Raw genomic sequence first — 926194 nt, 5'->3', positions numbered from 1 at the left:
GTGTATAGAGCACATGAGGTGACAGCCAGAAAACTTTAGAATAGTACCTATCTTTCGTGCCGTAAGTGTGAAGAGAACCGCAGAAGGTTGCATCAGGGCAGGAACGAGGAAGGTGAAAAGAAAGGATTTCCAAGGTTTCTATGGGAACTGTATGAATTGGGCAAGTGACGTGTGAAATTGAGAAGGTGCAACGCAGGTGCTCACTTTAGGAAGGTACGTGTTGGTATAAAAGGACTCCTCTCATCTTTCCTCCTCTTCTCTCCTTCTTCCTTCTTCCTCTCTCCAGCCCTCTCGATCACGGTCTCTCTGTAGCCCCCATGAGATCGTATAGGCGAGCCAGGGCCGTGCATCACCTATACATAAAGACGTCAACATTACCAAGGTTGTTGAGGTCCACATAGGTCTACACCCAAAACAAACCGGGCTTTCTCGTGGAAGTGCTTTGACAAAGTCGTGGCTGAGCCTTTGGACTCCATAGCCACTTGACAGGTCCCACGGAATACATGGGGGGTGTTTAATCACATCCTCTTTCATTATGTAGCTAGTCACCTAGGAGGTCAGTGAATACATTTACAGTCGAAGACATGCAGCTTCAATTAAAGTCCTGTTTCAATTCACATACATTTCATTCAATTAATTATGGGAAACTGTCTGTAAGATAGCCCAAAGATTGTAACCATCAAGGACGTAGGTGCAGATTGAGATGCAGGAATCCCAAACACGAGACATGGAATTGAGAGGAGCGGAAGAGATAAATCATAACATCATGGTAATCGTTCATGTCATAGATAGCTTGCAAATGTTTTCAAATAAGTGTCATCGAAGCCTGTGAACCCCATCACACTCAATGATGCCGTTCATGCATCTCAACAACAGTAGCCCAACCCTCACAGCAAGTTCGGCTCATATTATGTCCACACCAGCAGCAGGTCACCTTGCGAGGTAGAAGAGGTGCAGGCCGTAGATCGGACATGCCCTGGGCAGCATGAGGGGCCGGGAATTGACCGAATGGCAGAGATCGTGAACCTGTCAGCTTGCGCATACCGGTGTCGGGTTGCTTCTTGGAACGGGACTTGCCCAACTTGGAATCTGAGTCTTGACTCTCGGGGCAGGCCAGACGCGCGTAAACTTCCGACGGTGGGTCGTGCCAGTACTTGCAGCGGCAGCAGATCACGAAGACCTTGGCGATGGTTTGTGGGCTGCGGGCTTCTTTCGCTTTTTGAGATCTTCTTTTGAGTATGCTCATGGGACCCGGTCGGGTTTGGGGGCTGCCGGTTTGGCTACTTGCTTGCGTGCTGGCCTGCATACCGGGATGAAGGTCGGGCTGAGTGCCAGGTTGAGGGCTGTACTGTATGCCACCAGAGGCATCGGGATGAGAGCGAGCCTGCTGAATAGGCTGCGTGCCAGATTGGATGCCGGGCTGAGCGCTGGGTTGGGTACTGGGTTGAATGAGTGGACTGACGGGGGACTCCTGTGCAGTCGGCGCTTCAACAGCAGGGATCGAGGGACTGGTATCCACGCGAGTCAGCGAATCGCGTTTGAATCCAGGGGATTCAGGTGTATCTTCGTCAGCAGTGTCATAATTTGAATGACCGTCGTGGGAGGAGCTGTGTGAAGGAGTGCGGCTATGTCCTGGTATGAATCCACCGGGTCCTCCAACAGCAAGGATATTCCCTGGGAGTTCGGCGGAAGTACGAGAAGCTCGACGGGGAGATCTCGCAGGGACAGTGTAAGTGTCATCGGTCAGATCTTTAAATGTTCGGCTGTTTCTCTCGATGGGCGAAACACTTCCTGCATGGAATGGAGACCTGACTGCTACTTGGAAAGGAGACGCCGGGATTTCTCTGAGCGTATCAGTTGACGTGGTTGGCATTCTTCGAATCTCGAGACTCCGTCTTTCGCTCTTGACTGGAATCTGTGGCAGTTCGATCGATTGCTGGGTCTCTTGGAAGTTTTCCTTGAAACGACTCGAGGTTCGTTTGGGGGTATGCGAAGAAGCGATAGGCAACCGGCTTCTTCCCCGATCCTCGGGATGAGGTTGAGTGGGGGAGTGTGATGCCTGGGATGAGGTATCGTGGTTAAGGTTTTGTGTTGTCAGTGGTCTCGGAATCTTGGAATCATCCCGGGGTGATTCATCCGTATTTGCAGGATTCAGGGCGAGGGGAGACGACTTGTATGCTCGTGGGAAGGGATCAACTCGATTCTTCCTGGCAAGGTTCCCCGTGGAATTTGCTTGTGCTGGGTTAAGTGGTTGGTAAGACCTAACACTGGATGGACTTGACGAATTGTCTGGAGATTCTGGAGGTGTCATCATCTCCTGCAACTGACGAGCCGTGGTAATGGTAGGCGAATCAGGATGATTAGATGAAAGGAAGTTAGGCTGGCTCAAGCTTTGCGGCATTGGCATGCTAGTAGCCCTGACGGAACGGTCATGGCGAGTCAGACAATCGTGGGGATAGTCTGCTGTAGGCATACTCTTCCTGTCATGTTTCAGAGCTGCGGAAAACAACTCCCTATCCAGATCGCCGGAGGATGCTAGTGTCACGCCGTGTCGAGTCCCGTTTCCAATCACGGTCCGACTACCGATGGGAATCTGCTCTGACACGGACCGATTGGACTCACGGCCGTCCTTTGTCTTCCAGGCTTCAGCCATCCTCCAGTTCTCACGAAGATCATCAGACTTTGCTGAGGTGTGCAAACGGTTGTGCTGGGCTGGTTTCGGTATTTTGTTAGAAGCGGATAGATTCAGCGCGGTGCCATGCTTGGACTGTAGCTCCCGAGTGATAGCCGTTCCAAACCTTTCCGGTAGGGTCAAAGGCAGAGAGGGTGGGTTCGTATCTGTCCTGAGCTGGCTAAACTCGGCAGACGGAAAGTCTTGCTCACTCGAATTTGAATTCCGGCGCGATCGCCGGAATATTGAGGACAGGCCACTTGACGATCTCGGACGTTCTGCATTTGCACTGGAGCTTCTGCTTGAGCTGCCCACAGGTTGTTTCTTGGTCAGACGGCGAGAGGATCTCTCGTAGGTTCCAAGGTCGGCCTTGGATTGAGAATCCTCAAGTGCTAGCAAGCGCTTCTCTAGTTCCTTTCTCTCGGCTTCCAGGCGCTTTGTGACACGCTTTTCTTTCTTGTTGGGTTTACCCCAGGCTGGCGATTTGCAGATATTGTCATCATCTTCATTGGGACGGGTAGGCAAGGGCGTCATTTGGGTCGGAGTACCATCCTGCCCAGCCCCGTTTGTGACTGATACACTTGAGCCAGGTGTACCAGTGGAGGGCAAACGAGAGTTGGAGGAGTAAGAGAACGAGCTGGGCCCTGTCTCATCGTACGAGGCGTGCTTCGCATAGGGATTATTATCGGTTGTCTCATGCGCGAGAGCTTCGCGAGCGAGAAAGGGAACTGGGGGAACGAATTCGCCATTTTGACTGTGTCGTCTCTTCAAGGGGTCAAATCAAGTTCCAATTCTTTTTTTCTTTTTTCACTGTGACTTACATCGATAGATTTGCTAAAGACGCGGTGGATGTGGTCCGAGATGGAGGATCGACGGGCCCTGCGGGGCGGATCGGTGGAGAAGGTCTCCATTGTTTGGCAGATTGGTTTAGCGAACGTGAAAAGAGACTGACATTGAACGGGAAACAGTAGATCGAGGGAGCGTAGAATCGTCGAATCGTAGAATCGTGAGGCGTGAGACGTGAGACGTGGGATGTGAGTAAGTCAGAGAAACAAAAACGAGAGACAAAGGCCCAAGGCCAAAGGAAAATACAAAGGAAAAAGAGAATTTGCGTTCAGTCGGGAATCGAAGAAATTCCAAATCTGCTGCAGCTGAAACCTTCCACAGAGCTATTCTTAGCTTCTTAGCTTTTTTTTTATATTTATTATCCTGATCTGTAGATTTATACACTACATATGTACATTTATGAAGAAAGTGATAAAATGATCCTTAGTCTAATTCTAAACTCTTGAAATTGTGAAACTGTCAGAATGAGAGAATCCAACAGTCGCAACTCCTCGCACTCCTCGCACCCCTCCGCTTGGCATCGAGAGTCTCACCTTTACATCTCCCCAGAAATAAAAAACAAAACCCTTTGAGCCTTAAAAACAAAACTATTACTCGATACAAACCCTACAGAGAGCTACACAATGTCCAACCATCACGACCTCCCGCCAAGTTATGATGCATCACAACAATCCTGGGGGAACTCCAGTACCCCACAGACAGACCCTTCCTCCAACCCACCTCCATATCACAACTGGCAAGAAGCAGTCCCAGACACAGCGACATTCCCACCACCCCCAATCACCGGCTATCTAATCTCAGGCACGGGGAACGCCTCCGAGGACGACGCCCAGCGCGCCCACGACTTCTGCGACTCCGTACCCCTCTGGCTCCCAACCCAGCCCTCAACCGCCGTCTACCACGACGTGCAGGCCCACGATCTTCGACCCGTACACCCAGCCGAGCTGCGTGGCCATGTTTCGGCTGTTGCGCGCGGCCGCTGGCGTGGACACAGTGGCGACGGGAACGGGGATTGTGTCATTCTTACCCAGCTGCCCATGTACTTCCCCGCTGCGGACTCGCCGTTTGTGCGTGAGCAGAAGAAGACCATCTACTTTGAGGTTAAGTTGTTGGCGTTGAGGGCGGGGCCGACACCGCAGGATTGTAGTGGGATTTCGATTGGATTTGTTGCGCAGCCTTATCCGTCGTGGAGATCGCCTGGTTGGGAGAGAGGTGGGTTGGGGGTGTTCTCGGATGATGGGTGTCGGTTTGTGAACGATTCGTTTGGGGGTCGGGATTTTACGACGGCCTTCAAGGTGGGTGAGACGGTTGGGTTGGGGATGGAGTTTGAGCTGCCGGAGAATATCTGCAGTGGGGATAAGAAGACTAAGAGATGCAAGGTGCATATCTTCTTCACGCGGAATGGATGCCGATCTGGGGGCTGGGATCTGCATGAAGAGGTCGATGCGGATTCTGGGGGTGTTGAGGGCTTGGAAGGGGACTATGACCTCTATGGGGCGATTGGCCTGTTCGGTGGCGTCGATTTCGAGTCTTGTTTTGACCCTGCAGGCTGGCTATGGAAGGAATGAAGTGATGTCTGCCAAGTATCTTTCGGAAGTAAGGAGGGCACGAGGGTCAGGTCATAGGGCTGAACGGGGGGGTTTTTTTTTGCTTTTTGCTTTATGCTTTATGGCGTAGGTATGGCTTATGACTTATGTTGTATGGCTTTTGGTATGCTTAGATAGTACAGCTTGATAACAAAACTATTAAATTCAACACGAATTAAATCAGAAAGGCTAAGACAAAGAACATCTCAAAGCCAAGCCAAAAAGCAGCTAACATCTCGATGCCTAACTAATTTACACGGCCTATTTCAACGGCCCACGCCGAGGCTACATACCCTGCATAGCGTAAACGAGACCCTGCACGTGTGTTCTAGAAAGGTATTTTTATTTTTCATTTAATACCCTCGGCCTTCCTAGTAACTGCAGCGCATTAGTGGCCGGGGGGATGCACGAGGTGCAGTTCCGCTACAACGACCGTCTGATGAGCAGGTGCATCTCTGCCGCTTTTCCGTATGGTCCCCGGTCTATCCCAGCTGCATGAACGGCAGTAATCGTTTTATTTGACGTCAGGATGCGCCGAGTGCATTGCGATCTTTGTCCTTTTGCATATGTAGATATTGGCGGTTGGGCAGTTTCAGGGAGTTCGTACCCTATTTTATACGCACTTGTATACATGTATGATAACACTAGCTAGTGGAAGTAGTAACTAACTAACTATATAGAAGATAGACGGGTTAGCAATGAAATGAGCAGAGTGCAAGTGAGGCTGAGACTTGGGATAAATATACATGTAGCTAGATGACCCCGGTACTAACAAAGAGTAGTGCGCACTGACAGCAATACGGAGATAAGGCCACGCTCGGTGCTCTTCTAAACATGTTCGTTAAACGACTATTCATTTAATTCGTATCTGCATATCAATTGACATCCCCAGGGGTTCATAAGACGTGATTAGTACGAAGGAGCCGCAATCTCCGAGAGTTGATTGCTATCCCTATAACGCTTGACTTTGAGGGGCAAAGTCAAGCGTTATAGGGATAGCCAAGATAAACTGAGATATTGTACAAATATCCATCAATGTATCTCTAAATGGAGAAGCCGACCTTGTGTTCTCCATTAAAATACTCCGTACGGTAATTGCAATACAGGTGGAGAAGCGAAGTGATAATCCCGAGACTGCCAGCCACCAAAAGCCCATTTCTGCAACTAACCCAAACCCACCAGAGAGCGGCTAGAATGGCACGGATGTTTCCACCTTGAGTTATACCCTTAATATCATCCCATTTACATTGGGGGCATTAGGGGAACACGGGCTCATATTAGCGCCAGGGCTCCTATCTTGTACATCACCTTGACATATTTATTCTATGGATGTTACATGTTATATGAATTGCTTTTTCCCTCTCTACTGAGGGGTAAATAGAACACAATGGGGTTGTGTTCTACATATGTACTAAGTATCTTTGTTCGATCCACTCAAAAAGTTACGAATCCCCCCCCCCCCCCACAGCCGATCTAAATTTCTGAATAATATTCTGCTATGTTGTAAGGTAGGAAAGAGTTGAACTAAACCTCGAAAGGGTAAGAGAAATATTATCTTGAAATGGGTTTGGCCGAAGGGGAAATTTGGTCTGATCGACTGCATGTCATCGCCCCTTTTTCCCGTGACAGTTCCCGTTTGGCCCCCACCTATTGATTTTGATATCCCGGACTGACCTCGGGTCTATGCGCCCAAACCCACAATACCTTCCCCCTCTCTTTTTCACAAATCATAATATTGAAAGTGAAATAGAAATCCGGCCATTCCCGGCTGCTCGGTGGGGTTGGAGCGGGTGCAATACACTACTGGGAGTCCGTGCAGCCGAGATACGCGTTTGTTTCACTCAAGACGTGATCTGGCCACGGCCGGAGACCGTGGCCATTTTGTGCTTTTCAAGTCCTTTTCGGCTCGGCCGGAGACAGAAAGAAATAAACGGGGCTAAAGATACAAGGTACGGAATATGCATATGCAGAGAACCCAGATGGAACTGTTGCAGATAAGGAAAAAAAATGAAAATGAACGGGAAAGAAATGCCAATGAATTGCCAGTTATAGAACCCTGTAAAGAGAGGTCTTAGCCATTTTTACAAAAGTACTAGATTGCGAGTCTGGACGATCACAACCGAAAAGATATCCAAAATAGGCCTTCTGCAGATGCATTAATTCCAATCCTCACCGGCCGTGCCCCCATTCCGCTAAGGCTGGAACACCTTTTAGACGCCAAAGCGACACTGGCGCGAAGTCAGCGGTTGTCTCCTATGAAAGGAGGAGATGGCCGGGTTGATGATACCAATCATGATCCTGGTTTCGGGGATGTGTCTGAATTTAGCAGAGACTACATGATTGAGTAGTAACTATAGACCAAGATGTATATAGTATAGATTAGTATTGGTTAGTGTTATAGTGTGGGATATTGAATATTTTTATGCGCTATACTAATGTGAGCACGGTCCATTTCACTTTCACATTCCAGTGTATACCGGGGAGATTTACCTTCGAGGCAGCTGGTTGCCCTTCTCAAAGCAATCAGGCGACATTGCCTTTTTCAGGTTTTCCCATATTTTCCCTTTTTCATATCTTTGCCAACCTGTTAGTAATGTACGTATGGAGATGACCTTGGAAAATCCCATTGCCCCACTGAGCAGTTACACGGGCACTTTAGCGATCGCCACCAGGATTACGGATTACCCGTATTTTTGTCTTTGTCTTTTTGTCAGTTCGACTCTTTTTAAACTCCGTACATATTCATGTATTAAGCATTTATCTCCAAGTTACAGGCACTTTGTTCCGACCAATATGCATGTTACTAGTAGTCGCTAATCGGTCTTGCTCCGTAAAGAAAAAAACTAGCCCGAGTACGGAGTACCTTTGCTCCATTCTGCTGCGGACCACGCTAATTAGTACAAGTAGTGTCTAAATTTCGCAATTGTTCCACAAATCACCTCTTTATCAATAGAAGTATCGCACAGCATAACGGGAATACATATATGTATATAAATAGAGTTATCTCTAACGTCTTATGAGCTCCGGTCCTGGAGGAGTTGGAGTTCCGTGAAGAGCTGCATCGGATATGTTCTCCATTAGAACTGTGCCTTTTTACCGACATAAAAAAAGAATAGATTGGTACCTGAGAACAAAGTACCTTCGGGTTGCATTGGAAGAATAACAGGTGGTATGCATCCAACCCAAACGGTTGCCTATCCACGATCTTATGTTTTAGATCTTTTATATATTTTTATAAAATCACTAAATGAGTTTAGCATAATAAAAAAGTATAAATCCAAAAAAAAAAGAACGAAAGGTACATGCATATGTTCCCCACAGGGCATGCTCATGCTCAAGCTGCCCAGGTGGACTTCCATTTTGAATCTTTATCATGCTGATATATTCGTCCACATGATTCAAACCCATAAAGTATGTATATATTTTTGTATATATATACGGAGTCCGTATATATACAAAAATATATAATGTAAAATACGTAAATCAATACTCTGCATGGGCCCCTCCACAGGACTAGATCCAGGGTCTCTGACGCACGAGGCAAAAGACCACCTGCAGCACACTCAAAACGACAATCAAGACTGGGGCATAGCTTTTTAGTTCGGGGGTGGTTTTTTTTTTTTTTTTAGTTAGTTTATATATATATAATTTTTTTTAAAAAAAATACATTTATTATATTTTAGATTAATATTATTCTATATTATCCTATTTATTTTGTTAGTTCATCGCATGTGCTGCCTTTCCTTCCTACTTTAATCTCTCCCTCCCTTCAATCGAAGCGCTCATCTCTTTTTTCTCTTTTTCTCCCCTTCTCTTTTCCTTTTAATTCGAAGGAAGCATTGTCTCCTTGACATTCGTTAAGACTTGGATTGACTAAGCCTACAGAGGCAATTGACCACCGCACTTGGTCAATAGGTATAGCGCATTGGATGCTTATACCTCTCTGCATCTCTAAAAAGAGGTTCCCCAAGAAAATCAGTTAGGGTTACGTGGGGTCAAGCTTCACACCATGGCATTTCCGTTTCTGCGAGCATTCGTCACACTCTTGTGAGTACACTTTTGGGAGCTCAATCCGACCAGTAGCTAACAAAGTAACCAGTCTCTATCGCTACACCCGACTCGTGTTCAACTTGTTCTCCTTTTGGACATTCAAGCCAATCCCACCACCGGAGAACCCCAAACTGACATCACAAGATGTGACAGTGATTATTCCATCATTGGAGGGGTGCGGAGATGAGCTGGTGGAGACAATCCGAACAATTCTCGACAATCAACCTTTCGAATTGCTCCTGGTGACAATCGAGGCCAATCGCACCAAGGCCGAGCAGATGCTGAGCGCCATGCCAGCATCGAAATCTCGAATCCGTCTGTTCACAGTCAAACACCCCAACAAGCGCCGCCAAATGACCAGAGCCATTCCCGAGGTCCGGACTGCCATTACCCTTCTTGCCGATGACGACGTGAGCTGGCCACGGACTCTCCTCCCCTGGATCCTGGCCCCCTTCGAAAAGGACGAGAAATACGGCGGGGTGGTCACCTGCCAGCGATTGCGCCGGGCCATTGCGCCGACCCTCTCACAGCGCGTCTGGGGCTTCTTGGGTGCTTTGTACCTGGAACGACGCAACTTCGACTGCGGCGCGACTACCCATGTGGATGGCGGACTTCCCTGCATGTCGGGACGGACGGTTGCGTATCGGACACAAATTCTGCAGAATGAGGCCTTCACCTATGCTTTCACCAATGAGGAGTGGTGGTGGGGCAAGTACCAACTCAACGCCGACGATGACAACTTTATCACCCGTTGGATGGTCTCGCACGGATGGGAAACTTATATGCAGTACCACCCAGAGGCAGAGGTGCTGACTACTCTCGAGGACAACCCTCGTTTCTTGAAGCAATGCGCCCGCTGGTCAAGAAGTAATTGGCGGAGCAATTTGACTTCGATGTTTCACGAGAAGCACATTTGGTAGTAAGTGCAACTTTTCTCTTCCCTTGAGTTGTCTTACCTTCACTTCTTTTTTCCCCCTTCCTTTCCCCCCTCCATCTCGTTGGTTTTCTCTTTGATCGGGTCAAAAAGAGTCTAGGCGTAAGGCCCTCGGTGTGACCTTGGAGAAACAATGAAACAAGATTGAAGCAGAATGCAGAGCAGAGCTAACAATTTCTATAGTCGTCAACCCTGGAGCGCTTATGCCGTTCACCTGACCACTTTGTCGCCGCCTGCCTTTTTAGGCGACATTTTACTTGTTTGGCTGTGCCACAAGGCGACTGGATCGTGGGGAGAGTCATTGCACGATCAATCCATGACTATGCTCTACCTTTGGATCTTCACTAGCAAGTGGATTAAGCTGTTGGGTCATTATCTTCGCTATCCGGTCGATGTGCTGTTGCTGCCAGTATCGATCATCTTCGGTTATTTCCACGGCGCAATCAAGATGTATGCCGTAATGACATTGAATGTGGTATGTTCAATTTTTTTTTCCTTTTTCCTTTTATCCTTTATTTTGCATTTCTTGTTTTTATTTCTTTTTTATTTCCTTCTATTTTTCTTATCTGCATATACGCCGAGTGTATCCAAGCGTAGCCCCTCTCCTATGACAACTCAGCATCACAGCGCTTTGATCATCGTCTCCTCCCGCTTGCAGCTCTGTTTACCCACTATTTTTCTATTCTCCCGATTATTTCAGATCGCCCAGCTATCTGCGTTTCTGATTTGATCTTTTGCATGCTTTTTCCATATATCCAAGAGCTGAGCTGACTTTGAGTTTTTTTTTGTTACAGACAACATGGGGTAGCCGTGATGGCGCCGATGATTACGATGCTGAGCGTATGAAGAAGCGGACGGATGCCGATCGAATGAAGCAACCGTACTACCCGCAATATCTCATCAAATGAGGTTTTCGAATTTCGAAGGTCCATTTCCTGTTCGCCTTTTCCCTCGGGGATTGGTTTATGTCCCTTGGATGTACTGGGAACAGGGGACAACATCTGGCCCATTGACTTGGCCCTTTATATCATTCATGACGAAACGCCGTGACGACACCCACATGCTCTTTGATTCTAGATCTGCCGTGGCTTTATCCTTTTTTTTTTCCCAAACCTTCTACCCTGTTCAGGCTGTGTCGCCAAGTTGTCGAGAGTGATACGAGCTAAGAAGTGGCAATGCTCCTCTCCAACGTCAATCCCTAATGAGGCGTCTTTTTGCCCGTTTTTCTTTTCTCTGCACATGATTGCCTATCAAAAACAAAAAGGTCTTTCGAGACCTTTTTTCCCCTTCTCTTCTTGTAAATTACAAAAGCATGGGCGGATGTCGTCTTTTTGCAATTGTTGACTCTTTGCGTTTCAGTTTGCTTTTCAGCTTTGATTCCCCTGGGTTTTTCGTGAGAGCTTTTTGTCCCTTTTTCTTAGATGCAAAGGTGGTATTCTGGACTTTTAGTTTTTTTTCTCTTTTGCTTTCCAAACTGCAGATAATTTCTAATTGATTCGAATATATACTATTTGTCCAGGAAGATAAAGAACAAAGCCCTAACTACCTCGGGGAGCAATGCGTCTTGTCATAGTTCCCAATTTTGATTATTTGGTCTAGAACCAGCCCAAATAGGCTTGGACGTGGTAAGAAAATAGCGTCAAAGCTGATCATCAATATGTACGAAGTACATATAATATATGTGAGACAAGGTATATAGAATGCAGATTCAATTCGTTGGGCTCTACTACTATCCGCGCGCGGGCGTCCGACGTTTCTTGTCCGCTTTGCTATGATTGCTTCTATGGCTTGGGGCCCTATGTCGGGTGTCTGCGCTGGTTCGGGGGGTCAAGTTAACAATCCCCTATATAAACTTTTAAGTTCAGAAATGGCTACATATATGTACGCGAGGTATAAAATTCGGATGTGACGTAGTGAATAGAACGTAATAGGATGTATAGTAAGCTGTTCCATTTATGTCCACGGAGATAAATATTTATCTTTTCATATATTATATTGATTGTTGGATGTGTCCTGTTCCTCTTTCATAACCTGCAACACCTTCACACAAATAATTTCCCTAGCCCTTCTGATTTCTCCTCATCTTTCTTCCTTACCACTGCTCTCAGACAAGCAACTGATTTCTTCTCATTTTCCTTCGTACTATCAGTCTTATATTGCGTCCAGCCACCTGGTCTCTGTTCATCTCGTCTCTCAGTGGTGAACCTCATCTCAGTGGACATCATCTCTCAGTTCACTTTCAGTTCACTCTTACCGTCAGTTCTCATCTGTTCAACCACCAATCTTCGAAAAGCAACAGACCTCTTCCCAGTTCTCTCCTGCTATCGAGCTCATATTTCTTCAACTTTCTTCTATTCCTTCTTTCATAACCTGCAACACCTTCACACAAATAATTTCCCTAGCCCTTCTGATTTCTCCTCATCTTTCTTCCTTACCACTGCTCTCAGACAAGCAACTGATTTCTTCTCATTTTCCTTCGTACTATCAGTCTTATATTGCGTCCAGCCACCTGGTCTCTGTTCATCTCGTCTCTCAGTGGTGAACCTCATCTCAGTGGACATCATCTCTCAGTTCACTTTCAGTTCACTCTTACCGTCAGTTCTCATCTGTTCAACCACCAATCTTCGAAAAGCAACAGACCTCTTCCCAGTTCTCTCCTGCTATCGAGCTCATATTTCTTCAACTTTCTTCTATTCCTTCTTTCATAACCTGCAACACCTTCACACAAATAATTTCCCTAGCCCTTCTGATTTCTCCTCATCTTTCTTCCTTACCACTGCTCTCAGACAAGCAACTGATTTCTTCTCATTTTCCTTCGTACTATCAGTCTTATATTGCGTCCAGCCACCTGGTCTCTGTTCATCTCGTCTCTCAGTGGTGAACCTCATCTCAGTGGACATCATCTCTCAGTTCACTTTCAGTTCACTCTTACCGTCAGTTCTCATCTGTTCAACCACCAATCTTCGAAAAGCAACAGACCTCTTCCCATTTCTCTCCTACCATCGAGCTCATATTTCTTCAACTTTCTTCTGTTCCTTCTTTTATAACCTACAACACCTTCACACAAATAATTTCCCTAGCCCTTCTGATTCCTCCTCAACTTTCTTCCGTACCACTGCTCTCAGACAAGCAACAGACCTCTTCCCATTTCTCTCCTGCCATCGAGCTCATATTTCTTCAACGTATTGTTTCTGCGCGACTTGGTCAAATTCGAGCATCATGGCATCTCCTGCGCCTAGGACACCCGCCACTTCAGCCCTGCCGACTTCACCAACCGCATCATCGCCTCGGTCTCGTGAAACATTTCGTTCAAAGATTCCGGTCCGAGTTAATTCCAAAAGAGTGGCCGTGCCAGAGCTTAAAGCTGCCCTAGAAAGGGCAGTAAGAGCAAGAGGAACTCGTTATTCAAACATTCTGGCGTTTTCTGTGTACTGGGACGACGACAACACCCTCGCAAAGGAAGACAGTCAAACGTTTATTGCCATGATGCGTGATATGTTCGACGTTTCCTGCCAAACTTTTGTGCTTCAAAGCAAAAGCCCGATTCCTGCATGGGACCTGAATCTGCAGCTCATCGAAGCAATCAAAGCGAAGCTCAAGAACCAGAAACCATCTCTCCTCGTTTTTTCATACGCCGGCCATGGGGTGATTAATAATTTGGACGAGCTGTCTTTCGCTAGCCGGAATAACAAGAAGCTAGTTCCATGGAGCACAGTGCAAAGTGAATTGACCCCTCCTGAGTTGGCTATGGATCTTTTCGCTATCCTCGATTGCTGTCATTCCGGAAGTGCAGTCACTGGCTCTCCAAATTCTATACATGTGTTAGCTGCTTGTGGCGCGCCCGTATGGGCAAGATCGCGCACCAACAGTATATCCTTCACTCAACGTGTCGCACGAGCAATCCGACCAATTTTCAATTCAGGCAAAGTGTCTATTTCGACCGAAGAGATATTTCACGCAGTACAGAAGGAGACTCCAGCTGGTGCCTATATGTCTCGATTCTCGAGTCACAGTGGAGCAAACCCGATCATTTTGCCGTTCAAAGTCGCAGCTACTTCTGGTTCTGGAATTTCTTCTTCGGGAGCGTCATCATCTGACCTTAGATCAAGTCCAAGGCCTTCTTTGCCTTCAAGCCTGCCACTACGACCCCACAACCGAGAAACACATGTGCTCGTCATGCTCACGCTCGAAGGCAAGGCTGCCGAAGTGACAAGGGATTTCCAAAAAGTTATTGAAACAATGCCTGCCAAATTCCAAATGAAGATGACTGATGCGTTTGAGACTAACGCATCAGCCGGCGTGTTTGTCCGAATGACATGGGAAGCATTTGCCCGTTTGCTGTCAACTGTCAATATGGAGCCACTGCTTCCTATTATTGGGCCCTCGCTTGTTGGCGCCCAACTTCGTGAGGTTCCTACTATTCCCGTAGGAGAGAACCTGCCATTTAGAGAGAGACCTCAGCGCAAAGGATAATCCCGCTGCAATTTCTTCTTCCCCCGTCTCACCCAACTTCCCCCACCCCCCGGCTTTTCTTGCTTTACTTTTGCTTGATACCCTAATTCTAGTTTGCTTTGTTCTTGTGCTTTGATATTCACTGCTCGCTCTTTGATTTACACTTTACGTTTCTGAGTGGACCATCGAGAATCGCGATTCTATCTTTTAGCTTAGGTTTAATTGCTATGTTGCACTATAGGTGCTGTTTTATAATTTCTTTTCCGTAGATCGTATCTAAGCTGGTTAAGGTTCTTATATTGACAGGTCTGGTATTTGTAAATGATCTCTTGGTAAGAGAGCCTATCTATCTATGTAGGTACATAAAGGTATATGTGATATGTGGCGCGTGTGGCGAGCCAAGACTTCCCGGAAATGTTCGAGTTCCCGACTTTGGATCCAGGAACCAATTGTACAATATACCAACCTCTTCTTTCTCCATTTGCCAAGGGATTCTCTAAGTAATGGCTTTTGCTCGCGCTGCGCTTCCGTCGCAGCTATCCGCCGCCGCCCGTCACCCGGTCTCGTTATGCCGGCGCATCCACTCGTCTCCCTTCAGATCAGCCGTTGCACACCCTGTCACGGCTCACGGTCCTCCTCCTAAAGCTCCGGCTACCCCATCAGCAGAGTTCCAGGAGACTTCAAAATCGAAAGATGCGGAGCTCCCAGCCTCCGAGAGTGAAGCATCGCGATATAAACTCACTGCTGCGCTGAAGAAGCGGTTTTGGAAGGATGTCCATGTGCATGGAAAGCTAGGTATGAGTGAAATGGGCATTGGCTATCTCTTTTTATTGATTCTCATTCTATAATGCTCGTCAGCTAACACATCCATTTCACTATCCAGACGGATATCAAGTCCTGCTGGACAAGCGACCCGTCCGAACCCCGATGAAAGAAGTCCTATCTATTCCATCCACGAAGCCTCATCTCGCCCACGCTGTTGCGCTGGAGTGGGATGTGATGACCTCCGCCCAGCAGGCCCTTAAAAGCCACTCTATCCCCATGACCTCCCTCGCAGCCCGTGCCACCGATATCGCCCGCGAAGATGCCGAGGGTGACAGCACCACCAGAAAACAGATTATCACAACTGCCATGCGTTACCTGGATACAGATACTCTACTGTGCTGGGAGCCTGAGCGACAAATGCACGTGCTGGAACGGACGACGGCCGACGGAAAGCCCATCGAAACTCTTCGCCAGATTCAAACGAGAATTGCGGGCAATGTCATGAGCTTTTTGTCTACCAAGGTCTGGCCTGGCCTTGAAATCGTTCCTATCCTCGACACCAATAGCATCCTCCCTCTCTCCCAGCCCAAGGGCACCAAAGACAGTATCTGCACCTGGGTTTCGGAACTGTCTGCGTTTGACCTGGCCGGTCTTGAGCGGGCAATCCTTGCTTCCAAGAGTCTCCTCATCGCGGTCCGCCTGGTCGTGGAATGGAGTGAGAACTTCCGCCACATTCAGCGACCCGAGGCAAAGAAGTTCGGTATCGAGGAGGCGGCTGAGGCCTCGAGTCTGGAGGTAACCTGGCAGACTGATATGTGGGGTGAGGTAGAGGATACTCATGATGTTGGAAAGGAAGACTTGAAGCGACAATTGGGCAGTGTTGTGGTCCTGGTTAGTGGGGAGACTCGATGAGCTACGAGCGTTTGTATATTGGGTATTATACTGTATGATAGATATAGATGGCCTGGATGGTCTGTATGGCCTTGCATTGCATAAATGCGTGTATTACATGTATTACATTGGATACTACCACATGTGCATGAGTTTCATATTTTGTATAGTAAGGATGGGACTCGCAACCCTTACCCTCATGCCAAGGCGGAGATCAGCATCATTTGCCCCCCAAACAAGGACCCCTACCCCCGAATTTCATTCCAAGTCTTTTTAACCTTGAGCAGACAAACAGTTGATGTATTGGACACAGTCCAGTGTGCTACAAGAATGTCTGATCGACCTGAAGGGTAAGTCTTTATTCGTTTCTGGGACTAGGAACTCTCGTTCCATGGTTCACCATGCATCATGACAGATGTGAGACCCCGAGGGGAAATACCTTGGCTTGACTTGATCTACCTGTCCTGAACCTGTACCCTTTTTGAAGCAGTCACATGTGGACGGTATACATGGTGCGGTATATGGAATTTGTACGGACTTTGTACTGACATGCCACTGTCTCTCAGACAGAAACACAAACGCTCTCGAAGCGCAATAGCACTTGCCCTCCTCCACCGCGACAAGTCCAAGGGTGAAGACAAAGACCCCGATGACAACGGAGATACCACCTCGGTCACCTCCGCCTCCTCAAGCCCCGGTTCGTTGAAACACACCCGCAGCAGCAGCCGCCACAGTCGTCGCAAACAAGGCCAAGACCCGAGTCCGCCACCGCCCATTCAAGAATCCGCCGAGGATATGGACACAGTCGAAGACCTGCCTTCCTTGAATCAAATGGAGACTGGCAGCATGTCGCTCGAGCAGTCCGTTCGCACCTTTCGTCTCTTCGAGATCTTGCGCAGCGGAGATACCACCGCCATCTCCAAGGCCATCAAGGATACTATCGACCCGCAGGGCGTGAGTTACCTCAACGGCACGACCGTCCTCCATTTGGCTCTGCAGTGCGCCGAACCCCAGGTCGTGGAATATGTATTGTCCGACGCGCAGGACATCGATATCAACTCGCGGGATCGGGATGGAAACACGCCACTTCACATTGCCGCCCAACTAGGCCGGGGCCCGCTTGTTCGCGAATTGCTAAACCGTCCATCTATCAACGATTCCATTGTCAACTATCGGGGTCAGACGGCTCTCGATTTGGCCCGTACCCCTGAAATCTTCCAGCAGCTTCAGCTCGCGCGGTCTCTCTTCATCGATAGCAAGAACCAGGAAATTCAGGGTTTGATTGGAAGCTCTGATTATAAGGGGTTGGAAGCCTTGCTTGAGGAACCTCGTGTGGAGGGTATTATGGATGTGAACAGTTACGACCTCGTTACCGATCCGACGACAGCTCATTCCGGTGGCACGCTTCTGCATGAGGGTGCTAGAAATAAAGATGCGCAGCTCATTGAAATCCTTCTGACACATGGTGCGGATCCTTTCCGTCGCGACAAGAAGGGGAAGCTACCACAGGATGTTACCAAAGATGATAAAACCCGCGCTCTCTTGAAGAGATCACCCGCGGCTGCTATTGCCCAGCGCGGTATTCAGGAAAGGGCTATTCTCGGAAATAGTAATGCCCAAGGTCTTACCGGACGCGTCTCGATTGGCGATGCCCCGCTTGCAGGCAAGGATGCCCGTGAGATGAGAGGTTATCTCAAGAAATGGACGAATTACACAACGGGGTACAAGTTGCGCTGGTTCGTTCTGGAGGATGGAGTTTTGAGTTATTATAAACATCAGGGTAAGTGGGAGAGTCTTGTCATCGCTCGTGACCCATCGACCCCTGCTAACATGCTCTATAGATGATGCAGGCTCTGCCTGTCGCGGTGCGATCAACATGAAGATTGCTAGGCTTAACATGGATGCGCAGGACAAGACGCGCTTTGAAATCCACGGCAAGTCATCGGTCAAATACCACCTCAAAGCCAACCACGTTGTGGAGGCAAAACGCTGGTTCTGGTCCCTCAACAATGCCATCCAGTGGGCCAAGGATGAAGCGAAGGAAGAGGAGCGTCAGCGATCGAAGAATGCAGAGGTGCTTCGCCAGGCTAAAATCGATCAGACAGAAGGACGCCCTGCGGATACACCATCGGAGTCTGGCCTTTCTCACAAGCCCAGCACAAAGGGTCTTGCTCCTCCGTCTCTGGGCGGTGGCAGCAGCGGCACAAGGCTCAGCACATATGCATCCCGCACAACCCTGGATATTCCAGCTGGAGAAGAAGATAGCTCCGCTTATGGCGGATCTTATGACCAGGTCACTGCTCCAAACGACATGAACAGAGTAATCAGCCATGTCACATCTGCGCCGGACGGAGAGGGTGAGGATGAAGAATTTATCGACTATGGTTCAAGCCACGAGAATGAGATGCCAGCAGCTGATAAGGACGCTCTCAACATTACCGCACAATCTGCGAAGCTTCAGTTGGATCTTCTTGCCAATGTGGCTGCCTCGCTACAGGCCGAGAAATCCAAGAATCCGGAAATGACCATCGCGGATCCAGCCCTCGAACAGGCCCTCGGTGCCTATGAAGCTGCAGTCAGCAGCCTCAAGGACCTAGTGCAAAATCTGCTCAAGATCTCACGCGACCGAGACTCTTATTGGCAGTCCCGTCTCAGTAGAGAGGAGTCTATTCGTCAGATGTGGGAAGAAAGCATGGCCCGCGTGGCCCGCGAGCATGAGGAGCTGCAATCCAAGATGGGCGAGTCTGAGGAGAAGCGGAAGCGAACCAAGCGGGCTCTAAAGGAAGCCCTGGAGAGCGCAACAGGCAGTAGCCGTTCTATCGCCGGTGGGACATCCCGTTTGCCGACAGAGAACCAGAGTCTTGAGACCAGCCAAACTGAAGCTGGTATTCCCAAGACGGTCGATGAACAAGATCAGCCTACCAAGCAACCATCCACGATACCCGCACTCTCTCGCAATCCGTCGACCTACTCCAAACTCAGCAGTCTGTGCGATTCAGAATCGGACGGAGAAGAATTCTTCGATGCTCTGGATGCCGGCGAAATCGAGGTAGAGGACTTGAACAGCTCAGAGAAGAACAATATGGAACCACCTAAAGATGAAAGTGCTGAGCTTCGGGCTGTGAAGAGTACCATCATTGCACCCTCCTTTAAGGGTTATGAAGATCCCATCAGAGAGCGACTTAAGATGGATGCTGATGATCGACCAAAAATCTCTTTATGGGTAAGTTTGTGGTGCTTGCTTTCTTCCTCTCTCTACCAGTGCTAACAATAGTCTAGAGTATTCTGAAATCTATGATCGGAAAGGACATGACGAAGATGACGCTCCCGGTGTCCTTCAACGAACCAACTTCACTACTTCAACGAGTTGCTGAGGATCTTGAATATACCGACCTCCTTGACATCGCTGCTGGTCGGACCGATTCAATGGAACGCCTGGTATATGTAGCCTCGTATGCTGCAAGTGAGTATGCCTCGACTATCGGCCGTGTCGCAAAGCCCTTCAACCCCCTTCTGGGTGAGACTTTCGAGTACGTGCGTCCGGACAAGGGCTATCGATTCTTTGTGGAGCAAGTCAGCCACCACCCACCGATCGGAGCTGCGTGGGCCGAATCGCCCAAATGGGACTACTGGGTAAGTGCATCCGATTTCGTAACTGGATGTTCTGCGGGCAGGACTAGGCTAACCAGAATTATGTATTCAGGGTGAATCCTCGCTCAAGTCCAAGTTCTACGGCAAATCCTTCGACATCAACCTGCTGGGCACATGGTTCCTGAAGCTGCGACCTTCTACCGGTGGAGAGGAACTCTACACCTGGAAGAAGGTGACCTCGTCGGTAATCGGCATCATCACTGGTAACCCTACAGTGGACAACTACGGTCTGATGGAAATCAAAAACTGGACCACTGGCGAAGTCTGCTACCTCGACTTCAAGCCCCGTGGCTGGAAGGCTTCATCGGCCTACCAGGTGACAGGAAAGGTCGTCGACAGCGAAGGCTCCCCCAAGTGGAGCATCGGTGGCCGCTGGAACGATAAGATCTACGCGCGCCACACCCCCGGCTTTGAGGCACCTGTCTCCGGTCAGGATCCCGAGTCTGCTAAGACCTTCTTGGTCTGGCAGGCTCATGCTCGTCCTACTGGTATACCTTTCAATCTGACCCCATTCGTCATCACACTCAATGCTTTCCCCGAGGCCTTGAAGGAGTGGCTACCTCCTACCGATACCAGACGACGACCCGATCAGCGTGCTATGGAAGATGGTGAATATGATTTAGCTGCTGATGAGAAGCACCGTGTTGAAGAGAAGCAGCGTGCCAAGCGCAGAGAACGCGAAACCAGCGGCGAGATCTACAAGCCGCAATGGTTCGTCCGTGACAAGTGTCCTGTTACTGGAGAGGAGTTCTGGGCTCATAATGGAAAATACTGGGAGTCCAGAGATGTGCATGATTGGACCCGATCTGAGGATATTTTCTGAAAGGCTACTCGGCTTGTTTTGGCTGGTGGCTTTGTACAAGACTCGATTGTCGTAAATAAACGAATGAACTTCTGGATAGCTTTTTCGTGTGCATGAGCTCATTTGGATAAAACTGCATACATAGCAAATGGTATATCTCTATGTTAAATTCACCTAATTAACAGAATACACCTGACGACATTGGACTTAAAGCCCAAGTTGAAGATCTTCGTGCATACATAAAAGGGTCGTTATCAGTCACGTGTCGCCGCAAAAACATCCCCAGAGCTATCCGTGGTGTGATCAGTTTCCCCTCCACAACCAATTGACATCGCAATGGCAGGATACACTTGTGTCCAGTGCCTACAGGTCCTCCGTCAAGGAGTCAGGGCCTCCGCCCCTCAGGCTCGCCTGCAGAGCCTCGCCACCGCGCGGAGAAGAAGCCCCATCTCCCCGTCTTTCATCCGCAGCTTTGGCTCACAACGCAACGGTCGATCGCTGGGCAACGCCCCAGAGCAGCCCAAGCACACACACAATCAGACCTGCTGTGCTCCCAAGTCCTCGCCTTCGCCCCTCACCCAGCGGGCAGCTCACACGGCAACCGGGTACTCCGTCAACCCTCGGGCTGTCCTGAAACCTGACAACCTGTTCCACTCTTTCTCGAACTCGCCCTCGCCGGCAATTCGCAAGCGCGCCGAGTTCATCAAGCAGAACGCCTTCTGCCCTCACCCAAGCCACCAGCAAACCCGCGCGGCCGTCTCGCCGCACGACCCCGAAGCCAGAAAAACCACCGATGATACAAACCTGCCCCCGGCCCATTCGCACTTCGAGTGCCCCGATTGCGGTGTGCCAGTCTACTGCTCCGAGGGTCATTGGATGGATGACTTCGAGGCCCACCTCGAGATCTGTGACACTCTGCGCCAGATAAATGAGGACGACCACGACCTACACTCCGGCCGCTTCTTCCGCGAATTCCATTACCCCGGTCCTCAGGATGACAACTTCGTTATCAACATGACTAACTGGGACACTTACCTCTACACCCGTGAATTCGCGGCGATCAACGATGACCGCTCCATGCGTCAGGTTACCCGCATGCTCACCTACCCCCAGACAATCGGCAGTGTCCTACACGAGCTTAGCCCGTACAGTGTTCGCTCCGGTGGACGACTCACACCGGAGGGATTGAAGAGTCTCAGTGGTAAGTCCCGACCCCCTATACAAGCAGCAGAGCACTGCTAGCAGTGACCCCACACAGCAAACTAATCCATCCCCAGCCCTCCGCTACACCCTCCACCCACCCAAAGCCGGTGAAAGCATCGACGTCAAGGGCCTCCGCCTGAAAGCGCCCCCGGTACGAATCTTCATCCTCGGCGCCCGCGCAGAGTCCTCCCTCCCCCGCGACGTCTGGCTGCAGCTGCAGTACATGTACCCGCGCGCCCTGCTGCATCTGATCTTCATCGGGCCGGAGAGTATGGCGAACCGAGACGGGGAGTATCCGCTTCCCGAGCGCACGCCCGAGAACCCCTTCGGCGGCATCGTTGAGGACAGACTCGGTGGTCAGATGAAGATCACTACTTACGTGGACTACTTCCACACTATGAACAAAGCGCAGTATTTCGGTCCCTTTGATCCTTACTTGGATTGCTTCATGCTCTTCCATCCCGGTTTGGGTCACCCGGCTAGCTCGCATGAGTGGGAGGAGACGCTGCCTCAGTTGCTTGAGACGAAGGTCCCTATCATCTGTACTGGGTATACGCAGTGGGATCTGGAGCGCGATATCAACTGGGTGGGTGAGAAGTGTCGTGGGGAGTTCGATGTGCTTCTTGAGCCCGGGGAGAATATCTTCCGCAGTCTGCGCTGGGACCTGAATGATCAGGATCCTCATGATGTTTCTTGTGGAAACTGGGGATTGTGGGCCTTCCGAGGCAAGAGGTATGTGGTTTCTTTTGCTGAGTGGAGGAACGTTGGCTAACCTGTTCTGCGGTAGATACGAAGCTGCTTTCTCTAAAGAAGAGTAGGCTAGTTATAGGTCTCCTTTCTGTACGATATTTTTTTGGGGTGCCCGTTCTTGGGGTCATTGTAGTAGATAAGATCAGTTTCAGTCCTCTCCGAAGTTATTCACGATTATCGATGCGCTTGATTCAGTTTGTTTTGGCAAGAATACGCCGTGGATAAAGCCATAGCTAAGCTCTCATTGAGAAGCTAGGAATCCATACTAGATTGTAAGGAGTAAATACTCCCATCATACTTGAAGATTGCAGATGAAGCAACGGCCAGATGTGGCCACAATGGAATGTATCAATTGCGAAAGTTAAAAAGAAAAAAAAAGTAAAGCTCGTAAGTCTTACACTCGTTAACAGTAGTATGACATCCAAGAGCAAAGACGCAAGCATCAATGCAGAGAAAAAATCCAAAGTCAACCAAGACAGAAAGGTAGTAGCATTAAGATCAAAAATGCTTGGTTGAGATCAAAATGGGAGTATCGAAGGTAGAAGAAAAGGGTATAAACATCGGAAGATCGGAAAACACATGTCAAAACCACCATAACCAGAAAGTGATGATTTAAAAAAAAGGGTATGTCAAGAAGAAAGAATATGTAAAGATAATCCCAAAGCGAAAAATATGGGAAGGACCAAGTGCGGGCCATTCTAGATGACCGAAGCAGTTCAGTACCAAGGCTGACACTGGATGCAATGCGACAGAGTCGACACCAAGATCGAGGTAACTCAAACATTTACTCGTTCAATGAGTCAGGAAATGGAGCTTAGATCATGAGAAGACCAGCAATTGCGGCTGCACCAGCAGCCATGGCACCAGGGAAGTGAATTGAGGCAGCACCGGCAGTGGCAGGGGCGGAAGGAGTAGCCGAGACCTCACCGGCAGGGACACTGCTAGCTTTGATCAGAGGGGTGGAGGAGCTGGCAACGTGGCTCATGGAAGGGGTAGCACTGGAGGAGGGAGTGCTAGTGATGACAGGCGTCCAGGTCGACGAGGTAGTTTCAGTTGAGGTTGAAGTCGGGGCGGGAGTTGGGGTGGACGACGGGGGAGGAGTGTAGCCGGAGGGCACCAGAGTGAGAGTCTTGGTGACACAGTCGGCTGTGGCAGCTTCAGCGGCGAACGCGACGGGCGCGAGGGCCGAGAGGAAGAGGAGAGCCTTGGTGAATTGCATTGCTGATGTTTTGGTTCAAAGTTGTTATGATATTGACAATTGGTAATTGCGAATTTCGAAGTGCGAATTGCGACGAAAGAGTGACTCGAGTCAAAAGAGTGAATGCTGATAAAAGAATGTAATGAGAACAAAAGAGTGACACTGTTTCGAACAGGAGAAGTTTGCTAGAGAGACAGGAGATGAGGGAAAAGGGAGTTCCAAGGACCCGGGATGAGACAGGTACCAAGGCATCAAGGCACTAAGGCTGCAAGGCTGCAAGGCTCTTTCCATTGGAATGTCATTCTTATAATTCATCGCTATAGACCGGAGATGACCTTTGCGGTCTTCCCTTACCATCTGATGATTTCTTTATATTCAGACTTCCTCATAGTTACTTAAACAGAAATAGCACTTGTCTCTGACAGTACAGCTAGTCCAATTTGCGCCATTTCTATACTTCCAAAGTCTTCCCTTTCTTCGGATCGTCTATGACCTCTTCGATGATGAAGAAGCGGATACATTGATACCACTATTGGATAGACAAGGCCCTATATAAGACCAAGATAAACACGAATAATGGAGATAATATAATCCACCGGAGACTACGGAGTACCCGTGGACATTTTATACTTGTTCTTAACTTGACTATTACAACTACAGTTTACGGTTTCAGGTCAGTCCAATAGCGTCCTCACATTATCAGAAGCAAGCGCTTATGGGTATAATCAACACTGTTGTACAGGCCAAGGGCAAGTTCCCAAACCGGGGTATCAAAAGTCACAAGCAAACATCCATCCCAGTCATCCTTTATATCATAGCATCGACGCTCATAATCAACAGCCAGGTGGAGCTATATCGATAGCCCACCATTCAGAAAGCAAAAGAATTAGAAAGCAAAAAAACACCGTTGTCAGCATTTAGAATCCCCAGACGGCAGCCACTACCACAGCAACAGTCACCCAGTATCCGCTGGCATGCAAGACCATCGCGACAGGACCAGATGCCGAGGAAGTACTAGTGCTTTCGTCAGGGGCAGTGGTACCATTAGCCAAGGTGCCATTGATGTAGATGGTCTGAGTGCCGTTCACATCGACCACACGCACAAGACTGGAGTTCTTGGGCACGGTGCCGTTGAAGAGGGACTCGTAGTAGGTGCGGTTATCGTTGTTATCGCAGCCGCACGGCGAGTACTCCTGGCACACACAAACAATGGGGAGCGACTCGTTCTTCTGAGCATCGTCATTGTAGTAGTTGTAGTGGTGACTATAGGGGTAGGCGTAGGCGCCGTACAGCCAAAGACCCGGGAAGAAGCCCAGTGCAGCTCCACCGATCAGGTAGGGGGCGATTCCTCCAGCGGACCGGGAGCCAGCTCTGTAGGGAGTGCGTGCACCACCCGCATAGTAGCTGCCTCCGCCGTAGCTTGGTCGAGTGCCAGAGCCGCCACGGGTTGTACCACCAACATTGCTTGTTGAACCACCGCGACTGCCACTTGAGCCAGAAGAGCCAGAAGAGCCAGAAGAACCGGTGCGGCCTCCACTTGAGCCTGAACTGGAAGAACCGGTGCGGCCTCCGCTGCTTCCTCCGCTGCTGCCGCCGCCGCCGCCTCGGCCTCCACCGCCACGCCGCTTCTCGAGGGTTGTAATATCTGAAGGGTCCTGGATATGGTCTTGGATAGAGCCCTGGATAGAGTCCAGGGAGTCCAGGGAGTCCAGGGAGTCCAGGTCTCGTTCAATGAGATCGGTAGACTCGGTTTGAGGGATGGTCAGGGATGCGACCCTGGTGGCGAGTAGAAGGAGCGTTGTCGCCCAAGTGAACTTCATGATGTATCTAAGCGCTGGGTATTGAGTAGGAGAATAGAAGAAAGAATAAGAAGGTCTCAAAGGTGAGAATGCAAGGTGAACTAGGTAGTAAAGTATGTAGCGGAAGTAGTGAAGAAGGGAAGTAACGGTATGACGAAATTCTGATAAAATGCAAGTCCGAGTCCTCAAGAGATTTCGGGGGTCTTTTAAATCTAAAAAATTTTTGAGAGTCTTAAGAATATTTTTGTTTATCTTTTCTTTAATACGCAGAGTATAAGCAATTGCAATAAAATACAAAATCATCAAAGCCACCTCATAGACGCCCCCTTTAGCGGCCTAAGAGCGAATACGAAGTGTTGGCTTGTGTTGGCTTGTGTTGGCTGTGTTGGCTTTACTCTGTGACTATATAACTACCTAGGTATGACTATATGACTATATACTGGTATACTCCTACATATGTACTGCCGAAGAAGAAAGGTATGATATAATTATGCATACTCCGTACATACCTACCTACATATTCAAGTCTACGTAGATCTCTCCCACATGGGTATGATCTATGACCTGATAGGATCTCCGTTTTCATCATTCTACTTAGCCTATACTATAATATTTAGTATTCGAGTATTATATTACTCTATCATACTACAGTTCTAAACACCAACGGCGCTCTTGCCCCTTTCTTACGTGCTACGCCCCGGAGTAGAAATGAGCCTCGTTCCAAGCCCCTTTATAGAGAGACTGTCTGATCCTATCAAAGGCAAATACGCCTTGTTCTCAATATCTACGAATCAGCCTCAAAGAATTGGGCACTTAAGTGGCTGTGAGGCTATTTCTTATTCTATGAAAAGATGATTCTTTAAACCTTTGAAATTAATTGAATAATTTCATAACTAAACCAGTTAAGTTATCGTAACTAGTTAATAGTTAACACTAATAGTAGTAGTGGGAGCCCTGGAGATCACCGGTCGGGCACCCAACAGCTTTCCCCCTAAAGCTACCTTTTGATTTCCCCCAACACATTTCTCATGGCACGTCAAAGAGGTCTTTCAAATGCCTCTTCCACTTCCTCGCTCCCCGACCAGGTACATGAATCTCCCATCCCTAACCGGCGACCGCTAATGCAATCATAGGAGCTGGGGAGCATGTATGATTACCTCGCCAAAGTCATCCTCCTGGGACCAAGTGGTGCTGGAAAGTGAGTACCAATTATATCCATACATATCCATACATTATCATACATACAACCTTAGATCATCTGCTGACATCGGATCCTTGAACAGGTCTTGTGTACTACACCGCTTCGTGAAAGATGAATGTACAACCACCCAATCCTCTAGCTAGCTCTCTCTCTCTCTCTCCCGCTCACTAATATATCTTCTCTCTCCAGGGCGAGTACTTTCCTCCCAGACCATTGGTGTGGAATTCGCCTCACGCATCGTGAAACTCGGCACGGGCTCGCGCCGGAGACGCATCAAACTCCAACTCTGGGACACAGCAGGCACAGAGCGCTTCCGATCCGTTTCAAGATCATACTATCGTGGCGCAGCAGGCGCAATCCTCATCTACGACGTGGCTTCCTATGCTTCCTTCGCCTCCCTACCGACCTTCCTCATGGACGCCCGCGCCCTCGCTTCCCCGAACTTATCTGTCATCCTAGCCGGGAATAAAGCCGACTTGACCTCCGAGGCCCAGTCGGATTTCGAAGACTCCCGCCCACCTCCGACCCCGTCCAGTACTTCCAGCAAACAGTCATCTATCCCGTGGGATGTGAATGGGTCGATCCGCTCGACCAGCCTGATGGGGACGGGGACTAGGTTGACTGCTACGCGTGCGTCGGAAGGCAGAGAGGTTAGCTCCGAGGAGACATCCCACTGGGCTGCTAAGTCGAATATACCCGTCGCTGTGGAGATCTCGGCTCTGACGGGGGATGGCGTGGAAGAAGTCTTTAATCGCCTGGCGCGTATTATCTTGACCAAGATCGAGCTCGGGGAGATCGACCCCGATGACCCGCAGAGTGGGATCCAGTACGGGGATGGAGGTCTATATGGTGGTAGCGACGCTTCGAGTATCAGAAGTCGGGCGACCTTGGACGATAATTCAATGCCCCTTCAACGCAGGAATCCTCGTCGAAAAGGCAAAGCTCATGGCACATCTTGGAAAAGCGGAATGAGGGAATGGGAGGATGTTTTCCGCTTGGGCTCTGGAAGTCACCCAAATCAAGGGTGCTGTTAGTATTATTTGTATTCATCCTTGGGTACATCTTTGTTTTTCTGTTTTGATTTGGTCTTTCGTTTACTACACTGCACGATACCCCCCCTCTCGTTGACCTTTGATCATTTCTGTTACTTTATTTACCCAACAGTTCAGGCCTCCAGGAAGAGGAGTCATTGCATATCAACTTTTGATTCATCTCTTTTAAAAAAAGTCTCCTAAAAAGAAACGCCCCGCCCCCAATGTTTTGTTTTCTATAACGGGAAATTTACACATCAATACCACCAATCAAGGTCTTAATGCCCTTGCCAGCCTTCACCTCGATAAAGGCCTGCTCAGCTTGTTCGAACTTCACTGTGCCGGTAATCAACCTCTTAACATCGACCTTGCCGGATGAAACCAGGCCAACAGCAAGCTTGTAGTCTCCGCTACCATACCGGAAGCTACCCTTGATGGTCAGCTCCTTGGAACAAGCCGCCATGATGGGGAACAGGATCTCGCTGCGGCCCATGCCACCCTGGACGTATGTGCCTCCGTTACGTAGGACATGGATACCTGTGTGCACGGAAGGCTCCGCGCCCGAAGCGTCAATCGCCACATCAGCACCAGCGCCGAGCCCGTTCTCTTCCTTCATGCGCTCAGCATTCTCAACGGCCGCAACATTGCTGGGCATGAACGTCGACGTTGTGGCGTAGCTCTTGGCAAAGTCAAGACGCTGCTGCTGGATATCCACGGCGATGACCTTGGAGGCGCCAAACGCAGTCGCCACGGCGCAGCACAGCAAGCCCACGGGGCCGGCACCGAATACAACCACCGTCTGGCCGGGGCTGACACCGGCTTGGCGCACGATGTGCACTGCAACACTGAGGGGTTCCATGAGCGCTCCCTCCTGCAGGGAGATGTGTTCGGGAAGCTTGTAGCAGAAGTCCTCGGGAAGAGCATAGTATTTGGCGAGGGTGCCGTCGTAGGGCGGGGTCGCGGCGAAGCGCATGTCCTCGCACAGGTTGTACTTTCCGGCCTTGCAGGGGTCGCATCGGCGGCATGAGATGCCGGGCTCCATGGCGACCCGGTCGCCCACCTTTAGAGTCTTGACGGCTGATCCGACTTGGCTGACGATGCCTGCTGACTCGTGTCCGAGGACCATGGGGTCTTTCACAACGAATGAACCGATTGAGCCATGTTCCCAGTAGTGCACCTGTTGGGGGTTAGTCGGTCTCTGGTGGCTCATACTTGTTTTCGAGCATGGTACATACATCACTGCCGCAAATACCGGTGTACTTGACATTGATGATCACATCGTGGGGGTTCTTCAGCTCAGGAACTGGGCGGTCTTCAAACTTGACCTTGTGAATTCCCTCAAGGACGAATGAAAGGTTCTGCATGACTGTCAGACTTGTTCTGTGTCATTTTCGGGTGAGTCGAGTTCTACCTGAGCTGTGGCCATTGTGTATGTGGGTTTAGAGGGGCAATGGAGGGAATTCCGGGGCAATCGACAACAATGTGGGGTGATGAAGAGGAGAGAGTATGAGAGAAATAGAGATTCCACACGTAGAATCAACGGGGAAAAAGAATTATATATATATATATATAAGGATTCTGAAAAAGAGAAAAAGCAAAAGCAACCGGGAGAATCCAGATTCGAATTGAACCGAAGAGCTCCCCCGCAGGTCCAACTGTGGATTTTCTTTTTTAGCCGCGATGGATATTAACCGGGAGTTCTGGCGGGATTCTCTTTCCTCTGTGAAGTCACAAGGGGCGATAAAATCATATGGCCATGTGACCCGCCACTTGTCAAGTGACGTATACTGACTATTTCCTATATAGGATATTATACGGAGTACATCGGTAACTCTTATATATCATACATTTGTATACTTCCAAGGTTGTATATAAGAAATAGAATAGTATCTAGAAATAAACCCATTTCAAGTATAAAACGCTATCCGACACTATATATATCTGTACTTATATACGCTAAATATATTCTCCATACCAATTCATGTGTAGGTACTACATTAATACATTAAGTACGGACTATATCCCTATCCAATCCCCGTTGCCGTAAGAAAAAGGTATCGGGACGCCAAGACCCCGGAACTCGGTCCGTCCTCCACCTCTCACCTCTACTCTCTCTCTGGTAGCTCTGATAGCTCTGACAGCTCCGACAGCTTTAAGAGCTTCACTTCTTCACAATGGTCTTCAATGCTCTCGCCTTAGGGGCGCGTAGTCTCCGGACTCGACCATCCCCCCGCCTCGTGCGCCATTTCGCAGCTTCGGCCAACCAAGCCAAGGAAAACCAATCATTCAAGAGTCAACTATACGAAAGCACCCAACAGCGTCTGAAGCGTGAGCGTGCGGAACAGGAGAAATTTGCCCAATATCAGACTCAATCTCCCGCGGGTCGCTCTGCCGCCCTGGTCTTCGGTATGCGATACCGAGATAACCTTGCATTTTCCTCTGGATAGGTCATTGGCTAACTAAATCTGCAATCGCGCTGTAGCTTTGGTTTTCTTCTCAACCGGTGCTTATTACCTCGGATCCCTCAAGCCCGCAGCTCTGCCCTCCTCATCTACGACTCCCCTCTCTGAGATCCAGCCCCCAAAGCACAACGTCTCTCCTTCCAATCTCCAGGCCGCATGGGCCGATTTCGTCGAAATTTTGGGCAAGGAAAATGTTTCGACCGCAAGTGGCGACTTGGAATCACATGCCGGATCCGATTGGTCCTCCTACTCGCAGAAAGAGGGCGAGAAGCCCTTCTTGATCCTCTACCCGTCAAGTACCGAGGAGGTCTCGCGCATCATGAAGGTCTGCCACCAACGCGTTATCCCCGTCACCCCGTACTCCGGCGGCACGAGCTTGGAGGGACATTTTGCGCCTACGAGGGGTGGTGTGTGCGTGGATTTCCGTCGTATGGATCGCATCTTAGAGCTCCACAAGCATGACTTGGATGTTGTTGTCCAGCCCGCTGTTGGATGGGAGGAGTTGAACGAGGAGATCGCCAAGGATGGACTTTTCTTCCCGCCGGACCCTGGTCCCGGTGCGATGATTGGTGGTATGGTCGGGACAGGATGTTCGGGGACTAATGCCTACCGGTACGGGACAATGCGTGAGTGGGTGATATCGCTCACTGTTGTCCTGGCCGATGGTACCGTTATCAAGACCCGGCAGCGACCGAGGAAGTCCAGCGCTGGTTACGACTTAACCAAGCTCTTTATTGGCAGCGAAGGCACCCTTGGTCTGGTAACGGAGGCGACCTTGAAGCTGACGGTCAAGCCTCAAAGCGAGAATGTTGCTGTCGCAAGCTTTAGCAGTATCCAGAGTGCTGCCGAATGTGTGACTCATGTGGTGGAGGCTGGTATCCCGGTCGCTGGTGTTGAGATTCTCGATGACATCCAGATGAAGTGCATCAATGCCAGCAAGACCACCAGCCGTCAGTGGAAGGAGTCACCTACCCTGTTCTTTAAGTTCACTGGCAACCCAAGTGCGGTTAAGGAGCAGATTGGTATGGTGCAGAAGATTGTGTCTAGAACGGGCAATACCTTCGAGTTTGCTCGTGGCAAGGCTGAAATGGCAGAACTCTGGAGTGCTCGCAAACAGGCGCTGTGGAGTGTTATGGCGATGAAGAAAAGCCCGGATGACCATGTCTGGACGACCGATGTCGCGGTTCCGATGAGCAAGTTGCCCGATATCATGGAGGCAACCAAGGAAGATATGACCAAGAATGGCTTGTTGGCCGGAATCTGTGGCCATGTCGGAGATGGCAACTTCCACGGTAAGCTATTGCCTTAGTTTCGACATACCCCAAAAGTCATTCGACACGTATTAACATCCGACAGCGATCATCCTCTTCAGCGACCGTGAGAGGAGTATAGCCAAGGGCGTCGTGCACCGCATGGTGAAACGCGCTGTGGAGATGGAGGGCACTGTCACCGGAGAGCACGGTGTTGGTCTCGTCAAGCGAGACTACCTCGAGCACGAGTTGGGTGAAACTACAGTTGATACAATGCGCCGGGTAAGTCTTGACATACGTTCTCATTCGACCTCCAAATCCAAATATACACCCTTCATCTATGCCCATAGAACACACCACTAATACTCCTATCTGCATTCCTAGCTGAAATTGGCTCTTGATCCACTCCGCCTGCTCAACTGCGACAAGGTCGTACGCACCGAACAACCAGCTCCTGGAGAGGTTAAGGAATGGTAGATATCTGCGCCGTCATTCATTGTGACAGGATCTATAACGAGCCCGACACTGTATCCGGGGCACTGCCCTAATCCGAATCCGAACCAGCCGATCCATGGTGATGATGGCGGTGGTGGCGGTGGTGTCGGTGGTGCCGGTGAGAACGTTCCTCATCATCGCTGCCTCCACTGCGGGAGCCCGAATCGTGCCTGGGGCGCTCCTCATCCTCATATCCATATCGTCGTTCGGCGCGGTATCCATCACCGCCCTCTCGCTGGCCATATCCTTCCTGGGACCTATAGCCGGAATTTTCAAATTCGTTATAGCCAGGCTGCGGTCTACCATATCCAGAGGACTCCCTGTATATCGTGGTCAATATAAGAAACTAGTAAATAACAAATAATCAAGTCCACTTACTGTCCGTATTCCCCACGAGGAGCAGGACCTCCGTATCCATAGTGTGTCTCTGTACGCTGATATTCAGATTGGCCACTTTGGTAGGTCTCCCGTGTCTGCTCCTGATAGTAACCCTGGCTTTCCGACTGATATTGGTGGTGCTCCTCGCGGCGGAAGCTCTCCGTTGGAGGTGCGTAGCCAGAGTACTCATCGCGGCGCGGGGGTGGCTGTTGATAGACGGTTTCACTTTGATATTCGTATCCGTCGGGGCGTGGACGGTATTCTTCGTGATGAACCGGGGGCTGACCGTAGCCACCGTAGCCTCCGTGGCTTGGTTCGCTTGGCTGTCCATATCCACTCTGGCGAGGGGGCTGCATTTGACTGAACGAGTCCCCGCCATATTGCTGGTGGCTCTCATATTGGGGTCGACTCTGGTAAGAATTACCACTGTCGTAGTTCTGAGGCTCTGGTCTCTCCCGATCAGGCTTCGAGCCGCCGTTGTTGAGAAGCATAGAGCCCATGCCTCCCACAAGTCCACCGATTATACCGCCAAATGCACCTCCACCCGCAGCTTCGGAGGCGAGGTTCTCAATACCAGAGCTACCGGACCCTTGGCCTTCACCAGAGCTGCCGCCGTGAGGCTTGGGAAGAGCGATCGGCTTGCCACATCCGTGTCCGCAGTCTTGCACACCATCTTTATGGTTCCTGCCTTCAAGGACACCATCGCGGCTCAGCTGCTCGCGGAGGATGTCACGCTCTTCATCATCCTTTTCGTTCCACCACTTCTCGACCGTGGAGAACATGATCTGATGCATATCGGAAGCTCCATCGCGTCCATACTCACGGCGAGCGGGGTGGTGGAAAACACCAGAAATTATTCTGTCAAGAGTGCGGTCGATATCGACATCCTCATCGTCCCAGCATGACATGAGCTGAGGAACCGACCATTTGACAACAGCTGATGCAATACGACCGGCAGGCTCATTCAGAATGTTGGAGAAGTGGTCTTTTGAGAGCATTGAGTGAGTCGGGTTGGAGCAATCATCATCGTTGAACACAATGTGCTGCTGCTCCCGGCTGCTCTGGATCACTTCGGACGAACCGGTTTCGAGCTCGGACTTGACCTGCCTGATAATGGGAAGAACATAAGGAGCCAAAACAGAGAACACGAAAATGGTGATTTGATCCTGAATTTGCTCGATCAGTTCGGGCAAGACGGGGATCTTCTCGATGGCCTCATTGATTCGCTTCAACAGGTTGTCGTGCCACTCGAGGACTGGGTAGACCTGCTTCTGGACATTATCCAGATAGAGGGCCCACTCTTCAGGTTCACGGGGACTGATGTTCTCGCTGTCATGTTTGGCATCATCTGCCTTTGACTTGAAGTCATCCATCTGGCCAGTCTGGTCGTTGCTGTCACCAAGCAGACCCTCGGGGATCTTGCTCAGCAGAGTCTGCAGGAAACTCTCCGAGGAATCCGGGTTTTCCGATTCGGCGACAACATTCTCCAAGGTCTCAAGTTCCGACTGCATCGTCTTATCGGACAGTTCTCCCAGTACGGAATGGAAGAAATCAACTCCGCCAAAGGTACCAGTCACGATTGGATAGACTTCTTCATCAACACCGTCAACCTGCAGTTTGGTGTCGCGTCCGACGTGAGGGAAGACCTCTCTCTCTCCCATTTCAATCAGACTGAGCTCAGTGTAGTTAGAGTGAGCAGCGTAGTCTTCCAGGCAGTGCAAGCCAGTGCCCAACAGTCGTAGAGCTTCATATAGGTCGTCCTTGTTTCCGGATCGCCCATAACGACGACCCAGCTGGATTGAGCGGCCGAGCACACGGCGAATCAATGTAGCCGAGGTGTCGATACCCACATCCTCAGTTGCGATGTAGTGTTTCAAGCCTGTGGGTATGGTTTGGTTAGTCCAATACCGACCACCGCATCATCAGAGTTCATACCGGTGCGGGGGTCCACTGCAAGCTCTCGCTCTTCGTCGACGGGGCCACGCAGCCGACGGTCATAGTCACGCGCATCCTCGCCCGTGGCGTATCCCAGGGGGTTATCGATATGCTCCGTTGGTTGATAACATCCCAGGCGTTCCGTCGTAACCTCAAACTCTCCGGTTCCGTATCTATTCGTAGGTCTCAGCGGAATGTCAACAGTCTCGATATTCGTTTTTCACGACTCACCCAAAGCTCATAAAGCCAAGCACCCAGAGTAGAATACGGATGGCTTCGGCGCTAACATATTTGACGGTTCCCACATCGACTGCTTGGCTGTAATCACGCAACCAGTTACCGAAGTAGACGCGCTTCACATCCAGCTTGCCGAATTTCTTGCCACCGGCAACTCTCGCCATATAGAGAGTCAGAAGGGCATCCTCGATATCTCCATGACGCCAGTTTTGACCCTCGAGGCGGGAAAGAGAGGCGATGTTACCAGCGCCAAATGCATATGCCTGACCGGAGAAAGCGACCAGAATCAATAGGGACAACCCCAGGTTCTGTAAAGACAGACCCATGGTTGAGAATGATACAATGTGGTCCCGGGGATATATGTTTTATTAAAAGAAGCAGAAGAGAAGGAAAAAGAAGGAAACAAAGTGAAAGGGAAAACAAGAGAAAAACAAAAGAGAAAAGACCCAAATTAGGCCACCCCACCAAATGTACTCCGTACACAGAAATGATCAAACACCTTTGGTGGGGGGAAGATGCTTTGCAGCTCTTGGCATTAGTGTTGTACATAGATTACAGAGGTGCCTAGGTACCAGGTACATATACATATATGTAGGTACATAATACTCTGTAAGGTACCTAGGTACCTTATGAAGTATGGAATATTATTTTATAGAATATGTATATCGTGTAGATGGGTGTACAGAGTATAAGGGGAATAGAAGGAATAGAATAGATTAAAATAAGATGAAAATACGGAGCAAAGACGAACTACTAATTAAACTAGTCTACCTAGGTAGATTACGAAGTAGAATAAATAGAACAAATAGAACGATCGAAGAATATTACATCCAATAATAGGAGAAAGGGGGGCATAGTATGAGATAATAGGAATCATATAGGGGATAGTATGGAGTAGATATAAGGGGATCAGGAGAAATAGGAGAAAGTCAAGGCCGCATGCGGTCTCGATCCCGTCTGTCTCCGGCTTCACCGCCGTCTCCTTTTCCTTTGGACCTTTGGAATATAATCTACTCGACTTCCTACTTCCTACTTTCCACTTGCTTACTTCTATTTCGCTTTCGCTTTCTCTTCTAATCTGAAACAAATGTCAGATCCTTTATCTCTCCCGCTATAAGCGCTTATCTCAACTCTTCACTTTCAACCTTGCAAGGTTTCCCCGCTGAGCTGATGCGCTGATGCGCCCCTCTTGATTACTATTACCTTGGGATCTCTTACGGTCTCCTCTTTCCTCAGTCTTCTCCTCCCCACTCATCATATCGAATTCTGAAGTCTCATACTCTCCGGTTCTCATTCAGCTGGTGTTGACAATCATGCATCACACAGTTCATTACTAAAAAAGAAGGGACTTAAGAGGTTCCGACCATGGCGCGCGTTGACGATTCATACTCCCGTGAGTCGGCCTTCCCCGTCATGAAAAACCGACTGGTGGGGGAGTCCGGATCGCTCCAGCGTCCTACAAAGCCGAGACCGGGCCTTGAAACTGGACGGGCTGCGTCCTATCATATCTTTCCGTCTCGAGATTTCAACAACTCCCAAGATCAATTCTCCTTTTCCGGTGTTGCCGACAACTCGCACTCTCCTGTCCACCTCAGAAAGCGCAGCTCTATGGCTTCAAGCATGGCCATGCATGATACCACGGGCGAACAGCCGTGGAACTCGGAACAACAGTTGATGAATGCTTCTGAACACAATATATCATCCGAAGCTCTCGACTCTCGCCCTCACAAAAGTAAATCAATGAAACCCAAGGTCCACATCAAGCCCATTTTACGGAAACTCTCCCGGGATGATGCGCCATCAACCTCAATCGATCTCTCCCGATCATCCACTGACCAAGAGGGGTTGGGGATTTACATGAACTTCGAGCGGGAGCGACCACGCAGCGAATCTCTCGCAGGTGTGACTTTCAAGAGAACACCTTCCGGTCTTCATAATCGATCTACCAGTGGAACCTCTCAGTTCTCAAATGGATCAGGCTCGACTGCGAGCAAACACGGATCACAGTACGTGCATCCCATGCGACAGACGCCCCGAGCGTACACTCCACCATTGGGCCAGTCCTACGAGGAGTCGAGCCATGATAGCGAAGAGCTGAATGAGAGCCCGGAGTCTGAACCTGTGTCTATCCAAGAGACCCGTACGTCTTCAGGCCCGGCCCTGCCCCGGCTGTCATTGCAGATCCAAGATGATTCTTTTACCCGTCTCCCCGGGGTTTCACAAACCAATGTGACCAGTCGACCATCCTTTGGGTACTCACGGGAGACTGATGGTACTGCATCTCCGATGTCCAGAACATCTCTCGATTTCGTTTTCCGATCACGGACCCGAACTAGCACCGATCCTATTTCCCGCGCAGCCACAGTTCAGGCTGCCCGCCAGGCATTTGAGGAAAAAGAGGCCGCTAAAAACCGTCGGCTTGAAAAGCAACAGATCAAATCCGAAGAGAGGGGCTCCCGGCGTCGCCTGAAGCGGCACATGTCAGAAGATCACGCGTCTCCTGTACAGTCTAGAGAGGAGCTCTCTGAGAAACCCCAAAGATCCACCGTGCATGGCAGCGAGAAACCGCCGGTCTCATGGAAATCCCAATCCAAAAGCACATGGGTTCTCTTTATGACCTGGCTTCGAACTCGAGTGTTCAAACTGCGACGAAAGATCAAGAAACTTCACTGATTCTGGTATCTTTCGTCCTTTTTTTTTCCTTTGTTTTTTTTCCCTTTGTTTCACCCTGTTTTCTTTTTGACCCGAGTTCATACTTGCAATGAGCGAGCGATTTGATTGTTCCCCTAGCGTTTGATCTAGGCTTTTTTTTTGCACCTTTATGGGATATCGCTCAATATGAGTGGGATACACGGCGTCTGGATTGCTGTCTTTGCAACGTGTGCGTTTGCCATCTCTAGGCAATCGCAGGTCGAGTGTGCTAGAGATAGGGACATGGCATTTCCGAGGGCATTTTGTTATGCATGGGAAACGAGAAATGTGGGATATGATCCCCCAAATGGTACCAGACCAAGTTATGAAATGAAATTCATACTATTATTCAATTATGCTCGGTACCTAGGTAAATGTAAATGTGAAGTGTTGTCAAGGGATACAACTGTAGTCACGTGACCAAACTGCGCTTGTCTCCGCGTCTTCCCTAAATTCCCCAGAGACTACGGTGCACAGTAGCGACAACAACCGCCTGATAAGCTCCACATCTTCCAGCTCTATCTATTTCTTCCAACAGACGCGCCTCCACGGAGGGGAGCGTCTCCCTCATCATGGTGTACGATTGGTCTGGCAAGCGGGAAATCTGCTTCCAGATGTACATTCAGGAAAAGAAGGCGTTGGAGGAGATCATGGACTACATGCGAACTGCCTGTCAGTTTGCGCCAAGGTAAGTGTACATCCTTCCTTTTGTCTGTTGGATACTTATTGATTTTCGTCACTTCTCTAGCAAACGTGCCTTTCAGACTCAGTTCAAGCGATGGGGCTTCCCGTCGAAACAAAATCCAGCGCACAAGAATATCGAGCTGGTCGCCCGAGTCAAACAGCTTTGGGAACGAAACACAAGCCAGCGGGATATGCTTCGCATCTTGAATGATGAAGGCTTCGAGATTAAAGAGAGGGAATTAATGCGGGTGCGCGCAAAGAACCGCTGGCTGCTACGAGTTCCCAACGGAATGAAGTCACAGTCAAATGTCGAGGAACAAGCTGTCCCGCCGGAGGATGAGGGCCTACTCGCCTTGCAGCAGGAGGTATACAAGGTCGAAAGTGCACTTGATGATCCACATTCTCTCCCTGCACAACCAGATGCTGAACGCCCAAACACCGACTCACCCGCTCTCTCACCAGAGGTCATCGCAAAACGCCAAGAGCGACTAGACCGCCTAAAGACTGAAAGTGCAGAGCGTTGGGCGTCGCGGAAACGTCGTCGTCGAACTCGAGGATGGGCTGGGCTACCGGCTGACCCTCCGGGTCCTCCACGCTTTCCGTCAGAGACAACCATCGATGAGAGCAAGCAGTACCTCAACCTCGACAACGCCATGTACCGCCAGACCAGAGACCATTTCCAACGGATCTGCGAAGAAGCGGGTTTCATCAAGAAAACCGCAGCTGGTCCTGAGAGATGGCAAGCTGCGAAAGAGAAATTGATCCAAGAATCCCCACATCTCCAACAGGTGTTTAATACAGATCCCACTCAACGCGATGCAAAAGCCCTTGCCCTGGACGTTGTCTGTACCGATGTCACCAAACGAATGCGGACTCTAGAGAGACGCATGACAATAGCGGAGGCGAAGAATGCCCTAGGTATCAACCCGGAGGAAAGTCGACAGATTCGAAATGCGTTCTATGACACTTTGAAGGCGGATCATTTCACAAGCAAGTTAGAGGCCGGCGATGAACACTGGAGAGAACTTAAAGAGCAATGGATTGCAAACTCCGAGCTGCTTCAGCAAATCCTCGCACCTGGGCCACCTGACCCAGATCACAGCAACAAACTAAAGGCTCTAGAAGTACTCTGTCGCGATGTTATGAAGAGACTTCGAGATGATCAGACAAAGCGGGATCCGGCACGTAAGAGATCATCGGCACGTGCCGAGTCTCGAAACCCAACCCCGACAACCTCTATGGGCAGCATGCTAGGCAATGAGATCAGCAATGGGATTAGTACTTTGGCCTCTCAGGCACTGGCCAGTGCACCCATCACGGCTACTGAGATTGGCGATATGCAAATTGACCCTTCATTACTCCAGGCTGCGAACGACCCATCCTTCTCAGCCAACCCACACCACGACGCAGGCAATGGCTTTGAGTACGTGGATCCTATGCTCAGTTCCGCACTGCTACATACCCCCGTCTGGTTCCAAATTGGTTCCAAGGACCAGTCACAAGAAACAACTCAAAAACCCTGGCTCGAAAAGCTAGCCACACGAACAGTGGAAGAGCTCCGGCAATTGATCGGCGCTAGATATCCCTATTCAATCATCACCCGAATCGAGGGCATTGACAGGGATGAGGAAGGGAATGAAATTCCATTCTCAATCGACGATGATCACGACTTGGATGCATACTTGACACACGTCCATGGAAGGAAGGCGTTGCTTGGTTTTACCTTGGGACAGATATGAAGACTGTCTGCCCTTGACTGTCTGCCCTGGTGGCGAGTCGTAGATTCGGTTTATGTACACAGCGTTATTACCCCCCAAATGTCAGGATAACAAATGGAATTTTACAGATTCTTTCACGAATAGCTAGGAGGAATAAATCGATCTCTGGATCCTTCGACTCAAGGACACATTACGATGGTGGATTGCACCAGGACTTGTGTAGTAAAGATAAATCGTGAAGTTTTGGGGAGGTACCTAAAGTGACCATATACATATACATTGTTCGCTGTTCACAATTCCAATGTTCAAAAACAGAAAATCCCTGTCAACCGCTACACCCGTGCACCGAATAAGAAACCGCCGTGGACCAAACCATCAGCTTAGTTGGCGCCGAGTGTTTGGACCACGTTCCTGAAAAGGACCCCAATAGCAGGCAAGGAGAATGAGGGAGTCTCACCGAAGACACTAGCCAGGCCCTTGGTTTGAGCAGAAAAGTCCTCCACGTCGTCGGATTGAGCGAGGAGCTTCTCAGGTCCCCGGTTGAAGAGAGTTGCCAATCCATTGTCGATTTGACCGGTCAAATCACGGGACTGGTTGTTCTGGCTCTTCTGGGAAGCCTTGTCCAGACAGCCAAGTCGCTGCACAGTTGCCGCGGAATCAACGACGATGTAATCACCGGAATAAGCATCCGAGAGAAGTGCAACTGGGGAGGTCTGCAACGTTTCCTGGAAGATCACATCGAAGGATGGGACGTCGTAGATCTTGATTTGGAATCGAACCTTGCGTCGTTTCTTGTGGGACGAACTCGTAACAATTGCCAATGACTTCGTTCTGGCATTCACGGCAATGAGCTGTGAGTTCCCGGCAGGTGAATCCACCGACTCTGACGACTGGATAGTTTTGACGACATCATCGACTGTGTCCCAGACAGCCACTGAGTGAGTAGAAGCAACAATCAAATGGCTTCCCAGGAAACTCGTTGAGCAGGGGTCTCCGAGGAAAACACCGGTGCGTCGGTAGTGCACAGAGCAGCTTCGTGCATCGATAAGGAGGACAAGTCCGTCATTTGCAGCCGATGTCGACGGCAAGCAGACAGCCAGTACTGAGCCATCCTCGGAGAAACTCATGCAAGCCGCATCCAGAGGAGACTCGTCGGTGGAATTGAGACATCCCCCCAGGTCAACAGTACCGCGACACTTCCACGTGTTCAAGGGCTGCTCTGGTTGATCTTTGGCCTTCAGCCCGCTTCGGTATTTCGCAGTTGGACACCAGAAGCGGAGAACGGAGTCGGCCCCTAGGGTTGCAAACTCGTGGGCGCCGGGCCGAGATACCAGACCAAGTACAGCTGAGTGGTGATTTTTGGAGAAATGAGGACCGTCAATACGTGTGACCAGTTCCCATGTATCAGAGGAAGCGTCCCACTTCCAGAACTTCAAAAAGACCTCCGGGCGGAGGGTGGTGATAGATTTAGCATTAGAAGAGCGATCTAAGGCTTCCACGTCCTGAGCATGAGGGGCCCAGGTATCAACCGTAGCCAACCACTTCGCATCATGCACTATATCCAAGTGCTTAACGTCGGGTGCAACAATTTGAGACCCTTCAGGGCTGACGCTCAAAGTGGTTGCATTGGTTCGTGCAAGAGCTTGGCGAGAGATATTGGAATTGGCACGGATATCATATGTTTGAAGCATGGCCGCATTTGCAGGCTGAGAGCCATGTTGGTTTTGAGTAAGCTGGTGGGAAGCTGGGACCGCCACAATCAATCGCTCTGGTTGCTGCGGGTGCAATTTCGCTACAACAGATCCCTTTGATGATTCCACGGAGCCTGACATGTCTGGGCACAGTTGCAATCCCGTGATGGTGGTGAGAGGTTGCAATTCTCTCGTTGACAAGACCATGACTGAGTTGTCGGCCAATTTAACCACATATGAGCTGCCACTGGCGGAGACGACGATGTTGCAGATAGGGGATGAAAGATGGGGAAGGAATTGTTTCCGGCCCGTGTCCAACTGCCAGAGGACCATGACGGACTCCTGGCCACCCGAGATAACGTAGTTTCCTGATGAAATGTGAGCAACCTCTCTCTCTCGGAAACATGTGTATACAAGTGGACATACCGTCTTTAGACCAACGTACGGTGTTTACAGAGCCGCGGTGCCAATGCAACTTCCTAGGCGAAGACTTCTTATCACTGAGGTCCTTGCCGAAGAGGGTATTCAAGACATTCTGGTAAATCAGGATTGAGCCGACGCTCGCTCCTACCGCCAAATCGATAGATTCCGAGCCTTGGGTCTGGATGTCAAAGCAAGTAGCATTGGCAGGAAGCGTGGCCTCGCGCCAGACGTACTGGACAGTCTCAAGGTTTTCAAGCCCTGCGCCGGTTGTAGTACCCATAAAGAGATGCTTACCATCACTAGCGATGATAACTCGGCCGTCATGTGTGACCTTGATGCTATTGATCTTCTGGCTGGTCTCGAGGGCGGTGGTGCCTTGGATCTTCTTGTCCCCCAGTGCGTTGATCGAAATTTGTCTTTTTCCGTCCTTTTGCGAGACGATAGAGAAGGAAATAGCAGCTGCGCTTCCTTCGTCTCCCACCAAGGCTAGGCTCATTGAAATGGTTGTGCAGGTGGTCTCCCAGCGTGCAATGCGCTTTCCAGAACTCCAATTCCATTTGCTGATAGAGCCCGAAGACGTGAAGATATAAAGGTATTCCTGGTTCTCGGGGCAGAGGCCAAACCCAATGATCTGTTGGCCAGCCTCCATTTGCAATGTACGTGACAGGCGAGAGGTTGAGGTTGCAAACACTTGAACGGCCGCATCGAGTCCGACAAGGAGATATCTGTGATAGTAAAAGGTCAGAATGCATTCCGTTTTCTGGCAACAGAAAGAGTCCTCACGCTTCGTCGTCAGTCAGAATTGGATCTAGATTGTTGTAACGACCGCCGACGGGGCGTGAGAAAGACCACGGCGCGGGGTTTTTTTGCTTAGTCTCAGCATCTTGTGTCTGGACATCGCCATTGGAATCCTCCTTCACAAGGTCGGTTGGTTTGACTGTGTGCAAGGTTTGGTTTTCGTTCGCTCCAGAAACCCTGCGCCTTTTAGATCGCTCTTCATTTGACCGGGCAGGTTTTTCGGAGGCCGCGTCGCTGAGCCGGGATCGTTTTTGCTGTCGTGCTGACTGATTGGCCGCCATTTTTGCGGGTGAAGCAGGATCGAGAAAGAAAGGGGGGAACTGTTCAAATTTAAGTTGATGCGACTCAGACAATCATAGCTTTTATGAATTGAGCCACAGGTGTAAAGACTTGAGAGTCTGGGGATATTCACGGCAGATGCATCTACTTTTTTTTCCCAGGAAAAATAAGGCGGGGTTCTTTGGCAGAAAACCGCAGTTCACCTGATTGGGTTAGATCGACCTCCGACCTTCGACCTTCGCGGGAAAAAAAAAGTCTGGCTCAAAACGACATCATTCACCTCCAATCGACCTTGGTTTATTCATTTCTTATTCTCCGAATCGTTTCCTAAATTGAACCGCTGAAATGATCATCCCCGTTCGTTGCTTCTCCTGTGGCAAGGTAAGCAGCTGTTTTTTGTCCGTGATATGTATGATCCTTTACTAAACTGCCGATTGTAGGTTGTCGGTGACCTTTGGGAACGCTACCTTCAACTTTTGGACGATGGTGTTCCAGATGGGTATGGCAGCCTCCAATCTATCACATCTGTCTCTGGCTAATAAACTCTTTTGAAGCGACGCTATGGACCAGCTTGGCTGCAGACGGTACTGCTGCCGGCGAATGATCATGACCCACGTTGATCTGATCGAGAAACTTCTCCGGTATGTCTCTTGTCATATTAGGATTTCATTGATTGTTGCTCATTTGTTACAGTTACAATTCCGCCGAGAAAGATCGCTCCAAGGCTCAAGTATAAGCCAACCAATTTCTCACGCGGGTCAACCTGTCATCGACTCAAGCCGAAGCTTTCCTGTCCAAAAGAGAAAACATCACACAAATACCCCGTTCTCCCCTACTACCGGGTCATACTAGGCCGACTGTCTTCTAGCGGCCAGAAGGTATTGGCAGCATATTGAAGTTCGCAAAAGAAGAAATGCCAGCATCTCAAGCTTAATGACGTGGTCATTGGCCTTGCGTGGTATCCACATTCAAATGCTGCCAGTTTTGGGTTTCTCTGGGGGCAGTGAAGTGGTTTGAGATGGGACGGGTGACCCAGGTTCGACCGGAGATGGGACGAAGTTCCGCACAGGTGTTTCTTCCGGTATTTAGCATTTAGGGCGGCGTTGCACTCTACACATATGGCGTCAAGGGAGGATTTGCGTTTTGGTTATTATTATCTTCAATGAATCTTTACAGCTCAGCGGCTTCCTGTCTGACCCACCAAGTGGGAAAGCCCCATTTGTAGCCCACCCAGCACTACCTGTTTTTACCCAAACGCCACTGCTTAGTTCTTTGTTCCTCTTCGAGAAACCTTGGGCTGTTGTGGCCGACTTCTCCCATGCGTCCTGGCCATCTGTTGGCTAGGAGTATAGTTGCTATCAGACTTACAGGGTGACGAATTGGTTCTCTGGCATACTCAGACATTAGGGGCATTGCCATGTTGCTGGCAATAAGCTTGATTTGCTTTTAGAAAACAATGTATGTACAGCATATGTACAAATACTCCGCAGAGTATGACTTGTTCCCGACAGTATAGTCCAATATAAACGGGCGAATTTCCCCGCTTGAACGCCTCCGACGATCCCAACAATTCAAGACCCCTGGTGGACCTGCGGATCTAGTATACCTATTGAATTTATCGCCAGCTTCACAATTCGCTGTTGGGTTCTACTATCTGAACAAAAGAATGGAAACCTTCCAAGTTTCCAGATTCTTAACTTTCCTTCCCAAATTACTGAATTCGTAACCCGAGTCAAATAGGCGCCGTGATGAGCATGCATCTCGAACTCCATCGGCCACTCATATCGAGGGGCGGCTGCATCGGACTATACCGAATCCAGGACAAAAGCGCTTCCATCGATTTCAGCCAATCAGAGAGCGAAGATCTATTACAACAATAGCTATACAATTGCTTCACTGTACACAACTGTATGCTTTTCTCAGGACCTTTCTTTATGCAATTAACCCTCAATTTGTATATTGGGACATTGCCAATGTAAAATTGGCACTCCACATTCAACGCCATATCCAATACAGCCTCCTCTCATCCTAACCACCCAGTATGAAGATGTATTGAAGAAATATCACGTGTAGTATGCGCTAGGTAAGCGATAAGGGACCGGGCTCAGCTCCCTCAGGTGTTGCTAGCCCCCCATCCAATCTTTTATTTTTATTTTTTCCCTTTCACTTGGGCTTTGTCTTCTTATATCCCATATACCATTCGGCCATGGCCGTCAAGTCGCCGCTATCTGTCCTACCTTACCGCGTCAACTCCGCAAGTCCGGCTTACTATTCTCCACGATCGGTTTCAATGTAAGACAGTTACTGGACTCTCTTAAAGAATATCGCTGATGCAGAAACAAGGTCTCTTGATGGCGCCCTCGATGGGAATGAGAGTTCCCACTTCTCCGCTACCGAGCCGATAAACAGCTTATCAGGGGCCTCGGTCAATGAGGAGGATTGCGATGACTCTGACCATTGCGACGAATCAAATGGAGACGATAGCTCTCCCAGACCTATACGAGGAGCTGGGGTTCCTTCTCAGCCGGAGCTTACAGTATATATGACTTGCAGGATATACATTTCAGCGGGGCTCACACTATATAGATTCAAACCGAGTACCCAAATCATGTGGGGAACAGCGCAAGATCGGACGACGACGAAGCTCCGCAGTCGGTGATACATGCTCCGCCCGGATTTGGTGATTTTGTATGAATCCCATTAGGACCTTTGCCACGTTGGCTAATGGTGAATATACCTAGGCGCCAATGCAATCCACTTTCAAGGGCACAGGGGAGTCACAGTCGCCATCAGTCAGTTCAGATGAGCAAGCTGATACAATAAGCGTACCTACAAGGCCGAGAAAGGTATCTCATGATAGCCCTCGCCCATTTACAAATAAATGTGCTGATGAATTCTATTCGTCCAGTTTGGCAATAGTCCAATATCGCCGCCTCCGTTGACAACATCCCTCAGTCTCGACAACGACTGTACCGAGCGAGCGACGCCACGTGCACAAACAAGGCATGGGTTTGAAGAATTCGAGAGACGCACTCGTTCGAGTAGCCTACAAGGTACTATACCCGATTCCTCTTTTCAGGCCGTGCTCTGATTCACGATAGCCCTTGCTGACCCTTCTTCAAGATATCCCGGAAGGTATAACCATGAACGAAGATACATTCAAGCTCTAGCATACGAGACTAATTTAATCCAGGACTAACCAGTAAAGAGGCTGAGATCAATGCCCTAAGAGCTGCTCTCGACGAATGCTGGACACTATGCAATACGCTGGCCAATCTTAGTTATATCCATCGAGAACGTCTCCTCAAATCCCACAATGATGATATGCAAGAGGATGCATGGCGGTCATGTTGGAGACTCTGCCAGAAGCTTTATGACACACGCGACGACGATTACGCATCGCAGATCCATCCGACCCTTGATCTCTGTCGAGATTTCTGCCAGGCGCTATTTGAGGCCCGTATTCGCGACACTGACCTATCCGACTCAGTCTTACGAGTGAGTTTTGAATTGAATAATCACCTTTACAACACTCACGATCGGAACCTTCCCGATGCCTTCCGGGAAAGAACCTTGGATTTTTATATTACCTTGTGCCACCGTCTTATGAAGCAGCGCACCCGTATCACGGAGACAGACTCATTGCTGAGTGCATGTTGGACATTAGCCGAGATGCTGTTCAGCATTCGCCAGAGCAAGAGGGAGGAGAAACCGCTGGATGAAGAGTTGTTAGGGTCTGCGGTTCAAGCCTGCTGGGAGCTTTGCGATCTTTTCCGCGAGGGCTGGACCCTCCATAATTTGCGCAACTCGGATCGGGGAACACCTCGGCCGAGCCAAACCACATTCTCGCAGGCATTCCATCAAACATCGCAGCAGTCGGAGCTGGGTTTCGGTGACGACCCAATGAGCCAACTCGGCAACCCCGAGACTCCGACCACTATATTCGAGGATACTGCAACAGCATCACCCGACGACGCTCCGATTCCCAATATACTTGTGTTGGGCTATGGGAACGGGCATAATAACCCTCATACTAAGTGGTCATCCAATGCATCCAGTATTTCAGAGCAGTCCCGATCATCCGGTCACACAGCATCCTCGGCCAACACCGTGACCACTATCTCGGAAGACCCGAACCTCACACGACTAAAGATCCTGATCACCAAAGCTGCCATCATTAGCGGCTATCAACGGGGAGGCAAGCAGAATCTCTCATCCTTTGTGAAATCACTTCCCTCAGACGCATTTGGCTCTGCGGCGTGGCAGACGTCGTTATTGAAGAATTATAGAAAGGTCGTGGCGTTTGACCCAACGTTCAGAAGCGTTGGTCTACAAGCCCGGGTAGGTGCCATTGATGTCGCGCATGCATGCCAGGCAATGCTGCAAAGCGGCCAGTACTCCTGGCTGCGTGACCTCTACCGGCTCGTCTTTGGGTTCCATATTGAAGAAGCGATGGGCCGCAAAGGCGTCATTATTCAAACATAACGTCTAGGCCCACCACGAGTCGTCTCCTACTGTTTCCTATGGAAAGTCCTCCCCGTTGAAAATTGGCAAATTCAACGTCGACATTTGAAGTGGGGAGTGGGGGCAAGGTATCTCGTCAACTCTTATTGTGTACAGACCTGGTGATCTTATATGCATGGATTATTTCGGGATATTCTCCCCTAGGGAGTTTGGAGTTCTTGTGTTACTGTCCATAGCTCTGGGTGGAATCTCAATCTCTTTTTCAGCCTCTTTTACCCATAAAAGGAACATGGGATGGTGGCCGTAATGCTGTTATCTACTATTTCCCTATCCTCTTGAGAGATTCAATCAAGCTGCAGGGAAGGCTTCTGCCCATTATCAGTAGTATCAAGATGATTATCATGTCTACTCTATTTTTGCCACTGCTTCTTGGGTTTTGATTGAACAAGTTAGCATAATTTTCCTCTTCGGTACCATTTGGGAAGATAGTTCCAATGCTTATCACCTTCGCTTAAAGTCCGGCCCAGCTAAGGGTCTTTTTTATCTACATTACTAGCTTTGCTGCTACTTGGCTACCGTTGTTATGGTACCTAGGTACATTTTGGGTATTCCCAGGTTGTACCCGGGACCAGCCCTACCAAGAACCGCGCCAAAGCCAACGCGCTTTCAGCATACTCCAATTGTCTTTTTGACTTTTCGAGGTAAATGCTATTAGCATAGTGGCTTAACCTAATTAAGGAGAAGGGTCGCTCTTGGCAGTTAGTTTTTAATATGATTGCTAAAACAGCCGGATACGACTCTCATTTGAAGTATGCAGAGTAGAGACGAACAACGTATAGATATCTATTTTATCCTCTTCCATCATGAATATCTTGAGAACAACATAAGTGCAGCAGTGGGTGTACACACCTACCGAGCCTAGAACACCACTAGACCCGTGTGAAGAAGTAAAGATATGCGCTTTTCTTCATCGCTTCGATATCTTCGAACTTGACAACTTTTTCATCATTGAACATCACCCATGACAAGCCACTTTGACCTGACAAGGGTTTGCGGACCACGGCAACATAATGACTATCATATGTTAGTCTAACCCAACGAAGTGAGAACGGAGATATCTTCAGCCACTTACCCTGCATGGACAGATGTGCCTTTGTGGCATACGATCGACCTTAGTTCATAACGGGCAGGCAAGCTGGTGAGCCCAACCGGCCCACCGGGAGATTGTGCGTTGTGGTCGTCGACACTCGGGTCTTCCCTTTCCACCACATCATCCGGGTGAGTGAAAACCCAATCCAGTGCCCTGTTAACATCTCCGTCGGTCGCGGCCAACGCCCGCTGGGCACGAGACGCCTCAATACCCATATCTCCTAGTTGCGCAATTTTTGTTGCATCTTGCTCGCTAGAACTAGAGGTGCCACCTCGCTCGAGGACCAGCGGTTCATCGATATCTGGATCTTCCATGTGGGCAAACAGCCAATTCATAGCAGCTTCCGCGTCCAAGTTACCAGTGGCATGCAAAGCTTTCTCACACCTCACAGCAGGGAACCCCATGCCTATGAGTTGGTCGAGAGCTTCCGGATTCGGGACAAATGTGGTGGATTCTTCAATATCCGGAAGTTGCTCCTCACTAGGGTCATGCTCACGAGCAAGGTAAGAGCTGAAATCAAGTGGCTTATCGTCGACCAGCACAGGGATATCCAACTTTGTAGGAACCCAGTTGACGAGCTCAAACCGACGAGCATTGACCACTAATTCCCGAGGCAATGTTTTGAAAGATGACTGCTTGGAAAAGCCATCTTGGCTGCCACAAGCAGGACATGTAAGCTCAACGACCTCCGCCGAAGTAAAGATGTCTAGACACTCTGACAAATCCACAGGTTCATATTCCTTTCCAGTCCCGTCAGAAGTGGTAGCAGGACGTGCGGGAACCGCAACCGAAATGTTATCTTGCTCATCCACTTTATAGCGGACTTTCTTGCAATGCAGACACTGAAGACGCTGCTCAACTTGGAAGCGAAAGTCCTGTACCGGGTTAACCTGCGGACTGGTGTGTTTCGATAGGCTAACCGATTTGAATAGATGAAGAAGGAACTCAAAGGCATCCTGCTGTCTCATGGTTGCGAACTCTTCATGACCTTGGCCAATAAGATATTTGAACATTGCTGGTGATAAACCTTTCTGATGAGTGACTTCTGGGTTGTCTGCGGACAGAAGGCGAGAATCAGGTTGAGAGTACCGTCCTGAGAGCAGACCGTCGGCAAGCTTTTGCAATTGTGTCTCAAGATCCTGTGCTGGTGCTTGACATAGTGGTGGTTCTTCTGACAGCTTATAGTATCGCTCACGAAATCCAGCCACAGAAAATATGCATTGCATGATACTGGAGAGATAGCAGCTGTTTCCAAGATTTGCTAGGCCTGTGAATGCAGGCCCAAAGACCGGGGTCAGTTCTCGGCCATCTTCGGTCGTCATGGAAAATTCCCATTTGAGATTATGCTCGACCTGCATCTCCATTAGACTCTTCTCTGTTTTCTCACGTCCAGCTAAGTAGATTCCCCAGTGCGCAAGGTGAGTCGCTAGTTCTGGGTCTACTCTTTCTTCGTTGCACTTGTAGCAATAGACATCGGCGGAGCCTTCTGCTGTGATGGAGCCGAGCTTGACAGCCACGGCATGTGATGTTGAGTTTGCGTGAGTAAGCCCATGTGAGTTTCCCTTGCTTCCACCGAATTGACTTCGCCCACAACCTTTGTTTCCACATTCTAGGCACAGCCAGAGGTTCTCCCCCAAGTCACACTCTGAGCAATGGTTTGAATCTGCAGCTTAGTTAGCACGGGCTGCAGTTGAGTATTGCAGGGAATCAATACCTGTCGACCCGGCTTGCGTGTTGTCCTGTTGAACCAGACAGAATGTATGCTCGCAAGGAACAAACTCTTGCTCCCAAGCTTTGACTTCTTCCTTTGCTGAGAAAGTCATTGCGGTCATAACACCTTCGATGACAGCAGGAAGTTTGCCACTGGATTTGTCCACATCGTCACGAGAACACGTATAGCACACCACTGACGTAGCAACGTCATACCTATCCTCTTCTGTTTCGGCTGCGATGGAAAGCTTGGAAATCTTTGGCGGGGGCTCGTCTCGCTATAAATCAGAGGTGTGAGAATCTTTGGTAACAAGATCAGGAAATGTTTAAAGGCTAGGCTGTACCTGTACTTTCTTGGGGGTCCTTCGAATATTCAAAGCCAATGAATGGCCAAATCTCTTGTAATGAAGCCGGGCATGGTCCCTGTTTCCAGCACATCCACCGTTGAAGCAATGGAGACAAACATTTAGACCGGCATCATTGTCCTTGCAAGGTCAGAGTAAGATCATATGTGGAGTAGTATAGGGATCAAGGTGGCTGGCATACAATAGAATCAAAGCACTGAGTGCAATCCTCTCGATAAACAGCCTGGGCAGGTCCCGGTGGATTCAGATCTATAAATGTGTGTTGTCCATTAGCTCGATTTGTCCTTCGGTTACCAAGGTGATGTCACAAACCCGCAGCATCGGTATGGACACAAGACGCCATATCCAGAGAGAAATCTCGAAGATTCAACGAAGTGTCGATAAAGGCTTTTTGCTTTTAAAGGAGACTTCAGAAGGTATGACAGTATTCCATTGGAAGAAGAATATCAGATACCGCAGATCAAAGCCAAAGCTACGATTGCGTGGGGTTGCTCTTTCCTCACCGCCTGCACGTGCTGTTATCAATATTGTCCTGAGGCAGTAAGTCATGTGGTGGGGGCACGGGTGCCACTTAACGCGTTATTTTTCTCAACACGCGTTCCTCCTTGTCCTACCACTTTGCAACTTGATTTGGCTCTGTTAAGTCCTCTTTGCTTTGCTTTGCTTCTTCTTCTTCTTCTTCTCCTCCTCCTTCTTCTTCTGCCTCTATTTATTTTCCCAAGACTTCTTTCCCGACTGTGTCAACTATTGATATCTGAAGTCATCATATCATGGCTTCCGAGGCAGCATCCCAAGTCACTATTGGGGCTCTAAGGTTTATATCCATTCGATACATAAACTTGGCAGTACATATGTTAATCTATGTTCAACAGTGCTATCTTTGATGAAACCAAACCCCAAGTACGAGAGCCGATTGTTCAATGCGTTCAGATCAAGGCATTGCCAGCTCAGCCGAACCAACCAGAACGTTACCGAGCTGTTTTCAGTGATATTGAAAACTATGTTCAAACCATGCTTGCTACTCGTATGTGTTGTCCTTTCGGGACTCTTTGTAACACCTCAGGGCTTACTGACCGTTGGAAGAAGCCAATTCAGTGGTGACAGATGGGTCTCTGCGGAAGGGCTCTTTTGTGCGACTCAAGTCATTTCAATCAAACTCCGTCAAGGGCAAGAAGTATGTGAGGAAATTCTTCGCAATTTGACTGTGCTAATCATCATAGAATCCTCATCATCTTGGACCTTGAAGTTCTAAAGGAACTAGGCGAGGCTGACAAAATCGGTGAACCCAAACCACTTGAAGCCAAACCCGAGGAAGGGGAAGTGGGTCAACCAACGACAATATCCGGCAATGGGTTTTATGGCTCCAAGATGGAAGGTGCACATGCTCAGCAAAACAGGCGAGCCCAGCCAATGTCTGCCCCTATGTCTTCTTCTTCTGCCCATGCCACAATCTATCCGATTGAAGCCATCTCTCCCTATTCCAACAAATGGACGATGAAAGCGCGATGCACGAGCAAGTCCAACATCAAAACATGGCACAACAAGAACGGTGAAGGTAAGCTGTTCAGTGTGAATTTACTGGACGACAGTGGTGAAATTCGTGCAACCGGTTTCAACGAACAGTGTGATATGCTCTACGAACTCTTCCAGGAGGGCAGTGTTTACTACATTTCGAGTCCCTGTCGGGTCCAAATTGCCAAGAAACAGTTCACGAATCTCAACAACGATTATGAACTTACATTTGAGAGAGATACCATTGTTGAGAAGGTAACGATTCTTTCTTCATAAACCAGATGCGTCGCTCACATTTTATGACAGGCCGAGGAGCAAAATGATGTCCCTCAGATTCGATTCAATTTCACCACTGTTGCTGATTTGCAGACTGTTGAAAAAGACACAACCATTGATGTCATTGGCGTGCTGAAGGATGTCGGGGAGACCTCGCAGATTACATCAAAGAGCACCGGCAAACCTTATGACAAACGTGAGCTTACGCTGGTCGATAACACAGGATTTTCTGTCCGCTTGACAATTTGGGGTGCATCTGCAAACAATTTTAGTGTGGCACCCGAGTCAGTTGTGGCATTCAAGGGAGTCAAGGTTTCTGACTTTGGCGGAAGAAGTCTGAGTCTTCTGAGTTCGGGCTCAATGACTGTTGACCCGGATATTGGGGAGGCTCACCGACTTAGAGGTTGGTATGATGCTCAAGGCAGGTCGGAGAACTTTACATCCCACGCTTCATTGTCAAATGCGACCAACTCCACGGCCAAAATGGATCGTTTCAAAACCGTTGCGCAAGTTCGAGAGGAGCAGCTTGGCATGTCTGAGACTCCCGATTACTTCTCTCTGAAGGCAACTGTGACCTACATCAAGCAGGATTCCACCTGGTGCTATCCTGCCTGCCTTTCTGAGAACTGCAACAAGAAGGTAACGGAACTTGATCCAGGACAGTGGCGGTGCGAAAAGTGCGACAAGACCCACCCCAAGCCGGAGTACCGCTACGTCATGCCTATTAGTGTCAGTGACCATACTGGCCAGCTTTGGCTCAGCTGTTTTGATGAGACTGGGAGAAACATCATGGGCAAACCTGCCGATGAACTAATGCAACTCCGCGAAGACGACCCTAGTGCTTTTGGTGAAGTCTTCCAGGGCGCCAACTGCCAGACCTGGAGCTTCAGGTGCAAAGCCAATGTGGACAACTTCGGTGACCAGCAGCGGTAAGAATGATGGAATAACGATAATCTTAATGATGTGAATCTCATGCTAATTGTGCCATCCAGTGTGCGATATCAGGTCTCATCCTCCCAGGCAATCAATTACTCGGATGAAGCCTCTCGCCTTGCCAATATCATTGACTCCTACAGCATTGAGTAAATACAGGCAAAGTGAGGAATATTTTCGCCCAGCTTTGTACTAGCTTTGAATATTTCCACGTGCGCTCAGAGCTCTTCTTACTCATATTCATGTGTACTTTTACTAGTATGCTACTCAAGTTACGCCATGATCAATCTCAGTTACGGTCTTCTTACCTTGGACACATGTTCGTTCTTTCCTATTTAGTACTCTTACAGAGCATATAAGCAGTAATTTTTCGCTACGATCCTCTCACTTATGCACTTATGAGCAGTCTGCAATTTGCGCTATCACTTCACCTGGACAAGGCAATGAATGTATGTATTTATATGTACTCCGTAGATACTATGTTGTAGGCGTTACGAGGCGGTAAGCCAGCAAAGGCGGAAATAAATGGCAATACACTATTGCTTTCTCATTTTTCTTTTTTTTTTTTTCCCTTCCTGCTTTTCTGCTGGAACTATTCAGAGGATTCAGTCTCGTGCCCTTCATCTTTTGATTACGATAAAATTTTGTTATATCTTCTTTCTAGACAACTCATCATGGGTAAGCGAAGCCATCTTGAGCCAACTGAGCAGCGACCGAAGAAAAAGTCCAAGTCCGAGAAGCCCGCAAAAGCTTCTAAAGATAAGCAGGAAAATGGAGATGAGAAGACTGTGTCTTATTCTGATGCGTCTGCTCTATCTGAAATCCCTCAGTCAGAAATCGACAGTTTTTTGACCAAGAATGTCATTAAAATCTCTGATCCCTCCTCGCCCGACGCCTCTCAATTCCGCCCAATCCTCTCGTTTGATCACCTGCCTGAATGTGATGTTGGTCTGTACACCCAATTGAAGTCTTTCCCTGCGCCAACACCGATTCAATCCACTACCTGGCCGCTTCTTTTTGCTGGCCGTGATGTGATTGGTATCGCAGAGACTGGAAGTGGCAAGACCCTCGGTTTTGGCTTGCCGTGTCTCAAGAAATTGATTGACTCCAAGTCAAGTAAGCCTTGTCAGCCCAAGGCAGTGATTATTTCACCCACACGAGAACTTGCAATGCAGATCTATGACCAGCTTGTTAAATTCGGCCACCACGAGAAGACCCAGGTGACATGCATTTACGGAGGTGTGGGTAAAGATGAGCAGCGTCGTGCTCTTCAAAAGGCCGCCATTGTGGTTGCCACCCCTGGCCGCCTCAAGGATCTCCAGAATGATGGTTCGATTGATCTTGGAAAGGTCAACTACCTCGTCCTGGATGAGGCAGATCGCATGCTTGACAAAGGATTTGAGCAGGATATCAAGGACATCCTCAAGCCAATGCCCGTCTCCAGGAGACAGACTGTTATGTTTACGGCAACATGGCCGCGGTCAGTCCGAGATCTCGCAGCAACCTTCATGAAGACCCCGGTAACTGTTACCATTGGCGGAGACCCATCTGCGGATCCCCGAGCCAACACAAGGATCAAGCAAGTCGTCGAGGTTGTTGATGGCCGAGAAAAGGAGGGCCGACTCGTGCAACTGCTCACTAAATCCCAGCGAGGTCAAAAATCCCCCGAGAAAGTCCTGGTTTTCTGCCTCTACAAGAAGGAGGCGATGCGTATTGAGAATCTCATCAGAAACAAGGGATTCGCAGTCGCCGGTATTCACGGTGATTTGAACCAATCAGACAGATTCCGAAATCTTGATGCTTTCAAGAAAGGCAATGCTACCGTTCTTATCGCAACCGATGTCGCGGCGCGTGGGCTTGATATCCCGAACGTGAAACTGGTGATTAATGTCACCTTCCCTCTTACTGTTGAGGACTATGTGCACCGGATTGGAAGAACCGGACGTGCTGGGGCTGACGGCCTTGCTATCACTATGTTTACTGAAAATGACAAGGGACTGTCTGGCGGGTATGTTATTCCTATTCTAATACGCTTGATAGAAATCGTCGGGGCAATGCTGATTATGAATAGATTGATCAATGTTCTCAAGGCAGCTAATCAAGATGTGCCAGAGGATCTGTTGAAGTTTGGCACAACTGTCAAGAAGAAGCAGCACGACGTGTACGGTGCCTTTTATAAGGACGTTGATATGGACAAGACAGCGACAAAGATCACATTTGACGATTAATTGGGTTCATTCCGACTTGATATCTTTGCTGGAGGATCTGGAGGATAACATTTGCCGAAGCCTTGTCAGTTGACCCATCAAGTATACCCTTTCTACATAGACTCTATTATTTTTTTCGGTTAGGCGTTGAGACCAAATCAAAATCAGATCAGATCAGCACTCACATAAGGAGAGCATAGCTGCCACTGAAGGCGCATGCTTTGAAGAATCCCAATTTTAGGCCAAATCCGCGGCCCAAGAAGAAGCTCGCCAAAGCACACAAAATGAAGCTAGCAGGTCGAATGGCCACTTCACTCGTGTACAGGCTACATCCGTTCCGATGGAGGTACGATTTGATAAAACTGTAACTCCAAAAGGTTCGAACCGCCATATTCACAATGTTGGCCAGGACCAATCCATACGCACCCAAGTTTCCTATTTCTAGGAACATATAGGCCGCCAAGGCATAACAGGCAGAGAAGACACCCATCCACGCCGTTTGCTTCCGTATCTGTTGCGAACTTGCTGCAGATGACACAAACGCTTCGGTGATCCCATTTAGTGCCAAAAATGGAATGTAGTAGCAGTAGACGGAGAGCAGGTCTCCGATTTTAGGGGAAGCCCACTGACGGCCTCCCAATATATGCAACAATTGAGGGACCATCATTGGACCCAATGGAAATATCAGGATTGACAACAACTGGTACGCGCGTAGAATATCTACGAGGTGATCTCTGGCAGTGCGGACCTTGATATTCTTCAGCTTCTCATCCTCGTCGGGGCTCAGCAAGGCTGAGAATAGGTTCCGACTGCTCTCCTCCAGCGGTTGGAAGATAATCCGTGCGACGAGCCCGCCATAGTTTGACGCGAGAGAATATATGCCCTGGTCTTCTAGCCCTGACAGGGCTGCGAGCATCATAGTGTCGCCCTGCGTGAGCAAATGCTTCACTAGAGATTGGAGAAAGACATTCGCAGCAAGCGACGTTAACTGCCGTGAGAACCGTCCCAGAAAGTAGTTGGAGGGGTCCCTATAAATTGTTACCGTGTTGTTCTTCGTGCTGTAGCCTGAACGAGATAGGGTAGGTCTTACCTGGTTTGTATACGCGTCAGTAAGAAAGAGAACCGGGTCGTATTGGCCCCTCTGGGTAGGGCCAGCGAGTAGCCACAAACGAGGGCCAGAGAGTAACTGAGGTGACCAAGAGCAAATGGTAGCACACCAAGGTCGTAGTTGACTTGAGAAGCATATATAAAGGCGAATGATGTCACCGCACTCCTCAGAAATGCCGCTGGCATCTCAACGGCAGCGCGTTTTTCATAAAGCATATGTTGCTGCACTACCGAGAAAAAGGGCTCGGTGCTGAGTTCCATGAGAGATGCAGCCCCGATCAAGAGCACACTGTGATAAAAGAAGGCGGTGTTTGCTGCTTCCTCTGGGACAAAGCGCTGGTAGAGCATAGTGAACATAAGACTGGAAGGAATTCCAAGGGCGAGGCTCAAGTAGGACACGTTCACCACTGCTTGAGACGCCACGGACTGCGAATCTGCCGCTGCTGTATCTGATTGCAAGGAAGGCTGTTTATTGTCAGGCGTAGACGGAATAGGCTGCCGTTGGATAGCCATCCGAATACTCTCCCTCGAGAAATACAGTATCGAAACCTGGAAGAGCTCCAGTTGTGCTGCTATTCCCAGTACGACCGGTGAAAGGGTACGTAAGATCAATTGGTTTGAGGCAAAGGTAAAGATCCTGGACGCTAATTGAATCAAGATCAAAAAGCTTGTGCCCGTGGCTGACGACGCCAGAATTCTGCCCATACGGGCATCGTCAGGTTTTGCCATGCCCGCGATTGGACCCAGCTATGACAGTGCAACAAAGTATGCTCAACAGACAAGACTTCAGGCTGACCTCCGGAGCTGTATGTATGGTGTAGGGTTCATATGGGAGGGTGTTGTTAAAGGGTAAATGGTGTGGACACCCTTGGTGGGGCCTAATCTAGGGAAGTTGTCTTTTTTAACTTGGGCTTTTTGAAGAACAGGAGATATCTACCATGTGAAATCAAAAACTACTTTGAATTCATAGAATATCTATATAAAAGCAATACAGTATATCTAAATATATCTAAATCTACTTTAATCTACTTTGAATTCCACTTAGAGCCTCCTCCTTCCAGTTGCTTGGCTAGGTATGGTTAAGTAACTATGGCTACAGGCTAATTGTGAAATCCCTTCTAAAAGAACTAAAAGAACCTTCTGTGATCTTTGGTATGCAAAATTTTCATGGCAAAGGGAAAGAGGCACTATGGGTCAAAATCCGCAAAGCACCGTGTTTCCTCCAAGTGGCCCTGATCCACCCATGGATGTCAACTTCTGTTGGTCATCATGTACAGGAAGCCCTAGGGATATCTAGCCACTGGGATGTCAATGATCGCTTGTAAAATCACTATGTTTCCAGGTGCTGTTTTCAGGCTGTTGGTCAAGTAGGCTCTTGAACGCTCTAGAACGGAGGCAGATAGAATGGATAGCCACCATTCTTGGTTTTGAAGACACTGAGAAGGAAGCTGTATGTTGCGAAAAGAACAGTTGCCCAGATCAAGACAGCCAGCTGTTGACCCTTGACGTCTTCCATCCGGGGAACCTTCAGTGCGAGTGCGATCGTTGCAAAGGAGAGAACAGCGTCTGTGTGAGCAAAATGTTAACCTAGGAAGTCGGCATGGAAACGACGCCCAGAATCAATGAGCCTCGCAATTATCACTTACAGATGGCAGCCACAATCTGAGTCTCCATCCCGAACTGGTTCTGGAACCCACCGGCAAAATAGCTAATGCCACCTTTGCCATCACCAGCAACATATGGGACCTTTCGGATATGGTTGAACATTTGACCACTTGTGAACAGAAGAATTGCGATGAGGCTGACTGCAGCCCAAAGGTTTCGGTTCTGGACAATTGGCAGCAAGTAGGGAGAAAGGACTGTAGTCGCAGTCACAACCGCCATCAGAATTGTGGTCACTGATACTATCCGCATGTAGTTGATGGGTCGAACTAGTTCAGGCTTGGGGCCTTCGGGCAAATGACGTCCAATCCAAGAGTAGACCTGGTCGGCTGAGATCGGGCTATTTGGGATTCAGATGTTAGTTGAGATAGGGGCCGGGCGCAAGAGCGTTGATAGAAAAACATACCCAGTGAAATCAAACCGAAGGGGGTTCCCTTCAACCTTGGCAAAAGGACCAATGGTAGGAGGGAAGACAAGGATTACGGGTGCAGTTTGAAGCATGAGCTGCTTAGGTTAGTTGTATGTCAAATAGCTCAGTCTCGAGTAAAAACCCCCTACCTTTTGGAAAACTGCCTTGCCATTATCAAAGTCGAGTGTTCCAAAAACAACCTTGAGCTCATCAGGCTTGGGGCCCTTGGTCCAGCTTCGGGCGATCAGGTCCCATTCAGATTCGAAGTCGCGGCATAGGAGGCAGCCAAAGCGAGGATCCGTGGCAGTCAGAATAACCGCAGCATAGTAATCTCGAGGTGTAGAGGTGAGGTCTTCATATGATGCACTGTCTAGATCAACAGGCCCCGAACGAGACAGGGATTGGTATGTTGCAAACTTGTCCTGTGTTGAGCTCGCAGACAAGACACCAGACACGAACGAGAGAAGGAGAAAAAGGCCCGCCCAAAGCTTCATTTTAGCATGACAAGGAGCTGGACAGCTTCAAGGAGGTTAGTTATAAGCTTCAATTGATTGAAGAACTATCAATCGGTTGTAATTGAAGACGTTTGAACACGTTGAGTGATAAAGTCCAGGTGTCCACTATCAACGTAATCGGGCGGGCACATTGGCTTACTTAATATCTTCGGGGTTCCAAGCCCGCCAAAACACCGGCGCGTCTCCGCGACGATTTATATCATACTTGGAACAAGCATTGGATATAAACACCACATATCTTACCTAGGTATTCCTTTCCTTCTGGACAGACATTATTTAATCTATAGCCTTTCTTTCTATTTTTTCAATATCGAAAAGCTCCTGTCCTTCTCTGAATATTGTCGTCATGGCAATGGCCGAAGAAGCATCCGCTTCAGATGTATGTGACTTCCCTAGCTTGATGGGATATGCTCAAGATGCTAAATGAACCATGCAGTTTGAGATGTCCATGAGGACTATGCGTCTGGAGAAGGAGTATGAGAAGACTCTTTCAGATTCTGGTCGTCTTCTCGATGGCGAGAAGGATCGCGTACGACGCATGGAGCTCTTGCTCTTGAAATTCGAGAACGAAGCTCTCCGGTCGCAGTTGGACGAAGCAAATGCGCATCTTTCAGGATTCACACGTGCTGATTCAGAGGCATGTGCTCAACTTCGGGAGGCTTGCCAGGAAATTGATCATTTGGAGCTTCAAGCACAGGCATCGTCGAGTGAGATTAACCGACTTAAAGTAAGTCTTAACTCAACCTGGTGACTATATGCATAGTCCGTTATGTTGACAGTAGCAGGAAGAACTGTCGGCCCAGAAGAATAATTCGACCAGTTACAATACTGTCCTTGCTGAGAAACTCCATCTCTCCAGAGATCTGTCAACTCTGCAGTCAGAGCTGGAGCGGTTCAGAGCGCAAAATGCATCATATCAAACCATCATTGCCGAGAAACATGAGATGGAACGGCAGATAAACTCTCTGGAGCTTCAACTCGGCGATGAAAAACATGCCCATGAACGTACTCAGGCCAAGGCATCACAGCAAATGACAGAGATCACCCAGCTTTCTGCTCGAGTTGAAGGGTTACGGAGTGAGCTAGCGGGAGAGTTACGAGCCAAACAGCAGCAGGAACGGGACAACCACAATCAGAACTCAGCATGGGCTAATCAGCGGGCGACGTTTGAAGCAAAGATTGATTCGCTCAAACAGCAATTACTGTCAACCAAGGACAAGCTCCAGGAAGCCCAGATTGAAATCCAGCACGGACGCAGCCTCAAATCACAGGCAGTAAATAACTCCGAAGCCAGTTCCCGAACAGTCCCACTTCAGCGCCCTGGCCCGAGTGGCCATGCCGGTGTGACGATTGCGACCCCTGGGGCTGTGCGTGTTCAAGAGAAATTGAAGAAGGATTCGGCCATGCCTGGTGACAAGTCGGCGTTTTCCATCACTCCATTCTTAAACCGCACAGGGGCACCTTCCGATTCGCCAATGAGCTCAGTTGCAGACGAGGACGATATTCTTGGAGATGTCGACACTCCTCATGGTCTACTCGGCAAGCCGAGCACCTTTGGTGAACCAAAACGTATCGGTTCTGCTCTCCGGCGCCAACTATCTCCAACAGAAGACCGCATTCCAATCACGAAATTCACCAAACCAAAAGCACGTGATAACACAATGCCAGTATCACCGCCGGAAAATGAGGTCAAAAAACCAGCGCATCGATTAGATCGCAGAGTGCCACCCACTGAAACCGATGAATTACATGAGCAGTTTCAGCATGAACAGGCCAAGCCCAAAAAACGCAAACTTGGCGGTCAGCGGGATCGAAGTTTGTTCGAGGATGAGGAGGAAGAAGAGCTTCTGCCCAGCAAGAAATTTGGGAGAAATCTTGCAATAGGAAATGGACGGACTTCAACGCTGGGGAGTAAAACACAACCTAGTACCACTAGTCTACCACGGGCGCTCGGGCTTGGGGCAGCACCCATGGGATTTTCTCCCTTGAAAAAAGACCGCAGACGATTCTAATAGGATTTATCAAAAGATCCGGCAATTCATTTTTAGTGGCACAGACTCTACACGGTGGACCAAATATATAAATGTACATGTATAGGCATGTAGTCACCTAGTGAATATGATAAGAGCTGTCCGACTTTGAGGGTTCAGCGGTGCTTTCTGTTTTGCCGGCAGAAAATAAAAAGCTTCTCCTCTCAAGGGACTGCAAGTATCTCCCCTGATATTATTCAATTCGTATTATGTTCGCTTTACATCCAATTCGATTTTGGCGGAATGCCTGCTATAAGCAAGTAACTGTCCAGGCAAGACATGCATCATCCAAACGCTGGCAAGCCCGGCAGCAAAAGGATCAGTTCACTAGAGAGGCAGCTGTCCAAGGGCTGAAAAGTCGCGCTGCTTTCAAATTGCTGCAGGTAATCCAGCCCCGGCATTACTCTATTTCCCTGGATTGATCTGACAGACTGGTGCCTGCGGTTAGATTGATGAGAAATATCGAATCTTCAAGGGCGGGCAGACAGTTGTTGACTTGGTATGCTAGTCGTTCAACCTAAACTTGGGTCATTGTTTAATTCCAAACATTTAGGGCTATGCTCCAGGGTCATGGTCACAGGTGTGTCGACCATTCTTCTTTTGCCTTTTACTTATCCCTCTCCCCTTTGCTGTCAGATGGACCGCAATTAACTGCCAGAAAAGGTTGCTGCAAGCCGTACTCAGCCGCATGGTCGTGTCCTCGGTGTCGATATCATCCCAGCCCAACCACCGAAAGGGGTGTCTACAATCCAAGGGAATTTCCTCGCACCCGAGATTCAAACATACATTCGAGACTTTCTCCGCAATCCAGACAGAGGCAGGCCGCGCCAATCCGGCTTCCTGGACGATTCCAGTATCAGTCCATTGGAGCCGAATTCGGATACTGAACGCACCACGGAGGCCGAGAAGGGGGATATGAGGGGCGATAAAATACTTGAAAGAACGGTAGATGTGGTTCTTAGCGATATGTCTGCTCCCTGGTACCAGACCTCCGGTTTCTGGAAACGAAGTCTAAGTGCTCCTTATAACAGGATGATGAACACCAGCGGTGTCAGTTTCAGAGATCATGCTGGAAGCATGGTATGAAAATCATTGCTCCGTTGATAAATGTGAACCCCCTGCTAACTTTCCACGCAGGATCTCTGCCACGCGGCTCTACGATTCAGTTCGGATGTTTTGAAGGCAGGCGGTCATTTCGTCTGCAAATTCTACCAAGGCGCCGAAGACAAAGAACTGGAGCAGCAGCTGAAAGAATTATTCAAAAGGGTTCATCGCCTAAAACCCGAATCATCTCGCAGTGTATGATTTCCCTCATCCAATTGATACACACTCCCCGACTAAGGCAATTGGCAGGAATCCAAGGAGGCCTTTTTCGTTGGCTTGGAGAGAAAATCGTGAGATCAAAGCTATTTCGGACTTACATGCCGGCAGGTTACAGAGTAGCCGAAGGGCCGAACCATGTCGTCTGTCTAAAGGATCTCAATCTCCTCATTGTCAGATGCCTCATCCCAGTCAATATCGGCTAGCGCTTCTTCCGCCTTCTCATGAACCTTCCTATGTGTCAGTTTGGGATTGGGTTATTTTATAGGCTCTGACTGACCTCTTTTAGCCCACTCAATTCTTCAACATAGCCATGTTCATTCAGGGCTCTTCGCACGAAGTCCCATCCTTGCTCGCGGTATGCACTGACAACCTTGTCCGAGCATGCACTGCAGCTCGGATAACTTTTGCCGGTGACGGACAGGTTCTCGAAATTGGAGAGAAATCCTCGTATTTGATGGGGCACAGCGCCTAAGGGATGATCATCACGCTCGGTATTGCGGGCTATTGGGGCCGGTGCGCCAGCGCCTTTGGGGTGCTGAAGGAGTGAAACGAAAAGCTCCACCAAAAGTGCAGAGGCTATAGGAGCCACTCCAGGGCGGGTCACCGTACACTGCTGGTCGAGAGTTTGATCTTTGGTAGACTATCACGCAGTCAGTTCTGTATAAAGCAGGTCCCTCCTTGGGATAATCTTACATTAGCTGGTGCTACTACATCGTTGCAGAAATAGCACCCAAGCTCAGCTGGCTTTTCATCCTCCGTGATACCATGGCGCATCACCACGAAGGAATCGAACCCTAGGGCTGCATTCATCACGATTTTTCCTGCCGCCTTCCCCATCACAGTGGGTAGCCACCGTGATTCTCGGGTATCCATGAGGAGGAAGATGGCATCATGTCCATCAATCAGTGTTTGGAGACGATCAAAATCGGCCCTTGTCACCCGTTCGTCCACAATAGGATGGCCTGCCATGGGTACCGAAAGCGCATGACCTGTAGTCTCTACTCCTGGGTAAATTTCTGTTAGAGCTTCGGATGCTCGATGTGCTTTTCGGGCGCCACCGTTCAAGCAATCTTGGAAATTGAATAGTGGCTGTCGAACAGGGTTAGAAAATGAAACGGTCCCATTGTCGACGAAAGTGATCTTCTTCACGCCCCAGCCCTATATAGTCGGTGATTAGAACAAGTTGTTTTCGAGCGCGGAAGTCGACGTCCACATACCAGCAGATTCCGGGAGACGTAGCTACCCAATGTACCAGCTCCTAGCAAGAGGCATTTCGTGTGCTTTATTTTCTCAAGATCGAGCGTTGGGCTGATCCGCCATTTGATAAGTTTGAGGTTGAGATCGACGGACTGATCTGCTAATCTTTAGGGGGGAAATAAGCTTCCTTGATCAAGTCTTCACTTTGGATATTTCCGAATTAACGCCATACCTCTTAGGATCCATGTACTCTGTAAGATTGACAATTCTCCCGGCCAATTTCCCTGTCGAGTTACGTTCCCAGCCGGTTACCTTTGGCAGTGGCAACGACTCTCGGGTTTGCAGTGATTTCGGGGTCTGAGGCTCTTGTTTTGGACTTGACTCCAGCCGAATTACTGTACTGCGTCCCTGATCACGCTTCGCGTGCACGTCGCGATAGCGTATCAATTGCACCCGTTCGATGCCCCATCGCTGCTTGATCAGAACGAGCAGGTTTCGTAACATCCACCCTGGGGCCTGTTCATAATTTGATGGGTCTGAGAAACAGAAATAACAGTCTTCATCAGCGACATTCTTGAAAAACCCATTTTCATATTCGGAAAGCGACGCTATCTGCCAGTTGCTATTTGATGTGTCTTGTTGCGCGCTCTTTGTCTGGGGATCGCCCGAGGATGCGTCGGGACGCAGTCTGGATTTTCGAGCCAAAAAAAAACCTCGTTGTCGATGATCCACAATATATGACCATGTTTGCACCGCTTCCACTAAAGCAGTGCTCTCATGTGGAGATAAATGAGACCCCTTCAAATTGTCAATATCATGATCCTGGTGGGACTGGGATACTTGATCTGTTGGTTGCACGGGGACCCATTGAGGATCTGAGTGGATTGCCGGAAATGCAAACCAGTAGTGGAACTTGTATTTTTTGAGGTCCGCAAAAGATACAATCACAAAGCTGCAGAGTAGGGAGGGGCATGAGAGTATTGTTCCGTCGTGGATAGCATCCCATATCTTGGAGTTTTTCATTAGTATATGTATACCACTCTCCGAGGCAACCAGTGATGGTTATCCCTACCATTTGTCCAGCTTGATGAAGCAGATGGGGTCTATCCATGTTTCGATATTCTTCAACGGTATTGACATTTTTGATCATGCCCTCTGCTCTGTAATAGCCAGCGGGGGCTCTAAGTCGCTGTTAGAAGGGCTTTTAAAAACGTCTCGTTTTATCTTACTCGCTACTGGTGAGGGCGTTCCCATGAATTTGGATTCGACATGATGCGGCCTCAGGATCAGAAGGACGGATTTCGTATAGTCCCAGGACGGGGCGGGCAGAGTCATCTAGTTTGTCGTGATTGATCTTATGGGAAGCCAGTGAAGTATAGAAAGGTAATTCGATGTCGGAAGCAAACGGTGCGTACTGCATCCTGGAGGAAAAGGAAGAAAGAGAAGAAGACTCTTGATTATGAACCCGAATAATGCAGACTTGGGAATCCGGACGTGACAGCTAAGAGGGGAGGAACAAGGTGTAAAAGTGTCAAAAGATGTTAGAAGGAGGTCAAACGGTCTGATGTCACGAGAGGGGCGGGGGTGACCTTGGGAAGGCTTATCTATCCGCCTGACCTCTCTACCTCTGACCTCGGGACCTCTCTGCACTTATTATCTCCAATTGCAAGAGCTTTGGGTCCCAGAAATCTCTGAGACCGGCGTTACCATAGCTCGTGCTTAAGCTTTGGAGAGGTGGAATCAACTGAGACTCTTGACACTTGAACCGCGACATTTGATACCTCTTACCCTTTTCCGTTCCCCATTCTGAACGACAGAAGCCACGCACTAATGAGAGGATACGCCTCATACCATCCTTATCTATTGTAGCCTATGGGGACCGATGCCTCTATATAACCCTATTATGCCGCCACAACAACGGTATCGCCAACTGGATCTGTCAACGCTGAGGGTCCGTGACGATCCCGAGGGTCCCCTACCACGGCGGAATAACAGAACGCGGAGCTTGCGAATCAGCTCCAGTTAGAATGCGGGACATCATGGAGATACGCGAAAAAAATTCATTGTTGAGTCAACAAAAGCTCGAAGCTTCTCGCGCAACTCCCACTCGCTCCCCACATGACAAGACATGATGAGTGGCGCAAGGTTCGTCCCACAGTCTAGCGCTGTAGGCGCCGAATGCACGTCCTTAAGCTTATCTGATAGTTATATTTTGTTGCCATGTACTTGTGTGTAGTCTACCTATCTATGTATGTACTTATACCTCCAGGAGCTACCCAATATCCAACTGGGCAACATGTCAGGCCGATAACATCAACCCGATAAGGTCGCGTCGCGACTTTCCGTTTACTCTGCCCCACTTCTTCTCTTCTTTCTTCTTTTCTTCTCCTCTTTCCAACGATACAATTATTAAACACCTAAAAATGCTCATCGGCTTATGTGGAGGTCAGCAGATAATTGTCGCAAACCAATCTCTCATCCCACACCGGATCAACTAACGAGGATATACGTCAAAAGGCATTTGCGCTGGCAAACATGCGATTGCTGAGTACCTGATTGAGCAAGGTTTCCAACTTCTTGAACTTGCCGGCAAATCCCAATCCTACATCACCGAGTCGGGGGATGACCTGCGGCTGCAAGCGTCGGAGATCAGAAAGAAAGAAGACCCCAAGTCGTCAGAGCTTACATTCCAAGATGCCGACTCCCTACTCGACTTTGCGACCAAAAGATGGCAAGAACGTTGGGTTACCACAGACATCGCAGATGCCACTACCCTAGATCGATTTCTCTTGCGTCCCTTCTTCCTCCTCGTGAGCGTCGACGCACCTGTTAGCCTCCGATGGAAACGATTTGCCGACAGGTTCGTGGTGATACATGTGGTGCAAAACTGAAACCTAACAGTTTTTCTTTACCTCTCAAAACAGATGTTGGAGAAGACAACTCGATCCGCCTGAGCTTGAAAAGTTCGTTATGTGGAACGACCATAATCTTTACGACAAGGATATTGGACGAGTATACTTGACCGACAAAGCCCAACTGCGCCTATTCAACTCCTCGTCGTCCCTTGAAGAGCTACATTCGGCTTTGAAAACCCTCGACCTGGCGGACGAACAACGGTTGAGGCCAAACTGGGACCAGTACTTCATGCAGCTGGCCTCTCTTGCCGCCCAAAGAAGCAACTGCATGAAAAGAAGAGTGGGATGTGTGCTCGTTCGAGAGAGTCGTGTCATCAGCACAGGATATAATGGGACACCACGGCATCTCCAGAACTGCAACCAAGGTGGATGTACGATTCAGGCCAGAACTGAATGACCCAATGGCCGTATTGTTCATTTGGCTCACTAGAAACCATTATAGGTCCACGGTGCAATCGCGGGGATGGGGGAGGAGCCGGTCTCTCGACCTGTCTCTGCCTTCACGCCGAAGAAAACGCATTACTGGAAGCAGGCCGGGAGCGGATTCGAGAGGGGGCGATCCTTTATTGCGATACGTAAGTCCACTTCATTCTTCAATAAACTATGCCAACGAGAAAATCTTACTGTGGATTGCAGATGTCCTTGCTTGACATGCACTGTCAAAATAGCCCAAGTTGGTATTTCGGAGGTCGTTTACTCTCAAGGATACAACATGGATAATGATGTAAGTCAATGCCTGTCTGTTATGAGGCTCCTAGTTAATCTGATTTGAATATACAGAGTGCAGCTATCTTACAAAAGGCAGGCGTACGGCTACGGCAATTCCACCCGGTAACTGATCTTATACATCCTCACCTCGTTTATGCATAACTGACCATAAGATTGCAGCCTACGAATGGACTCATCTATCTCCAGTCACCTGCGAGACCAGCCACAACCGAAAACAAATAACCTACCATACGATAGTGAAGGCGCGGGGCAACCCCTGAGCAAAGAGGAATATCCACCTGCATGGGCAAACATTTGCACCACCCCAGGGCTATGCCAAAGTTATTGTACAAAGCGACTCATCCAGATAACATTGCAATAGTAGGGGAGGGATTTCTAGGGCTATTACAGTAGGAAAATTCATCATGAGTGAATCCGAGACGTTTCAGTAGGAGGAAAGGTCACTTAGTACCTACTTAGGTAGGTCCACGGGTGTATTCTGCATGACTCACAGGTACTTATTCAGTACAAAAAGAACTTAGATTACATAGTAATTATACGCTTTAGAGAAGTACCCCATTGTACCTATTTCTCCGCATTTTGTCTGGCAGAAAAAAAGAGATATGACTCAGCGTGCGAATTTCGGCGGGGTCCTCAAGGAACCCCTCGACAGGCTTTATCGGCGCAGGTTGGATTCTTTACCGTGTTGGTAGCTCAACCTCGATAGTCCAATACCTTGGTCACTTTCAGCTGGAATTACCACTGTGCTTTTGGCCTAGATTTCTGCAGCCATGCCTACCGTCCACCTGCTGGACTATGTTGCGGGAAACATCCGTTCCTTGGTCAATGCGATTAACCAAGTCGGATATGATGTCGAATGGGTGAAAACCCCGGAGGATGTGAAAAAAGCTGATGTTAGTCAAATACTCCAGACCAATTTTTACCTTGGCTAGCTCACGATCATGCCATTGCTAACAGTCGAATTTTAGAAACTGATACTCCCCGGCGTTGGCCATTTTGGCCATTGTCTCTCCCAACTGGACAAAGGAGGATTTTTGGAGCCCATCCGGCAGCATATCGAAGCGGGGAAGCCCTTTATGGGGATCTGTGTTGGTCTTCAAGCCCTTTTCCAGGGCTCAGAGGAGGACAACAACGTTGCAGGGCTTGGCGTGATTCCTATGCGCATTCAAAAATTCAACGACACCTCGAAGAGCGTACCACACATTGGATGGAATTCTGCAATCAACACTGGGTCCGATGGCAACAAAAATGAAAGCTTTTATGGTCTGAGGCCGACCAGCAAGTATTATTACGTCCACTCCTATGCGGCCCCCTACAACCCGGGTGTATTGGAAAGTGACGGCTGGTCTGTGGCTACAGCCACATATGGCGAGGAAGAGTTTATCGGTGCTATTAGTCGGGGTAACATCTTTGGCGCCCAGTTTCACCCGGAAAAGAGTGGCGTGGCTGGGCTACGGGCCATACACGCATTCTTGAACGGCGATCAATTCCAGTCGCTCCCACAGGACCAGGTCACTGGCAAAGAAGATGGGCTCACTCGTCGCGTTATTGCTTGCCTTGATGTTCGGACAAACGACTCTGGTGACTTGGTCGTTACCAAGGGTGACCAATATGATGTCCGAGAGAAGAGTGGAGCAGATGCCGGGGGCAGCGTTCGTAACCTCGGTAAGCCTGTGGACATGGCTAAGAAATATTACGAACAAGGAGCAGATGAAGTGACATTTTTGAACATCACCTCTTTCCGAAACTGCCCCATTGCTGATACACCCATGCTTGAAATTTTGCGACGAACATCGGAGACAGTCTTTGTACCATTGACCATTGGCGGAGGAATCAAAGACACCGTCGACACTGATGGCACGAAGGTTCCTGCTCTGGATGTGGCAACAATGTATTTCAAGTCTGGAGCCGATAAAGTCAGTGTTGGCTCTGATTCTGTCTTTGCCGCTGAGGACTATTACCGCGCCGGTGAGAAGTTGAGCGGCCAAACCGCAATCGAGACGATATCAAAAGCCTATGGAAAGCAGGCCGTTGTGGTGAGCGTCGACCCCAAGCGGGTATATGTGGATAAGCCTGAAGATACCCCCCACCACACAATTAAGACCCAATTCCCCAACTCCAATGGGCAAAGCTTCTGCTGGTACCAATGCACCGTCAAAGGTGGCAGAGAAACGCGCGATATCGATGTGCGGCAACTTGTGCAGGCTGTTGAGGCCATGGGAGCTGGTGAAATTCTCCTGAATTGCATTGATAAGGATGGAAGCAATGCTGGATTTGATCTGGAATTGATCAGAGACGTCAAAGCTTCGATTAAGATTCCGGTCATCGCTTCAAGTGGGGCTGGTGTACCTGCGCACTTTGCAGAGGTCTTCAACAAAACCACCACTGATGCAGCATTGGGAGCAGGAATGGTAAGTTTGTATCCTTCCTAAGTATTTCTTTCTCATAGCAGAACCTCTGACCATGTCCTAGTTCCACCGCGGTGAATATACCGTGTCTCAAGTGAAAGATCACCTTCAAACAGAGGGATTCCTGGTCCGCCAATTTGAGGCTGAGATCTAAAGGCTCAGCTGCGTCAATGGTGTGATATTTTCACATAGACATCTTTTGCAATTTTATGGTTTTATGCAAGAATAGAGAAATAGAGATCATGAGGGCCGAGCCCATCAACCAACATACTGTACAGTTCAAATGACCAAAGACGTTTGAGATAACGGATTCCATGCCCTGGATAGTTGAGGGAAGATAACGACGACTAAAACACATAAGATATAACTTCCTCAAGTCGCTTTCACACATTAAACCTTTTTTTTTTCTGCCCTTTTCTGCTGTCTACCTAACAAGCCGAGAAGGGAGATAAACATCTCTTTAACCAGACGTGTAACCTTGGAAGATTACGGCTGCATAAGTGACCATTCCAATTTGTGAAGGTAGAGGGGAGCCTTCTCAGCTTGGGGCCCAGATGGTCACGTGGTAATAGTTATCATTACCCATTAAAAGCGGTCTAGAAGGCGGTAAAGGCACATCCAGATCATCTGACTTTTCCTCACTTGCCACTTCACCTTCTCCTCTCCTCCATACCGGCGCACGAAAATCCCATCCTCGCCATTCTCACACACCCATTATCCCTCCCAAGTTCTTTTTTGCCGAATCTGGGTCTTTTATTTCACCTTTGAAGATACTCCGCGCCGTGTGATCACCAAACTACATTACCTAACAACTGCGACACCTCGGCCTCGGTCGTTTGACTGTGAATTTGCTCATTCCTAACAGGTCTCTCTATAACTTGGATTTGGTGTCTCGCAGGGATCTCCAGACAGGTCCGACACAGGTCAGGGTGCTAGGGTGGCTCTGCGAATCTGAAGGACGGGGCAGACCATCAGATCTCTCTTGAATACACCTTTTTTAATTCAGCGCCAGTGTTCGATCATCGTATTCATCAATTCTTTTTGATCTCCATTTGTATGCAGTGACCTGAACACTCACCATTCAGCATTCAAAAAGATTCATTCACACATTCCATTGTCTCAGTGGTCTATTGATCCCTGCTTTCTTCTAAAAAAAATATCTCGTGCTTTCTCTGTGATTTGAACAGATAAAATCTGTTGCCCAACCTTTCTTTCTTGTGACTGGTGATACACCAGTTTCACTCCTTCTCACGAGTTTTTTTTTCTTTCTTCTTCCCTCTTTATTATCCCCTATTGCTCACTGTACGCGGCGGCGGTGCCCCTAAACCTGGGTCTTAATACAACCCACAGACATCTTTGTTGCATCACCCCCTCACAAATTGAATACAATGTCATCCTCCGTTCATTTCAAATTCAAGTCCCAAAAAGAACCCTCAAGGGTCACCTTCGATGGCACTGGTATTTCGGTCTTTGAGCTCAAAAGAGAGATTATCAGCCAGAGTAGATTGGGCGACGGGAGTGACTTTGAGCTGTCAATCTACAATGAGGACACCAGAGAGGGTATGTTATTCTTATTCCAATGCCCCATTTGCTCCTGATCAACAGGAAACTTTTCTGACATCCAATAGAATACGACGATGACACCACTATAATCCCTCGATCGACTTCCGTGATCGCCCGCAGATTGCCTGCAGCGCGCCCTGGTAAGGGCGGTGCTGCTCGCTACGTCTCTGGCAAGATGCCAGTCAATGCTCGCAGTGCCCCTCGCAACGATCCGTCGATGAGCCGAGTAACACCCGGAACGGGACAATCCGTGAACAACAACGTCCTCGAACTCAATAATGCCCAAACAGAAGAGGAGAAGATCAACGCTCTGTTCAACCTACAAGCTAGCCAATGGCAGGAACAACAACAAGAAATGGCAAAGTAAGAGCACCCTAAGCGGATTCTTTTGGATTATGGAGATATTAATCTAATTTAGCGCAACACCCGTACCGTTCGGTCGTGGCAGAGGGAAACCCGTCAATGTACCTGACCACCCTCCACCTCCAGGGTATCTTTGCTATCGTTGTCGGGAAAAAGGTATACACCTCTAGTTAAATCACCACACCCACAGATCGCTAACCTTTGCACGCAGGCCACTGGATCCAAGCATGCCCTACGAATAACGACCCCAAGTACGACGGCAAATATCGAGTCAAACGATCAACTGGCATACCACGTTCACTTCAAACCAAAGTCGAGAAACCAGAATCCCTGGCCCCCGATGGCTCCACTGAAGATTCGAGGAATACAGGGGTCATGGTGAATGCTGACGGCGACTTTGTCATTGCAAAGCCGGACAAGGCATCCTGGGAATTGTACCAAGAAAAGGCGAAGGCATCGGCGGCGGCGGCAGCTGAAGCAGCAGCTGTCGAGGAGAGCAAAGCATTGCAAGCTCGAGGTCTGGAATGCCCGATTGACAAGAGGATGTTTTTAGAGCCAACAAAGACACCGTGTTGCCAGAGGACATATTGCAATGATTGTATTTCAAATGCCTTGATTGAAAGTGACTTTGTTTGTCCGGGGTGTGCTACAGAGGGCGTCTTACTTGATAACCTCACTCCCGATGATGAATCCGCCTCAAAAATTAAGGTATATGAAGCCGACAAGGCTGAAGCCAAGAAAGAGAAGGAAAAGATCCCCGCAGCCCCGGATGGCACTTCTGTCCCTGAAGTCGCCGAAACCGAGCCCAAAGAGTCTTCCGCCAACAAAGAGCAGAGCCCGCTCAATCAAGTTCAAGAGACCGCCCCCACACAATCTAGGAAAAGATCCGCTGAGGACGAGCCTACCAGTCGGAGTGAAACCGTAAACTCCGAGCTGGGTAACGTGCCAAAGAAACAGAAGGCAGATGATGGTCATTCCGACGTTCCGATCCAGGCCAATAGCGTCCAAGACGGTGCGCCTGTCGCCACTCCAAACTTTAATAACCAGGATATGCCCTTCAACGGCTTTGGACCAATGCAAGGCATGCCTATGATGCCTTTCTCGGCCCCTGGCTTCGGCAATGAAGCCATGGGGTTCATGAACCCCATGGCGATGGCGTCTGCCAATGGCTTTCCCAGTGGCATGGGTCCTGGGTGGAATCCCATGAACATGCCTTTCAATCCTCTTCAAGCTGGTATGTTCGATCAAAGCAATGGTGCCATGCCCAACGGATTTCCCAATATGTTCAACGGGGACCCTTCAATGATGTTCCCTATGCCCCAGAATGGGTTCCAAGGACCAAGCGCTGGGATGAACAATTTCTCGAATCAGCAGCGGACAGCTTTCAGCACACCATACTCCCGGGAAGAAGATTCACCATATTTCCGTCAACCCGTGAATCCGCAACGTCATCAGGCTAGAAACCGACGAGTTCGGCCTAGCGATTACAGGGAGCTTTGAATAGACAAGTTTATGGCCTCTATGGATTTGCATTCCTTTTTTTTTTCTTTTTCTTTTTTTCTTTTTCTTTTCCCCTGGTACACTGTGTATATGCATATGATTTAGAGCGGCTTTTATTTTCGTACTTATTCTTTTATTTTTTATTCCTTATGTCTCTTTCCCGTGTCATCCTGAGAGGTTTCTTTACCTTCAGAATGTGTACTACTACCATAGCTGCAATAAGAATACTTCAACCCTTAATCATTCCGACTTCCCCCAAGTACTTTGGCAGGGCTTAGGCATTGATACTCAGTATCGTCTGGCTAAATACCCTTCGTCTGTGCAGTTAATATAAATTTTACTGTTGCGCATTAATACAATCACTCTTGGCTTTGGTAGCACCCTCTTTATAGACTGAGGTCGACCAACCAGTAGAAATCATGTTAAGGCATGAAGAGAAAGTAAACTCATGACATCCAGTAATAATAACGATAAAACTAAATTAACGAAAGAGAGAAAGGTGAAGAATATCACAATAATTAATTCCTTGTGTAAAGAGAGTGAGAGATGGTCAGGTGACTGGGGAAAATGCTCACCCCCCGATTCACACCGTCTCTACTTCCACATCGTCCATCCCCGTCCAACCCCTGTCCACTTCCGCTATCCAACATCAGACCACTTGATTTTTCCTCACCAAAACGTCAAACGTCTTCATCGTGTCTTCTCTACTAAATCTAAAATCCAAACTTCGATCTAGTTCGGTATCTTGACCTACACCGTTCATCCAATCCCTCCCAGAACAATCATCTGAAAGATCAACCATCATGGCGAAATATATGAGTAACCACAGTAGTAATTGCAATCAAATGCAGCGGTTTCTCGACCAAGACTCCCAGAGCACCGTTCTGGCTACTTGCTACAGTGTTGAGCCGTCGACCTCCAAGGTCCACGGCTTCCACTACTGCACTACCCTGGGCGCCGGTAAGTATCTCGTAACCCGAAATCGCAACCATATTGCTCGGCATCTAATCTCCAATCTAGGGGTACAGTGGTATGCCTGAGGTCCCTTCGGGGACTAAATCGTCTCGTTCAAGTCCTCCCCACGACATCCTCGATTCCCGCGCGGAACGAACCTGGCCTGGAAACAACTGGCCAGAGTACAAGGGGGAGGCAACGCATAACATCCCGGAAGAGTGTGAGAGACTCTTCTGTGACAAACTGTCTGCGACATTCCTGGGTGAGAGGAGTTTCGTGGGGCAGGAGTCACTGGGGATGGATGCGTTCCAAAATATGCAGTCAAACCAAATCGAGCACCAGCATGATCGAATCCAGAGATGGATAGAAGTGTGGGATTACTCCAGTGATGCGATCTATCGCGGATTCGTGGCTGAACACAATAAAGAGCGGACCTTGTTCGTCTTCTTCGAGGACCGTGCACTTGAACACGGCCTTAAGTCAGGGTATGTACGCCCCTTGTGTTTCCTTGGATAAGTCAAGACTTTCCTCTTCTGTTTAGTGACTGTCCTTCATATGTGTTTGATTCACCTGCTGACTTCTGCCTCAGCTTGATCGCTCTGTTCGAACTTGCCGATCTCGCCACCTTCGGGTGTTCACAAATAGTCGCCTGTGTCAGTCGCTCCCAGCGCACGGATGAAATGGAGCTCGTGCGAAGTCTAGGATGGTGTGGTTTCAACCTCACCACCTTGGCACCCTGGGTATCAGACAGTGAACCAGGGCCCTGCCTCAGTAATAAATGGCTTTTCTTGGTTGCCGAAGTCTAGCGATAGCATCATAGTAGTATGATGCGGTTTAATTCGTTTTGGATTGGAGTTATGGATATTGTTTTATGTCTTGGTGCTCTGTTACGCAAGGCGACTGTCCTTTTATTCCGAATACCGAGTATTGCTTCATTATTTTTTCATTTATGCGTTCGTATGTACCTAGGTAGTGTTCTAATGAGAATGTCACCCCCCGCTTTGACGGAAACAAGCCCCGTGCGGATAAGATAAGAGATAAGTCATATATGACCTCACCTCCAGACCTGCCCAGGTGCAATTCACCTTTCACTCGGGCATACCCGTGGACATTCCCTTCCAATCTTGGGAAGCCTTTCAAGGTCCTCTCAGAGTGAAGCTTCCTATTTAAACATCAGAATGTCTAAGGAGCGCGTCAAAACTATCCAGTTCCCTAAATTCCTCCTTCCCACCGGGTTCTCCACGAAACATAGTGCGGGGCTTTCTCCAACGGACCAGCCCCAAAATACAAAGACCGAGAAGTATCTCGACGGCCATGTTTCCTACTTGCGTTGCGCAGGATGTGCCTCACATCTTTGCTGGACTTCCCAAATTATTAGCAAGGGGTTTACAGGTCGCCATGGCCGTGCCTATCTTGTGTCGGCAGAGCCAGTAGCCACTGCTGTGTCGGTCAGCTCGTCGTCTTCACCTACAGCCTCACTTCCCAATACGATATTGCAGCGTCCAGTCCCTCGGCAACTTGTTACAGGGGCACATACAGTCAGTGATATTAGCTGCACGTTCTGTGGCAGTGTCTTGGGCTGGAAGTATGTTGCAGCCGAAGAAGAATCACAGCGATACAAGGTTGGCAAGTTCATTCTCGAAACCAAGAAAATCGCCGCCTCTTCATGCTGGGAATCTCCACCTGGTGTGGATCAGATTATGCAAGCCAATCAACATGAAATCGAGTCTGGCCCAGCAAATACAGAGTTTGACAGCCAGGATGAAGATGAGTGTGAGGACCTGTTCGCCGGAATCTGGAGCCCTGGACTTGCCGCACGTCGAAGAAATCGTGAGATTAAACGTCGACCTGCGATGTGGGGAATCTCTTAGCCGCAGGAAATCCTAGGGATGGATCTCGTGGGATGAGGTCATTGCATAATGTGACATGATACCCTTTCGAACAACCTCGTTGTCTTGCCTTTTTTCCATTGCCTTTTGTTTTCCTCTCTGTTTTCTCTGTTGCATACTAATGCACTATTAATACCAGCCAACAAGAGCTTGCGATCTATGATTTTTTCCCTTTTGGAAGTCCGGCATTTCACACGAGATCTGATTCATTGAATTCATTAATACCCTGGTAATTTAAATAATTTCTAGGTAGGACGTATAAAAGAGAAGAAAAAGAAGTTCCGATTCAGCCAAAGGACACGAGACACCTTGTTCATGAGGAAGCATCATCAACGCGAGACCGCTTGGAGCCATTCTCCGCGGGTTCCTCGGCAGCTCTTTTTGAGGCGGTTTCAGGTTGCTGCGATGGCTGCTTTGCAGGCTTACGTTTGACAAAGGCAGACAGATCTGTTGCTCCCTTGCTAGCTGCATCAAGCTGAGCTTTCTGATCTGTTGCGGACTGACCGATGATCTGACCCAGAACTCCCTTTAGCATAGCCTCGTTGGCTTGGTCGTTCTGCTCAATTGAGACGGGTGGTCGGCGAAGATCGACAAGCTAATTTAGTTCATTATTAACTAGTTCAAGCAATATATAGGAAGTAGAGGCAAGAGAGAGGGGGAAAAACCACACTTACCCTTTGTTCCATCTCGGTGACGATCTCCTTGACATTAGCGATCTTTCGCTTTGTCGCAGTTGCCTTGTCCTCATCCTCATCTTTCTCGGCCTCTAGTTTCTTCTCCTCCTGGGCCATTCGGACCTTACAGCTCGCGATGGCATGTTCCATCTGTATGGCAGCTTCTTTCCTCATTTCTTCATCAATTTTGGGTTTATCGTCGCCATCCTCCTCACCACCTTGTTGGGCTGATGCGAATTCTAAGGCGAGGGAGAGCTTGTAATGGCACTCAGCAACAGAGGGATCTTCTTGAGGATAAAGCGAGTTTCTCAATTCGAGGACAGTTCTCAAGTCGGTAACCGCTTCACTGAATCTCTCACCTTCCAGTGAAATTTCGGCTTGAAGATCGTGTGTGTCTGCGATTCTTTCCTTGACGTGCTTTATGTCCGAGGACATCACAGTCGATTTTCCTTTGCCCCCGTCATTTTCCTCTACAGCACTTAGCTTCTTGAGGTACAGAACACGGGCAAGGTCCAAAACTTCATAGGCATTGGCGAAATCGTCGTCTTCTTCTTCGTCCTCGCCTTGCTCACCAGCTTCCTCATCCTCGTCCTCGGAGTCAACAAAGTTCTCATCTCCTGTAAACTGGAAGAATGGCTTGGATTCTGTGGGCTCCGATTCCCTGTCTGCACGCTTGGTGGAAGACGACTTTTCCGCCATCGAGTTGGCGATCGCGTCTTGGACAAGGGAATCACTGGTGGATTTCGACCCAGCGGAAGATTTATTGGTTGAAGAAGCGTCGCCAGATTGCGGTTGCTGCTCGCCGGCTACCTTAGAGCCAAGGACATCACTTTTACTCACAGCCACGTTGTACAATGATTTTCCGTAGGCATAGAGCAAATCGGCATTCTCGGGGGACAGTTCGCCGTTAAGTTCGGCCTGAAGCTCGGTAGCTTGGGAGTACAACTCGGAAGCAGAGTCATGGTCTTTGGTCGCATCTTTTGCAGCAGCGCGTGCGATCAAGTCATCGAGTTGCGTTCGTTTCTCTTGCGCCGAGACGGAAGATTGATCAGTCATTGCGACTTTGATGAAGAGTAGTGGAGGAAGAAATTAGGAAGCCAAATAGGCTTTTTAAGAAGTAAGAGTAAGATTAAAGTAGGAGAATCGAGTGAAGTGGGTAAGACAGAGAGAGAGAGAGAGAGAGAGAGAAAATGAGATTGGAAGAAGCTTTAGCTCCGGCGCGCGTGTCACGCGTCTTCGATTTAATTGAATTCTGGTTCTCTCTCTTTTCTCCTCCCCTTCTCCCCTCTTATTATGCTCTTATTACTCTGAATTATCTAGGTATACTACACTATTTCCTATTATTGGTTTTCACTTCGAGCTTCTGACCCCAACCTCACAAGGCTCCGCGTTCTTTTTTGAGACAATATGGACTCAACACCGCGACATCCTGATCGCTTCAGAACAGCGACAGCGGATCCTATTCCTTCGTCCTCGCCTGCATTCGGGACACCAGCACGTCCATTTCGAATACCCAAGGGAAATGCGCCTCCCACCAAAACTTCAATTTTACCGATCTTACTCCCTCCATCGACCCTGCGCCCAGTAGCCTTTCGGACCTTCACCCGCAAACATAATCTCACAATATCATCGTCTGCCCTTCAAACACTAGCAGTGTTTGTGGGCAAGAACTGTGGCTCAGGGTGGCGTGAGGAAGGCCTAGCAGAACGAGTCCTGGATGAGGTTGCCAAGATATGGAAAAGAGCTGGTGGAGGCGTGATTGTTGAGGAAGGGAAAGGAGCGTCCCTAAAGACAATATTGCAAGCTCTCGAGGGCAGTATGAGTGGTGGAAGGGTTGTTGTTGGGAAAACGGCTTCCCAAGATGGTTCCTTGAAGGCATCCATGGGTGTAGAAGATGGACGGGTTGAAACAGCCGGTGATACCTCAAAACAAGGGACTGCCGAGGAAGATGATACACAACTGTCACTTCACCCAAGACGTTGGCTCAAGGTTGTTGACGCATTTGATCTTCCGCGCTTGACGTATAACGTCGACAAGAAATACTTTGAAGCCGTGAAGTCAAAGCCATCCTTGTTTCCATCACCAGCTTACAAAACTGCACTATTCCGAGATCGATACAACCTTGTGTATCAACGATTGCTCCGTAATGAATCTTTCCAGAGCTCATTGGGTGTCGCCGGTGTTCCTTCACTGCAACGTTCATCGTCCAATCTTGCCCACCGACAATCCTATAAATTGACGCCAATCGCAAATTTGCTGGGCAGGAGTGGAACCTCGCATCTACTATTAGGATTGCTTGCAATTTCTCCTACTGGCGACTTATCCCTGGTCGACTTGACTGGAAGTGTAGCATTGGACTTGAGCCATGCCCGAATGATACCCGAAGATGGCGCGTGGTTTGCCCCTGGCATGATTGTGCTTGTCGATGGCATTTACGAAGAGGAAGAGATGGTAAAAGGTGCTGCATTGGGAGGGAACACAGGAGTCGGGGGTGCAATCGGAGGTCAGTTTGTCGGCATATCAATCTGCGGACCTCCCTGTGAGCGACGTGATATCTCGCTAGGAACAAGTAACCGCCACGGTAGCGGACAGCTGAGTTCTAGTGGTGGTTTTGGGTGGGTTGACTTTCTCGGACTGGGAAGTGAACGTGCCCAGGGTGCACGAATGAGAAGAATCCAGGAAAAATGCCTACGAGGAGACCAGGACGCACCAGAAACGACTAGGCTCAAAGTCGCGATCATGAGCGAAGTCAATCTAGACAACATGAAGACACTAGACGCCCTGAAGAAGGTCTTCGGAACCTACAATGATCTATCTCTTCGTGAACGCCCACAAGCCTTTATCTTGATCGGCAATTTTGCACAGAAAGCTATCATCAGTGGAGGTGGTCGAGCCGGGAGTATCGAATACAAGGAATATTTCGACTCATTGGCGCTGGTTTTATCCGATTTTCCAGCGCTGCTACAACACTCGACCTTTGTCTTTGTGCCGGGTGATAATGATCCTTGGGCGTCGGCATTCTCTGCTGGTGCAGCCTCAACAGTACCGCGACAACCTATCCCGGAATTGTTCACCTCTCGAGTCAGACGTGCATTTGCAACAGCGAACGCCGAGTTGAATAGGTCACAAACCGCCGAACCTGCGGGAGATGCAATTTGGACTTCAAATCCGGCACGTCTTTCGTGGTTTGGGCCAGTCCATGACATCGCCATCTTCCGAGATGATATCTCGGGAAGGCTGCGACGCAGTGCTGTCAACACCACCCTTGACAACGAGTCAGATGTTACAATGGATGAGCCCTCAAACAGTGCTGCTGGTGATGCGGTCTCTGCAGCTGGTGAGGGTCAAGTCGAAGACATGGACCAACAACAGGGCACCAAGGCTGCAACTGCCTCGTCTGGGGCGTCAATGGCCCGCAGGCTCGTCAAGACCATCCTGGACCAAGGAACAATCTCCCCATTTCCGCTTCCATTGCGGCCCGTCTTATGGGACCATGCCTCAGCTCTACAGTTGTACCCGCTGCCAACCGCACTGGTACTTGCAGACCCCGAGGCTGCACCGTTTTGCATGACCTATGAGGGCTGTCATGTCATGAATCCCGGGCGCTTGCTACCGGAAGGTGGTACTCACATGGCCAGATGGGTTGAGTACGATGTTTTACGCAACCGAGGGAAGGTCAGGGAAGAGCGCTGTTAGCCTTGTTGTAGGAACGATTTAATTAAATCTCACGCATCATGAACAGAAATACATTTAGATGCTATGTCATATCGAAGCCTATGAATACATTGTGTGAAGAGAACCTTGTAGCTGCTCTTGTATTAAAACGCAAAAGGCTCGGGGGAAAAAAAGGCGGTTGAGCTACGTTAGATCCCTCGAGAGGACGGCATAAATGGATCACCACAATGCCTAGTCAATGGTGATGACATCGGTATTTCTCTTGGCGAGTGGAGCGGCAGATGTCGGACCTTTAATGGGCAATTGTTTCGGGATTTGCTCGGTTTTGACTTCCACTTTGTCGAGTTGAAGATGGGGAGCATTGAGACACTCGTGCAGCTCGAGTATGAGGTTCCCAACCTTGTTGATACTCGCTACAACTCCATCTCCCAGGCCGTTCCACCCGTCGCCTTTCGACTGGTACAGTTTCTCTTGTACAAAAGCTGCGACCTGGCCTCGACCAGACTGGTCCATTCCGTTGGCATCCCTTAACATCCAGACCAAACGGTCCTGGTGCATCACCGCACTCAAGTGGAAACGAGACCTCAGTCGTGGATAGTGGATCATGTATACCGTCGGCTTGCGCACGATGATTTGCACAATTGACAGATCCGTCTGATTCAACTGAGTGATCTGATCTAATGACCGCAGCAGAGGAAGCGTGGTAGCTAAGAGGTGGAGGGTTGATTCAACACCGGCTTCAGTGAACCGCTGGTTCAAAGCCACGGTGAGGGGCTCTTGAATCCGACGATGAGGGCTGGAGCTTTCGAATTTGATGCCCAGTTTCAATTGGAAAAGAGGCTTAGCTTTCGAAATCGCATTTTCAACGTCAACGTAGTCTGATAAAGAAGGCCCCTTGGAACTGATATCAAAGAGAGCCGAAAATTTGTTCTCGGGCCCGTAGGCAAAATCAATTCGCGACAAGGACAAGGACCGGGGCTCCATTCCCTTCAGTATGAGGGACTGGAGGATAGACAGAACACATTCGAGTCGCTGCAAGAGTTCGAACAGACAAGCGATAACAGAATGACCGGCTGGCACAAGCAACCGAAGCGCGAAGCCAGCACCCTTGTCTTCAACGATCAATGAAGAATCGATGCTTGAGACGAGCGGCACCAAGGATTTGATGCGGGTTTTCAAAGTGCCGTGGGCCATCATTACGACAGAGCGGCTCTGATTGTCAATTCCATGGAAAACCAGTCGAATCATTTCTTTGAATTGCGACTGCTTCTTTACCCCGAAGGGCAAGGTGATCCGGAAAGCAGGTGGAAGTGTGGACGAGCTATAGTTGAATAAGAGATCTGGCACTGTGAGATTCGTTTCTAGCTGCAATTCTTTCAACGAGGGCCAGAAATGCATGGCTGGCAAGTCTGCCAGATAACGCGCATTGGCATGGATCGCCAGGATTCCGGTGAGCCCATGGACCAGTTCAGCGCACGTTGTGTAGTTGAGTCGCTTCTGCGCAGGAATGAGGGTTTCACTGACCACGTGGGCCTGCGGAAGACTCATACTAGGATCGCCAATGCTATAAGATGGTCCCATTTTCGCTGTCCCGGTTGGCCGAAGTTGAACAAGCCACCAGCGATCACCATCCATGCTACTGGTCGCTGCAGCGACCCAGTGCCGGTTCCAAAGCCGATGGGTGAAGAAAGCGGCCCGCATTACACCAGGAGGGAACAGCTTGCGAGGATCCAGCCCAAGTACTCTCTGGTTCACAGGTTCGAGACCGAGTGCCTTTATGCCAGAGTCAATCTCATCCACCGCAGTGATACATCGCAGTCGGGCAATACGAGATAATATCTCTTCTATCGATGATTTATAGAGCCCTCGATCACTATCGAGACGTTCCAACACATGCGGTGTCCCACATAGGGTAATGGAGCCAGACATAGGTTCGATAGAAACCCGAAGAGAACGTGAGGCTGTGAGTTGCACGTCAAGCCGGCAATCTCCAGGTTCTGTCAGTGATAGTTGAGCCTGTAGTGATAGCGTGTGATTCGAGAAAAGAATATGCTTTTTGAGGGTGGCAAATGCGGTAGAGAGAAGATGTGACGTGTGCAATGCGATGACGCTTCGCAGAATAAGCTCCATAGATAGATCACTTGGGTTGAACCTGATGGCATCGCTGCTGACCTGCTGGCCGTCACGCATCCATCGGAAGCCGACATGAGACATTCCAGGCTTCGGGTCGCTGGAACTGCCACTGCGGTGACCACTCTTGACTCCGATTTCGAGCCAGCTCTTTGGCCCTGATCTCTGAGGCCAATACTGAACAACAAGTGTTCGATGTAATAGCTCGATACGCAACGCATCTGCCCAGAGGCCCCGAGAAAGGTCCACAGCTTGCTTGAAGAGAATGTTGATTTTGTTTGTAAGAACGAGACCGTGGAGAAATTGGAAACATCCCATCAAACCATCATCACGGAGTAGATCGTTGATCTTACCATCAAGTTCGTTGAAGATTCGACCTTTTGGGATAGGCGATGACGGCGAGAAAAGGAAGCGAATATCCACGAAGAAAAACTGTGATGCCTTTGACTCTTCCGCCACTGAGAGATCAAGTTCAAATTCACCAGAAATTGTGAATGTAACCCGGCCATCATGGACCCGGTAATTGCGCAGTGGCGGTGGTACTGAATCGTGTATCGCTAACCGCACGCTGATGATTCTGTTGAGTTTAAGTAGCTTTTTGAGCGTTGCTCGTGCCGTTAATGGTGTGGGAGGTTTGTAACCGAGCTGTAAAGATGTTAGATGATTACAGGCTGCGAATCAATTGGAGAAACTCACATCTGGCAAAGAGGCTACACGTCCCTTTGATAATACCTCCACCGCTGTTTTTAGATCCGGGTTGGCAACTTGTGCTCGGACAAGATCTCGCTTCACTTCGCCGACATACTGAAGAGCTGCGTCGTATGATTGGTGTCGCGTGCGAATGAACCCTTGAATATCAATGAGTCTGCTGACATCTGCAGCTTGGCGACTCCATTGCGAGAGGACTAGAAGTTTGATGAACTCGGCCCTCTTGGCATGAGCGAAATCCAAGAGACGCAACTTCTTATGCACATTCTCCGATGACTGGTTGCCAGCTGGTTTACCATTAGTTGGCATCGAACTACCCGAGGCTGGCACTTGTATCGTAGCCAATTCTGCAATCAACTCCGAAAGCTCATTCCAACATTCCTGTACTGAGCGATTGACTAATGTCCCGAACGGAAAGAATCCTTGTGTGATATGTGGAAGTTTGAATGGCAATGTGGGTACGATTTCCGCTGTCTCATCTGTGAGCGTGCTTGGGTACTGATTCGAAACAGCAATCCCGCTCGATGCGCCGTTGACGTAAACCGATCCATTGATGTCGGAGAGATGACCGGGCTTATCGGCATTAGGCGTACCATTTCTGGCCTCATTGACGCCCGGCCGTCGGACAGATCCCTCGATGTTGACATTGTCCATGACGAAACCGGGCATTTCTGGAAGCACAGCCTAGCTGATTTATAATTGTCGTTAAAGCTTTCCCCTCCTCAGCCCTCTGCACGGCGCAGAACAAGCGACGCGGCACAGGCACTGCTCCGGGCTCGATCCAGTCGGCGCTGGGGTAGGAAGGGAAGCCGAAATCAAAGATAAGGCCACAGGTAGGTCCTCAATATGATGCCATGCGTTTCACGGGCCATGCAAACAGAAGGCCACGTTCATAATCGGAGGAGCTTCGCGCACGGCGTAGGATTCAAATGGACCTCGAATGGTCGGTCGAGGCTCGGGCGACGATGGCAACGGATGGGGATCGGAATCAGTGCAAAATTCTCCGGATGGCACAGGTTTCAACTTCGATCTGCCTAGCAAGCAGCTGTGACGAGATGTGCGATCGGGGAATTAGATATCTCAAGGGTAATAGCAGGGTTGTCGCAATGCGAGGAACGCAGCAAAACAAGCTGGTGGGATGGCAGGAAACGAAGGGTAGAGTAACTGTCAAAGTAACTGTCAAAGTAACTGAAATAGATTTCAAGACTCAGATATTCTGGAGACGTAGCACCTGAGAAGAAAATGAGTGTCCAGAGGAGGACTAGGCCAACAATATCTCAAGCCCAAGACGATTTGATGAAAGCGCGATGCGCTGCATGCATTTACCCTACCGCCTTCCGTTGCATGCCTTGATGCCTTGTATTGTGATGAATCAATTTGCACTGTATGGTAATAAATCATGTATTAATTAGAAGTACTGTTACAACCACTCCGGTACAATTTAACCCCAACCCTGAAGTTCTCAGTAACTTCTTGTACCATACATTCATGTACATGCTTTGTAAAGAGATCCCAACCCCCCCAGGAAAGTCAACATTGGCCCTTCATATGACCTCACCTCTTCGATACCATCTCCCAACATTGAACACTTCCAGGCATCATTAACCCAAGTGACTTCTGACTGACTTTCCTTACCTCCAAATACTGTATGCCTTCTTATTTGATTCATTTCTGGCCATGAATTTGGCTTTCACTTGCCAGCCATGAGTATACAGGAGAATGTCGAGTCTCCTCAATATCCCGGTGATGACACCCGGCCAACCAGCAAGAGGGAGCTTGCTGGCTGGTATTGCTATGGCTGGGCTGCAGAGGTTTTTGTTGTATGTGCTATGGGTATGTGTGGTCCTACTTCCATGGGTATCCTTTGGGATCTTCATCCTAGACTCATCTGATCTGTCAAAGGTTCATTTCTTCCGATAACGCTGGAGCAGATGGCTCGGGATCGGGGCGTTCTCTTGTCTGACAAGACCACACCATGCAGCGCAACTTGGAGGCCCCCGCTGCCACCACCAGGCTCAGATGCACCGGTGTATCTTCCCCAGGTGTCAGATGGCGGCCAGTGCATCATTTACTTCCTCGGCGCTGAAATCAACACGGCAAGCTTTGCCCTATATACTTTTTCATTAAGCGTCTTGGTCCAAGCCGTCATTATAATCTCGATGTCAGGAGCGGCTGACCATGGAACCTATCGCAAGAAACTGTTGATTGTTTTTGCTTTCATTGGCTCAATTGCGACCATGTTGTTCTTGGTTGTGGTCCCCAAGGTTTACCTCCTAGGTGGACTGCTTGCAATCATTTCAAATACTTGCTTTGGTGCGTCCTTTGTCCTTTTGAATTCCTTCTTACCTGTTCTGGTCCGCCATCATCCATCGCTCAAGGAAAGTGAAGAGGTTGCATCGCCAGATGATAATGTGACGGGCCCCAGGGGTGACCCTTTGTTTTCTTCGACCGGGGATATTGATCGAACAAACGTGGATGACTCCACGCCGCTACTTGGGCCTAACAGAGAAGCCGGCAAGACGTCCGCTGCCACTATCACCTCCCTGGAGCTTCGGCTCTCCACCAGAATCTCGTCGTATGGCATCGGTATAGGCTATATCGGTGCAGTGATTCTGCAGGTGATTTCTATCTTAGTTGTTGTGGTCGTGCGTCCGCCAACATTCTCATTACGTCTTGTGCTCTTCTTGATTGGGTTATGGTGGTTTGTTTTTACCATCCCGGCATCCTTGTGGTTGCGTACACGGCCAGGCCCGCCTTTGTTGGACAGTGGCGGAAAACCGCTCCATTCGTGGACCGGATACATGGTGTATGCCTGGAAATCTCTTGGAAAAACCGTGACACGGGCGCGGCAACTGAAAGATATCGTGATATTCCTTGCTGCCTGGTTCCTTCTCAGTGATGGAATTGCCACTGTCAGTGGCACTGCCGTACTGTTTGCAAAAACCCAACTGAACATGAAGCCTGCCGCCCTGGGACTGATCAATGTGATCGTCATGCTTGCCGGAGTATTCGGTGCGTTCTCTTGGAGCTACATATCGAATTTCTTCAATCTACGAGCCTCGCAAACGATCATTGCGTGCATTATCCTGTTTGAGCTCATTCCGCTATATGGTCTTCTTGGGTTCATACCGGCTGTGCAACGCGTGGGGCTTGGTCTCCATCAGCCTTGGGAAATGTATCCTTTGGGGGCCCTTTACGGCCTTGTCATGGGTGGACTATCATCATACTGTCGAAGTTTCTTTGGGCAACTCATTCCCCCAGGTTACGAAGCGGCTTTCTACGCGCTTTATGCAATCACCGACAAAGGGTCTAGCATTTTTGGGCCAGCTATTGTTGGCGCGATTACGGATCGCTACGGTGAGATTCGACCAGCATTTGTGTTTTTGGCGGTTTTAATTTTTGTGCCACTACCACTTATGCTTTTGGTGGATGTCGATCGTGGGAAACGGGATGCCGTAGCATTGGGGGCTGAATTGGATGGCATACCTCAAGGATCGGAATATGGGGCCATATCTGACGATCAGACCACAGAGGATCCGATTGAAGAGTGAAGATCAACATATGCGCGACTGTGATGTGACAAGTAGGATGTATTTGCTTTTTGCTGTTTGCTTTTCTTTTCTAGTTTCTTTTCTGTTTTTGGTCTATATACGGAGTATTGGTAGACTAGTCCTTTTCGTCTGGGACTATCCAGAAGCAAATATGATATAAGGGAAATAATAAGCCATAGACTCTATGATGTCGAGGGGATATAGACCTAGATAATAGAGGCCACTTGTCCACATGCACATGCAAGATCAAGGGCATGCCTCCGTTACCATTCTAGACTCCTACCTATATGTACCGTCGTATTACTTTTTATGTACAAACAACATATTAATAATTATACAAGTGCCATGTACCTGGATCTCCCCATAAATTAGCCTGGCGGTGGAGGTACCAGGTACCTGAAAGGAAGGTCCGCCCTTGCAGCCCTGCATAGCCCAGTCACAGAGCTCCACCTTTAATGAACAAACTGTCCTTTCCCCCCATTAAATAAAACCTTCCCTCTCTGCTTTTACGTTGTAAGCTCTCTACTCCATCCTTCTTTTTGATTTTGAGCATTTTGGGCTTTTGTTTAATCTAAGAGATCAATTATGCGGTCTTTCGCCCCTCTGGTCCTTAGCCTCCTTGGAGCTACTGCGGCCGTTCACGCTGCTGAACCTGAAGTTGCCGACGCTGACGCCAATGTCGTCACTTTGACAACTGATACCTTCAACGACTTCATCAAGGAACACCCTTTGGTCCTTGCTGAGTTCTACGCGCCTTGGTGTGGTCACTGCAAAGCCCTTGCCCCCAAGTATGAAGAGGCTGCCACAGAGCTGAAGGCCAAAGATATCCCTGTGGTCAAGGTGGATTGCACTGAGGAGGAGGAGCTGTGCCGAACCTACGAGGTTGATGGCTACCCTACTCTGAAGGTCTTCCGTGGACCCGATTCACACAAGCCCTACGCTGGTGCCCGAAAGGCCGACGCGTAAGTCATTATGGGTTCCTGGTTCTTGTCCTTTCGAAATTAACGCATCTCTTCGACAGGATTGTCTCATACATGACCAAGCAGTCAATGCCCGCCGTCTCGAACGTGAACGAAGAGAACTTGGAGGAGTTCAAGGCCTTGGACAAGATCGTGATTATCGGATACGTGGCTTCGGATGACAAGGCCGCCAACAAGAGCTTCACTTCGTTCGCTGAATCCCAGCGTGACAACTTCCTCTTCGCTGCCTCCAACGATGCTGCTCTCGCCAAGGCTGAGGGTGCCAAGCAGCCCTCGATTGTTCTCTACAAGGACTTCGATGAGAAGAAGGCCGTGTACGACGGTAAGCTGGACGAGGAGGCCATCCTCGAATGGGTCAAGACCGCTAGCACCCCTCTTGTTGGCGAGCTTGGTCCCGAGACTTACTCCAAGTATATGGCGGTATGTCCAGCTTTATTTCATCCCTTATTTGAGCAAGAAAAGAAACTGACTTTTTACCACGATTAGGCTGGTATTCCCCTGGCTTACATCTTTGCCGAGACTGCCGAGGAGCGTGAGCAGTTCGCTGCTGACTTCCGTCCCATCGCTGAGAGCCACCGTGGAGCCATCAACATTGTTACCCTTGACGCTAAGCTCTTCGGCGCTCACGCTGGCAACCTCAACCTTGAGCCCGAGAAGTTCCCTGCTTTCGCCATCCAGGACACCACCAAGAACGCCAAGTACCCTTACGACCAGACCAAGAAGGTTGATGCCAAGGACATCGGCAAGTTCATCAAGGACGTCCTTGACGGCAAGGTTGAGCCTAGCTTGAAGTCCGAGCCCATCCCCGAGACTCAGGAGGGACCTGTTACCGTTGTTGTTGGTCGCAACTACCAGGAGGTTGTCATTGATAACGAGAAGGATGTCCTGGTCGAGTTCTACGCTCCCTGGTGCGGACACTGCAAGTCGTAAGTTTTCTACAGCTCATCCGCCATTTGTCGCATCTCTAACTCGCTATCACCAGTCTTGCTCCCAAGTACGAGGAGCTTGCTGCTCTGTTCGCCGATGTCCCGGAGCTGAATGAGAAGGTCACTGTCGCCAAGGTTGATGCCACTGCCAACGATGTGCCCGATTCCATCACTGGCTTCCCCACTATCAAGCTTTACCCCGCTGGTGCTAAGGACTCCCCTATTGAGTACGCCGGTTCCCGTACCGTTGAGGACCTGGTCACCTTCATCAAGGAGAACGGCAAGTACCAGGTCGATGGCTTGGCCGATGGTGCCAAGACCCCCGAGGAGCGTGCCGAGGTCACTGCGGCCCCCAAGGCCACTGAGTCTCCTGCATCCGAGGAGAAGGATAGTCACGATGAGCTTTAAGCGCTTACTCGCTTTTTGAATGTGTAACTTCATATGTTGTATTCTTTGACTGAACTCGGACTATATTCAATGTTCTTTACTCCCCGTAAATTGTGTCAAAAGTCTACATAGACTTGTAGTGGATGGTTTAGAGTAAAACAATACATATGTAAATAAATGAATTATTCTATAATTCTATAATTTATACAAATTGTAAATTTGGTAGATTTCTATGATTTCTAAACCGATTAATTTCACCAGAGCTCAGCCTTGCAGATCAATCGCGTCGCGTGAAACGCGTCGATCTCTTATCACCCCGGTCCTCCGTACCAAGGTAGCCCCCGACAACTTCCAACGTTCTGGAATTTCTTTCTTCAGTCTTCATTTTCCCATCCATCATGGTCAGCCCTGCCATAAAACGAAAATCAGAGCATATCTCGGCCCCTGACTCGAAAAAACCTAAAGGTGGAAGCATCACTGCATTCTTTGGAGCTCCAAAGCCGAAACCCCCGATCAATCAAGCAACTTCAACACCAACCCCACGGTCAAGCAGCTTTAATAAGGCAAAATGGGTTGCTACCTTGACGCCAGAACAGAAGGAACTGTTGCAGTTGGAAATTGATACCTTGGATGAGAGCTGGCTCGCTCACTTGAAGGAGGAAGTGGTCAGCACTGAGTTCTTGAACTTGAAGCGATTCCTGAAGAAGGAGAAGGATTCCAATGTGAAGGTCTTTCCACCGGAGGAGGATGTCTATTCATGGTAAATTGGATCTACTCTATTTGGGCCAAATCTGTGTGCTGATCAGACTGTAGGTCCAGACACACACCCCTGCACAACGTCAAAGTGGTCATCATTGGCCAGGATCCGTATCACAATCACAACCAAGCTCATGGGCTATGTTTCTCCGTCCGTGCCCCTGTACGAGCTCCGCCATCATTGCTCAATATCTACAAGGGTATCAAGATCGACTATCCCGACTTCGAGTCACCGCCCGATAAGGGAGGGCTACTCATACCTTGGGCTGAGCGTGGCGTCTTGATGCTCAACACTTGCCTGACTGTTCGTGCCCACCAGGCCAACAGTCATTCCAACAAAGGTTGGGAGAAATTCACACAGAAGGTTATCGATATCGTTGCTCGGTTACGAACCAACGGCGTCGTCTTCCTTGCTTGGGGTCGGCCTGCCGGAAACAGAGTGGCAAAAATCAACAAAGAGAAGCACTGCATCTTACAATCTGTACATCCCAGTCCTCTGAGTGCGCATAATGGCTTCGTGAGTATACCATCCTCTACGGACTTGTCCTTAAAACTCTTCGCTGACGGGATGATATGTAGTTCAAAAATGGACACTTCAAGAAGTGTAATGATTGGCTTGCTTCGCGGTACGGAGAAGACGAAATAATTGACTGGAGCTTAGTGCCATCCAGAAAGCCTTTGGCTCCTTGCGCCCCTGACAAGGAAAATTCGGCCGCTTCGGCCAACGTGCCAGTTAAGCCTCAATTTGCCATGACTGAGGATGTGAAAGTTCAGCCAAGCAAGGTTGATGAGTTTGATGAGTTTGATGATGATGATGATGCCGTTGAAGCCTTAGTGGCGGCTGAAGCAGCTGAAAGATCTTCGAATTCAGTTTAGACTTCTTCAACTGCATTCATACCTGTCGACTTACTAGCTTAGAAAAGTCCTGGGTTGGCTATATTTTGTTTCCATGTTGTTTCAGCCGGGGGATATTTATGGCGTTGAGAAGTCGGGCGCATTGATGGAATTTCCGAAGGATCTTTGTAACAATGTGGACATGTGTACACACTAGATGTCGTTTTAATCCGATGATGTATTTGTAGGGAAAATGCATCCACGATGAAGCATTAATTAGGCTCAATGCCATACGATATAGTTCGACCTGGTTAGAATATCCTTATCGATAAGCCTATCTTGGTCTCCGCTTCTTCCACCATCACCCTTATAAAACCACCGGTGTCGTGAATGGTTTTCCTAGATGGAGCTCACTTGGCTTCCAGATATCCCTCAGTCGCGGAGTCGCACTCGGGCCTTGCGAGCTTGTCCCACATGTCAACGGTCAAAGGTGCGCGATAGGATCATTGACCCCAGCAAATCCTCCACCTAACCTCGCAATAGAAACGGTGCCGACATTTGATCCCCAAATGGGAGCCCTCCAATGATCTCAGTAAACGATCACCGCCCCAATTCAACGATGACCCTGCGAGGCCCATCCACAGAGATGGTTCGAATCCCGAACAGCTTCCTGTATCCGCGCACGTAGACCAACCCTGGGCAACATCCGATAGTCCAGCTTCATTATCAGTCCCTGCCACCGAGCGGTTTGTGGGCGATCTCAATCCAGAATCTCTGATTCGTGAAAGATTAAATGAACCGACCGGAAGCCCTCTCCGGGATCGTATTGGGCTCTGGATCAACTCCCCAGCTGCGCAGAAATCGAAGCCTCAGAGCGTACAGAGCGCACAAGCCGCAGGCGAAGAATATGCAGACAATACCCTGGCGCAAAGGGCAATCGATGGCCAAGCCATTGCATCGTTGCTTCACCAACGGTTTGCCGCAGGAATACAAGCATGCGAACGACTACCCCTCGGGACGCGCCAGTCTTTGTCCGCTATCTACTTCTCCAAAGTCAATCACATTATGCCAATAGTCGACCAAGAACTTTTCCAAGCTCAAGGAGAAGGTTCGGCTTCGGTGTTTCTCGAAAAGGCCATATGCCTCACCGCAGCAAAGACCCGCGCGGCCAATCCTCACTTACGCCTTGTGCCAGTGGGCCCAATCCTATCGTCACGCCAATTCTGTTCTGAGATTTACAAGGGGCTGGTTGTTGCTATGGACGCAGAGCTAGAACCGGATCGGTTGACACGGATCCGCGTTCTTGCGCTAATGTCCTTGCACTGCGAGGGCCTTGAAGGGGCGGAAGCAGCATCTCTACACCTCTGTCAAGCCATCCACCAGGCCCAGACGGTAGGATTGCATCTCGGCCGGCCGAATCAAACCTCCACAGATTCCCTGACTAAACTCTTCTGGTGTCTATGGACATTGGACAAGATGCATGCAAGTATCGGTGGCCGACCGGTTCTCCTAGCTGATCGCGATATCGGGGTCGTGAAACCCAATGTCAGCGCCCAGACGTCGCGAGGGGCTTTTGAGGTGTGGCTTGCTGTGTCAGATCTGCTCGCGACTGTGATATCGTTCTACCGACCCTCTGCGGAAACCACAAGCGGGTGGGAAGAGGGGTTCCCTGCATTTGAGGATATTGTGGGGGAGGATACCCAGGATGACCTGGATTTTGGTACCCTAGGTACGTCCATCATGGAGATATCCGTTGTGCCATCGGACTGTTTGAACTAACCGCGAGCAGGCTTTTTGGAGCTTTATTATCATTCTGTTGCCATTTTGTCCTGTCGACATAGACCCACCGAGAACATCGATCACGCCAGACTCTCGTCTGTTAGACAAGGACTAGCAGCCGTTCGCATTCACTCCATTGTCGCATCGGAATGTGCCGATGACCTACCGCCTCTTCCAATCGTACCATACTCTGTCACCTTGTCTATGGGTGTCTCATACCGACAGCTCCGCTCGAGCAAACTTATCACGCACCTCGACCGAGCGAAAGCTAGTCTTGAGGCGTGCCGCTCTGTTCTAGAAAACCTTAGTCCGTACTGGTATTCGGCCGAGGCGATGGCCCGGCTGGGCCAAAAAGCCCTGCACCAGATTCAAGGCAAGCCACAATCCTCTCGGACGGACCCTACGGGTCCACAACATGTGGCAGAGCCCTGTAAAAATGTTAACACCCACAGCTCCGTATCAGAGGGGTCAGGGGTGATTAATTCCGCAGTCCAAGGCAATGACTCCCCTCGAGCCAAGAGGCGGCGCGATAACAGCCATAGAATCGCAGCTGTATCTCCGGCGCCGGAAATCGCACTGGATGTCCTCCAACCTCCGATGAGTGAACCGGATACGTCTATGCAAGACGGGTTTGCAGACATCGACACATTGTTTGGAGAATTCCTAGATATCTCTCTACCCACCCATTTCTGGGATCCTATTTTTATGGAGACTCAAGAGCAAACGGGTGATCCGCAGTCATAATCATCATCATTATAAAATATATACTGTGTATAAAAGAAAATGAAAAGGAACTATACATCATGCAGCATAAATTTTAGTGCCGGGCCATTTTGCCCGTGCGACCTTCCAATAGGTAGAATATACCTGGGGTATACGAGAAGCCGTTCATCGTATTTGCAGGCCAGAGACTGTGTCCAAACCCGGAGGTGCCTCTTGAATTTTCGTATTCAGCCTGAAAGCTTCATAGGCTCATGCTCGGACATGCTGTTGTCCGCCAGGTTGGCGAAATCACTAGCCTTATCCGTATCAAAGCCCATCATGTTCACGTTATCAACCTCAAAATCAAACCCCTTCTCCTGGACCGGGGCACCGTTTTGTTGGGCATTGTCATCAGCAAAGAAATCGGTATTGCCCGGATCGTCAAAGTTAATGAGGGCATCGAAGTCATTCTGGGTAACCTCGGCATCATTCGCCAGATCCATGAGCTCGGTCAGACTCATTTCAGAGGGCATAGCAAAGGCGTCACGGTCCTTGTTGTGGTTGGCATTCGGATTGAGGTTATTGGTGCTGCCATTCTCGCTTCCGTCGGAGTGCGGGGGCGTCGAAGCAAAAAGGTCTCCGGTGGTCCGTCCGCCCGCGGAAGGACCGGAGAGTTTAGGGTATGTAAGGTCCGGGATCTTCTGAGCGAGGGAATCCGGCGGAGGTGTCAGGGTGTGCAGGCGGGAGGGGACGGTGGCGGTGGAGTGGAAGGGGTCTGAGGATGCGGCAGGTTGATCGCGAGTATGCGATGAGGCAGAAGAGGACTGGACGTCTTGGGGAGAGACGGTGAGCTGGATGCCTGCTTTGCGGATTGCGGCTTCGAGGAAGGAGGTGGCGAAGTCCGCGGAGGCGTAGATCTCACGCAGGCGCTGAAGGATGCGCATGCATTGATAGAAGCGTTGGAGGCTTGTCATGCGGATGCTTGGGTCAGTGGACTTGATGTCGAGAAGATGGATGATAACTGCTGGTAGGAGGACGGTGACGCCGGTGGTGGGGTAGTACCGGGTCAGGTCGAGGCAATGCAGGTCCTGGGCGATGGCAGTGATTTCGACTGCGGCGAATCGCACCTTGTTTCGGGACATGTCTTGGAGTTCGGCGTCTGTGGATGGGTAGGGGATGGCGGGGAGGACTTGTGGGCGGTGCAGCGCGCTAGATGTGGTGAGATAGACCATTTTCAACAAGGCACGGTGAGAGTGAAGCACTTCTTCTGCTTCGGATAGCTTCGATCCACCAGAGGCTGTATATTGCGTCTCGACAGGGAGGTTGGCCAGCCAGTCCTCCAATTCCTGGTCACAACTTCGTACCTCGAAGGTCTCCGCGGTGGATTTCTTCGGGACGAGCATCATTGTGGTCTCCATGGTGCCACCAAACTTATGGCTGAGAACTGAGTACTGGGCAGATAATACATGGCTGACGCAGAGGCAGAGCTTCGCCTTCTCGATGAACATCAACGCGAGCTCGCGCTGGTGGCTGACATTCTGGAGAATCTCCGAGTTGCCAACGATAGCCACGATCTCGGGAGAGAAAGGGTGGAATTCGAAGTCATCGAGACTCAACATGGGCACATCACAATCGTCATCCTTGACACGCATGGGCCGTCGCATGCCTAGGGCGATCAGTCGGTCACGGGTGTAGGTGCTCCACCAGATCCGCTTCCACATGCGTTGGCGACACACATCCATCCGCGAGTTTCCGGGATCCCGATGAAGGCCGATTGTGTGGGCCAAAGATAGGCTGACACCCATCCAATGCCAGGTGTCCTTTTGATCATCGGGAGTCTCGTACCAGTAGGTCATGAGCAGAAGCGACTGCACGAGCGAGATGCGGTCCACCTCGTAGTCGAAATCGTACAGGAGACGGGCACGCTGGAAGAAGACCTTCCGGGCGGCCTTGCGGGTCTGGTAGCCGGCGGCCTGCAGGTGCTTCATATCAATGAAGGCCACTCCGGCGAACATGACAGCCTGGAAGAGCAGCAGACTGATGCGGTGGATTCCATCGTTCTGGACGATATTCTGCAAGAACTCCTCCAAGTCGAGCAAAGGCATGTAGGTGTGAACATAGTGGATATAGCTCTTCAATAGTTCGTTCCGGAGTGTCACATCCGGGATGGTCAAGGCACCCTTGACGGCCAAGTAGTCAATATCCTCTTTCTGGAGTCGTGCGGGGAGTCCTCGGATGTAATCCGGGAGGAACCCGCTAGCAGATCGTGTGTTGCCAAAATTGGGGTCTAATAGTTGTTGGATTTGCGAGGTCACATTAGCTAATGGCATAGAGGCGGGAACTGCTGGGTTCGGGGCCATGCGGCGTCGATAGTGGTCATCGGAGCCAATGCGTTGAGCCTGATTTTGGTCTTTTGTTGTTTTTGCTTGTCAGCTAAATAGATTTCCTGTGATTCCCAAGGGAATTGACTAACATAGCAGATGAGGCATATGTTGGCCCTGGTCAAGATCGACCGAGGCCTGCGAAGGGGACGTCGGTGCGAAATCGGCCAAGCCTGAAAGGTCACTGAATCGGTGGGAAGGATTCTCCTCTAAGGCCTCCGGAGATTCGGAGTGGTTCTCTATCTCAACGCGAGATTTCCTAAATCACAGGTCAACCAAGTTTACAGATAAAAATTGATTTCAATTCCACAAACTTTCTGCGTTTACTCTCCGTGACCACGCACTCAACCTGATCTAAGCGGCAATTTGTGCACGGAGAGCCATTCTCGACCACATCACAGCGCACTTTACGAGCACGGCAGCAACAGCAGGCTTTTGAGGCGCGTCTCTTCACGGGACGGTTATGACCGGAGAGACCGGCCGTAGAGGCCTTTCGTTTCCCGGATTCGGTATCAGTCATGTTGTGTTATTGCGTTCGGGGGCGAATGGGGGACATTCGAGTTATATAGAGACACTGAGCATGTGATAAAGAACTGAAAAGGGAATGTCACGATGAGTTGACATGTGACATGTGATATGAGAGAAACAGAAAAATCGGAAAAGGAAAAGGAAGACAAAAGCAGAAGTCGAGAGAAGGAGGGATTCCTTTTTTATTTAATCGAAATATCCCTCCGGGGCTTAAATATGCCCCAGGTTCCCAGAGTTTCTCTTACCATGGTTGAACCCGCAAACAGCCAAGGTTTGAGGGGAATTGGAATAAATTACTGTTTCCCCCAGGGTATTACGTAAATTACAGGTATTATAGGTATTATGGAAGTTACTTAATGAGGTAATATGCCCCTAACTCAGAGCTAAGACCCGTCAAAACTGGGGTACCTTCGACGCCATTTGGATTTTATTTTTGATTTTATTTTATTTTTCGTTTGGTCTGTACCATCCCTCGGCCCGGTCACGTTACGTCCACAGGTCTCCCTGCCCTCCATGTGCAAGTCTGATGATATCATTCTCTTCAGACACCTTTTACAACACAACTCCGTACAATATACACAAGTCGGCTATATCTTCATTATATACCCAAGTCGGCTATGTGCTCATGCCAATAGATTATAAAACCATTCGCATATTAAATCTTCTCGTTCCCTTTCATTCTTATTCTTTTTGATTCCTTTGCGAAGTGGGCCTCCATCCTCCGAGAAACACCGAACAAAAAATGAAATTAAATAAAAAGATAAAATTCCGTGAAGATCCTATATTGCGGGTCAACGTGGAAAAAAAAGGGGAATTTGCTTTTCCCACATTCCCCCGACTGTCCCAGACTTTTCAGCCAATCCTGGAGAGTTTTCTCCAGTCTCCGACAAGCGGAGCCTATGTGGAGGGATTTTGGTTGAGGCGCATGTCTGAACGTCTGGACCGATGAGTAATACGATCAGCACCGGTGGACTGTACAATATATTGTGAATTGAATGTCGACATATTATACACATCCACATTCTGGCCTGTACACAGTGCTATACTCCGTACTCCGCGCAAGATAGATCAATGCAGGGTTGGTCTCTTTGATGTGTGAAACTTCAATGTATATAAAATTTCAATGGATTCCTGGCTCCGTCCACGTAATATCGTAACCCGGCTCTAACCTACGTAATAAGCACGGCCCTAACGGCTCCATCTTGACGCAGCTCTGTTATATTATTATTAATCTTTGAGTCCAGGCCTTCCACAGTGGAAATGGTATCCTTGTGAGACAATTATTGTACTTTGTGCAAGTTGTAGAAATATATGTTATTACTTTTTTTTTTTACACTGTGCCACAGGTTCCATTGGATGTGCAAGGGAGAGTATACATACAACATATTGGATTGTAGAATATATGTACTACCCACAAAATCCAGCCCCGGAATAAAACCGGAATCGTGGAGTACCCCTGAACGGGCCAAAGTAGATTTAGAAATTTATATCCCGCATTGTTTCGACCGGCCTGCCGAATCCTCACGTGGACCAAAAAAGTGCCGATTTCCGGAATATATACCTAGGTAACATTCTCAATGCGTACTCTAGTTACGTACTATGCTTTTTATGTCGGATATACGATCTATGTTGTATGGAGAACCCCGTTCTTCACTTTTTGCCATTTCAAAATATGGATGACGCCATCTAAAAGCCTCAAATCCAATGGAGAAATGGAGAAATGGAGGATCCTACCTAAGTATCAGTGGAGACACCAATCACGAACATGGCAAAGGTCAATCGATTTGATTCTATCTTTATTACCGGACCCTTGATATTCTATCTGCTTCCCGGCATCTTCCGTCAGACAAAAATGATGAGGTTCTGTACTCCGTACAAAATATGTTGTATATAAAATAATCAAATTGAAGAGAAGAGACTTCTCCGATACATTGCCGACTCTGCCACCCGAACCGGAACCGTTCGATTCCAACCTTGGAACATCGGTGGCTTATCTAATTATTCGATCTTCCCTTTAACAGGTCTACCTAGTACTCTCTGTAATTATCTGACTTAAAGCAGGACTTACATTTAGACTCGGCCCAAGATGTTTGGAATTTTTAAGGAAAAGCTAAAAGCCCTTATATTACCAGAGATTGCGGAGCATATACATCTCGGACATGTCACCGTCAATGACTTTAATAATAACCCAAGATGGTTAACAAGATCGTATCCAACTTGCCAAGCATTCGATAAACCAATAGCCAATAGAGAAAAGACCAAGACGGCAGTCCGGCATGGTTTCACCCCACGTTTTGCTAGTCCGGGGGGAAAGCCGAGTTCCTCTTTCATTCCACTGGCGTACTTTGCCCCTCCAAATGCGGGGGGGATAGCAAACTCCAGTGAATGATATTGGCTATGGGCAAGTCCGAGCGATAACACTTTATAGCTCTACATATATTTCTTGCGCGTGACTACAACATAGAGGGGCAGGGTGGGGGACTTTGAGAAATCGCCATTTCCGGGGAAAAATATTAAAAAAGAGGAAAATAATATTTTCTTTTTTCTTTCTCTTGGCTACGGCCAGAAAGGATTCCGCTATGAGGTGTAAATTCCGGTATTCCAAGACCATGACTTTCATATTGAAGACTAACCTCGCGATATCAAAGGTCTTCCTACAATGCCACTTTCCACACTACTGCACCCACGGCGACGCCCACCGCAAGAGCAGAAGCAACAAGCACTTCTAGAGGCATGAGTGTACCTAGCATCGCCATACTGGTTAAAGTGGCGAATATTCCACCCGCCGGTGTAAATGCGCCATACATGAATGACTGGAACGCAGCCGCCAAAGATCCTACAGACAGGTGGTTAACGCAACTTGAAATGCAATACTAGCCTCATAAAGAAAGTGGGGCAGCACACCTGCAACAATACCCGCCGGCCCAAATCCAAGGAACATGAAGAGTGCCATGAAGATGAAAGTGACCCACGTAGTGGCGGAGATATCTGCGACTGGTCAGTGAGGTCATACCATAAATGGACAGGCTAGCTGTTACCAGGACAAGGTGAGCCACTGCAGTGAGCCCTCTACGCTGGCGATAATCAAGGATCTGTCGACAATGAAGCGCTGAAGGTTGCTGCTTGAGTGGAATTCGAGCTAGCAGGGAGGAGGAGGGAGTGGGATCTTATCATATAGGACGTTATTGGACATGCGTGTTTGCTCCCTGCAGGTGCTCGTTTGTTCGCCCTCATTGATGGATATATAACCGGGCTGCCCTCATTATATTTCATCTCTCGGGGTCTGCTGTTTATGCATGAGCCAGCTATCCTTTGATGCTGGTGGCTTATGTGTATATATACTTGAGAACAGGAGACGGGGTTTGGAAATATAACTAAGGTAGTCTCGTCAAAATGAGTATAGAGGGCTTGTATAGGGACTGATGACTTGGCATCCAAGACCCCTCGAATGCCCCCAATGACATGGCAAAACTACAACCGCTTCCTCACTGTCTATGACCCCGAGGGTCTGAAAAACATACAATGGCAATGAATCGGTGGAATCGTTACATCATTTCATAGCAATGTTCAGTGACCCAATTCGAAACCCCCCTGCTGCTTGGACCAATCTTCACAGACGCCGAAAAGTAGAAGTAGACATAAACATCATAAACCAAATTTAGGTAAAACCGAAAATCACATCTGCTGCCGGGGAATCAAAGATGAGAACGACTCATGAAGACAAAGGAACAAAACTAAAATAGGAAAGAGCGACGCAAGTGAAATCAATAGGACAATCTAAACTCCACCTCGGCCCATCCTCTCAATTGAACTCATGATCCCACCTCGGCCGGGAGTAGGCATTGCAATGCCAGATCTGCCACCGCTATTACCACGAGAATGACCGCCGGGAGCACCGAATCTAGGGATCCTCTTTTCCGTAGTGGCAGGAGGGCGGACGCTTCCAGACACAGAACGACTGACACTGCGACGGAAGTCATCGGGCGTGACTTCGCGGGATGGCTGAGCTGGCTCGTCAATGTGGTCATTGTGCACAGAAGATGCCACAGATGGCTCGCGGTCTCGAGGCTGAGATGGGGCGGGCGCCTGCTGCATGGCTAGCCACTCATCAACAGCAGCAACAAGCTCGCCCTTCTCGGCGCGTTCAGACTCCAGATTTGCACGGATTCGCTCAGTGTCATCCTTAAGAGCAGCCATTTCTCGTTGGAGACCCTTGATCTGGGCCTCCATGACACGCTTTTCGGCCTCGTGCTCGTCATTCTCACGAGCGACGAGACTGGTGTTAGCCGCGGCCGTCGAATCAGATTGCGCAGCATCACGTTCGGCACGGAGAGTTTCGTTTTCCTCGCGTGCAGAAGTGAGCTTCTTTTCCGCCTCACGCAAACGCTTCTCCCAGCGAGACTCGTAGCTCTTTTTCAAGGCCGCAACCTTGGTTTCATGTTTTCCCTTGTAGAGCACATGAAGCTCGCGAGCGACCTTTTCAACTGCGTCCTGAACTTCTCTCGCAGTGTCTTCAGCCGAGTGTGAGTGGGCAGACTGCTGAGACGAGCTAGCTGTACTAGTGCTAGAAGCAGTCGCAGCGCGTGCAGCAGCAAGCTGGCTTTCGAGCTCGACAACTTTGCCTTCTAAATTCTCCCTGATCTTTTCGGCCTCTTCGGCCTTTCGGGACAGGCGATCACGCTCACGCTCCCCCTCCACTAATTCGGAGCGGGCGGACCGCAGAACAGTTTCCATTTCATTGACTCGACGCTCCCACTCGACCTGTTCCATTTCCAGCACCTCTTTGCCGGCGGCTTCGTTGCGTACTTCTTCCAGAGCCTCACCAACACGTCTCTCCGCATCTGCTACTGCTTGCTTTAGGCTTGCAACCTCAGCTTCTTTGCCACTGAGAGTGGCTTTGAGCGAAGATATCTCAGACAAAAATCCGGACTTCAGTGACTCCAATTCACGGGGAGTGACCGTGGGAATGGATCGAGGGGTAGGTGCAGCTGGAATATCAAAGTCCAACAGTGATGACATCTTCCCGGGAGAACGAATGGATTGCCGGCCCGATCGCAGAGGAGAACGCCGCGAGGGGGAGAAACGAGCACTTTGCATGGACTGACGGGGGAAGAAGTTCATTTGATCGGTGAAATCAAGCAGATTGGCGGAGTCAGCTGGATTAGCCATGTCCCGCGGGCCCCTGGGTCTCGGCGTAGGCGATCCCATAGGTGAATTTCCATCTAGATAGGCACTCGCTCTGTATGCCCTGCGCCCTGTGCCCGGGGTGGTCGGGTCGACACTGTGTCGATGCCCATCCGTAGTGGGAGCTGGGCTGGGGGCAACACTGCCTCGCATTGACTTCATCGGTGACTGGGCGCGGAGCTTTGCAAATGTAGTCATATCAGGCATGGCGGAAAACGTGCTCAAGCAAGTGTCATCCATTGAATCGTCAGCCATCGAATTCTCGTGCGAAATATTTTCCTTGTTGCCGTCTTCAGGAAGTACCGTGCTCATCCCTTCGTTGTGCTTGTCCTCAATCATGCTGTTGCCAATTGCTGATCGGTCGTGGGCAGCACTCGTAGCGGAAAGGACGCTCTGGTCGTGGACTACACTAGGCTCCTCTTCGACATCGATGTGAATCGCTGGTGCATCTGGTCGGCTCACCATACCCTTCTTATGGCGCTCACTCATTTGTAAATCGTCCTCCAAGTCCTGAGGTGTCTGGTCGTACGATCTTTTGCGGGGAGTTGCAGCAACCGGCCGCTGGTTAAGCCCAAGTGATGCACGAGAAATCCGGCGCGACTTGCGAGGATCAAGAGTATTTTCCTTTGAAGTGGGTACTGGAATAGGGGAAGAGGAGTTGGTTGCTACGGGTGGCTCCGCATGGGCATGTACCTTGGGAGAATCAACTGCCTCTGGCGCTGCGTCGCGGACGGGCAAGCTCGATTCTGCAGCAAAGGATGAACGCTTAGACGCCACCGGTGAATCTTGCTTCAACTCGTGTGGCTTCGGGGAATCGGCCGTCTCTGGTGCTTCAGGGCGGACGGGCGAATTCAGTGCCACAGCAGGCGAAGAATACTTAGACACCATTGGTGAAGCTTGTTTTATCTCATGCAGATCAGATGGATCGGCTCTCACGTCTTTTGCCTCATGACGGAAAGGCGAACTAGCGGGATCGGGCAATGGCCGCACTTTAGGAATCGGCGAGTCATTCTGCATTTCGCGCAAGCGATCAAAGTCGACTGTCTCTTCCCGCGCCTCAGGGCGGAACGGGGAGCTCTCCGGATCCTCTAAAGCTAGCCGCCTTCCGAATCCAGGAGACATAGGCTGGACCTCGTGCAGCTTTTGGAAACCCGCTGTCTCTTCTCTGACATGAGGTCGGAATGGGGAACTTCCGGGGCTCTCCTCCTCTAATGGCTTAAGCTGTGGGAATGGCAGAGGAGACGACTGTTGACCTTCGTGCATATTTTGGAAATCCACTGTATCTTCAATGGCATTAGGACGGAAGGGGGAGCTCATTGGCTCCTCTAGGGCCAACCGCTTATCCAGGCCAGGTGACATGGGCTGCACCTCGCGCAACCCTCGGAAATCAACTGTATCCTCTGCCACATGTGGACGGAATGGAGAGCTTGCAGGGCTCTTCTCGTCTAGCGGTTCAAGCTGTGGGTGTGATTGGGATGAGGTCTGTCGCATTTCGCGCAGCTTCTGGAAATCCGCAGTATCTTCGCATCCGTCAAACTGGAACGGTGAGCTGGCACCTTGTTGGTATGATTCGGCATCGTTGAAATCGTCATTCTCGTGTTCATTCTCGTTCTCGGGTTCGTTAGGGTAGGTTTCGTTTTCATCATAGAGATCTTGACTCGACAGGGCGTGGCTTGTCCATTCTCTCTTCAATGGACTTGAGGGAATAACTTGTTCCGAGGGCTGGTCAAGGGTCTTGTGAAGGAAGGGCGAAGAATTCGCCATTTGAGATTGTGCGCGCGCGTTCTGGTAGGAGGATGAGAGGGGTGAGAGTGGATTTGACATTATGGAAGCAAGACAATCCCTGGAGAAAGGGAGGGGAAAAGGTTAGTCGTAAGAAGCCGCGTCTCTTTTCAGAACCAACTTTTGAATGAGAAAGCAGAGCAAGGCAGAGTTTGTGTATACAAAAGAGTTGCCGTGTTGACGTTGCTGGGTAAACAAAACTAGGCCTAATTGGGAAAGGTGCATCCAGACTATCTAATCGGACCTCGGGAGTCTACATATGTACTATACAACGTATACCTACATGTACGTAGTGTCTTTAACGATGTAGTCCAGTTATCTGATACATTTAGCTTATGATTTTATGGGTGTTATAGCCGGAACGGATTCCAATTTTAACAGACTATGGAATCTGTACAAAAAGCATGATTCCTACTTGGATGACGTGTAACATAAGAGAGGACAATTCCCTACATAGACAATGTCATTGTTGATCTGAAATATATGATTCTATGATTCTATGAGTTCTATAGTTTTAGGTCTCTAGTAAAAAAAAAGAGCCCCCCCCAATTTCACCTGTCTCCTAATCCGACACTATTACCGCTCTGTGCGCGCATCATCTCCATTGACTATGATATGGACAATGTCGTCGTGTGGCTGCTCTGGAAGAGCAACATAATGACAAACAGCTGCAGGCTCCACAGTTGCTGATGAACGTTTGTCGCGCTGGATGAACCACAGCTGTAAAGCGCCGACCAATGCAACAAGACTACTCCCCCACCAGGCAATAGCAGTGCAGCCAATCTCAGCGCCAGAGCTGTAAAGCAAGCCAGCAATCGGAGGAGCGAGAGTTCGAGACGCAGCCCCAGCGGAAGCAGCGAGGCCATTGATTTTGCCCATGACGGAGTCTGCGGGGCTAGCTTGCTTGATGAGAATCAAGAGGAGAGGATAGTCAATAATGGACAGGATATTGCGGACGATTAAACAAGCATAAATACCGACATAGATGAGTTGGCGTGGCAAAAAGACCAGGAAGGGAACCATGAAGTATGCGATTGGATGGAGCACCGTAACGATGACAAAGAGTCGCCAAATTCCCAAGTAATGTGCCAGCACGGGGAAAATGATGCTTTGGATCACAAGGGCAATGATGCCATCGGTGGACATGATCACACCCACAGTTCGGGTTGAAAGACCAACCCCGCCCGGGATGTCAAAGGGCGAATGGTGCGAATGTGACGACCCTCGGGGGTCCTTATCCTGTAAGAAGATTGGCAATAGATGGTCATATGTCATCGAGTGATAAGTAAAGATAGCCAACGCAACTACAAGCATGGTGACTCGCCAGGTGAAAGTTTTGGGCTTTGGTAATTTCTTCCACGTGGGCGAGGATCCATCGGCTTGCACATTCCAACTCTCATCATTATGCAGGTGAACCCGATTAAAGGTCCCATAAGACTCCGCCCGTAGGTCCACACCGGCATTGGCAGTTGCGCCAGATGTGACCAGGAGCGGCTGCTCAGCCGCCTGGTCGAGATGTTCATGGGTCTTGCCATGTTGCATGTCTGGGTGAGTCTCCTGCAGGAACAGCCAGCTACCGATAATGCTAAGGAGAAGTAAGACGCAGCAAACAAGGTTGGGCAAAAGGTAAGGGAATTTCCCGAAGAGGCCATCGGCTGGGAACAGGGAGGGAAACCCTTCAGTAGGCTTTGCTAGCAAGCCTCCAATAGCTGAAGGTAATTAGCATTTGCAGTAGAATTCCAGTATGGGAGGAACTATACATACCTGGACCGATAATCGTTCCAATTGACCAAACAAAAGGCATGACCGCATACGCTCGAGCTGCATACAACATTAACCTCAACTCTGCTATATATGCCAGAATAGTGATAGACTTACGTTCGTGTTCAGGTCGCTTAACAAGCTCACCCACCATGGTCTGAATTACTCCAATGTTCCCATTCAGGGCTCCTCCAAGAGCTCGACCGGCTAGCGCGACCCAGAAGTTCGGAGCAATCCCTACCAGGATCAAAGAGACCATAGTGCCGATGCAGCCAGATATAAGGATAGGCTTCCGGCCCACGCGGTCCGAAAGAGCACCCCAGAACATACCGGTCAGAGCCTCTGCGAGCGAGAATGCGGAGATCAGAATTCCAGCATAGAAGGAGGCATTATTGCCATCATCCATGTGGAAGTCCTTTACCATCACCCACGAGTATGGGAAGATAGAAGTTAAGGCAATAGGCTCTGCAACCCGACATATTGCTGTTTTGTTGTGTTAGTCACTGCCAAATACAGACCCAGGACATGACATACCTAGTAGGAAAAGCTGTGCTGTGGGAAAGCTGTCGGACGACGAATGTGATCTTGTCTGTGGTGTCAATGCCATAGTTCTTCAGAAGCAGCTAAGATCTTACGGCGATCCACCCCGGCAATGTCGAGCTGATTTTGTTATCCACTGCACTGCCCGTATCTAAGGAGCGGAGCAGCAGAATTTGCTTTCTTGTTGTTTTCTCTTTTTTTTTATATCTCGAGACTGTCGATTACTATTAAGAAGATAAACTGATCAAGGTGGAACAAGGGGTGGGTTGAAAGGTCAGAAGGAAGAACCTGAAAAAAGATTTTCAGCCGAGAACGGACAAAGTCTGACCCTGACCCAGTTCCTATAACCATAAATTTTAGGACTATTGATACATACATATGTACTTCAATCCGTGTAAATACATGTAAATATGTCCTCCATATGTATGCAACTTAAACTTGAGCGTCTTCCACATTACATGTACTTTCGTACCTCTTCCCTGTTATAAAAAATGTGCTTTGGGTGGCGAACTTGTGGCGACACGTATGTATTTTGTTCGGGTATCTGGGTGATAGTCTAGAATATTCCAAGGACCTTTCAACAATGATTAGCTGTGAAATTAATATTGCACCATATGGCATAGAGCATACAATAATCCATATGATATATATAAGCCGATAACCTGAAATACCTAGGGTAAACAATAAAGCCTCCCAAGATTCCCCACTCTGCTTTCTTAAAACATCATTGACCAATCACAGGCCAGATAATCATTTGAGTTGGACCCGCAGATCAGCCGCATATGCACTTCATAGATACAAAATACATTGTAGAAGAATTGAATATAATCAGATTACTAGAGTACGACTATGCAAGGTTACACTATATAAGTTGTTCTCGTAGTTGTCCTTATATTGATATGTTGAAGCAGAAATTTCACTATTCACCGATCTGAATGCTAAACACAAAAGAATTTCTATCCTTGACCAGAAAGTAAGAAATGATGATATGGAAGTCCCAGTGTAAGGAAAGGGGAAAACAATGAGCATAGAAAAAGATAAGCAGAGATACCTTCACCGGTGACCCATCCCTGCGCCGGCTAATCCACATGCCATGCGATCCGGTTTGTATCTAGCTAAAAACAGAGAGAGCCAAGCAGGGAGTGAAAAGAACGAAACAAGAAGAAACAAAGCCCAAGGGTTTCATGAAGTAGCTTCTGGGTGAGTCGGGGAGCTGGTAATCTCGACAGAGCGAGTTTCAAGTTCCTTGGGAAGGGTCCCGGAGTGATCACGAGACTCAACGATGGGCGTCGATGCAGGGTTCGCCTCCGTGAAGGGCTGGTGGACCGACGGAGTGGCACTTGAAGAGCCCTCTGTCTGTGGCTTGTTGGAGGTATCCTCAACGTGTTCTGCAGAGTCATCCACTTTCTCCTCATCTCCAATCACGGCAGCTAGACTGCGGAAATTGAACATTGGCTCAAGAGAGTTGGTGTTGCCCTGTCCAGCAGCAGGGCCATCTGCACCATCCTCCGGGTTAGTTTCCATGACAGAGGAGACCGATGAAGAGGCGGAGACCTGTCGCAGGTGAGGTTGTCGTGACGGCTCGGACTGATCCGCCGGCTGGCTTGCTGGTGCTGCTGGATCAAGAAGCGTAGGGGGGTTTGTTTCTTCTGCGGTCGATGGCAATGCACGATCAACCCCCTTGCCTTTGCTACCAGCAGCGATTTCTTCACCAATGACACCTTCGCCTATGACAGAGGATGAGCTACTATTTCCCCTACCTAAACTGGACTCGCCAAGGACATCCAAAGCGGAGGCACTAGCATTATTGCTGTACAAGCCAGTTTTGCGAGCGACTTTATCCGCCTTCTTGGCCTCTTTCTCCTTCTCCTTCTCCCTTTTTTTGGCCTCCTTTCTTGCCTCTTTCTCTTCCCGCCTGAGGCGCTCATCTTCGCTGGCCAAGCTTAGCCGGATAGCTTCCATCATCATCATTTCCTCAAGATCATCAATTCGATTGCGCCTCGAACTCGATCGAGCAGCAGCTGGGTTACCAGCTCCTTCTTCGGCAGAAGCAGAATCGGTGTCTTGTCCAGTTGCTCGAGCTGCGCGATCAGTACCTGATCGCTCCGTCAAGAAAGCCAATGCATTGAGGGCGGGTGAAGCGGTCCGGCCGCTATACCCTTCTCCGCCCGTAGCTCTTCGCATTCCGCGCCGTCCGATGCCAAACCCACGCGAGTCACTCCCAGATGCACCGGGGTTGATCAAATACGCCGCGGTGTGAAGGGCAGTGGCTGCCGCAGATCGACGTGCCGCGTGGGCTCGTGCATTCGATAATTTGGTGGCCCAGTCCGGTCGAATCCTGTCCGTCGTCACCACTGCGGGGTCAGTGGCGGATAGTGAGGTTGCACGGCGACGGCCTGGCACGGCTGCAGTGGCAGATGATAAAGAGGAGGTGGAGGATACAGGGGAAGTGAAGTTAGGTGAGAGTCGGGCGCTGGGGTCTGTAGCATAAGTCAAGCCGCGGCGGAACGAGGGCGATGAATAGGTGACTCCGAACTCTGGCTGAACACAGAAGGGGCATGCCGAGGGCTCCGAGACCAATTGTGATTCGGTCGACTCAGCCTGCTCTCCCTCCGTTGAGGGAGCATTCGCGTCAGGCTCTCCATGCTCTGGGGGATGAGGGTCCGGGCGCTTTATCTGTACGAAGCATTCAGAGCAAATGGGTTGATCGCAGCATCGGGTACGGTTTAAGTAAGGCGGATAATAGAGGAAACAGATAGGACATTCGCTTGCGTCTTTATACAAATTGACTTCGATCGGCTGTCCGTTGACAAACGGGTCCTTGGGAAGCTGCAATTCCCGGGGCGTTAGATCTGTTTGTGAGCTATGCTTGGAGGTGGTCAAAGCAGCCAAGGTTTTCGCTCTTGTTCGGAAAAGAGGGGAGGTGGATGTCCCAGATGCGATCGGAGATGCGGAGGGTAATGATTGAGGGGGTTGGAGGATTGCGAAGCATCTGAATTATAAGATTGCGACCTGGATGTGATCGGCACTGTCAGATGCTGGATATTTGTCGGATCGGCCGAGGTTGTGTCTGGGATCTTGGATAATTTGTACTCTAACTCGGGCGGGATCTCATCGGGCGGGGGAATGGGCATGCCTCGTGCAGCCGCCATAATCTGATGTTCAGCCCACGACTCTGAGAAATCATTAAGACCTCTCCAGAAGGGAGCCAGTCGGCGTTCAATCTAGCCCGCTGTCAGTCTTGGCTAATTCGTATCGAGGGCGATTCTAGGCAAACCTACCATCAGTTGGCGCACCACTGCCTTATTGTAGTCTTCTGTCCCCACATACACACCCTGTGTTACAAGATAGCCTCCATCGACGTGCTCCTCCTTCATACTGCGCTCCCTCTCTTTGAGCCGAGCCACCCGTTCCTTCTCCAAGCGACGGGCCTCGCGCTCTTGTTTTGTCTCCCGCCGATGTTCTAATGTTGCCACGTCTCGATCATGACTGCTGCCGATTCCAAGGATCGAAAGGTCAGGCCTACTGCCTCTTGCTGACCGAGAACCTTGATATGGCCGACTTGAGGCGTCGGAAGCGCCCGGGGATAATTGATGACTTCGACGGCTTGACGGGGCTGTGGAGCGTGACTCCTTGGTCTGGGAGTTCCCCATATTAGAGCTTGGAGATGGATGCAGTGAAAGGAAATGGATGATATGATGTTAATGCACGTTCCGACAAGTCACGGTGACAACTCCCGGATATGGCGGAAAGGGCCCCCAAGGGGGGTTGTATTTGGGGGGGATGGACAGTAGAAAGGGTAAATGAAATGGGGGGAGTAAGAAAGTTGGGAAGACTAAAATGGAGAGAAGAGTGGAGGTAAGAGGAGTAACTTCCAGAGCGGGGGGGGGTTTGTGATCTGTCCGGAGTAACTGGGGAAGTGAGATCGGTGAGGAATTTCTACAGACCCCCAGCCCAAAAGATATCAAAGAATGTTTACAGATTCAAATAGAAAAGAAATATCGGATGTGACGGATGTTATTTTTGATATTTTGATATATAAATTTTTTTTTTTTTTTTTTTTTTCCCTTTTTAACAATAAACAAGACCGCTTTTACCTAGGTATCTCATAGGTTAAAAGGCCTAGACTAATTGAATTACTATATAACTATTCTTAGTTCTTAACAAAACAACATACAACATAGCATGTATATATACCACATCTACAGTCTGAGTATCGGATATAAACAGGTTTACGTATGTAAATAACAAGCTTTGTCCCCATCATCAGTTGATCCATCGTCATTGTCAAGTCATGGGCAGATTACACTCTCTACTTTGATCAATGTATACATCATTGGATATTACTTTTTCCTGCAGATCACCAAAATATTAACTTAATGAACTGTAGGGAGATGAAGTCATTAGGTACGTGTACAATATACCTACTGAACTTTGGGTAGACACAGGCAACTCAGGCCAATTCAGGCCAATTAAGGCCAACATTCAGGCCAACATTCAGGCCAACATTTTGATCAACCTCGGAACCTTCTCAGCCAATAGACATCCATATATGAAAAGGCGGTGGCTGTAATCAAATGTACATTATTTTTGCCAAAGAAAAAAAGATCGAGTGTTGAAGCTTGGGAATCCTCTCCAATTCTACTTTGGAAACCTTGACATCCTCCACAGGTCATGCATTAGTGATAGCCCTACTCATTCTCACTCTTACCAAGAATCCTCTGGCAATGACTGAAACGACCAGACTGCATATCACGCCTTTCACCCAGGATATCCTTCCGTCTGTGCTACCAGCATCTATTCGCAACTTGGCCACAGACGTATCTTTCCACGAAATTTCCACCTTCCCAGAGAATAACTACGGATACGTGACTCTGCCAAACATGGAGGCGGAGAAGATCAAGAAGAAGTTGAACGGCTCAATCCTCAAGGGCAAGAAGTTCAAAGTCGAAGCGGCCCGCCCTCAAAAGAGACACCTGGAGGAAGAGGATGTGGTGCCTGAAGCACCCTCTAGTGCCAAGAAGAAGTCCAAAAAGTCCAAGAAGCAATCGCCCGAGGACGGTGTAGTGGAAGGCTTCGAGCTTCCTGCAGACCGCAAAGTGAAACGAGGCTGGACCGAGTCCGGTGACGCCAAGCAGGAAAGACGAAAGTCAGAGAAGAAAGAGAAGAAGAGCAAGGAGGAGAAATTGCAACCCAAGTCCAAGTACACCGACAAATCCGAATGCCTGTTCCGAGCAACGATCCCACCCAACCGAGCATCCGACACAGCTTCCGATGATAAGAAAGCAAAGAAGAAGAAGAAGTCTAAGGATAATGTCATCCATGAATTTGAGAAAACGGTGGCCCATCCAAGCTTCCTGCGCACCGCGGAGGAAAGCGCAGCGCCTACGGCTACATTTGAGGATGGAAAAGGTTGGGTAGATGCTGCCGGGAATGTGAGAGAACCCGCCAGTGAGAAGATCTCGAAGGATAATTACCGGCCTGGTCAGATTCCAGGGGCCAAGGAGAAGCGCCGGGCTGCCAAATCGGCCGCCAAAGACACGAAGAAGCGTTCACGCAAAGAAAAGACTCCAGAGGAATCTTCCGAGTCTGAAGATTATACCTCATCGAGTGGCTCGTCTTCAGACGAGAGCAGTGACTCGGAGAGTGACGTGGAGGAGAAGGCGGGCGAGAACCCTGAAGATTCGTCGTCTTCTGACGAGGAGGATGTCAAGCCGCAGTCCCAAGAAGAGACCACCAAGTCTACAGAGGCTAACGGCGCCGATACTGATGCATCGAGCCGGTCAGAATCGGTTGAGATACCTACCGAGGCTACGCAAGAGGTGGAACAAGATTCATCTGCCAAGGAAGTCCACCCTCTTGAAGCTCTTTTCAAACGGGCCCCGACAGCATCCGATAACCAGCCAGCACCCGAAGCCGAGACTGGATTCAGCTTCTTTGGCAATGACATTGAATCCGAGGACGAGCCTCAAATGGCTGAGCCGCAGACACCCTTCACACCCTTCACGAAGAATGACCTGCAACATCGAGGTCAGCGCAGTGCAGCCCCCACCCCCGACACTAGTGCGGCCACCCGCCACATGACGTGGAACGAGAGTGAGGACTCGGATGAGGACGTTTCGATCGACAGCCCTGTGAAGAAAGCTCGCGGTGAAGCCGGGGCCAGCATGGAGGAAACCGAATTCGCAAAGTGGTTCTGGGAGAATCGCGGTGACAACAATCGAGCCTGGAAGAAGAGGCGACGTGATGCTGCCAAGGAACAGAGACAGAGAGACAGCCGGAAGAAGGGAATCAAGGGGAAGTCATAAAATTCGAGACCCAGTCTTCGGGGAAGTTGAATGATGTGTGTTTAGACTCCGGAGGTCTGATGTGGTGCTTATACATAAAACGAGGCTGCAGTAGCCTTCCGACGACACAAATACCATGTAATTTAAACCCACTGCCTTCGACAAAACGCAAATTTAGAAAGCATATATATTCAAACCCTCCAGACATCTTTCGCTCCTTGGGCTTTGTTGGATTGCGTACGTAGTCATGTGACCCGCATCCATCGTCATTAAACCTAGCCAAACCACGACTTGTCGCATCGTCCACTGCGCGTCCAGGATGTTTTCTACCTGGTCCTCACAGCGTAGCATACAGCTGCTGCTGCTTCTCTTCACATTCTTGTCTCTCACATCATTGGTAGCAGCATCTAGTAAGTGCTAGCCTCTTTCCCCCGATGCCTCTGAAAGCGCCAAGGGGAGATGGAAATGCTACCCCCCTAGATCGATATTTGTGTGATACTGATACTCAATTCCTATAGCGCCAACCTCCTTCTGCAAATGCACCTGTTTCTCCAATAGTACGATCATCCCCCTCAATCCCTCCAAGTCCGAAACCTCCTCCGGCATCGACCACGTCCGCTTTGATGAGCGCCGCTTTTTCAGCTCCGAGTTTGAGCATACCGATGAATACAGCAAACGAGCTGAGAAATACCGATCCCTGAATTGCAATGATTGCAATCGCAAGTTCTGCCTCGACTACGAGTTACCGACATGCAAAGGCGCCAAGGAGGAAGATGTGTACACGACTTGCTTCCGTAAGTGGAGCCAATAGGAACCTGGATTGGATGTTATAACATACGTGCTGACGAGTCTGGGATAGAGCGAGATTCACGGAAAGATGAGACGGTGGTGTTTATTTTTATTTTTGCTACATGTGGACTGCTGGCTTGGGCAGCCTGTAAGCCATGGATTGAGCGATATGTCGAGGTAAGCCAATGCCAATGCCAGTGCCAATGCCTGTGTGGCAAGACTAACTGATTTAGGCTGCACGAGAACGCAGGTCGTATATACCCGTTGCTGAAACCGATCGCTAAATGTAAAATGATTTGAAATGATTTTGAAAATAATGAGAGATCTGAAATATCGGAGATTCGACATGTTAACTCTAATTAGCGTGCATATGTAGGGATGACATGGGGAATTTGAGACTGATGGATGCGGGAATAGGCCGATCAATATGATATCAGTAAGAATGTAGCAGTCTGTACGGAGTACATCTATATGCACATATATAGTATTCTGTACTCTGCACTCCGTATTCGGTTCTAAAAGATGATATTACCCCTGAACATAAGCTGTAGTCGATAGATCTATTTACCGAACCCATCCCCACTATCTGAAACCGAGTAGATTGATCGTCAACCAATAGATCCGATCAGTTTGAGGAATGCGGTTTAATAGGATATAATAGGATATAATAGGATAGTCCTAGTCCTTTTAATATATGGATTGCCTTCTTATCTGCAAATGACTGGATCGGCTAACAAGTTATTGAGTGGATTCAGCGCCAAATTTTATTTGATCTCTTAATTCTTTTTCATTTCTTCTCATTCTTTTCTCCTTAAATTACTTGTCTCCCTTCTTTTTTTCTTTCTTTTTTTTATATTCCTTTTTGGATACCCAGATATATAGGAATATGGCCATCTTCGACTCAGAGAAGCGCCCTCGCGGCCTTCGTGTGCCATCTCTTACAGCACTGAAGTCTTCAGCAACGAAATCGCAATTCTCCCTAAAGAAATCGTCCGACTTAGTGCCACCCGACGAGTCAACCTCGCCTAAACCGGCTGCCTTCCCTGCCCCTCCACCACCAAAGCCGGCCCCTCCACCGGACAAGGAACTCCCACTTCCCCCCAAAGTGGACATTCCAGCCTCATCGGACAACCCATACTTCCCTCCAATCCCCCGAAATGAAGTCCCAGAACGACGCCCAATTCAACGGGTCCCCGTCCCAACGCAGTCTCCCCCTCGGACGACAGGCATGCGAACCAAGAAATCACAGCCCGATTTCCACGCGCCGCAACAGCCAACTCCAGTGACACCCTCTTCCCCGCCCCAAGTCCCGACCATAGTCCAGGATCCAGCTCCAGCCGACGAGGCCAACTCCCCCCAATTGGAAGAGTTCATCCCGACCCCAGAAAGCGCTGAACCGCCAGCAGTGCCAGAACAGCCACGCGAGGAGCTGGCCCCCTCACCCTTTGTCCCTCCGGATGTTGAACCCGTGGCGCCGAAGTTGAACGAGATCCACCTCACATGCTACCAGCAGCACCGCGCCATGCCTGTGGCGCAGAATACGTGGTGTCCAATGCCGTGCATGACCTGTCAGAAATTTGACATTGAGATTCGGCACCGCTGTGTGTTCTGCTGTCTGCGCATCTGCGAGCCGTGCTACCAGACCTTGCAGAAATGCAAGAATCGTTCGGTCGAGGAGCTGGTTGATCGGATCGTCGCTTGATTTGTTGATATCCTTTTCGTTTTAAGGTGTTGATATGTTTGTGATGGGCATGAATGATCTCGACATATATTGCATGATCTCTTGCACAGGGAGTAAAGTTCCTGTTAAGGCTGTTAGTTATATTTTCCTCTGTTTTTTGCCCTTCTTATCTGTATTTTGTATACCTGTTTTTTTATGATACCAAGGGACCTGTATATTATGGGCTTAACCAGGAGGACCGAAGCTGCATGTTAATGAACACCTCATTTTTCCTTTTTCGCATCCGTTCTTTTGTAGAGATACAAATTCGTAAGAAATCGTCAGCTGATTGCTGGGTCAAGACTATTCCCATATGGTACAAACGGTTCAATCATGATCCTCCTCGGTCAGGCCAGGGCACCCTTCCAACTCAAGATCGGTTTCGTAGGCATATTTACACCAGAAACAATACCGGTATGTCTCCCGCAGAAAGAGAACCAGCTTGTGTAACCGCTCAGCGGGCTCAAGCGCATTGAAGGCATCGAGCTCCTCGTCATCTTCTTCCAGCTCTATCTCCAGTGTGGAGGTATGCGGATCCAGTTCACTACCAAGCGCCTTTTTATCTTCCTGGTCCATAGTCGGGTCATCGTACCCTGGGAGCCGTGCTTTAGGGAAAAATGATGAAGGGAGAGAGGATTGGAGAGCATGGCGTGCCTGGCGGTCACTGTCGTTCCGTTCGCGCTCACGGATAAGACCGCGATAGAGGACGTTGATTTGGGACGTGGGCTTGATCGGCTTCTTCTTTGTCGCTGCGTCGGGTCCGTCGCGTGGTTGACCAGGATCTGTAGAGTCATCTTCTTTGTCGGACTTGGCCGAGGGCCCTGTTTCTTGTTCTTTCTCTTCGGTGGTTGCCCCACTCTCCAATTCCGCATCCAGCCTCTCTGCAACTTTCTGCGCAGCGCGCACCTGCGCTTCGAGGCGTCTCAACTCGCGCTCTTCACGAACGCGATCCCGGTAAGTCCCCTCGTCATGTTTTATTCTCTTTGCTGCTGCTTCTGCTTCTTCACGGAGCTTGCGCTTGTTTTCCGTGTCCAACCCGATTCCGCCACGGTTTCTCTTCAAAGTTAGGTTCAGCGGTTCAGCGCGCGCGTTTAGGGAAGAGTCGGTGTTGGTAGTGTCAGAGTCACTGGGCGTAGCAGGTTTGCCAAGTACATCGCCGGGTTTGAACCCAAGCTTTGCCATCATTTGGAATCCTTTGTTCTCGGGGTTGAGGGTGCTTCTGGCCAAGGCTTCCTCTCGGCGGGCGGCTTCCCGAGCGGCGCGTTCGGCTTTGGATGGGACTCGGCCTCGGGCTTCGGCCTGCATATGGAAAAAGAATGTTAGTTGAAGTTCCATTCAGCCGGAGACAGATATGAATGTGGAGGATACGGTACCTCTCGTAGTTCCCGGCGCTTTTTTTGTGCGAAGGTCTCCTTTTGGGTGGGCTCCTCAATGACCATATTCATGTAGTCGTCTTCATCTTCTGAAGCCATTGTTTCGGTTGCCAAGCAGCAGGGTATGGTCTAGTACAGAGGGGGAGAGAGAGAGTAGAGAGAAAAGAGATCCGCAGGCGGACAAAGACACCGCTTTGGGATTTTGCGGGGGAACAGTGGGGCTCACCGATTTAATTTAATATGAGGCTCTATTTCATACTACTTAGGGTACACTATTAATCTATTAATCTATGTATTATTTGATATTATTTGGTATAGAGTATAGAATAGATCTTTGGCATGTTCTATAACAGTAAAATATTGGATTAGACCCTATAATAGAAACAAAGAAACTAGGTATCTACCCTGTTGTATATGCAGAGCACAACCCCTCTGTCTTTGTTTAAGACGTTCAGACTGGATGGTTTCAGATGTCTTTCAATGTCTTATCTTACAAAAATTGTGCACAAAGTGTAGATGACTACGTAGGGGCTTTTTATAACAAGATAGTTTCTAGGAGCACTTGGGCCACCTAATGGATTTCCCTTCCTAGTCTCCGTACCTACTTCTGAGGCCGAATAGTCTGCTGACCGCTAGATACATCCACGATATTTTCCATGGACGCTGTTCTTCCCCGTACAGATTCCTTGCTGCACGTGTGATAGGTCCCCGCAAGCGTCTATATGCATATCTCAATGAAGCAACAGTGGCGCAAGGGCTTTGTCCTCGTATTACCCTCCAGTAGCTGAGTTCTGTGCGTTGTCACCGTGACTTCGATGGAAAAGGGTCGGCTTTTCTTTTATGTCCGCGGGGCCCTTTATAAGCCATGGCATCGACCGGTTCACAATCAGACCGTCAGTCACTATGGCTATTTTCTTGTATATCTGCTTTTTGCTATCCCTAGCATCCGCTTCTACAGTGGTAGACCTGGGCTATGCTCGCTATGAAGGTCAAACCCTATCCACCGGAGTCACACAGTGGCTTGGCATGCGGTTTGCTGCTCCTCCTGTAGGCGATCTGCGATTTGCTGCCCCGCAGGATCCTTTGTCTGTCGAGGGAATACAGCAAGCAGCTGAGGTATGCATCTATTGTCTCGACTTATTCATAGCTGGCTACTGACCATTCATTACTAGCATGGAAGTATATGCATCCCCACAGCAGGAAGTGAAGGCCGGGCAGTCCCAGCAGGAACTTCAGAGGACTGTCTATTCCTCGATATATATGCCCCCGCAGCTGCGGCAAAGAATTCAAAGAAACTGCCTGTCTTCTTTTGGATCCAAGGAGGAGGCTTTGCTGCCAATTCAAATGCCAACTATGACGGCACTGGGTTGATCAAGGCATCCGGAAACAATATGGTGGTGGTCACTTTCAACTATCGGGTTGGACCTTACGGATTCCTTGCCGGAGAAGAGATTGAAAAAGGAGCCAGTCTGAACAATGGTCTGAAAGACCAACGCAAGGCCCTGAAGTGGGTTCAGAAGCATATCAGCAAAGTACGTCAAGTCGTCATTATTCCTCGTTATTCTCCTGGCTTCGTTAGACATCTCGTTTTGACACTGTTTTTAGTTTGGTGGAGATCCCAGACATGTTGTTATTGGTGGTAGTAGTGCAGGTGCTGCCTCGGTGACCCTCATGCTCTCTGCATACGGTGGTAAAGACGAAGGTCTGTTTGTTGCAGCAGCTGCAGAGTCACAGAGCTTTGCGCAGATGCTCAACGTCACCGAAAGTCAATTCGCATACGACGCACTGGTAACTGCGACTGCATGTGACAGTAGTCAAAATACCCTGGCATGTTTGCGCAACCTCGATGTCAATGCTTTGCAACAGAAGAACGTCAACAGACCCCACCCAGGAGCAAAAGGGAAGCCATTATACTTGTATGGTCCCACAGTTGACGAGGACCTGGTGCCAGACTACACCTACCGCCTCTTCCAAGAAGGCAAATTCATCAAGGTACCAGTGATATTTGGCGATGATACCAACGAAGGCACGAAATTCGTCCCCAAGAGCACCTCTAGTGTCGACGAGGCAGACACGTTCATCCAGAACCAATTTCCAGCAATAACACGGGACCATCTTGACAGGATCAACAGTATATATCTTACTCCAGACCAGACGAAGGAATTCCCTGGTGCTGGGTCCTACTGGCGGCCGGCAAGCACGGCGTACGGCGAAATGCGCTACATCTGTCCCGGAATTGACCTGTCTTCTATTTACGCAGCGGCAGGTGTCCCAAGCTGGAACTACCACTACGCAGTTCAGGACCCCGCCGACGAGAGCTCGGGAGTGGGCACACCGCACACCGTCGAAGTGAATGGGATCTGGGGTCCGACCAATACTAACAAAAAGGCTCCAGCTTCGTACTACACCACCAACGCAGGCATTGTGCCCGTGATGCAGGGTTACTGGACAAGCTTCATTACGTCTCTGGACCCGAACACCAAACGTCTTCCTTCCAGTCTGAAATGGCAGACTTGGGGTCAAGGTGGCGATGGATACCAGCGGATCTTCATTCGGACCAACCAGACCAAGATGGAGACGGTGCCACAGGGACAGAAAAGCCGGTGCGAATACTTGACTAGCGTCGGTATTGATTTGAAGCAGTAGTATATAGTATACGTACATACCTCTTGAAGCAAATGAAACTGTGAATCTCCTTGATCTACTTTGGATTAATCCACTCCCTCGGATATCTCGATGAACTTGACTTTTTATTACCAGCCTTACGCCAGATAACCAATGATGTATATACCAGTCCAACAGGACGCACAACCAAGTGCGATATATGAAAATAAGACGTGGAACATAAGTTGGAATGCAAATTACCGCCTGCCACGCGCCCGCTCGTACTCGTTGGCAGCACGGCCTTCCTGGCTCTGAATCTCCGCAACAAGGCGCTTGTACTTCTTCTCGTACTCGGCGTCGCGTTCCTTCTTCTCGCGCAGCTGCTCGCGGGCAACGAAGCTGGCATCCTTGCGCAGCTCGCGCATGGCGCCCTTGCGCTCGCGCTTGAACTCCTTCTTGAGGCGGTTGGACTCGGCACGCTCGCGGTCTGGATCGTAGTGCTTGTCTGGGTTGAAGTTCTCCTCGAACTTCGGAATGGCTGTCTTGATGGCTAGAGGTTTGTGGTCGTGCAGGAACAGCGGGCGACGAACGAGACGGGCCTGTGCGAGGTGGGAATCGATCTTATCCAGGTTGCTCTGGATGGGCTCCTGGGCTGCTGCATATACCTTGGCCTTGAGGGATTGGCGAAGGTACTGCAGAACGGCACGGACCGGGGTGAAAATCTCGGTGAAAGCAGATTTCTCGGCCCATATATCGGAAGCGGAACCAAGGAGAGACACGAGAGTGGCGAGGAGGGAGATCTTCAGCTCCTCCTGTGCCTGAGGATCAGAAGATGAGGTGGTTACATCGCGGAATCGCAGCTTGCGAGGTGTGACTTTCCTGGAGGGCACGAGCTGAACAGATTCCTGGGACTTTCTGTAGGGGAAGGCTCCAAACTTTGCGCTCGGCTCAGTAGGCGCAAGATTGCAAAGAGCATTTAGAGTGTAGTTGACAAACTCGGGCATATATCTCTTCGACACCTGTTGATATTGAAGGCAAAGACTCGCGGCGAATGTACCACTTGCAAGGTCCGCTAGCGAGGTGGTGGTGCACTGGCCCAGGTACCGCGCCAGGCAGAGATGAGCGGGTGTGGCTGTAGTATGGAAGTGATCTGATGTGGGGAAGAAGGTGGAGAGACCGGTGAGCAAGATGAGATCACCCGGCAGCAGATTGAGTGGGCGTTCCTTGCCAATCTCACGAAGTTGAGCTCGACACGCGATTGTCACATTCAAAGGATGAGTCTTAGCCAAAGAATGGATGTGACGAATGATATTCTCCAGAATGGCAAATGGAGGCTGCTCTGTCTTGTTACCCATGTAAGAAACATGTTCAATGAGAACTTCAGCAAATCGACCAAGCTTGTCCTTGTTGCCAGGCTTAAGCCGGGGATGATGCAATGCTCGAACGCGTTGGATGACTGTCGGGATCTCTTCGACAGCCACGTTCTTTGTGATAGCCAGGAAGCTTTCGTGGTCCTTTGGACAAGGATACGTGAATGCGAGCTTTCCATTCGTTTCTTTGCTAACCTCAGCAACGGTCGAAGCGGCGGCGGAATCCTCTGCCGGTAGCGTCATTCCGTTGATGAGCTCGTCCTCCCCATCTGGTCCGTCAGACTCATCGCTCGACGAATCTTCCTCCTCTTCCATGTCACTGTCGCCCATGTCGAGGCTGGCATTTGAATTTGTCTCGACAAGATCTTCATCAATGATGAAATCATCTTCATCTTCAACGCCGAGCTCAGGGCGTGTTTCAGTAGGGTAAGCTGGAAGGCCGAAATGAGTAGCATCATCAATTTCCGACTCGTCATCATCGAGAATCTCGTCCTCATCCATATTGTCCTCCTCATCGTCAGTGAGTTGCTCCCCACGCATTCGTCGAAGGCGATCGTTCTCGAGTTTCTTGAGCCGCTCAGCCTCTTCCTCCGCCTTCTCCTCTTCGGTCTTCGTGCGATCTGTGGGTTTTGATCGCTGGTCGAATGTCATCTGCCTGAGGCGTTGATCGTATTCCTTTTCTGGATCCTTGCTGTTTTGCGACTCTTCCAGCATGGCAGCACGCTCTGGGTTCATTTCTGAGAAATCCTGCTTCGGTGCCTCTGGTTTGGCTGGCTTGGCCGAAGGCTTAATGCCTCGCAGAGCCTCGAAAAGATCAGGAAGTTCCTTGTCCAATTCTTCCCGTAGGTCTTCATCATCATCTTTGGCCTGTTGCCGTTCCGCTTTGTAGAACTTAGACTTGGCAATGACTTCTTTCATGACCTCGGCCTTGGTCTTTTTGCGCCCTGGCTGTTCTTCGTCTCCATAGTCGATGAAGTCCTCCTGGTCCTGATCCTGATTTTCATCGTCATCGGGAATTCGCTTCCGTTTCCGTGACATTTCCTCGTCGGATTCCGCGTCCTCCAAGTCTCCGGCCTCAAAGTCGTCTTGGTTTGGTCCATCGAATGACAAAGATTGACCCATGTGAGTAAGCTGCATCCCATCCTCATCCTCGTCCTCGAGGTTGAACATGGACTCCTTCCGCATCTTTCGCTGGCTCTCCCTTGCAAATCTTTCGGCGGCCCGTTCCTCGGGGGTCATGGTGGGATCATTCTCACCGAACCGGCGATCGACAAGTCCACCCACCTTGTTCCGGCTGTTCATTTCTTTCAGAAGAGTGGCGCGTCGCTAATTAAAGTCAGCTCCATAACCGTAATACTTGAGAAAAGCAGATAAACCTACTCTTTCTTCACCCAGCGATTTAGTAACACCTGGGCGAGCGCCACCTCCAGCGGTCGTGTTACCATCTCTAGTTGTAACATCGAACTTGCTTGATTTGTTTATCGTCTTGATCTCGAAAGGGTTGAACCGATCTCGAATGGCTTGCAAAGCGATCTCGCGCTGGTTGCGATTCTTTGCACCGACTCCGGTCTTTGCATTTTGTCGTTTTTCTTTCTTGGACTTCTGAGGACCAAGGACCCCATTTTCACGAAGGGAAGCCTTCAGCTGTTTTAGCTGAGAAGGCGGCATTTTGTGTGGCTGGCTTTGAATTCGAGAGTGGGAGTATTTTTTCTGCGTCGTGATTCTCATCAAAAAAATCAGGTACACCGCCTCCGCGGCCGCGCCGATCAAGATTCTGCCGATTGTGTTCTCCGCATCTCTCCAACTCCCACAACCACTATGGCTCCCTTTTCCGGGGATGGTGTGCTATGGCTGTGCCTAGGTATGGTTACTTTTTTGTGAGGAAGATGGACCGGTCAGATAATTAACTTATTTAGGCGTCTCACTATTCTTTGCCATACGCGGTATCGCCACGGACCTCCGTCAAGTCGTCGATCTGACAGAAATCAAACATGTCGAGGAAGAAGACAAGATCATCACCGAGGGAACAGAAGAAGGCGCGCAGATATCTGTGTCCAATATGCTACTGTACTAACTAATCCTATAGCACTCAAGTTAGATACCCTCTTGAACCTTTCTCAAAGCACAAGCCATGACCTCCGAGCTGCGTACGCTAAAACGATGTTATCTTGAACCAGTCTGTGCGTCAGCTAATTCTCCCCAGGTCCCTGCGCATCATTTCGGAACGTTCGACCAAGGGAGATACTCGTGACTTGCTCTTAGAGGAAGTGGCATCCAGGAACAAAGTTCAACAACGACGAGCTCTGAATGCATTGAACTTCTTGGTTTCCAACCGAGCCCGTATGCTACAAACACGCTTTATTTTCACAGTACATGGATGTTGATACTATTATACAGTCACTCGAACCTCGATTTGCTCTCGACTCGCCGACGTACCCACCTTTACCGCCATCATAAACTGCCTTTGCAACCTACTAGAAGAACACGTGGAGAAGACATCTACGACCAATTCGCCCATTTTGCCTAAGACGCGGCCAATTGGAGAGAAGAAGGCTCTGAATATTCTGAATGTTTTGTTGCCAGAGAACATACCAGGCGCATTGGAAGCGGGGATCATCAGCCGATGGCTCTGCAGGTATCCATTCCCATGTGCAATAGCCAAGCCTTCTCGCCGGCGGGACGTGGTGATCCTCATGAAAACGTGGTGGTCGGATGACGTAGTCATGAGCTCGATTTTCAGCTCGCTTTCCTCGCACCCGGATGGGATCAAGCAGCTGCGGAAACATGGGCTGATGGGCAGCATGATCGAAGAAAATGACCATGACGATGAGGACGACGGGGACAGTGATGTCTGGATGGTAGATGCGGATGACGCGGGTGGATCTTTTGGACGAACTCCTTCGCGTAGACTTCAGGAGGGGAGTCCCGAAGAGCAGGCGCTTCGCCGACGTAGGAGAGAAGCTATGGTTTTGAGCGACAGTGGACGGCCAATTGGAAATGACGATATAATCCAACGACCTATTGATTGATCGCGGTGAGTTCATGCTCTTTACGATCTTCAACTTGTCTGCAACGCTAGCTACTGTATTTTTATGTCAAATGATACCCCACGCCAGAAATATGATATGTCATGAATTTATTTGAACTTCAATATAAAACTAAAGCCCCATCCATGCTGATTTGGCCAAGTGGTCAGTCTTCTTCCGGCTGTTCTTGATCACGCCAAACGCCTTCAATTCCGAGAGAGCGCTATAGAACAGAGACATTACGACTCGGTCATCGCAGCCACCAGGCTCTTCGGTCTCAAATACGCCATAAAAAGCCTGCCAGAGATCATGAACATTCACCAGAGCACCCGAGTCAAGGTACAGCTGGTACAGAATCGAGGTGGCAGGTTGCTTGGCCGAGACCTTCGCCATGGTGACATCCGACGAGGAAAGCAGGTAATCAAAGGGAGTAGCCAGGGCGCGCTCGATTGCAAAGCGCGGCCGAGGGGCGAATGTTTCCTTCAACGGGTTTCGGAGATCAAACAAGAAGGCTTCATGTAGAAACAGATCTTGTGGGTTGATAAGGCTTTCTGTGAGATGCACTTGCAAAAGAGCAACCAGTCGGTCAACGATGTTTGTATATTCCACAGCTTGTTCCGATAGATCAGCTTGGTCTTTGCTTAGCCGGATACGCTGCTGGACGACAGTGGTCTTGGTGACGGTGCTATTGATATTATATCCACTGCGTAGTGGTCCGGACCCCGAGCACGTTTCCAATAGTGTCCTGAGATCTTCTTGAATCGTATCGGCTTCTGGGTTGGTTATTATTGCCCCGAGGCGCACGAGGAGTTCACCAAGCTTGTCAGAATCTAGAGTCTTCGCCGTGGCGACCATTTCTTCCACAATAGGAGACTCAGACAGTTCGCCAGAGAGTGCGCGAACAGAAAGGTCTGACACATTAGCCTTTTTCGCGCTCTGCGTGTATTGAAGACAGACATGTACGACACGGACTGCCTGGAAAATGTTTCGCATTCTTTGCTGGTTTGCCTCCAGGTACTTGGGCATCTCTTGAATAAGATATTCGTCATCCTCTAGCATATCTCTGACTTGCTTGGTGGAGCCTTCTTCGACTAGATCCTCGCAGAACCTTGAGCCATATTAGTTGAGTTATACCTTCAGAACCGGAGACCCTTACATTCGGAATGATGGCAGGTTTCTGACGGCCGCACAGAGCTTGTTTTGGGCGATAACCGTAGAATCTGGCTTGGCTAATAGTACTGCCAGAGGATTTGCGAAGAAATGAGACATGTATGCATACTACATGTAAATTAGAATACTGGTTTCAAAGGTATTTGGGACAGTTCTCACCTTGACCATGCGACTGAATGCCTCCGGGCTTTGAAAATAGTCACTTGTGTTCTCAAACAAAGTGCTGGTAACGTTGCGACCCAGCCAAAGATTAGTGTCTGGGTCGGTCTGGAGAGTCTCATAGATGCGGTCGACGCAGTTGCCGGCTTCTTGGACCTCGAAATGCTTGCCTTGAAGGAGAGCAACACAGGAGCGAGGCAGTCTGCCTTCGAACAGCTCTACAGAGGTAGAGATGCCCAGCAAGACTGTAAATGGTATACGATCAAGCCATGATCTAGTCGGAGGTCAGTTAGGGGATCGACCAAAGTCTGGAATGTCAATCGCACTTAAATAGAGACAAAAGATCGGTCAAAAGACCAGGGTCAAAAGCCTCGCTATCTCGAAGAGCCAGGACTAATTTCTTGGTCCCCTTTCTCTGCACATAGTCGTGAAGAAGGTCCAAATCGTAACCGAGGAGTCGAGGTCCCTGGTGAACAGTTAGTACAATAATCGGATGGTTTTGATTCGATCACATACCGCACGATCTGTGAGGAACTTTTGATATCCATCATTGCCATCAGTATTTGTAACGGCAGCTCGGATAATGTTCTTCAGCGTCGTTTTCAAATTGGGAGCATCGCCTGATTCCAAAACCACAACACTGCCTTCTTCAGTCGATATCAATTGACCATTAAGCCGCGATAGTAATCTGCTGAGCGATGATACATTTGAACCAACAGTCACTAGAGCCGTAGGAATACACCCATCACATCTAAGGTCCTAGTTAACGCATGCTCGTGGATCGGATCGGAATAGGGACGTACGTCTGAGGTGAGGTGTCTCTGACAAAGGACAACACATCCGTCAAAACCCCAGCATCCACATCCTCGAGGATATCCTTCAGGCCTGGTAAGTAATGTATCGCTATGACCACCCATTAATTTTCCCTGACTGACCTGGATCTTGTTTTCTTGCTTCGACCAGAGCTCCCGATATGTGTCATGTCGCAATTGAACGGACTCGGCGTTCTCGTCTCCGTTCAAAAGGGGCACAAAGCGCTGTCGGTCAAACTGCTCGTCTCTTTCGGCGGTAGACGAGACTTTGCGTCGCTTCGAAGGTCGCTCCCCTGCTGATTTTCCATGTTTGGACGGTTGGTAGATGTACGCACCCTGGGATGATTTGTTAGCGCGTAAGCCCGAAAATATCATGTTAGATCTCGAGACAAACCAAGTTCTGGGACTTGTCATTTGACAAGCCCAAGGCATCGTTCAATCCATCAGCATCCATGCTGCTGCTCGAAAGGACTTGCTTGTCGCAAATGGGGATGACTTCAAGGGCGGAAGCGCGACAAGCGCTAAACCCAATCAGGCGATAATTGGTTCTCTTCCGGACTTCAACTTCTTCACTTCTCCAACTTTTCAGGTTTTCGATGACCGACTGACTTCAGACTTCATGCTGCGCCAGGCTATTCTAGGAGCCCGATGGTGTCAGCATGTGGCCCGCAGCCCATCGACACGCGCTCCACGCCGGGCCTTCTCCGCCGTAGTTCCGCGGCGTCTTAATTTTGGCGGACCGAACGATAAAGTCACATTCTACGAACAAGAAAATCCCGAAAGCAAAACACGTCGCAAAATCGACCCCGAAGCCGAAGATAAGGAGGAGCGAGATGAGGTCGAAAAGGAACTCGCGAAGCTTCAGGATGAGCTAAAGGTTTTGGAGGAGGGACCTTTCGCCCCCAACAGCCCTTTCATCAAGAGTTTGCCAGAAGAGGACCGGAAGATTGCTCTAGAAGCTCTGAGAAAGTTTGACGAGGAACATCCTAAGCCTGCAGACGAGCCTGGGCTGGATCAAGTTTTCGACAAAGAGCTTGATGATATGCTCCGAGAGGAGTTTGAAGGCCTCGCGATGGAAGAAGAGAATTGGGAGGATGGTGTCAAGAATCGGCGAAGAATAGCTGCCAGACGATCTGCCGCAGCAAAACGTGCAGGGGCAGAGACTCATCCCTACGCTATAAGGTTCAATAATTCCCTACAACGACTCCAAGAAAATATGTCAGACGAGCGGGCTCGGCAAGACTTATGGAAGTGGTACCGACGATGCAAGCAGACCATTCCAGGATTTTTGACAATAATGCCGGAGAGGGCACTCGAAACAATATGGGATTCACAGGCAATAGGAGAGTCCGACGAGGCTACACGCTCAACACATTTGCAAATCCTGGTCCAGGACGCTACATCTATCGGCCAAGAACTGGCTACGCCTCAAATCCTGTTTTATATCACATCTCTGCATGAAAGTGGCTCCACCAACCGTGCACTGGAAGCATGGGAGGCATATCAAGCTGAGCTGTCCCAGAAGAAGGAGGATTTGGAAGAATACTGGAAGCTCGGAGTGCGTTTATTTGCTGCAGACAACAACCCACAACGAGCTCAAGATATTGCTTTGGCTTTTCTGGCAAACGACCGAACTCGCCAGCCGCGCGTACTCATCCCTGTCATCACAGCATGGGGGAGGCTGCCTGGGAAGGAAGCTGAAGTAAAGGCTTGGGCACTTTATCTGCAGCTGAAGACATTCTTGGGCTCAGATATGACCATGGAAGACTATGATCAAATCAGCATTGCTCTTCTCACGGCTGGTCGATTGGATACTGCAGTTGCAATCTTCAAGGATATGATGGTGACGGGAAAAGACCCGGCCAATGACTCGACTGCTTTGTACAAAGCCGCGTTGGGTCTGGCGGGTAATCTTCATGCATCGAGCATCAACGAAAATGAAGTGAACAAGGTCTCTTTGTCAGCGCTCAAGGTTTTGCCTCGTCAGTTCCAGAATCGCTTCTTCTATGCAAGTTGGATGAAGAAGCTGATTGGTATGGGCGAGGTCGACTCTGCTGCTCTGGTCATTGAACTTATGTATGAGCGGTGTGTCAAGCCTGATAGCAAGCACTTGAATGGAATCATTGCGGGCTGGCTCCGTGACGGGAACACGAGTGCACGCGACAAGGCAGAGCGACTTGGGTGGGCCATGGTCCAGAAGCGTATCGATGTTGTATGGAGGCGATATCTACCAGCCGAGAGTTCCCCTCAACTTCAGGTCAAGTACGGGGAGACAGAATCTGTACGCATGCCTCAGTTTATGCAGAGAGAGGTCCCGCCTGCGAGCATCGAGACCTTTTCTATCCTTCTTCTTCATTACACACGCCGAGGTGACGACGACATGGTCAAATACTTGGTCAAGTGTCTTGGGGATGCACATATCAAGCCGAACTCTTACTTTATGAACCACCTTCTATACGCAGAGCTCCGAAAGCAAGACGTGAAAGCGCTCTGGACCAAGTTCCAGACAATGTCTACCGCCATCCGGCCCGACCTGGAGACATATGCCTGCCTCTGGGACTGTGCCAAGCTCCAATACGACCGTGGACGTACTGCTTTCGATGCGGGCTTTCCATCGGCACGTCAGCTCTATGCCAACATGATGTCCTGGTACTCCCATTTATCTCCTCGCGCCCAGAAAGCCACCCAAGCGCAGATGCCTAGGGCTCTATTTGATCAGATTGTGCGATGTTTCTGTCTCTCCAAAGACGTCTCCGGCACATTGGTCGTCATACACTCCATGCATTCTGCCTTCGGCTTCGCGCCTGATGAGACTACCGCCCGCATGATAGTACTTCAAATCGCGCGACTGGTTGGCGTACCAGCCGACACTCCCAAGCGACGCCTGCGCCGCTTGTCTTCGACACCACGAAGCAAAGAGAATATTGCCCAAGTTAGCCGTTTGCTGGAACTGTTGGGTGAGCGCAAAGCTGAAAACCTGCGATTGCAAGGATTGAGTCTTGAACAGCTGGATCCACGTGAGATGGAACAGTACCAACTGGAGATCATGGCTAGTCTGCTACGGATCGTGATGAGCCGAGCAGATGCCTTGGATCCAGTTCAAGTTGAAAATAAACTCCAGGTAGCGGCGAAGGAGATGTTGGCCGAACACATCGACTTGGGGCCGCCCTTGGGGGTAGACGATAGCAAGCTTTTGTAATTGACCATGTCAGTCATCAAGCATAGCTCTCAGTTATGTTTGGCTTCTCCATTGCATTGGGGGAACTTTCACGGCGTTTGTCGGTTTTGCGGTTTGTTTCACCCCCAATCACTAGGGCTATGTATATTATCTTTGTATTTAGACTTAATGTACTTATATCGATGTAGGTCTACCATATTTCTGGTATTTCCTCTATTGATATCATCCCCATTCTCTACCAGCCATGCTCTCAGTCTACACTTCCTAGGTGGCGTGTCTACTAGAGTAATATCTGTAATATCACCCCCTTTAATATGGCACAATTTCGCCTGGACCACCTTATAGGCGTTCTTTTTCAACCTGCTACGCCCTGCAATTCACAGTACCCGATATATTTTACGAGATGGTTACGCCTCTTAGACCACTAAGAGGGATGCCATAGAACAGAACAGTTGCTATATTAGTAGATTAACAGACTCCTTTAATATGACGTACGTGCATATTAGAACAGCTCGAGGAAAACTTACAAAGTGAATAGCAGCAACTCTTTCTTAAATAGATGCACAAAATGCTTCGGTGGCGACCGGAGCAAAGAAGTTCAGGTATTTATCGACCAGTGACTAAAGCCGTGTAAATTAAATTTGGCCTTGAATTGGCCGGCTCGCGGGATATTTGACCAAAATAGGTATTTTGATAGGTTCAATGTTCATTTTGAGTACATATTCAACCTATAACTGGTATAATAATGTAAATTCCTCATGCAGAAACTGTAGCCCCAAAACCACTACCAAGGAGTGTATTTTGAACCTCAGATAAAAGTACAAGTAACAGGAGAAAACAAAAGCAAATTCATATCTATTTCTTGCCCTTGCCCTTCTTCTTCTTTGCGTTTGGCGAAGAAGCAGGGGTATTCGAGGTTTCCGCCTCCACTAGGACAGCATCATCATCACTGCCCTGGACAGAAGTACCGGCGGCAGGGGTTGTGGATGCCTCAAACGACTTGGTGGTGGTGGTAGTCTTAGCCTCGTCGGTAGAAGCGGTCGAGCCCTCATTCAACTCCTTCATGAATCCTTCTTGGATACTCGTCTTCTTCTTACTCCACCACTGGCGCTCCTCTTCCAATTTCTTTTGTTGATCGACCATGCGCTTGCGGTAGATATCGTTATTCATCATCTCGTTGGCGGACTGGAAGATAGTCTGACCCCAGCCGGGGACATAGGCGTTTGCCTGTTTGACTTTGGTTAGCAAAGCACGAAACACATACAATCATTTGTTCACTGAAAACAATAGCTTATTGGCGCCAGGCAACGGAGTCTTATCATACCTCTGTAACCACGTCCTTGACCTCATCTTCCATCTCCTTCTCCGCGCGCTGGAATCGCTGCCAGAGATCATCACCGACACTACCACGTTGGACGAGTGTTGTGAGAGCTTGCTTCTGGCTGCGCAGGGCCATGATACGACGGATGTCTTCAGCTGCGCGGCGGAGAAGAGAAGCCTTGAAGATAGAGTCGGGGACGGCAGGGGCCTTCTTCTCTTTTGTGGAAGTCGTCGAGGGCTCAAGGTGGAGGAGAGAAAAGTAGATATCGCGCTGCAGGTGGGCAGGGAACCATGGCTCTAGAGATGCTGCCTTGTCTAGAATAACGCAAGAATCAGATATTAGCTTCTCAGGACAACTGGACACATCGCGCGAAAGGGTCGGATGTTGGAGATTTTGGGGCTTCCTAGGGATTTTCACATACGGGCTTTGCGCTTGCGGTAGAGGGAGGAGAATGTGGCAAGTGATCCCAAGAGAATGCCTAGGTACGCGACTGGGACGGCAAGACTGAGCCAGTCCACGTCGAACATTGCGGCGATGTGGTTTTTAGGGCAGTATATGGAGGGAGGAGGGATTGAAGGTCCGGGAAAGAAGAGATAGAGATGGTCAAGCTGTCATTACTAGTGTGAACGTCGAAATCAAGAAAGGGCCTTGAGGTGCGAAATGTGTCTCGAAAGGCCAGGGTGTTTAGTGGGTCACGTCACATGTTCACTCCCAAGTATATAAAAGTGTAGATCGACAGGTTAACTATGTTGTCTTGTTGTCTTATAAAGAGTTACAATTATGAAAAGAACATATTTTAAGACCATCATTTCCATAGTCTACATACATTTCCCATGTCAAAATAACCCGCTGAAACTAATTTTTGCATGAACGATTAAGAAAGTTGAGTAATTGACACATTTGCTCCTCCTATCCATCCCGCCACAAAGAAAAACCATCGCCAGATCAAAGGGGAATATGAACTGAGTCAACATATTGACAAAGTAAGAAAAGGGAAAGAAAAAAAAAAAGGGTGGAAGTATGGAATACACATCACACAGCTCTCACTGGAAACTCAGGTTGGCCAAGATATCCTTGGTCTGTTGGCTGATGGGCCCGATCTCCTGCATCTCCTGCATGTCTTCCAGGACTGCATTGTATGTTTTACCGAGACCATCGGCGACACGAGTACGGTTCCATTCTCCACGCATGTGCCACACATAGTCCATCAAATTGGTGTTGATTTGCTCCAGCTGCTCCACTGAAAATCCACTGGTTGACAGGGCTAGCTGCGTGTGCAGACGCTCAACAACCTCAAAGTCGAGGACAAACGGCTCATGGGGTTCTTCGTTCAGAATCGATTGCAAGTTAGCCGAAGCATTCGTTGCTGGAATGTTGGGTGCATCGAACAGCGGGGGCTGTGGCTTCGACTGCGACTGGCTTGCATTCAAACCACTGTTCTCCTGGGTGTCCGCATTGCTAAGCAGTGAGTCCCGGGGATGGGGAGAAGGCTGGCTGCTGTCGTTTTGCTGGGTGTCCGGCAGGTGGTCTTCCTGCGACACGCGATCGGGGTATGGAGTAAGGTCGGGATATTCGGTTCTTGAGACATGAGGGCTTTGAGTGTGGTAGTTTTGATTCGACAAATGTTCGGAGGACTTCTTATCAGAAGTCGTCTGAGTAGTGGATGCCTCATTGGTGTAATCAGCTGGCTGAGATCCCGGGGCCATTGGAGTCATGGGGCCTCGCTGAGAAAAGCTGGAAAGACCGGATTCTCGACGAATCTGCTGAGAAGGTGCAGTGTGGGAATAAGGAGGCTTGGGCTGTGCAGATGGCCCGAATGAGCTTCCCTGTGTGTCCTTGCTACCCGAGTGATCCTCAGAATTGGACATGAAAATGTCTCCATCTCCATCTCCATGGGTGCCATTGCTCGCGCCAACAGCATGGGAACCAAACTCATTTAGATCCGAACCAACCCCGTGATGATCTCCATTGCGGAAACTCTTGAACTGGGATGTAGGAGTCACGGGGCGCGAAGCGGCTTTTCTATCATCCCCATTGTCGGGGAACACTTCGCCGTGTTGAACCGGGCCAGTCGATAAGCTCGATTCAGTGTTGTCGTGCGACACATTGGTAGGCTCAGAAACGGGAGCTGCGTCCTCCACCTGCGCGCGTTTCTCACGCTCCGCGGCCTCCTTTTCGCGTGCCATCTCACGCAGATAGACCTGTTCGCATTCTGCCATAAGAGCTGGTTCGGCTACCATAACACCGGCAATATCAACTTCGACATTAGTCAAAAGCTCACTTGATCGCAAGATGCGTTCTGGGTCACCAGTCTGACGAGCATCTTTGACCATTCGCTTGATATCCGCCACAAAGTCGACGGCGCGTTTGTAGTATCCGTTTGCAAGGCGTTTTTCAATCGTCACAATCTCCAGGTTGTAGTAGAACTTCCCAGTGGCAGTTTCACGGAGACCCAACACACCATGTTTGTCGTATGCTTTCTCATAAGGCCGGTAGGTATTTTGTTGATCCGGGGGAAGATCACTGGTAACAATGTCGGGGTTTTCTTCCTCCCACAAGTATCGGATTTGAGATTCATCGATCACGCCCGTTCTGAAACGCTTATACCTCTTGACCTGATCCATGATAGGTTGAATTCGGGTTTTCAAAAGGTTCAAGGATATGTAATCCTTCTTCCTCTGAGCCTTGATCTCCTCCTTGGTGAGTTCTGCCTCAGGCTTGGGAGGCGGAGGTGGCGCGACTTCCAATTGTTCCAGCCGACGAAGCTTGCGATTTTCTGGGTTCGGGAATCCTTTCGGAGGAGTCTTCACGAATTCAATGATCTTGCCAAAGAATTCGTGACGCGCGTCATAATTCGGAGCAGATAGATCATACAGGTTCTTCTTGGAAAAGCCGAACATATTCTTCAGTAGACCCTCATCCACTTCCTCTTCTTGTGATTCAAGAATACCAAGCAAAAGAACTGGATCAGAAGGTGGCACCGACCGCAAAAGACCCATGAAGGTAGAAATGACAGTAGGTCCCACGGTCTGGAACCACAGCTGAATGTTTGGGATGTAAATCACACTCGGCTTGTGTCGCTTGACCTCCGTGAATAGTTGGATGACAGCTGCCTCTGGGGAGCGGGTCGAGTCACTTAGCAGAGTGGGGAGATCGAAGGCCTGTACATGCAGACCCTCAAACACATGCAGTAGCGCGGCCGCGAGGTATTGCTGGCCCATACCATGGGGACCTCGAAGGAGCAGTCGGGGCCGGAAGACACGCGAGCGATCAAACTCCTGCAAAAGGAGCTCTCGGCTGAAGCCTGCACCATCATCAGGCTCTTCATATTGAGCCTCCTCGAGAGCAGTAAGTTTCTTCCGCTGTGGAAGGATCTCGGACAGTAAAGATTTGATTTCAGACAATGGATGACGAAGCAGAGGTTCAATGTTCGGAGGGAGGGCAGTCGCACCAGATGAGGTAGACCGCTCTGAAGAGGGCACCATCTTCTTGATTGCCAGCATGAAATCTTTCGGGGCGACATCGATTGTCTTCGGATCAATCACGAGCTTTTGGTCTGATTTGTAGATTTGGGGGTATCTTCTTTGTACAGCATTAATTGCAGCCTCAGTGCAAAGCGCTCGTAAGTCAGCACCGCCGTAGCCCTTCGTCATGTCCGCCAGTTCGTCTTTGATATTGTTTGGGAGAGGAGGATCCCATTCCTTTGTGTGAATGTCGAGAATAGCACGACGTGCCTCGATATTAGGCAGTGAAAAATAAAATTCACGGTCAAAACGACCAGGCCGGCGAAGAGCAGGATCAACAGAGTCGGGTCGATTGGTAGCACCGATGACAACCACTTGGCCACGACCATCCATGCCGTCCATCAACGCAAGTAGTGTCGAGACAATCGAGGCATGGATTTGTTCTTGTTTGCTCGATCGCACGGGGGCCAAACCTGATAGAGAAGATTAGCAATTGTCAACCATGTGCTTAGAAGGCCTCTCTTACCGTCAATTTCATCAAAGAAGATGATACTGGGCTGGTTCTTGCGAGCTTCTTCGAAAAGAAGCCGAAGTTGTCGCTCAGCCTCACCGACCCATTTGCTCAATGCATCCGCGCCCTTTCTCATGTAGAATGTGACCTTGCGTCCTTCTGAGCTGACGCTGTTGGCTAAAGCCCGAGCCATGAGCGTCTTTCCGGTGCCAGGAGGACCATGGAATAAAACACCGCGAGGAGGAGTAATTTTGAAACGCTGGAAGATTTCCGGGTACAGCAGCGGCAAAGAAACCATTTCTTTCAGCTGGTCAATGTGCCCTTGCAGACCACCAACATGGTCAAAATTGACATTCATGTCAACCCCCAGGGGATCCGCGTCAGCCAAAGCCTGCTTGTTGTTGTATTTGCCAAGGTTTGCAGGCGTGCCGGCCGAGTTCTGAGCAGGATCAGCCGACTGGTTGTGTGTGACCGCAACTCCAACACCAGGAGCACGGTTTGGCTGTTGGGCACATTCATCGTCACTGCTGTCGCTGTCCGCCCCTCCGACTGCAGTAGGGCCACCAGGAACACCGAGAATTGCTGAATTACCACCGCCACCGAATGGGCCTAAAGTGGAGAACAAAGTGCGTTGCCAGCCTCCTCCTCCACGGCCACGTCGAGATGGAGACCCGATCATTTCATTGTCGGTATCTTCATTAGGTTGAAGCATTTCAGGTCGAATGATACGATAATCAACGTTCTTTCGGTTGCGACGCGGTTTCTCGTACACGACCGCTTGCTTCGCACGGCGACGGGTACGGCCAGTAAGGTCTTCCAATTCTTCGGCGAGTTCTTCTGCCTCTTCTGTCGGTGCACGGGTCCGCGAAGGCCGTTGACGCAGGCCAGGGCGCCGACTGGCAGAGCTATCCTCGGCTTCCTCACGAGCTTGACTTTCTTTACGAGGAGAGGCACGCGATTCAGGCTCCGAGTCTTCCTCCTCATCATTCGATGGCTCTTCCTCTGGCTCGAAATCACTTTCTTCATCTTTGGCTTTGCGCTGTGAGCTTCGAGACGGCTGCTTACGGCTGGATCGACGTAGCTGCGATTCTTCATTTGTTTCGGCGTCTTGCGCGGCGTCCTCCTCCAGAGGTTGCTCGTGGGAGAGCCTGCCTCGTCGCCGAGTTGTTGGGGGTTCATCTGTGTTTTCGGAATGATCGTTCTTCGCATCGCCATTTTCTGATTCAGGGACAACGTCTTCATCCGGCATTTCTTCATCAATTGGGTCGTGGTCTCCATCATTCACTGGCAACGTATCACCTCCAGCGCCGCCCTGAAGCACGTCACTTTCCAATACCTCCATTTGCGAGCCCTGGATAGTCGTTTCGTTGATGACATCCTCGACATCCTCATGTCCCTCGGCGTCTTCATCCTCTTCATCAATGACCGTGCGCTTGGCCATGCGGTCGGCTCTGGCAACGCGTCGAGACGGGGATGGAACCTCGGCTTCCGGAGTATGTGTGCCTCGCTCAACGGTGTGTACGTGACGACCAGAGTTGGTAAGGGCGTAGATATCCTCGGAAGCGTCACGGGTACGGCGGGTCACACGTTTGGAGAAGGCCAGGTAATGGGGCGGGAGTTTCAACTTGAGGACGGTACTCTTCCGTGGAGGAGAAGCTCGAGCCTCATCCTCACCATCATCGTTGAGCAGCTCGTCTTCCGAATCGGGTTCCTCGTAGTGCGGGCGGCGGCTCTGGGTGGTTCGTCGACGCGCCGTTCCTCTAACATTGCGTTCAACTTCCTCCTCCGATTCTTCTTCCACCTCGTCGAAGTCGAAATCCTCGGACAGGTCTTCCTCGTCCGAGGTGATGGCGTCGTCCGAGCTGCGCCGTCTCTTCTTTGGGGCCGGCCGCGGCTTTTTCTTGGGGCTGGCCTTCGACTTCCGGCCGGTCGAACGCGAATAGTGAGCGTGGTCGCTATAGTCCTCGTCGTCGGAGTCGGACTTGTTGGCGACCTCGTCCAGGGTACGCTTTGCGCCACGAGCCATGGTGTAGTTTTGGTGATTAGGGGATCACTTTGAAACCGCAAAGTCAGCACAAACCGCCCCAATTCAGAAAGTACAATGGGGACACAGTCAAGGGGGGCGAAGGCCCACATAACAAGGAAGATACAAAGATGTAAAAAGGCGGATCGTTGACGTTGCGCGATGTGGGCAGGAGGGACAACACTTACGAATGGTTCAGTTGTCGCCAGCAACAGCTGGACCACTCGATCAATGGGAAAGAATATGCCTGTTACAGCAGCAACCTTGACACTTTCTTCCCGACAATTGCTGATCAATATGTTAGCGGAGACGGCACGGTGGTGGAGCGCAATTGGGGCAGAGGTGGAAGGGTCTCACGGACTCGGGAACGCGTGGGAAAACAAAAGTGTTGGAAAGCTGTCAGCCACCAGGACACATGCGCAGTAAACGGGAAGAATTGTTGAAAGTAAAAGAAAGTAGAAGACGATGGGAACTCGAGTGACAAAGACTTCAGGGAAGAAGGGCGGAAAGGACTCGCGCTCATTGGGGCTGACTGCCTGAATGTATCAGCCACCTATCGTGGCGCATGAATTAGTCAACAAAGCGCACGTGCCACCCTCTCCCAATGGGAATTGCTTCAATAGCCATTGTCACCCTTTAGCCCATAAATCAAGCCCCATGAATCGAGCTATTGTAGTACTCCATTCTCCTCCTGAATTAGCTGAATGGATTATTTCAACCATTTTGATGCCCCAATACGGCACATTCAGGATCGATGGAGGTGTGGAGGAATGACATGATACAATGATGACAGGAGGTGTCAGAGGGCAATTTGGGACATGTAGAAGACGAGAATAGGGCCCTTTGGTTTTTCCTTTGCGTTGTCTTTTTTTCTGCGACGCTTTCGACCGGACCTGATATCATGTGCCGCTGACTCAGCAGTGGCTCGTGCCCAGGTAGGTACTACCTAGGTACCTACCTACTTAGATAGGTAGATCGATCGACACCTGGGTGGACATACCTAGGTACTCATCTAACACACCCATTTATTAAGCCAATTAAGAATATAATGCCGTCTTTCTGGTGCAATTTGGCTTATTATTGATCCCCTACTTTGATATAATGACATTCATATCTATCATTTATCATTTCACCATGTCTCACTACAGCACCGATGAAAGTCATAGAGACTCTCCAATATCTACCTTGACAAAGCCTCTTGCGTTTGGTTGCCACCGTGACATCAAATACTACTTCCTTTTTCCCTAGAAGGATAATAATTTATATAATTGCAATGGATTCGGTTGACTATATGTACTATACAGCTCAACCGTTGAATCTCCAAATCTAAGCAATAGTGTCAATAGCAACTTTTCACGAGTATCTACTTCCTTCCCACAATTTTCATCCATTTGGACGACTTCAGCGCCGAGTCAACAGGATTGACCTTCTCCTCCCTTGACAAGTAAGCGCGTGACAATGTGAGAAGATAAGCCCTATCCGAGAGTACTTGAGAGTCGCTCTCAGCGCACCTCTAATATCGCCCATCTCTTTTTTAGTGAGCTCATATCCTCAAAAGTTCGAGCAGCACCCGCACCCAGTGGTGCAGTGCCCGACTCCCATATTTCCTCCAGGAGTAGACTCGCGTTTTTCGCAACATCCACAGCCGCGCCCACAGCAACCACCTCGCCCAGCACAATCCCTAGTCGGTTCTTTTTGCATATATCATTTTGGATTCTCTTTTAATACTCCCAAACGTTGATTGACAAAAACCCTAGAACAGATCGGAATTTGATGGAGGGAAAAAAAGGGTTCTTGATATAAGTACCAGACCGCTAGACCAGAACCTCCCTTGAGAGAGTCGAGGTTAACCACACAAGATAACAAGATTCTTTAGCCACATTCCTAGCAAATCTGCGCCATATAAAAGCTACTGGCTTTTATCTCTGATTCTGGATACAGCCTATATAATCATGAGGGAAAGAGAAAGCGAGAGATCGTGTAATAAATTGACACCTGAGGAATAAGCGCCAAGACCACTAAACCCGAAATGGAACGCGAACTTCAACATCACCCTGGCTCGTCTCCTCGGATATCAACGAGAAAGAAAGCAACTCTTGAAATCGCAATATGCTTTCGCAGCCAGCTCGTCGGTTTATGCCGGCTGTGGTGTTTTTTCAGTCTGCTCGAGCTCCCTTGAGCCGACGCACCTTCACCTCCACACAAGCCATATTCAACTCAACACAGAAGCCAAGTGCATACAAGGAAGGGGTACGTGTATGTTTTCTTTTTCTTTGATAGCACCGCAATATTAAATTGTACTTTTCTGATTTTCTGTCTAGATGAACCAATATCGAACCTTCACTGGCCCCTTCGCCAAGGTCTTCTTGGGGGGCGTGTTCGTCTATCAAGTCCTTTATTGGACCTGGTTGAAATTGGAGATGGATGAGATCAAGGTGGCTAAGAATAGTAAGACCAAAGAAAATCCATGCATTACCCCCATCATACATGTCGCTCACCCTTCCTGCAGAGCAAGTGGCCGTGCTAGAGAAAGAGGCCCGGGAGATTACTAGCAACCAGAAATGAATCCGATCTTGAGAAATATCTTGAGAAAACCTGTACCATACTGTGTTTTATTGATGCTCAGCACCATATTATATTGTGGCTTTGAATAATGCTATGGCACTTTCAGACTTGGGGATACATTGTCTTGATGATCCCATAAACCAAACATTGCAGAATATTCTTATTATATTACGGCACCAGGATTTCAAGAACCCTGACATGTCATGCCGCAGTGTACTTGCGCTTCCGCTCGCTAGTAGTTGCAGCCTTCCGACTGTGTTCAAACGCCTGTACTGCAACATCCTCGGTCTGATTCATCTCGTCGCCCACGAGCGATGAAGACGGGAACCGCCAATCTTGGCCCCTCTCGCCTTTCTTGAAATGCTCAATGTCAATATGATTGAACCTCTCATCCAATGCCTCAGGGCCATGGCTCTTTAGTGGGACCCTCTGGTTACAGAACCCGCACCAGAAATGTGTCTGGCCGGCCAGATCGAGCCGGTTATTGCCAGCCGCAGTGGCGATGTGACATTCATGAATCCCATGCTGGCGCAGGTGATGGGTATACGTATCGGGTCGATAGAATAGCCGCTCGCATGAGGCGCCTGTTTGCGCATCGTGTTCTGTGCAGAACCAACTTGGCACACCGAGATGCTGGGAGCCCTCGTGGCGCTTCCAGTCGGCTTTACTGCCAAACGACTTGGCGCAATGGGGGAATGTACAGCCGTAAGGTCGTTCGTGACGCTTCTGGTGCTTCCTGATGACGTCTGTGGTTAATACCCGGATAATAATATGGAATAGTCAGGGGTGACTTACTTCATTTCGCAGCGTAGCCGGGTCCGCTTTGGGCACGCGTCACATTGGAACCAGCCACTTTTTTCGCTATCAAGATTTTGCGCGGTGGCTTCATTGTCGTCGGATAATCGTTCCAAGGCCACCGAAAAGACCTTCTGTAGCATTTGCCGCTGGGGCTGGGAGAGCTGAGCAGCGTCGGTTTCAATGTCGATCCCCTCGTCAATATTCTGACTTGATCTCCGCCCGCGGTTGTTCATCATTTTCGTCATAGCGTTGATCAAGTTATCAGCAGCGTCTGCAACCGATCCATCCGGCCTTGTGATGCCGCGTTCAGCGGATGGATCTTGGCTCTTTGCCAGACCCAAGGAGCCCAAAGCGGGGAATTGCGATGTCGAGTCTGCAAGAAACGGCATACCATGCTGAGGAGGTCTCGGCGTGGCAGCACCAAATGTGAAAATATCAGTCCTCTGCTGAGACATGGGGCTGTATTCCTGCTCGAGATCAGCGGTTGACTGGACTGACGCCCCGTCTTCCGCTTCAAATACCGACTCATCTCTTGAGCTACGCCCGTTGAAGCTCTGTTCGGGTTGTCGGAGGATGACTTTTTCATACCAGTCCATAGACCTGTTCATGAATTAGTGATTGGAACATTGCATGTCTCGTTTTGAACTCACTTTTTCAAGAGTACATCCCCATCCTCTTCATGATGCATGCGGTTCAGGTGTTGCTTGAAGTTATCCAGGCGCGGCCACCTCTTGTTCGGGCGTGGGCAGTTTGTCCCGAAACACATGTACATCATCTTGGGCCCACGCTCGGGCTCTTTATTGTGAACGCATTTTTTATGACGGGCAAGATCGTTAATGGTGCCGAATCCGTCCTTCCGTGGGCAGTTGGGCACGTCGCATTTGAAGAGTTTCTTGTGGCGAGCCTCGTGTTTCCTGTGGAAGTCAATTCCCTGCTATCACAATACCCAAATGACAACTACAAAGACATACCTTTTGTCTGAAGGGCATTTCCCAACCCACTTGCACGATGGGTGCTGGCATCGCATCGAGGCATCAACCAACTGCTGCGGCGAGCCCGCAAATTCCGACGTGTACGATGGCCCAGACACTGACCCATACTTGGAATGATCAAACGAAGGCCCCGACTCGGTGGACATATTATCTGTCATATCGATCTGCGGGCTCGAGGAATCCACGCTGTACGAAGCAACAACGGATTGCGTTGTACAGCTGGTCCCACCATACCCGGAATCAGTAGAGTGATAGCTATCTATATACTGACTCCCGTCCTCAGAGGGCTCACTGTAGTGATGTGAGAAGCAGCAGTCCTGGTCGGGCATCTGGGCAGGCATGTTCATATGCGAGACGGACGTGGCCGGGACACCGGTGGCCAGCAGCGGATTCCAGGCATCTTGGTCGCCTGTCAGGCGGGAGTGAGTGTATTGGGAGTAGTATAGGTCTCGGGGGTGTGAAGACCATTGGCTTAGGAGTGGGTGGTTAAGTGTTGGATCGAGCGATCCGAGTTGGAGGTCTAGTAGTGGGTTTGTGGCATCGAAAGGGAGATTTGAGGATTTAGGATCGGACAGATCATGCCCTTCGTGTCCAACCATGATGCCTTGAAGGACATCTGTGGAGTCATTCCAGTCCAGCTTTGTTTCCTGGTGGAGTTAGATCATGATCGATTCGTGTGGAGAGCGGGGGTGTGTAGAGTAAGCAGGGCACGAACCTCCATGACTATATACTAAAGTCTTTTAATATAAAGAGAGTGGTAAATTTCGTTAAGTCCAAAGAGAATAATAAGCCAGTCAAATTGGGAGGGGTACAGTATTAAAAGGCTCACGATGCAGCTGCAAATGCCAAACCCTACACGCGAGAGACACGCAAGCTCCACACCCTCGCCCCGAGCCGGTTGACTTCACCACGCGATAGGCGATTCAAGGGTTGGAATGTGTTAAACATAATTAGGAATATGCTCAAAAGAATATAAAGCCAAAAAAGAAAGGGAAGAAATAAAAATAAAAGCAAAACGCAAATTTGAGAGGTAAAAGCTAAGACAAAGTTCACCCTCGCGTGTTGCCAGCGTAGAATGCAACATGTCATCCCTTGATTGCACAGCCCCTTCGCCCGGGTAAATATTAATTTGGACGGGCTATTTCCAAAAGTATGATGATATCTTCCATACCAAAATCATGAGGCTGATAGTTAACATCCAATAACGACCCAAAGATCACCCTAACCCTGGGCCTCCCGAGGTCGTCCGGTTCACGATCGGCCGACACATTCATCTCCCGGGGTTGGCTTAGCCCGCTTCTAACATACAACATAATTCCACATAGGTCCATAGTTTACACGTCCCACGCACTCATACTCACACGCATATAGAAATGTCGTTAGTCCCCCTGCACGAGGCATGCAAGACAATTCCAGCCCCCGATGAAGATCTTACGATAAGTCTCTAAAGGGGAAGAGGGAGCTGCAAGGAAGCAAGGACCAGATTGGGCTGTGACAGGACAGACGATCAGCAAGGCTGATCGACGCCGATGCTCGCTTGCCATGTTCGTTCGGCAAGGGATAAATAAGATAAATGCGCACGTTTATACGCGGTACTCCGTACATATTGTGTAGTTTCAGATTTAGCAGTCAAGGGGTTGTTTAACTTTGAAACGAGACTTGGAGTATCCGGGTTTTATAATCTTAACCTGACGGATAGTATGTCTCGGCCATCGTTGGTCTTCCAGATGTCTTTATGTTCTTACGAACCGTGGAACCAGTGTGCAAGTGGGAACAGCCTAGTACAAAAGAGGAAAAGCCAAAACATAAATCTGATCTCTCATATGCCATGCACATCGCCGTTTAGCAAATACGCCAATCGGTCTGAAACAGAATTCCTGAGCGCCCGAAATATGTACAAGATATTGAGACACATTTTTTTTTTAAAGAAAAAAAAAAAAAGAAGGAGCATGTTAAATCAAATCATCATCATAGTCATCATTCCAGAAATGCACAAGATTGGGAACTGCTTGCATAACTCTCCTGATGCTGGAAAAATGGTACAGGAATTCCTCTACTGATCACGCGCCATCTATTATGATGCAGCTGAGGTGGGGAAATTGACAATAGAACGGGGGAGGGGAATAAACAGTAAAGAAAGAAGAAAGAAGGGGGGGGGAAGGCGATCTCAGGGGAGCATCGTATCTATAATCACATTCGGGATGAACACCCAGAAGAGTAGGTCGCAGAGCTGTAGGGGATGTTGGACTCCATGGGTTGGTAAGCCGGGTAGTTCCCATCGGGGTACAGAGAGGGATGAGGGAGAAACTGGCTGAGAGGGTACGGGTGTTGCAGCATGAGATCAGCCTCTGGGGATCTCGATCTCGGAACGGCGTTATAAGGCGGTGGGTATGTCACCGAGTTCTGATGCAGGGGATACGCCTGGGCTTGAGCGGGGTGGAGCGTAGTTTGGCCGAATTGGCCCGTCGCGTGCGTGTACCCTGGGAACTGATCAGGGGTAAGTGAGTCCGTCATGGACTCAGGCTCCATGGAAAGTTCGCCGTCGGAGATAGTGGGATAATTTGTCAGCGGAACGTTGTTGATTGAGAACGCAGGGTTAGCGGGCGTGCTAGTGTTTCGGATCGCATACTGCGGCTGCAGATGGGTCGAGGCAGTCTCGGCTACTTCGTGTCCAGGGTGATATGGCGTGACAGAGGGATAGGTTGCGGCCGATGATCCGCGAATCGGCTCCACTTGGCTGGGGTTGGCGACATTGGTTGGAGCGTTACTCGGCTTCGCTAATCGCAAAACAGGCAGCGCTAGCTGCTCCAGGTGTTTGCCAAGGTGGACGGACAACTTTCTCCACTCGCTACAGACATTCCCGCAGAACCGGCATGGCTCCTCCTGGGGGGCTTGTGCAGTGTCATGCCGACATTCTTCGACCATTTGCCATAATCGATCGAGCTCCTGCTCCCTTCGGCTATTCGGCACAGTTTCAGCATCCACAGTGCCAGGGGCCTTACCCGTCTTTTTGATCTTGGGCTCTGGCATTTTGTGTTCCCGGACCAAATGCTGAACAAAATTGTCCTTGCGGTAGCATTTGTGGTTGCAGTCGGGGAATGTACAGGTCCACCACTCCAGGTGCCGGTGCTTCTCGTTCTCATGGCGAACCCAGTCCGCTTTACGCTTGAATGACTTTGGCTCGGTGCAATGGGGGAAGGTGCAGGTAAATGGCTGCACATCTTCGTGGACGTGTTTTGACCAGTCGGACGGTTTTTGAAACGTTTTTACCTCAAAGCAAATGGGGCACTCAAACCGCGCGGGAAGACGAGTGACCGGAGGAAGGGGCACACCAGGAGGGAATGGTGCCGCGGCCCCAGTACTGTCGTCTGGAGAATATTGTTGCTCGTGTCCATAACTGAGACTTGTCACTTGGAACCGGATCTGTCCTGCCTCGGGGTCGTTCGGGGCCTTGGGGTCCTGCAACAGAGTAGGTTGCCCTCCCTGAACCGTACAAAAGTCGCCAGATTTACACTTGTGGTTGGCGGCTGCAATAGAATGCTTCTGCTGCAGATCAACCAAGATCTTGTATCGACGGTTCTGCTCATGTGCCAGGCGGTGAATCAAAGCCGGCTCAAGCCTTGGATTCAACTGCATGATCTGCGATTTGAACCCTTCGATGGTTGGCACTGGGAGACTTTGAACGGCAGGGAAATCCATGACGACGCCTTTGTTATTGTTGGTTTCAACATCATTCTCATCTTCAGCGCCTCCGGTTTCGGTGCCCAGAGATGTACTTCTGGGTGTTTCGTCGGCGTCCGAACTGACTCGAGGCGATGTGATGCTTGCGACTGGTGGTCCACCATGAGCGGTCATAAGGTTTACTAGCCCGGGGCTACTTGGTCGGGGGATCTCGCTTCTGCTTCGACCTCGGCCTTTGAATTGGATGTTCAAGGAACTTCTCTCCGGATTCGGCGAGGGTGCAGGCGACACTGCTCGCACAGGCTGGCTACCCCCGACAGCGGCCATTTGGCTGGTCACTGAAAGAAGTGCGTTGCTCAAGCTTGGCGACCGCGAATGACGACGCAAGAACGCGTTTCGTGGTGAGTAACTCGGTTTTGCCGGTGAATCCTCTGTATCACGCTGCGGAAGCCCGGGATAGCTATTAGATTGACCGATGGAAAGGTCAGATGCTTGGCGCTTCAGTTTCGAGGATGCCTGCAGAAATTGACGCTTGAACAGACTGGTGCGTTTCTTGGGTTGTTCGGTTAAAGAAAAGTTCTTGAGAGATGTACCAACATTGATAATGCTATTGTTATCAATTGTTGCTGCGAGCGATGCCGTTTCGAGATCCCGTACACGTTTGTTAAAAGCTATCATAGCGTCGGTAGAGCTGTCCGGCTGCATCGCTTGTGATCTGGGTGTCGTATCGCGAGGGGGATCGTGCCAGGGGTAAAGACGGATACTTTCGTCGTCGTTGGTCGGTGAGAAAGATGCATAGACCTCGGGGGTGCTGCGATCATATCTGCCAGGCTCATCCACATCGGCCGAGGGCTCGTCGGAGTAAGTGCCAATGCTTGCTTCATCTTCGCTGAGGTCGTCGCTACTTTCATGAACTAATATCCCGGGCCCAGGGAATGATGCGTCTCCGGTGCGAAATTTTAGGCTAAAATAATCTTCTTGTTTCAAAGGGTTATCCCCGGTACTCCTCGCTCGAAGTCTCCTGGAAACATGGCGCGGGCGTGGGCGCGGTGGACTAGGCGAGTCTCCACCGGCGTCACTGTTGGCTGCGCTCACAGAGACAGACCACTGGGAAATGTCCTCGTTTTTCTCGTCCCTTTCTCGCTGAACATAAACGTCGTTAGGACTTGGTATGAATTCAGCCCCGCGGGACATTGGATCAATGCCAGCTAGATGGGTTGACGGATTTCGAATCCATCCGCCGTTCTGGGATCGCTTCACAGGAACGGACGAGACCGAGTGACGATCGCCATCATCTTCGTCTTCCAGTTCGCTTGGATTAGCAGATAGGTGCGCAAATGACCGGTTGAGGTATCTTTGGGGTGATGTGCTGCGTTCCTCGGGCGAATCGCCTCGAGTGAAGGTGGTAATCTTGACGACGGGGCTTCTTCCCCTGGTTGCGCTCGACGCCAGCTCGGCAGTGAGCTCCTCGTTGGTGACACTGAGTCTCGATGACTCGGCGCCTGCGTTAAAGACACCGAGGCCAGACTGATACGAAGTGGGAATTGATGGCTGTGTGCTAGAACTCCCATGAGGCTCTAGACCTGCCAGAGATGAAGGACTCGGGTTTCGTTTGTGGTCCGAGCTCGTCCACTGAAAGGCAGCCGGTGTCATAGACGAACCGCATGCCGGATCGACACGCACATTGTTCTCCCCAATCCTGTACGATGGCATATTCCCATTTTGCCAGGTAGGACCACTAGGCAGTTCGATATCTTTTGGTTCCACAAAGACACTTGTATCAGAAATAGGTGAGGTGCAAGTGCTTAGGTCCGTATAACCGTTTGCTCTCGGGTCCAAATAGCCCTGGATTGTGGAGTCGGTCCGGGCATCCTCATGAGGGGATGAGCCAGGTCCCGCACTCTGCCCAGGACTGCCCCGCGATGGCGTTGGCGTTAGTCGAATCGCACTGGCCTGGAAGGAGATCTCCTCCGGGTCGGATGCGGCTGACAGGTAAGGGTCTGGAGCATATCGATCTTGGATGGCATCTGCTGGTGATTGCCCCTGAGTGCTGGGTGGGGAGGCGCGCGACATATTCAAATAGCGGTCAATTAGCCCAAGACTGACCGCGAAAAGAGGGGATATCAATTAAGCTGATTAAAAGAGCATCGAATCCACGGGTGGGGTTGTTTGTATGATCTATCCAAGCTATAATGGAGTGTGTTGTGCAGGTGTGTCTGCTCTGCTGTGTCCTGAACGACCTAGTGTCCTAGTGTGTGTCCTTTGATACCCCCAACACATAAGGTAGTGGAGACTGGGACTGGACAGACGAGACCCCAAATAGTAGAAGTAGAAGTCGAAAATGAGAGATCAAAAAGTAAATGAAGGAGGAAGATCTTTTTTTTTTAGAAAAAAAGAAGAAGCAGAAGCGATGGGGGCGGAAGATCAATCGGAGATGAGGGGGACAGCTGAACAAGCGCCGGGCGCATCCCTCCACTTGTGATTCTATGCAAGACTAACAAGAATACCAAGACCGATAAGGCCAATAAGACCAACTTATGAAATCTTAGTCCTGTCTTGCCGGCCTGTCAGCCTTGTTCAAAGAAGAAACAGGAATCAAAAATGCTCCGCTTTTTCACGGAGCCTCACTGGGGAACGGCAGCAAGAGGGTGTGGCTGTGCTGCATTAACTCTTTTGCATCGAGAAAGGATTACCTGTGGAATAGTATGGAATATGGGTAATGAAGTATTCCATACAAGGTATATGTGTACATATGTACATATGTACTAGGTTTATGTCGTATTGTTATAGGCGCCCTAGCCACAGCATTCCCATTTCTATTCTTATCCTCTAGACTCAGCCTCCCAGTTCATCACAGCATTATAGGGCTAAAATTACTGGATGGTATGGCTAAATCAAGTGAACATATGGATGAAAGGAAAGAATTCGCTCATGAAATCGGTTTATGCGGCATTCACATTCCCGGCTCTCTATCCACATATATCTGACCGATGTCAATATAGTTAGGCGTATTAACAGACCCCTCTCTACGCGCCCATATAATTATGAATCACGCGGTTTATGAGATTACCCCTTAATAAACCTGTCAAGGTATTTGCAAATTAAAAATCCCACCTAGTTACAACAAAACTGCAGTAATCTTCGATTAGGCTTCAAAAATTTCGCTGAAGACCTTGTACCAAATGAGTGAACATCGAAACTCACTCAGCCAAAGATGCAATTTTGATCGCACTTCTAAACTTCTATGCAACAAATGACTGAAGTAATTCAATTCTGAATTTGGGCTACTCGCTCCCTGTGCCTTCGATCCCCTCTGCCCCGCAGCTACACAGCCTCAAGTAATAAGAAAGCCCCACAGCTTTTATTCTAACCACAAGATTCATATTATATGTAATAATCTAGAGATATGCAAGGAATCATAATCTGGGTTATAAGTTATGGCTGAGTGGAGTAGTCCACAGTTTAGTATTAATTGGGAACTATTAGGGATGTGAGGAGGATGGGGCTGTGGAGGCATTTATACCTGAACATTTCGGTCCTCGTTTGATACTCTATTCACTTTTGATCTAATACTTCATTTAGTATAATATAGACCTTTCCGTATTATTTTCGGTACTGTTCAATGTTCAATGTAAACGCCAAGACCATCCCCTAAACTCGCGAAGATAGGGGATAACAAGAGCCTAAGCCCTAGAAGGTTGTAAGATCCGGGGTCGACACGAAAATAAGGCGTAATTGGATGGTTGAAACTCTATGGAACACACCTTCTCGGATCCTTATCTTACATCAGATTGAATCAAGTCCTCTTATCATGAATGTTGGACTTGACAGTCATAGAAATCCAGAAGAGTCGGGAATTCCATATGAACTGTGGGCGACTACCATATATTCAAAGTTCCCCATTGATAAAATGGAGACTTGGCTGCTGTGATAGTATAGATAAGAGGCTTGGTAATCTACGGAGTATGTTTCTTGCTATTGTGAGCTATGTGAAGGTCCACTCTGCTGGGGGGTATATATGTACTGTGCACCCTGAACTGGGGATTTAGGATTGTGATCCGTTCTAGTTATCTCTCATCATGACCGACGCTGTAAGTCTAGCACAATTGAAATGACACTTATGCACAGCTGACTCGTGTAATATAGCCGGTATACAATGTGTCTACCCCAACAGGCGGAGATCCACTCAAGGTCGATGTAAATGCTCAATATGTAGGGGTTGAGTGGAACTATACTTACATCATCCTGTGCTCGTTCATCGTTTGGTTGATCATCCCCGGGATTGGTCTTCTCTACAGTGGCCTCGCACGGAGGAAATCAGCGCTGGCATTACTCTTCCAGGCGTTCATGGTTGTGGCTGTGTATGTTGAGGTCTTCTTCCAAACCCACTCGTTCGTAGTACTAACACAAAATACCCCAGAACAACGTTCCAATGGATATTCTGGGGTTACTCGTTGACCTATGCGCGGGATGCAAGTCCATTCATTGGAACTCTTAAGAACTTCGGATTGAGAGGTGTGATGGTAGCACCATCACCTGGCTCGGCCGATCTCCCAGAGATTGTATTCTGCTTTTATCAGCTTCTATTCTGCGCGTGCACGGTAAGAAACATCTGACAACTCTAAGTCGCGAAATCAAAGTTAATGGAATGTTGTGGCAGGTCATGATCGTAGTCGGCGGCGCATTCGAGCGAGGCAACATGATCCCCTCCTTGATCTTCAGCTTCTGCTGGGCGACCGTCGTCTACTGCCCCCTAGCCTGTTGGACCTGGAACAGCAACGGATGGTTGTATAATCTTCCGTCACTTGATTTCGCCGGCGGTGGCCCGGTTCATATCGCATCGGGCTGGTCGGCATTGGCTTATGCCTTTGTTCTGGGGAAGCGCAGGAATATCGACCGCACTTCACATGCGAAACCACACAACACGACCTTGGTCTTCTTGGGGACGGCCTTGATCTGGTTTGGATGGCTCGGGTTCAACGTATGTCACACCTGTGCCTTTCTGTCTTCCTTCCCTCCCCACATGTGCACCCTTCCCCCTCTAAAAATCAAACCTGACCTCAATTATTTCTTAGGGTGGCTCGACTCTCAATGCTAGCGTGCGGGCAATGCTAGCGGCATTTAACACCAACACTGCGGCTTGCACGGGGGTACTGGGATGGGTGCTGGTTGACTATATCAAGCACCGCGGGAAGTTCTCTGTAGTGGGAGCGTGCGAAGGCGCAATCGCAGGGCTAGTTGGCATCACGCCAGCGGCTGGATTTGTATCCGTCTGGCTTGCTGCCGTTATCGGGTTCCTCACGAGCGTCATCTGCGCCCTCCTCCAAGACATCAATGAGTGGTTACACATAGACGAGGGGATGGATGTATTCAAGCTACACGGTATCGGCGGGATGATGGGGGCATTCCTTACCGGGATCTTTGCGTCGCAGTCTATTGCCGCGTTGGATGGCGTGACCGAGGCTACTGGGGGCATTGACGGTAATGGAGTGCAAATTGGGAAACAATTGGCTGAGGTGTGTGCTATCTCGGCATATTCTTTCGTTGTCTCGTGTATCCTGCTTTACATTCTCAAATTCATACCCGGGATGCAGTTGCGGGTACATGAAGAGGTGGAAATGGTTGGTTTGGACCGCGCGCAGTTTATCGATGAGCAGATTGGTGAGCGGGCGCTGTTCGACGATCTGGGTGGGTCTTCATCGAGCATGCTTGATGGGCGGGCTCCCGTAGTGGTTGGCTCTCAGGAAAAGAAGTGACAGGGTTACAGCCTCGTCTCGTGACTTGGAACCCCATTGTATGTCGAACATGTACTCCGTAACCCGTCTCGGATTCATTAACTTTCAATGTTTCTAATTTTATTTTTTACCTTTTTGCCATCTCTCTTGCATAATGTTACAGCGGAAGATGTCTAAAAAGAAAGCTTGTGACTTGCAATTTGTGCCTAAATCGAGTGAAGTAAGGTGATATTTCAAACTAACCTTGGAAGTGATGGTCGTATTTAATAAACGGGAAAGGCGTTTTATAAGGAGGTTCTCTTTATTTTTTATTTTTTTTTACAATAGCAGGGATTATACTCCGTATCATACTGGCCAAAAAGGAAATTATGAAAAGCATTTGCCAAGACATACCCTTGTTCGCCAGAGTGACGCAACGAATCTCCCATCGGCTTCCAAGGCCGGGGAAGGGAGAAGCTGACGTATACTCTCCCCTCTCGGCATTTTAGTGTAAGCCCTGTGCGGACGTACGAGGGTAAGGGTCCTTCTCTCACAACTGCATTCCATGATGACGAGGCTGGAATACATATCCGCTTATAATGTACTACCTACTCTAATAAATAGTGAAGTTGAGATAGTCAAGATTCAAGTGGAACTGTCCCTGTCAAGATCAAAACAACGTGATTAGTCTGCATGCCGCAGTGAGACGTATACACATCTGCAGGAGAAAAATAGGTATAGGTGGTACGTTAAAGATCGTACAATGTTGTAGACATTCGATGTTACTATTGTAGATGTTACTATGTAGCTATTGCACCCGTGGACATAGAATTGAAAATAACATTTAAGTTAGGGAAAAAAAAAAAAAAAAGAAAAAAAAAAAGAAAGGAAAAACGGATTATCTGGTCACAGGAAGTTTAATTATTCATAAATTGCCCCACTTTCCTGAATTCAGACCAATCTGGGCCCATGTTGCCACTTAAAATTCCTAGTCCGTCCCGTCATGTTTCGTACCGCCCCGGAGTCGTCGCGTCCAGGCCGCTTTTGGCAGTCTCCTTATCTCTCTTGGCTTGGGTCGTCTCTCTCTCCTCTTTCTCTTCTCTCTCAAGTCTTCTTTACTTGTCATTCGTTTACCCCATATTCCTGCACTTTAATTTGAATAATCTTGTCTTCTGCTTTTGACAAGTCTGTCATGATCTGCGAATAATCAAAAGTCCAAATGGGCAAATGTATGCAGTCCCACCTCGACTTTTATGATCCGTCAAATTGACCTTTCTATTAGGGCGTTATGGTGTCGTCCTGGACGCGGGCTCGTCTGTATGTCGACTTTGTTCCGGAGACTCGGAATCATGTCACTAATCAACCATGTAGGGGACCCGCGTACACGTTTACCGATGGCTACGGAATTCTGCTGCACGAAAGCACGCCGATGTGGAGGAGTTGAAATCGCTACCGGAAATCAAGACTAAGGAGGAATGGACGAAGAAGATTCACCCTGGTGAGCCCACCTAGAGCCAATACAAACCCACCAACCCGACACTAACCTACCTGCGCCAAAGGTGTTTCTTCATTCGCCAACAGACCCGAATTGGTTGGATCAGACCATCTCGCCCAACTGTTAGACCACGCCAAAGGAATCATTCCTTCCGAGGATGCCAAGGATACTCCTATATTTCTCCTCGCCACTGCTGGCATGCGACTGCTAGGAAATCTTGAGCGACAATTGCTTCTGGATCGGATCTGTTCCTATGCTCGTGAAAACTCGGAGTTTCTGCTTCCGGACTGTGGCGTTCACATCCAGGTGATTCCAGGCGTGACTGAGGGACTATACGGATGGATTGCGACAAACTACCTAATGGGATCCTTTGATGCCCCGGAAAAACATGACCATGGAAAGGGACACAACACGTACGGATTTCTTGATATGGGTGGCGCATCCGCCCAAATTGCATTCGCTCCGAATGTTACGGAGACGGAGAAGCATGCCGAGGACCTCAAATTGTTGCGATTGCGGAACATTGATGGATCCGTTCAAGAGCACAGGGTGTTTGTCACTTCGTGGTTGGAGTTCGGCGTACACGAAGCCCGGCGACGCTATTTGGAGGCTTTACAGACGGCAATTGGGCCAGGAATCAAAGAGATGCCTGATCCATGTCTTCCCAGTGGATTACGGACTACGCTTGATGGAAAAGTCGCGTTGGCGAGCCAAACGGAACCATATTTGCTAGGCACAGGCAAATTCGACGAATGTCTCCGCCAGACATTCCCATTACTGGACAAGGATGCTCCGTGTGCGGATGAACCGTGTCTGCTAAACGGTATCCATGTTCCAGCTATCGATTTCGACGTCAACCATTTTATCGGGATCAGCGAGTACTGGCACACCACTCACGAGATTTTCGAAATGGGATATAAGGACAAAGCATACGACTTCAACACCTATCAAGAACGGGTTCAAACGTTTTGTTCTCAAGACTGGGACTCCATTGAGCAAGGCCTTGGACAGCACAAATGGGGAAAGAAGGTTGATCGCCAAAAGGCCTACGAAGTATGCTTCAAGGCGTCATGGATCATCAACATGTTACATGATGGCATTGGAGTGCCTCGCGTTGGTTTGGAGAGTACAACTGGCTCTTCGCACAACGGCACTAAAGAAGTCTTGGCTCATGGAAAAGAAAAGGGCTATCTTGATGCTTTCCAGGCGGTCAACAAGATTGACTCAACCGAAGTGAGTTGGACTTTGGGCAAGATCGTCTTGTACGCATCTTCTCAGGTGCCTCTAGAGATCGAAGAAGGTCTCCCAGTAGGCTTTGGCAGCAATGTCCCCGGCATTCCGGCCGACTTCCAGTATCCTAGTGTTCAGCTACTACCGGATTCAGACAGCTTCCACAGTGAACACTGGCATGACGCGCTGTTCGACGGTGATTCCCCGCGCCGGATCCCAGGCTTCGTCCTCTTCATGTTCATTGTTGCCATGGTCGGTTTCTTCTTGTGCGGACGCAGCCGTCGATCGCGGATCTTCAACCGCGTGAGTAACGTATTACGCCGTGGTGGGCCATCGCACCCCAATCACCCGAAGAAACGAAAGGGACTCAAGTCGATGCTACCGTTCATCAGTCGAAGCGCCCCCTCTTACGAGCGAGTTCTCGAGGACGGTGCGCAAGATTACGAGCTTGGTGCCATTGAGTCCGATGAGAGTGAGGATGGTGGACGTCTTTCCGAGACAGACTCGGCTAGACTGGGACCACCGAAGCGAGCGTCGAGCTGGGGCAGCAATAGCAACACCCCTAGTTTCAAATATGCGTTGGATAACAGTTCAACCGGGACGATTGGTCTTGGAATCAGCGGTGGCTCCGGCATCGCTATGGATCGAGCAGGCTTGGTGGTCAGGACGGAGAGCAGGGACCACCTGGCTCCCATTGCTCTGGGCCCCACAACTAACGGGCGTCGATCAAGAGCTGGCAGTCCAACAAGATCCCACCAAAAATCGCCCAGCATGACGCCCCTGACCGACGAGTAACGTGACATACCTGACTGAATTATGCATAATTTCTTATCCTGCATTGCATTTTCACATGGAGTTCGATTGTTTGACATGCGTCGACTCAATTTCGGCGCTGTCGATTTCTTTCTTTTTCTTTTTCTCCCCCTTCTCATATGCAAAGGGACTTCATTTCTTATTGTGTCGCGTGCGTCGTGGCAGTCTGCTTTCCATTCTTCATATCATATTTCAACACTGTGCTCTGGAGTACCTTTTTTGTGGTTGGTTGCGGTGCTTTTCAATCTCAGGCCGGTGATTTACACGTAATGAGGTGTGTACTATTAGTGGTTGAGAATGTCTTCCTGGATATAGATTAATACATTGCCAATGTCTAGTTCTGCATTTTATATTGTAACTAGGTAGGTAGTTATGGTTGGTTCCAAGGTTAGTTATGGAGGCAGCTAATTTAATGCCACCTTTTCCAGGCAACATAAGGTCACGTGAGAGGACTGCCACCGCCTGGCAAAAATGATGTAGAGAGAAACTGGCGCAAGTAGCTTCCGATTCACTCGTGCCATTGATTCACCAAGCTTGCTCAATATTCTTCCATAGCACTCCACCTATGCTATTGCCATAAATCTCACCATCTCATACACCCCTTACTTTCGGCAACAGCCACCGCCGCCACCATGCGCTTGACCGCTGAGCTCATTCAAAGTTCTCTGACATATATCAATCCGCTCACAGATCGTGAGCTGGATCTCCGAGGTGCGTTCACCCACTACACACCTGCCTGAAAAGAACAGGTACTACACTTTTGATTAAGAGCTGGATTGATATCGTCTTTTGTGTGGTCGTGTAGGTCACAAGATCCCCACAATTGAGAACTTGGGTATCGCCAAAGTAAGTGCTGTGTTTCTTTCAAGCAATCCTTGAGGCTTATTTGCCTCTGCCATGTCTTTTCGAGTTGCCGCTAGACCAATTTTTGAGTCCGCAGGCAGCTCAGTCATACCCTTGTCAATCCGATGTTAACAGCTCCTAGGATCAAGATGCGATCGACTTCACCGATAATGACATCTCCTCTCTTGGAAACTTCCCCCACTTCCCTCGCCTCCGCACTCTCCTCCTCGCTCGCAACCGTATCAATCACATTCAACCAGCATTCGCAGCTTCAGTGCCTAACCTGACGAACCTGGTCTTGACCGCAAACAATGTGTCTGAACTTGCCGACCTAGATCCGCTGCGGACCTTGGGACGGCTGACACACTTGTCGCTCCTGCAAAACCCGGTGACACGCAAAGAGGTTTGTCCAGACCTGCAGCCATATACTAGTTAGATCTGGCTATATATGACATGTTTAGACTGCATTGGAAGCCAAGCTAACTGATCCTCGCAGAACTACCGCTACTGGATTATCTGGTGCATCCCCTCAGTCCGATTCCTTGACTTCCAGAAAGTAACCGACGCCGAGCGCGCTACAGCTAAGGAGCTCTTCGGCACCTACGAGGAACCCTCATCCCTCGCATCCAAGATTATGGGTGTCAAGTCCCGCACGTTCGATGTTTCTACCCCGGCTGGACGCACCCCCGCCGAAAAGGGCGTGCGAGTACAACTCACCGACAAGGAGCGCAAGCGCGTCGAGAAATTGATTCGCGAGGCGAAGAGCTTGCAAGAGATTACAAAGTTGGAGAAAGAGCTTAATGAGGGGCGGATACCCGGTGGAGCGGATGTCGATGGTGACGAGGCCATGCAGATGTGAGAGATAGGATTTGAGTCTCTCGCATGGGTCGCGGATTATGAACATGCAATCACGTTTTGTCTTTTCTTCTCTGGAGCTTAGCTTTCTGGGTTTCTTTTCTGACTGGGTGGGGTTCAGTGTGTATCGTATCTGGGTATTCATTTATTCATATGCCCCTAGATTGGGATCAGAGAAAGATTCCAGCTATGAATTCTGAGCATATCGAATCCAAAAGATCATTTGGTATATAGCCTAAATGTCCGCCTGCTATCCTTTGCTTGACGACCGCATCTATCAGTGATTCTTTAGAGGCACGGTCTGTCTCTGTTTCACCAGTACGGTCTTCTATAGCTTCAATCCCTGTATAGTATTCAGTTCGAACTAATTCGATGGAGCAAAATCTCGTATACAATCACGCATCTATTAATAGCACGAAGTATAATGGGAGCACTTAACCATGATCGAAGGTGGAGTCAGCAACTACAGTCCACAGGCCAATGTTTGAACTTTCCGATAGCCAAGTACAAAGTATAGAGTAAGTTGTGCAAAGAAGTGGTATAATTCTACTCTTAAATCCTCAGATCGGAGATAATATATGTTGTATACAACATTGTACGTATAGGGTGGGATTGGTTATGCAGGGGCTGTGTAATACGAGTTCTTCATTCTTTGCAACCTCGGGCCAAGTGGCAGGGATAAAACGGGATAGTTATAGCTCGTATACTGCAGATCTGATGGGAAATCTATTAAAAAGGAAATGGACAGAACAAGAATATCGTAAATTCATTACTGCAGAGTACGTGGTTGATGATTGAGTTATATGCAGAGATTTGTTTTCTTGGATTATAGCCCATATGTATGCCGAACCCTCGGCTTTCGAACATTTCTAGTCTAATCAATATGTGTAATAGTGTAATAGTATGGACGCCCCGATAGAAGCTCTTGTAGTAACTAAAGTCCAAGATACTAAGACCAGGAAGGTCTCTTGTAAGCCTTGTAATAGTGAAGGCGGGTCAAGCCGACATCGATTCGTGTCGGACCAGTGGAAAATACCATCCAACCAGTGTTCCACATGATACGAGCCTCCACAAATTCCTTAGTTTGGCATCATTCTGCGTGTTGATCCGCCGTTCTCGCAGGGCTATTTTCAACAGCAGAAGGGGCTTGACTACTCCAACCGGGCCTAACAAGTCTCGTGTTCCATGACGATCACATCCCTAACAAGAGCTATCCCAGAGGAAAGACTCCTTTACAAATGCATGAACGGAGTAGTGGCACTTTGGTTACACTTCATATGCAGCTAATATTAGCTCTCGCCCCCTAGATGCAGCAGACTGCACTATAAATTAAATATTCCCGGAGTCTGTCCTCAACGGTCAAAAGACAAGCCCTCTCGATACCAAAAGTCCCATCATGCGGTATACATTAGTCTTGACTACCCTTCTTTCTCTTTGCTTGCCCTTCACCATTGCGGCAGACCCTCGTTACTGCCAGGGAAAGACGACTCTTGCCAGCAAAGACTTCACCCTCAAAGAATCTGCAGACAATGCTCACCTGCCTGTGCTTGCAAAGTACTTCAAGTCAAAGGGTAAAATTGCGAGCGTCACTGCGGTTCTTCAATCTGCGAATCGTGCCTTAAGCAAAGGTTCGCCCTCTGTTGGCAATGGGTCTCCTGCCGAAGCATGGGCTTGGAACTCGGGCGATGACAACACGAAGAAGTGGGTTCCGCAAGGAATCACCAGCTCTGCTGATGCTTTCGGAAAGGGGACCTGGAATGACCATGAGGCGTGGATCGTCAGTTGGTATGAAAAAGGAGAAAGCGTACGGCTCAGCTTTGTTGATCGCAAAACACACAAGTATCGCCATGTGATGCTCGTGTACCCTACTGCCGACGACGACTTCAAACCCATCAGTATCCATGCCGGCGGCATCATGTGGTATGGAAATGTGCTGTATGTTGTCGATACCAATAATGGTATTCGTGCATTTGACCTGGACAATATCTGGGAGGTCGAGATTGCAGACGGCGTCGGAAAAACCAAAGACGGCAAAGGGTATTCTGCGGATGGGTACCGATATGTGCTTCCTCAAATCCGGTGAGACTTTATATATCATCTTCTTTTGGACCAAAGTCTGATACCATCGAAAAGCTACTACAAATGGACCCCTGGCGACTCTTCTCCCTTCCGCTTCTCTTGGATTTCCCTTGACCGCAGCGACTCTCCCGACACCCTTATGGTGGGTGAGTTCGTGCGAGATGGAGAGACTTTCGATGACGCCAACAAAACGCCAGTCCCTATCCGCTATGTGAAATACAATCTGGATGCTACGACCCGGCGGCTGCGCACCGACGATAACGGCGTCGCTACCGCAAGCTGGGCGTACTGTGTCAATATACCCAACGTGCAGGGTGCTGTTTCGTACGACAACAAGTTTTACATCTCGCGCAGTACGGGCAGAGCTCCCAAGGAAGGCGATCTTTTTACTTGGGAACAGGGGAAGACGGCGACAAAGCACCAGGGGTGGTTCATGGCTGGAAATGAAGATCTCAGCTTTAATCCTGTTCGCAAGGAGTATTACACTGTCACTGAGTATGATGGAGATCGGTATATTCTGGCCTATAAGGTCTAGCTTTGCCCCATCTGTCATTGTACTCCACCATGGGTGGCCGTGCTGATGGAGTTCTTGTACAATATCATAGCTGCCATGATGGTTGATGCAATAATTAGAATCAGTTCAAAGCAAAGAGTCTTTGGAATTACTTATATACGCATTCACCTGCCGCCGCAAGGCAGAAGTGAATCGGACTCGCGGAGATACTAGTCTCATCAGTTATTGCTTTACAGAAATAGTGGGTACATTACATTATATTGATAGGACCCTACATCATTTACTCAGGATCTGCACTGGGATGGGAGACTGGAACAAAAGAAATTATATCTCACTTGGCATGTGAGCTACTAGAATTCTCCACATCGAACTCGACCGTTCGGATGATGCCTTCCACCCTTTCCCCATTCTCCTCGGTTGGTAGGATGTGTTCCTCACTGTCATTATCCGGCGCTTTGCTGTGTGAAGTAAGTGTTGCCGAGTATTGATTATTGCGCCCTGTGAAGTCCGGTCGACTGCTGTGAGGGAAAGAACCGAGTTGGTGGCCGTATTTGCGAGATTTCGAGGTATCGCCGGATGCTGAGAGACCTAATAGTCGAGGGAAGTATCGTCGGACAAATGGTCTAATGGCAGTCACACAGCCCCCGAAGATTCCGAGGTTCAACTCGATGGTGCACCACATCAGGGCATCAGTAGTCGTCCCTTTTTTTTCGTATTAGCGATTTCCTTCTGTTTGTAGGAATGTCCGATCATTACATGTTAAATCAGGGCTTGTCTGAAGAATATACAGAGATGATAGCCGAATACAGCTCACAACCCCAACGCTGAGTCCTGACGTTAGTATTGGGTCTACTCTTTGGGGTGGAAATATATCACTTACAAACAACCCATTGCTAAGATGACAGTCACAGCGATCTTCTGGCCCAAGGGCATTTGTAGCCGGCGCAGCCATGGTCTGAAATCAAAATTAGCACCTCTGCCGGGTTAATTTCAAACAGCAACATACATCGGAACCACGACGGTTGCAAAGTCAGTAAAAATTCCCAGCCCAGCATTGGCAAAATAGAAGGCTGGCCGGTCCATGCAATGCCCCGTTGTAATCGTATCATCCCAAGATTTGGCAACCGGGGTGCAACTGAATATATTGGCGAGCACACTGGCCAAACTGTATCCCACGGCAATAAAGACAAGCACCCAGACGGCGATGTGGAAGTTCCGGCTGGGAAAGATGCGAAGGTAGAATACAAGAACGGAACATTTTGTGAAGCCCGTTGCGGCGCAGTAGAGTATAGCGGATGTTAAGTTCAACTGTGGCAGAGGTTAGTTATCATTATCGTCTGATAAATACCTTGATAGGCTGGAATTGCTAACCTTTTCAAACATTGGCGATAGGTAAGCTTCTGGGACATCCCACATATGTTTCCCGAGACCCCAATTGAGCACTGTTGTGAGTTTGTGTCAGCGAGGCTCCAGTATGAGGCAATCGAGTTCCTTACTCTCTAACGTGACGCCGGAGAGGACACATGATAAGATCTGTAGCCAAGGCTATCAGTAACCGACTCAGAAATTAGTTCATCCAGTAGCACACACCAGGGCCATAATCATTAGATCTATATAGCTGTCAGTCGTGCCATCTCTCCATGCGCGACGCGCCCCACTCACAGTCATCAGAACGAAAGCTCCGGACAATAAACACCCGAGTCCATGTTCTCACAGCCAGACCAATGATAGCCAGCGGTAGAAAGATAGAATTGACAACCACAAATTTAGTACCCGTATAGGGTGGGTTAACGAAGTTGGAGGCCCGACCCGGCGGCGGCGGCATGGCCGGCGAGATGGAAGAAGCCATGACGGTCATTGGATAATGTGATCCATCCGTTCCAATCGAGGCCCAAGTACGGTAGTAAGTGGAAACGTGGAAACCGGGTATATGTAGATTTATATTTGAATCTCGAGGGAAGACACGTGGGAAAACAAAGTGACAACCCCGTGTTGAATGATAATCGTTTGACCATAAATCGAGTGAATATCAAAAGTTTGGTACAACAAATAATCTCGCGGACAACGTGGAGACTTTGATCCACTCGATATATGCAACCCATTTCGCATGAGGATCTACCTAAAATGGTAAAGGGTAAATAAAGTCTGTACTCGGCCAAATTCCAGTCAGTACCCGTCAAATTGAAACATGGAAATGTTTAGCCCGACTGTTGTATCTATGTTGAACTTCGACAGGCAAGCTGACATCGAGATCGAGGTATATAAAAGTGAGAAGAGGGTAGTTAGTTCTCCGGCATATCTCCGGAGTAGCTAAGTTGGGAAACTCGATCTACGGAGTAGAGCCCTAACAAAGTAAGGATCGACGAACTGGAAAAATATGTTTTGTTTTTTTATGAACTTCATTGAAGATAATTAATTAATTATGCCTTGTCTCGGCACTATAAGTGTAGGTGGGTCGGAAGTTTCTCAGCCCTGGGCAACTTTAAGAGACGCCACAACATATAGAAGTGAATCCCATTCTACACTCTATTGCACTTATATGGTTTGCATGGACTATAATAATAGAACTGCATTAAGGACAAGTCTGTGAACATTCTCCCTCAGCTACAACGTCCATCACAATTTCTGCGAAATGGTTCCACTAGTTATATGACAAATACGCCAAGTGGATGAGACCCATGAAGTCTCCACCTGAAATAACCCAACCGATCTAACTCGGCAAGCTAGAGGACGGGCTAGAGCAAGAGCAGCTTCCGAACCGTTTAGAACTAGATCCAAATGCAGTAACGCCTCTCGGCGTTAAGCTACGATTATCCGCCGTTCCATTTCTCGTTGACCCGAACCCCCTTGATCACAGTTCGAACTTTGTATACACTACCCAGGTATACTTATTCACCATGCGCACATCATTAGCCGTGCTCTCGCTAGTCGGCGTAGTCGCAGCATCGACACCAGGTAACGCGTGCCCCAATGTCTCGGCAGGCTGCAAGGCGCTGCAGGCGCCGCTTGGGGATTCGCTCTTCTTCGCCGACAGTAGCGTCTACAAGTACGAGGCGGCGAACTTTTGGTCGAACACGGAGCTGATGGCTCCTGGCTGTGTGTTCCGACCGCAGTCCAGTGCGCAGCTCGCGGATGGCATCGCGGCGTTGGCCAATGCCAATGCTCAGTTCGCTGTTCGGGGCGGTGGCCACATGGGTATCCGGGTGGGTTCTTGATCTGAAACTGTCTAAATACTATACTGGGTTCACCCTGATCTGACGGTCGCAGGGCTCCAACAATATCGATAATGGTGTCTTGATTGTTATGTCGAACTTGACTACTTTGGAGTTGTCGAAGGATCAGTCCATTGTGTCCATTGGTCCTTCATACCGGTTAGTCGATTTTCTTCCCCCTTTCTGTCGGCACTGGTGATGGCTCTTGCTTACCTCTGTTTAGATGGAGCGATGTCTACGAATACCTGCAGAAGTTCGACCTGACCGCTGCTGGTGGCCGTCTTGGCCCTGTCGGCGTGCCGGGATTGCTCCTCGCTGGCGGTATCAACTTCTACGGAAACCAGGTTGGCTTCGGCTGTGATACCGTTGTCAACTACGAGATCGTTCTTGCTAATGGCTCGATTGTGGAAGCTAACGAGAAGAGCCATCCGGATCTGTTCTGGGCCTTGAAGGGCGGGAGCAGTAACTTCGGCATCGTCACCCGGTTCGACCTGGAGACTATCAAGTCGAGCAAGGTCTGGGCTGGTGCCCACACCGTGTCTGCCGAGTACATCGATCAATTCCTGGCGGTACGTTATGCTGAAGTCTTTGGCTGTATGATTGGTCACTAACTAGTTTCATTAGGCTGCGGCTACCTACGCATCTGACATTTACGACCCGAAGACGCACATTGTACCAGCTCTCGTGCCCGGCGAGACTACTCTCGCCTCTGTGATTCTGTTCTACGATAGCGACAGCATCAGCTACCCCGATATCTTCAAGCCCTTCACCGATATCCCGGCTATCAGCAGCACCCTTGACTTCAAGACGATCGCTGAATTTGCCACTGAGACAGGCGCAATGGTGATTGATGGCATCAAGTATGATCACCCGCCCAGAAGGCCATGACTTAGTAGCTAACGAGACTTAGTGACGTATTCGTCGCCGGAACCGTTAAGGGCACAAGCTACAAGGAGCTTCTCAACGGCATCAGCATTATCAACCAAACCTTCTTCGACGAGCTCCCCAAGCTGTACGCGCAAATTCCTACCGCCAACATTTCCACTATCCAGCTGGACTGGCAACCTATCGGTGCCGACTGGTTGAAGGCATCTGAGGCTCGTGGCGGAAATGCTCTCGGCCTGGACTCCTCGCAGGTCTATCTCTGCTACGCAGAAGTGGTTGAGTGGATTGGCTCGGCTTACGATGACATTGTCGCTTCTTGGGTTGAAGAGACCACTTACAAGATCAATACTGCTACGCAGAAGGCCGGTCTGTACGACGCATTCAACTACATGGGTGATGCTGCTGGCTTCCAGTCTATCTTCCCTGGCTATGGCGCGCAGAACCACCAAAGGCTCGATGGTATTGCGAAGAAGTATGATCCTCATGGTGTTTTCCAGACTCTTATGCCTGGTGGATTTAAGGTTTAGCAGATGTATAGATGACCTTGGGATGTGTATGATGCTTGGGGTATGGGAACAAAGCTTTTATATAAAGAATCTACCAACAACTAGTAATATTAGAGCAACATGTCTACTAAAGAAAGGGAAAGGAAACAATCCTCTAGTTTGGACGATTCCTTGCCAACGAATCTGGCGAGGTATTGAAGAGTCCGACATCAAGGATTTAGGCCTGTTTCACAGCGCTCCAAGGGGTTACAGAGGGTTAAAACCCCAAGTCCGTGTGATGGTGCAACTAGCATTTGGATACGATAGCGAAGAAACGGACCAGTACCTTAGATATATATAGCGCAGTTCGATATGAGTAATGTAAGGGGTGGGTGCACGATGAATGACAAGAGATACAATTAGACGATGAAATCCAGGAGCTTTTGCTTGTTGAGAATTTCTCCTTCCACCAATCTCCCTGTCTCGGTGACTTGCCCGTTGACTTTTTCATAGCGTACCAACGCGGGGATGTTTTTAGTGGCCCACGTTGTTCGGTAAACATTCTGGGGGTTATTCCATCTGATAGATATCAGCTGAATGTACCACAGGACTCATTTTCAATGTTATTTCGAAAACAAAATGTTGCAGATTCAGACACGATCATGGTAAAACTTACTCGGGCTTTTGCCCAACCTCAACGATAGCTAATTCAGGCGCATCATCTCCGGCAAACGCCTTATTGATATGTGGCAAAGCATCCCGTACATCTGGGCACCAAGGTTGCTTCGTAATTGGATCTGGTGAAGAGATGAAGGCGATGAATAATTTCGAGGCCGAGGTTAGTGCCAGCTCCTTCGCCGAGCTTGGCAGTGCGAGATTCTTGGTGATTGGCATTCTTGTAGCTTTGTATATAGTTCGAACTTGAGTGCAGAGTGTAGGCGAGAAGTATGGGCGAGACAATAATGTCTTGTTGGAGATACAAATTAGAGGCGTTTTGCAAGTCGGGCATGAAACAACTGTGGCTTTTCCAAGGTTCCAAGGTTCCGTTGATTCATGACTAAGCGGGCAATAAGGTTCCAAGGTTCCAACCTTGGAATGTTCCACGGTTCGGGCCATGTGCTTTCCAAGGTTGTTTCTACCTACATACCTACATATGGTATATAACTATGGAGGTAACAGGGACTATCATCAGGTCCCTTTTTCCTAATGTCGTCCGTGCTGATATCCTTTTTCTACTTCTATTGGATTATGCAGGTGGTCAGGGCTGAATTGTGGATATCTTCGTATTCTCAGATAACGTTGACGCTCGTGCCGTTGGCGCGTGATGTAAGCGAAAAGTTCAGCCCCAGCCTCAAGTGTTTCTCCTCTTATTTAATACTCTGACTGTGGAGTCGTAGGATTTACTTTTTCTAGTATGGATGAAACAGCATCCAATTTTCGTGCGCAGTGGGTCAACCCATCAGATTTATTTTCAATCCTCTTAATTATTGGCGGGGATGTCATTGCCATCGCTCAGGCAGCCCTCTCCGGCGGCCCTATCACCCCCGTTACCTTCTCTTTCGGATGGGTATCGTACGCTATCTCGGCGTTACTCACTGTCCAAAGCGAAGGCCGCCTGATGCCTCCGAGCCCTGACTCTACCCTCCAGGTAATCAACCTAGCCACGGGGTATAAGCGATTCAACCGGTCCTGGACTTTAGGGCGTATATTTCAGAATTATGAATACTGGATGCCAGCAGAAGTACGACAGCGACTGCAAGCCCACCCGGCCTTGTATGAAGATGAGGAAGCCAGGATTGCAGACACAGAGATGTCGGCGAAGGTCACGGCAACGACAGAAACAACCCCCAACTCTCGCAAATTCGTGAGCCCCCGCCAGGCCGGCCTCTGCATCAGTGTTTATGAGTGGGCGCTGGATGGTCGCCATCCAGTGGGGAAACCTGGTCATGACTGGGTGCATTGGCTAGGAATCGCTGTGACAGTGGTTCAACTAGGCGTCAGTGTGATACCATTTGCCCTTTTCGGAGACTGGAGTATCTTCCTGGTGACGGTGGCCGGGACAATACTGGCCTACGCGTCTGGTGCATTGCCGCAGTGGGGGAAGGAGAAATGGGCGTGTCGGATCTTAGACAAGCGCAAGGATATTGCGTTGACGGTTGGTGTTGGCACGCAGCATGTGATTTTGGTGCGTGGGGCGAAGGGCGGGTTGGATCTGGAAGACATGGCTGGGGGCCAGTTGCCGGAAGACGAGGGGGAGCAGACACGTAGGAGTCCACTGATGCGACTGATGAGCCCAGGCAATACGACGCGCATGGTGATGTTTCTGTTGGTGGTGCTGTGGCTCATGCTTCTCCTCAGCAGCACGGGGATCCAGGAACATGCATGGTTTCTACTCGCGGTGGGCGGCACTGGCATGGTGCAAAACCTCATCACGGCCGGGGCCCCGCGTCGGCCGGCGATGTTGGGAATTCCGCTTCGACTGGCTATGCGTCCGGACTCGAAGAACGAAGCAATTCCAATCCCGATGGTGTTTGCCGAATTCAAGATTATGCATACGCTAATGGAGCTCGAGTTGGACTTCAAGGGGGCTGGTCGAATTCTGCTCTCAGAGTTCTTCCCTGGTGGCGGCGGCCTACTGCCTTGGGAGGAAAAATGGTGGTCCAGCGATGACCCGGACGTTCGGCGCCAGCTACTACGGGCCGCACGAGAAAAAGAATTCAACAAACAGATGCGCAGGCAGGCTGGCTGAAAAAGGGGGTGGCTGCGATACCCCAGTAGCAATTTTCCACCAGGTCCTGTCCCGTGAGTGGTGGTTGTGTTGAGGGTTGCGTACATGCAATTTGGCATATATCTCTTTGCCCCTCGGAGATCATTTCTGACTTCCAGGTCTTTGTCCTTTGTCCTTATAAAGCCATATTGGAGAACTATTGCATTATATCGATCATGGTCATCATTGTATTTCCGTTGGTCACTTTCCTGGCCCCAATATAGTACGTAGCGGTACGTCGTACGACGGTCTGCTACTTATCTGATTTGATCGAAACAAAGGTCAAATAACTGTGATTCCATGCATGCAGTGCCCTAAGTGCGTTGCTTTCCATATTCAAGTGACTGGCTTCTTCTACCCTAGATAACTATCCGCGACTGCCCTAGTTCCAATACCGACCCTGTCATCATGATTCCTGCCGTTGGGTTCAGGTCTTAGAATGCCACAACGTAAGAATCATGACATACCGAATCACAAAAATAGATGTACCACTTGCAACAGAGCTGAATACGAAGATGGGAAAAATGACATTTCTTGGCACGGGACCTAACCAACCAGTAAGAGACTAGCGCTTTAGGGCATGCCTATTCTCCAAGCTGACGCGGGGCTTCGTCTGACTGAAAAGGTGTGACTCTCAAATTTTCTGGGGCAAACAATTACAATGGCGGAGCATTTGTTCTTTCCTGACGAACCCCCAAAGCCTCTTCGGATTGAGTACAACGGTTCGCTATATGATGGAGGTGATTGGGATCAGTTCCCGACTCGCTGTGGCTGGAAACTGGAAACAGGAGCGGAAAAATTCCCTCCGCGTCAAATTCCCCAGAGCTTCCACTCTGAGATAGAATGCTGGCTCTACTTCGGCATGCTCCACTATGTGTTCGGGGACCAGCTGGATCAGTCTGAGTTTCTCATGCGCAGGAAAGAAGAAGACACTCGGCAGTATATAACGACAAAGCATCTGCATAAATATGTCAGCAATGCTAAGGAATGGAAGAAGAGGAAGCTCAGCGAGCGAGCTATTGACATTGTCAAGAAAGTCTGCGAGCAACTTTTCGGGTACGGCCCTTTGTATGTGCGAAATGATATGGCATTGGCCATTCGGCTGGTCTGCCATGCTCTCTGGGACATTGCAGGCAAACGAGATGGTCCTCAGACCCTGGCCCCCCCCTCGTGTTCAGTCATGGTTGTTCACCGGAGAATCTGACTGTAGGCGAATGGTCGCGGAGGGATGGTGCCCCTTAGAGGCAGCCAAGTGTCGTGTCGCCGGTGGTGGAGTGCAAACCCCGGTGTACCTGCTTCAGTTAATGCGTGTTAAGGCTGAGTGGGATACAATAACGCATGAGCGCTGCAAGAAGACAGAATGTGTGGCGAACAACGTCGATGAGAGTGACTATGTCACTCGACACTTACAAGAAGAGTGCACTTGTTCGCACCTCCAGTCCAATATCGAGCAGCTGCATGCAATTCTCCTAGATGGAGGTGTTCCTCTTTTGATGCTCACGGCTGATGGCGAGGATGAGCTCGGCAACCAGAATATCAAGGCTGAGATTGTGAGAAAGCGCGTGGGCAGGCAATACTTGGCCATCTCGCACGTGTGGTCTGATGGCCTAGGAAACACAAAGGGTAACAGTCTCCCAATCTGCCAACTAAAGCTCCTTTATGAGGAGGCAAGACATGTCCTCAATGGCAGCGAATATGTCCCTCGCTATGAGGGCGGCCCATTCGGACCATTACACACTGGCGTGGCTCGACTTGCCCATTTCGCAGGCAGCCAAACTCTGCGCAGAGATGATTCAGTACTATTGTGGATTGATACCTTATGCATACCACATCAGCCTGATGTCCGGAGCTTGGCAATTCAGCGCATTCGTGAAGTATACGCAGATGGTTAGTGCAAACTGTTAGCAAACTACTGGAACTTCTTGGATGGTAACCTAACCGATTACAGCTTACCGGACGATGATCCTTGATTCAGAGATGAGGCAAGTGAATAGCAGCTCTACGAGTCACCTAGAACTTCTCCTGAGGGTGCTGCACTGTTCGGGCTGGATGCGCCGGTTATGGACGCTTCAAGAAGGACTGGCCGCCAAGAGCCGGCTGTATATGTTGTTCTCTGACAAGGCAGTCAACATTGCCACTATCGCTGACGAGCTCCTGACCAAGCTTGACCGAGGAAAACTGCCCATCATGCAGGAGAGCATTGCCTTCTTCGCCATGGGTGTCTGGTTCGGCTTCTTTAAACATACCATCGACTTCACATCCAAATTCGAACGCTTTGTCAACTTGTTTGCTATTTTTACTCCTTTCGACAGAAACGACATTACCAGAGATCAGCTCATTATATGGAATTGGTTTAATGTAGCCACGCGAGCCACCAGTAAGGCACGCGATCGCCCAATCATCCTAGCGGGAATTCTCAATCTCGACTTGAAGGAAATCCTCGACGTCAAGGGATCTGATGAACGGATGCGGAAGTTCTACAGCTTGATTGACAGTTTCCCCCAAGACGTGCTGTTCCAGCCTGGGCCACGGTTTGAAGATTATGGAATGCGCTGGGCGATGAAGGTGTGTCAATATACCGAAGAGATCCAATACCTCTCCGGCGATCCAGGGAAGATTACACCTCGAGGACTTCAGATCACGACTTACACATCGTGGGTATTCCCATCCCGCATAGTGTTCGACATCAGACTGCTTGAACTTGAACCTGAGCAGGGGCTGGCTTTCGAGCAGGGGCTACTGGCTTTCGAGCAGTGGGTCGAAGAGCACAATCTCGAAGGAGTCTCCAATGTCTGCGTGCTGAAGACCAACACCCCCGTTGTTTTCGAGCCTGATAGGACTTACGGAATTATTTGGAGTGGGTCAGAACGCTCTCGACCTGGATCAATGCAATCGTGTGTAGTGGTGTCACTGTGCACGACTGAGGATGCAGTCCTTTATGGACAATATGAAGGCCTGGGAACATTCGAGTCTATCAGCAGCTTTGCAAAACGGCCAGGGGAAGGGTATTTTGTACCAGTCATTTGGGATGAGGGGCAAAAACGTGAATGGATTGTTGGTTAACTGAATGGACTGTTGGTTTGAGTGAGTAGTTGGTTAACCAAGATCGCATTAAACGGAATTCGGCCATGCATACCAGGTTCCTCAAGACCCCGACATTCGTGCCATAATCTCATGGTGTATTTGAATATACAAATCGAATAAATCCCGCAAATCTAACTCCCCCTGTAAGGAAGTGAGACGGGCGATATTTCCCCAGCGAGGCTGTACTCCGCAGACCCTCAAACTGTATGTGTAAAAGGAATTAAATAGAATCTTGAAAAGAATAGAGCAAGTTCATGATCTTGTGCATCCACAAGTCAAGGTCATCAATGTGAGCGACATGGGGTACGGAATAGCACATAAATGAGCTTAATGGCCCCCTAAAAAGAAACCCCCTGCATTAATTGACCTGGTCCCTTCCGTATTCAGCATCAACGCTATTTCCTAATCACCCCGTTCCCACAAGGCATCGGTAGGCTCGTCAGGCCACAAGGTGGCACACAGGTCACGCGCATCGGCCCAGTCTTCATAGTCACCATCAGAGCTATACATCATTAGAACGAATTCTGCGGATGTAACATGTAACATACCCAAGATCAAGGTTCTTCGGTGCCAGCATCCAAGTCCTGAGAAGGATGGATGCAACGACCACATCGTATGGCTTTCGAGCAGTCTTGCAGAAAGTCCAGTGGCCTGGCTTGCGCAGTATGAATGGTTCGTGGGAATTTCCTCTAATCCCATTCAGGTATATGCCTTCCTCAGAGTCTACAACCACCGGTGTGATCTCGTCTTCATCATCGGTTGGACCGCTGAGAGGAACCCGGGCTTTTTTGATGATTTCGGGGACATCTTGGATGAGCTGGTCCCAGGCTTTTTCCCATTCAGGCGTACCCCAGCCAAGGATGGCATAGTAGTGCGTGTAACTGTGTCCTATTAGCAGGTTGTCTTTAGATAATTCTTTGATGGTGACTAGACTGACCCCATGATTTAAGTGAAGATGGAGTGTTGTTAGAGGTAATTAAAGTGTTAGAGTGTTAGGTGAACTTGGGCAACCGCAGCCTTATGAAGTCACATGGGCAGTGGACCTACAGAGGAATTACCTCAGCTCACAACCTTGGAAGGTTCCAAGGTTCCCCGGGCAATTTCTCTATACTTTCAGAAATAGGGGCTGGGAGGTACAATTTGGGACCAGGCTTTACACTGACTGCAACCTTCGAGATGAATCAAATACGATTTTGGCAAGAGGTTGTCTCAAAGCCTCCAGGACTCTGAGCATCTTATCTTCATCATTATTCCCTGTCTCGCTTGGACTATCTTTCAAACATTCGCAGAGATGGCCAAAGTGAGTATCTTTGCCTGGATAACCACCTAGGTAACCTTGAGACAATTACACTAACATCTCTTCTCTGCCATATAGCCAAGAAGTGAGAAGTGCTTGGATCCAGAACTTTGCCAGGCTCTTGATGACTTGAAGACCGCTGTCCACTCGGCGAACTGCTGTTTAACTACTTCTCGCTTTCTGGACTCGTTTCCAGACCTCAGTACCCAACATCCGGAGATCCAGAGAGCGGTTGAGAAGGTGTCTCGATTCTTGCGGGACCAGGAGGAGAACGCTGCGCAAGGCGTAAAGAAAGCGCGAACGACATTCGAAGCTCTGTCTCCTGAACACCAATACGGCTTGATGCAGTACTACGGGGAAGACCTCAATTTCTACCTCGAGATCGCCATCCCCCCGGATCTGTTGCCCACTCCCTCAGTTTCTTTGAAGGAATTCCAGGTTTTGTTATTTGACATTGAAAATCTCCACCGTGCACTCGCCCGAGTACGTGGGGTGGAGGCGAACATCACCAATGTCTTTTGCAGGCTACCGTCCATCCAACGACTGCGGCGGGAAAATCGCGATGAGGAACTGCGACTGTTAGAACTACGCAGCTCGTCTGAGATTCAACTGCGTGTGAAATTTCTTGCCTTGGATCGGGAGCAACAGGATATGCTCTGGCTATGGTATCAAGATTTTATGGGGGTCAGTGGGATCCAGAGGGATGACAATGCGGAATACCCCTACTCAGCAAGATTTTGAGATGAAGTTAACGATGGGGACGAAAGGATTGTCAATTCAAACGGTACCCCAATGTGCAAACCTTGAAGCATGCGAAAGCAATGAGCAAATAGAGGAAATATCAGATGCATCCAGGGCTATGACAGTGTCCGATTGGTAATATCCTTCGTAGAATCGTCAAAACATAGTTCATTTATTAGCCAGATACATATGGGTTGTGACTGAAAAGCCTCCCGATATAATATTTTTATCTCGTATTCCTTTCTCTCCAGATATTGCCATGCTTGGGAGTGTGGGGTAGATAACGAGGGTTCCCGGCCAGATTGCCGAGTTTCGGGAAATTGTCCTTTTCCTCATCCTTTACAGGTCCAGTTCTCTATGACCCTTCGGATAACTGTCCGAATTTATTGCAATGGATTTTGCCTCGAAACGACGACGAAGAAGGCGGGTTGCCGACGAGAATCGCAAAAGGGCACCTCGAGCGTATGCATGGTCCATCTGAGTTGAGGTGTATCCACTAACTGGGCTAAGATGCGATCGTTGCAAGGCGAGAAAAAGCAAGTGTGTGGAGGCGATCCCGGGAAGATGTCAGCGGTGCTTTTCGAGCAACTTTGCCTGCAGGTTTGAAAGGTATCGAGTCTATCGTCCTTTGAAAGAAAAGCGTCTGTCTAACCCGAGACAGGGCGAGATCGCCTTCTGTTCAAGATACCACGTCTAGTGGCCTCACCGAACCTGGTGAAGGCACCGTATCAAGCAACAGCCAAGCCCGGCTACTGCAAGATGACGACAATCGTAATGATCCGCTTTCTCCAGCATCAGTTTTGTCCCAAAGGCTCGCCGAACATGTTGTTGCAGGTCAATCCAAAAGGATCCCGTGGCCAAACATCCTCTCCCGTCTGAGGGAGGCGTTCTCGCTAGATCCGGATGCTGCTCCCGAAGAAAGGGATATGGTCAGCATGCAAGCAGTGAGTCATATCGTACTAATTCTGAACCCATGCCAACTCACGAATTCAAGCATATGACGCGCTCAAAGGCACTTCATCCATCTGAGCTGGCACGTTTACATGCAGCAATTGACGCATTTCCCCCACGCCCTGTCGCCGATTTTTTGCTATCGGTATTTATCAAGCATGCAATAGATACATTCTTCTACTTTGACCAAGATCAAGTATTGTCTGAGATTGACCAATTTTACAACGACACCACCTCCCCGTTGAGATCTGACTTGAGCTTTGTCTGTCTTGTAATGGCAACATTCGCTCTAGGTAGTCAGTGGACGCCACTAGAAAGACCAGATGTATCTGCAGTAAGCCTACATCGGGATAATGATGATTTAGGCCAAGTATTCTATACTCATGCCAAAACGCTTATCCCTGACCTGATTGACCGACCTTGCCTTCGATCCATTCAAGCGCCTTTCTTGTTGGGTGTCTACCTAATGCCAGCAAGTGCCATTGGATCATCCTATGTCTATATGGGCTTGGCGTTGCGCAAAGCACTGGCATTTGATCTCCATCTTAACCCAGAAGATCAAGCAGTTGATGACCGGGAGAGAGAGGTCCGGTGTCGGTTATGGTGGTCAATCTATTCCCTCGAGAGGTAGGTGACAGGGCCATCGTCAAGGTCAACCTCGCTAACAATCCCAGGTGTACCACTGTCAAACTAAATAGACCCCGCTCTATTGATGCCAACGTAGTCAAAGTGCCACATCCATCGCCTCTCCCAGCACTGGATTGCCTGCAAAGATACACCAATATTCAATTTCAGGTGGCATACACTCGTCTGATCAAGATTCTCGATCGAATTGCAGAGCCATGGTACGTTTCGTCCACTCCGATAGGACATACAAACTAATTACTACTCAAGTAGCGTTGGCACCGCAGCAGAAGGGCAGTCAGAACCCGAAGCTCTGGCCTCTGATCTTCGGCAGTGGAAAAAGTCCTTACCACTAGACTTCCAGCTTGACAACGTGGATCCTAAAGACTCAAGATACCGCACGATCTTCCACCTCTATTTGAACTATTACTATGCGTGGATAACCATGGGCAAAGTCGCCCTAGTAACTGTTGCCAGAACGAATCTTCGCCGTCATATGGTTCCTACATCGCGCCCTCCTGATCCACGCGAGGCTACTTTGAGGCAATCTCGATATTGTGCAAAGGCAGGTAGAAAACTTCTCCTGCTGTTTGAGAATCTGACGCGGACCCGCAACATCACTCGTTTCTCCTTCACAGACTTCCAGGGATGCAGTATTGCGACTATCGTGACACTAGTGGCTGGGATCACGGAACGCGATTCAGGATACAATTCTCGAGTTCAATTTGGTCTAGATTGCCTTCGGAAAATGGCAGCAGGGAACATGACAGCCAAACTGGGGGTAAAATTCGTCGAGGCCGTGCAGTCGATAACAAATGAGGCCGCGGAGAAGCTCCATCAAGCGTCCTCTGTGCTCAGCGAAAGGCAGGATATGCAGGCTTCGGCTTCCGCATCTGACTACAACCAATGGGCCGAATGGCTTACCAGATTGGAACGCTCTCATACAATGGAGCAAAGAGCAATCCATGAGGTAGAGCCTGAGGTGCCGTTTCTACATACTGTAAAATACCCACCACAGTCAAACGAGAATATGTCCGATTGGAGGACTGCTGGTGAACAGCCTATCTCGGAAAGCTCGATCCTGCAAAACCCAGCACATAGCTGTGGTATGCTGCGGGAGCTACAGCCTACAGAATACGACCTGTTGTCCGGACACCAGAGTGATGATCCTGCCTTTCTCATGGGTTTAACTGGGCTTGATGTCCTAGACTTCTCTGGGTTTACATAAAATATCAGGGACATTAGGAGAGAAAATAAGTGCAACTTTGGCTTGGATATATGTATTCCTGTCGTAACACTGAGGACACCAACCACCATGCAATGAATGCAGTGCAGTACACGTCAATATAATCATTGTACTCTCACCGGAATCTGCCCATCCTCTAGCAACGCATCCCACCTACTTTTATAGACACGACCATCCTTCATCACACCAAGCACATGTGTATCAGGCTTGTCAAAGACGGTCACGTCCTCGAGTGGATTCTTGTTTAGAATCACAACGTCAGCATGGAAGCCCATCTTGATCTGACCCAGCGCATCCGCGCATCCCATCATCTTAGCTGGATTGACAGTAGCACTACGCAAAATTTCAAGTGACGATAAGACCTGCGAGCGTAGTGCAAATTCATGGGTCTGCGCAGAGCCCAACGGACCCAGCAAATCAGAGCCATAGCACATAGTCACACCAGCCTCCGAGGCAACCCTCAAAGCCTCAAGACCAGACTTTAACACAATTGAATTTTTGGTTTGCGACTCAATGGGCAGGTAATTCTTCCACCGTTCGGAAGCCATCTGGGCATACGCGATGAGTGTAGGCGTCAAGTAGACCCCCTTCTCAGCCATCAGCTTGGCAGTGGGTAGATCCACGAAATTCCCGTGCTCAATACCACGGACACCATTGTCGATACAATGCCGGATAGCCTTGACGGTGTATGCATGGGCCGTGACAAAAGTCCCTGCATTATCAGCACATTCAACCATCGCCTGAATCTCCGCCGCTGTAAACTGCAGATGCTCCAGCTTATCCGTTGGCGAAGCCACACCACCCGAACCCATGATCTTGATGAAGTCCGCTCCGCAGCGAATCTCTTCACGGACAGCCGCCATGCACTCAGGGACGCCGTTGCATATACGGCCCAGATGATTATTGCTATGGGTGCCGCCGCAGCATTCCGTAGCTTCATGTGGACCGCGCAGGTCGCCATGCCCACCAAATTGAGAGAGGGCATGGCCGGCGATAAATACCCGCGGGCCGGGGAAGACACCGTCCTCGATTGCCTCTTTCAGAGCCAGCTGGGCACCGCCACAGTCGCGGATGCTGGTGAAGCCGCGATGCAGCATCTGCGAGGCTGTGTAGGGTTGCCGCAATAGGTGGACATCATTTGGGTTTCCGAAGGCTTTGGATAGGTCACTAAAGCCTGGGACTGCGCATAGATGTACGTGGGCATCGAACAGACCGGGGCAGAGGTATTTGCCTTGGCAGTCTACTGTTTCGAGGTTGGTCGGTGAGACTGGGATGGATGCTTCTGGGCCGACGTAGGTGATTTTGCCTTCGGTGGTTATGAGGGTTGTGCTTTCTTTGATTGTGCCTGATTCGACATCAACGATGTTTGCGTTGGTGAACTTATATCCCTGGGGTGCGGGACGGGTCCATGGCTTGATGTCCGAGCCGGGTAGGGTAGTTTGTGACATGGTGGGTTTGGAGATGAAAGGATGCTGGGTAAGCCAAGATTATCAGTTTAAATATTAAATCTGAGAACAGAAAGAAGTCAAGTTGCGGGGAGAGTCTCTCACATTCGGCAAATTGGTTGCCAAATTCCCGATGGCCATCGGACCGATGCCCGCTTCTCCGCATGTCACGGCAGTTGAAGATAAGCCTCCTTTTAAAAATAGGGAGGAATCCGGGGAATATCAGCCGTTCCCTGAAAACTTGGTCACCCTTGACTGTTGAAGAGTCTGAACTTGTGCAGATTCAAAAAAACAAAAGGAAAGGAAAGAAAAGAAAAGATCAACATCGCGTCCCTCAATACCACCTGCATTGATGGACAACTTGGAGAAGCATGCTGCAAGCAGCAACAATGCCGATCAAATGAATGGTGAAATGGTTGAGCTTCGTGGGAGTTACACCCCAGAGGAAGAGAAAGCTGTCCTCCGCAAGATTGACTTGGTCATTTTGCCCTTTGTAAGTGGTTCAAGCTGTCTCCCCAGCTTTTTCCTCAAGCTAACGACGCATACTTCCAGATGTGCTTCGTCTTTTTCTTGCAATACCTTGACAAGCAGAGTCTCAGCTATGCTGCCGTCTTTGGTCTAATTGAAGACCTCAACATGACAAGCTCGCAGTATTCATGGTCAAGCTCGATCTTCTATGTTGGCCAACTGGTCGCCGAGTATCCATTTATCTACCTCATGAGCCGGCTCCCATTGACCAAATTCGTCGGTGCAACTGTGTATGTGAACTCGTTCATGTTACTATGCTTCTGTCCGTTATATGCTAACTGTCAATTCAGAATTGTCTGGGGAATCGTATGCATGTGCCTCGCAGCGCCGAACAACTTTGCCGGATTCGCCACCGTGCGCTTCCTTCTTGGCTTCAGCGAAGGCGCCGTCTCGCCTGCCTTTGTGACAATCACCAGTATCTGGTACCGAAAGAAAGAGCACAATGTCCGCACGGCACTATGGATCTCCATGAACGGCCTGGCACAGGTTCTAGGCTGCTTCCTGATGTATGGTATTGGCAAAAACACCTCACTTCCCATCGCCCCCTGGCGCGTGCTATTTATCATCTGTGGCGCGATAACTTCTGCCGCAGGTGTGGCGTTCTTTTTCCTTATGCCCAACGGGCCTAAAGACGCATGGTTCTTGGATTCCCGAGAAAGGGAGGTCCTGTCGCTACGCATGTCACAGGACCGGGATGGTGGTGACAAGGCCTCCTTTTCTGTTGCCCAGCTCAAAGAGACAATGCTGGACCCCAAGGCGTGGGTTGTCTTTTGGTTTGGTGTTTTGGTATGCATGCAGTCGCCGGTTTTGACCTTTGCATCTCTTGTGATCAAATCGATTGGTTATGATAACCTGGAGACTATGCTATATACGGCTCCATCGGGAGCTGTGCAAGTCGTTTTCCTGTGGATCGGTGCTGGTCTAGTGTTCATCTTCCCGAATCAGCGGACGCTAGTCGTTCTTGTTCTTATCATCCCGCCTTTAATTGGGACTGTCTTCTTGATGAAGTTGGATGTGACGGCTCAGTGGGGTCTTATTGTTGCCTCGTGGCTGGTATGTATTCCTATTGACCGAGCAACTTTTCTATTATTCACTCATTTCTTTGCAGTCTTCATGCATTACCGCCTCCATGACACCACTTCTCTCACTTGCAGCATCAAATTTCAAGGGAAATACAAAGCGCGCTATTGTGAACGGTATGTTTTTCATCGGCTACTGCGCTGCCTGCATTGCTTCACCTCAACTATGGACTCACAGCCCTCGTTACACGGAGGGTGTGATAACATCCATTGTGACATGGTGTCTGCTTTTTCTGGTGGTGATATTATTCCGCTTCTTGTGTGTATGGGACAATAAGCAACGTGATGAACAAGCTGCCAATTTGGGTGTTATTGTGGATCAAGATGTCAAACTGGACGAAAATGGGTTGCCACAGACAGACCTCACGGATAAGCAAGACCGGCAATTTCGATATGTGTGGTAACGTATTGAGATTTGTCTTGGAACGTATTCCTTGGGTCAATATAATGTCAAGAATTCTGTTGATTTTCATTATCGTCACATTTCCAGGTCAACGCTAACTCTGATCCCGCGGTCCTTAGGCGAAGCAGAGGCTGATATGTCTTAATTTTACAAAAGCGTGCGTCAGAATGGTGATCGCTTCTCACCGGTCAACCACTAGCTACGCTACGTAGGGTTGGGGTAGATAAGATCCATACAAGGCTTGGTACTTCTGCCTAATTAGGTAGGATTGGCGCTCTTAACTACCAGATATACAACATAGAGACATAATCTGGGCGCCAAGATTGTCCTGAACTATAGAGGTTCTCAAAATAGGTCAATGTTTAATGAAGTTTGACTGCATATGTACTTATTTTCGCCCCCCCTTCATATTCCTTTTCTGGAACTTCAATATCGGATTACTAAGGGCTTTGATCGTCAAAGACAGAGGCTGCAAAAATGACCAATTATTCTTTTTCACAATAGGAATACCTGTTATAACAATATGCGTACAACATCTCCATTTAAAAGCACGATACCACATTACAACTGCCCCTTGATGATGTCGGCCGCACGCTCAGCCACCGCATACACGGTGCTCTGGAGGTGACCACAGACCTGGAAAGGCATAATGGATGCATCCACAACACGAACGTTTGATGTTCCGTAAACCTTCAGCGATGTGTCGACAACACCACCAATCTCCTTGGGCAGCATGGCAGCTGTGGTAATCGGGTGAAAGTTTGACCGGTCTAATTAAGTGGAACGTTAACAATGAAATTCCCTCCAGACGTCTCTAAGCAAAGCGAGGAATACACTTACATTTGCCCTTGATGAAATCAGCCCAGGCCTCGTCATCGGCATCAGCAGGAACTGCAGAAAGACCGGGGGTGGTTTCAGAACCAGCCGTATCACCAAGTGGCTCAGTGTTGAAAACTTCACGGATAAACCGTGCCGCCTGCACCTGGGCCTCGAAATCAAAGTCCAGCATGAAGTACTTGGGGTCAATGATAGCCGCCGCCGTAGGATCCGCAGAAGAGAGGTGAATGCTACCGCGAGAGAAGGGAACAGACCCCCAGTATTCGCTGCTGTATACGTTTCCAGAGGGCGATAGCAGGATCTCTGCGACGGGGATACCATCCTTAAAGATCAGATCCCACTGGATCTTAAAGAAGCGGTAGATGTCGCTGGCCTTGGTGACATTGCCGTTGGCGGATGCAACCTGAGCTGCATAGGCCGGGAGCTTGCGGAGAAGATCAGCTCCAAGTGCTGTGGAGTTGGGGAAGAGCTGTGGTGCTGAGGGGTATGAGACATAGTCAGTACTCTTGCCATCGGCGTGGGATTTCTTTGACTCGAACTGGAGGCCGTTGTTCATCTGATCCTGCAGGTTTTCGCCAACAGTTGGCAGGTTAACCTTGGTGGTGATTCCGTACATCGAAAGAATGCTAAAGAGAGGGTTTTGGTTAGCTCTGGTCAAATGTTTAATTGAGCGGTGTTAGCCTTACTCTGGGTTTCCAACACCAGAAAGCTCCAGCAGAACAGGAGATTTCAATGCGCCAGCAGCGAGAATCACTTCACGGCTAGCCTTCACCACGGTGGTTTTGCCATTGGAAAGAGTGACTTCGACACCATCAGCAGTGGCCTCGTGGCCATCCTTCCAGGTAATTTTGTTGGCGTGTGTATTGAGCCAGACATGGAGATTGGTTCTGTTCTGATAAGGATAATAATAGGCACGAGCAGCATCCTCACGGATGTTGAGTTGGTAATCAAGCGTCTTGGGATACAGACTGTATCCAACCATATCTCCGCTGTTGGGGTCGCGATTGAACTGAACAGGAACATCGAGATTCTGATAGGTAGCGTTCAATTTCTGAGCAAGTCCATCGTTCAACTGATTTGAAGGCCAGCCAACCTTCAAGGGCCCAGTAAAGCCGTGGTAGGCCGGATCAAAGGTAATACCCGATCCATCCAAGACTGGGTACTTTGCGGGATCTTGCAATTGCTCGCCCTTTTTGAAGTAGGGGAGGAGAGTCTTCCAGTTCCAGCCCTTATTTCCGATGGCTTCCCACGCGTCGATCTGAGCTGCCTGAGCACGGAGGTACACCAAGCCGTTGATGGTCGATGTTCCTCCGAGTGCCTTTCCAGCACGCAATATCTGTGAGGATCCACCGGCATATTCTTGGTCTGTTGTTTCGTAGGCCCAATCAATGTCCGTTCCAAACGCCTTGCCGTATCCAAGAGTGTCTGTCACATTTGGGTTGTTATATACGGAGCCACCGGCTTCAACCACGAGGACGGTGGTGTTCTTTTGCTCGGACAATCGGTTTGCAACGACGAGGCCACTGGTGCCACCTCCCACGACAACGTAGTCGTAAGTCGACTGTGATTTGTGTGACGCATGGGGGACTGCAGCTGCTAGAGGAAGCAGTGCAAGGCCAATGAGGCTGCGCATGATTGGTATAATATTGGCGCTGAGAGGGGGCGCTTAACGGAAGTGGCCCGGAGGATATAACGAAGCTTGTTGGTTTTCTTAACAATTTACCTCGAGGGAACACATATGATTTCTACTTCGGGGTCACAAGATGATTTGCAAGCATCACGATCCACTTTGGATTCAGGGACATGACGAAACCCTTTGTCAGATCAACTAATCTCGATATGCCCGGGCTATGTACGCTCGTTATGGAGTAGTGAGAGGAAGAAAGCACTGCCTACCACTAGATATCCGCTTCATCCTAGTCTAGTCCGCACGGGGTGGGGCCGAAACGAGAAGTAGATCCTTCGAAGGTTGCAATTGTGGATAGACTGGGCAATCTTGACACCTGAAATCTCCGTTGTTTTTCCGTTAAAGCGCCGATAAGCATGCCAAACTTCCTGTCGTTTCACTACTTGTTTCTAGCTGACAAAATCTTCTCTGTAGATCCACTTACCCTGCGGAAGATGGCCCGCCTCGACGTTGGAAATCTTTACTCATCTTTAGTCAGGAACAATTATGACCCACTTTGGAAGAGTCGGGATTAGTAGGCATGCCGATTTCACTCGGAGTTTCGGAATGCGCCCGTGCCGAATCTACAACATAGTTAGGTAGAGTCTACTTTGTAGCATGTCTAGAATATAAGACATAAAGATAGAGTGTTTCACTCACTTCTACAGGCTGTTTTGGGTGAAACAGTGAAGGATACTATGGCTATGCAAACCTAAAAGCAACCCTTTTACGAGGATTGGAGCGAGTACTCTTGTTTTTCTTTTATTATTCTTTTTAAGTACTTTAGGTTGTACGTTTTTGATCTGATAAAGGACTTCACGGCGTATTGAGTTATTCTACTTTGTAAGCCATTGAAACATTAGAAAGTGTGAAGACACTCAACACGGCGAGGCCTCATTCTCGATGGAAGCGTTGTGAGTAGTTCCTTTTCACCAAGTTCAGGTTCAAAAGTCTTGAGTTCAAATTTTCAACTGGGCCGATCCCCGTAGTGGTTCTTCACCGGAATGTTCGTCATGGTATCGAGATCTAGGTTCCTGTGGCAAGGGCTGGCTCCTACCATGCTGAGTGTCTGAATCGTCCAGCTCGATAGAATTGATTAATATCGAATGCAGACTGTCGCGGTAAGACCAGGCTGATCTTGCATCAGGGCAATTTGGCCGATCCCAGCGTTTGACAATCAGCTGGAGTTCCCGGCTATACCATCCCTGGGTCGTTGTCATGGAACAAGTGCTCAATGGCCGTTGAATACTGGTCGTAATGGAATTTCCCAGTGCGGAGAGAGTCAGTGGATAGAGGGCCGTTATTGTCTTCAGCTGGATGAGACTCATGTCGACTTTGATCTTGATATTAGTGTGAAAGCAAGAGCGTTGATAGACTGATCAGTCGGTGTTCTCCACGGCTAGTGAGGGCTAAGTCCCTAACGCAATCACCGATGCGGTTATCCAGCTCCTCCGCTGCGCCAGCACCGAGGAATAAATTGCGGCCATTGATGAAATCTCCAGAACGACCCAGCTTTCGTACGCGCCTATGTTTGCTGCTGGAGCTAGTTTCTTGCTCTGCAGCTTGTTGATGAGCACGATAATATCCTCGTAACCGCCAGCTTTACTGTTTAATCCCATGCAGGAGCAGCGGGTCAGGAGACACGAACAAGAGATTGCCCATACCAAGGTATCCGCCCAAGCCAAAGAGAGGTTTGAATAAGGGATGAGTTCTAGAATTGAACTGGATGCGAATGTCCTTATCCAGTTGAGAAATTGACTAAATACAAGGTCATGAATCGTGATTCGATACTGGTTCATCTAAAGATATAAAGCATTACCCCAACCGCAGTTTTTAATCCGACCTCTGCGCAAACCGCAACTCATTTCTACCGAAATCGTAAACGGACACCACATTCTTCAAAAACGGCACACCCAGAATGTTTAACATGATGCCCTCAAACGCCACACGCTCCGAGGCCACTAAACTTGAGACACAGTACCCATCACCGGTCTGATAAATGAGATCCTGTCCATCGTGATAGAATGTCTGGTCTCCAATTTGTACTCCAAACATCGGTGGCTGTGCATTACAGTTGACGACAGAAACTCCCAGCGTCTCATTGTAGATAGCTGGCGGATCGAACAAGGCATTGATGGGATCCGCAACCACAGCAGGCAGATAGCTGTAGTCGTTCCCGGTATCTGTAAATACCTGGAACTCCATGCTGTTGGTAGTTATGGAGGTCGTGCTCGTGGTGAGATCCACTTTTGTTGTAGATCCAAATGTCACAGCAGACACGGTAAAAGCCCAATATGATCGAGTGCGCTTGCCAGAGGTGAAACCGGGCGGAATGTTTTCCAAAATTTCTACGGGAACACTGGCAAATTTCGGATCATACGCCACCGGCGGTAGATCACCCAAGGTGAGGTACCCGCCGAAGGTTGGCGTAGAAAGGTTTCGCGGCGTGTGTGCGAGCGCAATGCTGAAGTAGGGTTCTGAAACAAGGCCCTGTTCGTACATGGTGTTGAACAAGGGACTGTAGCATTCACGATTGAACCAAAATGTTGTATTGTCGGTATGGTCTCCTGGATGTGCGGAGGTGAGGGAGGGATAGGCGAGGCCTAGCACGCCGCTGTTTATGCCGTCGCCCATGGGATTGCTGTGGTCGACGATTCCGACGGCTTGTCCGGGGACAGTAATACCGGCTAATGTGATGTCTTCATAGGCCATGACTCCGCTCGCTATGCCATTGCCGTATTGTATGCCGAATGTTTTATTGCGGATCAAACGATAGGTGTCTGATTCGTTGTACCCTGCGGAGACGTGCTGGCAGTCCGCTTGAGGGATCTCAAGGTTGGTTGTTTGGTTGATGCAAATGAAGCCATTTCTGACGACGTAGGTGTCGCTGCTGCCTGTGTCGACGAGAAGCTTGAATGTCTGATTGGCGAACGTCACGTCGACGTTTAGTGTCGTGCCATACTGTGCTGAAAGCAGCGAGGCTGTACTGCTGGTTGTGTGGGACGCGGTTTGAAATGTTAGGGGAAAAGTCAATTGACTCGCTGTGACGAGAGAGGGGAGCTTCATTTCGGAATTACTCGGTGGCGCGGTAATATTGTTTAATCAATATAACCTTACAAGTCGAACTAACCGCGCTTTTAGATAAATGAAGAGCTTCAGGCTACCTCATTATGGCTTTCATTGACTTGGAAAGGTTCTAAGCAGAAGCAGCAGGCAGATCAGTATCGATTGGCGCCAAGGCCGCTCGTCTATTTTTGTTGTATTCGTTAAGCCCCTGTTTGGTCCATTTTTGCTGCCTGATGTGCAAGGTCGCTCTGGAATGGCTAGTTATAATCCACCATAGGCTCCGACATAATGCATGGACAATCGATTCCTCACGTTTATTGAGAGTGGACACCCACAACTCCGTACCGATCGAAGAGACCCTGTCTGCGGACAAACACTCCATTCACAATCTCTACTACTTATAACACTGAGAGCTACGAATAACACAAAACAGCACCTTTTCATCTATAGGCACGTTTCTAATTGATCAATTCCACATTTCAACTGGGTTCAAAGTGTAGTTGACAGTCTGTCTTCTTCTCTACTAGCAGCAGAGCTTGCGTGAAGTTACAATATTTCGATGACTTGACTGACTTCTGTTTGAGAAAAATGAGCATCGCTTGTCTCACGATACTTGGATTGACACTTTGATTATAGTCCTCTTTGGTTTTCAATAAACCCCGAACGGCGGGATGTGGGAAGGCATCAATCGATCTTATCACACACGCCATGTTCGTCAAAGATTATGTCTTTCTTAAACATAATCACTTTTACCCAAAATGGAATATGCAGTAACTTGTTGCATGTCTAAACCCTCGGCGCCACTGCCTCTTGTAGTCTAATACCCTAGTATTATAAAATACTCAGCACTAACCTGCAGCCAGGTCCCTTAAGGGCATGCAGCTGCAGCTGCAGAAGTGCTGGCACTCCATTTAGTTGCTGTACTTCGGACGCCTGACCTCAGATCCAAAGTCGCATTGCCGGTAGTATCACGATTATCTTCAATCGGTGTAAAGAACTGTATACTTCTATGTAAATTGATGTGGATCGGCATTAAACCGAAATTGAATTAAAGTGTTCAATAACCTTGGAACTAAATTGTCTACCCGCAAGACGGTAAAGCCAAAGCCAAAAGCCGAGCTCGGCCTCCTCCAGGGCTGTTTTCAGAGCGGGTTTTGAGTTCGACTCCAGCACCCACACTGGGTCCCTGGTCGGGTCTGGGTTCCCGAGGGTTCCACTGGGGAGTGCCCATGTGGCTTGGTCAAAAGGTACGAGGACGGAGTAATCCCTGTTTAGACCAAGTTCAACGCCCTACAACTTCCGTATGACAATCACGCGACCGAGTTCATCTATATGATTGGATCATCATATTAGACTCGCATCCAACCTTGGAAGTACTTGGTTCTGGGGTACCAATGTGACGGATTTGAAAGGCGGTCTGGAAAGGCGGTATAGTGGGGTCCTCGTCAAGAGCACCCACTTCATTCCTAGATTATCTCCTACCAAGCATCAATACCCAATGAACAGTCTTTAGGCCTGCGGGCCCGTTTTATTATTTGTCCGTAACACCAAGCTTCCAGGCTGACCCTCTTTTTGTGATCTTTCCTAATGGGGTATAGTAGGCTAGGCCGGGGGTTTACGAACAAACCTTGGAAGGATGCTCACTGTGCAGCAGGCCTAACGTAATCGGTAAGCGAGCTGCGCACGCAAGCCAGCTGCGCACCCCAACCAAAACGCGTCCATGAATTAGCACTTAGTTAATTCAACCACCCACCATGCCACCAATTCGCTCCCAATCCTCTAAAAATTCAACAGAGAGAGAGGGTAGGATCTTATTAGCTACCCAGGCTATTAAGAAGCAAGAAATCAGCTCTACCCGCGAAGCAGCGCGCCGTTTTCAAATACCTGAATCAACCCTCCGAACACGTCTCTGTGGGACTACTCCCCGCGCGTTTTCTCGCGCTAATTCACACAAACTGTCAGAAATCGAAGAGGAAACTCTTGAAAAATGGATTCTCTCTATGGATTCCCGAGGATCTGCTCCCCGGCCTTCTATGGTGCGAGAAATGGCGAATGTTCTCCTCGAGAAGCGCGGAATCACCCCGGTATCTTCGGTCGGCGAAAAATGGGTATATAACTTTGTGAAACGGCGCCCTCTCCTCTCCTCTCGGTTTTCGAAACGGTATAACTACGAGCGTGCGAAATGTGAGGATCCGGAGGTTATAAAGGGGTGGTTTGATCTTGTTCAAAAAACCATCTTACAATTTGGGATTCACCCGGACGACGTTTATAACTTTAATGAGACCGGTTTCGCGATGGGATTAACGGCGACGGCGAGGGTGGTTACGAGAAGCGAATACTACGGTCGGCGAGCACTTTTACAACCTGGAAATCGTGAATGGGTGACTACTATCGAGTGTACGAATGCGGCTGGTTGGGCCCTTCCACCATGTGTGATTTTTAAAGGCAAAGTCTTTATTGAATCCTGGTTCGATGGTCTTCCTTCTGACTGGCGTTTCGAAGTTAGTCCTAATGGCTGGACTACTAATGAAATTGGACTTCGCTGGCTTGAAAAGCTCTTTATTCCGACCACTTTTGTACGGATGAAGGGGGTATATCGGCTTTTGATACTAGATGGCCATGGAAGCCATTTAACACCGAGGTTTGATGAAATTTGTGAAAAAAACCGGGTTATACCAATCTGTATGCCCCCGCATTCATCCCATCTTTTACAACCTTTGGATATAGGCTGTTTTGCGGTGTTAAAACGGGCTTATGGGAGACTGGTTGAATTCCGGATGCGGTGCGGATCCAATCATGTGGATAAATTGGATTTCCTCGAAGCATACCCTGCTGCACGGATGGAAGCTTTTAAATCAGAGACTGTTAAAAACAGCTTCCAATCTGCTGGTTTAATTCCTTTTTCACCGGAGAGAGTGCTTTTAAAGCTTGATATTCGTCTTCGAACCCCAACCCCCCCCCCCAGCCGGGGTAGTGATTGGGATCCAAAAACACCTTCAAACTGTGTTCAATTGGAAAAGCAAGCTTCATCTATCAAAGCATTGCTTCGTACAAGATCAAGAAGTCCCCCAAGCCCGCTGAATTCCGCTATAAATCAGGTTTTAAAAGCCTGTCAAATGACAATGCAATCCGCTGCACTTCTAGAGAGAGAAGTGAGAGATTTACGCGGTGAAAACGAGAAGAAGAAGCAAAAGCGTGCTAGATCTGGGAAGCATCTATACGCAGAGAGCGGTCTCTCCGTGCAGGAAGCATCTGCGCTGATTATGCAGCCGGTGGAAGCAGATGAACCCGGTCCCGGTCAGCATGGTGAATCAGGTTTACAACCGCGTACAAAACCCCCCCGGGGGTGCGGAGTATGCAGGAAGCCAGGACATAGGAGAGAGACATGTCCAGATAGATGATGTTTTTTAAAAATTTTAATTTAATGGCGTTTTGGTTGAGATAAATGGATTTAAAATTAGCATGTTGGTTAGGGTGCGCAGCTGGCTTACATGCGCAGCTCGCTTACCGATTACGTTAGAATATTATCTAATTAGTCCCCGACTTCTCCACTCTCTACGTTCAGAAGCTGACTGACCTGAGTTTGATTTAGATGAAGCCCTGGGAGCTAGCTAGCTAGCATTGGCACCTGGGCAGGAAACCCCGCTCGCACACCAATGAGATACTTTGCTATATATCCTTTTGGGTGCCATTTTCCTTTTCTATCAAGGTCTCACGGTCATTTCCCAATGTTAGAGAATGTGCGGCCCAGACTGGATATAACAACCGATGAATATTTCAGCTCCCCGTTTATTTACCAATCCCCAGGCTGACGTGATTGTGAAGATATTCCAAGGTTCTGATGGCTTGTCTGTCACATCCAATTTTTACGTTACGTTTAAGCCAACGCTCGTAATGTGGATGTTGTGTTGCATTTTGCCATTTCGTCAGATCACGAATTACGCCTTTGGTTTACCTAATAGATGGCTGACCTCACCATTGTCCATACTTCAAGGCTAAGGCTCTACAGGATTCGGGGAATTAGCCCCCAAGCAACGTGCCGCCGCCCAATTTGCAATGGCTCAAGGCGCCGCTAGCCCGATCGCTGAGGCATCTCTGCTATTGGTCGAACGAAAACACTCTCAGACCATTAGTCTGCATTAGCGTGTGCAACCAGGAACAAAGGATTTACAAAGGATTTTCCCACGGGTTTTGCTGAATATTTTACAATGGAGTATACCCAGACCGTACGATCAAGGAACCTTGGAAGCTCCGTATCCAAATGCGTAAGCAATAAGTGCGCATTATCAGTGGGTACGGTCGATGGTGACTGCCGCCGTTCGTGGATGCGCTCGAACAGCACCTAAGTTGGTTGGTCCTTGGCTGCCACCTCGTCAGCAAGATTTAAAAGGAGATGAAGACCAGAGCCATGCGGATAATAAATGCGTATCATGACTGAGACTGTTTTGTGACACCGTGGATCTGAATGAGTGGTCCCCGCCTATGGTTGTTTTACTTGTTGCCTGCATGACCATGCTAGGTGAGCCTCTATGCATCATGATCACGTTCGTCTCCCCCCCTGACTCCAAATTGGATTGGAGTTGCCTAAGCTAAATCGATGATCTTCGTGATTAGAACCCCAGTGCTGGGCGAGAACTGGGCGAATATCAGTGACCCAGTGGAGCGTCGTCGGGCGCAAAACCGAATTGCCCAACGTGGATATCGAAAAAGTGAGTAGGAGAATTGTCTTTGGTTGCGAAATGGAGACTGAGACTCGGTGGAGAGAGCGGGACGATCTTGGTAGATCACAGAGCTGATGATGAGTTTTAGGGTTACGCAAGGGGGACGAGGATCCCACATCCCAGAACAGCACACAGACTAAAGCCACTGCCAAACCGCCCGCCGGTGGGCTGTCTTCTCCTCTAGACTCAAAATCTTCTCAACCAGGGGCACCACAGCAGCAACCTGCTGTGGGACCACAATCGTCAGGGCAATGGCCATCGCAACCATATGCGCATCCTTACCATCATTTACAACAGCAGGACCCCCCACAACTGCCGTCCGATCTACATTCATACACCTCGCAACTGGATCAAGCTGACCTCACCGGAAGCCCCTGGGCACAATCGCTGGATGAGGATACACATCAAATCTTCAATCTGAAGACCATGGGCCCTGGCTCCGATTCGCTCTCGACCTCGCCCAAGAACCAAGCCCATCCCTTCCAGACCTCAATCGACACGGACCTTCTTTGCTCAACACCCGCACCGCCACTTCTACACACCCCGCGCGGAACCCCAGAGAGCACCGGCAGCTCCACTACAAGAGGACCTGATGGAGCACATGGACACACAGCATTACATCGCGCAGCACTATACGGCCACGAGTCCGTATTAGCAGTACTACTACAGGCCGGTGCCGATCCCGCCCTACCCGACAGCACGGGCTTCACACCCCTACATTTAGCCGCGCAACAAGGCCACGCAGGTGTAGTGCGACTGTTACTATCTAGCTCCCCACCTCGAGATCTAATCAGCTGGGTTACCCGAAAGGGTGAGACAGCACTCCATATCGCCGTACAGGCTCAGCAGCCGGGGGTTGTGCGCGTCCTAATCGAGCATTCAGCCCGTGCTGTGAATGATCAGGATTGGTGGGGTCGTACCGCGCTGCATATGGCTTGTGAGTCGAACCAGCAAGAACTAGTTGAGATGTTGGTTTATGCCGGGGCGCAGTTGGATATTCCAGATTTTGAGGGGCAGACGAGGGTTTATGATGCTTGCATAGGTGCTGTTCTATAAATAAGAATGGGCTTGGGATAGATTATCATCTTCAATTTTCTGGTTTCTCTGCATTTTCGGTTCATTTGCCTCTGGGACGGGGCTAGCGTACCCAGGTGTCTCTTCTTTGTTCTTGCATTCTTTCCTGGGTCTAGTGGTAGGTTAAGCCTACCCAGGTGAGCGGGATACTCTCTGTTTCTATTTACACACAAGAGTTCCAACAAAACCCCGGTCACATCATATTAGATTTTCCATTCGCCTGATCAAGCTTATGATTCGTGCGGCCCACGGAGGATAGGTTTTGCTACTGATCTTCCAGGACTACCCTATAGAATGTCCCTCTCTCTTGCCAGTGTGAATGTCCGCTCTCGACAGACTCAGAAGTAAATCTGAATGCTTGGAATTACAATAGGCACTTTGCTGGTCATGTCTGAAAGACTCTCTCTGTATGCACTCCCTACTTGATATATACCTGATTACCTATGTCCTCGCAATGGATAACCCTGCGACTCCAGAGCCCCTTCATCGAACGAATTCGCCGGCTGATCCTCAGAAACACGTGCACCCTTACGACTAGACGAGCGACGACGACCCCGGCGCTTGCTATCTTTGGCTTCTTGCTTTATCATCTTCTTTTCCTTGCGGGACAGCTTTACTTTCTTGGGAAAGTCACAGTCATCTCCTTGGAGATAACGGCCAGGGTGCCAGATGTTCCAGATTACCATGGCGGAGAGCATGGGCAGTAATTCCAGGCAGTAGAAGGGTGCCTCGTGAAGGGTCAAGGGGCTTGTCCCGGCCTTGTCGGTATCGGCAAATTCAATCAGACGGTAGATGATTCGAATCTAATATGCATTAGTCGTCTGTAACTAATGGTCCTGGAAAGGTGACCTACTGTGATGAATGTCAAAGTGGCCCACATGGCCATCACCAACGGGCGCCAGCCACCGCCACGAGAAATGCTACCATGCTCTTGCATCCGACGGTGAAAGGCGAATAGTAGTCCGCAGAAGCACAGGATGAAGAACTGTTGCGCTGCAATGCCGGCTGTGTAGATGTGCAGTCCGATTTTGGTCATCTCGGCGCTAAAGTCCGAGTCCATGACACCACCAGTCGCTTGAACAATGAAAGAGCTGTCAGATCAGAGTCAGCTAGTTTCATTCCACAAGAAGAGTGTCCTGGACAGTTGACCCAGGGCGGCCTTTCGGGGCGAAACTCACCTCACATCCAGCCAGATGAAGATTTGGGCCAGTCTTTCGGCCCGAATGCCTGCCACCTTCTTCTCTGGTAAGAAGTAGTAGACCATGCGGCCGAAGATCATGTACACAAAGGCGTTCACCCATAAGGGCGTCAGAAGAATCAACAGCTGTCCGGCGGCCGTGGTAGTCGACTTGGTCTGATCGATGGTCGAGTAGGTGCGCATAATCATTCCGATGCATTGCCACACTGTGGCCACTACAATCACCCAGCAGAACCTCTTCCGGTACATGATCGCTTGAGCGAAATGGGCGATCCAGGTGAGTCCGAATAGAACAGTGAAGAAGACAGCGGCGGGCCCATTGGCGCAGTAGGCATATTGAGCGTCCTCGCTGGACAAATCTATCAAGATCAGTCTAGGGCCAGAAGATTAATAGAAGAAGGACATACCACAATGAGTTCGCCAACCCATAATAACGGTCAACAAGAGTGTAACAGCACTCAGAGATCAAAGACAGTGATAGAAGAACAACAGAACAGACGAGCGGAGAAAAGTCACAAGGTGCTGACGGGCGACATTCTTAAATTAAATTAAATCTCACGGTCGATCAGCCGTCGGGTTTTGGCCTTTAGAACGGCTGCCTGATCGGCATTGGTCCGACGCATTTCTGGCCCCCAAGGCGTCTCTAGTCTGGTATATAGGCTGGGCTATTTTGGTGTGTCAGATTGGCGGCAACCTTGGGAATGCTGCCCGGTGAGCTAGCGTCGCTGCACGGTGAGACGCTTAGGGCTCAACATCTCACAAGACCCACCCGTCGCGATTGCGCCCCACCGTCAACGACGATGCTGAGACGAAGAGAAAAAGAGACAAAGAAATGAAGAAATGAAGAATATATGGCAGGCTCTGGCGTTCGCGATGGGGAAAAAATATGTTGACGCCTAGCCTAGGCCGCTCAATTGTTTCTTTGTCATGTTGATCTCGACCGAATTGCCAGGGCCGTCGGCTGTCTTGTCGGCTTCGACTTCCTCGAACTGGTCAACGCCTGATGAACTATCCACCTCGTCGTCGCCCAGCAACATTTGGGGCAGCCAAATCCTCACCATCACAGATGGCCGTTTCACACACACCCTCTCCATTTCTACTGCCTCATTCCCCGCTGCGCTTCAGCTGCGCGATGACTTTCTCCATGATCTTCAAACCGCTGGTGGGGCCGAGCCGATATCCTCTCTGGTGGAGCTTTGGGCCCGCTTTATTGGTTTTACCGTGCGTCGTTTGGAGCAATCTCCTCGTGGATTGGCCGACGATCTCCGACATCTTTTGACCATCGCCCTCGATACCTTCGATCGTGATATTCTACTGCAGCGCGAGATCCATGGTGTAGTCTATGCCTTGGACATCTCCGCAGACGCCGAGTCGGCCATTTTAGCCGCTTACGTACGTGCGCGCCATGTTCTGCGCAAAGTCAGTCGACCAGCGGCACCTTCTGCGCTCCTGGCTGCCGCGCAGCAACGCAAAGCACGACTATATGCTGTGTTCGGCGGGCAGGGCAATGATGAAGATTACTTTGAAGAGCTGCGGATGCTCTGGCAGACCTATCGCCCGCTGGTGGAAGACCTCATTCTGTCAGTCTCGAGTATGCTGCAGCGCGAGACCCGTGAGGAGAGCATTAGTCGATTCTATCACAACGGTATGGACATAGTCACCTGGCTCGAGAACCCGGATCGTACGCCACCATCCGACTACCTGATCGGTGCGTCTATCAGTATGCCGCTCATCGGTTTGTTGCAGCTGGCCTGGTATCGAGTCGTCGGACGCATAGTGGGTACCACACCTGCCCAGCTTCAGACCGCGCTTGCTGGAGCCACGGGACATTCTCAAGGCATCATCCCAGCCACTGTGATTGCAGTGGCACAATCATGGACGCAATTCGACGCGCTCGCGCTCGATGCGCTTCGGTTGCTGCTCGCCATCGGAACTGCCAGCCAGGACCAATTTGCCGTGGGCCAGCTGCCGCCGGCTGTTGTCGCAGACGCCGAAGCCAACGGCGAGGGCTTTCCAGGACCCATGCTGAGTGTGGCAGACTGTCCAATCTCCCAGCTCCACACCTATGTAGCTTCCGTCAATGGGTATTTGCCCGTTGATGCCCGCATTGAGATAGCTCTAATCAACGGGCCTACCAATGCCGTTTTGGCTGGACCGCCACTGTCACTTCATGGGTTCAATGTTTGGCTACGAGAGGTGAAAGCTCCGGCAAAGGGCTTGCAACATCGGATTCCTTTCAGCCAGCGAAAACCTGAGATCCATACCAGATTCCTTCCAATAACCACGGCCTTCCACAGCAGCTATCTAACAGATGTCGCTCCGGGCGTGCTGGAGCGTGTCGCCAATTTCACCATAACCGGTGACCAACTCCGAATCCCTGTCTTTTGCACCCACACAGGGACAGATCTACGCAAGTGTGGAGCCGTCAACTTGATTCCCAAGCTCATTGCGATGATAACGACCCAGCAAGTCGTCTGGCCACGGGCCGTGCATTTTCCCGGATCCACGCATATTCTCGTTTTTGGGCCTGATGGTGCATCTGGCATTGGAACTCTTACTAATCGACTCAAGGAGGGTACTGGCGTTCGTACTATCCTGGCCACGGGCATCTCCAGCTCCCGCACCGAGCTGGGAGATCGCAGTGAGTTGTTTAACTGGAATCCTGCGCCCAAGGGTCTCGTCTACGGACCTATATGGCGGAATCGCTACCGACCGCAGTTGGTACAGATTGCCGGCGGCGGCGTGCTTGTCGATACTAAGCTCAGTCGCCTCTTGGGCTTGCCACCGGTCATGGTGGCCGGAATGACGCCCACAACTGCAGCCTGGGATTTCTGTGCGGCAGTTATGCGCGCCGGCTATCATGTCGAATTGGCACTGGGCGGATTCCGTCAAGCCGCCCAGTTGGAGACAGACATTTACAAGCTGCTGGACGCGGTACCTGCTGGCCGGGGCATCACCTGCAACATGATCTACGCCGCTCCTCACGCGGTGAAGTGGCAGATTCCGCTGCTGGCCAAATTACGCGCGGCCGGCGTTCCGCTGGAGGGACTCACTATCGGCGCAGGCGTGCCTTCACTCGAGGTGGCCACTCGGTATATCAACGAGCTCGGTCTACGCCACATGGGATTCAAGCCTGGCACTTTACCCGCAATATACCAAGTCCTCGACATCGCATCGGCTCATCCCACCTTCCCTATTCTACTCCAATGGACAGGTGGGCGAGGTGGTGGCCACCACTCATTCGAGGACTTCCACCAACCGATCTTGCAAGCCTACGACGCTATCCGCCGCTGCGAGAACGTTATTCTTGTAGGGGGCAGTGGCTTTGGCGGTGTACAGGACACATTCCCCTACCTAACAGGTGATTGGGCCTATCGGTATAACCGCCCGCCCATGCCCTTCGATGGTATCCTTCTCGGCAGTCGTTTAATGACCGCTAAAGAAGCGCATACCAGCCCAGCTGTAAAACAGGCAATTGTGATTGCCCCAGGAGTCGAGGATGAAGGTGATTGGGAGCAGACATACACACAACCAGCTGGCGGCATTATGACTGTAACCTCAGAGATGGGGGAACCTATTCATAAGCTGGCTACGCGGGGTGTGCAACTATGGGCTGAGTTAGATCGCAATGTCTTCAGCCTTGATCGTAGTAAGCGCGTCGCGTATCTGCAGAGACACCGTGACTACCTGATTCAGCGACTGAATACCGATTCGGTGAAGGTCTGGTTTGGGTGCGATGCCCAGGGATCTGTTGTCGACTTGGAGGAGATGACTTACGCCGAGGTTCTGCGCCGTTTTGTTGCGCTTACCTATGTGTCGGCTGAGGGCCGCTGGATCGATGATTCCTACCGCTTGTTCCTGCAAGATTTCCTAAAGCGCGTGGAGGCCCGCATTGGCGACGTAGCCCCCGGCCCCGGACCCAGCGAAGTCAACGGCGACGAGGCTCTTGCTGATCCGACAACAGCGCTGAACGCCATATTGAAGCGGTTGCCGACCGCTGAGGCCCAGCTTATTGGCACGCAAGATGCGGAATACTTTTTGCTTCTATGCCAGAGACGCGGCACAAAGCCAGTACCGTTTGTCCCTATCCTCGACGAAAACTTCGAGACTTACTTCAAAAAAGACTCGCTGTGGCAGTCAGAGGACCTTGCAGCTGTTGCTGACGCTGATGTCGCCCGGGTTTGTATTCTGCACGGCCCAGTGGCGGCGCGATATTCAACTAAGGTGGACGAGCCGGCAGGCGACATTTTAGGCAACATCTACCATGGACACATTGAGTGCCTGCAGCAGCAAGATCCCGAATACCAGCAGGATGGTATCCCTATTGTCGACTGCTTCAGCCCACACTCTGTCCCACAGGACTGGCGACTTGCGGAGCTGGGCATTCATTGCTCGCCCGTCGGAAACACAGGCGCGATGTTGTATGAAGCGAAACCACTGGACGGTGCGCCCGGTGCGCCATCGACGCCCTCGTTAGCAGAATGGCTTGTGGCCTTGGGCGGTTCCAATGGAGGCTGGCGCCAAGCATTCTTCCACGCAGCGACGATCGTGCAGGGCCGAGCCATCTGCGAGAATCCGCTGCGGCGGCTTTTCCAGCCCACGCGTGAATCGTACGTGATGGTGCAGCAGGGCCACGGAGGCCTTTCGGCAGATCCGATAATCGCGCTGTTCGAACATCGGCCACACTCTGAGCCGGTCAAGGTCGTGGAGGTGCGAGTGGATGAGCCTGGCGTTATCACGCTTGAGATCATCAACTACCGTAATGCTGGAGGTGCCGCTATTGGTCTGCAGTTGAAGTTCCAGTTTAGGCGTGAGGCTGTTTACGCTCCCATCCATGAAATTATGGAAGGCCGCAACCAGCGTGTCAAAGACTTCTACTATAGAGTCTGGTTCGCGGGTGAACCACCAGAGACATGGCCCTCGGTCCACGACACCTTCCGCGAATCCCAGTTTGAGGTGACGGCCGACTCAATCGCCGAGTTCGCCCATTGTGTACAGAATGCCAGCGATGCCGCTAGCAAGCGGCGTGGCAAACGGATGGCGGCACCGTTGGACTTTGGTGTCGTCGTTGGCTGGGAAGCTTTGATGAAGCCGCTTTTCTCGCGGGAGCTTGACGTCGATCTGTTGACGCTGGTGCATCTCACCAATGGCTTCCGCATTCCCGCAGATGCGGACCCCATTCAGGCAGGTTATGCACTTGAGACCAAGTCTCGTATACAAGCCATTACGATCGAGGAGACAGGTAAATTGGTCGAGGTACGTGCGGATGTGTACCATGAGAACAAGGTCGTGCTCGAGTTAAGCAGTCAATTCCTCTACCGAGGCAACCACACAGACTGGGAGAATATGTTCCGCAAAGTGGACGAGGAAGAGATGGAGCTCTGCCCCCGTAGCCCGATGGAGGTTGCGATCTTGAACTCGAAGTCCTGGTTCCAGCCCCTGGATCGGTCGCTCGACCTGGAAAACCAGACTTTGGTCTTCGTACTTCGTTCGACCTACCAATACGCCAGCAAAGACACCTTCAAAACCGTTACTACTGTTGGTGAAGTTCGCGTGAATTCATCGCTCCCAGGTGGTTCGCGGCCGATTGCGACCGTGGACTATCACGCAGTCACCTGCCGAGGTAGCCCTGTCATGGATTACCTCAAGCGTCATGGTAGTCCAGTGCAGAAGCGTGCTATGTTTGATCAGCCTAGTCCCTTGACTAACGGTGGCGCATCTTTGATTCTCACTATGCCACACTCTAACGAGGCTTATGCTCACGTCTCCTGGGACTTCAATCCCATCCACGTGTCCGCGTCGCTGTCGCGATATGCAGATCTACCAGGTCTGATCACGCACGGCATGTACACCTCGGCACGGGTACGTGGACTTGTCGAACACTACACCTGTGCCTCAGCTATCGGCGCCTTCCGTAGCTTCCACTGCTCATTCACGAGTATGGTGCTACCGGGAGATAAGATTGAAGTCGTCTTCCAGCACATCGGCATGTTGGCGGGACGCAAGATCGTCTCAGTGGAAGCAAAGCACGTCGGGCGCGGCGAGACCGTTCTGCGTGGAGAAGCCGAGATCGAACCTGAGGAGACGGCATTCCTTTTCACTGGTCAGGGTAGTCAACAAAAGGGCATGGGTATGCAGCTCTATGCTCAAAGCAAAGCGGCACAGCAGGTCTGGGATTATGCTGATGCCTACTTCTCCGATAACTATGGCTTCCGCATTACCGACATCGTGAGGAATGATCCCAAGGAGTTGACCGTCTACTTCGGAGGGCCTCAAGGCCGACACATCCGTGACCAATATCGTAGTATGACGCGAGAGTCCATTGGGCCCGATGGGAATGTCCAGCTGCTGCCATTGTTCCCCCAAATTGACGAGGAGACTGAGTTCCACACCTATTATTCGCCTCAGGGCTTACTCTCGGCCACGCAGTTCACACAGCCGGCTCTGACGCTCATGGAACTGGCGATTTTTGCCGATTTGCAATCGCGCGGACTGATTTCGGAACGCAGCTCGTATGCCGGCCATTCATTGGGTGAGTATGCTGCTCTGGGAGCAGTGGGCAAGATCTTCAATGTCGAGTCCCTCGTTCAGGTGGTCTTCTATCGCGGTCTGTTGATGCAGTACACTGTCCCCCGAGACGGAAAGGGGAACTCAGACTATCGCATGTGTGCAGTTGACCCCAGTCGCGTTGCACCTGGTACGTATATACCTAGCATCATTTTGATGAACTAAAGGCTGATTTGTCGTCTCCACTCTTAAGGTTTCGGACAGGAGGCTCTACAGCTACTTGTGAAGACTATTGCCACGCAGACTGGTCAGTTACTGGAGATCGTTAATTTCAATGTCTTGAGCTTGCAGTATGTCTGCGCCGGACAGGTAAGTGAATCTCCAGCTCTTCTGGGTAGATTACCACCTACTGACTGGACCTGAACATCATAGATTCATGCGCTCCACTGCCTCACTACAGTGCTCAACTATCTCCATGCCCATGTCCCCTTGCCAGAATTGCCAGAGCAGATCGTCAGCCTGGCGCAAGCACAAATCGACGGCCATTCGTTGGATCCTAAATGCCTTTTAGGTCGGTATATCCCGAATTTGACAGCCCAGCCGTTCGAGCTGAGCAAAGAGTATTTCGAGCTCGTCCACCGGGCAACGGGCTCCGTGGCGCTTGAAGGCGTTTTGCGCGAGGTAATATTCGTTCTTCTGTGTATTGCTGAAGGAATGGTTGCTAATCATGACTTAGTGGGATACATATCTTGACCCAACGAGTGCAGATGGCCTGCAAAAGATTGAGGGCGCTATTCAGGCGATGAAGGTATTCTGATGAGGTCTTCGTAGTTTATCTTCATTTTTCAAACTTTTCGTTCCCTAATAATCCTGGAATTGTATGTACAGACCGTATCATATCATTTCCTCCCCGATCCCCATTCGTAGCCCTGGAAAGCTTAGATTCCGTCGATGTGGCCGGGCGCTCTAGGATCACATACATACATGACCCACCATTTAAATAAGACAGAATTACTATTTAAACCCATTACGCCCTCTCTTCTCACTTTCCTCATCACTGCTTCTTGATTTTTCTTCCTGCGCTATTCCTGCGCTATCTAGACTAGCCCCTGGTCCTCCCGTGCACCCACCATGATTTCTCTCCCTGCGCTGACGGCGCTTTTCGGCGCAGTAGTTGGATTCTTTCTCTTGGACCCGAAGGCCTTGCCGGGTCTGTGGCATGTTTGTCTCACTGTCATCTTTTACTAACTGGTTCAAACGCTTGTTAACCTCGTTACCTTATGTAGGCCCGAGTTCTCAACATTCTCGTTAAACATCTGGTCTGGCACCGCAATAGCGCTCTCGTCGCGAGCTCATCAACAGTCTCCTCAGCTCCCTCGACCATCTTCCGCCCTCGATACACACGCTCCTACTGCTCCATTGCGGAGCTCGACTTCAACTTGCACAAATCCAACAGCACCTTCTATGCCGATCTCGACGTGAGCCGCATCGAGCTCCTGGTCATCTTGTTCAAAGACGCCATCACCCCGCTCTCTCCGCGCACTACTCTGGCACCCGAGAGTGTGTACAGCCGGCGCAACCGGCGGAGACAGCTCATCGCCGCTCTAGGAGGCGTGGTGTGTCTTTTCCGTCGTGAGATCAAGCCATATCAGCGATATGACCTCGTGACACGCGTACTGGCCTGGGATGATAAATGGATGTATATCGTTAGTTATTTCTTAAAGCCTCGTGGTCGGCATGAGACAGAGAAGATGCAAGATCGGATTCTTGCCTCAGCAGTTTCTCGCTATGTCTTCAAGCAGGGACGACAGACAATGCAGCCAGCGGAGGTATTTCGTAATCTTCGGCTTTTGGCAGACGAGGACACTACAGCCGAGAATGTGGCTGCTACGGTTGCACCAAATCGCCTGCCTTTGCCGTGTCAGGATCTAGTCGATGGCGCAGCTCCTTTTGGGGGCGAGCAGGACCCGTGGACCTGGGCCCATGTCGAGATGGAGCGACAACGTGGCCTGGCTATAGCAAGACACATGGGCGGCTTCGATGGGCTGCAGGAGTCGGGGGCGAGCTTACGATGAGAAAGAACTGTGGATACTAGAGGCTGATGCGATCGCGGATGATGTGGCAATGGATGGGCAATCCAGGAAGCAAGTAGATGTCAGACAGCTATAGTGATAAAATCAGATGAGCGTGCACGAACGAGAAGATGTTTCTCACGCATTTCACCGGGTCTTGGCAGGTCGTAAGCGCTAATTCTCACCGTGCAGCTAGTAGCCGCATGCTAAGGCTGATTCCCTGAACGCCATCGGGCCCATTTTCCCCATCTCGCCCATCCCCATCGTATTGGGGGCTGCCCGAGAGTGTAAGCGCCCCATGGCTGTCTATTCTGGCCTTGATGTTGCACTCCGCTGCTGCAGCTGCTTGACTTGAACCGCTGTTTCCCCCACCTGGTGAAAAAAACAAAAACAAACGGTGATCGGGAAGATCGAGCCTTTTGCAGTCCAAGCCGTTTGTGCCAGATTCGCAATGGTGTCACAATGGCTTCGTCCCAGGACGACTATTTGTGCTCTCGATGTCGAGGATCAATTCGGACCTATAGTCAGTGAACTTTGTGCCTCTGGCTTCGACTTCACCTGGTATTTCGAATCTGTCATCTTGGCCTTGCCAGTGACAGTATTCTTTCTCGTCTGGGCATTGCCAAGGATTAATTACCTCCGAAAGGAAAATGTCAAAATCACAGGGGGTTATTGGGGCATCGTCAAGCTGGTACGTCGCCTCCCGCTCGGTGGAAACACCCTACTGATCGCGCTCGCAGATTGCATATGCCCTCTTGGTGATCATTCAGGCAACTCTCCTCGGTCTATGGGCATCGTCCTTCGGAAAAACAACACGTGCCACGATCGGCACTGCTACTGTTACGCTGGTGGCCTACCTAGTACTCGGAATTCTTTCTCAATATGAACACGCCCGCACCATCAAACCGTCCACGATAAACACCGGCTATCTTTTTCTCTCTTCATTGCTTTCGATTCCGGAATCTCGCACTCTATACTTTGTGGAGTCGAATCGCGTCATTCCCATTCTTTACACAGTCAATCTATGCCTCCGAGCGGTCCTGCTAGTCGTCGAGTCGATTCCTAAAGACTCTGTTCTGAAACGTGCTTATCAAAATCCACCCCCAGAGACCGCCACGGGGGTGCTGGGCTTGAGCCTCTTTACGTGGATCAATCCCCTATTGCTGCTTGGGAGTCGAACAGACTTGACAGTGGCACAGCTGCCTGCACTGGAAGATGCTTTGTGTGCGACGGGTGTTGGACCCAATGGATTGGAGACGCTCTGGAGAAAAGGTAAATAAATATACCTCTGTAAAGCACTAATAGGTGTAAACTAACCACCACATGCGAATAGGTGCCAACTGGGACCAGCCGCATAGTTTACTGTGGGCGTCCATGCGGTACTACGCCGGGCCGTTCCTGCTTGGAATTCTTCCTCGTGCGTTGCAAATCGGCTTTACATTTGCTCAACCATTCCTGGTAGAGACTACTACTACCTGGGTGGACTCTGAGGATGGACCTAACACTATGAGACAAGGATATGGCTTGATCGGCGCCTTCGCGGTCACATATATCGGCCTTGCGGTAAGTCCTGACTTGTTTCCGACCAGAATTTGGGACTGATTCAGGCAGATCACCACGGCGCTCGCTCAGCATCAAGCCTACAAAATGGTGTCTATGATGCGGGCCAGTATGATTGACATGATGTTCCGACACGTCACCGTCATGCGCGACAACGATATAGAATCCAGCGCCCCGGTCACCCTAATGAACGCGGATATTGAGCGGATTTCCAGTGGATTCCGCTATGTACATGACGTCTGGGCGTGTATTGTCGAAATCCCCATTGCTCTTTATCTGCTTTGGCGGCAGCTGGGCATCGCTAGTGTCGCTCCCATTGTCGTCGTCGTTGGTAAGTATCTTGCTCTTCTTTTACCATTGTGGCCAATAATGACTTTTCTTAGTTTGTATGTTGATGTGTGTGCTCATATCTTCTCTGGCTGGTCCGCGTCAAAAGGTATGGCTGGAGGCTATCGAGAAGCGCGTTGATATGACCGCTCAGGTGTTAGGATCGATGAAAGGGGTCCGCATGGCCGGTTTGACCGATAAAATCTACAACACCGTCCAATCTATGCGCACTCACGAGGTGCGCATGTCGATTCGGTTCCGCCGATTGCTGATTCTCGTTGTTGCCGTGGGTGAGTCTAATTTGCACAAGATCCCATCCCCACATATGAGGACTAACAATGGCGCAGCATATAGCAACTACACCGTTACTCCATTGGCCTCCTTCCTGATATACTCCCTGAATGCCCGGGGCCATGACAATAAAACACTGACCCCTGCCCGTGCATTCACCTCGTTGACGCTATTTACACTGTTGGCCACCCCCATCTCCAACCTGGTCGAAGCCGTGACTGGAATTGCAACGGCTGTCGGGTCTATCAAACGCATCAACCTGTTCTTGCAGTCTTCTCCACGGAGCTACGAAGGCCAAGTAGATGAGTTCGAGATTGTGAGCTCTGCAAGCCAGTCCACAATCATAGTGGATGAAAAGAAGGGGGTGGAGTACCCTAGCGTCTCCAGCCGTGAAGGTTTGCCTCGCTATGACGCTCTTCCAGGGCTGGCTGTAGTTGCTCATAACAGCAGCACTGGCTGGGAGGAGGCCAAACTCAATGTCATAGATCAGGCCTCATTTGAGATCCGCCGTGGAACACTCAACACAATCGTTGGCCCGGTCGGTTGTGGCAAGTCAACGTTTGTTCGCATGCTGCTGCACGAAACTCCAATTGTTACCGGAACGCTTCATGTTGAGGCTGGAGCCATCGCCTATTGTACCCAAGTGCCTTGGTTGACTAACCGCAGTATGCAGGAGAATATTTTGGGTGAGTCCATATTTGATCTAGGTTGGTACAATACTGTGGTGGAGGCATGTGCACTAGAAGAGGACATCCGGGACCAGCCAAACCAAGATCAAGGCTTGCTGGGATCAGGAGCCGCTACTCTCAGTGGAGGCCAAAAGCAACGAGTGGTAAGTGTTTTGTTGGAAGGGGAATTGGATCAGCCGCGAATCACGGATGATAACTGACATTGCTTGGATAGGCTCTGGCGCGTGCCGTATACTCGCGTCCAGATACAGTGATCCTAGACGATCCGTTCAGTGGCCTCGATCGTACGACTGAAGATGCCATCTTCAATGCCCTGCTGGCCCCCGGTGGCCTCTTGCGTCGCATGGGCGCCACCATCATCATGACTAGCAACAGCGGTACGTTGGAGATCTACGTCTAATCTTCTAGATATTGCGGACTAATGCTGAACCAACTCTTGCAGTCTCTCGCCTCTCGTTTGCTGATCACGTCATTGCTCTCTCCAAAACCGGCACAATCGTTGAACAAGGCTCGTACAAACAACTGAACGAGCGCTCAGATAGTTATATTCACAGCCTGTTGGCGCCAGAAGGCAGCCGGCAGGCAGCTGTGGGCGACGATATGGAGATCACGGAAGTTGCGGGCCCTAAACTACACCAACCACTGAGCCTAGCCGCCCTGGACCTCGAGTCACCACCGCCTCAGGACGGACGGCGGACAGGTGACATATCTATATATTGGTACTACATGAAGGTTCTTGGAATATGGCGGTCTCTCATCTTCATCTTCCTTATTTGCTGCTACGTGGTGGGAATTACTTTCCCTTGTATGTGTTTCTCAAATATGCGGTACCACAAGCTCCACGCTAACCGATGTAGCAATTTGGGTTGAGTGGTGGACGGCCGCGAATATGAGGCATCCGAATGGGATGCTTGGTTACTGGCTAGGTGTTTATGGCTGGATTGCTGTCATGGCAGTGTCCACACTTGTCCTGGCTTGCTGGTCCGTCTGGACTCGCCCCTAATAATGGGTACTGGGTTTTGAGGCTGACAATTTTTTAGGCATCTGATGTCCAACCTTGTCGCCCGCGCAGCCAAGTCCATGCATGCTCAACTGTTGAAAAGCGTTCTAGAGTATGTGATTGTCTCCCTCCTGTCTGTCTATTATGGTGTCACTGACTTTGCCGAACAGCTCCCCGTTATCCTTCTTTCACAGTACTGATGTCGGTCAAACAACCAATCGGTAAGCTAACCTTTTATATCTGTGCAACAAAGAGCACTGAGCCCCGAGTCGATGTAGTCTCCTGCTCACACTTCATAGGTTCAGTCAGGATCTTCAACTCATCGATATGGAACTTCCTCTCGCCATTCTAAACACTATTCTCACCTTCTTCACCTGTGTCGCTCAGATGGTGGTCATATGTGTTTCAACCAGCTATATCGCAGCTACGGTGCCCGCCTGTATATTGGCTTTCTATTTCATTCAACGGTTCTATCTCCGCACCTCGCGTCAGATCCGTTATCTCGATATTGAGGCCAAAGCACCTCTGATCTCGCACTTCCTTGATACCCTTAACGGCTTGGTCACCATTCGCAGTTTCAAGTGGGAAGCACAGTATCGTAAGCAGAACGCCAAGTTGATCAATGACAGCCAAAAGCCCTTCTACCTGCTTTTCTCCATTCAGCGTTGGCTGGAACTGGTGATTGCGCTATGTGTTGCCGGATTCGCTGTTACTTTGGTAGGCATTGCCGTCGCCACGCGGGGCAGCCTCAGCGCTGGTTATGTTGGTGTGGCCCTACTGAACATCGTCGTCTTCACGGAGAATCTGCAGGGGTTGGTCATGCAATGGACCGTTCTGGAGACCTCGATCGGTGCTGTGTCACGTATTCGCCACTTCCACCGTACGAGCACATCCGAGCACCAGGAGGAAGAAACGATAGACCCCCCGGCCGAATGGCCTGATCGAGGTGTTATTGAATTCAACAACGTGATTGCTTCGTATCAGTGAGATTTCTCTTCCTCCCCTTCTACTGATCCCAAGTTGCTAATTTGTGCGTGTAGAAGCTCCTCAAGCCGAGCTCTTGATGATATTTCACTCTCAATCAGGCCCGGCACCAAAGTGGGCATCTGCGGTCGCTCTGGGAGGTATGCTTGCCCGCATTGGAGCTCTTGCTGGTATTCTCCAGATCCAATCTAATCAATTATTTTCTCTCTAGTGGCAAGTCATCACTCATCTCCTCACTGTTCCGTCTCATTGAACTCACGAGCGGCAACATTGTCATTGATGGGCTGGACATCTCTACTATTCGTCGCAACTCTCTCCGCGCCCAGCTAAACTGCATTTCTCAGGAGCCGTTCTTATTGCCCACCTGCTCTGTCCGACTCAATATTGACCCAGGAAGTGGCCTCGATGACGAGGTCCTGATTAATGCGCTCCAAAAGGTCAAGCTCTGGGATGTGATTGAGGGGCTCGGTGGCCTGGACGCCATTATCACAGCACAAACCTTCTCGCCCGGTCAGAAACAACTCCTGTGTTTCGCATCCGCCATGGTTCGCCCGGAGGGCAAGATTCTGATTCTCGACGAAGCGACTAGCAGGTATGTCATTTAAATTTCTCTTTGACAGTGCCTTCTCCAGAGGCTGACCACACTAAATACAGTATCGATTCTAAAACCGATGAGATTATGCAATCACTCATCCGATCAGAATTCGCTTCGCACACCATCATTGCCATCGCGCATCGCTTGGAGACGATCGTTGACTTTGATGAAGTCATTGTCATGGAGACCGGACGTATCAAGGAGCATGGCCCGCCGGGAGTGCTGTTGGAGGAGAAAGGTGCTTTCGCCGAGCTTTACTGGGACACGGGGCGGAGTTCCAATCGGACGCCCATGGCCTTTTGAACTTCTTGTACCTATCTTGTTCTTTTTACATACCTTACGTTTTTTTTTTTTTTTTTTTTTTTTTTCTCTCTGTTCTTTACAAGGGGTATACTTGAGGTCTATTTCATAAACCAAATCATTGGCAGTATCCTCAGGGAAAGGGGATCTCCCAGCCGGTGTTATCGTCTGATGCACTCAGTACCAATATATATCCCTACAACCTTACTCCGTACACGGATATATATCATCGCACAAATATTCCTTTCTCGTACGCTCAGGGGTGAAAACCAGCAGGGGAAGGCACCCGCCCGGAGACGCTAGCAGCGCGCGACTTGAGCGAGTTGAAATCCGCATTTTTGATCCCACTATTCAGACACAAGTTTACGACTGAGAGCATCAACGCCACAACAGACAGGGTGAGCTAGCTATGCATTCATTTCAAGTTCTAACCATGGAAAGACCTTCAAACATATTCATCAACGATGGTCAAATTGAATTGCTATATTGACTACAAGAAGTATTTGCAAATACCGTCACAGTGTCAGGCAAGGTGAAGTTTGGGAAACGCGTCAAAATTCAAAAGGAATACTGGAGAGTCGCCCCGGAACTTGCAATCGCTCTGGCTGTGGGATCCAACAGCACCGAGTTTTGCTGTTCTGGCGTATATGGCGCTTCGGTCTTAGGCACAAACATGGTATTCGCCACCATTCCACGGTGGAAGAAACGGAATGCCTTGCGGTGACGTGTCTGGCGTTTATCACGATACTGTTTGAACTCGGCCTGCTCCAGCATAGCATACAAATAGCGTGGATGGACCACGATGGCCTGCGCCCCTTTCTGTCCGAAGCCAAAGGAGGTGAGGGAGAAAGCCTTCAGGCCGGACGTTGTGATGCTACGATTGGGGTAGACGATATAGTCGTTCTTCTCGAGGTGGCCGTCCACGCTGTCGAGATTGCGGTTACCTGGGATAATGCCGCTGTTGAGCGCTTGCAGGCCACCGTTCAGCATCCATGCTCCGGCGGCACCCTTGGGGTGACCTGTGAGATATTTCTGTGAGATGGCGAAGAGTGGATTGCCTGGTGTGCGACCGAGATGTTTCATCTGGGCTTCGAGAACAGCAGGCTCATTTTTATCGTTCATCACTGTACTGGTACCGTGCAGAGTGACAAAGTCCAGGTCATCTAATTCAGCATGTTAGTCAGATTGAATGAAGCGAAAGGGGGGGGAGGGAAAAGGCGCACCAATGCCGAGACCAAAGACTGCCAGAGCCCCACGAATGGGCGAGATCGAAGTCTGACTTTTCCAAAAGTCATTGCCAAATGTGTCCAAGGCTTCCTTGCGCTGGCGATCGGCCTCTTGCTCGACAAAGCGGAGGTGGTGCTCACGCGCTTCGCTGTCTTCAAGATCTCCCATGGTCCCAACCTCTAAGTCGACTGACTCCTGAATCTGGACGAAACGCGCCGCCAGACGACGCTTGCGGTATCGCACATCTAACAGGGGCGAGGGGAAGCGGTTTGTTGGCTGCTCGCGTGCATTGGTCAGAATACCCTGCCCGGGCGCGGGCACTGAGCGCCCAGTCTTGTCACTGGCGGTGCCCACCCAAGCAATAATACCTTGAATGGGCAGGCCAAGGTCTAACGCCAACCGTGCAGAAGTGATGACCTCAATTCCACTTCCCTGTGATTCGACAAACCCGCTGCGGCTCTCCGCCGAGGGTCGCGACATCTCTTGGGGAAGTCGGCCCTTTGTTGCTTCAGCAGCCGCATCCGTGGTCGCTTTCATATTGGCAAATTCTTCTGCCACAGCCTGGTTCATATCGTCATATCCTCCGACCAGGCAGATCTTGGCCCGTCCGGTCGCGATCGTCTCATACCCGGTTTCCAACGATTCGACCGATGTGGCACAAGCACCGACCGCCGTCCGGATGGGCCCAGAGGAGGATATGAGTAGCATGTTCACCCACGCGGCTGTAGTGTTAATAAAGGTCTCCTGGAGGATATCCTTCTGTACGTCTTTGTCCATGTATCGATCCTTGAACAACTTCTTTAGGGAATGAACACCCCCCAAACCTGAACCAATACAGTTACCGAATTCCGAAACATGAATATACTGGTACAGCTCATAGGGGTCGGTGATTCCGGACGCGATCAACGCTTCTATCGTGCTCACCAAGGTGAAGAGGGTTCCACGGTCCACCTGGGCAACAATGTCGTCAGGAATGCCGTAGGTGCGTGGATCCCAACCGGTAGGGACCTGTCCTGCCACAGCATGGTCATAATTCAAGGCTTTGGGGATCATCAGGACGGCCCCCTTCTTCAAGTTGACCACACAACGCTCTCCGAGCGACAGGATATCAACATATTTCTCGCCATGCTCGTTGACAAGTTGCTGCGCCACTTCAGGGGAAACCTCGAATTCCGGTAGGTCTTCCTCGAGAAGGATTTCTTGAAGCAATTGCCTTTTTCCAGCTGTCTCCTGTGCATCTAGTGTGGCCTCCACCAGACGGATCCCCGTATGGGCAAGAATATACTCTTCATAGCGAACCTTGATGTCGAGGTCTTGGACAGCCTTCTTGGTCTTCGCGTCCACCCATCCGGTATACTGTTGGCCGTCTAGGAGTCCATTGTAATGCGTGATCAAGCCCATCATCCAAGCCATCTCAATGCACCCTTCGAGTGACAGGCGCCCAGTAGCCTCCATCTGCCACCGAGTACGGGAGTTACCGAATGGTCCTATCTCGGAGAATCCAGTCACCACCACGACGCGATCCAGATTCGCCATTCCAAGTAGTCTTTCCCGCAAGGGTTGGACTTCAACATCCTCATCAGGTAATGGCGGGAATGTGAACGGGATATTTGCCAGGCGAGGCCGAGCAACCCCTTTGTCTTTTGCCTGAAGACCCAAAATGGTGAGCTTCTCTTCAGCTTCCTTTTCCCGAGCCAGGTTGGCACGAAGAGTACTTTGATCGAAGATATCGCGGCGGACCTTATCCAGCGTGGCTCGAAGATTTGGGATGGCGTTCAGCCCTCCCGTGAGATCGGCATACAATGGCTGGACGTTGCATTCGCTGGCCAACTTGCGAGTCAGCAGCACCAGAATATATGCTGCCATCTCCGCTGTCGAGAAGGTTTGCACGCCATGAAGTTCGATGCCAGCGGCAACGATATTATTATCCGCCATGAGCCCCGTACCACGAGTCCATCCAATAACCGCACCGCAGATGGATAAATACGCAGACCAGCTCTCCGAGTGCCACTTTTCAAATAGTGATTCAAGCGCAAGCTTGGACTCGCCGTACAAGCCATCGTTACCAAAGGCACCGTGGTTCGGAGAAAGTGGCAGAATGACTTGGGTGGGTCGCGTGCGATACCCGCGGGCCTGCTTTTGTTTCTTGATGGCGCCCAGCAAACGTAATGTGTTGGTAAGCATGATGCGGTGGGCAAGCTCCGAGCGCGAATCAATTTGGTCAATTTCTCGTCCAGACTCTGTAATTGCCGCGAAGGGGATTACATGGTCCAGGTCCCAGCCTAGCCCGGTATCTGCGAAAATGTGCTCTACAAGGCCGTCAAGATCTTGTTGACTGCCTTGGTTGAAGGGAGCGACGATGAGCTCGGATCCCCGGGCGCCATGCTCGACGTAGAGGTTCTGGTAGTAGCGGGTGGTAGACGATGAATAGCTGCTGGTAGTGATGATCACTTTGGCACCACCACTCAAAAGACCTTTCAGGACCTCGGCATTTATCGACCCTGCGCTGACTCCTGTCATCAGTACATTTTTGTTGACAAAAGTCAGTCCTTCACTCCAAGAGGTTTGCACCTCCTCGCGGTACAATGTAGTCATCGGCTGGTTGATATGCCAGGATGACTGACCACGAGTCTTGATTGTGATCGGTGCAACAACCGGAGATTCGCCACGAGCGACTTCGGAATACTTGATATTGCCCTTCTCGTCAATATCGGTGCTGGGGCCTTTGATGAGAGCATCGTAGCTGGCAGCCAGAGGCTCAAACCGAGGGGTGCGAGTTTTCTCACAACGATCCAACAGGCGGTGCACGGCCGCTTTGGCTTCAGGAAACCGAGGTCCCCAGGCCAAAGATTCGTTGCCGGCGAGATAATTCAGCATGCGCACTAAGCGGGGACTAGATCGATTCGCAATGGCGTTGCTATATTTGGCATAATCCGCATCTGAGAAGTCACCACGCAGGATTCGATGAAAGAGGTCGAGGGCGTCTTGTAAGACCCAGTTCCAGCTCGAATGGAAGCGTCGAAGCTTGGAGGCTGCCCAGAGAGGACGGATACCGGAAAGGAAGAAATCCCCCACCTCCGCCGTGATGCCGTCCAATTGGTGCTGCAGCTCGGCCGTTGCTAGTTGTGCTTTCAACGCCTCGTGGGCATCTTGCCTCAGGTCCTTTCCTAGGAGCCGTGCATACAGTTCCATTAAGGACTTCTTGAGCTTGGTCTGGTCCTTCACCACGGAGTCGAGGGCTGCACTGTCCACTGGTGTTGTGACTGTTACCGCAGTCGCCGCAGTTTGGGTGAACCCCAAGAGGTTGAGCCCGTGATCAGTGCCATATTGCTGCACAATTGTATCGAAGAACAAGTGTGCCTCTTTTTGGTCCGTCAACCTCGATGAGATTTGCGCTGTGCTTGCTCGCAGAAAGATTGCATCTTGACGACCTGGGCCCAGACCCCAACGAGACTTCAAATAATCACGAACATCCCCACTGGAAAAGCCCGCGGGAAGCTTCTGCGCGAAGACCTTGGACAATAGACCAGTTGAAACTTTGCGCAACTGCCCCGAGAAAGCGGGCGCGGATTGTAGCAGGCTTGCCAACTCATCGAGGGCCATATCCTCTGGCTTTTCGGGGAGCGAGCCGAACTCGGCATCGAGGTCCCCAACAATCTCATTCTCCATTGTTGATCGACCTGCATTACGATTAGTATCATCAATTGGGTCTTTCTAACCGAGTAAGTCACATACCATTGGCTAGAGCCTTGATTGTTTTCATTGTTGCCAGTTCACCGTGACTCTTTCGTAGCTTTCCGGCAACGATAGCAACCAGGATCTCCTTTGCATCAATTTGAGCGTCCGGGATCGGGGCACCATTGGCGATCTGCGTTGAGGCGGTGACGTTCGGTTGAGCTTCAGAAGACTCCGCCGTTTGGAGACCTTTCACAGTAACTTGGGCAGTTGTGGCCGCTTCGGTCACAGTTGACTTGGTGGGTGTTTCGATCTTCTTCGTTTTTTCTGGGGTTGCCACTGTACCTGCCTCTAACAAATACTGTATCTCTTGTGCATTCTGCGCATAAGAAAGAAACCGTCGAGTGATGTTGCGAGCAGCATCTTGGGATTTGAGGTGTCGAGCGACAGTGTTCTTGAGCATGCTGGTGAGGACATCGGCGGGTCCGATTTCGACGAAGCGCTCAACATTATGCTCTTTGAGGAGGACATCTTGCGTGGTGATCCTATTCAATGTTAACAAACCCCAGGGTCATTCTTCGTTGCTTCGTTGCTTTCTCGATGACTGCGGCTTACCATTGGACCGGGGACGCAAATTGATGTCTATCGTATGCAGTCCTGCTGTCAGCGACATTATACTATTATGAGATACCTCGAGGACTATCACTCACGCCAGCAACTCAACCAAGAGCAGATATGCTAGTTGTTGCCCAACCTGGGGCTGCATTGTTATCTGCGACATTGCTCAGGAATGGCACTGTCGTCTACGTTCATTTGTTGGTGAACCAGATGCGCAGAGAATCCACTATTTAGGTCTATCTACATATTTCCCGGCTACAAGCTCTTGCTATGAGTTTTGGGCCCTTCTTTGCAATGCCCCGTCGGGTTTAGCTATTACCGGCAACAGCTCAGGGCCTACCATGTGGTCAGCCACCGGACCCTCAAGCCATGTGCTCAGAACACGATCCAACATCATCATGCAAAGCCGTTCGCATCTTTTGGCCTCATACTAGTAACGGATATGACACTAGCTGCTCACAGTGCATGATGATGCTACATCACTTAGCGCCAAATAATTAGGGCTTACATGGGTGGAGACAGGGCTGAATCAGTGCTTATCCTGGTTCTCGATCAGGTACCGTCAGCAAACACAACGGACTAGTTCAAATGGCATCGGAGAATTATGGGCTAACTCGAGGCTGAAAAGGTCCTAAAAGTTTCTGGCATAGTATCCAAAGTCGTATGGTGTGGCTTAATCACTCCAGAGCATTCAGCCACTCTCTGTCGTAGTAATTTTGTTATAGTCAGCGCCCTGGTCCAGCGGGATCTCAGACGTTTTCTATACTCGCAGATTGTAGACATATTTCCAGAGCCTGGTAATCATTCATCGTTTGAGATGATCGCAGTCGAACGACTGAGGGAAGCGCCTCTCGTGGTTTTGGTCAAGGCTGTTCCTCTTGCCCTTGTAGCTTATGTGAGCTCCTTCCATGATCGTCTTTAGCAGACATGTGTGTTCTGACTATCCTTATTTTCTGAAGGGACTTGCCATCATCGTCTACCGCATATGGTTCCATCCTCTTGCCAAATTCCCCGGGCCTGTCTTGGCCAAAGTCACAAACCTCTATGGCGGATACTATGCATGGAAAGGAGATCTGCATCTTGATATGATGCGTTGTCACGAGAAATACGGTTCGAAGCAATCCTCTCATGCTGTGGTGCTTTCATGCTGACCTGCTGCCTGATAGGCGATATTGTTCGATACGCACCCAATCGCGTCCTGTTCAATAGCAACACCGGCTTGAAAGGTAAATGATCCATCGATACATCTCTTCATGTACCTTTTGCTGAGCGTCCGCTATGTTGCAGAGATCTATGCATTCACCAAGCAAGTTCAGAAGTCGGCCGCCTACGGGGCCATGGTTCATCGGGCTCCCAATACTCTTACCCTGATTGACAAGAAACAACACGGTCGCAAACGCCGTACCATCGCCCAGGGATTTGGAGACAATGCTCTCCGTGGGTTTGAGGATACTATCATGGGCCTAGTGCGCACATTTTCTGACTCGCTGGTCCAAGACACTTCGGCAGGCGAATGGTCTTCTCCGCAGAACATGGCCAAGTGGTGTATGTCTTCCTTGTTTGTCAATTCCATGGTCGGATACAGCGGACTAATTACCATTAGCAAACTACCTGACTTTCGATATCATGTCTAGCGTGATTTTTGGCGAGAGCTTCGATCTCATCGGCAGTCCTGAAAATCGACATATTGTCCAATCCATTGAAGACTCCAATGTGCGGACAGGAGTTCTCCTTCAAGCAGGCGAGTTGTCCACTCGCCGCCTTGACCGCAAACTCTTCCCCGAGGCCATCGCTGGCCGTAACATTTTCATTCGCTTCGTTAACCAGCTGCTAAAGAAGCGAATGTCAGTCAAACCCCTGAAGCGTAATGACGTTTTCTCGTTCTTGCTCGATGCAGTGGATCCGGAGACAAAACAGGGCTTTACCCCAGCTGAGATTGGAGCGGAGAGCACTACTATGATTGTGGCTGGTATGTAGCTCCCCTGAACGTTCCTATGCTACTCTGGTCACACACTAATCTTGCGCACACACAGGATCCGATACCACTTCCACGGCTATTGCATCAATCTTCTTCTACCTCTGCCGCTACCCTGATATCTACGAGAGAGTCAAGACCGAGGTTCGCGCTGTGTTCCCCGATCCCAATGACATCAGCCTCGGAGCTGGCCTCACCGAATGTGTATTTCTTCGTGCATGTATTGATGAGACTCTACGTATGTCTCCTCCGGCCAGCAGCTCATTGTGGCGCGAGGTGATCCAGGACGGTGTCATGATTGACGGGCATGTAATTCCTCGCGGCTATGATGTTGGTACTTGCATTTATGCTGTCCATCATAATGCCGAGTACTATCCGCAGCCGTTCGAGTATCGTCCTGATCGTTGGCTCGACGAGCCCGATAAGGTCCAACTTGCTCGTTCCGCATTTACACCCTTCTCAATTGGGCCCCGAAGTTGCTTGGGCAAAGGATTGGCCCTGACTGAGTTGTCTTTGACCATGGCCTATCTGTTGTCCAAGTATGATTTCCGTCCTGCACCGGGCACCGAACATGTGGGCGGCGGTTCGGCTTCTCAGGGGCCCGGACGAAGCCGTGAGGGGGAGTATCAACTTCATGATCATGTCACGGCGGCAAAGAATGGGCCAATTGTGCAGCTCCGCGTACGCCAGTAAGCAAGATGGGTGGTCAGACAGAAGAATGAGGATTTTAAAGATAATATGGCGCGATCGAATGAATTGAATGATATCGTGTTTGCACAGAGCCTTTGTACGTTTACTTCGCCATTCTCCCAGTCTTACAGGTGAAACTTGTTATGCGGTCTGATGTCTTTGTATTAGACAACTGTTATTGAATTTATGCGTAGTCATCTAGGCCCTTACCTCGTTCCAAGGTTGTCACCTAACCTGATTTTTAAGTCCAAAATACCGGGTTACACCTTCTGAGAATAAAGCACTAAGAAATATCCCAAATGTTGTTTCTATCGTGAAGACTTTCTTTACTAGGACATTTGGAAAGAACATTCCGGAAAATTCCCACATCTTGACACTTGAGCTCTTTCGCTTGAGGAAGCGGACAGTTTCAACCCAGTGGTCCTGAGTTTCTCATGATATGTAATTGACGTTCTCTTATTCACTCTTGCACAACTCCATCGAGCACTTGCTTCACCTCATGACACCATTCCAGGCTATCCTCTCTATCACCGCGCTGAAGACTCGTCAACTCTGCATATAGCTTTTGACAAACTGGGCCAGCAGCGCTCTCAGTTGTGTAAACAAAGTAGTCCCCGCGCGACTGGTGCGTGATCGAGCGAATAGGAACCAAGCAAGCGGCAGTTCCCACGGCCATCACTTCACTGAAGGTCGACAATTCCGCGTATTTGACCTGGTCATCATTAGCCAGCCATCCGGTAAGATGGGAAACCAAAACTCACCGTGCGATGCTCGACTTGATAATCCAACCCTTTTCCAATCGCCATCAAACTATCCGAGGTCACGCTGTTGATGATATTATCACTCTTCGGCACGACCAAGACCACTTGCTCCGCTCCCCCTTCCTGTTGCGTGATCTTGACGCCCATGAACCCCGAGGTTGAGAACTCATCAATGTCCTCCCCGGTTTTGCTATCCAGATGCAACGTCATCGGGAATCCCGCTTTCATCGCGTGTTTCGACCACTTCATCACCGGCGCGTAATTACCTCCGATCTTAGCATGCCCGGTCCCCTTGGGAGCTGCCCGATCAAACTCTTCCAAAGTCACCGCCGGCAGCGGTGCCGTTCCATGGTAACTGCTGAATGGCTGGACATAAACACACAACGTGTACTCAGCCGGTGGCGTGAGGGCCAAGTGCCCGCTGGACCCGAACAGCACGGGCCTGATATACAGGGCTGCACCACTCTCATAGGGGGGAACCCACTCGGCATTGTACACGACGGCTGCATTGACGGCAGCAATGAAATGGTCAATAGGCACAGGTGGAATGGATACCACATCTGCCGAGTGCTGCATACGCGCGGCATGGAAGGCTGGGCGGAAGATTTGGATCTTGCCGCTCTGGGTGCGGTAGGCTAATTGGGGTTGTTAGGATGTTTGGACTGATTGTTGTGACCCTGATGTCCCATAAGTACCTTTTAGACCCTCGTACACCTGTTGGCCATAGTTCAGGGCGGTTGAGAGTCCGTGCACTCGTAGATAGGGATCCTCGATGAATTTGGGCGCTGTCCACTTGCCCTCTTCGACCGAATAGGTTGATTCGATGTGGCCATTGACTAGGAAGGTAATAATCAATTTAGCTTCATTTTGAAGAAATTATAGCAAGGTGAATAATCTTTGGAGAGGCACTCACCCATATCGGTCACAGCCAGACCTAATTTGGTCCAGTCTACATTGTGTTAATGCCTTTACTGAAATTACTCGATGTGTATATTTAAGCACTGTTACTGACCAACATCGGGCGCGGGGGCTGTCGGGAAAGTCATCTTAGCAATTAGAAGCCAATATCGTCCAATATGAAAGATTGGTGAAGAGACGGGTACAGATGGAGTGAATTATTTCAACCAGGGTCCCAGCCGTTAGATATCAGACTCTTCAGCCAATTTTAGGAGGTATTATGCCAATAGTTTCATTATTAAGTTCGTGGGGCTTACTTCCACTCGTTCTTGTCAGCAACGCAGCCACACGGTCCTTGCCTGACATTGCATATAACAGCCGCCGCTACTGCAAGGTCACTCTTCTGATGTTCAGTAGATGCAGCACTATGCAGCATCAGCACAATAGGCTCGGGTAACATTCTCCGAGCCTGAGATGAGGATTAGACGTCGCTACATCTTCCCACTGCGCCTTCAATCTCGCCCTCGCCCCCAACCTTTGGGGGCGGTAACTTCCCACTGCTCAGCTGGACTCGCTTTGGGTGACTCAAATGGCGAAAGTTATACATGGTAGCTGCGTAGAAATACATTTTTTGCTGTTCAATTCAATACTCTACACACAGGTTAAATAGTAAGTCCAGTGTCCCTGGCGGCAATAGTAGTCGTGCGTGGACGAGAGCGGCATCATCGGAATCAGACATTCTCCCCCTATGCTTCACTTTCCCATTCCCTCTTCACAATACACAAGATATCAGCTCCAGTCATGCACGCAGACCACGGCTCGTCCAATGCACACAGTCTGATTCTGCCTGTGATCAGATTCGACCCCCTGCTTATTTACTCATGACTGAAACAGATAGAACTTGATGGCCGAAACCTTCTTCTAAAACTGACGCTATGCACGAGTTTCGCGGCAGCCTGATGCAAGCCGAAATCGAGTCTATCTGGCCCTATCCTCATACAAAGTGGCACCATGACAACCTGGCCGGCTCAGCAGGCTGGGCAGCTATCACTGATGATCCTATGTCCGAGTCGGAGTTATACATGGCCCTGCCCGGTGCTCCGCAAGACGATATTCCCTTCTACTCCGAAACTTTCTCCATTGTATGTCACCTGCTTTTTGGCTTTTTCTTTGGCCCTTGCTCTTGCTCTTCTGCTCTTCAAGAAGTGGCCTACCTTTCCCTCTTTTGACTTGTACTTTGCTCTGTGACGCCGATGAAGTGACTTGATCGATTAACTCTTTACAGGACGAATGCCCCATGCGCACTCAATCTGACCCGGCACTCCTTTCATCTCTTCCTCCCACCCCACCATCCAGTCAAGTCAATCCTCCCACAGCAGGTTCACAGCCACAACCACACCATCTCAGTCCCATGTCCAAGAAGCCAGATCGTAGTCCACCCTGCTGTTCTGCTCATGAGCGCATGCTTCATCAACAGCTCTCACGCGGCGCCAGTATCAATATTCAGAACGCCCGCGGCCAGACCCCGCTGCATATCGCTGCTCAACAAGGCAACCTTGGCAATGTACGGCTCTTACTCACCTCGAATATGATCGACGTGAACGTTCAGGACCGATGCGGAGCCACTGCATTGCATCTGGCGAGTGAGAACGGGCATGTTGCGGTAGTGAGCTTGTTAGTGGCACATAATGCCCGATTGGATGTAAGGGCAACAAGCGTGCGATGAGTGGATATTCTTATCAGGACCTTTGGTTGGGCAACGCCCTGGACCATCTTGTTGATCGTCGGGATTGCCTGTTTGGTTTGAAATGATGGCTGCTAGGGAACCAAAAATGTACTTAGTAGGTATAGCTAAGAAATATAGATACAGCCTTCATGTTTAGCTATTAGTGCCCAGATGAAAATGAAACCCCAGACTTGAAGTCCACGGGTTGAGAGGAGTCCGGGCGGCGGTCGCAGAGAGGTAAAACAAAGATTCAAAGTTTCTCCCCAACCTGAACTTCCACCACCTTTCCATCCAGTCAATTTCGATGTCATAAATGTGCTGTTGTTTGAAAAACATCAATAAAAAATTAGATAATGCTAGAGCTTACGACCTCATGTAGGTAGTCAGAACAGTCTTATCCTAACTTTGGAACTTGAAGTAGACAACGGGGCTCGGGACCTCGGGGTCGGCCCGAACGGGAAGCTTGGAACCTTGAAAACGGGCCATTTCAACGCATGCAGGTGTATCTTACTCGACTTGCCATTGACCTTGAAAATTGATATAATTAGATATGTAGGTAGTTTCTCAGATTTGCATCTTATCCATAAGGTACTCGCTTAGATATCCTACTATCTCGTGGCTATTGCGTTGTTGCAAGTGGCTACAACAGCGATTGGGGGGTCTCTGGATATATATTATCGGCGCCGCGACTATCTACAAGTACTAAAAGCACTTGATAATTCAGATTTACGCACTGATTGATAAATGACGCTTGTTCTGCACCTTCTCATAAGCAAAAGTATCTCGTGTGTAGTTTAAAAAAAAAAAAAAAAAAAAAAAAAAAGACAAAGAAATCAAACATGTAGGGAATACGGGTGAGGTGTTGAGCTGAGCATGCCTAAAAGGCGGTGCACTATAGCAGAAAAGTATGGCAACGCGACGGTTTGTTTCCCAACACCACCTGGGCAGTTTATCACACACGCGTTCTTGCTTAGATGCGACTACTTATCTACGTGTCTCGTCCACCAAAACCATTATCAAGTACTATCATTAAGCTGAGCTTGCACATATCTCTATATCAACCTCGATCCTCTAAGCCATCATGAAATAAAAAAAGTCCAGGTTGAACAGCCCAGCCGCCTTCTACACGGTCAAGTGACGGGCCCATACCACATGTAAATCTTTTCCTCCAGCTGTCGCTTAATACGCCCGGAGGATCGAGTGAGCCACCACGATAGACTGGGATCGGTCTCCGCCATGGAGCCCCAGAGCGAAACGTGGTCCTCCCGAATGCGGTCCCAGAATCGCTCAGCCACGCCATTATGCCAATCCAAGTGGGAGATGGAAAACAAGGCGAGCTCTGATATGTTTCCGATGATACTGTGCTGTTCGACGGATGTGGCCATGGAGCGTGGGGCATATGCCTCCGCATCACCCGATGGCAGCGATGGAGCAAATTGCCATGGGAACGATGCTTGCGTGAAAACGAGCGCGAGGTTATTGACTGTCTGTTCTGGTGCTGGCGAGATCGGGTCGTGGTCAAAGTAAGCGATGAAGTCTCGGGTCTCAAGCTGCGTTAGGAGTGCATTGATGTCAATGGCCCCATTGGAGATGACGTGACGCTGAAGGGCGGTGCGAAGGGCCTCTCGTGAAGGGAAATCCTGGAGAGAGGTGGCAGACTGGACGATCCGTGGATTACGCAGTACCGTCCAGAGCGCGGGATCAGGAAAGATGGTGCTGCGCAAGGCCGTGGCCTCCCCCAGCATGATACTGGCATGAGGCCTGAGTTCGCGCGCTAGATCGTGCATCGCGGGAGAAGTAGCGATGAGTGCCGACAAGGAGGAGGGAGAGGCGTCGCGAACGAGGAAAATACTACGCAACGGTTGCAGTACTCGCGCCAATTGCGCAACGGCATCATGGGTGTCCAGCGCATACGTGCGAGACTCTGCAGATGAAGTGCCCAATGCTGCCACGACCGGTATATAGCCATTATGGATAGCGGACTTGATTCCCTGGGTGGCAACATCTGTCACATGACCCTGATGGTAGGACATTGTGCCGTCAGATTCAGAGACGGACGTAAATATACCAGAGGAGATGGGCCGTGTCTCGACATCCTGCTGCTCCAGGAGCGCGCTGAGCTGGTAGTTCGTCGTGCGGATGCGACATAGTCGATTCGGCTGATCGCTGGGCCCCTCCACTCTCGATATGGACGGAAGATCCAGGTCTAACTCACCATGTACGACAACAGGAAACAGACCGACTCTGCGTAGGAATGCTAGTGAGTCGGCAAGCTGTTCGAGCTGCTCGCGCACGGCGGTTCGCGGCGGAGAGAGTGAGTTCGGCCCGAGCGCGATTACGGCCAGAGATTTGCCCTGTGAAGGGTGAAACTGGCCGAGATACTGCTGTATGTGCTGTGTGGAGTCAATGAGACGTAACATTTGGGTTATTATCCCACGATTGGTATGCATGCAGAACCGCTGCCCTCTCGAAGGCTGGACAGAGAGATAGCCCCAGCTAGCGCGAGTGGGGAGCCCGCAACGACCCAGCAATGGGGCCAGCATAGTGGAACAATTACCTCGACACCAATGGCCAAGGTAAGCTGGCCGATTGCAGATAAGCTAGGGGCTGAGTAGCCAGAGGATTCGTCGAGCTGGGCTTATACTAGTCGGGTGCTGGTAATGGCAGTCGTGCTCGCCTCGGGTTTTGCGCACTCTGCACGATTGTCATCACGAAATATGGCGCATCTTGCTTTCCCTTGACCCCCGGCCTGACCGTGACAGCAAACCCACAAAGAGGGTAAGCAGGGAATGGCAGATCTACCCGTGCCCGTGCATGCTGTACGGTGAGCTAAGCACGATCGTGCTCCACCCAACTACTGCACGATCAGCCGCTAGGTGAGACGTCAGAATTTAGTCGAAAATTAGCGTCGACCTAACCGTATCTGTGACCTTGTACCTCACCATACAGCTTTTCCGCCCCTTGCAGCGCCCAGAGTCAGAAACGTGGTGCCCATGTGGCCCCTTGGTCTAGCCCTAAGCGGCTACAGATTGTATGACTAGTGTATTACTGATGCCAAGCGAGACTCCGGATGAGCGAAAGGCATTGTCCGATCCAGGCAAGCCTCCTCTAGTGACTGCCAGGTTGCGCGATAGCCCCCACACAACCTTATTGGTGGATTGTGGTCGGTTCCTGCACGGAAGTATGCGATCGCGAATGCCAAAAAGTCGTGGGCATATCGCGAAGTAGTAATCTGTTCAAGAGATAGCGTCTCCCAGACTTTCTGACTGCGCAAGTCCCGTCCGTCATTCTGCCCTACACTCTCGCGCTCTCAGTGAAGCTTCGTTGTTGGACTACCTATCCCATCCAACACCTTTAGCATTCATTCGCCGCACATTCCACGGCTCCTATACGAGTCGTATCAATCACTATCACATACACAAAAGCACTTCTAATTCACCATGGGCGACTACGGCGAACAACCTTCCATGGAACTTGACCATGTTGAGCTGCCATTCGAGCTCAAAGCAGGTACATCCCTGTTTCCCCTTTTGACTGACGGAATTATTCTAGATGATGAACAACTGGCCGTGCCACCAGTGGGTGGCAGAGTTGGCCAGACACGAATTGCCCTGGAGTTGCGGTCGGACATCTCGTCCGCAGCCCTGGCAGGCTTCTGCACGCCCCGCGGATTGACGCTCATGAGTGTGTTGAACGTTGCTTGGTCTTTGGTGCTCGCGGCGTACGCCGACACCGAGGCGGTCAATGTCCTGTTTGTTCGATACGTGGCCGGGGTGCCCTACGTCGGCTTGTCTGAGACCGTGATTGACGGCGGACGAACAGTACAGCAGACCTTGGCGGAGGCTGAACAGCAGGTGCACACGAGCATGGCAGTGCCGTCGACGACAAGCTTGTCCGAATTGCAGAAGCGGACGGCTGTGGAAGGCCATCCAGCATTCAACAGCGTAGTGCTGTTATCGGACAGCAATGCCCCAGAGTGGGAAGAGGTGCGTGCAATCTGAAGTCGGAATTTGGTAATCCAGTCGGCGTTAGCGGATAGAATTGCAGTGAAAGAAGATATTAAATTATTCAAACAGACTGGAGATTACATTGCCGTCCAGGCGACAGCAACCCCCGATCACTTGGGGATTTTTTTACAATTTCCCACCCACATGCTTCCCGCGGCACAGGCCCATCACTGCGCGACGACCCTGAGCCATGTGCTCGGACAAATTATTCGGCAACCTGATCTCTCAATCGCCGAGGTCAGTATGATGAGTCCACAAGGGCTGCAGCAGATCTCCCAGTGGAATCAAACGGCGCCCGCAGTGGTCTCACGCTGTCTTCACAACCTCGTGGATGAGACAGCCCAGGCGCGACCTGACGCCATGGCTATCGAAGGAGCCGATGGTCGTATGACCTACGGCGACTTGCAAACGTATTCAAATCGCCTGGCGCAGCACTTGGTTCAACTTGGAGTCGGCCCAGAAATATCAGTGCCATTATTCTTCGAGAAGTCGAAGTGGGCGATTGTTACCATGATTGCCGTCGTCAAGGCCGGTGGCGTCATCGTCAACCTGGATGCCAAACAGCCACAAACGCGCTTACGAGGACTGCTCGCTCAGCTGCAAGCCCCGTTAGTGCTGAGCTCAGTCCAGCATGCTGGTCTCTGGGACAGCGAATTTCCTGTTGTGACCGTCTCCGAAGATGCCCTCGAACAGCTACCGACGGCGACGGAGGCCCCCATTGTCACCGTTACGCCGCATAATGCCCTTTATATCATCTTTACCTCAGGCAGTACCGGTACTCCCAAGGGATGTGTAGTCGAGCACGAGTCCTTCCTAACAGCCGCCGCACAACACGTACAGGCCGGCCAAATCCTCCCCCTCCAGCCGGGTGCTGCAAATGACGCCCTACACATTCGACGTCAGCATGCTGGAAATCTTTACCACGCTGACTACCGGTGCCTGTATTTGTTTCTGCGACGATGAACAGGCGGCACTTGGGATCGCCCACATTGTCAATTACCTCCAGATCTCCTGGACATTCATGACGCCCTCTTTGGTGCGTCTGGTTGACCCGGCCTCGGTGCCTACCCTGAAGACGCTCGCCCTTGGTGGAGAAGGTCTGGGGCGCATAGATGTGACAACATGGGCCGACAAGTTGCATCTGATCAACGGTGATTTTTCTTCCTTTGGGCTCAATTGAACTCTCCACTAACAACTTCCTTAGGTTATGGTCCCAGTGAATGCTCCGTCGCAGCGACCATCAACGAGCCATTGTCACTCACGTCTGATCCAGCTAACATTGGCGTTGGATACGGCGCTTTGTGCTGGGTGGTGCATCCCGACGATCATGACCGACTTGTTCCCATCGGTGCCGTTGGTGAACTCGTAATCCAGGGCCCCATTGTCGCGCGGGGCTATCTTCATGAGCCTGTCAAAACAGCTGCAGTCTTTTTAGACGAGGTTCCTGCCTTTTCTGCCCTCCTGCCCCGGTCGCCGCCGGCTTTCCGGCTGTATAAGACAGGAGACCTTGTTCGTCAGAACAGTGATGGTACTATCAACTTCATCGGCCGCAAAGATCGCCAGGTAAAGCTCAACGGACAACGCCTGGAGCTCGGCGAGATCGAACAGCGACTGTCGGAAAATTCGCACGTCCGACATTCCCTGGTTTTGCTGCCTAAAGAGGGTCCCTGTCAAGGTCGACTGGTTGGCGTCCTATCGCTGCATGATTTCCCCTATGATGGTCCGCGTGACACCAGTGTCCATAGTTTACCTGTGGAGGAGTCGCAGCTTGCGCGTCTCTTATTGCCAGAAATAACCGCGCAACTGGCCGCACATCTCCCAGCATACATGGTACCAACCTTCTGGGTGGTGCTGGCCGCACTGCCCTTCACAACATCAGGCAAAGTCCACGTCGTTTCAATGACCCAATGGCTGCATGAGATGTCCGACGAGATCTACCGCGAGATTGCCGGTGTGAGTGATGATGCGCCTGAGACTTGTCTTTTGACCGATGTGGAATTGCAAATGCAGCAGATATGGGCGGAAGAAATGGGCATCCCTGCCGCAGAGCTCAAGACTACCCGATCTTTCATCGCCCTTGGCGGTGACTCCCTGACTGCCTTGAAGATCGTGGCCCGTTGCCGTAAGCAGCAGCTGGTCGTTTCGGTCCCGGATGTCTTGCGCGCTGCTAACATCATTGAAATGGCCGCACGGGCAACTCAGGCGCCTGCAGACTCATCTCAAGAGGGAAAAGAGAATTCTGAGAACAAGACCAATTCTGACCCGGCCCAGCGGGCCGCGACCGTGGACAATACTCTTCTAGAAGCGGCAGGCTTGGCCAGTCGCAACCAGGTAGAGGATATTTACGGTTGCTCGCCCATGCAGGACGGCATTCTACTTAGTCAAGTCAAGTTTCCAGGCACCTACGAAGTCCGTCGGGTGCTGCGAGTAGAGTCTACCCGAGATGCATTCACCACTGTCGATCGTCTGCAAAAGGCCTGGCAGGCAGTGGTAGATCGGCACCAGATGCTTCGAACGATCTTCGTCGACACAGCTGGTCGTTTCCAACAGATTGTGCTTAAGCAAGCTCCGGCCTGCATCCGGATTCACGAACTTTTGGACGAGCACGATGAGCACGTCGTTATCAAGTTTCTTCAAGCCCTGCCTTTACCAACATACCAGGCTGCGCAGCCTCAGCATCGTTTGACCATTTGCCGTGCGGCTGGTGATAATGTCTTTGTTAAAGTCGAGATCAACCACGCCTTGGTTGACGGAGGCTCTACTGAGGTTATCCTCCACGAACTTGCGCAGGCCTTCGATGACCACTCCTTCTCGGCGCCGCCCGCACTATTCAGCGACTATATCAATTTTATTCATGCGCCGGAGACTGCCAGCAAATCACTCCAATACTGGACAAAATATCTGGACGGTGTGCAGCCGACCATTGTACCCTTGTATCCAGCAGAGGGCAGCCCCAAGCAGATCCGTTCCGTGCCGGTGCCATTCACAGATGCTTCTGCACTGTCTCGATTCTCAGAGAACCATGGACTCACTTTAGCAAACGTGCTGCAGACAGCCTGGGCATTGGTTTTGCATACCTACACGGGAGCCGAAGATGTCTGCTTTGGTTACATTGCCGCAGGCAGAGATGTTCCAGTTGTGGGCATTGAGCGCGCGGTGGGAGCTTTTATCAACATGCTGGTGTGTCGCGTACGGCTAGCTCAGCAAGACACTGTCCTCGACACTGTTGCTTCGATGCAGAATGAGTATTTCGATGCTCTGCCTCATCAACACACGTCACTGGCCCAGATCCAGCACAATTTGGACCTTGCGGGCATGCCTCTATTCAACAGCATTGTATCAGTACAAAGAGATGTATCTGACCAGCCGTATGGAGAGTCACTCTCGTTCCGGCCCCTTGAAGAAGGTGATCCAACAGATGTCAGTGTTCATTCGCGTTGGTTGTATGGTGGTTCACGACTTCTCTGCTAACAAATACTAGTTTGATCTCGCCGTCGCCATTCATGTTGGCAAAGAAACCGTCAAGATTGATATTGGTTACTGGTCTTCGCTGCTATCGGATGGCGATGCGACCAATCTGGCCAACACTTTCGCGGGTGCCATTTCGAGCATCCTCATGCACGCTCAGTCTTCTCCCACCGCAATCGACCTTTTTACCGAGCAAGACCGCTACCAGATTTTCGGTTGGAACCACAAGGAACCTGTCGCTGCACTCGGCGTTGTGCATGAGTACTTCTACGCCCAGGTATTGCAGCGGCCAGACGCACAGGCGGTCTGTGCTTGGGACGGAGAATACACCTACGCCGAGCTAAACCATCTGTCGGAGAAGCTGGCGTACCACCTGGCTCACCTCGGGGCGGGTCCTGAGGTACTCATTCCTCACTGCTTCGCGAAGTCTAAATTGGCTACAGTCACCATGTTGGCCATCATGAAGTCCGGCAGTGCTGGCGTGGGATTGAGTGCAGCCCATCCCCGAACCCGAATCCAGGATATCGTTGAGAATTGCGCATCACACATCGCGGTCGTGGCAGCGCAACACGTACCTGTCGTAGAGGGCCTCATTGAACACATCGTGATCATCGATGAAGCCTTCTTAGCGCAGCTGCCGGATCCGCAACCGAATGCGCAGTTGCCCCAGGCACAGCCCTGCCACCCGGCATTCGTGTCTTTCACATCCGGCAGTACTGGCAAGCCTAAGGGCATTGTACTCGAGCACCGCTCTCTGATCACTAGTATTCTCGCCCACGGGACTGAATGGGGATGCGACCCGTCTGCCCGCGTTCTTCAATTTTCGGCCTACGCTTTCGATGCCAGTGTATCAGACACATTCACCACGCTCGTAGGTGGTGGAACGGTCTGCATTCCCCACGAGAAGGACAGAGTCGATGATCTCGCTGGTGCCATCAATCGACTACGCGTCAACTGGGCATTCCTGACTCCCCGCGTGCTGAGTCTGCTGTCTCCCGAGACGGTGCCTACCCTGCGAAAGGTCATCCTGGGAGGGGAGGCCATCTCACGAGAGGACATTTCCCGCTGGACAGAGGCTATCGACATTCGCATTGTCTATGGTCCAACGGAGTGCACCATCTACAGCATGGGAACCGACCCGCTCACCGCGGCCAGTGATCCCGCAAATCTGGGCCACGCCGTCGGTACGCGGCTGTGGGTGACGCACCCAGAAAACACCAATAAACTCATGCCTGTGGGTTGCACTGGAGAGCTCATTATAGAAGGGCCCCTAGTGACACGGGGCTATCTCAACGAGCCCGCCAAGACGGAAGCGGCCTACTTGGAAGACCCTATGTGGCTGCCCAAGAAAGCAACAGGGGAGCCACGGCGTTTCTACAAAACCAGTGATCTGGTACGATACTACCCTGACGGACAGCTACGATTTATCGGTCGCAAGGACACTCAAATCAAAATCCGCGGGCAGCGGGTTGAGCTAGGCGAGATTGAACACGCCATCCTCGGGAGCATGCCGGGAGCACTACACATCACTGTTGACTCCGTCGTGCTGCCACCACAGACGCTTGTGGCATTTCTCTATCTCGATGCCCCGTCCGTGGACAAAGGACCGCTCTTCGTGCCTTTGGCTTCCGACGTCACCGAACAGCTGCGCACCTTAGAAAAGAACCTGGCTGAGACACTTCCAAGCTACATGGTGCCCAGCCTGTTCATTCCCATCTCCCACATCCCCATGACCATCTCAGGAAAGGTCGACCGCATTGCCTTGCGCCGCGCTGTCCAATGTCTCTCCGCCGAGCAGTTGGAGATGTATGCGCTAGCGCAAGGTGCTAAAGCTGCACCGCAGAGTCCGCAAGAGCAGTGCTTGCGAGACCTTTGGGCCAAGGTTTTGCGCAAAGACCCCGAGTCCGTGGGTCGCCACGATAGTTTCTTCCGCTTGGGCGGAGACTCCATTGGCGCTATGAAGCTGGTGGCAGCCGCAAGGCACGCCGGCTTCGTGCTCAGCGTGGCCGACATTTTCGGGCATCCCGAACTATTAGACATGGCAGAATGTGTCGGACTTCCTAAAGCTGCTGAGCCAGCCATTTACGCTCCCTTCTCTTTGCTGCCGATTGATCCTATCCAGCGGGAAGGCTTGCTGGCCGATGCAGCCAGACAGTGCTCGGTTTCGAGCGACGCAATCGAAGACGTCTATCCTGCTACTCCTCTTCAGGAAGGTGTGTTTCTCATGTCGACAACCCACAATGGTGCATATGTTGCCCCCACAGCCTTCCGCTTGCCCGCCGGTTTCGATGTGGCACGCTTTCAGAAGGCCTGGCAGGTGCTCGTCAATACCCATCCCATTCTGCGCACACGGTTGGTCACCATCGATGCGACCTCGCATCAGGTGGTCTTGACCCCGTCCGCCTCCTGCCTACAGTGGGAGCAAGCGCCATCCAGCAGCGATTACCTGACGCGTATTCAGGCGCTGTCGGTGGTTGCAGGTGCGCCACTGAGTCATTACGCTCTAATTTCGGAGGGGGAGTCGACTGTTTTTATCTGGACTTCACATCATGCCTTGTTTGACGGCTGGACCGTTGAACTGCTGTTAGATCAGCTGGCACAGCTTTACACACAAGATTTGTCACCCACCATAACTCCATCTTATGCCCAATTCGTCCAATTCATCCAGAACTCCGACCAGAATGCTTCCCGCAATTTCTGGGCATCACTTGTGCCCCAAGAGCCTCCGGCTACTTTCCCTCGCTTGCCCTCAGCAGCTTATCAGCCGGCTGCCAAGGTAACCTGCTACCGCACAATCTCGGCTGCTGTTCCGCAAGGATCAAATTTAACCCTCGCCATCCTGCTGCGGGCGGCGTGGTCTATTGTGCTCGCGCGTTATTTGGACGCGGAAGATGTATTGTATGGTCTGACTCTGTCTGGTAGAGATGTGCCAGTTCCAGGCATTGAGCACGTGGTGGGTCCAACTATTACGACATTGCCCATCAATGTCCATCTGGATGGCGAGATGCCGGTCCAGACATTCTTGCAGCAGCAGCAGGATCAGAATGTCGAGATGATGCGTCACCAGCATGCAGGACTGCAAATGATACGTCGAATCAGTCCGGCCGCGGCCGCGGCCACCGAATTTACCAATTTGTTTGTCGTGCAGCCTCATACGGACGAGGCGAAGGGGCTCACCGAGTTGGTCAAAGTTCCCACTGACATGACCCGCTTTGATCCGTATGCATTGGTGGTTGAGTGCAACCTGGCAGACAAACAGGTGCATCTCGAAGCTCGCTTCGACGATGCTGTCCTATGTACAGATCAGACACAGCGCCTGCTTGGTCATTTCGAACACGTCCTCGGCCAACTCACACAGCTGGAACCCAGTCGTCTTCTCCGGGATATTGACGTATTCAGTCGCGAAGATGAACAACAAATATGGGAATGGAATGCGATCCCCGCCAAATCTGAAAACAAGTGTGTGCATGATGAGATCGCGAAGCAGGCCCAGCTTCGGCCGGATCATACTGCCATCGAAGCATGGGATGGATCGCTCACCTACGGCGAGCTCGAACAAAAATCATCGCAACTGGCCCACTGGCTTTCGGCCAACTACTCAATTCAGCCAGAGTCACTTGTACCACTGTGCTTCGAAAAGTCCCGGTGGACAATTGTCACCATGCTGGCGGTGGTGAAATGCGGCGGAGGCTGCGTGATGTTGAATCCGGATCATCCCATCTCACGATTGGAGGGAGTGATTGCGGACACAGCCTCATCGGTGGTGTTGGCCTCGCCGGAGCTCGTTGGACTTTTTGCTTCAGTGGACACCACAGTGGTTGGTATCAGTGAAGCCCTGATCACTGGCCTGTCAGAGCTCACAGAAACGTTTCTGCCACTACCGTCCATTCAGCCTACAAATCCGATTTTCGTCATTTTCACCTCTGGTAGTAGTGGAAAGCCCAAGGGCATCATAGTGCAACACAATAGTGTATGTACTGTGGCTATCCAGCATGGTGAGGGCCTTGGTTTCACTGGCTCCGATCAACGTGTGCTGCAGTTTGCCTCGTTCAGTTTCGATGTCAGCATGGGAGAGGTCTTTATCACGCTCATGAAAGGCAGCACACTCTGCATTCCAACAGAGCACGACCGCATTAACGATCTGGCGGCCACCATCAACCGCATGCGAATCACCTGGACATTCATGGCGCCCACGGTGGCGGCTTTGCTCGATCCCCACGACGTGCCCGACCTGCAGACGCTCGTTCTAGGAGGGGAAGCAGTCTCGCAGAGCTTGGTAGATCAATGGGTGAGCCAGGTTAATTTGATCGACTCGTATGGGCCAGCAGAATGCACTATCTGGGCCTCGCATGCCAACCCGAGCGCCACCGTGTCGCCAGCAAACATCGGCCGTGGAGTTGGTTGTCGGTACTGGGTGGTGGATACCCAGGACCATAACCGATTGGCTCCCATTGGTTGTGTGGGAGAGCTGCTCATTGAAGGTCCCAATGTCTCGCGTGGCTATCTCAATGAGCCAGATAAGACAACGGCCGCGTTCATTGAGAATCCGCCCTGGCTCCACGGTAAGGAAGAACCACAATACAAGTTCTACTGCACCGGCGACTTGGTGCGATACAACGCGGATGGCACACTCAACATCGCTGGACGGAAAGACAGTCAGGTCAAACACCATGGCCAGCGGATTGAACTGGGCGAGATTGAGTTCCACCTGCGCTCCCGTTCTCAGGTTGAAGCCGGCATGGTCATGTTGCCCAAAACTGGTCCCTGTCAGGGCAAGCTAGTGGCTGTGATTGCGCTGACAGATTTGCAACCCGTTGCGGTCGAGGGAGATCGCGTTGCGCTTATTCCTGACGCTCTACAGTCCCAAGCACAGCCGCAGATCGAGCAGGTGCAGGAAGAGCTAGGCGCAGCGCTGCCACCCTACATGGTCCCAACTACCTGGCTTGTCCTGGACTCTATTCCATTGACAGCATCTCGCAAGGTCAACCGGATGCCAATCTCGCGCTGGGTGGCCAACATGTCCGATGGGACCTACCACACTGTAGTGAACATTACAGCGCCAACTGTGCATCTACCAACTACGGAGCTGGAGAAGCAGATGGCGAAGGTTTGGAGCCATGTTCTCAACTTGCCCATCGAATCCATAGGTATGAATCGTTCCTTCCTTAGTCTGGGCGGAGACTCGATCACGGCCATGCAGGTTGTCTCACGCTGCCGCGCAAACGATATCGAGCTTAGCGTTCAGGATATTTTACAAGCGAAGTCTCTCGCCGCCGTTGCCACCCGCGCTATCACCGCCACGCACTGTGCTGTGCTTCGCGAGGAGCAGTATGATGTGCCCTTTGAACTGTCCCCAATCCAACAGCTATACTTCGAAGAGGTGGCGCGAGGTGAGGGAGAGCAGAATCACCACTACAACCAAAGTGTGTTGATGCGTGCGACACGTTCTATTTCGCACTCAGATCTCTCTCGGGCTATTACGCAGCTGGTGGCCAGCCATGCGATGCTGCGAGCCCGATTCAGTCAGCAGGCTGATGGTCAATGGGTTCAGCTGGTGCAGAGCCCAGCCCACGATTCAGCTCCGGTGGTCAGCCACCAAGTGGCCAACCGTGCGGCGATGATGGAGATTATTATGACTTCTCAGCGCCGTATCGATATCGAGCATGGTCCCATCTTCGTGGTCGACAATTTCATGCTGCCAGACCAGCATGGACAATTAATATCCTTCATCGCACACCATCTGATCGTCGATGTAGTATCATGGCACATCATTCTAGGCCAATTGGAGTTGCTGCTACTCTCCCCTGGCTCTCAGAGCCCATCCAGAATGCCGTATCAAAACTGGGTCCGGGAACAGCGTCAGTATTCTGAACGCCTGACGACCTCATCCGACCTGCCAATTGCCCTCCCTTCAGCGAATTTGGAATACTGGGGCTTGAAGCGGCTGCCGACGTGGGAGGGTGGTGAGGAGCTGCAGTTCACACTCGATGCAGCAACTACTGCTCTCCTGCTGACCACTGCCAACACGGCGCTCCGCACTGAGCCGATCGACTTGCTTATTGCTGCCCTGCAGCAATCTTTCGTTGAGTCGTTCCCCGACCGCACAATGCCCGCTATATTCAGCGAAAGCCACGGTCGAGAACCGTGGGAGCCTTCAATTGATCTCTCCGAAACAGTCGGGTGGTTCACTACTTTCTACCCCATCTATCGTCGTGTGCGCCAGCATGAGAGCATCAAGCATACAGTCAAGCGCACTAAGGATGCGCGTCGCGCTTTCAAGGACAATGGCTTTGCATACAACACTCGTCGCCATTTCAATGCTGACAGCCGCGAGAAATTCGCACATCACCGCATTATGGAGATATGCTTTAATTACCTGGGTCAGTCACAGCATACCGAGCGCGAGGAGGCTCTATTACAAGAAGAGCCGCTCCTAGCAGGTGATTCCATAAAGAATATCGGGGACACGATGGGCCGGCTGGCTGTCTTCGATATCGGTGCTGCCGTCTCCCGCGGACGTCTCACTGTCTCGTTCTTCTTCAACAGCATCATCCACCATCAGGATCGAATCCGACAATGGGTGCAGAGCTACAAGACGATTCTTTCCTCTGCGTTGACCGAGCTCGCGGCTAGTGACGTCGAATACTCCATCAGCGATTTCCCACTCCTACAAATCAATTACCAAGACCTGACGACGCTGACCACGACGACTCTTCCCACTATTGGCCTCCCACAGTCTGCGATCGAAGACATATATCCTTGTTCGCCAATTCAGCAAGGTATCCTCATAAGTCAGGCTCGCGAACCTGGAACTTACGAGGTGCGCCAGCTCTTTGAGATTGTTCCGCGTGCTGATATTAGCCCCGTGGATGTGCCACGCCTGCTGCAGGCCTGGCAACGCACTGTGGATCGTCATTCCCTGCTTCGCACCGTCTTCGTCGAGTCGCTGAACGGTGCTGGGGGCTATGACCAACTGGTACTTTGTTCCCACGCACCGCAGGTTCAGCGACTTGTCTATCAAGGCACTGATGGCGATGTGGTCTCATTCATTGGGCGACAGGCCGCCCCAGACTACCACCAGCCAGTCCCCGCACATCGACTGACCATCTGTGAAGCCTCTGGGGTAGTTTACTGCCAACTGGAGGTAAGCCACGCGCTTATCGATGGTACCTCCATGGCACTGCTCGTCCGTGATTTCATTTCGGCTTACGAGAACACCCTTCCTACCACTCCCGGTCCGCTCTATAGCGACTACATGGCCTACATTGCCTCGCGGTCACCAGAAGATGCCCTGGCGTACTGGACCGCACGGCTGGCTGATTTGGAGCCCTGCCACTTCCCCGACTTGCAGCCCACTGAGTTGCCCGCGGCGGCTTTCCAGTCGCAGACTATTCACATCGACGCAGATGGCCAACTCCAAAGATTCTGTGAGTCCCAGGACCTCACACTCAGCAATTTGTTCCAGGCGGCTTGGGGCCTCGTTCTGCGTGCATACACAGGCAGGTCAGATGTCTGCTTCGGATACATGGCCTCTGGTCGCGACATTCCAATGGAGGGCATCTATGACGCCATCGGGCCATTTATCAACCTCCTGGTATGCAGACTGCATGTCGGTGATGCAGTGTCAGTGCGCGACCTGCTTCAGGCAGTCCGGTCCGATTACATAGACAGTCTGCCCCATCAGCAGACCTCTCTGGCCTCGATCCAGCACGCCTTGGGTAAAAGTGAGGCAGCTTTGTTCAACACCATTCTCTCACTCCAGCGCGAGCCGGTTGATGGTCCAACTCCACAAGTAGAGTTCCAGATTGTCGATCAAGTTGATCCAACAGAGGTAAGTTGATCCAGTCTTGAGGTCACCCTCTCCTTCCACATTGTGCTAACCGCTGTTCTGCAGTATGATGTCGATCTCAACATTACCACTGGCTTAGCCTTGGGCGTGGAGATTCATCTCAGCTACCGCACATCCATGCTTAATGGAACTCAGGCCGACAGCCTGCTGCAGAACTTCACTAACGTGCTGCTCGCCATCACCACTAGCTCGGACCAGCTTCTATCGAACTTGAATATGGCCTACCCAGGAATAAGCACTTTGCCAGAGATGTCTCCCGAGCGTACACCAACGGCAGTAGAAGCTACAGTGTTGGAGCTCATCGCCAAACACGCAGAGCAGCATCCCATGTCTGTCGCGATGCAATCCACAGATGGCCAGGTCAAACTCACGTATCACGAACTCGATCGTATGACAAGTGCTCTGGCCTGTGACTTGCAGGGTCTGGCCGTGCAACCGGGAGACACAGTTCTTCTCAGCTTCTCGCGCTCGCCCTGGGCTCTAGTGGCTATGCTGGCCGTCCTCAAGGCGGGCGCGACCTCGCTCTTCCTGGACCCGCTGGCCAGCTCCGACAGTCGACAGGAGACATTTTCGGCTGTGCAAGCCAGTGTAGTCTTATGTGGCAGGGAACATGCTACCGATTTCGATGAGCCATCTCTCACTCCGGTAATTGTCGATGCGGGTGCGATGGCCGTTTGGGACGATGCGTCCCCGGTCTTCGCGCCGCCGAACTGCTTATCTCCTGATACAGTAGCGGTAGCCATTCAGGACGGCGCAGACTGGGCACTTCTGACGCATCGCACGGTCAGTACTGTCGCCTCACTGCTGGGACTAGTGGCTGGGCTCGGCGCCGATGCCCGGGTGTTGCAGTTTAGCGCCGCAACCTCGCCTTTATACATAGTGGAGACGCTGTATTCCTTGATCAACGGCAGTACAATCATCGTTCCCGCTGAGGGTGCCAGCTTTTCTGAGGCCATGTGCAGCTCCCAGGCCAATTGGGCCATTACAACTCCCACTGAGGCCGCCCTAACCTATCCGGCTCAAGTGCCATCTCTGCAGACTCTTCTGGTGGCGGAGGGAGAGATTTCTCCTGCTTTGCTCGCAAAATGGTGCGACATCAGGTTAATTCATCCACACGAATTGATTCAATCGCCGATTTGGCTATCGCTCTCTGGTTCTCCAGCTGGCAGTGTTGCTCTGCAGCTCCTTCCTGCGTCGAATATCGGGCGGATGTGGATCCGCTGCCCATTCAATCCTGCAGCGCTGGCGCCGGCGGATTGTGTTGGAGAGGTTCTGGTGGACGGTCCAGTGGTGCCCCGGGGCTATCTCCGGGGCCGCAAAGATCGACTTCTGGATGCCCCGTGGCTGCCTGGCACTCCCTTATGCCGTACAGGTGACCTCGGCCGATGGACATCAGAACACCAGCTGTCCTTGGTGCAGCATCTCGGGGTCACCAGCGAAATTTCGTCGAGTCTAGCCCTCCTCGAACAGCAGGTGCAATCAACTCTCCCAATTACACAGCACGCAGTACTTTCCATCCTCCGCCGTGGATCCATTGAAGAAGTAGCTATGTTCCATGTCGAGTGTAACCAAAAAATTCAGGCGACCCCTGCCCTACTGGTGATGTCAGACGTGCAGCGGCAACAGTTCATGTCGTTGATATCATCGCTCAAGGAACATGCGCCTGAGGCTGTGTCGCCCGCTTTTGTCTTCCCACTTAACGGCCTTGCTCTGACGGCGGATCACAAGGTCCACCGCGCAGCCTTGGATCGGTTGGTAGCTGGCCTCTCGCAGCCGGAGCTGGAGTCCTACCGTCTTGTTTCCGCAAAGACGATCGCCCACTTCACGGCAAACGAGCTGCTCCTCCGCGATCTCTGGGCAGATGTCTTGGGTCTGCCAGATCGTGGTGCTCTTCGTCCTACTGACACTTTCTTCCGGTTGGGAGGAGATTCTATTGGAGCCATGCGTATCATCGCCGCTGCCAGAAGTCAAGGCCTGGCACTGACGATGAATGGAATCTTCCAGCAGCCCACTCTGGCCGGTATGGCTCAAGAATTGCGCCTTCTGGCTCCGCATGAGGATCGACCGTTGAAGCCGTTCTCTCTGCTCCCTACTGCACTAGATTCTGCGCTTCTCATCTCCGAGGCCGCGCAGAAGTGCCAGGTCGAGCCCACGGCAATCGAGGATATATACCCCTGTACGCCGCTCCAGGAGGGACTTATGGTTTTGACCAGCCAAGATCCCACGGCCTACGTGGTCCAGGAGGTTTTCCAATTGCCAAAGAATGTCGACATGTCGCGTTTCCAGGCATCCTGGGCGGCAGTCGTCGCCCGCAGCACCATTCTGCGCACCCGGATCATTGCCACTGCTGACGGTGCCTTCCAGATATTGCTGCAGAATCCCATTGTGTGGGGAACGGGAACTGATCTGACAACATTCCTGGCCCAAGACGCAGCCGAGTCCATGACCTACGGCCGGCCCCTGGCGCGCTTCACGGTCTTGGAGGGTTCAGGCCTCCGATACTTTGTCTGGACTGCGCACCACGCAGTCTACGACGGTCTGACCATGTCCATCTTGGCTAAGCAGGTCTCTGCGGAATATAACAAAGAGATTGCGTTGCCTGAGGTCCCCTACAATCGGTTCATTGACTATATACAAAGCATCAGTCCGGCCTCGGCCACTGAATTCTGGACAGCGCAGTGTGCAACCCCCGCTGCAACCTTCCCACTCCTGCCCACGCGCAGTTACCAGGTGTCTCCAAATCAGGTCCAGACGCACTCGGTTCCTGTGACCCGCAACCCGTCTGACATCACGCTCCCGACTGTGCTGCGTGCAGCCTGGGCGGTTGTGCTGTCGCATCTGACAGACTCGGAGCATGTGAGCTTCGGAGCGACACTGTCTGGTCGAAATGCCGCTTTGGCCGGAATCAACCAGGTGCTGGGTCCGACAATTGCCACAGTCCCCATCCACGTCCATGTTCGCGAGGGCCAGTCGCCGGCTCATTTCCTCCGGGCCGTGCATATGCAGTCCATCGACATGATTCCCTTTGAGCATACTGGGCTGCAGAACATCCGACGCATGGGTGAGCAGGCTCGTGAGGCTGTCGAATTCCAGAATTTGCTCCTCATCCAGCCTGGAAGCGCGCCGATGGATGAGTCCGACTTCTTGGGTCTGACACCTGTCACATTGGAGAGCCAACAGGCCGACCCGTACCCCCTGACAGTGGAATGTAACCTGATGGAAAGCTGCGTGGAGATCAAGGCACAGTTCGATAGTTGCCTCATCTCAGTCAGCGAGATGGACATGGTACTCAAGCAATATGCGCGCACCATTCAGCGATTCCAAGCTGTGCAGGACACCACCACCGAGGACACCGTGGATGATTCTATGGACCCGGTAGGCCCTATCAGCAACGAGGATTTAGACCAGATTCTTTCCTGGAACGCTGATCACCCCCCTTTCATTGATTCGTCCGTTCACGAGCAGTTTGAGGAGCAGGTACGTCTGCAACCTGATGCGCCAGCCGTCTCCTCGTTCGATGTCAAGCTCACCTATCGCGAACTGAATGTTCTGGTGGATCGGCTGGCAAATGAGTTGCTCGCACGCGGCGTTGAGCCGGAGATGAACATCCCTCTTTGCTTCAACAAATGCTCATGGACCATTGTCGCCATGTTTGCCGTCATGAAGGTCGGAGGAGTGGGCTGCATGCTCAACCCGGAGCATCCCAGCAGTCGTATCCAGCTGCTACTAAACGACCTGAATGCCAGTTTGGTCCTTTGCGATCCAGAATCGTCAACCATGCTTTCGACACTGCTTCCTCCCAAGGGCGTGCTCCCAGTTGACGGTGCATACCTACAGATGCTACCCCCATTGGCGCCTCCAGGACTCCGCGTCCGGCCGGACAACGCTGTTTTCGTGGTCTATACCTCAGGTAGTACTGGTAAGCCAAAGGGTAGCATCCTGGAACACCGCTCCCTTGTCACCGGCTTACGGGCTCACTGTGCTGCCATGGGCATCGGCCCGGGCACACGCACCTTCCAGTTTGCCGCCTACACCTTCGATGTCTGCTTCGAGGAAATTATCGGCTCCCTGATGCTGGGAGCCTGTGTCTGTGTGCCCAGTGAGACAGAGCGTATGAATGCTCTGGCCGATGCGATGGCCCGATACCAGGTAACCTGGACAGAACTTACTCCCACCGTTGCCAACCTGCTGCTCCCTAGCAGCATTCCATCGCTAAAGACGCTGGCTCTGAGCGGCGAATCTCTCACGAAAGAGGTCATCCAGCGCTGGGCTGGTGCGGTACAAATCATCAACACTTACGGGCCGAGTGAATGCTGTGTCTCATCCACTTGCAACGTGAACACTGCCACGCTCCGTGACCCCAGTAACATTGGGCGCGGCCTGGGCTGCACCACCTGGATCGTCGATCCGGAAAACGTGGATCGCCTAGTATCCATCGGCGCCGCCGGTGAACTTCTGATTGAGGGCCCCATCGTTGCCCGAGGCTATCTGAACGAGCCGGCCAAAACGACAGCCGCTTTCATCTCCGCACCAACCTGGTGGCCCGAATCCTACCAGTGTGGACGCATCTACCGCACTGGCGATCTGGTCAAATACAATTCCGATGGTACCATCAAGTTTATCGGCCGCAAAGATACGCAGGTCAAATTACATGGTCAGCGTATCGAGCTAGGCGAAATCGAGCATCGCATCCGCGGCGCATTCACGAACGATTCCCAACAGGTGGCCGTTGAGGTTCTAAGTCCCACTACGCGGAGCGGGCTTAAGATCCTGACCGCATTCATTTGTGAAAGCGATGCCGTCTCAGAGGATGTTGAGAATCTCTTGCTACCGCTGGAGGATGGACGACCGGAACGCTTCCTTGCGTTGCAAGCCCGGCTGTTGGTGGACCTGCCTCGCCATATGGTGCCACAACTTTTCATCCCCGTCTCACACATGCCACTGTCACCGTCGCGCAAGTTAGAACGCAAGAGCTTGCGCATGGTCGGTAACGGGCTCACGCCCGAGCAGCTGGGCGCATATGCCCTCACGCAGGTGGCAAAGACGGCGCCCACCACAACTATGGAGAAGGCGTTGGCGGGCATTTGGGCCCATGTGTTGGGCGTCAGTGCTACGGGTGTGGAGGACCACTTCTTCCACCTAGGTGGAGACTCCATTGCTGCCATGAAGGCCGTGGCCGTGGCCACCAAGGCAGGCATGCCGCTCAGTGTTGCCGATATCATGGACTTCCCGACGCTAGGCGCTATGGCCGCAGCGATGGATTGCGCTTCTGATATGCAGGCGCTAGAAAGCACGGCGCCAGTGCCCTTCAGCCTCGTGTCCCCCGATTACGTCTCCGACGTGATGGCTCAGGCGATGGCTCAATGTGCGGTCCTGGACGATGCAATTGAGGACATCTATCCATGCACTCCATCTCAGGAGGCGTTGATGGCACTTACGGCGCGTGACGAAACCGCATACGTCTCGCGTGCTGTCTACCGGTTACCTCTCAATCTGGATGTCGACAAATACCAACAGGCATGGGAGCTTCTCGCCCGCCGTCAGACTATCATGCGCACGCGCATCATCTACTCCAGTATTGCCACCCAATCCTTCCAGGTAGTAATGCACGAAGGCATAGCGTGGCAGTCGGGCGACTCGGTGGAGGCGTATCTCGCCGCCGATAAAATGACTCCCATGCACCACGGCCAGGCACTAATGCGCTTTGCCCTCCTTCCCGGCACCACCCAGGATCCACGACCCTCTCTTGTGCACACAGCTCATCATGCCGTCTATGACGGCTGGAGTGAAGCCGCCATGTTTGACGAAGCCGAGGCCATTTATCGCCATGGCCTAGCAGCCTTGCCGCCCGTTGTTCCTTACAACAAGTTTATTCACTACCTCAGCAGCGTTGATGCTACCGCGCGCGATAGCTTCTGGCGTACGCAGCTGGATGGTGATCTGCCCGCTCCATTCCCCCCTCCTCCCCTTGCTACAACGGCGTCATCCCTGATTCCTCGTCCCAATCGCTCGCAGTCTTACGCAATTTCCCTTCCACTTCGCTCTTCTACCTCTTCCTTCCCCTTCAGCGCCCCTACCATTCTCAAAGCCGCATGGGCCCTCCTGCTGGAGCGCTACACGCTCTCTGAAGATGTCATTTTCGGCCATGTGCTGTCGGGCCGCACGGTGCCTCTCCGGGGCGTGGCCGACATGATGGGCCCGACCATCGCAACTGTTCCAGTGCGCGTTCGGCTTATTAAAGAGGATAACATCGACTCCTTCCTGCGTCGCATTCACGATCAGGCCCAGGCCATGACACCCTTCGAGCAAGTCGGGCTTCAGCATATCCGTCGGCTGCTGCCTGCCTCAGAGTCGATCGACGTCGGTCATCTCTTCTTTGTTCAGCCTCCCCTCGACGCTCCCGCTGCGGATCTCGGCCTTGAGGCTATCACAGATGCTGACTTAAACTTTGACACTTATCCATTGATCGTGGAATGCCAGCTGGGCACGAACGCCGATCTGAATGTCGAAGTGAAATATGACGACGCCCGCATTGCCCAAGCCCAGATGAACTGGCTTCTGAAGCACTTCGAGCATCTGCTTCAACAGCTATGTCAACTGCCATGCAAAACTCCTCTTTCTGATCTGACGCTGACAGGGCCGTCTGATTTGGCCCAGCTGCGCCGGTGGATGGGACCCCCGTGGAACCGGTTGCCTCCACTCTGCATGATAAGATATGTGCCCAAACCCGCGCCTATCCGAATCGGTCTGCCGTTGAGGCTTGGGATGGTCATCTCACTTACGGTAAGCTCGACCACCTCTCATCGCAGTTCGCTCAAGTCCTCGTCGATCTCAATCTGCCCCTTGGCGATCCAGTTGGCTTGGTTTTCGACAAGTCCTGCTGGGCTGTTGTGGCACTCCTCGCCGTGCTCAAGGCTGGCGGAATTTGCGTTCATCTAGATCACCAGCATCCGCCTGCGCGACTCACAGAGATTTCCATCGACACAGGATTGCAGTACATTCTTACCGCACCCCGTCATGCGCACATAGGGGCGATGCTGCCAGTGGACCATGTGCTAGTCGTGGATTCCACCATGGCGTCTAAGCTGCCTAGCAGTCCCAGAAGTGACCGACCGCTGCCGGTCGTTGACGCCACATCGCCAGCCTACCTGACTTTCACCTCAGGCAGTACTGGTAAACCCAAATCGGTGGTGATTGACCACTGCGCTATCCATACCAGCATCGTCGCCTTCAGCTCAGCGCTAAACCTCACCCCCAACTCGCGGGTGCTGCAGTATGCCGCGTACACCTTCGACATCAGTTATGCCGAGATTTTCGCGCCGTTGGTTCTTGGTGCGACGGTTTGTATAATCTCAGAGCAGGACCGACTCAACGACATAGCAGGTGCCGTTAGTCGCCTCGGTGCCAATTGGGCCTGTCTCACACCTACTGTCGCCAATCTTGTCCAGCCTTCAATGGTACCATCGCTGAAGACGCTCGTTCTCAGCGGTGAGAGTCCCACAGAGGACAATCTTCGCACCTGGGTTAGCCACGTGCCCACCCTGATGAATGCCTATGGCCCCAGCGAAGCCTCAGTCTGGTGTGCCGCCGGTCCCTTCAAGCGGCCGGATGATCGCTGTACCAACATCGGTCTGCCTGTCGGTTGTCGCCTGTGGATCGCTGAGCCTGATAATCTGCATCGCTTAGCGCCGCTGGGCTGCGTGGGCGAGCTGCTTATCGAGGGTCCCATTCTGTCCCGAGGATACTTAAGAAACGAGCAGGCCAGTAACGCCGCTTTCCGTCGCGATCTTGCATGGATGACTGAGACGCAGCTTGGGTCTGAATGCTCGCTTGTCTACCGTACTGGCGATCTCGCCCGCTACTTCCCTGACGGTAGCATTGAATATCTCGGCCGCGCAGATACCCAGGTCAAGGTCTACGGTCGTCGCATCGAGCCGCGCGAGATCGAGCACCACATGCGTACTCTGCTGCCTGCCTACTCCACCATGGTGGACAGCGCGACCCTCGCCAGTCGCAATGGCCAGAAGGTACTGGTGGCTTATATTTACCAGGAGTCTGGCCCCGTGCCTGACATGGAGCTCGTAGCGATTGCGCGGGCCCTTACGCCAGAGCTTCGACAAACACTGGTTAACCTTCAAGCGGCGCTGCGTGCGATGCTTCCGCCCTACATGCAGCCGGCACTTTTCATCCCTCTGCAACTTCTTCCGACAAATGCATCTGGCAAAACAGACCGCAAGCTGCTGGGCCGCGCCGTAAACACTTTGTCGGACGCCCAGCTGCAAGCCTACTCCCTCCAGGACCGTGTAATCAAGCGCCCGCTCGAGACTCTAATGGAGCGCAGGTTGGCCGGTCTCTGGGCCGAAGCTCTCGCTGTCGACGCCTCCATTATTGGCGCCGATGACACCTTCTTTGGCCTCGGTGGAGATTCCATTGTTGCCATGAAATTGGCCAGTCTCGCTCGCAATTCGCAACTCAGTTTGAATGTCGCCGATCTCTTCACTCACCCAATTCTGGCGGATCTAGCCGCCTATCTAAGTACCCAAATGCCACCCACCCCGGGGACCGAGACGCCACCACTGGTGCCTAAGTTGACGACTGCGACAGCTCCCGTGCTGGATCTCGCTCTGGTTGAGGTTTTGGCACCGCGGCTAGGTGTTGTTCCTAGCGAGATCGCTGCTATTCAGCATACAACGGACTTCCAAGATGTCGCACTGGTCGGCCATCTGAGCGAGTCGCGCTGGATGCTGAACTGGTTTTACTTCGATGGTCCCGGTACTCCTGACATCGAACGCCTCCGTCAGGCCTGTTACTTCTTGGTTCAGCACTTTGACATTCTCCGTACGGTCTTCGCACCTCACGCAGGCCACTTCTGGCAGGTGGTTCTGCACAAGTTGCAGCCCTGCTTCGACGTTGAGACTACCGCCGACCTCGCCGCCTTCACTCAAGACTTGTACGATAAGGGCATCGCCAACGATTTCCAGCTGTCCGAGCCCTATGTACGGTTTGTACTGGCCGTACATCCAAACGGTCAGTCACACCGTCTGCTGATGCGCCTGTCACACGCGCAATATGACGGTGTGTCTTTGCCAACCCTCTGGGAGTCCCTTCAGCGTGCCTACCAAGGCCAGAGTCAGCTTTCTACTCCCTCCTTTGCGCGATTCCTCCAAGACACTACTCCAGCAGATCTTACTGCTGCACGCTCACACTGGCGCAAACTTTTAGCCGGTTCACCAGAGACCCGCTTTGTCGTGCACAACAAGCCCAGCCTGCGCGACGACGCCACGGAGCGCGTGTTGCATGTTACCCGCCACCACGTTCCAGTGGTTTCGCTACCCCAGTATGGCATCACGACAGCCACGGTCCTCAAATCTGCTTGGGCGGTGCTGCTAGCACGCCTGACTGACTCTACCGATGTCGTCTTCGGACACACAACCGCCAATCGCTCTGCCGCGACCTTGGCGAGCATTGACACTGTCGTGGGTCCTTGTTTGAATGTAGTGCCAGTTCGCGCACGCTTGGATGCACGTCAAACAGTGCTCGAACTTCTTTTGGCACAGCAGCAGCAACAGGTAGCAAACTTACCCCATGAGTTCCTTGGCTTCCGTCAAATCATACGTGACTGCACGGACTGGCAGCGCTGGTCTCACTTCAGCAGTGTGGTGCAGCATCAAAATATCGAGCCCGACCGTGCGTTGCAGCTAGACCAGGACAATGCCACCGCCCTCTATGAGCCTGGTTTCATGGGCGCTGATCTCGACCTCACGGATGTTTCAGTGTTGTCGACTCCCACGGGCGATGGCTACGTTGCCCTAGATCTGCTCACCTCATCGGCATTCATGACGCCGTTCGCGGCGGAGTTGCTGATTGAGCAGTTAGGCAGTCTGCTGCGCTTGTGGGCAGCCCTGCCGGTGGAAAAGACGCCCGTTTACGAAAAGGGGGAGTCGCCGGCTCTGCTCCCTCTACACAGTAGAGTAGAGCGCCCAGTTGGCGAATTGCTTGAGAAGAGCCCTCTGCCGACTACGAACTCCAACGTCCGGGCGGCGGTGCAGCAGGCGTGGCGTACCATCCTTCCCATTGATTCTCGGATTGATGATGGCAAGGTAGACTTCTTTGAGGCGGGAGGAGATCTGGTACACATGGCTCTGCTGCTCTGTGAGTTGCAAGCTCACGGTGTTGGTGGTGCTGTGCGCCTAGAGACACTAGTGCAGCATTCTTCCCTGGATTCCATGGTGCGGGTGCTCCAGTAAATGCGGCTCTGCATTCATTTGCTCATTTTGTCTTTGTTATTTGGCGAATTGGTGTCTTTTCTTTCATCCCTTGTTTTTGGATTTTCTCCTTACTGCAGGTGAAACTTGTTGTGTTCAGTTTAAATTCTTGACTTTTTGCATTGTATATGAATTTATAGCATAGCACACTCATGAACTTCTTTTTTATCTATCTTTTTGGTATTTGTTCGGCGTACCAGCCACGTTAGCCAATACGAGCCTTCATCAATCAGTACATCTCACCCCACTGTTCCTTCGACTCCTTCCACTTTCATTAAGTAAACTTACTCTTGAAGACTATGTCTTGATGCAGTAGCTACTCAGTGAAGTCCGTAGATGGTTTTGATATGTACGAGTGCTATCAAGGTAAGAAGGTAGTAGCCCGAAGTGCGTCGAAGAGTTATGGGGGGTTGGCCACCAGCCCTAAGGCGTTAGTAGGAAAACCGGGGCTTCTACGGGAGGTGAAGATCCGACATTGGCTTGTCCTGTTAAGATTTAATTTACAACCAACGTCATTTTGTGGGCCAGAATCTAATATCTGACAACTCGGGTATCTGGATGTTCTTTTACGGGACCTACGCATTTGATGGCGTGAGCAGAAATTCCAAGTCCCAGACTTGGTTGTAGAACCAGTTGGATCAAAGAGTATTCGGCATCTCCAACGAACTTTCGTGGCCTAGATAGCCAGCCATTTGCGTTTAGGTCAAATGCTGCTCGTTGTTTATACTTCCATTGATGTGTACAGGTCTCTCGACCGGCCTGGCAAGGACTTCTCGGTAAAGCTACTAGATATCATCTACCAGTATTATACTCAAAGAGAGTTGAACTGTTATGGAGCTCCTGGTTCTGTACGTTCTAAAGAATATGCTCGAAATCCTGGCTGAAGAGCTGGGACATGACTATGAGGACCTTGTTGAGGGGAGCTGCAGCAAAATCTGGTGCTTGTGCCCTCCTGGTTGATATAGCGTCCATGCAGGTGACTACTCGTCGCCGATTCTTGTTGATACAAGACACGTTCGAAAGCCGGAATGAATGGCGAGTACGAGACAGAAGCTGATTATTATGGTTGTATGTATTAGGGTACTGATCGCTTTTTCCTAGCCAGTAAGATGCCCTAGCCAGTAAGATGCCATCTTTGACATCCTTGACAAAGAGTTTCTCCTTGGGAGTTTCTCCTTGGCTACATGACCCTCTTCTCGCCCCTTGGCGTGTGTCTCCGGGCTCAGCCCTTTGCCGCCGCTCCCTTCAGAACCTCAAGTGTTCTCGCAGTAAGGTCCCGCTGTATCTTCAAGTTATTGAGTATCTTCGCGAGGGAGTCGATATTGGCATCGTAACTGCCAACCTGAAGCTCATAATGCGCGATCATGAGCGATAACAATTCTTCTGGCAATTCTTGCGCAGTCTGGATAGGAGAGTCTGCTGTTGCCTGCGGGGGCTGTGTATCAAGTGCATCCTTGTGTGTCTCAACAGTTGTAGAAAGATTCGACTCATTAAGCATGCTGGACTTGCCGGACTCCTCTTCATCCGTAACAATGTTTTCCGGTTGCTGAAGCTTGTTCAAATCGCAGCGTTCTCCATTTCCTCCAAAGTGGCAATTCGCGCAAACTTGTGGCTTGTCTGAAGCGTTGGGGACCTTGACGCAGGTCAAGAATGGGCCGTGTCCTAGGCTGCAACTACTGCAGCATTCTCCGTCGTCAAGCTCGGTGCCCACTGCCTGCGCATGAATTGCTTCAATGTTGACTTTCTTGCTGCGGATCATCCCATCAAACAGATCACCGTCCCAGGTCTTGGAAGTCCGAAGGACAGGCTCCCTGGTAAGTTGCATTTGTTTCATCTGGTTGAGCAGGGTTCCTTGTGTCGCATAATCATGGACTCCTTTCGACCAAGGGCGTGTATCGATTCGCCGTGCCCAGTATCCTGGCGCGTGTCCCGAGTCCAGCCCAATGCTCGGGTCATTGATTCGTCTTTTCTTGGTTCGACTTGTCGGGTCTTCGTCTGATGTCTCGGTGTCCCCAAGAGTCCAGACAGGTGGTCTGCTGTCGGCGGATTCGACTGGAACTCGTCAGCTCTTCTTTCAGTTTATTAGGGTCTCACAATCTTGGTTTGTTGTTTTGGAGCCCGTACCTGATGTATCAATACTCTCCTTGGTTGTATTTAGCGCCATGATGACCATATGATATGCACCAGCTGGTCGGAATTGGGCTTGTGGTTCGGGTGTCGGTTTGAAGAGGAGTGGTGGGAAGAGAGGTGGGAAGAGAGGTGATGGAGATCTGAAATCTTCGGAGGTCCCCCTCGTGGCTTCAGGCTCTTTGTCCTACTCGATGGCAAAAGATGACTTGTGGGCTTCCTAGCCCCATCTTGAATCCAGGAACGAACTACATTTTCCAGAGAAATCGGTGCGAATTGTTTTAATAATTTGGATGTTTTCAGTTTCTTCCTCTGGCATACCTTCCAGTTTCCTTCCTACCTATAGGTCCCGGCGTCTCGAGGGAATCGTGGAACGGCATCTCCGTTCAATCACCTGCGGTTAAGTCATTCCTATATTTGTTAAGACTAGGCCTATATCTTATTCACTTCTATTGTAAAACTCATTTAATCAAAGAGGATTGCCTATATCCTTCCTAATGACTGGAGACGATATACCGCTTGGCCAATCTCCTATCCGAACAATTATACAGATAAACGCGAAGGGTCTGGTGATTAATTGAACGCATGTCAAGATAGACCGATCCGGAAATTATGAGGCCTCATTGCCGATATCGTGGAGTCCACTGACTCCATAACTCAATGCCGCACATAAAGTATTCCAGACCTTTTATGTACATCTCCAGTTCATGTGTCAAGCTTGCCAAGCTGTTGTGTCGAATTTCATCGCTGGATTGCTTGAAAGCGAGCTCCAATTCCCGACAATAGCTATACATCAATCGCTTGCAGGCTGTGTACGGTAGTCCTGTCTCGTTGGCAAAAATATAAATGGCGGAGAATGGCCGGGCACCATCGGTTGGGTTCGCCTGGTATACTTTCCACTCTCTCTCCCAGCTATAGATATCATTCATAACACTGACATGCCGAAATGCAATGCTTGCCAAAGGTGCGGTCTTGTCGAGTTCAGCAGTAGTGAGATGCAGCCTGGCACTGAATCTAATGAGAGCTGAGTAGAATCTAATGGACCGTCAGTATTCATATTCGTAAACGAGAAGCAACGGCAATACATACGGTCTACCCACATCTGACTCCCTAGATTCGAGATACGATCCGAGAGTTGTTATTGAGGTCCTCTCCCGGGCTGTCTGGGCCTGCAGTAGTTGGCAAAATCCCTGTGCAACATCATTTGCCAGAACCTCGTCCATACTTCGCATAGCCATGATAGTATCGTGAAGCATCCACTCATGACAGATACGTCTGTCGGGGCTCGCTTCTCCAAGGGCAACTTTCATGACCCGCTCCCGATACGACAACATTTGTGGAAAACTCATTTTTTCAAGTTGATCTATCTCAGAGAGTCAGTAAATGTCCAAACCCAACCTGCAGCCATGGGCACTCACCATCAATGAGGAAAGACAAGTAAAGTATTTTGCATGTCACATTAATCCGATCATCTAGCGTCAAAGGAAGAAAGTGACTAAAAGCACGGGATAACCCAAGACCAAGGAACCCCTTTTTCTCCTTCTCGCAGGCAAAATTCCAATTGTTTCCAAAGTAAGGGTCAACCTGAGCTTGTATTTGTTTCCATCCTAGTGGGTGGGTTTTCGATTCTAGCTGGCGTGGTGCAAACTCACAAGGGACATTTTGTGCTGCTGAATACTGCCTGACCGATTTGTTTATTGGATAGATATGGGGTGGAAAGATGGGCCGATTAACAGCCAGTGCCACCTCGAATCGGCGTTCATTTGCCAATCGATTCCAGATACATGTCCTTTGAACGTGATGCATTGCAGGTGCTGTCAATTGCACTCATTGTACCCTGGCTTTCTGGTTGGCATGCGGATCTCCACAACGGACGCTGTACGCAATTATGCACGGACCACCGAAACGTGATGTCAGATAGCGACCAACCGTGGTCCATGCAATTCTTCTTTTTATGCTTATCTGTAATTCAACTCCAGGTTTGCTTCGTACAACCTTGGCATATGCATGTGCAACACCAAATTAACATTTCCCCCTATTACTGTCTCACCGTGCAGGCTGAGTGCGGCTGCACATCAGCTCTACCCCCACCAATCCAATCGTTCGCATTTGCGAGAGGCTAAGACCTTCAGTACTATCATATGGTTCCCGCTTCCGCTTCTGCCAGCCACCAAAGCTCTCTGCGGGCGGCCCTACGGCGCCTTAGTGCAATCCAAGTACACAGCAGAAACTCTCCCGGCCGCTCTTTGAGTCTCTCGACAAAGGCTGTCACAATGGGCATACCGTCAGAGAACCCACAGCGTGCCCCGTGGCGCGATCTCCTTCATTCTCATCTGGAACAAACACCTGGATATGAATTCACGATTGCAACAATTGGCTACAATGCCCAACAACGTCCTGTACCTCGCCTGCGGACTTGTGGCTGTCGTGGTTTCTTCCCAGAGCTCGAGCTTCATCCTCAGGGCCAGGAAGCTATGGATCAACAGGTGGAAGACGGTGGTAATCCGCCCGTATTCGAAAGTGACATGCTGACATTTACCACTGATGCTCGAATGGACAAGCTTCCTCAACTGGAGTCCTCCCATCATGCGATTGAGGCTGTGTTCTGGCTGAAAGATCTCATGACTCAATGGCGTATCAAGGGGACAGCATATGCAATTGGCAACCCAAGTGGAGAAGATGCAGAGGAAGAGAAGACATCCCGAAACGAGATAAGAAAAGCATTGAGGGTTAAGGAGGATAATGACGTTGACATTGCGAAGTGGACATGGGAGAAGGCTGTCACAAAGTACTTTGCAAACCACTCCCCTATCGCAAGAGGTACGTTGTCTCTATCTCGTCTCTCGCGTGCAGGTGCTTTATCCCTACATGTATCTTATGCTCATTGAATATCCCTGTCTGCTTGTCATCACCAGCTCAGGCTCATACTGACTTGGGATCTAGGTTCATTCCGAAACCCTCCCCCTGGACAACCTAGGTCCTCAACTCCTAGCCAACTGGATTTCAAATTGGGTCAAAACGTCACGGACCTCCATGACCCTGTTGCACGGGCAAATTTCCGAGTAGTCGTCATTCGGCCCCAGGAGGTTGAGCGTTTAGACCTTACTGATCAAGAGAACGGCAAAAGATGGAATTGGACGTTGATTGATGGAAGCAATGGATCTTGGAATGAAATGGAGTTGTGGCCGTGATCATAGGTATACTGCAAAGGCGTCTTCTTTTCTACATTCTAATAACTTGTAGCCAGATAAGATGTAATCGCTAGTTATATTGTTTTGATATTTGCATGATATCTAACTACCTAACAAGGTTCCATCTTGGAATTATGAGAGCCTATATCTATATGCTTCAATAGAATATCTCCAAAAGGAAATAGGATCTTTGTCTTGGGGAGTGCGGAGTGGCAGAAACTGTTTGGTCTGATACTTCGTCGGTATTCTGCTTTCTCGCTGTCGCCCACGTAAAAGAACTTTCCTTTTTGCACACCTGTCGCAACTCGACTACAGCGCTCAAAGAGGTCACACGCACGACATCATTTCTCATCTCACCCCATATCATTAGCAAAAAGTAACTTCCTTCAGACCTTGATCTCTTCACCCGCTTTATCCCAACATCCTGCTGACCACAGACCCGTTCGAACAGTGTCTGACTCAAGATGCCTAACGATAACCCTGCCTGTGCTGACTGTAAAGCTAAGAAGAAGCGGTGCATCCACCGTATCCAACCCGTGAAGGTCGCCGAGGCTTCAGCCATTCGCGCCAGCATGTCTTCCCCACCCGCTCCCGCCGCGGTCCCCACCCCAGCTGCCACTCCTGCCCCTGTCGAGGCTCCTGGTGCTGCCACCCGAGGTCGCCGCAAGGCCGCTGAGGCGAAGTCCAAGGTATGTAACATAGACCTGCCTGTGACTGCTTATTAGCTTTGTCACAAAGCTAACAGATGGATGTAGGAGATGAGTCCCGCCCCCGCCGACTCCAGCGACGCTCTTTCTTCTGTGCCCTCTGAGCCCGAGCAGAAGCCGGTGGTCAAGAAACCCACCAAGCGTACTCCCCGTGCCAAGTCCACCGCCGCCGTGTCTCAGGAAGTGTCTCAGGAAGCAGCCCCGAACTTTCCCGATGACGGTCTCCATGCTGCTTCTACCATGTCCGTGAACCAAGTTTTCGCCAACAAGCTTCATGACAAGCTCCGGGAGCTCCAGGAGCGCATGCGGACTTTCGACGAAGCTCTCCGCGATGTCATGGCCGGCAACCTCCAGGTCCCCCAGGAGAGCGTGGAGAGCCTCGACGAAGCTCACCGCGACGTCCAGGCCTCTAGCCAGACTATCCAGAACACTGTTGAGGGCTGGATCCAGTGTTGGGCCCGCTCTGGTCGTTAAGCATTCTCAACGTCTATCATCGCACCTTTCCAACGTCCTGGTCCGGGTTTCTTTGGCTCTCATGCGTTCGGAGAGGATATTCGCGGTCGGTCGAGATGTTATTTGGTGGAGTTCTACGGAGTACAGGTTTTCATATGAGAAGGAAATGTTTCGGTCCCTGATATGGGACGTGCTTGAGGGGTTTCTCACGTGCTTGAAGCCACGTGAGCCTGGTCGGCACCCATGGATTGGTTTGGTCTGTTTTCGAGCAACGGTGTTCCTGGCGTTCCTGGCCACGCACTTAATCCATGGATTTTCGAAGTCGAGTTGTTCCCCTGTAAGCGTCAAGCCCTATAAATTTGACATGTAGACTCCGTATTTGTAGCCTATAATGATTTTAGCCCAATGTTGGACACTAGAGTTCCCAGCAAGATTGGTGTAGGTCACATGTTAAGCCTAGACCTAGAAACTTCAGTCTTTATGTGTTGTAAAATATTACTTGAGAGGAGTCGGGGACTGATATGAGAGCAGGGAAGTACCCAGTACTATACTCCGTACTCTGTACATTTACATTTTTAGCGAATGTGCAGAGCAAGTTTACAATACTGGATTTACACCGATCAGCCAACCACCTATCAGTGGGTCCCCCGGCCTCCAACCACGGACTCTCCCGGGTCTTCCGCGGGAGGGATCGTCCGGTTCCCAATAGTCCCAGAGTCTCAAATGTTTCCAAGGGTGGTATTCGATTTTCGCAGTACACCGTATTTTCGTATTCCCCGTATTCCCCGTGATCCCCGTGATCCCCGTGATCCCCGTGATCCCCGAGTCCCCGGTTTTTGGTCCCCGAAAGGAACAAGCGGCCGTTACGTGTCAAACCCCTCCTTTAGGAAAGGTACCCGTGTGTTGATGTCTTTAAAACATAGTGTTCTTTTTGTCAAATTAAGTAGACTCTTTTTGCTGCTCGGCCTGGTCTGATTTAACAGTCTCCAAGGAATATCCCGACTTTCCTGTCTTTCCGTTGCCGGGAGACTCGACTTTCCGAAGAATGGGTGGCTTGGATGCAGTGGTTCTCTGATCAGGATCTTCTGTCACACTGATCATCATAAAAGCTTTTGGACTCCATGCAAGACTTGTTACGTCCAATGGTCAACAACGACATTCAATATACATACTCCGTAGAGCAAGCTAAAGTAGTGGTGTTGTACGAAGTACTCCATCCACTCAGTCCCCTAGGGCAACACTACGTACTCTTAGTCTGCATAAACCGACACTGACACATGCAGCAAATCCTCACTCACCGCTTCTCAAGTATTTTCTGATCCAATCACCTATAATTCAGTAAGAACAGAAGTTGCTGCAGTTGGCCCTAGGAGGGTGCAGGATTCCGGCTATCAAATCCAAAGTACATCACACAGGGGGTGTCTTTTCCATACCGAAACCGCCTAGCCCCATATAAATTTTCTTACAAATTTGTAGGCCCACAAAACAAAGTAATTACCATACTGGTATCATACCAATCCTATTCTTCGATTTCTCGATTCCCATTCTTTCCTTTCCCTTCACTTCCCCTCTCCAGACTCTCTGCTTCACCGTTACTTGCATTTTTAACTGCAGATCATATTCAACGCACAACTCATCATTGAGGGGCTACTAAAGAAACCCTTCTCTTCCACTCCCGCACCGCGATCGACCTTCTCCGTGGCGCAACTTTGTCTCTCCGCAAACACTTACGATTCCGGCGGAACTCACGATTTATGACGAAACGAACACCAGAAGCACCTACTCCAATATAATATTTTGACCGTCGATTCCTTTGATCTCCAGCTGTGAAAACGTGACGAGCCCAGGGGATCCAACAATCGAATATTTGTTATCACGGCCATGGCATCAATGGATGCTCTAGGGGCCTTCACCCACATGAAAGACAACCTCCCTACATGGATCAATCGCGTCTCAGAGCTTGCTACACATACCCACAAGAAACACGGTGAATACTCGGAAGCTTACCGACGTCACGCAAACTTCAAGCCCCGCCGACGGAAAAACAGCTCTGTTTGCTCCATTCATACCGATGACCTCGTTCCAATCGCACAAAGAAAGGGTCCCAGCCCAGAGCCTGTGGCGATTGAGACACCACAGGATGCGCCCGAGCAAGGTCAACGTTCAGGCCGCAAGCGCACCACAGATGAGGCCCCGTCAGTCGAGTCCAATGAAGAATACAACACGTTGGTAAGCACACGGCACAATGTCATCATTGAGTATGATGGCCATACGCAGCAGACGCTTGAGACGATCGTACGTGATATAGGAGTGGCCAGGAACAACATCAGGCGAGGGCAGATGGCATTGATGCCACGTACAGGGCTTCGCGCGGGCCTGTTGAGCAAAGGCATGAATATGCCAAGTGGACTGGGACAGACAGGGCCACTCTCTTGTGTTCGCAGCACCAGGACCACCGCTGGACTTGTCGGTGTCTCTGGGACTACCGCACTTCGGAAAGACTCGCCTTTTGACTTTGCAGACAAGCAACTGGAACTTGCTCACTCGCTTTGCGAGACGGCAGCTTATCAGGTCCTTCGATCTGGCGACTGCGGAACGGAACTGGACGGGGTGGAGGAGAAGTTCAAGATGCTACTCGAGGCGGCTATCAACGAAGTCGACCGTATCATGGCCGAAAAGAAGCAGCAAGAAGAGCACGAGCAAAAACAGCAAGAAGGGACGGCGGAAGAAGGACCTCCCAAACCGCCCCCTACTCCCTCCGCGGCGCGACTCGCAAAGGTTGCTGCTATTGCTGCGAGCAAGCCCTCAATGGCGGCAGGCACCATTGAAGTCGATGATAACTCGTCTCTCTCGGCTGAGTCGCTTGACCTATCCGCATTCCGATCCTCCCGGATGCGAGCGTAAACACTGGCACCAGCCACCACTTAACCGTCATATTAGCGATTTAGCGTGTGTTGAAACCCTTCCAGCAAAATGATTACAGCCAGTTGATACCTTTGATCTGTTGAGACCATTTCTTTCTCTCTGATCGGCCTTTTTATTTTTATTTTTGGCATTTCTGCATCTTTGATTGCGACCTGACTTGCAGTTATGGGGGGGGCGCGCATACCAATTACACCATTCATTCCCTTGTTTGCGATCGATATTTTGCTCCTTCTTACTGTCTTTGAGCACTTTGTTTTCAATATTGCCGTTGTTTGGGGTACACATCTCCTGTCTGTCTCTTGCATCAGCTCATGACTCATTCCCAAGGGAGCACGGCGTTGAAACCGGCGTTTTTATTATTATTTTACTTGCTTCTATCCCTGGCCCATTTGGGTTTTCTGAGTCTCCCAGCGTTCATTACCTTGATCCATTCTCAGTACACATTTATGGGCAGGAATTTGACTTTTGTGGATTTTTCAGCTCCATTGTCAAGCTTGCATGCATATAGGATCCTCTACAACATCCAACATATAATCAAATAACTGTACTATGTACTCCGTACATTGAAGACACAACAGCGACATTCCATGACCCATTGAGTCGCGTGTCCGCCAATTAATGTGAAGAATACAAATGAATTTAAATTGCCTCGACTTCCCTGTAATAATCCTAGACATACGTAGTCCTCTGAATGCAGCTATGACCCAATGCATGACCGTTGCCATCCCCCTGTCTCTACGGGAAGAGAACCTGGATGATTTGCCAAGTCAAGTCGCCACTCTCCATATTGTGGGGTCCGGGAGCCATTGATACCCAACCTTGGAACTCTGTCCCAATTAAGTAAACAGTCTGGTAATAAGAGTACGGAGATTACAAGTGGACCTTGGAAAACTTCAACTCTTCCAAGGTTTGTCCAATATTATGTTATGCTCTCACAGATGGAGTACCACCCGTGTCCAAGGGTGGGCTCATTGCTTAGATCGGTGTTTTCCCACCTCGGCACCTGGGCACGTTCGGTCTCCACGAGGGTTGAGGCGGCAACTTACTAACTATGTTTCACATACAAGTTGCCTTCGAGGATGTGCACAGTTTGCATGCATGGCATATGCTGCGGAGCATGAAATACAATGGACATTATGCGACACATTGAAGGTTCATGCATAGCGCGGTAAAGTCTTATTTTTCTCTATAACTAGTACGAAGTACGGAGTACGAATGGCAATGTACGAATCTTTCTAGATGCATGTTTTAGAAGGCAATTCAACTAAGACATGCTATGTTGTACTAAAAAGGAAAGACTTCAATCTAGTTTTCGGTGTCTGCGTGGACATGATATACCATGCGTATGGTCTAGACACATCCATGGATTTATGCAGCTGAAATAATAATATTATAAGGTGTACGGAGGACAAAGTGTGTGGCTCCCACCTGTCAGGATGCAAGTGCAGGGATGTTGCTTCTCGAATATACGAAAGTACGGACACCGTAACTCAATCATATCTTTGAATACATATGTACAGTCTGTATCCTATTCTTTCCTTCTCATTCCATAGACATCGAGAGTCTCTATCACTAAGCCTCCCTTAGGAGACAGTGTCTCACTTTAAGCATGAGTTCTAGGTATATTGGATACAATTCAAGTCTAGGTGAAGTTTAACATATATTAAGATACTTAACGTGAAAGCGCTCTGCTTCCTTATGATATTAATACATACAGTATAGTAAATCAATACTCCGTATTAAGCCCCCGCCCGTCTCCTTGCCGATCAATTCGCTGTCAACTTCGTTTTTGGGCGTGGATAATTATTCCACCTTTTTTTTTTTTTTTTTTTTTTTTTTTCTCGCGGGACAGAAGTACAACATACAATGTAGGAGAGAGTGGTTAAAGGAGAATGACACGGTAGAAGTGATTTCAGATGAGGTTATGCTGTGCGAAATACGACACACTATACACATATACATACAGAAATGTGCCCTACCACTTTAGTAGGAGATTCTATGATACATTTTCAATCTTCATCTTAGAAGTAAACAAAAGTAAGCACAAGTACTAGTGAAATTTTTGATTTGCAATTTGTATTATCCCCACCCCACCTAGCCCCGAATTGACAGGTGCCAAAGGACATAGTAAGCCAAGCAAGCCATCGCGGGATTTTACCGGATGGCGCCAATTAGCCCCGGAAGACAAGGATCTCTTCGATGAATTTGACGGCAGCCTTCCTCTAATTACTACTTAGTGGTGAGCTCACAAGGATGGATGTGAACAAAGGCGCATACCCTATATTAAACTCCTGCCCTCCTTGGTAAGGTCGCAGGATTCTCCTAGCTTACTAGCAGGGAAGATTCTTCTCATTTCCATTATTACAATGGTTTCAGGGGGTTACTGGTACTTCTGGATGTGATATATAAAATGTGGCGTAATGAAATCTTTGTCCCTGTACATGCTGTGATGATACACAGCATAACCCTTTGTGCGGATATTTGATTGTTAAAAGGTCAAACCCACTCCAAACAAGCTTGGAGGGGAAGAGGGTGATTTGGGTCTTTGAATTAAATACGGGGTAAATGACAGAATAGAACAGGTTGTATCAGTAACCTCGGTCCCGACAAAAGTACCTACGTGTCACATGCACACGTAGTACTCGGTACTATTGTACAGTGCAAAAGAACATGAATTGTACTTATGTATAATTGGGGTGTTCGTGATGTACGGCGTACGATATAGCACAATAAACTCGAAGGTGTCTCATTAATAAAGAGTGAGGTATAGGAGAATATTTGTTATGCAGTTGAAAGACAAGCAACCTCACTAAGCTACATACATATACAGGCTTTCCTATAAAGTTGGTAGATTGAAGCTTAATAGTTAGACTCCTAGGATTAACTAGCTATTCTAGGAAATTCTAGGTGGTATAGTAAAGATTTTTAGTTCAACTATAATATTGAATCATGAGCCAACCATGTCCAGGTGATCATAGGAGTAGTTAGTACCTTCCCAGGATTGCTATGCATCGATCGGAATTTGGTATATTATACATTCCGATGGCATATATGTACATATGTAGTTCTCAGGCAATAACTGTGCAAACCCTATATTTTTTCTAGCAGAAAAAAAACATCAGTTATTCAAAGTATAGTTGAAGTCATTAAAAAAAGAATTGTTTTCAAAAATTTTGAAGAAACTTGATGCATTGACGGGGAATCGAACCCCGGCCACTACTTATCAACTCAAAGAATTGAGACTGGAAGAGTAGTATTCTACCACTGAACTACCAAAGCTTTTTTGTTGTTATTGTTGGCTTATAACGAACTGTGACTTCTGTGAATTTGAATCACATACCTAGGACGTTGTTGGAGGATATGAATAACCGCCTCCCTTCCCATACCGGTAATGACCACCAACATGGCTGGAGTATGGAGTATAGCCGTTCTAGGGTATCTAGTTAGGAGGCCTCACATAGTTCGCACTGTAGAGACAATTGACAACGCCGATTCCTCTTCAACAATGACCGAAATCTCTAATTACTATGAGCTTGTACAAAGGAGGCAATAGTATATTAGTGGTGTGGAAGGTCAAGATTTGATATCGACGTGGCGCACTAGCGGCTATACACTGCTGTACAACGTGGTACAGTCCATCTTGGCATGTGACATCCTAAGAAGCGGGAGGAGACAAGGCAGATGCTGAAGGTTGGATGTATAAAAGAAGGGGATTTGTAATTCATGAAAACGCTTGATTCTCACAATGTTCTGTTAAATGAAACCCAATATTTGCCTAGTGTATATAAATATAAAGGTTTTAGGAAGCACTGTCATGTCGATTAAATGCTATAGTTCTGTATAAAAACTGGAGTGTCATGATAAACACCAAGGAATGAAAGATGCATAGATTTTGAAGAGGGGGACGCTGAAGGGTGTATGCCCTTTGGCATAGGGGTCGATTCAGCACGCGTAATTTTGCTTTGCACCTACCAACATGAAGACATGTATGTATAGGAGACCCGGACTTGCGTCCAAGAAGTGAATTCAGAGAGGTGGATGAATGTAATTTCTCAATCTGTATCTGTTTGCTACTCGTAAACCTTTGTACATAAATGATTAACAAGACTTGCGACAAAAAGAATGGATAGGTGGGGCCAATGGGTAGTGAGGACATAGTCCCCCACTACAATATATAGTGAGAACAATGGGGTCGGGTTGCCCTTAGAAGTTTAATGAACGCGCTGGAAGAGCCGTTCACAGAGTAGATATTAGGGCACACTTACGACGTGCTTGCGTAGTACAGCATCAACTTTGAATTATCTTGAGGCTACGTGCTACAAGGGAGATGGAGGAGGAAGAAACTCTTGCTATGCAAATAGCAAAGCAGGGCCTTTATAAAGGCCTGCACTAACAAAGGACAAGCAAACTGAAAGAGCTCAGTCTGCATGACATGAATCATCATTCCATCTAGGGGAGATTCTCTAACAAGTTATAAATACCTTTAGATGCCCCGGAAAGAGAGTCAACACTTGTCGATTTCCTAATGTCCCCCGCTATCATGTGGCTCACTACACCTAGATATATATATATTTAGATCAAGGTCTATTGTCATCAGCTTCTCCTTGCCTTCTTGATATATGGCAGGCTTGTCCACACAGGGTGCAGCCAACATGAACTTAGAAAATCGTACAGCACGCCGGTCGTTACTTCTTGCTCCGCTGGCATTGAAGCTTCGCTAACATACCCGATAGTCCCTATCATACCCTTCCGCTGTAATAGTCCTCACAAAGCTCAAGTATTGGAGCATGAGGTAGCGACGCGACAAGCGTATCATCAGAGAACGTGCGCTGATCTCGCGGACAATATGACTTCGTTTCCGCTCATGACAAGTGTGGCTTGTCTTGATCCTTTTGGCCAAGATGCTATCTCCAAGATTTCTTTTTATGTCTTTCTTTTGGATGTCGTTTCCTCCTCATAGATTCCGAGAGACTGACTTTCTCACCCTGAGGACTGCGTGTACTATGGAATTGAACACCAGTCATGATCCCCAGAATTGAACAGAAATGAACAGCATTGGAAGAATGTATGTTAACATATTTGAATTCAGTATCATTCATGTCCTATCAAACATAAGACGCAACTAAACGGATATCGTCACTCATAACCCCTGACTCCTTCTATTCAACCCATTGAAAATGCTCGACATAGCCCAGCCCTGAAATACAGACAGTATGAAATAAAGAAAAAGACCGTAATCAAGCGATAAAAAGTACAATCTCATCTCACATCTCCTCGAACGCACAATCCGGATGCATGACGAAAAGGATCTTTCCGTCATTTTGATGGGCATTCTCAGTTCCATCCGTGAGACCAGACCCGGAAATACGTAGCAGGATTTTGTCCTATAGAATAACTTTGTTAGTGACATGTACTTGGTGGGATATATGGATATTGCCATAGCAAAGGAGGGGCGACTAACCTTGACCATGCGTTTCAAAACCTTGCCTGCCAACTCGCGCTCACGCTCATAATCCTCTTCAGTGTTGAGTTCACCCTCAATTTGCTCCAAATACCAAAGTACAAGATCTTCTTGTTCGACACCTTCACCCGAGTTCACCTCGTCCTCGTGTACCCGCCTGACGATCTGGTTCAGGATTTTGGCGTACTTGTCATAAGTGATCTTGGTCTTCTGGCGTTCCGGCTGAGCAGGGGCTTGAGCAGGCTCTGCGACGTCGCGCATAGGGCTGTCACCCTCGTTGTCACCATCGGCCATCTCCTGGTCCTCATCGGCGTCGTTGGTGCGACTAGGCACATCATCTTCAATTTCAACATCATCTTTCTCAACAGTCACGATACTCTGACGAAGAAGATCGTATGCCTCGATGACGAACTTAGGAATGACCTCCTCGACACAGTTGGCCTTGGCGACAGCCTCGGACAAACGGATCAACGATTCGAGCTGACGAACGGTGATACGGTATGAAGAGCGGCCCACACCTCCCTGGGCGTCGTTGGAGCGCAGCTCCTTGTATTTCTCGACCAGCAGTGCCTTCGCCTCGTCAGTGAAGACGGGGCGGAATGTGCGTGCGAACCGGATGTAGCGCTGCAGTTGTTCTGTGCTCAGCTCAGGCTCAACAGCCTCATCGCGGTTCATGTGCACGTTGACAATGTGCTCGGCTAAACTGCGGTCAACAGACTCCTTTGGATCATCACGGATAACAAAGAACACATCGAAACGACTCATAATGGGAGCGCTGAAATTCAAGTTGTTCCGAAGTGTTTGTTTCGGGTCGTAGCGACCATTCACGGGGTTGGCGGCAGCCAGGATGGATGCACGAGCATTGAGAGTAGTATGGATACCGGCCTTGGCAATAGAGATTGTCTGCTGTTCCATGGCTTCGTGAATAGCGACCTGATCGGCGATATCCATTTTGTCGAACTCGTCGATGGCACAAATACCACCACCGTTCTATAAGGGAAACGTCAGAAATGGAGTCACACTCAATTGGAGCCAGATTTGGAACATACCGCAAGCATCAGTGCACCAGCTTCGATGGTGAATTCGCCTGTCTCGGGGTCCTTCACAACTGAAGCGGTCAAACCCGCCGCTGAAGAGGCTTTACCGCTGGTGTATACAGCACGGGGGTGCAGTGAGCAGACATATCTGAGGAGCCATGTCAGTAACTAATATCTATGTGGGAGAAGTTGGCAAAACTTACTTCAAGAACTGACTCTTACTGGTGGACGGATCACCAACAATACAGATGTTGATATCACCACGAAGTTTCATGCTCTCAATCGATGTCGACTTGCTGACACCACCAATCAACTGCAAAAGCAGACCTTTCTTGATTTGGCGATGACCCCAGATCATGGGGGCAATCGAGTCCACAAGCCGGGAGTAAATATAATCGGAGTGTACTAATCGCTTGAGATCCTGGACTTCAGCCGGGGTAAGACTTTGCAGGAAAGCTTCTTGGGCTGATTCATCCCCAATATCAGCCTCCTGGTTCTGGTTCAAGGAAGCCAGGATATTATTGGACTGGCCACTCAGCTGCTGCTCCGGCCTCTGACCAGGAGTCGTTGTGTCTGGGGTAACCATGCAAGAAAGGAAGGCCAATCGGTAAGTCAGATCGCGCACGCCCAGCGACTTCAATCCAGAGACTCCGCTACCACCGACCTCGTTACCCCGGAAGGAATTGTTATCGCGGACGGCCTCGGGGCGCACACCGGGCAGACCCAATTGACTGACATCAGGGACGACAATCAAGGTTCCTGTAAAGATACAACGTTCGCCGGCCTTGGCGCGATCAACCATCTCACCACGCAAGATGACATCCATTGTGCGAGGCATACTACCAGTCGGGATTTCGTGCGACGATTCCTGGAGCTTGACCTTTTGCCAATCGACAAATGTACTCTTTCCGATATCGAGGCGCCATCCCACGCGGTTGCCGCATGTATTATTGGGGCACTCTGTTGGCTCCGTATACTTGAAAGTCTGCTCAACATTCGGGACGACAGTCTTACAACCTTCACAGATAAAAGTTCCCAGAGACAATTCTGGTCTTACTTCTGAAGTTCTCGTCACAGTTCCAGAGACGGAAAGCAATTTTCCGATCTGATTCGTCCGAAGTTGTCGCAGTCTGGAAACCAATGGCAGGTTGTAAAATGCGAGGGCAAACAATTTGTCGGTTTGCTGGTGGCGAGTCTTCTCGCGGATCTGACGCTCGAGGTCGGGGTTATCTGAAACGCCCGCATACGCTGAGGCAACCGATGTGCTGGCTCGCGAAGAGGCGCTGGCAGTCATTCGATGGGAGACGAAGTATTCTGGTTCGTACTTGGCGATGAGATTGTGCAGTCCCTTAGTAAGGAAGGGTTGGAATCGGTAATATTGGCCGGCAATGGCATCTGCCAAGACGGGATTAAGGATGTGTGTGAAATCAACGTAGAGAGTTGAAAGCTCGAATTTCTTCATCCCCTTGATCTGAGCAATATAATACTTGTCACTAAGGAACTCTCCCGATGAAGGCGGTGCAGAAGAGGAGGGTTCATCGATGTATGACTCGAGCAGCTCTTCAAATGCCTGCTGGACTTTCTCAGCCGCCTCATCGACCACCGGTGGGGGCCCAGGGGCATATGGATTCCGCATACGGCTGACTGCCGAGCTTCCCGCTCCGACGACTTGGTCATCTGGGAAGGCATTCATATCACTCATAGGGCCATTGCTTTCGGAACGTCGGGAACTGGGCAAATTGTCGGATCGGAGGTTTTGATCACGAGAAGGCGCAGAGCCCAGCTCGGACTGGATCACGGCGTCGAAAAGGGAAGACATGATAGAGGACTAATGGCCTGAAAATGGCCAGGGCAGAGAAAAGCGTATTAAGCTCTCACGTCTCAAGGAGGGGGAAAGAAGGGAATGTGGAGAGATGATATCGTAGACTCAATTTGCTATCTTAGTTTTTCGTGGGTCTCCTTCGCGGGTCTCTTGGGCAACTAAGGCGCGACGCGAACGCGTATCCGGAATAATAGTTGATCCCGTACCGACGCGTTAAGTGGTTTCCTTATATAATAAAATAAGCTAACCCATATAGGCAATAGGTCCTCTTCATCTTCACAGCATTTTGCAGCAAAATAACTTTTGAGTGTTCTGCCTAGCGCCCCCACTTCCGCTCATATGGGGGCACACAAACGTCAGCTCTTATGTTGTAGGTGCTGAATTTTAAACCACAAGCTTGGAAACCTTGGAAAGCACGTTCATCTTATATAATCGTACCTATGATCCAAGAGCAAATAGTGTAGCATATCCTTAAAAACTGCAGGGTTGATCAGTTTGGTTAGTTTGGGCCAACCTATTTGTCAATTCTAATAATCTAAGAGTCATAATTTTAAGTGGGCTCCTGCTTGAGGGTCACGGTCTTATATCCTTATTTGTCAATCGTTGAGTAAAGGGGGTCTTGCCCAGGTGATTTGATATATCTCAAATCCTGGGTACTACTTCGCATTCCGGAGTACGACGTAATATATATTTGAAAAAGAAATACCCATGTACTCCGTAAATCTGAGGTTATTCCACAAGTACGGAGTACGTTTATGAACAAAATATTAAGCCTTCAAGAGAATACAGGTAATTACCTTTATAAAAGGTATTGGGGATACTTAAGTTGGATCCTTGGCAGAGAGTGAACTGGTCATTAAACTTCCAAGGTTGAGTTTAACGCTGCCGTGCCGGTTTCTCCATTTGGGTAAATGGTTGATGCTTGGCGCTTATATAACAGCTTATTCTCCCCCCGGGGTGCCCGCACTCGAAGCATTTGAACCCTTATTCCCTCCCGGGAAATATAATTCCCCCTCTGGTATTGCCTCGTAAGTTAGACTGTTTCTGTGCTAGCGCGACCCTCCTTTCTTCCGCACATTCTCCGGGACCCTCTGACACTATCATCACATAGGACTTGTGTGTCTTGCGATGGTTTCTCCCAAATCCCGAGTCCTTGGCTGGAGGAATCTTGGTGACCATCGGCTGATTATGCAGTTTTGACTACCTTATCGTGTTGACAAAGGATATCTACGTGTTCGCAGCTCGACATGTCCGAGAACGAACAACGGTTAGTGACGACACTGACCAGGCCCAGTGGTGTCGGCCCGTCTGACACGGATGCATCGGGTACCCGCCCCCCGCCTTGAGGAGCTAACCTCTCAACTTGCATGCACAAATCAGCTAAATGTTTACATACAGCACCATCTGCCTCTGGCCAAGGCCATCAAACTGCCAAACCCGGAAGGCGACGGCGCGCCGCCGAATCGACAAACAAACCTCCCAAGAACCAACACTTCTACTTTGTTGATCAGAACTCGTCATCCAAAGAAAAGCGCGCTCATGTTATGCGCCACCATGTACAGGAAAAAAGGAAACAGCGCAAAATGTCACATGCGACACCTCCCAGAGACCACATCCCAGATTATACCTCATGTCCGGCAAAGAAAGAGGCAGGAGCTGCCGAACAGAGTCGATTGGAAACGCCCTCGACAGCTGCACAAAACTTTTCCAACAAGGAAACTTCGGTATGGGAATCCCTTTCCTCTAGTCAAGTGTCTAGGCCACAGCCAAGGCTGGACTATCTAGGTGTAGGCTTAGCTGCAAATGATCATGGATCTAGATGCTAATGCTATGGTGCGTCGAAGCTTCAAATCAGATTCTCAAATATGAAACCGCAACCTTACACCCCCGTGCTACCAAACATTGGCTCGCCAATCACTATACTCGATGCTTCGCGAAGGGATCCGTTCGCCAGTCTCCCAATCGAATACGACAGCATGGATGTTGAATTGGCTGACTATTGGAGGAACAAGTTGTCATACTGGTCCGGACAGAACCTTCACGTGAAAAACCAGATTTTCCGTACTGCTATGGGAAACCCTCTTTCGTTCAAGGCAGTAGTCCTGTCATACTGTGCGCGGTGGAAGGCACAACTGTACGGCATGTCTGACAGCACCGAAATTCAACGCCATGTTGGTGAAGCTACGAAACTCATCGATGACGCTACCTCAGGCTCGGCGCTAGTCAAGGTGGATGATCTTGCAATGGCCTTGGGTGGAATGGCCTTGCATGAAGGGCGTTTCGGGAGCAAGCAACTGGCCCAGGTATATATTGACCGTGCTGTCCAGGTCATGCGGCCGCGAACCGGAACCAATAGGCCCGTGGAAGTATTTATCCACTACATCCGATACCTGATGATGCCAGAAGGCCCCGAGATCAGTTTGACTGAGCAGCAATGGCTGCTCACTTTTCTGCGCGGAGCTGAAGACCTCATGCGGCAACACAGCTCCCCCGAATACCTCCTCCAAGCACCACATAGGTTCAAGGTTTTCCAGATGGAAAGTCCTCTATTTTCCTTGCTGTCTAGTGGACCGCGGCCCTCCCAAGTCCCGCATGAGTCACGTGTATATGTGGTTCGCGGTGCGCATACCCAAGAAGTCACCCGAACAGCGGCGCTCATTTATATTACGGCTGCACTTTGGGATTTCCAGGAGTCCCCAAGTAAGACTGACCGGTTCCTTTACTTTTTATCTACCACGGCGAAACAGCACCATCTCGATCGGGATCCAGCTTGCGAAACCCTTCTGTGGTTACTGCTGGAGGAAGGATACGATTTTGATTTACAAGACCCCGAACGTGGATGGTCCACTGGCGAGCTGGTCAAGGCGCACAAACGGCTACGGCCTGACCTCCAATTCCAGTTCAATGAGATTCTAATGAGTTTCTTATCTTTTCAGACACCTATTCGTGGGGTCGCTGCATTTGAAGAAGAGCTTCGAAGTAGTTCACAAAGTCCTCAATGAAATTCTTTTTTTTAACGTCACCTCAACCCAGCTACTACGGAGTACCTACAACTATGATATCAACACACAACTCAGGTACGGTTGGATTATCTTGGCAGTCCTGGAGGACCCGGGAACCAGGATAAGTCTAAGCGTCATTGAGTTCACCGCAGTGGAGACTAAGGGGAACCTTGGAAGCTCCAGGGCTCTTGCCCCTCAGTTCCAGATTTCCAGACAATTTGATATTCTCTGCATGGTAGGCAGGATATCGATGTAGATGAAAAATAAAAAATGAAAAATAAAATTCTTCAGATGTTGCCACACTTGGCAAAGGAAAATCGGGTCTCCATGCGTCCCAAGCGCATGCGTAACGCCGAGGTATCTCCACAGCAAAACCGACCCGACGCTAAACCAAATACAGTGTGTACCAACCGTCGACTTATCGCGTCACCATATCTATCTACTCCGTGTCCACCGCGACTTGTGAGATCGATCGTTATGTAATTCGCTGGGCTGTGACTCTAACGTTGCAACGTACGTTGTAGGTACAACTATATCATTGCAGTACTTGATCGCTATCATTTATTTTGTAACTAATTTTAGTATTAAAATGCGATGCAGTGTTCTTACGGCGTAGTAAATGCAGCTCGTTGTTGTCCAGGGGCGTAGCTGAGGTTTCAAGTTGTGAGAGTGCCAACCGGCTCGCTAACTTTGCCTAACTACCGTACTACTAAATTCGACTCGCGAAGGGGGTTTCATGCCAATCTTGGCTCCACTAAACACAAAGATCTGGGTCAATCAATAGTGCAACCCACTTGGTCTTAGCGCTCTCTGTGGCGACAAATCCCGATCTACCAAGAGTTACGTATTGGGTCCAGCTCAGATATGAGATTATAATTTGACGATCGCTTCGTGACCGAGCGGGAATTGGCACCTGGGCATGCAATAACACGACAGACCGTAATGATGTTAATAGCCGATACGAGTAAACAAAGCAAAAAGTGAAAAAGTAAAAAAAGCAAAAAAAACCTCCCCTAAACACCAACGCAAAAGATAACCCATGTGCTTCGTGACTCTGATCGGGTGGAGACTCAAATAACATACCCCTGGATTCTCTAAGGGCGGACAGATAAATTCTTTGGGACTTGCTCCAATTCTGAATATGTGCGACTGAGGATTCTATACAGTGTACGAAGTATTTCCGAGAAGTTTGTTTGTCTCACAGCATCCCTTGCGCAGTAGCATAATTGATAACCACCCCTGTTAACTGAGCGTCATGATCGTCATCGAAGTACCTACGGTAGCTCATTTAGGTTGTACAACAGAGAGATGTGGCTGAGGTTTTGTGGCGGACTTCTCCGTGAAGGGAAAATTTAATTAAATCCATGGTTTAAAAAGAACCCATCCCATATGATTCAGCCACAGAATGGGGCCACGGGGTCATTCGATTACGACGAACGAGAGGATGGATCTTTGGTCGCATCTCAACCATTGTGGGAAAAAGTTTGGATGGACCACTTACCACCCATGGATGGACTGGCGCTAGATGTGATATTTAGGTTCAATTGCAGGAGAAAAATGAGGAAAAGAATTATTAAAATAATAAAATAGCGAAATCACCAAAATAACTCGAAAACATAATCTAAGATGATCCAATTACATTGGTAGATCGCAGATCTTAGCCCCTCTTCTCCCTGCTGTCCATGGGTCCTTACCCAAACTTTAAGCTTCTCTCGTCCACGGGTTTTTCTTCCATTATTTTTCTCACGCATTTGGGGAGACTTAAATCCTTCCCCTCCCCGACTCTTTACACGCGTGATTTTAATTGCATTTTGGACCTTTTGATACCATTGCGAATACCTTCACAATGGGCAACGATGCCGTTCACTGGCGGGTCGCCAGGGAGGCGGTAAGCTCTGTTGCACTTCTAGGTAGATGGTTCTTTACTAACTATACTAGAGCGAGAAACCGCAGGACAGCTCGCCGACACTGTCCGGTCTGCTCGCCGTCCTAATCCCCGCCCTCATCTCCTTCGTTGTGATGGTGTTGCTCTTCATCATCCTGCGTAAGAGCAACCGCAGAGTGTACATGCCCCGAACCTACATTGGATACCTCCGTCCCTGGCAACGCACCCCCGACTCTCCGACCGGATTCTGGAACTGGATCCAGGCCATGTACCAGCTACCCGATACCTACGTCCTGCAGCATCACTCGATGGACGCCTACCTTATGCTTCGTTTCCTCAAACTGTGCTCCGTCATGCTATTCGTGGGCTGCTGTATCACTTTCCCCATTTTGTGGCCCGTCAATGCCACAGCTGGTGGTGGAAAGAAGCAACTGAACATGCTGAGCATTTCGAATATCACCGACACTCAATACGGTCGTTACTACGCGCATTGCTTCGTCGCCTGGATCTTCGTCGGCTTCATCTTCTTCATGATTACTCGCGAGCACCTGTTCTATATTAACCTGCGCCAGGCGTATCTTTTCTCACCCGCCTACGCTAGCCGCATCTCATCTCGCACCGTCTTGTTTACGGCCGTTACTGATGACCTCCTGAACAAGGATAAGCTTCACACAATGTTCGGCCGCGACAAGGTCAAGAATGTCTGGATCGCAACTGACACCAAGGAACTTGAAGAGAAGGTCAAGGAGCGCGATGCTGCTGCGATGAAGCTCGAGGGTGCCGAGACCAAGCTGATTATGCTTGCTAACAAGGCGCGCAGCAAGGCTCTTAAGAAGCAGGGCTCGGCTGAGAACCCCGAGACTGACATTGGCGATGGCCAGTTTGATGATGAGTCTGGCTCCGTCGCTGCTCGTTGGGTGGAGGCTAAGAACCGTCCCACCCACCGTCTCAAGATGCTTATTGGCAAGAAGGTTGACACTATCAATTGGGCGCGTGCGGAAATCGAGCGTCTGTCTCCCGAGATCGAGGAGTTGCAGGCCAAGCACCGTGCTGGGGAAACCAAGCTAGTCTCCTCTGTCTTTGTCGAGTTCTACAACCAGTCTGATGCCCAGGCTTCCTTCCAGTCTGTGGCCCACAACCTCCCCCTGCACATGAGCCCTCGCTACATTGGTTTAGACCCTACTCAGGTTATCTGGTCCAACCTCCGCATTAAGTGGTGGGAACGCCTCGGTCGTTACGCTGCTACCATGGCCTTTGTGTGCGCCATGATCATCTTCTGGGCCATCCCTACTGCAGTTGTTGGTGCCATCTCCAACATTGACTCTTTGACTGATATCGTTCCTTTCCTGAAGTTCATCGACAGCGTTCCGTCGTGGATCAAGGGTGTTATTACCGGTCTTCTGCCCACTGTCTTGATGGCTGTCCTCATGGCGCTGGTGCCTATCATCCTCCGCCTGATGGCCAAGTTGGGTGGTGCTCCTAGTACCCCCGTCGTTGAATTGACTGTCCAGAACTGGTTCTTCGCTTTCCAGGTTGTTCAGGTCTTCTTAGTGGTTACCGTTGCCTCATCGGCCACCAGTGTCGTCAGTGATATCATTGAAAAACCCTCCTCGGCCGCCTCTCTGTTGGCCGAGAAGATCCCTACCGCGTCCAACTTCTACGTCTCCTACATCATCCTACAGGGACTGTCTTTCAGCGCCGGTGCTCTTCTCCAGATTGTTGGCCTGATCCTCGGCAAAGTCCTCGGCAAGTTGCTGGACAGCACCCCTCGCAAGATGTACACTCGTTGGTCGAGCTTGGCTGGTCTCGGATGGGGAACTGTCTACCCTACATTCACGTTGTTGGTCGTTGTTGGTACGTCAAACCCATAGCCTATTTGTTTGATTATGATACTAACTTTTTTAATAGCAATCGTCTACTCTTGCATTGCGCCGCTTGTGATGGGCTTCGGCACCATCGGTCTTTACTTGTTCTACTTCGCCTACCGGTACAACCTGTTGTACGTGTCCAACGCAACCATCGACACCCAGGGTAGATGCTACACTCGTGGTCTGCAACAGCTCACTGTTGGCTGTTACCTGTCCATCGTTTGTCTGATTGGTCTGTTCGCCATTGGCTCCGGTGCCAACAGAATGGCGCTCGGTCCCCTGATCCTCATGATCATCTTCTTGGTCTTTGTCATTCTGTTCCACCTCGCGATGAACGCCGCCATGGAGCCCCTTCTCAACTTCTTGCCCAAGAACCTCGAGGCCGAGGAGGAGGCTCTGCTCGCTGCCGAGAAGGCCAACGTCGATACTATGAACGAGAAGTCCAAGACCGACGACCTGACCGGCGCCAGCGGATCCATCCCGGCACCCCGCGACAGCGGCGTCGCCAACGTGGACAACGGCCTCGGCAACGTCGACTCTGCCGAGAAGGGTCTCACCGGTACTTCATCGCCAGCACCTAAGCCGAACATGTTCACCAAGTTCCTCCGCCCGGACCTGTACCACAACTATCACGAGATGCGCAAGCTAGTTCCCAGCTCCTCTGAGATCCCCACTTACTCCGCCGAGGTCGAGCGTGACGCCTACTGCCACCCGGCCATCACCTCGCAGGCCCCTCTTCTCTGGGTTCCCCGCGACCCTATCGGAGTCAGCTCCCAGGAAGTCGCGCACACCTCGCGTGTCATCCCTATCACGGACGAGGACGCCTATCTCGACGAGAAGTGCAAGATCCAGTGGAACGTGGAGAAGGGCCAGCCCCCCATCTACGAGGAGAAGGTTGCTTACTAAACACTTTCTTTACATGTTCGACCTCGACCTAGTTTCCGTTCGCGTTCTAGTCGATGATCTGTCTCACCGGCTGGTGAATGCACCCTGTTGATATGCCTTGCATATAGACATGCCATCACTGACCCGGTCTATTCTGTGATACCCAGCCTGTTAGTCCATGTGACTGGCTGGCTCTACCCCGGGCATTTTCTTATGTTTGTCCATCTAAGATTGGTCTGGAGCTTCTACAACTCCTGGGCCTTTCGCTTTCCTTTTCTATAATCTTTAAAGTAATTACTCGGTGCTTTTCCACGCTTCATTCGATGATGTATGTTGCGAGGTTCTTTTCCACCAAATTGGAAATTTTGACCATGCTTTATACGATGCTTGTTTTGGAGTATTTATTGCATGATGTATTATATTCACCCGGCCACTTTTCGTTAGGGCTGTGAATGATATGGATTATTTTTCCTCTGTTATCTCTTCTTACTCTTAGCCCTCGTCCAACTAAACGTAGAAAAGGGCGTCTCTTTAGCTTATCTCGGCATCCCTCAACACATACCCGGGTAATCTGGTCATGTTTCCATGAATGGGCTGCTGCATTTTGGTGAGAATGGATTGAGAGTCCCGCTGAAGATGGAATATATTTGTGGCTGTAGGTGGAGGGGTGGCTGGTCTTTGTGCAGTAGAGGACGTCAGCCATCGCGTACTCTCATGGCATTCAATGCTTCAAGACTAAGGTATGGCGCAAATGCCAATTACAGATTTGTAGACTATCGAGTAGTAAATTCGCAGACGAGTTTGAATTGCTATAAGTACATGAGGGGAGGGTATCATAAGAGAGGAGATCAGCATCATACTACTACTAGGTAAACCACCAATCACCAGCGATCATCTACAGGTTCAAACAGATCGTTCTCAGCTTCAGGCTCGGCAGGCATCTCCACAATGCTGACTCCACGCCTCCTGACAGTGCCATAGATATCCTCGCAGGCGACGCGAGCCTGGTAGAGGACATTTGCAGGCGCAGGAACCACGCGCTTCCGAGACCAACCTTCCTTTTCTTCATGATGCAAGTCAAGGACAAAAGCGAGACGCTGTAATTGCGGCAGAAATTCCTTCGATTCAAATGCACGTAGCCAGCCGGACCAGTGCTCGGATTGACACAAAGAAGCCGGACCACGGAAGAATAGGGTTGTCAGATTGGGTGGGAGGATCTCGTGTAGGGTGGGAAGATATGATGGATTGTTGAATACATCACCAACCGTCAAGTTCAGCGTCTTCAAATTAACCAACTGCGGCAGTATGAACCGGAATAGTCCCTCATCGAGATATATAAAATCCAATCCGCTCGTAGAGCGGATACGGAGTGTCTGGAGGTTATTCAGTAAATGGGGCTGATCCATCGTCAGACGACAAAAGGTATCAATCGCATCGTTTTCGAAGATCTCCAGTGTGTGCAGGTTGATCTGATCCGGAGTGGATACCTCCTCGGGGTCTGACTTTCCGTCAAGACCTGGGTGGAGCTTGTTCATATGCCTGCAGACTAGACTCGGCATATAAATCACTTGGAGCCGTTTCTCCTCCGGCGTTCCCTGATTGTGCGTAATATATTCCGCTTCTATTTCTCCACGTTCCACTTGTTCCTTGTGTTCGCGCAACAGCTCCGAATTCGTTGAGCCGGCGAAGCGAAGCCCACCAGTGAGAAGCAGACTCAGATGAGAGACTCGCCCCTGGAGGATGAAGGGACTCTGCACGAGCTGGCCACATGCTGACCGTAGCTCGAGGCGCCGAAGGGGCCAGTGTTGTGGAATATGTTTATCGTTGAGGTCTTCGTTGAACCCACTGTCAAGCTCGAGATTCTCCACGTGGGAGAAATGAGCACTTAGGAGTGTCCACTCCTTGTCGGAGGGAGTGTCTTCATCAAGACGGAGATACTTTGTGTCGCTCTGTATGGATTGCAGCTGGTCTTGAAGATGGGATTCATGGTCGGGCCCGGCTTCCTCGTTGGGCCCTTGGATCTTCACGGTCATCGGTGAGTGGGGCATGGGTGGGACGGGCCGGCGGATCGAGGTGTAAACGGAGGCGTGGATTGGACTGAGGACGGCTTTATCGGCACCCGGAATATCGAACGGTGATGTTGCAAAGGATGCAGTGAAGCTTGCGGGTTTCATGATTCTTGGTCGCGACCGCGCGACTAGTCTAAACATCAGGAAGCGAGCCCTTGGCTGCTGTGGAACCGCAATCGATGCGATGCTTCCTAGGGGCACAGACAGTCGGATATATGAATTCTTCGAACTGTTTACACGTTGAATATTTCAGTTCTCTGGAATTTGCAGAAGAGTCAGGTGTTTTTGTTTACTCGGATAAACCGCCGCCCGAGATGCGGAACCCTGGCGTTTCATCTACAGGCCACGCAAGTGATATACTGAATACTACAGAACTGAATAGCCCAGAGTGAGGTAGAATCCATTGCTCAGATAGTGGCGTAGCCGGGCATAAGCTTAGATAAGGGAAGACAATCTATATAAGGGATATCTTAGAAGACATCTGACATTAAGACTACCAAAAAGGCTGCTAAAATGACCAAATAGACTACTCTAAAGGCCCTGGCCTTATACTTCAACTTATTATATGACATACATCCATAGATCCATGGATGTATATCTCCTATAGCTGAGTATCCAGATGCCTTCACCATCTTCACCATTCCTGTGCTCACCTCTTATTCGTTCACTCTCTGTTCATTCACTATATTCGTCAAACATTCTCAATATATGCTCCTTGATCCTTCGATTCTGTGATCTCATCTCTAACCCGTTATTAAAAGCCCTCATGATGACTATGTAAGTATGTGAGACCTGTACGATCACAATGTTGAGCATAGCACACATCGAAGGGATTTGGTAGACTGAGATTATGCTGGATTGACTGTAATGACAAACCTGAGTACCGCATGTCAAATGAGTGTATATGCCTGCCAGCCAACCCATCTGGGTAGCGCCAACCATCATAAGAATAAACCTCCTTCGCAGCTGAGGCAAATCACTGCTTGAATCCATCGTTCTGCGCCCTTTCCGTCTTCTTCCCTCTTCTTCCCTTTTTTTTTTCCCTGTCTTTTTTGCTTTTCTTCTTCACCCACCAGGTAGCCCCCTAAGGTAGCCCCCTAATCCTCCTCGGAAGGATCGACCTCGTCAAGAATCCCTGATTCCACGACCTGTGTCCAGGTCTGGGCATGCTTGTTTCCCCTTCCAGTGAGTATTAGAAAACCCCCATTGGGCTCTTCGCGGACGTCCTCAGAGACACCGAGTATCTCCTTTAGTGCCTCCTTGCTGAACAGGCGATCGATGTTGCGGGTTTTTTCCTTCTGCAGCCTCATCATCCACGAGTCAATGGATACTTTTGCCACAACTTGGACGTATTCCACTGGACGTGGTTGTCCAATGCGATACAGCCGACAGTAGGCCTAGCAACTTATTGTTAGCTTGCCAATGGTCTTTCAATCCCTCTGAAATCCGGAATCTGACTCCCTTACCTGGTTCTGGATAGCTTCATTCCACCAAGGATCCATGAGGATGCACTTGTTAGCCATAGTCAAATTGAGACCAACGCCGCCAGTCCTGAGGGAGGAAATCATGACCTTGATGTCCTTTTCCTTGCTGAATTGTTCAATCTGTTTGTCACGCGAGATGGGGGATACCTTCCCTGTGATCTGTATTGACATCGTTAGTTTCGTGACTCGGTGCTCTCCTAATTCTAACGTACGACTGCGTATTTCCAGCCCTCCTTCTCGCACATCAACTGAAGAAGTTGGACAGTCTTCAGGAACTGAACGAAGATGACAATCTTGACTTCCTCGTCCTCTTTCACCCAATCTGAGACGAGACCCCGAACGGCTGTGATCTTTGCCGATGGCATACGATCCCCGACACGCGAAATCCAATCACCTTCTTCCTCACTGGGCTCATCCCACTCATCATCTGATGGATCTCTCAGTAGAACTTGCTTTTTGAATGACTTTTGTGGGCGCTTTTTGCAGACGTCCTTGCCTTTTTCCTTCGGCTTGGACTGCTTTCTCTTCTTTGGTGAGCTTTTCTTTGGAGAATCTTTTGGAGAATCGCCGGAGTATCCGGCCTCCTGGATGGGTGCTTTGCATGAGGTGCAGACGCGGGTGACGGTGTCGGTTTTTTCATCTTGGTCGGTGAGTTCGTCAAAGCAGCCTTTGCAGTAAACGTGTAGACAAGAGGTAACAACGAATGCCTCCTCTTCCGTTACGTGTTTCTCGCAACGAGGGCAATTCATACGCAGAAACCTTTCAAACGGTCCATCTTGTTGATGGATGTGCATGAGATGATTGTGAAATAATTTAAGGAGCTTGGGAAAGTCCCCTGGAGGCCTTGGCCGGGAAGCACCCTTGCCTCCGACAGCGAGGATCAAGTCGATGATGATTCCTGATGGAGTTTCGGCCACACCTTCTGCTTGTGCCATCGCTTTAAGTTCTTCGATCACACGTCGATTGAGCACGGCTTCGAGAGTCTTTTCGGCGAGGAGTGGATGGCTCACGAACATTCTCAGAATAGTTATCACGGCGAAGACGCATTTGCTTTGCTTTTCTTTCGTATCAGCCAGCCCTAGTGGGCTGTGTTAGCGCATAGCTCATCGCTGGTATTGTCAGACCTACCATTGATCATTGCAATGCCAAGATCCTGGATCTCCCTGTAAAGAAGCTTTTCAGCTTCGCAAAGTTCGACCTTCTCCACTCGACTGTTGATTCCTGGGAGCGTGACGATCGGCTTGCCAAGTATCCGAGTGCTGTATGTACTGTGGTGCAGGACGGTTTCAAGGACTTTATTAAACCCCTAAGTAGAAGGTTAGTCCGTATTTCAAGGAGAATAAACGACCCGTGAGACTGACGTTGGAGTATTTTTTCGAGAAAGTCTCGTATTCCATCCTTTCCAATGTAAAGATGAAATGCAGATATGGGTAAAGTTCTTCCACGCCACTAGAACATATAGTCAGCACGAAGGATTTCGGGATGATTCTGAAGCTTGCTATATGTTTAGGAGCTGGTGCTTACTTGTGCAAGGGTGTCCCGCTGACAACCCATTTGAATTTGCCGCGCAAGGCTCGAACGGCGATAGAGGTCGCGCAATCTTTGTTTTTAATCACATGAGCTTCTGCGAGCCGAGTTAGTATCAATAGGAATGAATGCGTTCGTAGCAATGCCATGTGCACACCATCAAGGATGATCCGGTGCCAGTCAACCTTATGGAAAGGTCCAGCTTTTCGTTTGTATTCCTTTTCTTTCCAGGCCTCAATCTCTTCAGGAGACTTGAGCGTCACTGGAGGCTTCAACTTCGGATGCGAACCGCAGACCTCCTCATATGTGGTAATCCTATAAGGTCAGCAAGCATCCATGCCCAGGTGGATGTTACATATGGTTAGTAACCAGCTCAATTGGAATTTGCCTTACACGATAAGCTTTTTTCGCATCACATTCACAATATCACGCTGGCCCGTTCGTGCACCGGCGTAATGCTCGAGAACCTCTTTGCTTATCTTTTCCCCACAATGCAGACTGATTTGTTCAAGCCTAAAACAGTCGACTTAATGAACAGATCCATTATTCTTGAGTCGACAACTGAGACATACCACTGTGTAACCAAGCTCCTGGGAACAATGACCAGCGTCGGGGCTTTTTGACGAGATAAGGTCCTTTCATGTGCGACAATTGCTTATAAAAAGGTAAGCTTCTGACTTTGTGGGATAGCCGTATGTTTTTCATTTTTACCGAGGACTGTAAGTGTTTTCCCCAGGCCCATCTCGTCGCAGAGCAAGCCTCCATTAGGCTCCACCTCTGAGCGTTCGCGATTGAACTATGCAGGTCAGAAATATGGCACCATAATATCTTGAGTCCCAAGCTTACCATCCAAGCAGCGGCCTTGAGCTTTTTCAGCTATTAGTTAAGTATCACAAAATGAGTTTGATAGATCTCGTACCTGATGGTGTTTCAGCAACGTCTTCAGACCCTGAACTTTCCAGTTCATGTCGACGATTTTGGCTGAAGGATGGAACTTCTTCGAGGCCTCAATTAGTGCAGCAGCGTCCTTCTTAGCCTGCGGTTGGTCATCAATCGAGAGCTTTGCGACGTCCTCCGCGAGTGCTTTCGTTTTGTCCGCAAGCGTGGACACAGGGGCAAATTGCTGCATATCATTTGCATTCGCGCTCAGTATGTCGCATTTCATCAGAGACTTGACTGTCTCATTCAAGCTTGATGAGGTTGAGGGTTTCTCCTTCTGTCTTCGCTTGGTGGGCTTGCTTGAGGACCCCATCTTTGTTTCCTGTAGCGACCAGTCGCTGTCGTTGTCGGAATTTTCTGTGGCCTCAAACTCCTCGCCAGAAGAGCCTTCAGTGTTGGCAGAAAAGCTCTCGTCATCACCAGAGTGTGCGTCATCATCAGACCTCTCTTCCAAGTCTGGTCCATCCAGCGAGTGCTCCTCAGATTTCTCGGGCAAATCCGCTGACTCGGATTCTACCTGCACGTCATTGACAGCACCTGGGGTCTCGTGTGGTACCTCCTCGAGGAGGTCCATAAAATTTTGAGTTGGTCGATCCATTTTGACTCGACTTTGCATGTTGAAGCTGCAGGATGTATCAGGGGTGAGGCAAGTGAAAGGTTGAGTGAACAAAGTTGAGTGAACAAGGTTGAGTAGAGAACTGTGTATGTGTGTGGAATTAGAAATCGAGGACGAAGGGAACCAGTTGGGTGAAGAGGCTCTGAAGAAGCAAGAACTCAATGCAGCAATGCAGAGCAAAGGAGGGACCCCGAGGGTTGCTATGAGGGAGGTATGTGGAACGGTGGTGAAAAGAGTGGTTAAAACAAAGAATGGATGGGAGATCACAGAGTCGAAGAATCACGGGGCATATATGGAGAAGGTATGATGAATAGAGTGAATGAACAGAGGGTGAACGAATAAGAGGAGGTGAGCATAAAGTAGAGAGGTACTGGGTAAGGAGTGGTGAAGATGATAAAGATGTTAGTGGAACAAATAGAATAGAGGCAAGCAAGTGCTTATGTTAAAACTGTAGGATGGATCAGGAGTGAGGCAAGTAGAAGGTTGAGTAGGGAACTTGGTATGTGTGCAGAATTAGAAATCGGGGACGAAGGGAAGTAATCGGATAAAGAGGCTCTGAAGAAGTAAGAACTCAATATAGCAATAGAGAGTAAGGGACCCCGGAGGTTTGGTATGAGGGAGATATTTAGAACGGTGGTGAAAAGAGTGATTAAAACAAAGAATGGGTTGGAGATCACAGAGTCGAAGAATCAAGGGGCACATATGGAGAAGGTATGATAAATAGAGTGAATGAACAGAGGGTGAATGAATAAGAGAAGGTGAGCATAAAGTAGAGAGGTACTAGGTAAGGAATGGTGAAGGTAATGAAGATGTTAGTGGAACAAACAGAATAGAGGCAAGCAAGTGCTTACGTTAAAACTGTAGGATGGATCAGGAGTGAGGCAAGTAGAAGGTTGAGTAGGGAACTTGGTATGTGTGTAGAATTAGAAATCGGGGACGAAGGGAGGTAGGATGAAGAGGCTCCAAGAAGTAAGAACTTAATGCAGCAATGGAGAGCAAGGGACCCCGGAGGTTTGGTACAAGGGAGTAAGGGAGATATTTAGAACGGTGGTGAAAAGAGTAAAACGAAGGCTTTTTGCCCGGCGGAAAATAGCAATGTACCAGGACATGAGTATATCATTTTCATAAGCATTGCTACAATTGCTTGGTTTTAATATAAAACTACCATCTAGATCTCGAGCACCTACAGCTATAACAAGGTTGGATATGAAAACTACGTGATGTATGGAGGTTGTGACAGCTAATTATTCTTATCCTTCTAACTATAGCGAAATATATAACGAAAACATATCTGAGGAAATACATTAACAGTACAGTTTGAAAGACTACTAGAAAGACCTCAAAAAAGATCATTGGAAATACCATTGAAAAGACTACCAAAAAGACCACCTTCGATCTCAAACCCTAAGTGTGGTTATAAAAGGCTGCCATTGCCGCACCGTTCGTCTCTCCTCCTTCACATTCCTACAGTGCCGTCCATATTTACCAAAGCTGCACCACTTTCTGTACTCCTTTCGTTTCCTTCGCAGCATACAACCTTCCCTTCTATTCTTCTTCTTCACACCCATGTTGCTACGCTGTCGTCTACACTACCAAACTAGGGCCGGTGATCATCTGATTGGCTCGTTTTCCAACGTTTTATTTCAAACCCTAGGTGTGGCGGTCATAAGGGCTTTTGCTTCCTTCACACTATATGTCCATTATCTCTCCTCCTTCATATCTCCGTTGCTACACTGTTGTCTGCAATAACCAAACTCGGTCCAGTCACCATCTGATTGCTTCCGTTACCTGTGTTGCACCTTGGACCCGAGTGGAGCTGGTTATGAAAGCCTTGCACTTCCTTTTATACCATTTATCCACCATCTCTCCTCCATTCCGTCATTACTACACTACCAAACTTGAGCCAGTCACCACCTGATTCATTAGTCACTCTATGTTCTATCTCAAGTCCTAGGGGTTGAGGGTATAAAAGGCTTTCCTCTTCTTCATCACCTTTCATCCTTCATCACTCCGTCACATTCCTGCTGCGACAAGTGTTCTCTACAGCAACAGAGCTTACACGAGCTTATACTCTTTTTTTGTTCATTCTTCAATTACCACTCCCATACTCTCGTTATTACTTCCAGCCATGCCTGACGCTACCAAAATGCAATCCCCCCAGCAAAGGGAAGCACCCAGCAAGAACAGGGCTCCTGAAATGCATCGATCCCAATTCAAACTGAGCGATGGCCGCCTCACTTTCAGACCCACTGATGGGATCAGCTACGTGTCTCAAGACCCAGTCTACCCAGCAGTCCAGGAATTGGGTAATAGCCAACCCTTTTCGGCTGGATTGGATAGTCCGCCAATCAAGAAAGAATTTCCCGACGAGAACGCCCAGGCAATCAAAACCTGGGACAAATTCAAGCCACCGTTGGCCATCAAACAAGAACCCGGAATCAAACAGGAACCAGACATCAAAATGGAACCGCAGGAGTTCAAACATGCTCACCGAGTCCGTCTCGTCATTGACCTTACAGAAGAAGACGATGATTTACCAACTCCAAAACGTCCAACTCCGGGCCCGGCATTATTGATGGCAATTTACCAGCACCGGAAGGCCGCAAAAAAGCCAATTGAGTCTGTTGAACAACCCGTTGAAAGTTTGTTCGTGCAGGACGACGACACCTCTGGCGCTAGCTCGCCAAGAGTCAGCGATCCGTTCCTTGAGCCAGACGAGGATAATGTTTCTGGGTAAGTGTCAAGGACAGATTCTCATGACAATGGTGACCTAACGGGCCTAGTTTCAATGAATACCAGAAACAGTTCCAAAGCCTGCAAAACCCCTCCATCGAACAACAAATTGAGTTTGAAAAACGGAAGGAGGAAGAACTACAGCGAAGAAGAAAGGTCAAGAATGACAAGCTCTGTGCCCCCAATGAATTGGAAGAGAGGTCCGATGGCGAGAATATTTCTTCCGGCTTGGAAGGACAGCCTCAACCCAGAGAGTCTCAGCCCCAAACACAAACTGAGCCATGCTTCAAACAGCCTGCTTCCGCAAAGCGACCAGCTACAAGAGTGTCAAAATTCAAGATCCAAAAGGCCAAACGACTTGGCCTTCTTCAGTTGCTTTCGAAGGAAGGTGCTCGAAAACGTGAACAGGCCGACGATTCTGAGGCTCAAACGGAGCAAGGACCCTCCGCAAAAGGAGCGCAGAAGAAGCTCCGTCCACCCACAGCATTGTCCAACAAAGAGATACAGAGCATTTTCAGTAACGACAACGGCCACCAAACAGTAAAGGGTCCCTTACCCCCTGGGTTTGTCTCGACGGAAAAGAACAAGCAAAAGGCTTTCAGAGAGATGCTTGCAAGTATCCCAGTTGCAGAAAAGGCCGGAGCACGTGCAGACATATCTATTTTGAATGAAGCGACGCGGACTTTCAATCCATCAGCAAGGTCGGACGGGCAGGGAAAATGGAGGGTGAGAGGGCTGAAAACATCCCTTATGGTAAACCAGGTTTGTGTTACACGTTCACTTTTATTAAATGCAATTCTGACATTCAGAATAGGTACTGGCTGCCGCATGGATGGTGAGTTCGAATTTCTTCTTTTGAACCTCGAACTTACTGATCAATCTAGTGCAAACGCGAGACCACTTCCAGCAAACCAAACGGTGGCTTACTATGTGATGTGATGGGCTTTGGCAAGACTCTGTCTGCCCTAGGTAAGAGAAAGAAAAAGGATACCGTAGAGAGGCACAGCTGAATATTTCTAGCATGCATCGTGAACCGAAAAGTGCCATCTGAGCCAGAAGGTCCGACTCTTATTGTCGCCCCGAGAAATTTGATATCCACCTGGTATGCTTTTCTTTCGGTCATACCAGTATTATCGTTTAACACTGAATTCCACAGGATGAAGCAGATTTGCGAGCATTGTGAGCCTAGGGCAGCCGGTAGCGTCGTTGCGTATTGCTCCGGTTCACGCTCGGACACCGATGATCTCGCCTACTATCTCGCACAACAGGGCATTGTGTAAGTGCTTCAACCAGACACCCCACAGATTTACTAATAATTGCTAGGTTGACAACGTACACGGAAATAGCATCCTCCTATCCCATCCTAAAGCCGCCTCCTGGACTCAAGTCTGATGCCGCTATCGAAGAATGGTGGGAGCAAGAATATGACGAGAAAGCAGGAGTCTTCCATCAAATCAACTGGCACAGGATCATTCTTGATGGTAAGTGAACCATGATTTGAAATATATACCTAATGAAACTGTGACTAAATACAGTCTATAGAAGGACACATGATCAGGAGCAGGAATACCAGAACGTCGATTGCGGTTCGTGCTCTAAGCGGGAACTACAAATGGGCTTTAACCGGAACACCTTTGCACAAGTGAGTACAAGTCTGTTTAGATAAATCCTAAAAGGAATTCAAGCTGACGTTGGAACATAGCCGCGTTGACGAACTTTACGCTCTATTTGCATTTATCGAGGTGCCCAACAGTGAACCCTACGAGGTTTTCATGCACAACTATTACGACGTAAGTTCTATGATTTCTCAACCAAATGCACATGTAGTAATCTTTTGCCAATCTAGGGGACGCCTGTTGCTAGAGAGCGTTTGATCAACATGCTTCGTGCCATCATCCACCGCAAAACCCACGAGAGCCGTCACATGGGAAGACCCCTCGTCGAGCTCAAAAGGTTTGATCTAAAGGAGGTCAAAATTGAATTCTACCCAGTTGAAAGACAGATCTACCACGCAATCGCGGAGAAGTTCGTCGCAAAAGTCAATGGTGAGCCTGCAAGCCGTCTAAAGCTGTAATACATTGAATTCACTGCTAAAAAGAATGGTGCAGTTACTCGAAAGGAAGGGCAGAAGAAGTGCATTTTGACGATGATCCTGAAATTACAGATGTTCTCCAGTCATCCACTTACCGCAGAAGACTACCTCAAGCGAGTGTGCAATTCCGACCGCGCACTAGATGCAAAGCTGAAGAGTTGGGTAAAGGATGAAACGAGTCCGGGAAAACCATCCCCATCAAGCATAATTGCAAAATGCTGTATTGCAGGGAAATACCAGACCAGTATGCCTGTGGTTCCGTTAAGATCTCGAGAAGCAAGCGAAAGTCTTCGACCACGGCCAGGCGGGAACTTCGAAGAGCTCGTTTCAAAATTCACGGAGATGACCAAAGAATTATTTGTTAATGGAGCATTCTACGAGCTTGATAATCGGACATGGTTCTGTCCTGGCTGTGACGGGTTCCCAACGAGGGCTATTATTACGGACTGCCAACACCTTTATTGTGAAGAATGTTTCGATGCGCTCGCTGACGACAAAGGGAACACCGATGGCGTCGCTCGATGGTGCCGCGGTTGCGAAATTCCTATCAGGACCGCTGCGTTCTACGGAATATATGATGACGATGACTTCGATACACCTCAACTGGATGATACTGAGTCTTCTTCTCTTGGACAGGCGAGCCAGCGAAAGCGACCAGCACCACCAGATACAAGAACAGCCAAGGGAACTCAAACCAAGAAACCCCGGAAGGCTAAGAAAAACGGTCTAACTTTCACAGAATGGTTGTTGGCCGACAGAAACCCAACCTCTAGTGAAGAGAGCAACGAGGAGGAGAGCCCAGACGAGGCGGAAGATGAAAGTCCTAATGAGGGCGACGTTCCATACGAGGAAGAAATTGACAAGGGACAAGATTGGATAGCGGCATTCGGGAGATGCATGCCAGGCTCCAAATTCGATGCAATCACATCTCAAGTCAAAAAGTGGTTCGAAGAAGACAGCACGGCCAAAATCGTAATTTTCACGCAGTATGTCAACAGCGCCAGACTTCTACGATATCTGTGTGAAGAGAATCACTGGAGTTACTCCGAGGTAATTCTTTTCCCACGACTATTGACCAAAAGGGAACATATCTAACTCCACTTGACCAGATTACGGGTCGAATGGCCAACAGGTCACGAGAAATTCACCTTGACAGGTTCCGGACGAACGATGAATACAAGATCATGATTGCTTCGATCAAAACGGGTGGTCTAGGTCTTGATTTCTCCGTGGCCAACAAGTGTATCCTGGTTGACCTATGGTGGAACGAGGCTGTCCAAGACCAGGTAGGTGGACGCGCGTGAATCAAGGGGTTGGGATCCCAGTCTCCTAACCGCAATGATAGGCATTCTTTCGTCTTTGGCGTCTTGGCCAACAACGCGATGTCGAATGTATCATGCTCATGATCAAACGATCCATTGACGACTGGATGGATAGTACACAGAAAAGGAAAGCCAAAGATATCAGCGAGGTCATGAGCCAGAGTGTGCTCACGGACCGAAACACACTCCGGGAACTGCTGGAGATGTTCGGTGAAGTCGATGATGACCCCCAAAAAGGATTCCAGGTCTATTTACCGTCGAAAAGTACGCCGAAGGTCCCCAAAGCTACGTCCAAGGCAAAAGCTGCTAGGAAATGGAGTTAGCTTGCTGCCATCTTCATGGAAGAAGCAAACGAAGCAAAGACGAAGTGAAGACGAAATGAAGACGAAGCGAAAACAGACGACCAGTCCCGAGGGATATAGCAGGACACCAAAAAAAGAATGAAAGTCCCAAAAAGACCACCCAAAAAAAGGAAACATATGGATCATAGCATTGTACATGGCAGGATGGGTTTGAGATCAGCTGCTTGAGCGCTGAAATGCTCGTTTACTTTACTGGTAGGGATGTTTTCCAGGACACTCAGTGTACCTAGGTAATAACAGAAGCAACGCCCGCTTTTTGCTGATCAACATGGATAATTCCTAATATCGCATTAGGCTTACTCAATTTATGCAAATAGGATAAGGTTACTACCATATTCTTTTGGAAAATAACAGCAAAGATTCATCGGCTATCGATAGACTATTCATACACGCCGTGAATCGTGAGCAAATTTGAAGAAAGAACACAACCTCAAGATTGCAAGTTGTGCAAAACAAAGTCAAGATGTTCGCAAGATAGCGCGGAGATCACGAGGCCATAACATTGTCAAATGGTAACATCGGGTCAAGAAGCTGTATGTTCCCAGATTAATGCTCCTGCTCCTGCTCCTGATCGTTCTCCTGGTCGTTCTCCTGGTCGTTCTCCTGGTCGTTCTCCTGTTGCACCTGCTGTCCTTGCTGGTGCTCCTCCTCGTTTTCCTCGAAAGTGGCAGAGCGAGTACCTTCGTTTTGCTCGGGAGTCACAGAGCGACGGGCCTCGGTCTGCTCGACAGTGGTAGGAAGATCTTCACGTTGCTGGAAAAGGACACGGCGAACATCATTGAAGCCGGTACGAGGGTGAAATGGGGTGTCCACACGCACTTGGTAACGGTTAGACCGGATTCTGGCTCGTCCTCGTCGGTACATCGCCTCAGTCTCCTCGAGGTCCAGCAGCTGGTCGTCGATCAGACCATTATCCTCCTGGCGGACTTGGGTCTGATCAACCCAAAGGGTTCGCAGGACCTGTCGACCACGACGCATGGGAGGCTCAGGGAGCGGGGTGTTCTGAGGTGGGACGAAATCGGAGATTTGACGGTGAAGCGGAAGACCGAATGCGTCGCGAGGGCCGGTGGAAGCTTCATTCCAAGCGAGGTTAGGCATGGTGCTCTCTTCTTCGTCACCGGAGCTTTCCAAGTCGGACTGAGTGGAGAAAATGTTCTCTTTATCCTCTTCCAGAGGGTTGAGTGATTGCTCCATAGGGCTGGGATTGGGTGTTTCTTCACCCGGTGGGTCTTCGTAAATGATGAAGTTGAGGTTTGATGGGCGGTAAGATTCCCAAACGCGCGAGCTGAAGTTGTTCGTTTCACGTGGTGGATCAGGTAGCTCCTCAGTGTCCAGAGGAGGCATCGAATTGAGAAGCTGACGTTTGGCGCGTGGAGAAAGGCGAGACACTTCGGACCCTAGATTCGGACCAATAAGTTTCTCATCCAATCATTTGGGAGTAAACAGAAGATGGGATGAATAGGAGCAAACAGAAAATGGGATGAAAAGGAGACTTACCAAGGCGGGCCAGGCGAGGGTCGTCGGGTGGAGATTCGCGTGTAAAGGTCACAGAGTTCCAGTGAGCAGCAGTCAAGTACCAAGCGGAAGGTCCTATGTCCTCAGCAGACTGATCCTCCTGCGCGTGTGGGGATGCAGTGTGACGCTTGCGCTTCACTCCGGTAGAGCTGGACTCAATCAGAGGGTCCTCATCAAAATCGTCTTCCACAGAGGGTAGCACGCATGGAACGGCAGGGTTGGTGCAGATGCGAGCAAGCTATGTGAACGCCGAGAGCAAACGTTAGGTTGACGTGCGTAATGCGCCGGCGAGGAAAGCGCCGAGACGTTGACTTACCCCATCGTCGTCTATTTCAATACCCAACTGCACGTCTGCGGAATCCATCTTGAGAGCCTATTCGGCCATTCAATTAGCAAATGCCCTTCGCCATGTGAGACTTACCATCATGGATGTCTCCATATAGCCCAATTTGTGTAAACTGTTAATCTTTGAAGAGATACCATACCCTGAAGGTATGTAGCAATAACTTCGATTCGAACGATCAAGTATTCGCCCTCGCCGGTTGGCTCGAGCGCCTCGACCTGTGTTTCGAGTATGTTAGCATGGGATCGAACATTTAAAGACCGGGTTTAACGCGAGGGGCATACTTGGCTGTTTGAATCACAGTACAATGAAACTTGGAGCTGGAGTATCCGTAGCTGTCCTCGATACTCGGCGGCCTAACCCTGCACACTTTGGCGTACAAGGAGGTATCCTCGCTGTGTCGGATAACGAGGAAAACATACGGAGTAGAGAGACATTTGTGATTTATCGGAGGCAAGGCTTCCAAGGTTGAATCGTTTGCCGCTTAGTCGTAACCGCTTAGTCGTAACCGCTTAGTCGTTATAAATCCTTATAGGTACGCTTGATATAGATTCATAGTATGTGTGTGCAGTTGATCCAGTCTGACCGAATCAATTGGCCAATTGAGGATTTATTAGTTTATTTATTTAGAATTGAAATATCTTACTATATCATAATCATACCTAGGTATAACTATCCATGGATGCGATACTGAATGATATCTTTTATACTTCGCTACTTCGCAATGGGGCAAGGTTTGTCACGTGCAGTGCATGGATGTGTAGCTGCACGCACCCAGCTAAGGTTGGTTTGGCAAGACCATCCAAGTATATACGGAGTATGTTGTATGGCGGGACACACCCCTGAGTGGGCCTGGTGATCGGCATGGCCATTTCTTTAGCTTAAGTGTACTCCAATGAAATCTTTGGTGCAATCGGAGAAGCTCTGAAGAATAACGAGCGATGTTCGGGCTACATCTACCCTTCAGGTCTTTAAGTCTCCTTGTATTCTAGATCTTTAGCACAGGTGCATTTATTGAACAAAATAACATGCGTTACGACTACCTGTGATTTGCTTGTATAACGCTAACTGAGTTTATACAGTCAAAAACTATACGTACTAAGGGTAAAGGGTAACTATATAGGATTCCCAAACAAAAGAGATATTTGTACAGGACTTGCGCTATTATAGATCGGCAATTTGATATCACCCCTTTCGTCCTTGAGTATAATTAGGTATCATAGGTATAATAGAAAACGGCCACTCTGTATTTAAGCAACTGGCAAGTAGAGAATCGGTTCCCGAGACTCTGGTCACCGCCATCGCCACAAGGTGGCTTGTGTGCTTCTCCTCATCCAACCTCTTTCCCATAACCCACCCAACGCTCCCTGCTTTTTATTCACCATATTTCGCTTGAAATATTCCATTCCCATTATCCTCTTTTGATTCCTCTGTCCAGCTTTGTTACCCCTTCAACCAATGAACCGGTCATCACCGTGAAGAAGACCACACACACACACACAACCTCACAGACCGAGCCGCCATGGCGCGACGGTACGAGATCGACGAGCTGATATGGCTTCGCGGCTCGCCCCTTGTCGCAAAGCCTCCTGGTCTGCCTCCGATTGAAGAGTGGATGTACGGTACCTCCAATCCTTACAATTCTTCGGCTGTCCCGCACCGCCAACTTCCAAGACTGACCGCAACCTCTAGGCCTCAACCTGACCCGACAACCACACAACGCAAACCCCATGGCACCCGTGATGCCAGCAATCCGACTGAGACTGGCACAAACAGAAGGCCCAGCTTTTTTGAAGCCAAACATATCTCGCGGGGATCAAATTCTGGTATTATAATCTCCCTTTCTGTGGATCATCAAGTATCCCAATCGATCTGTGATGGAAGTACTTGCTAATTTGAATTTCTTCTGTTTCAAGAGGACATTGTACTCGGACCCCCGAAAACTGCCTTCGCCTCATCTCGCATCGGCGGCAAAGGCTCGTTGGATCTGACTGATCGACCAGCAGCACGGCCTAATGATTCGGATGAAACGAAGAACGACCGATTCAATTTCAGAGACAGGTTGTTTAAGGACCGTGACGCCCCGGATAAAGAGTTAGATAGACGGGATGCCAAGTCAGGGTCATTGGCTGCCCGGCGTGGTGAGCGAGAAGACTGGAATGCCGGGCGCCCTCGTCGTACATTTGGCCCGGATGAGCAGGAGCGTAAGCCCAGACGGAACGGCGAATTTGACAGATGGGAAAACAAAGAAGGACCCCGCGATTCCAATTCTGAACGGGTTCCCCGCGACAAAGATGGCCGATTCCCCACCCGGAAAGAAGGACAGCCCCCACGGTCCAAATATGAAGGAAGCTGGTTCCGCGATGAACATGCTCCAGAGGGCGCTGATGCTGATGACGATAAGCCGCCGTTGCGCAACCGAGAATGGCGCCAAAACCAGACCCGACACGGCACCGAGCGCGAGTGGAACCGCGGCGCCAAATTTGAACAAGAACCTGAATGGCTGGATGCCAATGACCGAGACGAACCACGACGAGTACACACCCAGGAGGACTTTGAGCGCTGGAAAGAGCGTATGAAGGCTGGATCGGGACCATCCGCACAAACCCCGGCACATGCCGAGGAGAAGAGAGAAACACACGTTGAAGAGCAAAAGCCGGAGACCCGTCGTACTGATGGTGAGATCTTCAGCAATTCCGGTGCTCAGTTCATGTCCGACGAATCGATGGAGCGATTCTTTGGGCTCCTGGGTGATTCCAAGGCTCAGCCCCAAACCCCAGAAGTCAGTACTCCTATGGCTGCCGATCCAGTCGCTAAAAAGGAACCCTCCCCCTTTCCCGGAAAGACTGGAAAGTCATCTCGTTTTGCAGGTCTCTTTAGCCCCATGCCAGAGAGCCCTGCCAAAGAGCCCGAGCCGATGCCTTATTTCAGTGCCCCACCCCAGTCCCAGCAATATCAACAGCCCCAGTCAGCGTCTGAGAGTATGCCTTTCCCATCCCACAATGCGGACCAAGAAGGATTCCAGCGCATTCTGCAGATGCTTGGTGGACAGCGCTCGGAGAATTCTACGCCTCACGAGATGGGTTTGGCCCAGCAGCAACGGGGTATGCCCATGATGCACGCTGAACAGCAGCATGCCGCACAATCTCTGTCGTCCCCTTCCAGGGAACCCCCTCACCGATCTGATTATATGGTCGCTGGCCCCGAGAATCCCATGGCCCAAGTTGGCCCCAAGGACCCCCAGGCGCTGGAGAGGGCGCACTTGCTTCGTTTGATGCAGCAAGTCCGAGTCGGTCCACCACCTGCGGGCCATCTATCCCAGCAGTCTCCCAACCCGGGTATTGCCCCTCCTCCAGGTCTGATGCCAGAAGGCATGCCACGCCCTCCGCCAGGACTTTCTGCCCAAAAGACGCCAACTTTCCTCGATGACCCAGCAATTGCGAACATGCAGCGACCAGACAGCGAGCACCTACGCCGGCGACCTGCTAATGGTCCACCTATGGGATTCTTTGACGATATGACATTCCCCCAGGGTAATCAAGGCCCTATGACTCCGGGTGGCTCGCGGCCTCCTCAAGGCGCAAACCAAGCTCCCATGCCGCTTCAACGACCTCCAGGCCTCGAGCATCTTCCACCTCCTGGATGGACCGGCCAGCCTGTCCCGCAGCAGGGAAATGTACCAAGCCCTATGGGCCCTCCTGGAATAACCACCCCCGGCCGCGGCATGAACCCCAACTTCCCTCCTGGCATGCTTCCTATGCCTGGAAACCCGCCTGCGATGAACGAGCGCCAAGGCTTCCCTCGCGGCCTGCCTCCAGGCATGATGCCACCTCCAGGTTATATGAATGGTCCTCCGCCAGGTTTCCCTCCTATGCCACCAAATCCTGAGGCTATGATGGGACTAGGTCCCGGTGGCCAGGGCCCCTTTGGACCTGGCAATCCTGGCCCACAGGGCCCTCCCCCCTCATCTAGACACCTCCTGGAGATGTTCGGCCAGTCCAACGGCGGCGATTCCCGCGGCGGCATTGTCGGTCCCGGCCAGTTCAGATAAACGGAAAATATTGGAAAAGGATTTCTATCGCCTCGATTACATTTACGCACCATTTACCACTGCCCAATGACCATTTATGATTATCTACGCAAGCTTGGTGAAGCCAATGTACAGGGGCTCGTGGTTCCCGTCTTCCATTTTCGTTCCACCCAGAAGATCCTATGGCGGTGTCGCACATCCTGATGAAGAGAACAAAATACCCATTTTCTTGTTTGTTTTTCCTTCCCTCGATGTATTTGCTCATGCCCATTTTCGGCAAATGATGCCCGTGTTCAATAATTGCCCCTAGGCCTCCACGTTTGAGCCATTGCTGCGCTGGCTTTCTGGTGCGATTTTGCTGCATCTATTACCGGGTTTTTCTTTGCCTCCCCCCTCGTATTTTCCTGGTGTTCTTGAAATCTTTCAAGGGGTGATGCGTCCATGCTGTGTCTTCTGATGCTGGATTGATGAGTGTAGTCTTGACGACTATGACCGGGGGTTGACAATATGTGTCGATAAGGTGGTGGATGGATGGTCTTTAACTATGACTTAATTGGGTCGCTGATCTTCGCTGGTTACCGGTAGATCCATTGTTTCCATAGATAGCTGACCAGCCTTAATCTATCCATCACTTTGTTCGAGACTGTGGTCCTCGTAGGAATTTTACAGATTCAATATATGAACGGCCGATATATAATATGTCTCATCGTAGATGGTGTTTCAACCCAGTGAATACTGGTGTCCACGACGTTTCAACTCCCTTGCATGCAAACATGCATCTACACTAGCATACTAGAAGAACACAAAAGATCTGAGGAGGGAGTATATTAGCCATTAGGTCCAAAAACCGCCGTATCCCTACAAGCGTCCAGCAGCCTGATCGTACTACTGCACTGCCGATTCCAGAGTTTCTTTTGCAAGACTTATTCCTATGAGTCATGGTTCTCTGTAGGAGACTTACACTAGATTGCCAAATTCCTATCATTACATAGCATTGTGCGCAATACAACCCTTACACCTTCGGCACACTTCATTGCGTTAGGCGGATGGTTGCTCTTCCGCGTCCTCATAGTGGCCATTGGAAAAATGTTAGGTCTGTCTTAATATATGTCCTTGCTTAATAGAGAAATAGTAATAAATTAGCTTTATGAAAGAAAAAAGTGATGAATCTCATTTAAAGACATGGAGGATTGTTTGTTGAAAACAACGAGCCAGATACGATGGATGTTTCCATACGTTGAGTCACAAAGCTGCACTGGCATATTGGAAAAGATACAATAGCCAGTCAAAATAGCGTCATCTTCTGTTACGAGAGGAGAATCCCAAGATAACACAATGATAGTTTCACCCACAGGCTAGATCTTTGACCATCGCAAGAGCACAGCAGCGGCGATCACGGGCAATACGCTGATTAGCTCCCCCAGCCCGGCAAACTGGGGCGGAATTCTGGCATTCACAAAGGCCCCAGCCGCAAGAAGTACGGCAAATGTGTTGTAGACAAAGCTCCAAACGAAGTTGAATTTGATGCGTCTCACAGAGACCTTGCTAGCATTCATCACGGTAAGAAGGCCAGACAGCTCTGGACGCATAAGCACGACATCGGCGGCAGATTGGGCGACATCGCTGCCTTCGTTCATGTGAACGCCAATTGTTGCTTGCGCAAGCGCCACGGCGTCATTGGTGCCATCACCGCAAAATATGACAATCGGTGCCTTACCATGCGAAGAATTACCCAGGAGTCTTTTGATATAGGCCTGCTTGTCCGCTGGAGAGCTGCGGGCATGAACGTTGCCTTCGGGGATTCCTAACTTTGTGGCCACGTTTTGCACGGCGCCTTCGTCATCACCCGATACCACATGAACCGATACGCCGCGTCTCTGCAAAGACTCGACCACATGAGTTGCATCAGATCGGAGAGAGTCCTCGAGACCGAAGACTGCAAGTAGCACACCGTCGATGGTGAAGCAGAATGCGGTATAGCCTTGTGTAAGCACCGGCTGCACCAGGGGGTGGGTGGAAACCCCTAGCCAGCGAGAATTCCCAGCTTGGAGCCTTTGACCAGCTAGGTTAGCTTCCACGCCTCGGCTAGTCAAGCTTTTGACATCTGGCACAGCTGTTGCAACAATCCCCTTTTGCTTAAGGTGATTACCAACAGCCACCGAAACCGGGTGCTTGCTGTCGCCGACCAGGCCTGAAAGAATCGACAGACATGATTCTCCGTTCCCAAAGTAGTGCTCAACGGCTACGCTGAGCTTTCCTTGGGTCAGCGTTCCTGTCTTGTCAAGGACCACGTGAGAGGCTTTATGGGCAACTTCGATAGAATGTGCGGACTTGAATATCACGCCTCGCTCCGCCGCAATGCCGCTGCAGATTACAACCACCATCGGGACGGCGAGACCAATGGCGCAAGGACAGGAGACAATAAGCACCGTGATAGCATAGGTGACAGCCTGGACAGTTGCCTCGGATCCAGTCTTACCTTGCATTGCTATGCCAACAGCCACCCAAATGACAAATGTAATGATAGTCAAGCCCACAATGACGGGAACAAAATAGGAAGCCACATTGTCGGCAAGTTCTTGGATCTTTGGCTTAGAAAGTTTGGCTTCATCGACCATAGCGGCGATAGTGTTAATGGCGTTGTCACCCGGAAGCCGAGTTAACCTGACAAATAGACTTCCTGAGCCGTTGATTGTTCCTGCAATGACACGCGACTTGGGATTCTTTTCGACAGGTCGGGACTCTCCAGTGAGCATCGACTCATTCACTTCGGATGACCCAGATGAAACAGTTCCATCAGTTGGGATTCTCATATCCGGGAGGACCTTGAACGTGTCTCCGTATTGCAGCAACCTGACGTCGATTTCCCGCGCCCCGGAAGAGTTTGATTCGCCCACAAGAAGGGCGGTTTGGGCCTGAAGTGACCGAATTGATATTGACTCAACCGCCTTTTGTCTGGCAAGCGTGGCGATATATCGTCCGAACATGATCAGTGTAACCAGAAGTGTGCTTGTCTCGAAGAACTGGCCAGTAGAAAGAGGGTTACCAGCAACGAGAAAGCCAAAAGAGACCACAGAGAAAACATATGCTGCACTGGTACTCAGCACGATAAGAAGATCCATCTCGATGACTCGCGAGAAGACAAGAGCCTTCAAAGCTTTGGGGTAGAAAGGTCCTGCTATCACAACCTGAATAACAGTAGCCAATGCCAGTGAGGCAGAGCTATAGGCGATCTCTCTCTCGGGGATGGGAGCCCATGCCATCACTAAGACTGGGATTGTGAGGACTGCAGATAAGAGAGTCATGAGCCCGGAATGGCGGACATGCTTGCTTCCAGCGGCGAGTGCCGGGTCACCACAGATGGGCGCAAGATTTGCTATCTCACTCCAGTGCTTTTCAATTAGATCACGTGCACCAACCACTTCTGGATCAAAGGAAACGCGAAGAGTACAATTCTCCACGAGGGAGATGTCAGTCACGCCTTCTGGCCAAGCCTGGTTGACAATCGAAGATGGATCCCCAGAAACAATGATATCCATAGTTGATCCGTTACTGGTGATGGTCTCGCATTTGAACTCTGTCGTACGCTCCAAGTGCTTGATAACAAAGTCCACAGTTGAGAGATTGAGGTCCAAGTCAAATTCAGCTCGAGAGAGAACTAGACTGGTCTTCAAGTTCTTAACACCTGTTACTGTCGCGAGCGTTCTGTTGAGTTTCGTCTCGCAGCCAGTGCAAGTCATACCAGATATCGAGAGAACCACATGCTCGACGCCTATCGCTTGACCCTCCAGATCACGGGAAATGCTAACAAGCCCACTATTGTTGTCCTTGGGCAAGGATGGCACTTTGGAGGTGCAGCAAATATCAGCACAGGAATCATCCGTTGACTTGATCTTCCCTTCGTCTGTTTCAGAGACACATAGGTCGTTGAAGTTGTCACTGGGTGTGGTGAGATTGGGTTTGCAGCAACCTTGGCTGGCACACTTTTGAACGCCACGTGCATTTCTATTCTTTCGGCCCTGGTTGGTACGTCGAAGCGGGGATTGACTGGTAGACGTGCCACTTGTGCAGCGAGATCCAATCGAACCGAGTGAGGAAGTCTGCTTCAAGACTCCTTGAGAGCACCGCCCCTTCTCCAGCGGAGAGGCCTTTCGAGGCTCACAGCATGAGTCTTTGCCAAGGGCAACAAGAGCACGGCAGATACATCCGAGTGCTGTAAGCTTAGCAGAATATTGCTCTCTAACCGAGCGATGATGACCGTCGCAAGCTCTGCGCTTGAGCGTTGCCGCTTCCTGTCTGGACGTCGAAGGAAAAGCTGCATCGTATCAAAATTAGTAGAGCAATATGACAGTAAGATTTTTCCATTTAACATACAGTGTCCAGCTGCTTCCATGCAAGGGATGTTGGATCCCGTGTCACACTCACGTAAAGCGAGACGGTCGAGGCAGGTCTCATTACAGCAGGGCGAAGACTTGCCCTCGCAGCACTCTGCCACAGTAGGTTTAGCGGAAGTAGCAGTTTCGCTCGGCCGTGGGGTACCGGAGCTGGCATGAGTAGGTGTGTAGCTTGAAGAAACACTACAATTTAATATCCCAGCTTTGGTGTTAGGATTTTCTGCACAACAAGCTTCCTTGGAAGCAGAAGAACCAAGCGAAGGGACATTCTTTATACCAACAGCCTCAGCAGACTGGTCGCCGCAGCAGCCTCCCTCGCAAGCCCCGGGTGGAGCCTTGCCCTTGCTGGTCTCAGTAGGCTCCTCGCACCAGGGGTCTGCGATTTTAGCGGACGATGTTGTATTGCTATTGTCATTGTTTTGAACAGCACTGTTCTCACGAGAGTTCTCTTGACCGGATATCTCCGACGATGTACCGCCATTGCAATCGACAGAGCAGGTATCTGGTCTTTTTACCTCTGCTTTGTCAATTGCATCTGCTTGAGGGGGCGTGCTTCCGCAGCAAGAGCGGCCCATAGTGCTGGTTCGATAGTTCGATGTGGAGTCGTGGAGTCGTGGAGGATTGTGGGGATTTCTAGGTCCAGTTGTGGGGGATCACCTGATGGGTAGTTTAGCTTGTTTGCACATCACTCAACTGTCAATCCACAAGGAGCAAGGAGATCGCAATTTCTCATCCTCCTTCAATCCGCTATTGTGTCATTTCCCTTCTTTCTAGCATTAGATCGCCTCTTATATCGGATACTTGAAGCTGAACATTCACATCTTCTGCCTTCTCTTCCATTTTACTGGCGGTCGTGTAATCGGCAGTGTCGTGGTCATACAATCCATGATAGATAAAGGCCAACACGGAAGATTTCCACAGCGCTATGTTGTCCTTCTTGTTTGCAAGAATGGCCAGGACGAAAAACAAGATTCCCGAAATCACTACTCCGTAGCAGGGCTGACAAGATTAACCAGGCCCACTGTACCTCCACAAACACTTCGGTAGCATACGCAGTGCCATTCACATCTTCCCGCTGATATGCAATGCCATCTTATTCAACGAGTCGGCAACGTTAGACATGATCACCTCAAGACCGGCAATGCCAATGCGCTCGGTATCAGGGTCAGGATTTTTGTACGATGCGGGATAGCTGTCAGCGTCATCGGCTAGTCTGGGCTGCATAACACTAACATTAATTAGTATGTTGATTAGCATAAAGATTATGTAGATCGTCAACTTTTGCGCATAACTACTGCACTGTCTATCCTAGTACTAAGTGTTTCAGGTAGAAAGCAGACATCCAATAATGTCCCATTATACTGTAGCTCAGCTAAGTGGTCCAGTGCGGCTGACGGCAGCCCAAGCAACTCAGCCGTACCTATGTCCATTACTGTACGCGGCCAATTCTCAAAAAAACAAGGTTAGATTTCGTTTTCGAGTGAGTGTGAGTGACATGGGCTAGCCCACCAGATGCAGAATCAAAAACAGGCATTTCATTGCTAAGGATACCGCGCGGTCATCCTATTCAATCTGTATCTCTTCTCGTGTCAAATTTGTCCATTGTAAAACTAAACCTTCCAATGTATCCTCCATTGCCCTGTCAATAACCGAGGGCAGTGATATGTCTTCCTTTGCAGTCTTGGGCGTCGGGGTGGCGCCTAGGTTGACCTTGTCATATTCTGTGCTTTTTTCAAATTCACGGTAAGGAGACTTCATTCGACGACACTTATGACTCGAACCTTCTTCTTCCGATTTTCCATCTCCTCTTGCAGTATTCCCTACATCAGATACTGCAGGGCTGATCAAATCTTGATTATAAGGAGTGCGAGTGCGACCACGGGGCGCATCATCATTATCAGAGCAAGATCGGGACCGCTTACGGCTCACTTCTTCTTTTTTCTCTTTTTTCCAGAGCAGCTCGCGCTCCTCAGACCTTCTGCGAACTTTCTGTTGGGAGTACTTGTGTGCGGCATAGCCTAGGCCTGTGGCGCCGAGAGCTGCGGAGGATATTTCTCGTGAGCGACTGCGGTCTCCACGATCTGAACCCGATGAGCTGCTGTAGCGGCTGCGGGTTGGGCGTCTGCCGTAGGTGTCGGATGCATCATCAGACACGCCGGGGCTGACGGGCGGCCGGTAGTGCTTAGCGGGGATGCTGTCTGTGACGGGGTGGACCCCGTATTCGATCAGGCCGGCTGAGCTGCGGGATGGGTCGGGGTAAAACTGTGATGCAGCAGGGCTGCGAGACCTTGAGCGGTGTCCGCGGCTTATACCGTCCTTCTCATCTTCCTGGCTTTCGCTATCCTCCGAGAGGCCCGTGGCAGCAGCAGCAGTAGGAAATCCGGAACTAACAGTTGGAAGATCCTGTTTGAGTCGACTTTCGGAGCTAGTCCGTTCACCCACCCGAGAACGTGAGCGGCTGTGGGACCGGCTCTTGCGGTCTCCAGTATTTGCCTTGCTGCGCAATGCAGCCGTACCAGCAGCCATGGCCTGGGCGCCGAGACCCAGCTCGCGGAGAGTCTTCGCACGCGCGTGAGAGTGAGAGCGGCTACGGCTGCGACTCGGGCCACGGCCATGCCGGCTGTGGCGGTGTGAAGAGCGATCATATTCAAAGGAATAAGAACGGCGACGGCGTTGATTGCGGCGGTAATAGTCGCGGGCGTCCGACGTAGGATTGACAGCCACTGCACGGAGAGCACATGGCTCAATAATCTTACCAATGCGGCTGTCGCCCTGGCTGACTTCGCCATCTTTCTTGCTACGGCTGCGGAGAAATTCGGTCGCATCTGCATCTACCAATGCACGCTCTGCCATATGACGGCGGTGATGAGGATAGTCTTCATAGTGGCGGGTTTCCTTCGGGATGTAGGCCATACTGTCATCGCTGCTATAATCCTGGTCCAGCTTACGCCGGGAAGGACGGTCGTATTCACGGACTCGACGGTAGCGACGGTAGTAGCCCGGGTCCTCTTCGACATCAGAACGGCGAACGATATCGTAATCAGATTCACGGGGCCTGGAATAAGCATTTTGGGCTTCAGGAGTACGTAACGATTGTTCTCGAGTGGTGACAGTGACAGGTGCAGGGAAACAAGCATCCCTGAATTTGAAGAACGGGTCATCAAAAATTTGGGTCGCTGCACGACCATGAGTACGTTGGAATAGAACAGCCTCTGTTGTATGTACATTCACAACACCATTCCGGATTCTGAGATGTCGGCTCTCTTCCAGGCTATCTTGGCATGCGTCGATCTCATAGAGTAGCTTTTGGACGAGTGTGTGATACCTCCTTAGTTCCATTGAAAGAGGGGGCAACTGATTTTCAGTGTCAAAACTTCTTGATGACTCCTGACGAGAGCCATCATCGTCACAGATACTAAATGCTTGGATAGATCTGCTCAGTTGGTCGAATTTGGAAGTGTTCGCCTTCTTCTCTTCGAGGAGTGTGTGAATTAGATTTCTTTGGTCGATAAGAGTGGATTTTACTTTCCTCCTATTCAGAGTTAGAGTAAGGATTTGAAGATTCGAGTTAGACGTACCTGCGAAGCTCCCCCGCATACATGATAACATGTAACATCAGCAACGTGGTCGACTTGAGCCTCTCCAAATTGCTTTTGAGGACATCCAAGTTCGGACCGAGGAGTGCAACGGTTACTTTTCGGGCCCCACGAGTAAAGCAATTTTTTTGACCATCCTGATTATGTTTTTCGATTGCATTCTCAATTTGTTCGAAGACTGCTTTGCATTCCTGTAAGACTTCTTGTGCAATGCAAAAGGCCTGCTCTGAGCAAAGCTTCGCCTGGTCGTCCTGTTCGAGGGCTTTAGCAAGCTCGTTGAGAATGCTGCAGGTGAGTGACACGTCGCAGGGAAGATCTTGCATAGACTGGTTTGCGACCTTCACAGTCTGGTAAAATGTACAGAGCTTGACTGATAATTTAGCACCAACGTCCGCGATCTGGAGTATGCTGGCGACAACCCCAACAACCTCAAGCCCAGACATTGCGCAGTCAGACGCCACTGATAACTGTGTACAGAGTAGCTCTGCGTTTGAATGGAGATGGGGTTTTGTTGCAGTGTATGTTGCATTGTTTATGCTAGTAATATTAGATGGTGGCTGTGTGCAGATGCCAAGACGGCAAATGTTTTATGTGGATCGACTGGACACTCAGCTGAAAGGGTCAATGCCACGCGCGGCTTGAGGCTTCTCACCCTGTCTATAGCTCATTACACAGCTATCCATCGCCTATGACCTGCATTCCATATAAGTCTCTTCGACACATAGGTTAGTACATACGACCATAGGGTGTGGAAAACAGGGCTTCCCGTCCGCTCAGCCGTACTTAAGCCACACGCCGGTGAGTTAGTAGTTGGGTGGGTGACCACCAGCGAATCCTCACTGTTGTATGTTTTTTTGTCTTTTGTTTTCTTTTTCGACTAGAAAAGTCAAGATATGAACGTGTTAGAATGGAAATCAACTAGTTAGCGATCAAAGTAGTGCTACAGGTGTCCAGGCCTCTGTTTGCTTCCTAGCTAGCTATATTAGCTAGCTCCCATCTGTCACAGAATAGCATCTCTTCCTTTCTTCCCTTTCTCTCTCTCTGGCTATGCCAGATCAGTTGGGAAAGATATGTGGAAGTATCAAGACTGACAGCCTTAAGTGGTAAGGGAAAAGTGAAAGTAAGAGAAAAGCGAAAGTAAGAGAAAAGTGAAGGAAAGGCAAGCAAGATTTGAAAGCCAGCAATAAGTCTGGCAAACTAGGCAGGTTTCCATCGTTTAGGCTGCCAGCACTTTCTAGTTAGTTAGCAGTTTCTGGCCTTCTTTATCAGGCATTTCTCTTAGATTTCTTTTATAAGCCTTTCATAAAAAGGCTCATATTTTCTGCTTAGAAAAATCATAGCATTTTCCCTGATCGTTCTTGCCTTATCATAGATAGTACACTAAAGTCGGATCCAAATTGTCATTCAAATACTCCACCCAGTCGAAAGACGTTCCGTCTGTCGAAGCTGCTACCATTCCCTTGCGGGCAACTATGGACTGGCATGTCGCAGAATACTGCTTCAAAAATATACTATCGCGTAAATCCTCGTATATTTACAAACTTCGAGTATATTACTGAGCCCCTGTAAAATAGACTGTCCCAAATGTATAGAGCCCGTAGATTGGACAATACTGTGTAGAAGAATCTACTCTGGAAATTGAGAAGTTTTTGATTTACGGTACATGGAATATACCGAAAATTACTATAGTTTTTCCGTATCCCCATATGGTATGTATAGATCGGGCTGAAGCCATGGAAGCATATATCTTCCAAGGTTATTTTGGGCTCACTTAGTCTTGACGCTTCTCTGACTCTGCTCTCCATCTGCTCTCTTCCCTTTCACTCTTCAATAAAAAGATTCAGAGTTGATATTCCTTTCTGCCTCAAGTGCTCTTCACAACTCGACATCATGTCATCACCAATGCCGTCACCAATCCGCCTTTCCCCACAAATCAGCAACCTACAACAAAACTCTCCTTACCTCGACATTTACACAAACGCTCCTATTTCTCCGCTTCGAACCCAAGAAAACACCCAACATTTACGGCAAACTCTCCCTCTCTCTCACCCCGAGCCGAAACGCTGGGAAAGTCCCGGTGCCTGGGGAGCAAGACACATAAACGACTCGGCGCCTTTTACGCTCTGGGACGAAGTCAACCGCAAGTTCCACCATCCTACACGTGAGCAGTCCGCCTGGATCCGGAGAAAGTTCGGGGATGGAACATTGAGCCACAACGGATGGCTGATGCGCATCGAGACCGCCTCTCCACCACAGCCAATCCCATTCACACTTGGAGCGATGCCAGTTCTGTTCGTACCTCCTGGAGGCCCGTTCGAAGAACCTATCCCTTCCGCTCCGTATCCTAACCCTCGTCTTCCCGATCCGTGTCCGGGGGTTCACTGGCCGCGAATGGTCAACCCGACCAAAAGTCAGAGAACGCTGTTCTTGAGGCTATTTCGCAACTTGCTAACGTACGGGCTGCCATTTTTCTTCCGTTCTGGACAATCTTCGAGCTTGAGACAGGAGATGGCCGCAGCTACCCAGAACTCTCACTACCCGGTACCGTGGGAGGCAGAACAGCACTCTATCACCACCAGAATATCCCCTTCTTCAAAAGCATGCGGAGTCTTCCCCGCCCTCGGATCATTCAGCCATCCAAGGCATCCTCCCTTAGTCCTGCAGTACATGATACCGCAAACTACCTCAGACGATCGGCTCTGACGCCAGGATGCAGGGTCGAAAGTGGATTTGAGGTACCAAGCCCAGGATCGCAACCAACCCCCGCCGCAACCACATGTGGGGTCAAAATTCGCAATAACGGAGGAGAAGAAAGGCTGACCGTGGCTAACCATGAGTTTCTGTCCTCGAAAGATATCTACCACCCCCAGGTTAACGGGGGGGACCTGATCGGCCAGGTGGTCGATACCAGACCTGAGCTCGACGTAGCTCTCGTCAAACTTACACCCGCGGCCTCTTTTAGCTTCACCAACACCTGCTACTTCCAGGCTGAACCACGCACTCGCCTTTTAGAAAGCGCCCACATCGGCCAAGGATCATGGAGCGAAATTGATGGTATGAGTTCCGGGCTTTTCAGCATGATGAACACTGGGATTATGGAATTACGACCAATCCGTCCAGTCGGCCATCCCATGATTCCATTTTCACAATGGGATACCAGATTGGTCAATTTGGTTTTCGGAAATATTGAAGGCTTTGTCTCAGATGGTGTGTGCGGTGCCCCGATCGTTGAGGTTGAGTCAGGCGGTGTTGCTGGCTTTTTCCATTTGAGTGATGGCTCTTTTGCTACTAGTGCTGTTCTTGATGATCTGGTTGCTGAGGGCTGGGGCCTCGTGTGAACAAGGAACCTTAGCTATTTTCGCAAATGGTCGCGCATCTTCGGGTGGAGCTTCTCGCGGTTTCCTTCTGTTTTTCTTTTCTTTTCTTCTGTTTTCCGCTTTTCTCTTTTCCTGTGAGTCATGGGTCTTTTGCCTAAGGTGCATTTTTCGATGTGCTGGTTGCTGGGGGTTAGGGGTCTTCTGCTAAGGTGGTGATCAGTTAAACAGTATGATTTCCTCAAAGAAGTAAAATATTTACACTGCCGTCAAGTTCGTCATATACAATAGTCAACACACTCCAGGATCAACTAACCCACCCAATTTCCAGAATGACATTTCTTGAAGGGTATCCATTTTCCTCCGAAGACATAAAGAGTAAATAAATAGAGCTAGGAACAGAGCTGTCGTTCCTGGGAACGACAAAATCTGCTTCCCGTGCCATAGGAGCCACGCCGACCTCTAGTTCCTAGGAGTAAGCAGACTGTGCATGGGACCCGCATGAGATCTCTCTCCTGCGGGACTCAGTACTTCCCTACTCTTCGCCAAACCGGAAACGGCAAAACTAACTCGAAAAGGCAATTAACAGTCCTCAGTTTATTTACTTTGTGGTTTGTGGTGCAAGACTAAACGAAGGGATGGTGGGATGGTCTTAAGTATCGTCGATGGAGCAGCTTTGGCACAGAGTAAGGAGCCGATGAGGAAAATGACACTCGTGAGCAAGAAGATGATCTTAATTGAGAAATACTTCTACAGCTTCGCAAACCCCAATTGGAATGCGCAGGTGCAGAGTCGAAATGCAGATGAGTACCATCCCACATCAGCAATAATTCGGAAGTGGTTGGTGATGCTCGGCACAGCTGTCGCGACAATGTTGGCATCCTCCTAGAATCATTACCACACATAGTGTGCACCAAAACTTGGAGCCTGTTGGATACTTGGGTCCTGTTGAAGGGGCAGGTTGAATATGAAGAGGCTCAGTTCTTCGTTATTCGTTCCGCGGTTGCCCCGTGCGATGGCTGGAGTTGCTGGTTCTGTAAACTGGACAAGAGGATGGACGTTTTATGGTCGACTGGAAGCTCCTCTGTTGTAGTTGCCATCATATGAGACTAAGAATAATATGGGAAGGAAAGACAAGGGAGAGGGTCAACATTTGGCCGAGCTTAAAGTACCACATGCGATCAGCTGAAATATTCTCTGTTGTACAGTAGTAACGGGAGTACGGGTCGGCTCTGACGTTAACCTTGGAAGGTAAGGAGCGCTAGTCCATTTATGGCAAGTTTGCTTTTGCTCCCAAGGTTGCATTTTTATTTATCACCCAAACAAAGCCTTCGGTATTTACACCTGGACATATCCCGAGATCTTTTCTCCAACATACCTATAGCAGGCAGAGAGGGGGCTCCACCAAGATACTCTTTCTTTTGACTGGTTCTTGGTTCGTGTTACATTGGTTTCACGCCGTGGGGGGTCTTTCGGCCGAACCGGCAGTGTCTCGGAACCGACAATCGGCCCCGGCAGTTCTACTATCAACATACATAGGCACGATCGGCAGTCTCATCACTCCTTTTTAAACACTTCTTGATTCCCCGCAATACGCCCTCTCCCTGCAAGAGTCCTGGGTGATTCCATAACAGTGGACTACTTACTCACCTTTTTAGACAGCAACAGCATGAGCGAAACACGACTCAGAAGGCTGGATACAGACCCTCTCGAGTCAAACTATATACCTAGCCTTCAACAGACCACACCGGAGGTTCTGTGGGTTGGATGCTCCGATAGCAATTTCAAAGAATGCACCATGCTCAATATTCTTGATGACGAACTGCTGGTGCTCAGAAATATCGGCAATATGATAATTGATGGCGACCTGTCCTGCGATACTACTATAAAACATGCCGTCGTTGACCTTCAGGTTGTCCTCGATTCCAAAGCCATTGCTAGTTCGTCTGTCTTACCTCGTCCAGGTGAAACACATCGTCGTTTGCGGCCACTATGGGTGTCGCATTGTGAAAGCAACTGCGAGAGACGGTTTGAAAGACCCATGGTTAAGGTAAGTCTTCTGCCTACCTAGGTAGGAATTCCATGGCGTTAGTAATAATGGTGCTATAGCAAGCTCAATGCTCTCTATTCTGCACATGAAGATATAAATCAACTTCCAGTGTCGGAGCGGGATCGCGCTTTTATCGAGTTGAATGTCCTTGATCAAATTCGTTCTCTACGCAAACGTCCCGAAGTTGCCAATGGAATTGCGCTAGGGCGCTTACATATCCACGGGATAGTGTATGATTCGGAGGCCGAGACGGCCTATCGATTATCGGAAGGGCAGCGGAACGCCTAGAACAGGTGTCGAGGTAGCCTTGTCTTCCTCTATCTTCACCTCAGTGAACAGCTCAATTCATTTCATGGGCTTCATTCCAACTCTCTACAGCAGGACGGAGATTCTTCAATTCCGGATGATTTGGCTACTATGTGCATGTGGTGTCCACTGCGCGCAAAGAGGAAGAAACAAGAAGCTGAACTGATCGACAAAAGAAAAACTGACTATGACAGAGATCACTCACTGCCATGGAGACAGGGTCGAAATGGCCAAAAGATGCCTGGAAGATACAGCCTGAGCAACACACCGAATGCTTGAGTCGAGACTGGCAGTTGGCAACCGCGATTGTGAGCATTCAGTGTTCCGAGTTGGAACCCGGCGAGAGACAGTATATTTTCTGCACATTCGCCAGCTCCGCTTCAAAATCGACCTTGAGGTCTTTCAGCAGGCCGTCGCCTAGGTCGAAAACCCAACCATGAACGATGGGGTACTGGTTCTCCTGGTAGCTTTGCTGGACAGCCGCGGTTTTGATGATATTCCTACAGGATTCCATCACATTGAGTTCAATCAATCGATTGTATCTCGCGTGCTCTTCGGGTATCGCGTCGAGTTCCTTCTCATGCAAGCGATAAACGTCACGGATGTTCCGGAGCCATGGGTTAAGCAAACCCAGGTCAGCAGGGGTGAGGGCCGCCTTGACCCCTCCACAGTTGTAGTGGCCGCACACGATGATATGCTTGACCTTTAGGTGCCGCACAGCATAGTTGATCACCGACATGACATTGAGGTCGACATTGGGCACCAAATTGGCGATATTACGGTGGACGAACACTTCGCCGGCCTCCAGACCCATAATTTCGTTGGCGGGGACACGGCTGTCACTGCAGCCAATGTACCTGATTTGCTGTTAGACGAACTCCGATATGAAAAGTTTTGACGAGAACCAGGCCTTGGCTATGGTGCTTACAGATAGTCTGGCGATTGCCCAGCAGAGAGCTTGTCAAAAAAGGAGGCATCCGTCTGTTTCTTCGACGAGACCCATTTCTTGTTGTTTTGGAAGATATGGTCGAGCGACTGCCGGAGATACCGATTGATATTGGGTTTGGCCATCTTGTCACTTTGTAGAAAGTCTTGGCAAGTGTGAATAGCGATTTGAGGGTCTCTTCGTCTCACACAGAACAAGAGGCTGGATATTCCGAATCCGTTGGGACTTGTCGAGGGGTCGTGCTTAGATAAGCCCGTGCCAAGACCGGGATATTCCGCCTGAAAGTATGTACATGTAGCTCTGATGGTGACTGCATACAGCAAATGTCATTATTCCAAGAATTAGGCAATTACTTCCATTAACAATTGGTTCTTTTACTCGCAACAAGACTAGTCCCCGAATTATGTAGCGTTGTCACGTGTTTTTAGTAGTTTTTCGAGATATCTGGTTTTTAGATGTCTTATCTCTCCCCCACTCAGTTTAATATAGGGGAGATGGCAGAAAAAGGCGGGGGAAAGTGTCAACCTACGTAAGGGAATGTATGACCAGAGATAACCAGAGACTATTTCTCTAATTCTCTCTTCAAAGTGTACAATCCTACAAAGGCAGAAGCCTAACAGCCTCTCACAACCCAGTTTCAATTATCTCAGTTCGCATTGATCTCGTCTATCCTGACACCTCGAACGGTCTTATTTATTGCTGGAATTTTCGCTGACGGCTCGTGGGTATCCAGTTCCACGGGTCCTCCCTTCATCAAGCAAGTTATGCACCGTGACTCCGCCATTGAACCTGCCCACAGCCAGCATCATACCGCTCTACTCGCTGAAAGCCGCCGCGGTCACTAACCTGGTACCGCTGTCTTTCCACGTCGCACCGCCCCAGTGCTAGCCTATCAGCAGGTTTCGCACACCTCAGCACCCGGGTCGGAGCGGCACGCAAGAAGGTGGCAGTCGGCTGAAATGGCTAGGGGAAGAGATCGGCCCCGGGGCGCGCAGATTTGAGCTCATAACTCCGGAGCAGACCTGACTTTTTTTTTTTCCCTGGTGCCAGAGCACGACGAGCTGGCCCCAGGCTCACGCCACACGTCCGCCGTCCTACGATATCTGCAAAATGTTGGACGGGTAGCGGCTGGACGACGTCACGCGGAAGCTCTTAAGCAGCTCACCTGGGCTCGCGAGGGATGTGCTGACCATGCGGCGCACGCCATCGTTCGCGAGACTGAGGATGCGCATGAAGGCTAGCTGCGTGATATCCCCCAGACGGGCCCGGCAGACATGCCATCCGAGGGATACCGTCCATCTGCGCGTGGAAAATGGACACACTGGTCAGGTCACCCAAGTGCAGGCCAGCCAAAAGCGTCCCGTCGGGAGACCATGCCAGCGGTGTCTGGATCTAGATGGTGGACGGGTAGCGCTTGCGCTTCGTTTCGTGTAGGTCCACGACGTCGACACTGAGCGTGGAATCGAGGGCCTTACTCCCGTGGGCGAGGGTATTGTGATATCGTTGCCTGAATGCAGAAGACCAACATGATACATACTATGCATGCTATGCTAATTGTGTGACATGGGACATTGTTGGAATTTCGTCTTCATTTCTTCTTCATTTTCATGTGAGCGGTATGGGCAGGTTGTCTCTAACGAAACAAGACCCGGTTGTTCAAACCAGCACAGGAAGTTAACAGGATTAGCACAAGGCTGCTACCAATCCCAAAATACCACCGGCCAATGGGAAAAGCGAGCGAACCGTATTAAGACACGCCCATCTGTTCAGCAACGGGGCCAGTTGATTTTCCTCACTGGCCGGCTTTTCCGACGAGTCTTTCACATTCGCAAACTCGAATATGCTCGAGTTTGTTTGTACCATGAAAGCTAAGGTGTACGGAACGATACCAATATCGAGAATTGCAGCCCCCCAGTACAACCAACAACCCGACTTCAAAGCCAACCAAACAAAGCCCCCTGCTCCAAGGATGGCGAAAGGCGGCCCTAGTGAATGCCCCTTGTGATAAAATGTGGCCCATTGTTTTGCAGCTAAATGCTGGGAGGTTGAACAGGCCTCCAAGACTGCGGGCACTGCGCCCCAAGAGTAGGTGAATATTTCGCCTGTGTTATTAACGTGCTTAGTATCCTGCATTTTCTTTCTTCAAGATAGACACATACCTGACAGCCAAATGGACGACGAGACTGCAGCAATTTGTGCTAAATTATGAGAGTTCATGTTGGCGGTATAAAATCTTCCTTTGGTTCTCACAAAGGATACAACCGAATCGGACTTTATAGGGGGAAATAAGGCTTAAATGGTTGAATGTCGTTGCATCATCGGAAGCTGGTGGCTTTACATTTTCCGGGTGTCGGGTTTAGGACCGCGCCAAAGCCCGACGGATACGGAAGACGATCCCGCACGGTATCCTATTCGTAAAGAATGCTCAGACAATATTATTCGTATGTTGTAGATATGGGCAGGGGGTCGCCCATATCCCAGGTCTACTAGTGGTCATCCATACAGCTATTATACCAGGTGATATTCAAACACATAGTCTAGAATCACAAGGAACCGCGCTTCATCCATCGCGAGTGAAGGGAGCTGTTGCTGCGGGCTTGATGAGTAGTAGCCTGACTACCATTACTATAACTGAGATCAAACGCCCAGATAGCCTGGAAGCAATGCGTATCCACCTGGGATTTCTGGTTGTTGGCCTGGGCGTTGTACGAGCTGTTGGCCGGGAAAAGACCGATGATGTTGTAAAAGTAGGCCTTGCGAGGTGTCAGCATCTTATCGGCAACCAATTCAGGGCGTAGCAAAGAATTAATCATGAAACTCACGTCGACGGCAGTTTGCAAGATGCGAATTTCAGAGGGAACTCTGTTCTTGGTTGTTTGGTTGATGGATTTCAGCTGGGCTGCGCTGCTCGACAAGGCGTCCATGAGCTCGAGGAGGGATTGTACGAACTAGCGTTATTAAGTATAAATGACTGACTTATTTTTCGTCCTCAACCTACATTTGAGTATCCCTCATAGACGTCCTGCTCCTCCGCCTGGTCGGTAATGATTGGCGTGTTGGTCATAAATTTTACATTTGTTAGAACCACAGTGACCATCGTGTCTATCTCAGTGTAAATATCCTGGATTTTATCATCAGTCGTTTTATTCAAGCACCTTAAAAGACCCCACTTACCGGAATTGGACCAGCGTCGGCAGTGGAATTCACTACCAATACCAGCTCCTTAGCAGCGAATCCTTGGTGTGCTAGTTCATTGAGAGAGTTGGCGATTTCAGTGGTTGAAGCAGCGACTGCCCAGCGCGTGCTAAGGCAGAGAGCCACGACGAACGAGAGAAAAAAGCGATACATTGGATGAGAATGAGAGACTCGTAAATGCACGGCAAAAATGGAGTAAGAGAGTGGAATAAGAATGGACTAAAAGAATGTATGAGTATATTATCTTGAAAAGAGTGAAAATAACAACTCGAGTAGACGCATACGAAGAAAATAAGGACCATCACGATAACATATACGTTACTTATAAGAGGGCTTACTTCCCCTGACTAGGCCTAAAATGGATTGACACAATTATACGAGTTAGGCTAGACATGTTGATTCTCGGCTATTTAGACACGAACCAGCACACTATGGATTACGGACCTTGTACAGTAGTTTTTCTATACACTATATACAAATCGTAAACTTTGCCCCAGTAAATGCAGCCCGTAGTATAATTAATCCTTCAATCACAATACCTATGCCACGCAATATTCAGTTCACGTAAAATAGGAAAAAGAAAAGAAGAAAAGTAAAGAAGAAAAGTAAAGAAGAAAAGAAAACGCTAGTCAAGGTTGGAACGGCGATCAGGGTTTCGTGAGTTGTTCCTTGCGATAGAAGAAGATGCAGAGCACGTTGATGGATAACATGAAGAGCAGGCAGATCCAGAAGTCTGCCTTTTCCAAGCCGACTGCGATGCCAGCGGAGAAATCAGGGAAAACATCGCCAGGGCCTAACTTATTCGGTGCTGTCGCACGGGCGAGAATAGTCGCAATAGAACCGACCACCTGCGCGGCTAGAAGTGTGAAGGTGACATGGAATCGGGTCATTGTGTTGAGGAGGATCATTCCAAACCCTGTATTGTGAATCAGTTTGTGCTGCGTTTTGTGCTCTGCGAGAGGAAACCTACCGACACCCTGAAGGGAATCCAGAACTCCGAGCCAGAGCCATAGTGCTCTACCAAGGATAGCTCCGGCTACGGGACCACCGGCCCAGGGAATATATGTCGCTATATTCGAGGTTGCCCACAGGATCTGGGCCCATCGAGGAGCACCAAGACCGACGGCAAAGATCGGGATGAACCAGGCGTGCCTCTTGGAAAAGACGTGAAAGACCCGGAGAGCTGCCGCCCAGACGACAATGAAAAAGAGGAGGACAAGGAGTATGATTTGCCACACCTGTGCATGCTTGCTGGACCAGAGATAGAGCCAGTTTCGTCCGTAAGGTGCCGACAGCCAGTAGTTTGATATGAACACCATGTAGAAAAACCACTGCAGAATACAACATCAGAATCAAAATTAGCTTGAGGGGGAACTGGAAGAGACATACAAGAATTATGCGACGGCGGAAGAGGGATAGGTAGAATGTCGGCACTTGACCTGGTGCTTGTCTATAATATGCAGGAAGTCCAAAAAAGACCAGGGCCCCTATCAGCCACAGAAGAGAGGCAAGTCCGAGTCCGATCCCGAGCAAAGCGCGTGGATCGGTCATGGCAAGGCTGTATTGCGTGCTACCTTTTTGATTGATAGCAGCCATCCAGCTACCCCAGTACCAAAGGAAACTGATGAGCAACTGCTGGCTGCCCTGGATGACGGTGGCTCTATAAATCCAATACCTCAGAGGCGCTCCACCTGGACAAGAAAGTCAGATAACTTCCATACTTCCTAAAAGGGAAATGTTGCATACCTTCATCTCCAAAGTTGAGGGCGAAGAAAATCGAACCACTCGAAGATGCAAACGAATATAAGCCTGTTCCCACGTTCTGTAACCATGTTCGACTTGCGCTGTTGTGGATGGGACCGGCAAGACCGACAAACAAAAAGGCAAACCCGTATATCTGCGGCTAGTTAGTTACAACCTCGTAAGCCAGACAGAGGAACGTGAACGTACAAAGAAAGGAATCGTCAACACATAGACTGAGGGGACTAGACGGAAGACCATCCACCATACGATCGAAGAGGCAAGGTAGATGGATGCTAGAATGTATAGCTTTTCGGCTGTCTGCCCAATCTCACCGTTCAGGAGTGTGATCTGGTACGAATTCAAGGCGAGGATTTGGCCCTAAAGAATATACTGTCAACCTCTGCAACGAAAGCCTTTGGTAGGGTTCCAACTCACAATAGCGAGGAACATAGAATACACAGGCCAATCACCCAACTTCATCAACATAAAACGCTTCAAACCCGTGGGCGCAACGTAGTCATTTGGGAGAATGAACTGCCCGGCACTTGGGTCTTCACCTAGACCAGTAATTGGCGGGCTCTCTGGTCGACCGGTTTCACGAACCTTGATGCGAAGGACAGAGGGTGCAGGAGACGCCAAGGGGGACTTGCCCAGTTTAACGTTGCGGTATCGATTGAACCAGTCTTTTTGGCTCTTCTCGAGAAACTCTTCGATGCAGAGCTGATCGTCGGAGTTCTTGCCATTCAGACCCGCAAGCTTCTTCTCAAACTTATCCGCATACTCGTTATTCGCATCCGTGAAAAATGGATCAACTTTCTGGAGGTTGTAGTCTTGTTTCTCCTTTACTATCCCATCAACGCTGACCAGGCTCATCAGGGATACCCTTGCGTCTCTTCGGCCTAGCAGCCCGTCTTCTGATGGTGCACCGGGAACTGGTGTGCTGGCACCAGATCGAGCAAAATAAAAAGTAGGTGTCCCAAGTGGTGATGGACGAACACTGCCGTCCTCTTGGGTGGCCCCAGAAATGCGCTCGGAATCTTCTCCGTCGCTTACCGAAGAGTAAACTATTCGTGAATCTGCGAGAGGGTCGGAAGGCAAGGGTCTGCGTCTTGGGTCGATGTCAGAATCGGGCTCGTTGTCGGACATGTTTAGATTGGAAGACGGATTTGTGGGCGGGAGAACGTGGTCAAAACCTGGTCGAGGTACAAACACTCTATCAGACGTAATCGGCCTGCTCGACGGGACAGACGCGGTGGAGCTGCGTGATCGGCTCTGTTCGCGGCTGTCTTTTGGGCTCGACGAGATTTTGCGAATGCTTTCTGGGACAAGGGTGCTGTTATAGGAAATCCTCCATGAACTGCGATCGTGACGTTTAGAGTACTTGACGTGCTTTTCGATTGAGGTGGCTTGTAGGATTTCCAGATTCTCAACCCACTGTGCTACGGGGAAGCGCTGCTTGCTGGATCGTGCACGCATGAGCGCTCGTGTCTCCTGGGGCGATTTCAGAGCGTCGTTAATGGCCATCTTGAACTGTTGGATAAGATGTTTGGTTGTCATAGACTCGCTAGAATGGGTTAGTCTGAACATTTCGCGAGAGAAGTAAACTCACATTGTAAACCACCATCCTGGCATCTGACCAAGGCCACCAACACTAAAGAAACATAGGTTAGCACTGGTGGTAGACTAAAGCCAGGTCAGTCATACCGTGATCCCACGCCCAACGCTCCTTTCCGTCCGAATTCAACAGCCACCAGACCAAACGGTTCATCACGCGAAGGAATCAAGGCAAATTCAGCGCCACTGAAAATGAAGGGCGGTAGAGGAGTAAACTCTGGTTTGGAATAGACTCGCCCAGGATAGAGCTCTGCGAGTCGATTCAGTTTCAACGCGGCAAATCTGCCAAAGAGATCAATGACTGGACCAATGCACATCAACTGGACCTTTGGGTGAGCGTTCAGAATGGAGGGGAAGATGTCCGCAATCAGATCAACGCCCTTCTGCATAGACCAACGACCGACAAACACAAACAACTCGGCCTCTGGGTCAACTTTGAGCCCTGCCCATTCTTGCGCTTGTCTCTTGAATGCGGCACGACTAGCTTCAAACTCTGCGTCGATGATAACTTCTTCGAGATTGTTATTTGCGTTATGATCCCACTCGGCGATGTCAGATGGATCGGGGTTTGGCAGCGCTTCAATGTTCTTCAGACCCCAGAAAATAGGATATCTGGCGTACGATCTCTTGCCATATTTCTTGGAGACACCGACGGCTCCGAATCCGTTTTGGTGAATTTTCAGATAGTTGGCAGCTCCATGAAGAAGGTTAAACACTTCACCGAACTGTACATACTTCTTCACCAGTGCATGGTCAAGGTTATAGACACTGCAAACCTCTCGATTTTGCTGTGGGGTTTTCATTGGCCAGAGTCCTTGGAATTCAGCATTATGCAGCGACAGGCAGCATGGAATCGTGTGAGGTAGAAGATAGAGAGGGGCAGCGGCGCCATGGTAATCATTGATGTGATAGAGGTCGATAGTCGGGAATCTCCTGATAGCTTCGGCGATACATTGGTTCCAACTAGAGTAGAATATAGCCGAATCCAGGTCATCCATGCGAGCAGGGTACGGCTCTGATTTGGACTGAGCTCGGAACACAGGCGCATCTAGCAAGACGTACGTGATGTTTTGCAGCCGATGATATTGGACATCCACTTGGTAGTTATTCCCAAGAACGGTGATCACCATCGGCTCACCAGGATCGTCCTTAGGGTAGTCAACGCCTCCAACACAAGGGACCACCCATATAAGATCCTGGTGGGTCAGATGTTTTCCCATCAGCTGGGCCATCACACCTAGTCCGCCGATTTTGATCTTAATGCCCCAATCTTCAATATCGTATTCCATCGTTGCGATGAGCACGGTTCGTCGGCGGGTGTTTGCCGTGGCACCCACGACGCCTCCACTCTCAGATGGTAACGGGTCCACATTGGTTAGAGCAAGTCCGGGATTGGATTCCTTGTCATTAGTTCGATGGGCCACCTTCTGAAAGACGTTCACTAGTGGAGCGAAGCTTGATCTTTTCTCGGTGACACCAATTTGGTTGAATTTGACCTGGTAAAATGCCTTCAGGTAAACATAAACCGCACCGACAGCGGTGATGACAGGCACAATTGCTAGCACGATAAAGATGGCCAGCTGAACCCGCCTGGATCCTGTGGGCGTAGCGTAGACCTTAAGATCGCCGTCACCCACTGACAGCTTGAAGGAAAGATAGGGCGAAGGGGGTGGGATGGTGACGTTGAATACATTGCTCAGCAGCGTGATTGGAGGGACTTGATCCAGAACGTTGTCTCCATTGATGTCCCCAAATACCTGTGTTTGATCGGGCAGGCCGTCTTCGTTTAAACCCCATGCACTGAATGCGACCTGCACGGGCCATTCGCCCATGAAGTGGATTTCCCATAGGCCAGTGACGTTGCTAAGAGCCATTTTGTTGGAATAGCCAGCGTCATATCCGAACTGGTTGAATTCGCCTTCGATGAAGAGGTTTGGGAAACGACGTGGGGGCTTGTATTCCCATTGCGTGTCTCCATGCTGCCAGTGAGCACTACTTCCGGTCAACTTGCTCCAGTATTGGGTAAGGATGTGTTCTCCTTCCCAGGCCTGACTTTCTATGCCGCTCCAGCTTTTGCCAGGGATAGACGTGTTGAAGCCGGTGTATGTCATCCAGGCACTGAATGTAGCTCCGAAATCCAACGAGTATCGCCACATGTCTGCACCAGGAGCCTGTGGCATTACTGACAAGGGCTCAGTCTCAGATGACGGGTTGTCGAATAGGAGCGTTCTGCTGTAGTTGGCCAACTGTGGCCAGACCATCGGGTTGTTCATCTGTCCGATACGGAAAAGAAAGTGGTCGACGGACTACGCGGCTCAATTAGTGTTGTGACTTTTTCGACCTTTATAGCGAGAAATGTACTCACACCTGTGGATTGATTTCCATCTGCTGTTGTCACGTTGCTAAGTGTGACTCTGTGAACCCCTGGAAAGACGTTGCCCAAATCTACCTCGTAGCTGAAAACGCTAGTGAGTGCCCCCGGCCATGTCGCAACATCAGTCTCTTCAACGGATTTACAAGAAACTGAAGTCGTGTCAAGCTGTGGGCTCTCATCGTCAAGCGCTTTGGACGTGATCGTCAGCGAGTTGGTGATATCCCTGCAATCCATGTTCTGAGAGAATTCGAAGCCAATTCGTATCGTCTCCCCACTTGTTCCTTGGGACACAAGTCGAGCATCATGCCCTGGGGAAAAGCGTGTTATATATGGGGAGGGCTGCACGAATTTATCCTTCGGAACAAAGGCTTTGAACCCCCAGGCCGGCATAGTAAGGTTGGGATAGCACCCGTTGGGAATGTCAGACCCTTCGAATCTACTCATTGTCAGTAACAGGAAGCAATTTCAGGACAGTAACCATACCCAAGCGCAATCGAGCTGTTGGCCAGGGTCGATTCCTCGAACGGTGGGAAAAGGTTTTTGACCGTTGTTCCCATGGGAAATGGCGAGATCAAAGCGTCCTTGCTGCTGCAGTTGAACTGGTGTTCGACAGCTTTGTCGTCATTAGAATACAACAGCCAGACGCTCTGATTCCCCTGGCCTTGGCCATCGAAATTCTGCGCATCCGCGAAACGTGATCTCATAACACTCCACATCCCAGTCTCAGTCGGTGTCCCCTTACTGCCTGGAAGGTAAATGTCCCGCGTGTGATTTGACAATTGCTGCAGATACCAGCCATCATTCAGAGCGGGATAGTTTTGACGCATCTCAAACATCATCTTGATGAGGCCCCGCACTGGGTGAGAAGGATCACGGTGATCGAGACTGACGGAATCATCTTCACATCCGGTTAGGGAGCGGTCGAACGGGAAATCAACGTATTTCGATGACCCCAGCTTATAGCATCCGTGCAGCTGCCATGCCTGAGCAGATGACATGGGTGCACGACCAAAGATATAGTTGTCAGCCTGGTTGTCCAGTACGTAAAAAGCCTGTTCTTCGCCCCAGGAGAGGACGGGGATTCCCGGCATGAGCAACGAAGCGATGTACAGAGCCAAATTCTGCTTTTGGGTCCCGTTTTTGATCCCTGGCCACCTGAAGACATCATGATTCGTGGCACCAAAGAGGTGACGAGGATCGAACTTACCGGTGTTCGTGTTCACCATATCGTTGGTCGCCACAAGACCATTCCAGGTCTCCACAAAGTTGACTGGCGGGTCGCCTTCGGCAGTGTAGGTACCGTCTAGTCTGAACGATGCGATGTTAGTTTAAGTAAACTGTAAATGCTGAGGGGGAGAAACCAACCCTAGAAATCGGCTCAGACCACGATATAACGTGTAGTGGAACGCCACCCCGTCCAACGCGGACCTCTCCGCAGGTCTCAAGAACAGATCCTCATTTGACTCGTCTGTCTCGTTTGTCATCATAAACGCTTCCGTCATATTGGATTTGGTTTGATTTGTCTGTTGGCCGCGACCGATATAAAGCGAGCCAAAAGAGTTTCCAGACACAATCTCTCCGGGGATGTAGAAGTTTTCCTTTCCCACCTGCTTGGCGCAATCCCGCATATACTCGGACCATTCTCCAAGAGAGTCAAGGGTGACTTGTAGAGCCTTGTCAACGCGGTATCCGTCAATATCAAGCATGGTGATGGTTAGACACGAAAAGTGTTTGATCTTGGCCAGCACGTCCGGCCGCCATTCGCGTAGACGGTCCTGCACAAATGCGAATTTGGATATCTGCCGTTCCCATTCGGTGTAGTTTCCAAAGGAGGCAACTTCTCCATACTGTAGATGTCAGCCATGCTCAATATTGAAAGAAATGAATGTTACCTGATCGAATTCACTATTCCGACATGAAGGACCAAGGGGTGTGGTAGCCAAACCGATAGCGTCGTCATCCCAGAAGCGAGGATACTCCCAAGGACATTCACTCTCAACTTCATTTCCAGGCTGAAAGTCCCAGTATCGACGGTCGTACTTCCACACATAGTCGTACTCATTGGGATTGATCGGCGCAGACTCGTTCAAGAAACCCTGAAAACCGATAAGATCGCCCATTCTATCCACCATCAGCAGACGACATAGGAGGTTGCGCAGGTGGATCTCACATACGTTGAAAAGGTATTATCAAAAAGAACATAGATCCCGCGTCGATGCGCCTCAGATATCATTGTACGCCAGTCCTCGATCGTACCAAGGTGATGGTCCAGCAGAGTCAGGTCAAGCGGAGAGTATCCATCCGCCCCCCAGGGGAAGTTGATGTACGGTGTCCCAGCGAGATAAACGCCCTGGATATGGTCAATATATTCTTCACATCCAGTCTTCCTGAAGCAACAGACGTACCTTGATCCCCATGCCCTGAAGATAATCAAACGTATCAACCAACCCAAGGACGTCGCCGCCATGGCGGAACTCGTTGGAGGTCAAGATATGTTCCCACTGTGTGCCATTTGCATTATCGTTACTCGGATCACCATTTACAAACCTGTCGAGGAATATTGTGTAAAAGGGAATCGCCAGTTCTCTGGCGAGGGGTTGTATATGTGGCCACCCCACTGACCTGAGTAGTCGAGGGGGTGTGTCGCTGTCTGGTTTTGATTGAGATTCCAGTTTACTTCCTCTGGAAGATATGGCAGGGATTGTGCAATGCGTATAGATATTGCAACAATGGCAAGGTAGTACTTGATGGAAGTGAGCCACTTCATTCCGCACAGTAGATGCCACTATGGTGACATTCACAGAAACCGCTGTTCGAGCCTCAACTGCAAGAAGACAACCTCAGAGTGCATACCCGTAAGAAAGGGATAACTCATAGAAACAGAGGCACTGAACGATTCATAGAGCACAGATGCGCAAAAGAAACAAGCATATAAAAGATAATGAATACTCCGGAGCTGTCCAATGCAATCATTGCTTATTAGTGCGATAATACCAATCACTGTTTTGCAAACCAGTATAGACGCAGGGGTCAGGCGAACCGTTGGGAACCCGAGCCAGCCTTGCTGTACAGCCTCAATCCACCGCAAAGCATCTCCATACTCACGCTAAGCGGTTGAGCGGGTCTAAATTTGGATGATGGATCTCAAGCAGCCATACACCATATTTGGTGTGCGCATTGTTCGGGCATCTAGACCAAGCCAGATGATGTCTCATACAAGTGGAGGCAATCTGACATGCATCGGTATAGGACCTTCGGATATACTCCGGACGACTGTTCCAAAAAGAGTCATACCGGGGAGGAAATCATCGATCATAAAGCGTAAATTATGCAAGATCGGGTATCCCGTCTGATAGAAGATAGAACACGTCGTACCTGATACAGGACGGACCTATGAGAAAGGGTTAGAGGTGAGGGGTGCTCGTTTGCGTGCCGTTCCTGTCTCGTATTGCCTTACGCTTTTGTTCGCGGCCACTCCGTCCCTGCTCCTTATCTGACCACATGGAGCAGAGCCCTGTCATCTGTGGATCCCCATGTGGACCTGATCAAGGAAGCTGACGGAAAAACCAATCACCACCCAATGGTTACTGTAATTGTCCAAGAAATCATGCCAGATTGCAGTCAACCATGCGGCTCTTCCACGAGGCCAGCTCACCAAAATAACATGGATAAGGGCTGTCAACTAAACTAGCGGATCCCCAAGAAGAGTCACTCACGGACCAATCAGAGCCCTGCCATCTGCCATCGGGCTCCAACAGTGCTCTCCATTGGAATGGAATGGTTCGAGGGCTGCGGATCGGGCCGAAGAATATATATATGGTCATCCATGGATTGATATATGTATTACACATACGGTACAATACACAAGTTGTACTGGAAACCATTTTCACCCAGCATATATGACATTGTTGACATTGTTGACATTGTCAATTAATTTAAGTTGTCTTTTCACTGTCTCAGACTCCATCATTCCTCCTACCTATCATACAAACGCCACAATGTGGTGGTGGAAGGTTTTGCTTGCTGCCGGGACTGTACGTGCGGCTTCCCGAGACCAATGGCTCGGTCGGTCGGTCTACCAAGTGGTCATCGATCGTTTCGCTCGATCCGATAACTCAACCACCGCTTCCTGTGATGCAGGTCTGGGAGAGTATTGTGGTGGGAGTTTACAGGGCATAATAAATAAGCTGGATTACATTCAGGAACTTGGGTTTGATGCAGTTTGGATCTCTCCAGTGCAGAGCCAGGAGTCGACTCGCACGGCAAATCTCTTAGGTATGGTCATCTTGACTGTCAACGGATTAGAGAACTAACGATTGATCGATGACAGCATACCATGGGTATTGGCCAAACGACCTGTATTCCATCAACTCCCATTTTGGCACTTCCGATGACCTCCAAGCGTTATCCGCCGCGCTGCACGCGCGTGACATGGTGAGTCGCCGGCTACCATGTGTACTCACGAAACTGACGTGGAAAAAAAAAACTACAGTACTTCATGCTGGACATTGTCGTTGGTGACATGGCCTGGGCTGGAAATGCCTCCACTATCGACTACAGCACGTTCAATCCATTCAATGATCAAAAGTATTTTCACGACTACAAGCTACTTTCGGAGGACCTCACAAATAACACCTGTGTTCTGGAGGCAAGTCTGTCATAGCGTGTTATGGGAGCATTGCTAAGCCTTCACCAGTGCTGGTTGGGAGACAACACAATATCGCTTCCAGACCTGCGAAACGAGGATCAGGAAGTCCAGCAGATGCTGGGCACCTGGGTGTCGCAGTTAGTCTCGAACTACTCAAGTATGTCTATACGTTTCCTATCTCTCCAACTGATTTAATGACAATGATCTTTCGTAGTTGATGGCTTGCGAATCGACAGTGTCTTGAACATCCCCCCCGTCTTCTTCTCTGATTTCAGCAAGTCAGCAGGCGTTTTCACTATGGGTGAAGGAGCCACAAGAGTCGCATCCGGTTACTGTTCTCTGCAGCCCAGTCTAAGCGGACTTCTAAATTATCCGTTGTGAGTAGCTCATTAAAATGAACAGAGGCCATGTTGACACTTTTCAGGTATTATATCCTCTCAGAGGCCTTTAACACGACCAATGGAGACCTGAACAGGATCGTACAGTCTATCGACCACATCAGGACATATTGCGAGGATGTACTCCCCTTGGGAATTTTCACATCGAATCACGATGTCCCTCGCTTTGGCTCGTATACTTCAGACATATCGGTAAGTTGAGTGCGTCAAGGCTTTTGTCAGCATGAGTTGACTTGGCCACTCCTGATTAGCTGGCTCGCAACATTCTCACAATCAGCATGCTCGCTGACGGTATCCCTATCCGTATGTTGCGCCCTCACAAATGGAACCGAAAGCCAAAGACACTAATAAAAACAAACAGTCTACTACGGGGAAGAACAGCACCTGTCAGGTGGGTTCAACCCTGTCAACCGGGAGGCCCTGTGGCTGACCGAATACTCGATGAACTCGACCTCCCTACCTCTGCTTGTCCAATTGTTGAATCGCATTCGATCATATGCGAGCGGCGACGGAGAAAAGTTCACAGTCGCCCCGGAGTCAGGGAGCGACTATCTATCGTACCTCTCATTGCCAATCTACAACTCAACAAGCATTTTGGCCATGCGCAAGGGATTTACCGGTAACCAGGTTGTGAGCGTGGTGTCCAACCTGGGAGCTAAACCAGCCAGCAAAGCCACCACTCAAATCACGCTTGGTTCCGACGGCACAGGATTTTCATCCGGACAAAATGTGACCGAGCTCTCTTCTTGCAAAACATTTGTGACTGATTCAAGCGGAAATATCAATGTGGACCTCAGCTCGGATGGAGGGCCTCGGGTGTACTATCCTACTGAAAGCCTGAACGGGAGCAGCAATATCTGCGTAGATCGTACCCAAACATCGACAGCCTCGTCAGCAAGGCCGAACACTTCTACCGGCGCTGGGATTTCTTTATTTGGTTTGTGGGAGATGAGGACATTGATAGTCACGGCTGCATTTACCACGTCCTACATTTCCATATAATTCTCTAGACAGCCATTCCATCTGTTTTGAGAATTCTTCCTGTTACTCCGCATTCGTTTTCGACTTTGTTGACGTTCTTTTTGATTGTTTCTGCGGTGGTTTTGCTATAGACGAATACATCCATTCTTATTGCTTTCTATTACATCTGAATTATGTCGGAAAATAGGGAATATGTTGAGTTACTGGAAGCTCCATACTTGCAGAACTCCGACAGTCAATTTTGACTACTACACTGTTGGGGCGCAACACACAGTAAGACGGCATCCAGAGCTGATACCGGTCATGATCGGTATTGATTCTCGGCTGTAAGTAACGATGTAATATATAACAATAGATTTCTGCCAAGTAATTATGTATGATAGCCTCGATTTCCCAGCCCTGTCGGTGTACTTCGTATTCACTGCACTTATCAACGCTAAATTAGCGCTGACATGATTGTAGCCATCGGAAGTTTAATTTGCTCCCAAGGTTATTAGCGAGGACCACAGGTCATAATATTGGAATTGATTGGAGAGATAAGGTGCAATGCTCACTTTTGACCCAACGCAACAGGTTCGTTGATGCAGAGGTGCTCCTAGCAGTGTTCGTTGTTACCCTACGTGGACACCACATTGACCACTAGATTTTTTCCTGTCTCTCCAGAGGCTCAGCTCATGTTAGAGATCAAGGCCTGGGCTATCTCGTATTCTCAATGCATTCAGCTTCACCTGAAAGTTACTGATTTCCGTATAGTTATAGATCTTTCAACAATTTAGTGCCCAGTTTAACGACCGAATATATGTATATATATATATATATATATTCTTTTCTTAGTACTGGGACATTCCCCCCATCGCACTCTATTAATTCCATAATTCAACTCAATCAAAATGCGTCACTCGTTCACCATCACCGCTTTAAGCCTCCTCTCATCGGCTTTTGCAATTACCGTCACCACTCCGTCGTCAGACACGGAGTGGGACTTTTCCACTGCCAAAACTATCAAATTCACTAGCGATTCTAGTGATCCTCCAGTGATCAGCATCATCCTTCGAAGTCAGGATGGCTCTTTCCAGACCAAATTGGCGGATAACGTCAAGACCTCTGACGGCGAATACAAGACCCAGCCTAACCCTAGCATTTCCAACGGGTATGTAGAAAACAGTTGGGTGAGCAGAAAAGAACAAAACTAATACCATTCTGTTATGGCTTAGAGATGACTACCAGATCCAGATAATTGATTCTGCTGGCCAGCTCGCCGTCAGTGACGTTTTTACTGTCCAGAAGGGCGCTTCGGATGATGGTACCACATCCTCCTCTTCTTCCATCTCGTCTTTTTCAACCTCCTCCTCTTCCTCTTCCTCTTCGTCTTCGTCTTCCTCTTCGTCCTCCTCCTCCACTTCTTCTTCCACGACATCCACTACGACCACTTCTACATCGGTCACCTCCACCCTTACATCCCCGGAATCTTCAACGCTCACGTCGTCGACTAGCCCTTTGTCTTCCTCAGGCATGATGCAACTCCGCACAATGTTACAATGCGACTATACTAATACACCTTTCTTCATCGCAGGCTCCACCACCACCACCACCACCTCTTCTACCTCTTCCGACAATTCACCCACCAGTGCCTCTGCCTCCCCTCTATCCTCGACCGGTGCTGCGTCGTCTCAGTTGAGCACTCCCAAGGGAGCCATGGCTCTATTCGGTGCTGCTTTCGCGCTCTTCTACGTCTAGGTCATGTACCAGACAGTATTATGCCTGAAGCGTGTATACAATCCCCTTCCAGAGTAAGTTGAATCAAGGAAATTATTTGGTTGTCATTCCTCTGTTGAATTCTTATTCTTGAAAGCTTGTGTCGGGATGGAGCGAAAACGTATAGACTAGTACGACATTCTAAGTATGAGAGAGTTGTATTTATTTGTACGTTAGGGAATAGCTTCAAATTCGGGGATTGTGCGGTTAGAAGGTAGTCAACAGCTAGGACTAAGTAAATCTGAGGATTTATACGGTGGGAATAGCTGACAGAAGTCAGATGTATGGTGAATGTATGGTCAATTTCACGATGATAAAGATCTCTAACTAAGTACAAAAATGGTCTGTTTTTGACAATCTGTTCAGACCGAATCTAGTAAGCAAAGTGCGTAATGTAAATCATATGATTTGGACTCGGTAATCCATCTGTTTTCCGACCCCCCCCCCCCAAGCTTTTGAAGCTATTCACAAATCAATGCTTCAAGAGCTGCTATCCGGTGAAATCAGATGACCGATCTCTTTCATTCCAAGAAGCTCACGAAATCTCTGTTGTTTCTGTCTCGGCAACACTTTTGTAAGTCCATCTGCCGGCATTTGAGCGGTTGGCATCCAATCAACATGGATACGTCCCGCATTCACTTCTTGTTTCATTCAAAGTCTGTTTATATCAACATGGCAAAGCTTAGTATGTATGGTAGCACCTTCTTTCGTAAGCAAATCGACAGCTCGCTGATTATCGTAGGCAATAGAGAGTGTATGGGATGGTTTAAACCCTAAGGATTCGAGGACTCGGCGCCACTATTAGACGGTTTTGCCAGCTTCAGAGAGAGCTAAAAGCTCTGCTTCGGTGGTTGACGTGGTGACAGTCTTCTGTTTAGAAGCTTTCTAGTCAATAGGACCGCTATAAAGCTTACAAATGTAGCCTTCTAAGCTTTTGCGGTCTCTATTGTCACCAAAAGATACATCGCTTGCAAATTCGACGGATTTGGCTGCAAGCTGTAAGATAGATTTATTATCTACACCTTCTCCTTTTATCTGGTCTCCGTTATTATCTCCTATCTAGACTCCTTACTCAATTGTATAGTAGCGGGTTTGGTAGAGATATTGGATGACCCTGTCATAGTATCTAGATGTGTTGAGGCTACGGAGGAGGTGAAAGATGGAGAAGAAGAATGATCTGATATGAATCTATGGAAAGGAGGCTGTATAAATAGGCTCCGAGAATGACAAACATGACAAACCGGGCAAATGATCAGTCTGCACAGAGACAAACGCATACCCTGCATGCATTGCATGTCAACAAGATGCTTTGGACCGGGGTTTAAAAGAAATTCGGCTAGTTTGCTAGTCGCTTTGGTAGTATCCGATCTAGAAACAGTAGTGGGATACTTTTTGACTTCATTCCAGCTCTAGGGTTCCGGAGGAAGCTGATCCCTATGCGATTTCATCTACTTCTTCTTCGGGTTGAATCTCTCGTTAATGCGTACACCAAATGTATGCACAACGGTCGGTGGTTCTTCTTCATCCAATGTGAGATGCGCAGCATAGTCTGGATCTAACCTTGGTCTCCGGGATCTGGATCCTGAGATGATATTTTGCAGTGTTAATACCATCTGATCTATCTCTTTGTGCACGTACAGGCTCTGTATACAAAACTGGATCATGTGATAGCTCTTGCTGTAGCTGCATCTCGCTCTCGGAGATCATCCCATCTTCGTCGTCATCCACCCCCGCAGTCTCTGCAGACGGTATATCGGATGGTGAGACTGGCAATGGTGAGCTGTCTTCACTTTGCTCTCACTTCCAATTTCGCTTGCTTCGTTGTTCGCTAGCAATTGGGATCTCAGCTGCGGTCCCAACCTGGTTGTCCCCTCCGTCACCTACGGTCCCATCGTCGTCGTCGTCTCTGCATGATCCGTATCTGTATGCTCTATATGCTCTGGATGCTGTGAATCCGGGGCTTGTGATGCTGTAGATGATGAAAATGGGGTCTGTTCCGGGGTAAAAGGTTGGTTTTGGATGGTATTGGATGGTGAGTTTGGTGATGAAGGTGAGTTTGCTGGGAAAGACCCTGGCATATAGTCTCTGTTTGCTAATTGCCGCCTTTGAGATCAGATGGTTTTTCGATGACAAATGGTGTTTGCTGTCTGTCACCTTCCTCACTTCTCTCTATTCTCTCTCTTCATCTGTATGCGGATCCTGACCTTGCTGTGTATGCTGCACATCGTCGTGCAGTGCGATACGGGCTATGGATGACGTCATCTGCATCTGGGTGCTGAGATCAGACTGAGCTTCATCCCATATGAGTACTGCTGGCCAGTGAGATCCCATTTCTTCCAGCTGATTTGTCATCGTTTTAACTGCTTCTTCTTCGTGCAGCTTCTCCGCCGCTTTGTACCGCCGTGTTTCGTCAAAAATAGCATCCCTGACGACATCTATCCTTCCATGTTGACCCCCTTTGTGTGGGAACCAGATCCTATGCAGATTTTTGGAGACATACCCCACCAGCCATCCGATCTCTGCTCTAGGAGCCATCTTATCGGACGGGGTGCGTTTTGAATCCAGGATCCGGGAGTATGCTAAGCAGCTATACACCCTAGCCTACCCTACAAAATAGCATCCGACCCTGGCCGCTCGGTAGAAGATTCTTATCAGATAAGATTTATATCCGGGGTTTGCATATTACCCAGAGTTGACGAGCTCTCTCTTCTTTTTTTCTGTTTTCTCTCTCACCTGGGCAACTTTCTCAACTTCTCGCTTTCGCATCCATTCTCCTCTCAAGTCCTCTCTTTCTATCAGTTCACCCCGATCGCATCATTGGCAACATCACTATTCCCTAACCTATCATGTCTAACCCTTCTAACTCTGGTCAAGTCCTCTCTGGCCTCGAAGGCACCCAAATTACGATGCACTCTTCTCCCCAACCCCCGATTAACTTCATACCTGAGACATGGGAGATAATCGAAAAGATTGGAGAGGATACCGTGACCCAGTCCGAGCAAAATTTCATTGATGGTCGGGGTCCTGCATACGTTGCTGGAAAGTTTTTGTGTCGCCCCTTCGATGCGCAAGGGCCCCTCGCGTTCTTGCGTATCTACCAGCAGATACCCTGGCTTGGAACAGAATTGCGAAAGGCTTCAGTCCGAGCCGCCCAGGCTATCGGGCCTTTCGAGCCCCCAGAGCTCCAAGCCCTGAAACACTTCAAGCAACAAGGCTGTAACGGAGCTTCTTGGATATCAGTTTGAGAAGCAGGATATGGAAGATATCATACCAGGCGGATTCGTCACGTATGTGATATGGAAGAAGGTGCCTGGCGAGCCCTTGGATTTCACCCGGTTCTGGAATTGCACTTTCTCGGAGCGGCAAATCATTCGGGACAAGTTCCGACAGATTTACGGGTACGTTGCCTACGCTATTAGGTAGCTAGAGCTGACATGAACTAGAGTGTTTTTGCGGTTTGACTACCAAGTCTGGGTACCCAGTTCCACTAAAATCATATACGACTGGTCTACCGGAGAGATGTATGTGTGATTCTTGCTCTCTGGTTATCCTCGATGATGATGAGATAGCTGAATGGTTCATTTCAGGTACATATCCGGCTTCAAAGATGCGACCAACCGCTTTCTTGAAAAGGTTTGGAGCGACGATCAGTATGCCGAGCACGGTCTTGTTTTAGATGCTCCGTCTATCCGGTCGTATTTCCCCATTGAGAGCACCGACTTGTACCGAGACGATAATGGCTGGGAATGGTAGATAGACCAATCCTCTTGCTCTTAAGTCACCTTCCCGGATTTTCATTCGAGTTGGTGGTGGGTTACATGGTATTCCATCACTAGTTCAGAAATAGCTTATCACGATAAATGCAAGTTCAAACTAGCTTTTTAAGAATTCGGGATTAATTATCACCTAATTAATGGGGCCTGAAGTATACCTAGGTATGGATTCAACATTAATGTCATTTTGTGTTGGTGCTCTCTCGGGATCTTTTATGGTTTAGACCATCTCGGACTCCTCTCCGATACCCGTCGGGTTGCCGACCTAAAACTCTGAACATTGCCGTGGCGCCATTCGGCTTCGGTCTTGCTTCTAGTACTACTTAGACATGATCCCGGAAGTTTAATCGAATAGGAAAATAAGAATAGGTACAGTAGATCTTCAATGATTCTCGATGCTTTACACAGAGATTTCAAAATGGATGTCTCCACCAATTTCGGGTCAAATGCCGATCCACCTTCATGAGTCAAATTTTTAAGACGTAATTCCTTAAATTTCCATTCGGTCTCAAACTCCGCAGGCGCTGAAATTGTTCGTTCAGACTGATTTTCGGAAGGGCTCAAGGAAAATGACGGCAAAATTAGAACGCAAAAGGACGTCCTGTGAGGCCCGGGAGATTGGTCCTGATCGGGATTTCTCACATCCATTTAATTTTTCGCTGGTATGATATGCTGCACCTCTTAACTCGGGCAGTCGTTAATATGAACCAAATAGCGCCGAAAGCTTCATATTGTTTTCGCAGGGGTATATTTTGTATTCAACAGTTCATTGGGATCTTCTATTGCATCCGGGGCCCATGATGAGCTTTCCGAATATTTTCACATCCCAGGCGATAGCATAGAAATGGTGCTTCCGACCTCGCTTTATATGGCCGGTTTTGCCATAGGTATATCACCCAACTTCAAGTCTAATACCCAAAGAGTCCAGCTAACTTTTGTTAGGTCCTATTCTTTTTGGGCCCTTGAGCGAGTATTTCGGGCGAAAGCCGGTCCTTACTATTACCTACTCCATCTATTTCATATTCACCATGGGATGTGCATTAGCGCCGACCTTTCCAGCGCTTCTTATTTTCCGATTCTTTTGTGGGTTGGGAGGCTCAGCACCAAATGCCATATTGGGTGGTCTATTCTCTGACATCTATGAAGATCCCCACCAGCGTGGATTAGCAATGTCTTGGTTTATGTTTGCAACAACATTCCCACCTCTGCTAGGACCCATTATCTCGGGCTTCATTTCAACCATTACTTGGAGATGGACTTTCTGGGCAGGCCTTCTCATCGCGGCACCTGGTTTTCCGCTTCTGGTTACCATGCCTGAGACATATGTTCCAGTTTTGCGATTGAAGAATGGGAATTCTGACAACAAAAGAAATATTTCGGACCAGAGGAATCTGGCTCACCTTCCCGGTGAAGATTCATTCTTTTCTAAAATGAGTGTTGTTCTCAGTCGCCCATTTTCGATGTTTTTCCACGAATCAATTGTCTTTTGTTGTTCGATGTACCTTGCCCTTGTTTATGCGACTTTATATTTATATTTCCAAGCGTATCCTATCGTCTTCCAAGGTATGTTCTGCTGCCATGCACTCCATCGAACTCACTCTGACATCTACAGATTTATACGGTCTATCCGCTGGCATTTCTGGACTGGCTTTCCTTCCAAGTGAGAACCCTCCCCCGTCTCCAAATTTCGATACTAATACTAATTACTTCTCAGTTCTACCGGGATCAATCATGGCATTCCTCGTCTTTTTCTTGTACAGCTCGCACCACAGCAAAGCATTGAAATCCGGAAGGTCCTGGGCCAAATTAGAGGAATATCGCCGTCTACCTCTTGCTTGCATTGGTGCACCGGCAATCCCAATAGCTCTCTTCTGGCTGGGGTGGTCCTCGAGGCTCTCCATCCACCCAGTGATGCCGATGATGTCCGGAGTTTTCTTCGGGTTCGGTTATTTGTTGATTTTCATCGCACTTATCAACTATCTCACTGACGCATACAAACAATTCTCAGCTTCGGCCGCCGCGGCGGCGAGTACATCGCGGTCTATTTTTGCGGTCTTTCTGCCTATGGCTACAAACGCCATGTATGCCAAACTGGGGATTGACTGGGCAAGCTCGCTGCTGGGTTTCTTTTCATTGGCCATGGCTATCATCCCGTTCGTGTTTATTAAAAAGGGAGCTTGGATCCGTGCAAACAGTCGATTCACACAAATGGTGCAATAGAAAACCCATATCATGCAGGTTAGTTCGCTCTTATATTCAATATATCCCATACCATCGACTTCCATCAAGCTATGTTAGTAAATATATAACTATGCATCAAGGTGTACATATTCTGCATTGTATGGGAAAACAAAGAAATGTGAAGACTACTCAGACTACTCTCAGTTGAACATAGGCCTGTTGCTATAAAGTGCCCACAGCAATGTGTAAATGTGAAGTTGAGAACACTTCTTCCAAAGCGATGGATGTTTCTAGGAAGTAATTGATATTGTTAGATTCCTTGGTGACATCTAGCTACATAATCCATTCGCTCATATCAAACTGTGCTTGTTAAGCAATTACATCATTGTACAAACAGTCTTGGAAGAATTCGGCCCAGGTAATGACAAAATACGCTAGAGTAGACAAACCCCAGAGCAAGTCGTATGTCACAATTATTCGCCGAGATCAGATCTAATGATATGTCTGGCCAGACACAACCAACAATACTTAGGCCTCGCCGCAGCCCTCTTACACCAAAGAGGAGAGATCCTAAAGGCCGCGAAAGAATATCCTACGCCAATATACTTTCTTGACCAAAGCACAGCTCTTAACATTGTCTGGCATTCTCTCACATTTTATATATCTTTCACATCAGGGATGCTTCAATGGTCTATTTTGATTTACATGCAGTTTAGGGAATGCTCGTTCATATATTGTATTAATTTTCTACCCCTTCTCTAATAGTATGAATTCTATTCACTGAATATGTCCTTTGTTGTAACTTTATATTCAGTCACCTGATCCTGCTGCAATGTAGCACTACTTCGATCGCTAACTAGTTGGTTTCCATTCTAACACGTTGACATCTTGACTTTTCTAGTCGAAAAAAGAAAACAAAAGACGAAAAAGAAAAACATACAACAGTGAGGATTCGCTGGTGGTCACCCACCCAACTACTAACTCACCGGCGTGTGGCTTAAGTACGGCTGAGCGGACGGGAAGCCCTGTTTTCCACACCCTATGGTCGTATGTATCAGTTCAAGTGCGGGATAGGTTTATAGCCGGAAACATAGTAGACCTAGAAAAAAGACATGGGCCTAGCCAGAGGACTGCTGGTAAACATAATATACGAGCAGCCTTAGGCCAATGTAGGGTAGCCAACAATGAGCATATTTAACCAGCAAATTCCCGACCATGGAAGTGGAGGCTGTAATATGTAATATCGGCTCTAATTAGGTCCAAAGGATCTTTAAGATGTCTCTGAAGTATCCATTTTTGAATATAGCATCATATATCATTTACTTTTCGAACTACTCACATGTCGTCACCCGAACTATACCAGGACGTGATCTTTCCTGCTTAAAGATTGATGTGTGAAATTTTCACTCTACTAACAGCGCAGGGTTTGCTTCAACGTCCACGCATATCTACAGTCTACAATATATATAACTTTATCCGTGACCCCATTTGTTAACCTGAAACCACATAGTTATGTTTATTATAGTACATTCCATTCAAATGTTAAACGGTCTGTATATTAGACATGACACCAATACTTGATTCTGTAAAGCGTAAAGGTAACAAGTTCATTGGTGGCATGATTTTCAGTATGGTTGATACCGAGGACGAGGTCATTATAGACGACACTAACGCTATTGCCTTCATTCACATATACTAAATTCGGTGGTATCCCCGGCACTAGTACAGGGATAGGCACGCATACCCTGAGGCGGGTTCCGCCTGATGTCCTTAGTTCGAAACTCCATTTTACGGCCCCATCCTCATGGATATTCAAACCGTGGGGGCCGTACACACAGGTGATGATCTACTGCCAAGGGTCTGTTCTAGGGCCCGAGACGCCCCAGGGGTAGATAGAAGTCATATAGTACACGGCGAAGGGTCGGGAGGGGAGGGGAATCCATCCTACGAACCGGCCTACCATGATAGATGTGTGTAGGTCAACTGGGAGCACTGCTTCAAAGTAGTTAGCGAAGTTCATAATTTTCACCAATTAAGGTCCTCCCGTGTCCACCCCGCTGATCCGCTGATCTTTCCCCTAATGTCGCTTAGCGGAGTATCAAAGGGCCAGACCCCCGTGCGCAGATGCAAAGTAAGTCTTCACACTTCTAACGCGAGGTAGTTGCTTGTTACAAGCTAGTTAAGTCTCTAAGATATAAGAATACTAGCCTGGCAGACGATGGGAAGGACGGAACCAGGTGACGATGAGACGTGCGCTTTCATACCTCGAAGGTTACAGTTCGTAGCCTCAAGTATCAATTTTCTAAATAAAGAAATCCGACCACTGACTTGTTGCAATAAAGTAGAGCCTAGGGAGTAATTCCAGTAGGTAAGCCGAGATCCTATGTCAGTGCTGACAACAGGGGAGTACTTATGCGGGTAATCACAGTCGATTTCAGTTTTTTTTGTCGAGTCTCCACTCTAATCTCAAGTGGCAGCGCATTGTGACAGCCTTGCAACACTACATGGCCCCCAAATATTTGGTGAGCCCGCGGAGTCGTGTCCATTAAAAACACATTAACAGTGAAGAGGTTACTAGCTTGTGAGATTCGTAAAGACATGCCGTAACTCTTATATCCTTCTGGCTACCGGAAGATGTCAAGGGCAATAAGAAATGGTATAGAATGTGCACCCTCCGAACGAATTATCGGGTGCCAATTTACTACATCGGGGCAATAGTCATTGCCTATATAAGCTTTCTGCCTATTAGGACTAAGATTTTCCGGCCCGCACCTGAAATGGGCCCATTCTCGTAAGACATGGCCAATTGGATCTCTTCGCCTAGAAAAGGGTCTCGGGAATAAGCCCATTAGAGCCCACTTTGCTGACGTTGGCAAAGCTTTTCCCGAAGTCGGAAAAGGAACCCCTACTGAGATCATATTGGTCCTTTCACTCGTTCGGGATTAGTTCCCCTAGATGGACGGTGTCAATATCATAGCAAATACGGAGTACACGATGCATTTTTATGAAATCTGCAATGTGACCTTGCGAAGAAAATCGCGCATACAATTGCCAGCCTCGGGTTGGCTAAGGGCTCTATAGGGCGGAGGGGAAAGGGTATAAGAAGGGGTCTTTGTCACTGTTGAAGCAATCATTCTACATCTCAATCACCTCCCCAAGACATCCTTCTCAAACTCTACCTTTAGTGTCTCCGATTGACTTGTACGTATGAACAATTGTCTCTTGTGATAACTCGACCAAGATATTGACTGCACTCATAGATCTTCGCAATGCAACTGAACAAGTGCCTCATCCTTCTGGCCACTTGCGCCACTACAGCCTTCTCTGTTGCTGTTCCCGATGCCACTGCCGCTGACGAGTGCAGCAACCTCGGCGGCGTCATGTCGATGGAGGCTCACAAGCTTCCTGAGGGTGTTAGTCTCTCCGATCTTCGCAAGTGCGTTGAGCACCCTCACGGCCGCGAGCGTTTCCTCGACGAAGCCTCTCTTGCTCCATTCGAGGAAGGTGATGCTCCCTCCGATGAAAAAAAAACTCCAACTGATATCGAGGCTGGTGGCCTGGAGGAGCGAGCTGCTGACGCGTGCTACACTGCTGCGCCTTACGGCTGCTCCAAGGGCTACTGCTGGAAGACTTGCGGTGACAACGGTCAATGGTGCTGGACTGCGTACAAGGCCGGGCTGGGCAGCTGGATTAAATGCAGTACATACAATGACTGCGGGACTACCACCTACGCCTGTGGTAGGGGTGGGGCGTCTGGGGGTTGCGGCTGCTAGATGCCTCTTAAACAATTTTGCCATGTCACTCTCTTATCTTATGGCTTCTATAGCATGGTCGAAAACGGTTTCACCACTTTATTCTCCACAGGTGCATTAGTAAATAACAAAAAGATAGCTTCCGTATTTGTCTTGTGTGGTCTTTGTGATAGAACAACTCTTATTCAAGTCAGACAAAAGAGACCCTTGCCGGTTAATTCGGTTATCTGGCCAGAGTAGAGACGAAGTATGATTGGAAACAAATCCACATATGGAAATTATTTGAACGCCACAGTGGGAGCAGTATATAGACAGAGAAAAGTGAAGGAGAAGAAAGCTTGCTATTTGATGGTCCTGACCTTAGTTCCAGCAACATTACTGATGCAACCTTTTTTGGTACAGATTCAGTACTGCCGAGCTACCAAAGCGCTTGCACATCCTTGTGCACAAGATGATAATACCCTCGCAGGACTGGAGGAATGGAGTCAGGTGAAGGTAAGGGTGCTGATTTTTTGGACGGGTGCCAACAAAGCTATATGAAGTTGAATAGCTTCGAGAGAAGGCAGATTCTATGTTATACCTGTCGTTTGAACGGGTAAACATGTAGCGGGGCACTGGGGCGCCTTGGCGCGTTTCTCCGCACGAGGCAGACAAGCCACCTCGAAATATAGCCGATTCCTCTCACATATTTTCGTATTCTTCTTTTAACGTGCAAATGTCGTTTTGAAAATGCCAATCTACACCCTCCACACAGATGAGAATGGGTTGGACGCGTTCGACTTTATTAACTCCATAACACTCCTACACAGCCAAACCTTCCGGACTGAACGTGCTGAAGTGCGAGTGGAAGTCGTTATAGCTCCAAGAGTCAACGGAAATCAAAGCCGTCATGCAGTCAGCGTGGAACGACATGTAGGTGTCTCTCTTATAGTTATCCGCAACAAGCTGACTATATTACAGGGAGGAATAGGTTTTCAGCCCTCCGCTGGTCGAAGTGGAATGAAAAAGACAACAGAGTACCTCACTGTACAAATCGATTTCCGGGACTCAGCAGCGCTGTGGGAAGCGTATTGTACAAGAATTGTCCGCTTACGGCCATCAATCAGGTCAATTTACCTTCAGAAATTGGAGTTTGAGTTTGAAAGAAGAGATCCAAATTACACGGGAAAGATTATAACCCCGTCAAGAGAAGATCCTCAGGCCTCTGCTGCTTTTTCTTCACCACCGCCTCCAGTGACTGATGAGCCGCTTCCGCCATATCAGTTGTGAGAGAGACATAATGAGACTGCAACTTCAATCCTTGAAAATCACCTGTGCATTCTGTTATGACCATGCACCACTTGCGCAATATACCTGGATAAGACTTCAATGAAGTTATTAACCAAGTAGAGAAGGCATATTAGTACCTAGGTAGATCCATGGCGGTGTGGTTGACGTAAGCGAGTGTCCTTGCCCAGGTGCCCAGGTGCCCAGGTAAGCTGGGCACATCCTTAGGTGTGTATCTTTTTGGCCAAGGCAACAGTCACCATATGCGACACTCTCCTTGTTCACCTCCACCACTAGCTATGTATTGTACTTGTTACTTTACGATACTTTATGATCCCCTCACACAGGTAGCCTGATACATACGACCATAGGGTGTGGAAAACAGGGCTTCCCGTCCGCTCAGCCGTACTTAAGCCACACGCCGGTGAGTTAGTAGTTGGGTGGGTGACCACCAGCGAATCCTCACTGTTGTATGTTTTTTGCATGCTTTGGTTCTTGTTTGATTTGTTAGAACGTCCCTAGCCTTTCATGCAGTTTGTGATAGATCTTTGCTTTTTGCTAGATCTTCCCAGGCTTTGTTTCCTATGAGTCTATTTCGATAGGCTCTATGGCAGCAGATAAAGATTATTATCATCGTCTGTTATCATTCACTCTGATTGTCGTTTGCTAACTATATGTCTCCAGGCTGCATTGTAGGTCAAAGCTATCACGGTCATATCTTTATTATCTTTTAGCTCATTTGATTTGTTGAGATCGCTCTGCTAAGAACGAAGTTTATAAGATATAGTTACGCGGAAGTCTCCTATTGTATACCGGTTGTCGTGGATATATATTAAGACCACGTTCAGGTGCTCGCGTGATACTTTCTGTTCTACTCCTCCTGGCATTAGACAATATCTCCGCTGTATTATATTGATCTTATCTGTCTTTATAGACTTAGTGTATTTTGCAATCTGTGAGGCTAACTATCTGTATATCGTCTATATTACAATCGAAAAATGTCTATATTGTCTATATATATACACACACACACACGCTATGCAAAACAATAATGCCTAGACACTGCATGAAAAGGGTCCTCCGACGGTACCATCGTCATATGACCTGATCTATTCGTGGGTAAGTATTCGCACAAGCAGAACAATATGGGAGGAACTTTATCAAACTTACAATATCAACAACGCTCGAGTATGTTCCAGCACCTAGAACAATTAGGCCAACGAACAGGATGCAGACGTTGAGTACGCCGAAAACTATTTTTTTGCCCATTGAGGTCTCGTCGCCCCGGATGAACATAAACCACATTATAGCCGGGAAATAGAATGTGAAACCGGAGATGAATAGCGACGAGATAAGGGACAGTAGGTCATTGAAGAATGGAATGACCTGTGCAACGATAAATTCAAGGATCGTTAGGACTGTGACGACAACCAGCCAGGTTATCCATCCCATCTTTGTGTTGATGAACCGGATGTTGGAGCTTTTAAACATGCGACCGTGCACTAGTCGACCCAGTACGACTGTGTTGATAGAACCACTGATGAAAATGACCGGTAGGGCGATACCGAACGCAACCCGACTGAGAAGGCTACCAGCAGACAATAGGGCGGGGCTCTTAACGTCCTGGCCGACAAAGGCATACACTAGTCCGCCAGTCACAGTGTAGATGAAGATCTCAGTCAGACCAAGGGCCCAAACGGACTTAGGGAAATCAGTCGGTGTATGCATCTCATCCATGAAGGAGAATTGACATAGAGCGAAACTGTACGCGAAAATGATATTGGAGAGGGCGATGAATGCTTCGGAGAAGGTAAGGTTATCCTTTGGCCAAGCCGACCAATTCACAGCTTGGAGGCCAGTCGAATTACTAGCCTCCACTCCAGTTCCGATAATAGTGATTCCGATGGCGATAATTATTGAGGCGAAATCGATGTAACCGAGAATAGCCATATCAGAGAAAGACGGGGGCACGGCGAATAGCAACAGAATGATAGCCGAGATGAAACCGAAAATCACAGAACAAATGTTGCTCCCAGTGATATTTGCGAATGTGATCGCCCCAGTTAGACAGTGGGATCCAGCAGACAACAACAATTCCAAGCACAGCATCACGAAGAGAACTTCATATCCCCATCGCCCGAACATCTGCCTGCCTGCCTCGGGGTAGTCCGAAATATGCGGGAACTTCACTTTGACCTGACCGATAACATAGCTAGTGTAGACAGCGATGAGGCCGAGGCCAACGCAGCAGATCACACCCGCCACCATCCCGAGAGTCGCAAACGTAGACGGGATCGAAAGAGATCCCAGTGCCACCGCCTCCACGATCAACACGATCGTGAGGCGCTTCCATCCCAGACGATTGAACTTCTGGATACCTGCTTTATATATCTCCTGGTCCCGGTCACACATTTCGGTCAATTCCCCGTCGCCGGGGAACATCTTTTCGACATCTTTCTTGACTGACATTTAATGGCGGTGGATGTCGAACAGTGAGGCTGTTAGGAAGGACCACGATAGAGGTAAAAGGAGAACGTCTCTCGATATTTCGGACACGTCTAGGGGTAAGACACGGCAAAAAAAAAGATCCCGAATCTCGGACTTTACCTACCTTATCGGACATAACTTTGGAAAGACGCCCACAAACTCCCAACAACTTCCTATAACATTCACCCGATTTGGCCCCACCGGGTCCTCTGCGATCACGCCATCTGCATGGGAATACGCAAGGCCTTTCCTCTTCGGTACGTCTTTTATACCAAGTTCACCAGTCTAATGCAAAGAGCAGCTGTGGATAAGGCTGTCATGTGCTTCTGATTTGTTCGCTCGTCGCAAGATATTTTTTTGGACAAGCTTAATAACCTAATTTCCGCTAAGTCAAAAGAACTACAGTAAACCCCGTACTATGTAGGATAGTAATTCTCGAACGGTTGAAGGCCGCTGGGTCACTCCCATACACTATGAGAATCTATACAACTATATATTTTGAAAGCAATTTTTGTCAGATTACGTTCGATCACACGTATGTCTTGATTGAGGAGGCCGATTATTGAAAGGATGGTGTGTGTTTCAGCAGCACGCGTTGGGAAAATTCGTGAAGAACCTTGGAAAAATATCAAGCTTTGTGGGTCCTAAGGTTTGCCACGTGCATGCTGCTGACTATTTTAGCAAACAATGCAAACATACATTCTTAGGTCCTTCGATGTGATTGCCTAAATAGGAAGCTAGTGTGTATTCCAATTGGTATAAATATTAATAATAATAAAATACTTTAGAACTATCTTTAAAACTTGGTTAGACGACGCCATGGGTGTGCAATTCTCGCTCTACGCTTTTATGTTATATAAGGGGAGGGACTTTACTTGGCAAACGTTCGGGAATACAGATATTTATAGCCGCACCCCGTAAAATATAGCAAACATAATGAGGAGATCAAGAAGAACCATTCATACTAAGCCCAGACATGGTTACTACCACCTTCAGGGCGCCATGCTTCGAAGATGCCTCGAATGCTTCATAGGCGTTGTGAATATCGTCAAATGCGAAACCTGCCATTATGATTAGCATCAACAAGTGTAAAGGATACTGTCATACGAACTGTGCGAGACCAAAAAGTTAGGATCGATGCCACCAGCCTCCACCATTTTAAGCAGATCTGGAGTGCTAATAGCGTCAATAAGCCGAGTCCTCAAACCTAGCGAAAAGATAATCAGTAATGACCAGCGCAGGGAGGACTCTTGGGAAGTGTACAGATATTGCGGTTCCATAGCTTTTCCAAGTGCAACTCGCACGACTCGCCAAAGACACCCAGAGAGGCAATAGTGCCCCCAGCGCCTACGAGAGCCTGCGCTGTCTCGAAAGACTCTGGCGTCCCCACTGCTTCAATAACCACATCGAACCCTCGCTCCTTGGTTACTGCTAGAGCCGAAGACACCACGGCATCCTGTCCATCAAGCATACTGAACGTATGATCAGCACCCATTGACTTGGCCGTCTCAAGTCTGGGAGCACCCCTCCCCACCACCGCCGTCATTGACGGACCGAACAGATTCCTCGCCATCTGGAGGATCATCAAACCAATCGGGCCAGTGCCTATTATCGCCACAGTTGACCCGGGCTGAATCCCACCGTTCAGAATCCCACATTCATAAGAAGTCGGGACAGTATCAGACAGGGTGACCGCGACTTTTTGATCGATGCTCTCCGGCAGCGCATGTAGCGACAACGGAGCATGAGGAATGCGAACATACTCGGCCTGGGTGCCGTCGATCTTATTTCCGAGAATCCAACCGCCGGATTCGCATTGAGAGGGCATCTTCTTGCGGCAGTAATGGCAGGTCCCGCAGCTGGTGATGCAGGAGATGATTACCATTTGGCCGACGGTCAAGTTCGTAACAGCGGCGCCGAGAGTCTCGATGATGCCGACTCCTTCATGGCCGATGATGCGGCCTGGTGTACATGATGGAACGTGGCCCTGTAGAATGTGCAGGTCTGTTCCGCATATTGTGGTATGCAGCACCCTAACAATAGCATCGGTGGGCTCCAAAATGACTGGTTTTGCACGATCTTCTACTACGATCTTGTTATCGCCAGTATAGATAACGGCTTTCATATTTGCGGGCCCTTTAAACCCAAGTTGACTAGGAAATGTTTAAGGGCTGTGGGGAGATCAAGGATGTCGAAGAGTAAGTTAAGGGAAAAAAGAAAACAGGAAATGAATAAATTGAACGATCTTGCTGGCTTCCATTTATAGGCGCTTTGCCGTCGGCTAGGAGCAAACAGACGATGCAAGCACACCTAAGCGGCATACATGAATATGTGAGCAAAGGCGACTAGTGACTACCTAGTTGGGTTCACGGGTTTTGTAACCGATAGGCAGACGAGCGATGCTGACGGGGGGCCACTATATTAAGTCGAGAACTATGCACGAGACCACAGATCCATATGCAGCTTACTGGCTTATAATGGGGGTCGATAGCCGATGGGCTTTGTGGAGTGAATCATTGGATGATTCTGTGGGATAGAAGGCTATACTCAGCGCTCAAAGTCAGAATTATTATAGTGAGGGTTCAGCTTGCTAACCCAATATAGGATCAGAGAAAATGGTCGTGAGAGATTAAAGAAGAGCTATTCAAGTCAATGTTCTGAGACTGAGGGGAATGTATACTTCGCCAAGCGCCAAGGCCCTACTAATTTTGCTCAGTTCGGGCACGCCTTTACCATCCCCCATTTTCCTTTTGATATATTCAAGTGAAGAGAAGAAACATACTACAGGACCTAGTGCCTAATTGCAGGCACAGATGCTACCTAACTCCGGCGATCTTAAAAATTCAGTCACCCCAAGTGTCCCGAATATTATTTTACAGGGGTCAATCCACAAGAGGAAAATATGGGTAAGGCCGCTTCCCGTTATCAATGTCCCGAGAACGAACTAATAAAGCATACAGGATGGTCAGAGGTACCGCGTTCTTATCATTTACTACTACCCAAAGCACGCAGCCTGACAGCTATAATCTAGGCCCGCTGCCAGTTCTGCGGCGTGAGCTTCAACATTGCGCGCAAACGCAAGGTGGGAGAACCTGATGTCGCTTCATGGCGATTTGGAGGCGACTCCCTGTGGGGGTACGAGCAGCCTGTTGAGGATCTTGATCAAAGCGAGTGCCTGAAGCGGGGCTGTGCTTTGGCTGTTATAGACCCCGAGGAGGAGGAGCATGATCCGGTTACTGACCCAGATTTCGTGCCCAAGAGCGAAGATTATGATCGACTGTATGAATATGACCCCGAACACGAGTCGAACTCGGGTGACATTGATGATGATTCTTTACATATTTCGGATAATGGAGATACGATTGGGAATGAAGAAGACGGAGAAGAAGAGGAGGAGGAGGAAGAGGCACTTTACCGCGACTTCCTCACACAAACAATCTACAACCAAAGCCACTTCACTGGCGAACCCGTCGCCCCCTTTGTCTACGCATCCACGTCCGTCTCCTTCCAAAAGGACATCTTAGTCCCATTGCCATGTGACTCACCACCAGACGGGTACTCCTTCGAGGACCTCGAGCATCTTCCGGGCCCCAAATGCGCCATGGCAGACGCCTACCCGGGCTCCGGGATCTCTCTCGCGGAAATGCGCGGCTGCCGGGCCGTCCAGTTTCTGGTCCATAAAAGCCTGGCACAGGATGGGCCGTGGCAGGCTGATGGACTGCATGAGCCCTGGGAGGATTTTGAAGAGTGGTTCCTCTCAGGACTCTCCGATGGTATGGAGTCGCGCGATGGAGGCCTCCAGCTTGTCTGTCCGGCAAGGGGTGGCGTGAAGGGGATCTGGGATGCGGATACCATTAATTTCCACGTAAGTTACCTTCTGGCACACCACGTGCAAGGAGCTGGAGGTCCAGTATGTCCTAACGCTGATCCTAAAATAAAATCAACAGCCTGAACGACTTGGCTCAACCGGCCTTGCCATGCCCTTTCATCCATGGTGCTTTGACATCTTCTCGCGGCAGTCAAAGATCCATTTCGGGAACAAGGTCAATATCACTGGGCTGATTAATTGGCGAAACGCCGAGTGCAGCTTTGACGCCGATGATGACTTTCCAAGGCACCCGGATGTCGCTAATGCACAGCAGCAAGTCTGGATGCATGATCCGGATGCAGCGTACCTTGTTGCGAACCCTCTGCACATAGTCGGGCTAACCGATTTCCTTTTGGATGCGGCACAGGAGGGTGATTTTGATATGCACCTTGCGGATGCTGTGTTGCTTGGGAATAACCACACAGATCGCTTGAGCGCTCTACCACCAGAATTGCGGCTGCACGTTGTCAGTTTCTTGGATTCTGGGGATATCATGAGTCTTCGCCAAGCCTCAAAGGCATTTATGAATCTAACAAATAATGTCTGGTATCGGATTGTGCGAGGACAAATGCCTTGGCTATGGGAAGCCTGGGAGGAAGGCGAAATCAAACATAGCCCTTCTCCCTGGACGTCCATGACCGCGAACGAAGTGAAGGCCGTTGAAGAGCTTAAATGCCGGTACACCGCAGTGTTGAGCGATGAATATGAGTATGCCACGTCCCCCGATAAGGTGGTAGACTATCTACTGCCTCGGCCCAATGCGATGCTCGACCAAGGGCTCCTACCCAAGAGCGACACAAACTGGTATCGCGTTTTTAGGCAGATCAGGACCCATTGGCCCCGGATAAAGGGACTTCGGAACCGAGCAAGGATCTGGACCGACGTTGAGGAGGTCATTCGGCGGATTCGGATGCATGACAGTGTTGAACTTTCTTGAGACCTTCGCGGCTGAAACATTACCTATAAGCGGTGACTCAACTATCTGGCAGTTGACTGTTGGAGCTCTCCCCTGAATGTGGTTCCATATAGGACGTCTTCTATGACCTAACATATACCTCACTTGTCCGGTCGCTCGCTGTCCCATATCAAACATACTTACGAAGATTGGGAAATACATGCAGCCTGGGTGGCTACTATATATATGGTAACAATATCTACAATTTGAAATAGTTACATTGTGTAGATAATGACAGGCAGCAGGAATTAGTGCCTTTTGCTGAATCTGTATGGCGTGTTCAAGGGTTTTAGTTAGTCTCAATTTCTATACCTTGATACTAATTCATTTAGGATAACCGTTTTGGCTCCAGCATAAGCTAGTATTTTCCCTCTCTTACTAGTTATCACGTGTGATAGTTATATTAAGATGTTTGCACCCTAATCTACCGTGACCTATGTTTGTATTCGTATTCGTATATACGTCTATGTCCATTTTCGGATACTGTATGTCGAATTCATTATCCATAGAAGCTCGTGCAGATGATTATTACATTGCGGGATTCTATGAGTGACAGATGCTTTGTGGATAAGGAGGGTTCGACGTGAGAGTGAGTTCGGAGAATGAAGAATACAGGACAATCAGTGACCATTCAGAGGAACCAGTTAGCTCTTTTCTTTTCTTTTACTCTTTTCATATCGCAATTCTCTTAGACAAAAAGCCATAAACAAAGATCCTAGCCGGGAGACCATTTCCGATAATACTAAACTCTTTAAGGCTAGACGTGTGGTCGCACAGGATTCTCGCCCTGTCTATAGCACACTTACCCAGCTATCCATCGCCTATGACCTCATTCCATATAAGTCTCTTCCACACATAATCTATCACATACGACCATAGGGTGTGGAAAACAGGGCTTCCCGTCCGCTCAGCCGTACTTAAGCCACACGCCGGTGAGTTAGTAGTTGGGTGGGTGACCACCAGCGAATCCTCACTGTTGTATGTTTTTGCTTTTTTGTTTTATTCTCCAAGTTTATGAGTTAAGCTCTTCGACAACCTTGGAATGATTGATTCCGTTACGCTTGCCATAACAAACCTTTTCTTCATGATTGTCTTCAGGTCGAGCCACTGTATACACTGGGAAGAAGCCATTAGGAAGATATCTAAGGATCGTCGAGATCAGAACACGCTCATAAACTACGCCCTTTAGGTTTAAAAAGAGGCCGTGTGGGATATTTGAATATAACTGGGGAACTGAGAGCCGATATATACCATATCGACGAGCTACCCTCTTATTGCCCCGGCTGCAAGTTAAATCCTTGGAGAAATTATGCTTTTTAACCCACAATCGCCATCCGTTCAGTCAAAGTTGACGATAAAATTTATCATCATTTGCTGTGCGGTAGACCCCGGGTCACACTTCTCTCTCTGCCTCTCGGCTCCATGATTGAGACAGGGGCATATCCGCAGTCCTCGATCGCCAAGACGAAGACAAAAACGCAAAACCAACAAGGGAACTTGAACCTAAGGTCGCCAACGGAAGCCAGGATGACGCCAGTCGAGGTCCTGAATCTGCATCTGCGAAAGTCCCGCCAATGCAGCAGCAACATCCACTCGATCACGCCGCTTGTTGTCCCAGGTCATGTAGACCCACAGGCCAGCGCCCAGAAGGAGGGTGGTACTGGAAGTTGCTAAGTTGAGACCGTTCCCGATATGATAGTTAGGGCCATCGAAGGGGAGGTACGACCAGGTGCTGATAAGCCCGCCTATATTGCCAAACATGACCATTGCGCCGATCGCCGACGACCGCGCGGTATCCGAAACGACGTTGGCGGAGACATGCGCCGCGCAAAAAGCCCCAAACGCGAACGACCCACTACTGATCAGGAAAGTCGCTCCATATCGTACCATGGGGTCTTCGGAAGCAAGGAACATGATATAGCCTACCCACCATAGTCAGTATTTGATTGGAGACTATAATAGGGTGGAAGTTTACCGATTATCATGAGGGGTGCACATAAAACGAAGAAGATCAGTCGGTGGTCGAAGCGCCAGCTAAGGAACGGGAATAATAAAGTAAAGAATGCACCGACAATATACGGAGGGACCGTATGTAGCTGCTGGGATATCACCCCGGCACTAGGATAGATGGTTTTGATGATAGTGGGTGCGAACATTCCGAGGCCCTGAACGGTGATATTATTCAACATATAGATGAATGCCGTGATGATCGTAGTTGGACTAAAGATGCCACGCATCATCTTAGCCGTATCGAATTTATCGAGAAGCTCGGTTGTCGCCACGCGCTCAGACTTAATACGCGCAACGGCTAGATCCTTTTCTTCTTGTGAGAGCCATAGCGCCGTCTCCGGCCTATCGGTTAGGGTGAAGAATGAAACAATACCGATACAGATAGTAACAATGCCTTCAATGGCGAAGATCATTTGCCAGCTCGAGAGAGAGCCGAAGCTATCTAGCTTCAGAATGCCAGAAGCTAGAAGGCCACCAAATGCACCGGCTAGCGGAGCCATAACGATATATAGCGACAGACGGAAGGCAAGTTCACTCCGTCGATACCATCGCGAAAGATAATATGCGATTCCAGGCATCAATCCTGCCTCGAAGAGACTGGTAAAGGGTCAGCGGTATTCGCACGGTATTCATATGAGAACATTGGATTTTTGCGGGGGGTTTATCTACTTACCCTAAAAGAAAGCGAACACCACACGCCTCATGAATATTATTGACAAATGCTGTCGCGACGGAGCAAATGCCAAACCCGATTTCAATGCCTGGAAGCCACCACCCAGGCCCGATCCATTTACACATGAGGTTGCTCGGAATCTCAAAGACGATATATGAGACAAAGAAGACCGACAACACGATGTTGTAATCAAGTCCTTCGAGTCCCAGGTCCTTCTCAAAGCCAGCTAGCTTAGCATTTCCTATTTCAACAGTGATTAGCTGGGCCAGATAATGATGATAGGCAATATACGCACCTATGTTTGCGCGATCGATAAAACAAAACAGATACATCAATGACACCGTGGGAATGATGAAGAGGTCGATCTTCAGACGCAACCTCGACTCAGCTGCCTTGTCGAATTCCACAAGGGCGTGACCATATTCATCCGTGGCTAGATGGCCTCTTCCGGCAGCGATGTCCATCACATTTTCTTCGTATTCCGCGACGCCCTTTTCATCAGCTAAGGACTGGGTCCGGGAGGCATTGGCCATAGTGAAGGTGCCAGACAAACGCTTATGGTGTGGGGGTAGTGATATAGAGAATCCAGGTAGGATACTAGCGAAATAAAAATACCTCCCATTCAGTTTTTTATACTAAAATGAGGGAAAGTTAAAGTTCCCAGATGTAAATGGGGTAAATTCGGTTAATCAGCTCAACGGATTCTAGTTGGAGCCCACTTGGCCAGATCGGAGTTCCATTGCTCCAGACTCTTCCCCTGGATCTACCCCAGATTCTGGTAAACTAGGGAAAATATCGGGATTGTTTTTAATCTATCCTTCCTCCAATCATTTCCAACGAGAATAGTAGCAAGCCACAAGTTATACCACTATATACAGCTGCTGTCTCTTTCGCCAAGTGCGTATATGCCAAGGGAGGGGACATGGTCTACGAGTACGTTGGCCCTCGGTTATTGATCTCATTCGGGTCCCATTCCGGGTCTCGTTCCCCCTCGGATCCCGCTCCGGTCGGCTGCGGGGGTGGGGATATCTGGGGATATTGGTGACGAATCCCTTAACCTTATTGCACTTGCCGACGTTCTGACCCGGTCTTTGGATGTTTAAGGGCTTGGAATAGTGGTTTGGTAGAAGCGTTAGGTAAGAACTGACTAAGACAGATGGCTCGTAGGGTCCGCAGTGCGTTCGTCTTTTCATTTTTTGTTATTGTTAACTGGTTTCAAGATTCCTATATACATGGCTTGAGCCCCAGAGTATTAGTGCCTAGCGACGCTGACGCTGATCTGTGAACTAGGCCCTAAATAATCGAGAGATTTCCTTCTCGTAGCACTAATCTTTATATCCGATGTGCTATGTAGTATTAGCCTAATCTATTTAAAAAGACGATAATATAGACCTCACTATTGTAGTCCTAGTGGCGAGTGGGAATTCAAAATCTTCTTTCTCTCTTTAAACTAGTTTTTACCAAAAGTACAGACAAAATTACAATGTGGAAAGTTACCCGAAGATGGGGCTCTGTTTGCTATAGATGGTTCAAGGTTTTCGGTGCAAACAAAGAGAAACTGCGACAAAGGGGAGTAGTATACTGTAGAAAGATAGAATGGCATGTTGATGAGAAGTCAATTTTAGCCCACATATGACCAGAAAGGCAAGAACGCCAATGACCTAATCTACTATTGTACAAATTCCGCTACCTCAGACTTGCGCCTGAATCTCATCAACGACCCGCCCAAGAGTCCCGTTACTCCAGCCATCAACCCGCTCCCGGTCACAAGTATCATACAAAGCACGTGCAAGTGCCGCAAGCTGAGGAGCCTCCTTCGCATTAGCCTCTGCAGCTTGGATCTGGATCCAGCTAATGACACCAGAACGGGTGATCAAGGTAGTACTACCACCGACCTGGGCGGCACGGTACACAATGTGCAGGATCTTGCGACGAGCTGCTGGGCCGAGGGTTGGGGACTGGTATAGGGAAAGGATGCGCTCGAAGACATTGGCTCTTCGGTAAACCTCCATATCCTATAGTCGATGTGTTAGTAATGGTGGTCTTGGAGCGTAGAACTAGAAGGTAGCAACTTACAGCCTCGGTGCGGAGTGCCTTGATAAACAGGTTCAGGAGCCAGTCGATCTCCTCAAAATACCCATCATCCAATTCAGGCTCGTGCAGGAGAATTTTGTCGACCCAGTATGTTGGGATCTTTTCGACTTCCCAGGCCGGTGCCTTCTGCAGGAACTTGTTGACCTTGCCGTAGACCTTGTGGAGGGGGTCTGTAAGAACCGCCAGACAGTTTGAAGCGCACTCGCCCACAATCCAGGGGACGGGCTTCTCCATGCCAATGTTGTTGACTGTTTCGAGGAGCTCGCCGGATAGAGTAAACACCGTGCGCCATTCGGCGTAGGTGGATTCCTTGAGTTTAGCCATGAAGCGAATAATGCTGGCGAATGCCTGTCGCCGGACTTCCTCATGCTGAGAACAAAGGCAGAGCATCAATTCGGCGATGTGGCCCTGGTCCACTGCTTCGGCAATGTCCTCTCTTTCCCATTTGTTCAGGGCATTGTGGGTCGTGCCTTCGGTGGGCAGGAAACCAAAGATATCATCTAGATCAACGGTAGAGGCTGTTTTGGATGAACTAGGCATATTAGAGCCAGAGTCAATGTCCATCTTGTCCTCGTCGTCGACATCATCTGCCTCTTTCAGTGACTTTTTTAGAAGGGACTTGGTTTTCTTGGTCTCAGTTGCTTCAACCAACGCATCCCGAGCAGCCTTGAGTACCTTGGTGCTCTCACCAGCCTGCTTCAGATTACCTAGAAGACTTGCGATCCAGGCTCCAACGGCAGATTCCGTGGGTGCATCAGCGCTCTTGACGACGAATGGCCATTGCTCAACAATGGCAGCAACAAGCGCGCTAGTACTTTTAGACATGTCTTCAGATAATGACTGTAGCAAATCCTGGTAATGAACCGGCTTCTTGGCGACACGGGAGACACAGTTATCAAAGAAGACCAGCTGTGAATGCAAAGCGTCAGCCTCGGAATTCTCAAGGCTTGACAGGACAGACGCAAATGCGTGTGGCGAGCTTTGCAGAACAGAGTTTTCAACCAGAACGGTCCTCAGGAGGGTAGAGATACGCCGCGAAGACTCCTTATCTGAAGTATCCATGAGAACCTTAAGAATCGAGGTGAAGGGTGAGTATTGCATGGATGCTGGCTTTTGCCACCAACGCAATGAAGCGGACTGCTGCGCGATCTGGAGTATGCTCTGAAGCTGGCTCAGGAGCGATTCAGAATCATCCGCGCTAACGCCTGGGGTTTCCAGTCGCTTGAGAACATCCACCAAGACCAGTGAGACATCAAAACTTTCCTCCAGAGCAATGTCCGGCATCACTTCATAGTAACACGTCAAGAGCTCTGCAACAGCCTCCTGCTGGGTCAGGTCCTCCTTGTCTGTTCGTCGGAAGAGGACAACGACATCCTTGACAGCAGGGCACCGGCGGGAAAACTCCGCAAGCAACTTGGCAGAAGCCTGATTCCAGAATAGCTGGCCTTGGCCGTGATCAGCCTGGAAGATTTTGAGGACAGCTCGCAGCTTAGTGAACGCAAGGGTCAAAATCCGCACAGCGAACAAAGTGATAATCTCTGCATTCTGGTTGAGGCAGCGGGTCATGATCTTCTGGCCAAGGGGACGAGGGAGAATATTTTCAATAACGATGGAAACCGGCGGCGGCAGGATAGGCTGTTTATCCTTCCAACCACAGTTTGCAGGGACAGGCAATTGCACAGTTGAGAAAAGGAAAGCAGATTCGGCCATCCATGAAGGGGTGGCTTTGGGGTCCGAAATAAACATAGTCTTCCTCGAGAAGTAATCGGCGACGAGCTCTGGTGCCACCCTAAAAATTGACACCAGCAGTTCAATCTGAAGACTATCCACATCAGGCCGGAGGCACTGAATGAGGAATGAAAGGGAGCCATTCCGCACGGGGACTGACTCTCTGTATTTGTCGACATAGACGGGGGAATCAAGACCCAACTCAATGCAGGTATCATCATCAACAGGCAAGGTCTCTGGATCGGTTCCGACGGGATACCAACCGGTCTCGGGTAAGAGAACGCCGAGCCCGGCAGTTTTGCACACATTCATCATGACTCGATGGATCTCATTGGCGATGACTATTCCTCCCGCATTAGGCTCATCTGACTCTCGGTCATAACCATAAAGTGTCACCAGTCGTTCGAGGTTGTGTCTGTTGAAAAACTTGCTCTTCGATTTGCGGGACAGAGCGGAATCTTGTACCACGTCCCTCTCGATAGCCTTGATAATTTCTAATACAGCATCCCGCGGATCCTTCCGGATATATTCAAGGAAAGATCTAGTGATCTTGTGCTGTTCGATGATATCACCCTTTTCGGAGGCATGCTGAACCCTCAGGTTCGCTAGCAGGTATCGCTGAGCGTTGCGTCTGAGAGTGGACTTGTGGAACTCATCCTCCGAAATCTCCTGTGCTTTATTGGGGGTCAAGAATACCTCTAGTCTCTTAAAGGTAATGTACCGCCGGAGGTATAGCTGTCGTGCAACTGCTCCTCCGTCAAAGGTCACGATCTCCGTAAGCAAACGGAGACATGGTGAGATCAAGTGTTCTTTGGACTTAGTTGCTGTCAGGCCGCGGTTGAACAATCTCAGCTGGTCTTTCTGCAGCAAATGCTTGCACAGGGCGATTCCGAATTCCCGGAACTCGAGTTCCGACGAAATCGTCTTGAGGAAGATCGCAAGAACAGAAGGGACACTGGTCAACAAAGGCTCATTGTTATTGCCGTCGCCAAATGACCAAGACTGGATGATATCCGCAAAGCACACTGAGGTTTCATTCTCTTTTCCGGAGTTGGTGATTTGCTTATCGCAATACTCCTTGAGGATGCGCAATTTCTCTGCTTTGTCGCTATCCTTTTCCGTGTGTGCAATTGACACCAAGAACTCTTTGAACTTGATTATACCTATATGCTAGTCAGTCTTGATGTAGGTTTAGATGGCTTGCGATCTGTCTCACCTTGCTTTGCCAACGGGGCATTTTGCTGGACAGCCAACAGGTCGCGCAGGGAAGCCGCAGACTTAATATTGGACGTCACAGTTGGTTTATCTGCTTTAGGATCATCAATCTTTCTTCTCTTAGCCCGAGAGGGATGTTCTGTGATGTGCGACATGATTTTATGGGTTGGTGTTGTAACTTATTTTTTTTTTATCTTCAGATGTTCCGATACCATCGACGTTCCCAGCTCTTTGATTGGTCAAGACCTCCCCGCCCGGGACACAAGTGTGGATACACCGCCTTCTTCTGCCAGGTTAATCTGTAGGCGGTGTGTCAGCAGCCTCCACCTGGGCAGTGGAGACGTTTACTACTGTGGTTGTCGTTTCCTCTATCATTTAGTCCCCAGTACTCACTGTGCATTTCAATACCTGAAACAGATAAAGAAGAAGGCTTGTTGTATTTACGATGAAGGCTTTCCCTAGCAGGATGCCCAGTGAGTTTCGAAATTGACAGGATAACTTAGCGTCGTGAATGGAACAATTTAATTATTCCCATCTAGATATCGTACAAGAACTAGATCCAAAAGAAGTAACTCCGATATTTTAAGCTGAGTGGTTCACGCAAAAGCACAATGATAGGGAGATATAAGACGCAAGGGAAAAACAAAACAAAACACACCATTGCAACCATGGCTGGTATATTTGAAACAGAAGAAAAATCAACCCCAAGTTCCACCACCACCACCTCTGCCCTGCCGCCGCTGGGCAGAGATACGCCAATCGTCTTCACCAGCAAAGCGGTTGTGCAAAGGCTGGATGCGCTCCGCCTTCTTACGCTTCGACAGTCGATCCGTAGGTGCAACCTTGAAGAAAGTAGGCGCCGCTTCCACGAGCCATTTCGGCTCAATGGCAGTGGTACAGTGCATGTACTCCTTACTTGTGAGTACCAATGTGTGGTAGATGACATGCTCGGCCGGTTTGCCAAACATTGCGGAGCTGGGGTGCATATACACAGGTGTTCCTTCCACCAGGGTCTTGTATCCTTCCTGGGGGTCCTTGCGCGCTGCGTTGCGGAAGAAGCCGGTGCACAGGGACTGTCGCACTTTGATGGTATCCCGGCCGCAAGAGACAATCCGGTGCTTGTAGCGATTCATGATGCCCAGCAGCTGCTGACGCACATCTTTGGCGCGCTTGATCTGTCGTGCTTGGATGAAGTTCTCGAAACACCAGGAGTTGTTGAAACCTGCGTGCTTCCATGCGTTGTAGACATTAAGCAAGGTCAAATGATCGCCGTGCGGATCGTGGAATTTGGCCTTCTTCTGGTCTGCTTGTTGCTGCTTTTCTTTGGGGCGGTAGAAGACAGACTGGATTGACAGCATGGCGACAATGCTAAGCATTTCATCGGAGCAGCCCGAATCCACAGATGCAATGAGCACCTTGGCAAGCGCAGGCTCCATGGGGAAATCGGCCATCTTTCGTCCGAGTCGAGTCAAAAGACCCTCATCATCGAGTGCTGACAAGGCATATAGTTCTTCGAGTGCTGTCAACATGGTATTGGTAGGGGGTGGGTCCATGAAATCGAAGTGGAGAAGGTCGTTAATACCCATTGCCTTGAGCATAAGAATGGTATGTGAGAGGTTCTGACGTTGAATTTCGGGAATCGTTGTTGGAAGCATTTCAGACTGATAGGCAGCCTCCGTGTACAATCGGAAACACTTTCCAGGTCCTGTTCTTCCGGCACGGCCAGCTCTTTGCTTTGCTTGCGCTTGGGAAATCGGGGTCACCACAAGAGAATCCATGCCCAGCTTTGGATCGTAGGCGTTCTGCTTCACGAAACCGGGATCAATGACGTAGTAAATCTGATCAATTGTAATCGAGGTCTCCGCAATGTTGGTTGCAATAACGACTTTACGTCCGCCTGGAGGTGCGGGATCGAAAATTCTACTCTGCATCTCACTAGGTAGTGCAGAATAGACAGGCAAGATGACCAGCTCAGGGACAGTAGGCCCTAAAGCTTTCATGCGCTCGAATAAGATCTCACATGCCGTATCAATCTCCTCTTGACCTGTTAAGAAGAGCAGAATATCACCTTGGGGTTCTGTCAAGTGAATTTGCATGACAGTGATAAGTGCGGCATCGAGATAATCAGATTCGGGCTCCTTGGAGTACATGACTTCGACAGGGAAAGTTCGGCCGGGAATGGAGAAAATGGGACAACCGTGGAAGTATTCGGAGAACTTTTCAGCGTCCAGTGTGGCGGACGTGATAATCAATCTGAGATCAGGTCTTCTTTTGACTGTCTTCTTTAACAATCCGAACAGAATATCAGTCGCAATTGTCCGCTCGTGCGCTTCGTCGAGCATGATGACAGAATATCTCTTGAGGTCTGGATCCAGAAGAATTTCTCTCTGAAGCATTCCATCCGTCATGTACTTGATCTTGGTGTCTGGGCTAGTACAATCCTCGAAACGGATGGTATATCCAACCTCTGCTCCGAGCTTGCAACCAACTTCCTCGGCCACACGTTTAGCCACCGACATGGCAGCAACACGGCGAGGCTGAGTGCAACCAATTATTCCGTTGTTTCCATATCCGCCCTCGGCCAGGTACTGCGTCAACTGAGTGGTCTTTCCAGAACCTGTATCTCCGACGACAATCATCATTTGATTGTCCTTCACTGCATCCAACAATTGCTTCCGGAACTTGTAGACTGGCAGGCTCTCGCGTTGTTGTTTTATGGACATGTTCGTCCGCTTCCCAAAAGATGTGTTCTTGCCCATCGTCGCTCTCTTCCACTCCGGTATAGCCTCGTCCTGCTTAGGCTGCTGAGCACTTCGAAGATCAGCGGCAAACTTGCGCTCTTCGGGTGCAACCATGGGGTCCTGCCACTGAGCATTGAGATCGACATCCGCCGCCTTTTCGGCTGCCTTGTCTTGTGCTTCCTGCTGCTTCAATTCGCGTCTCTCCTTGGCAAGGTTAGTGCCTGCCATTGCAGAACGGTTCATTGAACCATCGGGAGCCTTGACAACACGAATGGGAGAAAGCTCGAGGGATTGCTTCGTCTGGCCAGCCAGGAAAGGAGGCTCCTCGTCTTTGACCTCGATATCGATATCTTCCTCCTCCTCGAAAGTGCCTTCGCCGGTGAGCGTTGCATTATATTCATCGTCGATGTCGGGATAATCTGCTGCAGAGGCAACACCGGAGGCAATCAACTGTCGTATCTCCCATCGCTCCGGCGAAGTCATGCGCTTTCGGTTCCTCATTGGTCGACCTCCGGACCCTTCAATGACGGGCACCTCGGAGCCGAGACTGCCGTACCTGTCATCTGTGAGTCCGCCATCGAGACGTTCCATATTTGCACCAGAAGCAAGGCGTTTCTGGGGAACAAGATCCATGCCTGTCACTTGATCCACCTCCTTCATGGACAGTCCGATGCGAGTGCCATCGATACTAGCCACTTTGACTTTGACTGGTTGTCCACGCGAGACCAAATCCGAGGGATGATTCACTCGTGCTCCCTCTTGCATTGCTGAAACGTGAACAAGTCCATCCACCTTGCCCCTGACGCCCTTTAGATTCACGAAGGCACCAAAGTCTTTCACACCGGTCACGGTTCCATCATAGATCTTGAAGAGAACAGGATGGTCATCCAGCTCAACAGGCGGGGGACGACGGAAATCATCATCCTCGTCGCGATCACGACGTCTCCGGCGGTCACTATGTCCATTGCGACGGCTGTCTTCCCGGTTGCCGTATTTTCCAATCGATCTCCCGAACTCGTCCACAAGATCATCATTTTTGCTATACCGCGGGGCGCTTCGAGACCTTGATCGCGAGCGGTATTTGTCTCTGCGCCGTCCACGGTCGTAATCGTTGGAATCAGGGCTGCGGCTCCGCTTCCTCGTCCCGCGATCGTTTCTCGGTGCATGTGGTTTGTCCTCCTTTGCTTTTCCCGCCAGGCCCTCGAGCATGGCGAAAGTGTCGTCCATCGCGCCTGCTTGTGCATCGGCCTCGTCTGCCGCTTGGCGATCTATATAGTCTTCTTCCTCCCAGCGTTTCTCCGTATCGGGTACTGCAAGGCCCTTGAACACGCGAGACTTTTGCTCCAGAGCGTCAAGCAAATCCATGTCGTCGTTGGCATCAGAAGCGCCGTTCGCGTTCTCCGCTTTCTTTCCCTTGTACTTTGGGTGCATCGTGAGCACCATGCGATCGACACTCTCCAGGAGACTCTGCGGGAATTCGCCGCCCATGTCGTCGAAAAATTTCTTGAAATCGGAAAACTTGCCGTTGCATTTGAGGTGCTGGTCGATCACGAACTCTGCGAGGGTCTTGTCGGCGATTCCCAGGTGGTTCTCGAACTCGTTCGTCACGCGCGAGACGAGCGAGAACAGCTCCAAAGACTCGAGGTCATCCATGATGGGTGGTGGAGCAAAAGAGATCCAACCAAATAAGAGATAGAGCCAGCAGAACTAGACAAGGGACGTGTAAATTGGCGAGCGCGCAAAACACTGCTACCCTGTAGCTCTTCGGAGGCCTGTCGGGATCTTGAAGGCGGAAAATTAGTGTGGCCGAAAGTTGCCACTGATAAGATAAGGCGGTATGCTCAATTTATTGACAGTTGGAAAGTCTTAGCACCTCTATGGCCCCATCTATATACCGCCTTCCTGTATAGTCTACACGCCATATAATATGCGCTAATAGTTGAATTCAGCCGGTTTGAATGTATGGGGATTTTACACTGGCAGAATTCTATGTGATCAATGTGTGGGGCTGGTGTTAACATTTTTTGACGGTAGCACCTGGGCACGATCAGATCAGTGAGAGTTCATAGTCGATTTATGGTGACGAACAATAGTAAATGCCGGAATATAGAGAGGTGAATGCAAGCCGAGAAAGACGCAAGTGATCAAAAAAGAACAGTAATGAGATCTATAGGTATTAGGTACTGAGTATCGGAGATCGGTTTTATACATCTAATATACATATTTCCTGTTGTACATATTCATCACTCTCTGGGAACTTCCGTGTCATAGTAGGACTCAGTTGAATCAGGCTCCGAGTCATCCAAGTCGGGGGATGGGCCCTCCTTCTCGCCCCCTGCCTCTGATGACGGCTCATATAATGAGAGTTCATCAGACGATGCACCCTCTGCACCCTCTGCACCCTCTGAAACAGCCTCTTCGGGCAGCTTAATTTCCATCTGCTCTCCTTCACCGGAGGGGTTCATCCAGTCTCCAGCAACTCCCATACGTTCCTGCTCCAACAACTGTTTCTGCAAAGCAATCTGGCGCTTCAGAGAAGCACCCTTCCGCAGCCTCTTGTTAGCAGAGAATTCAGTCAATGCTCTAACCATCCGCTCTTCAACAAGTTCCTTGACATGGCTTGCCAGGGTTCGGTCAGTGAAGACACCACCGAAACGGAAACTGAGCCACAGGTACAAGATAACTGCCCTATGAAGGCTCTCCAGATCATGCAAATAGTCGTTGCTGCCAGAAACGGGCTGCTCGATGACTTCCAGGTTAAGATATGCGATGTCCAACAGTCGTCCTTCATGGTGTTCGGCTACGCAGTCGGCCATAGCACCAGTAACATCACGCGAGCCTGAACTTTTACGGTCCATTGGAGAAACCATGAACTTTAACTGGTCCTCGAACGGTAGTCCTTTCACAGTGTCGATGATTTCGGCGTTTTCCAACTGACTGGTAGGGTCACACAAGAAGAACAAAGGGCTGACCTTGGCAATTTCCAAGACCCGCTTGATCAGATATTCGAAAGGTACACCTGGTGGGAAGTAGGCTGCAAATTTCCGGAAAACAGATTCTGGAGGGAAGATACCCGCCGCACTGAGGGGTGGGGGCTCCAACTTCATAGCCTGCTGGATATATGGAAGGTCAACCTCTTCGAGACAGGAGATCAGGCCCACGTTAGGCTCATCATTTATGCTTTCTTTGGCATTGGCTGGACGATATCGACCAGCGCGCCCACCAATTTGTTTGATCTCAGGGACAGTGAGTCGTTGAAGTCCAGTCGGAACACGTTTGACGAGGGTGTCAAATATAACACGCTTGCAGCTCCTATCGTGGGTTAGTATGGAAGCGCAAAACATTATCAGGGAGGGCAGAACTCACAGATTAAGACCCATACCGATCGCGTCACTTGCCACAAGGAAGTCATAGTCATTGTCTGGGTCATTGAACAGATTCGCCTGTTGTGTCCGAATCTCTGCTGGCAGACCACCGTAAACGATGGCAGCGCGTCTTCCGGTAGTCTTCTCGATATCTGCCTTCATAGCATGTATACCTTTCCGGGAGAATACGACTACACAGTCACCCTTTTCCAGGCTATTGAGATTACCTTTTAAACTGTGCGGCATCACTTCCAGGGCGTTCAGACGTTCGTAGCGGTGGACCTCCAATTTGTCTCCCGTGAGTGCACATAGCTCCCGAATCAGCGGTATGGCACGGGTCTCACCGCACAGGTGCAGTTCGGTGACCTGAGCACCAAGGAAAGCTCGAGTCCATGCCCATCCTCTTGACGAGTTAGCAATCATTTGGATCTCATCGATCACGCCAACATCATATTCTTGCCCTAGGCTGACCATTTCCACGGTGTTGCTAGTAATACGCGGTACTTGATCATCGTCGGGAAATTTGACATCATCACCAGTGACGAGACTGCATGGAACCCCATCTGCCTTAAATCGATGATATACTTCTTGCGCGAGCAATCTCAGCGGACCTGCGTAGAATCCATTCTTGCTTTTCGCCAGCCGTTGCAGCGCATGGTAGGTCTTTCCGGAATTCGTCGGTCCAACATGGAGATGGATTGTTCGCTGCATCGAGCGTGCGCGCGGATACCACTCGGCTGGCCATCGAAGGTCGGCCACTTCTTGCTGTGCTTCCAGAATGGGTGCTGAAAACCTAGCAGTAATGTTTTCCGAATACTGCATGTATTCCACCTCTTCCCGCAGGCCCTGAAGTCCGGAGGCGAGGTAGGCCTTTTGCAGCGCTACCTTAATTTGCCGAAGGGGTCCCCATTGTGCGGATGCCTTCTTATCATCTGATTTGCAGGCATTTTTTATTTGGCGCTCAAATTGAGTCCATCCTTCTAGCGATTCGCCCGATTTGTTCAACTTGCTGTATACATCGCGTAGGGTCGCTTCCACCAGTTCGTTGAAATCTCGTGCGGCCGCAATATCCTGTCGTACGGACCTTCCGGGGGAGCCTCCCACAAGTGTTTTGCCCTTTTTTGTGTCCGATTTCCTGTCCGAGGAGATAGGGGGTTTGGCCTTTTTCGATCGTTGCAGAATCGACGTTGTGGTGAAGGGTCGTACAGCGAAACGAGTCAAGGGTCGCAAAGCGCAGAGGGAACGACTACCGCCAGTCCATGGCTGCATTCCTGGACGACGGGGGTTCCAATCCCGTAGAAAGGAACAATTTGGGGGCAAAGAGAGTCGAACAGTTGCTTAACAAAGAGAAGTAGAGAGTATCAAGGGACATAGGAGACAAAACCAAAAAGTTCCCTTATCGACCCGCTCCACTTTAAAGCTCCAATGGTGGGGAAAACCATCTTCCCTTCATATACCTCAGACGGCCACCTCTCCTCTCCCTAGGACTTCCCTTGAGAACATCTCGTCAATCTTCCTCACTATCTGTTGTTTTATTTCTTCCTTTTTGTCCAAATCCTCTCCCTGAAGCCCCAAGTTGTGGGCTGCCCGCCAGCATGGGCTCCTCGATAATTAACATTCAACGCGACTGTGGGTGACTACTTCTACTACCTCTTGCAAAAAGCCCCTGCTGACCTTGAACTGTCTGGAATAGTTATACTGAACACAATCCGCAATGCCGGTGGCAACGAGGTGAGCCCGACCCCTCCGACAAACCCCTCTGCCGCGGATACTGACGGCGCCCTCCCCCCTAATAGTGGAAAGTCTTGGTGGTGGATGAGACCAGCAAGAAATTGGTCGAAGGCGCTGTGAAGGAGGAAGAAATTCTCAATCTCAATGTTTCCAGTGAGCTCGTCTTGTGGTTTGCGACTCAAGCGGATTCACTAATGCCACTCCGCAGATGTTGAGCAGCTCGAACATCGGCGACCGTCCAATCCCGATATGGATGCGTTGTACATATTGACCCCGGAGTCGTATGTGGTCGACTGTCTGATGGCAGATTTCGAGGTGGGCCGATACAGAAAGGCATTCTTGGTGTGGACTTCATGTTAGTGGGCTGGTGAACCCAAGGCCTTTGCGACGTCATTCCACTCACACAGCTTATAGCCCTCGATCCGCAGCAGCGATCTCGGATTGACCGGTCCCAAATGGCGCGCGAGCGAATTGCGGACTTTTACACTATGAACATCAATTTCTACCCCAGAGAATCGCGCTTGATCACATTCCGGGATCCGTGGAGCTTCCCGGTGCTCTTCCACCCGGGTTGCAACAATTTGATTCGGCATCATTTGGAAGAATTAGCCCAGAAGGTAAGATCTACTCTCCAAGTACACCAATTGAACTCGCTGACGTTGAATCAAGGTCGTCTCTCTTTGCGCTTCCCTGGGCGAGTACCCTGTAATTCGGTACTATCGGCCCCGATCTCCGACTCACGAGGCCGGAGTTATGTGCTCGCACTTGGCGCGCTTCATTCAAAATGAACTGGATCAGTTCGCGCAGTACCAGCGAGACTTTCCGCCTCAAACAAACCGCCCCCGAGGCGTACTGCTCGTAGTAGACCGTTCCATGGACTTGCTCGCACCACTTCTTCACGAGTTTACATACCAGGCCATGGTTCATGATCTTCTTCCTGTCACAGATGGAGACAAGGTCACCTACAAGACAGTTTTAAACCAGGGCAGCACAAATGAGGAGGTCAAGGAGATGGATATCGGCGAGCATGATCGAGTCTGGGTGGACTACCGCCATATGCACATGAAGGACGTGCTTGGGAAACTGGGCGAGGACTTTGCCAAATTCCGAGCAGCACACCCTCAATTCGCCGAAGAGTGAGTTTCAACAAGTCATCCCTATGCTAGAGTCGGACTATTAACCTGGGATTTTAGTAATGACAAGCACAACGTGAACACCATCAAGGATATGTTGGGCGGACTGACAGAATTTCAAGAGGGCAAGAGCGCCTACACGCTGCACCTCAACATGGCACAAGAGTGTATGAACTACTTCCAGTCCCGCAAACTCTTGGAAGTGAGCTCCACCGAGCAGTCATTCGCCACGGGTCTGGATGAGAACTACAAAAAGGCAAAGAACTTAGCAGCGCAGCTCGTACAGCTCCTTGATGACGACTCCGTCATACAACCAGATCGACTTCGATTAATACTCCTGTACATCATCTATCGTGGTGGATTGCTAGGTGGTGACATTCGCAAACTCATGGCGCACGCTGGACTCCCATCAAAGGACGGCGCAGTGATTGCCAACCTCGACCTCCTTGGAGTTCGTGTCGAGAAGCCTCTCAAAAACGAAAAGCCACCAGTGCAACCTCTGTTCACCCGACGAAACCCACCACCTGAATCAGAGGAGCTCAGCCTGAGTCGGTATGAGCTGGCTCTCAAGCAGATGCTCGAAGACCAGATTCAGGGCAATCTGGACGCGACTTCCTTCCCCTTCACCCGCCCACACACCGAGACGGACAGCGCCATAGCTGCCCAAGAAATGCAGTCACAGCAGGCGTCTTTGCGCAGTGCAAAACCGACCTGGGCACGCACAAGATCCGTCGATCAGCCCCGGCAGCGCATAATCGTCTTCATGGCCGGTGGTGCCACCTACGGCGAGTCACGAGCCTGTTACGAAGTCTCAGCGGCATACAACCGGGACGTCTACCTTGCCACGACGCACATGCTGACCCCAGGTCTCTTCCTTCGCCAGGTAGGCGACCTTAGTGTTGACCGGCGTCGTCTCGACCTTCCAGCGGACCGGCCCAAACCTACCGCTCCGGCCCATCTCTTCGAGCGCGAGGCCCCTCCGGCCCCCAACCCGCCGCCACAGAAGAAGCCCGTCTCAACAGCACACCTCAATCCACCAGCTCCTCCAGAGGCGATGGTGGCTGGTATGTCAATAAGCTCAAACGGAAGCGGAAACAGCCCTGCCTCATCTGGCAACGGGAAGCACGACAAGAAGGACAAGGATAAAAAGGAGAAGAAGGAGAAAAAATACCGTTTCTTCAAGTAGGCTTCTTCATTTCCGTTTCTCTTGATCCCACCCAGTTTCCTGTATCCTGCTGTCCCTGTCCAGCGCTTTTGTGATACCATTCTTTTCCTTGTCTTTCTGTTGGTCTGGTCTGGTCCCGAGCATTCAAGGCGCTATTCTCAGCGGTTTTTCATTTCTTTCCTAAGATGAGTCTCATAAAGACCCAAGTCATGGGAGTATTTTCACTGCACTACAATTTATGCTAGGTAGAATCTGGACACCAGTTTCAAGTTACTGTACCTAGCACACGGTAAATATTCAAGCCAAGCAGTCATCAGAGACAAATGCTGTATCTCGAATTGAAAGTGATAAACACATATGACAACATTATGTACAGAATAACCGAATAACAATAGGGGTATCATCAAACATAAGTATTAAAAAACATAGTCAAACTCCGCCATCCACAAATTCTACCACCTAAACCCCCTCCCCAAGATACTTCGAAACCTCATCATTCTGATAAAAAGCCTTCCTGATCCTCTCCGCCCTCTTCTTATCCTCCGCCGCTTTATTTCGCGCCTGTTTAGAATTAAGTTTCTGCACCTTCACTGGCGGCGCCGGTCTAGGCGGCAGCGGATCTCCATCCCGATCAAGACCTGTCCCCAACCCAGCTGTATCACGCTTGACGCGAGGTTTGATAGGTTCACGAATACCCTCACGGCCCAATGCACCGAGCCCCAGCCTACTATCAGGATCCCAGCCGTAGGTAGAGAGATATCGGAGACCTGTGCGCGTGCGGTCAAGGTGCGACGGCGGGTGGGAATGAGTGAGGCAGATTTGGTGCGCGAGAGAGGCTTCGTGTCGGGCCCTTTGGTCTGTTGTGTCTCCTGGTAATTGTGATGGGATAGGTAGCTTGCACACGTCGCAGTATTCTGGTGCGGGCGCTGTGGGTGGAGGCGGGATGACATCTGAGGCTGGCGGCGCGGAGTGTGTCCGGATTGGTGGTGACGACGGTGCGTGTTGGGTTGGTGTGTTTGGTGATGAGTTTGGGGCTGGTTGGCTCATCACAATAGAGAGATATTTGTCTGCGATGCTGGTGCCGGAGGAAGAGGAGGTAGTTGGGGCTGTTGTGGTGTCTAGATCGGAGGAACGCACAAACTGCACGCGTTTGCGCCGGATGCCGGAGCTGAACGGGCGCTGCTGTTCTGGTGGGAGGAAGTAGTCTTCGTCTTCAGAGGCCATGGTTGGGATTGGTAGAGCTGTGAAGGCAAGGCAAAAAGACGTAAAGATGTGAAGAAAGTTGGGGGGGCGGAGCGGAATTAGAGAGTGGCGATAAGAGATAAGCGGAGATACGTGTACGTTGGAGAAATCCCTTTGGACACACACCTGTCCTCTCTCCCCCATCTCTTCCCATCTCAATTAAATATGCCCATCCCCATCATTGCCCAGGGGCTCCGGGATGGCATCTCGTCAATCCCACATGCCTGGACAGTCCTCCGCATAGCACCATGGGTGCTAGCCCTCGCCGCACTGAAATACTATTTCGAGGGAGCCCGCAACGGCTCCGAGCGAATGATGCGATCAAAAGTTATAATGGTAACGGTAAGGCATTCCTCCAACACCACATCACTGCCCAATTAGCCAAGCTAACAAAACAAACCATCAGGGCGGAACCTCCGGGATAGGCGCAGAAGTAGCCCGCGAGCTCGCAACCCGCGGCGCCCAAGTAATCCTACTAACCCGGCAACCACCCTCCGACCTCTTCCTCTCCGAATACATCGACGACCTCCGCACCAGCACAAAAAACCCTCTAATCTACGCCGAACAAGTGGATCTCTCCTCCCTGCACTCAATCCGCACCTTCGCAACAAAATGGATCGACAACATCCCACCCCGCCGACTAGACTGCATAATCCTCGCAGGCGGGACAGCCGAGCCTTCCAGACCCCGCGCCCTAACAATAGACGGCATCGACCCAGAATGGCAAACGAATTACCTCGCCAACTTCCACCTCCTCAGCATCCTCAGCCCAGCCCTACGCGCGCAGCCCGCACACCGCGACGTGCGCGTGATCTTCGCAACCTGCTCGAGCTACATCGGCGCTGACTTCAGCAAGCTGGACACTGTGACACGGGGGAAGCAGAAGGTGGTATCGAAGCGCACGAAGAGTTCTCCCCCGCTGTACGCACAGCCCAAGGGCGTGTATGCGCTCAGCAAGCTTGCGCTGACTATCTTTGCGCACTCGTTCCAGCGGCATTTGAATGCGTACGAGAGGCCGGATAGTCTGCCGCCTTGTACGCGGGTTATCGTTGTTGATCCTGGGTTGACGCGGACTCCGGGCATGCGGCGCTGGTTGACTGGTGGGTCGTTGTGGGGTCTTGCGTTGTACTTGCTTACCTGGCCTATTTGGTGGCTGCTGTTGAAGTCGCCTGTGCAGGGTGCGCAGAGTATTCTATATGCGGCGATGGAGCAGCAGTATGGTCGGGGTGAGGGTGGATGGTTGATTAAGGAGTGTCGCGAGATGGATTATGCGCGGACGGATGTGCGGAGTGATGAGGTTGGGAAGAAGCTTTGGGAGTTTAGTGGGAAGATGGTTGAGGAGGCGGAGAAGGAGAGTGCTGTTATGAGGGCGTTGGAGAAGAAGGAGGCTGAGGCTGAGGCTGAGAAGGCGAAGAAGGAGACGGCTGAGAAGAAGGGGAAGAAGACTGATGGGTCGAGGAGTCGGAAGGCTCAGAAATAAGTGAGAAATGTATACCCGTTTTGTAGGTATGGCATGATATGATATATAGACGGAATTGAGGGCTGTACTCTACTGTGATAAGGGAACAAGCTCGAACTTATAGACCAGCATCACAAAAAAGGAAATTCGTTTCATGTATTCTACCAACTAGATCCAAGACTTCTATATCAATAAAGACAAGATCATCACAAACCACAAAACACACGTGCTACATCAGGACCCGAAGTAAATTTACTTCTTAAGCTGAGCGAGAAGCTCAGCAGGGGGCTCCTGGCGGTACCCCTGGGGGTTGTTCTTAGTCCAGAGCCAGAGATCCTCGCAAGCCTGCTCGAGGGTACGCTCAGCCTTCCAGCCGAGCTCGGTGTTAGCGCGGGTGGGGTTGGCAGTGAGGTTGAGGACATCGCCAGCGCGACGGGGAGCAACCTCGTAGGGCTGGTCCTTTCCGACAGCGGCGGAGAAGGCGCGGATCATCTCGTACACAGTGCTGCCCTTGCCGGTACCCAAGTTCCAGGCGCGCACACCGGGGTTGTTGGCGCGCAGGTAGTTCAGGGCCTTGAGATGGCCGTCTGCGAGATCCAGGATGTGGATGTAATCGCGGATGGCAGTACCGTCGTGCGAGGCGTAGTCTAGGGTGGTGTTAGCTTAGGGGCTTTAGTGATGTGGAGGGGGGAGGGGGTTTGCATACCATCACCGAAAACCATCAACTTCTCGCGCTTGCCAGTGGCGACCTGGGCAAGCAGAGGGAGCAGGTTGTAGGGGACACCTTGGGGGTCCTCACCCATGATACCGCTGGGGTGGGCACCGGCGGGGTTGAAGTAGCGGAGCAGAGCGCCATTCCACTTCTTGGCCTCGGCCTCGTTACCAGCCTTGATGGCGTTGTTACGCTGGGCGTTGATAACGTCGGTGATGGCGGTCTCAACAGCGAACTTGGTGTTGCCGTAGGGGTTGGTAGGACCCAGAGGGCAGTCCTCGGGGATGGGGATCATGTTGGGGAAGCGGGTGGCATCGCCGTAGACGGTGGCGGAGCTGGAGAAGACAATGTTGGTGACATTGTGCTTGACCATGGAGCGCAGGAGGTTGATGGTGCCGTAAACATTAACCAGGTAGTAGTCCAGGGGTTTCTCGCCGGACTCGCCAACGGCCTGAATTGGGACAATTGTGTTAGCTATTGGATCAAGCTATATGGTTTTTGTTATTTTGGTTTGTGAAGATACTCACCTTCAGGGCAGCGAAGTGGATAACGCTGTCAATGTCGGGGTGAGCCTCGAACACCTTGTCGAAGCCGTTCTCCTCGGTGACATCGAGCTGGATGAACTCGGCCTTCTTGCCGCAGATAAGCTCAATGCGCTTGAGAGCCTCGGGCGAAGAGTTGTACAGGTTGTCGGCAACGACGACCTTGTAGCCAGCCTCGAGGAGAGCAAGGGTGGTGAATGAGCCAATGTAGCCCGTGCCACTATGCGGGGAATTAGTTGTAGTTCAAGTATAAAATTCCCAAATAATGAATTTAACCACTTACCCAGCAACAAGAACTGAACCAGAAGGCATGATTAAATTCCGTGTGATAATTGAGGTAACAAGATAGTACGGGGAGATTCCGGAGTAGAAGGGGGACGAGGGGCAGCTTTTAAGGGGAAAGTGGGTGGGGGGAAGGGCCCGGTGTATCTTTCACACGTGGAGATGCGATGATGCGGCCTGTTGGTTTTTATATTCGACTTGTTTTATGTTTATTTATGAGTGTTGTATATTGATCTGCACGTTTTCACCTCTAATTTCCCATTCTCTCCCTAATGAGGCTATTAGACCATTGTCGATGCGGACATTATGTACAAAGTATGTGGTGTGACCGAGATGGTGGCAGTGAAAACAGCCCTGAGTCTCGAAACGGGCAAAGATTTGCAAAGATTTGCATGCAAAGAGAAATTGAATTCCTGTATTCCCCTGAAACTCCTGAATTTCCTGCAAACATCGTTTCAGTCCCGAATAGAGACATCTGCAAGGGGTTCGGTCCGTTCCCGGTGAACTCTCGGCATATTATTTACTGGCGTTGAATATAGAACATTGAACTGAAATTGGTATTGGGGGAAAAAAAATAATATAAACCGGGTTCAGGTAAAATAACACAACCTGACTTGGGGCCCCGTATTCCTTGTAGATGTAGATAGCGTGTTGCATTTCAGCAACATTGCCCATGAGACTGAGTACTCAAAGCCTCGGAGCTCTTCGCATTCATCCAAGTCCAGATGAGCTTGGAAGTGGTGGTTAACATGCCAAGGGCAAATACCCAAGGCTCAGAATCGAAACAGCTCAGAAAATAACTGGCTATTTTTTTTTAACCAAGGAGCTCAACGTCCAGACCAATGGCCCGCATGAAAAGGTTGACGTTGTTCAGGCGCTGACTGCCCATGTCGGCAGGAAGGGTCTTGCTATATCCCACGGTTTCCATGACACGGTCCCTATAAGGAATTGATTAGCACTGTTTCTGCGTATCAGTAGATCAAACCGGAAACACTCACTTCACGGCAATAACCAGACGCTGCTGTTGCTCAGGACTGGCGCCAATGCCCACGGCGGCAAGGAACTGCCACACATACATATCGTCACCGGAGCTGATCGATCCGGGGAAAATGTCATTTAACCCGAGTTCCAAGGTATCAAATAACACATTGAACTTCTCAACCCACTGCTGCCAATCGTGCTCCGAAGCCTGACCGGCCTCCTTGACGATCTCGGCACGACTGAGCAACATGGTCAAAATGCCCAATCCGACCTTGGTGCGAGCGACGCTCTGCACATGGGTTTGGTTAATAACCAATCCCAAAAGACCAATAATAATGTTGAATGGTGCCTCGTTCACATATCCCAAAAGGCAGGGCATGACGGCCAATGAGAACAAGTCAATAGCTTCGCGCACACCGAGCGATGGCTGAGCCTCACCCGGTACGGGTTGAGCAAGACGGACCACATCTAGGCTATCCAGGTGGACAACAATCATGGTGAGGATAGTGACGCGCTGTTCCTGGTCAATGTGACGGAAGATGCGAGGAATGGCCTTCTTGCCCTTGGGGTATGACAAGAATGCGATAAAGGGGTGGGGTGTCGTCGAGTTGGGCACAATTGGTTCCATCACCTTCAATGATCGCCACAACTTCTGGTTCAGCGAGTGAAGCTTCTGTCTCCATTCCATGTGCTCTTGGATTGCCTCGGCGTCGCCTTCCTCGGGGGGTGGCGGCATCGTGCGCTCCATATCTTCCATTGCCATCAATGCACTGTAAACACCTTCGAGATTCGTAAGGATCGACTTGCGGTCACTAAGACTCAGATCTGACTGCTTCTTGGGCTTAGGGCCCTCTGAGCTATCAGGGCGCTTAATGTTCAGCATCGGCTTGGGCGCCTTGGCATTGCTAAATGAGATCTTGCCCAAGCTGCCCTCGATGATGAGCTGCTTGTTCTTGGGCTTGGCCTTAGCCGCCTCTACGGCACGCTGGACCTGCTGCTGCATTCGCTGCATGTGGTTATCGGCGCTCTGGAAATTGCCCCGACGGTGCCCACCGAGACGGTTACCCGTTTGAAGCAGATAAGTCTGGGCGAAATGACCAAGGGGCTGGTGGGGGTGTTGGCGCGGTGCGCCACGGATCTGGCTGTACACCTGGTAGTAGAAGTCCTCCGCCAGCACGGCCTCGGGATCTGAATCTGCGACATTTCCAGCAGCCGCAACCAGCTGTTGCAACTGGATACGCGTGATGAAATTCTTGTCCTGCGGTGTCATCAAACCATTGCCTCGGGACAGGAGGAAGATCTTGTGGTTGCGCTTTGCCCGCTTAGCATCTTCCACCAAATAAGCCTGACGTTGCTCTTCCGTGAGATGCATGAGTTGCTGCGGGTTAGTGATCACCGGCATTCCATTGTTGGAGACCCGGCCAAGCGGCCCTTGCTGATGTGGAAGAGGTTGCGGAGGCTGGGGTTGCTGAGGGCGCTGGGCCTGGGGTGGACCAGCATGGCGCGGGCCAGGAGGCGGCATGTTTTGCGGGGGGAGATTGGCGTTCTGCATCATATGCAACGGCCCACCAGGTGGCATGTGCTTAGGCCCACCATAGAGCTCTGGCATACCAGGCGGTGGGTGTGGTATTTGCGGGGGTAGGTGGCCCTGTTTCATCTGTGCTTGGATGAACTCTGGCGGCACCGGAGGGAATCCATCAGGAAGCGTCTGGAGGTGCTGGAGCTGAGGTTGGTACTGAGGCTGCTCCACCATGGATCGCATAAAGGCTTCTGCGGCTGGGGTCGCAGTATTATGACCATGAAAACGCATCTGTGCCTCGACCTCTTCCAAGCTCATCATCTTCCGGCTCGGAGCAGGGGCAGCGGCAGCTGGTTCAGGCTTCTTCTGCGAGACACCCCAGACACTAGATTTGGCTTGCAAGTCTGGAATATAATCGGGGTCGGAGTACTTCTCATATCCAGAGCGCTTAGTGGTCTGGGTGGCGGCCGGCTGAACAGGAACTTGGGCGGGCTGCGGAGCGACTCGAGTTGCATTGGGATTTTGCAGGCTAAAGCGAACTTGCTCCTCGCCAATGGCGTCAGAAACCTGGGCAGTTTTTCCAAAGAAATCAAAGTCTCTGCCGACGGATGTATCGGCGCCTGTTCCGCCAAACGTGTCATCGTTAAACTCGTCCTGGTCGTCGGAAAGCTGATCTCCAAGACCATCGTAGGTATCCTCAAAATCAATCCTATATGATAATAAGTACAATGGCCCATTCGAAGAGAAGCCATTAGGAAAAAAAGGATAAGCTCACACGTCGTCATCTCCCAGCGCATTAGCTCGAGCAATGTCGGCAAAGGGATCTGGGTTTTCGAAGAACCCCTTGGCCCCGGTACCATCACGGTCCCTGGGTAGGGTGGTATCAAATCCAAAGAAAGCCATCCTCTGGATGAAGAACGAGAAAGAGGTGGGGGAGGGTGAATAGCTTAGTGGGGGGAAGTTGAGGAAAGGTGCGATCGATGGACGGGAAGTTCTGGAGTGCGGATGCCTCAGGCAGAAGTGATTTTTTGCCAAGCCACGGTGTCGATCTTCTGTGATGTGCAGCTTTCAACTTCTTTGGGATATGGAAAGAGATGTCTAAGATTAAGAGCAGATAAGATATTATAGGGCTATTCGAGGATTTAAAAGGCACGTGGTAACACTTTGGATAACTACCTACAACATACATAACGTATATACTCGGAATGGTAACAATAACAAGTCAACAACATAGAGATACTACTCAGTACTTATACGGAGTATAACGAGAATCATTTCCCGTTTATCTCTCTTTTATAAGTGGATTCGATGTCGACATCATCTCCAAGATCGAAACACGGATCTTAACCCACCTACCCTAATAATATCCCCTGAGCCCGAGAATGTCTCAAATTGGGTGACACCCTCCAAGTGGCTGAAAGCGGTTGTCATTGTCTTGCGCGGCCTTTGATCTTTTCCACCTTTAATCTCTTCTTGCCCCCCAAAAAAACACATTCGCAATTTCCACTACTGACTTCTCCATTTTGCTTCTGTCTCGTCCTCCATTGATGTCGCTCGCTTTTTGATCCGGATTGGTTTCCACTGCGCCGATCTGACCTGTCTTGTTGCCTTGCCACTTAACGGGGAATCATCCTTATTCCTCCTCCCCCCACATCACCATGTCTATCACTATTCGATATGCGCGCTACTTAGTCTTTGCCGTCGTAGTGAGTTTTTCTTTCATGCCAATGAATGCTCGTCGCTAACTTTGAGTAGGGATTGGCGCTCTTCTTCTTCGTCTCAAAATCCTCCATCCCGATTCCTACCACCGCGTTGACCACACCTACACCAAAGACCCCCACATACGACTCAGTCAAGTCACAAAAACCGCAAGTTATCGGTCCGCACCATGGTGAACGCATAAATGCCACCTTTGTCACCCTCGCGCGCAACTCCGACCTTTGGGAGATGGTCAAGTCCATTCGAACAGTCGAAGACCGTTTCAACCATAACTACAACTATGATTGGGTGTTCCTGAACGACGACGAGTTCGATGATGAGTTCAAGAAATTGACCACCGCACTGGTCTCAGGCAAAACTCATTATGGTGTCATCCCCAAGGAGCACTGGTCGTACCCAGAGTGGATCGACCAGGACAAGGCCCAAGAAGCGCGACAGGAGATGGACCGCAAGAAGATCATTTACGGCGGTTCGGAGAGTTACCGCCATATGTGCCGTTATGAGTCTGGGTTCTTCTTCCGCCACCCGCTCATGATGAACTATGAATACTACTGGCGCGTTGAGCCTAGCATTGAGCTCTACTGTGATATCGACTCCGATCCGTTCCGCTTCATGAAGGAGAACAACAAGAAGTACAGCTTTGTCATCAGTCTGTACGAGTATGGGGCGACCATTCCTTCGCTGTGGGATAGCGTGAAGAAGTTCACAGGCAACCACCCCGAGCATGTCTCTGAAGGAAATGCCATGGAATTCATCAGCAATGACGGTGGAGAAACATACAACAACTGCCACTTTGTAAGTACTTCAAATTGGTTTTAGCTTCAACCTCGCTAACCTTTCTACCAGTGGTCGAACTTTGAAATTGGCAGCTTGGAGTGGCTGCGATCCGACGCATACATTGATTACTTCACGTCTTTGGACAAGGATGGTGGCTTCTTCTATGAGCGATGGGGCGACGCACCGGTTCACTCTATTGCCGCTTCTCTGATGTTGAAGAAAGAGGAAATCCACTTCTGGGATGAGATTGCCTACTACCATGTCCCATTCACACATTGTCCCACGGATGAAAAGAAACGCCTGGACTTGAGGTGTTCCTGCCAACCGAAGGATAACTTTGACTGGAAGGATTATTCTTGTATGCTCATAACCCTCTGATCTATTCCAGTGCAGAACTAATTATGACACAGGCACCAAGCATTGGTTCGATATCACCAAGATGGAGAAGCCGAACGGATGGGAGAAGAAATACGACTGATTTACTCCTCTTGTTCACGTTCCCTCGAGTCCCTCTGGGTCTATCCACGGATGGTCCAGTCGTTGACTTACTAGCGACAATGCGCGGGTCGGTTGTCTCGTCCTGATATGAAGCGCTGCACATTTAGAGGCTGACAGTGTCACCCATTTGCGCGGCAACTACAAAACCTCGGTAAAATCTCCGTCCGCCCGCTCTGCTCGGGATGGATAACATACCTGGATGAAGCAATGTGCTATTCGATTTTACCACGCTTGGGCAAAAGCCTGCAGGTATAACCTTGAAACTGTTTCGTTTTGATTCCCATTATCGCGTTACCCCAGGTTGTTTTACTTCTACGTCTGACATGTGTTACTATGGCGTTCATCCTTTTTGGGGCTTGTTTCGTTGCATGGGTATGGAGTAAAGTGATATTCCCCGAACGATTTTCCATACCTCTAAAATTTCGAAGGTATCAATAGCTGACTTTAGAGAAGTTAAACATTGAAAGGGATGATATGATAATAAACAGTCGCAATCCGTAGTGTTACATGCAAATATGAACAGAAAGAGGTTGCTCTCCGAAGAGCAAAAAGCCAAATCCCAGTAGCCTAACCAGGCTATTCTCTTATACAGCAGCTGATCAAACAAGGTCAAAATTGTATAATCTCACAGCAGGTCACAATCAACCTGTATCCCCGAACCCATCTTAGTTGGTCTTCGGCTTCTTCGTACCATACTTCGAGCGACTCGTCATACGGCTTCCAACACCACCCTAGTAGCATACAATCAGTAAAAGATCTAGAAAGACATACACCCGGACGCGGGTATATAGAAACAGAATCCAAAAGAGGGCTTACCAAATCCATTCCACCACGAACAAGGGTATACTTCACACCAGGACAATCCTGAGCACGTCCACCACGGACCTGGACAACACTATGCTGCTGGATATTGTGGCCTGTACAAGAAAATTAGCCAAAATCCCCCTAATCAAAAAGCCAGTGCCGCAACAGAATCCAAAGAATCCTGTTCCCAGCACCTTCCCAATCCAATCCAGTTCAATCGCAAGGAAATCTTACCTTCACCAGGAATATAAGCAGTAATAACCTTCCCAGAACTCAACCGCACTCTCGCAACCTTCCTCTCACCAGAGTTAGGCTTCTTAGGCTTGGTAACACCAGTCTTAAGACAAACGCCCTTCAGCCCAGGCGTACCCTTCAACGCAGGCGATCCACCCCGACGAGCCCGCTGTCCAGTACGAATACCGCGCCGGACCTGGTTGTACGTAGCGCGGATAATAGGCGAGCTAGAGAATTGCCGCTTTGGCACTGCGGAGAAGCCGACGGCGGCTGTGCGGAAGACGGGGTGGAAGTTGAGACGGGAGGTAATGGGGGATTGTTTCGAGGCAACTGGTGATGTGGTGATAGTGCGGCAGAGGGGTGAGGAGATCGCAGGACGGTGTATCAGAGTCCGTAGGGCCCGGAGGGCTATTGGGGAAAGTAATTGGGACATTTTGGGTGGTGTGAGTTGTGCGATTTGTTTCTCCTTCCGCTGTCGAGAATATCGCGATAGAATTGAGTTGGCCGGCGGAAGTCGAAGGCACGTGATTGGATGGGTTGGTGTTGCGTTGTTGGTTTCTCCCGTCCGCCGGAGGAGCTGGCCGCGCTGCTTCTCTCTGCCTGAGCATCATCGGTGGCTGTCATCTTGCATCCTCCCTTTGCTCTTGTTTCTACTTTTCTATCTCCTTTCTGAGCTTTGAATAATCACCTAGACTTTTTCCAATCTGTGATCTCGAGACTTGAAGCCGACATCCTACCATTATCCATCCGTCATCATGGTACGTTATCAAGCTACGGACCCGGGACATCACCTGGAGTCCAGCCCATAAGCAAAGCATCTAGAACCCCCATTCCCAACGCAAACGCTACCAAACTCCATCCTGAATCCCCTCAATCGAACCCATGCCAGTTTTAAACACATAAAACTAACAAATCCCCAGTCCCTCCGCATCGCCCCCCCAAGCGGCAACGCAACACAAACGAGCAACCTCACAACCCGGCAACAAGCAAGCCTCCAGACACCCCGCCCATCCAAAGGCGCCCCCTCGGCCCCGGGACTCCCCGACACGCTCCGCAACAAGCTCACGCAGCCCGCCACCGCGCACGCGTCGTCGACGAACTCCAGCGGCGAGGTCCCGTCATCTACGCACCCACTCGAGGCACGACTTCTCGCGTGGCGGGCTACACAGGACGCCATGAAGATGGAGGGACTGCGTCGGGCGTACGGGATTGCGGAGCCAGTTCGTCGCGGGATGGAGTTGAAGATCGTTCGGGATGGGACTTTCCGGCCTGCTGTGCTTGGCGGTGTGCGGGGCGGGAATGTTCATGAGGATATTCTTGTTATTGGGGGTCGGGATAGTGAGGTTCAGTGGGAGGATATTTACCACGGTATGTTGCGTTTGTGGGGTGGTTTGGGGTTTGGGATTGGATGGTTTTGGCTGACATCGTTTCTGATTTAGGTGATGACCTCCGTGAGCCGCCTGCTTTCCATGATGAGATGGAGAAGAGGCTCAAGATGGATTTCTAATGGCTTTGATGATATGGTGTTCTTTTGTTTCTCTGCTTTTCTATGTCGATGTGTTCTACTATTCTCCTCTTACGTCCCTCGTCATACTCCTACCTTACGTCGTCCGATAGAATGATAGATCACTGGACTTGATGCTTTCCGGAGTGTCTGTCTGTTATCAAGGCAGTGCGGTACACTCGATATATTGAATCAATCCATGGTCTATTTCTACCAAGCAAGCAGTCTTGTAGAACCACCAGTCGTGGTATTAGAGGTTTCTATAGTATGAGTAAGAGCGTGCGACTCCCGAGGTCGAATTGGTCGTCACTCGAACGCCTGACTAGCAATTCAACCAAGACTGCGGGAATATATAGGCTCCATAGAAGTTATTTAATATATGACAAAGAAACCTGTCAAACTTCTCCAAAACACCCTATACACTACGACTAACCACCATAAGCAGTTAGAAAACCGAGCAAAAGGAATGAAACGCGAAAGAAATGAGAGAAAGAGAAAGGAGGGGTCAAAGACGTAAGTACACGAAAGTCCATGGAACGAACCATACGGGGCACATGATAGAGCACAAAGAAAAAGGTAGTCGGATTGGAGGGGGTATATATCGAGAAATCGGGGTAAGAATAATGGTGACAGCAATGCGAAAGCAAAGAATGAATCTCAGATCGAGCCCTCGGGAGACAGGTCGGAAAGGAAACACGAAGCACTCCGATAGAAAAGATCCATGGATAGATGAATGAGGCCCGCATGCAGACGATATGGCGATGATAGAACAAGCGGATGGCCCGAAGCACAGAAATAAGAAAGTAAGTCGAAACCCATGGTCCAGGATGGAGGTCCAGTCAGAAAAAAAGAAATGTCCAAACGCCGCTTCCAGAGCGCCCATGTTGGCTCGGCAAAACAGGGATGTTGGTCCTGCATCCAGGCAGAATTAATCGAATCGCTGCAATGACAGGTAGAGAGGGTGGGGAGGTTGACGGAATATGGGCAAGGATGAAAAGGTCGGGTATCGGGACGGAAGGATGTAAGCAGCAAACAGCATTGTCGTTATCAGGCCGTCCAACGCTTCAGACCCGTAACTGTCCAGGCGGGGCAGCGAGGTTATAGAATCACGCATCGACATCCAGGGCTGCGCTCATTGGCTTCGCCCTCCCGGCTGTACTGTGCCTTGGCTCCCTTTGCGTCTTCCTCGTCGACGACTTCTTGTGGCTTAACGGTCATGTGGACGACATTTGGATGTTCCTTGCTGAACTTGGAGTCTGGTCGGTTATTAGCATCAGACTTTATAACCATAGAAACGATGCGATCATGAGAAAGAAACATACCAGAAATAGGTGACTTATCATCCAACAACTTCCCGAACGAAATAAGACGGATAGAGCTCGGTGACGAGGGACGGGTCTCCCAATCTGCGATGACATCGTTAGCTCACATGTTCTCATCCCATGTCTCGTTCTGGCCATCCGATGCCCATATAGAGGACTAGATCAGGGGTGAAACTCTTACCAGATCTCCATTCGCGCCAAATTAACTCCTTAAGCGTGTAGACGCTCATCAAGAACGGATCGAAATTCTCAACATTAACCGATCGCTTCCTTAGATATTTTCCATCGATCGTAAACGGGTGCCGCGACCCCGTTGTCAATAGCAGCGTGATCGCCAGCGACGGACCAGCATCCTCCTCGACTTCCTTCCCGGAACCGTCATCGGAGTGCTCCGTTGAGGTCTCGGGCGCAGTCTTTGGCTCTTCTGTCTCCATTGAAGGCGGTGTAGTGGGTTGTGCCAGCGCAACAGCGGGTGTGTTGTCGACAGTTTGGGGAGGGTTGGTGGTAGGTGACGTTGTCACGGGGGCGGACTCGCTTTTGCCACTACTGGGTCCAGTTGCGGGGTGGACCTGGGTCTGGTTCGCGGGTGTTTGATCATGGGCGGATGCGATGGACGTATCAGCGGAGAGGCCTGGTTGGGGTTGGAGCTCTGTGGTTGGTGCTGTGGTCTGTTGATCCTGCGGAGATGTTGTGACTGGGGGTTGGATGGTATCTCTGCTGATTTCCCCCGACTCCGGCTGATCGGTTGTAGACATTTTAGGATGCCCCGATGGCAGATAATGATTGACTTTAACCCCGTCGGGAAAAGGGGCACTGTCAACGGGGGGTTTGGAAAGGAAGGGTATTGCGTGAGAGCTGGAATGGGAGATGGAGAGAGAGATGCAGATGTGAGGAGTCAAGACTACCTAGGTAAGCGGGAGGCGCAAGATAAACAAACTAGTGTGGGAATGGCTGTACATATAACCCCCCCAAATGATCTTCGATATTTTAGTATTTGAATAGGTTGAAGAGGGAGAAAGAAGGCAAAAGGGGATCTGCAAGCCTAACAGACTTCGTGACCCTGTGGTTGAACTGGCTTGGGACTAAAATCTTTCCCCTATTCTTGGGTCAAAGGGGGAAAAATGGACACCTGTTAAATAATTTAGTATAGCTGAGTGTCATATAAATCATATAAAATAAAGAATATCAATTGAAGATCCGGGGAAATAATTAGAATCTTGTATGCTACTCCTAATACATTAATGCTATGTAGATCTGGACATGTCTGGATAGTTGCATGAAAAAGACAGGTCACTTTCTCCACATGTGTAGCTCTGTACTCTCTGTGCTCTCTGTACGACGATTGCGACGATTGCGATCTCATGATCATACGGAGCATGCAGTTGTCGCTGTTTCAATTGTCTCAATGTCATAGAAAATGCAAGTGTATTCTATATTCAATATCTCATAGACTAGGTATCGTGAAGCTGAAGAATATTATCTGCACATCTCATTCCCTTGAGAGCTGTCCCGTCTCGATTGAAATACCTGGCAAACAAACCACTGTCGCACACAGGGGGGGAACATCGGGAAAAAAAGAACGGGCAGCCCTCGGCCAAGCATGGGACTCGTGGTGCATATGCAGGGGGCAATAAGTTTCAAGATAGAGATGCAGATAGGTGGATACTGGTGGAGCGGGTAGGGGAAGTAAAAGATAGGGAGATCCGAGTTAAAGTCGATCTTTCAGCCGTGATTCGTGCAATTAATTATCCTACAGGCCTCTGTATGTTTCTGGAGGGTCCGGCCCAGGATGCAATAGGGGAGAGAGGCTAAGCTGGTAGCCGAAACACGTTGTTGATAAGTCATGAGGGATACTGGTTGCCTTGTTTCGAAAACCGCAGAGCAACCTAGACCCAACCGGCATACTGCTCCAACATTTCGTTTTTCGCACCTTCGGACCCGTGCTGCACGCCTAGCAGTCGTACGTTGCCGATCTTGCCTCCAAAGTCATCCTCGATCGTGCTCGTCCAGTTCGCAAGATGATCTCTCAGACGCGCAATTACAGTGGGATCATCCCGGATCAGGAGCGCGATGGCATCGTATCCTCCAGCCCCCGGGACAACACCGCCAATGACACCTTCGATCTCTGAAACACTGTCTAGCAGCTCGCTCTGTACACTGGGTTCAATGGGGACGCCCGTCCGGCGGGTCAATGTGCGGATATGCTGGCGTGTTCGCTGAATAAGGGTGCGAATATCAGAAAAGTCGCCTTCGGGATTGGCATCGGGGTGTTGGGCCAGGCGCTTAAGCTCTTGACGCAGTCGCTCATTGTTGTTCTGGAGGCTAGCCCAGAGAATATCCGCCTCCTTGCGGTTATTATTCCGCCATTCGAGAACCTTCTTGACCATAGAGGGCGTCTGGGAACCACAGTCCACGTCGCACAGAACCAGCTGCATCCCACGGGGGAGCTGCATGCCAAAGTCCACACACTCGGTGTCCCATGGATGCTCGGGATCAGAGTCCTCCACGATAGGGAACAGGCGCTCCTCGAAACCAGCCGAGCCTACGTCGCCCAGAGACTCCAGGATTGACGGCGAGAAACGTCGGTAGAGGCACGAACCGTAGACGGCGCTGGCAACGTCAAATCCAGATCCGACCTTACCCTGGGCTGCGCAGTGGGCCGCTTGAGCGAGGTTGTGAAGCTTATCCCGACCAGCACCGAGGTCCTCCGGCTGCATGGTGCGGTGAATGACCAAGGCGGAGACAAGCGCAGTAACGAGAGCAGCTGAAGAGCCCAATCCTGTCTTGTGGGCTTCGAAAAGAGGAACGCCGAAATTGACAAAGCGCCCACCACGTCCCTGCGACGATGGACGCCTGGAGGCAGCGGTTTCCGAGTAGTAGTCGCTATCAGCCATGATGGTGACAGACAGGGACCCGAAGTCCTTGGAGTCAGCAACGTAGCTGATATAAGTCAATGCATAGTTGAGAGAGGTCTCGACAAACGGGTTTCGCGGTCTAAAGAGAAGCAAGGTGAAGTTAGTCAATTAATTTCGCAAAGAGAGGGTGACAGCTAAGCATACCCATCTCCCTTCTGGATGACCTTCACACCCCCACCGTTCCCGCATCGCTGCACACCATATTCCCACACCGCATCGAGAAACTGCGGAGAACGCACAACAACGGTGTCCTCCCCATCCTGGTCCCCAGCGCCCGGATTGGATGGCGCTTCGGCGCCAGGAGCAGGTCCAGATCCTGACGCCCCGCGGCGGTGACCCCTCCTCAGTTGCTGGACAATAACATGGATACGGGCATCGAGCGCAAACACGGTGCCCGTGTAGCCGCGGTCTAGCACGAGATAGCCACCGGTTAAGAGGACCTTGCCCGGCGCAGACAGCGCCGTGACCGAAGATGGTAAAGGAGACATGGAGTACTGGTAGATTGGAGATACGGTTGTTGTGGGGGAGGGAAAAAAAAAGCCGGGATCTACGGGGCGCTTGGAGATTATGGAGGGACTGCCCCGCGGTCACGCGGGTTGTTTGGAAAGAGTAGATTGGAATAGTGCAGATAAGATGTGCTGGGCTTACGCTGCCATGCAGATGCAGCTCAAAGGAGACTTGAGCATTTCTTAGATTCTAGAGGGGTACAAGGGTGTATGGAATTCTCCTAATGGGGACTAGTGGGGATGTTGCAAGCCCAGACTTGCCCAGGTGTGTTAGAAATATATTGTAGGCTATGTGTGTGTACAGAACTCTTGTAAGTAGAAATGGCAGTTCCTCACATCAAATGGGTTCTATAGTGTAATGGTCATCACTCTGGTTTCTGATACCAGCAATCCCGGTTCGATCCCGGGTAGGACCTTTTCTTTTTCCTCTTTTTTTCGTTTCTACTCTATGATTTCATAGAAGACTTTGACTTGGTCGATGCTTTTCATTTAACTAGCTAAGTAATACTTCTCTTTATTCCTATAGTTTCACAAGATATATCTAAATGTAGTGTATTGTGAACTATCAGACCGATGTAGATGCAATTCCCTTCGTAAAACTCCCTTTTTGCTCAAAACACCCCTGAAAAAGAAAATTCAAAAAAAAAAAATGGAAGAAATAACGGAAACTCCCCCAAGCGCCAAATCCTAGTCTTCCCATCCGTTGATTATAAATGTACAGGGTATCCATGGATGTATTGTGCGTTGAGATGTCCAGTCGGTTCGTAAGGGGCGACAATGGCGTTGGCGAGGGGGATATGCTGTGCCCAGGTGGATGTTGACCCGACTTTATCACCGCGGAATCTCACATCAGGAGATTATTCAATTCCATCCAACTTCTTCACAGATCGAGTGTGGCCGAAGACCTTGCTCCAAGCCTAAGCCTTTGGCTTCTGCGCAATGATACTATAACTCGTCGTAGCCAGACGCATGCGATCCATTTTGACAAAAGCCTGACCATCCAAACAAAGACGGTTAATCAAAGTCTTGAAGTGTCGCGGCAGCACATGCACCTTGACGAGCGCAAGGATCGCCTGACGCAGCGTGCGGAAATATATATCGACGGTATCGATAAGCGGGGCCTGAAGACCATCGATGCTAGCGTTCTCCGACCGCACAACCTCAAACCCAGCCACCTTCAACGCCGCCTCGAGACTTTCCTGCGTAGGTGTACCGACAGCACCGATGAGCGGCTTGACGCGACGCATGAGCTCCGCATGCTCCGGATTACTCGCGTCGTAATCCGGCAGGCTGACCCAGTCCAGCAGGGAGATCTTCGAGCCCGGCTTGACGACACGGAAGATCTCGCGGAACAAAGCAGGCAGGTCCTTGCACAGGCTCAGTGCTTGAATCTGGTAGAATGCGTCGAAGCTCTCGTCGGCGAAGGGCAGGGGGAGGTCGTTGAAATCCTGCGTGACGAAGGTATTCTGGAGTCCGCGCTCCTGGTTGAATGTCTTCGCCTGCTCGACCTGGTTCGGGTCGATGTTGAGACCCGTTACCTGGGCGCCGGTGTGTTGCGCCATGTGGGCGGCAACACGTCCGCGCCCGCAGCCTAGATCCAGCACCTTCTTTCCCGTCCCCAGGCCGATGTTTTGTGCGATTGAGCGCTCGTACAGGATCTGGTTCTGTAGCACGTTGCACTTTGGGCTCATCCAGGGTGGGATATACATTTTTTCGACATCGCCCAGTGCGCACAGGTGGTTCAGGACCCCATAATAGGATTTCAAGCAATCACCGACTTTTTCTTGGTAGTTCGGGCCCAAGGACTCGGTCATTTGTTTTTCGTCGGACCAGTCGAGGTTATAGATGACGTATGATGCCATGAAATCGTCAACTTGTTTCGGGGTCAAGTGGGCCAGGTGTCGGAATGCCGTCCAGAAACTCTTCCACCGCTTTGGGGATGCCGAATTGTCGAGGTCCTTTCCATGATGGCCGAGTGTTGTCACCAGCGCATTCTGCTTCTCCTGCGCGATCTCGTCAAGCGAGCTATCACTCTCCGAACCTCGTTCGCTGCGCCCGGGATGGCGTGGTGTATCCAACAGGGTTTGTGTCATGGTGGTGGAGCTCTATACAAGCTAGTATTAATATAAAGGAGGTATATACTAGGTACTGTTGGAGGAAGAGGGTATGTGTAGTGACCAGCGGCCACTGGGGGGATCTGGCGCGATTTATAAGCACTACGCTCAGAGCCACAGACAATCCCTTTATCCATTATCAAGACGAAAAGTCATTCGTCGAGACAGCTGTACGGTCAGTAGCCACATAGTGGATTTCATCACCAGACGTGGAAGCTCCTACCGGTTATCCCGGCATTAATAATGGTTTGATCCGTTTAAGACGGCAGAGACCCAAAGAATGAAATTTTCATTCGGATAACCAAGAATCGTACTTCCCAATTGCTTCATTTTTTGCCATTCCTGCCTGGGGATTTCCGTTCCTTCCCCGAATTCCGAGATCCAGGTGGCAGAGGGGTAAGGAGGCCGTTGTACGGAGTACGCGACTACAACATGTCAAAGCACGCATGACGCGGGACCCTTAAAGGAAATGAGCATCGTCATGGGAACGACGATCTAGGCCCACTTCTATAGTTTGAATACTGTATTCCATATGGGTCTGGATACAAACATGATAATCGGCAAGCCAACATCATCATACATGTTGATCACCCAATTGTGGGATGTAGGATGTGGGATATGCAATGTACAACACGAAATAACCAATATAAAGGTATATCACACAGCGCCTAGCTACCTAGGTAGACCCTAGCCTCCAAATACTACTCCGTAGTAAGCTTCCGGTTCACCCGCTTTGAAACACATACCTAGGTAGTCCCGGAACTTTCCCCCGTGTCACTCAACATTTAAGTGTTCCAGATTGAACATTATTCTACTTTCTATGTTGTAGAAGTCCTTTTCTCTCCACTTGGTTTGATTCCACTGGGAATACGGATATGAAGAATAAAGTAAAAACTGCCCAAAGCAGCCTGAATATGATTGAACAAGAGGTATGAGGGACTTTATATTGGGGACCCACAATGGATCGTCCCGACGAAAACTCAACTCCGAGTGCCCGTATTTCCGGGATCACGTGGACTCCAAATGGAGTATTATGCTCCTATATAGAACCCGTGGTAGAACCTGTGGACTTCTTCCAGCATTTCTTCTATCCGGCTCAGCCGAAATATACTGGGTTATCCTTATGTAGGGCTGAGGTAGCATAAGGTACAAAGTGTTAGGATATGCGCCTTGGCAGGTCCATAGCGTGAGTAATGAATATCACTTACAACTCTCATGTCATAGTTCAAGCCATGCATGGCTAGCGGATGATAAAGTACAGAGTCAACCGATACGAGTACCAAGTGGGGGTACACTGAACTGAATCAAACTCTTTAGAAAGACCGAGCAGGTCAAAGCTATATGTAGATCAAATAAGCATTTCACGTTTCTGAAGGAGATTTGGAGAAATCATAACTATTTTTACTACATGTGAGCTTTCTCTTGGCAGATGACGTCGAAAATGGCACCATTATCGATTCCCGCCACGGCCTACGAGCGGGTTGTGCGCACACTTTGTTCCTGGCATATGATAGATGTACCCTGCGCTTCCTGGCCGTACTCCACTAATGGGATCCTACACTACCACCGAGTAGATCCCCTGATACGTCAAACCAAGGGACCGTTGGCATCCCATCAGTCATGATTGGGTGATAAAGAAAATAGGAAGCCAACGAAAGTGTAATATATATGTTGTAGCGCTGCATTTGCTCCTTCTGCGGTAGGTAGGGGTTTCATTGGTCCGTGGTTTAGGATTCGTATTCAGAATCATTAAAGTTGTCAATCTCTGAGTCATTTCGCGGGGATATTGACTGGGGTAGAACTATGTATCAGGAAAGTGTACTCCAATTCCATAAGCACCTGATCTAATAGCATTATGTAACTATAGTTACGACCCCCGGGTTCGAGTTGTCTAGTTGATTTTCACCAAAAAAACTTCAACGTCCAAGTCGAGACTGGGTTCGAATCGACACTGGTGCTCTCTGAGTGTGTTGTAGTGATGTGCAATACGGTCCTATATTCGACATAGATATAACGAGAGATTTTCTGCTATGTATGAATGAGAAAGATGGAAAATGGAAGAATGGCTAATTGTATCGTAGGGCGTGTGCCGCGCCTCCTCTCACTCTCTCCACCTGACGATCACGTTGGGGCACGGAAATCGATCGACACCGCGGGTCGTGTTCGACCATGTGGAGTTTCAGTATATGACCCACTGACGTCAGATTGGCACCTTTGGTACCATATGGTAGGTTATAGAATTTCTGTTATGTTAACTGAGCAGTCTACGGTGTATAACATGAAACGATTGATGATGTGGGGTAGAGTGGCATTATATATTGGCACCGGGTGTCCTTATGGGTTGCCTTGGGATATATCCATGTAGGTACAGCATACAGCAGCTCTGCTAAGCGGCTATGTTCTGCGGTTCTATCCGCCATATATATACATAGAGTAGGTGGCTCAGTTTGGGGGCTATACTCGCAGGTAAGACGAAAAAGTAAGAGGAATTTACTGTCAGGAGAGGTACTGGATGGGAGATGCCGTAGTGCATACACAGTGCAATATGGATTGATATTGGCTAGGAAGTAAGAAGCTAGACGTGGAAAACAATGTGTAATCAAGAGGGCGAAAGAAATGTCAGTGAGAAATGCCGGTGGATAACACACATGTGAGATGGTGGCTAAGGCTAAAAAGTGGAGAGGGGAAAACGTGGAGAGAGATAAAAATTGTCATCACCTGGATTGACCGACGATCAAAACGGCACGCCAGATGATACGGAGGCAGGCAGGCACCAAGGCTAGCGGTTTGATGGACAACAAATACAATCCAAAAGACCAACCCGCCACACCAAGGTGTCCGCCATACCAGGCCAGGGCGAGCAACGATCTATAACACGCAGAGCCTCAGTCAAGGTATGCACTTACTTTCAATATCCCTGACACCCTAGTAGGCTCGCTTAACTTCCACATCGCTGCTTTACTTTGACCTTGTATATCCCCTGCGATGCACATCCCATCAGTATCAGGTGCGCTAGGTGAACGACGCACCCGTGTATATCTGAACTGGGATACGTGCACAGAACATAAATGCTAAACCTCCGTCTACCGATGCGGAAGCTCTCCCATAACACGGGCTTGAGTCAAGCTTGCTGAGACTGGGAGGTAATACCCGCAGATGCGAACTACCATTGGAGGGGAGATAATGCACGATGCAGTCCAACCGCACCCAAATTCAACTCGTTGAAGATATAAGTGTGTGTGGAACATGTATAGATCCACGCAGGAGCACTTGTCATTGTTGTTTGTCTGCACTGTTGCGTGATACGAGTCTACACCAAGCATGGTATCTGTAATTCGTTGAGAGGCTGGAATGGTGTCTATGATAATTTCGTCCTAGTGAGAATGGCTCATCAATGGGAGTCGTCAACTCTCGTCGGCAAGCACGTCTTACCTGTTAGCATGCTCTTCGACAAAACAAGCAAGGCCTCGTGCATCTCTTCGATGATGAGGCCGGATGTTCAAACACATCGGGCGATCGACATGGATTGTCATACCGTCCTTAGTACCTGGGGAGACAAGGATGTTCTTGGACAGACCCATGCAAACTCACGGTGTTCTTCATCGATTATTATTAGTGAACTGACTTTGGGACCTGCTTTCAAATACTTCGATTCTCTGTCATAGAGAATAAGCGTCATGTCAAAGATACGAATCGTTTAGAACCAGGTAGATTAGCTCGTCGTTTGAGCCTGAAAATCACCCAAAATCGGTCTACCAGGACTGGACTGGTGTTACCCTAGGGAATACCCCATTGGGAACTGGACATCTTCTAAGCCACACTCAAGACCAAAGTCTCAATTTCAGTGGTTAGAGTAGGTGCTCGGTCACGGGTGTGAGATCCGTATAAGATGCCAACAGCCGAAGAAGTCCGATTTTGGGTGTTTTCAGACCCAAACAAGGAGTCAATGCACCTTGATCTGCCGTCGACCATGTCGAATTAAAACCGCAAAGCCGATATGTCATGTGGGAAAGTGCGCAGAAACCCTGTTCAGGAGCCGGAGAATCCAAAACCCCGGGGGTCCACGGGTCCACGGGTTGCCCAGGTGGTCTCCAGGTTACAAATCAAATCAAGGGCACATATTCGCTTCTTGACCGCCTGCAAACTTTTATTCTGCCATTCCGTTAAGTCCGAGTCGGCCAGTCGGGATTCCGAAGGGTCAACGGGGAAGTGACAGAAGTTCCGAGAAAAGGAAAAACAAGAAAAAGAACCGGAAGAAAAACGTGACTCACTTCCAGGGACCCCCCTTTTTTCCAAGGTTTCAACGGAATAGCTGGATGCTGATTGGTGTTTTCATATAGAACTTCGATTGAGCCACCTGACCTGTTTGACGTTTTAACTCTCTCCGTATTCAGCCTACTACGGCTGTACGGAGTACGGCTGTACGGAGTACGGCAGTACTCGATACTTGGGCTTGGTGTATTGTCGAGATGACCCGATGGGATACCCCCCACGCTACAGGGGAGATCTGATACGCCAGATACAATGCAGTAATGTACCAGTACAAAATCCCTAAAAGACTTGGATACATACATACATAGTAAAGAGGAATGAGGCGGAGCAAAAGCTACGTATGTTGTATGTTGTAGATTTTCAAGCGGAGTCCGAAGAGGATTCTCCGGAGAAGATCGGCCCTAACAGCCTGGCCCACTGTGAAACTCCATCTCCTTCCAGAAACCATATGTAATATTATTATTAGCCCCCTCGTTCTTTTTTTTCAGGCTTCCATATTCTCTCTCTCGCTCATTTCTGGCCCTGTCAACAAACAGGTCCTTCTAATACTATTCTCTTAATTTTGCCATCTGCGCGTTCATTGGCGACAGGCTGTCGTCAAATGAACCTGCACTTTCGCTATTATCTTGAGTGCAAGGTAAGCCCTGGCAGAGCACGTGAGAATGATTCATTGACACTGACTTTTTTTTGCCCAGCATTGCCTCTTTGTTCTAAAGAGGTTCCCCGTCAGATAAATGGTTTTCAAGCCATTCACCCACCTCGCGCGCCAGAGTTTCACCAAAGCCTTTACTCATGGCTACGCTCAGTCCGTAGTCGCCGCGTCGCAGTCGTACGCGTCGACCACCCCCTTTAACCAGCTCGCCGCCCAACCCGCCAAATTCTCCCGCACAACCCAATTGCAGAATGCTTTCTCCAATGCGTCCAGTTCATCCGGTGCTGGTGCCAAGACAAGCCAGGGAGGATCTGGAAATGGAGATCTCGGCCTTGCTGCCTATTATGCCGCATGGCAGAACGCCCAGCAGACCGGTGATGACAGCGACTGGACCCAGTTCGAGTTCAAGCGCCGTATTGGCTGGAAGCCATCAGCGGAGGAGGCCGACAACGTCAACGAAGACCGGGCTGCGTCCGATCTAACTCCCCCTCACCCTACCAAGGCTGCCGTGAACGAGGATGTTAGTGCCCAAGTGGAGGCCGCTGTGGCACGTGAGATTCAGATCCAGGAGGAGCAGGCACAGGCCGAGGAGGCTGCGCTGGGGACAGAAGCGAGTGTTGAGCCCACTGTCGAGGAGGTTGCTGTTTCGGAAGGGGTCTCTGAGGCCACCCAGATTGCATCGGATCGCGTTGTGCAACTGGTCAGCTCGAAGAACTTTGCTGAAATCCCCGCTGCATTCGAGACTCTGCTCCGAGACGGATTTACTCCGACTGTCGGGGCGTATAATGCTCTACTGCTCGCTGCCATCCGTCTTCACCCTGATGCAGCTCAGGCCATCCCTAAGGCCCTCGATGTCTACTCTGACATGCTTCGTCGAAGGGTAATTCCCGATGAAGATACCTATGAGACTCTCGTTCAGCTTCTGGTCACTCGGGCTCACGACATTATCAAGGCCAAGGAGGCATTGGAGCAGGAGCGCGTTCGCTTCGGTGGTATGGAAGAGCCTGGCAAGTTCATGCTTCAGTCAAGTGAACTAGAGCGGGATCTTCTCGCCGAGGATACTTCCCTGTCCATCGCTGTCAAGCTCTTTGATACCGCCACGGCCCGACACGACCGACTTGTGTTCCCGCTTGAGATGTACCGTCACCTTATCATTGCCTGTGCCAAGGAAGGTAAGGTGGAGGATATGATCCGGATTTACGCCCATATGGAATCACAGAAGATGACTCCGCATGCCACCATCTTCCCATCTATGATCACCGCATTTGCTTCCACGGGTGATCTCAAGAGCGCCGTTGAATGTTATAACGAATATCGAGGGCTCGCTGTCTCCGATGACAGTGGCATCTTCAGTATCGTTCAGCGCCAGGATGGTCAGGTCTACGCGGCTTTGATCCGCGCTTACCTCTCCTGTGGTAAAGAAGAGGGTGCTATCCAGTTCCTTGATCGCATTCGTTCTTCGTTCGACGAGGTAATCGAAGGTCGCCAGGACCGATGGTCTGCAGTGGAAGCTGTAATTATCGAGGATGCACTTGTGCAACACTCGCTCAACGCGGGAGATTATAGCAAGGCATTGGAGCAAGCCAAGAATCAGTTGCATGATGAAACTCGGAATCAGGCCATTTCTCGCATCTGTATTGCTGCGGCCGATGCGGGTGATCTCCCCACCGCTTCTGAGGCTTACGATAGTCTGCCCACCGCACCTGACGTACGACAGAACCCAGCGATCTCACTGATGGCCCTTCAAGTCCGCCGGGGCGATGTTTCGGCTGCCCGTTCCTTGTGGATCATGCTGAACACGGTGGGTCAGGCAACCCCGGATCTGGTCCAGCCGACGGCTATGTACACGGTCGCTCTCCTCAAGAGCGGAAATGTCGAGGAAGGTCTTCACCAGGCCCGCCACATGTTTAAGCGTATCCGCAGCGCCGCCCAAGATCAACCCGCTGCCGTCGCCAACCCCATCAGAGAACAGATTACCGAGTCACTCCATCTCTTTGGTCGCATCCTCATGCAGTCGACCGCGGTTCTCTCTCCTCAGTCGTCTATGACACTGTTGTGGTCCATGCTCGAGAACGGTGGCCTAGTGTCTCCTCTGGCTGAGCACGCTGTCGCTAACCTTGGCCCCATCGGTATCTCCCAGCTCAAGGCTGCCGACCTCACCCTGGCACTCCAAGTCCAGGCTGGCATGCTGGTCAGCAGTGGTTCCATGCTGTTTGATGTCGCTCATCCCGTTCGCTTTGCACATATGCTTGATGTCGCTCTGTCTTCTGCCCTCCCTCTGGACCTCCACACCACTGGCCTCGTCGACCAGGCTGTTGCCAAGCTCTTTGTGAGTCGCCCTGATGTCGTGAAGAAGTGGCAGGATTATCTGGAGGCTGGCTCCCAGACGTCCGTTTCGCCTTCTCAGATGTTCCTTTCATCTGAACGTCAAAGCCCCGTCTCTATGGCGGAGACCTCGATCACCACTCCATCTGCGGCTCCCGAATTGTTTGATCCTTATGCTCACGCAACCGACTTCCGCGGATCCGCCATCATCGCTGAGGAGCTTGAGAAGACTAGCGGACGTGCCGAGACCCACCTCAATGACGCTCTGGCTCGTCTGAACAGCATGCGCCGCATTGGTCGCCACCCGCGCTACATCACTTACGCTAAGCTGATTACCGCCGCGGCCAAGGCTGGTCGCATGACCCTGGCTCACGACATTCATAACATGGCACGGACTGATGTTCCCCTGGATATGAACTTCAGCGTTGTCAAATACGGCTGGGTCTCCATTCTCGATGCCATGGTTGCTGCTTGCCTCACCCTCGGCGACCGCAAGCTGGCTGCTCAATACCACCAGGAGCTTCTTACTCTCGGTTCCGCACCCTCGGCCAACACTTTCGGCTTGTACATCACCACCCTTAAGGAGTCTACCAAGACCTTCGACGAGGCTACTGAGGCCCTTAAGGTGTTCCACCGTGCCGTCGCTGAAGGCGTGGAGCCCACTTCATTCCTGTACAACGCGCTAATTGGCAAGCTGGGTAAGGCCCGCCGTATTGATGACTGCCTTGCGTACTTCGCCGAGATGCGTGCCAACAACGTACGCCCGACAAGCGTTACCTACGGAACCATTGTGAATGCTCTCTGCCGTGTGAGCGACGAACGCTTCGCCGAGGAGATGTTCGAGGAGATGGAGTCCATGCCCAACTACAAGCCGCGCCCCGCGCCTTACAACTCCATGATCCAGTACTTCCTCAACACCAAGCGCGACATCAGCAAAGTCCTGGCCTACTACGAGCGAATGCAGACACGCAACATCCAGCCCACCCTCCACACCTACAAGCTTCTCATTGATGCACACGCCTCCTTGGAACCAGTGAACATGGCCGCCGCCGAAGCCGTGCTAGAATCCATGAAGGCCGCAGGCCACCAACCGGATGCCGTGCACTACGCCTCGCTAGTGCACGCCAAGGGCTGCGTCCTGCACGACCTCGCTGGTGCGCGCGAAGTCTTCGACACCGTAATCTCCGACCACCGTGTGCGCCTCCAGCCATGCCTCTACCAAGCACTTTTCGAGTCAATGGTCGCCAACCGCCGCGTCACCGACACCGAGGAGGTCGTCCAGAACATGCTAGCACGCAGGGTCGAGATGACCGCCTACATCGCCAACACGCTGATCCACGGCTGGGCCGCCGAGGGTAACGTGACCAAGGCCAAGGCCATCTACGACAGCATCGGCATTCAGAAGCGAGAGCCCAGCACCTACGAAGCGATGACCCGTGCATTCCTGAGTGCCGATGATCGTGCCAGTGCCGCCACCATTGTCCAGGAGATGATGTCGCGCGGATACCCTTCTGCGGTGGCTGGCAAGATCGTCGATCTCATCGGTGGAGCTTCCTCGTCTCTCTAATTTCTCTTGACTATAATTGTGACCAGGTGATACCCATTTAATGTTTGCCTACAATCTCTCTGCCAGGGCTGGATCCCTGTGTTGGGATATTCCCGGTTCGGCGTCTGCAGGGCGGCAGTTGGATATACCTGGTGGGATATCTATTCTTCGTTTTTGATTCATATTTTGGCATCCAGCGAAGGTTCGGAGTTTATTTTGGCGATCAAAAAGGGCGTGCATTGAAGCACTGTATACCATTGTGATATCTTTTGTCCATAGACACATCTCAACTCTCACACAGCGTTTTAGACGCAAAATTCAAAATGAAAAAAAGTGAATGAGCATAATATGTTCTCTAGTTTTTCCTAGTCTTCTTAATCTTGTATATCATTTTCCGAGGAAATGGCATGACGTCTCGGAACTTCCCGCTGAAACCAAAACATCCATTTTATATTCCTATAGCTTCCAGGTTGGACTTTTACCTCTTCAAATCTCCAGCAATTGGGATTTTGCTCATTCCATTCACTCATTGTTTTAATGCAGACTCGTTTGCCTTTCACCATCCGTTCAGCAGTTGACTCATTCCTCCGATTTCCCCGCCAACCCCGCCAACTTCGATATTCCTCAACCAACCAACCTAGCAATAGCAAACCAGAAATGGACCAAAACGAACACCAGGCAGATGCCCACCGGCGTCCGAAGAAACTAATCTGTAAGTCTAGCCTACATGTCAAGCCATCCCTCTACACACAGATCCGACCAAACCGTCCCCATACCAAACCCTAAGCTAAAAACACCACCCCCAAAGTCGCACCAGGCGACATTGCACCAACCTCCACCGAGCCCACCCCGGAACCCAAGGCCCAAGCAGCCATAGACCAGACCGCGGAAGCCCTCCGCACCTCAACCTCAACGCCAAACTCGATAACGGAAACCGAAGTCCTCTCGAACGCCGCGCGCGCACACCAATTCGGCGCAAACCCACCCCTAACAGTCTCCCAAATCCACGGCACAAACCCACTTCACCAATTCAACACCTGGTTTCACGACCCGCGACTCCCAGCCTCATCCGCCCCAGAAACATGCACTCTATCAACAGCCTCCCTACCCTCAGGCCGCGTCAGTGCGCGTGTAGTCTACCTAAAAGAACTCGACGAGCGCGGCTGGGTCGTCTACAGCAACTGGGGTAGTCGGGAAGGCAAAGGCGGACAAGTATTCGGGCTCTGCGAGAGCGATACCCTCGGCGCCATGCCAGAACCAGACTCGGAGCCAGCGGTGACGTCTGAGATCGGGTCCGGGAATAAATGGGGCGCGCTGACGTTCAGCTGGGCGACTGTTGAGCGGCAGGTTCGTATTGAGGGCTTGCTCGAGCCGCTTAGTCGTGAGGAGAGCGAGATGTATTGGCGGACGCGCGAGCGCGGGAGTCGGATTGGGGGATGGGCAAGTTGGCAGAGTAAGGTCTTGTGGTCTGCAGAGCCGGCGCAGCTGGAGGCGAATCAGCGGAGGAAGAGTGTGGCTAAGTTGCAGGGGGCGTTTGATGGGGACTCGCTTGTTCCGGCGGATATCGATCTGACGGATGTTGAGGATGGGCGGGCGTTGCTAGAGTCGAAGGTTAAGGAGATGGAGGAGAAGTTTGCCGGTGTTGAGGATATTCCCCTGCCGCCATTTTGGGGTGGTGTGAGGCTTGTGCCGGAGTCTGTCGAGTTCTGGCAGGGACGGCGGAGTCGTTTGCATGATCGGTTCCGGTATGTGCGTGTTGAGGGCGAGGGGGAGGGTGCTAAATGGCGGCTTCAGAGGCTGTCGCCATAGAGGTTGATAGAGATTAGTTGCATATATACTGGTATCGTACTTGGACCTCCAATTAAACAAGTGCCTCGACCTTGATGTTTCGCGATTATCCATATCAGCCTATCTTATCACGATCACTATCAGTCTTGGCACGCCAACTCCTTCAACGTCACTCCAAGATACCTAGCCCTTGAATTATACACTACTTGGATATAGCTTGCAATCCCATATAAGAAGAGTCCGATATACTACGGGATATACAGTTATTTTTGAACAGCCATGACCACCACAACGCCCCAGTCAAACCCCCAATCCTCCACATCCCCCTGGATTATCCTCGCCATCACGAGCGGCGCCTTCGCTGCATTGAACGGTGTTTTCGCGAAATTGTACGTGAACCAGTCTATAACGCAAGGAGCAATCCCCCCTATACCTACCTACATATATAAGCTATGTATAAGCTTTAAACTATACGCCACAAGCTATACGCGTGTAACGTTAACGTTAGCGTTCCACAGAACCACAGACAACCACACAACGGCCTTTGCGCAATCCCTCGCCCACCTCTTCGGTCTGGATTCATCGCCTGTGATTGAGATGCTCACTCGAGGGGTATGTTTGCACATTTTCCTCTTTATACCTGGACTATCCATATTCCCCAAGCCCAAGCCCAAAATTATCCGTCTACTACAACGTACATACACAACTATGTGTATCAATCCTGTTTTTGCTATAACTAACAATATCTATTACAGGCCTGTCTTGGTCTAAACGTCCTCTGCAACGTAATAATGTGGGCGCTTTTCACGCGCGCGCTAACAGCGGGCCCTTCGACAGTCAAAGTCTCCATCACAAATACGGCGTCGAATTTCTTGGCGACGGCGCTGTTTGGGATGATTGTTTTTCAGGAGGCTGTTGGCGGGCTTTGGTGGTTGGGGGCTGCTATGATGGGGGCTGGGTGTATTTTGGTTGGGATGCGCGAGGGGGCTTAGCTTTTGAGTTGGGTTTGAGCCTATATATAGGTTGATTGGACCTAGAATTATTTTGGAGACTTTTCATAGCCTGAGATCTTCGAAGACAGTTATACGGAAGGAGTAAGAGGGGTTGTAGATTCCTGGATTTTGATGTTTCTTTGTGTCTGGGTCGATACTGACAGAGTAGGAATAGTTCGCTAATCTTAAATCTTGCTAGAAGAAACGGTTGAAGCTACGACGATAGGTACGCAGTATCATCCGTATAGCTAGTATCTATCACCACATGATGTGCACTTAAAGTGTCAATCTCCACTCCTCAAAGACCCTTTCGCAGTCTTCCAGCACATTTAAACCAAGGGTTTGCCCCTGTCTGAAGGAAGACAGCCATGTCCAATCGCTCTTCCAGGTAACTCCTGCATATCCCAACAGGAAATCTCGAATCCTTTGCAAAAAGCCATCCGGGATGTGAAAAAGCTTCCGATTCATGACAGCTCCTTGAACATTTCGAGTTGTGCGTGCTTTCCGGCATTTTTCGTAGAGAGCTAAAACAGCAGCTGTGAGGTCTCGAGCCGAAGATCGCGTCGAGATTGACGGATCACTTCCAGTGTTTCTAGGATCTAGATAATGAACATGCAATAGGCCAATAAGCTTGCCAATGACTGCTCCGTCTTCGACGGCCATCGCAGCCCCTTGTGCCTGATATGGCAGAGTCGGGTGGCAGGCATCACCAAGTAAAGCAACAGATCCCTAGTGAGTCCTAGTTAGCAAGTTCGCGATTGGAAGCACATAGTGATATACCGACCTTGGTCCACGATTCTAGCTCGGAGAGATGTGTCAATTTCCATTTGTATACCGATGGCACGCAAGAAACCAGCTTTTGCAATCTAGAATGGCGAGAAACGTATCAGTGGGCAGTTGGAGTTGACTATTCCAGGGCTGCTTACGTTTCATCCCAGTTGGCATAGCTCTCTCGCATCTCCTCAATATCCCCCTGCTCTCTACGAGAGTCCAGAGATAAGTTATCGGGTCGCATGAGAACAAGATTGAACTCCTTTCCATCACGGAGGGGGTAGAAAATAGTATGCTTCTCCGGTCCTAGCCAGCTTGTGACCGCAGTTTTCTGACATAGTCCATTTACTTTTTCATCTCCCAATGCCTCAAGCTGCTCTCGTGAAAAGGTTGCTCGGTAGGCCATGTCGCCCGTTGGCACTGGAGAATTAGGAGATCCAAGAACAGCCTTTCGGACCGTAGACATTTGGCCTTCCCTTGTCAGAGATACTCGAATATATAGCCGACAAAAAATATATAACGTACCGTCCGCGCCAATTACAACATCTGCCGATATGCATTTCCCATCGGCGAGAAGAACGGCTGGCTGCTCTGTGTAAACATCCTCTACTTCTGCCCCCAGTTGAAGGACCACCCCAAGTCGGATTGCTTCATCAAGAAGGATGCGATGATAATCCACCCGATGAATAATTCTGCACAAGGTGAGAGTCTGTAAGCACAAGGGCCAGGCTAAGTCACGTACATCCACGGCACCCCGAACTCCTCCGCGATATCGTCCCCAAAAGGCATTGATCGCAGAAGACGACCATCCTTGTACCTCCGAAAATCTACTTGTTGCACCTGGCTTCCTTGCTCCAGTAGCTGGGGAAGTAGGCCAAAGTCGCGCATTATCCTACCGCCATTTGGTGGGATCTGGATGCCTGCTCCAACTTCGTGGACTTGGTCGGACCGCTCGAGAATTTCCACGTCAATACCTTCGCGACGACAAGCAATTGCACAGGCTAGGCCGCCTAGACCGCCGCCGACAACGATAACCTTCATGCTCCCTGTTGATGTCAAAGTGATGTTCCTTCGACTGCGTTGGGTTCCAAATTAGGACTAGTGGGGGTTCTGATTGTGACCACCGTGCAGCCTCGTATGCAGACAATATGTCTGATCCATGGATGTGTAGAACTTCAGGTGTAGTCCAAGGGTGACACACTCAATATGCTGTGTCATAAGACTTGCTTGAGCTTGTCAACTCGGAGATGGAAGTCATAAATTTTGATCGAATTGTTGACTTGGGGGGAAATAAACCGGGTCACCCTGGATACCGCCACATGCAATATCAAGGACACGACCTTCCAGAGACATCAAGCAATCAACGCAAGCTAATCTGTTGCGTGTTTTTGATTGGAAAGTGGCCTGGACACAGAGTGTGACAGCACGTGACTGGGCGATTTCCCTACGAGCAGCCCATCTCGGGCTCTTTCACTAGACAGCTCTTCTCGCCAATATCTGGAAACACACATAATGCAGTTATTCACTTGGCCTAGGTCACATCTTCTCGAGATTGGCGACCAAACTTGGTGCCCATCGTGGCTTCACCGGCACGAGCAACTGGTTCTCACCCAGCTGTGGAATCTCCGAATTCCCGGGTGGAGCCATGGAAACCTTGCGAAGCAGGCATGTGCAGTGTTCAAAGGGCACCTGGAAGATCTTTCCTCGTACACAGTTCTGGACATATGCGCCGGTGCCGGTGGGCCTACCCCAGTCCTCGAATCAGAGCTCAATAAAGAACTCGAGTCCGAAGGCAAGGGCCCTGTTCAGTTTGTCTTGAGCGATCTTTATCCTCATATTGGAGACTGGGAGCGAATATCGAAGAAACAGCAGAATGTCACATATATCGAAAGCCCGGTGGATGCTCGGGCTGTTCCTCGAGTTGCAGCAAGTTCGAGAAAGGAGTGTCGGATCTTCAATATCTGTTTCCACCACTTCGGAGATGAAGATGCAGCGGGAATTCTGAAAAGTGCAATCGAGACTGCTGACTCGTTTATGCAAGTTATTGTTCCGTTAATACCATCTCTTCCATGAGCTAATTCGATTTCCTGCAGCATATTCGAAGTCACATCACGCGATCTCTGGACTTGTCTTTGCTCGCCATTGGTCTTCTTTTGGACTTTCGTTGTAACTCTTGTTTGGTATTGGGATTCGCCAATCCATCTCTTTTTTACATTCGTTCTACCCGTGGCACCCCTGACCATCTTCGTTGATGGGCTGATATCCTGTCTCCGAACCCGCACCGCAAAGGAAACCTGGCAGCTACTGGATCAGCCAGATCTTGACCTCACCAACTGGACCTTTCACAGTGGGAAAAAGGCTGTTCAATTTCCATTCATCACTTTATATTACCACATCGGCATTAAATCATAACAGGGAAATTGTTGTGTTCATCTAGCTTTCTTTATACTATTTTCCCCTGAACATCTGCCTGACAACCCCAGCCTTTGTCCAAATCACCCTATATATACCTTAATATACCCTCCTCTTTTTTTTTTCCCTTTTATTCCGCCTTGTTTTATGACCAGCTGCTATGTGTTATTGTTACCCTATGTCATAGTTTGGTAATGCGGCTATATATATATAGTTAGGCCCATGTGATTATGATGCCGTATATACCGAAAGAGGCAGCGGCCTTAGTCCATGTTTCGCTTTTATACTGCCTTTCCTCAAGAAACCGTCGAGTTCCCAAAATAAGACCGGAGCTCAGATCGTTATATACCTCCCATTATCCTCCAACTATCATTCTCTTCCATATAACCATCTTTCACCCAACTATATCTCATTCACTTCCTACGAACTTCTTCCTTATCAAATCCACTACTTGTCAGTTCAGTATGGGCATCCGCATATCCCACATGTCAGGTATTCACAGCCTCCCAGTTGAGCTACTGGCAGACATCGCCAAATTTACCGAGTCTCCTGCTCTATGCGCTTTTCGGCTCACCTGCCGAGCGATGTACCAGAGTAGCCTTCATCATTTCGCACAGACTTTTGTACACACATTAAAGACCGACCTTTCACCAAAGTCACTTTCGCGGGTCAAGGAAGCAGCCAACGATGAAATATTTTGCCCCTGCGTCCGCAAATTAGAAATCGTCAGAAATTCGAAAGGTTGCCTGGGACCGCTATCCCCTGACATCACCTCAAAAGGAACATATATCCAAGCATGGCGCGATGTAATGAAACGCTTAGTGAACTGCCAATCTTTCGGGCTGCGCAACTCAACCTATACAACACCGAAAACCGGTGGCGATGGCATCACCCTTGACGAAGCCACTGGCCTTATTCTCGAAGCCATAGCTACCGAGCACATTTCGATGGAATCTTTCTCAATCAACATTATGAAATACAGAAGCAGAGCCCACCAGGATAACCTGACGCAATTTGGTATCACCGCTTTTGGGATCCCGGCCTTTTCCCATCTCAAGGAACTGAGCCTTGCAATCCCGGATGCCGAGTCTGGGACTATTGATTGGATGGCGAAAACGATCCAATGTGCCAAATCTCTCAAAAAGCTGACGATACTTTTCAGCTACAAGTGCGAATCAACGTCACTTCTCTCCCAGCTTTCATCGGTTGGGTGCTTGCCGGAACTTGAAGAATTGACTTTCTCACGCATGTCATTGGAATCTTCGGCTGCTTTGGCCATCTTCCTTTACAGTATTCAGAATTCTCTTCGTCGTGTGACTTTTTCCTTTTTGCAACTCGAGTTTGGAGGCTGGCGGTCTATTCTCCGCGAGTTGGGTGGAGGTGTGTACCAGCTTGACAGTGTGAATCTGCATAGTGTACTTGAAATGGATAAGCCCCTGAGCTTTCGGAGGATCCCAGAATACCAACTTGCAAAGACGTCTCTAGACAAGAGACTATATCGTCCATTTCAATTGAGTTTCATTGACCAGGAGGACTTGGACTTCGCCTACTCGGGTCCGGCTTTGCAACAGGTTTTACAGAAAGTGGCTACATTTGCAGAGTTAGCCTAGGATGAGTCGATTGGATCTTTTGTTGGTCTTATCAATGTAAATAATCACAGTCAGCCCAACTATATCAATACCCTTGATTAAAAGAGCTCTTTTATGTTCTATCTTACTAGTAATCTACCTACTACATACGAGCCATGTCTAATATACACCTCAGTTGAGCTTCAAACCAAGAAAAAAAGCTATTTCCAAAGCTGTTTCCTAGCACCACTGGCGGATCGCGCTCAGCCAGCCATCGAGCGTATCCTTCGGGTAGTCGAATTGAGAGTACTTCGCGTCGCTACCACAGGGGTATTATTCCGCTTTCATTTTTCATGAGGAGAGAAGGGAGTGATACGGACGATGAGTCTACAAAAGCAATAGCGCATGCAAGGTGACTATGGTGTCTTTGGAAGCGAGCAGGAGAGAGATCAAATAGACTGTATTTGTATGTATGAACAGGACTCGGGGAAAAAGAAGAGAAGAAGGACTACTACAAACGAGGCCATCAGACATCAACAAGAACCACGACATCAGCAACGAACCTTATGTACACAAAAACTTATGCCGAATTAGAACAAGCAAATCAGCCAACATTCAAGCTTTCAAACTGAACTTGCACGCCTTCCATTTCCCCGAGAGCATAGATGCCTATCACTGGACCAGTAAAATCAGGGTTGGTCATATCCAATGTGTCAACAGTTCCCAGGCACGTCCAATCTTGTCTAGTACTGGACTCGACAGAGTACAACAGTCGATATTCTTTCTCCGTGTAGTCCATTCGGAACGTCACTGAGGGGGAACTTCCCGTAGGACGTGTTTCTCGGTTCTAGCAATCTTCTTCGCGGCGTTGACTAATTCGAAGATCACCTCAAGTTTCGCAGCATCATAGTAAATCCGTACGTAGCGGTGCTCTTCCTTGTAACAGGCTAGTCCAGCCATGATCTTCGCAGAGCCCCAAGATTCCTCGATCCCTTGAAGGACCACGCTGCTCGTGCCGTGCAAGTTTCGTTGCCGCTTGCCAATAAACGTCGGGCTAAGTTCCGGGTGTGACAGATCGACCAATGACGCCGTCAGTGTCACGGAGGCTTCGGTGAGCTGGTAGTTGCCCGTGACAGCATCTCGAATGTAGAGGTGGTCAACTCCAGGTTTTGCCGTAAGGTTTGAACTCGACCGGGTTTCCGGGAGGCTGGGATTCAGCTTCACTTGCTCGAAGGTAAACCATTCATTGTCCCAGGCTACCTTGGTCAAAAAGGTCTCCCGACCCATGGTGCATCGGCCCTGGTCATCAACGCGTGCCCCAATACAGGTCCCCCACCATTGTTTCTTCTCATCCTGGAAGATGTCGCAATGACCTGTGTACTGAATATACTCTGCTGTGCCACGCGCTGTCAGGACCGGGTTGTTAGGACATGACTCGTATGGACCCGAGACGTGCCTAGAGCGCGCCATCGTCACCATATGTCCTTCATGGGTGCCACCCTCCGCAATGAGTAGGTAGTACCAGTTATTGTACTTATACAGATGCGGTCCTTCCGGATAGATGTCGCCGGTACCGCGCCAGATGATTGTCTCCTCGGACAGCTTGGCGCCGGTATTGAGGTCGACTTCGAAGAGATTGATCGTCGTGTATGGACCTGGCGCAGCAGACCCTTGTATGTAGGTCTTTCCGTCGTCGTCAAAAAATATACTGGGGTCAATGCCATCGAATTCGAAATAGATCGGGTTGGTCCATATGTCCGACCAGATATTATCGGTCGAGACGATGAAATTCTCCGTTAGGTCTTTTTCTTCACCGGGCAAGTGGATGACATTGGTGCAGACGACATAGAATGTACCCTGGTGATAACGGATCGTCGGTGCGTATAACCCTCCACTAGCGATCATAACTTTACCGTTGTCCACCGGAACGAGGTTTGCGTCCGATCTCGCTAGGCTGAGCTGGGCTTGACGGTTGATTGCATTTCCTGTGGTTACAAGTCAGAATCTGTAATAGAATCCCTCGTTCACTATCCGATCAGTGGACTTACCTATCTGCTGCCATGATATGAGGTCTTTAGAGGCATAAATGGGAAGGCCGGGGAAAAAGTGAAAACTGGAGTTGATGAGATAGAACCAGTCGCCAACTTTTACCACGGATGGATCTGGCGCGTAACCTGGTATGATAGGGTTGACTGTGTCTGGCATAGTTGTAGTGCTGAAGTACTAAATGAAGATGGAACTGAGCTTTGTTAGCCCATGACATTCACCCCCTTCCCAGCCAAACATTAAATATTATTCTTCGGCGCGTGAGGTCAAGTTGCATACGACATTAACCAAGTTTCAGAAAATGGAATAGGCTGTACAACGGTCACCAAGCATGGCCAAGCACGCTATATAGGCTAAATTGGGGAATACAACAAAGGATCTAGTCACAAGACCTCCCCTGTAAGCGTCTCAAACAGCCACGATACATAGATGGCCGTCCTTGGCAGTACTTGGCCTCAGACATATAGGCCGCTCGGGCCCTCGGCCCTTTAGGCCTGGCGTTTACTATGAAGATCATATTTATCCATGTCTTAGTAGTCTCCTAAGAGCAACTTCCCGGTGGTAGTTTAGCCACAAGACCTAAGGCTACAGTATCACCCGGATATACATAGTCCAGCATCATTAGTTAGCTCAAGATGATTTACCTCGCAGCTGTGAGGTTCCATTGGACGACCTCGGGAGTAAGCGAACCCCACCTGCCAACATCCCCATGGGGTAATGTGTGGGGTTAGAGGTATTGAGCTTCAGAATCACAATTCAACGACGCCACCTTCCGGTAAAATAGAGATATCGCCCTTCATTTTCTAATGAGTCGGCGGCAGCATGTCGCGACAAGCCAAGCTAAATTCTAGAGAATAGCCGGGAAATAATCGAGCGACATCCATGTCGCTAAGCCCGTGGTTGCACCGTATAAAGAAGTAGTTTCCCGCTATTGTTCTAGATTCTCAATTGGCAGCTATCGTTTTGCTTTATTATCTGTATTCTGAATTAAATCTTTTCCTTATTCCCTTCAAGGTCAAGCTTCGTAGTCATGGCGTTGCGATTCCGGCCCCCGAAGCAGTCTCAACGGGTTATGCCCGTTAAGCCCACCAAGGGCCACTTCTTCTTCGCCCACAAGGAGTTCGAGCGCGTCCCCTGGTGGAAGAGGAAGAACATGCGCACCCTGTACATCTACATCGTCATCCTCATTCTGACCAACACCGCAAACGGGTTCGATGGCTCCATGATGAACGGTCTTCAAACTCTCTCCTATTGGCAGGAATACTTCGACCATCCGCATGGTGCCCTTCTCGGTCTCTTTAATGCGTCCATGAGTCTCGGCTCACTGATCGGTCTGTTCATAGTGCCTTACATGATCGATGCTTTCGGCCGCAGGCTCGGCTGTTTTGTTGGATGCCTCATTATGTTGCTTGCCGTGGGTCTGCAATCCGGTGCCACTGGTTTTGGCATGTTCATTGCTGCCCGTTTGCTCATTGGATTTGGGGACTGCATAGTTCTTGGGAGCGCCCCTCTCTTGATTGCCGAGATAGCACATCCCCAAGATCGCGCCGTTCTCGTCACGCTCAGTGGTGCTTCTTACCACTCCGGTGCGTTCATTGCTAGCTGGGTGACCTTGGGCACTTTGAAGATTGAGGTATGTACTATACCCCACGGTTGCTGTGGCTCCGATAGTCAATATGGAAACATTTCTTTCGGCTCACATTCTTTGCCTCTTAGAGCGATTGGTCCTGGAGACTCCCAAGCTTACTGCAGGCCATTTGCACAATCGTCATTGTGTCTGGTATTTGGCTGATGCCAGAGAGCCCTCGTTGGCTGATGAGCAAGGGGAGACACGATGAGGCCATGCAGGTTCTGGTCAAATACCACGGCGAGGGGGACCCGAACGACGAATTTGTGCATCTGGAGTATGCCGAAATCAAGGCCGCCATAAGTCTGGACAAGGAGATTAACCAGACTGGTTGGGTTGACTTCTTGAGAACTAAGGGCAACCGGAAGCGAATCGGCCTGATCACCGCCCTGGGCCTCTTCAGTCAGTGGAGTGGCAATGGTCTGATCTCCTACTATCTCAAGTATGTCATGGACAGCGTCGGTATCACCAAGGCCTCCACCCAGCTCGGAATCAACGCTGGCATCAAGAGCGAAGCCTTAGTTATGAACTTCCTCCTCGCCTTCTTCATTGATAGATTGGGAAGACGTCCCATCTACATGGTCTCAACGGTTGGTACGTTCCTGGTCTTCAACGCCTGGACCATCGTATCGGCTCGGTATGATATCGCGCCGAATAATGCGTTGGGATACATCTTCGTGGTCCTGACCGTCTTGTATGGTTTCTTTTACGATATCAAGTAAGTACCGATACCTGCCTTTACAGGCTTTTGATTTCTCTTTCTGTTGGTTTTGCTGACAATTGGATGCTTATAAGATCTGGTCTGATGGCAACCTACACGACTGAGATTCTTCCCTATGGCCTTCGTGCCAAGGGCTTCACCTGGCTGAACTTCTGCGTCACCGCGGCGCTCTTCTTTAACCAGTACATCAACGCGATTGCTCTCGAGGCAATTGCCTGGAAATATTACATTGCGTACTGTGTATTCCTAGCAATGGAGGTGTGGGTCATTTACAGCTTCCTCATTGAGACACGTTACACCCCTATGGAGGAAATTGCCAAGTACTTCGATGGCGATGATGCGGTTGATCTTGGTGAGGTGGCCATCGCGGATATGAAGGAGCAGGCAAGGGATGCAGTGGGCAAGCCAGCTGTTGTTCATGTCGAAGTGAGGGAGTAAAGTCCTATAATCTTTCAATTGATCACAGTTTCCATCACCACATATAATCGGACTGGAACACAGTAGGCCAAGTGTGGGATCTCCTCCGAGTAGGGTGGATTTGCTGAAGTGGCTTTAGTATTTGGGTGTTTCCCTTGTAGATTAGGCTGATAGTGAATATTCCGGCTCTCGATGAGTTGAGATAAATGTCGTTGGACTATGTATCCGAGCTCCTGTGTGCATTTATCACTCCTTATCCGGAGGACTTTTCTCTCTTTTCTCAGCTATATATATGGTTTTGGCGACAAGAGCGTGTTAGCTCGTAGGGTGTCCGAGTGAGTTTCGCAGTGCTATCTCATCCCACTCATCCTGTTATAATAGCACAGACACAGGGCCTGGTCTGAGGCATGACGGGTTAGTGAGATGATGAATTATATGTGAATATGTGAATATGTTGGAGAATGTGTGCCTGTAGACCTTGCACCTGCCCGATTTGGTGACTTTGGTCCAACTGCTCTTGCCTCTTCTCCTTCTCCCTCACTTCTTACTTCTTCCCTCTTACTCCTTCCAACTTACTTCTTACTTCTTTCTTCTTTCTTTTCTCTTACTTAAGAGATCTCTTTCTCAAAGGGCCATAATAAGGCTCTCATATGTGCTGCGCACAATTCGTGCACAATTCGGGAGCCACGGATAAGAGGCATCCTGTGAGTGAAGCCATGATCGTTGAATCATTTTCTTACTTCTGTACTTACAGTCACCTGCTGCCGCCCCCCGGCCATGTTCCTGGCGTATTTACGCGGATCTTATGGTATACAAACTTGTGGTCTGAAATAGAGACCTTGCCCAATGACGAGTTACCCTACCATCCGCTTTCCCCCTATAGGTCTCGTTCGACTCTGTCCCTAGGGGCGTCTCACCACGCGGCTGTGTCTATCGCGCTGCCAATCATTCTTTGGCTGACGACACTATCGCGGGATCCCTACGATCATTCGAGTCAAGCATGGGAACGCTTTCGGCAGAAGCCATCAGAGATGGTCTCCTGGATATTGAGGTGAGATGCGCAAATCACGGAGTACCGCAATCACTAACCGTCGTCACCACCATGAACAGTCCGGCCAGGGAGACGAACTTAGGGCAGACAAAGTCAGAACTGGAGGTGGGCAAAATTCCGCAGCTCCCACCGACTCGCTATCCATATATCGATTCCTTCTGCCCACAAGCGCGAGCCAGGAGGGAGGGTTGGCCCTCATTGTATATAAATCAACCCGGCCACTTGTAAAACAGCGGCCCAGCAACACATCCAAATGGAACATGAGCGATAATGGTCGAGAGGCATAGCTGCAATGGTGTGGGGCTTCCATAGCCTCGCCCACAGGCTCAACGTCGCCAAGTGGGAGACGGAGAAGGAGGAGAAGAAAGGCTGATAAAGTGGAAGAACTGCGGAGGTAAGTTGTATCCCACGCAGACCAAGTGCATCAATAAGGTCCCATACTAACCTTGTTGCAATGTCCCCAGTATTGAAATTCCCAAGCATAGTCTCATTTGAGTCAATCACAATCCGTCCCAACACTCCTTCCTACGTGCCACAGTAAGCAATATCCCCATATGTCACAGTAAGAAGCTCATACTGACTCATAGTCTGGTATAGAGCATTGGAAAACATGGCCACAACACGCATGCGTGCCTAACAGGGAGAACTCCAATTTCAAATTCTCCATCACAATGGACTCATTCAATCAAGATGATACAACAATCGACATCTTCGAAGACACGCATGCATTTAACTCGCCATCCTCCCAACAATCCGTCCTTCAACTCTCCTTCTTTTGATCCCAGCTACAGCGGAAGTCGATTCCAAAGTAGTAGACTTAGTCACACAGATTGACGAGTTAACTGTCTCAACTCAGTCGTTAGCCAGTCCACCAGGAAGTGTTCCCACCGAAAGCTATCAGTTCGATAACCAACCCTTCGAGATGAGAGATCCCCAGCCGTTTTCGGGCCTCCCTGGGGAGAACGTGAACCATTACATCAAACAGTGCAAGTATGCCTGGGTGGGGGTAAACATGAGTTCAGAGGACAGGTCCGAAGCACAGGCAATGTCCCTTCTACAGGGCCTGAGGGGAGTGGCTCTGGAATTTGCCAATACTCTGCCCACGGAGATCCAGGACAACTTTCAGCAGTGAGACCGATATAAGAATAGGAATGCATAAGTGGTTTCTAGTTCACCTTGGTCTTTAGGTTGCTCCGGTAGACGTTGGACGTCATACTATCCGTAGAGATCACGTAGACTGTTGTATCGGTCTTCCCCCGCTCTCTACGGTGGGCGTGAACAAGGCCTAGAAAACCTACTAGCAATTCGTCGGGTCGGCCGCGCAGCTTCTTCTCACGAGGCTTTATCTAGATCATCTTCCAGAAACGGGTTCGTACCCCCACGACACCGCATTTCCTCTGATGATTTAACCGTCTTCCTTGGTGGATCCTAGCACCAAACCGAGTATCATGTCGGGGTGTGCGCGGACTAACGCATTGGAGCTTGCAATGGATGGGAAAATGGACGGGCGAGCAACACTTGGTATTTGGCAAATATCTATCTATCAACATAACGTATAAACATGGCAACATAGCGATCCCGCTTTTCATGGGATCATCGGCCGATCCTCTCTGTCCTCCAATTCTACCGCCGCATCATCGTCCCTTCCTTCTAGGATATCCGACGGCTCCGATTGTCTAGGTACAGTGCGGTCTCGCGGCCGGACCGGCCGGCCAGAGACCTTACCAGATACAAACCCAGCCACGGTCTGAATGAGCCGCCACAAGCGGTCTTCCAGTGTTTCAGAGGCAGGGGTATTGACATGCCCACCAAGCGCACCAAGTTCAGAAGAACTCGTTGCTGCCAGTGTGTGTTCCTCAGCTTCGACCTTGAACTGATACTTCAAGCAGTCCTTGACGGTAACTAAGCCGGTGAGTTTGCCGCGGTGCTCAACGAGAATGACACGCGGGCCCATCTTCTTGAAGATCTCCATGACCGTTTCGAGAGGATGACGCGGGTGGACCGTCAGCGGTGTGTGGTCGACATATCGCGAGAAATCGACGAAAGGAGCCCCTACGGTACTCTCGATTGCATCGAATGTATCTGATGACCGGGAGGTTTGCGAGACAGATGCCCTGCGCGCAACGGCTGCCTCGGCTGCATCTTTGGTGAACACGCACCGGGCGTTTGGCGCAACCAGTCCCTGGTTGCGGGCGCGGTCGATGGCATACCGGAGCTCCGTTCGGCCGATGTATCCGACCAGGGTCTTGGAAGTGCGGTCCTCCACGACAGGGAAGCCTTGGAATTTGTTGTCGGTAAGGAGATGCTCTGCTTCGCGCACGGGGAAATCCGATGCTGGTACTGAGAGTGGGCCTGTGGTCATTGCGTGGGATATAGGCACGTTGAAGACGTGTTCCTCCTTGTTGTCTAGGAATGGGAACCCGTTGAACCAGATCATTCGATCGGCGATACCGCCACTGCCGAATCGATCGCCAACGGCTTTGGTGACGCCTACCACGATCTGTACAGGAATAGTCAGTATGGTTTGAATGAAATGATGGCATTTAGAAATAAGACTTACCATGGTCGGTAGAATATAGGTCAGTGCGCCAGTCAACTCGAACATGATGACCGTTACAGAAATAGTCAGATGCATGATTCCACTAAGGGCTGCCCCAGCTCCCAGGAACGCATATGTCCCCGGTGTAATGCAAGGAACATCTGGTTCACACGAAGCGAAGAATGCCGATTGGGGAAATGATTCATGTAATGCCTGTACCATGATTCCAATCATGCGGCCGAATGAAGCCCCGACCGCCATGGATGGCACGAAGATACCCGCTGGCACCTTGCATCCGTAGGAAATAATCACCAAACCAGTGCGAAGAACGGTTGCAATAGCTAATGAGAAGACCATCGGCCATCGGTTCTTGGATCTACAATGAATTAGTAGTGTCCTCTCGTGTATATGGAGGGGTATATTCGTACTCGCATAGTCCATTATAGTCATGGCCACCCTCGCATTCGCGGAATAGAATCTCCATCATTGCCGTCATGTTGATCTTCAGAAACATGTTGGGGTAGCACAGTATCGCAGTGAGAGCTGCGAGGACAACCGACTCGGTGATCGGCCACTGTGAGAGGTATTTCTTGCGGAATGCGGCCACTCGAAGGTTCCATTTCATTACGAATGCGCCGTAAAGTCCGCCAAAGACACCAAGGCCAATAAAGAAGATGAACTCGAAAAAGTGCCATGTACGATCATACTCCACTTGGAACATGACCAATTGGCCGGTTCGGAATGGATTGACAGCCTGGAATGGATCAGATATGGGCCAAAATCAATCGACAATATGGGAAACGTACCGCTAGCACACTAGTTGCCACCAACGCACAGAAATAGCTGCGCCAAAGAGTCTTCAGGGGGAAATAGCTTGCCATTTCCTATCGACTGTCAGCTTTAATCATACGAACTTGCGCGACATTGAACTCACCTCCAGGGAGAACAGCACGCCTCCGATTGGACTGCCAAAAGCGACAGCCACACCAGCTGCCGCTGAGGCAGTCAAGATTTCTCTCGTCTTTGATGCATTTTGCTTGTATTTACCAAAAAAACGTGATATCACGTTTCCGGTACACACAGCAAAATGCACGCTAGGCCCCTCTTTTCCAACAGACAAGCCCGACGCAATAGCTAGTGGAAGGGCAATTGACTTGATCAGCAGAGTCCAGGCACCTAAGAAGCCCTTCATGACAAAGCCAGCAATAATGCATTTGATCTCTGAGATACCAGAGCCTGCGGCGTACGGCGCAAATGATTTGACGAGGACTGCGGCGATGGATGAAAGTAGCAACTACCTCCCAGATTAGCTTATGAGCTCATGGTTTCTCGAGTAGTAGCCACACGACTTACCGCGCCAAAGAAATAGCAAACATAATTTAACAGCCACCATGAAGTCCAATGTTTCCACTCTGGGCAGCCTATCAAGAAAAAGGGTTAGTTTACAAGAAGCGCTGTACAACCTACAGAACATACCATTCTCGGCGCCCCAGCAGCAGAACGACTCATTAAGGTAGAATGCGGTCGTACAGTGGCCTAGCTTAATATCAGAGAGCCATTCCGTGATGATATTGAGCACCGCCGAGTTCAATCCGATTGCCATGCCCACAAGCGTAACCACAAGCCACGCTTGGCCTGCGTCGTATGACTCGTACATTTTCCGTCTCCAGCCAAAGATGCCTTCCTGATCCCAAAATCCAGTGCCACTGCGCCGTTTCGCGCGCCGCCGTGACTGCTCATAGACTGCATCTTGAACCCAGTCTATTGTGGTAAAATCTTCATATCGCTTGATCCCACTGATCTCTTCTGGAATGGCGGGTGCTTCTTGGTTGTCGGAATCGGCTCGTCGGTCGATGGGGGAGGGAATAGAACGACCAGATGGCAATCGCGAGCTGCGCCGCTCTCTTGAAGTCGAAAGGGACCTGTCAAAGGTCGGGGAGGGGCGTGTAGAGGTCATAACATTGATCGAGGGGGTAGGGTCAGCATAGTCGATTTAAGGTTGAGTCGGTGATCTGTGTCCTCGATGGACGCCGCACTCTTCGGTGTGAGAAAACGATCTCTCGAATTCGAAGTCGGATCCCCCTGGATTGCTTCTTCTAACACCTATAACCAACAATTCAGAAGAAGGGGGTAAATGGAGCTCTCAGAGGTAGATGATGTGACAAAGCGAAGTCGCCAAGTATCCATCCCATGGATCGATAACGGAGAGCCTCCTGAGATAACGCGGCCACGCGTTTTACTCTTTCTCGACTCCACGCTGTCTACCACTTGCTTCTACAACGGGAATATCTGACTGGCGCATGCTGGAAATTGTATATTTTTGTCCTGCCAAGAATTTGTCTCGCCAGAATTAAACACCATGGCTCCAAAGACTGTGGGAGAGCCGGATGAGATCACCGGACAGAGCGCACTTCCGAGTAAGTCCCAGGCACTACTATGACTTTGGATTGGCATACTAACAGATATCTGTAGTTGCTCGAATTAAGAAGATTATTCAGTTGGACGAGGATATCGTACAATGCTCAAACAACGCGACCTTCGTCATCGCAATGGCTACCGTACGCTACTCCTACCGAAATACCTCGAACCCCGGACTAATATTAGATACAGGAGATGTTTATCCAATACCTTGCTGAGCAAGGGCATAACGTGGTCAAATCCGAGCGAAAACCACGCAAGACTGTCCAGTACAAAGATCTCGGTTGGTTACGCCTATCAGGTCTACGGTTGGCAAGAGGTCAGGCAGCATGCTAACGTGCAATAGCTTCGGCGGTATCACACACGGACAATCTCGAGTTCCTTTCCGACGTGATCCCTAAAACTACGACCTACAAACAATTCAAGGAGAAGAAGGCGAAGGATGCGGCGAATCAAGGCGCCATGGAGAAGGGCCAACGTACTCTTAACGGTACCGGTGCACCTCCGGCACCAGCAAATGGCACAGATACAGGAGATGCCACCCCACAAAGAGAAGATTCGAAGACAACATCTCCGTCGGTTCCTCGGCCTATGGTCCCTGTAAGCGCGTTGATTGCAGATGGGACAGTCGAGCCCATGGCAACCCATGACCATGATGTGGAAATGCAAGATTGATCGCGCTATATGCCCTTTTTGTTAAATCTGTTTGCATAGGAGTTTTTTCTGATAATGGGTTTCTCTGCGCATTGGTTGGGATTTGTATGGTCGCATTGGGTCGGGTTAGATATTAACAAAACAGAAAATGAGATAGTATACAATTGACAGGTCAAATTTAAGCAGAAATATCAATAATTAATCGATATCAATCACAGAAATCATATTCCAATTGTATAAAAGTTGTAGAATGTTTTCTTGTTAGGGAGTGAACGGGAATTGATCAGCCAATGACAGGCCCCGTGATTCCGATCGCTAGCGAAAGCTCTGGCTCCAACTTCAACTTCCGACTTCATCCACCCTCTATCCTCACCTCGCTCTCCACAACTCGCGGCTCAATTCCCTCCGTGGTCAATTGCCCTCACAATGTCGCTCTCCTCCGCTTCCAGCACTCTGCTGCGCACCGTCGCTCGGCAGCAGCTGCCCACCTCCCGCGCCGCCGTCACCTCCTGCCAGCGGAGGGGAGTTGCCGATGCGAAGTCGTCCTTCGAATCCCCCTTCGCCAGCGCTAACGAGAGTGGCTCGACCCTGAAGATCCCCAACTTCAGCAAGTACAAGTCCAACAGCTCGCCTCGCTCCAACCAGGTCTTCTCCTACTTCATGGCCGGCTCCCTCGGTCTGGCGTCCGCTGTCGGTGCCAAGGCTACTGTCCAGGGTAGGTTTTTGTGAAATCTTCGAATCCGAAACGGAAACAACACTGCCATGGAAATAAAGCGATTAAACAAGATTCTTTGAATAATCGGGGAAATTCGGGCGACTTTGAACAGACAACTGATGTTATTCTTTCTCTTCCAGATTTCCTGGTCAACATGTCCGCCTCCGCCGATGTCCTGGCCCAGGCCAAGGTTGAGATCGCTCTCGGTGCCATCCCTGAGGGCAAGAACGTACGTGTTTCTATTCGCCACCTCACCCGACCGATTCCAGTACCCAGTATCCCTATCTAACACCCTTTCCAACAGGTCATCATCAAGTGGCGTGGTAAGCCCGTCTTCATCCGTCACCGCACCCAGTCCGAGATCGATGAGGCCCGTGGATACAAGTGGGAGGGTCTCCGTGACCCCCAGCCCGATGAGGACCGTGTTCAGCGTCCCGAGTGGCTCGTCATGCTCGGTAAGTGAACATGCTTCGCAAACAACACCCCGCAACTTTCTAACTCTCCTTCCCTCTACAGGTGTCTGCACCCACTTGGGTTGTGTCCCCATCGGTGAGGCCGGTGACTACGGCGGCTGGTTCTGCCCCTGCCACGGTTCTCACTACGATATCTCCGGCCGTATTCGCAAGGGCCCCGCCCCTCTGAACTTGGAGGTTCCCACCTACAGCTTCCCCGAGGATGAGACCCTGGTTATCGGTTAAACGAATTTGACACCCTTTTCTTGAATGCCGCCAATTGGCGGATTGTCTCATTAGAAGTGTGGATTGGATAAGATGGATTGTGTGTCCTATCTATCTGTGTATGTGCTTGTGTGTTTTTCCCCTTTTTTTTTAGACAGAGCGGCCGTGTGTCTTGTCAAGATTAAGAGACCTGTGTTTTAATATGGACAAAAAAATGAGCCTCTTTCTTCCTTTGTCCCTATCTTCCTGGATCTTGATCTTCTCCATGGCAAACACACGAGCTGTGGAGTTCAGAGAATGTCCTATGGTCTCCTTGAGTACATATGTTCTTTATTTAGTGTATCACCTAGTCATGTTATTTCCTTTGTTCTACACCAACGCTTCTTCTGTTCCCCTGTAAGAGCAATGATCGACGCCAGTGCTTCGCTATTCGAAAATATACTCGCTTCCAGACCTGGAATACTCCAGTAGTCATACACTAAATTCGATTCCAAGGCTATATCCAACTTCTTATCTATTCTTCTCCATTGTATGTACAAGTATAACCACCCCAACCAAATGGGCAGGTGATCAAAATGAGGAGGCCAGGCATGAAAGAGAACATGCTGAGTTCCCGCTGGCAATGCAATATAACATGTTCAAATGAAACGATTCTTTACCGAGAGCCGATCAGGGCGAATAGTAGGCCCGTCACAGCTGCACCAGCTGCAGCACTCTGGAGAGCCACAGTGGTGAGATCGCACTGGGAGACAGCAATGCTGCGATCACTGAAGAACTCGCTAGCCACCTGTCTCCAGTACTCGAGCGACAAAACCGGCGAAGTCATATTCGAGAGACGGGTCTGAAGAGACTGGGCATTAGCGTCAGCCACCATAACACTAGACCCCGTAGCGGACGCATCCACCTCCGTCGCAGCAAGCTCCGGCTCAACCAAACGAGGAGCGGTCTCAATTATGTTCTCATCGGTAGAATCGATAACCTCAGGGAGGATAGTGGTATTCGGCAGCGCCGAGGCCGAAGCAGCGTTCTCAGCAAAGATAGCCCGGTTCAAGACCTTCTCTTTCTCCAATGCTTCAACGACCTTATCCTCGAAGCCCTTGACGAGTCGCTTCCGACGCCACGGCTCCACGAGGATCTGGAAGACAAGGAATAACAGGACGTTCACGCCCATCAAGCCCCATGTTCCCCATGTCGACATGCGGCGGATCTTATCAGACCAGACTTGCTCCTCGTGGTACCGCGAGAGGATGCTCTTGCTCAGTTGCGCAGCTGCTTCTTCGGCTTCGCGCTCTGCGGCTGATAGAGCCTGGGAGGTCTCGGTCTCGGCGACCTCGTTTGTGTGGTCGTTGCGATAGAGGAGGGTGAATCGCTCCAGGTCTGTTGAGGACCAGGCGTGCTTGCGTTGGAGAAGCTCGTTTACTTCGCGCTGGGAGGTTGAGCGGCGGTTAATCGCTGCGGAGTACTCTTCTTTCGCTTCCTTGACCTTTGTTCGGGCGGTGCGGAGTCGGTTCTCTGGATAATTTGGGATTAGTGTCTCGGATTTCGTGGATCAGTTTCGACGGTGCGATGCTACATACCGTGGAACTGGATATCGTTCTTCAGAGCTTCGATACTGGAGTATCCAGTCAGGTCATTTAAACGCTGACCCGCTACGAAAACATTGGACTGCAGATTGTCCATCACTGTGCTGAACTGCTTGGACCATTTGGACCGACGGCTTTCCAAGTACGAGGGCAAGCCTCCGCTCGTCGTGCTAGCGGTACTAGCATCTCCATCCTGCGAAACTGACTGCTCTTTTTCATTCACCTTTGTTTGTGGTTGTGGTTGTGCGGTGGTCTGATCGGTCTCTGTGGCAGTAGGCACCGAATCGAGAGAACTGCCCGCCTCCACACCCGGGATCGGGACCGGGTCGCGCGAGGCAAGCTCCAGGTCGGCCAGTTCTTTCTCCTTTTCCCTGATTAACCTCTCGGTATCAGCGGAGAACTTCTCTCGGTCATTGAAGGCCGAAAATATGCCTGGTTGCCGGCGGAATTGACATTGCACGCAGGCGGAGAAGCTCCGCGGAGTCTGTCTGACGGAGAATGCAGGGCGGATTTGGGCTCGCACGGGGGAGGAGGTGTTTGTGAGTTGGAGACTTGACCGGAGGGATTGTCTAAGCAGCTGTGGCATAGACTGCATGGCCAAAACAAGGGCCACGGGCTTGTGGCAGGAAGTGGTGGTGGTGCAAAGAATATCCGGGTGAGGATCATCTCGGGACGGGACTTGGCCTCGGATAGCCTTATCAGATTGCTTTAGATGGGTCAATGTAGAAGCTCCTATGGATATGACCTTGAAAATGTTCTGTTTCTACTTATTCTACTACATATCTGGTCAATTATATTAAGGTAATGTTCTGGCTTATTAGCGAAACAGCTTTTCCTGGGTTTTCCCTCAATCACCGAGAGACATCCATAGTTTTGACTACAAAATACATGCCATGAGGACAACAAGAGCCAAAATATTGAGGCTCCGGTCACATACCCTCCGAACAACATACATACATACATATATGTACTTAGATACCGAGATAACTTCATGTTTCCCAACCATCCATAGCCCTGCTGAGTAGGCTCGCAAGATTAGGTCTCCGGAACAGTGTTGTCGCTAAAAGACGGGCCCAATTGAAGCCTGGGGATCAACACTCGACTTTATTAGGTCTATAGAAACATACTATAGCCATATATATGTGACAGATACTGGCTTCGGGGGGGAAATGATTTAGCTAAGGGTAGACTACATCTAACGATTTATAGATATGAATAATGAATGCCAGAGATAGATATTGTTCAAGTGAGCGAATATGTGCAACGATATTATACTACCCTAGGCCCGTTTACAATCCCAGACACAAGAGAAACGGACCCAGTCCAATACGAAATACAAATTTACTCCCAAAGCTGATAATCCGGGAAATACTTGTCATGGATCCTCCGAGCATACTCTACCAAAGCTGGGTAACTGTTCACAATTTCTTTGGTTTCAGGGGCCCTTTCGAAAAGTCAGCACGATCTACCATCAGGTGTACTCATGTACTTACGCTCCACAGACCAGGGCCGACACAACAAAGCCAAACAGCACAGCATCGGCCTCAGTGGGGGCATCACCACCCCACACCCAGAACGGTCCCTCCCGATCCCGATGCTGAGTGTGCACGGCCGATATAAGCGAGTTGACAGATTCCCAGATTTCTTGCCGGAACGTGGCGATTTCCTGGGCGGAGAAGCCGCCCGTTCCCTGACCCTGCAGGTTGCGGGCGTTCTTGTTGTAGATTATGTTGCCGACAATCACCTGCACAGGCCAAGGGATACTGGCCAGGATCCTTGAACGCATGGCGTAGTAGTTTACGACCCACCGCTCGTGGCCCTACTTAAGTTGTAGGAATTAGTATTGACCCCGAGTCTGTAGCGCGTTGGAATGTGAATGGGGCTCGTATTACCTGGTAGAAATAGAGCTTATCCTCGAGCAGGGCCTTGAGGGAAAGGTCCTGGGCTTTCTCTACAAGGGAGAGTCTGCAATTGAGATCCTCCAGATATCCAGACTCAATGAATGTCTTTGCAATCAGGGTGGAGTCGGAGATAGATTGAGACTGGCCATCGCGCTCGAGTGTGATGTAGGGCAGCTTGCCCCTAGGAGATTTTAGGGGCGAGCCTACGTCGACGTTGTAGCTAATATCGCCGAAGCGCAAGCGGGCCTCGAGCTTAGTGACAAACGGTGACCAGGTGTAGCAGCCTTTTTCAGGGAAGCCCCGGAAAACAGTAATGGTGGGGGCTGACTTGAGGGACGCAGCCATTATGGGTGATCGATATGTGATGAGGGCTGAGGGATAACTGTGGTGGGAGATTGTACTCCTGGACATGGATAAAGAAGCGTGAGAGGCAGAGAAAGACTTAGGAAATACAAAGTGACCACGTGCACTTCATTGGAGCCTAGACAAAGAACGTAAAATGCGGCCTAGAACAAGCAGAGAATCATAACCGCTGGAGAGGAGCACCTGCCCTTGCATTCGTCTACCTCGACGAATACGGATATTCTAAAGCCAAGATGGCCCCGGGGTAGTTGGTGGCCGACGGAAGTTTAGTCACCATCCATCGGTTTTTGGCGAGTGGCCAGGCCACAGCCCAACGGGCCACAGCATCTGCGGCTTTTGGCCCTCCAAAAGAGCCTCATTACTGATGTTGTCAGATTGACTTGACCACTGAGATTACTCTAAGGATTTATATCCTATCTCCGACTAGTAATACCGTCTATGTTTTACATATTTCATTCTTCTATATCTTTTCACATCTTCTTCTCTTCACCTATATACTATATCACCTCTCTTCTTAGCCTTACAACATTCATCTATATATCACTGGGCAGCAAGCTCATTTTAGGCCTAGTGCTCTTCAGTACTAGTTGCCATTATCGCACTGCCAACCACCCTCTGGCTGACGACACTATCGCGGGATCTCTACGATCATTGGAGTTAAGCATGGAAACACTTTCGGCAGAAGCCATCAGAGATGGTCTCCTGGATATTGAGGTGAGATGCGCAAATCACGGGGTACCGTAACCACTAACCGTCGTCACCACCATGAACAGTCCGGCACTAGTAAAGCGACTACTACCGAGGACTCTGAAGAAGAACCTGGTCGATCTAAGAGCATCCCGATTTAGACAGTCAATAACAATTGGCTAAGCGACACGAACTGGTTTAGTACCCGCTAGGAGGAACTAGACAATTGGGTGTAAGTTTAGGCCTACTTATTCTAATCAAGTCGCATTCGGTATTAACTAGATCTTACTAGTGCGAGCTACAAAAAAGTCTGCGACTGCGAGGGCTGTGAGCCACGGGAATACCTATTCGACCATGCTGTTATTGTATATTATCGGATATACTAGTTATACTTGATACTAAACCTGAGAAGCACGATCAATTCACTGAATCAGTCTATTAAAGTATGAAGGCGCTTCTTTCTATACCTCAAAAGCCGAGGTCGACAAAGGAGAAGGATGGCTGCCAGATTCTGCCATGGGAGAGACTATGAGGCTGCGCTGAAGTGAATACAAATGAAAAGGGACGGGATGCATACGCAAAATTCTCAGCAATGAAGCATACTACCTCAGACACTCGTCGGCGATCGAGGTTACATCGCTTCAAGCCTAAGGTTTTGGCACACATGAGCCATCAAATACCAGTGCTTCTCTTGCGATGATATTGGGAAGTCCAAGACTTCCCTATAAAGCACTGGGCACGGTGCTGACAACCCTGTATGCCATTACACGGAAGCTCGCGACAACTTGGTATGCAGCGTGACCAGAAGCATCGGTGCGAGTTATATCAGCGGGGCTGGCTCCTACCGGAGCCGCAGCTTCTGACCCGCGAAATGGGAGAACGGTATCCATACGCGACGACTGGAGCTCCAAGGCCCAAACGGCCATCCATAAAGCCAAGACGAACGCCAACCACAGCAGAATGGCCGAGCATGACTTTTCCCGTACGCCCCGAAACCGGAATCACCTAGTTCGGTCAAGTCGGTTCAATCAGGCAATGAGTGATATACGAGTAACCGCACTATGTCAGCCGATTGCTCATAAAAATGCCTTCAGGCCCCCATGAACGGGCAATGGAGTCCTTACAAGGCTCGTACCTTCTCCATCCAGGATGGTTTTTGCTATTGGTGAGCATATCGGAGATGGAACTGTGTTCGATATGGCCCCAGAGGCAGTAGAGTAAGAAGAAGCTGTACCTTTCCTAACAACTTCCCTTTTCACCTTCTCTGAATTTTCTGACTATTCGTTTACTTTTCTTTCTCTAGCTCGAATTTCCGTTCCCTGGATTCAAACACCCTTTTCCTAGGTCCACATCCCCTTCTCACTCAAGTTTTACTCAGAGACACCTCATCAACACTTCCATCTTAAGTCAGTTCCGCAATCTCTTAAGCCGCAGTCAGTTGACCACGACTCTTCATCCTACATAGGTCGAGACGGAGAGGAAGCTGCAGACCCTTGCGAGAATTGAAAATTACCGCCGCTGAAAGGCATCCTGAATGCTACGCGACTCCAGCCACCGAAATGGAGGACCTTGATATTGACAGCTTCGTTCTAACACGCCGGTTCACTCCTCGGAAATGGACTGCACTGTTGATCAGGAACAAGTTGGAACTCTCGACAGCCAAGAGAAACATATCGACCAAGGTCCTGGCAGACGTTGTGGAATCTCTCATTGGCGCAGCGTATGTAGACGGTGGAATCCGCGAAGCGCAGGCTTGTCTCCATCGCATTTTGCCGGAGATTAATCTTTTCACGAACAACATTTCACCTCTCATCTTGCCACAAGGTAAAGGCGTGAGCAATTTAATCAATCACCATCGATTGGCTGGTCTGCTTGGATACACTTTCAACGACCCTGCCCCGTGTGGTGTTGTTGAATCGGAAGATAAACCACATTCTCGAACCATTAATTTGCAAAGACTAAGATAGTAGAACCGTGGCAAAGGAAGAACTCGACTCTTCACACAAGACAGCTGGTCTTTCTGAAATTACACGCTTCGATATTGTTGATGCGGTAGTCCGACCCGATGAAGTGTTCGAGTTGAACCACCATCATTGGAGTCCACGCCAACGGTTCTGAACCCACATGAGACTTGGCGGCGACGGTGCTGATAGGGAAGATGTGGGTAGGGGGGCTATGGAGCTGGGGGAGGAGGTTGATGAGTGGGGATTGAACGTGAGGGGGACGACGAGCGAGTGGACACAAGCAAGGTACAGAGTCAGACCTGGACTAAAATGACACGGTGGTTTTTTTACTTCTAAGGTTGTCTTCACCTGTCTATTATTACATTATTCATACTTATCCTTACTTTTTCTTATTGGATAGCAGCGAAATGTAGCCAAAAAAGGATTGAGAGATGTCCAATAGACGCATTCGCACGCGGCGAACAATCTACAGGAAACACTCGATACTGGGGGATCTCAAGAATAGGCCAATGACTGGGAGGAGGCAGAACAGATTGCTAAAGGTTGGGAGGTTAAGGAGGGAGGTATCTGCCCATCTTTCATTCCTTGGCCTGTACTTATCATAAGACTACTTTTATGGTACAAACGCACTAGTATAGATTCACCTGAGTATTCCTTTCCAAGACCCTTCAGTCATATACACCAGACAAATTCCCAGAAGTTGATAGATAGATGCCGGCATAAGCGCTCAGCGATTTAAAGGAAAGCCCGCAAATTGCACACGAATTGGAAGTCAATAAGAGCGCTATAGTTACTAAACAGCAGGAATAAAGTCTTGTCTAACGGGTATGTCCATAGTCGCCTTATAAAACCAAGATCATACGTGTATCAAATCGAGAGACATCTCCGGTAAAAAGTAAGAACAGGGCATCCTACCTCATCCGTATGGGGGATTAGTGCTATTCTTGGACTCCAAATTTAGCCATAATATGTCCAGGTATGGGGGCTTGACACTGCAGATGTATGTAGCTAAAGCCTGCCAATATGGTTGGCTATAGTTGAGACGGAGCATCTGCCTTGATACCTACTTTTTCCAAGTCCGGCGCAACCGAGGCATCCTAATGCACTAGAGATACTCGGTGATAATGAGAGGCAGATTCTACTTCACCTTCCGATCTTTTGGTCTGGATGTAAATCATCCGAAAGGGTAAGGGGCCGGGAGTTTCGCTGACGTGTGGAACTGAAGCTGGTCCAGGTCTTCCAGGGTGGTGTACGCTACTGAAAATATTAGTAAATAAGCCAGATACCCCTGGACATCTCATGCAAGGTCAAAGGAGTGACGCGCAAAAAAAAAAAGGCTCCGACGCGGATCGAACGCGTGATCCCCCCGTTGCTGTGGTCGAAGACCTACAAGCGGGATGCCCTAACCACTAGGCCACGAAGCCGGTTTTGGACAATTCTTGTCTTTTTTTGTCATATATTATCTCCGCGCTACAAGATACTTTATCCCCTGCACTAGTCCCTATCGTATATAGTATGAGACGTTGCCGTGTACTCACACTACTTTTCGGCTCTAGAACAACCCCTGGAGAGATGGGGTATATCCATCGTCGAGGTCATGGTCATCTTTAGTCTCTCTCTCTTCCCTAACCTCTGTTCTGATTGACAGTCTACACCAAGTCCCAAAACATAAAGCAACTTATCAGCATGGAAATTATTCAAGCGGGTTGTGTAGAATTTTATATCTAGGACATGTCAGCCAAAGGCCAAGCCCTTAACGCTGAATGCCTCCAAGACTAGGATAAGAATTACTGGTATAGCATCACGAACCTAGGGCCTTACAGAGAACATACAATCGAAGAAGATACACATAAGTGAGCAAAATCAAGGAAACTCAGAATTACATAGAACATTCCTTCGTCAAATCATAACATAACAATGCAGTTCTCAAGAAGTGCGTGTACAAGAACAGCAAAGTGGAGGGTATGGATAGTACAACCGGGCCGGGAATAGGATGACTGATGAGACAATGGCAAGCCGAGGCCGCCGCCCACAAGCAAAGCCAACGAGTCCAGCCCCATTCTCATTCGTGATTCTGCACCTTATTGTCGCCCTTCACAGCCTCGGCATAAGTGGGTGGCGGTGGTGCACTGCTGCTCCCAGCATGTCCACTATCTTCGGTCTGGTTGTGCGGCTTGTGCGCCGGAGGAGGCGCCTGCTGGCCTTGGTTGTCGACTGTGCCATATCCGCGCTGTGGTTGGCGTGAAACGTAGTAGTAGGTAACGGTGCCATTCTCCAGATCGCGACGCCGACTCCCGCCACCGGGGATGGGCTCGTAGGCTACGTCGTCATCGTATGGTTCCGGATACTTGAGGATGATGTACCATGCATGGATGAGGCCCGGGAAGAAGCAGAGTAGGGTGAGGGTTATGTTGATGATTGAGTCAGCAGTGCAGAACCCAGCCTTGACCCAGACTGTTGATGCGGGGTTTTGGTTAGCATTGCATATAGTGTAGGAATGGTCTGCCTGTGGGTTTGGACTTACCTGCGACAGGTGGGAAGAAGACAGCGAGAACCGCTAGGAAAATGTCGGAGCTGCACATGGCTCACGGTGTCAGTGGTATCTTATAGGAAATGTGAGTTGTATCAAAGTACACTGGAAATGTGTGGCAATGGGTTAGAGGTTTTCCACAGGTTGGATGAGTCGCAGATTGTCTGACGGCAGCCTGGTCCAGATCAGATGATGTCAATGGTCACATGACCATAATTTGCCAGAGCCCTACATTGGACATAGGTACGGAGTACATAATATTGTATGACTTTCTATACTATATTCTACTTCAAAGTAAGGTGTCCATATTTACTGATTTGATGATCTATAGGAATCAGACTTATCAGATGTCTGCCCAAGCAAGCGGGTTTGATTTGACACGTCTTATGTAAGTACCTGGTACTTGCGTCTGCCGGGTACCTGCTGCTTGTTGATCGGTACCCTGTACTCCGTATTCCCCCGTACCGAGTCCAAATTGGTCCCTCGCATTCCCAACCGATACCTCGCATACGTTGAAGTGTGCTACATCTATTGGCAAATTCTGTGCAGGACGCAAGGGAATTCGGGAAATAAAATTGAAGCTTGTGATAATAGTATTTCCGAGTTTTCGATTGTCTCCAGACGGCTGGTGATAGCGATCGTCCTGTCTGAGCCGCGAACGGGTCATTAGCGAGGTGAACAGAGGGACTGGTCAGAATTTGACAAACGGCCATTGCCAATCAGAATTGACTTTGATAGTCATTGTATTTTATGCATAAGAGACAAAGTACACTATGTAGAGATTTCAGTCCCAATTGAACGTTGATACCTAAATGAGTCCAAACAAAGAGGAGGAAAAAAAGGTAAACAACGGAACAATTTCCCCCTTTTTATATTAATTGTCTTTCTACAAGTCCCTCTATCTGGAGTAAGATCGAGTTTAGCGTGAACCTGTACAGTTTACTCCATATGCCTCTCCGTGTTTCATAATTGCCCTTTTTTCCCAGCAGTTCATCTCCCTAGCCCCCCCCTGTTACCCACAAGCCCAGACCGTCGGTCTAATCTTGTCTTTCCAATCTTAGAACTTCATCTTGTCATCTCTTTCTCCCTTTTCGAATTCAGGCCTACGGGGCTCGGTTTACCTTTCCTTCCGGGCAGAACCCCGAGTCACTCGTTTACCTGCTTTTCACGCGTTTTTCTTCTGACTTTCGGCCTGGGGTCGACCATTTATCTTCTCTTCGAATATCGGAATCCTGGAACATTCTCGATCGCAATTGACACATTCCGCGGATATACCCAAAGGGGTTCATCTATAAGGACCGACAAATTTGTTCGGCATGTCGAACTGCATTTCCCTCTCGGGGTCAAGTGTTTGTCCTGCCTGGAGTAGCGCGTCAATTTCAACGAGTTCCAGCCTATATGCGAGCTTGTGAGTGGGAACACGCCCAATTAGGCATGGAGAAAATGATTGCTGACAGTGCGCTGTTAGCCCATTCCTTGAAAACATATCGAATGTGACGGATTTCGATAATTCATTAAATGACTATGTCCGTGGGTCATATATCTCGACCAAGTATGTGCTGACACCAATGGACTGGCAAAAGAGTCACTAACAGGCGCTCCCAGGTATGATGACTTACTAGGATGCCAAGGCGTCAATTCAAGCGCGCCCAACAATTACTATGCCCAGTATACAACCAGTGTTTTGTGCAGCAGTGTCGTGCAAAGCTCCATATCCGACTGCAAACTTTCCGCAGACGACTCGTTACCAATTTGCGTCGACACATGTGCACTTTGGGCCCGGAGTGAACAGGAGACCATGGCAAATACAGACTTATGCGGCGAGAGCGACAAGAACTACACGGACCTGATCTACGCCGAATTGACTATTTGCGAAAAACCATCCGACGCCCTCTCTGGAGATTGCGTCCAAGGAGCTGCGAATGAGCCGGACAACTGTGGCTTTGGGACAAATACCATTGGTCTCTGCACTTTTTGTGCGGACGGAACCGATAGCTGCTGCACGAAATCCAATGCCACAAGCCGCTGTGACGGTGTCCCAATACCGACTGCTACTCTACCACCTCTCACGCCCATGCCTTCCGCCACTGGAGATTCTAGCGATGGCTTGTCGGGCGGCGCAATTGCTGGGATCGTAATTGGCTCCCTTGTAGGGGCTGCCATACTAGGTGCTCTCGCCTTCTTTTGCATTTTCATGCGCCGCCGTCGTAGGACCCAGAACGACGCGCTCAACCAACCAAACCCACAAAGAAAGGGTGGATCACCATCGATGCAGCAGCCCCCAAGCCCAACGTCGTACAATATGGTCCCAGGAGGCCGAGTCACACGGATGTCTGCGCTGCGCGAAATGCCCAGTACATCATCGCCCGCCTATTCGCGTACCTCTGCAGCGATGTACGGCGGGGCCAAGTACAGCGACACGTCAGACTCAGAAGGCATGGGCGCCAGTCCAGGAGCTATGTCGAAGAGAATCCCACCAGTAACAGGGAAACGCCATGGCTCACTCTCGAGTAGCTCGGTTCTGGCTGGACTAGAAAGCGACAGCTCGCCTCGTTCCGGCCCGACAAACCAATACTCTTCCCCCGAAGCAGTAACCAGTGGTCGATCTGAGCAGCTGTCTTATTTCCGCGACTACTACTCTCAGGATGAGATTCATGCTGGCGACAAGGTTGCCGTCCTTTGGGCGTACTCGCCACGCGCAGGCGACGAATTCGAACTCGACCGAGGCGAGATGTTGAGGGTGATTGGCATCTGGGACGATGGCTGGGCGACGGGTGTGCGCCTTCCCGAGCGCGCCGAGGACCAAGACTTGAATTACCGCGAACAGCGCGACAGTGGTGTCTCGAACGGCTCGCGTATGCATGGTGCTTCGTCGCCCATGCCGTCAGGCGAGATCAAGGCTTTCCCGTTGGTCTGTGTCTGTCTACCGCAGCACTGGCACAAGATCATCGACGGCGGCCAGGAAGACGAGGAAGTTTGAGCACGGTTCTCAATTCTCAGTTTTCATGCAAAATTACGTCTTGACGACAGCGCGTTGATCCTTCTGTTCCGTCTTCCAGTGCGTTTCACGCCCTGGCTGGCGATCCTCCCGATCTCAACGATTGGCTCCATGCTCATTTTATACTCGTATTCGATATACCCCCCATTTTATGACGGTCATCTCGTCCTTTCCTTATTTTGACATTTTTTTCATTATCTTCTTCCACTTGATCCGTGTGGAACCGGTCGCTGGCGCATCGGGCTCGGTCAATGTGCTCTTTTCTCCTAGAGCACATCTCCGGTCTTTTTACGTACTACACCTGGGTTTGCCACTTGAGACCATTTCTATACCCCGATGGATGAACGCCGCTGAAGGTTTGGTCAGAAGATATCGGACACATATAGTGCACGCTTTAATGTATGTACATAATTAGACCAATTTTATCAAAGCTGGACCTTAATTAAGGTACAATAATTTCTCTATTAGATATGTAACCCAAACATTGAAGATATATCAGTTTCCCCAGGTTCTGCTCAATTCTTATCCGGGCACGGAGTTAGCGGAATCAATCCCTCCATTTCGCGATTGCTTAACAATTGCTTTTTACTAATCCAACCCCTCTTTGGATTTCGCAATGTCATTTATAATGGCGTGTCTTCCAAGGTTGCTCTATATAACTTCCTTCCCTGATCTCGACTCCTACACAATCACACAACACATCAATCCATAATGTCCTCCCCAAAGATCATCCTCTACACTAACCGCCTCTGCCCCTGGGCCCATCGCGCGCACATTGCTCTCAAGGAAATCGGCCTCGACTACGAAGAAGTGACAATTGACCTGAGCACACCGCGCGAGCCGTGGTATCTGGAGATCAACCCGGTAAGTGACAGTGCTCTTCCCACCCTCACTCTTTCATCAATCCACCTACACTACATACTACGAATCATACACTGTGAATTGTATACTAACATCCTCAACAGCGTGGCCTCGTCCCCACCATTTCCTACAATGGAAACATAATAACCGAATCCGGCATCGTCGCGCAATTCCTCGCAGACGCCCACCAAAGCCACCTCCTCCCCGCATCCTCACCCACCGAAAACGCCCTCTACCGCGCCCGTCTCTCCTTCTTCGTCGACGCCTTCTTCAGCAAAGTCCTACCTTCTTTCTTCGCCAGTATCCGCGCCGCCGATGACGCCGAGCGCGATGCCGCCGCCGAGCAGCTGGTCGCTGCTGTCGTGAAGGAGGTTGAGCCGCTCCTGGCCGACACGGAGGGCAAGGGTCCGTTCTTTGGCGGTAGCGAGAAATTGACCCTAGCGGAGGTTCAGGCCGGCTCGTTCTTGTTGAGGATTCTGAGCTTCGCTAAGCCTGAGCATGGTCTTGTTTCTGCTAAATTGCCCACTTTGCTGGAGCAGGTTCCTAGGTTTAAGCGCTGGGCTGAGGCGACGGCTGCGCATGAGAGTGTTAATTTTATTTATGATGAGAAGCTTGTCGCGGATAAGATGAGGGCTAAGTTTGCGCCGGCGCCGAAGGTTTAGGTCTCGTGTTTCTACCAGGCTTTAGGGTTGGGCTGATACATATCCACTACTTGGGCTGTTTTTTAATGTTGTTTATGGATTAGGAATGAGCAATGAATTTGTCAGATTTGTTATGTGATTTCTATATATTTTATAATTTTTGGTTCTAATATATACGTATATATTGGTATGAAGCTATACACTCTTGCTGGGTTATATGGTAGTATATATATTTTCCAAAGTTGGGTATGTTGCTAGATTCTCGGCATTACCAAGTTATATATACATCCATGGATGTATTCAGATATTGAGTATCTATGACTAGGCAGTACAATAATAATAGGCAGACGCAGTACATCTTTCAATATACAACATAGTAGAGTACTATAGTCTGCAGGTGGGCCGGGACAAAAATAGCCACTGACGTGTCCCATGGTTGAAGGTCGGCCAATTTTAGCTCGCAGACACCCACATTGGAGAGAAGCTCACATCTATGTACTCCATACATGTTATGCAGCTGTAGTCTAGGATGGTGTGATTTCGAAATCCGACCTACATCATGTACGGAGTACCTGATACTTCGAGGATGTAAACGGAAAAGACTCGTGAGCACACAAACATTGCTCATTATCCACGCATACGCCAGACAATATATTATTACTCAAGTCAAAAGCCCCAACGGCCTTGGAAATATTAAAAACTTTCTAAAAACCATATTAGATCAATTCTCTACACGTAATTACACTTGTAAACAGGTACCGAGCACTTTGATCACCAAAAGTCTGATATCACGTGCAGCAACCCCCACTATGGTCATGGCAACACCTGGGAAACAATTCACCCCTCAAACTCCATCTTTCCCCGTCTCATCCGTCTCCGTTGCCTCGATCCCCGCCTCCTTCAATTCCTGTAAGTCATTGGAATGCATACTACTTTGGCTTCTCATACCAAACCGAGAAGCTCGAGGGATTCCCCTGAGTTTGGCCACCCCAGCCACTGACATAGTGCTAGGCAGCCCCGTCCGTTTTTTGTCTCCTTCATCTACATAAGCCATCATGTCGGTTAGTATTGACTCTCCCAAACCCATTGTATACAACATTTAATACTGACCATGATATCGCGCAGCTCGCATCCGGGTAAGTCGTCGGCGGTTCCCGCGCTCGCAACCGGTTTCCCCTCACTTTCCACCATTTATTGACACCTGCCCCCTACAGTGTCCAGATTCAGGATGACTGCATCACTGCCTTCCAAGACTTCAGCCGGAGCCACGGCAAGACCAAGTACATCATCTACAAGATCGCCGACGACAAGAAGTCGGTTGTCGTAGACTCAGTCGGCAAGGACCAGGACTACGAGGTCTTCCGCAACGAGCTCGCCGATGCCAAGGACAGCCAGGGCCGTGTCGCCCCCCGTTACGCCGTCTACGATGTCGAGTACGAGCTTCCCGGTGAGGGCAAGAGGTGCGCATTCCCATGATCACAATTGTTCACCGGTCCCCGCTGACCTGATTATTCCCACAGAAGCAAGATTATCTTCATCTCCTGGGTGCCCAGCGAGACCCCCACTCTCGTAAGTTTCCCACCAGACCCAGGTTCAAACCCAATCTCAGACCCAATAACTAATTCTATTTCAGTGGTCCATGATCTACGCCAGCACCCGCGAGGTTCTCAAGAACGCCCTCAACGTCGTCACTTCCATCCACGCCGATGACAAGTCCGATATCGAGTGGAAGACAGTCCTGAAGGAGGCCAGCGGTGGCAAGGCATAGATGATAGCGCCGGCTGGATCCGGGCTGCGCGACTGATAAGGGTGCGCCCTTGACGGCGCCGCGGAACGATCAATTCATTACCTTCTCTGCACACCGTTCTCCCATTTTCTTCTTAGTTGCAATGCAAGACCGTTACGACTTGGCCCGTGTTTGTTTTCATTTCGCGAGAGGCCTGAAAAGTCTTGTTCCACTTGTTCCAATCGTTCTGAATGATTTCCACCTCAGATTGAGGGTATCTGGCTACCGGGCACAGAATCTTGCTGCCTGTTGGTTGTACTGCACATGGTGGGTGAGAGGATCTCGGGATGTGTGGCGTTGAATGTAGAATAGTTAAGCAACTGGACGACTCCTGGCTTTTCCGGCGAAGTTATTGCTTGACTGGGTCTAGTTCATAGGCGGGTAAAGATTCCGACAACCGTCAAAAGGAGTTGAGCGACTGGCTAAAACTGGGCAAATTAGCAAATAGAGGCGTGATGACAGTTCAAATAATTTTTAAAAAAAAAGAGGTCACAAGCCACTTAAAGAATATCAACATCATGCCATATATGTTGTAGCTGAAAATGATGATGATGCTGACTGGGAGAGCCGGTTTGGGCGACGAGCCAATGAGGAGCCGGCCAAACCAAAACCGCACTAGTCCCGACCGGATCCTCGCCTTTCCACCTCAAACCACAAGAAACGTCTTCAAGTCATTCCCCATCCACGATCCCCCTCCACTCTCTCCTAAGCCGTGCCCTGGCGTGCTTTCTGGCTTTCAACCTCCCGACCTCCCTCTAATTACCTCAATTGAACTCGATTTAGACGTGGTGCTGCCACCTCCCGCCTGCCGCACAATGTTTCTTCGCACCGTTTCTCGCGCTGTCCCTCGCAGCACCGCGGCCATCCGTGCTGCACCGACTGCCTCTGTGAACGCCCTGCAGACCCGCGCTGCCTCGGACCATGCTATCCCCAACCCTACCCTCGCCAACATTGAGAAGCGCTGGGAGGTCATGCCCCCTCAGGAGCAGGCCGAGCTCTGGATGCAGCTCCGTGACCGCATGAAGGTTGACTGGCACCAGATGACCCTGCAGGAGAAGAAGGCCGGTACGTGATATTCCAGAACGGGTGGGCTTGAAAGACAGCCTCTCGCCTGGACTACCCTGGGGCTTCCGAGGTTACCTGTTTTCGGGATGGTCCCGCCCCCTCGAACTTCCACAATTGTCTTTGCAAGTAGTCATTTTTCGCTGACATCAATTTCTCCTCTATTGCAGCTTACTACATTGCCTTCGGCGCCCACGGCCCCCGCGCCCAGCCCCCCAAGGGTGAGGGCATGCGCGTGTTCGCCAAGGTGCTCCAGCTCACTGCCGCCTCCGTTGCTGTCTTCTACGCCATCCACGCCTTCGCCGGCAAGCAGCCCGCCACCATGTCCAAGGAGTGGCAGGAGGCCTCCAACGAATATGCCCTGGTACATATCACTCCCGTTTCCCCCTTCCGACCGCAGTTGGGAGAAGTCTCTGCTCCAGCCGAGTTGGATGATGCTAACCTATCCGACTACAGAAAGAGAAGATCAACCCCATCCACGGCATCAGCAAAGAGGGTTACGAAGGCAAGGGCTTCGTCCAGAGCCCCCCTGCCGAGAAGTCATAGGTGTACCAGTTGCCCGACCGGGAATGAGTTGATATCTACGCCGGACGGACGGCGGCACCCATCGCACGATCTATATGTCGATCTTATTACAAGCTACTCTTTCCATAGCCATGTTCGACATGTCTTTGTGTCGGAGGATGGGCCTCCGCCCGTGCGCGCGGCCGTCGATTGTTCCATTCTATCTTTTTTGGCAAGCATTGGAAAATGCGTGTATCCCGTACTGTGCTATAATCAATGTATCTCTTTTGTAGCCATAGAGCAAGAGCTTTGGTGTGATATAGGATATAAAATACGTGTATGTGTCTCTGTATATGTCTCCCTTCCGATATGGCGTGGCCTACGGAGTGATTCGGAACCAACGTAAGTGCGGAGAATCCCTGCGGGAACACGGTTTCGAGGGTAACAGAATAGTAATTAGTTTTTTTTTTATGGAGATGTAAAATAGAAATAGAAATATGAATTGAAATTATAATGAATATAACACATAATATTAGCTTCGAATATAATTTAGTGTATAAGGTCTATAGATTCTATATAAGTTCGTTTCTACCCGGAATTGGTTGACCCCCCAACACGTCAGAGTTTTTCCGATGTTCGGACCAAAGGGTCATCTCCCATGATATATTCCATTTTAAACACTTTCACCAGCTTACTCCGTACAGGCTACATGTTTTAATTGAAATATCATGAGAGGTTTCTCCGGGGCAGCCATGTCATTCAGTAAAAAACCGCGGTGGCTCCCCTGCACCCGGCCGCCAAGCCCCGATGTGTGTGCGCGAATTCCAGGGCAACGGGCTGAGCTTCCTCGGTCACCACCTCACCACACGAGATTAGTGACAATGGGTATTTTAAAAAAATAGAGATGAAGATTTATACATGGAAAATCCTTCTAAATAAGAAAATCAAGCTCTTTCCCCTGTAGAAAGCTCAAGTTGGTGCTCGGTTCATCACGGGATCGTCGGCAAAACCGCCCCGGAAAGGCTAAGGGCCAGCAGTCCCCATCCACCAACCTCTTCCCTTCCTCTTCTTCCCTCTTTTCCCGTTCCAACCTCACCTCTTCCTTTCCATCACAACTCGCTCTTCAACACCGTCATCATGTTCAAGAGGTATGACTTGTTGATCCATTTAAGCTTCTTCTCTTTTTCATTTTGAAACTAATTTTTTAATCTCTCTAGCGGTCTCGCCCGGTCCTTTGGCAGGGCTGCTTTTGCCCGGACGACCCCCGTCGCCCGCGCCTTCCAGCCCGTCCGCTCCAATGCTCTCCCGGCTCTTGCCCGCTTCGCTAGCTCCGACGCTACTCTGACCGGAAAGGTTCACCAGGTCATTGGTGCCGTCGTTGACGGTACGTGTTGTCGACTCCTGACGGAATGGGCACCTCGCGAAAATCTTTTCCCTGGACCCAATCCATCGCCGAAATCATCGCAATCAACCCCAAAATCATCAACAAAACCGTATCTGACTTTCTATTCGCCATATTATAGTGAAGTTCAGCGGCGAGAAGCTCCCTGCCATTTACAACGCCATTACCACCACCAACAACGGCCAGAAGCTCGTTCTGGAGGTTGCTGTACGTGATCTGATTGGCTGAACCTTGATTCAAACAGACCAAAGCTAACGAGCCCTACAGCAACACTTGGGTGAGAATGTCGTCCGTACTATTGCCATGGACGGTAAGCTTCGCACCCCCCTTCTCACCCCTTTCTTGGGCCACCGTGTCGTTCCCTACCCGATCGGGGGACCCACTGAGTCTCTGCCTCTACTGTACACGAGCTTCAACTAACGTCATCTAAAGGTACTGAGGGTCTCTCCCGTGGTGTCGCCGCCGAGGACACTGGTGCTCCCATCACCATCCCCGTCGGTCCCTCCACTCTCGGCCGTATCATCAACGTCACTGGTGACCCCATTGACGAGCGTGGTCCCATCAAGGCCACCAAGTTCGCTCCCATCCACGCCGAGCCCCCTGCTTTCGTCGACCAGTCCACCTCTGCCGAGATTCTCGTCACTGGTATTAAGGTTGTCGACCTGCTCGCCCCCTACGCCCGTGGTGGTAAGATTGGTCTGTTCGGTGGTGCCGGTGTCGGTAAGACCGTGTTCATTCAGGAGCTGATTGTAAGGATTTTCCCCTCTATTTCACCCTTGAAAATGGCCATAAAATGCTTATACTTTCGACCTTTTAGAACAACATTGCCAAGGCCCACGGTGGTTACTCCGTGTTCTGTGGTGTCGGTGAGCGTACCCGTGAGGGTAACGATCTGTACCACGAGATGCAGGAGACTGGTGTCATCCAGCTTGAGGGTGACTCCAAGGTCGCTCTTGTGTTCGGTCAGATGAACGAGCCCCCCGGTGCCCGTGCCCGTGTCGCCCTGACCGGTCTGACCATTGCCGAGTACTTCCGTGACCAGGAGGGTCAAGATGTGCTGCTCTTCATTGACAACATTTTCCGTTTCACCCAGGCCGGTTCCGAGGTGTCTGCCCTTCTGGGTCGTATCCCCTCTGCCGTCGGTTACCAGCCTACCCTGGCTGTCGACATGGGTGTCATGCAGGAGCGTATCACCACCACCCAGAAGGGTTCTATCACCTCCGTCCAGGCCGTCTACGTGCCCGCTGACGATCTGACTGATCCCGCCCCCGCCACCACCTTCGCTCACTTGGATGCCACCACTGTCTTGTCCCGTGGTATCTCCGAGTTGGGTATCTACCCCGCTGTCGACCCTCTCGACTCCAAGTCCCGTATGCTCGACCCCCGTATCATCGGTGAGGAGCACTACGCCACCGCCAGCCGTGTCCAGCAGATGCTCCAGGAGTACAAGTCCCTCCAGGATATCATTGCCATTCTCGGTATGGACGAGTTGTCCGAGGCTGACAAGCTCACCGTCGAGCGTGCCCGTAAGCTCCAGCGTTTCCTGTCCCAGCCCTTCGCCGTCGCCCAGGTCTTCACTGGTATCGAGGGTACCCTTGTTGACCTGAAGGACACCATCGCCTCCTTCAAGGCCATCATTGCTGGTGAGGGTGACGACCTCCCCGAGGCCGCCTTCTACATGGTTGGCGACATCAACGCTGCCCGCGCCAAGGGTGAGAAGATTCTGGCTGAGCTTGAGAACAAGGCCTAAATGTAATTTTGTCATTTGCTAGCTAGCGCCGTCTTAACTTCCCCCTTCCATCTTCAAGCTCTTCCTCTCCTTGTCCTCTGTTCCCTCACCTATTCTCTATTGGTTCTTCCAGTCTCATTTAATTCCCTTTGTCAGAACACTCAATGTTCCAACGTTGTACGCGACAACACCATTTCCCTTATTCGAGGCGTGTATATTACTGTGTACATTACCCGATCTAAGAGAAAAACGAATGCAACAAGAAAGGGGATTGATTTCACTTCCGTTTTTTTGGCTGCATGGTTGTCGCATCAACGTTGGAACTCCCTTGTTTCGTTCTTTCTAGACTCGATCCGAAAGGAACCCGAGCAAGGGAATATGAAATGTTCTGGGATGTGCTGAGGGCAGAATCGTGGTGTTTGGGATTGACGATGAATGACTGGGAGATTTTGTTTTATGGTTTGGGGGGAGGTGATGCGTTCTATCTTAGCGAGTTGATGGGATTTTAAAGCCGGTCTGGATTGGAGATACCTTACACAACCCCCCTCGACCGGCGTGTTTCATTATTTTGTGTATTTAGAGTTCAAAACCTGATTCTCGACATCTTTTCCTTTGTGATTGCGTCCTGGGTTTTTTGTCTATGTAGATGTGTAGGTGTAGGTGTAGGTGTAGTTGATGGATGCTGTTGTACATTCCCTGTACAGCTACTCGACTCGATTATCCAGGCTGGTCTGTAGCTTGTAGTCCATGCTGGTAATTCTCTGACTGGGACTGATCTAGGTTATATGGTGCCTCTATACCGAATCTTATTTCCTCGAGATGGTCTTTCTATACTATCTACAGCTGACCCGTGCAACACACTATCTTCCTTAAAAAGCTCTCTCTGTCCAGTCTACAATGCAAATGCATTTAAAAAACAATGTATATAATATGAGACGTTGCTAGACATAGATAGCCGTGATTAGAAACAAATGCAGGAGATTAGACAACGAGGAAGTAGGTCAAATCACGTCAACCGCACGAGCGAAGAACAACACCTAGTAAAATAACCAGCAGCAGAAGTTCTGTCTCCCAGTCGGCTGCATGCGAGACGCAGACACAGACATGGATTGGCGTTCACATTACAGAGTACTTTCCAGAGCCAGAACCTGCAAGGAACGTGGCAAAGTCAGCAAACCAGAACAAACACAGACGGGGAGCAAAGGAAAAGGCTAAGCACATACCAAAGCAGTCCTGGTAGGGATATAAACCTGCACGAAATTCTTCCTCCCATTCCACTCCAGATCAGTAGTAAAGAAGCGCGTCTCTTTAACATTCCGCCCAAGCCCACCAAACACCGTCTCATCCGTATCAAGAACAATCCGATACGTACCAGGGGCATCAACGCCCACACGGTAATCAGTGAAGCTCTTCGTAGAATTGAAATTGAAGATCCAAAGCAACCCGGCCCGCTCAAAGACAAGGACCTTGTCACTCTCATTCTTCAAACTGATATACGCCTGCGGCGCAGAAAGCCACCCATACTTCTGCTCGGTCAGCTGCATCCCGCGGTCGAACTCGTTCAGGAAACGGTACCGCAGCAGCGAGTCTTCGGTTAGGTTTAGCTGCCGGCGCGCGTACCAGAAGGAATTGTTGTTACCGGCGCGGGGGAAGTCCAGCCATTCTGGGTGTCCGAATTCGTTGCCTTCGAAGTTTAGGTAGCCTTCGCCGCCGAGGGCGTGCGTTACTAGTCGGATCATCTTGTGCAGTGCCATGCCGCGCTCGATTACCGGGGTGAACTCCGTTAGCGTGGACATGTGTGTGTACATCTCTTTGTCGCAGAGCCACATCATTAGTGTCTTGTCGCCGACGAGGCTGGGGTTATGTGTTAGTTGGTTGATTGAATGTGGATGTGTGGGGTTGGGGTTGGTGTGGGGTTGGACTTACGCTTGGTCGTGGCTTTCGGCGTAGGCAATGGTTTTCTCGCCGTGGCGACGGTTGGTGAGCGTGAAGGAGATGCTGCCCATGTCCCACTCGTCGTCGGTGCTTTCCTTCAGGAGCTTGATCCACATGTCTGGGATGGCCATTGCGAGGCGGTAGTCGAAGCCGGCACCGCCTAGCGCGTGGGGTAGACACAGTGCGGGCATGCCGGAGACATCCTCTGCGACTGTGATGCAGTCTGGGTAGAGTTCGTGCAGCATCTGGTTGGCGAGGGTGAGGTATGTGACGCCCTCCTCGTCGACGGCTGGCCCGAAGTACTCGTGGTACCCGCCGGAGAAGCCACTGTTCCTTTTAGTTAGAAGGTTCTTCTAAAACATAGTAGGATAATGCACGTACGTTCCGATACCATGGTGGGTATAGAGCATGCTGGTCACACCATCGAAGCGGTATCCATCGAATTTATACTCTTCCATCCAGAAGCGCAGATTACTCAAAAGGAAACGCAGCACCTCGTGATTTCCATAATTGAACAGACGGCTGTCCCACAGCTCATGACGGCCCTTCGCACCACCATGGAAGTAGAGGTGGTCCGTTCCATCGAACTCGTTAATTCCATCGATGACGTTCTTAGAGGCATGGCTGTGGACCACATCAAGCAGAACGATCAGCCCCATGCCGTGGGCTGTGTCAACAAGCTCCTTCAGATCCTCTGGGGATCCGTAGCGACTGCTCGCCGCGAAGAAGTTGTTGACCTGGTACCCGAAGCTAGCATAGTATGCATGCTCCATGATGGCCATTAGCTGGATTGCATTGTATCCCAGATACTTAATACGGGGCAGCATGTTCTTCGTAAACTCCTTGTATGTAGCGACCTTTGTCTCCGGCGACGAGATGCCGACGTGTGCCTCGTAGATGCGCAGGCTCTCGGGCTTCTTGGGCCGCGCGTGCTGGAACTTGTGTACCTCGTCTACGGGCGGGTTCCAGAAAACGGCATCATATGCAGGAGACACGGTCAGGTCTTGGACCACGCGCTTGATCCAAGCGGGGATTCGGTAGATGCGCTCGCCGCTGGGGAGTACCATTGTGATCTGTGAGGGGTTGTTAGGGGAGTGATCTGATGACATGCAGGATTGATGTGTTTACCTTGATCTTGCTGTCATGGGGAATAGCGGCAACGCCGTTCTTCGCCGGTACCGTTACATTCCAGACGCCGAAGCTGTTCTTCGTCATGGGGTTGGCATTGACGTCCCAGTTGTCTGCCAGTCTCAGTCAAGCTCTGCAAACATAGGCAGTACACAACGTACTGAATTCGCCGACTAAAGAAGCCTCCTTTGCGTTGGGGGCCCATTCTTGGTATTTGATCTCTCCGTTGGGTTGCGCATGAAGTCCGAAGGTTTCATAGCCCTGATAAGTGCATTAGTTTAGAGAATACGCATAAATGGAGCTCAATTCACCTTGCTGAACTTGTCCAGTCCACCTTCTGTTTCATTGATGGTCTTGGCCCATTCCTCGACTACTTGGTATCTATGTTTCAAGACAGCGCGATGGGGTTCCAGCCAAGGGTCTAGCTGGATAACACCTAATTTTTTTTTTGGTTAAAATTGGAAGCACATTTGAAAATAGTAGTAATTGTAAGCTTACCAGTGCCATCAGTGGGAATATTTGAGGTTTCAATGGTAGAAGACATATCTGGGGAGAGCTGAGGTGGAGAGAAGATGGGGGGGGGGGGGGGGAGGTCCAGATCAAGGAAATCCCAGAAATTCCAGCGGGGGGACTCTCAACATGTGACATCAACCCCTCAACGCTTTGTCCTTCTTAACTTTCCTGGATATTTTCATATTTTCATGGAGATTTTGATATATTTATTTTTGTCCTTCCGTCTTTTACAAAATTGCTGCATTGGACTTTGATCCTCTTCGAGCTCTCGGGATGTGGAGCATCGACGGGAACGGATCCGCAGGTACAGAGCTGTTTTCAGACATCCTACCCTACAGGTACGTTCAGCTCTACAGCTTCATGATTATCTTGGCAAATTTAACCTTAGAGACTAGCTACTTAGACGGTCTTTTTCGTTGGTCGTCTTCTCTCACCGGGAGAGTATCTCAGAAGTTACACAATATCGTGCAGGTACCCCTTCAGGTGCAAGGGTCTAGTCGATAGCAGCCAGTTCCGGCTTGAAAAAGGGCTGGTAGACTGAAGGACACATTCTAAGAGCTTGTTGGCCAGGTGGAGATACCATAATTACCTGCTGCTTAACCCCTCCGGTCCTTGGAGAGTTTCTACATTTCTCCCAACGTGAGCAGAAGAGCTTGCAACCTAGCATAACCGGCCCATTGACATAGCCGATTTTGCAGACATGCCAGTCAAATCAAAAACCGCCCCCTTAAATGATACCTCGGAATAATGCAACTGCTTCGTCCCAAGATATGTCTATGTCCATCCAAAAGAGAAGCGGCGAACTAAATCAGAACCTTCGGCAAAGCGACGTAGATGCTTGCTCTTGGTATGTGTAGCCTCAGCCAGGATCGTGCCACCCCGGGATCGGCCAGGCTTGCCCTCGTATACATCATTCATTTCTGCTGTCAACAGTGAGGAAACAAATGCCTCATACTTGGCACCGCCCTAGCTAACGTCCAGTCGATAAGACCGGAACAAGATTTCGATAATATGGCAGTGGGTTATGTAATACCATATCCATTGCAAACTTGGATATGGTTCTGTAGGCAGATTTTGTTATGGTCAAGTGGCGATATACGCTGCTAGGCTATCGACTTAACCCGGGGAACAGAGAGCAAATGCAAGGGATCTAACTGCGCCGTCCTAGGACAAATAGGGTCCCGTGATTGTGCACCCCAACGTAAATCCTTATATCCACGCCTAGCCCCGTCTTCCCGTGTACTTAGTGATGGCTGGTTACCGTCCTGAAGAAGACAATGACCTTTACCGGCTCGGTGGATACCACCCTGTTCATCTTGGCGATGTCTTTCATTGTCGCTATGAGGTCCTCAGAAAACTTGGTTACGGTCGGTACTCGACAGTATGGCTAGTGAAGGATCAAAGGCGAGACGACTGTGTCACTGTTATCTTGATGGGACATTCTCTGATTATCTGGACCTTTTAGGACTGGCAGCTACAAGGCTTTGAAGGTGCTCAGCGCAGAATGTTACGATGGGTCTCAAGATATATTCGAACTGGAAGTTCTCGAGCGGTTACGGGATTCCGATCCGAAACATGATGGATATCGACATATCCCCAAGCTTGTCGATTCATTTAATCATCTTGGCCCGAACGGTCATCATCTATGTCTTGTGTTGGAGCCTATGGGAGAGAACCTAAGCACTTTTGGCACGTTGTTTGCCAAGAATCAGGTCCCAAATTCGATCATGCAACGCTTTGGCCAGCAACTTCTTCTTTGCCCTAGATTACGCACACCGATCGGGAGTCATACATACAGGTACGCTAATCTAAAACTGCAAGCGATATCGAAAGCTGAGAAAAACAACTCATAGATATTCAACCCCGGAATATTATGGTGCAAATTCCGGACCTTTCTATCATTGAGGATTACCTGAAGGACACAACTCCAGACCCTATGGCTTACGACCCTAGTTCTGATCCTTCGACCATTGTGTCTCAACCTTTAAAGGACTTCTATATCCGCAAATCCACGGATCTGATGACCCTTGATGTTGCTCTTTGCGATTGGGGCTCTGCTAGCTGGATTGACAACCACCTCACAGAAGTTATACAGCCTGTGCTGCTTCGAGCACCGGAAGTCGTCATTGGAGCCCCATGGGGACAACCAGTCGATATCTGGAATCTAGGTGCTGTCTTACTCGAGGTTTTGGATGCGGTGCGAATGTTCGATGGTCGAGCAAAGCAAACTGGAGGCGTCTTCCAGACCAAGCATTATCTCGAAGAAATAGTGGCTCTCTTTGGACCATTTCCTCCTCATTTACTAGCGCTAGGGGACCCAAAGATCGTAGCTGAATACTTCGATGACCAAGGAAGCATCCGCGATCCTGTCCCTCGACCACAAGCCTTTCTGGAGAACTGGATTGAGAGTCTCACGGGAAATGACAAGGACGAGTTTGTAATGTTTTTAAGGAGCATGATGAAAGTCGACCCTGGTGATCGCCCGACGGCAAAAGAATTACTTAGTGAAGCATGGTTTCGACGTACCACTAGGTAGCCTGACAATTAGGAGTAGGATTGCTTTATGGTCTGTTGAATCAGAGAGGCAGTCATGAAAACTTATAGAGCATACTACTAGTTATTGTTTATAGAGGCTTCTCTCTGCTCTCTCCCCTATATTACTGTCTCTTGTAGTGTTTCTCCCTTCGCTTCATTATCCCTATTTGCTGCTCTACGGAGTGGCTTCAAGATACTGATTTAGCAGTCGGGCTGTGGGTTCATTCTTTGTCAACCACCACGGTCCTACCTATTGTATCCGTGCATGAAGACAAAGCGCTCGCCTTTGTCTCCTTGTTGGACCCTTTGTCTCCTTGTTGGACCCTTTGTCTCCTTGTTGGACCCTTTGTCTCCTTGTTGGACCCTTTGTCTCCTTGTCCATGGACTCGACAAAGGATTCATGAAAGACATGGTTTTTTCCTTTTGTTGATTACGATGGACTAGGTCTTTGTCTAATAAACTAGCCAACAACAACTGAAAAAGCATAAATAGATGGAATTTCCCGTCCCTTCAAACCATCTATTCCATCATCTACAGCCATCGAGAACTCAAAGTAAGCAGACCTACACCCATTCACTCTGCTAATCAAATCCCAGCCTATTTCTCACCACAGCCAGCCAATATGGTCTCGAGCAGATACCCGAACGACGAAGCAGTCGACAGGATGAACTATGAGAAGCGATTCCTCACTGCATGCGACAGCTTCAAGGCCAGCCTGTACGAGGAGCTTCGAATGCTGAGTCTCGGAGACGGTCGCCGCGCCGAGATCATTCCGAACCTCCGCAGACTGGTGAGGCTGCTGGAGGCTATCTTTATCCTAGCCGAGAAGATGGCACAGACATGTCCGAATTCTCTCACTGTCTGTAATAGACCCGAGGCCCACTTTTTCGGCCAGTTCGAGCATCTTTGCCGCAACCGCATTATGGCACCTTTAACCCGGGCCATTGATGAGCTTCAAGCGGATGAGCTGTCGGCAGAACCCACTGCGAGAGTTGACTTTTGTGTAGCTTCGGATTTGGATGATATTCGTCGGAGTAATATCTTGCTCTCTAGTCGGCCGCTGCCCTTGGATATGGAATACGGTCACCTTTGTCGTCCATGAGCTTTTAGTTGCTTTTTGCTTTTGTCGCTTTTGTTGCTTTTGTTATTGAAATAAACCAAGTATATTTGTTTGACTCATCTTCCATTGTAGACCTCCAGACATCATCAAGTAGGTAATACCCGTGTTTCGAATCCTCAAACTCGAATGGCAACCGAGTAGTATACGGAGTAGATAGACTAACTGAAGGCGTGTTGAGAATGTATACGGAGGCTGTAGTCCGATGTCCGTTTCAGGCTACGCACATAGAACTGATTTCAAATCGGATTCGAGCCATTCCCACTGTTTTCCCTATGTAACAATTCACTTAAACCGAGTCTAGTTTACTCCCTTTACTTTTTATTTCCTTTAATACATCCATCTCACATCTCCCATGACATAATCACCAAAAATCGCCCAGAGGGGCCAAAACCGCCCGATGCTGCACGGGCCCCTCCAGATGAGTCCCCAATCACCTGGATGTCGCACTCGTTCTGCGAGGCCTAGTCCCATTGCATATCCCTAAGTCCAACACCATGTCTCTACAAGCAGGGGCTAGTCAGCCATGCCACCAGACCACTACAGTCCGACTGTTAGCCGACTCCCTGTATGAGTCGACGCGGGGGTCAATGGCACTAACGAACCAGGCCCAAAACGAGCTTGGCCTGCTTCTGGCCGTGCTAAGCGCGACCGAGACATACAGTTTCTCTCTAGGCGTAGAATGCGTCCATAGTGCAGTTTTGAAAAAAAGATTGCACAGCTGCCATGTCGTCCTACTTGAACTGCAGAAGCTGCTGCTGCATCCAGATGCGCTCGGGGTTCAGAGTCTGGTTTCTGACATTCGGGCGCGTCTCTCCTCAGTTATTTTTGGACTTACCGAGGTAAATTTGAATATGATGATGTGTGTTCGCGATGTTCTTTGTATGGGTTTGTGTGGGTTTTAACATTGATACAGGTCATCTCGGAAGATTATTGAGCGCGCGCTGAGGTGTTTTATCGATGAAATACATGCCAAAAAGAGGGAGGCTTTGGTTGTTTCTGACGCTCTGAAGGATTATTCGAGGCTTGAGGAAGACGGAGTCTGGGCTCGGCTGCAGGGCGAGTTGGTTACCGCCGGTATTGCTTCTGATTTATTGACCCTGAACCGTGACTTCGTTACATCGACCCTTCAAAATATAGCAGAGACAGATGGCCCACTATCTGGTAACAAAGAAAGCACGGCTCCAGTGGAGGAAATTGCTGATTCTACGACACCAGCACCGGGCCTGGAATTGAAACGCCAAAGAAGCCTGGACGATAAGGACTGGCTAGCAGACGAACCAACTGGGCTTCCATTTCTCCCACTCCCGCCGAAAGGCTTCTCATTTTCAGATAAGCACAGCTCATATTCGAGCCAAGAGCAGCCCTATCCAGAAAAAGAAACAGTACGAGAAGAGAACCTCCCAATACCAGTGATATTGGACATGCAAGATTGCACAGATACACAGAAGCAAGCGCTACCAGTCGAAGACTTCCCCATTCCCGTTCACACAGAGGGAAAACCACAAGACAACGACACGAACCTCCCAATACCAGTGACAGTACCTACCGAGCACAAGCCACCAAAACCCTCACTAGACCTCCACGCCTTCAAAGTCTCAACAAACTCAAAAAGGCCCCACCGAATAAGCCGCCTTGTATGGGAAATAACCAGCTCAAAAACCCCCTTCATAGTCGCCATAAAAGCCAACCAACATCAAACCGTCCAAACCCTCCTCTCCAAAGGCGCCGACGCCAACACCCAAAAACCCGACGGCACAACAGCCCTAATGGCCGCCGTTTCCTTCGGCCACGAAGCCACAACCCGCCTCCTACTAGAATACGGCGCGGACATGGAAGCACGAACAGTGGAAAGCGAGACAGCTCTCGGCATCGCTGCAGCGTATGGCTTCGACCGCATCGTGCGGATGCTAATTGCCTCAGGCGCGAATATCAACGCGGGCAAGGGGACAGGCAAGACGGCGCTCTCGCAGGCTGCCGCGTACGGACAGGACCGGATTGTGGAGATGTTGTTGGACTGCGGGGCGGATGCTGATGCTGTTAATCGTACGGGGGATACGGCGTTGGCGTTGGCGGCGTTGAATGGGAATATGAAGGTTGCGAGGCTGTTGCTTGATCGTGGTGCGGCTGTTGATCTTATGCGGTATCCTTGGCAGACGCCGTTGTATAAGGCTGTTCAGTCGGATTTTTTGGAGATGGTTAGGCTTCTGATGGAGCGTGGGGCGGATCCGTTTGTTAAGGGGGGGATTGGTCGGATAGAGACGGTTTTGGCTTATGCGGCGAAGATGCAGAGGAGGGAGATTTTGGGGGTTTTTGCGCAGCATGGATATCATCCTGGGGTAGGGCCGGTTCGATATCAGTATTTCTGATAGCCTGGGATTTAGAGAGTATGTGTATAGTATCTGCCATCTAGCGAGGAGCGATCTGTTTCTTTTTTTTTTTCGATTGAGGGTTTGATCTTTAGCAGGCAATCTTTTGGAGTTGAGAGTTGGGATAGTAATTGTACTTCTTGGTCTATCCGATATATGCATATATATTTTTATTCATCATGCAGCTATGCCTAGATGTGACTTCAAAGCGAGAGATATACTATTTCGGTTTCCACCAGAAGCTAACAATTATCATTAGATACAATACATATGTAGTCAATGCTATCTCACTTTATATTACAAGATGGCAAGCTGCTATTATATCTAGGATATCATATATACGCAATGACGCAATTAATATGATAATGTACAACGTGTTCTGAATAGTGCTTGGGGGCCAAATATCCCGAAGCCCCACGAGTATCGGGCGTGGTTAAGGAATATTTACGCCTCAGCCTCCAAAGGCTCACAGACGAGCGCCCGGGTGGGAACTGATCTGCTGCGGAGTCGCAAGTCGCCGTGTGATTGGGTTGGCGTTCGAGATCATCTCTCGTGTCGGAGGTAATAATCTTAGAAACGCTAGGGGTCCAAATGGGGCGGATTTTGATCTTGATTTCTTCTTATATAGAAGAATAAATAATAATACGTATAATAGAAACAAGTAGAATCAACTATAGTATGTCAATCCTAACAGACTCATATTGTAATATACAGATTTACTGTTTAACATAAGAATTCCATGCCTCGAGTCTGTTATACGAAGTACAAGATAGTATCCACCTTCCCGTGGACCTGATACAAGTGGAGATTGGTCGCAAATAAGCCGCATTCCTGTCAATAGCCTTTTACATAACTCCATATACCTCTAGACAATTCCCGTGTTTTGTCCAAATCTCGTATGGGATACGGGTAAAGAGCTGGATCAATCAATCTGGCGGCTTTCGCTTGGTCCCCTGGCTACATAGTGAGTTGAAACCCTCATTGATAAGTACCTAGCCGTGGCTCAGACTTGTCTTCACCAACCCGTTGAAGGCAGTGCACCCGTGAAATCCCCAGGTATCCACTATATACGAACGACAACTGACACTTTAGCCCTTGACGATCTTATTGACCGCTCTATTAATATCATTTAACTTATTACCATCTGAAAACTCTGTCAGATTCGACTTAAAATCCTTCCTGCCCCCATTAAACCAAGTGAAATCCCCTCTCCCTAATTCCCAGACTCAAAAGAATGCCAGAACACCTCGAACACCCCGAGCAAACACCAAGTACGTCATTACTCCCTGGCATCCCCATATAGTACCTAATAACTAACAACTCCAGCAATAACCCCCACATACAGCGAAGCCCCAGAAGTCGTCACCCCAGACCATCAAACCCAAGGCCCCGTGAGCCCAAACCCAACTGGCCAGTCCATCCCAGACACCATGCAGTCAACACCAACAAACAACCCCTCTGAAAAACAATACCCCCACCAACCCGACTCCATCGGCCAAGCACCAGCATACGACGCATCGACATCAATGACTGCCCCGCCCGAGAAGGCATACGCAGGTCAGCCCCTGCCGGAGTACGCGCACGCCCAAGCACAGGCACAAGCACAGCTCCAGGGGCCGGGTCAGCCGCAGCAGTTCTACACGCCTTCCGGCCATCCCAGTGGGTATGCCGCGGCCATTCCACTGCACTGTGTCCAGTCTGCGCCGTGTCCGGTTGACTGTCCTGTTTGTGGACAGCGGGAGATGACTAGCGTTCAGTCTGTAAGCGGTGGAACCACGCAGTAAGTTGGATCCCGTTGAATTATTAGAATGGTGGTTGACTTTTTTCATAGTGGCTGGGCTGCTGTTCTTTGCTTCTGTTGCTGCCTAGGCTGTATCCCTTACTTGATGTCCTCGCTTAAGGATGTTGAGCATTCTTGTGGAAAGTGTGGTGCTAAGCTTGCGAAATGGCATAATAGTGGCCGTGTAAATGTCTTGCAGAATGGGGCGAGGAAGTGAGGGTTTTCGAGTTTTCAGAATTGATACCACTTTGTTTGACGTCATGGGGTTGGTGTTGCGCTTTTCAAATGTTGACATTTTCATTTGTGATGGTCCATTTGATCGACTTACGATTTAATATACTGAATTTATACGAGAATTACTTGAACTGGCAAATACGATAAAGACGTAGAACAGATGACGTGCCAAGCCGACCTCGTATCCGATGATGCGATCACTTGACCTCGATGTTTCTCAACACGAAACCACCAAATATCACCATTGAAGACATCTCATTGCAACCAACAAGATGATACGCTTCATCTTTACAGCAACAGCAATAATAACCAGCTCCTCGGCAATCTACTTCTACATCTTCCACGAACGCCTATCAAAGCGCGTAGCACACAACTCCCACCTTGGGACCCTCTCCAAAGCCGCAAAACCAACAAATTTAGAATCAATTCCGGAATCTGTTTTTAGCGATGAGTATTTCACGCTCTACGATCATGCGTCAAAGTCCGTGTCGCGGGCCTGTCTCCCCAGCAGTGAGACGACAGAACTGCTCTTTACAAAACTCGTGCGCCGCAATATGACCGCTTTCTCGCGGCTCCCGCAGGCGCTTGTGCTTGCCATGGCTAGCAAGACGCCGGAGCAGAAGGAGAGCTTCAAAGCGGGGTATCTTGCTGCCCTGGATTTTGAGGTCGGGGATTTAGTTTGTGGGGTTTATCGGGTTGTGGTGCGGAGGAGGGATCGGGTTGAATTTGAGATCAAGATGGAGACGGTGGATTTTGTGCAGGGGAGGTTGGCGATTAGTTTTGAGGAATGTAGTGAAGAAGGGAAGGTTGTGTTTTGTAGTGAGACTGCTATGTGGAAAAGAGCGGATGAGGGTAGGAAGATGCCGTTGGAGAGGCCTGTTTTGAGGTGGATGCATGAGACTGCTGCTTGGTGGTTGATCGACTCTGGAGTTCGGTATTTAGTCGATTTGGAGGGTTGACCTGTTTCATTAGTTTTGTTTTGTTTTACATGTCTTTGATGTATGTTATGTTGAGGTTGCAGTGTCTGAGTCGGATACAATGGTCATTGTCCAGATACAGGATGATACTGTCTTTTTACCAGTAAACATGTGACTTTGTCATGGATTATGCATTTGCTTACTAATTGTGTTCTGCCAGATTAATTTCAGACCGCTTTTCTTTTTTCAGTTAGAGAATTTCACCATCGTGAATTTAAGTACGCTCGCCATACACCTAAATTCCCTCAGTTATGAGCCCGGAATCGCTTCAATTTTGATCTCTTTTCCATCTGTTTATTAGTCTCACATACTGAGCCATTCGCTGTATGGTGACAACAACCCCTGAATCGAATCATACCCCTGAGAAGCATCAATATCGGAAATCCAATTTGTGAACGCGATGTCGGATTACGCTTTCTTCCCGGATTTGTCCTGTCCTGTCACCTTAAATGACTCATCGAACTGGAAGTTCTGGCTCTCGATAATCAGGTCCATTGCGCAGCGTTTCAAGGTTTGGGATCTATGTGATCCAGAATCAGATACGGAACCCGCTCTTCCGAAGGAGCCGATCGAGCCGAGTTCGGAGGATCTAAAGAGGGATCATCCAACGGATTGGTATCTTATATGGGAAATAATGAATTCGGAGTATGAGAGTAAGCTCAGTGAATACAAGATGAAGCTCCAAGGCAGGATGGTAGTCGCAAATGTTATCCGTCAAAGCATTCATGAGAAATACCAGGTCTTTATGGACGAAGAGACACCATGGGGGCTGCTTAGGAATCTGCGCCAGTGGATTTCACCTGATTGTGACCCGACGTATAAAGCAAGCCTTCGTGCGGCATGGAGAAAGTCTAGATAAAAGCAAGTGGCTGCTAAATTGGCAGACCTTGCCAAAACGCCGTGCAAAAGCGGCGATCACCGAGGCCAGCGAGGCATCGGTCCAGCCATAGAAGTTATCTCTGTCATGTCACCGGAGTTTTACGCTTCCTGGGCAGTGTCAGTTGAAAACAGCTCTACAAAAAGCCAGGAAGAAAAGCAGGTTGAGTTTGGAAGTCTACTCACCCGGTATAGAGCCCATTGGCTATTACCCGCGGTAAACCCACGCAGCAAAGAGGCATGTCAAAAGCTGTATCTTCAACCTGGCAAGGACACCAAGAAGCTCAACTTGGATCGTCAGCTAGCAAATCAGCTAGTAAATCATCTGAGAAGTGCAGCACCAAAGATGAAAATCGCAGCATGCAGCTAGCAACAAATCTGTTGAATTTGCTAGCGATGCGTCCTTTGGAGACTACAGAGATCGCAAAAGCTCTGAAGGTTATTATGGAGGGCCATCGACTGGAGAGCTTCAAAACAAACGACTGTCACAACGTTAACCACCGAGGCTGAGCTTTTAGCTCTCCGAGGCAGGAAAAACGGTTATATGGTGGCGCCGACTCCTCGAGTCCTTAGGGTTTAAACCCTCTCATGCACCACCCATTGCCTACGACAACCAGCAAACTGTCGATCTGCTTATAAAAGAAGGTGCTACCATGCATACTAAGCTTCGACATGTCGACATCAATAGGTGTTGGGATGAAACAATCAATGCGAGACGTATTCATATACACTAGATTCCTATAGGTGAGATGCCAGCAGATGGCCTTACAGAAGTGCTGCCGAAGCAGAAGTAGTATAGATTCCAAGATCTGCTTGGGATGAGAGAAATCCGACATCTGATTATACACCCTGAAGGTGAAGGCATAGCGGCTCTTGAAGCCATAGAGAATCTGTGAATAGCTTCAAAAGCTGGGGGTGTGTCAAGATACAGGATGATACTGGCTTTTTTACTACGTAAACATGTAACTTTGTCACTATGCATTTGCTTACTGTTTGTGTCTGACCAGACTAAATTCAAACCATTGTTGGTTTTAGTTATAGAGAATTTTACAATCGTGAATTTACAGTACGCTCGCCATACACCTAATTTCCTCAGTCATTGTTAGATGGGTGGGATAGCACAATGTCTTTGAGGATAGCTGAGACAACACGTCTAACAGGTAAAGGATCCTTGGGGATTTGCTTTACAAACAATTGTTCAACAAAGAGTTTGATCCGAAAACAATGCCATTACATTAACCCCGTCTTTGTTATATCTATCACCTTTGTTCGTCGACTCGGCTTTGTACTCGCCCGGAGTCTCCCTCAGCCCCTAGACCAAGTGATATATAAATCACGACCCTCGCACAGATTAAATAGGCAGGGCACTCCTCTCATATCATCCCCTCTTATATCCTCTACTCCAGACTCACCTAGTCCATTCTTCTAGTTCCTTAAAGATGTGTAAGCACACCTACCACCACTATCCCAGCTGCGGACACATCTCCAACTGGAGCATGACCAGCTGCCAAGAATACACCAACAAGCTCCGCCTGGCTGGTCCAGAGCGCAGCGTATCCTGCACCCAGATCAAACCCTCCCACGACCTCCTCCTCTCCACCCAGCCCAGCATGTGCGTGCAGTGCGAGAGGGAGTGGGCTGGGAACCTCTCTCACAGAGACAGCCAGGCCCAGACCTCAAACTCTTACCGGAAGATTGAGGGTTTGGATGCCGCAGGCGGTATTATTGAAGTTAACGCGCGCATGGTGGGTGATTCCACTCCCGACGACAGGGACACAAGCAGTACTGACCACAGCGACAATGGCCAGATCTTCTTGGATGCTGCCGTTGGTGATTCGGGCAATAGGGACGAGGACAGTGCTGGCCACAGCGACAATGGTCAGAACTGCCCGCGTGCTGTTGTCCAATCGGAGTCGGATCGCGGATGCCTGGCGCGTTCCGAGAACTTGCCTCGGACGGTCGTTAACTCTGCTCATGCTAATCCCAGTGAGGAGGTAGCTGGTGATCTTGACTCTTTTGCTTCTACAATCAAGACCACCCCGGCTCATCTCGCACACGGCTGTGAGAGCGACGATCCAAAGGGCGGTGTTGAGGCTGAATCGTCGGGTGTCGAGGCTGCTGCATGTGCATCTCTCAGCGATGCAAGCAGCGACACAGGTATTTCTGACTCGCTCTGCGGATCGTCTTTGATAAGGTATAATGTACTTAAGATGAGAATCGACGAATATCTTGAGAACCGACAGCGACAACGGGAGATGGACACTGACCATGAACAGCACGACGCTGACGCCAACGTAGATGACCACCACACTCTGGAGGGGACAGTTGCTGACCATAACTCGTCTAATGAGCCCTCTTTTGACATTGACCTTGTGCAGCAGCGTATTGAAGCGACAGTCCTGAAGCGCATTGAAGAAAACAACGAAAAAGAAGCCCGACAGGAGGCCATCTCTAAGCTCCTAGACACCGCACTTCTACAGAAGGACCGAGACGACCGGCGCGAGCAGAACGCCGAGCTAGGCATCGAAGAGGACCCCCATCTCTGGGACACAGAGTCCATCGACCGAATGTGGCAAGCAAAGAATTCCACCCCTGCAACCCCCGCTAACGCCAGCAACCCCGTTTCACCACGCACCTGTCCATCCCCCAAGAGCCCACAGGCCCCACCAACCCCTGACCCGGAGTCCAAGAAACACATGTACATGGGCAGCATGTTCACTGACGAAGAAGGCGCCTACCTCCGTGGGCTGCGCGAGGTCCGGCCGTATGGCAATTACTCAGGTGAGTGGGAAGGGTTCATGATGGCTGAGTCAGAAGACGACGCGAATCGCCAGGGCCTACTGGACCCGGTGCACGTGCGAGGATGCTGCGCGGAGCGCACAGCGGACTTCCACCTCTTCTATGGACTGATGCATGCGCCGTCGGAGTTTGCTGCAGAGAAGCGTTGGCTGGAGGATATCCGTCGGATACCCGGCGAGGAGGGGAAATTCTACGGGTTGTTGCGGGCGGATGATCTGCATCATGCGCGTGCGATGGGGCTTACTGATATCAGACATCCATGGGGGTGTTGCAAGGATGGGCTGTTTACGATGCCGGAGCGGGTGCGTCATCGGTACACCGGGTACATGAGTGCGATTTCCCTGGAGGAGGTTGGATATATGGGCCTCTGTGATGCGGAACCTGTTCCGGGTGAATGTGGTGATTACTATGGTGGGAGGTATTATGGGTATGTTGAGGCATACTGTGAGTTGGATGCTTTTCAGATGGGATTGAAGGAGCCTGAACATGATGGGGATTGTTGTGAGAAGGCCGAGGTTAGCGGCGTGTCGATCCCTGCCGCGGGGCAGTACACGTATTACGGTTATATGTACGCGAGTTCGGAGGAGGAGGTTGTGAACAGGGGCCTGAAGGATGTCCTACTGGTTCCTGGGTTCGATATTAAGTATTCTGGGAATTTGCAGGCGGGTTCTGAGGAGGAGGCCAAGGCCATGGGACTTTTTGAGCCTTCACGTATTAAGTGAAATGATTTGTGTTTTACTTTCTTTTTTATTATTTCTTTTGTATGGGAATAGACTGATTTTTTGTTTTCTTTTCTAATATTGAGGATAGAATATATGGAATACTCAAATTCTCAAAATTTGATCATACTTGAATTTTGTAAAACGATAGTCTCTTCGGGGTCTGATATACTAGGCTATATTTGGCTATATTTGGATCCCGCTACATCGGATCCTGCTACAGGCTCTTTTTGGACTTAATGAACTTGGGCTGGAAATTCAAGGGCTATCTTATAATCCCATGTGATGTTGAGAGTCCAACAGTAGGAGAATGTCCCTGCATACATATATGTATGCATGTAATTCGACATGGGTACGGAGTACGGAGTGCTCCGTACAAACGCGTCTGAAACATAAGATGCGCGACTTTGCGATAATAGGAAGTCCAGAACGAACACCTACAACATATAACACCTATTATTATACTATCTGCATAACATTCTAACGTCATTGCAAAAAAGTGAAAAAGGCCTGCCTCTTAGGGGTAGCCTACGATCGACTCCACGGAACACAGTTTTGGGAAAATCAATAGCGTCAAGGGCGGATTCAATAGAAAAAGGGGAGACTTCGACTTGGACCCGCCAAGAGATCTTAAATCTCAAAACTAATCTTATTCAACCAATCATATCCTCGTATCTCTTGACAAATTACACCTGTGGATATTTCCCTATCCGCGAACGGGACAGAGACGGACCAACACGGCGATGGAGCAACGGAACTCCAGCGAAACCAGAACTGAGCAGTTATATACCTCCATCGCCTGAAAGTCTCCACAATGTGATATTAGCCAGAAGAACAATGGAGTGAAGAGGCCACTTTAACCCTGCGATCGACATCACCGAACACCGAAAAACCTGGTTAGGGGGCCCACTTCCTCGTGCAAGTGCTGACCCCCCGTGGCCCCAGTGCATCGATGCACGTTGTACATAAGGGAGATGACCCGGCACTTTGGACAGATCAAGCGCTATCCAACTTCACTCACATTCCTTAAGCACTTGCACCATTTTTGATATGGGGTCCGAATACGGTGCCACGGCCGAGTCCAAGCCGCAAATTGATCTCGGCCCCGTCACCATCTGGTGGGTTGTCTGGGCATGTGTCTGGACTTCTGCCCTGGTGGCCGGTATGGCCTATCTGATCGCCAACCGTGATATGCCGACACTACGCATTCGAGGCCTCGCTCTATCGTTAACTTCTATCGTTATCCTTCATTTATACTGGATCCCGACCCAGTTCGCAACTATGATCGGCACTTTGCTGCCCGGTGACTGTGGCTACTGGCTTATGGGGACCCTTCTGCCTTGTGGCATGGCGCTCTTCCATGGCTCCAACACTCGTTTCCAACATGTCGCAAAGCTCCAGAGAAAATATGCTCTGGACGGACACAAATTTACTGAATCGCCTGCCTTGGAACACCAGGGTGGGTTGATCAATCGTTTCCGTGCTCTCAGATATACTACCAAGATCCTTATTTACGTCGCTATCGCCATGTTTGCTCAGGTATGTTAACTTTGTCTTTCCATGTCTGTGACAAGTCTTATCTAACCCATCTCATGCAGGTGTTCCTCACTATCCTTATGTGGTTGATCTCTCGCAAGTACCACAGCTCATGGGGTATTCCTGGCACCGGAGTCCATGGTACCCCCGCCGAGGTGCTGGCAGCACAAGGCGCAGGATGGGAGTGGTGGCCCGGTGTGGTCTCGCAGTTCTTCTGGTCTTGGATCGTTGCCCCCATCGTCCTCTGGAAGTCTCGCAACATCCACGATACCCACGGCTGGCGAGTCCAGACCATTGGCTGCGCTGTTTCCAACCTTCACGCTACCCCGATGTGGCTCATCGGCCTCTACGTCCCCGCTATGGCCCCAGTCAACAAAGTATGGGTGCCTCCTCAGTGGTAAGTTCTAAACCAACATAACCAGAAAGACCTACTTCCTCTAACACAGCTGCCCTAGGATCTGCCTATCCATCATGTTCATCGAAATCTTCACAGTCTTCCTCCCCTGCTGGGAAGTAATGCGCCACCAATCCCTGCGACAGGAAACCCTCGAGTCGATCGCCCGCTGGGAGCTGAAAGTCAAATCCACCGGCTCCGAAGAAAAATCCCTCCATTCCGACATGACAATGGTAGCATCCATGATGTCAGGCTGGAAATCAAACAGCTCGTCGAGCACTCTGAGCTCCCGCGACAGCATCCTAACAATGGGCGCACTCGAGCACGTCCTCGAGCGCAACCCCGCCCCCCTCCAAGAATTCTCCGCTCTGCGCGAATTTTCCGGCGAGAACATCGTCTTCTTGACCAGCGTCGCAGAATGGCGCAGCCGACTCCCGCAATCCATCAAGGACGGCAGCGCCCTCCAAGAAAAGAGCAAGCGCGACATCGTCCGCGAACACTTCAACCTCGCGCTGCACATCTACGCGGAGTTTATCAGCGTCCGCCATGCCGAGTTCCCCGTCAACATCTCGCACCAGGAGCTGCGGAAGCTGGAAGACGTTTTCGAGAAGCCGACGCGTCTTGTGTACGGCGAGGAGCGCGAGTCCTGTGATCCCACCAGTCCGTTTGATAAATACACTTTCGATCTGCCGTCGCCTTCTTCTTCGGACTCCGGGAAGACTTTGCAGGAGAAGGCGGGGTCGATTAGGGACCGCGTTCAGTACTGGGGTGATATTCCTGTGGACTTTGACGCTTCGATCTTTGATGCTGCCGAGGCTAGTATCAAGTATCTTGTGCTTACGAATACCTGGCCTAAGTTCATTAGGGATCACAGGACTTCGGTTGGTTCGGTCGAGAATCTCAAGGGAATTGAGGTTTAGATGTCTTACTGTGTGTGGCATGCGAAATGAGTTTAAGTTTAAGATTTGGGTCGGGACTTTTGATATTCTTGTCTTTTCTTTCTTTTTTTGGCTTTGGGATTCCCCCTGGGGTCTCCTGGGCTGTACATACTAATTGGTCTTTTGGTTGGATATAATATTCTGGATACCCACACACACCGTATTTCTTATTGATATTATCAATACATTCTTTTATCAGCGGAAAGACGGTTAATTTAAGCTTGAACGTAGAATTTAGACTATAAACCTTCATGTCTGATTACCCCAATTACTCCGTACACTAAGGTTCAAAAACCTTCACCACGCTAGTACTCCCCTCAGCCCCTAACCCAGACCTCTTAGCCATGAACAAGACGTTCAAAGCAGCATTGCCCAGATTCAAAGGACAGTGTAGATCCCGCGCCTTCTGCACAGCTTTCTCTAAACGAGAACTAGCTGCGTCAACAGTCTCAGAGTCCCCATTAGCACCCTGTCCAAGCCCCTCCATAATCTCCAATCCCTTCTTCATAAATTGCCGACTAGCACCAGCAGCATCACTGACAAGAGTATAAAACTGCTTCAGATCGACATTGAGATAGCGCGCAAATGAGATTGCCTCCGCAGCTGCAACGAGGTTCGTCACCTCCATCAGATCCAGCACCAGCTGCAGCGCCTCCGCCGTCTCCTCATCAGACTTAGTAGAGGAGACCTTGGTAATCGGCTCAGCGAAATACTGCCGCACCATAGACGAGTCATCAACAGCTCCATATCCCTGCAACAAAGCAGACAAATAGACCTGCTCAGCAGTCGAGCAAAGCGGAGTCGGAAATTGACTTTGACGCGCCGATGTCGTGATAATCCCCTGATGGAAACGCAATTAGCCACAGCTCTTCCAAACCCAGACCCAACCCCAACGAAAAATAAAAAAGCAAAAGACATCACTCCTTACCACATCCTTAAGAATAATAGTCAAAGCACTAGCACCAGGATGCCAATCCTCCTCCAACATCCGCTGCAACCGATTCTCATGCATCCACGTCCAAGCCGGACTGGACTTAATCGCCTCGGCCGTCTTCACGGCATCTAACCCCAGTCTCGCCGCAAATCCCTGAGCCTCACTAGCACCCAGAATATGGATACCCGCCAACACCTGATGCACCATCTTCATATTACTACCAGCGCCGATGCCACCGGGAACAAGATACAGCTTATTAGCATCCGACATCTCCTGCAACAGGAAGCGGCCTTTCTGCAGCGCCTCATCAGACGCACCAGCCATAATCGACAGCGTTCCTGCAGCGGCGCGCAGCGCACCACCAGACACGGGTGCGTCGATGAAGGCTATGTCGCTCCTGCCGATGGAGATGAGCTCTGCGGCGACGGATTGGGCGTATGATGCTGGGACGGTGGAGCAGAGGAGGAGGGTTGCGTTTTTGGGGAGGGCTGCAATTGGTTAGGTTTTTATCTTTTCCGTATGTTTTCAATATGTTTCTGGTTGAGTGTGGTGGTTTACCTGCGGCTATGCCATCATCGCCGAAAAGGACGCTCTGCACTTGCGGTGCTGAGGCTACCATGCAAACATAGAAGTCTTTTTCCTTGGCTGAGTCCTGTAGTGATGATGCTGGGATTCCGCCTGCGGCCTTGAACCGCTCTACGGAGGCGGGGAATACGTCGAAGCCGTGGACTGCGTAGCCCTCTTTCACGAGGTGTGTGGCCATGCCGAAGCCCATGGCGCCTAGGCCGACGAAGCCGATTGAGGGTTTGGACATTGTTGTTCAGATAAAGGAATGATGGATACAACTGGTAGGATAGTCCGTGGAGAAATGTTAATGTATAAAATAAAATAAAGTGGCTCGACTTGCGTGGGGGTTTTATGAGGGGAAGATGTCTGGGGAAACGCGGGATGGTTCGGCGCAAGTCCGAGGGGGTTACCTTGGCTTCTTTTTGCCGATATTCGATGGCTTCGCCAGAGTCCGGTTTTGGAATTGGAGGGGTTCTTGGTTTCCGGTTAAACGTGGGGGTTGGTGGTCCTTGTGCTTGTTGCATGTGGCACTTGGTAGATGTTCGGAGGTTGGCCGACTATCGCAGGCTAAACACCACTTTTATACTTCCTGAGTGGCTAAATAAGAGGGTCCTCGAATTTGATTTGATTGAAACATTCTATCTATGCTTAATGCTAAAAGAGACCTAATAAGAGACCCTGATCTCTATAGCCGAATTCTGTCGAGGTTGTTAGTCTTGCCAAAAGCAGTGAGGATACTATGTAGTTGCCGAGGATATGGGCCGGATATACTGAAGGTCTGTTCTCCTCCGGTATAATCTCCCGCGTCTTCCATTGTCAACAGGCACAGAAGAGCCTGATAGCTCAAAGTGACGTAGCCCCGGAGCAACTCCGACACTCGGACGCGAACTCGCACAAGACAAGACTATATAACACAACAGACCCTAGTCTACAATAACCCTCAAATCTACAAAACCCCCCAATTCCCTGCCCCTCACCCTCCTACCCCAAACCAAAAATGACACTCCAAGGAAACCGCGCCCTGCGCATCCTCGACCATGCCTCCGCAAACCACTACGCCATCCCCGCAATGTGCTGCTACAACCTGGAAGGCATCTTGGCGACTGTGCGCGCCGCCGAAGCCAAGCGATCCGCAGCAATGATCCAGCTCTTCCCATGGGCGATTCACTACGCCGACGGGCTACTCGTGCACGCAGCAGCCTCAGCCGCGCGCAAAGCCACCGTGCCGATAACTGTGCACATGGACCACGCGCAAACGCCCGAGATAATCCGGTACGCGGCGGATCTGGGCGGGTTCGACAGCATCATGGTTGACATGTCACACTACGAGAAGGCGGAGAATCTTTCTCTGACGCGCGAGTTGGTGGAGTACTGCCATGCGCGGGGGATCGCGACGGAGGCGGAGCCCGGTCGGATTGAGGGTGGTGAGGATGGTGTTGCTGATACGGCTGATCTGGAGGGGATGCTTACGACGCCGGGGGAGAGTCGGGAGTTTGTGGATACGGGGATTGATTGGCTTGCGCCTGCGTTTGGGAATGTCCATGGCGAGTATGGGCCCCGTGGGATTCAGTTGGAGTATGGGCGGTTGCAGTCGATTAATGAGGCTGTTGGGAGGGAGGTTAAGCTTGTGCTTCATGGGGCGGATCCGTTTACCGAGGAGATCTTTAGGAAGTGTATTGATTGTGGGGTGAGCAAGATCAATATCAATAAGGTGTTGAATAATGAGTATGTGAGGGTGCAGGCGGAGATGGCGGGGAAGGTGCCTTTGACGACGCTGTTGGAGGAGGCGACAAATGCTATGCAGAAGGCTGTTGAGGGATGCATTGATCGGTTGGGGTCTGGGGGGAGATACCCGTCGGGTTAGGGGTTTTGGGGTGCCTTTATGTTTCATGTGCTGCGATTCTGTGTGATAATGTCATAGATTCAAGAATGTATGAAGAAGATTCTATAAATTAAAGTCATTGGATATATGAACGATTGCCAGAGAAATAAAAAGAGAAAAAAATAAAGGCGCCACCAATCCATTGCCAGAGGTAAGGAAGTACAAAAAAGGAGTGAGGGTGACCAAATTCAACATTTAATACTCCTCTCCACACCAAGATCACATCAGACTACTTTTAACGACGGAGACCGAGGCCAGCCAGGGGGCCGCCAACCATACCTCCAACAAGGGGAAGGCCTCCGACGAGGCCACTAAGAGGGCCAGCGGGGGCGCTAGGCGAGGGAGTTGCGCTAGAGGAAGGAGAAGCAGAGCTGCTCTTCGCGGGAGTGGGAATGACCGCGTGAGATGTAGCGGGGAGGGCGTGGGTAGGCTCAGCCTTGGAAATCACAGGAGCCTGCGAGATGGCAGGGGCGGCCTGGGAGAGAGTTGGGGCCTGGGAGACGATGGGAGCCGGGAAGTTCGCGGTTGGGTGGGCTTTGGTGGGCTTGGCCATCAGGGGGTGGGAGGTCGATGCGAACTGAACAGACTGAGCGGACTGCTGCTTCTCGGCCAAGGCCTGGTGCATTGCGTCGAGGGCGGAGGGGAAGGAGTCGTCGAATCCTTCATCGCTGTCCTCGATGCTGGAGGAGCCGACTGTGTTGAAAGGGAAGCCGCTAGTGATGTCGCCGAACTCGTCGGGCTTAGGAGCGGCGGGCGCAGCGATGGCACCGACGGCGAAGAACGCCAGAGAGATGTACGAGACGTGCATTTTGTTGGTCAAGTGGCCTGGATTTTGTGAAATAAATGAGAGTATAGATGGTCAGAGAAGCAAATGAAGGACTGGCTAGGGTTCGGAGAGAGGGTTATAATGGCGTTTATGTAGGCAACATAGGGCTCTGGATGAACTGTTGTGATTCTGTTTTGCGTCTTCCATGCCTCGCGCTCTTATTGATGAAGATCAACATCGCTGGGATGACGACCACATAGCAGGGAGCTATGCCTATCGGAGGGTTGCAAAGGGTCCCAAGTGCCGCGTATGCTGGGTTCTTGCGGAATGATCGTCTAGAGACCTGCCCAGGAAAGAGGAAAGCTTGTCAGATGGTGGACATTGAATCCAACGATCAACATTTCATGTAGAGAAAGCGTGTAAACTTAACGGTTGGATGATATCGGAGGTGATGTGACAAGGTGGCGCACATAAAGCTCCTTTCAGATCCCTCGTGGGTGCGAGTCAAAAAAACGTAGATTGTGCGATCTAGAGCAACAATTGTGATCGCGTTTTGTTTTGTTTTTCTTTTTCCTAGCTAGGTCGTTGCTCAATGTTCTTCTATCTTAGGCTGATGGTCCCAGAAAAGAACAGACTACGTTGTATACTAGTACTATACGGGGTATAGGATAAAGTCCAGATGTCTTCGGGGAGATATCTGCCCCAACACACAAACAGTGATCAGACCCCATTAAAACTTCCTCCAAAGGGTGATGAATGTGTAGGGGGTATTCTGGCACGCAGGAGGTACCCCTAGCAAGCTTCACCCCTTGCAGAACCAGCCAATCAGTCCATGATATGTACGAGCTTACTTTACATTGAGACTGATTATATGTACGTTTCTTATTTCTGCGTTGTTGTCACATATTCGCAGGATCGCGTCAGGTCTGGTTTGTGTCTTTGGATTTGATCGCGTATACATTACTGTGTGTGTTGGGTTGCATCGACCATGACCCTGCTACTAGTCCTCGCTCGATGGTTCGCTTAATATCGGCAGAGGTTGGTTGGAACCTAGTGTCTACTATTCAGTCCATTTATACTCGGTCCAACCAGTCTTTTCTTGGGGGGGATGGGGGCCAATGATAGGTTATCTAGAGTCAGTTTTGAAAAAGACCAGAATAACTAGCAGCTTTCCCACGTTAGATGAAGTAAACCATGTATATGGCTCTGTACGCATTACGAATGGATAGACTAATATTCTTCAATCCATTGGATGGGAATTTAGAATTCAAATATTGGGGGTCAATATATATATTCTTCGTAAACATTGGACATTGACTCGCATTGATCCCCAGATATATATAAGGGATCTCCAAGGGAAAAAGAGGTTGACATATCAAATGAATGGATTCGCAAGTGCATCCAGTACATTGAATTAAACATATCAAAATCCTAGCAGAATGGAATATCCTCCATCATCAAGCTATAGACTATCCCGAGTACAGATGAAGTGAAACATACCCCACAAGACGGTTACCTGCATAACCAACACGCACGTTAAAAAGCACCACAAAAGACCCTTAATAATGACAAAAGTACAAGCTTAACTCTCATACATCATCATAATCATAATCGTCATCATCACAGAGGAATCCTACAACCTACAGTAACACAACCTTACTACTCCACAAGACCCTCCACCGTAGCCCTCACACCAAACAAACCAACCTCCGGACATCCAATTCCCATATCACGATAAACGCAGATATTATCAGTGGTAGTCTCGTACAACGCAAAGTCGATGCGACGAGCGATATGTGCCAAAGATAAGTATATCTCCGCATAGGCAAGGCTAGATAAAGTCTTAGTAAATAAATCGTGCAAGGTGATGTATAAGCACAACTCACTTCATCCCCAGACATTGTCTGCTCCCCTTGGTAAACGAGACAATATACCGACCCAGGTACTCCCCCTTCTCTGTCGCGCGGATCCAACGCTCCGGGTCGAATTTCTCCGGCTCGGGGAAGAGCGTGGGATCCATGTGGACGAAGTAGTTCGACTGACTAACCGGAGTCTGCAATGCACAATCATTAGTAACGCGTTTTGCACAGCCCAGCCGGCTTTAGGTTCGTCATATATCACGCCCAAGTCGAACCGGAAGGTTACAGCCAGTAGGCAGTAGCCAGTATCATTACTTACCCCTGCAGGAATAACCCAATCCTTGTAGAGCATGGGTTCGGTCGGTGAAACACGCGCCAACCGGGCTGTCATGCCGTGGCTGAGACGCAGGCCTTCACTGACGACACCCGTCTATTTAGGGAATGACAGAATCAGCAATGCACAAGGGAAGGAACCAAGGCCCTTGGCCCAGAGACAATAACCCACCAAGTATGGCAATTTCTCCAAATCCACCCAAGAAGCCTTGGACAGCGGTGTCGGCAGTACAGTCTTCAGCTCCGCCCGCAACTTCGCCATAATCTCCTTATCACGAATGAGATAAAACATCGCGACAGTAATAGACCGAGCCGTAGTCTCCGTACCAGCGCCAAGCAACAGCGCGGACTCATCCTCCAGCCGATCAAGCGTCCTCTCGTCCTCAGGCAATTCCAAGTTCGTCAAAGCATCAAATATAGTCGATCTCGCCTCAGAATCAACCTTCTTCAGACCTTGCTTCTGCAGAGTATCATCCGCCTGCTGTCTCAGCCTAGCCTTCACATCAAACAAATCTGCCATGTTCGGCTGCAGCCAACGCAACAGGGTAGGCGGCGCATTCCTGAAAATGGAAATGAGGAACGGGAAGAACCGGTTCATGTGCATCATGACCATCAGCCCGTTAACAGCGTCGACGAGGTCGTTGCTCACCGATCCCTTCTCGCCATCCAGGTAGCCGTAGCTCCAGCCATAACAGTAGTCGGTAATGACATCTGCGGTCAGCGCGGCGAAGTCCAGTTGTAGATGCAGCACGTCGCCGGCTTGGTGGGCTTGCTCGAAGCGCGCGATTAGCTTGTCGACTTTGTCGTGGATGGACGGACCAAGGTCTACCACCGAGCGCTTGGAGAAGTAGTTGCTCAGCAGGCTGCGACGGAAGCGGTGGTGGTCGTGGGTTATTGTTCCTACGAGGGAGTTGGGCGCGCCGAAGGCTATAGCGTATTTGGGGTCTTTGGAGCGTTTGCGCGATGCGCCGGCGTGAATTTCGTCGTAGTAGGATGAGTCTCTGATGTGTATTTCTCGTGGATTGATGCGCACGATTGGGCCTGGATGAATGATATATTAGTGGTTTGTGCATTTCGGCATCATTTGGTGCGGGTATTGCTAGCTTGGACAGATGTTGACATCGGATCTATATACTCACCATATTTCTCGTGCATACGCTCAATCTCCCAGATGTACATGCCACTTTTGACAACATCATAATAAAACTCGTAGAGAAAGGTTGCAGCAGCGAGTTTTGGGCCGGGAAACTTGGACAGCGGATGGAAGTACAGATGGTACACCGTGCGCAAGACCAGCAGTCCCAACGGCAACGCCAGCACGGACACGAATAGTGTCAAGGAATCCATTATAGACGAACCGGTTCACTGATCCCAAAGAAAATGGGCGAAAGCCATACATTATATAGGAGGGGCGAGGACATAGGTTCGTCGAAAAAGAGAGGATGACCCACGAGGTCGGTAGTTAGTGCATAGATAGCGCATAATGCACAGCGTATACCTAGGTATGTTGTAGTTAGCGCGAAATCATCTCTTTCCTGATTCAACACGCTTAATTAGACAATGCAACCATATTTGGATCCTATGACGCCCAGAGGGGCCGCTAAGGCGCAATGTAGAGCTGCTATTCGCCGAGCACTATCTGATTTCGTCCACCGCGCAGCTAGCTGCAGGCGCAAGAACGCTAGGGTCGGCTCGGGCACAATCCTCCTTGTACATAAACCGGGAACAATGGATGACCCCCTGATTGAAAGGGATGTGATGTGATCTACGGATGACGAGGTACAGCTGCATGGCCGATAACTGGGCTGATATACCCCCCCTCCGCGTGAGTCCGTCATTCGAGCGGCCAATGGCAATCCTCGTAGCGAGTTGGATTTCATAGCCTGCTTCTAGTTGCAGCCAGCGAGAGGACAAAGCAAATAAAGCCACGAAAAGAGTAGGAGACTGAGCCAAAAAAACGTAAGACAAAAATGGACTATCTGGTAATCGAAACCAGGACCTCCCGCACGCTCGCAGTAATGCGAAGCGGGCGCACTACCAACTGTGCTAACAGCCCAGTTGAGTAATCGCTTATTTCCCTATTACGATTTGTGGAGGCAATGTCCAGGTGGCCTTTTTAGCGTGCTAGTGTTAGTGTGGGCAGAACATATAGCCGAATAAGCCTAGCCAATACCGGATAAGTGTATTCGCATTCGCTTAACATCTGCTACGAGGGAAGTATTGTGGTGTTGAACACTATAAATTGCAGGTATACATGGATTTATAAGGAAGCAGACATCTAGATTGGTAGATTAATACAATACAAAGGTATAGGTTGCGCTATCATCATGCAGCCGAATGGACTACCAGTGCATTCCTGAAAGAAACAAATGTCCACAATTTACACCTATAGAAACATCCGTGACATAGTCGGGCAAAAAAAAAAAAAAAAAAAGGTAAAAGAAAATAGGAAATACAGAAACAGAGGAAAGGCGACTGGAAAGGCATTGGACAGAAAAGAAAATTCCGCGGTACTCCGTTTTATATCCACAAATCTAGACAGCCAACATCTTCTTGATCTCGGCAATTGCGCGACCTGGGTTCAGGCCCTTGGGGCAAGTCCGTGTGCAGTTGAGAATGGTGTGGCAACGGTAAACGCTCATGCTGTTGTCGAGAGCGGCCTTGCGCTCGGCGGTCTTCTCGTCACGGGAATCGGCCAACCAACGGAAGGACTGGAGCAGGACGGCGGGTCCAAGGTACTCCTCGCTGTTCCACCAGTAAGATGGGCAGGAGGTTGAGCAGCAGGCGCACAGAATGCACTCGTAGAGACCGTCGAGCTTCTTGCGATCCTCGGGGGATTGACGGAATTCGAGACCCTGACAATTGTTAGTTTTTCTTGTGGGGTGATGCTGGCATATAAGATACTCACGTCTTCGGTAGGGGTGTCGCGCTGGAGATATGGCTTGATGGACTTGTATTGCTTGTAGAAGTGGGTCATATCAGGGACAAGGTCCTTGACGACATAGGTGTGAGGCAAAGGGTAGATGCGCGACTCGGTCTTGGTATCGGTGGGGATGCGGCCTATACAGACAAAGGATTAGCTTTCAGTACAAGCTGGCGGATGCTTCGACATTGCGTATATGCGGGTCCGGGTACATACACAAGCAGGCGAGAGTGTTAACACCGTCAATGTTCATGGCGCAAGAACCGCAGATACCTTCACGGCAAGATCTCCGGAAAGTCAGGGTAGGGTCGAGTTCGTTCTTTATCCGGATGAGCGCATCGAGCATCATGGGTCCGGTCTTGTTCAGGTCGAGGTCGTAGGACTGCATCTGGGGCTTCTCGCTGGGCTGGTCCGGGTTCCAACGGTAGACCTTGAAGGTCTTCATCTTGGGCTGCTCGGAGGGAGTAGGCTCAACAGTCGCGTAGGTGCGAGCGAAGACAGGGCGGAACATCGGCCGCGATGCCGCGAACAATCGCGAAGTGGTACGGAGGGAGGCCATGACGGGTGACCGGAAATGTGAAAAACACCGAGGTGAAAAGGAAAGAGAGGGTGGAGAGGGTGGAGGGAATGAGGATTGATAGCAGAGAGACGGGAAATAAGAGAGGAGAGTTTTCAAAAGTGTGAAGATAGCGACAACGAAGTCGAGTTTCACAAACCAACAAAGATCCTCGACGAAATGAAGTCCAAGGAGTCTCTTCGCTAGTAACCTCGGGTTTGACGGGTCGGGTGTGTAGATGCTGACATCAGCGGACCGTAGCCAATCAGAGCGAAGGTGTTTACAAGCCTCGGGCGGACACGGCGTCAACTTGGAGGATTGGGGAATTGTCTACTGCCGATGATACACTCCGACAGGGTCATATATGTGTTAAATACTGGTCAATTGGAAGTAAGAGTGTGATGTGATTGATAAATTATATCAACCTTCCCATCTTATCTACTCCAACCCTCCATGATCAATGATTTCGTCAAAACCCACAAAACTCAGTGCCTCAGGCTCCAAGGCCACTCCCGATCTGCTTGCCGAGACTGGATAACGGCTACTCCGGCCGACTTCACATGCCAACCATTGGGAACCGCCACATTGTCACATTTCGATTTTAATATATGCGATCATTACAGTCAACCACTAACAACTCTGCAGCTAACTGCGATTAACATAGTTTTGATGCCACTCATAGTCCCGATTTTCCGTCAAAAACGCCCGAATAGCCTCACGTGGCGGCACGGGTTGACGGTCCAGCACCTCCGCCATGAGCGGATCGATCGTGCATGTCTCGCCCTTTGAAATACTCTCGTACCACGACAACAGCGCCTGGAAGAACCCTTCCGGCTTCCCACCCTCATCGTCGGCCGCTTTCAACCGCACAAACTCCTCCGGCGAGACAAGCTTTAACTGAACATTTCGGCCAGTCGTCTCGTTGATCAAATCCACAATCTCAGAGAATGTGATAGTCTCCTGCGCGGTGAGCAGCACGATCTCTCGGTCATGTCCACCCTGAATCATCAGTCGCGCATTGGCCTCGCCTAGCTCCGAGCGCAGCGTAAAGGCAATCGGCCCGTCCGAGGGGAGGTAGACGGTCGATGTGCTTGGATACCAGCCCACGAAGACGGGGAAGGCATCGGTGTACAGGCCCTCACGGATGGATGTGAAGTTGATACCGGCTCTGGTTGGTGTTAGTAAAGCTGGATGGATTGTTACGGTTGGGCTTGGCTTACTGTTTCATCATTTCCTCTGTCATCAGATGGCTTTGTTGGACCGCTGCCTTAGAGTCGGAACTGTATCCGCCGAATGCGAGAGACGTATACCATACCTGCGGGTTTGATGTTAGCGAGAATGGTTGTGCGGGGAGTTTGATGACTTGCATGTTTCACGTTCATCTTCTTCGCTGCCTCTACAAAGTTTTCATGTTGCTTGCGCCGCTTCTCGTTGTCGAAGGTGTTTGTGCTGACGAAGAAGAGGTTCTCCACGTCTTCGAATGCGGTCTCCAATGTCTGGGGGTCGTCGTAGCTCACGACACGGAATGCGATCCCTCGGTCTTCGAATTGCTTGCGATTTTCCTCTTTGGAGGATGCTGCAGCATACTCTGATGCTGGGACATTCTCAATGAGATAGGATAGGACTCCGGCACCGAGGCCTCCAGTCGCTCCTGTAATGAGGTATTTGAGGGTCATTTTGGAGAATGGTAGAAATTATGATCGACTTTGGCAAAGGATCACTGGGCCAAGTTAATATGGTGTATAGAGTAAATATTTCTATTTCGTTCACTGGAGCAGCGGATGTTCTTATCCTTTTTAATTATCAAATGCTCATCATATGACAATTCGTTGATCAACAGCTTCTTAGAAGCATCTCGTGGACAATCGATGAGGTTAGTAAGCACTAGAATTGATAATCAACCTTGGAATTTCGGAGTTCGTTGAACATCGCCCGAAAGGGTTTGGCTTCATGCATCTTGGATGACAACGTTGCACTCGGGGGTAATCCTTGCTAGGAATCATAGCAACAACCGAGGCCTCGCTTTTTGCTTAGTCCGAAGCCGAAGCTGGTCTTATATCGAAGTGTGAAGCTAACCTGACAACATGAAAGGCCGTCTTACATTCCGGGACTATGTTGTATAGGATCATTGAGGAATTATCTTTTTAAAATAGGGTTTATTGCAGGGGACGCGAAGACCGAGCAAGGGGACTTCAGCCCGCATTCTTCCTTCTAGAACATCTGTTGTACGGAGTAATGCAATTATATATCCACATATGGAGTATATTGGCCTCCGCAATAACTCGATACAAGCCGGAATATGTAATGATTCAATTCAAGGAAAGTGAAACCGTTCGATGGCTCACCAAAACCAACTAAGCGCCGCACTATCAAGCGCCTCCGACGCGCCCCACCCCCGGCTTATTTACGAGGCCTAAGCCACTTGAACAGGCCCTTTCGTTTCCCATGTCTTTTCTTTGGTCTTTGCACAGCCTCTGCACTGGAGGGAGCCTCGTCGGAGGCAGAGGTGGGGTTGGGGGTTTCCGGGTTCGTCGCCGGGTTGTGATGCACCTGCCGGTAACGTAGCGGATGAATGCTGTGATCCACGAGCTCATTGGTTAACCCAATGAACGTGCCAAACAGGCAGCGCTTCGTTTCAACATCGACTAGATGCAACCGCTGCCTGTTGCTCCTGAGCCATGGACTGATCGTCAAGGGATAGCGTTCGCTGGTGCTTTCTGTGGTTTCGGGATAGGTTTGATGGAAAAACACGAGCAGATCGTTGAGTGTCCTCTCATCGAGCATGTAATACTCTGCGAGGGATTTTGGGAAGTTGTGATGTCTTTTCCCATGGTGGGACAGGAGTTCAGCTACAGGTATTTTGAGGTTATTGAGCTGCTGGCGTGTGGGGTTGAGTGGAAGTCTGATCTGAGAGCTAGTAGCTTGATGACTGTTGGTAACGGCTCTTGAAGCCATTGTATCGGCAATAAGGTAGATATTCAAGTTGTAGGGTTTGATAACTCCAAGTGAGCTCAGATGCGAATAGATGAGATCAAAGATGGTATGGGTAATTGTCGAGACGGAACACTCTATTTATGCGTAGTCCCCGATCCTGTTGTTCTGTTGTCTATATCAGATATATGATATTGAAACACCCCCAAAAATAGCGCTTAGCTGTTGGACAGCGGCGAGCGAGTCATCGCGAGTTTCATTATCAAACATCAAAATACCGATGTCTATTTTTCAACCAAGGAAATCCTGAGCCTTTGCTATAATAACTCAGCTATTAGTTTCTTTTCAACCAAGGAAATCCAGAGCTTTTGCTATAATACCTCAGCTATTAGTTTCATGACTAACACTCTGAAAGCCACAGCGGCAAAGGTTTGGACGATGAGGTCTGATACAGCCATTCTGTACTATTCGTTGATATAGAAGCGAGTTCTCACGAAACAGTCGACGCTATAAATAGAGGGCGCGTAGGACATATTTAGATAGATATTGAGCATGATATAAGTAGTCTAGTCTAGTCTATGTCTATTAGAACAGATAAGAAAAACACCTCTAACTCTCCCTAGACCCGGACTTCTCAACCCCAACATCCCTCTCCTGTCCCCGACTAATATTAACCTCATTCGTAACCCGAATCCCAGGACTCTGAGAACCACGCCTCTTGTTCTCTTCGCCACTATGATCACTCCCCCTCGACCCACCTCGAACATCCCTCGAAACCGAGACCTCAGAAGGCATCATCTCATAATCATCCTTCCCAATCTTAGACCAATTAAGGAGACGCTTGCTATCACGATTGCTGGAGACCGCAGCACTGCCAATAGTCTTGGAATGACCGAGGCTGGGCAATTTAGCCGAGCGAGAGCGCGTATGGCTGGAGGTGTACTCGGTCAGGTGTGCGAAGAGGTTTCCGAAGACGGGTTTCAGCGCTGGCACTGAGAGCGCGACTAAAGTTGCAGCGATCTCGGCACTCTCGACGCACATCATGGGATTGTAGGCCCAGCTGCCGTCGGAGTTCCATTGGCCCTGTGCTACGAGCCAGACGCGGATTGCGGAGATCACGATCACGCTGTGTGGCGTTAGTTCTGTGGAACTTGTGAGACTTTGGGAGTGGGGAGTTACTCACAGGACACCGGGGAACATCACAAAAGACAACTTGATCTTCTTTTCTAAAGAAACATGCAGTCCCTTGATGAGTGCCGCCGGAATGACGAACATCAGTATGTCGCATGCAAGAGATAGACCTGAGTTCACCGAGTACACGAGTCCCCATGTGTAACATTTGTATGTCTTTGGCTCAACCTGCCACTCGTAGGGCCAGAGCCCTGTTACCGGTTTACAGTGGAAGATCAGGAGGAAGAGTTGGGGTAAGTAGGCGGCGAGAAGGAGCGGGGCGGCGATAATGATGCTCATGTGGAGTTTTGTTGAGCGCGCTGAGAGCCGGAAGTAGAAGGCTAGACCAGAGAGACGGCATAAGAATAGAGCCGTTGTGTAGACAATGTGGGCGACAAAGTCTAGGACTTCGGTGTCGCGGACTGTGGGAAGTGGTAGCACATATTGGATGTATTCGATATGCCGACCGCTTCCCAGGTTAATCAGGATGATGGAGAGGACCACAAAAGCAATGTAGAGCATCTGCGATGGGAGCCATTGTTAGTTGCCGAATATATCTTTGTAACTATAGCTAATTCTGCCGTGGATAGTCGATTGCAGTGCACGTTGAGTGCAGATCTAAAGTGGATGAAGGATGATCTTACCAATGTCAAGACGGCCAATGCATCGTCTAGACCAATCTTCTTCACAATGAATGCCCGGGCATATAGACGTAAAATCATCAATAGACCCGTGAAACATATCATGAAAATGATTCCCACAATGGCGGACTTATCGCGGGACTCTGCTAGGTATTCGAGCGAGACCCCGCTAGGGATTCTCCCTGCTGCGTCTGCAGCAAGGATATCATCGGGAATAGTCATTGATTTCAAAGGAGTGACATGTTAAGAAAAGAAAAGATATAAAAGAAATAAATTAAGGAGGCATTGCACATCAGATCCAGGAAGGCAAATGATATCAGTGGGATGAGGCCTAGTATATTATCCCAAGGGACCACTCGATGGCAAAAATGGTATAATGGTATAATTCGTATACTGATCCATACAATCCTCTTTAGGAAAGTGGAACCGGGACTTTCAATCTATTCCAATGGGTCACGGTGCCAGTGACCAACGGGAGCTCTGTACCAAGTATATAAACCTCCCGAGTCACGGACTCGGGGCGCAATTGAAGCTTATGGAGTAAGTCCCAAGGATTCACTTTGTCTCCAAGGTTACATTAAAGCTTCTGGTGATTAATAGAATTTCAAGGTTTATATTGGTTCCCAAAGCTGAAGCTTAAGACGGAATACTCCGACATGCATATATCAGTCGATAGCCGTCACCTGTCAGAATATAGTGCAAATTAAAGAAAAATAAATTAAGAGCCCCATGTCTGTAGCCAATCCGATCTACTTATTTCGCCAAAGACCGCTTAACACGCGACTTGACACACATCTTTCTGGATATCTTGAGATTTAAGCCCCGTTATCATGCCATCCATCTATCAAAATCTACCAATGGCCAAGCTAGCCCGAGCTAGCCCGAGCTTGGTACTCTGTAGTCGCAGAATCTTTGGCACAAAGGAGCCTTTATGTAAGGCAGCCAATCAAAGGACGTTTACCGTGGGTAGACATCGATCGAACGGAGCGCAAGTTAGTTCCGATGGCATCCGATGGGGTCGGTAGATTCTTCGGATCCACCTGGGCAGTTAAATGTGGCAGTTTTAGGCAGGTCGTCTCGGTTCTGTGGCTAACTACCGAAGTATTTAGTGCTAGAATATAGATTAATCAATGCCGAAGATAGATTAACAGGCCATTCAGGTTGATTCGAACATTTCTCACAAAGTCTTTAAGCTGGGAAACGCCACCAATTCCGATAGTTTGAGATAGTGGAATAGTTGAATGAGATTTGATCGAATCGATAAGCTGTCCAAAGCTCCAAAGCAGATAGAACTGAAAAAAACGGAGCCTAAATTGTAAAATACAGAAAATGCCCTGAGAACCAAAGGTTGGAATGCTCGGGCGGGTTTATTATTAGTCACGCGCTAGCCCCCAGAAGGGTCCACCCGTGGCTATCTTGTCGGGAGTATAACAACGCGAACTCCCCCAAAATATCAGCGTTTCTGCCACATGGTTTTTGGGGGTTTAATCTAATTTCCATCATGGCACCTTTAATTCAGACATTGGTGTGCGGTCTCGCCTTGGTGAGCTCCGTTGTTGCTCAGTCCGATTGCTTGGTCGACTCCCAGATCCTCACCGATCCCTACAAATATGACTTCCCTCGCCTGGGCGGTGACGGCGCTGCGCAGTTCGCTATGCGCCCCTGTCACGGCTTCAAGTTGGAGGAGGCTACTATCGATCAGATTCAGGCCGAGCTGGAAATTGGCACTTTTACCGGTGTCCAGTTGTTGGAGTGCTACATGGACCGTGTCCACCAGACCCAACCTTACTTGAAGTATGTTATGTTGAACACCTGTCATAGAACCGTTGACTAACATCCCTGCTAGTGCTATTCTACAAGTGAACCCGGATGCTTTCGCCATTGCCAAGATGCTCGATGATGAGCGTGCCCAAGGCACTGTCCGTGGTCCTCTCCACGGTATCCCCTTCATTGTCAAGGACAACATCGCCAGCAAGGACCGTATGGAGACTACTGCAGGCAGCTGGGCTCTGCTAGGCAACGTTGTGCCCCGTGATTCTTATGTTGTCCACGGAATGCGCAAGGCTGGTGCTCTGCTTCTTGGCAAGGCTGCTCTGAGCGAGTGGGCCGACATGCGCTCCAACAACTACTCCGAAGGCTTCAGCGCCCGTGGGGGCCAGTGCCGCAGTGCTTACAACTTCACCGTTAACCCCGGTGGTAGCAGCACTGGCTCTGGTGTTGCTGTCGGCGCCAACCTTGTGCCGATTGCTCTCGGAACCGAGACCGACGGCAGTGTCATTAACCCCGCTCAACGCAACTCCGTCGTTGGCATCAAGCCCACTGTTGGTCTGACCTCCCGTGCCGGTGTCATCCCGGAGTCGGCCCACCAGGATACCGTCGGCACCTTCGGTAAGACCGTCCGTGATGCCGTCTATGCCCTCGATGCCATCTACGGCATTGACTCCCGCGATAACTACACCTCCGCCCAGGAGGGTCTCACCCCGGTCGGTGGTTACGCCCAGTTCCTGACCAACCAGACCGCTCTTAAGGGCGCCGTATTCGGTATCCCCTGGGAGTCCTTCTGGGCCCTCGGTGATGCCGACCAAATCGCCCAGCTCCTTGACCTGGTTGAGCTGATTGAGTCCGCCGGCGCCACCATCGTCAACGGCACCGAGTTGCCCCACTACAAGAAGATTGTCTCGCCTGATGGCTGGAACTGGGACTACGGCACCACCCGCGGCTACTCTAACGAGTCTTCGTACTCCTACATCAAGGTTGACTTCTACAACAACCTGCGCGACTACCTGTCCGAGGTCGAGAACACTAACGTCCGCTCCGTTGAGGACCTTGTCCAGTACAACATCGATAACTACGGCTCCGAGGGTGGTCTGCCCGGTATCCACCCTGCCTTCGGCTCTGGCCAGGACGGCCTTCTCGCTTCCCTCGAGACCAAGGGTGTCATGGACGAGACCTACTTCCAGGCTTTGGAGTTCTGCCAGCGCACTACCCGCGAGGAGGGTATCGATGCTGCTCTGAAGCAGGGCAACGTGACTCTCGACGGTCTCCTTGTGCCCCCCGATGTCGCTCAGAGCATTGAAATCGCTGCTCAGGCTGGATACCCTGTCATTACTCTGCCTGCTGGTGTCAATGACGCCTCGGGCATGCCCTTTGGCCTGGCTATCATGAATACTGCTTTCTCCGAGGCCACCTTGGTCAAGTACGCCAGTGCCATCGAGGATCTGAAGAAGAACCAAGGCGCCAAGGGCGACCGTGCACTTCCTAAGTGGCGTGGTTATCTGGAGCGCCCCCTGCCCGTCGCTTTTTAGGAGAGATGTGAGTTGGACCATCTTTCGAAATGGTTATATACGTGTGACCATTTTTTTTGCTTCCTGTCTTGTTGTATACCACACATCATTGTATAGTCCACATATAATTGTATAGACGACACATTATTAATGGATAGAATTTATTTGGAGATCCCCATCCCTTTCTTTTCGTTTCCACGACCTTTTAGATGAAACACGCCAATTAGCTAGTATTATTATTAACTTCAAATGCTGGGAACCCCTGAAATTATTTCGAAAGAACTCAGTGGATCTCCTCTGGCAGCTCTGGTGGGTAACACTATAATGGGCATGAGCTGATCTTCACATCTTAATGAATTTAGAGTATGAATATCATTGCTGCAATAATAACCAGCTCGAAGATCGACAGAGGTAAATCACCACGTTCGCCAAGGCGGAGAAATTCTCGTCCACAAACTTCACCCTTTGACCCCCTTGGTTATTACGGAGCAGGAGAAATCAGAATAGCCAACACAGCCCTTATTTCCGGACCTGTGAAAAGGAGACTTATCAGACTGGGCCTCGGAGACCATACTCATCCGAGTAAAACTCCGACGACAAAGCTGACATGCCGACTCCATTCAGTTAAAGATGTGGGGAACACCCTAAAGATGAAACATCTTCACGCACCGGTTCCCATCCTCTAGGGCTGGCCTGATTTGCGAAATTGTGGCGAAATTGTGGCACCAGATCACTCTTTCTTTAATTCCTGAAATTGTTTTCTGCATACAATTCGGTCACGGAGGGCGTTCTACGAATTATCCCACAGCAGCCTATTGGTGTATCTATCATCCCTTATAGCTCGCGTCTGCAATTCTTCCGGATTCTTCACCAAATCTACTCCCTGCATAACAGTGGGTGTTTTCTCCGCAAAATTGTGGATTATGGACAGCCCTATTATGCGACCAGACCTGGGTCCCACATGTGTTGAAAGGCGTAGGGCTTCAGTGGTTATTTGCCGGTTGGACGTCGGCTTCTCCATTACGGAGATTACCCGGGTGCGGAGACTCCATTCTCAAACATCATTGTCTTAGCTCGGAGAGCTATCTACATTGGACCGAGTGCTTATACTTCTTCCTATATAAGACGTCCACCACGCCCGGCATGTCTTCTTCAGCTCCTCATCCAAACCACTCCGATCTTCAAAACCCTAGGTACAACTACCAGCCCCAACCATGAAGATTACAGCCATCTTTGCAGCACTCGCTATGCGAGCCGCTGCCGTCGGTGTCTCCGGCGCAGCAGAGGGTTTCGCCAAGGGCGTCACTGGCGGTGGCTCTGCCGCCCCTGTCTACCCCAGCACCACAGACGAGCTGGTCTCGTACCTGGGTGACTCTTCGCCGCGCGTGATTGTCCTGACCAAGACCTTCGACTTCCGGGGCACAGAGGGAACTGGAAGCGGCACCGGCTGCGCCCCTTGGGGCACTGGCTCTGGTTGCCAGGTTGCCATCAACCAGAACAACTGGTGCACCGAATACCAGCCGAACGCTCCCAAGGTCTCTGTCAACTAGTACGAACAAACCCAACTCCCATGGTTGCAATGATTCCACATTTTTGAACGTATACTAATTGACCGCTCCAGTGACAAGGCCGGCTCCCTCGGCATAACCGTCAAGTCCAACAAGTCCATCGTCGGTAGCGGCAACGCCGGTGTCATTAAGGGCAAGGGTCTCCGAATCGTCAGCGGTGCGAACAACGTTATCATCCAGTAAGAGACAGACCTCCAAATACCATACAAAACATCCCAAATTCCAAAACTAACCACCAATCTAGAAACGTCGCCATCACCGACATCAACCCCAAGTACGTCTGGGGCGGCGACGCCATCACCGTGAACGACGCCGACATGGTCTGGATCGACCACGTCACAACCGCTCGCATCGGCCGCCAACACATCGTCCTCGGCACCAAGGCCTCCAAGCGCGTCACCATCTCAAACAGCTTCATCGATGGTACCAGCGACTACTCCGCCACCTGCGACGGCTACCACTACTGGGGCATCTACCTCTTCGGCTCCAGCGATCTCGTCACCATGAAGGGCAACTACATCTACCACACCAGCGGACGCGCCCCCAAGGTTCAGGGTAACACCCTTCTGCACGCTGTAAGTTGATCGCTGGGATCAAGTCTCTTTGGGAATATGATATAGATACAGTCACTAACACGCACCAGGTCAACAACTACTGGTACCAGAACTCCGGCCACGCTTTCGAGATCGGTCAGGGTGGTTACGTTCTCGCTGAGGGTAACGTGTTCCAGAACATTGTTGCTGCTGCCGAGTCTCCCATTTCTGGACAGTTGTTCTCCTCGCCGGATACCAACACCAATGCTGTTTGCTCGAACTACATTGGCCGTGCTTGCCAGCTCAATGGATACGGATCTTCTGGGGCATTGTCTCAGGCTGATACTGCTTTCCTGACTAACTTCGGTGGAAAGAACATTGCCTCTGCTTCGGCTTACACTTCTGTTGTCGCTAGCGTTAATGCTAATGCTGGTCAGGGTAAGCTGTGAGGTGGACCTGGGTGTGGTATATCTCTGGGGATGGGGATGGGAGATAGTTGACAATTGTCTGTTTGTTGTTGACAGTAAGTTTCCTGCGCGATTTACTAGCAGTTATGCTTAGGAAATCAGTAAATTTATTGACTAGAGTAATAATATTATATAACTTGTTCAAGTTGATGGTATATTGTTGACATACATGCATACATGCAATGCATGCAGGTATGCGTTTGTCTGTGTGTGCAGACTGAGCATTTGCCTAGTTTGTCTCGTTTGTCATTTCGCAGGCTTATATACCGCCTCCTTTCCATAGATGCATCGTCACCTCTCTTCTTCAGATTCTCTCTCCATCTCTCTTGCTTCGTAGCCTCAACAGATATACAAGTTGTGCCAAGGCTGCTGATAATTGTGATGTGCATGTGTCGCTAGTAATCTGCGAGAGGCAGTCGCGGATACATGTATAGTGCAATTGATGATTAAAAGACCAGGCCCGGTGACAGTTGCTTCAGAAATGGCTTCTCGGTTGTGGTCACCACAGCGATAGTCAGCCTGTTCACCTGATGTGCGTTATAGGGGGGAAAAGAAGCCTCCACGACATTCGGTATCGCTCGGAGAGATTCTACGATTGGCTGATTTGCTGACTGAGACAGGTGCTACAATAATCATACTTCCAAGGTTATCAAGAAAATCCACTAGAGCGTGGCCATTAGGAGTTGACTATACTCCTTACGAATCTAAGCTTGGAAGATTATCGTGATCTAGGTTAGGTTGAGCTTTTTGGGTGGGACTTTCACTAAAAATGTTATTCCGGGTTTTATTTATTTAGTCCACGTACTATAAAGAACACAGCCAACTGCCATCCTCGAAGGCGACTTCTGTCTGCCACTGAAAGCGACTAGTCAAGGCTCATTAGGCCATCGATTCCGGGGCTAACCATCTCCCGAGGATATTGGTTGAATCCCATAAATGGAACCGCAAGCGATTCGACCCTCATCAGGTCATTGACTCCGACATCCATCCCCCGAAAAGAGAGATTGGACCTCGGAGATAGCACCGCGGCCACCTCGTCGACCGCCATCAGGTCATTCGCTCGGGGGCGACATCCATTTCTCCAGAATAGTGGTTGGAGCTCATAACGGAACTCTTGGCAGAACTCTTGGCACTTCTCGGGATTTAGGAAGATTAGTTGGTTGGATCAGGCGGCGAGGGCTTTTGTGCAAGCCTGTTCCTGCTATAATGGTGATCGGCTCGTTTCAGTCTATCCCGGTATGGGTTGGCACGATCCGCAGCACTCCTGAGCTGTGCTCCTCGGCTGGGATCACACGCAGGGTATGACCCATTCGTGCTGGCTGAAGCATCATGGGGATATGAGCCACGGCGTGTTTCTTCGATGTCCAGCTGATCGTTGAAGGAAAGCTTGATGGCTTTCGTTTCGGTGGTTGGGGACATGGTGACGTCGAGAGGTGCAAAGGGTTTAAATAGAATGGAGTCGAAGTTGGGAAGTGCCGGGCGTGATGAGGCTTTGGAAATATAAAATAGTGGAAGATGAAGGTGAAGGTGAAGTGAAGGTGAAGTGAAGGTGAAAGTGAAAGTGAAAGTGAGAGAGGAAGTTGAGTTGAATATAAACGGGACAGGTCCTCTCCCTTTGCCGAGTATTGTCCCATTTGATCTTTTCCCGTCTTTCATTCTTTTTTGCTTCATCTTACCTTCGTCTCACAACACACCCAATCGTCCAAAAATGAAGAATGCCCATATCATCTTAGTTCTCTTCAAGGCATTCATGGTAAGTGAAAGCTCATTGAAAGATACGAGGGCTAAAGTTAATTAGAGATCATAGCTCGAGATTACCCAGGTCGTCAAAGCAGAATCCAGCAGCAGCAGAAGAACCGCTTCGGATATATTGCAAATGTGACAATTGTATTCAATGCATCTTGGGTAACCCCGACCCGAGATCATTGACCCTGACACTCCCTGAAAAATAAAACAAGCAACATAACCCACACAGTCCACACAACCCCAGCAGAATGGATTAAATCGGCCTCGGACACCTCCCATATCCAATATCCCATGCTCAGGTTATATTTGCCCCGAATATCCAGTATCGAGGGTGCTTGTAACACGTGACACCGGTTTGGATTTACCATCCAAGTTTGAAAACAGCCGGTGAACTAACTCCTCACTACTTAAATAGAATAGTCGCGATACCTACAACCCCTCGACGCTGGCGATTCTATTGACGATATCCTAGGCACCAGTGAAAGGTGGTAGGGGTTTTCTCCGCTGTGAAACGGATCTAAGAGCAAAGCATAACCGTTCGTGGAGTTCGTGACAGTAGCTCTACGGCTGCTGCTAGCCCCTGCTTGCGCAAGTGAGATCCTGAGATCGTCTGTGTAGGGGATGAACATGGCCTCCAAGGCCGTTTCCAACAGGCCATTGGGTCGTTCCGTCCCCGCAAAGAGAGGGACAGTGGATGACACTGGCTCCAGTGCGCAAGAGAGCTACGAGGTCTCTTGATTAGCAATGGCCTTGCTTCTTGCTCGGTGGAGATTGTTGATCCCATGGCTTTTACGCCGGTGAATACTTATCCTGTTCTCCAAAAAGTCAAAGTGTTCTGGGAATGGGAGCCTCTCCTGTAAGAACTCTTAGTTTGATTGGACCTAACTTCAATTCGATTCATTGGATGCTTCCGACGTGGTAGAGCCCCCACGCTCCTGGATTGTTCACCAACCCTGTTAATACTGGTCGATCGCAACCAGGACTGGACCGAAACCCGGGAGAAAGTCGTTTATATTCTGAAGAAGTGGCGTCTCCAAATGCTAGCTTTTGAAATTGTTATGGATAGGCCGGTGTATCAGGCGGACCACAAAGGGATCAGTACTGGCCTTGTCGAAGGACTTCTGAGGAATGATACTCACCATTCCCTCAGCCGCGTGTATGGCCACCCTCAACGGCTGAGGCGTCTCCTGGGTCACCCCATCCTGTATATGGGCGACCTTCAGTGTGGATTTGGTTTCGTCAGCACATACGATGAAACGATCTTTCTCCGACAAGTTCAGCTGGCTAGTGGCCAATGGATTGTGAAATACTCACCAGTGATCTATTCCACTGATGCGTACGAACCATCTGGTTCACAGGGTCATGGGCCTGGTCCCTCCGTCTCTATGAGACAGTGTATGTTTTACGTAACCATGCTTCCGAGCGCAGGACATTATAGAGGTTGCAACAGAGGAAGCTCGGCGGGAGCACGGTACCATGCGAAGACCCAGGCCCAACCATATCGCTCAAGTTCCAGAAGCTGAAGCTGAAGCCATTCGGAACGCCGCCATCATAGTACTGAAAATTAGACTAGGCTGGTTGCGGGGTAGATACTGGGGGTTCGTGGATCATGATGAACCAACCCCTTGCAGCTTTGCGGAAGAGGGTGGATGGCATGACGGACATGAAAAATACTCCATGCTCTACAGATGTCAATCTATTCATCCAGTGCCTGAAGAGTATGGCGTACACAAGGTCGGAAGACACCATCCGGAAGAACATTCCAGAACTCTGCATGGTGCCACATTTACATGGTATTTGGCAGGGCTAAGCAAGATGAAACGTTCCGCTTGGATGTCTAACCGCCTTGATCACAAGTTTGGCTGGTACAATGTATTGGAACGAAAATTCAAGCCGCTACATGCCGAAGTCGACAAGGTCAATAACACCCGGTCTAGTTGGAGAGACACAAACCAGGGCGTTGAAGTTAGACAACATGCCGTAGACATGTTACGACTGTGTGATATGCTGGGCACCATGTAGTTCATGAAAGGGTCGAAGTAGTGCACATGGAGCAGGAGAGATTCAAGGAACTAGCAGGCCGGGTTCGTGGCGACGCAGGGCAAGAAAGTAATGGTTGCAGGAGGAGCACCGTACAGAGTACAACCTTCTTATCTGCCGGATGAAATCAAGGAGCAATCCATTAAACCATTCTCAATTAAATTCGTCAGTAACAGTAAATTATAGTATTGTCTGACTATAATCGGCACCAAAGTATGCCCCACGGATATCTTTTCGCAACCACGCACAATCAAGCACGTTCCCTATGCTCAGGCGATGCCTTTTCGGTAATTTCAATCTCCTTCTCGACCTGCTGGAGATCAACATGCGCCACTTGCGCATCATCACCATCGAAGATCTTAGCCAGCTCCTCGAGAGTGGGCCCCTTGGTCTCAACGTAGAAGAAGTAGACGAAGCAGAGCTCGATAAAGATCCAGATCGTGTAGATCATTGATAAGTTCCAGTGGTGAGGAAGGTTCTCCCACGCAATCGGGTTGGTGTAGCTAGGATGGTCAGTTTCGTCCAAAGGGCAGATACTTATATGCAGAGCAACTTACTTTCCGAGGACCAGAGATGCCTGCACCGTCAAGTTCATAATCATAACACCCTTGGCACGCAGACGGTAGGGCAAGATCTCGAGCGAGTAGGCAACGAGCAGACCTGACCAGGCAATGGCATAGAACACAGAGAAGAGCCAGACGAAGACGACTTGTGGGTAGCCGGTAGTCTTGACATCGCCGGTTTTTTCGAAGACGGAGGAGACCACAGTCCATGCAAGGAACATGAGAACCATGCCTGAGACGAGAAAGTTAGTAACTCGGCAAATTCATCTCGGGCAATCCCGACACATACCAACTGTAGAAAACAGGAATAGAGGTCGTCGTCCGACTCGATCAACGAAGAATGCACTTGAAACACTGACAATCAAACTGAGTAAGGTTTGTCCGCCGTTGAGCTATGGAATGTCAGTGTGGGTTCATTCGGCGGAGGGGAAGGGGCCACGAACGGGAATCTTCTTAGTTTGTTCGGTGATACCCATGCTGTTGTAGATCAAATTGGTGTAGTTGCTGAACAAGGCATTTCCACTGTATTGGGAAATGACACCCAGAGAAATCAGAAGTGCCAAGCGGTAACGGTTACCCTTGGTCCTCATGAAATCCAAATAGCTGCTGTTCTTCTGGTACCGCATCTCCAAGCTGATAGTCTCCTTAATCTCACGGTATTCAAATTGAACAGTGGCGTTGTTCTGATCTCCATTGCCGTGGTAGTAGGCAAGTGTGTCCAATGCTTCTTCGTATCGCTCCTTAGAGACGAGCCAACGGGGAGATTCCGGGACCCCTAATGATTGTTAACCGCCTGGATCCAATCCAGTACAAGGAAATGGAACTTACAAAAGATGAAGACGATCTGAATGACAGCGGGGAGGATTTGAAGGATGGTCAAACTGCGCCAGGACCAATCGTTCTTGATATACATCGTTCCCCAGGCGAGCCATGCAACAACTAGACTCAGTCAGCACACCAGTGCCCGGAGATCGATCTGAAGGATAAATACCTAGTGCGCCCAAATTCCACAAGCAGTTGTAAATAGTGGTAACCTTTCCGCGGTGCTGGGGGTGACAGATCTCGGCGAGTAGGACAGGGGATGCCATCTGGGCCAGACTGTTGCCGAATCCCAGGAGCAATCGACCGGCGACATACACTAAATAGGATTAGTAAATGCGACGACCTGACCTCGGGATGACCCAAAATGACCAAGCTTACTTCCATAGTTTGTGCAGAAAGCACCGAGCAAGCCACCGAAAATCATCAAGACACATCCGATCGCGATGGGAAGCTTGCGACCCCATCGATCAGCGAAGAAAGGCCTAATTCAAGTCAGCGAGCTTCACTTGTATTCAGCACGGGATAGCTTACACGAAAGGGAAACTGGCAAGACTACCGATCTGGTAAATTGCATTCATCAATCCCAGCTTGTCGCCACTGGGATGGTCGAAGTACACTTGCCACGCATCCAAATTCTGGGACGTGTTAAGCATCATTCTGCGCAAGGCCATCAGCTCCATACATATTCAATCACGAATCCATAATGCTTACCCGTCGTATCCAGTAGTAGCAGAAGCAACACAAAGCACAGCAGCCCAGAAATAGAGCTTGCGGAGACCAGGCTCTTGCCACCAGTTAACTTTCTCCAACTGGGGCTGTGCAGCCTGAGTCGCGTCCAAATCGGACTGTAGAGTCGACGCTCCGACAGCAATACCCATGTTGTTTGCGTATTTTGTTTAGTTGAGCTGGAGTATCCAAGTAGAGAGGTGAGATGTCCACCGAGCTTGTGACACAACAAAGCAAAGGAATGTGGAGTTGGGGGGCTCCGCCGGAGGTTTTAAGCAATTCAGATTTGCCATCGTGGGATAAAATAAGCTGTGATATTAGCCGGTTAATGAGAATTGATGTCTTGGCTGAGTCGCTTGGGTAGACAGCTCTCCCCGGTTTTTGCGGTTGAAACACATATTGGGAAAGGTAGAATTAAAGAAATTTGATATTCTCAAGGCGCTAGGACGGATTCTGCGCAGGGCCGGGGCTAGAAATGCCTCATGCACAGGCTAGCCAGATTGGTGGTATGTCAGACCAGCCTTTCCCCTATGGGGGTGCAGTAGAGCCAAAACGTTCCATCCCCGGGTTTTAGGGCCACGAAGTATCACAGGCTAATCAATCCCAGGAGGATAGAAGTGATGATTGGTGCAGCCAATGGGCTATAACAGCCGAGTTGCGTGGTCACAATTACCCTCGCTTGGGGACTGTTCTTTTGGGATTCATTGGATACGAGACGAATCTCATTGTTCCCCACAATAGTGCGGTTTGACGGGCCGAGGCCCACAATTTGATAAACATGGAGAAGTACAGCACATATAATTGATAATCCTCCGTGTTCATTTGAGATACGAGCTGGATCAACTCTGTTAGCACAGGGTCTGTTCCAGTTCAAGGTTCTAGTGATTCGTGTTAGGGATTTCTCTGTGCGCCAAAAAGGTTCAGGCTCCGAATGACCGTGCCAAATTGAGTAACCATATTAGCCTGGACGCCACCCGAAGGCAAATGAAATGGAGTGGTATGAGTGGTGATGCCAAGCGACTCGGGGGAAGTTGGGGAGCATTCTTCATTTGCGGGGGACATGCCCCAGGCCGGGCTTGACTGTTTAGCCGGAATTCGTATCTTGGCAACGCCATTTATTGCTCGGTCAATGGCACAAGAACTCTTGTTCAGCTCCAAGCAAACGCCGTATTTTGAAGAAGAGGAATACGAGTATAAAATAATAGGAGACCGTTTATAAGGCGAGTTTCACCGCTTCCTTCTTTCGGTGATGTGTTGGTGCCCCATATTAAAAACAGAAGGAACGGTCTCTGATTGGTGCGATCTTAATTACCGGCAGAATAAGGGACCCAGTCACGTCACAGCCCTGAAGCAAGCCACCTTCCCCAACTAAGTAACTGCCAATATTGCACCGGTAGACGAATCCCTATCTCTCATTCTTGAAAAGTTATGGGCTCACGCTGCAGCTCCACTTTGGAGGAGCCAGACACAATGACAGCCAATCCCAAGTATAAGCTCTCACAAGAGCAAATCGATCATTTCATGAAATATGGGTACGTGCGTCTACCGAACTGTTTCTCGCGGGAGAAAGCATCCGAATGGGCAGGCGACGTGTGGGCTAGGCTCGGTATGTCACCAACGGACAAATCGACTTGGACAACTGAAATTACCCACATGGGAGACACCAAGGAAGAACCGGTCAAGACCTTTGCCCCCAAGGCATGGGCGGCCATCTGCGAGCTTCTCGGAGGCGAAGACCGTGTAGCCCCGGAATCGGCCACTTGGGATGATGCTCTGATCGTCAATCTCGGCTCGCCCGAGACTGAGGGCACATGGCCCCATCCTGCTGATCTGCCGGGTTGGCACGTGGATGGCGACTTCTTTATCCATTTCCTTGATTCGCCTGAACAGGCCCTGCTCGTTATACCACTATTTACCGATATCCACGATCGTGCAGGTGGCACTATGATCTGCCCCCAGGCGATGGAATCGGTTGCCCAGCACCTGGTATGTGTCCAAGCTACTGGTCCCACTTTCATGTCGTTCTGACTCTTGTTTCTAGTACAATCATCCTGAGGGTGTGACACCGTATATGTATCCCCGCGGCCAGGAACCTGCTGAAAACCCCGAGGATACCCCCTTTTACTCGGAGATCGTTAAAAATTGCAGCGAATTCCACCAGATGACTGGCAAGGTGGGCGATGTGATTTTTCTCCATCCTTTGATGTGTCACTCGATTTCAGTCAACAGCTTGAGACATCCCCGCGTTATCACCAACCCACCAGTGGCTTTGAAAAAGCCGTTCAAGTTTGACCGCAATGATCCCTCAAAATACAGCCTCGTCGAGAAGAAGACGTTAGCGATGCTTGGCAAAGAGAGGCTGTCTGGCTGGAAAATAAAGGGGAAGCGTGAGTTCGTTCTCCCGGAGAGGCTGAATGATAAAAGCGGATCGAGCGAAAGCTAGCTAGAAAGGCACGCGACTTATCAGGGGACAACCCATGTCGACTCGATTGCCACGACCATTACCTTAGCCGAGCCAACGTCTTTCATTCTTATGTCAAATTAGCCTTTAGCCTGAAATCCAATTTATCCTTACCAAACTTCAATAGCCTCGTTGGCTCATTGCCCTTGCGTTGCCTGCCATGTCCTTATACTCTATCAGGTTAGCTGACCGTGCTACTTTGAGACGTCCGTGTCAGGACAAATGTACTAATCGCCAATGTCATTCCTTTTCGAAATTGTTACTATTCACATTCCCCCTTTTCGCCACAGGAATCCAGACGAAATCCCCCCGATGATAGCCACAGCCGTGATGAAATCCCATACCACTTGAAACGCCGCAACTGAAACAACTGTAATCGCTTCTCTTTGTTCAATTGTCATGCTCACATCCTTCATTAGAATGAGATATCCGTTGGCGGTGTTTATTATGTCTCGATCCAGGTCGGCAGTTGCAAGTCCATTGCGGAAGCAGTTCAAGAACACAACTCCCCCGACAGGGACCGCGACTGCCATACCCCAAGCTCGCATGTAGAATGATATGGTTGTTGGCAGAGTTGGCGGGGAGCATTCCTCATCTTTGGGCAAATTCTGGATGCGGACATTGTAGCTCGAAAGCAGGAGACCATGTCCAAGGCCTGCTGTGAACAACAGAAATACCCACGCTACAGTCGGCGTGGAGCTATCCAAGAGGATAGAGCATCCACTCGCTAGAGCAGTCAAGACCCAGCCACCGGAGATGATCCACTGGGTACATCTCAACTCCCTTGCTAGAAGGACACCAACCACCGTAGCTGGCGCAATCGCAAACCCAGCCATGGCCATCAAGCTCACGCCTGACAAGGTGGCGGACATGTAATGAGTGGACATGAAGTACAGTGGGAAGAATTGCAAGTGAGCAAAGACCTAAATTCGTATGTCAGACACCACAAATCAAATGCAAAGAAAGCATCTACTAACCACAAAGCCATGCAAGAAACACCCTAGATGTGTCATAGCCATCTTCTTCGACCGGAATACCCTCCTCCCAAACTGCGGATACAGAGCCCACTTGGACTCATAAAAGAGAAAGATAACAAGAATCACAGCGCCCACCACAAGAGGAACAATCGTCTGCCAGTCCCTCCAGCGATACAAGCTCCCACCGCAAGAAAGACCGACTAGAATAACCACAACACCCGAAATGGCCAAAGTAGTACCCGTCCAATCCAAGATACGCAATTTGCGCAGCGGGATATATTTCAATGCGCGAAGATCCACAGCAAACGGAATGACCAGCAAACCAAGCGAGCAGAAGATAAAGCTGAAATAAAACACCCATCTCCAGTTGGCACTATCGACAAACAAGCCTCCGAGAATGGGACCCAGGATACCGCCACACATTCGTGTGACCAGAATGTAGCATGAATATCGTGAGTTCATGGATTCAGGCGCCGTCTCAGTCATTACCAAAGAGCACAGACTCATTGCGCCACCGCTGCCGATACCCTGAATCATGCGGCCGGTTATCAGTTCCGCGAGACTCATGGAGCCGCAGCAGATCCCTGTCCCGATTGTTGCAAGAACCACGGCAATGGTCCATACCGGTCCGTGGTTGAAGACTTCGCACACCATCGTGAAGTAGAGTTGGCTGCTTGCGCTGAAAATGAGGTATGTGGTGTTGGCCCAAAATGTGCTTGCTAGAGGCTTTCCGAATGTGTTTGCCAGGTGCTGTATTAAGGGTCTGGTCAGCTCCCTTATAGATGTAAAATAACACTTGGGGTGTTGATTGTAGCTTACAGGTAATGCTGGGATCAAGACAGTCGCATTGAACGAATCCATCATTGCCAGGACGACGATACAGATGAAGACCAGCCAATCTCGCACTTCGAGTCGTCGTTTTTGTTCTTCGGCTGAGGGTTCGCTCTCGAATAGTTGGATTGAGCTTCCCAACGCCGGGTTTTGTGTCACATCATCGTCACTTCGGACGCTATCCGGTACGCCGAAGTTGATTTTGGGCTGATTATCGTAGATGTCTTCATCAAATGAACGGAGTCCCATTTGAGTTGCTTGTGGCCGTAGCAAGCCTTGTACAAGTATTTTAAACTTGTCGCTAGACTGGCGCTCGTCGCGGGGTTCGGGATACTGAGATCGACTGTAGCATTGAGCGAAACTGTACAGAAATTAACGGAGGAAACTTCATAGCTAGCAATACCAAGTTACCCTCACTAACGTGGGATAGAAGAGATGTGTACTAGGAGCTCCTATTTCGCCCCTTCGTTGTCGTAAACCTTGTAAAGGAGACGTTTGGGCGGATTCCATAAAAGAAGGGATGCGTTTTACATGCATTACCATTGGTCCGAAATTTGGTCTAAATCTATTCAACCCTTCTATTGCGGGGAAGTCGTTAGAGTCAAACCCCTAGGAATGATGGGTTAAAGGGGCCTTAGCACCGTTGGCATTCCAGCCTCCTCGCCCTTGTTTGCTGCGGTGATGGTGATGTAGGTGCAACGAACATTCCGTGCATGATGCAAGGAATTTTGCTGCATGAACTCCGCCGAATTCATCTCAAGATAGTGTCTTCAAGTCATGGCAAAAACAGATACGGAGTATGTATATAAACGTGTTGAAGGGAGATCATATAGAATATTTACGTGTAATAGAGTGGATAAGCTATATTCCCAGGAAAAGTATTAGACAAGAGCTTATTATAAGCATTTATTCTTTTACCAAGTGTAGATATAGCCATCAAAAAAGTACGAACTGGTTTAATGGTGACTTTCCTAGTATTAGGAAGAGAAGTGAGGTCTGGATGTTTCATTGTAGTAAGGTATAAACACGTGATGTACTAGATGTACACCAAGACAGGCTCTTCCTTCTCTCTCCCTCTCTTCTCCCTCTCTCTCCCATCTGCTCCTTTCGGTCGTACACAGAAATCTTTTCTTGTTGATCGCTCATGTACTGGGCATTCCCAAAATAGCTCAACTTACGTGCTGTGATGTGGTTACCGCTTAGTTGATTCAGACCCCTATCCACAGCCCTTTCTATAGACTCGCACCTCTCATCATTTGAGCTCCTCATTTGTGTCGTTAACCTTCAGAGATTCTGCATACTTGAAGCAGCACTGGGAGGCGAGCCCTGCCATCTTCATAGTTTGACGTCATTCAAGAAGGTCTCATGGATCTCAACCATGACTTATTGCGTCCTGGCTCCTACCTTTCATCCAAGACTCTGAATCAGTCTCGGACAAAATGGCATGTCTTACTATCATCCACTCAGTCCACAACCAACCTTCCTTGTTTCTGCAGCAATGTAAAAGTTCTCCTCAACAAAACACCTTCAATCCCCCAGTGAACAGAGGTCGCAGAGTGCGCCAGAAAGAATTCTTTGTCCCTAGAAGGCTACTTAAAATGGTCAGTGGCAGTCTCGCCAGCTGATAAAATTTCCAAGGGGTACTTGTGAGCTACCTCCGTTCAAAAAGAATATAGCCCGAAATGTTTGTATTTGCAAATTCTCATCCGAAGACATGCGACCTGTCAGCAGAATATATCCCGGAATGGACTGGGTTTCAACAGAAGAGTTTGACGAAAGTCTTTTCCGAAATTGCCACACGAAGCTTGTTCTCTTGGACCATTTTCGCCGACGGTATTAGGGCAGAAGAAAATACACTTTGGGGACACGAATTGCTGGAATCTACGACTGACAGGGATGATAATGCCGGGTTAAGTGAATCCAGCTCATCAGATCGAGAAGACGAAGGGAATGATCGGAATTTCGACTGCGTCCAAAAATGGCAGGATGAAGTCCCTGTTCAATTTGAATGAATTGACTTGAATTAAAAGAATCCCGAGACTGTCAAGGTCCAGTGATCGTAATGCTCCGAGCAATTACGCTGAGTGGATTTCCTTGCGATACTGCTACCAACTTTAACAAGACGCACATATTCACGACGAGTGAATTTCATTATCAGAACATGACTTCGACGGAGGCGCTCAACTATCCCAACCCGGAATTTACTGTCTTGCCCAACTTGCACCCCTCAGACCAGAAATGACAAGACATATGGCGGGTTAGCTGGGCCGCTAGTTGCTCCAGCCTGCCAAGCAGTCATATGTTATCCAGAATGTGGTATGTATATAAAATATCGCGGGGAATATAAAGAACGCCGAGATGGCGAAGATACCCATATTGTTACTAATATCGACTCAAAGAGCTGGATGGATATCACGCCCTGTTTCCGACAGGAACTTCTCATACCGTCCCTTGCACTTACGACGCCATGACTTGCCCCAAACCATCATGGGAATACCCATTAACATAGAAAGCACAACCAGAATACCGAAGCAGGTAAATGTCCAGCCAAAGTTAGTCGCGTCGATGAAAGGCTGAACAGAAAATGAGATAGCGAAATTAATCAGGGATGAGCAGATGGCGAGTACTACGACCAGTTCACCGGAGATCTGTAGGTAGAGGAACCCTGTTAGCAAAACGCACAGTAGGAGAAGGAAGCCGAGGAGGTACCACAGCCGATCTACACCTACCCCGTCAAAGCACTCCATCGCATAAGTCGTTGCCAAACTGGTCATAGACACCTGCTGAGCAATCAAGCAGCACAAAGCGACAGCGATCGCCATCCAATGTTCACCAGACGTGGCAGCCCATCCGTAGGTAAAATAACCCACAGCACCGAAAATAAAGGGGAAAATATAAGCCCAGATACGCATCTCCGGCTCCTTATAACCCCTGTTCCGACGGGACAAAACCAACACAACCCGGTCGGAAAGAAAGCCAACTCCCATTCTGGAGTAAATAAATCAGCCGACGTCCCTAAATTCCAGAATGTAATCTTACCCAAGGAAGTTTCCAACGAGAGCAGCTAGAAATATCAACCCCGTAGACCCGGCACTCCAGTTATAGGGAGCTACAGTCATGATTTCCGAGATTGTATTGAAAGACACGATGCCTGCAGTGCAGCCAAATGCGAACTGGATACCGGCCAGCACAATATTAGGGAATGCAAAGAGGTAGAAAGGACGCCGGAAATATTGAAGCCATGTTGTTTGGTCATCTGAGAAGTAATGGACTAAAGCGATCTTTTGCCTGTAGGTTCGCGCAGGGATTTCTTCTTCCGAAGTGCTACCCTCAGTAGTCGATACGGGCGTGCCAGCCCTTGGGTGCTTTTCGGCCTTGTCTTGGTCGTCAGTAGGTGCACTCGACATAGAAAGCCCGAGTAAGGCGTTGTTGAAGCGATATCGTGGGAACATAGTGTCGTCGAATGTGAATATGAAGAGCAAGATTAGGACTCCCTGCAATAGTCAGTTCGGTTAATATGTCACCCCGTATAGGGGTTTCTTACGCATGCGATAGCCACAATAGGCCCGCTCCAGCGCCAACCGATTCCGTCGGCGATGTAACCGCCCAGAATTAGCCCGAGGATGGATCCGAGTTGCTGGAAGAAGATATAAATCGAGACCATGCGACCGCGTTCGTGGGCGAAGAACATGTCGAATATCTAATACGTCTCAGTAATTCTGCACTGAAGGACAAGCGGTATATACTCACAGTAAGCTGGATGAGTGCCTGGTATGCCGCGGTACCAATGCCCTGGATGACAAGCATGATATAGTACTGAGCAGTGCCAGTGTAGAAAGCCCCCCAAATACTCCCACCGCAGAGGATTACCAAGCTCAGGATGTATATAATCTTCCGGCCGAACTTCATCGCCGAAGGGATCCAGATGATATTAAAGAAACCAAGAAGGAGGTAGTTCAGGGCGGATGCGCCGTTCATGTTGGTTAGAGTGACGCCGGTGTCGGCTGATATCATTGTCCAGCTTGCACCGTTATTGTTCTCGCCGAAGGAGAATACACAGGCGTAGAAGGAGATGAGGAGGAGGGACCACCATTTCTTCAGTTTTCTCCAGTTCTGGGATGTTTAGAATATCAATCTTCCGCCATGGGTGCCATAACTTACTAAGGGGTCTGCGGGGGACTTGGATGGCTGAGGGACGAGGAGAACATCCTGTTGGCCGGCATGGCTACTGTCTCGTAGGGTGCGGGATACTGGGGTTTGGTAGTTAATACAAAATGCTGAAGTAAAGATTAGACGCAGATCGGAACATACCGTCAACCAAGTAAACGGTGCCAGGAACGTCGGTTTGTATGTCGTCTGAGTGAGCCATATTTGCACGCACAATGGAAGTCGTGAAGGGAAGCCAGGACAGCCAATGCTTATATATTCCAGCGAAGGTACTTGATTGTACAGCAGATGATCCTAATCCAAGCCATGATCAACGTATATCGGGACTGCCCGATCTTGTTTACTATAGATTCAGATATCGAGGTAAGCCACTTGGTGAGGGGAAAAGCCCACGGAAGCTCCAAGCGACAGCATTAGCGATCATAGAAAAGAGGAGAAGACTCGTTCGTGCAAGAGACAGTATTGATACCGATAAGAAAAGAGAGAAATTCCCATTGGCGTAATTAGTTGAAGATGTTCGATGTTCGATAAGCCCGAGGTCGAGGATCAAGTGTGGAGAAGCTTTTCCCCAGGTTGGAGTCGAGGAAGGTCCACGCGGGACATTTCCCCTCCAACACCCACGCTAAGCTGATGTGACCTGATACGCATTGGCCTGTGTTTTCTAATTCTTCAAAGGTTACATTGAATGATCAGATTGGGCATTTATCATATGACGTTATAATCCCAAGTCGCCCTTGGCAATTTCCAGTTGTCCCCTCCATCTTCTACCACGAAGCAGAACACCAAGATGGCAACACTCGAATTAAACCACACCACCTCAATCCTGATAGTGGGCGCAGGCACTTGGGGATGCTCGACTGCTCTCCATCTGGCCCGTCGTGGATACAGAAATGTGAAAGTGCTGGACCCTCACCCAGTCCCGTCGCCCATTGCTGCGGGGAACGATATCAACAAGATTATGGAGCACAAGGAATTGAAATGTAACCAACCTATACATCCTGGCACGAAGATATGGAAACCGGCTAATATTTATCAGCGCCGAAGCCCGATGCTCGAAGCATCGCGTTTGCAACTTGCACCAGGGCGGCATTAAAAGGCTGGAAGACCGATCCAGTCTTCCAGCCGTACTTCCACGAAACCGGCTTCATTGTGTCTGGGCACACACCCGCCCTGATAGAGCACATCAAAACAGAAGAAATTGACCCGTCTGAAGGCGATTGGGTGGCTCTGGAATCAGCCGAAGATTTCCGTCAAACGATGCCGCCTGGTGTCTTGACTGGTGATTTCCCCGGTTGGAAGGGTTGGATCAGCCGAGTCGGAGCCGGATGGATTCATGCCCGAAAAGCGATGGTATCAGCATACAATGAAGCGCAGCGTCTCGGTGTGGACTTCGTGACTGGATCACCACAGGGAAATGTCGAAAGCCTGATCTACAAGGATGCAGATGTGGTCGGGGCTCGAACCGCGGATGGCTTAAGTCACTACGCGGATCGGACAATTCTTGCAGCCGGTGCTGGTAGTGACCGCCTGCTAGATTTTAAAAAGCAGCTGCGTCCAACTGCTTGGACCTTGAGCCATATACGCATGACGCCCGAGGAAGCCGATAAATATCGAAATCTCCCTGTGTTGTTCAATGTTGCCAAGGGCTTCTTTATGGAGCCTGATGAGGAAAAGCACGAACTGAAGATCTGTGATGAGCATCCCGGGTACTGCAATTTCGTGGTAGATCCTGATCACCAGGGTGAAAAGAGAAGCATTCCGTTCGCTAAGGAGCAGATCCCCCTTGAAGCTGAAGCGCGGGCTCGGGATTTCCTGCGCGACACCATGCCTCATCTTGCTGATCGACCCTTTTCCTTTGCTCGTATCTGCTGGGATGCCGATACGGTTGATCGGGCATTTTTGATTGATCGACACCCTGAATATGCTTCTCTCGTGGTTGCGGTCGGCGGCTCGGGTAATGGGGCCATGCAAATGCCTACTATTGGAGGGTTTATCTCAGACACACTCGAGGGAAAGCTACAAAAGGAGTTGAAGGATGTTGTACGGTGGCGACCGGAAACTGCGATCCACCGAGACTGGAAGTCTACGCAGAACAGGTTTGGGGGACCTGATAGGTTGATGGATTTTCAAGATGTGAAAGATGATGAGTGGACAAGAATTGGGGAGGACATGGCAAGTCGACTATGAACTGTGTCGACGTAGAGGCGCCTCCGGCCTTCTATACGGGAATTTACTTAAGAAGCGCGGACCTCTGGCCTATCTGTCTTCCCGGGCATTGATTGGTTGGAGACGGGTACTCCCGGGGTAGCATAACAGTGAAGAAACACCAATATAGTATAAGATCTTCATTGCAGATGACCCTTGTACAACATAGGTATATGTTGCCATCTTTACGAAACTCCTAGGCCCCTCATCCCCTCGTTTCATTTTCCCACTTTCTCCTCCCACTTTCTCCTCCCACTTTCTCTTCTCACTTTCTTCAGAGCCCATCAAGTTACCACAGGGTCAACGTGCTCACAAAATGCTAGGATTTAGTACTGCAGATCACGTCACAGGGCTCACATACGTGTTCCTCGCGACTATTCCCGCTTGGTATTTGATATCGTATCTGATCTCCCCTTTACGCCGGTTTCCAGGACCATTTGTCGCCGGTAAGCGAATCGTATTCCTGAATATGTAGTCTAAATAAACTTTAAGTTTATCGCTAACATACGTATAGGATGGACGAACTTGTGGCGAATGCTTCAGGTGCGACAGGGAAAATATCACCTAGTGATCCAAGACCTGCACAAGAAGTACGGTCCAGTGGTGCGAATCGCGCCGAACGTTTTAGACCTGGACTTTCCGGAGTTGATCAAGACCATTTATAACGCCAAAGAAGATTACCTCAAGGCTGGTCCAATTAAGCCTCAACTCCGGGTAGTGTTCTACTAACACTTTATTATAGACGGAATTCTATCATGGTAGTAGTGCCAAGAGCAATGGAAAAATCATCTATAATCTATTCAGCGAATGTACTCCGGAGATCCATGCTCAACAGAAGCGACCTATCTCCATGCACTATTCCCTTAAGGGAATGCTATCGCTTGAGCCCCATATAGATGTGATGATTCAGTATTTCTGCCAACGATTGGAGGAAAACTTTATCGATGCACCAAACGGCACCCAAGTATGTGACATTGGAGAGTGGATTGCATTCTGTAAGTCGAGTCACCTTTCCTTTCTTATTCGAAAAAGAAAAGCATTCAGACTAATTTGGAGCAGACACCTGGGATGTTGTTGGCCAGGTTTTATTTAGTCAGCCTATAGGATACTTGGAGAAGGGCTGCGACTTTAATCACACCATACGAACTGCAGATATTGCGATGGACTACTTTTCATTAGTAGGACAAATGCCAATACTCGACCACCTACTTGACAAAAATCCCATTTACCCGCTTGGGCCGCCCTCTTTTGGCCCCATCACGAACATCTCGATCCAGCATCTAGTAGATCGGCTTCAGAACAACGACACCAACTATCATGACCCTAGCAAGCCTGACTTCCTTGACAAGTTCATCGAAGCGAAAGAGAAATATCCAGACGTGGTCGATGATACGCAAATTGTTTCTTACCTCATGTTCAATATGATTGCGGGAGCCGACACAACGGGCATCACGCTCAACGCAGCGCTCTACTTCTCGCTAAAGCACCCACATGTCTGGGAACGCCTAAGATCTGAGATCCTACCAGAAAGTTCTTGCTCGGGACCAGCGGTGGTGTCTTACAAAGATACAAGAGAATACCCGTATTTAAATGCCATTGTTCGGGAGGCAATGAGGTGTCATCCCGCTGTTGCAATGCTTCTGGAGCGATATGTACCTAAGGGAGGACTTGACCTTCCCAACGGACTCAATATCCCGGCTGGTTGTGTGGTGGGAATGAACCCGTATGTCGTTGCGCGCAATAAGTCTGTCTGGGGTGAAGATGCCGACGCATTTCGGCCGGAGCGTTGGCTGCGCAATGAGAAACTCGAAACCGAGGAAGAATTCGAGAAACGTCTCCGTCTGATGAACAATACCGACCTATCATTTGGAGGTGGAAGTCGTATCTGTATCGGTAAACACCTGGGTCTCCTTGAGGTGTACAAAGTGCTTGCAACTCTTGTGTCCCGCTATAATATTGATTTGGTTGATCCGAAGAAAGATTGGAAGACCCACAACAGCTTTTCTGTTCGACAGAGTGGTATTAAGGTGAGACTATCCCGTCGTGAATGATGAAGGGTGCTCATTGATGTTGGTGGGGGAGTTCCATCACGATGAACTTTGAAATCATCTACAAGCTGATATATCCCACTCTTTTCAGCGGTTTTGACGTTACTTGTTATTTTTTTCTCTTTTCTTTTTCCCTCTCTGTTCCAATTGTACCTGGTATACAACCTTGACCGGCTGGGACAGCTGAATTTGAGCATCTCCAATATGAACCCAGTCTCCTCGAGGGCCTTCGGCGACCCTCTTAGCTAGCTCATCAGAAATTTGTCATGACTTCATCGTTCTTCAATCCCATGGCCACAGCTGAGACTAAAGCAATTGGCAGTATAAACTACTTGGGAGGAAGAACAAATAGTTAAACTTTGTATGGTTCATTTAGCATAGAAAGCCAGCTCTAATATCCACTGTTGGAAAGGCCGGGACTACACCAAAAGTGGAAGCCAATTACCGCGAATAGCGACAGTGAATCTATACAGTCAATTGAATGGTATCATTGGAAGTGCTTGATGCCATGCCATCCGTGATCTCCATCGGGATCCGTCCGTGGTGCGCGCAAATTTCTGGGTAATCCCTTGAGTCTATGGTCGTATGTAGGAAGACGTGGTTGCATCTATGATCTTGGAAGCCGATGGGTGCACGCCGGGCGAGCACGCGCCCGAGCTTCCTTGTTCAATCACTACTTCTGCGCAGCCCAAAACAACACTTCATTTCTAACCTCTGCATCCTCACTGGATTTCCGATTATATATTCTACAGTGATGGACACTGGCTTTGATCCATTACGAGTGCGGAACTCTTCAACCGAAAAAGAAGCCGATCCGGCCAAACATGGTAATTGTTGATGCCGCTCTCACGGCTCTGCGACTAATGTAATGACTATGCTAGCGTTCCATGATATCATATTTCCCCAATGGCCTATCTGTATTCAAACGACTTTGCAGAGTCCATCAAGAAGTTCGCGTGCTTGTTCCCCTCACCATTTGTTGAAGGCATTGGTATCGAAGCCCTCCCACAACAGCTTTCCATACTCAAGTTCGCGGGCAATTTTTCCCTCACTGTTCCACCAGATTGTAGATAGCATGATCATACCGGAGGAATCGCCCTTCTTTATTCCAGGAGGAAGGTTGGGCTTGGCTGCCTCGGGAGGATCAACATTCAACGTGAACCGTACCACGTTCTCCATGACCGCAAACGAGCCGGGCTCGGAACTGCCGTGGAGCGAAATAGCCTCAACCGAGATGTTCGTCATAAGACTGCTAAATCCCTTGTTCTGTTGGTACCAAGCCTCTTTAGAGGCCCTAACAATATTGAGGGCTATATGAAAGTAAAGTGTTAGAATGGTAATTTGAGAAGGAAGAAGGGAAATTAGCTCTTACGGATGTCGGACATGCGATAATCATCAGCCACCATACTGTTCATCTTGTCGGCATCGGCATTGGCGAAAGCTCCGAAGTACTCATTAATGCGAGCCAGCAGTACCTTGTCCTCATGGTTTCGGATGCGGTCATTGTTGAATGCGGACATGGTGTATGATATGTGATTTCGGCGGCTTATTTGTCGAAGTAGGGGTTGCAAAGTGATTCTGATTGCTGAAGGGTTGGGAAAGGAATCGAAGCCGTATTTATAGTTCTATTTCTCAATTCGAGTAGATGCTAAGTCAAAGGGTCCTCAAGTTCTCCAGTCCCCGGTGCTATGCGCGATCAATCAGAAAGTGGTGGCGTTACCTACATTGTGCCCCGACGCGCATTGTGTCACACTTCAGCTTCAAGCTGGAACCGGTTATTGGCACTTGAGCTTGCTGCCTTAGGGTGGAATTGAGTCGTTTGCCAGTTAACGAATGATGTACCTATTCCATGCACCTGCGATTGCTGTGCAGGAAGGCTGCCGTGCTGAGACATTGCCCTTGGCATGCATATGCAACCATGCTAAGGCAAGATATTCTGACTTACAAAGCATCAAGAGAACATTACTCGAGGAGCATACGCGTCGTGTCACACTTCAGCTGCGGACTACCACCGATTGTTTCCAGTTGAAGGCGGTTGCTTTGAGCATAGCCCTCTCATTACCTGTCATATAATCATATGCATCATGACACAGTCTCATGATAGTGGTCTCGGAATCTCCTAGTCTACGCAGCGCCACATATTTTCTATACGTGATGATTCAGGAATACGTTGGATCGGCGAATGATGCAGGGTACTGTCGAGTTACAATTCTATAAAGAAATAAAAAGGCAAAAGATATACAACAGTGGACATTCGCTGGTGGTCACCCACTCAACTACTAATCCACCGATCTCAAGGTTATGTACGGAGTATAGCAGAGCGGAAGGGATGCCCAGTTCTCTGTGAGCTATAGTCGCCCCAGCGCCTAGACTACCACCAAGACCGTCCCCTGTTGTCAGCCTTTCTGTTCCATGCTCCCCGCTCAAAGACCATTGCTTCTTCTACCTGCAGTACCTCATAGCCCACACTCCACTTGTGGCGGCCATTGAAGCGGCCAAAGAGCGCTTAAAACCGCGAGACTGTTGGTCGATTCTGAAGCTTGCTTCGGGCATGCCAAAAGGCCATATCCTACAGTTTATCGCCTACCAGCCAACGGGCAGGAAGAATCTTGCAAGAGCAGATATAATACTATAGTAGAGGAATTTTATAGTCGTCCTCATCTAAGTGTGGTCCGCTCAATGAGTGATCTGCGCTAAGGCCTTGGCAGTGGGGCCAGAAAAGAGAGTCTCGGTGTGTGTTGGTCAAGGCGAGTTCGAGAATGCCTGTATCTTCTTACAAATACAATAACCGATCATGTGCATGAAAACTGGGGATATCTATGCACAAGCATGTCCCTGGGGCCAGTTACGGTGTTTCCGTGACCCGATGGCTTCGGATCTTGAACTATAGATCAGACGCTGGTTGTGGGTATTAAGCGTTAGTTCGGATCAATAAGTGATTTCCTACATCTGACCAAGATAGTACGGAGTAGCTATGACGGTCCTGCGAAGCAATCACACGCTAGTGCCCACAGATCCGCTTCCGCTGCAGCAATTATGAGACGAAAACGCACGTTCTAGTCTACGCTAACCCGAAGGGCGAATACTCCGCGACGATCCTCTGCAGGCAAGAGAAAAAAAATAGACAGGGCGAGCACCACTCCTCACTCAGCCAGCCACCCCCAGTTTATGCGTCCAAATCACCTCCCTCGCTCCACTCCTGCACGATCTAGTGTGGTGGATGTGCACGAGGATAGGTCGAGCAGTCTTCGCCGGGCTGTCATGAAACACCAGTTGCCTTCAATCAATCCATTTGATGTGCCAGTATCGCACCGCTGATCTTGCCTCGCACCTCGGATCAGGTCCTAGCGTGGCAAATTGACGACCAATAATGGAAATACCCCTTTCAGCCGCAGTATTATTAGCCTAACGCCGGTCTGTTATTGATTTCATCTGCAGAAATCCCCGGATTACATCATGGGAAAAAATGCCCAACACCGGTGAAAACGAGACCAACATATCTTTTCCTTGTCGCCGGTCTAAGAGAATATAGTAGGCGGAATACCATGAGGCCAAATCAATTTCGGATAACTCATGTTTTATGAATCCAGACGGACGTGCAGTAATAAGGTCAAGCCGATCGAGACAGAGCAGAAAGCGCAATGAGACTTGTCTAGCTTGTGTGAAGAAGTATGGAGATCTCGCATAGGAGAGTTTCATTGCGTTGATCCGCGGTCATTTGTATGACTCTGCGGCGGCGAAGCCAATGATAGAATGATATCCGTTATGTCGTTATGTACAAGCCACAGGTGCATGTCTGAATATGTAGGGGAAAGCTGCCTGCAAATCGTGAACAGACCAAGAGAAAAGACCACGTTAATCGTTCTTGTGCCTATCACCAGGTTGCGAGGATGCATACTCGCTCAAATCCACTCTTGAACCCACCCGCGAGGGCATTCGCGATTCGGCCATTGACTCTCCTGTGCTCACAGCGTGGAACGAGAAGTCTAATTCGCCGACTAAGCCTTTGACGAGCCTATAGTGAATAGCACCGTTAGCAAACCCAGCTGGATCTAACAAGGGACGTTGCAAGCGTACCGGAGCAATCGGTCCATATCACCGACGATGCAGCGGGTCGAGATCTGCAAAACTGCGAACGCCGCGAATCCTGGCTCGGCCATGTGCCGGAGGCTCAGAAGTTCACTGTCAAGTTCATTCAAGCGCCTCGCGAAACCGTACGGACGGGGAGCTTTCAGATACGGTGGCAGAGGCTGTCGGTTGGTAATACTAGCAGAGAGAAGGCAAAGCAAAGATGTGACCTCGTGGGTCGTCACTTTGGCAGTATTGACCAGGCGTCGGAAATCGTGCATCCAGGCGGTATCTGCGGGATCTTCGCCATCGGTGAGATGGACGATGGTATCAGATGCGTAACCTAGCAAGCTGAGGTAGTTCACAATGCTAGAAAGATAAGCACTGTTAGTGCCTAGAACGGTAATGGGAGGACATGACATACTTCTCTACGCAGACAATAATCGAATCATACTGCTTCTTAGGGAACCGACCACCAACCGGGACCTCCCATCGAAGGAATCCAGAGTATTCCCGTAGACCGGCCAGCATAAGCATCTGCTTTGAGAACACCTTGTGTCGCGCTTTCTCAAGTTTGCGACCCTGGGAGGTCTTGAGCAGGTATTCGCCTTCGTCACCACGCATGCGACCGGAGATTGTCTCGTGGATGATCGAGTAGTAGTTTGCCAGAAGATATAACGAGGCTCCTAGGCTTTGGCGGAGGACCGAGTGCTCAGAGATTGGATATGGGAAGAATGTCCAAATGAATGCCACAGCGATACCGCCCGCCACAACGGCCAGCCGATAAGGCGCCAAGAGGTAAATTGGATAGAAGGCTTGTCCATTGGATGTCGCGACAGCCTCGCCAACGCGGCGAACTTGGAGCTCATAACCGATGATCATGCTTGTGGTGATAATGCTGATAATCCCGACAGCTCGGAAACGGAACATCTTGATGGGGATGTAGAAGGCAATAGAGACAAAGATGAACAGGAAAACAATAATCCCCGGTGTCTTTGCACCGGGGATATACCAGATCAGAAAACTTGCTACCATTGCAAGGAATGTACCCAAAATTCGCAACACGAAACTGAAAATGCTCTGGCCTGAGGTAGGAGACATGCTGAGATTAACCATGATCATGCCCCATACTAACCTTTGTGTGGTAAAGAAGGTCTGGGTATCACGTAGGAACGCGACGATTGCAATGGTCATGGTGGCACAGGCAACACGGAAGCCATAGCTCGACTCAAGGGAGCGCAGAAACCCCGGGATGACCCGGATTCTGTCCCCAATCTTCTCAAAACGAGTAGTCGGTGGCAGGTGCTCGGGGTCTTTGCGGAGTTTATACGCCTCGCCAAGTTGAAGGATGTTGTTTTGCGTATGAATGTCACCCATATTATCATCTTCGTGATCCTGCGCAGTCATAAAGGACTTGGCCCACTTCCACACTCGCTTACCACCGGGAATAACAAGTCGGGTCTTCGATAGCTTTCCTTTCGCCTCAACGTAATTGGCATAACGAACGAAGTTGAGCACGGTTTGGCCTGTCGAGTACAGTAATTGTTCCATCTGAGTTTGTTAGCTTCCAGCAGTATCACTGATCGGTAGACGAAGGCTTACGTAGAGAAATAGATACAGCTGCCGCCGGCTTCGCTCTTTTTGCGTGGCCGAGGTATCCAAAAAATCAGTGTTCAACATTTCAGGAGAAGCAGGGTGATCAAAAAAGTCGGGCGGGAGGGTGACACCCTTCTCCTCGGCCCATGTCCGCAAAGCAAGGCGTTTTGCGATTCGAAATGCGCCAAGTTTCTTTTCAAAGTGTTCGATAAACGCCTTTTCCCCAGGTGCAGTGTTCTCGGCTCTGGCCTCGATATCTTTGTCTTCCTCCATTGAATTGTCATCTGAAGTTTTCGCTGTACCTGTGTACTTAGGTGGCTTTGTTAGACCGAAAACGTAGGATGTATGTTGCAATCCCTCGTCAATGGTTTGGATCATCACGGCGAAGGGATCGTGCACCGCCCTCATAATATCATTCCACTCGTGCACAACGCGCTGCCGGATATCATCTGGGACCACAGGCTCATTTAGATCGATGGGTTGATTCCACCTGTTATAGTCTGACAGTCGTTGAAAGATATCCACCACGAAGCTCAACCCTACCACCGGGATCATGATCTGGCGAAGATGACGGAAGATCGTCTGAAGGTCATCAGGTCCCAATTTTCCCAATGCAATCTCACGCTTCGCAAATGTGAGATCACCATGGAGCTTGGCATGAATATCTGTGATCTGCCGGACCGCACCGCGGATGGCTTCTGCCTCGGGACTGTATATCTTCCCCTTCTTTCCAAACTTCTCGCGGGCATCATCATATGTCTCCGTGCGACCGAACATGTCGTCTCTTTCCAACGATTGGAAATATATAGCATGGGCATTCAAGGCTGACCGCAGCCCGCCAATGTAGCTCGCCATTTGTTTGAAGACAACCTGCCGTGACGTCATCGGAAGGATCAATAGCGACGTGGCTGTTGAAATGGCAAGACCAGTGAGGCATGATTTGAGCAATCTAGTCACCATAGCAATCGCAGCTGGCATATCCTTCATTTGCGGAGCGTACACCGAAGAGATATTCGCGAAGATTGCGTAAATGATCACGGGGAATTGCAGCTGCGGGTATTTGGCACGGAAGGTGTGAACCATCCAGATTTGGAAGAAGAGCCACAAGCCGCTCACAGAAGACGCTGATGCATTGTATGAATCATTAGGGTTGGTAGAGGTGTGTTGGCGCGCCCTGACACTGGAGAACATAGTCAACAGGGCGAAACATGCTGCTATGCAGACAGCCAAAACGTCAAAGATCATCATCTGGATAAACTTCGCGCGGGGCATGATCGCAAATCCAAGGATGGAGACAATGGCCACAAGATATCCCAAGGTCGTGTATTCATTGGCAACAGGCATTGATTGGTAGCTGGACTAGGGTCAGGCTGATTCCTAGAGACCGGGAACTTCCAGGGTTGGCAACTCACATGGAAACGGCTATGGTGGGTGGGACACCGCCCCTATGCTAGCTGTTAAAGATGTTCTACTGTGGCACATTCGGAAGCTCGGTCTTGAACTCACTTCATCATCAAAAGGAGTGTGGGTCTGTCCAAGCCCGTTTTCTGCCATATTTTTTTGACAAAGCCGAAGAGTGATGTTTTCTCCTTGCCAGGCTCATCCTGCGCATCCTGCTGCGACGGTATCGACCCAAAGGACGATCCCGATCGGTGAGATCGAACGTGCGGCATCTTTACCGGGGGTCACAGTGATGAATCTCGGCTCAGCCACGAAAGACCCGAATCTTCAGGAACCTTGTTTTAGCGACATCGCCCACGTGACTTTCAAACGAGGATCTGCAAGACGGGCAAGAATGTGACAGGATCAGGGAAACCTTCAGGAACAAGTCGAATATATGAAAGAAAGAGCAAAGAAGTCGGGGTGAAGTCCCGATGGATGCTTCCAAGGTTGCAGTACCCCGCCCACGAGTGATTGGCTACCGTACGTGGGGGAGCATGCACTCCGCATATAAAGTTGAGAGATTGCTGCCTTGTTTGTCAGGCCACACACCCGTCGTCCGTTGCAACATTTAACTAATTACAACTCCTTTGTTTGATATTTAGACTTAATGAGGTCTGTTTATCTTGGAGAACGATAACTACCCTGGCTATCCGATAGCGTCAGCTGGAATTCCGCCTATCTGGTCGATCATCCTGCCATCCGATTCGACCGATTACCAATGTCTATGGGATTCAAGGTTCATGAGAGAAAGTACTTGCGATTTGCCATTGAGGCAATACATTATGAAGGATGGACCAAAAAATGAAGAATATTATATATTCAAATGCGCCTTATTACTTAAAGGGAAAAACATGCTAGCACTTGGGTGCAATCCGAACAGACACAAGCTGATCACTCTATTAGGAACGAGGCCATCTTTTCGTAGAGGTCATCTTTCGCTCTTCCCTGGACAGAGCCGTTCTCGTATGTTTTATCGAATGCATGTTCACAACCATCATACCGGTGCATCTGAACATGTTTGGTCGTTGCAGCTTTGATCTTATTTCCAAGCGCCTCTCCTTCGAGACAGAGGCGATCGCAAGCTGCAGTAGCGAGAAAAATTCTATCCGAGAACATTTCAGCCGGTATAAGGGCTGGTGAAGAAATAAAGCTCTTCGCTTCTTCCGGGTTTGAATAATAGCATTTCATGAACGTATCCAGCAGCTCGACAGGTGCACCATCCCTTGAGGTATCAGGGGCGATCTTGTCTGCGGACGTTTGGACCATATCTGTTGGAGGATATACGGCGAAGACATTCTTGAATGTTCCACGTGGAAAGATCACAGAGCTGAGAACTAGAGACAGAATTCCTCCGGCGCTAAAGCCAGAAATCGATAGCTGGGAAGCATCGAACTTACCAGGCTGCGAAAGAACCCATCGCATGGCATCTTCGGCGTCGTGGACTGGAGCAGGGAATTTATTCTCCGGCGCGAGTCGGTAGGAGCAGTCCAGGACCGCAAATCCAGTTTTCTCGACAATGAATTTGCAAAACTCGTCGTCGCTCCCATGCAAAGGGTTCACGAAGCCACTGCCATGGAAATTGACGAGAACTGGGGCCGGGGTACTCCTATGGAGCGTGTTGTAGGCATGAATTCGAATGAAGCGCCCTTCTTCTCGTGAGGAGATTTGGAGAACCTCATCAGGATGAGCAGTAACGCTGAAACTTTTCAAGGCAAACGCGCGAACTGGGTTTGCGATTTTAAGAAGGTCGTTCAAGGAAGACATTGCGTTGTAGAAGACAGTCCTTTGAAGGAGACAGCAAGGAAGTGGGAGACAGATAAGAAGAATGGAACTGAATTAATGGATACTACAACTGGATTGAGGACCCTATTTAAATACTTATTGTCAGACATATTTCTCCCGTATTTCGATAATCTCACACCCTCGTTCATCCGATTTATAGAGTAGCCTAATGCTAAGTGGGTCGTTTGGCCAATCGGAACGATCTTACCCGGGAAGCAACATTCCAACGTTGTCAGGTACAATCGACGGAGACTAATTGGTCATCGATCTCTCCCCCCGGGGCCGGCCCCGGGGGGCCAGTCGGGGAGATGAGTCATTTCGACTCACCTTTATTGCGTTTCACATCACTATCTACACACAATATAGGTCGGTTTCACGAGAGTTTCATAGCACTGATTTACTGACTAGGTTTCACACACACTAAGGGACACAGAGTGGACTGCCCTCCTGGAGGTAAGTAAGGTTATAAGGCTACGAAGGCACTTATAGGACTTAGGTAACCAATTATGGATAAGTTAAATATTCGCAGCTCTAAACAGTATGCATGAATACACCCAAGATATCATGCAACTCTCTTCTCGTGTACGAGCGCGTACCATGTCTTGTTAGAGTCGATATGACCAAATAACTGAGACAATCCAGATTTCGTATTGGGGCTAGCCAGGTGCGGACTTCTCACATTTCGCATACCTTAGCCAGTGAAGCAGGGCAGTTCAAAGGTGAACCGGGCAGAGGCTCTTGACAATTCCCAGATTCCTGGCATGGATTGACGTCATACTGACGAGCTCGACGATGTTTATCAACAATATATAGATCTGATAATCTACCAATTTCTCATTTTTGACTTGGTCAATCACCTTTCACTACCATTTAATCACCTCTGTCACTGTCACTGCAATAGTCTGAACAAAATCATCAACATGCAACAGGAAGTGGAAAAGCCCTCTCGGGGACCCCAATCTCAGTTTCAGCAGGGTAAGTGGATATATCATTTAATTTAATTTGACTCCCTTTCACACATAACGCAGGCCACGAAATCCCTGTCGAGCATCACGAAAAGCCTGGCTCACAGCGTGAGATGGAAGACCCAAAGCCCACTTCGAGCAAACTCCCAACTGAGGATAACGGGTATCAAACCTACAAAGCGGCGGGAAAGCTCACAGGAAAGAAGGCTATCATCACTGGTGGTGACTCGGGTATCGGTCGCGCAGTTGCAATTTTATTTGCCATGGAAGGGGCGTCTTGCCTCATCACGTACCTGCCCGAAGAGCAAAAGGATGCACAGGAGACGAAGCGACGAGTGGAAGAAATCGGGCAAAGCTGCCACTGCTTTCCGACCGATATTCGGTATAAAGAAAACTGCCAGAACGTGGTTAATGCAGCCCTCAAGAGTTTGGGTGGCATTGACATCCTGGTCAACAATGCTGGGACTCAAACGATGATTGACGATATCAAAGATTTGGAAGAGTATGTGCCTTCCATTCTATCCACTAATAAGCGTATCTTACATTGACAAATTACAGGTCCCAATGGGAAAGCACATTCGACACTAATATCCATCCCATCTTCTATCTGTCAAAGTACACGCTTCCCCACCTGAAGAATGGCTCGACCATAATCAACTGCGCTTCCGTTAACCACTACATCGGTCGCCCTGATCTGCTCGACTATACTTCAACCAAGGGTGCAATCGTTGCATTCACTAGGGGCTTATCCAACCAGCAAGTCAAGAATGGGATCCGGGTAAACTGCGTGTGTCCCGGACCAAGTAAGTCGAAAGTTTCACCGAAACAATTCCATCGGCACTAATTATCATATAGTCTGGACCCCTCTAATTCCGGCAACCATGACTACCTCAGCTCAGGAACAGTTCAGTGGCACGCCGATGGGTCGCCCGGGGCAGCCCAGTGAGGTTGCGACATGTTTCGTTTTCCTTGCAAGCCAGGATAGTAGCTTTATCTCTGGCCAAAGTTTGCATCCTAACGGGGGAGTTGTTGTAAATGGATAAGGGACAGATGAAAACATATGTAAATCTATTTCCGAGAAACGAATCGATAGCCTCGACAAGGCCTGCTGTGGTTTAATTGTGCACTAGCTGGATCAATGACTGTGTTGATACTTCATATGGATAGGTTTTCAGCATACCGCGAGCGCACTTACACCTATGTAACAGAATACGACTGGAATGTCATTCTGTGTATAGCGTTGCTGTTATATGTTCCGTTCTTGTCGTCACCGTATGTTGGCGTATCACCTAGGTAGTGGCCTTCTTAGGTAGTCTTCTCAGATAGACTTTTATATACGGACGTCTCGTTATAGATACTTTGTTCCACTTCTTAGTCTATTATGTAGACAGCAGAAAGGGCTAAAGAGGGCTTAATTCGTGAAAGCGAATTTTGCATATATATAGTCTTGGAATTAGTGTAGCATCGCGTTTGAGATATGTCGTAGATATAAGGAAGAGGGAACAATAGCGTGCAATAGTAACCTTGGAAACGAATAGTGCCTTCCAAGGTTATACTGGAGATTAGACTAGTTCGGGAACAGAGCTGCTAAGCCGGTGCCTAGGGAGATTAAACTTTGGAATTTTCCAGCAGACTTTATGCAATGTGCCTGTCACCTCTAAGCTATGTATGATGCAAACAAATCCCCTATCACTTACATTCACCTGCCCTTATTATTATCATTCTTCTTCTCATAATAATAAAAAATGACATCCTCGAGAACCTGGTTCGACCAGGGACCTTCACGAGAGTGCTACGAGCGCGGTAGCATTATTACCACTGATGATGGAACCCAATGGGAAATCCGCGAACGCCTCAAGCAAGACGATATCCAGAGAGCGGCACATTCACCCATCTCACCCAGCCATGCTACTCTGAAACTGCGCTGTGCAAAGGCTAACGCGAACCCGAGCCGAGCATTTATGCGGGTGTATCTGCAGATCCCCCATATCGGGTCGGAGTTCGAAGATTCTGAGACTCGCGCCGCGCAAGCCGATCATACCTTTCAGCCTGAGGAGCTCGAGGCATATACCACTCTTAGCAATCACCCGACGGTTTCTAAATTCACACCGAAGCTGCTAGGATATAAGGTGTCGAGGCAGGGGCCTTCAGGCTTCGTTCCTGGTGGGTTTCTCATCATTGTTGTATGGGAATATGTTGAGGGATTTCCCCTTGGCGATCTAACTGGAGATGCGACTGGATATTGGTCTTTGTCGGGGCGCGAGCGTGCGAAAGTACGTGAACACTTTGAGAGGACCTTTAAGTAAGTCAGGCAATCTTAGTGGATCGTGGATATTTATTGACTTGTCGACGAATTTAGGGAAATCTCCTCTACCGTTGGTATCTGGCCCTTGCCTACTTCTCCTCACCGTCTAGTATGGAATTCCACTACCGAGACTTTGTAAGTTTATCTGGGTGAAAAGTCCCCTATTATTGGTAATCATAGATCTTCTAACCTATCACCTACAGATTCTGGGTAGGGTTCCGTCGCATCGTTCGGCAAAAGAACAGGGTCTGGCAAAAGCGTTGTCTGCCTATATTTGACCTGGTTAAGACCCCGAACAATCGGTGGACACGTCGTGACTGGGATGGGATACTTCAGGCTGGGAATACTAGCTATCATGCTCGTATCGCGATGACTAGCCTGGCTTTCACTGAAATATGGCAGCGCTGATGCATCATTATCAAATTCAGCTAATTTTGATCTATCCGGGTTTCTACACCTGTCTTCGGGGACTGAAAGTATCAATGTGCGCCAGTATATAAATAACAGCTTATGAACGGCGCCGGTTAATGTGGCTTGGTTGAGATCGGCCATTGGACATACCCGAAGTAGTCTAGCGGAAGGGTGTAAGTCAAAACAGTGCCCGTAATCGGCATACTTCTGCCTGCTGTCATATATTTGGTTATTTACTCTCTCCTCGTTTTCCAAGAACATCAACATGGGCTCGACGGTATCGTTGCCAATATCTTCGCTTTGGCAGAAGAAGGAATATCGAATACTTATTGCTGGACCGGTATGCTACATGTTCTCTAGCGTCTAAGTCTAGGAGATTTGTAGGTTTGCTAACCTCCACGCTCTATTCGGGTAGGCTTATTCAGGAAAGACTACAATGTTATATACACAGCTGAAAGTAAATGGAAGACGGTCAGTTTTCGTGGGTGAATGCTAACTACGAGTGTCTTTAGGACTACGGTCCTATTGAAACGGTGCCCACAGTAGGATTCAATGTCGAGTCATTCACTCATGGAGGCATAAATCTCTTTTGTTGTGTATGACTTTCTCACAGGCTCCTAAATCGACTGTGTATATGTAAAGGATCGTCACTGATCTGTCTGCTGTATAGGATTTAGGAGGAAGGCAGAGGTTGCGTCCGGAGTGGACCGCTTATCTCACGCCCAATGCGATCATATTTGTTGTCGACTCCGCAGATATTACACTAGGCGACGGCGCCAACAATCTCGCGCACTTGCTTAATGAGGAATGCGTGCGTGAGGCTAGCGATGCCCCTCTTCTTGTATTCGCCAACAAACAGGATTTAAAGGGTGCAAAGAGCCCGGTGGAGATAGCAGAGGCGTTACATTTGAGAGAACTAAGTGATCGAAGATGGAACATTGCTCCGTGCTCCGCTACTGACGGCGTAGGTATTTCTGGGGGTATGGATTGGCTAGTGGTGAGTACTTATATCCCCAGAATCTTTCTCAATCCTATGTTTTCTCGGATACTAAACCTGTATATAACTATAGCAAGCTCTGAAATCTCAAGGGAAATCACAAAGGGAATAATGGCTACAAGCCCTGGGTGTACTGTCTGCCCTCACTACTCTACATGGTAGCTGGAGGCTACTCTTGAATTTCTCCAAACAGGACTATGAAGGTAACGGAGGAGGCATATGAAATAATAATGAATAATTTGTCATCTATACGAAGAAGCTTTAATTATTGCACTCGCTAAGGATTGAAGAAACCACGGCTTAAATCCGTTTGACGAGATCATAAGATGGATAGCGATATTGTCCCATACGATAGACTTGGGTTCAAACAGAATTAGGAGCTGGCCATCTGTTACACGCCTCAAGATGTCTGTGACCTCCCGCTGGATTTTGTCCTGCAGAATCGAAGTAGTACGAAGTAGATGTTATTCAGCGAAAGCCTATATCAATGCAGGTCCAAGGTGATAGATTTGCATAAGTACGCAGAGTTGAAGGCCCAACAAGTTATTGAGAATAGAAAGGTAGAAGGGCTCTGATTAGTTGAAGATAGGTCCTAAAGTTGTCCTATTTGCCGAGGTGGAGTGTATTCTATGCCGAATGAATCGCCGAGTGTATCCTTCCTTTTAGGGATATATTGCTACCTCCGGTCTTCCGACTCTTCGTACATTGTAAAACAGTGCTCTACGGTCTGCACCATAGCCTCCTAATTGATTCCAAAGTAATATTGTCCCAGAATATGGACATAACTGAATAGATCCGCAGTGCCAAGATGAGGGCTACTCTGTTTCTATCTTTTCGAATATATAGACAGCTACCGATCCAAATTATCTCAAAAGCACTCCATCCACTCCGGCCATTTTAGATACTCCGATGTATTTCTTTGCAGTTCCTTATGATACTCCGCGGCATTTTGAAGAGCGTAAATACATACTACTCAAGCGCAGGAAACCTTCCTGGAGAAGTGATATAAAGACCGAACGAATCCGTGGCCATGTGAACTTATTCCCCAGCTCCAGCCTGAAATTGACCACCCAAACCGCCTCTTTGTTGGAAAGCAAGAAGAAGTAGACGACCCACGATGATTTCCAGCGCAATCTTTGAGCGCAAGGCCATCACCATGATGGGATTCCTCTTGATAGGATTGGCTATGGGGGCGCCCATGGATCCTCAAGAGACAATGACTTCTCTTAACCTTGGCAAGTAAGTAATCAGACACGAACTTGCCATTCTTCCATTCTTCATCCTGTTTCCACATCCACTACCTATCAAGGCCCATGCTAACTCTGCTCCCAGTTCCAGCCAGTGGAACAATACACACAGTCCCACCGCAACCCAGGCATTTGGTGGTGACCTAACCTGGTATGAGACCGGGCTTGGAGCGTGTGGCTGGTTTAATCGCGGAGGAGACCACGTTTGTGCCGTGTCTCATATTGTCTATGACCGAGCAAATGTAGATGGCAACCCCAACCACAATCCACTGTGTGGTCGGCCAATTCACATCCAGCGGGGCGACAGGGGTATAGATGTCACTCTCGTGGATCGTTGTGAGGGATGTGGAGAGTTTGACATTGATGTCACCCGTGGTGTTTTCGAGGCACTCGGCAACCTCGATGAGGGCCGTGTTCGCACTGATTGGTGGTGGATATAGACCTTAGAGCCATGGTTTGATAATCCTCATGAGCCCATTAAGTGTGAGGTGGGCCCTGAAGGCTCGCAGGTGGGTAAAAACAGGAGAAGGAAGGGATATATTTTGGATAGTCGTTTCATGTGAGAATCTAGCGGTCTGATTCGTTTAGTATTCAGGAAACGAGGAATCCACTTGTTCTTTCCATGATCGTAGTCCTCCGCGGATGTCACCAATGAATCTCTTCCCATGCTGATCTAGTCCTAGCTCTTTCATTTTCTTGACGAAAATCTGCGAGTCGTTTCCTAGACGGCAGACGACGTAGATTGGGTTCGTAGACTCCGACGAGGCAACCTCAGATGGCAACCAAGAAGGTATTTGTGCCGCTTGTTGCTCATTATCAGCCCCCTGTGATCCCGCAGAATGACCCGAGGAAAGGATTTTCGAGATAGGAATGTTGATGCTATTCTCCAGACTGCAGATTCCAAATTGAGCTTCATCTCTGACATCAATTATCGAGTGAAGGCGCGACGAATCAGAGGTGACAGCTAAGCGTCTTTCGTTGTATTCTCGGGCAGAGATACGTTCCTCGGGACCAAGTAGCGAAGGCAAGCTTGCGGATCCACAAAAGAACACATAGTCCGTCGACCCTGATTTGATTGTATCCAGTGTGACAGTTGCCTCAGCAGAGCAAACAGCACAATTGGCCCGGCGCGAGCGAAGACGGATTGTGCGGACTAGGGGGGATGAGTAGGCGGAGAAGATATGCAGAGACGGGGGATCCCGTGGACGAGCTGTGGTCACATCTGAAGCTGCATTAATCTCAGGTGCAGTAATGACCTTGATGGCCTCGAGGGCTTGTAAGACGCCCATGGTCCCAACAACCGGACCTAAAATACCCCCGTCCGCACAACTGACCACACTATCAGCCGGCGGTGGCTTCGGGAACACACACCGATAGCACGGTCCTCCAGTTTTGTCGCCCGGAGCGCCGGGCGGGTTGTTCAACACCATCAGCTGGCCCTCAGTCCGCAGGGCGGACGCAGAGACCAGTGGTTTCCCAAGAAGAACTGCAGTGTCTGAGATCAGATAGCGAGTCGCCGGGTTATCGGTGCAATCGAGAATAAGATCATAGTCCTGGAAGACTGCGGGTGCTGCCTCGGGCGTGAGGTGTGTTCGATGGGCAATATACGTGGGATGCGGATTTAGTCTGGTGAATGTCACGAGAAATCGTCAGCGCCTAGCTCAATGGTCCTATCCTGATCCACTCACTCTCTCAAGGACTCAATGGCACTGTCCACTTTGTACTTCCCCACATTCTTCGTTCGGTGTAGCACTTGGCGATGGAGATTCGACACCTCAACAGTATCCCCATCGATGAGACCAATAGTACCAACGCCCGCACCGGCGAGATACTGCGCAGCTGGACACCCAAGTCCTCCAGCTCCAACGAGCAAAACCTTGGCCGATCGTAGTTTCAGTTGACCTGTTGAATCATTGAAGTCGCGATCAGTCCCACTGTTCAAGAGAGATAATTTCCAAAATCCCGCCAAAATGAACCCATAGCTTACCTTTCAGACCAACTTGGGAAACAATCATCTGTCGTCCATATCGTTTATATTCTTCCTGAAGCAACGGCCATCGTCTTCCATCACCATTCCGGTCCTCAGGTTGGATTTCCGCGGTTGTTGCGGTCTCCGCTTGCGCCGCTTGTTCAGCGTTTGCGAGGTCGCGTTTCAGACCGGCGAGTTGTGCTTCTGTCGCAGTAATCTGGGCGCGCAAAGAAGCGCATGTTTCATCGAGAGATCCCATTGAGATCGTTGAGATCGTTGTCGTCAACGCGTAAGGGAAAGAGAAATTGACGCGTGAGGGGCAAATCTCGAAGTTCCCCGCGGAATTTATTGTGGGGCTCTCTGCGCTGAGGTATACGAGCTGATATTGTATTCCAACCTTAGAATGTCCAATGTCTAAATCCCTGTCGAATGTTCATATAGAATGTTCATATTCATCTATGTATATATAATGTAACATCCCTAGATTCATGTATATATTTCGACACAGGAGATGTATGACTCTATCATCCAGTTCACTCCTTGTGCTCTCTAGTCTCCGAAGTCTCTGTAGTATTCGCAGTGTCCGTGGTCTCAGCATGCTCTTCATGCATGACTTGAGTTTTATGCAATGTGTGTTCCACATCAGCTCGTCTCTGTTGTTCATCAACAGCACCAAAAATGAGATCCATCTCCTCCAGGGTCCGGCCCTTAGTTTCTTTGAAGAATACAATGACGAAGGTTCCCATGGCAAAGCAGAAGATTCCAAACATGAGGAAGGTCTTCCAGCCAATCTTGTTGATAGCGCGAGGGGTAACCTCAGTGATGACGAAGTTAAATAGCCATTGCGTGGCAGCACCAAAACCGACACCGTAGGCGCGAAGACGAGTTGGGAAGATCTATCGGAACAAATAATGTTAGCATACTGCACTGGGTAGGGATACACCTTAGAATAACTCACCTCGCCAAGATACACCCATGGGACTGGCCCCCAGGATGCTGAGTATCCAATGACATATAGATAGATCATCGCAACCATGGCGGTAGACGCCGATGAGACGGATGTGGCTTCCGGATTAGGGGGATTGGTGGCCAAGACTGCTCCAATGATGAACATCATGCTAGCCATCCAGGCAGCACCACCGATCAAACTCTTCTTTCGGCCCCAGCGATCGATACCAACGACCAGGAAGATGGCTGTCGCAACCACCTTGACTGTTCCGTAGATACCAGTGGCGAACAACGAGGAGTCTGTTTTGCTCAATCCGACCTGCAATGATGAAAAAGGTTAGCTTCGCTAGTTCAGAAAGGGGCCAAGATGCTATGGCATAGAGAAACTGTGGTGTGCTCACGCTTGCAAAGATCTGAGGAGCATAGTATCCAATGCTGTTTGTTCCTGAAAACTGCTGCCAGAACATGAGGACGAAGGCCAGGAAGAAGCGATATCGGTTGCTCGGCTTCAGACATTCCTTCCACGTCAGACCCTCGGTAGCCTGCATTTCTTCGTGGATAGCAGCCGAGATTTCAGCAAACTCGACTTGAATAGCCTCACTGGTTTCAGGCTCGTTGCGAATGTAAACCAGGGACTGGAGTGCCTCGTCCCGACGGCCTTTCGTCATCAACCAACGGGGGGATTCTTTGAGGAAGAACAGTCCGATGAGCATCAGACCACCAGGGACAAGCTGGATACCAACTGGAATACGCCATTGGCTCGTACCCTCGGGAACATGGAGCGCAACGCCGTAGTTTAACCAGTAGGCGAACGTGCTACCGATAACCAGGAACTCCTGGAAGAGACCGGCAACACGGCCTCGGGTTGCCGGGGGGCAGTTCTCACTGACAAACACTGGGGTGATACTGGACATACCACCGATACCAAAACCGGCGATGACACGTCCGCCATAGATCACGCCAATCTCATGGTGAGCTGCAACTTGGACTGCTGCTCCGACCAGGAAAATCAGGGCAAAAATCATCAGCGAGTATCGGCGGCCCAGTCTGTCGTTCATGTAAGCAGCAAAGATAGATCCGAAGAAACATCCTGCTGTGAGTAGCGAGACCACATTGGAGGAGATGTGGGCGTTCTTCTCGTCGCTGAATCCAGATGACTCTACGGGTAGGCCGAAGTCCTTTTTGAAACTCGACAGAGCCAGGACTGAGCCCATAACACCCGTGTCATAACCTAAAAAGAGCAAGTGTTAGCAAGATTCTGTAGCCGGAGTAACCAAATCCACTAACCGAAGAGTAGGGAGCCTAGATAGGCCACCGAAGTCAGGATGTAAACCCGGTAGTTCTTGAAATTGACGAATCCCATCTTGAAGAAGACTGGGTGATCTCCCCAGTTAATGTATCGACAGAACGAAGATTAACCCCAGGAGACTTCGTAATACAAAGAAATAGGAAAAAAGAAACCAAAGAGCGCCATTGGGCTCGGGTGGCATCGGGCTTTATACTTGATCTAGCGATCAATCGGTCTAACGGGAACCGGCAATATAAGCATCACAAGCAATTAAGTGGCTGCCATGGCATCTCGCCTTGGTAGCCCTTCAAGGCTGCCGAGCTAGACAGTCCGGGGGCCCCGGTGTGGAGACTGGGGAACGAATTGGGGGAATTGATGGCGGGGGAGACGGGGTACCGTTGGGTGAGAAATATTGCCGGGACAAGATTCTCCGTCCATTCAGAGATAGTCTCGATATCTTGCTCACGGGAAAGGACCATTGGTGTTGACATGGGATGGCTTTTAGTGGGGCCGCGAGGGCAAGGGAAGTGTCCGGGGATCGATAATTGGTGGAAGAATTACACCCCTGTCTTTCCGTTGATTCTCCACAAAATCTTATAGTGAGTATAAGATCTGGGGTACGAACTGATATAGTCATGTTCCATATGTTATATGCTTGCCAATGTCCCAATCAACCGTAATAATTTGGAAAACTGTATCAAGCTTTCTTTAGGAATGCTACGAGACGCCGCCGGTCATTGTCTTTAGTTACCGACAACGACACGATAACATCTAATGAGGGCTTAGAATCCGAGGACTGCCATCAGGACATTACAGATAGAACAATCGCTCGAAGGTCTTGTCCCGCGTGCTATAACCTTTCTATCATCGGAGAATAGGCTAAAAAAGTACATGTCCGATTGATAGCAACGACAAGATGAGTAGCCATGTGCCCCCTGGTTATGTATATATGAGAAGTCCACATGTGGCTGTATGATGTGAAACGACTTGTCGAGCCGGGAAAGACAAAAGACAAAGAAAACGATAAAAATAATAAAAATGTAGCAGTCAGAAGTAAAGCCAAAACCAACACGAGCACTTCTGTTGAAGGTCTCTCGATAAAAGCTACCGCGAACACGTTGAGGTGTGGTTGGCATCAAGATGAGTTCCTCAGTACACCGGTGGTAGTTCAGTCGTCTCATAGATCTCCCCATTCCCGAAATCATGGACATCTAGAAGCACCCGAATCACAAAATTCGAGTTAGCTGGGTCTGAGAATACCCCCTGCAGCACCTTCCACTGGGATCGGAAAGCGTCGATCTGATAATAGAAATTATCTGTCTCAGCATGATACGACAACATCATATCACACAAGTTCAATCCATACCCACCACAAGACATCATATGTCGAATGATATCACGGAATGATGCGCCGGTCCGGCATGCTCTAGGGTCTTGTGTCATCATCTGGTCCGTCGGAGGGAGCACTTTCCCTTCATGAGCGATACCTGCAAGGACGCGGCATAGGTCCATGTTCCCGTTCGTGTTTTGGTTTCTGTCCCAGATGACCTTTACTTGAATTGGGGCAGGGCCTTTGGGACCTTCCGCGAGGCGCGAGGAAAAGGATTGCTGAGCCAGCCTAAGGTCGTTGGGTCTTGGTCTAGTCCCTGCCGGCATCCCGCTGTCGTATATGATAGCCTTGTTCTTTGAGGAGACAAAGAATCCTAGAGCCTTTTCCCAGGATTTCATGTAGGGAATCCATGAAACATATCCCAAGATTGTCCAGCAGCGGTCGAATCTGTCGCTTAGCTCGTTCCTACAAGATATAAGCTGGGGACGAGGATGGAAAATATTGTCCAGTGGAATGTCGAGCTCCAATACCGCGCTCAGTTCACCGCGATATCTTCTTGTGCGGTGGAAATTATGCAGATCACTGGACATGGTGTACTCCTCTATGTCCTTGGACATCTGGACTAGATGCCATGCCATAATGTGTGTAATTCTCACAGAAGCGTTCTCCTCGGACTCCCAGGGGCGTTCCGGCCACACTTGGTAGGGGTCTTCGATACAGGATAATTCTTTGCCATCCTGGATGAGATGATTTATTTCAACTTTCAGTGAGGTAGTCTGCTTATGTGGTGCCTTGTGCCAGGTCTTGATGATAGGCCAGGACAAAGCGAAATGCCTAAGGTCGTGTTTGTGCCGAAGTCCAAGATACACGGCAAGCTCTGCCTCGTCACGGGAATCACGTAGGAACTTCCTGAAGTTACCGAGGTCATCGAATGTGTGCTCAGGATGATTCGGCGCACTTGCCTCAATGGGTTCCGGTGCCTTTCCTCTCCGAAATTAGCCGCTGTCAGATACGGGGAATTTCTCAATACCCACAGGTCCCAATGGACCTTCATGATGGGATGGGAAAACAGAGAACAGCAGCAATTCATCTTACCTTGAGTGAATCGATCCTGTCTGGCTCCCTCTGGGGGACTTTCATGTCCCTGGACTATGGGGTTGTGAGTAACTGGCATGCATGGTATCAAGAACAAGGCACTTGGGAAAATAGACCTTCTTAGACCTCAAGTTGTGAGACGGTGACTCGGCCCGTTTTCTCTTGTCCTTCTTATCGGTTGGATGGACAGCAGACAAGCCTGCTTCCGAACTCATACTTTCGCTTTTGGAATTTGAAATGATGGGTAAAATATAGGATGGTGGCCTCTAAAGGATCCCCAGGAAAGGAAAGTGCTCTGAGAGATATGAGGAATGGCCTTGAGAAGGTGAGAGAAAGAATTGACCGACAATATGAGAGGCGAAGTGTGGTTCTGTACAAGGGGCAGGTGCACACAGGAACCGGACAAATGCTTGGGAGAAATTGGCATCGTTCTCATATAATCTCGCGTAAAGATGTTCCAAGGTCGGTTATGTGAATTATTGGATTTCACCTTTTCCTCTCAGTTCTTACACCTGTTGCAATTAATCCAGATATAAAATATATCACGGTCGAGTCAAAAGGATGTGTCTGCAGGCTAACTCTAGCCCTATGTTGCTGCTCTTTTTCGTTGCACAGGCCAAGTCTGGATCTGTAGAACGTGGATTATCGGTGGGAAGTGAGATTCCACTCGTTCCAGCCCTTTAGCCCGCTTTGATAGACCACGATGTAGAATGGAGGCCGCAGATCAGACCAGGGCACGTCCACCCATGAATAGATGTTGCACTGAAGCGCTTACTGCTTGCTTAGGCTTTCTCAGACCCGTGGGCTCTTTTGCCTCCTTTGCTGAGGGCCTCGTTTCGCTATTTTGGCAGTCTTCTCTTCACGGCCAGTGTGGTGTTTCCTCCCATCTCCATGACCTGCCCTCCTGACTTCAAGTAAGTAGAGAAACCGACATCACTCTGCTGGTGAAAGCAGGTGGTTTGTTCTCTGACTTCGAGACACAGTTTCAGCGGCACTTAGGCCACGAGGTTTGACCTCCCAATATCCCAATCTGAACAATCAATAAAATGTGGCCAATTCGAAGCATCAAACTGAGAGAAGCTTGATGGCTTGCAATTGACCTCTGAGTTGGAAGTTCCTTCAACTTGATTTGGAAGGCACGACAGGGGAGCGATGCCGGGTCTCTTCATCAACGCTGTTATGAGACCCATCGGCAAAAGAAAGGCATCAGATATCGTTGCAGACAGCACCAAGGTTCATATTATGGATTACTATTGATGTCTAACATTAAGGTAGGCCACGTCTTCGCATCTCGACATCAGACATGCCATAGTCTCAGAATTGAACTGACAATGCGAATCCATCACCGAAGGCCGAACTCACGTCGCCGAAGCTAAACACGCAGAGACAGCCACAAAGCACAAGCCCAAATCCAAGACACTGGCCCAGATCACAGCAATGTCATTCCTCCGAGTCCCAATGAGCTTTGGTGGCAAGAGTAGAGCGCAAGATGAACTAATCATGTGTCGTCTCGTAGGACTCCTTGTCGGCTTTCCGTTTCAACCATCGTCGGTATGCCAAGAGTGCTATGATTCCAACCACGACGATGAAAACGATTACGAAGACAAGCACCACCCCGCGGTTCCTGTTCGCCCAGTTGCCCTTATGGCCTGATCTTTCTACAATTGAATGGAGAGACACGGATGCGGACTTGGTGTGGTGGACTATTCTGATCGCTGCCATGCTGCCGGGACGGTGGTGGGTCGAAAGTGAATTTCTGTCTCACGGGTCAGTCGCCGGTCAGGTAATGGACTCATCGCGCGTCGTTCAACATCTAGCAACCGCTCATACCTCGTTGCACCAGAACCACTTCAACGTAATGACCAAGCAGAGCCTCAGCCAAAGCAACGATAGAAAGGAATATGTCGATGGCGCTAGGAAAGACACCTACTGTCACACCAATAAAGAGAACGAACTGAGACGACAATGTGGTTCAAACTGGCAAATTGCGATGGAAAGCTCAACAAGTACTTCAGTCGACGGCGGTGATGTTGCCGAGGGAATATTGAGACAGGTAATCAGGGTCGTCAGGGTCGTCAGGGTGGCTTATTTTTCATCATGGGAACCTCCGGCACGCGACGGACAAGGAGCATTGCCAATCAATGATGCCACTTGCCCTGGTACCTTGCATCGTGCCTAATTGACCTCCAAGTTGAGACAGGGTCCCGATTTGATTGGATTCCCGGCGCTTCTCTACCATGGCTATAGTTGCAAACAACAGATGCCAGAAGAGAAGATCCGCAGAGCTCCGATATATACGAGCCCTTCCCACATGTACGGGCATATGCTGAGCTGCAAGGTCGATCTACTTTGACCACTTTGACCAATCGCTATTTACACAAATTGTGCATGCAAGAAATAGGCTCAGGTGTTCAAAAGCGTTGAAATAACTGGATGCGGCAGAACAAGCCATTGCTCACAAACGAGAAAGTTTGGACAACCCTAGGGCCGTACCGATACCGCTGCGTCACTTATCAATCATGGTCTACACTCGGCTCGTCGGGTGCATGGAGTCGACTCGATTCAGAGTCGCAGGGGCGTTTTTCTTTAGATAGTGCCCAAATTTTCTATCATAAACAGGGGTAGGTCTTTGGCCTTGTAGTAGACTTGGGTAATGCTAGTCCTTGTTAATCCAAATAACCAACCACAGCATATTGTTTCTAGCAATGACTTTGTGCGCATCATACCTCTGAAACTGTGTTTTGACGTCATATCTAGTAGCAACAACAGTCAAGTCTGCGATCGATCTATTGAGAAGTCCGAAAGGGCACTATTCTCTTTGACTTCAGTTGGAGTAATTACGGGAAGACCACACAGTTACCAGTTGATTTGGATGTTCACACCCGAGGACACGACGATCTATATTTATAAAACTCATGCCTGAGGCATCAACGTGTTTGCCTTCCTAAAGAGGAAACAGAACGATCTCGCCAGCGCAGATCGTGATGGGAAAGATTTCTATTTGATTACCTGCTGTTATGAACCCGGCAACGTCGTACCCTTGGATTCGTCGAGATTTATGTTCTAAAATGGTACTCCGTACCCCGATAGACTCTAATAATGGGGCCCTATATGGAGTATTGATCGTCTCTCGCTGCAACTAAAACAGATGTGAGTTGTTATTATGATAATTACCGTTGTACTTAGGTAAGGGGAACCTGGGAAATTACCCCCCTGTCAGCAATTCGACTCGATGCCACCAAGCATTCTTGGCCCGCAACTCTTGGCGCTCGGTGTTCTTTTCCTTCTAATGAAGACTGCCTGGGTCAATGAAAGACATGAAAGACCAAAGAGAACAACAAACTCATTATGTGCGGCCTTGCAGATATTACCATTCATCTTTGACTCTCTCGACAATCCTGGCAATACAATGACGGTTTTGAATTTTTCGCATGCTCATCACCTCGTATTCGGCCCATAGGGCACCAATCACCATTCTCCATAGACAAGATGGGTGCCAGCCCAGATTCCAATTTCCATTTTTCGCAACATGTGGACAGAAATAGCCTAAGTCTCTGGATTTAGACTATGATCTGACAGGGATGTTACGAAGTATGAGCTCACGGCTGCAACACCCCGTATTCTCAGAAATGGTCAGCCATCGGGTGGCAGATGCATGTGGAGTTGCATGGTGTCTTCACGACGTACACCCGCTGCATGGAGATCGTAAATATCTCTCGATCCTATTCAGAATCGGTTTTAAATGGTGACTGTTCTGTGGGATGACCGCGTGAAGAAGTTCGATTCTCCGACCCACGCGACTAATCCATACCGGAGCGATCAGCGCAGTACGACCCAGGAGATGCGCTCGAGACCGTGTTCATCTACATTCTAAGTTAGCTCCTTGGTCTTCACCCGTATGTTCCCCCACTGAGTATTGATCGACCGTTGCAGTCATTTTAGGGTCCAAAACTGGGAGATTTAACTGGCTCCAGACATTGGCTAGAATAAACCCCACGAAGGACGAGGCTCATTTCAATACGAGGTTTATTCTTTTAAATTCAATCATCAATCAGAGTCCCTGCGCCCTGTATAATACTGACATCTTCCCCCTTCCGCACATTTAGCAGCTTGAAAACTCCAATCTCATCGCATCTCATTTTTCTCACTCTTTTTTTGCTTGGATTTATCCTTCAAAAGAACATCGCCATGATGTTACCACTATACGCACTCTGGGTACTTCCCCTGGCGCACGCATGGACCTTCAGCTACACCAACGCAACCGACGATACTGAAATCGCCCGCGGCCAAAAGGCGCAGAACTGCACAAATTCCCCCTAGGTAAAGACAAGCCGTTTTCCTGGGATCCTGAGGGAAGTAGTCTCTGTGTCTCAATATACCGCGACACCAAGTGTGATTCAAGGGCGGGATACTCATGCGGAGCATGGAGGAAGAGCGCCAGCGATGACTTTTCGGCCTTTGACGTGAAGCTTGAGCGGGAAATTATCAGCGAAGACCAATCCACGACGGTCGTTTCAACATCGTCTACATCGGCGACATCCACATCCACATCTTCATCTGCGTCCCCGACATCCGCATCCGCAACCGCAACCCCCACCGAGTCCGCCGCAGCCTCTGCAGACAGCGCCGACAGCGGCTCCTCTAACACGGCACTATCCGGCGGTGCTATCGCCGGTGTCGTGGTTGGTGTCATAGCTGGCGTCGCCATTATTGTCGCATTGGTTGTCATCTTCATGCGAAAGAGGAACAAGAAGATTCTCGCTGCTGCTAACCAGCATGGTGGATACGGGCCCCATGAGGCGGATGCTACTGGATCGTCAGTCAGTGGTACTACGGCGGTTACGGAGAAACTATCAGACACATCTCCGCGCCCATTCAGACCTCCCCCCGGGTCTCACGTTGTTGAGTTGGTTGGTGATGAAGGGAGTGCTGAGCTGGGCAGCAGCCCAATCAGTGAGATGGATGGGAGCAGCGTCAAGCGGGGTTTTAATCGGTTCTAAAGTCTCTTGTGTTGGTATTTTTCTTTCTGTTAGCTGAAGTTGCTTGTCTGTATCGAGGTGTGCTTGGTCTAGTTCTTTTAGTAGCGAGCGAGTTCTGGGGGTCTTTTTCTTGCGACTTGATGTCGATATACCAGCCCTGTGTTTGGAATGACTAATATTTGTCGATGTATGTATTATCTATCTATAAATACACAAATAGCGATATGAGAATGTTCGGTATGGTCAATATGGTCATTCCATGAAGGTATTGTATACTGGAGCGGCGTGATGTATCCCGGGCAAGATGGAATCTAACACTCTATCCTTCGAACTTAGCAATGGAACTTACTTTAAGCGACGAAACATCGAGGTGAAGAAGTACCTGATTGCCGCATTCCCGACTGAAGGCAAGTCCCTCGGCCTCCCATTTTCATCTCGCGAATGAGTTACGATCGGGGGTTTCAAGGTGTATTACCATCATGCAAGTAGTCTAGGTATGCTGGGTAAGCCGAGCAATTCCATGAGGTATCGGACATTGACGTCCGGTTGATGGCGGTCCGCAAATCCTCTCTATAACTCCGCGGCGCTACAAAACGCCCGAAAGACCGACCTGCGACGACGACCCCGATCACACACGGGATCTGTCCTGTGGTTTCCGGGAGGCCCTGAGCAGGCCATTACCGTCGAAGTCTAGTGGGAATTGTTGTAGGAGTTGTTTGTTTGAGAGGTTTTTGGCTGCTACATAGACAAGTTGATCTGGCAGAGGCCAGAGAGAGAGAGAGAGAGAGAGAAGAAGGCTGAATTCTCTATCTGGGTGAGGCTAGCTAACATACTAGCTAGAAAGCGTTTGAAGCCTGACACCTGACAATCCAGGTAGCAACCCAGGCATCTGCCTGCCTGTCATAACACAAGTTCGTCGGATAGGCGCACGCCTTGTCTTGGGAAGGTTCGATGCGCGTACCAGACGTAGGTTCATACGACCCGGGGACGCAGATGACAGAGTGGTGGCGAGGTGGATTGTCGCGATGTCATCAGTGTATGCAACTGGCGTCAAGTTGTCTGGCGCCTCAATCATGTGACGGATCTTACGAACGACCCATACTATACAAGAGACTTCGAGCTCCATCGCCTAGTAACCTTTCTCGGCTGGCGTTAAGAGGCGACTTAGGAACATGATCGGTTCCATACTATAGACGGGGAGGTCATGCCCGTCGTTGTAGCCCATTAACCCCGCATGTGCGTTCCTGTTCATCACTGCCAGACGCCTGGTAGGTTCCGGGATATTGTCATCGCCGCACAAGCCGTATTGTGGTCTCGATGGCCTTGACGACGTGGCGTTTTTGGTCCCGGCATGTTGTCGATGTCCACTGGGCTCTCGAATCCAAAAGTGTGTTGAAAAGATTGTGCGGGACTTAGGATGTCAGGTTGCGAAGTTGCCAACAACGCTCGACGGCTTTCCCAACTCGCCGGAGCGGCCATCAACAGCACCGGCGATTCCGGAACACACAACAACAGCACCAGAGACGGAAGAAAAAAGACAATATAAAGATTATAAGGGAGGTCCAGAGACGGGTCGATTGAAGACACTGAGCACAATGACGTGATTACCGGTGTAGGGTGTCCGCCCTGTGATGATAGTCCGCTGTATCGTTGTAGGAGGGGTTGCCGATGTCGTACATTCGAAAAGGTCCGACAAAGATAGATTTCCAGGTTCATGGATAGAGTAGGCTTCAATTTGGCCAAGGAACTGATGCCAGTCAAGGATTGACTGGATTTAGCAAATTTTCTGAACCTCTTCGGGTCCCGGAGGATTCTCGCTGTCAAATGATGGCCGTATCGATTTCCGATCTCTGCAGTGAGATCCCACCCAGAAAGATAAGTAGAATGAGTGAACTTTCCCTGTATCTGCCTTTCTGGATGTATTGGATGGAGAATCTGAACATGCTCTTGGTATGGGACATGGAACCCGACATCGAGCCATTTATTTGTCGATGTTCACACTGGCCTTGGGGGTGGTTGTTGGAAAACCCCGCGTGTGCTGGTGAGAGATTGTTGGGGAGAAGGAGAAGGGGAATGCTCAACGACTGGAGATACCAGCCGGGTGATTTTGTTGTTAGGTTGGAGACACGCACATCAGTTGGCCTCTTATGCGGCCTTATGATGCCCACGCCTCTCTTTATAGCTTACTCTTTCAACTATCTTTTCAAATATCTCAACTGCTCCTAGATGTCTTTGGTTTAGATACTTTATCCCTTATTAGTATTATGGCTAGGAGATCTAAATAAGGTACCTAAAACATAACTCATTGTTGGTCTATGCGGAGGGAAAAAGCTCATTAAGTCATTCCAACAATATCTCATATCAAGCCAAGGTCGGCGCACCCCAATGGTCCTTCCAAGGTTGAGAGTGCCCATTCTTAGACATCTACAGCATTGCACCACATATATCTATTATTCAATAATATAGTCTTCCCTTCACCGAACCAGGAGGAACATCTTGTGCCACGGTGGTCAAAGCAATACACCCAACGTCAGCTTCAGGTTGAACATCTCCAAGCCATAATTTCGTGTCTCGCATATTCTTCGACCATTGGTCTGAAGACCATGTGGAAGACCCGACAATCCCTTCAGTCTTATTTCGCAACAGGGCAACGGAGATCGATCCTAGAAGGTCGGGAGCGATCGTTATAATATGAAGATATGCGCCCACTAGTGCAAAGCAGAAGATCACCACCGAGGAAATAATGAGGACGGCGAGCCATGGACGGTTACATCTGACAATATTTTGGAAATGCGTATTGTGGGCAGTGAATTTGACGGGTGTATCCTTGATTGGACTTGTTTTCCGTGTAATTGCCGTCATGTTGACAGAGCCCGTGAATGCCGAGGGACTGATACCGAGGTAGAGCACGGAATTGAAGAGCTGCGATAGACGAGTGCCAAAGACTTTCGGTGTCGTGGTCTCAGGCGACATGAGGTTCTCGCCGAAGAAGTTTCCAACAGCATGAAAAGGGTCGATAAAATATCCAATTAGGGGCTGTAGACCACCGTTCTGCTCGATGTGGGGAAATAGGGTAGTGAGGATATACAAGAACCCTGCATTATATCGTATGGGTAGCTTGGGATCTGCACCCAAATTGACATCGAATATAGTCCAGTTTTTGTGGAAATGTGACTTATCCACCGACCGCCGAGCGGAGGACAAGTTGCAAGTGTTTGTAGACTGATTCCCGTCTAAGCTCTCGCATGTCACGTTGGATTCGACATAGGTCGTGCTGATGTCGCATATGGCCCGTGTGATGGGGGATCGATGCTCGTCAGGGCCTGCATAACCACGATCGAACGATTCCCATATCAGCTTGCGGGCATTCCGAGTCCTCGTCAGTGATGCATTGAGTGAGTTCGAACACGGCTCCGAGATGGCGAGCTGGAACTGGGATCCACCCCAAGCGCTCGTCCAGCTGCAATCGTCGCCATTACCCGGGGATGGAGCGTCTGGGCCGGTGAAATTGGTGAGGTTCATATTGTGTAATGTGTCGAAGACGGGACAGGAGATGGATAGATACGAGCCGGGGAGGGTAAATGATGTGTTACCGGAGCTGGGCAAGTCAATCACCGGCACACCGACAAGAGACGCGTACGTCAAGTCATCGTTTTGGGGTAGATCCATCCACCCTGTACTGTTTTTCTCAAGATTCTCGATCACAGGAAACCGGATGTTGCCCCAAAGATCTTGGTTACGGGTTGCAAGTAGCGAGGCTGCGGACAGAGAAGCTGTCATAGGATTGGCGACTGATGTTACGGCTTCCGATACTCCTTGCCCGTAGCCATACTGGTACTGGGTGAAGGTATCCAAAGTCGTCAACTCGACCTCGTTATCTGGGTAACTCGGGACGATGGAAATTACTCGGAGAGACGCCTGGCTACCCAACGGAGACAGGCACCACAGCAAGACGGTAAATATCGCGGCGAAGTTCACAGCACGGAGTCTAATGTGAGTCAGAAAAGCTCCTGTGATAGTCTGGCTGCCGAGACATTGCTCTACTAGCCCGATCGTTGCTCCTCGAGTAGTCTGGATGCGCCATGATGCAATACTTTTTATGCTGCTACCAGCAATGGCAGCGAAAAGGACTGGGAATACAGTGGGCGCCTTTGAGAGGAAATGTGGAGTCAGCTAGGTTTGACAACATTGAGGATGAAAGTAGGATCGACCGGGGCAGCTAACATATTGAGAGACCTCGAATAGTTTAGCCCCCATGGAGTCTGGGCCTGCTGGTTGTCCATCGATACAACGAACCCATATCCCGAACACGGCGAAGAGTGAGGCTACAATGGCAAGAATCAAGTCCCATATCAGACGAGAAATTCTATCCACCTGAGAGAGCTTGAGGGGCTGCGGTTGGAGCTTCTGCTCGTCGACCCCGGGAAGCTCGATTGTTGTATAATATTGGAATTCTGATGATGGCCTTGGATTCGAGTAGCTTTCCTCCACTGGTACAGCGCCGTAGGGGGTGTGCTTTGATTGTCTCATCTCGTGGGTTTTTTGATCCTCAGTTTCAGCAACAGCGACAGGCCGGGGCCCTTCTTAGTTTAAGCTGCAGCTACTGCGCACTGAGTACACAGCCCGTCTTTATGCAGGATAAATAAGCGTTAATTTATAAGGCGAGCGCTAAGGATCTGGACCTTCGTGGGTGGAATCGAGGCAAAGCATTGGATGGTTCGCAATTGGGCCCCGGGCAATCCTCTCCTGGTCGGGCGAGGCTAAATATGCATTTGCCCATCATTGCCATTTACTGGTGCTGCTCCTGTTCCTATTTGCAGCTGATTGGGTATGAGCCTTATAACCAGCCCCCTTAAACCGGGGGCTCCCCTTGCCCCAAAAGGTTAATTCATTCAGCCTTTGTCACACACTGCAGTTGCCCGGACCTTGGGGAGGGGAAAATCATCCGTTTCAGGTATCATGCAGGGGGCTAAATATGGAAGAAATTGATGAGTAAATCAAAAGGCTGATCTCACACCATTACTCTACTCGGTACGGAGACGAAATGTTTATCTGCAACGAGATTTTTATGCTGGCTGATATTGGCACTCAATTTGACGAATAACATTCCAAGTGCACTTCAGTAGAAGGGCTTCGCCCGGGTGAAACTGATTAGTAAATCGAAACGGAGGCCTGGACTACCTACGTATCTATTCTAGCCCTCTTGAGAATTATCATTTCCGTCGGACAATGGTCCAGTCCGATGTTGCAGAAAATGCCTGTGCAATTTAGGAATTCCCATCACCACCGTTCTACCTGCCTTGAACACCGATAGTCTACATACTTTCTCAAGATGCTACTCTTCTATTCTAACAGCCAATCCCAATAGTTATGTAGTTTTAGCATGCGTATTTTTTGGACATAGAATCTAGGTAGTTCATAACTGTCAAATAGACTTAATGTGTCTCCACAGACCAGACCATGGTTTGCGACCGGGACGTATTACCTTGTTGGGACGTCACTGGTTCTATGACCGGGGAAAGCAATCGATGACGCAGTGGGTTACCTAGATACCATCAAAGTGATGAAAATAGTCGTCTGATCCATCGAAACAAGATGAAGCCTTAGCTTTATCAATTGCTATGTCTATTATCCATATTCCTAGATACCCAGTACATTGAACAGCTCAGCATGTCGCACAGTCCACACGATACTAGCACTAGTGAAAGCGATGATCTCAGTCACATCACGACGGGGGTCGATCGTCGTCTATCGGAAATTGGGCCCATGCGCCCAGAGAGCATCAATCGCCGCCAAAGCAACCTGAACGACGTCGAGCTAGAACGAATCAACACCTATCGACTCCAACATCGCTCAACTGTCGGCTCCGGCATAGGAATCACACCGCGCGAGCAATGGCTCCCCTTGGGAGCTGGCAAGCCTCATCCCCCACCTCTCCCAGATCCGGAAGAATATATAGTCGAGTTCAACGATGCGAACGATCCTCTGCACCCCCAGAACTGGTCCCTCGGACGCAAAATCTGTATATCTGCGACCTTAGCATACACAACTTTCGTTTCGTCTTTCGCCAGTGCCATATACTCCTCCGCCGTAGGAGAAATTAGTGTTAATTTTGACATCAGCACGGAAGTCGCTGTCCTCGGCGTAACCCTGTATGTTCTGGGATTCGCTTCGGGGCCGACAGTATGGGCGCCAGCAAGTGAGCTCATTGGGAGAAGATGGCCGATCTGCATTGGCATGTTCGGGTACTCCATCTTCGCCGTTGCATCAGCGACCAGCAAGGACGTTCAGACCTTGATGTTGACGCGGTTCTTTTCCGGCTTTTTCTCTGCTAGTCCGATCGCTATCGTTCCCGCCGTATTTGCAGATATTTGGAATAACCAGACGCGGGGCGTGGCGGTCGCTATGTTCGCCATGGCTGTATTCGTGGGGCCTTTCGCGTCTCCGTTCACTGGAGGCTTCATCACAATGTCTTATCTGGGATGGAGGTGGACCATGTACATCTCGTCCATAATGGGATGGCTGGCCACTGGCCTTTGTCTTATTTTCCTGAAAGAGACATATGCGCCCTCTGTCCTGGTGGAAAAGGCAGGCATCCTGCGACGACAGACACGCAATTGGGGAATCCGCGCGCGACAAGAAGAGATCGAGGTTGATTGGGGCGAGCTGATCACGAATAATTTCAGTAGGCCATTCCGTATGCTTTTCACCGAGCCAATTGTTTTCCTGGTAAGCCGTGCGTGAATATTTCGTACTGAGTCGTGCTAACGTTCCTTCAGATCTCCCTCTGGATGAGTTTTGTGTATGGCCTGATGTATGCACTTCTCGGTGCCTACCCCGTTGTCTTCCAAGGGATCCATGGAATGAACCTTGGTGTTGGAGGACTCCCTTTCATCGGATTGATTATTGGCGAGTTCCTAGCTGGCGCCTATGTCCTTTTCGACCAAAGGTCATATATCAAAAAGCTAACAGCCAACAATAACATCCCGGTCGCGGAATGGAGGCTTCCTCCCGCCATCTTTGGGGGTATTTGCTTCTGTGTCGGGCTCTTCTGGTATGGATGGACTGGATGGACAAAGTCAATCCATTGGATGGCCCCAACCGCCAGCGGAGTCGTGACTGGATTCGGCATCTATGTTATCTTCCTGCAATGCTTCAACTATTTGATTGACTCGTACTTGACATTGTAAGCCGTTTGATTTGCACTTTTCCATGGAACGTCATATTGACTTTGAAACCAGTGCCGCATCTGTGTTTGCTGCGAATACCATTATTCGTTCAGCGGTGGGAGCTGCATTCCCCCTGTTCTCAAAGCAGATGTTCGTCAATTTGGGTGTACAGTGGGCTGGCACACTTCTCGGGTGTCTCGCACTCATCATGATCCCGATTCCCTTGGCATTTATCAAATGGGGACCTGCGTTGCGTAGGAAGTCTAAGTTTGCGCCAATCTTAGACCCTTCTCCTGCGGGAAAGTCGGAGAAAGGGGACGGGTCTGTTTAGGCGTGACGTTTGTGTTTTGTATACTATACATATAATTCGCCTGGTACTGATAATGAATCGATGGACATCTGAACATTGTAGGTTTCGATCACTGGACTTATTCTGTTCCTCATTCACCCAAGAATGGATGAAATAGAAGGTCAGCATAGATCTGCGATCATATGGAGTCTGCTGTAGCATCGTGGTTGAAGCAGTATATAGAGCTCTGTGCTAGTATTTGAGGGGTCTGCCTTGGTGATTTTCAAGGTGACGTCCTTTTGTAGCTCAGAAAGCACTATGTAAGACCGGAATGCCATGATTGACTTCCCAAAGAAAGGCTGTGAACCAACCTTAGGTCTCTTGCGAGCCATACTGTCCAAGATGTGCCGTAGTCCCATTTCCCAATGACCTGATACCGCTCATGGAAGATGTCGCCCAGATGTACTGGATGATAACCTCCCGTGCGGTAGTCCTCGACGGGCTCAACGTCGTGGATTCTCTCGAAGTGGCGCGTAGTCAATAGATGGGAGAAATGCTGCGATATGTCGAGACAAGAGGGAACTGGGTAAATTGATCCTAGTTATCATGTTCACACTTCCGACATGCACATTATACTACGTCAAAGAGCGGTGAATCAACACATGAATACAACGCACCTCTATGACGTGTTTTCTCTACGTACGTACCTCTATGTAGGGTATTTCCTCTGCCGGGTGGGGCTCTCCCATCTGAGCGCCGCTGGTATGAGGACGCTCAGAGTCAGGGTCATTTAATAGTTTCTGCCGGACTTAGGGTCACTGATCACTCGGTGAGACCCCAATATTAGGTATGACTTGGGTCTGAACCCAGCACTGGTTCTTGCTTGTATGCGATGCAGTATATACTGGGTACCCACCACGCATAAAGACTATGGACCGCGGGAGGTCTCTGGCTCTTCCAGCTGATAAGTCTCCCCAGCTGTATAGTCGTCACGTGGGACCAACGGTCGTGACAAAGCCCGTTCTTCATCATCTGACCTGGAGAAGCCTTCTAAGGCTGCAGCTTCTGCCTTGTCGTACGGCGTGTCACAGCCGACCGACAGCAGCGGTGGGTAGTAGCGACGGTAGGAGAACCAGGTCAGGAGTCATAGCACCTCGTCTGTGCGGATGGATCTGGCTGTGATAAGCGAATACGCTGCACGGACTAGCTGGCCCCCTTCTGGTACGGCACCAGTCCAAGTATCTCTTGGATCAAGACAACTAAAGAAGCTGGCCCGGTGACCGTCCACTGACTACCTACACGCAAGCACCCCAACCTCAATGTTGCACCGCTTGTTCACCATGGCTACAGCTCAGGCTTGCCGGTATTGATTTGATGTAGGCCTTTTGCTTGAATGCAACAGTGAGATCTCATTTGATGTTCAGGCATTCCATCTACGGGACGCTACTTCTAGCCCCAAGAAGAGCGCGCCGGGCCCGTTGAACCTCGAGCCCATTTCAAGGCTGCACTACCTCAAGCTGTTCATCCTTGTGCCATGACTACCCCAACTAACCTGAATGGGCAAGACGTTTCAAGCCGACCAACCTGGTACATTGACATATGAGATTGTTTCAGGCACTTGCTGAGTATAAGTAGGGGATTGGAATTCGAGCTGCGACTACTGCGAGCTGGTAGTTGTGCTGGTCCTCATCTCATAGCCTTCATACTCGATTTCCTCATTGGATTTGTGAATCTCATGACAAAGCTCCAGCGCCAGCTCCATCGTTATTGTACTCTGCTTTCGCAATCCAAAAAGCGGTAAGGTCTGAGCACTAAAACGGAAGGAGGCTAAGAAGTGGTAGAGAAGATCCCCTACCTACGTATGCATGTATACTCCAAAATACATCGAAGAAATCAATACATGACGATTAGACGAATGGACTTTCTGGTGCCTCGTAGTTGTTCCTGATGTCTTCATAATTCTCGTCTCTCATCCACTGCCTCGATGGTTTAGGCCGGCTGTTTGTTTTTCGGGGAAGACCATGCCCGTGCTATTCAGTGGTGTAAGCACCTGGACGAACCTTGGAAGTAAAGCTGTCAGACCGAACAAATCCGATAGTTATCTGCGGGCGAGATTTGTCGATGGTCCACGATCGGATATGGCCGCCCCAGATATACCAGAGTAATGAGACTGGAGATAATTGAATATGGCCCGGTGCAAGCGATTTGTCCTTATATGATCATCGGGTTACTCCGTTATCACATTCCCACAGTCCCACATTCCCAAGGGTCCACATGCAACACACACGACACAAAACTGATAAGATCGAGCTCACGAGGACTGAGCGCACCGTGATCTTGGCATTGCAGGGATTTGTGCAATTCTGAAGGAGTAAGGGTCTCGTTCTTGAACATGCCATTTTGAATTTTTCATTTGAAGTGACTCTAGAGTCGGCATAATATCTGTCTCTTTGTTTTCCGTCGGTTTCCCGAGTCTTGACCCATGAACGACCCTTCATAAAAATTCCTGTCGGCAAACTGACAGCCAATGAGCCAATGAGATTTTCTACGCGGCATCTCACGGGTGAAATGCGACCCGCCCAAGCCGCCAAGGGCCAACCTGGCCGAAGATAGCTGTCATTGGAGGCGAACTTTTTTTTTTTTTTTTCCTTATCAGCAAGATGTGGTTGGCCGAGAGACCTTGAGATTTGCCTATTTCTTCCTTCAAAACCTATATTCTACAACTCCCACTGCAGGAACAGCTTTTAAATACTGCGTCTCAAGGACGACAGCGTCTTCGGATTTCGCTGTATCCACCGCACACGACCGTGCTCCTCTCTCGCAATGGGTTTAGGTAATTGGGTCCACGACACCAACCTGCGGGTTGCCCGCAGTCCCGTGGGGAAATGGTTTCGTCTGGAGGGCTCCGGCCATGTAAGTCATACTACACTGTATACGTGTGATCGCACGGCCAATACCGAATATGAGACTAAACCATAGTCTCAGCCTAAAGAGAGGAAGGGCAGCTACTTCTTCACTGAAATCCGCGCCGGCCTCGCCACCTTTTTCGCCATGGCATACATCATCTCCGTCAACAGCAACATCACCTCCCTGACTGGTGGAACTTGCGTCTGCCCCGCAGAAGACATGCAAGATCACTGTGCAAACAACGTCGAGTATGCTATGTGCACGCAAGAAATCAACCGGGATATCGTCACCGCCACCGCCGCCATCGCCGCCCTCTCAACGTTCTGCATGGGTTTATTCGCCAACCTGCCTATCGCGCTCGCACCTGGAATGGGCCTGAACGCATACTTTGCCTACACCGTTGTTGGAGTCCGTGGGAGCGGCATGGTTCCATACTCGACTGCTCTCACGGCCGTCTTCGTGGAAGGATGGGTCTTCTTAGGCTTGACGTTTATCGGTATGCGGCAGTGGCTGGCGCGTGCGCTTCCAAAGTCTATCAAACTCGCAACTGGTGTCGGCATCGGTCTTTACCTCGCATTGATCGGTTTGACCTACAGCGCTGGTATTGGATTGGTCCAGGGTGCCACTGACACTCCCATTGAGTTGGCTGGATGTCTGGAGCAAGATTTCGACAAGGAGACGGGTCTGTGCATGAGCAGCGCGAAGATGCGCAGTCCGACTATGTGGATTGGTATCTTCTGCGGCGGTGTTATGACGGCCTTGCTGATGATGTACCGTATCAAGGGTGCTGTCATTCTCGGCATTTTGTTGGTTTCTATCATCTCCTGGCCTCGCACTACGCCCGTCACTTACTTCCCCTACACCGAACTCGGAACCAGCAAGTTTGATTTTTTCAAGCAAGTTGTCACTTTCCATCCTATCAAGCATACTCTACTCGCTCAGGACTGGAACTTGGCTGGCAAGGGCGGTGAATTTGGACTGGCTTTCATTACATTTTTGGTATGTCGCCAACATTCAATACAGGCAGAAGGTTACAACTAACATTTACGCAGTATGTCGATATCCTAGATACCACAGGTACAATGTACTCCATGGCCCGATTTGCCGGCGCAATCAACGAGGAGACCCAGGATTTCGAGGGCAGCGCCATGGCCTACATGGTTGACGCGATTTCTATCTCGATCGGATCCCTCCTGGGCAGTCCCCCGGTCACAGCATTCGTCGAGTCCGGCGCCGGCATTTCCGAAGGCGGTAAAACCGGTCTGACATCCTGCGTCACCGGCATTGCCTTCTTCATCGCGGTATTCTTCGCCCCGATCTTCGCTTCCATTCCACCCTGGGCCACGGGTTGCACGCTCGTGATTGTCGGTGCGATGATGGCCAAGGCTGCCGCCGACATCAACTGGCGGTACTACGGTGATGCGATCCCTGCGTTCCTCACCATCGCTATCATGCCGTTTACATACAGTATTGCCTACGGTCTGATCGCTGGTATCACCAGCTATATCACGCTCAATGGCTTTGCGTGGTGTCTTGAGAAGATCACCGGTGGTCGCATTGTCCCACCTAACAAGGATGAGTCTGATCCTTGGTCTTGGAAGCTTAAGGGCGGGTTCCTTCCTCCCTGGGTTAACCGTGCTGCTCATGGAAAGAAGGATTTCTGGAAAGATGACGAAGAGTATGCGGAGCAGCGGGTTGCTTCTGGTGAGGCTGTTTCTTTCTCTTCTGCGTCGGATGAGCGAGTGCCTCTTGAGAAAGGTCATGAACCTACCGCTGCGCCGATAAAGTCGGCGTAGATACGGAGGATGGGAAAGGGTAGTTGCGGTTGTGGTTTGTTTCTGCATGGCATTATACCGGATGTGTTCATTTTGCATACTCTTTTTTATTGTATTTATTGACTTACTATTCACACCTGTCTTTCGGAGGTGTTGTACATGCCACGGAATGAAAATATAGTTCTAATACCACATATCTTTGCGTGTATATAGTGCCACAGTACAGCCTCTGCTAACATGCTATTATCTGCATTAGTCTTGATAGCAGTGGAACTACAATTTTGAGGTGAGGATGGAATAGAAGCATGAAGGTTTATGAGATAGCGGAGATCAATGACGACAACCTATCAACTTCAAGCATGGTCATGCATAATGTCCACTAGGGACGTATAAAAGTGTGGCTCTGCAGAAATCAAATGGCTCCGCCATCATTCCTCCATGATTCGTTTAGATGCTAGCGCCAGCATCAAGTGGTCGACGAGACTAGATAAAACCGTCAGGGACCGGCTGCTTCGTGTCCATTTCATTATCACGATGTAGGGCAAAGGAAAGGCTATGATCTTAGGTATTGATCTGTTCTTCTTAATTAGCTTATTTTGTCCACTGATACTGGTTATATTTATAGCTAACCCTTTGGTGGGGCAAATATATGTGGCCGAAAGTTGTGATGTATATTTGACGGGGTGTGCACAAGTCCTTGTCGCGGAGTTTAACTTTGCAGGGTATACCTCGGCACGGAGATTGTGAGGATGCATGACTCCGTTCGTGGACACGGGAGTAGATCCATTGGATGCATTCCAAGGTCAACCTGAGTCAATCCAAGTCAATCCGGGGACGTCCCCACAGTAAGCACTAACATCCTCTAGGGCTAGAAAATCACTAAAATCCGCTTATAAAAACGCAAGGGTCCCACCTAAGTTCCGTGGAACGCTCACTGCTGAATCAACTGTACAGTCAAAATCTACCGAAAGCTTCAAATATCACCATCCACTTAAAACCAGGAACCAAACAGTTTTCGCCATGGCCACCGTACAAGGTCCCTGTGACCCCGCATTCAACCGCGTGCGGGATCTTCTCCAAGAAAGACTAACCTCAGGCGAAGAAGTCGGCGCCTCACTCTGCGTCAACATCAACGGAAAGAACGTCCTCGATATCTGGGGCGGCCACGCAAACGCCGCCAAGACACGCTCGTGGGAAAAAGACACCCTAACCGTCGTCTTCTCATCTACCAAGGTCGTCACAGCCCTAGCCGCACTAATCCTCGTCGATCGCGGCCTCCTAGACGTCGAAGAGAAAGTGTCAAAGTACTGGCAGGAGTTCGCAGCCAACGGAAAAGAAGACACGAAAGTGTGGCACATCCTCAGCCACGCCTCTGGTCTGCCCCACTGGGACGAGCGCATCCCCATGGAAACCATTTACGACACCAAAGCCTCGACGGACCTGCTCGCTGCGCAGGCTCCGTGGTTCAAGGCTGGCGAAGCGTCCGTTTACCAGCTGATAGATCATGGGCATTTGATCGGTGAGATCGTGCGACGCATTAGCGGGAAGCCGTTGAAGCAGTTCATTGCCGATGAGATTGCCGGTCCGTTGGGCGCGGACTTTAGTCTCGGTGTGGCGGAAGAGGACTGGCCGCGTACGGCGGATATCATTTCTGCTCCGCCTGCGTCTATGCCGGAGATGGACCCGAAAAGCATTGTGGGTAGAGCATTTGGCAATATTACGCTGAAGGCGGAGGATGCGCAGACTCCTGAATACAGAGGCACTGAGATTGGTGCTATCAATGGGTTTGCGAATGCGCGTTCTCTGGCTCGGATTGGGTCAATGGTGTCCCTGAAAGGCACAGTTGATGGGAAGCAGTATCTTGGGCTCAAAACTATCGACCAGATGATCCAGGAACGGATTAGTGGTGTCGATCTGGTGTTATTCATGAACTTCAGATTCGCGCTTGGCGTTGCCCTGCCGGTGCCGGAGACTATCACCTTCATCCCCGATGGAAATATCTGCTTCTGGGGAGGTTGGGGTGGATCTATGCTGATCATGGATCTGGATCGCCGAATGACTATTGGTTATGCCATGAACAAGATGGAAGCAGGTGTCTTGGGAAATGAGAACGTGAAGGCTTACGTCAATGCGATCTATGAAATTATGGCAGACAAGAAGCCGTCCGTGTCCCTATGATGTATGAATGTATGATTTTGCTTGCATAGATTGATCTTCAATGGACGTGATTTCCGACGTGTATTAAACGAAGACCGAAACCGTCTAGATATACCCTTCAGTTTATAAATTGACAAAGATATTTCTCCATGATAGTCCGAAATTGTATTTTCATCATTGCCCAACCAATTCCCGTCAAGTGGACTTCTTGACCTTCGAAACCTCCTGCCTATTACCGCCGGTCTCAGTAAAGACGAGCTCATCTCTCTCCCAAATTAACTCTACCGCAGTACCTGCGGGGCCGACCAGAACCGTCAATAGAGCAGTCTTAACCAAGAGACTGAGCCAAGAGACGTTATTGAGCAGCTGCTTGTGAGCAACGGTGTACAGTGAGATCGCCCAAATCAAGACACCCGCAGAACCAATCATATAGTCCCATCGGAGGAAGACATGGACCCCGTCACCGACATTATCAACCGTCAGCCCAGACCAAGGCAGAGGAACTGAGAAAACATTGGCCGGGTGAAGGGAGTCCAGAAAACGGTCTTCAAACAAAACCGGGACTACAACAGTTGCCAAAGAGACGACCAATGTGACAATTTGCGACAGAGACGCATTAGCAAACGCAAATGCGTAGACCCAGCGCAAGCTAGACATGGATGCGCGGTGGTTGTTGGAGAAGAAAGGAGACAGAGTAAAGTAGGCGACCGTGGTCAAGATTGACACATACGCGGGCCAGGGGTGCCAGATGGCAATGGCGATCTGCTTTAGGTCCACAGGAATCACAGAGGGAGCGGGCAAGGCCATCGCCACGGTCGGCACCATGTATCCAACGACGAAGACTAACGGCAGAACTGCGAGGACTGCTCGTGGGATGCGGATGTTATCTGCATGAGGACGGCGCGCAGTGATCGAGCAGCCCAGCTGAAGAGCGCATGTCAATGGGATCCCAAAGGCGAAAGTTAATACTTGAGCGGCGAGGCCAAATATGGTCGGGCTGTATGAGTAGTTAGCTTTTGTTTATTATCCAATATGCTTGTTAATGGGCATAGCGTACTAAGCGGCTATTGTCCCCGCATTGCCCTTTCTCCAAGATTCCAAGACAATCAGAGTCCAGGTTGCGCCGAAGGTGCCACTAAATCCAACTCCGTGAAGCAGCAGACCAGGGTTGTTGCCATCCAGTGCCGGATAGAAAAATGTGGTCAAAAGAGTCAGTACGTGATCGACTTCCTTGATTCCCGTGTAGACTGTCCGCAAAGGGGCGTCAAAGCTCGGGAGCTTGCCGGACTCAATGGATCTGCGGGCCAGGGCATCGAGGCCGTTGATGTAGGAAAAGTAGAATATGGCGTAGAACACCAATGCGCTCAAAGAAAATAGTATATATCTCATTATGTGAAAATGGTGTACTGGTGTAAAAGCTAGGAACCCATTCAAATCTGGGGAAACCGGGAGGAGTAGCCGGACTTATAAAAAACAGGGCCGATCTGTGCTAAGTCCCATGGGTGTGTGAGACCGAGGTGTCACGAATTCAAGGTTGTGCAACCACTTCCTTGACGATCTTTGATCCTTCCGTTCACATGCATACGAAATGGAGTTCAGTCCCTACCTAGGTAGGTACCTAGGACCTAGGCCAGCATATTGCATACCAAAATGGGTTTAGCGTTCACCACATCTTCCTCAATCGCCTAACGTATCGGGCATCGACTCCAATCAACTTTCACTTCATCCGCCATGGCTGGATCATTACCGCTCGAAATTCTCCAGGAGATATTTTCCTACCAGCCAGGCCACCTAGCCTCATGCGCTTGTGTCTGCCGGCAATGGCAGGTGGCTGCTGAGAGATTTACCTTCGCCGATCTGCATATCAGTTTGGCAGATCTCGAAGACTTCCAACAGATTTTTCCTATATCCAACTCCGCCGGTCGATGTTTCCACCTCCGAAGTCTACATTTCAAGATCATTATCCCGAAATATAGTATTGCCGCCCGCGCCAAGTATGAAGACCAAGATGATCGCGACAGCAATAACAACGCTTTCACGCAAGCGATTACATCGCTCTTTGAAATTCTGAGCTCATGGCCCGAATACGACCGTTACATGTCACTGCAGATCTACGCCAGGTCTCCAAGCGATTGGCAAGCAGAGCCGGACTGGAATAGACGGCGTGCCCGACTGCGACGAGGCTGTCTTTTCCCAGAGAAGGACCTGCTACAGCGCCGGTATCAGGATTCCTATCTCCAGCTGATGCGGAAGATTGTTCTTCCTGACGTCAAATGCATTACTTCATTAGACGTGATGGGGTGTGAGAAATTCCGCAACATCGCACCGGGAGCTGTATATGCGATGGTTGTCCGTCTTCCACGGCTGCAGACCGTCACCGCCACACTTCGTGACAAAGCTAGGGATGGTACCGGAATGGGTGATAGTCTTGATGGTAAGTCATATGAACGTCTTCCGTGCACTTTCATTCGTGAAAAATATCAGAAGGTTCTGACGGTTCGAATAGATTTCCCTAGAGTTGCTGCTCGTTGGCCGTCTTCCCTGCGACATTTGCGACTGAGATATGAGCCAACACAACGCTATGGCGAAAACTACTCACCGCACTCAATCCCAGGCCCAAACTCTCGGTCCCTTGCTTTACACCAAATGACTCAGCGCCTAGAAAGTGTTGACTTAACGGAAACCACGATCGGCCCTGATTTGTTCTGGCCGGTAGATGCCAACAATATCACCCCATTCTGGCCAAATCTTGTCAAACTTACCATAACGTACTCGAATAATTTCCACCCACGGCCTGAGTCTCTCGATCCAACGGATGAACTACTACGAACTGCACTCAAGAGCAAAGAACTTGATGAGTTGAGTATCGCTGCTGGATGTGCTGCTCAAAATATGCCTCGGCTACAGTCCATGGAGATGGATATCATGTTACCCGGCATACCGATCGCTCAGTATTATTTCATATACATTGCAACTCCAGGAAAAGTAAGATGGGAGACCACCTCACAGTTCTACGTATCGAAGAAAGCACAACAGACATGGAATGTTGCGGCTAGGCGTCATGGAAGTTCTCTGCCATCTGTGGAAGTCTGTGCTAGGTTTACTTGTTCCTCCGATTCAAGTTTGTCTTCATGAAAATGGAAGATGTCAAATGGAACCCAGAGGAAAGCAAGAGATTGAAAGTCAAGAAAATTGATTAGGAACCATATGCAGTATAGAAGTCTCCCGTCTCACGATCGAAACTATATGATGATAGTCTGGTGAGCAAAAATCTCGACGAGCTGGGTCTCGCAGCTGGACGTGCTACTCAGTATATGCATCGGCTAAATTCCATGGACATTGTTATCGGCGTACTCAGCGTGCCGACATCTCATGATTACTTCAGCTACGATGCAAATTTGGGCACAGTGTCATGAGCGACCACCTCGGAGTCCTACGTATCGAAGGAAACAGAAGAAGCGTGGTATGGTGCGGGTAAGCACTATGGATATGAGCCTGCCGCTTGCCCATCAATATCTGGCTGGACATACATTTAAGGCCAGCGATATTTGAGCCAGAACCTGCTGCTCGACCTGCAATCCCTGGATTGACCTACATGCAGGGTTCTGCGCCCGGTACTACAACGCTTGCTTCAACCCAGCCGCCATATGGTGCGGGTTCAAATTTGTTTTATGTCATATAAGAAGGCGAGACGATGTATCTCGGCCTAAAAGGGGCCTGTTAAATCAGACAGCATATTATCCACATGCAGCTCGTCCCGGTACCCCTCGAACACCTGATCGACCACGTCAGCCAGCCACCGAATCAAGTAGCGAACCGTGTAATGCATCTTGGTGTACTCCCAGTACTCCGGGAAGAAGCCCGCATTCTCCCAGTCGACAATGCCGGTGATCTTGCCGTTTTCGGCGAGAATATTCCTAGGATTTAGATCCCCATGTGTAAAGACGATTGCGTGTGAGAGGGCATGCGACTTGGCTGCGCTTCCTCGAGTATCATCCGTCATCCCTCTAGTCAGGAAGTTGTGGAAGTCGGCCTCCGTTTGGAAGCGCAAGTTCCCCGACTGGCTGTCCGGGATGCGCCAGTCCAGGATCCCGCCACCTGCAGAGTTGCAGATTTGAAACTTGCTGACTTGGTTGGGGATCGCTCGCATTTGGGCGATATAGCGTTTAAGGTCAAATACAACGTTTTCCATTTGCTCGTCCGTCATTGCGTGAAGTATGTGGCCGATTGGACGGCCTGGAACCCGGGTCATGAGCAAATAGGAAGCGTCAGGGGTTTGCAGGACATCAATTGGCCTCGGCGCGGGTATTTGTGTGAATTTCTCCACCATGTCAAGAGCATGAGCCTCCGCCCGACATTGAGTAGCCCAGTGAGCCGGTGCCTTCCGTAGGTACAGCCCCCAAGGTAACCGTTGGACTGTTGGGGAAAAGGATGGTCCGTAGAAATAGGTACCAATCGACAGGAGCTTTTCATAGGTTGCGGCTCGAACAAAACATGGCAAAGCGGTCCATAGTCGCCTGAAGGTAGAAAATAACAGCTTGGGCAATAATGGGAATCGAAAATTTTGTGTGACTGAGAGCTGTCAGAAATTATCCCAGGCGAAAACGGGGTATAGACTCACTAGGACGGTCCCGCTGTTGTGTAATGTGCGTCCGTACCTGCATCCATGCCAGTGCGTTGGAAAACAGGGCATGAATCTCAAAAATATCCTTGTGGGGGATTGGGATTTGTTTAGTAGTCTTATCCTCAAGAAGCATCATCTCTCCTGATAGAGCAATGGCCATTTCACCCCGAGCGCTGTGACTGGACGGGTTGGTACTGATCATATACTTCGTTTTCAGTCAGTGTGCACTTGTATAGATGGTTCGATGGTGACCTACACTCTGTCTGCGGGGTGAATTTTGCTGGTCCCAGCTCATAGGTTGAAACCTTACCTCGCCTGCCTCCACGAGCTCGAATGCAGAGACTGATGACAGCCAGAGATTATCAAGTCTCTCCATTGGCTCTGAGTGTAACGTGAGAATTAAGCGGAGAGATTCCATGGTATCCGTGGACAGAAAAGCGTGGAGCATCTCGGATAGTCGACCCTTATATGTCAACGTCAATAAAGACCATATGATAGGAACTGAATATACTTACCCCCTCGACTAGATCAGGATTCGTCAACACCCGTGGCGGAACGATGTGCACAATGCGCAGGTCAGAATCGTCTGGCCACTTGAACTCTTGTTGTGTGAGAGAACAGCGCCCGCCGTCTCTTTCATATACCAGCCGCTTGCTCTCAGCGGACAGCCCTGTTGCTACAATAGGTCGAACTACGCGCTAGCAAGTTAGGAACAGATGCGAGGGGGACTGTCTGGGTATATTTATGTTGTGCTTACAGATATTGACTAAATCCTTCCAATCTGAGAGGAATTCCCAAATTGTCTTTTTTGGGGCGGATTGCGAGGTGCCATCAATTGCGGTCTCCCGCAAAAAGTAGCAGGCTGCTTCCTGTGGATCCCGCGCATCTATGAGAAATGCGCCTAGAATAGAACGGTCGGGATGTGGCAGCTCGGTAATAGTCAAGAGGGCTTGGTATTGAGGAGATCGATGGTCCTGGTAGAATAGCTGGGATGCTGAGTCCTGGATATGGCATGGAACCGCCATGATCAGAGAACTAGCGGGTCACCTAGGACCTAAATGATCAAGTTCTGATAGATATTTAGGGGAAAAGGGAAAGGAAAAGAGAAGGGAATGAGAATGAAAAGAACAAAGGAGGCGGAGCAAGGTAATGAGACGTAAGGCTAAGATGTCTCCAGGGCCCCGGCGTTTGTCTAGTCTGGTCTCCAAGAGACCAACAGGGGTCACATAACAGGTGCATTTGTTAAGTGTTTGACATACAGGAGCTACCCCATGTACAGCGACACATATAACACAAATGGAAATCTTGGCAGCATTCTGCTTCTGAAAATTTGTCTGCCACAAGGGAACCTGGCGTTACTCCTGTTTCGGCACACTACCCTACGAAACACACGTTGGGACACTGTTGGCCATAGCCATACTCGCCAGCACTATATTAAACGATTGATCAACCGCTAGTTAAGGACTCTTAACGTTAGAAGTCCAGGGTCCCTTAAGACAGACGACGAATCACCGTGGTATGATGGGGAATAGTCTTCACACCTAGTCCACAGTAACTAAGTGGAGTCGCTCCTCAGCTTTTATTCATTGTATTTATTATGAAAACATCTACGTTCTTGGTCGCAGGACAGTGTCTTGGTCCATATTTGAAACTCTACAAGTCTACTAAGGTCTCAACGCTTGAACCCCTTAAAATAGGGATTGGCAATGGTGAGTCCTGTAGAGGTGCGCGATGAAAGTGAAACCAGGGTATGGGTCGCGTTAACGCTAGTCCTCTTTTGTAGTTTTTATGGGGCCCAACACGTGATGCAACAGCGCGTCGTCGCATGCGCTAGTTATGGATCACCTGATGCCTAACGGCCATTGACCGCCCAAGCCAAAACAGACAAACAAAATTTCCCCACCATAGCTCTCCATCACATCCTCACAGATTGGAAATTTGATTTTCTTCTTCCAAATCTCAATCGAATGCTGGCAGCTTGCGTTGAATCAACTTGGCTTATGGGACTGGCACATGCCGTCCCGGTACCTCCGACAAGATGCTGCGGGATTCTGATATAGATTCCTTGAATGGGCATCTAATGTCCTTATCGCGGGAGCAACAGAAGCAACATGACAATCTTCAGGACTTGCTCACCCAGTTCAAGAGTCTGTTGGACGACTACAGCTCGCTCAAAAGTGACTATGAAGAGGTTAAAGAAGGCAGAGAGAAATACAAAAGACAGGCTAGAGGCCAGGTACGAATCGACAGGCTTACAGAAACTACGAGAGCGAGAAAACTGACAATCCACCAGGATCGTAATCCTTTTGTCCTTGTCCTTGTGGATGGAGACGGATATCTGGTGAGACTGTCTTGCTTTCCTTGACATCCAATCGATCGCCTAACATACCTCTCTAGTTCAAAGAGCATTTCCTGAAGCATGGCAGTGAAGGTGGCATTAATGCAGCCCGCGAGCTGAGCGACTCTATCAAAGAGCTTATGCATTCGACAATGGGAATGCAGGCAGAACAGTGTCGGATCATGGTTCGTGTCTATGCAAATGTTCTCGGGTTGTCCAAGGCGCTAGCACGAGCTGGACTTATGGGCCATGAAGCTCGATCTATGTCGCCATTTACTTCGTCATTTACTCGTGCCCAAGAGCTATTTGATTATGTCGACGCTGCAGAGAAGAAGGAAGGCAGTGATTTCAAGATCAGAGGTAATGAACAATTTGGCATGAATAGACTTGTTATTGTACTGATATGTGCTGCGAAATCAAGAAATGTTCCGTCTCTTCGTGGATCTCAACCAATGCCGACATATCTATTTTGCCGGCTGCCACGACACTGGATACGGCTCTCTCCTGACGCCCTATAGAGGCAGAAGTGACCGTATCACCCTCATCAAAGCTGCTAGTTTCCATCGTGAATTCGAGGCACTGGATCTCCCTATCAGAGAATTGCCTTCGGTGTTCATGTCTACTCCTTTACTTAACAGCAAGCCGCCCATGGGCCCGGCCGCGTCTCCGACTGTGGCCAAATTCAACGGTGGAAATGGTGCACACCACGTTTCTAATGGCCCAAACGGTGCGAATGGTGCCAATGGTGGAAATACCACCAAACCAGTCTGCAAGCACTTCCAAAAGGTATTGATTCCCGATCACACAATGCCATGATGGGTAACCTGTTGACTGACATCGACCTAGGGTATCTGCAAGTTCGGCAATGGTTGCAATAAACAACATGTTATGCCGAGCCAGTCATTGAATCATCACCCGTCATCTAAACACTCAAGCGCAAGTGATTCACCTAAACAATTGTGGTCTTCCCCTACGGTTGTTGGTCGCTCAGAGGATTTCCTTAGATCAATGCTCCCGTTGCCAAGCATCAAAACGGAAGAATTCATCCCAGTCAATAAAGATGGGGACCGTATCGACCCGTACTATCCTCACCCGTCACCAGAAGCCTTCGACGAATACCACGCTCGAGCCAAAGAACACAAAGTCTGCAATAGCTACCATCTGTCCGGAGAATGCGGTGACATGAGCTGCACCTACGATCACAGCGATGTCTCTAACGTGATAATCGACGTTCTGCGATACATGCTCCTCCAACACCCGTGCAGTCGGGCTGGGGCATGCCGATCTATCAAATGCTACATGGGCCACCTATGCCAGAAGCCCGGATGCAAGGCTGTGAAGAGCTGGCAGTGCCGATTCAACCAAGCTGCTCACACCCTTGATCTTCAGACTGCTCGCTGGGACGTGCCAAGTGACCAGAGCCAAATTGATCAATGGTCTGTCAGCGACGCTTCTATCGGGGAGCACTCGCCGATTGAGCTCGCGTTCTAATCGATCACAATCCCCGGGGCCCGCAAAGAAACAATTTGCAACCATACCTACGGACAATCTCTCTTATTTGGGATGTCTTTGTATGTGTGAAAAGTCCGCGACTGCAAGGTCGGTTGCTCGACAAAACAATGGGTTGATGGCTAGCAATAAACCGACAGACTTACGAAAGACATTTGATTTCAATGTGCTAGAAAGAAAGTTGAGGACAGTCATCTTCCACATGAAGATTCGATTCCTTGGTGGCCACGATCATTCATGTTCGCTGGTCTACTTTTACAAGGTAATTCCAGGTGGTAGTTAGCCTAGAACAACGAATTCATATTTGACTGCCCTTACCGCTAATCTGTGCATTTAAACTGGTCATCGCGTAAGTCATTCCTAGAGGGCTTCATATAAAGGGTAAGTCATCTCGAAAGTTTGTGCTCAGGTGATGTCCAGTCTGTTGCTGTTGCCCCGGGAAGGTGCAAGGCAGGTCGTCAATTTAGGAAGGTACGTGGACTTGAGGGTATAAAAGGGCTCCCCTCGTCTTTCTTCCTCTCCTCTTCTTCCTCTCTCCAGCCCTCTCGTCCGCGATCTCACCGTAGCCCCCATGAGATCGCATAGGCGAGGCACAGGGCCGTGCATCACCTATACATAAAGACGTCAACATTACCAAGGTTGTTGAGGTCCATATAGGTCTACACCCAAAACAAACCGTTCTTTCTCGTGGAAGTTCTTTGACAAAGTCGTGGCTGGGCCTTTGGGCTCTGTATAGCCACTTGACGGGTCCCACGGAATACATGGGGGGTGTTGAATCACATCATCTTCCATTGTGTAGTTAGACATAGACACCCAGGTAGTCACTGAATAATCTACAGTCGAAGACTATATTCAAACTAGAGTAGCTGTATGCGAGCTACATTGGGTGGCACTGATGATTGTATAAATACGTAATTCCAACCAGCCAAGATCAGCACACCCTACGAAATACAACTTAATTTCCTTCAGACTTGACAGCGATTCCTTCAAGTGATCCTTAGCTTGATCAACGGAATGGAACCGAAAGTCCACCCATTCTTCGAGCCCAAGACTTGTTCTTGGCAGTATGTTGTCGCCTGTCCTGAGAGAAAAGAGGCGGCCATCATCGACTCAGTCTTGAATTATGATGCCGCGAATTTCCTCGTCACCACAGAATCTGCGGACGAACTCATGGACTGTGTTCTAAAGAATGGATATACAGTCACCTTGCTGCTGGAGACACATGCACACGGGGACCACCTCTCGGCCGCCTACTATATCCAACAAGCCCTCTGGTCCCGCGGGCAGCCTCATGCATCGATCTGCATTAGCGAGAACGTCAGGGTCGTCCAAAGTCACTTCGCCAACAAATATTCAATTCCGAGACAGGAAATCGACCACGCCTTCGACCATCTTTTCCAGCCTGATGAGGTATTCAACATTGGTGACGTGGCCAGCATCGCCCTCCATCTCCCAGGACATACACCGGACCATGGAGGCTACAAAATAGGGAACAACGTCTTCACGGGAGACAGTATGTTCAATCCAGATGTTGGCAGTGGTCGATGTGACTTCCCAGGCGGCGACGCGCGGGCCCTTTTCCGCTCGATGAAACGTCTCCTTACTTTCCCACCTGAGACAAGATTATACACAGGACATGATTATCCTCCTTCCAATGAGTACACGGCGCGATGCCCATTGCCGTATGTTACGGTTGAAGAGCAGGTTAAGAAAAACAAGCACATCAAGAACGACTCGACAGAGGAGGACTTTGTGAAGTGGAGGACGCAGCGGGACAAGGAGATGCCTGAGCCGAAGCTTGTGCACCAGGCTATGCAGGTCAATGTGCGTGGAGGCAGGATGCCAGGCAAATCGCACGATGGGAAGGCATATCTGCTGTATCTCATCAATGTCCCGAAGGCTTTGGTGACTGGGAAGTAAAGATAGACAGATACTGGTAAATCAAACCTTGATATTTTGGATCTGTGACATGATATTTACTTTATATATCCTGTTACATTTGCCTCTGATCGTTATATATTCCCACCAAACGGCTAACTTCTCCCAGTCACGATCTAAGCTATAGCATAGTCTCAATTCACACAGTTCAACTTTGACCTTGAACCTTGATGTACGCCTCCTGGATTTCCTCCCGTGTCGACATGAGCCCAAGCCACTTCTTGATCAAAGGATATTTCTCAAGTGAAAGGCCAGCGAAGGAGTGCAAACGAACCCAAGGCTCGAAATGATAATCCACGGCACACACACGACCGGGCAGGATACTCTCACCACTAGTCTTCTTCAACTGTCCCTCGAGAACATCATAGCAGCGATAAGTCTGCTCCGTGAATCTCTGGAGCGCATTCTCATTCTTCTGCGGGACAAAATGTCTGAAGGAATGAAGAGTAAGCTTCATCTATGAATTTTTTCCAGATTTACACAACCAACCTAAACCAATTTGTCTGTCCAGTCATGGGACCAAGTGACGATAACAAGAAATACTCCCACTTTTCAAAATCGACCAGATCTTGCGCCGATTCACCCGTTGGACCGATCATGTTAGCTGTGTCATACACACGGCGAACATAATTCATGCATGCCCCAGATTCCCACGCAACGACACCGGTGTTGGGATCTTCGATGGCGGGGACACGGCCGTTCTCGTTGATCTTGGAGAACTCTACCCCCTTCACTCCCTTCTGGGGATCTTTGCCAAACTCCCACTGCCTCACTTTGAATGGGACGTGGAGCGCCTCGAGTGCCATGGCGATCTTCACTGGGTTCGGGCCCGTGGCGTGGGCGGCGTGCAGGACGATTGGTTTGATATGCGTGCCCATTGTTTGATTTTGGATTCAAGAATTGGTATTTGCCGGAGGGTGTCGAAGAGAAACTCCATCCCGAGTGGCTCGAAATAAGGCATAGGATGGCGATGACGACGGCGGAATGAGGTCGCCATGATGTAATTTGCAGCAAAATCTGGGGTAAACGGCCGAGGCAATTTACCCTGATTTTCGAGTGGTGTCAGTAATATAAAGCGGAAGACGTCTTGTACTTCATTTTGTCTAATTTATTACTGCTGAAATGATCGACAGGTCGTAGTTTCCCGGTGCGCCGGTTAATTCACGAGATCTTCCTTCAATGGGATCAAAGGTAGCGATCGGCTTGTTGCTGGGGGTGGCGGAGTCGGTTTTGTCGATGCGGGGAAATGAATTCAGGTAGAGAAAATGCTAAAATGCTTCATTTCTGAATTTGCATTTGCTTTGTTGTTACCCTCGCTTGCCTCGCGCGGTGACCATCAGTAATAATTCCGCCCACAGTTTATATTGTGGCTCCAACCATCACCTATGAAAGATGTTGTTCAATACCTCCAGATTATTTACCCTGCTCTCCGCAGTTGCAGCTTTGGTGTTAGCCTCTTCCAAAACCCATACTAAACCTGAAAACAACGGCCTACAGGTCAGTGAGTGCATCACCCTCGCAGTATCATTTTGCTAACGCGCTACGGGTACCTAGGTGACATGAGACCAGCATTCCATCATAGTACGCGGAGAGCGGTTGATGGTCTTTTCCGCAGAATTCCACCCATTCCGCCTCCCAGTCCCAGGTCTTTGGATCGACGTGTTCCAAGAGATAAAGAGCATGGGATTCAACGTGGTCTCATTATACGTGGACTGGAGCCTTGTTGAATGGAACCCCGGGCATGTTATCACGGATGGGGTATGGAGGTTGGACGAATTCTTCGACGCAGCGAGTCAAGATGGACTATACCTAATTGCACGAACCGGGCCGCATATCAATGCAGAAACCACCGCTGGCGGGATACCTGGGTGGGTTCTACGAAACAAAGCCGCTATTCGATCTGACGACCCCGAGTACATGAATGTGACAGCGAAGTACGTGTCGAAATTAGGTCGGATCATTGAAAGAGCTCAGATCACACATGGTGGCCCGGTCATCATGGCCCAGCCAGAGAATGAGTACTCTATTTGACCTGGAGTGACTGATTTCCCGACTGACATGAATCAGAATTATATGGACCGTGTCAAACAACAGCTGCTTGACGCAGGTATTGCAGTTCCTTTACTCGTGAACCGTAACTTGGTTATGGGGTACTTCGCGCCAGGTTCAAGGCAAGGTGCAGTTGATATCCACGCTATCGATGCACACCCAATGCGCCATGGCTGTGAGCTTGCTTTCAACGTCCCTTAGTGGTAGAGCTGCAGGATTAACCCATTCGCCCCCTTAGGGACAAATCCTAGTGTTTGGCCTACTTATAGATTCCTATATGCTTGGCAAGTGACGCACGAACGGCAAAGTCCAACGACGCCCTTCGCTATTGCTGAGTTCTAAGGGGGTTCTGACGAGGGATGATGGGACCATTTTCTATTAGTAAAGAATGAAGGAACAAAAATTATTCTAGGGGTGATGTAGTTCAGGACATGTGCGGGCAGTTAGTAAAGGAAAAAGCTGGCAGAGTCGTGTACAAGAACTACAGCTTTGGCGTCAAGATCTTCAGCATTGACATGGTCCATGTGAGTCCATAAAGTTTCTTCCTGTCATGTTGCAATACTGATTATCAAATTCTGCCCAGACTTTCGGAGGCACAAACTGGGGTAACCTTGGGTATATGGGCGGACACACGTCATACGACTATTGTGCAGCAATAACAGAAGAAAGGATGATATGGCGGGGGAAATATAGTGGACAAAAACTTCAGGCTAATTTCCTCAAGTCTGACAGCAACTCCTCATCTCGGAGCGAACGGTACCTACGGCGCACCCCCCTCTATAGCCGTGACTGCTATCCTTGGGAATGGGACATAGGCAAATTTCTATGTCATCGGACATTCGGACCCCATATCCATCGGCAACACTCGGTGCATGCTCATATTGCCAACAAGCAGGGGAGGGGCATTAAGATCCCTCAGCTGGGAGGCGCTCTGACGTTGGATGGAAGTGATCACAAATTTCACGTCACAGATTACGATGTCGGCGGCATCAATTTGACTTACTCCTCTGCAGAGATATTCACATGGGCGCGCGGATCAGGGTCCACCCGTGTATTAATTCTCTACGGAGGCGCCGGGGAAACACACGAGTTTGGTCTGCCTAGTTATCTTGGAAAGCCAACCTCCATCGAAGGAGACCACATCGAAATAAAACAACGCAGATCTGCCTGGGTTGTGAAGTGGCATGTTACACCAGCACGACGAATTGTTCGGGTAGCAGATCTCCAGGTCTACCTGCTCTGGCGGAATGTCTCATACAACTACTGGGTGACGGAGTTGCCGGTATTAGGACCGATTGGAAACTACTCGTCACCATCGAAGGACGTGATAGTTGAGGCCGGATATCTTATCCGCACAGCCGATTTAATAAACAACCAGCTACGACTGACAGGTGATGTGGATGGCACGACGGAAATCGAGGTCATCTCCACTCCAGCTACAAGGCTGAAAGTTATCGCCCTTGATAGAGAAGTGGTACAGATTTCAACAACGTCCAATGTGAACCTGCGGGGGACTGTCAGATACAACGCTCCCAAGTTGGACGTTCCCGATTTGTCCAACCTGGAATGGAAGTTCATTGATCCTCTCCCTGAGATCCAGGCCTCGTACGACGATTCCAGCCCGGAAACCCTGCATACTGAACTCAACAAACAATCCTAGGCAGCTGGATACTCCCAGTAGTCTATACTCCATGGACTACGGATACCACACAGGATCTCGGCTATCCCATGGTCATTTTAACGCGAATGGCCGAGAATCCAATGTCCGGTTGGATTTATCTGGTGGCACGGGATTCGGACACTCTGTCTGGTTGAACGACACATTCCTTGGGTCATGGAATGGGTCGAGTACCAACTCTACAGTTGTGCACAACATGTCGGTATCATTCTTCCTGTCGCAGGGAAGCCCCTTTCTTATCTCAGTCCTGATTGATCACATGGACCAAGATGAGGAGGCTCCTGGCACTGATGCAATCAAATTCCCTCGAGGCATTCCAATTACGATATTTTGGGCCACACGCAATGCGATATCTCGTGGAAGTTGACTAATAACCCTGGAGGAGAGCAGTATCAGGGTTTCGCCCGGGGTGCTCTTATTGACGGTGGCATGTATGCCGAGAGACAAAGGTACCATTACCCCAGCTCGCCGACCTCGACATGGGAATTGTCGAACCCAGTCACAGGTGGCTTATAACACGCAGGTGTTGGGTTTTATGCTGCATCCTTCCGGCTGAACATTCCTCGGTGGATGGGATGTTCCAATGAGCATTGTTTTAAACAACTTACTGCCCAATTGTACCAAGGAAAATAGTCGAGGCACCAATTATCGATGCCAGCTGTTCATCAATGGGTAGCCTATCTTTTGTCTTGTCTGCATTATAGTTAGTTAACGACAGGTTTGTGGGCTTACAATTCAGTTGGGGGACTTCGAGGGATCGAGTCCTGTATACAGGGTGGTTGTATACTGGGGATGCACCACCGTTTTGTCGTCGAAGAGCAGGCTCTGGAACGCTATCTGCATAGCAGCATGTATGTAAAAGCGAGCTACATCGGGTTAATGAGATCATCATCATCATCATGGGTATCAATTCGGAAAATACAGTATGTGTCCGTTTGGTCCACTAAAGGCGGTTCCATGGCTCCAACCCAGAATCCACCCACTCTAATTTTTCTAATTCCGTCAACAACCTTGGCCCCCAAGCTTTCCCCGCTCCAGAGGGTATTCTGAACCATGAAGGGGACAATCATATAGCGTTGAGATTGTGGGCGTAGGACAAGAATGGCGCAACGCCGGGGAGCTTGGAATTAATTCCCACATCCATTATTCGGTCTGACTACAACAGGCTTCAGGCCGCCCGACAGCCTGTCTGAACGAAGCGAGCAGAGTCATACTGAATAAGAGACGAAGGTCACTGAACCGTGAATGCTGGGCTGACATTTGATATATATCCAGAACAAGTAATATATATACATGAAATCCGTTGAAACCCAGTGGACAATAAAGGCCTAAAGAAAATATGAAATGGCTCTGGGCCAGAGTTAGCTACCCGATACAGCAACAGCTGCGACCAGCGCATCGAAGGCCGAGCTATGCGTCGATGCATCAACTACTGCCATGATAGGACCAGCCCAGTTGACACCGAACTGTCCCTTTTCATTGCGATCATTATTCCAGATGCTGTTCGCACAGCTGTTTATCACATTCCGGTAAAGATCATGCGGAGATGCTTTGTGCAGCATTCGTAGATTGCGAATGAAAATGCCTTTGAATTGCGTGCCATCTGGCAGGCATTGCGGCTCGCAGAATTCATGGATAACTTTGTTCGAGTCAGCCAATGTCGCAATGGCTGCTTTTGCAATCTTGTTGGCCGCGGGCAGGTATGCGTCATTGGGTGCTGCTTTGTTCAATTCGACTAGTCCACCCAGGACAACTCCTTGATTGTACGACCACCTGCTCAAGGTTAGTTAAGAAGAGGTACTCGGACCAAAAAGAAATTGCTCACACAGTAGCCCCGTTGTTCTGGCAATTGTCTAAAAGGCCATCGTTGATGGTACCGTTTTCACCTATGAAGGCTTGGGCCGCGAACCAGTCCCACTCCTTCTGAGCCCAGCTGACATAGTATTTCTTTCTCCCGGGGACTCGGTTTGCGAGGTGTGCTGCGACTGAAAGAAACAGCTCGTTCGTAATCGAATTCACGTATCTGCTCGTCGGATTCCAGGGAAGGCCACCTCCACCACAGTTTGTGCCCCACGCGTTTACCTAGAAAGAATTAGGAAACGTCCAAATCCACATAGACACGACCTATACTTACCAGGCTCTCAAAAATTCCCTCAGCTAATTCTAGGTACGTCCCATCCTTGGTGACGTCGTATGCGCCAATCCATGCAAGGGCCCACCAGGCATCATCGTCATAAGCTTGATCAAGCCACAAGCTGGCATTGACAGGAGTCGATGGCTGGTTGTCACGAGTATAAACGGTCTTATGCTCAGGCCCGGGATGCGGATTGGACACCGGTCCCACATTGAATGTGTTATTGAAGACATATCTCGCTGTATCCATCACTGATGGATCAAGGGCAGCTAAATCTGCTATTGTATTCATGCAGCTCGCACCATCCCACCAGCCACAGGTATCCCAAATGCCACTTTGGGGGTTATACCACCCCTGGAGGGTATTGAGCGCATCGCGCGCTCTTGTTCTTGCGTCATCAGCCAGTGCGCTCCCCGTCAGAAGCAGCGAGATGACGGAAGGGAGCAGAAGACTGTGGTGAGAGAACAACATGGTAGAGAGATGCCAACGGAAAGGCGACACTACTCATGCGGAGGTACGAGTTGGGAGGACATCTCCGCTTTAAATAAGACAGCTCCCATATTCAGGCCCAGCTCCTGGACGCATCATAGCATATCCTAGACAAATATTTGTTGTACATTCTTGCGGCTGTAGTGCTTTGATTGGCGATCAAATTCAACAGGGCCCACTACCGGGGATCGCTAGACCCCTGATCTGCAATGATCGCCTCGTTGTGAGACTGAAACTCGTTCCAAAGCGCGAATATGTACTCCATATGCAGGTGGACGGTGATCTAAGGAACCAGCCTTGCAGCAAGATAGGTCCGATCTCAGTCAATTTGTCAATCTTCCCATGTCATTCACTCAAGGGGGGTGTTTATTCATCAGACTGGCGCTGTATACGCGGTGCTATTAGCGCCCATCCCTTGCAATGTGATCCCCGCTCTTTTTTTGTCGTCCAATTTGTTAACCAACAAAAAACGGATAGTTAAATATCCATTGTGTCATTCTGAACACTTAATCGCTCTTTCGGGCCCACCATGAGTTCATTTCTCTATCGCGATCAGGCGCTCTATGGTACAAAGGAGCCCACTCAAAGGCCGTTCCAAGAGAGTAGGTTGGTCTGGATTGAGCGAGGGTTGTTGTTGGATTTTCATTGGACAATTGAAGCGATAATCAATCGTCATCGAATCAATTGGGGTTTATTCAGTCGACCCGACCGAGCATGCTTGGGTGTGTCTGCAATTGTGCATCTGGGACTGCATCAGGTTCGACAGGTTTGTTCTTTTGCGACTGCCCACAATCCACCTCGAGGGCAGCTATATGCGACACGAATTGTCAGAGCTGCATAACATTTAAATCGGACTATTGCTGTACTGACGTCAGCCGCAGCTCCATTCCAAGGCTGTCATCCCCGTGGGAGATAGGTATCTTGGCATATTTTCCATGTGCCTGCAGCCAACTGTCCGCGAAAGGGAGAATTGAATCTTCCCACGATCAGTTCCATTCTTTTAACGTAGAATACATTATGTGGAAGTCCTCTTTTTCCCTTGATGCTGATATCCTGGTTGAGTTGGCACTGTTCGCCAAGGTGTTGAGACACGTACCACGAGCGAACAACAACCTACATTATGATGTATAGTTTCCAAATGGTCAGCTCAACTGTAGTAACATCATCCAGCATTCGATAACCGCATGTCCCATGCATAATGAGAACATAGAGACACGCGTTGTAAAACAGAGTGGGTAGCCAAGTAAACCAAGTAACTCGGCATCCCTTCTTTTGCTCCTTTGCAAAACTCAATAGAAAGATGTATGTCTCACTAGATAATGCGCCAATTATTAACCGCCAATTGAATACACATGAGCACCAGGGAGCGAAATCAAACCCCGACCTGCTTTATGCCAGTGATGAAATCTCTCAAGATCGAGCAGCTGAGGACATGGAACCATCGTCCGAAATAGTCAGACGAAAAGTTACCCACGAGGCGACAACGCACCTAGCGGATGCGTGGAAGTTGGGTTTATCCGGATGGAAACGTTGAGGTAGGAATCTGTGGTTCGGTGGCGACGATAAGAGAGAGAGAGGGAGAGAGAGTTGCACAGGCCGATATGAGCCAGTCAGCCCAAAGGTGGAGGAACGGTGCAATATGTATGAAGGTTGAATTCCAAGTGAGAGATAAAGACACAGCTCCTACTACTGTCTGCATAGTACGGTATCCGTGAACCGAGGCTGAGGAAAATATGATGAGGTTTCAGGGTCTGGGGAGGACCGGGGAAGGAGAGTTTATTGTGTAGAAAAGGAAGGCCACTGAACCTAAGGTTCTAAGACTAACGAACACCAAATCATCGTCAACTACCTGGGTAAGTCGCCCGGGGAATCCCAGACAGCCATAACACCCATCTCAACACGATTATTTCTTCCTCGCCGTTCCTCTCCTACTCCGGGTCCATTACAAGATATATCTTCTGTGGGACAAGTGGCTCGCTAAGCTTACAAGGCTTAAACAGCTACTCTAGGCCCATTCTCTCTGTAGATCCTATATGGCCTTGTGAGCTATTCAGGCACGTCGATGAAGGTAGAGCATCTTACCATCCGGGAATGGTTTCCATTCTGTTACCATGTCCCTGGGATCCACCATGGCCTGCGCCTACGCGGCAATTCAAAAGACAGGACAGAGAGAGCCGTTGTTCTGCTGCACAAACGACTCACTTCCCACACAGTGGTGGCACCACAAGAGGTTATCCGGGTCATACTTTTGCTTGATCGAAAGAATCCGGGGATAGTTTGGTCCCCAAAATGCCCACTGCCAGTCGGGTTCCCAAGGGTTGGCCTTCAGTTAACTGTTAGTATTGTATTTCGCCTATAAGTTGCAACCATATGGAGGGAAGGGTTGATCGTACCTCATTGTAGTAAACCCCAGAGTCTGGGGCGAGCTGTCGCATGGCGTATCCTGTAGTATTCGTCACCTGCGCAATAGCCTTTTCAGCAGCAGAAATCGGCAGGCGGTCATTCCATTTTACACCGCTAATCAAATGAACTGCGGCATCCCGCCAAGCCGGGTTCAAGGAGCTGTCGACTGGCCTGTGACTAATGGTCATAGTGCCAGAAAGGGAGGGATTGGAGACTCCATCCTATTAAGTCGAAAGCCGTTTGAGCATCTGCTTCACGGGTAGTAACAAGGTGGAACTTACCGCAAAGGCTTCATTTCTATCTCCAATAATTTCGAGGGTCTCCGCGAGTGAGTCTGTATCTTCAATGGCCTTGCGAGGGATCAGCCGGGTTGCACGAGCCCCATAATTGAGACCAGCATGTCCACCTGGCGGCATACTCTTCTCGATGGCATACCAAACTGGCAACCACGAAGAGAATGATGAAGAATCAACGCTGTCATTGTGTTTTTGGACGTGAATTATGAGCGGGCTGATTAGGTGGTCAATTGAGGTAGTGTTACTCGTATTGGGCTGGAACATCGTGTACTGGAAGCCGTAAGGCGATACACCAGCTGTGTAATAGCCCATCACGCCTGCATCCTGAAGCTTGACCATTTCCTTGTGGATACCTGCAATAACCCTCCACCATGCCTTGGCGGACGTTCCATTACGAGCAGTCATGGACACCGTAGCGGTCGAAAGTGATGGCATCGGATAGGCGTTGACTGTAAGACTCAGAATAACACCAAAAGTTCCGCCACCACCACCCCGGATCGCCCAGAAGAGATCCTTGTTTTGGCATTTGTTGGCTGTCACGAGATCACCATTGGGTGTGACGACGGTGGCCTCCATGACATTATCGGCGCCCATGCCGTAGGCTCCAGTCAGGACTCCGTGGCCACCTCCGGTTGCCCATCCAGCAACGCCAACATCCTGGTGAACTGTCAGTGCACGTGGGACTTTGAAAGCGAAGTGCGCATGCCCTTACCATGCTTGTTCCTGCAACAGCCGTCAAATTTCGCTTGGCTAGCTGGTCAAGGAGCTCACCATCTTGAATCCCTGCACCGACAGTCGCTGCCATGTGACTGTTGGCGGAGCTGCAGTTTGAAGGTTTGAAGGACTGATGGATTTTGAACTGTTTCATGTGGTGTGTCCAAATCCTAATTTTGTGAGCTATGCATTCTCTCATCTGTGCAGGATAGTAACTACCACATACGACAAGCTGCCAGCGGCAGAACTGGGAGGTTATTAGCCAGATAATCCTTTTCCCTTATAACAAATGTTGGGTAAGCTCACCTCTTCTCCGGATTATGTCCAGTGTTCTTGATATTGAGTCTCACGTTGTGGTCCTTCGCAAACTCCAAAGTAGCCTGCACGTGCCGTGCCGTGGTTGCGTTCACAACATAGAGAGACAAGTATCCCAGAGAACATCCTTTAGCGCGCGCATGTGGATCCCCCGAGACACTGGTACCATTGGGGTAGATTGGAGTGCAGGTGTTATTTGACCATAAGGGATCTGATACTGTCACCGGATTGGATGAGTGATACTCAGGGTTAGACCAATTTTTGAGCAGGTATTGACAGGCAGATGGATTATAATTCGGCTCTGATTTATAGCAGACGGAGCCGGGAGGAATTGTCTTAATCAGACGACCGGAGACGGTCTCATTCAAGGCTGACCAGTCAGCGTCTGAGGGCCAACAGGGATCTGAAGGAGCCTAAGGTTGCATCAGTGGTGTTCAATTTCGGTTAAAAGGCGAGGACATTACACATTTGCATTGCGAGCCGGCCGCTGCCACACTATATGCCAGTAGCGACACAGGCAGCAAAGCGGATAAAAATCGCATTCTGAAGAAGTGCATAAGTAGATTGGAATTTCCAGTCCTTGTCGAAGTAGACGAAATCATACACTGGCATCGGAGGACTCTTTAAATGCCCATAAGATTCCCTGGTCGTATTCGTGTTTCCAATTTCCCTTGTTCGGCGACTACATCTGCTCCACATTACATTAATCTTGTCTTGTACAAGATCGGCGAGATTAACAAGGAACCACTACTCCGTACATCAATGCGATATTCGAAGGCTTAGAACCGAATTTTAATTAGGTAGCCTCGTTCCAGTGTCTAAAATTAACTTCTTCCAGATGCACAACATACTCCATACGGATGACGTAGTCTTCGAATCTCTATAATAGAGGCATGTGTCTTCGACTTCCAATTGAAATGTAAGGTTGGCGTTTGAGGTATTCTCATACGTCCGCCGGTAGCCACGAAGACTCCGTGTATTTCAAAAGAACACCCCAAGACGCGGCAATGATAAGTGCGTGCGGCTCCCGTTGCTCCATAATGCTTACAAACTCCTCAGGTTGCCGATATAGCCACCCGAGATCAACAAGTGCATCAAATGAAGTCCTGTCTTCCCGGCGCAAACCTTTCGGTAGACCTCACATATAATCTCAAGGAGGTCCTTGATGGCTGATATACACATGACGCGGTTAGACTCGTCCTCCTCCTGTTCGACAAAACGTTGAATGGCTTCCGTATACATCGTACGTTTAGATAGTCCGGAGCACGTCTTAGGTGCCATCGCAAAATCCAGCCCCACGGACCCGCCTCTGGTTCTAGTTTGCCAGTAAATCTTTGTCGCGGTAGTTTGCCATAATAAATTGGACGCCGCGCATGAGAATAAGCCATTCGGACGTACCGCTTGTGTTGAAAATGGGATATTCCCCGGCACATCCCCACGGCCAAAATATATGAAGCAAATTGGTCAGGGTGACATATATATTTTCTGCCAGTTTTCGTCATACAGCTGGGACAGAATCCCTGCCACAGATCGGATGCCGAAGGTAAAGTGATCATTTGCTTGCTGGGAAAAGTACAATCGATCTTGTGGTGGGTGCAGTTGGAACATAAATCAAGTGGGGTGCAAATCCACTATATCGGGACAAGTAGGGGGATATTGTGAGAAGGATCGCTGGATATTGTGTCACAGAGAAAATACGAATATGCTACGGTGCTCGGACGTGGAATTGATTGAGTGAACTTTTATATGGTTACCTGCTGAGCATAGATCGTCGGTAACATACGGAGTACCTACATATGTATTTACATCCTAGGTAGGTATCCGCCCGCTCCGTCCACACTCCCTAAACGGGTTAAACCGGACACGAATACGACCACCCAATAGACGCCCAGGAAAGTCGCGAGAGAAACACAAACATCGAGTTGAGACCCCCTGCAGGACACATTAGCGGTAAGTAGGCCTTGCAGAAATTTAACCTTCACCAGTTTTTTATAGTAAATCGGGGCACAATGGGACAGAAGAGGTCTAGAATTACAATACGATGTTAGCACCTGATCAGAACGACCCTTCCATTGCTTCAGAAGATTATGGCGCCCTTATTTTTAGGCTTCTGGAAGGTAAGGTACCGATGACATTGGTAATACCTATGAGCTTCCCAACAAGCACCGCATTATACATCATCCCAAGGAGCTCGTTATATGTACTTGTGGTACCCAACTACAATGTGGGGGTATATTTGGGGTGCCTTCCAAGATTCTATGCCGGGTAAATTATTAGATTATCGTCAGTCTATGTGACTATTTAGAGATGATTATTGCCAAATGGAACTTGAACGATAACATCCATACGTCGTCACGCTGTAGGTAAGCATCCATGGATACCTAGGAACAAGATAGCAAATATTTAAGTCACTGGCGTTGAATAGGTTCGAGGATAGGATTGTGGAGGTTTTATTTTTTTGGGAGCCCGGTTGGATCGTGCCAATCGGTCCAGCGGCTATCTACGTAGGGATCAATGGCACTGCCCCGGTGTTGTCGACGAGTCTCGTTGTCGCCAAATTATCACCGGCCATTGTTGATGGCTGCTGCTACCAATTAAGAAGAGATAGAGAAGAAGAAGAAATTAGGATTATTCAAGGTATACTACAGTATGTACGATTTAGCTCATTTTCCATTTCAAAGCCTACAGCTTGGACTTGGACGTTCCCTGAGTAAAAGCATCCCAGTCCACCTTCCGTCCCGCCTGAAATTCCTTCACACCATGCGCACCATCAGCATCAACATGCATCATTTCTTCAAACAACCCCTTTATCCCAGTCACCTGTTCATCCCTCCCAGCATGGGCCCATCCAAGTCTGACAAGCTCCTTGGACATCCGAGAAGCACCAGGAGACGCAACCTTCAATCGTGACAGAAGTATATCCAACCTCGCACTGAGCTCCTCTGCGCCGTCAGCCACATCAAAGACAAGACCACGCGCTCGAAGTTCCTCAACCGAAACCGGACGTGCAGACAACATGGCTTCACGAGCAAACGGGATGCCCCATTCCCTGACAACATATTTCGATATAGTGGCAGGACAGAGCCCAAGCTTCACTTCGCTTAGCGTTACGGATGCATCCAGTGTAGCGAGTCTTATATCGCAGGAAAATGCTAGGCCGACACCGCCTCCGAATGCTGGCCCGTTCAAACAGGCAATAGTCACTTTGGGAGATTGATCAATGGACTCAAATAAGCCAGTCAAGCGGTGAAACTGGGCAACACTGGCTGAACCGCTTTGCGCAACTGGTGTGCTCCCTTTTCCGAGGTCCATGCCTGTGCAGAAGAACCTACCATTCCCGGTGATAATAATGCGCGAGATCTGCGGATCTTTGCTGGCTCTTGTCACCACGGATGTCAGAGCTGAGATAATCGGTGCTGTCAATGCATTGCCGTTTTTTGCTCGGTTTAAGACGACCTTGAGATTGACTCCTGACTGATAAAGCTGCAGTCCCTTTGCCTCCTTTGTGAGGTTCCATTGAAGGGAAGGATATTTCGATGACTTTCCCTTCACACTTGAAATGGACTTGCTCTTTATCGCAAGTGCTGCGCCGGCTCGACTGCCATTTGGTCTTTTGAGCTGATCTGAGATCCAAACCCCGATTTCAACGAGCTTCGGTAGATCAACACCGGTGCTGATACCCGCATTGTGGAACATATACACCAGGTCCTCTGTGGCTACATTGCCTTTGGCTCCAGGCGCAAAAGGACAGCCACCCAGTCCCGCTACACTGGAGTCGAAGACTCGCAGCCCGCACTTGTATGCTTCCCAGACATTTGCCACGGCTTGACCGTATGTGTCATGGAAGTGACCTGCGAGTTTCTCGCCGGGAATGTCGTTGTCGAGAAGGAAGGTTATGAGGCTGCGCACATTGGATGGGGAGCCGACGCCTAGCGTGTCACCTAGACTGACTTCATAGCAGCCTGCATCGAGGAGTTCTTTCACGCAGCGGAGAACTGACGCCGGTTGCGTTGGTCCGTCGTACGGGTCCGCGAATATGCACGATACATAACTGTGGCAGTCAGCACAAGAATCCCGACGAATGTGAAGCAAGGTCACTCACCCTCGAACAACAGTATTTGATTTCAGCGCTAGAGAGACCACATCCCTCGCCCTCTCTATGCCCTGCTCAACAGAGCAGTTGATATTGGCCTTACTGAACCCCTCAGTAGCACTGATAAAGACAGCGACCTCTTTAACCCCATATTCAATTGCAACGTCCAACCCTTTAGCAGTCGGCACCAAGACAGGAAGTCTCAAGTCCTTCCCACCCATCCTCCTAATTCCCTCGTCCCCAAGGACATCCCGGCAATCCGCCAACTGTGGAATTCTTCTAGGTGACACAACAGATGTCAACTCAATAGTACCCAGCCCCGTCTCTTCCAATCTCTTGATTAATTCCAGTTTCATCGATGTCGGGATCGAATCTCGAATATTCTGCAACCCATCTCGGGGACCTACTTCCACGATTCGGACGGCTGGGAGGCTTTTCACGGTCATGGTGCCACACGGTGTGGTGAATATGCACAGTGATAGTATCTGGGAAACTTGACCTTTAGTCTGACATCGGAATTACCTCTCGAATGATGTTATCATACTCTCGGTATATCCACCTGGATGTAACCTGGTCCCACCCGGACCGAGTCCGCAAAAGGCTCCACTTGGAATGTCAAACCTTATCTCCGGTCGGTCCGCGCTGGCATCGGATCTTGGACGTTCTTTGGGTGGGAATTGTCTGTAGAAAATAATCTACGACGAGTGCCTAGAGTTTTGGATGCTTATGCATCAAAGTAAATAGCCAGGTTTGAGTCTTGAAAAGCTGCTACCTACTTATTGCAATAGATCAGACATTTTTAGGTTTCCACACTGAACAATGAATGAAGGAATCGATTGGAGTTGCAATTCATATCACTATAGCTTGGCTCTCGCCGTATCCCTCTGCACTAGCAAATTTCCAAGGTCCCGCATGATGTGCTTCTGATGTTTCCCGCTCCCAGTCTTGGGGAAATCGGTTCCCACTTTTTCATCTCCAATCCAGAATGTATACTGTGGCGTCTTGTGTCGACCAAGCTTCTCGCCTACCCACTGTTTCACCTCTGTATCAGGGACTTTGGGATATCCTTCAGCCATTTTCAAAAAGCATCCAACAACCTCGCCGTATCTTTCATCTTTGATTCCAACCACACTGGCTTCGCTGATAGACGGATGCAACGTAAGTCGCTCTTCAATCTCTCTCGGAAATATATTTTCCCCGCCTAGCACCATTAGTGGTTAGCAAACCAGATCAAAATCAGGTTATACCAGAACTTACCCCGTATAATGAGATCCTTGATCCTCCCCGTAATATGAGCATATCCATCTTCATCAATAAAAGCCTCATCCCCTGTATGCATCCACAAAACTCCATCCCCATCCACCCTCATGACCTCCCGGGTCTTCTCCTCATTCCCCCAATACCCCTTCTGCAGGGCAAACCCACTAGTACACAACTCTCCCCTCTCCCCTCTCCGAACAATCTCGCCCCCTTTCCCAACAACCTTGGCACCCGTATGCGGCAGGACTCTACCCACGGTCGATGTCCCCTTCTCATCCCCATCCTCAATAGAGGTAATGAATGTGACTGGACTGGTTTCGGTCATGCCATACGCGATCAACATCTTCTGTACGCCCATTTCCTCTCTGAGCTGATTCATAAGACCTTGTGAAACAGCCGAGCCCGACGCAAGACCTGTCCTCAGATGGTGGGGACGCTGTCGACTTTTTGAAAGGACCTCCAGCTCCGAAATGTACATTGTCGGAACGCCGAGGAGGACGGTTGCGTTTTCGGAGAGGATTGTTGAAACGAATTTCCGGACGTCGAAGAAGTCTGATGGAAATACTATTGAGCTGCCGTGTACGAAAGACGCGAGGAAGCCTAAGACTAAACCAAAGCAGTGGAATAGAGGTGGGGGGCAGCAGATTATGTCTGTTGGGGTGAGGTGCATTGCGTCGCCGACAAAGCGGGCGTTGTTGAGGAGGTTACTGCGCTTCTTAGTGAGATTATCTTTGGATATTGGGGAAATTTACTCACATGTGGCTTAGCATGGCAGCTTTTGGGGAGCCAGTGGTTCCTACTTGGATATTAGATGGCGGAACATTTTGAAGGTGATTAAAGGATAATACCGGAGGTGAATTGTAGGTTGAGGACATCTTCGGGCTCCACGGACTTCTCTGCACGGAGCAGCATTGAGTCTTTCATGAAGACAGATTGGGCGCCAGAGGTAAAGGCGCTGTAAGACTGCATTTCGACTCCGGTGCTACTTGGATCCTTATTCCCAAAGTTGACAACCCGGCGGAGTTCTGGCAGAGCAGGGTTTCTCGATTGATCACCACAAAGCGCGTTGATATGAGCCGAGAGACTCCGCGAACCAATATCGGAGGCAACGAAAACCAATTTGCAAGCTAAATATATGAGATGAGTGATCAGAACTTGTGGTATTTGACCAATTGAACTATCCAGAACTTACAGCTCTTTTGCACAGCACTCATTAGTTCCCTTGGAATGTAGGTATTGTTCAGAACAACAACAGGGCATCCAATGCGCCCGCCACCGAGGAAAACCTCAATATACTGATAACAGTTCCCTGCCATGACTCCAACACAGTCTCCCTTGCGTAGTCCCATCTCTAGCATTGCCTTTGCAAGAATCTTGCTCCGCTCTGCCAATTGACGGTATGAGAGTCGGACGGATTGCCAAGGGAAAATAGCAGCTACTCGGTCTTCATACTGGGAAGCTTGCTTGTCGATGAAGTTTCCCAGTGTTTCAAACCACAAGGCAGGCTCTTTGGAGCCTTGAAGGAGCGCGAGTCTGGCTTCCATTATGTTTGAATAGTGGCCCAAGGGCGATTGGGGTCGGTTTCCAAAATGAGTGAGATTGGAAGTAGGTAGAGCGTTGGAATAAATGATGCCGATATTAGCTGAAATATGTAGTATAAAAGTATTCAATTGTTAAATACACATATGTTCTGTCCGCATTAGATCTGTAGTATCTGGGTCTGCTTCCCCCCCTTGGTCGGGTGAGCCCCGGGCTTCGGACCGAGCGTGCCTTGCCCTGTCCGCGGGGTTTCTTAACTTACACGTCGAGCGATCACTCCTCACAGTGTAATTTTTATCCTAAAACCATTGATCGTTTTTGTTACTTGTTAGATTCAGTATGGCGACCGAGTCATCATTCCCAGTTCACTCTGCGAACCTGGACCTTCGGGCAGAGTCGTTCCAAGCAAACAAGAAGAGCTGGGAGCCTGTCCTGGAAAGATTTGAAGATTGCTTGAGGAAGGTGTCTGCCGAGGGAAATGAGGTTTCCATGAGAAGGCACCAGAGCCGCGGCCAGCTCCTCCGTAAGTGAGCTTTTGCCCAGTTTATGCCGTATCTAACACTGGATGGGAACAGCCAGAGATCGGATCGCATTGTTACTAGATCAAGACTCGCCTTTTCTGGAACTTTGTGCTTTTGCTGGGTTTGAAAACAAAGACTCTACGCCATGTGCGAACTTGATTGCTGGAATTGGCAATGTTTGGTAGGCGAAGTAAATTGCCTGAGGTTCGGTCCGCTCTAACAACCATAGTGGAACGCCATGTCTTCTCATGTCACATATCCCAACACAGAGTGGAGGGGCTTGGAATGAGATGACAGGTGAGCTCATAATTTTTGATTAGCTGATTATTTATCTAACACATGCTATAGTGCTCAAAGTGAATCGGATGATGGAAATCGCGTTTGAGAACGATCTACCGCTGATATCTTTGGTTCAATCGGTTAGTACAGCGAGGCACTATGGGACAGCCTTATACTGACAAACCAGGCCGGTGTTTTTCTACCTCAACAATTTCGAGTCTTCCACAAGGGAGGCCAGCTCTTCCGCGATCTTGCTGTCCGTACGCAGCACGGAAAGCCATCGTGTGCAATCGTATTCGGGGCTTCCACCGCAGGTGGAGCGTATCATCCCGCTTTGTCGGATTACACAATCTTTGTTGAAAACCAAGCCCAAGCTTACCTTGGTGGTCCGCCTCTGGTGAAGATGGCTACTGGCGAGGTCATTGGGGCTGAAGAGCTTGGCGGTGCCAAAGTCCATGCTGTCACGACTGGACTTGCTGACCAGATTTCTTCTGATGAGTATGACACCCACTTCCTCTTTCACTCATTATATATAATGCTGACGATGAATATCAGGTTCGATGCCATCTCAAAGGCCCGAGAGTGGGTGGCCTCGTTGCACGTACGAACAACCAAGCCGAGAGTGATCGAGCCACTTCCCCCTCGGTATCCAATTGATGACTTGTTATCAATTGTCAACCCTGATATCCGGAAGCCTTTTGATATGAGTGAGGTTTTGCTGCGAATTGTTGATGATTCTCGTCTATCCGTTTTCAAGCCGAAGTATGGACCGAATATCATAACCGCCAGGGCTCATATAATGGGTAAGAAAAGAAACCCCGGTGTGCTATTGGGTCGCTCTAAGCTAATATTAATTTTTTTACAGGCTTGCCTGTTGGTATCGTAGCCAACCAACTGTCGGTCATCAACCCGAACGAGGCAGGAAAGGCTGCGCAATTCATTCGAATGTGCAACCAGCAGTATGGTCTTCGATTCTGGTTCTGCTGAGAGGAGGCTAACTCATACAGAAACACTCCGATTATCTTCCTGCACAACGTTACCGGATTCATGGTTGGCGCTAAGGCAGAACACGCCGGAATCATCAAAATGGGCGCTCAACTCGTCTCGGCCGTCAGCTGTTCGACAGTACCCCACATCTCTATCATTCTCGGTGCTTCATACGGAGCTGGGAACTACGCTATGTGTGGACGATCGTATAAGCCACGTTTTCTCTTTACATGGCCGACGGGTCGCTGCAGTGTTATGGGACCCGATCAGCTGTCGGGTGTTATGGAGAATGTCCAACAAGCGAGTGCTATGTCGAAGGGGGTTACTCTATCACCCGAAAAGCTGAAGAAGCAGGTGCAGGAATTTAGGGACAGGGTTCAGCGGGATGCAGAGTGCTACTCGACTAGCGCTATGTTGATTGATGATGGAATCATTGAGCCTCGGGATACGCGCGATGTATTGGGTATGTGTTTGGAGGTTGCTACGTTGCAGGGAGTTAAGGGGGCAGAGTCGCATAGTCTGTTGGCAAGAATTTAGATATGCTGTATCTATAACGTCGTCTTGGGACATTTTGGCACAGCATCTATACGGAATCTAAATATAAGGTCACACATGTCTAGGCAATATTGCTATGGAAATACATTCAACCTTTCAAGTATCTAGCACACTATGGAATAGTCGCAAGAATCATATCAAAGCTTTCCACTAGATCCACAGCACCACTCCTCTTCGTCTCCGGGTTACTCCCGAGATCATCCCCGTAGTTTCCAAGACTGCGTGGGTTGGCTGCGCACCGGACCGACCCCACAGTCGTGAGGCGGACGCCGGACCGAGCGGGTCTGGCTCGGGGAGGGAGCCTTCCGAGATGTGTAGAAGACAAATTGTGAGTATAATGAATACCTGCTCTGATTATGTGGATTGGTCTTTAATCACACAGATCTCCGGCCTAATCCGATTCTTGTCTGAAACCTGAAGCAAGATGACCATGGCAAATACCAATAAGTATGAAGACACAAGCAATGCTTCACCTCTTCGCAAACCATTATTCGTCGCGCAGCCCCCACTAGGCAGTGATGGTCGACAGATAATCCGGAAGGTGCTTATTGCCAATCGCGGTGAAATTGCGTGTCGCATTATCAAGACCTGTCGGGTATTGAACATTCTGTCCGTCGCAGTTTATGTTGATGAGTAGGTGCCCAACGTATCAACTCACGGTGGTCATTGGTCATATACTAACTATACAAGGGACGCTTCTTCACGTCATGTTCGAGATGCCGATGAAGCCATCAATATTGGCAGCATTGACAGGAGTGAAAGAAACCCTTTTCTTGACATCGACCTACTCATTCGCACTGCAGTCTCTGCAGGAGCTCAAGCAATCCACCCTGGTTATGGATATCTGAGCGAGAATGCAGATTTTGCAAACACCGTCCGGAAAGCAGGGCTCATCTTCGTCGGGCCAAGTGCCAGTGCCATGTCAACTTTAGGTGACAAGCGGTCATCGAAAGAATATTTGCGACAGCAGGCACCCGATGTCCCTCTGATTCCCGGCTTCTCCGGATCCAGCCAAGACGAAGATGCGTTGAAGCAAGCTGCACAGGAGATTGGTTTTCCAGTGATGCTCAAAGCATCTGCAGGAGGTGGTGGGAAGGGCATGCGAATTGTGCGAGAAGCAGGAGAATTGAAACAGGAGCTTGCGCGGGCACAATCAGAGGCCCAGCGATCATTCGGCTCAAGTGATTGTATATTGGAAAAGTACATCGAAAGCAGCAAACACGTTGAGATTCAGATTTTGGGTGACTCGCACGGGGAAGTGATCTCATTTTTCGATCGTGACTGCTCTGTTCAGCGAAGACATCAAAAGGTCATCGAGGAAACTCCTTGCACTTTTCTCACGGATGAAACGCGGCAAAATATGAGCAACACTGCCGTTCGTATTGCCAAGTTGATTGGATATGAGAACGCCGGTACGGTCGAGTTCATCGTCGATATTAAAACCAATCACTTCTATTTCCTTGAAGTCAACGCTAGATTGCAAGTCGAGCATCCGATCACTGAGGAGGTCACACAAGTGGATTTGGTTGCACTCCAATTATTTGTCGCTGCCAGTGGAAAATTGCAGAGCCTGCCTGTCGTTCAGAATGTCACTCAAAAGGGACACGCAATCGAATGCCGCTTGTGCGCTGAAGATCCGCAAAAGAGTTTCTTCCCAGAGCACGGCAAGGTCCACCTATGGCTTCCGGCGTCAGGTGCCCTCGGGCCAGGTCGAGACATCCGCTACGAAACAGCGATTGAGACTGGATCCACTGTCTCAATTTATTTTGATTCCATGATCGCCAAGATTGTCGTTTGGGCGCCGACTAGGCCTCTTGCCGTGGAGAAGATGGCCAAGGTGCTCGCTCATACTGCTTGTGTTGGTGTTAAAACCAATCAACTCTTCCTGCAGGCTTGTTTATTGAACAAAGCATTCTATGACCCTGCATACGAAACGTCATTCATCCCTACACACATCGATGAATTGCTGCAACCATACTGGAGTGGGGACCTACAGGAGGTGGAGAAGGTGCTTTCTGTTCTACCGGGCTTGGTTGTTCGGAAAATTCCGAGCTTCATACCGGTCGGCATTCAGAAGAAGCCATTCTGGGGTGTTCGGGCACAGTTCCGCAATCAACGGATGGACCCGGTCAGTGTTCACTGCGACATTGTGACGACTGTGGACTGGCCTGGTAAGAAGCAAGAGGATATTGATTTCGCAACTACGATGTGTATATGGAAGCCTCAAATCAAGCAGAGTTCAAGCAGCGAGGCAGAGGCATATCTCATCCCTGTTGAAAAGGTTGGGCAGTCTCAAGAAGAGTCAGCCGCGGCTGCCACACAGGTATCCGCCCAGTATAACAGCATCAGCCAGGCACTACGCAGTGGAAAGGCCATGTCTTCTAGTCCCTATCGAGTCAGCATCGATTCATGGCATCCGTCACAAGGAAATCCCGCTATGGTTGAATCATGGCTGGCCTCTACCATTCAGCTCTCCATCGACGGAACCAAGTTTCTAGCACATGTGGCTCTCCCTTCAGCCAAACCGCACGCGCTGGTCGGAGAGATTGATCGAGGCCAGCGAGTCTTCTGCCATTTACCTGCCCTTGGGACGTATGTTGAGTTCAAACGCGATACACTGTTATCATTTGCAGAAAGTATCCGGTCTGTGGCGAAGGCTAAGGGCGGGCCTGAGCAAAGGACTATTGAGGCGCCAATGCCCTGCAAGGTTCTATCAATTTTGAAAAGCAATGGAGAAGAGGTTCAATCTGGTGAGTCAGTAATGGTTATTGAAAGCATGAAGATGGAAGTTAGTATTGCGGTTTCTGTGTCCGGGAAGTTCGAGACGAGATGGAAGCAAGGAGATGCAGTGGAGGAAGGGAAGATTCTTTGCTCTGTGGTATGAAATAAGACCCTATATCGCAATAGTATGATTAGATCAAACCCAACGCCCAATATACATAGTATCAAGAATTGAAAAAAGTGGTACATTACCAATTTAACCTCTCGGATTGTATCAAAGGTAAGTCCTGATCAGGAAGTAGTCTGTCTATATTTGCATCAAAGAGACCTCGGACATATGAGTCATATGACTCAAAGATACACGATTTCGCATGTCCATTGCTGATATTGATTTACAGCTAGGTTCTAGAGTTTGCTCTGCTTCTTCATCGCCTTAATCTCCTGATTGACGGCCAACTCTGACAGAATCTCTTCACTCCCGCCTCCAACAACCATTACCCTAACGTCACGACTGACCTGCTCAATCCTGGAGCCACGACCATTCTTGGAGTACCCAAGTCCACCCATAACCTGCTGAGACTCTCGGTTGACCTTCTCCAGAGTTTGACCTGCCAGCACTTTCAAATTCGCAAACAGCCCTCCCGTTCCAGCGTCCGTGCCCTCCTTCTTGGCTATCTCTGCGATATACACAAGCTGCTCCATCCATGCGTAATTCGAGTCAAGACTGCGCGCCATTGCACTGAACTTCGAGCGAATAATTTGGTTCTCGATAAGCCTTTTCCCAAACGTTTCACGGGTTATGGCGTGCTGGTAGGCATCCTCGGCGCAGACACGGGCCATGCGGAGGGATGTACAGGCCAACCACAGGCGCTCATGGTTGAAATCTGGCTTCTGTTAGATCTCCTCTGATTTTTGCAGACTTGTTTTAGAGAATGGAAGGACGATCGCGAGACTCACTGTTCATGATGACGGGGAACCCTTTGTTTTCCTCTCCCAGCAGGTTGTCGACGGGGACTTCAACCTGATCGAACTCAATGTAGGTTGATCCTATCAATGGGTTAGCCAGCTCGACTACGATGGCTTCATATGATAGACCGCCAGAATAAATTGACGTACCACTAGCATGAACGCCTGAGTTCTCGATCTTCCTGCAGATTACTCCGGGAGCTTTCATCGGAATTACCAGAGCTGATATACCATGAGTGCCTGATCCTCCAGTCCTCACAGCAGCAGTGCAAAAGTCAGCGAAGATGCCGTTCGTGATCCATTTCTTCGCCCCATTCACAATGTAAGCATCGCCTTTCCGTTCAGCAACAGTCGTTATTCCAGCAACATCAGATCCAGCTACAGCCCATGAATCGTCAGCCAACGAGTTGTATAAATATCACAATGGAAAGATAACTCTCACCATCAGGCTCAGTCACACCAAGGCAAAATCGAATTTTCCCTTTCAGCATATCCGGAAGAAAGCGGCGCTTCTGCTCTTCATTTCCAAAGTTGATAATAGGCGGTCCGCCAATCGAGTTTCCGCACCCGAGCGCCCACACAATACCAAGGTATCCGCAGCGAGCCAGCTCGTCAATGACGACGATATCGTGGAACCCATCCCACTCGTAGGGATTGATATCGCCGGGAAGTCGTTGGCCGTCTAGGTAGTCTGCCGCCAGTGGAAAAGAAGCGACGGCGGTATATCCTAACTCTGCGTGGCGCTTTTGAGCCTGAAAAGTGATTACTTCAATATTGACCGTGGATAACTGCTCATAGAGTACATCGCTGCTTACCTCGGGCGGAACGAATCCTTGCTTTTCCCATTCCTCACAAAATGGTGAGATATGTTCATCCACATACTGGCGAACTTCTTTTTGCAGTTTGCGATGTGAATCTTTGTAATACGGGCTATGCTTCCGGTTAAGCCATAAAGGGTCGGCGAACGGCACGTTGGAAACAGACATGATCGCTGTTGGGATCCTTCTTTTTGAGATTTGAAAGTCCAACTTCAGTCGGTCTAATACTTTCCAATTATTCTGTCTCTTTGGATCAGTACGTTGTTTCCGAATTCCAGGCTCTATGTCCTAGTTGGGACCGATATCCGCAGTCGGACCGGTGCTGACGCCGGGGAAAGCGGTTCGGACCGCCAGGACCGAAGAATATGGACTCCACGCAGTCTTCCCTTGTATTGATTTCTGCTGGGCATCTCTGAACTGATGATTGAAGCTTTCTTAATAGACTGGTCTGTAATTGAAAATTCAATATATGTCTTGATCGTGGGTTGGGCCGACATCTCATAGTGCTCAGGGTCAGAGACCCTAGAGCGCTCTGTTCTCTAACGGACCTTAAACCAGGCAAGTTTCTCGTAAGGTTTTGATATTTATCTATTCCCTAACCCAATAATAACTAGAACCATACACACGGGATAGTACCAATTATATCAAAAACTTGATGGCCTCTTTCATGATAGACGCTGCATCCGTCTTCTGTGCAAGGAGATTGCCATAACAAGTAGAACCTCAGTCCTATCCGTCAAGTTAGTTTTTCACGAGGAAAGCAGGAACGTGTCTGAACTGTACCTCTCCTTCAACATCATCATCAGCCCCTGAACCAAAAACCCCTTGATGATCTGTGGGGCTAGCCCTTTGTACAGTCGAAAGAATCCTTCATTGCTTATGACATAGGCAAGAGCCTCGGTGAATCCCTTAAAAGGCTTGCCATTTCGACAGTCGGGAGGTTTGGATTGCAACATGGTCTTCGCGACGATGAGTGGATGCGTGGCGATGGTCGCTAGTACTTTCGAAAGGGCGCCGAGTACTACAGATCAAACCAGGCGAGTCAGTAACTGTCCAGACCTTCAACAAGAATGCGCACTCACGAAAGGCATCCAGAGAGCTGGGCCCTTTCTTGTGTGACACCAACTGGCCTCGTAGGGATTGGTAGACACCATACGTGATCATCGGATTCACAACAAGAATGAGGTTAACTTTCAAGCCTCTCCAAAGACCAGTCCATCCATCCTCACTTTGCACAATCTCCATCATAGTCGTCCACATTGAGATTCCTTTCTCACCAGCTTTCCGGGTTTGCTGCCGTATAGATATGACTGCGATTGGGTTGGTGCACAATTGGGCCATGGCCCCACCAACAGCCCCAAGTGCGAGTTCCTTCACGATTTTACTTTCCTGTGAAAGATCATGCAAACGAGGGACTGATTGAAGTAAGCTCCGTGCGACTGCGGACCAGTAGAAGTACGCAAAGTTCATGGAGGCTGTTCCAAAGATGGAGCTGTTGAGTCCACTGTAAAGGCCGCAAATTCCATCTTCCCGAAGGATATGTAGAGTTGCATCTAATGCATTATGGTAATCGGCATGTTCGATAGTGTCTCTGCCGTCGGCTTTCAATTCTCGTTTCTGGATTTGCACTTGTAACCGTGTCTTCACGCTGTAGTAGTTGTTAGACAAAGCCAGTGACACAATGATCAGGTAGTTTTAATACATATCAAGAGGGTATACAAGAGTGTTGGCCAGAATAGCGGCAGTTGTCCCCGAAACGACACCATTCCAAGGTGGAAGCTGTTTTCCATCCATAGCGTGCAATAGGTTGCCAAATTAACGGGGTTAGTTACCGAATAATAGCTCATCACGGGTTATTCATACCCTCAGTTCCTGTTCGGGGAAATGGATGGGATCAGAATCGGACCGAGCGGACCGAAGATATCGACAGGCGGACAAGAGCCACGCATACTTCCTTCTAGGCTCAGATCATCCCATTGGCTCCGGGACTGCAGTCTAAAAGATGTTCGACTTCATTCAGTCGCATGGCGGGAGTCAGTCCACCAAATATATCCACGTTGTCGCCCTCAAACCGCGAAGGTGCATTCCCCAGGATGTCTGAGCCGATAGCCCACGATGTTGGGGAAGGAAGATTGGATATTTCAGTCCTTGGTGTCAGTGGTTTTGTTTGTGGATCTGCACCTAGAGTACCATAGTCTATCATTGACCAAAGAACCTCTTGAGACACGGGATCAACTTCTTCCATCAAGCGCGTCGGATCTAGAAGACTGGCAAATCGATGGGACATGTTATGGAACTCTTGGAGACGGACAGCCTTGGTACACAAGTGTCAGAAGCAGACCATTCTTTTACGTGGACAAACGCACCATGTTTCCTGCATGAACCCAGACCTTTGCTAGTCGGTTAAGGGCACCCAGGCACTCATTGAAGTAGTACGAAATCTCGGACTGTGAGCACTCTGCCTGTTGATGCTCAAAATGTGATGCGAGAGAGTTCACACCTCCGGCGATAGCAATACAATAAGCATAAAATGATGACTCAACCTGACATCCATTCTCCGAAGCGTCTCGCAGAACATCCATGAGTTGTCTTGCATGATTACACCCTACATGCAGAGAGCGTGCAGAGAAGCTAGCCGGTGCTTTAGACCCAAATACCTTCAGCCTTAGTCGCACCAGAAACGGGTGATTCAGAAGGCAGTGGCAAAGATGGAACATTGTATGGGCAAATATGAGATGTCCAACTTCTTGCCTGTCAAAAGTCACGTTTGCTTGGATCTCGCTTTGTAGGATTTCAGCCAGCGATCGATTTCCAATCTTTGAATAGGACTCAAGCAGAAGTAAGGAGGAGTTGATGGCAGAGAATTCGGACTTCGGGTCCCAGGGTGGAATTTCATCGGCTCTGCGGTTCTGATGCACGTATCTGGTACATCTGCCGAAGATTGAGGCCATTAACATGACTAGCGCGAACGGGCTCGGACTTTCAGTAACCTCAAAATTCCAGTTAAGAAGTTGGCCAATCGTGTTCGTCTTCTTCCAGTCTCCATTTCTGAATGTTTGTTTATCGCAGGGTAATTGAACGTTGCAGTCCTCGTCCAAAATGACAAGTGGTCGTGATCTGCCACAGGAAATCAGCTTGTCAATAAGATATGCTGACCAAAATGCTCGTCTTTTCTCTTCCTGTTCCACAGGTGGCAGCCATTCGTCGGGCTCGACCATCAAATGAAGGTCCTGGGATATTCGGGCGGCAAGTCCAACTTTGAGCCATCCTGAACTCACACGACCGGCTATATCACGGTATATCAGTATCCTTCATCTCCGTTAAAAGCGGGTAAAGTTCACCTGTGTAATCGACCACTGCAAGCAAATTGACAGTTTGTACTACATACACATTGATGTTATCTTCAACTGTCAGATGCTCGGTGAGCACCGATAACCATGATTCTCTTGCAAATTTCTCTGACGCATCTTGTGTCTTTCCAATGAAGTAATCGTTCTTCGAGAACCTAACCGCGGAAGACAGTACGGCTAGGATCAAACATCGTGGCAGCGCATTGCTTTGGAGTTTCTGCCGGAAAGAGGCCTCTTGAAAGTGTGAGTATGGTTGGTTGTGAACATGTTCGAAGTATGTGTCGACGATGGATGTTAACACGTGTGCTGGAGGAAAGGGCCTATGGTGCGGAGGATTATGTTAGAAGTGGATGAAGAGACCCCATGGTGAACCGAAACCATGACATGACATACGAATGGTCGCTTGGTGGAGGTGACAACGACGGAAACAGGGGAACCTCGTTATCTCCTGGCAGGGGTCGAATCTGATTTGCGGGCAAGGCAAAATTTTGGAGGTTATTGCTATGTTCCAGGGTCAGCCAATTTGGGCAAAATCCATCGCATGCATGCAAGAACGAACCTGCTCTGTGGCGGCCCGCGTCCACTGAGTTCGGCTAGGCGAGACTCTATTGAGCTGATCCGCTGCAAAAGATCTGTCTGTTCCCAGGTCAGTCCTTAAATCCACATTTCGCTAAGCTCAGATGCGACCGACGTCATTCACATTCGGATTGTTTCCAGTTGGTACAACAGGTGGCATATGATTCGGATCGCCTATAGTGGTGGCATACGGCTCGTAGATACAAGCCAGACGATTACGACGGCAGTGCAAGCAGATAGGCCGTTCGCCAGTGCATTTGGTCTTTTTACGCCTATAATTCAGAGTGTTACAGCATTAGTGAAAAGCACAAAGCGCAGATTCCAGATATCATTAGCCGTACCTGCAGTTGGCACATGCTTGTCGAATGCGTTTGATACTCCCTGCATGAAGGGAGTCGAGGGTCATATCCATGACGGAATAAATTCCATAGGGTCAAGACTAATGTGGACAGAAAAAGGTCGAAGATGAGTTGAAACCCGGAGCTGGAGCTGTGGCAGCGGGGAAGCCGTAAACCCGAGGCAGTTTCCCCGCAGCTTCTCCCCGGATCTTCCTTGTCACCGGCCTTTGAACGTACACACGACACATCCGGGATTAAACTGTAAGATGGACATACATAGGTAGTTTGTTCGTAATTTCTATATAAAAAGTAATATCAGAAAGGAAATGTGTAAAGTCCCTTTCAGGCTAAGTGAATTGGTATTCGGCCGGGTTCGCTTGGTTTCTCCCTTTACTGTCCTAATCGGGAAATTTTGTATATCGCATAAGAGCGGTTTTGGTTGATCCACAAGTTGGCTTGCAACTATCATCGGAACCAGCTTGGAATACTTGTCTCCGATAGACTCTTATGCAGGATAAAAATCTCCTTTTTTTGGCTCTTTCCGGTAACTTTTCTATTCCGTTCTTATGATCTTCGACTCATTCCGAGATCCCGAGGATTACGATAGATGTTGTAACCATCAACAGATCGGATCTTTCATGAAACTTCATGACTTTTTAAAGAGGACGATTTCTCACCTGTTTCTGATTCATGGTTTGTACATTTATCCCCCAAGTCATTAACCGGCTCTCATCACAATGACGTCCCGGGACGGTTTCCGATGGACGCCTGAAACTGGCCTTTCCCAAGGTGTCCCGTCAATCGGTGTCATTTCTCCCCCTACAAACATCTCGTCATCTTCGGCAAAGTACGATGTTATCGTTGTCGGGGCCGGATATTCTGGTCTTACGGCCGCTCGTGACTTGACCCTTGCCGGTGTGTTATACGAGCATCTCGATTTGGTTTGTATACGGTTTTGCTAAATATGACAGGTCTGCGCGTCCTCCTAATCGAGGCTCGTGATCGTATTGGTGGACGTTCTTGGTCCTCCAACATTGGCGACTATCCGTTCGAGATGGGTGGAACTTGGGTGCACTGGAGTCAGCCTCATGTTTGGCGCGAGATCTCGCGATACAACATGCGAACCGAGCTGGAAGAATCTCTTAATTTCTCCCGCGGTGTGAACCACTTCCACTTGCGCACAGCTCAGGGTTCCTCAATAATGAGCCACGAAGAAGAGGTTCGTATTTTAAATACCAGCTGCACGGGAAGCCATGGCTGACTTTCTATGCTAGGACGCTCTCCTTTCCGCTGCCATCCACAAATTTGTCAATGTCGATGGTGATCTGGGCAGAAAGGTTCTTCCTTTCCCCCACGACGCATTCCACGTCCCTGAGGCTCGCCGGTACGATGGAATCTCCGCCCAGGACCGGATTGAAGCCATTGCTTTGTCTCTTAGCCCGAACGAACGTGCGTCTCTTGAGAGCTTTGTCCTTCTTTCCAGCTGCGCAACATTGGAAGAAACCAGCTTCTTTGAATTCCTTCATTGGTGGGCTCTATGCGGCTACTCCTATCGTGGCTGGATGGACGCCTTGATCTCGTACAAGTTCAGGGGAGGTCAGTCGACTTTCGCGATCAAGTTCTTCAAAGAGGCACTCGCCACTGGAAGGCTCTTGTATGCATTCAACAGTCCCGTGAGCTCGATCAGTGATCGGGGTGATAAAGTCACCCTTACCACTCGTGATGGTCGCCAGTACACTGGTGCCCGTCTAGTTTCAACTATTCCCCTCAACGTTCTCAACACCATATCATTTGACCCTCCTCTGGATACACAGCGTGCAGCAGCCACAAATATTGGACATGTCAACCAATGTGTCAAGGTGCACGCCGAGATTTCCAGCAAGGATATGCGTTCGTGGACTGGGATATCCTATCCCTTCAACAAGCTCCTATATGCCATTGGTGACGGAACTACACCTGCTGGGAATACTCATATCGTTTGTTTCGGTGGTTCCAACAACGAGATTCATCCCGAGGAAGACATCAACGAAACCAAGAATGCCGTCGAGAGCATGGCTCCTGGGAACATGGATATTCAGCGATTGGTCTTTCACAACTGGAGCAAAGACGAGTTTGCCAAGGGCGCCTGGTTCTTCTCGTCCCCTGGGCTGTTATCCACGTCTTTGGGTGCCATGCGGGCTCAGCATGGAAATGTTGTCTTTGCAAACTCGGATTGGGCTGTTGGTTGGCGTGGCTTCATTGATGGTGCCATCGAAGAGGGTACACGGGCGGCTATGACAGTGAAGGAGGACATTCAGCCTGCTCCTATCGAGCGTTCTTATCTATAGCAGCCATCCCTGAATATATTCCATAGGTATATCCTATACTTTATATGACTCCCTCCGTACTGCGTTTTAAATAAAAATGTATAACAGTGAAGTCGGCCGCCTGTGCGGCGTTAGTAGGCTGGTCTTTCCAGGTAATCTTCTCAGGAAGCCTTTTTAAATGTCTTTTTGGTAGTCTCCTCGGGTAATCTCATAAGTTGTCTGGTTGCATAGATATTACCCCTTCTATGTTTGTTAGATAGACAGCAGAAAAAGACCAAAAAAGACCTAATTTGTGAAATGAACCTTTCTACAACCAATAGGAACCTAATTCAAGTTCTAACACACTCTCCCCTTCAGCTCAAACTCGTATTAAATATAATCAACGACTTGCGAACTTTCTATTGGTATATAGATATCGTATCTGGAAAACCTCGTCGGGACACATAGGAACCATCCTCGTACTTCAATTGGGTTTGTTATTTCCCAGGGTTATCCTCGTGGGGCTTTGCCACCAACATCAAGCATTTTCTCTCATTTCTTTCCCCTTTCGGCGATATGCCACCTTCCCCGCACAACGCCTCTTATCGCTATGTGCCAACATTTGAGACTGTCAGGAACCTTATGTGTCTTTCTTGGGTTTGGTCACCATCAACATGTGAAGAGTCAATCATTCTTAAGAACTAAAAGTTGCCATAGAGGCTGTCTCTACAGTATTCATTCATCAATTCTCTACTTGGTTTTATTAGGCAGGGACACGAATCATCAATATGGGTATCGAAGAGCTCAAAAGCAAAAATAGTATGTGTTGTAATCTCTCAATCCATATGTGCTCTATCTATCCCTTTTTCTGACAATTCGCTATCGCTTACAGCCTCCCAGGATGTCGAACGGCGTGAGTTACATTCATCTAACCTGCACCCCCATAACGAATTTCGCTCATGGCATAGTAGAATTCACTCATGGAGAGGGCATTGTGGAGCAAATACAGCTCAAAGGCCTGAGTCTCCAAGGGGATGTGGGAAGACAAATGACAAAGCTGGAGACTATATCAGCAAGTTGGGTTATATGCGACAGCTGGGCCGGAATAGCGGGCACAATATCTCTCGCAATTGCCCAGGGTGGCCCAGTCACTTTGGTCTATGGACCCATTCTTATCCTCATTTTGGTTGGTTGTTGTGCTCTTACCCTGGCTGAGCTTGCTAGCGTTTATCCTACTGCGGGCGGACAATATCACTGGACTTCTATCTTGGCTCCTAAGTCCATGAATCGGTCCTTGGTGAGTCATTGTGGAGGGAAACTAATCTCCCCTTCCTTTTCGCTGACCAGATAGAGTTACTTCTGTGGCATGACAAATGCCTTCTCGTGGATAGCAATTTGCACCGGAATTGCCATTATCCCCGCTCAGCTCGTTGTTGGGATCGCCTTGTTCTACAACCCGACTTACACCCCGCAGGCATGGCATTATTTCCTTATCTATCAAGCCATAAACGGGCTTGTGCTATTATACAACATAACGCTGCTGAAACGGTCACTTTGGATCCATGATGTTGCATGTGAGTACTCACCTCCATATCTAACGAGTAGATTTTGATGATTCCAGTCTTTGCGACCATCGCCAGCTTCTTTGTCATTACTATTACATGCGTTGCTCGGTCATCTTCCAATTACCAGCCCTCCGTCAGTGTTTGGGGGTCCTTCGTCAACGATAGTGGTTGGAGTTCTGGGGGCGTTGCCTTCTTGACCAGTCTTGTCACCCCTAACTATATGTACGCCGGCATCGACGGCGCATTGCACTTGGCTGAGGAATGCAAAAATGCGAGCACGGTGGTACCTCGAGCCTTGATGAGTACATTGCTTATTGGATTCGTCTCATCATTCACATTCATGGTTGCCATGCTATATTGCACCAGTGATTTGGATGGTGTGGTGTCATCTGCTACTGGGTACATCTCGATCCCCGTTCTTTTGGCTATATTGCACTTCCCAGATGCTAACAATCATCCAGGGTACCTATATTCGAGATGTGGTACCAGGCTACGCGGTCTGATGTGGCCGCTACAGTATTCATCGTTTTACTTTGCTGCGCCGCCGTATTCGCCCTCATTGGTGCTCAACAAACTGCTTCTCGCTTAACATGGTCGCTGGCTAGAGACCGTGCCATTATCGGTAGCAAATGGCTTAGCAAAATAGATACAATGTTTGAAGTACCCGTATGGAGCCTCGCCTTCAACTTCGTGATCATGTTCATCATTGGGTGTATTTACTTGGGTTCCTCATCTGCCTTCAATGCGTTTATTGGCAGTGGTCTGGTACTCCAGCACATCTCCTATGCGATCCCAGCTGCGCTTCTCATGTATCGCAAGCGCTCCGAGATGTGGTTGCCCCGAGATCGGAGCTTTCGACTACCGTCTGTGGCGGGGTGGAGTGTAAATGCCATCACGATTGCATTCGCAATTCTTGTCCTGATTTTCTACGACTTTCCGACTGTTCTCCCGGTGACTGGAAGCAACATGAGTAAGTCACATACTTCCTAGCCCCTACTTAGGGTATATAGCTGACACAGATGAACGCAGACTACACATCGGCTGTACTAGGGGTGATGGCCATATTTGCAGGAATAAATTGGGGTATTTATGCTCGACGAAAGTACAATGGGCCCCGGCTGCAGTTAAACGATGAAGAGATATAGCTATTACTCGCTTAATTCAAACATAATTGAAGAGCTGTATCCTTTTTTTGGTTAAGGGACCAATTAAGCTTTTGCCTAGATAATAGTAATAATAGTAGCGAAAGTACCGATCTTTATATACCGACCAGTATTCTATACTTTATTCTAGGAACTTAATATTATCTCCTAAATATAGTATAGAAATCGCGCGTATTAATTTAGAAGGTAGCTAGATAGAAAATATAGTAGAGTTAGTATCAAAAATAGGACTTAGATTCGTTAGAAATAAAGATACAATTAATAAAAATAAGTAGGGTCTTTTCAATATAGAACTAGCTAACTATATTATTAACTATAAGTCCTTTAGAATCTACCTAGGTAGAATTTAAAGTTAAGACAGTATAGTTTCCTCGGTAACCCTTCCCCGCATCTACGACTCAGCAAGCTTCCCACCTCAATTCTCACTTATCTTCTCCAACAATCTGCGACAATATGCATCACCCCGTATGTGATCTTTCCGTGGTATCTCAGATGTCTTCCCCTGGCGGCAAAATCAGGGGTGAGTCTCTATCTCCCAGCCCCCGGAAAAGCATTCTAACCACATTCCACGTCACCTATAGGCTGTTTTCAATGCTCCAAGCGCCGTATAATATGCGACAATGCAGAGCCCACGTGCAAGAAGTGTCAAAAGAAGGGAATTGAATGCTCTGGCCCTGGTCGGATTCGCTTTTCCACCGGTGTGGCGCAACGTGGTCGATTAAGAGGATCCACCCTTCCAGTGGTGGATCCATCGCCCGAGCCAACCCTTGAAAGCAATATACAGGCTACACCGGTGCCACGTAGAATCAGGTGGAAAAGTGATCAGCCGGCGCGTGCCACGAGGAAGAATGTGAAGGGTGTAGGGTCTGGTTCAAGCACGCGTCAAGCAACAAGTATCTCTATCCCGCGGAATGGGAACGCGATACCTGTATGCACAGAAACATTCGATCTGCAACGGAATGACCCCGATGACAATAATGAACATATTGATCGCCCTTCTCATAAGGCACTTATTCCTGTGACCGGGTCAATCCACCAATGGCTTGCCCCTTTGAATTCTCAAACCCGCATGTTGATGTCACACTGTAAGCTCTTTCTTAGCCAGTGAGGATATCTACTAACAAACAGTAGTCTCGGAGCAGGTCGCTCCTGTGATGGTCCTTTTGGATCATATTTCCAATGGGTATCGCAATATTCTACTACCCCTAGCCTGCGAAGATGAGCTCGTGCAACGCGCTGTGGCTGTGGTTGCAGCACAACACTTGGCCTTGCATAGCCCATCCTATCAATCCTTTGCCGATCAAAGCCGGGCTACATTGATATCTCGCTTGTGCCGAGACTCAACGTCTCCGGATCGCGTGTTCACCACGTCTACATGGGCGACACTGATTGTTTTACTAGTTGGAGAGACCATCACTGGTAGCTCGGAATATGCCCACCTTCTGCGGACCCTGACGTCTCTGGTACAAAATGCTGATCAAATTGCACCCTCGTCTGCGCGGCAGTTTCTTAGCCAACAAACGCACATGTGGGTATCCCATGGTACTCTTCTTCGACCGGCTGTTGAACATGTCTGACTTGTCATCATAGGTTTGAATTTCTCGGCCAACCCTTACTTGGCGAACACCAAGGTGTGGATGTGTTAAGCCTCCCTCTTGAGCGCTACCTTGACTGGACGTGTTATGATCTCCCTGCGGAATCTGAACACAATCATATGATCCATCTCTCGAGGATGGCTTTTATCAAGGCTTCTCAGATCTACCTCGGCCGAGTGGCGTCTAATGACCACCAGTGGCAGCTCTTGGAGAGTATGAAGGAGCTGGTTTCTCAGATCGAACCCAATCAGATGGGCTCCCATGCCCTTGTGTGGGTCTGCTTCATTGCGGCGGCAGATAGTACAGACCCGGAGCATCGATCGTTTTTTGTTGATCGGATGAACCTTATCTTCGCAAAGACCAAGTTCCACAACATCCCTGCTGGCGTGCAGGCGCTTCCTGCTATCTGGTCCGAACAAGCCTCGTCGCGTTGGACGAAAAGTCTTTCACGACTAGCCCCTATGTTAATTATGTGATTTCATCAACGGTGGTAGCTGAGTGGCTACTTAAAAGTTTCCCAGAGCCATCCTATCACCAATACTTAGCCATTTCATCTCGGACATGTTTTGTGCGAGGGTGATTCTTGAGCCAACGCGGGCTCATGCGAATGGATGCAACAGAGAGATTAGAGCAGTCATAACATACGCTCCATCCAAACGTCAAACGAAGGGTATGTGTCCTATAATGAAAGTTTAAGGTCATATACTAATATCCACCCTTAGAAGTGGGAGGTGGTATAGCCACCAATGCATCAGCACAAATCTCGATGGGCAAGGAATCGCTGACTGCCGTATATTCCCATATCGCTATGCCGGTCGAACTATGGGACCTCTAGGCAGCTTCTGAGGTGAAAAGATGATGAAATAAGCGAAAAACCACATTATAACCAATCATGATCGAGGGCGAGGAGAACTCTGTCACATACCAAGCGTTGCATCTCAGCAATGGCTTTTATCCTTTTTTTTTAATGAAGGTAATGTCCGTTGAACTTGGGAACTGTGAATGAGATCATTTCTGACGATTACATGTTCTTCAGGACCGACCGCTTTCTATGACAGAGATGATACTTCTACCCACGCAACGACAGCTTCGGGTTTGGTACAACTCAGCTGCAATTTACTGCAAGGGGAATCAATCGACCAGGGGATTTCATTTTTCCCTTATCTTTGTTATTGTTAACTATGCATAATGAACAAATGAATGGTCTGTTGGCCAACATTACCAATTCTATTCCGGGCTGGTAATAGACGTGGCTGATCGCACAAACGCATACGGGGCGTTTGAAGCCAGTAGAGGGGTCGGTTTCCCGGTCACTTTGGGATCTGGGCCGATAAAGTTGGCTGGGAAGCCAAGGTCAAACTCCTTTTGGCTCTCAAGGTATTCAATTTGCTCCGTTGTCAACCGTATATTGAGAGCCTGGATGTTCTCCTCGAGATGCTTGATTTTGCGGCCGCCAATAAGGGGGAATACGTTTGGTGCTTTTGCTATCACGTATGCCAGGGCAATCGCAGTGATGGGTTTACCTCCCTGTTCTTTCGCCACCTTTCCAAGTGCTTCACTCATTGCGGATTCTTCTTCGGTTTGTTCTCCGCTAAATAGACTACGGAGAGGCTGTCCCTGAGCCTTCCGATGTTCAATCTCCTCCTTCGTTTTGAATTTGCCACCGCCCATTGCATCCCAGGGGGCAAGTGCCATTCCAAAATGGCGGGCCATAGGGATGATATCCCGTTCAAAATCGCGGAGCAGGACATTCCATCTGCCCTGGTAGATGCTGAAGGGTGTCCTTCCATGGGCTCGGGCATATGAATTTGCCGCTGCCGCAACCCATGCCGGCGTATCCGAAATACCCAAATATAGCACCTTGCCCTGTTCCACAAGGACTTGAAGACTGTCCATGACCTCTTCAATCGACGTGGTTTGATCCCACCAGTGAACGTACAGGAGGTCAATCCAGTCGGTCTGCAGCTTCTTCAGGGAATCCCGGATACTCATATGGAGGCTTCGCTTATGGTTGCCGCAATGGTTTGGGGCCTTTCCCTTTCCTAGCTTGTGCGACCCAAAGTCTGTACTGAATTTGGTGGCAATCACCAATTGATCGCGGTTCTTGCGTTCGGCCATCCATTCCCCGATCCAAGTCTCCGACTGCTCGTTCTGGTAATCGTTTGCCGTATCGATAAAATTCCCGCCGGCTCCATGGAATGCGTCGAGAAGTTTGAATGACTCCTCCTTGCTCATCGAACCCATTGACTCTGACCACGCATCGCCAATAGACATGGCTCCGAGCTGGAGAGGTGACACGCGAATCCCAGCCGTAGAAGAGAGAACGCGGTAACGTCCCAACTCGGTAGCTGGTTCAGGGGCAGGAGTCCGAAGATTCGCCATGATAAGTGTTGGTATTGGAAAACCCTGTCAGAAATAGCAGACAAACAGGAATGAGAGTCCGGGTTCAAGTCAACTAGCAGCTCAAAATTGTGCTTGCGAAAGTCAAGTCTATATATTTCTCTGACCGTTTGGTGACATCAGTACCAACGTGGCGTTTCCTTTCCAGAAGTGAGCGCCGTTGAAGACCAATTCCGCACAAATTGAGAGACCCTTCCCTCATAGCCTTAGAAAGCTTATAGTGGAGCCACTGTCGTCAACCTTGGAAGCTGCGTGTCCATTTCCATTAATAACGCGACCAATTTGAGTATGGCCACGATAACATGGGAATTTTAAGAACTACAATCCTGCCTAAAAGCTGAGCGGCTCTTAATGACCTATCCTTCTATAAATAGCCCTCAAGTAGTTGGATATTGCAAGCGCAGTGGCACCTAAACCTCGCTTAGACCTCATTTTCTCAAAAACTGCACTCACCTCAATTAAGTGTGTCATTCCAAATATGTGGATTCTATGCCACCCGCCCCATCAACCTATGGTCCAGCCAATAAGAACTATTCTGCTATCACTATTCCATGGGATGGTAGATAAGCTCACACGGAAAGCTATCCGATCGCGATTACCTTGGTACCTAGGTAGGTAGTGCCACCCTTAAGTCCACTTCCATTCTCCGATCCATGTGACCAGCCACTTACCGCACGGCACTTTGTTCGACAGCGAACAGGATACCATTGTTGATCGCATTTCGGACAACTGTTGTTGAGAAACTGCCTATGTGTCCTAGGTTTCCCAGTTAACATCAGACGGCCCTACAAAAAGCAACGAACCCTGCAGCAAATTGACCACCTGGGAACCTAGGGCATGGACATCGGATGTTCCTGTCTCTTATAGGAAGCAAAGCCTAAGGCAGGCACACCTCAACATATACATTATCTATTCATGGTCCTTCGCTGTCACAAACGGGGGTGAAGAGACCTCGTCGGATGGAGACCGCCGTGGCATGACCGTCCACACCTTCTCTCCCAGGGACCCTCCAAACGAACCACGTGCTCCAAATTCCACCTTTGACGATGCATTCCTTCAAAATCCTGTCAATACTCACATCCAAACGATGCGGATATTCTTTCACTTCTTGGAGAATCGAATTCCGAGGGTGAATACTACACGGAAACCCGCGAGGAAATGGGAGAGGATGGGGAGCAATCCCGCACGGGCGTCCTCGTGTTCTCTTGGATCTGGCAGCTATCACATGGCAGGATACTCCCCCGGATGCTTCTGGGTACCAAGGAGACGCTGAAGTCAACGAGATCGTGGACGAGTATGTCGACGCATGGATGAGCAGAAGCAGTCATGCATCCTTCCATTCTAAGAGGCTACTTGACTTCACCTATCAGTCGCCCATTCTCTCACAATGCAGCGCTGTTTCGCTCGCGGAAATAAAGAATTCAAGGAATGTGACTATGAAGTGAGAGACATGTCAAAGGAGAAGACCATTGAGATTAAATAAGGAGCTAATAATTTTTACATTTTGATGAGGTCCATCTGGATTGTAAATTATGTGCGTAGGTATAAAATGTTTCTTATACATCATCACTGCGGTTTAACTCAAGGGTGTTCTGTTACTCCCTTTCTTCGTGCCACCTCTATCCCCCCATGACATGTTACCCAGATCGTCTTTCTTTTTTGCAAAAGGTTGCCTTCTCCGCGTCCTCCGAATTATCTACGGACAAAATTATCCCCTAGGTACACTCTACCTCTGACAACATTCCTTCGTTGTACAACTATATCTGACGCGCAAGGGACGAGCCACCAGCACCATGGCAACCCTTCTCGCCCTCCCCTTGGAGATTCGAGCTTGCCCCGTCTTAAGTAAACATGATGAGAACCCCGGTGGACAGCACTCGGGATGGATGAGGCGATCGGCAATAATGTCTCGAACGTGGAGTCTGCGATGATTCAGGTCGTGGCCCGCGTGCAAGAGTCTAAGGCAGGTCCTGTCTGCAGGGTCATGGTCCATTATACCACCACAATGCCGCGGTCGCGATAAAGAAATCCTCTCGTCGTCCCCACTCCGTACCTCCCAGCTAACAACATGGACAGCGTTGCCCTTGATAAATTTCCGGTGTGGCCTAAGGTAGAATGAGAGGCTATACCCGACAAGCCTCTGTTTCCTCGACCCGAAATTCCGACATGTGCGTTCACTGCAAGCTCCTGGTTCAGGACATTTCCAAGGTGCGAAGGCGCTTCGGGCGGTACAAGCAGCCTCCCGCGAAGTGATACGGGGGCATGTTGTTTCATGGGGAGTAAAGGCCAGCTCGCTCTACACTCCTTTATTTCCTCATTCTGTAATCCATGGTCGTGCCTCGTGCTACCATGCCGCGACGATGGAATCCGCCTGTTCCAGCGACGTACAAACAGTGGATATCAAGATCCAAGTGCAGAATTCTCTCCTTGGGGTTTCTCTTCTGTCGACTGTGCATTGAGCGCAGAGTACTACCAACGCCATTGTGTCAGCGTCGGGGCTTGGGCCGATCCATTGAGGCCCGTCGCCGCCAAAGTTCCATATTGGGCGAAATCTGCCAACATGCCTCGAACGGTCGTACGCCAATACAGAATTCTACCGGGGACGAGTAGTACTACATGGAAGAGCACCTCAAGTCAGCTGATAACGCTGTCGTAAGTGACCGTCACAACCTCACAATCGTGCTAGGTGCACTTTGATCCCACTTCAGCTAAGATAGCCGATAAGATCAAAGCCCTGTACTAACACACAACTGGAAAAAGAATAAGTTCGTGTCTCCTCTTGCCGCGATTTCAACCGACGTAACTGAATATGCATTGAGAAATCGATGGGACGCTCACTAAGGCATCAATCAAGCCTTGCAATGGCAACGAGAAACAAAAGGGATCCGGCCGGATCGCAGACGTCAAGCCTTCTTGTTTGAACGAGTGTTTTTCTTCGAGGGTGATATGATACTGGGCCCAGAAGTCGTCCTGGCGAAGGCCGGTCTGATGAACGCGTCAGTGGGAGTAATGACTTGGTCCGATCAAAACCGCAGGAAAACCAATTACACGCCTATCGCTCACTAGAATAATTGCACTGCGTACTTCCTAAATTTGCCTTCCCGTTGACATTGATCTGGACGGAGCAATCCTTACTTGAGGATTGGATACAGAGCGTAGTACAACGGCCTATCACATCGCAGCCTATGCATACTTTCAACGTTTTCCCGGAGCCTCAAAGGCCTAGGCCACTTGTCCCCCATCGGGCATGTCGGTAAGTCGCCGTAAAAATATTTGTTTGTCACTTTGCGTGTTCCCTTGTGCGTTGACGATCCGCGAGCTTCCTCGGTCCTTGTTTGCATGATGTACCACCATGCCTGGCTACCCGTGTGTAAAGCATCGCCTATTCCTACAATCACAGCTCTTCCAATGCTCCAGAACTTATGACCAGTCCAGACTGGATACGTGACCCCGTGACGTGCAATATAGAAGGCTCCTTGCCGTTATAAACCCGTTCAGATCCTTCGACTTCAATCCAAAATAATCTTTATCGACGCAACCAACACCAATTAACTTATCGAAGTCCTTCTACCATCATGCCCAGCAACGGAGCTCACGATATAGTCTTTCGTATGCGAAATGCCCCATGACTACTCTTCTCACCCATCAAGACTGATACTAGATTTTTTTCAGGGACTTCCATCGCAGCCTGCAATGCAAGCAGCCACCTCCGGGTTTACATGCAAGATGTCATGGGAAAGATCCGCGAGTCGAGATACGAGGACAAATGGAGCAATGGAACAGAGAAAAATGCCATTGCTTCAGCCAAGCTGTACTCTCCTGTAGCATGCACCTCGAGTGACCTCGAGAACGTAAGCTCTCCCAAGAAAAAGCTACCAAAAGGATGATTAACAGGAACCCGCTAGATCCGAGTCTACTACCTCTCCACCGACAATACTATGAAGGATATGGCCTATGACAAATCCAAAGGTTGGTACGAGGGTACCCTTGGTAAGAAGCGCTTTATGACGGCGCCGTATTCCAAGCTGGCCGCTTGCCAACTCAAGGGACCCGACATGACACTCAGGGTCTATTGTCAGATGGCAGACAACACGATTCAGGAGTATGGAGTTAAAGGTAAGTCACCAGCTGACAAGTGTTTATTAGTACTCACAGGAGATAGATAATGGAAACTGGGAGAAAATGTCAACTCTGGGTTCCGCAATGCCCGGCACGGACATAGCATGCACTGTGTTCAAGACATCTGAACCGAAGATCCGGTAACTAATGCCATCGGGCATCGTTTCACAGAATACAGAACTAAATCTATTGATAGTGTCTACTACCAACACATGGAACATGGCATAATAGAGAAGTGCTACGACAGCAAACGCGGCTGGTACGACGGAGCCGTCAAGTTCCCAAAGGTCCAACCCCGGACCTCCATAGCCTGTACTAGTTACATGACTAGCTCGGAAGTCGTCGGAATTCGTGTCTTCTACAATACATCAAACATGATGCGCGAGATGGTCTACGATGGCAAGTCCTGGACCGAAAGTCAATTCCACGCGGACTGTATTCCCGGAACGCAGATTGCTTGCGTTAGCTGGATGAATGGTGCGCGTCCGGATGTCCGCGTTTACTTCCAGGCCGGTCATGAAATCTCCGCTATTACGGAGTATGTGTGGACTCAGGGGCGTTGGTCGTCTGGAAAGCTTGCACTTCCTCCTGCGTGATTACTGTGGTACTTTGGTATTTCGGTTCTTGAAGTGCACGTGTCAAATTGAAGTTAGTCTGAGCTTATGTCGAATTGGATTTATTTTGAAATTTGGATTGTCCCAAGGGAAGGATTGAATATATACTCGCTTGAAGGTCGGCGTAGGTCTGACTGACGTAGGCGAGTGTCCTTGAATAACTCCAATGTCTCACATTGCCCAATGACCTGCTTGAAATACAGTGTACTTTTCTATGAGAGCCTTTGGTAATGAAACTGCTGGAGGACAGTAGCCAAGCGTGGTAGGAGGGGGATCTTTATCCGATGCGTCAAGTACGTGGAAATTCATTCAATCGAAAGCAAGTCATGGGTCTTCTGATTTGAAAACATTAAGTATCACATGCGAACCTCCATGGTTCACATGAGGAACGTGTCCGTCCTTTTTGTAAGTATATACATATAAGGCTCCGTCATGGAAGAGGATTGAGGGTGAAAGTATAGAGAGACATAGAAAAGGGAAGAAAAGGGGGAAGAAGAAGGGAATAGGAGACATGAAGTGACAAGATCGTGAGGAAGGGAATACATATATTATAGTGACAGAAAAGGGGTATCGAGGGCATCATACCACAGAAAGATATAAGTGGTAATAGTTCAGATGACTCAGGAATATATGAATAGAAGTGTAAGAAAAGGTTCATGAGGAAAGTTCATCTCCGCCATCCCGCAGGTGGCCGATCAGGGAACTCCTCTTTGCTCGAGCGCTCACTGGCTGCATCTGGATACGCAGGCTCATGCGTGATCTCAATGGTTGTTTCTTGATACACCTTTCCGATCGGGGCCATTTCATGATCAGTGGAGTGGTGGCCGTGTGCGGGAGAAACGATGTTATCGGTTGAGCCGTCGCGGTCGAGGTCATCGTTGAAAGTGCCGCCCATTTTACGCTTGGGGTCGGCCGTGATGGTGGTGAGGTTGGTCTCGCCTCGCTTACCCTTGCTGCTGAATTTGTTGTAGGATCGGTCCTCGCTGGGTTCCGAGTCGATGATCAGGTTGCGGCGGGTGAGGGTGTACAGAACGACATCGACCAGTCCGGAGCTAGTGATGATGGCGCCGGAAATGCAGAAGAATACAACGCTGGGTGAATCGCCGGCTGCTGTGTCCATGCGGCCTGCGGCGAGTGGTAGGGATAGGACGATGTAGACAATTGGGTAGATGGTCATGTAGCCTACGACGCGGCGCAGGCGTCTGAGGCTCTCCAGCTGGCTGTTGCCGAGGATGGCGGAGGCGGCGATCTGCCGGCGCAGCTGGAAGTACATCACGGCGTAGAGAAGGACTGTCCCGAACTCGGAGATGAAAATCCACATGTAGTGAGTCCATAAACGGGTGGTCTCGTATTCACTGTCGATCCAACACCAGGCCCCGGAAGGCACGAAGACGTTGGCACCGTGCATTGCGAGTGGGATGATTACTATCAAAGCCACGAAGCCCCAGACGCCGACGACAAAACAGACAAAGACTCTGTAGGACATTTTACGTCCCCAGACGACCAAAAGGAATGTGTGGAAGGCGATGGCAAGCACGAAAAGACCACTGCCGGGATCTCCAATTTGGAGCCACAGCCCTTGGAGGAAGCATGCGGCCGAGCCAGACTTGATTTTGTCTAGCAAGATCCATCGTAAACAAATAATAAACGCGAGTGACTGTTGGAAATCGGCTAGAACAAGGTTGTAAATGAGAATGATGTACTGGTTGTAACCGATGTATCGTGTGTAGCTGCCGCGCCAGAAAATAAGTCGATAGGTGATGAATCCGAGGAGTATTGATGTTGCAATGAGCGACAGGAAGGCCATGATTGTGATTGCTATAAGGCCTCGTCGATGCGCTTCCGGGAGAGGGTCGATATCAAGTTCAGCGGAGCTGATCAATCGAGGCGCCAACGAGTGCTCGTTGTTTCTGGGCATCAAGCCCATGAGAACAAGTGCTGACATGGTGGAATGTCTTGCTGGTTTTCACTTTGAAGGGTCTGCTATCATTGCCTGGTCGGAAGGGTAGTATTCAAGGCAAGACGTCGTTCTTGGGGGTCACTGTCCAGAAACCCGATCGAGGCCAATAAAAGTCGGTATATAAGGTGGGCACGAGTGCCAATGAATAAGAAGCAGGAGATAATAAACACAATACCTACCCCATGAGCCCGCAATGGAAGATAAAGAATACGGGGAGGGGAAGAGGCCACAGGAGAGGCATGAAAACTGGCAGCCACATGCAAGAAAATAAACACCAGCCAAACTACTGGGGCTGATTGAACTCAAAATGTGATAGACAACAGAAGAATGGAAATGGAAGTTAAAACAGATACAGCGTTTCCGCCAATTAACTGGGTTATTCGCGAGTTCGAGTGAAGTGTGGATTTATCAGGGAGAAATATGGACTGGGAGAAGAAGTGCGGTCTCCATAATAATTCAAGGCCCAAGGTCCAGAGCTGCGAATCCCTGTATACAACGCACATTGTAACTCCACTTACCCTATTTAGCTCACCTTTAGGCCATATGTGCCCCTCAGGTGGGTAAGAGGAGACGGGTTTGTGGCGAGATGTCGAATAAAATGGCCGTAAAGGTTAGCTTAGTTGGTCTACTCGGTACTAGCCCAGGCGATGGACAAGCCGAACTATCTAGTTGCATAAAAAAGAGTACATCGAGCATACGCATACCAAGTTAAGGCCATTCACCGTTTAGAAACGGGCATAGGCCCCAAATTTCAGAACCACTAAGAAGTCGCAAAATCCATCCAGATCCCACGAGTTCCGTGTCCGTTTCAAGGTCAAGGCGTACTCCGTAACATATTAGCCCATTTGCCCATTAGCCTATTAACAGGGGGCTCAGATCGCTAGTACCGTATGTTCGCTGCAGGGGCGAGGCTTCTGGAACACTAGCGGGATTGAAGTTGAACCGGGGCAAGTGTATTCTTCGTATGTTGTACGTACTCCATATCGTATTCTATAAAAGCCAGTTCCTCAACACAGAGGCGTTTACAATATAAGGTCAGCGGGATATCATATCAATACTATCGAGTTAAAAGAAAAAGAATCTATATATAAAGCACAATGTGAGTTAAGGGGACCATGGGGCCCTAGGTAGAATTTCAAGTGGAATCCCCGCACCAAACCGTCTCCGTATAGCAGAAAGTGTTAAAAGTCAAACAAAAGGATTATTTAACAATAGTGGACATTTGGACATTCGCGGACATTTGTGGACTCTCGACATCTTGGCCATGCCATTGGGCCAGGTTAAGCTTCGATCCGCTGCTAACCATCCAACCATAAGTGGTATTCCTCCGATTTTAATGGAGAAGACGGGACGAACAGATTTTCTCTGGCATATGGAGTACATATGGAGGCATACGGAGGACTCCCGAAAAGAATTGTGGATGTCGCGTGGGTTGTTTTGCCCCTTATTACTCCGTACAATGTTGTACTTCGTAGTTCAATTCACTCAATTCATTCGATTCAATCAATTCAATCATTTTAACCATTTTATACACTGCAACATCTGCTGGAAATCTGGGTAGACAGGATAAAAGGCAGCTGCCTATTTCCGGTATGATTCCGACACGGGGCTAGTGGGGATTTACCCCCTAGTGGATAAGATCGACGTAAAACCTTGAAATCAACAGAAGGATGTTGTACACCGTCTGGTTTAGAGCCGCAGCGATCGTGGAGTTGGCTTGGCCCGTTGCAAAGGAATCTTGGCCCCGAGTTGGCACAACGTAATACGCAGCAGAACCTTGGAAGTGTCTTAGACATATGCGTCAGGGGTAACCCGGAAGCATCCGAATTTATATTGCATGGGGTTAAATCCCGGCTGACAGTTAAGGCTGTCAGGTACCCGAATATCAGACAATACCTATGTTGTATGTTGACACCCTTGACCGCGTGTGCTGAGCATATACGGAGTATACGGAGTATATTTCCACAGATATCTTGGAAGCCGGTGTTAAAATCACCCTTAACGCCATGTCTCATTCCAACCAGTTCTTGCCACATCTTCTTCCTCTCCGCCCCGCTCACTGCCGATCCAAATTCTAACAAGCACCTGCCAAATTGTGCGCCTGTTGTAGGCCAAGGTCTTGAGGACGGGGAAGAATGAGATGGAAGCTTGACCCCAAAACCCTCTTCTGTCGGAATCTTGGGGTAAAGTCCGACATCAAAACTTACCCTCAACCTTCTTTTTATTTATCATTTAACCTTCTCCTCGGAATCCAACTTGCCGGACTTCAGTACGTATCTTGTAGCCCAGTTCCACTCTCCCAATTCCTTAAGGCGGGCAGCCCCGCTCATATGGTGATGCAGCTTGTGAGCATGTCTAGATTGATCTCAATTGATCTCAACTCGAAGCCCATCGGATTGAATATATCCTGTTGGAATGAAGCTTTGGTTGCCTATGTTGTATGTGCAGTTTGTCGGGTCTTTCTTTGCCCCTTTCTGGCCTTTGTTATGAAGCTCTTTACTAGTCGCGCCAGGCCCACCAACACCTAGCCGGTGGTGGGACCGGAAAGCAAATTTAAGGATCAAGTATCTTTTGTATAGTAATCACATACAAAAGATACTTGGTCCTTAAATTTCTTATCCGCTGAAGATTTACTCTCCGGTGCAGCCCACAGGGCCGGGTAGGAGTTCTAGCACGGTTATAGCCTCATTGCAGTATGTAATCCGTAGGTAGATCATCATCATTGTATTCTGTTGATCACTTTCCGATGTTCTACGGAGTAACTCCGTACTTCCTATTCACTCACGTAGTGGCACGTGCAACCCATCATATCAAATATCAACTAAACATGTCCACATCGCCACAAGTCATAAAATGCCAATAGTCCCATTTCATTCATTGAAGAGTCTATACTCGCCTCTAGCGCTTTCTCCAAGCCGCGTCCAAACAAACACACAGCCCGTCCAATTTGCAGATGCGCCTAACGGGGTGAAATTTCCTATTTTGGCCAAGAAACCGAGAAAATAACCTTAGAGCCTGACCCTATCGATCTTTAGCGCGCAGAATACGGGGGAATTTCTTTTGCCTAGAAAGTAAAATCACTCGAATGACACCCTGATACTTCGGTAATCAATAGCGTCTGATCACGTCTAGGATCTCCAACCTCCGCGACCCGCGACGCTGATGATCTGCATGAACATGCTCTGTACCCCGTATACACGGAGGTTTTCCATCGTGGCGGTAGGTGCTCAAGACGAACTATTGCGTAGATCCTCGAGCGATACGAGGCGGGCGTACCATGTGATTACCATAAAGTCATAAGTTCCAATGTTATAAGATATTATTACTAACGTTTATAGTGTATGCTCGTTAAGCTGAAATAACATTAACAGATCGACTGTATGGATGCCCCCAGATCATGCAGAAGGGAAATCCCCTGAATACCTCCCGACGACCGCGATCCAGTCTCCTTCCCTTAATAGCAAGGCCGTGTGGAGACCACCAACCCCAGTAGCAATATATGAATGCTCCTAGGCAGGTTAACTCCGGCGCCTCACTTTCATCAGTACTCCGGTGTGAAGTATATACCGCGGTGGATCATAGTGGAACTCCGTTATGCAAATTGCCCCGTCGGCAAGGGATAGACCGAGATATGAAAACATGCCGAGGTGCCGTGGGCCTCAGGGGTGAAGAAGGATTTCTAATCTACATTGTCCACTGTGGGCCAAACCCAAAAAAGGCTTCACAGAGTCTTCACAACATACGGAATACGGAGTACATACTGTGCATAAACATGACCCTGTCAATTGCCTGTTATGGTTAGTTTTACTGCTTCACGTTATGAAGACTGCTCTTCGCCATTCTGCTACGTTTCGGTCGCAAATAGCGGCTGATCACTCGTTGTTACCTCCACTTCCAACTATTAAAATTGGAAATAGGTGTGATTGCATACGGAGTATGCAATTGCAAGTTCTGGAAAATTGCCGCATATAGTATCAAAATTCAACAACGGTGCGCCGATGCCTTACTATCATTCTTCGACATATGACAGTCATCACACGAGGTCAATCACGTTTCTCCCTTATACCCATCCACCACAAGAACAATGGCAAGCTATCGCACAGCATCCGTCATATGGCGTGAGCTCGATTCTCCTCAATACCAGTTAGAAGGAACTGCTGTCCACAAGCACAAAGCTCTTAGTGGCTCGGCTCGGTCTCCCTGGAGTTCATGATCATCCTATCATGCGCTCGTCGATCAATCCTAGTGCTCTTGCCAAAGCTGGATGTTCCCGTGTGACTATCAATACTGGCCGAGTGACCGCCATAGCAGTGATCTTCTCATTGGCGTTATCACAATTGACGCCGGACCACGTGGCCCACCACTATTTGAGGGACATGCTGGGATCGCAGTGAATATTGGGTATATTTACGTCCCGCAGTATGCGTTTGTGGGTATACCAGCCGTTGCCGGCGGAGGGCCGGCTCGGGCTCATCGTCATGAACGGTGGGCCGAGCTGTCGAGTCTGGCGAATGAATTCCACCCAGCTAGGATGGTGTCGTAACATATAGCTGGTGACGAGCTTGCGATTACTACGAAATGCTGTTTCCGCGACACGGTGTGCCTCGACTGCTGTTGCTGTCAGACTCAACGAAAATGTGCTCCTGTTTCCAGTGCGGCCACACGTAGTTGTCGTGACTAGGAGATAATCAAAATGAAGATATCAAATTGAATTTATCGAATGGAATAGTTATCTCAATGAATCTTTAGGTGATACTTTGGCGGACTCCGCGTAACCAGACTGATGGTATGAAAGCCTTCAGGGCTGGGTTTGCTGTGGTAGGCAAGCGCATGGCTGTGGCCCAGTTGGCCAATTCCGACCAGGGCAACTGTCATTGAGCCTTTCTCATGTTTAATATTGAGTTGAGTAGAACAGATTATATAAAAATCACCACAGCGGGGCACACTTCTGAGGAATATATATCACCTTGATACATATGTTATTGCATTCACTTTTACGCTCACCAGCTCTGTAGATTGGGGATACGTGCGCACCATAGTACTGCCATCATGTATTATATAGTAGAAGGGCGTCATAGTACATCTACAAGTAGTACCTCCCCCGTCCTAAAGGGTTAGCCATGGTCGCGTGACCGAGTTCCATCAGAGCCACTCAACCATCGTGTCTATCAATGGATCTGGAAGTCAAGGTAGACCCAGAGCTACGGACAAGCTGAATGTACACCCACAGCCTGAGGAACCTGGACCCAAGCGCCTGCTCTATGTGCTTGTTTGATTTTATCATTGTCTGGAATTGTCTTCAGTCTCCCAGTGTTCACTGCAATAACTAGGCCCAGATCTCTTATATTGCACAGTACTAACAATTCAGTCGCTGAGACATGCTAAATCAAACTTGTATCATATCCTAAGCGGACGAACAGGCGTTAGGGGGAAGGGAAGCTCATGGCATTCATAAATCATCAAAAGAGCAAAATATAAAAAAGGGGAGGCATTAGGCCAAGCGCAACGATGCAAAAGACAAGTGGGAAACAAAGAAAAGCTAGGACAAGAAAGCAGGAGGGGGTATCATGAGTTCGTCAAGCCCATTGCAACAGCAATAGCAATATCCATATCCCATGCTATCCAGCAAACCGCCCCGAATAATTTCAAAGCTGCAAGTAGGTCGAAAAGAATTAGTTCCATTCCAATCCCTGTGTCAGATCTATCTCCGCCTAGAGTTGCGCGTATCCCGACGAGCAAGACCGTCATCTTCCTCGTCTTCCTCCTCGACAGGCGCGGGCGTGCGTCGCTCAGTGCGTCTCTTCGGCCGACGGCGCCGGTTTGAGCTGATGTTACTCGCCGAGTCATCGGGCGCAAGAGAGCGATCGTCGTCGAGGAAGTCGTCTTCACCGCCGCTTTCCCATCCACCAACGCCCGAGAATGGTGTGCCCATCCGCGCTTCAACGAATGAGCCCCGGCGGCTTTGGTTTGCTACGGAAAGGCCGGCGCCGCGTTCGCGTAGTGCGCGCCGCACGGTTTCAGCTTTGCAGTGGAGGGCTTCGAAGGCGTCTTCGAGGGCTTCCATTCCAAGGAAAATGTCGCGTTCGACTTCCGCTAACGCGGCGATTTCGGTTTCCTCGTCTAGAGCGATCGGACCGCCGAATGAGGCGGGGGAGGAGGGTCCGCCGTTGACTTGGCTTGAGGGTCGGAAGCTGCTGTCCATGTAGTTGGGTGTCGGTCCCCGGGAGATACCGCCGCCTAAGGGTGTATTAGAGCGACTGCCGCCCCAGCGAGACCCGGCGACATTCGTGGTCTGGCCTGTATCTTCTGCGCCGCTGCGGAGGAACCCGTCGAAGCGGCCAGAGATGAGGATCTCCCACTCGTCATCGCTGATGGCGGAAAGCGTGGCGAGGACATGGTGGATAGTAGGATTATTCAACATGTACATAGCAGTTTCTGGGTCGCGAGGGAGGGAGGAGAGTCGGTAAAGACGCTGGATGGCCGAGGCCGATGAGACAAGCGCTGAAGGTTTCGGTCGGGGCTTTTCGTCGGATCGTGGGACAGGAGTAGAAGAGTTGATGCCGAGCAAAGAGCAGAACAACGAGCGCTGGTAGGGTTCGAGATGCGTAAGCATGGCGAAGGTCAACGTCTCGTCGTCGACCTCGTTAGGAGCGCTGGTGCCTGGATCATTCTGCTCATAAAGCCATTTGTCGACAGCGACCTTCGTCTTTCGAGATTGCCGAATGAAGTGTTCCCGGTACTCATCAGGAACGTCAACGTCAAGCTTCTGCATTGGAATGTGTTCGTCGCCGGGCGCACCGGTATCCACGGCGCTCGGTGCCATTGTGAAGGGCGGCCACATAGGAAGTTCCCTGCGGCCAGACACGAGCTCCAAAACCTCACCCCAGCTCACCCCATCCGGCCGATCGTCTGGCTCCGCTTGGTCGCATATCTGGCAGCTGCATGGCTCGGACGAGATGTCGCGCGCGAACACAGCTTCGAGGCGATCCAATAAACGCCGGGCCACAGACCGATAGCCTGTTGCCACAGCAAGAGATCCATTCTTATTCATGACCTTTTGGTAGTCATCTAGTAAACGGTTATAGGGATCGAAGATTTTGCCAGCGATAGCCCGAGACTGTGGTTGTCCTTGCGATAATGGATCCTTCTGCCCAAGGCTAGCCAACAGTGCCCTCGACACCTTGTTTTCCAGACCACCATTCTTCAGCAAGTAATCGACTCGAGGGATAGTGGCAGGCATTTCGGGCGGAGGTGGGGGCGGCGGGGGTGCACCAAATGAGTTCGGATTCACTGGTTTCACAAAATCGATCGATTCGTCGCTAGCAGTGTGACGATGGGACATGGCTGATCGGTTCTGGGTGCGCGAGGGAGGCTTCGTAGGCGGGGTCATTGGTTTTCGTGGCACTGAATGCTGCTGGTTAGGCGCAATAGACGTCGCATCAGAGCCGTTGACTGACTCCACGCCGATATCACGAAGCGTAACGTTCGACTGTGAGGCAGACATCGTTGAGCGACTTGACCGTTTGGGCAGGTTCCTGTCATCGGAAATCTTCGTCTTGGACTTGTGGCTCGATGACCGAGGCGAAGCTTCACTCTCATCCTTGGGTGTTCTCGATTTTATAGGGGTCTCTGCTCGTGACGTCTTGCTGGACTTGGACTTGGTGCTATCGTCCCGTTTCGACCGGAGACTCGAGGAGGATCTGTTGACTTCGGAGGCTCTGATTTTAATATTTGTTTTCTTTTTAGGTTTGTCTGCCTCCTTCTCATCCTCGTTGACGATACTGCCTTTCCTCGACTCTTGGTCGAGGCCGGTCAGGGGCGGGCTAGGAGGCGCATGGTGGTTCTCGCGGTGACCGTTCTTGCCATCGTCATGTGTCAAATCGGTCGGGTCGGGTGTAGGGATATTCGCTCGGACGCCTTCCTTGCTATGGGCTTTCGAGAAACTAGGATACGGCAGACTAGTCCTCGATTCAAGGAACGAGGCTGCCTCCGATCTCTCAAGTCCAGGCATGGAGGACCTGCGTTTAGAAGTTGATGAGCGAGCCGTGGAAGGATCCTCTGGATCCTTGGTTGAGGTCTTTCTGTTTGTTTTGTTTGCTTTGGTCTTCGTAGCCTTGACGGTCTTCGACTTCCTATCGTCGCGGTTTAGTCTAACAGGAAACATGGCGAAATCCGTATAATCGAGTTGTGGACCGCGCGAAAAGGGTCAGTCGTCCGTTACCTGTCTAGACTCGCACCGCCACTGAGGGGAATGTGGTCCTATTTTTGTCTCCAAATGTCCTGGCGCTTAGTTCGGGCTGCCGTTGTGACTGGTTAACGTCGCAGTGTGCGGGAACCAATCCGGCATTCCGTGTGTGTCTGGGGTCTGGAATGAAAGATCACGAGTTTGGGGGGAAAAAGAAAAGAATAACCTCATTCAGGTACGACGCATGAAATCGTTGGAAGTGGAAAGAACGCACTATGTGATTATGCGGTGAACGATCTCGGCCCCGCTCTTTTAACTGACGTGGTTTTGCTGCATGGAAGCCTGAAATCCGATTCGGAGATATACAACATATAAAGACCTCAGCTGAATATCTGGGGGAACACAGGTTCTACTGCCTGAGGCAACTACAAATACAATATGTGGGTTTGAAACACTTGATATTCTGTGTATCATGTACACCAAGAGATGGATGCTCTTAAAATCAGTCGATGTCATGCAATCCATTCACAGCCTTTACAGGCGATGTCTCAAGTACCCAATTCCCTTCTTCTTCACGAGCAACCCCTCCGCTCTGCGCAGCTCTCATCATCTTGTCACTGGCAAGGGTCAAATCGCCCGTGTTGTAATCCCAAATCCACCCTTCCTTCAACCACATCCATGTAAGATAGGCACGTAGCTCCTTGTCGTGTGGTAGGACGCACTTCCATTCAGGCACGAACCCGGTCTCTGTCGCATCCGTCCCTTTCCAGTCAGAGGCTTTCCCCCGCAACTCATCGCGACAGAAGATCCTCCAGCTATCAAGGGAATATGCTCCAACTCCAGGTAGGTGCGCAATCTCCCATGCGACTCGTAGGTCTTCTTCATCAATGCATTCTTCACGGCCAACATTTCGACCGTCCAGTTTTCGTGGGTAGTGGAGCTTCCGATATCTCTTGCTTTTGTGCGGAGGGTCTGATAACCATGTTTGTGCCAATGTGATGCATTTCCTTGCACGTTGGTTTTGAAAGCCCAAGCAGTTTATCATCGATACGAATTCCGGTAGGTCTGCTTCTGCCATCGCTTCAATCGTAGGGTATCGTTCAAAGACCTTGAACAAGACCGGCAGGGCAACGCCACCGCGGGTCCGGTTGAGAAAAATGGTTGCAATGAGTAAACGAAAGGGGTCATGTGCAAGCTGCTCCTGGATGAGTCCAAAAGAAGACGCATCGATAGGGGGAAATGGGAGACAAGATTCAGGATCAGCAAGCACACGTGGGAAATAAGGAGAATGCTTCAGGGCTTTGGCTTGAGGGGTTCTGAGGGGTTCTGGGTTGACGAAAGAGGTGTATTTCACCGAAATTTCAGGGTCGGAATTTGTACACTGGGGGACAAGGCAGGGGCTTTCTGGAGCTGATAACTTGACATGGATATGCGACGGAGGATCATCCAGATCATTCCAATCGGAATCAAAGTCACTCGGCGCATCACTCAAGGAAGAGTCAGATGACAAGAAATCTGGGGGCAGATTCAAATCTTTCAACAGCTGTCGGGTTTTGGGGGGAATAGACAAATCGTACAGCGAGGAAGCCTTTTCCCGCCTGCTTTTTGAGCCAACTCTAGGGTTTCCGGCTCCTAAGAAATACTTAGACTGGACCTCATCACTTGGAGTCACACCTGGCAAATCACTGGTACTCAAAAATCCGAGTCCCACAGAGAAGGGTCGGCGGGTAGCGGGAGCTGACCGGAGCTCTGTCTGCTTCCATTGGGGCTCTCGGAGGAGGGTCGTCGCGGAGTGGAAGGCGGAATTTGGTCTTGGTCTGTTTCATCGGCAGGATGGGCTTGAGGCTGCTTCTCTGCTGCATCAATGGAGTCGTCTTTAGGCTGTTTCTGCTCACCCAACATCCGATGTTTTTTGCTCGCCTTCTTCCGTTCACGCTTGCGCTTGTTCCGGTCTGTTTTTGATGCTTGGCTTGGCTCACGACGTTTCGATGACTTTCCTTCGACCGCTTTTTCAGGCGATGGGCTCTCGGGAATAGCATACCTCCGGTCGTTGGGTGAATGTAAAAGAACGTCATTGATCCCCTCGTTAACATTCTTCAACCCCACGATGGAACCAACGCTTTCATTTGGTGGAACCGCATCAGCCTCAGGGACGAATTCTTCGTACGGGGGAGAGTCGGTCAGGTCGATGGGTCTACCAGAGCTACCCCGAGAGATGTTCGTGGGCATCGTGGGTAGATCCGGCGTGTTGTCCTCACGTTTCGGTTCATGTGGCTCAATGTAGTCATTGTCCTGGTTTCCAGTAGGGACACTTGCCGGGTCATGAGCTTCCATAACATTTGCTGGCTCATCAAGCTGCATAGCATCGTGGCTGTGACGCCTTGCCTTATCCGAGTGACGTCTCTTGCTTTTCTTGTGCTCGCTTTTCTTGTGCTCTTTGTCCTCGGAGTGAGCCGAGCTGCTCTTACGCCGCTTTCGATGCGAGCTCTTGCGTGTTTCTTCATCGCAATCCACTTCATCCCCGAACGCAGAGCCGGCATCTTCTGTTACCGCAATTCCCCGGTCCTCAAGGTAGGTCTTTCGAATGTGGTCAACCAAAGCATCAATAGCTGTGTCGCTCAGTCCAGCCTCTGCGGCGACTCCGCGCACTTGGCCAGTGAATTCTCGTCTGGCCGAACGTCGAACAGGCTGGACCTGTTCCATCATGAAAGAGTGTGACACAACGAACTTCAGCACCTCCATTTGCTTTTCAGAGTCGACGGAAACAAAAATCCTCTCTTCCGCTGTCATTTCATTGTCGCCAGTCGACATGTTGGTGGACTCGGTGGCTTCTGGAAGGGCCGAAGGGTGATCGCCGGCCTTGTGGATGGGATAAGGTTCAACTTCCATGACTTCGTCCCCATGCTGAGGTTGCATGGTGTTTTGGATGCCCATAGGAGCCTCGTCATTACCCTTGACGTCCTCCATTGCTACAGCCTTTTGTATTCTGGAAGATGTTCTTGGCTTCTGTTTCTTTCCCGTGGTGGTTGTAGGTGACGAGATCGAGGGCGTGGAAAAGTGCGGCGACTTAGCTTCGGCCCTTCCGCTACGACGAACGTCCAGCTTCGAGGAGTCAGACGTGCCGTCATACCCAAAGGGACTCGAGATGCCAACATCGTTGTCCATCATCTCGTCCCGGGATCCTTCAATGCTCGCTTCCTCGGACAGGATGTTGTCAACAGCACGATCAAAGAACTTTTCGTCGAATGCCTTGAGGGGGTCGATGTCAACGGAGGGAAGAGGAACAACAACAGCGATGTTGCTGAGTCGAGCCATTTTATTCCTGGTGCCACAGTTGATGGCAGATTGTCTAGGGTAGGAAGTCGGGGAAGCTCGAAGGGTTTGTAGACATATCGTGGTAGCTGTTCTGTTGGATGTGAACTGCATAGATGGAGAGATACCTGGTTAACACAAGCCAAAAGACAACTAAAAAGCAAGAGAAAAAAAAAACTACCTGCAAGTTCTGCTACGTGAGTCAAATGCGTGTTCTCGGGGAAATCGCGAGGGAAGCTTTCTATTAACGCGGGGAGGTAGCTTCACGTGTAAATTCGACAAGGTGACGCGATGTCATGTCAATGAAGCCAGCAAATGAGATTTAAGAAGTAGAGAAGTTCAGATCAACTTTTCACATCAGAGTGGGCCTTAAATAGGAGAACAAAAGGCCAAGTGAGTTGGAGCTCTTTACATCAAAGAAAGGGACTATCGCAGAGCACAGGCCATCCGATAAAGAAACGCTATCAGCTGCCAAGAATCTGCAACAAAGGGATGCATTTGCTAGATTTATCTCATGCTTTTGTAACTTGACGCGCACTTGATAATGTATGTACATTGGCATCCTGCCATATCCAATTCTATACAGAAAACCCACCCGAGTTGAGCTGTCTCGGCTCACCAGCAGCATCGAATGTTCCATTGGGCAAGACCCGAATCAGCTGGGCAGTACTCTGTCCCGGAGCAACCCAAGTTACATTATGGCCGCGCGCTTTCATGGAGGCAACCGTTGCATTGTCATAGGTGTATTCGAAGCTAACCTGGTTTGGCATCAACTGATCATGCAGACGGGGTTTGGCCAACGCTTTGGCGGCGGAGAGTCCCCGATCAATGGAATTGATAATGTTCTGGACGGTGGCAGTGATAATACGGCTGCCTCCTGCGGATCCTGCAATCAAAAATAGCTTGCCGTTGGGTCGCTCAACTATAGCGGGCGTGATGGATGAAAGAGGGCGTTTTCCAGGGCGAACGTAGTTGGATACAGAGGGAATGTATCCAAATGAGTTGGACGATCCAGGAATGGAGAAATCTGTGAGCATCTCAGTTAGCCGTAGGGCCTACCGCTGGCTTTCTTGACATACCGTTCATCTCGTTGTTCATGATGATACCGGTTTCTGGGACCATGACATGGCTACCGAAGAGCAGGTTGATTGTGGTGATTACCGAGATTGCAAGGCCAGTATGATCGGCTGCTGCAATGTGGGAAGTTCCAGGGCTAATCCGGTGTCAGCTTAGTGTCAGAGATAATGCACCAAGCAGGACCTACGTTTCCAGGCTTTCCAGTCCGGCTGGGTCATAAACAGATACGTTCTGAGTTCGAGCATCCGAGATCTTAGCTCGAATATCATCGATCGTAGACTGCTTCAGAATGTCCTTCTCATACTTGGCCATCCCGTCAACAAACAGAGGGTCACCAAATTTGGATCTCTGTATTTCATGTAAGCGATCATTGACTAGGTAGAGTCCACGGTTGAAACAAAGTTGGTCATTCATACCTCGCCATATCCGAATCGGATCGCCTCGTCCATGCGATGGGTACTCAGATTCACGGACTGTTCACTCGAGAAGAAATCCTTGTATGTCCCGAGAATTTTCAAAATACTCATGGCGATACTGCCACTCGAGGGGGCCGTCGTACTCGTGATCTTGTAGCCACGGTAGTCAATCTGAGAGATATCACGAAAAGCCACAGTGTAGTTTTTAAGATCCTCTAGCGTCATTGTGCCGTTTTTGCTCTGCACCGCGTTGATCATGGCCTCCGCGATGGGGCCCGAGTAGAATGCATCCGCGCCACGCTGTGCAATAGCCTCGAGGGTATCCGCCAACCGACGTCGGGTAATGGTATCACCCAGCCCAAGCCTGGTTCCGTTCGGAGCGAAGTCAATTGCCCACGTGGGGTTCTTGGACAGGAAATCCTCTCCAGTTCCAACAGAAGATTTCATGTATTTGACAAGATCTTCTGTAACAGGGAACCCATCACGGGCTGTGCGGATAGCGGGCTGCATAACAGTCGACCATGGAAGGGAGCCATATTTCTTGTGGAGGTACTCGAGACCTCGTACTTCGCCCGGCACTCCACTGGTATAGCTGTTAGCTTAGCTCCTATCCGCTCCTCGTGTTTCTCTTACCTTGCCAGTCCACCGTAGATGGAAGCATCCTCGTTGTTTTTGTACATATCCTCGAATGCCGCCGCTGGAGCCGTCTCTCGGAAATCAACGAACTCATAATCACCCTTTGCCGATCTCACGAGCATGAAGCCACCTCCGCCGATTCCACTGTGGTACATCCCTGTGTCCGTTAGATATGCTCAGATACAGCCGCTGAACGAATGAATTTAGTCTCACCCACGACACCAATGCAAAATTCCGTTGCAATCAACTATGTCATTTTTAGTACAGATTCACTCCGAGCCCACCTGGATAGGTACACTCACAGCGTCAGCAGCGTTTCCGCCCTTCTTCAGAATATCAGATCCATGGCGGGAGCAGATTGAGCTTTCGCTAGCAACAGCGCCCAGCTTCCCGGGGCCAATTTCATCCGTGTCTCGCTCGGAGAACTCCAAGGGGGTGGTGTTTGCACTGGGCAGATGGATTGCGATCAAGAGCAGCGACAAAACCACCAAGACCCTGAGCCTGATCGGTTGCAACATGTTGACAAGAATCTGCCTCCGATTTCCCTGCGATATGGAATGCTGCGCCAGAGTCGGCCCGGAAGAAGAGGATCCTGGGGCGGCCAACTCAAGCTATGGCACCTTCCCATATTAATACTCCCAATCGGCGCAGGAAATATTCCCCGAGAGGGGAAATTTTGGAGAGATAGGCTTTATCTATTTCCCCACATCTCGACTCAGTTGACAGGGATTTTGCGTGCCACGATTGGAGCCCGTCTCAGGTTCGCCCCGGACGCTTCTGTATAGGATCGGCGGTGGTTGGAACATTCAACCGACATCGGGAGATTGTAATTGATGGATGGAAATCAAGACTCGGATATTTCGAAGGTCTGCATCTTCCAAGACCTTCAAATCGACCCTGTGAATGTGTGTTAAGTGTAAAACCCCAGTTTTGACCCCGCCGATAAGCGGCCAGATGGCTTTTTGGGGGGGGGGGGGGGGGGGATTGTCAAATTACGAGGGATTTTTGGAGTCAGTAGATCAAATTCTATACCCCAAAGGTCCAAACATAACCTCTTATCTCCATTGGATATGATTCCGTCATTACTTGGCGTTTTCCTTGTCATGAATATTTATCATACATCGATCTATAAGAACCCTGTACTCCATACCCCGAATGCTCCACATGGTTATCATTTCTGTGACTAATCCTCCCTCTCAACGGCTCGTCTTATCCAAGAGATAGTCTCGTCCCACTCCGGAGGGATCTCGTGCAGTTGTTCCAGTGTGGCCGATACTAGCCGACGCCCCCAGTCTCGCACGTACCATCGATGGCATAGGAGACGCATAGCTATGCCATAATGTAGGAAAAGAACTCGGGCAATCCAGTCGCCATGTTGGAGGAGTGAGGAAAATTCGTCGGAGAGAAATAAGGGCCATGCAAGGGGACCGCCATGTGGTCCGATTTTTGGCCACGGCTCGATGGCCTGCTGCAACTGCTGCCATGTGGCAGAGTAGATCGGTTGATCCGATCCTTTCCTTGTGTCAATTATCGAATGAAGCCGAGCCAGCGACGTCATTATGTCTCTGCTTAGATTATCAGTTTTCGAAAGCCCTACACCGTAACTCCGTTCGTCACTGGAACATACTTGTGTAGGCTGAATAATACGCGTGTGTTGTCGACCGGGTTGCTGCCTCTGTTTTGTGTTATTATCCAGCCTCCACTAATGAGTCAGAGAGAAAGAGTTTCGTACTCATTATGTTTCCCTCTTTCGAGGCTTTCTTGTGTGTCAGCAGCACACAGCCATCCGTCCAGCTGTGCGTCAACACCGCCCTCATTTATTCGGGAAAAAAGCATGGCGGGGCCAGATATCAACGTGCGAGCCTCGAGAACAACCAAAAGCGGGTCCAGTGGTTGATTTTCAAGTGACAATACTCGAGATCCAATGGCGAAAAGCATTATGATGATGGATGAAACAAATGCTGGTTCATAATCTTGTGGCGACATTTCCGGAAGAACCTTGCTCAGTCCAGCGCATGCCTGGCTTTGATATCGCGCGGCATGATCCAGCCATGAAGCCCGATTATCAGTTTCCACCGCAGCCAAGTGTAAAGCTGAAAAGGCGTGGATGCTGTCAAGCAGATAAGGACAAGATGCGGCCATGCGAGGAATGGTCATCGAGAGATGGTGTGCTGATAGTCCGTCCTGCGACAAAGTATGGTATGTTGAAGTCATGTACTGGTGGAATAACCGTGTCTCAAGCAAGCGTGTCGCCTGTGAAAAGTCTCTTGATGGGGTCACAGCGCCACTTTCTGTTTCATCCTGGGTGCTGGATGACGCCAAAGGGCTGTCCTCGTCTTCGCTTGGCGGGGGATATCTGCACTCTAATTTTCGCTTCTTGCACAGAGTACATCTAGGAGTGCCCTCGTCACACTGAGCATTGCGTCAGAATATGGGTCTCAACTGTTTTACTGCCGTGTGTAAAGGCCACCTGAGCCATGACCCAGATACAGTCCCGAGCCACATACAACACCCCTGATTGGGTTCAAGGGAGTCAACTCGTTGGTACTGACCTTGACATGTCTCCTTTTACACTCCAAGCATCCCCTCCTGGACTTTGTGTGACTACGACGCAATGGCATTGATGAGTGCCATTCAGGAACCGAGTCAGGGCGATCCGGTAGTAGCAGAGAAAATCCCCAACAAAAAAAGCAACAAACTTCAGTCCAAATTCATATCTCGGATTAATTTGATCCGCGCATCCGACCTCGGTACTTTCTGGGGGATCTGCACATGACGTGTGTGATTGGCTGAGCTGCACCGGTGAGGTTCCAACCAAGGTTCCAGGGTTGGTTCTCCAGGGCTCGCGATAGCTTATATAATCATTACGCAGACCTGTGGACCCCCGTGGACCCGTGCCCGGTCTACTCAGACATTGAGAGGTCCCGAGGTCTGAAAGGTACTATATTAAAACTATCTAGTTATTTCAATCTGAGCTCACTTTACATTTGGGCCAGTTTGCCAGTTTGGAGAAATTGATATTCGGACACTCGGTTAATCATGTGATAGTGTGATCTAGCAAGGTAGGTAGCCATGGATGGCTTATCATGTCAGCATGGACTGTATTTTGAGAGGCCGACTTGGCGTACTAATGATCTGCATCACAACCTTATAGGATAAGAAATCCGCGCCTTCTCTATGTCACATGTACGGAGTACGGAGTATTAAAATTCCCAAGGATACTATGGGTGGGTAATTCAAACTGAAATTTCGGCTCTGCTGCACGGTTGTGTCGTTCTAATGCATGTCTGCCTGATGTCCAGGGGATATTCACTGATGTGTCTAATCTCATTGTGGAGGTGGATGGATCGACAAGCACTTTAAAGATGGAACCCCCATCTTGAGGCGGGTTCTAGTTGGTGCAGTGACAAGCACCAGGGGTAACAGACAAGCGTAACTTGCATATAACTTGGATATCCAGCTGCTATTGATCTCTCTCACCCTCACCAATTAATCGCTATTCGCAACCGGTTCAAGTTCAGATTCAGAGCTGTATCCTACCTACCTTGAAGATATTCCGTGCATCAAACCCCTAAGCCAGTGACCTTGTCTACCCTGGAACATGAAGACCCCCCCCCCCCCCCCCCCCCCCCAACCAACCAACCTTTCCGCCATAGGGATGGACAATGGATCCAAAAGAACTCAACTACGAGGATGACTGAAAGGCCACTTGATGATGATACTCCGCAATACTACTCGCCTCTCTACGAATTGTCCATTTACCAGCGAGCTATGTTTTGACTTTATCTCCCGCCAATATATAATCACCCAGATTACAGAACACCTTCATAATCATAAGTGTGCGCCACCGTCAGCCTGGACATCTCATTGTCAGCGGGAGATACGGTAGAGATCACCAGCCAGATTGATCAGCATATACCCGATCGAGTTATTCTTTTAAATCATCAACCGAGGGTGAATTTAGATCATCAACCGCATAGCGGATAATCTAATTTCCGTCTCGACGAAGCCGGTCAAGAAGAGCTTGTAAAGGGGGTCAAACCATCTAATTTCTCCTGATGGTATCTGGATTTGAAATTCTCAATGTCCTTGGTGGAGATACAGCTAGTACCTACACTAGCTATATAGCGAGTGTTGAAGAATAACTTGATTAGGTATATGCTGATCGATCTGGCTGCTGATCTCTACCGTACGTCTTCTTATCCCCCGCTGACCGTAATATGTCCAGGCTGACAGTGGCGCACCTTATGATTATGAAGGTGTTCTGTAATCTAGGTGAGTACATACCGGCGGGAGACAAAGTTAAAACATAGTTCGCCGGCAGATGGACAATTCGCCGAGAGGCGGGTAGTATTGCGGGATGGAGTATCATCGTCAACTGGCCTTTTCCGGCGTCGATCTCGATACTTCTGGCCTCGTTGGCATCGAAAGCGTACCTTAGGGGTGATACACTGGGTATTACTCCATGAATGTCCGTTCGAGAAGCCATACCCCTGTGTTGCAGCCCACTCGCCAATCCAATATATAGCCTCCTCGATTGTTTCGAAAGATCGATCGTTGACAGAGAGGAGCGCGGGGGGAGCATTCCACAGGTAGGATGGATCTTTCGAAACAATTGAGGAGGCTATAGATTGGATTGGCAGTCTCGGTGGAAGGCATAGCGGTTGGAATGCTATTTGAATTGATGAAAACAGGTAGTATAGTGCAGACAAAAATGAAGCTTTTGCTAACTATGGGAAACTTAGTGTGGGAACTCGGCTAACCCTAGTAAACTAGCCCTATACAGATCATGTGATTTACGCATAGCTTCATAAGATCTGATTTAAAAAGGGGGGGGGGGGGGGATAAACATGGGGACCGGTCACAGAAGTACTGTGGCTGGGGATGTTGGGGGCTGCGCTTTTCACTAAGGTAATACCATAGAAAGTGGCACTCGTATTTGAAAGCTGACTGCAAAGAGTGACTGACCACTAGCGTGGTGCCAACAGTGGGATGGCTACGGTTATCAACTCGTCATCGGATTTGAGCTTGGGAAATGCATCCCTATACTGCCCCGCACGGATCCTGAAGCCGGCGAAATCATGTTCGAGTCTGGTGGCAAGTTCTATCTATACGACCTGATCAGTTGGGAGCTTCGTCGGACTACTTCACCAACAATCTTGGATGGCATTATTACCCTTGTAAAGGGTCACTATAAAGCGAAAAATGCAGTAAAATGGAAAGTGGTTTCTGAGTACGGAGTAGCCAATATGAAAATACAGAAGGACGAATGCAAAATCTGCGACGTTGGCTTTATTTGAAATATTGCTTCGAGAGTTCGTCGTATTACCCAACACTTTTCACCCCCTATCGTCAGCGCTGAGGCACATGATTAAGGTTTGACCTAGGAATCTACACTCGTGCATACGGCAATTCGCATGTTCTTTTTGATGCTTGTCAACATATTAACCAGCACTTCTTCTCCATAATAGCCAAAATACTAAGAATGGAAGGAATAATATATACAAAAGGTACCAGAAAAGGACATCTGAGTGTTGTCTCAAATAAAACGTCCTTAATACCAGCGCTAAGCCAAATGATAGCTCAGACCATTAGTCTTACATCGCCAAGGACAGAGGTCGCATCAACGGCCGAGAACCGTTGTCTTAATACTGAATCTCGGTAAGTCTAGACTACTGGTTAGCACACCATGAATTCTAATGTTTGAAAGATATTTATGGGTGTGTTTGGGGGACAAAAGAGGGCCAACAGCTATATCAGAGTTATTACTTAACCGGCTTATGTCTTGGACATGATGTTAAGGGTAAGTTGCCCTTTTGGGAAAGGGATTGATTTAATTTCAAGTAAATTGAACTATTATGCCAAGAGAAAGGTAGTGTATTTAGCTCAAAGGAACGGAATCTACTTCTCTTCCTGAATTCGACAAGAGACAAGGCCAATCAAGGCCAATCAATAATCCAACTTGACGCTAGACCCACTGAGACATTAATATTCTGCAGCGGGGGAGTGGCGGAGTAACTATGAATATTATACCTAGGTACGGACTATACTATGTAAGGCCCGTAAAATCAATGCCTCTGGGCAAGAGTCACCAATATCGTCCAACGCCCTCGATTTCTCTTCCCTTATTTTTCTAAATCCATATCAAGATGGGCGCCCAAGACGAAAGAAGCACTCAAAAAGCGCCCGAATACCAGGAAACTGAAGCCCCGCCCAACTATGAAGAGGCATTGCAGAGCTGCCCCACAACATCATCTCGCTATGGTTCGCTTCCGTCAACAGTGAGCCTTCATGGCCAGTGGACGAAATTGAAATCAATGAATCTCTGTGGGGGTGAGGATTCCAAGAACCGTCTATGTTTGATTGAGATGCAAACTGGCTATAGCGGCAAACCTCCGCTGGGGATGAGAACTGGAATTCTCCTGCGCAATGGCATGAGCAGCAATGATCCACTTCTTGCTGCCGCCGGCGATGAAGAGCGCGGCCTCCATGCATTCAATCCCGACGGCATCGTCTTCTTGCCGCCACTTGATCCGGACCCAAAGAGTCACCGCATGGATACAGAACTCCTGCGCGCCGAACCTGGTCCAAACAACGGTATTGCCTTCCACTTCTCCATCGAGGTAGGCGAGAAGAACCTGCGGCAGGAGTTTGCATGGAGGAAAGTCAAGAAGGGTGAAGAACAAGCCAAGAGAAATGGGTTCAAGTTGGTTCGGCTCTCGTCTAGCCAGCAACCATCTCAGCCGAGCGGCAGCAGCAGCGTCCAAAATGCGTCTTCATCCTCGCCCCTATCAGCAGGCAAAGACGGTGAGACTGTTGCCTTTCTTGGATGGGCCTGGCCCAGTCTGACTCATGCGTTCACGCTTGAGGTGGTGGACGGTCAGTCGAGCGCATTGGGAGCGCGCTGGACTCTTATGGTTGTCGTTACTGCAGTCAGGCTCTATACACTGCATGTAAAGGGGAAAACGAGCAAGTTTGTTGTTGATATGGGAAAGAAGACTTGAAGAGAATCATCCCAAATCTTAGATGCATTGTTTGCCACTGCGCCCTTGTCATTTCCATCGCCTCAGCTAGCTGTCAGACCAGTCCCGTTACTTCATACCAAATTACAACGTCAATCCATGTTATATATCGAAGAACAGAGGGAGAAGGCATCCAGAAACAATATATAGATTTTCTCATTCGTGTGCCTAGTTAGCATTCCATAGCGAATCAATTTTATACCCTGTTACCCTAATATATATACACACCTTGCATCAATAGTTCGATTCCAAGACAGCCTATCTGGATATAGCTATTCTAGTCATCATATCTATCCACAATTATCTTTCTTTCTGCTCACACAATAGTAGTTGCACATACGGCCTCTGTCTGCCCCCTTGAAGATCTGATGCATCTGGCTCAAGATGATGCTAAAGACGTCATATAAGATATCATCCCGACGTCCTTTTTGCATATTCTTTTTAGAAATTCTTTCTTCTTAACATTACAACCAGAATGACGATGAATGATACTACGCGCATACATCCATGGGAAGCTACCACGATCTACGAAGGTGTTAAAACATGATAGCCAGCAGAATGCTTTTTCAGCCAGGAAAGCTAGGCCAGCTATTTACCATTCATTTTATTAAGACAATTCCGGAACCAACACAAGAGCCACTGAAGTGCAGCGTTCTTCTATCACAGAGCAACAGAATGTATGCTTTTACTAGGATCGAATCAGAGATACAAACTCCATCTAGGCCTGTCTGGAAAAGGCAGTAGTCAAGAGCAAAGTAATGTATGAACGTAGGAAATAATGAAAATATAACGGCTGTATTGAGCGAGTGTGCCGAGTGGATGAATGATTTAGTGAAGTGTCTATGTACGGCCAGAAGTAATATTTACTCGGCTTCCAAGGCCTCAACATCGTCCAGCAGAATTACCAACAACTCAACATTAAGAAAAATACCCCAACCTCCTAGCTGGACGAGAATACCACGACAGAAAGTACCTCAGATCTCTACAGGCTCTTCATACGCTCGAAGATGGCCTGCATCTGACCGTACTGATCCTGGTTCAGGTTGTTGTAGAGAAGGCAAGCAGAGCCACAAGGGGTGGGAACGGGGCCACCGACAGCATTGCCGTCGAAAACGTTGGAGAGGACCATACAGTTGGAAGGCAGGCCATCAATTTGGATGCCTGGAAGGGGTTAGCGCAATATTCAAAGTTGAGGGTTATTGTTCTCTGCTTACCATTGTTCTGGACGGGACCGGTAACGGTAACAGTGACGGCGGGGTCAGACAGGCTCTCGGCGCACATGTCGAAGTTGTACTGAGGGACACCAGCGGGAGCGGTGACAAAGGTGTCACGACCCTGGAGGTCTCTCTTGCCGGCGAAGTGGCCGGCGGCAATGGCACCACCGAAGCTAGCAGCAGCAGAGCCAACCTGGGCGACAGTCATGGCAATGGCATCACCAATGAGAGGAATGGCAATGAAGGGGCACTGAACTTGCTGGCCCAACAAGTAAACAGCAGCGGCACCACCGACAGCCTTGAGAGAGATGGGAGAGATCATCTTGATTGGAAGAGTTTGAGATTTCCGTTTGGGGATTCTTTAAGAATCTTTGTTGTGATGAGGAGAAGAAGAATGAGGCAGAGAAGAAGGAAGATGGGTGTTTTATACCCATTCGAAGATATAGAACGAAATTGATATGCGGACCACCTTCCATGATCAGTGAATGCTCACAACCTGACTAGACTGCAAAGTAGATAGCGTCAAAGTTAGTACTCATGGATAAATGGCAGCTGGCGCATGACCTGAAAAAACTCATCGCCGTAGTTCGAAGTAGTGCTTACTCGAAGCCAACAATGGCTTGAGGGATATTACATGGGCAATTACCGGAAGATCTAGACAGCAAAATGGGGCGGTTTCTCGCTCGCACGTTGTTAGCGTGGGTCTGTAGTCTGCCCGATGTAACCAAATTCGACTTGTCAAGGCAGACTGGCAGCATGCTTCAAGCACACCTCCTCTTCAAGATGCTCTAACGGGTATATCATCATCGTGTAGGGGCCGAAACACATATTGATTACCGACCCACATCCTCGCGAACAAAAGCGGGTCAGAAGATGCAGGAAAAAGGATCCTGGAAACTGCATGGCCAAGGATTGATCCATAGCAATACTGGGATGCATGTAGAGAGACTGGTTTCAATATGACTGTGGGTTTGGCCCCCAACAGTAGCGCAGACCCTGGGGGTTTTGACAAATTATTGTCTCATAACCTTGATGAGGAAGATAGGGACCATTAAAAGATTGATGAATTGATAGAATGACGGATATCTTCGTCATTGCTATCCTAATATGCAAAAGGGCAATAAAGAACGGGCGGTCCGAGTACTCTGAGAGGCGGATTAGGGCATACCTCGTTTGACATTGTCGTCGTTGAAGAAGACGGGCAGATAATCTTCTCCTAGTTCAGGGTGAGCGATGTGGGTTCCTCCAACAATAGTGGAGAACGTAGAATCCACAGCGTCTTGGGCAGGGTTTTCGAGGTTCCCCAAGGATCAAGTGAGTACTCTGTAAGAAACGTTGTATCTATCATAATCATTTCGATTTTGATATCTGCCATTTCCACATTTGTTCTTAACGGTCGAACTTCAAAAATTTTGCAAGCCATGGATCTCTTGTCAATTTCACCATTGTTCTGTTACTTCATAGCGAGTGTGCTCAATATTACCGGTCTGAAAAGACGACGACAGACCCGTCTCCTGTTGCTGGGACCAGTTTGGCTATTTTCTCTGTTGTCATTGGCCTCGTCCCATAGGCTGTCCTGGATGATTGGGGCTGATAGCACCTTTGCAAGCGTACTTGTCTTCTATCTACTCTACTCGACAAAACTGCTCGCTTTTGATCAGCATGCTGTCAATCCAGAGATTAGCACACACAGCTGGAGCTTTGTCGACTGTTACAGGATATGGAACAATCCTCGAAAGCTACCATTGCGGCTCTCCCCCCACGAAAAAGAGGGACGAAGCGATTCTATGTCTCGAGCACGCTTCTCATTCAATCAGTCAATGAAGGCAGCGGCTTTGTGGGCGTTTGAGCACTTTGCTTTTCAGAAAGTCTTCATCCGTGCGCTTGGGCAAGTAGTTGTTGCCGACTTCTCGCCCGAAATGGAAGTGGCATTCCCTCTATCAACCCATCAATTCCAAGTTCGCGCTATTATGTCAGTCCAATGGATTTGGCGAGCCTACTTCTTCCTGGAATTTTATCATTCTCTTTTGGCCATTGTGTTCGTGGCCATCCTTCGATTTGATTATCCTGGAGATTGGCCAGCTCTCTTCGGGAACCCAATGGACGCGTCCAGTGTGCGAGGCTTTTGGGCTCAATTCTGGCATCAATTGACGATCCCTACATATGTGTATTACTCTCGGGTTGTTTCCCGGCAATTGATGGGTGTACAATCTGGCTCAAGCTTGGATAAGACAATTACTGCATTGGTCATTTTCACAATATCTGGTCTCTCGCACGCATTGGTTGGATGGGCATTGGGAGATGCGGCACTATCCCGAGACGTCCTATTCTTCCAGATGTGTTTCCTTGCTGCCGCGGCGGAGACCGCGATATCCAAGATGAAAGTCCCGAGGAGGATCCTTTCACGGCTGCCGGCGGCACTGCGAATGGTTTCCGGCATGGTATGGGTTTTTGTGTTCTTTTTCTGCATATCTCCAATGTGGATCTACCCTAAGGTCTACCATGTTCTATTGAATCCAGTTCGATGAGTCCAGGAATGAGGATGCAACTTTGTATATATTCAATCGCGCACTTTCTTTCGGTCAATGGGTCAAGCCAATACCTCGACATGACATAGCAACAAGTTCCCGAAGCCATCTGAAATCTTGTAGGCCAATCACAAACCATCCAATAAAGGGTATGTAACCCCTGACAAACCCGAGAATCTGGCTGCGGGGCAAGTAATCCTGGCCCTCGGGATACATTAACGTGTCATCAATGAGGTTATTGTCACCCTTCGTCAGAATGAGCTGACTATAGTATCTTCAGAGTTAGCGCACTGCAAGAAGACAAGGACTCGTACAGTGCTTACGTCAAATCCGGATTGCTTTTCTCCTCGTACAATACCCGAAGCACCCTATGAATCATAGGGAATGCGCTATGAGGGAGCCAGCAGACTGGCAGATCGCCTACTTCGACGTTTCGATGGTGGTTGGAGATGAATAGTATGTCTCCCGGAAAGAATGCGGGAACCATAGACTCAGTAGTGACTATCATCACCGGGTACGGTGTACCAGTCCAAAGCGAAAGGGCCTTCCAACCCATGAAACAGGTGGCAATGACCTGGGCTACGGTGAGTATCCCATTCAAAGCGGACCGCATGACTGTATTTTCACGCGCGGAGCAAGGAAAGTGCTGAAGCTGGTTGCCACAGCTCCGGGGTTCTTCCAAGTATACAATGATCTGTCATCCTTAAAGGATTTTAATTCCTGCGATTTAGCAATCCAAGTTCTCCGTTGAAGGCTCTGTCGAAGGATAGCCCGGGGGCCAACCTTGATCTGGCCAGGGCCCCGGCCCCACGACCCCCACGGCCACACCCGTTGAACACCTCGGCAGCTCCACTCAAAGCCGACATAATTAGTTTATAGACTGACCATACCTAAAATGTCAATATATACGAACTTGGCGCTTATGCAGATCCTGGGGCTCATCACTTTATATTAGCTTTTAAGGACGATCCTTGCCAAAAATAGGCATTGGTGGCTTATTGTGGCTTTTCATGGCTTTTTCCGCGGCTTGCACCAAACTTGGAACTTGGCTCTTGGTGTCTTACACGACTCTGCACGCGCTGGCCCCCAACCTTGGCGCATCCATTCCTTACGATAGTCGCAGGGGATTCATGAAAATGCCTCATGTAACTGCGCACCTACGATATCCGTGGACTGTTAAGGCAGGTGAGCCTGGCACCACGTGAGGGATAGGTACCTGTGGGGCGCAGCGGGCCCGGGCGCCCGAAAGCCCCTGCTTATGTAACTAACGTTATTGCCCCACGTGGACAACCCAGGTGAGGTCTCCGGGAAAGTTTACTTGTGCCCCGGTACACTCTACTACAGCCTACAACTGAAACGAAAATCTTACTTACTACCCTCTATATCTACTATTCCAGATACTTTGCGCATTCACCATCGAGAGTTACATCCTTGATTCCAGCAATATTCAGAGACCCGGAACAAAACTCGATGCCCAAAACAATGGATTCAGACTCCGATTCGTTCGAGAAAATAGGCGGAAAACCCTCGAAAGACATCCTTGAGCCTACAGTTCTCTTTTTGTCAGGCCAGTCTGTCCTCGCTGAGTCTGCAAATTCAACCCCACTTTACCATTTAAACAGTGACATCAGGTCAATCTCGAACAAAGACTCGTCCGTGACATTCGAAAGAGTCGAGCACAACGTACCTGGGCTCGCGATCGAGACAGACCAGGGTACTGCTGACACTCCGCGAAAGCAACATCTTTTCTACCTCGCACACCCTATGAATGCACAATACCGGACCGACATACCTGCTAAGTACTACATCACTTCTGCAGTGCCCGAGACGGTGGGAAATATTCGCCTCGAGACCTCTGAGGCACGATTCCAAAAGACATCCTTCAAGGCTTTGTTGAGCGCGAAGAAGACCGCCTCGGATAAACCCTTATTCGACGAGGGCACACAACAAGTCCTATTATTTGATATCCAGCCAAATTGGAAAGTCGGTCGCAACTGCTATAGATGGAATGACTCCAATGGCGGACAGGTGGCCCTTGAAGAAAAAGAGGATGACAGATATAAGTTATCCGTTACGAGTAGTATGGCGAAGGATTTGAGGGATGCACTGGTCGCTACGTGGCTGTTGAGGCTGTGGCACGATACGGCCGAGAGTAGTCAAGCTAAAAGGGAATGTGAGTTTAACAGATATCCTTACTGTTGGAACCTTGTCACGTTACTACAATGGAGTTCTTTGGCTAACTTCTCCTTCCAGTCTTCGAAAGCATGGCATCAACAAACGAAAGCACAGATCCATACATGAAGAGACAGTGCATAGTCATGTGAGATTAGTTGGGTATATAGTAACCATGTCTGTCAACTGCATGTTTAGGTACTCATAGGACCTCTCGTATACCTGCGACTGCCAGACCCAGTTCAACAACGTCTAGAATGTTGTGTAGTCTGGGTTTCGATTCCCCTTGAGGGTTCGGTTGCCTTCCCACTTTATTTTCCAAGGTGTCCTGATGGAACAGACCCAGATCGACGCTCATATTTGAAAATGGTGGTGGTGCCTGCAAAATATGTCCCCGGACTCTAATTGGTCCACGCCCAGGCTGGTTGCTTTTTGGTAGTTTTTCTTTTCCCTCTTGAATCCCTTCATTCTATTGGCCTGAGGAAGCAGATGAGTGGAGGTGTCAGGAACTTCTTTGGGTTCTGTTGTTGGTGACCGCCACAGGGGAAAATGTAGTAGAAGAGGTACGCGTTCCACTACACCCCTATGACGAATGACAACTGTTAACCATCATTTCCGAGAGTATACTTCAAAGATTCGTTACTTGAGACTACATATCCTTGCTAAACAGTTGTCAGGTGCCGCTACGCCTGGTTAGAAAGAGCACTATGGCTTCAGTCTACCGATTCGAGGTTCGAAGTTATAGGATGCACGGTTTTTCTATTTTTTTAACCTCCATGGCACCAGTCCACCTCAAATGATATTCGTCTTCAATGTTTCCCGCGTCTATTAAATCCATCGCACCCACTCGCACTATGAAATCCTATCTATGTTAGACTTCTCCTGCGTCTATCTGTACGTCCGGACTATAATGCGCAAAAGCAAAAATAGACGCAACAACCAAACAACGTCCGAAGCAAGTACGACCCCCATATCAGAAAGTCACCTGGAACTTTGGACTGGTCCGAATGCGCTCGCCATAGATCCAAAAGATGACTGGCAATGCGCAAAAGGCCAGAGCAATGAACCCAAGCAGCGAGTTCCCCCAGCCAAGCCCTAGAACAGCATACATCTTCGGGCCGGCAAGTGGAAGCAGTGCACCGGCCAGTGAGCGGAACACTGTATTAGCCGCCATGACAGAAGCCGCGTAATTCGTGAATGCATCTACCAAGTACGTGCTCACACACATCTAAGTAGAAAGTCCAAGTGTCAGTCAGTAAACACACAGCAAAACAGAGTCACGGGCTTGAAGGAAGATAACTTACAAATGTGATCATCATTCCAGTACCAAGGAACGAGGTGCCGATAATAGGCACAATCCAGTGCGTTTGGTAATATGCAGTCCATCCATACATGAACAGCGAGATCGGAACGAAAATGGCTCCGGGGACCATAGGTGGAAGACGGTACTCGGGCTTTTTCTCGCCATTCTTGGCAGCCAGGTAGTTGAGCAGTCTGTCGGATGTTGCTCCTATAAGGAACAGACCGATCAAAGAGCCAACGCCCAGACCGAGATAGGTGAGTCCCACTGCTCCTTGGGAGAAATTGTACTGCTGCTGGAATACTGAGGTGATGGTTGTAAACAACAAGTATAGGTATCCGTAGATCACGCCGACGTAGAGTGAAAGGAGGAATACGATCGGGGAGCGGAAGAGCATCTTCGTCGGTCGCACGATGGAGTATAGGAACAGTTCCTTCGGTGTACGGCCCGTGTCGAGTGCAGAGCGCAGGTTCATGTTCCCAGTTTCTTTCTGGAGCTTCTTGGTCTTTCGAGCCAGGAGAGTCGGGGCGTAGGATTCACGGATGCTAAAAAGTGAGCTGATGGTAATTGCACCGGCCTGAAGAGTCTATTAGTATGAGTTCCGCACTGGGTGTCACAGTCTCTACATACAGCCATAGCCAGCACATAGAAACTCCATCGCCAGCCCTTTGCCTGTGCCAGATACGCACCAGCTATATGAAGTTAGCCGTCGAACTATCAACTACAGAAAGGATGAGGTCATTGAACATACCGACCGGACCAACGACAGGTCCAATCAAAGGACCAAGAGCCCAAGCTGCCATCGCACCGCCTCTCTGCTCTTGTACAAACATATCCGCAATCGACCCGGCGCCAATAGTGAGCGGACAGCTACCGGCAAGGCCAGCGAAGAATCGGAAGACGACAAGACTGCCAATCTCGGGTGCAAAGGCACAGGCAATGGTCCAGATCACGTAGAGGATATTGCATACATGGTAAACGTACTGTCGACCGTACAACTCCGATAGAGGTGCGATGATCAGGGGACCGAAACAGTATCCCAGCAGGTACACTGATACCACGAATGATGACAGTTCAGTGCTGGTGACGTTGAAATCTTTGACTAGTTGACCTACACCGGGGGCAAACATAGATGATCCCAGAGGGCTGTTGGTTTTCAGACGTTAGCTTGGTCATCTGAATGATATAGGGGAGGATCAGTTCATACGTCAGAAAAGTGATCAGTGCAATAGAGCATGTCGCTGTAATTTTCCTTTTTGATGTCCAATTGAGAGGATTTTCGGGATCATCTGGTCCATCCCAATCGACGAGGTTCGGGTCCTTTACTTTTTCCTCTTTTCCTCCGTCACTGAGATCGACAGGACCGATCTCGAGATCTGTTCCCAGTTTTTCCCGGTTACTCGCGCTTGTCGATCCATCGACGGAAGGTGTTTCTGCATGAATTCTTCAGATATTGCTCTATTCGCTGATGCTGGGTGGTAATTGTTTCAAATAAGAAAATCAAAGAGATAGAGAAATCCTTACCCTCGCCGTCCTTCATTTTGAAGATGTATCGCTGCCACCAATATAAATATTATACCAAGTGTCAGCCCCGTGTCGTGTTTTTGGTGGTTCTGTTTGGTCTCGTTCGTCAATCCGGGCTGGAGTCGACCTCGAGAGATTACATGAGGGGTAGGAATGGCTTTGCGGGCAATAAGCAGAATCAAGGAGAGAGGAGACGAAAGCGCAGTAATACGAACACCCAGAAGCCAGCGGGAAGCTTCTTGTTATAAACAAACACCAGCGGAAATTCCGTCGAACCCCCGCGGGCATAAATTCCACATATTGCATTAGTGCATCTTGCAGGCCGCTAATGCCCGGGTAAACCCATTAATATAGCCGAAGATAACTGGTCCCTAGTTATCGGACAATTAATTGGGCCGAGTAAAACCACATTGTGCGTTGTTTATGAATCTCACAAAACACAGGTGCTTACACTGAACAATGTCATAGGGCCGATGGTTGGATCATCACTCCCATTTCGAATGCCAATTTAGCGCGGAGAGATAGAGAATTCCAAGGTTCTTCCAAGCTTTAACCCCGCAAAAAGGAAAGTTCCACTGGAGTCCACTTCTAAGGCTGCACATGTGGAATGGTCGAGGGCATAAAAGTTGTGCACCGGAACGGAAAGCTTCATGGCTTTCTTGGCCCTGCAATGTAATGCGCCTAAAATCTTACGTTAGTCCGGTCAGCTGCCCACCCAGCTGGACATGATCGGATTTATTCCTCGGTTTCGGCACGGAGATAATCGGCTTTTGCCTTATTATTCTGGTACTCGAAGGGCTAGGCTACTCTAGTTTAGCCACTGAGGCATAGTAAATGAATAAATATAGGCCATTCGGTCGTAATAATTGCAATAATAGCAGCCGCCTCGGTGATAGCACAATGCAATATAATATTTTATACCGTCCACGCTCAACGAGGTAATTAATAAATGTACATTGGAAGTCTTGCCCTTTCTCTGCACGGCAGAGAATAAAACATATCCAAAACAACGCAAAATATGAACAAACCTTTGGAACCCGTGCGTCATAACCGAGTATACTGTGCAACAGAAAGCCTTTAGAAGATCATTTTACCCTTGTTCTGCTTCAGGTTAACATCGTAGTTCTTCCAGACCAGAATGCAAGGGATAGCCAAAGCCAAGATGGCAGTAGAAGCAATGCAGTTCAAGCGCTGGGCGTAGCCCCACGTGTAGGCGACAGCTTCGCGAAGAGGCGTTCCCCATGGATAAGTGGACTGCACAGGGATACCACCAAAGTAGATCTGGGTGGCATTGGCCTTCAAGTCGTCCGGCAATTGTGTCGTGAGGGTGTCGACAAAGACATTATTGTAGATAGCAGCACCAACAGCCAGGCCAATCGCACCGCCGATGTTCGAGAACAACCCGATGAGGGCCAGCATCATCGGAGTGCCCTCACGGCCACCTGCTGCCATAACGGCCATGTCCTCGCCAATAACGAGGGTACCGCCGGCGAAGGCAATGAAGATCTGACACATGACAACGTAGCCAATGCCGTGGTCTGCGCCACGGAAGTAGATCATCAGTCCGGAGCCCAGGATCATGAGCGGAGCTCCGAAGAATAGACAGATGTATTTGAACCGCGAAGTGGCCCAGATGACGGCTCCGATAACGGGAGAGAAGAAGCAAGAGCCGACGTTGTAGATCTGGAGCATATAGTTTGCATGGACTGGGGAAATATCGTAGGAGATCAGGATGTAGTTGTAGAAGTACTGGTCCCAGAGTTCGAAGCTGAAAAATAGCACGGCTGCCAGTGTGCATGCGCCTAGAATTGTCGGCCGCTTGATTAACTCCCAGCGGATAAAGTGGGTTCGTGCACCCCATTTCTCCCATGCTGCAAAGAGACCCAACGTGAAGACTCCGACGATTATGAGAGCAATAAATTTGGCGCTTGAATACGTAGAGCGGCCATATTGCGCCAAGCTGAACGGAAGGAGGAACATAACCCAACCAGCCATGAGGAAGAAAGCACCAACAACTAGTAATAGAACGTTAGTGTCAATACCACAGCGTTGTTTCGGGTACTCCTACCATCGAATTCATGGATATAGTGGATAATGGACTGTCCAATGGTGCGACCACTGGGTTGACGTCGGAAGATTCCGTTTTTCTCTGCCTTCTTCTCGAAGTACTTGAAAACCATGGCGAGGGGCAAGAACACAAACGGCATCACGATACAGAAGATACCATAGCCCCAGCGCCACCCGTATTTAGCGTATATCGAGTTTGCTGCAAGACTGCCCGTGAACGCAGTACAGATGAACGGGGTCTGCATAAAGCCGAAGGCGAACGCTCGGTTCCTTAGACCCGAGGTATCGGCGACGAAAACATTCAAGATCAGGTATAAGCAGTAGTAACCGATCCAGTACAGCACATAGCCCGCCGCGTATCCATCTGGACCATTACATGAGGCGAGGATGATCATACCAATAAGGTAAATGCCGGTCGAGAACACCAGGCCCTCAGCACGACCCCACAAGTTCAAGGTCTTACCAAGCGGCAGCTTGAGAACACCGCCCACAACATTCGCGAGGATATAGGACGTCGAGACCTGCGGTGCTGTCTTGAACCCTCCCTGAATGTAGTTGATCAGGAAGCCGCTTATATTCGAGTGAAACGCCAACATAAATGTGCAGATCCAGATCCTGCATGTTGAATTACCGTCAGGAATGGGTTTCATCACAAGTGCGCAGGAAGGAGTGAGCCGTAGTCCACTTACCAAGCATATATTCCAACCAAGGCTGGCCAGCTCCATACGAGTGCTGCTGCTTCCGCCTTCTGCAGACCCAATTCCGCACCCTCCGTTACACTGTCGGGGTGCTGTGCCAATTCTTTCTCGTCGTCGAACATGTCCCCATGAGCGCCGTCCGGACTGAGGATTGATTCGGCATCATATGGTGACCTGTCGCCGTTGGCGTCGCGTGCCTCTGATTTCTCATTTTGCGTGCTGTGTGATTCCTCTCCGACTATGGTCCGGTCGATTATTTTGCCGTCGTCGCGACCTTGAGCGGTCGCGGGGAGACCCATTACTGTATGTCCCCCTTTCCAATCACAGGAAGTTCAGACAGGATGCCAGATCCTCAGTTGCTTCCTGCAAGGCTGTGTGAGGATAGAACAAAAATTGAGTATTGGGCGCAATGCGAGGATGAAAAGGAAAGAAGAGACCTGCAACGCTGGAGGGGCTCTTTTTTCCTATAATCTGGAAGGACAAAGGCCCGGGAGCTTCCAGACCAGAAAATCCGACTCGGTCCGGTCTCCAATTTTTTTTTCCTTTCCCGCACTCTCGAACGGAGTCTCCGATGCTACGAAGATCAGATAATCTCGGAGTTAGTGGGTCTGGTCAATCTGATAATTAGCCCAATCAGGGGTTACAGTGGCGGACGATCATCGCCCATTCGCCCTGGATAGTGTGGGGCCGCATCTATGATTGGGCGGAACTTCAGTTCCGTCCTATTTTGGACTAGCGTGTCTCTGCCCGCCAAAGTCACTTACTTACCTTCTCGATGCGGCCACCCGTTTGCGTCAACCTCTCATACCACTTAAAGGGCTGGGCGGACATAACCAAGACCGTATTCAAGTCATGCTATCATCTGTCTCACTGTTCCCCTACTACCCCTCAGCGGAAAAAGCTATCCGTTCGCCCCTTGCGTGTGCACGCGATGTACAGTGTAAGGTTCGCATGTGAGAAGCTTAAAAGATACAGACATTTCCCAACCCCCAAATAGTACTCAAAAAAAAGCATTATTGACCTCATACAGATTGTATGAACCATCCTGTCTCAGATCCTCCGAAGTCACAGTCTCAATTAAATTGAGCATAGTTGAGCAAGTTCACCTTCGGCTTCCTTGGTCCATGGTGCAATTTGACTTTTGCGCCTCTTATCTGATTTCTGATTTATCTGATTTCGATCAGATATGTGCAACCAGTATCTGTGACGCTACTAACCCAAGCTTCCCATGTGTCTCCTTAATATTCCCAGAAGTCAATCCTTTCTAGGCAGTGTCCGTGCGGAACGCCCGGACTAGGTAGCAACTGAGTGGTCCAACCCCCAGTGGGGGCTGGATTGTATTTTCTCCAAGCGCTCGAGCCGCTTCGCAGGATATACTAAAGTTTCTACTCTGTGACAGTCCACTCACTCAGTCGTTGACACCCTCCAACGACAGCATACAACCCCGTGCGACCGCACTCGCGGAATCAGACCAACAACTTTATATAGGCTGTAACCGAGAAAAGTCTGAGATGAACCAACAAGTCTTTCGGTCCGTTGGAATTCAGGTTAATCAAATCAATGACCGGATTTCATCTAATCTGATCTTCTTACCCACTATTTTCTTGAAATATACCAATCGATGATGCCCTCCATTGCGGATGATGTTGACATCCCTTGCCACTATGTGGATTCAACTGCTCCCACGATCCTGTAGGAAATTCTGTTTGATCCTCTTTCTACGATAATGCGCAATCTCTAAGAACTAGTCCGCTAATTTTTGCAATAATCTACACTTCGTCCTTGGATGCGGCGAAGGTCATGTGCAACAAATTCAATTGTAGGCTACCCTCTACGTCCACGGAAATACCCGAGTTGATCGGTAGCTATACCGAAGTAGATGATGCGAGCCGGCATGACTTGTTTCCAATTAAATCTCCTCTGCTCAATGTCCAACCAAAGCCTGATGCGCGGGACTATATCTGTTGCCGTGCGGCTTAGCAGCATCGATAATTTTTCGCATTGCTTGCTTTTCCTCCTCAGTCAATTCAATATCCCGAGATGCCCAGTTTTCCTCCAGACGCGCTGCCTTGGTTGTTCCGGGGATGGGGATCAGTCCTTGGGAGGCGACCCAGGCAAGCGCGATTTGGCTAATCTTGCACCCCTTACGGGCAGCGAGCTTCTTTATTTCCTCGACAATGGCCCGGTTCTTGTAAAAGTTCTCGCCTTGGAATTTGGGAACTACCGAGAGAGGTTGTGTTAGCGAGTCTGCCAGCCAGGGATCAGGAGGCTTATGAGTGGGTAGGTACCTGTTCGGCGGAAATCGTTAGGGGAAAAGTCATCCGGGGAGTTGTAATCGAAGTTATCGACGAGCCATCCATGTCCCAGTGGACTGTATGCGACATAGGCGACACCCAGCTCCTTCGCAGTGTCGATCAGGCCGTCTGTCTCGTGGAGTGTCTCAAAGGCTGAATATTCGGCTTGGACAGCGTCAATCTTGGCAACTATTGAAAGTCAGTAAAATATTCGCAAGCTGGCTGCAAAGGAACTTACTTGAGTTTGCCTTGCGCAGTGTGGCGGCTGAACATTCGGAAAGTCCAATGTACTCGGTCTTCCCTGCCTTCCGGATTTCATCAAGAGCCGGAATGGACTCGGTGAGAGGCGTATCTATTTCAATCAGTGATTGTAAATTAGACGATAACGATTCCACTCACTGGGGTCAATCCGGTGCAGATAGTACAGATCAGGAGTAAAGCCAAGTCTCTCAATGGTTCCCTCGATGTACTCCTTGATATGCGAGGCGGAGTTGGTGATTGAGCCATCCCCTCCAATGACGTTGAAACCACACTTCGAGGCAACTGCAAGCAACAACGGTCAGTTTCAGATAAATATCTCGTGAGGGCGTAAAAAGTCTTACTGAAAACCTTATCGCGGACGTTGTGCTTCCTGATGAAGTCTCCCAAAAGCTTTTCATTCACACCGGCTTGGTACACAACAGCAGTGTCCCAGAATGTGCATCCCAGTTCAATCGCCTTCAGCAAAACTGGTTCGGCTTCCTCGAGGCTCAGATTGCTACCCAAGCCAAAGCTCAACCCCATGGCACCGAAGCCCGGTGTTGGGATCTGGATGTCGCCGAAGGGAAGTGTCTTGACCATGTTGACTGAGCTGAATACTTTAGTCGGGGGTTCTTAGCTTTCTGTTGCTTTGCAAATGACAAGGTGTGGCAGTGAGTTTGGATATATATCACAAATCTAGTGTTCGGGGTTAAGCCTTCTCGATCACCAAGTGGGTCGTGCTAGTCCTTCTAAGTCTTAACTCCGCTGGCTCGGATTAAGTTCCAAGGGCTATTTTTCTATTTTTTACTCTGTCATATGTAAAATGTAACTGAAGTCGGTATGTCAATGGAGAAAAACAACACAGGCACGATCTTCACCCAGCAATGGTCAGCAGTAACGGGTGAATGCTTAACTCCGACCTCGGAAACATTCTATCGGTGGGGGTGTCAGCAACTCCACTAAACAAGCACAATGACATCACGCCATGTCCTGGATAGAAGTACTTTTGGAGTGTACGTTGTAGTGCTTGATGCACATGGACCGCTCTACTTCCCTCTACGTTATCTAGTATAAAATTGGCTTCAATTGAGTCAGCGCCAGGTAAGTCACAAATGGATGCCCACATCGGCCCGGCGGCAGAGATGGATGCTTTATTTTCATTATGGTACTATTGCACCCTTATCCCGTGTTGCCTTTTTTCCTTAGTGTCTTCATTTGTACTATTTTTCGTCTGTCCTTACTGTAATTCAGGTGACAGTGCTCCCTGGCATTCAAAGACTTGAATGTGTGGCTTAACTCCGATTTCAGACTTGTACATTATCTACGGAACGTTCTTCTTCAGGTAGAGTAATTCATTTCATTATTCTTAGCTCCTGTGGCTACATGTAGAGTACAGTATGTGTCTGTGGAACCCCTCCGGGGCGGATACGGGGCCATCTGGGGCTAGCGACGGCTCCCGGCAAAATCTCAGGAGCTACTGTAGTTTATGCAACAACATTCTGATGTTCTTCACTTCTTCCTCTCAATTAGGGATTGCAAGATCCTCTTCTGTCAATTGATAGAGCTCCTTCCCCAACTCCCTGCTGACTCGATATTTGCCCCCCACATCAGTGCTTTCGAGTAATTCGATGTCCATCTGCATCTTGAATTCAGAGCGTGCATTGTTATAATAATTATAGTATCTTAGCCACGGCTTCGCGTTACCCATCTATCCTCAACCTCAGGAGAAAGCGGGCCAGCGACTTCAGGAAGAATATTGTATACACGCCGCCAGTCAGACCTGAAGTCAAAGTGATCCGCATTATCGGAAATAGCCCACCAGGACTCTGCTTCAAATTAGTAAGTGTCGGCCCATATATTGATCAATTCGTCGTGTTTAGCTCGCTCGCTTTCTTCGATGCTATAGTATGTTCTTAGAAAAACAGGGGACGTGTGGTCGTGAAACATATTATCAGCGTGCCATCGAAGGGCGTCGACACGGTAAGGTCGGAGGATTGTGTCGATTTCCTCCGCTGTGGGTGCACGAGGAGGATTCGGAAGACTCTCCCAAGCTTCTACCCATTCAGTCGGAAGAAGGCTCAGATGAAGAAACCCAGCGATAAGTCTCCTTCGCTGCTGATCGGGGCTTCCAGTTGACGAGTAATTCTAGTTTGTCTATGCGGGGTTAGCGAAGAGGTTGTCAATGGGTTTGGGGCCAAGAGACATCAGGGCTTACAATGAAGTATTGTTCAACCGCCGGTGCGCCCCAGGGGGGTCCAGCCATAGCCACCATGATGAAGAAGGCCTGATGAGCCCATAGAAGAAGAAAACAAGGGGAAGTGCGAGAGATGCGAGGGGTGAGTGGTAATCTTAGCGGGTAAATCCTCGATGGACCTAAATGGAGCGGACGGCAAACACCGTCCACACTAAACATAGGCGACTTGTACAAAGTAGTTGCAGTTTGGTGGCTTTTATGAGGGTAGGTATTTACGGGCTGAGCTTCCGGAAGTGATGAGGAAACTATATCTCCCGAATATCTCAATGGCTAGATGCTTTTTTAGTGGAATAGCAGGCTCCCATTGGGAGGCCCCCTGCGAAATTGAATAAGCAGACATAAAGTCTCACTCCAAAATTATTCGGCATGGGCCAAGTTGAGTTATTGAGCCTGATTGGAGCTGGACTGCTCCTACGACAGCACCAGTGGATCATCCCAGCTATATCCCAGTCATACTCAATAACTCAACTTGGCCCAATCGAATGATTTGGACTGTGCTTTTGCTTGTCCAATTTCACTGGAAGTCTCAACAATCAAACTGATGACTGTGGAGAAGAAAAAAAAAAAAAGAACACAGAAATGAGGAAGAGTAGAGCTACTCCTATGAGGGGAACAATATGCCTGCAGCGTGGAGCATGTGGTCATCCTGAGCATTACATGGAAAGGGGTCTCAGAGACAAGATGGGATATCATCATATGACTATATACGTCCCCTAATCACTTTCTTCCCTGGAATTTTCCAACTCGCCTGACCAGCACGACTAGCCTGACAATTAGTACACTTTTACAGTTCTAATTCTTTGCCAACTCGCCGATCATGAGAGAAAGTGCTCGTTACTTGGTGCTATCTCTCCAGTAGAAACAACCAGGGGTGTGGCAGCTCGTGGCAACCAAAGAAGCTATGGTGAAAAGCATTTCTATCCTTCATCTACCAACATATTTTTGGTCACCATGCCAGACGAGACATACCATCCGATGCTTCTCTCAGCTAGCTAGGTCTGGATACCCTGTGGGAGAGTCTACCCACTCGCTCTCCCTCGCATGTGTCTCGAGAAAGGGGACCCTCAGAAGAGGGTGCTTACGTCGCTTCAAAAAGCAAAATCTGATTCTCTGGCAGGAGCCCGACGATCTCCTGTTTAGGCTTGACGCCTTCCTCCAATTTGGACATGGTCTCCCATTATCCTGATTTCGATCTCAAGCTGCTGACGCTGCTGGCGGATTTCCATCACAGCGCCTTCTATCGGGGAGATACCCATCTCCACATCGGAGGACCGGAAAGTGTTTTCCGTCTGACCTGGACATGCTGTTGAGGGAAGGATAGGAACAGTTTCTCCCATCGCTTCCCTGGTTGCCGCGAGCTGCGCGAGCTGCTGGTGGGCCTCCACTGGAGAGATACCGCATTGAATCAAATTCATTGTGAGGATTTCATTTTGGGACGACTCTGTAGTCTCTATATAGTAAGCATAAGTATCACGGAAGAGGGCGGGGCATGTATTACAAACCAGGAAACTACTGAACTGATATCCATGTGTATGCGGCATCAAGATAATTGTGAGAACTCATTCCAACATAATTACTGGATTCAGGAACTTCGGCCGATCAATCGCCATGCCTCCATGCTCCGCTGTGCATGTATGGTACCATCAAAGGAGATTGGTGAACCGGGCTTTTTGCGAGCCGATGGCTATTACCTACTCAAGCGATAGTGATCAGTGAGTGCTTCGCATATCAATAGACAAGGATGTACTGACCAAGTCCCATGGTGCTGTCCGACCAACCATACCCATAAATAAACCATTTTTGTATGTAGACTCGCAGGATGCAAGATCAATGGAGTTGAATGAGTTCCGGTCTCGAGGGAGGGCGTATGTTGGGATGAATACACAGTTAAATGCAGGTGCCTTCGCAGCTTCTTCTTTGCGCCTCGCGAGTTGATCTGTCCGCGCATATCCTTGTAAGAATTAGCATATCTCTTGTTGTACGGTGGATACATCACCACGTAGTGAACCAGCAAGAATCGACGATTCCATGGAATGTCAATTCGGGGCTTGTCCTAGCTTCCCCCATGAAGCATAAAACTTCAAGTGGTACTGGTCGCCAGCACTGCGTAGAAGTGCAAACCCATCGCTGGCGCGCTGAACATAACCCCGCCGAGGCAGGATTATGAACAACGCCCAGAGAAGACCGAGGCCTTCTCTGGGATGTTCCACGGATCACCCGCATGAGTATATGTCAAAGATCTCAGACAAAACTCATACAAGTAACGTGGTGTCAATAGACTCAACCGCTTTAGGTCGGAAGACCCTCTGCAGAAGAGCCTAAGGACTCAATCTTCCTTCCCTGTGTCTTTGGGGATGGGGAACCCTCCGAAGAGGACCCCTGTGCCGCCCTAAGAAGAGTCACATCCTCTGACAGGAGCCGGACGGTCTTCTGTAGAGTATTGAGACGTTCTTCGTAGCAACGGACACGTTCTTCCATTGTTCGGGTGATGGCCTCGAGCTGCTGACGCAGCCGTAAGGTTTCCTCCGACAGAAGACCCATCTCCAAATCAGAAGGATCGTAATGTGGTTTTTGGCGTCTGACACGACGACCGAGAATATACTGGTAGATGAAAGATAACACGGGGGGTGTCCACTCTGCTATCGCAGGAGCGGCCCATGTTCCAATCGTTGCCAGTAACTCGACTTGGCCCATGCCAAATTGATGTTGACTGTATTTATGCTTGTCAAGTTGCACGGGTAGTCTCAACCAACGAAGCGGTGACAGTGGAGAAGAAAGAAAGAAAGGGAAGAAAATGCAGAAGAGGGGAGCTATTCCTATGATGAAGAGGGGGGACTTTCCCAATGAGGCAGTCAAGTCACAAACGGCAGGCACGACCGACTTTGCATTCATTGTGATTCATTCCGTTATCTCAACTAACAGCACAGCGAGACTGATCTAGCTCCTTTTCTCCGTGTAAGTACCAGCTGCATGCACCAAACCGAGTCATCAGCGTTCGATATGCCTGGCCTTGGATAAATCTCATGTTTCGATGATACATTTCCTCCTCTGAGAGCGCATCCGAGCAATTGGCCTGCATGGAATCGTTCTCAAACCGCTGTCGGGAATTAGTCTTTTCATCATCTGTCAATTTGATTTCGAATTCGTAGTTATTATGACATCTCCATCGGTTATCGTCCGGGCTTAGTCCTGGTCCTAAGTCAAGCCACCTGGTGAATACAAGACACACATCTTTTTGTCCCATTTTCCGTATCTCAATTTGCCATGAGGTATTGCATTTATCACAGCGCCCATGATCTCGGGGTCTTGTTGTCGTATCAGAGCGATATTTGTCAATAAGCTCGTGAACGACAGCCTTCAACTTGGAGATCCGGCCGAGATGCATACAGCTGTGCATAGACTCATTTTTAGGATGCGGGAATAAAAGTGACAGGTTGTGTTGCCTCACTACCGCAAGCTCTTGGGTTCGTAAGTAAAAACCTGGGGGTTCCGAACAGATCCGTGCGTCAACGGATAGGAGAGTTGTCATATGACTACATTGAAATTCCTCCTCGTCGTGCGGCTTGGTAGGTCTCAGCGCTTCATATGTGATACGATTGACCCCAACCTCTGTATAGAGCAATGACTGAACTGGTATACCAAATGGAGCTCCGTGGTAAAATCTTCGCATAGCAAGTTGAAGATGAACGAAATAGAACTTGTAATAGGCGTGGCTTGGGTAATGGATAATGTAGAGAGGCTTTTTGAGCCGATGTACACTTCCATCTAGAGACTCCACACAAGCTGCAAGTTTGAATTTGGGACCTGGTAGAGCAACTTTTCGCCAAAGATGCAGTCGTAGGCAGGCATGACAGACATGGTACTGTGGTAAATCACGAGAAAAACGTGTCAAGAAATCGATCCGCGGCCCATCCTCAGGGCCCCCAGTGCGGCTCTTGGGTAGATCGCGGCATGCAGATCCCAAGGAAGACAACAATCGGCGGTTGCATAGGGCGAGACAAGCAAAGTCAACGGGCGACAAGTCCTCAGCTACCATGAGCAATAGCTCGAGGGGAAGATCCGGCAGGGTTATTGGCTTTTGCTTATTCATGGCGAAGAGTGACCCTCGAAAAAAAGAGCAATCTTGGTGGTGCCTCATTCCTCTAAATTCAAATGGGATATGTATGTTGTGGACTACTGAACACTGAGATGCAGCCGATTCCCGGGTAGATAGCAGAAGTGAGACAAGTTGGATGAAAAGAGGAAGACGAAGTGCAGGTTCTGCCTTCAGGTTTGACAACCTCCCTATTCCTTCAGGGTTAAGTCGACAAAATAGTCATGAAAAGTAGTCTTAAGCCAAATATTGCGACGAAGTGATGACAATGCCAAGTGGACGCTAACTGCATTTAAGGTTTGATAGGGAGTGGATCACATGATCCACCTCAAACTACATGTAGTATTATCCGAGGACTTTTGCTTTACTCTCGTCCCTTGACCACTAATTTAGTTTAATGAACCCTCAATAAGAGGTTTTATATACAGGGAGGGTATGGACAAGTACAATGCAAGTCCAGTAAATGCCTTAGAATGGTCTGTAAAGGCATTGTTGCCTTTTCACATGGCGAGCGGAACTTCAAGACGCACTTCAACAGGGTGCACTGACTTGAGGATACACTAACCCCGCACTTAAAGGTCTCTCTAACATTTAACACTAACACTATTTAGGCCGTCGATCCCACGAGCAATGCGACGTTACAACATGGCGATATGAAAAACACCACCTTGCAGAAGGCACTCGCTCCTTCTCCCCCCGCCCCTTGCGCCTATCGCGCTCCTCACACCCCAGATCTACAAACTCAACGCGTCATTTCGCGTGATTTGACCCTCAAATTCCGGAACGCCATGGCAATCATACAGAAAAACACGCTGTACAGCCTCCTACTTCTCCAATGCGCGCTGAGCGCAGTCGCAACCCAGAATGACCTCCGCTACGTCAATCCCCTGATCGGGTCAACCAATGGCGGCAATGTCTTCGCAGGTGCGAGCCTCCCCTATGGCATGGCAAAACCTGTCGCCGACGTCGACGGCCAGAATACTGGAGGTTTCTCGACTGATGGGAGCAATGTCACCGGCTTCTCGCACATGCATGACAGTGGCACAGGCGGGAACCCGTCTATGGGAAATTTTCCTCTGTTCCCACAGTACTGCAAAGACAATATCGTGGATAATTGCAAGTTCCCCAAGGCTGCTCGCGCGGTCCACTACAAGAATGACTCTGTGATTGCCCAGCCTGGCTACTTTGCCTTGACCCTTGAGAATGGCATTAAAGCTGAGATGACTGCGGCGCGGCGGACAGCATTGTACCGGTTCACTTTCCCAAAGGGATATACGGCGGAGGGATATGATCTCAACCCGTTGATCTCGGTGGATCTGACTGATCTGTGGGATAGTCGACAGAATGCTTCCATTAGCCTCGACGCAGACAGAGGTAGGATGAAAGGCAATGGTACCTTTTTGCCTAGCTTTGGGGCTGGCTCGTACAAGTCATATTTCTGTGCTGATTTCGGCGATGCTGATGTCGATGACAGCGGAATCTGGGTCAATGACCGAGCTGGATCAGTGCAGGAGTTGTTTGTCACCCGCGGCTTCAACAACTTCTACATTCAAGCCGGTGGCTATATGATTTTCGATCGACCATACAATGGAATTGTGACCGTGAGGGTGGGCGTCAGCTTTGTCAGCTCAGATCAAGCTTGCAAAAATGCCGAGGCAGAAGTACCTGAGCCAGAAGATGCATTTGCTGATCTGCGCAAAAGTGCAGAGGCTGCATGGAAGGAGAAACTCAGTCCCATCAAGGTCACGCCGGGTGGTGCCAGTAAAGACATGATCAGCGGTTTCTGGAGTGGTATCTACCGAACCATGTTATCACCTCAAGATCTGACTGGGGAAAATCCACTGTGGAGAAGTGACGAGCCCTACTTTGACTCTTTCTACTGCCTATGGGATGCTTTCCGGGCACAGCATCCGTTCCTCACAATCATCGACCCGAAGGCACAGTCAAAGATGGTCCGTAGCTTGCTGGACACATTCAAGCACGAAGGATGGCTGCCCGATTGCCGCATGAGTCTCTGCAAAGGCTGGACGCAGGGAGGTTCCAATGCCGATATTGTTCTCGCAGATGCCTACGTAAAGAACCTCACTGGTATCGACTGGGAACTTGCCTATAAAGCTATGGTCAACGATGCAGAGAACGAGCCTCTCGAATGGTCATATGAAGGGCGAGGAGGTCTGCAGAGCTGGAAGCACCTCAACTATATTCCATATCTGGACTTCGACTATATTGGCTTCGGAACCAATTCACGGAGTATCTCGCGGACACTGGAATACGCATACAATGACTACGCCCTGTCAGTTGTAGCAAAGGGCCTTGGCAAAAAGGATTACGCCACTTATTTGTCTCGGTCTGGAAACTGGCAGAACTTGTACAAAGAAGACCAGAAGTCGCTGCTGGGGAACGGGACAGACACTGGCTTTACTGGGTTCTTTCAGCCAAAGTACATCAACGGAACCTGGAGCTATCAGGATCCTATTGCCTGCAGCGCTTTGACATCGTGGTGCTCTCTCACCTCGAACCCTTCAGAGACATTCGATTCTAGCATCTGGGAGTACCTATTGTGCGTATATCATTTCTGAACCCAACAACTCTCAAATACTAATACTATATAGCTTCGTTCCTCATGACATGGCAAAGTTGATCAAGATGGTTGGCGGTTCGGACTCCTTCGTGTCTCGGTTGGACTATTTCCACACCTCTGGCTTAGCAGATATGGGCAATGAGCCGGTATTCTTGACTGTCTACGATTATCACTATGCCGGACGCCCTGGTCTGTCCGCCAGCCGAGCCCACGCTTACATCCCGTCTTCTTTCAACGCCACGCATAGTGGTCTACCTGGCAACGATGACTCGGGAGCCATGGGATCATTCCTGGCGTGGAGCTTAATGGGCCTGTTTCCAAATCCGGGGCAGAATGTGTACTTGATTATTCCTCCGTTCTTTAAGGCCGTCGCAATCACTCACCCTGAAACCAAGAAAACTGCTACCATTCGGAATGTCAACTTCGACAAAACATATAAGAAGATCTATATCCAGAGTGCCAAGCTCAATGGAAAGCCTTATACCAAGAGCTGGATTGGACATGAGTTCTTTACTCGAGGTATGACGCTGGAGCTGACACTTGGGGACAAAGAGAGCGACTGGGGTACACGCAAGGAGGACCTACCTCCGAGTTTGAGCGACTCGGTTGCTGCATCTGGACATCACGACGGGATGTAGATAAGCTTGATCTTGAACACAATATTTACTAGTCGGGACCTCAATCCCAATAACTAAGAAAGCTTTGTGGCGGTCTGTCAAATCTTCCATGTATCCAATGTGGGTCTAAATGGGCTGGATCTATGATTCGGAGAGCCATTGGATGATGAGCAAAAATCAATGCTAATGTGGCAGGGATAGATTCTCCAAATCACGTTGTCTCAAGCTGGTCAATCGTATGATAGGCTCTTCTAGGGCAACTACCTACTGTTGTACCTACCTAGGTAGTATATCCAGGGCCCCGCACTGCCCGGGCGCGGCAAATCATGACTAAGCTGTACGGAGCCTGGCCCTTGGAAGTACCAGACTCCCCTTCGTAAAAAGCTCCCTTCAGCAATCATTTCTCAAATCCTCAGCTGAATTATTCTGTCTCGTATTCCAGCGGGAATATTCCCTGCTCACAAGTCCCAGGTGCTCCCGCGAACGGACGCTTGGCGACATCGCTTTTCCCCAACCATCACCACCCCCGAACATGGCGAACCGACAAATCACACGGCGCATTATCACCAGCGCAGCGATCGCACTATGCCTCATATTCTTCCTCTTCATTCGACCACAGGGGCCACCGAGCCCCGCTGTCCGCGCCCCAGGCCACATCGACCACTCGGCAGCGGCATCCGCGCCGGGGATAACCATCGAAGATAGCACACTAAAAGGCGACGTGGTGATGCCGAAGCTAGGCAACGAGACGGTCAAGTAAGGCACCTCCAGAGTGATCCATTGGAAATACACAAGTGGTGGGACAAATTGCTGATTACGGAATTGGTGGCTTTTCCAGAGCGGAATTAGGTCGTGCAACTTGGAAGTACTTCCACACTGTTATGGCGCGGTTCCCCGAGAAACCCACGGAAGACCAAAAGGAGGCGCTGCGTTCTTATATCTACCTGTTTGCTCGATTATATCCTTGGTATTGGGATTCCTTCCTTACGTGCTCTATGCCAGATCGGGGACTAACGGTTGATGACATCAGTGGAGAATGCGCTGAGCACTTCATGCAGCATTTGAGCAAATATCCCCCTCAAGTTTCGTCGCGCAATGCTGCCTCCGGATGGGCTTGCTTCGTTCACAATGAGGTCAATGCCATGCTTGGTAAGCCTGAGTTTGACTGCGCCAATCTTGGGGAATCCTATGACTGCGGCTGTGGTGGGGACGAGGAGGGGAGTGAGGGCAAGGAGGGGTTGGCTGCTTCTCGGTCTGATGCTGGGAAGGGGAGCCCGGAGCACCATGATGGCCCTGCTGTGGAGATCTCGAAGGAAGAGTTAGTGACTTCCCCGGCATCTATTTTGACTGCTTAGTTGCTAACACACGCTTTAGGACAACCCGTGGTTGATAGGGCGAACCTTCGACTATCCTTTTCGACCCCATGGGGCTCATCCTGTTTGGTTTATACTCAGCGCATTGATGCTTGCTATACACCTTTTTGCTCACACGTATGGAGCTGGTCTCCCTTGTACAATAATAAATCGTCAGTCGACTATGTCAATATCAATCAATATACCCTTGTTGTGTTCTGCATGTGGCTTTGGGGATAAGAGAGGTCCCCGCCTGAAAGTATTATACCAATGTAGCGATACAGTAGATACTGTTTTAACACATCTTGATTTCCAGCTCTCTTCCCCAGGCATATCTTTGGGGGTTTGCTCAGTCCGTAACATCTCCACATGTCGGAGGACAGAGATACTTCGGGGGTGTGCTCTAGTCCTATAGAAATGTGAATGGTAACGAGGTGCAAGTTTGCCAATACTATGTAACCAGTATACAATTCCCGCATCGTCTCGATTGCCGATCTGTACAAAGTACATGACCTAACTCCTATGTGCAAAGATCATCCTGCCTGGTGATCAAATGTGGAAGATGGCGCGCATGACCAAAGAAACCTAGCCACCTGGGCAGTATATCCCTGCACAGCTAAGCAGACTAAAGGCGCATTCCGTCGTACCAAGCTTATATTAGCAGAAAGCACTGATTAAACTTTCTCTTGTTCTTCAATATGACCAACAGCGATGATGTCGCCAGTTGCACCCTCGTGATACCAACCTTCCAGATCAACTAGTTTCATGTAGCATGACGGAACCCTCAAAGAGCGGTATATCACTGATCGCAGTATAGATGAAGGGATAGTTGGGGAATAGTGTTTGAGTTTGGGCCAAAAATAGCAGTAGAGGCGTCAATATGGTATGTTTCGAGGGGACTGTCAGCCAGTCTGAATGCTCAGATCCTTCCCGCGCCTCCCCCTTCAACTGGGAAGCGACAAATGAGAGCATGTGGTCTCCTGACAGACCTACCATCCATGTCCGCGTGGGATCTGCACTTTTTCACTTTACCCTGAAACATGTACCGAGTTGGGTAGATAATAAATCAGGGGTTTCTCGCTTTCTTTTCTTTTTATACGACAAATGTTCCCAAAGTACTCCGTACTAAGATTGGAAGCCTTGGAAGAGTACGTGGAGTACACTTTGGTCCCTCCCGACGCGCCCAGCCCATCCATATTACCCAGAATAGCCTAGTGCGGCTCCACATCGAGACTAGTGTGAACCTGCGCGCCAAACTTCGACGCGAAAAAAGAAAAGAAAAAAGAAAAAAAAAAAGCAAAGGGAGGAAAAAGCCGAGATATTGAAATTCGTATCAAGCTGAGTTCCCCGCTTAGGCGCTTTCTACACTCTCCCAAGGGATACACCCCTCCCGAAAACCCTCTTCTTTGCGCACCTGATAAGGTGATCTTGAGTGTCAACAATGGTCTCCTTCTCTTGCGAGGTAAGTCCTATCTGGTGTCTGTATGCCTTGCGCTTGAGCCGCTGCTAACAATCCCTATGGTAGGCATGTGGTGATGTTCTCACCAAGAAAAAGCTCGATCCTCATCGTGGCCAATGTCGCGGCGCCTCCTTCACCTGTATCGATTGTATGGTGCACTTCTACGGAACAGAATATCGAGCTCATACGGTATGTCGGATTCGCGTCGCATTTTCGCGTAATGGTCATCAATGGTCATGCGGCGACTTTACTAGAATCCTAATTAAATCAACAAGGGAGACATCCGCTAACGACACCGGCCACTACAGTCATGCATGAGCGAGGCGCAAAAGTATCAGGGTGCTCTGTATAAAGAGAAGCCTCAGAAAGGAAAGAAAGGACAAAACAACAAGCAGAATGCGAATCAAACTCCCAATGGTCGCCACCAGCAACCCCGTGTCGAGGACGGTTCGGACGGCGAGGCCCTGAAGAACGCTCCTCCTCCCCCTGCTCCCACGCCCCCACCTGCCGGTGAGGTGAGGGCCCCTCCTGCCCCAGCCAACAATGACAAGCCTGTCAATGTATTCGACTACCTCGTCGCCGAGGAGACCCCGAACACATCCAAGGTCTCTGTTGCCGAGCCCAAGCCAGAGATGACGATGGACCCCAATGCCAGATCAATCTTCGAGCCCAGCAAGACCCTCACTCGTATCGACACCAACCCCAACACGGATGATGAGGGTAAAAATTACGATATCGCATATGAGGAGAATGGCTATTCGTACGGCGCCGGCGACATCCCGCACTCCTCCTCGCCTCGGAATGCGTCCACAACAGAGTTCGTCACGCCCGCACCTAAGAAGAAGAAGGACCGCCGTCGCGAGGAGAAGGCCCCAGGCACCGTCAGCGAGAAGAAGCGCAAGCGCGGCCAAGCAGAGGTGCTTAGAACCCCGGGCGAAGCAGTCGACACCCCAATGATGGATGCCCCCTCCAGCATCATCAACAACGCCGGCACACCCATGCTGAACCACTCCGGCCTGACCGGCGGCCTGAACCGGATGATGCGCTCCGCGTCCCCCGACGGCGACGACAGCCCTGAGACCAGCCGCCGCGCCTACCAAGACACCTCGTCCCCGATCAAGCGCAGCCGCCGCAACGGCAAAGAAGCCAACGGCAACGGCGACCAAGGCCTCGGCATCTCAATGAAGAACCGCGCCGGCCGCCTCGTCTCCTCTATGTTCGGCGGCTCAGCCGTCTCCAGCACGGAGCCCGGTTCCAAGGCCCTGGTCCACGCCCGCCGCGGCAGCTCCTCCAGCGGCGACGGCCAGCTCGAAGTCCGCAAGAACAAGAAGTCGCACCGTTCGCGCGCAGACGACTACGACGACTCCCGCAAGTCCAAGCGCAAGAGCTCAAACCCCACCGACGGTGACCGACCCTCCCGTCGTCTTAAGCAAATTGATGAGCGCCGCGGCTCCGTCGAGTCCTCGCACGGCCACCAGGTTACTGTCTACAAGCAGTCGCGGCCGCCGGCGCGCACGGGCGAGGATCTGCAGCGCGAGCTGGCTTATCACTTCCTCTCGCTGGTCTCTAAGGATAGCGAGCGTGGCTGCTCCATTAACAAGGCGCTTAAGCGCTTCCACCGTGATCTCTCTGATGAGTATGATGCTGACCGCGGCCGTGATAATGGGCGTAGCCGGGCAGACCGGGAGCGCAGGGTTGATGATGAGAAGGATCTTTTCCGCGCGTTGAGGCTGAGACGGAATGATCGTGGTGAGATTGTTGTGTTCATTTAGAGCCTGGACTCGGTGTGTATGATCTCAACCAGAGGATGGATGGTTCTTTGTTACGAGGTGAACGGGCTGGTTTTCTTGCATAGCGCCATGTTTCTTTTGATGCGCCGGCTTTGATATTGCATTTCTTTTTTTTTTTGTCTATGTTTAATTTGGGATCGGGACTAAATTGCAGTTATGATGAGCTTCGACTGTCTTCCCTGATGTCCCTTTGTAGCAGGCATAAGGAATTACCTCGTTTCATCGAAGATCGAGCATATTCCCTAAGTCCGATTATGTGTTAACATGCTGCAGATGGTGTTCTGCATATAAGCCTCCTGCACTGAGTCTTTCTTCAATGTCTTGGCACATAGTGGAGTCAGACACTATGAACCTATCGCATGATAACCAAATCCAATGAATTGGATCGCTTCATTCTATTTCTTCCTGATACGAAGCATGACTCGAATTCATTGATTGCCGACCCCCATTACCCCTGCCCAGGCACAATGAGTCATGTTATGTAATTCCTCCATAGCTGACTCACAGCTGCCCAGTGGAGCTGCTTGCCACTAAGTCACCGCCTTATTCGCCGCCCGATTCTGCCATAAAGATCGCCTTCTAGATAATTCGTTGCGCCACTATTTTCTCTTTTCATTCTATAAGCGGGCTTTTGCCTTTGATTTTATTCCTCGAGCTTTACTTACTGTCTAGCTTCCGCTCATTTTGCTTCATCCTGCCTTTTCAGCCTACATTAGAGCAACACGCTCAATCGACCAACAATTACTCTATTCAAGACAAGCGCAAGTGAGAATATTCACCGGAAGCACATGAGTACACCCGGAGTCTCCAGTCAGATCTCCACAGCATCTTCAGCCATGGCAACACCACAGCCAGAGGCTTCATTACCAGCCGGGCCACGACCCCCACGTTCTTCCAGGCCACATAGACGCAGAGGGCGGGGTTCTGCGAAGCGTGAAGGTCAGCAACAAGCACCTGCGAATGAGCCCCAAAACCAAGCTGCGCCGCAAGCACAGCCTACACAATCTCAACCACAGCCGAATACAACGTCACAGCCCAGTCAACAGGATGCAACGTCCAGCTCGCGGAGAGGGGGAAACAGAGAAGGAAGAGGCCGGAGACAAAGGAACAATGGACCTCGTCATAATGGAGGGCCTGAAACCCAGGATACTCGACCAGAGCCGCGAACCCGTGGTATGCGAGCGCGTGGTTTCGAAGCTCAGTTAACAAGGCCAGACCAGGCCGAAAGTGGCGCTCCATTGGATGGTGCGGGGCATCTACATGACCACGCACTAAGAGCCGATGTGCCGGAGTTTGTACCGGGCAAGCCGCCTTCCCAAAAAGGGCAACCGTCCGAGTCAATTCCATCTTCGAAAGGGAAAGGGAAAGCCAGACAGCCTAACGCACGGCCGCCGCAACCTAAAGTCACGACGAAATCCACAGCCGACGACTTGGCTACCCGCATCCACGAAGACATCTCGCATAACCTATACGAATGCCCTATTTGCTGCAGCGAGCTGGGTCGCAGGTCTCGGGTCTGGTCTTGTGAGCTATGCTGGACTGTTTTCCATCTGAGCTGTGTCAAGAAATGGTCCACGAATGAGGGTGCAGCTGCACAGAGAGCTTCCGCTCAAGAGAACGGACAAGAAGACCCAACTCCTCGCGCTTGGCGTTGTCCGGGCTGTAACCTTTCTCAACAAAATTTCCCCACGAGCTACTCTTGTTGGTGCGAGAAAGAGGTCGATCCTAGACCTCTTCCCGGTTTGCCTCCGCATTCGTGTGGTCAGACTTGTTCGCGGCCTCGCAAGGGTTGCCCCCATCCTTGTGATGCAACTTGTCATGCTGGTCCGTGTGCGCCTTGTACTGCTATGGGTCCGACGCAAGATTGTTTCTGTGGCCTTAACTCGTCCCAGAAGCGTTGCCAGGATACCGATTATGAGAATGGATGGAGCTGTGGCGAAATTTGTGGTGAATTGCTGCCATGCGGGGAACATACCTGTCCGCTTCCCTGTCATGAGGGATTGTGTGGTGGCTGTGAGGTTAGCATTGACGCCCGTTGCTATTGTGGAAAACTGCAGACGGAGATGCTGTGTAAGTCAAAGGATGAGGAGGAGGACAGTCGAGTCGTCCGCGATGACGGCTCGGAAGATGAGTGGACCGGCTGCTTTAACTGTGGAGAGACTTGTAACCGTCCATTTGACTGTGGCAAGCATTCATGCCAGAAGAACTGCCACCCGCAAGATCCTCAGCCTGCACACTGTCCTCGGTCACCAGATGTCATTGTCAACTGCGCTTGTGGCAAAACGCCGTTATCTGAGATCCCAGGGTACACACCTCGTACCTCCTGCGAAGACCCTATTTTGAACTGCCAAAAGCCTTGTGGGAAGACACTTCCATGTGGTCATCCTTGCGAAAAGCTGTGTCATGTTGGATCATGTGGCGCTTGCTTGCGCAATGTGCACATCAAGTGCAACTGTGGTCGTACTGATAATCTGACAATCTGTCATCAAGGCCAGAATGAGCCTCCCCAGTGCCCTCGCATGTGCAAGGCGACTCTACACTGTGGTCGACACACATGCACTGAAAGGTGTTGTCCAGGAGAGCAAAGGGCCAATGAGCGACAGGCTGCACGTCGTAAACTCAGGCCTCATCTCCGCCCTGCTGATGAGGACATCGAGGCAGAGCATATCTGCACTCGCGTATGTGGCCGGATGCTGAAATGCGGAAGGCACACATGCCCGGAGCTTTGCCACAAGGGTGCTTGCAATACTTGCAGGGAGGCAGTGTTTGAAGAGATTTCGTGTAATTGCGGAAGATCTGTTCTATACCCTCCGCAGCCGTGTGGTGCAAAGCCACCAGCTTGTAACTTCCCTTGTGAGCGTCCAAAGCGATGTGGCCACCCTCAAGCCTCGCATACTTGCCACACAGACGAGGAGAACTGTCCCAAATGTCCATTCTTGACCGAAAAGGCGTGTCTGTGCGGAAAGCGGGTGCTGAAAAACGTGCCCTGCTGGCTGACCGATGCGCGCTGCGGTCAAGTATGTGGGCAGCTGCTCAAGTGTGGCTCCCATTTCTGCCGGAAGGACTGCCATCGCCCGGAGGATTGCGAAGACGCAACCAACCCTTGCAGCCAGCCCTGTGGAAAGAACAAGACGATGTGTGGCCATCCTTGTACAGAACAATGCCACGCGCCGTACGCTTGTCCCGAGAAAACACCATGTTCGTCCAAGGTCGCAGTGACATGTGGCTGTGGACGACTTCGACAAGAAAGACGGTGCAACGCCGCCAAGGCTGTGACCTCCAAGGGCCAGGTGCAGTCGCCCCAACGCCAGCCAGAGCTGACCCCATTGACATGCGACGACGAATGCACACGTCTGGAGCGGAACCGCTCTCTGGCGGGTGCTCTTGGCATCGACATCAACCAGACAACAACGCTTCAAACCATCACAGCCGAGAACCTCCCCTACTCGGAAGAGACTCTGAACCAATACGTCCAGCTCGCAAGCTCGGTACCTCTATCAACCCTCCAAACCTACGAAGCCAACCTCCACTCCCTGGCGGCGGCAGAGAAACCAACCCGCTCATTCCGCTTCCAGCCGGCGAAATCCACCCTCCGTGCATTTGCGCACTCCCTTGCCGCAGACTGGGGCTTCGTGACAGAAAGCCACGACCCAGAACCCCACCGCCACGTCTTCGTCTTAAAGCCGGTTGCTTGGACGCCACCCGTCTTCGGCATGGGGGGCGGCTCGACCATCGGCATTGGCGGCATGAGCGTACGCGAGTGCGTCAAGCTCCGCGAGCGCGAGCGCAGCAAAGAACAAGAAGCGCGTCGTGTCGCCGCTCTCGAGGCTAAGGCAACCCGTGAAGCCGCTAAGGCACAGGCTAGTGCTGGAGACGGTGGATGGGCCCAGGTTGCTTCGAAGAGTAGGGGTGGTAGTGCGGCTGGTTCAAGGACTGGAACTCCCGTTCAGAACCCGTGGGTGAGCAAGTCTATCTATGCTGCTCTTGATGGTGATGGCGCGAAGAAGGAGCGCTTGGTTCTGAGATCTGGTGTTGGGGTGGGAAAGTCTTTGCGTGCGAAGACCCCTGCGCCTGAGGTTGTTGATGATTGGGAAGAGGCTGAGGAGAAAGAGGAGAAAGAGGAAGCGAAGGGGGAGGGGGAGAAAGAGGATGCCGGGGAACAGGACAAGGACCAGGAAATGGTTGTCCGTGAGGACCCTGAGGGAAAGTCTGCACCTGCTCCTGAGATCGAATCTCCTGCGGAAGATCGCCCCACTCAGGCTGAGGCAACTCAGGCTGAAGCATCTGTTACAGATGATGTGCCTATCTAAAGTTTTGGACAGGATTTGATGATTGATGACATGAGAAACAAAATTAAAAATGTTTCAAAAGCGTTGGACATGTCTCATTCTTTGCGAAGTCACTTGCATTAATCTTGGAGTTTGGAGATTGCTCATACACGATACGATATCGCATGTCGAAACCATCGCACGCATCATGCATCATGTTTTGGCATACCCTGTAAGCAAAACTGAAGGGAAAATGAACTAGCTAGAAAAAAACCAACCAACTCCCAAAAAAACCAAATTATCAATACGTAGGTCCCAAACAACCAAAGATGTAGTAGCCATTAATCTCCCAGATCCCAACTACACACTCGAAACTCAAATCCCAATCCCTACTTCTTCACCGGCACGACCTTAACAAACTGCAGGCATCCATCCTTCGTCGCCCGATACGGTCCATGCTCCATCCCAGGTTCCCGGTAGGCGTAGGCACCCATACCCCACGACTTTCCGAGCGAAATATCTTCCAGTCCACCGCGCAGGGTGCAGACCTCCTCGATGTAGGTATGTGTTATTGGCTTTGTCTGCGCAGAGGTAGTATTTGGCTCCCACCACTGCAGCACAGCTTTGTGCTCTCCGTCGCCGTTTAGCAGGAATTCCCATACCCCCGGCGCGATGGAATACCACGGCAGTGCGGATGGGGAGTTCTGGGGTGTACCCACTGGTGGATGGGGCGGTGGGGTGGAGAACTCTTTTTCATGGATTGGCATTTTTGTTACGCTTTTCTGTTCCCTTTCCCTGGGATGGGGGAGATGGGGATGTGGGGAGATAGGGAATATTGGGAGATGAGGGGGTTGTTCTTGAGGAGCTGGATTTATGAGGACGGTGCCTTTAAGGTTATAGTTCAGGGCGCCATCCCACATGGGTAACCATGGTTGGGCATTGAAATGATGACTAATGGACATATGTGGGTCAATCGCGATATACGGATGTACAAAGATGCAACATATCCATAAGACAAGACTATTTGCAACCCGATGAGCTGATATTTGGGTTGTCAACTAAATTGAATTAACTCGCTTCTGCAAGAGTCATACATGGATGTACCCTCATATGCTGTTGACGGTTTTTTTGTTCTTTGGGCTCAATTCTGAGTCAAGCCAGGTGTGCTTAAAAACAAAGATTGAAAAGACAGCAAGTAGCCTTGTTACTAATATTCCCAGACCAAAGGATCAATGTTCAGCTTTAACGTCAACGGATGTAACAGATTGATCATATATGTAGTAGAAAGGTAGGACTGTCTTATTCCAAATTTTCTTATTATATAGCACTTTTGCCTTTGGTCTTAATGTGGCAGGCACCTACTCTGAAGTCCACATGTTAATTAAGACAAATAAAAAAAGAATCCCCACGACGCTGCATTGAACATACAGCGTACGGTCATTCCGATACGGCCCAATATGGCAATTCTGCTCACCCCGCCCAAAGCTCGCAGAAAGCATAGCGACTAACGGCTGGTCTACCCAGTGAAGGATTCACGTGAGGCCTATCCTTTAGTGAAATATAAGGACCCACATAACCTAATTAGGGAATATTTGTGCCTGAATATTTTCAATTTCTGCCTTGATTTTATGGCATCAATTAAAATTGCTTATGTCAGTAATTATGTCATCCGATAGCCGGCCGGCATTTCTCTTATCTGGAGATCGGGCGATTCATTCTATTTACTCCTCAGACCCAAAATGCCATCATTCCGACTGCAGGGATTCCAATCGCTGATCCGTGGCAATTCCAACCTGCTGCGTCATCAGCAACGCCGGTGGGCGCAGGTCCACGATGTCCGCTTCCTCGCCTCGCACCACGATCCCAACTATGTCTTAGACAAGTATCGGGCCAAACTGGACAAGAAGGCCAAGGAGTGAGCGAACCTTCCTGAACACTTGCTACTTCAGTACTGACGTGTTTATTTAGAGAGGGACACGAGTCAGTTGAGTCTTTGAAGGAAGCCTACTCCGAAAAGATCCAAGACCTCCGCCGCAAAGCAGCCACCGCAGCCACCCCAGAGCCTGGAACACCCGCATCCACCACCGCCGTCCCAGGCACACCCCCAGCATTCAAAGCACCTCCTCCCCCACAGGAATCGCGCACCGCTAAAGCCGCACGCGCCGTCTCCAGCGAGTCCAGCCCCGTCAAGCCCCTCAGCTCCTACCTGGATGTCGAGAAGATCCGCGAGCTCCCACACAAGGAGATCGAAGCGCTCTGGCGCCTCCGCTTTGCGGAGAACCCGCACGCCATTACCGCGGCGATCCCGTTGGATACATACAAGCGTATTATGCAGGCCGCACGCGAGAACCCGCAGTTCATCCTGCCTCTCCCGCGCCCGCAGACCGCCGAAGAGGCACAGCAAGCGCCCGAGGGAGCTGGCACTGTTGCCGACATTCACTTCCTCCAATGGGCTTTCCACCCGCCTGCTGAGGGGTCGACTCTGTCGCCTTCCAATAACCACACCTCTACTGTGATCTTCACCAATCTGGGTGTGTATAAAATGCACGGCGCGTATGCCCAGCCTCACACTACTATTACTCACCACCTCGATTTGGCGGATGACAAGGGTCTGGTCCTTATGCATGGCCAGATTATTCCCGATGGCGGTGTTTCGGCCATGGAGGCGACTTGGCTTGTTAGCTGTGTGCAGCGCTTCTATGACTTTGAGGGCCAGGCTGCTGGTAGGAAGAGTGAGCTTGTTCGCATGTTCACTCGAGGTGATGTTGAGAACTTCAAGGTTGAGGAGCTGGTGGACGAGGCTGAGAGACTTCAGTAGTTTGCTTCTGTTGGACTATACCTTGTGACTTGTATTATATGTATCTCCCTATTCCCTTTTATATTGCGGTTTTATATAGATCTTTGGGACTTGGACTCTCGTGGTTTCAATAATAGACATGGGTGCATCCAAAGAATTGGGGGTTGATCATAACGGATGTAAAACAATGAAAAGAACAAATTGATTCCTAATTTGTGTCTACCAATATATACACGAGTGAGGCGAACGCGCTTGCGGGCTTTATTTACGAATTAGTCAGTACTTATGGATCCGTTCAAACAAAGTGAATCAGTAGATATAGCCAGTGATATATATCATGCTGCAGCACGTCGAAACTTATTCTACTCCAACTTGCCTCAGATCCTAAAAATGTACTCACTGGCAACTATCTCTCTTCTAATACATTCAACCATCAGCCCTAAAACCCAGAATGACATCTGCTTAGTATCATGGCTTTCCCAATCCCCAGATAATCGAAAGTCACCGCAAGTTTCATATCCTGACAATCGACTATGCACCTCCAACAACCCAACATCCGCAGTTCTCCAAAGATCCTTGATTGTCTGATACCTTTGCCGGTACAAATTTCATCCAAGACTCTTCATAAAGAAAGCGCCTCCCTTCTCCGCACTATTATTGCGCCCGAAAACCATAGAACTAGCCCTAGGAGCAAGAAGCTTCCCAATCCGAGCAACAACACCGCTACTTCTCCAAGCCAAACAGATGCAAAAATTTCCCCAAGTAAACCATATCGACGGCTCCACGTCTATCAGCCAGGAAGTCTCCATCGAAAATTCTCCTAGTGACAAGTCGCGCCCCAACTGAATGCTCGTCTCGGAACAATTCAGACCTCAGTTGAATGAAATCACCCTCGGTATCCGCGCAGATCAGGTTCGTGGCTGAAGATATTCCCGCATCGAATGCTACCTTTGTAGGTATGGTCCGAAACAGCAGCCTAGATCTAGTAGCGTCCATCCCTCGCGTATGCAGTCTAGTACCTGCGTGTAGATTTTGGATAGGCGTATGCTGCAGTCCAAGAAGCGCGGGATAGTCAGATACAGGGGTATGCATGGCTGTGAGAACTTGAACATAGCCTTGTCTTTGAAAGCATGGCGATTCATTCAGGGATTTTCCGAGTCTTACTTACATCTTGCACGCTTTATCGCGGATCTTGTATATGTGGTCTTTGACTTGGTCTTCGGATTTCAGGCCTGTATATGGTATGAATAGTTCCACGGTTGGTGCAGGGACCTGTTCTGAGGTTGGTCGATACCATTCAACTGTATTGCATGCCGTGGTCATGATGCTCGGTTGGTCATTTGAATTATTTCTAGTGTCCATCTTGTACTAGGGCATAGTAAGCATTACCCTGCAACCCTCTTATAGCTGATCTCAACAAAAAAGTATCCCGGCTCAACTCCCCTGGTTGGCAAAGTTCTTCTGCTACTCATAACACCATCCCCTCTTCTGACAATTCACCCACTGAAGCAACGCGGACGAGCAATTGGTAGTCCTGCACGGCGAGAGACTTCCACATCAAGAATTTTATCAAGAAGAAGCCTGCTCAGAGGCGTCAGAAGGTGAGTGTCTACTTTTATATGTACGCACCGAAGCCGAGAACAAGTTTCTTCCCACCGTGTAATGCAAAGGAAAGCACAGGGCCATGAGAATGCGTTGGAATGGCCGGTGCCGTTGTGCTGACTCGCTGTGCCTGCAGTTACCCCGGGGGGATGATGGACTTCTTGTTTGGTTGGCTCGTTCTTTAGGTCAGGTTTTCCCAGTGCCCTCTCGCCCAGGAGCCCAGTACGAACACGTCGTTGATAGGTCGGTATCCTAGGATTGCACAGCGGAAGTGTCATGAATCAAATTATAACATTCGTACCGAGTATTTGCACAGAAAAGAAATTGCCGGAGCCAATAAGCGAGGCGAAAGAAAGGTCCGCAGAAGAATAAGCAGAGAAAAGAAACACGCCCAGCGCCCGATGTTGAGCCAATATTACAAACACCGCAAGTATGATAATAGTCAGGAAGGAGTAAACAAGAATGGAAAGCAAATGGGACAAGAATAGATAGAAAGAAGAAAAGAGCCATTCTCAATCAAATGGGAGGTATGACCCTTCACCCCGAGGGCTTGGGGGTCAATGAAGTCATCAGGGCCATGTATGGGCCAAAGAGGCAGGCCGTGATCATTCCAACGGATGCAAAGTGAAATTCGTGTCTTGGTTGCGTGGCAGGGGTATCATGGTCATAATCAACAGTTCTTGTCAATTGTTTCTTGTGTTGTAGGGACCGAAACCAGACGTCTAGATTGGCTGTCGAAAAGGGGTTTGACAGCCAAGCATTGAAGCAAAGCTTGAAGTGTTTGCACTTCTTGGCGGGAGAGAAAACATGAGATGCCTTGGGTAAAGGGTTCGCTAGGGCGAATTCGAAAAACCCAAGCAAAATCCACGTCAGTTTAAGCACTATTTATTAGGTAGCACTTCTTCCGTAACGAAGGAAAGAATGTGCTCGAAGTAGCCTGGCTCAGCAACAGAGTCATTGTGACCGCCGTTCGGGAGTGTGCGCCAGATCTTGCATTCGGACTGGCAAACAGCAAATAATTGGGTCATATTCGACGGGCTAAGGGATGTTAGCCATAAAACTCCATGTTGGGGGGTAGAAAAACTTACGGAACAAGCTCGTCTTTTAATCCACTCAAGAAAAGAACTGGAGTTTTGGTGATCTTAGGCAGCATATCTTCACTAGTCCAATATTGGTGGCAGAAACGTGCCAAGTATCGCGCTGGGGGGAAGACACTGTTTAGGTTAGTATTGCTCGCCCGGAAACCTTGCCGTTAATTCGAAAACATACTTTGGGATCAACTTGCGTATGCTCAGGAAAGTGTTCTCCAAGATCAGTCCTCCTATATCACCTTGCTCCTCGTTGCTGGCAACTAGATTGATAGCCACGGCACCTCCTAAACTTTGTCCGTAGACAATAATGTCGGTATCCCTCGTCTCTGGGCGCTGTCGTAGGTAATCAAGGCCGGTTTGAGCATCGATCTTAAGGCCGGCTTCATCCGGTGTACCTGTAGACATCCCGTATCCGCGGTATTCCAGCAGGAGGACATTGCACTGAAGTGTATCCTGTAGAGCTTTCGCAATCGGGACGCGGTGGCCGATGTTGCCTGCATTTCCGTGGAACATTAGGACTGTCAGATTGCGAGAGAAGCGGGTTGGTCGTTGCCGGAGAAAAAGGGCATGCAAGGACTCTCCGTCGGGTGTTGGGATCTGGAGGTCTTCAAAGTCGCTGATGCCAAATTGGCGAGGACTAGGGACATTTGTGCGCGCATCAACGGGGACATTGCGCGGATAGATTAATTCACTGGGGAAAGTGGTTAGCTTCGTAAACAAATGGCCTAGATGCCAATAGCGTACTTTTGCTTGAAGTAAAGGAGCCCACTTGCAACAACAGCCAGACCAGATGACGCAAGAACCGGCAGTCGCATGAACTGCGCAGCACTGTTGGCCATGTTGCTGATGCTCCAGGACGGAGGCGGAGGGGATTCGGACATGGCGCTGAGTTGGCTTAAGAGTGGGGACCTGATAGAGCACGGGACAAAACGAAGCCTGGGAGATTCTGGTATTGCAAATTTATCGACTAGCAGATACGGCCAATGCGACCAGAGACGAATACAGTAAGTTAATATGAACCGCCACAGAAGAAAAGGGCAATTGAGCTTCAGGGAATCTCGCGGGGGAGAAGATGATAAGTCGCAGGGGCTGGGGCCTCACCGCCCGAGCTGCCGCGTTGTGAGCTTCTGCCTGTGTTCATGATAGCATCACCTCTACTTCTTCCCTTACCTCCCTCTTCTCCTTGCCGTTTTATTTGATCTATTGAAGTCATCTTTCCACTTTTCCTAATTTCTCTCGAACACAGCACAAAATGGTCGCCCCCCATGGAACATCAGGAATGCTTGGTGAAGGTGAGCAGAGCTATCGTCATCCGCCGACAGCAACCAGCTAACATCTCCAGATGGCATTCACGTCGACATGAACCACCTGAAGTCTGGCGAGGTCAAGTAAGCTAAGCTTATGATATTATTTGCCATGGGCGTTAATCAACATATACTAACGTATCATTCTTCATTCAGCTTGGGAACCTCGATGTAAGTTGAGCTGGAGCTCTCGAACCTTACCATCTGCAACCATCCCCACTAACGTTCCAACAGCATGGCTATCAACTTCAAAGACGGAGTCATCCTGGGTGCGGACAGTCGAACAACCACCGGTGCCTACATTGCCAACCGAGTCACCGACAAATTGACACAGGTGCACGACACCATCTGGTGCTGCCGATCGGGTTCCGCCGCGGACACCCAGGCTGTGGCCGACATCGTCTCCTACCATCTCAACATGTACGGTGTAACGAACGCCGAGGCCCCTACCACACAGGTTGCTGCGTCACTCTTCCAGGAATTGTGTTATGAGAACAAGGACGCGCTGAGGTCTGTACCCGGATCTTTGGATCATTGCTCAATTCGTGCTGACTGAACAACAGTGCGGGTATCATTCTTGCCGGATGGGATGCACGACACGGAGGTCAAGTGTTCTCGATACCGTTAGGAGGATCCCTTCACAAGCAGCCGTTCGCTATCGGCGGTTCGGGCTCGACCTACATCTACGGTTATACTGATGCCCACTGGCGGGAACAGATGACGGAGGAAGAAGGCATCGATTTCGTGCGGAGTGCTTTGCAGGAGGCTATTAAGTGGGACGGTAGCTCCGGTGGTGTCATTCGTCTCGTGGTCTTGACCAAGGCCGGTGCCGTGAGACATCTCTACCTGCCTGACAACGGCTACACTGGGCCCGGAGTGACGAATTAATAAGCGTTCTAATATTGCGTCAATCACCAAATGGAATGGTTTCATGATCCCAGTTCTCCGGACTTCACATTCTACTATGCGCCCCCACCGGGGATATACGATGTCCGAGTGCCAATATGACAAGTCTGACACTAGTCCACGAGTGCTGCCATACCCCCACCTTTATCATCGGGCTATGTAGGGAGAAAAGGACCGAGCAAGTCAAGAACTAGATCGGAAGTGCTCGGCCAGCTGGCTATTGGGTGATAACTGCCGAGTGAGTGATATACTTGAATAGACCGGGAGGAACACCGGATTTATATACCCTGGGTCTATTCTGTTCATGGATTGAGTTGATTCAGTACTGTAATACTCTGTAGAACATACAACACTCTTACATATGTATGTAGATCTGTAGTTTTTTTTCCATTAGTACTGCCTAGACTTAGGAGATACGTAGGGTAAACATGTCACATCCCACATGCACACATTGGAGTTCCAATGTTCATCCCCGGACTAAATATAATAGCGCTAAGCCTAAGATGTATGAGCATCATCACTCCCACGAGGATGCATATCGTTCTATCATTCGTCAATATAGTCCAGCCTATAGACCCTCTACAACATACACCGTTCCTTTTATATCAGCCCTCAATGACAGATCTCTTAGAACATACTCCCAGTACTAGAGAGTATGTTAGAGTATGTTTCTTTTTTTTTCTTTCTTTTATCTCTTAATTAGTCCAAACAAGAATTGTTATATGAGAAGTTGACATGTTGCCTAATTAAATCCTGTTTCATATTTCCCCGGCACTGACCTCACTGACCTCACACCTCACTTTGACCCAAACTCCCCAACTTCAAGAGTCCCCTAACTTACGCGCTTCCCCTGTTACTCCTGTTACTCCTGTTCTTCTGTCTCTTTTCTCCTCTCTGTGTTATCCTTTTCTTTTCAATGGATTCGATCAGTCGTTGATCCTCAAACTCTCTCTCTTTTAGCTCGGGGATTTTTCCCTGATTTCCGTCGTCTAGCCCTTGGGGTAATCCAAAGTGTATGCAAGCCCCTCTATTATCCCTCTCTTTTCCCTCCCTTTCCCCTTGTATCGTGCATATCATCCCTATTCTATTCGATCTCCCATGTCCGGTTCACAGTGGCGAGTCTCCAAGCTGCGACCGCCTTGCTGACCCGTGTTCCCGCAGAAAAACAGATCATAGCCTTGATATGGGCTCCATCGTCGTCAACCACGTGCCGTCGGATCATATCGACATGCTGGGAGGCGCAATCGACTCGGATTCAGTTTATTCTTTCGCCCAGCCAATGGACACTCACTCGACTGCCTCCTCCACCCCCACCTCCATTGCCCCACCGTCCGTAGGCTCTGCTCGGCTTCCTGTGCATGCGAATGATGTACCGGCTTACATCAACTCGCGCACACCTTCTCAAGCTTCCCGCTCTTCTTCCGAGACTCCCACCTTCACCTCACGCCCGCCCTCGATGACGTCTCATCCTAGCCATGCCTTTCCTCCGGACTCTTACTCCTCAACACGTACCCCACCAACCCAGAGCGGGAGCAACCCGTACTCTTCTAATCAGTCGGCGCCGGATTCACCGCGCCTTCAACCTACACACCAGTCCATGCAGTCTGTACCAGGCTCCGAAGCCAATTCACCGAGTCGCATCCGGGTCCAAAGCTTATCCCACATTCAGAGTCTCGCCAACGAGGACCTGGTGGGATCGCGGAGCTCACACACTTCGGGAACTGGGTCGCACCAACGACAGTATGAGATTAGCTCCATGCCGGTCACGGAGATCATCGAGATGGTCGCTGGGCTTCTGACTAAGATCACGACTACAAACGATATACATCACGAACATGTACATCGCCATATCCCGCCACCCGAGGGCACCTCGAACCTTAGCCCACAGGCTACCAGCGTGCTCGCATTCCACGGCAAGAATGTCCCGACCATCACAATCTTGAGTTATTTAACTCGCATTCACAAATACTGTCCTACAACCTATGAGGTCTTTCTAAGCTTGCTGGTCTACTTCGACCGCATGACCGAGCTGGTCAACCGTGATCAGCTCGACACCCTGCACCAACGTTGGGACTCTACCGAGGGATCTGGATCCTCATCTGCATCCGCATCTACTGTGTCTGGAGGGGACTCCGAGATGCGGGATTCTCTGATGGCGACACCACCCCATTCAACAGGCTTTACTGCGCAGGACTCGCATGGGCCGAATACTTCAATTTCGCCGAGCCTTTCACCTCAGTCGGATGCCGAGGCACTTTCACATTTCTTCGTCGTTGATAGTTTTAATATCCATCGACTGGTCATCGCTGCCGTGACCTGTGCGAGCAAGTTCTTCTCTGATGTTTTCTACACCAATTCACGTTATGCAAAGGTATGTCATTCTTATATCTGACTGCCAGACCACAGCTAATCGTTATCGGTTACGCAGGTTGGCGGACTTCCACTGGTGGAGCTCAACCATTTGGAACTACAATTCCTCCTTCTGAATGACTTCCGACTCGCCATCACTGTCGAAGAACTAGAGTCATATGGGACAATGCTCGTAGAATTCTACGCACGGGAGGTTGTGTCCCAACAACAGCAACAACATGGAAGTCTTCCCCGCCCGATTGATCCCTCGCACTCCGATGCCATGTACATGCGATCCCGCGATAAGCCTCGCGACCACGCAGAGCTGGGACAGACTCCGACACCACCGTAGTCCATTCATCGGATTGAGTTTGTTATTCTACACGGCTCTTTCATTATTTTCTCCAGTCCATGATCCACCCTGTCTTTTCATCTTCTTTGCTATCCTTCGATCCGTTGAGCGTTTGCCTATCTCATATCTCGCACTTCGACTTCGTATCCATTCTGGTGACGTCTCATACCATTCCCCCGTCACCTCATGCACAACCTTTACACCTCTCTGGATCTGTTTCAGCGCATTTACACGTCACGACTTGTATAGAGTTTTGGTTCTCAACTGGCCGGGCTTCGCGGGTTGTCTCTTTACGACTATTCCCCCTTCTTGCAACATACATAAACATCTACTTGATCTCGTTACTGGTCTTGCGAGTTTGTGCTGTCTTCTCTTATCTTTTTCATGGGTCGGTGTTATGCTGGCGCTTCCTTGCATCACGAAGTTGGCAGATTAACTTGTCTGTTTTAGGAGTAGTCTCGAATATCATTCTAATATGCTTTTTATTCATCGCATTGTTTTCTTTCTTGTAGATGTAGTGTCGTGGAGCAGTCCGAGTGCATGAATCATCGAGTTTCGAGTTTCGATGTTAATGAAACAATAATTGATATTGATATCAGTTTCATCTCGAATAGCCAACAGTATCTAAAACTGCACGGTAGTAGACCCTTCTCGATCGTAAAAGATAAAATCCAACACTACATGGCCAATTTCGGGTCTCGGACTTGGGCTTTGTGACAATTAGCCCTAACTGACGATCATATATTCTGGACACATCTAATGCATAATGCCTTTACCATATAAATCTACATCCAGTCGGCCTCGGTACGCCTTTGCTCAACACTTATATCATTTATAGACTATTGGAAAATGCTATCATGCCATACACAAAGAAAGCAAATTCCCTCGTCTCATTGACAATAACACCCGATAGTAAACGATCTGGGTACAGTTACCTATTACATTTTCACACAGGCATTACTGCTGAACCAGTCCTTTTTCTACATTTTTGTCTGGGTTTATGCCCAAAAGCTCCAGGCTGTGCTTGGACATGTCCTGGAAGGAAACGGGAACGTCGACAACCAGCACCCACTGCCCTGTGCATGGTTGAGGCAGCCCTGGCAACACAACGTCAATCATGGGAAGTGCTAAGGATGATTCTCTAAGAAGAGCAGGCCAAGCACCCACGAGAGTCATCGAGTCCTGCTCATCTCACTTCAACCATGCGTGATAATTGCCATCGCCGGGACAGCCAGGGCGTGTATCGTTGTGAAGACGGAACACCATAACTGCAACCAGAGATGCTTTAATTACACCCTTGACGAAAGAATTTCTGCTCCATTTGTGGTTTGTGACTGGTACCGAATTCCTTGGGATAATGTACGGTACCTCAGTGATTGTCTAGCACCGACAGTGACCACGGGGCTTACTGAGACCAGATCATATATGCCTCATGCATAGATAGACATCCTTAATTTTCTGGACCGGCTCTCGTGCACGGAGAATGGCAAGGCTGCTTTTGCATTCGGGTGGTCGCCAATTATTGACAGTGTCACTAGTGTCATCGGTAACTTGCACGGCCCTCTTGGTCTGCCACAGGGTATGGTTGATCACTCTTATACAGTGCATAGGCTTATTGGCACAGTATTCGAGGAAGAGATTGCGGACAGTTGAATGAGCTTAGGCCTTACAATTTGTGTATTTTCCTCGGAAAGCACGTGGTTGGTTGGATTGAGCTTTTCTGGGCCTTGCCTTATAGTAAACCTTAGATTCTTCTTTCTGGAACACGACGGTCAAATTCCCGAGACCATAAATACTCCTCTCAAGATCCGTCACTCTGTTTGTGTTGGAAAAGACCATTGTGATTCAGAGTGTACTTGATACACTTGGTGTACGCACAGACCACTTGTATGTACTCATCTTCATCCTTTCTTCTCCATACCCCTCGCACTGCGAGAATATATGATGAAAAAAAGAGGAAAAGAAGAAGAAGAAAAGATGTAGGATACTCGGTACTGAGTCATTAGCACAATCACAGAAATCCATGGGCAAGGACATAGACGTACTCCCTTCGCCAAAAAGGCGAGCCACCACACGTCCTGCTGCCTTCCACGCGTTCACAGACAGTGACGTTCGCCAACATCCTCCCCTGGAACATGCGGGATCAGCACGAGATAAAAGGAAGGAAAAGGGACTGGGGTCATATTTACTCTGGAAAACGAAATATGAAGCCACCACACGCTCTGCTGCCTTCCACGCGGTCACAGACAGAGACGCCCCCCCTCCCCCGGAAGACATGCGGTTAGCATGCGATCAAAAAAGAAAGAGGTGGAATCATATTTACCTTGAAGAAAGAAAGGATGAAGCCACCATACGTCCCGCTGCCTTCCGCATGTTCACAGACAGAAACGTTTGACCGAGCTACGCGATGTCAGCACACAAAGCAGGAAGGCCTTCCGGCTCATCCATGCTGTCTCCAAGTGTTGGGGCAATAAATCCAAAATATGAAGCAATTACCTCACGATATGCTGCCTTCTGCGTCACAGACAGAGGCGTTCCGTTCGATCAGTTTGATTCGTGGTGACGATACCCACCATCCACCTGTGGGTGTTAGCCCATGCCATCAGAGGCCTGGAGTATACTTACCCCGTCACCACTCCAATTGAGCCACCACACGCTCCGCTGCCTTCCGCTCGTTCACAGACAGAGACGTCCCCAGCTCCCTCCCCTGAAAGATATGCGGTTAGTATGTGGCCAAAAATAATGGATTGGAATCATATTTACCTTGAAGGAGAAAAGGATAAATCCACCACACTCATGTCCTGCTGCCTTCCACATGTTCACAGACAGAGACATTGATCGATCTATAAGATGTCAGCACACGAAGCAGGAAGACCTTGCGGTTCAACCATGCTGCTTGCAAAAGGATTTGGATGGGGGGAAGCAAGTCACCACATGCTCTGCTGCCCTCCGCGTGCTCACAGACAGAGACATTTAATTGGTACGGTTTGCGGCGGCGACACCCACCAGCCACCTGAAATTGGTCGTCATGTTAGCCTCGGAGCCATCATATGCTTACCAAGGACTTACCCCCGTCGCCATCCAATTGAGCCACCACACGCTCTGCTGCCTTCCGCGCGGTCACAGACAGAGACGTTCCCCTCCCCTCCCCTGGAAGACATGCGGTTAGTATAAGATCAAAAGGAAAGGAGTGTAATCATATTTACCTTGACGGAAAAAGAAATGAAGCCACCACACGTCCTGCTGCCTTCCGCACATTCACAGACAGTGACGTTCGATTCGGTCGGTTCGATTCGTCGGGAATACCCACCAGCCTCCTGGTATTGATCGCGATGTTAACTTTAGAAATCATCACATGGTTGGTAATGACTTACCCTCGTTGCCATCCTGAGTCTCCACACGTCCCTGCTGCCTTCCTCGCGACCACAGACAGAGACGTTGCCCCCATGTCTCCAAAATACTCACCAGATACTCACCACGTACTCACCAGATCTCCCAAGGAAAAAACAAAGGAAACGCCAGAAACGCCAGAAACGCCAACAACAACGCAGGAAGCAATTTTTTTGGGGGGTTTTTTGTTTTCACAAAAGCAAACGGCAAAAGCCTCAGAAGAACAAAACAAAACATGGAAAAAAGCAGACCCAGAAATACAAAAGAAAGAACAACAGAGGAAGGAAGAGGAAGCCAATCAGCCGAGGAGGACTCCGAGGACACCGAATGCAGACCGTCAGCTTCAAAAGAAGAACATCCCATGGATGAGGAGCAGCACAAGCACAGCATAGACTGCTGGTGCAAGGCATGGGAAGCAAGACCCCACCACAAGGAAGACCGCACAAAGGTTGAAGAACAAGTCTGGCGAGAACGGGCCAACCTGGACGTGGATCTGGACCACACGTTGAGGAACCCTTGGCGGTGAATTGCGAGGCTCGCAAGGGGGGAAGCAACCACGGCCTGGTGCACAGGCGGAGGGGATGGTACTTCGGGGGCAGCATCGAGGTCGGGAAGAGAACGCATAAGCGAGCTCATATCGAAGGTGTCAGTCGGGTCCGGGAGTGCATCGGCCAGAGAGGACATGTTGAAGGCCTTGTCAGGGTCAGGCAGATCACGAGCCATCGCAGACATGTCGAAGTCAGACCCATGCTGTGAACCGCTGGAGGCAGGTTCAGGCAGGGCATCCTTCAGGGAGGACATGTCAAAGGAGGAAGACTCTTCGGGCGAACCATAGGTGGCAGGTTCGGGCGCTGACCCTTCGGAGGAAGGTGCGGACCGCGGAGGAGAACGGGGCTCACAGGAATAGGCAGCGGCGAGTTGACGGGCACGTACAACGCTCATCCATTGTGAATGGGTTTCGTACCGAGGTCCAGAGCTTCCGGGAAGCTTGGAGAGGAACCGCTGGTTGGAGCCCGAGGGATTCGAAGTGTACATGATGAACGACTTCGTCTCCGCGACCTGGCCTTTCTTGAAGGAGGCCTGTAGGTTCCGCTCTGGCCGAGCCGGGATGATCCTGACCCGCTCGAGGGAGGGCTTGTCGTCGGGGAAGTGTACAGTTTTCCGGACGCAAGGCTCTCCAGGTGGGGTGGGATCCCGGCCAGAGATTGAAGCGGCGAGGCATGACTTCGAAGGAGGAGGGCGGTATTTAGATAGGAGGCGGCGAGGACGAGTCCTTTTGCCGAAAGCAGAAGAAGAAGCAGTAGAAGTAGCAGAGAGCATTGTGATAGCTTGGTAGTAATCAAAAGCAGTGCAAGTGATAATGACCAGTGGCATGGGGAGAGGAGAAAGAAGAAAAGGAAAAGAGGACTGGGGGGGAAATAAATAACACTGGGATACTCCATGGCAACGGGCAATGGCAACAGGAAGGTACGATGGTTTGATAAACAGAATATGAAGCTATACAGGAAGGAACGAAGGTGGTTGGTGGCCATGGAAACCAGTTAGGGCAAGGAAATACGGAAGGAGCGTGTCACTACTACATACATGTACATACATGCACTATACACTACATGTATACCTACATAGGTATGTCTAGTGATCCAAGTGGACATGCTTCATACATGTACAGCTAACTCGGGTCTATCAAATTGGGAGTTAGGGCTAGGTTATATGCATGGGACCGAATAGGAAAAATACACTCCTCTTTCCAAAGCGCTTTTGTGTTATTTTTGCTGTGATAGATAGAATATGAAAAGAGACATCAAAAAAGACATCAAAAAAGACGTTTAGCTAGGTATCAAAAAAGACGTCAAAAAAGACATCAAAAAAGACGTTTAGCTAGGTATCAAAAAGGACGCCAAAGAAAGACACCAGAAAAGACACCAGAAAAGACACATGGCGAATGCTATACCTTAAGTATGGTCATGGCGTGTTTGCAACGACTAGATCTAGGCGAAAACTGCATTTCCAAAGGACTGCCCTACATGACCTTGGAGGATGCGCTCAAAACTTCATGGCGAGGTCCTGGGTGCATTTTCCAGGCATGCCTCGAAGGTCAGCAATCTATCAGGGAAACATAGCCTCTCGACCCAGGAATGCGACTTTTCACTTTTTTTACTTTGAACTAGACGGCTCCGAGGCCGAAAATTTTTCAGTCAGGGTCAAAGAGCTTCTAAAGAGAACAGACCTATCGACTGATGTCCGGAACTTTATCACCAAGGTTAACTCCTTTTTGAACGAGTCTCATCGTCTTGCAGTCCCCTTCGGCCATTACTTATAGGGCCTAGGGGGCTATAGTATGGTGATCGGTGAACTCCCCCTAGGGATAGCCATAACAAGACCCGAAAGCTTGAAGTGGGCAGATTTCTTACACATAACGAATTAGATGTGATGCAAATGAATTTCAAAATAAAATCGCTCAACCTGGGAACCGCCTGCACTCCACCGGGTCATAATGATACATGCATTTCATCTCAGTTTTCCAGTGAGCATCAGTAGGCGAAGGCTCATGAGAACAATGCTGGTCGGGCGATATGTTGAACTTCCTGCTCCTCGAACTACACACCGTTAGTCACATGATAATCAATTCGTCCCAATAAACTGCAAAAAGAAAACGTACCTCCATGAAATCCGTGGCAGTAACAAGAGCCATGAATGTCTTGACCAGTTCACAAAGAGTCTCGTGGTGGGCGCTTGATGTGTTCCCAATCTTGGCAGATCGTTTGAAGATACCCACCATACATGGCCGGTTTTCAGCCAAGAATACGCGGGTCTGCTCCTTAAGCTGTTCGTTGTGGATACCTCGAGAGAAAACCGCATACACGATGACCTGAAGGACTGAAAGGATAAGGTCGTAATATCTCTGAAGCGCATCGGGATTTTCAATGTCTGAGAGTGTTAGCAAGATACAATCGAGCCGGGATACAATTGACTGACCAATGCCGATGTCTGGATCAGCAGCGAAAAGTCGTGATTCGTGCACGGCTTGGAAGAGACCAGAGTTGAGCACACAATTTGCTCCGCCCTTGGTTTGAGAGAGCCGCTGAAGTAACGACAAAAGCGACTCGTAGTATGCCAGTAGTGCCGGGGTGTCTGAAGTTTTGATTAGTTATAATAACACGGTCGTTTCAAAGGGGAAATGACTGACCGCTCCCCTGAGCATTGTGAAGTTCAAGGGGAAGAGACCGCAAGGCATCCAGGAATAGGCTCAAATAATTGGACCTCGAGATTAACTCAGCCAACACACAATCAGTTTGGCGATCTAAAACAGCTAAACTGTTCAATAGCACAAGGGCAGATGCACGGCACGACTCTTGGCCAGTATAGGCGTCGTCGCACATGGTCTCAATCAGGCTAGAACCGGCCGCTTTGATGACATGTTGGCTAAGGCGCCGTAGGTTTTCATGGCCTTTGCTCGACGATGTGATGCGTGTTATGTAGTGGGAACAAATGCTGTAAAGTGTTTCTCTCAACAACACATTCCCTGTTGCTAGGTTGGTGCCTCGGATGCAGAGTTGGAAGAGCTGGTGGAGCTTTTCGTCGATTACATCTCCGCTTCGAGACACATCTGTCGCCGATGGCTCCGATGCAAGTCGACCGATCAACAATTCGGCCAATCGTGCCAGTTCAAGCGCTTCGGGGAGATCCGCCTCGATCGCCGTCGTGAGCTTAGGGAGAATCAATTGGATTGAATGTAGAATGAAAGCTGGCTTGCTTCCTTCATCCATAGCAGAACAAGTGATCATGGTGGCAACGAGCTCTACCCAGGAACGGAGGGCGTGATAGCGATTTGTTTGTATCAGATTGTTCTGCTTCATTGCGAGAATGAACAACTTGAGATCGTTCGCCTCAATTAGCAGCTGCTCCTCATCGTGCGGGCGGAGCGGTCCATTGGCCGTGAGTTCTGCTTTCCGCATTTGTATCATCTCTTCTACCCCTTCCATGCTGTACACGCCCTCCTCCCGCTTGCTTTCTAATTGAAGAGCAACATCACCAAGCAAGTGGAGCTGGGGCATGTTGAACTGGCGTCCAACATCAAGATCTGCGAAATCGAAAAGGTCAAACACGGACGGACTGGATATCGGTTCACCGTCATCCGAAACCGTGTTTCCGAGCAATACGGAAAGAATTTGGGTATGTAGAGCCGGTGATCTAGCTTTTGCTGTCGAGCGAACCTCGGTTGCAGCATATGTGAAGAGGTGACTTCGGTAAAGCAGGAATTCAGCCAGTGCAGTAGCAGCGTCTGTGAGCCAAAATTCATCTGAATCAATAGGGAATCCATTCCAGGTAGTGCTTGGGCCAATAATCGGTTGGTAGGCAAACATCTCGCGCAGGAATGCCTGAGCACGCATTTCACCAAGGGTGTAGTAGCTTGCCAGCTTCGATGACCACAAATGCTTCAGCACTTCAAAGGCCATACGTTTGAGGTGCACTACCCAAGATATAATGCCACCATCGAGGATCTCCGGATAAGCCTTCAGGAAATTCACGATGGCATGCAGCAAGGAACTTTGATTCGCGAATAGCCCTTCCGCTGACACATCGAGAATATTGCCCACGCAGTCGAATCCCAGCAGCAGATGGGCAACCGTTGGGCGGTCTGTGATCGCTCCCAGGCAACTGTTCAAAAGAGCAAGAAGGCTTTCCCGAATGACGTAGCCGGCAGCATTCGGGCCGTAATCAAGTTCTCTCACATCAGGTTCCATTTGTAACACAAGAGGCCGGGATATGCTGTCCACGTCGACCTCAGATGCAAGCACCTCCACAATCTTGTTCGAGGATTGCCACTTGACGAGCTCCGGTGAGGTCATCTTGTTGAGCTTTCTGGAACTAGTAAGCTTTTCCAGTAGAGCCATGGAAATGACAGTGAGTTGCTCATGCGCCGTGCCACAATAGAGACAGAGTGAGGGGATGAGTGTCAGATTGTTCAGCACAGTGTCCTCGAACGAAGCGAGCGAGGAGTTTGCCACGATGGTCCGGGATGGTCCGGGCTGGGTTTGTACCAAAGGCTTGACGATGTTAAAGTATGTTGACTGCAGGTCCACGAGCAAGTTCATAACCTCCAGACTCCGGTGCAAGGTTAGAACCAGAACAGAGTCAGGCGACGCGGCAGCCACGTCAGAAACGTTTTGTTTCGAGGTTGCAAACAGAGATTTGAGTACGTCTTCGTTGAAAAGCCAGTCCACCACGCGGGCAAAAGGATGGGAGCGAACGTAAGTGAGCAGCGATGAAGTCTGTGTCGGGGAATCGGACACGGACGGCTGGCTCAGAAGTAACACCAGGTCTTCATTGAAGGATTTCAAGCTTGCCACAACGAAGTCCAGGCAGCTGAAGGTCAACAGGCGGGACTGGTACTCGTTAAGATCTTGTATCTTCCGTGAAAAGGCATGTCCCAGGATGAAATCGATGTAAGGTTCGATCCCGGACATGCGATAAGTTCCACCTAGGGTCTCCGGGAAAGGCAGCGACATCGGGTCGTCAATTGAGTCGGGTGAGGGAGCAATAAGTGCATTGATAAGAACAATGAATGCATTTGTCTGGTCAAAGCTCTCTCCAATCTTTTGCAAGGCTTGTTGCTGGTGCCAGACGGCAGGGTTGGAAACCAAAGGGACTTTGCCAATTCCGGACGCACCAGTTCCTCCCGATAACCACCCATCGAGACGGGCCCACGTTTCCTTTCCAACGGCGGAGAATTTATCAGTCATTAATGCTGAGAGAGTTGAAAAGGTAGTTGCCCGAAGATGCGATGGAATCGGGCCACTGCACAGGTCTAACAGTGTGCTAACAACATTGAACGACTCGTTTTGCAGCATCCACTCTCGGATAGGTTGACTCTGCTTGCACAGGTGGCCTATCAGCCGAAGGTAGCATGTCAGCATCACTGGGCTCTCAGGCTCGTTCATTTCCACGGGCTCTGGTTTCCGTGGACGAAAGATCCCTGGCGCTCCTTGGGGGCTTGTAGTTGTGGAAGGCTTCTCAGTGACACGAGATGCGTAAAGCTTTAGTTCAGCGAACATTTGCGACCAATTCATTGTTGTAGATCGCTTGAACTTGGTAGACATAAACTTGTCTTCCTCCGACAGGAATCGATGCGCCGCACCTGCATTTTCTTCGCCCTCGGATATCGAACACAGCATTTCGCAAAAAGCGCTGACCCGAGGAACAGTCTGTCGCTTGGATGCCCACTGAAGGAAGCCATAAAGATTCCCATCAGGGTCAGCCCAGAATTCTTGGGCGGCTTCCTGTCGGTGCTCAAATGCGAATGAGATGATCATAAGGAGGGACTCAAGGTGAGTCCGCACCTCTACCAAGCCACGGTGGAGGTTAGAAGTAAGGCCGTCTCGGAGTGCGGTGATCTGGTCCAGTCGCTGTGAGTCCTCCTCCGACTTCAACCGTCGGACAGCGTCAGGCATATTTGCAACGCACGATTCCACAAAAACCTCGAAGTTTTCCATCAAAAGCTCCTTCATAAAGCCAGAGCATGGCTCGGGATCAGGCAATGATACGACACTTTCCCTGAGCAGTAATGAGACTAATTCGCTCCGCGCGGGGTCTGCCCATTCCTCGGTGTTGACGCTGGAGCAGATCGCAAGCATGAAATCAAGGGCACCATCGTCGAGAGAAGACATGAACATCTTCGTACGCTCTTCAGATTCCTTCTCTGCGTCGACTGATGGGGATGAAAGACCATCAAAGTACCATCCACTGTAGACTGAGAGCCACAGAGCAACAAGGGCGGCGTGGAAATTTGACAGCTTCCATCCTTGGCCATCCTTGGTTGCGGTAATTAATTTGTGCAGGTCTCGTGCCTCCTTCTCGGATCCAGAGCCCTCGGGAGAACCATGCTGTACAAAAGACGCAATTGTGACTGGAATGTAGTGAAACAAAAGTCCGTCGAAGCAATCAATGTTCTTCAACTGACCCACAAGTATGCGGAAGTCTTCGCTGCTGGTGTATGTCCCTTTGAACATATAGAATAGGATCGCTCCAAGTGACTCATGCTGCTGTTGCAGACTCGTACGTTGGAATTCAATGGCTTCCATGATATCGCGGTCATTTTCCTGGCCGACAACTGAAGCTTTTTGAACTTGATCTCCAAGAAGGGACAGCCATTTTTGGATGTCGGCCATGGAACTCAAGGCTTTTCGCGCGAAGAGGGAGGCATTCCGCAGAGGGCTGTTTTTAATTTCCAGGACGTGGGCTAGCGTTTCGTGCATGATAGGGTGGGTCGTTTCATGTTCAATTTCACGCGATTCTCGGAAGATGAGACGTAGGCACTCGAGGGTAAAAAGGCGGCGCTCGTGGAAGCTTATTATCGCAGCGATCAGTGGAGGCCTGTCCAGCGCTTGCGAATTTTCCTGGGCGGCCAAAAACATAACTGCTGCTTCCAATTCATCGATGTCGAGCGCATCCGCAAGTTGCAGTGCGCCTTGCTGGAAATCCTGGTTCACCGAGTATTCAACGTCGGCAACGGTGATCTTCCCTGTATCGCATTTGACATTAGTAGCTTATCGAAGCGGACGAACAGCTAGTGTTCGGGATAACCAAGATACGAAGTGGCTACTTACCTGAGAGAACAGCTTGACGGCTGGCATTGTTCTTCGCTGGCTTGTCTAGGAGTTTGCGGAAGTCTTGAATATGGGTCTCCAATTCGAAACACAAGCGATCGACGTTGGGGAGTTGACTGTTCGAAAGGGCAGAGAGATCCTGATACAGGCCACGGAGGCCATTCCGGGTATCTTGGAGCTCTGCCATGACGGCGGGGTGAAGTTGGGAAGTGAAGCTCGAGAGCTCTGTTTGTTCCAGAGTCCAGAAAGGCGGAACGCGACAAAAATCGGGCGGTAGACAGCTTTCGCAAGTACTGCCACTCCACTTTCCACTAAACACAAATCACCTCGCGCTTATCGACTCAATTATTGAATCGCAGGCTACTTGATCTGCGATGCCTTTTTCTGCCAGGTGCAAGAAGACTTGTTGAGACTCAAGGTTTCCGGGTATTGTTTACGTGGGGAAGATCTCCCAACAATAACACGCAATGGGGGAGGTCTTTCTCGACAAGACGATTAGCCTACTCTCGTCAGACAAACAGAAGGCCCGCTCGGACGGTTTGGCAGGTTGCTTTTCTATCTTATCTCACTGCAGGAAGAATGATGCTAACTCAATTTCTAGACTTGAAGCACATATTCCAGCAGAACAAGAAGAGCTCCAAGCTGTAAGCAGTCAACTACCCCCAAATCGACCTGCAGGTTATCAAAACTAACCAGTCTTCCACCTACCTAGACAGACACTCAATGACAAGGCTTGCCACAAGATCTTTGAATCACTATTTCGTTTCGTCGCGGCAGAAAGGTCAATATATAATCGAGCCCAAAAGTCCTCGAAAACCCCTTCTGCATCGCGACTCTCGACATGTGCTTCCGTACTCCGAATGGCTGTTGACCTCTTCCTGAGAAACTTAAGAATCAAAACGGTCCGCGCCATTGTTGACCACATTACTGAGACCATACCGGTCCCTGGGGAAGGTCTATGGGAACCTTTGAGCCTGGACTATACCAAATGTTTGGCGTCGCTTCTACGCTACCGTCCTCATACTGAGCATCTTGACGAAGAAGACTGGGAAAACCTCATAAGCTTTTGCCTTGCCAGTATTAGTCCCCAGGAGAATGAAGGAAGTCAATTGAGTATTCGAAGCGGTTATCGATCCGTTCCCGAAGATCAAGATGCCAGCGACAGCCGTTCTACCCCCTCAAGGATCGCCATCGCCCCCACCTCAGTGAGCAGGGAGAGGCACGGTGGCAATAGAAATGTCATTGAAGAAGTTGTAACCTGTATTCAACTGTTGACAACGATTCCCAACCCTCCTCTTCAAACCACGGCCCAAAGCATACTTCATGGACTTTCGGAGTTTGTCGAGTCATCTGTGGCTGGAAATGCACATCAGCTCGCGTTTAATAGCATCAATGCAGTCGTTACAAAAGTCATGTTTGATCAATCGGAGCTTGTCCGTTCGGTTCTCTTGGGACTGGTTCCAGTAATTCGACGCCTATGGGCCACTAAGTTACAGACTCTCAAGGAAGAGCTAATTGCCACCTTGATGCTGTCGATGATCATCCTCGTGGACACTGCTCGAAAAGATCCATCTGAATCTCTGGCACATGACATTGAAGCATTAGCCAGTACACTTCATTCGGAATATGTGAAACGGCCAGAAAAGGAGATTCTGCAAATTGACGAAACAACACTCTATCACAATGAAGCATGCCGGAGCAGGCCGGTACATGGACCTTGCCTCGGAACTGCTAGGTCAGAACATAACTGGACAGTCCTCTGGTTGATTGCAGAACTCCTCAAGCTCTCGGATGGTATCCATACCCGAATCAAGTCTGAATCAGTACGCGAAGGCTCGAACAAAAGGCAGCGCTTCAGTTCCGAGATTCAGGACGTATTTCGAGACTCGGTCTCAGCCACAGGTACAAGGAGGATATATGCATTACAACTGATCCCATTCCTTGAATCCGAGGTTGACATTGAGACGAAGGAGTCCTTCTTCAAGCAGCTTATTCTGAACATCTCTGATGGTAATGATGTTGTGTCATCCTGGACAATGGTTGCTCTGACAAGGTAAGTAAATCAATCATTACTAGAAAGAACCTCATAAAAACCACAAGAATAAATGCCCTAACTTGAGCATAACAAACAGTATTGCGAACGGGCCTAGTGCCAAATTGCCTGGAATTAGGGCCCACTGGCCACGAGTAGTCGGACTTGCTACGCGTGCATTCTCATCACCGGTAATATCGAGAGCTGCGTGCAACCTAGTGAGTATGATTTTGCAGTCAGACTTGTTGGATTATTCAGTAGCTATGGAGACAACGCGGTCACTCTTGACTTCTGCCAATGGGCCATCCGCTATCTCGGACTCGTCTTTAAGGCTATGGGCCTCAATTGCACGAATGAGGACACAGCTCGATCCCGGGTCGGCCCAAAAAACCTCGATACAGATATGTCGCTGGCTAAGAGAAGCTTGGGCTGGTATGAGAGCCTAAAATCTCCCATTCGTGGCTCCTGGTTCTGACAGTTATTTTGCAGGTTCGGTGACCGATCGAATCCAGACAGCTCGAGTAGCTGCTTATGCCCGTCCATTGGACTTATTGGACCTTTTTTTGTCATGCACTAATCGATCCTTTTCCATTCCTCGTTATCAAGTAACAGGTCCAACGGGGCACATAGGCCGCATTTGGTTCTTTCTCCACGAGAACCGGGAATTGTTGGAGTATGGTTTTGATGCGAATTCTGCTGCAGCAAATCCCTGGGGTCTGCACGAGACATGGTCCTTGGAGCAATTTTCTAGGCAAGACCCTGATGATATAGTGATCTTGGATCTGCTTCGAGTGAGATCTGAGTCGTTTTTACACACATGGCACGCTATGAGTGAAGAAAGATCACATATCACTCCGGATAACCTGCAGATTCTGGCGTCCTTTTGTGTTGTGGTTTTCCTCTTCATGGCATGTCTTCCTCGATCATTGCAATCTCAATCACGATCACAAGATCTGCATCAAAACTGTCGGAGTCTGTGGGATGCTATATGCGGTTTCCTGGCAGCTCATACTCACGAATCTGCTTTCATGCATTCTTGCTTGAACTTGCTGTCCCCTCTCCTCGGTCCCTTGACGACTTCTGCCAACCCGCCTGCCATTCAGTCTAGTCTCAAAGAGCTTGTTACTCCACTCTCTGAAACGCTCGAGCATTTTCGCCAGAGCTCAAACGGTTCATCTGCAGCCGAAGATCCTATGGATCTGGACGACAGATTCATGGCCGAAACCCCAATAGCGACTGATGAGACTATTCTGACCTTGAATCGAAATTCTCTGTCTGTCTTCCTTGACCCTGTCACATATCAACGTTGTATAACCATCCAACTCTCGGTATTTCTCAGAACCCAAGCAGATTCTGACTCGTCATCCGTCGTTGATTACTTGACAACCTTAGATGAAGCCGATATCCTGGCAGCCCAAGCTATTTTACCTGAAATCTTCCAGGTCTGCTCGACATTGGAGCCCTCGAAACTGCTCTCCATCTTGGAAGATCTGGGCGAAAAGTGTCTACAGTCTTATGAAATGGAACGGTGTGAGGCTTCACATTGCGTTTGCATCCGCATGATGACCAGCTTTGTTGAGTCCTGGACAGAAGGGCCTGACGATACCTTGAAAGAGTCGGCTATGGACTTGTATAATTGGTTTATGGAAGTTCTCTTGGTCCGCAAAAAAGCTTCCCCGAAGGTCTACATTGCCTTAGCCGAGCTCATCCAAGTGGTGATTGGCACATGCCCCTCATACGGCAATGAGCAGTCTCTTCCGTCTCCCCGAACAGGTTTGTTCACAATCCTCCGAGAAGGTGATGTGCAGGTCAAATTCAGCGTTGCAAAATTTATCCCTGCTTTATTTGAGCGGTTCCTTCTCAAAGACCACGATGCCATCTTCGATGATGTGTTGGAAAGCTTGCCTCGAGACCCGGAATGGATCGAGGGAATTGCAGTCCGCCTTTTTGTGCTTTCGCAGTTGGCTTCCAGATGGCACACTTTGCTGCGAAGAAGCATCTACCATCTATTTGAAACCCCAGCTCAAGTGCCACTGTCACTTTGGTACGCCGAGAGATGTATGGTCACTGTTTCTCAGACCCTTGGTCTGCAAGACGCCAAAGAACTTTTTCGACTTTTCTCGTCTCAAATACTTTACACGTGGACCGAGACACAGAGTATCATGTCTATGCCATTTAGTATGTTCGGGTATGCCAGCCTTGAAAACATGCTGGTGGACGTCAAAGATGAAATCGTTGGGCAAATGATGATGCGTGCCAAAGAACAGGAGACAATTGAGCTTGCGAGACATCTCCAGATTCCACATCTCGAGCTTTTGGCAGCCTCTTTTCACAAGGCCGAGGCATACAGCATTGCACGAGGTATCAGTACTCCTCCAGGGCAAGGTAGTCAGCCCAAGGGTGTTGAGATCCGTCTACGCAAACTTCTCGGGGCCGACCAGTTCATCACACAAATCGAGAGCCAGTTTCCCCTAATTATTGTTACGTTTTTCGAATCACTCGACTACTATGAGCAGATCGAACGAGCATTCTCAAAGCGTGAAAACTTCGGTTATGCGCTCGACATTCAGACGCAAATAATAAACAAAAGCGCGTCCCGAAATGCACTGCCAGCAAATCAACAGCCCTCCTTTCGAGCACGCTATCTCCTGGATGAGATCGAGTTTCTTTGCGGACGCACTGGGTTTGAATTTGAGTCGATATGGACGCCATCACTGGTGTCATTTGTCTGCCGTTCGCTGCTTGAATCCATACATCCCGCCCTTGGTTCACTTCATGCTTGTTCTGTGATCCGCAAAATAAGAATCCTAGCATGTGTGGCTGGTCCCATAATGCTTCAAGACTATCCTCTGGAGATGGCACTTAGCTCTTTGCGGCCTTTCCTTGCCGACATCCACTGTTCCGAGGATGCTCTGGGGGTTTTCTGGTATCTACTCGAGGCAGGGAAAGCATACCTCAAGGTGGCACCAGGATTCACTGCAGGTATTGCTGTCTCAACACTGGTCACTCTCCGCAGAATATTTTCATCGCTACCTGAAAACGCGGCTCAGGAAAGTCAGCTCAAATCAGTGCAGTCAAATGCAAAGGAATTCTATCAATGGCTGGTCGAGCTCCTTGGAGAGCTCCGTTCGTCTGATTGGGATACGGAGACGAAAATATCATTCGATCGGCTTGTCTCACTAGCTGAGAAATTCTCAGCCTCTGGGGACTCTTCGGACGGACAGATTGGGAAGGATTTGGTCTTTGAAGTTCTCAAAGACCGCGATTCTGTGACTTCGCTGTTGAGCAAGCCTGTGGCGGATCTTGTTCTGTCGCTCTTATGTCCGGAATTCGAGCAAACATCCGACACTGGGAATTGGGTCTCAAACGAAGAGGTGGATCCCGTTTCCCATGTTGTATCTCTATGGCACACACTTCAAAACTCCAACGGAGGACCTCAGTATCGACTTTGGGCCGCTCGGGTCATCGGAAGATCCTTCGCTGCCACTGGGAAAATTGATCAATTGCTCCTGCGAGAACAGGATCTCTTACTATTCCAATCCCCGGACTCTTCTCTGTCGTCTGATATTTTCTGCCACTCCAAGGCCAGAATTCTTCGGGTGCTTTGCGATATGCTACACGTTCAAAAACATTTCGAAGCTGGCCTGGTTGAACGTACTTTGCAGCTGATCGTCAGCAACATCGCCCATTATCCAGATTTCCAAGCTTGCAGCGAGGTCATTCCCGAATCTCTGATGAAAGCCCTTATCTGGCATCCATACACATGCCCCGTCGTTTTACTTTCAAATTCGGAGCAGGAGAGATGCGAAAATGCAAAAACCAGCCCCTCAGGGCTATCAGTTTCTGACTGGGCTCGCAGTATTTCTCTGTTCTTATCAAGTGCTGCTTTAGAAGACCCTGTCATTGGCTCTCTTCGCAAAGTTCTCAACGTGACTCCTGGCTTAGCGGTGCAACTATTGCCATACGTGGTTCATGATGTTTTACTGTCAGAAAGGGACGATAAAGGCGAAAAGGGGGAGGTCCGAGAAGATATCTCTGCTGCTTTCCAACAGGTGTTATGTGACGTTGGCGAGGAAACTTTACCTCACGCTCAGCTTGTGATCAACTGCATTCTCTACCTTCGAAACCAACCCGTGCCAGATGAGTCAACTATAGTCCAGCGCGATAAATGGCTTGATATTGACTTCGGAGAGGCATCTTTGGCTGCACATCGCTGCGGTTTGCATAAAACTTCGCTGCTTTTCTTGGAAATACAAGCATCCCGAGTGGTTACGACGTCACGTCGATCATCTGTCGTTAGATACGAGCCACCGCCTGCTTTACTACATGATGTTTTCAAAAACATTGATGACCCGGACTTGTTCTACGGCATTCAGCAGAGCTCATCTTTGACCAGCGTCATGGAACGGCTAGAGTACGAAAGCTCCGGGTTCAAAAATCTCCTGTTCCAGAGCGCACAGTACGACAGTGAAATCCAGTTGTCTGACAATGCAGAATCGTACGGTGTGTTGAAGGCTTTGAATGCTACCAATCTTCAAGGTGTTGCCAATACGATGCTCTCTGCCTCCGACAGTGCAAACGATGCCCCTGTCGCCTTTGACAGCATGTTGCAAGCTGCAACTAGTCTTCAAAAATGGGATATTCCAGTATCACCTTTGGATTCCTCCCCATCGGCCACTGTATTCCGTACATTCCAAAGCCTTAACACCTCAGGTTCTATGCTCGAGGTCACTGGCTCAATCGAAAGCGGCCTGTTGACAACACTCGGTTCTCTTCTCAAGACCAGTGGGTCCGCTATTCAGTTGCGAAGCTCAATGCGCGCGTTGGGGATTATGACTGAGATCAGCGACACTTTGCACTCCGCATGTTCTGAAGATATGGAGGAAGGATGGCTGAATATTATGGCGAGAAGCAACTGGTTGAAGACCGAAAGGTGCGTGTTTGCCTTTCCAAACCTGTCTACAGGATACTAAGCAAAGCAGCTATCATGAAGTTGGAGAAATTTTGTCTTGGCATGAGGCGTTGTTTTCATCAGTCAGGAAAAATGACATCCTCAAATCACGAGCTAAACTAAGTCTCGCAGATTCGCGACTTCTAGAAGCGAAAGTCATTCGACGATCGTTGGAAATCACAAGAACACACGGCATCTCCCAGGCATCGCTCAAATCTGCAATGAGCCTTTCGAAGCTTGCCGAACCGTGTGCAGCGTTGGGAATGAACATTGACGGAGCTGCGAAATTCGATCTTGCGAATGTCCTGTGGGATCAAGGAGAGATGACCGCGTCCATTCGCATGCTCCAGCAACTGAAGAGCCAGAATGAGCTTCATAAGCAGGCCATCCCTCTCAGTCGGGCTGAACTTCTTGTGACTTTGGTAAGTTGGACGTCCTTAAAAGGCTCCTGAAAATTCTTCCCAAAAAAATCACTTTTCCGTCTAAAGCGCTAATGCCATATTTAGGGTCACCACGTTGCTGAAGCACGCTTGGAAAAGCCCGACTCGATTCTTCAAGAATACCTATACCCCGCGGTCAAGGAATTGAAAGGAAGCTCAGACGGAGAAGAGGCAGGACGGGTCTATCATGGTTTTGCAACCTTTTGCGATCAACAGCTTCTGAATCCTGATGGACTCGAGGATTTCAAGCGAGTGGAACAACTGCGTGACCGCAAGGAGAAAGAGGTCCTTGGCTTGGAAGACATGATGAAGAATGCCACAGGCAAGGAGAGAGAATACTTGAAGAACTACAGGGCCAAATCAAAGCAATGGTTCGACCTTGACGACCGCGAATATCAACGTTTGCTGCGAAGTAGGGAGGCTTTCCTGCAGCAGTGCCTTGAAAATTACCTTCTGAGTTTGAGGGAAAGTGACACTTACAACAATGATTCTCTACGGTTCTGTGCACTCTGGCTTGACAAATCAGACAGCAAGACTGCAAATTCAGCCGTCGCTCGGTATATGAACGAGGTTCCCAGCCGGAAACTTGCACCATTAATGAACCAGTTATCCTCCCGCCTACTCGATGTCTCCGATGACTTCCAGAAATTACTCACTCAATTGGTATTCAGAATATGCGTTGAACATCCTTTCCATGGCATGTACCAAATTTTCGCCAGCAGCAAGTCCAAGGGAGGGAAAGATCAGTCATCTCACTCTCGTTTCCGTGCTGCAAATCAGCTTGTGGATCGTCTGAAAAACGATAATCACATCGGTCAGACTTGGATTGCTGTACACAATGTGAACATCAGCTACGTTCGATTTGCAGTCGAAAAACCAGACAAATACAAAAGTGGTGCCAAAGTTCCACTCAAGAATCTGGCTACTGGTCAGCGCCTTGGACAAGATGCCATCACTTACAAGCTACCACCACCGACAATGAAAATCAGCCTCCGCGCAGATTGCGACTACAGTCAGGTTCCTACAATCGCAAAGTTCCAGCCTGACTTCACTATTGCTTCCGGCGTTAGCGCGCCAAAGATTGTGACCGCCGTTGCATCCAATGGCGAGCGGTACAAGCAATTGGTAAGTTTGTTCTTGATTTGAAGCCCTGTCAACGTCTTTAGCTAATCAAACAAACAACAGTACAAGGGAGGAAATGATGACCTGCGGCAAGACGCCATCATGGAGCAAGTATTTGAGCAAGTCAGCAGTCTTCTGAAAGACCACCAACCCACACGCCAGCGAAGCTTAGGCATCCGGACGTACAAGGTTCTGCCATTGACACCAAGTGCTGGAATTATTGAGTTCGTGCCAAACACGATTCCTCTGCACGACTACCTGATGCCCGCACATCAAAAATACTTCCCGAAGGACATGAAACCCAACTCATGCCGGAAACACATTGCCGATGTGCAAACCAAGTCATTTGAGCAGCGCGTCAGAACCTACCGACAGGTGACCGAGCATTTCCACCCAGTCATGAAGTATTTCTTCATGGAGAAATTCAACAACCCAGACGACTGGTTTAGTAAGCGGCTAGCCTACACACGAAGTACCGCTGCAATCTCTATCCTCGGTCATGTGCTCGGCCTCGGTGATCGGCATGGACACAATATCCTGCTAGATGAGAAGACTGGGGAAGTTGTGCACATTGATCTCGGTGTAGCATTCGAACAAGGTCGTGTGCTACCTGTTCCTGAGGTAGTGCCGTTCCGGTTGACCCGCGATCTAGTCGATGGATTCGGCATCACCAAGACCGAAGGTGTTTTCCGGCGTTGTTGTGAATTCACCCTTGAAGCACTCCGCCAAGAATCTTACAGCATTATGACCATCCTTGATGTATTACGTTACGACCCACTGTATAGCTGGACGGTCTCCCCGCTTCGGGTTAAGAAGATGCAGATGCAGGACAATCAAGCCAGCGATGGGCCTCCAGCTCTTCCTGGAGCCGCTGACGCTCTCGTCTCGAAGAGTGAGAACGAGAATGAACCTAGTGAAGCTGACCGGGCGTTAACTGTGGTGGCGAAGAAACTGAGCAAAACACTCAGCGTCACGGCTACTGTCAATGAATTGGTTCAGCAGGCGAGTGATGAGAAGAACCTTGCTATGTTGTATTGCGGTATGTATTCTCTCTTTCCCTTCCTCCGGTTGATCATCGACCGCTTTGCTAATTTTTCAATAGGCTGGGCATCGTATGCGTGAGTTTTGTGGCACTTGTGAGCTCTGTTGCGATAACAAAGTATTAAGCTGTGAACGAGACAATGTAAATAAGCATTTCACTCAGGGATTGTTACATATTGCAAAGCACCCCGCTTGATACCCACCTAGGTACCAACCTAGGTAAGAGATCTGACAGATTATGCAAAAGTAATGCAGAAATTACCCCTTTGAGCTATTTTGTGTACATAACTAAGTCTTGGTAGGACCCATTTTGCCAAGAGATATCTTGGCGTTGTTGCTGTCTAGTCCTTAGTCTTAGTTCTACGTATAGAGAACTTAACATCTCTATTTCTGAAGCTTCGACCGCAAAGTTAGGACTTAGTAGCTGACATAAATCAAAAAGAAAACCCTGGAGGTACAAGGATGGCTTGGGTTGGATGTTCGGGGAATCTGGTGTAAAAGTGGACATGCTATAGGCCTAGGGAGTTTCTTTCTATATGGCAGGATGAAATACTTCTCGTAACCGGCGTTGGAGATGTCTGGGTATCAGACATCTGCATGATTTAGGGTCGAAAGTGTTCCCTATCTAATCATACTCAGTGGACATACTGGGTCTTCTTAGACCACTTAGTCCAGTCAGACCATCTATAGTTCTGTCCATACAGATTGCGCAGTTGATCCCACTCTTTCGGTATGCTAGTTAGTCAATAAGTGTAGCTTGGCTATGTAGGAAGGAGGGGTAAGTATTTCTACTACGATTTTTCTCGCACAAGCTATCCCTATAGCGAGGCAAGTAAAGATCGCGGGGACTTCCAGAGATCGTCGGGAGCCTATTTCGATTATTCTTCACTATTACGCCATCTTGACTCAATCCTATGGACCTTCTAATCTTACTGATCCAAAGTTCATGCAAGGTTATCAGCTGCGTAAGGTGGTATATGTGATATGACGTATATTGAATATCAATATCAGAAACCAGGATGAGGTAATAAAACACATTTTATGGTGGGATTTGGATCTGATTATCCTCTATGCTTTAGGATTTCCGTAGTCTAGATGGTGAAACTACCATTTCCGTATCTCCTCGTTCCCCGAAGCTATCATTTACTCCCATGGGCTGTAGCTTCTCTAGGAACTACGAGTCTGAACTCCTAAGAGCGGCAATATGGATTGTCAGAAGAAGTTGCCTGTAGCCAATGAAGATGTCTAATGCTGTGAGGAATGGGGTTATATCTCCACCATGTACGCTGGTTATCAAATTAGCGAAAATTCGCTCCACATGAGTCAACTAATAAGCTGGATTTCAACTCAAGAACATGCTTCTAGCTGTCGGCCCATCCTAAAGCAGTCTAGTCGTTATATTAACCAAAGACCCTGGGCTCCTCGCACCGTAGTTTCGGACCCTCACGTCTCCTACATACCGTAAACGTCTCCATTTGGGAGGTTGTTCAGACCGATTGCAATTGCATGAATGCATGTTTCCTGGAGTTGCTTGCGCAACTCCACACAGGTCCTGCCCCATGACAACCCAATCCTTACATCGGCAGCTTAGACCGGCGGTTTGTGAAGCTGATTCACTTCTGGTAGTTTCCGCCAAGGTACCTAGACCTACCTCGTGTATGATGCAAGAAAATGCACGTATCGGCCCCTACATTAGTGCGAGCCCTGCTCTGCGACTGCAGATGCTGTTCGGCCGTTGATCCCGCCGCATGACAACCTAACCCTTGCATCGGCAGCTTAGATCGGTGGTTTGTGGAGTTGAATCACTTCTGATAGTTTGAAACTGATTTAGAATATTGCCCCGCTAATGAATAAGTGGCGATTAAGAATGTGTCTGGAGACCATGGTATAGATTCTAGGGCTGGGTATGATCCCCGGAAAGGAAACTCGGCTCTGTAATGGGTTGAATATTGGGAATATAAATTCAAATACGGTCAATAAGTGCGTCCCAGTATCTGGGTAACTAGAAACTCCATAACTATCTATATACCAGAGAGAAAACATTTATTATGCTTCTCCGGTTATTTGGAGAGTTGAGATGAAGCCACCGAATCCCGAGGTCCCCGATGCATGATCCCTATGGCTTCGGCTTATACAAACCAAGACTCGAATGCTGACATACTTTCCCTAAATGAAATCCCTCGGCTATACTAAAACGAACTGCATGTATACACCAAGGGATAACGTGAAGATAACGAAGGTCGTTCTAAATAAGCCGATCAATTACGTATGATCTTCACCAGGGCTATGGAATGTCTGCTGTGTAGCCCTGCACCAAGTAGATCCTGTGTCAATTTTATGTACGCCTCTAGAACTATGCAAGCAATAGAAAAGGATCCACAGACTGTTTAACTAATGATTTGAAGTCCCAATCTAAATACATAAAGGCAAAGTGGCTACCGGGTTTACTTTGTATACATTCACATTCAATCTCAGAATCATCGAACTCGAACAATTGAAGAACTGAAGCAACAATGAAGTCGTTTAGCCTAGCTCTTGTGGCGTACATCCTTCAGCATTCCTTTGGCAACGCCCAGTACACTGTCAATGTTCCCGTTAAAGAAATCAAGGGAGAATGGACTATAAACGGCAACCGTATTACATGGACCGAGAACGGTTTCAAAACCTCTATTGATTGTGACAATGAGCAAGGCCACAAGGAACTTAGTCTGAGTGCGAACAAGAAGTTTGCAGGTTGTTGTCTGCCGGATCAAAGCCTTGTTGGGGACCCTGATTCAGCGTTTGACTGTTGCGCCGGGGGCCATGACCTTGCTGGAAGCAAGGAAACTGGCTATCGGTGCTGTCCGACGGGCTGGACATATGACGGCGAGATTTGCGAGGAACAGAATGATGTCACATGTTCCAATGGAAAGGCTCTTGTTGACGGCAAATGCGTCTGTCCTACAGGCTCTTCTGAAAGTAGTGACGGGGTCTGCGAGCCACAGAAGTGCGTCTCGGGTCTTGAGACTGGTAAGCAATGAGTTGATATGCCAAGCCGCAGAGAGGTTGCTAACTTCATTGTTCTTAACTACCAGGCAAATGTTACAATTTCATCGGAGAGAATGGTTTCCCTCTGGGATACAACGGCGCCAACTACGTAACAGCCGAAAAAAGCGGGTATCAAATGCCTGGAAAATTCCAGTTCTGCAAAGATGAAGAATGTACACCTGGCCAACAAGTCGACCCTGGTCAGCTTGTCTACATCAAAGACGTCCACGGAGGTCCCGCATCCCAGGGCGGACTAAACCCAAACCAATGGCTCAACAATTTCAAAAATGGAGGCCATATTCGCAAGACGGCTAAAATTGGCGAAGCCGGTGAATTCACTGTCACAAGGTGGCCATGTGGAAAATATTGTGTGGGGGGATTTGAGTATGGTCTTGGACCGGCTTGTCCAGCACCGGTGCCTGCGATTACTTTCCTCACTTTAAATAAACAAGCCTGTGTTCCTTTCGACTTCGTCGAAGTGCCCTGCGATGTCACTTCAACTTCGAACAACTGCATTTGGAAGAATGGTGCCGACCAGTGCTGCGACAAGGTGGATTGTTCCGGGCTCTAATCTTTGGGATTGGAGTTGCCTCGAGTGTGTTCCAGGAATGTGTTGAGCAACCGTATCTTCATTGCCTATCCTGAGTGGTTATTGAAGAACCGGCTTTGCTAGTAGGTCGATTGGGTCTTTATTTCGGACTGATTCTTTTTCTACTTATGTTGCTTCGGCGGCTAAAAACTTTCATTAAAGCGAACGTATCAAATGGAAAAAAATTGCTAAGCTGTGAACGAGACAAAACGTAAATATAATTCAGATCACGCCAGGCTAATAAAGCGGCAAGGCTTGAGTCTTAAATCGGAAGTATCCCATGGATAGAGTACCTTGGGGGTTCTCCGATGTATATAAACCCTCCCCAATCTTCCATCTCCCGCCTTTTCTCTAGATATACTACTCTGACACTGATATTCATTCCAGCAATGAAGATAAAAATAGATGCATGCAGCCTGGTGGGACCGAGGTCCTTCCATGACTCCGCATTTGACCCCTCAATTCATCCAGACACAAAGGAACACGTTACTATAACGACTATAGCTGCAGCTGAATAGCCAGCTTCCGAGGCATACACAGTGTGCATCCGGGTGCAAAAGCCGCATTGGCCAATATGCCAACGACCTGTCGATCCGAAAGTCCCAAACCCCTCAATTCGACCAGACCCTCTCCACAGTTGATCAAGTTCTCCTCTTTTATCACTTGGCGCAAATACGGGTTAATATATTTAAGACCCATTACAGCATTCGACTAAGCATTTGCTCCCCATACATTTCTCCAACGCTGAAAATCCAATTGGAATCGATTTTACAGTTCAATATTTTACCTCCTTTCAATATATCACCAGCAATCAGTTATCATGGCCGCTCTTGAAATCCCCGCCAAGCAGAAGGCCGTCATTTACGACCAGCCTGGGACGGTTTCGACAAAGGTTGTGGAATTAGATGTCCCAGAGCCTGGTACAGGCGAGGTCCTGATTAATTTGTACGTCTCGTGGAGATTTCGACACTACATAGGGTAGTACTCACAATGATAGGACGCATTCGGGCGTGTGCCACTCGGACTTCAGTATCATGTCCAACAGTGTACGCCATATCCTATTCTCTCTATATCTCAGGCACTAACAAATACCCTCAGATCAAGGGGTTCCCACACCCAACTCAGCCCGGCCAAGTTGGCGGCCACGAAGGTGTTGGTAAGGTAGTCAAGCTCGGTGCAGGCACCGAATCCTCGAACCTGAAGATCGGCGATCGAGTGGGCGTCAAATGGATTTCCAGCGCATGCGGACACTGCCGTACGTATACCATGTCCTCGCCTCAACAACCCATACACCTCGAACTAACACATCCTGTCCAGAACCCTGCCAAGCCAGCGCCGACGGATTATGCTTCAACCAGAAAGTCTCCGGCTACTACACCCCAGGAACATTCCAGCAATACACACTCGGACCCGCAAACTATGTAACCCCCATTCCAGACGGTCTCGACTCCGCCGAAGCAGCACCACTGCTCTGCGCCGGCGTAACCGTATACTCCGCACTGAAGCGCAGCAACGCGCGGCCCGGACAATGGGTGGTAATCTCCGGTGCCGGCGGCGGGCTGGGCCACCTCGCAGTGCAGCTTGCAAGCCGGGGAATGGGCCTGCGGGTAATCGGCATCGACCACGGCAGTAAAGAGGAGTTAGTCAAGGAATCGGGGGCAGAGCATTTCGTGGACATCACGCAGTTCCCGAGGGACGATAAGGGCGACGCACTGACGAAGCATGTTCATTCGCTGGCGGATGGACTGGGCGCGCACGCGGCCATTGTCTGTGCGGCTGCGAATGTGGCGTATGCGCAGGCGCTGCCGTTGCTGCGTTTCAACGGTACGCTGGTCTGCGTGGGGCTTCCGGAAAATGACCCGCAGGCTATTGCGACGGCGTTCCCAACTGCGATGATTGGGAAGCAGTGGACTATTACGGGGTCGGCGGTTGGGAGTCGGAGGGAGGCTATTGAGACTATGGAATTTGCTGCCAGGGGTATTATTAAGGTTCATTATCGGATGGAGAAGATGGATGCTTTGACTGATGTGTTCAAGGAGATTGAGGAGGGGAAAGCTGCAGGGTCGGGTTGTGTTGGATCTTTCTGAATGAATGCTGGAGATGTGTGCAAATTTGAATCTGATTTGATCTTGTTTATATCGACTTTTGGTCCATCTTCTAGTACAAAGTAAGTGGTTGCCAGAGATTTTATGGGCAGGGAGGGTACGATGGATATATATCTCATGCGAGTAACTGCCACATTCGATATCTTTGTAAGAAACAATCAAAAGGTTGAAGTTAAGCCCATCGTAGTCACTAGGACATACTCACATGTTTGAGATCAAGATAGCAAGCACTGTGGCTCTGGTGTATACACAAATCATCGGAAAGTGCAGGTGAAAAGGAAGACAAACCCCAGTAGTAGTGACCCAGCAGCAGGTGGCCTAGTGGTAACATGCTTCGTCATGTGTACCACGAGGGAAGTGCCTAAGATCTTCCACTACCTGACTGCTCCGGTTCGACTCCGGTCGTTCTCGAATTGTCGTCTCTCTTTTTTTTTTTTCCCTCCCTTCATCCTCTTTTTCTATCCTAGGGGTGTTTAGAGCCTCCTAAAGGCTACAACCACAACACACCAGCCCGAATCCTCCAAATTAGCGGCCTATCTAAAGAACGAAGATATAGACTATAAGCTACGATAAATTAGTTTTTATCCGATCGAGGACGACCTAATATTCTCGTTGAAATGCACTCTTTTCATTGAAAAGCCTGGCTGGTAACATTTAATTGAATGAACAGTTATAAGAATAGGATCATAGACAGGCCTCGAAAGCAATAAGCAACTATTTGGAAGCTTCGACTAGCTTTCCAATAGAATGAATCCATGTTTTCCCTTTGCAGCACCGTGCAAAGACTTCGATGGCATGGTCACTGTAAAATACCCACTGGATAGCATTCCGCCATTCACCATCAATCTGAACGACCAGAGCATCTGAGGGCTGGATTTGAGTGTAGCTCTCCATCGTAGCAAAATTGGAATCCTCGGATTTCGCAATATGCCCTATCCAGAGATCTTTATTTCGCATATCGCATAGATCCTTTGGTAGCCGGTCACCACGTCTGCAATTCCAAATCACCTTCTTCCACAACGCACTCTCATCCCCATCAGCCCATAGATAGTTGATTGACAAGCTTTGTACGAGACTGTCTGGCACCGCAACTTGTAATATTGCAAGCTCGGCCATTGAGAATCTATGCTTCTTGTACATTGCATGCCGATCGGCAGTTTCTCGTTGAGGTGCGAAGTACGCAACCGCAGCATGTCCACTGAAGTCCCCAGGGCTTGAACTGATCGGTGTCAGGTAAAGATTTCCTGACAGAGGCCTCTGGTTCAGCCATGGGACCTGCTGGCTTCGAAAAGTGCTTAGGAATTATGCGAGCCGAAGGGAGATGAATTTGGAGTGAGGCAGGTGGGGCGATCTTGCTTGGGTTTGCGGGTAGATTTGGTGATGGGCGATTGGCGGTAATGTGGATGAGCGACCGGGTGGGGAGTGATTCAAGATAGATGGAAGAAGCTCGCGGGGACGAGGCGTAAACGGTGGAAGAGATTCCTGCTTGAAATGGTCGCGGAGTGGGGGAAGTTCAATAGCTCCGCGCAGGCGAGGATGACTCAAGTCCGTATCCGAATGGGGTAGGCAATGATCAGAATAAACAATCAGGGCAAACAGGAAGGAACGTACAACATAAAGGACTCAAGTAGAGTTGGTACTACCTAGGTACTTCCAAATATGGTTTAGTAATTCGACCTGTGGACGCATGGACCGCACCGGATTGGGTCTGGTTTCGGGTCTATCCGTCGGACTAAATATGCCACACATACCTAGGTAACTCTCTCATTGGTTACTACCTCACCGCCTAGTCCATTACCTAAGAATGTCGTGGTTGTCGACGATCGAATGACAGATAACGCCCGCAATCTCGCAACTATCTACAGAATCAATCCACTCTTCATCGTGCAGCTTAGTTCCCAAACTAAGCCTAAGAACAACGAAGAGATCATATCGCTGTTGGACTCGGCAAATATCAACGCGGTTACAAGAATTCAACAAAAAAATGACCGACGCAGGGATCGAACCTGCAATCTCTTGATTCGTAGTCAAGCGCCTTGCCATTGGGCCAGCCGGCCAGCTGTTGTGTGATGTAGGAAAAAACTGTGCTTCATAAGAAAAAGAAAGCAACATCCGCCAATGTTGTTTGGATGTCCATTTTAGGTGTCTCTTTTTAATACATCTTGAGGCAGACCCCTGGTCCAGGCTATCCAGCCAGCGTGGATATGTTTGTACAGAACACAATATTCTCTCTTCTCTTGTCACGGAATCATGTCCCGAGTAGAGGATGTTTTCGCACTTCACTTTTATAGTCATGAAGACATATCTCCAGGAGACACAATTACATGGACTACTGCCTCAACACTGTCATACCCTGCTGGAAACGAGTGTTACCCACAGAGTCGGGCGACTCAGTCATGGTGAGCCATGGGCAATACCCCGTTGAGAATGATGCGGCCTATCTCGGACTAAGTAGTGAAGAATGTGGTTGAAGACACACGGGGCAGAGAAGATGATTCCAGGAAAAGAAGAGTTGGTCAATTAGAAACTTGTTATCGATTTGTTTTCTACTTCAAAACATAGACCATTAATGATCTAATGGCATCGTCAAGCAATGGTAACAAAAGCTACCTGCAAAGAGCTATATCAACCCCCGAGAGCTGACTTCTTGTCAAAACGCAAAGACACAATCGTTCTCTCTCAACACAAAAACCATACACACGACATACATCGTAGCTGGTGTTGTCTACCTCTCACCCAAATTCCCGCAGTTAGTTTTCGCCTTCTTTTGCCCGGGACAGTCTCGATCGTTGTGGAAGACCCGCCATCTCCAAATCGTCCCCAGAGATCTCTTCAATGTGATCACTCTGACTAGCCACAAAACCGGGCTGAGGGCCCAGAGACGTATGCCCAGTTGACACCACAGGATCGTAATAGCAATTACGGTATCGAGAAGCGATAGAACCCCGTCTAGTCCGTGAACGAAGCTGAGCGCAGTCATCCTTATAGTTTCGTGACTCGAGATCGTCAGGGTTTTCAATCCAGTCTAGCGAAGTGACAGACTCCCGTTCAGTCGGTGAACGAGGTTGAGCGCAGTCATCCCCATAGCTCCTCGACTCAACATAGTCGGGGTTCTCGATCCAGTGCTGGGAAGTGAGAGGTAGCCGGTTCTCCCAGGAATCTCCCACTGCCTCGACACAATCCCAAAAGGCATCCTGCCTTCGAGCGCAACCAGAAAGATATCCGTTACAATCTGTGAAAAAGGCATTCCATGATTTGAATAGCTCTTGCACATCCGCCTTATTAGCCAGTTCCTGTATACCTTCCCATCTTGGCTGCAGATCCTCCAGGCGTGATTTCTTGAATTTAGCAGATAGAACCGCCATCTGCTCGAGCGGTGTTTCTGCATGCTTGATGAGACAGAAGTGTTCGTAATCGACATTGTTTTCTATAAGTTCAAAGATGACTTGTAGTTTTGTTTGAATGTTTTCGTATGCGCGCATCTGCTTCCAGTATTGGTCCACGATCGAAGATAGTTCGATGAAGTCATCCTCTCCAAGGTCAACGATGGATTTTGCTTCGGGTCGGACAGTGGAAACGTGCGGTTTCTCGGGTTCGTGGAGCTCCGGATAGTACTCGCTTGGGGCGTCGGGGTTGCAGTAGTTCCAGACTCCTTCTTTTCGGGCGTGTTTCTCGACCTCATTCTTCCATGATTTCCAGTTCGTCCGAGTGAGGACCTCGGGGCGTTCTTGTAGATCTCGTCGCATGTTCATATTCCGCTTGAATATCGTTTTTTCGATGATTTGGCTTCTTTTTGGATGGGTTTGTAGATGTTAGAAGAGCCAACACCCTCTACTGGGGTGGTGATTTAATTGTGAGCCAATCGACAAAATAGGTGTCGGGGGTCATCCGTAAATCCAACCTTGGAAGTTTAATAACTCTACCGCTTCGGGAAACAATCAAGTCGACCACATTGACCATACTGACCTCAGAATTTGTCAGAGGTTGAAAAGGTTATGATTAGATGCATCAGTTGAAGGGCATAAAAGAGATGGCAACACGGTTCGATCCGGTTTCCGCTACAATACCATGGGCAACAGTGCGATTCTTAGTACCACAGCGACTAGTAGTCACTGTTTTGAGTCCATGATCCAGGGACTGGACCCTGATTGCAGAATGCCACTCGATCTGTCGCCTTTAAGACCTTGTACTCGCAGTGGGTATGCGTCGTCTGAATAGAGTTATAAATCAAGTTTTGCAGTATTTACTCATGTATCCTGAGATTTATAACAAACGGGTGATTATCTCAACCAGTCTGCAGCGGGTAAACATTGAATCAATAACGCTGTCTGCAATCTCGAACTAACTTTGGCCGCGCATCGAAGACAGCCTTCCAGAGCGCACAGGATGAGGAGCCAAAAGAGACAACCAAGCTAGATATCGAAGTTGCGACGCTAGCTCGTCTTTCGACGATGGAACCAAGGATGTTCTACAATCAGGTATGAAAGAGATCCGATCAATATCGAAAACTTCTTGGACCCCAATCGGTCGTCTGATAGTCATCTCAATGATATATGCAAATAGACCGGAAGAGCAAAACTTCCGCGAATTTCCGAGCTTCTACTTGAACTGGGCCCATTCCAGACCTCCAGTAAGATCCCTTGGATATTATGAGGAAAGATGGGAGCCCGTTTCATACGGCCCATCTCTTGAAGAGGGACTGCCCAATCCTCATTTCGCAAGTTGTCGATGCTATTAGACCAGAGTCTCATTTATTGGATCCTTAGGGGTTTACCTTTTCTTCATCGCGTAAAGACTGCTTCGACTTTGATATAGCCATGGAGATCATCATCCCTTCGGTGATTTTACTGATTTTACTACGAATTTAATATAATACGTTTCCAAGCCCGGTTTCTGCCGTCGCTTTTCTTATCATAGGTGTAGTCAAGGCCAAGAAAATGATATAGTTCCTTCTCATGACCCACACATACCTATTGCCTTCAACACTACGGAGTAGTTAATAATACGAATGTAGATCCTTGCATACAATACCATTTTCAATATATACGACACGCCTGTACTCCGTAGCAGGTGTCCACCTATACTAAGACAAACCCACCCCATAAGCTAAAGACAGCACTAAGCACGCTAGCCCCCCAAGGATCCAGGAATGCAACCGCGTGCACGGCCTAAACTCGGCTTGAAAGAATAATCCTAGTCGCACACATGGTCATCAATCCCTGCCGAAAACGTGGAAAACGTGGCATGGAAATACCCACTTTGGGTGTCCAAGTAGAATCTTATGGCCTAATAAACTCGCAAAGTCTAATATGTATATAGCATGCATGTTTAATCGTACAGCATACAACCAACATATTTAGGATGAGGATGCCCGACACCGCATTTTCGACGCGCGTTATTGGCGAGCGTTATTGAACCTAACTTGTGCTTGGGGTGGATTGAGGGGCAGGTTTGAAACGGAGATGCGGTGTGGCCCCAGGATTTATGGATATGAAATGGTAGATACGGAGTACATGATCATCGGATGTGCGATCGTACAGATTTGGATCTAAAGATCTACATTTGAAATTATGTATCCATGGATGACTCCCAATCTTGATCTGGCAAATCGTATTTTGATCTTGCTGATTCGTGTGCTTGTTGGGCGCCCAAAAAATGAGAAAATCATCAAAACCCACGAGGCATTTTCAAAAGTGTGGGCGGCCCACACTGTGCCGAGAATTTGTTCCATGGTTCACTCTCATAAATCGGGCTAGCTCATCTCTGTCCAGGTGCGTGGAAGCGGTGACACCCGGGGTTCACGAGGGCGGACCGTGGATGTGGGAACCCAGGGCCAGAGTGCTGGGTTTGAATGACGACATGTTCATCATGGGACTTGTATTTGCTTTATATGTGGTCATGGACATGGACCGTTCCAGTGGATTTGAAACTTTGCACATTTTGTGATATAGTGATTGTGTGTAAAATGGCTATGGCAATGCTAACAGCTCTTATGATCGTATGTAGTAGACATCAAAAGATGGAAAAGAATGACATGACCCAGAAGCAAAATAGAACTGGAGCGACTCGTCAATGATAAAACGTAAAGACACGATGCAGCGGGGTATTGCAATGAATGAACACGATGGCCTCCCAGAACAAGATAACAAACGTATGTGTAAAAAAAGATCGAGAATTCAACGGGTTCGTTTCGAATATCCCCCGGAATTTCCATTCCCAGCCGCCGGTCGCTTCTGTCCAGATCCCATAGCAGCGGCAGATTCAGCAGCACGGATCAACGATCCTAGATGGAGAAGATATGGCTTCGGGGCACGGTTGACTTCGATCTTGCGGAGGATGTCGCGCAGGCGGTTGGCGGACTGGTGGAGGTCGGCCGGCGGCAGGGCATCAAGCGCGTGAAGGACAAAGTGCCGCGCGTCTGTTTCGGAGTCAGTTTCAACCGACCCGATGAGCAAGTGATATAGATTGCGCTGGTCCTCGTCTTCACCGTGGAAGGACTGGCGACCCAGGGGATTGCCTTCGAGGGGATCATTATTGCGAGCCACGACTGACTCCAGGAGAGACACGAGGGCTTCGACGGCGCGTTCCGAGCCGTGCGGGGCGCGCGCTGCGATGTTGACCGCAATCCGGGATACAGAACGCTGCAGCTGTGCTACGACATCGTTGACCTCTATGCCCAGGCCTGGGCTCACGGGGTTCGCGGGCAACTCGCCGGTTGCGCAGTATCGGTCGAAGTCGCTTAGTAGTCGGCGTGACTGCTCTTGTACTTTGTCGAAGTAGATGGCCGCACACGCGCCTGAGGGCATCGCCTTGCAGAGGCTGTTGAAAACTCCATCGTCGTGAATTGCAAGCCGGAACATTGTCGCTTCGAAATCTCCCTGAACCACGCACTCCTCCGGCGTTCGTGCTTGCTCAGTTGTCTCTGTCAAATCCCGGCGGGTGTCTTCTGGGAGAGTTCGGTTGAATGCAGAGAAGATGTCCCGGACCTTTTCTGTCCGCGTCATTCCGTCCTCTTCGCCCTGTAGGTACTGCCACTTTAGCTGAGTCGCAACCGACAGCAGATTACCCTTCAGTAAGTCCTCAATGCGTGGGAGGCGGTCCGGACGTCCGTCTGGAGTCAGGGTCACCTCCGTCGACCGAGGCGCGGGGAGGAAGCAGCCGTGCAGTTGGTCGACGAGCCACTGTTCAGGTGACGGGGGTTAGTATTGGCAGTTCAAGCCCTTCAACATTTAAGCTTCATTCCCCAAAAAGGCAACTCACAAAGATATGCTGACAAGCCCCGTCCGGTTGATCCTGAAAGGCCGCACAAGTGCAAGTAGACGAGTCCGGGCCAATGTGCACCTGTGGCCGATCCGACAGCTGGAAGTCATATCCGGCGGGAGTAGAGCGACAGTTGACAACATCAAATCGGCCGGTCAAGCCAACGAAGGCCCGGGCTTCAGACTCGGAATCTAGTTGGCTGAGGTCATAGGTAATGCCGGACGTTGCGAGGACGGAGGCGCTATTCGATTCGGACTGTTCATCATGGCTGCTTTCTTCCTCCTCCTCCTCCTCCTCCTCTTCGCCACTGGAGCTCTCCACTGAAGAGCTATCGTCCTCTCCACGATCACTGTCTTCACCGGAAGGGTCAGACCGCCCCGCGCGGGCCGCTCTAGCAGGCAGGGTTGTTTCTGGCATGTTTTGACCAATGGACAACCTGTGAAATTGCCCAGTTGGAGCGGACATGGCGAAAAGAAAAGGAAGAAGACAGGCTTCCCCTAAGGAAATCAAAGAGGGGCTACAGAATGCGAAGAACAGACGTATTTTCCCACACGGTGGACTTTCGTAGACTCACAGAGTTCTCGCGACCCATGGACGGAAGCGGGTACACTGAACCATGGAACGGGCTTCTCTGGCGCCCGCTTTAAATAATTCGGGGCCATTGAAGAGACACTATGCTTCCCATGCTTTTGTCGTCATTTCAAACTGCGCAAAATAATTGTATCTCCAACCTTTCATGGGTGTGGGAATCGGTTTGTGGATTTCGCAAGGTTTTTTTTTTCCCTCCCAACAGCGCTTAGTGAAATGTGAATGCTCAGGTGGTAAAGAGGCGGAAATTTGGAGGCTCAATGGGATATGCCGCAGGAGAGGAAGGGGTGATGTCTCAACAAGGCTGCGCCGTTTAATCCTACCTGTAACATCTCATGGGATCAGCATCATCGAGCAGCGCACAGACATCCACTAATGCGGGATCTTGTGGAAAGATCTGGGGGTTAGTGGCTGGCACCCGAGAACACATTGTGGCCTCGGGCATGGCTACAGCGGTCACCGGGGACACAAGGCCGTGTCTCGTAAAGATACTGCACTGTTTCTGTCTGAGAGTAATGTATGCAACTGGAAAGAATGTAACTTGAATCGATGGAAAGTTAAAATCTTGGTATGCTGTATGTTGATCCCCAAGAGTTGAAAAGTGGCTGATTCTACGGTGGGCCAATGCAAAGCTTGCATCTCGTGTTTGCACATGTAGACGCTGTTGGCGATATTCGGTATTGACCCTGACGCAGGGAAAAAGGACAGGGACAACGCTGCGGTGGCTAGGGAGATAACGGGGAGACATTGCACTTCCCGTACAGTACAAGATTAAAACCTAGCCTGTACCTTGTAACGTAGAGGCACCAGCTGTGATCGCCGGCCAAGCACCCGAAAGCGAATTGGAAATTGTTTCCAAGCACCAGAACATGACTCGCGCCATTCTGGGAAATTCTTTTTCCTTGGCCATGATTGCACCCTGGTATTTTCCGTGGTGGAGAATTGCCAGGATGGTATATGTATGGCGCTCGGATAGGTCGGGGACCCCGAGGCTCTTTTTTTCGTCCAGGCGCCACACAACCGGTCCACGCGACAACCCTGCCTGAAAGAACTAACAAAGAAAGCGCAGTAAAACCCCTGTTCAACAACGTGGTTGAATGTGACGGACTATTCCAAACAGGGATGGTGACTGGCTCCTTGGCAAACATGGAGAGAACCCGGATGAATGCTCCAATCCCCAAGGACGGCGATCGCAGCCGAGATAAGCAAGCTGTGTACGCCGCAATGTCTTTATTCCTCCGGCGTCATACCGCATCTCCAGGATCATCAAAGATGGGTTGGTGATAGCAAGGGTCTGCCTTGCATATCGCACAGAGAAATCATTGGAAAACAGAGCACCGAAGTATAACCGAACAAGACATGTCAAGTGGACCAAAAGTCCCGCACGGGAGACTAATGTTGTATGCGGCGTTCTTTCGGCCGCAGGTTGTCCGGGGGTTGATCGATATCCATCGTATAGTGCAAGGGCGCAGCGAATCCGAGCGCGCCGCACAGCTCCCTGTGCGGCACAGCAAGACCCGCCATATTAGGTATTGGCTCTAGAGGTAATCCTCTATCCCTGCAAGTTGATGTGGCCCAAGCACCGGGGCAGCTCGAGACAAGGCCTGTTAACCTGCGGCAGGCATTTTGACTGCGCAACACCGTTGATCGGCAGCAATTGGCGTTTAGTTCACTGGCTTGGCTATCGCCTGCCAATCGCTATCCCTCGGCGCCTAAAAATTGTGCTTTAGTCTGCACTGCAATCAGTTTCACACAAGGCGTAGGTAATGGCTAACTTTCTTGGGCTTGATTCTCGAGGGTCCGAAGATATCGTCTGTGCGCTGTTTTTTTTTCCCCCTTCCTGCAGGTTGAATCACTTGACTGAATTTGGCCCCTGCCTATGACGCAGCCACAGTGGCGCGAAGGGAGGAGAAAGCAAAATCAGCATGCCCTCAAAATGCATCCGAGTCTTATGGGACTTCTGGGAGGGGAAAAAGTGAGGTATGATTTCCAACCATTCGGTCTATTATCAAAGTCGTTCTGGGAGGTCTGGAGGTAAGAGAGAATGCTATGGTGTTGATGTCTATAGCCATCACAAGGTCAGAATGAGACAAAAGAATCTTTCATGTAACATCGGGAAAAATACTCCGTCACAATTTTGCTGTTGACTCGAACTAGCCCTGGAGGAACATACATATGTACTCCGATGTCTATATAATCCAGTTTAAAACATTTCATAAACTTGACTACAGAGTACGAGAACAAATCAGACAGGAATAGTAAGGATTGGCTGTAATGCGAGTGTGCGAGACAAAATGATCAAAATAGGCAATTCACCCTAGTCTTCATTGAACTAGCTGATTGCATAAAGTGGGTATCAACTTTAACGTATTTGTAGGATAAGAGAACAGAAAAAAGGGTATATTATTAAAACGCAAGAAAATTCGTCGCAGTTCGTCGCGTTATGGATGTTCGATTCGGCTGCTTCCAACCCGGTCAATGCTGGCCCCTGGCAGCGTTGCGCTGCTTGGCTGCCTCTAGCGCTCTGCGAAGCCTCTGTTTATGTTCCAGGTCGTCGTCTGTGCCTTGGCTCACGGGCGCTGGGCTGGGAGATGAACCCGGAGTAGTAGTCGAGGGGCGAAGACTTGGAGGTAGAGCCACTTCACCAGATGGATTAGTCGGGGAAGAGCCTTGAATTGGAGACATGGGGGCAGCGGCTTGTGGATCACTGTGCAAGGCAAGGAGAAGGCGTTGAATTGTGGCTTCAATCTGCGCAGGCCCCTCCTGAATGCTCTGCAACTTTGAATTCAGTTCATCTTGAATTTTCTCATCCTCCTTTTTCTTCTCATCCCCCAGCCGATCGAAAATATCCGGGTCTGAGCTGGCATATCGTGCTTCAGCGACGGAGACGCCATAGTCGGCGTCGTTTAAGGCCATATCTGCAACCCCAGCGCTGCGGATGATGGCCTCCGAATCGGCTCTGAGGGATGCCGCAAAGGTTGCCGCGGATTTGAGAATCTGCTCAATTTCAGAATCCGGTAAACCGGAGGCTCGGAGGGTGGCGGTATCTAGCCGGGCTGCTTTCGAGGCGACCTCGTCCAGGAGTCTCTGATTTAAGCCTAGCCCATGCAAGATTGCGTCGTCGAAGGAATCCATGAGTCGGTTGGCTCGGTCATCACGATCCTTGCACGCTTCCAGGATGTTTCGCCGTTCCATCTGGTCAAATTCTCCGTCTAGCTTTTGTAGACCAGCTATATCACCCATAACCACAAGTGGTCGCCGCTCAGCCCTCTTCCGTCGTCGCTCACAGTCAAGGGCCATCTCAAGACGTTTCTGGAATCGGATCTCAAGCTTGTTGTGAACGTCGTTGACCATTTTCATCGTCACGGAAGGGCTGCCTCGCTCGCTTGGTGAGCCTTTGGCCTGTTTATCACGGTCGAGTTGATTGAGAGCAGAGTCGTAAGACTTGCGAAGCGCCGAGATTTCATTTTTCAGGCCTTCATCTAAGGGGTTGAAGACATGTGTCATGAACTCGTCTACTTCGTGTCGTTCCTCCTCTAATTGGACCCGAGCTTCGGTTTGCCGAAAGTCTTCTTCCAAGGTATTGATGTCTGCATACCCAATCTCTTTCCCATTGAAAAGATCATCAATGTGCTGCTCTGATCCTTCCTGACGAGCCGTGCGCTCTTGTTCCAGCTTTTGCCGTCTGACTCGCGCTGTTTCTTCCCATTGATCAACGGTCCGTCGGATGTATGAGAAATCATCAGGGAAATCCTCGAGTTCTTCCCGAGTCGTGATGTGCCACGAGCTTTCGGACTGTTTGTCTAAGGGTGTCCATACTATGGTGCGTAATTCTTCCACAAGGCCCCTCGGCCGGGCTTGGCGAAGGGTTTCCGGCAACAATGGAAGTGGCGGAGAGTTTCGCTCAGCCGGTTTAGAATAAGCGACGCTCTTGTGTCGGATAAGACCTAGAAAGGTCTCATCATCGGTCTGAGCTGGAGAAGCAAGTGCAGTGCTTGACCTCGATCGAGATGTAGGGGCCTGTGCGTTTGACATGACTCGCCCATTGACAGCAGCTTGCCGCAGGTCAGAATAGGCTTGATAGGCCGGGCGAGCGAAGGTGAGGTTGTCAGAGCCTCGCTGAGGACCCTCCGTATACTGGAATGGCGTGTATATGGGTCGCGGGGGGTTCGTAGTCAGGGGCTCCAAGACTTGCTTCTGCGTATCTGCCGAGATGACCGATAAGGGTCTCGAAAGACCCGACTCTGCGCCCGAGGACACAGTAGATAAACTAGGAACAAACAGCGAGCCCCGTTGCGCTTGCTTACCGAACAGAGGCCGACCACCTGAACTGTACTCACTGCGAACATCATCGAGATCTTCATCCTCTGTTGGTGTTGCGACCGAGGGAGGCGATATTTCTTCTGACACAACGGGTATCAACCCTGACTCAACAGGCGGTTCGTGTTTGTTGGAAATAGGTAGTGGCTGGGGAGGAGTAGGGTCAGGAGCTCGCGGAGTTAGCGGTTTACTTTCAGGCTCATGCTCAATGTTATAGAGGATCTCCCGGAGCTTGGTCTCTTTGGCCATAAAAGCCGTGAAGATCTTAAATCGTTCTTCATCCAAGTCAGCCACTGCCTCCTTACGTAGCATGGCGACATATCTTTCCAACGACGACTTGGACCAGGGGTCCAGATCTTCGAAGGGGTCTTGGTTCTTCGGCGTAGCCGCCCTTCTGGGGCCTTCGACGATTCGTGCAGAACTATTCGAGCTCGATCGCAGATGTTCCGGAGCCGATGCTCTGGTTTGCGCTGACTGTGAGCCCTCTACTGGGCTATTCTGATAGAATGCACCGGTGCGGCCTTGGTGTTCCGATTGAATTGGTTCATGCGCAGGCGATAATGGGCGGACCCATGCATCTATTACATTATCGATGCTTTCTGAGCGTCCACTCATAGACAATCCAGAGCCAGTGGTATCCACGCGAGCCGGTGGGGGCGGTGTTGACATTCCATGGGTTGTGCATGGACTGACGGGCGAATTTGAGCTACCCCGTCCCGACTGCGTCGCTCCAGAGATAGTACTCGAAATTGTTTCACTTGTATCTGTTCTCGGGCGAGCGACGATGTCAGACTCGCTTCCTACAGACAAGTTGGGAGTACCGCCCGGAAGCTTTGCTTGTGGTTGAAACTCTTCATGACGCGGAGGGGGTGTCTTGCGAGGTGGGAACCACGCTGCATCATCGAAGTGCCCAGGGGTTGGACCAAGATGCTCCCAATCCGATGGTGTTCCAACGCCTAGGGCCGATGCGCCGATAGACGTAGTATTTGTATTGAGAATAGGCGCAGGGCGGAATTCGTAAGATCCAGTCCTCGCAGCCGGTCCTGCGCCCTGAGTGAGTGGAGCTCGCCCTGTCTGATCGCTTTGTAGGGTTTGTACATGTTGGGTGCCTTGTGGGATCTTTGGCGGGGGTTGTGGAACGCCGGTTGGTGGTGGTGGAGCTGGAGGTGTTGGTGTATATGGAGGTGGGGGCGGAGAGGGTTGGATTCTGTTAAATGGAGCTGTGACAGATAGATTCGACGGAGATTGCCCATAGGCATATCGTTGCTCATTGGTACTTGAAGGTCGAGGCTACGCGACTGTTAGTTATTTACATTCGACATTCCAACGTCGGAACTTACCGGTAATGGGGGACCGGAGCTTTGGTTGAACCGCACTCCCCACGTGGTTGTATCCGCACCCGCACTCGGCGACGGCAGTCTCTGTGGATTTGAAATCGGTCCATATGTCGCCGGTGAGTACGCAACCGGGGGACGTGGAGGAGGGGGAGGAGGAGGAGGAGGAGGCCCCGGCTGCGACGGTTGCGAGGGGATACGCGTAGGAAGTCGCCATTCTGGCTGCGAGGGAGGATCGGGACGGTTCGACTGTCCGTGCATGGTGAGGTGAATTCAGAGCTTTAGAAAGACATGGGAATCTTTTAAAAGTCCAGTTCTCTTCAGAAGTGTCGAAGGATTCCTCCAAGGCTGCTCAGGTGTTGGGGGCTACGAGTCAGCACGGTTCACCCCACGAGACTCCAGTGCAACCCAACAACGCACTACTCGTTGGACCTCTACATCTACGGGATATACATCCAAGGGCTTGATCCAAGGCTTAGATTTATAAGCCTTCGACAAAATCCATAGGCCATGACGTTTCATTTTTTGTTTTGCTGTTCCTCTATATGGAGTACTGCAAGGCGGTTTCCCACTAAAAAGTGGAGTGGATTTCAAGAACCTCCGAGCATCCCGATCTCACTGCTCATTGCACATTGCACATTGGTGTTGAAGTTACCCAAGGGACCTGCGCGGCTGTTGGGCTTTCTTTGTTGCGGAGCAAGTTCATGTAACCGGAGGGACAATTTTTGGGTTCTTTGTTGAACTATTAACCAAGTCGACTACGCTCGTCTCCAAAAATAAACCAGCATGATATTATCTTTTCTTTGTCCTCCAGGACTCTTTGATATGGAGATCCCTTTCAGCCGTGACCTGCGGCAGGTATCAGACTGATCTGACATTTATACTCTCATGTCAACTCCGTGGGTCCGTATTGGACTGGCAGTTTGATACGATCTAAAGAAATCGAAGCATTATTTGATACACCAAGATATCAAGATGGATCCGAGGCAACGATTATACGAAGTTTACCCAGGGGGAGACATTGTCCATCCACCCCCGTTTCCAAAGCGGCCAGATATCTTCAACCGAGCGCCACTAGCCCCGGCCTTGACTGAGGACGACGCATTTCTTGCCCGTCGATTTTGGCAGCAGCCAGATGAATCTCTCGGACGTGCATGGAGAGCACATGCAAATCGACCTTATACACGGGCAACCGAGGAAGAAGAATCGGTAATGCATGCGTTGGCTCACAATGTCTACGAGCACTTGATGAGCAATCCACTTCTGCCAATCTCACAAGAGGATGCACAAGCCAGATTCGCAGCAGAGGGTCTGGACGAGACTTACAACGGCGTGCAGGGGCTAGATGCAATGGAAGGAAAAGTGTTCATACATGGCCTCAACGTCAGAGACCCTGATCTTTGGACGAAGGATGCACTGACAGAAGAACTGAGATCGAGGGGTCTAAGTACAGACGGGAGAAAGACAGACCTGCAACGTCGTCTATGGGAATACGAATGTGATGAGCGCTTTGGGGTCTCGAGACAAAGCAACCTGAGTCATTGGGGTATCCATCGTGAGCCAAAGCCAGTAATGAGCCCTGCTACGAGAACAGATATGTCTGCACTCGAAATGTACACCGCGGCAATTAAACTGAGCCCGTACAATCCAACTTGCTGGAACAGCCGAGCGTATTGCCATTATCTGTTGGGCCATTTTGACCTCGCCATCGGAGACGCCTATCGCGGAGAACTTCTCTGCGAAGTGTTGACGACAGCAACGCAAAGGAACAAGCGTCCCGGGATGTATACCCGGGTTTGGGACGCCATTCAGCAGCACCTGATGATGGAATTGAAGACCAAAGGCATCCCAATGACAAGGGAGGTTCTGCAAATGAGGAAGGCAAATGGTGTCAACTATTTCATTCCAACTCTGAGGAACGCCCTCCACAGCATCACCAGTCTCAGCCTCGCAGCACTGAACTGTTGGGATGATTTCGAAGATCACATGCAGAGTCAACTCCAACGACCCCTGCCATACCGCGATGTGTCGGTTCCCAAAAAAAGGATGACAGCGAGCGCTCCTGTGAAAGCGGAGATCGAGCGCAGGAGAAGAACTCCCTCAGCGCTTCATCCATCCCTTTATGGACATGAATGGAGCCGAGGATGGATTTCAGGCGCCAATAAATATCCATACGACCAGGCGGATGTCAGACGCGAATCACCGTATTTCATCAATGCACTGAATGCAAATATTTTCACGGCTAATGCCAGTGCCGGGAAGTCTCCCCAACGGACTTGCCGGGTGCAGCCAACATTCACAAAGGACAATTCCTTCAACGGTTTGGGGGTCTTTGCCATGAGAAATATAACAGCAGGGACCCTAATTCACTACGAGGAGCCTGTTATTCGCGGAAACCTCATCCCCAACAGGTTGCTCGATGATGAAAGTGAAGGCCCACTCCATGCGCCACGATGCGACAACTGCCAAACCGTGATTGATCCAGAAGAGGTTCAGCATATCGAAGACAACTGGGACGCCATTCGTAGTCCAACGCCTCTTCCCGGATGGGGACACCCGTCTAATTGCGCATGTCTTGACATGATGTGTAAGTGCGCGGATGTAGGATATTTTAGAGCCACGAGGGGCGGTCTGCTGTTCTGTTCTTCCAACGATGCACTATCAGACGGCGTGGCTCCCCATTGCTTGGCGATTGCGCGCGAAACATATCATTTCGAAGAATTCTGTGGCCTCGATTGGGGCTGGTTGCACGATGCCATGCGACCTAATAAAGTGACTTGGGGCGGATCGCAGTATTTAACCCACACCAATGAACGCCACGGGACTGTGTTGAGCCTACTCTTGAAGAGCGTGCTCGAACTCACGCTCCATCGCCGTCAAGAGGACCCTAATCTTCTTGCACATGAAATTAACGAACTTCTCGCCCTCGAGGCAGGGACCGACACGAACGAGCCGTGGAAAGACAGTTGGTTCCCGTTCACTCTGGCCGGTAATATCCAGATACCTTTTGATATCCTTTTCAACCTTGGAGTGGACATCTTTAGTGACCTTTCATTCGACACCTGGGTTATTCAGACTGTGCTACGGAAGTTGCTGGTCAATGCTATACCCTGGGAACATGAACGACGAGGTGCGAACCCGACCTTCAATTTCCGGGATGGTCCCAAGCCGGTGCTACACCCAACCCTACAAAGTAGAATGCGCCACAGAAACGAAGAGCTCTCGGCAATGGAGCCATCATTTGGGAACTTCTACCTCTTCCCTGGGTTAAGCATGTTCAATCACTCATGTCGTCCGTTTGAAAACGCACTGTGGGGATACGATGACAAGGTCCCCAACCGCGTAGTGGTCTGGGCGAACAAGGATATCAAAGCGGGGGAAGAGATCAGAATTCCTTATCAACGTTATAGGATCGCTGATCCCGTCGGCAAAGACATCGATCTCAATATGCACGCTGTGCAGCTGTTTGGGAAGAACTGCGAGTGTCCTCGATGCCAAGGCAGAGGTCTTGTTCCTCCTGTTGATAGTAGGGAAGGCAAGTCCGTGTCCGGTAACGATGCTGCTCAGGATGATGGAACTGTTGACTGGACACCGGGCCCTGTGACGGTTCCCCCAAAGCAAGAAATATGGGGTGGTGTTCTCGGAGAGGAAGATTCTGAGCTTGGTGAATATTTGAGAGAGTATCGGGATATTGTGGATGATATATATGACGAATTCTACGATCTCGATGACCCAGAGACCTACGAGGATGAAGAGGAGCATAATGATGAGGCTGCGGATGGGAACAGGGACGGGATAACCTCGGATACACAGGTGGCCAGTGGAAGTCTCGCGAATCCTGAGATTTGAATAGAAAGAGAATCAAGAATCAACGTTTGCATTTACTTGAATATCCACCTACATTGGTATGAAGTAGACAGGATCATATCCGTAGGAGGCAGTCATTCCTTACACACATGTGTCGTGTGTCGTCAAAGGCGTTCCAATTGGCGATGTTATAGCCCTCCTATTTGTACCAATCTATGTACGCTTGCTCCGTACTCGTACTCGCCTCGCCCTCCATCGGTTCGGGCAGCGGGATGCCGTGATCGACGAGGGAGTCGTCAGTCTCGGTCTGTAAAGGGGTGAAACACCCGGGATAAATCATTTGGATCGATACTGGTGGGTCGGACGGTGTTCAATATAGGGTCCCCATCTGTTCCATCTGGTTTTGAACTGATTTAGAGTAAAAAAGCGGCTGGCATGTTCACATTCACATTCTATGGGCGTGCTGAAACATGTGTTTCTCCGGGCCCATTCCGTTAGGACCCTGTCGATCCCGTTACTTTCTAATCGAACCCAACATCCAATGTAGTGGGAGATTTAGTCTATAGACGGATTGTCTAAATATAGGGAGGGAAGTCTTATTTATATACTCTCAATAAACACCTCGAGTAGTAAAAACTTCCAAGGATATCTGGGTTTGATACCACATGGCAAGAACCCCCGGGGAGAGGCAATTGTCCATTATCCCCGATGTACGGAGTATATTATGGTGATATTAGTATTATGATCCACAGTCTTCCCTCACTTATAGAATTATACAAGACAGTGTCTCAGAAGGGGCTCTCTATCTACGTCACGAGCGGGATCTTTAAGCTTTCTATATTGTAGCTCCTCAGGCCAAGAGCTGCGCCTGTCGATTGGCGTGTTCGATTCACTCTGACTAGTATCATGAATATTTCACCCTGTAGATCCTCAATGGCGACACAATGCCACTAGGGCCAAACAAAAAAAAAACCCCCAGCCAATCATCCTCTAGGCGGCCATCAAAGAATCACTTACGGAGCATGGAGTACTCAGGATCGCGTGTTAGACCAAGTGCGTGCGTTATACACTGAATACGCCCCCGGCCATTTCGATTCATTATAATGGATTCTGTTTCGCCCGGATGGGCCCCGCTGTCTGGGTCATATATGTTCTGAGCCTGTCAAGTTGACCAGAGGCTTAGCACCTTTTCTACCCCAATAACTATCAACAAGGACACTGGACATATTCTGGTCCTCTCATATATATCTACAGATGCTGGAAAACATAATGAGTGGCAGAGGCAGGCGCTTTTTCTATGTTGTGCTGGCTGTCTTCGTCTTCTTATATTGCGCGGTTACCGGCGCCCATCTCAAGGTAAGTGTGCTAGAGAAAAGGTCATTGGATGATGGGAGCCCTGATGGGAACCATCAACAACAGGTAAACGCTGAGTTGCCATATTACAACGAGAAGTTGTTAATCGGTTGTAGTTCTTTCTCTCCCCTCAAGAGCGGTACCTGCACGAGATTCAATCTACCACACGGTCAGTTGCAAAAGCAATGCCCATTTTAGGGCTCAATCGGGAAATTTGGAAAGTCTGTCTAATATTAATGCAGACAATTTGATGGGTTAGAATCAACGCTGAAGAGGATCCTACCGCAACGATCTCAGAACCCTCATCTCATCGATGATCCTCGTCTGAGCTCCTGGGCGAATGAACTTATGCCAAAGATATACCGCCCATACCCAGATTATAAGTCTAATGAGTGGGAGAAGAATCACCGTGGCTCTTTCAAACCGTGCATTGGGCCCCGAGGCAAAGAAGTGGCAGACAATTTGGACGATCAAGTAAGCGCCTACGTCGGCGTTCCGAAAGGTATTCTGTTCTTCCCATTTCATGCATCGAAGAGATATGTAGCCAAGTCTTGCCCATGGACGTTTGCTGATCTCTCGCACACGGATATGATACAATGCAGTAAATCATGGTCGGCCAGAGTCTCCAGCTAATATGTGAATGTGGTCATAGACTTCCCAACTACGATTTTTGGTTCCCACAAGGCAGTCGGTCTGGATGGGTCACTGTCATTCGACCGCTATACTCGCTACGGTGCTTACGGCTTCGCAGAAGGCGAAACAAATGTCGAAAACTGGGTTCGACCAGCCAAAGTCAATTGGAACGAAGTTGATTGGGGAAAGCTACAGAAGCAATGCGCCACGCACAATGCCAACCGATTCGACGCGCATTTGCAGGGACTGAACAATAACGCCCCGGAGGCACGTACGGCCGTTCTCATTCGTTCTTACACTGGAAAGGAATTTTTGGAGAACGATATCATTAACATTCGAGCGATGATCTCTGAGCTTTCTCTTCAATCAGGAGGGGAGTATGAGGTTGTATTATTGACGCACGTCAAGGATGACAGCATACCGCTCGATGATCCCCTCATGCGGAAGAGGCTTTTACAGCAGAGCATCCCTCGGGAGTTCTGGGGTATAACTCAGTTCTGGAATATGCATGAAGAGATACTAAATTATCCTGAACTCGACCCGGAGCTTATGGAGTTAGTATATCCTATCGCTCTTCATGCTATTTCCTTTTCATTAACTTAGCGCGTAGTGTCCATCATTCACAATGGCTCTCCGTACAACAGTTCGCCCTCCGGAACCCCCAATTCGAGTATATCTGGAACTGGGAAATCGACACCCGCTTCACAGGTCACTACTATGAATTTGCCGACACAGTTGCGAACTTCGGGTTGCGACAGCCACGTCGAGGAATCTGGGAACGCAGTGAACGATTCTACATCCCAGGCTACCATGGCAACTACGACGAGCGATATCGATCATTCGTCGATGCCCAGAGCGGACCGGGCGTCTGGGGCCCGATGCCTATGAGGACAGATACCGGCAAGGAGTTTGAGCGCGAAGGGCCTACACCACCTGTCCCAGTAGCCAGCCGAGACCCCTATGAATGGGGTGTGGGCGAGGAAGCAGACCTAATGGTCTTCTTGCCTATTTTCAATCCCATCAACACGGAATGGGTCATCCGGAACGAGGTGTTCGGGTACCGCGCAGCTAACACCCCCCGAAGAGCATCGTTGATTACCCATAGCCGTCTTTCGAGACGGCTTTTGTTGGCAATGGACCGCGAGAACCATGAAGGTCGCCACATGAGCGCTGAAATGTTTCATGTATCAACTGCCTTTCTCCACGGATACAAGGGCGTCTCGGTTCCGCATCCCGTCTATTCAGATCGGTTGATGCCGAGCGACCGGGTTAGTCGCTGGTTCAACTCTGGTGTCAACGGCCGGAGCGGGAGTACTATGGACAGTCCATTTTCCTGGGGTCGAGAGTCTCGGTTCAAGGACGTATCTTGGTACTACCGCGCCAACCTGCCTGGACGACTGTACTGGAATTTCCTGGGTTGGGAAAAGGAAGGCAAGGGTGGACCACGGGTATGGAACCGCTTCTGGCGACATCAAAGATGGCTAGCTAACGTTTTGCAGTACGAGGAAGACCACGGACGATATTGTCTACCCTCCATTCTTTTCCATCCCGTTAAAGATGTTCGACCTGAATCGGATAGCACTCATTATGATTTCGATGCCGACAACGGGTTAATAGCTATACCGGACCAACTTGCACATATCAACTCGGAAGGGCAATAATAGCCCTTTTTTTTTGCATTTTTCCTTTATTCATTACCTTTTCTTATGGACCATGTTCTCTATGTCTATAACTATTCTATGCACCTACTATATGCTCATATACCTAGCATCTTTGATATCAATGGCTGTACAATCCTACCCTTTGTGTATTTCGATAAGCCTGGCATTTCGCTTCCTGGTAACAAGTATGGTAAAAGAATCCAAGACTAGCACCCCGAAGCCTGCGGGTGCGCTTGGTAGATTTGACTATTTTGAATAAACCTAACTACACTGATGGACATACAGATATAACAATTCTAATATATACATTGTAAGCCACACGCAGTTCTTTGTCTTCAGGTCCCGCAAGGAACAAGTACAGTGCCCCGACATTCAGCCCCAGAGATACTTCATTCGAGGGTAATTAACCACTCTCACTCGGCTGCCGTAGCCAGGCCATGAGTCTCTCCCAACCGCCCCTCTTCTTCAGATGGTACATGATGATATGATCGAGCTTTTCGAGGGCAAAACATGGAATAGGCGGCAACCAGTCCACCGATGACCGTACAACCTCCCAGAACGAAAATAAAAAGACCTACCGTGTCGGTCAAAGTACCATGATGGTCAACCTCATCGTTTTCGCTGCTCTTCGACGCATTCTGGGAAGCTGCCAGAACAACGCTTGGATCATACGGAGACGGGATTTTCGAGCCCACAAACCCGACAGCTTGCCAATGGCGCGGGATCTCGCTTCGATGAACACCAGATTTGGCCATGGGGTAGCCATTGTGGTCTAAAGCCTCAGCAGTGATATAATCCATGTATCCATCGACGATGTACATAGTTTCAAACTCCAGTTTTTCGGCGTGTCCGATGAGAATCGATTCACTCTGCTCCTGGGCTTGGGCATAGAAGTTCCATCCGGCAATATCGGTAGCACCATTCCAGCTAACGTATATGACTGTGTGGATTGACGTGTTACTAGTACCGTACACGGAGGCCACAACGTCAGGCGGGGTGAGCGGACGACCAACGAATTCTGACTTATACGCACGATACGTCGAGTAGCGGTCCGAGACAAATCGAGCAGTCATTAAAACGTCGCCATTGGGCGCGTGTTCACTTTGGTAGCCGAATTTACTCCAGCCAGCGAAGGTGTTGCCGTTGGGGAGTGTTTGGGCGTTTCCGCGAAGACGCGTTAATTGGCCGTCCGGTCGGTTAATACGCTTGATAACCCGCGCAGTCATAGCCAGTGCGTCTAGCTTGATGTAGAGAATGGAGGATACCCTCTCATCATTAGATGCTTCGTCTGATGCGTTGTTGAGCAAGGTGATGATGTGGTCGGTGCCGTTCGATGAGACAAATTTCACATCGTGCTGTTTGGAGAAGGTGAAGTCCTGGTCGAAACTACTCTCTGCTCCACCTAGTCGCCATAGGATACGCCCACCACTACCGCTGACGCAATAGATCGTGTTGGTGAAGCGCATGGATATGATGTAGTCACCTGCGGCATTCTTATCAACCGCATTGGCGTGGACATAGTCCCAGCCTGGAGCACGCTGGGGCTGATCCCACGCATGAAAACGATTTGACTCGTGAACTGGGATGTGGTCGGCGCCGTCCCATTTGAAGAGGACACTGTTGGTCGCAATGTCGTATTCCGCGATCCCGCCAGACACAACCCAGCTCTCATCCGGACGGCCAAAGTCCCCCAATTTGACCAATGTAGGGCGATAGATACAAACGACAGCCGTCTTCCCATCATCCAGGATATTGAATTCATGCATATTGAAGTCGTGGGAATCAGCAGGGGAAATCACATTTTTCTCAACCTGATAGTGCTTGTTCAAGATCACACCACGACCCCGGTCCTGGAACTCATTCTCTGGATCCCATGCCACGATAAATGACAGATGTGTCTCGCCATCCGTATTAGTATTTGCGCGAAAGTCAAAGACATTGCGGTCATCGAACTGTTTTGACCCAGCCCAAATGAGCATCTACAGAAGAATTTATATTAACTTTCGTATCACTCAACTCGGCGCCACGCAAAAGATCACATACGCCATTGCCATCATAGATATAAGGGCCGACTTGGTACTGATGATACTTCTGGGTGGATGGTTCCCCCGTGATCTGTCCGTACGGTGCGACAAACCAGTATCCAGGTGCCTGGCGCTCACGGTCATGGTGTTTTACTTCCCATTTCAATGCTCGTACATCGGGAAGCTGGATATTGACCATTAGTTTCTTAATCGGCAATTGTGTTCACGGGGCATCCACAAACCGACTTGAAAGATAACAAATCGTTATCAGGGAGTAGCGCTACAGCACCATGGCACAGCAATGCCAGTAATGAGATGAATAACAACATGGAGTGACCATTTCGGTGACCGAAGAGATGAATCAAAGGCATAACATCGATAGAACTTAAGTGTTCTATCAGTTGAAGGGACTTGAAACGAAGATGCTAGGATAGATGTTATGATAATATACTATAACTCTGTATTTCATATTCCGTAGTGGTCTCCTAATGGATATGGTCGACTCGGGCTGTCGTTCTTGGCAATCTGCTTGTCGCAGGGCCCAACCGCTGTGGAACAGGGGCTAATTTACTTATAACAACAGTATAATTAGGTAGTTAACTTCGAAGGTTAGTTTCTCCACAACTTCCAGTCCTGGTACATTACGTGTGTCAACCTTGGAATCCACCGGGGATCTGCACCAGCGGACTACAACATAGCCACGTGCTTCAGTACTTGCAGCTGGACATCTGCCCTCGGCCAAGAGGTTATGTAAGATTTCCAAGGTTCGGGCAAGGTTAGGCTTGGTCAAAAATGCTAAAATGGGAAGGGACATTATCCGGTCTATAAATTGTAGCATATTGTACGGAGTAAGTCGAGGTGACGGCGAAAAGTTCACGGTTGTGCGTGGCTTTTGTAAAACCGCCGGGGTTCACGGAATGGGGGAAATACCTAGGTAGTCCTTAGGTAGGTATCCCCTGTATGTGCATCCATGCATGTCTATTAGGCTGTACAACATAGAAAGTACCATGGTAGATCCTTCCAAGGTTGGATGTGACCGTTGGCCGGGACGATAAATTACCCGTAATTTGTAATTTTGGGCATAATTTTAGACACTCTGTAATAGTACCAAGCCCACCAACACACACTCCCGGTGTTGGTGGGCTTGGCATGATTATGGAGTATAAAACCGGATTTAACCTTAAGTCAATACCCGGACTTAGGAATTAAAGTCATACTACATGTATCTAATACTACAACACATGTGTGCACCTGGGCATCCTCAATGGATTATTAACACAACCCCGCATATCCCCCCGGCTATAAAGCAAAGCCTACGATTCCCCAATTCCCCCAATCCTCATTTCTATACATCATCCACTTGAATTCTCTCAATTCCGAAAATGCTAGCCCGAGCTGCCGCACCAAAGTCCTACCTCGGCCGCTACCGCCTGTTGGCCCCCACTGCGGGCGTTAAGGTGAGCCCATTATGCCTGGGGGCGATGAACTTCGGTGATGGCTGGTAAGTCCCACTGGGATACCTACTTATACATACATACTACATGTGTACATCCCAAATATAAACAGCAACTAACAGAACGTAGGAAAGAACGTCTCGGCGAATGCAACAAAGAAACAACTTTTCAGATCCTGGATACATACTACGAGAACGGAGGCAACTTCATCGACACGTATGCATAGCACCAATCAGTCTCATGTTCCACAAGAATCCAACCACTAACAAACTAAAAAAAAGAGCCAATAACTACCAAGCCGAAGAATCCGAAAAATGGCTCGGCGAGTGGATGGAGGTCCGCGGCGTGCGCGACCAAATCGTCCTCGCAACAAAGTATACCTCGCCCTACCGCACACACAACCAATCCGAGATCCAAGCGAACTTCGTCGGTAATAACGCCAAGAGCTTGAAGTTGTCTGTCGAAGCGAGTCTGAAGAAATTGCGGACGGATTATATCGATCTGGTACGTGCCGTCTGCTCCTTTAGACTTAATTCTCGGGATATTCCTGCTAACCTATTGCTTCACAATATAGCTCTACGTCCACTGGTGGGATTTCAGCACTTCCATCGAGGAAGTCATGACCTCGCTCAACCAGCTAGTCGTGTCTGGGAAGGTTCTGTACTTGGGTATCAGCGATACACCCGCGTGGATCGTGAGCAAGGCCAACCAATGTAAGTGTTACTTTAGCTAGCTATTACCTGTACCACCCAATCCCGGCTCGTCCTCTGATTTATCCAACTATATCCAATTAACCAAATACTACAGACGCACGCGATCACGGCCTCCGTCCTTTCTCCGTCTACCAAGGAAAATGGAACGCCGCCGCGCGCGATTTCGAGCGCGACATAATCCCCATGGCCGCGTCCGAAGGCATGGGTCTTGCGCCGTGGGCTTCTCTCGGCGGCGGCGCGTTCAAAACAACCGCGCAGCGGGAAGAGCTCGCGCGGAGCGGAAACCCTGGACGACAGACTCCAGCGACTGAGCGGGATATCGCTGTGTCGAAGGTGCTGGAGGCTGCTGCGGAGCGACATGGGACTGCGCTTACCAGCGTTGCGTTGGCGTATGTGATGCGCAAGGCGCCGTATGTGGTGCCGATTGTGGGTGGGCGTACGGTTGAGCATTTGCTGGGTAATATTGAGGGGCTTGGGGTTGATTTGTCGGATGAGGATTTGAAGGAGATTGAGGGGGCTTATGAGTTTGATATTGGGTTCCCGATGAACTTCTTGTTCCGGGGGGATGATGTCCAGGAGGCGCATCCGGGTAATTCTTCTTTCTTGAATATGGCGGCTAGGTTTGATTATCCTGATTTGGTGCGTGCGCCTAGGCCGAAGAAGTTGGATGCTTGAGGGGTCTGGTTGGGCCGAGGGTCGATTCAACGTCCAGCCTCAAGTGGTTCCGTTCAAGTTAGTATTTTATTAGTCGTGCAACGAAAAGACCGACCCAATGGCAAGATCGTGGAATGATACCAAATCAGAGAGATAAGAATTTTCCAAAAACAAATCCATTATATGCATACAGACACAAGCGGACCAAGTGAGATTTGTAAAATACATGGGCAGAGAACACACAAGGAAAACCCCAGGATCCGATATACAGTTGTAAACGTGAAACACAAATTTGAAAGCCGGAGATAAGACAAGAGAAAGAAATGCAAGATAGAACCCTTATTTCGAGGCGGATGCAGTGGCGCGAAGACGACGGCCGAACTTCTCCAGCTCGCCGATAATACCGCCGCCAGACAAGCTCCACTTCTCGCTCACCCACTGGTCATTGATGATCTCGCGCAGCAAGCCGCTGCGAGCGAAGTACTCCATGAAACCACGAGCCTCCTCGCGAGTGAGGCCGCCCAGCGTCTGCAACTCAACTGGGCTGACAGCCTTCTCCGCGGGCTGGAGCAGGTCCAGGACGCGAGGATCAGCATCGCTGTAAGCTGGTGGTTGCGGATATTCCGGCGAGGAGGCGCTGATGCCGGCCTGGCGGGCGGCCAGGCGGTCCAGGGCAATATTCAGAGCCTTGGGGTTGGGGTTGTTTGAGGCTGAGGTGGCGTAAAGGAGGAGACCGCCGTTCTTCAGGGAATCGCTCTCCTTCAGCAAAGAGAGGAAGTGGTGGACAAAGGCGAGGTCGTGGGCGTGAATCGGCTTGAATTCAGCGGAGCGGTAGGCACTCTCGGTCATCCAGTGGGCCAGACCATCCACGGCAACAAGCATAGGAGGACGGGGCTGGAAGTCCTTCTCCAATCCTGCGGCGGGGGCAGTGGCAGTAAGCTCAGTCCAGAGAGCCTGGAAGACCCGCCAGGAAACAGCAGGATCACTGAAGCCAAGCTTGGCGAGGTCTTCGAGGGTCGAGGAAGGCTTCAACATCTTCAGAGCTGGGTGCTTCTGGGAGACCTTCAGGCTAGCCAGGAGCTCCCGGTTGGCATCGACAGTGCGAGTCAACAGAGCCGAGGTCGCAGTAGGCTGCACATACTGCAGTGGGTCGCTACCTTCGATGGCGGCGTAGGCGGTTTCACCAGACACAAGCTCTCGGGCTACGTGATTGACAGGTCAGCAGCTGTAAAGTTGCAATATACATCAGCAGATAGTGACACTTACCATCGGGAATAGTGATCACAGCCCACTTCTTCATGAATCCCATGGCCATAGCCTGCAGCAGGTGCACGGTCTTGCCAGATCCCTTCATACCAGTAACAATTTTTTTGACGACCTTGCCCTTCTTGGCAGCATCGCCCTCCCCAGAGATCTGCTCAAACAAACGACCCATTTCAATGGTGTCACGTCGGAGGACCGTTCCAGGCCGGCGGAATATCGACCAGCCCTGCTTGGGCTTGAAGGCTTGCACTGCTCTCAATTGATCGATCATCGGCACAGGCAGTCCAAGAACGGTACCACGGAGACGGGAGTCCACCATAGTCTCCGGGGACAGGTCCAGCATGCCCTCAACCTCAAGGGCGTTGGGGTTGCTCAAGACAATGCGTTTCCGCAAGGCCTTGCGCTCACCCACGGCTGGGGGACGACCGCCGCGATCAGCAACCTTCTTCTTTTTCCTTCTCAAGCTGGTTGACTGTCTGTGCTTCATGACAGTCAAGCTGTTTCCCTTCTTCTTGGCCGGCTGGGCATAGTGCACGGCGGTGGAGTGGAAGGGGGCGCTCGAAATCCGGGGCGTTGCGGACGGCGGGAGGAGTGCTCGCGGTGTCGGGCGAAGCCTCGAGAGGCAATTCCAGCACCACGAGGAAGCCATTGTTGTCAGAAACACCGGCGCAGCCAGTGAGGGGACAACCGGTGCTGAGATGGAGAGGTGGGTGGGAATTGAGTTGAACAACAACAGTTAAACACTTCAGTCAATAATTTGATGCGAAATCCGCCCGCCCTGAGAAGGAAAGGCGGTCGGGTTGTCTTAGTCATGGCAGAAAAGTAGAAGCGGCTGTATCTGATAACCAACATTTTTTTTTTCTTCGGGCTGATACCAACCTTTGAACATCAACAGTTTACCAAAATCTACTAGTCTCGTCATGTCTGATACCGAGATGGCGAACTCCGTGCCTACGGCTGCGGCAGGTTCCAAGACCGAGAGACTGTAAGGACCCCTCTTCCCCAACCGGATGACCAAAAATCAAAAGAAGAAAACGAAGAAAAATACAGTAGCTAACGTCCATGTCCAGGCCCATCACCGTCTCAAAGCCCACCCCTTACACATTCGACCTGGGCCACCTGCTCGTCAATGACCCTAACCCACTCGAGCTCCCCGCGGACCAAACCCTGAACGACTCGCTGAAAGCGACAGCCCGCGACGGCGTCCAGGTCCTGCTCAACCAGCTCCTGACAACCTGCGAGATCAAGACCTCCGTCTCTGATGGCGTGCTTCTCAACCTGCCAGCACCTAACATCCACCTCCCGCGCCACAAGCCGCTTCCCGTCCCGAAGGCGCCCACGAAATGGGAGCTGTTCGCCCGCAAGAAGGGCATCGGCAAGTTCAGCCAGAAGCCCGGTGCTGCCGGCATGGACAAGGAGCGCCGCAAGAAGCTCGTCTACGACGAGGCTACTGGCGAGTGGGTGCCGCGCTGGGGTTACAAGGGCAAGAACAAGGAAGACGAGAACCAATGGCTTGTTGAGGTTGATGAGAAGAAGTGGAAGAAGGAGGCTGAGGCTAATGCTGAAGGAAGCAACGTTCGGGGTATGTCGCGAAGTGAACGCAAGGAGCGCATCAAGCGTAATGAGCGTAAGCAACGCTCGAATGAGAAGAGGTCGAACCCTGCTCGTGCGAAATGAGGTGCGGTTGTTGATTGAGCTGGATTTTATCGGGTTCTTTCGTGCTCTTTTCTTTTCTTTTCATCACGTTTATCTTATAGCCTCTGGCTTTTCCTGTCTTGATTCTTTTTACATCTCTGGCGTTGGGGTTGGGAGTCGAATGGGATTCTTCATGTATGTGGACATACCGTGATTCACCAAAAGCACTCTTATTGCATCTATCGATATTTGCGATGGCCTTTACTCGATAGCTCGATAGCCTTGATATATCTATGTGAGGCTATGGGGATTATTGTACCAGGATGATCTTGTTTGAACCGAAAAGTGCCTTTCCCACCTTCTTTATTGTACAGTTCTCGAAAGGAAACGCCAGATACATGATTCAAACAAAAAGCTAAGTAAAATAAAAATGTAAACCCCCATTGCAAAACGGAGCAACCAGGCATGAAGAAAATAGCGATGATGGAAATCAATTTCAACCGCAGAGGGGAATCCGGAGATGTTGCAATATCAAGCAAAGCATGGAATAAGATTTGCGCTTCCAAATAGTCAAGAGATAGCGAAAAGAGAGAGAAACAATGCGAGTCAAGCAAAATGACTGTAAACGAAACGGCCGGCCATTCGCCAATTTCAGAGAAGATGCCAAGAGAGCAAAAAGATGTACACATCGAAGAGTATTGATGAGCCATCTGATCCCAATATCGCACCAAATGACAATGGAGCCAATATGAGACCAAATGACAATGGAGATATCGATCATACGGCGAGCGGGCGATGGAGATCTCGTATCAGAGGTACGGGAGAGGAGAAAATGGAGGTGATGGAGGAAGTAAATGCCATTCTGAAACAACTTGTCCAGTCCTATCTGGTCCAGCAGATAGAAGGAAATCGGGCCAGCCAAATTGGAAGCGGGTCATAAAAGGTAGATAACGACGTGAAGCTATTTTCATCCAAGGCAATTTGAATTTTATGCCAGGAGACGTCTTTCAGATTTAGATTTTGATAGGAGAGAGCGGCGGGCCAAGCTCGGGAAGCTGAGAGATGCTCCGGCTGTGTGCCGTTTCGATATTCTTCGGCGGAGCCTTTCGGGTTCGAGCGGTTGCTGGGCGGGCGGTTTCCGCGCGTGTGGTTTCTAGGTGTGAGGTCGCTGGGCGAACTGGCTCACGAGGAGGCTTACGAGGTTCTTCCCCAGCGCTGCTGCTGGAAGACGAGACAGCGCGTTCATGGCTGGCAGAGGCTCGTTCCTTTGCCATGGCAGCCTCCTGCTCCTGTGAGACCCTCAGATCGCGCTCATCCATCTTTTTCTCAATCTCAAGGTATTCTTTCTCGGTCCAACACCCCTGCCAGCAGTTCTTCCAGTCACATACCAAGAATTGGAAGCAGAATGCGTCGATCTTCATACAGGGCTGGAAGCAGATGCACAAGTTGCGGTAGTCCATTTTGTTCTGGTCCACGTATGAGTGAAGGAGGTTGAGGTGGCAGGTGATGGCAAATAGGAGGTAGTAATGGTATGGCGGTAACTTGGAGAGCTCATCTTTGAGTAGCTGCGGTGCGGTCGTGGCGCCTTCGCACTTCATAGCAATCATCGTTTGCGTCGACTTGGGGAAAAGCTCATCCGGAAGCTCACGAAGCCAAGCCTTGAAGAGAGATCCAATCGTGTTAATGTCGTAAAGGTCAGGGACCTCGAAGAGATCGATGTCGAGTTCTGTGTCAAATCTTCGTTGCCAGTGCTTGACCTCCCTGCCACTACCAGGAACACGGTAAAGGCCCTCTTCCTCGCAGCCCTTAAAGTTTAGATAATCAATTGAGCGATATGGTAAGGCAGGCATCCAGAACTCAGTCTTGTCTCGGCAGTCTTCAAGCTTCTTCGCAATGCGGGTCTTTCTCGCCTGCTCAATGAGCGGGAGGTTGATCACTGAGCACGTGTACGAATCATCAGTGATCATCTCTCTCTCGTTGGTGCTACCGCTGCGAGTGATCTTGCTAAAGAATCCTTTTCCGGCCTTGCCAATACGATCTGCGGTGCCACTTGATGAAGACTTCAGGTTGCTGAAAATGGTAGCCGAGGCGCCGGAAACTTGACTCAGCGAACCTGATGCAACTATGTTACCGTGGCTGCGCTCTTTTCGCAAAGACGTGGAGTCGGCTGGGCGCTCAGGAGGCTGCAAGCCTTTCTGGGCGGCGCGTTCGGGTTGCGCAGTCGCACTACGGGGTGGAATTGCGGTCGTCGTCGCGCCTTGATTGAACTCTTCAAGTTTCGCCAGGCCAGTAGAGGGGCGTCGGCGTGGTGCTTTCGTTCCGGAGGAGTCCTCAACTCGAATGGAGCGAGATCGGGTCAAAAGGTTCGCAAATCGTTGTTTGTTTTTCTTCGGCGCGGCGCCCTCTAGATCTGTACCGACTTTCTTTGTGCCTGTTTGCTGCGGATTATTGTCGCCCGTGGGTTCATCTGGAGAGCATTGTGTTAGATATGATCCACATAGGTGGCGAGGGAAAGCTCACTAGTCTTTTCGGATCCATTCGCACGGGCAAGTGCCCCTGGAAGATCAGGCGTTGACTCGTATTGTTTCGAAGTCATTGCTGTCTTCCGGTCTCTGGAGCTCCCTCTGCTCTTGGAATGTTCGGTGGAGTTTTCCGAACTATCTGAATGTTGTGGCTTGTGTGATGATTTCGGTGCTTTGAGGTTGCCGAAAAATGATTTCGAGGCATCGCGCGTATGCCTTGAGTCTTTGGGAGAAGGGAAATGTTGAGGAATGGCTGTGATACCGGGTGTCGTAGGCTCTGCGGGGCCTGTGCCAGGAGAGAGTGGGAGAATAGGACTGGTTGCCTTGCTGTCGGAGTCTTGCGTGACAGGGCGAATTGTTGCACCTTTGAAGAGTGGAGAGCTTGATGCAGATTTGGGCGAACGTGGTGTTAAGGGGCTCGGCCCGTCTGAACTGTGGTCACCTGGCGTCACAGGCGATGAGACCTTGTCTTTCTTCGACTCGGTCTTACACGAGCTCAAATCGAGGTTGGGCACTGTTGAAGTTCGGTTTGACATGTCGGGCGGCAATTGGACCCAGTCCAGGATGTATGGGAGGTTCGGTCAAGGATTTGTGGGTTGTAGCCCCCGTCACAGCTTCAGATGGATTGATCCTTGGGCTGCCAGATGTGTCTTTGGCCAACGCTGGAACCCAAATCACGTATGCGGCTGAGAGGCTCGTACGGGTATCAACTCTCGAGGTCTGACCGTGTGGTGGGGGGACGAAGCGACTTTCGAAGCTGGGTAGTACAAGGAGAGACGCAATGTTGTCTACCTGTGCGTCAAATGCAATGGCGAAGGTAGTATGGATCAAGTGAAGTATCGAGGATGGATCTGAAGCGCCAGTTATAGGGTCAGCGCAAAATCAGAGACATGTGAAAGGAAGAAGAAGTGTCAAAAAAGAACCAGAGGTGAGACCGCAGATGACATATGCAGGCAAACCCCGAGTTAAAAGAAGCCACCGACTCTTTGTTGACAGAGGCCAGGAACTAGCAGAAACAATGGACGTTGCCTGATTTCAGCTGACTCACCAATATCCTCCCGAGGTCATACCTAGGTATTATGGATTCAATTGTTCCCACCGATCCTTTATGAGACCAGGACTTGTTCAGTGCAAGTTCGCTTGCCCCCTCTTTTTGGGCGCTTCGAAGTTCGGGGATCGGCAGAGCGGAAGGGGGGCGAGATAGGAGTTGTGTGGATCAAGGTCAAAAGAACATTGAAACAACTCAATCTGAAAGCGGTATGATATCTTGTGTAGTCCAAGTTGTCAAAGTTGTAAAAGGTGAAGAATTTGTTGAAGAACACTATGAACCCAAAAAAAAGTCAAGTCCAAGTCTCTCGTGATAGACTTAGCGGTACACTAGTCCGAGCAGAGACTATCAAATAACGCTAGTATATTATAGAAGTCATAATTATTCGATATTCACAATTATAGATTGTTTTTTTTTGGGTCTTTGGAGAAACTTGAAACCGTTCCACATTCTCATTATCTTTTTCCTACTTGGGCAAATAATACTTGCACAAAATATACAAGAAAAGGGGATCTTTTTTTGAATTTCCTATATCCCCCCTGAAGGGCGAAACGTCACTTTGACCCAAGGAACACCTTCGCTTGGATGATCCGAGTCTGACGGTGGATAGGCATCATCAATGTCTATATCCGTCTTTGTCAGTTTGAATAACATTTTTACTCAATTGACATTCGCGTCACCTCCCGATAAAAAAGAAAAAGAAAAAGAAAAACACACTCTCTCAGATGGAGGTTGACGGGATTAGATTCTATTTGTCGAGTCCAAAGGTACTTGATATGGGCTGTACACGAATGATCAGAGCTCTCCACTTTTGTAGGTCAGAGCCACGGAATGTGTTGCCTTACGTTGCAGTGGATGTGGACTGTCATTGGTTGATCGGAGAACCAGTTACAGTACAATAAATCAGTGCCTGATTCCCTGATTTCCTTTGCCGGAAGATCCATGGTTGTGCTTTTTGGTGCTTTTGAATTGTGTATGGTCGCATATGCATACTATAACTACGCATAATATGTTGTACCTAGTCCATCTATAAAACGTAAGCATAGTAAGATAATAAGGAATTAATTTATTCTCTGTATTTAACAGAAACCCCTCTATAGTTATATCAGGGGTAAGAGCTAAATAAATGCACAAACGTGTCCGTGTCCAAAGTGTCGTCCACTTTTTATAAATTAATTTAACCTGGTCTCGGGTCCAACCTTGGAACTCATACGGAGTAGTCCCGCTTACCGATAAAGACCTCACACGGTCCATGGATGACTGCCTCCACTGGGATCTCCCGTTTTAGAGACAATCTTTGAAAGAGGTTTCCATTGCCTATAATTGTGATACGGTGTGCACTTTGTATAACATGGGAAGGCTCGGAGCCCACACTGACCATACTCCGCACTAGCACCAGCACAGAGGATAAATATGGAAATATTGTATAACACTTTAGATTGTGTTTTATATTAATTCTACTCTCCATAGAACATACGGACAATCTCTACTACCTAGGTATACACCTGGGCGATCCCTATGTCTGTCATACTTTTCTTATATCTAGATACAAAGGTTGACTCCCACACCGCCCTCCCATTTGGATGCCTTCCACTTGAGGTTCCATCCAATCTGAAACATGGCTGAAGATGTCAAACTAGCGCCTGGAGTGCTTTTGGCGCACGTGCACCTTTGTTGAGTGGATTTTCACTATGCATTTCCACCAATAGACCTCGGGCGCAATAGTTTAGCTACGAATGTCACAGAACCTTCGCCTATTTACTCTGTATGTTGTAGTTATATTGTACCCAGTACAGTGACTGGACTTAAGTTTCTACTGGCCACACCCCCTGATTACTGATATAATAGTACGCCCTCAAAAACCATAGAACCTCCATCAATTCATGGTGTAGGATAGTCAGTCCAAGCCTCTCTCTACTATTTAGTAAGTTCTCTACTATTTAGTAAGTATGTGAAAATACGCCCTGGTCATAGCTTTCAAGGTTCGATCGGCTCGGTAGACTGATGTTATTGCTGGAGAATCCCCTTCGATAGGATGATGCTTCATGTCATGCAGACTGAGCCTTTGCCTTGTCAATTTGCTTGTCCTTTGTTAATGAAGGCCCTTATAAGGGCCCTGCTTCACTAGTTTGCATAGTAAGAGTTTCTTCCTCCTCCATCTTCCTAGTAGCATGTGGCCTCAAGAGTTATCTTCTCGGCGTGGCATTTCTCTACGGTAGTAGCCCCATCATATCCTGCAAAGATCTTTAATCGTGCTCCAGTGCTGATGCTCGTGCATTGCTGTCCACGCTTAGACTTCGGCCTTCAACATACTCTTTCCAGTTGACTGGTCCTGGAGAGAACACCCCCGGACTGAGGGTTGTTGTGCCAGTACGTCGAATTGACCCCTCGGAGATAGGGAAATCAAGTCGGCTACGGCTTGTCTCTATGCTCCGGGTTTCTACCTGTCTGCCCTATAGAGATCCCTATATAGATTCTGCGACCCGGCGTCAAACCAGGTACAGTGACTAGACTTAAATTTTTAACACATCCAGCCACCGGACCCCCAGCCTCTGTTGCTGAGCGTTAGCTTAATCCATCTTTTTTAAGCGCTAGTCTTAGTACATAGGTAGAGATGATTAAGTATACGAGATCCGCGGATGTCAATAGGCTTAGCGTGGCGCTGACGCCGAGAAAAGGATTCGAAGCTTGTTCTAAGATAGAGGCTTCGGAAATAGAAGCTTATTAGGTTGATACTCTAGAAAATGTGATAGAAACACAGGCCAGCATATTAGCCAGCACCGCAAACTAGACCAGCACCCACACCAGCACCGAGGCCAGCACCGAGGCCAGCACCGAGTTTGGCGGTGAGAAACTTGGCCGGACAAATGTAAATCCTTCCGAGCCGAGACTCCTGCACCGGAGCAATGTAAATCCGATCCGTTCCCACGTGATGAACTGGATAAATTTTCGACCCTCCACAGTGTATTAGTATTTGTTCTTTCCCACCTGGGCAATGTTTCATGCGTGTGCATTAATACATGTAATATTGGCCATGCATAAAGCTATGTATCTATAGCTTGATCTTCACCGCCTTCAGTTCTCCTACCTGATTAATTAATGCACAGAGCTGTCATCTTCTTCACCTACTAACCTTCCCCATCCTGTGAACTTCATTCATTACCAGACATGGCACTAGTATCTGGCCCTGGGAGGGGTGAGGGTATCCCAGACTCCGAACTCCACTCCTCAAAGCATGTGACTTACATCAAGAATCTGGACACTGTGCGTGCTCGAAAGAAGATGTTGAATGTTAACTAACCAACATAGAGGAAAGATGAACTGGAATATTGGCTGACTGAGCACCTACGACTAAATGGTGTTTATTGGGGGCTCACCGCCCTGCATATTCTAGGTTGTCCGGATACGTTACCTCGAGATCAAACCATCGACTTCGTTCTCTCGTGCCAAAGTGACAATGGAGGCTTCGGTGCTGCCCCGGGTCATGATGCCCATATGTTGTACACCGTTTCAGCAGTTCAGATCCTCATAACCATTGATGCTGTTGATGAACTCGAGAAGCGGGGCCGAGGCGGCAAGGAGAAAGTTGGGTCTTGTATGACATTCCCTCATACCGATATGAATGATTGTTCACTAATTCATTACAGTTATTGCAAACCTACAAAATGCAGATGGTTCCTTCATGGGAGACCAGTGGGGCGAAACGGATACCCGTTTCTTATATGGTGCCCTCAATGCATTGTCGCTATTGCGCCTAATGGACCTGGTCGATGTCCCCAAAGCCGTTGCTCACATTCAAAGTTGTGAAAACTTGGATGGAGCTTATGGTATTCGCCCCGGTGCCGAGTCCCATGCAGGTCAGGTGTTCACTTGCATTGGTGCATTGGCCATCGCTGGTCGCTTGGACCTGGTGAATAAGGATCGCCTCGGAGCTTGGCTCAGCGAGCGCCAGATCGAAAGCGGTGGTTTCAATGGTCGACCAGAGAAGCTTGCAGATGCGTGCTACAGCTGGTGGGTGGGATCAAGCCTTGCCATGATCGACCGTTTACATTGGATCGATGGCGAGAAGCTCGCCGCATTTGTTCTACAATGCCAGGTCAATTGATTGTCAATTGTGTGGTGGAATATATTGCTAACCCTTATGTAGGACCCTGATGCTGGTGGCTTTGCTGATCGACCAGGAAATATGGTTGATGTATATCACACACACTTCAGCCTTGCAGGACTGAGCTTGTTGAAGTTCAATGGCCTTGAAGAAATAGATGCTGTTTAGTGAGATACTGGCATACATCTGGTCTTCTATTGTGGAGTTGCTAACTCAGATCAATAGTTGTATGCCGAAGGCAATCACTGCCAAATGCCTTGCGGGGTAATTCGTCAGTTGACTGAACGATCAATTGAATCCAATTGAAACCTCCCGCAATCTAATAACCCAGAGTTCTATTCTATGGACTATGGGATACAATGCGGGAGGAGAATAACAACCACGTTGACTTATTCCGCTTCATACCCCCCTACAATGGCCAAAGAGCTGTTAAGACATCGTGGCACATACCATTGTGTACCTAAGGATAATAATGTTGAACAGATGAATTGAAGTTCCAAGGGTCATTGAACTCAATCAAATCCCGTGACTCTTCCCGTGACTGGCAGGACGTACCTTCCTCAGAGCTCAAAGAGTGATTCACACAAGGGAAGCGATAACCCGTCCGCCTCGTCGATTTGTTTATAACGCCTGGTCTTCTTCTTCCATCGCTCCTTCACCAGCTTCTCTCATACCCACTTTCTTGGCCTTGACACTTTGGTTGTTTTGCCTTGTTTTGCCCTTTCCATTTGCATCTCATTCTATCTGTTACTTGTTGCTTCCTTCGGGGCTTGCACCATGGGCACTACCCTCGAGTGCATCATCTGTCCTGGACAGCCGCAGTTCAGCGATGTCTCCCACCTGTTGACCCATGCTGCCTCCAAGGCTCATTTGGCCAACCACTTCAAGCTCAAGCTTCGCACCGACGATCCTAACTCGGTCAAGCTTCTCGAGCGATACGACCAGTGGTTTGATAACAATGGCTTCGCGAAGCTGCTGTCTGCTCGCATGGCAAGCAAAGAAAGTCGGAAGAAAAGAAAGGACGAAGCATCGACTTCCAACACCACCAAACGCACAAGGAGCCAAGCATCCATCGTGGAGACCGAGGGCTCCAGCACTCCTGCAATGCCAGCCACCCCCAACCCTGATTACCTTGATCCTCGCCTGGCCGATTCTCACAATGACAACCAGCAACATGCGGGTACAACCCTCGCAGCAAGCATCCCAAACCAGTTGCCTACGGCGAACAGCAGTGCGAAAACTCGAACTGGTCCGACCCTCCGCTTGTTGCGATCGTCTAATGGCACAAAGTCGAATGTTTTGCCGCCTGTTAATGCTTCTGACCTCTACGATGAAAGCCAATCATTGGCTTTGCCTAAGACACCGATACAGCGCCTACACGAACCGGGACCTTTGGAGACAACATTGATTACCAACGAAGACACTCCTGATCCTTTTGTCGACTCTGGTGATCAAACCCAGGCATCGGCTGAGGCTGAGATGGACAAGACTCGGGCTGAAGAAATCTCAAGACTCAAGGGCGTTCTATACCCAGGCATGGATATTTTTGATTCCGCCACTGTGCAGATGCGTCGTCGGCGCAACCAGAAGAAGGACAGTGGTGTACTGAAGACCATGGAAGAAACTTCCTTGCTCGTGGAGCCTTCAGAGCAGGTCTATTCCCCTGGCGGAACTCTGTTGACGGAGCGTATGATCACGGGCAATGTGGAGGACTACAGCCCACTGAAAGGAGAGACTCCGATTCCCAAGGGAGGCCTCACTCGTACCAGGAGCACACGTCTGACCAAGGCTGATCCCAACGTGTCCCGTGCCGCGGACAGAAAGCGACAGAAAACGGACAAAGACCGCAAGAACATGGCAGATGAAGGGGCCAACGAAGAGCACACGTCTTCCCGCCGCTCGCGCCGCGCAGCAGCTCACTCTTATGTTGGTGACGATGAAGAGATTGGTCTTACTGTGAACACCTTTGGCAAACGGCCCAGGGGTGGCTTCGACGTTTTTGTTGATGAGAGAAAGGAAGAAGAGGACAGCAAAACAACTTATCAGCAACCGGGATTCAGAGCGCAGTTTGACACATTGACCCCCACTCGCCTTGTTTTGAACGGAAAGACCAACGCTGGCATTCATGCCCCGAGAATTGGACACGCATCCCTTGCCAAAGAGAACATTGAGCCTATTCTGAACCCCCAAGGTCGAATTGCCCCCCACGGTTGGAACTCCCCATTCGTTAAATACCCTGACTCCGATGACTTTGGATTCGGCCCCTCATACCTTCCTGATCTTGGTGATACATATGACACCCTTGACAAGGCTGGGTATCGATCCAACCCTCTGCAAGCTCCCTCGAAGCACCCCTTCTATGAGAGCCAGTATGAAGAGGAGCATACTGCAGCCCAGAATGGCTGGCTTCCAGTGGACCAGATAGTTCCATCCGACGTAACCATCCCCGAAGACGACCAGATCTTTCCAACATACTACTTTTCTACCGATGTGAACTAAATCCCACGACCATGCTGACCGACCCCAGGTTAACCCGCTAACATGCTGGTCAACCCTGTGACAGTGATGCTATGCGATGTTTCCCGAAATGGCCCAAGATGTTATGGATATCCAGAACCAAAAAGACAAACCCAAAAAAAAAAAAAAAAAAACCAAAACCAAAACCGAAAAACAAAACCAAAAACAAAATCCAAAAAAAAAAGAACAACAACAACCAAAACCAGAACAGTGACAGTGGTAGCTTTACCATTGGTTTGCACTCACCCGACGACCCAGACTTCCAAGGTTGTCGACACCCAGCCTAACTGCTATCTTCCAAGGTTCTAACAGTTGTGATTATTCATGGGGGTCCATTTTTTTCCCAACCTTGTTGGGCTGTTTAATATGATGTACAATACTATGATTAGCCAGTATCAATATGAAAATGTTCATTATGAATGCTTTCCGTGCCATATATCATGTACTAAATATTTTCTGCGCCAAGTACAAATTGCTTACTGCTTTCATTCTAGTCAAAAAGAAAACGAAACATCACATCTCCTTCAAGCAACAACCGCATACACTCATTCTATGATGAACACTCGCCAAGTCCCTGTTCTTTCGGCGTGTGAAACCAGAACCATCGTAAAGCGCCGGACCTGAGAGGGTAAGTACCTGAATTGCCCCAAGCACTTTCTGTCACGATATATTCAGTCAAGCATTGCCCCGGTGGTTCTACAACCAATCTGCTCGGAGAGCACTGAGTCTCTGTTCTGACTTCACCTCGACGCTCCCGCAAGATTTGGCCCCATCGATGAACGTCATCTGTGACCGTCTTTTGACATTGTTTGGAACGATGGCGCAGCTTGTACTTGAGGCCAATATAATCGAGTCTTGATCTAACATGAGGTACATCTCCTATTCCAAGAAGTGATCGAAATGGCCATATATCCTCTAGGAATACGGAGGTCCTTCTTTGATTTCACTTTTCGACGCCTGTATATATATTTCGACTACTTCCATTAGGCATAGTTGCTTGGCCATTCATTATTTCCTCCTATTACCAATAGATTCTGCTCTAGATACACGCTTATGCTTACCGGCTTCTAAGCCTAGTGAGTATCCACGGGTCTTCAGCTCAGGTCGCAACACATCTCGATATGGTCGCTTTCGTTCGGGGGAAGAACTCTGTCGAGCCCTATGGCCAGGAATCAGATACACGGCGTATTCCCCGGCTCAGCCTTTCACTGCTAGTTTCCCAATTCCTCGTGCTAACACGCTGTATTTTTTCAACTCGAGTCTGTAGCAGCATAGTCTCCAGTATTCATATGTAGCTAGTACCGTCCGGCCCACAGCAAGCTTTGATGTTGGGTGTTAAGCCTCACTTCATCTCACTCCATGACTCGGTTTTATCTAGTCTTTTACTTTAAGCCTAGGTGGATGAAGCTCTATAAGTGTGACAGTACAGTCCATCATTAATGATATTAATGATAGATAAACATGGACAGCTTCCTCGAAGAAATACACCAGTCACAGCTAGTAATTACGTCTTACGCTTTGTGATGAGCTTCTTTGTTGTTTCTCAGAGGCTACGAGGAGGCCGAAGCACCTGGCAAGTTAACTGAATGATTGATAGTAGTGTGCTAGCTCGGAGGATCGCGGGCAAGGAGATCACTGAGAGATCTGGATAGACTGGGGTGGTATTTTCTACGATCACACAGATACTGGACTGAATATCAATGTGTAGATGCACTGAACGATGAATGGGAAAGCGATGAATAGAAAGAATAGATAACATTATCTGCATACATAGGTACATGTATACACAATATGAGATCTATGTAGTCAGGTGCCTTCCCTTTTAGTCAGATCAAAACTCGTCCAGTTCCTGCCTCCACTGGGAAAATATAAATATCCCTCCCCCTCCTCCCACCCTCTCTTTCTGTTTCTTTCTTCCTTCCGCACCACTCCGGGTCCACATTGCACATCGTGGTTCCCGAGTTCAGCTCGGATCTTTGCTGCGGTCCAGGTTAGTCTGAAACAGATTAGGACACCACGGTCCGGTCTAATGGCACGAAGCATGTCGAGGCTTGGACCACATTCCTCCCTCGGCCTCTGTGGATACAGACTGTACTTTCCTGGGCTCTCCATTGACCTATGATGAGCTGGGCATAATTTTTGGCCCTTTCCCACAGAGATAGCTCTCTGTTGCCCAGTGAACAATGTTCTCAGGGCTTTTTTCTCTTTTCTTGAAGGTTCCTTCCTTCATGATCCCCTCCGTGACTGTGCACTGTGTCTCTTGTCTCTTGTCTCTCTGGATACATCCATGGATGTGTACTTACCTAGGTAATGACTATTGCACTCGCAGATTATTGGTTTGTTTGCTGGGCTGTTTTGTGGTCTGTTTCTTTGTTAACATCATGGGTAGACAGATAGTTTCATGCTAGTTCGTTTTTCCCAATTTTCATCACTCTCTTTCGCCCTCTTAGAGTCGTAGATGTCTATGCATGCTCATCAAACATGTAACTATACACGTTCACTCATGCAAACCTTCCACCATATCGACACCCACTCCTTGTAGACAAACTATGGACGTAGAATCCCTTCGCTATAAAAAAAGGCTTCAAATCATGGGATATAGTCTCGTTCCTACCACATTTGTGTCCGATATACAACCTGGAAGAGCTCGCCCCTGGGAAAATGCTGAGTCAGCAACCAATTAACGTCCAGCGCGTTCTGTACGCGTCGAGCTCCGGGTAAAATGCGGAGAACTCACATGGGACTCGACTTGAAGCATTCCTAGTCTGAGATCAAGCTGAGATGAAATACTCTTGTATTGAATTCCATTGAACCCAGTTTCTATCACGACCCATAACCCCTACATTTAACCCCACTGTTGTTCCACATACTTGCGGTGGGAGCTGTCTGTTGAAACCGTCGTCAAGATGGCACCTCATTCTTCGCAATCCTCTGCACCCTCTCCGTCATTAAAGAGAAAGCAAGCAAGCATCTCCAGCTTCTTCACGCAGAAACCCGCTTCCTCGGCCACGCCCAAAGTCTCCACACCCACCCCAGCCAAGCCATCTCAGAAAAGACAACCGTCGCCACTCGACAAGATCGAGCCGAAGCAAGACGATACCACCCCGGCAGACGACGACGAAGATGATGAAGATGACGAGGATATTGTGGCGCCAGCACCAAAGCGAGCCAAGACCGGCACAGAGGCGGAGGAGCCAATCCGAGTTGCGACAAGCGTGCCCTTTGATCACACCTCTCAGGCAAGCAGCAGCCAACGCACCGATATCTTCAAGTTCCAGAGCTCCCCCGCCGTTGCGCCAGTCCCCACAGAGGAGGAAGACCCAGAACAGGAACGGCGGAAGAAGGAGAAGGAGAAACTGCACCAGCAATTTGTCCGGAAGCTCGGTGGCTCAGACTGTCAGGTTGGGATTGGGAGACTCGCAGTGAACGATGCAGCCCTTGCGGAGGCGGAAGCTGCAGAAGCCGAGGAAGATGACGAGCCTGCACCACCACCGACTAAAGGAAAGGGCGCGAAGAAGGGCGCGAGCAAGCTCACGCCCATGGAGAAGCAGGTCATTGAAATCAAGCGGCAGAATATGGACACTGTGTTGGTTATTGAAGTGGGATATAAGTTCCGGTTCTTCGGAGAGGACGCGCGCACTGCGGCCAAGGAGCTGGGAATCGTGTGTATCCCGGGGAAGTTTAGATTTGATGAACGTAAGTATCTTCTACATTCCGGAATAGGGAAAACATACTAATGCCAGGACCTACCGCAGATCCATCCGAGGCACATATTGGCCGGTTTGCTTCGGCTAGTATCCCGGTGCACCGATTACACGTACATGTGAAGCGACTCGTTACAGCCGGCCACAAGGTCGGTGTGGTGCGACAGATTGAAACAGCTGCGCTTAAGGCTGCGGGTGATAACCGGAACGCGCCATTTGTCCGCAAATTAACCAATCTCTACACCAAAGGAACCTATATCGATGACGCTGAAGGTCTGCAGGGTCCTGCGCCGGCAGCGGGAGGCGCCTCTCCTGCCACTGGGTACATGCTTTGTATGACGGAGACCAATGCCAAGGGCCCCGGGAATGATGAGCGAGTTCATGTCGGGATTGTTGCTGTCCAGCCGGCTACAGGTGACGTTATCTACGATGACTTTGAGGATGGCTTCATGCGGAGCGAGATCGAGACACGACTATTGCATATCGCTCCCTGCGAAATCTTGATCGTTGGAGAGATGTCTCGAGCTAGCGAGAAGCTCGTGCAACATTTATCTGGAAGCAAGATGAATGTTTTCGGGGATGCCGTGCGTCTCGAACGGGCTCAGAGGAAGAAAACCTCCGCCGCCGAGGCACACAGCCATGTGTCGGGATTTTATGCAGGAAAGATGAAGGCTACCAGTACCGAGGAGGATACTCAAGCTGTGAAGTTGCTTCAAAATGTCCTTGGCCTCCCAGAGCAGGTGACTATCTGTCTGTCTGCCATGATTGAACATATGACCGAGTATGGGCTGCAACATGTGTTTGATCTCACGAAATATTTCCAGCCCTTCTCGGCTCGTTCGCATATGCTTCTGAACGGAAACACGCTGGTCAATTTAGAAATCTACCAAAACCAGACGGATCTCTCGACAAGAGGTAGTTTATTTTGGACCTTAGATCGGACGCACACGCGATTCGGACAACGCATGTTACGGCAATGGGTTGGAAGACCTTTGCTGGACAAAGTGTGCCTCCAGGAGCGGACGAATGCCGTGGAAGAGCTTATTGATCCTGCACGAGCGATTCCGGTGGAGAGAGTGCGAGGGTTTGCTACGCAAAGTCAAGAGTGATCTTGAGAGGAGTCTGATCCGCATTTACTACGGAAAGGTAGGTAATAATTCTGCAATGATAGCCACATCTGTACTAATATTGATCCAAGTGCGAGCGACCCGAACTTCTCACTGTTCTGCAAGCTATGCAGATGATTGCAATGGAATTTGCCGATATCAAATCACCTACCCAGACGGGCTTTCAATCATCGCTAGTGAGCGAGGCCATTGCCTCTCTGCCCACGATCCGAGCGTCAGTCGTCAAGTTTTTGGATAAGATCAACATGCACGCTGCACGAACCAATGACAAATATACCTTCTTTCGCGAAGCGGAGGAGACAGAGGAGATCGGTGAACTTAAGCTTCAAATTGGAAGCACCGAACACGGGTTCTCAGAACACCGTAAGGAGGCGGCGTCAACGATCGGGAGAGGCAAAGTCGAATACTCGACAGTATCCGGAATTGAGTACTTGATCGAAATCGAAAACAACTCCCCGGCGCTCAAGCGCGTGCCCGCATCGTGGGTGAAAGTCAGCGGCACAAAAAGAGTCTCTCGCTTCCACACGCCAGAAGTCATCCAGCTTATCCGCGAGCGTGATCAGTACAAGGAAGCTCTAGCAGCAGCCTGTGACCAAGCATACAAAACCCTCCTAGCTGATATTGCAGCGCAGTACCAGTCCTTCCGGGATTGCATCCAATCCCTCGCAACACTCGACTGCCTATTATCTCTCGCAGAGATAGCCCAACAGCCTGGCTATGTCAAACCAGAATACACAGAAGAAGCAGGTCTCCACATCGAGCAAGGCCGACACCCAATGGTTGAGCAACTCCTCACAGACACATACGTACCCAACGACACAAACCTCCAGCACGACGGTACTCGCGCGCTTCTCGTCACCGGCCCGAACATGGGCGGTAAATCCAGCTACGTGCGACAGGTAGCGTTAATCGCAATCATGGCCCAGATCGGATCCTACGTCCCAGCGTCTTCTGCCCGACTTGGCCTCTTAGATGCGGTCTTCACGCGCATGGGCGCCTTCGACAACATGCTCGCCGGCGAATCAACCTTCATGGTCGAGCTCTCCGAAACAGCAGATATCCTGAAGCAAGCAACGCCTCGGTCCTTGGTTATCCTCGACGAGCTGGGTCGCGGTACATCCACGCATGATGGTGTCGCTATCGCGCAGGCGGTGCTCGACCATATGGTTCGGTCGATCCAATCCCTCACCCTATTCATCACGCATTACCAGCATCTCTCGCGCATGGTACATTCCTTCCCGGATAAAGCTCTCCGCAATGTCCATATGCGGTTCACGGAGACAGGTAACAAGGACAAGGATGGGGATGAGGAGATCACGTTCCTCTATGAGGTTGCTGAGGGTGTTGCACATCGCAGTTACGGGTTGAACGTTGCGCGCCTGGCGAACTTGCCCCCCGCTGTTATTGACATCGCCCGTCAGAAGAGTGCTGAGTTGGAGGAGTCTATCCGGCGGAAACGGTTGGCTGGGCTTGTTGCGGCAGTTGGTCGCGTCCTTGATGATAAGGGTAGTCTCGATGGCGAGTCTGCTGGTGCTAGTGGCCTTCTTGATAGGCTCATGGCCAGTGCGGAGCAGCTGTAGTTTACATTTCATGTGGGCATTGGGCATTTTCGGTTGTACAGTTACATCTATGCATGAGTTTAGCATGATCTTTGATAGATCCATTTGAATATCAACATTGAATCAATTTTGAGGAAAGTCGGCCGCTATGCAGCCTGTCTTTGTCATATATCTAAGATAAAACGATACCATGTCTTTTGGACGTCCTTTGCCCTTCCCACTTTATAGCAAGAAACACTTAAGACATACAGACGACCTCCCCATCTATAGAGGGACATTACATAGCTACTGTCGCCTGCCCAGGTGGACTTGCTAGACATGTAGTTGGGAACCCCAGACAGCGGTTAAGCCCCGGAATATCCTGACCTAGATTGAACTCACAGACTACACTGGCCAGATGTTCTACGAACGCTTTCAAAACCTCGACCTCGACAAGGCTGAACTGGAAGTTTTCAAACTTTTTTTTGGATTCCATTGTTCTTTTTGTCGATCGGGCTCCGGTTCGAATCGGCGTTTGTCTTTTCTAGGTACCAGTAATGGGGAGAAGCTGGTACGTGGAAAAGAAGGGAGGAAACAACATCACAACCTCGTTTGTCGCATTGAGCCCATGCAAGCACGCCCAAATGGACGTGTGTATGTAGTAAAACACCAAGATCGAAACCAGACCAGACCGTGCCACAAGTCCACAAACCAGCCCTCGCGCAAGAACCTGAATTCGTTTTCTCGTATCAATAAAAAAAAGGCTTCTATTATCTTTTTTGCGCTCTCTGCTCCCCTCTCTCACGATCGTTTCTCCATAATCGACCTTCCGGGACTTTCGGCGTTATAAAAACCAAAAAGTCAATCCACCCAAACCATCACCTCCAGTCGAAACGTCGGAAATCGTAGAAACGGCCCTCGAGAGTCGGCAGACGGGGAAGATTGGGCAGCGCGGCGGTTTAGGGCTGAGGAAGATAGGAGGTTGAATGTACGGCAAGAAAGAAAAGCGGGGGACTCGATTTTGGCCGAAGAGTAATCATGAAAAACCGGTCGTAAGGGATATGCGAGAGAAGAAGAGAGACAAAATAGACGACGCGAGCGAAATTTCGTTTTGGTGGATTTTAACGGAGACGGCGGGCCTCGCGCTCGGACTCGAGCAAGCAGAGGATGTCGTCAACGCGGACTGGTGCGGAGGGAATATATGTTAGCGATGTGGTTCGGGCAAAGTTTTCGTCTTTTGGGTCGATCGTCGAAATTTATATTTCCAACATGGGCCCTCTTTTCATTCCATAATGAATAGGTAGAACCCATGTGGTCTTTCTTGCCTCCTCTTGTGATCCCCAAAGACGCCGGATTCAAAGAAATCATATCGCATACCTGGGCCCTTGACGTTGCGGATGATGGAGCGCGAGGTGTCGTCCATGAACTCGACGCGGACCTGGGTGACACCACCACGGGATCCTAAATAAATTGACCACAAATTAGCCATTGCTATTCCTCCAAGTGTCTGGTTTTCATCGGTTTGTGTCGGGCGATCCGGGGCGCAATGGGTGCACCCCGCGAATATCGAATATCGAATTGTGGGTTTTGGAGCTTCAAAAAGTTGGGATAGCACATACCGGTGCGGCCGAGGACACGGGTCACCTTGACGAGCTTAACGGGCTGCTTGCTGGAATCCATCTTGGAGGGAAGGAGAGGGCGTTGAGCTCGAGGGTTGGAGTTGGTTGGACTGAAGGTAAGAGAGTGTTGAAGTGGAATTTGGCCTGTGTGGGTTCGTGCAAATTACGCGAGGGCTCAGGGCTGGACACCTGAGCCGTCAGGCAGAAGATGAGTCAGCGGGATAAACTTTGACACCTGAGAGGGCAGGCATATTCAGGCATATTCAGGCAGATTCAGGCAGAGAATATTTTCTCAGCCCTCCGATATCGTTCAGCAACATCATTAGACAACTACGGCTCCCACGGGCAATTATTCTATGAAATCAATTCAAAGACTCATTGAAGACCAAACCAAGTGTCCTGTAGATATTTTAGATAGCCATACACCACAGAATTCTATCACGTGGGCTCATACTGTCCAGCGAACACGGTACATGCTCCCCGGTCCCGTCATTCGTCCACCGGAGTAATCTGCCCCTCCAATTTCTGCCGCAAGAAGCTCGAGTCATTCTCTCCCTCTGACTCCTCCGGACTATATCAATTGTTCTATCTTGTCTTCAAGATACGTCCACGGTCTCTGAATTGCAATTGACTTAACCTCTTTGTCGATTGATCTCCGATCAGCTTATTCCCCCACCAAAACCCCTTGCAAGCCCCGCGGCGCACCGCTCTATCGCCATGGATCTCGTCAACCAGTGAGTCAACCTCAATTAGAAACCCGCATTGGGATTCCTGCTAACATCACGATTCCAAACAGCCTCGAAGGCCGTCTTCTCTTCGCCGTGCCCAAAAGCAAGTGCCCTCCTACATCGTGACTCATAGACCGTTGCGAGCAGCGATACCCACCTGAACGAGAAACAAACATAAAGAACTCAAGACTGACGACGCAAAACCCACTATACAGAAGGACGTCTGCAACAAGCAACCCTCGACCTCCTCGCCGGCTGTGACGTCCAGTTCCGCCGTGAAACCCGCCTCGACATCGCGCTGGTCAAGAACCTGCCTATCGCGCTGATCTTCCTGCCGGCCGCCGACATCCCGACCTTCGTCGGTGAAGGCCGCGTCGATCTGGGCATCACTGGCCGCGACCAAGTTGCCGAGCACGATGCCACCCTCCCCGCCGGCGAGATTTCCAACGTCGAGGAGGTCCTCGACCTGGGCTTCGGCGCCTGCAAGCTGCAAGTGCAGGTCCCCGAGAAGGGCGATCTCAAGGAGGCCAAGGACCTCGTTGGTCGCAACGTCGTGACCAGCTTCACTGCGCTCACTGATGCTTTCTTCCGTAAGCTGGAGGGCGTCGAGGCTGGCCAGAAGCTCTCCACCAAGATCAAGTATGTTGGCGGTAGTGTTGAGGCTGCTTGCGCTCTCGGCGTCGCGGATGGTATCGTTGATCTTGTCGGTATGTTGCATAGATGCCAGTCAATGAATTCTTGCCTTGTGGAACATGCCTGAACCCGTTGCTAATACTCAATCTTCTGTTTAGAGTCCGGCGAGACTATGAAGGCCGCTGGCCTGAAGGCAATTGACACCGTTGTCTCCAGCACTGCCGTGCTGGTCAAGTCCCGCAAGTCCAACAGCGACATGCTCACCCTCCTCAGCTCCCGTCTGCGCGGTGTCATCACCGCACAGAAGTTCGTCCTGTGCCAATACAACATCCCGCGTGACCAACTGTCTGTTGCGTCTAAGGTTACCCCCGGCAAGCGCGCGCCTACTATCACCGCGCTCGAGGAGGAGGGCTGGGTTGCTGTCAGCTCGATGGTGGAGAAGAAGAGCATTGCTAACGTAATGGATGAGCTGATTAAGGTCGGCGCGAGCGACATCTTGGTTATGAACATTGCCAACTCGCGTACGGATTAAAGACTTGATGATACTTTGTTTTCCTTTTGTTGGGTTTTTATAGCATCCTTCTTCATGATTTCTTTTTTTATACTTCATATACTGTGATGAAATTTTCGGGATACTGTTTCCTTTTCTTCTGTTTGGTCTTAATAGAGACTGTGTCTATTCCAATGGGCATTGGACTGAGGACAAAAAGCACATACATAGAATGACATGGGGTTACATAGCGTGTGTGCAAGGGAATCTATTCATGTTCGTATATTGAGCTCTGCTCTACCTTCTCTATCTTTATATTTCTATATAAATAGTCACTCCCTGGTATAGAAATGAGAATATACCTCAATGCTAGTATGATACAGTCACATCTAAATGTGCCATATCCAAAAGCCGCCAAAAAACCAACAGAACCCATCAAAATCATCAAAACGAATGACAATGGTATCATCAAAAGACATCAAAAGATCAAGAAAAACCAACACCAGAAGCCAAAAGAAAAAGCCCACACCAAATCCTCATATTTCCTTCTCCCCCAATCCAACCCCCTCCTTCCGCCCCCGTTGAATAGCCTTAAGACACTGCCCAACACCCTCAAGATCCCCAAGCAACCCAACATGCCCCCGATCACTCTTCACCAACCCATCCTTAATAATCCTATACCCAGGCGGCAACATAGCAGCCGAAGCAAGACAAACCCCATCTCCAGCCGCGAACGCAAGATCATCATACGCATCAACCTGCTTAATGCTCTCACGCGACACAACTCTTGCCCCATACACAGTCGGCAACGTCTTCCCGTACAACACCGCCGCAGGCGGGTATCTGTTCTCGGAATGGTGCGACGGCCGGAACGCCAGGTTCTCCTTGAACCGCTTCGTCTCCGCCAACGTGCGCTGCAGGTATTCCCTTGCCGCGGCGCGCGGGATGGTGGTCGTCGTGGCGATTTTGGAGGTCGTGGCGCTGCTGCGCGGTTGTGCGCCTGGTCCGACTAAGCCGTCGGCCGGGTTTCCGGCCTTTTCCGCTGCGTATGCGGCGTACGAGCCTGGGTTATGTGGTGTGTTGCTGGCGCGGACGTCTTTGTCTGTTGCGATGTGCTGTCCGTCTTGTGGGAGGTTGTGTAGGTCTTGGGTGAGGAGTTCGTCGGAGTCGTCGCGTAGACCCATGGAGAAGCGCTTGCCGATTATAGGGATGTCTTTGAAGCCCAGGGTGGTTGGGGCTGGCGGTGCGGGGAGAGCTGGACCGAGACATGGAGAGAGACGGTGTTCTTCCCAGGTCTTGGGGTCGAAGAAGTCGATGCGGAATTCCTTTTTGCTTTGCTTGTCGATGAAGCAGTGTCCGTCTTCTGGGAGGAGGGCGAAGCTCGTGCGGAAGGTGAAGTTTACTTGGGCTGTTAGCACGCGCGAGCTGAGGAGGACGTCGTCGCCGCTGCGGAGTGGTCCGAGGATGTTCACGCAGTGCTGTGGTACGCCTGCGTACACGACCCCGGCGAAGAGATCAGGTCGCTCGTTCACGGCGTGTCGGGTTATGAGACCGCCCAGGCTGTGTGCGATGACCGTAGCGCCGCGGCGGGGTTCGCCAGGTGAAGGCTCCTGGTTGCATCGCAGGCTCTCTAGAAAGGCGATGAGCCTGCGCGAGAGCAGCTCGGGGCTTAGACGCCAGTCGTAGCCATAATCGTGGACGCGCAGGTCGCCACGTAGGGCATTTTCGCTCTTGCGCAACCGTTTCATCAATCGTCGACAGACGTCAACTGGGCCGACGTGGGAGAGAACCCCAGATGGAATGATTGTCTCCTCCATGCGCTCCTCATCCTCTGGGTTCAGGCCGACCTCCAAGTCCACTTTCCGCAGATTCAGGCCAACCTTCATCGGCACCCAAAGTTGACGATGGGGTGGCTTAGCGGACCGGAGGATTGATCCTCGGTAGCCTCCTAGAATCACGACATCACCCGTAAGATCTGCCATCGCTTCTTCCAAGATTGGATGAGTTATGCTTTGATTGTTCCGTGGTGTTATCGGCGGGGTCGCAAGCTGCGGTGCTTGTTCCGCTTTGGTAGTACCGCACACACCGTTGCTGTTATTTGATGAACCATTTCCAAGCTCTAGCAAGAATGGACGAGATCCCCAATCAGTGCGGATATCTTGCAGATGGAGATTAGGCATGCTGAGCAGCCTGCTACTCGAGTCTTGGAGACTATCCTTGATTGCCTTGAACCGACTGTTTACCTGAGAATGTACATTCTCGTATAATGGTCGCTGCTCTAGCGATGATGCCGTAGACGACGCACGCAGATACAGTGAGTGATCCGACGAGGATCTCCGCAAGCTTGGCGGTCGACCGGGCATTGCTGAACTAGGCCTCCTTATGAAGGAATGTTTTGCGGCCGAGGTTCCATCTGGTGAGCGCAGCTCAGGTATCGGCTGAGCGGCTTCTGCATCATCCTCAATGCTAGAGCCGCTTTGGTCAAGGGGTGACGGCGGCGAATGCAGGACCAACGATGAAGTTCTTTTCGGCAATCCCGAGTTGTTTTTAGCTGGCGGGGCTACCGTCTGGCTGCGGATTCGGTTTTGGCCATTGGGGACACGGAACGCGAGAGAGGGCCGTTTCCTCAAAGAGGTCAGATCAGGCAGGAATCTCTTCAACTCGCCAGACCAGGCGCGCGGTCGGCGAGGCAATGAGTTTTTCAGTAAAGTCCCGACAAAGCCAGACCGCTGACTCACGGCTGTATCCTTCGACCCGGCTTTTTCAGGAATTGAGGCAAACAGATCACTGCGAGGTCCATGCGCAAGGTGGCCCAGCTCCGGTTGATTATACTGTGCGGAGGGGTATGATGCCCTAGGCTTATGTCCGGACCTTCGTTCGCGCGGTGACGGTGCTGGTGATGGTGCTTTTTCGACCTCGGGTTCCACTGACTCAGGCTCGGCCGTGATTTCCGACGTAAATAGACCATCCTCGCCTATATTATCCGGTATCGTCGTAAAATATGATCCCTGATGTTCCAGCACGCGGTTCTTCTCTTCCAATGGGGTCGCTCGGGCCTTCATGCGGCTCTGCTCGCGCCCGATGCTAACCCCCACCACGTCGCCGGCGACATCTTCATCGGTAACCTCGGTCGAGTGCGGGAGTGGTTCGTCGCTATCGGAGCTGGAGAATGATGAATAGTGGGAGGGGGAGTCTGAGACGGCCAGATTCGAAGACGTCTCGGAGTACAATGTCTGTTTCTGCGGTGGTGCGGCCGTCGGCGCAGCGCTTTCCGGGGCCAGGCGTGAGGAATGGGGTTGGTCGGCGGGAATTGAGGTCATGGCGATTTAGGCCGAGAAAAGAGGCAGCTCTATAACTGGTTCAGAGCATGAGGTCGTACGAGTGTGCAACTGTCACAAAACTTGGCATTGACCGGATGATGCAACAATTGCGGGGGGCAAAACGTGGAGTAATTGTAGAAAGCTCCTGATATCTGTATGTCTGTATATCTGTATATCTGTATATCTGTATACTGGTACAATGTATATTTTGGAAGAAGAGTTGTTTTCTTTTCGAATGTTCTCATAAAACAGTGGGTTCCACCAGCACAGCCCTCCGGGTCGGTCGGATGTTCTATAAAAAAAGTTAAACGTCTCGTGGACGTTTGCAATGAACTTTTTTAAGAAATTTTAAGCAAAGATTAGATGCTTGGCTGGATGTACAGGTTAGATTGTACATATCTATCTTTTCCTGTCTACACATGTACATTTTAGTACATTTAGTAGATATAGTACATATAGTAAGTACATAGGTATAATCGCCCGTTCATTTGCATGTGAGAATGACCAAGCTTCATAGTAGATTCTGGAAATATCTTCCTACTATTTCTAAGCTATCACATTACATTATCTATCTGGATATTACCTGTTCTCCGTAAACCGACCAGACCGAATCTCCTCCGCTCCCTTATTCGCAATCTCTCGATTCCGCTCAGCACCCTCATTAGACCCAAATGTCCGATCTACAGCTGTATTCAACGCCCCACGCAATGACTCTCCAGCACCCTATAACACAATCAGACCCCAATTCCCCCCGAAAAGGATTCCAACTTACATGAACCGACGCCGCAGCGCCTTTCACTTTGTCTCCAAACCCCCCACCAGCCCGTGCAGCCCAAGACCCAGAAGCCGAACGATCCTCCATTTCCGCACGCTGCGCCGTACTGGCCGTGTGCGGGAGTCGTGCCTCCTTTACCATCCGGTCATCACTGCGAGACGGCGACGGTGAGAGCGGTCGCTGGCGGGTCTGGGTTGGTCCGCCTGCTGACGATTTTGAGTAACTGGCACCCGTGGCAGGATTGTAGCCCTTGGATGAATCGTACTGAGATTGTGTATCGCGGAGGCCTGTTGGGAGGCCTGGAGCGCCAGTTGAAGAGCCGCCACCGACTGCGCCGCGGGAAGTCTGGGTTGGATCGGCGTGTTCGTAGCTTTGGTAGGTTCGCGACATGATTGTATATATATTTGATTAGTTGCCCTTGGTGTTAGGAGAAATATGACAGTTCTCATAGACCTCGTAGTTCTCGTTCGGTCCATACTTCCTAGATAATGACGTCACGATGAAAGCCGATTGGATCCATCGATCATGGACTCCGTGTAGAATCGGACTGTTCTATGTATATCACTGAGATCTTCCAGGGTTCATGCATATATTATTTTATGTTCAATGAGAAACAAATAATGCATCCCCAGGAAATTGATTATTCAACACTTCTACTTGGCCCGGGGGGAAGCCGAGGTCCAAGGAGCAGTTTTCCTAATATGGAGCATCTCCGATACTACCTAGAGATTCTTATATCTCTACCTCCTCTTCTTCCCTCTGTACAACACAGCTTCTCCCTTTACTCATAATCCCACTCAAACATCCTCCAAAATGACCAACAAACAAATCATCTACACCACCCCTCCGGCCCCGGCCATCGACCCCTCTCTCAGCACTGGTACATTCCGCCTAAACACCCTCCCCATCCCCAAAGATGTCCCTACAGACAAACTCCTCGTACGCGTGCACTACCTCTCCCTCGACCCAGCCATGCGCCAATGGCTCACCGCCAAACGCTCCTACATCGCCCCCGTCGAGCAAGGCGCCATCATGCGCGGCCAGAGCATCGCCCAAGTCCTCGCCGTAGGCAGCAGTCTGAGCTCCAAATACAGCAAAGGCGACTGGGTCGTCGCCAGCTCCGGCTGGCAGGAGTACGCCGTGGTCAGCGCGAAAGAAGCAGAGAAGATAACCGTGCCAGCTGGCGGACGGCCCACAGACGCAATGTCCGTGCTCGGCATGACCGGGCTGACGGCGTACTTCGGCATGGTTGAGATCGCGCAGGTGAAGAAGGGAGACACGGTTGTTGTTTCTGGCGCTGCGGGCGCGACGGGCATGGTGGCTGGCCAGATTGCGCGCATTAAGGGCGCTAAGCGTGTTGTGGGGTTGGCGGGTACCAAGGAGAAGTGTGATTTCTTGGTTAGGGAGCTTGGATTCGATTCTGCGGTCAATTATAAGGATGCGGATTGGAGGAAGCAGCTTAAGCTCGCTACGCCTGAGTATATTGATGTCTTCTTTGATAATACCGGGGGTGATATCCTTGATGCTTGTTTGGCGAGGGCGGCTACTAACTCGCGCTTTGCTATCTGTGGCGCTATCAGTCAGTATAATGCTGCTAAGCCGCAGGGTCCGGCCAGTTTTATGAGTGTGATTGTGAGTTCTCTTGGTTTTGGAGATTTTGGACTTCCAGGCTAATTATGATGACAGTCTCAACGGATCACCATGAAGGGTTTCATTGTCTTCGATCATGCGAAGCAATTCCCAGCTGCCCTCAAGGAGCTCGGCTCTTGGTTGGCCGAGGGTAAGCTCAAGCGCAAGGAGCATATCGTGCCTGGTGGATTGGAGGCGGCGCCTCAGGGTCTCGTTGACCTCTACGCTGGTGCTAACACCGGTAAGATGATGGTTGAGGTAGCGCCGGTCAGCGAGGCATTGGCTGCAAAGGCCAAGCTCTGAACGTACTTCTGGATAGCGCGCATTTCGGGCTACGGGACTTTTAGCATCAGACTCACACCGCAAATGAGGATGGTTTAGATGCAGTCTATGCTTGTCCTTCGTCTCGGGTACTATGTATGTAAATATATCTCCAGCATTAGGAAATCTCGAAATATGTGCGATGAAGACACTTCAAACCCTTGTAATTCTTATAATTCTTATATTAAACAATAAGATACATCTCGTTATATTCTACTCCTGTATTGTCTGTACAAGTGAAGTGACGTCATTCTGATATATATGAGCCCTGAGCACGTCGGTCTCTGATATTCAAGATTAGGAATTGTAGATTGGAGCATATGACCTACAAATGATTCATGCCAAATTATCATTAGAACGACCTTGGAAGTTTAAGCTTTTGTCCTAATTTCGAAAAGCCATAACCTGTCCCCATTCTATTCGCCTATGTGTACACCTGAACAGCCATGCCGCGATTCTACCTACCGATCCTCACCAAGAGCCCAACGGTTCTAACACCAATTCCACCAATCCGAGTACCAAAGCTCTCTCCTCTTTTACCTTCTCGCCAATTCAGAGTCAATCCTACTAGAAGATCCCCCATTTCAGAAGAAACCAAAATTGCAGCCAATGAAAGCAACCAAAGCTTCAAGCTACAAAACCTATTCAATGTGAAGGACAAAGGTAAGCTATAATAATAACTCTAATCAACAACCCCATCCTAACAACAGCAGTGGCCCTCGTCACAGGAGGCGGCTCAGGGATAGGCCTAATGGCCGCGCAAGCATTAGCCGTGAACGGCGCCAAAGTCTACATAACCGGACGCACAGGACAGAAACTCGACCGCGTAGTCAATCTTTACGACAACGTCGAAAACGAAATAAGCGGCAAGATAATCGCGCTTCCAGGCGACGTAACCAAAAAAGACGAGATCCGCAAGCTAGTCTCCGAGATCTCCACGCGGGAAGGTCACCTCTCAATCCTAATGAACAACGCCGGAATATCCAGCCATACACAAGGAACCGAGAGCGAAGATACCTCCGAGCTCCGTGAATCCCTCTTCGAAGACCCGGCCGCGACATTTGAGGAATGGGACTCGGTGTTCCGCACGAACGTCTCGCAGCTCTTCTTCATGACAACGGCTTTCCTGCCGCTGCTGCAGCGCGGCTCGGAGGTCGAGCATGGTTGGTCTAGCACTGTGCTCAACACGACTTCTATCTCGGGGATTGTGAAGGTTGCGCAGCATCATTTTGCGTATAATGCTTCCAAGGCGGCGTCGATTCATTTGACCAAGATGCTTGCGCAGGAGGTTAGCTCGTCTAAACTGACTGTTAGGGTTAATAATATTTCGCCTGGGGTTTTTCCTAGTGAGATGACTGCTGGGGAGAGTGATGAGATGCAGAAGAGTTACATTCCGGCGGAGAAGTATCAGAAGAAGGTTCCTGCTGGTAGGCCTGGGAAGGATGAGGATATGGCTAGTGCTGTGCTTTTTGCGGTTTGCAACCAGTACTTGAATGGGCAGACGGTTGTGGTTGATGGCGGGTATGTTCTTGCTGCTGGGACTGTTTGATTAGGTGGACTTGAGAGTTGTGTATAACTAGGTAATTTATTATCTGTTTGAGGGTATCTGAGTAGTCGCCAAGAACATATCAAAAGAAGCATGTCGTAATTTGCGCCTGAGTAATGATTATGAAGATGTAATATAGCATCTTCAGGCCACCAAGCACGCATTATATGGGGGTATCAAGGTCCAGCCTTGTTCAATATCCCTTTGCGCCTGCTTCGCAAACCACCACACTATTTATCCATTCCGATTGCAACAACTTCGCAGTTGTGATACGCTTCCACGAACACGGGTGCAACATTGCATAGATAGCGTTGCGTCGTCTCTACAGACCAGATATTAGCGATTTGTCTTCGGCGCCGGAGGCCCTGAAAATTATACTATAACATACCTGCCCCAGAGCCTCGATAGGCGGGTATCCATCCTGCCCGCTACGAGAATGGAGGTACTCCAGATACCGCGCATCCTCCTGATTAGGACGCGCACTACGCCACAAAATCCGATCAGTGACCAGCGCCATGTAAACCACAGCAGTGGCCCATACATCAGCAGGACGAGAATCACAATCATCACGGTTATCGTGTTCATCATGACAATGAGATAGAAAATGAAGGTCGAATTCTTCGGGGGCAATATACGGGAGTCTCATACCCACAAACGAAGCAGTGGGTGAGTTCGCAATGATAGCCTGACCACCATTGCCAGAAGACCCAGAACTCTGACGACATAATGAATTCAGCGACCACGGTAGCGTGAACGACCATGCACCATGTGTAGATGGCTGTGGTCGCGGGGGAAGTGTTCCTCCTCGCCCAGCCTTAGCGGACTCCTCCCACATCCGCCGGATATGTCCATCGCCAAACCCGGCTAGCTTTACAGCTCCGTTGGCAGTGAGCAGAACTGTCTCGAGACGGACATCGCGGTGTGCCGTGTCGTGGTCGTGTAGGGAGGCAAGCGCGCGCAGAATCTGGGTTATGATACAGTCCGCTTCTTGGGTTGGGAGGGCCCCTTTGCGGGATAGGAGGGTGTGGAGGTCGCCGCCGGCGCAGTATGGCATTACCAGGCAGAGCTCGGCGCGTTCGTTATGCAGGATGTCTAGGATTGGGAGGATGTTGGGGTGGCTTGGATGGAGGGATGTTGAGTGGGAAGAGCTTGGAGGACCTCTGAGGATGGAGCGTCGATAGACTTTGATTGCGACTAGTTGACTATCGCTTGCTTGCTTTGTTTTGCTTTCATGGAGACGGGTTGTGCTGTTCGAGCCGTAGTGTACCATCTGGCGATAACGGCCATATTTGTCTATGAAGGAGAGATTGGGCGATAGGGATGGAGATTGTGATTGTGATTGAGTAGATATTGGTGGCGCTGAGTCTTGTCTTAACAAGGGCTGCTGGTCTGTTGGGACCGATCTCAACAGGGGTAGAATGTTGTTCTTGATAGCGGTACCCTTGGATAGGTGGTGTTCAGCTGAGAGCTTCCCTCGTATCAAGGTGTGGTTATGATCGACGGCCTGGGCTGGAGGACGCATGACAGTTCAAATGGTGTACAAGGTGTGGCGTCGCCCCTTTCTGTATGTATATAACGGGGGAGAACTCCAGAATGTTGAATAGAGAGAAACATCATATTTTCAACGAGGCATCAAGCCAACACCTTTTATAGACTGGGATTTGAATGAGCGAATTCCCCCTTACTGATCCCGGGGCCTGGGTGGAAGATGAATAAGGGTTGCACGGGAGGAGAATGTCCAACTCCAATGCCTGCTACCCTACATCATAGCTTTCCCATGGATAGATTGGACTCGATTGGAGTCAACCGAGATAATTTACGATTGGATGGGACAAACTGCTCATCTGGAGAGCGATTAAATTTTTTCGAATCCTTCGAAGCCGCTCTTAGCGAAAGTGACGGAGTTGGGTGAGGTCTGAATTGAGTCTGCATCGGTCTGTGGAGAGGAAAAATCCCTCACGGGAACTAACACCACACTTTCGTGGCTGTGTCCTTTCTGTTTTTCCTTTCACTCTGCCTGCTTTAGGAAATCTGCGGCATTTGTTCTTCTATTTTACTACCACAAGCAAGAAATCTCTTCTGTTTTAATATCTAGCTAACTTGGTGCAGCTGAACTAGAGGAGAAAGTTAGGGCTGTGTTCTGTATTGTCACATGTCAACTGTCTACCATTAATGATTGGTTAAAAAGCTTAGCCCCTGTGATAATACGGTATATGTATGTAATATAGCAACGTTTCAAGACAGACATATAAGGTACTATCTGCCTGTCATATAAACCTCTACACTTATGTATCTGTGGACCCTTATGGATGTATTCCGTATGGATGTGAATTTCTCTTTATTCCCTCATTTGGTTTCCCACAATCAGCAGGTCCCTCGTGGACTCGCGTGCGTGATACATTTCATCTGGGAGAACCTTCCCAATTCATACATGAGCTTAGCCAGCTTCGGTCTAGACATGCTGGAGCCTCCCACACCCTAGTTCCGATATAAAGGCCGAGGGTTGCACCTCTACTATTTTCCCCTTAAACTTTCAGCTACTCTTCGCTGTTCTCATTTAGTCTCTGCTTTCCCGCCAGGGCTGTCATCGTTCTTATACTGTTCGACTTAGTGTCTGCTTTTACTATATTCTTCTTTGTCTTCACTCCTTTTCCCATACTATTCCCTCCGTCCTCTCCACACCTCTGTTTCAACTCACGGCACCCATGAGCCCAGATAACACCAAGAACGACATCGATGTCGAGTCAGAAGGTGATAAGTTCAAAGATGATGAACGCACTGGACGTCCCAAGCAGATCACCTTCGAGGGATCCACCTCCGCAGAGGGAGTTCGGTCTATCTATCAGCCGACTCAGCTGAATCGGACCCGCTCGATAAGCCGTGATACCATTCATAGCACCAGAAGCAGTGTTCGGGGAATGCCCGAACTGCCAATTGAGTTCCGAACCATCTCCATCCAGATCTCGGAATCCCAGAATACCCCCAAAGAGGCCATTATCGATTCCACAAAGGAGAAGCCACCCCATCAAGACTACTTCGAGAACTTGGACTTCCACATCATATCCACCGACGGCCTGTGTCGAGAATTCAATGTTGATCAGCGTACTGGACTAAGCTCTTCCTCTGCAGCCACACGTTTGCAGCGAGATGGCAAGAATATAATTGCCCACCATCAAGAGAACTATCTCAAGAAGATCTTCTTCTACGTCTTTGGTGGATTTTGCTCGGTTCTTTGGGTGGGAGTCGTCATCTTCTTCATTTGCTGGAAGCCTCTCAGCAACCCACCCTCAGCTCAAAACCTCGCCATGGCCGTCCTCATTCTGGTCGTCATTGCTCTGCAGGCAAGCTTCTCGGCTTTTCAAGATTGGTCCACAAAGCGTGTCATGAACTCGATCCTAGATCTCCTCCCCGCAGAAGCCATGGTGATGCGCGACGAGAAACTCATTCGTCTTCCTGCCACAGAACTGGTCGCTGGTGACATTGTTCACATTGGAATGGGGAATAAGGTCCCAGCCGACATGCGTCTTTTGTCCAGCTCGGGCGATGTTCGCTTTGATCGTGCTATTCTGACAGGCGAGTCGGACGAGGTTGAAGGCGCCATTGACTGCACCGAGACCAACTTCTTGGAAACTCGCAATATTGCTCTCATGGGAACCGGCGTCACTAATGGCAATGCTGTTGGTATTGTCGTTTTGACCGGCTCGCGCTCCGTGATGGGACGAATTGCGTCAATGACAGCCGGTGTCAAGCAAAAGTCAACCTTGATCCAACGCGAGATCAATCGCTTCGTCACAATCATTGTCATCCTTACAGTCTTCTTGGCTTCGCTGATCCTTTTCACCTGGCTAGGATGGCTGCACCGGGACCACCCTTCCTACATGAGTGTTGTAGCCATGCTGAACAATGTCATGGGGTGCATTGTTGCCTTCATCCCTGAAGGTGTGCCTGTCGCCGTCGCATTGACCCTTATGATGGTTGCCCGACGAATGAAACAGACAAACATCTTGCCCAAGGGACTGTCGACTGTCGAGACACTGGGCTGTGTGAATGTACTCTGCTCCGACAAGACTGGCACTCTCACTCAAAACCGCATGTTTGTCAAGTCACTCGGAATGGTTGATTGGGAATACAGCCTCGAGGATTTACTTCCTGGCGAATTTGGAACTGCTGATCTTCCCGAAGGCCTGCAAAATATGCTACAAGCATCAGTTCTGTGCAATGATGCCACGTTCGATCCGACTACGATGAATTTGCCCATTCATGAACGTGCCGTTAATGGCAATGCTACAGATGCGGCAGTTTTGAGATTTGGTGACAGTGTCGGACTAACCTCCCCAACTAGCCTGGCTCCGTATGAACGTGTGCATCAGATTCCGTTCAACTCAAAGAACAAGTGGATGCTCACCCTGCACCGCGACCCAAAATCTACCAAGGAATTCATTCTCTACGTCAAGGGAGCACCAGATGTGCTGCTGGACCGCTGCGCCACTTACTGGTCCGCTGTTCACAATGCAGTCCGTCCACTAGATGGCGAGGCGCGGGAAAAATTCTCGAACTTCCAGGCTAAACTATCACGCCGCGCAGAGCGGGTGATTGTCATCTGTCAACGTCGCTACATCCCACGCTCCGCCCCCGGCTCTAACAATTTCAGTAACGAGATGATAGACCATGGTGTGCAGGATCTCACAGTTCTCGGTATCTTTGGCATTGTTGATCCCCCACGCCCAGAGACCGCCTCAACTGTCGCAGCTTGCCGCAAGGCGGGTATCCGTTTCTTCATGGTTACCGGCGACTTCGGCTTGACGGCGGCTGCCATCGCTCGCGAGATTGGCATTTATGACGGACAAGCTGAGCCAGATACCATCGAAGAGCTGAGGGATGGCCTCGACCCATCAATGGAAGTCAAAGTACCCAAGTCACGACACAGCCTGCTTCTCGAAGGACCCAACCTCTCTTCGTTGAATTCAGAGGACTGGGAAACCATCTGCGGTTACGACGAGATTGTTTTCGCTCGCACAACCCCAGAGCAAAAGCTCCGAATCGTAACAGAGCTCCAAGCTCGTGGCTGCGTAGTTGCCGTGACAGGCGATGGCGTCAACGATGCCCCAGCCCTGCGCGCAGCAGACGTGGGCATTGCAGTCGGATCCGGCAGCGACGTAGCAATCGAGGCAGCCGATCTGGTCCTCTTGGACAAATTCGACTCTATCATCGAGGCCATCCGTCTTGGTCGGTTAGTCTTCCAGAACCTGCAGAAGGTAATCGCCTACCTACTCCCAGCAGGTAGTTGGTCCGAGATCTGGCCCGTTCTCATGAACGTGTTCTTCGGCTGTCCTGCGCCGCTCAGCACCTTCCTCATGATCATCATCTGCGTCTTCACCGATCTGTTCGTGTCTCTTTCGCTCATCATGGAGAAGGAAGAATTCGACCTCCTCGGTCTCCCCCCACGCCGTCCAACAAAAGACCATCTCATCAACCTCCGCATCTACGGCCAGTCGTACCTGTTCGTCGGTGTGATGGAGACATTCAGCGCCCACGCTATGTTCTTCCTGTACATGTGGCGTCACGCCGGTATCCCCTTCTCCGACCTTATATTCGCGTTTGAGGGCTATGCCGATGGCTTCCATGGATATAGCGCGGACGAATTGACCAAGTTCGTTAGCGTGGGCCAGTCTGTCTACTTCGTTACCTTGGTCATCATGCAATGGGGTAACGTCTTGTCTGTCCGCAGCAAGCGTATGTCCCTGCTGCAAGCTGATCCGATTCGGCCAGCCCGTCGCAATCCGTGGTTGCCTCTGGCGATTCTTATTTCACTGGTCATCGCTATTTTCGTCACTGAGGTGCCCGGCATCCAGAACCTCTTCAGCACGGCCTCGGTTCCAATCGAGTTTTGGTGTATCCCGCTTGGTCTTGCAATGGGCGTCCTCTGTATGGATGAACTGCGTAAGGTCTTGGTCCGGATGTTCCCCAAGGGACCTGTGGCCTGGGCTGCGTGGTAATGACACTTTGGAAATGGTTGCTCATGAAGAAACCCTCACCGAAAAAGGAAACCTCGAAGGTATCTGCAATTTTACTAAACCAGGAGGTTAGCCGCATCGTACACTTATCATGAAGCACATTGGCTTGCTTCGTTACTTGGTTTCTCCCTATATCGGGTTGCTTTGTTCGATCATTTGTCATTACATGCAATATTTCAATGTTGATAGCTCCTCTGTCACGATGATTCCATGGATTTGGCGAGAGCGAAGGGGAAAGATAGATGCCAATAGAGGCTGTTACCCCTGGATATAATGAATATACATACCTTTGAATCAAAAAAGCGATATTTGAAACATATTCCTTCCCTATGTGTCTTTTGATATAGCTTTACCCTCTTTGGGGCTTTGTCCCTTGAGGGATCTAGATGTAGTCAGTCGCCTTCATCCAATACCCGTGGACCAGCACTGCCTCTCCAAGTATGCAGAAGTAGCTTATTCCTCTAGCAAAAACAATCGAAAGATTGAAAAGACCTGAATTGTTTGTAATACCACTAAACAAGTACGTACCAACGATGAAGAACAGCGATTGCATCAGGGCATGAAAGTCAGGATGGCTAAAAATACAAGATGGAGAAATAGTGGGAAAAGCAGGAAGTGAAAAAAGACCAGACAATGAGCTAAGAATACTGGGATTCATGGGTGGGAAAAAGAGAAGAAATATAACGAGAAGGGAGAAACGAGTGGTTCTCATGCAGTCCAAGATACAGAGAATAGACAGAAGGCTGTGCAGCGAGTGACATGTGCGTATACGGGATAGACAATTCATTGTAGGGCCAACAGAGACGTTGGCCAGGCTGTGATGTCATGCTATGCGTTCTCTGGGATAGCGAGTGGATATCAAGATTGACGAGGCATCGTGAGCTTGTGGGTATGGCGAGGAAAAAGAGGAAAAATAAAGAAAAGGCTGGGGTAAAAGTGCGCGCTTGACAGGCCAGAGCATACAGATTCTGAGGCCCAATAAAACACAGCCCGTATCATATCCAACAAGACTATTGAGTTTGCAGGCGCACCTTCCCAGCCTCTCGGACGGCATTCATAAACCCATCTTCGTCGCCTGCGGCAGTAAGAACCCAATAATCAGCAACGCCGGGGTTCTGGATTTGTCCACCACCAAAGCCAGCTGCAGCAGGGGCGCTGTGCCGCTCTTTAGGTTTCTGGTTGTTTGCTCCATGACTGCGGGGACCCCAGCCCAGCACGTCACGCACAGCAAGCCGGGACTGGTCATCAGTCTGGTGGAAAGAGAACAACTGCGCCTGGAGACAGCCCAGAATAGCGACGGCGGAGCGGATCATGATGCGGTCGCCCTCAAAGACCCAGCAGTCCCAGACACGGGAGATGCGTTCGAGGTCCAGCCCGTTTGTCAGCAATGAGCGGAAGATCGGCTCCCAAATCTCTGGCTCGGAGAGGTGGAGAGTTTCGGTCAGGTGGGTGTGTAGACGGGGGAACTTGTAGCGCAGGGTGTCCGAGGCTAGTGTGTAGGAGCGGGCCATGGCGCCGCGGTCCCAAGTGAGGAACGCGACGGGCAAAGGACGGTTGAGGGCGTTGGCCATGGCGAGGAAGGCGGAAGCGGGGGTTGGGAATTGCAAAACGAGGAGGGCGGCGATACTGTGCAGGCCGTGGATGTAGCCTACGTCGCTGCGGTACATGCAGTATGCTTGCAGGACGTCAATCAGGGTTTCCCGCAGTGGACCGCCTTCCTGGAAGAGGTTCAGATCTGGGAAGGCTTTGGGTACGTCTGTTTCGATCGCCTCAAAGCAGTCCAGTAATCGTTTGTTGCTCTCGCTTTCTCCATCTTTCTTGCTTTGGAGATCCTTTGCTCGGAGCAGCGCTTTGGTGTAGGTTTCCTCGGTTAATTCTAGTTCGTTGCCAATGGCTCGTTTCCATATGTTGCCCCGGTTGCGAGGCGGGATTCCACGCCACCATAATTCGCGAATCCGGGGCTCGCGGAGAGCGCGGTCCCAGTTCGGATATACGTATTCGTCCCAGATGTTCTGCAGTGTTACTCGGGTGTTGTCCTTTTCACACTGCGCGTTTGCCTCCTTGGCAGCTTTACGTTTCTCTGAAGTACCAGTTAGAGCCGATAATACTTCAGGAATCTTGTCTTAGGACATACCGCTTTCTCGAGACTGGGCCATCATTTGCTGATACTGCTTCAGGTGTTTTCTCTCCTCCTTCTGGTCCTTAGGCGGAAGCCAACTTGGGCGTGTCCGCGTCAAAACCTTTTCTTTCTCCTTGCTAATTGGCAGCGGATCGATCATGATATTTGATTTCTGCAGAGGCGGTAAAGCGACAGCATCACGGGATGCGCGATGCGAATCCTCGCTAGACTTCCGCGCAGCACCGGTTTGAATATGCTCCTCCCGCTTACGAACTCTATCATCAGCATGCAGCTCCAGAGCTTCAGTGATGATCTTTGCTTCCTCGGATAAGTCAGATAGATAACTGTTATACGAGTAGGTCCGAGGGTTGCGTGGCGAGATTTGTCCACGCTCCGGCCCTGCGGAGCTCGATCGCTGTACACGCTTCATGCGGGATGCCTTGGCTGTGTTTTCGAGTGACTTATCGCTTCCTGCTATGGTGTGCTGGATAGGCAGTGGTCGCCGCCCGGGGCTGCGGCCATTTGGACTGGCAGGCCGTGACGGAGTCCGATCTTGCACTGGGCGCGGAGAAATAGGAATATTCCATAGACTTGCATCATCCGGTAGTTCATCGTCCGAATCATGGTATTCCTCTTCCAGGTCTTTAAGCGACTTGCGACTCGGTTGCCAGGTTTGTTTTTGGGTGGGTACTCGTGCGGATAACGGAGACAGAGCAAGGCTGGTAGCCGAGGCAGAGCGACTAGAGGTCGGCCGTAGTGGTGAGACAGATCGTGAACGGTGAGCTTGCGATGGTGCCAAACCGGGCGACTGCAGTGTGTTGCTTGAACCTCTCCGGTTTCCAGTTCTCGGCGCGAGGGAGCCCGGCGGGGCATTGGCCGACCCACTGTGAAGCGGGGGCAGGGGGCTTCGCTTGCGAGGCTTCGGGGTCGCGGTCAACTCGCGAGTTGAGGCAGCAGGGACTTTGCTTGACATTCTGGCTGCGGGCGACCGTGCCATTGCCCCAGAGCGGCCGTATGAGACTGGTGGATCGGTGTATGGCAAATCGGCATCATCTTCCAAGCCAATATCTTCGAAATTCGAGATGTCCGTAAAGATACTGTCCGGACCGTCCGGGTGGGAGGAGGAATGAAACGAGGAGGATTTGGAGGATTTGGACCCGGAGAGCTCGGGGGGAGAATTGGGTGTTGGGCACACGGTGGTCATGATCTCATGTAATTATGCAGACGTATTGATCCCCGCAATTCTGATCTGCCTGGGAAAAAGAAAACACAGGGTGGGAGTAAATCGACGGGATGCCCGGAAGGGGTCGACAACAGACGCGAGTTTCGGGGGTTTTGGATGACAATAGTCGAGGGGGTCTTCAGACAGGAAACGATAACACCGCGATAGAAGGCGATTAATGTAGAAACGAATTGCAGGCACAGCCGCAGCCTGATGAAATCCAGATCAGGTGTAGTCGTGTAAAGAGGGATCAGGGGAGATTACGGAGTGACCATCAGGAGGTTTAAAGTAAACAAGAAAAGGGGAGAAATGAGCGTGGGGGTGAAACTAGGCAGAGAAGAAGAAAAAAATTCCAAACGAAAGACGAAGACCAAGTCCAAAAGAGAGTGAAAAGAAGAAGCTGTGATGTTGAAGACTGAAGACTGCAAGCGGAGAGCCTCAGGCAGTGCCGCACTCGGTCTGGCCGAGAACAGGGGGGTACCTCGGCGATACTTCGCGACACTAGTTCAAAAAGGGTTATCGGGAAGTACCAATAAAGTATTCAATACATTCTGAATGAGAACCGATCTCTGCCCAGATGGGAAGGGATAACCTACACAGCCTTGCAAATATCTGATCGCACATATCTTGATCTGAACCCCTGAACCATGGTCTTTTCTAGTCGGATTTAGTTGGATTGGTGCACAATGCCTACTTACTGTCTGACAAGATGTGGCACAGTATGAATTAATTAGTGCAATTGTACAGCCCTGGAGGTTAAGAGCAATTGGTCACACAATTTACACCAACTCGGGTTTGCCGGCATTCCACGCCCCAGCACTGTATAACTATTCTAGAATCGCCATTCCTCAAACATAGCATTGCCCTTCTTCACCACCTGCGCCATCCTCAAAGCCTCGGAATCTGATGTGGGTCGAGAATCTTTGGTTAGCGAGTCTAGCCAGCGCAGCACCACCACATACCGCGTTTGCTTGCGCTTCAACACAAACCGAAATGCCGCAGAAGCCAAATACTGCAAATGGCACCGCTGGACGAAACACGAAAATGAAGTCTCCGAATCACTAGCACGCCGGGCCTGGATCATGCCGGCCGTCTGCAAAATCAGATCGCGGATCGTCTGTGTTATGATGGCAGGGCCGGGGTGCGCACGGCCCCGGAGTGACTTCATATAGCGGTACATCTTCATGGCAGAAGTGACGAAGCTGCAGTAGAGGTTGGCTAGTACAACTGTGCGCGAGTTATGTCCGTCATCGATGTACATAGGATGTAGCTGCAGGCGGAATGAGGAGAGCACTTTGCGGTGAAAGGTGCGGCCTGGAAAACGGGCGGCCTCGACGGTCAAGGTGTTGGAGAGAGTAGCAGCCGCTGACTCTCCGCCTTCTAGGATGCGGTCTCGATCACGGTGGATATCAAGGGTATGGGTGTCGATGAGATTACCACAATACGGGAATAACTGGGTCCCTTCTAGTCTGGGGAGCAATGTCCCGTCGACCGTTGCGCTGAAATTGGCCATACTTTTGGCTGGATTGACTTGTACACCATAAGATGGTTGGCCTCGGATCATTACTTCCAGGAACTGCATTGCCACGGCTGCATCTGGTGTGATCAGGAGGAAGTCATCCACAAGTCGCAGGAGTAGAGAATCCTTGTTGATAAAACCCAGTACCTCTCGCTCTAGTTCGGCGTAGAAGAAATTGCAAAGGACGCTGGACAGCACGGAGCCTTGAGGGATGCCGTTGCGTTGGCGGAAATATGTCTTGCCTATCTTCACGAGGTTGTGCCGGACATGCTCGTCGAGGAGGTCCAGGAGACTATCCGCATCATGGTCTTTTTGACGCATAGTGTCAACGAAAACGGTGTTGGCCTTTCTCGCCGCGCCTCCACTATTGACGAAATCTAGTAGGTAACGCGGTCTCATCGCAGGCGCAGCGCGGCTCATAAATCTTCGGGTGGGCTTTCCTTGTTTCGCAGTAAGAGGGGGTTGGAATTCGACGTAGTTGGAGATTTGATAGCTCTCTTCAGAGACCAGCTCTGCGATAAAATCAAGCAACTTTTTCTGGGGTATAGTATCAAAACAACCTTTGATGTCAAGCTTGACAAAGTACATCTGTGGGAGCTTGGACTGCCAAGGATTGGAACCCAAGGGCAGTCCTTTGGACAATTGTTCTTTGTACGCCTTCAACCGGCGGTGCATGTCCCCAATGGAGAGCATCGCAGAGCCCAATTTGGCTGGAACTTGCTGGCACTCGTAGGTCAACATGTTATAGACAGGCGTAATAGTTGAATTGATGCTGGCAGCAAGGTACGTTTTCGAATTCCCCCATGACGATTCCTTCCAGGCTCGTTTGCGAAGATTTAGGATGGGCCGGAGGCCTGTAGATTTGGGAAGCAAACGGAGAGCACCGAAACCAAGTGACCGCCGTGCCAGCACACGTTGGGCTTGATCTGGCTCGAGCTCCTCGAACATCGTTGCCTTCAAGTCCCCGAAGGGTTGCTTGGTCAACTGCTGCCACAGATCATGACGAAAATAGAAAAGACGGTTTCGGTGCGTTTGAGACTCGGTGACATAGAAGTGCGAACGAATGAGAGGAATCAGAATTGAATCGAAAAACCAAAAGATGAATTCATGGAATAGTTCGGTGCGTTTGTGCAAGTCAGACAGGGCTATCTTCGATCTTGTCTTAGACGTTGGAGTCGTCTGGACTTGTGGCTCCAGCCAAGGAATGCTTGTTATCTAGCTTTCGGATCAGTACGGCCATGTCTCAGACGATCAGTCTTGTGCAAAAAAATGACGAACCTTGACACCTTTGCAGACTTCATGCAGACTTAGACTTTCGAAGCGGCGCAATTTGATAAACCGGTCAACATGTCTGAGAACAAGCTTAAAGTTCGAAATACCATCCGGACCAGCTCCCCAAAACTGTCGGGGAATCAATTTCTGGATCACCGCTCGACAAAATGCTGAGACAGAAGACGCCGGAGTCGCATAATCGGTTAGGTTGACTGGAGCTTTTCGACTCGCCGGTCCCTTAGAATCGACTCCACAAGATGCATCGACAGCCGTATGCGGCTCTAATCTCGAGACTTCACATGAGGTCTGCGCCGAACTGCCACTTGACAATGGCTGGTTAATTCGCACCTGTGTTACTAAAGCCGACTGGAGAGAGGAGATAGGCTCGCTTCTTTTGGCATCAGGAGTGGACGCAAGTGCGCCAAGTCTGCTGGGTGCGGTTTGCTGCGAAAGGTCAGCTACACAACCCTAGCCGCTGTAAACGAAAGTGTCTCACTTCGGTTGGACAATAGTGCCGCAGCAACTCTCCGTAGGAGCATTGTGCGTTGCGGTTCCGGAGCTTCCGGACAAGCTCTATAGTAATTCCACGAAGCCTCTTAGGTACCTTGCAACTTCTCACGCCATGGTCTGCATCTGCGAATTCAATCTCGGGCTGGGGCCGCTGTAGTCTTTTCTCTTCTTCCAGATGAGATATCTCACTCTCACGAAACATGAATCTCTTCGAGTCATCCATGATGTTGCGTCCATTCGAGTTCAACGTAAACACACTCAGCAGGCCAAATTGCCGGGGAAATATGTACTTCATTACATGGACCGTTTGCGCCATTGAATCAAGCGATGAGAAGCGGTTAAGAACATCTGGAGCGGGAATTAGCATAAACCTAGACTTCCATATTTGAACGGCGAAGCACATACGTGTCTGTCCTAATCCACACGGTACTTTCTTTTTGGACTCGGCACGTCCATAGAGGATACGCCGCCGTAGAAACACAATACTGTTTGGACTTCGGAGTGTCTTATCGATGTTCTGTTTACGCTCAGCTTTCTCTTTAGTATGTCTCGGGTCAGTTGTAGGCCTCGGGTCCTGTGCTGTGGCAGCAGACCTATTGGCTCTTGAGGACGCATCGCTCAAAGGCTCAAGGTCCGAGAGCGGTATACCTAAAAGAAAGAAAAAAAAGATTATCAGTGTCAATTCTCCCTCCACAGCTTGGCGAAGCCATACCACTGAGTTGGTAGTAGATGCCCTTTCGAGCGTTGATAGCGGCGAAAACTCCACAATCGAAAAGGAGCTGCATCATAATCTCCTCCCCATTGCTACCAAGCAAGTCAAGGACCTCTGCCCATGCACCGTCCTTGAGAACCTGGACATTCTGATTCGGAAACTGAGACACAATGCCTGGAATACTGGTTTGTTGAACATTCCGCACCATAGACGGGCGTTGGAAGCCATGCGTCAGCAGATGCTGGGGCTTTGAGCCATTGTTATTATTGAAAAGTTTCCAGATCACAAAATCAACCACCTGCAACAAGGGTTAGCAAACCGATGTCTAGAAATGATTCGGCCCTCGTAGACGCACCTCAGACTGCGGACAGGTTGGCCCCGTATCGGTGCTGATGAGAATTGACCGCGATTGAGACTCATTAAAAGAGGAGTATTGCTTTTGTCGCTCCGAATTGAGAGTCGGAGAAGATTCCTTGAGTACACCCACCAGGGTGGAGTCTAGCAGTTCCGCCAATGTTTGGGATTGTGCATTGGTCTCTTGGTCCTCACGCGAGTCCAGTGTCAGGATACGGCGCCGACGCGACTTGGAGGTCACGGGAAGTTGCTGGAGCAGGTACTCCCGCAAGGGTACCACCTGTAAGTAGTACAGGGAGATAACGGGATGGCTTGTTTCTGTTCCCAGGGAAATTGGCGCATGGGAGGTTCTGAAACGGCGGGGAGATGTGGTGATACCCATGTGAGACGAGGACGTGGGCCCGTGGTCCTTGATAGGTCTTTTCCGCTTTTTACCCATGCTAGGCAATTAGATGCGTGACTTTTTTTTTTTTTTTTTTTTTTTTTTCTGTTTTTTTTTTTTTTTTCCCGGATTCCCTGTAGTTTCCAGGGTTGGTTTACTCCATTGCGTGTCAATAGGTCTAGGCGATGGATTTCCAATGACGCGACGCGTCAAGCCGGCAGGCAAGAAGTGGAACACTCGCGTTCTCAAACTCGGGGATGTTGTAGTTTTTACACATGAATGTCTCTGAAGTATAGTACACCGTACCTAGGTATGTTGTAGATGTGTACAAAACAATATAAGAGATTTCCCTACGGAGTATATTCCCTATAATTGGAAGTATCTGAAACTGGCAGGAACCAATCAAAGCTACCAATTAAACATCGAAGCGAACCATGGAACGGGGCGGTCTAGATAGGCCATTTACATCTCCACTGCGTCATCTACTGGGTCAGGGGATATCTCGTTCCTGGTCAGGTACTTGGAATATACGTTGTATGTTGTATATATTGTGTTGATATATTATGTATGTGGTGGAAGTATTTCATCTATCTATATAGAAGTACAAGTATACCATTATATAACTATAAGTATACATATAAGTATCTGTATATTCCGCAAAGCCTTAGAACACATAACAATGAACACAAAGACAAAGAAATCCACAAAATCCACTTCCAAAAATTCGGTTTCACCTTAAACATATCAACTACTCCGTAAGTCCCGGTTTATTTCTTCTCTTTTTCTTCTCTTTTTCTTCTTTCATTCCGAATCTCTTCCTCGAATCCGTCTCTTCCCATCCATCGCAAAATATTCCAAAATTGATCCGACACTATAACTGTACTCATTGTCACTAGTGTAGGTCAGCCCGTCAAAACGGATTGGCCCGGAGAGCTAACAAACCGGCCCACCGCCAGGATTCGCTTTCAAACCCCTCAACTACCAGGTCATCACCTATCAGCATCCACTGCTGGTAGACAGAACGTCAGTCCTGAGCTCGACCCTCCTATTTGTCTTCTCAGTAATTTCGGCAGCCGATCTTCGATCTCACCACTTCATCCTTCTCCGATCCCGCAGATCCGAAATTCCATTACTCCATTTAACAATCTCGATTTAGGTTGGGGGACATATCCCCTCGACATCGGTTTATTTTTATCTCCTCTTTTTTGTTTTGCGAGTTGTCTCAAATATGAATGCTGGATGGGTGTGCGCCACCCGAGAGGATTGCTTTGTAGCCTGAGTCGACTCACCTGCGATATTCCCGTTGGGCGACCATCCCGGAACAACGCACCAGCTCAGTCCGCCCAGAATCGAAAGGCCGCGACCAGTCCACGTCGACCTGTCGGCCTGAAGCATGCAAGATGTCTAGCGGTGACGAGCAGGGTTTTGATGTCCGGTATCGCGACCCTCCGTTTGGGCGACAATCGTCGGCCCCGGCATTTGGCCAATCTGCCAATGGTCACACTACCACTTCTTTAGATGACTCGCCGACCGTCTCTTTCTCCCCTCAGGCACAATCATCGACCACGTATTCTCCGCTACCGTCGGGCTTCATTCGACCCCATAATCCCTCCACTTCCACGAATCACCTGTCGTCGGGCGATCAATTGGAAGATCGTAGCGGGCGGGAGTCTCCAGACCCTGCTGATTATTATCGCCAGCGTGGATCCCTGCCAGGGACATCCAATGTAAGAGAGGGGTACGGCGATGTAAGAGCGGGCATGGCTGCGGCCGACTATCCCATAGTCGGTGACAAAGTGTCACCCCTGCCAACAAACGTGTTGGAGTCATCGCGCGCTAGACGTCAACCATATCGTTCAACCTCCGATTCTCCAACATTAGGAGCTCCCTCGGCCAACGTACCCCCGTTATATGCAAATCCAAGGTCACGACAGCCATCGTTCAAAGATCTTGTCAACAAGTTCAACAAAACCTCCGATCAAATCCTCCCTTTGCCATCTGCTTCTCGTCCAACCTCAAGGGCACCGAGCCCGTGCGGAAGTGCCGACGGAGAGCGAAATCGGGTGTTGCCACGGCGTCGTCAGTATCGTGATTCTCTACCAGAGTCAATCACCAGCAATCCTCGAGCGCCCGTTGATTCGACTCCATCGTCGCCAGAGGCAGATAAATTCGGTCCACCCCTAGACACAAAGAGTGCCATTCCGCCGCCCCTGTTTCAACGGATCACAGAGTCGCATCCTCGTCGGCCATTGTTTGGTGAATTGTTGCCAATCAATACACAGGTTAACAACGGAGTCCTATCGCGTCTACAGCAACGCCGCGGGTCGGATGGAAGTATTCCAAGCCCAAACCCAGCCTACCTTGAGCATCGCGATCAATATCCTGCAAGATCCCCACTGACACCTACTGCATGGTATCTTGGACACACAACTTCTTTGGAAGCAGTCAATCCCGGGATAAATAGCACCGGCAAACATCGCCGAGCTCAGAGTGACTTGGATAAAATAAGGAAGCCCCTTGCAGAACCGTGGAGTCCCGAAATGGCAGTACCTGCGCCCTTGCGGCAGGCCAAGCCCGGACATGGATCGCCCCCGGGCAGTCCAAACTCCGGAATTAAATCTCGCATTCCTGTCTCCTCGCACCGTCTTGTCGCTGCTTCCGGTCCCGAAAGCTTATCACCGTCATCCAATCCAACCTTCAGTACCCGATCCGCTGCCATTACCTCTCCGCCCAAGGGCAGCAGCCGCCTCCCTATTCCGTCTCCTAAACAAAGCCCTCCCCGCATGCCAGCAGAAGATCCCGCTTCGTTCGCGACGAGCTCGCATGGTAGACGGGATCTAACAATCGGCCGAACCCGCAATCAATTGTCTGAATCCAGTCGCAGACTTCAGGCCTACATAGCTGAGCCACCGCCTAAAAAGTCGCCTCCGTTGCGCAGTTCACGACCCCGACAACCCGTGTCACATGGTGCCGCGGTCTCCCCACGCTCCAAAATTGGAGATAGAGTTTTGAATTTGCAAAAGCAAGCCACCCACAGCGACTCGAGGTCTCGTCCTGACCGCAAATTACCTGAATTGGGCAAGGTCGATTTTGACGCTCGCCGCCGGCACATTCAACAGGCAATCAACCGACACTCAATCAACTCGGGCGTTCAAGCGAATCAGAATGACAGAGGACCGGACGGATCAACTGCCGCAAAGCTTCGACGACGCGCTTTGGTGCGAGAGCAGGAGACGCATGAAGATTTCAAGAAATCAGTGGATGAACCTACAATTACCCCTACCCTACCTGTGACCAACTCACCCTCACCTGATGAGATGGCCACGATAGTCAAAGAGTCGACCGGCTCGGTTGACTGTAAGGAAAATTGCGTCCAGGCCGTTCCTAAGCTACACCTCAACACTGCCCTACCGGCATCGGATATGGCAGCGCCCCATACAACAATGGACTCTCCCACTCTTGGCCTCCCACAGGGTGTGAATCCAACGACTTCAGGTGAAGGACAGCCCATCAATGGGGACCCGACAGAATCGGGTGCCACGTCAGACTCCGACGATACCCATATCACTACTTTTGATCCGGAGCCGCAGTCCGGGCTGCTGCAGCGCAATCCTAGCGTCTCGCATCGGACCATTCTGGATCAAATAATGCAAATCCGAGAATGCAGCCCGAGCGACGACTCATGCGACGAACCTGATTGCAGTCTTTCAGAGAACGACGACAGAGAGTCCATCCAGATTATGCTTGGAGATACGACCTACTACAATTCGTCTAGTAGCACCAATACTCAAGAGATTGAGCGTGCATCAACGCACCCGGCTCAAAATGGGACTCATCTTCACAATCGATGGAGCATGAGTTCATGGTCCACTGGACAAAACCAACATTCCACCTGTGACGAGCATTGCTCCGAGAGTGGAGATGATTCTCTGCTACGAGGCTGTGAAACGGAACCACCAACTGAAACTTGTTCAGCTGTCTCAACAAGGCCGGCCTCAATAGCGGACGATGAATCACCACCTCCAATTCAGGATCACGGCGTAATGGGACCGCACACACTTCAGGCATCTGAGCAGTTCCGACCGAATGCCTTCTCTACTCCACCAAGCTTGGCTAGATTAGGCAGATGGGATTCGAAGCGTGTCACCCAGCTTTATCTGGAGGAGTTGACACGAGGCAAGGGCCACCACCTTGGCTCAGCAATTTACCCCTCGTCCGAGCCTCGATCTCATCCCTCAGATACACGTACAGATGGACGACCCGATAGTCTGACTGACGATCCGGTTGTCGTGCCAGGATACAAGGCTTCCAATGTCTCAAATAGACACTCACATACAGCTAGTTTGGTTGGGCGTGATGATTGGGAACATGCATCTCCCTCCATCATGGACTGGATGCAGATCGCGGCTGAGGATGATGCTATGACCCCTGACACCGAAACTGACGGCAGGCGCACCGAAGGGGTGCTCACACCCCGCCTAGTGCCTTCGACAACCCACGACGCTGGCGCATCAAACACGAACAATGGCCTAGGGGTCTCCGTTGATATCCAAGCCTGCAACGAGCAGACTGAGTCTCGTGCTTTTCCTTCATCAGCATTCCTTCCGCCCTCATCGACGCATCAAACTGATAATGAAATTCCTGGAGTTCAAAATCCGCTTAAGCCCTCAGACCACATTGGATTCGACCGCAGTATCCAGGTTGCTCCTAGACCTGCGGGGCACAGCCCCGGCAGCAGTCAGGACTCTTCTTTCCAAAATTTGGAGTCTATTCAATCCCCCGCGGCCCCTGACTCCTCCGCTACTTCACTTGTTCCGTCCACTGAACAAACTATTCGGGTTGAGCGGAAGGATTCACCTTCTCCAGAACAACGACGTCTCAAGAAGCGGCGTCACATAATCAAAGAACTTGTCGATACGGAACACACCTTTGGGCATGATATGATAATCATTGAGGACATCTACAAGAGCACCTCGCTCACGGTATTGGATCCCGATGATGTCAAGGTTCTGTTCGCCAATTCCGATCAAGTCGCGGCCTTCTCCGACAAGTTCTTGCGTGATCTCAAGCAAGCAGCTCAAAGCATCTACGTCATGCCAAAGACTCTACGATGGACCAGCAAGCGAAAGCGCAAAAATCAGCCTCCTGAGTCCACTACTCCATCAGGTGACGAAGTGGCTGAGCTTGCAGGAATGTCGGAGCTCGAAAAGGATCGCGCGACCTCTGTCGGTCAGGTTTTTGTCGGGCACATGGCGGATATGGAAAAGGTGTACACTGAATACCTGAAGAACCATGATGCCGCAAACAAGAAACTCCAGGTCTTGCAGCGTAATTCAAAAGTTGGCTTTTGGCTGAGCGAATGCCAGAAGGGCGCTATGGATCTCACTACCGCTTGGGATTTGGATTCTTTGCTCGTAAAACCTGTGCAAAGAATCTTGAAGTATCCCCTTATCCTCCGCGACCTATTGGACTCTACGCCCAACGACCATCCAGACCGAGCGGCAATTGCCAATGCCCTTGAAGAGGTCACAAATGTCTCTCATCGTATCAACGAGCTGAAGAAGCGAGTAGACCTTGTTGGTCAAGCTGTCGGCCGAAAGCGCAACCAGTCCGATGTGCGTGCCGGTCTATCTAAGGCCTTTGGTCGCCGCACGGAGAAGTTCAGACAGCAAGTTGGCCTTTCCGACCTGTTTGAAGACAAAACCTATGATTCGCTAGCACAGAAGCTTAGCGACGGCTATTTCCAATTGCAGGTTGTCATGCGTGACGCTGAGAGTTACTCGCGGGATGTGCAACTCTACGTGAACCAGTTCAATGAGTATGCCGATTCGATCGAAGAGGTTGTTGGCATGTCCCCTTCTCCATATCCACAATTGGAGAGCAAGTGGCATCAGTTCAAGATGACGGTTCAGGAACTTGTGACGACTGCTCTCCCAGAACATGTAAGTTGTGTCATATTTTATATTTTGAACAATCCTAATGATCATCGCAGGTTGCTGTCGTCCGCAAAACGGTCATCGATCCAATGGTTGAATTACTGGGGCTTTACAATGCACCCCAGCGAGTCATGCGGAAGCGCGACAAGCGACTCCCGGAATATGCACGCTACAAAGCCATCAAGGACCGCGGCGACAAACCTGACAAGAAAACCACCGAGCAGGGCGAGCAGTTCCTGGCTTTGAATGATACTTTGAAGGATGAATTGCCTAAACTATATGCATTGACTACGAAACTGATGACGGCATGTCTGAAAAATTTCGTCCAAATTCAAACTGTCTGGTACAGTATTCTACAGAAAAAGATTGGTGTTCACGTGGAATTGTTCCCCAATGACCTCGACAGGCTCATCAGCGACTTCAACAGTGATCACCATTTGATGGAGGCGCGAATGGGGGAGCTAGGCTCTTGCAACGGGGCGCTGATGGCCCATTCGCTCAATTTGGTCCCCCTTTCACCCAGCGAGCAGCAAAACCCTATGTCGCCTCGCCGTCCCTCTACGGTGAACAGCTCAAATGCGCGGCCCGGGTCCATGACGGGTGATTCTCCAAACGTTTCTCGGGATTTCAGCGTCGGCAGCCAATCATTCCAGTCTCCCCAGATGGAAAGCCACTCTAGCCGCAGCAGCCGTTACCGGGCTGATTCCATTATGTCTGGCCGAGTCGTCCCAGACACCCCCAATCAATTGCTGCAACAAGCCATCAGCTCTCCGGCCCCTGCGAGGACGAGTGACGTCGAGCCTTTCCCAAGTCTGCCGAGACTCAGCCTTGACACGCCTTTCCTTGAGGATGTGATCAACAGCTCCTCGCACTCGAGCAATGCGCCAACCTCCCCGACTGATCGATACTCGGGATTCTTCTCGTCCGCCATGCCCATGTCGGATGTGCCAAGTGATACTGTCGTGGATGGGCACTTTGAACGCAGCCCCCCTCCCGTAGGCCCTGCTCCGTTGTTCTGCGCAGCGAGTGTTTACGACTTTAACATCGACTCTCGCACCGAGGGCGGATATCCCTATCTGACCTATGCCTCCGGGGATATCTTCGACGTCATCGGCGAGAAGGGCGAGCTCTGGCTTGCCCGCAATCAGGACGATGCCGCTGGGACAGTTGGGTGGATCTGGAACAAGCATTTTGCCCGACTCGGCAGCTGAATCAACAATTCACGCCATGGTTTTAGGTGTATTCGCCTGGTGCTTTTGTCAAAGATCTGCAAGCAAACGATGAAAAACAGAAAACAAGACACAAAGGTTTCATACTAACGGGATATTACAGGATCATATTCCATGTTTTCTTTTTTTTTTTTTGATTTCTTTCCGATTTGTCTTCATATTTCAAAATAATACCTCCTGAAGACCAGGGCAAAACAAATGCAACTACAGTTGCAATGTTGCTGCGTTGTTTGATCTGCTTTGGCTTCATTCATCTCATCCTGATGATTTATGGTTCTCTCTTTTCTGTTCATCTCAGTTGCTTTGCTCTTGTTCCCGTTGCTTTTACCTGATCTTTGTTCAATTTGCCTTCCCCTTCCCATCTCAGCGCATGGGTCTGACCCTCTTCTTCTACTGGAGCTCTGGGATGCACGTTTAGATACCCCTCTTTCTTACGAAATTAAAATTCTTTAATAAAACCTGAAACTTATCTAAATCATATTGAACTCTGTATACCTATATCAGTTGCAATTCTTTATTGAGCATAACTCAACTTTCAAACTAGCTAAAGAGGCTATGTTAGTAGAATTAAGATTAATTCTGCATATATAATATAGAGGCGCCCCCGCAATTTCAGCAAGTATAATCGCCGGACGACCATTGAAAAAGCCTTCTTCGTTTAGCTGAGCCCTGGAGTGGTACCTACCTACCTAGGTAGGTACCTAGGTAGGTAAAATGTAACTTATACAATCACTTATGTAGTGGACTGGTCTATTCGTAAGTCTCGGCCTTACTCGTTCACTGGCGAATAAAGCAGTGCTACTGTGGAGAAGACCCTGTCTGTATCATAAGGGGGATGGGCATACTTATTACTTCAATAGCTAGCTGTTCGGACGAGCCTTAAACATTTGCCTCGTCCTTTTCTCAAGCTCGCACTCATCAGCCCCAAGTAGAAAACTTCCTATCACAATTACCGGAAGATCTGAGGTATCCAAAGGATCTAATTTCTCCTATCGAGCAACTGGACATATATTAGCTAGGCTCAACAGCAAACCGAACCTCGATTTTCCTACTAGATTTTGTTGATTCAAATCGACACTATCGCTAATCGACTTGGGTAAATAAACAAGACCCCTCGGTGCCAACTTGAACCCATGCTTTTCCTTCATCTCCTTCAACGTGATCGGTTGCCGGAGCTCACAGACCGTAACCATTTTGTAAGCAAAATCGTAGCCATCCCAGTCTTTGTGCCTATTGTTGAATTCGGCATTACCCAGCCCGTTTTCTTCGAGTGGAGGATCACCAGGATGCCGCGTCTGGGCGGGCAACGTTTCGCAGACATGCGTGATGCTGGAGTGTGGAGCAGTCCGATAGAACCAGATTCTTTTCACGCTGGGTCTGAGACGGTATTTCCGAAATTCGTAGTTCTTTCTTCCATCAACGATCTGGGTCATGTAGGGGTCCTGCATTGGAAGGATGACGTCGCTGTAGGAAGGGCATCTGGCCCCAAGCTTCGCGCGGGACATGAGGGGAACTGTGCTGGCGAACAGATGAAGCAAGTTCGGCAAGAGGAAGGAGGAGAGAGATGGTGAACCCCCGGGGCCATTGTTATAGTCGTTTCCCTAATTGCATAGTTGTCTAACCTAATTGGGAAGAATCAGTCTTGGCAGCCCTGGAGTCAAAACACGCTTATCTTTTGGGTTAGCTGAAATGGCTTGTAAGAGGGAGTTACACGATAGCCATGTCTGTAACTTACCAATTTGGGCTTTAACGGTATTGATGTTGTTTTTTAAGTAAGTCTGATATTTTATTTCACGGTGTTTGATGCTGATATTAGATGGTACCCTGTAATAATAACAAAGCGGATTAGTTTGTTAATTCCCTATGCCGTCGTCTTCGTGAGATATTTTTTATATTCATCTTTGAGGATTACCCCAACCTCACAGACACAGCCTCGGACATCGCCGAGAAACTATTTCGAGAGCTATATGTCCCCTATGTGCTATTACACTGTTAATCTACCATCTAACATGTGGTTCATCGTTATAGATCACTTCACCTTATTCATCACTATTAAACGTCTGATACTCATTGAGGTCATTGACCGTATATCCAGGCGTCGCTCGGTGTTTATCACACAGCCCTAAAGATTGTCCGCACGCCAGATCATTGCGCGACTGTAGGTTAAAGGTGCTGTGGGGCCAACCACGCAGCCTACTGATAGTCTACCTTGTCTGGCCATTGGGAGTTTCCGAAAGACACCATCTGCGAACAATGTTGAGTGATATTTCCCATGATCTCATGTTTAGCAGGCGTTGGTCATGCAATGCTGCCCAACAATGGGATGTACTTGAGAGAATCAATTTCCGGCTTTGGTTATAATGCGGCGTGAATTCAAGATCGTCCCATTTGGTACATAAGAATTAAGCCAAAGAGAGAGAAAGGAGAAAGGAGAGAAAGTGTATCTATCTCCTCAAACTCTGTAACATACTGAGAGAGAAAACGAATGAAACGTCCACTTGCTGGACAACGCAAATAACTTCAGGCATTCAGGCCTCTAGGAACCAGAGAATCCATGCAGCCAATCCTCACAAGCCAGTCACTCTGTGGCTGGCCTTATCGCAGCTAAAGGTAGTGTTCAGCAAAACCATGTCAGACCGAACACATAGTGTTCCGCATCCTACTTCATGTGAAAACGAAGTAACGGTAGTCGTTTCCATACAAAACACCAAGAATGTGGACACTTTGCCACGGTCTCTAGCTAGCTGATTTAGCAGAAGTGATCGCCCTTCTGCGAGCCAGGGTAAGCCTATGTTAGCTTCAAAGAATTCACATACGAACGAGGGCAGGTTCATCGAGCGGCTCAACGTACGGTGGTGCGACCAATGTTGAGATCATTGCTGCTTTCATACCCAGCATTGTCGTTCTTGCATTGTTCGTCAAGGAAGCCACCCGCACCCAGCGCTCCACGCACTAGGCTACCGGTAATAACACTCCCTGCACCATGCGACTTGTAATCACAGGCAAAGAGAGTGACGCTCTCACCATCATACTGATATCAGATTAGTTCCTGCTGGTCTGAATATAGCTACAAGGACAGGGTTAAGATGACTATATTCAACGCTTGCTAGCACGTACCGAGAGTTTATCGTGGAATTTGCCATCAGCTGCCACTAGACCGCCTGCCCCTGCCTCAACCCATCTAGCAAATTTCTCCACTGTTGATTCTAGGTCGCCGTGATGTAGGAAGATGTCACGGCCGCCAATGCCGCAGGTAGGGTTATCGAATATATCATCACGGCGAACAATAGTAGCGCCTGAGACACAAGCCAGCTGACCAGCTGCAACTAACAGTGCTGCAATTCTCATGGTTATGTGCAATGGAATTCAGGGTGTAAGAGGGATCGTAATGCGCCTGTGGTAAAGAAGTCCTGGGACTGAAAGTGCTGGCTAGTTATGGTCGGTTAAGGACGGTGGAAGATGGCACCTTTATATACCCGCATGAGCCTGACAAATTACATAACTATAACAGCAAAAGAAATGCCACTTCCAGGCTTCTCTGGCCGCGCTATTGAGATCTGCGCTCACATCTCAGAGATGTCAACCGAGAATGGCATTGATGCTCGATAAAAGGACCTGAGGCGCAGTAAAGTCATGGCAGCTGAATATCTGTCATTGTGATCAGCACGACGGCTTCGACTTTTGGCCAAACTTGGCAAGGTTCCCCTGAGGACTGCAGCGTTGTCAGCGGGTGGATAATGCTGGAGCAGACGAGCGGATCCAAGTCTACCACGGAAGCCCTGCGATTGCATCAAAAGTCCTGAAGATCTTTCATCTCCTTGTTTTGAGTTCTAGCTGGGGCTGACGATCCTGCTGAAAAGCATCTAGCCTTTGTCGGGAAAGGTGCGGCGTTATGCATCTTTGAGTTGTGAGCGTGATCAAGCTAAAGTGCTATGATGGGCTTGGAATCGGAGGTACCTAGGTAGGGTCCACTTAAACGATCAGGCCAATCAACCCTGGAGTCCTATTGAGCCTTCCAAAGATCTTCAATGTCAGCTTGAACGAGTGGACCAATCAACTCAATTGTGCCTTGCATAAAATAGGGCGGTCTCAACCTTTGGGACTCCCCTGTGCCATCGACTCCGCAGAACTAGGAAGCATTCAATCTTATATAGGATCTGCATTAACTTGGGCAATTAAAACTTGGGCTCAGCTGTTTAGATAGAGAGTTCCCGGGCATCTGGGTACGTTTCCATTCTTTGACTATTTGGGCTAGAATTCCAAGGAAGGCCCAGGCTGCGGTTAGCATCCTCACTAGCATCCTGAATTTTTGTAGTTTACACCCCCATTGCCCCATTCATTTAGGGGGCGCAATGAGTCCCGGGGCTAATGGCAAATCATGGAACACCAATGGAAATCAACCAATACTACAAGTTCTTCGGATGACCAAAGTTGGCTTATTTATGATCCGATCAATCATCGAGAAATCACTTCGATGCCAAGTGATTACTCAACCGCCGTGTGGAACGCTTGCGCGGCCTCGATAATCTCTTGGGTGAAACCTGAGACGGGCACTGTCCTGCTAGAGGAAGCCTTGTCCATGCGTCGGTTAAGGAACATGCATGCCGAGGAATATAGTGTTCCTAGGGATCGCATGATCCCAAGTTGCTCATTCATCGAGTTCAATATCTTGTTTGCCGCACTTCTCTGCCAATCCAAAGACAGAGGGCACGTTGCAGTCAATCGTAGCGGCCATTGAACCACCGGCCACAGTACACGGATTGCGTCCGGCCAGTCGACAATGCGAGACAAATTTGTGACATGTCCTGGTCCTTTGAGTTGATCGAATATGGTAAGAGAGTCTATATCAAGCACTATAATCATGACGGACAAGACCTTGTTCACAACAGCCCGAAATTCTTCAACGCAGCGATCTTGATATTGGGTGAAGATAATCCGCTGCTGAGGAGTACAAGGAGCTGCCCTGGATGCGTGCAGCAGGAATTCCCTGGCATTACACGAAAGTTGCATCCTGCAGTTGCTTTGGTAGGTATAGACACCGACATAACGTAAGTCTATGCGATCCGGGGCCGTGTAAGGTGTCAATGGCGGGTCTATAACACAATCCGTGATAGGTCTCTCATGGGATAATGGATACGTTGCTTTCTCCACCCCGTCAATATCTCGCAGGATTGACATTGAACTGGATAGCAACTTATCAAGATCGCCTGTGCTGACCAGTCGACGAATACGGCTGCAAATATGGCTGCAGTGGTAGGCGAAGATGCTGGCTCGAACTACTGTATGTTCTGATAGGTCACAATGTCCGTAGATGTCACGAATCCATGTGCAGCTCTCCTTGGGACACTTCTGGCCAGTCAAAAGTGCTTGGGTTTGCTAACACAACTGTCATTAGAATAATAAAGGGAAATTTGTAATGGCTAGGCTCACCACAGTATTGAAGACAATCCAGAACACATTCCGCCCATCGCGCCTAGCAAAACGCCCCGTGCCCCCCAGGCGAATCAACTCGGTCAGGGCGCGGCTATGGATATCCCACCCTGAATATTCGGCCACGGGGTTGGCACTTTCTCGTGCACCCAATAGGAGCTTCATGGCATGCGTGTCAGTGAAACGCAATCCGGACAATCTCTGACTTCCGTGTCTTACCTCATACAGGCTCAATAGCCAGACTCCTAATAGGGTATCGTCGCTCTTGCATTGTTGAGGGCCCCGGACGGCCGAACGTACGGCCGCTAGGGCGGTTCCATACGCCCTCGATCGGTTGATGGCAGTGTCGAGAGACCGGTTTGCATTGGCCATATAAGCAAACCCAACGGCATTGCAGACTAGGTAAAGTGCAGACCTTTCGTGCGCCTTTGAGATGACACAGGGGATGGCATTATAGACGCTCTTAGCCATGTCAAATAAGAACTTATTCATGACGAGAGGCAGGCAGTGGTCATTCCACGATTCTGCCAAAGGATACTGCAGTGGAAATACTTCGGCCCGCTCGCCAATGTGTGTACATCGACCTGCGACCGCCCTGGCAGGCAGGCTTTCAATCAAAGGTTGCCGACATGCGCGCCAGTCACGGCTCGGCAGACCGGTAGGAGGAACATTGTCGCATGTCAATCCGAAGAAATCAACATGTCGATGCTCTTCACACTGAGGTGGCGAATATCGAATATGTTCTACAAATCCATCACATTTTCGACCCGTTGAGACGCATCGTCGACAATGTGGCTTCTCTTCATCACACTTGACTCTTCTAATTCTGCGGCGATGTTAGCCTTCCTGATTATCGGCACATGGAGCACATATTTCACCTGCAAGTTGCACACCCGTTCTTGCTCTTAGGAGCCCACTGTCTCCTCCGTGGAGCAGGCCTTTGGGATGTCTGCTCTTGGCTCAAGTGCCGCGGAGTGCGTGTTGCCATCTTTCCAAACTGTTAATTAGGAGCTTGTAAGACTCCTGTGTCTAATTCAAAACATTAACTTGTTGTTGTTGCTGCTGAGGCGGGTTGCTCGTGACGACAGTAATTCACAGGTTCAACCCAAAAGGGGCGTGTTAATACTGTCATTGAGCTGAGCTGAACTGCTGTTGTGACCAATCCGCAGCAGCCCCACTCCGCCTTGTTATGAACTAATCATCAGCAGATCAGGGTACAAGGGAAATACGAGGGAAGTGCGGCATTTTGTGGATTCACAGCCCCCGAGTGCCCATACACAAAGGCTCTCGAGCGAACGATGATAACTAAGGCTTCACCACTGACTGCCGTATATCTCCATGTTCAGATGCTGTGGGGCGAAAAGCGCCTTTTAGTCCTGTGAATTACTGCATCCGGTTAGTTTTGCCTCTTTAGGTTTTAGCGCCCCAATACTCCATACGCCATCACATAACCTCCCTTCGGTAGTTTTTACCGGTAAACTATAACCCGTGGTTGTGAAACTAGTGTGGTCCCGCGTCTTGGATGTATTGGCCTGGATTCTAGGAGCTACTCGGCATCTTCTACGCTGGGTAGAAGGCAGATTCCGCAAGCATTATCGTGGCTGTCCAACATCATACGACACGACGACCATAACTTTCAATCGATACCTCAAAGCAAGACAAACCGACATCGACTGTCCCTATCATAAGGATACCCCGCTTGGTCACAACATACCCCGAGCAATGTCTAAACCATCGAGATGAGGGATATAGTCGGCGTTGAGCTCGCTGCAAATTATATCTCGCATGAAAACCTGCACATGTTCGGCTGAATCGACTTGGGACAACCAACACTGCTTGATGATCTGTCTGTATGGAATAGTAGAAACATTAGGGAACTCCTTTCTCTTGAAACATTCTTCCACTTGATCGCTAGGGATCTCCTCGTAGGGACTGGTTCCCTGAAAAACCTCGTAAAGAGTCGACCCGAGCGCAAACAGATCTGTAGCCACAGTAGGTGGGTCTCTCCAATGTCGTGGGAGATAGAATCGAGTTCCCTCACCAGAGGCCGGTTTAGACCCGTCTAGCGAAGAGCCAGAGAAGTTAATGGTTTTGATATTAAGAGTCGCGTCTAAGAGGAAATTCCGCGGTTTAATGTCGTAGTGGATTATGCCGTTATGATGTAGGAGAGAGACGGCTTGCGCAATTTGGTATACCCACTTCAGTTTTAGGCTTATCGGAATCGAGCTTTGGGCTTATAGGTAGGTTTTGAGATCACCGTTTTTCATATACTCAAGAATAAGGCCATCCCTAGAGTGATCCAATATCCGTACCAGCCTCTCATGTGGGCCAACGCGATCATAGATACTGGCTTCTTTGGCAATGTCTAGGATGTGGTTTTCCATTTCAGCGTCAGGAAATGGCGATTTAATGACGGTACCATCACTAAGGAGTTCCACAATCCCAGTTAGCCCACCAGAGATAAATTGTCCTTGAGCATCTCTGCTAATGGTTTCGACCTTTCCGTGTCTAGTTTCATTTGCTTCGTAATCGTATTGAGGTCCCTATGTAATTGGTCAGGAAGCTCTTGCGATAGAAAGGGACGGGCTCGACTTATACCGCTTCAATATCGTGACAAGTGGGCCAGTAGATCAGGCGTGACAAAGGAGAAATCAACGCAATCTCAATCCAGTTCTTGAGACTATAACATACTGATAGGAATCGCCGTAGTGTCTGCGACAAGAGTATAAAAGCCATTTGAAACGTGGCGGTTGTCGGTGATGCTGCATTGGCAAAGACCGCGTCGCAATTCTCACGCAAGAGAGTGATTTATCACGTGATTTCCTGCCAGGTTCTGCGATATTGAGCTCTTTTGGATGGGTTGGTATGGTCTCAACAAAAGATACATTCTACCGGTGAAAAAAAAGACATGAAATGTTCTGTATAAAGAGTTCTTCGCAAATACAGATTGGCGAGGCCCATTATCGATCGTAAGGTAACTAATGAAAGAAGTAAGGCACACATGAGTTCTTGGCGGATGCCTGATTTAGGGAACCCTACTGAGCGCTATCCCCCTGATCTGTGGTCTGCCAAGGGGGGGGTACGTACAACAATCGGGAAATTATTTGAGGGTCAGCTGTACTGTTGAGTGAACCGCTTCCAACAGCACTTGAACTAAATAGCGGCCTTTTATGTACCTCAAGCCATGTAAATATATATGTAGAGATATCGGACAACATCACACATGTAGACTATACGATGATAGGAAGAACTGGGACCGTTGACTTTTAGATACGGCAATGACTCATAATGTACGTACGCATCGTTCCTTTCCAACTGGTGATACAAGTAGAGAAAGGCATTGAGTTGATCAGACAGAATGAAATCTGTAAGAACTCCAAGGAGAATGCAGCATCATGTGACCTCTACATGTGACGCAGCCTGATCGACCCTTGAGTGCCTGAGTCCAGTACCTTTGAGGATCTGTCACTCCTGTGCTTTCGCAGCTACGTCCTGTTCCTGCATCTGAAATTGCATCATTCCAAGGGAAAATCGTAGCCTCGGCCTAACCCTCCCCTCCACTGCCTAATCTACTTACTCCTAACCTTGGCATACTCCTTGACATTCTCCTCGACCAGCGACTGTCCATAAAGCGCAATTGAACTAGCATTAGCATTCAAGCATTCAACCATCCTCCCTCTTCTCCGCCACCCATAAGCATAAGGCTGACGGGCTCCCTCTCCGAAGCGCCGCCCAATCCCGAGGCTCCGACCGGTCCCACTTCCACTCCAGTGCAGAAACGGGGTACACACAGTCTGTTACGCGGGACATTGCCGACGTCTCTTTCGCCTCTAGCTTTGTTCGCCACTACATAAACGAGGTTGCAGGTTGTCTCTCCTCCCTATTGTGCGCGGAAAACCTGCACACTCAACTCGTGCACAAAGATTTGCCCCGTTTATCGCGATTGTGGGGTCTAGCTTGGCTATCTGAGGAGCCTGGCACATATTGCGCGATCTCGACTGTGGCGCAGTGTACAGCTTTGTTTGCCACGGCTCTCACGATATTCATATTCTAGTGGTCTGACCTCCGGTTTGTGATCATCGTCAACGCGTATATCTTATTGCCATCATGTTGCGCAGGGTGCGCGGGCGGTTTGGTGATAAGGTGAGTTTGGCCCCATGGGGCATTAGCGGCGCGAGTGCTGATTTGCGCAGTTGAACCCCGATGACGCCTTTTTGAGTTGTAAGTATCTACGATAGACGAGCTGCCTTAGTTATCCGGAGACAGTATACTTACAGCTCGCCTTTGGGTGCTCATAGATTATGATGTGCGATGTAGGAAACCAACTCCGAAGCGAGAAAAGGTTCTGAGTGGCTAACGAGCATGCAGTGACAAGAGAGGACATGCAAACTCTTAAGAATGACTGGCTCACAGATAATGTGGGTTTGAATGGCGAGATAATCCTTTTTGGCTTGGGACATATGAGCTAATTTGTCATAGATCATCTCATTTTGGGAGGAGTAAGTCCCTAGAGTCGGTCCGACATATTTCGCAGTACCGAACATGCCACTGATCTCCGACTTTCTTGCTCTAGATATCTTGAACATGAATTCCTTTCACGATACCAGACCTCCAATATCATCCTTCTCCGCCCCAGCATGTCATTCATGATCCTCCAAACCCCAGATCCTCGGACCCTCCGCGAAGCCCTCCCGGACTTCAGTCGAGCCACCCATGTCTTCCTCCCCATCAACGACTGCCGCAATGTCTCCCAAGCAGAAGGAGGCACGCACTGGTCCCTCCTGTTGATCTCAGTCGTCGACCGCATCGCATTCCACTACGACTCGCTATACCAAGGAAACGTCTGGGAGGCAGACACGGTGACTCGCAAATTCGGGTACCTCCTAAACATGCCCATTAGGTTCCTGCATCTAAACGACTCGCCCCAGCAAGACGGCGGCAGCGACTGCGGCGTATACGTGTGTATGAACATGCGGCATCTTCTCATGAAGCGGTTGCTGATGGCGAGCGCACATGAGAAGGTGAGTATGAGTCTCAGTGGACGGAAGGTGGATGCCAATGCGTCTCGCAAAGAGATGGCTAAGATCATCGAAGGGTTCCGGAAAGAAGGCGAACGCCGACGATCGTATGTCACCCTTGATCAACTTAGCTGCATAGTGCAGTAGGCGAAACAGAAGCAAGAAGCTAATATTGAAAATTCTCAGAACAAGCGCCAGTCCTATGGGGAAGAAATCGAGGAGTCCTCCGCGTGTTGATTGATCGGTCTTTCCTTGGTTATTCTTATGAGTTTACGTCTTCTTTATGGTCCCTTTATGCACTTTCAGACTCTTCTTCAAAAGACAAAGCTTCATCAAAAACATGTGGACATTAACATTGACGATCGTGTACTTACAAGCGTTGCATTACTTGACTTCGTACCATGACCTACATAATAACCTTCAATGTACGTTGCATTGTATTATCTACCTCTGAAGAACCGGGCACCAGTAATCAGGACATATCTTGATTCAACGTGACATATGAAAATACTGCCTTCCACCTGTACGAAGGCTTTTCCCCCTTGGGCTGTAGTAGTTCTGGCCTTCGGACCAGAATCTATTTTGGGGGCCAATCATGGCAAACTGTTGTAGAACCGGGTTACTGGTATGATGTTGCTTCGGGTAAGTGAAAGACTAAAAGACTAATGTCACAAAGGTGATTGAGTGCGAGGGATGCAGCTTTCATATAGAGTAACGGGTTAGCGGTGTATGGTGTACTGTTTGCAACGCTGCGGGTGTACTCCGTAGCTGTGAGGCAGATGTGCAAGGTTGGTATACATTGGATATATCTAACTAGACATAGAAAGTCATCGAATGAAAACAAGTAGAAGCTCAGTGTTATAAGCGTTATAAAAGCCCAGTTCATCTCTCCAAGGTCCGTATCTTATCGCCGTGCGGAGCCAAAGCCCAACGTCAATTCCCCTCTTCCGAATCCACTTTTCTTCTTCATCTCCAACTTATTTGAGGGTGATTCAAAAAACCCAGTCGGGCTGAACCGGGTAGATGCCACAGAACTCGAGAGGCGATACCGAGCAGAGCGGTAAGCAATCGAGCGGCAAGAGGAAGCTTGAGGAGGAGCCGTCGCGATCGCAACAAACCATCTCCGAGCTCCTCTCCCAGAGGTATTCACCCGACACCCTTGATCCGCAAACCAATAAGCGTTCTCGTCTGTCGTCTCCCTCACGATTTCCCTCAACCAAAATTCCGCATAAGATGCATCCGATTTCCGGTTCCCCGCCTAGGAATGGCGCACCTGGTCGGGGATTCTCTGGGCCTAATGGTCCCATCAGATCCCAAGGATTGAACGCCAACGCCCGCCAAAACAACTTTTCTCCTCATACCGGCGCGAAAAGGCTAGTTGTCAAGAACCTCCGGACCGGACCGCGGCTGAACCAGGAATCATATTTCGATAAGGTGTGGTCGCAGTTGGATGCGGCTCTAACGGCTATTTTTGAGGGCAGGAAACCCGACAGCTCGCTGGAAGAGCTATACAAGGGTGGAGAGAATGTGTGCCGCCAGGAGCGGGCAGCTTTGTTGGCTAAGAAGCTTCAGGATCGCTGCAGAGAATTTGTCAGTGGGAATATGTGCACCAGTCTTGCTACCAGAGCAGGAGGTAGCACTGATGTCCGTACATTGCGGGCAGTGATTGATGAATGGTCGGCCTGGCACTCGAGGCTAGTATGTGGCAAGGGAATATCATGAATGGAGTCCACCGCTAACTTTTCCTCTCCCCCAGGTTACTATTCGCTGGATCTTCTATTATCTCGACCAGTCATTCCTATTGCATTCCAAGGAACAGCCGGTGATCCGTGAAATGGGATTGATTCAATTCCGGTCATACATCTTTTCCGACGCTAGTCTGAAGCCAAAAATTTTGAAAGGAGCATATGATTTGATCGAGGCGGATCGAGGCGGATCTACAAAGGCGTTGACAGATTCAAAATTGCTAAGTGATGCCATGGACCTCTTCCACGACCTTGATGTCTATGGCAGCGACTTCGAGCCTTTATTCATGGCCAAGACCGAGGAGTTTGTGAAGGAGTGGGCACAACAACAAGCAGCAGGATCACTGGCTGCATACGTTGAGCATGCTCATCAGTTGATCGAACGTGAAGTAGAACGGTGCGGGCTTTTCTCTTTCAACCGAAGCACGAAGCTGAAGCTGTCGGAGCTCCTGGATGAGACTCTAGTTACACAGCGAACAGACATGTTGACCAGCGAAAACGAAGTGCTTGGTTTGATGCGAGCCGGCAACAAGACCGCCTTGAAGCAACTATATGGCTTGCTTGACCGGCGAGACCTTACTCTCGAATTGAAGCCTGCATTTAAAAAGTATGTCATCGAGGAGGGTGAGGCCATCGTGTTTGACCAAGAAAGGGAGACCGATATGGTCGTTCACTTGCTCCAATTTAAGCAAAAGGTCGATGATATTTGGACGAGTGCTTTTGAGTCGAACGAGGAGTTGGGCGATGCGGTCCGCGAAGCCTTCGGTGCCTTTATGAACCGTGGGAAGAAGATGGATTCTACGGGTGGCACCGACAACCCCAAGTCGGGTGAAATGATCGCCAAATACGTGGATAGGCTGCTTAAGGGCGGTTACAAGCTGCCACCGGGCCGTAATCCAGAGGAAGTAAGCCTGATGTCTGATGATGCAGAGCTTGACCGACAGCTTGATCAAGTTCTCGACCTTTTCCGGTTTGTACATGGAAAGGCTGTCTTTGAAGCCTTTTACAAGAACGACCTTGCTCGGCGTCTCTTGATGAAACGAAGCGCGAGTAACGATGCGGAAAAGAGCATGTTAGCTCGTTTGAAGAACGGTTTGTCGTATCGGAGACCCTACTTTTGTGCGCTTTGTCTAACGTTCGATCAGAATGCGGGTCGAGTTTCACTCATAACCTCGAGTCTATGTTTAACGACATGGACATTGCTAATGATGAAATGGCGGCCTTCAAACGGTCACAGCAGGAGGAGCGGAAGGGCCGGTTCGAATTCGAAGTCAACGTGCTCTCTGCCGCCTCCTGGCCGACATATCCCGATGTCCCCGTACGGATTCCACCGAAGATTGCGCGCTCGATCAACCGATTCGAGACGTTCTACCACAACAAGCACACAGGGCGCAAGCTCACCTGGAAACATCAACTGGCGCATTGTCAGCTGACTGCAAACTTCCCTCAAGGCAAGAAGAATTTGGTGGTCAGCTCGTTCCAGGCGATTGTATTGCTACTGTTTAACGATGTACCCGATGGCGAGAGCATGCAGTACCCCCAGATCCAAGAAGCGACCGGATTGTGTAAGTGGATCTACAGCGCCCAAAGAGCCGAACAATCCCTAATATGACACAGCGGACCCGGAATTGAAGCGAACGCTGCAGTCTCTTGCCTGCGCGAAGTACCGAGTCTTATCCAAGAACCCCAAGGGTAAGGAGGTGAACTCCAGCGACCAATTCTCGTACAACGCGAATTTCAGCGACAAGCAACTGCGCATCAAGATCAACCAGATCCAGCTGAAGGAGACTAAAGAGGAGACGAAGACGACGCACGAACGGGTTGCGGCCGATCGCCACTTCGAGACGCAAGCTGCCATCGTACGCATTATGAAGAGCCGCAAAACTCTCAGCCACGTCGACCTGATTCAAGAGGTTATCAGTGCTACTAAGAACCGGGGTGTTCTTCAACCTCCGGAGATTAAGGGAGAGATTGAGAAGTACGTATCCTCATTACTACCGTCCTTGGTTATTGTCTAACATTGTTTTCCCCCTCTAGATTGATCGAGAAGGAATACATTGAGCGCAAAGAAGGCACCAATCATTACAGTTACGTGTCATAAGGCATAAATTTTACATGTTGAGAGTAGGGTACTTTATTCCCTGGATGCACAGTTGTATTTGGTTAGTGTTTTCCATCAGATAGTATAATGGGATATTTCAACAGGATACGCCATTGCCCAGATCCTTGGATCTTTTATTAACCACTTAGGTACCTACATGTACATAGGTAGGTACGTAGTCCTGTACGGAAATTGATTACTCCGTCTACCTTGGAGAAATCAAATTGCTCCGGTCAGCCACTTAACTTCCAAGGTTGACCTCGGCACCGGTCCAAGCCAAAGTCAGACTAAAATACGAGCACGTAGTCCGTGCCACCACGTATATATACAGTTTGTATATACTCATCGAGGCTCTATAATAATGGTATTAGATATGGAATAAGATAATAAGATAATAAGAATCACGTCATTTCCAATTAACATCCGAATGCATCAGATACCCATAATTAGAACCCCAATATAAGATGCATATTCAAAGGAACACCCCATGACCTAGACCTTTACATATATTGACCCCACACCCCTGGATCTGACAGCAGATCCGAGTCCGGATGCCCCTTTCGTGTTGTAGATCTTTTTTTTTTTTCGAGTCTCATGATGTCTCCACTTGGGAATTGCGGTATCCCAGTATTCCGAGTGACAATTGGCATTGGCATTGGCAGTGACATTGAGATGCTATATCGTACATATGAACAGGGTATTATGAAGGACATCTCTGCAAAGCCGATACCAACCCTATAAGCTGTAATAGCTCTGTAATAGCTCCTGGAATAGGTCTACGACTCATACAAGCTTAACAAGTAAGAGGTGGTAGGTGCACCAGGAATGCCGGCATACCTACCAAGTTGAGGGTTCAACAAAAGTCCACTCGGACGAGAGTGGACCAGAGTACATTCATCATCCGGCTCTGGATGCATCGAATGCATTCCAAGAATGTTCTTTGGCGGTGAAAACGCCCATTCGGGCGATAGAAAGCGCCATTCTGGTATGTGGTGCCTGGCGGGATATCCCTAGAGGGTAAGCCGAAGCGCAGATCCAGTTGGTTTTGTTCATGTGAGCTTGAAAAAAAAGGAAAAAGGGTAAAAGAAAAGAAAGGAAAAGAAAAGGAATACGTACTCCATTGTATGTACACGATGTACTTCCTTAAAGAAGAGAGTATCCTCGATGAACACGTACCCTGTACTCCCACACACTTCTATATCCGTACCCGTGAGTCCCCCAACAATATAACAGGCTATAACAGGCTATTATATAGACAAAACCTGTCATCCCAAGAAGCCAACCCACTTTTTCCCCGCGCTCAAAGACCCTCAAATCCAGTCCGAGAGTTTCTCACTGGCGTCGACTAGGTTAGAGTCTTGGAATCTCGGGAGCCTCGATATTCCCCATTGGCGAGTTCCCCTCTACTTGGAATTACTTGGAAGTAACTTGGATTTGGAGAAACATTTATACCCTCCCCCCAAGTCCCCGGATCAAAAATCTGTGATCTTCTCTTCTTTTTTTTCCTGGATTCCAAAGTCCAAAAATCTCATATACAACATAATCCGCTAGTCGAAACTGTCCACTTTTTTGATCAACAATGCAGAGTACGCTCCACCCTCTCCAGATCTTCCCCACAAATCTGACCGTTTGCCAGCCAAACATTTCTTCTCCGACCCCAACCACTTGGTTCTCACTGCGCTTAACTCGCTTACCCTCACAAACCCATCTCTGGCTCTGGACCGACAGAACAAGATCATCTTCCGCCGTCCCGATGCACCCCGCAAAGCAAACAAAGTCTCCATCGTGACCGGCGGCGGTTCCGGCCATGAACCCGCATTTGCCGGCTTCGTCGGCCAAGGGCTCTGCGATGCTTCGGTCGCTGGTACGATCTTTGCCTCACCATCTGCCGAGCAGATCCGCAGAGCGGTGATCGATCGTGTCCCCACCGATAACGGCGTGCTGATCCTTCCCATGAACTATACCGGCGATGTGCTGAACTTTGGTATGGCGACGGAGAAGTCCCGTGTTGCTGGTATCAAGACGGAATTCTTCGCTATCAATGATGATGTCGGCGTCGGTCGTTCGAAGGGTGGGAAGGTCGGTCGTCGCGGTATTGGCGGTGGTGTATTGATTCTGAAGATGGTTGGTGCTTTGGCTGAGGCTGGGTGAGTCGATACTATCGCAATGTTTTTACATGCTATACTTCTTTTACCGGCAAATAAATACTAACATCATCCGCAGCGGCTCCCTGGAAGACGTCTACGCTCTAGCTCAGCTAGCCAACGCAAACTTAGTCTCACTAGGATCATCGCTGGAACACGTCCACGTGCCAGGCCGCGGTGTTCCCGAAGACACGATCCCGCACGGCGAGGTCGAAGTCGGCATGGGAATCCACAACGAGCCGGGCTCGCACCGCGTGAAATTCGACCTCGTCGAGTTGGTGCAGGGCATGTTGCTCCAGCTACTCGACCACAACGACCCAGACCGCTGCTACGTCACCCGCAAGCCGGAAGACGAGTTCGTGCTGCTAATCAACAATCTCGGCGGCGTCAGCCCGCTCGAGTTGGCCGGTATCACGGACGAAGTCTATCGCCAGCTCAAGCGCGATTACCAGGTCAACATGGTCCGCGTGATCCAGGGTACTTTCCTGACCAGTTTGAACGGCCTCGGATTCAGTATCTCGTTGATGAAGCTGGTTGACCCGGGTCTCGGCGTGAAAACCACTATGCTTGAGCTGCTCGATGCACCCGCTGAGGCGGTCGGCTGGTCTGCGCCCATCAATACCTCTACCTGGGAAAAGAACCTTAATGCGGACCCGGTCGATCTGAAGAACTCCAATCTAGCTGAAGACATCCACAGCAACCTACAGCGTAAGTTTCTTTTACCCCATCACACCAACCCCCTCGGTCTGTTCCAACATCCAAAATCTAACCAACAACAGTCGACCCGACAATCCTCAAGAAAGTACTGGGCGCCGGCCTCCAGCGCGTAATCAACGCCGAACCCGAAGTAACCCGCTACGACACAATCGTCGGCGACGGCGACTGCGGCATCGGCCTAAAACGCGGCGCCGAAGCCATCCAAAATCTCCTCAACGCAAACCCACCCCTAACAAACGACATCGTCGGCACGGTAGCACAAATCGTAACCGTCGTCGAGAACGTCATGGACGGGACATCGGGCGCGATTTATGCGATTTTCCTAAACGCACTAGCCCACGGCCTACAGGCGCAGAACCCGTCCTCGCCAACGCCCATCACGACAGAGGTGTGGGCGAAGGCGTTGAAGTCTTCTTTCGCGGCTCTGGGGAAATACACGCCTGCCAAGCCCGGTGATCGGACGCTTATTGATGCGCTTGCGCCGTTTGTGGATTCGTTGCTTGAGACGGGGGATGTTAGGGTTGCTGCGGCGGCGGCGCAGCAGGGGACTGAGTCGACGAAGGCTATGAAGGCGAGTCTTGGGAGGAGTGTTTATGTTGGTGGGGAGGGGCAGTGGATTGGGAAGGTTCCTGATCCTGGGGCTTTTGGGTTGTCGGAGTTCTTGACCGGCCTTGCGGAGGGTGTTTAGGTGTGGGATTGGGGTGTGATGGATGTGTGGTTTTTGTATTCATAGCGACATATCTCGCCACCCTGTTTCGTTTTTTTTTCTTGTTCATGGTTGTGTCTTGATATAGCTTGATATGGTCATTTATGATAATGATATTTTTATTTGGTTGATACAATGGCTGTTTTTAGTGCTCAGTAGATGGCGAAGAATATGCTATAATAATCTATCTTTCTGGGGCTGGGGTCACATGAGCCCTAACATGCAAGAGTGAGACATTCCAGGATGAAGAGCGCGGAGGGAATATGGACAAGATCTATGAAGGTACCTAGGTAGTCTACTAGGTTACGATCTACCGAGGTCTGATGAAATCTTTCTATAACATTTATTCCTAACCATCTCTGCTCCAGGTTGACGCCGCCCGAGGATTCCCTCTACAAAAAACAACGGGTCTAGCAGCCCGCGCAAAGAACTGAACGCCAACAGGTTTTTTTTTAAGTCCATATCCCCGAAGATCAAAACATGACAAGATCAATTCAGAATAATCTGGTGCATGCAACGGTTACCTTGGGATAAGGAACCATACCAATCAAGACAGTGGTAGCATCGGTCAATTGTGTTCTGGCGGGGGCCAGAAGCAAGGGAGGAAAAGCGGGATGTGAGGGGAAAAAGAGAAAAAGGGTATCGAGATCGATTACATGATGACTCGCCCATGGAAATTGTTCACGGGTCTGAGATGCTGTGCAAATAGCAGGATATCGACCATCCCGCAGATCAAAGATATCAAGATCATGTCAACGTGGGGATCGAAGTGTGCGCGAGAAAAATGTGATGAAACGCTCAGCTGAGCAGGATGAGGATGACAGAGTCGCCGCGAAGGAACCTAGAGATGAGGCAATAAGGTTAGACTGCTTCAAAGATAGAACAGGGTGACGAAGATTCCTTCACGGTGTGGTGTACGTACATCTTGCTGATGAAACGGTCCTTGTTCACACCCTTGCCCTTGGCACCCTTGGGCTTCTCGGTCCACATCTCCTTGACATTCTCAAGAACCATGTTGCAGTGTCGGTCAAAAGCCTTGACACGGGCCAACAGCTTGCGGTTGTTTCGGCAGGAGATCAGAACCTGGGTGTGAGTGCGGGTGGCGGTCTGCAGGAGAGACAGAGGACCGGCGGTGAGCTCGTGCTCCTCGACGAGAGCGACCTCATATTCCCTGTTAGATGCAAGATGCAAGATTAGTTTTTTTCTTCTTCTAATGTACATTGCGCAGTTTGCGTAAGAATGTGAAGATGTCGGTCGCAAGTTTCCGAGATGCGGGCGTCGTAGAAAACCCCGCAAGCCCGAGAATCAGGCAGAAACTCCGAGGTCAAGGGACCATGGATGACTCAGAACGAGAAAGAGCGCATGGGAAGGGAGGGAAGCAAATTCAATGTAACGGGTGGACGTACGTGAGCTCGCTCTTCGGCTTGTTCAGAAGGTCTCTGTTTGGCTTGTTAGCTGATTGGTCATATACAGAGCTATGAGTCATTGATAGAGTAACATACTGGATCTGGGGTTCGGGAACGGCTGACATGGTGGGCATAAAAAGGTCGTTGAGGTCAAGAGATGCCGTCGATGCAGCTGACAGTTGAAGTTGGCGGAGAGCTCAAGTCACGTGCAAAATTCTCTCGAACACCTGAGGGAAAAGAGTTAACACCTTACTATTCAGGCACCTATTAGAAATCAGGAATCAATTCCCAGCCATTTCCCGAGGTCGCGATTGGCTGCAGTCACGTCGCGTCACGCTTGTTTGGAGATCTTTCGAGATAGCTTTGACCCGCGCATGCAAGGCTTCTTAACTTCATCCCTTCCTCACTTTTCCCTCTTCCACTTCTGTCTGCTCGCGCAGAGCTAGTGGAGAGACTATTGCTGGTTATTCCTGTTTAATTGGTAAGAATTGGCTTTTCATTTTCTGGTGCCTACGCTTTCCCTCTAGGACATGCAAATCAATAGTTAGCTAACATTCCAGCCCTGCAGAAAAAAAGACCCCTCCACTACCTCCTGCATAACCCGTCTATTCTCCCGGCCGACGACATCCCAGATATGCACTGCTGATCGGCTGGCTCGCTAATACCTCCTGGTTCATTCCCGATCTCGAGTGAAAGGGCTTTCTTTAATCCTCTCTCTCTCTGCGCCCCCCCTCTTTCTACCTGTCAACATTCTCGGACCTCGTTTCTCATACCTTCGATTATACTGGAAGACCTTGGCCTTCTATTCTTAATTTCAACCCCAGAATTTGATCCACCATCTTGCATGGTGGGCAAACAAAGTCTGATGAGATGGAATCTCAGGACGGTATCGATGTCCGCCCTATGAGGCGTATGTTTCCCACTACCGTTCTAACGAGGGCAGTTGAGTGGCAACTAATCATGGTTATCCTGCAGTGAAAGTTCTTTACACATTCGACAACGAAAATAAGACCAATTGCCTGGCTCGGTGGCCACACGTGCTTGACATCCAAACAGCCTTTCTGGACGAGAACACACCGGTTGGGGTGATCGAGTTGAAAACATGCATCCAGGCAATTGTCTCTGCTAGGTTTGACTTCCTTATCCCCGGATGACCATAATAGCATACTCACGCATTTCCTTGTTCAGCCCGGAGCTTGTCGGTCAATTAGGAAAGGATTATACCGTCTATGCCTACGACTATTCCGAATTCGAGACCCCTCTTGTTGGCCAAGGCATGCTTTCTGCGGTGCTGGCCACCTTCTCATCGACAACCGAGACACCCAACCACCAGTCGAAGACCATGATTACTGGTCGAGTTTGCAAGAGCCCTCTCAGCGGTCTTTTCTCCAAAGGTGCTCAAGAGACGTTGGAGGTCAAACTTCGGCTGGTGCCTGTCCCAACGGTTACTCAGAGTGAGTACTTTGTGAGGATGCAGAAGCATCGGACATCGGCTAATGGCAATTCAGGCGAATTTGACACACAATCATGGGCAAGTTTTGTTCGTCAAACCCCTGTCCTCATGGAACCCTCAAGGAGCCAAAGCCACAACGACAATGTCGGATCTCCGATACATCAATCTGGAATTGAGAGATTCCACCAGCTCTTGAGCGAAGGCTCCACGCCACGAGAGTTCGCTACATTCCACCACAATGGATCGGTCCGTTCGGTATCGCCTTCACACTCATACGCCGGCAGTCGAGTGTCAACACCTGGTGGATGTCGAACACCAGCTCATCATCAATCTTACCCCAAGCAGAGCATTCCCCATAGCGATATGATTCGCCCGTCCTCAAGCGCCTCTATGCGGGACTGCGACAACCAGACCCAGCTTTCACACGTCTCACAAAGCAACATTCGAAGAGGGTCTATCCAGTCAGGATACGGCAGCGGTGATGAAGAATCAACGGAGGCCCCGGCCCGGAAGAGGGCCAAAGTGTATCAAGCAAACTGGCCCGGAAAGTCAGGCATGAACATCGAAAGACAACCAAGTTCACTTCGGGTTGCAGCCAGCACGGCGGCCTCTGTACGAATCCACCGCCCAACCCCGGTGAACCCTGCGCTCACGGCCGAGCATTCCCACGAAGAGCCCGTCCGTCCACCTACCCCCATATCTCGACCGTCTGATTTCCCCCGTCGAAACCGACCCACGGGCAGCTTGTTGCGGGAGTCGTCGAGTATGAGCATTGCCTCGTGTCCTGTTGAGTATACTTCTCCGTACTGTATGAGCGATGATATCCCTACCACAGACGCTGGCGGTCCCTCTCCTGAGGATACTCGCTACCAGGGTCTCTTTGAGCCATCCTTCAACATGCCATCATCACCTCCAGTTTTCGATAGCCGGTTGCCCAATAGGTCAAGCCCTGTCTTGCCTACGATGTCTCTGGACAATGACTCCGGCTTCATGAGTGCAGGACCGGATGAAATCATGGATGATGACGCCGTTATTCCACTAGATGATCCCAGAATGGAAGTGTCTCGTGGGATAACCCGGGACAAGTGCTCTGTTCGCGCTACCGTGCAGGCAAGCTCTCCGGTGAGCATGGTCAGTGCTGCCCAGGGAACCAACAATGATCCTCTCCCCGTCGATGATAATCCAACGGAGCAGGTTGCAAAGCAAGCGCCGCAACCGATATCTCGTGCTGCCCCTTCTCGGCCAGCACAATCCCGTCCCGCATCCCGTCCTGCCACAGCTACCGCATCAAGACCTTCTTCGAGCTCTGGCACGCAAAGATTGGCACCAAAACCGCTCGCCCCGGCGCCACAGATATTCCACAATGAAGTCCCCCAACTGTTTCGTGCAATCCCTGCCAGTGACCCCATTATTCCTCCTCGCTCTGCTGGGCCCTTGGATGTCACTTTCATGCCGTGTGAGACAGCTACTTCCAGCACCAAGCAGTCAAAGCAACCGTCGAAGCCAAAGTCAATGCAGAAGCAGGGAGCCAAGCCAGTTCCCAAAAACATCAAAGCACGTCTGGACAATGCTATTCTCAACGGCTTAATCCCCCCGTATTGCGAGAATTGTGGCTCCATCGAAACCGCCAGCTGGCGGAGGGCCTGGGTCAAAACGGTAAAGGGCGGCGAGAGCCTTGCAGAAGATATGATGAAGTCTTCCCCCATGCTCTACTGGGAGGCGGTGGACCGAAACGCCAAGGGTGAAGTGCAATGTTTCAAGATCTACAAAAAGGCTCTTGAGCAGGACGATAGTGATTGGGATCAGATGACCTTCTGCAATCCTTGTGGTTTGTGGCTCCACAAATTCAAACAAATGCGCCCGGAAGACAAATGGACCAAGCCAGGAGCCCCAAAGCCGGCCAAAAAGAACAACAAAAAGCGTCCTTCGAGGAACCGCGGGGAGGGCCAGGCCAAGTCCTGTCCTGCTGCCAGAACTCGCAGTAAGGCCGCACCGAAGAAATCTTCGGCTTCTTCTCCAGCACCTACTGAGGCGTCTTCTGTTCATCCTGACGGGGAGACTCCGCAGATGGATGATGACGATGACGGCGAACCGGATTATTCGCCTAACGAGTCTGCTCGAGGTACCAGTGCCGAGTCGGAAGGGACGTTTGATACCCCAGGACGCCGTTGGTCTAAGGAGGACGCCAGAGAGGTTATCGCACGCGCCACTAAGTCTAGCCCAATGAGCCGTGCAAAATCCCGCTCTGCTCCGATGGCGGATGGCAACAGTCACACCCCCAAGCCTTTGAGAAGGTCACTTTTCCAAATTTCCCAGAATGATGGGCCTCTGAAGGAGCTTGATTCTTCTATGGTGAACAACTGCTCCCCACGTCGCAGCCCTCGCATTGCCTCCACGAAGGATGACAAGCCGGGTCAGCTGAAGGAGAACATTGCACCCACCCCGGGTGATGACCTTGATGATCTGTTCGAAAGCCCTTCCATTGGATTTGATTCAGCAAGCCCTACTCCTCGTCGACGGAACCCGCGGATCAACGCTATTGACAAGCGTTTGTCTTTCCCTGCGAACTCTCCAAGCCTCAACAAACGCAAGGATCTAGGCTCGGTTATGTCTCCAGCTCGACTCTCCGCAGAGCGCCTGCAGCGTATCCAATCAATCCACGGAAGTCCTCAGTCGTCACCGCGGCAACAGAAGTCCCCGGCTAAACAACAGTCTTTGGCATTACAGCCTGCCGACAACAGTCTTCCGGAAACCTTCCAGTCTCTCGATGGCATGATGCTCGATATCTTCGATGACGCCGACAAGACTGATGCTTTCTTCGACATGGAGAACGACAAATTCGGCGGTGACAACTGGGCGGAGTGGCTTCCAGCGGACTACGTCTCCCCTGCTGGGTCTTGCGAAACTCCTGCCAACGAGCTGCTCACCGCTCTCTTCTCGGACAACCCCAATGAGAAAGACAGCTTCAACCCCGACCTCCTCCCTTTCAATTTCAACGATGTTGTCATTCCCGACTCCGGCTTCTTCAGTTCGGATGCTCTCACCACCGATGTATCCAAGAGCCAGCCCGCTGGTGAAGAACCCGAAGGCCAATAGGCCACCTCCCTTGTCCAAGACCGGGAGCATACTACATGTCAACTCAAACATGCTTTCTTCTTTTATTCTTTTATTTTTTATTTTTGCTGTTCTTTAGCGACGGCGTTCGGTTTACGGGTTGATCTCGTTGCATACAGGTAACGGATCCTGACTTCGACCTTGAGATTTTTGGCCTTTCCTTGTTTCTTCAAACTGATGACCTGGAGTATCCTTGAATGGACTCTGATACTTCGTTCGCTGTGTCTTTTGGTGGGTGTATTCCGCTGAAATGGAAGTGGCGATACTAGTTAGTTAGGATAATATGATAATATCCTTCCTATGTAGCTTTTATGATAGTACGAATACTAAACCAAATCAAAAAACCCCATAATAAACACATCCTGGCTTGCCGTAGACTCCATTGACGAGTACTCAACAAATTTATAGTTGTGTCTAGGCACCTGCTACCAGTGACCCTGAGAGGTAAAAAGGGAAAGAGCAAAGGGCCGTCCACTTTTAGGAAGGAACGCATTTGTTAGCATATAAAAGACCTCCCGCGAGACAGTGTAGGGAGAGGGTACCGTAGCGACTCGGTACTTGACCTGCTCACAGATATCAACATTGTTGAGGTCTATGTAGGTTGGCAACCAAATCAAACCGGGCTTTCTCTCTTGAAGCTGGTTGACCATTGGGTCTCCATAGTCACTTGATAAACGACCCATTCATCACATTCTCTTTCATCGTAGAGGTAGTAGTCACTTAGATACATCCCAACCACCCACGTACTTAAGTTTAGCTCAATGTAAAATCTTGAATTTTCGAGAAGCTTAGATCATAACCTCATATGTAAAACGCAAAAGCCGGGGAATCACAGTAACAGCATCGACATCCCAGGCCCGGTTAAACAGATACCTGCTCCATAATCTCTAATGGAGGGTACTGATAATGTCACAACGACTAAACAAGGCTGTCCTCTTGGCCTTCCATTTCGACGTCCGAATCTCGGACAGAGTTCAAGCATCCTTGAGCTTGTATATCGCAGAGTCATACCAGACTCAAGACAAGCCCCTCAGAAAGACGACCATATATTCAAATCCCTCAACTCACAACCCATTACTCGTAGAAGATAGTCTTGAACTTATGCGTGGCATTGACAACATTCTCGTAGATCTTATAATCTACAATCACAATACGCACACGTCAGTTTCAAGGTCAATTAACCTCGCAGAGGAAAGGCATTCAACATACCGCAATCAGCTGGGTCACCCCACTCCGTTGAGCCAAGTACACGGAGTCCGTATCCCTATACACAAAGCATTAGCCTCCACTTCACATAACCAACAAAGCTAAAATTCCCAATATCAAGGCTAAATCCCTCCGGAACCGATGTTGAACATACCTGTCCACCCTCTAGATCAGCCACCTTCCCCACAACCTCAACCAGTTTCCCGACTTGCAAGCGCGCATCGGACTTCAGAATCAGCGTGACATCGCCATTGTTGCCGCAGGTGAGTGTGCCGGTGCTCCCGTGGAGCGCGGTGACGGTCCCGAGTATACGAACGGTGTTCGAGCTAGAGCCGGAGGGGTGGAAGGCGTGGAGGTGGGAGGGGAGGATGCGGGGGGTTTGGAGTGACATTTTTGGGTATCGGGAGTTTCCTAACTGGGGCTGAGGAGTCGTGATTTGAATGTGTTGAAGGTGGTGTTCGTCTGTGATTGATGCTGGAGAATCGAATCGGCGGGGAAGAAGTAAGGTTGACCGACGCGAGGCGCGGAAACGCGTGGTCACGTGGCGATTAAATAGTATGGACTGGCTAAATGCAGTTTTTGAGCTGGATATCTGGCAGTACTATGTGGACGTGACTTTAATTTTGAATTTGGCTCTGGGATACGCCGACGGAGGAGAGTTTACCCAGGTGTAATAGCACCTCCTCTGAGTTGACGCAGTCAATTCCCACTTCTGCCTTTCTGTAGCTTCTCGATATCATCACGTGATCACATATCAATCTCCAGCAAAAGCTTCAGCCGGATACGTCAATCCAACCAGTCCACACCACACCATACTACGGAACAGCCCTGGCGCAATTTCCTGGCGTTGAACTGCAAATAAGGCAACGGAGCTCTACATCCCTCTACATAACCGACACCCACCCACCTTCCACTCTCATCACATCCGACCACAATGCCTCCTCCGCTCCCCTCCTCACACCGGGGGATGACCAAAAACCCCGTTAGGCCTGCTCGCTACCGTCCTGGAAAAGCTGTCGCAGAGGAGCCCTCATCCGAGGAAGAGGAGGAAGAAGAGGAGGAGGGTGACGAAGCTGAACGCGAGGCGCGACGAGAACAAGAGCGGCGCAGACGAGCCGAGGCACTGCGCCGAGCAAAAGCGCCCAAAGCGAGCTCATTCCCAGCATCCGCAGTAGCAGCCCCAAAAGTCGAAGAAGACGATGACGAGGAAGGGTTCGTCACCGAAGAAGAAGATGACAAGCCTACACCGGCACCCGCACCGAAAGCAGTACCGCATCCTACGACCGACGAACTAAAACCTACCGTGGCTACATCCGCCCCGGAGAAGGACGAAGAAGAAGACGAAGAAGAGGAGGAAGAGGAAGAAAGCTCTGAAGAGGAGAGTAGTTCCGAAGACGAAGCACCGCGGCGCATGCTCATCCGACCAACCTTCATCAAAAAAGACAAGCGCGACACAGCCACACCAGCCGGACAGACAAAAGCCCAAGCGGACGCCGAACGCGCGGCCGAAGCCGAAGCGCAGCGCGCCGCCCAGCGCCAAGAAAAAGCCGACCAACTAATCCGCGACCAACTGGAGAAAGAAGCGATAGCACGCTCGAACGCCAACCGCGCCTGGGACGACGACGAGCTCGTCGAAGCCGAAGACGAAGAAGCCATAGACGACACAGACGGTCTAGACCCCGAAGCCGAGAAAGCGGCCTGGACACTGCGGGAGCTGAAGCGCGTGCAACGCGCACGCGAAGCGATCGAAGCGAGCGAGAAAGAGCGCGAAGAGGTCGAGCGTCGGCGGAACCTTACCGCTGAGGAGCGCGAGCGTGAGGATAGCGAGTTCATCGCGAAGCAGAAGGAGGAGCGCGAGGCTACGCGCGGCCAGACGGGCTTTATGCAGCGATATTTCCATAAGGGGGCTTTCTTCCGTGGGGATCTTGAGGCGGAGGGGTTGGACCGTCGTGAGCTTATGGGGGCTCGCTTTGAGGATGATGTCAACCGTGATACGTTGCCGCAGTACATGCAGGTGCGTGATATGACGAAGCTTGGGAAGAAGGGCCGCACGCGCTATAGGGATCTTAAGTCTGAGGATACGGGGCGGTTTGGGGATGGGTTGGAGAATAGGAGGAGGGGGGATGGGCCTCCTGTGGGTGTTACGGATGAGAGGTTTATGCCTGATCGTCGTGGAGGTGGTGATGATGGGGATCGCGGACCGACGGGTGCCAATGCCAGTGTTGTTAGACCACGGCATAGGTCGAGGTCGAGGTCGCCTCGGCGAGACCGGCGTGATAATAGAGACTCGGGTCGGTTCGAGCGCAGTCGGTCTAGGGAGAGGCGGAAGCGGAGTCCGTCACCCTATGATGATCGGGAGAAACGTCGGCGGGTGGAGAGTTCGTGATCACCCAGTGCTGAAGGGACAGTGTTGATATCCTGCTTGAATGTCGGAGTTACGGCGCCAGTCTATCACCAGGTGCATGGTGAGATCTACTTCTGATATCTGAATCTCGAGCAACCAATGTGCCAGTACTCTTCTGTGTATGTACATATACGTAATATAACAATCCTCTCCTGGAGGAATTTGTATTGTATGATATCTGCTGGTCGACAATCGAGGACTTTTGTACAAGATCCAGCAGATTGCAAGAACAGTTAAGAAATCCACCATCCAGGCTTGTACTTGCATGACTTCGTGAAGGGAATGCTGGTGCCACCAAACAGTCGCAGACTAAGAGTTGCATAATCACCCCATAGCATCTCAAACGCCACAGATCTACCACGCTAACAAGCACACATCAATCAGCCTGCAACGTGCCAACCACCCAGTAACCCAAAATGCAAGCTCACTCATTATTTAACACCCGCCCTCTCGAGCACCTTCTCTCTCTCCATAACCGGATCCCCAAAACGAACCAAAAACACTGTCCGACTAGGCCAGAGTTCTGTGGGCTGGTTATGCGCCGAGACTTTCGTCTCAAAGCCACAGCCATCACATACACCCTCAATAATACCGGCAACATAAGCAGCGCAGTTGAGCATGCTCATATCGCGGGGCGCGCTGATATATGTGTTGACCATCGGGTCATTGTCAGTGATCATGTATTCGTTGGGAGTGTCCGGGGACACAGAGTGCTCGAGGGCATCTGCGGCGCGGCCGAAGAGGAGGCGCCAGAGGGGTCCGTGGATGAGGTGCAGCAGGGTTATGATGCGGAGGGGTCGGTTTGGGGGTGAAGAGGAGGTGGAGGAGCTTGAGAGGGCGGAGGAGGAGGTTGAGGTTGAGCGGTAGAAGAGGAGGTCGAGGAGGCGGAGGCCGAGGGGGTAGCCTTGTTCGTTTAACCTGGATGGAGGGGTCGTTAGCTATGCTGTTGGGTAGATATATGGCGGTAATTGACTTGGGAGGGCTGGGAGAGCATTCCAGGTCTGAATCGGTGGATTGTGCCTTACCGTTTCTCGAGATCTTGGATACCTGTTACTCTTCGTTGGGCGTATGTGACCATCTCCCCAAATAGAAAGGCGAAGCTCGCCCGGCTGAGTTCTGCATTACGACTCCGGTTTAGGTGGCGGTCGTAGATGGTCTTGCGATTGGAAGGTACACGTAGCCCAGGGGACTGTTGTGATAGCTGGGCTTGTGTTTGCTGTGTCTGTGGTCTGTCGGTCCCTGGGGCTATGCCGCCATTGCTGATGGACTGCATCGTGGCATGTCGAGGTGGTGCCGCCATGGGAATGGCGTTACAATTTCGATCCGAGTCGATAAATTTTAATTTGAGAGCTTGCGGATCTGGTCAAGTTGAGGTATCTATGGGAGGTTTGGAGGTATGGGGTCAACAAGTGGATGCGGTACGGCGGAGCACAACCCCCTCTGGTGCAGTCCTGCGAGATTTTACTTTTTATGCTGAGAAACTATGAACTTGGCTATAAAATACTGTTTAAAGACCTGATCTGGAAGAGATTTGCGCAGACAAAACTATCATTCATTTGATACGGAGATACTATATGTTCTAACTGTTGGACCTTCGCACTCCAAACACAATGCATCACTCGGAATGTCCTGTAAGCCGAGTAGTGCAAAGCAGCAACGAGCACTTCCAGCAACAGTGAAACTAGTTATAAAGCCAGATACTGGATACTGCAGAGCGATAATGTATAATATCGAATATCGAACGTTTTCAAAAAGAAAAAAAAATCGGTTCCTGTTTCTTGAGACAATTAGCAACCGTCTCGACTGCAAAAAGTTGAAATGCAAAGAATTCATAGAACAGCCAAATATTTCTCAGACATCCAAGGAAGATATTCCGCTCAATGCCGCCTTGATTGGGTTCAAGCGACGGCTAGCGTGGAAACTGCGAATGTAGGAAGAGTTTCATCATCGAACGGCGCAAGGCCGTTGGCTGGAGGAAAAGCAATGCAAGAAAAAAAAAGCCATGAACTTACCAAGTCAGTAAAGAAGAGTATATGTAAATCTGTTCACATATACTCCTGAGGTTGTCGGGCTATTGGAGATCAAAGGCAACATTAAGACTTTGAACCCAAGTTGGTTGAGAAAAGGAAGAAGAATTTTCGGGCCGGGCGATGGGCTTTTATAGGGCCAAGTGGAGCTGCAGCTCCTAGCGGGAAAAAAAAAAGAGTGTCCACTTGGAAAAAAAGAGAAAGCAAAAGAAAACATAAGAAAAACAAATGGGAGTTGGAGGCAGTTATTAGCTAAAAGAATACAATCATCTTTTATTTTCTTAATAGCTCGTCCCAGGTCATATTGTTTTCGTAGATTCTGATAAAACCATGTACGCCCATAAATGAAACCACCCAGTAGCTGTAACCCAAAGCAATCGAGCCAAATAGACACCAAATATGCTCATGAAAGAGAAAAGGGAAGAGGAAGAAAGAGTCAAAGGTCATACCGAAGGATTCTCTCCAGCTACTTGAAGCTCTTCTGCTTTTGTCGCGAATTCCAATTCAAAGTTTTGGAAATGCTGTGCACCCAGCCCTCACCCTGCCCACCAGGAGGCAAGACATTGGCAAAGGGATATCTTGACGCTGACACGGTAACATAGTCACCGGGATGTAACTCAACCCTAAAGTTTGTCAGTCAGATAACAGACCCAAGCGTCATGCCAATGCCGAGGGGGTAACAATGGCTTATATGTCGAATGTAACAAACTCACCTCTCTCGACCATCGAAGCTAGCCCAGGAGCTGGTGCGCGCATCGTACGGCACACCCATGCGCAAGACAATGGTGTCTGGCAGAATAATGGGTCGGAAGGACAGTGTGTGGGCGCAGATGGCTGTAACAAGGATGACGGGGTTTTCTGGATGCGAAAGAGAGCCGCCAGCGGCGAGGTTGTAAGCAGTCGATCCGGTTGGGGTAGCAATGCAGATTCCGTCTGCGAGCAGGGTGGTGAAATGCTCGTCGTCTCCGAAGAGTTCGATTTGAGACATGGCTAGCGAAGATTGGTTAGCTGTGTGTCTGTTTCTGTCGTGAGACCTAACATGTAACACCGAGGTGAAGAATCGCAAGCAGAATAGAAATCAGAAGACATACTTGGGTTCGGCCCCCGGTCCAGAACTACGTCGTTGAGGATCTCATACACTCGGTCTGGGGCATGCGTCAATGTGTCCTCCCCTTCCTCCCCGATCAATTCCTCAACCAAGTCGCGATCTGATAGAGAGCGCGCGTGCGGGTCTCTTGTTCTCGCTTTGCTGCGCATGATGGTGCATTCGAACCGTAACCGTAGGCTGACGAAAACGCCATCGCGGAAAGCACTATCGAGACTCTTCTGATAATCCGCAAAGTCGAAATTCGTCAAGAAGCCCAATGAGCCCAGCGAAAAGGAAAGTACGGGCGGCACGATGCGCTGGAACAGCCAGCTCGTGTATAGAACGGTTCCGTCCCCGCCGAGCGTAACCACAAAATCAAATAAATGCGGTTTTTCTTGCGCAAGCTTGGGATCCCAGTACTTGAGCCGTCCCTCGGCGGAGGGCTCGTCTTGTACCAGTTGCAACGCACCGAAGTCCGGGTGCATCTCGAGCCGTCGCTCGACATAAACCACGTACAATGAGTCTCTGTCCTTGGAGAGCAGCCACCTCGTCACTTTTCGAGTCAGGCTGACGAGTGACTCGTCCTGCGCCTTGCTGACCACGAAGACAGTCTTCACGGTGAGCTTGAGCTTGATGCTGCCCAGCTTCTTGGATAGTTTGCGCACATTCCAGGCCATATCTGATAGCTGTCTCTTCGTAAGATGACGGGATTCGATGATTGTGGGTATCGGTTTGTTCTCGCGGTCGACCACCAAGGCCAGTTCCTCTGCCTCGAGACCTTCCGTATTTGTCATGGGTTGAGCCTCGTCCTCGTTCGATGTCTGTATCTCACCCTCTGTGTCTTCTGTGCCTTTCAGGTGTTGTGGGGGTGTGGTCCACTCGCTCGCAATAAGGTTGTGGACGTAGCAGGCGGTCGTCGTATCATCCTGAGTTAGGTGAGGTTGGACCCTCGGCTTGTCCATCGTGACAAGGGAGGATTTGCGTCGGTGGTTGGAATCGGGTAGAAGTACGACCTGGGTAAGGACATTTGCTTAGTACAAGACTATCATGGGAGTCAAACCGCTTTACCTCTAGATGGTGCTGAGCCTCTGTGTCGCTTGCCCCTCCATTTTCCTGTGATGGTATTGGTCAGTCACTGCAATATCCCAATCCCGGCATCTATTAACACTTACTCCATCCGTAGCTGCCTTATTCATCACGCAAAAAGTACTGGAATTCCCTTTTGGTCACTCTGTCATGGTTGAGGTTGTCCGGACCCGAGATGTCGGCGGCACCAAAGCGAGTGGGGAGCTATCTGGTATGCCCCACCGGCGCCTGCTGCACCGCAAACAAAAAAATAGGGAATTGAGGTATCTTTTGTATGGATCTCCCATATAAAAGGTACATGTACTTAACCTCAATTTTTCTCCACCCTTGAACTACAGTGACACCTCTTAAATTTCAGCACCCTGTCAGCTACCGCCTTCCTAAAAGAACGCACCGCCTACTTAAATAGTTATACCGCCCATTATTTAATATTTTTGACTGGTGGATTACGATTGGCAGAATAAGGGGTGTTGAAACTAAGGAGGTGTCACTGTAGCTAAAGAGTAAGAGAATGAAATAGACACCTTGTACACTATACGTATCTTCCTACATCTCCCTTAGCTATTCCACAGGACAGGATAATCTACCTATGCTATGTCTATACTGTGCTGAAGTATTCTTTGTATGGATTTCCCATACAAATGATACTTAACTCCTATGGGGAGCACTGCGGTGGGCTTGGCATTATGACGTACAACATCGGTCCACGGTGGAAAACAGCTATGTATGAGGAAATCTCGTAGATTTTCACGCTTGACTCACATACTTTACATCGAATTCTTCATCTCTCTCAATGCCGCCATAACATCCACAGGGTCGGTCTTGCCAGTTACCTTCTGGATCTCTGGGTCCTGTGTGTTCTAAATGAGCAACGGCAGATACAAGGGCAAAGGATAAGGGACTTACATTGACGCGCATGAACACATTGTGGAGCTAAATGTTTGTCAGTCTCGACCAGAAATATTTTTTGACCCAGCTCTTACCTTTTCATCGCCGATAGTAAATTTCCCTTGTGTCTGCTTGTTCTGGTCCGCAAACGCCTGGAGCTTCTTAATAGGCTCTGTTTGTGAGACAGCAATGCAGAACTTGACATTGGCCTTGGTATACTCGTGGCCAGGCTAGAAAGAGTCAGCATGGGGCTTGTATCAACACGAAAAGACAACCCTACATAAACCTTGGTGTCATCTGGCAAAGCCGCGAGAGTCTCGTTCAGGGCCTTGTGCATCTCCTTCGCATTTCCTTCAAAGAATCGGCCGCATCCTGTGATCAAAATTAGTTCGTGACTCTCTCTCAACGGATGTAAGGGCTTGAAGGCGATACACATACCACCAATGAAGAGAGTGTCGCCTGTGAAAACAGCACGCTGGTCTCCATCTTGCATATAGTAGCAGATGCTGTCTTGCGTATGACAAGGAGTATGCAATGCCTTCACTGAGATACGGTCTCCGATCTTGAATTCTTCACCATGCGCAGGAGTCTTAGTGACAGACGCGCAGTCCTTGCCACCAATGACCTGAAGGCCCTTGAATTGTTTCAACTGGAGCAAATGTTAGCGCGAGTTAACATCCCTAGCTCAAAAGCATATGCATACAATGTCACCATTACCACCAGCATGATCCCAGTGGCTTCAGCAAATGTTAGCAAGCTTGGATTATTTGTTCTCTTATTACCGGCCCATCGAAGTTCCACATACTGGTGAGTGTTAACAATGGCCGTCAGGTCAATCTTGCCAGAAGCAATCTGAGACTTGAGCTCCGGTGCAACCCTGCAATTCCACGTAATCAGCTCAGCCCATGCAGTAGTTTGATATTATCTAAAGATGCAACTCACTCCGGAGGATTGGCCGGGTCAATAATAACGGACTGCTTGGTCGGCTCGTCCGTCACAAGGTAGGCATAGTTGTTTCCCTTCCCCGTCCCTATAGAATTGACCTAGGATAAGCAAATATTCCTGCAATATCCCAAGATTGCCACTGTTGATTGGTAACATATATGACGGGACCGGAGCAGCAACCTACACATAGGAATTGATTGGATATGCATGGCTCTGATTTGTGGCCTGAATAGAGGTGAGCTACTTCCGAATAATTGTGTCCTGAGGAAGTTCATCACCAACGATGAATAAAAACAGTGCGGGGAGCTCGAAAGATGTACACACGCCAAACGGGTGGATCTGCCGGATTACCAACGTCATCCGGAATAACTATTTTCCACTTAGCTCGACAGCTTTTAGTAATGCCACCGCTTTTGATTGGTTGCTCGTGACTATGAAGCTGTCTATATTGTGTAGGAGATATTGGCTTTCGGTTCTCTATCGCTGCCAGCAGCGTATGTATTTTGTGAGTTGGAGATATCCCCGTCTAATTACTCGATACCACGCCTAAAGGTCGACTGTCCCATTTCTCCAGGAATCCCCATCCATGTTCCAGCAGCTTTTCCGAGAGCTGTGATGGAGCGTATTGCGAGTCATTTCTAACATGTTTTGGTTTCGTGATTCGGTTCTTGGCAGCGGGACGAGCACCAAGAGCTGGTTTGGGCTTGCTGGCGTGCTTCCTTAACTGATCTCCCAATAACTTTGTCCAATGGTGTGGACTTTCATCGCAAGCTCGGAGAACATAGCTCTGCGGGCATGATTGCCTGTGGAACTCCCAGGCAGGAGATGTCAAGATATGCGCGATCCACAGATACAGTGCCTCGGAAGGCGCATCTGCCGATATATCGGTTGTGTTCTTAAAGGCTAGATCATTCACCAGATCTTCGGTCAAATGCCTCAAAAACGCAGGATGACTCTCTGCAACCCTTTGCAAAACCGGGTTCCATTCCTTGAATGCATCATTCATCGAATCTCCAAGTCTAGAATGTCACAGTCAGCATGTACTCCCCGACAACGACTGCACCCCTGAAGACACAGCCGAGACAAAAGCAAAACGTAAAAAAGGGGGGAAGCAAACTCACACCCGCCCACTAGGCACCAGGAACCCCCGCTCGAGCAAAACAGAAGACAAAAGCCTAGCCGCAGTCCCCGAAACATTACAAACCGAGACAAGCCGCATAGCGACCGAAACAGCCTGATCCCGCTTCCGCTTCTTGGGCACAGAATCCGCCGATCCGCCGGATAGAGGCTGCAGAGCGTCGCACAAGGCGGCCCTGACAGATGCACCGTCGTCATGGGTCAATGCAGGCGCACCGGAGTCGTCACCAACACCGGCCCAGTAATTGTCCCACAACCACTCGAGCGAGCGCTGCGCAGCTTTGCGCAGTACGACGAGCGACGGCGGCTCGCGGTGGGTTGCTTCGTGGCGGAGTTCCACGAAAGAGGCTGGCAGGCCTAGGTCTGTGGCGCGCTGGAACATTGTTCGGCGAACGCCGTGGATCTTGGTGTCCACGAGACCGGTTACGAAGCTAACGGGCGTTAGCTTTTGAAAACGGAATATGTTATGTGAATGAGAGGGGGGTATGAATCCGAGACACCATCCCCACGGGCTTTTCTCTCCCATAAATGTAAAAGCAGGATCAGGTACGGTTCAATACTCACCGACAGAAAGCTGCAGAATATGTAGCACGGATTGAGAAGATGGAATTCCTCTGCGCATCATCATGGAGAATAGCATCTGTCAACAAGGCTGTAGCTTCAACATGGTGCGGTACATTGCCGCGTAGCTTCCAAGCTTCGACCTTTCCGATATCGTTAGCAATCCACATCCACAGCTGGACACCACACTCATTCTGTCGCTCATGCACATGTAACATACCACTGCACAGCCGTGGGAACGCAAATCCGGTCCAGCGTACGTAGGCGGAGGATAAAACTCGTTCCGCACTTCCAGCAACTGAGACTTGGTTTTCCAAGCCGTGAAAATAACCTTTGCCATTCTCGGTGCCGAGTTTGAAATGATAATTAGAAAATTAAATTCGACGCTGGATGGGTAGCCTTTTACTTGCTTGACTTTTCGTTGATAGCCTGCGAAATATTTTCGGGGGATTGTTGTTCCTTTAAGTAAGTTTTACCGAGGCTTGTTTTCTCCGCAGCCAATCAGAGGGCGAGTTTGTATACTTCGAGTCTTTGACATAATGCGACAATGATTTCCAAGGTTAACCGTAAAGTTAGGCTCAACTGAAGATGAGAATAATGAGAGGTAGCAAATATTGAGATAGATTTGTGTATCTGATTGTGCTCGAGTACACCTAAAGTAAATGTAGCTAGATGCGAGTCGCGAACCGCTCGTCCCAGGGTATCCTTGTGTATCCGACTCCGAAAAAAAAGAAAAACAAAAAAAGACGATGAAAGACAAACTCCACGCTATGCCGCTGTTGCCGTAAGAAATGCGAAAGAAAAACAAGTAGAAAAATGAAATCCTCCGCGAGGCGATCCTCTCAGATCCACCCATACCCATAGTTCATGCAGGGCTGATTGAAACCAGCAAAAGGCTGGGCAGCAGTCATGGGCTGCTGATCCGTATCATCGTCGTCGAAGAAGAAAGACCGCTGGAGCAAATTCAGAGCTTGTCTGGGCTGCTGCTTGGAAGTGAAGTTCGACTGGCGAATGGTAGGCGCGGATTCATGGTACGTGGTTGGTTGCTGGGGCAATTCCTGCTGCCCAATGATCTCGACCTCTGCGTCCTCCTCGCTGTCCTTGTCTTCATCGGATGGGGTAAATGTCTCTTCGAGCTTCAGGCCCTCGCCTGATTTGCTCTGCGGGGCTCGTGCCAGTGTTCCGTTGGGCTGGCTGTAGAGACCCATGCCGACTAGTTCTTCTTCGCCCTTTCCGCTTTTCTTGGTCTCTGCGCTGGGCTGGAAGGGATTCTCGAATTGTTGAATGGGGAGAAAGTCCGGTGTTGATGGGCCACTCAGTTCACCTGGGGAGGGGACGCTGACGTAGCTTGGACATGTTGTCTCTGGTGGGGGGATGTTGGTGCCCATTGAAAGCATGTCCAGGCTCCAGTTGTCGGAGGCCGGGTGCGACATCGTTGACATATCGGTGGACATAGCTACATCCCATCCCATCGGGCCGACCTGTGAGCCAGTCATGAAACCCGGCGTGTGCTGTGGTAGTGGCAAGTCCTCCTGCATGGTTGGGTAGATAGGGAAGTAGTCGGGGGAGAACGAAGGGTCGGCAGTCACAGGATATGACATGATGTCTTCACCGCCGTAGACGGCTGGGGTGAGGTATTGATCAGGCACGGCTCTCATACCGGCATAGCTATCCGAAGGGAAATCTGAGGTGTACGGGTTGGAAAGACCCCGCGCTCTTGCGGATGAAGGATGCCAGCTCATCGGACGTGGGTTCCGGGCGGCTGAGGCGAGAAGGACTTCTTCCAGTGATGACTGATATTGAGTGGGCATTCCATGCATCACATTTTGATTCACAGTTGGTCGTCTCCTGGTTGCTGATGAAGGACTGTTGCCTGCACTACGAGGCTTCATGACGCGAGTGTGCCTCGGTCGAGGGAAAGCATGGGTTAGATCTTGCATGGTGGGCTGGCTATAGGAAGCATTGTCTTGAAGCCATTGAGAGCCTGTTGAAGGGGGCTGAGGTTGCCAAGAATAATTGGCCATGTAAGAAACAGGAAAGAAGATGAAGAGAGGAAGTTGACTAAAGGGGAATTAAGTCAGTATATAGTCAATGGTAGACAGCAAAAATTAGCTTACGTAGTGGAGTGTAGTTGAATAAAGAGTGGATGTGATAATAATAAAAAGAGCCGATGCTCCCGTTCAGGAACGGGTGAGAGTATTATAATTCCAGTGAAGATCCCGTTACTAGGCAAGGCAGGCTTATAAGGGAATCCAGGGAGCCCGGATCTACGATGCCACACATGAGATGACACGACGTTGACACTAACGAAACGAGAAAAAAAAGAAAAAATTAAAATAAGAACCACCTGGAACCGAATCCACGAAAATCAGGGCAGTTCCACCGTTTCGACCAGGGCCCGTAGGGAATACTCCGGAGTGCAGCAAATAGCAGAGTGGGGGTGGGATCGGACCTGTGGGAACATGGAACATGCTTTTTGAGGCGAACATGGGGAAGAATAGAATAGATTAAAAGACTAAATAGATTAAATAGGTATAATATATATGTATAATATAGGTGTATAGTATGTATAGTGGGTATAGTCTACGGTATCTTATGCTAAAAGTCCAAATAGGCCAATGGATGGTCTCACACAGCCTAGACTGGGGCTCCCGTCTTCTTTTCTTTTTTCTTTTCCTTTTTTGCTTTTCCTTTTTCCTTTTTTTATACCCAGAAATTCCATTGACCCTTTAGCCGCTGGGAATGCTATGTACCTATTTGACCGATTCGGTCCGATCTGCGGTCAATACTTCCAAGGCTGAGTCTGTTTCTCTCTTTCTTCTGATCCAATGTAAGAATCCAGATATAGTGGAAATTAATATATATTTATACAGGACAACTTGTCTTTCCATTGTCCTTTCCCCCAATTATAGCGTCACCGAGCTCGTTACGCAAGGGTTACAATGTGATGGGCTAGAGATCGACCACATCTGCCTTTTTTGGATTTCGACAGGGGTGCGAGTGGAGTTAAAGATAATTATCGTCATCGCCCTTCCCGAAATCTGGATTTCTGGATTGAAGAACAGTCTCTCCCTTTGTACCGTGCATACCCGGATGTGAGGTTGCTATTCTCTTTGCATGACTTCTTTACCACCCGAATTACGGAGTACATGATGCAGGAGATGCATCATTGCCACCATGATCTTTGTTGATGTATTCATTTGCTTCTGACTCTCATTTGACTTTCATTTAAATGTTCCGAGCCCAGAAATAGACTACTCGACTCGGCTTTCACAGGTTCACGGCCAACCACTTAGGTCGGCTTGGCTGAGTCGAAAGGAAACTTGGACCATGCGAGGTTTACGGAGTAGGCTACCTGCATTTTTCCAGGATCAACATTTGGAGGGTCATTCTCTAGTATCACCTGAGAAGGAAAAAGAGGGGTGGCCGCCAACTAAAATATAGCTAATACGTAGCGTATCGATTCGACGTTTGTGGGCCTGTTTCTGTTTCATCGGCAGCGTGGCACAGGAATCCATCGCAGACGCCACCAAAATGGGAATACAACATGGTACGCAATCTAGAAAGCTAGAAAGCCTAGTTAAAAAAAAAAACTGGGCACTGAGCGGGAAGCTCGGCTATCCCAAGCGGTTGAACCTCCGGTTGAGCTTGACTTCTGAGTTCGGATTCGACGGAGTTTTTAATGACGTTTGAAGATGTATAGAAATGTGATCAGTCTTCATATCATCATATCACCATATCACCTGCAGCTTTCAATGTACCCCGTACAAATATAGGCAGGTTGCAGGTAGAACAGTCCCAAGTCTAAGATTGGCGCCAATATCTAGAACTTGGCGTCTTGAACTGATGTGGAACTAAAATGGATGGAGCCACATAAAAAAGAAGAAATAAATTCAAGACCCGTAAGAAAAAGGAGTCGAGCCATTCACAACGTGGCCAGGTGGATCTGATCGTGCTTAGGGCTCTGCCAAAGCCAAAAACAGGCCAATACCCGACACCTGGGTCACTTTGCTCAGGGGCGGTTACTTCTAATTTCCTCTCTAGATTGCAGGATTCCAGGATTTTGGAGATTACAATTTAAATTGCAATGTATCCCTTAGAAGATCAAGGAACACATATTATTAGCATTATTGAAGTGCAACATATGAGATCACCAGCCTACAAAGAACCGATCTCGATGCAAGACACATCAAGCCCATCACGCGGCATCCAAGCCCGTAGCGCAACGCATTTGAAGACCCACTTCCTGTACCATAAAAAGAGTAGCAAAATGAAAAAGTAATTGGAGACAACTTTCCAGAAGGCCAGATGTGTCTGATTTGTCTTGATCAGAGTTCTCCGTAGGACTCCGTAGTGGAACCGCTGACACAACCTGAACAAAATGCCGATCTTCCACGGTATGCACTGAGCACACCCTAACAGCCGGCACAACATTGGGGATTTCACTAAGCTCTGGTCTAACTAACCCCTTGAACATAGGCATATCCGCAGGATTCAGCTCATGTTGTACAATGTACGGAGTACTCCGCCCAGAGGAGTATTAAATACGAGAGATTCCCAACACCCTGCATGCCGGGCAAGATCCGAGGGGCCCAGTACCATGTTTAGTTTTCAATATAATCTACTTAGAGTGAAACTAGTATGGAGTACTCCGTACGGAGTACTCATCAATAAATAGACACGGAGAGATACGCTGTAAAGCAATCAGCGGTCACGTCCGAGAGCACAATAGATCTCCAACAAATCAGCCTCGTTTTCGCTCAGTAACTTCCGAAAGGGCGCGTATTAGATATCCACTCAGGGAGCACTGATGAACCTTTCCATTTTCACGAATCCACATCCACCGCTCCACTATTGGGGCACAGGAGGGGGCCGATCTCAGCTTCCTTCATCCTTCCAGACGTTCCAGGTCTCGTTTATGATTGCCCGGTTCCCCTACTTAGCCCCAAAGAATGCAGCGGGAGCTGCGGGCCAGGTCAATTTGGCTTGCTTTAGCGCCATGTCATCAGCTCCTTACGGTGTAGCATCGGATGCAGGTGTCCTGGTCACCCTGGTCCCCGTGCGTTTCTCCTTTGTTCTTGTTTTGGGGCTGAGATGTGAAATGTGATGGGATTCAACAGGGATAAGTACATAGTGGATGGACTAGGACGAGGACTAACAAACAAAAAATATAAAAATAAAAGTCTTGTTTGTCGCCTCGGTCGCTCGGTCGCAACCTCCTCCGTAGGCATCCCCTAAACCGGATGTTGGTCAGCATTATTGGCGGGACCCATCTTAGGACTCGACGATCGTTGGGATTATCTTCCGACACGAAATGTCTTCAAAAGGTTGAAACTCACTGCCGCCTCCCGATAGGCTGCAATATTAGAATCAGCTGCTTCAGAGAACTGGGCGATTTGCAAAAGCTGTTTTAATCCCAGTCTAGACCTTGTCCTGTGACACAGCACCTCCAAGGCTGGGGATATACAGACACGTAAGGTCTAATGCACGATGGACGATGAAGGCTGCAGCCTCACGGCTATTTTTCGTCACCCTTTGACTCTTCAGATTCGAAAGTCAATGTGTATACCGTATCATAAATGCGGTCATCCTCGGATATGTTCCCCACGCAAGGTCCAAGTGCAGTGACATTCTGAAGTCAAAAAGCAGAAAAAGGTGTGAGTCAAAAGACAATGACGGCGCCTAGCGGTCAAGCCAACGTGGTTCTCCTCAAAAGAGGTTGGACCAATCACGTTCCTCGATGGAAATTACTCCAAAACCTTGGACGTTTTTCCGTTTCTCCTCGGTAACCCGTTCCACATTCTTGGCCCTTTTTCATAACTCAGGTGCTGACCTCCTTAGTACGTTGATCTCGTTCCCAACAAGGGAAGGTCAAAGAGATCATTTGGGGATCCATACTGCACTCTGTACTCCATATACATGCAGGGGCTGATGAGGGGCTGCCCCTCGTATACTACGTAGCCCCATTAACTACTGACTACTCCGTACTCTGTATGTTGTATTTACTATTCGATAGGCTGTGTATTACTATATTTATAATCGTCCAACAGTCAACATGTCTAGCTTATACCTTGGAAGACACCAAGCTGTCTCGAAGAAGCCCGGTGCAGCTGATAGCAGGGGTATATGCGACAGCTGCAGTGAGATGGCACACCATTTCTTGTTATATCGGGGGGTCACAGTCCCATCACTCTGATCCTCTTGACTCGGCAGTTATCATGTGTCTGTGATAAAGATTTGCCTAGACCACACCAATTACCAATTTCCTGTACGGAGTAAGCACGGCATACCCACTTGTAATTCGACAATTCTACGGAGTGCCTTTTTCCACTCTACCAGATAAGAGGGGCTCAAGCCCTGGAGTCATCTCTCCATAGTTTTAATAAACTAGTCCAGATGAGGAAATGTAATTGCCCGGGCTCGCGTCAAGACTTTTGAGACATCAGAATCTTGCCTATCACACATGCACTCCTCCGACTCCGCGCCTGGGGAGATATACATCCGCTTGTCTTCACCGCGTTCTCCAACGAGCAAAAACCTGCAATTTTATCGTTTCACAACTTTGCATGCCGAGGCAAAGATGTGATATAGAGTGCTTCCGTGTGTACGGAGTACCTCTCTCCACCCTCTCTGCATCTTCATCGAGTCCACATTACTTCAGCTTTCCATTCCACCTCCCCTACATATGCACCTATGTTGTACACACCAACACACCAACACTTAATAAGTGGTAGTATATTATACTCCATACAAACTCCATAGTTAATCCCGTATTCCCAAAACCACCCAAAAAAAGGTCCAACCTAAAGAGAAAAAAAAAATCTCTACGATATTATAGTGGAAACAGACCCCCGAAAGCCCCAGTTTACCAAGTCGACCCCCACTAAAACGAGTATCATTGCCATATCGGCCATATGGTCCAACATAGTCCCTCTCCCGCTTCTTTCCCGCTCCAACAGCGACAAAGTGGTGGATACAAGAGGAGACTAAGAGGTGACCAAGAGTGATGAGCACATTATTGATTTCGGGCACCGGCCATTGCAGTAGACTGGAACTTTACATTTTGCTCGTAGATCACGGGTGGAGTGGAGTACAGAGTCTTGGTGTGGATGAATGCTGCGCACTAATTGTTGGTCTTGCGGGCTTGCGGGCTTGCGGTGTTGCGGTGTTGCGCTGTGGTTTTTTTGACCCTCAGATTTGAGTCCTACAATGTACGTAGGTTTGGGCAACTGTGATATATTTGATTTACACAACTAGTCCAATTCTGTTAATATCAATATAAGTCTGTCTTCACCTGGGCAGATGCTAACTACGTCAGACAATTTCCCATTTAGGGGATCGTGCGACTGAGTTTAATTTCCTGAATCTTATTGTTAGTCGCCTTGGCGTAATTCCCAAATTATCAATGTGCGACAGAAGAAGTAGGATCAACGGAAATATATATTTGAGACAACATTGGCGAACTAATCAAAATTCAGTCCCGAGGTTCTTTGGACTATCTCGCATGGGATCAGTTTTCTCCTCTTGTTCGATTCTGTGGTATACTGATCCTCGGTCATGCCGACAACGCTTTCGTTAACATGAGCATGACCGTCGTTATCCGACCGCGGCTCGACTAGGTCGATGGAAGAGCTCCGTGCGAAGCTATTTGTGCTATCGACTTGAGCAGGGGAATCGCCGGTCACGCCGTCGACGACAGAGCTCTCGTCAATTGCAACGACGTTGGCCATCAGATCGGCAGCCCCATTGTCCGAATGAACTTCGAAGTCGACATCATTGGTAAAAATGCACTCGGGAGGGTGGCATCGGCCTTCGGGGTCAATCCGGGCACCACCAGTCTTGGGACTCCTAAGGTCTAGCAAAGCATCAATAGCCGTCATGCGTGAACCCGGGGATTCCTCTAGCATCTTTCGGGAACATCTGGCTAACGGCCAGTCTTGTAGATCCTCAAGAACCTTTTGGTAATACGGGAGGCCAAGGCCGGGCACGATCCTCGACTCAATCGGTCTCTTTAGAATCAGCTCCAACCCGATTATACCACAGCCCCAATAATCAACGGCTCGACCATGGGTTTTTCCCTCGACCTGCTCGGGTGCACGATACTGTTCGGTGCCCGCGCCATCGTAGGGAATGTCCATGGCGTCAGATGCGCACCCGAAACCAGTCAGCATTACATCCGGGGGATCGTAGCTCCTCACTAAGACGCTGTCTGGGTTCACGTCCCTGTGCCAGATGCCATGTCGGTGAAGAAAATTGATCGCCTCTAGAAGCTGAGCGAAACAAGCGACTCTGTCTTCGGCTGATACGTTTGACACATACAATGAGCGAAAAGTTGTGTTCACCAGAGGTGATATGAGGATGTATTCATGCAGAATAACGTCCAATGTAGGCTTCAAGCATTGATTGAAACAAGATCCGATCCGGGCCTAGTTGCGTGAGATAAGGCATGGGTGGAGGAGAGGTGTATTTGACTTACCGTTTGAGCCTTGGTCTGGCCTAGTCGGTGATACCACTGGAGAGTGGTTGAGAGTCGTCGCTAGCTTTCATGGTTAGACGCACAGGAATGACCTGTAGGAAATTGAGAACTAACGTGACTTAACCCGGAGATACGCCGAGTCATTTCCAACACTTGTTCCACAGCAGCTGCGTTTCTCCTCGACTTGGAAATCTGTCTCGCCGCCGCTGGTTGTCCTGTCTGGATATTGATAACCATGTAGACGACGCCGAAGGCGCTTTTCGAAATCGGATGCTGTATGATCCAATCCCCGAAGTGCATATCAAATTCCTTTGGAATAGGCAATACCAGGGGACTGTGAGTCTTGTAATGTTCACGGAAATGTTTGGTTAATTCAACCTGGAATTGTTCGTCTTCTTCGGCAGACAGGGCTTCATATCGCAAAAAGAAAACGCACTCCCCAATCATGATGGTATTCCTATGCTGAATTAGGCGTTGGTCAGTCCTGAATATCTCACCATTCATCATGACCTTCTTTCTCCTCTTGTTGTCAGCGATGAGAAAGAACCCACCGGCTCCCTTGAGCCAGCTGAAACGAGCATGAATACCGGCAACCCGATCCTCATCTGAGCCGGGGTAGCCCCTTCCCTTATCATCTTCTATGCACAAGAGAAGGTCCACGCCGCCGTTCTCGAGGTCTTGACGACCACTGCCAATCCTCCATCCAAGATCAACACGTTCAGGCAACGTAGTCAGGGACAGTTCGAAGTATCTTGTTGGCCTATTGTCGAATACTGTTTCCTTTATAAACTTCTTGTGGTGCTCAGAGCCCGAGTCGACTGCTGCATCAATAGCCGACCTTGCCATTTGATTCATGGGCATCAACATTGCGAATCGGCCAACGCCAGGCTGGACGGGCTCTGGGGTGTTTGGTTCCGTAGTTGCACCGCTAGAAGTTGGGGAAGGTGGAAGGGATTCCATCGTTGACACCAGTGCCGTTTATCGAGTCGTAGTTTCTCCTGCACAATGGCCATACGGGAACCCGACCGGCAATATATAGACTGGACATACCATAGCCGCCGAAGCGAGCGTTTCAAACATCTTTCCGGCTGTTGGAAGGGCGCTATTCGTAACATCTCGTTAAGGGACCAAGGCGAATGGTCGTCGTCTATTTAGCACGCCAGAGCCCTTTCTATCATATGACAGAGTTAGCGCTTCATCACACCCGTGGACGGACTCTTAATACCTACCATATATCGACTCCTCTCCAGGGCTTGTGCCGGTTTAAAGATAGACAACCAACCAGGTCGACCGGCCAGGTCCCCTACTGCTATCAGCTCACGGCTCGTGCAAAAAACCAACAATAAGGAGCCAGCCAGGTTGCGTCTTAAGGCTCAACCCATGTTTCAGGAGCCGTATCAAGAGCCATCTGACTATCCGGAAACTCTCTTTCTCCTTCGCGCTCCCCTCTAGATGTTGCTTGCAGGATTTTGCGGAGATGTTGAGGTGGGATATTGTTTAGACAAGGTGTTTGTGTTTTGGTCACTTTTCTGCTGGGACACCTGTTTGCCTCAGTTCTAACAACAGACCTGTTTCGTGCATGAACGACAGATGTTTTTTCCTCCTCCTTCTCCTTTAGCTGCCCAAGACTTTATGTTTTGTTACATCCTCCTTCCCTATCCCTGGGTCTTAACCCTCCCAGGCTTTCTCGCATAGTAGTCCCTTCGCCGTCATACTTCTGAGAAGGTAGAAAGGTAATGTCCACTAACACTCCGTTTGGCATGAGAGACGTACGTGAGAAGGCTTCGCTTTCTTTCCTTTGTCCATCTTCTTCTTCTTCTTCTTCTTCTTCTTCTTCATCCTCCATCTACCTGGTAGCATGTGGCCTCAAGAAGATCTCCCGGGAGATACCATATATAAGATAGGAGGCATTCTATTTTCCACGCGCTAATATTCTCAATAGTTCCGTTATGAGATAACCGCAAATAACGTTTCCCTAGTTAAAGCCACTTCTTGAAGAGGTTAGAGACATTGAACAAGATGCACTTGTTGAATGTAGGAGTCTGGAATATGCTGCTAAAGCCGAGGCTCACGGCAGACATGAGACTGACGCGGATGATCCCCTCGACCATCGTCACATACCTACGTGAACCCATTAATCTCTTATCTCATGAGACGGTCACTTCATCATTTCACTTCACGATCTTACCTCACCTTACTTGCCTTACTTACTTTATCATCCCATATTTTATTGAGAGCTCACGGATATCAATGGAGTCTGCGTCGTGTTCCAGCCTCTAGGTTATTAGTTATGATGCTCGGTGGTTACAAACGTCATACGGTATGAAGATCGGGGATTGTCTGCTTTGAGACTGATACTTGATCTAACTGATAATCGTTTTGCAAGTCCCGAGCTCGATATCCTCTTGTCTCACTCTCTTTTCTTTACCATATAGGCCACACAGGGCCACCTCATATTCCAAAATGACATCGACCGAGACGCCACGGACTTCCGGTATCGACGCAAAGCTCGAGGGAAGACACAATTACCATTCAGGTTTCAACAGCTGAGACTTGAACTTTGTGCAACCGATCCCTTGTACTGGCCCACTATTATGGGAGTGAACGAGGGTCCGGTCGAGCCCAAACCAGTGCTATACCCACAACAAGCCATCTCTGCTATCCCCAAATCAAAAGGAATTGCGCCTTCACAGGTCACCGACCAGGAAGTAGAGGGATTTTTCGACGAAGTTATCGAGCGAAACAAGCTCCTTCCCCCCAAGTAGGACGCCGAACTTGAAGAATGGGAGCCGATGAACTATCGTCTCCGCTTAAAGTCCCAGCTTCCCATACCGAGCATTCCTGGTTGCCGGAGGCCTTTATAGTGGGCTTCACTATCCAATTAATGCACTTGGAGTGGCAGAATTAGATGATCATTCCGTATAAGGGAGGCGTCCATACGGAAATGTTTCTCTTCTGCCTTAAAGAGGATATGGAGAAAATATCAAAAGACCAATTCATAGTCGATCCTTGCGCCGAGTTATTCCAACTGTCAAGGACTATCCAGACGTCATGTCCATCATAGTGAGCCTGAATTTCAGCATAAACAACGAGAACTGGATAGGGCGAAATCTCGACACATTTTCGCCGTGGAGCTTCGATCACGCGGAGCAAAGGAAAACAAACCAAATATTCAAAATTCCAATTCGATAGCTGGGTAGATGTCTGGGTAAAAAGGCATGCGGACCTGGGGGGAGTGCGAGGTGCTGTTGCTCAAGCATATCAACCGCCGCAGGGTCAAACGAATGTTCCGTTGATATTTTCGGCCTAGCAGTCCACGGGTTATTTATTCTTATGTAAGCACTTAAGTGCGCGAGAATTACCGGGAGAGATTAGAATATGATCTTTCTCATTTCTGACGAGTATCATCGTGATACTTCATCCTCAATGCATGAGACCAAAAGGGCGGAGATAAGAATAGAGCCAACAAACAAAGTTAAGGCCCGACTAGCGTCCCAAGGTCTCTCCATGGCCGTGACACCTGCCAAACGCTGATTTTGTATCTCGTTGGTGGCTGAGGCTGAGCAACTTAGTCTCCTGCACTTCGTAAAAGTGGATCAACGGGAGATGAAAGCGTTAATATGTTCAGCTGTTCAGCCCAAAGTCATCACTGATAGGTGGATTCGGCGTTGCGGAGACGCACCGAAGAAATACCACGCTTTAGCCTGGAACAGAAGTGGATAAGCCCGAACCCCAGAAGAGTAATGAGATGCCATTTTCCAGCCTTGTGTTCAGCATGCACAATGATAAGTACTGGCAGAAGGTTCCCAGCAGCCGGAATCGCTCACGCCAGTTAAATACTCTATCAGCATGCCAACATCAAATGGTGATAACGTCGAACATGGCGCTGGCCTTCCTCAGAGTCCCGACCATCATACTCCCGAGCAGAAAGCACCCAACGAAACAACGTACGCCTCTCCTCAAAGACATGGGAATAGTCCGGCCGCCTGGGGCTTCGGATGGCAGTGTCCCACCCTGATGGTTGTGTCTGTCGTTTGTGGTGCGATGATCTCGGTGGGCCATCACTTCTACTACAGCAGTCTCGACAACACCCTCGTCAACTCGGTCGACCAGCAAACGTGGGCAATTCGAATTGGAACTGGCTTTGCCTTTCTAAACAAGACCTTTCTGTCATCCGCTGTTGGAATCGCAGCGTCACAACAGATATGGGCCACTCTCCGCCGGAAGTTTGTGAAGCTGAGCGCGATTGATGGCATGTTTAACATCCTTACCAACCCAAATTCTTTTCTCATCCCCGACCTCTGGATGTACGCAAAAACCCTCATACTACTCGCAATCATCTCATGGTGCGTATAAGGTCTTCTTCTGGGTGGACGATTATTCACCGTCAAACCAGGCTTATCCCATTAGCGGCTGTTGTTACACCTTCTACCTTATCCATCCGTCTCCTGACAACCACCAATGTCACCCAGCTGCATGTTCCGACTGTTAACTTCACTGAATCCTTTTGGCGTCCTTGGGTAACATGGGGAGGGTCTGGGTTTATTGCATCACCCTCGCCCGACATCACCCGCCTGTTTACAGCTACTTCTTCATCTGCCGAAGTGCTCTCGGTCCCTGCACCTTTCCCTAACTCATCCTACACTCTGGAGTTTTGGGGCCCTTCATACAAGTGCCAGAAATTGAGTGAAGCTGTCGTGGAGATGCAAGGCATGAATTTTAGTGATGGTGTGGGTCTGGCTCAGTACAGTTCGTTGCAGAAACTATGGGAACACGAGATTGGAAACTCAACCAACCTCACTAGAGTGGTGTACTCAGGGACTGCTCCTAGGGCCATGAACAACACCCTTTTCGTGTACGCCGCAGGTGGGAACCCTCTGTGGAACGACAACGCCACACAACCGACCGAGCTTGTCTGTCAGCTCTGGAATACCTCCTACGTGTTAGGCCAGAACTTTACCAACGGTATCCGGACCCTGATACCTGTATCAACGGAGCTCGTAGCTCCTGCCAATTGGAGCTCAGATGCTGGCTCTCAGGTTACGCTTCAACGCCAAGAGCCAACAGTTAATGGAGGCTACTATGTGATGCACATACTATTCTCTAGCCTGATACAGCGCACGCTCGTTGTCAGCGCTTCCTCACAACTGAGCAGCTTCTTACCCTCCAGCATGCAATTCACGACAATGTCGATAACGCAAACCGGGCTTTTCTCATGCCCAGAGCTGTGGAATAGTACCGATTACCAAACTCTGGGCATTGCAGGTGAAGAATCAACTGCTCTTTGTCGGAATAAAACATTGGCCCAAGCAATAGAAGACCTCTCGCACAACTTCACCTACAGCCTTCTCAGTCTCAATGCCGCGAACGCCAGTGTATCCGTGACGAGCTCCTCACCTAAGAACTTCTACACCTACGACAGTCGAAACTTGCTGGCGGTCTATATGGCTGCGCTGGGTGTCACCGCTGCATGTGTTGTCATCGGATTCCTTGCCTTACACGAGAATGGCGTTTCCCAGAGCGTCTCCTTTTCCAACATGCTGCTGACGACAAGAAATCCCGAGTTGGACAATTTGGCCGACGGACACTGTCTGGGTTCTTTCGGGTTGGACAAGGAGGTTGGTCAGACCAAGTTACGATTCGGGGAGATTGAGGGCTCTGAGCAGTATAAGCGTGCGGCTTTTGGAACCAAAGACTCGGTGACTGCTCTATCCAAAGGAAAAGACTATTACTAGACAGGGACAGCTCTCTGTTATGAATGGAAACAGCATTATTGTCTGCCCAGGTTGGGTTCCCAAAGACCTTCGATCACGGCTGACACTGTCGATGAGTCAACGTGTCCTCTGTACTGTTGTTGGTATCATCCTGTCACGCTGATCACGCACCTATATCTACATCTAGACTGAAAGACAGCGCGTTGTGAGCATCAGCCCTGGAACAAACAGTCTGAAAGATCATATGGAAAGCGATAGGAGCCATTATATCGTGTGGATTGGTCTCGAGTTGCATAAATAAGATTGGCTAAAGTAAGAGGAAATAACTTAGTTATAACTTAGATAATAATGGAATTCGATACCTCCAGGGCCATAAATTCATCTGGCTGGCAGTCATCGTTGATCACTGACAGGGGTCCCGGGGGCCCGGCGTTGCATGGATGATGGCGCTTCAGGTGCAATATCACATTCGTCACCCTTCGAATGGAGTATCCGCCCGAGGCAACATATGGCATTCATAATCTGAGCTTTGTCTGGTGGCTGAATCGGCTCTTTTTGACTGGGTGTCGAAAGATCATTGGGAGTTCGGACCTTTTCAATCTTGAGCCTTGTCTTCGGGTGCAGAAAGTCATGAGAGATGCTTTCCATGATTGTACTGTTTTCAGCGTCGCGCATAGAATATGTTCCCAGTTCCGCCTGTTTAAGAGCGAGCTAACTGTTGGACAGCTTGACACGATCATAGATCTTGATCGAATTGCAGTATTGGATGCTGGATATCTAATTGAGTTTGATAGTTTGAGACTCGACGGAATCTTCTTGCTAGAGAAGGTCTATTCAAACAGATGTACTCTGGCACGGATAAATAAGAATCTTAGTGCCATTGGTCGATAATTTCGTGTGTTCAGTTATTTGTGAACATGCAAGCGCCCCTTCCAAAGTGATCTACTACCTCCAGACTTCCAGGTGGTTTATCAAAACCCACCATTTGGATGAATGATCACTTTTGTGTACCCATCCTCCCTTTTGTCGAATTTCTCATAAGCGGTCTCAGCATCTGCGAGGGCAATCTCATGCGAAATCACAAAGCTGGGCTTTGCTTTGCCGGCAATAATCATGTCTCGAAGGTATCGGTTATAGGCCTTGACATTACACTGTCCAGTACCAAGGGAAAGACCCTACAAAAGGTTAGGTCTAGTAAAACAGTAGAGAGGACATTTAGATACCTTTTCAAACAACTTTCCAAAGCTCAGACTGATCATTCCATTCGCAGTGGCAGCGTCAGCTGCACCAGGGTCACTATTGAATCGTTAGGTAAGTTGTCGAGAATAGAAGATCTTCGTTCACAAACCTAGGAACGTATAATCCAGGAATTCCCATCCCACCACAAGCCCGAGTCACTCGAATCATGTTCTCAAGAACAATATTCGCCTTTTCCGCAGAACCATTGGAGTCAACAGCCTGATATCCAACGGCATCTACCGAGCGATCAACCATATCCCCGTTGTGACTGATTATCTGATCGACGGCGTCTCCCTTGGTGAAGTCTATGGGAATAGCGCCGATGTTCTTAGCGGCTTCCAGACGCTCGGGAACGCGATCAACAACGTAAATGTTAGACGCTCCTCGTAGAGCAGCGGAGTATGCGGCCATCAGCCCGACAGGACCAGCACCGAATACTGCAATACTCTCGCCTGCTTGGAATCCGGAAATTTCCACACCGTGCCAGCCTATAGATATTGTCAGAATCGGGATACTGTTCGCTCTTCGGGGTAATAGGGTTGGTAGTACCGGTTGGGAAGATATCTAACAAGTCTGCGTTAGTATGAGGGATCGTAAAGAGACGAACAAGCATCAAACTCACCGGCTAGAAGAACGAAGTCTGCTTCATGCTCCTTACCAGGGGGCAACTTAAGAGCGTTGAAGTCGGCATATGGGACGCGAATGTACTGTGCCTGGCCTATATTAAGTGTTAGAGGTCTCGTATCGACAATAAACCTTTATTGGAAACCTTACCTCCGCGGTAGGGACCCATTGCAACGTATCCTAGGACTCGTTAACCCAAAATAATTAGAACCCAGGCATTAGCTCTTACCGTAGGCACCGCCGGCAAAGCCAGGGTTGACACCGGTGCAGAACGCAGTTCTCCCTTCCTCGCAGTTTCGACACCGACCATCGGCGACATTGAAGGGCATGACGACACGATCTCCTTTTTTTCAACAAAGTAACTCCCTCACCCAGTTCTTCCACGATTCCCATGTTCTCGTGACCTGTGCCTGGGTTAGCGCTTTTGACAGTTTTGGGGTCTTCCAGTCGAGAAGTAATACCAAAAGTAATCCCGGGCTCAGCGGCTGTCCTCCCTTCGTACATACTGTATCCCAGTCAGCCTCCTAGAAAGAAGCGGTGGGCATGTTTGAGGAAAACTTACTGCAAGTCCGAACCGCAAATGGCAGCCTTGATACCCAATTAGTTTGGGGTTTCATTGTTAAGTTAACAGAGTGTTCACATCACTCACCGTAGTCACCTTTACAATAATGTCATCAGGATGCTCCATCTTCGGCTTCTCGACATCTTCAACCCGAACCTGGTAAGGCCCGAGATAGTTCAGCGCTTTCATAGTTGTCGTTGCCATTGTGATTCTGATTTCGCGAAAGTGATTGAATTGCGAGGAGTTTGATCGGGGGGCAGCGGGGTATTTCAGTATTTGTAGGAAATTTGCAGCTCACGGTTCAGCCAATGCATATCAAATAATTCAACGTGGAGCTCTATTCATCCTTTTACAATAAACAGTGATATGAGGGGGAGCTCCCTATCCCCGCACTGGGTTGACACGGGGAATGCTGCCCTTTCTGGAGTCGCCCACCTTGCTATAAGCAGGTCTATGGGGTCGGAATTCAATGCTGTGGCAGAATTGGCTGGTACTAACAATCGATCAGAATTTGTACGCGTGCAGCGTCGTGGATGTGTGGGCCAAAAATCCCTCTCTGGAAGAGGTCATATCAAAAGGCGAGAAAATTAACCTCAGGCATAGAATTTACTCAGAAAGGACTGGGTCTTGCAGTTACCGTTGTGTTGGTGTACTCGATCACCAAGGTCTTATATAGTCCAATGAAGAGATGCGCATAGTACACGGTCATACTCCTAAAATGAAACGCGTTGATCAAATGAAGATCAACACAATGAGTACAATCCCCCGCATTATGTGACATCACCCTACCATGGGAGGGAATCTCATGCTTAAAATGGTATTTTTCCCCGCAATGTGACCATTTTGGGCCAATCAAGCCTTGGCAGTGGGGACACTTTAAAGGAAAGAGCCAATGACAGCACTATCCCAGATGCCCCACCTTGGGACTATGACGGGGAACCTCACCTATTAGGTGTAGTGGGGACCTTCAAATGAGGAGTATACATTGAGCTTGCATGAAAACATAAATGAACTGGTTTCCCCAGTTCAGTTGAATCCAATTGAAACGTCTCCAATACACCCAATTCGCCATCTACTCTACACTATGAAAATCGACCGTTTTCGATCTGTCTGGGGGATTGCCCCTGGTCCGAACATGGACCATTGGGCCCAATGGTTCCCAGAACTAAAAGCTCAAGGTTACAGTAGGCTCACGGTTCTCCCACGTTATAAATACATACTTGGGATGTGTTGGACTAATGTTACGCTTGGTAGGTGGTGTCGAAGTGGACATTCATCCGCTTGAGCCAAGTAGAGACTTTCCCCGGCTCAGGGAGCTATGCAACCAGACTGGCTTAGAGATTGGTTTAATGTCAGTGATACATAGCAAAGGAAAAGAGTAACCTGCTGATTTGATTCAAAGGATACACTCGTCTTGGTTTATGTATGTCGGACCTCGCCCGGCTGGCACCAAAGCAGAACACCACTTGCAAAATTATCGACGCCTGCTCGAATCGGTTCAGCAATTGAATCCATCGACTATAAACTTCCAATCAGGCGAGTAAGTGACAACTGTATGGCCTGTTGGCTGAGTATTCTATCTGACACTTAGTTAAAGAGACCTTTGGGACGTCGAGGAGTCAATTAAATTCTATAAAGGGACTCTCCAGATTGACAGCGAGCTTGGAATATCTGGCCGTGTCTACCACGAGACGCACAGAAACCGATCACTCTTCACACCGTATGCCACACGGCGCATTTTGGAGGCTGTCCCCGAGTATGAAAACCTTACCCTACATCATTCGAACGACTGGACAAAGTGCTGACATTACCCTAGACTTCGGATTACGGCCGACTTCTCTCACTGGATGGTTGGATGTGAAAGAGTGCTGGATGTCAGCGAGGGTGATAAAGCCATGATGGACGCAATTATACCACATGTAAGGAACACACACCCACTTCCAGGTCGTATGATTTTAATACTGGGCTAGGTTTACCATATCCACGCAAGAATCGGAACGACCCAGGCTTCACAATGCCCCGAACCTACAAACCCGGTCTTCAAAGAAGAGAAAGAGTGCTTCGAGAGGACTTGGAAAAGTGTTATCCGTTCGCGGGCCAAAGATGGAGCAACCACAAGAATTGTCTTTGTGCCAGAATATGGGTTTGTCCTCTCTAGTTTCCCTAATACGGGCTCAATGCTGACTCTCGCCTTAGGCCATTCCCCTATCACCCAATTGGAAGTGCCAAAACCCATAGTCAAATTGCAGATGAAGAGGGTCAACGACTACAGGTCCTTTTCAATGACTTTGCTGCGACCTTGAAGGATGCTTGATTAGAATCTGTCATAATATGGCTAAAAATTCAGACAAAGAACCAATTTGATACGACTTGGAACTGCTTGACAACGAAAAACGATGTTTTCTGTCCCTTTCCAGATAGCTAGAATTGGGCTTGACTTCTCGACGTCTACGTCTTTCCATTCTATCGAGACCAAATAATCTCAACAGCCAACCCCCGTTTTCCTTACAACCGGTATCTCAAGAGCTAGAAGGCTTCACGGAACGCAAGGGCATCCATGGACTGGAATAACAGTTATATCATCAAACGCATTCCACATCAAGGAAACAGCAGACCATACGCATGTAGGTGCCCGTACACAAGATACATTGAGTAGAGCCTTGCAAACCCCATCCCCCTGTGGTTCTCTCTAGCGCAGAAGCTGGAAGAGATGTCGCCAGAATCCAATTCCACCATCATCCATTGCCCATAGAAGATAAATCCCGCAGTAGTCTTGTCCGACATACTCATCGACGTGAAGCCCATTCCATGATCCGAGGATGACGATCTGGGAATGTAAAGCATCTGACCTGAGATCAATACCTACCCTCTCTGTGTAATGGCAAGCCCGTCCCGAAAATGCTTCAAAAACCTCCCCCAAACGACTCTTCCCTCGACCTTCCCAACAGCAACAGGCCACAGTACCCTTGCAGCACCATCCGCAAATCCAATTGGACACCCTTCCACAGTCCGGCACTCCGGTGCAGCACTCATATACCCCGGATCAACAGAATTCATAGCAACACGCCGTCCCTTCCACGCAGCTTGTGCTTCTGTCTCTGTTATCATGTTGATCGCTGCTTTGGACATATTTGTGTGTACGTGATGTCCGGCTTTGCTCCGTGATTGCGGTGTATCTTCCAGTATTCCTTCGCGGGATGAGACGTTTATAATGTATCCTGCTGGTGTGGAGAGGGAGGAGGAGGAGGGGGGGAGGAGCGTGAAGCTCCCATCACTGGGAGGAGTTCGCGGCAGAGGATTAGAGGTACGAAGGCGTTGACGGAGTGGGCGCTTATTAGATCTGAGTAAGGGATTTCGTGGAGGGATTGGACCCAGGATGATTTTGAAGGCTCTTCATCTCCATTGTCGGCTGGTGTTCGGAGGCCTTTTGTAGCTATTTGGTTTGTGGATTGGGTATTGCTTGCATCTTCAATTTGAGGCTGGGCTTCGTCCGTAATGCGTGGGATCCAGGTTGCTTGTTGTCCTCCTCTTACGCGAGCAGTGTATCTGTTGTTCTCGGATTCTGCGAGTAGAGCCACAGCCTGCGGATGATCTTTTAGATGGTCCTCTCTGGAAATGGCTTTCACCTCACCTTTGATTGGATCTGTGAGGGTTTGCGCGGCGTTGTTGATAAGTATATCCAGTGACTGTGGTGTATCAGATGGAGTTTCGCCATCCCAAGCACAGAGTAATTGCTTGACAATATGTACTAGCCTGAAAGCATCATTTGCTGTTCTGAAGTCTGCACCGACTACTTTCAGTCGCTTCTCCCATTGAGCGAAGTCTGGCTCGGTGGAATATCGAACTGCGGCATCGGCTGGATACCGTGAGGATACGATGACTTTGGCCCCACAGCGGAGGAGTCTCAACGCAGTGAAGTAACCCAGGTTTATTCTCCCTCCAGTGACAAGTGCAATTTTACCAGTGAGGTCTAGTTGTTCTGGTAGGGAGAGATTCGAGCAGCCGATATTAAACATGCCGCATTGGCGACATAGTGCCGGGTATAGTTCGTGGGAATCATTGGGCGAGAAGCGGTACCGGCAGATGTAGCATCTCTTCTTCAGATTTGATGGGCTTGGTGCGCCACTTCGCTGGAATTGTTCGTGTTGTGTATATCGAGTTCTGTCGTCCATGGAGAGTTGGCCCCGCAAGGCTAGAATAGCCTCAGATAAAGGGTCTGTTGGAGGAACCACTTTGTGCGTTTGAAGATAGTCCAGCACTTTGAGGGTCGTTTCCAGCTCATGTGATGTAGGGACATGCATACTATCCATGGACGTATGTTCCTCAGATGTAGTCATCGCTTCCAATTGGCCAAGGTAGGACTTGATTCCTTTGATAATGCTGTTGCACCTAGTCGACCGCAATGCTTTCGAGACCTCACTGTTTGGAGTGAGTTGCCAGGCTATTTCATCAAACATATCGTCTGTAACAGAAGATAGTTGAATTGCTAGGTTGCTAGGCACTTTTCTCTCTCTGCAGGCTTGTTGGTCTTGTCGCAGGCGCTGTGCGATTGTCTCTGCGTCTGGCAGGTGCAGTCCTGGGGCCTCTTCCTTCATCTTCACGATTTCTTTCTTTCTTTCTTTTTTATTTTCGAGAACAAGATGCAGAACAGAGTAGAAGGACATAGATAAATATATCAATAGAAGCTTACGATGAGTCAACGGAAATGACTCAGTGCCTTCGTGCGGGCAGGTGCTTTTGGCCCCCACGAAGTACCTAGGTAGCTTTATCGTGTGCGGCTCCGCAACATCCTTTCCTACCTATAAGTAATCTTTTTCAACTTTCCTTTGAAATTCACAGAAACGACAGACGTGACAGAATGAGCAATCCAAAGACATCAACCAGTTCCATAGTCCGCAATATAGCGGCTATACCCACTGAACTCGCTCACCACATCATCGATGACCTACGAGTATGCGACATCCTCAAGCTGCTATGCTACGATAATGATCGAGTAGATGCTTGTCTCCTATCCCATCCAGTCTGCCGCGGCATGTTCGGTCCCGACCCAGAAACCTTCGCCAAGTCCAAATTCGCTGCCCACTTCTACAAAGATATATTCGCGGCAGTGGGAAAGGCATTCGTACCAAAAGACTGGTTTGGGGCAAGCTATCTTGGCGTGAATATCCTCTGTTTCAATTCTTATCAATACGGATATATCCTGTCCAATATGAAGGAACGCATTCGTGACGAGCTCAATATCCATTGGTGCAAAACAGACCTGACTCGGTTCGGTGCTCCTAATTACTCCGACCGATCTGGATATCTCAAGAGAGACTATTCCTTCGAGCAGCTGAAGGAATGCTGGCATAACATACAGAAAGCACAGGCCAATCTATTTCAGTTGAAGGCTTCGGAGCTTCGCTGGACTGCTGATATGCTGGAAGCAAATCCGGATATCCTAAAACGCACACTGGACCCGGCACAGGAGGTCCGGCCAAATACAGTACACATCGTGTCGAGATTTCGGCATACCGCTGATGCAATCATGCGGACCCCGGCTGTGTTCGTCGGTTCAGAACACTTCCGTTATGACTTTCTGAATATTGTCCCGTTCGACTCGGCCTTGCACCAACTGTTGCAGATGATGCAAAAGCATGGTATCACAGAAGGTGATCAGCTTGTGGCGAGCAAAACAGTTGCTTCAACTGGTGCCGGTTCGCACCCATCTTCTATCATCAACTCGGTCCGGATTGTTATTGATGGAATGCCGAAATTCTATATCTCACCTCCGGAGACGGCAGCGCAAAAAGCTGAATTTGCGTGGAGGAATGCAGCCAACAAAGATGGCGATCTTCTTCGAACAGCGAATACTCCGTGGTCCGAACCATGTGGGGCAAGTGAACGAGTTTCTTTAGAGGGACCTTATTTTACCATGTTCAAATATGGTAGCAACACAAGTTACCTGAGGCCAGAAGCCCTTCACTGGGACCCTCACCATGAGATGGAGAAAGAATGGCTCGCCAGTTTTGTCGAGGTTTATCGATACTTGAAGAACTTGGATGAGTAGACTTCAGTTCTTGATGGGGGCCAGTTTTAGTGCCTGTGGACCCTTGACCAGGATCAGTGAAGGGCATATATTGGCGCCTATAGCCATGAACTTGGCTTAGAATATTCGCAGAAACAATAGTAGTAAATTTCCACCAGTTGACCTCTCACTGTCTGATTAGCTGCCACTCCTCCTTGAGAATCCCCAAATGCACTTCGTCCCACCATGTATCGTCCTTGAACAAGCACTCCCTTCTCTTTCCCTCCTCAAAAAAGCCAGCACTCTTGTAAATCTCCACGATGCCAGTGTTCCAACCGAAAACATTGCACTCCACCCGGTGCATATTAGCACTTCTGAATGCCCAGTCAAGCATCCACTTGATTGCCAAACCACCATATTGGCTTTGGTATTGCTTCTTCATATCGATACCGCATTCTGAACAACGGTGGTGAGCCATATCTGGACTTGCAGACTTCAAGAACATTATGCCGATGCGCTCGGGCTCGGCTTGCACCCATACTCGGGGTTGCATTCGGGATGCAACTGGATAATCGGGTACATAATCGGATATTCTGTAGATAACCACGAACAAGAGCGAGTTCTCGGTGAGGTGCTTTCTAATATTCTTGGTGAATCGGCGGCCCACAGGTCGTGTGAGTGATACACAGGAGTTTGTGAAGGTAAGGGGATCACTCTGCATAGAATGGAAGAAGTCATCATCCTCAGGAGAGTTGAAACTACGGTATTGCAGACCTTTGGAGTGGAATACATTCATGATGCTGGATGCGGTGATGGAATGGCAAGACGTTGCCGTTGGGTAAGTGAGGATAGAGAGGTAAGATACAAATTATGAGAAACATTCCAGAACTGCAGATATATATATGATGAGGCTGTTTGTTTGATCAGGTGATAAGAACCCAGGGACTATACTTCCCTGTGTCCATGATCTGTACTAACTAGGGCGGGATTGTATAGTCATACCTATGAGGTGTCCAAGGCATCCGGCATAACAAGGTATGGTATGGATGCAGACGGGCCTGAGGGAACAACCTACCCACATTTTCTTCTGATATTCCACAGTTGTCTGTGGTCTGCTCAGATATAGGAGAAACCAAAGCTACTCTATTTCGGCGAAGTGAGCAGCCAAATTAATGCCTAGTTTTTTGGCCAAGTCCGCAGAAACAGATAGATCGATTATTTCTTCGAGATTGCCAGTTGGAGTCCGAAGCTTGACCAGGTCCATATGTACCTATACGTACCGGATTTTCCCTGGCGTGTGGGGCTTTCCTATTTGATCTGCCGCCGCTTTTATGAGGGTGCTCAGGCTCAGGCTCACTGAGTAGACGTCAGCACGGGCTCAGATCAGTGATCATGCTCAGACCAGTCACGTGCAGAATGACTGATGCTCAGTGAGTGCTCAGTGAGTGCTCATTGGGTGCTCCCTGATTACTCAGTGATGCTCAGTGTCCAATCAGTGAGCAACACTGATGCCCTCAGCCCACCGCAGACTATACCCAGAAGGGATTAGCCCCCACAGGGTCGTCTATACTGTGATAGTTAGTTCGTTGATAGCATTGTTGCTGCCCTCAATTTTTGGAGTACTACATCTTATCAAGGAGATACGTCATGACCAAAGGGCGCAGGACGGAGTGGAGAACCCATCCGTTTCATGATGTTGCTCATATCTTTCTTCTTCAGAGCGGCTCGAGCTCAAGATCTCAGATATAAAAGCAAACCGCATGGCGGCATTAGCATGTAATAATCAACAAATCTTCTGTCCAAGCGTCTTTTGCATTGATTATGGGCCGAAAGGATTTTTTTGCCAAGCGCGATGAACTCGCGAAAGAGAGGCGCCGTCTACAGCGGGAAAAGAATGGTTATGCCCCTGGAACCCATAAAGAGGAGGACTCAATTCGGGAGAAAGACAAAAGGCTCCCCAAAACCAACGAATTACACCGAGAAACTATGAACCTTTGGCTCGAGTGAGTTACGCAGCATCTGAGTGGCAATCCTTTCCTATTCACGCATTCTGACCTTCCTTTAGGTTCACTGCAGACCCGGAGAATGGGTACGAATATTATAAAACTTTTCTCGGTTCTCCTGCTCCAACACATGAGATGATCAAAGCGTACATTCGCTGGTACGCAAATTCTATTCAAGGGCGACTGAATGACGATGGTCTACCCACGGTGAGAACCGTGAGTGCGCATGCCGAGAAATTCTTTGGTGGATTTGAACAATTCACAAGAACCAAAATCGTCCCAGACGATCGAAAGGAAATAAAAATGGTTGGTTCATTCATAACTTCCCCTCTGAGATCATCTTAAACTCACCTGGATGTAGTGGATCAAAAAAACTTTGACCGCAGATGGCGTCGTTGTAGATCAAAAGAAAGAGAAACTCAACTTCACAAAGCAAGATTTTTTGAGAACAGTCTCATCTTTGTGGCAGACTGACCACCAAACATTCATTCCGGGACTGCTCAAAGTTGTCATCTTATTTGCTCTCCAGCTGTATCTCTTTACTGGAGCAAGAGTCGGAGCTTTCATACCCTCTAGTGAGGACAAACATGAAAGAGGTCTTCGATACGAAGTAAGGCGTCTTTACTCCAGCGATATTATACAACATTAATCTTTATTCTAGCATATCAAGTTGATTCTATTTCCTTCATCCACAGGTCGTTGGGCGGTGGGTTGGAAGGTAGATCAGAAGTGGCTCAAAAATCGTCGATGTGAAAAATACACAGTGTGAGTTAGAAGGACATAGTGGTATGTTTATCGAATATACGGGACTTCACTAATTGGTGCTTCTAGATTCGGAATTGGCATTCGGGACAGCAACAGGCCGCAATTTGCGTCGGGCTACCTTCTTCTCTCCCTCGCATTAGCACACGGTGCTATTTATGGGGTGGATACTGTGGATGATCTGGCGCAGTTTGATCTTTCAAATGGCGAGATTCGGTTGCGATGGAAGGAAGAGTACTTGGATAAACCAGTTCTCAGACATGCCACGGCGGACGGGCCTCAGGAGACACCTCTGACGAAACAAAAATTTTGTTCTTGCCTGCGTCAAATTTTTACTGCTGCAGGGTACTTTGGTGAATTGGCAACGATCCATTGTATACGACGAAACCTTGGGAAAAAAGTCGAAAGTAAGCCCCCTACACCACACAAACACAATAGACACAAGAGAGAGATCTTAATACTAAGTTTTATCACAGAGAGAAACGGATCTGCACCTGTCAGTCAGATACTAGCACATCGGGGGCTAAACACTTTCCCGGAGCATTATCAAGCCCACTGTTCTTCCATAGATACAGTGGGAGCTGTTCTAGATGAGGAAGACCAGTCTGACCATATCGAGTACTTCCAAGGTTATGTTCAATATTACGAACGTGGCTTGCCAGGTGAGTTGCCAGCAGAGATCAAAGAGAGTATTTTGGAAAAACCAGATATGGTGGAAATGAGAGCCCAGATCGATTCATTCGCACAGAACCACGACGAGAATAGCCTCAAGAACAAGAAGTTGGAATACAGAAAGGCGCTCGTTCGACATCGCCTTTTCGAACTCAGGCAATATCAAATTCGGTGGGCACAGGAGAAGAGAGACCGGAAGGTTATCAATCGAGGAAAAGAAGAGCCAACCCATTCGGAGAATGACATTCGCGCACGCGCTCAAATGCTGATTATGCCCGAGGTTGCGCGAATCGCAACAGCCATGTCCTCCACCAAAGAGCTTTCCTTTGACGAAAAACTTCTCTTTGTCGAAGATCTACAGACGCAGTGTCTCCGTGATTTTGACGTGGTATATCTCCCAAACGAAAGCCCAGTACAAGGCCTCTGTCCTGTAAAAGGTTGCCAAATCAATATTGCAAGGTGAGCTCCCCGACCTAGTGATAACCTGGCGGATACTAACTCTGCTAGCCTGAGAAAATGTGACAGAAGTGCTCATATTCACGGATGTATTCGGCGTGAGAAAGCATTTGGCCTTCAAATATCAGAGTCAGAGATGCGGTTTTGCTATGAATGCATGGACTGGTGTTTGTCGAGTCAATGGCGGGATCATTGTGATACCCATCTCCAGTCCTGGAAAGCCCAGCACTGCGAAGTAATTATCTATCGTCATACCGTCATCCGTCCCGGCTACTGCCCCTTCTGTTTGTGGGACCCCGATCTCTCTGCAGAAAAGCGTTTGCGATACTGGCTGCGAAGTGACAATCTGAGGGAACACATTGAAGGGCAGCACTTGGCTAAAATCGGGCATTGTCAGACAAAGCCAATATGCGGATGCTCCCAAAGCTTCCACAATGAGCGTGACCTCCGACTTCACTTGCACGATGCGCATGGGCTCAAGGAAACCATATGGCAAAATCCAAAGCTACCCAGTAAGAGAAAGCGCACTTGCAAGTTGGAAGCCCAAATATCTTCAACAGGTCCACAAGAGGGACATTCTAAGAAAGCTCGATTTTACCATTACTCACATCCAAGTCATGAGCGTGAGGACTGTGTGCCAGAAGGGTCTTCTTTCCCCGTCCCGGCCTTGCTCCCGTCTGTTGAAGGGAATCTGGAACAATACTCAGGGCAAAGTATTTGTGACAAATATAGCGTCAGCAACAGGAGCAACTCAGTGGAACCATGCTTCTCGGAGTTAGTTTCCTCACCCAGCTCAGGGCCAACAACTCCTGGCCTTGAGGCCATTGATCCTCGAATCCTCGAGCCGCCTAAATTCAACAGTGATAATGCACGCCAATCTTGTGATCAAGCTGCCATCCAGCCGGAATCACTCAATTTCCCACATGAAGAGTGTGAGGCAACTTCCGTCAGTGGCATAAAACAGCCGCAACCTCCCGCTCTAAGCTTTGCCAGTCAGCCTTCTGGATACTGTGCTGTCACTGAAGCCAATGAGGAGAGGAAAAATTTGCAAGAACATCTCACCTCTTTGCCTACTCGTGACCAAGCTGTTACCGCAGAATTTGGCTGTGACAGTAATCTACCTACACGGGAAGATGGCAAGCAAAATCTGCCTTGTGATGACCAAGTCCCTCCCAGCAGCCCTCGCAGACCCCTCACTAGAGCCAAGGCACAAACCCAGTCGCCTCAACATTATCCAGGTGGTCTGGATGGCTACAACCCCCCCAAGAGGCTTAACGCAAAGAACAAACGGAAGTTGCGTGACCTACAGAGGAAGAATTTGACCCTGAGACAGATTGGGCCTCATTTCGCGGATGTTGATATGGCGTTACTGCGACAGGCATGGATGGAATTGAAGCCTTCTCAGAGATGCACTAGGTCTCGGGCTAATTGGAACGGTAACTAAATTATTTCTTCAGTCAATAATATTTACATGTGCTGGAATTTTACTTTGTCTGTACAAATTTGCTATCAGCCGGTGTCCGACCCTCTGCCGACCTTCAAACCCTAGACTCCTTGTCGCACCATTGGAACTTTTTGGTTGTGCGAGAATAAGGGATCATTTAATAAATGGATCGCTCAGATGCCTGCTAAACTACACTTGTCTACAAGGAGTAAAGGAGTAAATTTGGTACGTTAAACTCAAGGGGCAAAACCCTACACTTTAAGCGCAGCAAATCTGAAGCATGATAAGCGTCTTTTTAGGCGGGCTCGCGGATGCACCTTTATATTATAATCGATTCATTTCCAGTGGCATTTTATTAAATCTATCCGGAACATAGCTTTACTGGGCAAAGGAGACCGTTTGGGGCTAACAACTCTTGGCTGTTCTTGCGAAAACTTAGTACAGCCAGCTTGTTACAATGAAACAAATAGTTACATTACAATTACATGGTCCGCACCGCCACAGATGAGGAAGAGAACTTAGTAAGTAATTATGAAGAGGTAATGTAACGTACCATGTATGTTTTGATATGTATTTCTTCTGAGAGATCTGCTATTTCAATCATCCTTGTAACTTCTCAATGGTGTTATACATATGAGCATAAAATAGCCTTATAAAGAAAACGTTGCCCAGATCAAACCTCATAGCACTCATGTCGAAAGCAACCTTCAACTTCAGTCACTTGTTTAAAACGGAATTGCAAATTCTATGGTTGGTCTGCGGACAAAATCCTTGAAAAAAGGGTGGGTCGACCGACCTACCAATTTGACGTGGTTACGTAGAAACTTGCTCGTCCTAGGATGACAACATGCACTGCCAGGAGGCTACTGTGCGGCCCCAGGAACTTATTGGCACCCAGGAACCTCACTGGGTGCTCCCGGAGACGGCCTTCTTGTCCAACCTGAAGGTGGTGGGGTTAATACTCCAGAATTCGGAACAGATGAATTCAGCGCAGGGATTATTGCTGGTCGGGTTACTCTCTGTGAAACATGACCCTGTGAAGCAAGTTAATGGTGCACTCAGTCGAGCACTCTATCCAGGCGAATTGAAACTTCTTGTCTAAATTAAAAGCCTTACTACTGAATGAACTTCTACTCTTATCGTTCCAATAATAATTTTCCATACATTCCCTCGGCTAGTTATGACGAGCAAATTCGAGTAGGCAATCGATTGAAGCGTTGTATTTAAGGAAACTCAGGGATTTGAAGGTCGCACAGGCCACGCCTGTTCGTACAGTATCACGGGAAAGGTGTCCAAAGATATTCTCATTGGCAATTTGTTTGGTAGCCTAGCATTATATCCTCGGATATCTTTTACGTCAAGTGATTTCATAGCTTCTTGCCCAGGACGTGTTAAACTCTCCATTCAGTTTCCGAGTTGTGTCCGAAATCGCTCGGCCACAGAGCCTGAACCTCATCGAGGACGTCCTCGGTGACATCTTCCCATTGTCTGTTCATATGTTCCACCATGTCGGCATCTACAATGTCGAATTTGTGGCCAGCCCAGACTCCCTTGGCCAGATATGCTCCGCCCGTAATGCCTGTTGAACTATCCGACGACCAACAGATACTCATCAGAACTATGTGGCCAATGGTGATTCCAAATGGCAACGCGTCCTCAAAGAAGTATTCACCGGTAGTTAAATTCCTCAGGACTCGACTTTTGGGATTGTAAGGTTTTTCCATGACCGTGAGAGTCGCTGCTTTCTCTTCTTCGTAAGACCAAAATCCAAACGTTTTCTCAACGACATCGTAGCGGAGGGGCTCGGATGTTGCACCGCTCACAGCGGAACTCAGGTGGAACTTGTCTTGTTGAATCGTGGCAGGGAGGTCGTCTGGATTTAAGTAATCCCCAATACAGATGAGCTGAGTGCCAGCCCACTCGTTTTCAATCAGGTCACGCAGTATGTTGGACCACGAGGAAAAGAGCAACTCTGATAACTTCCCACCAAATGACTGTGTTGTGTACTCGCGTTTGGACGGGCAAACCACCAGCCAGTATTGGCCCATTGTTTGTTTCTTGAACGAAAATGATAGGATAGAATCCGTGGAAGTGGGAGCCGTTAACAGATTAGAGCAAAGTTGAATGCTCGAGAAATGCTAATATTGGATGTAACTGGAAGATGGTACACTTGTGGGTTGGAGGAACTTGTAATATGGCTGGCGAGGCGCTTGACCTTTGTATGTTGGTCACGATGGCGCCACTTGGCCCTGAGACAAGAAACAGAGATCGTAGGAGTTAGGTGACTCGGTTCTCGTATGTCCGTCATATTAGAGTCTCAGGTACGATGCATAACTCCCAGGAATCGGTGAGTGTTCCCTGGGAACACTATAGCCGCCTTCCGGGATTCTTAGGGCTCCTAGAAACCAGTCACAGGGTCCCAGGAGCAAGTAGCACGATCCTAGGAGCTGGTGACTCAACACTTTTAGGTAACTCCGTGTCGGTGATATCGTTATTTAGTGCACTCGCTGCGATAATATGCCCTCAAAAATAGTTAAATAGAAGCCAGCACCACAAAGAAATGCGCCTCCCAAGCTCCTCCGCCAACCACTCGCGGTGGCAAACTTGATCTCTAAATTATTACTCTGAGCCCTCCTTTTATTATCATCTGCATAGGTAGTCGTTACCTATACGTTCACGCAATCTGCCGAAATGCCGCTTTTGGGACTTCCACTAGAACTACTTCTGTGGATTGGCAAGTCCATCGACAAGAAAGACCTTCGAAGTCTGTGTCTCACATCCCGGAAATCCTACGTCGTCTTCAGTAAGAGCCTCATGGATTGCATAGACTTTCAAGACACCCCGCCAATTCATTGGGCAATCGAACATAGAAGCTTAGGCATCGTCAAACACTTTCTGGGTTGGGAAAAGGCAGATGTCAACCGAAAGTTTTCTGGCCTTACACCACTCATGTTGGCTACAAAGTTGCGGTACTCAGAAGCTGTTGATTTGCTCTTAAGCCATTATTCAGTGAATGTCATACAGCGTAATACTTTGGGAGAAAGTGCCTTCTCGATCGCTGTTCTGCATGGAAGCGTCAGTATTATCGAACGGCTCCTCAATGTACCGAACATTGATCTCAATAACCAATCACTGGACGGGATTGCGCCCATTTCAATTGCGCTGACCTGTCGCCAAACTTATGTCTTCCAACTTCTTTTGTCTGATGAGCGAACAAATGTCAACATCTGCGACCATCATGGCCAAACACCACTGCACCTAGCGACAGAAATTGGCGACTATGGAGCAATCCAAATGCTTGTACGAAATCCTCGAGTTGACGTCAACTGTTTCAACCGTCGACAGAAAACTCCGTTGCTTCTGGCTGTCAAAGGACACGGCCGTTTCCTCCCCATCAAAAAAAGGCTGCTTGTCATTGAAGCCTTGCTTTTGAGTCCATGCATCAACCTTAATTACCAAGATAAGAATGGACGCACTGCAATATGGTATGCGGTGAGCAATTCCGACGTAAAATTGGTTGAGCTCCTCTTGCAGCAAACAAATCTGGACCTCAATTGCGCCGACAAGCTGGGCCAGACACCTTTGGCAAAGGCTGCTGCGAAAGGCTCCTTAGACTTGATCAAAGTCCTCTTCCGACAGCCGGGGCTTCATAAGAGCCCTCAATTTACCGATGCATTTCCGCCGCTCTGGTCAGCATGTCGCGCAGGACAATTTGCAGCGGTTGAATTTCTCTTGCAGAATTCAGCCGATATCAACCAAATAAGCCCATCGGGGACGTCGCCACTTGAGGTGGCAATAATTATGGAGCATGTCGACATTGTCCATCTCCTAGTCAGCTACGAAGGATCTTTGTTGATCAATGACCGAAATCATTGCTCCTCCTTTACTGCGCTAATGTTTGCGACGGCTCTAGGCAGGTCGGAAATTGTCAAAATATTATTGGAGCATCCCAACATAAATGTGAATGCGGTGGACGACCAGGGAAGAACATCTTTCTGGTGGGCAGCGGCTGGTGGGCATTATGAGGTTGTGCAGTTATTGGCCAATCGACGTGGTGTGAAAAAGCGACTGAAAGATTCTAATGGCCAAACGGCGTATGCCATCGCCAAGCAGCGCAAACATGGGCATGTCAGGGTTTATTTGCGAAGCTTCTAGGGCTCAGCTACTTTATAGAAAGATATTTCAATTGGTGCTATATCAGGCTTTGAGCGTGTGCACAGCGATCGGGTTCTCTGAATGCATACAGTACTGTAACAGCAGACTTTTCACGGCGGCCTGTTGTCTACTGCTCGTCATTCTCCAGTGACAGCTGCCAAGAACAAAGTTGTAGAACCCATCCCTAGTCCAGGGAATCAGCAGTGCTACGGGCTTGTGCTAATGCTACCTTAACTGGAAAGGATGCACTGCTGGATGGTTTTTACCAAATTACTCACCCGTGGCGCAAGCCTGCGGTGCTTCAAGCACCAAAACACTTTGGCCTTTTGTGCTGGCTTTCGGGTGACAGGTAATTATCGAAGTACGCGACTACTCAATGGTTTCACGTGGTCCCAGACCGGCCTCGTCGGTACGGGCGCAGTCTTTTTAGATAGCATGCGGTGGGCAAGGCCATAGTATAGAGGGTGGTTCACTGTCTCAATGATATGCATCACCCTCAAGGTCCCGCTTTCCACTTCTAAATCAAAACGCCCGCTGCATAGGCGCGTTCCCACTTGAATAGAGCACGTACGATGCTGGTAGTCAGCAAAATTCCTTTTAGTTCAGAGAGAATAGCAATTATCCATTTTTCGGTCCATCCATATATCAAGTCTGTATAGGCCCACGGCTTTGGCGATTAGAGGTCACGCAGTCCTTCTGGTGACCTCAAAGGATAAAACATATACACCTGCATGGTTGGTCCCTCGGCAAGGATAGGCTCTGTGGGTTATAAATTTAGAACTACCAGCATTGATAAAAATGGCAACGACCATTTACTTAGGCATTCGAGGAACTAGACATCGCGAGTTAGCAATTCTCTTCATTTTGGCTACAGTAAACAGCGGGATTAAGAATAGGGGTTAAAGAGTGGTTAAGAAGAGTGGTTAAGAATAGGGGTTAAAGAGTGGTTGAGAAGAGTGGTTAAGAATAGTGGTTAAGAAGAGTGGTTAAGAATAGTGGTTAAGAATAGTGGTTGAGAAGAGTGGTTAAGAAGAGTGGTTAAGAAGAGTGGTTAAGAAGAGTGGTTAAGAAGAGTGGTTAAGAAGAGTGGTTAAGAAGAGTGGTTAAGAAGAGTGGTTAAAGAGTGGTTAAGAATAGTGGTTAAGAAGAGTGGTTAAGAATAGTGGTTGAGAAAGAGTGGTTAAGAAGAGTGGTTAAGAATAGTGGTTAAGAAGAGTGGTTAAGAATAGTGGTTGAGAAAGAGTGGTTAAGCAGAGCGGTTAATTATTAATCGGATCATGTTGGTCATCTGGCTTGGTGATCCCCACCATTTGTTCAACGCAAGCACTCTTTCCCTAAACACATTGACAACCCTAAATCAGGAACATTCTGCGCATTAGACGAACCACCTGCCAGCAAAGAAAAAGACGGGCCTTTGCCTGGTACGTGTAGGATTACTGTCAATTGTGAACAGCTTTCATTAACCCTTGAAATCTGCGGTACGTAACTATTCTTTGCACTACAAAATTCGTAACAAAAATATACGGGGTGATCAAACGGCAACATTTGCTATCATTTTCAGCCAACCGAATCTCAAATATGGCTATTAGCAGAATAATGATTCTCTTGTGTTGAACGCAACAAATCAGCCAAAGGCACATGTGAGTACGAGCTATGAGGTTTTATACAATATGGCTGTTATATCATGGGTATATTCGGGTTATTATTGACCTTCTGTCTCAGGCGGGCTTGGTTTACGATTTCAAAGCGGAGTCAACACAGAGATTGCAGGATTATCCGGCTCTGGTGATCAACCGCACGGCCTTAGCCTCACGTGCATGAAGGGTGGGAGTAATGACATGCTTTGATCTACAACGTCTGTACCCAACGCGCCCCATCATAGCCGCATCCGTGTAAAAACCCAGATTTCCCAATCGCTCTTGGCGGCGGTGTAGCCTCATTGGCTAGGCTTTGTATTTATCCCGTTCTAGTCTGAACAGAAAGCACAACGGGAGGTGGGGCCGGACCTATTCTCGAATCCCCGCCCAATCAGTAATTCCCATCCCCTCCTTTCTCTGAATTGGAAGCGAGATAATGGAAGAAAACACCCGCACTAAAATTATACTTTGATAACAATTTGGACGCAGGTACGAGTAGTGGACTCCGCTTCAAACGGGTCAGATTCGGGATTCGAGCTTCCCACTAAAAGTGTACTTTACTCCGGCCAAGGCATCATGTTAGACACGCAGGAATATGACCTACCAGCCGTTATTGTTGTTTGAACACGATCCACGGAGTGGAGAAAGAAGGGAAAAAAAAAAAAAGCCCCCCCAATTAATATAGTGGTAATGTATACTGTAGCGGACAAATGATAAATTATCTAGGTGTCCACACACGTCTCAATCAAGCTTTTCTACATGTTGTCATTGGAATCCCACTCATCCCACCTATTCGCCCCATCACTTTCTGGCACCTCAAACCAAGACGCCTTATCTCGAAGAAAGATATGATGGCTTGGCAGTGTGATTTGGCTTTCGGCTGCATCGAGTGTCCCGGCAGCTACGCTCACATCCTGTGGGCTGCGATCAAGGCTCATGCTGAGGGTCGAACCGCAGCCTGGACAGAAGCTTCGTGCACCAGAATCGCTTGACCGTCGAGTCGCTCTCTGTGGGTTTGACATGCCATTGAACACTGTCAGCCGAGAACATTGCCCAAGTCTGGTAGGGTGCGCCGGCCTGTTTGCGACAGGTGGTACAGTGGCAGTTGACCAAGCAGCTTGGTGTAGCAGAGGCAGTGTAACGAATATAGTTACAAGCTCAACTACCGGAAGCCATTCTGATGGACAGGGTACTCGCTTCTTGCAGGGTAACCTGTCTGACGTCTCGTGGTTTGAGGTTGTTACGCTTGGCAAAGGGAGAAGTTCGTCCATGCTCTACGTAAAGTGATTCGATGGCCTATTACTTCACCGAGAGCCGGGATAAGCTGACGTTTGCCGATTGGGCAAGAAAACAAGAAGCAGGCGCCGGTCGCAGATATGCCGTGGACCGTCCCGGTAAGAGAGGGGCTTCGAGCAGGAAGCGAAGCAATCACATAAAGGGAAACGTGCAGATGCATTGCATACATGCACAGCGAACCTTAAGCCCTGGTAAACGAGATTCGACTACGAAAATCAGGAGGCGAATAAGAACGTGGCAGTACAGCCTATGGGTACTGCAGCCAATCCTTTTTGCCCTCTCGCGCACGCACATCCACGCTAGTTAAAACCCTTTCTCTCACGTCGTTCATTTCATGGCACGGCATTAAAATAGCTATCGTATCATGGTTGTATGGGCTACGGCCTGTCTAGAACTAGAGAGATTGGCTCATCTCTCGGAATAATCACGGTCCTTGGAAAAGTGTTGGTTCAGTGTACTATTACGGTACTATAACAGTGACTCAAGTATCATTACTAGAACGGCTTTGCAGAAACTCCGTGGGCCGGGTTTTCGTGGGCGGGTTTGGGCGGTGGGCGGGTTTTGGCGAGGCCTAGCGTTAACTGCCACGCTCGACAGTAACTCAAAAGCGGTCAAATGTTGAAGTCGAGGGAGGAGACACTGCAAGAATTATGTAAGGCGACACCATAAAGGCGTTTAGTGTGGCTCTTATACGGATCATGAACCAACACTCAATGCGTTATGTTCCAGAACCAAGGGATGAACAACGGTAATCCGATTCATGATGTCGATAGCTCCGCAGAACCAATTATATGAACGCCATACTCTCGTTATTATGGACCGTAAGCAGGGTCTATAGATACCGCAGACCATAATCCAACAGAGTCGAGGTTCGTCAATTCCGAGACCACCTACAGAAAGATGGCAATTAAGGCGCAAAGTATAAGCCATGCATTAGAACCGGATAAAGGATTTGCGCCTCGTTCTGAACGAGGCTCGTGACGTTTGCACATAATATCTCAAAATCTGCGGCAATTTCCCCGCACATATTTCCTTGCTGAATTTGCAGAAGACATAACAACATCAAGATCCTTATGTACTCCGTAATTATTTTTATCTTCCCTCCCTAGCTTTTACTCGCAGGTCTTCGAAAAAAATGCTCTTCAGTGGACTTGAATTCGTCGAGAGTGTAAATTTGCATCGGAAAAAAGTCAAAGAGTACAACATAAAGTTGGTTTGATTCTGCTGAAGCTAGTAATGATGCGCGCTTCTTTTGATCATCCTACGTGGTCAAACAAGCACTCGTATTCTTTGAGTAAATCATGGGGTTCTTTTGTGGGGTTTGAAGCGGCTGCCTGGGATTTCAAGCCATCTAAAATTGACATCTTGGAAGGTGTGGGTGAATTCTCGCCATTGAATTCGTTCCCGGTAGATGACGATGCGGATAGCGGTTGTTGTATAGTGAAGAACCGGCATACGCCAAATTGAGAACAACTGCAGGCCGTTCCACGACAAAGTAAGCATTCATTGTGATCCCAGTCGTATCACGCACTCGCTCTTCTCCTGGATCCTAGACATTATCATACATTGTGCAAGCTGAAGTTCACTGTCGTTGATTCTGCCCCTTAGCTTTTGTATGGATCTTTGGACCATTTCAAGGCTAACTATGTTCAATTAGTTATAACCACAATTATACCATCTCAGGACACCGCCCCAACAAATTTAAATTAAAAATTCACTTGTCACCGGTGCTATCAACATTTGATGCCCATTTGTTACGTAACCCGCATGGAGTAAACCGGGAAAAGTGACCAATTCAAAGTCCGCTCTCTAACCGGATATACCAAGATTAAAAGCCAAGTGCAAATGATCTTCAGCACTTACTTCGCTTACCATGGAAATGTATTTGTATTTGTTTACCAATATGGTTTTGATCCTAGGGCCGGATAGTAGTATTTCCGCACTCTGTTCATTTACCTTAACACAGCACAACGTAGCCAGTTCGAGAGATCGTGGTCCTGAGCACTAGCTTGCTGGGAAAATGATGACATAAGGCGCTTAGACCCCCCATTATGCGTACTTTGGTTGCAACGGGTGAACCATTTAGAAGTTATCCATGGTGGCGTGAACCACTTGAGATAAGCGCCGGCTGGTGGGGGATAACGGAGCGCCACTAGTCATAGTAGGTTACTAAGGAGATATCCGCCAATGCCTTGAGGTTCGCCAGTGAGAGAACGTTTCTGTGAGCCAACAATCATATAATTTCATCGACCACAGTATTTGGTGCTATGTTTAGGCTCAATACAGAAGCAAAGCAGCTGCTCATGCAGGCAATAAGAACACTTAGGGATAAGCTTATCGCATTGTGCATTGCCCTCTCGGCAACACTTGCACGACGTAGTGCTCAGTCGGGGAGTGATCTGATCAGGCCTGCCATCTGAAGACTGAAAGCCCGGCGACATGTCCGCGTTGATCGCTCGCCCATTCTCGTGGTCAAATGGAACGTGTGTTGTATTGCCAAACCATTCCTTCACAGAAACAAAGACCGTTGTGAAGAGCCTGCCGGCGAAATCAGCGCTGGAACCGGGCTTGTAACGCAGGCTATCATGACGTGGACTTGCATTTTTCCCGAACCAATACACGTAAGTTGCTCTTTTCCGCACGATTGAGTGTGATGTGATACTCGAAATCAAGTAAACGTAGTTCATGTACTTTGCAATACACGGTTGAGCTATATACCCAACTGTCTTGTGTATGCTTTCGTATGGAAACCCGGTGGGACGACGTGGACTATTTAATCCAATACAGCATATCCAGATCATCGTAAAAGTCTTGTGGAGTAGTGATTGGCATAATACAAAACCCGCTTCGAGGCAACAAAATCCGGCTTCATTTTACCGCAAGCGGCATTGTGCGGTGATGGGCTGCCGGCTACCTCTTCCCACCAATGATAGCGGTTGCTTTGGTACGGGTCCCACACTGAACGGAAACGTTGGGTAGAAGGGGAAGGTAGACATTTTACCAAGCGCAACCTGCCCATAAGTCCCGTTCACTTCCCACACTCTTCCAATGTCACTGTGTGCGAAACCCCACTGAGACACACTATTATTACGTCATGACTAAAGCAAAATCATTTTCTACAGAGAGTATCTTTAGGGCGATTGAAAGCACATAGCTTACATGTAAACCTGTAGACACTGGGAAGATTTCCTCTATCGACCGAACGGGACAACCCATTTGAAGTTTGAAGTTATTGATAGAAATCAGGTGTAAAGTGAGCGTACTGTATAAATCACAATGTGTAAGTTCTCTAACTAAACTAAACAGCTGTCCCATTTACAATTTAGATGGACGGATTTGTAAGCAAAACAATACGAACTCGGCCCAAGGTTATTCCTCGGAAAAATTTGACACACCCCCCGGCTTTTGTGAAGCTATTCCCAGATGCTTCAAGAACTGCCAGGTATTATCAGATGCCTGATTTCTCTCGTTCCAAGCAGGTCTCTAAAGGCCTGCTGCTTCTGTCTCGGCAGTATTTTCGTGAGACCATCTGCCGGTATCTCCGCTGTATGCACATTAATGCGGCCGGCATGCACTTCTTGTTTCATCCAAAGCCGGTTTATGTCAACATGCCGAAGCTTTGTATGCATAGAAGCACCTTATTTTGTTAGCAGATCGACAGTCTGCTGGTTATCGCATGCAATAGACAGTGGATGAGAAGATTTAAGTCCCAAGGACTCAAGGACTCGGCGCCACCATTGAACTGTCTTTCCGGCTTCGGAGAGAGCTAGAAGCTCAGCCTCGGTGGTTGACGTTGTGACTGTCTTATGCACTCATAAGCGTTGCTACTAGTTTGGTCATATTGGATCCCCTTACCCCTTACACTGCGCTTGAACTCGTTCAATATTAGAAAGCCAAGGATGGCGCTTATTTTAGGCTCTGCAGGTCTCGCTGTCGGCTTCAGCTTTTGTGGTCTGGTCCCTAACGAAAGTGCCTTCTCGGTACGGCGACGGTTCTCGTGAGTTCTATTTGGGTAAGACTCAAGGCTCCATGTATAAGGAAATTTGCTACTCTCGCCTGTCACGGCTCCTCTTGGCGGGACTCTTGGATCGTAGGAGCGGGTCAGTGTCATCCAGATCCTAGCAGATTGTCACAAAGAACGTCATTGTCATACATACTTCCGAAATGAAGTTGTTTCACGGGTGATGTAAATAATGTAGAAACGCTAGCCAGCCACATTTTCCGACGCCACTTCAGGACACGTAAGTGTTGAGGACATTTCATGATATAGTATCAGTTTCTTCGCGGTCTACGCCATTCCATATCATTTACTAAGCCTATGGCCGGCCAAGGGAGCGGTTGGTATTTTGTTCTTCGCTGAAACCGACCCGTCTCCATGCCAGACTGCCATCGTGCATTCTCATTTCGAATGTTTAGTAACCAAATTGCATGGGCGAAGGAGATGGGAGAGGGGGCTTGATCCGACGCGGTAGTTGACCTAGTAGTGTCCTGGTCAATTAATATCTAGGCATATATCTATTTCACTCTCGTTCAACCAGTCTCGCCTGACAATTCTGATTTATCTGGCCATATCAGAGACCTACAGCACTCAGTGTGCAAAACGGGGTAAATGCAAACTACGGTTTAACCAAAACCCCAGTAGAGCAAATTGTTCATTTCGTTCAAGCTACACTCCACTCTTCCTGCCAATATTTAATTGACTGCTTATTATTATAGTGCCTTCAAGTAGTTGCTGTCATCCCATATGCTAATACGTACAACTGATATTAAACATCGTTTTTAGATAAAGGAAGGGCTTTGGATTATCCGTCGGTTACCATGCAATGAAATGTTTCAATATGATGCAGTCCCATGAAAATTAGATAGCCATTTAGCCTAAATACAAGCGATCCGGAATTCCGGCGTTGCGAAGACCCCTAGGGATCTTGAGTTGCATGAACGTTGCGCGCTATATGGCTGCGAATGGATGCTGTGTTTCGATAAGACGATGGCAAGTGTCGGCTTGTACCGCTTAGGTCTTTACACCAAACACACTAACTAATCCAGCATCATGTGCACATATATTAGCTTTGGTATTTCAAATTACCCACACGTACCTGCCAACGACCACGCGTGGGTCCTGCTACTCAAAACCCGCGCGGGTTACCCCGTGGGCGATTACATCGAGGCGAAAGTCTGACCCGACCTGGGTTTTGCGAGGCCTAGCGCCGCGAAGAGTCGGTCTGCAATCATGCAGCAGAGTCCTCCCGGAAGCGACAGCGACACCAGACTCTTTGAGTGGGCGCCTTAACGTTCCCGTACGCCGCGCTCCTGCTATTGAGGTGCATTCTGACACATCATGCCAACTGCATGACACGTAATTTCACAACCCACCGCTCCCATTTATGGGACCATACTGTTGAAATCTTCCTACAAGGAGACACGCTAATAGCCAGACCATGGTAGCCATCAAAATTTAACTTTAGTCTAGCGACTCGCGGTTACTTCCGTTTTCGGATGCACATTCCAGCGATCATGGATGTTATATACCGGGCGCAACGTAAAGTTTGATTTCATGTTCTTTTCTGTCTAATCCCGCTTGTGTGGCCGGCTGTCCGCTTGCGGCAAACTAACTAATGAGTGGTTTCACTTCTGATTAGTTGACGACCCTGTTTCAGATGGTTGAAATAAAAGATACCATTTAACTTGGAGATATCCACCCGTGATAGGCATTTGGCGCACCATTTCCACAATTATGACAGCATCCACAGAAGAGAAGAGAACTAGTTTTATTTTCCAGAATTTGGCAAGGTATTAACGTCTATTACTCTTGTTTGCTTCAAAATTAACCGCCCAGCAGGTACGAAGTCATATGTGTCGTGGGATCTGGATCATTTGGACTTGTGTGGTTGGTATTTTCCGCTCGAGGATACATTAATCGCAAATAAATCATTAACAAGACACCGGCAAGTTCTGCAATAGACGTCCTCGACGAGCAATATGTCGCGATCAAGAGAATACGCAATACTTTCAGTACGAAAGAAGCTGCGAGACGCGCTTATAGAGAGATAAGGTTGCTAAAGGATCTCCGGCACGACAACGTATGGGAGATACAACATGTGAAGCATGGCTCCTGCATACCCGCTAACCGCTACATAGATCATTACCATGACAGATGCTTTCGTCTTGCCGTCTGAGGATATGTAGGTAGTACTACCGCATCAGGGGTACGGAACGTCTATTGACTAGTCAGATACTTTGTGACGCCTCTCTTAAGGACGGATTTACAAAGGCTCCTTAGGTCAGGGCCATTAGAAAGCAAGGTAACCCAGGTTTTCCTCTACCAGATCTTAGTGCGCAACTGCATATCTACATTTGAGAGCAGGTTCAATCTTAGACTAACTTTCTACAGCGCGGATTGAAATACATCCAATCGGCAGGTGTCATTCACCGCGATCTGAAACCCAGCAATATCCTAGTAGACGAGAATCACGATCTGAAGATATGCGACTTTGGACTCGCCCGTATTTGGGAGCCACAAATGACAGGTTATGTTACCACGAGGTTCTACCGCGCGCCGGAGATAATGACCTCCTGGCAAACGTATGGTATGGAGGTTGATATATGGAGCTGTGCATGCGTATTTGCGGAAATGTTGAATGGCAAAATATTATTTCATGAGGAGAGTGATATGAGCCAGCTCTCGCTTATGGCGGAGTTCCTGGGAACGGATGGGATAGGGACAGGTATCAGTTCAAATGTATGTATAAGGATAGCCCGGTCATATCGCCCTCCTTGCTCGAAATGTTTTTCTTACAGGTCTTCTTTTTAGGGCCTGCGGACAATCAAGGCCATGCCTAACAGCGGAACATTATCACTGCAAAAGAGGTTTCGAAATCTAAACCCACATGGTGAGGTCATGGGAACATAGCATTCTAGCAACAAAAGCTCACGACTGGCAGCTTTAAACCTGCTCGAGAAAATGCTCAAGCCCAATCCCCGTCATAGGATTTGCGTTGTCGACGCACTCGCGCACGAGTACTTGAGACTCTACCACGATCCTACCGATGAACCTGTGGCAGCTGGCTTCTCCCATTGGCCTTCCAACGATGCTGGCCACACTATCGACACATGGAAAATGATGATGTGAGCTGGTACTTATGTTCTCCAATATGGTCCCTTCGCTAATGAACATGCAGACATACTGAGATTATGCATTACCACAACATCTAAGAGAATGATACTCAGGCTCGGCAAGCTTTGGCGCGGCGGACCCTGGCGACATCCAACTTTTGCTGTTAAAGGAACGGAGATGCGATCTTCCTTCTCCTCCGAAGGACGGAGCAGAAAATGCCCGAGATGCTCAGCCTGCAAGCGAATGCCTCTTTGGAAGCTCAGATGATACCTACATAAACAAGTGCCAGCTCTTGCAGCACTGGAGCTCAACTACAATGCTTGTTACAGGCCGAAACGGGAGGAGAGAAGTCCCTCCCAGCCATGAACCGGTTGGGTAGACAGTGAAAACGATAATACAGTGGCATGATGCAATAAATACTAGGAGGATACCAGTAGCTCAAAGAAAATGTCTGACGTTCGTCCATTTACAGTAGGATACAGTAAACCTACAGTGGTGAAAGCACGAGGATCAACGGGTAAGAAAAGATTTGCAATCGGTAGTTAAACAATTGGTTGTCTCAGGAATCCGACTACAGTACATTATGGTTGGAAGAATAATAAATTGATTACAATGCAGTGTGCGTGTGAGAGGGTGTGTGTAATTCATTTACGCTGACCCCTCGTCGAAGTTGGGACCCTGAATTAAGGTACAAGTGTGGATGTACATATTCAATCTATGGAAAAATTCCAGCTACTTGTGGTCGCAGTAGCTTGTTTGTCAGCTGCCTAGCGGACAGCCTAACAGGCAGCGACCCCTACAGACCTATACACGTCACGTGATCTGGGGTCCAACCCACCACCCCGTGTGCGACTAGGCCTCGCCAAGCGCCGGTTTGGGGCGGGGCTTTCAATTTCTTTACCCGCTCGCGGTTAACCAACCCACCGTGGGTTTCGGTCTTCATAAACCCGCCCGTGTTCTTGGCGGGTACCCATGGGTAGCCCAATATACCAAAACATGGGGAAAGATTAAATCGGAATGAATCTGATTGGTCATTTCGCGTAATTTTGTTGTTTTATTCCTGTCATTATTTTTGTAGGGTATTACGTTTGGTTGATACTTCTATTAAGCTCGTTCCACTTCTTGAACAAACCTCATCTAGAAACTGCAGGGTGGACTTGTTAAGCAACAATTGGAAAGGTATGACCGGCTGCGACAAAACCTTCGAAACCAGAAAATGACTTACCGTTAAGCCAGCATTATTTCTGCCCATCGCCATCAGCCGGCGCAAATCCTTCCATGCCCGCCCAGTCGACATTACCAAGCCCCTTTGCAGATTCGATGTCAATCTGAGGACAGTATCACGGACCGCGAATCACGGACCGCGAATCCTACTGTTCTCTCTCTTACCCATTGCTTGCCTCGACTGGATATGCCAGCAATTTTGCAGTCCCGTGCCAACAGCACACGATGGACACTCCCTCAGTGAGCTCCCGAGTTGAGGAGGACTACTTAGTCATGTCCTGTCTGCGTTGAGCGGCGTAGGGAAGGGTTGGCTGGAAGCGAAGGATGAGCTCCTCATCAAGTTTCTGGGAATTATTCCTGAGAAGCGTCAGACAGTGCGACAAACAACAAACTTGCTTTCGGTTGGTTGGAGCAGATCCTACCGATTGCAAAACATTGCCACTTTATTGCCGCTTTGTCTCGGCGCGGAGGAGACACAGACGAAGTAGAGGGGGGTTAGATTGAAAGAGGGGCAGCATGGCAAGCTTGAACGGGTAAAAGCAAATCGCACCACTGTACACTTATGAAAATCGTCGTAACAGCAAATTAGTGCTTTTACTCAGTTGTGCCAACTGTAGAAGGCGGTGTCAGACCACGTGGCCCAATGACAACCAACTCCAACGGGAATGAACGCTATGGCCCACGCCACCTGGACTCGGACCATTGGAATCCATTTCCCCTGTTTCTGTATCATTATGGCTAATAGTTGATCCATGGCAACGGCTTACTTTGGGCGCAGCGTTGCCATTTGATTTGTGGAATCTCTCCCAATAGATGTGATTGGCTTCTTGGGGGTAATCGGGACTGCCGAGCTTATATAATCTAACTGGTCGCTTCCGCTAAATGGAACTTTGCAATTGATTGAATTTCTAGCCCTTATCTGCAATAATTCGCCCATTTTCCAGGGTTACCACCAGTGGGTTATTTTTTCCTCCCATTCTGAGGAAAGAGGTTTGGCCGTTCTCAGTACACTGTGGGGCAGTTAGGGAATGCAATTCGTCAGTCGGTACGATGTCACATCCTGACCCATTTCGAAACGCCCAACCAAATCCAGCCAGCCTCGGTACATCTAGAGAGCGGGAATTTTATAAGTAAGTACAAGTCTTGGTTACCGTGCGCATGATCGTATCAGTCGTTTTACACTTTATATTATTCAGCAAAGTACTCTGAGTACTGACTATGGGGATAACCTCTATAGATACTTACCACCGCACCATTTCAACGCGCAAACCCTTCAACATGTCGGCCAAGCCACGTCAACGGAATTTGTCGCTCGATCCTCAGATCCTGTTTTGATTGCGTTTGCCCAGCTGGGCACCTTTCGACTGGATGCCCAACACACATTGATTTCACTTTTTGGTCGACACGAGCAGCATGTTCTTACCGAAGCCACTCGAACTCTCAGCCTGCAGGGTAATCCGGATAACAACGCCTGCGATGCACTTTGGTTTGGAAGTTGTACGATGTCCTATGAACGCAGCTTCTGCAAATCCGTTTTAAACGCTTCGACGTCCGCGCAAACCACTAGCGATAGAGTGGTCATAGTGCCAGATCTCTTACTAGATGATAGGTTCAAAGAACATCCAGATGTAACGGGCCGCCCGAATATTCGCTTTCTAGCATGCAGTCCCATCATTAGCCCGAAAGGCTTTGTGATTGGCTCCTACACCATCCTAGACAACAAACCCCATGGACCGCCAAACATCGATCAAATCAAATTCTTGGCAGATATAGCAACAACTGTGATGGATTATTTGGACACCATACGGTCTCAAGCACAGCGTCTTCGAGGTGAGCGCATGATTGTCGGACTTGGGAGTTTTCTAGAAGGGAAAGGCGGCCTCCGCAACTCATGGCTCAGTGAAACCGATGATCTTCCTTCCTTATGCATAAACAGAGATCATGCGGAGGGAGACATAAATCGAGAACAACAGGAAAAACAAGTCATGGATGACGTGATTCAAGCTATGACGCCAAGTAGCGCCTCAAGCGATCTGCCCCTCCGCTCACATCCCTTCCATACGCGTGAACGCAGAGAAACAGATAGACGCAAGCTGCAGACTCAGTTGCTGGCCAGCTCAAAGGCACGCAAGAGCGATTATCTTAATCGCAACACAGCGAATCAACATGCAACCAATGCGACTATGACAGCCGACAACATGGGGACCAAAGAACAATCACCAAAAGAATGTTATACGACTCAGGTAAAAGAGGCGTTTTCGCGGGCGGCCAACCTCATTCGCGAAAGCGCCGAACTCGAGGCGATTGTCTTTTTTGACGCGGATTTCCGCTCTGGGGAGGCTTTGGTGGACAACGCGCAGTCTGACCGTGAAAGTAGCGGCCTGGAAAGCTGCTCCTCAAGCGACGAGAAAGGGCAAGCTCGAAGAACCCTCACACATCATGAGAGTTTTACAACACAGGTTGAAGGCACTGGCAAGACGACGCTGAACCCATGCGGAATTCTCGGATTTGCAACTTCTAACTCCGCTAGCGTGAACAATGAATTGGCGACCGACAGCGAAATCTCACTGTCAGAGTCTTTCCTGCGAGACCTTCTGCGTCGGTATCCTCGAGGCAAGATTTTCAATTATGGCGAAGATGGGTCAATTTCGTCCGATGACAGTAGTGATGGCATGTTCAATAGCTTCAACCAGCGCAGTGGGGGCAAGACATATAAACGAACAAAGAAGATAATCCTGCGTCAGGACGCTGCTAGTCTTCTGCGACTTGTTCCTGATGCCCGAAGCATCGCTTTTTCACCATTGTGGGACCTGCATAAAGAAAGATGGTACTCGGGCAGTCTAGCGTGGACAAAAGCTCCCCACCGTGCTTTCACTTCCGATAGCGATTTATCGTTCATATTCACATTTGGTAATAGTCTTATGGCGGAAGTGCACCGCCTTGGCGCCCAATTTGCTGAACGTGCAAAGTCAGACTTACTAGCAGGTCTGAGTCATGAACTTCGTTCTCCACTTCATGGGATATTCGGAACAGCAGAGCTCTTGGATGATACTATTATGGACTCGCTACAACGCGGATATGTGCATACGATTTCGTCTTGCGCATTTACTCTGTTGGGATCGATCAATCAGCTTCTTGAATATGCCGGCATCAACGATGTTGGGCCGAACTCCGGCATAGCAAAACGACTGGGTGGAATTGGCCATAAATCGCCGATTGATGGGACACTGGCTAGTGCCGGGCAGGATCACGAATCTGGGGATGTCGATCCAGAATCTCTTGTCGAGCTTGATGTCGTTTTGGAAGACACCTTGGAAAGTGTTTTCGCGGGTTATACCTTTGCCGACAGTTCGCGTTCTCCTCTCAGAGGCGTCACAGGCGCCTCACGCGGGAGCAATCCTTTCAATATGCAAAGTAATGAAGTTAAGGTGATTTTGGATATCGACCACTCTCAAAGTTGGGTTTTCTCAATCCGCCCCGAAGCCTTGCGCGTGATCCTTACGAACACACTTGGAAATGCCTTGAAATTCACACAACGCGGCTATATCTACGTTTCTTTAAAGGCCGTCCCATTGAACTTTGAAGAGGACGGTAAGGTCACCCGGTCAAAAGTTATGGTGTCGGTCAGAGATACTGGATGCGGTATTGATCAAGAGTTCCTAACGAACGGGGTGTTCAGTGCCTTTTCGCAGGAGGATGTCCTGACCAGTGGCAATGGCCTAGGCTTGAACATAGTTCGCCGTGTTGTATCATCACTTGGTGGTGACATTCAGATCAACTCCCAAAAAGACGTTGGTACGGAAGTTTTGACGACTATGATCCTTGATCACATCTCTCAGAATATCGCCGACCGAAACAGTCTGGATACTGTCACGGCGACGAAAACCCTTGTGCGTGAGAGAACTATTGGGATCTTAGGTCTTGGACTCTCCGAGTTGGACAGAATTCTGGGTTTATCTTTGCAGAAGCTGTGCCGCGATTGGTTTTGTATGGACGTCTGTTTAGATGTGCCCTCGGAACCACAATTTTCTCAGTGTGAAATTTACATCGCCCCTCAAGAGTTCTTGGACATGGGAAATATGGAGGTCAAACCAATTGCACCTGATCTAAAACGACTTTCTTCGCCTGTCATCGTCATGTGTTCGTCTCCACAGTTAGCGCACTCGATGACTGTGGCAGCCAGGAAACGAGGAGGGACAGATGTTCTTGAGTTCATCAGCCAGCCATGTGGACCACGCAAGTTGGCAAAAATTTTGGGAAAGTGCCTCAAACGTCAACAGCGGCGAGTCGACTCGGCTTGCGGCGGAGTAGAGAGGGCACGGGGTCCCTCATATCCTCCAACGCCTAATGAACTTGAGAGGGGGCCGTTTCTCAACGTGCCGATTCTAGAGAACATCGGACAAACCAAGAGAAATGTGGCGGGCAATTCAGATCCAACTTACGTTGGAGGCTTGAGAGATCCACCCCCCCCGGGACAGATGAAACCTCCAAAGGAACTCGACAATTCTCACATTTCGACTACCGCACTTGGCTTCACCACAACAGAAGCTGAGTCGCCATCACAGCCTCAACAAAGTCCCTCAATAAGAGTTCTCCTTGTGGATGACAATGATATAAATCTCAGGCTCCTGATCGCTTTTATGAAAAAGCTGGGATGTGGTTATGCAGTCGCGCAAAATGGGCAAGAAGCGTTCGAGACTTTTAAAGCAAACTCTTCCGACATTCGAATTATACTTATGGGTGAGTTCTGATGAGTGGAACTACATACCCACTATAACCTAACCTATTTGCAGACATTTCCATGCCCGTAATGGACGGCCTTGAATCGACCAGGCGTATCCGAGAGTTTGAGAAAAAATCGCTCACCCAGAGTCATGTCAAGATTGTCGCTTTGACTGGTATAGCGCAAGACGACATTCAACGCGATGCCTTTAGGTCTGGTATGGATATGTTTCTGACGAAGCCTGTACGTATGGACAGTTTGGCGCCAATGATAATGGGCGCAACGTGATACGCACGGTGCTGTACATTTCGATTTCAACAAAATGAAACTGAGGGCCAGACAGCATTACTCACCTCTACGCTCACTTCGTATGTATTGTAGCCATTCGATTGGGCAGAAAAACTTTGGGACTGTACCTAGCAACTTCCCGAAACTTCTTCGATCTTGGAGTCTGCGTGCCGAAAAGTGACCTCTGGCGTTCTTTTCTGTTGCATCTACCACATAAGTACACCATACCAGGAAGGCATCAAAACCTTGGTCGGGATCTATCTCATAGTACGTCAATTACGTTGAACGAAGCTTTTCGTTGGTCCGCATTTCGCTCTGTAGCTTGTTGTCGAGTGTTCTTTTTAGACTAGCCTTTGGCAACAAGCGCTCTTCTGATGGGTTCTGGAGTCAATCGATGAGAATACATAGTTACATATGGCATACACATCGGTATCAGCTTAATCTTCTCGCAGATATCATCAAATTTTTCAGCTAAATGACTTCCGTGGCCCTCGAGTATTAAAAGCCGATACCCCTTCATACGCGAAGTAGTAGGGACTGACCTCAAATCGCCAATCAGGAGGAAGGCCCTCGAACCGTGATTCAATAAAGACACTGCCTTTTAACAATCACATACGGAGGGAGGGCCCAACTAGAAGCATCCGTACACTCAATATCACCCATCCTCGATTTCCGAGTTATAAAAGTGCTCGCCGACCGTAGAATCCGCTTCTCGTAATCACCCTCGTAGTAGCCGTTAATCCTATCGCGAAAGCAATCTCATCAAATTTATAAACGTCCTTCGGATCGATCCCAAATTGTAGGATGGTTTTCCCAACCAGATTAAACTACTCACTAATGAATTTCGAGTCTCCGCATTCCACACGTTCAAAATTATGGCGTCTCGAGAATCGGGTAGAAAGCAGCGGGTGCCTTTTAACAAATTTCGTAACTCAATTTTCGCCAACAGAAGGGACTGGAGTGGTTCCGCGCTTTTCGAGGAGAAGATCCGCCATTTCTCGTATAGTAGAGGGCCGGGGAGCTAATCCACGAGAAACAATAGAGAGAATATTCCTGTCAGTTTGTGACGACTATTAGCTCGGGTTTCAGCGCGAAATGTCGTCCCACGAAGACGCGTCCGGAGAGTTGATTAGGGTACGTTAAAACGGCGCGCTGCTTCGCGAATAACACCGATTCCTTTTTTTGTTTATAGCCTATACAGCTAATAAGGTCCTACCCTCTCTCTCTGTTGGATTTTGAGAAGATCGAGGGCGTATTGGTGGCATGGTGGGTGGTTGAGTTGACTAAAATCTAATTCCTGGGCGCGTTTTGAGTGGGGTGCGCAGCTCGGTAGTGAAATACCCTAGCATGTCTTGTCGTTCGGAGGCGGAGCATTTGGTGAATAAGCTGGTAATGTGGGGGTTTCCAATGGGGCTATCACAATTACCATTTTGGTTTTCGCTCTCGTATAAGAGGTATCGCCGTGAAAGGTCTAACAGTCAACCTTCCAAAAGCTCTATGCCAGGAATTAGTTACCTCCACGGGTATTAGACGATTTTCCGATGCGATACACTGTTTACGCTGGGAAAAAGGTATATAGCAAGAATTGCGGAGCGAAAATAAGAAATATGGGACATATGAGAAAGGAATAGATCGAGGTATGCAGTGACATTCACGGGCTCCCTGCTTGGTCTGTTAGTACATCTCCCCACGACTGGAATAGATCAGTACAATAAGGTACCTGTTACTTGGAAGACAAAATAACAATATAATAATAATACCAGTGATAAGATAAATAAAACGATAGGAAAATCGAAATATAAATGGTAATATACTCTTCGTGCGGTCTCATCCGCGCCGATTTTTCCCTCCTTACTTATACTTAACAGGTTCGTAAATCTCGTTAAAGACACTCTTTTCAATGCTTGAGCTCCCCCCTCTCTTCTTTAACTATCTTTTGTTCTTTTTCGTACACTGTATTCGTAACACCCCGGCTACACATCCAGCCTGACCAGGAACCAATTTTTCCCCTCTTATTTCAAGGTCATCTGCGATCGCATATGTGCTTAGGTTCTTTCCCCACTTTCCCCCTTTGTTTTTGGCTTTCCTCCAAGTCCGCGCGTCTTGTGCTATTTAAGCTATCAGACCTTTTATCATGGCTCGGGGCAGTGGCCGCGACTTTAACTGCTCATGGAAGCATTGTGGAAAGGTAGGTACCTCAGCTTTTTCTACTCTTTTCCATCCTAACCTGCTGTTTTATAGTCTTTCAATCGCAAGACGGATCTCTGTCGCCATTACCGCATCCACACCAATGAGCGGCCGTATCAGTGCCCCGTAAAGGACTGTAACAAGAGCTTTATTCAACGCAGTGCCTTGACTGTACACTCGAGGACACACACTGGCGAAAAGCCCTATGTTTGTGACCACAAAGGCTGTCAGAAGGCATTCTCAGACGTAAACACCTTTTCGAATTCCGCGTGGTTGCGCATTTACTGATTATTTCTCATAGTCCTCGAGCGTGGCCCGCCATCGCCGAATCCACACTGGTAAGCGGCCATACATATGCCACGAGCCTACGTGCGAACGGAGGTACGTATTTTGGGTGGAAATGGTTGTGGCACTATTCTAATCGTCTTGTTGAGTCCGCAGTTTTTGTCGCAAGACCACGCTCACCAAACATCAACACCGCTCTCACCCTCCAGGGAGCTTGCCCCGACCATCCTCAGAAGATGCGACCTCCGAGCACTCTTCCCACCAAATACCCTTATCATTCTCGGTCCCGATTGAGCGGTACATGATCGGCCAGCAAGCTTGTTACCCGCAATCGGCGACGCCAATTCATGAGTTTTACTCGCCCCAGAGTGTGCCGATGGGCGTCGTGCCGGTTCAAGGAGTTGGTCCTCCGATCGTGGCCCAGGCTGTACCCGGAACCTCGGCGGTACAAATGCCACACGCTCAACAGCCGCACTCGCAACAACACGCGCATCCACAACAACAACAACAACAACAACAGCAGCAGCAGCAGCAGCAGCAGCAACAGCAGCAACAGCAATACGTACAAATGATGCAACAGCATTACGACACGAGTCCACGCGCCAACTCCCTCCCTGGACAATACCAGCACCCGTCTTTTCAAGGCCATCAACTGCCTCCCGAACAGCCAATGATGGTTTCATACCATCCAAACTATGCGTACAAACCCCCAGGCCCCCGCCTATTTAACCAAGCGGAGAGGACTGATTGGGGCTTTCTGGGAGTAGGGTAAGAGGAAATTATACCTAGATTTGTGGACCGAATGCCTGTTTAATGCCCGTTACGACTTCCGTGCTTTCTCCGGCTGTGCCTTTCTTTCCCATTGAATCGCAAAGCAGAGATTCGTATCTGTTTGTGATTCTATGGCCCTTTGTCTCTGCTCCATCTCTGGGTTCTGGGCGGTTTTATCATGGATCCCCCCCCCTCGCGAGATCATGCTATTTTTTTCTATATATTGTCACTTTAAACGGAGGCAAAGGTGTTTTTCTTCTTGGCGAATCTTGAATCTTTTCTTGATACCTGGACATGGCGTGCTTTTTTTTCTTCCAAATTCCCCTTTTTTGTTATATTCCCTCTGTCTGTATCGTCTATTTCACCCAGATGCCGAATGACTTACCAAGACGGTCATTCCTATATTGCGTAAGGTTTCCGGGTCTATAGAAAATGTCAGCAAAGCTACATCCTCCGAAAACAGTTAAATAGCGGCCATGGCCGCAAAGGCTCTCAATCCCACCATTTAATTATCGAAAGTTAAAAAACGCTTCGCCATCAGAGGAGATCAAATGCCTCCACAGAGAAGACCAGTGGCGCTGCAGAGCCCCTTCCTATTACCAAATGTTTACCGAGGTCAGCCCCTGGGGTGGAGTATCATGACAATCCTGATTAACATCGGCTCAGACATACAACATCCAATTCAACGAGTTGAGGGCATCATTACGAGCATATATGCTGAAATGTGGAGAATGCAGCAGAACCACATTCTCATGCTGCAAAACCGCGACAACATGCTGCGGGCTTACGCGAACGAAAATGCCAGTTTGGAGGAGCAAAATCGGTCTTTGCTTGAACATGTCAAGAGTCTTCAGCGAGAAAATTGGTCCTAGAGCTCAAGCACAACAAATTGATGTCCGAATGGGTGAAGGAGAGGCTACAGTACCCAGGGAAACCCGATGCAAAGCGACCTGAGACCTGCTTGATCAGATCTGATTGACCGGATTTTGCATCAAACTCTGAGGTACTCGGAATAACCAGCTTTCAATATTTTCACCCGCGAGCCTGTGAGTAGGAAGAAGAGGTACACAGAAGGGTTAACGACGCCATCACTGGGTGTCAACGGGGGATTGCGTCGAAAACTGAGCGTGTAACAGTCCGTTTGAGCCCGCAAGAAATGTGCCGAAGAAACCGCAGCCACCTCATTACTCATGGCCACAAAGCCAAGTTACTCACTGGAATAGCAATAGCTGTAATACAATAACCATGTTTTACTATAAGAATAAGTGGTCTTTCCCTCTAGCTTGGCAAAACGAACAGAATGCCCCCAACCGGGTCAAAGTGGTATCGATGGATTGCTGATACATCTCTCCCCAACTTATATGCCACTTCAGCCGCTATAATCATAGCAATTTGCTTGATCTATTGGCTTGCACGAGATGTGTGGCTCTGGGTGTGGACAAGACGCCATGTGATCTCCCGTCGCCCCTTCCGATCGAAAACGATAGGCTCTTGGAGGCGACTTGTCTTCGTCCACCTGCCAAAATGCCTGCGTTGGCTTGACATCCCCAACTACCGGGAAGCACGCAATCTGACTGTCATGCTCACGGCAAACATTGTTGGCCTCCGGCTTAGAGCCCATTCTTGGGCGGAAGCACAGAAAAGGGCTGGCTCTTTGGCAGTCATCAACGTCGTGCCTTTGTGCACCGGTATCAGCTTTGGACTTCTGGCGGACCTGCTCCACGTGGACCGCCAGATACTCGCGTGGTTTCACCGCTGGGTAGGTCGCATTTGTGTGCTCCATTCTCTGGTTCACTGTTCGCTGCTTGTTGCTGTCGCCAGAACGATGAACCTGGCGACCTCACGGCACATTTTTCCAATAGCCGTAAGCTAAAGATATCCCGAGGCTAAGTGTGCCTATTGCGCATATTAACATCTCATCAAATATAGGCCGGTTGTGCTCTCTTTCTCGTGGTACCGGCTACTTGTGCGGCGGTCCAACGGCGATACTTGCAGTTTGCGTTGAAATGTCACTACCTTCTTGCAGCAACGGCGATTGGCGCGCTTATATACCATCTCGTGGAGCGGCAGTCACTGTATCGGTGGTACCTAGTAGGCGCCATCTGCCTGTGGTTTTTCATCAGCGCTGTTGTCTGCATAATGGCCGCTTGGAATCACAAACCTTGGGGATCTTCCCAAAAGGAGGTAGCCATGAACTCGGTGAGCCATTTTCTCTGGCTGGATATAGAACTACCCCTCAACCGAGCGATCCGCCCCGGCCAGTACGTGCAGCTTTGGATGCCACGAGCCGGCTTTCGGGCTTTCTTTCAGCTCCCTCGGTTGTATGTTGCATTCTGGGAAAATGGACCAACTCAAAGAATAGTCCGCATGGTAGCGGAGCCGCAACCCGGGCTTACGCAAACGCTGTATCACGAAGCGCTGAAATCCTCGGCCAAGAAGTCAGTTATGATACTCGGACCCTACGGACACCCTCTCAATTTCTACCGGTTCGGTACAATCCTCTTCGTCGTGGAGGATATTGGATTTCTTTTCGAGCGCTTTCATACATTGAGATGTTGGTCGAGGCAAGCCGCAGGCGCGAAGTGATGGTGCGAAAGCTAGAGGTTCTCTGGAAGCGCCAAGTTGGCAAAGATGGTATGTTTCTATCTTGGACAAGTACGTTCGGGTCAAGGAGCCGCCTGCTGATCGGGATTTCCCAGAGAAATCCACAATGGGTAAATGAATGGATACAAGGTCTTTTCAATCGCGACTGGAGAGCGTTCAAGGTGAATTTTCTGCTAGTGCAACTCATCTGAGACGTCACGATCTGACCATTCTCCAGATTTTGCAATTCAGCATCTACTGCCCGCGTACTCAGACAGGACCCCAGAAGAATATTTCCTACGAGTATGCCGAAAGGATTTGCTACTTTTATGGCTCGGTCAAAATCGAGGAAGAAGTTGAACAGTATCTCAATAACCACCAATGCGGAGCTGTGGCCGTAGCGGGTGAGTTTCCGAATTCCAACCTTCACCCCCTATCGTGGGCTGAATAACAAAGTTCTGTGCTTACGGTGCTTACCCCTATGCAGTATGTGCGGGTCCGTCAATACGTGAGGCCGTGGCGAAGACTGTACGGCTACGCACAGGAAGAAGAAATCTCCAGCTAATGGTTTTCGACCCCGATATGAGCCCTGCGCCGGATGGACTTGTAGATTCACTCAGCAGCGACGAGACTCCAGCTGGCAGCCCGGATCCACCACAACAACTTTTGGGAGTAGGCGAGGATAGGCATACTCACCAAGTACGACGATTCCTAGCGGGCAGCAGCAAACTACAGTACCCATCGCCTAAAGGAATCTATACGGGAGCTGGAAACGTCGAAATGAACAACCACTCAAAGTGGGTGGAAAGTAGATTGGCACAAGGGCGCAGGAAGCCTACAACCACTGAGCTATGACATTGTACCAGCTTTATAATGCTTGCAGCCTCAGCGTATTAACAGGTTGTGCAGCTTACTGGGAACCATATCTTCTGCTGGAAGTTCGTATATCACCGGGAAGGTGCCATGGGAAGCTTGGAGCCTGGCCTTGTTCGCCGCACAACTGGTTCGCCTTCGCGAGCAGATCCCTTCTCGAGGGAATATTGGTGGATATCTTAAGTGGTTGGTATGATAGAAAGACGATCGCCGACCATGGCAAAGCTGGCAGCGAAGCGCGCCAGTCTCGGGTAGGGCGGTGTGTGCATTTCGTCCCGCAGATCCAGCACACTCCACAGGAGGCACCGACCTGCCTTCTTTTCGAGAAGATTTCAAGGGATAAAAAGATCTCTTGGCTCCATTGCTTAGAATATTAGTATTTGCAACGCATAGATCATGAGCTCCTCATACTTTGCATCCATCCACAACTTAGTGCCCATAAACCAATCATCGTCGTGTGCGCAGAGAGCTTAGTTGTGGGCTTCCAAGGCTTCCAGAGAAAAGCAAGGCCAAAGTTGCACTGGTTATAAAATATACAAGAAAATATAGAGCGAGGTAGACCTTGTTCATAGAAGCGTTTCCACCCTAAGTCAAGCGGCATGGTTGATCGCACGCGAATCTTATTTCATCCTTAGAACCCAGAAACACACTCATAGTTTTGGGTTGCAGGAATAGAGCAGGAAAAGAACGTCTCTTCGCGATACTGTACAATGAAACCGCTCAACTCTGCTTCGCTTGTTATCGGCCGGTTGGACCGTAACGTTTGAGGCCCACGAATGCGAACACGTGCTACACCTCAATATGGGTTGCGTCGACCAACCTACTTCACCATTGGCCCTCTGAACTTCTGGCATAAGGGAAAGAAGTCGGTACAATCAATTGCGATAGTTATGGTGTCTGCCAAGTCTACCGGTCATTGTCTTGACCGACCGTGAGTGGAATCGCCGCATGTTATAACACCCCCCTATTTACCTGTCACCGGTTCTCCAAATCCCAAAGACCATATTCCTTATGTATCTAAGTGTGGGAAAAGTGAACCTATCAAGCTTCTACAATTATCCAGGAAGGAGAGGTAACGGCAGGCAGCTCTCTGTTCATTGATTTTAGGAAAGGGACCCCAAAACACTAGAAGAAGGCTGCTTTAATGATCGGGTCCGAGTAAGCAAAGGCGCATAAAGTATTGCCACGGAGGAGCACACGCCCGTACGGATGTGTACCCAGCCAGCCCATGGCCAAACATTAATACGGAGAAGGATGCCAGCCTATGCTGACGGGATGAAATAACCCCACTGGCGAAGTAAATATTTCTATTTGAGCGAACAAAAGAGAAATGAAGGGAGAAAAGGTTCGAGTATTCCTAAGAGCGGACGGACGCGAGAATTTGAAAGCGAAATGGCAGGCGAAGCTTGGATCGGCGGTGATAGGCAAACCTTGAGATCAGAGTATTCAGAGTTCCCAATTTCCAACTATGTTCTGTACAAAAATCTATGGATCAAGGAACGGCATTGGCATAGAAGGGTGAATGCGAGATAAGGGTACCGAACTCCACTGGGTAGAATTGTCTGTGATCTCTAGCCGTGGCCAGATAGCTAACTGAAACCGTGATTGTCCAGCGCTTGTTATGTTTCCCACTGTAGAATGTCATCTCGACTGTTTCAATGGGGTAGCGTTACATTATTCTGAAAAAGTCTGCTAAACCGAAAGAACTTCCAAGTATGGAGAGCTATTGCGTTTTGTGGTTTACGAGGGGGGTCGAGTGAGCTTGATGAGCCTTCCCTCTTTACTTAGAAATTGCTTTGCCGCAACTGTGCATTGCGAGCACTCACCAACCAGCTTCCCTCTATATTGGCCCAAAAAGCTTTAGGGGCTCGGCGAAGGTGTAATTACGCGACACTCATTTTAACATGACGGGCTGATTGTGAATGACATTCGGTATGCGGCTCCTAACAAATAAGGATGCTCGCGGTAGTGGCACCCACGATTGAAGAACTTATAGTCCATAAGTAAAAGAGCTTCGCACTTCACTAGCTTGCTGTTTTGCACCTGACAAGTGTCAGTTTCGATCGAAGCATGTATCTAAGAAAGGTCTTCAAATGTTCTTGGCTCACGACTCGGCGGTTGCGATTAAACAAGGGCGATGTTATCCACCGAAAATCCCTTCTCGAAATCGCTGGCTGGTCTCAAGTCTGAATTGGTCAATCAGCGTGTGGAAAAAGATTGGGGATTTTCCCGGACGAACCACCACAGAGCTTGAAGAAAAGATAAAGTTGACGACGTGACCCAGCTCAAAGCCCAAGCAACGCATTTAGATGTGAAAGGTTGCCGAGTTCGTCGTTCCTGGCATACAGTTACATCGAAAGAGGTGAAGTGGGGATATATGGGGCACGCCAACAAGAGTGTGAGCTGCGTTCGGCAGATGAGCCCATCTCACACCCCTCTCCACCCACCCATACCCAACCTTCCGCTCAGCGTCTGACTTAACCAACCGCTCTCTTTGGATGAAGGAAGTTACCGCGTAATACCGCTTCGGTAATCTAGCACAATTACGATTGTTCAATTAATTTTAACAAGGTTTTACGATCGCTCAACACTATGTCGGATTAAACAAGTCCATGTCGCTGAACCGGGCTTTCATACGCGAAAGCGCACACATAAAAGTGTTGCATGATATATTTCAATCCTGCCTTGCAATAAATATGTATATATATTTGCTTGATTTGGTTATTTCGCGGGGACGCGGCGACCACCCGAACCGGACATCACGTGGTTTCATCTGACAAACTCAGTAACTTATCTGCTACGTTCCGTCATTCTTCTACGAAGGTGACATCCTCCTCAGAGAAGGCAGAACGCCAAAGCTCGACGGTATCAGTGCGTGGTGATTTAGGCGACGATATTATCCCCTAGGACCGAGTGTGACATCTCTTCTAAGTAGAAACCAATGATCTAGACTAATCAGGAATCGTGTATTCTGTGGATTTTACAGCTGGGAGGCCAACTGCAGGCGACTTTCAGATAATTGAAGAACCACTAGGACGGTACATATATACTAAACGGACATCTTTAGCTTCGTTTGAGCCTTTAATGGCATCCGAGAATGGGGTCAACTCACGATGTGGTGGCTGGAGATGCAGAGCCATGGTCCTTTTCCGGACGCCGAATCTTGCTCGTCTGTATTCGTTGAATTTAGGTTCGGGTGTAACAATGGCCGGTCTAAGCTCTGACACCTGCCTTTCTTTTCTCATCCCCACCCTTTCCCTCCGCCACATATAGCTGTCTACAACCCCCTGTTATTAGGTCGAGGGAAGCTAACTCTGATTATCTTGCTTCCACTGAACTTCAAAATGCCCTTGTCGGATCAAGGTCTACACTTCTATCCAATTCCCCGTTCGCCGGAAGAAAACCAGGAGAGGTACGTGAATTCAATTGCTAGCAAAAAGAGCCCACTAACAGTTTTGCAGAGCTTTTATCGCTGCTTCACGGCGAAAAGACCGGAGCTTGGATGCTCGGGTGAAGTCAGCCAATCGCGCTTCGTCGCTGCACAAACGTCGCACTGGCAAGGCGTTTCACATCACTAAAGAGATTGTTGAGGAAGAGGGCATGTACGAGGAAGTCGACGAGCGTTATCAAGCAAAGCGAATCCTCATGCGGCAGACCCGAACCTTGCAGATCAAAGAGCAATTCTACCGCCACTTGCTGGCTGGCTTTCCAGGCCGTCCCAAATTTCACTCGAAAGGACCCTCCATCGCAAGTCGGCGCGAAAGCAACTTGGCGTTCCGCCCATCGATGGAAGGCAACCTGCCGAAGTTGAGATTAGATTTATCAAGCATCAATTCATCTATCTCGTTTGGTGTGGCTGCATTGGCAAGTACGACGGCAAGTGCTGATAGCTACGTCCCGTCGCCTAATGCGTCATTTGACCCTACAATGCAACCGTATACACCCTGCACAAACGACTCAAAAATTCCTTTTACTATATCAGCCACACCAATCTTTTGCGACGACTTGCCGGAAGATGCCCAACTACGTGGAACAAACATTTGCACCAGCGTGGAGTACCGCGGCCATCCAACATCAGCAGACCCCTGCCTCGGACCAACCCTTACGGACATCCGTTCGGTTAAAAAAAGGCAGCGGCAGATAATGCACCAGGCCCGGGCACCCATCCATACTGCCGCCCAGTTGCTCCTGTTCAGGGAATGCCTCGCATCTGCCCCAGAGTTACCTCTGCAGCACCCGGCTCCGCCGCAGCGCTGACCTCTTAGGCTCAGTCTCACGCCCCACTAGTGTATCTCATACCCACTCTCTTGTGGGTCAATGTCGAACTTCCAGCTCCCTCTATTCAAGGCCATAATATCTGTCTCATCCAGTTGCCGCCAATCTCTACCGTCAACTCACCCCAGTCCAAGGCCACATTCGCAGGTACAGAGGCAATCTTGGATTCCTGCCCGATATGCAGTCTGCCCTTGGAGACTGCCAGTGCTGTTCAGGCCACCATGTCACCCATCATCATCAAGGTGGAAGTCGACGGCATCACGGTCTTACGACGATCCGTACCTTGACTCCGGCCAGTTTAGCCAGCTAGTTCGGCTTTCTTGCCGTCTCATAATTCTTACTATCTATTACCCCCACTTCAATAGGTGAATCTTGTTGTGCAGGGCATTTATTAGCTAAATTTCCATGTTGTTTTCCTATATCGTATTTACCTCTCTTGCACCCATAGAAGAAAGTTGAGCCTATGGTTTCGGATACAGGTTCTAGAAGGTTGTAAGCTCGAAAGCAAGGCCCGTAATGCGCGACTTCCCTCGTAAACATTTTCAGGTGATAATTCGCATTATTGGCTAGCTGCGATGGCAAGTCTGAAACCAATCTTATTGGCGGATGGTCGATAGTCACGCATGGGCACGAGAAAATAGATACTATGTCTTTCAAATGGCGAGCCAGCCGATCAAAGAGACAGGACTTAGGCTGGCTTGTCCAAACGTCTACGCGAAGACGTCTCTCCGCCACAGCAGCCGACTGGGCTGATCTATTGTACCAGCCCCTGTGGAATACTCCAAGGCAAAAGCTCGGATATTAGGTCGATGATTGCGTTTTCGCTTCTGTTTCTTCTTGGCGGCATTTAGTCATTTACGCAGAAACCTCACATGACCGGTCGCAAACGTCATCGTTGGTCTGCACCTTTCACATACAGAGCCCCACATCCCCTCCGCCGTCACTACCCTTTCCACTTTAGGTGTTACTTTCCGGTGTTTCTCCGTCCCCTCCCATAGTCTCCCCTCCATGACACGCCAGGGTTTATTTTTTTCATAATGGCGGACTTCATCCGGTTCCAGATTTTTGGCACCACCTTCGAGATCACTAGCCGGTTCGCATTACCCTTGCAATTCCCCCGCTGGGGAATCGTTCGCTGAGATTTGGGTTCGAGGTATATGAACTTGCAGCCGGTGGGCACTGGTGCCTTCGGGCTGGTCTGGTATATTTCCCATCATGCTATCGCGCATTGCGATATTTCAGGGGCCGGACTGATGTGTCCTACATAGCTCAGCGCGAGACCAATTGACTGGTCAGCCGGTCGCAGCCAAGAAGATCGTGAAGCCCTTCAGCTCCTCCGTCCTGTCCAAGCGCACCTACCGAGAGCTGAAGCTGCTCAAACATCTTCGGCATGAGAATGTGGGTGTCTCCCGCCTTCTTTCGGGGCTACCGCGCTTGTTTTAACTAACATCCCTGCAGATCATCAGCTTAAGCGATATTTTTATTTCTCCCCTCGAAGATATGTACGTTTTTCTCCATCCACCGAGGGTGTGATGCGCAGAATGCTAACAGCTACAGCTACTTTGTGACCGACATACTGGGAACCGATCTCCACCGCCTCATGACTTCTCGACCTCTCCAGGAGCAATTCATTCAGTATTTTCTTTACCAGATCCTCGCAAGTCTTCTACTAGATAAGACAGCGCATGGCAACTGACGGTATTTGCAGCGAGGGTTGAAATATGTCCACTCTGCCGGCGTGGTCCACCGAGACCTGAAGCCCGGTAACATTCTCATTAATGAAAACTGTGACCTAAAAATCTGCGATTTCGGCCTGGCACGAGCCCAGGACCCACGGATGACCGGCTATGTCTCAACACGATATTACCGGGCTCCCGAGATTATGCTCACCTGGCAGAAGTATGACGTGGAGGTGGATATCTGGAGTGCAGGCTGCATTTTCGCCGAAATGCTGGAAGAGAAGCCGCTGTTTCCCGGGAAGGACCATGTAAACCAATTTTCAATTATCACAGACCTGCTGGGAACTCCCCCAGATGACGTGATTCAAACCATCGGCAGTGAGAAGGTGAGTTGTTCTCCACTTATTTTCCGAGTGACGGGATTATGAGACTTTAGTTAATCCCTCTTGTGTACAGACCTTGCGATTTGTCAAATCCTTACCGAAGCGCGAGCGTCACCCTCTGGCAAATAAGTTCCGGAATGCCGATGCTGATGGTATGCGACACCCCGGCTGTCCTTCCCTACCATATCGTTACCATGCTGACTACTTGCAGCCGTGGACCTGCTTGAGCGGATATTGGTATTTAATCCGACTGAGTGGATTCGAGCCGCAGAAGCGTTGACACACGAGTACCTGGCGCCCTACCATGATCCGACGGACGAGCCGGTCGCCCAGGAGAAGTTTGACTGGTCATTTACCAATCTTGATCTACCTGTGGACACCTGGAAGACTATGATGTAAGTGCTTGACATGCGTGTCGCTTCATTAGAATGCTCATAATGTCAACAGGTACTCAGAAACTCTCGATTTCCACAACATCGACCACGACAATGTGGCTCCGGTCAATTGAAAACTCGTGACTTCTATCGTCAATGTCGACATGGAAAAGCGCGTAAGCACATCGAGATAAAACACGTACAACAAGTTGCCGATAGCTATTTGACAGGAGTGAAAAGAAGGCAAACGGGCTAAGGAGTCAAAGAAGTATTGTATTTGACCGGGCAGGTGGGAGCAAAAGCTATGATTAGTCGAGGGTGGCTAATTGAGCATAACTAAATTAGTATATTCAGTGGTGCGCAATCAATACGTGCAAAGGTCTGTAATCTGGAAGTAGAATTGGGTGCCCAACTAACATTGCCTCCACTAGTTTGTTGTAGAACATACTATCATGGGGATATGGATCTTTTGAGGCCAAACAACAGACCGAAAGATTAAAACTGATTGGCAAAACACACAAGGCGCACGAGTATGGGAGGCGATCTAATGTGGACCCTGTAGTGGGAATAGTTTTCAAAATTCTTATGTACGCGTTAGTGGCATTCCCTGTGCCATGATACGAAGAGTGTCGTCTATGTTCCTGATGTTTACTTACTGACATGGAAGATATGCGAATCGGCACGTGCCTCGATAGTCATTCCGGCAGCTGAGAAGGACCCCAGCAGAACTCGGAGTCTCCGTCGCCCTGTCTGGCAAATGGCAAGATCGTTAAACACAGCAAGGCCATGCGCCTGTTGGTTGGAAGGGAACTGTATATTAGAGGTCAAGCTTCCTTGTAGTCCCCCGCTTGTTCTTGTACCGTATTCGTCGACAAGAAACACATTGACAGCAAATGCTTGCGTTGACGCTCTTGAGGGTCTATTGGACTCTCCGAACATCACTACAACGGATACAGTAAGAGAAGCGCCATGCTGTATGGTGAGAGGGGGCTCCCGTGAAAATTTGATAATTGAGCCATAACCAAGCGAACATCCCTGCCCTTTACTAGGCTCTAACATCATATGCTGCTTTTCGCGTCTTTGGCCGGTGTGCGGTGGAAAGAATTTTTATAAGATGAAGTCTGATAGGGCAGGTAGCGCTGAGGGAAAATGCAGATAGATAGCAACTAACTGAACCTGTCTTAACGCATAACCAATGTGTTCATTATCGGACTTCGACTTTGCATTTGTAAAAAAATCAAAAGATTGGGAGTGATCGGAAGTTTCAGCATGAAAGAGGCTGTGTGTGGCTTCCATAATTGTAGGCTGTACAACTCGTAGTAAAATACTACGTAGGTATCAAGGTCGTTCCAGCTTCTTCAAATCCCGTTCAAATCCCGACCCGTACATGTTATTTCGTAAAGCTGGAATTCAGCGCCAATCGCTTTTCCGGCCAATAAAGCCATTTTCATATGCAACTTGAGGTCGCTGCATCCGCATTTTCGTATTTGTGTTCGTTCCATGACCTTCAATAATTAACGCGTCCAATCGAGGTATCTCCACACTAAGCCAGCGTCACCGACAGCAATTATATGTTCGGTATAAAAAGGATCGCCCCCGAGAAACTTAAATTTTGAGCAATGGGCAGACGATATGCGTTAGCAGGTTCGGAGAGAGGTACGTTCCGGTTTGCTTCTCCAGCCGGTTTATTGTGGGACCACTCTCTGCGGCCCCACAACCCGGCAAACCAAATTTCGAGCCCTTTAGTAATCACACACATGTGGTCGACCAGAGAAGGTAGCACCGTTTGCAAATCGAGTTCCCGCCCCGTTGAGAATAATGGCGCGTCGTGAGACAGGCCTCGCTTAGCTGTATTGATTATGATACCCGGGAGCTGTACGAATTATCCGCTAATCAATCTATGAGATTTTCAAATTCACTATAACCCAAGAACACTGTATCATGTCTAGCGCCAACATGTGTGCGGTTGGGCGAGATAGACGGAAAACCAGTCATTTAGGGGCTAGAAGGCATGTCCAAATACGTTCTTATTACCCCCGCCCGGCTGCGAGGGGTACCGTGTACTTGGTAATTGAGCCTTCCTATGATGTGTACGTTACTCTACATATATTCGTCAAATTGCCATTGCATTCTACCCAAAGTGCATGTATATGGTGGAAGTAAGTTTATATCCGGCGGCTCAGATGCCATTGCTAAAATACAGTATTATTAGAACCAAACATATAATCAACATCAACATCTCCGCCTAAATGGTCTGACTAAGACTCAACTGTTCAACGCACTCAAAGAAGAGCCCCAGCTGTACAAAGACCAGAAGTAACACCAGCAACTTTACCGGACAGTTTCTGAGCGGTGCCAGTGCAAATAGGAGAAGTAGAGCCGACGTGGTTGCAAAGAGCTACTCCCAGAGCCAGCGATCGACTTACAAGGAATAGGCATATGTTCTTCTTGCCAGCCATACGCACAGCAGCCATGCCACTCAGAGTTCTATAGCAGTATTCTCTTCAATCTATCAATACAAGCAATACCAGCTCTACAGGAAAGGTGTGAGGAAGCACATAACAAAATTCGAACGTGAAATTTAATGTAAATTACCTCGACGATAGCAGGACCAGCAACGATATTGTCATCAATCGCCTGCTTGTCCCTTAGTCAGGACGACGTAGCTCTGTCCGGCAACGCCTTTAGGAACAGTGACGGGGAACTTTCTATCACCTATAGACTTGAAAGAAGCCTAAACTGGACCGGTGACGGTAGTGAAGGTGGCGTGAACGTCGCTAGTGTTTGTGTTAAAGAAGCCGCCGGCTATCAGATTTACCTACGAGCATATTATTACGGCGTCTATCGAGCTTATCGTGAGCGCAAGGAAGGCCTTCACGGGTAGCGCGCCGTTAGTGGAGGGATAGGATACGACGAAGGGAAAGGTAACGGTGTACACCTCATCGAAATCTAGAGGGTTGTCGAAGGCCTAGAAGAAGGAAACTTTGCCGAGCGCGGTGCGTATATACGCGCTATATCGGGCTTTCGTGGTGAGGATGCTAGCGGCCGCTATAAGGTAGGTTTCGCTTATAGTAGAGGCTATAGCTCCGAGGTAGGCACTAATATAGATATCTAGAGAGGTTATTAGTAGTTGTTGTTAGTGTGACTAGACTTCTTCTTACCCTTAAGAAAGCTGGTAAGGGCTAGGAAGTTATTAATATCGGTGGATAGGAAGTTGTAGGTGTAGCGGGCAACGGGGAAGGCACCGGTAACTAGAGAATGTCAAAATATTGTTCTTTGTTTCGCGATTTGAACTATAGGGACATACATTTAAGCGCGGACGTTAAGAAATCCACGTGCTCCTTCTCATCGGAAGCAACCTCATTTAGGTGGTATAGAAAGAGACCTTAACGCCGGCCTTAACGAAGTCCTCCTGAGTGTAGATTTTAGGACTCTCCTCACAGAAAGACGCCCCGAGATGCTTAAGGGTAAGAGTATAGTTGAAGATATCGGCTAAAGAAGATGCTTATTAGAGGATGAGCTGTCTATTCATTTGATAGATACGTGCCGTCTCTAATAGCACGCCTCAATACAGGGCCGGCATCGCGATAAAAGCACCGGTGAGGTGAAGATTGGTCAACTTTATTATGTGGCGTAGGAGCGCTTCTGTTGCGGAATGGAGGTGTGGCTCTAAGTGAGGATGATCAATCTGCTTCGCAAGTACAGGGACACATTTGATAGATGGTCTGCCAGAAATTTGGGGACCTGATGCATGAGCGCTCGTTTTGAGCTCAGGCATCAGGATTGCATGGCCATACGGAGACTAGGTCATTCTTCTCCTTGTTTTGTAGGTCTTCTACCTTATATTGTTGGAACCCCAGGCGTAAGACTGAGATTGACGGTAGGTGTTTCAAATTGAGAGGTAAATGTTTAAAAGAAGGCTCAGACGGGCGTCAACAATAACCACGACAGGGACGAGAGGAAGGCCCAGGCGTCACGCGATGTCACCTGCGGGGCGCACTGTGGATCAAACATGAGTAGCTAGAGCACCATATCCAGGCCGATTACGCCAAAGGGGGATATAATGGCATAGCTTTGTACGTAAGAAGTTTAACGAGTGCACGGGCGATTAGTCTGGAGTCGTGAGCGAGAGAGAACGGGGAGCCAGACTAGGACCGAGAGCGAAAGCTAGTATGAGACCAAAGCGGAGGGCTCCACAAGATTTTGGTTACCGGTATTTGTAGTTTTTCATCAACTGATTATCGTATTCGACTAGCTAGCTGGGCCGCTTTATTCGTGTTGATACGTAGTTATTCTGAAATTTCGCCAAGACTCCTAGTATTTTATTATACAATAATGGTCTGAATTTAACAGCCTGGTGGGGCACAGTTAGTAAGCAGAATGCATAGAGAAAAAGTCACATGTTCACAGGGTACAAAGACAGTATCATCCCGTATCTTGACAGAAGCCCATCATGTCAAGGCAGACGTCCACAAAGGTAATTTAAGCTACAGTGTCTCTTTTTTATGTGGCATTGACATGCTAACAATGTATTAGAAGCCGCGAAGAACTAGATGGGCGGACATGGACGTGAAATTGCGATCTGAATAAATGATGCATTAGAAATAATGACGGCGCCAATCAGGCGGAAGAAGCGGGGTTTGAAATCGAGAAGATTTACCTAAGGTATCGACCTTTGCCAAATCAAAACCCCACAGCATCATCTGCGGAGCGGAAAATCTGTTCGACGTTGACAACTGGGTTGAGTCGAATTACCAAGGCAAGATACTTTCGTTGATGAAAAAGAAATATGTTCAGTCTGTTTTTGGCTGTCTTAAGAACAAACAGCGCAATTGGCAATTGATAATGATTTACAGCTTTGTTTCATAACTAAATGGTAGACTGAGGACTTAAGCCGCATACCGCAATGGTTTCAAGGCACGGCATGTGAAACGGGAATACAGAGTGCTGTAAAACTTGACCACGTTGAAAGCCAATATGGGTGCTGGTAATTGAGAATTTGTGCCGGTCGATGCGAAATCCCAGCTTGTTCGCTGCATCAGAGCGATGAGTTGCCAGTGGGTTTTCCAGCCTGAGGGATGAAGTGGCTGCTGCCAGCTATGTTCCCGCGGCGATTGTTATCCGGATCTGATTCAACCCTCTGCTCAGGCTTATCCGCTCCGGGATTGTGGATTCCTGCAGGCTTTCCAGCCTGAGGCATGAAGGGATTGCTGGCAGCGACATTCTCGCGATGACTGCTATCCTGATCTGAACTCACTCTGGGGTCCAGCGTGTTGGCAATTCCATTATTGTGAAGACCACCTTTGCCACCTTTGCCATAATTGTGTGCATATCCTAGATGAGCGTCGGGGCGTTCTGGCTTCCTGGGAATTTAATTAGACCTGATAAGTGTATACAACAACTGAAGCAGAGAGGTGAACTGTACCGCTGTCGACTCGAGGGTCAAGTTTATTAGCAAGCTTGGAGTGGTGAGGTCCGCCGTTTCTCGACTGGTCCGACATAGCTAAGTGTGGTGCCCCGCAGTGGTTATCAATATAGGATTAAGTAACTACGCTCATCCCCTGAGCGGCATTATATATGTCTTTTAGATCGTTTGCCGATTACGTAGAGGTGACATCGGCAAATTCACAGGAAAATCATCGGGATCGCCCGCTTAGTCATGCAGAAGTAAATCTACCAAATTCGTAGATTATTGGCCCCTAATGGGCTTTGCTAGCCCAGAAATAATTTTCCCATTGTATTTCTACTGTCGAACCATACGTATGACTGATTCGTAGTTGGTCCGCAAATAGCATCCATATGCACCCGCGCGGTTATCGTTAACCCTATCGCGAGACCGGTCTTATCAAAGTTATAAATATTGTCGGGGCCTGTTCCAAAATGAAGGACAGTTTCCAAACAGATTAAGCCACTCTTAATGATTTTCGAATCTTCACATTTCGCACGCTAGTAATTATAACGTTTCGAGAATCGGGAGGAAAGAAGAGGGTGCAGTTTCATAAAGTTATATACCCATTTTCGGCGATTGAAGGAATCGGGGTAGTTTGAAGCAGGTTCGCAGTTCCTCGTACAGTAGAAGGCCGTAGGGGGCTGCTCCGCGTGCATCAAGTGAGAGGATCTCCTTGGCCAGAGTCCGTTCGCGAATTGGGTCACAATTCAAGAGTATCGGGCACGACTTGTCACGGCCGGCTACGCACGAGAAAGCATTGAGATCCGCGACCTTTCAGAAAACGTGTTCGGGCAGTTGGCCGAATTCCTATAGAAAACTGAACCTGAAGTGGAATTGCATGGCTTATTAATTGGTCACTTTCAGTACGCGGCGAGGATCTTCGATTAGTGGCGCAGAATAGGTGTGGTCAAAGGCTATATCGCCGTTGCGAGGAAGTTTTAGAAAGAGCATTCCTCTCATTCTTTCTTTGCACAATCTAGCAAGAATAAAGGGAAGACTAACCTTACGCACACTGCTATAGCAATACACTTTGTCGTGTATAGCTAATCTCAACTAAATGGCCCTACTAGAGAAAGTGTTAAACTATAGAAAGTTGTATAAATTCATCAATAGTAGGTGTATCATCCTCGCCAACCTTATCGCGGCGCGCTAGCTATCTTAAAACAAGCAAAAGCGGCAATAGCTAATCACACCGCGCTCAGAAATGCATCTATACTAGTCCCGATACGACTCGAGAGTGAGTTAAAGCACAGCGCTAAACGAAGAGGGCAACGTAAGTGATTTTGCTATATATTCCCCAAAGGGTGCCGCCTTGGGAGTCTCGACTACTATACCAATGTTTACGCACACCGCAAAATTAACATAGGTCATAAAGGCGGGTAGAAATCTCCTTTGTAAAGACCGATCCGCAACGAGGAACGTTAGGACAGAGCCGAGGCGAAAGGGAAGCACATATATGGTTTTAGTCATTTCGCCGAGAGTAGCCGTTATGCTAAATACGAAGATAGCCGCGCTGACCCCAAGGACGACGAGCAAAAGCAGGCCCGGCTTTCGAAGAGCACACCCATAGGTGAGGATGGTAAGCCATACGTTGAATGGGATTTCAACGTACGGTTCATACACCGTAAGTAGTAGTGAGAAAGCTATGAGATGGTGAACCGCGTATTTCTATCCGAAGCTTTGACTCGAGCTTTCCCAGCTGTCGTGCGGCCCACGCCTAATTGCGCTCTCGTAGCTTGGAATTAGATTCAATCAACGCACCGGAACGGCTCGTATAAAGGCGCCCGACCGACCATGTCAGGGGATGAAAGAGGTTAAAATTGTTTCTTAACGCACCATCAGCACAGCCAGGAGGAACACGTCTGCTTGTCACCATGGAGCTGTCTACCGAACCCTCACAACCTATCGACTCTCAATCTCTCCATAGCTCAATGTCGCCCCCTCGACTCAGCGTCGGCTTTGGCTAGCGCAAGCCAAATCACTCATCTCCTACAAAAATACACCAAATGTAGATCCCCGTTACATCCTCTCGTATCCACTCGCCAAGAAGCGTCTCAAGTTTAAAGGCTACTCGACCGGCGAGTTATTCGGCGTCGGCTGTTTAAACCTAGTCAGCATCGATGCCGACTACGAAGTCCATGGCCGCAAAGACCAAATCGTTGCGCAGAGGCGCCTCAAAACTTCCTACTCTCATCGATCTACTGCCGCATTGACCACTGGCAAGCCGGTTACCTTGACCTGGTACAGCGATAGCAACTTCACTAAGTGGGACTTCATTTGCTGCGATGAACAACAATTGCCCGCGGCCAAGTTCACGTCGAAAATTTGGGGGGTAAAGAAGCTAGCTCGAATCAAATTCATGGGTCCAATGGCACACAACCAGAAGCTGCAAGGAGAGATTGTGTGACTAGTTTGACTTTGTCCTACCAAATCCGGTAATATCCTCAATTTGGCTGGGGCCCTCATTGCTCGTCCCGGACATGAGCCTAAGGCTGGCAGCTCGGCCCCCAGGACTGTTCCTTTCTCTTTCTCTCGGGAATCCACTGAGATTGGGCAACCACAGGCTGAGGCTTCTGAACAGCCTGCTAATGGAACTCGACCTCAATCGGCTATCTAAGTTTTGGCTGTATCGAGCTTGCGGGGTTGCATTTGTTTTCAGGGATACCATACTACGATACACACACACAATTTATTACCGCCCCGGCGGCTAAGCCGAAAGGGCAACTATCACTGATACATTAATACATACATGTCCAGATATATGTCGTGTCTCCTTGGAGCCCATACATGGTTACTTTCAGTATCTGTCATCTCAGCTGTCGATATTGTGGCGGGCCCTCGTGGGTTAGTATTCTGTTAGTAGGCTGGCTTGAAGGCGCTTCTTCAAGTGTTCAACATCCTATCCTCGGCAGTTGAAGCGCGTCTACCGCTTCTGGCACGAGGTGGTCGGTGTAAATTAGGTGATGGTTAAGCGGCGTCGAGTCGGCCCGTAGCGATTGCAAACCGTATTGAGGCCCGCACTGCTTCTAAGCTCGGCGTCCGATTTCGATCATCGGAAGGCGATTTTGCGCCCAGGAAGAAGGATATGTTGCCTCGGTGGGTCTGAGTACATTGTAGCATGTCCGTCTGGTGCGTAGTCCACTTCCAACAACGAAAGAGGAAGAACAAGAGCCTTTGCCATCATCTATGATTGCTTGCCCCACTCTGGGATAGCGAGTTAGTAGTAGAGATGTCTGACGGAAGGCGGGCTTGTATCAGTGGCGCAAGACTCGGTATTTGCAATATTTTCATTCGATTACCACTAGGTTGGACTCTATGCCCATCAAGGTAGATAACATGAAATGTTGTGATCTCCAGTAACCGCACGATGGGTTTCGGAAACCGTTTCATAATGGGTGTAACAGATCTTCTTCAGAAATGATTCTCATTCAGCAAACGAATTTTACTGAACGTTTGCCCTTTCCTGATGGTTGTCTGGGATACTCTCGTAGTAAAAACTGAGCTTCCTCGGCGTCCAGCAAGCCCAACCAGCAAGCTTGAAATTATTGACCAAAAGATACCGACAGAAAGACCCTAATATGTCCCACTCATCTCTTCGGTCCTCAGAAGGTCCTCAAGATCTCCATTAGGTGGGAAGTCATCATTTTGCCAGTCGCAGGCACCACGATGATAGTTCAGAACCTCGAAATACCTTTCAATCATTAGCTCAACTCAACGCGTAACCAGATCAGAGGACATACATTGTGCTTTTCCACTCGTCAGCTGAAAGCTTTGGGTCCAGAAAAGACCAATCAAGCTGGCTAACACAAACAGGCTCATCATCAGAATCCTGGTAGGTCACGACATATGGGTGCTTAATGGCATCCGCCGTGGTGATTCTCCCATGTGGATCGACGTTGAGCATTTTCTCCACGAGATCAATGGCTATAAAAGTGAGTATACCTATGGCAAAAGGAAAATGCATTGAAGTTTGCCAAAGGCGATCGCTTACCTTGAGGGTCGGCATCTCCAAGGATAGATGTAAGTCCAAAGGACTCTTTCTTTGGTAGCGAGTCCACGAATTCCAAGGTCTATAAATCGGCATCAGTAATCATTGATCTGGCCTTGGGTTGCGTGTCTCAATCATACACTCTTGCTGTAGACTCTCTTCATAACCTCTTCGGATGGCTTTTCCAAAAGCTCGGTAATCAAGATGAAATGATGCACATGGTTTCTCCCAGGGAAGAGAACCTTCCCTATTATCATCTCTGCTAGAATACACCCGACGCTCCACATATCCACCGCGTAGTTGTAATTCTGCCAGGTCAACATGATCTCCGGCGCGCGGTAGTATCGTGTGGCGACATAGCCGGTCATCTGGGCATCTTGTTCTCGGGCTAAACCAAAGTCACAAATCTTTAAATCGCAATTGTCGTTGATCAAAATGTTGCTTGGTTTGAGGTCGCGGTGAATGACTCCGGCCGAATGAATGTATTTCAATCCACGCTGTTTCAATTAGATATGCCGCGTGTCTGGTGACCATCTCGGGTGGACATACCAGCATTTGGTAGGTAAAAAATTGGATGAATTGACACTCCAAAGGCTTTGACGACGCTCGCAAAAGGTGATGAAGATCTGTCATCATACAGTCTGTCACGATATAGCTGTGACACAAAATATTAGCATTTCTTTCAACTTTAGCATAGTAATTCTCATACAGATCCTCGGATGGAGAGATAAAGATGTCCGTCATGTTAATTAACTAGTTGAGGTTAGTTAACAGTCCGTACGCCGAATATGCGTGCCACGCATATATACATACATTATCATGTCGCAGGTTACGTAACAAATGAACCTCACGACACGTACGCTTGGCCAGAGCTGTAGAACCGAATGGCCTCGAAATTTTTTTTATAGCGACCTTTGAATTGGCTATCGAATCATGCGCTGAACTATTCATTTGTCAATAATGAATTGGGGAGGATGGATATATGAGTAATATACCAAATCGTTCCGGCGCTGCCACAGCCTTGTACTTCCAAACCCGAATATCTATCTGTGGTTTCAAAGGCTGTGCCCATGACTTTTGTTCCTAAGAATGTGACCATAATTGCGTAGTTGAGTGAACCATACAGTGGTAAGTAAATATCAGTAAATGGTGGAAGAATATTGAACTGTTGGATTTGCAGGCTAACGAGTAAATTGTGCCAAAGAGAGATTGATGACGTCATAACCTCGCCCAAAATCAGGATAACCTGATGCCGCGGACCGACCGCATACCAACGACTGATTTGTCGATTAAGTATAGATCGGCAGCATCTCCTGTCCATTGGAGGTTTCGTAAGCTTCCTCGGAGCAAATGAGCTCCTGGATATTGATATCCCGGGTAATCCCCATATAGACTAGCGCGACCTGGCATTATATTAATTCGAAGGCAGGCTAGGGCTCGTTCAAGAGATCATCCACACTTTACAAATCTACTTTGTACAAGCAACGGCTTCTCCTATATCTGAAAGGATGTTTTTGCATATATCCTATGTTCTGTAAGGCGATACAGGATCACCGCTGTATTTTCGGAAGGTGCCAGTCTCATCGTAGAAAACATTTGGAATAGCGCTTTTTACCTTCTTTTCTAGAAACAACCGCCAGTATTCACTCGGGGCCAACACCAGGCCATCTTTTGTGTCCTTTACTATGGCCATTTGTTGTTAAGGGTGACTCGATATTCTATGAAGTAGCAGACACAGCTTGGCAGACCCTGGTCGTAGGTCTTGTATTACTCCCGTTCAGCTTCTTGGAGCAAAGGCATACAGTACTACCTAGTCGAGGCTGGCTTGCGGGAATGGGCTCATTGTCAAGTAGGATAGATCGGAAGGAATTGCAGTTGAACTGTGTAGCACAAGATTTTCGGAAGTATCCCGGGCTAGGTGGGGAGTATTGTGAATCCTCTTCCCATGGTTCCAGCTCTTGGGGCTGAGAGACGTAATCATCGTGATACTGGCTGCCGTTCATGCCTACACGTGGCCAAAATCCTAAAGTCAGTAAGCGCAAGTGGGTGTCTATAGCAGTGGGTAGACACGCCTATCAATGAACGTAGGGAAGATTGGGGAGTTAGAGCCATAGGAAGCCTAAAAGGGAACCATATTGGCCTACCGGATTATTCCTCGACAGCAGTCGCCCATTATTCGTCATAAACGGACCAGATGAATTTAAAGGCTGCGGAGGAATAGGTAAAAAGAGTGTGGGGGCTTGGACCGGGCCAGATCGCCAGATATCCCCCGATTTAGATACCGTTCTAGAACATTCCAAGGTGTTATACAGTAATTTACATTGACCCAGCAGACAGGAAAGCCTAATATATCCAATACCGCAATACGGCAAAGCAGGGGTTGGTTTTAAAGGTAACCTAATACAGAAGGGTAGTTTCGGGTACGGCCCGAGAAACAAAGCGTGAATGTTTTAAGGGGTAACCGTTTTTCAACCTGTATCAATTTATGGCCATTAGAGCGGGTTTCAGTGCGAAAGGTTGTCCCACGAAGACGCGTCCGGAGGGTTGATTCGGGTATCTTAAAACAGTGCGCTGCTTCAGGAATAGCACTGATTTCTTGGTTTTTCAAAAGCCTGTATAGTTGATTAGATCCTATCCTCTTGCTCTATTGAATTTGTAGAGGATCGGGTGCGAATTAGTGGCATGGTAGGTGGTTGAATTAACTAAGTGCTAATTCCCGGACGCGTTCTGGGTGGGGTGCGCAGCTGGGCCGGGAAATACGTTATGAGGTTAGGGTGTAATGAGTATGATTAATCATGGCGTCATTCGATATCAGACGGTTCTGCCATGAGATAAATAGTGCTTGTTTCCAGCGCTCGAATGCTATCTGCACAAAACAGAACAATCAAAACATATTATAATTTCTGCACCACTTCCTCTCTTCGTTTTCCATTTTTCACCATGGACACTGCCAAGGTCTGTGAATATGCAAATCTGTGTCCTTGCACAAACTTACACATGCATACAGAACGCCGCCAACTATATTACCGAGACCGTGAAGGGCACTGGTGCTGAAGCTTCCAAGGAGACCAACAAGAACGTAGCAAAGGATGACGATGCTAAGATAAGCACTCGTGCAACCGCTGCCAAGGATGCTCTTGTCGACAAGAAAGACGAGAAGGCTCACGACACCAAGGCCGATCTCAACAAGGGTTAGTTCATCTGCCTAATAGCTACGTGGCTAGTTGTTAATGGTCTCGCAGAACAGGCTAAGCATGGCTAAGCATGTGTACTCACCTATGTTGACGGATATTGCTCATTTTGAATCAATGCTTCAGTTGCCGTTGCCTACCCTCGCTGGTCGGATACGTGGTGACTGTATGATATGTGACTATATACCGCAAGCGGTGATAACCAAAATGACACTAATAAATGTCTATTTATGAGAAACAAACGTATCACTAGAAGTTAATGGGTAGGAACGTCTTCCATTTTCAGGTCTATGAAAAGTCAATGACGCCATAGAGGTACACGATCGATAATAATTCGATAATAGTAAAAATTCGGACTGTCCTTCGAGATCTTCAGTCGCCAGCCAACCACCTACTTACTGATGTCACGTTAATGGGATATTTCAGAATGTCAAACCACAGTGGGTCGTAGGATGGAAAAGCACAATGGACACTGGGAAGGGGTTGGACGCCCCACCATTATCTGATTGGTAGGTGAGACAACCGATGTTCTTAAAAGATGGAGTTGCAGGTACATACACAGCTCACTTTGACCTCAAAACAAGCCTCACTGTGTCCCCTTCATAAAGTTCTTTCCTCATTCTCAATCGTTGGCCTTACAGATTGCTCCCAATGGTTGACAACTGGTAAGATAATCCGCTGAAGTCTGCAGATCATTACCCTGTATGCTATTTGAGCTGCAATGTTGACGGAACACCTAGAAGCCGACGACGGTCTTATTAATAAACCCCAGAAGAACCTCTTTGATATTGCCCCGCCTACCAAATGCAATCACTCTGGGTATGTCTCATGGCTTGAGTGATATTTGAATGCAGAAGTGATTATTGACCAATGGGGAGTTAGATAGACTATATGGCTAAATAGCAACTGCATCGTGGAAAACAGCAAAATCGGGGATATGTGAATCAGCTGTGGGATTGGGTAAATGTATGGTGGATGCCTCTCTGGAGGTGGCGTACCTACCCGCGGCAAGTGTTTGATTTTACCGGTCGTGTCCGGCCACGTAATTTCGTGGCTTCCTCATCCTCAAGCCAAAATGCAACCATTTCAGGGGGCTGGTGGGTGATGCGTATTAATTAATGACGAGAAAGACCGGACCTCCTTCGAATGCGGCGATTTCGCTCTTTATCGCTGATTGCATGATCGATAGCGGCGCTATCAGACCGCACCCCCATCGGGACAGCATTTCGTGTCCCCATGACCCTATCCCAGCCACAAGTAATGACGTGACCAAGATCCGTATAGGAAGAGTGTGAATCCAGAAATATGTCCTGTCCTTCAGGAATATTGAGGATGAACAACCCACAAACAGAGAGGGACAGGGTCCCACGAAGCTGAAACAAATTGTCGCATCGAAATTGAAATAGACAAAATATCATTCACAGCGTTTTCTACTTTGTGAAAGGAAAGCAGGCTATGGGATACTTCTGAATTTACGATGCATATTTATAAACGGTGAATTTATATACTCTATCTCAAACAATCCAATAGTGTAGGTGGTGACACCAACGCTTTTCGGAAGTATTGTATTGTACATATGGTCAAAAAAGTAGTGGCAGGAATGATGGCAGAATTCTAATCACGTCGGTACTTCAAGGCAAGGGAGGTGCGTAATCAACATCGCCCTTTCAAACACAGCGGCGTATCATGTAGTGTTTGTACCCCATTACTCCCGCCCCTGACCGCTCTTCCTATACCGCCTGCCTATTTCCATGCTTACACACTAGCCGACTAGCGCTCATGGTGCGCGTACTTGAAACATTGAGTTTATTACCAAAGCCCTGGCGGCTTTTCAGGAAACTTGGAAGGAGTTGACACTCCGGCACTTTTTGTTAATCTAGTTGAGTCAATGCCGCACCGTGTGGGGAAAGGCTATTAAATATGAAGGCTGACATACTAGCTTACCAATCATGGTTTGGAATTCAGGGGTTATGCCGGCAGAAAAGAAGTGGGTCTATTGCACTGAGTACAAATACTAATGGACACTCACCGTAAGTCATAGTGAAAGTAATGTTTGCTTTGTGATATTTATCCCCCAAGCTTTGCAACGGTATAATGCCTCCATGCCCGCCCCTTGACTTTACTCGTTATCTCAGTCACCTCCCCTTCTACATCCCGCTAACTGTCTCCTCCACCCTTCGTCCTAATACCGTATATGACTATGTCTTCTTGCCCCGTCAGACCTATCCAGCCTCGACTGACGACCACTACCAAAGGAGCAGTAGTTGACCAATGTCAAAACGAAGCATCAAAAAAAGATGCGAAGGAACGAAGACTCTCAACTGCCTGCAAAGAATGTCAGCGTCGGCGGACAAAGGTAGGGCATATTAGAATATGATAGATCTCATGCTTACTCCTGGGTTCCTAATAGTGCAGTGGTGGGAGTCGGTGCTCAGAATGCACAAAACGTAACTGTGCCTGCGTTGTCGATGAGAGCTCCGACAAACGACGCAAACTCTACTCTAGTATGATGGAAGAAGAGCTTCGGTACCATCAGCAATTTTTGGACGAGTTTTTCGAGGCAATACGGACTTCTAATGATGCTAATCTCCACCACATTATCGATGTTGTGCGGTCGGGATTATCGACGACTGAAATACAGACTGTAGTCACTCGCGTCCTTATGGAGAATCGTTCTTCCTAGCCTGCTACCTGGGTTGTGCAGAGCAGAAGGGTGAAATTATCTTCATGTGTGTGTGCTAGGGCTTAGCGGTGGGTCGAGGAAATAGCTATCATGTGTGTATGTAATGGCCAAGCCGACCTCGATGAATGACACTAGTGATGTTCGAAATTAGTTTTACCCCTGAATCCTTCTTTTTCTGATAGTTTTGGGCGATCCTTTCACTACATGATCAACAATATTATCTGCTCAACAGTTGGGTGCAATATTAAATTTTTTGAAGATTTCGGCTCGCTGCCGATAGAGTAGCTCTTGGTCTTCTTCCAACCGCCCTTTATCTTCTTTTAATCAAGCATATCCCAGTTCCGGTGACTTGATGAATATTGATTCTAGTAGTAGTAGTATTTACGCACTGCAAACTGGTCACAGTTAGGTTACAAGGGTTCCAGGTATACTTGCCTTATACTCCTCAGCTTTCCAACGTCAACGACGTGTACTGTTGCCTGACAGGCTTTACTGCAGGATAGATCCTTCCGGGGTATCGATGGACGGTGCCAGGTAGAGCTCCAAATAGATCTACATCGGGGTATTGGTCTATTCGCGAGCGTTGTTAAGTTGTAATCAAGTAAAGAGTTATCGTAATCCAAAAGGTAAACACAAGTAATAATGTATGATTGAAGATGAAGAACTAAACTAAGTACACATGGGAGAGCACTTATATATTCTTCTTTTCTACTTCTCGATATACTCCTTGGAGCATATTTGGGAGTCGCCGTATGCTCCTGCGTATACTCCCTGGTGTCGACGCGGGAGTTACGGTCACGTGCTCCAGAGTTCCCAAAAGGGGAACTTCTGGTGCGCCTAATATCCGGTATAGAGAGTGGCATATGTACCGGAAATTCTCTGAAGGTGGATGTGATCAGAGCGGGTCATGCTCCTGTTCACTGAGCATGATCATGTTCCTCTTTTCCCTGAATACCTGGGGGTGCCAGAGTATTAGATGCTGCAAGTGATCTGCCGATAGATAGATTGGTTGGCTCTCAGTGGCCCCATCTGTGTACCTGGTGGGGCACAATTGATCGGTGACGGGTAGTTCTGTAACACCGTCCATAATACGTATGATGGGTTGGTGGAACTGTAATGCGTGATTGGCCCACCACTACTTATTTCTCCACCTTGGGGCTGAATTATTTTGGTGGAATAAATAAAAACTCTGTATAACTGGGTTATGTATGTAATATGTATGCAATAGCTACTAGCGGGAAGATGAATCCGACCTTACGGACCGCAATGGTTTATCGTAGTACCGGGGGGGCGGGTCTTCTGGTTGGAATACTTGGTGGAACTATGGTCTGAATCTAATGGCGGGAAAATGTGTGATAGGTTGGCAGAACCGTATGTCGACGGCAGCCGCAAGCACAATCGCCGTAATTGGCACCTTACCTTCACCGCAGGTAAGAATAACAGCCGCATGACTCGCTCGCTGTATAGAGCTCAGGTCAACGCTCATCGTAGATTGTTCCTGCGGTTCCACGACTGTACCGTATGTGTTTCGAAGGATCAATGATCTATTAAGTTATGCTTCTTCTCGTTGGGACAGTCAATTTAGTGAAGTCCGTTATGGAGCTAGAGGAATTTACCGAACGCCAGCAATAAAGCCATGGGTTCCATTGCCCTAATGATGGATCAACATGCGGAGCAAAAAGCCCGTCACCAAAAATATGCCAGAGCAATCATAGGTACGATCTACAAACTTTGTGGCTTATATGATGTCATTTGGTACAGGTCAATTTCCAGGCGGCACGTTTAGCCGACCAATCCAGACGACGACCGTGCCCCCCGTTATTGTGGGTGAAACAGACGGCTAAAGGTAGCCATCGCCGATCTCTCGTTATAGAGCCGGTCATATCGGAACCTCACAAACTCGGCCCACGAGGCCGGGGAACTTTTTATACTTCTATAGGTGCATATGTATTGGTCAGGGCGAATAACGGGCTAGAGCTCGTCATAGAGGGCATAACTACAGTGTCCCAGTATAGTGAGTGTAATATACGCGACCGCGGCAGGTTAAAGCAGCCACAACCAAAAAGCTTTTGAATTTCTTCCTGAGATTTATGACATCAGTATAAAGTGCCAGAGGTACAACAGTACATTCTTGGTACATCTCATTCGTGCTTAAGCCGAGTCTAAGTGGAAACCGTACCGCGGAGAATGGGGAAATTCTTGCGGCTGATGCAAAGCTGCGTAAGCTGTGCCGTGGTACTTCATCTATCAGAGAAGTTCGGGATGTCTGAGATCAAGTGCACGAGTGACGTAACCGATCAGCGCTACCTAGGTATAGCCCCGCGAACTTTACATATTCAGTTTGAACATATCGTACAGTTTACTTATTGTGGCTTAGTACAGAAGTAGCTCCTCTCCCGATGCTCCTATAAGGTCAGATCGGCCAACAATCGACCCTATATTCAATACAGCTCATGTTATGCTACTATCATAGTAAATCTGATAGCTCGGGAAGAAATGCCGTTACGTCAGTCCTAATTGGACCTCTAGGCCTTACCTAGGCCTTTCGAAGAATTGTGGGGAAGGTAGTCAATGGCGAGAAATATTGGACGTCCTCTTATTGAGATGATGTAAGCGGAGAAGGCGTTTATTTACACCCGTGTAATTTGCGTGTTTGTGTACCTTGGGATGAGCCCGAGGGTTAGCTTCATATATTAGACCAGTAAATTCATAATGTTCGGTAATGGATGCAGGCCCCATACGTTAGCTTCAAAGCTGATCATTCGAGTGCAGATTTAAGCAATATTGGTCGGTGGTCTTCCAGCAATGAGCTGTTTTTGACTGGGCTGTTTTGACCTGGTATGTGGCTGTATTCTATTGTATCGATGACACATCATGCCTTACATTCCACCCCAGTATAAATCACACAAGCTATGACCATTATAAACCATCCATGGCTGTCGGTGAGCAGACTAGTTTATACAATCAGAAAATATAGACAACGGTAGCTGCAGTTTGATGCACTATGAGACGCACCAGCCTCTGTGCATGAGTCCACTGGTCTCCTTGAGCCGCGGTAGACCGAAGATGAGATCATCGACATAAATTAAATTTTTTGGGCAACACCAACTGTTTCAATGGACATATTCCTGGGCCAGCCGATGGATTCCAACGGAACGACATATATCAATTGAAACGACATCAGTTTTCAAGACAGATCCGTCGGGCCGTCCACCTATCACGCCTAACAACCAGAGATTGACGGTTCCACACGCCTCCTTCCCGGCTAAAGTACTTTTGTATGTTGCACTCCGTACAATGTACACTCTAGTATGAGATCAGAGTCTGGATATATCGGGCTGTAATGTTGGTCCATTTGAGGTCTGGAATAATAGACCAAAACTAGAAACGTTGCATGTATAAAGTTCTCGTATGATATAACCCTAAATAGCATTGATTTGCTGCTGAACCCAACAACCATATGGAAGTGTCATTTCGAAGTACATTACCTACCGAGAACGGGAAATATTCCAACAGTCTCTCCCAAGTATCCGTGGGCGTGAGCCGTGTTCGGAAAACTCGCCGATCATATAGTGTGTTGACGCGATGCTAAATAAGAAATGTTCCTAAACTGAATGAAAGGAACAAGATATATATACTATGGCAAATTATATCATCTATATGTGTCTATCCATGGATATTGTACTGCCCAATAAGGAAGCGTAATGAGAGAAATATACTCCGCGTCGTAAATTTACAGGTTTCTCCATACCTGAACACCTTTCCATAGCTCGGTAACCTTCCTCACCCTGTTCTCCACAATATATTCCTCCTTACCAATAACTTTATTCAGAGCTAATGTATTGACAATTTGGAGAATTCATAGAATTATTGAATTGCGGATTTCATTGGGGGGATATTTAGGGGAAAAAAGGTAAAAAAAAAAAAAAAAAAAACAGACATTCCTTACCAGAAGTGCTCCCCCTGTTCTTACCAGTCCCAGGTGGCGACAGCTTTTCTCCCGAGATCACAACTCCAACTCCTTTGAAAATCTTCGGAGTATATCCAATGGCCCCCCTTCTCTGATGAAAGTCCACTGTGGCTCAGTGGATGACAGTCCTGTGAGATCTCTTTTACATCTTTCATTGGATGGTCGTCAACCGTACCATTCTCCCCTCCTTAAAACATCGTCATATCCCCCTCCTTCCACCCCTCGTCTCTCAAATTATACCCTATAAGAAGGAAACATTCTCCATTACTATTTTCTGCAATCTGTTTTGGACTTCTTTATCTACCTTCACCGTTCTGATCTAGTCCGAGCTTCCATTATCCCTTCAAAAGACAATTCCTCATAGGACCTTTCCCTTGATGCAAGGTTTCGCACAATCTCAAGCTATCGAACACTCCGCACGATATTCGGACACCCCCCAATCTCGATACTCCACACTTTGACACCGAAAACCAGACGGAACGCATCCAAGCATACTGGCAGTGGGCCGTGGCCATATTTTGTTTCTTTCCTTCCCCGGCTCAAGCGAAGCAGTGGTAAAATAAATAATGTTCAACAACCGGTGAGCTTTTTACGCTTAAGTTGTCAATAATACAATGGTTTCGTTTCTAACATTATATTCTTTCTGCGCAGGAGAAAGTCTCAGAAGCCGGATACTGAGTTCATCAGTCGGTTTCAGCAAGCATTCTCAGACATTGTCCCTCGGCGAGATAGCCAGAGCCCATGCAATGTGAGGGCAGGCGAGCCTTTTATGGCCTCAAGGTATATAACATCATTGTGTTCTACCAGAAAATAGGTGTAAGATTAGAACTGACCTAATTCTTGCTCATAGTATGGCCGAGGACAACGATGTGAAAGAGGAGAATCATGATGTCAAGTTACCCATCACCAACAACGACCGCGCTCTCCAAAATATGCACGAACTGGGGCTGACGCCCTCATGGATGGAATCCGCTTCATATTCCATGATGCCGCCTGCCAACCAGCATACAAGCTTTTATGCGCCGACTTTGTCTGGAATGGGTGCAATGTTCCATAATCAGGCAGGGGATTTGCATACTCCAACAGGGATGCACCTGGTGACCCCGCTGTCGGGAATGCCAGCTGTACACAATCACCACAGCGTTAGCTTTGAGCCGTTCCACCCGGGGTTCATGAATCCAGTGAATGACATGAACCCATACACTCAGCAATCGTCATATGCGCCAAGCGTATTCATGCACCGCGACTCCGGATATGACTCCATGGATGATACCCTCGATGAATCTTTAAATGATGAACATGTCGAAACAGCATCCAATTTGACGGCCTTGACGGAATTTTCGGCTCAAATGGCTGGTGACATGTCCTATGCCAATGGCGAGAAGTGGGTTAAACCTGGTCAGTAAATTTCTGTTCAATGCTCACCGCGTTCTATCGCATCCAGTTTCCGCTTCAATGTTTCTCTACGAGCACCGACCGCCATGGTGAAGAACATGAGTGAAATTCCGGTGACTTATCTCAATAAGGGCCAAGCATACAATCTCTCAGTTGTCGACACGAGTCCACCAATCGTCAACCACGAACAGCTGCGATATAGAACATTTGTCCGCGTTTCCTTCGAAGAGCGAGAACTACGAATGAAACCGTCAGCATGTTGGCAACTATGGAAGGAAGGCCGCGGTACCACAGAAGCCCATCTACGGGATGGAAAATTATTGGCTGTGGAATACGTGGATCCATTACAAGGTGGCAGCGACGCACACAGTAACCGACAGGTGCAAGTCGAGAGTACATCAGTCGACGGCTTCTGCGTCACTTGGACTGCCAATCCGACGTGCCAGTCGTCGGATTGCAACATTTCCGTGCGGTTCAATTTCCTTTCCACGGATTTCAGTCACTCAAAAGGTGTAAAGGGAATTCCTCTCAGACTATGCGCCAAAACCGAGCTTTTGTCCCCGGGCGAGGAGGCAGGTATATCGCGTGATACGGAGCTGTCTTACTGCAAAGTAAAGCTTTTCCGGGATCATGGTGCTGAGCGGAAGCTGTCCAATGACGTTGCGCATGTCAAGAAGACCATTGATAAGCTTAAGCAGCAAATTTCCCAGGCAGAAATGGGTGGATTTACGAAGCGGAAACGGGGAAACAATGCTTCTGCCGCAAAGAGATCCGACAAGTCTTCAGGTCACAAACGAACTTGGTCGTTGGGCTCGGAAGATGTGCCTCCAGAGAAAGTCTCGCTGGAGGATGATATCCAAGCCAAGTTAGCTACAATGCACAAAATGTTTTCATCTACTCGCTCAGTGAGCATTTTCGGCTTACGCGGTGATAAACTCGACGATCCCGACCTATATCCCGTTCAGTTATCGGGTGATGGCGACTCCCCTCAGTATGGGAATCCGAGCCGTTCAAACACGCGTGGATTGGAGGCAATTATGCCCTCACCTCCCGACACCAATACCTCTTCTTCGAATTCGCCGCCTACTCAATCACTCAGATTAGGAAATCGCCCGACCACCATCCAGAGAATTCCTGCTGGTGACCAGGTCTCAAGGGGTCTCATAGAGACCGTGGCTGTAGACTTGACCTATCGGCCTCCAGCTGAACGCCCTCCTAAGCCTGGCGAGTTTTCGACCGCAACCCGATCATTAATATCCTTGCTAATTATCTTCGCAGTCGCATGCTTCTATGTCCGGATCGCTGGAAATGCGAAGCGCTCAGAGGACTTCTACCGTGCAATCTATTTGACGGAACGGACAGTTCAAAACCTTGTGAGGCAAATTACGGAAAAATGTCAGATCGATCCGATGCGAATCTCGAATATCATGCATGCCCGCGAGAAAGGCATGCGAGTCAAAGTCGATGACGATGTTGTCCGCCAGCTTCCAGAGGGTCAAGACATAATCCTCGACATCTCCGAAACACCAAATCCGAATGGCAGTGCTCCTGGCACACCCGGATCTCATATGGAGATAAAATTAATCTACTAAGACTGCATCGCCTACACGTCAAGGCCATGCCACACCTCTCAAATTCGAACATAATACAAAAGTAAAATCTTTTCGGCTCGCCTCATCTCACCTTGCTAGTCACTGCTCCCCCCACTCTGGTTTGCAGCACACGAACTTACGCACCGCCTTGGGTGCTTAGGGGACGATCACGTGATCAGATCAGGTCGGTTATTCATCTCGAAGACGCTATCCACCTTCATAGACCCTAACAATTGTTCCCATAATGACACGTCTCGTTCCCCGGAGCTATCCAGCCCGGGAGCTGTAGGTGCTCTGGGCACTATGATTCTTCCTTCTGGGAGCAATCAATAGCGTGCCTGAGAACCATGCCATGGATCCTGGGGTCGAATAGAATAAGTGCGGGCAACAGAAAGAAAGGGTGGTTGACTCGGCAAAAAATTATGGTGTAAAGACACCATTTGAAAAGAGAAATGATGTTGATGAACGATAAATTGCAACAATTATTTGGGAGTCAACTCCCAACGATGCTTTCCACGACACATCAGAAAAATAAACAAAACATCATCGACTAGCCGATGAATGGAGAAAACATGAGGGTCAATAGGCAAGCAAACTTGCAACAGGTGATTAAACCAACTAGTTGGTTGTCTCAGAAATCTGAGTACAGCATGGTCCAAAACAATAAATAAACCGATTCAAGCATTCGTTTTCTTGTTAAACACAGCGAAAGAAGTAAGGTGTTATTGAATATTATTCGCCAGACAACAGTCTCCACCCTAAATCACTCGCATTTTCCTAATACCCTAATACCCAGCCAGGCACCCCCCCATGTCTAAACATCAGAACACGCCACGAAGGGGTTCGGCTGTGGGTGCGGAACTCGATGCGAATGGCATGTTTTGAGCATGAGGCCTCAAAATAAGCAGTGGCTATCCGGTCAAAATCAACTGGGTGGGTTGACTGTGACCAGCACTCGAATGATCTAGCGCTTGAGCAGGTCATAAGCTCTTGGAAGCGCCGATTCACCATGACTGACTCGTCATTTTGATCGAGAATTGCAACGCCGGTCGGTAGCATATCAACAAGCTCCCGTGCAGATAAGTTAACATCGAAAGCAGCAGCCATCTTTTTCTTGTGTGTGTCGTTAAAAAGGCGCACGTTTTCGAAAAGAGAAGTAGTACCGAGCCGGTCAGCATATGACTTGGCTATCGGTTGAACGGTGAGTCGGTGGAGTGAGTTGGTTAACAATGATATGCCTTGAAATGTGTGGTTTCAGTTCTAGGTGTTTTGACGTCTACGCTCATATCTCTAGACGAACAATCAATTCTCCCGCGGCGACAGATACTTGCGCCCAGCGCGAAATGATGTCATCTGTGTCATCTCTTGGCGCGAAATAACTACTTTCATTGATGGCCCCACAAAAATCTTATTGCAAGCCATCGAGAGTGTCGGCGCTGGTCTGGGGAAACAAACGAACAGCACAACCCATTGTGAGTCCACTGCACGGATTGGGGTCCGCTTAAATGACTAGACGGGATGAAGACAGTCCCAACCACGAATCAAAAACAAGGGAACCACATCCTGGATTTAGAAGAGCTCAGCTGATCATTGCATAACTTGAACAAAGAAGCGCGGACATCATAAGCCATGTACCCGACCTCTCTCGCAGATGGTGTTTTCCAAGGTTACCCCCAGATAATTCGGGAAACACCGATCTCGACACACTAACCCACCCAACTTGTTGTGCGGAGAAAAGTCGGCACTCTCGAAGGATCTCAGGGCGCACAGATTGCACCGCATTAGCAATACTCCCCAGATCTTAGATTCAAAGCAGATCAATATATATACCTAGTATTGCTTCTATAGGCATTAGTACCATCTCGCCAATGGGTTTTGGCCACGTATAGTCTACCACCCATAAGAGGGTGTCCCCCGTGTAATGACGTCATTTTACTCGGCTCATCTCGGTTGTAGCGTAGTAACCTAGCCTAGCCGCGGGGGTCCCAGGGTGAACCTCATCAAGGAATAATCTGCAGCCCAAGCTTTTATTCTTCCCTTCAATGAGAAGTCGAAACAAATTGCAGAATCCTGACAAGATGACCACGAATTATATAGTAAGATAAGATTTACTTCGCCTTCTACGCTTTCCACTAACGAAGACAGGTAACCTTCCAAGACTCGGCCACCACTGAGCAAATCAATACCTACATCCAACATATTAATGGACACGGTGGAACTGTAATCAACAGATTCCCAGACATGGTCGCGAGAGGTTTCACGTATGTGGTCTTTCTATTACAACGCTTCATGGACGTCTGACTAATGTGCGTTCTAGTGCCTCTTTAACAGATGCAGTCCTCGAAAAGCTTCGGTCAGACCCTCTGATTGATCGTATCACACCCGATAGCTCCTAGCTCCTCCTAGGCTCGGCGCTCGATCGCCTCTTCTGAGTGACCTGCATAACCTAGCATCTTTGCTTCGAATTCCCTGTGTTCTACTAAAACAATGTCATGGTTCGTGGCTACCTAATCAATTGGCCACTGTGCTGGCTGCCTTCATATGTGTTTGTGCTTCTCGGAGCTCAACCGCTCGCCCCTGCAAGTCAAGAGCCTCTAGATTATCGCCACCCATGTCACTACACAACCTCATGCATAACAGATTCTGGTTACAGAGAGGGGTTACCATAAAGACTCAAATAAATTATTAGTGGTACGTTTCTCATCGTCATCAACACCTTGATATGATTTTTACCTCACATCCACGTACTACGCTCAAGATGTCAGACTCCCAATGGCTTTGGGATCCCTTGATATCTGTGAAATGGAGCCGCTTAGGGAAACTAAGACCTGTTGTGGCATTACCAAGAAAGGAGATTTCTTGCAAGCTGATAGTGAAGAACGAGACCCTCAAAGAAGGTTGTCACAAGTTGAACAACTTAGCACGAGGCCCATTCGTTCCTTCTACACTTGACTCCCAGCTAAGCGATCTTGTGTCATTCGTCCTCTGCAAACAGTGGCATCGAGAGCGTCAGCACAATGATGTTAAACAGCGGCGGTTCGATGCAGCCGTGCGTAATCAGGCCGATGTACAAGAATCCCCACGCCAGCTTTTTCCACAAATTATCGCGGAAGAAATCGACGGACCGCAACAGGAACCAGCCAGCACCGCCTTGGAGCCAGATGAGTTTGCTCCCATATGGGGGGTTGACGCGGCTTTCCCAAGGCTTCCTGCCTCCACATGGCTAGAGGTCTCTCGGCCTCCTGGTGGGGATGTCACACCAGGCATGCTCACAATGAATCGCGCGCCCTGGGATGTTTCACCGGATGATCCAGCCATTCTGTCCATCCACAATGAATACGGTGGACTGCACTCCCTCCAGATTGACACCGTCCGCCAAGAGTCCTGTTCAGATGGTGAGAGGTGCCCAATTTGCTTCGAGGGCGATAGCGATGTTATCTTCGTGTTGCAATGCGGTATATGTAAGGGGGTGGTTCATTTAGGTGCCGGAGGGCTGGCTCCCCCGTCGTTTACCAGGAAACAACGCCTCTTGCCCAATACAGTACGTAACCTATTACCCTATAGTCCCCCGGTCGGTTCACTACTACAGGTACAGTCGATGTCATGGATCGTTCAGCGCTCTCTTACGCTCGTCGGCCGTTGAAAATGCTACCGGCGAGTCGACAGCAGAAAGATCTCTCGATGCCGCAAACACACTAGTAGAAGAGATGAATGCTCCAACAGAACCTCCGCAGCGTCGGTTGACCTAGATTACCCGGCGTTCAGACCGTATTCGGGTCTCCTCAAGCTCATCTCTTATCCGTCGATCACCTCGATCAAGACGGGTTCCCGATCGCTTCCTACCCTAGGTGTGTGTTCCACATAGACGAAAGCTAGTTTACGAATGCACGAGATCAATGAATACCACAGGATCAGATTTGCCGTGGGGCTATGCGCAACGTGTTTAGTACCGTTTCTGAGTAATGACAAACAGTTCGTGTTTAGAAAGGGTTTAGGATGCATTAAACCGGTTAGGTTTTGCGGGGTAGTCCATGGACAGACAGGGTTGGACCTTTTCAGGGCCGGTTTCACCGCGGTGATCGTTTTTCTAACGCAGTTTTGAACGCTTGACCTAACAAAGCTGGACAGCCATAAACACAACAGCCAAGCTCGGCTCGATAGGTCAGTGTCAAGCTAGCACTGCAGCGGGGCAAACATGAACTTACATCATGGCGTCATTATATAAATAGTGATTGTCTCAACGTCTCTGGGTACAAAATTTCCCACTTCCAATGTTGACGCCTTGAGCCATACTATCATATTCCTTGCAGAATGGATCCCATAAAGCGCCAGCCCTCTCGACTTGAGCCTGTGTGGCGTGACGGAACACCCGATTGGGCCGCTTTGGAAAGAACGTCGCGTCCTTCTGCGCCGTTTTCCAGGCCCCAGCCCGGTCCAGTGATGATCCCTTCTACTCTGCCTCTTCCTCATCCTGCGCTGCAGAAAGACCAAATTGAAATTCGACTATTCAGCCGGTCTCTGAAACCCCGTGGTTGGCGTACTAGGCGACCGTGGTGATCTTTCAAGGACAGTCTGTCTTTCTGGCCCGACACAGAAAAGACAAAGGGACACCCGTCAATATCCATCTTTTGAAGCAGCAATTCTCATCCGTCAAGCCATTGCTGGAAACAATCAGCCAAACATCACACCCCAGCTTTCTAGGTCTGGTGGGGTGCTATTGTGGGAGGAGCAGTTATTTCTGGTCCGGGAGCCAGTAGAGCTCTCGATAAGTCACATCCTCGCATCAAGGTGCACTATCACTGGAGGTGAAATTGCTGCAATTGCTGCATTGTTCGGCCGGTACGTACTGTTCTCAACGGTCGACGCGAGAAAGCAAACGGTGCTCATGCCCGATAGGTTCTCGGAGGGATTCAATACCCGCGCGGTCACGGGAGAGCACTCGCTGCCTTTAGTGCCGATACTATTCTACTCACGGAACTCGGTGAGGTCAGGATCAGTGAGTAGATATCTGAGCATAACTGGCGGGCCACATGAGCATGAGATTCTGATAGTTGACCATGTCGTTGCCTTTGCTGAGGTGGTGGAGAGGCTGACCATGAAGAATCCTTCACAATATCCATGGACCGCCGAGCTAAACGATCTTCCTAAAGAGCTGAAAAAATGCGATTCACCGGAAAAGCTGCTACGCGTAAGCCTTGACCTCCCAGCCCTCTGCGTCATATACTGACCAAACAGAGCAAATTGTTCGACCAATTGGGGGATGAGGGCAAGCTGAAGATGCTGGTGAACGCGGCCAACAAAACTGCTTACCACAATCTAGAGTCATACAAGCGCATATGGACATGGTGATGTGCAAATGCGACTGGAATCCGTACCTCTTACTTACCGTTTGGCAGGTGAGAAGACACGATAGAAGGTACTATACGTTTTGTACTGCAGGTGGTACGGAATTTGGAGGCAATCCGCAGCCACATCTGAGAAGATAGCCTGCGGAGACTTTCCTGAAATACAGCTAGATATTATCCACATTAATCTAACCAAGTGCTCACTACTGTACAATTACCTTAAGCAACAGAGATCACCATAGGCCCTCAAAAGTTGGGTTAAACTGTCACTAAACACCCCTTTGCCCTATTGCGCTCTCAAGGTGCGCTGTAAGGTTGATTCCAAATACTCATATATGAAGGTAAGCGACTCATCCAGATAGTGCGATTAAGTGGAGACAAAACGCGATGATTACTTAGTTAATCTGCTATTTAATATGCACATAGTCTTGTGTTACTAATCCTCAACCTAACATTGAATAAGACAAAGTGCAAGGAAGCCAGTGGGCTGTCGTGGTTGGAAAATATAGTCAGACATGGGCAAAGTTCACTCGTTTTATTCGTAGCTGAACTTGGTTTTGTCCGTAAGAAGAGCCGGCATCGCATATCGTTTTTCCATTCCCAGCAAATACTCTATCCTTCGAAAACATTTCAGGGGTTCAGCGTACATGAGATATAGGAGAAGATATTCGATGCCGTTCCTGTCCCTGATGCATGGCGATATTCCGTATCGGTCCGTGATATTGAGATTGGCGCCTCTTGAGAGTAGCAGGCTCACCAAGTCTCTATTAGCCCCGAATACGGCAAGCCGGAGCACTGTTTGGCCCTCGCGATTTGGAAGATCGATCTTTCACGAGGGTGTTGTAGGAGCTGATTCATAACCGCAAATGACTCATTCGCCACACTATACCGCAGAGCACTGTCGCCACCTGCGTTTCTCCTACTCAGGTGCAATTTTTATTACGTAGCAAGAGATTGGCAACCAGCTCCGAGCCATATTTTGCCGTCGTCCTTAGGGGAGAGAAACAATCGTGCAGCGCATTCACGTCGGCCCGGTAAGAAAGCAAGGTCTTTGCAAAAGCGCGATTGTTGGTTTCAAGCGGCCTAGTGAAGCGCAGAACTGTTTTGGTGCCTTATATTATATTTGATCAGGGCTGGACGTAGCTTGAGTTAGAGGGTTGGGGTGTGTCCGAGCAAGAGCAGAAATATCACCTCCCTGCAAGGTGCTGGCTATGATCCAAAAAATCTATGTTGGGCACTCGAGTCAGTTTATTAGCCGTTATAGGCATTTTAACGCTTTTTGGTACACGGGTTTTCGGGCTGGGCTCCTAAGTACCCGTACCATTCATAAAGGTTTGGGGTCGTGTTTCCATATTTGATAAGACTTGTAGATAAATCAAATAAAATTTTATATAGTTATATAGGTATAATGAATTTTTCAATATTTTTATTTGTCATAGGGATATTAGGATTTGTATTAAATAGAAAAGATATTATATTAATGTTAATTTCTATAGAAATAATGTTATTATCTGCAACATTTTTAATATTAAAATAAAAATATTTTAAATTAATTAACTAGGCCGACAACAAGCAATGGCACCAAGTTCACAAACAAATCACAAACAGTTCCCTACTTGTGCAGTCTTTGCTTGGTCAAAATAGCATTCCAAAACGGAGAGGAGAAAGCGGAACTCACGGGTCGAGTATACGCTTTGCCATCTTCCACCCGGGCAAGGTGTCTGAACCCCCAGGCTTTCGCTCCATGAAACTATGATCTTCACTTGCACAAGTTGGCTCCCCGCCGCTTGTAGTCGTCGCATCGATACCGTTGGCTGCCAAATCCACACCTTGCAAGTACTTGTTCTCGGCGCGTCCCTTCTGTTCCTTCAAGCCAAGGAAATTGCCGACCGTGCTGGCGGGCTTTCGAGCCTGGCGTCCAATAGTCACGCATCAGCTCCATGACCTAAACCTATTGGAAAGTAATGGCAGACACAGCCACATACAGCCTCATGCCCCAATTCCGCATTTTTGTTGTCAGTCGTTCCCCCCTTAATGAAACCCTGGTCCCCCCAGCCGGATCCGCCACCGGCATTGTTTGCAGGCGTAGGTTTAGCGCTGGCGCCGCCGGATGTAGCAGTGGTGGGATGATTAGTGCTGCTGTTGGTGCCGTCTCCCATCTTGATGGAGTGGGTGTCGGACTGCTATGTCCCATAAGTCACTGACTGTGCGGAAGGGACATGTAGATGATAATACGTCAGCAGGTGGAGTTTAGGCGCCGAGAGAAAGGAAATAGGCAGTATTGATATAGAAATAAAAGTGATGATGCTCGACTTGGGATTTAGGTGTAGGTGTAAAGACGGTCCTTGCTGTTCATGAAATGAAACTGTATATGTACCTCAGTAACAACGCGAAGACAGTATAAGACAGAGAAAAATCAGACATAAAGAGGATAACGATATGATTCATATCAGCAACATTATCTTTCCACTTGCTACTTTGCGCTAGTTTATGAGATCATCCGTGAACCAGCGCGCATACTGACGTCATCCTGAGCCACCTGATGTAGGATGAACAGCCCACCATGCCAACTTGCTTGAGATTCGAATGTGGTCAAGATTATACCGCGGTGGTGAGAAGGCTCGTAAAATAGGGCGGTAGTAGTGAATATCCGCATCCCCGCATTGGAAGGAGACCACAACTAGCGTTTCGAGACATAAGGCCTCTACGGATATTATTCAATACGCTACCACCCATAGTTGACCACTGAAACTGTTTCAGGTCACCACTCTCTCCCGAATCACCACTCCCCCTCAAGTCACCACTCTCCCTCGGTTAAATGCCTCGAATGTCTTGTTAAGTTTGCCATCAATGGAACGATCAAAATTTTCTATTCTCTACTCAAGGGCGTTCGTAGCATGCTCATGGGCTTTCATGGAGAAGTGGCCCGTCACGGACTCGACGGTGCATCACTGCGGCGTGTAGTTGCTGCCGCGAAAGAAAGGAAATGGCATGGCACCAATACCTTAGAAATTGAATCTTTAACAACTAACGAGCATGTTTTCGTCGCTTTAGTGTGTTGGGCGAAGACATTCCTGTTGGGCTTGCGTTCAGCACGGTACAGTGTGCACGTATGGTACCCTTGACAGGCGAAGAACAGGGGAGTTGGAGGACAATAGTTGCTTGTCTGGAGCGTAGGGATGAGCGAATGGAATCCATCATTAACAAGCACGTTCCCGAATTACGTGGAGATCAGCTTTCATTTCCCAATACATTGAGACGCACAATGGGGCCAGAGGATGTTGTTAAGTCCTCGGTCTCGCAAGCGACTCCACAGTCGACCCGATAGTGACATTGGCTCGATGAACTATGGGACGGAAGATTTTGACCGAGATGAGGCATCAAGAGCCACTGGGTACATCGACAAAAATACTGGGGTAAGCGGCCTCCAAGCGTTGCACCATACATCCCAGGGGAAAAGACGTAATTAGCCGACTCTACTGTTACTTGCGAACTAAAAAGTCATTACCAGAGGTAGAGCATACTCTTAAGAGAACCCACGACTACTTCTATGAGTTATTATCTGGCTGGGATGCCCGTCGCGTCGTTAGCTGCAATGGACTCACGCGGAAAACCACCATTGCACCTAGCGCAGCTTCTCATTGGTCAATGTTTTCCTACAGCACATCGGTACTCCCCAGTTATCGATGAAATGTCGTTCCTGCGGAAGTTCGGGTCGGCCTACGATGTCACTAGCGACCCTGCACCTGCGAAATCCCAGTGGTTGATGAATCTCCTGTTCGCCATCTCAGCCAAGTATTGTGAAGCTATGCAAGCGGACTCTATGAAAAACACCTAGAATATTTTACGCACGCTAGAGTGCTAGGGCTCAGTGACTGTTCATCGCTTGGCCATCCGACCTTCAACACAAATTGAAGGGCTCACGGCTTTTTATTCTCTAATAAGTGGCAGGTTAACGGGTATGGCTTTCGCCATGTTTCCTACGCAGTAAGTAGTAAGTTTTAGGTTTTGCCGCTAATATATGGAAAAGGGCGTGGGAAATGTCTGGCATATTGCTCCGGTCAACCATTAGCTTAGGGTTAAATCTCCGCGTGGTAAATTCCACCATATTTGACATATCAAGCGAGACTAGGATTCGCGTTTGGTGGTCATTAAGGACGCTCGGGCAGACGCTAAATCCTATGAACGATCGCAATGTTGAGGATCTCTCTATATGCAATATACCTTGCCACGTCCCACTCTTCGAAGGAGGCTTTGACGGTGGTTTTGGAAGGGCAATCAATGATCTCGGTAACATGTTAAGCACTGCACGGATCTCTTCATACACAATCTCGCCCCTTACTACGGGTGCGGCTCCGAGTGAATCCAAAAGTCCCGCCAGCCAATGACTCCCACCTCTATTATCATTATATCCAACTATTTCTGATATCGCACGATGTCACAAAGTGCCTATATATGTTCGACTCTCGTCGAAGGCTTTGGCCGGATGTTGAAGAATCAGTATCCGCATTATGGCGTTTAACGGAGCGTTGGCTGCACCAGTTGCCTCACGAGTACAACTTCGGTCAATCGGCCATGCCTGTGAGAAGTGACGCAATGACCATAGGATGTCGTTTTATAGCTTTAAGAGTCATGATCACACGTCCCTGTCTTTGTCAGCTTAATCGAAGGAAAATGACGGGTTCTAATATTGCCTTGTTCCACCAAAATATGGCAGATGCTTGTGTTAACTCGGCTACATTGGAATACACATACTCTTCCTCGCCATAACCTCTTAATATGATCCATACCTAGTTATTCCATACTTAGGCCTTCTAGTGCCGCACCTAGCGCGAGATCCTGTCACACATTTCCCCTTCTTTCCTTAACGAATCCGTCTTGTACATAAGGGATCCTTTACAAGAAGGCTTTACCCCATATGGCGAAAGGGAGTATGAGTTAAATAATAATAATAATAATAACCTTTGCATCTACGAGGTCATAGGCTTTGGCGATAATGTCGCATGTAATAATAATGATGTCATACACTATAAAATAGTTCTGGTTACCGAACTTTTATAGCCTATAAGTAGCGCCATCTCGTTCTCGCTTCACTATTGACTTTGCAGATTATCATTATTATTGGCATGAAGCCCAGTACCCTTACTGCTTTCTCGCCGGTGCTAATATAAGCCAACGCAATGGCTCATCGCATTAATAATGCGGTCGTCATCAAAATGATTAACGGGAAGGGGACGTTAAAAGAGGGCACCGTTCAATTTCCAGAGCCCCGTTCAAACCAGGCACTTATTTGTGTGTCTCATGTGGCCCAGAATTCTGTAGATGGTATGTTTGTTGGAAAATGCTCGTTTTGGCTATGTAGCTCACGAAGAAACAGTTGAATCACTTGATTCTGGAAAATTCGACGATGGGAGCGTACTGGGTTGTGATTTCGTAGGTGAAGTTGAGAAAGTCGGAAACGAGGTGTCCAAAGTCAAAGTAGGAGATATAGTTGGCGGGTTGATTTGTGGTGGTAACTACGCCGCGCAGAAGAAATATGTCTACTGAAATGCTGACGACGTATATAGGTGAAAATATTGGCCTCGGTGGTTATAGCGAGTATACATTGGCAGATGAGCAACTTTGCTTTAAGCTACCGCCTGGTCTCGCCCGAGAAGAAGCCGTCACGACTCCGTTTGGGGCTTGTGTGGCTTACTTAGGCCTTTTCTCAAAATCCTGCCTCAATGTCGATATAAAAAGGGGTCCTAATGCCTCAGTCCTTATCTGGGGTGGAAGCTGTGAGTTACAAATTATCGCATCTAATTCCTTGATATAGGCCTGACTCTTTTTTAGCATGTGTCGGCCGATTCGCAGTTCAAATAGCTGCTATGTACAAGTTCCGCGTCATAGCGACTTGCGCACCTAGCAATTTCGATCACTTAAAGTCCCTAGGGGCTTGCTATGTTCTCGATTACCGCGACGAGGATGTGGTCGCTCGCATTAGGAAGCTCGCTCCAGACTTGGAATACGCCTTTGACACGCTGGGACCTTCATCTAATTCTCTCATTGTGTCGCAGGCGCTGGCTAATGGAGGTGGTAATTTATGCACCCTTCACTTAGACAACTTAAATATGCTAGGAGTTGCTCCTCTTTCAAAGCGGACCTATGTATCTATATGGAAGGCTTTCTTGCATGAGCACCAGTTTAGTGGGACGGATTTCAAAGTAAGTTCACCATGATTTTTTGCCTCCCTTATAGCTTGTCTGAAAGCCTTATAGCTTACTGGACGTTTGAATGCTCTAGCCGTCGGTCGAGGACCACGAGCTAGCAGCTAGGTTGTTTCATTCCCTATCAGATTGGTTGAAAGACGGCAAAATAAAGCCCAACCACCCGCAAATCCTGACTGGAGGTCTATGTTCAGTCCAGCGTGGGTTTGAGATGGAACGCTCGGGAAACATGTCGAACAGCAAAATCGTGTACGAGGTATAGTCAAAAATTCCCACTAAAATTATGCTTCAGCTGGAGGCCTGTTCTCACAACATCTATTTTGAGTTGCCTAATGCGGGCTCCATCACATCTTGGTTTTCTGCGAAGTGCTGCTCTCGCTCGCGAATACGTGAAGCAGAACGTTTACCTACTGGATGCGCTGGAGGACGGCATTTGTGCTAGCAATTCCGAAGTCGTAGACCGATTTCATTCAGTCTTGCGTCACTTTGAAGCGGTTTCGCTGCCGCTATAAAACTATACAAACGATAGATTGTGCTATGGAACCTTACCAATCAAGAATGCTACTCGCGAAACCGCTGGGCCTTCTGTATCATCTCCATTCTTGCCAGCGGCCACCCAGCAATAGAGGTAAGGAGCCTACAGCGCTGGCATATAAAGCTGGCGAGGGAACGCCGCAGAGATTGTCAACCCCACCAACAATATAAAGCATTTTTTGCCTTAGACGACAACCTCACGACCACCACAATGACCACCATGCTGCCTCGGAATACGCTTCTTGTTTGCAAGATAGATGACAGCCCCAATGGCGGTTCTGGCTCCTGTTGCTGCATCACGAAAAGAGGCACGCCATGCAAGAACTCGATCAAAATCGAAGACGCCAAGATCGGCCTTCAAAAGTTGACCACTCTCGCCAGAGAGAGATTCGACTTGTCAAATTTGCAATCCAAGCTCTGTGCTATTGCTAAAGAATTCCTCTACACGAGATGGCACCGGCAAACGGCAGGGCCGAACAAGTTGGCCAGCAGTGGTATGACGCAGCCGTCCACAACCAGGCGCAAGCGCCACATGACTGTAGAGTTGACTCTCCATCCATTGTGCATCGGGGCCAGCGTCAGACGTCAGCCTCCAGGAGACGCCTGACAGGATCAGGCAACACTGACCGGTCGCCTCCTCACGGGCGCAGACAAGACCCGCCGGTGCTCCTGTCGAACAGTCCCGGGCCAGTCAATCAATCAATCCCTTTGTGACTGCCGCAATTCTGCGCACCGACAGTGTTCCGTGGCATATTTCGGCGGCTCAACCAGCTATCCTGACATCGGTCACTAATATCTGGGCTGGTGTCCAAGACTTGACGCTGCGGAGGCTCAGTTTGAGTGGAGAGGTCGGCGACCTTCACTGTGTGTTTTGTTTGGCTGAGGACGAGGAACAAGCAAACAAATGCGTCATCTTGCGTTGCGATCAGTGCCAAGCGCATGCCCATATATCCTGTGCAGAAGAGTGGTTGGAAAAACGAAATACAGGTTTTGGCACGTCATGCTGCGTGTGGTAAGTAGGGCTGGGTCTAATTATTCAATGCCCGAGGTGATGATAAATACAGTCGAAACGAAGGGCCTTCAGACGCCTTTCCGTCCACACCGAGTCCCGTCGGATACTGAGACACATCATGTCCACGTGGTCAGTCAATCGTCTCCTGATAGTTATCTTGCCATTATCAGGGATCCATCACCAAACGACCTTCGCCAGAGTGAGTCTCGCCCGCTGTTAGTGGGATCCCAAGGGATGTCTGTCGAGCAGAGTGTGGAGAATGGCCCCCGTCGCTCGGCCAGACTAGCAGGGGCTCATCTACCGCGAGATCCTTCTACCTCTGCAACGCTTCGCCGGTCAGCATGACTAAGTTCCACTCAGCGTAGGTGACCACCGTTTACAGCGGATGCGTGACTGGGAATGGGGAATTGGCCAAGCGACTATCAATCACGCAATTCCATATGACCAGGCACTTGACATTGGGATCAGCAAAAGAGAGCATAGCCGTGATTTAGCTCTTTGGAGTAAGCTTAGCAACTATACAAATGAGATTCTGATGGTTGAACTCCATAGAGAACCAACACCACGCGACCGTGTCTTCTTTGTAAGAACTAGATGTCAATTTACCCCCAAAAGCCGTTGGCATTTTCGCCTAAGATATGTCTTAGCTCGAAACCGAGTACTGGTAGATACAGATGCTAGTAGCGTCGTACCTAACGGCGACTGTTGGAATTCGGAAGTATGATTGATTACTATTTCAGAGGGAAACATGATACTATATATACAACGAGAAGATCAAGTTGATTCTTCGTATAGATAACTCGGGATTAATTCCGATGGTGTGCGGCTTGGTTCCTGATCTGCACCAGCCCTCATATCACAACATTCCCCGTCAGGATCGCTTTGCGGGCAAGGCGATACTGGAATAACGCTGTGCAGCCAATCCTCGGTAAACCCACTCAAAAACCTTCATAGGAAAATAAAGTGGAAAGAGCGCCTGCGCTGTCACATTTGTTGCCTCTGAGTCTTCAGGGCTTCGATTCCTAGGAGACTACAGAACGTGGCAAAAGCCGTTGGTCCCAATGGCTTGGTGAGACCGTCAGCGGCCTGTTCCTCAGTCGGACATATTGAAGACTGATCTCGCCTGTATTCAGCACTGCTCGCTGGTAATGGAATTTTATGTTGAAATGTTTGGTCCGTTTGTGGAACTCAGGATTGCGCGAAAGGGCAATGGCGGACTGGTTATCAGCCATGATGTTGGTGACCAGGGACCGATATAGTTGTGTTTCGGCCAGGAAGGTCCGGAGCCACTGTAGATGCAGAATGGCATTATATTGCCCAATGTACTCAGCATGAGTCGTAGAGGTGGTTATTTCCCCCTGTCTCTTGGACGACCAGGTTGGTTCTATGGTACACTTTGCCATCAACCTGCTCAAAACTGCTGATACTGTCAGAGACCACCAGGACCAAGCAAGGCTTGTCCCTATAAATACCTCGTAGACGTCGGCCCTCCAAGTATTTTTTTATCTAATGATCATTGCAGGTTGTGTCAACGAACAAAGTTCAGCGACTCGTGCAGAGATCCTATTCCTTACAAGGCCTTAACTGCCCAGATAAGTCAGGTACGTCTTTTTACTTTCCCATGAAGTCCCCTGGAATGATTGTATGATGTCGGTAACCTACCCGATTCGTTATATGATATCTACTAACTAGGGCAGTCTGATGAGGAGTCTTCGATATGGTTGAGTCCGAGCAGTCATTATTACTCACAACATGAGCCTTATGATTATGGCTATGATTCTGAGCCCATGAAAGACCTCACCGCCTGCGATAAAGAGTGCGGGTACTGCGGACATTGTGACTATTAAGCACAATGGATACCCTACTGACTTGTTTGCATTTGATGTGAGAAGAGCTACGAAATTGCGCGGACGTTTAAGCAAAAATGGAGAATATTCATAAGGCATCGAAAATTGATCAGGGAAAACCCGCAATCGTTGAAATTGACAAGCGTTAACAATTTGTTTTGATATGCCACTGTGGATCCCCTTTGAAGCCAAATCAGTTCCGTGATAGTTACAAGCTCAGTTAGTTACAGTATGGATGGATGACGTCACTTCTACTGACCCTTCGCAAATCAAAGTTGGATTCTAAACCACAACTCATCAGGCTGGGTATGGATTCGTATTTTGGTCTAGTGGTAAAATCAACTTGTTATGAGCCCGGATTGCGCGACCTCTGAGCGCGTAGGTTCAATTCTTAAGCACCCAGAGCTACCAGAAGACGGCCTATGATTGGCCGCACAGCCAGGCAACAGAGCTTCATACGCACCCCCAGCCAAGCGTTATGGTTTACGGGGGAGAGTTCTGATGGAGCCTACACCTGAGCCCGAGCCGGAAGCCGAGCAGGAGCCGAGTTGGAGGCGCCTCCATCTGAAGACGCCTCTGATGATCTGGAAATTCCATATAAAGAGAGAAGCGTGTGGACCGGTTTGAACGGAGCCTAGTCGTTCCCAGTTCGCCAACTACCAACTATACCTTCACGCCACCTGAAAATACCGGGTCCTGGGAAGACTTCACTCCTGTACTTTCTAAATTGCATCAAACATTAGAAAATTTCAAGCTTTATGATACGGGATTAAGTTGCATTATTGAACTTGTTCGATTTGTCTACATGCACACGCCACCAAATCACGGTGAAAAGATTGACGCTATGAGGAATCTTGTAACACGCTACGTTGTTTCGGTTCTTGGCCAAATTGGTGAGAATGAATGTTGCCGAGAAATCTTAGAAGAAGGCGGTCCTTTCGTGAGTTATTTCTGGCACATCATTTGGGGTAGCAGAGAAAATTCTAGCGCATGAAATGGATGGATTTTCTGGCACCTTGCGAGTATACCACGGTGATTTCAGAATCAATTCAGGTACAAGACCAATGAGAGCGAAGCTTCGTAGCGTCATCTCAGCCTTCATTCAGCCTTCAAGCCAGCCTCACGCAGACCTACGGTTTGTAGACCCTTCCACTCCGTTCCTTCGTTTCAGGGCAATAAGAAAAATAAGGAAAAACAGGAACATAGAACACGTGAGGACACGCACCATGTGTTCTTCTCTTAGTGGGGGTGCCGGTTTCTGTATACATGCCAATATATTCACTTGTTTCCAGCCCTTTCGAGTGCGTCTTTAGCCTCGGCATGGAGACCAAGGTGTGTTGATCAGTGATCCTTCATAACAGCAAAAAGGATACCTAACAAACCTCGACAATGCCCACTTGTGTGATACTAAATCCTAGGAGAAATTTTCTCCAGTGCCCTCTGCGTGTATATCAGGCTCTGTTTATCTCTTTCCAAGTGGATACTTCATCTTCCGGGCTCGAAACAGGTACTGGCAAAGTGGAGCAGCCGGACTTTTCACCCCAGCACAATAGAACCACGGCAGATCCATCGTCTGGAAACATTAGCTTTAATTATTTTTTCAGTGCTTCTATTCGAGTATTGTGTCTTCTCCCGAATATTGTAGTTGGGAACCCAGGAGGACCGGCTAGGATATTGACAGCTGAGATGGCATATACTGAAAGGAACCATGTACTGTATGGGCTCCAAGGAGACACGGCACATGTACACTAGGACATGTATTGATAGATCAGTGATAGTTGCCGTTTCGGCTTAGCCACCGGGCATTAATGGATTGTGTGTGTGTAGACTTAAAGGCTGCCTTCCTTCTCAGTACCCCATGTATGGCAGGCTAGGCTCCACCGAGGGTTCATGGTTGCTCTGCTGGTAGGGAAGGCATAATGCACATTATATTTTGTCCCATTGTTTGCGATTACATCATTGGCTTGTTAAATTATTGGATCCAAGCTCCTTATATTATACTATGTCCCCACCTCTGAATACATGTATGATGCCTTCGTTGCTTCATTACTCTTCACTCATAGGCCTGGGTTGTTCCACAATCTGTGGCAGGTAAAGGGTGATGTATTGTGACAGGCTGTGCTACCGTTCACCGCGTAGTAGCTGTGCCAAAAGTTCGTGCATGATGAACTATTCGGGGACAGTTGATCTTTGTTAGCGTACCAGGTGCCATAGTCGTTGGTCACAGAGAGATCCAGTTGCTCCTGAGCCTCAAGGGTACGATTCAGCCGGAAACTACGGGAAATAGAGAAATTCGAGATATTGAGTGCAAGAACCGAATCGTTGAATATGGTGAAACACCCCCCAGCTCCTTGACAGTGCGGTCCAACCCAGGTCTCGATTTTGAGCGGAGAGGAAAGTTTCTGGAATAAGTCAGCAGGAGACTAGCAATAGTGGCAGGTGGCACTATGGCATGGATTACGTCTATCGCAGTCCGGGGGGTGTTGGTTGACGCCGATAGAGGAATTGCTGCGGGAGCACCCAGAAGGACGGCGATGGTTGCCGACCTCATGAGCAGTGGGTTAGATAGAATGAGCGAATTAATTTGGAAGGAAATTTCGTAAGGAGCCCCAGCGTTGCCGCTATGATTTAGCAAATGAAGGTTTTCTTCTGAATTTGTGAAGGATCCGTTCTATTTCTATCCATTCCGGCCATGGCTTCGAATCCAGCCCCCTCAGTAATCTGCAGCTTGCAGTCCAACAAGCTTCGCTATACCTGATCGGGGTTACCCGGCCCTGATCCCCCATTCTTACCGGCACGACTATCCAGCAGTGATTGCACCACCTTTTTATGCCCTATGTATTGCAACACGAAGTCTCGGGTCAAGCAGCGATGTCGCGAGATCTTCCCTCAATTTCAAGGCCATTACTTTGGGGAGTTAACTGTCCTACTAGTGGGCGACTTTTTTCCAGTTACCGCCGGTCCACAGAAGCCCCCTTTCCCAGCCCCACCTCTGCAGAGGCCAAGCGATGTCCAGGCTAAAGGGTTCTATACGGCCTTCAATAAAACGATTGAATTGAATACCATCACGAGACAGCATAAGGTGGACAACATCAATGTCCGTTTCCGTAAAGTTAGATGGGTAAATGAAATCGTCCATCCCATCCATCTCGTAGCTAAGCAGAAGTCTCGAAAGCTAATTCAAAGAATTCCAGAGGCGATTGAAGAGGGGTGATTAAAGGGTGGTGATGAGAGAGTGGTCAGTGACGTCTTCGTCGAATCAGCTAGACTAGCAATGTGGACTTGACTGTACCACCTGCAAAGGTACATCTCTGCCTTGTAAAGTGGTATATTTTGGACTTTCTACCGTATCCTGACTCATAATCTTGTCTTCATAACAGATGTTCAACCCAAGCGTCGAAATCATGCGTCCTGGAACACCTTTCGTCCTTGGACTACCCCCGTCAGCATCCGTATGTAGATTTTCCGCAATATTTGCTGTCATTTCCTAATTCCAAGATACACTAAAGAGTGGCCCTCACTCTTGGCAATCGCGCATGACATGTAACAATTCCATTGTCTGTCTAGTCTGTCTTGAGATTATTCTACCTCAAAGGATTAAAAAAGGCTGTCTATCAACGCTGCCTTACATACAAAACTCATCTTTAATTAGCAACCCCGAATTTGATATTCTTAGCTTTATCTCACCTTTCAAATTGAGCAAGTTCAGCGAAATGTTAACCGGTTTATGTGCGCACCCGCGATTCCTTGCCGGCCCTCATTTATATGACCATGACAGGGCGTCTTCAATCGAAAATACAAGGATATTCAAACATCGCAAGGCATCCACTTACTGAGCCTGGTGGTGAATGAGGCAGTTCATGCGGGTGTGTTTATCATCCGAGTAGCTTGAACATACCCCCTATGCAATCTCTTAGGATCTAGTCTATTGTATCCTAATCTCCTTGACCATTGATATAAAAGCTACAGTTTACCCGAGCTTGTTCTCTCCTATCCCTGTTTTCTACAATCTGGATAGCGACGAGCTTTGGAATCCAAATGAATCAATGGACTCTCCTGCTTCTCTGTCTCAATCTGGACGAGCCAACAAAAGAAAGCGTGAATCTCCAGATCAGTTTGTTATCCCCGTTGACATGCCAGGGAGATCGGAACAGGTGATAGATTCTTTGGAACGAGCGTCACGGGGCGAGACAAGCGTTAGGTTTCTCTTTCACCTCTTATGGCCGGCTCTAACCAAACATTCCAGACAATCCCGGCCGTTGCAGCCTATTCTTTGACTAGCAGCATGTCACAGATTCTACAAAGCCATCCCTCTTCAAAGTCGTCCTCTGCCGTCGACCTTCTCGACCTCTATCTGTGTCTGTGGGAGTGCTACACGATCAAGTCGGCCGGCAAAATACGCTTGGAAGAGGAACGTCGCTTCCTGCAAGACTCAAACAAATGGTTGGTGAGAGAAAACGAAAAGCTTCAACAGTACTGCAATCATCAAGAACTGCTGCTGTGGGGTCATCGTCAGGCCTTTGTCTCTGTACACCAGGGTGTTCTCGGAACACTGCAGAACAGTGACAGGCCCTCGTGTCAGATAAGTGAGCTACAATGAGACCGTGCAGGAGCAAATTGAAACGAGCTATCTTCGTCTGACCAAATTCTCGGGTACTGTATAATAGCAAAAAAACGTGGTCTGACCGGTCTTGTATGTCGACATAGTTCAATGGGTGGAGTATGTGTGGGGCGGGCATTCCCCACACCTCACCAATGTACATTTTCAGGAAACAAGATCATTCACCGTTTGCTTCTACGTAGATCAGGAGCCACTATCATTGGGTAACTCGGTCTTCTTACGGTCATGGTCAAGGTTCTTCTTCAACTTGTTTTTCTTTTTCTTTCGATGAGCTTTCTGCTAGTCATCCTGACCTCTACATATAGACCCTATGAGACCACCAAATCTTCCTAGATCCTTGCGTCCAGAAACTGTCTTTCATCGTGAACGTGGTACATTTTGCAGGGAATAATGGGACAACTTTATCAAACTGGTTAGTTGGATTAATTTTCGATACTTAACACTGGCGCTGACGTCCCTTCAGACTACGATTCGGATCTGGATCTTGAATCAATTTGGAGAGAATTTCCCAATATACTGACACCGCCGCCTTGCCTCGCAGAAAGCCATAGCACTCTGTGCTCAAACCAATCCCTCAAAGGATGGTTAGAGTATACCCAGCATGGGCATAAGAGGACTCCTGCCATTGAATGTGTCTTCTATCCCAGCTACGAGAACGTCCGCTCCTTCAGCTGGACGGGGCCGGATCCGTTATCCCAAGACACCTGCGCCGATGATATTTTCCTTTATGTATCGGCATTTTTCCTTTTTGAGCGGGTGGACTGGATAGAACTCCGACTCAGTAAGCTCGGTACGGCAACCGGAGAGGCTGTCGAAGAGTATCCGTTCTTTCTTCCACGAGTTGAGTCAATGCTGGGAAACTTACGAAGGATACGTTGTCAGATAAGTGACATCCTTTCGCGGAGTTCTACAGTGGGAAACATAACCAGCGCTGGACAATCACGGTTTCAGTTAGCTATATGGCCACGGGTAGAGATCACAGATAATTCTACCCTGTGGAGTTCGGCTCCTTTATCTCGCATTCACCCTTCTATACCCAGGCCATTCCTTGACCCACAGGTCTTTGTACAGAATATAGTGGGAAATTGGGAACTCTGAATGTTTTGCTCTCATGGATTGCCTGCCATCAGCGTACTGTTTGGATACTTGCACCAGGGTCCTTCACGACGATCCAAGCTTCGCGTGTCATTCGCTTTCAACCCTAATGTACTATCCTGGAGGATATTCGAACCTTTTCCCCTTCATTTTTCTTTTGTTCGTTCGATAGAAATATTTACTTCGCCACTGGTGTTCTGTTTCACCCTGTCAGCCTAGGTGGTTCCGTTTTAGCTTTTGGATGAATGGTACACTAGCGAAAATACAATCGGCACGTTGAGCTGTAATTTCTTCGATTTGATCACGGATTCTAACCAGACACAGAAATTAGAATAAGATGCTACGATAAAATGGTTGTAACGAAGCCTTGAGTTGTAAAGGTGAGACGTTTGAGCTGCACAACTTTATAACCGGTTTGGCCACAACTTTATAACCGGCCAACCGGCACAAAAGGGCGAGATCACTAATGGCTCACGTGCAACAACGGTGGAAGCACCTTTTTGGTGCACTTTGGATTGACCCAGGAATGAATACGTATGCTGTCGATGGTGTGGAACCTAATTTGGATGTCGGTGTGTAATATTGGCTAGTGCGGAAGTCAACTTTGATGTTCGATATTCCTATGGTTTTGTGGTTTCGTTCAGTAGGCAACAACCTCAAAATGCAATGGCGGTCTTATTTATTCCTCGTTTCTTTTTTTCATTTGCTCTGTGGGCAATCCTAGGTTGTTCCACAACTGGTGGCAGGTAAGTGGGGGCGTGTTATAACGCGGTGGTTTCATTCACCGTCGGTCAAAACAATGACCGGTCGAGTTAGACAGGGGACGTCAACTCCCGCAAATAATTGTACCAACCTGTTTCCCTTATGCTAAGGAAGCGGAGGGCTAATGGCGAGTTAGGTTGAACAATGCAACCCATATTGATGTCTCCTACGTGTTCGCGTTCATGGCCCTCAAAACGTTACACTTCAACCGGGTTCCAACCGGCCGATAACAAGCGAAGCAGAGTTGAACGGTTTCATTTCACAATATCGTTCTTTTCTTATTCGATTCCTGGTCAAGACATACCTTCCCGCCTAAACCTATGCGTTTGTTTTCTGGGTTCCAAATAATATGATTCGCGTGCGATCAACAATACCGCTTGACTTAAGCTGTAAACGCTTCCATGAACCAAGGTCTACCTCGCGCTATATTCTCTTGTATACTTTATAGCCAGTGACATTTAGGCTCGCTTGCTTCTGGAAGCCTTAAAGGCCTCCATCTAAGCTCTCTGCGCACACAAAGATGAATTGGTTTATTGGCACTAAATTGTGGATAGATGCAAAGTATGAGGAGCTCATGATCTATGCGTTGCAAATACTAATATTCTAAGCAATAGAGCCAAGAGACCTTTTCGTCCCTTGAAATCTTCTCGAAGAGAAGGCAGTTCAGTGCCTTCTCTGGAGTGTGCTGGATCTGCGGGACGAAATGCACACACCATCCTACCCGAGACTGGCACACTTCGCTGCCAGCTTTGCCATGGTCGGCGATCGTCTTCCTATCATATCAACTATCATATCAACCACTTAAGATATCCATCAATGTTTCCCCAGGAAGGGATCTGCTCGCGAAGGCGGACCGGCTGTGCGGCAATCAAGGCCAGGCTCCAAGCTTCCCATGCCCTCCCTGTGATATACGAACTTGCGGCAGATGATATGGTTTCCAGTAAGCTGCAGAATCTATCAATACGCTGAGAGCGCAAGCATTATAAAGTTGGCACAATCTCAAGGTTTAGTGGTTGTAGGCTTTCTGCGCCCTTGTGCCAATCTACTTTCCACCCACTTCGAGTGGTTGTTCATTTCGACGTTTCCAGCTTCCGTATAGATTTCTTTAGGCGATGGGAACTGTAGCTTGCTGCTGTCCGCTAGGAATTGTCGTACTTGGTGAGTATGCCTATCCTCGCCTACTCCCAAATGTTGATGTGGTGGATCCTGGCTGCCAGCTGGAGTCTCATCGCTGCTGAGTGAATCTACAAGTCCATCCGGCGCAGGACACATATCGGGGTCGAAAACCATTAGCTGGAGATTTCTTCCTGTGTGTAGCCGTATAGTCTTTGTCACAGCCTCACGTATTGACGGACCCGCACATACTGCATAGGCGGTAAGCACCGTAAGCACAAAACTTTGTTATTCAGCCCACGATAGGGGGTGAAGGTTGGAACTCGGAAACTCACCCGCTACGGCCACAGCTCCGCATTGGTGGTTGTTGAGATACCGTTCAACTTCTTCCTCGATTTTGATCGAGCCATAAAAGTAGCAAATCCTTTCGGCATATTCGTAGGAAATATTGTTCTGGGGTCCAGTCTGAGTACGCGGGCAGTAGATGCTGAATTGCAAAATCTGGAGAATGGTCAGATCGTGACTTTTCAGATGAGTTGCATCAGCAGAAAATCCACCTTGAACGCTCTCCAGTCGCGATTGAAAAGGCCTTGTATCCAGTCATTTACCCATTGTGGATTCTCTGGAAAACCCCGATCAACAGGCGGCTCCTTGACCCGAAAGTACTTGTTCATGAAACATACCATCTTTGCCAACTTGGCGCTTCCAGAGAACCTCGAGCTTTCGCACCATCACTTCGCCCCTACAGCTTGCCTCCACCAACATCTCAATGTATGAAAGCGCTCGAAAAAATCCAATATCCTCCACGATGAAGAGGATTGTACCGAACCGGTAAAAATCGAGAGGGTGTCCGTAGGGACCGAGTACCATAACCGACTGCTTGGCCGGGGATTTCAGTGCTTGGTGATACAGCTTTTGCGTAAGCCCGGGTTGCGGCTCTGCTACCATACGAACTATTCTTTGAGTTGGTCCATTTTCCCAGAATGCAACATAGAACCGAGGGAGCTGAAAGAAAGCCCGAAAACCGGCTCGTGGCATCCAAAGCTGCACGTGCTGGCCAGGGCGGATCGCTCGGTTGAGGGGTAGCTCTATATCCAGCCAGAGAAAATGGCTCACCGAGTTCATGACTACCTCCTTTTGGGAAGATCCCCAAGGTTTGTGATTCCATGCGGCCATTATGCAGACAACAGCGCTGATGAAAAACCACAGGCAGATGGCGCCTACCAGGTACCACCGATACAGTGACTGCCGCTCCACGAGATGGTATATAAGCGCGCCAATCACCGTTGCTGCAAGAAGGTAGTGACATTTCATCGCAATCTGCAAGTATCGCCGTTGGACCGCCGCACAAGTAACCGGTATCACGAGAAAGAGAGCACAACCGGCCTATATTTGATGAGATGTTAGTATACGCAATAGGAACACATATCTTTGACTTACGGCTATTGGAACAATGTGCCGTGAGGTCGCCAGGTTCATCGTTCTGGCGACAGTAACAAGCAGCGAACAGTGAATCAGAGAATGGAGCCCACAGATGCGACCTACCCAGCGATGAAACCACGCCAGCATCTGGCGGTCCACGTGGAGCAGGTCCGCCGGAAGTCCAAAGCTGATACCGGTGCACAAAGGCACGAGGTTGATGACTGCCAAAGAGCCAGCCCTTTTCTGCGCTTCGGCCCAAGAATGGGCTCTAAGCCGGAGGCCAATAATGTTTGCCGCGAGCATGACAGTCAGGATGAGCGCTTCCCGGTAGTTGGGAATGTCAAGCCAACGCAGGCATTTTGGCAGGCGGACGAAGACAAGTCGCCTCCAAGAGCCTATCGTTTTCGATCGGAAGGGGCGACGGGAGATCACATGGCGTCTTGTCCACACCCAGAGCCACACATCTCGTGCAAGCCAATAGATCAAGCAAATTGCTATGATTATAGCGGCTGAAGTGGCATATAAGTTGGGGAGAGATGTATCAGCAATCCATCGATACCACTTTGACCCGGTTGGGGGCATTCTGTTCGTTTTGCCAAGCTAGAGGGAAAGACCACTTATTCTTATAGTAAAACATGGTTATTGTATTACAGCTATTGCCATTCCAGTGAGGAACTTGGCTTTGTGGCCATGAGTAATAAGGTGGCTGCAGTTTCTTCGGCACATTTCTTGCGGGCTCAAACAGACTGTTACACGCTCAGTTTTCGACACAATCACCTGTTGAACACCCAGTCATCGCGTCATCAACCCCTCTGGGTACCCTTCTTCCTTCCTACTCACAGACTCGCGGGTGAAAATATTGAAAGCTGGTTATTCCGAGTACCTCAGAGTTTGATGCAAAATCCGGTCAACCGATCAAACAGGTCCCTCAGGTCGCTTTCCATCGGGCTTCTCTGGACACTGCAGCCTCTCCTTCGCCCATTCGGACATCTGTTTGTTGTGCTTTAGCTCTAGAGAGCAATTCTCTCGCTGGAGACTCTTGACATGTTCAAGCAAAGACCGATTTTGCTCCTCCAAACTGGCATTTTCGTTCGCGTAAGCCCGCCTGTCGTTCGCGTAAGCCCGCAGCATGTTGTCGCGGTTTTGCAGCATGAGAATGTAGTTATGCTGCATTCTCGACATTTCAGCATATATGCTGTTAATGATGCCCTCAACTCTTTGAGTTGGATGTTGCCTGTCTGAGCCGATGTTAGTCAGGACCATTATGATACTTCCACCCCAGCGACTGACCTCGATGAACTTCTTTTTGTAACGGGGAGGGCCTCTGCAATGCCACTGATCTTCTTTGTGGAGGCATTTGGTCTTCTCTGATGGCGAAGACGTTGTATAACTTTCGATAATTAAATGGTGGGTTTGAAAGCGTTGCGACCATGGCCTCTATTTAACTATTTTCCAGGATGTAGCATTGCTGACGTCTCTATAGACCCCGGTATCATTCGACATGACATCACCTACTTTGGATGTCAAGGCACTGGCTCCCGGGATCGCGACACTTGCTCCTAGGGCCATTGTCAGGGACAGAAATGAAGCGTATAGGATTATTGGCAGATAAATGCTATGTAGACCCACATAGTGTATGTGGGTTCCCCCTGAACACGAGGAAGCTACTGTAGATTTCCTTTTGCATTCCGTGATACGTCTTGAATCCGGAGCCATTTTATAGTTGTTATTAATTGTGATTGTGTATCTCCAGGCAGTATCGACCTCTATGTCTACGCGAGACCCTCACTGCACTGTAATTGGTTCTAAAGGCTTGTATAAGGGCTTGAGCCATCAGAGATCTGTAGCTCTGAGACCTGTGGCTAAGCGGGCGGTGGAATTGTAGGGGATGCCAGCCGGTAATCTGATGGCCTGCAAGGCCTTGAGACAGCGGTCTTGGAATCTCTGTGTCTCTGGCTCCGCATCTATATCTCTATTTATAGTACTCATTCATTTGTATGAACTGACCAATAAACAACACTTCTGTTGTGACAAAACGCAAAAGTTCAGGACGAGCCGATAGCGATAGAGACCGTTGACTGTGGATCCCAATCCGGATACTCGAAGTGAAACACCAGACTTTGGGATTTTTGACGGCGCCAACGGTCTTTCACGTCTACCATGGTGTCGCGAGGGGTAGCAGCCTCAATGTAAGGTATTCCGTGGCTTGCCTTCCAACAGTGATCCTTCGGCATTGAACCCTTGATGTTCCACTCGATGCCAAATTCCATCCCCGCAAATTCAAGCGCAATTAGATGTGGAGCATGCACCACAGTTCGCGCCTAGGAGAGTACTTAGCTTGTTGGGCACTTTTTTAATTAATAGGTGTCTATATTTATAGGGCTCTAAAGTTTCTCGGTGCCTGGGATTGGAAGGCTGGTTCCGGGGGCTTCTGGGCTTCTAGGAACACCCGTCCCGTTCCTAGGGACATTCATTCGGCTCCTAGAAGGAGGCCCGGTGGTGTCAACTTATAGCGACAATTATAGATCGCAAGGCATGATTAGTGAGCCCCAGTTCATGATATCACAAGTAATCCAGTAGCACGTAATCCTGCGTATAAGTTCAACCCAATCCCATTATACTTGCACGTTGCGAGTACGGCAACCAGTCATGCATATTTTGCCTAAGGTCCATGCAGCCCTGGCTACCGTGCTGCTAATTGTCAGCCTTGTCCGTTTGGAATTGTCTCGTCGAGAAGCCCGGGGAATTTCACATCTGGCCCTTGACCTTGCGGTATCTGTACCGAAAGATGTTCTACTGGTTGTTTATGTGGGACTGAGCTGGGCCGAAATAAGTGAGGCTGTGCGAGAGGGAATACTTGGTATATCCAGCGTCTTTCCGTTCTTACTCGTGGTACGTGCTTCTGAAATATTATTTCTCGATCCTAATTTAACCACCAAACATCAGTCTCTCCGAATGAGCATCCTGCTGCGAAGCCTCACCGGTACGCCATCTCGATTGGTGATCTGTTTTTCACTATTTTTCCTTTCCTCAAGCTTGATCAAGATTACAGCCACGCTAGTTGGTATTTACGTCTACCTCCCACTGCAACATGCCGTACTCTTTCTTCACTTTGTGGATTATCTGAGCTTGGCCTATCTCTTGTGGTCACTGGATGAGTATACAACGGCCGGTTCCCCGACTGGGTTACAACTACGTTGTGCTTTGCATTGGGCAATGGGGTTGGCAGCTGTGCTTCTTCTGATTGCGGTCTTTGGAGTTGTCCTGTACTGCTGGCTATTATTTCTAGAGGTAAATTTGGTCGCGTACAAAGAAATACCACTCATTTGCTGACTTTGACAGCTGTAATTATGCATTCTGACCATCTGGATGATCTTGTCATATTACTCTGTTCGAAGTGCTGGAAGTTCAGTTGATGAACAATCAACTTGTTCAGCAACGGTGGTAGTCCGCGAAGTTTAGGCACACAGATTCAAGGGTTTTATTGGAGGACTAGCAAATGCTTGATATCATCGAACACTTGCTTGAAGTCTTGCGGCGGCGCAAAGCTTTGAAGCAAATTTGACTGTTCGACAGCAACGACTAACATCGGGGAAATCCATCTTCTGGCAAAATGGCCAAATCGCCGACAGACCGCTCGTTCCAAACTTTGAGCACACCGATAAGCCTTCCCCGAACTTCATCCAACGCATCATCGATAGCATGCAAGCGGGCTACTTGCTCATCTTGGCAGTGCTTCAAACGGTTCCCCTCGTTGCACAGCTGAATATTCCCAGTCCGCAGCTTCTCATTTTCTTCTTCGAGCTGCTGGATGTCTGTATGTTTGGAAACACAAGACTCCCACAGACATCGAATGTACCCCACCAGATGTGCAGCACGAAGTGCAAGTTCAGTATCTTCTTCTTCAATTTGCTTCAAGACCTCAAGTATGGGTCGGAAGGGCTCTACAGCCAAAGTCTGCCTCTCTATGTCGTGGTTTTGTGTCTGGCTGGTCAGCGTGGTCCGGTCTATTCATATTCTATTCTTACCGGCGGCGGGGTTGGAACACCAGGAAGTGGGGGCTCCTCGGTTGGACTTGGCTGTGTGTAGAGCGGTGCCTCTACCTGTGTACCTGTGACTTCTGATGTTTTGCTGGGGCTCTCCATGACTGATCGTGTTGGCAAATACGTTCATTCCGCTGTTGGGAAAGTCTCTCTTTATACTATAGGTCTTCTCACTCGGCTGCCCATGGTGGAGCATGGCTAGACCAAGGTCACCGTGGCAGTAGTACTGGGTAACAGACCCTCAGTTACTTGCATTCGACCGACTTCCAACATTCACTCCCTATAGCTACCATACAAATTTGCTGGTATAGACCTGCATTTGAATACCTAACCGCTGATATTAAACCGCTTCGTGTGCAGTGACGTTATTTGGTGCCCTCAGGGATATCGCCTTCATATGGTGTTAGTGGGCATCAGCGTCGGCATCTTCCCACCAGTAACTCCTCCATATACCAATAGCGACGGCATTTTTCTTATTCCTTCATTACTGAGAAATATGCAGCATTTGATCTCTATTGCTTCTTCACACTGCTACATCTCGATATCGCTCGTTTGGGATAGCATACAGAGACGTCCATTGGTTGAGCTAGATCTGTAGGCTTACTTTTGACTGGTTATGTCATCCCCACAGAGCAATTTGAATCTTTCTAATTTATTCAAGGTGATGGCTGTATATTGAAGCAAATATTGTATATTGTGAAATGGTACCATTCACATCTACAATAAACAATATAGTTCTCTAGTAATTGAAGGCTCGTTCCCTTGGAACATTGTTTCTCCGGCAGGTACTGTATGATAGAGCAGCGCTAGCTCCTTTTGTGTCCCTTTCCTTCCTTTGCCGGTGGGTTCTGTCGGTGCGGCATGGGCCGCAGACGTCGCATCCATTCCTGTCGAATTTCCTCCGTGGCAATGGCTTTCTCGTGTTCCAGCATGTGCTTAGAAATATTATCATGTGCACCAGACGCGGTAAGAGACGTCCACCACGCCTCCGGCGTCATGCATCTCTGCTGAAGCCGCAGTCTAAGCGTAGGCTGGTCTCGCTGCAATGTCGATTGAGCTGGGCTGTTGGCACCCTTAGACTTTCGCGATGGCCGCGTGTTAGGGCGGCGAACAAGTAAGGGCATAGTGTCAAGTTCGTCTCCCGCGGGGTGCGTTGGCTGACGAGAGATGAGAGGCATTATTTTGGGCAATGCGAGAGGTGATGCTTTTGGCTGGGGCCCCCGATGCTATTTATCGCCGCCATGACCTTACGTTCACCATAAAGTGTTCCTTGTCACATTCACTCGTCACATTCAACGCATATCCATAACCTGTCGCTCCTCACATAATAGTCGCAAGAAGTTGATGATTGTAGTCGGCAGCACGGCCCATACTTTGGCGGCGCAAGGACTTTGATTGTACGCTCTTCCGAATTCACTCGCCGTCCCATAGTGTCATAGTCATGTGAAAACTTGGATCTTGAGATTTAGTGCGAAACCAATTTTAGCTTTTTACCCTCTACGCTATCTAATTGACAGTCAAGGGCCTAGAAGTTACTCTGAACCCAGGTGCGGATACCTGATGGTTGGAGAAACAATCTGACGGTGCAAAAACACAGCGACCAAGAGACATGATAAACGCTTAGTTGGATAGGTTTGACGAAAATCGGACTTGAACGGTTGATAAATAGCCCGTTTAAACTAAAGGGTGGGTGCTCGTTGGGTCCAATCCGTCTATAAAAGCCCAGGCCAATTCCCAAAGATTCGGATATCCATGGTCTGTTCGATTCCCCTCTTATATGCTCTCGATCACGCTAACGTGAGATAGGAAGAACGACTTCTTGGAACATTTTGAACTAGACCGCCTCGACTTTCAGTCATATTCCGAAGACAAAAGTGGCTGCGTATCGATCATCGGGAGCAGCATCAGCGTGGTTTGGGTGGAAAGGCCGCCCGGTCCAACAAGCGGCAGAAGTTAGATAACCTCAGCAGAGAGCGAGGGTGAAACGCGGTGGATTAGGACTCATGGTCGAAAACATCAAATCTCCAGATTATGATCACAAATCTGACGATTATTGCTAATACAATTGTCGTAGAAATTCATAGCCAGTTGACAATTTCCAAGGGTCGGTCAACTGTGGTCATCGGTAACCGGTTGGCCCCACTGGGGTTTCGATGCTTGAGCGACAATCAGATCGTCTTCAGCCGATAAGTCGTCGAGGTATATGATCTCTACTGCCTAACCTGAGCATATATCAAGAGTTTAAGCCTTGTTTGACAGAACAGATCAAATACAATCATGGTCCTCACAAGCAATGAAAGGCGCGCTTTCTTCAGACAACAGTGTCGTGAGGCATTGGCAGCCCATATATGTATGCTATAGTCTTCCTCTGCCTCATGAGCGAAACTAATCGTCAGATGATCGACTTGGTCTTGTCGTCGCTCCCAGCGATGTCCGCCTACAGCCATCAGTCGGAGACAAGTACGCTTGGTCCGTGACGGAATCTAAGAAGAGCCTGTTGCAGACGAACTTGAGCAGTGGAAGCGTGGGCCTGTATAGGTCCATTTGCGAGGAATTGGGCCGGTCGCTTGAGGCAGTTACTCCGCAGACGCTACAGGTTGCCCGATTGGAACGGGACCATCTGCCAAAGGAAGAGGTGAGCATTGCGATCTTGACAGTTGTCTGAAGCCAACGCGGTGCTAAATTTGAATATAGTCTGGGCCAGCCCGTAGTGACGAGGAGGGAAACGGCTCTTTCACAGCAAAGATCCGCGAGTTGGAATGCGCCAATCATGAAATAAAGAACGAGCTTGGCCGCACCAGCATCCATCTCCAGGAGTCCCTCGGCGAGAATCGCACATTACATGCAAAAATTCGTCAACTTCAGGACGAGTTGGATAGTATTTCATCTCGAGAAACTCAACTAGAAGACGAGTTGGTTCGTATCAGTGGAGGGATCACCAAAGCTATGCAGGTGTTGCAGGAGTACGAAGCGCATGAGGGGGGCATGCTGCATGGAGGCAGGCAACGTGAATATTGTGATAGCACAGATAGCATGGCGCTAGGAATACCGGCTCCGATACGCGACGAGGTGTTTTGACTGACATAGCGATCACGTGGTGGTGCTACCTTGCGAGCGCTAGCGCTCCAGCCAATAGGAGCTCCTGTGTGGGTCTGAAATTGAACCCCCGTTTTAGGAAATATCACTTTGTGCCTATCGCAACGCGGCTATGCTCGTGCAAAAACGCGTTGTTACGTGTAGGAACATAGGTATTGACCCTATGATACATTATCTGGAGATAGCAAGCGCGAAAGGCTATCCTGGGCTATAAAAGGCCATGTTCACTAGGTTCGTGGTTGAAACCTCAAATCATACCAGCCATTATATATATCCTGTGCTCACCCTTCACAAAGCTGTTGCACCTGTTGTACGCCAACCGAATTTGTACGCGGAACACTATTTAATCCTCCATACAAATACTAATGCACTACCAGCAGGATCCAGCTCCATCAGCCAAGGGTGTGGTTGCGTACTCTTGTACTCAGCTCGAAGCAATCACCACCGGCATTTCGCTGGGCACATACCGCGCTTAACCTAAAGTGGCTAGAAAGAGCACGTGACAGACTAAACCACCAGTAGGAATTACGCGTGACCATGTATACTTGTAATGTTCCCATAGATGAAGACCGATGCTGAATCATTACGCTTGATCGCGTTTAGTTCCTGTTACTGGCGCCACCTACATGTGCACTATAAGAGCCCCTACCCCAGACAAGTCCGCTCCATTGACGCAGGCTATCAGCGAAGCGGGGACGGACAAATAATTTCGGATACCCAATGGCTTATTTGGAAGCTGCGTCCCAGACTTGAATCAGACAAATCAGTAAGCTTTACCAACCTAGCAGATGATCCAATTCATATTGGGTATTATTAGCTTTCAATTGAGCCTGTAACGTCATTGCCTGGTACCTAGAGTATGTCATTTGGGGCTGTTCTTTCAGTTTAGCTGGACCAATTCTGGATCTTGGTATAATGCACAAATATCGTAGAATATCAATCCTAGCATCGTAAGGTCCATGTCTCCTATGGATTTGGTCTCTACCGAGCAGCAATCCTAGAAACCTAGACAGCGTTCCTAGGACCGCTAGTCGATTGCGTCAGCAGGTAGGGGGAAACTGATGCTTGGCCGGTGACCACGAGTGTTATTTAAGGTTCTCCCCTTCCACGTATCTCGCGTTTGCCAGGTTCTTAATTCAAAAACGCTTAACAACTTAGTTACATCACTTTCATTCCTATCTATTGCCGTCACCTTGGAACCGATAAAAATCATCTGAGCAGCACGTTGTCTCCCTTTCCACTGAACTCCGTCGCCCAAAATCATGGTATGAACATCTGAAATGAAGAGGAGCCTTCAGAATTCTGACAATGTCGTGCAGAGTTCCATTCTCGACTTCCCAACAGAGATCCTATGGATCATAGCAAGCACCCTAGAGGGAGGCGATATTTCTGCTCTTGCTCGGACACACTCAACCTTCTATCCCAAGCTACGCCTAGCCCTGATCAAATATAATATCAGGCACCAAAACAGTTCTGCGCTTCACTGGGCCGCTAAAAACAACAATCGCGCCTTTGCAAAGACCTTGCTTTCTTACCAGGCCGACGTGAATGCGCTGCACGATGGTTTCTCTCCTCTCATGACGGCCGCAAAATATGGCTCGGAGCTAATTACCAATCTCTTGCTGCGTAAGAAAAATTTGCACGTGAATAGGAGAAACGCAGATGGCGAGAGTGCTCTCTGGTATAGTGTGGCGAAAGAGTCATCTGCAGTTGTGAACCAGCTCCTTCAACACCCTCGTACCAAGATCGATCTTCCAAATCGCGAGGGCCAAACAGTGCTCTGGCTTGCCGTCTTTAGAGGTAACAGAGACTTGGTGAGCCTGCTACTCTCAAGAGGCGCCAATCCCAATACCATGGACCGATACGGAATGTCGCCATGGATCCAGTCATGCGTCAGGCGCGGTGAATCCATCAAATATCTGCTCCTAGATCACATGAAAGCTGTTTCTCCTGAGATATTTTCGGTGGATGGTGTATTTGCTGAAAATGGAAAATCGATATGCGAGGACAGCTCTTCCTACGGACAAAGCCAAGTTCAGCTACGAGCAAAGCGGGTAAGATATGCCCATGTCTGACTATTTTCAACCACTTTGTCTCAGTGTTTAGTAACAATCACTTCGTTAGTGTAATATGGATAATATATAGCTGTATTTCAAGAAAGCCCCCGCAAGCTATCTCCTCAAATGGGGCTGCAGATTGCCTCCAAATTCTGTACCATCTGCAGTACAAAACCTTCAATTGTCTCTTCTCACCTGCCAAACGGTAAGAGGACGGATTCCCGCCGCATTTTCGCATCACCACGTTCATATGCGCTTGTATGACTCTAGATTGTGGTAAGCAGTCTTGTTTGCCGCATTCACCAGCATCTTCAGTTCGCCCTCATCCCCCAATTGCTCGAACAATTTGCTCTGTTTGGTCAGTATATGACGCAGAGGGCTGGGAGGAGGTCAAGGCTTACGCGTAGCAGCTTTTCCGGTGAATCGCATCTTTTCAGCTCTTCAGGCAGATTTTTTATCTCGGCACTCCACGGATATTGTGAAGGATTCTTCATGAGTAGCCTCTCCACCATCTCAGCTAAGGCAAACAGCTTCATAGTGGCAGCGTCCATCTCGGCTGCATTGATTTGGCAACTATGCTCCACTCCCGCTGCGACATGGTCAATTATCAGAATCTCATGCTCATGTGGCCCGCCAGTTATGCCCAAATATTTACTCACCGATCCTGACCCCACCAAGTTCCGTGAGTAGAATAGTATCGGCACTCAAGGCAGCGAGTGCTCTCCCGTGACAGCGCAGATATTGAATTCCTCCGAGAACCTATCGGGCATGAGCACCGTTTGCTTTCCCGCGTCAACCATTGAGAGTAGTACATACCGGCCGAACAATTGCAGCAATTTCATCCTCAGTGATAGTGCATCTTGATGCGAGGATGTGACTTACCGAGAGCTCTACTGGCTCCCGGACCAGAAATACCTGCTCCTCCCAACAATAGCACCCCACCAGACCTAGAAAGCTGGGGTGTGATGTTTGGCTGATTGTCTCCAGCAATGGCTTGACGGATGAGAATTGCTGCTTCAAAAGATGGATATCGACGAGTGTCGCTTTGTCTTTTCTGTGTCGGGAAAAGACTGACTGTCCTTGAGAGATCACCACGATCGCCTCGTACGTCAACCACGGATTTTCGAAGACCGGTTGAATAGTCTGTTCAATCTGGCCTTTCTGTAGCGCAGGATGAGGGAGGGAAAGTGTAGGGGGGATTATCACTGGACCGGGCTGGGGCCTGGAAGACGGCACTGAAGGACGAGATGTTCTTTCCAAAGCGGCCCAATCGGGCGTTCCATCACGCCACTCAGGCTCCGGTCGAGAGGGCTGGCGCTTTATGGGATCCATTCTGCAAGGAATATGATAGTATGGCTCAAGGCGTCAACATTGGGAAGTGGGAAAATTTGTACCCAGAGACCTTGAGACAATCACTATTTATATAATGAGGCCATGATGTAAGCTCATGTTTGCCCCGCTGCAGTGCTAGCTTGACACTGACCTATCGAGCCGAGCGTGGCTGTTGTGTTTATGGCTGTCCAGCTTTGTTAGGTCAAGCGTTCAAAGCTGCGTCAGAAAAACGATCACCGCGGTGAAACCGGCCCTGGAAAGGTCCAACCATGTCTGTTCATAGACTACCCCGCAAAATCTAAGGGGTCCAATGATGAACTGTTTGTCTTTACTCAGGATTGGTGCTAAACACGTTGCGCATAGCCCTACGACAAATCTGATCCTGTGAAACTCATTGATCTCGTGCATTCGTAAACTAGCTTTCGTCTATACGGAACATAAACCTAGGGTAGGAAGCGGTCGGGAACCCGCCTCGACCGAGGTGATCGACGGATAAGGGATGAGCTTGAGAAGACTCGAGGACGGTCTGAACGCCGGGTAGTCTGGGTTGACCGACGCTGCGGAGGTGCTGTTGGCACACTTGTCTCTTCTACTGGTGTGTATGTGTCTTCGAGAGGTGTTTCTGCTGTCGAGTTGCCGGTAGCATTTCCAACAGCCGACGAGCGTAAGAGAGCGCGGAACGATCCATTACATCGACTGTGTCCGTATTAGTAAACAGCCCTGGGGATTAGAAGGTGATGAGTTACGTACTGTATTGGGCAAGAGGTGTTGTTTCCCGGTAAACGATGGGCGAGCCAGCCCTCCATGCACCCCAAATGAACCACCCCCTTACATATACCGCATTGCAACATGACCAGATCGTCGCTATCTCCCTCGAAGCAAATTCGGCACCTCTCACCATCTGGACAGGACTCTTGGCGAACGGTGTGAATCTGGAGGGAGTGCAGTCCACCGTATTCATTGTGGATGGACAGAATGGCTGGGTTATCCCGTGAAACATTCCAGGGCACGCGATTCATTGTGAGCATGCCCGGTGTAACATCCCGACCAGGAGGCCGAGTCACCTCTAGCCATGTCGGGGAAGGAAGCCTTGGGAAAGCCGCGTCAACACCCCATGTGGGAGCAAACCCATCTGTCTCCAAGGCAGTGCTGGCTGGTTCCTGTTGCGGTCCGTCGATTTCTTCCGCGATAATATGTGGAAAACGCTGGCGTGGAGATTCTTGTACATCGGCCTGATTACGCACGGCTGCATCGAACCACCGCTGCTTAACATCATTGTGCTGACGCTCTCGATGCCACTGTTTGCAGAGAAAGAATGATACAAGGTCGCTGAGCTGGGAGTCAAGAGTAGAAAGATTGAATGGGCCTCGTGCTAGGTTGTTCAACTTGTGACGACCTTCCTTGAGGGTGTCTTTCTTCACTATCAGCTTGCAAGCATCTCCTTTCTTGGTAATGCCACAACAGGTCTTAGTTTCCCTAATGGGCCCCATTTCACAGATACTCAAGGGATCCCAAAGCCATTGGGGGTCTGACATCTTGAGTGTGGTACGTGGATGTGGGGTAAAATCTGTATCAAGGTGGTGATGGCGATTCGAAACCGAACCACGACGAATTTATTGAGTCTTTATAGTAAACCCCTCTGTTATACATGAGGTTGTGTAGTGATATGGGTGGCGATAATCTAGACGCCCTTTGCTTTGCAGGGCAGACGGTTGAGCTCCCAGAAGCACTCGGTCTCCTGAGGCTACTATTCCACCAGAGGCGGCAGCGACAATAGTAGACACAATGGGCAACAGCCAGGCTGCAGTCATTCCCGAAAGCTCATTGGAATGCCGAGACATTCTGGACCTCGACGTTAGCACTTTCCTATGATAAGGCGAGCACACGAGTGTTGCTTACATGACGAACGGCAAATACATATTATTTGCAAGTGCGATGACGGCATCAATCCACCAAAGTGACCATGCTAAGGTGGCAGCCCACTCTCCCCACACAGGAACGCATACAAAGCAGATCATATTGATAATTGTTGCAAGGCCCATAGGAAATGTACCTATCCGCCGTCAGTGATATCCAGAAGATTCTCAATAGGGGACGAACCAAGAAACAGCGACTGAGTAGGATGGTTCAGCATTATCGTCCAAATACCCCGAAAAAGCGTGTATCGAGCCGCAGAAATAAGGGTAAACAAAACGAAGAGGAACACGTTAAAAGCGAATATGACAACCGATATCCAGTAAATCGAAGTGCCATTATAAGGGAGATTATGCAGAAGGATCGAAACAATACCGGTTCCCATAGTGGCGCTGAACTAAGAACAAAGGTAAGATTTTGAAGGTTGAAAGCAACATATATCATTCCTACCCATCTAACTCAAATGAAGTTAGCGAACACTCTAATAGACAGACCATGTATTGGTGAACATACGATGGAGTGAAGTTGACGATGACCCGCCTCAGACCTTTCTGGTTTTTAGCGTGGATCATTACTTCCAAATTACGATTGGTCTCAAATTTCCCGTTATGCTCTGAACAGGGTTGGCCTGCGGCCTGGCAGTTCGCACAAGTACCAGAAGGATCCATGATCGTGGGGAGAGCAGGTAAGCGGGGATAAGAAAGCATTTGAGTGGGATGCGGGCTGATTGATTGCTTTATGTCTCATACTCCCGTTTTTCCGGCGAACGAAATTTCCAAGCACCGCGTCACAAAGAAAAAAAAATCCTAACACTGACCCACATCTTCTTTTTAATTGGCTGTATATCAGGTTTCCATCGCGCAGTTGCCGATTGAAATATTTGGGAAACACCGAGCCGTCTCACCGCCCTAACACCCTTACAGTACACTTTCGTGTTCTGAGATTTTCGGCCGACTCGGACTTCAACAAGGTTGTTGCAGTCTTAGACCCTAGGTCTGTGCCCCTTGAACTCTGTAACATCTCGTCCGAGAATATCTCATATTAATCTAACTGCGTTCAACATCTAGTCCGATTTACGCTGGTCTCTGATGTACATTGTACCCGGTGATTAGCGAATTCGATTCGTAGATTCATACATCTCAATTTACTCAGACCACAAAATAGCTCGTAATTGTTACGATTGTGGAGGTTCAGAGGTTAAGTCTGCAGGAGCCAACTGACCAGCGTCGTTTGCAGGTATGCAGATGCATCGAACTCACCAGAGAGGACGAGAGTTTCTAGAGAAGGGACCTGTCCCTTGCCCGGCAGCGCTAGTCGTGATTAGCGTCCTTTTTCTGCCGCAAATGACACGCTCACCTTACTAACACTACGCACATCTAAATCTTCATGAAATATGAATTTGTGAGCTATCTATAAGCAATTTACATCTTTCTCACCCAAAGGAAGTCGTGGTGTATGAAAATCAGTCCAGCATGACCTTACATCGGGCCTGTATAAGGGAATCTTGCAGGCCTTACAGGAATATACTGTGTGAAATTGCTTTGGAACAATATGACCTCGAGCCTTTGCCTTTTGCACGCGTACCGCACAGAAATGGCACCATTTGCGAGGGTGAATCCGTTCAACCTCATAATGATCTTTATCTGATGGTTGAACTGAGCTGTGTCTTCCCTTTCTTTGAAGTGATTCCTCTGAGCCCTGTTTGAATAGCTCTCCGTAGAGAGCTATCCGAAAGTCAAGATGAGTTATTCCCTTTATGCCTTGCTGTCTGTAAGCCATCTTTGCAATGCAATATGCATTTCGGCTTGGGTAGGGCTCGCTCTGGTGGTGCCATCGATAGCTGGCGTCCAGAGGCGGGCACGGATGCTTGCCGTATACCTACCGACGGTTGATTTATTAGTCCCACCGTCTTACTCCCCCTGCGGCAGCAGCCGTTGCCTCAGGTGAGCCGTCTCGTCTGGCTCCCACGTCTTCTATAGTCTGCGTGGAAGGAGCTGTAAGGACTTCGTGAAATTCAGCATTTGGGCTCCCAACGATTCGTCCGTCTTCCAGTAGAATACGGTAGTTGGTATTTCCCTCATAGCCTAGTAGAATGCATGGCCTAGTTCTTGGCTCTGTGAGCTTCTTCCGCTGCTTTGGTGGGACCAGGTATTCCCCTTTGGACCCGATCACTCTGAGTCGTGATAGGTCCGGCTTGTCGCCATACCAAGCTTGATACGGAGTCATGTTGAGTTTTGATGACGGCGACCGGTTGGAGAGGAAGGCTGCGGTTCGGGCTATTTCCGGCCAGAATTTGGGTGGTAGCCTCGCATGTGCTAGCGTAGGCCCAACTCGATCGTAAATTGTCCTATGGGCTCTCTCGGCAACACCATTCTGCTGATGCTGATCAACGCCAGTGACCTCAGCATGGATTGCTCGTGAGAACAGCATGAACTTCATTTCTTCTCCCACTTGCTCAGGGATCCGATCGAGGCGTATTCGTCTACATTTTCGTTCGGGACGTTCGTTATGATCGAGGAAGAATCGAAGTGACTCCACAACAAATCCTTGTCGTCGTGGTATGGGGATAACCTCAATCCATCCCGTGAAGTCGTCAACGATAGTGAGCCAATAGCGACTGCCATCAAGGCCCTCATCAAACGGCCCTGCAGCGTCAATATGGAGAAGTTCCATTGCGTAGTGTCCTCTTCTGCTCCGTCCTGACTGGCTGTGGGGCTTTTCAATCATTCGTCCCTGAAGGCATGGGTTGCATGGCTGACGTGGTTCCATATCCCGGATGCCGTGAGCCTGCTTCTTAAGTCGTTGTATGTTCGCATCGCTCAAATGAGCCAGCCGGTTATGCCAAAGAGCCATTTGTGAGCTGACATGGTAAGCGGGAAAGGTGAGATTTGTCCATAAATCGAGTGCGTAGACTCCATGGTACTGGCTGGCAGTGTATAGATTCTTCCCGTTTGACTTGTTGCGGATGCTGGCGTTTTGACTTGAGAATTCGACTTTTGCTCCTCGTTTGAGGAGCTGGAGCACCGATATGAGGTTTGCATGTGCAGATGGGACGTAGAGCACATTATCAAGCACAAGCCATTTCCGTCTGCCTCGCACATTGCACAGAACATTGACCGTTCCCACCCCCGAGGGAGTTGTGGAGGCATCGACACTTCTCAGCGGTGGTCCATGGTACTTGTCCATCTGTACAAATTTCGAGGCACTGTTACAGACATGCTGAGCACATCCACTATCGACAATCCACGCGTCACGGATCGACAGGGTCTTTGTAGCCATCATTGTTGGGACGTGATTGAACAGGGCGAGGTTGCCTTCAACATCCTTTCCGAATGCTTTATTGACATCTTCTCCGGAGACTTTTGTCGCCATGAAGGTGGGCTTCTTGGGATCTCTTGGCCCACCGATATTGTCGTCATCGTCGTTGTCATCCGCGGAGGGTCGCCGTTTCAACGACTTGCGTGCGCCTGTATGTGAATTGCCTGACTTTGACTTCTGTCCCTTTCCGTCTTTCTTCTGATCTCTCAGTTTGGGGTTCTTGCTGAAGCACTCAGAGTCCACGTGATAGGGCTTCCGGCAGAAGGAGCAATATGGAACGTTGTCGATCTCGATTCGACATGTCGTTCCGTCAGACGACGGTATGACTTTCTTGTCGCCTGACCCTCGGATTGCAGCAAGGGCAGGGAGTGCTTCCGCCTCCGTTGGTTGTTTGCTCAGTTGCCCCTTCCTGTGTTCTTCCTCAATTGCCTTGTTCTCGATGTAGTCGAACGTGGGCGCCGCTTTCGTGATGTTGCCATCGGCATCTCTTTCATTAACAAGATCCATTTGCCGAAATATATGATCGCGGAAGCTTTCATACTCAGGACCTAATGCGTGCACGAAGAAGAATGTTCGCTCAATTTCGGAGGTCACGCAGTCAGGGTCAAGGAGAAGTTTCTCGGCATGAATCTTCCTGATCTCGGCTCCGAGGGCTTGGGCGCTTCCACATTTCTCTCTTGTGAGGGACATGTACTGTCGCTGGAGGTTGACGTATGTGCCGGTGCCTTCTGGTTTGAAGTTGTCTTGAACCGCCTTTAAGAGTACGTGGACTCGAGAGATGTCAGAGGCATTAATCCTTTGTGCCGCATTGTGTGTTAACTTTGCCGTGATCATTGCTGAGTAGAACTTTTGGCGATGAGCCCATTTTCGTGCTTCTTCTTCCTCTGTTGGTGGAGTTGTTCCATCATCGGCAACGGCGGATATCCGAATAAACTCATTGACCTTCTGATTCCACTTAAACCAGTCACTGGCATTATCCAGTATTGGGATGCCATTGTAGAATGTATTTAATCCAAACTGCTCAAATTTTGCGATGTCGGTCATGGTGTAGATCGAGGATCCTCCAAGTTGAGGAATTCTGAGCTTGGTCCGTCGTTGGGCAGACTTGGGGCAACCGCGGAGTCGCTATCTGATGAGCTAAGGGGGCGCGGTTCTAAACCAAAGAGTTCTAGACTTGATGCAGCACTAGGAGGACTCGAGATGACAGAAGGGCTACGGTCGGATGGGTCTGGCGTGGGTGAATGAGGTGGAGGGGCGTAGTCTCCGTCCGGTACGTCGTCCAACTTCAAGTGGTTTTTATATGACTTGTAGAAATGGGGAAAGCGAACACGATCGATAGGGTATTGTGCCTGGCTTTCCTGAAAGCTCGTATGCCGATTTGGCCGAAGGTTGTAACGGTTTGTCCCATCGATTGGTATTAGAGTTTGATTGTCTTCCTCACACCTGAAGGCGGGAGCTCCGTGGACTCCGATATTGTCTTCCGGTTGAGGGGCAGGCTGGGAGATGGTGATCGAACTAGCGACTATCGACGCACGGTGTGCACGCTCCTTACGAGGAACACGGTGATAGTGATAGGCCCCTTTGAGTGAATTTTCTGTGAATAACGGGAAGTGCTTCCTTTGAATTCGAGCGTAGGACCAGTGGCGTTTACGGCAATGCGTAAGCAAATTGAGCTCTTCGTCCGTCCACCGATGCCAAGGTTGTCGCGGAACTAGCTTCTGGGAATGATAAGGAGTGGCAGGTCGAGTCTTGCGTCTTGTCATCTTTCCTCCTAGCTTTAATGGTGTTGAAAGGAGGGTGATATATAGCCAGGATCCAACCTGTCCCGGTTGTGATGTCGTCTCAGTTGGATTTCAGTCATCAAATCATATCGGACGGCGACGTGATATCCTGCGGCAGTCTCTGTGACAGTGTAACAAGTCTCTGTGATGGTGTAACAGTCTTTGTGATGGTGTAACAGTCTGTGTGATGGTGTAACAGTCTGTGTGATGGTGTAACAGTCTGTGTGATGGTGTAACAGTCTCTGTGATACATATCGGGACTCCGGAGGAGATCAGTTCTCTTCATTCCCCTCAGAGGTTTTGAACTCTGGACTTCGACCGTTGTTCACCATGTTACTGAATAAATATGGTCAGATCCTTGAGTTAATGAAGATTTCACTTCATGGGGAAGCTTAGCTGTATAATGGCAGTCAAAAGGTTGCCTGTTTTGAATCTCTGCTGCCTAACCGCGCGTCCGAGGGTTACGCCCTCGGGCTCATAACCTGTTGAGATAAGTGTGTTGTCTGATTGATTCACGTTAACTTATTTACAGAGGAGGGGTAACCTGTCTTTTATATCTTTGACCCTGATCCCACTTAGCCGCCGTGATATTCAACAGAACCTAAGTTAGTGAAAGGGGTTACAATCCGTGGGTCTGCACAAAGCTAGCTTGAAGGCTTTGAAGGCTGAGTCGACGCTACGAGATTGGGGGGTCCTCGACTATTAGGAAATGCACGTGATGCAGATCAGTGCGACGAGGAAGTGGGGTTAGAACCTGCCCTCGAGGTGAGTCACCGTTTAAAAACTAGTCCTCTGTCACTTTCATCCTTGAACGCTTCTCGCTTCTTCCACCTTCTTACGCCTTCTAGGTGCAGAGCTGTTTAATCCATACTAACTAACGAATGTGATTGCTTCAACAGGCCGGTGTGTAGGTATTCATTTTCAGCTCGTGGTCTTATGCGCAGGCTCGGGGTGAAGTTTTCTTCTACCAGCCCTGTTCATCAAATGTGGGCAGGCAAGTCTCTATGCGTTGACATTAAGCGCATTCTCTGTAACCGCTAACGGCAGTATAAGCAGCCAAGATGATTTTGAGGACTGGACTGCTAGGATAATTCCGTGCAGTACCATCCACAGTACTCAAATACACATAGCGAAGACGAGTGAATTTTGGTATATAGAAGCAGAGGAGGGCCAGGAAAGGCCCGATAGGTACATAGATACAGAACGGTCAACAAGACTATGAGTTTGGATGTAACCTACCGGAGCGGACGGAGAAGTCATTCAGGCAACGAACGGCTTGGTTTCTGAAAGCGAGGGCGGGGACACCTATACTTATAGTCACACGCTGCATAGCTGCTAGAATAGGGCGGCTGGGACAGTCTATGAATAAATCAATCAATCAATCAATCAATCAATCAATCAATCAATCTTTACCTAGTGTTTCAGGATCAATATAGCTCCCAGGATGGATGTTGACGTTCCTAGAGACAGATTTTGCACTCCTAGGCTAGCTAACCCGCAATCCTAAGAGCTTCATGAACGCGAGGAAGCCACCTCGCTTTTGCTTCCTCGCGCTAGGTCTTATATCTAGAGTCCACTATAGCTTTTCTAATATTGCTTAATAAACTACGCCTACGATGGGATCATCATTTTTGTATAGGTCTAATAAGCTTCATTTCGGCGGAAGACTTGAGACTATTGGTATGAGATCAGTTCTAGAGGTAATCAATCAATCAATCAATCGACTAGCGGCTGCTCTAGGAACTTTGCCTAGAGTTTCAGAATCAGTATAGCTCCCAAGAAGGGTTTTCATGATTGATTGATTGATTGATTGATTGATTGATTGATTGATTGATTGATTGATTAATGCCCTGAAATGAAGGAACGGAGTGGAAGGGGTTACTAACCCCCCGGGTGCGCGACGCCGATGTTGACACTGCAAAAGCACAGCGAGAAACACACACCCTCCTCTCCACCAAGCCTCTCTCTCACTGGAGCTTGGTTTGATCCCAGATCAACGTTCCTTTTTTCTTCTCGTGTCCGGTTGTCTCCGTTCGTATTCGCTCTCCTGAGTCCTGACCTACTGCCTGCCCACGTGCTCTGTAGGGCTCATCCTTAGTATAGGATACGAGGAATTGTAGTTTATGCCAGCCAAAAGAGTGATTTTGAAGATATCTGAGATAACCCCTAAGGAGAAATATCTACTAAGGACTCCGCGGCATTGAAGACTGCCGAAATCTCAACATAGTCAGCCCCTACGGCATTTTCTAGTTTTAATACTGCAGTAAATTAGAGAAAGACGTAATGATCGAGTTCGCTGATAAAGGTTCTGGAGCAGAAATGGTCTGAATGAGGGAAGGCTTTGGTGTCGAAGCCATCCGGTTGAACTAGAATTCCTGTTCAGTCCTTTTATAGTTGATAATTTGGGTCGTCCCCAAATCTTCCTCCCGACTGAGTTCAGTTTGATTCGCACAGGAACTTCGACGTGTTATTTGGGCAGGTAGAGTTGGGTAATGAAGCAAAATCTGCTACGGTGGTCGGTTTTGGACAGACTCTTGTTCTATCGTAAAGCTGGAAGGCGCAGATCGTTTGAGATTGAAGAGAGTATTGTTGTATTGGTAATTCTTCAGCATCGCCAGTAAGGGTTTGAAGAGTAACTGAGGGTTTGCTTTTTTTAGTTTCGAGCCACGCAAAATTCTAGTGTGCTGTTTGAGGAAGGTCACGTACCGCTAGACTCTGAGAACACTTATCCGCAGCCATGCTCTTCTTAGCCAGCTTAGATAGGGTAACTTGACCTTCCATGGCATCCCTCAAAACACAGTCCCTAAGCGTGGGTGACTCAAAATTCTCAACAACAAAAGATATAAGAGTAATAATGGCAAAATAGATGATATAGATCGTGAGGCAGAGAGAGCCATCAAGAAGTAGTTTGTTGTGTATGTCCGTCGAAAGATGAACAATGTGTCGGGATGCACTAACACAAGCTAGAGCACAAGCATGAGATCGATTATCGACGTTGCGCAAGGGAGAGCAATCGAATGCATTATGTAAAAATGGGCGGTACATGACCATTTGTACATATGCATGATAAATACGTAGCGTTAGACGGGATCTTGCTAAGCTGATAAGCTGATTCCAAACTGGCAAATGGAAGGAAAAAATGCAAACCTACCTTTCGAATTGGGGGGATGCTTCTGTGGTTGAGCGCAGTGCTGGAGGAAGCTCCTCTATCCATGTTTCGAGCTCACGCTCGATCTCTTGGATGCTTGAATGGTCGATAATCTTGTGCAGATTGGACTTGGATCGAAAGTCCGCATTGCTCACCGGGTAAATACGTTTAACTAATTTCAACAATACCTTGCCAAGGCGTGACAATGCATTGCATCCGGCCATCAGCGGAGTGTAGTCGGGGGGCATCTGGGCAATTCCCCCCGCGGTAATGAACCGTCCATCTACACAAATTGGATATTCCTGGTCGATATCATCGCTGCTCATCAACTGAGGCAAACCTAGCATGGTGCTGACGAAGATGTCCATTGTGCGAATGAACCAAAATATGCGCTTGCGCAATTCTTGCTCAATTGGGTCAAATTCAGTTGTGACCGCACGGTGTATACCTAATCGCAGCCCTGCGTGAAGTGCAATGCCAATATAAGAGTAACAGGCACTCAGCTTAGCAGAGGACTGGAGAAAAAGCACCACGAAACAGATTGCTTGCAGCGAGGTGAGATCTCGGCAATCGGTTATCTCTAGCAATCGTCTCCCCAGCTTGAAAAATCGGAGGCTGCAAGGACATGGTCAGAAAGCCAAAAAATAGTGACAGCCATGTTATCATTCCAAGTACCTATGATCAATTGCATCCTCATAATCCGTCAAGTTCAAAGTCCCGGGACTCTCAACTTCAAAAAGGGCTCCTAACGCCGTAGCAATATAAAGCAGCGGTAAAAATGATTTATCCTCATTGTTAAGTTGCTCGTATGGGAGATCATAGATGCGGCCAAGACTCGAAAAAAAGTGGTGCTCAATAACGAGACACATAAAAGACGATGCGTGACCCAGTGCATTATGACATAGTCGAATGACTACGGTCTGCGAGGGAAGGAGGTACGTAGGAGGTAAAGAACCATCATGCGGAAATAAGGCTGCAGGTGTGGACCTCAGACTTCCTTGCATCATGGTGCGGTTTTCTGGGGTTTCAACGACACCTAACTGTTTACGTAGGCGCTGAACAAAGAAAATTCCTGAGGTAGGCCCATGATAATCCCATTTTTTATGATCATCTAGGTCAAGATGGCCAGTATCTCCAGGGAATGTCTCTAGCAGAGATTCTTTGCCAGCATTGAGGACATTCTCCCTAGAACTTTCAAGGGAGTCGGCAAGCGTTTCATGAGTCAAAGTCTGCGTATGCTTCAAATGTATTAAGCGGTGCATTGGATCTTTTTCGGCTGGACTCTCATTATCGAAAGAGCTCGGAAGGACTGTTCGGAGGATTGCCTCAGCCTTGTGCAGGCGGCCTTCAAGAGCCTCTACATACTGCGGATCGGGTTTGCGATGGCGCTTGGATGGCTGATCGTACGCGCAATCTAGAAGCAGTTAGCTCTACTGTGTATGTGAGCAGGGCTTTGGTTAAGTAGAAAGCAAAAATCAAAAATAGGACGAAGGTGGCGCACTGTAAGCATAGATGGTACAGTGGGCGCAAGGCTGTCTGCCGTCACACTTGATCTTTCTCCTGCGGCACTCATCGCAGGCGCGACTGACTCGTTGGCGCTTCTGCAGCAGCAGAGATCGGTGGTTAGATTTGGGATGATCGGAAAAGATCTCGTAGGTCGAAGCGAATTGCGAAAAATTGGCATCTTTTCCGTTGTTGTCGGTAGTTTGGTCAGGATCGGTCACTTCCATAACAGACTGTCATGCGGTCCGTGGAATAGTATGGTGTGGATATGGATGTAGTTCTATTCCCTAAGGCAGCCTAACTAGACTCCTTGAACTCCGTGGAATAGTACGTTTGGAAGAAAACGAGGATTTAGCAAAGGATCGACTCGGTAGTTTAGTTGATAATTAGTCGCCTTCCCGACGGTCCCAGTCTATAGCAGCGGGACTATGAGTGTGGAGAAAATCGGCTGGTAGCTGACCGCGGTCAGTTGATTATCTTCTATATGAAAGGTCTCGAGTCAATGGTAATTTCAGACATTTCTCTAAAGATGTTCGCAGCGTAAAGTAGAAGAATACAACCCTTCTCTAATATTCAGTGGCGCTAACGAACTGATTAATCACATGTGCAGACGGAATCGGCCGAGACGAGCATGGTCTTTTAATGCATGGTTACATCGAGTCAATTCACGTGACACTGACGCCGAGTCAAGTCTTGGTATGCTAGCATATCTGTGTTTTAATTGGCTACCAAATATTGATTCGCCGATTCAAAGAGACGCTAGGAGGTTTTGTAATAATCCCTATATCGGCCGAATAACTTGCCCCTCACGTTCAATTGGCGCAAAATATTAGATCGCCGTTCGTCAAAAACAACTTAAATATCAACAACTCATGACCTGTTTCAACATATATTTTTAAAGTTCTTCACATTTACAACCAAGATTTCGCTATTGCCAAAATGAGTTGCATGATGTCTTGTCCAGTGCGGTCAGCAGCACTCGGCAGGCTCTGTCATCTCCAGAAACGGCAATTTACTGCTTCGGCTTCCCGCGTAAGTTTGAAAAGGGCTTCTAAATATTTCCTCTTGATCCTAGCTCATACGAAAAACTAGCAATCAAAAGTCTCTATTCTTGGAGCAGCAGGTGGCATTGGCCAGTCTTTGTCCTTACTTATGAAGTTGAATCCACTGGTTTCGGAACTGGCCCTTTACGACGTCAAGGGCGGTTTAGGTAATCGATTACAAATGCTTTCCTCTCACACGCATATTTGGGCTAACATTATCATCTCATAGGTGTCGCAGCTGACTTGAGCCACATAAATACAAAGAGCAAGGTCGTTGGATACGGCTCTTCAGCTAGTGGTCTAGCGCATACACTAGATGGCTCTGATGTGATTCTCATCCCAGCCGGTGTTCCTCGGAAGCCTGGAATGACTCGTGATGGTCAGTGAATAATTCTTTATGCCTGAAGCAATCCATTAAAGACGTACGTCTTAGATCTTTTTTCTTCTAATGCCTCTATTATCCGTGATCTTGCTAAGGCTATTGCCGACGGTGCTCCAAATGCCAACATTCTTGTCATTACCAATCCCGTAAGTCATCTAAATAACCATGTGTATGTTGATATCCGTTGACAATATCTACACATTAGGTCAACTCCACTGTCCCTATAGTTGCAGAGGTTCTAAAATCTCGGGGAGTCTACAATTCAAAACGTCTTTTTGGCGTCAACACCCTGGACGCGATCCGGGCATCACGATTTATCTCTCAGATCAAGGGAACGGATCCAACCAACGAAAATGTTCCTATCATTGGCGGCCATTCTGGTATTACCATCATTCCTTTGGTTTCCCACTCTAGGCACCCTGATATCAGCGGCACGACTCTTGATGAACTCGTTCAACATATCCAATTCGCTGGCGATGAAGTCGTTCAAGCTAAGAATGGCGCAGGCTCGGCCACTCTTGCCATGGCTCTTGCTGGTGCACGGTTTGCCGATTCTCTTATGAGAGCCACCAATGGCCAAGAAGGTATTATCGAGACGGCATTTGTCGATAACCCCTTGTATAAAGATCAAGGAATTGAATTTTTCGCATCTATGGTCGAACTCGGTCCGGATGGAATGCAAAGGATTCATAAAGTGGACAATTTATCGCCCTACGAGGAGAACATGTTGAAAAAGGCGTTGCCGGATTTAGCGAAAAATATCAAGAGAGGTAAATCGCATATTTCTTCTGATTTTGACCATACTAACGTGACGAAAGGTGTTGACTTTGTCAAAGAGACCGCTTGAGAATTGGCCACGCATAGACGATCTAAGTCTGCTCATTCACTTCAATATACTCCGTGAGTCTTGTGTAAAAACACAATCTAATGCCTTTGCCTCAGGTGAAGCCTTGTTGACTTAGAAGACCAGCCTCCCGATGATGAAGGTGATGGTCGCGGAAGCCTAGAAAGGGTACTCTGTGCAGATAGCGGATCCGGCGAGCGAGTGAGTGAGTCTATTTGAATCAGGCGACCGAATTTTCATAGAGGTTGCTGGTGTCAAAACTTAGCCAAAAGTCAAGATTGTATAATTGGTCTAAAAATTGATTTCTGTTTGACCATTCCTTCCCAAGTATCTAATATTATGGATCACGGAGACAACCAGTCGACCGACGAAGCGTCTGATCGAGCTGCTAATTAAGAAGACTGAAGAACAGGGTCGGCCTACGAAGTCAACGGCGTTAATCCTGATCTAGATTTGCACTGAACGAATTGGCCTTGCTGCTTGATTGAATCGCATTAACCAGCGTGAGGCAGTTGTGATCGTGGGAACCGGACGGTCAACTATCATCTTATTTGAGTGTCTACTGTTTTAAGACGAACATCATTGGATAAGGAACGCTTTCTCCGACCGCTGAGTGGCCTTCCGGCGCGACGAGCTCCTGGCGCGGCCGCAGCCCGCACAATTGTGGCCGAAATTCGTGGCTTTGGGCATTCTCAGCATACCTTCAAGATGCCAAATAAGCCAATAAAGCAAGGATATAAGCTCTTTGCTATTGCTGATCAAGGCTATATTCTATATTGAATATGGGCAAGTCGTCATAAGTCTCTTGTCGAGGTTAAAAAGCATGAGGCTGGGCATTTGACTCTTACTGGATCTATGGTTGTTCAACTGGCGCAAGAAGGCCTAACTTCTCACCATATTATACAATCTATATGGACAACTACTTCTCTACTATTCCTCTATTCAGTCATCTCCGGCAGCTTGGGATTGGTGCCTGTGGAACTACCCGACCAAATGCATCTAAGAAGCTATTTCCAAAGGCTCTTCATATGCTAAAGGATTCAAAAAAGGCTCAACCATGGAATACCCTATATGCAGCCTCTGCAACTGCTGACTCTGATATTGATTCTGTGCTATGTATCGCATGGCAGGATAATCACATTGTCACGGCTTTATCAACTGTACACACTGTACATAAGCCAACTGATTGGACTCCTCGATTGCGTAAACGCCCTGCGAAGACCTCAACTAGTGCAAAAGTTGCCCGTGAGCCATTTAATGATCAGACTACTAAGGAACTTCCAATACCCCGATTAATTGATGACTACTAACTATCATATAGGAGGGGTGGATCGTGCGAATCAATTGCGTGCAAGCTATGAAACTCATCAAAGATGTTTACGTTCGTGGTGGCTTATATTCTTTTGGACACTCGATATAGGTATTATTAATGCATATTGCATTGCAAAGATGGCTTACAGACAGCAAGGCATAAAGGGAATAACTCATCTTGACTTTCGGATAGCTCTCTACGGAGAGCTATTCAAACAGGGCTCAGAGGAATCACTTCAAAGAAAGGGAAGACACAGCTCAGTTCAACCATCAGATAAAGATCATTATGAGGTTGAACGGATTCACCCTCGCAAATGGTGCCATTTCTGTGCGGTACGCGTGCAAAAGGCAAAGGCTCGAGGTCATATTGTTCCAAAGCAATTTCACACAGTATATTCCTGTAAGGCCTGCAAGATTCCCTTATACAGGCCCGATGTAAGGTCATGCTGGACTGATTTTCATACACCACGACTTCCTTTGGGTGAGAAAGATGTAAATTGCTTATAGATAGCTCACAAATTCATATTTCATGAAGATTTAGATGTGCGTAGTGTTAGTAAGGTGAGCGTGTCATTTGCGGCAGAAAAAGGACGCTAATCACGACTAGCGCTGCCGGGCAAGGGACAGGTCCCTTCTCTAGAAACTCTCGTCCTCTCTGGTGAGTTCGATGCATCTGCATACCTGCAAACGACGCTGGTCAGTTGGCTCCTGCAGACTTAACCTCTGAACCTCCACAATCGTAACAATTACGAGCTATTTTGTGGTCTGAGTAAATTGAGATGTATGAATCTACGAATCGAATTCGCTAATCACCGGGTACAATGTACATCAGAGACCAGCGTAAATCGGACTAGATGTTGAACGCAGTTAGATTAATATGAGATATTCTCGGACGAGATGTTACAGAGTTCAAGGGGCACAGACCTAGGGTCTAAGACTGCAACAACCTTGTTGAAGTCCGAGTCGGCCGAAAATCTCAGAACACGAAAGTGTACTGTAAGGGTGTTAGGGCGGTGAGACGGCTCGGTGTTTCCCAAATATTTCAATCGGCGACTGCGCGATGGAAACCTGATATACAGCCAATTAAAAAGAAGATGTGGGTCAGTGTTAGGATTTTTTTTTCTTTGTGACGCGGTGCTTGGAAATTTCGTTCGCCGGAAAAACGGGAGTATGAGACATAAAGCAATCAATCAGCCCGCATCCCACTCAAATGCTTTCTTATCCCCGCTTACCTGCTCTCCCCACGATCATGGATCCTTCTGGTACTTGTGCGAACTGCCAGGCCGCAGGCCAACCCTGTTCAGAGCATAACGGGAAATTTGAGACCAATCGTAATTTGGAAGTAATGATCCACGCTAAAAACCAGAAAGGTCTGAGGCGGGTCATCGTCAACTTCACTCCATCGTATGTTCACCAATACATGGTCTGTCTATTAGAGTGTTCGCTAACTTCATTTGAGTTAGATGGGTAGGAATGATATATGTTGCTTTCAACCTTCAAAATCTTACCTTTGTTCTTAGTTCAGCGCCACTATGGGAACCGGTATTGTTTCGATCCTTCTGCATAATCTCCCTTATAATGGCACTTCGATTTACTGGATATCGGTTGTCATATTCGCTTTTAACGTGTTCCTCTTCGTTTTGTTTACCCTTATTTCTGCGGCTCGATACACGCTTTTTCGGGGTATTTGGACGATAATGCTGAACCATCCTACTCAGTCGCTGTTTCTTGGTTCGTCCCCTATTGAGAATCTTCTGGATATCACTGACGGCGGATAGGTACATTTCCTATGGGCCTTGCAACAATTATCAATATGATCTGCTTTGTATGCGTTCCTGTGTGGGGAGAGTGGGCTGCCACCTTAGCATGGTCACTTTGGTGGATTGATGCCGTCATCGCACTTGCAAATAATATGTATTTGCCGTTCGTCATGTAAGCAACACTCGTGTGCTCGCCTTATCATAGGAAAGTGCTAACGTCGAGGTCCAGAATGTCTCGGCATTCCAATGAGCTTTCGGGAATGACTGCAGCCTGGCTGTTGCCCATTGTGTCTACTATTGTCGCTGCCGCCTCTGGTGGAATAGTAGCCTCAATATTGGACAACGCCCAACACGCTCTTTGGACTATCGTCATCAGTTATATACTTTGGGGGACAGGAGTTCCTCTAGCAATGATGGTACTCGTTATGTACTTTCATCGCCTTACGATACACAAAATACCGCCCAGGGAAGTAATTGTGTCTGTCTTTCTTCCATTGGGACCATTGGGCCAAGGCTCCTTTGGCATCATGCAACTTGGAAAAGAAGCAATGAGGGTTTTTCCCGAAACATCCAGTTTGCCTGCGCAAACTTCAGCCGGTCCTTTTCTGTACACCTTCGGCTTCGTGGTCGGACTTATCATGTGGGGGTTTGCACTTGTTTGGCTTTTCTTTGCGTTGGCTTCTATCACTCGATCAAAATTTCCATTCAATATGGGTTGGTGGGGATTTACCTTTCCGCTTGGGGTATTTACTGTTGCGACGACCACCATTGCAAAAGAGCTTCCTTCGCTGTTTTTCAAGATCTTAGGCACGGTGAGTTTCAGGCCATTTGTGGAGAATATGACGGTTTCTAATATATGTAGGTCTTCTCTGGAATCGTTGTCCTTCTTTGGATTGTTGTTAGTGCCGGTACCATTATTCAAACTTGCAGGAAGAAGATCTTCGTTGCACCATGCCTCAAAGAATGGGAGAGACTCGAGGCTGAGCGGTGTGGAAGAGAATGACAGATTATCACAGAGTGTATCCATTAGTGATATGGTCATTTAATGCTCCGACAGGCGGGAGTTTAGTTCAAATCACGGGTATAATCCCTCTGGAGCGCCTATTTGCCATACTATGACTAGTTTCCTGGTTCTGTATGCCAGCGCGCTCCTAGCGCCAGCTGGTCGAAAATCCATCATTTTATTCAATATTTTTTGACCACCTTCGAAATATTCGCCCGCATATTTCTCATTGAAGTGATTCCTCACTAGTTGTCGACTAATAGGGGCTCAAGCCTACCACGGTCTCAAGCTACAGCCTTTTATCTTTCAAGTCAATAATAAAATCACTCGACAGATCGATAGAATACATGTGAGAGTTTTGCACACGCCAAGAACAATATTTCACGGGAGATTTTCTCTGATATATAGAAACTCCGGATTTCCAACGTTAAATAGTTTACCGAGTCTGCGCAAACTCTCACCTTGGCAACGACCTCTCCTGCAATTTCTGCTCGGGGGATTCGGCTTCTTCTTGATCACCTTCTTGGCGTTCCAGAGACCTTCGATCATCTTTAATACATTGTTAATTGTTAATGAATACTATTCGTTTGTGATGCGTGGGGTAACGATACCAAGAATTTTCCTAGCTACTTTTTGACCTGTCGCGGAAGGAGACGTAGGAAAGAACAAGTAGAATATACCAGCAGTCAAGATAGAGCTACCAAGAATGAGCCTATTAAAAGTGCTTAATTAAAAAATAGACATATATATGTTAGGAGAAAAGTCATACCAGGACAGTGGTCCTAGGACACCACTAACATATTTGGGGCCAGCCTCCCCGGCTGTCTCAGCAACACCACAAGCCCTGGTGGGCGTATCAGGAGGTCTATTCGGTACAGGATTTGAGTTCGAAGAAAACTTCAAGCTTGGGCCGGTGAGACTTGGAATAAAAGATTTATCATGTCTCGACACAGATGTAGAGAGGGGGAATGAAGAGAACAACTTTGAAGGTTGCCTAAAGATAAATTTATAGAAAACCATATTTTGATGACTCTTGAGGTTGTTTGGTGAGAAGTAACAATGATCTCGTCTCAAGTCTTTATAGATGTAGATCATGTTCTTAACTTCTGGTATCTTAAATACGTCATATATACGTCACGATTATACTGTGGTGGGGATACATGAAACTGTCAGCGTGGTAGTTGGTTAGTTAGTTAGTTAGGTGGACGAGCGAATGACCAATTTGTCACAGAATCGACTCACCGCCCTCCTGGTCTTTCCAACGTTTAACCACCGTCGCTAGTCTGTTCTTCGCCGTCACCGCACACGTCTTCCAATTCATCTAGACCTCGCCAAAACCCGCCCACCGCCCAAACCCGCCCAAGAAAACCCAGCCCATGGGCTGGGTTGGGTCTTAGTCAGCAGACCCATGGGCGGGTTGTCAACTAGGAAACCCTGTTGAGTTATAAGTGACGCTTCAATGTTTGGATAGATGACAGGAGTTGATTGTTTTTTTGAATCCGAGGAGGCTGGTAGCTAGGTGGATATATACATATATACATGCACGTGCTCTCTATCTTAGGGACCGGGATATTCAACAAACCCACGGGCGGGTTTATAAAGACCAAAACCCGCGATGGGTTACCCGTGGGTGGGTAAAGAAATTGAAAACCCAACCCAAACCCACGCTTGGCGAGGTCTAGTTCTGATATCATACACCCCGTGACTTGCTCTATCTTGATTCATATATATTATTATTTGCCCCAGCAATACAGTACTAGTGTTAGTTAGACACATAGTTTTAGTTAATACATCAAGTTCTCTATCCTGAATCTTTTCCTTTTTGTGTGAGATCAAATGTCAACGGAAGCGGCACCAGCGTCACCATCCATGTCGGCAATGACTGAGCTCCAGGACGTAATGCGAAACCTACTTCTACGAGGCCAATTCTCTGACATGGAGATTCTTTGCCAAGGAATCACTTTCAACGTTCACCAGGCTATTGTTTGCACTCAGTCAAGCTATTTCCATAGCGCAATGTGTGATGGCTTTCAGGTATAACGGTATGGCATAGCAGATATATTCGGTCGCTTATTTTTTTCTAGGAGTCTACTGAGAAGGCTATCGATATCCAAGATGACACCCCAGAGACCATGGAGCGTGTTCTATCTTTCCTCTATCTCAGGGAGTATAGCGAGGATGGGCACATAATTCAATATCAACGTTGCCATATCGGAGCTTGCAATCTCTGGCCATGAGTCTGATTCATCCGTTTCAGAAAACAAGCCCGAAAATACAGAGCCAGAGAACCAAGCTGCTTTCAACAATGTTGAAGTATTTATCGCTGCTGATAAGTACGGAATCCTTCCATTGAAGACTCTGGCAGCCAAGAAGTTCTCTCGATGGGCGGCCGCAAACTGCAGCTCTCCAGTGTTCTACAAAGTCGTCGAAAGGGTCATGACGTCAGTGCCATCACATGAAACAACTCTTCGGGAAGTGGTTGCCGACGTCATATCGAGGCATATCTTCGACCTTATCAAAGTCCCAGAGATAGTTCATATCTTGGATTCTTTTGGATGTCTTGGGTCCCTGGTTATTGCAAGATTAGTCAGCAACGAGCTGGTGAAACGGCCCAACGAAAATGACATTTTCCAGGGGCTTGTTCAAAAGATAAACTCTTCCCATCGCTGTCGGCATTGTTTGAAGGAGTTTAATGTGAGATTAAAAAGCGGGGAGTATCTAAATGAGAATTTCCGCTGTGCTTCTTGCAATACACGAAATTGAAGCGTCCTATTCCAAAATTTAATTTAGCACGTGCATGTATATATGTATATATCCACCTAGCTACCAGCCTCCTCGGATTCAAAAAAACAATCAACTCCTGTCATCTATCCAAACATTGAAGCGTCACTTATAACTCAACAGGGTTTCCTAGTTGACAACCCGCCCATGGGTCTGCTGACTAAGACCCAACCCAGCCCATGGGCTGGGTTTTCTTGGGCGGGTTTGGGCGGTGGGCGGGTTTTGGCGAGGTCTAGATGAATTGGAAGACGTGTGCGGTGACGGCGAAGAACAGACTAGCGACGGTGGTTAAACGTTGGAAAGACCAGGAGGGCGGTGAGTCGATTCTGTGACAAATTGGTCATTCGCTCGTCCACCTAACTAACTAACTAACCAACTACCACGCTGACAGTTTCATGTATCCCCACCACAGTATAATCGTGACGTATATATGACGTATTTAAGATACCAGAAGTTAAGAACATGATCTACATCTATAAAGACTTGAGACGAGATCATTGTTACTTCTCACCAAACAACCTCAAGAGTCATCAAAATATGGTTTTCTATAAATTTATCTTTAGGCAACCTTCAAAGTTGTTCTCTTCATTCCCCCTCTCTACATCTGTGTCGAGACATGATAAATCTTTTATTCCAAGTCTCACCGGCCCAAGCTTGAAGTTTTCTTCGAACTCAAATCCTGTACCGAATAGACCTCCTGATACGCCCACCAGGGCTTGTGGTGTTGCTGAGACAGCCGGGGAGGCTGGCCCCAAATATGTTAGTGGTGTCCTAGGACCACTGTCCTGGTATGACTTTTCTCCTAACATATATATGTCTATTTTTTAATTAAGCACTTTTAATAGGCTCATTCTTGGTAGCTCTATCTTGACTGCTGGTATATTCTACTTGTTCTTTCCTACGTCTCCTTCCGCGACAGGTCAAAAAGTAGCTAGGAAAATTCTTGGTATCGTTACCCCACGCATCACAAACGAATAGTATTCATTAACAATTAACAATGTATTAAAGATGATCGAAGGTCTCTGGAACGCCAAGAAGGTGATCAAGAAGAAGCCGAATCCCCCGAGCAGAAATTGCAGGAGAGGTCGTTGCCAAGGTGAGAGTTTGCGCAGACTCGGTAAACTATTTAACGTTGGAAATCCGGAGTTTCTATATATCAGAGAAAATCTCCCGTGAAATATTGTTCTTGGCGTGTGCAAAACTCTCACATGTATTCTATCGATCTGTCGAGTGATTTTATTATTGACTTGAAAGATAAAAGGCTGTAGCTTGAGACCGTGGTAGGCTTGAGCCCCTATTAGTCGACAACTAGTGAGGAATCACTTCAATGAGAAATATGCGGGCGAATATTTCGAAGGTGGTCAAAAAATATTGAATAAAATGATGGATTTTCGACCAGCTGGCGCTAGGAGCGCGCTGGCATACAGAACCAGGAAACTAGTCATAGTATGGCAAATAGGCGCTCCAGAGGGATTATACCCGTGATTTGAACTAAACTCCCGCCTGTCGGAGCATTAAATGACCATATCACTAATGGATACACTCTGTGATAATCTGTCATTCTCTTCCACACCGCTCAGCCTCGAGTCTCTCCCATTCTTTGAGGCATGGTGCAACGAAGATCTTCTTCCTGCAAGTTTGAATAATGGTACCGGCACTAACAACAATCCAAAGAAGGACAACGATTCCAGAGAAGACCTACATATATTAGAAACCGTCATATTCTCCACAAATGGCCTGAAACTCACCGTGCCTAAGATCTTGAAAAACAGCGAAGGAAGCTCTTTTGCAATGGTGGTCGTCGCAACAGTAAATACCCCAAGCGGAAAGGTAAATCCCCACCAACCCATATTGAATGGAAATTTTGATCGAGTGATAGAAGCCAACGCAAAGAAAAGCCAAACAAGTGCAAACCCCCACATGATAAGTCCGACCACGAAGCCGAAGGTGTACAGAAAAGGACCGGCTGAAGTTTGCGCAGGCAAACTGGATGTTTCGGGAAAAACCCTCATTGCTTCTTTTCCAAGTTGCATGATGCCAAAGGAGCCTTGGCCCAATGGTCCCAATGGAAGAAAGACAGACACAATTACTTCCCTGGGCGGTATTTTGTGTATCGTAAGGCGATGAAAGTACATAACGAGTACCATCATTGCTAGAGGAACTCCTGTCCCCCAAAGTATATAACTGATGACGATAGTCCAAAGAGCGTGTTGGGCGTTGTCCAATATTGAGGCTACTATTCCACCAGAGGCGGCAGCGACAATAGTAGACACAATGGGCAACAGCCAGGCTGCAGTCATTCCCGAAAGCTCATTGGAATGCCGAGACATTCTGGACCTCGACGTTAGCACTTTCCTATGATAAGGCGAGCACACGAGTGTTGCTTACATGACGAACGGCAAATACATATTATTTGCAAGTGCGATGACGGCATCAATCCACCAAAGTGACCATGCTAAGGTGGCAGCCCACTCTCCCCACACAGGAACGCATACAAAGCAGATCATATTGATAATTGTTGCAAGGCCCATAGGAAATGTACCTATCCGCCGTCAGTGATATCCAGAAGATTCTCAATAGGGGACGAACCAAGAAACAGCGACTGAGTAGGATGGTTCAGCATTATCGTCCAAATACCCCGAAAAAGCGTGTATCGAGCCGCAGAAATAAGGGTAAACAAAACGAAGAGGAACACGTTAAAAGCGAATATGACAACCGATATCCAGTAAATCGAAGTGCCATTATAAGGGAGATTATGCAGAAGGATCGAAACAATACCGGTTCCCATAGTGGCGCTGAACTAAGAACAAAGGTAAGATTTTGAAGGTTGAAAGCAACATATATCATTCCTACCCATCTAACTCAAATGAAGTTAGCGAACACTCTAATAGACAGACCATGTATTGGTGAACATACGATGGAGTGAAAGCCTGAATATGTGGTCCTGGAAACCGGACGCGTGCTCCCAGGGAACGACACGGGTATTCCTGGGAGCCCATGCAGTCCTAGGAGCCCATACTTGAGCCCCAAGGAACCAGACTTCCGTTCCCAGGAACCTAGCAGCCTTCAGCCGTTGATAAAGGTGACACCTATTGGCTATAAAAGCGCTTAAGTAACATTGATCTCTATCATACAAGTCCGTGGGATGTCCTGAGGGGCCCTCGTGTTCCTAGGAACCTGTATTGCTTTCCTAGGAGAAGGGAAAAGCGTCATGTGCAACATAGAAGCTTCGATTGTAGGGTGATAAACCAAGGGCCATTAGGACTCTTCTCCTTCATCTAGACGCTTTGACCGCCCGGTTCACGAGAGATTTCACTGTCCATCCGGAGCACTTTATTAATATGAAGAACGTATCCCTTATAATTTACCAAGATTTCTCATTTTCTCTGACCAGATATCTCCTTTCCTTTGATGTCCATTGTACCTACCGCACATCCTTCTGTACTCTCCACTAATATGCACTGGAGCTCTGACAATCTTGAGTCACTCCTCGGCCAAATTATTGGCGATCCCACTCATCATTTAAAGTGCCGATGGGCTGAAGACAATGGAGTCCGTTGTCAAAACCTTGTGTCCAAAGATTCACGGATAGATGGAGCGATATGCCTCAAGATGTTCCAAGATCTTCCTACCGGTCATTCACCTGCAATGGGACTCTCAAAGGCCGCAAGGTATTTGCTATGCGCAGAATGCAGGCGTTATACCTCCCGACCTAAAAAGTGCGCCCAAAGATGGATGGACCGGTTACACGCCCAGGCCAGTCAAACAGAGGAAGCTACTCAAACCCAGCAAGATGGGTACCATCAGTCTGTTTTACCGGCACACGGCTGGCCGACTAGCATGTCCTACATAATAGGCACAAACAGTCAGCGTATACCTTTTGGTCACCGGCTTTCACACGCTACAAGAAATCGACAACAACCCTCGGTAAACACACTCCCCACGCAGTATGAATGGTAGCGGCCGGTACGTCAACAGAACTTTTTATTATAACCATTCGGCCTGACAATGCCTTACTATTTTCCAGCAGGGCCGCCAACTACGAACGAAAACAAACCATGACACCCCCCACTCTGCTGCCCCTATCTTGCCTTTTTGTCCCGGGTCTCAGCCTCCCACCATCGACGAGCATGTATTCTGGCCTATTGAGGAGCAGCCCCTTCACCATCTCAACAATAGCCCTCTGCTATATGATTCAGCATTGATGTGTGAGAGATATCCATATTGGACTTGCATATCGAGCTCAGAGCTGTCTGGTTGCATCTTCTACTTCTGGAATTCCCTAGAAAGTAATTCTGGCGATGGAGCTGCCGATCGTCGAATGCGGTCCCATTCGAATGCATTTTCCAGTCTGGCAGCAGATTGAGTCCGGGGTAGCGATTCGGTGATGGTATAATTGGAAGGGTCGTCTTCCAGAACATGTTGAAGCTCTCGCGTCAGCTTTTGAGCACGACAGAAAATCTGTTGGTTTCCATAATTAGTACAGATTGAAATCTAACCGTGGCGGCTTCAAGGAAAGAGGTGTTGTAAACTGAACTAAGAATACGACGACACCATATATGGGCAGATGTAGAAACGAATCCGTTTGAACGGCCATAGCAAAGTAGATAAAAGAATATTACGACGGTTCTGCACGCGACCAAGCCGTAAACAAACCCAGTCATTTCACAAGCAATAACCAATGTACATGAACAAGGAACGATGCACGGTAAGCTCTGGTTTAGCCATGACTTAGCTGCACTATGCCGCTGCCTTTGTGTCACCGCCTTCCGAGGCATCATCGGAATTTCCACCGCTATTGGCCAACTCCTGTGCTTCCAACTGTTTCAACAAGACATCAAGCATTACCTTTGTTGACTCCGGCTCTTGGCCGGGTTCTTTGGCTCCGCGCTCCTTCAGCCAATGATCTACCACGCCCCCCAGAATTTGACTGAGTTCAAAGAAAATATCGGCTAATCTGGACACATGGCCAAGCTCCACTGTCGCTTGATTCTCGGCAGCCCTGGAGGCGCTCAATTCTTGTTCAAGTTTGGTCTGGGCTCGTTCTGCCCGGACTGCCCGACTGTCGAGCCTCGCGAGGAGTCGAAGATATTCCTATTATGGAGTTAGATGGAGCTTGAAAGGGGTCTAGTAGCCTACCGTGGAATCCATTCTATCAGAATAAAGACAGGCACTAAGTTGTGTCTTGATCGGAGTCACGAGGATATGGGTCTGACGGAAGCACTAGGAAGCATACTCGAGCAACGGAGGTTGGGCTTGTATATATAGCTCTATGTCAATATTCAGTCTCCAACTAGAGTTTCCTTGGACTTCGAATGGGCTCACATCTTACGGGTCTTGAACGGTCCGTTTGAACTCTTTTGGACCATATATGGTTAACCGGCCCAGGTTTGAAACGGTGGGGAGAACCCGAGGTCTACATTGTGCAATGCAACGATGAAATCGCACAGTGCCTTATGTACCTCCCGCCTGTGACCGTAGCAAGACTTTTCGTGCTCTCCAACCCTGATATGCCTATGTACCGGCTAGGACGGAAATGGCAAAGAAGATTGGAGTAGTATACACTGTCAACCCAAGACTCGTAGCACGTTTTCACATTTTCACAGAGAAACCGCTATGCACGCCAAACTGATAGCATACCCTCGGCTGACGGCGAGTAAACACAGCCAGCTTAGAGACTAAGGGAACCTTGGCCTTTGCGACAACAGAAAGAACGAGTGCCGCATGTGACAGACTTAACGCGTGCCACACAGTCGAGACTGAGCCAAATCGCGTACCCCGGTATATGATTTCTAATCACGGGAAAACGGAAATTATGCGACAGGGATAAATCTATGTTATCCCACAATACATTCTCGATATCTGGTTGAGTGTGGCGGCGCTATTGAGTCGCGACCGATTCGAATGTGGAGTAGCTTATGAGGCCCAACGAATCAGACTCTTATATCCACAGATCGCCCAAAACCTACCTTTTTACGAACGTAGATCGGCGTATGATCCACTGTTGCCGCAAATATCTTACGGCGTGTACCATACTGTAGATTGGCGGTCATTGATGGACTGCTTGATGTACCGGGAAGAGTGAGTAAACCGGGAATTAACCGACATTTGGCTTACCTATCAGTTCCTGCTCGGCGCGACATGTGCGGTCTGATAGAGGTTTTCGAGTAATTAGCGGCGGTTAGTCCGAGACAAAGTTTACCGTCCAGAGTAACCGAAAAGACCAGGTAGATCAATAACATATGTGGGATAGCGGCGGTCGGGTGCTTGGCGAAATTGCATGGTCTGGCAAAGTTTGGGCAGGTTGAATGAGATCGGGGTCAGATTTCACTGAGAATGTTTATTGAGGATGTGAATGAGCGCTATCTACTGGCAGAAAAAGTACGCCGTCCGGGCAATGTTTCAAAACTACGGAATTATAGATGACGAAGTGTGTTCACCGTTAAGAAACCTACCGGTTAAGTGACGGTTAACGGCCGATCACCGACCCTCAAGTAACCATAGTGTGGAAATTACAAGATAGCCAATATTGCGGGCCGGTTGTCATGTCATGGACCAATGACTGGGCATCCGATCCGCCAACCTCGCAATCCTGCGGCGCAGATTAAGCGGCAGGGGACTAACTCCAAAACGTTCTGGCTACTGGCGCGTACGCCGGAGACCTATAAAAGCCCACGTTGTCCACTCGAACGGTCAATGCTGAAAAAAGAGTCACTTCATCTTGCAAAGACACCCCTTTCGGCGTGCTGACGCTCGATATGCCTTCCCGTAGGACGACATCCGAAGCCCCAGCTGATGCTGGTCATGGCAGTTCCGAGTCAGATGCTGCTCCAAAACGGACTCGACGCCGTCCTACCACCGGTCATGGTGGCCCTCCGTCAGGCACCCAAGGTGCATCCCTCCATACACCATTGGTACGTCCGGTAATTACTGATCTCGTTAAAGCAAGGACTCACCCGAGTGTGGAATCTAGAGCCCTTCACCAATAGCAAAGACCTCTAAACAAAAGCACTGGAGTGTCATTCATCGGCGATGCTTGCAGGGTTTCAAGGACGCTGATAGAGAGCGGGATGAGCTCTTACAATCAATACAGCGACTAGAGGCGGACAAAACCCAAGCCACGGCAAAGATTCGCCAGCTGAGTGACACCAATGACCAGAATCTGGCCAGGATTCAAACACTTGAGTTCCAAATATCCAGTCTGAAACAACAACAACTCGACGCTGCACAGGTTGGTAACACAGCCAGTGATAATCTGTTGCCCATACTACTGGAGGTCAGCGGCAATTTTCAATATGCGCAGAGCCAGCTGGAGAAGAAGATAGAGGCAGAGAAAACCGCAGAGAAAAACAAGCTTACATTTGCTGGCTTCCCTGCTTCTGATGTGCTACAACCTTCCTGGCCGGTGTATAACGGCCAGATGGGTTCGCTTGGTACCAACTCGCTTCAAAGCTATTCACTTCCGTTGACCAATCAACAAGCGCCAACACAAGCCAACCACCAACCGCTCCCGACAGCTAGCCAATATATACCGCAGTTTTGAAGATACTAGAAGTTGAGTTGGTTTGCAGAGGAAGTGTACTATCATGGAGGCATTACGGGGTTGTTCATCCAGCCAGAGGACATGAATCAGCAAATATCATCATCTACGTAGTCCGTGACCTATGTAGTATATATAACCCCACCTAGACAGGTATAGTCCAGTATTCAATACACCAGACCGGAGATTGCACGGTCACACTCTCTTCCCTTAGGTCGCGCAGATCAAGCTTGTGCAATTCTCCATTTAATCTCATCCGGCCAACGGCCCTTCGGCGGAGATTATGGTGGCCCTCCGAATTAGGATGTATTAGCGCGGAAGATCGGTTTCATGTCTTGTGGTTAAAGCCGTAGAGATGCCTGCCATTAGCCGACATTGTTGGACATTAGTCCGACGGTAGGCTAAAAATCAAATTCCCCCTCATCCGTAATACACTCGTCTATAGTACTTGTTTTTGACTAGTGCTTCGTTTGAAGTATCGACAAGTTCGCAAAACGGCGACTATGTGATTATTCTGACACTTTATCAGGTTGTGCATACAGTAGATTTCGGAAACGGATTCCCCTGTGGACACAAGCGCATTGTTTCTCGGCCCGTACCCGAAACCACACTAACAAAAAATTAGGACTAGTGGTAATCTAACATGTATTGTGAGCCAAGCGTGGTCAATACCAAATCCAAATTCGAGCTAGTGTGGTTTCGGGTACGGGCCGAGAAACAAGCCGTGAGTGTTTTAAGGGGAAGCCGTTTTCGAAATCTACTGTACGTAATCCCGATGGCCTGGCTTTTCGACTTAAGCTAGGTTGAGTCTAGTGTCTGGCTCACGGGGCATTAGGCATGGCGCGTAGTCCATGTGTCACGATCTCGCTGAACTACCGCCATTGCGCTTGGGCAGATTTATGAGCCGATCAGAGCCGTTCATTGGACAGGACTTTGCGCCGACCTGGAAGATCCGCAAATTGTCCTTTTGAAGCCAATGGCGGGATGTTGGAGAGCTTGTGTGGAGTCATCTCGATTGAGGGATGCTACTAGGTGGGACTATAGCCACTTGTTACGCGATAATGATATGAATATGGTAATTTGAAATTGCTCAGTTAATTGAAGGAAATAGGATTTTCAGAATGTACTCCGTCTCAGTATGTCCCTGCCCGATATAGAACAATTGACGCAATCTTGGCCGTCGGATTCAGGGGAACCCTCCGGAACCCAAACCAGGGCCCGGTCCGCAGTATGGTGGAGCACATTGAGCTTTCCCCGGGCAAATCGCAACGCTTTTTGCACTCTAAACGTATCTTTTCCAATTGCGTATAAGCCGGGTGATCTGCATGCGACCGTGGTTCAGACGGGATTGAACACCGCTGTTTTCATCAGGCCAGGTAGCCTTCAGTTCCCTGGGTGCTGTTCGTGGATTATCCTCCACATAAGAAGTCAGATTAGAATGGCACTGGGGAAGTAAAGACACTTGCAAGATTGGGTTGATGCATGTTGGCACGTCGTGCATGTCTCCGTCAATACTTCCTGGGTTAGGTATTATTCTTTTTATTATCCTTTTTTTTAACCACATTTTTCTAACCACATTTGGACTAGTTCCTCACTGCGCCAAAAACAAAGCGATCGAAACCGGGCCGCAGCCCGGCCCCTGTCGGCACGGAACGTGAGCTTCTTACGTCCCATGGCATGCATAGCGCACAGTCCATGCGACATGATCTTCTGGATCTACCACTGATATACTGACTTCATCCATCACGCCTTCCAGCCTTAAGGGCTGTGAGCAAGAGAAACGGGGATTATAATATTGATTGCGCTAATGGATTTGGAATTCAACCCCTGCCTAGCGCGGAAACCTCGGCACGCATGGCTATGGCTAATTTTGATGCTAACGCGGATCCTCTGGCTAACGCTGATCGGGTAATAATAAACGGTTGGGACGAATCAATGGCGGGGACTATTTTGTAATCGTATGCTTTTCTCATGAGAAGAGCTAGGCCCTTTTGGACTTACATATTGACCTGCGGTCCGCCTTCGAGTTTATTTAATTAAAAGACCCCACAACGGCCAAATGCTCATCGCAGCGCAAGCGAGATGGAGTTGACGGAAGCGCGGATCAATCCTATGAAAACAAGCGACGAAATTTGGCGGAGCATTGGGAGTAAGTGGTATTAGTTTTGGGGTAAAAAAATTTAATGACAGACGCGCTCTGATTTGCCGTAGACCTCCATGACATTGTGGCTCCGGAACATGATTGGCTTGATTGATGAAAATGATAAAATTACCCTTCGTGTGTGGGTCTGCAGGGAACGGTGGATATGCCAAGAAAAGCGGGTCAGTTTGATTCGATCCGGGTACGACTGAGCTTTCCCCGAACAATTCGTAGACCTTTCCTACAGACTCTATCAATGTCTAAATGAGCATCGGGGTCATAATTATCTGTCTGCGACTACTAGCGATCAACTACAGTACTGAACCCCACCCACGGTGATAAATCGTTATCATGGTACGTCACAAATTGCGGTTCTGGCGCGGAACTCGACCGAAGGCGACATGTGACCTCTGTAACCGCTAGGAGAAGGCCAAAGGATTATTTCACGTGGAAACAAAGTTCTTGATAATTCGTTTCAGGTCTCTATAGAACATAGTGGTATTCCCTCACTGCTTTTGACGCTTCGAACCCACGACCTCTCGAGTTTTGGCTGCATCCCTGCTCGACAAAGCCTCCACTTGTTTCCTCAATGTAGCAACATCTTTACTCAACGTGTCTATAGCACCAATCATATCTATATACTGTCGCTGCATTCCCTGATTCCACCGGTCCTGGCCCTCGAGCGACTTTGCATCAGATCTGAAGCGTCAGTGTTGGGATTCTGGTCCTGTCTCCAAGGGAAACCTACTGCACCCGCCCATCTAATCTATAATCAAGCCGTTAGTATGCGATATCTCACAAGACAACAGTTTCAGACTCACTCGGCCATACATTCGATCATTTTCACCATTGACTCTGTGGAATCCTCAGGTTTCAAGAACTTTACGGATCTGGCTCCATCCAAGGCCCGTTCCTTGGTATGTTCCTTGGCCCATTGTCCCTGAGTTCCCTCTTCATCACTGCATCCATCCATGGAGGTAGCCTTGCCTTCCTCATCGGATACATCGGTCTGTTGAGAATGGCAATCGTCGTCTACAGAGCCGGCGATTGACGTGCGGGGGCTCCAAATATCGTTTGGCTCCGGTGAACCTGATGAAAGCAATTGAGACATTCGGTCTACATACCGCTGCGAATTTCTTTGGTCACCCATT

At 49.3% G+C, this 926194-nt stretch overlaps 349 protein-coding genes across 349 annotated transcripts; 183 read left to right on the top strand and 166 right to left on the bottom strand.

Annotated features, from left to right (window-relative positions):
* Positions 1-844: 844 nt before the first annotated feature.
* Positions 845-3582, bottom strand: N7525_007743 (uncharacterized protein; the record flags this gene model as incomplete). Its single annotated transcript, XM_002568150.1, has 2 exons — positions 845-3436; positions 3493-3582. The coding sequence occupies 2 exons, from the start codon at positions 3580-3582 to the stop codon at positions 845-847; spliced, it is 2682 nt and encodes an 893-aa protein (XP_002568196.1).
* A 558-nt stretch (positions 3583-4140) lies between these two features.
* N7525_007742 (SSH4 family protein) lies at positions 4141-5085 on the top strand (the record flags this gene model as incomplete). Its single annotated transcript, XM_002568149.1, has 1 exon — positions 4141-5085. The coding sequence occupies one exon, from the start codon at positions 4141-4143 to the stop codon at positions 5083-5085; it is 945 nt and encodes a 314-aa protein (XP_002568195.1).
* A 4027-nt stretch (positions 5086-9112) lies between these two features.
* Positions 9113-11008, top strand: N7525_007741 (glycosyltransferase family 2 protein; the record flags this gene model as incomplete). The annotated part of the gene is made up of 4 exons (XM_002568148.2): positions 9113-9150; positions 9203-10072; positions 10271-10562; positions 10882-11008. The coding sequence occupies 4 exons, from the start codon at positions 9113-9115 to the stop codon at positions 10993-10995; spliced, it is 1314 nt and encodes a 437-aa protein (XP_002568194.2). The 3' UTR covers positions 10996-11008.
* A 2298-nt stretch (positions 11009-13306) lies between these two features.
* N7525_007740 (uncharacterized protein) lies at positions 13307-14560 on the top strand (the record flags this gene model as incomplete). Its single annotated transcript, XM_002568146.1, has 1 exon — positions 13307-14560. One exon carries the CDS (start codon positions 13307-13309, stop codon positions 14558-14560), a length of 1254 nt encoding a protein of 417 aa, XP_002568192.1.
* A 482-nt stretch (positions 14561-15042) lies between these two features.
* On the top strand, positions 15043-20669 carry N7525_007739 (ATP12 ATPase F1F0-assembly protein; the record flags this gene model as incomplete). Its single annotated transcript, XM_002568144.2, has 6 exons — positions 15043-15334; positions 15423-16195; positions 16766-17975; positions 18037-19418; positions 19475-19828; positions 19899-20669. The coding sequence occupies 6 exons, from the start codon at positions 15043-15045 to the stop codon at positions 20667-20669; spliced, it is 4782 nt and encodes a 1593-aa protein (XP_002568190.2).
* Positions 20670-20984: 315 nt separating this feature from the next.
* On the top strand, positions 20985-22669 carry N7525_007738 (putative mRNA processing protein (Mss51); the record flags this gene model as incomplete). Its single annotated transcript, XM_002568143.2, has 3 exons — positions 20985-21849; positions 21926-22583; positions 22639-22669. 3 exons carry the CDS (start codon positions 20985-20987, stop codon positions 22667-22669), a joined length of 1554 nt encoding a protein of 517 aa, XP_002568189.2.
* A 746-nt stretch (positions 22670-23415) lies between these two features.
* On the bottom strand, positions 23416-23820 carry N7525_007737 (putative extracellular serine-rich protein; the record flags this gene model as incomplete). The annotated part of the gene is made up of 1 exon (XM_002568142.2): positions 23416-23820. The coding sequence occupies one exon, from the start codon at positions 23818-23820 to the stop codon at positions 23416-23418; it is 405 nt and encodes a 134-aa protein (XP_002568188.2).
* An 896-nt stretch (positions 23821-24716) lies between these two features.
* Positions 24717-25619, bottom strand: N7525_007736 (uncharacterized protein; the record flags this gene model as incomplete). The annotated part of the gene is made up of 1 exon (XM_002568141.1): positions 24717-25619. The coding sequence occupies one exon, from the start codon at positions 25617-25619 to the stop codon at positions 24717-24719; it is 903 nt and encodes a 300-aa protein (XP_002568187.1).
* A 1007-nt stretch (positions 25620-26626) lies between these two features.
* N7525_007735 (putative Ras family GTPase (Rab4b)) lies at positions 26627-27833 on the top strand (the record flags this gene model as incomplete). Its single annotated transcript, XM_002568140.1, has 4 exons — positions 26627-26683; positions 26732-26796; positions 26882-26916; positions 26989-27833. The coding sequence occupies 4 exons, from the start codon at positions 26627-26629 to the stop codon at positions 27831-27833; spliced, it is 1002 nt and encodes a 333-aa protein (XP_002568186.1).
* Positions 27834-28080: 247 nt separating this feature from the next.
* On the bottom strand, positions 28081-29256 carry N7525_007734 (NAD(P)-dependent alcohol dehydrogenase; the record flags this gene model as incomplete). The annotated part of the gene is made up of 3 exons (XM_002568139.1): positions 28081-29007; positions 29066-29188; positions 29242-29256. The coding sequence occupies 3 exons, from the start codon at positions 29254-29256 to the stop codon at positions 28081-28083; spliced, it is 1065 nt and encodes a 354-aa protein (XP_002568185.1).
* A 748-nt stretch (positions 29257-30004) lies between these two features.
* Positions 30005-32019, top strand: N7525_007733 (FAD-binding oxidoreductase; the record flags this gene model as incomplete). Its single annotated transcript, XM_002568138.2, has 4 exons — positions 30005-30236; positions 30313-31584; positions 31649-31824; positions 31927-32019. The coding sequence occupies 4 exons, from the start codon at positions 30005-30007 to the stop codon at positions 32017-32019; spliced, it is 1773 nt and encodes a 590-aa protein (XP_002568184.2).
* Positions 32020-32086: 67 nt separating this feature from the next.
* Positions 32087-34913, bottom strand: N7525_007732 (Het-C domain-containing protein; the record flags this gene model as incomplete). The annotated part of the gene is made up of 4 exons (XM_002568137.2): positions 32087-32357; positions 32416-34294; positions 34351-34523; positions 34582-34913. 4 exons carry the CDS (start codon positions 34911-34913, stop codon positions 32087-32089), a joined length of 2655 nt encoding a protein of 884 aa, XP_002568183.2.
* A 1039-nt stretch (positions 34914-35952) lies between these two features.
* N7525_007731 (uncharacterized protein) lies at positions 35953-37260 on the top strand (the record flags this gene model as incomplete). The annotated part of the gene is made up of 1 exon (XM_002568136.1): positions 35953-37260. The coding sequence occupies one exon, from the start codon at positions 35953-35955 to the stop codon at positions 37258-37260; it is 1308 nt and encodes a 435-aa protein (XP_002568182.1).
* A 590-nt stretch (positions 37261-37850) lies between these two features.
* Positions 37851-39701, top strand: N7525_007730 (Clr5 domain-containing protein; the record flags this gene model as incomplete). The annotated part of the gene is made up of 2 exons (XM_002568135.1): positions 37851-37966; positions 38027-39701. The coding sequence occupies 2 exons, from the start codon at positions 37851-37853 to the stop codon at positions 39699-39701; spliced, it is 1791 nt and encodes a 596-aa protein (XP_002568181.1).
* Positions 39702-40060: 359 nt separating this feature from the next.
* N7525_007729 (WD repeat protein) lies at positions 40061-42873 on the bottom strand (the record flags this gene model as incomplete). The annotated part of the gene is made up of 3 exons (XM_002568134.1): positions 40061-41739; positions 41798-42519; positions 42578-42873. 3 exons carry the CDS (start codon positions 42871-42873, stop codon positions 40061-40063), a joined length of 2697 nt encoding a protein of 898 aa, XP_002568180.1.
* Positions 42874-43216: 343 nt separating this feature from the next.
* N7525_007728 (DNA-directed RNA polymerase core subunit RPB10) lies at positions 43217-43607 on the top strand (the record flags this gene model as incomplete). The annotated part of the gene is made up of 4 exons (XM_002568133.1): positions 43217-43252; positions 43312-43370; positions 43426-43512; positions 43565-43607. 4 exons carry the CDS (start codon positions 43217-43219, stop codon positions 43605-43607), a joined length of 225 nt encoding a protein of 74 aa, XP_002568179.1.
* A 1470-nt stretch (positions 43608-45077) lies between these two features.
* On the top strand, positions 45078-47356 carry N7525_007727 (uncharacterized protein; the record flags this gene model as incomplete). Its single annotated transcript, XM_002568132.2, has 6 exons — positions 45078-45163; positions 45215-45407; positions 45458-45559; positions 45613-45717; positions 45780-45924; positions 46065-47356. 6 exons carry the CDS (start codon positions 45078-45080, stop codon positions 47354-47356), a joined length of 1923 nt encoding a protein of 640 aa, XP_002568178.2.
* A 908-nt stretch (positions 47357-48264) lies between these two features.
* On the bottom strand, positions 48265-50903 carry N7525_007726 (ubiquitin-specific protease UBP14; the record flags this gene model as incomplete). The annotated part of the gene is made up of 6 exons (XM_002568131.1): positions 48265-48409; positions 48468-50148; positions 50200-50473; positions 50540-50680; positions 50742-50809; positions 50873-50903. The coding sequence occupies 6 exons, from the start codon at positions 50901-50903 to the stop codon at positions 48265-48267; spliced, it is 2340 nt and encodes a 779-aa protein (XP_002568177.1).
* Positions 50904-51330: 427 nt separating this feature from the next.
* Positions 51331-53434, top strand: N7525_007725 (replication factor A subunit protein RFA1; the record flags this gene model as incomplete). The annotated part of the gene is made up of 6 exons (XM_061214189.1): positions 51331-51374; positions 51433-51584; positions 51644-51734; positions 51781-52327; positions 52379-53277; positions 53341-53434. The coding sequence occupies 6 exons, from the start codon at positions 51331-51333 to the stop codon at positions 53432-53434; spliced, it is 1827 nt and encodes a 608-aa protein (XP_061068620.1).
* Positions 53435-53955: 521 nt separating this feature from the next.
* dbp3 (RNA-dependent ATPase DBP3) lies at positions 53956-55509 on the top strand (the record flags this gene model as incomplete). The annotated part of the gene is made up of 2 exons (XM_002568129.1): positions 53956-55289; positions 55353-55509. 2 exons carry the CDS (start codon positions 53956-53958, stop codon positions 55507-55509), a joined length of 1491 nt encoding a protein of 496 aa, XP_002568175.1.
* A 160-nt stretch (positions 55510-55669) lies between these two features.
* On the bottom strand, positions 55670-57324 carry N7525_007723 (oligosaccharide translocation protein RFT1; the record flags this gene model as incomplete). Its single annotated transcript, XM_002568128.1, has 2 exons — positions 55670-56516; positions 56579-57324. 2 exons carry the CDS (start codon positions 57322-57324, stop codon positions 55670-55672), a joined length of 1593 nt encoding a protein of 530 aa, XP_002568174.1.
* Positions 57325-57979: 655 nt separating this feature from the next.
* On the bottom strand, positions 57980-59160 carry N7525_007722 (OST3/OST6 family protein; the record flags this gene model as incomplete). The annotated part of the gene is made up of 4 exons (XM_002568127.1): positions 57980-58161; positions 58242-58597; positions 58664-58761; positions 58816-59160. The coding sequence occupies 4 exons, from the start codon at positions 59158-59160 to the stop codon at positions 57980-57982; spliced, it is 981 nt and encodes a 326-aa protein (XP_002568173.1).
* A 367-nt stretch (positions 59161-59527) lies between these two features.
* Positions 59528-61193, top strand: N7525_007721 (uncharacterized protein; the record flags this gene model as incomplete). The annotated part of the gene is made up of 3 exons (XM_002568126.1): positions 59528-59560; positions 59618-59908; positions 59967-61193. The coding sequence occupies 3 exons, from the start codon at positions 59528-59530 to the stop codon at positions 61191-61193; spliced, it is 1551 nt and encodes a 516-aa protein (XP_002568172.1).
* A 588-nt stretch (positions 61194-61781) lies between these two features.
* N7525_007720 (uncharacterized protein) lies at positions 61782-62516 on the top strand (the record flags this gene model as incomplete). Its single annotated transcript, XM_061214188.1, has 3 exons — positions 61782-61791; positions 61870-62291; positions 62349-62516. 3 exons carry the CDS (start codon positions 61782-61784, stop codon positions 62514-62516), a joined length of 600 nt encoding a protein of 199 aa, XP_061068619.1.
* Positions 62517-62680: 164 nt separating this feature from the next.
* Positions 62681-65151, bottom strand: N7525_007719 (putative autophagy ubiquitin-activating enzyme ApgG; the record flags this gene model as incomplete). Its single annotated transcript, XM_061214187.1, has 7 exons — positions 62681-62761; positions 62812-63174; positions 63228-63692; positions 63752-63896; positions 63964-64739; positions 64804-64912; positions 64961-65151. The coding sequence occupies 7 exons, from the start codon at positions 65149-65151 to the stop codon at positions 62681-62683; spliced, it is 2130 nt and encodes a 709-aa protein (XP_061068618.1).
* Positions 65152-66154: 1003 nt separating this feature from the next.
* N7525_007718 (deoxycytidine monophosphate deaminase) lies at positions 66155-68133 on the top strand (the record flags this gene model as incomplete). The annotated part of the gene is made up of 7 exons (XM_002568123.2): positions 66155-66176; positions 66249-66591; positions 66656-67017; positions 67089-67221; positions 67283-67370; positions 67427-67477; positions 68068-68133. 7 exons carry the CDS (start codon positions 66155-66157, stop codon positions 68131-68133), a joined length of 1065 nt encoding a protein of 354 aa, XP_002568169.2.
* Positions 68134-68145: 12 nt separating this feature from the next.
* N7525_007717 (imidazoleglycerol-phosphate synthase) lies at positions 68146-69937 on the top strand (the record flags this gene model as incomplete). The annotated part of the gene is made up of 3 exons (XM_002568122.1): positions 68146-68268; positions 68344-69786; positions 69848-69937. The coding sequence occupies 3 exons, from the start codon at positions 68146-68148 to the stop codon at positions 69935-69937; spliced, it is 1656 nt and encodes a 551-aa protein (XP_002568168.1).
* Positions 69938-71171: 1234 nt separating this feature from the next.
* N7525_007716 (cleavage polyadenylation factor subunit MPE1) lies at positions 71172-73209 on the top strand (the record flags this gene model as incomplete). The annotated part of the gene is made up of 4 exons (XM_002568121.2): positions 71172-71343; positions 71412-71709; positions 71765-71865; positions 71921-73209. 4 exons carry the CDS (start codon positions 71172-71174, stop codon positions 73207-73209), a joined length of 1860 nt encoding a protein of 619 aa, XP_002568167.1.
* Positions 73210-74012: 803 nt separating this feature from the next.
* On the top strand, positions 74013-74969 carry N7525_007715 (ornithine decarboxylase antizyme; the record flags this gene model as incomplete). Its single annotated transcript, XM_061214186.1, has 4 exons — positions 74013-74169; positions 74230-74239; positions 74283-74648; positions 74753-74969. The coding sequence occupies 4 exons, from the start codon at positions 74013-74015 to the stop codon at positions 74967-74969; spliced, it is 750 nt and encodes a 249-aa protein (XP_061068617.1).
* Positions 74970-75341: 372 nt separating this feature from the next.
* N7525_007714 (yippee/mis18 family protein) lies at positions 75342-76034 on the top strand (the record flags this gene model as incomplete). The annotated part of the gene is made up of 1 exon (XM_002568119.1): positions 75342-76034. One exon carries the CDS (start codon positions 75342-75344, stop codon positions 76032-76034), a length of 693 nt encoding a protein of 230 aa, XP_002568165.1.
* Positions 76035-76365: 331 nt separating this feature from the next.
* Positions 76366-77782, bottom strand: N7525_007713 (SHNi-TPR domain-containing protein; the record flags this gene model as incomplete). The annotated part of the gene is made up of 2 exons (XM_002568118.1): positions 76366-76647; positions 76727-77782. 2 exons carry the CDS (start codon positions 77780-77782, stop codon positions 76366-76368), a joined length of 1338 nt encoding a protein of 445 aa, XP_002568164.1.
* Positions 77783-78133: 351 nt separating this feature from the next.
* Positions 78134-80422, top strand: N7525_007712 (DNA polymerase epsilon noncatalytic subunit; the record flags this gene model as incomplete). Its single annotated transcript, XM_002568117.1, has 1 exon — positions 78134-80422. The coding sequence occupies one exon, from the start codon at positions 78134-78136 to the stop codon at positions 80420-80422; it is 2289 nt and encodes a 762-aa protein (XP_002568163.1).
* Positions 80423-80632: 210 nt separating this feature from the next.
* N7525_007711 (mediator of RNA polymerase II transcription subunit 14) lies at positions 80633-83908 on the bottom strand (the record flags this gene model as incomplete). Its single annotated transcript, XM_002568116.2, has 2 exons — positions 80633-83176; positions 83228-83908. The coding sequence occupies 2 exons, from the start codon at positions 83906-83908 to the stop codon at positions 80633-80635; spliced, it is 3225 nt and encodes a 1074-aa protein (XP_002568162.2).
* Positions 83909-84591: 683 nt separating this feature from the next.
* On the top strand, positions 84592-84844 carry N7525_007710 (uncharacterized protein; the record flags this gene model as incomplete). The annotated part of the gene is made up of 2 exons (XM_061214185.1): positions 84592-84623; positions 84652-84844. 2 exons carry the CDS (start codon positions 84592-84594, stop codon positions 84842-84844), a joined length of 225 nt encoding a protein of 74 aa, XP_061068616.1.
* Positions 84845-84942: 98 nt separating this feature from the next.
* On the top strand, positions 84943-86790 carry atg22-1 (putative autophagy protein Atg22; the record flags this gene model as incomplete). Its single annotated transcript, XM_002568115.1, has 2 exons — positions 84943-85072; positions 85142-86790. 2 exons carry the CDS (start codon positions 84943-84945, stop codon positions 86788-86790), a joined length of 1779 nt encoding a protein of 592 aa, XP_002568161.1.
* A 585-nt stretch (positions 86791-87375) lies between these two features.
* On the top strand, positions 87376-89104 carry pdiA (protein disulfide isomerase PDI1; the record flags this gene model as incomplete). The annotated part of the gene is made up of 4 exons (XM_002568114.1): positions 87376-87752; positions 87812-88190; positions 88257-88696; positions 88753-89104. The coding sequence occupies 4 exons, from the start codon at positions 87376-87378 to the stop codon at positions 89102-89104; spliced, it is 1548 nt and encodes a 515-aa protein (XP_002568160.1).
* Positions 89105-89481: 377 nt separating this feature from the next.
* Positions 89482-90715, top strand: N7525_007707 (uracil-DNA glycosylase; the record flags this gene model as incomplete). Its single annotated transcript, XM_002568113.1, has 3 exons — positions 89482-89843; positions 89897-90356; positions 90419-90715. The coding sequence occupies 3 exons, from the start codon at positions 89482-89484 to the stop codon at positions 90713-90715; spliced, it is 1119 nt and encodes a 372-aa protein (XP_002568159.1).
* Positions 90716-91076: 361 nt separating this feature from the next.
* Positions 91077-93196, top strand: N7525_007706 (transcription factor domain-containing protein; the record flags this gene model as incomplete). The annotated part of the gene is made up of 3 exons (XM_002568112.1): positions 91077-91163; positions 91217-92402; positions 92463-93196. The coding sequence occupies 3 exons, from the start codon at positions 91077-91079 to the stop codon at positions 93194-93196; spliced, it is 2007 nt and encodes a 668-aa protein (XP_002568158.1).
* Positions 93197-93402: 206 nt separating this feature from the next.
* farB1 (putative C6 transcription factor (Ctf1B)) lies at positions 93403-96055 on the bottom strand (the record flags this gene model as incomplete). Its single annotated transcript, XM_002568111.1, has 3 exons — positions 93403-95564; positions 95628-95794; positions 95850-96055. The coding sequence occupies 3 exons, from the start codon at positions 96053-96055 to the stop codon at positions 93403-93405; spliced, it is 2535 nt and encodes an 844-aa protein (XP_002568157.1).
* Positions 96056-98717: 2662 nt separating this feature from the next.
* Positions 98718-99049, bottom strand: N7525_007704 (uncharacterized protein; the record flags this gene model as incomplete). Its single annotated transcript, XM_061214184.1, has 2 exons — positions 98718-98899; positions 98968-99049. Coding segments are annotated over 2 exons (264 nt in total), but the record flags the coding sequence as incomplete, so codon positions are not given.
* A 791-nt stretch (positions 99050-99840) lies between these two features.
* Positions 99841-103071, bottom strand: N7525_007703 (uncharacterized protein; the record flags this gene model as incomplete). Its single annotated transcript, XM_002568110.1, has 1 exon — positions 99841-103071. One exon carries the CDS (start codon positions 103069-103071, stop codon positions 99841-99843), a length of 3231 nt encoding a protein of 1076 aa, XP_002568156.1.
* Positions 103072-103605: 534 nt separating this feature from the next.
* Positions 103606-105397, bottom strand: N7525_007702 (MFS transporter; the record flags this gene model as incomplete). The annotated part of the gene is made up of 4 exons (XM_002568109.2): positions 103606-104738; positions 104794-104850; positions 104908-105273; positions 105325-105397. 4 exons carry the CDS (start codon positions 105395-105397, stop codon positions 103606-103608), a joined length of 1629 nt encoding a protein of 542 aa, XP_002568155.2.
* A 1115-nt stretch (positions 105398-106512) lies between these two features.
* On the bottom strand, positions 106513-108983 carry sip5 (Sip5p; the record flags this gene model as incomplete). Its single annotated transcript, XM_061214183.1, has 3 exons — positions 106513-108322; positions 108424-108554; positions 108612-108983. The coding sequence occupies 3 exons, from the start codon at positions 108981-108983 to the stop codon at positions 106513-106515; spliced, it is 2313 nt and encodes a 770-aa protein (XP_061068614.1).
* A 1074-nt stretch (positions 108984-110057) lies between these two features.
* N7525_007700 (uncharacterized protein) lies at positions 110058-111638 on the top strand (the record flags this gene model as incomplete). Its single annotated transcript, XM_002568107.2, has 1 exon — positions 110058-111638. One exon carries the CDS (start codon positions 110058-110060, stop codon positions 111636-111638), a length of 1581 nt encoding a protein of 526 aa, XP_002568153.2.
* A 298-nt stretch (positions 111639-111936) lies between these two features.
* Positions 111937-112690, top strand: N7525_007699 (uncharacterized protein; the record flags this gene model as incomplete). Its single annotated transcript, XM_061214182.1, has 4 exons — positions 111937-112027; positions 112136-112411; positions 112477-112583; positions 112640-112690. The coding sequence occupies 4 exons, from the start codon at positions 111937-111939 to the stop codon at positions 112688-112690; spliced, it is 525 nt and encodes a 174-aa protein (XP_061068613.1).
* A 602-nt stretch (positions 112691-113292) lies between these two features.
* Positions 113293-114108, top strand: N7525_007698 (uncharacterized protein; the record flags this gene model as incomplete). The annotated part of the gene is made up of 1 exon (XM_002568105.1): positions 113293-114108. One exon carries the CDS (start codon positions 113293-113295, stop codon positions 114106-114108), a length of 816 nt encoding a protein of 271 aa, XP_002568151.1.
* Positions 114109-114453: 345 nt separating this feature from the next.
* N7525_007697 (putative G-patch domain protein) lies at positions 114454-115598 on the bottom strand (the record flags this gene model as incomplete). Its single annotated transcript, XM_002568104.1, has 2 exons — positions 114454-115425; positions 115500-115598. The coding sequence occupies 2 exons, from the start codon at positions 115596-115598 to the stop codon at positions 114454-114456; spliced, it is 1071 nt and encodes a 356-aa protein (XP_002568150.1).
* An 804-nt stretch (positions 115599-116402) lies between these two features.
* On the top strand, positions 116403-118145 carry N7525_007696 (uncharacterized protein; the record flags this gene model as incomplete). The annotated part of the gene is made up of 3 exons (XM_002568103.2): positions 116403-116615; positions 116672-117031; positions 117105-118145. 3 exons carry the CDS (start codon positions 116403-116405, stop codon positions 118143-118145), a joined length of 1614 nt encoding a protein of 537 aa, XP_002568149.2.
* A 215-nt stretch (positions 118146-118360) lies between these two features.
* Positions 118361-121141, bottom strand: N7525_007695 (snoRNA-binding rRNA-processing protein NOP14; the record flags this gene model as incomplete). Its single annotated transcript, XM_002568102.1, has 2 exons — positions 118361-120799; positions 120854-121141. 2 exons carry the CDS (start codon positions 121139-121141, stop codon positions 118361-118363), a joined length of 2727 nt encoding a protein of 908 aa, XP_002568148.1.
* A 150-nt stretch (positions 121142-121291) lies between these two features.
* Positions 121292-122502, top strand: N7525_007694 (uncharacterized protein; the record flags this gene model as incomplete). The annotated part of the gene is made up of 5 exons (XM_061214181.1): positions 121292-121334; positions 121390-121509; positions 121560-121620; positions 121677-121813; positions 121871-122502. The coding sequence occupies 5 exons, from the start codon at positions 121292-121294 to the stop codon at positions 122500-122502; spliced, it is 993 nt and encodes a 330-aa protein (XP_061068612.1).
* A 129-nt stretch (positions 122503-122631) lies between these two features.
* On the bottom strand, positions 122632-125094 carry N7525_007693 (uncharacterized protein; the record flags this gene model as incomplete). Its single annotated transcript, XM_061214180.1, has 8 exons — positions 122632-123607; positions 123656-123777; positions 123829-124102; positions 124155-124294; positions 124345-124579; positions 124632-124705; positions 124764-124976; positions 125035-125094. The coding sequence occupies 8 exons, from the start codon at positions 125092-125094 to the stop codon at positions 122632-122634; spliced, it is 2094 nt and encodes a 697-aa protein (XP_061068611.1).
* A 165-nt stretch (positions 125095-125259) lies between these two features.
* N7525_007692 (pentatricopeptide repeat protein) lies at positions 125260-127839 on the top strand (the record flags this gene model as incomplete). The annotated part of the gene is made up of 1 exon (XM_002568099.2): positions 125260-127839. The coding sequence occupies one exon, from the start codon at positions 125260-125262 to the stop codon at positions 127837-127839; it is 2580 nt and encodes an 859-aa protein (XP_002568145.1).
* An 834-nt stretch (positions 127840-128673) lies between these two features.
* Positions 128674-129666, bottom strand: N7525_007691 (Sec63 complex subunit SEC66; the record flags this gene model as incomplete). The annotated part of the gene is made up of 3 exons (XM_002568098.1): positions 128674-129045; positions 129143-129453; positions 129561-129666. 3 exons carry the CDS (start codon positions 129664-129666, stop codon positions 128674-128676), a joined length of 789 nt encoding a protein of 262 aa, XP_002568144.1.
* Positions 129667-130182: 516 nt separating this feature from the next.
* Positions 130183-135140, bottom strand: N7525_007690 (chromatin segregase YTA7; the record flags this gene model as incomplete). The annotated part of the gene is made up of 2 exons (XM_002568097.1): positions 130183-133076; positions 133130-135140. 2 exons carry the CDS (start codon positions 135138-135140, stop codon positions 130183-130185), a joined length of 4905 nt encoding a protein of 1634 aa, XP_002568143.1.
* Positions 135141-137246: 2106 nt separating this feature from the next.
* Positions 137247-137702, top strand: N7525_007689 (uncharacterized protein; the record flags this gene model as incomplete). Its single annotated transcript, XM_002568096.1, has 3 exons — positions 137247-137387; positions 137459-137585; positions 137647-137702. 3 exons carry the CDS (start codon positions 137247-137249, stop codon positions 137700-137702), a joined length of 324 nt encoding a protein of 107 aa, XP_002568142.1.
* A 201-nt stretch (positions 137703-137903) lies between these two features.
* Positions 137904-140213, bottom strand: N7525_007688 (putative C2H2 finger domain protein; the record flags this gene model as incomplete). The annotated part of the gene is made up of 5 exons (XM_002568095.2): positions 137904-138438; positions 138498-139100; positions 139151-139414; positions 139472-140139; positions 140208-140213. 5 exons carry the CDS (start codon positions 140211-140213, stop codon positions 137904-137906), a joined length of 2076 nt encoding a protein of 691 aa, XP_002568141.2.
* Positions 140214-141682: 1469 nt separating this feature from the next.
* On the bottom strand, positions 141683-145246 carry N7525_007687 (putative C2H2 finger domain protein; the record flags this gene model as incomplete). The annotated part of the gene is made up of 1 exon (XM_002568094.1): positions 141683-145246. The coding sequence occupies one exon, from the start codon at positions 145244-145246 to the stop codon at positions 141683-141685; it is 3564 nt and encodes a 1187-aa protein (XP_002568140.1).
* Positions 145247-147252: 2006 nt separating this feature from the next.
* N7525_007686 (ammonium transporter) lies at positions 147253-148929 on the top strand (the record flags this gene model as incomplete). Its single annotated transcript, XM_002568093.1, has 5 exons — positions 147253-147264; positions 147320-147534; positions 147594-147774; positions 147834-148154; positions 148249-148929. The coding sequence occupies 5 exons, from the start codon at positions 147253-147255 to the stop codon at positions 148927-148929; spliced, it is 1410 nt and encodes a 469-aa protein (XP_002568139.1).
* Positions 148930-150106: 1177 nt separating this feature from the next.
* N7525_007685 (putative nucleoside diphosphatase (Ynd1)) lies at positions 150107-152407 on the top strand (the record flags this gene model as incomplete). Its single annotated transcript, XM_002568092.1, has 4 exons — positions 150107-150116; positions 150170-150204; positions 150259-150385; positions 150447-152407. 4 exons carry the CDS (start codon positions 150107-150109, stop codon positions 152405-152407), a joined length of 2133 nt encoding a protein of 710 aa, XP_002568138.1.
* Positions 152408-153057: 650 nt separating this feature from the next.
* Positions 153058-154127, top strand: lea1 (U2 snRNP complex subunit LEA1; the record flags this gene model as incomplete). The annotated part of the gene is made up of 4 exons (XM_002568091.2): positions 153058-153136; positions 153231-153271; positions 153411-153671; positions 153765-154127. The coding sequence occupies 4 exons, from the start codon at positions 153058-153060 to the stop codon at positions 154125-154127; spliced, it is 744 nt and encodes a 247-aa protein (XP_002568137.2).
* A 1392-nt stretch (positions 154128-155519) lies between these two features.
* On the top strand, positions 155520-156737 carry N7525_007683 (uncharacterized protein; the record flags this gene model as incomplete). The annotated part of the gene is made up of 2 exons (XM_002568090.1): positions 155520-156202; positions 156257-156737. 2 exons carry the CDS (start codon positions 155520-155522, stop codon positions 156735-156737), a joined length of 1164 nt encoding a protein of 387 aa, XP_002568136.1.
* Positions 156738-157047: 310 nt separating this feature from the next.
* On the bottom strand, positions 157048-158565 carry N7525_007682 (uncharacterized protein; the record flags this gene model as incomplete). The annotated part of the gene is made up of 8 exons (XM_061214179.1): positions 157048-157418; positions 157473-157540; positions 157597-157671; positions 157723-158024; positions 158088-158158; positions 158213-158249; positions 158307-158326; positions 158379-158565. 8 exons carry the CDS (start codon positions 158563-158565, stop codon positions 157048-157050), a joined length of 1131 nt encoding a protein of 376 aa, XP_061068610.1.
* A 1048-nt stretch (positions 158566-159613) lies between these two features.
* N7525_007681 (FAD-binding oxidoreductase) lies at positions 159614-161340 on the top strand (the record flags this gene model as incomplete). Its single annotated transcript, XM_002568088.1, has 5 exons — positions 159614-159919; positions 159984-160087; positions 160152-160497; positions 160553-160788; positions 160839-161340. 5 exons carry the CDS (start codon positions 159614-159616, stop codon positions 161338-161340), a joined length of 1494 nt encoding a protein of 497 aa, XP_002568134.1.
* Positions 161341-161717: 377 nt separating this feature from the next.
* N7525_007680 (uncharacterized protein) lies at positions 161718-162192 on the bottom strand (the record flags this gene model as incomplete). Its single annotated transcript, XM_002568087.1, has 2 exons — positions 161718-161877; positions 161975-162192. 2 exons carry the CDS (start codon positions 162190-162192, stop codon positions 161718-161720), a joined length of 378 nt encoding a protein of 125 aa, XP_002568133.1.
* A 520-nt stretch (positions 162193-162712) lies between these two features.
* Positions 162713-164047, top strand: N7525_007679 (uncharacterized protein; the record flags this gene model as incomplete). The annotated part of the gene is made up of 1 exon (XM_002568086.2): positions 162713-164047. The coding sequence occupies one exon, from the start codon at positions 162713-162715 to the stop codon at positions 164045-164047; it is 1335 nt and encodes a 444-aa protein (XP_002568132.2).
* Positions 164048-164726: 679 nt separating this feature from the next.
* Positions 164727-167128, top strand: N7525_007678 (uncharacterized protein; the record flags this gene model as incomplete). Its single annotated transcript, XM_061214178.1, has 3 exons — positions 164727-165137; positions 165199-165952; positions 166014-167128. 3 exons carry the CDS (start codon positions 164727-164729, stop codon positions 167126-167128), a joined length of 2280 nt encoding a protein of 759 aa, XP_061068609.1.
* Positions 167129-167551: 423 nt separating this feature from the next.
* Positions 167552-168091, bottom strand: N7525_007677 (uncharacterized protein; the record flags this gene model as incomplete). The annotated part of the gene is made up of 3 exons (XM_002568084.1): positions 167552-167651; positions 167698-168030; positions 168087-168091. The coding sequence occupies 3 exons, from the start codon at positions 168089-168091 to the stop codon at positions 167552-167554; spliced, it is 438 nt and encodes a 145-aa protein (XP_002568130.1).
* Positions 168092-168440: 349 nt separating this feature from the next.
* N7525_007676 (uncharacterized protein) lies at positions 168441-169187 on the top strand (the record flags this gene model as incomplete). The annotated part of the gene is made up of 2 exons (XM_002568083.1): positions 168441-168449; positions 168525-169187. The coding sequence occupies 2 exons, from the start codon at positions 168441-168443 to the stop codon at positions 169185-169187; spliced, it is 672 nt and encodes a 223-aa protein (XP_002568129.1).
* Positions 169188-169578: 391 nt separating this feature from the next.
* On the top strand, positions 169579-171990 carry N7525_007675 (fungal specific transcription factor domain-containing protein; the record flags this gene model as incomplete). The annotated part of the gene is made up of 5 exons (XM_061214177.1): positions 169579-169649; positions 169849-170131; positions 170182-170765; positions 170813-170983; positions 171036-171990. 5 exons carry the CDS (start codon positions 169579-169581, stop codon positions 171988-171990), a joined length of 2064 nt encoding a protein of 687 aa, XP_061068608.1.
* A 122-nt stretch (positions 171991-172112) lies between these two features.
* Positions 172113-173456, bottom strand: N7525_007674 (metal-dependent hydrolase family protein; the record flags this gene model as incomplete). Its single annotated transcript, XM_002568081.2, has 1 exon — positions 172113-173456. One exon carries the CDS (start codon positions 173454-173456, stop codon positions 172113-172115), a length of 1344 nt encoding a protein of 447 aa, XP_002568127.1.
* Positions 173457-173805: 349 nt separating this feature from the next.
* On the top strand, positions 173806-175464 carry N7525_007673 (uncharacterized protein; the record flags this gene model as incomplete). Its single annotated transcript, XM_061214176.1, has 4 exons — positions 173806-173946; positions 174006-174211; positions 174272-175034; positions 175090-175464. 4 exons carry the CDS (start codon positions 173806-173808, stop codon positions 175462-175464), a joined length of 1485 nt encoding a protein of 494 aa, XP_061068607.1.
* A 560-nt stretch (positions 175465-176024) lies between these two features.
* N7525_007672 (GMC family oxidoreductase) lies at positions 176025-177933 on the bottom strand (the record flags this gene model as incomplete). Its single annotated transcript, XM_002568079.1, has 3 exons — positions 176025-176233; positions 176304-176926; positions 176987-177933. 3 exons carry the CDS (start codon positions 177931-177933, stop codon positions 176025-176027), a joined length of 1779 nt encoding a protein of 592 aa, XP_002568125.2.
* Positions 177934-179375: 1442 nt separating this feature from the next.
* N7525_007671 (uncharacterized protein) lies at positions 179376-179585 on the bottom strand (the record flags this gene model as incomplete). Its single annotated transcript, XM_061214175.1, has 1 exon — positions 179376-179585. One exon carries the CDS (start codon positions 179583-179585, stop codon positions 179376-179378), a length of 210 nt encoding a protein of 69 aa, XP_061068606.1.
* A 214-nt stretch (positions 179586-179799) lies between these two features.
* On the bottom strand, positions 179800-181032 carry N7525_007670 (pepsin-like aspartic protease; the record flags this gene model as incomplete). The annotated part of the gene is made up of 1 exon (XM_002568077.1): positions 179800-181032. The coding sequence occupies one exon, from the start codon at positions 181030-181032 to the stop codon at positions 179800-179802; it is 1233 nt and encodes a 410-aa protein (XP_002568123.1).
* A 4597-nt stretch (positions 181033-185629) lies between these two features.
* N7525_007669 (uncharacterized protein) lies at positions 185630-186809 on the top strand (the record flags this gene model as incomplete). The annotated part of the gene is made up of 2 exons (XM_002568075.2): positions 185630-185741; positions 185842-186809. The coding sequence occupies 2 exons, from the start codon at positions 185630-185632 to the stop codon at positions 186807-186809; spliced, it is 1080 nt and encodes a 359-aa protein (XP_002568121.2).
* A 455-nt stretch (positions 186810-187264) lies between these two features.
* On the bottom strand, positions 187265-188454 carry N7525_007668 (RTA1 domain-containing protein; the record flags this gene model as incomplete). The annotated part of the gene is made up of 4 exons (XM_002568074.1): positions 187265-187630; positions 187681-187918; positions 188006-188384; positions 188433-188454. 4 exons carry the CDS (start codon positions 188452-188454, stop codon positions 187265-187267), a joined length of 1005 nt encoding a protein of 334 aa, XP_002568120.1.
* Positions 188455-188952: 498 nt separating this feature from the next.
* On the top strand, positions 188953-195349 carry N7525_007667 (uncharacterized protein; the record flags this gene model as incomplete). The annotated part of the gene is made up of 4 exons (XM_002568073.2): positions 188953-194722; positions 194786-194901; positions 194965-195213; positions 195269-195349. 4 exons carry the CDS (start codon positions 188953-188955, stop codon positions 195347-195349), a joined length of 6216 nt encoding a protein of 2071 aa, XP_002568119.2.
* A 314-nt stretch (positions 195350-195663) lies between these two features.
* On the top strand, positions 195664-196607 carry N7525_007666 (thioesterase family protein; the record flags this gene model as incomplete). The annotated part of the gene is made up of 2 exons (XM_061214174.1): positions 195664-195753; positions 195819-196607. 2 exons carry the CDS (start codon positions 195664-195666, stop codon positions 196605-196607), a joined length of 879 nt encoding a protein of 292 aa, XP_061068605.1.
* Positions 196608-197055: 448 nt separating this feature from the next.
* Positions 197056-202353, top strand: N7525_007665 (uncharacterized protein; the record flags this gene model as incomplete). The annotated part of the gene is made up of 15 exons (XM_002568071.2): positions 197056-197295; positions 197345-197876; positions 197938-198167; positions 198216-198495; positions 198548-198781; positions 198839-199614; positions 199686-199848; positions 199914-200276; positions 200329-200452; positions 200512-200583; positions 200642-200692; positions 200771-201454; positions 201512-201595; positions 201667-202047; positions 202110-202353. 15 exons carry the CDS (start codon positions 197056-197058, stop codon positions 202351-202353), a joined length of 4458 nt encoding a protein of 1485 aa, XP_002568117.2.
* Positions 202354-202908: 555 nt separating this feature from the next.
* N7525_007664 (uncharacterized protein) lies at positions 202909-208018 on the bottom strand (the record flags this gene model as incomplete). The annotated part of the gene is made up of 5 exons (XM_061214173.1): positions 202909-203513; positions 203574-207257; positions 207313-207797; positions 207868-207912; positions 207963-208018. 5 exons carry the CDS (start codon positions 208016-208018, stop codon positions 202909-202911), a joined length of 4875 nt encoding a protein of 1624 aa, XP_061068604.1.
* Positions 208019-208687: 669 nt separating this feature from the next.
* On the top strand, positions 208688-210538 carry N7525_007663 (cytochrome P450; the record flags this gene model as incomplete). Its single annotated transcript, XM_002568069.2, has 6 exons — positions 208688-208765; positions 208830-208980; positions 209037-209096; positions 209158-209415; positions 209474-209839; positions 209904-210538. 6 exons carry the CDS (start codon positions 208688-208690, stop codon positions 210536-210538), a joined length of 1548 nt encoding a protein of 515 aa, XP_002568115.2.
* A 457-nt stretch (positions 210539-210995) lies between these two features.
* On the bottom strand, positions 210996-212342 carry N7525_007662 (Branched-chain amino acid aminotransferase II; the record flags this gene model as incomplete). The annotated part of the gene is made up of 5 exons (XM_002568068.2): positions 210996-211247; positions 211297-211931; positions 211992-212132; positions 212210-212245; positions 212309-212342. 5 exons carry the CDS (start codon positions 212340-212342, stop codon positions 210996-210998), a joined length of 1098 nt encoding a protein of 365 aa, XP_002568114.2.
* A 786-nt stretch (positions 212343-213128) lies between these two features.
* On the top strand, positions 213129-213919 carry N7525_007661 (ankyrin repeat domain-containing protein; the record flags this gene model as incomplete). Its single annotated transcript, XM_002568067.2, has 2 exons — positions 213129-213335; positions 213479-213919. The coding sequence occupies 2 exons, from the start codon at positions 213129-213131 to the stop codon at positions 213917-213919; spliced, it is 648 nt and encodes a 215-aa protein (XP_002568113.2).
* A 1130-nt stretch (positions 213920-215049) lies between these two features.
* On the bottom strand, positions 215050-216462 carry N7525_007660 (uncharacterized protein; the record flags this gene model as incomplete). Its single annotated transcript, XM_002568066.1, has 1 exon — positions 215050-216462. The coding sequence occupies one exon, from the start codon at positions 216460-216462 to the stop codon at positions 215050-215052; it is 1413 nt and encodes a 470-aa protein (XP_002568112.1).
* Positions 216463-217359: 897 nt separating this feature from the next.
* N7525_007659 (uncharacterized protein) lies at positions 217360-239490 on the top strand (the record flags this gene model as incomplete). The annotated part of the gene is made up of 7 exons (XM_061214172.1): positions 217360-217905; positions 217996-218732; positions 218791-219077; positions 219131-221346; positions 221408-229225; positions 229289-235835; positions 235901-239490. 7 exons carry the CDS (start codon positions 217360-217362, stop codon positions 239488-239490), a joined length of 21741 nt encoding a protein of 7246 aa, XP_061068603.1.
* A 1240-nt stretch (positions 239491-240730) lies between these two features.
* N7525_007658 (DUF3716 domain-containing protein) lies at positions 240731-241672 on the bottom strand (the record flags this gene model as incomplete). Its single annotated transcript, XM_002568064.1, has 2 exons — positions 240731-241560; positions 241633-241672. The coding sequence occupies 2 exons, from the start codon at positions 241670-241672 to the stop codon at positions 240731-240733; spliced, it is 870 nt and encodes a 289-aa protein (XP_002568110.1).
* A 583-nt stretch (positions 241673-242255) lies between these two features.
* Positions 242256-242984, bottom strand: N7525_007657 (uncharacterized protein; the record flags this gene model as incomplete). Its single annotated transcript, XM_002568063.2, has 2 exons — positions 242256-242670; positions 242725-242984. 2 exons carry the CDS (start codon positions 242982-242984, stop codon positions 242256-242258), a joined length of 675 nt encoding a protein of 224 aa, XP_002568109.2.
* A 792-nt stretch (positions 242985-243776) lies between these two features.
* Positions 243777-245284, top strand: N7525_007656 (uncharacterized protein; the record flags this gene model as incomplete). The annotated part of the gene is made up of 3 exons (XM_002568061.2): positions 243777-244455; positions 244579-244822; positions 245278-245284. 3 exons carry the CDS (start codon positions 243777-243779, stop codon positions 245282-245284), a joined length of 930 nt encoding a protein of 309 aa, XP_002568107.2.
* A 6-nt stretch (positions 245285-245290) lies between these two features.
* N7525_007655 (uncharacterized protein) lies at positions 245291-246007 on the top strand (the record flags this gene model as incomplete). Its single annotated transcript, XM_002568060.2, has 2 exons — positions 245291-245515; positions 245582-246007. 2 exons carry the CDS (start codon positions 245291-245293, stop codon positions 246005-246007), a joined length of 651 nt encoding a protein of 216 aa, XP_002568106.2.
* A 1860-nt stretch (positions 246008-247867) lies between these two features.
* N7525_007654 (uncharacterized protein) lies at positions 247868-248890 on the top strand (the record flags this gene model as incomplete). Its single annotated transcript, XM_002568059.2, has 1 exon — positions 247868-248890. The coding sequence occupies one exon, from the start codon at positions 247868-247870 to the stop codon at positions 248888-248890; it is 1023 nt and encodes a 340-aa protein (XP_002568105.2).
* A 5285-nt stretch (positions 248891-254175) lies between these two features.
* On the bottom strand, positions 254176-257228 carry N7525_007653 (MCM DNA helicase complex subunit MCM6; the record flags this gene model as incomplete). The annotated part of the gene is made up of 4 exons (XM_002568057.1): positions 254176-254295; positions 254373-255362; positions 255422-255557; positions 255613-257228. The coding sequence occupies 4 exons, from the start codon at positions 257226-257228 to the stop codon at positions 254176-254178; spliced, it is 2862 nt and encodes a 953-aa protein (XP_002568103.1).
* Positions 257229-258478: 1250 nt separating this feature from the next.
* On the top strand, positions 258479-260233 carry N7525_007652 (uncharacterized protein; the record flags this gene model as incomplete). Its single annotated transcript, XM_061214171.1, has 3 exons — positions 258479-258557; positions 258630-258955; positions 259076-260233. 3 exons carry the CDS (start codon positions 258479-258481, stop codon positions 260231-260233), a joined length of 1563 nt encoding a protein of 520 aa, XP_061068602.1.
* Positions 260234-262079: 1846 nt separating this feature from the next.
* N7525_007651 (uncharacterized protein) lies at positions 262080-264892 on the top strand (the record flags this gene model as incomplete). The annotated part of the gene is made up of 3 exons (XM_061214170.1): positions 262080-262121; positions 262172-263972; positions 264027-264892. 3 exons carry the CDS (start codon positions 262080-262082, stop codon positions 264890-264892), a joined length of 2709 nt encoding a protein of 902 aa, XP_061068601.1.
* Positions 264893-265752: 860 nt separating this feature from the next.
* N7525_007650 (uncharacterized protein) lies at positions 265753-267045 on the bottom strand (the record flags this gene model as incomplete). Its single annotated transcript, XM_002568055.2, has 1 exon — positions 265753-267045. The coding sequence occupies one exon, from the start codon at positions 267043-267045 to the stop codon at positions 265753-265755; it is 1293 nt and encodes a 430-aa protein (XP_002568101.2).
* A 992-nt stretch (positions 267046-268037) lies between these two features.
* On the bottom strand, positions 268038-271488 carry N7525_007649 (uncharacterized protein; the record flags this gene model as incomplete). Its single annotated transcript, XM_061214169.1, has 12 exons — positions 268038-268337; positions 268407-268583; positions 268637-269502; positions 269553-269730; positions 269786-269873; positions 269949-270048; positions 270109-270266; positions 270345-270464; positions 270524-270605; positions 270663-270747; positions 270798-270818; positions 270871-271488. The coding sequence occupies 12 exons, from the start codon at positions 271486-271488 to the stop codon at positions 268038-268040; spliced, it is 2793 nt and encodes a 930-aa protein (XP_061068600.1).
* Positions 271489-273634: 2146 nt separating this feature from the next.
* N7525_007648 (DEAD/DEAH box helicase) lies at positions 273635-277976 on the top strand (the record flags this gene model as incomplete). The annotated part of the gene is made up of 13 exons (XM_061214168.1): positions 273635-274239; positions 274290-275001; positions 275054-275074; positions 275124-275208; positions 275260-275341; positions 275396-275515; positions 275563-275720; positions 275782-275881; positions 275942-276029; positions 276086-276284; positions 276348-277381; positions 277441-277617; positions 277677-277976. The coding sequence occupies 13 exons, from the start codon at positions 273635-273637 to the stop codon at positions 277974-277976; spliced, it is 3681 nt and encodes a 1226-aa protein (XP_061068599.1).
* A 585-nt stretch (positions 277977-278561) lies between these two features.
* On the bottom strand, positions 278562-280310 carry N7525_007647 (uncharacterized protein; the record flags this gene model as incomplete). The annotated part of the gene is given in 6 exon segments (XM_002568052.2): positions 278562-279412; positions 279513-279768; positions 279847-279903; positions 279952-279996; positions 280011-280091; positions 280296-280310. 6 exon segments carry the CDS (start codon positions 280308-280310, stop codon positions 278562-278564), a joined length of 1305 nt encoding a protein of 434 aa, XP_002568098.2.
* Positions 280311-281395: 1085 nt separating this feature from the next.
* On the top strand, positions 281396-283924 carry N7525_007646 (uncharacterized protein; the record flags this gene model as incomplete). The annotated part of the gene is made up of 2 exons (XM_002568051.2): positions 281396-281699; positions 281790-283924. The coding sequence occupies 2 exons, from the start codon at positions 281396-281398 to the stop codon at positions 283922-283924; spliced, it is 2439 nt and encodes an 812-aa protein (XP_002568097.1).
* Positions 283925-285258: 1334 nt separating this feature from the next.
* On the bottom strand, positions 285259-288872 carry N7525_007645 (heavy metal translocating P-type ATPase; the record flags this gene model as incomplete). The annotated part of the gene is made up of 2 exons (XM_002568050.2): positions 285259-288218; positions 288278-288872. 2 exons carry the CDS (start codon positions 288870-288872, stop codon positions 285259-285261), a joined length of 3555 nt encoding a protein of 1184 aa, XP_002568096.2.
* A 58-nt stretch (positions 288873-288930) lies between these two features.
* N7525_007644 (uncharacterized protein) lies at positions 288931-289359 on the bottom strand (the record flags this gene model as incomplete). Its single annotated transcript, XM_061214167.1, has 3 exons — positions 288931-288954; positions 289099-289280; positions 289335-289359. The coding sequence occupies 3 exons, from the start codon at positions 289357-289359 to the stop codon at positions 288931-288933; spliced, it is 231 nt and encodes a 76-aa protein (XP_061068598.1).
* A 501-nt stretch (positions 289360-289860) lies between these two features.
* Positions 289861-292336, bottom strand: N7525_007643 (DUF3824 domain-containing protein; the record flags this gene model as incomplete). The annotated part of the gene is made up of 2 exons (XM_002568049.1): positions 289861-291829; positions 291876-292336. 2 exons carry the CDS (start codon positions 292334-292336, stop codon positions 289861-289863), a joined length of 2430 nt encoding a protein of 809 aa, XP_002568095.1.
* A 1447-nt stretch (positions 292337-293783) lies between these two features.
* N7525_007642 (uncharacterized protein) lies at positions 293784-295231 on the top strand (the record flags this gene model as incomplete). Its single annotated transcript, XM_061214166.1, has 2 exons — positions 293784-294303; positions 294399-295231. 2 exons carry the CDS (start codon positions 293784-293786, stop codon positions 295229-295231), a joined length of 1353 nt encoding a protein of 450 aa, XP_061068597.1.
* Positions 295232-295913: 682 nt separating this feature from the next.
* N7525_007641 (uncharacterized protein) lies at positions 295914-296096 on the top strand (the record flags this gene model as incomplete). Its single annotated transcript, XM_061214165.1, has 1 exon — positions 295914-296096. One exon carries the CDS (start codon positions 295914-295916, stop codon positions 296094-296096), a length of 183 nt encoding a protein of 60 aa, XP_061068596.1.
* Positions 296097-297099: 1003 nt separating this feature from the next.
* On the top strand, positions 297100-297545 carry N7525_007640 (putative carbonate dehydratase; the record flags this gene model as incomplete). The annotated part of the gene is made up of 2 exons (XM_061214164.1): positions 297100-297257; positions 297317-297545. The coding sequence occupies 2 exons, from the start codon at positions 297100-297102 to the stop codon at positions 297543-297545; spliced, it is 387 nt and encodes a 128-aa protein (XP_061068595.1).
* Positions 297546-297879: 334 nt separating this feature from the next.
* On the bottom strand, positions 297880-298634 carry N7525_007639 (carbonic anhydrase; the record flags this gene model as incomplete). The annotated part of the gene is made up of 2 exons (XM_002568046.1): positions 297880-298420; positions 298492-298634. The coding sequence occupies 2 exons, from the start codon at positions 298632-298634 to the stop codon at positions 297880-297882; spliced, it is 684 nt and encodes a 227-aa protein (XP_002568092.1).
* Positions 298635-299603: 969 nt separating this feature from the next.
* On the bottom strand, positions 299604-300726 carry N7525_007638 (anthrone oxygenase family protein; the record flags this gene model as incomplete). The annotated part of the gene is given in 4 exon segments (XM_002568045.2): positions 299604-299830; positions 299844-299901; positions 300211-300611; positions 300669-300726. 4 exon segments carry the CDS (start codon positions 300724-300726, stop codon positions 299604-299606), a joined length of 744 nt encoding a protein of 247 aa, XP_002568091.2.
* A 326-nt stretch (positions 300727-301052) lies between these two features.
* Positions 301053-301857, bottom strand: N7525_007637 (uncharacterized protein; the record flags this gene model as incomplete). Its single annotated transcript, XM_061214163.1, has 3 exons — positions 301053-301457; positions 301508-301630; positions 301684-301857. 3 exons carry the CDS (start codon positions 301855-301857, stop codon positions 301053-301055), a joined length of 702 nt encoding a protein of 233 aa, XP_061068594.1.
* Positions 301858-302351: 494 nt separating this feature from the next.
* On the bottom strand, positions 302352-310202 carry N7525_007636 (uncharacterized protein; the record flags this gene model as incomplete). Its single annotated transcript, XM_061214162.1, has 15 exons — positions 302352-302620; positions 302675-303035; positions 303094-303395; positions 303451-303601; positions 303655-303825; positions 303883-305011; positions 305057-305098; positions 305152-307367; positions 307427-307871; positions 307919-308743; positions 308801-309282; positions 309328-309556; positions 309610-309785; positions 309841-310019; positions 310058-310202. 15 exons carry the CDS (start codon positions 310200-310202, stop codon positions 302352-302354), a joined length of 7122 nt encoding a protein of 2373 aa, XP_061068593.1.
* Positions 310203-311433: 1231 nt separating this feature from the next.
* N7525_007635 (alpha-amylase) lies at positions 311434-313483 on the top strand (the record flags this gene model as incomplete). The annotated part of the gene is made up of 8 exons (XM_061214161.1): positions 311434-311710; positions 311766-311869; positions 311928-312074; positions 312132-312240; positions 312298-312460; positions 312508-312673; positions 312733-312784; positions 312843-313483. 8 exons carry the CDS (start codon positions 311434-311436, stop codon positions 313481-313483), a joined length of 1659 nt encoding a protein of 552 aa, XP_061068592.1.
* An 869-nt stretch (positions 313484-314352) lies between these two features.
* Positions 314353-315199, top strand: N7525_007634 (GPI anchored serine-threonine rich family protein; the record flags this gene model as incomplete). The annotated part of the gene is made up of 2 exons (XM_061214160.1): positions 314353-314612; positions 314677-315199. The coding sequence occupies 2 exons, from the start codon at positions 314353-314355 to the stop codon at positions 315197-315199; spliced, it is 783 nt and encodes a 260-aa protein (XP_061068591.1).
* A 2187-nt stretch (positions 315200-317386) lies between these two features.
* N7525_007633 (uncharacterized protein) lies at positions 317387-317752 on the bottom strand (the record flags this gene model as incomplete). The annotated part of the gene is made up of 1 exon (XM_061214159.1): positions 317387-317752. The coding sequence occupies one exon, from the start codon at positions 317750-317752 to the stop codon at positions 317387-317389; it is 366 nt and encodes a 121-aa protein (XP_061068590.1).
* A 311-nt stretch (positions 317753-318063) lies between these two features.
* Positions 318064-318970, top strand: N7525_007632 (uncharacterized protein; the record flags this gene model as incomplete). Its single annotated transcript, XM_061214158.1, has 4 exons — positions 318064-318433; positions 318492-318615; positions 318661-318738; positions 318805-318970. 4 exons carry the CDS (start codon positions 318064-318066, stop codon positions 318968-318970), a joined length of 738 nt encoding a protein of 245 aa, XP_061068589.1.
* A 589-nt stretch (positions 318971-319559) lies between these two features.
* N7525_007631 (MFS transporter) lies at positions 319560-321210 on the top strand (the record flags this gene model as incomplete). Its single annotated transcript, XM_061214157.1, has 5 exons — positions 319560-319652; positions 319706-319877; positions 319933-320553; positions 320603-320650; positions 320705-321210. 5 exons carry the CDS (start codon positions 319560-319562, stop codon positions 321208-321210), a joined length of 1440 nt encoding a protein of 479 aa, XP_061068588.1.
* A 3230-nt stretch (positions 321211-324440) lies between these two features.
* Positions 324441-324944, top strand: N7525_007630 (uncharacterized protein; the record flags this gene model as incomplete). Its single annotated transcript, XM_061214156.1, has 1 exon — positions 324441-324944. The coding sequence occupies one exon, from the start codon at positions 324441-324443 to the stop codon at positions 324942-324944; it is 504 nt and encodes a 167-aa protein (XP_061068587.1).
* A 708-nt stretch (positions 324945-325652) lies between these two features.
* On the top strand, positions 325653-326192 carry N7525_007629 (uncharacterized protein; the record flags this gene model as incomplete). The annotated part of the gene is made up of 2 exons (XM_002568037.2): positions 325653-325835; positions 325884-326192. The coding sequence occupies 2 exons, from the start codon at positions 325653-325655 to the stop codon at positions 326190-326192; spliced, it is 492 nt and encodes a 163-aa protein (XP_002568083.2).
* Positions 326193-327244: 1052 nt separating this feature from the next.
* N7525_007628 (uncharacterized protein) lies at positions 327245-328658 on the bottom strand (the record flags this gene model as incomplete). Its single annotated transcript, XM_002568036.2, has 2 exons — positions 327245-327298; positions 327360-328658. 2 exons carry the CDS (start codon positions 328656-328658, stop codon positions 327245-327247), a joined length of 1353 nt encoding a protein of 450 aa, XP_002568082.2.
* A 963-nt stretch (positions 328659-329621) lies between these two features.
* On the bottom strand, positions 329622-330801 carry N7525_007627 (putative zinc-containing alcohol dehydrogenase; the record flags this gene model as incomplete). The annotated part of the gene is made up of 3 exons (XM_002568035.1): positions 329622-329737; positions 329788-329883; positions 329940-330801. The coding sequence occupies 3 exons, from the start codon at positions 330799-330801 to the stop codon at positions 329622-329624; spliced, it is 1074 nt and encodes a 357-aa protein (XP_002568081.1).
* A 777-nt stretch (positions 330802-331578) lies between these two features.
* Positions 331579-333481, top strand: N7525_007626 (uncharacterized protein; the record flags this gene model as incomplete). Its single annotated transcript, XM_002568034.1, has 3 exons — positions 331579-331647; positions 331708-332541; positions 332624-333481. 3 exons carry the CDS (start codon positions 331579-331581, stop codon positions 333479-333481), a joined length of 1761 nt encoding a protein of 586 aa, XP_002568080.1.
* A 1521-nt stretch (positions 333482-335002) lies between these two features.
* N7525_007625 (uncharacterized protein) lies at positions 335003-336715 on the bottom strand (the record flags this gene model as incomplete). The annotated part of the gene is made up of 4 exons (XM_061214155.1): positions 335003-335421; positions 335475-336106; positions 336183-336423; positions 336478-336715. 4 exons carry the CDS (start codon positions 336713-336715, stop codon positions 335003-335005), a joined length of 1530 nt encoding a protein of 509 aa, XP_061068586.1.
* Positions 336716-337873: 1158 nt separating this feature from the next.
* On the bottom strand, positions 337874-341374 carry N7525_007624 (NPA1/URB1 family protein; the record flags this gene model as incomplete). The annotated part of the gene is made up of 3 exons (XM_002568032.1): positions 337874-338197; positions 338259-341167; positions 341221-341374. The coding sequence occupies 3 exons, from the start codon at positions 341372-341374 to the stop codon at positions 337874-337876; spliced, it is 3387 nt and encodes a 1128-aa protein (XP_002568078.1).
* A 543-nt stretch (positions 341375-341917) lies between these two features.
* On the bottom strand, positions 341918-345613 carry N7525_007623 (uncharacterized protein; the record flags this gene model as incomplete). The annotated part of the gene is made up of 1 exon (XM_002568031.1): positions 341918-345613. One exon carries the CDS (start codon positions 345611-345613, stop codon positions 341918-341920), a length of 3696 nt encoding a protein of 1231 aa, XP_002568077.1.
* Positions 345614-346203: 590 nt separating this feature from the next.
* Positions 346204-348594, bottom strand: N7525_007622 (ATP-dependent RNA helicase SUV3; the record flags this gene model as incomplete). Its single annotated transcript, XM_002568030.2, has 2 exons — positions 346204-347272; positions 347327-348594. 2 exons carry the CDS (start codon positions 348592-348594, stop codon positions 346204-346206), a joined length of 2337 nt encoding a protein of 778 aa, XP_002568076.2.
* A 326-nt stretch (positions 348595-348920) lies between these two features.
* On the top strand, positions 348921-351375 carry N7525_007621 (Sec1 family protein; the record flags this gene model as incomplete). Its single annotated transcript, XM_002568029.1, has 7 exons — positions 348921-348954; positions 349019-349056; positions 349122-349209; positions 349265-349411; positions 349471-349673; positions 349726-350192; positions 350250-351375. 7 exons carry the CDS (start codon positions 348921-348923, stop codon positions 351373-351375), a joined length of 2103 nt encoding a protein of 700 aa, XP_002568075.1.
* A 438-nt stretch (positions 351376-351813) lies between these two features.
* Positions 351814-352578, bottom strand: N7525_007620 (putative G-patch domain protein; the record flags this gene model as incomplete). Its single annotated transcript, XM_002568028.1, has 1 exon — positions 351814-352578. The coding sequence occupies one exon, from the start codon at positions 352576-352578 to the stop codon at positions 351814-351816; it is 765 nt and encodes a 254-aa protein (XP_002568074.1).
* Positions 352579-352761: 183 nt separating this feature from the next.
* On the top strand, positions 352762-354076 carry N7525_007619 (putative oxidoreductase; the record flags this gene model as incomplete). The annotated part of the gene is made up of 2 exons (XM_002568027.1): positions 352762-352938; positions 353003-354076. The coding sequence occupies 2 exons, from the start codon at positions 352762-352764 to the stop codon at positions 354074-354076; spliced, it is 1251 nt and encodes a 416-aa protein (XP_002568073.1).
* Positions 354077-354307: 231 nt separating this feature from the next.
* Positions 354308-355621, bottom strand: N7525_007618 (NAD-dependent epimerase/dehydratase family protein; the record flags this gene model as incomplete). The annotated part of the gene is made up of 4 exons (XM_002568026.1): positions 354308-354702; positions 354762-355218; positions 355295-355529; positions 355593-355621. The coding sequence occupies 4 exons, from the start codon at positions 355619-355621 to the stop codon at positions 354308-354310; spliced, it is 1116 nt and encodes a 371-aa protein (XP_002568072.1).
* A 780-nt stretch (positions 355622-356401) lies between these two features.
* N7525_007617 (deadenylation-dependent mRNA-decapping factor PAT1) lies at positions 356402-358994 on the bottom strand (the record flags this gene model as incomplete). The annotated part of the gene is made up of 3 exons (XM_002568025.2): positions 356402-356529; positions 356590-358800; positions 358867-358994. 3 exons carry the CDS (start codon positions 358992-358994, stop codon positions 356406-356408), a joined length of 2463 nt encoding a protein of 820 aa, XP_002568071.1. The 3' UTR covers positions 356402-356405.
* A 755-nt stretch (positions 358995-359749) lies between these two features.
* Positions 359750-361065, top strand: N7525_007616 (glycosyltransferase family 15 protein; the record flags this gene model as incomplete). Its single annotated transcript, XM_002568024.1, has 4 exons — positions 359750-359797; positions 359847-360605; positions 360657-360945; positions 360998-361065. 4 exons carry the CDS (start codon positions 359750-359752, stop codon positions 361063-361065), a joined length of 1164 nt encoding a protein of 387 aa, XP_002568070.1.
* Positions 361066-361750: 685 nt separating this feature from the next.
* Positions 361751-362556, bottom strand: N7525_007615 (mitochondrial 37S ribosomal protein uS12m; the record flags this gene model as incomplete). The annotated part of the gene is made up of 3 exons (XM_002568023.1): positions 361751-361816; positions 361902-362002; positions 362124-362556. The coding sequence occupies 3 exons, from the start codon at positions 362554-362556 to the stop codon at positions 361751-361753; spliced, it is 600 nt and encodes a 199-aa protein (XP_002568069.1).
* Positions 362557-362878: 322 nt separating this feature from the next.
* Positions 362879-363630, top strand: N7525_007614 (proteasome maturation protein; the record flags this gene model as incomplete). The annotated part of the gene is made up of 3 exons (XM_002568022.1): positions 362879-362881; positions 363044-363491; positions 363563-363630. 3 exons carry the CDS (start codon positions 362879-362881, stop codon positions 363628-363630), a joined length of 519 nt encoding a protein of 172 aa, XP_002568068.1.
* Positions 363631-364725: 1095 nt separating this feature from the next.
* On the bottom strand, positions 364726-365704 carry N7525_007613 (uncharacterized protein; the record flags this gene model as incomplete). Its single annotated transcript, XM_002568021.1, has 3 exons — positions 364726-364883; positions 364950-365033; positions 365131-365704. The coding sequence occupies 3 exons, from the start codon at positions 365702-365704 to the stop codon at positions 364726-364728; spliced, it is 816 nt and encodes a 271-aa protein (XP_002568067.1).
* Positions 365705-366835: 1131 nt separating this feature from the next.
* On the bottom strand, positions 366836-368352 carry erg8 (phosphomevalonate kinase; the record flags this gene model as incomplete). Its single annotated transcript, XM_002568020.1, has 2 exons — positions 366836-367943; positions 368009-368352. 2 exons carry the CDS (start codon positions 368350-368352, stop codon positions 366836-366838), a joined length of 1452 nt encoding a protein of 483 aa, XP_002568066.1.
* A 935-nt stretch (positions 368353-369287) lies between these two features.
* N7525_007611 (uncharacterized protein) lies at positions 369288-370463 on the bottom strand (the record flags this gene model as incomplete). Its single annotated transcript, XM_002568019.1, has 1 exon — positions 369288-370463. One exon carries the CDS (start codon positions 370461-370463, stop codon positions 369288-369290), a length of 1176 nt encoding a protein of 391 aa, XP_002568065.1.
* Positions 370464-375490: 5027 nt separating this feature from the next.
* N7525_007610 (pentatricopeptide repeat protein) lies at positions 375491-379300 on the top strand (the record flags this gene model as incomplete). The annotated part of the gene is made up of 1 exon (XM_002568015.1): positions 375491-379300. The coding sequence occupies one exon, from the start codon at positions 375491-375493 to the stop codon at positions 379298-379300; it is 3810 nt and encodes a 1269-aa protein (XP_002568061.1).
* A 302-nt stretch (positions 379301-379602) lies between these two features.
* Positions 379603-382059, top strand: N7525_007609 (pyridoxamine-phosphate oxidase PDX3; the record flags this gene model as incomplete). The annotated part of the gene is made up of 6 exons (XM_002568013.2): positions 379603-379612; positions 379749-379991; positions 380088-381053; positions 381345-381456; positions 381586-381679; positions 381823-382059. 6 exons carry the CDS (start codon positions 379603-379605, stop codon positions 382057-382059), a joined length of 1662 nt encoding a protein of 553 aa, XP_002568059.2.
* A 276-nt stretch (positions 382060-382335) lies between these two features.
* N7525_007608 (putative salicylate hydroxylase) lies at positions 382336-383871 on the bottom strand (the record flags this gene model as incomplete). Its single annotated transcript, XM_002568012.1, has 5 exons — positions 382336-382788; positions 382844-382925; positions 382986-383301; positions 383356-383522; positions 383573-383871. The coding sequence occupies 5 exons, from the start codon at positions 383869-383871 to the stop codon at positions 382336-382338; spliced, it is 1317 nt and encodes a 438-aa protein (XP_002568058.1).
* A 471-nt stretch (positions 383872-384342) lies between these two features.
* Positions 384343-384903, top strand: N7525_007607 (uncharacterized protein; the record flags this gene model as incomplete). The annotated part of the gene is made up of 1 exon (XM_002568011.2): positions 384343-384903. The coding sequence occupies one exon, from the start codon at positions 384343-384345 to the stop codon at positions 384901-384903; it is 561 nt and encodes a 186-aa protein (XP_002568057.2).
* Positions 384904-385706: 803 nt separating this feature from the next.
* N7525_007606 (uncharacterized protein) lies at positions 385707-386852 on the top strand (the record flags this gene model as incomplete). Its single annotated transcript, XM_002568010.2, has 1 exon — positions 385707-386852. The coding sequence occupies one exon, from the start codon at positions 385707-385709 to the stop codon at positions 386850-386852; it is 1146 nt and encodes a 381-aa protein (XP_002568056.2).
* A 765-nt stretch (positions 386853-387617) lies between these two features.
* On the bottom strand, positions 387618-389015 carry N7525_007605 (putative xylosidase/arabinosidase; the record flags this gene model as incomplete). The annotated part of the gene is made up of 2 exons (XM_002568009.2): positions 387618-388795; positions 388859-389015. 2 exons carry the CDS (start codon positions 389013-389015, stop codon positions 387618-387620), a joined length of 1335 nt encoding a protein of 444 aa, XP_002568055.2.
* Positions 389016-389886: 871 nt separating this feature from the next.
* N7525_007604 (putative hexose transporter) lies at positions 389887-391642 on the top strand (the record flags this gene model as incomplete). Its single annotated transcript, XM_061214154.1, has 3 exons — positions 389887-390489; positions 390573-391201; positions 391279-391642. The coding sequence occupies 3 exons, from the start codon at positions 389887-389889 to the stop codon at positions 391640-391642; spliced, it is 1596 nt and encodes a 531-aa protein (XP_061068585.1).
* Positions 391643-393126: 1484 nt separating this feature from the next.
* N7525_007603 (uncharacterized protein) lies at positions 393127-393804 on the top strand (the record flags this gene model as incomplete). The annotated part of the gene is made up of 2 exons (XM_061214153.1): positions 393127-393209; positions 393540-393804. 2 exons carry the CDS (start codon positions 393127-393129, stop codon positions 393802-393804), a joined length of 348 nt encoding a protein of 115 aa, XP_061068584.1.
* A 453-nt stretch (positions 393805-394257) lies between these two features.
* On the bottom strand, positions 394258-397168 carry N7525_007602 (chloride channel protein; the record flags this gene model as incomplete). Its single annotated transcript, XM_061214152.1, has 7 exons — positions 394258-395172; positions 395233-395587; positions 395640-395965; positions 396018-396095; positions 396146-396505; positions 396565-396632; positions 396688-397168. The coding sequence occupies 7 exons, from the start codon at positions 397166-397168 to the stop codon at positions 394258-394260; spliced, it is 2583 nt and encodes an 860-aa protein (XP_061068583.1).
* A 402-nt stretch (positions 397169-397570) lies between these two features.
* On the top strand, positions 397571-398304 carry N7525_007601 (histone-fold domain-containing protein; the record flags this gene model as incomplete). Its single annotated transcript, XM_061214151.1, has 4 exons — positions 397571-397628; positions 397684-397769; positions 397822-397912; positions 397976-398304. 4 exons carry the CDS (start codon positions 397571-397573, stop codon positions 398302-398304), a joined length of 564 nt encoding a protein of 187 aa, XP_061068582.1.
* Positions 398305-398639: 335 nt separating this feature from the next.
* On the top strand, positions 398640-399704 carry rip1 (ubiquinol--cytochrome-c reductase catalytic subunit RIP1). Its single transcript, XM_002568005.2, has 4 exons — positions 398640-398998; positions 399139-399227; positions 399303-399453; positions 399515-399704. Exons 1-4 carry the CDS (start codon positions 398710-398712, stop codon positions 399694-399696), a joined length of 711 nt encoding a protein of 236 aa, XP_002568051.1. The 5' UTR covers positions 398640-398709; the 3' UTR covers positions 399697-399704.
* A 626-nt stretch (positions 399705-400330) lies between these two features.
* she9 (putative mitochondrion biogenesis protein (She9)) lies at positions 400331-401853 on the bottom strand (the record flags this gene model as incomplete). Its single annotated transcript, XM_002568004.2, has 2 exons — positions 400331-401187; positions 401253-401853. The coding sequence occupies 2 exons, from the start codon at positions 401851-401853 to the stop codon at positions 400331-400333; spliced, it is 1458 nt and encodes a 485-aa protein (XP_002568050.2).
* Positions 401854-402599: 746 nt separating this feature from the next.
* N7525_007598 (glutathione S-transferase family protein) lies at positions 402600-403504 on the bottom strand (the record flags this gene model as incomplete). The annotated part of the gene is made up of 3 exons (XM_002568003.1): positions 402600-402702; positions 402752-403077; positions 403151-403504. 3 exons carry the CDS (start codon positions 403502-403504, stop codon positions 402600-402602), a joined length of 783 nt encoding a protein of 260 aa, XP_002568049.1.
* A 1427-nt stretch (positions 403505-404931) lies between these two features.
* Positions 404932-405135, bottom strand: N7525_007597 (uncharacterized protein; the record flags this gene model as incomplete). Its single annotated transcript, XM_061214150.1, has 1 exon — positions 404932-405135. The coding sequence occupies one exon, from the start codon at positions 405133-405135 to the stop codon at positions 404932-404934; it is 204 nt and encodes a 67-aa protein (XP_061068581.1).
* A 223-nt stretch (positions 405136-405358) lies between these two features.
* Positions 405359-406176, top strand: N7525_007596 (ribonuclease III domain-containing protein; the record flags this gene model as incomplete). The annotated part of the gene is made up of 2 exons (XM_061214149.1): positions 405359-405426; positions 405675-406176. The coding sequence occupies 2 exons, from the start codon at positions 405359-405361 to the stop codon at positions 406174-406176; spliced, it is 570 nt and encodes a 189-aa protein (XP_061068580.1).
* A 2059-nt stretch (positions 406177-408235) lies between these two features.
* N7525_007595 (putative stress response RCI peptide) lies at positions 408236-408755 on the bottom strand (the record flags this gene model as incomplete). The annotated part of the gene is made up of 2 exons (XM_002568001.1): positions 408236-408627; positions 408698-408755. The coding sequence occupies 2 exons, from the start codon at positions 408753-408755 to the stop codon at positions 408236-408238; spliced, it is 450 nt and encodes a 149-aa protein (XP_002568047.1).
* Positions 408756-410019: 1264 nt separating this feature from the next.
* On the top strand, positions 410020-411683 carry N7525_007594 (SH3 domain protein; the record flags this gene model as incomplete). Its single annotated transcript, XM_002568000.1, has 3 exons — positions 410020-410111; positions 410172-410255; positions 410309-411683. The coding sequence occupies 3 exons, from the start codon at positions 410020-410022 to the stop codon at positions 411681-411683; spliced, it is 1551 nt and encodes a 516-aa protein (XP_002568046.1).
* A 729-nt stretch (positions 411684-412412) lies between these two features.
* On the top strand, positions 412413-413224 carry N7525_007593 (glutathione S-transferase family protein; the record flags this gene model as incomplete). Its single annotated transcript, XM_002567999.1, has 2 exons — positions 412413-412565; positions 412667-413224. 2 exons carry the CDS (start codon positions 412413-412415, stop codon positions 413222-413224), a joined length of 711 nt encoding a protein of 236 aa, XP_002568045.1.
* Positions 413225-414258: 1034 nt separating this feature from the next.
* Positions 414259-414971, top strand: N7525_007592 (actin-binding ADF family protein; the record flags this gene model as incomplete). The annotated part of the gene is made up of 5 exons (XM_002567998.2): positions 414259-414264; positions 414329-414339; positions 414418-414663; positions 414724-414772; positions 414837-414971. 5 exons carry the CDS (start codon positions 414259-414261, stop codon positions 414969-414971), a joined length of 447 nt encoding a protein of 148 aa, XP_002568044.1.
* A 560-nt stretch (positions 414972-415531) lies between these two features.
* On the top strand, positions 415532-416665 carry N7525_007591 (cytochrome c oxidase subunit IV family protein; the record flags this gene model as incomplete). The annotated part of the gene is made up of 3 exons (XM_002567997.2): positions 415532-416054; positions 416222-416415; positions 416508-416665. 3 exons carry the CDS (start codon positions 415532-415534, stop codon positions 416595-416597), a joined length of 807 nt encoding a protein of 268 aa, XP_002568043.2. The 3' UTR covers positions 416598-416665.
* Positions 416666-417692: 1027 nt separating this feature from the next.
* On the top strand, positions 417693-419707 carry N7525_007590 (F1F0 ATP synthase subunit beta; the record flags this gene model as incomplete). Its single annotated transcript, XM_002567996.1, has 6 exons — positions 417693-417703; positions 417773-417939; positions 418079-418164; positions 418225-418267; positions 418390-418706; positions 418775-419707. 6 exons carry the CDS (start codon positions 417693-417695, stop codon positions 419705-419707), a joined length of 1557 nt encoding a protein of 518 aa, XP_002568042.1.
* A 1100-nt stretch (positions 419708-420807) lies between these two features.
* N7525_007589 (1,4-alpha-glucan branching enzyme GLC3) lies at positions 420808-423293 on the bottom strand (the record flags this gene model as incomplete). The annotated part of the gene is made up of 8 exons (XM_002567995.2): positions 420808-420834; positions 420910-421540; positions 421613-421948; positions 422003-422694; positions 422750-422862; positions 422911-423010; positions 423061-423185; positions 423248-423293. The coding sequence occupies 8 exons, from the start codon at positions 423291-423293 to the stop codon at positions 420808-420810; spliced, it is 2070 nt and encodes a 689-aa protein (XP_002568041.2).
* A 1842-nt stretch (positions 423294-425135) lies between these two features.
* N7525_007588 (uncharacterized protein) lies at positions 425136-425798 on the top strand (the record flags this gene model as incomplete). Its single annotated transcript, XM_061214148.1, has 1 exon — positions 425136-425798. The coding sequence occupies one exon, from the start codon at positions 425136-425138 to the stop codon at positions 425796-425798; it is 663 nt and encodes a 220-aa protein (XP_061068579.1).
* A 621-nt stretch (positions 425799-426419) lies between these two features.
* On the top strand, positions 426420-426899 carry N7525_007587 (uncharacterized protein; the record flags this gene model as incomplete). Its single annotated transcript, XM_002567992.1, has 1 exon — positions 426420-426899. The coding sequence occupies one exon, from the start codon at positions 426420-426422 to the stop codon at positions 426897-426899; it is 480 nt and encodes a 159-aa protein (XP_002568038.1).
* A 512-nt stretch (positions 426900-427411) lies between these two features.
* On the top strand, positions 427412-429283 carry N7525_007586 (ankyrin repeat domain-containing protein; the record flags this gene model as incomplete). The annotated part of the gene is made up of 2 exons (XM_002567991.1): positions 427412-427776; positions 427831-429283. The coding sequence occupies 2 exons, from the start codon at positions 427412-427414 to the stop codon at positions 429281-429283; spliced, it is 1818 nt and encodes a 605-aa protein (XP_002568037.1).
* A 1234-nt stretch (positions 429284-430517) lies between these two features.
* Positions 430518-431280, top strand: N7525_007585 (LITAF-like zinc ribbon domain-containing protein; the record flags this gene model as incomplete). Its single annotated transcript, XM_002567990.1, has 3 exons — positions 430518-430554; positions 430610-431063; positions 431115-431280. The coding sequence occupies 3 exons, from the start codon at positions 430518-430520 to the stop codon at positions 431278-431280; spliced, it is 657 nt and encodes a 218-aa protein (XP_002568036.1).
* A 289-nt stretch (positions 431281-431569) lies between these two features.
* Positions 431570-432256, top strand: N7525_007584 (uncharacterized protein; the record flags this gene model as incomplete). Its single annotated transcript, XM_002567989.1, has 1 exon — positions 431570-432256. The coding sequence occupies one exon, from the start codon at positions 431570-431572 to the stop codon at positions 432254-432256; it is 687 nt and encodes a 228-aa protein (XP_002568035.1).
* Positions 432257-432674: 418 nt separating this feature from the next.
* Positions 432675-433133, top strand: N7525_007583 (uncharacterized protein; the record flags this gene model as incomplete). The annotated part of the gene is made up of 1 exon (XM_002567988.2): positions 432675-433133. The coding sequence occupies one exon, from the start codon at positions 432675-432677 to the stop codon at positions 433131-433133; it is 459 nt and encodes a 152-aa protein (XP_002568034.2).
* Positions 433134-434589: 1456 nt separating this feature from the next.
* On the top strand, positions 434590-436671 carry N7525_007582 (uncharacterized protein; the record flags this gene model as incomplete). The annotated part of the gene is made up of 1 exon (XM_002567987.2): positions 434590-436671. The coding sequence occupies one exon, from the start codon at positions 434590-434592 to the stop codon at positions 436669-436671; it is 2082 nt and encodes a 693-aa protein (XP_002568033.1).
* A 1047-nt stretch (positions 436672-437718) lies between these two features.
* Positions 437719-439518, top strand: N7525_007581 (uncharacterized protein; the record flags this gene model as incomplete). Its single annotated transcript, XM_061214147.1, has 3 exons — positions 437719-438207; positions 438267-438601; positions 438660-439518. The coding sequence occupies 3 exons, from the start codon at positions 437719-437721 to the stop codon at positions 439516-439518; spliced, it is 1683 nt and encodes a 560-aa protein (XP_061068578.1).
* A 298-nt stretch (positions 439519-439816) lies between these two features.
* Positions 439817-441284, bottom strand: N7525_007580 (uncharacterized protein; the record flags this gene model as incomplete). Its single annotated transcript, XM_002567984.1, has 3 exons — positions 439817-440377; positions 440465-440958; positions 441029-441284. 3 exons carry the CDS (start codon positions 441282-441284, stop codon positions 439817-439819), a joined length of 1311 nt encoding a protein of 436 aa, XP_002568030.1.
* A 750-nt stretch (positions 441285-442034) lies between these two features.
* N7525_007579 (class II fructose-bisphosphate aldolase) lies at positions 442035-442901 on the top strand (the record flags this gene model as incomplete). Its single annotated transcript, XM_002567983.1, has 1 exon — positions 442035-442901. One exon carries the CDS (start codon positions 442035-442037, stop codon positions 442899-442901), a length of 867 nt encoding a protein of 288 aa, XP_002568029.1.
* A 253-nt stretch (positions 442902-443154) lies between these two features.
* Positions 443155-443727, bottom strand: N7525_007578 (uncharacterized protein; the record flags this gene model as incomplete). Its single annotated transcript, XM_002567982.1, has 1 exon — positions 443155-443727. The coding sequence occupies one exon, from the start codon at positions 443725-443727 to the stop codon at positions 443155-443157; it is 573 nt and encodes a 190-aa protein (XP_002568028.1).
* A 1617-nt stretch (positions 443728-445344) lies between these two features.
* Positions 445345-447224, bottom strand: N7525_007577 (cytochrome P450; the record flags this gene model as incomplete). The annotated part of the gene is made up of 5 exons (XM_002567981.2): positions 445345-445516; positions 445572-445738; positions 445864-445974; positions 446050-446918; positions 447017-447224. The coding sequence occupies 5 exons, from the start codon at positions 447222-447224 to the stop codon at positions 445345-445347; spliced, it is 1527 nt and encodes a 508-aa protein (XP_002568027.2).
* Positions 447225-448309: 1085 nt separating this feature from the next.
* sdh2 (succinate dehydrogenase iron-sulfur protein subunit SDH2) lies at positions 448310-449408 on the bottom strand. Its single transcript, XM_002567980.2, has 3 exons — positions 449017-449408; positions 448786-448937; positions 448310-448732 (listed from the first exon to the last, which is right to left on the bottom strand). The coding sequence occupies exons 1-3, from the start codon at positions 449357-449359 to the stop codon at positions 448412-448414; spliced, it is 816 nt and encodes a 271-aa protein (XP_002568026.1). The 5' UTR covers positions 449360-449408; the 3' UTR covers positions 448310-448411.
* A 593-nt stretch (positions 449409-450001) lies between these two features.
* N7525_007575 (uncharacterized protein) lies at positions 450002-451032 on the bottom strand (the record flags this gene model as incomplete). The annotated part of the gene is made up of 3 exons (XM_061214146.1): positions 450002-450524; positions 450577-450671; positions 450733-451032. 3 exons carry the CDS (start codon positions 451030-451032, stop codon positions 450002-450004), a joined length of 918 nt encoding a protein of 305 aa, XP_061068577.1.
* Positions 451033-451756: 724 nt separating this feature from the next.
* On the bottom strand, positions 451757-452311 carry N7525_007574 (uncharacterized protein; the record flags this gene model as incomplete). Its single annotated transcript, XM_002567978.1, has 1 exon — positions 451757-452311. One exon carries the CDS (start codon positions 452309-452311, stop codon positions 451757-451759), a length of 555 nt encoding a protein of 184 aa, XP_002568024.1.
* A 585-nt stretch (positions 452312-452896) lies between these two features.
* Positions 452897-454320, bottom strand: N7525_007573 (uncharacterized protein; the record flags this gene model as incomplete). The annotated part of the gene is made up of 3 exons (XM_002567977.1): positions 452897-453413; positions 453471-453979; positions 454102-454320. 3 exons carry the CDS (start codon positions 454318-454320, stop codon positions 452897-452899), a joined length of 1245 nt encoding a protein of 414 aa, XP_002568023.1.
* Positions 454321-455599: 1279 nt separating this feature from the next.
* Positions 455600-457403, top strand: N7525_007572 (amidase family protein; the record flags this gene model as incomplete). Its single annotated transcript, XM_002567976.1, has 2 exons — positions 455600-455892; positions 455945-457403. 2 exons carry the CDS (start codon positions 455600-455602, stop codon positions 457401-457403), a joined length of 1752 nt encoding a protein of 583 aa, XP_002568022.1.
* Positions 457404-458596: 1193 nt separating this feature from the next.
* On the top strand, positions 458597-459932 carry N7525_007571 (polysaccharide lyase family 1 protein; the record flags this gene model as incomplete). Its single annotated transcript, XM_002567975.1, has 4 exons — positions 458597-458931; positions 459004-459129; positions 459195-459525; positions 459594-459932. 4 exons carry the CDS (start codon positions 458597-458599, stop codon positions 459930-459932), a joined length of 1131 nt encoding a protein of 376 aa, XP_002568021.1.
* A 1170-nt stretch (positions 459933-461102) lies between these two features.
* Positions 461103-461369, bottom strand: N7525_007570 (uncharacterized protein; the record flags this gene model as incomplete). The annotated part of the gene is made up of 1 exon (XM_061214145.1): positions 461103-461369. The coding sequence occupies one exon, from the start codon at positions 461367-461369 to the stop codon at positions 461103-461105; it is 267 nt and encodes an 88-aa protein (XP_061068576.1).
* A 1364-nt stretch (positions 461370-462733) lies between these two features.
* N7525_007569 (uncharacterized protein) lies at positions 462734-463718 on the top strand (the record flags this gene model as incomplete). The annotated part of the gene is made up of 2 exons (XM_061214144.1): positions 462734-463091; positions 463120-463718. The coding sequence occupies 2 exons, from the start codon at positions 462734-462736 to the stop codon at positions 463716-463718; spliced, it is 957 nt and encodes a 318-aa protein (XP_061068575.1).
* A 268-nt stretch (positions 463719-463986) lies between these two features.
* N7525_007568 (putative MFS hexose transporter) lies at positions 463987-465999 on the bottom strand (the record flags this gene model as incomplete). The annotated part of the gene is made up of 9 exons (XM_002567973.1): positions 463987-464239; positions 464294-464531; positions 464589-464691; positions 464743-465074; positions 465128-465238; positions 465291-465437; positions 465500-465603; positions 465653-465778; positions 465833-465999. 9 exons carry the CDS (start codon positions 465997-465999, stop codon positions 463987-463989), a joined length of 1581 nt encoding a protein of 526 aa, XP_002568019.1.
* Positions 466000-467317: 1318 nt separating this feature from the next.
* On the top strand, positions 467318-468290 carry N7525_007567 (uncharacterized protein; the record flags this gene model as incomplete). The annotated part of the gene is made up of 2 exons (XM_002567972.1): positions 467318-467833; positions 467889-468290. 2 exons carry the CDS (start codon positions 467318-467320, stop codon positions 468288-468290), a joined length of 918 nt encoding a protein of 305 aa, XP_002568018.1.
* A 284-nt stretch (positions 468291-468574) lies between these two features.
* Positions 468575-470365, bottom strand: N7525_007566 (uncharacterized protein; the record flags this gene model as incomplete). Its single annotated transcript, XM_002567971.2, has 3 exons — positions 468575-469231; positions 469286-470035; positions 470105-470365. 3 exons carry the CDS (start codon positions 470363-470365, stop codon positions 468575-468577), a joined length of 1668 nt encoding a protein of 555 aa, XP_002568017.2.
* Positions 470366-472509: 2144 nt separating this feature from the next.
* On the bottom strand, positions 472510-474485 carry N7525_007565 (putative MFS transporter; the record flags this gene model as incomplete). Its single annotated transcript, XM_061214143.1, has 6 exons — positions 472510-473104; positions 473156-473610; positions 473661-473816; positions 473867-474229; positions 474278-474366; positions 474428-474485. 6 exons carry the CDS (start codon positions 474483-474485, stop codon positions 472510-472512), a joined length of 1716 nt encoding a protein of 571 aa, XP_061068574.1.
* Positions 474486-475070: 585 nt separating this feature from the next.
* Positions 475071-476470, top strand: N7525_007564 (NAD(P)/FAD-dependent oxidoreductase; the record flags this gene model as incomplete). The annotated part of the gene is made up of 2 exons (XM_002567968.1): positions 475071-475263; positions 475320-476470. 2 exons carry the CDS (start codon positions 475071-475073, stop codon positions 476468-476470), a joined length of 1344 nt encoding a protein of 447 aa, XP_002568014.1.
* Positions 476471-476804: 334 nt separating this feature from the next.
* On the top strand, positions 476805-478539 carry N7525_007563 (cytochrome P450; the record flags this gene model as incomplete). The annotated part of the gene is made up of 4 exons (XM_061214142.1): positions 476805-476934; positions 477003-477175; positions 477231-477483; positions 477548-478539. 4 exons carry the CDS (start codon positions 476805-476807, stop codon positions 478537-478539), a joined length of 1548 nt encoding a protein of 515 aa, XP_061068573.1.
* A 966-nt stretch (positions 478540-479505) lies between these two features.
* Positions 479506-480080, bottom strand: N7525_007562 (uncharacterized protein; the record flags this gene model as incomplete). The annotated part of the gene is made up of 2 exons (XM_002567966.2): positions 479506-479846; positions 479909-480080. Coding segments are annotated over 2 exons (513 nt in total), but the record flags the coding sequence as incomplete, so codon positions are not given.
* Positions 480081-482391: 2311 nt separating this feature from the next.
* N7525_007561 (uncharacterized protein) lies at positions 482392-485873 on the bottom strand (the record flags this gene model as incomplete). The annotated part of the gene is made up of 6 exons (XM_002567965.2): positions 482392-482551; positions 482614-482973; positions 483029-484155; positions 484207-485554; positions 485613-485645; positions 485707-485873. 6 exons carry the CDS (start codon positions 485871-485873, stop codon positions 482392-482394), a joined length of 3195 nt encoding a protein of 1064 aa, XP_002568011.1.
* A 661-nt stretch (positions 485874-486534) lies between these two features.
* N7525_007560 (alpha/beta hydrolase) lies at positions 486535-487407 on the bottom strand (the record flags this gene model as incomplete). Its single annotated transcript, XM_002567964.1, has 1 exon — positions 486535-487407. The coding sequence occupies one exon, from the start codon at positions 487405-487407 to the stop codon at positions 486535-486537; it is 873 nt and encodes a 290-aa protein (XP_002568010.1).
* Positions 487408-488345: 938 nt separating this feature from the next.
* N7525_007559 (uncharacterized protein) lies at positions 488346-489433 on the top strand (the record flags this gene model as incomplete). Its single annotated transcript, XM_002567963.1, has 4 exons — positions 488346-488400; positions 488454-488892; positions 488949-489193; positions 489246-489433. 4 exons carry the CDS (start codon positions 488346-488348, stop codon positions 489431-489433), a joined length of 927 nt encoding a protein of 308 aa, XP_002568009.1.
* Positions 489434-490135: 702 nt separating this feature from the next.
* On the top strand, positions 490136-491103 carry N7525_007558 (uncharacterized protein; the record flags this gene model as incomplete). The annotated part of the gene is made up of 3 exons (XM_061214141.1): positions 490136-490692; positions 490750-490830; positions 490899-491103. The coding sequence occupies 3 exons, from the start codon at positions 490136-490138 to the stop codon at positions 491101-491103; spliced, it is 843 nt and encodes a 280-aa protein (XP_061068572.1).
* Positions 491104-491371: 268 nt separating this feature from the next.
* On the top strand, positions 491372-492103 carry N7525_007557 (uncharacterized protein; the record flags this gene model as incomplete). Its single annotated transcript, XM_061214140.1, has 3 exons — positions 491372-491446; positions 491619-491648; positions 491777-492103. Coding segments are annotated over 3 exons (432 nt in total), but the record flags the coding sequence as incomplete, so codon positions are not given.
* A 1117-nt stretch (positions 492104-493220) lies between these two features.
* Positions 493221-493790, top strand: N7525_007556 (RlpA-like double-psi beta-barrel domain-containing protein; the record flags this gene model as incomplete). Its single annotated transcript, XM_002567960.2, has 2 exons — positions 493221-493342; positions 493436-493790. The coding sequence occupies 2 exons, from the start codon at positions 493221-493223 to the stop codon at positions 493788-493790; spliced, it is 477 nt and encodes a 158-aa protein (XP_002568006.2).
* Positions 493791-493934: 144 nt separating this feature from the next.
* On the bottom strand, positions 493935-495578 carry N7525_007555 (HesA/MoeB/ThiF family protein; the record flags this gene model as incomplete). The annotated part of the gene is made up of 3 exons (XM_002567959.1): positions 493935-494976; positions 495039-495252; positions 495338-495578. The coding sequence occupies 3 exons, from the start codon at positions 495576-495578 to the stop codon at positions 493935-493937; spliced, it is 1497 nt and encodes a 498-aa protein (XP_002568005.1).
* Positions 495579-495852: 274 nt separating this feature from the next.
* N7525_007554 (sugar porter family MFS transporter) lies at positions 495853-497630 on the bottom strand (the record flags this gene model as incomplete). Its single annotated transcript, XM_002567958.2, has 4 exons — positions 495853-496215; positions 496278-496586; positions 496669-497498; positions 497555-497630. 4 exons carry the CDS (start codon positions 497628-497630, stop codon positions 495853-495855), a joined length of 1578 nt encoding a protein of 525 aa, XP_002568004.1.
* Positions 497631-498704: 1074 nt separating this feature from the next.
* N7525_007553 (uncharacterized protein) lies at positions 498705-500195 on the bottom strand (the record flags this gene model as incomplete). Its single annotated transcript, XM_061214139.1, has 3 exons — positions 498705-499865; positions 499981-500034; positions 500097-500195. The coding sequence occupies 3 exons, from the start codon at positions 500193-500195 to the stop codon at positions 498705-498707; spliced, it is 1314 nt and encodes a 437-aa protein (XP_061068570.1).
* Positions 500196-501547: 1352 nt separating this feature from the next.
* Positions 501548-502159, top strand: N7525_007552 (uncharacterized protein; the record flags this gene model as incomplete). The annotated part of the gene is made up of 1 exon (XM_061214138.1): positions 501548-502159. The coding sequence occupies one exon, from the start codon at positions 501548-501550 to the stop codon at positions 502157-502159; it is 612 nt and encodes a 203-aa protein (XP_061068569.1).
* Positions 502160-503722: 1563 nt separating this feature from the next.
* N7525_007551 (uncharacterized protein) lies at positions 503723-504980 on the top strand (the record flags this gene model as incomplete). The annotated part of the gene is made up of 2 exons (XM_002567955.2): positions 503723-503807; positions 504301-504980. 2 exons carry the CDS (start codon positions 503723-503725, stop codon positions 504978-504980), a joined length of 765 nt encoding a protein of 254 aa, XP_002568001.2.
* Positions 504981-507413: 2433 nt separating this feature from the next.
* Positions 507414-509489, bottom strand: N7525_007550 (uncharacterized protein; the record flags this gene model as incomplete). Its single annotated transcript, XM_061214137.1, has 2 exons — positions 507414-509108; positions 509184-509489. The coding sequence occupies 2 exons, from the start codon at positions 509487-509489 to the stop codon at positions 507414-507416; spliced, it is 2001 nt and encodes a 666-aa protein (XP_061068568.1).
* A 1140-nt stretch (positions 509490-510629) lies between these two features.
* On the top strand, positions 510630-512459 carry N7525_007549 (MFS transporter; the record flags this gene model as incomplete). The annotated part of the gene is made up of 3 exons (XM_002567953.1): positions 510630-511688; positions 511739-512145; positions 512201-512459. 3 exons carry the CDS (start codon positions 510630-510632, stop codon positions 512457-512459), a joined length of 1725 nt encoding a protein of 574 aa, XP_002567999.1.
* Positions 512460-515240: 2781 nt separating this feature from the next.
* Positions 515241-517120, top strand: N7525_007548 (NCS2 family permease; the record flags this gene model as incomplete). Its single annotated transcript, XM_002567952.2, has 3 exons — positions 515241-515330; positions 515403-516323; positions 516377-517120. 3 exons carry the CDS (start codon positions 515241-515243, stop codon positions 517118-517120), a joined length of 1755 nt encoding a protein of 584 aa, XP_002567998.2.
* Positions 517121-518119: 999 nt separating this feature from the next.
* Positions 518120-519277, top strand: N7525_007547 (serine hydrolase domain-containing protein; the record flags this gene model as incomplete). Its single annotated transcript, XM_002567951.2, has 1 exon — positions 518120-519277. The coding sequence occupies one exon, from the start codon at positions 518120-518122 to the stop codon at positions 519275-519277; it is 1158 nt and encodes a 385-aa protein (XP_002567997.2).
* Positions 519278-519451: 174 nt separating this feature from the next.
* On the bottom strand, positions 519452-520645 carry N7525_007546 (uncharacterized protein; the record flags this gene model as incomplete). Its single annotated transcript, XM_002567950.1, has 2 exons — positions 519452-520253; positions 520314-520645. 2 exons carry the CDS (start codon positions 520643-520645, stop codon positions 519452-519454), a joined length of 1134 nt encoding a protein of 377 aa, XP_002567996.1.
* Positions 520646-520987: 342 nt separating this feature from the next.
* Positions 520988-522672, top strand: N7525_007545 (F-box protein; the record flags this gene model as incomplete). The annotated part of the gene is made up of 3 exons (XM_002567949.2): positions 520988-521690; positions 521763-522343; positions 522475-522672. 3 exons carry the CDS (start codon positions 520988-520990, stop codon positions 522670-522672), a joined length of 1482 nt encoding a protein of 493 aa, XP_002567995.2.
* Positions 522673-522962: 290 nt separating this feature from the next.
* On the bottom strand, positions 522963-523463 carry N7525_007544 (uncharacterized protein; the record flags this gene model as incomplete). The annotated part of the gene is made up of 1 exon (XM_002567948.2): positions 522963-523463. One exon carries the CDS (start codon positions 523461-523463, stop codon positions 522963-522965), a length of 501 nt encoding a protein of 166 aa, XP_002567994.2.
* Positions 523464-525918: 2455 nt separating this feature from the next.
* N7525_007543 (uncharacterized protein) lies at positions 525919-527709 on the top strand (the record flags this gene model as incomplete). The annotated part of the gene is made up of 5 exons (XM_002567947.1): positions 525919-526116; positions 526174-526221; positions 526278-526578; positions 526640-527004; positions 527065-527709. The coding sequence occupies 5 exons, from the start codon at positions 525919-525921 to the stop codon at positions 527707-527709; spliced, it is 1557 nt and encodes a 518-aa protein (XP_002567993.1).
* A 1032-nt stretch (positions 527710-528741) lies between these two features.
* On the top strand, positions 528742-529647 carry N7525_007542 (MBL fold metallo-hydrolase; the record flags this gene model as incomplete). Its single annotated transcript, XM_002567946.1, has 1 exon — positions 528742-529647. The coding sequence occupies one exon, from the start codon at positions 528742-528744 to the stop codon at positions 529645-529647; it is 906 nt and encodes a 301-aa protein (XP_002567992.1).
* A 166-nt stretch (positions 529648-529813) lies between these two features.
* On the bottom strand, positions 529814-530543 carry N7525_007541 (glutathione S-transferase family protein; the record flags this gene model as incomplete). The annotated part of the gene is made up of 2 exons (XM_002567945.2): positions 529814-530096; positions 530155-530543. The coding sequence occupies 2 exons, from the start codon at positions 530541-530543 to the stop codon at positions 529814-529816; spliced, it is 672 nt and encodes a 223-aa protein (XP_002567991.2).
* Positions 530544-531345: 802 nt separating this feature from the next.
* Positions 531346-533759, top strand: N7525_007540 (uncharacterized protein; the record flags this gene model as incomplete). The annotated part of the gene is made up of 5 exons (XM_061214136.1): positions 531346-531657; positions 531733-531889; positions 532138-532238; positions 532298-533319; positions 533375-533759. The coding sequence occupies 5 exons, from the start codon at positions 531346-531348 to the stop codon at positions 533757-533759; spliced, it is 1977 nt and encodes a 658-aa protein (XP_061068567.1).
* Positions 533760-533975: 216 nt separating this feature from the next.
* Positions 533976-534486, top strand: N7525_007539 (beta galactosidase jelly roll domain-containing protein; the record flags this gene model as incomplete). Its single annotated transcript, XM_061214135.1, has 2 exons — positions 533976-534064; positions 534342-534486. 2 exons carry the CDS (start codon positions 533976-533978, stop codon positions 534484-534486), a joined length of 234 nt encoding a protein of 77 aa, XP_061068566.1.
* A 267-nt stretch (positions 534487-534753) lies between these two features.
* Positions 534754-535997, bottom strand: N7525_007538 (putative glycosyl hydrolase; the record flags this gene model as incomplete). Its single annotated transcript, XM_002567944.2, has 3 exons — positions 534754-535165; positions 535218-535474; positions 535527-535997. The coding sequence occupies 3 exons, from the start codon at positions 535995-535997 to the stop codon at positions 534754-534756; spliced, it is 1140 nt and encodes a 379-aa protein (XP_002567990.2).
* A 1318-nt stretch (positions 535998-537315) lies between these two features.
* Positions 537316-537549, top strand: N7525_007537 (uncharacterized protein; the record flags this gene model as incomplete). Its single annotated transcript, XM_061214134.1, has 1 exon — positions 537316-537549. One exon carries the CDS (start codon positions 537316-537318, stop codon positions 537547-537549), a length of 234 nt encoding a protein of 77 aa, XP_061068565.1.
* Positions 537550-538167: 618 nt separating this feature from the next.
* On the bottom strand, positions 538168-540285 carry N7525_007536 (FAD-binding oxidoreductase; the record flags this gene model as incomplete). The annotated part of the gene is made up of 7 exons (XM_061214133.1): positions 538168-538338; positions 538409-538639; positions 538700-539371; positions 539427-539598; positions 539655-539675; positions 539735-540156; positions 540208-540285. The coding sequence occupies 7 exons, from the start codon at positions 540283-540285 to the stop codon at positions 538168-538170; spliced, it is 1767 nt and encodes a 588-aa protein (XP_061068564.1).
* Positions 540286-542425: 2140 nt separating this feature from the next.
* Positions 542426-544282, bottom strand: N7525_007535 (uncharacterized protein; the record flags this gene model as incomplete). The annotated part of the gene is made up of 2 exons (XM_002567941.1): positions 542426-543794; positions 543846-544282. 2 exons carry the CDS (start codon positions 544280-544282, stop codon positions 542426-542428), a joined length of 1806 nt encoding a protein of 601 aa, XP_002567987.1.
* A 411-nt stretch (positions 544283-544693) lies between these two features.
* Positions 544694-546640, bottom strand: N7525_007534 (uncharacterized protein; the record flags this gene model as incomplete). Its single annotated transcript, XM_002567940.2, has 5 exons — positions 544694-545037; positions 545094-545803; positions 545853-545892; positions 545945-546223; positions 546289-546640. 5 exons carry the CDS (start codon positions 546638-546640, stop codon positions 544694-544696), a joined length of 1725 nt encoding a protein of 574 aa, XP_002567986.1.
* Positions 546641-546974: 334 nt separating this feature from the next.
* N7525_007533 (acyl-CoA carboxylase subunit beta) lies at positions 546975-548959 on the top strand (the record flags this gene model as incomplete). The annotated part of the gene is made up of 7 exons (XM_061214132.1): positions 546975-547158; positions 547211-547337; positions 547386-547453; positions 547505-547575; positions 547623-548238; positions 548301-548394; positions 548443-548959. The coding sequence occupies 7 exons, from the start codon at positions 546975-546977 to the stop codon at positions 548957-548959; spliced, it is 1677 nt and encodes a 558-aa protein (XP_061068563.1).
* Positions 548960-549401: 442 nt separating this feature from the next.
* On the top strand, positions 549402-551861 carry N7525_007532 (acetyl/propionyl/methylcrotonyl-CoA carboxylase subunit alpha; the record flags this gene model as incomplete). Its single annotated transcript, XM_002567938.1, has 2 exons — positions 549402-549610; positions 549668-551861. 2 exons carry the CDS (start codon positions 549402-549404, stop codon positions 551859-551861), a joined length of 2403 nt encoding a protein of 800 aa, XP_002567984.1.
* Positions 551862-552103: 242 nt separating this feature from the next.
* Positions 552104-553650, bottom strand: N7525_007531 (acyl-CoA dehydrogenase family protein; the record flags this gene model as incomplete). The annotated part of the gene is made up of 5 exons (XM_002567937.1): positions 552104-552582; positions 552656-552745; positions 552815-553042; positions 553107-553416; positions 553480-553650. 5 exons carry the CDS (start codon positions 553648-553650, stop codon positions 552104-552106), a joined length of 1278 nt encoding a protein of 425 aa, XP_002567983.1.
* A 497-nt stretch (positions 553651-554147) lies between these two features.
* N7525_007530 (uncharacterized protein) lies at positions 554148-555276 on the bottom strand (the record flags this gene model as incomplete). The annotated part of the gene is made up of 4 exons (XM_002567936.2): positions 554148-554211; positions 554266-554503; positions 554565-555130; positions 555185-555276. The coding sequence occupies 4 exons, from the start codon at positions 555274-555276 to the stop codon at positions 554148-554150; spliced, it is 960 nt and encodes a 319-aa protein (XP_002567982.2).
* Positions 555277-555445: 169 nt separating this feature from the next.
* On the bottom strand, positions 555446-557820 carry N7525_007529 (uncharacterized protein; the record flags this gene model as incomplete). Its single annotated transcript, XM_061214131.1, has 7 exons — positions 555446-555796; positions 555849-556768; positions 556824-557152; positions 557226-557333; positions 557392-557468; positions 557524-557680; positions 557750-557820. 7 exons carry the CDS (start codon positions 557818-557820, stop codon positions 555446-555448), a joined length of 2013 nt encoding a protein of 670 aa, XP_061068562.1.
* A 663-nt stretch (positions 557821-558483) lies between these two features.
* On the top strand, positions 558484-560073 carry N7525_007528 (flavin monoamine oxidase family protein; the record flags this gene model as incomplete). Its single annotated transcript, XM_002567934.1, has 3 exons — positions 558484-558661; positions 558718-558965; positions 559021-560073. 3 exons carry the CDS (start codon positions 558484-558486, stop codon positions 560071-560073), a joined length of 1479 nt encoding a protein of 492 aa, XP_002567980.1.
* Positions 560074-560819: 746 nt separating this feature from the next.
* On the top strand, positions 560820-562741 carry N7525_007527 (putative choline transport protein; the record flags this gene model as incomplete). Its single annotated transcript, XM_061214130.1, has 7 exons — positions 560820-560850; positions 560924-560944; positions 561000-561328; positions 561383-561605; positions 561653-561995; positions 562058-562566; positions 562626-562741. The coding sequence occupies 7 exons, from the start codon at positions 560820-560822 to the stop codon at positions 562739-562741; spliced, it is 1572 nt and encodes a 523-aa protein (XP_061068561.1).
* A 510-nt stretch (positions 562742-563251) lies between these two features.
* N7525_007526 (Zn(II)2Cys6 transcription factor domain-containing protein) lies at positions 563252-564830 on the top strand (the record flags this gene model as incomplete). Its single annotated transcript, XM_061214129.1, has 4 exons — positions 563252-563279; positions 563341-563844; positions 563888-564287; positions 564350-564830. The coding sequence occupies 4 exons, from the start codon at positions 563252-563254 to the stop codon at positions 564828-564830; spliced, it is 1413 nt and encodes a 470-aa protein (XP_061068560.1).
* A 751-nt stretch (positions 564831-565581) lies between these two features.
* Positions 565582-566736, bottom strand: N7525_007525 (uncharacterized protein; the record flags this gene model as incomplete). The annotated part of the gene is made up of 1 exon (XM_002567931.1): positions 565582-566736. The coding sequence occupies one exon, from the start codon at positions 566734-566736 to the stop codon at positions 565582-565584; it is 1155 nt and encodes a 384-aa protein (XP_002567977.1).
* Positions 566737-570329: 3593 nt separating this feature from the next.
* On the top strand, positions 570330-571469 carry fleA (fucose-specific lectin FleA; the record flags this gene model as incomplete). The annotated part of the gene is made up of 5 exons (XM_002567929.1): positions 570330-570363; positions 570427-570605; positions 570660-570870; positions 570917-571013; positions 571070-571469. The coding sequence occupies 5 exons, from the start codon at positions 570330-570332 to the stop codon at positions 571467-571469; spliced, it is 921 nt and encodes a 306-aa protein (XP_002567975.1).
* Positions 571470-572154: 685 nt separating this feature from the next.
* gprC lies at positions 572155-573432 on the bottom strand (the record flags this gene model as incomplete). Its single annotated transcript, XM_002567928.1, has 1 exon — positions 572155-573432. The coding sequence occupies one exon, from the start codon at positions 573430-573432 to the stop codon at positions 572155-572157; it is 1278 nt and encodes a 425-aa protein (XP_002567974.1).
* Positions 573433-577660: 4228 nt separating this feature from the next.
* On the bottom strand, positions 577661-578279 carry N7525_007522 (uncharacterized protein; the record flags this gene model as incomplete). The annotated part of the gene is made up of 3 exons (XM_061214128.1): positions 577661-577810; positions 577859-578124; positions 578204-578279. 3 exons carry the CDS (start codon positions 578277-578279, stop codon positions 577661-577663), a joined length of 492 nt encoding a protein of 163 aa, XP_061068559.1.
* An 869-nt stretch (positions 578280-579148) lies between these two features.
* Positions 579149-581611, bottom strand: N7525_007521 (uncharacterized protein; the record flags this gene model as incomplete). The annotated part of the gene is made up of 1 exon (XM_002567925.1): positions 579149-581611. The coding sequence occupies one exon, from the start codon at positions 581609-581611 to the stop codon at positions 579149-579151; it is 2463 nt and encodes an 820-aa protein (XP_002567971.1).
* A 523-nt stretch (positions 581612-582134) lies between these two features.
* Positions 582135-584947, bottom strand: N7525_007520 (putative pre-mRNA splicing factor; the record flags this gene model as incomplete). Its single annotated transcript, XM_002567924.2, has 2 exons — positions 582135-583306; positions 583375-584947. The coding sequence occupies 2 exons, from the start codon at positions 584945-584947 to the stop codon at positions 582135-582137; spliced, it is 2745 nt and encodes a 914-aa protein (XP_002567970.2).
* Positions 584948-585522: 575 nt separating this feature from the next.
* On the bottom strand, positions 585523-587591 carry N7525_007519 (gamma-glutamyltransferase; the record flags this gene model as incomplete). The annotated part of the gene is made up of 7 exons (XM_002567923.1): positions 585523-585971; positions 586024-586157; positions 586209-586369; positions 586438-587020; positions 587071-587230; positions 587287-587320; positions 587376-587591. The coding sequence occupies 7 exons, from the start codon at positions 587589-587591 to the stop codon at positions 585523-585525; spliced, it is 1737 nt and encodes a 578-aa protein (XP_002567969.1).
* Positions 587592-588256: 665 nt separating this feature from the next.
* Positions 588257-589230, bottom strand: N7525_007518 (uncharacterized protein; the record flags this gene model as incomplete). The annotated part of the gene is made up of 3 exons (XM_002567922.2): positions 588257-588638; positions 588701-588748; positions 588806-589230. The coding sequence occupies 3 exons, from the start codon at positions 589228-589230 to the stop codon at positions 588257-588259; spliced, it is 855 nt and encodes a 284-aa protein (XP_002567968.2).
* Positions 589231-593222: 3992 nt separating this feature from the next.
* N7525_007517 (uncharacterized protein) lies at positions 593223-594077 on the top strand (the record flags this gene model as incomplete). Its single annotated transcript, XM_002567920.1, has 1 exon — positions 593223-594077. One exon carries the CDS (start codon positions 593223-593225, stop codon positions 594075-594077), a length of 855 nt encoding a protein of 284 aa, XP_002567966.1.
* A 1000-nt stretch (positions 594078-595077) lies between these two features.
* On the bottom strand, positions 595078-595631 carry N7525_007516 (uncharacterized protein; the record flags this gene model as incomplete). Its single annotated transcript, XM_002567919.1, has 2 exons — positions 595078-595256; positions 595310-595631. 2 exons carry the CDS (start codon positions 595629-595631, stop codon positions 595078-595080), a joined length of 501 nt encoding a protein of 166 aa, XP_002567965.1.
* Positions 595632-597129: 1498 nt separating this feature from the next.
* Positions 597130-597837, top strand: N7525_007515 (wax synthase family protein; the record flags this gene model as incomplete). Its single annotated transcript, XM_002567918.2, has 1 exon — positions 597130-597837. One exon carries the CDS (start codon positions 597130-597132, stop codon positions 597835-597837), a length of 708 nt encoding a protein of 235 aa, XP_002567964.2.
* A 54-nt stretch (positions 597838-597891) lies between these two features.
* N7525_007514 (S24/S26 family peptidase) lies at positions 597892-598450 on the bottom strand (the record flags this gene model as incomplete). The annotated part of the gene is made up of 2 exons (XM_002567917.2): positions 597892-598102; positions 598161-598450. 2 exons carry the CDS (start codon positions 598448-598450, stop codon positions 597892-597894), a joined length of 501 nt encoding a protein of 166 aa, XP_002567963.2.
* An 857-nt stretch (positions 598451-599307) lies between these two features.
* Positions 599308-600161, top strand: N7525_007513 (uncharacterized protein; the record flags this gene model as incomplete). Its single annotated transcript, XM_002567916.2, has 2 exons — positions 599308-600010; positions 600091-600161. The coding sequence occupies 2 exons, from the start codon at positions 599308-599310 to the stop codon at positions 600159-600161; spliced, it is 774 nt and encodes a 257-aa protein (XP_002567962.2).
* An 821-nt stretch (positions 600162-600982) lies between these two features.
* On the bottom strand, positions 600983-602849 carry N7525_007512 (MFS transporter; the record flags this gene model as incomplete). The annotated part of the gene is made up of 6 exons (XM_002567915.1): positions 600983-601237; positions 601314-601886; positions 601940-602001; positions 602061-602455; positions 602517-602742; positions 602834-602849. The coding sequence occupies 6 exons, from the start codon at positions 602847-602849 to the stop codon at positions 600983-600985; spliced, it is 1527 nt and encodes a 508-aa protein (XP_002567961.1).
* A 1061-nt stretch (positions 602850-603910) lies between these two features.
* On the bottom strand, positions 603911-605897 carry sit2 (putative siderochrome-iron transporter; the record flags this gene model as incomplete). Its single annotated transcript, XM_002567914.1, has 3 exons — positions 603911-604848; positions 604902-605515; positions 605590-605897. 3 exons carry the CDS (start codon positions 605895-605897, stop codon positions 603911-603913), a joined length of 1860 nt encoding a protein of 619 aa, XP_002567960.1.
* Positions 605898-607522: 1625 nt separating this feature from the next.
* N7525_007510 (uncharacterized protein) lies at positions 607523-608732 on the bottom strand (the record flags this gene model as incomplete). Its single annotated transcript, XM_002567913.1, has 5 exons — positions 607523-607818; positions 607887-608081; positions 608131-608244; positions 608292-608435; positions 608495-608732. 5 exons carry the CDS (start codon positions 608730-608732, stop codon positions 607523-607525), a joined length of 987 nt encoding a protein of 328 aa, XP_002567959.1.
* Positions 608733-609654: 922 nt separating this feature from the next.
* On the bottom strand, positions 609655-609934 carry N7525_007509 (uncharacterized protein; the record flags this gene model as incomplete). Its single annotated transcript, XM_061214127.1, has 2 exons — positions 609655-609814; positions 609837-609934. 2 exons carry the CDS (start codon positions 609932-609934, stop codon positions 609655-609657), a joined length of 258 nt encoding a protein of 85 aa, XP_061068558.1.
* A 34-nt stretch (positions 609935-609968) lies between these two features.
* Positions 609969-610404, bottom strand: N7525_007508 (uncharacterized protein; the record flags this gene model as incomplete). The annotated part of the gene is made up of 2 exons (XM_002567912.1): positions 609969-610277; positions 610348-610404. 2 exons carry the CDS (start codon positions 610402-610404, stop codon positions 609969-609971), a joined length of 366 nt encoding a protein of 121 aa, XP_002567958.1.
* A 1118-nt stretch (positions 610405-611522) lies between these two features.
* Positions 611523-611801, bottom strand: N7525_007507 (uncharacterized protein; the record flags this gene model as incomplete). Its single annotated transcript, XM_002567911.2, has 1 exon — positions 611523-611801. The coding sequence occupies one exon, from the start codon at positions 611799-611801 to the stop codon at positions 611523-611525; it is 279 nt and encodes a 92-aa protein (XP_002567957.2).
* An 874-nt stretch (positions 611802-612675) lies between these two features.
* Positions 612676-613080, bottom strand: N7525_007506 (uncharacterized protein; the record flags this gene model as incomplete). Its single annotated transcript, XM_061214126.1, has 1 exon — positions 612676-613080. One exon carries the CDS (start codon positions 613078-613080, stop codon positions 612676-612678), a length of 405 nt encoding a protein of 134 aa, XP_061068557.1.
* A 1458-nt stretch (positions 613081-614538) lies between these two features.
* Positions 614539-617698, top strand: N7525_007505 (uncharacterized protein; the record flags this gene model as incomplete). Its single annotated transcript, XM_002567910.2, has 3 exons — positions 614539-614547; positions 615091-617039; positions 617092-617698. 3 exons carry the CDS (start codon positions 614539-614541, stop codon positions 617696-617698), a joined length of 2565 nt encoding a protein of 854 aa, XP_002567956.2.
* A 511-nt stretch (positions 617699-618209) lies between these two features.
* N7525_007504 (flavin-linked sulfhydryl oxidase ERV2) lies at positions 618210-619067 on the top strand (the record flags this gene model as incomplete). Its single annotated transcript, XM_061214125.1, has 3 exons — positions 618210-618433; positions 618516-618995; positions 619052-619067. 3 exons carry the CDS (start codon positions 618210-618212, stop codon positions 619065-619067), a joined length of 720 nt encoding a protein of 239 aa, XP_061068556.1.
* Positions 619068-620470: 1403 nt separating this feature from the next.
* N7525_007503 (LYAR-type C2HC zinc finger protein) lies at positions 620471-622260 on the top strand (the record flags this gene model as incomplete). The annotated part of the gene is made up of 3 exons (XM_002567908.1): positions 620471-620491; positions 620555-620677; positions 620797-622260. 3 exons carry the CDS (start codon positions 620471-620473, stop codon positions 622258-622260), a joined length of 1608 nt encoding a protein of 535 aa, XP_002567954.1.
* Positions 622261-623114: 854 nt separating this feature from the next.
* N7525_007502 (putative NF-X1 finger transcription factor) lies at positions 623115-626588 on the top strand (the record flags this gene model as incomplete). The annotated part of the gene is made up of 1 exon (XM_002567907.2): positions 623115-626588. One exon carries the CDS (start codon positions 623115-623117, stop codon positions 626586-626588), a length of 3474 nt encoding a protein of 1157 aa, XP_002567953.2.
* A 347-nt stretch (positions 626589-626935) lies between these two features.
* Positions 626936-627313, bottom strand: N7525_007501 (uncharacterized protein; the record flags this gene model as incomplete). Its single annotated transcript, XM_061214124.1, has 1 exon — positions 626936-627313. The coding sequence occupies one exon, from the start codon at positions 627311-627313 to the stop codon at positions 626936-626938; it is 378 nt and encodes a 125-aa protein (XP_061068555.1).
* A 972-nt stretch (positions 627314-628285) lies between these two features.
* Positions 628286-629364, top strand: N7525_007500 (ATP11 family protein; the record flags this gene model as incomplete). Its single annotated transcript, XM_002567905.1, has 2 exons — positions 628286-628461; positions 628515-629364. 2 exons carry the CDS (start codon positions 628286-628288, stop codon positions 629362-629364), a joined length of 1026 nt encoding a protein of 341 aa, XP_002567951.1.
* Positions 629365-631826: 2462 nt separating this feature from the next.
* Positions 631827-632917, bottom strand: N7525_007499 (alpha/beta hydrolase; the record flags this gene model as incomplete). Its single annotated transcript, XM_002567903.1, has 4 exons — positions 631827-631983; positions 632034-632159; positions 632215-632727; positions 632781-632917. 4 exons carry the CDS (start codon positions 632915-632917, stop codon positions 631827-631829), a joined length of 933 nt encoding a protein of 310 aa, XP_002567949.1.
* Positions 632918-633288: 371 nt separating this feature from the next.
* Positions 633289-634228, top strand: pre3 (proteasome core particle subunit beta 1; the record flags this gene model as incomplete). The annotated part of the gene is made up of 5 exons (XM_002567902.2): positions 633289-633328; positions 633379-633424; positions 633497-633511; positions 633575-633850; positions 633904-634228. 5 exons carry the CDS (start codon positions 633289-633291, stop codon positions 634226-634228), a joined length of 702 nt encoding a protein of 233 aa, XP_002567948.2.
* Positions 634229-635429: 1201 nt separating this feature from the next.
* Positions 635430-636947, top strand: N7525_007497 (putative cyclin-dependent protein kinase complex component; the record flags this gene model as incomplete). Its single annotated transcript, XM_002567901.2, has 2 exons — positions 635430-636617; positions 636675-636947. The coding sequence occupies 2 exons, from the start codon at positions 635430-635432 to the stop codon at positions 636945-636947; spliced, it is 1461 nt and encodes a 486-aa protein (XP_002567947.2).
* A 2629-nt stretch (positions 636948-639576) lies between these two features.
* On the bottom strand, positions 639577-640333 carry N7525_007496 (uncharacterized protein; the record flags this gene model as incomplete). Its single annotated transcript, XM_061214123.1, has 6 exons — positions 639577-639654; positions 639711-639790; positions 639913-639960; positions 640017-640097; positions 640204-640264; positions 640322-640333. The coding sequence occupies 6 exons, from the start codon at positions 640331-640333 to the stop codon at positions 639577-639579; spliced, it is 360 nt and encodes a 119-aa protein (XP_061068554.1).
* A 347-nt stretch (positions 640334-640680) lies between these two features.
* On the bottom strand, positions 640681-641711 carry N7525_007495 (uncharacterized protein; the record flags this gene model as incomplete). Its single annotated transcript, XM_061214122.1, is given in 2 exon segments — positions 640681-640830; positions 640842-641711. 2 exon segments carry the CDS (start codon positions 641709-641711, stop codon positions 640681-640683), a joined length of 1020 nt encoding a protein of 339 aa, XP_061068553.1.
* Positions 641712-642883: 1172 nt separating this feature from the next.
* On the bottom strand, positions 642884-648131 carry N7525_007494 (nuclear pore complex Nup192/Nup205 family protein; the record flags this gene model as incomplete). The annotated part of the gene is made up of 5 exons (XM_061214121.1): positions 642884-642934; positions 642997-643265; positions 643314-643469; positions 643525-647859; positions 647945-648131. The coding sequence occupies 5 exons, from the start codon at positions 648129-648131 to the stop codon at positions 642884-642886; spliced, it is 4998 nt and encodes a 1665-aa protein (XP_061068552.1).
* A 280-nt stretch (positions 648132-648411) lies between these two features.
* Positions 648412-657611, top strand: atmA (DNA-binding protein kinase TEL1; the record flags this gene model as incomplete). Its single annotated transcript, XM_061214120.1, has 8 exons — positions 648412-648588; positions 648661-649997; positions 650065-650408; positions 650466-654909; positions 654959-655349; positions 655434-656492; positions 656553-657528; positions 657592-657611. The coding sequence occupies 8 exons, from the start codon at positions 648412-648414 to the stop codon at positions 657609-657611; spliced, it is 8748 nt and encodes a 2915-aa protein (XP_061068551.1).
* Positions 657612-660043: 2432 nt separating this feature from the next.
* On the top strand, positions 660044-661128 carry N7525_007492 (uncharacterized protein; the record flags this gene model as incomplete). Its single annotated transcript, XM_002567896.1, has 2 exons — positions 660044-660539; positions 660605-661128. 2 exons carry the CDS (start codon positions 660044-660046, stop codon positions 661126-661128), a joined length of 1020 nt encoding a protein of 339 aa, XP_002567942.1.
* Positions 661129-661966: 838 nt separating this feature from the next.
* Positions 661967-663233, top strand: N7525_007491 (zinc-dependent alcohol dehydrogenase; the record flags this gene model as incomplete). Its single annotated transcript, XM_002567895.2, has 4 exons — positions 661967-662091; positions 662144-662192; positions 662245-662401; positions 662464-663233. The coding sequence occupies 4 exons, from the start codon at positions 661967-661969 to the stop codon at positions 663231-663233; spliced, it is 1101 nt and encodes a 366-aa protein (XP_002567941.2).
* Positions 663234-663965: 732 nt separating this feature from the next.
* Positions 663966-664367, bottom strand: N7525_007490 (uncharacterized protein; the record flags this gene model as incomplete). Its single annotated transcript, XM_002567894.1, has 1 exon — positions 663966-664367. One exon carries the CDS (start codon positions 664365-664367, stop codon positions 663966-663968), a length of 402 nt encoding a protein of 133 aa, XP_002567940.1.
* A 1634-nt stretch (positions 664368-666001) lies between these two features.
* Positions 666002-666997, bottom strand: N7525_007489 (uncharacterized protein; the record flags this gene model as incomplete). Its single annotated transcript, XM_002567892.1, has 1 exon — positions 666002-666997. One exon carries the CDS (start codon positions 666995-666997, stop codon positions 666002-666004), a length of 996 nt encoding a protein of 331 aa, XP_002567938.1.
* A 2430-nt stretch (positions 666998-669427) lies between these two features.
* Positions 669428-670976, bottom strand: N7525_007488 (uncharacterized protein; the record flags this gene model as incomplete). Its single annotated transcript, XM_002567890.1, has 2 exons — positions 669428-670432; positions 670512-670976. The coding sequence occupies 2 exons, from the start codon at positions 670974-670976 to the stop codon at positions 669428-669430; spliced, it is 1470 nt and encodes a 489-aa protein (XP_002567936.1).
* Positions 670977-673574: 2598 nt separating this feature from the next.
* On the bottom strand, positions 673575-677014 carry N7525_007487 (uncharacterized protein; the record flags this gene model as incomplete). The annotated part of the gene is made up of 2 exons (XM_002567889.2): positions 673575-676709; positions 676760-677014. The coding sequence occupies 2 exons, from the start codon at positions 677012-677014 to the stop codon at positions 673575-673577; spliced, it is 3390 nt and encodes a 1129-aa protein (XP_002567935.2).
* Positions 677015-677728: 714 nt separating this feature from the next.
* On the top strand, positions 677729-680602 carry N7525_007486 (uncharacterized protein; the record flags this gene model as incomplete). Its single annotated transcript, XM_002567888.2, has 1 exon — positions 677729-680602. One exon carries the CDS (start codon positions 677729-677731, stop codon positions 680600-680602), a length of 2874 nt encoding a protein of 957 aa, XP_002567934.2.
* A 1212-nt stretch (positions 680603-681814) lies between these two features.
* N7525_007485 (DUF3405 domain-containing protein) lies at positions 681815-684207 on the top strand (the record flags this gene model as incomplete). The annotated part of the gene is made up of 6 exons (XM_061214119.1): positions 681815-681916; positions 682030-682082; positions 682156-682514; positions 682566-683100; positions 683157-683994; positions 684046-684207. 6 exons carry the CDS (start codon positions 681815-681817, stop codon positions 684205-684207), a joined length of 2049 nt encoding a protein of 682 aa, XP_061068550.1.
* Positions 684208-684620: 413 nt separating this feature from the next.
* On the bottom strand, positions 684621-686430 carry N7525_007484 (uncharacterized protein; the record flags this gene model as incomplete). Its single annotated transcript, XM_002567886.2, has 2 exons — positions 684621-686186; positions 686251-686430. The coding sequence occupies 2 exons, from the start codon at positions 686428-686430 to the stop codon at positions 684621-684623; spliced, it is 1746 nt and encodes a 581-aa protein (XP_002567932.2).
* Positions 686431-687613: 1183 nt separating this feature from the next.
* Positions 687614-689073, top strand: N7525_007483 (aldo/keto reductase; the record flags this gene model as incomplete). The annotated part of the gene is made up of 5 exons (XM_002567885.1): positions 687614-687732; positions 687815-687901; positions 687967-688189; positions 688260-688398; positions 688493-689073. 5 exons carry the CDS (start codon positions 687614-687616, stop codon positions 689071-689073), a joined length of 1149 nt encoding a protein of 382 aa, XP_002567931.1.
* Positions 689074-689391: 318 nt separating this feature from the next.
* On the bottom strand, positions 689392-690964 carry N7525_007482 (mitochondrial 37S ribosomal protein mS29; the record flags this gene model as incomplete). Its single annotated transcript, XM_002567884.1, has 2 exons — positions 689392-690254; positions 690319-690964. 2 exons carry the CDS (start codon positions 690962-690964, stop codon positions 689392-689394), a joined length of 1509 nt encoding a protein of 502 aa, XP_002567930.1.
* A 271-nt stretch (positions 690965-691235) lies between these two features.
* Positions 691236-691992, top strand: N7525_007481 (ribosome biogenesis protein RRS1; the record flags this gene model as incomplete). The annotated part of the gene is made up of 2 exons (XM_002567883.1): positions 691236-691300; positions 691386-691992. 2 exons carry the CDS (start codon positions 691236-691238, stop codon positions 691990-691992), a joined length of 672 nt encoding a protein of 223 aa, XP_002567929.1.
* A 971-nt stretch (positions 691993-692963) lies between these two features.
* N7525_007480 (uncharacterized protein) lies at positions 692964-695008 on the bottom strand (the record flags this gene model as incomplete). Its single annotated transcript, XM_002567882.1, has 2 exons — positions 692964-694417; positions 694471-695008. 2 exons carry the CDS (start codon positions 695006-695008, stop codon positions 692964-692966), a joined length of 1992 nt encoding a protein of 663 aa, XP_002567928.1.
* A 3680-nt stretch (positions 695009-698688) lies between these two features.
* Positions 698689-699893, top strand: N7525_007479 (Rab geranylgeranyltransferase subunit beta BET2; the record flags this gene model as incomplete). The annotated part of the gene is made up of 5 exons (XM_061214118.1): positions 698689-698784; positions 698830-699115; positions 699168-699616; positions 699668-699792; positions 699851-699893. 5 exons carry the CDS (start codon positions 698689-698691, stop codon positions 699891-699893), a joined length of 999 nt encoding a protein of 332 aa, XP_061068549.1.
* Positions 699894-700402: 509 nt separating this feature from the next.
* On the top strand, positions 700403-702124 carry N7525_007478 (uncharacterized protein; the record flags this gene model as incomplete). Its single annotated transcript, XM_002567879.1, has 1 exon — positions 700403-702124. The coding sequence occupies one exon, from the start codon at positions 700403-700405 to the stop codon at positions 702122-702124; it is 1722 nt and encodes a 573-aa protein (XP_002567925.1).
* A 2924-nt stretch (positions 702125-705048) lies between these two features.
* msh3 (mismatch repair protein MSH3) lies at positions 705049-708553 on the top strand (the record flags this gene model as incomplete). The annotated part of the gene is made up of 4 exons (XM_061214117.1): positions 705049-705838; positions 705898-706826; positions 706852-706992; positions 707045-708553. The coding sequence occupies 4 exons, from the start codon at positions 705049-705051 to the stop codon at positions 708551-708553; spliced, it is 3369 nt and encodes a 1122-aa protein (XP_061068548.1).
* A 376-nt stretch (positions 708554-708929) lies between these two features.
* N7525_007476 (uncharacterized protein) lies at positions 708930-709245 on the top strand (the record flags this gene model as incomplete). The annotated part of the gene is made up of 2 exons (XM_061214116.1): positions 708930-709165; positions 709197-709245. 2 exons carry the CDS (start codon positions 708930-708932, stop codon positions 709243-709245), a joined length of 285 nt encoding a protein of 94 aa, XP_061068547.1.
* Positions 709246-709632: 387 nt separating this feature from the next.
* N7525_007475 (40S ribosomal protein eS28) lies at positions 709633-710191 on the bottom strand (the record flags this gene model as incomplete). Its single annotated transcript, XM_002567876.1, has 3 exons — positions 709633-709694; positions 709889-709972; positions 710131-710191. The coding sequence occupies 3 exons, from the start codon at positions 710189-710191 to the stop codon at positions 709633-709635; spliced, it is 207 nt and encodes a 68-aa protein (XP_002567922.1).
* Positions 710192-710847: 656 nt separating this feature from the next.
* Positions 710848-712023, top strand: N7525_007474 (ATP phosphoribosyltransferase; the record flags this gene model as incomplete). The annotated part of the gene is made up of 4 exons (XM_061214115.1): positions 710848-710864; positions 710927-710937; positions 711074-711565; positions 711650-712023. The coding sequence occupies 4 exons, from the start codon at positions 710848-710850 to the stop codon at positions 712021-712023; spliced, it is 894 nt and encodes a 297-aa protein (XP_061068546.1).
* Positions 712024-712517: 494 nt separating this feature from the next.
* Positions 712518-715301, bottom strand: N7525_007473 (uncharacterized protein; the record flags this gene model as incomplete). The annotated part of the gene is made up of 1 exon (XM_002567874.1): positions 712518-715301. One exon carries the CDS (start codon positions 715299-715301, stop codon positions 712518-712520), a length of 2784 nt encoding a protein of 927 aa, XP_002567920.1.
* A 579-nt stretch (positions 715302-715880) lies between these two features.
* On the bottom strand, positions 715881-716466 carry dprC (the record flags this gene model as incomplete). The annotated part of the gene is made up of 2 exons (XM_002567873.2): positions 715881-716024; positions 716074-716466. 2 exons carry the CDS (start codon positions 716464-716466, stop codon positions 715881-715883), a joined length of 537 nt encoding a protein of 178 aa, XP_002567919.2.
* A 423-nt stretch (positions 716467-716889) lies between these two features.
* On the top strand, positions 716890-718008 carry N7525_007471 (MDR family NADP-dependent oxidoreductase; the record flags this gene model as incomplete). Its single annotated transcript, XM_002567872.1, has 2 exons — positions 716890-717708; positions 717763-718008. The coding sequence occupies 2 exons, from the start codon at positions 716890-716892 to the stop codon at positions 718006-718008; spliced, it is 1065 nt and encodes a 354-aa protein (XP_002567918.1).
* Positions 718009-718472: 464 nt separating this feature from the next.
* On the top strand, positions 718473-719575 carry N7525_007470 (SDR family NAD(P)-dependent oxidoreductase; the record flags this gene model as incomplete). The annotated part of the gene is made up of 2 exons (XM_002567871.1): positions 718473-718689; positions 718740-719575. The coding sequence occupies 2 exons, from the start codon at positions 718473-718475 to the stop codon at positions 719573-719575; spliced, it is 1053 nt and encodes a 350-aa protein (XP_002567917.1).
* A 190-nt stretch (positions 719576-719765) lies between these two features.
* Positions 719766-721094, bottom strand: N7525_007469 (uncharacterized protein; the record flags this gene model as incomplete). The annotated part of the gene is made up of 2 exons (XM_002567870.1): positions 719766-719894; positions 719961-721094. 2 exons carry the CDS (start codon positions 721092-721094, stop codon positions 719766-719768), a joined length of 1263 nt encoding a protein of 420 aa, XP_002567916.1.
* A 1183-nt stretch (positions 721095-722277) lies between these two features.
* On the top strand, positions 722278-725568 carry N7525_007468 (cation-translocating P-type ATPase; the record flags this gene model as incomplete). Its single annotated transcript, XM_002567869.1, has 1 exon — positions 722278-725568. The coding sequence occupies one exon, from the start codon at positions 722278-722280 to the stop codon at positions 725566-725568; it is 3291 nt and encodes a 1096-aa protein (XP_002567915.1).
* Positions 725569-726596: 1028 nt separating this feature from the next.
* On the bottom strand, positions 726597-728909 carry N7525_007467 (putative TBC domain protein; the record flags this gene model as incomplete). Its single annotated transcript, XM_002567868.1, has 2 exons — positions 726597-727666; positions 727721-728909. 2 exons carry the CDS (start codon positions 728907-728909, stop codon positions 726597-726599), a joined length of 2259 nt encoding a protein of 752 aa, XP_002567914.1.
* An 850-nt stretch (positions 728910-729759) lies between these two features.
* On the bottom strand, positions 729760-733733 carry N7525_007466 (telomerase reverse transcriptase; the record flags this gene model as incomplete). Its single annotated transcript, XM_061214114.1, has 6 exons — positions 729760-731661; positions 731725-732162; positions 732215-732576; positions 732634-732876; positions 732941-733238; positions 733296-733733. The coding sequence occupies 6 exons, from the start codon at positions 733731-733733 to the stop codon at positions 729760-729762; spliced, it is 3681 nt and encodes a 1226-aa protein (XP_061068545.1).
* A 1343-nt stretch (positions 733734-735076) lies between these two features.
* N7525_007465 (putative Rho guanyl nucleotide exchange factor) lies at positions 735077-740823 on the top strand (the record flags this gene model as incomplete). The annotated part of the gene is made up of 2 exons (XM_002567866.1): positions 735077-739618; positions 739669-740823. 2 exons carry the CDS (start codon positions 735077-735079, stop codon positions 740821-740823), a joined length of 5697 nt encoding a protein of 1898 aa, XP_002567912.1.
* A 997-nt stretch (positions 740824-741820) lies between these two features.
* Positions 741821-742346, bottom strand: N7525_007464 (uncharacterized protein; the record flags this gene model as incomplete). The annotated part of the gene is made up of 2 exons (XM_061214113.1): positions 741821-741841; positions 741894-742346. The coding sequence occupies 2 exons, from the start codon at positions 742344-742346 to the stop codon at positions 741821-741823; spliced, it is 474 nt and encodes a 157-aa protein (XP_061068544.1).
* Positions 742347-743590: 1244 nt separating this feature from the next.
* N7525_007463 (uncharacterized protein) lies at positions 743591-744189 on the bottom strand (the record flags this gene model as incomplete). The annotated part of the gene is made up of 3 exons (XM_061214112.1): positions 743591-743611; positions 743693-743872; positions 743959-744189. 3 exons carry the CDS (start codon positions 744187-744189, stop codon positions 743591-743593), a joined length of 432 nt encoding a protein of 143 aa, XP_061068543.1.
* Positions 744190-745326: 1137 nt separating this feature from the next.
* N7525_007462 (Zn(II)2Cys6 transcription factor domain-containing protein) lies at positions 745327-747259 on the bottom strand (the record flags this gene model as incomplete). Its single annotated transcript, XM_002567864.2, has 3 exons — positions 745327-746217; positions 746272-747097; positions 747165-747259. 3 exons carry the CDS (start codon positions 747257-747259, stop codon positions 745327-745329), a joined length of 1812 nt encoding a protein of 603 aa, XP_002567910.1.
* Positions 747260-750378: 3119 nt separating this feature from the next.
* N7525_007461 (Ulp1 protease family protein) lies at positions 750379-751530 on the top strand (the record flags this gene model as incomplete). The annotated part of the gene is made up of 6 exons (XM_061214111.1): positions 750379-750414; positions 750465-750492; positions 750640-750689; positions 750751-750770; positions 750845-751396; positions 751476-751530. 6 exons carry the CDS (start codon positions 750379-750381, stop codon positions 751528-751530), a joined length of 741 nt encoding a protein of 246 aa, XP_061068542.1.
* Positions 751531-752312: 782 nt separating this feature from the next.
* On the top strand, positions 752313-755135 carry N7525_007460 (cullin family protein; the record flags this gene model as incomplete). Its single annotated transcript, XM_061214110.1, has 5 exons — positions 752313-752987; positions 753046-754126; positions 754180-754599; positions 754652-755012; positions 755072-755135. The coding sequence occupies 5 exons, from the start codon at positions 752313-752315 to the stop codon at positions 755133-755135; spliced, it is 2601 nt and encodes an 866-aa protein (XP_061068541.1).
* A 1579-nt stretch (positions 755136-756714) lies between these two features.
* Positions 756715-758684, top strand: N7525_007459 (uncharacterized protein; the record flags this gene model as incomplete). Its single annotated transcript, XM_061214109.1, has 4 exons — positions 756715-756721; positions 756772-757282; positions 757359-757987; positions 758059-758684. 4 exons carry the CDS (start codon positions 756715-756717, stop codon positions 758682-758684), a joined length of 1773 nt encoding a protein of 590 aa, XP_061068540.1.
* An 804-nt stretch (positions 758685-759488) lies between these two features.
* On the bottom strand, positions 759489-760242 carry N7525_007458 (mRNA splicing protein SMD2; the record flags this gene model as incomplete). Its single annotated transcript, XM_002567859.2, has 4 exons — positions 759489-759543; positions 759625-759873; positions 760109-760141; positions 760205-760242. 4 exons carry the CDS (start codon positions 760240-760242, stop codon positions 759501-759503), a joined length of 363 nt encoding a protein of 120 aa, XP_002567905.2. The 3' UTR covers positions 759489-759500.
* Positions 760243-760978: 736 nt separating this feature from the next.
* Positions 760979-764657, top strand: N7525_007457 (putative GATA transcription factor (Ams2); the record flags this gene model as incomplete). The annotated part of the gene is made up of 4 exons (XM_061214108.1): positions 760979-761018; positions 761084-761237; positions 761297-761562; positions 761617-764657. The coding sequence occupies 4 exons, from the start codon at positions 760979-760981 to the stop codon at positions 764655-764657; spliced, it is 3501 nt and encodes a 1166-aa protein (XP_061068539.1).
* Positions 764658-765749: 1092 nt separating this feature from the next.
* On the bottom strand, positions 765750-766272 carry N7525_007456 (putative ssDNA binding protein Ssb3; the record flags this gene model as incomplete). The annotated part of the gene is made up of 3 exons (XM_002567856.1): positions 765750-765814; positions 765885-765939; positions 766036-766272. The coding sequence occupies 3 exons, from the start codon at positions 766270-766272 to the stop codon at positions 765750-765752; spliced, it is 357 nt and encodes a 118-aa protein (XP_002567902.1).
* A 543-nt stretch (positions 766273-766815) lies between these two features.
* On the top strand, positions 766816-768267 carry N7525_007455 (microfibrillar-associated 1 family protein; the record flags this gene model as incomplete). Its single annotated transcript, XM_002567855.1, has 1 exon — positions 766816-768267. One exon carries the CDS (start codon positions 766816-766818, stop codon positions 768265-768267), a length of 1452 nt encoding a protein of 483 aa, XP_002567901.1.
* Positions 768268-768716: 449 nt separating this feature from the next.
* Positions 768717-769585, bottom strand: N7525_007454 (trafficking protein particle complex subunit 5; the record flags this gene model as incomplete). Its single annotated transcript, XM_002567854.1, has 2 exons — positions 768717-769203; positions 769311-769585. 2 exons carry the CDS (start codon positions 769583-769585, stop codon positions 768717-768719), a joined length of 762 nt encoding a protein of 253 aa, XP_002567900.1.
* Positions 769586-770778: 1193 nt separating this feature from the next.
* N7525_007453 (putative NAD+ kinase) lies at positions 770779-774593 on the bottom strand (the record flags this gene model as incomplete). Its single annotated transcript, XM_002567852.2, has 13 exons — positions 770779-770935; positions 771026-771302; positions 771404-772412; positions 772468-772512; positions 773298-773336; positions 773392-773418; positions 773469-773603; positions 773654-773745; positions 773812-774022; positions 774077-774110; positions 774179-774250; positions 774316-774403; positions 774503-774593. The coding sequence occupies 13 exons, from the start codon at positions 774591-774593 to the stop codon at positions 770779-770781; spliced, it is 2277 nt and encodes a 758-aa protein (XP_002567898.2).
* A 251-nt stretch (positions 774594-774844) lies between these two features.
* N7525_007452 (rRNA-processing protein LAS1) lies at positions 774845-776356 on the bottom strand (the record flags this gene model as incomplete). The annotated part of the gene is made up of 4 exons (XM_002567851.1): positions 774845-775337; positions 775440-775886; positions 776020-776159; positions 776237-776356. The coding sequence occupies 4 exons, from the start codon at positions 776354-776356 to the stop codon at positions 774845-774847; spliced, it is 1200 nt and encodes a 399-aa protein (XP_002567897.1).
* Positions 776357-776858: 502 nt separating this feature from the next.
* On the bottom strand, positions 776859-777956 carry N7525_007451 (uncharacterized protein; the record flags this gene model as incomplete). Its single annotated transcript, XM_002567850.2, has 1 exon — positions 776859-777956. The coding sequence occupies one exon, from the start codon at positions 777954-777956 to the stop codon at positions 776859-776861; it is 1098 nt and encodes a 365-aa protein (XP_002567896.2).
* A 5523-nt stretch (positions 777957-783479) lies between these two features.
* On the bottom strand, positions 783480-785452 carry N7525_007450 (uncharacterized protein; the record flags this gene model as incomplete). Its single annotated transcript, XM_061214107.1, has 3 exons — positions 783480-784442; positions 784493-784552; positions 784607-785452. 3 exons carry the CDS (start codon positions 785450-785452, stop codon positions 783480-783482), a joined length of 1869 nt encoding a protein of 622 aa, XP_061068538.1.
* Positions 785453-786782: 1330 nt separating this feature from the next.
* N7525_007449 (uncharacterized protein) lies at positions 786783-787257 on the top strand (the record flags this gene model as incomplete). The annotated part of the gene is made up of 2 exons (XM_002567847.2): positions 786783-786812; positions 786928-787257. The coding sequence occupies 2 exons, from the start codon at positions 786783-786785 to the stop codon at positions 787255-787257; spliced, it is 360 nt and encodes a 119-aa protein (XP_002567893.2).
* Positions 787258-788341: 1084 nt separating this feature from the next.
* On the top strand, positions 788342-790227 carry N7525_007448 (uncharacterized protein; the record flags this gene model as incomplete). Its single annotated transcript, XM_002567846.1, has 2 exons — positions 788342-788838; positions 788889-790227. The coding sequence occupies 2 exons, from the start codon at positions 788342-788344 to the stop codon at positions 790225-790227; spliced, it is 1836 nt and encodes a 611-aa protein (XP_002567892.1).
* A 950-nt stretch (positions 790228-791177) lies between these two features.
* Positions 791178-792835, bottom strand: N7525_007447 (glutathione-independent formaldehyde dehydrogenase; the record flags this gene model as incomplete). The annotated part of the gene is made up of 10 exons (XM_061214106.1): positions 791178-791381; positions 791430-791502; positions 791555-791933; positions 791995-792009; positions 792068-792163; positions 792220-792249; positions 792299-792412; positions 792441-792574; positions 792632-792657; positions 792719-792835. The coding sequence occupies 10 exons, from the start codon at positions 792833-792835 to the stop codon at positions 791178-791180; spliced, it is 1188 nt and encodes a 395-aa protein (XP_061068537.1).
* An 880-nt stretch (positions 792836-793715) lies between these two features.
* On the top strand, positions 793716-794945 carry N7525_007446 (sugar phosphate isomerase/epimerase family protein; the record flags this gene model as incomplete). The annotated part of the gene is made up of 7 exons (XM_002567843.1): positions 793716-793815; positions 793886-793982; positions 794034-794171; positions 794229-794387; positions 794448-794550; positions 794602-794774; positions 794828-794945. The coding sequence occupies 7 exons, from the start codon at positions 793716-793718 to the stop codon at positions 794943-794945; spliced, it is 888 nt and encodes a 295-aa protein (XP_002567889.1).
* Positions 794946-795320: 375 nt separating this feature from the next.
* N7525_007445 (uncharacterized protein) lies at positions 795321-795760 on the bottom strand (the record flags this gene model as incomplete). Its single annotated transcript, XM_061214105.1, is given in 2 exon segments — positions 795321-795480; positions 795498-795760. 2 exon segments carry the CDS (start codon positions 795758-795760, stop codon positions 795321-795323), a joined length of 423 nt encoding a protein of 140 aa, XP_061068536.1.
* A 77-nt stretch (positions 795761-795837) lies between these two features.
* On the bottom strand, positions 795838-797226 carry N7525_007444 (uncharacterized protein; the record flags this gene model as incomplete). Its single annotated transcript, XM_002567842.2, has 1 exon — positions 795838-797226. One exon carries the CDS (start codon positions 797224-797226, stop codon positions 795838-795840), a length of 1389 nt encoding a protein of 462 aa, XP_002567888.2.
* Positions 797227-797489: 263 nt separating this feature from the next.
* N7525_007443 (uncharacterized protein) lies at positions 797490-798680 on the top strand (the record flags this gene model as incomplete). Its single annotated transcript, XM_002567841.1, has 1 exon — positions 797490-798680. One exon carries the CDS (start codon positions 797490-797492, stop codon positions 798678-798680), a length of 1191 nt encoding a protein of 396 aa, XP_002567887.1.
* Positions 798681-798825: 145 nt separating this feature from the next.
* Positions 798826-799434, bottom strand: N7525_007442 (GNAT family N-acetyltransferase; the record flags this gene model as incomplete). The annotated part of the gene is made up of 1 exon (XM_002567840.1): positions 798826-799434. One exon carries the CDS (start codon positions 799432-799434, stop codon positions 798826-798828), a length of 609 nt encoding a protein of 202 aa, XP_002567886.1.
* A 1025-nt stretch (positions 799435-800459) lies between these two features.
* N7525_007441 (uncharacterized protein) lies at positions 800460-803975 on the top strand (the record flags this gene model as incomplete). The annotated part of the gene is made up of 7 exons (XM_061214104.1): positions 800460-800641; positions 800704-800947; positions 801003-801251; positions 801303-801406; positions 801473-801810; positions 801880-802534; positions 802583-803975. The coding sequence occupies 7 exons, from the start codon at positions 800460-800462 to the stop codon at positions 803973-803975; spliced, it is 3165 nt and encodes a 1054-aa protein (XP_061068535.1).
* Positions 803976-804822: 847 nt separating this feature from the next.
* Positions 804823-805077, top strand: N7525_007440 (uncharacterized protein; the record flags this gene model as incomplete). Its single annotated transcript, XM_061214103.1, has 1 exon — positions 804823-805077. The coding sequence occupies one exon, from the start codon at positions 804823-804825 to the stop codon at positions 805075-805077; it is 255 nt and encodes an 84-aa protein (XP_061068534.1).
* Positions 805078-805366: 289 nt separating this feature from the next.
* Positions 805367-806023, bottom strand: N7525_007439 (uncharacterized protein; the record flags this gene model as incomplete). The annotated part of the gene is made up of 1 exon (XM_061214102.1): positions 805367-806023. The coding sequence occupies one exon, from the start codon at positions 806021-806023 to the stop codon at positions 805367-805369; it is 657 nt and encodes a 218-aa protein (XP_061068533.1).
* A 643-nt stretch (positions 806024-806666) lies between these two features.
* Positions 806667-808130, top strand: N7525_007438 (ankyrin repeat domain-containing protein; the record flags this gene model as incomplete). The annotated part of the gene is made up of 1 exon (XM_061214101.1): positions 806667-808130. One exon carries the CDS (start codon positions 806667-806669, stop codon positions 808128-808130), a length of 1464 nt encoding a protein of 487 aa, XP_061068532.1.
* A 2392-nt stretch (positions 808131-810522) lies between these two features.
* N7525_007437 (uncharacterized protein) lies at positions 810523-810705 on the bottom strand (the record flags this gene model as incomplete). The annotated part of the gene is made up of 1 exon (XM_061214100.1): positions 810523-810705. One exon carries the CDS (start codon positions 810703-810705, stop codon positions 810523-810525), a length of 183 nt encoding a protein of 60 aa, XP_061068531.1.
* Positions 810706-816797: 6092 nt separating this feature from the next.
* Positions 816798-818192, top strand: N7525_007436 (mitogen-activated protein kinase HOG1; the record flags this gene model as incomplete). The annotated part of the gene is made up of 8 exons (XM_061214099.1): positions 816798-816853; positions 816903-816954; positions 817003-817143; positions 817202-817245; positions 817296-817395; positions 817455-817802; positions 817875-817953; positions 818005-818192. The coding sequence occupies 8 exons, from the start codon at positions 816798-816800 to the stop codon at positions 818190-818192; spliced, it is 1008 nt and encodes a 335-aa protein (XP_061068530.1).
* Positions 818193-820451: 2259 nt separating this feature from the next.
* On the top strand, positions 820452-824412 carry N7525_007435 (uncharacterized protein; the record flags this gene model as incomplete). The annotated part of the gene is made up of 3 exons (XM_061214098.1): positions 820452-820531; positions 820639-824141; positions 824195-824412. 3 exons carry the CDS (start codon positions 820452-820454, stop codon positions 824410-824412), a joined length of 3801 nt encoding a protein of 1266 aa, XP_061068529.1.
* A 2117-nt stretch (positions 824413-826529) lies between these two features.
* N7525_007434 (C2H2-type zinc finger protein) lies at positions 826530-827656 on the top strand (the record flags this gene model as incomplete). Its single annotated transcript, XM_061214097.1, has 4 exons — positions 826530-826600; positions 826654-826845; positions 826901-826980; positions 827041-827656. Exons 1-4 carry the CDS (start codon positions 826547-826549, stop codon positions 827654-827656), a joined length of 942 nt encoding a protein of 313 aa, XP_061068528.1. The 5' UTR covers positions 826530-826546.
* A 637-nt stretch (positions 827657-828293) lies between these two features.
* N7525_007433 (uncharacterized protein) lies at positions 828294-828527 on the top strand (the record flags this gene model as incomplete). The annotated part of the gene is made up of 1 exon (XM_061214096.1): positions 828294-828527. One exon carries the CDS (start codon positions 828294-828296, stop codon positions 828525-828527), a length of 234 nt encoding a protein of 77 aa, XP_061068527.1.
* Positions 828528-828955: 428 nt separating this feature from the next.
* Positions 828956-830241, top strand: N7525_007432 (uncharacterized protein; the record flags this gene model as incomplete). Its single annotated transcript, XM_061214095.1, has 2 exons — positions 828956-829519; positions 829585-830241. 2 exons carry the CDS (start codon positions 828956-828958, stop codon positions 830239-830241), a joined length of 1221 nt encoding a protein of 406 aa, XP_061068526.1.
* Positions 830242-830286: 45 nt separating this feature from the next.
* Positions 830287-831093, top strand: N7525_007431 (uncharacterized protein; the record flags this gene model as incomplete). The annotated part of the gene is made up of 4 exons (XM_061214094.1): positions 830287-830289; positions 830355-830420; positions 830477-830642; positions 830726-831093. 4 exons carry the CDS (start codon positions 830287-830289, stop codon positions 831091-831093), a joined length of 603 nt encoding a protein of 200 aa, XP_061068525.1.
* Positions 831094-834455: 3362 nt separating this feature from the next.
* N7525_007430 (uncharacterized protein) lies at positions 834456-835368 on the top strand (the record flags this gene model as incomplete). The annotated part of the gene is made up of 2 exons (XM_002566502.2): positions 834456-834523; positions 834573-835368. The coding sequence occupies 2 exons, from the start codon at positions 834456-834458 to the stop codon at positions 835366-835368; spliced, it is 864 nt and encodes a 287-aa protein (XP_002566548.2).
* Positions 835369-836423: 1055 nt separating this feature from the next.
* Positions 836424-837956, top strand: N7525_007429 (Mitogen-activated protein kinase hog1; the record flags this gene model as incomplete). Its single annotated transcript, XM_061214093.1, has 9 exons — positions 836424-836479; positions 836540-836587; positions 836655-836784; positions 836845-836888; positions 836944-837043; positions 837095-837451; positions 837522-837600; positions 837660-837843; positions 837896-837956. 9 exons carry the CDS (start codon positions 836424-836426, stop codon positions 837954-837956), a joined length of 1059 nt encoding a protein of 352 aa, XP_061068524.1.
* Positions 837957-842860: 4904 nt separating this feature from the next.
* N7525_007428 (uncharacterized protein) lies at positions 842861-843323 on the bottom strand (the record flags this gene model as incomplete). The annotated part of the gene is made up of 2 exons (XM_061214092.1): positions 842861-843177; positions 843248-843323. 2 exons carry the CDS (start codon positions 843321-843323, stop codon positions 842861-842863), a joined length of 393 nt encoding a protein of 130 aa, XP_061068523.1.
* Positions 843324-844847: 1524 nt separating this feature from the next.
* Positions 844848-845678, top strand: N7525_007427 (uncharacterized protein; the record flags this gene model as incomplete). The annotated part of the gene is made up of 2 exons (XM_061214091.1): positions 844848-844850; positions 845199-845678. The coding sequence occupies 2 exons, from the start codon at positions 844848-844850 to the stop codon at positions 845676-845678; spliced, it is 483 nt and encodes a 160-aa protein (XP_061068522.1).
* A 1166-nt stretch (positions 845679-846844) lies between these two features.
* On the bottom strand, positions 846845-848358 carry N7525_007426 (uncharacterized protein; the record flags this gene model as incomplete). Its single annotated transcript, XM_061214090.1, has 8 exons — positions 846845-846962; positions 847012-847195; positions 847263-847341; positions 847400-847756; positions 847809-847914; positions 847969-848012; positions 848073-848202; positions 848255-848358. 8 exons carry the CDS (start codon positions 848356-848358, stop codon positions 846845-846847), a joined length of 1122 nt encoding a protein of 373 aa, XP_061068521.1.
* A 1841-nt stretch (positions 848359-850199) lies between these two features.
* On the top strand, positions 850200-850521 carry N7525_007425 (uncharacterized protein; the record flags this gene model as incomplete). The annotated part of the gene is made up of 3 exons (XM_061214089.1): positions 850200-850214; positions 850267-850450; positions 850502-850521. 3 exons carry the CDS (start codon positions 850200-850202, stop codon positions 850519-850521), a joined length of 219 nt encoding a protein of 72 aa, XP_061068520.1.
* A 7148-nt stretch (positions 850522-857669) lies between these two features.
* Positions 857670-860090, top strand: N7525_007424 (grainyhead-like protein; the record flags this gene model as incomplete). The annotated part of the gene is made up of 4 exons (XM_002566507.2): positions 857670-857683; positions 857755-857883; positions 857954-858487; positions 858548-860090. 4 exons carry the CDS (start codon positions 857670-857672, stop codon positions 860088-860090), a joined length of 2220 nt encoding a protein of 739 aa, XP_002566553.2.
* Positions 860091-860867: 777 nt separating this feature from the next.
* Positions 860868-861197, bottom strand: N7525_007423 (uncharacterized protein; the record flags this gene model as incomplete). Its single annotated transcript, XM_061214088.1, has 1 exon — positions 860868-861197. One exon carries the CDS (start codon positions 861195-861197, stop codon positions 860868-860870), a length of 330 nt encoding a protein of 109 aa, XP_061068519.1.
* Positions 861198-862168: 971 nt separating this feature from the next.
* Positions 862169-862486, top strand: N7525_007422 (uncharacterized protein; the record flags this gene model as incomplete). Its single annotated transcript, XM_061214087.1, has 3 exons — positions 862169-862186; positions 862236-862351; positions 862408-862486. The coding sequence occupies 3 exons, from the start codon at positions 862169-862171 to the stop codon at positions 862484-862486; spliced, it is 213 nt and encodes a 70-aa protein (XP_061068518.1).
* Positions 862487-862848: 362 nt separating this feature from the next.
* N7525_007421 (uncharacterized protein) lies at positions 862849-863789 on the top strand (the record flags this gene model as incomplete). Its single annotated transcript, XM_061214086.1, has 2 exons — positions 862849-863485; positions 863680-863789. The coding sequence occupies 2 exons, from the start codon at positions 862849-862851 to the stop codon at positions 863787-863789; spliced, it is 747 nt and encodes a 248-aa protein (XP_061068517.1).
* Positions 863790-865970: 2181 nt separating this feature from the next.
* On the bottom strand, positions 865971-866787 carry N7525_007420 (uncharacterized protein; the record flags this gene model as incomplete). The annotated part of the gene is given in 4 exon segments (XM_061214085.1): positions 865971-866199; positions 866217-866343; positions 866379-866546; positions 866757-866787. 4 exon segments carry the CDS (start codon positions 866785-866787, stop codon positions 865971-865973), a joined length of 555 nt encoding a protein of 184 aa, XP_061068516.1.
* Positions 866788-867109: 322 nt separating this feature from the next.
* Positions 867110-867594, bottom strand: N7525_007419 (FAD dependent oxidoreductase; the record flags this gene model as incomplete). Its single annotated transcript, XM_061214084.1, has 2 exons — positions 867110-867346; positions 867421-867594. 2 exons carry the CDS (start codon positions 867592-867594, stop codon positions 867110-867112), a joined length of 411 nt encoding a protein of 136 aa, XP_061068515.1.
* Positions 867595-869030: 1436 nt separating this feature from the next.
* Positions 869031-869273, top strand: N7525_007418 (transcription factor domain-containing protein; the record flags this gene model as incomplete). The annotated part of the gene is made up of 1 exon (XM_061214083.1): positions 869031-869273. The coding sequence occupies one exon, from the start codon at positions 869031-869033 to the stop codon at positions 869271-869273; it is 243 nt and encodes an 80-aa protein (XP_061068514.1).
* A 1342-nt stretch (positions 869274-870615) lies between these two features.
* N7525_007417 (zinc-binding alcohol dehydrogenase family protein) lies at positions 870616-872782 on the top strand (the record flags this gene model as incomplete). Its single annotated transcript, XM_061214082.1, has 7 exons — positions 870616-870760; positions 870813-870947; positions 871003-871212; positions 871268-871638; positions 871718-871902; positions 872009-872096; positions 872171-872782. 7 exons carry the CDS (start codon positions 870616-870618, stop codon positions 872780-872782), a joined length of 1746 nt encoding a protein of 581 aa, XP_061068513.1.
* A 432-nt stretch (positions 872783-873214) lies between these two features.
* On the top strand, positions 873215-873532 carry N7525_007416 (uncharacterized protein; the record flags this gene model as incomplete). Its single annotated transcript, XM_061214081.1, has 1 exon — positions 873215-873532. The coding sequence occupies one exon, from the start codon at positions 873215-873217 to the stop codon at positions 873530-873532; it is 318 nt and encodes a 105-aa protein (XP_061068512.1).
* Positions 873533-874209: 677 nt separating this feature from the next.
* N7525_007415 (uncharacterized protein) lies at positions 874210-874419 on the bottom strand (the record flags this gene model as incomplete). The annotated part of the gene is made up of 1 exon (XM_061214080.1): positions 874210-874419. One exon carries the CDS (start codon positions 874417-874419, stop codon positions 874210-874212), a length of 210 nt encoding a protein of 69 aa, XP_061068511.1.
* Positions 874420-879253: 4834 nt separating this feature from the next.
* On the top strand, positions 879254-880753 carry N7525_007414 (uncharacterized protein; the record flags this gene model as incomplete). Its single annotated transcript, XM_061214079.1, has 2 exons — positions 879254-879620; positions 880119-880753. 2 exons carry the CDS (start codon positions 879254-879256, stop codon positions 880751-880753), a joined length of 1002 nt encoding a protein of 333 aa, XP_061068510.1.
* A 2399-nt stretch (positions 880754-883152) lies between these two features.
* Positions 883153-884629, bottom strand: N7525_007413 (uncharacterized protein; the record flags this gene model as incomplete). Its single annotated transcript, XM_061214078.1, has 3 exons — positions 883153-883247; positions 883309-884011; positions 884066-884629. 3 exons carry the CDS (start codon positions 884627-884629, stop codon positions 883153-883155), a joined length of 1362 nt encoding a protein of 453 aa, XP_061068509.1.
* A 333-nt stretch (positions 884630-884962) lies between these two features.
* N7525_007412 (uncharacterized protein) lies at positions 884963-885404 on the bottom strand (the record flags this gene model as incomplete). The annotated part of the gene is made up of 2 exons (XM_061214077.1): positions 884963-885285; positions 885338-885404. 2 exons carry the CDS (start codon positions 885402-885404, stop codon positions 884963-884965), a joined length of 390 nt encoding a protein of 129 aa, XP_061068508.1.
* Positions 885405-887629: 2225 nt separating this feature from the next.
* N7525_007411 (uncharacterized protein) lies at positions 887630-888192 on the bottom strand (the record flags this gene model as incomplete). Its single annotated transcript, XM_061214076.1, has 2 exons — positions 887630-888031; positions 888076-888192. 2 exons carry the CDS (start codon positions 888190-888192, stop codon positions 887630-887632), a joined length of 519 nt encoding a protein of 172 aa, XP_061068507.1.
* Positions 888193-888896: 704 nt separating this feature from the next.
* Positions 888897-889268, bottom strand: N7525_007410 (uncharacterized protein; the record flags this gene model as incomplete). Its single annotated transcript, XM_061214075.1, has 1 exon — positions 888897-889268. One exon carries the CDS (start codon positions 889266-889268, stop codon positions 888897-888899), a length of 372 nt encoding a protein of 123 aa, XP_061068506.1.
* Positions 889269-890121: 853 nt separating this feature from the next.
* On the top strand, positions 890122-891168 carry N7525_007409 (uncharacterized protein; the record flags this gene model as incomplete). The annotated part of the gene is made up of 4 exons (XM_061214074.1): positions 890122-890222; positions 890355-890440; positions 890487-890725; positions 890785-891168. The coding sequence occupies 4 exons, from the start codon at positions 890122-890124 to the stop codon at positions 891166-891168; spliced, it is 810 nt and encodes a 269-aa protein (XP_061068505.1).
* A 1280-nt stretch (positions 891169-892448) lies between these two features.
* Positions 892449-893261, top strand: N7525_007408 (ankyrin repeat domain-containing protein; the record flags this gene model as incomplete). The annotated part of the gene is made up of 2 exons (XM_061214073.1): positions 892449-892451; positions 892506-893261. The coding sequence occupies 2 exons, from the start codon at positions 892449-892451 to the stop codon at positions 893259-893261; spliced, it is 759 nt and encodes a 252-aa protein (XP_061068504.1).
* Positions 893262-893489: 228 nt separating this feature from the next.
* N7525_007407 (uncharacterized protein) lies at positions 893490-894575 on the bottom strand (the record flags this gene model as incomplete). The annotated part of the gene is made up of 4 exons (XM_061214072.1): positions 893490-893594; positions 893645-893832; positions 893903-894002; positions 894060-894575. 4 exons carry the CDS (start codon positions 894573-894575, stop codon positions 893490-893492), a joined length of 909 nt encoding a protein of 302 aa, XP_061068503.1.
* Positions 894576-895018: 443 nt separating this feature from the next.
* N7525_007406 (uncharacterized protein) lies at positions 895019-896110 on the bottom strand (the record flags this gene model as incomplete). Its single annotated transcript, XM_061214071.1, has 2 exons — positions 895019-895271; positions 895326-896110. 2 exons carry the CDS (start codon positions 896108-896110, stop codon positions 895019-895021), a joined length of 1038 nt encoding a protein of 345 aa, XP_061068502.1.
* Positions 896111-896188: 78 nt separating this feature from the next.
* Positions 896189-897157, bottom strand: N7525_007405 (C4-dicarboxylate transporter/malic acid transport protein; the record flags this gene model as incomplete). The annotated part of the gene is made up of 4 exons (XM_061214070.1): positions 896189-896441; positions 896475-896628; positions 896676-896881; positions 897003-897157. 4 exons carry the CDS (start codon positions 897155-897157, stop codon positions 896189-896191), a joined length of 768 nt encoding a protein of 255 aa, XP_061068501.1.
* Positions 897158-898385: 1228 nt separating this feature from the next.
* Positions 898386-900851, bottom strand: N7525_007404 (GAG-pre-integrase domain-containing protein; the record flags this gene model as incomplete). Its single annotated transcript, XM_061214069.1, has 1 exon — positions 898386-900851. One exon carries the CDS (start codon positions 900849-900851, stop codon positions 898386-898388), a length of 2466 nt encoding a protein of 821 aa, XP_061068500.1.
* Positions 900852-904735: 3884 nt separating this feature from the next.
* N7525_007403 (uncharacterized protein) lies at positions 904736-906466 on the bottom strand (the record flags this gene model as incomplete). Its single annotated transcript, XM_061214068.1, has 3 exons — positions 904736-905351; positions 905412-906150; positions 906238-906466. The coding sequence occupies 3 exons, from the start codon at positions 906464-906466 to the stop codon at positions 904736-904738; spliced, it is 1584 nt and encodes a 527-aa protein (XP_061068499.1).
* A 712-nt stretch (positions 906467-907178) lies between these two features.
* On the top strand, positions 907179-908511 carry N7525_007402 (malate dehydrogenase; the record flags this gene model as incomplete). Its single annotated transcript, XM_061214067.1, has 5 exons — positions 907179-907271; positions 907332-907449; positions 907512-907661; positions 907716-907810; positions 907870-908511. The coding sequence occupies 5 exons, from the start codon at positions 907179-907181 to the stop codon at positions 908509-908511; spliced, it is 1098 nt and encodes a 365-aa protein (XP_061068498.1).
* Positions 908512-911068: 2557 nt separating this feature from the next.
* On the top strand, positions 911069-911755 carry N7525_007401 (uncharacterized protein; the record flags this gene model as incomplete). Its single annotated transcript, XM_061214066.1, has 3 exons — positions 911069-911223; positions 911345-911550; positions 911598-911755. The coding sequence occupies 3 exons, from the start codon at positions 911069-911071 to the stop codon at positions 911753-911755; spliced, it is 519 nt and encodes a 172-aa protein (XP_061068497.1).
* A 54-nt stretch (positions 911756-911809) lies between these two features.
* On the top strand, positions 911810-912582 carry N7525_007400 (C4-dicarboxylate transporter/malic acid transport protein; the record flags this gene model as incomplete). The annotated part of the gene is made up of 2 exons (XM_061214065.1): positions 911810-912391; positions 912442-912582. The coding sequence occupies 2 exons, from the start codon at positions 911810-911812 to the stop codon at positions 912580-912582; spliced, it is 723 nt and encodes a 240-aa protein (XP_061068496.1).
* Positions 912583-914418: 1836 nt separating this feature from the next.
* On the top strand, positions 914419-916341 carry N7525_007399 (BTB/POZ domain-containing protein; the record flags this gene model as incomplete). The annotated part of the gene is made up of 5 exons (XM_061214064.1): positions 914419-914616; positions 914667-914784; positions 914840-915023; positions 916077-916151; positions 916209-916341. 5 exons carry the CDS (start codon positions 914419-914421, stop codon positions 916339-916341), a joined length of 708 nt encoding a protein of 235 aa, XP_061068495.1.
* A 579-nt stretch (positions 916342-916920) lies between these two features.
* On the bottom strand, positions 916921-917693 carry N7525_007398 (C4-dicarboxylate transporter/malic acid transport protein; the record flags this gene model as incomplete). Its single annotated transcript, XM_061214063.1, has 2 exons — positions 916921-917061; positions 917112-917693. The coding sequence occupies 2 exons, from the start codon at positions 917691-917693 to the stop codon at positions 916921-916923; spliced, it is 723 nt and encodes a 240-aa protein (XP_061068494.1).
* Positions 917694-917747: 54 nt separating this feature from the next.
* On the bottom strand, positions 917748-918151 carry N7525_007397 (C4-dicarboxylate transporter/malic acid transport protein; the record flags this gene model as incomplete). Its single annotated transcript, XM_061214062.1, has 2 exons — positions 917748-917905; positions 917953-918151. The coding sequence occupies 2 exons, from the start codon at positions 918149-918151 to the stop codon at positions 917748-917750; spliced, it is 357 nt and encodes a 118-aa protein (XP_061068493.1).
* A 1952-nt stretch (positions 918152-920103) lies between these two features.
* On the bottom strand, positions 920104-920514 carry N7525_007396 (uncharacterized protein; the record flags this gene model as incomplete). The annotated part of the gene is made up of 2 exons (XM_061214061.1): positions 920104-920457; positions 920503-920514. The coding sequence occupies 2 exons, from the start codon at positions 920512-920514 to the stop codon at positions 920104-920106; spliced, it is 366 nt and encodes a 121-aa protein (XP_061068492.1).
* Positions 920515-922121: 1607 nt separating this feature from the next.
* On the top strand, positions 922122-922906 carry N7525_007395 (uncharacterized protein; the record flags this gene model as incomplete). The annotated part of the gene is made up of 2 exons (XM_061214060.1): positions 922122-922277; positions 922337-922906. The coding sequence occupies 2 exons, from the start codon at positions 922122-922124 to the stop codon at positions 922904-922906; spliced, it is 726 nt and encodes a 241-aa protein (XP_061068491.1).
* Between the last annotated feature and the right edge of the window lie 3288 nt (positions 922907-926194).

This window comes from Penicillium rubens, assembly GCF_028828025.1.
Source record: "Penicillium rubens strain IBT 27055 chromosome Unknown utg000003l_segment0_segment0, whole genome shotgun sequence".
Taxonomy (NCBI): Eukaryota; Fungi; Ascomycota; class Eurotiomycetes; order Eurotiales; family Aspergillaceae; genus Penicillium; species Penicillium rubens.
Note: the sequence above shows the minus strand (reverse complement) of the source record. Positions and strands in the feature narration are given on the sequence as shown.

Excerpts from the sequence above, each read along its gene's own strand:
- sdh2 (XM_002567980.2), bottom strand. The coding sequence starts at position 449,359 with ATGGCCTCCCTCCGTACCACTTCGCGATTGTTCGCGGCATCGCGGCCG. Across the intron at positions 448,938-449,016 it reads TAACACTCTCGCCTGCTTGT|GCCGCATCCCCACCGATACC; the intron begins GTATGTACCCGG and ends TTGTCTGTATAG. Across the intron at positions 448,733-448,785 it reads GCGACACCCCTACCGAAGAC|GGTCTCGAATTCCGTCAATC; the intron begins GTGAGTATCTTA and ends AACAATTGTCAG.
- rip1 (XM_002568005.2), top strand. The coding sequence starts at position 398,710 with ATGTCGCTCTCCTCCGCTTCCAGCACTCTGCTGCGCACCGTCGCTCGG. Across the intron at positions 398,999-399,138 it reads TGCCAAGGCTACTGTCCAGG|ATTTCCTGGTCAACATGTCC; the intron begins GTAGGTTTTTGT and ends TTTCTCTTCCAG. Across the intron at positions 399,454-399,514 it reads CGAGTGGCTCGTCATGCTCG|GTGTCTGCACCCACTTGGGT; the intron begins GTAAGTGAACAT and ends TTCCCTCTACAG.